Consider the following 1,050,948-nt stretch of genomic DNA (forward strand, 5'->3'; position numbering starts at 1 on the left):
ATCGCCATTGTCGACCTAGCGTCTTCTTTGACTCAAAGTCAGTGACGTCGTGTAATAACAATCCCTCCCCTCTTGCTATACGGAAGGAATGGGTGGTTTTTGTTCTTTTCAGCTGGCAAGCTTGGCCTGAACCATTGGCTGGGCTTTTTGAACAAGGGGAGAGGGGGGGTTGGTTTCTTGCGCCACAGCCGCTGTTCAAAGAGAAAGGAGGGACATGACGCCCAGCTTCTGGAAGGATTTTCTGGGATCCTGGTAGGTTGATGATTGTTGCCTTGTTGTCCGTGTCCCCTGGCTAAGATATGCGAGGGGTTGTGGCTTGATGTGAAAGGAATGTGATAGAGGGTTGCAGTCGAACGGTTTGACGTCCAAATACGAGGCTACTTTTTCAGCTGAAAGAACAAAATAGAACAAAGAATAATAAAGAGGCAGACATGAAAAAGGGGACTTTTTCCTTCAAGAGATTCGGCGAGGGCCGTGCCGAGGATACAATTTGTTGTTGTCTCTGTTGGTCCAACATGATGTGAATTCAACCTCACCCGCATCGAAAAAATATATGGGGACTCGGTAGATGTCGCAGACGAAGAAGAAAATGCCCTGCCGTAGATATCACATGCGACCGTTTCCAAGACCTCCTCGAATGCGGTGGGTGATATTGGCCGCGCAACTCGGGGCCTCTGGAGAGGCGGCCATCGCGGGCCCGCGGTAGTAGACAAACCAGATGGAGAGAATAAGCGCCCTCAACGAACGACATGACTCTTTACAGAGAGACAAGAGAGACGACCGGGTCGTTGGCGATGGCGATGGCAAGGCATTTCTGCTGGGCTGTGCTGTTAGAGAAAGAGAGCATCTTGATACACATTGCCATGCCATTCCACCGGGCTATGCTCACCAGCCTGACATGGCAGTTGGTGCCGTCCAATACCGCATCTCCAGCTGGACGGAAGGATCAGGCACAACCATGCTCCAACACGGAGCCGAAGCCGGGACTGGAACATTTCATCAGAAACAACAATAGAACCTACTCTGCCAGTAGGGCTGGGCTGTTCACGGCCTTCGGCTGATGGGCAAAAGAAAGAAACAGAGCCAACACCGCACGCCCCCCCTTTTCTCTCAGGGCGGCGGCATCGTCGATTTGTGAAACTCGCCCATCGATCTGCGCCCAGGATAAGCCCTACAGCCCCCCTTGTGACCCCTCCCCTTTGATGGGCACCACACGTTGCAGCAGGTTCCAGTTCGCTTCCCTTTCATTCAAGCAAGGCAAGCGGAAGAGAAAGATTCGGCGAGCCGTTGCACGGCACCTCCACAAGTGCCGGCGAGGGATTCGCCCGTGGCAGATCTCTCAAGGTCCGCTTGTGATGCGATGCCGTCGTCGAGTGAGAAGGGAGGAACACATAGCGTGGGATTTCCGGCAGTTTCTTTCAGAGTGAGAGGGGGGAATCCTCTAATCTCGGACTTGTCTGCTTTTGTACAGATACGAATATGGCCCAAGGAACCCTAGCGAACCTTGGCTGTCGATAGACTATTCATCTTGTCTACTATGTTGCTGCCCAGTGATGATGATAGAACAGCACGCGGGGAGGCGGGCGGCGATTTCAGGTTTGTCCTGTGCCCTCGGGGGAAGCTAATAACCAATCCTTGGATCGTCAGGTTGTCCCGTCTGTCTCTCTCAGTCTCGAGGTCTGATCATCAATAAAAAACTGGCCCACGATGGGCCCCAGCTCAGACACAGACAAGACCCGGGAAACTGGAAGTTTGCCACCTTTCATTAAAGACAAGCCCAGGCAGAAACACAAAACAAAACAAAACAAAACAAACAATGAGCAAGATTCGATTCCTTCTTGTCATGCTGCTGCGGAAATTCGGATCCGATCGTCATTGGCCTGGGCCTGGGCTGCGACAGTCCTGAGTCAAGAGATCTCCTCGGGAGAGCTTCTCCACCCCCCTGCACTTGCACTTGCACTTGGGCAATGTGTCGGTCCCCCCTCAAGGGCCTGATTCCTTCGTAGTCTTCTTGGAATCTCAGAGCCCGGCAAATGATGCCGTCACCATGAGCCCACATCCGAGACCGCCAAAGACGGGTTGACGACGGACTCGGACAGGGGAGTTGACATTCGACGCCATTGCATCAGCAGCCAGACCTGTCGATGGGTCAATATCCCATTTTCTCTCGTCAGATCTTTAACTCTTGCCCTGTAGCCAACTGCGTGCCTCGACACAGATTCAGTAAATCCACAAAGCAGGGCAAATTGCTGATTCGGTAGCCAAGCTGCGACGGTAGGATTCCCGAGTAAGACCTCGACAAACTCCACCGAGATGGGCAAATTTGATAGTAGGCTATCCATCGGGGCCCCCTACCCCCAGAGAAGTTCAAAAAAAGAACACCCCAGGCGGTGGTAGCCGTGCGAGACTAGGTAATTATTGGTGGCATGGCTTGAGAACCGACGGATACCATCTCGTCAAGCAACAGCCGCTCATTGGGCATAATAGTTTTGTTCTTATTGCTTCTTTGTGCTGGTGACGGACGCCAAAACTAAACGAAACAAAGAAAACAGAGAAAGACGGGACGACGGCTCGCTCGGTTCCTGCAAGACAAAGAAAGAGATGCAGACTCTGCAGTTGAGAAGTGATGCACACAGAGTCTGACCGTATCGCACTGGAAGCCCTGATGGGCCTAGTTTCTGTCCCTGGCGCTTCGAAAAATAAAAAACAGAGACAAGAAAAAAGACCGGCGGCTGCTGTATGTAACCCTCACTCGCGGCAATTCATGATCCCCGAGGGCTTGGGCTCAGGGACTAGTAATAGCTGACTGAGAGTCGCACTCGCTCCTCGCGCCTTGTCGCGACAAATAATCCAGAGTTATTCGCCCGGCGTGTCCGAAAAGATGCGACCTTGACAAGAGTACAGGTACAGAGTCATTGACCTTGTTAGTGGCTCGAGATCCCAAGTCATAATCGACAGGGAATAGCACAGCACAGCACAGCACGTCCGTCCGCAGTGACATGCTCTGCTCTAGTTACTCCGCGTGCACGAGAACTTGCTTGCTTGCGCCCTATGACGCCCGGTAGCTGAAGCTCAAGTCGTGTCGAATCCATTGTTGGAAACAATAGGGAGCCACAATGAGCTGTCGGCTTGGCAGAGTCACAGACTGATGCGGCTTGCTCCTATTCATTGCCCAAACAGGCAATCGCCGCTTGACTCGAGATTCAAATGTCGCCAGCTTGCCTTTCATTCATCGGTGCGGGGGGTCCGTGAGCGCTCTCACGGTGACCCGGCTGTGCTGTGCTGTGCTCTGCTCTGCTGTTTCTGTTGCTTATTGCTTGTTGCCCGTGATGAACAGGCAGATGGAGGCACAGACAGGCACGGGAATGCTACGTAGGGCGTGGGTTGGCAGCCGTTTGAACCAGGGCCATGCCTTTTGCCTCGATATGAATGGACCGACACCCCGCGAGATTGGCTTCTGACGAGGGAGTTCCTTGAAAGATGATCGACCGATAGATGATGGCAGAGCGAGAGGGGGGCCTCCGGAACCACGCCCCCCTCCAGGGCCCCCCTCCCCCTTGTGGCTACGCTACCTCAGCCCAGTAGACTTGTCTGCAAAAGAGCCAGAGTTGAACGGCAAAGGGAAGGAAGGAAAAAAACGTCTTCTGTCAGGGCCCTGGTGAATGAAATATGGAGTGCCTCCAGAGCAAGGGAGATCCCGGTATCATCCATGCCACGGCGGGGGCCACCTTGACAGAAACGGGGCCGCAGCGTTTCTTTGAAGCCTCAGCGCGGATCGGCAATTTCGCGACCTTAACGCCGCCGCCGCTGGGCTCGGCCACTTGCCGCGTCCGTCAATATCAGATCTGCCATGTTAAGTCAGCATCGCGAAAACCTTCACCAAACACCAAAAACCTCGGCTCCAAGACGCTGCACATGCTGCTGCTCCCTCTCGATTCATGCGTCAAGGGGGCGCGGGCATCTCGCTTCGATTCGATCGCCAGGTTCTGCTGCCGGCAACATACGAGCAAGTGACATCCGGAAAAACCAACAGCTGGATCCGACCCAGAGGTTTGGTACCGCCCAATTTGCATGAAGCACCCCGAATGACTCGGCGGTGTCTGTGAGTGGAAGGTAGGGGGGAGGCATGGCAGAGGGATGGGGCTCAGGGACATATACGAACCATTAGGTTGAAATCTGAGACGTCAAAGCCGCGCCTGGGCATGCACATGGGCCATGGTAGACGCGGTGAGCCTCTGGCCTTGGGCTTGGGAGGGATATTGTGGTTTGCCATTGCCAGCACGCCCGGCATGGCTCTCCTGGTGGAGGGGGAGATCATGAGGGATGGGACTGTCGCGACAAGGGCGCTTAGATATGAACCGACGAGTTAGATGCTCCTCAACAGGCCCGTGAAATTCAAAATCCCCCCGCAAAACTTTCCCATCTGGGTAAAAACTCTGCTCATACCCAATGTCCCGGCAGTTGGGAAAATTAGATGGATAACGGTGAAACAGGAAACAAAATCAAGCAGGATGACTGCCATGCCAACGCCGCCACGGCACAAGCAGGGTCGTCCTTGGTTGACGCGGTCCGACAGCAGAGCCGTTAGAGATGCAGATGGGCATATCTTTAGATGCCGGGGTCGGGATGTGGGAGAGGATGGGAACGAGCAAAGCCTCACAAGGCCAGGACCCGTGGAGCATCCCAAGGCGAAGCACTCCTTTCACTGCCTTGCCGCACCATCAGTGAGTGGTGAATACAAGATCGAACCGCATGACCGTCACGGGCAAGGCTGTGCATCTCCGAGGTGGGATCCGCGGGTAGAGCAAGGGATCTACAGGAACCCTCAGCCAAACCCCAGATCTGGCGGCAGCGGGAGCGGCGGCGGCGTTGTGTTGGCAGCATTAGCAGACGGGCTATAGCAGTAGATCAAGCAGATAAGCAAGCAATCAAAGCAAGCAATCAAGAACCAAGCAGGTAATCAGCGGTCCAGTCCAGGGGTGTCAGCGTCATCTGTCCGTGTGTCGTGCCCAACAAGCAAACCGGCACTTACGGCCATGCTGATCTGATCGGGGGACGAATGCTCCGAAATGGCGATGGATGGATGCTCGAGGAGATGTATTGCCAAGGCCGTCGACAAGACACGTACCGTATACGTGGGCATTGCAGCCGGAAAGAGAAGCATCCGAGGTATCGGTACGGCAAGCCGACTCTCAAGAATCAGTGATGGATTGGTCTGTGGTGATGGTGGTGATGCTAAAAAGGACCTTGAGCTAAAGAATTGGGGGGCGTGTGGGGATGATGCGACCTAGACGTTGTGGGCGTGTCCACAGAGGGGAAGGTGCAATGATGGATGTGGGTGTGCGCTGGCAGTCGCAGTCGCAGCGCATTCGCAGTCGCAGTCAGTGGCAGTGGACAGTGGGCGACAGTGGACGTTCGCTTACTGCCCAGCCGCTGCCCAATGGCGGCCCTCTTCACAGCGCCTAGACGCGCGCGTACCCATGCCTCTTCCGGAAAGGCGCAGCTACCGGAGTGCACGCCCATTGGTCGCCGCCAATCGTGGGGCGGGGAGAGGGAAAGAGACGACAAGCATCGGAGGGGTGGTCGCATCTCCGCCGACCGGCCATCACAAGAGGGGGCCCACGCTCAGCCAGGGAGCTCCCTTGCTCGGGCTATTCTGTTTGGGGAAGAAGAGTGGTTCCTGCCCTTGCTAGCGCGTCCCGGCAGTTTGGTACGCTAAGCTTTGTGGTGGGACCGCCAAGCTCCGGATCCGTGCCCTGAATGGCCGGGCCCGGGACCGCATTTCTTGACCCGGTACGTATCGCCCGTAGCGGCGCCGTAGCTTGTACCGGACTGGTCGAGCTCCGATACCCCTGTCACCTCCAGCACCGTCATGGGTTGGTTATTGCGCAGGTGGAGATGGAGCTGGTATTAGTCGTGCCTTTGTGAGCCATTCTCGCTGTCATTCTCTCTTGTGTCCCGTCCTGCTACCACACTGTACCGACAGGCATCGGGAACCTGAGCAGTCGACGAGCCCGGGTTCTTTCCCTTCTCAGCATGGCTCCTCCTGCCCTCCCTCAGCTGAGCCAGCCGGAGCACTACGCGGGTTGCGACCTGCCCTCTGCCGAGTCCCCTTGACAAGATGTCAGTGTCAGTTTGTGCGGCACACACAGTACCTACGCGGTTCCCTCCGGGCCTGCTTGCTGCCACTGCCACTACGTAACGCCAGGAATTGGGTCGCATTCGCGGACCAGGGGCCAGAGATGCCGAGGGTGTAAACTTTCTCGATCCGACCGCGGCGGCAGACGATTTCGGTCGTTGGCCCGCGTGTGCCTTGCCTTGTGTGTCTTGCTGGCCAACACCAGGCAACGTGCAAAATCCAACGGTTTTCTTCGATACACGCGGCGTCTGTTGCGTGTGTGTGTGTGTGTGCTTGCCCAACAGACAAGACTTTTCTTTGCTTGGCTGATCAGTTGGTGATGTTGTTGCCCTTCTCGGTGCTGTACGGCTTCAATCCGTAACTATACAAGAACTCGCGGATGCCCACCTCTGGGAAACTTTGACGGGATCATCAATGACCCCGAGTCTCCGCTCATCCTCCTCCTCACCTACCTACTACAACACCTCCTTCTCCTCCCACAAGATGACGAGGCAATCTGCCGGTCGTCGCCAAGCGAGGTTGTGGAGCCACCAGTTCTGTTCTGCGTATCTGCTTCTCGTCTGGCTTCCTTTTTGGCCTCTTTTGTCGACCGTTTCCGTTCCTGGGTTCAGCAGCAATACTGTACGGTGCCACCCTTTTCGCCTTGGTTGCCGTCGTCCGTCGTTTGTTTGCTTTGCCTCTCTTTCACCCTCGTCTGTTCGTTCAGCTGCGCCTGTGGTCGCGGCCTAGTCTCTCTAGCCGTGGCCCTGTGGTCGCCCTAAAAGGTTCCGGAACCCAAGTAAAGAGACCCCTGCTCTCCATTTAGATTATGGCGTCTTGATTTTCTGGTTGTCTTCTCGCGCCTCCTCCACTCACATCCCAGTACGGTACGGGACGTCACTGGCGCACCCTTTTTTTCTTCGCTGCCGATCTTGAGATCGATGGACGCCAAACGGCCCGCGCAGGATTATTGACCTCCCGCGCACTCGCTGTCAGCCCTTGTACTAGCTTCCTGTCAGCCATCATCATTCAGGTCATATTCGCAATCGTCTTACGCTTCTCGGCCATGTGCAATCTGCGCTCTCAGTCATGGCCTCAGGTACAGTAAGCGTCGAGGCCCTGTCGACCACAGACGGGCAGCATGAGCAGGATTTCGGCCGAAGTGCTTCCTGTCCTATCCAATCTGTTTCTGCCTCTGCCTCTGCTCCGCTGCAGACGACACCAAACGGACCCTGCCCACCTGGTACCCACCTTGCCGCGTTCCCTATCGTCCATTGTCTCTGACTGGCCATTGGCACTGGTGCATGTCGACCTTCCAGCTCTGGCTCTTCTGGATTCTTGTTGCCTGTCTGGCTGGGTCATGTTTAGCTCAGCCTGTCGGTTCTAGCAGCCTGCCTGGCAGCCCGTCTAGCACCGTCCCAGTTCAGCTTGCCCCTGGTTGAGGCTAGTTGCCTCGTTTTGCCTTGTCTGGTCATCCGTCTCCTCGCCCGTCTAATCGTCTCAGAACGGTAAAGCCATGTCTGTTGTCGAGTAGTAGCGCGGCATATGTCTCGTCCCTCCGCATTGTCGTTGTCGTGTCACTCGACTATCGAGACCAATACAAACCTGTCAAGTCCGGGTTGTTTCCATCATTGACAGCACTCTTGATCTTGCTCCCCTCAGTTGCTTCTCTCCATCTCTCTCTGTCGACCATGACGGCTCTGGTGGGATGAGCAAACCTGCTCTTCTCTCTTCCTTGCCACCGCCTCGGGTTCGGCTCAGTCTTGAGTGCCAGGCATTGGCAATTACACAATCTATCCAGAGTGTCGGTTTCGTAGAATGCTCGAGACCCCGTACCTGAGACGCTAGGCGTGTGTGCGCAGGGCTTTGGTGATTCGCCCTGAGAGGTTCGGAGTTCCCTTGAGGCGCGCTCAGCGACGTTCCCTCTGTGGTAGGTAGTAGAAAGCTACCGGGCTTGTTCGGTGCTGTTTCCCTTCTCGAGATCAGCGTCTCCATCCAACCCATCCATCCATCCATTTTCCCATCCATCTCATCATCTCACACACCCATGGCCCATGCCCCCATACTGTACTCCTCCCATGCTCCAATGCCCCATACAATGTGCTCCCCATGTCGTGCCCACTCCCACGCCACATCCACTCACACCCTCCAAAGCCGCGCCCCTCCCCTCCCCTCCCCCTCCATCCTGGTCCTTCTCCACTGGCATGCACGTCCTCTGTCCTTAGTGTTTTCCCTATTCCCAGCATAAGCCAGCCCATCTCAGTCCCTCTGCCTCAGACCCTCGGCGGCTATCTTTATGCACGACAGTTCAAGTACCTTGGCATGGCCGTGGCCACCTCTGCCAGTGAGTGCCAGTGTCAGTATCATTGCAGGGCCGTACCTTGGGGCTCAATCCCTCAGTCAACACCCCGGTCTCCCCCCGTTCGCCCCTCCCCCTGCCCTGCCTCTTGGGTTGACCAGGTCTGTCTCTCCTCGCTGGTCCAGAGATCCCTGGGCTTGTTAATATCGCTGCTCTCCAAGAATGTCCTGGTACCTTTGCTCTCCAGACCTCGACCTCCCTGCAAACCTACCTACACTCCAGCGAGCTCGGTCGATCTGCGCTCCACTGCCTCTTCACCTCCAAAGTCCATTTATACAAAGAGGCCGGGCCGTCTCCGTTGTGTGTCTGCGACTGCGTCCGCGTCTCCACAAGGCTCTGTCACTTGCAACCCGTTCTTCTTCTTCTTCTTGTTCCTCTTGCCCTTGCACTTGCGCTTGGCCTCCATCTCTGGACATACCGGGTCTTCAAAAAGCGGCCGCGGCCAGGAAAGGCTGAATCCCATCTCGCCTCTCCTCTTCCCTATCTGCCTCGCCAGGGTTTGATGCCATCCCGGAACACCTCAGTCTTTGTTCATAAATGCGCCAGTCTCAGACAGACTCTCCCACCCGCCGCCACGACACCAACGGCTGTACACCACTTCTCACAAAAGCATTCTATCCCCCAGCCCCGCTGATAACCCGACCACTTTGGACTACAGCTGTCCAAGATCCCAGCTTGATACCCACTTGATCATGGTTGAGCAGCAGTATATTGCCCCAGGTCTACCCCATTCGGATGGTCTCTCGGGAGCTTCCAACTTGCACGACGCTGTCCCAACGACTGCTGCCCTGCCGGCCTCCCCCTACCCTGATTTGACTCCATACGCATCTGTGAGTTCTTCCTCCGAAGGACGGATATGCAGTAGCCATATCTGGCACCCCTGCTCGTGGTAGTGGCGACGGGACTGACTTTTACCAAAAACAGGTCTCCTCCTCCTTCAACAGCATCCCTGGCCAGTGCGATTCGTCGCTCTTGACTCCCATCTCAGTTGCTGGCTCTCCTCCTCTGCACCAGGTGTCTAAAATTGCACACCAGCAGTATCCTCCTCCTCCAACGACTCCTAACCAGCAGCCAACCCCTCCGGGAAGTTCCAAGATGTACCACCAGCAGTGGCCGGGCCAATTCGACGTCAACGGCCAGTCTCCCCAAACCAGCTCGCCAATGACTTCTCAGCCCCCAGTGACTCAAGAGTTCCTTGACCCCAACTATGTCCACGAGGGCCGCCGAACTCCAGGACCGCCAGAGCCCTACATGGGTAACTTTGGTGTGTCGACTGGACCCGAACCGCAGACCATGAACCAACCCTACTACCTCAGCGTAGCAGCTCCAGTCGACCATCAGAACCAGATGATGATGCGAGAAAGCCAACACATGCCCATGGGAATGCACCACCGCGAGATGCCCCATGCGCCTCTGTTGCATGAACCTCACCCGTCCCAGTTCCGCCAGCAACGCCGACCCAGCATGGAAGACCAGGGGCTGCATGGTTTGCCAGCAGATGTCCCTCGCTCTGTTACCGGATCTCCCCGCCGGCGCGTTTTACAGGCTCCCAATCGCGTCAAGAAGCGCCAGTCCAAGAGGTCTGGCGCAGCTCGGAACATTGTGGCAGAGGATCCTCTTGACGAACACAAGAACTGCTTCGGACAAGAAGTTCCACCCAACCTGAAGAGCAGCTGTCCCGAGGAAGAGCGCTGCATCTTTGAATCGCGATGGCAGCACCGCCACCAAAAGGGCCAGGACATGTGGGAGAGCATCCAGAACGACTTCAAGGACCGATTCCACAAGTGCCCCGGCAAGGAAATGCTGCAGATGAAGTTCAAGCGTGGCCGATCCAAGTATATCGATTGGATCAACAAAGATGTTAGTCCCCTGCGCACCCCTCTGATATTCAATGGCTAACTGTTTCTCCAGGAGGAACTTCTCCGTGAAGCTTGGATGAGAGTCGAAAAGAACCGGTACCAGATGATCCTCGAGGCATTCATCGAGTTAGGCGGCTCCCGAAACATGCGGTTAAGCGCCAGCGATATCGAGGTCAAGGTCGTCAACGATCTGAAGCTTGAGGAGGGACTGTACATGGAGTCACACGGCGATGCCAATATCCGACGACGTCGCAAATCCCTGTCAACAAGAAAGCGCTCGGGCGCTCGCGGAGTCGACGACAGTGATGTCCCGACCAATGATGAAATGATGAGCGTTGGCTCACACAACACCCATGAGGACGAGGTTATCAACCAAGTCCATGGCCCCTTCAAGCTCGATGACGAGGCCTCCGCAAACCCAAACAACATGATGGAGATGCATCTATGGGACCAGCAGATCAAGATGGAGCCCGGAGTGATTCAACAAAGAAATGACCGTATGCAACCAATGATGAGAATGAGTCCAGGATCGCAGACCATGTACGGAGGACGGAGAGGATCTTAGAGGTTGGCGGCTTCAAGGCGCAAGGTTGGGATCGGGTGGTAAAGTGCTTTCCCCTGCTGGATACCGTTTTAGATTGCTTCATCTTCTCGACGAAGAGCCCACACTCCTTGTTTTCTACCCATGTTTCCTGTCATTCTGGATGTTTGCGAAATGCATGAGAAATCTTCCATATACCCCTTCCGAAATATGCTTTTAGATAGAGCTCCTAAAGACGACCCTGATGTGGGTTTCCAAGTCATTGCGCTGTGTTGAGGCTTGTTGAGCCTCTTGTCCTGATCGTTTCGAATCTTGGTTGTAAGGCCAGGGCAGTCTACCAGGTCTTCATTCTCAGCAGAGTCCTATTCTTTCGTCATACTCTCCGAAACTCATCGGCCCTCCACTGCAGTGCAGACGCCTTTTCCGCGCAGCACGTGCAAAGTCAAGTGATCTCGAGTGGCTTCGTACAAAGTCTGGGGTCAATATTTCCTTGACGCACGGGTTGAGGGGCCTCCAGATTGGCGATTGAGAGCTGAACTCAGTGGCGTGTTGTGCAAGAGCAGGGGGGCAGAGAAAGGGGGCGGGCACGGCACATGTCGAGCGAGAGTGAGACAACTCAACCTCGTATTGAGAGACTTATCCAAGCCTGCGGTCCCGACAGTCTGGAAAATTGCGCTTCAAGTAAATTTGATTGTCGCTGCAACTTGCATGCAGCTGGGTCAGGCTGACAAGGATTCCATTTGTCGCCAGCGCAGCAGGGAGGGTGTGGTGTCGAGACAAGCTCGATGGGGTCGCCTCGAGCCTAAACTAGTGGCCCCGTCGACGGACGCCCTAGCCGTCAGGGATCCAGGCTTAGCCCCCGATGCAGATCACGCCGTTTGACAGTTCGGCAATGCTAGGGTTGAGGCGTGTTGCGAAGCGTTGAGCGCCGTCCGCCCACCCGAGTTTGCGCGGAACTTGACCAGTTTTCCTTCTCTAGTTCTGTACAGTACCATGGCTTGCGGAACACGGAACGAACTAGATAGGTAGGACGTCGTGGGACCTGCTCATGGCCGTGAATAATGGCCCGGGGAATAGATGGTTCCGTAGACTGCAATGTTCGGATGTGGGTCGCCCAAAACGACCGTGGCCCCCCTGTGCCCTGTGGGGAAGTTGGGCTGGCCAGAAACGTCTCACAATAGGACAGTGGTGGATTGTGAGATTGTTCCCTCAAATGCGGAGGAGGCCAAGGCTCAGCAGACTAATTCTAGAGGCCGAAGCTGAGGATCACACCGTGTGCTGCGCCACCAAGCAGAGTGGTTTCAACGCAATGCCGAGTGTTGTCACTGTATCACACCAGACTCATGTAGGTGAGAAGCGACAGCCGTACAATCGGGACCGCACCGAAGCGCCCTGGACAGATCAGGTTCATCCTCCGTGACACACCTCGGGATACAACATAATGGTTCTCGGGCATCAGACTCGGCCGTTGGCAAAGCGACCCCGAGGCACGAGGAAGCTGGTAGTTGACATTGGGGCGGAAGAAAACGTTCTTGACTTCGGTGCATCTAACACCGGGACGAAGGTAGATGAAATTGAAGCAAGGGACACAGATACCCACTTGCTGTGAGAACAGGGCGTTGACGGATCCGACAACTTTAGGGCCCTATGTCTGACAGTCCAATGATATCACAGGTTGCAACACCTTGAGCACTTGTCATGTTCGAAAAGCTGATCAGCAAAGTTGAGTCAAGCAAGCAGTGAGAAACGGCAGTGTCGGCGGAGCCCAGAGCTGTATCCTTGGCTAGACGAAACAAGGTCCGAAATAGAAACCAGTTGAGAAGGCTGCAGCACCGCAAGATGCGGGAGTTGAACAGTTTGCGATGGGGATGGCCCTTGGCTGAGCTAGTCCAGGCTGCCAGAGCGGATACTGGTAGAGTGACAAGAGATGCACAAGATTCGGTCCCTGCCCACCAACGCAGGCACACCGCTATCGCACAGCATGGGCATTGGGGTTGCCCAGGGCTGGCTGTCGAACTGGAAGCATGTGTCGTTTAGGGAACAATGCATACGTAGTTCATCTTGCCCGCCGCCTCATGCGCTGCTGTCGCATGTGCCGATTTTCTCTTTGAAATGGGCGTATGTGGTACACGCTATCTTCGGAGGCTCCGGCAAGCAAATACGGCGCCGTTGCCCATGCGAGAGGAAGGTCAGCGACCCTAAAACAAGCCAGGAGGGAAGAGAGCAAACGTACTACGTACGTAGTATGACGCTAGGAGCTGCCATCACCGGCCAGTCTCCGCGTGGCTCGTCGTTGACCGTGGAGTGGAGGATCTTCAATGGAGCTCGAGTGGGGACTGATCCGATCCTGTTTCAATGCCCATGGCAGTGTAGAGACGGCATGTATCTGTACATGGCCTTTCCAGGCTGGTTCGCACCATCCAACTCATTGTGGGCGCGTCCCTGATGCCAACCACACCGTACGAGAGCCGCCCGCGCGTGTGATGAGAGTGATAGAACCTGATGGTTGCTGTGCTGTAACGCGCTTAACAGTCTTCCACCGAGTTCAACAAGCCGTGACCAACACTGAGTAGCACTCGGCTGCGATGGAAATGGCGTGCGTTGGCGCTTGCCGCTGAAGCGTCGTTAGACAAAGAGCAAACTAACTGAAGCTTGTCTGTGAGCCCTGTTTTGGCGCTTCTGCTTCCTGTCAGGGATGAGACGCACTATCTGCATCGCGACCCCCCATCGTGGTGGCGCGAGCCTCGGGGCTCGGGGCTTTTTGCTTTGAGCAGGACCGGGATCTTTGGGCAACCAAGTTGACGACGGGCAGTCGAAGGCTCAGCAGAGAGATGTGGAGATTTGACACTGGGCAAAAGAGATCCAGGGAAGCGAACCCGGGAAGCCGTGCCGGGAGCCTACTGAGTGATACCCGACGTTACCATCGGAAAATCTAATGCCGTGGATGTCAGGCATGAAGGAGCGATGGCCTGAAAAGACGATCGAGAAGGGAAGGCGGAAGGTGGGTTCCTCGTAGCCTTGCGGGATCTTGTCAGCTATGACAGAAGATAGTCAGCCACACCCACCCGCCACATCTTGAAGAGATGTGGCGCTGTCGAAAAGATGACAGCATCGCCATCACTTCACCAGCCTGCGGTTCCTTCTGAAACTCCAGAGACTGACGCCGGGCGCCTGTCGCGCGCGAAAAACGAGGCGATCACTGACGTCCTACATGCCACCCACTCGGCTTCGCTGCTTTACGGCTTCTCTCGATGAGCCGAGCAGCTCTCGAGCGCCATCACCCCCTGGCTAGAATCCCCGAGGCTTTGTCTTCATGATCAAGGAACAGGATGTTGCTGGCCACTGTCCTACTCTTCATATGCGCCGTGCTACCATGGACGGCACAGGCAATGCGGCAAGACCACCTTGCGCGGTTGCGCCGGGAAACAGTGGACATGTTCTACCATGGTTTCAGCAACTACATGGAGCATGGGTTCCCTGAAGACGAGGTATGTCATGCGGCATCAAACGTCAAGTCGATTGCATTTATTGACATTGTCTCTATAGCTTCGCCCTTTGACATGCGCTCCCCTGACTCGAGATCGCGAGAATCCCGCCCACATCGGACTCAACGACGCCCTAGGAAACTACTCCCTCACCCTCATCGACAGTTTATCGACCCTGGCCATCCTTGCCGGAGGACCTGACGATGGGACGTACACAGGATCGCGAGCGTTGGGCGACTTTCAAGATGGAGTGGCAAAGTTTGTCAAATACTATGGTGATGGACGACCAGGTGCGTCGGGCCAAGGCCTCCGGGCGTTTGGGTTTGACCTCGATAGCAAGGTCCAGGTCTTTGAGACGGTCATACGCGGACTCGGCGGTCTTCTCAGTGCGCATCTCTTTGCGATTGGCGAGTTACCTATTACTGGATACGATGTAAAGGCAGCCGACGTCAAGGATGATGATCCCTTGGAACTGGCGCCTATATCATGGCCCAATGGATTCGAATACGACGGGCAACTCCTCAGACTTGCACTCGACCTCGGTCAGAGACTTCTTCCTGCATTCTTCACAGACACAGGCATTCCATATCCTCGGGTCAACCTTCGATATGGCATTCCCTTCTACACCAACTCGCCTCTTCATCGTGATGCCGACGAAGAAAAGCTTTCTTCAGATGGTGCACCTGAAGAAATCACCGAGACATGTAGTGCTGGAGCAGGAAGTCTGACTCTCGAGTTCACCGTCCTAAGCCGCCTCTCAGGGGACCCTCGATTTGAGCAGGCTGCAAAGCGAGCCTTCTGGGCGGTTTGGGGCAGGAGGAGTGAGATCGGTCTTATTGGCAATGGTATTGATGCAGAACGAGGTCAATGGATAAGCCCGCATGCTGGAATTGGTGCCGGCATGGACAGCTTCTTTGAGTATGCTCTCAAGAGCCACATCCTACTCGCTGGGCACGATCTGCTGAATGCATCAACATCTCATCGACAGAGTAGCACCGGGTGGTTGGATCCCAACGCTCTTCATCCTCCTCTCCCCACAGAACTTCACTCCTCAGACGCTTTCCTCCAAGCATGGCATGAAGCTCACGCCTCCGTCAAGAGATACCTTTACACCGACAAGAGTCATTATCCGTACTACTCGAACAACCATCGAGCTACTGGTCAACCTTATACCATGTGGATTGATAGCTTGGGGGCATTTTACCCTGGCCTCTTGGCCATGGCTGGCGAGGTTGATGAGGCTATCGAAGCAAATCTCGTCTATACCGCTCTCTGGACACGATACGCAGCGATCCCTGAGCGCTGGTCTGTCCGAGACGGCAACGTTGACCAGGGTCTCGGTTGGTGGCCAGGTCGCCCCGAGTTCATAGAGTCGACATACTACATTTACCGTGCTACAAAAGACCCATGGTACTTGTATGTTGGGGAAATGGTTCTGAAGGACATCGAACGACGATGCTATGCTCCCTGCGGGTGGGCTGGTCTTCAAGACGTCCGTACAGGGGAAAAGTCTGATCGAATGGAGAGCTTCTTCCTTGGCGAGACGACAAAGTATATGTACCTGCTCTTCGATCCCGACCATGCGCTCAACAAACTCGATGCTGCGTACGTCTTTTCCACCGAAGGCCATCCCCTCATTCTCCCCAAACATCGTCGAGCAAAACCAACTGGACGTCGCCCTCTAATAAAACGCGATGTCACTGGATACAAGTATTACGGCGAGACCTACACGAATACCTGTCCTGTGCCTCCTGTCCCAGGATTGCTAGCCGAGTCAGCAACAGCAGCCCGACAAGACCTATTCAGCGTTTCTCGTTTTGTCGACTTGCACAATACACCAAACATCCACGGCCCCCTTGAGACCATCGAGATCACAGACAAAGACAAGAGACGAGTGACCCGGTACAGAGCCAAGACTAACTACACACTCTTCCCCTGGACGTTGCCCCCGACAATGCTTCCGCAAAACGGTACCTGCACCGCACCCGTTGAGCGCATCACGACATTGATAGAGTTCCCGGCCGGCGATGCAGCCAGCTCGCTGGTCTCACGTTTCGGAGCGTCTCTTGTATGGTATACCCACAACGGGCCAACGGTTCGCAACCTCGATGGCATGCGACTGCATTTGGAGCGCCAGCCGGATGGCGAGCTTCCAGATCGAACTTGGAGGATCACTCACGCGGCAAGCAGGGAGCTCGGTCGCCATGAGAACGTATACTTCCACGCAGAGCACGTACGGCACTACAAGGACGAAGCCTTCACCTGCCTCCGGCGGAAGGACATTGTCGAGATCGACCTTCTGCTTGACTTGCCGGACAAGCAGAACGCCAGCGAGCCAGCTCCCGCCAATGGAGCCAACGCATCTCGCGATTCTGTAGCCAGCCAGCCGCCCATTGCTTCAGAGTCTCTGTTCAAATCATTGCTCCGTGCTGTGAGCTCCGTCTTTGAACCCACATATACCGACATCCCGGAGTCGGAGCCGGAGCCCGGCCCCACCATACTCCGGTGGTCGGCCTACACGGCAACCGGCGCCGGTGCCTTCCCCATGCCGCCAATCATCGACACTCCGACGTCGGCCTCGCCAAGCTACAATGCTCGCAATCCTCTCGCCAACTTTCCCTGGAGAACAGTCTTCCTCGCCGGCCATGCATGCGATGCGCCGCTGCCTGAATCCGCACCACGCCAGCATCAGATCATCGTCATGCGTCGTGGCGGCTGTTCCTTTAGTGAGAAGCTGGAGCGTGTCCCGAGTTTCTCGCCAGGGCCGAACTCGTTACAACTTGTGATTGTCGTAGACGAGGGTCCAGAGGATGACGATTCCCAAGGCTCTGATGACATGGTGCGCCCGCTTCTGACAGTGGGGCAGTTGACGCCCAAGGGCATGGAACGGCTCAGCGGTATTCCCATGGTTCTCATGCGTGGTGCCAGGGGTGATTATGGGCGGTTTGGCGAGGCAAAGGGCGTGGGAATGCGCCGGAAGTATGTGGTTGAGAGTCAGGGGATGTTGATTGAAAACGCCATTGTGATATAAACCAGATTATGCATGTCTCGGCGTTTGTCTTGCGGTGGCTTTTATGTAGCGAGTGGTTAAACGAGCATTTTCCGGTAGCGTGGGTACGAATAGACATTGTGGAACTGAATTGTTGACTCAGACGTGAGACATTGTGTGCAATCTGGTGGAGAAGGGTTAAACCAACAAATGGAGTAAGTGACGGTTTTCAAAGCGAATATTCAGATGAATCGAACCGAATTCGATCCTCATGACAAGAAACATTGCAATCATTTCGTAATTAGATCGAGATCTTATGGTTATATCAACGTACCCTCCGAATCCCCTTTCTATATGCGCGAGCCCGAAAGACTTTTGTTGTTGAAAATAATACCCTCCACAAAAACGCCAACCAGTGTAAGATCTCAACAGGTAGGAAAATGCTGAAAAGTTTGGCCAGAGCCACGACAGACGATTCAAGTTCAGAAACAAAAAAGATGACAAAAGACTCGAAACTTCTAGCAGAATCCCCATGCCCGCGTCGCCGCGGGGCAAGCACATTATGAGTTCGTCGACGTCGATCTATGGCCCGGAATCGAATATTCGCTGGAAATGGGATCGAAGAAGAGGAAGCAGGGCGTCCACCACCTAAGCGTCTTCGAGGAGAATCTGAGTGGGGATGTTGCCGAGCTTATCTCGGCCGTTGAGGCCGGGAATCTGGAGAATAAACAAGTATCCTACAACCTCGCCCTTGAGTTGGTGAACGAGGTCGGCCGCAGCCTTCGCGGAACCACCTAGAGAGAGCACGTCAGTCTGAGTCCGGGAAACGCTATGCATGATGCGATAGTAAGCGGATTGACTCACCCGTGGCAATGATATCGTCAACGACGAGGACCTTCTGGCCCTCGCGAACGGCGTCTTCCTGCATCTGGAAGAAATCCGTGCCATACTCCTTGCCGTACTCGGCAGTGACACAGGGTCCAGGGAGCTTGCCCTTCTTGCGAACGGCGGCAAAGGGAACGCCGAGGCGGAGGGCGAGGCCGGGACCGAAGAGGAAGCCGCGGGCATCAAGGCCGACGATAACGTCAGGCTTGGCCTGGAAGACTCGGTGACCTGGAGCTCGAGGGCGTTGACGAGAGTGGCATGGGCGGTTGGGTCGGCGAAGAGGGGCATAATATCGACGAAGTTGATACCCGGAATAGGGAAGTCGGGGAAGCTGCGCAGCGTCTGGCGCAGGCTTATCTTTGCACCGGCGAGTTCGGCGGAACGGGAGGAGGAGGAGGAGGGCTGTCGTCCCGAGGCATCTTGGCTGGCGGCGGCGGTAGACGTGGTGATGTTTGTCGCGGAGGATGGAGTGGTGGAGGAGACTGGCTCTTGGGCGCTCATTGTGGAGAGAGGAAGAAGAGAAGAGGAAGGAAGAGGAGGGGGAGAGAAGAAGAAGTGAAGGTGGGAGGGGAGGATGGAAAAAGGAAGGAAGGAAGGGGAGAGAGAGAAAAGAGACGAGGGATACAGGTTGGGAAAGGGCGAGCGGAGGCCGGTTGCCAGGCACAAGGAGGAGGGAGTGTGGTTTGGTTTTTGGTCGGTGGTCGGAAGAAGGACTGAGCAGGCGGGAGGAAAGTACGAACGAGGTACGTGCTCCGTATCCGCAAGGTACTTGGTCGAGATTTCGTACCTGACGGGCAGCAGATGTAGCAGGCAGGTACAATTCGAAAGCAGCAGGCAGCCCGGACAAGTCAACGCCGGGGCAGGGAAGGGGAAGGTACGACGGACGGACAGGCAATGGCGACGGGATGAGGAAGGAGGGGTGCAGGACCGCAGGTGGTGCTTGGGCGTGCGAGGTTTGGTGGGGGAATGGCAGGAGCGATTGAGCGATTGGGAGCGAGGGGGAGGGGAAACCTGACAGGGAAGTGCAGCGAGGCTACCAGGGGTGTAATGGGAAGCTGCAAGGTGGAGGAGGGGGAAAATTTTTTGGGCTCGACAGCTTTTTTTTTTCCTTCCTTTTTCCACCTTCTTCCCTGGACTGGGGACGTCGGCAGCGATGAATTTACGGGACAGATTGGATGCGGCTGGTCGGGGGGCGGTGGGCAATGACCGACTTGTGGTCAATGCTAGCACGCTCCAGGCAGCCCCAGCAGTGCCTAAGACTCTGGTCTTGCTCGACTGCATCCCGATGGGGAAGTACTTTGCTAGGTACATGGGCAGGTACTTTACTAATAACTCATACTTTGCTATCTTATTACTGGAGCTTGGTTCACCAGCGCCAGCGGATAAGCATGGAGCGCATCGATCAAGGAAGAAGACTGATGAGAATTCCAGAGAGTCGGTGTGGACGTAGCGGTATGGGAGCGTTGTTGAGGTTGCGTGCTGGAGGATAGACGGAAGCTCCCAAGGTGTTCTTCTCCGTGTAAGATTACACTCGTTGTTTGCATCGGAGACTATCCGGGTCACCAACACAAGAGACTACGTGGAAAAGGTGTAACCTGGCCTTGTTCGTGTGTCGTACAACTGCGGATATATCGGTAACACAGGACAACCGTCTTGCATGGCTTTGTGAGCGCCTGCTGCTACCCCGTGCGTGAATGAATGCCTAGCATGAAGGGTGCCATGGAGTCCAAGCACTGGGGTCATATCACACACCTGGCGAGAGACAGTGGTTGCGTCCACAAACCGTGACAGTGGCAGCAAATGCAGCACGTTGTGCAATAGATCAGAAGCGAACCACATCATGGTCGACGGACACTCCAGCTAACTACCCTTGTAAACAAAGACGGCAGTCGACTTGACGACGGTTCTGATCTGTCAAACGCCATTTCTTACGCACAGTCACTGCATGCTGCTCCCTTTGGGGCGGCTTGCATCTAGCCTTCTCCCATCACTTGCCTGCCCGCCTTTGGGATATGCCAATATTAGATCCATTGCTATGTAAGCTCCAAGTTGACCCCCTAGGAAATTCTCCCATTGGGTCCGGCCCCGTCCTGGCCCCGACATCGATCGACCCACGGATGAAGTAATGGCGTTTTCACACAGGCCAATACTGGATGCCGTGACGAATTTCACATACGTGCCCGGCTCGTATCGTTGACGTGTGCTCGCTTGGTTTGGCTTGGGGTCAAGATGCCATCCATCCATTCCATGAATGCATGATGGCGAGAGGGAGCAGCGGGTTCGGCATCAGCCCGGAGGCAGCGAATGAATGGCGCACGGCGCGAGTCGGGTGCGTGAGCCGTGAGACGCCGTGAGACCCCGGGCTGGCCTCCGGCGCTACTCCGTGCGTCTGGCCTGCGTACCGTCAAGGTATACAGATCGCGGGACCAGCCCCAGCCCGGTGCAGCACTCAACCGCCACCAAATGGACCCCGTTGGGTTTTGGTTGGTCTTTGTTTTTTCCTTCTATCCTTCTATTTCGAAAAATTTTCCCACAGGTACATGTCGATAATTGACTAAGGGACTGTGTCATTCTCATCCCGTTACCCCTAATTACCCCAGTGCCGCCGCCGGCTATTGGGTTTCCGGTCCTGGGTCTGTCTATTAATATCTATAGGGACCTATCTATGCAACTGCAAGATCCAATGATGTTTCCAAAGGGTGGTATCTGGGAGGGTCTGCACCCGTGTTCAAGCAGGACACACGTGCGCTGGTCTCGAGTGTCAGATTGCTCTTTGGACATGATACACGTATCAAGACGCAACGCCCTCGTCCTGGTGCCGAGCAAAATTACTGCCCTCGCGCCGTGAGCAAGGTGGATGCTCAAAGGGGCGCTAGAATTCTTCGCTATGGATTTGCCGGAGCGGATACACGTTAGCCAGCGGCGGGCCATGGATGGACGGCGAGATGGAGATTGCCCATGACTCTGGCCCAATCCCATCCCCATCCCCAAACGTGCCCTACCCCTGGCCCGGGAAACAAACTGGGATCTTTGTGATGGGATTCAGGTGCTCCGGTCGATTTGGGCCTCGCTATTTTATTTCCTCAGCAGCCCCTCAAGGCCATGCGATCGCCATGCTCCCCTGGCATGTGTGCCTGGTTCCCTGATCCCCGGGTTCCCGGTTCAATCTACCAGGGCGGCACAGCCACACGGGCATGTACGGCGAGAGCTCGGGGAGAGCTCGAAATACCCAGACGAAAGAAGCCGGCTCACGGGAGAAGCCAGGCGTAAAGGGGGAGCGAGGCTGATGAGGCACGACTCGGGGTGAGATAGGTATCCATGCAAGGGCGTGCCGTAGTATGCCAGCTCCCAAGCCCGGCGGATCACCAGCCAGCCATGATATGAGGTACGATTCAAGAGCGTCGGTGCTCTGCTGCTGTTCAGAATGGATACTTGGCTAGTACTTGGCGCTTATAGTCCCATGTCTGGCATCCATGGCCGCAGCCAGCTCCCCACTTCACAGCTTGGTGGCCATGGCTGAGCTTGACATTTCACCATCATCCATTACGACTTCTCACTCGAAATGACGACGTCGTACATATCCAAGCAAGGCAGCGTCAATGACAAATTCCCTCGGCTTCCTTGGGGGAGTGTGAAATGGACAAAATCCTTGGTGCCGGAGAAGGAGTCGAAAAAGGCCAGGGATTAATATCAGAGCGAAACGGTGAACTGCCTCTTTGGGAAACGTCTTTGAAGAGCCGGAGGGAGACTCGACGATGGAACATACCAACCTCAGGACCTGGGCAATTTTCTTTCCTTTTTCTCAGGCAGCTGTGACGGGTTCCTCCTTTGGACTGCTACACTCATTACACTGGACTCTCACATTTTTCAACTGATCTGGTCCCTGTAAAATGTCAGTTTCGTCCCCATCCATCCCGCGGGGAGGCTCCTCAATTAACGGAAGGTGCGTCCGTCAGGCGCCTGCCGTCCTCGGTTCCTTCCTGCGCTGGGGCTTCATGGTCCGATAATACTGTACTTAGGTAGGAAGGCACGCATGTCGCATAACTAACTAATTGCTATTATCTCCAATGGATAGTCGACAACTCTCCTCGGCTTTTTGTTTCCCTTCATCCTCCAATGAATCTCCATCTTCACGCCATCATCATGCTTGTCGGCATAAGCGAAGAGTTTTAGAGTTCTCATAGTCGCTCGTTAGATCTGACAGTCATGTTGTTGGAGCGTCCAAGTCACCAATTTCTGTTGCCCATCGATCCAGCCAACTCCTCATGGATATCCACACCATCCACTCAGACTGCGCGCTCTCTGTCCACTCCTTCAATCGACTCTGGTTATCCACCTGCTCCGCTGACTCGGTGCCCACTGCGTTTCCGTTGTCCAGCCTTGGGCGCGATAAACCCATGCAGCATGCAGCCCGGCGACAAGCCATCGTTCCATGGTGCACCCAAGCCCTAGACTGGTCGGAGCCTTTCTTTATCGCCTCGGCCCTCTATTTGGTTCCGTTTCTTAGCTGAGAAACTTGCTCGCCAGCAAGAGCAACCCGTTTTCTAATCAGCGGATAATGCGCCTCGGCATGAGACAAGAAGACCAAGATGATTAACCTTGCTGGCCCTGGCTCGTGGGTCTTGTTTCAGAGCGGGAGGCGCCCAAGCACACGCACCCTGGCGATGCCGACAGAATACCTACAGTACAGTACATGTGCTTGTCGCGAATGGGAGGGTATGTATGACTCTTCACTCGGAAGCCCGTGTTTCCCAGCAGTGAGTGCCCTCCCACTCTGTGAGGGCTTCCCCAAACGATCCACGGCGCTCCACCAGTGAGTGCAGCTTGGTGCGACTTGGGTTGCAACTGTGCGGCATCAAATTCCCCTGCATCAGTCCATACCTACATGGAGGCGACAAAGTCGTCCGGCCGAGTTGCAACAGTGGAGAGGTTCGGTCTACACAAGCTGCCCTCCTCCGGAGGAGACGTACGAACGCAGTGGACCCTGGGCAGTCTTCTCCATTCCAGACGTGACGAAGAGCTCATCTCGATGAGTCCATTGCGGCCAAAACCGACGGCCAGGCTGCCAGGCTCGCTCGACTCATCAGGCTTCTCCGACCATCGCTCTGACAAGCTAGAAGCACCCCTGTTTTGTCGGCAAATCACTCGCAGTGTTCTGATGCTATCTACTGGGCAGGTTCCCTGTGACAATCAGCCCGCGATCCTCTGACTGACTCTGGCGCGACTCCACCAGCCTCTTGATATCTGAGACTCTGCAACCCGATATGGATCCCGACGATGAGGCACGCACATATGGACGGACCAGGTACCTTCGCGTTCACGCGCATGACATTGCATGCGCGTCGCATGGTTCTCTTTAGCCGTCTGTCCACCAGCCCGCCCAGATTAGAGCCCTCCAAGGCATTCGGCAGGAGGGTTCAAGATGACCTCGTCAGCTCGGCTGGGGTGGGTTCTTGAGGCTCGCAAAGGCGTTGCTGCGAATCATGGCCACTCATGTATGACCAGTCCGCAATGGTGTTGCAACCTTTGCTCCAGCCCTGGTCCCGGCTGCTAGCTCCTCACTCTCACCACCCTGCAGAACTCTGATGCGTCTGCGTCTGCGTCTGCGTCTGCGTTTGGATCTGCTGCTCCTGCTTGCTTGTGCGTCTGCACCCGCGCCGCAGCCCGCTTCTGCATCAGCTTCTCTGCTCTTGTCTGTCTCTGGCCATGCCGGAGCCCATTGCCTTGTTCGTCTCACCCACCCTTAGCCTTATCCATCTGTCGTGACTCCCTCTCCCTGCTGTGCCACCATGTTCCCCCAGCCCTTCGTCCAATGTCTTGCATATTCTCCCCTCCAGAAACCTCTGACCGGCTGCCTGTCCATCACAGCATCATCTGCCCTCTCTTGCACTGGTTGACCGGTCATCGATAGCAGCGGAGTTTTGACCGCTGTTTGTAGCACTCTTCCGTCGACAAGAAGACGGCCGCCGGGGCTTGCATTAGCCGCAGTCGCGTCGTTGTCATCATGCCTAGTGGCGTTTGTCCGGGCCGTACAGTCCCAAGCTTCGATACAAGCGTCCCCATCTTCTCCGATGGGCGATGATGCCATGGATCCCCCTACCAAGCATGGATATATGGGGCCGCTGTGCCAGCATGACATTCGTACAGACACCCAACAGCCATGACCCAGCAACAGATCAATTATCAACTCAGATCGCATGCGACTGGACCTTTTAGGAAATGGCCCTATTATTGTTCAAACGCTCGACGAGTTGAGCCAACTGACCAGCATGGTTCTGTTGCCATGTCGCCATTTCTCTCGCCAGTATCGAGTTTCTCCAGACATATCCACCACGAGACATGGAAACCTCTGTGTATCAGCTCAGCCCAGCAGACATGATCCGAGTTTCGTGAGAAATGTGACAGCTCGGGAGGCATGCTGTCAGGTCTGCAAATCCCAGCCCCAGTGCCCCTCAGTTGGCTATGCGCATAAGTTTTGTCAACCCATAGCGCACATCAATTGATGTTGAGAACCAAGAGTTGTGGCGGGGAAACTCTATATCAACGCCCTCCACTCGATATGGACCCAACGCATACCACACATGAGTTGAAACTCGTCTCTCTTAACTTGCGTGACAGCAATTAACTTCAGACTCTATTAACGGTCTTGGCCGGTGGGAAGATGTGGTATCTAACAATGCTAAAGATGAGGAAAAAGAAACGACAACTCTCTAGAAACGTTCTAGCGGGTATCTGTCTGCGTCCCAAGCGCAGCTCACATTCTAACGTCAAGTAAGCCAAACAAACCATGCATCATGCGCGAATCGCTGTCCTGCAACAAACATCGAAAGCCAACAACTGGCTGCAACCAATGAACCAATGAACCAACGTCTCCAACAAGAGCCCCAAGCCGCCCAAACTCTCTTGCCGGCTGTGCAGCCATCTCTTAGCAGCACAACGCGTGGCCTCTACAGTATCCGTCTAGAGAGCGGCACCTCGGCATGACTCGGCCCGTTCCGGCCCTCTGCCTCATGGTCCCTGGATCTAGCCCCTGAATGATGACCTTGGCTCCGCGAGGCCGATCTTGCTCCACTCAGCGGAACTGCAATCGAATGATGGAGAAGAGCATGTTCTGTAACACGTGCAGCATGACTGCGACGCACGTTGGCATCAGCTCCGGCCAGACAGCAAGGTCTAGCTTCCCCTCTAGGCCGACGTCGATGTGGAAAAAGACACGGATAAGACCCCGCACAACGATACTCGCCACCAGTTCGCACGCCCACGTCACCGTCGAGGCGTAAAAGGTGACGTTGAAGTTATAGGGCTCACCCTCGGTGTCAAAGGCAAAGTATGGGTAGACGTCCTTGTTAGCGCCAAAGTGCAGCACAAGGATGCTGCCTAGGAACGTGGCCATGGACACATTCTCGGCCAGGAAGCGGATGAAGACGTTGCGAGCTTGAAGCTTTTGGTAAGATCCGTAGCTTTGCCCGTTAAGGCCCAAGATACAGAGGATCTTGTGCATCCAAGAGGTCATCATGATGGGAGTGATAACCACCAGGCTTGTTGATGAGAGGACCTGGAGGATGACGAACTGGGTTGGCGAACGCAGGCGTGCATAGAGGGAGCGGACGTATGTCTGATAGGTCAACATGAAGTATCTGATTCGTCGTGTTAGCTGGGGCGTTGGAGGCGAAGGCTATCTCTCAAGCCTTGGCAGTTGTAGACTTACAATTTGAAGACCCAGCTGAGGGGATAGCTCCCTACACGCTCGCCCTCACGGATACCCAACACCCAACCCGTCAATGCGTCAAGGAGATGCACTGTCGCGACCCAGCCATAAACATAGACAACTGTCTCCAAGTTGTTATGTGGAAGAGTTCGCAGGTAGATCTCAGCATACGCCTCTCCAATCACGTAAGCCATCAAGCCAATGAACAAGGCCACACAGAACCACAGAAACCGTACAAAGCTTGCCGGCAGCCAGAGTCGACGCATCCTAACGCCTTGCGGCCGCAGCTCCGGCTCGACCCGGAGCATGTCCGTGTCGAACAGGTCGGCGGAGACATTACGGCGCCGGCGGTCTCTGCCCGACAACGACTCTGGTTCTCCGGTCCACCAGGACGTGGTAAAGATGCGCTGTGTCTCGGAGAGTGAATGGCGGAGGCCAATGTGCCGCTCGTTGGTGGTGAGGATGAGAAAGGCGATGGCGACGGGCATGGCCATGATGATAAAGGTCCACGAGATCCATGCCGTGTTGTGAACAGTGAGGAAGCGGGTCGCGCTGTTCATGTATATCGGTATGGGTAGAGCGATGGACAGAATGGCGATGAGAAAGACGGTGAGTGGGAAGCCGAGAGATTGCGGCCACCAGTTGAGACTGTAGAGGTTAAAAACCTTTGTGATCCAGATGAGGGCGGTGAGGTTGTAGAAGCCATAGTAGACGAAGAGGAAGAACCAAAAGTTGACCTGGACTCGCACTGCTCCGTGGCCGGGTGCCTTGGGCTCATGAGGGAGGTTATCGTCATCGTCGTCATAGTCGTGATCTCGTCGAAGGGAGTATTGGGGGAAGGGTATAGAACACCAAGCCACAGCCTTTTTTTCATGTCGGTCCAGTCAGTCGCAAGCCTCGCCCTTTAGAGAGGCCATTTCAACGTACCAACAAGGCCGGCATCAAGACCAGAAACCCATATCTGCTCCACCACTTGTCCACGACCCTCTTCACGGCCGACTGCCTCGGGTCAACCCAGATATCCAGCACCCACCGCTGCCAAGCGCGCTCCCACGCGGTCCTCTCATCCTCTAGCCCGTCGCTGCTGGTGGTGCTCCCGGCGTCATCGATGTGCGCAAGCTCTGCAGCGACAGCACTACTGGGGACGGCGCCGTAGCCGAGGATGTGGACGCTGCCGCGGCCGTCAAAGGCGGCGGTGCTCGATAAGAGGCCGAGCTGGCTGGGCCGCCGCGGTACAACGCCCGGGCGCGGGGGCACGGCGCGGAACCGGCCAAGAAGCGGAGTCGAGTCGTTCGGGCGGACGCGCGACTCGGAGCCCTGCGTGAACTGGAAGAAGCTGGGCATGGGATGTCGTCGAGGGAGGGCGGGTTGCGGCCGGACTACATCGATGTCGGAGGGTTGTTATATCATGAGTGGATGTTTGTCGTTTCGATTAAGATTTAGTATTATCGAGTCGTTATATAATCGTGCAATGCCCAAGAATTGAATCCAAGAGTCAAGGATGAGAGAATTAGTATCGCGGGCTTTCGAGTCGTTGGTGTTGTTTTTGCCAATTGTTGGGTAGATTGGTTGGCATCCAGGATGTCGGTCAGGCCCGTCTCTATCTCTCGGCTGATAATAAGCAAAAACAAGGGTCCAATCTCCTGCCATGACGCGCGCCCCCAGACGCTAGAGATCAGCGGGCTTCAGTGGAGTGAGTGCGTGAACGATAGGCCAGCGTTGCAGGGGCTGCACCCTTGCTCGAGACCTCCAGCTGAATCTTGATATCAAGTCTCTCGTCAAAACAAGTTTCTTGTGCAGGCCACGGGTTCAGATCCATCCTACAAGAGGCATTTTGATAAATCGCATGCCCAGTATCCATGGGTAACTATTACAAGAACTACAGTATTTTTATATGCATATATGTACATCTTGCGCATCTGGCAACACCATATCACTCAGTCTGAGGATGTACTCAGACTCTCAACTAAGGAGTCCTCATCCTTCTCATCCACGAGCACACCCCCGGCGATATCGTCCGAAAATGCCACCGTCTTTGCCGAGTTGTGCTTCGACGGCTCCAGCAAGTCACCACTCCAAGGCTTGCATTCTCTGACATGCTCACCGCATCGCAGGCATGTCCAGCCCTCTCCCTCCTCCCGCTCCAGGCGGGTTGCCAAGCACACAAAGCAGTACACACAACCGCAAGGAATCGTCTCGTATGGGTTGGTGATATCCGTTTGGGCAGAGCCGATAACACCGCTGGAGGCTGCTGCCGCCAGGATCTCTGTTTCTGAAGTCGCAGTGTCGTTCTGGTCCTGATAGCAGATGGCGCATGTCCTCTCAGGGAGGAATGCATATTCTCCATTGGCCTTGCTGCCCTCTTCTGGGCCTGTCCTAATGATATCCTTGGTTTTTCGCCATGTCCGAGTCAGCCATCGGCGCCATCGCTGGATACCAATCAAAGGCAGCACAAAGAGCAGAAACTCAGTAAAGGCGTGCCAGACAAGTTGTCGGTTGAGATACTCAAACGAGACCTCTCGGCTGACCTGGCTAGTGGGTGGCGCAAGCCTCATCCGTAAAACTCTATCGAGAAGTGTTCGATATCGGCCGTGCAGCAGAAAGATAAGAAAGGAGACGCATGCGGCAGCTGAATGGACAGTCGAGAGGGTGGATGTCAACCGCGAGAGCCGCTTCACTCGCGGGCTGGGCTCATCGTATCCATCATCGTGTTCCAGTAGCCAATCCTCCCATCTTGTCCAGGCGTAGTTCCCAAATACTGTCACCAACCCGTAAAGCGATTTTTGCGCCTTGGAGGGGGCCTTGAGGACGGTTCCCTCTCTCCTGGCATCCGTGTATTTGAGGTTCTGAAGAGCCGCGCCGTATGTCGCATCGTGGTCCCAGACAGTGAGCTTAAACAGTACTGCCCTGAGGGCTAGCATGATCTCGGCCGACCAGTCATCGTGGAGATGTCCTCCGCCAAAGTATTTCAGACCTTCGCAAACTTGGTCCTTGAGGATATCCAGCAGCTCCACGTCAAGCAATTCGGCGTCAACCTGTCCCACACGAAAAGCAGGTCGCGTACCCTCTCTCGTCGATATCGCATCCCAGGCAGATCCGATGCGGCCGAGGGGGAAGGGGAGGCGCTCGAGGCTGGATCGGGTTCGGGAAGATTGCCGTTGCGCAGCGATACGGGCTGTGGCTTCGGCCTCGCGGGCCTGGCGGCGCGCAGCTACGCGGCGCTGCGCTTGGACGAAGCTCGAATCGGTCATCGGGTCGGTAGCATGGGAGCGGTCGTTTAGAGCGCGTGTGTTGGAGGTTCGAGGTGTTGAACAGTCGAAGTTTTGGTGAAGGAGAATGTCACATGGAAGCGAAGGGGAAAACGCGCCAGACTCTCCTTGTCAGCTCTCTGGGGTTGGGCGGAGCCACATGACGACAGAGCTAAGCGGCTGTCTAACAGATCTCCACTGGGAAGCCGAGGTGTTGTCGGCTGGGGAAGGTGCGTTTTTCGCGTGCCTGCCAGGCCAGTGGGCTCCGGCGCTCGGTCCCTCCTGTCCTCCCCGCGAAATCGGCCGGGGCCACTTGCCGCAACGAGAAGGCCACGGAAAAGGCAGTTGCAACGCAGAAACTCCTTGGTAGGAACTGGTCTTTCCAGAATTCTAATCGTTCTAGAATAGAACTGTCTTTCATTCAACAACATCGACATCGACGCTTACGTCTTCGGATCCCCATCGAACCAGGAACCCGGCTTCGGGTATTACCAGTGTGAATACCCTTGGCGATGGCCGTTTTCGTCAATGAATGAGCAGAGAGGGGGGGCGCTTGGACAATCCCCAAGTCTTGTCTGTTTGCATGGAGCAGAGTCCCAGAAGCCTGGGTCTGGGGACGCTCACGATTGCCGCCGGCAATCGACATCAAGTACATTATCAATGCTCTCTCGGCAGCAGCAGCAGGCTGCTGCATGTTTGCACTGCTGGCTCAGCTTGGCACCCAGAATCCCACCTTGAGGAGACCGGTGACCAGGCGAGAACTCGTCGGTGGATACCTTTTCAACCTGAGCAAACAATCAGAGCGCCGCTGCGCAGTTATTTGAGACAAATCGGCCGCTTTGGGAAACTCCTTCTCAGCCCATTGTCTGGGCGGGAGATGTCCAAGGCCCGCGCCGAGTGACTGCGTTGAGTGATGTTGATCCAGGCTTCAAACAACATGTCTCAGAGCCCTCATCCTCACTGGCAGCCTTACACCATGCGTGAGAAAGAGGGGAAACATTATTCGACACCGCACAGTGTCTCGGCAAGGAATTCAACACGAAGCATACCGTACCAAGATGGTAATTACGGGACGCTTTGCGTGGTGGGCCATTGCCCTTCTCCCCTGAACCTCGAGATGGCCAACAACTGGCACGACCAACAAACCGGGCTCTCGATGAGCCGACTGTCTCAGCTATCAGAGATGGCGTATGCCTCCCCTCCACAGCCTGGCAACGTGGAACTGCGGCCTGCCGTTTTTGACAGATTCAGCCCCCAGCCTTTGACCGAGAACCCAAATCCAAGCCACACAACGACCAGACCAGCCAACTTGGTTCTTAGAATCAGCCCTGGGCCATTGTTCTGAGATTTGAATGCAACTCTGCTCCTTTGCTCCCAATCACATCTCACATCTTGGGAATTGCTTTTGCTTGATGGCGACGATCAGCTCCTCTTCGTGTAACCTCGATTGCCTAGGCCGGCAGCATTTAACAGTATCAGGGCCATAAGGCGATGCCCCCTTTATTTCCCTCCTTCCCTCATAGAATGCGCTTCTAACCCAGAGCGTTGGTGAGTAGGGACACGGACTTGCTCCGGCTCTCTGTTGGTTCGACAAACATTCCCCAGTTTGCCGCCTTGTGACACCCTTCCCGTATCTGGCCCGCTCGTTGGGACGACCCAACAAAGAGAGTCTTGCTCATCCTTGGACTTCTTTCTCGCCTCTCATCCGCGCAATTCGGCGTGTCGGTCAAACCATGGCAAGTCCATCTCGAAACGACGTTTCAGCTGCGTCTGGACCCCAGCCGGTTCAGTTGCGAGCCGGTGCGGTGCGTTCTCGGGCGAAACATCGTGCTTCTCTGGCCTGCGTTCAGTGCCGTCAAAAGCACACTCGGTGCGATGGAGTTCTTCCAGCTTGCTTCCGATGTAAGAACGACGCGAGGAAGTGCGTCTATGCCGAATCACGCCGAGGAATCCGAGATCCAAACAAGCGGAGGAAGATGAAGGAGAAGGCTATGAAGGCCGACCGAGATGAAGCATCCGACAGCACGCCGTCACCCAACTTTCCGGGCTTCGACATCCCCTCCCATGTCATCCAGAGACTCCCTGCTGGCTGGACACGCCGAGAGGCACAGAATCCTCGTGCCGTTAAGGATCTATTCGACCTTTACTACACCAATTTCCACCCCACCCACTCATGGTTACCCCCGAAGAAGACTCTCAGTCGCCTCATTGAGACAATTCCAGATGACTTCAAGTTCACCATGACCATGATTCTCTACGTGGGATCCAAGTATGCCGACAACGTGGACAGCACGTCACTACGCAATGACGCCTACGAGATGGCTTCAGGGGAGTTACCCGAGACAGTCTGGTCTGTCCAAGCGCTACTATCCATGTGCATTGCTGCCTTTGGAGAGCAACACGACGACTACTGCAGTCTGTGGTTTGACCGGACCCGTGACCTGGCTCTTAGGCTAGGGCTCCAACACAAGAGCTTCGCCGATGCGGAGGATGACCCTATTCTGGCCGAATCGTATCGAAGAACATACTGGGCGTTGTATACACAGGGGTCACTGAGGACGGTCCGGGAACATCTTGGTCATTGGCAACTCTACCATACGGAGGCAACAACAGAACTTCCATGCGAAGAGTGGGAATATGAATCAGGTGTCAGTAGTGCTATTCATTGTGTGCCTTGTAGACTAACATGCTGACAGGAAATTCCAATCCCAGTAACTCTGGAGGACTACGACAAGAGGGGACCCTCGAGACAATATTCTTCATGGGCATATTTTGTGGACCTGACTCGCATCTGTGGCTCATGTGTTGTGCCTCTCCTCAATGTTGGAGAGGTGGCATTTTCAGAGGCCATGGATAATGCAAACCTTCGACTCGAGTCGTGGATATTGCAGATGCCTCAGTGGAAGAAGGATCTTGTCGACACAGATGGTACGGTTGACATGATATTGTACCACGCGGTAAGTAGATATACTCTAAAACTATTGGACAGGAGCTGACGGTGGATGGCCTACAGCTAGGGGTTGCTTATGGGTATGTCAAATCACAGCATTCTAGGTTATCAGACTGGTGCTAACTATTGAAAAGTCTTCAGATTCGGATGCAACTCCACTACAAAGGCGTGAAGCCTCAGGACGGTGTTCGAGAGGTTGCCAATAAGGGTTTCTCTGTGCTCAGTAGTTCGCCTTCCCCTCCTGCAAGCGTGACGATGGGGTCCAGCGCTCGGCTACCTGGATCAGCAGCTGTCCAGGCATCGCTACACCTCGTGTCACTGTTCAACCTCCATCTTCCACCAGAGAAACTTTCTCCGTCTTGCATCTTGGGCCTTGAGCGGGCAGCTCTACCACTTTTCGATGCCTTGCTCTATGGACAGGGGCAGCCGGTCTACAAGGTCAAGATCTCGCTTTTGGTGAGTGTGCTAAGAAATGCGGGCAAATTCTGGCCCAGGTCGAAAGCGGTCTCAGAAGAGATTGAAGAAGCAATGAGGGGGGCAGCAGATATTATCGAGGCTGCTGAGCAGTTGCAGGAGATGCAGACGACACCCGATATGCTCGACTCGCCTAGTATGGACCAGGAAGATCCACCCAGCGAGTTTGCGCCTCCAGTATTTACGACGATGGACCAGATGGATGCTTGGGCACAGGAACAACCACAAGCTACGAATGTGGAAGCAACAACTGAGGAGCCAACACTGGAGATGCACGGTGCTCCACTCTCGGGCCCTGGGGAGATGACGCTTAGCATGGAAACTGCTCCGCTTCCAATGATGGAGAATATGACACTGGGCACGGAGGTTACATCATTCCCGGAAACTGATGAGGCAACACTGGGTACAGAGGCCACTCCATTCCCAAAGGCTGAGGAGGTTACGATGGGCATGGATGCTATTCCGGTGGCACCTTTCCCTCCGGCGGAAGCGGGGCCCTCGGATCTAGAAACTCATTCAGAGATGCCGATGTCATATGTGAAGCCTGAGGACCAGTGGTTTTAGGGGGTTGGAGCTAGGAGCGAAGGAAAGGGCCAGACATGGGATTTTCTCAGTGATAGTTTGGGGTCAATTCTTGATACTTCCAGTGGGGTGCATGGTATTTCTTTTTGTGTAATGGGTGGATATGTGGGTTATTAGATCCAAATTGCAAATATCCATTGTTCAGCTATGGCTTTGATTACTAGTGTGGTTTTTTCTGTTCAAACTCACATCCAGGCAGTCGTTTAAGTTGACAAGTGTTTCAGTTTCATCTCCGCCATGTTCTTTTGCTTGTATGGCATTGAATCAAGGTAGGGTACGTGAGTGTTGGTTGTCGTGACTGAGCCTGGTTTTTGGGTGGAGTTCTGTCTTTGGTATGGCACTGGAAATCCAGAGGATTCCGAGACTGAACCAGATGTTGAATGTCATTGGGGTTGCTGAATGGTATGTTAGTGGGCTATAGGCAGGACAGGGGACAAAGTCTGAACCGAAGTAGATGGAATGCAGAATTGGGCAGTTGATATAGCGTTAGTTGGGTATGGTATTTGGAGACACACCTAGGATGATAGCGGAACCTTTGTCTCGAGAGGAAAGTAGTGAACCACCCACATAGAAGAAAGCAAGTTTTTGGATGCCTCAGGTTCCGACTTGACAATGAATATATCTCTTTATGCTGTTGCTTGTCTGGTACATATAGTTACTGCTTCTCAATCATCTACTTTGAAGTCAAAGAAGCTCGCCTACCCTACACTCACGATAATGAAATGGAATGCTTGGGCACGGGACCCTGTCAGCCTCCACCCCCCACCTCGTTATTAAAGGATCGATTGGCGGGCGCTAGAGCTCATGGCCATGCAGGGATCCTTCCGTCCCCACTAATCCTAAGAGGAGGGGAGCCTTGGCCTTTGATAGCGTCCATGGCCGCCTGCTCTTACATCATTCATTCATCGCGACAACCTCAGGTCGATTATTTACCGCCCCATTCACCGCCAGGCACCGAGCACGCCTGCTTTGATATTCACGCTGTGAATGCACTCTACCGAAATTGCGCTTTTCCGGCCGATGACTCATCGTGCCTAGATTTACGGCATTTAAACTGACCTGCGATTCGTTACTTGCACCACCTTTTCGGCTATATCAACACCACTTCGCCGCCCACCTTTTTCACTGTTCGATGCGACTTGGAGCCTCGCGCAGCCTCTCACCAGTATCTGCTACCCTCCGCGACAGCATCGGTCACACCTGCTCGTGTCAGCAGCAACCATGACGCGACGGCGCGAGCTCCGGCCCGAGGACTCGTGGCGCGTCGTCGAGGGCGAAAACGACAGCTTCGACACGAGCATCCTCCCGTCGCTGGCCGACTCTTCGTCTCCGCCCATCTCCTCAGGCGGAATACCGTCGCAGCCGTTTTCGCAAGGAGATATCAGCTTCGGCTCGCAGGACAGCATCCGCGACTTTGGCGTCGACGAGCGCGACATTCTGAGAGAGCCGTTTCGCCCGAGTCTGTCCCGCGCCAGCGTGAGCGCAACCGGTGATCCCGTAATCAGATCGCCCGATCCCGAGTTTCATATGCCGCAGATAGATGTGGCAACCGACGCAGCAGGAAGCGTCAGGAGCGAGAGAACGGTCAGGGGATTGGGGATAGGATATGCGGGCGATCAAGGCGTGAGAAGACGGGGAAACCCCCTCACAGGAAGCCCATCCAAGCACAGGAATATCCGAGAAAGACACAGAGCTGCCGAAGAAGAGTATTACCGTTATCGCCGCCAACATCGGGGAGCGCCCCCAACCATCGGGAGCCAGGTCGCGGGATCCATACCTCCGGCGCTGTATAATGTACTCTGCTGGTTCACGGGAATCTTCGCCCTCGCCTTCCGATATGCCCAACGACCGCTCGCGCTTCTCCTTGCCATCTACCTCTGCTTCGGCGGCCTTATTATCGCACAGAACATGGCAACACGCTCCATCGCGGCGTCACTCTCTCCGCTGTGCCGGATCCCCGGTCTCTCCATGTTCGGCCTTCCGTTCTGTCCTTCCTTGGACACTATCGTGACGCCCGAGGCTGGAGCGTCGCACGTCGAGTTTGACCAGCTCATGGACGTGCAGTCCAAGTTTGAGCAGGTGCTAGAGAAGAGTGCCGACGGCGTCTCGCTCCCCTTTGAGATGAAGCGCTCCGAGATGGCCATAAGAGACCTGCGCACTCTTATTCGGCACAGCGATGTTTCGAGACGTGAAGAGCTTGTCCTTGAGTTTGACGGTTATATCGACACAGCTCGTCAGTCAGCCACGGACTTGCAAAAGTTCAACACGCACGTCGGCTCATCCGTCGATGCAATCATCAGCATCAACCGTTGGACGTCTCGCTATATCGACACTCTGGCTCCGTCCGAGGAGTCTTCGAGCTCCCTCTCCTCCACTTCCCCCTTTGTCAGCTGGGCCTCGTGGCTCTTCCACCCTTTCCAGCCCACCAGCGACCACATGTTCAACGAGCGCATGCTCCTTGACAAATACATCGAGCACACAGCTCAAGTCTCGAACCGAATCGCGGCGTTGATCCTCGAAGCCCAGGCCGTCCTCCGCCTCTTCACACAGGCAGAAGACTACCTAAATAGAATTTACGAGATCACAACCCTATCGTCGATCGACGCCGAAGAGCAGCGCGACTCCCTCCGGAGCCTCTGGAACCTCGTCGGCATCACCACGAACGGGGCCGCCCGCGTCTCTCGCCAGATCGCTCTCCTGCGCCAGGTCGACGACCAGCGCACAACTGCCGTCGCACAGGTGAGCGCTCTCATCCTCGAGCTCGAGAGCATCCAGCAGGGACTCGGCGATCTGAGGGACGCCGTCGCACAGCCCGAGCTGCTGCGTTACGGGGCCGGAGGTGTGGCGCCCCTGCCGCTCAGTGTGCATATTGCGACCATCGACCTCGGCGTCGAGCGCCTCGAGGATGCCAGAAAGAGGATCCGCGCTGCAGAGGACGACCGTGTTCGTGATGCCCTGGCCAGGGTTGGAGTGCCCGACGAACGGCTGCTTGGAGGGCAAGGAACATGAGAATGAGCGATGAGGAGGGGATATGAAGATGAAGCATCTATGGATAATGAAGGAATGAACGACAAGTACACTGAAGGAATGGAATCAAGACGGACAGGACATATGGTTGACTTTGTAACTATCACTGGGTTGAGCGGCGTTGGAGCGTTTGGGCGTTGGCGTTTTTGCACATGATGGATGATACCAGAACTTGGACCTGATTTGGGTACCAGAGAAACATATTAGTAGTAGCCCTGGATAACATAGAGGCGCACTTTGTCACATTCAGCTGGGGCACTCTGGTGACTTTTGCTGTCTTGCCATCCGAGACTAAAATCACTTGCAAGTACCATCATTCGTTGAGCAGACCATGTTCATTTGCTTCTTTGTACTCAATGCGCCCAAGGATATCGTCTCAACACTGACTGACACTTTGCCGCAGTTACTAATCCAACATCTTGGTACACATCACTGCTCCCTCACGAGCGAGGGCAGGAATGCTTACAAATAGCCCATCTCCATGGACAAGATATCTACATGACGCTCAGAACCCCATCGTCATTGCTTCAGCCGCTGGACCCCTTATATATAACCAAGACCATGGTTGTCGTATCAGCCCGCCTGACGCCGTGTTCAAATAAAGTTAACCCAATGCACCCAAACCCCTCGTGAATAGTAGTCGTAGAATAGTCCCCTTTCCGTGGTATGGCCCAATATCCAACAAAAAAGCCTGCCAATCCCATAAACGCCAATGCCATGCTTTGTCCCAAGTAAATGCAATGTGAGATGCCATCTAAGTCCCAGTGTCGTCCCCGAATGGTGTTAGAAATATCCAGGAAAAACTTTTGAAATTGCACGAAGCCCTACACCGTCTGTTAATTGATGTCCCAAGATGCTTTGAACATGTCGGTTACTCACATATTGCCCTTTGAGAATCGGGGTCGTCAAAGGGTGCATTTTTGGCTGCAATTTCGCGCATACGCTGTCGAGCGAATGAGGAGGGACTTGCACGTCCTACTGTTGGTGTGATCAACTCGGAATTTTCTGGTTGTGTCGGTAGTAGGTTCAAAGCCCGAGGTCTCGATCGTCTCGGCTTCGTGGCCTTGGCTGTAGCAGGAGGACGCGTGGTCGCTTCGGGCTCCTCAGGTTGGGAGGCGGTTGACGAAGGCGCTGGTGGCGTATCCGAGTGTTCTGACACCTCCGCTGTTGTGTCTTCCGCGGGACGTCGTCTGAACTTTCCTAGCTTCAAGGAGACTAAAGGCGAAGAGGCGGGTCGAGTGGGAGATGTTGAGGTTCGGAAAAGCCGTTTGCCCCAGTCTCTGATCTTGGTATTGTCTGTTGATCCTTCCGACAAATCCTCAAGGTCGACCCGTTCCCGTAACCGCCGCAAGGCACGTTCGCGACGAACCATGCCGTTCGTGATTTTGGGGCTGTAGCCTCTTGGCAGCATGCAATGCTTGCACATGGGACAAAGAGAACTGTTTTGCAACAGAAACTCATCGATACACTCGGGATGAAAGATATGTCCACAGGGGAGCTCTCGGATAATGGTTACTCGGTGGTCGAAATTGGCGAGACAGATATGACAGCTTGGCTGGAAGTTGGTAGCAGCATTGTCGCCAGTGACGCCGATACTGGATCGCTTGCTCCGAACGCTGGCACCGGAGCGGATGCTGCGCTGATCGAGTCCCCGGCTGCTTCGTAGACGGCGGGTAGACGAGGGGGTAGGAGGAGCGGCCATCGACTCGGGGTCTGCATTGTATGTGAACAGAGGGAATCCGCGTACATGAGTGGCCGGCACCGTTAGGCGCTTGATACCCATTGCCTCAAGGTCTACCTCGCCGGTTTCAACTCTTCGCTTGAGAGATATTCGACGTCGCCGTTGAACTAGGTGCATGGTAACCGAGACGAAGGCAATGATGGCCAGGAGAGCACCGATGACGATCAAGAAAAAGGCCCAGAGAGCTGGCATATCCGACTCATCGTGCAGCGAGAGCTCGGTCCATATTCGAACGTAATCTTTTGGATTTGGGCCGTAGAGCTTGTTGATCTCGCTTCCGTAGGGAACGTCATCGATGCGGCCTGAATAAAGACTCAGCTGTTGCATGATACCTTGACCTTCCCTTCCTGAGACGGCATATATGGGATATTTGTTGGCATTCCTCCAAGCCCCGCCGTCTTCCAAATTCCACACAGGCGAGTCTGCATCTTGGGGTTTATTTGACGAATTGTTGGGCTTGTAGAAGATGAAGGCGCGAATGGGGTCGAGACGCGCAGATGCGAGGTAGGATAGGGTGCAGTCGATGCTGAACCAAGGAGCGAGAGCGATGAGGTTGTAATTTGTGGGAGGTAGGTTTTCTCGTCGTGTCACATTTTCGGGTATGAATTCGTACTGTTGTTGGTCACATTCGGGATAGCCGTCGAGGTCTGGGACGTAGAGGAGGCCAGAAATGCTCTGGCGTGAATCGGCATTGGTTGAGGTCAGGGTGGTGATGTTGCTGGTGATGCGCTCCTCATATGCCATCTGCTTCTGCTCGTGGGATGTTAGTCGAGACCAGTCGAAGCGAGGGATTGCCTCGATGTGAGCGACTTGGGGGTCGAGTCAAGGGCGGTGAACGCACCGAGAGAGCCGTGAGGTTTCTGATAATTGTCGACGGGACCGTACTGGCGCCGCTCCATACTGGATTGCTAAACAGGAGGCTGATATAAAGTCAGCGACATGCGCACGAGGGTGACGAGAGATTTCTGTCCCGGTGTCGCGAGGTCGTGGCGGCAGAGACGACAACCGTGGGAGGAGTGGTCTGCGTGAGGGGAGTCGACGACATGGTGATGATAGGCGATACAGGAGATACAGCAACGACAAGCGAAGGGATTCGCGACAAAAGAAATCAACGGTAACCTAGAGGAACATACACGGCATTTCGTATCTCGGTGAGCGCTGGGCGACTGTCAGTTCAGTTCGTGGGATGCCAAGACTGGGGTAGGATGGGAGGCTTCTTGGCCCTCAACCCGCAGGAGCGGATGAGGAGCAGGAACGGAAGGGGACGGAGACCGTTCGGGTAGAGCGGGAAAGAGCGAGGAAGCGCGGGACAAGACGACAAGACCGACCAAGGAGACGAGGACTTACACATGCTTCTAAAACATATTCAATCATGGAATTGTAGGCATGATATGGCGGACACCGACCGCGCAGAATTGAAGCAGCGGCCAGGTTGACAGGTGATGGTTGGTGGTGAGAACAAGATGACGGGGTGATAAGGTACGGAGGAATTTGCGGGAGCGAGAATTGAGATTGAGCAAAGAGGCAGGAGCGGACGATTTGGGGCTTCTGGGGGAGGGAAGGAACGAAAGAGACAAGCGAGAGTGGGAGTGGAAATGGTCCGGGCACTGGAAATGGGCTTGCTTGCTGGTCGCTCTTGACTGACAGAGACGGGAGACTTGCGTCTTGCCGGGAAGGAGGGAGTGAGCGAGTGAGTGGATGGATGGGATGGCGCTGGTGGAGTTTAGAACCGTGGAGAGCAACCTGAGTGGGTGGAGAAGGAGACACACGCAACGCGAAAGGGAGGAGCAGCGCCCCAAGTGAGCGTTTTGGGGGATGGGGAGATGCTGCCGGCCGACGCCAAAGAGAGAGGAGAGGGGAGGGGGCAGCGATTCATGGAGACGAGACGCCCTGCCTGCCTGCAGTGACCTGGCCTGGTCTGGTCTGCTTCCTGCTGTTGCCCGGCTGGGAAAAGATGGCAGGTGGTACGTAAAGCCCGGGAATTGGAGGTGGAGTGTGAATGGGGTCTGTTGTTGGTGGCGCGTTCGGGGGTGAGGGCCGATAGGGGAGTGAGAATAAGATGACCCAAGGTCAGTTCGCAGGGCAGGGGTTGTGTCTGGATGAGGCCGACCAGTCCGAATCCAGTTATCGCCTTGAGAGCACAGTTCTGTAGGAACAGGAGAGGAATGGAATCTGAGAAGGGGCAAGGTGTTGCTGTTAACCAAGGAGATGATAGTCTGTGAGCAAGAAAACCAAAAGATTCTGTGAAAGACCAACGAGTCCAGGCACAGTCCAGGCACGCCGAGTGCAGAGCCAAGGGTCGAGACCTCGAAACGTGCACGATCATGACGGTGACGACTCTCTTAGATTCAAGTCAACCAACTCCCAGCACATCTTTCAGTTGCAGGAACAGGGCAAAAAAAAGAAAGCGATGGCGGCAGCAGCAATTGGCGCCAAGCCGGGATCATCTGGCGGAACCGAAAGCTTGGAACTCTTGGTGCTGAACGCTTTCCAGAGAATCACCAGCTTGGCCTGCTGTTAGGCATTGTGTGTTATGATTGTCACGACACGGGCAATGTCGTAAAAACGCCGATAGCGGGGAGCAAGCATGTGAGTCCAAACCGGACGAGTTCTGGCCATGGCGTTCAAGTGGCCGGGAATAATAGTGAGTGAGGTGATGCCGGAGACGGGAGCCAACGCCATCAGAGAACCGCTATCGCAGTCGCTTTCGCTTTCGCAGTCGACCCATAATACTCTTCACAGAAACATCCATTCGTAGATTGACGAGATATAAACAGAACAGAAACCACTTTAACGGACCCTTGAACATGACGGGAGGTTCGTTTTGGCTCCTGCCAAGCAACTTGATCAAGAACCTACATCGGCAGGTACAGAAGAGAGATCCATCTTGGAAGGTATGGGCGGCGGGAGTTCCGAGGCCCGAGCTTGTCAGCTCTCTGAATTTGCCCTGGAAGCTCCCGTCTCCCGTCACAGCATCAGACCAGCATCAACTTCAAACAAGGGGAGTCAACCATCAGAATCCACTAAATGCAAACTTCCCCACGAACCAAAAGCTTGTTGAGCGTCACTTGGTCAGATTAGGTCATACGGCCCGCAATGCGACTCCATCCAGTCTCTCTTTCTCTCTTTTTTATCTCTAGTTTCAGGGATCATCGTCTCTAGGATGTGCCTGATGCCTGTTGCCACCCAACAATTTGAACACTGACCTTTCCTTTGCACATTTGTGCGTTTTTAGCACCTGGATCACTCGAGAAAAGCCATTGCTTTGGCAGCTGATAACATGGGGGCTGTCGTGGAGCTTACGGCTCGTTGCAACCTGAGACGGAGCTCGTCGATTCAGCGAGTGGGGTATTTTGGCAACAAAGGATCGGTGGCGCCTCAGCTGGGCTCGAATTGGGATGAATGCTTCGGACACGGCCCAGTTCCGTTCGTTCTCAAGAGACAATGCCGTATCTTTCAGAGGAGGCAGGCAAAATAGGCCTCTGCAGTCTTCCACACGCCTAAGGAGTAACGAGTTGATGTTGAGGATAATGGAATTGAGACGACTTGGATAGGGATCCGAACCGAATCGGATCTGCACTTCTGCCAAGCTCTGTGCCCAAAAGCTTGTCTGTTCGAGACGTTCCAGCGGCGCCAGCCCACTAAGTCGTGATGACCAGGGGCGCGGCATAAACGCGTTTACGCGAACCCTTGAGCCACAACCTTGACGTTTCCATCACAGCCTGCCGGAAGCCGGACGCCCCAGGAGCCTCATCTCTCGTCTCAATAAGACTCATTGATCAACACAGCCCGCTGACTGACGAGGGCTGATCCAAGGGGTTGTGGAGTTGATGGCTGGTCCGTCGATGGCAATGTCGAGCCCTGCGGGGATTGGCAGTCCGGTGTTCAGCAGTCACACATCAGAAACGCTGACAATCTCTGCGGATGCAGAGACCCTTGATCCTCGGGGCCTTGCAACTTTGTACGCGGAACAAGGGTCGGTTCACAGTGTCATGTCGCTGGGCGATACTGACTGGCTTACTGCTGAATGGAAAGCGACCATACCACCCACCCCTCCCCTGTCGCTTGGTTTTCCCAGGTCCCGTTGTCTGGATTTCAGCCATTTTAGCCCGCACATGGCATCGGTGCATGCGGGCGGTACAAGCGCTGCAACCCACCGTCCGAGAGCCCAGTCTTGGCCGTCTAGAAGGCAAGCGTTTGACGGAAGCCATTCTCGAGGCTCACAGATCTCCAGTAGCTGCCGCCGACACGATGACATCGGATTGATGGGAAGTTAGTGCAGTTGTACCGCACGGCGAGGCATGGGTAGCTTGTGGCTGCGACAAAGCATGCGCCAACCCGGCAAGACGGCACAGCCTGAGATGTAGATCACTGGATCTTCAACGAAGTTCAAGCACCGGAGAGCCTAGATCAGCCCGTGAGCCCTACGAGCAGGCGGGAGCTGCATGGGAATGGAGAAGAGAGTGAGCACAATGCCGACACGGCAGCACGGAATCAACTTGCCGTGCTTGCTTGCTTGCCTCGTGGGCTCACATTATGAGCCCTTCAACAGGCTGGCTGGACTGAGGTTTATGTAACTCAGACCCAGACCAATGCACAAAGCCAGGCGCTGTGCTCAGATTGTTTCTGACAAGAGGCCGTGTCTCTCTTCCCTCTACCTCTCCACCCGGATGAGTAGGGGGGGCACTGACAATGACTGACCACAAAGATCTCGCATTCCAGCCAACGATGGAGAGCTTGCAGAGCTTTCGGTTCGAGCTCAGACTCCGAAGGCCTTGGTGCCGCGCCACTTGACGTAATCAAAGGAGCGAAACGTTGACCGTGGTGGACAAGCTGCGATTTCTTTCAGGTGTTGCGTTTGGTACAGTCTTGCGTCGCTTTCTCTGCGCACAGGAGCCCGAAAATTGGACGGCCTGGATCGGTACGGATACTTGGCCGCTGTATCCATTGATACAGCCAGCCTCCGGTTTACTGTATCAACAGAGGGCAAGACAAGACCCTCGCTCCTTGCAGCAAATGAAACCACCGGTCTGTGACGTCGGGCACAAGTTTGATCATCGTCCTCTTGTTGTCTTTGACCAGCAAATGACGTGGGCTGCACGTGGCACGTCGCCCGCCATCTTCGCGAGTCGTGTCAACGAATGTGTGCTCTGTTGCTGCTGAACGTTTTCTCATAGCCCGTTTTGGACCGAGACACAGGGATCTGGTTCAAGTTCTCCAAAAGCATGTGCGGAGTCGTTGAGCGGGCTTACCGCTCTGTGCTGTCTCAAGAGCCTATCAACGCTGCTCAGCGGATGCAGAGATAAGGCTTGACTTGACTTGACTTGACTTGATGGGCAGGATACGTAACCTCGGATAATGGTATCCATGGCCATGGCCGTTTGGGCTCCATCTTACCACCGTCTAGTACTGTCTCTCCAAGAGCATCATGGTTGGGAGTTGAAGGCTCTCCTGCTTGTGATATGAAAGTCGAGGTTTGCGTTTTCAAAGGCAGGAAAAAAAACAGCCATCACGCGGGATTTCTTTCTAGCTGCAAGCCTCTGCCGCCCATGGCAAGCGGCTCCTCGTGTTGCTTGCAGCATGAACCGCTCGGGCTCTCGGACGATATTTAGCTTCCGAGTGTCTTGCTCGGGGGGGCAGAGTCGATCCTGGCGAAGAGCATGAGGGCGTTGGATGACTTGGGAGTGAATTGAGCTGAGCCTTGGAGTCAAGAATAGGCACTAACAATTGTGCCTCTACATTTTTCTATCGAATTACCTTTATGCGCATGTCACGGCTAAAACTACCGCAGAGCTGGAATTCCAGGCCTTCGGATCGGGGCCTCATTGCCGCATTCCAGCCGGCAACGTCGTTTCCGTAGCCTCTTTTGGCTCGGCCTTGTACTTGATACCCGTCTCTCTCTACTTGAAGGGCACTGGGTAACACTGGTCATCCAAAGAAGTTGGAAGGGATACGGCGAGTGTGGGAGGCCTCCCACAACTCAACGGAGGATTGATGTACATGCTGCATATGTACGGTATCCCAGTTGCATTTGATCGTATTTATGAATTCTTCCAAGTTATCACAGTACGGATACTTCGGGATCGTCAAATAGATGCGGCTGGGAGTCCATCTAAACTACCAAGGAGGTAGACGCCACCAGATTTACGATATACTCCTTCAGGGCCGCTACTCCGTAGACATCTCCTGGCTCCACATTGCACACTACATCCAAGATACGTCACAGTTCATTAAACCGCATAGAAATCATCAATTCTTTTCACTAACAAAAGTGCACATTCTGAACATGTATCACAGCCCTCATCATGGCCGAGAGCATCCCTCTTGCTCCCATCGTGAGGTCCATTGTTCTCACGCGAGGCGAGCCGACTGGGTTGCTCAGCAACTTACCAGCGTCGGTCACCACCATAGCCGTTTCCGCCGTACTCATCATTATCACGTCGCTCATATCCGCCGCCGTAGCGTCCCTGGCCCTGGCTCTGGCGGACGTACTCGTCAGCGGCTCCTCCAGAGTAGCCGCCTTCCTCACGGCGGCCGGAGTTGTCCTGGCCATAACCACCACCGTAGCCGCCCTCCTCACGACGCTCGCCGCCTCCGTAGCCACCGCCGTAGCCTCCCTCTTCACGGCGCTCGTGACCGCCGCCATAACCACCACCGCCGTAGCCACCTCCGTAGCCACCCTCTTCTTGACGTTCATGACGGCCGTAGCTCTCCTCGCGGCGCTCGTAACCACCGCCGCCATAACCACCCTCCTCATGGCGTCGGCCACCGCCATAGCCGCCCTCATCATCATCACGACGGCGACCGTAACCGCCATCATCGTCGTCACGGCGGCGGCCATAGCCCTCCTCAGTTGAGCCATGGTACTCGTGGCGCTCGGTGCGCTGGTAGCTACCCGAGTAAGACTGGTGAGTCTCTGTTCGCTCCTCATAGCCGTAGCCTCCGGTGTGACGGCCACCCTCAGAGTCCCGTTGCTCGTACCGGCTGTACTCTTCGTGACGGCTGCCATCTGGGCGCTCTGTTTGAGAGTACTCGGCCTGGCCATAACGATCACCATGACGGCCATACTCGGTTTCGGTGCGAGTATACGATCCGTCGTCTTCACGGCGGGTGCTGGTCTCACGTCTGGTGTCATCACTGTTGAAAGCTCCTCCAAGGATGGAGCTGGCAGCGTTGAGGAATCCGCCAAAGCCGCCCTCCTCCTTCTCCTCCTTACGGCCGGAAGAGGGCATCTTGTAGCCGGTGTTCTGCTCAACCATACCAGAAAGAGCGCCAGTAGCACCCTTCAAGATGGCATCGGCGGCGGCACCAGCAATCTTGTCCTCGATAGTCTCGGGACCACCGTAGAGCTTGCGCATCTTGAGCTTACCAGCACAGCCGTGGCCGTGACCAGTGTCATAGACGCCCTCCTTGTGGTTCTCGCCGTTCTGGACGCCGTCACGGGTCAGCTTGCGGCGGTAGTCCTCACGCTGGTCATCGCCCATCTCACCCCACCACTCCTTGACGTTCTCGTAGCAGCGGTGTCGGCCCTCCTGGACCTTGCGGTTGCCCATATCACGCTGGGCAGGGTGATGCAGGATACCGCCGATGATGTCGTCGAGGAGCCTATCCACATCGACACTCTCATCATCAACGGCGTCCATGAGCTGAGGGACAACCCAGTGCACCATGCTGGCAGCGTTTCGGCCAGCAATTTCGTTGAGAATCTAAGACTCAGTTAGAAGCTGGATTCATAACACTTGCGTTGCCCACTTACGTTGGAGAAGTGGTCCTTGGACAGCATGGAATGAGTGGGATCGGTAGAGTCATCATTGTGGAAAACAATGTGCTGCTCGCGCTCACTGCTCTCAATGATCTCGTCGGAGCCAGTCTTGAGCTCGTTGCGGATCTGCTGGATCAGGGGGACGATGAAGGGGGCAATGATGGAGAAGATGAAGACAGAAAGCTGCTCCTCCAGCTGCTCAATGATCTTGGGCAGCACAGGAATCTTCTCAACGGCGCCCGAGATGCTCTTCATGATGTCGTCATGGAACTCAATGGCAGGCATGACCTGCTTGAAGACGTTCTGGACGTAGAGGGTGAACTCCTCAGGGTCACGAGGAGAGACGGAAACGTTCTCCATCTGAGCCGTGGCGGCGTTCTGCTGGAGCTCATCGACGCGATCACTCTGGTGCTTGTTACCAAAGATGCCGTCGGGGATCTTGTCCAGCAAGTCCCGGAGCATGCTGGTATCGGACGCGGCGCCCTGCTGAAGAGTGCCCTCGAGTTCATCAATCTCATTCTGGGTCAGCTTGTCGGACACTTGAGTCTTGTTAGTGTTGTTCTTAAATGCGAGGGTGTGCTTGGTGAGAACCAACCTTCACCAGTGACGGAATGCAAGAAATCAACACCACCAAAGGTACCAGTAACGATGGGGTAGACACGGTCACGAGCACCCTCAAGGTTGATCTCGGTGTTACGACCACAGTGAGGGAAGACATCACGTTCGCCCAGCTCAATAAGTGCGAGTTCGGTGTAGTTGCTGTGAGCAAAGAAATCTGTAGTTGTGATTAGCACATGGACAACGATAGACCGCGCGCGACGGTGAACTGAGCAATAGTATACTGACCCTCGAGGCAGTGCAGTCCAGTACCCATGAGACGGAGAGCCTCATACTTGTCCGCCTTTCGCTGAGAATCCTTGTATCGGCGGCCGAGCTCAATCATACCGCCAAAGAGGCGTCTGACGAGCTTGGCAGAGGTCATGATACCGGCGCGCTCGTTGGCAATGTAGTTCTTCATGCCCGTCTCTGGGTCGACCGAGAGCTCTCGTTCCTCATCAATGGGACCTCGAAGGCGACGGTCATACTGGCGAGCGTCGACATTCTCGGCGTAGTCCTTGGGGTTGTCGATGTGCTCCTCAGGGCGGTAGCAGCCCAGTCGCTCAGCGGTAACCTCGAACTCGCCGGAGCCGTAGCCAAAGGTCATGAAGCCGAGAACGCAAAGGAGGAGACGGATGGCTTCGGCAGAAACGGACTTGACAGTGCCGACATCGACAGCCTGGGAGTAATCTCGGAGCCAGTTTCCAAAGTACGTGCGCGAAACGTTGATCTTGTTGAACTTCTTGCCATTGAGGGCACGAGCTAGGGTGAGGGTGAGGAGAGCATCTTCGATATCGCCGTGTCGCCCTAGGAGAGATACAGTTAGCTGGGATGCGCCGAGGGATGCGGTATGCGGGGAGTCACTCACAGTTCTGGCCCTCAACCTTGGAGATTGAGGCAATGTTGCCAGCACCGAAGGCGAAGGCAGGAGAAGCCAGGCCAACGAGGATGATGAGCCCCACCAGGAGGCCGTGAGACCTGAAGCTGAACATGGCTGCTGTTCGCGTCTTCAGGCTGGGAGGGATCCCAGAGAGAAGCTTGGTGTTGTGTAGCAGGAGTGGTGAAGAAAGAACCCCTTCTGAGCTAGCAGGAGGGGAGATGAAGCAGTGCAGAAAGGAAGAATCCAGTCAGGAAGAGTTGTGAGGGAGGAGGAGGAAGAGGAAAACGAAAACAGGGAGAGGAAACCAGGAAATGGTGGAGGATGAGGAAGCGGAGGAGGGGCTGTCTGAGGGGCAAGTGACGCAGATTCAGCTGGCGCGGGCGCTGTGTGGTGCTGGGCTTCAAAGTGGTGCTACCGTTGGCCGAGCAGTGCAGCAGTTGACAAACAGGAATAAGCCAGCAGAATCGCTCGGGCACATGCTGATGGCATTTCCTAGGTGTGCCGACGGTACTGTATGCACTGATCTCAGCTCATGTAGACAGCCACCACGATCTAGGCGTCACGGGCGTGAGACGGGTTGCCTCCCGTCGGGTCCAAGCAGTATGCCAGGCTCTATCGAATCGAAGCTTCTAAAGCCACCATAGCTTAGACACAAGGTTGGCCGGGCCATCCGCCGTTCATGCCTTGCCAGAAAACATGGCCTGCTTCCTCAGACCTCCGTTTGTCCACTTGGTGGCCGAGCATGAAAACCATACGCGCCGGGAGATCGCGAGGATGGTCGATCATGGAGGGGTATCAGCCATAGCGAGCTGGGGGATGGAAGCTGTCCAAGCTGGGACAAGGGTCTGGTACACGGCAATTGGCTGCCGCTGTCATACAGATGCCAAGTACCTCGCCCCTCCATCTTGAGCATCTCTGACCTGGCTTGTTTTGGGTCCTTGGACGGTCTTGACAGCAGGGGTCTGTGACACCAGTGGGTGCCCGGCATCAACCATTCAACGCCGTCGAATGAAGCTTGCGTGGGCTGCTCTGGATCAGAGCCCCGCCATTGCGTGTGAAGGGATAAGAGAGAACTGCGAAGCTCCTTGAGCTTTGCTCGTGATCGAGCATGAACAGATCAAGAGGCACGTATGATTCCCTCGGCAGTGACTTCATTTAGAGGGATCAACAATATACCATGGCCGTGTAAACTTGGCACCGAACGGTGGGTAGAATAGAAGCGTCGTTGGCTCAAGGTCAATAACTTACTATTAAGCTTACTGGAGCCGCGCTGCCATCACGTGGTGTTCTGAGCCCCTCCAAGAGACGCGTCTCGGTAGTTGGCGATGATGAGCTCAGTCGCGCTCGGGCTCGAAACATGGAGGGTCAAAGACTCAAGAATGTTGGCTGAGTAGGAATCGAGTGACCGAAACGGAGGCATCTCACGTCTTTATACAAAAGCCAATCGAGGGGAGGCGGGTCAAAGGGTCGAGCTTCCCTTCAAGCTCTCACTCTCTGCCTGTGAACAGTTCAATGTCCATCAGGGTGTCCCTTTGCGGCCCTTCGGCACCTTGTGCGATGCCTGCGTTGTTTTGAACAAGAGAGACGTAGTTGATGACGAATTGTAGTCCTTGAACCGTCCACAGTACAAATTGGCGAGGTGCGAATCCTTAAAGTAGGTAGGTATCTGTTTGTTGCAACTGTTGGGATCGGGTTGGGGAAGAGGCGAGTTGGAACTTGTCTTGGAACAACGGTCATCAACGATGGTTTGAGTAGAATTGGTGTCGTGGACATGAATTCTCTGTGGCGGCCCGAACAGATGCAGTACGATGAGCACTCCGGCCATTTAGTTACGTCAAAGAAGCGCTCGAGGACGTGATTCCTTGAGGCTTCCGCTTCATACACTGGCAACTGAACATGACGTTGATAGATCTGCCTGAGCGCAGTCGAGGACGGCCATGTTGCAAAAAGTGTGGGAGTTCAGGGCTGCTCGTGCTGACTTGGCTCTAAAAGGTAGAGGACTGCTGAAAATAGCTTGATGGACGCTGAAGCGCGCCGGGGCAGAGAGTCATGGTGCCAGCGACAGCTCAATGATTTCTGGCAGAGGGTTGTCCTTAGAGGGAAACGTCAAGGCCTCTGGGACGCGCTGTGGAACAGCGAGAGGTTGGGGGACCGCTGGGTGCCTGAAAAGAGCCGCTCTCCTCTGTGGCCGTCATTCCATCACCCCCCTGGTTGATCGTTCTGAAATGTACAGGCCAAGGGTGAAGGCGCCGGAATGACCCCGCCTGGCTGTGCCCAGCTAGAGGCCAGCGAAAGCCCGCCCAGCTGCCTGGCGAGCTCGGGCGCACTCGGATTGGGCTTGACCCAGCGGTGAGTGGAGGGGGCGGCAGCATGGTCACCACACTCTGGGTGTGACAGTGACACATCGCTCCGGGTGCCCTGGAAAAGCGTCGCGAGGGGGCGCTAGAGACGTCGCTCCAGGTGTCTTCTGTAAGTATCGTTACAGCATCACGGCTTTTGCAAACAGGTTCGCGAAGGCTCTGGACGGGGTTATAGGCGGCTCCAGGCCACAAATTTGTGATGCACCAACAGCCAACAAGTAGATGAAATCAGCAAGCATATTCAATGCAGAGAAAAGTTAACAAGGAAAACCCACCGGCACAGCTTGATTGATCATAAATAATAGTCGAGTACTGAGGCGATACAGTTGACGCTTCGGCCCTCGCAGCAGTAGCACCTTGGGAGTGCGGAGGCTGCGCAACTGGGCGCGGAGTCGTTTCCATCCTTTGCTGCGAGTGGCTAACGGACCAGTCAGAGAAGGTCCCAGTGCGGTATCTCTTGCGCTGGTCATTCCGAGGGGTTTCTTTGAGGACAAATTTGTGTGTATTTTTTGCGTTGAGGTCTATGTGTGGGAGAGGTGATGAGCGTGGAGTGCGGGCTCTTACAGAGCAGGGCTGTGGAAGGAGGCCGGTTGCTCTTGCCCTGGGTTATCAAGCTGGCAATTGCTTACCTAGGTACCTAGGATCTTGCCGTGCGGTGTTGGGGAAGGTGCTGTGGCGAGACTACCTGCCTCTACAAAAGACGGGAGCTGGAGTGCGTGCCTGGAATGGATGGGCAGCAGCATTCAGGGCGCTCACTGAACTCTGAAAAAACACCAGCTGGAGGCCAGCTCGCGAGAATCACTGAATAGATGGCCTGGCCCTGGAGACGCGCCGAGAACCGTTTGGATTCTAGCGCCTCAATCGTCAGGCTCGACAATGGGGCTGCTGCTGTAATTTGGCGACCACCAGGTCCTTCCAGGCCCCCGCCTTGCCGGGCAGCGATGAAAATTTTCACCATGGAGGGCAGGGCAGTTGTGCGGGCACCTCCCATCATTATCATTGTGCTCCAGCTGGGCGGGCGGCTTCTTGGGCGACCGACCTGGTCGGGTGGGTGGGTTACAATGGCCAGCCAGTTGATCGGGGAGTGGAAGGTGACCACTAAGAAGCCAGCGGAACACGCATCCACTGCAGCTGCCGCCTTTTTTTGCCCTGAGAGGCACTCGCTTTTTTTTTTTCTACCCTCGGGCGCTGCGGTGCGATTTTTTTTTCTGGGCGCGCCCCCGCCCCAGCAAAGCCCAGAAGGTCACCCACTGCTGTCCAGTTACTGATTGCGCATGGCGCCTGACCCCTACATATTCAGCGCACCGCCCACCCCGCGCCCGAAATCCTATTTTCCCCCGTTCTTCAGCACTCATCTCCCCTCAGAATTCAGCACATTTCAGCGAGCCTTCCATCGGCTTCCCGTCCCCTCAACGCCCGAAACGCAACAGAGCTCGCCCGCTTTGACAATAAACGCAGTATACAGCAGCGCATTGCGTTCCACTGCCAGTCAAACGCGCCCCAAGCCTGTCAAAACACCAGCGCAATCTGCAAAGAGCCATCGCGCGCGCGTCTTGAGCAAGAGCATCTATATAGATCACCACTTCTACTCAACCTTTTCACCACCACAACACCATGGCTCGTCCTAAGAAGTCGGCTGCCGAGAAGCAGCAGCCCGCTCAAGTTCCTGTTCCTCAGCAGCAGCACATTCAGCATCATCAGCAGCCCCTCGTCCCGACTCCCATGATGCCTGTCCCAGTTGCCGCTGCCGTTGTTCCTCCTCCTCAGGCTGTCATGCCTCAGCGCGTGGTCGACAACGATAGCTTCCTGCGAGTACGCGATTCGGTGAGTTTCTCTTTGCTCTTTCTTCCATCTTCCACACTGTCTGCCTAGCGCTTCGCAATATTGTCTCGTTTTGAGGCTCTGGGCAAGAAGGCGTCCGTTTCTGCCTTGAGTTTCGCGTTTCCTTGCGTGTTTCAAACTCTGAGGAGGCTCAAGTTGCGAGGCGTCAAGGCATCCCCCAACGCAGAGACTCATCAAGCACCACACACTTGTCGCATTCTCAAATTCCCAAGTCCCTCGGTCAAGTGTACCACCACCTCAGACCCCATGTCTCTTGTGTGCCGTACAAAGCGAAGACGCGTTCTGCGAGCTGGCTGTTGACAAGTCGGTACCGCACCGCGCTTCTGTGGGCTTCGGGACTCGAGGACACTAAGGAGCTATGGCCACCGCACCTTGGCTCAGCTGCGACTTCGGACCCACAGAAGCTTTCTACCCCACCTGCACCTCACTTACACGCCGCCCTCTATCATTCAACGGTCAGAGATGGTCAAGCTAACATGATGATATAGGCTGTTGGTCGTCTCACCACCATTCTGGAGCTTCTCCGCTCCTTCACTGCCGACTATGTTCGACAGACCAACCTTCTCCTCGGTGAGCCCACTGCTGAGGGCTCCCAGGATAACCTCCTGGCCACCTTTGAGCATGCTGCTCAGCAGCTCATCATGCCCGTCCCTGAGCTTGCTCCCCCTGTTGAGGAGAAGAAGGAGCGCAAGAAGCGAACCATTGACCCCAACGCCCCCAAGCGTCCCCTCACTCCCTACTTCCTCTACATGCAGCACGCTCGCTCTATTATCGCGAACGATCTTGGCACTGAGGCTCCCAAGGGTGCTGTTCAGGAGGAGGGTCAGCGACGATGGGCCAACATGAGCCCCCATGAGAAGCAGGTAAGCTTTACTCACTCGCCATGGTTTCGACACGATCGCTGACATGTATCACAGGGCTGGAACAATGCCTACCAGTACAATCTTCGTCTGTACAACGCTCGTGTCCACTCATACAAGAACGGCAACCCTCACGCCAAGGGCATGTCTGATGAGGAGGCGCTCAAGTACGCTGAGGACTTCCATATCCCCATGCCCGAGCTCAAGGATGCTGCCCAAGCCGCGGCTCCCGCCGACGACCAGGATGCTATTGCTGAGCAGCTTCAGCATGTTGCTGCTGCCCCTGTCGCTGAGGAGCCCGAGGAGGAGGAGACCCCTGCCAAGACACCCAAGAAGGCTACCGGTGGCCGCAAGCGCAAGACGGCCACTCCCGCCGCCGCCGTCGAGGAGGTTAAGACCCCTGCGCCCGCCAGCCCTGACAAGAAGCGAAGGCGCACCTCGACAAAGCTCGCCGCCGCCGAGGTTCAGGAGGAGCCCAAGAAGTCGGGTCGCAAGAAGGCTAAGAGCTCCTGATTGCCCTTCATCTGTTGCTTCTCATTCTTGGCGGGCCTTGCTTGGTCCTCCACCGCTTTAAAGTCTCTCTGTTGAGCTCCTGTCGCTGGCAGGGAGCATGATACCAAAAGGGAGAGGTATATGGCACGGGGGTTCTATACTCTAGGAGTTTGGGAGGGGTTCGTCTTTATTGTACTTTGTCGTTTATTCTTTTTGGGGGCTATAGGGGCCCGAGGACACAAAAAGCCCGGGCGGGACTGACTGACTGACGGACGGACGAGACGGCTGGGCAGCGATTGGGACATGTTGCTCTGTGTATGGATTCACGCTTATGTTGTATTTACAGTTGAATTCGCTATGCCGTAATGACATCCATGATTGCGAACAACGTTGCCTTGCCTACTCATATGTCCTTGGAGTTTGTGGATGATGTTCTGCTTGACTGAAGTGAAGTTGTATTACTGGTTGAGTTATTGACCGTCGATCACACACTTGGAGCTATTTGAAGTGAGATGATTGTTTCCATTAACTACAGGAACTGCTGCTCCGCATATCCAAGTGTGATATTCAACTTTCCTCAGTCCACTCTCCTTGTCATTTGCCTTGACCTCAATAGACATAAAACTGTTGCGTCAGGGGCAGAGTCTCTGCTGGCGCCGCCACACACACCTCGCCATCGGCCTCGACAGTGTAACTCTCTGGGTCGACACGCATCTTGGGCATGCGGTCGTTGTGCCGCATGTCGCGCTTGCCAACAGTCCGGCACCCGCGAACAGCTTCGACACGGCTGCGTAGGTTGTACGAGGCTATAGCGCCCGAGGTGATGGAGGCGGAAGAGACGAAGAGAATGCTGGTGGAGGGACAGAGGGGAGCGAACATGGGACGGGCGATGATGGGTTGGACTGTAGGAATAGAGGCATTGGGGTCGCCCTGGATGATGTTAGCAAGATCAGAGACGGGAGAAGGCGTCACTTACCATCTGAGCATATGCGATATGTCCTCCCTTAATGACATTGCTTGGCTTGGTTCCAAACCAGGCCGGATCCCAGACGACCAAGTCGGCAAACTTGCCCACCTCGATGCTTCCCACCAGGTGACTGAAGCCTTGAGCAACGGCCGGGTTGATGGTATACTTGCTCACGTAGCGCTTAACACGAGCGTTGTCAGCCCCCGTGCCCTCATCCTCGGGCAGCCGACCCCTCTGGATCTTGTTCTTGTGCGCCGTGTTCCAGGTCCGGAGCACCACCTCGCCGCAGCGGCCCATGGCCTGCGAGTCGGAGCTCATCATGCTGATGGCGCCCAGGTCGTGGAGCACGTCCTCGGCGGCGATGGTCTCTGCGCGAATTCGGCTCTCGGCAAAAGCTACATCCTCGGGAATGTTCTTGGACAGATGGTGGCACACCATGAGCATGTCGAGGTGCTCGTCGAGCGTGTTACGCGTGAACGGCCGCGTTGGGTTCGTCGACGATGGCAACACGTTCTCGTGCTCAACGACTGAGATGATGTCTGGGGCGTGGCCGCCACCAGCACCCTCCGTGTGGTACGTATGAATCGTTCGGCCCTTGAAAGAGGCGATGGTAGACTCAACGAAGCCTGACTCGTTGAGTGTATCAGTGTGGATGAGACACTGAACATCCAGCTCATCACAGACAGTAAGGCATGCGTCGATAGCAGCGGGAGTACAACCCCAGTCCTCGTGAAGCTTGAGACCGCAAGCGCCTGCCGTGACCTGCTCGCGGAGGGCCTCAGGGGCACTGTCGTTGCCCTTGCCTGTGATTCCAATGTTGATGGGAAGGGAATCACAAGCCTGGAGCATCTGTCGCATGTAGTGGGCTCCAGGGGTACAAGTGGTTGCATTTGTTCCCGCGCTGAGATGTCAGTGAGCCCCTGAACGCGGATGTAAGGTGAAGGACAACGTACCTTGGACCAGTACCACCGCCCAGCATGGTGGTGACACCGGATGCGAGGGCCTCGGGTACCTGCTGTGGACAGATAAAGTGGATGTGAGTATCGATGGCTCCAGCTGTGACAATCTTGCCCTCTCCTGCGACGACATCTGTACAGCTTCCAACCACCATGCCAGGCGTCACGCCGTCCATCACGTCTGGGTTGCCCGCCTTGCCGATGCCCACGATCATGCCCTCCTTGACACCGATGTCTGCCTTGTAAATACCTGTCCAGTCCACGATGAGGGCGTTGGTCACAACGAGGTCCAGTGTCTCAGCATCTGGTCGGCCCGTTGCCTGGCCCATTCCCTCGCGCAGCGTCTTTCCACCACCAAACTTGCACTCGTCGCCATAGACCGTCTCATCACGCTCGATGCTAACCCATAGATCTGTGCTGCCGAGCCGCACGAGATCACCAGTCGTAGGACCAAACATGGTTGCATATGCGGCGCGGTCCATATCAAAGGCGTCGATATAGGCCATATCACCCGCTGGCTCAGGTGCGTGAGCGAAACCAGCTTCTTGCAACCGTGCCAGGATCTCATCAGCACGAGAAAGGTCAACAGCTCCTGATGCGAGGTTATTACCCCCGCGGATAACACGGTTGCCACCAATCTCGACAAGCGTAACAGTCTTTGTATCGCCAGGCTCGAAGCGGACAGAAGTGCCGGCGGGAATATCGAGTCGATAACCATAAGCACGAATACGGTCAAACTCGAGCTGCGGGTTGACCTCTATAAAGTGATAGTGAGATCCCACCTGGATAGGTCGGTCTCCCCTGCTCGTCACCTGAAGACGGATCCTATTGCGGCCCTCGTTGAGAGTGACCCGTGACTTGACAGTTACTACGGCACCGGGCTGCTTCTCGTGCGCGTACTCTTCAGAGGCCGCCATGGGGAAGGCATCGTTGTCCGGGACTGGGAGGAAACTTCCATACAGCGCCTTGCGGAGGTCACCATCATCGGAGCTGATGGGGTTGTGGACGGTCACGAGATATGTACCAGATGGAAAAGTACCTTCGACTTGAATCTCATGAAGGGTACTGCACACAGAGGGGAGGACATGACGTCGACCCAGCATGGTGGCTCCAAGAGCCATAAGGTCCGCGACGGTGTGATTTCCATCGCGGATGAGTTCATGTAGGTTGTTGGCAATGAGAGCCTAGTGCGAGGCGTGTTAGTTGACAGGATACTAAGCAGCAAGGGTACGACGCCTCCAACGGCCGACTACAGGGACCAAGACAGGGTCATAAAGAGGCGAAGGAATTATAGCATACTCACCGCAGCTTCCGAATGGTTCAGCTTGACTCCCCTTGCCAGTCGCCTCTGAGCAAGCACTCCCAGCTGAGAGATGACGAGCTTATCGATCTGTAGTTCCCGAGAACAACCCTGGTCAGTCGAGTCATGGGCGGCCCCCTCCCCAGCCAACGACGCAGCGTGGAGACGGGGCCTTGCGAGTCTTGGCGGGAACGCACCTCTTTGGGAACCAGATGCATGTTTGATAGGCCGCTAGTTTCGTCTGTCGTCTACAAAGCAAAAAAGGGAGAGGAGGAGTCAAAACCGGATCGCACGGGGGCGGGATGGAGAGAAGGGGGAAAGGGGAGAGAGAGGGAGGGGGAGAGAAAGAAGCTTTCCCCGGCACGGCACCGTTAGCCGTAATGAGAAAGGTAGCCTGACTTGTCTCGACTCGTCCATGACTTAAACGGGCATGGATATGGATACTGTCATTGATAATAATATCTGAGCTCAGAGCCTGTGTTGTCCTGGCCCCCCACTGTCGCGTGGTTTCCAGGTTGCGATAAGGCCGGGATGAGGGTTTGGGGTTGCTTTCTTGATAAGGCCGATTGGTCATTTGCGCCCGCCGGCCATCGATTCGGTTGTCGCCGTTTGCGGGCGAGTCTTGGCTTCTTAGATGGTTATTTCCGGATCCGATAGTACACATGTTGTAGATGTGTGTACCGTGACATGGAGTATGGAGTAGTCAACGGTCGCACATGTCAGCATTAGCTTACCTACAGTACGTCTGAATGGACTCATCTACGCAACCCTAGCTTTTGAAGTATAGAAAGCGACAATTGGTATTCTTTAATCCTGCCTCCTGACCATTTATCCATCCTTCAAACACCATCCTACACCCCAAACGCCATCCGCGAAACATTATATCTGCGTAAACAACTAGAAACTTCGAGGTTGAGCCATATAGGATTCCTATTCCTCCTCAACTTCCTCATCCCACTGCTCTTTTTCCTTCTCGAGCAGGTCCGCCATGTCTCCCGCCTTGAAGATGGAGCTACCTTCGTCTGCCACCCTTGGCACCTTGCGCAGGCTTTCGTCGTCAAACACCGACCCGATAGTGTCGATCCATCGTCGGCGTCGCTCCATCAGCGTTTTGGTCAAGTCACCAATGCCCGGCCGTGCCATACCAGCGGCGCTGCCCACAAAGTGACTGCCTCCACCCGCGCCTCCAGGGCGTTTTGTCTTCTTGCTCTTGCCAATTGTCCGTGTGCGCTTGAGATACGCAGCCTGGACCTGGGTGTCGAGATCTTCCAAGATAGTCTGGTATTCTTGGTAAGCCATACGCTCGCGCACCAATTCCGTCAACCGCGCTTTGCGTGCGCCGTTGATCAGCATCTGGTCCTTAAGTCGGCCTTGAAGGAGACGTAGCCTCGCCGCCACCTCGTCGTCATAGTGCCCGTCAAATTCGGCCTCGAATCCTTCAAGAGGCAGAAAGCCAATGTGCCTCAGTTCCTGTTTGATGCGCTCATCGACTTGCGAGTATTCCAACTTTGGGTGTGATGCCTTCTTCCAAGCTTCTGTTGATGACTCTGGCATAAATGCTGCCGGTTGTTGGGGATTGGATTTTTCATCAAAGCCTCCAGCATGGTCTTCGCCATTGGCATCGCCGTTCATACTGACATCTCCGTTAGTCGCACCATTAGTTGTTGGTTTGTCATCTGAAGGTTGTGCGCGAGCCTCTGGTCGAAGGGTTTGCATCAGCCGTGTCAGCAAAGGGCCAACAGATAGCTTGTCCGTCTCTCCCACGTCGTCATCCATGTTGTCGATGCTTCCCCGCGGCTGGTTGGGCGGGAGCTTATCACGGCCTTGTTGGGGCGTATCGATCGACATTGCGCCGTCCTCCTCGGCCCAGATCTCTGTGTAATGTCTCTTGCCGCGCTTGGGCATGACGAAGGGCGTGACCCGGTCTCCTCTCTCGCGCAAAAATGCCAAGTCCTCCTCGGAAAATGGTCGAAAGAAGGGATCGATGTATGACGAGAAAGTGGTAAAGTTGATCTGACTGCTAGGCTTCGCATTACTAAAGTCTTTGTCGGGTGGATCTCCTGCGATGAGGTCGGCAAGGTCGGACTTGGGGTATGTTGCGACTGAATAGATCTCTTTTCGCTCCTCGTCTGGCATGCCGGGGTAGGTAGGTCGAATCTCGTACACGGTTGGGTCAGGGAAGGTGGAGGGATCCTCGCCGAAAGTCATTGCTTGAGGTTGTTCGCGACGGGGCGGCGCACCCTCGTCCTCAGAACTCGACTCTTCGTCTTCCTTTGATTCCGCCTTGGCCTTGTTATCGACGTCCATAGCCGATGGTGAAGCGGCGGCAGCTGGGGATAGTGAGGAGCTTGCTTCGCGATCGTGTTTGCGTTTGGAATCTCTCATGGGAGACGAGCGTTCTGGCAAAAAACGTTGTTAGCATAGTTCTCAACAACCTAGCAGGTGGCCGCAGTTTCTGCCAGGTGTCGGCACTGGCAACCACCTGTCCCACAAAATTCGAAACAGCTTAGGAAGCCATACCAACATTGCCCTCCTGCGGCGCAAGCGTATCGGGCTTCTTTCTCTTGTGTTTAGGCCGCTTCCCCTCTTGTTCGCCATCGGCGCGTCCAGAGTAATCGTCCGGTCGCTTCTTGCGCTCGTCGGCCAAATGTCGCATCCCGCGGTCGTAAAAGGTTGAGCGCTTTTCCATAATATTGGATAAACTCTTTAGGCGCTCGATCATGCCATCGAGGCTCTTGGAATCGGGGATGGTGGCATTGGAGGCGGACTGATCGACCATATCATCGTAGGTGAGGTTGCGAAAGAGAATCACCCGAGTATTCAGATAGTCCGGATCGTACACATCCTGCGGCGGGAGGCTAGCCGTCGCAACTGGGGCGGGTGTCGTGTTGCGGCTCTGCTTCTGAATGGCGGCAGAGTTCTTCTTGCCAGTGCCCTTCTGACTCGACCCGGGCGGCATCGTGACGGGTGTCTATCTGGAGAGCCGGCGCGGCTTGAGCATATACGATTTCCGGAGTTACGTGGCCTCCAGGAAGATGAAGTTAGATGCTGTTGAAGAGCGACGGCAACAACAATAAAGGGAGTCGACAGGCGCGCGATCCATGCGACGTGCGTCAGAGCCGCTTCCAGCTCCAATCACTTGGCACCCCTGCCTGGTAGTGGCGTCGGCTGACGGGAGCGCGAGAGGGGCACTTCTTTCCCACGGTGGTTTCGGAAAAACTGTATCTCCGAAGCACAGCAACAGTGAATGTCCACCCAAGCTTCAGTTGCTGGTCTGCCCTTCACACAAATGTCTTCATTGAATTCGAGTTTCGTCTACATGGAATGAAATACTACAAAAATTCGCCTCCATATGCTTAGACGAGCAAAATTAATCACCTACCGTCATGATCCTCCAACAAGCTCCCATCCACATCGACCACTCTCTGTTATTCTCGGCCGCCTCGTAGTGAAAAGGCTCTCAGCTGTGGTCGGGTTCGGCCAGCGATAGATTTGGCGGAGAATAATGACGTCTGGCGAAAACGGTCCGGCGGTATGGCCCCGGTGTCGGTTCTCCATAGATCTGACACGGCCTCGGCTCTTCTCAACATGACCAACTCGCTCTAGATCGAGGACGACCATCAGATGCCGGGGCAGCTCACCATTGTCGGAGCTGTGGAGATTGGGGCCCATTCCCGGCATGAAGAACTCCGCTTGTGTCGCCGAGTGGATCTATATATTCCGTTCGACGCGACAGCACCCTGTGCCGATGCCGACGTGAAGCCCCGTTGTGCTGTTCTCGCCGATGAGAGCTGTCGAATGACTCGCCTTGGTGGCTACACTTGGGATGCCTAGAGCAAAGCTGCGAGTGACTTCCTACAGCTGTGACACGTGAAGCAGGTCAACTGAAAATGATGCCAGAAGTATCCTTACCGCTTTCCGACCATCACGGCCACCTCGCGGTGCCGCAATTAGCTCGGCATCAGGTTGATGTTGCATCATGGCATGTTAACTACGGAGAGAACCGGTCGACATGTACGGAGTACAAAGCCTCAGTCTTCGAAGAGCAATTCAACTAATCGCCTGGGGATTCCGATTCTACTCGGCGCAAGACTCAGTACCCTAACTACCCCAGAAATTGCACCCTCTAGCCTCTCGGGGGGTTGTTGTTGGCCACAATTCATCCTTACCTAGGTACCTCACCCAACGAGTATCGACTCTCCAGCTCCAATTGGAACCTCGAGATGGCCCTCGCACTTGAGAAAATGCCGCAGAACTCAATTGGCTTCACCCTGAGAAGAACACGGGGTTCTTCTCTACCGCTCTTCATTCCAATCTTCAATGGATGGCTTGCCCTTGTCCTTACACGGTTGTTGACTGCTACATGTGGTGGACAACTCTTCTCTGATTGGCTGCTGGGTTTCCTGTTTAGGATAACACAAGGGCGGCCTTCCAACCGACTAACATCAACCATCAGCCATGGATCATGGCAGCGAATAGCAAGAGGCCATGACACCTTGCCATGACACGAAAAGCCGTCTTGAATCAGGTTCTTTTTCAAGTAAAGACGCCGTCCAAGCGAATGGTGAGGCGCAATCACCACGTTTGGCAGCACTCAGCCCAGGCTCAGGTCTACAGAACTCGAAGCCAAGGTCAACCTTGATGCCACGAATTCACTTCTCGAAGGAACATTCGAGACTATGATCGTCGTCAATACAGTAAACAGCAGTGCCTATCTCCCATCCCCACTCACACTATCGAGAGTAGAGCAACCGCTCATAGCGAACGAAGCGTGGCACATGTGCGCCTCCGCCGCAGCCTTGCAAGGTCCCTGAAACTGCACCGTCCTGGAACATGTGCTCCAGCCATTGGCTCACGCCTCCATCGCCCACCTCGTCACTTGTGCTCAGCATGAACCCTGGCGGCGGGGTATCATGGCTATCTGGTGGGGTTGGGCAGATCAACAGGGGACTTTCTGGTGCGGGAGCAAGTAAATTGGCGTTGAGAACATCGTGTGCGAGGCGTCACAGCTGGCGTCCACTACGGACAACAGCCGTGCCGCCGAGTCTGGCGCGGTCATGGCAGCCGAATTGAAGTTGATGCTGGACTCTGTGGCTAGCCAACTCGCGTGCCTCGACGTATATATCCCTGGCTCGCCGTGTCCCTGGTCTCTTGATTCACGTCCATCTTTCAACCTGGTCGTGTGAACGGTTTTCAACACTGCTTCTACAGCTTGCCTGCTTTTTCAACACCAATCCTCTCGACATACAATGAGAGAGTACCATGGCTTCTCATGTGCGTCCTCATCCAGCAATGCTTGGTCGCACGCCTGCTAATCTAGTCTGCTAGGGTGGTAACATGTTGTCCTTGGCTAACGCTCAGTCCCTTCTGGCCGGTGTCGTGGCAGCTGCTTTCAGCACTCTCTGCCTCACTTCCATCTTCTCCAGCAAGGGTCAGGACGAAGCCCCGGGCTTACTCAAGTCTTTCTTCCTCTTCTTTTACTCCTCCTTCATCAAACCCCACCAGGGCGACTCAAAGGGCAACCAGCAGGATGCCCTCGAGAGCTTCTACAAGAAGCAGGCCGGGGCTTACGATGCTACCCGAAAGGTGCTCCTCCGCGGCCGCGAGGATATGCTGGCGCTTGTCGCCGCTCAGCTTGAGGCCAAGCTGAAGGATGCTGCTCCCAAGGGCGGCAACAAGAACAAACGAATCTGGGTCGATGTGAGTCCTTCCAGAACCCTTTTGTACTGGATCACCCATTGACACTTGTCTTTACAGATTGGCGGCGGAACTGGCTTCAACATTGAGGCCATGGCCGCTTTCGTCGACGTGTCCACCTTCTTCTCGAGCGTATACCTCGTTGACTTTTCCCCTCTCTTTGCGAGGTGGCTAGAAAGCGATTTGAACGACTTGGCTGGAAGAATGTCAAGGTCGTTTGTGAGGACGCTCGCAAGTTCCGTCTTGAGGACTACGAGTCGGGCATGACCTCCAAGTCTATCCCTCCTCGCTCTCCGGCGTTGAGCTACTTTGATAAGCCTCGCCCGGACTTTGGTGGAGCTGATCTGATCACCATGTCTTACAGCTTGTCTATGATTGTAGGTTATAGATGACATTCCAGCTTGAGCAACGCTAATATTGGGCCTTAGCCTGACTACTATTCGGTTATCGACTCTGTGACATCGCTGCTTGCGCCCCAGGGCATTCTCGGTGTGGTGGACTTTTATGTGCAGAACAAGGTTGACTTTGCCTTCCGAAACTACACAGGTGGTCTTGTGGATCGTCATGTCAACTTCTTGTCGCGAAGCTTCTGGCGCTCTTGGTTTGATCTTGACCGCGTTGGCCTCGAGCCCAGCCGCAGAGACTATCTCGAGTACAAGTTCGGCACCCTCCTCAACGTCAACACTCGCAACAACGGCCTGGGAGCTATCCCCTACTACATCTGGCTCGGATGCCACAAGAAGCCCTTCTCATCGTCCAGTCTTCCCCATGAGATTGTCGAGCGCATCGATGCTCTGGTCACCGAGTCCCCTTACCTGTATCCCGCCAACCAGGGAGATGCTCTGACCCGAGCCATTGAGCGATCCGCTCCTGAGATCCGTTCCAAGGCCTTCCTCACTGCTGTGCAGAACCTGTCTTCCAACCTCCCCCTCCCTTCTTTCTTCTACCAGAACCACCACTGGCGCATCTACTATGATGACCAGCTGGCCAAGCACACGCAGTTCAAGGATGAGTACATCTATGCCTTCACCTGGGAAGACACCCGTGTCGACGAACGTCTCTTGAAGCTTGGTGCCGATGACAAGGTTCTTGCTATCACCTCGGCCGGAGACAACATCCTGTCCTACCTGCTGCAGAGCCCTGCCAGAGTCCACGCTGTTGACCTGAACCCCACGCAAAACCACCTGCTCGAGCTCAAGGCCGCCTCTTACACTGCCCTGCCCTACGAGGATTTCTGGAAAATCTTTGGTGATGGCAAGCACCCTCACTTCCGCGAGCTGCTCATCACCAAGCTGTCCCCTCACCTTTCTGGCCGTGCTTTCCAGTACTGGCTGAAGAACGTTCATGTCTTCCAGAACAGCAGCGGTTACGGCCTGTATGACACCGGTGGCTCGCGCCACGCCATTCGCGTCTTCCGCTGGATTGCCCGCATCTTTGGACTGCAGAAGGCTGTCAAGCAGCTCCTCGAGGCCAAGACTCTCAATGAGCAGCGAGAGATCTGGCGCAGAAAGATCCGCCCTGCCCTTCTGTCCAAGCTCGTCTGCAACCTGGTCGTCTCTCAGGAGAGCTTCCTCTGGGCTGCTCTCGGTGTCCCCAAGAACCAATTGGCCATGATCGAAGCTGACCACGCTGAATCTGACCTGGTCAAGGGACCCAAGCCCCGTGCCAAGAACACTCGCTCCCACGCCATCTGGCACTACATGGTCAACACGCTTGACCCTGTCGCCGAGGAGACTCACATCGCCGCCGACAACCCTTACTACTATGTCTGCATGGATGGCAAGTTCTCGCCCAAGTGCCACCCCGACTACCTCAGCCCCAAGGCGCACGCCAAGCTCTCGCGTCCCAATGCTCTTGATGGTCTCCGCATCCACACCGATGAGCTTGAGGAGGTCATTGCACGCATCACGCCTGGCACACTGACTGTCGCCGTCGTCATGGACAGCATGGACTGGTTCGACACTGGCTCCCGTGCTGCCGCCCAACAGATCACCAAGCTCAACCGGGCGCTCCAGATGGGCGGCCGTGTGCTCCTGCGCTCCTCGGCCCTGACCCCCTGGTACATCAAGGAGTTTGAGGCCCATGGATTCACGCCCAAGCGACACGGCGCCCGAACCGATGGCGCATGCATTGACCGTGTGAACATGTATGCCAGCTGCTGGATCTGCACCAAGTCGGAGAACCTGCCTCCTCCTACCCCAGAGATGGATAGGGCTGGAGGCTCTGAGATTACTTCTCTGACTATCTGAGTGTGTGAGTGTTTAGAACCGGCGGCTCTGGGAAAATGGAAAGTGGATATGAGAGTTATCTCAATTATCGCATGAGTTAATGGAGGGACCAAGACAAAGAAAGGAATAATTACATACAAACAAGCAAGAGAATAAAACTGATTTATCGCAAGTTGCCAATGCTCTTTGCTCGCAATGTTTAGATGCGTTCATCATAGTATGCATGTCTCAGCCGTTGGCTCAGCGCCAAGTACAGGCGCGCTGTAGCTCTACAGTAGAGTGAAAGTTTGTGCTCCGTAGGCCAACTCTACAACTGCCAGACGGTTCGCATGGCATAGCTCCCATTGGGATGAGGCATGTAGCTTTACTTTTCGATTGGTCTTGGAGCAAGCTAAAGCTCTATGTCATCGGATTCCATGTGAGAGTCGAGATAATTCGCTCGTTATCGAACCTGGCCAAAGCTTCTTACTATCTCGGCCGAGGTCTACCGAGGAATTGAAGATGTCAAAGATCAGTAGCAATTGTATATCACTGACAAGAAACCTCGTTGTTTATACCAACAAGTGATCCTTGTGACACTCATAACTCTCATAAGGGCGCAATTGTGTCGTTGTGCAAGAATCGTCAATCTTTGCTTAACTCAAAGGAAATTTCTATACAGTTGCCTGCAGCCATTTTTTACCTGCTCGACAAGTAACACCACCATCAAACACATACACGCCCATCACATCACTTTGCTTCATCCTCCTCATGCCTTCCAAATTCGCTTGACAGCCTCGGTGATGCCGACGTCGTTGGTCTCAAACTCGTACAGTCCCACGCCGACAATCACCGTCGCAATGTTGAGCAGCCAGTCAAAGATCTTGCGGAGGCCGGCGTAGGTGCGCTTGGGGATGTAGTCGATGACGACCTGCTGGAAGCCCATGTGGGAGTGGAGGAGGAGGACGCTGCAGAGGATGGCGTCGAGGGTGGGGTTGAGGGAGCCAGAGGCGAAGGGGGCGATGGTCAGGGGAACGAGGCCGGCGGCGAGGAGGCGCTCGAAGGACCAGTGGTAGGAGCCGTGGGCGGCGCTGGGCTCAGGAACGGGGGCAGGGTCGTTGACTGCGAGAGAGTGTCAGTTTATCATGTGAAGCCGGTATGCGACTTGGATATCATACCGCCGCCCTGGATTCGCTCTGCAAAACATGTCAGTACGAGCTTGAAAACGCATTGGCTGTATACGGGAAAACTCACGAGGACCAGGAGGGAGAATGGCGCTCCGTCGGGTAGAGTTGTGGAAAGCAGCAACACCCATGGGCTTCATGAAGACGCCTCGGGTCGCGACGGAGGGGGCAGCGGCCCATCGAGAAGCCAGGGCGGTCTGCCTAAGCAGAGAGGGACGCACAATTGAGGCCATGGTGAATTGGATATGCGGTCGGCGGCGCTCAATTGGGTTGGCTGTATCGAGGGCGTGGAGGAGGGTGAGGTTGATGATGATGTATGGGATTCTCGAGTTGCTGTAAACCTGAGTCGGAGGAATTGCCGAGGATCTCGAATTGCAAGCCTCGTGATTGGTCGGCTGCATTCCGATCAAGGCCGTGAAGCCGGATGAGTCGGGACGCAACAATGCTTCTCCGATGGTGGTTCCGAGGCTGCCTGTGATTGGTTATACTTTCAATATCGCGTGGGATTTTTTTGGACGGCGGCTTTGGAGCCACCATAGGAAGAGTGGGAGAGTTGATGCTCAATTCTTGGTGTTTCTACCATCCGTTCCTTTCCAATTAGCCAGGACGAGGCAATTGGGTTCGAAACTTCAATTCACAGCCATGGCGTCCCGCCTCGCCATCTCCAGGCTCGCGCCTTCGAGACCCCTCATCCGTCCGACGTCTCTCGACCGGCAGAGACCCCTCCTCATAAGCTTCCAAGTTCGAGGTGTCTCAACATCACATCTTATACAGGTCGCCGCAGGCCAACAACGGTGGAAAGAGAGGGGTGACAAAATTCAGAATGGAGAGCTTCCACACGTCTGGGATCTCCTGCAGGAGCGAGGTTATATCAAGGACGTAGCAGGGTATGTCAGAATGCGCCCGGTATATATGGATGTGATCTAACTTGTTGGTCAGAGACCCCGAGAGGATCAAGGAGATTATGCGAGTTAAACGGATAGGCACCTACGTCGGAATCGACCCGACGGCAGACTCTCTGCACGTCGGCCACCTGCTGCCTCTGATGCCCTTGTTCTTGTTGTGGTTCCATGGCCACCCCGCCGTCACCTTGATCGGTGGCTCAACCGCTCGAATTGGCGACCCTACCGACCGACTCGAGAGCCGCAAGATATTGACCAACTCGGAAATCTCAAAGAATATCACAAAGATGCACGTGCAGCTGACAAGGTTATGGGCAAACGTCCAGCACCTGAGGGTAAAGTACGGCTATGAGAAGGACTGGGCTGCCAAGCATCACTTGTTGAACAACAACATGTGGCTAGGAAGCCTCACCCTGTACGATTTCGCCAAGAGGATAGCCAGACACACCAGGATCGGGCCCATGCTGAGCAAGGAGACGTGAGTTTCATCCGGATATCGTCCAGAAGCATACATCTAACCGTTCGCAGTGTGAAGCGCAAGATGACCGAGGGAGACGGCATGTCCCTGGGCGAGTTCATATACCCTCTCCTCCAGGGCTGGGACTTTTGGCACATGTACAACAAACTCGGCATCCAGATGCAGATTGGAGGCTCCGACCAGTACGGCAACATCGTCGCCGGAATTGACGCCCTCAAGACCATCCGCGACACTGAGGAGGCGCCTCACGCCAAGATGCCCACCACTTGGGAGCATGAGCCTATTGGCTTCACCGTTCCCCTGCTGACTGACTCTTCGGGCGCCAAGTTTGGCAAGAGTGCTGGCAACGCCATCTGGCTGGATGAGTTCAAGACGTCGGCTTTCGAGCTGTACGGGTACTTTGTTCGACGGTCGGACGAGGAGGTGGAGAGGCTGCTCAAGTTGTTCACCTTTATGCCCCTGGAGAGTATCGCCAATATCATGGAGCAGCACCGCGCCAACCCCCAGGAACGGGTCGCGCAGCACACTCTGGCCTTTGAGGTCGTCTCGCTCATTCATGGCTCGCAAAAGGCGCTCCAGGAGGCCAAGCAGCACGAGTTCCGGTTCGGCGGCTCGCTTCCCTCCGTCGTCAACGAGCCAACTGAGGAGACTGGCATCGTCACCTCCAACAACGCCCCCAGGAGCGACATCAAGCTCCCTCGCTCCATCATGAAGAGCTCCCCGCCAAGATCCTCTTCGCTTCGGGTCTTGCTACCAGCAGCAGCGACGGCCAGCGACTTCTCAACCAGCAGGGTGCCTACATCGCCGCTCAGCCGGGCCAGAAGAGGGGTCTTGTTCCCGGTAACCTATCTTGGACGCCGATGAAAGTTTGGTTCCCCGAGGAGACGTCCAAGTTCCTCATCGACGACTGCATGCTTATCCTGCGCAAGGGCAAGCACAACGTGCGCATCGTGGAGCTCATCCCCGACGAGGAGTGGGAGGCCAGCGGCCAGATCTACCCTGGCCAGCCCTTCACTGGTGTCATGCGCAGGATGAAGGACGCACTTAAGAAGGAGGCTGTGGCAGAGGGCAAGAATCTCAAGGATGATGAGCTGGCTGAGATTGCACTCGAAAGGTATTCCAGCGGAAACAGGCTCAGTGTGGCCAACAACCCAGACATCGAGCTGCCCAACAGGCAGGAACGGCGCAAGCGCGGCCGGATGAACAACAACTACAGGCGGTAAAAGAAAGAAAAGAATGGACTAACTGGCTTGGATGGGTATTCAAGCCGTGTAAGATGACGCTGTACATTACTGTAATCTGCATGATACCATAGATGAGATGTGATGTAAAATAAATAACTCATGAGTACAAAACGCTGGTTCTCGATTTATCGGTAGAAGACGACCAGATCTCCCTTTGGAACTGGCAGCTTCTTGAGCTTCTCCATAATCTCGCTATCCGTCAAATTCTGCTCCGTGATAATCTGGTCAAAGTGATGGCAGCCATCAGTGTACTTCTGCAGAGGATCTCCTCCAGGAATCGGTCGGCTCTGGCCAGAGGCCAAGGCAGCGAGGTACTGCTTGGAGACGACAAACTTGTGGACGCGGTAGAGGCAGCCCTTGATGACGCCGAACTGGACGAGTCTGCGGACATCGACGAATCGCAGGACCTCGAAGCCCGCATCTTGGTGGCCCTTGAGCCACTCCATGACGGTTCTTCCCGGCGCAAAGGTAGACATGAGCTTGATGAGGTGATAGTTGCTGACACGGCCGCGGCCATGGGAGACATATGCGGCACACTCATCGACCATACCGTCAACGTTACGGATAAAGTCGTGGATGCCTGGGCGCGGGGCATAGCAGGCGGAGAAGAAGAACATGTCAAGGAGGAGTATGGTGTCGTAGTAGAGAAGGTGGCGCAGAGCCGTCTTTGCGAGCTCGAGCGAGACCGAGGCAGCATGGGCGATGCGGCGGACATCAGACACGCCGTCAATGTGAGAGATTACCTTTTGAAGGGTGAGATCCCAGGTCGGGTCAACAATGTCTGCAAACTTGGTCTTGGGGACGGGGACGTGCCAGCCCCGGACGCGGGGAGGGTCGACGTGGTGAGGGAAGAGCTTCATGTTGATGGTATTGGCTTCATCTGTTGACTCGTGAGCATATATCTTTGTCTGTTTTGGGGTTGTTTGACATACCAACTGGAATCATGCACTCTCCATAGTTGTCGAGATCCTCCTTGACAATCTCAAGCAAACTATCAATAGGCCTCCTCCCGGGCCCCTTGGTCTCAGCATTCTGACTCAAATACTCATTCTGCTTCTCCATCTCTGAAAAGGTCGACGCCAACCCACGGACGACGCGTTCATAGGGGACATGGTCGACATCGGCGTCGAGGACGAGGCCAAAGTTGAAGATGAACTCGTTGCGCAGATACTTTGTGTGGGGGATGACGACGGGGTGGCCGAGGACGGTGTACTTGCCGTCCGGGGTGTTGATGGTGAGGTAGCGATTGCAAAAGGCCTGGCGGGGGATGATGTACTCGTGCAGGACGTCAAAGTCGATGAGGGGCGGCTTGGTTGAGTTGTCGACGGGGGTGATGCAGCCCGCGGGGGATTGGGCGACAATCTTGGGGCCTGTAGGATGTTAGAGATTGCTTCTGTTGGTGGCGAGCGCGTGAGATGAGTTACCCTCTTGGGGGAAGAACCTGGCGTAAAAGATGCCTTGGATCATGATGGCTGCGGGCTCATCGTCTGGTGTTGATCATGTCCTTGTTTTCGGATGAAGTCGAGTGAGATCTTTGCGCTTGCAGATGATCCAGACTTATTGCATTATTAAGGGTCGCCTCTTCCTTCTCTATTTTTCTTTAAGGAGAATATGATAGGTTTGTATGATTTGAATGGTTGGAGGTGTTGATGTGAGGTTATCGTCTCATTCAGTGATCGATGCGCATTGGTTCAGTGAACTGAGAGCGACAGTAGCGCCCCGCCATGGAGATCTACCAAAGTTGGCTACCCTGGACCATGCGATTGGATGGGTTGGATCTTCATTCTGTAGGCATTGAAGATGGAATGATACCATTGGCGGGGTTACTATTGCGTATAATTATCTCCTTTATCCTAGTATGGTTGTTTTGGTATGCGCATTTGCCCCTATCATGTTGCAACAAGGCCTGCTTCTAGGCTTTGTCACAAGCAATCTGGCGATAGAAGGTGGTGGATAGCGATGGAAGAGACTATCAACATCCTTAGAAGAGAGTCAAACTGTCCTTACCTAGGCCTGAGGAATATGTTTATGCCTTCACCCCCTCTCATGAGACTCAGCTGATCATCACCAACTCTCACGTATCACAAACGACTTGAGTCTAGTCGCGCGCATCTTCAGCGCCTCGGTTTCTATAGCATCTGCTCTCCTTCAAGGTTCTCCACCCTCGCGCGTCATTGGCAGCGCAGTCTGCCCCACGTCACCGCCAGCGGCTGTAGTGCCTCCCGTCAGTACATGCTCGCTTGTCTGTGTCGCCGCCTGGAAACCACCACCTTCGGCCGACTTGGCAACCGTAACCTCACCTCGCCTCACCACGAGAAACGCCTCTCCCGCAGCATCTCGCATACATATCGAGTAGCGCGATAGCAAACCGCTCCCGCAGCTGCCACTCTTCTACGGCCTCCGCGCACTCCCGACATCGCCTCACCTAATCACCTCCACTCCTTGCGCTGCGCCGTGTGTCAACATCTCGCCTCCCCTCACCATGGCCGACAACGCCGAGTCGAGCGGCGACGCTCAAATCACCTTCAAGGTCAAGACGTCGTCCGATAGCACCCACGTCATCACCATGCCCGAGACCGCGACCGTCCTCGACCTCAAGACCAAGCTCGCCGGCGAGGACTTGGAGAACATTGCCGTCGAGCGCCAGCGCCTGATCTACTCTGGTCGAGTCATGAAGAACGACGATGCCCTCAGCACCTACAAGATCAAGCACAACAACACCATCCACATGGTCAAGAGTGCCGCCAGCAATCAGCAGCCCAACCAGTCTGCCTCTACCCCCGCCGCCACATCCACATCCACTCCCGCCCCCGCCAACATGGCCTCGGGCACCGCCAACCAGCCCTTTGCCAACTTGACGGGGGCCAGATATGCCGGCTTTGGCAACGGCCTGCCTGGCCTCGACATGTTCGGACCCGACGGTGGCGTATGTTTAACGTTGCTCCTGTTTCCCCCTCAAGGTTCCTCTGCTAACCAGCAAGTAGATGGGCGCTCCTATGGATGAGGCAAACATCCAGCGTATCATGTCTGACCCCAATATCCAACAGTCGATGAACGAGGCCCTCAACAACCCCGATTTCGTCAACATGCTCATTGACTCGAACCCGATGCTAAGAAACATCCCCAACGCGAGAGAGATTATATCGTCACCCTTGATGCGACAGATGATGTCCAGTCCCGAGGCCATGGCCCAGGCTATGCGCATGCAGAGGAGCATGCGAGGTGAGGGAGCTTTCCCTGCGCCTGGAGCTACCGACACGACACCCGAAGGAGCTGCAACTGGAGGCAATACCCAGGGAACAAACAACCAGAGCCAGCAGAACCCATTCATGAACCCCTTTCTCATGCCTGGTATGATGGGCGGTCAGCAAGGAGGAGAAAACCAACCCAACTTGGGGGCACTGATGCAACAGCTCCAGGCCCTCAGCAACATGGGCTTCTCGCCCTTTGGTGCTCCTCCCAGCCAAGGCCAGGCTCAGACTGCGACAGGTCAGACGGCAACAGGGACCACGCCTAGCCAAGGCACCACAAACACCCAGCAGACTTCGGGCACCACCCCCAGCCAAGGCGATGCTCAGCAGGGCTCAACTACCAGCCCACCACCTCCCGCGAATCCTTTTGCGGCGCTGTTCCCTCCCGCTGGAGGCGCCCAAGCCAACAACCCCTTTGGCATGAACCCCGAGATGATGCAGCAGATGTTGTCGATGTTTGGTGGCCAAGGTTCTTCTCCAGCTGCGCCTCCTGACAACCGGCCCCCTGAGGAGCGCTACGCCGAGCAGCTGCGCCAGCTCAACGACATGGGATTCTTTGACTTCGACAGGAACGTGGCGGCCCTGCGACGGAGCGGCGGAAGCGTGCAGGGAGCGATCGAGCATCTCTTGTCGGGCTGAGGGAGGATTGATTGATGGTTGGATTTTGTGGTCTTGGCCCTTTGGTGGCTGGACATGTCGTTCAGCAAGGCGTCACGTTGTTGTCGTTGTCGTTGTTGTAGAAAGCAGTCCGGACAAGTTGAGCAATGCAGTCTGGCGTGGGGATGTGTGAGGCGACGATGGAGCATACCTCGAACGTAATAATACGACGTTTATGATATCAAGTCTGAGCGGAGAGTCCATGGTAGCATTGGTGTTGGTGTTTAAATATCCATGAAGCATTGGCTGTGACTGAAAGCATTCTCCTCTCAGGGGCTGGGCATGTATAGTAACTAAATACATTGTACCCCATTCGAATACTGCAAAACTATAATTGGCCTTGTGTCTGCTATGGTTTATGGGATGGGTTGTTTATTTCGATCTATTATAGTGGAAGCATGCGTGATGCTATAGCAATAGTGGACGATTCTTGGCAGTGTCAGGGGCGTCGTTGGGCTTTTGACTGGATAAAACCTCTACTACCCGAACGATCATCTTTAGAGGATTCCGGAGTTACGAGATAAGAACAAATATTAAGATCAGACTGCTGCAATATACGGCATTGCGTTTCAATGCCGTCATGTGTTCTTTGCTTAGGTGCTGTGTGACTGATACTCTCTTTGACTGAGAAGAGAAGTGTCACCACTATCTACAGCAATGGCTACCTAAGATACAAAAAGGTTCATGGCATTGGCAGATCAGTTATGATTCCTGGCCGGCGAGCCTAACCGTATAGATGTAAGCGTCTCGTTCCTGATCATTGTCCTCGCACTTCACTGGGATCTGGGAGATGATGGCCTCCTGGACTCTGCCTGTGACATTACTGTCCTTGAAGGCTCCGGTGACCTCGTGGTGGAGGGCCTCGATGGCGCTACTCCAAGCACTCCACTGGCGGTCACCAGGAAGAAGGCGAGGGAGCCGGCGGGACTTCTAGTCCCCTTGGGCTTGGTCCTACTCGAAGCATTAGTGGTGATCTTCTTGATGCGAGGAGATGGCTGTGTACCTGATCCCCTGAGAGGTGTTGCAAGATCTCGCGACGGCGTTGTGTAACAAGACGGGCGTACCGCTTCTTTCTCTTCTTCTGTTCCAAGTCAGTTGTGCTCTAAAATTGTCAAAGTTCTATCATCTTACACTTTGCCTTCTATCGACGCCATGTTCTTTCTCGTGGCATGAGACGATTGTCTCGAATGCTTTTCCAAGTCTGATGCTGGCCAAGACAAGATCCTGTCGAACAAGACGAGGCAGAAGGTAGGCGATATCGTCATCTTCGTCGTCGGGAACCGCGCCATCTGCGGCGCGGATCCCGACGGTGTCATTAATGAAGGCATTAAGCTTCACGACGTCGAATTTATTGCCGACTAATATTCCAAGTCCACTAAGTTTATGAGTAAGTAAGTCAAGGTAGTAATAGAAATATCGTGGGACTTACTCGTCGCAAGCGTGGTCGTTGTCGTGGCAGTGGCGACACGAGGTGCTGTTAATCTGGTCCCTCATGCAGGGGAAACTGATTCGCACCACAGGGAGATCCATGTCGGCGTCAAGCAGGCGAGAATTGTTGAGGCAAATCTCACGGTATAGGCATGGCCAGCACTGGTGTGATCGGGGTGCCTCATCCCGACCACGCTGGGTCAGGAGTCGTCTTCGTGTTTGAGCCCGAAACTTGGGGTCGTCATCGATGAGACGTCTTCTCTTTCGAGAGATGGGAGCGGACATGTTGCTTGAGAGGAGTGCTGTGGGGGAAGAAGACTGTAGGAAAGCAGAGTTGTAGGCGAGGTCAGGCGAGATATGAGTTGAGGGGACAAGGGGGTGGAAAGAAGAGTATGTCGATGTGGGAGAAGAAGGTCGATGAATGTAGACGAAGGCAGAAGCCGATGAGAAGAGAGCGATTCAAGAAGAAAACGTGTTGAGAAGAGGAAGAAGAAGAGAAGGAAGTTAGCGAAAGAATAGAGTCTTATAGTTTTTGAAAGTCCATTCACTCTATTGTAGTCGTTCATGCCTATTGCATTCACTACAAAACGTCCCAAAAGGGAAGATAAAGGTGAGGGCAAACAGTTAATGGTCTGCCTAATAGTGGGTCATGATTGCTGAAAATGAATAATTTTTGATTGCTCTCTCAGATTATCAGTCATGGTGCATTCTATTGTTTCTCTATTGTCATGGCATGGCCTTGACAGTGATGCCTTGTCACTACGGGAAACGTATGTGCGGAACCCGTGCAGCTGATGGCTCACTGTATACCACCAGCAACACAGTTTTGATCGACATTCACTGCATTAAACAACCCTCATTTATCATAAACAAGTAGCATCAATCATCATTAGTTGGTTAGTAAGGATCAAGGAGACATGATGGCCTCGGTTGCTACCCCGATCCTCATCCCCACTCCGATACCGTCAAATCCGGGGGTGGCGCCTAATGGGGAAGATGCCTCGGCTCATGTCCCTCCCCCGCGAACCCAAGATCCAAGCTTCCCCCGGATAAAGTACCGACGTCAGCGATCCAAGATAAAATTGTATCAACTCTCACTTTCAATCATCTCCTGAATATCCAAGGTCCAATTTTGCCTGTATATTACACTCTCTCTGTCTTTGAGTCCACACCTAATTGAAACCTCCTCTTCCGCCCATCATGCGTGGCATCCAGATCAAAGAGTACCTCAAGGTAAATAAACACCAACACATCCAACCTTGCACCTCAAAGAACCAACTGACAGCAAAAAAGAGCCCTGATCAGCTCGTAGTATCAGACCTCCCTGATCCCACCCCCAAAGACGACGCCTACCTCATCCAGGTCCACGCCGCCGCCGCCAACTTCTTTGACATTCTCCAGATCCAGGGCAAATACCAGAACCAGCCTCGTAAGTGGCCTGCATCTCACGTAAACACACCCCTCGATAAGGATCGCGAGCTGATTATCCAAAAGCATTTCCCTGGGTTGCTGGCGCCGAGTTTGCAGGCACCGTCATCTCTGCCCCGCGCAACAATCCCAACCCCAAGTTCCCGCCCGGCTCCCGCGTCTTTGGCGCTTCACAAGGTGCTTTTGCGACTAAGCTCTGCGCCCCTGAAGAGTCACTTCTTCCCGTTCCTGATGGGTGGTCGTTCCAAGAGGCGGCAGGCTTGTTTGTCACAGCACCGACGAGCTATGGCGCCCTGGTCGTGAGAGCAGGCGTCAAGAAGGGTGATTACGTGCTCGTCCATGCTGCTGCTGGAGGTGTTGGTCTTGCAGCAGTTCAAGGTAAGAAAGCCCCTATCCAGACACCATCACGATCAGAGCTAACTATCTACTAGTGGCCAAGGCCTTTGGAGCAACCGTCATTGCCACAGCCTCAACCCAGCACAAGCTCGACATTGCCAAGTCCTTCGGCGCCGACCACGTCGTCTCCTACAACGACCCCTCGTGGCCCGCCAAGGTCAAGGCCCTGACACCCAAGTCCCGCGGCGTCGACATTGTCTACGACCCCGTAGGCCTCGTCGACCTCTCGACAAAGTGCACCGCCTGGAACGGCCGCATTCTCATTATTGGCTTCGCCGCCGGCAAGATTGAAAAGGTGGCCATGAACAAGGTCCTGCTCAAGAACATCTCCCTTGTCGGCCTGCACTGGGGCGCCTACTCGATCCACGAGAGGGAAATGATACCCAAGGTCTGGCAGGGAATCATGGACCTCGTTAAGGAGGGTAAGCTGAGAGGCACCGAGTATACAGACCAAGAGTTTGTAGGTTTGGAGAACATTGGCCCTGCCTTGAAGGCTCTAGGAGGACGCGGCACCTGGGGCAAGGTCGTCGTCAAGATACCCGAAGAGGGACAGAGCAAGCTGTAGATATATGCTTGATAGAGGATATCTTTGTTTCCATGTATAGTCGTTGAAAGAGTACTCCGTAGGCTTCAAGAGGGTTAAAATATCAATATGGCTCACCTATCCGTCTCTAACTAACGTTGGTCATCTCATCATTCAATAAGTTGTTTCCCTCTCATGTCATCATCATTGCTGTACCGCCCTAGCCATCGCCTGAAACTTGTCCAGTACGTCCTTGTCCACATTGGCTGCCCACTGCTCCTGGAACGCTGCCTCTCCGCCCACCCGGTTCACCAGGTCCTGCAGTCGCATCTTTACAAACTCGAATGCGTGAACGGTATGCACTGGGTCTTTGGCAGTCGTATTCCGTTCCGCGATAATCTTGGGGGTATCATATTCGCTCGGCTCCAGCGCTCCCCAGATGAGCGTGTCGGTGCCGTTGGCCACGCCGTCCTGTAGCTCTGAAATCACATTGATCCACATGTCGAAGTAGTCCTGAAGCTTGCCCAGGACAAGTTCCTGCATCGGCGATGGCAGCTCCAGAAGTCGTGTGAGGCCTAGCAGATACAGCTTCTGTCGCTCAATATTGTCCATGCTCGAGAGGTGTGAGAACCACTCCGAGGTGAGCCAGCCCCAGACTTGGTCCAGAGAACCCATGTTGGTCAGCATCTGGGTAAAGAGCGTGGGCTCGGCCAGCGCGAGCCGCCCTAGGATGGCAAAGTAGTCGTTCTCGGTCACCGTGCTGAGCTTGCTGACCTTTCGATTCGGTCCCGTGGTTTGGTGTGCTTCCCACGCATTGTGTAGGTTCTCAAGGAGCTTCTTCATAAACCCAATCTCAACCATGTCCTGCAGGATATACGACACTCCAGTTGAGCCACCAAGTTCCACCGCAGCTCTGATGAGGTTCTCGACGCAGATGGTGCCAAGTCGGACTTGTTCTCGGCTTCTCGAATCCAAAACGCCCGAGAGCGCGGTCAATGTCGGACGGCGTAGTCGGTCCTCCAACATGGATGCAGGAGACAGGAGGATATACGACTCAACCACACTGAGGGCCAAAGAGGCCGTCTCGCTATCGTAGTCAAGAAGCGGGAGGGCCAGCTCGGCTAGATTAACCACCTCGGGAGCCAGAGGAGCGTTGCTCTGCATGAGGATGTTGTTCCACAGCTCAAGTGACTCATCAATCAAGTGAAGATGCAAATCCGATCCCCGGCGAGCTGCTTCAGACAACAGAGGCACCATGAAATGTTGATATCGCTGAGAGCTTGGTCCCATACTCATGACAAGAGCTGCGAAAATGGACGTCACGGCCTGCTTAATCATGTATTCTTCAGCCCCAGAGTTCTCCCACACCGTAGGAAGGGCAGACATGAGCTGGTCTCCAAATTGTGACACCTGCTCTTCCATGCGCGTCACCAATATTCGAATCGACTCAAGGATTGCCAGCTTGGTCTCATCCACATCGACACTCTGCACCAGGTTGATGAGCTGCGACAGGACATCAGATGTATAGGGCAGGAATGCCTCGACGCAAAAGTCAAGTTCATCAGCGATCCAGCGTAGTTGCCGGGCCGCCGTGATTCTGACGACGAGGTCGTTGATCTCATCGTCGGGGTTGAGGAAATGGCGGTAGATCTGGTAAACTATAGGCCGGCTGGCATCATCCAGCTTGACAGGAGCCCACTGGCTCACAAGAATTGCGATCCGCCGTCGCAACACCTTGCACAACGGCCCCTGCTGTTGAGCGTCATTGACGATAGTCGAGGCTAGTACAGCATCAAAGTCAAAGACGTGGTGCACGTGAGCAGCTGCCAGGCCCATTGCTGTGTACACAGCCTCCTTTGTAGCAATGTCTGCCTGGGGATTCTGAGCACTCTGGAAGTATGACAACAGAGGGGGCACTAGCAGCTCCTTGTAGTGTGTAAGGAGATCGAGGAACAGCTTCTCGGCGCACGGCCGTACCTCCCATTCATAGGCATTTCCTTCACTCTGCTCCTGTTGTTCCCATTCCTCGGGGTCTTCTTCCCAGCCTTCCAGATCAGACTTGCGGAAGATAAGCAGGTGTGTAATAATGGAGTTAACAATCTGAACCACAAGATCAGGCTTGAGCAGTTCCGTCTTGACAAGCAGACTGGCCTGCTCCTGCTCGGCCTTGGTTTCCTGGCTTCTCCACTTGAAGGTCTGGACATGCTGGAACGCGATTCTAACGCATGCTCGGAGCAGGAGAAGACCCTTGAGAGCCAGCCTCTCCAAGACAGGGCCCTCAACCTTGGACTTGGCCGTGCCCGCCTCTGCTGGTCCTTGCCGAATGCCCCCTGACTGGTCAAAGACCTCAGCAAATTTGGCAACGAGATCCCAGTACGCATGTACCAGGGAGAGCGAGTCCGGAAGGAACGCAAAGCTAGCGGCATGCTGTTCCGCCATGTCGATGTGTAGCTTGGTGAACTGGAGGAGGTGCTTGCCAACAACATCTTGGTAGCCGGCCGGGACCGTCGAGTCGTGGCTAACGAAATTGAGCAGCTGGCCGAACTGATTTTGTGACAAAGTCCAAAAGTCCGAAACCGTCTTGTCGCCGTGGGGTCGCTCATATCCCATAATCACGAGCCGACGGAGCACCTTGAGCGCAAACAAGCTGTTGAGCATGGCAAGGTCTGCTTCATCACTTGTTCCTGCTCCACCGTTGAGAAAGCCCACCCACGCTGTGGACTTTTCGGCGTAAATTTCTGTCAGGACATGGGTGATTTCAGGCGTGACAGACTGGAGAGCAGTCTGACTCTTTCGCATCCTAGCAGTTCCCAGCTCTTTGACTACACGAAGCAGGATCTGTAGCGTGCCGTGGAGGTGTTTCTGGTTGCCATTTCGAGACGAGCGGAGCAGCTCAGTGATACTTCCCATAGCATCTGGCCATTCGGTCGGATAGTCGATCCGAACCACTTTGGCGATCACGAGGGCATTGTGTAGGGCGAGGTTTGAGTGCTCCTCGTCGATGGTGCCCTGAAACAACCGCGAGCGTATCAGGTTCTTCTCGTCTGGCTTGATGCTGTTCTTGACTTGGTTGTATAGCCTCCAATATCGATCGATGCCATTTTTAAGCTGGATTACTGCGAGGAAGCGAACTTCGGCGGCGAGAGACTTGTCGAGGTAGACGGCCTGTCAGACGGTTAGTATCTGGAGAATGAGGTCTCTGGAACCGGAATGAACTCGCCTGCAACGAGGAGTAGTAGCCCGGTTGAAGCTCCCATGATGTAAGCTGCTGACCCGCCGTCTGGCGCTGCGCATAGTCGGTCGAAGTGGCGGACTGCAGCGTCTGGTAGAGCGACTGCAGGGTCAGCGGGTTCGCATCGCCGGGAACCTCGATAGCGAAGCTCATGGTTGGAGCCGGCGGCTGCGGCTGCGGCTGCTGTCCGTGGGAGCCACAGAGGGAGGTCTTCGTAGAGGCCAGCCACGCAGGTGTTGGTCAGGAATGTCCCAAGGCGGCTTATCCTTGTGAAGAGCGGAGAGTATGAAGATGGCTTGTGGATTTTGGCTAGTCGACGATGGATGGATGTCCCAGGCAGTTGTTTGCTTTGGCGGGGTTCAGCGGATACCAACGCCTGTTTGGAAGGTGGAGGGGTAAAATACGACGGGAGGAGCCCCAGGCCACAACGACGGGAGATGGCAGGAGAGGCTTTGACCGACCATTCAGATACAAATTTTGCATTTTTGATCCTTTCAGATTATTGAGGGCTGAATATCTTGTGCTCGCTATAATGTGTAACCCTGGTTTCTTCTCCGTGTATCTGTTGTGTTTGTGCAAGACTGTTCCTTCACGAAGTACCTACTTACTTGTTTGGCCAAGCACTTCAATACTTCAGCTCAGGCATGGATTTAATGGATGGTCTGATGAACCTTTCCTGCTCAGCCTGATAATACAGCAGAGGCGTTATTCTTTACTGTCTATTGAAGCTAAAGACCGCACGTTACAAAACTTACAAATTCATGCAAATGACCTTAAATGGTCTCAACTCGGAAGATAGGGCTGTTTAACCGCTACACGAACAGTGCATAGGTTAGGCCAATGCCGATGCCGCCAGGAATAGCGGACCAGGACCCCTGCTGACAGCCCTTGGGCGCTAGACTCCAATGAGCAACGAATTCAACGACTCTACCGTCCGATCTCGACTTTTTGTATGGTCGCATCTTGAACAGACATCTTGAGCCAAGGCTACGTCACGCGCCATTGCGTCTCGAATTGGCCATGATACGCTCAAGAACCGCTCGGGCGGCTCTCACAGCCTCCGTAAAACGACCATGGACATGTCCTGCCTGCCTCTCTCGCCGCCGCCTCTACTCGCAAAACCCCGAAAAGCGCGAACCGCCTGACCACCGCAAACTCGGTCTCCAGCAAGAACTGTTCATCAGCTCTATTTACAGCCCTGGGTCTCCCATATTCCTCCCGAACGGTGCGCGGATATTCAACCGACTCGTCGACTTTCTCCGGAAACAGTACGTTCGGTATGGCTTCGAAGAAGTCATCACCCCGACCATCTACAAAAAGTCGCTGTGGGCGAAATCGGGACACTTGGAGAATTATGCGGATGACATGTACGCTGTGAGGGGGAATACGGAGCAGCCGCCTGCGGAGCATGACGGGTGCTGTGGGAGTCATCCAGAGAATCTGAAGCCTGAAGAGGAGGAAGAGGGCGATTATGGCCTGAAGCCAATGAATTGTCCTGGCCACTGTCTCATCTTTGCCTCGAAACGACACAGCTATCGAGACCTCCCCATTCGTTATGCCGACTTTAGCCCTCTCCATCGCAACGAAATCTCTGGGGCCCTCAGTGGGCTGACTCGGGTGCGACGTTTCCACCAGGACGATGGGCACATCTTTTGCCGGCCATGCCAGGTTGAGGATGAGATCAAGAAGACGCTCGACTTTGTCAAGGTCGTCTATACTGTCCTGCGGTTTGGCGCAAGCTATCGACTGGCACTCTCTACACGACCAAAGGATCACTATATCGGCACCGAGGAGGAGTGGGCACAAGCTGAGAACGCATTGAAGCGAGCGTTGGATGCGTCAGGCATGGAGTGGGGAGTCAAGGAGGGAGACGGTGCTTTCTACGGTCCGAAGATCGACATTGTTCTCACTGATTCCGACGGAAAGGAGCATCAGACGGCCACTATCCAACTGGACTTCCAGCTTCCCAAGCGATTCGAACTTGAATACCAAGCCCCAGCTCCCGAGTACGAAGCTCGAGGTGAGACAACGGAAGACCCTGCTCTTCTCGCCGAGTACGGACCTGTTCGCCCCGTCATGATCCATCGGGCTGTTTTGGGCTCTGTCGAGCGTCTCATGGCGCTTTTGATCGAAAAGTACGATGGCAAGTGGCCCTTCTGGCTCAACCCTCGCCAGGCCATCATCCTCACAGTCAACACCTCCACACCTGTCCTTGACTGGGCTGAGCATGTGCGTGACGTATTGGTTGGGCACAACAAGCAAGTCTATGACCAGCTCGAGGCGGGCACACTGCCCGGTCAGGAGAATGTCTTTCGACCGACAGGACTGGCTGTGGACGTTGACACTACAGCCCGGCCCCTGGGCGCCAAGATCAAGGAGGCCCGAACCAATGGGTACGGCCAGATTTTGGTGGTTGGAGATGAAGATGTCAAGAACAAGCATGTTGCTTTGGGCAGGGAGAGGATATCACCAGAAGATCTGCGCGAGAGGTTAAAAACCATGGTAGACACGTTTGAATAGACAGACGGGTTGCTCTCTGAGGCACTCTATAGAAATAATACACCAATCCTCTCTCCCAATAATGATTACTCCATCCCCAGAAACGACTATGGCGCGGCGCGACCCAGGTTCGCGTCTGTCCGATGTTAGGATTTTGGGTTGTTCAGCAACAACTGGAACTCGCCCCGGCGCTTAACACCTGATGTCACCCAACCCGTGCTATCGTGAAAGCCTTTATTCTTGTAGACGCGTAGTGAATTTTATACATTAACTTTGTTTTCTCTCTGCTCGCTTTAGCTTTTCCCCTTAGTTTGCAAAATCATCCTCTCGTACGCCCTGGATTGTTTGCTTGTTGATATAACGCCCTGAGACATGGTCAGCCTCCTGATCAGTGGATCATGTGGTCACATGGCAGCCAGACCTCTTGTGCTTCTCGTCAACATCGCCTCCAGCCTGCTCGATGCGATCGATAATCGTCTGCCTCTCTGAAAGCTGCTCGCGCATGTAATCCACTGTCCGCTTGAGGACCAAGCCTTCTGATCTTCCTTGACCTTCGAGGCCGGGCACCAGCTCCGTCAGGCGATCAAAGCCTTCGCGGATGGCTTGCCGGCGCTTTTGCTCTGTGTGCGTGCGCATTAGATCCAGAGTGTTCAGGAAAGGTAGATGAATGTATAGGCGCATCAGGAAGCAGCGTAGGCCTTCATACCTGATGCGATGTGGTTCTGCTTCTTTTCTTCTTCAGTGAGGCGCGGTTTCTCATCGTTGGGCACCCCGCCCTCGCCATTCGCGGCTGATTTGTTGTTTGGAGAAGACATGGCTGTGTCTAATAAAAGAAGAGCTGTAGCACAACAAAAAAGCGGTTAAAGTTATCAAAGGCGCGCGTAAATATTGAGCTGGATTCGATGTCGCATGCAAGCCTTTTTCATGCGCGTGAGTGTTAATGGAGGTTGATGACGTGCAAGGGTCCAAGTGCTGTCCCCAGATTTTCCATGTGAAAATGACACTACAGGACCCTGGTCCTTGCACGGGCAGGTTCAATCGGGCTGTTTGCATGTGGGAAGCCGTCGTTTGCATGCTGTGGTTCCTGATCTAACCTCGATACGCATCCAACCTGTGTTGGAGTCAACCAACCTACATCCAATGGTTACTGTGCATAGATTAATATTAGTACATATTATTGGACCCTTGGATTTCACATTCCCCCTGCACTTGATTTGAAGTCTACCAACCTCGGAGTAGAATAGACATGTGGGCTCAACTTTGAAGGAATATATCGACATGTGCCGTTCTTACTCCACCAACTACCTAGGTTGTATTGCCATTGAGAACTTGCATTCCATTCATTGCTCGAAAGATACCGTTTTGCAGCTGCTAGTGTCTGCAGCTGAGCTGTAATACACCTGCGAGGCCTACCCCTCGGCTGGCTGCTTACCTAGGTAGGTAGGTTGATCTGCTCGTGATTCACTTCGCGTGACATGCGAGCATCTATAAGTGCTGGTTTATCTTGTGCCTTGAATCCCTTAATCTTCTTCCGACTCTTCCCCTTCGAAATCTTCCTCGACCTGCTTAAATATCACCTTTTCCGCCATGGCCATGCATCTTCTCACCGGCAACCCCACAACGTTGTCCACGCTTCCGTCAATCTTCTCCACTAGCAACATGCCGCCAATGCCCTGGATGGCGTAGCCTCCCGCCTTGTCTGCACCCTCCCGAGTTTTGACATACGACTCAATCACATCGTCTGGAAGACCATCGGACTCGCTCAGGAAGTATACCTTGGTCTCTTCCGTGTGGCTATCGATCTGGTACCCTGGATGTCTCGCGTCCTCTCTTGGAGCAAGAACAGTGATTGCTGTCAAGACCTTGTGCATCCGCGTGTCTCTAAGGTGCTTCAGCATGCGGATGTGCTCATCTTCGCTTCGAGGTTTCTCAAGGATCCGGCCGTCCCGGGAGACGATAATGGTATCAGCGGCGATGACGAGATCAGGGTCGGGTATCGATGCAAGATGGGTCTCGAGGGCTGTGGTGTAGACGTCCATGCACTTCTGGTGGGCAGTCGCAGCTACATATTCGAAGGGACCGAACGCCGTCTTGTCCAGGTTTTCGGGTTTCGTAGACGGGAGGATCTCGAGGTTCGTGAGGCCAAACTGCACAAGGTGAGAAGATGGACGCTACCCTCCACAAGAATTATCGCGCACCTGCTGAAGCAGCGCCTTCCTGCGAGGCGACGCTGACGCAAGGATCACTCGCTTGGAGTTTAGGTGCTTGAGGATAGGAAGGTCCAGAGGAAGAGGGCCTTTGCGTAGAGGACGGAGAGGGCCACCTTTCTCTGTGGTGGACTTTTCGTAGTCAGGAGGCGGGTCGCTGGGTGTAGAGTCCGCCATGTTCTCGTCGGGGCGCAATTGTCGCTTGCGATGGATGACGGTGAAGGTCGTACAGGTCAGCACCGAGCTTCCAGGTTTAAGAATGAGGTCAATGTGGGGTTGAAGGAGAGGTAGGGAGCTTGCGAGGCGCCCCACGACCACCATCCCGCCTGTGCTGGGTTCTTAGCTTGGCCCCTCATAGCAAGCCAGCTTTATCATGCGAGCCGCCGAGTCTATGGCGGAACTGTGTAAGATACCAAGGGAAAAAGGGAATCTGGAGGACTTGCTACTTGTATATAGAAATATCGATTTCAGTGAAGAGAGCTTGTGGTAGCTCGGTGGAATTGACAGATATTTCTCTATATGCACATCATCACTTTGGTGTTTTGGAGGGTTTCATGATGAGGTTCAATTACGAGTGTAGTTCTAGCAACTTGTCTGGCAAGACACGTATTTCTGTTCCCAGAACAAAGAGATATTATTCAAATTTATAAAAGAAAAGGCACAATATTCACATTATGCATCATTATACAACTCAATATTTCCCAGCCCATCCGGTTCAGCTCAACCGTCCCGCACAGCTGGCCAAATTGTTTGCCTTGTTGCCTGATTGCTGTTTTCAGGCATGGCACAGGCCAAGCGGGTACCTCCACCATGTACCTCCTCTCACACCTCGCCCTCCCGCAGTCAGTTGCAACAAGCCAGCCCACTCATTCCCGACCTCTCCAAAATCGACTCGAGCGCCAACTCCCGGCTTTCGCAAAGGGCAGCATAGGCTTGTAATAGCCCACACGAGCTCGAATACTTACGCAACATCCTTTACAGCCCTCAAACTGCACTAAAAACCCCATTATCGGCGCGCTACACCCGGCCACGAGCCTCCCAAACACTGTCCTATTTGACGCGACCATTGGACCAGCACGCGTCAAAATCCACACCAGCGCCGTCGCAGCGACCTTGACCCCGGGCCCTGCGAACTCCCATTGTGCGCCGACAAATTCTGCTGGCAAAAGATACTGCATAAGTTTGTGATGCGCCTGGTCCGGCGACCGTAGCGACTACAGCCAGGATGGACAGCAAGCGCAAGGCCAATGGGGCCGCATCGGGGGAAACCGACGACCGAGCTGCGAAGCGTCGCAAACTTGCTGTAAGCCCGTCTAGATGCCTCTTGCGAACCTGCTTTCGATGAATTGTGCAACGCAGCCATGTTTGAGGTGGTTGTTACTTCGCACTGCCATGACGCGCCTGCATCGATATTCACCTCTCTGCACTTGAATTGGTGACTGACATGGAGTCTGCCACAGGATGAATTTGACCTTTCGAAGGGCGAAACCCGAGAATCGACCACCGCATATGGCATGGCATTTTTGGAACAGCTGCGCAGGACTGCAGACAAAGGGTATACCGGCCTATTTCGTCACTGAGGCCTTGATATACTAACCTGTTCCTATAGGGGCCGTCTTGTCGCAACCTACTTTGAAAAGCTACCAGCGCGCAACGGCAACGCAGAGTACTACAAACGAACCCGCATGCCCATCTCATTGGAATTGATCGAGAAGAAACTGAACAACGGCGAATTCGAGACCCTCGCCGAACTTGAGAGCTACTTCAAGAGGATGATCTCCAATGCAAAGGAGTTCTATCCTCGGTCATCTACCACCTTCGACGACGCGGAACGAATCAGAAAGGCACTCAGCAACTACATGACCAAGACAAATCCTGCATACCACCAGCGTGGCTACCAAGCCATGCCCACTCCTCTTCCGCCAGAGGATGGAGAGGCCGACCAGGAAGAGGACGCTGAAGGAGAAGAGGGTAATGATGAAGCTATAGATGCGGAAGATGACGAGCAAGATGAAAAAGAGGAAGAAAAGGAGGAAGAAGAAGAAGAAGAGGAAGAGGAGCCAAGCTCAAGGAGGCGGACCATCACTCTCAAGCGTCGTGGGCCTGCGGCCCGTACGCCTAGGCGAGCATCTACCAGAGTCAAGGAGACGCCAAAGCCGGTTGCGCCTCCAGCCAAGCCTGATCATCAGTACGAGGACGTGCCCTACAAGGGCCTCAATTTCCAGCAAGCACAGGAGAAGATTGTCGAGGAGCTTCTCCGATACCAAGATCCTGAGTAAGTCCGCAACTAACTGCCCTGTACCCCTGTGTCTCTAACATTTCCAGGTACGAGGATGCCTATTTTGAGGCGTTTATCAACCTACCACCTCGTGCTCTGAAAGATTATTATAAGATAATCACAGATCCTCTCTCGATCAGAAAGCTGCAGAAGATGGTCAAGGGTGCGCAAAACCGCGGCGAGGCGACTGGCATTAGCGAGTTCAAGACATGGAACGCTTTTGAGGAGAAGTCGAAGCTTCTTTGGACCAACGCTTTCTATTACAACGAAGAGGGAAGTGAAATCTATGCCCTAGCCCAGGAACTCAAGGTTGGTTGGATCCGATTCTCACATATGACAAAACCTGACCATTTCGATAGGACTTCTTCCTAGATCAGCTCAAGCAGGCCCAAGCTGTTGTGGCAGAGCCTTCGCAAGCAAAGATCAAACTCAAAGTCGGCCAGTCTACAGATACCCCAACACCGTCGGGTAAGAAGATAACGATTCACGTTGGTGGCCAACGGGACTCTGCGGATACGCCTGCTTCAGCCCAGCCAACAGATGCTACAACTAACGGCCAGAGCGTCAATGGAACGGCTCGTACGTCGACTCCCGCAGTACCAAATGTGCAGCTGGATAAGGCCAGAAGCGTCTCGGCTTCTGTTCCCTCCCCAAGCCCATCTGTACAGCCAGCACTCAAGGCGGAGGAGGTCGCAAGTGCATCACCCGCTGGCATCCCAAGACAACCTAGCGTAGCCTCGGGGCAAGCAACACCGGCGCCAGGTGTAGCTCCTGTTCCCGCACCCGCGCCCGCGCCCGCGCCTGTTGCGCAGCCCCCGCCAGTTCAACATAACCCCCTTGTTAATGGCTACATGGAGCAGAAGCACTTCCGTCGTCCTGGTAAAGGTATGATTGGCCGAATCTTACTTGAGAGAGCTACAGTTACTGACAACTATCAGGTCTCGATGATGCTCTGATCGAAAGCGTGAGGATACAGGCTCATCCGGCCTTTCAATCACACAGCCCTACTGTGGCAACTGTCAAGCCAAGTCCCACTGAGATGCAGCAGTCAGCCACAGTTAACCTGCCTCCTCATCTGACCCGCATCCTTGTTGTCCCAGCGATACCGGATCACTTGCAGAACAGGCAATACAGCCTCTGGACGCTTGTAAACAAGCAACCCCTGAAGCCTACCCACCACCCGGTCCCAGGCCAACAACCCAACGAGCGCGCCTTTGAGGCCATGCTACACCCTGGGGTTAACGTGGTGGAGGCGCACCTCATCGCCGCCATCCCGCGAAACGAGCGGGTGCCCGGCGGCCCCGAGGTCGAACTGGAAGTGTTCACTATCTTCATCAACGTGCTGCGGAACTAGGCGGTCCCCAACATCAAGCTGGAGCTTTGTAAGACCGAGAAGGCGGTAGGGTCGGCTATAGGACCACCTCCCCTCCCCTCCCTTAATCTGGTGAGGAGCCATGTCACTAGGGGACATTGGTGATTCCTGCCAATGAATGGAATGGAATATGGTATCGGAAACAGGGACGGTGTTGAGGGGGTATAGGAAATTCTTTTTTTGTTTTTCGAAGCGGTCCTGGAATATAGGGTTTATAGGGTATATTCATATGCTGCTGCTTCGTTATGTGCAATCTTAAATTGTATGTGTCCAATGGCTGGTTGTGCAAGAAAAGTTGCGATATTCCTACTCTATCCATGGTATCTCAAATCAGACCCCGTTCCAAGCGCCACGCAAAGCCATGCCAGTAATCCACGCTGCTCATCCGCTCATTTGGCCCGGTATCCCATTCTGTTCCGCTAGCCGGGCGCCGGCCGCTGCTTCAACTGCACCAAGTGCTTGAGACCAGTCTGGATGCCCATAAACTTCCGCAACTTGGGGTCGTACCAGCCCAGGACGTAAACTGCCATGCATGCTGTCTTTCCCTTGAGCTCGACGACTCCATCAACTCTGATGCATCCCCTGTTCGGGGACGTCTTTGTGGGCTTCCAGTTTCGGGCAAAGGTGAGAGATGCAGCCTGGATGGCGGCTTGGATGCGAGGGTCAAACTGTGTCTCGCTGCCAAAAAGTGTACCAATGATATCGCCGTTGCCAGTAGGGAAAGATCCATGGGGAGGTCGCTCAGACTGTCCAACCACTCTGACAGTCTGATTCCTAGGGCCGGCTGGGGGGAACCCACCCTGTCCCTTGAATCGCTCGAGGGGCCCCGGATGGAATGTCGGCTCCGGAGGGACGGGGTCACTAAAACCAAGAGCTCTTGTGAAGTCTTGAAATCCTTGCTTTGCAAGAAAGCTAATAAACGTCCAACATGTCAATGCCACAGCCTTGGGGTAGAGAACCTTGGCGAGGTGGTTTGCGGCGGTTGAATCGATGGGCCGATCGCCCCAAAAGATGCCCTCCTCATCAATGATGATTCTATAGTGAAATGATAAGTAACGAGTCACATTTGAGTTTTCAAGTCATGCTTACCCGGAGATGTAGTGCTTCGGCGGAGGAGCAGGCGGATAGATGATATCCAACCAGAGCTTTCTGACTGTGATTGCCCCGCCACCAAGAAGTCTGACAAATGCAGGGTTCTTCTCAACCCCCCTCTTGATCTCGTCCGCAAGACCGACTGCGATGCGTTAGAATGTGCAAGTTTCTGTAGTGTAGTTCTGGGTACTAACACTTGATCTCCTTCTGAAGCTTCGTATCCTGATTGACCTTGACAAACATCTCCCACTCTGGGTCGGAGCCCCGGTAAGGGGGTTGCTTAACCTCTTCGGTCGTAAAAGGGAAGGGTAGGAATAATATGGGTTCGTCCTCCTCGGCCATGTTCTGCACCTCTTCCTTTTCCTTATCCGACATGGCTTCCCATTCTGCGTCGGCCCAGTCGAGGAGAGGGTCAAAAACGACAGCCATGAATATTTGCCAACAGGCATAGAAGACGACGGTCGTAAAAAGGGCGCGGCTGTAGTCCGTCAGTTTTCCATCCACATCAATTGTATGAGTATTGCATACCCGAGTCGTCTTCGGAAACTCGGACCGTAGGAAGGTTTCGGTTTGGCAAAGTAGACGGGGACGCCGGCTGGAGGCTTTTGTCGACGCCATGGTAGGAAGGATATTTGTCTTGTCAGAGGCCGAATCTGACGGGTGACGATTCGTTGTGTTGGAATAGTCGAGATGGCTGCTCGGCGCAGCACGGCTTGTAGAGCCAACATGCTGCCTCTGGCCTGGCCTAGGGTCAGGCACTAAATAAAATACAGGCTAAAGAGAAAAGAAAAATGCCGCGCTCGCCGTGTAGAAAAGAACCTCAAGGAGTGAAATGCATTGTGAGGGTGGCGATAGTAGCGATGGTGATGTCGAAATGCCGGCGTCGGCTTGATGCAAGCCGTTGAGGCGCAAGATGGACCGTGCAGATACTTATACACACTGTCAATTTTAGGCGCTTTCAACTGCCTAATGCCAAACATCGCACTGTATGACGGAACAACTCCACGCCGCGATCCCGACACGTGCATGCATCCCCAGACTCTCCGTGCCTGGAGCTTGCGACACCTCCAGCTATCTCAGCCTGGCTCCCATCAACAAAGCTTCATCAACACACGCCGAAAATGAAGCTCACCATTGGGCTCAGTGTAGCCCTCGCCAGCTTTGCCGCTGCAGCTCAGCAGGCCGCCGAGCAGGCCGCCCGCGTCTACATCCTACGCGGTTCGCATCCCGTGGAGCCAACTACGAGTCTCACCCCGAGCGAAGCCCGTCTTATCCTGCAGCAACGACTCGCTCCCGAGGGCGACGGTCCATCATTTCGCGACATCCCCGCCAGCGCCGATAAGGAGCGAATTGTCTCTTTGATCAACAAATACGGCAAGGCCTCCGCGCCATTGTTTACAAAGGAACAGAATGCGACGCCCCAGCAGCTTGTTGTTGTGGTTGAGGGAATGCCAACCTTCGAGTACGAATCGTTCTTTGGCTGGATCTTCCACACCGAGCCCGACTTTACCGTTTCCAAGAGCCAGGAGAAGATTGGGCAGAACAACTTTTACGATCTCGCCATCGCCAAGAAGCATGGTTGCCCCCTGAGCAAGGTCGTCAGCAAGGAGGGAAGCTGCTGGAATGAACAGTCGACTGTCGCTACCTACGACAGGTCTCAGGTACATATCCTGTGATCATATGCCATCTCGAAATGCTTATCTAACGTTGCGCACAGGATGCTGACCACCCAGTTACCTTCCTGGGTGAGCTCCCCAAACTCCAGAAGCTTGCCGAGTCCGGCGAGATGGAGACCACCTTGGTTTTCCTTCCCCAGGGCTCTGATGCGACGGAATCCGAAGAACAACAGGAGCTGCGACGTCGACAGGCCGAGACCGTTATGACCTCGGTGGAGGATGCTGTCGAGTCGGCCGCCGAAACCTCGTCGGTTGCCGAGAACCCCATCTTCTCCTCGATCCCCTCCATTGTGCCCTCCTGCTTCACGTCTGAGGATAGCTGCATCCAGGGCACTGCCAACTGCTCTGGCCATGGGTTCTGCCAGAACAGATACGCCAAGCGAGATGGTTCTTCTGATGGCAAGGATGCTTGCTTCAGCTGCCACTGCCTGGGCACAGTTAGCGAGAGCGGCAGCGTCACCCACTGGGCTGGCGGCGCATGCTCCAAGAAGGACATCAGTGTCCAGTTCTGGCTCTTTGCCGGTTTCACCATCTCCATGGTCGTCATTCTGTACCTGGCTATCGGCATGCTGTTCAGCGTTGGTGAGGAGAAGCTTCCCGGTGTGATTGGAGCTGGTGTGTCCAAGTCCAAGTAAGATGGCTTCGCTGGAGCGAGGCAGAACTGCTTCGTGGGGTAACTATTGTCGGATCGTTGGGAGTTGTATAAGCCGGCTAATGGAGTTTCACAACATAATAACTCCGGGGCGGCATGTACCATCATATGGTGTATTTGATATATGGGCGTCATAAAGGCTAGGAGCTTGTCTTAGGCCTCGATAATAGAGGCTTCTTTTGTTAGAATGCGTTTCAATTTTCTCCAGTATGGTTGCTAGAGTGCGTGTCAGCGGACCTTGGTGAGGATTAGTTGAGTCATGAAATTGTTACCCTCTTAAGCGTCAATCCATCGCGCCTGATGATATCCAATCACAGATGTTTGAGGCATGTTCTTGACGATGCCTGTCCAAGCAGCATAATATTGGCACATAAGGCTAGGACGCCCAACAATTTCTCGGCCCACGACTGGCTAATCTAGAAGGGCCTCAAGCTCATTCTTGAGCCTATACCCACCTCACGAGGCAAAGTCTCAACACCAGATGTGAGCAAGATGTCGTGGCCTCAAGCTGAGGCTTCAACATGGTAGAATTTTTCCACCTCTGATCCTGCAGCTCAGTTTGTCAGTCTATCACATTATCATCCTTTATACCAACAACCAGAACGTCGCCGCCCCTGGTCCAACCTCCGTCGATAACGGCCAAGTGCCGGTGACCCGAGCTGAACACGAAACGCCTAGGCACCAACTCTAACAGGCTCTAATGGATGACGTTCATTGTCCATCAATGAGGCCAAAGCTGGCGCGTCATTCGTAAGATACGGCCTTTATCCAAGTCTCCGGTTCTTCTCAGTCGAGCAACGTCTCAGGATAAGCCTCAGCTAAGGGTGGTTGGTGCGACCAATACCGGCGGCTCCTGAATCCCGGCCCCACACGGCGTTCGTTTAGTCAGCCGGAACGGACTTTATGCGCTCAAGATAAACTCCGCCTCACGTCCATGCCCAAGAACCATCTGACAACTCTTAAGAAGAGGCCAGGAGGTTTCCCTACTTCCCAAAAAGTCCGCCGGACTTGTTCCTCCCTTGAGAACCTGCGCCGCTTCTTTCGGATTGGCTTATGTACCGCTGAAGCGCTTCTACTCCCGGCCGAGATGATGTCGACAGCCGCCGCTGACAGGCCCAAGCCCGCGACGGCTAAATGGGGAGCCGCCTGCTCTCAGTGTGCAACCGCAAAGGCGAAATGCATCCGCTCAAACAGTGCTCCCGGGGCCAAGTGCGACAGGTGAGTCGGATACCCACTCTCTTTTCTCTTTCCGCTCCCGTCGGCCGGTCATCATCAAAAACTCGTGTCACCGATGCCGAACGAGCCGTGTTATCGGGGTGTAAGTGCCGGGTCCACCGGAGCTGCCCCCGGGCATCGCCCCATATCTTTATCAAGAGCCGCGGTAGAAATCTTGACTGACACATGCTTGTAGATGCGAGAGATTGGTCAAAGTTTGCACAGAGCAGGTTCATCGACCTCGAAAGAAGAGACAACCAAAGCCTTCGTAGGTTGCCCCTGACATTGAGCCGTCTGGGGATGATGAGAACCCTAGTCGACTACTGTTACACAAGCAAGGACTGATCTTTATCGTTTAGGCGAACGGCTCAGATTGAAGAGCGGCTGAATGGGCTGGTTAATCTGCTCAAAGCCTCAGGGGGTCTGACGAATGCGGATCTGGCGACAGATACAACATGCATCCCGACTGAAGCAGATCCTGCCGTCTCCAACCAACAGAAGCCATCATCAAAATCTTCAGACGCTTCTTTTGCACCTGGATCTAGTCCATGGGCTATTCCTGATACCTACAACTCCTACGCCCCACCCCAATGCATCTGTAGGCCTGCATCTGGGGATGCGCCTCCTCCACCTGCTTCGGATGAGGTACTCTTAAACATATACAGAAACGAGCTACTGGCGCTCCATCCCTTTGTCGTGATTCCACGAAATGTCACAGCAGCGAGACTCAAGGCCACCCGGCCATTTCTCATGTCAGCCATCAGGATGGTCACGTCCTTCCGAAGTCTAAGGTCGATGCGGGCTCAGATGTACTATCTCATGCGGCACATCGCAGACCACATGCTCATCCGTTCGGAGCGATCTCTCGACTTGCTTATGGGGATCATTGTCATAGCAGCTTGGTATCAATACCACTGCTTCATGCACGCTCAGTTGAACAACCTAATCGCTATGGCTGTAACGCTTGTCGGCGAGCTGGGCCTCCACCGTAACCCAACAGTACTCGAGCGGACGAACTTGATGGTTGTGAAACCTTTTCAACCCGAGCGACGAACAAATGAAGAAAGAAGGGCCCTCCTGGGTGTCTGGTTCTTGTCATCAGCGTAAGGCGTCCTTCCTTGCAAAGACTGGACTCGCTTCTAACCCGAGCTAGGATGTCACTCGGATTCTCTCGAATAGAGTCAATGCGATATACAAAGTATATTCAAGAATGTCTAGGGGTTCTGGAGCGAGAAAAAGAGTACCCTACAGATACACGCCTCGTCTATCTTGTCCGCATTCAACATCTGACGGAGCGAATTTCCCAGCTCAACTCTCCCGACGACCCCGCAGAAGAGGTTGCAGGCCTACCAACAGCACCGTTATCCGCCTATGTCTCTGCGTTTCAGGGGGAACTTGACCGTATACGAAACGGACTACCCCCGGAGCTGAAAGACGACCGTCAGTATACTTGCTCATCTCAGAAGAACCGTATAAGCTGACTCTTCTAGGAATCATATGTACTTTCATAAACACAGCTGCCCTGAGACTCTATGAGCCACCAGTATTAGACGCCCCTCGTATCATATCCATGTCCGAGTCGCTCACCTCTCCCACGTTGGGAGCCGCCTCAGCCCTCGATATTTTTTACCAGTCTAGAAATGCTCTAAAGCAATGGTTTGATAACTGGCTCGCGATCCCTATTTCTGAGTATTACTGCCAGACAACGCCAGTAGCTGCTCAAATTGTCTACGCCCTCACTGCACTCGGCAGATGGGCTAAATTCACAGTGCCCATCACACTAACCGGTCCGAAGACGCCAATGCCGCACGACACGAGTGCGGACAACCCGAACGTGGAACTGTTCAAAGCGGACTCCGAGTACTCAGCGAGTCTAAGTTCAAGGAAGGCTACACCTGCTGGTTCCACACCCGGTCATGAGAATGATCCAACAGAGTGCAACCAGATTGTTCTACGGGAGGGAACCGATCCAAGGCTACCCGCTGCTGTGGCATCTCTTCGGTCACAGATACAGACCCAACCTGGCCTGTCCTTGGATGTGTCAGGGATTCTTACAGGTGTCTGCTCCCGATTCGAGGAGGCAAACGCAACGTTTCAGGTTGCGTCAACCGAGCCCGGTGCTTCGGATCACAATCTGTGGAGTATGAGTGCTATCAAAATTCGCATCACCAGGGCAAAATTGGAGCGTTGGGCTGAGATCGTGGCTGCTGGCACTGAAGCGCTCAAGATACAGGATGAGGAGAGCCGAGACACAGACATGGAGGACAACAGCAACAACAACAGTGAGACCGGAAAGGCACCCATGGACGGAACAGATGCGTTCATTGGTGGGGATATGCAAGCAGATGTGCTTCAGATGCAAAATTGGAATGGCGGAACGCCATGGACAACTGAGATGTTGCAGGGTGTGGACCCGTCGGTGTGGTTTGACGGATATCTTGACTGGGGCGCGGTTATTATGAACTCGATGGGAAACTTGGAGCAATGACGATGAGGAATTGGTTAAATGGTCCGAGGGATAACATCATTCACCTTAATCTACTACTGTATCGACTCAATACATTGATTAGAGCCGATGGGTTCTGGCACCCTTGCCAGCCTCTTTTCATCTCTGAGCTCTCCCACAGTCAAGCAGTTAAGGTCTCTAATAATACGACTCTGGCTTGCATCAGGCTAACAAACAGGCTTTTTACAGGGGTTAAGAAACCCACTGGCTTAAATTATATATACTTTATTTTTAATAAATAAATTTTTATATTATCTTTGTTTTTATTAAATATTTTTACTTACCCAATTATAAAAGCCTAAAAATTAAGGTTTTTAATCTAAAATACTCGTTATTTACAGGGGGTGGCTGGGCTTGGGGGGAGTTTGACGTCATTGTGCTATTGAGGCTTAGGGTATAAGCTTCAGTTGTTCTACGACTGTCTCATTTCTGTTGTGTTCACAACACACTGCCTGGACCTTATTCGAGTTTTACTAATGCCCAGCCTCCCACCCACATGGTAATAGATCGAGTGGAACTAACACATGTTTCTTGTTCGGGTTTCTGTTTCTCAGTGATTGGTTACACCGCCTGCGCGCGGTGTGATATGTTTCATGATGCGGTACGCTCCATGACAGAATATCCGCTTGCACGAATTATTCCCGTTCCCAAGGTCTCCCGAAAAGAAGATTTTTAGGTTGGGCTGAGGGTATTAATGGAGGATACGCAACTATTATAAGAAGCTCGAAATCGCCAAGTTCCCTGTCCCTCTCCATCGCATCCTAGGCTATTCACCTACCTATCGAATGCGTAAGTTGGAGCCAGTCGCAGGGGTAGGGGTTTGTCTGAGTGACCTGCACGCCGTTAGACTTGACCGGCTGAGATTGGAGGTACGTACCTTAGGTAGTTACAACAAGAAAGCAAACAGGAAACCTAGTAAAAGGGGCATAGGGTACTCCCTTGACTTGTGTGCCAAACTCACCGACAGTGAGTCTGGCGGGTTCCGCATAGCCCATAAGAGAACGGGCAGGATCCTTCCGCAACATCGCTCTACTCTCTTCAAATTCCTAGACTCGGAGATTGGATCAATTAACCTTATGATTTTTTTGTATTTGCCATAAGTGAGCTTCATCTCCTACAATCGTATTGATTACGTCCTAGGTAGTTGCCTTACTGGCCCTATACTACCATCGGTGAGTCTGGACGTGTCGTGTCGGGCCTCACATTTGCTGACGGGCACATGACAGCCCTTTTCAGCCTCGTTTTCGCGTCCCTCTACCATGCAGCCTAAAGGGCCTTGGGCGCCTAACGGCTGCCTCCTTGCCAGTTGTCCACCTTCTTCATCCTTTCGGCCCCGAGCTCGTCTCCTTGCTAACACGAAAAGGCGACCCAGCTGCGCCTCCAACGACTCCCCCTCCTTTTCGGGAGCTCCCGCCTCGTCGAAAGGTAGTATGGGTCTGGATCTGTGTGAGTGGAATTACATGACATGCGTAACGCTGTGGGCATGATCCTTGTTGTGTATACATACTGACGGCTTCCCAGTGTTATTGTGGGCGTGGAGGGATGAAGGTTTCTGTCGATCCATGCCCCGACTGCGGCATACCCAGATGCCCCAACTGCAAGACTCAACGACTCAACGTACGCGGTGCCCAAGTTACTTCTCAGCAAGACATCCCGTCTGAGGACTGAATCGGCTGGTTCTTCAGCGGAAGTATTTTGAGCTCGAAAAGGTCCGTCATTAAGTGTGTTTGTGTGTGCGAGGGGGTGATAGACAAAAGTTGAGGGGTCAAGGAAAAATGATATTGGGGATGTAAATTTGGTGCTAACAATGGACCACTCTTGCTCTTGCGTGAGCCCGAACTGTTTGTTGTGCCGATAGTGATGGTTGACTTGGATGATTATTAACAGAGATAGTCTAGGTCGCAAAGCCGAAGAAGGGCGAGCTATGCAGCCAAACACTGAAGGGGAGCGGCGAAGAGAGAACAAAGAAGCACAGAAACCACGAAATCCCCTCAAGCACCCTGCCTTCCGTGGCTATGTCGAACGGTTCGAGCGGTGGACGACTGCCACTCTTGAGTGGGTTGACTGGTTTGAGCCAGACGAGTGGAGGAAACGGCTCGCCAGCACGGCCAAGATCTCTCCTACGATCGAAAATAAGCCATTCGTCGAAGCCCTAAGGGGAAACGGAATTGAAATCGATGACATCCCCTGCTTCATCCAACCTTCCAGGAGTTCGGCTCGCTGGGACCGTCGCGTGTCGCAAATCGAAAGATTCTGCGCTGGTGGCGAATTCGTCCTCCAGAACGCTATCGCGGGGGATCCAGAGAGATCTGAGGTGACCGGAACACAGGAGCCAGAAGCATGGGTTTCTGACCGAAACTGGGTTGACGAGGCTCTTGTTGGTCCCCGACCCGACTACCCACGAATCCTCGACAACAAAAAGCTCTACCTGGTTTTGCAGAAGAAGGTGCGTAAAACACAAAGCTTGCCTCGAAAATTTGTTTGCAACTGACCGTTTTATTGATATCAGCGCTTCCCTGAAGGTTCCCAAGACGACGTTGTTGGACCCCCACGACGGATGTAGGCTTCATGACCCCGGTCTTCCTAAAGTTGCATGGCAGGAGGATGCTGACCATTGTAGCTACATCAAGAACCCGAATGGAGCAAGTGTGGTTGCCATGATAAAAACAACACCGGCTTCACAGGTAGAGGGCTTTCGTAACCTCTTTGCCGACTACATCACCCCAACACCAGAACCCAAGTTCATATTAAGAGAGTCTGTGAGTAGACATATATAGCCTGCCCCGATCGCCTCATATACTGACACTTTTTATTTAATAGCCCTGGTGGGGTGGTTGTTTCGTTATCTCCTTCAATGTCCCTTACTACGGCATCAGCACTCGGGACCTCCAGGACTGCCGGACCATATCGAACGGCGGGAAGCGGCTCCGAAACCGTCACGACCTTGACTTCCTGCACCTTCAAGATCATGAGCCATCTGAAGATGAGAGATCTTCCTTTCACGATCATGCCATTTTGCATGAAGTTGTTTATTCTCTCACAGTAACGGGCAAAAGTGACAAGTATTGGACCGCGGCGTGCTTGGACGATCATGTCTTTTACGAGGAGTCCAATTTGGAATCGGACGAAGAAACCTTGGAATTGGATGGGAAATCAGATCCCATTCTCGTCCAGGCGGAAGGCGACCTCACCAAGTCGCCGAGAGCCTATGCGGTTGCGGCACTCAAGATTGCTCTCGACAAGATTGTTGAGCACCACGGGAACGTACAAGACTGGTTCAAAGCCAGCTTTTATCTCCATGTAAGTTTGTCTTTTCGAGTATCTACAGGTCAGGTACACAGAGGTGGCTGTCGGATAAGTCGTACACATTGCGGTTGTTGGTTGACTGACATTGCTGGCCATGATAGACTTCCGACGCAGAAGACGGCTCTCCAGGCAATATCTCAGCCAAGGAAATGGATACTTGGTTAGAAAAGTTCCCCAAAACTCTCAACCATGTGGCTCATTCGACCTCCAGCCTGGTCACAAAGCTGGATCACTTTTTGGAGAAGGATGTCATTCTCGGCCCGGATGCACTGCCTCAAGGCGTTCTATGGCAAAGCCTGCAGAACGATGCGAATGCCTTGCGGTCTCTACTTGGAATCAAGCAGTACAGAGACGACCTATGTGGCATTGAGGGTGAGCTCAAGCAGTTGGAGATTGCGTACGAGGGAGTGAGGCGGAAGGTGAGTCACTCAGTGCTCATTGAAGGATCTAAACTGACCCCCAATGTAGAGGAAAAACGATAACGAGGGCGAACAACAGATCATAACGAAGCAAGTTCACCGAATTGCCATTGCTGCATTTGTAAGTTGGATCGTCTTCGTCGGGTAATAGAAGCCACAGACTAAGCACTACAGGTCTTTGCGATACCGAACACGGTGGCCCAGCTCTACTCTGCCATGCCAGACATGGGTTATTCGGCATCCTGGCCCTCGTACGTGGCCATGGTTATGGTCTGCGTTCTGATGGGCGCTGCTGTGGCCATGTACCTGTCCAGGCAGTACTGGCAGCAAGTGCGGCGATGGTTTGAGCATGTGGTTGCATTTCTATCGGAGACCTTCCGAGCCCTGCGGCGCCATGAGTGACTCCTATGAGCAACTCAAACTCCTCATGTTTCTCACCCTCTTGAGAGTTGTATCTTGTTTTATTGCTGGAGTTTACGAGTATCTTGGCGAACTGAAATTATACCCTGGGTGAAAGGCATGGGATTCATGGCTGCGTTTACAGTAGATAAACTGAATAGTGCATTGTTAGTCTATGTGATACCCAAAATTGATTGTTAATGACAATGAATCCATATCAGATGGCCAGCTTCACCCGTGACCACCCGCAGGACAAGGCGACTGCATTGCCAAGGACCGTTGAGCCTCTATTGGGCCTGACAGGGCTTCGGGCATCAAAATGAGGGGAAGGGGTGTAAGGATTCCAAATCCTTGGGCCGTTGTCTTTTATCGTCAGGCAACTGCACCCGAAACTCCATAACGTGGGCTTGGAGATGGTCATGTTCGAGATATGACACGTTGTCAACCTCGAGGCGGGATGACACAAGGGCTGCATGAAGGGGAAGGAGCATGATAATGAGGGAGTATTTCTTCACCGGGAAAATCGTGAGCCAATCGCCGTGGTAGCCCTGCCAAAGCCTACTCTTTACCGGCACCAATCGTGCGGCTGGACAACGCACCACGCATGGCAACCAACGAAAGGTATGTATATAAGTCTGGCCCAGCAAATCAACGAGCCTACCACCAGCATGAGGTTGAAGAATGACCCGAGAATTGGTGCCCGATCCTGCGCCGGCCTTCCTCTGCTCCGATTCAAATGCCCTCGACTTCTGGCTCAACCGGCTTGACCGTAACGAGGCAATCAAACCTGCGCGCCGACTCACCCTCCCTTCTTCAGCCGTAAACCACCATCCAGAATCATCGTGGCTATGGCGACGACCACCTGCTCCGTCAGCGGCATAGAGGACCTACTTGGCAAGGCAGGGCTGCATACTCCCGTGCCCGAGTTCCCTGGCGCCGACATTGTGCACAACCCCCAGGACATCTTCCGAGTTTACCTCGCCGATACGCTGCAGAGGCTGGTCGACTGCGATAGATTGGTCGCCTATGAAGCCATCCAGCCGTCCAATGTTACCGGGCAAGGGGACCTCGTGATCGTGTCCCCGAGGCTTAGACTCAAGGACGTCAAGCCCAAGGACCTAGTTCTAGATCTCGCCCACAGAGTACGATCTTGACATTCACACCCCAAGATATCATCATGACTGACATTATTCCACGAATAGTTACCCAGGTCGCCGCCTTTCGCATGCCCCATCAAGGACGGCATCCATCTGCGCGTCTTCTCATCGCCCAACACATTGTCCCGCCTTCTCCTACCTTACATCCATGATAGGTGCGCCTCATATGGATATGACTCATCTCTCGGTCTTGCCGATGCAACTGCGCCTGATGGGCCGAAGAAGAAAGTCGTCGTTGAGTTCTCGTCACCCAACATGGAGAAGGAGTTCCTGGTGTCTCACCTGCGCAGCACATTGGTCGGCTCCTACGTGGCCAACATCCACGCTAGTATGGGATGGGAAGTTGTCAAGATGAACTACCTGGGAGATTGGGGCAAGCAGATTGGACTCCTAGCCGCGGGGTGGCAGAGGTTTGGCTCTGAGGAAGAGTTTGCGAAGCAACCACTCCGTCACTTACTCGAAGTCAACCACAAGATCAAAGAGCTCTTCGAGCCGGAGCATGAACAGGTCAAGGCGGCAAAGGCTGAGGGGAAGGATGCCAGCGAGATCGAATCTCAGGGTCTACATGCCGAGAGGGATGTCTTCTTCAAGAAGATGGAGGACAAGGATCCCGAAGCCATTGCACTCTGGCAACGGTTCCGTGACGCAACCGTGAAAGACTACACGGATTCCTATGCGCGGCTTGGGGTCACATTCGACGAGTACTCAGGGGAGTCCCAAGTCAGTGCCGAGTCAGTTTCCGAGGTTGAAGAGGCTTTGAAGGAGAAGGGAGTATACGAAGAGCACGACGGATCCTGGATGATCGACTTTACCAAGCATGACGCGAAGGGACTTTCAACAACCGTGGTGCGTTTTAGGAACGGGACGACCTCCTACCTGTTGCGTGACCTCGCCGCAGTTCTTGACAGGTACAAGGCACACAAGTTCGACAAGATGATCTACGTCGTCGCCATGGAGCAGGAGATGCACTTCCACAGGGTCGCAAAGTGTCTGGAACTGATGGGAAGACAAGATCTCGCCGAGCGCATCCAGCATGTGGGAGTTGCCAAGATCAATGGACCACCGGATCAGTTCAAGGACGCCAAGTTGCTGAGCGACTACCTGGATGGTTGCCATACTGTGATGCAGACCAGTATCGACGAGGAGACGGAGGAGCCCTTTTTTGTGGACAAGACCGACAAGTCGGTGGATCTTCTTGGACTCTCCAGCCTTTTCATCCAGGATTTCACTCACAAGCGGACGACGCCATACGCTGTGGACTCTAAGAAGATGGCATCGCTCGCTAGCGAATCCGGCGCAGCGATCCAGAACTGTTATGCCAGGCTGACCTCAAAGTTGAGTGAAGCGCCGGTCGAGGTCGACTACGCGACACTGGACTATGCTTCTCTGGAGGCGGAGGACTATGCTGAGCTGCTACGCATCATGGCACAGTATCCCGATACAGCACAGGCGTCTTTCAAGACTCTTGAGCCGTCTCTCATCATCATCTATCTACTCCGACTTGTCGATCAAGTCATGATGACGCTCGACGACGATGATGAGCAGGATTGGGCGGACAAGGATGAAACGAACAAGGCTAGGATGGCCTTATATGAGAATGCTAGGCAGGTATTTGAGAATGGCTTGAGAGTGCTGGGCGTCTCTCCATATAGTTCATGACGGTTTTCCCTCTCCTTCTAGTTTCGCTTGCCTGACATATTGCACTCTTGGCTGGGTCGCTCACTTTGTTATTGGTCTTCCTCAGTTACAGTAGCGGGATGTTCGGGGCGTTTTATTGCGACACTTTACATCCCATGTATTTAGATTGTGCTCCCCATTTCCCTGCTTCATGGAACTTCTTGTTTTAGTCATTTTGTGTATACAAGAAATATAGCTGTAGTCTCGAACATGGTCCCTGCCTTCTTCGGCACTTCGTAGAGCCCACGGATCTCCAGCATTGACTCCTAAGCAAGCTGAGGGGCTGAGCCATCCACATCCCATCCCAGCCACGGTCACATACCCAAGCTCCTAGGTCCCAGGCTCCCCTCAATAAAGGACCGCCAAGCTCACCAATAATAGATTCTTTGGGGTTGAATCGAGCACCTTCATAGAATCCCTCAAATGCGCGACATAGTACGTTGCCGGCGGGGCGAGCTTGGATTAAGCATCGTGGAGTAATGGTTCCACAGGCCCGACTCCATTTGCTCTATGTTCTCATTCGAGGCTGATATCCTGATAGTTTTGTAAACCATTTTCCCCACTCGCCCGGTGTAGAGTCGGTTATTCGGTAGGTTCTGTTGAGTCGATCCATTCGAGCCATCGTTGCTGCCCACTGGGTGGTAGCGTCGAACCAGTATTGTGTATCCCCCATCGTCCGTTATGTAACTCGTCTGTTTCCCTAACTAATGTGCACTGTCATAAACTGTATTAGCGATTTGATGTTCGGAATCGTCAGAATACGGAGACAACCTACCCACGTGTCGTCGGACGCTGAGTTGCTGTGCAGGACCGTCAGACCCCATTGGTTGTTCCGTTGTTCATGGTTATGCCGTTCAACCTCACGCTCCTCCTCAACGTCAAACCTCGTCATATATTCGGAAGACCGGGTGTTGAATCTCTGTGTCTCGCAATTCGGACAACGTTGAACACCGCACCTAGGACAAGGATCGACGCTCACTTTCATTCCTCCATGACCGCAGTAACACTAGTGGATAGTCAGCTCGTATGCGTTTATGGCTTGAAGGTGGAAAGTTAGGCCTAACTTACACAAATCCATACCCATACCACTTTTCGCCTTGGTGGTAACTCGATGATTGGTACCTGGAGGCGCCTGAGAGACGCAGCTGTGTGCGGCTTAGTCCTAGTCAACCATATGGGCAATGAATTGTCAGATGGGCCTGGAAGAAAAAGGCATACCTTGTGTTTCTTTAAGGCTATTTACAAACCTCAATCCAAGCTCGGCGAAAGGCCACCAATCCAGAACATTCTCCGGGCCCAGAAACACACGATTGTAAAGGCATTCTCTACAGTAAGGCGGTCAGGTTTTGCATATGGTCACGCCTAGCCTTGCACTCTCACCTGCGCGACGTATCGTCTGGAAGAGGGTTCTCCTGAACATTAGACATCTTTAGGCGTTAAGAATTGGAACAATGCGTCCATAGACTTTTCGAAGAATTTAGATCCAAGCCCTTCATATTTGTGCCGGCATCTGATCGAAAGGGCAAGCCAAGAGAGTGGGGCCATGTTCTGCAAGCCAGCTGCTCATAACAAACCGTGCGGAACCATCCATGTCACCGCATCTTCGGGAAGTACCTCCTTTGGCACACGAGAGCAATGCTCAGAGAGGAAACCATAAAAGCAGTATCAATAAATAGCTAGAGCTGTCTCTATTATAGCACTTTTTAATCTCATTAGGGTTATCTTTTGATGAAAAAATTATTAAATTAGAATAATAGGATTAAGCTCTGACGGCTAAGTGTGCCGTATTTTTTTACGATGCGGTGCCTGTCTCTCTGCAAAGCATAGAATCTGGTTATTTGAGACAGGTTCCATATGGCAGATCAGCAGGGGTCAGATGGTTATGTTCGTTGTTTGACCAGACTCTTGTTGGGTGAGAACGATGAAAGACTATGGTCTCACAACTGATGCCGTCCTCGATCAGCACCCACCCCTCAACGGGTGTTTACAGTTCACAGGGGTTTCAAATGTCGAAAGGTAATGATCTCCCCCGTCAGCTCGCAGCTATGCCTCTCATAGGCTCAAAGGGCAAAATACTTCACCATGATTTGCGAAGTTGTTAGCTGGGGACTTGACGATTAGTGGCGAAAAGTGGCAGATACCTTCTCAAAGCGTAAGCATATTATAAAGAAGAAAGCACCAGTACCTTTTGCTTAGTCAATAATTAATATTTAAAGCCCCTGTACCCTGTAGGACGAAGGTGATCGGTGTTGAAGCTGGCCAGTGTCTTGTGGTCGTGCTGAAAGCTTCGGATGCCGAAGATTTTTGGGAAAGGTTGGTGGAAACACGGAAGAAATGGAACCCGAGAGGCGTTATGTTGAGAAACGCCAACGGGCGAGTCAATCAAAGTGGTGAGCCCCTTGATCATATATGCATGCCTACCTAGTAGAGTGGAAATTAGATGTCAGTAGCCGGTGTCTTCCATAGATCGAGACAGCAACTATGACTCTTCATACTTCTCGTCCAGTAACCATCATAAAGTAATAAGTTAATTATGTACTTGAAACAAGGTCGGGTAAGGCTCACTGTGTTACAAAACCCTGCCCATGAGGGGAGGCAACTTGCCTCCGGCTCGGGAGTAATATCTGCTACTCACCGAAATGCAAGGATATACAACAAATTGGTAGACTGGTGTCGGTTCGTTCATCGTGCATTGCCAAGTCAAGAACATGCTACGTTCCGATGCATGGGAGCCCCTTCCGCATCTGGGCCGCGCCTCTAGTATCGCTGGTGAAGGGCAATAGGTTCACTCCTTCGCCTAGCTCGAGAGTTTATTCGTAGCGGTGAGACAAATAATCGGAAAGCCTTCACGCCACGCATCATGGATTAGTGTCCGGCGGTGAAACTCACCCAGCTGGTGCTCACAACTCCCAGAACCTCTCAAGGTCTTCGAGCTCAGAGTCTGCCTGTAGTAGGATCGAGCAACGGGCAGAGTGCCATCCATTGAACCGCTCAGTACATACAGCAGGTAAGGTGGGAAAGTCCCCTCATAAGTGACCCGTGAACAAATCTGTGGTTCCAAGTAACCCATTGAGTTCATGATATGTAAACCCTCCCCCATCCCCCCGGCAAGCAGGCAAGACTTGTTGAACCACACCGAAGTGTTGATCCCTTGCAATATGTCAGCCATCCATGGTGTTCCACCATTCACCGCCCATGGCAAAAGACGTGGGAGCCGTCGAAGTTATGAGGTACGTACTCATGGTCACAATCGCTGCCATAGCTTACTTGGGCAAGCCCTCGCCTCGCCTCGCGGAGGCGAGGCGAGGCGAGCTTAATATGCATTGAGGGCCATTGGATCCTTCGGAGATTGTGAGAAGCCAGCTTTTAAACCGATACCGTAGTTGTTCAAATCAAGCTCGAGTGGGTCAATCTTAGCCTCAACGACGTGCCGTCCCAACGAAGCTACGCATGCAACACAACAAGCAAGGAAAGGCTTGGTATTACCAAACCCAGTGTCGCCAAAGCTCTACAGAAGGAAACGATAGTTGCCAAGGGGCAATACGTTGTTCACTGAGACAGTTACTCTACCCATGTTCATCATTATGATCATGCTCTACACCCCAACGAGGAGTCACGTTCGGCTCCGCCCCTGGCTTCCAGATGTACCTTTCCATCCCCCGGCGAGCGCCATCAAACTTCGCTAATTGGGAAATCCCAGTCTAAAGAAACCAGTAGAACAGTCCAGTAAATACAAGTCAAGCCTCCTATCTTGAAGTAAGGGAGGGTCAGATCGGTGGGGTTCTGCCACAACGACGGACGATATCATCCAATAACACACGCATGCAAAGAGAACTTGCTGGTCCTCACCGTTTTGGTATCTCGATTGCGTATATTTGTATATAGGGCGATGGTGGCGAGCGCTCCGAGCCATAGAGCTTCAGGAGGTTGTTGGGAGGTAATGTAGGAGGCCAAGCTTGACGACTATTAGCCCCGGAGACCAGGGAATGGTGATCACCGCAACACGGCCAGGACCAGGACGGAGGTGGTGGACCAAAAGGTGAGGCTGCATGTAGCGCGCTGACCAACGGGCTGGTCATTGAGGGAGCCTTTAAATTGCCACTAACGAAAAAGCAATCATTACTTCGACATGGCAAGGCCTTTCGGTCACTTCTTCCCCGTGGCCTTTCCAGTCGCGTAAGGAAGACAAGGTACTAATCAGAAGATATCTTCCGTCATCCTCTCTGAAGCTATCGAAGTCCTAGGGAAGCGTGTGCTGGAAGAAGTACGTGTGGAAGTGAGAGCTAGCTTGGATTCAGGATATGGCGTAGGGCGAGGTCTCCAGTGAGCAGTTCAAAAACTTCTTCATCTCACAAACGTCATGAGTCGGTGAGTCTGCTGTGGTCTAGACAGTAAGCCATGTGCTCCCTTGAGCTTCACGTGGTCCGAAGCTTCCTGGCCATGGTAATACCTGTCAAACTGAAGAGGCGCTCGTGACAGAACCAGTGACAATACAACTGTCGCCGTATCGCAAAACAAAGTCACTGGAGCAGCTCTCGAGTGGCATTTTTCTCATTGAACCGTCGAGTTGACCATTCATCATCAATACTCGTCTGCCACCGTTTAACCAACAAGGATGGCTTCGATGCCTGTATACATCCCTGATCGATTCGTAACCCCTTTTTTATGCTCCTTGCCTTGCGGCTGGGGGCTGGAGAGTCGCGACTTGAGGCTTATCGATAAGAGATAGGCGACAATCCGACCCCTGTATGCCTAAAGTCTACACAGTTTAGGCCAATTAAAGCAAGGCATAGAGGCTATCTTTGGTATCTTCATAATAAGAGGAAAAAAGAAAAATAGAAATACTCCTATAGCATAAGAGTAATAGAGAGCTATCTTAAGATACTTTAAAATATATTTAACTAATATATAGCCTTTTATTTATTTATTTTTATTTTTTCCCTTTTATATCCCTTATAGTCTAGTCGTATTAAGATATTCTAATTAGTCGGAATAACCCCCCGGCTGAGTCACGAGTGGTGAATCATAGGGAGTGAATTATAAGTATCTCTTAAGTTGGCAGAAACCCTTGAATGCATCGCAGCCCTGATTTTTCCCTTGGAAGACAACTTCATGCAAAACGGCCTGGTCGTGGAAGGAAGGGTCTTTATTTTCAAATCCAGACAGACTATGGTTTCTGAAATGTAGGAAAGCTCAATGATGGTGACTTCGGAGTTTGTTTGGATTTCGCGTTGGTGATCAATCGGATGTCCTTGCCGTCTTGTGGGCTGATGCCGTAGCAGGCGAGGTTGAAGAGAGGATGAATCGTCCACACCACCAGTCCTAACGGTATTTTCTTAGCACATACCGTGGTCGATATTTGGTCTTATTATGCTCACGGATTCTCTCAACACCAGATCCGTTCTAGTGCGGACATGATGTCGCTCGCAAACGGTTCACGAATGCCCTCAACCTGAGACCCCGGCGCTGTTTTAATGAGCACCAACACGCTTAACACATTGGGAATTTTTTTCCCCACACAACTATCGAACTGTCACCATACAATCATCGCAATAGCAAAGGGGCGCACTACGGGCATTCGCCAAGGGGGGCTGCCTTGTCTCATCGCGAGTCGTCTCGAAAACGCTGCAAATCGGTCAACTTCTGCAGCGTCACTCGTTGGTAGATTGAGGATTCTTGAGGCGCGACTTGGTTACAAAGCTACCGCACAACAACGGCTCCTGAGGCGCCATACAACACTATTTACAGAGTAGACTAAACACAAATCAAGCTTGAAGTATCCTACTGGGCTCAATCGCGATTCACGAGGGGGCTTCAGCCCAACGGAACAGTCGCATTCACTTCCTTGACGCCAAACAGGGTGTAACCTCTAACAAACCATTGGCCAGTCCAAAGCACGTTAAAGATATCTTCGCATTCATGGTTTGTAATGAGTATGTTGCAATTCATGCTTCATACGATGCATCCGTGGAGAAGTGGCTGTTCGGCCAGCGACGGGCTTATTAGACACTCGCAGAATCGGGCCCAACTTCCGAAGCTCTCTACTCCATCATCAATTCCCCTCAACACATCGAGGCCTCGTCCAATGTCAAAACTCTTGTTCCGCCCCGGAATCATTGCTCGAGCACTAACATCGTGTCAGACTCCAACCCGCAATTCTTTTCGTGTAGCACCGAGACTCTTCAGAATGGCTTCGGATGCCCCGCAGGCCACCCCGCAGTGGTGGGAAGCTTTCCCCGAGGCAAAGGCTTCGTGCCCTCGGGTTGAAGCAGCCGAAGTTGCAGGCCTCATTGAGAAGAATGCCGCTGCTGGGAAAGGGGCTACGAGGGACTTTTTGCTAGTTGATGTGAGGAGGACCGATTGGGAGGGCGGCACTGTTGCTACATCCATCAACTTCCCCGCCCATACATTCTACCAGACACGGCCCGTCATCTATCAGCTTTGCAAGCAGGCAGGCATTCGAAGAATCATATTCTATTGTGGTGAGTATTCTATCTAGCTAGCCAAGCTGACCCACACTGACAACTCAAAGGGAGCTGTGGGAGCAGAGGCCCGCGATGTGCTGGCTGGATGCAGGACTACCTCGACGAAGTTGGCGAGACCGACATCAAAGCCGAGATCCTGACCGGAGGCATCAAGGGCTGGCAAAAGACGTACGGCGGCAAGCTCATGGACTGGTACGACGAGAAGGTCTGGACCAAATAGGATCCGGCCGCAGATGTCAAGTCCTCTCTCTTGATATCTAGCAAGATGTGACCTGACCTCCCCACACGAAATCGTCCAATATGGGGACTTTGATCTTCATTTTTCGACCTCAAACGCCAAAATAAGCATGACAATAATTTCCCATGGTGTCTCTCTCTCCACATGTCTCCGCCGTGCGTGAGTGACGATTATCTGCCTTGTCGCTCGTCGCCGCCGATTCGTTCCAGTGCCTCGAGCATCACCACCGAGTTGCCACGGATGACCTTTCAAGGTGATTAGTATCAATAACCTGTAGAGTGAAAGGAGGGGGACGAAACATACAACCATGCCGAGTCTGACCTTCTCTCCACCATCCTTCTCTTCCACCGCCTCGTCCATGACAATGTTCAGGAAGACCTATTCCAATTAGCTAAGAGCTTTCGCAAGTATCGCGTGTGCCTTACATCGTAGCCACGGAGGACACCGATGACCTTACGGCTGCCGTTCAACTGCACAAACAGTCGCTTGTCGAGGTACTGCGAAAGAAAAGTTAGCCATGATCAGGTCGCAAGGCAGCTGAAGCACCAGGCAAGCGCCAAAGAGCAGCTTGATGCTATCCAGCAGCGCAGAACGTGTACAACGAACCTTCTTCAGCTCGGGCTGTGCGGGCGCCATCTTGAGCAGTCAAGGTTGTTTTTAACTTGTTGATGCTGGTCTAGATGCGACGCGATCGCGGCTGGGAGAGCTCCTCCATTTCGCAGTTGGCGGGAAAAGCTAGGTCACGTGCCGACCGATAAGATTCTAAAATGCACGTCACTCTACTTCAGGCCCGCCTCAAAGCGCGTCGCAAACCTACAAAACTTCAAAAACCAACTTGCGCCAAACGGTCGCAATCATGAGTTCCTTTGCCGGAAAACGCAAGGCCAAGGTCATCAAGGTCGCCGACGAGGACGACACGGCTGAGAGCGTGTCGGCTCCGAGCGGCGACACTGGTTCCAGCGATGGTGAGTACCCCAAGCTTGCTTTCAATGCGCGACTCTTGCTGATGAGAACCAAGGCTGACCCTTGCGACTACAGAACCTTCCAAGCCTTTATTTGGCGCAAAAGCCGGCCGAAAACCATTCAGACAATCTGGGTTGAGGAAGAGCTTTAATCCAGCCGACGCCGAGAGCCTTCGAGACGACAACAATGACGAGGATGATGGCCCGGTGGTGGTCCGACCAGCCATTAGCCGCTCAGGTTCGCTGAAGCAGAAAAAGAAGCCAAAGAAAGCTTCACGACTATCATTCGGCGGAGACGATGGAGCTGCAGGCGACGAGGACGCCACCGAGGTGTTCACGCCTAAGAAGGGACCCTTGGGGCGCGCACTTGAGAATAGTGCCATCAAGAGGGGCCTAGGCACCAAGGGACTACCTATGCGAACACTAGGAGATGATGACGATCGGCCAAAGTACAGCAAGGAATATCTCGACGAACTACAGTCGTCCACGCCGAACACACCCCATAACGTATCGACACAACCGCCCGACGACACCGACATGATGGATCTTGATGCCTCCGAGCTTGAAGGTGCCGTAATCGTTGAGTCTTCAGACCTTAATCAACCCCAAGCGACCACGACGATCCTATCCGAGGCTGAGATCCGGGAGAAGAAGGAACGACGAGCACGTTTGGCAAAGGAAAAGGACTTTTTGTCTGTTGAAGATGATGAGGATCCGTTTGGCAACAAGAAGAAGGACGATACTCGCTTGATAGCAGAGGACGAAGACCTGGGTGAGGGCTTCGACAACTATGTGGAGGACGGTGGCCTCTCTCTAGGCAAGAGAGCTGAAAAGGAAAGGCGCAAACATGACCGACAGAAGATGGCCGAGCTCATCAACGCAGCCGAAGGACATACTTCAGACTCTTCGTCTGACAGCGATGCAGAACGTCGGATCGCATATGAAGCCGCTCAGACACGCGCAGGAATGGATGGTCTCAAGAAGCCCCGGAAGGACCCTGCCCAGGAGATCCTCCAAGTACCGCCCAAGATTGCGCCTCTTCCAAGCCTGACAGAGTGTCTTGCTCGTTTGCAGACTACGCTCAAGGGCATGGAAGAGGATATGAAGGGTAAACAGGCACGAGTGGAAAAACTCAAGAGAGAAAGAGAAGAGATTATGAAAAGAGAAGGAGAAGTCCAGGCGTTACTGGATGATACAGGTCGGAAATACCAGGAGGCTATGGGACAAGGAAAGGTGGCTGATGCTCCGGCGAATGCACCACCGGAGTTGGCGGGAGCGAGGGGCCTAGAAACTCTAGGGACACCATCGCGGAATCCGGAAGAGGAGGAGGTTTGATGGCCCTGAAGGATGAACCTTGCATTACTTCCTCGCCTCAAGAGCACGTCCCTTGTGGGCTGCTTGGTATAGCAGCAAAGTCTAGACGCTGAGCGTTCTATAAAAGGCGAATGGTGGAGAACCAGCTCAGGGATTCGGGGCCTTTACAGTTCCTGGCCGTTTCTCAGTTCCTTATTCGAAAAAGGGGGCCCTCTTGAGATGCGGAACCTGTTCACAGAGGCATCTTACCCGAGCTTAAACCAACCTGAGGAGTTCGGGTTGCTGTTCAGACCCAACCCAACAATCTGATAGTTCCAATACCAGGCAGAAACGCAGAAACGCCTAACTGGTGCTGCCGGTGGCTGGTTTACGGCACTGTCACTTGATTACCTTCCAGGAGGTTTACCCATCATAAACGCAATTGCCTCAAGGCAAATAATACCCATTACATTTCTCTTCCTGGCTCAGACCTTATTACAATTCAGTGTGACAATGCCAAAACAACTATACTAGGAAAGGCATCTTCATTACTTCGTTCCCTCAAGGTCTTGGTCATTTCGTCGAGAGATCCTGACCCAGAAGTCTGAAGCAAAGAGGAAGACTGAAGCCTGAATATTGATGGGCTTTTCAGGATTCATAATGGCAAACTCGTATCGTTTGATCAACTGTGGCAGGTCAACACGTTTCTCACCAAAAAGCAGGCGTATCTCATACCTCGAAGACAGCCTTATGGATCTCCATCAGAGCAATCGGCTTTCCAAGACACACATACTTGCCGTGGCCAAAATGCGTGTCCCAGGCCGCCGTCATCCTCTTCAACTCGCTCTCCTCGGCAAGCAGCCATCGTTCCGGGCGAAACATGTCGGCGTCCTCACCCCACACGAGCCGAGATCGCCCTACGGCATGAAAGCCCTGCCCAACCTGTGTGCCGCCTGGAACAAAGAAGCCGTTGATGGTGTCGCCTTCAGGAGGTACTTGTTTGAAGCCCAAACCAGCGAGTGGAGGCCACATTCGCAGACCCTCGCGCACGACGGCTTGGAGGTACGGTAGTGTCTGGATCTGGGACCAGGAGATGGGCGTGCTCACTGAGGAGGCGTGCTGGCGGATTTCGGTGAGGAGTGAGGCGTGGACTGGGGGGTTGGTGATAATTGAGAGAATGATCATGCGCAGAGCGTGAGCGGACGAGTTGGAACCAGCGATGCTATCTATGTGAGTTTCCCTTGAAGTTGACAATATGGTAACACACGTACATGGATATAAAGACTTGCTGGATGAGCTCCTCCTCATTCATGCCGTTGTTGATATGAGCCTGCATCATGTCCTTTGCTGGCGCAGCACCTTCAGCAAGCCGTCCCCGGACAAACTGTGTCGCAAATCTTGAAGACGGTAACCGTTAGAGTAAACCCAAGACTCAGTTGGGTCTATAACTTACCCCATCAAACGTCCAAAGCCCACCTGGTCTCCCTCTCGTGGCAGTAACAGCTTCAGGGGCCATCGATGAACAATCTTTGTCAGCCAGGGATAGACTGAGACCACGTCCATGGCTGACAAGGAGCTAACGTTGATCTCATTGTAATGGTAAAGATCCTCATCTTGGGTGAGGTATCCAAACGGCTCGCCGAAAGAGACATCACCGATAGCATCGAGGGCAAAGAACTGCGTCTTTTCGGCCAAGTCAACAGGGCGCGTCTCACCAGGCGCCGAGGTGTACTTGCGATCGATGAGGGCTATGAAGTTGAGCAGTTGGCGATCAAGGCCTGCCTCGAAACCAAAGCCTTCATTCTCCTTTCCAGAATACTAGAGATGATTAGAATTATTCACAATATAGTGTTGGTGACATACTCCTGGTGTCATCTTGGCCTTCATGGCTTTGTGCTTGGCTTCGTTCCTTTCGGAGACAACATTGTCAACATCTGGGACTATCCTGCCGCTCATGTAAAAGTCGCCTTTGGTATAGGTGCTGCGCACTGCTGACATGTCGCGCAACACATCGGGGTCTGTTGACAGTAGTTCATTTGGACCAATGCGGACAAGAGGGCCTGGGAATTGTCAGTATTCAGCATCATGAGTTATCGTGAGTATGACAGGGGATATATACCGAATTGGTCGGCAGCCTGCTTAAGGTGTTCATGATAGCGACCGCTGAGAGCTCCGCTGAGTTGCCACCATGTTGACCAACCTGCGCCTCTAGGGCCTGGGATATGACGCAGACGATGCCATCGTCGAAACTGACGAGTACCAAGACCAGCAATCACCACCGAGACAGCCACGAGGCAAAGTCTCGTTAATGAGAGGTCCGCCAACAGCCCCATGGTCAAACGCCCAGAGACATCGAAGCCAAAGCTTGTTCCGTTTTGGAGAAACAGAATTGAGATTTGTCTCGGGAGAGAAAACACATGCTTGTGATGAGTGGGGGTTCAATGTGACAACAGGCGGGTATCGACAACACCAACAGACCGGGGGGCTTGACCAGCCGTCCCCGGGCGGGTCATGAGCCTTGCTGAAGAGGAAAGAGATGAGTTTAATGGGTCGGGTGTCCGGTAGTGGGGGCCCGAGTTTATTCTCTTTGCATTCGGGGATTTCCCCGCGTGCCGACCTAGGCTAAAATGGAGTCCTGGGTGTCCAGTTGAGACGACGACGATGATAAGCTTTGGAGTCGTTGGACCAGATCATGATGCACACATTCCAGAAGACATGTCTTGCTGCAAGTCTTGAAGATGGAAGATTGGTTCTTGGACCAATTCCTTCACAAACTACCAAGTGGTGAATGGCGCAGTCTGGACTCTGGCTAATGCAGATCCTCCCACCCGTTCACAGACACGCAGGAGGCGGCTGACGGAACCTCCAGCTTGGTCATGGGGGAACTAGTGGCGCTTCACTTTGGCTGGAGCCTTGTTTTTTTGTCTTTGGAAATTGGCATTGACTTTGAGGAATTGATTGCTATGATGAATCTTTGTTGTCGTTCCCTCTATCATCTGGTCGTGTAGTCATGGTAGCACACCAGCAGTATAGTTGAGATGAAAGGCCAAGCACTCTATAATTCCAGTTTGTTCATAATTTATCCAGTCATAATCCATTCATTATCAAGCGTAGCATGCTATATGCTTCTCTATCGTCAGACATCGCTATGAGTCCTTCTTGCTCTGAGCGCCGCCATACAGCAGCCCCGTGGTGACGTTGCCAAACATCCATGCCAACCAGTCAATACCCAAGTTCACTCGCCCGTACCACGGCGCCTCACCCGTCACCTTGGGCATTCTGTCCGCCGCCTTGGTGAAGTAGTTGCTGGTCGCGCTGACGAGCAAATTCTTCGGCTTGCCCTCTCGGTCCTCCATCACCGGCATCACACTCGTCGAACCCGTCTTCTCCATCTGCTTTATGACGCGAGTCACGATCTTGGCCATCAGGTCTGCGCCGGGAGTCCAGGATGTTGTCACGTAGCCCATCACGAACGCCATGTTGGGGAGAGACTCGATCATGCAGCCGCGCCATGCGTACTGCGACCCGGGGTTGATGGGTTGACCGTCCACCAGGGGCTTCACGCCGCTAAAAAGCTGGAAGTACAGTCCCGTCGCAGTGATGATGATATCGGCTTCCAGCTTCTGACCAGACTTGAGCAGAATGCCGTCCTTAGTCACCGTCTCGATGACATCCGTCACGACCTGGCAGTTATCCCTGTGGAAAGCCTTGAAGAAGTCTCCCTCTGGACACATGCAGAGTCTTTGCTGGAACGGATTGTAGCTGGGATTGAAGTGGACATCGACGTCAACACTCTTGGGCAGAGCCTCCCTCATCGAGTCCATGACGACCTTCCGGGCCTTGTCTGGGAAGTTGAGCATCACCTGGGTGATGAAGAGTTCCCAAACCACATCTTTCCAGTAGATGAACCAATACGCCAGCACTGAAGGGAAGTAACGTCGCAAGAAGTCGTCTAAGCCCGAGGTGGTGTGCCGGGATACGACAAAGGACGGACTGCGCTGGAGCATGGTGACCATACTCGCCTTCTCAGCGAGCGAAGGGACGACGGTGATGGCGGTTGCCCCTGATCCAATCACCACGACACGCTTGTTGGAATAGTCGAGATCCTCAGGCCACCATTGGGGGTGTACGACCTCTCCACCAAAGTCCTCGATGCCAGGAATGGTAGCCTCCATTGCCTTGTCATACGCGTAGTATCCCACGCAGCTGATGACAAAGTTGGCAGCAAACACCTTGCGCTCGCCTTCAACATCAACCTCGACCCTCCACTGCTGCTCGTCTGTCCTCCACTCACACCCCACCATCTTGTGGCGGAAGCGGATCTTGTCCCTCAGGCCAGCAGCGTCGACAGCCTCCTCCAGATATTCAACAATCTCGCCAGCCTGAGCCATCTTGTGCCTATGCCTCCATTGATGCCACGAGAATCCGAACGAGGTCATGAACGAGTCGGATCGGAATCCGGGGTAGCGGAAGAAGCGCCATGTGCCGCCGACAGCCTCCTGGGCCTCGAGGATGGTGAAGGAGCGGTGGGGGAGCTGCTGGCGGAGGACGCGGCCGGTGTTGATGCCCGAGAGGCCGGCGCCCAGGACGAGGATGTCGTGGTGCTCAATTGGGTCGGCCATGGCGGGTGGTGAAGTCGGTTTGACGGTTGGTGAAAAGACGTTGAGGCTCCAATTTTGGTGTTGGGGATGGACCCTGGATTTTCAGCTGCTACTTTTTCTGGTTCCTGAGCGGACCCACATTTTCTTATCAGGCCGGCCATGCATGTTCCTCAGGCAGGCTTGCGATATATTCTTGTGCTTAATGACCTAGACGAAATCTAAGTTGCCTATCAGTAATCCGGTCTATCAATTGGCATGTTGAGTTCTGTTAATGTTGAAACTCGCTTCGATTCAATGGCATTCAGACAATCCAAGAGACTTTCACATGCTCCACTGCTTGGTTGGAGCTCTTCGAGAGACAGGGGTTAGCGAGGACAGAAATCTTGGCAAGGCGACTCATCAACAAACCTCGATAGTCTTCAAAACGCAGAAAACTGCCCATGGATGCAGCCCTAGGAGTACCTATTCAGCATTGACTCTACAACCTCAAACTCGAGCCAATTGAGATTGACTTTCACGGGCCGATCCGGCCCCTAAACCTGTCATTGGTGGGCCCAAGCTCATGGTGAGGGTGTCGTCGATCTTACTCCACTTGGAGATGGATTAAAGATCTGACAAGCCTAGTCAACAGGCAGGCTCAGCCAAGGGATATAACATGCTTACTTACTCTTGGATTGTCATGGGTTCAATCTTTTACCACTAGGTGAGACCTTGCACAGATTAAGAGCAGCCGGTAAAACAAAGAATCTCGATTGCTCATGGATGCAGGTACAGTACCCGGGCCCCTTGCAAACTCAAAAGTTTGTCTACAGCTCACAAAGCGACAAAGGTAATCAACGGTAAGTAATTGTAGTACGCAAACAAAGGTAGTATTCAAACTTGTATGAATTTGAATTGGAAAAAAACAGACCTGGAAACAAACACTTCCCTTGCTTCACGAAGCTCTAATAGAGCCGTCTTAAACCGAGACATGGCCGAGTTCGAGTCCATGGAAAAAAGTGATAAGATCCTGAGCCATGTTGATCTCCTTAATCAGCCCCGAGCATTCATCGAGAATGATAAAATCGATTCCCTTGAAGCTGACCTTGGAGCCTGGCTTCAGAGGCCTACGAGTGACAGCTGGTCAGCATGAGAACAACACAAGGCGGCAGTTTTCAAGGCTCTCACGTCTTGATCCTCATATCTTCACCAGTTGTCCCATTCATCTTCCATTGAATCGAAATCTTGTTTTCGTCGCTGATGAACTGGAGCAGCTCAAAGGTATACTCCTTCCAACCCTCCCTGCATCGCTTCACATAGGCCACCATTCCATCTTTGCCCTCTATTTTCAAGGGCTCGCTGCCTTTTCCTGTAGGCATACGATCGGACACAAGGACTACATTGGGATCGAATGTCTTGTCGGCGAGTGAGTAGTCACCGTGCCAGACGCCCAAGAAGTTCTCGATGATGTGCTTTGAGTGCTCCTGGCTGAGCATCTCAGTGCAACAAGGTGATTTAGGAGCAGCTGTTACTGGCATGATAGATCTCATAAGAGCAAAATATGTGAGGAATATTGAAAGTTTCATCTTGATCAAACGGATGTCTTACGGCTAGTATAGGTGGCGAAACGATGCCGTGTTGACCGAGGTAATGTCACTCCGAGTGCTTCATCTTAACCACCCATCTCCTATACAAAAGTTCTTCCTTCACAGCTCCTTCGCGAGATCTTCATCACATCACTCCCAAGTTGGAAAAAATCGAAGCCAACGTGGACGAGTTCCCGATCACCTCGCAATCACACGAAACCCCTTGATCGACCCAGTGGGCCGTTTGTACGACAGGGGGCCTTGCCTCCCTGCCTCCTCACCTGGGCCAGGCGGGTAACCACCTAAACTGGGTCCAGTATTTGGCAGGGTCAGGGGCCCATGCCAGACCGTGTTGGCGATCCTGCACCTGCTATACCCCTTTTGGTCGTTTAGACGCTCGAGGTCTTGATCCCTTTGAATTTGGTCGAACCCGAGTGCCGGCTTGGCTTGATAGGAAGATGATCATGGGCTGTTGGAGAGGGGAGGGTAGGCTGTTCTTCTAGAGTCTATGCAGATAGGGAAGGTAAGCATAGATTCAGAGTTTACCAACGTTGCCAACGTTCTCCTCGAGTCTATCTATTGTTAGGTTGCACAAGTGTCTCCCGAGCATGCAGCTAACGGCCAGGCTGAAAGTTAATATGCTATAAGGTTGTATGTCTTCAAGTCTAGCTCGTATATCAAACAACCCAGTACACGTCTCGAAAGTCCCGCAACGTTGAAACGTGATGCTATTCCCGATGCTATTCAGAGATGGTCTTATCACCTCAGCCTCAACTCAGGTTATCACATCGGCCAACTCCTTGAGGCAACTCATTTGCGAAATCATAAATCTCGGTGATGGTACCCTTTTGCAAAGCCGTTTGAAGCACCCAATCATCATAGGTCTCGCCGAGGACGACATGCAATCTCACTCACGTCAGCCGGCGAGGCTTAGAGGCTATATATGGGCTTCACGCCGTGGCCATGAATCCTTTGCCGTGAAACTCTTGCTCCAACATTCCAGACTCTTCCTATATAGTCTAAATCTCCGACGGAAAGTTGCCGAAAGAGAAATTGACTGCCGGTCGCTGTCACATGTCAGCACTCTAGAATGCCGCCTCGTGGGCTGACAGGGACTCCTTGATATCACGATGGGAATCCTGCTGATAGGGCAGAATTAGCCACGCGAGACAGGAATAGGATTTCACGGTTGTTGGTAGACAAAAGTCCTTTTTGTGCAGCGGACAAGGGGTGCCCGGAGCCTCGGGGGAACTGTCTCTTGGAGAGGCTGCATTTCGGGCTCAGAGCCGATGAACCGCACCGCCCAAGTCCGGAGGCGAGAGAGGCCAGGCGTCTACCTTGCCCCATGGGGGTTTGCGGTTTGACGCCGGCACCCCTGAGGGGCGGGATGTACAGATGAGCGGCACGTGCTGTCAAAGGTGAGTGGAGAGGGTGTCTTTGGTTTTTTCGAGTGTATTCTGTGAGACTCCATGTCTTTTCTGCACCACGGTCTTCCGCTAGATGCACAATAGGCTGACAGTAACATCTGGTAGTTAGCGTTCTTAGTTTCTGCTTGGTGCTGTCATTGGTACTCAGCAAGATTCAAGTAAACAATTCATACACACCTACGTCTTGTTATCCCAGCCATGCTGTTGAAACTTTAACCATATCTCAGCCCAGTACCCGGTCGCTAGAAATTCGGAAAGGCCCCATACTGCAGCTGACAGGGGTGGCATGTATGGGTTCAGCCATGATTCCGTCTCTGGTCGCTATATCCGTGTATATCCTGATGTCAGGTCAGGGTGTTGTACCCGATCACCAACTTTGGAGCAGATGTGCCAGGGCTGTGGATCAGTTGCGTCTGCGTCAAGGCCAGTCTATTGGCCAGGTCAAGACAAGCAGAATTGAATCAATGGCTATTTGTCGTTTGTTCGGTATGTTTCCAACACGCCCCCTTGCAACTGTGGGTTAGCGAATCATGGAGACACGGAACTGGGCGGATTCCTGAGTCGAGAGAGACAACATGAAGCGATGGCAATGCTTTTGACAATCGAGCTAGCGCCGGATGTTGCTCCCTTACAAGTAAACGGCCGTCCGCTCCACCAGATACGTGGGAAGAACTTTTGGTACGGCAAGGCTGGGATTGGGCAGAGTGTGAATTCCCATCTCGTCATAGCAGACGGCCAAGAATAGCGGAAAGGGTCCGTATGTAGGCGTGGTGGATAGAATGCGTACTTACTTTGCATTAGTTAGTGTAATGTACGGATTAGGCAGTGGATAGGGGTGTATAAGGCTGGCCAGGGTGCGTGGCCAGACAGCCCAGCCCTACCGGTAGTAACACAGAATCGCACTCGGATTCGTCGACCGCAACTGTAGCCGATATATCTCGGGGGAGTGTGACTGCTTATCCTGGGGCACTCCATGTTCTGATTCTTACCTGGGATCTACACAGTTACGGGTCGCTTAGTTTGGGTATACGTCCGATCGCGGCATCATTGAGTTCCCCACAAGGCAGGGGCATTGGATGGGCGATTTCCTGTAGCAATTTCCATCAGCACAGCACAGGACAACAGGGCAGGAGCACCTGGCAGGGAAGGCAGGGCTGAGTGGCGGAGCAAGCACAAGCAAGCAGCAAGACTCCGCCTTTTCATGCCCGCCTTTTCAATGATGCATCAGACTCAACAAGCGCCCTTCCTTGGATCTACCCATCGATCGCGTCTAATCGCCCCTTTCCAGCCCAGTCAGGTTCAGGGTTTCGGCCTCGGTCCAAATCTACGACCTTGCCTCCGAAACTTGCACTCTTCACTCCCCTCCCAGCCCCACGATTCAACGGGGCCATTTCTCACAGGCTAGGCTGACCAACAACCACAACACGCACATCACGGAGCCCCGGGCCTGCAGGACACGCCGAGTCACCGGCTCCTGGGCTGAAACGGCTCATCAGCCCGGTAGGGCCTGGTCTGGTCTTGTCTGGGGCAATCTTGTATCCATGTAAAATGCCCGTGGCTGTCCTGTCGCTGGCTGGTATAAGTGTTGGTGGTCGCAAAATCGCTACTGCATCTGTCGGCCGCGACATTTCACCAAGACGAGACAAGGCAACACAACACGAGACAATCAATAGTACATCTCCAACAAGCAAGCCCACCGCTACTATCCCGTCCTGCAAACACTAGCAAAGCAGCCACCATGGTCAACCTCGGCCCCTCCAAGGGCTGCCATACCTGCAAGCAGCGACGAGTCAAGTGCGACGAGGGCAAGCCTGCTTGCCAGCGATGCATCCGCATTGGCAGAGAATGCGGAGGTTATCAGACAAGGCCCGTCAAGCTCAAGTTCAAGGTCCAGACGACCGACACGCGTCAAAAGTCTCGCAAGAAGACGCCCACCTGCCGCGCCATCACCCCGAAGCCGGTGAGTTTGGTGTCGCAGGTGCTGGATCCCCCGGAGACAGACGTCGCCCTGGGCTTCTTCCTCACCAACTGGGCTGGCACGGGACGCAGCCTCAGCTCCGCCCGGGGTTTCTTTGAGGTCCTGGCCCCTGTGATCTCGTCGGAACGTCCCACCTCGGCCGCCTACATGGCTGTCACAGCCGTTGCGACGAGGCTCCATGGCATGTGGCGCAACAAGGACATCAATTTTGCCCAACCCCATCAGCCCTACGCCGATGCTTTGGCCCGTCTTCGCTTGGCCGTGAAAGACAAGGACGAGAGGAACTGCCAGGCGACAACTCTCGCCGCTCTCGTCCTGCAGTTCTACGAGAACCTCTTTGCCGTGCACACAGTCTCAACAACAAGGCGAGCCGCATTTCACCACGATGGTGCCGTGGGCCCTAATGATGAGCCAGGAGCCTCGAGCTGCTGGAATGGCTATCGGCAACCATCTGCTCTGCTACGTTCTGCATCTCGAGGTGTCGTATGCCCTGCGTACAAAGAAGCGGTTCCCGGCCCATATACAATCCTGGGTCCTGCAGCACCCCTCCACCGCGCTCAATTCGAGCTCCACGCTTGACTTTATCGGCATCTCGATCGCGAATCTGCAATACAGCTTCCGCCGCATGTTTTGCGGCAGCGACTCCGTTTCCAATTCACACGTGGACATTGGTGCCCTGTGGTTCGACATTAAAGCCGTCGAAGCGCGCTTGCTTGGCTGGCTGGAGCATCTGCCAAGGCATTTCCACGCCCTGAGGCTTGATCAAGTGCAGGATGTCACTCCTTACATACCGACGTACCTCGACGGCTGCGACGTCTACCCGTCGGTGCAAGTTGCAAGCATCTCCAACACCTGGAGGGGCTATAGACTCCTCCTGCTCAAGATGAAGCTGTCGATCCTCCAGCTGGTCCCGGACACGATACTCGACACGATGCTGCCCAGGGAGGAAGACTCGGACACACAGGTGGAGCTCATATGTAACGCTGAGGACGAAGTGCAGGACATGGTCGACTCGATATGCAATAGCATCCCGTTTTATCTCGGCAACCAGACGGTCCGGCCTACGGTGTTGGAGCTGACAAACTCGAAAATCATCCACCCGAGCTACCATAACCTCGAGCCCTGGGACGAGAGGTTCGTCAACTTTATGACGAGCGACAATTACATCACGGTCGAGGCGCACAGGGCTTCTGCGGTCGCATACGGGGCGTGGCACGCCATCAATACCCTGAGCAACGTCCTCGCACTCTGTGCTGAAGACCACGGCTCGTTTCTTGCTGAGGCCCTGAGGCCGGGGCAGAAAGACTGGGTCCACGCCCAGTTTGTAAGAGCCAGCAGCCTGTTGAGTCTCGAGTCGAGCAAGGCGTTCCAGGACATTGAAAAGATCCGGAAGCAGCTCCAAGAGGGCGACACGGATGTCTTGGTGGAGAGGGTTAGGGAGGGATTTAGAGTGAGCAGCGGGTGCTGATATGCATTTTACGAGGAGTCTTTGGTGATTTTCTGGGTACTTAGAAGGAGGGGAGTGGATATCTTGTCACGGGCGATTTTTGGTGTTTTGACAAAAAGCATAAGCAGGGGTGCATCTGTTACTGGTGATTCGAATTTGAAGTTATTATACATAAAGATGAGATTCTTCACAGAAGCTGGAATGACTGTGATTTTTGTATACATTCAAAAGCGTGCAAACGAGAGATTGATTACCTGCCTCCCAGAAACCCTGAAACTCGTAGAATATCAAATTAATGACCCAAATGGCAATTTCAAGCAAACCCAGCCTAAACAAACGTATATCTCACTCTAGCGCGATAAAAGCAGCTGCCCCCGGCTGTTTACCTGCCTGGAGGCGGTGTTCCCGGGCCCCAAGCCTGAGCTGGTGAAGCTATAGCTGGATACCTCGAAACCTCTCTCAGATGATCAGGAGTCCCCAAAGGCTTCATCTCGTGCGTTCCGTAGCGTCGGTACGCCACCTTGCGGTTGCAGTTTGTGCAGTAGTGGCTTATATGGCTGTTCCAGCCCATGGCGTATGGCGCAACGGCTCCGCCAATGGTTGTGATTCCTAGGGCGGTTGCCGTGATGCTAGCAAATCATATTAGTCCCTGGCATGTCTCAAGTGTGAAATAAGGGTCTCACTGTGTTCGCATCGAGGGGTTCTTCTTGACACGCGTTTCCACGCGGTGTCTGCAGAACGGGCAGTCTACAGTGTCTGACTGGTCTCCTAGGAGATGCAGCGGCGTCACTGTTGCTGTTGTTTCGTACAGCTGGGTCATGGGAGTTGGATCTGGGTTTACTGGGATTGGGGCGTCATAGTATCCCGTGTCCTTGGCGATGTGATCTTGTGTGACAACCTCGGGCAGACCGCCATCATCGAGGAAGGTATTCAAGACTCTGATACTCACATCAGCCCTGGCTGGAGTTTGTCTACTCCACCTGTGTAACGTACCGTTGTGGTTGACGCTGCGCTTGAGACGGCTTCTCATCATAGCCACCAGCTGCGGCGTTGTACGAAGGTGGCGCACCGTCCGGCGACGAAACCCGCGTCTCCTTATCAGACATGGCGTGAACTGCGGCAAAGCAAGAATAGAAAGGTCTGCAGTAGTCTGATGGCACGCTAGAGAAGGGGGCAGTGTTCGCTTTGTATATCATTCAAGGGAAAGAAAGCGAAGGGTTTAAGTGAGACCAAGGCAGAACCTAAAACCACATAAGCAGGAGCGCCTAAAAGCACCAATTGGAGTCGGCGCACAATGCTGTCTCGCTATTCGTCGACTGGAGCTGATCTACGAGTTGGGGCTTACGCAGGTGTCAGGGATGTTTGAATGTAACCCTGCACGAGCTCGCAAAAGAATTTCCCACTTGGGTAAAAACTCCATTTATCTTTCAAATACTACCGTGATTGTTGATCATAAAAGTTTCAACTTACATGCCATGATGGTTGGGCGCTATTCCGCGTGCCGTGGGTTCCGTTTGCGAGATGAATGAAGCAGCGGTCGCGCGTCGTTTTGTCACTTTTGGCGGTAGGGCTGAAAAAATGCGAGCTGCAGGGAGAAGAATGGGACTTTTGTTAAACTCCCTGGATTAGATCATGATTTGGGGAGTTTATGATGCGAATTGCGAATAGTGGCTGAAACAGGATTTGGACGAGTCAAAGGGGGGTGGGCAACACGATCAAGTCAGTGTGTATATAACGAGTTTCGAATCAGTGGTAAATCTGGAAGCAAATGGTCATTACCACCCAAGAGACAATAATCAAACCAAGTGTTCTTTTCTTTATTCTTATTATACTGGTCAAACACTTTCTTTACAAAATGGTCAACCCAAACGGCTTCAGCCCTCACCTGCAAGACTATCATCTCTCACCTTGATCACAGCATGGGCTTTGTTCTCCCCACCTTGCACTTTGACGGCCTCGTGGGTTTCCCTTGAGCGGATATATCATCAGCGTCTCCTACAACCAGCCGAGTGAGGCCATCCTTTTGCTGTTGGAGGCGACGGCCAGTCACTTCAAGGTTGATCGACTCAGTGGGCGGTGAAATTGCTGTCTGATCCATGACCAGTATGGTCGATTACTTTCATCTTTGCCATGACCATGGCCTATGTCAGGGTCATGAGGCTACCAATCGAGAAATTGGGAGTAAGAGCTTGAATTCATGTAAGCGATCTGGATTTGGGATAAATTAATATCTGACTGGTCTTCTCAGACCGCTCACATCGTTGCTCCGAGAACCTATCGTGTATGGCAGCGCCTTGGCCATTAACTCGCCGAAAACCGAAGTGACAACTTTTCGACTCGATTTCGCGATACGATTAGAGAAAGGGACAACGATACGGATCAGTTCCTGAAGTCATGTCCTAAAACAAAAACTATCTGACGAGGATGAAGTCCGGCGAGGTGGACATGGGCGAGACCAAGTCAACAAGTCCATCTTCTACCACTGAGGCAGCAGTTGCATGAGAATTGGTTTCACTTCGGCTTTTGTAGTGGCCATTTCACCCCTCTACTGTCTATGGAGATATATCTGTGCTATCTCTTTTCTGTTTCTGGGAGCCATGCTGGCTTGTCTGCTCAAGCTTTTGTCCGTCTCCAGTATACAATGAAGGACTGGGCAATGTCTAGAGTAAGAGACGGTTTAGGGCTACATGATACAATCGAATGCTACAACCCGTGTATCAAAACCTTCTTATATCGGCTTTCAAGATGATGATCCGAGACGAGCCGAGGTTAGGAGTTACACAAGTCAGATCTAGTAGATAAACCACAAGTACTAAACCACAAGTACAGAACCACAGAGCTAAGACAAGCCGAGGCATTCACTATAATGATTCCATGCACTCATTATGATTCCAAAGACGGTCAGTGGACCTTGATAGCTTGGGTATTATCGGCATGTAGTAATTGGTGGTTAATTGACAGAGACGATTTCGTTTAGCTTGATTGGTCGAAGCTGCCCCGGCAAAAGGGCGTTATGATGACACTGCCCCACCTGCCCCTCTATGTGTCTTAAGCTCATGACCTGAGCTCCCCGCCGTTCTACAACTTCTCTCTTTTTCTCATCGTCACCAACAATTGTTGTACACGGAAATCATGTCTTCTGATCAGACTATCTTGTTCGACCTTCCCAGCAAGTCTCCTCGTGCTGCCTGGTCTTTGAACCCATGGAAGAGTGAGATACCCAGCCCCTGGTCTCCAGCCAAGTACTGATCCGGTGTAGCTCGCTTCCTCTTCAACTTCAAGGGCATCGACTACAAGACTGAATGGGTGAGACTGAACCTCAATTACAAGTCAATTGGGTTACTAACCCTCAATAGCTTGAGTACCCAAACATCAAGCCCACCTTGGAGCCCCAGTGTGTTCCTATCTGCCATGTCTGCCCACCAATTGACTGACCCCCGCAATAGCGTCTCGGCCAACGAGTCGACAGGAACATGGACCATTCCCACCGTCAAGTTCCCTGATGGAACTTATCTCATGGACTCGCGAAAGATTGTTGAGCGTGTGGAAAAGGAGCACCCTGAGCCTTCAATCCACCTCGACTCACCTACCCTGGCCAAGCTGGAGGAGATCATGCCCCGTATCATGGGACCTCTTCGACCCATCTACTTCACTACTGTCCCCGAGCGGTTGTTGAACGAAGAGAGCGTGCCATACTGGCATGAGACCCGGTCTAAGCTGGCCGGTATGCCGCTTGACCAGCTCAACAAGGAGAAGGGTGGCCAGATTGCCTGGGACGCTGCCAAGCCCATCATCGCAGAGGTCGAGGCCCTTCTCAAGGAGAACTCGGAGGGGCCCTTCTTCCTGGGCAAGACTCCCAGCTACGCTGACTTTGTCTGGGCTGGCTTCCTCATCTTCATGCAGCGCAACCAGGTCATTGATGATCTCTACAACGTCAGCGGCGACAGCCAGCTTCACAAGGATCTTTTGGAGGCGACTGCTCCCTGGCACAAGAGGAATGATCATTAAACAGCGGCTTGATAGACGCAGAAGAACACACCGATACACGAAACATGAGACATGAGAACCCTGAATATAGCATATAAAATGAGACTTCTTTCCCTCCTCTTGCGGAGCAAGGTCAGAAGAGACTGGTGCCCCCTTCCTCATCGTCATCTGATCCCGAGTCTTCTGGGCTATCAGTCGTCGGCGAGTCATCTAAGTTGAGACCCCTCTCAAGCTGCTCTCCCAGCTCATCCACATCAGCCAAATCACGAGCTCCCACATCTGTCTGCGCATCAGTATGTCGCACCGACATGAGAGGATGCGTGCTAGAGTCATGCCTCTTCCCGGTCGACGCCTTGCTCTCCATTGTCTGGAAGGCATCGTCTCGCACTCTGTTCATCATCCAGTTAAATATCTCTTGACGCCGTGTTTTGCCCTCTGGTCCGTCATCTTCGTACAAGTCAGGAAACCTCCAGTTGACGTAGAGATTCCCGTGGCTGGATCGCGTCTTGATGCCGCCGTGCTGACCTGGTGTTTCGAAGTAGTAGTGGCACAACCTGCAGGCTCCTTTACTGCTGCCAATATACTTCCACCCATGGAAGAAACTAAGCTCCAGTCTAGAAGCGTTGGCTGTTACCCATTCAAGGACGAGTATCTCGGAGTGCACAAAGGGCTTGAAGCTGTCTCGTTGGCACTGCTTCTGGATGCGATCATCAAACTGCATCCGCTGCAGTTCCTGAGCAAAGCCGCGATACCTCTCTCTCCTGGAATTATCGTGCTCCATACGACCAATGATGGCATCGGCGATCTCGCTCTTCCTGCCGAGGGGGTTGGGATCCGCCTTGCTTGACGAAACGGGGATCACCTCGACTTCCTGGAAGAGCTCCGGCCACTCCTTTTCCGCGTCGATGAGGTCCTGCACCACGGATTGATAGTTTCGAAGCCGGGAGAGGTTGTGCCTCAGCTCAGACCAACACTCGAAGCTTCTCCCGTCTTGGATGCGTCCTCTTAGGGCACGATCATCAACAAAAGCCTTAGTCTGGGGGGTCAGAAAGACGTCGAGAGCTTGCAGGAAGCGGCTGTACGATGGGAGGTCTAGAAGCTTTAGGTTAGAATAGTTTGAACGGCGATTGTTGTACACTTACACTCGCTTTCGTCTAGTCCCTTAAATGCAATGTCTGCGATGGCGTCACCAAAAACCTCGAGGCCTACCCCAACCGCGGTAGCTGTTGCGGCCTGTTAGCTCTCCGCTATCCTAGAACGCCACTCAACTCACCAATTTCGTCTGTTTGGCGCTCGCAGTACTCTAGACACTCCCTCAACTGCCCCTTGAAGCTCTTGAGATAAATATCCAACCTTGGCATGTTGAACGTCAAGATCATCTCCAAGACAGCCCTCCTGACTGGACCCCGAGCGACTTCATCAAGCTGATGAAAGCCAGACAGGGTGGCCAAAAGCTCAGTCACAAACTTCTGTGTCTTTACCAGATCCAAGCTGCACACTTGGTTGCACCCAAAGACGTAGACGAACCTGTCCTCGTGCTCGAGGACGGCAAATGAGGTAACGGTCTTTCCGCCCCTGGTGCTGTCGCAGACGCCGGCGAGCTTGTGGACAAACTGGTGGAACCTCTGCTCCTCTGTCCGAGGTCTGGCTGGCGTCTCGGGAAGGCCGAGGGAGCCTTCCTCGTGGGTGATGTCTGCGAGTGCCTTGAAGAGGACGATGGGCTCGTAGAAGCGGCGCTTCTGCTTGGGCCTGAAGAGGACTAGGGTGTCTAGACGCTGTCAGTTATGATCCAACAGTGCATAGAACTCGATCCGTACTTGATGTCATTGTGGTGAACAATGAGTTTGTCAATGGATTGGGAAGAAGTGTTTGGTAACTCGTGTAAGTGACTTGATTGACTTGATTGTAGGGCTCAAACACCACGAACACAACACCCCCCTTTATACAAACCCAACAATGACGCAAAAGCATCAATTCCTGGTTCCGTCTTTCAACACCCTGGCCTTCCATCACCACCCGCCTCGCCCAAGCCTCACTAATGCTGGAGGCCGACCTGGGAGGCCCATCACACCATGCGGGGTGTGGCCGGCCCCCTACACCAGACCTCGTTGCCTTATTTCTCTATCGCAGGCTCTTTATCCTTTTCCAATTGGGCCTTTGTCATCTTCTTCTATCTCTTCCGCCTTTCTTCTACTCAGCCTCTTCCAAAACTGGACCAACCCTTGGCCTGCCTTTTGGGCCGCCCGGCCCCCCGTCAGGCAACGAGGCGAACTGCTGCATGAGAGAGAGTACCCGCTCTCGTGTACATTGGAATAGACCGGTCTTTGTTTTCTGTCTAGTTCGTGCATCGCATGTTGGTATCTCGACAGTTGCGACGACAACATGGCGATGCACTTTGAAACAGGAAATGGTGGTGGCTGGCCCCAGGTCGGCCTCCAAAGAGGCAACTTGTGTGGAATAGAAGGAAAGAGTATAAATTCGGTGGCTTATGATGAACTTGATGCGATTGAATCTTGTTCAATAGATACAATAGCATCTACTCACTCAACTGACTCCTTACTCAAAGATCCATTCATCCATACTCTCAATAACATCTCAGAAGCACAAAAGGTCTTCTACCATGTCTCCAAAAGGAAAAGGCCACCGCTCTGGCAAGCACAAGAAGTCCAGCAGCTCCAGCCAACCCCAGGATGATGAGATACCCATCGACCCCAACCTGACAGACCCCTCGTATATCGGATACACCCAAGACTACACCCAAGACTACACCCAAGACTACACCCAAGCTGGTCCAAGTAAGTCAGAAACACCCTCTGAAACCTATGAAACCTCCGACTTACCCTTGCCTACCCAGGCAATTACGCACAGTGGCAGCAACAGCCGGCAACGGTCAACCCCAACGACCTCTGGCTCAACCAGGGTTCCAGCTCCTCCTCCGCTGCCCAGCAGGACTATTATGCCGCGGGTCCCGCTTACCAAGATGCCGATTATGGTACGTCTTTCTCGCTTTAACTTTACCTCTGATTAGATTCGAAACGTAGACGAGCTGAACCGGGTATTAGACGAGCAGGCAGGCTCCTCATCGGCCGCTGCGGCACAACAAGACTACCAATGCGAAGAATGCAGGCGCATCTACCACGGTCGTCGAGAGTACAAGTAAGAGATTAATCACTCTACGCCAAGTTTCCTACTAACACGAGCTCCCAGCAAGCATATCAGGACTCATGAGAGGCCCATCAGGTGCGAGGCAGACGAGAACTGCAATGAGACAAAGGCAGAGCAGAGAGACATGGATCGCCATTACATCAGCGCCCACAAGGAGTTTGCAGCCAGCAAGGGCATTCTTACTGAGCCCGTCGCGTGCGACTGTGGTAAGACGTTTACGCGGCGAGACAATCTGCTAAAGCACTGGAACAAGTACCACAACGGCAAGTGATGGGGAGAGAAAGACCCCAGGATATCCATGGCACAAGCGTTATACCTTCTAGAGCTGTTTATTTCCTTTTAAGGCTTATTTTTCATTTCACTCCCATCTCCTGATTTCACAATTACACCTTGACAAGCCTCCCCTGCCTTGGGCGATAATCGGGCAAAGACGGAGGATTCCTTCATTCCCTGCCAGCGAGCTTTTCATTCATATTCCCTGTTAATACGCGGCATCTGACTTTTTTAACGAGATGAGAGAAAAGATTGTTTAGGTTCAAGGATGTTTGTTGATATTGGTCTGTTATCTTCCATCTCCCCTTGTTCTCTTCTGGTATTACACGTAAAAATCTCTGTTGATTCCCATTTTGTTTTCAACCACCTCCCTTCCAAATGCCATTTGCCTCTCTAGCTTTTATACCCGCTCATTTCATTTGATGCCAAGTCATTCAATCCCCTGAATCCGTGAAAAGAAGTATGTAAAGAATATATGTGAAATAGGACAAAAGAAATGCAGAATCGTCCAAGAGGGGAATCCGTCCAAAAATTGGTACAAAGTGAAAAAGAGAATGCGCCGGATCCGTAAACGCCCGTCAACTCCAGAACCCCGGTGCCCGACCAGAATCCCATTGCAATATTATTAGCAAGCATTAGCTGGCCTATGCCGCAGAGAAGGGGCACTGGCCGGAGCTGGCGCCGGAGCTGGGGCATTTCCGCTCCGTAGTGCTGTTGATGGATGGGGCCGAGCTGGGGGCGGCGCTGTAACCACCGGGGCAACCTCCGCTGGTGCTGGAGATGATGCTCAGGGTGTCGACCTTGAACTCCATGTCACCGGTGCTGAACAGCTCAAAGTGCATGCGAGACGAGTCGACCTGCTTGGACTTGAGGTACTCGGCCATCTCGAGCATGAACTGTTCAGGGCCGCAGATGTAGTACTCGGTGGCTCCGTGGCACAGGTAGAGGTCATCGCGGTCAACCTTGGCCAGATCGACGCGGAAGTCGTGGTCGTAAGTGACGCCGTAGACATCAGACTCGGCGAGGTGAGTCTTGAAGATGTTGGAGCGGAAGTTGGGTCGGTTGCGGGCGATACGGCGGACCTGGTCGTAGAAGGGCACCGAGCGGCGGGAGCCGTGGATCCAGGAGACGGGACGGTGAGGCTGACGCTCAGAGACGGTGTTGAGGATGGACATCATGGGGGTGACACCAACGCCAGCGGAGATGAGAACGATGGGGACGTTGGAAGTGTTGGCCATGTCAAGGTAGAACTCGCCGGCAGGGTGGGTGAGCTCGACAATGTCACCCTCATCCTTCATGTCGATGAGGAGGTTGGAGACGACACCGGGGTTGAGGGCACCACCGCCGAGATATCGGCCATTGCGAGTCATGTGGAGGCCCTCATCCCGCTTAACGGTGACGCGGTAGTAGTCAGGACGGGGAGCATCGCTCAGAGAGTACTGGCGACACTGGAGGTAGCCCTTCTCGGCGATGCTGACCTGGACAGAGACGTACTGGCCGGGCTGGAAGGGAGGAAGACGCTTGCCGTCAACGGGGACGAGGTAGAAGGAGTAGATATCGTCAGACTCCTCAACCTTCTTCTCGATGCGGAACTTGCGGTAGCCCTGCCACTTGCCAAAGTCGCGGTACAGCTGAGCCTCACGGCCGATGAGCATCTTGGCAAGCATCCAGTAGGCCTTGGTCCAGGCCTCCCTCACCTGGGGGGTCATGGCGGGGCCGAGGACCTCTGCGAAAGCGGCGATGAGATACTTTTCGACGATGGCGTAGTGCTCGGGCTTGATGCCGAGGGAGCAGTGCTTGTGGCACATGCGCTCCATCTTGGGGATGAGCTCGGTGATGTGGTTGATGTTGTTGGCGTAGCTGAGGATGACGGCCGTAAGGGCTCGGGGCTGGCGGCCGTTGGCCTGGTTGACTGTGTTGAAGTAGTCGTTAAGCTCGGGATGGTCACGAAGCATGTTGCGGTAGAAGATGGTGGTGATGCGCTCGCCGTGGTCGGTGAGGGCGGGGATGGTGCCCCGGATGAGCCTGGTCTGCTGGTAGGACAGAGCCATTGTGAAGGTTTATATGAAGGGAGGAGGATACTGTTAAACAGTAGGTCGTCTCGAGACAGTAAGTCGACTGTCTTGAGGAGGGCTGTAGATGGTTGATGTATTCGTTGATGAACTAGGTTCAAGAAGTAATGTTGACACTGCCCAATGATAGATGGATGGAATGTGATGAGCAAGCTTAAAAAGAAGGAAGAAGCTTTTTGGCTCGAGGCAGGCAGACGAGAAGATACTGAGGTTCAGAATCGGATTCCAAGAAGCGTCCTCCCCCAGATATTTTATCCTCGATGGGCTCGCTCCTCCATGCCTCTTTTCCCTGCTCCCACGCCCCTCCAGGCTGTGACATACGCCCATCCAAGCAGAGATTGTCGACAAAGAAAAGAAGAGGGAAAAGAAAGGTGAAAAACCGACTTCTCCACAAGCCGACGATTCCTCGTGGCTTGTGCTGGCGAACGCCCCGTCAAGGGGAGGGCGTGTTGGCAGAGAACATAGTCCAAGATCCTTAACCTCCAAGAAGTCGTACGATAGCATGCAGGGGATCCTTTGCTTTTTGGCGGCGGCGGAGTGCTCCTCGAGCTAGAGAGAAAAAAAAAGCTAGAAGGGCTTGTTCGTTAGCTAGGCCAAGGTTCAAACTGGGGAAGGGTATGGGGCCAAACTGGACCCGGGCTTTGCCTTGGGAGTCCAGCCCCCGGCTGTTGAGGTGTGGAACATGACTTGGAGGAGCTCTTCTATACGGAACGCTTGATTCCGTCATGATGGGCTTTTTTGGTGAGGCTCGAGAACCACCATATTCCCAGGTCGACGAAACTCTCTCTCGGTCTCTTTTCCGTGGAGCTGAAGAGGGGTGAGGGGGAACATTGGGGGGCGTGTGGCGAACGCCATGGGATTGGATCGAGGATCATGGGAGTTGCCTCGTGGGACCCAAACGTGCCAACCTCGTGCCTGTGGAGGTTAGGTGTGGCTCTCTGCTCTCATCAATCTCTCTGCTCCCACGAGGACGACGGTGGGCGCATGGCACGGCATGGCATGGCACAGCTTGCTTGAGCTGGGCTGGGGAGTTGAGATGTGACGGCCTCACGAACCGATCAAGGTCCAGACTCGAGATGCTGTCCGCCACGGGGGAGGGCCTGAGCAGATCGGGGTAAACCGTTCCTCTGTGAGATGGCTCACGAACGAGAAATCCCGAACCCGTGGTTGGGAATAGTATGATGCATCCATCGGCGGAGTCCATCTCGTTCATGGCATGGCAGTTTTGGTCGGTAATGTGATGGATACCGTACGTACCGTACCGTGTTCCCTCGAGATGAACCCGCTGGGAATAGGCCGGCTTTCTTGATCAAGAGCTCAGAGACACCCTTGCTCGTGCCATTTCCCTGTCTCCCACATTCCCATATCCGTCGGTAGCTCGCTTCGGTACCTAGGACCTAGGGCAGAAGCGCGCCTCGGCAAGCCAGGAACCAGGAACGACAGAGCCCAGGCGCCGCCTCCACTCAGGTCTGAGTTAGCCTTGCGAATGAGGTCCACGCCATTGCCAACTGAGAGAAGCCTCACGCGACGCTGGCCTCTGCCGTCTGGGGAGAGGAGAGGGTGGATTGTGTAGATGTAACGTTCAATGAAAGTCTATTAGACGAAGATTGGATCAATTAACGGTCGAGCTCGCCCTCCGAATTCCAGCACAGGAGGAAGGTTGGAACGACAGCCAAAGGTTATGGAAGGTACCGAGTGCTCCGTACCTGCCTGAAGATTCAGCAGGCAGGTACGTACTTCTTCACTCAGGCTGCCCGCCAAAAGAAAACATAAACGTCTCATCCAACCTAGACCCTGCTGAGACGCCTCCCCGTCGAAGAAAAAGGAATCAAATCTGCAAGAGACCGAGAACGAGAGAGACATGCACCGTCCCTCATGCTTCCAGAAAGACGAGAGCCAACCCAAACCAACCCAACCCAAACCCAAACTGTTCGGCTGCCGACCGACCCCGTCCCCGTGCCCGGCCGGAGGGACCCAGGCCACCCCAGGCTCTCCGTCGACCCCCGAACCATGCTCCCACGCATCCGGCCAACGCCGCCGTCGCCGCCTTGGAGAGTTCCGAGGCCTTCCAATTGATCGGTATGGACACGGCAACTGTATAGCGCACTCAAAGCGCTCACTAGACAAGGCTGATGAAGTATTGATTCGCCTCTTGCCGTCACACACGCAGCTGTCAATCGAGGACTTGGTCCTCCGCCTGGTCTGTCCGTTCCGTTCCCACGATTGGTGACACGGCAGATCTGCACCGGCCTCTCTCTACTCCAAGCGTCTGTCTCTTACTTTACAATTCTCCGGCGTGCATGTGCTCGTCTGCGCACTGGCCCTTCAAACCCAACTGGCGGTAAGAACGCATGGGTATGACAAGTCAAGGACCGCTGTCGCCGTCGGCCAAAGTCGGAGGGCCTCTGGGCTGTTTTGTCGACAATGCCCTGCCTTGCTCAGCCGCCTATTCCTCAACAAGACCATGCTTCCATTTTTTTGTGCTTTTTCCTCCGCTCCTCCTCGGCCCAGGGGCTTGTTGCATCTCCGTCTCCAGATGGTAAGAAGCCGCGGCAGCTTTGCTTTTTAGTCGCCTCATGGAAAGCTCCATTGCCCAACCAGACATCCTCCAGGGCCGTTGAAACAGGCCACAAGCCACCGCCGCGGCCCTGGCCGTCGTACTCATGCATGTGACGCATGCATCTGTCTGTCTGTTTGCTGCACTCGATACACTCCATATTTGAGGTTATCCAGACTGTCCCTGACTGGGCCTGCAGGATGGATACTCCCATGGTGGAAACCTGATCGTCTCCATCACCAGAAAAGCAGTCATCCATACTCAGCCTGCCCGATTTGTCCATGTCAAGACCTGCCCTTCCCTGTTCCTGTCATGAGCACCTTTTAGATCCTTTCAGATAGCCGGACACCAAGCGAAGCGTAACATCATCTGCCCCGTTGGCGGCAAAAATGGACGGGAACGAACATGTTGGTGTCGGCGGCTAACCATAGATCTCGCCAATTCCTCCAACTTGGACGCTTCTCGCGGGAAGAGTGCATATTAGTGCCGCGCGATATCCATGCCATGGCTTGTGAGGCACATGGCAACTGCATCAGATTCAAGCCTCGCCGTCTGCTCGAATACCACCTGGCATGACGTACCTGCATCCGAGTGCGTCTTGCATCTCTGCCTACTGCGTCTGCCGTCTCTACTGCAGACCTCCCCCCAAACCAACATAGATGCCGACTCGTCTCCGGTGATGCAGAGGCCGGCTCAATCCTTGAACGCTGAGATTTGAGATTTACATGTTGACGGCATCGCAATGTCGGCTATGAGATGAAATACGGATATCCTGTCGTCCGTGTGCGGAATACATTCCCAGATCGCTGCCCTCTCAGTTGGCTGTCAGACCCCATTGTCCTTGGACAAGGGGCAGTTGATCAAGCTAACGACCAACGTTGACATTCCCGCAGTGGACTAAAAACTCTTCAGGCTTTTAAAACAACCCAGGGACAAGTTCCAATAGCCGCGTATTTTTGCTTGGCGTGCTGGGAATCCGAGTCAAGAAAGTCAAGGGTTTCGTTCCGTTCTACCCCACGGCTCCAACACCGTTACGGAACCGTTGGGCGCTTCCTGATATTAAGCGGCTGGCATTTTGCACCTTTTACCATGTAACCCCCAGAGACACACAGGCGGTCTATCACTCGCCCGGCAGTCTGTTCGGGTAGTGGTAATGGTTGTGGGATTGCCCGCACCGGATGAGACGCAACACGCAGAGCTCGCGGGGGCAAAGAGGAACTTTGACCTCTCACTTTTCATCAATCACGATCCAAGGTATCGGTGCCTGAGATAGCTGTGCGTACAAACGGACATCATCTGGCATAGAGAGCCAGGGGCGAACGAGATGGCCCCCTGACTCGGTGTCCCACCTCCGTCTTTGGCTACATATCGGCGAGCAGAGGTTGCCAAGACTTAGATTGCGGCATATCCAGTCGCCTGTACTCCGAATTCCACTTTCAGACCTTGAAGAAGGACAGGACAGGACCTACCGGCAGGCGACGGAGAGCATGGGGTGGCGTCGACGGCGGCGTCCGGGGTTGGTAGCCCTGTTCCGAGAAAGAAGACCCCTGGCGTCTAGGCCAACAACTCTGCAGCCACCGGGGGTGAGAGGAGAGCCTCATGGACAGACGGGCCTCCAAGATGACGACAACGGCAAAGGCAAAGAGAAGAGAGATGAGAAAGTGAATTGGTGGCTTAATGTTATTACTCGCTGACTGCAACAGGAGGGGAAATCCTCTCGGACGCACCTCAGAGCCAATGTCAAATCACATACGAGCAGAGTCATGTCAATGGCAACACCACGCAGCTATTGTTTCCTTTTGCCGATAGTCGGTGCTGCAGTCATGATACCACGCTTTCTTTTTTGTTTGTGACGAGTCGAAATCGCCGTCTTTCCCCATGAATTGGGCTACTGGCCGTCTCTATCTGCATCAAATCTCACAATCACGGTTACATTCGCCTGCTCAAAACAGCACAAATCAATAGCCCCTGGTGATAATCAATGCACACTTTTGAGCCCCATGCCCCCCTCGGGTATCCTTGCCTTCGGGCCGGGTCTCTGACAACCTACCATTGACAGATGCATTGGCCATGGCGAAACTGAAGAAAGTCAAGTAAAAGAGAGTTAATGTGTCACAATGACTTTCTTTTGCTTCTTATTCGCAGCGAGTCTTTGACTTTTGAGGAGTCGTCGGCAGAGGATCTCGCCTCTTGCAGTCAGCTGGAGAGAAGATGCAAGGACCAGGCACAACCAACTTGTCCACTCAATGGATACGAATACAGCATTTGCTTGTCATGCACAAGTTATTCTCAGCCAATCCATTCATTGTCAAAGAGTCTTGCATCCAAATCAGTCGAGAGGTGCCTTGAAAGAAGAAAAGAAGCAGAGAGAAAAAAGGACTAGTCCACCGCCACCACGAGGCCGCGGGTCGGCTACCTAGTCGCCGGACCGACGACAGCATCCACCTCGTGGGCGAACAACATCATCGAGATGAAGAGAGAAAAAAAATGAGATGAAAAAGAAATCATTATGGGGTTTGAGGGTTGACGGGTGGCTTGTTTCGGAAAGTGGAGGAAGATTGTGGATGTTTTTTGAAAAGCAATCAAGACTTGATTGGGAAGTGAGGGTCTCTCTTTGACCCCTCTAGAGTCATTCATAGTGAAGCATCACCAACATCAATCACATCTCGGTTTCTACGGTGAAAATGATGAAACTAAAGGTAATCAGACTAAAACTTGTCGGTCGTTTCTGATACCCCTGACAAACTTTTATCCTCTGACTCGTTTAGCCTCCTTTTGACCATATTCAAGACAAATTTCTTGGAGTGTTGCCGAGCCGAAAAGTCTTGGCTTCTTTACCGTTTCTTTTTTTTTTGATGCTTTCTTTTCCGTTCCGCGCCTCTCATCATGCAAGACGGTTTTTTTTTCTCTCTCATGCAGGCGGCTAACGAATCTTCAACGTCGCACCATTTCCGAGCGCCGTTTTTGCTCATCCTTTCTTTTTACAGCGTATAATACACCCCCAGTTTTTCTTTTTGTCACCGTCGTGGGTCCATCTCAGTTCTCGTCATGCTTCTCGTCTCGCATCTGACGATATCTCTCTTTTCGTCACTTTTTCTCTCATACAATATACTTTGCTAGTGCGATTTTTGTTGTTTTTTTCTCTTACCCCCCCTCTTCTTTGATGCCCATCGTGATCAAACGTGTCTCCCACGTTTTTACTCCTCTTGCCGACCAAACCCCCTGCATCACCCTCGTGCCCTCCACGTGTCGTTCCCCCTCCCCAGGTTTGATTAACTTGTTGTTTCTTGTTTTTTTCTTCAGGAGTCATTTTGTTGTTGGCCAGCCCATAAGCACTTATGGCATTGGTCGTCGACTCGGTCGTTAACGGCGGTGGCCGGCGCGGCGCTCGGGAGAGGCTTCGGCCGGCCCGTCGTGTGCGCTCGGCGTCTTGCTCTGCCCTCGGAATTTCTTCTGGCACTCTCAGATCATAACCACGCGACAACTGGAGACACTAACCACTAGTAGAGGTTTAGACGCAGCCTACAGCACACGCTCGTCATTCCCGTAGGGCTTCTCATCTCACTTCCCGTCGAGCGGAGAACGCCTGTTCGTAAAAAGCCATGTGGCCGGCCGATGGAGATGGAATGGTTCGTTCCAGGCCCTCGACTCCAAACCCAACCACCCAATCTGTTCCCTCGAGAATGAACATGTCATTTCTCACCTGTCATCTCACCTCACCTCACATTGCAACACCAGCAAACTACGTATTCAAAGTTGGCTTAAACGAGTCTCATTTCTCATTCATTAGCAACCATTCCGAATGCCAACTCCGTATTATGTTATGCACACGCCAAGCTTATCCATCCATCCCATCCATCCATCCTGTCATGTCATGTCTGTTTGCAAGTTTCGACAAACTCCGTAATCACGCATGCTTCCTGGTCCGCTTCCCTCGTGGTCAAGACTCTGGGGAAGACTTGCTCTCTCCCGCGGAAAAAGCAAGCTTCCCCAGTGTCACCAATCATCATCGTCACCCCTGATCCCTTCCTTCATTTACCGTCCAACACGAATAACACCCGCTGCAATCAGCTTCTGAATCTTGGACCGCACGCCAGGGTTTCTCATGTGCTCCTGGAGTGCCGCAGGATCAGACTGAGCCTGTTGCAGAATCGACTGCATCACGGGGTCCTGCATGATGCCCATGATCTAGATACGTCAGTACTCAGTTCACTCATCTCTCGTCAGGGGTAAGTCTTACATCGGGATCCTTCATCAGACGCTCACGGGTCTGCTCCTCAGTCTCGTTGTCGCGGGCAGAGTACATGGCTGAGAACGCCTTCTGCTGCTGCTGCTCAATCTCTCGAGCATTGGCACCAGCGTGGTGCTCCTGGTCGACCTGCTGGGCCTCACCGCAGGCATCCACACACTCCGAGTACTTGCGCATGCCAAAGTAGGCCTGGGCCTTGCGGATGTAAGCCCGGATAAACTTGGGATCCTTCTTGATGGCAGCATCGCAGTCCTCGAGGGCGCTGGGGAACTCAAAGAGCTTGATGAAAGCCGCAGCTCGGTTGCTGTAGCCACGGGGGTCCTCGGGAGCTCGCTTCACCATCTCGGTGTAGGCAGCAACGGCACCGGGGAAGTCCATCTCCTTGAACTTCTTGTTACCCTCCTCACGAGCCTCCTCGGCCTTGGCGGGGTCGATGTAGGCCACGCGGTCAGCCTCGACCTTGGCACGCTCGGCAGCTCGGAGCTTGTTCAGGACATCGGGAGTTCGGTGCTCCGTCAGTGATCGGTTGTAGTTCTCCACGGCAAGCTCCAGATCACCCTTGCGGTCGTAGGCCGTACCGATACGAGCATAACTCTTGGCGATGAGCTTGAAGTCGGCGTAAATCTCACGGCCCTCCTCGATGGCCTTGGTGCAGGCCTCGATACACTTGTCGTAGTCTCCCTTCTCAAAGTAGGCAGCTCCAAGGTTGTTGAGGTAGGTGATGTCCTTGTAGAGCTCCCAAGCCTTGCTGTAGTGCGCAATGGCCTCGTCAAAGTTGCGCTTCTTATAGTTCTCAGTTCCGAGGGCCTTCTCCTTGTCGGCCTCCTCCTTAGCCTTCTTCTTCTCCAGAGCCTCCTCATCCAGCTCGGGTTCGGGCTCGGGCTCCGGGGCCTTCTTGGGCTCGGGCTGCTTAGGGGCGGGTGGCGCATCAGGCATAGGTGAGTCCTGCTGGTTGGGGTCGACCTCGCGCTCGCTCATCTGCAGATCAACACCCATCAACACGCCCATAACGGTCAACAATCGGGGGTCGCTGAAGATCTCGGATGCGTTCTCAGGGTTGTTCTTAATCGACTGCAGCTTCGCCATGAAGGCGGGGTCGGCAAGGAAGCCACTGGTCTTGGGGTTTGAGGCCAGCTTCTGGATCATGTTGGGGTCGTTAAACATCTGACCGAGTCCTCCGCTGGGGTCCTGGGGGCCGCCTGTAATCTGTCAGTTCTCGAATCTGGGGTTTCGAACAAGGATTACCACGTACCGACTTCGGCCTCCATAGCCTTCTTGACCGAGGCCAGACCATTCTTGAGCTGAGCATTGTTGGCATCATGCTTCAGACCCTCCTCGTAGGCATCGTTGGCAGCCAGCAGATCGCCCTGTCCGTGCAGAGCAGCACCCTTACGGCCCCAACCCTTGGCCCAGTCGGGCTTGATCTCGGTGGTCTTCTCGGCGTCCTTCAGCGCATTGTCCCAATCCTTCTTGGAAGCGTAGGCGGCAGATCGGTTGCTGTAGAGGATGTGGTTGTCGGGCTGAATGGCAATAGCCTCGGTGAACTTGGCGCTATCAAATCATGGTCAGCTCTTTTTTCCCATGGATGTCTCGGAGGGACCTTGTTGGTTGGTAACCTACACAGCCTCGTCAAAGTTCTTCTCGGCGATTGCCTTGTTGCCCAGAGCCTTGAGCTCGTCCGCGGAAGCCATTTCTTGGGTGTTTGTCTTCAGAATCTGAGGATCACGAGTTCAGATGAGGGAGCAGCCAAGTAGAGTCTGCAGTATTTGAGGGTCCAAGTTATGAGGAGATGTGGTCGTCGCCCCAGGCGATCTAAGTTGGGTCGGGTTGGTGGGGAAAGAAGAGGGCCAGAGCTGACTTCTAGCTCATTCGATGCTTGACCCCGCAGGGAGCTGCCCATTGGCTGGAGCTGGCTTGTGCCCCGCAGCTGTCTTTACGAGGCTGAAATCGCAACCTTGATCGGTTGTGCAGGGTAAGAATGGAAGCATCGTCTTATATCTTTAAGCTTCCTTTTGCTTCCATCATCTCACTCTCACGTTGTTAAACGTGTGACATTGAAAAAAGCAGGCTTCCTGTGCTTGAGTTGCATGTCACTTTTTTTAGGTGTAAGGAAGGGTATTGCGTATCAAGGTTGGAACAATGTCATTGTAAGGGATACGAGGAATGTGACGAACAATCAATTTGATCCTAGCGTTGCATGACTGTACCCAGTTTGCTTATGGTGGAAACCAGACTCTTTACTATGCTTACTACTCTTTATCCCAACAAGAAAGAAGTATCACAAAACACGTTCATGTTCAAGACACAGCAGTAGTCTAGATTCATTTATTTATTGTCATGACGCTCAACATACTCAAACAACACAGCTCTAAAGGTCAAACGACTGCTCCTTGACAGCCACTGTCGACTCCAACACAATATCACGCGCCGACTTTCCAATCGAAAACTTGTAATCTCCACCCTTGACAACCCACTTCTGCTTCGCCTCGTCAAAGAAGCCAAAGTCTCGTGTGCGGACGGGCACCTCAACCGAAGCTGTCTCGCCAGGCTTGACAGTCACCTTCTCAAAGGCAACAAGCTGCTTCACGGGGTTCTCCTCAGCGGTCTGGGCGGCACCGACGTAGACCTGGACGGCGATGGCTCCAACCACGTCACCAGTGTTGGACACCTTCAGGCTGGCAGTGTAACCATCGCCGGACTCCTTGACCTCCAGGCCAGAGAAGTCGAAAGTGGTATACGAGAGACCGAAGCCGAAGGGGAAGTTGACCTTGTCGGCAGGCAGACGGTCAAAGTGGCGGTAGCCGACAAAGACACCCTCTTTATATGTGACCTTGAGCTTGCCGTTGTCGTACTCTCCAGGGAAGTTGCCGTACGCGGGGCAGTCCTCGATCTTCTTGGGGAATGTGCAGGTGAGGTGGCCCTCAGGGGTTTGAGCACCAGTCAAGACATCCGCAATCGAGTTACCGCACTCCTGGCCAGGATACCAGGTCTGGAGGAAACCCTGAATCTCGTTCAGCCAAGGCATGGCAATCGCAACACCGGTCGAGTTGACAACGACAGTCTTGGGGTTGGCAGCCGCGACGGCAGAGATGAGGCGATCCTGGCTACCATCCTTAGGAAGGTTAAAGCTAACCTGGTCCTGACCCTCAGTCTCCCAGAAGGGCTCATGACCAGTGAAGATAACGGCATAATCAGCATTCTTGGCCACCTCGACGGCTTCCGAGACAAGGTCACGGTCGTGCTCCGTCGCGGACATGGATCCAACTCGGAGACCACAGAGTCCCTCGAGGATACCGAGATCCTCGCGGTCGTTGGCAGCTGGGGGCGAGGTACGCAGAAGCAGCTTGTATTGACGGCCGGCCTCGAGAGCAACCTTGAACTCAGGGGCAGCGACGCCGCCAAAGAGGAAGCCCATGGCATCGGTACAGTTCTCGGTCTGCTCGTACACGACCTTGTCATCGATAATAAGCTTGCTTGGTCCGAGACCAGAACAAGTAAAGTAGTACTGAGCTGTCTCCTGGGGAGTGAAGACGCCTTCAAGCGAGACATCCTTGTTGAGGAATCCGAAGCTACCGAGGGCTGAGACCTCTGAGTCGGCGTGGCCATGTCGGGTCTCGATAGCCTCAGAGCTACCGGGCTCGTAGTACTTGAAAGTGAAGCCGGGCTTGCCATCAAGGCCGACGACATTTTCGGCAATGGCAGGGAGAGTGCGGAATGTGTGAGCGCCTGTGAACATTAGTACTTCAAACTTCAAACCTCGAACTCTTAAGCAACTTACCCTTGGCGTATGAGAACTCAACGCTGTCACCGAGAGCCTCGTGCAGAGCATCCCAAGGTGTAACCTTGTAGTGAGCGCTAACAGAAGCGCTGCCACCTCCGTGGGCCAGACCAATCTTGGCGTGTCCAAGCAAGGCAATCTTCTTGCCCTTGACCTTCTCCTTGGACAGGGGTAGGATCTGGTCCTGGTTCTTGAGGAGGACGATACCCTTGGAGCCTGCCTCCCGGATCAGGGCCTGATGCTCGGGCTTGTTGATGGCCTTCTCGTCGGGGATGGAGGGGTCCTTGAAGCATCCGAGGCGCTCGAGGAATCTGAGAACGTTTGTGGCTCGCTCGTCAATAGTCTTCTCGGATGTCTTGCCCTCCTTGATGGCGGCGATGACGTCCTCGGGTTTCCTCCATCGGGTAGGACCAGGCATCTCAAGGTCCAGACCAGCCTCAAGAGAGTCGGGAGTCGAGTTGGTGCCACCCCAGTCGCTCATGACGAGACCGTTCCATCCCCAATCACCTCGGAGCACCTTCTTCAATGTGAAAGGGTGACAGTCGGCGTGGTGTCCGTTGACCTTGTTGTAAGCGGTCATAACAGCCCATGGGTTAGCCTCCTTGACCGCGATCTCGAAAGGCCTGAGGTAGAGCTCGCGCAGAGCTCGCTCGCTAACAGTCTCGTCCACGGTCAATCGGTCAGTCTCCTGCTCGTTGACGGCGAAATGCTTGATGGTGGCAGAGACACCCTTGTCCTGAAGTCCCTCGACAACTCGGGCAGCCATCTTGCCAGTAAGGAGAGGGTCCTCGGAGAAGGACTCGAAGTTGCGGCCACCAAGAGGGTGGCGGTGAAGACACATGGTAGGAGCAAGGAGACATCGAGCACCCTTGGACTGGGTCTCCTCGGCCAGGGCAGAGCCGATTCTCTTTGCCAACTTCACATCGAAGGTAGAGGCCATGAGACAGGCGGCAGGGAAGCAGGCAGCGGTGGTGCCTCCGGCAAAGGAAGCTCCTCGAGCGCCGTTGGGTCCATCTGAAACCTTGACATTGGGGACGCCCTTGGATGGAACGGGAACAGTCTCCCAGAGGTTCTTGCCAGCAAGAAGGGAGACCTACAGAAAACATTAGTTCCCAACTCAGGTCACAGAGTAAAGAAAGGGTAACAAACCTTCTCCTCAAGAGTGAGGGTAGAGAGGATCGCCGGAATGTCAACGGAGGCCATATTGAACTATACAATGAGATCCTGAAGCTTGAAGAACAAAGGAACAAGAGTCCGCATCTCGGGGGAAGGAGGGCTCTTTAAGTGCCCATCCTCTCAACACCAAGCGCAGCTTCCCTAGCCATAGCTCAGTCGACACGATCAACTCGTCCGCAATTCACCCGAAGTTGACCTCATGTGGCCACGCAGTACCCGCATTTCTGCGGATCGTGGGAGGAAGCATGATACATGGCTTTTGGTGTGTAGCACCGCAATGGATCATGTACCACTGGGGAAGCCTGCCGACCCGGGCTGGGGTGCCTACGATGCATGGGGCCGTGGTGTTGGGCAATTAGAGCGCGGATATTTTGTTCAGCCGACGTTCTTCCTTGGCTGAGGCAAGAGTAGCCCGAGCTAGTGACACCGGTCCGGAGCTTTTCCGGGGTTCACACGCGGCTTGCCCGTTGACAGGTGTTTAGCCGACAAGCAACCCCTCGCCAAGTCCGACCGCTCTTGTCATGATCCTCCACACGGAGTCACATTGGTTTCCGGGGCCGACGCGTCGGTTGGTTTAGCCGGCAAGTGTGCAAGACCCAGAGAGCTAAACTGGGACAATTGAGGGGATGCCTGTTCCTTGATTCAAGGTTCACGTGCTTGAAGCTGTATGGAACCATCTTGGTGGAGGCCTTCAGGGACCCCTGATGGATCGCCATGACAGCTGCAGTGCCTGAGCACTAGAGAAATAGCGTCATCACCTGCGCAAGCCCGTTGCCATGAGGAGCTCAGAATTGAACAAAACTTCATGATATTTAGATGGAAGGGCCACCCAACATCCAGCCTATTGAACCGTTATTGTTAGCCCGTCAAGGTTCTCTGGCGCAGCCCCTTGCAAACGTGCCCGTTCCGGCATCTGCCGAGGATTATGCGCCCCGTGGAGCTCTCAAACAAACTCCAAACATGCGCGTCCGAGCAGTGACGCAACAAAACTTGCACACCACAGACGGATACGTATCGGCTCCATGTAATCGTGTCCTCTCCGCCATGAGATCGCCCAAAACATTGAACACATAGAGGGAAACCCTGGCAGTCTAGGTTGAAAAATGAGCGCCCATTCGGAGGCGCCTCGAGGTATGGTTATGATTCCCCTAGAATTGGTTCTGGTTCCCCCTTTACTGACTGGCGTCCGCCTGTCTTAGGAGAGTCATGGGCTTCAATCCCCACGGACATGATCCTCGCCGAGCTCAGGCGACGCAAAGAGGATGGCGAGAAGCCCAAGTGCGGTTCGAGGACCAAGGGTTCCTATGATACGTCGGCGCATGTGTTTGCACTGATCCTTATTCTGGCCCTCAGTACGCTGGGTAGGTCGAGTTTATGATTGACGACCATGACAACTTGCTGACATTAGGAAGCATGCGGATTCCCTCTACTATCGCGACGAACGATGCGCGGCCGTCGACAAAAATCTGTCATCTTTTACTGTCAGCACATTGGAACTGGTGTTCTGCTGGCAACGGCCTTTGTCCACCTCCTCCCGACCGCGTTCGAATCCATGACCGATCCATGCCTCCCCTACTTCTTTAGTAAAGGGTATACACCACTACCGGGCCTTGTGGCCATGGTTTCCGCCATCATCGTCGTCGGAGTCGAGTCGTATCTTACTGCCCGAGGAGCTGGTCACTCCCATTCTCATAATCATAACTACTTTGACTCGGACGACGAACCCGAGAGCGAGCTGCCCATGGTCGATACGGCTGGATTATCCGAGAGGAGGACGGGTCCTAGACCTCCGGATATTCACCTGGAGGATATGGAGACTCAGGGGCTGGTCGCTGGCGTGTCGCCCCTACCAGACTCGACTCCCGTTGGTGAGGAGTCGAGAAAGCTCACAGACGACTTTAACGACAATGACTCGGATTTGGAGCTCGAAATGGATGAACTTGCAGGCTCATCAAGCAACACGAGGCAGCGGAATGGGCAATATGCATCGCTCAAGCCGAGTAATGCGGACGTCGAACCTCTAACACCCATGACCCCAATGACACCAATGTCGCCTGGACCACAGTCTCCCGAGGAACAGCAGCGAAAGATGTTGCAATGTCTTTTACTTGAGGCTGGAATTTTGTTTCACAGTGTCTTTATTGGCATGGCCATCTCCGTGGCTACTGGGCCGGCCTTTGTCGTCTTTTTGGTCGCTATCAGCTTCCACCAGACGTTTGAGGGTCTTGCCCTTGGCAGCCGTATCGCGGCGATTCAGTTCCCTCGAAAATCCATCCGGCCATGGCTGATGGTGCTGGCATACGGCACCACAACGCCTATTGGACAGGCTATCGGGCTCATCGTGCATCGCATGTATGACCCCAAGAGCGCGGGAGGTCTTCTCGTGGTCGGATTCATGAATGCGATCTCATCAGGACTTTTGCTGTATGCCGGTCTGGTCCAGCTGCTGGCAGAAGACTTTCTGTCAGAAAAGAGCTACAAGATTCTCAAGGGCAAGAAGCGACTTCACGCCTATCTCTCGGTGTGCGCTGGTGCCATATTGATGGCCCTAGTTGGTGCATTTGCCTGAGCTGTTGGTGAATCTGGAAAAATATCTGGCTGTATATAGAATGGATATCCCATGTACATTATCATCGGTGTTGGATGGCGTTGCTGTGGGGAAAAAAGCCTGAGACAGGATTGGGAAATACCTAGACAGGTGTAAGACTGGCGGGGAGGTGCTTAGAATCCGTACCATTTCTCTTTATTTCGTTGCAATACCTTAATCTTCAATGTTTATATTCTTGAAACTACTCTGCTGTTCTTCTTGATATATATCCGTACTCTCATGAACTACCCCGGCCGGCCCCACGTCCGAAGTCCGAGACTCGTCGGCCCCGGGCTTCAAGTTGGCCCGGCTCGGGATCCCTCCCTGCCCCAGAATGTCTCGGCCACGGCCAATCATCAGCTCCCCTTTAATCAGCTCTTCTCCTTGTCCCACACACCCACACCAGCTCCTGGAGCTTGCACCATAACTTATTAGCATAGCATGACGAGCTATCGAACCACTTGAAGAGTGAGACCAGATCAGCCACGGAACCAGACCAGAAGCTGATCCTTGTGACTTTGGACGAACCATTTCCTCGCCAATCTGTTTGCGTGCCCCTCGTGCTTTTCCCTCCCTTCTTTCTTTTTCCCCTTCTATATCTAGCCATGCCCGGTCAGCGTATCCTCCTCTTTCTCGCTGCACAAGTGCTCTTTGCAGGCATAGCCATATTCCTCAGTAATTCGCCATACACCAGGATGTCTACCGCGCCGACCAAGCAATGGGCTGATGGGCCCATGAAGCTCGTTGTGACGCCGCAGTACGAGACCAAGAAGGTCAGCAGCTGATACCCACTACCCATCCCCATTGCTCATGTAGCTGACTTTTTATGAACTGCAGACGGATCTCTTTACGACGGGCGCCACTCACATGGCTCTTCTCCACAATGCCATCATCCGTGGCTTCAACTCCATCTACCTCCAGGCCCCTCATGTCAAGGACGCCGACAAGGCCGACTTTATCGGATACTCTCAGACCTGGTTCCGTTTTGTCAAGTCCCATCATGACGACGAGGAGGAGAATTTGTTCCCCAAGGTGAAGGACCTGCTTGGGGACGAAGCTGTGTGGACTGAGACGCACGAGGAGCACGGTATAGCCATTTGATCCACCATTGACACTCTCCCACTAACACATGCCCTCCCAGAGTCGTTCCTCGCTCCCCTCGCCGAGTTCAACACCTACCTTACCGATCTCTCCTCCCACCCCGTCGACCTCGATGCAGCCGAGGTGATCCGTCTCATGGATGCCTTCAAGGTCAACTTTGAGCATCACTTCCACAGCGAAATCTCCACAATCGCCGCCCTATCCAACCATCCCAAGGCCCCCAACGATGACACCCCCGAGGGCCAGGCCGCCAGCCTGACCTTCAAGACGTGGGGCAAGAAAACCGTGACCAAGGCCGGCATGCTCGATGTGGTGCCCTTCTTCCTGCTCAACCTCGACCGCACCGCCGAGGAGGGCATGTGGGCGAACTGGCCCCCAATGCCTGCGCCTGTGACATGGGGTCTGACCAACATTGCCGGCTCGTGGTATGGTACCTGGTGGAAGTTTGCGAGCTGTGACTCGCAGGGCAAGCCTCAGGAACTTTATGCTTTGAGGGGGCTGCCTGCCGGGGCTGAGAAGGACAGTGCTTGAGTTTGAGTGTCATCTAGCATGTACTGCATTTTATTCATGGCGTTGATGGGGTAGTCGGTCAATGGGAATTATACCTGACAGCCTTCTATGGCTATCTATATCAAGACAAGCAACATCTACCTATGTTTCAATGACATTATTGTGCCAAAAAAAATCATGTTCTTTGCTCCTGTGCCTGACGCTATCTTTGGCTGACAAGGAAAGCGTGCTCATTACCAACAGTGACTGTACTTTAATACTCACAAGAGTGAACTTGTACAAAGAAATTGAGAGACGCCTGATCACTGCCAGATATTTCTGGTGATTACCAGAACAAATAATCCCTATTAACTAGTGCACGGCTTATTAGTCAAAGAGGTAAAAGACGTAGTCGTTTGTCTAGACGCTCACGAGGCAGGCCCAAAACGCAAAAGCGTTTGAAAGGAACAAAGGTAGGGTTCAATACCACCTATGCAATTCACACGGTTTGAAAACTACAGAACCCTAATGGAAGCCTTTGGAGTATCTCAGTGACTGACCAATTTCGGATATTAAAACTCGTTCGTGGCGGGCACTGGCAGCCGTCGTTTGATCTTCTCTTCTCTACGGCACACACCAACCAGACTTGCATATCGTCAAACCTCAAACCCCAGAAATCATCACGGCTACGCACTTGCAGGACATCTCGACCGGAAAGCAGCATCTATCCAGTCTTTTACCATGGGCTGCATGCTCTCTCATCCACTAGGGCGCCATGACAAGGATTCGGACGCTTGTTCGGCTTGCTCGAGCTGTTGCTGTTCGAGCGGTTCTTCGTCCTCTTGCTCGCCCTGTTGCTGCGATGATCATCCTGTCCTCCTTGGCACTAACCATCGACATGAAGAAAATCACCGTCGACAAAGTCATTCTTCTCCCTTGTCCATTGCTGATGGAAGACACCTTGGGAACAGATGGCGGCACCAACCAACGTAAGTTCTTGCGTCACCATCGTTGCTCACGCTCAACCAATTGACGAGACGTCTATTATGGTGTCTGAACAATAGTTTCATTTGTCTTAGCATTTACTAACATTCAAGTTCTAGCCGGACACCCGAGCAACAAGCCCTCAGAGCAGTGAGTTCCACGACCGACCTTGCTACACTCGATCCACGAATAAGAAGCTGACACTTTTCAAGGGACGTGATGCTCGATACGCTATCGTTGAAATCCCGTCGATGCAGATTCTCGCGCCCATCGCTGAGGTAGACCGAAGCAGCCGGAATGGCCAAGCCTTGTCACAGAGACATGGTTCACTGAACCGAGCCAACGGACCGAGAATGACACAACAACCAAGGCGAAGACCAGAGCCTCCGTGTATATGCCCCGGACGAGACGAAAGGGAGGCCCTCTCTCCTTCTGTACCTCCACCGTACGCCCCCTGAGGTGATTGGGACATGGAACTCGGTCAGGTGGCCAGAAAAAGGAACACGCGGTGGATGACTTGCGCAATTTTTACAGAATAACACCAGGAGAGGTTTCTGATTCAGATAATACGGAGGGATATTAACGTGGTGGATATTGGGGGAGGACCAAAACTGCAACCACAGAATAGGGGGTGGCTTACGTATGATAAAGAGACACAATGAATTCTGCGCACAATCACGTTTGAAAACCACTGCTTCCCAGATCGTGACAAGGCCCAAGGAAGAGTCATTTTTGAAAGTCTAGCTGCTGAGCTAACGTGTCGGCACCACCGTATGGAAGAGTGATTTGCTGTCCGGTCCATATCCTCTCCATTACAAAAGGCCCCCATTCTAACCTGTCTTATACCATTGCCAGACCACCACCAAACACCTGAAAACAGCCAACTCAACTATCCGACTAGGAGAGGGAGCGAGACAGACCACCAACATGGGCTGCTGCTTCAGCATGCCCGAGCCCATGCCCCAGCGCAAGAAGAAGAAGAAGAAGAAGAAGCGCTCCAGTCGCCGTCGCTCCAGTGGGCATCATGGAGAAAGTGGACAACAGCAAAGAGACTACAATGCCAGTAGGTGCCACTTGGGGCAGCGAAGGCGTCATTCCGGGGTCCCGCAATATATAGACACTTCGTATGGGGCTCCTAGGTGGTGGGCGGAGAGCCAATGGACGGTGCAATAGTGGCAGTGGGGCGAGTTTTCGTATTCGGAGAGTATTAAGGGCCTAAACTCCTGTCTTCTCATGTTTCGTTAGCAAGTAAACTTGTGATGGCTGCGGCCGTTCAAGGGTGATCTGAGACCAAGAGTGGAGATTTCCCCAGCCCTAGTCCGCGTCATGGATAGTTAAGAAGTCCGAGGTCCGAGGTTGACTCACTTATATATATCTTGATGATTCCCCGTCTCCATTTTCAAAGTTTGATATTGAACCAAGTAACCACGAACGCCACAATGTCTCCCAACCGCCACGTCCTTGTTCTCGGAGGTAATGGAAAGATTGGAAGACTTGTCACAGACATTCTTCTAAAGAAGTCTTGGACTGTGACGAGTCTCATCCGTGCTGAGGAGCAGGTCGAGGACTTGAAGAAGGCTTTCGAGGGTCTGCCGGGGAAGCACCATGTCGTCGTTCATGATCTGGAGCAGGTTGACGGCCAGGAGAAGGCTGCCAAGATCCTTGAGGAGGTGAAGCCGGACTCGGTGGTTTGGACTGCGGGTAGGTTTCTATACTTGTTGCGTAGAATCGTCTGCTAAATGGTCAATAGGAGCTGGCGACAAGGGTAGTCAGGATAGAGTAGGCTTAACTTGCCTTGATCTTTCAAGAGTCCTGGTTAGCTGACAAGTCCCCAGGTCCTCCGAATCGACCGTGACGCTGCAATTGCCTTCATCAAAGCCTCGGTTGCGGTCTCTACCATCAGCCACTTCATCGAGATCTCGTACCTTGGCGCCCGTCGCTCCCAAGCTCCTTGGTGGACCCCTGAGGACTGGGCAGGCTGGAACAAGATCAACGAGACGTTCTTGGCCCGCTACTACGAGGCCAAGGTCGCCTCCGACGAGGCTCTCGTGGTGGAAGCAAGGAAGAGACCCGAGATCACCGCCGTTTCGGTGCGCCCTGGAGGTCTGACGGACAAGGAGGAGGGTGGCGTGCTCATGGGACAGACCAAGAAGGCTCGGGGAATGACGACTCGTGCGACGACTGCGAGGGTAGTGGCCGTGATCTTGGAGGAGAAGGTCAAGGGTCGATGGCTGGATGTCTTGGACGGCGAGGAGGACGTAGAGACGGCCGTGCAGAGGTGTGCTCGCGACGGAACAGACTGTGCTGAAGGCGAGGACATCGTCAGTACTTAACAAGATCAAGACCAAGGAGGACATACCAACAAAGGTTTGAAATAGGAGACCGTGGGAGAGAAATGTTGTACTGTAGTTCGATACTGAACCATGCCCCAAGGGTCAGACAGCGCAGAGGAATTATGGCAGATCAAATAGCACCGAAATAAGCCTGGGTACCTACGGCTGCACTGAAAGAAGCCCGCTAGCTCTGGAGTTTGGCCCTCCACGCATATGACTCCCCTTTGCACCCCCAGTGTCACCAATGCACGGAATATCAAACTGTCACGAAATATAGACAGCTTGACAAGCAAGATATCATGCACATGAGTTTTATTTCAAACAGTTTACGACATCACAGTGTAAAATTAGAGCCATATGCACCCAGCACGGCCTGTAGACCAGAGGGGTGGTGCCGAATGCCACTGGCATATCGCCCAAGATATCACTGGCAACCGAGCAGGCAACCCTCATCCTCTTTTCCCTTCCAACATCTTCTTCCACTCGTGTGCATCACAACAAACCTCCTCAAGCATCGAACAAAAGTCAAGCATCGTTCAGCTCGAGTCTCCAAGTGCACAGTCTGTTTGTGGACTATTGCCGCTGTCACCTGCATCTGCATCCCTTTTTTTTTTTTATTTCCCCTACCTGGCTGGCTGCACTTTGATTTTTGCAATCAGTAAATCCTCTGTTTGCTCCCCAGAGAAGTACAAATAGCCATTCCTCTCAGGCGTCGCGGCCAGGAAAAAAACCCTACCCTTTTCACAACATCGCTTCCCCTCCCGTTCCCTAACGCAATCACATTCTTTCCCTCACCCTCGCACGCGAGCGACAACGTACCTACAATCATTTCAAACATTCCTTCAGCTACATTCTTTCTTTGAAACCGTCACCATGGGTTGTGGTCTGTCCAAGGAGCAGCGGCCCTCTGAGGCCAACTACGTTGGCACGGAGCTGATCAGAATGCCCCCCCCGACCCGGTATGTTTGATTTCCACGAGGCCTGGCCTTGCTTGACAATCATGTCGCTAACAAGAATCAATAGCCGACCTGGTTTCCGGCCTGATTATTCCCCTCCCCGCGGCCGGGTCATTCCTGTCCCTGTTGGGAACCCCCCTCTCTATGAGCATGTTAATGCTGGTCTTCCCGGAATGTCTCGCCCTGGAACCTCGTCTGGGATTCCCACTATCCCTCGAATTGACATCACGCACGATGTAATCGTTGAGCAGGATGAAGCGCTCCCTGCTCTCCCTGCCGGCGCTACCGACCAGGTTGGTGCTGATGAGGCTGTCAACAAGGCGACGACCACCACTACTGTTGAAGGTGGAGACAAGGTTGCCACTGGCACTGTCAAGGATTCCAACTAGATCCTCCAAGGTATGCTGCCTCCTGTGAAATATGACTACAAAGGGTTCTAACGAGTTTGGCAGCATCATCACGGGTCCACCAAGGGGACGATCATTGGAACAAGGATTTCGGGTACCTGCAGGTTGACAGCTGAACAAAGTGTCTTTCGGGATATGGATATTCATGTGGTTTAATCTGTCGGGGAGGTCGGAACGATTTTTCTTGGAAGCAACCAACACACTCGAGGTAGTCATCACAGTGGCCTAGGCCAGAATCAAACACACTGCCACGACACTTGATTGTTTCTCTGCATGAACGTGATCTGATTTCATTTAATAACCGTAGATACGTAGAATAAAGGCCCAAAAATGTTTCAAGGTAATTTTTGAAGCTTCTGGGACACTGTGCGACCGTTGCTATGGGAGTGTGCGGTCACGGGATTTTGGGGTCAAGTGAGGCTCTCGACGATAGCGCCGCTTCCACGACGACGCGTTTTTCAGGCACGCGAATAAACACGGGTGGAAGAATGACATCACGATTTTAACTGAGCTCTCTAGAAACTGTCATGAGACTAGATATTTGTCAAAGTATGCTCTTCTTGCACTACAGCATGAGGTGGCAGCGGGTGCTGGAATCACTTCTCCGCGGATCTGGGAAAACATACGACAGAGCATGCTCAGCTGGCACAACGCGTCCAGACTGTCTCTAGGGCTAGAACAGTGCGCATACACACAGCGCACTATTTTCTTTGGTGCACATTTTTGGAAGAATTTCTAGAGGCTGCCTACCAGCAAGCAAGGACGTCAGGATAAACGACGTGCCAAGTGGAGCAGATGTTTGACGGATGGCACCAGGCACCAAATAACGTTTCTTTCTCCTGCACTCTGTAGGTACCCATCCTTCGGTAGCACACGTGATGGGCCATGGCATCTACACTATGGAGTACGTAGCTAGCTACAGCACACAGAGTGCGGCCACTTTGACATGGGGTTCTCGACTGTAACATGATCACCACCACCCGCATATGTGCTGTGCAACTCGATGCTAGCGGCCGAGACACCATGACCATGTGCTCCCCCCACGCCCCGTCGCATGGAGGCATTGGGTTGGGTCTCGGCACGATCGATCGACAAACACCGGGCGACGGGTGCATGGGTAACTAACGGGCAGTAGCGGAGTTTGAGCAATATTGAGTCGGCCGAGAGCCGAGAGCACATGAGAGTAAAAGACGGACGTGTTACTTAACAGACGCCCCAGCCGTAGGTGGCTTGAGGGTGAAGCCAAGGGTTCAACGACAAGCCATTTTTACAAGGATCTTGTCGATATCAGACCAGCCCACGGTCTCCAGCCCGTAGAAACTTGCTCAAATCTACGCAAAGCTGGGTCCGTCTTTTGAAACTGGCACGACAATCCCACGCCCACATTCGCTGATTTTTTACTCTATTCCGCATTGTACGGTTCGTCGGCTGTGACAGGAGGACCCTGGGCGCAGAGAAAAGAAAAAAAAAGGTTATCAACGGGCTGCATACATAAAGCTACCTCTCCTCTCCGTCTTTTTACTCTTCCTGCACGGGATAATTCAAAGTTCCCAACAATCTTGGTGACGCGGTGATTACCTATTTATTATTGGCCTGCCCTCCTCTCTCGTCGACACTTGACAGCATCACCTCCCACTTTCAACTACCAGCACCAATACCAGCATCAACCAAGAATCAAACACCTTCATCATGTCGTCCTCAATGGATCACAACATGCACATGACTGGCATGTCCGCGACTGCGACTGCCACCATGTCCATGGACCACGCCACCATGTCTATGGACATGCCAGCTTCCACCTCGGCCGCCATGGATATGGACCACGGAATGGGCAACGGCTGCAAGATTTCTGTGCGTGGACATGCACCCTTCTCATACATGTCATCTGCTGACAATCACAGATGCTTTGGAACTGGAACACGGTCGACTCCTGCTTCATCGCCGAGACCTGGCACATCACCTCGAAGGGCATGTTCGCCGGCTCCTGCATCGGCGTCATCCTCCTCGTCATGACCCTCGAGCTCCTCCGCCGCTCCGTCAAGGAATGGGACCGCTTCCTCCTCCGCCAGCATGCCGCCAAGTTTGAAGGATCCGCTCCCGCCGCCGCTGCTGCCACTGGTTCCGACAGCCCCAAGGTCGCTTCTCCAGTCGCCTGTGCTACTCCTCTGCCTCCGTTCCGCCCCAATGTCTGGCAGCAGGCTATCCGTGCGCTGCTTCACATGATGCAGTTTGCCGTCGCTTACTTTGTTATGCTACTCGCCATGTACTACAACGGGTACTTCATCATCTGTATCTTTATCGGCGCGTACCTGGGTGCCTTTATCTTTCAGTGGGAGACTCTGAGCGGAGGTCAGAATACGAGTGCCTCCCGCGAGGCTACCGTCTGCTGTGGTTAAAGGGAGAAGGAATGAACCGGGTGCATCGAGTTATTTACTTGGTGCTCGACTCTACAACTCCATCATCTCGTCACAACAATTTCCGCCGCCTTTGCACAATCTGACTGTCGTGGTCTCGGCCGTCCGTTGTGTTCTAGATACAGTTAAGCTTAATCATGATACCCTTCTATTTTCGGCGATTTCAAATATGAATGGCTTGAGTGATGTTGTCTGTACATATCAGAATGAGAATGTGAGTGAAAGAGTAAGGATGCTTCCATTAAGTTTATCGCATGGCGAGTCAAGCGAGATCGTTGATTGGACGCCATCGGCTGGTGTCAGGGGCTAATAGAGTGCTGGTGTTACACAGGGTGAAAGAAAAAGAGCATCAGTGTATACAGCCGTCGCGACCAACAGAACGACCAACACCACAACTAATACGTTTATTTAATACATGGAATAGTACAAAACATTTAAAGCAAACAGAGTCATTCCCTTGGTGAGTCTGACAATATCTATACCACCATGCTTGGTCCGTTATCTATGCCGTAGCTGCTTACAATTACACTCCCAATTAGCCCTAGTGTGCGGCTTATTTCCTCACCCTCGTCCGGTCGAGCTGACAAATGAGTTGCCTCAGTCCTTGGCCGTCGATCCTCAAACATGGGGTTAATGAGGAACCACCCCTGCGACCACTCAATCATCCCGTCCAACTGCCAACAACGTCTCAATCATCTCACAAGCAAGAGGAATTAATCAGTCAACTGACGCCTCGAGCTCTTGCGGGCTGCAATCATGTTCCGCCATCTCATGTCCGCCAAGGTGCGCTCCAACGCCGGCTGCTGGACCTGTCGCCTGCGCCGCAAAAAGTGCGACGAGAAGAGGCCCGTCTGCGACGGCTGCGGCGCCCTCGAGATCACCTGCTACTATGAGGACGAGAAGCCCGACTGGATGGACGGCGGGCCCAAGCAAAAGGCCATGGCCGAGAAGATCAAGGCCCAGGTCAAGAAGCAGGCCAGCCAACGCCGCGACCGCAAGTACATGGAGATGCTCGAGGCCGGCACGCGCAACGTCACCCTCCAGAATGGCGAGCACGACGTCGCCATGTCTGCTGCTTCTGATACGGATCCTCCCTCTAGCCACGACGTGGGCTCGACTCCGGCTTCTAGCAACACCAGTGGCGCGTCGCCTCCAGATATGCCCTGGCACAGCCACTTCTCGGTTCGCACAGAGGACCACTCCAGCGCTACTGGAGCGAGCACCGAAGTTCACTTTATCATGATCTACCTCGACTATGTCTTTCCCCATCTCTTCCCCTTCTACCGTCCACCGATTCTTGCCGGTGGTCGAGGCTGGGTCCTCGACGTGCTGCAGAGCAACAAGTCTGTTTGGCACACAGCCATCTCGCTCACATCCTACTTCTTCAGCATCGTCATGGCCAATGGCGAGAAGCAACACGAGGAGTGTACCAACCGAATGGTTCACCAGTTGCAGTCCCAGCTCGAGATGGGCCTTCGGGAACTGCAGCGTGAGATGAGCGCTGTCAACCACACGTCATCTGCCGCCGGCGTCCGTGACAAGCTCCTGGTCCTCCAGGCCATCCTGCAGATGCTCATATTTGAAGTGTCCACCAGCAACAAGGACCATTGGAGGATGCACCTCGACGCCGCTCTCACAATGTTCCAGCAGATCCTGCCTCAGCCCGAGCAATGGGGTGAGACCATCGAGGCCCTCTACAGCTATCGTTGGCCACCGCCAGAGATGGGAATACGCAGACCCTTCAGTACCAACCAAGCTGCCCTTCGTTTCTTCACAGCCAACATCCTCTACATCGACGTCATGTCCAGCATCACACTTGAGCAGGCACCGCGTCTACAAAAGTACCAGGCCCAGGTCATTCCCGGCTGCAGATCTCACACTTCACCGGAAGAGATGCGCATCTCTGGTTCGCTCTTTATGGAGGAGTACATTGGCCTTCAGAACTGGGTCGTCCAGATGATCGGCGACATTGCCGCCCTCGATGCTTGGAAGAAGGAGCAGAGGAAAGCAAACTCACTGTCGATGACCGAGCTTGTCCAGCGCGGTAAAGTCATGGAGGATGCCATCAAGGCTGGTCTCAGTGCCCTCGAGGCTCAGTTTGCATCCTGCAGTCCCACTATCGATCCTATCCTAAGCAGGGTGGTCGAGCCTGCGCCTCTATCCCAGATGCCCGACTCCAAGGCCAAGGAAGCTCCTGGCCTCGCCATTAACAACATCATCTGGCTGCAAGCTGCACATACCTACCTCCACGTCGTCATCTCTGGCTGGCAACCCTCTTGCCCAGAGATCCGATGCTCCGTCTCCCGCATGACTTCGCTCCTGATGGATCTCCCCACAAACACCTGCCTGAGAACCCTAGTCTGGCCATTCTGCATTGCAGGTTGTCTCTCACCGCCCGAGGACGAGGACAAGTACCGTGCAATGATAGAGCGCATGGGGCCCCTGAATGTGTTTGGCACGGCCAGGGAGGCGCTCGAGGTCATGGAAAAGGTTTGGGCTCAACGAGATCAGATTGACGAGAGTTGGGATGTGGCCAAGTGCCTCCGGATTTTGGGACATGGAGTTTTGCTGATTTGATACCCTGAATATTTGCCTCGCCTGGCAACAGAGGCACGAGGTTTGGTTTATAATGATGGTCATTTCCTGGAACGTCGACGGGAGGGAACAAGTTGCAACGAAGGAATCTTAAGCCTTTAGCATAGTGAGTGTTTCTATTTATCAGGATTCAGGATGTGAGAAGGGCTCAAGTCCGAACAATTCATCCCATTTTTTATTCATTTTATAATGTTGAAACCGATCTAACCAGTAGACATTACCATTTGTTTCCCAAACCCAGTCAAAAAGAACAAGCATATCCAATCTATTATAACCCAGAGCTGACCCAATTCATCATCTAGACCCTTTTTCCACCAAATAGAGTCTGCCTCTTTTCTAGCAGACCCAGATCCCACCATCCTTCCACTCGTTCCATGAGGGTCTTGCGAGCAGACTTGACCCTCTCGAGAAGAGGACTCCGGGGTCCGTCGTCAACAAAGCTCGGCGACGACGGCACCTGCAGCATCGGAGGCAGAGGCGGTAGATCTTCCACCGGCTTAGGCGTCTCCTTCAGCTGCACCCTCTTCACGCGAACGGGCGCCGTGGGGGGCGGGGGGAACCACGGCTGGCGAGCGCTCTCGGCGTCGGACGAGTCGCTGTCGAAACGCTTCTCGGGCTGCGCCATGGCCATCGTCCCCAGGCTCCGGGCCCGGCTCACTGCCGCTCCTCCGAGCGGGCGAGCCGGGGCCTTGACCTCCCCCATCTCCCCACGGCCGCACCTTCAGCCCTCAATGTCCTTGGGAGCAGGGCGGGAAGCGCCCTTGGTTCGCTTCCACAAGCATCCAGAGGTGATAGCGGAAAAGGCAAAGAGCACGCACAGGGCGATGCTAAGGCCCCAGATGGACTTGATCTGGTAGCACGAGGCCTTGTCGGCGTCTACCCAGCGGAAGGTGTTGCTCTGGGAGTGGTAGACGTTGTGGAAGAGCGAGTTGACAAAGTTGGCCGTGTTGCCGTCTGAAGGGAACTTGGGGCACGAGAGGTAGCTGACGGGCTTACCGACTGTGCAGGCCACGACGATGCAGGCGATGAGGAGGCACAGGTCGGCGCCTGTGGCGAGGAGGAGGGGGAGCATGCCGTCCCAGTAGAGGATGTAAGAGATGGCGATGTAGAGGGTAGAGATGCAGGACTGAGGAGTCAGTTACTAGCCCTTATTCAAGGATATGTTCAACTTACCACAACCAGTGTGCCGATCAGGGCCGACGGGGCAGCATAGTCGGCAGCAACCATCTCAGAGATAAAGTTGGAGGTGAGACCGATGATGGTGATGAGCGAGATGAACTCCATGGCTCGCATGGCAGTCCATGTGTGCCCGAGGGCGCCGAGGGCGGGCATGGGCTGCATCCTGGACTTTCGTGTAGCGGGCGTGGAGAGGGAGAGACGAGGGCGCGACGATCCGGCGGTGCGCAGGGGGAGGTTCTTGGAGTAGAAGGGGATGGACGGAGAAGCTATTGTGTCTCTAAAAGGTCCCGCCTTAAGAAGAGGCGAGAGATCGGTTTTTTTAAGGGAAAGGGTGTGATAAAGACGAAGATCGTTGATCGTTTGAGAGAATGGTCGTTGCGTTAAGATTTCGTGATGGACTTTAGAGAGAGAGGAAAACCCAGAAACCCAAAAAGAGTACAAAGGAAATAAGGAAATAGACAAAAAGGAAAAAAGGAAGATTGTTGTCTTTGTTGTGTAAGTTGTTTGATGAAGAGAAAGAGAGAAAAGGAATCTTGTAAACGCCCGAAACCCCGTGTCTTTATACACCATCAACAAGTAAGAGACATCAACATTCAATGTTTTTCTTGGCTCTTGTTTCCAATTACAGCAGCCGCCCGGCCCATCAGCCCGTGAAACCAACCCATCGCGCTTCAACAGAACCACCCCGTCGCGAGATGACACAAAGAGAACCAAGATTCCTCTCCCCTTCAGCGGCTGCTGCTTCAAGGTCCACTAGCCAATGAGAGCCACTCGATCGGGTTGTCCTCCAGAGCTGGCGCTTAACCACCAGGGACAGGGGTGTAAGTCAATAGCCGCGCAGGCGTTTCGCACTTGGCAGGGTCACGATTGGACGAGAGCTGAAGTTGGCAGTTCGTGAGCCTCATGAATTTGTTTTGGATGAGGTCGCAGACGCGGCGAGATTGGAGGGTCTCGCAGTGGGTGTAACCACTGTTTGCCCATTGTTGTGCCATTTACCAAGAGGAGGCTATTCTAGGAACATGATCCTACTACACCCGGTAGCTTGGGCTTGGGGTCTCTTGTTTGGTCAACGACGCTAGGTTCGTTCTTGATCCTTGCTGATTCACGGTGAGGATGAACTGCCGAGAGACAAAGAGTTTAGTCTTCACCTGAATCTGCATCCATGCAATGCACGTCGATCCGATGCTGGTGATCCGATACGGCGCATTAGACAAAAGGGGCTGGGGACGGTGGTGTGAAAATAGAGCGACATGACATGTCAGTTCATTTTGTTGCGCCAGACGCCTATCTAGGATCCTATCATGAAAACAAACATGCTGCCTCTTTGCTTTGTTATCCGTACATACATTCTCAATGCTGCTTGCTCACTAGACGAGAGCCCAGGCAACCGCGTGGCCCATCCCCGTCCAGTTCCACCACACCCAGACGCGCTTATTCCGCTAGCTCAGCCCAGGAGATCATCCATGGCAGAGCCGCCAGTCTTGGGCGCCGCGTTGCCGCTAGAGGAGCCCGCGGAGGGGGCACCCCAGATTCCGGCACTGCTCTTCTCCTTGGCCAGCTGGCCCATGGTAGGCCCAGCGGTGGGCGTGCTAGACTTCTTGATGCCGGCACTTGCCTTGCCCCAGAGCGCACCAAAGGCATCTCCTCCAGCAGCAGGGGGCTTGACTCCGGGGCTGGTGACGGGCTTCATGTTGGCCATGGTGGTTGGTGTGTTGGAAGCACTAGACATGCCTGGCAGGCCAGACACCGAGGCGGGCTTCGCGGGCTGCGCTTGAACGGTGCCAAAGTAGTTGGGTCCGGACTGGAAGCCTCCCTGCTGGGCGGCAGGGGCGGCAGCAGGAGCAGCAGCAGGAATGCTAAAGGCAGAGTAGTTGACTCCGGGAGTGCCCCTGGCGCTATTCGCGGGTGAGATTGACGCCATGCTGACCATCTGGCTGATGTCGGCCTGCTGGGGGGCCGACTGGGGTTGGGGAGCAGCAAAGTGAGCAGTTGTAGAAGCTGCCGATGTCACGGCGGGCGCAGCGGTCTGAGCAAAGTTGCTGGAGGCTGCAGGCTGGGCCGCAGGAGTAGCAGACTGGAAGTCGTCAAACTCGTCTTCGTCGTCCGCTGGCGCTGAGGCGGCGGCGGTGTTAGTAGGAGCCATAGCAGCAAAGCTGGACGCAGCCGGCGCCGCAGAGGATGATGCCGGTGCAGTATCATCAAAAGAGAACAGGTCCACCTCGGGCTCCTTCTTCTTGGGAGGCTCAGCAGCCTTCTTGGCGGCCGGGGCTCGCTCTGGTCTCTTTGCAGCAGCTCGGGATGCAGGAGCTGGCCTCTCATCCTCGTCAAACTCGTCATACTCTTCGAATCGGTCAGCTCTGCTACCGCTGCCGCTGCCACCGCCCTCTCGCCAATCGTCGCTCTGGCCGCCGAAACCACCACCATCGCCATAGACACCTCCAGAGTAACCACCGAAGTTGGTACTGCCGCTGCTACCACCGCCATAGTCGGCACTCTCGCTGCCAAAGCCACCATAGCGGCCGGAGCTGCCACTCGAGAAGCCGCCGCCAAAGGTCGCACCACCTTCGACGCCAGTATACTTGTTCTTAGTCGCACGCGCCTTCTTGCGCTCGGATCGGATGCGGTCGACGTCGCTTAGGAGCTCGGCAAGCTCCTTGGCCCTGTTACGCACATTGATACCCTGGTCCTTTCCGTTCTGATCAATAAAATGGAATTGGCGAAGCATCTTGAGGAGGGAGATGTGTCCCCGAGCATCGTCAATCACGCGCTCGGAGCCGTGCTTGATGAGGAACTCGAGTAGTTGGAGAGCCTTGTAAATCTGACGCCACTCCTCGGCGGCCTTCTCGGTGAAGCGACGGTAGATCATGGGCATGATCTCGTTGAGGGTTTGGCTGATTATGGTCAGCAGCTGGAAAGACGCATCGACTTGATTGGCGTACTAGTTGAAGGTGCCGTTGGCAATCTCTTGCATCAGGGTGGAGGAGGCTCCCCAGGGTTCGTTGTTCGTCGCCTCGCGAACCTGCGCATCATCGTAAGCCCAACGTGTCACGGCGACAGCGACAACGACATCGGTCGCGCAGAGCTCAACCGACCTTTGCCTCCATCTCAGTAAAGTTCATAACAGCTGCGCATAGCGTCAGTAACCGTCAGGCGCAGCAGGCGAGGCCGCATAGGGAGTACCATTTTGGGCCTTTCGAAAGCCGGCCTTGAGGTCATACAAGGTCAGGTTCGAGACCGTGCTCTTCAAGTCGTTGAGATCCATGGCGAGAAATCCAAGAAGCACAAAACCGCTAGACGATGGAGAGATACCGCAAAGAACGGATAGTTCAGGCGAGATGTTGCTGCTGTTGCTGCCGCTCTGCGGATTGGGTGAGATATTCCAACAAGATATGGGTGTCAAAGGGGCCCCTTGCGCCAACGCATCCTGGACACTTGGACACTTCCCAACGCGGCAGCGCGGACTCAGCGTGGATCATAGCTTGTCACGTGACACTCCACCAAGCATGATTAGGTTCTATTGGGGAATGAATAGAGGTAATGAAGCCCAAAGTAAAGGTGACATTCAAGGCTGGAGATTGCTATCAATCGCTCAATGGCAATCATGCATGATGGGATACGAGGCTCAATTGAATCCCATCCGCCTCGGCTAACCAACAACCACTCTCAAGCCCAACAGTAAGCTCATTCTATGTAGCCCGGCAGAGACAACAGCTCCGGGACAGTGGAGGACCCCGCGAGCTACAGTAAAACCTTATACTTCAGGCCTGAAAGCCGTCGCTCACCGCGCTACGAATAATCGACGCTCAGCTTGCCCCAAAACTTTTCCCTCTCTCGAGACCAGTCCAGTCCAAAAGACCAACCTCGACACGTGTATCCGACAGATCTCTGTAATTTTACCTGTCTAATTGTCCTCATCTCCTGTACCATCACCTTTTTCCCAAGTGTATTAGTCCTCTTCAAGGTACGTGCAGTTTCAATTCTCTCTCAACCGCGTTTGCCCTTTGTCACACCAGCCAGCCCGCCAGCTGGAGCTTTCCGGGGAAGCTCAGTCAGCTCCAGGGAGAGCAAGACGCCTTCGAGCAGGACATCTCCGAGCATGTCAGTGTCAGAGCAGAGCCAATGCGTCCCGGACCAACAATGCCAATCACGATCCCAATTGGTGTTGATGGAAAAGTCGCTCAAACCCGGCTTCGATGCCGGTCCTCTCCTCGTCTACTGTACACCTCGTCATGTCTCCTTGCCCTTGTCCTCACCCATTTTCCCGGTCTCACGGAGGGAGCTTGCCATCCTGGTGTCCGATTCACTCACTCACTCACCCACCATCCACCGGCCACCTCACCCACGGGGCCGTGGACTGGATGAGACTCGAGGTGGAGGGGCCATGCAATGGCGAGAATCCACTGTGGTGGCCACGTCCCAGGATCCCTCCAATGGGCATGGATCCTTGGACAAAAGTCTGCTGCACCTCGGGGGCATCGGGCCACTCGCTCAACACGTTTGGGTGACGCTGGGCTGGGCTGCCTGAGGGGCTGGCTGGCTTGAGACTTGGAAGGGCCTGAGGCGTGGGCGGACGTGGGCGTGGTCCTGGCAACCACCATCAGCTCAACGGTAGCCCCATCGGAGCTGTGTTTGGGGGATCCCTTGTGCCTTGAGCCTTGACAGAATCCCTTGACCAGCAATGGCGGTCTGAGAAACACCAACCAGGGCTTCTCGGCTCTGCTCGTTTGACGCTGTTGATCAGCAGAAGCTGTTGCGAAGCTGCGGGGCCCACAATGGCATCCATGGCCACACGGTGACCTCATGGAGACGAGCATGGCGAAGCAAGCAAAACATGGAAGGAGGCAGAAGGCGTGGAAGGGAGCTCCCCGGCTCACTTCACGTGACTTGGCTTCCGATTTCACCCCACCACTACCCCTCTCCCGCCCTCTCCTATTGGCTCAGGCGGCCCGCGCTAACATTTTGCCCCTCCAGCTTGCTCAAAATGAGACCCTCCCTCCTCCAGCCCCTCCTACCCCGCCATACCTCTTCTTGCTTCTCTGCTGCGAGAACTTCTTTCTCTCTTCCTCAACTTGTGTCTTCTTCCAACACTTTCCGAACTTCTCGATTCTTCTCAGCAACCTCCGCAATCATGGGCAACAAGGTGTAGGTCTTGCTCGAGCTTCGTGCTGTCTCCATTGCGCGCTCGCTGACTCTGATCAAACAGCTACTTCGACATTGAGTGGGAGGGTCCCGTCTTCCAGAACGGCAAGCCCACCAGCACCGTTCAGGGTAAGCTTTGAATCCCCTCAAAATCATCAAATCCATCATCGTTCTTCGTCAGGAAGCTCGAAGGCTTCTGTGACAATCCCCTTGCCCTTGAACGGAACCTCCAGAGGAGCTCTGTCACCAATTCCCAGCATTCCCTTCGAGCGCCCCAACCATAACACCTCACTTGGGACAACATGAGCTGACGCTAGTCCCCTACAGAGCAGAAGGGTCGCATCAACTTCAACCTCTTCGACGACGTGGTCCCCAAGACCGCTGAGAACTTCCGTGCTCTCTGCACTGGCGAGAAGGGCTTCGGCTACAAGGGTTCTTCCTTCCACCGAATCATCCCCGACTTCATGCTTCAGGGCGGTGACTTCACCCGTGGCAACGTACGTTTTCCAGAAACATGCCAATCTGAAACAACAGCTCACAATCTCCTAGGGAACCGGTGGCAAGTCCATCTACGGCGAGAAGTTCGCTGATGAGAACTTCCAGCTGAAGCACGACAAGCCTGGTCTGCTGTCCATGGCCAACGCTGGCCCCAACACGTAAGCATCTCATGTCGAAGCAGCCCAGCCAGTTTACTAACCCAAGACAGCAACGGCTCCCAGTTCTTCGTCACCACCGTTGTCACCTCTTGGCTCAACGGCCGCCACGTCGTCTTCGGCGAGGTCGCTGACCAGGAGTCTCTTAACATTGTCAAGGCTCTTGAGGCTACTGGCTCTGGCAGCGGCAACATCAAGTACCAGAAGCGCCCTACCATTGTCGACTCTGGTGAGCTGTAAACAGTTCCTTTGATGCGTAAAAGGCATTATGGTTGGGAATTGGAAGCACATAACGAACCTTGGAGAAGATTAGCCATGAAGCTAGTGATTCAAAAGTCGGCCTAAAGGCCCAACTGCCAAACAATATCAACCATTCACAGCCCACAAATACTGTAGCTCCCTTGTCAGTGTGATTGCATGTTACGTGCCTGGACTCCTCGAAGAGTAGTTACAAAAGCATAAAGACGTGGATTGAAGTAAGTTTTGAAGTGTACCGCTGCGAAGGGCCATTTGGCCGTGTCGCTTTTCCTACTACGCCGCTGCTATGCCACCCTGAAACCCAAACAAACTACCCATTGGTACTTGGAACCAGACGCCAGACCCCATAAATAAAAAATACACTGGATAGTAGTGAGTGATAGCTCAGTAACCTCCCAGACCCTAGTAGACGTATCCAGTCTATTCAATGCCTAACCACCTCTGGAAATATTCGCAGTTGTTTGGACCTACCGGTCCACCCTCTTCGCAGATCTCAAAGACTGGGCAGCGGCCACAAGGAGCCTCAGTGAAGGCACTGACGAATGGCTCGGGGCCGCCCTCGAGTCCCGTGGGATCGTCACGGCCAGCCCACCTCTCTGCGGACTGCTTGGCGATGCGGGAGACGCGGTAGCCAATCTTGCCGCCAACCTTGACAGGCTCGACCAAGTTATCCCAGACCAGGACATCGACAAGCTTCTTGACATCGTGTTCGGAAAGGATGGTGTTGTGGGTGACGCCGCTCGTGGAGAGGAGACGGGCGATGTCGCGGACGGTCGGGTAGCCCGTGTAACCGGCAGGGAGAGGGAGAAGAGTGTCCTTCCTTGGAGGAGTTGCGGAGGAGGTCTTTGTGATTTTTGATGGAGGCTCATCCATGTGGCTAGCATCACGCTTCTTGCCCTTCTCCACGCCTCCCTTGACGACACCCTTCTTGGGCACCTGCGTCCGCGCCGGAGCACCACCTCCGTGGGTGCTGTGGTAGCTGCTCTGAAGCTTCAGATAATCAAAGACGAAGCGCTGCAGCTCCTCTATGAAGGCCTCGTCGAGGTTCTGGTCGGTGTACCAGGGGCCGCCGGTGGCGCGATCGCTGGGGCGGATGGAGGCCTTGATGAACATCTTCTTGTTAGGGTGCTCGACATTCTTGAAGGGGGCGATGAGGCCCTTTGTCTGGAGCTGCTTGAGGGCGTTCTTGAGGACCGAGTCGTGCATGTTGAGGCGCTTCTGGAGGGTCTGGGACCAGATGCCGTCGCCGCCCGAGTCGTCGATGAGCGAGTACACCATGACCTGTTCATCGGTCGAACACTGCTTGTACCTGGTGGACAATCGTCAGCCGCGCGCATTGGGAGGGGTATCAGCCGTCGCAGTAACATACTTGTGTGCCTCCTGAGCATCGCGCCACTTCCATAGAACCTGGCCCGAGGCCTCGCGCATGGTGATGAAGAGCTTGTCATCGCTGAGGGACTGGACGACGCGGGCCAGCAGCATGAGGTCGCGGTTGGGGATAACGTCGAGGCGGAGGAGGTCATCCTGGGAGAACATGTCGACGCCGGACTCGCGACAGCGATCGTAGAGGGCCTCCTTCCAGACGGCCAGCTTGGCCGTCTGGGCGTCGGGCGCGGGGGTCGGCATGATGGATGAGGAAGTGAGTCAAGCGCTGATTCTAAAGGGAATTCGGGCGATGGGGGCGCTGAGAAGTTCTTTCAGGAGAAGTAGTTTGATGCTACATTGACATTGGATATCGAGAGTAATCAAAGAATGTGGAAGAGGGATGCGTATAAGAAGAGAGGTTCAAGGTTTTGGTGGAACCTCGAGTCATGGGAGAAGGTTTGGAAATAATTATTTTTCTATCCTGCGCAAAAGCCCCCCCCGCAGCGCCCGCTTTGCCCATGGAGCTCTCGTCCCCTACCCTGCTAATCATTCATGGCAGAATCTCGGCAGCTCGGTGTGACGTGGGGTCTGTGCTCGGAATGTGGGGGATCTTATCAGCTTCTTTCGGTCCCCCACTTGGGGATGTCCTCACCCTGGAGGCGTATTACACATCCAGTGTTGTTGACTTTGGTGATCCAGATTGAGTTGTTGCGAGTGTTAATTAAGTTGCTATGGTTCATTTAGATATTTTCTTGGTTCTTCTAGAGGATTAATCTTACGTCGCCACGGCAATCCGCATCCTCGTGGCTGAGTGCCTTCTGTGTACTTTGCTTCACCTTGATGTGGATGGAGTCATTCCCTAGAGAATTACTCAGGCTGCAGTTCACAAACTCTCACCGCATCCACTTATGTTAAATTTCTGTACAGAGAAAATAAAAGAATAAATTAAAAAACTCCAAGAAAATGAGACCTTCAAGGAGTAAGTAAACTGTGGTTTTAATCATCATAATTGAGAACGAGGCATGAACGTGCGTTCAAAGCCCTGTTGAAATGCCTTCTCCTCAATCAATCTGATAGGCAGTCCAGGGAACGACGGCGCTTCAGGTGAGTCAGCTTTGGAAACCGACTATCTATGCAGTGACTGTCATGTGATCGAATTAGCCGCAAGAATGCGCCAGGGACGTGCATATTGGGGATGACACTGCCTCTGAATAGCCTCACTCCCAGGCTAACTGGACAATTTTAGGCAGCAGAGGATGAGAAACTTCACGACTCAACAACAACCCTGTGAGAAGTATACATGTCAGATGATCTCATTTACACAGCCAAAGACTAATAAATTAATTTAAAATAAATGGCTGTCCGCTTTCTTGTTTACTCTGGACATTCTCCTTTTACAATAAACAAACGATACTCAACTTTACCAACTTGAGCAATTGCTAGCAATCGTCATAGACGGCGAGCACAGCTATACAATTGATCTGTACGCATAATCTGCGACAGTTCAATTGTATAATCTGCTGATAGCTACAGACCAGTTCCCAAAAACAAACAACAGGTATGATCCTGAGCGCTTTCAAGTCGCGGGTCGGTCGTCCCAGGGGCAGCCGCAATACAAATGGCAGCAAACGGCCACTCATAAACCTCGCGAGAATGAGATCGTTTGGAGATATGATGGAGGGCATCATCTACCATGGATGCGTTGAGATACGAGCGCCTTCCAAGGCATTGGCCCGAGCCTTCTCCAAGATGAACATCGACCAAGCGGTAGCTGTGTGTCCCAGATGCCAGAGGGACTCTCAAAACACCCTTCCCGTGGAGATGGACATCGACACGGATTTCAATATGAGATCCTTGGGACTGATACTGTCCCAAATCCCCCTTGGTCCGGCAACAGCACCTAAGTGGTGCCAACCCCGACGTTCAGCGCGAGCCAACAAGAGACAGCTCTGGCAGGGGGCGCAGACAAAGACGAGCGGTGCAAACTGTCTTTGGAGATGAGTATAGCGCCTAAGGGGTTTGAGAGGTGGGCTGTAGATTGACTGATCTTTTGGGTTTCAAGATTTGGAGTTGTTGTGATTGGTAACGAATAACGAGCTATACGAATGATGAGCTATACTTGTTTGAATGGGCACGGTATGATATCCAGGTTTGGTCTTTTATTTGGGCGTTCGATGTCTGGGGATAGAGTATTCTTCGAATCTGGATGGACATGTGAGTTGGTTTATTGGTACGATCAGCAGGCACGACAAACAAATTGTTGCACTTGAGATGACCATGATTAACGACTGATGTACATGGTGAAACAATTGATTATATCCTTTCGCTATGATACCAACTAGAAACATGAATCCTCGTAATACGACATGGAATGAGAGATACCTCGGTGCAAGAGAAGCCGATATACCGCCCTCTAAAACTGGCATCTGCCCCTCCCTGCCACTCTATCCCTACGCCTGGAACGCCTTGCCCCAGGCCACATCTTCTCATCGCTATGATACAAGGTGCCCGTCGCGTGAACCACTGGTGTGATACCGGAACCGGGATAAGCACGCAAAGAACGACTGTGGCGTGAGCTGTTGCATGGAACGTGCAACATCAATCAAACCAATTGGGCCGTGAGCCTAACCCCATTGAAGCAGCATCTAGCTTGAGGGGCTCTTGCTCTTCTCCTTGGGTGCCTCCGGCTCCTTTGGCTTTTCTTTCTCGTTGTCCACGTCCATAGCGTCACCAGCTGGCTCGGCCTTGTCTTTTTGCTCCGTTGCCTCTGCGGGTTTCTCAGTGGCCTCCTCAGTGGGCTTCGGTTCTGATGTAGTCTCCTTGGTAGCTTCGGGCACTTCCTTAGTTGTGGACTCCTCTTGTGTAGGCTTCTCAGCGGGCGCTGCTGGTTCGGCAGTAGCTTCGGGCTCGACGTCTTCCTTTTTAATAGTCGTTGTCTCTTCTGCGGGTGCCGAGTCCGTCATTCCCACGTCGCCGTCGTTGTCCACGCTGGTCTTCTCGGTCTCCTTGGCCGTCTCCTCTGGTTTCTCAGCTTCCTTTTCAGGCTGATCCTTTTCTGGTTGCTCATGCGCTGACATGTCCTCGATGGTATCGTCGTTCACATCATGAGCATCATCACCAGCAGGCTCCTCAGCAGAAGCGCCATTCGGAGCCTTGGGCGTGGCATTGCCGCTGTCCACCTCCATTTCCCCCTTACGGTAATCGGTAAAGGTGCGCTTGTTGCCGTTTTGTCGGGTAGCACCGTGAGCGCGTGCCATTTCGTCGTCGTCTTCGCTGGGCTCGAACTCGCCCTCGTGCTCGACTCGCTTGTCCCAACGATGTTCAGTCATGCGAACATCCTTGTTCTCATCTTCGTCCATGTCCTCCAGCTCGGCTTCCTCCTCGTCAGTCATACCACCAAAAGGCTTTCGTGGGACATCCTGCATCTGCACACTTGGCGCAGGGCCAGTCTGTCGCAGGTTGTCAATGACGGCGGATGTGATCTTCTCGAGGTACTCTCGGCTATTGGAGTTCTCCATGTTGGAGGATCGCACGTTCAGCTCGAAATCAGGAGCATAGTACTGCCTCTGAGTTAGCAAACAACATTTCTCACAATAATCGCACTGCATACCTCGTAGTATTCGTTGTAAGGCAGGGTTCGCTCCATCTCCTGCCCCACGAGAACACCAGTCTCAAAGGCCCATGTACGCGCAACATTTCGCATCGTGTAGCCACCACCACCAAGCACAAGAGTGGGCAGGTTGAAACTCTTGACAAAGTTGACGCAGTTAGCGTGACCGTCCATGCTCAGGTTGAAGCAGCCCAATCGATCGCCAGAGAGACTGTCGCCACCACACTGCAAGACAACCGCCTCGGGCTGGAAGTATTTCATGACGTTCTCGATGACGGGCTGGAAGATTGATCGGTAAGACACATCTGTGATGCCGTCTCGGAGAGGGAAGTTGACGGCGTAGTTCTTCCCCTGGCCGATACCGGTGTCTCTGAGTTCGCCAGTTCCGGGGAAGTATTCGCCGTACTTGTGGAAAGATACGGTCATGACGCGGTCGGTCGTATAGAAGGCCTCTTCGACACCGTCGCCGTGGTGGACATCGATATCGACGTAGAGGACGCGCTTCTTGAATCGGAGGAGTTCGAGAATTCCGAGGACGATGTCTGGAACATGGTTAGATCGCATCAGCTAGGTGAGTATGGGGGATTGCGCACCATTGACGTAGCAAAAACCGCTTGCCTCGCACTTTTTGGCGTGATGGAGACCACCAGCCCAGTTGATGGCGATGTCACACTTTTGGCGGTTCAGGCGCGCTGCGCCCTCCATGCTGCCACCGGCGCTAATACCACAAAACTCGAAGAGACCGTCGAAAACGGGACAGTCGTCTCCGACATTGTACTTGCCCTGCTCTCGCATGAAGCTATCCATGTTATCGGGCGTCACCTTCTGCAGGAAGTCGATGTAATCGTCCGTGTGAAACTGGGTCATTTCGCCTCTGGTCGCTGGCTTCGCGCGCTTCGTGAAGGTCAGCAATGTCTTGCCATGAAAAGTGGCGTGGAGCGAGCATCAGAGACCCCGCGGGAGAACTCACGTAGATTTCCATCTTCTGGTAGAGGTTGTACTGCATGATCAAGCTATGCGCCAGACGAATGCGATGAGGCTTCATAGGGTGCCCAGTGACGTAGGCATAATTGCCGATATCAGAATCGTAGAAGTAGGCGACTTTCTTTGGTGATGCGCCGTTGAGCGCGACCGAGCCGAGCTCGACCCGAATGTCGTCGCCCATGACTGCGGCTGCTTAGAGAGCGTCGCGAAGCTGGAGCAGGAAGGGGTGCGAGAAAAGGCTGGCGTGAGAAGGAGGTGTTGAATCGTTGGTGACCGAGATCTTGTAACTTTTTTTTGCTCAAAGAGAGCTCGGCATGATCGATCGTAAGGTGGAGAGAGAATGTGGGAGTTCGAAAAGAAACCATGTAAGAGAGAGCACACGGCAGAGAGAGAGGCTGCCAATGCGAACCGAAGCCCAGACTCGGAGCCGGCGTTTACACCGGATTAATCTTACAAGCGGATCCCGATTGGCTCCAGCCACAGCGGATATCAGCCCCACGGTTGCTGCAGCTCATTTGTTTGAAGCGAGGCTGAGCTCTAGCCACAAAAGATCACAGCACGTGACATTACTAAGCTCCAGAGCTGTGGCTTCCAGGCTGCCGGGCTGTCGTCAACGTCAATACGCTTCCACCTTGAGCTCCGACCATAGCAACGCCCTCCAACATCTTCATCACACCTCACCACCTCCATTTCTGTGCCATTCTACACGCGCGCATCTCTACTAGACACTCTCATACACATCACAGATATCATGGAGCGCTTTAGGAGTCTACTGGGCGGTGGTGGCATGGGCCTTGGTGGAGCTGCTCCCGGCACGGTAAGCTAGAGCTGCCATTCAAGCTTCCTTTCAGAGGATGCTGGCGATCGAGTGATTGTGCTGACGCGGATAATGATAGGACAACACGAACCTTATCGACAACTCGGAAACAGTATACATTTCCTCCCTTGCCCTGCTCAAGATGCTTCGACACGGCCGAGCCGGTGTGCCTATGGAAGTCATGGGCCTGATGCTGGGCGAGTTTGTGGATGACTTTACTGTCAAGGTTATGGACGTGTTTGCCATGCCTCAGAGCGGTACCGGCGTTAGTGTCGAGGCCGTGGACCCCGTGTTCCAGACCAAGATGATGGATATGCTGCGACAAACAGGAAGGTTGGTTCATTCGACTGGATAAGCTCCCGTTGCACTCACTAAATCCTCTGAACAGACCCGAGTCGGTTGTCGGCTGGTACCACTCTCACCCTGGTTTTGGTTGCTGGCTTTCGTCAGTTGATATCAACACCCAACAGTCTTTCGAGCAACTGAACCCCCGCGCCGTCGCCGTCGTCATTGACCCTATCCAATCGGTCAAGGGCAAAGTCGTCATCGATGCCTTCAGACTCATCAACCCACAGCTCTTGATGATGGGCCAAGAGCCCCGCCAGAGCACCAGCAACTTGGGTCATCTCAACAAGCCCTCGATCCAGGCACTCATTCACGGCCTCAACCGACACTACTACTCGATCGGAATCAACTACCGGAAGACGGCACTCGAAGAAAACATGCTGATGAACCTACACAAGCACGTTTGGACGGAGGCGCTGGAGATGGACGACTTCCGACACGAGGGCTGCAAGAACAAGGACCGACTACAGCAGCTGGTCACGTTGGCAGATGGCTACGAGAAGCGTGTGAAGGAAGAGACAGAGTTGACCAAGGAGCAACTGAAGACGCGATACGTTGGCAAACTTGACCCCAAGAAGCATCTCGAGGATGTCGGACAGGAGCTCATCGAAGACAACATTGTGTCGGTGTCGAGGCAGATGATCGACAAAGAGGCGACAATGCCGAAAAAGGATGGGCCGGCGGGGAGCAAGGGACAAGCGAATGGGGAGGAAATGGAGGTGGAGGAGGAGTTATAAGCGAGTGGACATGACGATGGCGAGAGAGAGGGACACTAAGATGCAAACCATTGATTGACGAGGCCACGGGATGATGGACTTGTAGGATTATCGGGCACCATACGTAGGCAGGCGTTGGCGGTTGGAAGGGACGATTTAGAGGCCCAGCCATGTCGCGAACTACTAGACAGGTTAGCATCGTACTCATGGCACTAATTCTTGCATGCGATTGTGGTCCTGATTGGGTGTGAGCGTTTAGGTTGCGATGGGCGGTGGGCGGGACGAGGCAATCAACGGGAATGATTATGTGGGATGAGGTGTTCAACCCATCAAGATGCATTGCCGATAAAGATCCCCTGCAAACGTCCCCTGAACATGCAGCGACCGTCTTCTTTGTTGACACATGAGCAGAGGTTGGGCAGCCTAGGATTTTCGCCCTTAAAGTCATGGGTCCCGTCAGGTCAGTCAGAGGGTTGTTTCTTTTGGAGGGCCCATGCAACCATCCAGGCTTGGAATTCTTCTGTCATCCAGACCCTTCCAATCAATTTAAACAAAGAGACCACACGAATTAATCCCGTCAGGCAGAGAAAAAAAAACAAAAAACTAATTACCTGGTTCGCCCCTTTTTCATCTCGGTAGATGGGCAAGGGAGCCGGCGTCCACTTGAGGGACCACAGTCTCCCGTCATTAGTAAGTTCCAGTTCCTTCAGCTTTAACCCGCCCCCCGGCCCCCCTGACACGCGCCTGTTCCCGTCCCGAAGCTTGAGTACAGTCCAGTACATACTCAGTATTGAATTGCCAAAAGTATCTTTTCATGATAATGGCTTTTGGGTCATTTCTGCGATCACTTCTGAGCGGACTCTCCACCTCTGTCAAGCCTTCTCACGTCGCTGTGCAGAAGCTTCAGAAGGCGAGAGGGAGCCCAAGCCCACCGCCACGCACGAAACCACAGCGACAACGCACGCCGGAGCGGGATCTGCGGGACAAGAAGCGGGCGCGCGTCGACACCTGGAGCGCGTCGTCATCATCGCGAGCCCGCACACGGTCACCCAGAGAGACTCAGGTTCATCACCAGAGAGCCCGAGATCAATTACATGAGAGGAATCAGGAACAACAGCATCAGCATCAACAGCAGCAGCAACGGGCCCGCGATAGCTGGTCCGCCGCTACCGCCACCACGACGGCCACTGCCGCCATCAACAGGGAGGCCTCGGTTACGCGCAACAGCCACCACGGGCGTACTGACTCCCAGCACCGAAAAGTTCGCGAGAGCTGGCCAGCCTCGACAAGAGAGCCTTCTGCCACGCGCAGCCACGGACCTACTGACCGCGTTACTCGCCGTCACACTCACGCTCCATCGACGACGACGACACGGCGGGACCGCAGCCAGAGCCGCCATGGCACCAACCGGCTACTCTACTCGGCCAGCCCAGCCAGCAACATGGGAGTCGTCAGCGCCACCGACCGAGCCATGGCCCCGGACATTGTGCGCGAGGTCATCAACCTCATCGCCATCCGCTTCAGCCACATCCCCTACGCTGTGAGCGGCCACGCTGCCATGGCCTACTACGGCTACGACGTCAAGCCCTTCAAGGTAAGCATCATCTGTCCCGAGCACACCCGCAAGCCCCTGAAGGGCTGGGCCCGGACACATGACATGCTTCCCATCCCCGGAAAGACGGACATCTGGGGCATTCCGACGTCCGACGGGCTCTTCCGTCAGGTCCGCGTGAGGTTCCCCTACGACTTTGGCAGCGCGCACATCGTCAAGGAGGGACCCACGGCCGCCGCCGTGCTGTCGCTGCCAGGCCTGGCCGATGAGTTGGCCAGGACCTACGTGAACGAACTCAAGCACGCTGATCTGAGGAGGCAAGAGTCTCTGGGTAAGGAGCTGATGTGGGTGCTACGGAGGATCTCTACCCTCAAGCATGACGACCACTGGCTCAAGCCCGAGAGGGCGCCGCACCTGGTCCAAGATCGGTTCTGGCTTCCCTTTTCCCTATCATACCCTGCCTCCGTCCCCCTATTCGCGGCAGCGGGATGGAGCATCCCTAATGCGGAGAGCTGGTGTTCGCCTTAATGAGGAGAATTGATGTCGAGGGATGACATGATGGACGACGACGATGTGAGAGTAATGGGAGCATGTGAACACGGGACATTTAATATTGCATACAGGCGGGCGCATTGGGGCATGCATTGGAGTTATCGGCATTTACTGGCATTGGATTGGGCAAGCGACAAGAAATTCCTGGGATTGGGACTTGATTTTTCGTCAAATATGAACGACACGATGCTTATGACTACCCAACAACATAGACTAATCACGATAACTACTCCTCTCTGTACATAGATAGTACCCGCAAGGTCAGAAAGACAGGACAGACCAATAGAGATATAGCATACAGCATAGGATATGTATATGGCCAAAGTTTATTGCATCATGACATGAAGTTGGACGTTGGTGAAGCTTGTCTGACTCGGGTGAGGCTGTATGTCGTGATGCATGCAATACAACACAACTAGCCTTGTATTCGCCGCGATGAGGTAGCTCAGATCGGTCTTACAGAGCCGTAATCAATAAATGCCATTGGATGAGAGCGACATATTGGTCTTGGCCTAGGCAAGGATGCCATGCATAATCGCCGCGACTATTACCCCATGCCCCAGAAGCGATGTACCGGGGAAGCTCCAGAGGACACGCAGCACGAAGTCAATTCGTATTAGAGCAAAGTCATCTATCGACACTATCTGAAAAGCTCCGGAGGATCCGATCGACCTGGTTCCATGCTGTTCTCCAATGCACTCCAATGTGTGGACCTCTCTGTATAGATTCCTTTCTCCCAACTCAACTCATCCCCAAAACGTCCTTAGATGGGGATGATAGGCGGTGTATCTTCAACCTTGAGCTGACTGAAACATGGCAGAAGCGCGGCTGACGATGTAGTCACCCCAGATGGTAGCATAGCTCATGTGGACAGTGAGGTTCTGGCTACCAGCCTCACAGAATGGATCACCAGCGTCGCAGATAGAGATGGTCTTGTCAGCAATGGCCTTGCAGCCATCAGGGTTCTGACGGGCGAGAACCTAGGAACGAGGTGAGTTGATGTTCAACGAGTGGGTGGTGAGGTAGACTTACGCCGCTGCCGTCGCTGCTCCCGACGGTGAAGGACTGGCCTTCGACGAGACTGGGATCGCCCATGATAATGATAGCAGCGACTACCATCGTTAGAAGTGGTCAGAAGATGATACTGTTGATGTTGCTTACCCTTGTTGGCGATAGAGGCGAGCAGGGGAGTGGTCTCAGGGAAACCGACGGAGCTGGCACCACAGAAGGTGTCCATGGTGACATGAGCACCCTATAACAATGTCAGAGGCATTCGTAGCAAGATAAACGATAAGCATACCTGAGAATATCCGAGGATGATCACCTTGGTGTCGGGGCACTGGTGGGCAAAGTCACCAACAAGTTGGGTCATGGCCGCGACACCGGCCATCTGCGAGGGGTTGTAGGGTTCGAACAGAGCAGGGTAGATGAGGGACTCGATATCAGAGCCGGGGACAAGATTCTTGATACGCTCAGCAACGGGGCCCAAGACGCCAGGCCCCTGGGGCTCCTCGCTACCACGAGCCACGACGATGTGTGCGCCGGAGGGGCACTGGGCCGACGCCAAGGAGGCCAGGAAGGCCGCGATGATCAAGAACAGAAGCATGGCTCTGATTTTCTTGACGCGAAATTCTAGGGAAAGAGGTGAGAAGGGATCATTCTGATGGCATGGCACTCTTGGGGTCGACTTACTGTGTGTATGTATCGGCGATACTTGGTGTTTTCTGTGGGCGGAGGGAGGAAGAAGGCGATTTCTGATCGGGATGTGTTAGAGAGCTTTCGAGAGCGATCTCCAGGTGTGAGAAATGAAGGTGAAGAAGAATGCAACAGAAGCTCTGTGGGCCTGAGGGCGAATCTATGATATGCGCTCTGGCAGTGCCAAAGATTCCGGCACTGGGGCGCCACTGCCAACTTGACAACGCCATCGCCAGCGAATTATGGGCTCTCTGAGCTTTGTAGAAGGAGAAGTTGAGACGAGGGCCGTTGGGCTTTGGTATTGAGGTTGAGTTGACTGCCATGGGCCATGGACTGACCCCCTTTCATGTACAAGGCCAGTGTCACTTCACCTCCTATCCTCACCCGGCCATCAAAGATGTCATACCCATATATCCGACTGTCCCCTGCCTTTCCGAACTTCCACCCTTGGCCCAGTATGTGACGAGCAGCCGTGCCAATACCCTGCCCCTGAAGCCACACCGTGATCATCTGAACATACCGGTGGCATTCAGGCGCGGTGAAACATGGAAACAGCAAAATCAGCAGCGATATCTCCGTAAGCAACCACATAGTTCATGTGGACGGCCAGATCATGGCTTCCTGCTTCGCAGAAGGGGTCGCCGGCGTCGCAGAACGAGACGGTCTTGTGGGAGATGCATTGGCAGCCACCTGGTCGCTGGCGGGGGAAGATCTGTGAGCCTTTTGTAAGTCTTCAATCCTTATTTCGGATGATGCTGAGTTGTGTACTTACACCGTTGCCCTGGCTGCTTCCCATGTGGAAGGGTTGGCCTTCGGTGGTGCTTGGGTCGCCCATCAGGACCAATGCAGCGACTATTCTCTGTTAGTATCCAACGCAGTAACTACAGATGGTGATATAAGTTTACCCTTGTTAGAAACCTTGGGCGACTGTGGCTTTGTAGCTGGAAAGCCTTCGGAGCTGGTACCGCACATTACATCGGCTATGATGTGAGCACCCTATGTCGAGTCAGCGCCCCTCATGCCTTCATGGCAGTTATAAGGCTTGACCTATACTCACCTGAGAGAAGCCAAGGAGTATCATCTTGGTCTTGGGGCAAGCCTTGGCGTACTTGTTGACAACCTCAGTCAGGGTTCTAACTCCCTCTGTCTGAGATGGCTCATAAGGATCGTACTGGGCCGGATACACAAGAGAAACCATATCAGAGTCTGGAATTCGATTCAAGATCTTGTCGGCGACCTCTCCGATGATTCCTGGACCCTGAGCTTCGAGACTGCCTCTGGCGACGATTACATGGGCTCCAGAGACGCAACCCGGACGTTCGTAGTCTTTGGCAGCGACGAGAGATGTGAAGAGGACGGCGGTTTCGAGGATGGAAAGCATGACTTCGGTTGAGATTGGGTGACCTTGACAGAACGGAAAGTTAGAAACGAGACAGTCAGGGTGGACGGGAGCAACCAACTCAAAGGTTATAGAGCAGGGAACCAACTTTGAGAGGATAAATGTTCTAAACAGCGGTTTAGAGAAGCCTAAAGAGGATCAGAGTTGGTACAGCTGCAAGTTGACGATCAGGATGAACGATACAGTCCAGGTGAAAAGAACAAGTCAGGACAAAGACATGCAAAGACGGAACAACTCATATATTGTTTAAGAGTACCCAAAGCCCGCATGACATGTCCATCAGTTGCCATGGGTGAAACCATCCTTCAACGCTGAATCACACTATCTGTTTGGATGTGACGAAAACGCGAAAATAAGCCATCTCGCAAGCATCACCAGGAAAGAGGCATAGGGCAAGGATCTCTTTTCTTTTTCTTCTGTAAAACAAACGGCACGATGAGAAACGAAAGACAAGGGCTTTGATTAAAAATAGAGCAATTAATTTACAAGAGTGGCTTCCCACCTCCTTGCTTAGTCGCGGGGGGTCGGGGGAGGTTTGTATGCCGCAATAATTAAGTCATCTGGGGGGCGACGGCAAGACAAACAGGAAAAAAAGTTGCAACCAACAACGAAAACAATCAATTTGAAACAAGACACGAACAAGATGGCTGGCTCTACTATTGACGAGTTACTCAACGCCCCAGAGTCCCAGATCCGGTCTGTCCTGCGCGCCCTCTGCAGCGATAGAACGGTCCAGAGACACGCCCTCGAACACTTTGACGCGCTCAAAAAGGGCAGTGGTGGACAGAAGCGCAAGGCGGCTGGCGAGCTCTTGATATGCGTACAGTGCGACCAGCCTTTTACCGAGGAAGAAAACGATAAAAAGGCGTGTTGGTACCACTGGGGTGAGTGTTTGCCAGTTCCCGCTGTGTGTGAATGAACAATGTGCTGATGACCATGTGATAGGAGAGCTTGAGGTTGATTATGATGGTGACTTTTGGGCGGACCACGATGAGAGATGCCATGGAACTATTGATACGGATGAGATGCGTGAGGAGTTCCCTGATGGCTTCACATGGAATTGCTGTGATAATACCGGGAGTGAAAAAGGTTGCGTGACTGGCAGGCATGAGGCCCATCCCAATCGCTCCAAAAAGGCATCAGGTGTTGAGCCATCGGAAAGTGAGGATTTGGATGACGACGATGATGAGGATGAAGATGAGTATTAGCAAACAAAAAATGGCCCTGTCACGTCACTGCAGCACAAGCAACACCATCATATCAATCTTCAACACATTGTCATGGATTTCAAACGTAACGAGATTCCCAAACTCCCAGCCTATGGATGGATCATGTTGCCCAAAAGGATATTTGCCCTCCGTCACTCTCCTTTCCTCTCCTCTCGACACGCACGTCAAAACACAAGCCCACCCTGGGACTTATAATTACACGACATGAAGAGCCTGCGAATCGTCTCGAGTCCCCAAAGGCCAGCCAGCATCATGTCATTACCCGATACTCCGTGCGCCACAATGCAAGTCAGTCTCGTCTCAGTAATCTGATCCTCCCCTGTCCACATGAGCCCTTGGGCTCCGACCCGTCGGGCCTCCAATCGTCTTCCCGATAATCTGGACCAGGACAAGAATGTGCAACATCCACCCCAGGACCCTCCTCTAATGATGGCCCTCTAACATAAATCCAACTTCTGTAGAACACCTGTCAAGAGGCTGAGCCTTCACTGGCGACTCTGTTGCTGAAGCGCCCCTCGACTCTATATCAATGGGCCCCTATGCCCCCATGATGGGAACCTTCTTGTTTCTCTTGCCCAGCAACGTGGCGTTCTCCAGGTTCAGCTCGAAAGCGCCACGCTCGCGATTCCGGTCTCGTACTTGTTGCCGGGCTGCAGCAGCCACAGCCGCCGAGTGCTGACCGTATCCCCTTTCAGTGCGCTCACGCTCCCGTCCTCGAGTTTCGTGGTGGTGTTCTTGGTCTCGGATATTGGTTTTTCGCATGCTCTGCTCCAGAGCCTGGGTTGCTGCATTCGGCTTGGCTGCTGCGTTGGGATCTTGTCCGTCGATCTGCATGACATCCTCATCCTCCTCCTCCTCTTCGTTGAGGGCACCAATGAATCTTGCGGGGCCACCCTTGGCACCGATCTGAGCTCTTCGCTTGCCCTCCTCTTCTTGGCGGTGCACAGCGTAGCCAACATCAAACACCTCACGAAGGTTGACGGCGCCGGGAGATCGGAAGTCGTAGCGCTTACCAGAATCTTCGAACTTGGTCGCATCAAAGGCTCGGAGCACCTCGGGCTTCTTCTTCTCCTCACGGGGGGTGGGGCCGTTTCCACGGACCCAAGGATGCGCCAGGAATTCTGTAATCGTGTATCTCTTCTCAGGGTCCACCGTCAGGAGGTGGCTGATGAGATCCTGGGCAGACTTGGAGATGTCGTCCCACCAAGGCGACAGGAAGGTGTATTGGCCCTTAGCCACCTTCTCTGTGAGTACCTCGATGCTCTCATCGTAGAATGGCGGGAAACCGCAGAGTAGTGTGTACAGCACACAGCCTAGCGCCCACATGTCGACTGACTTGGAGTACCGCTCATCCTTGACGATTTCGGGGGCCGTGTAGCCAACTGTTCCACAAGGCGTCATGGTCTGGTTGTCCCAGACAATCTTGGAAAGGCCAAAGTCGGCAATCTTGATCTGGCCGATGCCGCCCGCGCCCTGGCCATAGATAAACTCGCCCTCGTCGACCTTGTCCTCATCGCCGGGCTGCTTGGGCTTGGGGTGCTTGGACGGCACAAAAGGAATGGGGTTGAACAGGATATTCTCGGGCTTGATGTCACTGGCAAGGAGTCAGCTATCTCATCCAGGGCCGTGCAGGGGCGAATGACGTCAGGAGGGGCATCACCATTTCTGGTGTGACTGGCCTTCTGACATCAACCACCAGGCAGCAAAAAATCATGACATACCGATGAACAACACCCTTCTCTTCGTGGAGATACTCGAGGGCCTTGGCGACCTGGACAATGACGTGTCGGGAGAGTTCTTCACTGAAGTATGTCAAGCGGACAATCTGGTGGAAGAGCTCGCCTCCGGGAGCAAGCTCAAGAACAATGTAGTAGTACTGCCGTGACTCGGAGAACTCGACAAGCTTGATAATGTTGGGGTGGTCAAGTTGGCGCATAATTTGCACCTCCTTGAGAATGTTGGATCGCTGCGTTCAAGTTAGTATTCTGTTTAGCTCATCTGCGAGTCTGCAGGCCAATTATCCTCGTCGGGAAGACAACGGAAATAAGTGAAAATCCGACGAGGATGGCGGCCCAGACGTTAATGAAATAATTAAGAGAAATCTTCTCGCACCTCTGCTGCCTTTGGAACTTTCTTGAAGTCTGGATGTAAATGCTTGTTTCCCTATGAAGGGGACAACCCCGTGGCGTTGGTAAATGGGGACAAAAGAGAGAGTACGCCAAAAGCAAGCAAGAAACACACGCATTAAAAAAAGGAGAAAGGGCGACGCAGATACAGACGACCCTGGGCAAGCTCACCTGCATGCTGTTCATCTCGTACTTCCGTACGACCTTGATGGCGACCTCGCCTCTCTCGCCAGTGGTGTCGCGGGCACGGTAGACGTTGCTGAAGGCGCCGTCGCCCATCTTGTCGACGAGCTCCCAGCGCTCGAGGCCAGGGTAGCGAGGGAACTTGCTCTTACTGGCGTTCTCCTCGGCGACGAGCTTGGCGAGCTTCTCATCATCGTAGCGCTTCTTCTTGCTCGAGTACTCCTCGTTTGCGTAGTCGTCGGCGGGATCTCGTGCGCTCGAATGTCCGTGGCCGGGGTCGCTCGCATTCTTGTGCTGGGCAGCCGCAGGTTGTTGAGAAGCCTCGTTCTTACGCGGCGACTCGTCAGGGTTTCCGGCGCGAGCCTGCTTGCCTGGAGCACGAGAGTCAGCGCCGGTGCTACACTGGACAATATGACGACTTACCGTGCCGGATAAAATTCTTTAGCTGTTGAATGGTGGACATGGCTGTCGAAATTGTCGCCTAGGCGCGACAAGCCGCCTTGGGAGAGAAATTTGGACCTTGGGTCTACTACCGTAGCAAGACGGAGGACAATGGAGTTTACCACAAAAGTCGGGGTTAGGAGCTCGTGGTCGCTAGCTTGAGCGTGGTTCTCTGGTCTAGTCTAGGGCACGGTTTGCCGTCTAAGTCGTGCGAGTCGTGATGGTAGTCGTCGGGCGTGTGTTGAGTGTCGCAGAGCTCAACAGTCTGGAGAGACAGGCCAGGACAGGACAGGACAGGACAGGAAACAGGGCTGGCTGAGCTGCGGATGATGCGGGGTTTAACAGGTCGCAGAAGGGAGCTCTACTCTAGTGGAGCGTCTTGTAGGGGATCTGACGTCGTACAGCGACAGTGGCGTGTGGCAGAGAATGGGACAGGAGCTGAAGTAGTGTCGAAGAGGAGAAGGTCAAGGTTGAAGAGCAAGGCGTAGTAGGTTTGGAGAGGAAGAGATGGATGGATGGAGGTGAGAAAGCAGAAAAGGATGGAATTAGGTGACTGCCTTGTGGTTGGTGGTTGCTAATAAGAGCCCAGTTCTTTTTTTGATGGGGGGCGGGAGGTCAAGAGATTTGAGAGGTGACGGAGCGGAGGGACCTAAAGAATGGGAAAGAGTGGGCAGCCCAGCCCAGTACCAGTGCAGCAAGGCAAGCCCACTTTCAGTGGCAGTTTTTAGCAGGATTCTAGGCCAGCGCCAGCCCAGGCGGATGGGGTGGAGATGGAGATGGGGCGTCCGCGTCCGCGTCTGGTCCCAGTGAGAAACCTGGAAATAGGTTGGATTGGATCCAAGGGGGGTTTAACGGAGAGTCTGGGGGTGAGGGAGGTGAGGTCACTGATGGGAAGTGAGAGATGAAAAAGCCACAGCTTCGAGGCCGTTGTTTGAACCGATAGAGTGGAAACAGGCAGCCTGGGACAGACAGTGTTGGGATGAAGCCCAGAAAACTGGTGGTAAGAACGGCGTGTCCGGCGGCTGAGATGAGACGAGGCCGTGCTGAAAAAAAACAAGGCGTGACGTTGACGAACCCTGTTGTAGAACGTTGAGATGGATTGAATTCAAGCCGGTAGTGGCAGTTGACAGAGGGTGGAAAATAATTACAAAGCAAGAGTTGAAAAGAGTCAGGACATTCTCGAGCATCAGATTCGAGTCAAGTCATGGGGTGGAACGTGATGCGATGAAGAACTGAGACCAAGACCAAAGACGAGATACGGCACCCGCGACGGGAAGCACCAAATGTCCGGGGGCATCACCCACGGAAGCGGCAGTACCTCGACGGTAACAGTACATTGCATCCATTACACCCCCAGGGAAGCGAACGCCTACGGGAATGACACAAGCTAAAAAAGGGTCCAGGCCGCCAAAGCCGCCGCGGAGGCTGCACACCTCGACACCCATTACTCTACGAGGACATGATGATGGCATCACCCTCCGCATTCCCCTTCCTGAGTGGGCTAATCGGTAGCCACCATGTATGTGCCTTTGCATGTGCTCTGTGGCATCATGACTTTTGCCTATTGCTCTCTACAGTACAGCACAATACAATGTCTTTTCGCCAGTAATGCACAGCTGACAAACCCTCATTCCTGGACGCTGGTGTTTCTCTCAAAGAGACTACAGGCTACAGCTGGGAATCGTGCTTTGGCGAGATCTCCGCCCCGCCCCGTTATGACGCTGCCGACGACGTCATTTCCCTGTCGCCAGTGGGCATTGTACAGCTCGACCCTCCAATCACGGCCCCTGGCTGAGCTGCACGCCTTCTTGGCTCCCCAGTGGCGCCTGTTCCAGCGGGAGGGTCGCTGAAATCACAGCCCGAGCACGCGCAGCTTCAATTCATCACAACCGAGAGCGACAGCAACATGGACACTACGCTAGGAAGCAGCCACTGACCGTTCCTGCTCCAAGGTTACAGTAGGTTCCCCGGCTACAGCGGTCCCATCGGGTCCCAGTTCCCAGTTCTCCATCCATCCATCGATGCAACTCGAGGCTTGTGATGATGGACTCTTTTGTTTACAGTATTATCTTGAGGCTAATCATTTTAGATCTCTCCACTGTCGAGACGTTTTTTTCTCTTGGCAGGCATCAGCTTGTTTCTTTTTCTTTCCCTCGTTATTTTACATCCATGGTGTCACCAAGCAGATCCGTTCCTTGACGGACGAGTCATGGAAGACTACCTGCATCACTGACTATTGCTTCATTTCTGCAACAAGAATGGAAAATGTTGACCTTGGATGCTGATCATGACGAAGCACCGCGATACACCTGCATACGGTGCAACACAGGGCCAGCACCCGACAGCAGCAGGCTGTCCCTTCACTGAGGCTGACCCGGATCAACTTCTTGCTGTCGCTTCTGGCAGACATACGCAACGTCAGCCCAAAACCGGCTTTTGGGTTTGGGGAGCGGGGGCTTGCCGCTTGGCTTTTGCGTCTCTGACAGGGTCATCCAATGCTTTGATGCCATCCATCCCATGCCCCATGCCCTCCATCGGCTGCCCGTCGACTCGGACGTGCCAATGTCCCGTGAAGGTTGCCCTTGGCCGGGTCTGGACCTCGTTTGGACCCTGGCTGCATACTGTACTGTACGAAGCCAAGGCTGACGATGTCTCGTCTTTCGCTGTACCGTACGGATAACTCCCTCAGCTCGATACGGTGTCGTGTTGCTTGCCGACTCTATTTCTGCTTGCCCGTCACTGATTTGACAGCACAGCTGTTGGTGAAAACTCTTTTTCACTCTTGAAACGGCACTAGGTGCATGTTGCACGTTGGCTGTCTTCGGGCCTTGGCCTGTACCTGGCCATCATCTCCATCCTCAGCCCAGCACATCCTGGCCATGGGCAGTCCATCTCCAGTCTAGACCAATGTTCGCCCAGGATCTCATGTCTTTGCCAGTCCGACATTTCCGCTCATCGAAATGCCGCCGTCTGAGACTTCAATGCGAGGGCAATTCGAAAGGAATTTCTCTTTAGGGACTCTGGCGCCCATAAGCGCTATGACGCGGCTCTCTCGCTTCGTGGGACGTCTCTGAACAAGACGAGACAGATGCGTCCTGATGTGATATCATGACGCGGCTGGCGCCTGATGGTCAACACTTGCTGATATCATTCACTGGAACTCACGAGCCGCTTGACGTTATCTCCCAGATCTAAGATGGATGTCGAGTGTTACCTTGCCCTTGACGTCTAGACGCATGCTATTAATGGCAGCCTGGAAGTGACCACGCCCTGACTAGCATGGATCTTTGAACAAGGCGCGTCAACGACATACGCCTTTGTCGTCAGCGTCTTAGACAATGCGTCTGTGCCTTGCTTGATATTCCTAGATAAGGAATGCAGGTCCCCTGGTCCTCTCGATACTGCTACTTGAACAACTTGTTTTGAACAACTTGTATTCGAAACTACTCTCATCAATAACACGACAACTCAACACAAAGATGTCACATATACACAGCGCCTGAACGACGCAGATCATTGCTATCAACACAATCATACATCATAACACATCACGCCGAGCAAACTCCTATGCCTATCTTGGTTCACTTTGTACGTAAATATATCGCAGAAAAACGCACCGCCCCCGCGCAGCTCCCGGTCCTACAACTTGAAGCATCGATATGGGACTTCGTGGCTCTCTGCGTACGACCTGAGCTGCCTGTTCTTCCAGCCGTAAAACACCCTCAGGCCTAGAGCCACGATGGCCACGAACATCAGCAGTGCCGCGTTGACCCAGTGACCGGTCGTAAAGCCGTCGTCGCGCTCTGATGTCTTGTAGATCCATACACCGGGGATCTGGCCGATACCACCACCTAGACTCACGTTGATGGCGATGGCGAGACCCGTCGACGCTGTTGTGAAGACGTTGGAACTGAGCCATCCCAGCATGGGTGGTATACACGAGAAAGAACCTGCCGTTGCTAAGATGAGACCACCGTACCGTGCCTTGTAGGCGTGGACGGGTAGAGCTGCTGATACGATAAAACCGATGGCGCCAACGGTCGAAGCCATGGCTGTGTGGACGCCTCGAGCGTTGAAGTGATCCGCCGACCACGCCACCAATACCTGACAGACTACACATACAATCAGCGCCATTCTCTGATCAACTACTCGAAAGACTTACCGTATGCAATGGCCCACGGAGGCACAGTCATCAGCTGGGCCTCGGGGTCAGCAAAATCCAATCCCACCGTGATGGACGGCGCAAACAAGCTCAGACTGGCAAATGCCGGACCTGAGGCAAAGTAGATGGCGTAGTGGGCGTACAGGCGCCAATCCGTCAGGGTCTCGCGAGCCTCGGCCCAGGTCATGGCGGGCTGCGACTCCTTACTACCCTCATAGTACAACCGGTGAATAGCCATGTCCTTTTCGGCCTCGGACAGCCACTTGGCGCGCTCCGGGTAGTCGGGCAGGAAGAAGAGCACCAGGAAGGCGGCCAGACAGGACGGGATGCCCTCGAGGATGAAGAGCCAGCGCCACCCCGAGAGGCCGCCTGTGCCGTTCATGTGGCCGATGCCGTAGGCGATTGCGCCGCCGAACTAGACAGTGTAAGTCGCTAGACAAGTTGTTCATTTAAGGTTAACTCACTGCGCCGGCAAGTGTCGCTGATGCCAGGATAAAGGCGACCCTGCATGCTGTAAGTATGTCGTGTCGTGTCGTGCCAAGCCGGACCAAAGGCTCATGAACCCCTCGGCCAAACTCACCTAACACTGCGCTCGTCGTGCTTGTACCAAAAGGTCAGGTAGTACACCAAGCCGGGGAACAGGCCTGCCTCGAAGGTGCCGAGCAGGAATCGCACAGCGGTGACGCTGGCAAAGTTGTTTGTCGCGGCCGTGAGGATTGTCATGGCGCCCCAGCAGAACATGAGGAAGGCGAGCCATCGACTGGGTCGCAGCTTCTTGAGGAGGATGTTGCTGGGGACCTCGAAGATGGCGTACGAGACGAGGAAGACCATGAGCGAGTTTACAAACTGCTGGTCCGTCATTTTGGTCTCGTGCTGCATGTCGTGGTTGGTGGACAGGTTGAGGACCATGGCGTTGCCGATGTTTGTTCGGTCGAGGAAGGAGAGGAAGTAGATGGCGGCCGAGAGCGGGATGATGCGCAGGTCCTGCTTCCAGAGCAGGTCGCGCTCGAGGGGGCTCATATGTACATCGTAGTGGACGGGGAGTTCCTAAGGGAACATCGTTAGAGGTGAGTCTGTGAGAGGTCGAAGTGGTTGAGGTATTACATCGTCTTTGAGAATGGTTGAATCGACGTCGTCGACGGCTGCGGGAGGAGGAAACGGGATGGGGATGGGAATCTTTTCGGGAGGAGTGGCGGCCATGGTCGACATTGCCGCGCGCCGTCAGCGGCGGCCGTTTAAAGAGGCACCGAAGATGATGTCGTCGAGTTTTGTCTTTGATGGTCGGCGATCGGCAGGGGACAGAGGCGAAAGGATGTGTGGTACGGGCGACCCCTTTCTGGTGGATGGGCGATTATTTAACGCGGCGCGACAAGCAAAAGAAGAAGCTATACTGGTTGCAAAGAGGGACAAGACCCAGAAAACAAGAAACGCCAAGGACGAAGGGGCCTATATATATCGTGATCTGGCCGGGGGTGGCGTGGTAGTAGAAGAGATGTGATTGAGATAAGAGAGCGAGAATGAAATGCTTTTTTTTTCTTGTCCGTCTTGGTTCTCCAGTTCTTTTTTTCAAACAGCACCACTTTCAGGCGCAGGCCCATGGACACCGCCGACTCAGACTCGCTCGGGATGAGAGGAAATGCGGGGAGAGAGAGTGTCGGCGGCCATGGATGAGCTCCAAGGCAAGGATCCACTGCCGATCAGATCACATCAACACTTGAGAGGTCCAATGACTCGCAGTGGCGCCATGGGTCTTTCCTTTTCGTCTCTTGTGTGTGTCTCTTTCTCTCTCTACAGAGGTTGAGACTTGAAACAAGGTTATCTGTAAGCCGAGACTGCAGAGAGCTTGTCTTTATTCCCGAACACCATCGCCGCCGGGCTGCAGAACCACGCGACTGTCTGAGTGCGGCGTGTCCTTTGCGCGGGGATGCCTGTTTTAAAATGAATAAGAGGCAAAAGAGCCCTGTCTCACAAGCGGAACCTTTATGACCCCCTCCCCTTGTCTTGTCCACTTGCTTTGATTGAGTGACGAGACGATGGACGGGGAGAGACAAGCGAACCGAGCCCGAGGCGGCTACCCCCACCCGAGATCTTCAAATCCCACCCTTCACGCGCAGCACGCGACTCGAAGAGAGTAAAAAAAGTCTTTAGAGGGCGAGCGACAGAAAAAAACTCATCACAGACAAGGCCCGCTCGGCAATCCAATTGTTAAGCCTGTTGGCGAGCGGGGGGCCTCCGAGGAAGGATGCTACAAGGGCAGGGGAAGTTATTATTCAAGGCTGCCCAATGCGTGGAAAGGCGGACGTTGCCGTCATGACCCGATGGCTGATTATTCCCGAAACGGCGTTTGAGAGAGAGAATCCCAACTGACTCACTTTCATTCTTTCTGCAGCTCGCTTTTTCCCGACCCAATTGCAGCCGCCGTGACACAAGGCTCCGCCCGTTATTTCCTAGACGGGTCGACGGCTTCGGCTCCGGGCCCGGAGTGGGGCATCCTCCGGTCCCGGAGTAAGACAAGGTCATGCGCTCTCACATTCAATTGTCCGGGGAAAATAATAAACGCGAAAAGATTAGCCATGGGGTGGGAGATTACGAATCACAAGAGTCCACTTGGCTACGAGTTACCCAGATCGAGTATCCCGAAAGATAGAGGTTGATGCATTAGAGACTATCAACGCTGTGCAACCATCCCCCTCTCGGTAGTCCTTTTCCCTCCTCTCTCTCTTTTTATTTGGAATCTTTGAAAGGGTTGCCCGACCTCGGGACGAGGTTCTGCAACCTTGGAGGTCAGTTGATCGTCAATGGTCGCGTTGCGCCGGCCGCGGGTTTAAGGATACCGAAAATGCCTGATGTCGCCATCATGCTTGTATTGTACTGTAACCGTCACATCAGTTGACTAACTGAACTGCCGTACAATGACGTCCGTCTATCTATGCGCAGAAGATCATCCACATTAATCCTCCGACGGCCAGACTAACCATGCCATGACCATGCACATCTTTAACCCAGCGCCAGCCCACAGCGCACCTGCGATCCCGACCGAGCTCTGAGCAAAGAGTCCTCCCACGACGACGCCTAGCAGCAGTAGCAGCGGCGCCAAAGCCCTCTGGTTCCTCGGCACGTTGTCAAACTTGAACAGGTTGCTGTCGGAAAACAGATCGCAATACGCGCTCGTCAGGACTACGCTGATGAGGGCGTCCCGCCGGAGCACCCGGCTCGTCACTGCTTGCCCACAGCTCTGGAACGCCATGAGCGAGATGGGCACGAGCACGTTCCACGCGAGGTCGTCGCCGCCCGGGGGATCCGCGCCGACGATGATGGCTGCCGCTGCCGTGAGGAGGGCCTGTATTGTGAAGGAGGCGGCGAGGACCCAGCGGCGTCGTGGAGAGAAGTGATGGTGGAAGCGGCCAAAGACAAAGGAGCCGAGGCAGAAGGCGGCGATGGATACGGCTGACTTGATGAGCCTTGGGCCTGGTGTTGTTGTTGCCAGACTTGCGAGGCCGAGACCGACATACACCGTGTTTCCTATCGTGGACCTGTCAGCCTTGTATGTTTCGGTGAGTTCAAGTAGGACTAACCTGTCTGCATAGACACAAACGTGCCCCAGACCTGTATCGAGGCGCTGTCGAGGAGTCCAGTCACGACATAGCAGGCGAGGAGAATTGCGTCTGTCCACGAAAAGTGAAGGTCGTCCACCAGATGACTTCTCAAGCCGGTCCTTTGCCGTTTCGAAGAAAACCCTCCCAGCAGCGGTGTCTCCTCATCCGTCCTTCCGACGCCGTTGGCCGTTGTGCGGTGCATGGCGAAAGACAAAACTGATTCCCTTCTGGTCTCGGCTCACTCAGTCGCGGAAACAAAGTAACAATATAAACTTGCTCTGCACCTCTAAACAAGCACGAGACCAGATTCCTTCAACGATTCAAAGTTGGGCAGTAAGCGAAGGACGTTTAAAAGGCCCCAAGGCAAACTTTTGTTCCGATGACGACAGTTCCTCGCCAAGCTTAGTGTATACCCACTTTCCTCGGTCAAAGGCCATGTTCCGTGGCAAAGATAGGAATGGTTACAACGGCACTAGAGCTAACCGATATGTAGCATTCCGTTCATGATAAGCTGGTCTGGGCCTTTTTTGTGAGTTGTAAGACTGCATGGGCATGACTCGAAAAATAACGACATGTGCTTTGCCTCGCTAGTTCTGTGATTGTGTATGGCCTCAAAACCAGACCCTCTGTGTATTTTCCACGTGAAGAGCAGATGGGAAATTCGTGCTAGACTGCCGGATTCACATGCTCAAGCCATGTCTCACGAACGGTACTTGGGGGAACCCTGGTGGTTCAGTCCCATAAAAACAGATGTTGGAACAAGGAGGCCGTATTACAAAATTGGACTGGAACTCTATCTCCGGTTGTGACCTTTGTGTCTGTGCCCAATGTGAATTTTTCCTGTCCCGATACCGCTAAGGAGTTGAAACTGTCACTTTCCACAGCGATAGACCACGCCCAGGTTGATACGCTGCTGTTGTCAAGATACCTTGATGTTGTTGGCCCAGCCGAGGCCAACTACACAGGACAAGATCCGACCAGGGGGAATATCTAGGACTGTAGTCGTTAACCATGACTAAGGTTAGAAGATGCATGAACCCTTTCTTGGGCTGGGTTCCTTTGAGGTTCCGATTCATCCCCGTGCTAATGACACCGCTACTCCTTTGTTTTCAACACGTCCATGTTATAGAATGGTCTAGAACAGTGAGACGATGCCCAACCAACGATACAATACCAGTCCTGTGGGGTTGTCCGTACAGAGTTGACAAGGTCTATCGGCTACGACCTCGCCTATGTCGCACCCTTGCATCTCGGTCATCTTACCGATGCCGGAACCTTCAGACCGATCGGTGTGTAAGAGAACCCCTGCTACTACATATGCCCTGCAACTCGATGGTGTCCAAGGATATCGTTACGATAGGACCTACGGGTCAGTTGTTGCACATCTCGTCTTCATGTCAACATGGTCTGTACATCGCAACTCGGCCGTGGACAACCAAAGCAAACTCACACATCACAAGCAAGCATTCGGAAACATTGGTTGAGATAACAAGAAGTCTCCGGACCCACGTAATCTCGTTCAGACATCAGACATGGAGCCGGCCAATAAATTTACTATACACAAGAAGCTATATAATCCAAGAAAGTTGAAAACCTCAAGCCTGTTCGTCTCCTTATTTTTTGCTCTCCAGCTGCCTTCTCAGCAGCTCAACTTTGTTGCTCATATTTAGAAGGAGGGAGCAGCGGTGGCAGTCACGTAGACGGTATGGGTGACAGTCTTGGTGCTGCACTGGCTGTTGACCTGGTTGCCGGATCCCCAGGGGTAGCCGGAGGGGCGGGGACGGCGGGTAGGACGGGTCTTGCGGGTGCGGGTGCCAGTGGGAACCTGGGTGGCAGAGGGAGCCTGGGCAGCCTCGGTGGTAGCTCCGACAGCCTCAGAGACGGGCTCCTCATCACAGTCCTCATCATCACCAGTCTCAGGGGCAGCAGACTCGGTAGCGACGGGGGACTCGGCGTCAGTGGCAGCAGGCTGAGAGGGCGTGATGGCCACAGAGGAGGGCTCCTCGTCGCAGTCCTCATCATCGCCAGTCTCAGGGGCAGCGGACTCAGTAGCAACGGGGGCCTCAGCGTCAGGGGCAGTGGTGGCAGCAGGCTGAGAGGGCTTGATGACCACAGAGGAGGGCTCCTCAACGGCGATATCAGAGGGCTTGATCACGACGGAAGAAGGCTCCTCGACGGCAACGGAGGTGGGCTCCTCAGCAGCGGCAGAGGAGGCAGCACCGTTGGTGGGCTCGGGCAGGACGTTGGTGACATCCTGGGAGACAGGGGCGAAAGAAGGGCGGGGAGCACCCTCGGGGACGGTGGCAGACTCCTGGGTGGACTCCTCAACGGCCTGGACAGAGGTGGGCTCTACAGCAGCAGGGGTGGACTTGACAGCGCTGGGCTTGGCAGAGCTAGCAGCGGCAGACTTGGTGGCAGCGGGCTGAGAGGCAGCAGCGCTGGAAGCAGGAGTAGAGCCAGAGCCAGAGCCAGAGCCGGCACCGTTGGACACGCAGGCGAAAGAGATCTTGGTGACGTCGGAGCCCTGGGTAGGACCATCGAGAGACCAGGCCATGTTGACGTAGGGCCAGCAGATGCGGCCGTCAGCCATGGTGACCATATCACCAGCAACGTAGGTGTCGTCAGAAGAGATGGGCTCGCCAACCTTCTTGCCCTTAGAGTCGACGAGCTGGAACTTGGTACCGGCGAACTTGCCCTTGCAGCCCATGGCCTCGAAGGGGCAGACAGGGTTGGAGATCTCCTCCCAGGTGACGAGGGCGTTGGAAGCATCGAAAGCAGCGGCGTGAGCGTTGGAGCAGTCGTTGGCACCATCAGTGACCCAGTTGACCTGGCTGTCACCGTCGGCGGCACCGACCTGAGAAGTAGCCTGCTCACCGACGAGGGTCTTCTTGTCCGAGAAGAGGGCGATGGCGACGTTGCGGTTGTTAGTACGGTTCTGGGCCTTGGTGTAGCCCTGGCCCATCCAGTCGTTGAGGGTCAGGTCAATAGCACCACGGGAAACCCAGGAGAAGATGTAAGAGTCGGAGCCAATGAAGCGAGCGAGGGAGCTGTAGGAGCCACCCATTCCACCCATGGGCTCGTTGCTGCCACCGTTGATGGTCATCTCGTTGGAGACCTTGACACCGTTGTTGCCCATGCCCTGGGTCTCAGTGTTGAGCCAGATGGCACCCTGGTCCTCAGCGCAGAGGGAGGCGAAGGGAGGAGCGTCGGCCTCCTCAAAGGCAATACCGGTGTTGTGGGAGCAGCCCCAAGAGGAGGAAGCACCAGCAATCTCCTCGATCTTACCGTCAGTGGTGATGTACCGGATGGCATCACCAAAGTGGCCCGAGGCGGAGCCAGAGTAGGAAGTGACGACGATGTAGGCGGCGTAGTAGCCGGCCTTCTCGGAGAAGACGAGGTCACCGTTGATATCGGGAGAGGCAAGAGAGTCTCCGCCAAGGCCGGAGCCACCGAGGAGGGTGCGGAAGGTCTGCTTGCCGTTGGTGTACTTGTAGAGGACGGGGAGGGGGTCCTTGGACTCTCCAGAGACAACCTCGTTGGTCAGGAGGGCAAAGCCGTCATTGTGGGCAACAAGACCGCCAGCCTCCTCACCAGCCTTGACGGTGACGGGAGTGCCAACAGCGGCAAAGGTCTTGGGGTCAACACCCTGGACGTGAACACCGGTACCGCTGGCATCGAGGTAGGCCAGGTAAGCGGTCTTGCCATCGGGAGAGACGGCGAAGGGAGTTCGGCGGTGGTGAGGGAAACCGGTCCAGTAAGCCTCCTGGACGGGGTTGAAAGAGCTACCCAGAGTCAGGGCGTCGACGTGGTTCTCGAGCGAGGTGGAGGAGAGCTGAGCAGCCGCCAGCGCCAGGCCGGCAGCGAGGGTGAGAAGACGAGACATGGTGATGAACGACTTGTATAAGTGAACGACAGGAGTGAGTTAAGACGAAAAGGGAGTGTATGTAGTCAGTTGGACTAGTAAAGATCGTCGAAAAGAAACAAAAGAAGGTAATCGGGACTAGACCCCAGGTCAATCATCCAAAGCCAGCACTGGTTGAAGCTATTCTCTTCTCTTTCATTCTCGACCCGGGCGATATCAACTCTTTTAAAGAGCTTGAAGCCAGAGCTGACATGTTGAGGCCCCGGCAGTTTCGGCCTACGCCAAGCATCTCCAGACCGGCCGGCGAGCGGTGGAAAAATTCACGGCGGCCCGTATCCGCGGAGATTTGGACCTCGAGGCCGGTCTCGAGCAGCCATTCATTTTACATCAGACAGTTAACGGGTAAGGGGTCACGATCCAGCATGGTTGTGCTGTTTCAAGCCCCGGTCATGCTTGTGTCAGCAATTCTTGGTCCTCAGCTCACCCAACCCGGCAGATACACTCGTCTTTGACTCTTGTGCATCTTGCAGGCCCTGGCCTGGCAATTCGAGGCTGGTGGGCTCACTGTGAGTGGATCGCCAGCGGTCGTCTGTCCCAACTGGGCCTAACGTGAGGCCTGAGTTTGTCTTTTGGGGATACTCAAGAGGGGCAGTTTCGAATGGCGCTCTTTCTTGGTAAACGAGATGGAAGCAGGAGCATTGGTTCACTAGATGGCCGCATTAAAGAGAGTTTTCCAGGGTGTGCTGGTCTGCTGTTGGTTGTCAGCAAGGTGTTGGTCGTGGTGTTGGTGTTGGTGGCACTAGATGTAATGGTCAGTTGAATCTCTATACACTCTGCATTGTAGCCTCTCGACTTTGCAGATCAGAACCAAACATTGATTGACAATAGCCTCGCTTCATCTGTTTCTGCTCAGCTGTTTTGCGGATAGAAACCGATACCGATGGGGCGTTTTGCCCCTTTCTCGGGTAGCCTTAAGGGGGGCCCAGCCTTGACCAGGGGTTTCAGGGCCCCTTGTTTCGAGAGGTTTCGGCTCGATCCTCTACGACATGGGAAGATTCTCGAACGGCGTTCGAGACGGGCCAATTATCAAGGTTTCCGACTCTGGAGCGAGTATTCGGGAGCGGGTATAAAGATGAAGGGTCCTTGAAAGGGAGACAAAAGTCTGGAGGGTTGCCAAGAATCTCAACTTCTGGGTGCGGACTCCGCAAACGTCCCGTCGGCTGGGCTAGCGCTTGTTCATCTGCCGAGTCGCAAACGAGAGTAGCAGATCATTTAGATGTAACCTGCCCTGTCCAGAAGTCGGATAGTCCGGGAGAAGGGGAATGATGCTGTCGTATTCAAGATGGATATGAAGAGAAATGGAATGTGATGAGGGTGAGTGATCCCGTGACAGCACCTTTTCCCATACGAGCCCGTGTCGGTACCTCTACGGCCCAGCTTGTGGGGGAAGCTACAGGCGGCCGACCGCTGAAATTGCAAGCGGCTGTGCTGCTCACGTGCTGTAAATAGTCCCCGAATAGCCCGGCGGCTGCCGCCTTCAGACAGCCAGCGAGCCCTGACTAGACCGGATTGGGTCGCCGCCTCAGTCATGGCTCAGTCATGGCACCCGCGTCCATTGTTGTCAACTCGTATCGAGTCGCCATCAGCCACAACAAAAACGCGCGCGACGTACGTCCACGGCTGAATAGGAGGCAAAGCCTGATTGTTCTTTGTCCCCTCGATTTCCATCCCTTTCATTCTCGTACATACATGCCTTGATCCTCTAAAGCATTCATCTCGGAGACAATCTCGTCTCCTTGTCCAGGATCCTTCATCTCCATCGTCGGCTTCCGTGTCAACATTCATTGGGCATCGGCTCACATCTCGCTCCCGATGAAGCTCAGCTCTCTTGCTAGGCCCACGAGGAAGGGCATCAGTGATGGCCTCCTCATTCTGGCCATGATTGGCGGTGTCATCTCTGTCATCTTGGCATTTATCGTCTTTATCGCTGGCACTACAATCATCCCTGGCAGTGGTGATAACCCCGATCATTTGTTCTGGAAGCCGTTGGCTCTGGTGACTGTGCGTGCCGTCTTTCTTTTCTGTTGGCTCACTCATTCATTCATTCTTTCATCCACCCACTCACTCACTACACCCACACACTATCATACTCACTTCCATACTCACTCTCTCATCTCCATCTCAACCTGCCGAAACTAACCACCGTCTAGTTTGATGGGCTCGTTCCAAACAATGACACATCCAAGTTCTTGGTGCAACTAAACTGGTACGCCAGCTCATTCGGCTGGGAGTATCCCAATGCCCCCAAGAACCTCCCCAAGGCGGGCATCACATCGTCAGGTCTACGATGGTCTTCCAACATCGTCAACGACCTCCACCAGATCGCCAGGGACCTCAATCTTCCACAGGACACATGGGACTGCCCCAAGTTCGGAGCATACGAGGACCCCTGCGGCAACATCTTCTTTGAGGCATGGCGCTCCTACATGGTCCACAACGGCATGCCCATCTCCAGCTGGCTCCTCTGGGTCATGGTCACGTCGGCCCTCGTCCTTGGATCTTGGACTATGGTGCAGGAGTGGATGATTCAGAAGAGGCCGCACTGGATGAGGTGCCGGTGCATCATCGGCAAGAGATGGTGCCCCTGCCCCAAGGGCACCAAGGAAGAGATTGAGAACCACGATGACTTTGTGTGGGACAAGGTGCGGTTGTCCTACTGGACTCTCTCGGCCGCCTACTTTGGCACCGCCGCGGCCCACGCCTGCGTCACGTCGGTGTTTTTTGTCAAGTTCCTAGGATACTTGGAGGAACGACTGCCCGAGGGCATCAGCATGCGTCCCAGGAGACGGATCGCCTCCGAGGTCCTGTTGTGGGTGGCTTTCGGCATAAGGTGTTTTAGTGCCCTGTGTATGGCCATCAGGTGGAAGCTCAGTCGGAGACCCAAGGGCTGGCTGGACGAGCAAAGCGTCGGTCTCGACGGTAACAGTGGAAGGTCTGGTGATGCGCGTTATACTGACTAGATCTAAAGAGCGAGGACATATACCATAATTGATAGAGCGAGCGAATCGTCAGCTGTAATTTCAAGTTATCGGGGCAGGGCATTTGGGATCACAACTTGGGTAGATATATGGCATGATGGAGATATTCAGCCTCAACTCCAAAACAAAGACTTGGCCAGAACTCTCGTGTATGTAACAACTTGATGAGGTCAACTCCAAGCCAAGTCCACCCCACGCTCCAATATGCCTATCTATCCGTTTAGTCACAACTCTTAACCTGACTCGCCAACTAACCCCCCTCGCTTGGCCAAATGGTCGCGCCCAGATTTGTCATGACTCTGCACCCCGCATTCGAACCAGATCCACCGACCTGCCGCAACGCGGTTGGAGGAGTAGTTCGCAGCTAACGGGCAACCCTAACTCTGTCTCTATCTCCAGAAGGGCGTGATCGGCTCGATATCTGACCTCCGGGCCGGCGCGGCCGGTCCGGTCATGGAGTTGATACAAAGGCTGAGCCAGGCCGCGCTCAAGGGAGATAGCTTCGTCTTTTGCTAGTGATTCAGTGACTCGACTCAGTATTGTTACTCTACACTCTAGTCCAAGGCTCAACTCGTAACCCCCAGTCGACACTCGCACATTCAAAATGCTCTCCTCGGCAACTCTCCGAACTGCGCCCTTGCGGCGGCTCATCACCAAGCATGCCACACGCTCGCTCACCACCACTCTCAAACCACGCCTCATCACCGCCCCTCAAAAGGCTCCCTCAAAGCTCACCATCCCGCGTTCAGCGTCTTTCGCCACCAGCGCCGAGGCCACGGCTCCCGCCCCCGAGGCCGAGGTGAATACGAACTTTGCCGCCGTCGCCACGGGAGGCATCCCCTACCCCGGCATCCCCAAGATCGAGGACCCGTACCAGAAGCGACAATGGCAGCTGGAGCACATGGCTGGTGCGTTCCGTGTGTTTTCTCGGATGGGCTTCACTGAGGGAGCTGCGGGACACATCAGTGTTCGCGACCCTGTTGATCCCACTACCTTCTGGATCAACCCGTAAGTTGACGAGCCATGACACATCGATTTCCCCTGAGGACTTCATGACACTAACATGAACCAGCATGGGCGTTCACTTTGGCATGCTCAAGGCCAGCGACATGGTACACATCAACGAAGACGGCCAAGTCATCGGCGGCAACCGCGTCGCTGTCAACGCCGCAGGCTTCATGATCCATTCAGCCATCCACAAGGCTCGCCCTGATGTCGACGCGGCCTGTCACGCGCACTCCAAGTTCGGCAAGGCGTGGTCGACGTTTGGTAAGCCCCTCGACATCATCAACCAGGACGCCTGCATCTTCTGGAACAACCAGAGCGTCTACTCCAACTTTGGCGGCGTCGTCTTTGAGGACCAGGAGGGTGCTCGCATCGCTGAGGCGCTAGGGCCCAAGAACCGTGCTGTCATCTTGCAGAACCATGGTCTTCTTACAGCTGGTGGCACTGTTGATGAGGCGGCATATCTCTTTTCGCTCATGGAGAGGACATGTGAGGTGCAGCTGCTCGTTGAGAGCAGTGGTCTTCCCAAGCAGATCATCGGCGACGAGGAGGCGCAGTACACATACAAGTACAACGCCGATCCAGTGAGTTTCTCTTACCATGACTCCCTACAGAATTGTGTGCTAATCTTGTTGTTTAGGAATCTCTATACACCGAGTTCCAGCCTGACTTTGAGTACGAGGTTTGGCAGTCCAAGGGAGAGCTCAAGTCGGGTTTCTAGAGGTTGACGAATGGTCTTTTAATGTCATGATGAAAACTAAAGCATGCATCTTGCTTCTAGAATAGGTTCTCTACGTAATTTTCCCTTTACTAAGGAATGGAAGCCCTTTAATTTCCATAACTCTGATTCGATGGCAATTACAGCGATCGGCCTTGTTCGTGATGACTATTCCAATGCCTTTCGGTGTCCGATGATTCCCGGCTCTAAACCAGAACTAGATATATGGTGTCGTCGACTCTCCACGTCCCCTTGATATAGGTTGGCAGTCAACCATCATCTCCTTCCTTTTGTTCCTTGACAGTTTCATCATCACCCGTGAACTCTGGTCAAAGTTGCTCCATGTCTAGCAGCGCTGATATAATGGCGACAAGCTCGTTCTACACCATTATCGCTGGAGTCGGCCCCGGCACAGGTACGAGTCCTCCAGAAAATATGTCCTCGCACTGACTTCTCAAGGTCGAGCCGCTGCTCTCCGGTTTTCGAAGACGTATCCCGTAGTCATGTTGGCTCGCCGACCAGAGAGCTATGAGGATGCCTTGCAGGACATTCAGCGGGCTGGCGGCCAGGCGATTGGCATAGTGGCCGATGTGACAGACGCTAAATCACTGAGCCGGGCCTTTGACACCGTGGGGGAAGCGCTGCCGAACTCAAAGCTCGCGGCGGCCGTCTACAACGTCAACAGCGGTTTCATGATGAAGCCTTTCCTGGAACTGCAACTAAACGAGTTCCAAAACAGCTTTGGTAAAACAGGGTAAGCAGTTCCTTTTCCTTTAGCCGGCGTAAATTGATTCTCATCTTCCAAAGGGACGCATTCTTCAACTTTGCACAAAAGACACTACCTCTGCTACGCAAAGCCGTCAAGGATTCGCCTCACCCACCAACCTTGATCACCACGGGCGCCACGGCATCCGTCAAAGCCTCGGTTGGTTTTTCCGCCTTTGCCGCTGGCTGGTTTGCCATGCGTGCGCTGAATCAGTCTCTGGCCCGCGAATTTGGTCCTCAGGGAGTTCATGTTGCACACGTCGTCGTTGACGGACTCATCGACACCCCGGCCTCCAAGGCGTGGGGCAAGACTGGTATACCGGACAGCAAGATACAACCAGATGCGGTGAGTTAACTTTCCCCTGATAATTATTTATTACGAAACTGAACCGCTAGATTGCCGAGACGTATTGGCACCTTCACACACAGCCGCGATCTGCATTCACGCAGGAGATGGATATCAGGCCATTCTCTGAGAATTTTTGAACCCAAGACTGGGGAGCCATTAACTTAGCTATATTTCTCAGAAAATTACTCCTGTATATCGAATCAAGAGGTGTCCAAGGAGCTGATATGTTGGTGTTGGCATGAATTAACCTCCATGCCCCCACGCCGATACTTAACCTATACTCATATGACACCGTCGGGAAACAATATGAAGAAACTTTTTTCAAGTTCGACGATTTTACATACGCAAGGATAGCTAGCAGCCTCGGTTAATATTTGAGTCGTATACTGTGCTGAACTTCTCTATTTAGACACTTTAGTAATCAAGTATAAGTCATGAAATTGAGGCGGATGGACTCGAAATAGCGAAACACTTGGAGAGATCTCCAAACTCAGTATATAAACTGTACAGCAACTTCTATTGAACTCACAAGACGTTATATCTAGCTAAAAATAGAGTCTCGAGGCATGGCAATGTCAAGGCCCTTAGAACTCCGCCTTATGGGCCTCAAGAAACTCCTTCCAGGTCGTGGGCTGAAGTCCAACACTGCTCAACAGGTCCAGGCTTTCCTTGAGGTCCTGGCCATTGTAGTAACCCGGCTCTTCAATAAAAAGATGGTTCTCAAGCATCTCGTCAGCCAGCGGCTCTGGGAGAAAGCTCTTGTAAGTTGCGGCATCAATGGGCACGAAGCGGGCCGGCTTCCCAACCACTTCCTCAAACTCGGAAACGATCTGAGTTGGCGTGTAGTAGCCGGCAGCAGCGAGGATATGCTTGCCAAGGACCTCGGGTTCCTTTCGGATTGCAGCAACGACGTATTTACCTAGGGAACACCCCGAGTTAGTGACATTGCTAGACCGTCGATGGCTGGGCGCTATGACTTACCGAGATCTGATGGAGTATCAATAAGCGGGAACTTGGCCTTGTCGCCAACCGGATACGCGAGAGAATAAACACCATCATCGCCCTTCTTGATCATTTGCAACGAGGTAAAGTTGCTCATGAAATAGCCCGGGAGAACGAAGGTGCTCGGGATGCCCTTGGAGCGGATGTACCGCTCCACCTCGGCCTTGTCGTCAAAGTGAACAACGTGCTTAAGGCGCCCTTCAGTGGTCTCGGTAACATGAAGAAGAGACGAGTAGATCAGGTGCTTGACACCAAGGTCAGAGGCAACGTCGGCAACGTTTTTACCATGGGGCAGCTCCTGGCTTCCACCGGCGGACATGAAGTCAGGGGTCGTAACCAGGAAAACAGTGTGTGAGCCCTTCAGGGCATCAGCAAGCGTCTCCTTGGAGCTCATGTCGGCCTGCAATGTGTGTGAGTCTCAGGATATGCCATGAGTGGAGGTTACATGGATGGGATGGGGGTAAGCTAGTGAGGGAACTTACCGCAACGACTTCGACACCCTTTTCGGCCAAGGCTTGTGCTGCAGGCTTGGAGACATCACGGGTGATACCTCGAATCTTGTACTCCTTCGAGAGGACATAGTCAGCCAGGACGGCCCGGATGACAGAGCCACCCTGAGCGCCAGTGGCACCGAAGACAGTCAAGAGCTTGGACATTGTGATGACGGGATGATTTATCCAAAATAAAAACAAAGACGGAATTTGTCGTGGGCGTGCAACGGTGTGTGGTCGGGATGATAGAAGACGGATGGATGGCCAAGACACTTGGAAATGTTCCGAGACGGATGGCTTTATACCAGCAGCGATCCATCTTGGAAACTCACTATGACACTTGCATTCGAGACCTATACGCCGCCAAGTATACGCGTAGGTCAAGATGAGTGCGAAATGATTCCGTAATCCTCACGAGTCAGACCAGCTCGGGGCATCGTGAAATACCGAGAATGTCCACCAGATAGACTTCATCTGCAAAGTTTGCCCGAAAATTTGTAAACCGTAAAGCTGGAATCACTATTCATCCTACAGGGTACTTTGTCAGTTTTATCAAAGAACTGAGGGCCAGAATGGTTTCAGTTTTCCGAAAACCCTCTGCAATTAGTGATAAAGAGGGTGATTTGTCCAAATACCAGGAGGCTTGGTTTCATGATCTTCCAGGTAACCTTTGTTTCTCACATCTTTTCACATTAATCCATGTCCCCACGTGTTGAGAGAGTCCGTAAATCAAGTTTGTCCATGTAGTATCTCTCCGTACTTGGACCGGACAGACTCTCGCACTATATCGGACACCGAAGACAAGTATCACACGGCTTATTTGTCAGCCCACCCAATCGGAACTTCAGAAGGCCGAGTTTGTCATCTGATCTGCAACACTGATTGGAATATCGTTCTCGAGTTGTAGACGCTTTAGTAAATGTTGATGAGTCTGGCGCAGTGGGACGTAGAAGGGGCACAGAGGGTCGGGGGTTGTCGATCGCATGAGGTGGCCTTGCACGTTCCTCTCAACTCTATAAAACCCCCCCAAGTACACGGTACGGTTTCCTACACAACTATATCAAACCAGAAGACCAAAAAGGACTTGGTATCTTTCATACTCCCCACAAACAACATGGCCCAAATCGCGAGAAACGTTGCTCTCCTAGGCGTATGGCACCCTCTGTTGACTATGCCCAGCATGTTCTGACCAACTTATAGGCGACAGGAACGCTGGGTTCTCACATTCTCACTGCCCTGAAAGGAGCTGGATTCTCTGTCACTGCTATCCAACGCAAGGATTCCACAAAGGCTGTCCCCCAAGGTATCAAGTCCGTCAAGGTGGACCTAGCCAACAAGGACGACCTTGTATCGGCTTTCAGGGGACAAGATGCAGTCGTAAGGTATGAAGACAGATACCCCAGCCGGTACCGAGCTGACTCCTTGTAGCGCTGTGCCGAACCCTGCTCTCTTGACAGAGAAGATCATGATCGACGCTGCCATTGAGGCCTCGGTGAAGCGCATCATCCCATCGGAGTACAGCACCAATCTCGAATCGCCCTTGTCGCGGAAGTTGCCCATTGTCACTGAAAAGGCAAAGATCCGCGAGTACTTGACCAGCGTTATTTCATCCACCGACTCACCCACGACGTGGACTTCAATCAACAATGGTCCCTTTTTCGAGATGTGCCTCAGATTTGGGGTCTTGGGCCCAAACCTTCGAGAGAAGAAGGCCACCTTTCATAACGGAGGTAACAACATGATTGGGACGTCAACTCTGCCAGATATCGCTACTGCCGTTGCCAAGGTCCTTGACTCTGCGCACTTTGCCGAAACCGCCAACCAGCCGGTGTACATTTATTCCGCTGCAGTCAGCGAACGTCTCCTTACTGAGTTGGCATCCAAGGTTACGGGCATTGACTTTGGCACTGTGGAAGATGGAAGGATCGCTGACCTCGACGTCGACGAGCTCGTCCGCGACTCTGATGAGAAGAGAAGCAAGGGAGATATGTCTGGGATGTTTAACTATTATTACCAGATGATGTATGGAAAGGGCTATGGTGGTACAGATTTCAAGGAACTATCGTGGAATGATCGGTTGGGGCTCAAGTCGATGACGGAAGAGGATATTGAGGGGGAACTCAGGACCGCTGCGGTCGAGTTTGGTCTTATTTGAGTTTGTGAATCTTTGAGTTGGAGCCGAGAACTGAGGAGGCAGTCAGAACGGTAAAACAGAGCATTGATGTTTGCAAAAAGTCAAGGCCGAGATGAGCTGCCCACACGGCATGTTGTCCACTCTTAAGTATAAAGCTCTAACCTTTGGGGCTCTATGTAGTAAGAATATTCATTCGAGAAACGCAAGGGCCTGGTTCGCGTCGGAGTTGCCTGGGGGTACTGTATCTCGGTAATCTTGGCATTGTCCGATAAAGTGGCGCCGCCAGGGAGCTTACAGTACAGCACTGTAAAATCCCCGAACGTGCTGTGCTTATGAGGATATGATGCATCATCAACCGCTCTTTATCGGACACCGAAGCATACAATGAGTGCGTCCGGCACGGCACATCCAATGACAGCATCTATTTCCAGGCTCTCATGCACGTCATGCAGACAGAAGAAACTCAAATGTGACCGCGTCCTACCTCAATGCGGCCGCTGCGCTAGGGCAGGGGAAGAAGAGTGCAGCTTTCCTACCAAAAGAAAGGTGAATAAGGGGAAACGGAAGCAAGTCCGCGATCTTGAAGAGAAGCTGGGTGAGTACAAGACCATGGTAGAAATTGGAGGCTAGAAATACTCATTCGGGTCGCATACATGTTTCAGTCCAGCTTGAAAGTCGCATACAAACTCTCAGCGCCGGGGAAGCAACACGCCCAGAGGAGCCAGACACATCTTCCAGTACCGGTGCCTTGGATGGTAGCAGTGGAGGTATCGTGGTTGCTGAGCCACAAGACGAGGGTCAGCCATCCTCCCAAGACGTGGCCGATGAGGAACACCATGATGAGCATTCTTCAACTGACGTTGCTTCAACCGAGCTACTGGAAGAGCTGTGAGCCACTTCCTCCGCATGAATGCTGCTGCTAACCCGTAGAGCAGAACGGCGCTCTACTTTGACAAGCTTCACCATGCGTCGCCAATGATACACCGCTCTCGCTACTTGTCTTCTCTACGCCTTTCTCCCAGCTCACAGCCTCCAGCATGTCTGCAGCAAATGGTAATGGCAACGGGTGCAAGTGTCATTCCGATACATGCTCCCTTGGCCAATTCTCTATACAAACGGGGGAGAGCACTCGCCGAGGAGGACGAGATGAGGGTCAGTCCATCATCATGTCCGTTACCTACCTAGCTACTAACCACCTCCCGCAGGACCAGCAAGACCATCCAGTTTGTGTCGCTCACGTTCAATGCTGGCTTCTTATTGCCAACTTTGAGGCTCGAAATGCAAACTTTTCAAGAGCCTGTGTCAGCCTGGGTCGAGCCATCCGGATGGCACAGCTGCTCAACCTGCATCAACTTGACCGGGACAGCAACAATAGCCCCCCTTCCATATTTCCTACTATAATGCAACCGCCTGAGGATTGGTGTGAGCTAGAAGAAAGGCGCCGAACGTGGTGGGTTGCTTACGTCTCGGACCGACTGCTCTTTGCAACTTCGGGTTTACCTGCACTTATCGATGACCAGGACGCAAGTTTTACCCCTGAGACACGGCTAGAAGGTGAACGATATTGACAGCTTTTTTCAAGGTCTTCACGTTACTTCCCGCGTCAGAGGAGGCCTTTCAGAATGGCTCTCCCGAGCCCACGAGCACACTGCGTGAAGCATTGCGGAAAATAGACACAACTCCTTCGACTTATGGAGCTCGAGTCATGGCGGCGTCGTTATTCTACCAAGCCTCCAAGACAGCACCCCAGCCGAACTCGGACAATCTAGACGATGGAGAGTACTGCAAGCAGCTGCAAGGCATCGACCACGGCTTATCGGCTCTGGCAGACATGCTCCCTGCCAACCTCCAGCTGCCACAGAATTCATCATGCCAGCACGCCGTCTTCGTCAACGTCCTAATCCATACCGCCACCATGTGCCTCCACAAGACAGCAGCTCAAAAGGCAAAATGCCTCCAAGGGCCTGAAGCAGAGCTCCTGACACACGAGAGCCACAACAGGATGTTTGCCGCTGCAGCCAAAGTCCTCGACGTGTTCCAGCACACGCGAGATCTCGTCATGGCGCTCCAGAACCCAATCCAAGACTACACGGCGTACATCGCTGCTCTGGTTTTCCTACAGGACTTTAGCGTGGGGAGAAGCGAGCAGAGCAAGTGTGATGCCCTGTTCTTGTTTGGCATTTTGCAGACTGCTGGCGAAATCCACGCCGTTGCCCGCATGCTGTCGGTTCAGCTGGGAGCGCAATTAGAGGATTGTGGCATTGATATACCCCAAGATGATGAAATAGATCTTGACAGTCTCGAAGCTTATAGAACAAGAAGAAATCGAGGCTAGATCGTGGAAGCCATCAAGGGGCATTTGAGATCACCAGTTTCCGGACTGTATCTAAGTTATGCTCATATGCTGAGCTGTGTGGCAGAGCACCAAATACCATTCGACACTATAACGTGTTCCGGCACTGAAACTGTTCGTGAGCGACAAGGCAAATAGATCGATCCCGATACAATCAACACTGTTTCTCTTTGTCTCTTCCTAGTTCCACGACTGATATGCTTGTCAATATAGGTACTTAGAGTAGCGTCTTTCGCCACCACTTCTCTTCTTCTTCCAACCACATCTTCACGTTCCCGGGCTGATAGAAACCATGTCCCTCATCCGGGGCAACAATCAGCTTGACATCTCCTCCTGCCTCCTTGATTGCGTCGGCCATTTGTTCTGCCTGGTCCAGAGGACAAACCATGTCCTTCTTTCCGTGCAACAGCAGGAGTGGTGCCTTGGTTTTGTGGGCGTCAAACAATGGGCTTCGCTCGCGGCAGATCCGATCCATTTCGCCCTTGTCTACTCCCGGTCCTAGAACCAGATGTTCCACGTAGTCCGACTCCAGCTTGTGGGTGGATTCGTCGAGACGTTTGACGTCGCTGATACCAGAGAGACAGACACCACCGGCGAAGGCTAAGGGGTGACGAGTCAAGGTTCGAAGGGTGTTGTATCCTCCTGCACTGACACCAGTGATGCCTGCTGCCCCAATCCTCGTCTTTCCTGTCTCGGCGAGGTAGATGGCAAACTCTGCAGCATCATCCGAGTCCACCAAGCCAAAGTTGCCAAAGAGAGCTTCTCGATACGCGCGGCCATGGGCGCTAGATCCATTATAGTTGAGGGCAAGATATGCGTAGCCCCTCGACGTAAAATACTGGATCCTGAGTTTGAGGCCCAGTCCTGTGAACGAGGTGGGACCTCCATGGCTCATCATGATGAGAGGCGGCAGATCCCCTTCTGGTGCTACGAAGTCGGGATTATGTGGCATCCAGAGGAATCCATGGATTTTTCGATGCGGCTGTCCTTTGGAGGAGATGGTGAGCGACTCCGGCTGGGAGTATATAGAATCCGGGAAAGTCTCCTCTGTCGAGTTACGCAACTTTGTAATTTGAACAGAGTCGGCAATGTTAACTCGGTAGAGCGCTTGGGCAGACGTCGTTCCAGCTCCCGTGATGATGAACGAAGTATCATCTAGACGAGCCACTGAGTCCAGAATAACTTCGGATAAGATCGATGGATCTCCAACTTCTTTCCATGAACCTGTCTCAAGATCAACAATAATCACCTTTGATACCCCAAGGGTGACGGGAGCGGTAACCAAGAAGCGGGACGATAATGGCGCGTATGTGTGACTGACAGGCTTTAGCAAGATACTACCAGTCAATGAATGTGACCCATATCTCACCTTCCTTGAAACCAACGCAGGTCTCCAAATTCCGCGTTGTCCAGGCCCTCGAGCTTGATCTCCGTTGGTACATCTGCACCAGGGGCGACTCGGAATAGCTTTCGGAATGCACCTTCTTCTTTTCCAAAGAAAAGACTACCGTCGGGACCCCATCGAGGTTCAGCAACGCCTTCACGGTTATCTCCGGCGATAATGTGAACGTCTGAAACTGAGCCGTCCGGATTCCAAGTCGCAGAGTACAGCTTCGCCGCGTCAAAAGGAAGATCTGGGTGGTTCCACTCCAGCCAGGCGGCCTTTGTCCCGTCAAAGCTGAAGGAAGGTGTGTAGTAGAAATCGGCATTGTCACGGATCCGCCTGACTTCAGCTGTTTCGGTGTTGATCGCCACAATATAGTTGCGGATTTGGTCTGGGGTGTCATGCTCGTGGTCTTCCTGGTTAGCCAGTACCCAAGGAGAAGTGGGATTGGCATCAAAATTTGAGTATCTCAAGTTGGGTGACGAGGTCAGATGAGTGACTTTCTTGGTGTCTGGGTTGAGTATATGAACCGTGTTGCCTTTGTTGGAGAATATGATGCGGTCATCAGACAGGATGGCGTAGGGTGAGCCTCCGTATTCGTAGACTGTGTTTTTGGCGCTGTACTCGGCTGGAAGGGCTTCATTCAATCCGTCCTTTGTGATCTCAACAATGGCTGTGCTTCCATCTTCTCTACTCTCGGTGTAAAAGGCCCTGCCGGACTCAGGCTATCGCCGACCCGATGTCAGCAGTCGTTCAGTTCACACAAGAGAAAACTCACACTAGCTCTGGGAGCGGAAAGGCTCCGGGTCTTTGAAGTAACAGATTCAACCGAGATGGGTGACTTCCATTCCCCGTAGGGAGCAGTGGTCTTTGACGCCATTGCAACGGATGTTGGTGAAGTCAAGTTTGGTCATCAAGTGCGGGGCGCATCTTCCTGAAGGAACACAATCAGTTAAGCTGCAGGAACTGAGCATGGTACTTTCCTTGGGCAGCATTGCAGTAAAAGCCCACTCAAGTTGCTTGAAATTTGTTACACCTACGCAATCTACTCCTCATAGGTACCTTCAGAAATACATGCAGCGAGCGTTGCTCTGTGGGGTGCATTGGTATGTCATCCCGTCAACATCATAGCATATACACTTGTGTGTGCACGCGTTTGGGTCTTCACTATTCTTGCAGACCAAGCAATTAAGGTTCCTAATAAGTACAATTCACGGTCTCAAATTTTATGCTAAGCTAGAATCCCGTGTGTGAACATGGTTGTCTTTTTCTCTTCCCTTTCCCATGAACCCCTACTTGCTTCCCTCCTCTCACTCATCAAGGTAGCCAGGGTTCTCTACGCGCCTCGAGCAAGGGGCTCACCCTGCTGGATCTTGGCCGCACCGTAATTCTCCAGTCAGATGGCCTGGATGGCAATGAAGCCAGAGGTATCCTCGGAGCTGAAACCCTCAAGGGTGTCTATGCTAGCCTGCTCCTCACTGTATAGGTTGAGCCATGCCGCACACAGCAGATCTCGGGCCTAAGGACCTCCACTGCTATTGCGAGCCTTGAAGACGGCCTGATAAAGCTTGTATTTAATTACATACTATTAAAAATTACACAATGATCGCCTGTATGGAAGCTATGGAATTTTTTTCACGACATGGATGTCATAAGCTACGGTTCACAATAAGATCTCTTACACTGCAGCAATAGCAACCCAGCTCAAGGACACAGCCCAAGCCGGAACAAAAACTTCCAACCCAGAGGGATCGTTCATCCCAAGCCCATTCATTTCAGAGCCACTCGTCCCAAAAGCAACCTCTGGCCCAGAGACTGTAATATTCAGGGCAATGCCAGCTGTCTTTGTCTCTTGCTTCACCTCTGCGATAATGTAATTCCTGATTACGCAGCTGATAAACCCAGGCGCGTACAGATGGTTCAAGCACTTTCTCATGCTATCATCCCACCATTTGAAGATACTTCTTGTAAGCTCCTAGCCGCAGCTCCCTAGTGATGTGCAATACTCGTTATACCACGGTAGGTTGCCGAGATCAATAGATGTTAAACGATCACCAGCTTCAACCACTTCGGGAGGGTTGAGTACTCAGGGACCACAGTGGTGACCCCAAGACTGTAGAGCCCGGCAGAGGAACCAAGACTTGCACAAGATACCCATCACGAAATCGTTCGCAAGCTAAATGAGAAAGAAACAAACACCCTACTACCTGAAAACATAACCAGGGCTCTCAAGAAGATGAAGACAAGAGCGGCATAGGAAGAATTCGGGGAAAATCTCGCCTCATTAAGGAGACATCTGGTGGTTGACACCGAGTGCTAAAGGGTATCCTTGTGTAGAACGCAATAATTTCCAGCCCTCATCCAACATACATGTCATGTCATCTACTCATCTACTCATCTACTCATATTACCTTTATCATGATACAAAAAGATCTACGATGTCGTTACAGCATACTTTGGCCGTGGCTTGTTGACAGCCGCCAACACCAGGAACACCATGCAAGGTACACTCCCACAAATGTCATCGCTGATGAACAATCAGCAAGAATTCGATTCAAAAGCAACATAATCGACGTCATTATCCACGTGGTGCTCGCCTTGATCAGGGCGCCCTGTTCTTTACAAGCAACAGATGTGGCCTCGTGATGCCCGGCTGTCGCATGTCAACACCACAACCAGGTGACCCACGTGTCGTGATACATCCCACCCAGGAACAAAGGTCACGTCAAAACTACAGGTACATCAGGCGAGAGTTAGTACTCACTCCTCGTTCTAAAAGCAGGGCACTTTCGCTTGAAAATGACCACAGGAGCCGCATTATCAAGGCTGAGTGGAAGAGAGTGACCTTGTCGCGATCAGCAGTAGAGGTGTTTAAGAAAGAGATTAAAAGTCATCAGGTACGGGTATTTACAGCTTGCGTCAGATATATACATGGCACCCTGCCTCCCCAAAGGCTAGTCCAGCCTTCGTCTACCCACAGGCCGTCTCTTTACGTGATCTAGCATGGGTTTCTGGATCTTGCTGAGCGCTTCCTCAGGACTCCGGCGGATGTCCTTCAGTGCAGAGCCTTCTCGGCGGTAGGGTGAGTACTTCGGTGAGGGTGAAGGCGAGCGACGGTGAGAGGGAATCCTCCACGGCGCAACGGACTTGTACTCAATGTAGCAGGACGCGATGGCCTCCTGTCGGGGGGTAGGAGTGTTGTCGGAATCTGGGGTATCGTTACAGAAATCGAAAGCGTCGCTAGCATCTTCAGGAAATTGAGCGGTAGGAAATTCGTCCTCCTCCAGATCCTCCTCGTCAAGGGTATCGTGAGATTGCTCTCCATCGTTTAGCATGTCCATCGGCGGCGGGCTCTCTGCGCAATCCGAGTCCGAGGTGACAGCTGTGTCACCATCGTCAGACTGCGAGGTCTCATCGTCGTCGTGAATGTGTGTCAGGGTCAGACCAGGGCCAAATGGCCCCGACTCTGACCCAAAAAACGACATGGAGCGTGAGGGGGGGTTGGAGGAGTATTCGTGCGACTCCGAGCAGCATGCCGGTGATGAGGCTGAAGACTCGGAGTGCTCTGCCTCAGAATGAGGAGGCGAAAGGGGGCCCTCAACAGTCATGGGCCGAATATTGGTGTGAATAGATAGAGGTTCCTTTGTCATGATGGACTCGCCATCAAAGAAACTGGGGAGAGCATCATCGACACTGCTGGCCGTGGTGCCCTCGGTTTTGATACTGTTGGTTTCGGAGAAAGAGGATGAGGATGCGATAGAAATAGTGTCATGATCTTGTTGATCGTGACGGTCGAGGTAATTGTCGGGGAGATAACTTGCAAAGTAGCGGACGATGGAGTCAAACGACTTGGTCCGGAAGAGCTGGAGTGCGTACTGCCAGTGCTCAGAGTCCATCAGCTTGGGGTTGGCGATGATCTCGACAGCAAGGGACTCGAGAGATTCATGTAGCTCACGAATCCGCTGGCGCTGCCGGTCGGCCATCAAGCGATGGAACTCGTCAGTGGTATCAGCATCGCGGGAGATTTCGTAGACGTCGTGGTGAAAAGCTTCGGGGTCTTGTAGGTTGAAGGTAAAGGTGTTGTACTGATCGTGGAGTTTGGTAAAGAGGTCATCCCTCTTCATGCCGAATTTCCAGGCCGGCCATGACCAGCCCGGATCGTCCATGTCGAGGTCACAGTCGATGGGATTTGGTAGAATATCGGGGGTGGAGGATCGGGGGGTTGAGTAGAGTGTCCAGAGAGAGGGCCCAGGGGGGTATCGCGTCAAAGCTCGTGTGAGCTTTTGGATCTATTTCATGGCCATGGCGAGTATCGTTCAGGGAGTGTCCAGCAGTCACAGAGGGCGCTGAAGCAAGCAGTGAGAGCGTTCGTTCGTGGGCTTTTGGGCGGAGTCTGGGAGTCGTGGACGGTTGGATCTTGGGAATATGGAGGCGGGCGTGGTGACGAAAACAGGATGCACCAGTCTTGGGGGTGCCGTCGATACCAACTTGTTTCCCCTTTGTGCGTGGCCCCCAACCATGCAGGCATGAATGCCTGAGGCCATAAACGTGGCTGCCAAATCTGGCTCTGATTGGACGCACGGGCCTATCATCGGGCACGCGAGCCTGCGCCTGCATAACTCCGCCACTCCGTGAGCCAATCATGGCCGAGGCGAAAAATAAGCTATCCAATCAGCCCTGATCGTAAGACCCGTATCAAAATGTGCAACCAATTGGAAACACGGTGGCGTACAATTTCGGGACCAGGGAAGCCGCGTGCTGACCTCCAGACCGTGCAGCCTACAGTGCCTAAAGGCGATCGGGACCCAACACGACTCCGTTGTCGGTGAGCTGTTCTCTCTGCCGACCCAAAGTCACGAGGCAAATTCCATTGCGTTCTGGAAGAGAATCTCACGGTGAGACCACGGCTGACCAAAAAGGGCAGTGTCTTTGTGTATGGAGGTCGTGACAACCTCACGTTCGTTGCTTTATTCCACACAATTCGCCGCTCTCTATCGTCCTTTGGCTATCTGGTCATGCTGAGATGGAGGCCCTCACCAGCAGCGTCAATTTCGTCATGGTCGAACCCGCCTGAGCACCGGTAAGCGGGACGTTTGTCAGGCCGCCGGTTATCTTTGTGCGGATGCCAGATCATTCCCGCCTTTCCCTTGACATGACGCAGTGAAAGGGCTCATCAGCCCCATTTGCATGCTATCGCTTGTGGCGCAGATATCCATGAGGTTCTTCAAGGTTCAAACCACCAAGTACATGGACCGCAGATTCAGACAGCCAGGATACCTCTCGCCAAACAACACAGCCACGAGAATGAGGCAAGGCCTTGCGATCAGCCCTACCAGCAGAGTTGACCAATACCAGCCGGAGCGCACCCTAAATCCCCATCCAGAACCCCAACTTGGACCGCTCCCAGGCACCCACTGGCCTCGCTTCGCGCCGTTCTCCCGCTGCCGTTTCGTCAACGCTGTCTTTGTCTTCGCTTCCTGCTCTTCTCTGCACCCGCATCTTATTATTAGACCCGATCCAACTCGGCTCGACAACCCCATGCGACAGGTGTCCCGATCTGTTGATGACTCTTCCTTCTTCTGGTCACTTTTCATCCTCTCCTCGTGAATACTGAGACGAGACCAGTCGCCATCAGCAGGCCTGTCCTGAAGCCGTCCTTTCAACCCCCCCAAGAGGAGACCCCAGCGTGTCGTGTCCTTCTGATGTGCCCAGTTGGTTCCCCATAACTCGCCCCGTAAAAGTCGAAGCCGTCCATCTCATCCCAGGTGTTTTCTGGTTCCTGCATTTAATCACCTTTTCCCTTTCCTTTGATGGGCTGCCGCATCGAGCTTTGGACGCTTCGCCCCGTTTTCCTTTCAGCTCCTGTCCTCTATTAAACCCCTTCATCTCCCCTCCAGCTACTTGGCTGGCCCACTGCCTCACCTCTCCTGAGCCTAGCCGTGCTACCTACTGCTCCGCCGCCTCGTGTGCCTTGCTAGCATCGCCTCGCTGAGGGACGACTTCGTATCGAATCCCCCATCTCAGCCCTTCTTACTCATCCCCAACTCACCACCACGGCCAACGACACTTTTCAGCCTGGATCACCACCGCATCAAATTACGCAGCGCCGCCGCGCGGCTAAACCGCTCGCTCACAGCAAGACATACATTCACACTCAATCGTAAACCTCCTTTTGGATCATCTTAGTTTGGTTGGCTGGTACCAAAGGTACTCACTCACTTTTCTCTCGTCCTGGGCGTCTCCCGTCGCCTCTCGTCATCCCACCGCCCTGCTTGCTTACCACCACCGCCGCATGGCGAACAGGCACCACCAACCTTATGGCCGAACCCAGGTTCGGGCTCTCTGAGGCCATCTCAGAGGAACGCACCGAGCCATTTTCACAGTCCGAGATTGACGCCCGGTTCAGGGGCATTCGCGTCGAGGCGCCGGTCCCCGCGACCGACGCTGTGGCCGTCCCGCTGGACGATCTCCAGGTTGAGGACCACCACCACAAGCAGGGCATCCGCATCCTCTTCCGCCCTCTGGCCAAGTTCCCCAATGCGCGGTCTGTGAGCCCTGGTAGTGACAGTTGCCAGTGGCTCGCTCTCCGCGCCGAGGTTGCCTCCTCGGAGCAGCCAGAGTATAAAGTCCTGGCAGTGACTCAGACATCCAAGGATATCAAGTTCTCCGTCCGTATCCCCGGCGAGACACAGGATGACTCTCCAAGACCCCCTCTGTGGTGCGAGCTGTATTACGATCCCGCCAGTGACAAGGTCATCTTCCTGAACAAGTCGGACGTGCCAATTTCTCTCTCCAGCGTGTCTCCGACGCCACTTTCGAGTCCTCCCCTCAGTGCCGCTCACATCATCAATCCGGGGTTGGCCAAGGCTCTGAAGCCTGGAACCTGGCGCATCACTGTCCGAGACATTGACGTTCTCGACTTTCGAGTGCTGGAGAAGCGCCCAGTGACGCTCTACCAACCTCAGCCGCCAAAGGCCCCCGAGGACGTGTCGTCGACGACCAGCTCTGCCCATATCAACTCGAGTGGCAAGCGAGCCTTGACTCCCGAGTATGACGAGAAGAGGGTGAAACGCCGCGTCTCTGATCCGGAGACACCCGGTGACGACGGCGCCATCATGTTCCTCAGACCTGCCGGGGATCATCTCGTCTTTCCCCTTCCCAACGGCCGTGAGAGCAAGGAGCTCTCGACTGTGAATGGCCACGCTTTGCTAGACGCCGAAAAGGGCGACACGATCGCAGTCCCGGGTGTTTGCGAACTGGACGAGTACCAGCTCACCAAGCGGGAGCCCATCGCATCGACGTCTCTGTCGGCTGTCTACACTGCGACTCACTCCCACGTGCCTGATAACATTGTCACAGTCAAGGTGCTCAAGACGCGTGTCGCAAACCCCAACGACAAGCCATTAGTTCACGAGCGGAACGTCATCCGCCAGGCCGACATGTGGCTCCGTGAGTGCAAGAGTCAGGAGGACTTGCAGCACGAGTCCATTGTACGTTACTACGGCGGAGATGCGCGTTTCTTGTCCCTCTACATGGAGCATGTGGACGCCAAGGATCTCACGGCGGCGCCACGGTGGAGGAACAAGGCCAACGACGAGTTCTTGGGTGACAGGAATGACGCCGTCAGGATCCTAGGGGATATCGCCAGCGCCCTCAGCTACATCCACGGTCGCAAGCTGGTGCACAACGACATCAAGCCTGCCAACATCCTCTATTCGCCAGAGCGAGGCGCTGTCCTCTGCGACTTTGGCCTGTCGACCCTGGCCGCTAATTCACCGACGACGGGCGGAACACCGTACTACGTCCCTCCGGAGTTCATCGGGCGCAAGCAACGCGGAACGGCCTCTGATGTCTGGGCCCTGGGTGTCACCATGCTCTACGTGTTGCGCAAGATCGCATTCCCCGACTCTCGCGCTCGTCGACAGCACCCGCGACCTCTGTACTGGCAGATCGCCGGCGTCAACAACCCTGCCGTGCCGCACAAGAACTACGGCAATGGCCAGCCCGCCATGTCCCAGATGCGGGATTGGCTTACCGAGATTTTCGAGGCCAGGGAGAACCTCAACTCCAAGGATCGCCTTGAGCGCCTAGTCATGGAGATGCTCTATCCAAACCCCAACCAGCGTATCACCATGGCAAAGGTGTTGCAAGAGCTGGCAACCGAACAGGTTGTCGCCCCTGTCAAGTGAAGTGAAGGGATGAGTCGGATAATTGTTTGAACGATGAATTGTATGCACTTTGCATGTTTTGGATGACCGCTTCTTTTCTTATTATTAAAGTCGGAGTACATTACTTTTCTCATGGGCCGGCCAGTCTGGTGGGCGGTATTAGCGAGGTCGGAAGGGTAAGTCGTCGTCCTCTCCATGACAGGGGACAACTGCTAATGAAAGACAGTCGGAAGAAGATACCCAGTCAATGATTACAGGAACTGCACATATAGGCAGTTTATCATATACGCACAGCGGAGCACTTGTTAAACATGTATTATATAGAACCATAGAAGGTTTCTTTCAACGCATGATGGTTTATTATGCCTTCATTATATCATCACATCATCTTTTGCACCCTCAGTCCCAATTATAGGCCAATTCCCATCACAAAAGCAGCAGCAAGACCCGCAACAGAGGTCAAGGCCACCATGTTGGCGCCCAGGATACCGGCGGCGTTGTCGTTGCCGCTCTCCTTGGAATCAGAGTTGGAAGAGTTTCCCTGGTTGCTTTGCTCCTCCTCGTCGCCAGTCTGCTCCTTGACAGCAAAGTACTCGCTCTCAGAGGTGCAGTTGCTGGGACCCTTGGCATCCTTCTTGAAGCGAATGTCGGCACAGTTGTACAGGGCGCTGCCTGAGTCGCCGACGGTGACGACCTGGATGCTGGCGAAGTCGCCGTCAGACACCTTGACATCCGAGGGCAGCTTAAGCTCCTCGATGCAGAGCTGGCCGGGACTGGTGACGTTGAGGAACTGGGGAGTCAGGGAGACGTTGAAGTTGGTCGAGTTCTCGCCGAGGCCGAGGTTGACAAAGACATAGCTCCAGGGGTGGTGTAGCTCGAGCTTCAGGGCGCCGCCCTCGAGTGGCCAATCGGTGACGTTCTTCTCATTGTAGTCGACACCGGCGCCTTGGGCGTGTCAGTAGCGATCCTTGTTGCTGGAGCAGGGCAGAGGCCAAGACTTACAAGGGTAGGTCCACTGGCTGTAACGCTCTTCGTTCTCTTCGGAGAGAGTATCAGCTCGCCAGGCGGGGAAGACGAGACCGAAGTGAGCAGAGACGGCCTGGACGGTAGCCAGGGCGAGGAGGGACTTGAAAGCCATCATCTTGGAGATGTTGATTCGCAATTGGTCTCGAACAAAGGTAAAAATGGCAAAGTCGACCAGAGGGTCCTGCAAGATGTGGAGAGAAGATGAGGATGCAGCAGTAGATCTTGTTCCAGAGCAGGTGCGTCAGTCGGCTTTATAGATGAGATAAACAGCCACCCATTGACCATTGCAGAACGCAACCGAGCTTTCGAGAGCTGAGCTCCTCCCTGGTCAATTGACTCGCCGATAGCTTCTGAGAACCAGGCTGTTAACGACCTAGCGTGAGTCAATTTAGCAAGGCCAAAGGAGCTCTGGCATCACTACTTTCTGCCGTGTCACTGCGGGCCAGATGGCATAGGCGGTCCGGTGCCTCGTCCGGAGGTTCGGGGGCGGGTGTGAATTTTGGCTAACGGGTGGCCGGCCTAGCTTGAGGTGCATATGTCGAGGCGGGGACAAGTTCAGCTTTCTGCATCTTAAAGCGCGTATCCCCACATTCTAGAAGCCTTTTATTGTCGCTTCATATCAATTCCTTCATCTTTCTTCTTGCTTTTATCTTGTATCGTTCTGCCGTCCAACGTTTTTGGAGTTCTCACCCACTCTACCAAACATCACAGACAGGTGCCAATGCGGGGGTGGGTCCGAGCCCGGTGCAAGCCCGAGCGAGTTTGAGATGATATAAACTTGCTCAAATGGCCGCACTGATCCCTGTTTGGAGACTTGACCGTTCCTTCTAGTATTTTGTGCCGAGATGGATCTTATCTATTTCTTGGCACTTAGCTTACTTGAGGTGGTAGTCCAAATGGCGACAGATGAGAATCTTGTTGCGAGTTTGGATAATCCAGGGTAGGGGTGGCATTGTGGCATCTCCTTCTTCACTCGTTCATTGACATCCGATACCTAGTTCTTCAGTTGAGATGAATTGAGTAACTCTTCTTCTCTATAAGCTGCGCTGGCTATTAACCTATGGTTTGGATCAACCGATTGCTTTGTGGTGAATGTTCATTCGTAAATATCCCGGGATCCAATGTCAAACCTGAACATGGATCGGACATGGATATTAACCAAACCCTCAACTCAAGGGCGCTTAAGATGAAAGAGTCTATCTATACTTTGACCAAAGTTGAGGGGGGAATGGTCAAAAGAGTACTATCATCCATTGAGAGAAAGACATGCTAAGAAAGAAATGCCCAATCATCCATGGAGATTGGTGCTGCTTCCATGATCATTTCAAGCCTCTTAATTGATTAGTAAACCCACAGATTGCCTCTTAGAACTTGCGAAAACAATGCATGTCCGGACTTATTGCTACATCTGGCTCGGCCTCGGTCTCCATCGAGACCCTTCTCATTCCTCTTTTCCAGGGTCCTCGTGCTGCAACGAACTCAAGCGATGTCGCCCTTGCTCAGCGCCGCCACCTCGGCACCCATTGATACCTCGCTTCCATTTTCACCGAACTAGGCTTGGAGGAACGTCAGAAACACACTTATTTTCAAGCTTAACTGCAAGCTGACTAAGAAATCGACTGCTGCTCAAAAAATGGCCCTTCGGGACTGGAGTCAAGTGATGGGGGAGCTTCAGTACCACTAATGGGATGCCAAACGTGATTGATTGTACAAATACTAATTCAGGTTGTAGCAACATTGGTATCATTCCCCATAGGAAATAAACACCGCCATACATGGATTTCCGACAGAGGTCTGGTCGGTGTAAGTGAGCTGAGTGGTCACGTGCATCGCTCCGAAGTCGCGGTTGCCTGATAAGGATTTTCTTGCAACGCCCCACTATTTTTTTCACCGATAAGCTCCTTCCTTCCAGGATCCATGTTGATGCCTTCATCCGCCTCTCCAACCTGACTTGTTCCTCTCATTATAGCATTTCAAACATCAACAACCATGGACCCGGGCCGCAGAGCAATGATCTCGGGACGAAAGTCCCCTACTCGACGAGATGTTACCTCGCCCAGACATGATCCGAGCAATCGCATCACCAAATCCACGAAACCAGTCACTTCCAAGATCAATCCCAGGTACTTGACCCAAGACGAGCAGTCGCGACAGTTCGTGGCCGACGAGGACAAGTTTGTGTTGAAGCAGTCAAAGAAGAAGGCCGATATTCGAGTTCGAGAGGGCCGTGCAAAGCCCATTGATTACCTGGCGTTCAACCTGAGATACATCGATTCCGACCGCGACGTGTTCGATGACGACGATGCCGATATCGATATTGATGTTCCTGCACCTGCAGATGTCATCACGTCACTTGATGCAGAGCAGATTGCCGAGCTGGACTCCGACATTGCATCTTACCACGTGCTCGAAACCAATGCAACGAACCGCGAATACTGGAAGTCGCTGCAGACGCTCTGTGCGGACCGCAAGGCCAAGCTGAACCCGCACGGCCATGATCAGAGAGTTGTCAGCAGTGTCTCGGACGACATTGACAAGATTCTCGCCCCGAAGACGCACGACCAGCTGGAGGCTCTCGAGAAGCAGATCAAGGCAAAGCTACAGTCCAATGAGGACATCGACACGGATTACTGGGAACAGTTGTTGCGAAGCCTCCGGGTTTGGAAAGCCCGTGCCAAATTGGACCAGGTATACGAGACAATCAAGAAGAACCGCCTTGACCAGTTGAAGGACCACGATCCAGCCAAGGCGAATGCAGTTGGCCAGTCGACGTCAGCCACCAATGTCTCGCAACGACCTGCACCCTCAATTTCTAAGGACGAGACGTCAAAGCCAACAGGTGTTTCATCCTCCAGCCACGCGGACAGATCCGTTCCGCCAGGCACCGAACGCTTCTCGCAGGCTGATAACGAGGACTTTTCTCAGGCCACCAAAGCCTTGTATGATCGCGAGGTTGCTCGAGGTGTGGATGAGAACGAGGAGATTTTTACCAGCGAGGAAGCTGTCACCACCACCAAGCCGCAGTGGGCGGACAAGTACAGGCCCCGAAAGCCTCGTTACTTCAACCGGGTGCAAATGGGATACGATTGGAATAAGTATAACCAAACACACTATGACCACGATAACCCACCACCCAAGGTAGTCCAGGGCTACAAGTTCAACATTTTTTACCCGGAGCTCATCGACAAGACAAAGGCACCGACGTTCAAGATTATTCGGGAACACGGTCGAAGACGAGGAGAGTCGTTTGCTGCTGCCGGGGAGGAGGACACGTGCCTCATCCGGTTCATTGCAGGCCCTCCATACGAGGACATCGCGTTTCGCATTGTCGACCGAGAGTGGGATTATAGCGCCAAAAGGGATCGAGGCTTCAAGAGCTCCTTTGATAAGGTATGTCCACTTGACTCCTGCACCACTCTTCACGTGGCAACCCAAAGCTTCTGCATCTCCGCACTTGGCTGTCTCCATACTGTGGCAGGGCCTGTTGGATTGCTTTATGCAACCTTGATCCAGCCCGCCACGTTGATGGCAACGTTCAGGCGCATGCGTCTGAGCTCATCCCCATTACGTGCCAGGAACCCACAGTAGCTAATTTTGTACGCATCACAGGGCATCTTGCAGCTGCACTTCCAGTTCAAGAAGGTATGATTCTGAAAACGCCGGTCTTGACCAAACAGATGGATGAAACTAACGTGTCATTTTTAGATCTACTACAGGAAGTAAACCTGTGGATCTGGCCTTCTGGGGCCGCTGCCGCCTGGCCACCAGCTCACTCGGCTTCTCGCTTAGTTGAAGTAACCTTGGATCATTGACGAGCGAAGGGTGGAGGATATTCGACCGTAACCATCCCATGAACTTGGGGCTCTTGCATTCCGGGAAAGACAGAAATAGTGGTTTTTGAAACGGGAGGGCGATCCCATCGGCTCCGCCACGGCAACATTGTGGTTGTTCATAGCTCTCCCCATATGTTTCCCTTTCGGCTAATCATGTCTGTTGATTCGCTCTTGTATCACCTTGCTGAGGTCCTCTACCTCAGTGGTATCGAAACAGGTATGAAATCACACCTGCCGGTCCTGCATTATGATGGCATCGTCGCCCGCGGAGAAGGTCCAAGCACACATCGGGAGTGGATGGGGCTCTTCGCAAGCACCTTGGACTGGCCCAGGGGAGTCAAACTTGGGCGGCCAAGCGTCCTGCAGGTGAAAGTTTCTGGGAGGACCTCGTTCGTATGCGATGACGGGCCGGACATGGGACGGGCAGTGCAGAACCGCGCGCCCGTCTTTGCGTTTATTTGTTAAGGGGGAGGATCCTACGCGAGGCATCAGCAATCAAAAAGAGGATTGACGCATCAGCAGCAACAACAGCAGCAGGCGCTCGAAGCAAGATGCCTCAAGCCTCAGTTCTCAGTCGGGCACCTGACAGTGAAGTTTCGACATATTGTTCCATGCCTTGGCCTTGAGCATTGGGCCGCCATGCAGTGGTGATTTTATGCTTCAACAAGCTTCTGGCAAATGCTCCGGAGGTTCCATATTGACTCACAGCAGGAGAAGCAGTAGCAGCGGGAAGACGGGAGGTCAAACAGGACGGCGACCAGCTGATGAGTTGATTGGCGTGCAGATTGGCATCCCGATTGGTATCGTGGGGATGCAAGGTGCCGTTCGAGACGTCTGGGTCCCGCGATAGCCCCGTTGGCGAGAGCACAAACCGGCTGAGCTACCGTCAAGTGACTTGAGGCCGGTTTGGCAACACGTACCATGGGCCGGTGTGATGTATCTCGGCCGCGATACCACACATCCATGCCAGATGAGCCCGAGACGCTCCGGCAGAGGGGAGAGGGAAGATTTGGCGACGGGTCAGGGGGGAATGCGACACAAGGCCTGGCGGACCGGTCCAACCAGTGTCGGCACATTTCTTCTTGGAGTCTTCTGCTGCAAGGTTGTGCTTCCACTCGTGAGCAACGAACGGATGAGCGAACGTACGTACGAACGAAAGAACGAACGGACCCAAGGTGCCATGCTTGGGGCCTCTTCCCCATCCTGAGGCGTAACCCCCATCAGTAGTAACCCTGGCCTTGTTACTCCACAAGTACTGGAAGTATCTGGCGGCAGTTTGAGACCGGGGTACGGGGGTGCCTGTACATGATGGCGTGCGAGGCCGGAACAGTGCCTATCGAGCCCATCACGATGCTCTTGAAGCGCGGCGAAGCCAACATAGATGTCTGAGAGCCCGTTTGCGCGCCCTGGGGGGCCATCAGACTTGTACCTGATGGCTGATGGCCGAAGGCCGCACCATAGCACACAAGCACAGGCGCACACACACAAAGCATGCTAGGATGCTTGCCGTTGTCGTTGGCACCCGGAGGGGTGCCTGTGGAGGACGACCCTGGCCGTTTTCCTGGATGCCACGGGCCATTGGCCTTAGCTTGATGGCTCCCTGAGGCTTGGCTTGGCCGTTTACTTGACTTGGCTCACACCCCCGGCGGCGCTCTACTTGGATCTTGGGGTCTTTCCATAGCTGCAGCTTCGATCATTGTCAAGGAGTGATCTAGAGCTAAGATTTCTGGATCTGTCAACGGGCAGCTGTCTATCAACGGATCGCCGTCCAGGCCCTTCTCCAACAGCCAGCCTTGTTGCTGCTGGTCTTGCTACCCCAAACCAACCGGGAAGAGGCACAAGCGTCCTTCTTTGCTTCCATCGCTATCAAATATCGCTGCTTCCTCTCATATCCTCTTCCTTCTCCTCCACCCGACCTTGTCCCATTGTGTCTATTGTAACGCTGCCATCTCCCGTCGCCTTCTTTCGTTGTTGATCTTATACTTCTCCCAACTCTCTTCCCTCGTTCTCATCTTCTTTGCTCCGCACAAGAGTCTTGATATCTCCTCGTCCCGAGAACACCATTGACAAATCACCACGAGAACCGCTTGTGTTTCCTCCCCTTGGCTTCTTTCCAGACCGCCATGGATCCACCGTTCCCTCACGGCGGGCAAGCCTCCAGCTACACGAATCCCCTTCTTGCCGGTCACGGGCAACAATCATCCTGCGTGTCAGAGCTTACCGATATGGGGTCATACTATGCCCTCTCGGGTCCTGAGGATCAGTCACCACATCTCTCAGAGGCTGGTTCTCTGCCCACATCATCGGCCTTGTCACAACAACCGCAGCAACAGCAACAACACCAGCAACGCTCTTATGCGACTCATACTCCGACTCCCTTCACCTCCACACAATCAGGTCTTCACTACCCGCCTCGAAGCCATCACCAAGCCTGGCCCTCGCCTCCCCCAGGCCCCGATGACTTGGATAACTACTCCTACCACAGTTCGCCAACCTGCGGGAGCGCCCCAACCACTTCCTACAACCCTTCACCAGTCTCACCGAGGACGTGGTCCTCCCCAGACTACCCTCTGCAACAAGCTTCGGAAACACTCCACCAGAACCAGCAAGAGTCTTTCAAGAACCTTCGGATCTGTACCCCAACTTCGACAGAAGGCTTTCCCGTTCAGGGCCCTCAGGTGCTGACGCCTTTCACGGCGAGCATGAGCCAGGGCCTTGAGGGTGAAGTGGACGGTCTTCCAAGAAGCCAGTCGCCCGCAACGATTCCGACATCGTCAGCCGGAGTGCTCTCAGGCATCAACTCCCCTCGCGAAGGGTTGTTGGACGCTCCTATCTACATGACGGCCAAGAAGGAAGAGTCGCCGGCGGGCGAACCAGAGAACCGTGCAAGCCCAGAGAAGCAGCCGGAGACTAGGGAATCGCAAGGCTCGTCGGCTGTTGGCGCTAAGCCCGAGGAACCCTACGCCCAGCTCATCTACCGGGCCCTGATGGGCGCACCGGGGCACGCCATGACTCTGCAAGAGATCTATCAATGGTTCCGCGACAACACGGACAAGGAGTCAAAGAACGAAAACACGGGCAAGAAGAGCGGTAAGAATGCTGAAGGGTGGCAGAACAGCATCCGCCACAACCTGAGCATGAACAAGGTACGTGAGAAGTGAGTTTAGTTGGCTTGGGGGAGCGATTGGCGTTCTCCAGATTTTCTTTCCTGTTTCAGAAAGGCTGTTTGGATTAAACACCACCCACCCACCCCCTGCTCTGCCCTGCCCAGCCCTGCTCAGCTGCAGCTACCGGGGTATATCGTGCTGCACACGGGCCAACGCAGCTGGGGATGATGGATGGATATGGATGAGATCGAGGAGGTAACGGGGGAGGCGTTTGAATGTGTCCAAGGCTGAGCTGAGCTGACAGTTGTATCTTGACAGGCTTTCACCAAAGATCCGCCTAAGAAGGAGCCGGGCTCCGGGCCTAGCATGACAGAATCGGCGGCAGGCGGAGACCCCAAGAGATCGACAGAGTGGAGGCTGGTAGACTGGGCCATCCGCGACGGGGTGCAGAGCACAACGAGATACCGCCCTGGCAACTCGGCACGCCGAGCAATGGGGTCCAAGGTGCAGCATCATCCCTACAACCACCATGGCCACAGTCACGGATTCCAACAGCACGGTAACCCAATTTCCACAAAAGCCATGTCTGGAAGGAGAGGAGGTTGCGCAACGAGCAAGTCGAAATTGCGTGGCCGCCATTACACGCACGAGACGGCCACCATGCCACCAACATCGCATGCCCACCGTATCATGCCGCATCCGCATCCTCATGTACATCCCCATGCGAATCCCCATGCCCATACCATGCGCCGCTCCACTTTCCCGGCCATGTACCACCAGCCAGCCTATGTCTACGACGACCTGATGGTGCCGCGAGTCCAGAGATCGCAGCAGCAGATGCCAATCAAGCAGGAGCAGAACTACAGCCCTATGACACCGACCCCCGAGGCGACTGCACCCAACCCATTCGGCCTGATGGTCCCGGAGCCGAGCCTGATGCCCTCGCAGGCTATCGCTCCCTCCAGCGTCAGCAACAACCACCATGGCACCGCTGGCTACTCTCTGTCCGGGGCCGGGGCCGGCCAAGGCAGCTTGTACGTCGGACCTTCGTCAACGGGCGGGTTCCCTCTAGGCATGGGCGACGTCACAGGTGTCTATCAGCCCACAGGCGGCCACCACCACGATGTTGGCGGCGGCGGCGGATTCAACGAGCGCCTCTTGGAGATGGGCCACAACCTAGTTTACCACTGGCACAACAACGGAATCTGAGATGTGCCGCCTTGCGGAGCTTGGGCCGGCAGCCACAAGGTCACATCGGACACGCCGCTGGCGGCCGATCCGGAGGAGACGACGGACTTGGAGGAGAGAACGTGCCACCTCTTTCTCTGTGTCTGTTGTCTCTGGTGGCTTTCTCTCAGAATTGACGATATCAAAAGCAAAAAAAGAAGGAAAAAATCACCAAACCGCAGAGCGGAAAAAAAAAAAAAGTGAGGAGGGCGCGAGAGGCGACTGCGGGAAGAGAGGACAAAGCCTTCTTTGGAAAAGCAAGTTGGCCTATTACTGTGGTACAAGACTGTCCCACAGAGTTGGGTGCAGTAGTGAAGGATCACGACCAGACGAAACGACGACGAACATTCATCACCACCAACAATCTCTTGGCCGCAGACCCTGGAGGTCATGACGGACCACAAGCGAGTCCAGAAGGGGACACCACCGTGTGCGGACAGCCTCAGCATCAGCCCAGCCCAGCTCAGGGTCATGGGTTGAACCCTGCCAGACCAGACGGTGCTAATTCACTACTACTACGCTTCTCGTCGCAGTAGGCTGGCTGAAGAAGCGAAGCATGGCATGCCTGGGCTCTCTCGGTGGGGCTGCAGCGAGAGGGCACGACTCAGAGTGGCCTGTGGCGTCGATTCTTGTTGGCTCTATCGACGACCAAATATCAGATTCCCAGATTCCCGGGTCGCGGAGCAATGTCACGGCGTCTTGCTCTTGAGCGACGATTTGCTGCCTCCTCTTGGGTCTGCGACGGCGCAGAAAAAGGGGGGCAATAGCATGGGGGAAGATCATCTGGATGTCTTGCCAGCCAGACATCGGCTGTCTGTCTGTCTGTCAACCACGACCTCTCTCCTTTTTTTAATCTTTTTTTTGTTGTTGGTTCAAGGCCATACAAGTGGCGTTCACCGGGAAAAGAGGTTAGCCAGAGACGGCTTGGGACAGGACATCATCTTTTTTCTTTCTTTCCGGATTTGGGAGGCCTGGATATCCATCTACAGTATCTGTCTAGACGATGCGCTCCATCTCTTTTTTCTTCGCTCCCCGGGGACGACAAGAGCCATCATTCTGTCTGTTTATCGGTTTGGGCGACATCCATCGACATTGGGGGACGTCTCCCTCAAAGCGTGTGTTTTGAGTCTGTTTTGTTCTTCGACTTCTTTTCTTTTCTCTTCTCTATTTTCTTCTATTCCCTTTTAACTTTGCCCTTTTGGTGTGTATGTGTGTTAGTTCTTTTTTATTTTATTGTCTGTCTTTTTATCCCCCTACACGTAGCAAGACCTCTATGAAAACACCTTGTCCACATCACTGCATATGGTATCGACAGAACCGATTTACCTCGCTTTTCCTGCCATATTCCATCTTCTTCTTCTACTTTGCAGCATCAAATACTGGGTACTTGTCTACATGTCGTCGTCGTCATTTCTATTATCCCTACTGTAGCGACTTGCGCTCAGTGCACGCGCAAAGAGCTTGGCAGAAAGGGTTGGTCTATAATGGAGGAGAGAGCAAAAAGAGAGAGACAGAAGCGAGAGAGCACTGGCACCTCGTACATAGCATCGGTAGGCCTTCTTACGAGAGAAGAATTAAAACAAAACCCACCTGACGCCTCCCAAAATTAGTGCTCGACGATCATCTTGACCGTGCAATTGTCGAGGCTACTATCTTTCTATTGTCGCTGACACTAGCCTCGAAGCTTTGACAACTGCCCATCGAGATGGATTCGTCCAGACTCTATTGCCAATCGAGCCTTGCTTTTTTCCCTTCTCTTGTGTGCTCTGACTTCGTAAATACGAGAGAGCTCAGGACAGGCCAAGACAGGGTTCATGAGGCCATTGTTCGGTTACTCTCTAGCATAATTGGGTTCCTTTCCCTCGGGTCAGAGCCTGGAACCAACAGGAAGTCATCCGGTGACCATCCCTCTCTCTTATCCTCTGCTTTGCCTCTTAACTTCCTGTGTAATCGCTCCTTCTGACGCCCGCCTCGTGCCTGGTACGCCTCATCGCGCTATCCTCGTTGAGGGAGGAGATAGATCAAGGAGGGGAAAAAGAGAAGCTGCTCGTGTCGCCCTACACGCACGCAGAGAGACCCAGGTCGAGATCGGCGCATGGAGCAAAAAATGTCCCGGAGGCTTATTTCCAAAAAGGGCAAAGCTGAGAGAGATAGACTCGGAGGGTTTCTCCTTAGATCCTGTTAGCCTCTCTCCACTCTCCACGGCGAAAGACTTCATAGTCGGGCAATTAGCTATTAGACTCGACAGGGAAGCTTATCAAGATGAGACGGGAGATGCCCATGGTTCCCGAGCATCTCAGCCTCGGCCTGGCGCCGGACGGGCCGTGGACAAGACTTTCCAAGCATGACTCCTCATCCCTTTGAGCGCGGCCCGTTGTTTGGGCTTCCCATGTCCAGGCACACACACCGAGAGATGAGATGACACTGTAGAAGAGGATGCAGGCAGATCTGCACACTGCAGACGGCGGCCGTCGTCGACCCTCAAACGCCCTACGTTGTGAATGTGTGTATTATTAGAACCCGTCGTTGGCCTCACGGCATTGCAGCCACACGTACGTCCATCCAAGAGATAGGTAGGTGTGCTCTCGCAACGTGGGCTGGCTGAAATGCCGCTGGGCGTTTGCTGAGACAAGAAAGGTTCCGTGGGCTTCCTCGTCAAGCTTCTGTCCCACATGGCTCCGGCTTCTTCAACTTTCTTTTTCTTCAGCCTCGTTGCATTCCGTCATGCCCAGAATTCTCGCCGTCTTCTCTCTCGTTCGGCTGTCGCAAACGGACGAGCAATACAGGTCACACACCCATCCCCAGACCATTCACCATTCCCTATGGCTATGGGTGGTGTGGAGCCTATTCATTGACTGCATCCTGGGTTGTGTTGGTCGCGGGCTCATCCCTCAGGCGCAAGTAGTGGACAGCCAACGGCCCCAGGCACTCGGTCACTGCCGGCCCAATGACAAAGGGTCGACGTAACTTGCGAGCATTGGATAGCATCAATCCACATGGGGGAGGAACAGGAAAGGAAGGCCTTGATGCGGAGAAAAGAGATGGCAGTGGCAGGGGTGCCAGAATGGCGAATCGGCGCGCAGCGTACACACCGGGTGTCGGTCATTGGATGGACGACGTCTCGCTGTGCTCACATAAAGCATAGCACAACACTGCATAGCATGGCACAGCAGGTCGGCCGACTCAGTTGTCGCCTTCATAACTGGTCGCCTTTGGGACTTTGACAGATAACTGCCCCCAGCGAGGGACGGCCCGGCCATGTTCGTCGCTCTTCGTGGCAGAGACTAGACGGCGACAACCTGCGCAGCCGACAGACGTTGTGGGCTTGCGGGCTTTCACACAGCAGCAGCTTGCAGCGCTCTGGCCTTGGCGCTTCTTACACAGCTCAGCCTCGAATGGCAGGAGGCTCAAAGAGGCAAGGAAAAGCAAAACGCCCCTGCATGTGGGGGATGTCCTGGTGGTGTGTGTGTGACTTTGACGATATGCTCAGATGCTGCACCGTTTACAAGGTGGGTGCTGCCACTAGACAATGTGAACAAGGCAAGGTGTTCTGCACCAACCGTGGCTGACGGCGAACCCTTGGCGCTACAACCGACGTCCATCGATCCGTCCTTCCTTGGGCGCTCCCTGCAGATCAAGGGGATGAGAAGCCGAGGAAACGTGCAGCACGAGATGATATTGCCCGTTGCCGTGAGGTGGAGGCTGAGGCCGAGAGCCAGTCGCCCCCAATCGCTACCCCAACATGCTGTCATCGGAACTGTGATGGACATCCAGACCGAGCATACTGTAGAAGCCTATTTGCTGCCAGTGGGTAATGTATCTGTGTGCGTGTGTGTGCTGGCCGTTTGACGTTTGACGTTTGACTTTTGACGTTCGACGTCTGGCCGTTTCCCTCCTTGTCGTCATCCACCACGGGCCTCCTGTGCTCATCCACCTGGCTCCATCAACGCCTGCAGAACGGCATTGATTGCATCATGCTCTCTCCGTCCCCGGAGCGGGAGCAAGGCTGTGTAGCCAAACGCCGCGTTGGCTCCTGCTGGGTCCTGGATCTTGCTTCCCCTTCTCCTCCCGGGCACCAGGTTCGAGGATCAAGCATCAGGCCATCGAGTTCGCATTGCTCGATCCACAGCACAGCACCGACTGAGTGTGTCTGCGCATATGCGATCGGGAAGCGGGTCGACAAAGAAAATGACCAGACAGACCTCACCCCTGTCCAGAGCAGAAAGGCAGAGGCAGCCCCAGCGTCGCAGATGTAACCTTGGGGGGCAGCCATGAGCCCCCGATCTCATGGATCTTGATTTCAACCTCGATCTTGATCCAAACGCGAGGGGGATATGCAGAGTCATCCAGACCCCGTCTGGCCCATGCCTCCACCAACGGGCCTGGAGTCTCGTGGCCAGGGACAGGGTGGTGATCGCCTTCGTCTGGGGTTCCCATTGGGCGCCAGCCTCAGCAGCCCTAGCATCACCAACAACGAACATGGCAGCCGCTCGAGCCCAGAGCAGCTCGACCTGCACGGCTTCCAACTTGGACGACTCGTGCCCCGCCTTCGGTGTGTTCTCACCTCCCTGATCGTTTAGAGCTGCGATGTGCGAACGACGTGCCGTGGATTGCACCGTCTCTCGACCACCTACGGCAGCAGTGAAAATGACGACTTGCGGCGGACGAACGAGACCCGCAGGAGTTCCCAAGGTCGCATCAAACGCTTGTAGCTTGCTGTCCTGGCGTAACCGGGGAACCTGGTCTAAAAGAGACAAGTAACGTGCAGCACGGCCCACACCGTCATCTCAACAGCTTAGCCAGCCCTCTGAGAATCCTCTATCCCTGCCCTATGCCCCAATCCGGAGACTATCGTCCAGTCTTGTTGAGGGAGGGCGAGCATGGGAGGCCGGCTTCCATCATCCGTAGCCCGGTACTTGGTGCGATCCAACAGGCATCGGCAGCCACCCAATCCACTATCGAGATATATCGCGATCTAAACAGATTTGACTAGATCGCGACGACAACCGGGTTTCTGGAAATGCTGATGGAGATCAGCCAACCTACACCATATCTCATTTGACCACATGTACCCTCTATTGGCTGAGGGGAGATGCGCCACCTTCTCAAACAGATGCTCAGGGTGGATGAGTGATCCGCAACCATGCCGCATCAAGTCGACTGTCACGATAGTGTCGTTTCCCCATCCAGCACCGTTGTCGATCCCCTTGAATCCGTTGTTGGCTCAAGGTAGCACGAATGCCAGGCCCCGGTATTTTAAGCGCCGCTGCACTTGGAGCAGGTCGAAATGAGACGACCAGGTCCGTATCACGACCGTCTACCGTGTTCCCAACAACCAGCAGATTGGCAGGCTGCCATGGTCCCGGTCCCGGTCCCTCAGATTCACCACCCAAAGCTGCAGTCGAGTTTGCATGGCGACGATCTGACTCCGACTGCAACCCTCGCCCTAGTGTAATTTCCATCTTGAGCGAAACCAGCATAAGATCATCTTCTCTTCCCGTTCTCCCCTTTCTCGGCAGCCACCTTCATCGCGAAAGCGTTTGATCCGTAGCCTGTTGGAAAGGTGTACACACTTTTTACCCTTGTAATAAAGAGACCCTTGCTGCAGGAGATTTCGCAATGGCACACACTGACATACCTGTGTACCCATGTTGGTTCCCGCCTTAGATACACCTCGACGCGTTCCTTGGCAGCCGCGCTAGTGATCCGGCGTTAGATGAGCCCGTCTTCGAGTACAACATGCCCCAGGGTACCTGCGGTGACCTCCCTCTCTCGCCCGTTGTACCGCTATGTATAGCGACCAGCTAGCAGGGGCCCTTGAAGTCAAGTGCCAGTTCATCCCCCAGAGGCAGAGCATGCAAGGTGGCACCCTTTGACTGCAACACGGCGTTCTCCCGAGAGCGAATCAGCGTCGGGGCATGACCGAGTCGGGCAGTCCTCCAGAACGCAGTGCGTCGGGGGAGTGAGAGGAGTGTCTTCGGCAACGCTGCCATCGAGACGCCATCAAAACGCCCCGTAGCCCTAATCGTACGATGTTGCCAACCTAGGCGTCGTAGATGGTATCCTGCGGCCAACCGCAGGCCTATCTCTCAATTTCATGCTTGCTCCGTTTGAAGAGGATGGATGCTTCGCTCTGTGATGTGTCCAACTGTAGCTTGCCTGCTCTCAAGAGCCTGCCTGTGGTGGACAAAAAAGCCCCATGGTAGGTACTCTGGATCATCTGGTGTATCCCGTCTTGCTCCGAACATCTTTAGCATGAGAAGGCGATGCAACGCTATTCAATGAAAAGGTTGTCTGACCGAGAGTGATGAGACACCTATGAAGACCGATAAGTGTTTGGGAAGAGAATACATGGATAATCAACTGATGAAGGTGCATGAGCGAACCCAATCATGGATGGTGAGGAGGAGCGCGGTGCACTTGTGCCTGCTCCAGCACATGGACCCAGTTGAAGATACGACTCATGATAACGTGTGCTTGATAGTGAAGACCATCTCGTAATCCAGTCGCGGTAATTGCGGGTGTGCCTGGTGAATCGAACCTCGGTACACACGCCCACGAGTCCGACCGAGGCCATTGCCAGCGAGAACGCGGGAGGAGATATACAGATGACACGCATGAAAGTGCCAGGCCGACATGGTGTCACAAATCTGGCCTTGTTCGGCGCGCACAGCATGAACACACGAAACTGCAGGTTATAACCTTGAGTGCAGAATGAGAGCCTCTCGTCGGATAGCTGCAGCGGAGTTTCATCTTTTGCGTGTCTGACCCGGAAAAGCTGCCGGACACAGAGATCTTCAGCGGACCAAGATCCGCTTCTTCAAAGCCAAGGCGACAGAAGACGGAGAGACAAGACAAGAACGATAGGTGTAGATTGAAGTTGATATCTCGGGTTGGGCGGAAACGAAGCTCGACCACAACGAAGACTGAGGTTGGCCTAGGCATGGATCCAGAGGCCTCACCTCCGATAATGTTGATGAGGTGAATAGATGACCTTATTCCAGTGGCCCGGAGAACTGTCGCACTGAAATTGACCAACGCTGAACCAAGCAGCCAGGAGGCTCAAGATGTGTCCAAGAGACGCTCAGCCGCTCCTATGCTTTGCTGCCTTATGATGCGACGATACTCCTGGTGTAGGGTTAGAGGGGACACAGGTACTGATGTGAAAATATCAAAGAGTGATGACACTAGAATTTCCGCTTCTTCTTGGCCGGACCAGCTGCCGCCTTCTTCGCCAGCTCCCTCTTGAGTTCCTCTCGTCTGCGGTCAGCCCTCTCTTGTGAAGTCTCTCTTGGTTTTGGTGTATCCTCTTTCGTTGATCGGGCCCGGCCTCTGCCCTCATCTGCAGCCGATGATGGCTCCTTCGCATCCCCCTTCTTCTTTCCAATCACACCCAACCTCTTAGGGGGATTCTGGGTGGTCGGCCTGGCAATTTCAGTCACTTCAGGTTCTGTGGGCGGCGATGTCTCTTTGACGGGCTGCTTAGACTTGGCTCCTCCGATGCGCCCAAGGCCACTCTTCTTTGCAACAGGTTTAGGTGGAGGCGAGGGAGAAGGTGCTGGGGGTGGATCATCGTCTGGAAGCGAGGCTGTTGCACCGTCGTCTTCTGCCTCCGATGCTGTCTCGGAGTCATCGACATTTGGGCTCGGTGCTTTCTTCGCTGGCGGAGGCATTTTGGGACTGGGGGATCGGGGCGGAGTTGATTGCTTCTTTCGGCCGAGTGCCCCTAGCCGTCGAGTCGGCCTGGCCTCCTTCCGTGTCTCGGGAGGAACGGGGACATCTTTGGCCGAAGCGGGAGACTCGGGATCACCCTCGGTGGATGCGTCGTCAAGAACAGGCTTGCCCCTGGATGCCACGGACTTCCTTGCGGCAGCAAGATGTGGTGGTGTTGACTGGACTTGAAAATCGTCGTCGCCATCATCACCAGCCTCTGGCTCCTTGGGCGGAGGTGTCTTCTCCTTTGCAGGGATTGCCTTTTCCTGTGATGGACGCGCAGCGGAGGAGGCACCACTGAACTGATGCCACCAGTCATCTAACAGAGGTGATTCGGCGACCTCCATTGCAGGCTCAAACTGCAACCCTCCTCCTCCAAGGACATCTTCTATCAAAGACTCTGCGTTGCTTGGGCCATCGTCTGTGTATGCAAGGTCAGACTTCCAGCGCCGACGGTCAAATGGGGCTAGGCCTGGGATTTTGTCTGCGGCGGCAGCTCTGGAGATTCGCTTCTTTCCGGAAAGCGCGTTGAATACATGTTCTAGGCCCGTGCCTACAGCCTCCAGCTTGTCCAGAAGTTTCGTAATGACCAGGTCTTTATGACCCAGCGTCCGAATTAACGATTCGACCTCGAGGTTTCTGGTGAGATGGACTTGGATCAGGGGAAGCACAAGATCTGTAGCGATGGCAGACGACGGTAACTTCTTCAGGTGCATAGGCCATTTGAGCGGCTGTAGCCCAGGAAGTTCACAGGTAATCTGCAATGTGAGGCCACCATCGCCAGCGTCAGATTTGGAAGCTGGTTCAAGACGGAGATGAGTCTGATCATGGTCTGGCTGTGTCGAGTCGAGCGCAGTATTGAGGCTGTCTAGGAACTTGGCCATGTTGTCCGGGGTGTCACTGGGGTCAATAGTGGTGTTCTCGCTCCAACCTCTGATGCAGATGGACTTCCTGTCGAGGCTCTCGGTCCAGACGTTGGCCATGTCGGTGATGTGAACTGTGTACGCCGATGTGGCGATATCCAGTGAAACCAGGAGGGGAGGTAAATCGGATGACGAGGGGAGCGGCAACGGCCGCCAAGACTTGGTTGGGGACATATCCGCGCCTCGGGGTGGGAAGAAGCCCCGGACACCAAAAGAGTAGTTCGTGGAGAGTCGACGACTCGGGCAGCAACGTTGCCTTCCGGGGAGATGATGAAACACGAGGAAAGGAAAGGTGAGTGAGATGAATCCGATTTGTGTCTGAGTAGTAGGTTGTATAGCGCCGAACTGTTTCTCGGGGAGGAAGGTGCAATGGGTGTGGGTTTTGTCGAGGTGAAGCCTGGGGAACAAGGCACAACAGAAGGTGGTTGATCACCTGAGGCTCGACGCTTGACTGGCCCAAACGGACTCGGAGAATATCCAAGTCAAGAACGAATACCGACTGGGGTAGCAGCTTCGTTTCAGGCAGCTCGATTTGCGAGAACAGTGACACAAATGAAGTTCTCTGGGGAATAACAAGTGGTGCAAGCCATGTGGAGCGTGGATGTGAGGTCGAGGAAGGTCCCGTTGGGGGTGTTGATAACAGCAGCTCAACCGAACTCCGGAGAGCAAATCTGCCAACGAATTATTGCCAAGGGCAAATCGATCACTGTGTGGAAGCGCCGGTAAATGAATTTGTGGAAGGCTTCACTGCATATATCGAGGCAAGGAATCGGATTATTCTCGAAGCGAGAGAGAACAACTTGAGGATGTGAGATGACGCCTGAGGTTGACGCGTGACGCGTGCCCGAGGTCCTTGTTAGGCGTAAGATGCCTGGAACGGTCTAGCCAATCACAGAGCTTGGAGCTTGTCAAGGTGAAGGAACCACAGGCATCCAATAGTTGCAATGAGCGACAGAAGCAAATAATACACCTTGAAGAAACGTCTGAAATGTGTCAATTTAATCTAGGTTGATAGTAGAGAGAATTTTCTATCAACTGGAACACGAACGGGAGGTCGGGTTTGTAATTACCAAATTTCTGAACACTCAGGTCTTAAGCCACTAAAAACGCCCCGGGACGGGCTGCGATCTCGACGCCCACTGGCCCCGGGGAGATCTCAGATCTCTAGCGCAAGCCTGATCGCCAGGAACTCATGGCGTACTTGACATCGGAGCTCCTATTAGAAGCCAGCGCAAGCCATGCCATCACCATGGCAGCCAAAAAGAAATAGGGATTCGTGCAGATGGATTTTGTTTCTATTTCCTGCATCAAACAAAGGACGATTTGATCTGGAGCAAACATTCACATGCTCTTTCTCAGGGCCTGTAGACGAGTGGTCCCATCCAGACTCTCACCATCTTCATTCCACTCGGCTTTTCTACCATCACCAAGAAGTCCTTTCATTTCCTTGACTTTCACAACAATGCCCCCGCAGCAATCCAAGCGCAAAGCTTCGGCGGCGCAAAACGGAACTTCTGCAAAAAAGGCAAAGACTGCCAACGCCAACGGCTCCAGCTCCGATGGCCTGCGCCAGCCCCATTACAAGGCCCAGGAGGTCGAAGAGAACAACATCGTGATTCGAAAGTTTTATCCCCCTGAGATGAGCAATGCGCGAGCCCGTGCCTACAACAACAATGAGATTCCGCGACCGATCGAGACACTTATTGGCGCCCTCGAGGACACGGCGAATGAGCGACACCGAGTCGATGTGAAGGATGCCGTCGTTCACTGGTTCAAGATGGACTTGCGCATTTCAGACAACAAGGCGCTGGCACTTGCTAGCGACAAGGCAAAGCAGGCTGGGGTTCCTCTGATTGCCATGTTTATCGTCAGTCCCCAGGATTACGAGGCGCATTTGAGGGCGCCTGTCCGAGTCGATTTCATGCTGCGAACCCTTGCCGTCCTCAAAGAAGATCTAGCCAAGCTCGACATTCCTCTCTACGTGGAGACAGTCGAAAGACGAAGAAGTATCCCGGACCGTATCCTTGAGCTTATGGATGAATGGGGCGCAAGTCATATGTACGCCAACATGGAGTATGAGGTCGATGAGCTCCGACGTGAAGCTGCCATGGTCCGGGATTTTGCAGAAAACGGCAAGGCTTTCGAAGTTGTCCACGACACTTGTGTCGTTCCTCCAGGGCAGTTACAAACTGGTGCCGGGAAGCAGTACGCCGTCTACACGCCGTGGTATCGCGCATGGGTTGCCCATATCCACGAGGACCCCGACCTCCTTGAGCTATACGATCCGCCAGAGAAGAACCCGGCCAGCGCTCGCAAAAATTTCAAGAAGCTCTTTGATACTCAGATCCCAGATGCTCCCAAGAACAAGCAGCTGGACAACCAGGAAAAGAAGCGATTGCGCTCGCTTTGGCCATGTGGAGAGCATGAGGCGAAGAAGCGTCTGGACAAGTTTTGCGAGGAGATGATTGGCAACTACCATAAGAAGCGAAACATTCCCTCGGATTTGGGAACATCATGTCTGTCGGTTCACTTGGCTTCTGGAACAATCAGTGCCAGGACATGTGTGCGGACTGCTCGCGACAGGAACAAGACTAAGAAGCTCAACGCCGGCAGTGAGGGTATTCAGACTTGGATCAGTGAGGTTGCCTGGCGAGACTTTTACAAACATGTTCTTGTAAATTGGCCATATGTTTGGTAAGTAATTCTGTCTCCCAGGTTGACTGCCCATCTAACCATGACTAGCATGAACAAGCCTTTCAAGCCCGAGTACTCCAACATTTCTTGGTCCTACGATGAAGAACACTTTGCTGCCTGGTGCGAAGGCCGAACAGGCTTCCCGATTGTCGACGCGGCCATGCGCCAGATGAAACACCTGGGCTATATGCACAACCGATGCCGCATGATTGTGGCCTGTTTCCTTGCCAAGGATCTCTTGATCGATTGGCGGAAAGGAGAACGTTTCTTTATGGAAAGCTTGATTGACGGCGACTTTGCCAGCAACAACGGTGGCTGGGTATGTGGACCTAAACTTGGCTCTAGGATAAGATGCTGACTGGCTTTCAAAACAGGGATTCTCGGCGAGCGTTGGAGTAGATCCTCAGCCATACTTTAGGATCTTCAACCCTCTGCTTCAGAGTGAAAAGTTTGACCCCGATGGTGACTACATCCGCAAATGGGTACCCGAGCTCAAGGATTGCAACAAAAAGGAGGTTCACGACCCCTATAACCGGGGTGCCGGTCCCAAGGCCAAGAAGAATGGATACCCAAAGGCCATTGTTGAGCACAAAGGCTGCCGGGAGCGGGCGTTGGAGGCATACAAGGATGGGATTCACGTTGGAGACATGTAATGTTTTGATTCTCAAGTGTAACCGAATAGGTATTCAACGTCAGCCTCGACGATTAACTCTGTTTAATGGACCAATCACCATCGAAATGGCTGCTTCTTTCTCTGTATGATATTTATAAGACGATTCCATTGTCCTCTAGTGGTCTCTGTCGTTTACGGCTTCAGATTCGGCTACCTGTCGATAGCTTGTCTTTGACATCTGGTGTGCTACTCTAGCAGGGGATGGCACTGGATGAACAACCACGCAATTATTAAAATCATGAAACTTTTTATTTCGTCCTAGGCAAAGCAAGGGATGACCATTTTATACTACTAAATCCACCCTGGCATTGGCATCTGGGCCGAAATCCTGTTACTCGGCTGTCCCTTGCGCCCCTTCTTGGGGATCAAGCTCAGAATCTTCACCAGATCCCATGTCAAGCCCTTCTTCCCATCGCGATAGGCCATTTCTACCAAATACATGCTCACTCCATCTTTGCCCAGTCCAAAAGTATGCACGCTTCTCCATTTCCCATTTCGCATTACATCGGGCCCATTGTTGGGCTCCAGCCCAACCCCCCTGTTTCCATTCCAAGCCCCCTTCTTCCCGAGAAGAATCACAACTCGTCGTCATGAGCATCCAGCAGCCTCTGGATGTCGCTGGAAAGCTGCTTCTGCTGCGCCAAAGATTGAGCTAACTGTAGTGCATCCTCGACAGGGCGAGGCTTGGCGTGCTTCAGGATCCCATCGCTGAAGACAACCATGCTGAGGTACTTTTCGGCGATGCCAACAAGATACTGCGCTATTTCCAACCGGGGCCTCCCTGGGAGGGTGTTGGCCGCTCTCAAACGGGTAGCAGGGGAGGACCTCCCACTCTCATGCTAGCTGTAGAGTGCATGAAGGGCCCTCATAACCGCTGTTTTCATCTCCTCTGTCATGGGCTCATGTCGCTGACTCTTGAGAGTCTTTGCAGTCTCTAGAAGAGCTTCAAGAGAATCAGCGATTTGCTTGTACATTCGTGAGATGTATTCCACCACCTCCCCTGGCGAAACCTCCTGTCCCCCATTCAGGAGACTCTTCAATGGAAGTAGAGATGCATGTCCATCCTCCCAGAAACTACCCCGATCCATGCGGTATCGCACTTCAGTAGCTATCAGAACGCACTTCCTCCTTGTCCAGTTCTGAAAGGCTTCGGGGTTGCCGCCTCTGGCAACCTTTGCGTCTGCAACTGCCATGAGCCCGGATTCCGTGAGACCGATAGTGCCGCTGGGCCCAACTTCAAAGTGCGTGGGGTTGAAAAGACCTGCCATTGCGGCAACACCGAGAACTTCATCGTGCGCATGGCCCATGAGCATGCACGTGTCGTTGGCATCGAGTCCCTCCAAGTTGAGGTGGGTTTCGGCGGCCATCTTCATCTTTTTGGGAGTTCCAGGATGATACAGCTCATTAGTCGCCCTCCGCTTCAATGTAGTGTGAAGGAGTTGGGAGCGTTGCCGAGACTCTGATGGACCAGGAATTTCAGCTGGTATACCTGGGACAATGCGAGCCTCAAAAGAATCAGGCTGGATATTTGCTGGACTCCAATAGACCACATCTGTCGGATCAACTTCAGTGAGGTTGATGGGGCTGCCGAATCGCACTTGTGGCTGGGTTGAGGTGAGAGACTGGGTTGGTGAAAGATTGTGAAGATGAGAGTCATTGGAATTCCTGGATATAGTATCCTGCAACTCTGACCCAGCCACTGTAGGCCCAAATTGGGTTTTAGTGAGGTCATGGCATCCATATCTCTTGCAGAAGAGGCCGTCTTTGCCAGGAAGATGCGTGGTCCAGCCAGGATGCATCTTTCCTGTTGGCGTTCCGAGTTTGATGCCAATGTGGTAAGCGAGTCTAAAATGGGGGCGGTCAATGTGAGAAGATATGCTGTGCCATTCCGGGGCGATGATCTTTTCGCTGATGAGAGTGGTGACGCTGGCCATGGTAACCAACCGCGTTCTGGGAAGTGTGTAGCCGTGTTTGACTGGCAGCTCAGTCTGCCAATGTTTGGGAAAGGCATACAGCCTGTAGCAGGACTTCTCCTCGATAGATGCAGGCATCAAAGGCAAGCCGACTGTCCAGACCGAGCCCAGACCCATGCGGTGATGAACTTCGCTGAGAGTGCACTCCAGAGGAAGAAATGGCCCGCCAAGTGCAGAGCCCTCTTGCATGGCAGGGGTAGGAGTACGAAGGGATCTCCAAAGTCCTTCAGAGCCCCAAATTTCGCTTCCCAGCTGGCTCCATGCACAAAGTACTGGTCTGAAGCCTTCAGGTCATTGGTGTAGATGTTCGAAATGAAGTCGAACGGGTGGACGTAGGCGCCGAGTCTGAAGAGCTCGTGGAATTTGAGCCAAGTCAGGAAGTAGGCGAGAAAGACACCCATTGCCAAATCGGGGACAAAATGGCCTTTGAGATAGGGGTTGTCTGGGCGAGCGGCTTCTCCTCGAAGGTTCTTGCTGCTCTTGACCCAGAAGTAGACCAGAGCTGCGTGAATGAGTTGGATCCTTGAGATATAGGTGGTTGGGTTGGCATTCTGAAACTCGCGTGCCGCTTGCTAGACAGAATCATCGAGAGACTTGCCAGTCAGCCCAAAAGCCGGGAAAGTGAAGAACGATTGCTGCAAAGAATCGGGACTATCACCAAAAAGAGCGTATGGAGGTGTCATCAGTTGTCCACTGCCTCAGGCGTGGGTCGATGCGAGCAACACAGGGGAGCCCCTCTAGTGTGAAGCCCACCAAAAGGCGATGGTGTCGTAATTCCTCCGAAGGTCTTGGGAGAGCTCTGGAACATCCACGTTGGAGGAACGGGGCGACAATCATTTCCTTGGTCTCTTGGTAGGACGGGCATTGTGCACCAATGCAAACGTCAGCGACGTTGTGCGCCGCTGGTTCCTCCATAGCTGGAGTGACAGAGGAGGAATTTGCTTTCGGATCTTGAAAACTAGGTGGCCAATATTACTTAGTTCAAAGGTGACAAATGATGAGGTGGACGAAATTGGAACAAAATGGAAGCTTACAAGTTGAGGCGAGGTGAGCCGAGCCGTCGCGGAGGAGAGAGTAAGGAGTGAGATGCGATGAGAAAGGAGGAGTGGGGGTGGTTCCCGGATGGACTTTGAGTATCAGACCGCTAAGATCAGTCAGTTCAAAGGCCAGCAAGGTTACTGACGGTAAATGGTAGCGTACCAGCTGAGTCGGAACTAAATGTTTGAGAGAGGAGCCTCAAACGCGGGATCAGGTTGGCGGCGACTTCTTGTAGACGCCGACGGCGGCGTTTTGGGTCTGCAGGCGCGGGCTCTGGAGACTCGCGTGTGTTGTGTAAAAGGACGAGTTGTAGACTCGAAGGTGGAGGGAGCAGGTCTTCTTATAGTGGTGAATGCTAAGAGTCGAAATCAAGAGGGTTGCTGGAGTGTGATTCACAGCCTCTCCAACAAACAGATCTGAGCCACAACTCGGCGCTCGGTTCCTCGATATTCCATCAAGGTAGCCAACGTGAGAGTAAACAAGTCGGTGCTGGCACCTCCGATATCAAAACCTCATTCCCAAGCACGCTGAACGAATGGCACGCCGTGTTAGCGGGAGATTTCGTACCTCAAAGAGTGGTGATGCCGTCACCGTAGCTTCCTCCTGATCCCAAAGAGAATGAACAGATCTATAAGCAGTGATAATTTCCGCTGCTCTCCCGCCACTGGCCGGCCCACTGCATTGAGCAGCGCATTGAGAAGGGCCAGCAATTATAATTACTGCTGGCGGGCACTGGCGGGCGCCAGCGGGTGTTTCGCTTCACACTCCTGCAACGCAGCTCCTGACCACCCGACCCGTTTGCTTAAGAGACGAGGATCTCTTCTCTTATTCTTCTCGCCGCGTTTGTCAAGTCTGTCCAAGACGTCTTGCTCAGGCTGATGCTCCGTAACTACCACTCCTGGTTCAACGCGAAGCATCAAAGCAGAATAAAGTCGACCTCTACCGGCAATCGAGCGTCAGTGAATCACAGCCAACCTTCCCCTCGCAAGTATATAAACCCCTCTTCCTCCCCGAGCTCATCTTCTTTCTTTCTTCCCTTCTCATCCTCACTTCCTCCCCGTCAGAGCTAACACGCCGCTGCTAGACATCGATTTCCCGCTGCTACCACTAGCCAACTCTGATACCACTCTCCTCGATGCCGACAATTCTGACACACTTGTCAACGATTCCGAAAGCTTTATTGCCCTGGATCCCAGCGAGGGTCTCGAACTTGCTGTGGATGCTTCCAGCAATGGGGGGTCAGGGGGCGGAGGATCCGGCAATGTCGTGTGTGCCGACATGTCCGACGACGATAATGGCGATGACAACGATAGCTCTACCAACTACTGGACTCGTGAGGATGTAATCAGAGGCCTTGCAGTCGAATTCTGGACGCACCACCCCAACCGCTAGCCTGGAGAAAGCCCCCATAACTGCGAAAATATCTCCATCGGGCCTGACCACCCCCAGTATGACTTATACGTGCGGGTTCTACGCCTCATCAACAAACACTACGACGAACTTGACAGCGAGGGAGAGTCCAACATGGTTGGTGAAATAAAGCATCGAGTCGAGTTCGCATGGAACGCTTGCGTTTACCTCGGATACAGAAATTCCTGGGCTGAATACCTCCCTGATCGAGCTGAATTGATGCTCACTCGCTTCGTTGTCCCCTACGACGCCATTGAAAGATCCATAGCAGCCATGCTTGGGGACATGGGTCGTATACGGATGCTCTACATTGACGGCTAGGAACCCAGAAACTACTCGGTCACAGTCAGAAACTACGGCAAGAGGATGCAAGAAGCATGGAGTTCCGGGAGATAACAGTGGAAATTGACTTGGGCGTTTGCTTTTACACATGGATGATGGTTATTGCAGGTTGCGAGGCAGATTAGGCTGAGAAGGACAGAGTGCTTGCTCAGACGAGAGGTTTTGGAATGGGGCTAAAAAACTATTGATGGAGCTCTCGACTAAAGATTTGCTTAAGACAGAAGTCAGGCTTTTGGTACATCCCTACTTTGTTCCGCGTGCTTTCGTTGTATAAAGAAATATGAGTAAGAATTTATGAAGTGAAGTGGCCGAGTGGTCGTACCTGCCGAAAGGAACTTTCGTACCTCAACAACATGTGACCTCAACAGAGAACCTGATCAATGTCAATCATCTTTCAATTTTCATCATCACCTTACACGGCCAGCATCCATCACGACTGGTTTCAATCGTCATGTTGATGGGCTGAATATCTGCTCACATCCCCCCTTTGGGCTCATTCCGACTCGTCAAGTACTTGCGCGTACGCCGATGGGGAAGCGGAACCCAGAAATTCCTCGAAGCCATTTAGGATGGATGGTTCCCTCCCGAGTGCCAATGGATTTGGCCGCTTCTACCTCTTTTCAGAGAGTCCCGCGGCAAAAGTGTTATTTTGCTTCTGTTGCAGTGTCCACTTCGAGAAAAGTACTTGGTGAACCACGCGAAGAGCCCGACCTTTACAAGGGAGTTTCCGACGGGGCTTGCAAAACGTAAGTTAAATGACTGAGTTCCGCCATCCTTCTGATGTAGACCACAGGTTTCAACTCTCAGGGCATAGCCGTACTCGGCCTTGGTATCAGAAAACAGTGCGGCCGAAACCACCGAAACACGCGATGCCCACCGATTACAGGCGGTCAGGAGAAATCTATTCTTGCTCTTGCCACTATGGTGGAACTGCTGATTTCAAGAATGTGTTCGGTATCAACGTTTGAAGCACCTTGACATTCGGCATGTCAGTGGGGGGCCAAACCGGGTGCGTCGACCTCATCCAAGATTGGCACGACTCCTTACTAGGGCATGTTACCGAGCTCCATGGCACCCAGCACGCCTGTCGAACCTGACTCCCCAGGTGATCCCATTTCTACGGGGAAATGTTGACCAACTCATCTACCGTGGTCGTCGACTGGGATTTGGCTTACAATCCGCATTCAGATTCCAACTATCTCGACCATCTTGTCAGTCATTGCCGATCGTAAAAACTGTCTTCTGTTCGATATGCATTTGCTGATACACTTGTCTTTGAAGATACATCTTCGGTACTCACTCCTTGAAGAAACTTGGCCTCAAAGAGACCAGTTCATACGGCTCTGTTTCAGATCAAGCCCTTGGGGGAATCGATACCGACTGCCGAGTTTGGTCTTGCCGGTGTCTTTTCCCAGCAAGCCTCGACCACCGCCGCCCTCCACTCCAGAAATACGCCTCTTAGCAAGTTCATTACAACCCGTGAGCTTGGCCCTTTGACAGATACTCCTTCCAGCCCAGTGGATATTGCCCCACACCTGAGCGAGGCGATGTCAAAGATCCCATCTGACCTTGCTTTGCCTATATTCTGTTCTCATCGCCTCCAGACGATCGGCGTCTTCGTGGATTCTCTGATCAATCTGGTCTCACTGAACATCCGAAACTGGTTCCAGCAGCAAATGGCAACTGCGGCTGAACTCTTCGATGCATGCTGGCCACAGCCGAAGATGAAGTACACTCCAGAGCAACAACAGAAGCGCAGAGCTGCACGCCAACAAATGGAAGCTCTCCTCACTGGCTGGAAAGGCGCAACGCTGAAGAACGTGCGCGGCTCAAGAGCATTTCCCCGGAGGGACGAGCGAGGCACAAGCTAAGCAGCGTGAACTGAAGCGGCAATGGCTCGACAGGATGTCTCCAGAAGAGCGACAGAGGTTCAAGGTCATGAAGTGAGACGGAAAGCTATAACGACTGGAAAAGATGACACCCGAAGAGCGAGAGAAGTACAACACGAAGCAGAGGGAATACATGCGACAGGAACGCCAAAACATGACTCCAGAGGAGCGAAAGCGGTACAATGCCAAGCAACAAGACCAAAAACAAAATCGGCTCAAGAATCTATCCCTGGAAGAGTATGAGAAGCCCACAGCAAGGTGGCGGTCACTCAGCGAACGGAGCGGAATGCCAAGGAAGGAGACCGGTTCCAGAACCAGTCACCAGAGGAGCGGGAGAAGCGCCTTGCAAAGGGACGTGAGATGGCCAAAGAGAAGAGGAAGAATCTGACGGAAGAGCAACGAAAAGAAAGAACGGAGTGCAAAAGAGAAAGAGCAGCTCCACAAACGATCAGCAGAGTGGCGTGAGAAGCACAATGCAAGGCAGCGAGTATTGTGTTTTTAATATAGTTGAAGCCCGGCCCTTGATGGGATAACTGCGCTGAAAGGTAGCAAAGCAGCGAGAGAGGACCCAAAACCTGACACCAGAGGAGAAGGCGAGGCGTATGGAGAGACAGAAAAAACAGACGTTGAAACGGGGAAAGAAAATGTGGCCGGAGGAGAAAGAGAGATGATGGTCAAGAGCACTAGAGAAGAAACGAGAACGGCATAACAAGAGAGGAGCGGAAGGAGTTCAATTCAAAGAGCCGTGGAAAGAAGGGAGGGGAATAAGTGAGAAATGAAATGCATCTCATGGTGGGATTTTCTGAGAGTTGGTAGTCGAGATGAGAGACAAAATGATGATAGATAGCCAAGAGTTCAACCAAAATCCCAAGGCCACAGAGAACAGGAAGATGATGGAAGAGCAGCGAAAGGAGCAGAGTGCCAAAGAGCGAGAGCGGCTTCACAAGCAGTCAGCAGAGGAACGGTAGAAGTGCAATGCAAAGAGACTAGAGCAGAAACCAAAACGATAAGCAAGGTATCTAGAGGAACGGAAGTAGCTGAATGCTGGGTGACGGAGAAAAGAAGGGAGGGAAGTTCACCTGTCTTTAGCGAATGCCACTCATAATCCGAAGTGCTACTCTCCTGATTCAACGTGAGGCATCAAGGACAAACCAAGATGATCTCTGATCTATCGTCAGTGAATCACAGCCAGTCCTCCCCTTATGGGTATATAATCCCCTCCCCCCTCCTGAACTCATCCTTCTTCCTTCTTCCCTTCTCATCCTTACTTCTTTTCTCTCTTCCTAGCCCGCATGCGCCCGCCGTCGCCCGCCGTTAACTTCAGAAACCCGCCATCATCCCGCCTTCAACTCGCTCCAGCCCGTCGTCTCTCACTCCTTGCTCTCTCTTTGGTGGCAGCTCATCTCAACTCACCTCAACTGGTATGCCCCCATTTTGGGCCCAGTCGTCTTTGTGGCATTTAAACTGACCGATGTTAGGCTCCTGATCACCGGATCCTACAATGGAGGAGCACCCTTCCATCACCGAGATTCTCACTTCAGTCCAATCCCTGTTTGGTGAGTCCATTGACCTCATTGAGGTTGATGGCTCGCAAGTTCGGGTCCACTGCAGGCCCTCTGGGTCCTCCTACACAGAGGAGTCGCTTTCGACCACATCCAAGCTCGAATCGGAGAACAAGGCTTTGAAGGAGAGCCTCGCACAGCTGCAAGCAGTCAAAGACGGTCAGGAAACCAACATTCAGCAACTTGAGATTCGCTACAACACCATCCTCGCCGAAAAGGACCAGCTTCGGGATCGCACCAACGCTCTGGAACAGCAGGTCCAGGACCTGTCCACGGCCAAGGACTCCCTCACAAAGCTGGAGGATGCTGTCGGGACCAACCTTGAGGCCCTCTATTACAAACAGCAGCTGGAATTAACCTACCAGCAGAACAAAGACCAGCAAGAGCTGGCGATCAAACTTGCAGCAGCTCAAGAGGAAAACGTCGGTCTCCAAAATGAGATTCATCGCCACGAATGCATGGAGGAGGACGATCCCAACATCGAGCCAATCAAGTTCACCCACGCCGCAATGAAGCGAAAGGCCCTGGAGGGTTTATATCACGATGGGACTCGGGCTGCAAAGAAGATGAAGGTAGCAAAGGATACACGCCTGGACTTGAAGGGTTTCAACGCTGATGAGGCATGTGAGCTCATTGGCAACGTCAACCACGAAGTTCTCCGCGCTGCCTCAATGGGCGGCCTTCTCAACCTTGAGCACTTCGGCGTTGGACCTAACGGCACCATTGGGCTCACCGAATTTGGGACCAAGAAACTTGCAATCTCGGAGCGGTTCCGAGAGTACCTGGGTGGTTTCAAAAGTTGGCGCAAGAACAGCGAGCTGGCCACCAAGGCGAGGAAGATCATTGAAAAGGAAGATTTCAAGCGTCATAGACATCAGTTCCTACTCCCATTGACGAATCTTTTCAATGGCCAACCAGAGGTTCCGCCAGAAGACCTCTTGCAGTGCATCAACGAGGTGCACAAGCAAACCGCGGGGCTATTCATGGAACTGTTGAATGCCGCAAAAATGCTCAACAATAACTGCATGGAGATACTGACCACGGAGATGAAGGAAACAGTCCGCAAGCCACTACTTGCGCTGTGTAGCACGCCCGACACCTTTGCGATACTGGACAACAATATGCTGCCAGGAAAGACTTGCCGGGACATGGTCGAGCACATCATCGACATTACCAAAAGCTACAACAAGTTGTTCGATCTCAGAAATGAGATTCTAGAGACCGCCCAGCTCCCGCCTGAGTATGCGTCTTCTTCCGCGGCGGAGAACACCTTGACTCGGTCATTGGCAGCGCAAAAGGAGCTGTCTAGCGATGTCGAGAGTCTCTTGGCAGCTGCAGATATCTAGTTCTAACCATTCAGAGATCGCATTCAAACCCTAAATCGCGATTTGGCATGGTTGAAGAAGGGGGATGCATGATGATTTGAACGGGAAGGACACGAGAGGTTTTGGGTTGAAGCCAAAATGGGCCCAAGAATGGGGAAGCAGGAAACGGGACTAAATGATTGTGCAGAGGTCAAGCTTGGGATCCAGTTAATGGAATATTTGCTAAAGCTTTGCTCAGAACAGAAATGAGGCTTTTGGTTCATCTCTTGTTAGGCTCCGCGTGTTTGTGGTATGTGACATGCTGTTGATCCCACCATGCCCAACAGGAGTCCAGGGGTACTTAACCCAGTCCTCTCCATACTGGTTGACGTCTCATTTATGTGAGCACTTACCATGGTAGAAGCCATTCAAGTCAACTTGGGGGAATCCGGCCAACTTCAGCATCCTCCACCTGAAACAGTTTGATGATCTATATTGCCACAGAATAGCGATGTTCTTGAATCTCCCCAAAGTACGATCTGTGCTTGATTCTTGCGCAGTCGCCCCAAGCATTGTTGGAGCTCATCCTCCCCAGTGACGCTCATCAAATCAACTCTTGGCCATGTTGTAGCATAGCCAGGAAATTATGGCACAGTGGTGCATGCTGAGGCCAGCAACGGGAGTGGCGATGTAATGCAGGAATAGGAGATAGCGTTTCCGAAGTCCTCCAGATGGTGCTCAGGGATCGAGTAATTGAATGAGCGCAGAACAGCACAAACGACGAGCGCGTAGTCCTCGACAACCCTTTCTTTGACCCAGGGTTGATGGTCCACACCGGGAGATCCATGTCCCACTCGCACGAAGATGCCAGCGCACATTGTGGACCTCCATGAGAGAGATGCTTCCGTCCCACACCTCGATGAGCTGTAATACTTGGCAAGAGTTGCTGGAAATTGCGACTATGGCTATGGTCTTAATACCAGAGACTGTCTGCGCAACATAGTTCCCCGATTGCTGCTAGACCGGAAACTGGACGCTCCTAGTCGTTGAGGCCTGGGCAGCGAGTATCTGTTGCATCTCTTCTACCCTCCTTTCGAAACTGCAGAGGCAGACATCCAATGTCAAGCGTGCCAAGATCTGAGTTGATTCAAATTAGCAAATGCAGCCTGGCTGAGAGTTGGGAAAGCTCAGTCTAATGGCCGAGCCAAATACCTCTGTGGAACAAGAAGAGCAAGTATCGGCGGCATTGAGATAATGGTCTCTTTTGGGGCAATGGAGGTGAAAAGACAGGCATTCTGGCCGCGCAAGGCCCTGAACTGTGACAGCAGTGGGCAATTAATTGCCGTTTGGAGATCACATCTCATAATCGGCAACGAAACGTTCAAGCCTCTCCTCGGAGTAAACGTCATGCTGGAGCACTCTGACGAATACAATCAATTTGTCAAGATCCTCCCCAAATACCGATACAAGTCGAATTGGGGATTAGACGGAGGGGTCCAGGGCCACAAGTCGTTGGTACTTTTGAAACTGCATGCCATTAGCAATGCAGCTCTTTATTCAATGACCAAGGGGTGTACAAACCTTTGGTTGAACGCTATTCAACTGTATCTGCAGCAGGCCGACTGACATCGCCCAAGTCGTAGGAAGACGCAGGCGCAGCTTGTGTTGCCGAGGAATAGGGACAGACATTCTGCCTTGAAGGAAAGAGACAATACTGATTCATCCGAAAACACGGTTTTGGAGCGTTGAAGTTCTTCTTCTCGACGATAGTATGGCTATATAAATCGCCATCATCGTCCTGGGATGTATCGTTCAGGCTGTAGTCGTCGAAATAATAATCGAAATCACTATCGTCGTCGAGCTCGTAGTCGAGATCACTACAGTCTCTGAGATCCGATATCAAATGGCAGGTGCAAAGACCTATCTCCAAGCAAGTGAGTGCCAATTAATGGAAACGCATCCAGCACGAGAGACTTACCCTTCATCGTATTACGCCTTCTCGCTCTTTGAGTACCTTCGCAAATGTGAGAGGCCAGCAAGTTAGTACCTACTGGGGGTCAAGGATGAGTGAAAGTAAGGCCAGGAAGTGAAAATCAATGGCTGAGGCGAGAATGGGAAAGGCGATGGAAGGTACGAATGAGTGCCGTACCTGCCTACCCAGGTAGGTACGTACACAGACTGAGAAAAGAAGAGGAGGATAAAGGCATGACCTAAGACTCCACGAAAGATGGCTAATGAATCATTAAAGAATGATCAATATAATAAATAAAGTAGATCATAAGTGTTGTATTTGTATGAAGGTGAAGCAAGGCGTGAGAGCACTTGGCGCCTCCAGTATCACAGCTGCCAGTGCTATGAGATGTGCTAATAGGGCAGGCAAACATTTATTGAAGAATCAAGTTGAAACGACAGTGTAGGTCGATTGCAAGAATAAAGATGATCAAAAGCTCCAGTCTACGCGGCGAAAACGACCAGCCTTGGAGGCCAGTGCAGAACATAGCATTAAACATTGGGTCGTGCAAGCGTGGCGACTCTGAAAGTTCATTCCCAGGAGGCTCAGGTCGACACCGATCACATCAATAGACAAAGGGCGAGGATTATCACAAGAAACTCAATAACGCATGTTAGACCCGTATCTGTACCATAGCAAACGACTTGAACGCCACGGCTTTTTCAGAGCCTGTTCAATCTGCGGCACGGAGGCTATCGAGGTAGCCCCAGAATCCCCGGAGTGAGGTGAACCGTGAGGTCTGTCCGAGGAGACTTTGCTAGCCGGGGGGGGTTGGGTGCACGATCACCACTTTGTCACATCGTCGAGCATAGAGTCGGGATATCGTAGTGTTGTCTCAAAATCGAGCCGAACGCCTCGAATTGGATTTGCTAGATGCAGCCAACCCTAGTTTCTTTCACCCATGCCTTCTTTGCCCGAACCATAACCCTGAGGCCAATTCATGTCAGAATCCCGTTCCGAGGGAGCCCAGGACCAGATTGCCAAGTACCTTTTCCGAGTTTTCTTGCTTTATCGCTGAGCGCTCCAGACGTTCTTGAGGAGGCCATCTCGCTGGGCCAATCGGTTGAGGGAGTCGTCGCTCTCGCCCATCGCTCGGACGAAACCGCAGAGGGCGTAGGAGTGGTTCTCGCCCTGGACGGCACGGCCGTTCTCATCGACCTTGGCAATAGAGATCTGGACGGAGCCGTGGTCCTTGGCCTTGATGATGCGGTTGGTGGCGCTGCACTTGCGGGGGACGTAACTGGTGATGCGACATCAGTATGGGATTGTTCGCCGATGCGGCCGTCCGCGGACGGCGTCTTGAGTTGGGATCTTACAGGTCCACGATCTCGCCACGGTCGTTCTCCATTTTTGCGGTTTGAGGAGGGGGTTGTTCGGGGTGGTTTGGGTGATTGTTTCGGCGTGGGATGAGGTCGTCGCAAACACTTAGTGAAAAAAGCTCCCGTCAATTTTTGGCGTGGTTGCCAAATTTCCCCCTCGCCTCGTGGGGCATGAGCCCTTGCTGTGGGTCATGTGATGCAGCACGTGACTACGCGACTGACTCGCGAGGCTCCCCTGCCCCTCCAGTCTGCCTTGATGGCGAACCACTTGTTGATACAAGGCAGACAAGGTGGCATTTTGAGGCGATGATTCCGCCTTTCCCGCCTTCTCGCCTGACCTGAACTTGGGCACCATTTTGCTGCGTACAAAGGGCCTGAGATGCGCTTTGCGCACTCAGATTGCTGCCCTGACCGTCATGGTATCCCCTGACGTCTTTCAATCATCGCCACTTCGAGAAACAAGACGCGAACGAGTCCAAATCGAATCCTCTTCCCCCGCCCTCCCGCCACTCCAAGATCTCCTCTCGCAGAAGCCAAGCCGTCCCCCGATCCGAAGTGGCAGCAAAGCCGTCCCCATCCCAGACCATGCTCCATCAAGTTTCATCTCGGCCCGTCATCTTTTGACTTCGACGGAAGCAACTCATGATGCAGTTTCTGCGTCTTCGACCACGGCGAATCGAGCGTCTGCAGAGCCCAGCGGGGCAGGTTTCATTGCAAACGATACCCTTGTTTCTGTGCCAGCACATGATGACGATATTGTAATTGTGCAAATCTCTGGAAAGTCGTCCAGGAAGCCGCGAAAGCCAAGAGCTCCCAAGACAACTACAAAAAAGAAAGAGGAGCCAGCACAAAATGCCGCGGATACTGAATCTCAAAATGGTGGGAAGGCCAAAAAGGCCTCAAAGGCCAACAAGAAAGACGATGAAGGCGTGACAACAAAGGCCAAAGCGACGAAGTCAAGAAAGAAACAGACGGGTACTATGAGTAACCACTTTCCACCAGTTGCTGAGCCCGATCTGCCTGCAAAATCAAAGAAGAATGACGTCCATGAGCCGCTTCATCTTGAACAAGCACCCGCCCGAAGGCTAGATTGGACACCGCCAGCTCAAAAGACTATCATAAACATCGATTCGGATTCGTCCGCATTCAAACAACTTGCCTCTTCGGAAACTGGCCAGCCAATGCCAGCTTTCAAAAATCTCGTTGAGGGCTACGCTTGTCTTGAAGCAGCACCCCAAGCACTAACATTTGCATCAGATGAAGACTCGAGTTTCCTGAAAAAGCGGAAACTCATCGAGCTTGTAAACACGGAGGCCAACCTATCGGCGGCTATTCCTGAAAAGTCACCCAAGAAAAAGGCACCGAAGAAGAAGGCTCGGACAATCACGGAGCTTGCTACGGCTGCATACAAAGTGCCTACTCAACCTGATCCTGAACCACCAACTGCCTCCATATTGGATCATTTTCAGGCAGCCGGCAATGCCAACACGTCGGCTACTGAGCAAACAAAGAAAGCTAAAGGCAAAGCAAACCCGCGCAAGAGAGTCTCGAAGGTTTCAAAGAAGAAAGCGGCGCCGCCAAAACCTGTTTTGCTGTCTCCAGGTGCAGCTCTCGCCCAAGTCGCAAACCAGGATTTCGTGTTCGGTACCTCCAGCCAGCTAGCCAGAGAAGAGTCTCCGACTGTCCTAAGGGACCTTCAGTCCGCTTTGATGCAGTCAAACCAGGTCGATGATGTAGATTTCGCTACGCCCATCAACAGCGACGCTATTGATGCACCTGAACAACGAACCAGCCTCTGGGACGCAGCCGCTCGAGACACCGAGGGTGACCTGTTTGATGTCGAGGTGATTAATCTCACAGAAGACTCACCACGCTTACTAGAAGAGAAGCATGATGCAAACCCATTTGGGTATTTCAGGGGTGGCAATCGGACCAGCGCTCCGGACAGTGTGGCTGAGAATCCTGTCTCTGATGATCATGTTTCCTTCGCCAACTTATCGGACCTTATGCCTTCACCCACCAGAAATCACAGACAAGAGGATATGGAAGGATCACCATTCTTCTCCGACAGTGATCTTTCTGCTAGCATTGAACTGCAACGACCCGCCTCTGCGCAGACACAACCCCGCCAAGAAACCCTTGCTCCAGCGGCAAATCCTCTTAACGGAGAAGCAGATGTCCGCGAGCAGCCGCCTCGTCCCAATTTTGAAGGTTACACAGATGTTCAGCTTGCTAAAGAAATCAGGACCTTTGGCTTCAAGCCCATCAAAAGAAGAAGTGCCATGATTGCCCTTCTTGACCAATGTTGGCAGAGCAAGACGCGTATGGGTCAGGCAGGTGTCCACACAAGCACCAAGCGAACCTCTTCGGCCCCAAAGACCACAAAGACTGGAAGCCCTGTTTCTGCCGGAATAGATGCTAAGAGGCCGCGAGGTCGACCACGGAAAAACAGTCCAAGTGCTTCGGAACCCCAGGAACCACCCCCTTCTGCTCAACCACCAGAAACTCCCAAGAGACTTCGTGGCCGACCAAGGAAGAACAGTCTCGCTTCATCAGTAGGCACGGCCTCTCCGACGAAAGCGAAAATTGCCCCAGCACCCAAGAAGCCGGCCGCAGCCCCCAAGTCCCCAAGGCGCAAGAAGGGAGCTTCCAAAGCTGTAATTGAGATTCCTGACTCCAATTCAGACTTTGGAAGTGATCTCGATTCATTGCCAGACTCTTCCATGGACGAAATGTTCTCGCCGCCTCCACTGGACTTGTCCCTTTCAACTGGTGACGATACCGAGCTCTCCCTCACAGCAACTCAAAATGACCAAGAAGTCGTCTTGTTCGAGTATATCGCCAAAGCTATCCGGTCGGCTCCTCGCACTACTGATCCGATGGAACCCTCATGGCATGAGAAAATCCTACTTTACGATCCAATCGTCCTGGAGGACCTCGCAGCATGGCTCAATACCGGCGAGCTCAGCCGCGTGGGTTACGACGGAGAGGTCAACCCCAACGACGTCAAGAAATGGTGCGAGTCTCAGAGCATATGCTGTTTATGGCGAGTAAATCTACGTGGCAAAGAACGGAAGAGGTTTTAATCATACATTGGCGAGCGCGGCGTTTGACGGAGTCGTTTCCATCACAGCATTCCTGGACTACATCGGCGTTATCACGAGCATTGGTCTACATTTCGGCTTCGACGTATTTGGAGCCTTCTATACTAGCATGACAATCGACATGCTCAATGATACATTTTCGTCCTGCACACAATTGCCTCCACCCATACTCGCAACGACCCATCATCGACGTGGTCAAACCCAATCACCTGTTCAGTTCTCTCTTGGGGCTTAGGTGAAACACTCATGATCAGGACTGAAGTTCATTCTTTACGTTGTTGACATTGATAGGAAATGCTCGAGTAACAACCTAGTTGACAAAAAGCATCATTCCATCCATATACGTTCTGGTTCCTAGGTGCGCCTGCGCGGGTATCACGTCCATTCTCTCATCACCCCAGCCTGTCCAATTTCAGGTCTTGTTGTTCGCGGGTGGGGCAGGTGCTTGTCCACCACCGTCGGCAATGATGATGCCGATTCCGTTGGGCTCTTTCAACCAGTCGTCGATGGCCGGAGGGCTTTTCACGTTAGAGTCTACAGCCACAGGAAACAGTGCTGGAACACCTACTTGGAGCCAGTGGTCGGGGGCATGATTTGAGTGTGAGTCTTCAGTTCTTAGTCTTTATATGAGAGTTTAATGTTTGCAGGGTCCTTGCCAGAGGAAATGGGCAGGATCATCGAGGTTGCGGTGTAGATTGAGATGCTTCTTGATCTTGGTCGAAGGCGTGGATGCTGGCTGCTTTATACTTCCACCATGCCTCATACCCTTCCGATCAAGCGAGATGTCCCTAGCGCACTGCGAAGCATTATCTCCCGGGATCTATCAACGACAACTCCATCGAAAGCCATTCTCCAATGATATGACACCACATTTTGCGATGCGGCTCTGCTCGACGAATCACTGGCCGTCGCGTGCCATAGCTGCTTGGAGCACACCACATTCGGAGCGTTGTTGCATTCCGTCTTGACTATCGCGATGCAATGGAACCCCTTCCCCAGCTCCTCTGGGACAGGGTAGATGACGCGCCAGTGACGGCCCCAGGGACTCTCGCGCCGTCAAGCGGCCAGTCTCAGACACACGTGTCGATGCCCTGTATTGCTGGACTATGGAACAGGGGTGGCGGGGAGGAGGGCGTGTGTTGGGTTCGATGGCTACCTTCCCGTGACCCTCACACTGGCCTGTGGTTGCCAGCCATCCTACATGGTCAGCTGAGACCTTTAATTCACGACTTCGAGCAGGTCTGACAGCTCATCAATGCTGCATCCGGAGATATTTGCTGTCTGGGGTCTGGGACGGAGCTGCTTGAGCCAGTGAGACCATGCTACGCGATACGGCTCCTATTTGCCAGAGATGGTCTCAAATGCATGGCCTAGAGGGATGTTTATCACCTTGGGAACATTCAGTCATGCTTGCTGCAATGCAGCCGGGGTCATGCCTTCATGTTCATCAAGACATGTGGGCAGCACTTGCCTCGTCACATCGACCACCCCGCCCAATGGTCCGATCCCCCCATCCCATATGCAAGCTGCAAAGGCGCTTGAGGAGTCCCCGGCTTTCATGCGTCTTCCAGCCAACTGACGACATCCCTCACCCAAGCCGAACAATGGCCGCCCAATCACCTGGTGCCATCTCAGAGACAAGGCCGCGCACATCGGTCTCCCGGTGAGCGATTGTCTTGCCACTACTTGGAGATGAGGCTCTGCTTTATAAGAGCGATTCTCCCCCAAGGCTGGTCAAAGGCCTCATGGGCCGAATACCGTATCCCAACCGCCGCTCGCGATACGCGCACCATACAGCTCATACTTGTCGACCCCTCACTGGCCGGGTTAAGTCGGGGTAGCTTGCGAGCTCCTCCCTGTCGCATTGAGCTATCTTGCTGAGTGCTTGATTTAAAAGCAAGATTACAGAAGCCAAGCCTGAGGGGTATCGAAGCTCGGAGCCGTGCCTTGAGCCGGCCACGATTCCCTAGCCGCGTTAGCCTCGAGGGCTAAAGCGGCCTGACGGCAACCATGGGGCGGGCCAATATGGCGGCGCCAGCAGAAGAGTTCAAAGTATAACGGTAGCCACGTTCTCCGTAAAGTTGAACGGTTTGAACAGGTTCTTTGTCATTGGTGATGGCTCGGCTGTGATAAGAGCCTTGTGTGGGATGCCCTTTAGCCCGGAGCGGAAGTGGGGCCGCGCCGGCGGGATATCGGCAGCAGATGCCGCAAATCCCGGCGGGCTCCGACATGGCTCTTGAAGATGCACATTGAACCAGGCCTCAATTCGAGGTATAGAATGGATGGCGGGGTGTGTTTTGAGGATGACCATAGACTCGTCCAAACCAACTACATCCGATGTGCGCCGACGTTCATCAAAAGATGCGTACAAGCACAAACTGGGCGATCGTGCCTGGTGTTCTCGAGGAATGGACCTGAGGGCTCTGGGGAACCGTTTCACTCGGCTACGCAGGATTCAGGCGCATATTCTCGGCCTTTCCCTGCTGCCAATTACAGTTCTGAATTGACGTTGCAACCCGCTGTGCTAGTATCTGACAGCGTAAAGTGAAAGCGTCAAGTGATTCCGGCTACTTGGTCGCCGCGACTCTCGGTTCCGAAGCCATGACGTTGAGGCTGCAGGCCTGGGTTATCGGAAGACGACGTCCGGGGCTGGCAGCTGCACATGGGGGAGTTGGAGGTGTTGACCTTGTGATGCATCGGAAACGGCCTCATGCACCTTGGAGATGGCGTTCGAGAAGGATTCTAGGGAACCACGCGAGACGACGCTCGACCAACTAAGGTCTAACTCCTCTCTCAAGCCATCATAGGTAACTTGAAATGAACTATCCTAAAATGATAAAAGAGATATCATAATAGCGGATTACTTTAGATCTATCTTACTTCATTATTGTCATACTTTATTAACTCCCCGTAGGGGAGGGTAAGCTAAGGCTGATGGATGTTATCTTGTTGTCTCTCATCGTTGCCTCCCGTTGTTTTCTCTTTGACCCGCGTGGGAACCGATGTGCAATGTGCAACGAGCTGAGCTGAGTTGAGGCGCGTGACACCGTTATCGGTCGAGACGAGGCATCGAGACGAGCCGTTAGTTCGTGGGGAGAAGGCTTGGCTAAAGCATGAAGGGTTCTGGTTTGCCAAAGTGCAAACTATCAGCGTCACAGCCGGCTGAAGGCGAGTTCTTGACATGTGAAGGTTGGCCGCGTTGAAGAACAAAGGAATCTCCAGGCTGAGTTTAGCGACGCCTCGGACATGAGGTCGGATTCCGTTTCTATAGCATTTTATTTTATTATTCTTTGTTTTATCCTGTCCGAATGACTCAATTGCGCCCCTGAGTCATCCAGTTCTGAATTCCAAATCCCGGCCCAGAACGAAAGCTCCGACCCTCCGTAGTCCGGACGGCCGGCGTGAAAGTGCGCCGACGAAGGATGACAAATTACCGGTCGGCCTTCGCAGGGCTCGGAAGTCCGACAGAGCAGACTGGCAGACAGGTTCAATAGAGCCTGGGCGTGGTATTGATTGATCTGGTGACATGAACTAACTGGCGGCATGGCTGTTTATGGTTATGTGTAACCTTTGTCAGTCTCTGGAAAGGTGGGATTGGATGGATCTATCCAGGGATGTCAATCGAGAGGCAAAAGAGGAGAGAGAGCGGTGGTCAAATCATGCCGCTCTCCGACGTTAGGGCCAAACGTGATTGAGTGATGACGACAGAGACAAAAAGGTCGACAGCTCGTTGGATCGTGTCGATGGTGAATATGGGGTTAGCGCTGACTCGAAACATAAGCGAAAGAAAGAAATGCTCTTGAAGCAGCTCAAACGTTGAAAGAATCCAATCTTGATGCCCAGCTTTTGTTTAGCTCCAGGGTGGCTAATTCCCCGTCCTCGGCAGCTGGCTAGCCCTACTACACGTACTTATCCCCGGAGTGTTAGGGCGTCTTGGGCGGCCCCGGCGCTGTAAAACATCGCCTGTCTCCGTTCGCCGAGTGGTGCCAAGAGGAGCAGGCTCCAACAGATCGCCAGCAAACCCCCACTCACAAGAATCATCGCAACCTCTCTTTTCATTCCATGTTCCACCTCGACAGCAGCCTCTTCAGCCTCTTGGCTCTCGCTGGCTTCACGACAGCTCTTCGCATGCAAGACCTTGGGCATCAACTTGCAGAACCGCCTCACCGCATCGCAGCTCGTTGATGGCCTCAACCAGACCCTAGCGTCCATTCCAAGCCCGCAGACAGTCCGTCTCTGCCCGACACGACACGACACGATCGACCCCACGTCCATCTACCATTCAACTAGCAGATATCGCCGTCCCTTGACCGACGTGACACCAGACCAACATGTCCTACCTGGACGGCTTAACCCTCGGATACAGCTTCAACAACAATGTATCCGAGGGACTTCCCGACGCCGCACAGCAGTCCACGGCATCCCCGCCGTCCAACAATCCCCATCAGACCTCGCATCGCAGCAGCCAGCATCGACCGTCATCGCAAGGCAGCGTCACCGTCTATCAGACCACGGGCCCCGACGCCCACACCAGCCCGATCCAGGCACCCGGGAGCAGCACTCCGGCCCTGAACCCGCGATCATGCGTCACCTGCCGCCGTCGCAAAGTCCGTTGCGACAAGCAGATGCCCTGCTCCAATTGCCGCCGAGCCCAGATCCCATGCGTCTTCCCCGCCCCCGGTCGGGCACCGCGGCAGCCGCGCCCAAGAGACCCCAATGCGCCCCCAAAGAACTCGAGCCAGCGCGAGATTGAGCTGATGAAGCGCCTGAGGAAGCTCGAGGGCATCGTCGAGGAGCTGAGCGGCCAGATCGAGGTCGAGTCCGGGGGCAAGGGTCCCTCGTCGGCCAATTCGCCTGAAGCTGCGCATGGAGCGCAGGCCTCAAACATTGACCGATCAGCAGCCTTTCCCCAGAGGCACTCATCCAGCGCATCTTCTCACCCTGGCGTCCTGGGTCCGTCGAGTGGGAGCCCGAGAGGTAGCGATGCCGCGAGCGATCAGAGCGAGGCGACCCGGAAGCAACTACACCAGAAGTTTGGGCGACTGGTGTTGAACGACCAAAGTGGGAGCCGAAGATATGTCAGCAACGGTTTCTGGGCGAAGCTTAACGACGAGGTTGGTCTTTCATATTGTACTATGGCCTGTTGAAGATGGCTAACTGTTCCTAGCTCGACTCTATTCGAGAAGAGACGCAAAAACTTACCGACGAGGATTTCGACGACTCAGATTATGAGGAGACTCCAGATAGTTCCCCCTCATTGGTGGTCCCGGCAGATCACCACTCCTTCATCTTTGGATACCGCTCTGCAGATGTCAACCTCGAGAAATGCCGCCCTCTACCATCTCACATTCCGTTCTTGTGGTCTGTCTACCAGGAGAACGTAGAACCACTCATCAAGGTGCTACATATCCCGTCAATGGAGCCGATATTCCGTGACGCGAGGAAGAACCACGAGCAGCTCTCACCTGGAAATGAAGCTCTGGTGTGGGCGATCTATTACGCTGCTATCACTTCACTGGAACCCGAGGAGGCAAGTTCAGTCCTATGTGAAAGTATTGAAACAAAACTGACCAGGCAATGTAGGTTCGAGCCAACCTTGGCGTCAACAAGGAAGACGTCCTTACGCAATATCGTTTCGCTGTCGAACAAGCCCTCGCAAAGGCAAATTTCCTCAACTCATCCGACACTTCGATAATCCAAGCCTTTGTCATATTCCTCGTCGTGGTCAGGCGTCAAGATGAAAGTCGCTTTTGTTGGTCCCTGACGGGGTTGGTGGTTCACCTCGCCCAGGGCATGGGCCTTCATCGAGACGGATCACACTTTGGGCTGAGCCCCTTTGAGACTGAAATGCGGAGGCGTCTCTGGTGGGCATTGCTCGTACTAGATCTACGGTCCGCAGATGAACTCGGCACTGATCTTATCATTGGGGATCTATTCTACGACACTCAGATGCCCAGTAACATCAACGACGCTGATATCAACCCGGAGACGACAGAATTCCCCGAGCCGAGGGAGGGCCGTTCTGACTGTGCGGTGGCTCTGGTTCGCTATGAAATTTGCAGTCTCTCAAGACGCCTTCTCCGAGCGGCATCGGCATCAGCTTCGTTTTGCCCCAAGGGGGCACCGCTCGCTGATCTCGGGCTCGCAGAACGAGAGCAGATGCTAATCGAAGTATATCAAAGAGTCGAGGGCAGGTTCTTTAAGCATGTGATGGATGATGCGGACCCCTTGTACTGGATGGCAGGTATGATTGCCCGCATCATCATGGCCAAGATGTGTCTCGTTATTTATCAGCCCATGCTATTCCCCGGCTCTGATGGTGAGCTTTCAGCGGAAGCCAGACAGCGTGTCTACGTCGCAGCCATCGAGATCATCGAGTACAACCACATTCTCAACACGGATTCGAGATGCAAGCAGTACAGATGGCTGTTCAAGACATACACAAACTGGCACGCCATGGCGTATTTCCTCATCGAGAGCTGTCGCCGTCCATGGACTCCTCTCGTGGAGCGTGGGTGGCAGGCGCTCAACGGCTATGAGGGACACCCAGCCGAATACGTCCGCTCCGCCGATTATACGTCTGTCATCCTACCCATACGGAAACTATACTTTAGAGCTGGCAAGCACCGAGCCACAGAGATTGCCCGTCTTCGCAGCAACCCCGAGGAGGCACGTCGTGTGGAGTTTGAGGAGCGGATGAACCCCGCTCAAACGTCATTTGAAATGATACCGGCCGGTGAGGACAAGATGGATCAAATAAGGGTGAGGTGGAGGACCCTGGTGCGATCAGATGGAAGCAACGTGCCCATATCTACACCAGCCGAGCTGAGCCCTATGGCACCTCCAGCGATGCTTCAGCCAGGACCGCCAACATCACAATCACGACCTCGAACACCCGCAGCAAACGAGGTTCCATCAAACATCAACCTCTCGGAAACCGCTATGGGACTCATGAACGAACTAATGTCACAAACTACGAATTTCCCCATGACGACATTTTATCCATTGAACGAGATCGGATCGGCCGAGGTGAGAGCCGCCGCATCAACAGGTTCAATGAGTACACCAGGCATGACGGCTGCTCAACTACCCCAGCAGCAACAGACGCAGCTTGGGGGGCTAGGTCAGCCGTTTTCTCAGCAGCCACTACAGCTGCCTAAGGACGACAACCCACCCCCATACCTCTGGCCTGATCCATATCCAGCCATGGACGACAACTTTGACAACACAGGAGGCGATGATGTTGACATGTTGGGTGACGACTTTAACTGGCAAGATTGGAGTCAAAGTATTCGTGGCTTGGAAATGGAGAGCACGCAGGGGCAGAAGGGATGGTGATTCAAAATGGCATTGTAACATTGGATGGCAAAAATGGTTGTGTTGGATTTGACTGCGCCTGTATGATACCCGGTGGAGTTTAGATGGTGCAATCTACATGGATTTAGACAAACGTCCACTCTGAATACAGCCAAATTGGTGGTTCGAATAAGGAGCATATATAGCTTCTAGCATCTATAACTTCTCGCTACTCGCTTGGCTCTTCTTCTCCTCTTCCAAGACATCCTCTCCTCCGGACCTCAACGCTGGTCGGCCCGCCTTTGCCAAAGTTGACGAGAACCACTCGCTCCCAGTCTCCTCCCCTCTCCGAGCCCTTAAGCTCCGGTCCAGGCTTGTCTAGTCCTAAAACGACTCTCTTATCCGCTTTTCTGATAAAGAGGTTGTGAGGGCTCATGACTTTGTCGCCCCACGGGATGGATGCCGTCTTGTGCTCCTTGCCCTTTTCTGTCTCTGCTGTCGGTGTCCTCTTGAGAAAGGAGAGAAGCTTCTTCCGCTGGGCGGCAAGTTGCAGGGGTCCTTCTTCCAGGGATCCAGATCGGCTTGTAAATATGTCAGAGACGAGGGTGAGGAGATAGGCCTGAGGAGGGAACAGGATAATGGAGTTGTCGGCTGCGCGGGAGAGGAAGGTCTTGGCTGGGGCAAAGAGCGCAGCGGTATGCTCAATGCCATCGTCGGGAGTTGGAATGAGCATCTCAGACGGCATGTTGCCGCGTGTTAGAGGGAGCATATAGAGATACATCTGCGTTGTGAAACGCTTTGCGTTTATGGTGGGTGTGATCCAGCGTGTAAAGGGGATAAGGCCATCTATCACAACCATCAGCTCTCTCGTTTTCAGTCAACGCAACTCCACACACGAACCCAGGTCTGGCTCAGCGCCTACGGATTTCAACCACTCGAGAAACTTGACCTGGTTGCCGTGTATCTGCTTCCTCGCCGCGTCCCGCTCCTCGATGCTCAGGTTTATCAACCCGCCGTCCTTTTTAGCCAGCAAGATGCCCGTCTCTTCAAACGTCTCTCTAATAGCGCCGATCCTGTACGCCAGCCCATCTTGATGCCTCTCTGGTGATTCCACGGCGGGAATCACACCGTCGTGGTAAGGGTCCAGGTTTCCGCCGGGAAAGACATGCGCCGAGGCAAAGGATGTTGAAGTGTGAACGCGGTGCAGCAGCAACACGTCGTTAACGGGCGAGACGAGGAGGACTGAAGAGCTAGGTCGTGGCTCAGACAGCGGACGCTTGCCCGCGGAAGAAGAAGACGGTCGTTTCTGAGTTTTCGAGGCCATGATGAGTATTGAAGGAGCAAGACGCTGCGCAGGCCGGGGAACAACAAAGCTACATCTAGAGCCGTTGCGGAGAAGCAGCTGGGAGAGCGGGCGCCCAATGGCATTGAGCGGAGGAGGCATGGGTGATTGTTGGGTTGTGAGGGTTGAGGGGAGAGCATGTGAGGACTTGAAGCGCGGGCTGGGGGGTGACGTCGTGCCGAGGTCCGTTTCAGATGGCGGTTCATCGGCTCCGAAAGATCGGTGGAGGCGGGGGCTGCGGCCGAGAATAAGCGGCGGGGACGGGGCCGGTTCGGCCGGTGGTGAGTGAGCTGTGTTTATATCAAAATTGTGCGTTTAAAGAGAAATGGGTAGGTAGATATTCTGCTGGTTGATGAATGAGCTTTTTTAGTCAGAGAATGCGGCTTTATATATAATGAAGTTATTGATGTTTGGAACAAGAAATCACCCTCACGTACTCTTCCCAATAGCCTTCTTCGGCATATTAATGTTTGGCACTCAAAGCCTTCTCTGAAGTTCGAAGTATACACAGCATGCTTCAAGATATTTTCAAGAGAGAGGGGTCAAACCATCCCCTCGTATAGATGCCAATAGAATATTGTCAACAAGCATCCGTCTCTTGTATAAACCGGAAATTCTACAACGTTGGTGTGTGTTAGGGTAGGGAGTTGGCTGGCCTCCGTTCAGCTTCTTACAGGGTTGTTTCTTGAGAGCTACACACAAGATTGGGGTATCAATGAGATCACATTACTCGTATTGGTTTATACGTTTATATGTACTTGTCAATGTCGCAATGATATGTCCCTCTGGCAAAAAGTCATCACTCCGCCACACACAAATGTCCAAGTACCACCACCAAAATTGGCAAAAACGGCAAAAAAAGAAAGCACTTCTCAATCATGATTATAGTGTTATAGGAACAGCCCGATGCGGGGGTCGAACCCGCAACCTTGAGATGGTGAACTCGTAAGAGTCTCACGCTCTACCGATTGAGCTAACCGGGCGTGCTTCGCCCGGGCATCTGGCCCGTTTGACGTTGAGGTCGGCGTCTCGAAAATCGATTTATCAACGGGAGGATTTGTGGAATCAGGGCTTGGAGAGATGGGTTCTGGTTGGGTGCGTGGGTGTGTGGTGGATTGGTGGTTCGACGGGGGCTGCGGTTTGAGTGGAGTCGAGGTGTGAGTAGCGCCGTGTTGATGTGCTTGAATGTTTGGCTGTGGTGCAAGATTGTGCAAAGAGCTTGGTAGAAAAGAGTGAAAAAGGGAGAATTAGACGCAAAACGAGAAAAACAATTCAAATACATCAACCCCTCTTCAACAAACAAAATTCGTCATCGTCATGGCTGATAGTGTTGAGCAACTCTCTTCACCAAGGGAGATGCCGTGGTTCTTCAAGGTGGATCCTCATTGGCCACCTGGAGCCTTCTCTCAAGACCACCTCCCAGTCACGTGCACAAGACCCATTCGCTTCCCATAGGGTTTCTCACCCCACACATCTATCTCATTGTTTGGAAAAATTTCGCCTGAAAAGCTCTTGTTCACGACGGCATCTCGAGACCCGGTACGACTCTTTACGAAGTAACGCCACACTAACCCCCTCAGACACAATGGCCAAGCTCTCGTAAGTGTTCTTCTTTGCGGGCTCATCGTCGACATTTTCTCTGCCAATTTTCTGCCACCGGAACTTGAGAGGAGCGCGCGAGAGGGAAGCTGGATAAATTTCATGGCGGGGTGGGAGGGAATCGACGTGATCGGTGCGCCGCGCACACGAAAACGACGAAATATTCGAGCTCAGCACGGCATCGTCGACTCGACCACTTGACGGCGACGGTACCGTTCACGAGCACACCTGCTGTCTGAAAAATTACAGCTCGACCATTCGACGACAATGACGATCTCCAACTCGAGGGCGCCGTGGCAGAAATTTGGCAGAGAAAACCGAAGCGAGACGCAACAATGAACTCCAAGACACCAGACTGACGATGCTCTCTACAGGCGTGGTGCCCCTGGTGGCAAGCTCAAGATGACCCTGGGTCTCCCTGTGTACGTCCGCCCACGAAGCAAGCTGTCGACGAACGAAGCGCTAACCAGCCCAACAGCGGTGCCGTCATGAACTGCGCCGACAACTCCGGTGCCCGAAACCTCTACATCATCGCCGTCAAGGGTATCGGCGCCCGCCTGAACCGATTGCCCGCCGGTGGTGTTGGTGACATGGTCATGGCCACCGTCAAGAAGGGAAAGCCCGAGCTCCGAAAGAAGGTCCACCCCGCCGTCATCGTCCGACAGTCCAAGCCCTGGAAGCGATTCGACGGTGTCTTCCTGTACTTTGAGGACAACGCTGGTGTGGTATGTTTTGGTTTGATGTGCTACAAATATTTGGATTTGGTTGGTTAACGAAAACGTGCAGATCGTCAACCCCAAGGGTGAGATGAAGGGCTCTGCCATCACCGGCCCCGTCGGTAAGGAGGCTGCTGAGCTGTGGCCCGTAAGTTATCTCTCTGCTCTCTCACAGTTCCATCTGCTAACCCAATCCCAGCGTATTGCCAGCAACTCTGGTGTTGTCATGTAAGGTGCTTGCTTGGGGGTCAAGGAAAGACAAAAGGCGTGGTTCTGTCCTGAAATGCGATCAAGCTAGAGCGCGAATTAGAAAGTTCGCCCCCCTCCTATTTCTCCCCGTGAATAATACATCGCCGGGGGAAAAGGCTGGGGGAGAGACATGGGGAAGAAGGTCAAGGTCGCTGGATTGGCAGGCTCTTGCATTTCGGTTGCGGCGTGTAAGGAATGATTCACATTACCAGGCATCACATCAGGGACAAAACAAAAGTCACTTCAAAAACTGGTTTTCCTGGCGGCGTGTTTTTTCGCTTTTGGGTTTTGCATTTCCTTTGAACGAGACCCGATGCTGTGACTGTGTGTGCTGCGAATATGTCTGCTCGCTGTAGACATGATGATGGAGAATCAGGCATCATGACAGTTGCTACTGTTCTTTGCAAGGTATTGAATTTGGTATGAGCCCATTGGACGATTTTGCATGTGAAGTTACAGGGAAGCGTAGAAGAGGAGTCTGTTGCGCGCAACATTAGGAGAATAGATCCAATGTTAGGCACACCTGGGGCCACTCTCTATCCATTAGTAAGTCCTCATTAGTGTCTAAGTATATACTTATCCAGTCCTTGGTAAGAATTGATGAGGGCCTACATTATTTATTTAATTCTTATGATGAGATATGAGGATAAATGGGTGTTACAGAGGTTGGTAGGTAGCCAAGTTGGTGTGTCCAACATTTTCTTCCCAATATCCATCCACGCTACCCTATGGCATCCATCATGGTAAAATCAAGGGCATCATCCCTGTACAGTGCCATAGCGAGAAAAAGACATGGAATCAGTTACCAAATCATCTACGGGACCACTAAATGTTATCGCTGTTTGGTGCAACGCCGTCGCTGGGCCCTGGAGAGGTATCAAATTTTCCAGGTTGTTTGATCTCATTCACACCACAAAGGTTCACAGTTTCAACAACCCCACCTTAGGTAATTCTTTCACACATCACAGGATGAGGATTGGATAAATACATGGTAATTCAGATCCCTTTATTATAGGTATCCTTTGACTTGGATTACCTTGCTCTGCTCTAATATTGCCATGATGTAAACACATATGGATAGATACCCAACGAGAATAGCTTCAAGATCATGTCAATCAGTTGGTTCGCTAGATCACACACTTCTTTGGTTCCATGTCACGGACTGCATCAACGGTCAATTCACGAAGCAAAAGACTAGAATTTGTCGAGAAGTCGACATTGAAATTTTTCGTATCGCGCTTGCTATCACATTTATAACATCCACCCTCCATTTCTCATGTTCGGCCCTCCTCTCCCCCTTCGCGTGTTGTTGCCGAATCATTATGCAAAGCCAATACCATGCAGCTTGAGAACAGATAGACTGGAAAAAGAAAAGAGCAAAGGAATACGGCAAAGGAAAACGAAAAGAGACAACTATGAGTCTAGTGTACAGGAACTAGAAGTAATGAGGAAAAAAATGCGAAACGAGAGCATCCAAAAAACCCCCCTTCCGAGTGAGTCCTTTCATAGTATACAGAGTGGTTGGCTGTATGTACCTTGGGAAGGGACCTTGATGCAAAGTCCCGTGATGCTTTGTGAACATGTTACATCGAGCGATTGGATGAATGATCCTCGGGTGCTCGAGGGATGAATTTTTTTGTGACTTTTGTTTTTGTTTTGTTTGCTTTTGATGCATGATGCTGCGTCTGAGGTTTCATATCGAGGACATGCCCAGATATTGGAGTGCATTATAAACTTGTGTCTCCTCACATCTGCTGGTAAGGGTATCCCATGCCGGGCATGCTGTGGCCATGGCTGTGACTGTGGCTGTGGGCGTGACCGTGCATATAGGGCGGGTTTCCAGCCTGATGGGGTGGAGGGGGAGGGGGAGGAGGGGCATGCTGAGGGTGCGGCTGGTGAAGCTGAGGCTGCTGCTGGAGATGGAGCGGGTGCTGGGGATGTCCATGAGGATGCTGGTGCTGATGAGGATGCATTTGTGGCTGAGGCTGCGGCTGCATCATCTGCTGCTGTGCCTGTTGCTGCTGCTCCTGCATCTGATGTTGCATTTGCAACTTCATAGCAGCCTCTCGCTTGGCCGCGGCCTTACCCTTGGGCTTGGGGGCGACGACTCCCAGTCTCTGCTCGGCGGCAGCTTGAGCGGCCTTCTTGGCGGCGAGAGTAGCCTTGCGCTTCTCGACAGCGCCAGCCATGTTGCCATTGGCCCAACGGTCTGTGATGTGTTAGTTTGAGGTGAGCATACATAATCCACCCAAGCAACTCACTCTTCATAGATGCCGACATCTTCTCCGACTTGGTCATCGACTTGTAGTCCTTCTGAGGTTCCTCACCCTCCTCGGCAGGGGTAGGAGTAGGGGCAGGTGCTCCATTCTTGGTCTCCAGGCCAGACCGAACAACCTTGATCTTCTGAACCTTGCGGCTGTTGGGGGTCTGTGCCGACTCGGCGGGAGGCAGAGGCGTAGGGGCGGCAGAAGGAACTTCGCTGGTGATAGCGGCGGCGCTGGCTCGCTTGCCTCGCTTCTTGGGAGGTGCCTGAGAAGACTCCTCAGTCTCATCGGGGTCGTCGCGGAAACGCTTCTGTCGCTTAGGCCGGAACGAGTAGGACGATTCGGCAGTGTGCGAGGACTCCTCCGATGAGGCTGTGGTCGGACGGGACTCGCCATTGTCGGTGATGGCTGAAGCGGGCTCGCTGAAGTGCTTGCTGCCTCCCTTGGGAATCTTGAGGGTGAGGAGATGTCGGCGGATGGGTGGCTTCTCCTCCTGAGGCTCCTCGTCAACAAACTCGTTGGGGTCTGCTTCCTCGTACTTGACAGCAGGCTTGCCACGGCCGCGACGAGTAGGCTTGGCAGGTGATTGCTGCGGTGTAGTCTCCTCAGCATCAGGCGTAGGCGCAAGGTCTTCGACAATGTTTGGCACGGCACCCTTGCCACGAGGGCCACGCTTGCGCCTCGTCTTGGGAGCGGCCTCAGCGTCCGAGGGCACTTCGTTAGTGAAGCTGACAGAAAGGTTGGTCTGCGTCTCCTCATCGCCATTGGCGTTCTTGCGACGGCGACCACCGCGGGTTGGTACAGGCGTGGAGCTTCGGCTGGTGTCCTGTGTGGCAGGGTCAAAGAGCTGAACTGGCTTGCGCTGTCGCTTGCCAGTGACTTCTTCAGTCTCGGTGGCCTTGGCAGTCTGTCGAGGTTGGTTTCGAAGAGATCGGCCGCGGGTCATTATTCCGACTTGCTGAGTCTCGGGGTTCTGCTTGCCAATCTTGGAAGGATGAGGGTCGTACTCGAAGCCGTAGGAAGCAGCCATAATACGATCCTGGCCCTGGAGATAGCGAGTTTCGTTCATGCTCTCCTTCTCGCGGGCCTTGTAGCCCTTGACGGCAAAGTCAGGCTCCTCATAGTTGACACCGTGTTGGTGAAGGTTGCGAGTGCGAGCTTCGTACTTGGCATCAGCCGCTCGTCGGCGAAGAGAGTTTTCGTAGTCGTCGACCACCTTGCCCAGGCTTGTCCATTCCTGCTGCCATTGAACCATGGAGACGTTGATGGCAGTGAGAACTTCGAACAGTTCCTCGGTCGTCATGTTTTCGTGATCCTCAATCGCACTGAGATACTCGGCAGGATCTCTGAGCTTGCGATACTTGTAGTAGCGGCGTTCGTTTGGTTCTTGAGAATCGCCAACGTCCACATCATCACCGTCGTCTCCACCGGGAGCAGGCGAGTTGAAGGCTGTGGGATCTGTCGAATCAGGCACAGGCGAACCGCGGGTGGGAGTGTTGAGCGCAGGTGTAGGTGCTTCAGGAGCCGCGGCATCTGCATTGTCGTCGTTGTCTTCCACCATGGGCTCCATATCAATACCTTCTCGATCGGTGTCCTTGCCTTCAGGCGTTGGCTCATCGGTAGCGCCATCCTCTTCGGAACGACCCTTCCTCTCAGGGTACAAGACGTACTCGCCATCGATGTAAGGCGTGAGGTGGGCCCATCGCCCGACTGGCGCTGGCTGTGGCTTAAACACCATCGCGGGTCGAGTCGCTACAGGCTTCTGAGGGCTGGATTTTGTTTCTGAAGGCGCCAAAGAAGCTGGCGTCTCAACGCTTTCGGCTGGGGGAGGGGGAGTTGGGGCCTTGATTTCGGCGGGACTTGGAGCAGTAACGGGCTCATCCTTGGCGGGAGGAATCTGAGGTGAATCCAAGATTGGAGTGTCGTTGGTGGCAGTGGTAGCAGTGGCAGTGACAGCCAGATCTGCTGGCTCATCCTTTTGAGGTTCTTCAATTTGAGGTTCCTCGACTTGAGGCTCTTCCTTTGGAGGCTCCTCCACAAGCTCTTCCGGAAGTCCCTCCGGAAGTCCCTCTGGAAGCTCCTTTGGGAGTTCCGTTGGAAGTTCCTCTTTTGGTGGCTCAGCCTTGGGTTCGGCATCAGTCGAATCGCCATTCACCTGGACGGGTGCGGGGGCAGCGATGTCAGTGTCAGTCTTGACAGGCTCGGCAACAGTCTCAGGCGCTTCTTCGATAGGCGCTGGTGATGCTGCGAGTGCGGGCTCTTGAACAAGAGGAGCAGATTCGGCCATCTCGACGTCTTGAGGGGGAGGGGAAGAGGGCTTCTCGACCGGGTCGATATCCATCTTGTCCTCTTGAGGCATTGGTGATGGCGGTTTCTGGTCTGGTGATTGGGGAACTTGATGGAGTGGTTGATGATTTGTTTCTTCCTTGATAATGTTGGAAGAGGAGGTTGGGTCGGTGTCTGTGTTGTCGGAAGAGAGGGATGTGGGAATATCTTGAGGAGCAATAGGATCAGGAACAATCTTATTGACAGGTGCCTCAAGTACACCGTTTGCTGCCTCTTCGGGCGCCGGTGAATGAGCAGGTGAAATTTGCCGATCTTGGTTAGCTGGCACTGTCAATGGTAAAGACAATGCAGCATCAATAGGTGGGTTATCGACAGGTGCAGCGTCGACAGTGTCAACGGCTGCAGTGTCAACAGGGTCAACCAGCGCGGGCGTTTGTGGTGCATCTGAAGCCTCCGGTTCAGGTTCCACTTTGGGAAGTTGATCTGGTTGAGGCTCTGCCGATTGAGGTAATATTTCATCCATAGGTTTCACCGCAGGAGGCACTCCTGAGGGCTTCTGCTCTACAGGAGGAGCGGGTATTGCGTGTTCCGTTTTGGGGTTACTTGAAGGGGCATCACCGGCTGGCAGTGCCGGCAGGCCAGTTTTTGGCGACATCTTGTTGGCTTGAGGCGATGAGTGATTTGAACCACTGGGCTCGCGGAACTCTGATTCATCGGCGTCTGAGTAGTAGGCGCCGACCTCTATCGTGTCTTGCACGTCATTGTCATCGTCTTCGAGGGCGGCCTCATGATAGGCCTTCATCTCACTCGACTTGCGTGACGGGTTCCTCCGGCGAGTCGACGGAGTATCGGCACCCATCGAGGCGCCTCGCCTCTTGGAGTCGGCGCCGTAGAAGTCATCCGTCTCATAAGTCACCTCGGACCTGCGTTTCCTACCGCGGGCAGACGAGGTTGAGTTGGGGACGATGACATCGTCGTCGATGTGCTCAAACGTGTAATCCACGCGGGCACGCTTACGAAGACTGTGACCGCCCTTCCTAGGGCCGTGGTCGTCCTCGTCGGCCATGGGATAGTTGTCCATGGTGGTAGAACGCTTCCTCGGGTTGAGGCCGCGGCTACTGCTTGGGGGAGAAGGTGAATGCGTGCTGCAGCGGCTTGCTTGAGCGGCGAGCGCCAGCACTGGCACTCTGAGGGGTGGTATTAGTGTGGGCAACAACGGGGCTCGTGGATGAATTGAAGTCAAAGGAAGCCTCCGAAGCTGAAGTGGGAGAGGCTGAAGCTCCCAGGGGACGACGGCGATGAGTTGTCCGTCGCGAGCGGTCCATGGTCAGCCAGGACAGGCTGGACGGGGATGAGGCTGGGATGTTACAGCAAGGACGTGTAGCGGCCAGCCAGGCCCGCGAGAGGCGTCATGCGAGAACACGGAGCGTAGCGGGCGCGCCGTGTAAATAAAGACGACCTACTCCCAAGATGGACAGACACGCAGCGGATTAGAGAAGGGGACCCAGACGGGACGATGCGAGGCTGAGTGAGGGTGGGCGGGATATGAAATAGGTAGAATGAGACCCGGGATGAGCGTGTTGGAGTAAGAAGAGCGAGCCAGGGCAGAGAAAGAATTTTGAAGTACAGGGAACTGGCGGCGACTTGACTTGCAAAAAAGAGTAGAGCGTAGCGAAGCAACAAGGACAAGACAAAGGCAACAAGGGGCATACAGAAGCCAGCAAGAACAAGCCGTACCAGGCGGCGTCGGCGAGTGATTGCAATATACGTCAAGAGACGCGGGTGATGAAGACGGTCTCGTCTCCTTTTGGCCAGGCTTTGATTCCGTAGGTTGATTTTCTCGAGGTGTCGTGGTCCGTCCGAATAAGCCAACAACCTTGGCTGGACCAAGGACCCGCCCGCTGTTAGTGCCAACCCGGCCAGTGAAGCCTCGCCCTCTAACACCGGACAAGGCTCAGAGCCAGAGACCCCCCGGCCATGAAGGTACCTCCCCGGGGTTCCTCCGCTCGGGACGCATCAGGCGAATCAGGGGCCGCATCTTCAAGGCCAGCCGCGCTAGTACCGCCCGGGACTGGCGTAGACGAGAGCGTGACTGTGTCGCCTGCTGCAAATCGCTGCGTGTTAGTGGCTGGCCTGCTGCTGTAAGTCGCCCCAGTACGCGGGGAGTACCTGGGCCAAGTTCCTGATTCCCGCTTAGATGCCACTGCGGCTAGATCTGTTTTTTGTAGCCATCAGGTATACACTTGACACAATTACACCTCGACTCTTGAGGTTGACAACTTGTAGAATTGCTCCGAAATTAAAATCATGTATTAATTCGAAACTGAAACGACACTCGGAGCCAAGGCTCCTACTATCTATCCATAAACCATTCAACGTTGTAGCATCCCCTGTTGCGCTCTCTTCTATCGTCTCCTCTCAGTCCCAGGCCTATTGGACCCTTGCTGCCTCGTACCTTCCCAAGCTCCAACCATCCCTTGCCGTTTCCGTTTCGGCGCCAAACAACCTTCTTACGAGTACACATACACATACATACCAAACCCCCCGCCTCCATCTTCCAACCATCGCAACTTCAACCTCCATCTAACCAGCAAGCGCCCTCTACGGCACCGAATTCCTTTCTAGCGTCGTCCCAACTAGCCATCACCCTTCACCATGGCGCCCAAGAAGACAAAGGCCGCCGACGACGACAACCTCGACGACCTCTTCTCAGGCATTGACACCAAGCCCACAAAGACCACAAAGGCCAAGCCTACATCTGCCGCCTCCAAGGCCATTGCCGACCAGGACATTCTTGCTGACCTCGAGTCCGAACTGGCCGCTGAACAGCCGTCGCGACCTCATACACCCCGGCTCAAGGATGCCGCCCGCCGATCTACTGCGACACCTCCCGCTGGTGACCCTCGCAAGTCCACCGATAGCGCACGCAGCTTGAGGGCCAGCTTCACCCCGAGTGCCACCAGCTCTGAGCTCCATGAAGCCGAGAAGAAGGCCGCACCTGAGCCTGCGCAGCCTGCTCCTCAGCAATCTGGCGGAGGATGGTGGGGTGGCATTCTGTCCACCGCCAGCGCTGCCATGAAGCAGGCAGAGGCTGCCGTCACGCAAATCCAGCAGAACGAGGAGGCCAAGAAGTGGGCGGACCAGGTTAAGGGCATCAGGGGACTTGATGTTACCACCCTCCGAACCTATGGTATGTGCAATCCTAGACATCCGCCCTTATGACGAAGCTGATTGAGGACCCAGGTGATGAACTGCGACATCGAGCTCTTCCCACCTTTACCAACATCCTCCACACCCTCGCGCCCCCTATCAGCTCCCACGAGCGACTCCTCATCCACATCACCCACGATCTTGTCGGCTACCCCTCTCTTGACCCTCTCATCCACAATGTCTTTGGTCATGTCATGTCGCAGGTCGAAGGCGGCGATCTTCTCGTCGTCCAGCGCGGCCAGGAGAGCCACTCGCGACGCAGCACCGACAACGCTGCTGGATGGCACGATGGTCCTTGGTGGAGGCAGGCTGATTCTCCCCGGGAGCTTGGCTTGATCAAGGGTCTGGCCGAAGGAACCAAGCTGTGCCGCGCCAACGCCGAATCGTATGCGAACGAATACTTTGCTGCCAACGGCGGAGTGGAGGAAGCCAAGCACAAGGCCACTGAAGATGTGAGCGAGAGCAACCCTGTCCGAACTTCGGACTTGTTCTTGGCTGTTCAGGCCATCACTGTGGATGACGACAAGACTTTGTTTGCTCGCACTGCCTCTGCTGAGAAGGAGAAGGACTCCTCCGCAGTCGAGAACCAGGAGGAGAACGAGGAGCTCATTTGCTTCGCCGTCTTTATCCTGGACCCTGTCCATGACATTGAGTTTTACACGGTCAGCCAGACTGTCCCCGCTCGATGGGTTCAGTGGCTTGATTCTGCTGGTCCCCTCACCCCTCGCTCCAGTGAGGAGGGTGATGTATCGGAAATCAACATTCCCGAGGAGATTAGAGATATCATTGAGAGCGGTGGTGTCGACCCTCGAGAGTGGGTTGCTGAGTGGCTTGAGGAGCTTCTGAACCTCTCGGTTGGCATTGTTGCCCAGAGATATGTTGCTCGCCGCATGGGCGTCGGTGAGGGTGGCCTGGGCAAGGGCAAGAGGAGGATGGAGGACCTGGTTCAGGACAATGCCGGTGAGGCAGCTCGGGCTGGTGTGATCTGATTGCCCCTGCCAGTGTCATAGACGCTAGAAGCGCTGTATCGCAAGGTAGGTCGGGCGTTGGGGTTGGCGACTCTCAAGTGTAACTATTCCCAGAGCTTCCTGATTAGCCTGGGAGACTGATTGAATATTGGTGTTTCCTGTTTGGCAGTGTTGGAGTCAAGTTTTGCTGGGATGGCATTAATAGTATCTCGAGTCTCTAAATAAACCGGTTGACTATTCTATCTCACTTCTAGATGCGTCCCTCATCTACATCCCGCTGCACTCCTTATAAATGACCGGTGCGATGAACTGTTCCCGCCCGCTTCAGCTCTCCTCGTGCCTCTCTGGTTGCAGTCTCCATCTCAACAAACTTCAACGGCCGGTACGCTGGATTCCACATCTGCTCCCTGATCCACTCCTCCAGCTCCTCATCCTCCTCAGGGATGCCCTCCTGTGTCGCCTCGTCATCGTTGAGAGCCACCTGGATCACATGTCGAGCGATGCGAACGCTGACATCTCGCACAGAGTTGACATCTGGCAGCAGAGGGGCAGTTGGATCTTTGAGTGCAGGGCTCAGTGAGGCCGCGGCCTCTACTGCGGCGACGAGCATGCGGTCCGTCAGGTGCTCCGCGCGAGAGAGCACGCAGGCCAGGCCGATACCCGGGAAGACGACCGAATTGTTACACTCTGCGATGTCGATGGTAACTTCGGAGCCGGACTCTCCCCAGGGACCCTTGACCGGCGGGAAAGGAGAGCCAGTGGCCACGAGGGCCTTGCCGTTGGTCCAGTTGAGGATATCCTCGGGCTTAGCCTCGTGGAGTCTTGTTGGGTTGGAGAGAGGGAGGACTATGGGGCGCTCGTGATGCTCGGCCATGGCCTTGATGACGTCTTCGGTGAAAGCTCCGGGGACGGTGGATGTGCCGACGAGGACGTTGGGACGGACGGCTTTAATTACGGAGAGAAGATCAGTGTCCTTATCTTTCCACTCGGACGCGGCCTTAACAAAGCTCTTTTGGGCGTCTGAAACCTCTATCTTGCTCGTGAGCAGACCAGGCTTGTCAATCAACCTTCAGAGTGTGAGCTAAGACTTGTCAACGTTAATAGTAAACATACCAGATCTGCTTCGATGCCTCCTCATGGCTGATGTCCCCCTCGGTTGCGATGGCATCTCGCACCTGATCCGCGATACCGAGACCGGCGCTTCCGGCTCCAAAGACAACCATGCGGAGGTCCTTGAACTTTTGCTTGCTGACGTGGAGGCCTGCCATGATGGCGGCAAGGGTCACGCAGCCGGTGCCCTGGACATCGTCGTTGAAGCAGGCAAAGTCTGGGCGATAGCGGTCCAGAAGACGTCTCGCTGCATGTACGTTAGGATGGATCGAATTTGCCATGGTAAAGAAACTGACCGTTGCTGAGACCAAAGTCCTCAAAGTGGATGTATGCCTTTGGATACAGCTTTCTTGCCGACTGGACAAAGGTGTCGACAAACTTGCCGTACTCTTCGCCGCGGACACGTTTCTCTCTGAGGCCCAGGTACAGCTCATCGTTGAGGAGCTCCTCATTGTCCGTCCCGCAGTCAAGGACGACAGGGAGAGTGCGGTTTGGGTGGACGCCTCCGCAGAGAGTGGTGAGGACTAGTTTGGCGACCGAGATGAGGATGCCTCCAACGCCTTGGTCACCGATGCCGAGGATCTCCTCGCCGTCTGTGATGCTTGTGAGTGAATATTTCTTTATGGTTGAGTGGTAACTGACCAGTCACTACGATGTAGTCGATATCCTCTGCGTTTCCCCACTGGGCCAGGTTGTCGTGGACTTGATCCTGCTCATGAATGTTAAGATAACAGCCTTCTGGGCGTCGAAACAGTCGAGAGTAGTTCTGGATAGCGTCGCCTTCGGTTGGAGTGTAAACAACGCTCATCATCTCATCCAAATGGAGCTGGATCAGCTTGTAACGGTCAGTACGGCCCTTCTCCACCGCTGAAGCTGTGTTTCCCACCTTGTAGTAGAGCACCTCATTCTGGTCCTTGAGTGAGGTGAGAAAGGTGTTCTTGGCTAGATCGTTTGGCCGGGTCGAGTACTGATCGTACGCACGCTTGCATTGCTGCTCAAGCGTCTGAACGCCCTGGGGGAGCAGGCCGGTGAGGTTGAATTTGCGGCGCTCCTCCACAGGAAACGCAGAGCCCTTGTTGAGATAGGGAGTGTTGAGGAGGGATGCGCCGGTGAGAGCACAGTTGATAGGGCCCTTGGTGCTGAGGGGGAGTTGGCCGAACTTGGACTCTTCAGCCATGTTGGAGGGTGTGATTTTGGGCGAGTTGCTCTATAGATGGTGGTTGTGCTGCAAAATCGAATGTGACAACGGTGGGCATATCAAGAGGCGGTCTCAAGCATGGGAGGTGGTTGCTGTGCATGAATTGGATTGATTGAACAAATGATCTGAGGATAAGCCTGCAGTGAAGCTCAATGACGTAGTTGAGCATAGAAATACATAGTTTCCACTTGACAGAACCCTGATTGAAGAACCTCTTCCTCCAATGACAAACACCAAATCATAAAGCACGTGTCAAAGCGTGACACGGTCAAAACCAACGAGACACGGAAATGTCGGAGCGCTTGGAGCCTCGCCTGTGTAGAATAAAGTCAATCCCACCGAAATGGGCGACCCAACAGACGCGGACTATGATGGCCCTTTTTCTTCTGGCAGCTACAGCAGCAAAGAAAACGTCCCCCGAAGGAGAGTTTCCCTTTTCGCTGTTAAATCACCCTTCAGCCTACTTCAGGCGGATAACACAAAACGTGCCGTCCGTAGAAGACCTTCGCGAGGAAGACTCGTGAGGAGGGGGGAGTGGCTGTGAGGGAGAACGCTGCGGAGATGGGAGATAAAAAGAAAAGATATACCTACGCTTTTGGAAGCAAACAAGAATGATTATGCCGCGACCAGGTCGTGGAGACTCGTGGGAGCATGCTTGTTGCTGTTGTGGTTCGCATCCATGGTGATGTTTGTTCAAGGAAAATTCTCTGCGACAGATTTTTGGTGGTGATAAGGATAAGGCTAAGGTGGGCCCACTAGCCGACCGTTGGCGGGCCAGCAACGGTTTGGCAATCAGGGAGCTCTTCCCCAGATGATTTTTGTAAGTATTTATGGTTGTCTTTAAATAGGTCATCTTAAAGAGATCTAACGGTTCTATAAAAGTCGAAAGGTCCTCAAGATAGCACTCTTAGGATGACAAAACGGTCAAGTCTCTTCTAAACATTGTTTTGCCCCCACAAGCGTGTTAGTCATGAATGGACTTCACGTCCCGACTTGGGATATCAAGAGTCTCCTTCCTGAGTATGTTGTATTTATTTGTGCACAAATTGGGGACATTTGGAGTTGTATATGTTGCGGTTCTTCATAAAGTTCATATCGACTCATTCGGCTAGTTGGCACCGTCTTGGATAAACCAAATCTCGTATTCCTTTAGGCTCCACGAGTAACACTCGTTCAGAAACCAGTCCAAGATATACTGCTACACAATCATTTTATCTAGGCATTCTCATGGTGAGAAGTAGGTCTGGCATCAGCCTCCTCGCCTTCCATAAGCATCTTCTCCGCCTTGAGAGCGTCAATCTCAAACTCAGGTCCCAGGCCGACATCGCGACGCGCCTCGTCCAGCATCTTGGCGTCCTCCTCGCCAGTTCGGCTTCCGAAGATACGGTCCATGTCCTCAAGAGTGGCTCCCTTAGTCTCGGGAAGGCAGAAATAAAGCCAGACGATGCTGCATGCGAGGAAGCCGGCGAAGAAAATGTATGTGCCCCATTCGAGCGTTTCGAACATGGGGGGAACATAGAAGGCAACCGCGAAGTTGTTAAGCTTAATTTTAGGTTAGTAATCGTTGTTTCCCAATCTGGAAGGTGTGAAAACATACCCAGTTGCTCGACGCACCGATCGAAGAACCCTTCGACCGGATAGATAGAGGAAAGATTTCAGCAACCAAAGTCCACGAAACTGGCCCCCATGTGGCTCCGAATGCTCCAACATAGACCCAGATGAAGGCAACTGCTACCCAGCCAGCTGCCGCGTGAGATTCCCAGTCGTGTTGGAACTTGGCGACGATGATTCCGGCGATCACCATGGAAAACCACATCACGACCGATCCGGCGTACAACATGGGCTTGCGGCCCACCTTATCGATAATAGCCATGGCAGGAAGGGTCGACACAAAGAAAACGACACCAGTAACACCGGTGGCAAGCAGAGCCTGAGTTCCGCCGGTCAGACCGAGTCGCTCGAAGACCTGACTGGCGTAGTAGATAATGGCGTCGATACCGCTATTTTCCGTTAGCAATCTGGCTCCTTCCTTTATTGGCAGTCTCAACCTACCTCCACTGTTGCCAGAACATAACCAGCCAAGCCGTGGCGACTCGCTTGAAATTGTCCCAGGTTCGCACGATATTGTAGTATTGGGCAAACTCTCGCACCCACATGTTGCCCTGCTCCTTGGCCGCCAGGTTGGGGAACTGCTTAGCAAAAGCACGCTGCTCAAACAACGACTCAGCCTTGATCTCCTTGTATTCGACCTGAATAAGTTCGTGCTCGACAGGAAGGTTGCGGAGGTATGAGAGGGTCTTGATGGCCTCCTCATCACGGCCCTTCTTGACAAGCCATCGGGGAGAAAAAGGGAGCCACCAGATTCCAAGGGCAAGGAGGACGGCGGGGATTCCCTGAATGATAGAGGGAAGCATCCAAGCGAGGTTGCTCTGGCCATCGCCGTGACCTCCGATGTAGTTGCTGCCATATCCGATCCAGAACGAAAGCATAATACCGAGAATAGTGCAGAACTGATAGAAGGAGACGAGGAAACCTCGGAGTTCGGGGGACGACAGTTCAGCGTTGTACAGGGGGCTGTTGATGGCTGTTAGTCAAACACTCACGCATAACATAGCTAATACTCACCCAACACCGGAGAAAGTTCCGACACCGATACCAGTGAAGAATCGGCCGGCGTAGAGCATGGAAGGGTTGTGGTATGTGGCGCCGACGTAAAGGTAGCTGCCCAGAATGACCCAACAGCAGGCCGAGAACATGGTGTACTTTCTTGAGATGACCTCACCGAGGACACCAGCGGACAGTGAGCCCAGGATACCACCAAGCTGCAGAATGGAGGTGAGCCAACCAGTAGCGCTGGACGACTCGACGACGGAGGGGAAGTTGTCCTTGAAACGAGTCATGACCAGGGACTGGCCGAGAACACCCTGCTGGTAGCCATACTCGAAACCACCGAATCTGTGGAAGGTTAGTCTTTGAAAGAAATATTGTCTTGGGAGACGGACGAGGCAAAGAGGGCGATGACGATGAGCTTGGGGTTGTTGTAGAGAGTCCTCCACCGATTCTTGTAGGCGAGCTTGGTTCGCGCCTCGACTGTCGACTCCATGGTGGAAGGATTTACTGACGCTGAAGCAGTACAAAAGGCAGCGCAGAAAAAAAGAATAGATCAAAAGGATGGAGGTATATAGGCCCAGTCACTAGCCCCGTCTCGATGACCTAGACCAAGAGTTAACCTCAGAGGGGGATGAGGCTCTCTCTTATATGGGACTATCAACCTGACTCCACGGCTTGCCATCCGATCATCCACCTCCGCGGTGACAGCTTACTGCTGCTCTCAGTTCGCATGACTCCCCGCAGGACCGCATCTGATGCCCCCCCAGCCTGGAGACATTTGGGCCTTACTCTCACAGCGGGAAGGGAGGCTATTTGCCAATCCGGGGACCCCAGACCCGGAGAGAGGCGAGGATCCCCAGGGGTTGGGAGGAATTCTTGTCCACCCCGGGGCGGCGGCCGGGCCACCTCGGTGAGACTCCGGCGGCTCGGTGGGTGGAATGCCCCGATTCGGAGATCAGCGCTAGAATAGGCAATGCCTACCACTAGGCCCGGTCGTATGGATGCTACTCGGTCCCTGTATACTTGGACATGAAGATGCTTGGGACTGCCTTTCTGAGTATCTGACGGCCATGTTGACGTCTGTCTTACCTTGCCAGAGCCACTGAGATGTGCAGTGAAAGGGCGGCCCGTCAACTGATCTCACGTTTGGACGGGCGTATCCGAGTGTCATGGATGTAACGTCAATGTAACGAGCCGGTGAGGGAGGGATCCTCAATGGCTCAGTTTGTAGTCATGAATTATATGGATACGCGTTTAACTGACTAATAGTTCATCTCGTTACCCGAATTCCATGTTCTCGAAAAAGTCCATGTTTGATAATCCTCGACTTACACGCTTGAAATCTCTTACAAAAAACGCACTAACAAAACTCTACAAAAGCACTGACACCATCACGCGCCGCCTCTATTTTTTCTCACCCATTCTCAGCTCCATCAGACTAGCACGGTAGTTGGTCAAAACGGGCCTTGCTACGACGCACTGAAACCTGTTCTTCTCCACCAAAGGGGAGGGTATGGGGATCATCGTTACATGGTTAACCACCCCCAGCATCAGGAGACCCCAAAAAAACACCCCCAAACCCAACCCGCAGTTTTGCGGGACGGGGGTTAATAAGAGAGTGGGGATTAAAAGATCAAGAGATTTGTGGGAATGGAGTCAAATGTTCTCACAAGAGGAGGCCAAGGCTCATGTTTTCCACACTGCAACTCCACCTGGGCCGATTCTCTCCATCTAGTCTTTGACTGACATCCGATCACACCCGACTCTCGTGGAGCCTTTTCCGTAAAGATTGATAAAAGGAAAAGAGATGTTTGATTTGCGGCCGCGGCTTTTGTCCGTGAGGCTCTCAACTTGGCATCTTATTCCATAACCTTGGACAAGGATTTGCCAGGATACGCTGTCGAACGGCCAGGCAGAAGCATTTCTGAGCCGAGTATTGGAGGACCAAACAAGGATCCGGCTTTGTTCCCGAGGGATTTGACAAAGCCCATCGTCAGGCGTCCATGGGTTTGTGTTGTTGGTTCACTGTGCCTTCACCTTGTCAATCACCCGTCAGCCGCAGACCCGGGCCAGAGACGTGACGGTAGTCACTAGCCAAGAAACTGGGCTGTTTCTTGCGTCCCAGAAGATCGGATCCGCTTGGGAGTTTAGAAATGCCTAGTTCGGCGATGCCTTCAAAGTCGTCGACGATCACTTCCAAGTCGTCCATTTTAAACAGCTGTACCCCAATGTTGATAGATAAGCTTGTCATCCCCGGATATTCCTCCCCCAACTTCAAAAAAGAGGGAGAGAGATCTTGCGGGGAAAAAAGCGAGATGGATGGGTTGAGTTGCTATCCGGACCGAAAAGGCTGCGGCGCTTCAGAGTGCCTATTCGGGTCTGAGATCGCCGGAAATAAGTCGAGATCGTGAGCACCACGTGGTGCGCGGCATCAGGTTCTAGAAGCCGAAATGAAGAGGACGCCACAGCCGTTCCCATGCCTAGCCCGTTCGCATAAGGCTGGTGTATCTCGTCAAAATAACCCAGCTGAACGCGACTGTGGCGTCTGCATGGCACAAAGCAGGGGCTTCAACTTAGGATATGCTTGCCACTCAACAGGCGGCTACAGAAGCACAAGAGTTATGTCATCCATTGTCTTGGATTGAGCGTGTATGGTACTGCAGCTATTCAATGATGTGTACAGATCCTCCTGACAATGTTATATACTGATCCACGATCCAACATAGAGCTGACATCCACCTCGACAACTTCCACTAGGAAATCCGCGTCTGTATATCCGATACTCGGTATAGACAGATCCAACAAAAGAGTGTCCTCCTTATTCATCCTGGCGTCCTGCTTACTCATCTGTCTCTTCTCTTCCTCCGTCTCTCATCCCCCTTCCCCCCGCATATCGCTTATGAGTTGGCCCTCATCCCTCACGTGTTGTGCGGGAATTTACTGAAGCGAATTGCCGTTGTTGCCGATGAGGTTGGGGGAGCTGCGGAGGCTGCCCGTGATCTTGCCAGAGGTGGCCGTCGTCTTGAGCCAGTTGGTGACGCCACTGACTCCAGACACACCTTGAACCGAGATGCCATACAGAGCAAGGCCGACGATGTGGGGAGTAGCCATCGAGGTTCCGCTGATGGTGTTGGTGGCCGAGTCGCTCGTGTACCACGCAGAGAGGACGCTGCTGCCGGGGCCAAAGATGTCGAGGACGGTGCCGTAGTTGGAATAGCTGGCGATGGCCCAGTTGCTGTCGATGGCACCGACGGTCACAGCGCTAGGAGCCGAGGCAGGGGAGGTGTTAGCGGCATTCTGCGCCTCGTTTCCGGCAGCGATGACGGAGAGGACACCAGAGCTGGAGGCAGACTCGATAGCGTTGTTGAAAGTAGCTGAGTACCCGCCACCCAGGGACAGGTTGATGGCTGACTTGGTGGTGCGCCCCTTGCTGATGATATCATTGACAGCCCAGTTAAAACCAGACAGGATAATCGCAGTGGTCGACGAGTCCCCCTGGAAGACCTTGGCAGCAATAATGTTGGCCTTCTTGGCAACGCCGTATGTCTTTCCGGCGATTGTGCCGGCAACATGGGTGCCGTGTCCAATGGTGTCAGCGTTGTCGCCGCTGAAGGCAGTCCAAGCCGCAGTAGCACGACCCTCAAACTCATTGTGGGTAGCCCGAATGCCCGTGTCAACAATATAGGCATAAGTGCCCTGACCAGCATTGGTGTCGTAGATGTAGCTGGTAGAGCCTCGAGAGCGGTGCGAGACAGTTCCAAGGCCCCAGGTGGCGCTCGACTGGGTGGTCAAGGCCCTCTTCTGCACATGAGCCTCTTCCTGCTCTTCCTTGATCCAGTCGAGGGTCCAGACACGATCTTGTTCAACAAGTTCAACCTGTCAGTTGTATTAGTGTCATTTGGTCAAAGCAGTAAAGATGGGGCCTTCTCACAAGGGGGTTGTCCTTGATTTCCTGGATGGTCTCCTTATCGAAGGTGCCAGCATAGCCCTTGAAGCCATACTTGCCATCGTAGGTCCTCTCGACGCCGTTGTCGGTATCACGCTTGGCGAGGCTGCGCTTGTGAACATCATCGACCCACTTGAGGTGGCTAGTGAGGTCTGAAGCCTTAGCATCAGGCTTGAGAGTGACGATGTAGCTGCCTGGAACGACCTTGCCGCTCTCACCCTGTGCCACGGGAGCACCCAGGGTGAGCCCGAAGAGGGTAGTCGCAGCGATAGCGAGGTTCTTGAAGTTGACCATTGCAAAGATGTTTGAGAGAAAGGGGCAGAGAAGGGGTTGCTGATGCTGAAGTGTGTGAGGATGAGAAGACACGTCTGTTGGATAGGAGGCATGCCATCTTATATAGTCGTTGAAATGATGCTCCCATGTCCGTCTATGGCATCATGGTTCTTCTACCCACGCTGTCAAAGAGTAGACCCATGGTCATCCTGCAATCATTCTCAGACATGGAGCTTCCTCAGTTGCATGATAGAGGGGAAGATTTTCGTCAACTTCCTCTTCCGGAGAAGAGGAGATGTCTGTGACGCTGTCATCGCACTGTAGTCGACAGTACCAATCGCAAAGAGGAAGGAGAGATGTGACGAAGTGAAGCACCAGAGGCCCTTCGCGATGGCAGGAGCTCAAAAGTTCTTGAAATGCAAACATCAGGCCTGCGGCCAAACGTCAGAGGCTCAAGAGGATGTATTGGCCTCTACCATGACGGTACCCTGATAATGTGGCTAGGATCTCAAAACTGGGGCTGGATATAACACCCTGGAGGGGTATGAATCGGCCGATTGATGGAATGAATTGGGAGACATCGGCAAGCCGTAAAGTGAGGGTGACAGGATGAAGCACTGTTGGCGGACCCGGCGAAGGTGATATGCCCTAGTAGCCTAGCCATATCGAAAACCCCCCTGACCTGTTCAAGATCGACATAAGTGAACAAGTAGAGGCTAGAATAGCCACATGACCGGTGTTGTTCCAGTTGTGAAGTTCCCGTCACGGCAGTGACTTGGTGTAGAGAACTAGTTGCTAGACATGGCTCGGAAGGGAAGGCGGATGTCTTAGAGCCGTTGATTGGGAGGCGTGAACAGGAACATGGCCACTCGGAGTCAAGGATCGGTCCGTAAATGATGCATAAAACGAAGGTTGTCGTCGCGGTTGTCACTAGGAGGTTTAGAGCCAAGCGTTCAAAGGTCTGCCGAACCGGGTAGTTTCTCTCTGCAAGTTGAGCACCTTCAAGACCGGTACGGGAAACCCCTGGATTGATTAGCCCTACCAGGGCCAAGAGCCGGCCGAGAAGGACTACGCACCTTAGCCCCGGGCCACATAACCAAGGTCGATGGCCAAGTCAACTTCCTGTTTGGGGTATTTGAGCCGTGTTGGTGCGCATCAATACCACGGCAAGCCTCCTCGGGTGTTGCCAAGGACGGAGATATTTGGATATCCGTCTTGGCTTGTGGATGAGGCTAAGCTGATGGGAGTTGATCTTGGCCAAGAAGCCTTGCCAGGTGTCGAGGGCGGCGTGATATCAAGAGGAGACGTTGGCCGAGGATAGCCTTTAGCCAATCGCAGCTAATTTCGGTGCTACCATAGGTTCCTGATCCTACAGCACGTACATCCTACACACACCTGGCGTCTAGGACTTGACATCCTGGCTCCTTGAGCCTGTTGCGATCGTGGTCGTGGTGTTGAGATGAAGATGTTGGCGGAAGGGAAAAGTGGAGATGAGAGTTGGAGATGGGACGGAAAGAAGTGGAGGAGATCGCCCGCCAAGGTGCCAAGATGAGGCAGGATCGATCCTCACTGACGCCCAGACCTCAGGTCCTGTCTTCAATGGAAGCCACGATTCAGCGGGCCGTTCAAGACAAGACTCAGCGGTCTTAGGGCCAACGCCTCCCGAGAATCAAGCAAATTATAGTGGATGTCCACTAAAATCAAGGGCAGACTCCCCTAAGCTTTCAGTGGACCGTGGTTTCCTTCCGCTTTCCGTCTCCCGTCCCCTCCTTCTCACTCTTCACCGATCCGTGGCGGCCAACTTTGCTCCTTCATCCCTGTTTCTTTCAACACGCCACGTCTTGCAAGGATGGTTCATGCAATTGCTATCAACAACCTCCGTCTAGATGTTACAAAAGTTCACAGGGGATTGCTTGTCGTTTGACGTTTTCCTTTGCACCGTCGCCTTGGCTTATCGGGCCCAGGCCTTGCATCGACATCAAACAAGGCTCCACCCCCGCCTTTGAAGCCATCCTCGGAAGAATAGGCAGCCCCCACGACAACACACAACCATCCATCAGAGACCTTTTGCGTTGTCTTGGTCAGGAGATCTCAACGGTTGGACCGTCCTCCTGTCTTGGCCATCCGCGATATTTTGCTCAAGTCCGTCATTGGCTGTCATCCTCCACCCCTTGCTTCCGCTCTCTCCATCCTTCGCCCTTCGCTTGGCCCGGCAGTCTCCCGAAACTACGCCGCAAAGTTGCCTCGGCCCGCTCGAATCCTAAGGATCTCCGTAGCGGGATCGCTGCCTATCTCATCCGAGAGAGCCTTGACAGTGTCATGGGCTGGAGTTGACTGTTCATCTGGCTGATCTTGGATGACTCGGACAATGAAGTCATCCCCAGCTCTGTGGATAGATGGCTGATGCAATCTGCTGCAAGGATTGATTGTCGGTTGGACGATCTGCAATGAACGGCAGGCAGTCTGTCAACTCGATGAGCTTTGACTGTGGGGAGATGAACTCACCCTAGATGCAGCCAGGGAGGTGACAGCCTGGTTCATGACCAGGGAATCAAGACATATCTTGAAACGGGCATGATCAACAATGAGACGGCCTAGCTCGCGATGCGTCGAAGACCCTTGCCTTCTTTCTCGTCAACGACCATCCTCAGACCAGCCACTAGCTTCAATCGCCGTTGCAAGAGAGTCAAGCCTAGAATCCCGGGCTGCAAAAGTCCTTGCAACATTGGAAATTCCTAGCTCCTTCCTATACTGGCACCGCATTCGAGCATGATAGCGATGTCGCGATAAGGTCGCCCTCTTTGTCAATGCCGAAAAACCGCCATTGCAACCTACGCCATCCTCGAAATTGACGCGAAAGAGACAAAGGTTCCATGGCTTCAGGAACAGTAAGGGTATTGGAATGCATACCTCGGCTCACAAATAATCGGAGGGGTACGGCCCCTGCTGATGTGCTACCAGCATCAACAAGTGCGCAGGCTTGTTGCGCAAGAAGATGATGTTTCGAAGCCTTCTAGACTACGCACAATCAGTTGATGGGTGTCTTCTCCAGCCATCTTTGGGCATGGTCTCCGTACACTAAGGGAATGCAGCTCATCCTCCTGCCTATCTCCTCTCCACTCCTCGCTTCCCTACAGCAACCATCAACAGTCGTTGATTCTGTTCGGAAATGACAAAATACTGTCTGTCATCTTTCATTCTCCTTTGATGAGCATCAAGGGAACTTGCTGCAGCGATCAGCGGATTGACAGCACAAATCCGGGTCGGAAGCCCGGACGAGGCATGCCCACAAAAGACACGACACCACTTCCCTCGATTACACAATGAATCAGGCTCAAACAACATCACGCCTCTGAATACCGCATGGATAGACAGATCATGGCTCGTTTCCTTGCAGTATAGGCTCTGGACCCAGCTTTGAGACTGTACATGACATGGAAGCTACTCGAGTTGCCACGTATCTCAGCTAGGGGTAACTATACTATCGAGAAATGGCACCCAAACATCTCCATAGCAAGATCCCTATCATCAACTCGGCCACGAATCTCCCCTTGCTTCTCAATTAGAGATTCGAGCAGCAGCGCCGCCCTCTTCGCATTCTTTGTCGCCCCGCGGCTCATCCGGAATGCCGGAAGCGTATCGAGCTCCCCATTTTCTACCTCCAACACTGGCCTGGGCTTTGCCAAGCCTCTGAGCTGCGCAATAGCCCATTGTCTTCTTGATTCGTCTGGACATTCAGCGCCAAATACAAAGACGGGCCACATGAGGGCAGGGTGAACAGTCTTGTACTGGCCACAATCATCTCGCTCACCGTATGACCGCTGCATGAACTCCCACGTCTCGTTCAATGCTCCCTCCACTGTTGAGGTATGAGCCAAATGCCACCAGCTTACGCGATGAAGATAGACAAAGAGAATCCAAAAACTGGCGAGGTACACGCTGAAGATCTCTTCAAGGCGAGTTGCCATGTCTGGCGCCACAGTCTTTGCGAGATCATCAGCAGTAAGCGATATGGCGGATGGCCGTTGGGCCCAGAGATCCCATAGTTCGGCCTGGAACTGCTTGCCCACCAACGCAACCTCAAGCTCGTCGTCTGGTGTAAACCTTGAACGATGATGCTTATCAAGAGATCCTATGTGCCGGAAGTAGGCCTGTGTCTGTAGGTACCACTCTGCGGCCGGCTGGAGAATGGCACGGAGCACAATCTCCTTGACATCAACCGTTGTCAAAGCGGGGACCACTGTTGCGCTATCTCCGTGCTCCGAGATGTCTGTCACAGACCCAGCTGACATGGTTTGGAAATCCTCTTGGCCTCCAAGGAAGTTTTGCCTTTCTTTGGACTCCTCATAGTTGCAGCTGACGATCTGGATAGGGTAGCGGGAGACGATGTTGAGAGCCTTGGGTGAAAGGAGCGGGGACCCTCCAAGATGCGTGGCCTTGCTATCAAGCGAATTGAACCAAGAGAGCAACTGTCGAGAGTACCAGTTCCAGTTGCAGCCGCTACTGATGATGACGTCGGCTTGGTCACAAGGAAACGTGGAGTCGCTTCGCTCGGTGCCCCGGTCACGTATGACCTGAATCCAAGCCAACAGGAAGACCGCTGCGAGGAGTTCGTTCATTTCTTGTTCCCCAAGATGATGCTTCCCTGAAGCTTGATCGATAACCTGTCTCTTGGCTGCCTCATAACGCTCAGCGATTCGGTTGGCGCTGTCGTCTGAATCCGAAGCTTGGTCGCAGGCGTCGGAGTCATCACGAGCCAAAACCTCTTCAAGGCACAGGAGAGCATTCATGACAGCATTATTCTTTGAGCCCAGGCCAAGAAGATATCTCTGGAGGTATCGCCATCGCCTGATGCCGCCCATCAACATAGCAGCCGGGGGTTGCATGATGTTCTCAAACATGGCCAGGTCATCCGAGCTTTGGCTTGAAGGATAGCCCTGGGAGACATTATTTGTACTCTGCCGAGAGTTGCCATGGTATTTTTGATCGGTTCTCGTAAGGACCTCTTTCGACAGCACAGGAGGATCCGTCGTTGGTTCGGCATCAGAATGGGAGTGAGGCAAGGTTCTGATAGTTGACGGGATTGGCGTCGGGAGGTTTCCAGGACCGCGTTCCAACTCGATACAAGGCAACGAACTCAACCTTCCCTGAGTTTCGCCGTCGAGAGACACTGAAGTTGTAGGTTCCAAGAAACCTCCAAATTCTCCAGTCCAGGTCGTGCCAAGATCAGGAACTTCACGAACTCCGTGTCCCAACACGGCCATCGAGTCATCCAGCCAAGGCAAAGACATGAATTGTGCCATGTGGTCTTCGGTGAGGGTGAACGGGCCTTGCTCCTCGTTATTGATATTCGAAGAGGTCATCGGAGAGGGGCTATCCATCGGTATGGGGGGAGGAACTGAGGAGCTTGGTAACGGCAGAAGCTTCCTTTGTGGTTTTGGATGTAAGTCCGCAGTCGGTGTCCTTCCTACATTGTGGTTCCCTCGTGGTCGCCGCAGATAGCGGCATTCGAGTTGAAGTCGAGAGCAGTGACTGCATACAGGATACGCCTCATCGCATCGAACATGGCGTCCTTTACAGGTGACACAACCCAGTCGTGATCTAGCTGCCCCTCGCCCTCGCCGAGGAGGAGGAGTTGCCTTTGGAGTACTGCGATCGGGCATGATGGGGTGCTTCAAGGAGGCATGAATGTCAAGACACGGAAAGTGAAGAATTGCGGATGCAGGGTGCTGTTGAGCAAGGACGCTGGTCATGGAACCCCATCACAAGGGTTACCAGAGAAGCCATGAGCTTAAGCGAAGAGGGACGGGAAGCTCCATGTACGTGTCCACCCCAGCTTACATGGACAGCGGGGAGATTGGAGAGGCAGGGGTCCAGAACAACGGACGCCACGATGCGTGGGATCTACGGTGAGGTGAGGTCAAGAATCTGGGGTTCAGGGGAGGGATCTGAATGGTCAATATGGCCTCGGTGAAGATAACAAACTGCCGAGCAACTGCCAGCAGCGAGGCTTTTCCATTCTCATCCAGGTTGCGGCGAGGGATGAACCATGATTCGCCTTGGTTATCGCCATGTTCTGGGGCTAATGAACTCTAATCACCCCGCAATACGCAACATCACGCCATTCCAAGGGTGATCGAGGCTTCGTCAAGGCGATCATGGTCTAGCTCTGGGTGCTGATAACTGATTCATCACAGCTCTCGAGTCCGTTGAATGCTACTGCAACGGAAGACGCCCCTCAAAGGTTCCGGGCTCCCGGATCAGCCTTGTGAAGTGCTGGTCAGCTTGGTGTAACTCTGTCACTACGCAGAGCGGTAGTTGAGGTTGAAACCTATTATCAGCCTCCTGTGGTTGATTGAGGATGTTCTCGATAGACGAGCATTGAAGGATCCCCCTATCTTATCATTGCGACAATTACACCGAGAGACGATCCAAGTGATTCCCAAAAGCAACCCCTTTTGGATAATTTAAATATCCCAATATGGGTAATTTCTGCCTATCTGCGTGGGAGATCTACTAACGTTGGCTGTGAGCTATCACTCCGGATATCAATTATCCCAATACCCCTCGCCACGCTATTGGTCAGTTTTCCGGCACGCGAGGTTTCCGATAGTCGGGTTACCTCCCTAAATGATACTACTGTCTTTTCTATGTTAACGTTAGTAGGTTGAAGCACACGCTGGCATTTGTAAGTGAGCTAAGATGATCGGTGTTGCTGATTTCGGGGTTTTGTTTCATACCGAGAGTCTCAGGCACAGGTGGACAGTCTTACACAACAACACGGCAGCTATTTACAGAGGTATGAGACGCCAGACTTAGCTTAATTCGTAAAGTCGGATAAACCACAATAATGATTTTGTTCAATGCACTGGGAGAGATTCTTTAAGTCACTTTATGTATGCGATGGTTTGTTCAAATGTAGTTGTTCTCATTTATTCATCTACAGCTCCACAACGCCCCTGACTTGCAACTCACCAACTCCACATACATCACAGCATCACAGCTTTTCCTTGTGTTCCTCCCCCTCCTTTCCTTCAACCTTGACCCCACTGGACTTCTCAGTCCCTGTTAACCCCGGCACGTCCTTAAAGACAGCAAAGCTTGAGGGCGTCTCCTCGAGGACGGGGAAGTGGAACCCGCATTCGGGGCACTGCTCATGTAGAACAGCCTGCTCCTCCGCAAGGTTGTATTTCTTATCTTGCGTATGATTGCAGACAGGACAGACTCGCAAGAGCCGAGTTCCGACGAGCTCAAAGTTTGTAATGATATCCTCCATGATGGCGCCGTTGGCTGCCCACGTCTTGCAGTACTTGTGGTACGTGTTCTTGTGCCAGTCGTACAAGGCTCCGCGGCTCGTCCAGAAGCTGCACTCGTTGTACCAGCTCCTGTCGTCTGGGTGCTCCCACCAGGTGAGGTGCAGGAAGCCAGGGAGTGTCATGAGGTGGCGGCGTGTGTCGGCGAAGAGGACTTTGAACTTTTCGTAGGCGTCTGGGCTTGAGAAGCGGACGCGTTGCATGCTGAGGTAGATGGGCATTTTGAAAGTGTTGAAGTTGTTCGAGTTGAGTATAGATGAGTGTTGATTTAGAGGTGAGAGGAGTGTTGAAGAGAGATTAGCTACAACATCTGTCTCTCTTATATATACGTCTACTACATCCCTTATCAAGACTCTACCGCGTACTCCTGTTACAGCTCCTCTTGTGAATAAACACCAACCAGGAAATTATTGCCGTCGTGATAGGCAAGTAATCAACAAACCTGGTCCTATCATTGGTCTACTCCAAAAATCCGGGGAAGCGGGGTCGAACTCAACAGCCATTCTTTCCGACGTGAGGCTCGTCGGGAATCTGACCAATAGGTGGTTCTTACTTATTAAGACGGCTTTGGGATATCATCGCCATGAGGCTTCATTTTGCGACGAACGTCGTCGTCGGGAAAGGGAGAGGTCTGAGCGGGTGGTGACAAGCTCACGACGGTGTTGAGGATGAAGTATATAATATCAAGAAACCTCTTGATGGATTGCAAATGGATCATCATCAAACATCACTCAATAACACTTGAACTCTAATTCCTCATTAAATAAAACTCAAGAGACTTCAACTCTTTACCAAATACCACAACCTCGACATCATGGCCCAACCCACCACTCACATCGTCCACGGTGGCAAGCAAGTCCCCCCGCCAGCAAATGGACCCCCTTTGAGTGGGAAGAACCCAAGCTGGGCAAGCAAGTCCACGGCGAAGTGACAATTGCCCGCGCCTTTGGCACCTCTGGAAACTTGTCGTCTGGCTTCTGGAGAACCGGTCCTACCTCTCCAGGGGCGAGCTCTGACGGTTCCCACAAGCTCATCTACTCGTCACCCCTGGGAGACGAGTTGGCCTGTGTCATTGATGGATCTGCTACCCTCACTGTCGTCTCCACGGGTGAGAAGCACCACATCGGACCCGGCACCATTGTCAGCTCTCCCAAGGGGCTTGAGGTTCAGTGGGAGATTGACGCGCCCTTCTTCAAGAAGTACTGGTGTATCTGGAACGGCACCAAGGATACCCCTAGCCCGCCAACTTCCCTCCAGATCAACCACGTTAGCGATAACCCCGCCGAGTGGACAGACTACCACTTCAAGGAGCCCAAGGAGGGAGACCTCGTGGCCGGAGAGTTGTACTTTATCAAGAGCGGTGGTTCCACTGGCACCATGCTGAGTGGTGTCTGGCGCTCGGGCAAGGGCATCGCGGGATCCGACGTCGGCGAGGACGGCACGCTCAGGACCCCATACACTGGTGTTCTAGGCGATGAGACCATCTTGCTCCTCGAGGGAGAGGTGGATGTTGTCGAGACAGCGACCGGTGCCAAGCACAGTTTCAAGGCGGGAGATGCTATTGGGTTGACTTCTGGGATGCACATCACTTGGACTTCAAAGGGGCCGTTTTCCAAGAAGCTCTGGGTTATTACCCGTGATGAACTTCCAGAGGCGTAAAGGGATTTGTAGCGTTGTAGTGTTTGTGAACAGCGGGACATGTTGGTGTCATGAGTGTTTGGACGACTTGATAGTGAGACTACCACCGAATAGCACCAATTTCAAGGTCGTATCTCACCCACTATCTCATGGTTATGTGAATGGATTCATAAACATGAGGCCTCTTGATTGGTTCTTTGTCACTCGAGGTGTCCCAAGATTGCATCGTGTACCCCTATCTCGAGACTCGGCAACTTTGATACCTTTCCGTCCCGAGCCAGACACTAACCATTGTGTATCCATTTCTGTTGCTCTCAAGAAGTTATAGTCTTACTTGGTTATTCTGAAAGCGGCGTGCTCTTTCTTGAATAAAGAAGTAGTATTATAGACCAGCTCTCCTGAATCTAGTCTTCAACCAAGTGCAACACCACTACGCAGGAGAGCACAGTTTTAATCAGGCATATTCTTCGACACGGCATGTTTAACTCAATCGCAATCAATTTCGTGGGTCACGATCCCATAGGATAGGTAGCCACCGCATTAGACCAAGCATTAGTGGTGCAGCCCCAAATACTGCGTCGTGATGACAGTCGCCTCCACTGCCCCCTTTACACCGATGCGCACAATCTCGCCCGGAACAAGATCCACCAAGTTGTCGGCAAACCGGACTCCATCATCCTCACACTCCAATGCAAGTCCCTTGACTGGCACCTCGGCACTAACTTCTACGGCGCTGGCTCCATCGACGAGCTCAACTCTGAGGTTCTTGGGCTTCTGAAGAGGCGAATACTTGTGTGGCTCTGGCCAATTCACATAGCGTGCGATTTGCTTGCCATCCTGGTAGAGGTACGAAGCGACAACAGTGCGGGCTTCGAGGCCAGCGTTCGGTGTTTCAACTGGCACCTCCAGAGTTGCAATCTCGGTTGAGCGGTTGCTTGGGAGGATAAAGGATGGAGATACCGTCTTGGAGTAAGTCTCCTTTCCAGTCTCGATATCCCAGGCCTTGACGACGCAGTCTGCCGTCACATCTTCAAGCTCAAGGTTGCTGCCCCAGATCTCAACTTGGATCTTGGTATCAATATCTACCCGTGTGTGCTTGCTCCTGGGGTGCTGATGCTCAGTACGCGTCATGCCGATCGTCACTGGCGCCATCTCGCGCTTGATGGTGTAGTACGCGTGCTTAGGTCGCAGGTAATAGTCGCAAATACTCCAGGATGTAACAGGCCAGCAGTCATTGATTTGCCAGACCAGGGCGCCACTGCAATACTCCTTGTTGGGACCCTGCCACTGGCGCTTCCAGAGTCGATATGCCGATGCGAGACACTCTGCTTGCATCAGCTGAGTGCAGTAGACGTAGTATTCAAGCGGCTCCTGGGTGTAGCGGAAGTTCTCAGCCAGGTAAATGACTAGACGGCGGATTTGGCCATCGGCTTTGTTGTGAAAGTCAATAGTCGATGAGCTGTAGAATCTCTCAGGGTCTTCTTTGCCCTTGGGCAGGTAGGAATCGATAGTCTTGATGTTTGGGAAAGCTTCCATGCCAAACTCGGACACAAATCGACCAACGAGCTTGTCGAAATCCTGATATCGTCTCTGAGCGCCGTGCCAGATATTCCATTGGTGGATGTCTCCAACGGTAGGATCAGTAGTGTCATGTCCACCATAAGGGCTACCAAAGTGATAGATGGAACCAGGGTTAACCTCGCTGCAGGCCTCTGGAAGGATCTTTTCGTAGATATAACGAGCTGGGAAGTCAGTCTTCAGCCAGCTCCCGGGATCCTTGTCTTCAGGGTTGTATGTGAGCTTTTCTGACTCTGCGATTTGATAATCCTCGTTGTTGCCAGCCCAGATGACAATGGAAGGGTGATGGCGCAGCCGCTTGATGTTCTCTCGGGCCTCACGGTCAATCGACTTGCGCAGCTCGGACCAGCAAGGATAGTTTCCGCATCCAAACAGAAAGTCCTGCCAGACGAGAATGCCGGCTTCGTCGCAGGCATCATAAAAGAAGTCTGACTCAAAGATGCCTCCGCCCCAGACGCGGATCATGAACTGGTTGCTCTCTGCCACAAGGTTGACCCAGTCATAGTATCTCTTCTTGGAAATACGAGGAAGGAAGTTGTCAGCGGGGATCCAGTTGCTTCCACCGCAAAAGACAGGAATGTTGTTGACTCGGAAGAAGAAGCTGGTGCCAGACTGCCCTTCGAGTTCGTGTTGGACGAGCTCAACTTTGCGAAGACCGATTTTCTTGGCGGTAGTGTCAACCTTGGTCTCATTTTCAAGGAGCGTAGCCTGGATAGTGTATAGGGGCTGCTTTCCATATCTGATGGGGTACCAGAGGGCGGGATCTTGAATGTGGAAGGTCGTCGACACCTTCGCGTCCTTTACATCGGTGGTTGTTGATGCAACCTCCTTTCCATCGAGTGTTACAACAAATTGAGCCTGCGATGCCTTCCCCTCGACGTCTGCATGGACAACAACTGTGGCAGTCTTGAGCGACTCCTCAACTTCGACCTGAGCGTGCAGGTCATAGATGCGAGATTCGTAAACTTCCAGATTAATGGGCTTCCATGGACCACAGGTGAGCAAGGCAGGGCCCCAATCCCAGCCCTGGTATCTTTTGTTAGCGAATACGAAATATTGTGAGCTTTTGCAACTTACCCAGTGGTATTGCGCTTTTCTGACAGGCAGTCTCGAAAAGTCGCCATTCCAGCACCGGTACTTGTGCTCCGGATGTTCATCCACCAAGTCCCATCCTTTTAGGTAGGCGCTGTCAAACGTGATAACAAGCTCGTTCTCGCCATCTCTCTTGAGGGTCTCAGTGACATCTACACGATCCGAAGTAAACATATTGTCCGTCTCCAGGATCTTGGTGCCGTTCAGCTTCACGGTAGCAAAAGTGTCGAGACCGTCAAAGGCCAGGACCGCCCTTGCGCCATCGGCGACTTTGGGGCTGGCAAAGGTGGTCCTGTAGACCCAGTCGGTCTCGCCAATCCACTGAACCTCATTCTCATTCTTGCCGATAAAAGGATCAGGGATCTTGCCGTGGTGCAGGAGGTCTAGATGAACGTTTGTCGGGAACTGGGCGACGGATAAATAAGAGGCATCGTCGTCTTTCGCCTGCTTGAACTGCCAGTTCTGGTCAATTGGGGTAACTGTGCGGGGACCCATGATGGAGGAGCGATTGTATCACGAAGGATGATGGGATACGTAGGAGGTGAGAAGGAGAAGAAATAAAGGTGAACGGATGAAGAGTCGAGGTGAGCTATTAAAGGTCCAAGCTAGAATGCGATGATCCAACTTGTGATCCGATGATTGATGCCTCTTGCGTTTTAGCCGGCAGGTGCTACGAAGGAAGGAAGGATGAGGGGTTGTTGCTGGAGACGAGCCGTGACGGACAATCCTCGTAAGACATCAACTAAAAAGACATCCAATGAATCCCCTCAGTGGCTGGTACAACCTGTCAATGGGCCTCTTGGCTGGCCGACATTCCTCCATCTCAATTGCTTGTTACAGCTGGAATCCTTGCCCTCGATGATGCATATATGGAGCTCTCCCGCATCGCCGCGCCGTGTATCCGACGTCCCGTCAAGCCCAGGAAGCTCCATAAACTCTGCCCACTGCGGTTAGTGATTCCACTTGGCCTTGGCCATGTGCCTGGGCGTATGCAATCGAGCGGCTAAATAGAGTTGAAATATGCATTATGTACTCCAATTCAGACTGCAACTGGTATTCATTCACATCACGAGCCGTTTCACTTGCGCCGCCTGCACTCTGAAGAAGCGAAATGGATAGGTACCCGCCAAACAACCAAAACCACCTTCTCAGATCAATGATGATTTAGTAGAAACAAGCCCAGTTTGAATTTGAAAAGCCCTTCAAATTTTATTAGTTGTGTTTAGTTGTACATATTGCTGCTTGGTACCATACCAACCAAGCAGCTTCAATCTTCCAGGGTGGGCATCTAGAGATCTTTGTAAACTGTATGCCTCCTTAGGGCAGTCCATTCATAGCTTTGTCAACCTGATCAGACACATCTAGCATCCCAAGGCTGCTTTACCTCGACATGGACATCGTGTATACCGCACTCCACAATCACAGCGCGACACACCATGACAACCGCATATGCATGCGCCCAAGACGTCGAATCCTTCCTGACCGTGATCATGAGCGTAACAGGCTGCTCAAATTCCTCTCTAGTCCAGTAGGCTCTGTCGTATCCGATACGGAGCAATTCGAGGGCCGTCCAGTCGATGCCTCTGAGAATTGCGTTAATGTTCTGCCGGAGAGTGCTGGTATAGTCGATCCATAGATCAATCATTGGGTGATATCTTCCGACGAGCCCGATTGACTTGCCAAGAGTGGATTCTCTATCGAATTTGCATACCCAGGGATTTGTACTGGATCGGGCGACGAGCCTTGGCCGAGAAAGCAGGCCCTAGTAGTATCCCCTCTGTTCCTCTGGGCTTGGGGGAACTGGTGGAGTCATTGTTGTTGTAGTAACTGTTATGATAGTCACTTCTGTTGTGTTCATTGTTGGGGATTGTAAGAGCTGAAAGAATTAACTCGAGAAAGTGTTTGTTCGGGAATTTGTTGAAGTTTTGATGTGTTGTTTGGTGAGAGAGAAACGGGGCATCTCGGCCGCCAGATATTGACCGTTATATGCTCGTCAGTGTTTAGGTTTTTTCAACAGAGGCTGTGCCATAAACTCGGCCAGGCACAAGAGCAGAAGTGAGTCAACGGTATGCCTTCAAAGAAGCACAACAAGGTTCGACAGAGAAGTTTGACCTCGCCGTGCCTGGAACCCACACAAGCACAAGACTTCCCTTGCAATATCAGGATACCTCTTAAACCAGTCGCAGACCCAGAAACCCCATGATCTCAACATGATTATCATAGCTACCTATGTACCGAATTAGACCCTCCGAGTACCTCATCGACAACCAGGTCGATGAAGCCTCGGATCAACCTTGAACTTAAACACCCTCTGCAGAAAAGCTGCTTGCTCGGTCTATGCCCGACGCCAAACGAACGAATGCTTTGACACACGAGAAGAAACAATATTCCCAAACACTGCCGGCCTGATCATGCAACCCCGTTTCAAAAGTGACGTATCCATGAACCCATAAGCTCCGAGCAGGAAAAGAAGAAGAAGAAACCCATTCATCAACAGCAGCCGCCGCCTCTACGCCGGTTGCTCAGCGTAAACACCTCCTCCCACTCCCTCAGGCCCCAGTTCTGCGTCCGGCCCTTACCCTTGCGTCTCCTCCTGAGCCCACTAAGGCCATCGTCCACTGTAGCTCCCGTCATAGAGCTCTTAATGCTGCCTCCGTCGCTGGCAGTATTCCAGCCGCCGCTGTCGCCGTATTGGATCCCGCTGGCTGGGTCGTCGGGGTCGATCTCCCCAAGTTCGATCTTTGTGAGGATCATCCTCGCCAATCTGCCAAAGATCTCGTCGACGCCCTCGCCGTTGAAGGCGCTCGCTTCCGTCACTACTGATATCCCTGCCGTGCTGGCCCATCGGCTAGCCTCAGCCCGTGTAACCTCCCTGCCCTCGGGGGCGACAGTAGCTCTTTGCTGAGTGCCGGCGCTGATGGATGCACCACGATCTCTACCCGTAGCTGTGCTCGTGTAGGAGCTCCCACCAGCGCCGGGGGTTATAGTCGAGTTCGAGGTGAAGCTTGTCGGTGTAGGTGGCGGGAGACTAGTATCGATAAGCGGATCGGTGAGATCGAGCTTGTTTCCCACAAGCAGGACGCTGAGGTTCGGGGACGCGAGGGCTCGGGCATCATTGATAAAGGGTTGTAGGCCGCGGAACGAAGCATGCGAGGTCAAGTCGTAGACGAGGATAGCGCCCGCGGCGCCTCGATAGTATGAGCGAGAAACGGATCGGAATCGTTCGGTGCCGGCGGTATCCCAAAGCTAATATCCAGTCAGTCTTTTGTGTCGAGCTGTGTAATCGTGGTTGCGGTGAGCGCACCTGGAGCTTGATTCGTTTTCGCCGCGATCCGGTACCGACTTTGATGATCTTGGTCGCAAACTCGACACCGATAGTTTGCGACGATAGGACCCTCCACTCATTCTTGACGAAGCGATGTAATAAACATGATCTGTAAATCCGTGCAACTGATCAGCCAAAGTTTTCGCGCGCACAGCATGCCGTCGGTCACCATATCTGCGATGGCTGCCTCGTTCACCGGTTATCTTTGAGGATGACGTACTTTCCCGTTCCACTGGGCCCAAGCAATATGATCTTGGCCAAATAATCATACATGCTCCCCAGCTCCTTTAATCACGGTCAGCCGTGCCGCATACTCTGTGTACTCTCTGGCTCGCCTACCTGCTCCCGGGCGGTCCCCGAGCTTTCCTCGCTCGCGCCGGAGTGCCGGCGAGGCCTGGTCATTGCGGCGGCGCTGCGCTGGGCGGATGACGAGATGGCGGATTTCAATGGCGGATAGGTTTCAGGCGGTCGAACGATGTCGCATGTAATCTCGGCCCGGTCGCGGGGGGAGGAACGAGTTGGTCGCGGTAGAGCAGAGTCGATTAAGGATTAATAGGTGGTCGGTTTAGCGGTTAGATGTAGGAGGCAAAGATCGGGACAGGCGGCCTCGTCTTTTTTTGGTGTGTGGTTGTCGAATCCAAAGACCCGACGACAATGCGAACCCTGGAAAATCCATGGATGTTTACCATCGTTGGCGGCCTGCCCGGTGAACAGGGGGTGGGTCGCCTACAGCGAGCCCCTGTAGATAGCGTCATTGCTCGCTTCAGCGCAGGTGACGCTGGAGTGGGGAGATTCGAGATAACACCATAATACGCGTATCGTCATTACCGAGTTCCGAATATCTTGAGCTTCACCGAGAAGGTGAACCAACTGCTATCATCACTTACACGAAACTCAAAATGCATTTCCGAGGCGCAGTTGGGGAAACTTTGGGAGTTGTCATGCAGGAACCGGATTGACAATTTGGCTTTGGTTGAAGCTTTTTGATGGAAAGCTCGACTCTACTTGGCCCGAATTCATGGAGAGCCTTGCCGTTCCTATAAAGTTCATCCCGTCTCTCTGCACATCATTTCCTCAGCAGATGAGACTTGTCGCTACTGCATCCTCCATGATGAATGCCCGTAAGAAGCAAGAGAGGGTGTTCAGAGCCTGGATTGGTAAGGATGTTATTGGTCCCTACTTACTTTTTCGCGTCAATGATGAAAGATCAGACGGCCTGCCAACAGCATCAAGTGCCTCTCGAGGCCTGATTACGACTGACAGCCGTCAACAGATCTGAGGCGTTTTTTGCTAATATCATCTCAAGCGCAACAAGCAACAAGTAACGACCCAGCGTCGTTGAGCTTCTCGTGTGTTATAAGAATGCGAGAGGACGGGGGCGTTGGCGAATACTTAAATACAGAAGAAAAAATGAGAATACCAAATTAATATGAAAATATTGAGAAATTTTATGATCTGATCTCAGGCAACGAGTTTGCTTTATACTGCAACAGAAGCCTGGGTTCTAAGTTCAAGACGCGGCCTAACCAAGGCAGATGTTGTCATCAACAGATACAAGCGAGAGGTGCACGTTGAGAAGACAGCTTGGAGACCCAGAGCCAAGGAATTCATTTTCATTCTATTAGACCACCAACTCGCCATCCTGCTGGTAGAGCCCTCTTCCCGCACACTTGCATGATTATGATTCTTGACCGGTTACAGTGGTGGGTAAGTTGTGAACTCCTTGGTGAGTCTGGTGCAGACCTGCTTACCGCAAGTTGCGACATACCATTATGGCTAATTCCAAAGTTCGGCTCAAATACCTACGAGAACACCGAAGCATAGGGGCGTGCTTGGATTTCGGTTGTCCGTCAACCTTGCTCAGGAGTGACGTTGTGCTCTCCATCCGCTTCGCCCAACAGCACAATAAGCTGGCAGTGCAAAACCACATGATACCGCAGATAAAGAGAAAATTGACAAATCATATTCCTTCAGTAAGAAAATAGCTCTAGTTTCATATGCTACTGGATCTGACTTGTAGCTCATAGACGGCCCCCTCAATTCTCACCTTTCCTTCTTCAAGGAAGCACTCAAGGGTAGGGAGGTATCTATTTACGAGGAAGAGGCCATTCCCATTCTCGTCTTGCAGAGGTCATTAGTTGCCTAAGATAAGGTGTGGGTCACATATTCTTCTTACTTAAATATAACCTAGGGCGGTCATTGCCTATGATTATAAAACATTAATGTGGTTGCGAATCCCCTTGAGGGATGTCACTAGTGACTTACACCGGAACATGAACTTGCTCATGGCGGATGGCCGTGACGTCACCATCGAGATATGGAATTTTGCACTTCTTCTACATCCTAGAAGAAATATAAATTAAACATAAGAGCCTCTAATATCATATAAATGTTATTTGGTATTTATCTTATCATTCTTAGTGTGATCAAATGTCGTTGCTTCTGAAAAGCCGCTTGCAGGGATGGCTCCAGATGCCGAGGCACGCTCGGCCAGCCACCCCCGGATTCCCCACGTTGCGCCTGGACTTGTCAAACCAACATTACATCCCTCGATCATCATCAACAAACAACCGTTCTTACTTTCACTCTCTTATAGCTGCAAATACTGAAATCACTTACCATGAAGATCCAAGGCCGCACATTCATCGTCTCTGGAGGGTAAGTACTCACATCAATCCCTTCACATGTCGCTGACCCGCTTGTAGAGCATCCGGCCTCGGCCAGGCTTGTGTGGAGGAAATCTGCAAGAATGGCGGCAATGCGGCCATTTTCGACATGAACGAGGAGAGCGGAGAGGAATTGGAGAAGAAGCTCTCCTCATCGGCAAAGTTCTTTGTGTGTAACGTGCTCGAAACAGAGAGCATCGCAAGCGCCGTGCAAGGCGCCGTCAAGTGGGCCAAGGAGATGGGGAAGCCTCTGGGGGGCGTGATTCCTGCAGCTGGTGTTTCAACTCCTGCCACGGTAAAGATCTTCTTTTCTCAGGAACTGCGAACGTGGCTGATTAGACTGATCGTCGGTTAGATTCTCGACCGCAAGGGCAATGCGTTTAGCCTCGACGACTTCGACTTTGTGCTCGACGTGAACCTTCGAGGAACAATCGACCTGGTGCGCCAGACTCTGGAGCATATCGCAAAGGTGGAGCCTGAAGGATCCGACGAAGAGCGTGGCGTCGTCATCATGGTCGCATCCTCGGCGGCGTTTGACGGCCAGAAGGGCCAAGTTTCTTACTCTGCGAGCAAGGGCGCCGTAACGGCCATGACGCTGCCAATGGCTCGAGACCTGGCCCGCTACGGAGTCCGGGTCGTCACCATCGCGCCGAGTCTTTTCGAGAGCCGCATGACCAGCGTGATGCCCGAGAAGGTGAGGAAGAGTTTGGAGGGTGCAATGGAGTTTCCTAGGAGGGCGGGTCAACCGGCCGAGTTTGCGCAGCTGGCCCGGCAGGCCATTGAGAACGTCATGTTGAATGGCGTCGTGATACGGTTGGATGGTGCCATGAGGATGCCGAGCAAGATGTGAAAGTGTGTGTCTCTGTCTCTTGGATAAAAAGACGAAACCATTGAGTCTCTTACAATTGTTGGTTAGAAGTTTATGAGTGAGGGGAATATTGTATCAAACAGTTCCAACTTGAGTCTACTGTGTGGTGAGTCTATCATGCCGAAATACTATCCGGCCTCAAGTCGGCTATCCACCTCGGCTAGTGACTCGACGAATTGTCCCCTCATGAGATTGGTAATCAACCTGAAGACCTCGATACAAAAGAATGAGATGTTTGTTGAATTTTGTGCAAACCGAAGCCTCCATCTTTGTTCCCAAGATAGTATCCCGTCGTTGAGTGACTCTCTACACAGTGCTTGCCGACTAACCACTGTGCCTGGATAACTCTTTATCCCAGACACCTCCTGCATCGGAGCAACCCCATCATCATCACCAACAAGATATTTCACTCACTCACAATGGCTCCGATTAAAGTGGCCATCCTGGACGACTACCAAGGTCTTGCAGACCCCTACTTTGAAAAGTTGGACTCGGCAAAGTACGACGTCGTCTCCATCAAGGACACGCTGCTGCCCTACAACCACCCGGACAATCCGCAGTCGGGCAAGGATGCGCTGGTTGAGAGGCTCCAGCCATTCGACGTGATCTGTATGCGGCCGTCCTCATCTTCCGTGCGCGCGTCCAAGAACAGGTGGCTGAACAAGATACTGTAGGCTGCATGCGAGAGCGCACGCCCTTCCCCGCCGAGCTGATCGCCCGCCTGCCAGCACTCAAGCTCCTGCTCTCAACGGGCCTGCGCAACCGATCCCTGGACCTGGCGGCGTTCAAAGAACGTGGGATCCCAGTTGCTGGCACGGTGGATAAACTCCGAGCAGACACCAAGACGGTTGGGACCGACAGCACCACGCAGCACTGCGTCACCCTGATCCTTGCCCTCGCTCGAGGTATCGCCCGGGATGACGCTGCCGTCAAGGACGGAGCCTGGCAGACGGGTTTCGCAACTGGGCTCTCGGGAAAGACGTTGGGCGTCGTCGGACTCGGCCGATTGGGGGCCAACGTCGCGAGGATCATGACCGTCGCGTTCGGCATGAAGGTTATTGCGTGGAGCACCAACCTCACCCAGGACGCGGCAGATGAGAAGGCCAGGGAGGCCGGACTTGCCGTGGAAGACCGGGACGGCGTCAAGACCTTCAAGGCAGTCAGTCGGGACGAGCTGTTTAGCAGGGCAGACGTTATCTCACTTCATGTCGTGCTCTCTGACAGGTCACGGGGCATGATAACCTCGCAGGACTTGGCCAAGATGAAGAGATCGTCATTTTTCGTCAACACATCGCGGGGCCCCCTCGTCGTGGAACGAGATCTCCTCGACCACCTCAAGGCAGGGAGAATCCGAGGCGCCGCGCTCGACGTCTTCGACCCCGAGCCTCTCCCGGCCGATAGCGAGTGGCGGAGCAAGACCTGGGGCCGTGACGGATCGAGCCAGGTGCTTCTGACACCTCACATGGGATACGTAGAGGAGGGGACGTTGGGGTCTTGGTATGAGCAGCAAGTTGAGAACATTGAGCGGTGGGCCGCCAAAGAGTCCTTGCAGAACGAGTTGGCATAAGTTGTCGGACAGCAGAAGGGAAAGGCTAGGATCCGGGGTTCTTCTTCTCGAAGAAAAAGAAAGCGTATGCACAGAAGGGCCAGGTTTCATCCGAACGATTTAAGGTAGGGAGGCAGAAGAAACCTGAACCAACAGCAAAGAAACTGGGCAGAGCCGCGTCTAATCCATGACCTAGAAGCCTGTCGTGATAGGCTCCATAGTCGAAACAAGAATCCCTCGATGCCACGCTCCCGCATTGTAGATCTCCACACCCGAGATGCAGGCTGAGGACGGGCCTACCCGCTCTGTGCCCTTTGACCTCAGACCGGCCCAAGCTTTGTTCCTTTGCCCGGTTTTTGTGAGAGCTTTGTGGCCCGATATCCTCAGAGTGAATCCTTGGCCCCGATGCCGGCAGATGGCCCATCACGCTGTATATATCCCCATGACTGTCGATCATATCCCCCAAAGGAATTTCCTCAACTTCTATCAACTCGACACATCCTCGACAGAAGGGGGGGACCCCCCTCACTCATCAGGCTGGAATGCGTATCTTCTCCTTTCGACTACTCGCAGAACGCTGTGCCCTCTCAACATGTTGATGCTGCATGCCGTCCACGCAAGCAAAGCCGCGTTTCAGGCGCCGACCTAGATTCCTCGTTGGCCACAACCACGCCAGCCCCCGTATGCGAGATTTGCTTGGGACGATACGCCCAGGCTGAGTGGAAGAAAATGGCTTTCTATCTCAAAGCCTTGTTTTTCGTTGTCGAATAGAAAAAAATGGTCTCTGCTGACATGGTCACCTGTGAGGCCAGCGAATTGGATGGACCCAGAAGCGCCATGTTCCAGGACAGCTGCGGTCCAACCCTCAATCTATGCCCGTTTCTGCGCCATCTTGATTACAACTATCACTTGATTCCCCGCAGTAAGATACAAAACGGTCTCGCCTCAATAATCGGGCGTGCCGGTGACTGACTGCATATGCCAGCATAGAGACTATTGTTGATGAGGAGAGAACTATTGAGGCCAGGTCATCATCACCCTTCACTTCAGCCCGCCTCGGGGTCCGGAGTAGAATCCCATCTGAGTTGACAGCACTGAGACATACCGAATTCGACATTTCGGGTATGTGACACCAGACAAAGCCACAAAATTTACTTTTTTATTCTTTTATGCCATGTCGTTGATATCCACGAGGAGACGAAAGGCAATCTGTACCGCGGCACAACTTTACTGTGCCGTGTGCACGCGTGTAAGTCGGGCACGTCAATTGACAAGACAAGCCCCAGCAATGACGAAGACATAAAAAAAATCCCTTCAATAGAGACAGCGCAACAAAAACCAGGCTCGCTTACGCAAATATCACGGATATGTTGGTGATGCTATCCTTGTAGTCGCAGATGTTCACCGGGGACCAGGTCGCTTCTCCTCCCTTTTTTTACTGCACGACACCGAATCTTTTCTCCCCGCTCCCGCGCTCGCGAAGATGGAGGATCCCTGCTTCACTCACGCGAGAGTCCTCGGGATAGCTCAAGAGAAATCGTGACTTACAGGGGAAAGGGTTAGACGCTCTGCTACGTATGTGCCGGATCTGCGTTTTGGAGGGCGCTTGTTCGCAACAACAGCCCGTATCCCCGCCCTCGTCCCTTTTTTCCCCATCACCAAAGACAGACACACCACACCATCACACCCCCTCCCCTCCCCTTCCCTCCACTCCCAATGGTAGTCCCCTCATCAACGATCTTGCACAAAGACAAGGGTCAAGGGGTGGTATCACGGCGTTTGGCGCAACTCAAACCTACCAGACACGCGCGCGCACACATCCCAACCCCGACGCAAAGACGTTGTCTTTTTGATGGACAGATTGTGAAAAGAAACTTGGATCTTTGTGTCGAGTCCACATTGTTACCGGACATGGATCCCATTTTCGGAAGCGGGCTTTTCTAGGGTTTCCTTCGGGTTCCCTCTTTGTGTTCTCTTCCCTCCGGGTATTCCGTTTTGTAAGTGCAGTAACCATGGGAGCTGAGATAACACGAGCTCGTCGACAATGACGCAGTATCTGCCCGAATCCGCGAGTCAAACAGCTTAAAAGCCCTTGTCGTCATCAGCTGACTTGGTGGGAAAGGTCCCGCAACTCTCCATGACACCTATCTGCGTAAACACTCAATGATGAGCAAACCAGCTAACAGAAGCAAACTGCCACAGGAGACGAGATGATGGTGGGCAGTAGGGTAGCTCTGGGAGTGGTGCATCCGGGTCCCCCGTTGACACTCTTGGACTGAGACAAGACTAGCTTCCGGCAATAGCACGAATGGGCGGCAGGTAAGCCATTCATCTCATGCAAGCCCGGTTCGCCCATTTGATATGTGCCATCACTTTTCTCATGCACATGCGGGGACCGTCGATCGTTCGAACCGAGTAAAAAAAACCTTCCGTTGTGCTAACGCGCACACCCCCCGGCTCCGAGACATTCCAACCGTCGGGGTCCGCAGGGGGTTGAACGAGAGCAACTTGCATGCATTCTTTTCCCAGAGACCATGGCGTGGTCTCGATTCATCAAGCTCATATGCAGAGACTGGGGGCGACAACAGGTCCCTCTCTCTCTCCACACATTGCCTGTCTCTCTCTTTCAAAAAGCAATCCATCCATGTCACAGGCTGGCGCTTTGCCACATGGGGGACCACAGTCTTGGATGAATATGCTTCGTCACGGGCTGAAGAGCCAAGAGGGCATAGTGTCCCTCTCCCGAGGGCGTGTCGGAGAACGCCTCTTTTAGCAGCAAGAAGAAAAAAGTCAATCAGGGTCCCGTATTCCCAAACAGTGTCGAGAGGCATCCCCGAGCTGAGTATGGGCCTCGCTTAACCGGCCTTGGATAAAGCATCGCGGGGTCTTCTCGGAGCACCTTCAGCTCAGTCGGGCACGCAGACTCCGGCAGAGCACAGCAATGGAGTCTCTTGAGAACACCCAGGAACCTCCTTGTCAGATGCGGTCCTGCAAGAAAGACAGAGAGAGGGAAGGATTGGACTTGCAGCTCAGTCGTGACACCACTGTGGGAGGGAGTCAGGCTCGGGACCCATCGTGGCCGTGGCCGTGTCACTGCCCACCCCTTGACGGTGTATCAGGGACTAAGGGCCTCTTGGCTGACAGGTAGGTCCAAGGTTGTCCTGATGGAGGAATGATGGGCCACATGAGCTGAGATTGTGTGGCTACCCTTTTCTTTTCCTCGAGATATATAATAACCTCCGAGGGCGCCATCATGACCACCTCCCTCGACATGCTCATCAAGCAGCACTTCCTCACCCATCAATTTACCCCCAATAGCCTCTGCACAGCTCAACAACCCCCCCTTCATCAGCCGCAATGGCCCGACTTGCATCTTTCCAGTCCAACTACTCCACGGAGCATGATGGCCCAGTTCAACCAGGCGAGCAGGGCCACCTTATCCCTTCCACCACCAGAAACTCGGTCGTCATCGTCCTAGGAGAGTTTTGCGGAACATTCATGTTTCTTCTCCTCTCCTTCATTGGAGCACAGACTGCCCTCGTCACCAACAACCCTTCAGACCTCAAGGCACCTCTGGAGCCCTTCAGTCTCATGTACATTGCCGCATCCTTTGGAACGGCACTCGCCATCAACGTCTGGATCTTTTACCGTGTCAGCGGTGGAATGTTTAACCCTGCTGTAAGTCAGGCCAGACAAGAAGCAATTGTGCGGATCCGAGGACTTACATGCTAAACTTTGACTTTTTAAGGTGACTGTCGGTTTGCTGCTCGTCGGTGCTGTTAAGCCACTCAATGGCCTCCTGATCATCCCCACACAGCTCGTCGCCGCTATTGCAGCTGCGGCCGTTACGAATGGCCTGACCCCAGGCCCGCTTCTCGTTGCCAACGCACTCTCAAATGGCACCAGCAAGGCCCAGGGTGTCTTTATGGAGATGTTCCTCACTGCTCAGCTGGTGCTGACTGTGTACTTCCTCGCTGTTGAGAAGCACCGTAGCACCTACCTGGCCCCAATTGGTATTGGTATCTCCGTCTTCATCTCACATATCTGCGCCACCAACTGGACCGGCACCTCGATCAACCCTGCCCGTTCGTTTGGTCCTGCCGTCGTCACCGAGTTTGTCGGCTACCACTGGATCTACTGGGTCGGACCCTTCATGGGTTCTCTCCTGGCCTTTGGATGCTACAAGACCTTCAAGTGGCTCGAGTACCAGACTGCCAACCCAGGCCAGGACGACGATGACATCGAGAAGGGTCGTCACCACCGTCTCGGCTTCCACGGCCACGCCCATGAGAAGGCCGCCATGCCCCAGTCCCAGGTCGACACCATCCAGCCCAAGGAAGCGAGCCCTCCCCAAAGGAACGACAGCATGATTGACGGCCAGATGAGCCCCGTCGCTCCCTAGGTGACTGATAGCTGCTTGGATCACATGCTCAGCATCTCATGCAACCGTGCAAGAGATGGCGAGGATGCACAACAGAGAGATTATGGAACCCGCGTAACGGTTAAACTGGTACAACTCAAAGGCTGGATCAATTTGTTGAACCAATGACCGCCAAACTGCATTTGCACTTGCATTCGTCAGTGTCTGTGACACGACAACAACAACATCTCGGGGAATCGGGGAAGACCAGAGTGGAGGAAAATATTGGATAGCATCGGAGGTTCCGGAGCACACGAGGAAGGGTATGGGTCTACGATTGAAATGAAATCAATTAATTATTCGGTCAAAAGGAGAGAAGGAGGATACAGGAATTATTTCTTTTCTTTGCGAAAAAAAAAATTTAAAGCATTTGCTTTTGCGACGAAAATGCCAATGATACCTTAGTTTCCGTGATTGTCCTTGTCGTCCGGGGAGCTCATCAAAGCCGCCGAAGCCTCTTTCTCGCGTACCTGGATGCTACGCCGCACCATGGCAGCGAAGCCGGTCCACCAGACCCAGATTACCAAGCTCGCGTAGGACAAAAGGAAATAAACAAGACAGATACGGGCGAGTGCTGCGTCTGTCAAGGGAGGGTGTTGACGCAGGAAGCTGATGATGTCTCGGATGGGGCCTCCCTGGACAACTACGTCCAGGTAGACTGCACGAGAGACGACGATGGTGACAGTCAGCCAGATCAGGTGGAGGATCTCTAGTGCCAGGGTCGATTCGTCGAAGAGGGTGTCGAACCATTGCATGTGTGAAGATAGATAGGGCGTGTAAGAAGCCATCTTGAGAATGAGAACGGCTTCTAAAGTGAGGCCGGGCAAAATGATGATCAAGCAAGCCAACGGTACTGCCTTGGGGTCCTTGCTAGCTGGATTAGAAAAGGCCCAATAAGCGATCGAGCCAAGCAAAACCCCAAACTGAACCGCCCACAAGCCAAAGGTGCAAGCCCGAAAGAGGCGCACTCTCGTCGTCAACGTTGTCGTCGCCATGTTGTGCGATGTAAGTTTAGTTGTCAGATGTCGTCCAAAGCGGGGAGCACTCTATCCTATTTAAAAAAGAAAGTCCGCTCCTCTTGGAAAAACCGGTTTACTGGGTAATATGATGTAAACTCGACGTTGAAAAGGTGAAACACGCGACGATCAAAGCCCAATGTTGGATCTGCCTCTCCACATGGAATATCCCTGCCCAACTTTGAGATTTCTGCCAAGAATAGCAGGGTCTCGTAGTTTCAGATCCTCCAACGGTCGAGATGCAAAAGTGCTATTGAAAATGCCATATATTTTATTTCTGTCTCATAGAAATGCATAGTAATGAAAATTTGAGTAAATGTACGCTCCGAGATGATCATGAGCTCGACCAATGTTCAACGATAGAGACAAAACCCACTCGAAAAATAATAGTAAAAAATAATAAGAAGAGTTATATACTGAAATGGGCCGATCAGACGGGAGCACCCGAATAGTCTCGCCTTATTCTCGTCCAACGGTCGCCTTTGTTTCGAGTTTGTCTTTGAAACATGATACCTCGATCGAGGCAGCATGGATCTATAAGCCAAGATCGCGAGGGCCAGAAATAGCAATTGTCGCCCGAGGGCAAGAGGAGAACAATCCACAAGCACTGCAGCTTTCACATTGGCTTTCTAATCAAACAGTACCAGGTCAATTGTTGCAGTAGACCTTGCACCGATCAATCACGTTCAAGAAACAGCTAGAAACGAAGGCCATCTTGACAGCTGGAGCAACGTCCCGCGACAGGACAAGTCAGATGTCAAGATCAAAACCGAAAAGTCGGTCAAGGGGGTGTTACCAATCGCCCGGTAAATCAAAGGTGCCAGATCAATTCAGTGGCAGCGTCCTCTCAGCTGCTGGTCATGACACAGCAGGTATCAGTCATGAGACAGGGCTGGTCGTCCCAGGGCTCTACAGGTGGAACAGGACACCTGAGCTTCGACGTACCATGATTGCATTCACCACCAGTCAAAAGAGCGCGATTCGTCAGGGAATGGGGTTTTTCCTTGTAGAAGAGCGGTGTCTGAGAGACTTTGTATCGTTTCATGAGCGTCAAGTGACCGTTTCCCCCATATGTTGCCTGACGAACGTGGTATGATGGTGTAGAGAAACGGTATGACTCCGGCATATGCACGCCATAGTACCAAGCTGAAAAGTTCGCGGGGTCAGTGAGCAGGTGGAAAAAAGCAAAGACCAGTTGCTGCAAGAGTTGGACGACCAAGGCAAGGTACAGACAGCATCATGACCAGGTCAGCGCAACAGGTCTCATCTCAGGTCGAGGTCATGATCAAGATCCCAAGTGTGCTGTCCCCCCGTCATGAGGAACTCTTGGCAGGCACTGACCTGCATCGATAATTTGTACGAAAATGAATTCTTAGTAGTCGCATGCAGTTACGGCATCCACCGCGCCGGGTGATGGGGACGAGATCCTCTCTGAGCCGTGGAAAGTGGGTATGATCCGTTCGCCCGAAGATCAACTTGTTCGCACTGAAGGGAGAGGAAGATGAGATTGATCGAGCACGATTCATGAGACTAGCTTCAAGTCTTCAAAAGCCTGTGATCGTGGTAAAAACATCAAGATGGCTGCCCTCAGAAACAGAGACGAGCCACTTATCAGATGCTGTCGTTGCGCCAAGTTGCGGCTTCTGTCCAGTCCCTCGGTACGGGAATAAACTGGCAGCCAGAGGTCCGGCTTCGCTCTCGCAGACGCAGCTTGGCACATGTAAAAATGGCTGCTGTTAATATTCCTAGATCCTTGCAGTGGCGTTTGATTCGAGATCCAAGCTGCGCTTTCGGCGGACCAAGTACCGTTAGGGCAACGAAATCATGTCATGATGGTGAACAAGATGCCGTTTTGACCTCGCTTATTTCCGCGAGGAGCCGGGAAGAGAAAGAGTCTAGACCCAACGTCGTCATCAGGCCTTAATAGAGGGAAAATTGCTAGCATCATCACCGCGATCTTTGAGGATAAGTAGAGGCGCTTGAGAACCGGCAGGGAATGCCTGGCGCCGGACGGGATGCATCCTGGAACTCGGGCTGTCGCGCCTTCCACGCTGGGACACCAAGCACCAAGCCAAGAGGCACCCGGGCTGATGCACGTGACCATTAACGGCATTGAGAGTCCAGTCCCAATAACTGTTCCTGCGCCAGCTGATGACGGCAGATGATCCTTGAACCTCTTTTGATCAGTCTTGCCGGTTCCCACCTCGAGATAATCGATAATTGCGATAATCGACGCTCGCTCCCGGTCCAAGGTCAAGCAAGCCCTCTCATCTTACACCGAAGCCTGGAAAAAACACCCCACTTCGCCGAGCCCGGTCCTCGTCTTGAGCCGGCCCAACGCACTGCAGTGTCGCCTCCCAAGGTTCTTGGCTGGTCACAGGACGGGCAATTCTCGTTCAGTCGCCTTCTGCCCCATTCATCCTCGATTCTCGCTCCTACAACAGCGGGCGCTTTGCTTCTCGGGTCCGCATATGCAATAAGCTGCGACTCGATCTTACCCAAAACCTGACGGAGCCGAGCGACGCCTGGCCTGGCCGCTTTCCTCCGAGTGGGGCCCTCGATGTTTAACGCGGGGACGGGAATTACCTAAGGCTTCTCTCTCACGACTCTTGTTGCGGAATTCACTACTTCTTAGCACACTTTCGATTCCTCTCGCCAGACGCCGTGGCCCATCATGTCGTCGGTAAAGGCAACCAAGAAGAGCGCCTTCTCTTGCGAGCCCTGCCGTAGACGCAAGGTCGATATGCCCTATGCTACTTCGAACTGCCCCTGCTGACCCTCTCTCAGGTCAAGTGCGGTGGCGAGCAGCCCATCTGCAATCGCTGTGCTGCTAGGAACGATGACTGTATCTACAAACTGTGGGACTGCCCTTGGTCGCGTGCTCTCTTACCCTTCACTCACACCTTAATAGAAACCCGACTCTGTCTTACACTCAGCGTCTCGAGGAGCGTATCAAGGAGCTCGAGGATCAGTTGGCTGCCGTCAAGTCTCCTCCTTCTGTTGCTGCATCTAATCACTCTAGCCCGGGCATGTTCAATGGCCACGACTCTGGCCGCTATGGTGACGAACATATGACCAGGAGCTTCATGGGCCTCAAGATCGACGACAAGGGCGGCATTACTTATCATGGCGCTACCAGTCTTTTCAACCTTCCCAGTGATCCGCACAAGCACAAGGCCGACTCTCTCTCTTCAATTGATTCGGATGCCCATAGGAGGGAGCGCCTTGTTAATAATGCATGGCACCAACGCGCAATGGAAAACCTCTCCGACATTCCCGTATGCCTTCCCGGGTCATCTATTCGTTTCGTCGCTTACTTTTCTAGGAACCCTTTCAATATCTCTTGAATGTGCACTGGTGTTGGATCCAACCCCTATTCAACTTCATCTACAGGCCAGCCTTTACTCGTATGCTTTGACCATTCATGACCCCATGTCGTGATCTAACCCTAGACAGGTGACATGCAATCGATGGGGCCTTACTATTCGCACACACTTCTAAATGCCATATTGTCGCATTCGATTCGATGGGGGAAGAGTGATCCCTCGACCAAACGGCTGCTGGATCAGTCTTACGATGGGGGTGCTGTTTTCGCAAAGCATGCTCGAAGCATGCTGTTCGACGAGTTGAGCAGAGGCGTCTGCACAATTCCGACAGTTCAAACGCTGCTTCTCCTTAGTGCGCAAGAGTGCGGTCATGGCAACACCACTCAGGCCTGGATCTACAGCGGCATTGCTTTCCGACTCATCGACCACCTAGGCATTTGTGTTGATGGACAGAGATATCCAGGCTCGGTTCACTTGTCTGACGAGGAGGTTGAGATTCGGCACCGACTTTTCTGGAGTTGCTATTTCTGGGATAAGATCATTAGCCTCTACCTTGGTCGTTCGCCATCCATGCAACATTCACTTGTATCTCCGCCTCAAATCATCAGTGAGTTGGCTCAACTCCTGCAGACATTTCATTATACTGACAATCTCTAGTGGATGATTCCGCCGAGAACGAGCTCTGGGTTCCTTTCGACTCGCCTCACGGGGGAGACTGGAAGTACCCGCCTGCCACGGCTCATTCAACATCCTGCTTCATGAGTGCTTGTCGACTATCCGTCATATTCAACGAGATTCTCATTCACATGTATGATCCCCTCTGCCAAAACACGGAGCAGGAGATGCAAGAATGCCTGCAAAGCCAAGATCCTGCCATGAAGATGTGGTGGGATCAACTGCCACCTCATCTCAAGATTGACCCCTTGGCCTTGCCGGCTCTCGCGCCCCCGTCACACATTGTCACCATGAAGTGAGTATATCCTTTCTAAACTATCTATTAAGTACTAACTAGGCATTCTCAAGTGCCCTCTACCATACGTTCAGAATCCTCCTTTTCAGACCTATGCTCTCTTGGCAGGTGCACCCAGGGGATGACGGCCCGCATCCGATGCAGAACCATCTTATAGAATGCGTCACGTCGGCAACGGCAATCATTGCCATCTTCGACCTTTTCTGTCGAACCTTTACCATCAACCACTGCGTGCTGTCGCTGTCATACAGTGTCTACATCGCAGCGACGATCTTCCTCCTGCAGGTGCAGGCAACCCCTGAAGATCAACAAGCAGTTCGCAAACTCAACTTTTGCATCCACGCCCTGCACCAGATTAAGTTTGTGAATCCAGGTAAGTGAAACAGAGTACGCGCCGTGTTCAACTCTAATCATCTACAGTCATCTCAAGTGCCCTTGCTCTCATTACAAGAGAGGTAGCTACTCTCGGCCTGGGCCTGGGATTGAATCCACAACAACCACCACAACCGCAGCCTCAGCCTCAGCAGGCAGCAGAGATGCCGCCAATGACACCAGATGTCCCGATTTCCGAATCCATGTATCAACCCCCGTTCGAAATGCCCCCTCAACAGTCCCCCTACGAGCCGGAGCAACTCTTCCAAACTCCATGGGCCGACAACCTGAGCCCGAACTCTATGGCCGTGGACCGTGGCGTCTTTGAGGCGCTATCGACCTTTGAGCCCTTGAGCGTACGGGTGGGTGCTATTCACGAGTCGGATAATAATCCACAGACGTTTGAGTGAAGGGGTTTGCCTTGGGCCGGTTCGACCAAAGCCGTAATTGATCAGATAAGGCTTGTCAACCGCGCCCGGGAGAGAACAAGCCTCCGCTACGGGTGGTTCTTGAAATTCTACAACAAAAAATCGAGCCTTTCAGAGGGTTCAGTCCAGGAGTCAACGATACAGCTAGTTCCGGCTATCACCTCAACTCATGGCTGATCGGCCAAGGTGTGCGGACTTTAGCGTCTGGAGATTTGCTACGCCTTGAGAGCTCCGTCCACTCCCACTTGGCGATCACCTGGATGATCCGACGGCTTCAAATGGCCAAGGTAAAGCGCCGCGCCTTTCTCCCGAGGTCCCATGTGACTGTTTGCACTCGGCCGTAGGTGCGTTTCAGGCTATCACTGGAGTTGGCTATGGGTCATGAGGCCGTAGCCTCACAGGTTGAACTCATGTTGGCACATGAGGGGCCCCTAAAAGATCATGATGGCTTGTTACCATCATGATTCAAGAGAGGGATGTCCTGCAAAATCGCAGGAGACGGCAAGGTCGAGACGTATCTGACCTTTACAAGTCGAGAATGGAGATGCACATGATGATCTCTGAACGATTGGAAATACTGACATGATCTACGCAAAATAGTAAAATGAAAAAATCAAATTGACAGAGGAACAATGTGCACCGTTGTACTCGCGCATGAAGCCCCAAGATGACAATGAATTAATACCGGTTGTCATTCCTATCCTATTGTACCGCGCCGACCCTTGACTCTACCGACAAGACACCATAACGTGTACTCCGCCCAGACCAAACGCTATGCAAAGAAAGCACTTTTCCGACATAAACATGGTCATGATGATTTTGGTACATCCCACAAGTCCTCTGCATTTCCGGTAAATAGCCTCTGGATGAGATACTCGTCGTCACCGCACCAGTCGAGGACTGTCTCCATCCACGGCTTGATATCCAGCCCCTCGTACCTTGTATGAGGCCAATCGGTTGCAAAGACTACATGACTGGTACCTCCTAGGCGAATGACCTCCTTTGCGATAGGCTCAATGTCGCTGTGGTCTGGTCGCAAGCTCATGCGATAAGGAGCTGATAGCTTGACGTATGTGTGGCCATTCTTGAGAAGACGGGCTAGAGATGCGAATCCAGGCAAGTCGTATGGGTCGGCGCTATTATGACCTCTCAAAGATGGGTAACCAATATGGTCTATACAAAAACGGATGTTGAGGGAGGGGATAATGGGCTCCAGAAGAGTAATCATGTGCATGGGAACATAGACCTGAACAGCCCATCCAAACGGTCGCACAACATCGGCGTACTCGTGCAGCTGATCGGCCAGCTCCTGCGCGTCAACGGTGAGCTCGTTGGACTGCACGTTCAACCTCACAGCCCTGACGCCTAGGTCATGCCACTGGCGCAGGGTGTCGGGGGTCATGGCGGGCGGGTCGAAGGCGACGACGCCCCTCCCCCGCTCGGGGCCCAGGTCGCGCAGGGTGTCAATGAGGCAGGTGTTGTCGAGGCCGTAGATGGAGGGCTGAACGAGGACAATGTTGCGTATGCCGACTTGAGCTTCAAAGGAGAGGGCATCTTGGAGGGAGTGCGAGTTGGGACGGTACATGGCGGCGGGGGAGAGGGCGTAGTTTTCGACATCGAGGACGTGCATGTGCGAGTCCCATGCGCCGGGGGGATGCGCTCGGCAAGGGGGCGTGGGGGAGGAGACGTCATGGCGATGGCGGCGGCAGCAGTCGCATGGCCAAAGATGAGGCCCTGGACGCGGTTCGCGATGGAGTTGTTGGTGTTTAGGTCGTCGGGGCACGGCGGCGAAGTCGGAGGCGGCGGGTTCTGGCGGGGAAAGAGGGTCAAGCTCCGAGCGCGGGACGGCGAGTCCCAGGAGAGGAAGGAGGGAGGCCGATCGGAGCCTAGAAGACGTCGTCTTTTCAAGGAGCCATGATCTGTTGGTGTTGATTTGCAGGTAAAGATATTTGTGCGAGTGAAATGCCTGGGCTGTGCTGGGTTAAAGGCTGCAGCAGAGGATGCAGTAGCCCTTGCTGAGGCGGCGCATCCGAGGCTTCGACACGGCATTCTCTAGGTGCATGTGTGTAAGCCGGGATAAGCCTGCAATTGCGAAATCCAAGTCGGAGAGGAAGTCGAAAGAGTTGAAAGAAGACAGAGAGTCCACTGCTGATTTCAATTGACATTTCCTCGCCACTAATTACTCATGACAAGCGACGTATCGTGAAGCTTTGGTTTAGTGAGGTGAGAGACGGGTTCGGAAGTTGGCCGATATGCCGAGGCGTGAACTACAACTGATTAGATGGAGGGCATACTCGACACATGGTATTAGACAGAAAATATATACAGAGAATATTCAAGGTGTATATGTAACAGTGGCACTCCGGATGGTCCGTCAACTCTAGACCCTTACTCAATCACAATCTCAACCGCCTTGAACGAGACGCTATCAAGGTAGGCGTTCGTGTTGAAGCACTCAAACCCAATAGCGACACCAAAATCATCAATCTCCTCCAGTTTCTCCTCCGTGACATCGCAAATCGTCGAGATCTTTGCCCACCGACTCTCGGCAAACGTCGCCGGCAGCACACCAACATTGAGTATAGCCTCTGTGAGGCCGATGGGGCCGACGAGACACGCGGCGACTGCCCTGGTGCAGCCTTCTCCCTCATCACCGGGGGAGTCGACCTTGACGAAACCCTCGAGGGCGTAGGAACCTGCCTTGAGGAGGGACTTGTCGATACGGTGGTAGAGGTAGTTTGTGAAGGGGCTGCCGGACTTGGACTCGAAGTAGAGGCGGGCGGCCTTTTCGGTCTTGTACGAGTCGTCGGTGAGGAAGAGGTCCTGGTCAGGGTAGGGGATTGCCTGCCAGGGTTGGAGGCCGTCGTTAAACTCGGGGTTGGTGACCAGGTTGGTGGGAACGACTTCGGCTGTTGTGGAGGTTGTCTGGGCTGAGGTGGTTCCAGAGCTAGTCTCGACGGTAGTTGAAGTGGTCGCAATAGTGGTCAAGGTCGTCAAGGTCGAAGAGGACTCAGCGGCTGTAGAAGTTGTCTCGACTGAAGAAGCCGAAGTAGTTCCAGATAAAGTCTCAGCGGTAGTCGAGCTTGTCTCGGCCGAGGAAACGGTTCCAGAGGTAGTTGTAGAGTCAGTCTCGATAGTCACAGAGGTTGAAGTTGCAGCCGTCGTGCTGCTAGCCTCCGTGGCTGAAGCCGACGATATGGTGGTGGTGCCGTGTGGTATACAGACACCAGCATCAACAACCGCCAAAGAGGCCAGTGCCGCAAAGGCAACGGCCATCAACTTGTTTGAAACCATGACGAACTGAATAAACGAGAGTATTAACGAGCGTACTGCGACAAAAACTACAAGAAAACAACTCATCTCAGAACCTCCCCCTTCCTTCTATATACCCAACAGCTACACGACCATCTCAGCAAAAAACGAGTCTTGGCGAGCGGAATTGTTCCTGGATCTTTAGGTGTATCGTATTCATCCTTGCAGTAGCGCGACCAGCTGTGAAATGAATCCCAAAGCCATTGGCGGGATGGTCGATTGTCAAATCGACTCTGCAGGGGTTGCGAATGAATAGTCGCTGGCGCTATCGATTGAGGCGTCTCGGTTGGCAACGACCAACGGTGAATTTTCTCCCAAGTTGGTAACACGTCTGATATGCTTATCGAGAAAAGCCGGGGTTAAAAGGCATCACATCATGTTGCATCGTATCTTGTCAAATAAGGTCTCACACGATGAATGTAGTGTAGGAGCAAATAGATGTAATATATTTGACAAACACCCGATCACCTAACCCATGTATTAGGAGTGGAAACTTCAAATTCAGATAAGCAGTCATTGTAAAAGATGGCTGAAAAACAGTCCCAAGTTGATTGGCCTGGGAACTATACCTAACTGCACAATCCTACTGCTTCTGATTGCTCTTGGTTGACATGTACTAGACAAGAGGAAACGGAGTAGAAATCCAGAATTCACCATTATCTGGCACAGTGGACAGCCAGTGCATCGCTCAAGATTTAACTCGAGTTATTGAAGGTCTGCAGTCTTATACATCTCTTAACCAGCAAGGTCGAACATTACAAGCCCCTCTCCATTGATGGGCCTCGACTCCTGGACATTTCAACTTTGAGTCTTATGGACTTCTCTTCCTGTCTGAAAGAGCATCGTTTCTAGCATTCGGGCCGATGTGACTGAACTCACAGGGACTCTTGTTCTCAGATTCATTAGCAGATCGAGGCATCAACTTGAGCACATGCTCTTAGTGGCTCGTGTACGACGATGGAAAAGGCACTGTCGCCATGAGATTCTGCCTTTCACTTGGATCAAGCCACTATCCCTTTCTTAATCGTCCCTACTACTCAAAATCAATAAGAAGGATCCTCATTGTGGACAAACTGCAAGGTTTATGGGCGATCATCATACAAACCAAAAAGGAGAAAGTGGACTACACCTTGAAAAGCTCCCCCAGCTCACGCCAGAATGATCAACAAAGCACATGAAAACGACCCCGTAATAATATTCACTACCACCTTGGAAAACATGTAGTCACGAGACTATATACCAGGATAGTCGATTCATGGCCCCAGAGAAGGATCCCCGAGATCCTGGAGAAGGATTCTCGAAAAGCTTGGCGCAGGGGACTACCGAGTAACAACATGAACATGCCATGTTTCAAACACGGCCCTTACACTGACGATCTGACACCATGTCACCATACAAGATCGGATCTTGACCAATCACGAATTCTCCTCGACGGCTCCCCTCGGGTCCTGCCGACCTTGGTTAAGAGTTGAAACTCCAGGCAGCCGGATTAAACCTTGTTGTTTCTGTCCTGTGGGGGATATGCTGTTGTAGGGAGGAAGCTGAGAGCATGGGGTGCTCTGTGCCTTGGTTGAGATGAACAGTTGGGTGAGAATCTTGTGATGGCCTTCCGTATTGAGTAACCTTTTGAGTGTGATGGATCAGAAGGATTCTATGAGGGATGATGAGCTGAGCGAGAGTTTGAATCGATCAACATTGCTTAAATATTGTTTGGTTATCTTTAAAATGTGCTCAGCAATGCATATAAAGCCTTGCTTGATGTCCTGCCACAAGACTGTTCATCATTCAGCTTCACCACACTCATTCTTACACTTCAAACTCTATCCACAATGTCTTTCAACAAACTCGCCCATCTAGCCCTCCTCGCCCCCGCCGCAATGGGCCTCGTCGTACCCAAAGGCATCACCCCAGAGCAGCTTGACAAGATGATGCCCCGTGGTGTCGACCAGCCCGGAAACCCTCGTCTTGACTTTGGAAAGGACAGCTGCTTCTCTACTGGAGCTATTGGTGAAAACGAGGTATGCTGAGTTTTGACTTCTCATCCCAGCGCTTCAGTACTGACATTCTTGTTAGGAATGGACTGGTTGTGAGCCTCCCAACAAGCTCGACGATGAGGGCCACTGCTCCATCAGCCCTCACAGCGACGACCCCGTAAGTACCACTACACTTAACCTTGAAAACAGCGTTGACACCATCTAGTGCGAAACCTTTTGTGAAAAGAGCCTCAAATGGAGCTATGGAAAGGAGGTCAAGTTTGCCAACGCCGAGTGCCGCCGTGGCAAGTGCACCCTCGAAGATCGTATGGCCGTAACCTTTGGCGAGACCATCAGCTGGGGTCTTCAGATCGGTCACGGAGCATTCACCGCGGGTGTCAGTTTCACCTACAGCCAGGAGAAGCAGACGCTCAGCGGTGTCGTCCGCGACAAACCTGATGATCTGATTGATGAGTGCGGATACTGGACTTTTGTACCGTACATGGTCACGTAAGATTACCCCTGAACCACCATACGCATCCCTTACTGAAGCTTTCCAGTTCCTGCGGTATCACAGCCAAGGGCGAACACACCCAAAACGCCTTTACAGGCGAAAAGTGCAAGAACCGAGTCGAAAAGGAAGAATGCCTCACCGACTACCTCCGCCACTCGGACGGCATGCCGGCCGGAGTGCCCGTCTTTGTCACGTACGACTGCGCAACTAGAGAGCGGCTCGCCTTTTGCAAGCAGGACGAGCTGTACTTGAAGCTGGGAGTTTCTGAGGACGAAAAGGTGCATCAGGACTATGCTCTTTCTTGGTGGGATGGGGACGCGTCGAGGGGACCTACGGGTACTGCGCAGGTTATGTGCGAGAAGGGTATTTGGCCTCCTTCTTGAGTGCATGCTGCATTGATCCTGTGACTGGGTATTCAGCTGGGTTGAGCAGTGTGAACTCTTGTACAACTATTTTTTCCTTCCTTATTCTATTTTCTCTTGAATCAATCGTCTTTATTATACATGCATACATCTGCTGTGACTGCTCATTTTTGCGGCCTGTCATTTCCGATCCGATCTATACGGAGCGGCCGGGGCTTGAATCTGCCGAACCCCGGGCCGCGCCGCACCGATCAACGGGAGCCGGGCCCGGGGGACGGATGCGGCAAGCCACTCCGTGAAGACCGGGATTCAATCCTAATCCTCGGAGCATTTTTCGTCTCGCACGGACAGCAATACATGTATCCAAACCCCTGCGTATTCCTTTTGTTTGCATTTCAAGCCAAGCCACAGGCCTACAAGACATGGATTACAGGTAAGCAACGCAAAATGCCTTGCACAGCCATTAATTCCATAACATGTAATCTGAGGCATATAAATCTCACCTTCCCAATTCCAAATACGCTCACACAGCACTGAAACCAAATATCCGGCGTATTCAAAACACAGCCGCATCTGATTCCAAAGAGGCGCAGACAATTCAACACGCGGGGGGGCGCAAGGGGGACCCCTGGACTAGGAACCCCGCGGAGGCGCTTTCCCAAATAGGAAATAGAGCTCTAGCAATCCAATCGTCATCGGCGCCTTCGGTGACGCAGCCTTTTTTTTTCTCCTCTGAACGGCGGGGGGCGGGGTTCTAAGGACAAGGACCCCTTCGGTAGTATTTGTCAACCCCCGTCATGCATCACCGACCGGCCGGCCGGTGCTCGGCGAGTGCATAAATTTCTATATAGCTTCATCCTCCCTCCATCAGTCATTGCATTCTACCACAGACGTTGACATCCGCCTCTCTCTATCCATCTGTAACCGTAAACCATCGCCGACCACCCGCAATGCCCTTCACACACCTCCCCCCTTCCTGGCGCGCCTCGCCCGCCCCTTCACCCAATCCGCCCTCCTCTCAGTCGCCCCAGAGTCATCCGCCGGCCCCATCCCCGACGGCGCCCAGCTCTGCACCGTCGCCGCCGGCTGCTTCTGGGGAACAGAGCACCTGTACCGCAGGCACTTTGCCGGCAAGGGTCTCATCGACGCCAAGGTCGGATACATTGGCGGAGACCTCGAGAACCCGACCTACCGCGCTGTCTGCGGCGGCAAGACTGGCCGTACGTCTCTCTCTCCTTCTTTCGCAAGGTTGATCTCTAACTGTCTGCAGACGCTGAGGCTGCTCAAATCATCTTTGACCCCTCCAAGGTCTCGTACGCACAGCTCCTCGAGTTCTTCTACTCCATGCACGACCCCACGACCCTCAACGCCCAAGGCCCCGACACTGGCCCCCAGTACCGCTCCGCCATCTACTTCCACGACGCCGAGCAGGAGAAGATTGCGCGCGACATCACGGCAAAAGCCAATGCCCAGTGGTGGAAGGGAGGCATCGTCACCGAGGTCGCGCCCGCCGGCAAGTGGTGGTCCGCTGAGGAGTATCACCAGCTGTACCTCAAGAACAACCCCAGTGGTTATGAGTGCCCCAGTCACTTCCTGAGGCCGTTCCCCCCTCTGAAGTGAGCTTTGTAGAGCACCAGTGGAAAATGTTTCTCTCGGGTTAGCATGTAGACGGTAGCATCAATTTTTCAAATAATCAATCAAGTCACAATTCAAGCACACAGAACAGCGATTGTTCTAATTTCTTGATTCAATAATCCTGTTCCTAAGCTACAAATGGGAATTTCCATCAACTGGCCATTCTGGCCAAATCAAGAGAGGAGTTCATTAGCCTCTTGCCAAGCAGTCCATCCTTTTGCCAAAAAATAATACACGGTCATCACCATCCAGGCAAAGCCCAAGCCATTACCACCTCTTACTTTCGTCGGTTCTGCTGCATCATCAGGATCTGGACCATGCGGATAAAGATGTTGAGGAAGTCGAGCTCGAGGGAGATGCTCTCGTTGACGGGATCCCGGCGCATCACACCAGCCTGGGCGAGGCGGGCGTGGTACAGAACCTTCTGGACGTCGTAGAGGGTGAAGCCACCGAAAACGGCGAGACCACCGTACAGCCACAGGCTCTCAGTGAAGGCGAGGGTTCGGACGGCGGTGGCGGGGATGATGAGAGGGGCGAGACCAGAGGCAGCGACGATGGCGGCACCAGCCAGAAGAGGGCCACCAATGTAGAGGTACTTCTCCTGCTTAGCAGTGGCACCGACGATCGAGATACCACCCATCATGGCGACAGTGTAGAGACCAGCACGGGCGATGAGGGCACCCGGAACGAAGGCGAGGAGAGGGGCGACAAAGGCGGCCTGGGTGGCGTTGAAGGCGGTCCAGAGAGCGTACTTGGGGATATAGCTGCAAACTTGTTAGATTCGTTTCATCACCAAAATTGCATCTCAAGACTTACTTGTCAGGGCTGATGGATCGGGTGCCAATCATGGTCGCAAAGCTGAGCGCAAGACCACCAAGACCAACAACCCAAGGGTTTGTCACCATGATTCGGTACACAAAGCCGGTCTGAACCATCTGTCGGGCCGTCAAGCCGATGATACCAATTCCGAGTCCAGTGTGCAGGAAGGTGTTGTTCAGGTACTCGCGCTCGTAGACGGGCATGCCGCCATCCTCACGAGTCTCCCGGTTGAAGACGGCATTCACAGCGACGAGTGTACCACCAAAGATGGCACCGCCGACGAGAAGCCTTCGGGTCGTTGTCTGGGGAGCAGCGGCAGTTCGCGCAGACTCTTGGTAGTATGATCGACCTCCGGCGCGACCGCCACGCTGAAAGGCATTGCGCGTGGTCACTGATGTGATGCGGGAGGTGAAGAAGTTGGGGGTCGGCTTGGCCGGGACGTGGAAGCTTCGAATCGAGCCGGCGGCAGACTTGGAGAGCGCAGGAAGCCGCTGCGCAATGCGCGCAGGGCCCTGTCGGATTGTGAGCGTAAACGACATCGTCTTTCTGGCGATGCAGGTGTTGGTTGTCGAGGGATTGGGTCGTTGACAAAGGAAAGGGAAGAATTCAAGCGGGGGTCCGAGGGAAGACCGGGGTTATAATATGCATCGAGGTTCCGGTAAATGGACGGAAAGAAAGCATGACGTTGATATCCGACGTCACGTGTTGGAAGTCGGTGGAATTTTCCGGCGCCTCTTGGTGACGCAGTTGGTCAGCAGCCCCGGCCCCTGCTAAACTCCAAACTCCATGCCCCGTGCATCGCGTCGCATCTCGGACTCGGACTTACGATGGCCGAATATCCTCAATTACATCATGTTGAAATTTGCTTCAGAATTATTATGGGAGCCAAGACGTCAAGTGCCTTCCCTTTCAGCTCCGTCAGGGTATCTTGCATGTATCCCTTCCGCCCCCTTGATGCAGTACTGGCTTATCCAACACATGTCCACCCATATCCATGTCCATCCATGCCATCCCTTGCTACCTGTCCAAACCCCATCAACTACCCAGGCTCATAAACGCAAATGCTCCTTGACTTTTGACGCCGATGCTGTATGGTCATATCCCTCATGCAACCGCAACCCAACACGGCCCCGTGCCTCCCAAAGTGCAGTAGTTTCTCCAAGACTCCGTTGCATCATCGCAAGCCACCCGTTCCTTTCTCGATGACGAACCGAACAGGTCGCCGAGCCCTCTTTGCCCTGTACCCGAACGCCGACCGCGGCATAAAGTTCTGCGACGTGAGCATCGCGACGCTCATGGCCTTTGGTGCAGGCAATTCCTCCTCGCCCTCACCGCTCTCGCTCGAGACGCTTGCTCTTGGTCGCTGACCAGCTCGATCATCATAGCCCCAGTTTGCAACGCTGCCAGCCCTCAGCCAAGACTCCAAGTTTCGACATTGGCTGATGTCCATCAAGTTGAGTCGTCCGCAGCCATTAAGGACATTCTCAACTCCCCGTCCTGTAACACGCACACAACCACGTACACTCAAAGCTTCAAGGTCGTTCAGATGAAGTGCCACGCTCTCCAAGCTTCCATCGCTGACTGCGCTTCCACAAAATGCTAGCCGTAGTTCCCGCAACTTAGGCAGGCGAAGAGCCACCACCTCAGTTGCTGTATCAGAGAGGGCGCAACAAAACGACAGATCCAGATGAGTGAGGTTCTTAGCCGAGTTGACAAGGGCAACAATCGCATTATCCGACAGATATGTGCAATCTGCCAAGCAGAGCCGAGACAGCTTTTCGAACCGGAAAGGTGCCCAAGATTGGAACCCTGCGTCAGTGATCGATGTGCACCGGGTGAGAGACAAGGACTCAATCCGGTTCGATGCGTGGGCAGCGAGATGAGCCATTGACCGATCCGTGATATGTTTGCAGTACGAGAGGTTGAGCCGTTTCAATTTCGGGCAACCAACCACAGTGCCCGGTGGAAGTATCGTAGGCGCGGCTTGCTTCTGTTGCTGTTGCTGTGCCTTGCTCCTCGAACGAGCTGTTGAGCTTGAGATGACAACTTGCTTCGATGGAGGCGGCTTCGCAGAAGGTGGCGGATCAGGTACCACCCAGCCTACAACACGGCCTAAGAGGTTGTCACCAACCTTGCGGCAGTTGCTCCAATCCACCTCTTCCAATCCCTTTGCATTCTCACTCATCTCCAAAATCTGGTTCGCCGAAACATCCCAAACCGACTTCATCTTCCATCGTTTGATGTTCTTGCCACAATTTCGCCACAGAGCTCCAAAGCCCTCGTCAGTGATATGGAAGCAATTATTGAGGTCAATGGACACAGCCCTTGTGCCGATGAAGGGAGCAAGCACTTTCGTAATGAGTTCATCGGTAACCTTGCGGTTGTAAATCGAGAGATCGACATTCTGACAAACTTTGGGCGAAGTTGTCAGCAGCTTGCGCCAATGGGTGCTGACGAGTCGTAGCCGGAATAGTTCTCCAATATCGACATGCTTGAAAATGTAGATCAAGATCTCATCTGAAAGCACAGGCTTGCTCATCGTAAGGGGTCGCCGGGGCAAGGTCGTCCTGACTCTCTTCGCTGGAACGTCGTCGCTATCCATCGCCTCGGTAAACGCAAACTTGATGGGTGTCACCTCTGAAAGACGAGAACCAGCTCTCACTCCATTAGTAGTGGTCCCAGAACTGTCAGTTGGTGGAATTGGAGGCGCCAACGAGTGACGGCGGCGATTCCTAATATTCTCCATGTTGACACTCAAGAACGGATCAGGGTCCTTGGGTTCTATAGTGCCAGAATCGTCCTTCGCCGGGGAAGTCGGCTTGGACGGCGTAGTGAAGGTCAAACCCGGCAACGTAGCTCGCGTAGGCGTGGTAGGAGTCGGAGGATCAGACTTGTTGGCCTTTTCCCTGACGTCGGCGTCAACCATATCAACATCGTCGCTTTGCTTCTGATATCGAAGGCGCGCTGTCTCTTCAACCTGCGTCTTGATATCTGGAGGACATCGTCTCCAGAATTCATCAAGCACATCACCGGTGATCATGATGCACTCAACGGTCGTGATGGCTCGGACGGTGGCTGTCCTGCCGCGAGAGAGGCCCAAACTCGCAACTTCTCCAAAGTATTGCCCTGCTTTCAACCGCGGTCTCTTCTGGGGAAATCGAGTATTGCCTTGGAATCCCTCGTTGACAATTGGTTCGTCGTGGATTACTTCAGCTTCACCACGAACGATGAAGAAGATCTCGTTTCCTGGAAGCCCCTGGCGGACAATATCTGTGAAAGGCGCATACGTTTTTGGTTGAGCACTGAGCCCAAGAAAGTGTAGAATGTCGGCTGGAAGAGTTGAGAAGAGCGGCAGCTCCTTAAGCGTCGTCCGAATGTTGATTTGGCCACTGCCAATTGCGCTTCCAGCAGCAGGGTCCTCGATAATCCCTGGGCTTGGTGACTTTCTCTTCTTGGAATTGACCACGGCACCGTCCCTGATAGCACCCCTCTCCCCTGTAGATACTTCGCCAGGGGCAGCTTCTCTGGCACTGAAATCCCCTTTGGGAGACTTGAGCAACTTGCCACCCTCTTGTCTTCTCTTTTTGAGAAGATTCAGTCGTTCTTGTGCCTCCTCCCGGATAGCCTTCTCCATCTCGGGAAATTTTGGCATAACAGTATACAAGTCTTCCTTCTTCAGCACCAGCAGGAGACATTTCGTTCGGGCAATAATGGTTGCTGTGCGCGGCATCTGCATAAGGACGCCAATCTCACCAAAAAAGGCTCCCGCCTTGAGCTCCGCGTACACAGCCTCGCCATCCCGTGACGTCACGGCAACTACGCCGCGAACTAGCCAGTACATTGCCTTCGCATCGTCGCCCTCAGTCACGATGTGATCATTGGGGCTTTGAATCTGAGGCTTTAGATGGTTTCCGATGGCAACGAGGAATTCCTCTGGAGCGGACATGAAAAGGGGGAACGATCTAATCCGGTCAACCAAATCCAGTGGCATGTCTCGAATGAGAGATGTTGTAAGCGGCGAAGGTCGGACGGGCCGGGTCGGGTTTGTCTCGACATTGAAGGATCTGATCAACGAGACAGAGTCGGACGAAGCTCCAGAATTTGAGGCCTGCTGGTGATGGGCCAGCGCCCTATAGGGCGAGGGCGAGTTTGGAGAGCGACCTCGCCTCATGGTGATAGTTTTGACAACGGACGACGTGGCTCAGCGGTGATGAAATCGCGGAAACGAGGGCGGTGCGGCCTCCCCTCCAGCCAGCTCTCAGGCCGCTGCAGCAGCAGCTGGGGGTGACGCTTCCGTTTGATCGCTTGGCCTTGTCAATGGGAACTAGGAGGCGATAACGCTGACAGAGGCAGTCAAGATGAGATAGGATACGGTCATGCTCCGGTCCAACAAATCGAGGATTGCGCACGTGAATAGGGCAAGGTCGTCTTGAGTCTGATACTCGAGTGGTATCGACCGTTGATGCAGCAAAGGCCCGGGCGATGGCCGGGTAGCGGTCCGTAGGCCCCGCGATGAGGTGAAAGATGCAAAGCCTGTCGTCACAGGCCAGATATCGAGCTCGCGAGTTGTACAGGGTCCAAGGTGGCGGTTTGGAACCTCGTCGTGACACAGAGGCAGGGGACGAGTTGTCGGGAGAGCTGCTGTGTCGATGCAGGCGTGGGAGTTGGTCGTCCAAGGGCGATCGCGTGGAGGTGCCACAGTAGACTTTGAAAGAAGTGAGCGATGACGGCAACGGAGACAAAGGATGGGACCGGTGTAGGCGGCTTACCAAAGCTTGGGTGGAAGCCAAGGAGGACGATCTCTGATACTCGGCCGAGAGGACGCACCAGTGACAATCCGAGCGGGGAGCAGTCGCGGAGCGGCGAGGAAGCTATTGCGAGAACAGCTATCTGGCACACAGCTACTCAGAGGTAGTTGAGGGAAAGTCAAGATCCGTGAAGGTAAACTGGATCCGCATGGAAAAGATTCCAGTCGCGGCGGAGCGCAGGCCGGCCGCCACACACACGACGCCCACCCACAACTCAGAGGCCCCTCAGCATCTCTCACACGCCCACCGCCCACTCACACTCACAAGGTCCAGCTTGGTGTGGGGTAACACTTCTAGCTGGGCGGGCAGTGCCGTCACACACAGTGAAGAGCGTGTCGAGCGCGGGCAGGGGAGCAAGGGGGCCCGGGTTTGGGGCACACGCCGCAAGCGACGAGTGGAGCAGAGACAAAGCAAACCAAGGCAAGCAAGCGTCGGCAATGCAAGCAATGCAGCGGGAGAAGACCAGTTCAGTAGAATGCAAATTGGCGATACAGGACAAGTCCATCCCGACCTGGGCAGGACGCCCGCCCCGTCCATGGAACCCCCCGCAGCTGGTACCACCCAGGGAGACGGCAGCTCTCGTGGTGTGCTTCTGTACCTTAGCCCGCGCGTGGTGCTAATAGTGGCGTCGCTGGTTGCCACGCAGGGCAGCAATGGCAGAAGTTGAGCTCCTGGGTCAGTGCGTGCTTGCGTGGGCGCTTTGGCGCTTCGGTGGATGCTTCGATGAAGCTTCAGTGGATGGATGAGCTGCCCGCCGTGGAGCCATCCTCACCATGCTAGCATGCCCACCTCTCGACCCTCTCCCAAGGACCCTGGCCGTCGCGCCCCTTGCCCCTAGCGGACGGCACCAAGCGCAGATGACCGAGCGCGCACAGGGCGCTTACGGGGTCCTGACGTTGAGCTTCATGGGAACAATGGCCTGGCCTGTCCCAGCAGACGGATGTGGTGTTGAGCGGGAGAGCCGAGTGGAAAGATGGCCTCGCTTGCTGGACGGAAGCGACCCGATAGCTTCAGCGGTTCTCCTGGCGAGCCACCAACGATTCCGTTACCATGGATGCTGTCCATCGCACCTGGGAACAGGGTTGTGGACCGGGTTGGTTCTGCTCTTGGCTTGACGGTGAGTGGTGGCCGTTTTGGCAGTGGCCGCCTTCTGCCGTCATCATTTTCCCCATCCACCGCGTCGATCCTGATCTTCGGATCCGCGCCAGCCTGCTGGGAAAGGGGGCTGTTGGTCAGAAGACCTCGTGTCTCCTCCTTCCGACTGCATATGTACTGTAGCTTACCGAGGCATGCAAAAGGACAGCTGCGACAATGGCTTGACCGTTTGAGTAAAGGGAGCTGCAGGATCGCTATTTGGGAGTTTCTGGGCAGGCAACGTCGTCTCGTCTCAACAGCAACTGGCTTGTGTCCAAGAATAGTATTCAGTCCCGGTGCGCACGCATGGAACAAGTCGCTGCATTGTCAATGGATGTCAATGCTGATGCCAAGGGAGGAGGATCCTGGCCAAACAGGAGAAGGCTCCGCAGAGTCCTTTTGTGAAACGTTTCGTCCTTGTCTGTTTCATCAGCGGGTGCGGGCTGCACTTTCCTCCTCAGATCGATGACCGAGTGCTTGCCTGAGATAGGCTAACCACCTGGGCAGGTACGGATAGGTTGACGGCGGCTTCACATGGAAGGAAGGAACGCCTTGCGCCAGCGTCCAGGATCACAGCATCTACTGCAGCATCGTAGGAATCTCTGCATCTGCAATCATCCATCTCGCATTCATTACTTCACTTCATTTGCTTTCCCAGTGCTCAGACCATCACTCTTTTAGCCGCGACGCATGCAACATTTCTAGAAAGACACGCCGCAGCAAGGGCCACAACGCCATGACCATCTAGCCCCGGCAGTAGAAGCTCGCTAGAACACGCACGTTAAATTGCTTCTGTCGGATCGAGACTGTTTTTCTTCTGACGGACCGTTCCCAGCTCAGCATCGACCAACAAACATTTAGGGCTGCTTAACAGGGAAATTATAGAACATGGGTTCATGTTGCAGCGTTCCGTTGTCCCACTTGCGCCTCCAAACCACTTCTCGGCCTGCAGAACCTCTTGAGCTTTCTGAGCGTCCTGAGCCCTCTGAACCTTCTGGGCCTTATGAGCCTTCCGAGCCCTCACAACCACCCCGTCCAACTTTTACGCTGTCGCCTTTGACGGATCCAGGCCCGCCCCATACCAGGATACAGTGTTTCTTTCGCCCGCGCTGTGGCATTTGCGGCCTAGGAATACAAGCTGCCGACCGTTTCATAACAGGTACTTCCAATCCCTCTGTGCCTGTCTAACTCCTTGCTCACTGTCTGTTCCAGTGATTGGGAACGATGACTCCAGCGCTCTGCACCATCGCATGCCAGTATCAACATTCCCTAAGGAAGGGTGCGTTCTCAATAAGCGATGCAACTGCCTTCAGCAACCATGCGACATAGCTCACCCCTTGCCCGAGGGCGTGGTGATCCATGCGGATTGCCTTCAATTATTCATGCGTAAATATAAGGGCGACAAAACTTGGGACTGCTTATAGATTCCAGCAGCCTGGCAAAATCTGTGGAAATGCGACCCTCTGTATCTCGAGCCAAGGCATATCATAAAACCCAGTCTCGAGGATATGCAGGCCCTGGGCATTCCCGGGCTGGGTCTGCTGCCAACCGAGATCGTCCTGATCATCCAGTCATACTCATTCGACAGTATCCTGTGGCGTTTATATACCACTTTGAGCGTTGCCAAACAAGCATCGAATGGGAATGGCAGCCCTCAAGAACTCAAAATATTTCGCATTGGCGAAGTATCAGCATGGGAGCGTGGGAAAGAGCCCATATTGGCCAATAACTCACCACAGGATCCCATCATCCGTCTTACACTGGATGCTTATGGGATAAAGGAGGTCGAGAGGCTACCAAGCTACTCGGACACCACGAGTGGTCAGGTGGATTGCGGCTCAACAGCTTTTGCATTCGTTGACGAGCGGTTCATCGACCAACAAATCGAATTAAATGATCAGCTCCAGATGTCTGACCGCACAGAAGCAGCCAAGATAAGTAATGCGGTTTTCCACTTTCAAGTAACACCCCCTTGATTCGTACCATGGCACCAAGCTCACAAGCTCCAGTTCGGCCGTGCTCGATTGTACTTCCAACCTCTTTTGCATGGGCCTTGGGTATGGAATACTCCCTCTCCGGCGATACGGAACGTTTCTATATCCTCGCAAGACGGGAATTACACTACTATGGTCTACCGTACAACTGACACAATGCCCTTGAGTCCGTCGACGACTCATCCATTGCTACAACTTTTTGGAAACTCGTACGAGAGAGCCTATGAGACAGGTTCAACACCGCATTGTTCCAACGGCCACAGGCTGCACATGTTCCCCTATATGCGAGACCGGACCTCTTGGCGCTATTACAACACCTCACTCGACCAGACGACGGGCCTTACGTTCTTTTTCAAGTCGGGCAGATTCTATGGGGTCCATAGCCACACTGCCAAAATGCCTTCCGCTGCGCAATTCCTTGAGCGGTTTCCATACCCAATCCGGCCAAGACTATCGTGGGTATATGTTCCTCTGCCCCCTAATGACGATATTGTAGCGATGGGAGTTCGTGGCGGTCGCCGTAGGGTCATCATGGTAAGTAATTCCTTCTCGGTGCCCGAACTTGCTCTCACTTCTCATGTTGTAGATTCGAAAAAGATTGAGCGGCGATATCTTTGTGGGGAATACTCTTGGTCCACAACCACCTCATTATGCACTTCTTGAGTCGCCACCCCTCGCCTTTGTCTTCAACCAGATTCCTGTTAGACGTGTGAATGGTTTCGGCGTTGTGGTTCGAAACGATTCGAGTTCCGACAACTTCATTCAAGTGCCAATCCCTCGGCTACAGACCTCACCGCCATCCCGGGTAGCTGAAGAACCCCTACACTCTGTCGCTCCTCTCGAAGGCTTGGTCCGCGTCAGCATTTTCCAGGCCCGAATCCCGGGTTTGTGTGCTGGTCTTCTCATGGAGTACCGGGACGGTGCTCAGCGGGCACTAGGGTCATGTCGTCTTGGCGTCGACCTTGTCACCACATGTTCAGAGCCCACACACATTTGTGTCCTTTCCGCGACCCTCACAGGCCGGGGTATCAATTATCCAACAGCCAGGGTAGAGGTCACAAACCAAGAAGAACCCCATAATCATCACCCTGAGGGCTGGATATGCCGCCCCCTGTCTCGAAGAGGGAGTGTGGAGGTGTGGTTCAGCTACAGGGTGTTCCAGATTTCGTTTCTTGATCCGCCGGCATAGACATGTCTCAATTAGGCCTTTCATTGTTCAAGCAGGTATTGTAGAATAGCGTTGTTTTCAGTCACATTTCGATAGTAAGCTCAATTCAACAAACATTACATTGTTGGCAAGGATCTGTATGCTATATTCAACGTATATTCCTAGCACTATCCAGCTTTGTACAGCATTAGTTCTTTGAAAAGATTCCAGAGTGTCGTTGTTTCGCAGCACATGAAAGGACGTGGAAGGTTGCACCGTCCAGGATGTTGCCGAACGCCCTTCCAGTCATCACACAGCAAGCTCCACAACAACTTTTCAATCCTTCCCGTTGCACGAAATATCAGCATGGGAGCGCGGAAGTGAACCGCTGCTTGGTACTGATACTCCTCAGCTACCTATCATTCGGCTCTTGGTCGACTCGCGTGGCATCGTGAAGTTGGAGAGGTTACCAAATTGGCCTAGACATACGGTCTCGCGGTCCGATACTCGCGTATACGCTTTTCTTGATGAATCTCGGGCGAAGGGCTTTTCCATGCATTTAAGGTAGCTCGGTCACCCCGTTGATAACCTCGCCAGTACTCATATACTTGCTTCAGTTTGGGCACGCCCGCATCGTACCGAATGAACGAGGCCAGGAGCTACGAATCTGGGACACGCCAACTCCTCCACTAAACAACCTGTTGACACTCTCTTCATCGCATGTTCCAGATGTCGCCCTCTTCCGTACAATAGAGCTATCCCAAGTTACCGGCCTCACCTTTTTCTACCTTCTGGGGTCGGTCTTGGGTATCCATGCCCATACGGCAAAAGCCCCTCTGGCAACACAGACCTTTGAGCGCTTCTCAGGGAGAACTCAACAAAGTGTCATTTGGGTATATGTGCCTCTTCCTCGCAACGACCGCGTCCTCAGGCTTGGGATCCGAGGGAGTGAGCCTGTCATATATAAACCTAGTTTTCTAGTAAGCCCCAAGGCCCGTGGTCGACTTTGAAGTAACAAATTACTCTAACCTAACCAGATCCGCACAAAACTCGCTGGCGATATTGTAGTAGGTCCATGTCAAAGACAAGATAGCCACGACTTCATGTTTGGCAATTCACCGCCTACAACGCTTGTTTTCAGCTCACAGGGACGGCAAGGGTTACACTTTTTTGGAGTGAAATCGAATCCTGGCTCCAGCTCAGAACCACCAACCCCTTTCCCGTTCCCTGGCCCGCCCGGGAACCCCCCTTCTGACTTGCGCCCAGTCCATTCATCAGCTTCTCTAGAACATGTTTACCAAATCCATATCTTTAATTGCGCCGACACAGGGTTCTGCAAAGGTCTTCTCATGAAATATAGAAACGGCGGAAAGAGGGCAGTTGGAGAATGTCGGATCGGGGTCGACCCTGTCACAACCTGCGTAGAGCCATCTCGGATATGCTTCCGTCGCATGCTGTATTCACCACGCGGTGTAGGTGTGCAGCTTGAGGCAAACGAGGTGCAATGCACTCGTGGGGACGACCACCATCACAAGGAGGAGGGCTGGGTGTGTTTGGGCATGGAAGGACATGTCGCGTTCTGGTTCGACAACCAGGCATCACGACTTGACATATTCAGATTTGAATAGAGTTAGCTGCGTTTTATCCATGTCTATGCGAAATTCACCCAACGCATGTTGAAATAACCCCCTCTGCCACCATGAGATCAGTCAGTAAGAAACTCAAGGTAAAGAGAGTCGTCATCGAAGGGACCGGCAGCTGAACACCACGCCAACCCTCAGGGTTTCGTATATGGAAGTCATTGGACGAGCTGGCCTAGCAGGCAACCGCGATACCCGGAGACGAAGCTCAGTAATGCAACAGTTTATAGATATTACATTGGCTATGATCACGTTTTAATGACCCCTGATACGAAAACCCACGTCTTGCAAAACAAAGGTTACGAAACGCTCCAAGATGCCGAGGCATATTAGATATAGCTTCTGATTCTTCAACACACTTCATCTTTTCAGTTTGTTCCCGCAAGCCTCGTCCATATTAGAACCAACACAGCCGGCCTGGGTCCAAGAGTAAGTCTTCACGGCGCTTAGAGCAGGCGCTGAAGACGGGCGGTTATAGAAAAACGCCCTCTTGATCTACATATCGTCGAGTAAATTCACTACCTATACGAATGCTCTTCCATGGCTTCATCTAGGTCGGCACCCACCGAAACATACCTCCCCTCGACGTGAGGGAAAGTTAGAACGGGACCAGGAAGATCTTGCGGCGGATAGTGACGGTTACCAACGCCGCCTTCGGCACAAGCACAACCACGATAATTCCCTCTCGTGAATACGGAACTTGGAACTGTATCTACTTCGTCTTTACTTTTCCAGTTTCCTACCTAGGCATGCAAACCAATCTAGTCTATCTACAATCCAACACATGACGCTAAAGTCGACGGCCAAAGCAATTACTTCTCCTTTTTTGAAAATTAAAATCATGGTCTCTTTTGATACCCAACGCCCCCAAGCAAAACCCCGAATGCTCATGCTGTCCCTCCCGTCCTCTTAGGTTCTCAGGAATGTCTTGAAGACGGCCGAGTCGGTGCAGTCCTCGTAAGGATATCCGATCTTGCGCAAAAAGTTCTCCAGCTCGGGAACCTCGTCGTCAGGGCACACGATGCCTGTGACGATCTTGCCCACGTCTCCGCCGTAGTTACGGTACTGGAACAGGCTGATATTGAACTTGGGCCGCAATGTCACCAAGAACTTCTCCAGAGCACCTGGGCGCTCGGGGAAGCTGAACATGTATAGCCGCTCGTGAGGAACACCGGATCGACCACCGACAAGATATCGGATATGGCTCTTGGCGAGCTCATCCTGCGACAGGTCCGACACGTTCATATTGCCGGACTTGATGCGCTCGATAAGCATGCGAAGCTCCTCGGATCGTTGCGCAGCAGGTGCTGTAAGTGAGAGACCGATGAGGATGTTGGCCACCTCATCGCTCGCGTATCGGTATGAAAACTCGGTAACAGCATGGGGCATGATGGTGTTGATGAGCTCAGCAAAGGAACCAGGGCGCTCAGGGATCTGAACAGCGAGCAGAGCCTCCTTGCCCTCGCCCATGCTGGCACGCTCGGCAACAAATCTCAGACGATCAAAGTTCATGTTGGCGCCCGACGTCACGGCGATGAGCGTGCGCTTCGAGTCTCTCGAGGGGTTCTGGGAAACGTATTTCTTCAGACCGGCGATGGACAGGGCACCAGCTGGCTCCAGGCCTGAGCGCGTGTCGTCGTACATGTCCTTGATGGCGGCGCAGATCTCGTCGGTTGAGACCTCGATAACATCGTCGACAACCTCCTTGGCGATACGGAACGTCTCCTCTCCAGGGATCTTGACGGCGGCACCATCGGCGAACAAACCGACTTCCTTGAGCAGGACTCGCTCTCCCTTTTTCAAGGACTCTGCCATGGCATTGGCATCGCCGGCCTCGACACCAATGATCTTGACATGGGGAGCCATGCGCTTGACATAGATACCGATTCCGGCAATGAGACCACCGCCTCCAACACCGCAGAAGATGGCCTCTACCTTGGCCATGTTGACCTGACCAAAGAGCTCGTTTCCAATGGTTCCCTGACCAGCAATGACGTACGGATCGTCAAACGGCGGGATGTTGATGAGCCCATCCTGCTTTGACCGCCTGGCGCACTCTTCCTTGGCAGCATCAAAGTCCGCGCCGTGCAACACGACATGACCACCGAGCCGGGCGACGTTCAAGTGCTTGATACTAGGGGTCGCCTCGGGCATGACAATGGTCGCGGGGATCTTGAGCTTGCGAGCCGAATAGGCAACACCCTGGGCGTGGTTACCGGCAGAACAGCAGACGACGCCCTTCCAGCTCTTGGCCGGGTCGAGGTGGGCCATCTTGTTGTAGGCGCCGCGCAGCTTGAAGCTGAAGACGGGCTGCTCATCCTCGCGCTTGAGGAGGACCTTGCACTCGAGTCGGTTGCTCAGGTTGACGGCGTGGGTGAGGGGGGTGACCTTGCAGGCCTCGTAGACTCGGGACGTGGCGCTGGCGATAAGGCGAAGGTACTGTACTGGTGAGCTTTCACGATTCGCATGTTGGTCAAGAGGTCGCAACTCACGTCGGGATAGCCTGTGGGAAGAAGATACTCCTCTGGTACTATCTTCTTGATCTGAGCGCGCTTCTCCTCGGACGGCGTCGAAGGGTTGGCGCTGTACTCAGTCAAAGCCATGCCGGTGGTGGGAGTATGCGGCCGAGTGTCGCCGTTGGTTCCATTGACGACGCCATTGGCGACGACGGGGACCACAGGGGGCTCATGTACTGAAGGCATCGTGGGCGGGAATGTGTAGGTATGATGATGGAAGGAAGAGAAAGAGTCAGGTCAGGAAGTGCTGCGTTGTAAAGCAGAGCAACAAAGCACTCTAGTCAGTCACCGCCGAAAGATCGGACCTGAATTTTTGTTAGCTCTGGAGATGAGCACCACGGGTGAGTCAATTCGCACGTAGCGGGCACCTGGCAGATGGAGGACCGTGCTGCAAATTCCAAAGTCTCCCCCCGGGTGCGGATGTGCTCGACGCGGCCTGTCCGAACCCCGTCAGAGGCCGATTCCAGGCCGGTTATCGTCTCATGAATATGCATTGATGCTCGTCTCAACCAGCCCCGAGATTTCCCTTGCAGAGAGGGCCCCATTCATGAGGTGATATTCGTGAGCTTCAATCCACAGATGCTTCAGGGATTACGGATAGAGATTAGGGAGGTACCTCTCAAGAGGCTCTTAGCTGCCACGTGAGAAGAGTCCGTCTCTTCTCGCGGTGGCGGGGTTGCTACGGCCGAGCTGGCGGGGTTCGATATCGGAGGCCAAAGAGGCACGGATCCAACCAGAGCCAATGCATTTCACAGAGGGTGTGATTGGTCGTGTTTGAATGAAACACCAAGAGCTGGGCAGGTTGTAGATCATTTTCATTAATACTCATCATTTATAGTCAAACTCCAAAACTCCCATGTCTAATAAAACAGCTCGCTTCTCCATGCCTTCACTTCTTTTCAACCTCCTGGTACGCGGGTGGTGCGTCCCGCTCAGTGTGCCGCTGGTTCACGGCATCCAGCTCAAAGACGTTGTCGTGACGTGTATCCCTCACTCCAGAAGACATATCCCTCATCTCAAAGGATCCCCCAGCCTCTCTCGTCTCGTGTACATCGACATTTCCAGAAGGCCCTTTGGTGATGCCAATCTTTTGCATCCCCGACTTGACAAGCATGACTCCGGCCTCCCGTCTCTCGGCCCGCTGCAGATCTCGCTCCGCTCTCTGTTCGACGCGGAGCATGTCCCGCTCAACACGTTGCATCTTTCTCTGGTAGCGACGTTCCATCTTGCGCTGGTGACACGAAGAGCGTCCTGTAGTCATGTATGCGTAGTCCATGTTTGGTGCCATGGGCTGTTTCTGGGGCTGGACGAGGTAGGCTGGTTGAATGCGATGGTTGCAGCAGCCGCTGCTAGAGTTGGTGTTGTAACGACGAGAGTTCTCCGAGGGAGGGAGGACATGGCTAGCAATAAGGCCGACGATACCCATGTTGATGTTTTAAAGTGGTATCAAGTAAGAAACGAAGATTGTGTTGGTATAAGTGATGGTCCTTGGTGGACTTGGTTGAACTGTAGGGTATTTGCTGTAGAACTGAAAGACTGTTCTTGAGTTGTGTGAGTATGTAGAGACAATTCTTCTCCCATCGCGATCTATCCTACCTCTTATACACGAATCCTTTCATTCTCAACCTCGTTATCATTCCAAAACAAGCCCTCCATTCGAAATGATCATCATGCGAATGCGCAGCCACGCTGACGCAACTCCCCATCTCGAATCGCATCCCCGAAAAGGCTTGGCGCCGACGTGGAGAAGCCGATTCGAACTCCACTCTTCCGGCACCGGGCCAATCAGCCCCGCCAACTCGGCCTTCGCACTCGCTTCCGTGTGCGCGGGAGGCCGCAATGCGTCGCAAGTCGAGAGGCGCAACACGGGTATGAGTGCCGAGAAGGAGTTTTCTGTCGTAGGGCTGAATCCTTCTGAGGTAGTATTCAGGTAAACGCGGAAAAGTCAATTGCTCCGGTGCGAATGCGAAACACCTTGTTTAACGTGGAAAGAAAAATGTTAATCCTCACTGTGAACGGAAATCGTATTCAATGTCTATCTAGATAAGTGACAAGTCTAATAAATGCATCATAATAATATCCATCGCAAACATAACTCCATGTAATCATCAATATGACTGGGACAGTTCCCAAAATGCTCTAAGTAGTGTGAGCCCTCCAACCTGTGTCTCTACCGTTCGTCCCCTCCCTCGATCGTTGGGGTCTTGTCGCTTTGGGTTGACTTCCCCAGATGAATCTCTTTTATTCATCGGTGTCTGGGCTTCAACAACATTTCCCAGGACCGGCTCATCCGACTCTGGTTCAGATGTAGTCCAACGTCCTGTGCCAGGAAGCCACCTGTGCCGCCCTCCCCACGTCTCATCGTCTGGTGTTCCTTGGTTGCGATAATCGGTTGTGTTCTCGGCGTTGTGATCGATGCCGTCGTTATCCAAAGTGACGATGGCATCAAATAGACCTGCACCCCACCACATTCCGAATAGACCTGCTTCATCGCGAGTCTCGAGAGCTGCCAGAGCATTGTGCCTGACCCAACCCAAGTATGATCTGCAGGCTGTCGCATGCGCTGCCTTCACTCGTCGATAGCCTCGCATATCCGCTGTCATCCCTTTATCAACTCGAAGAGGGTCAAGAGGGACGCAGAAAGTGATAAAGTGATGGAAAAATATGCTCTTGAAGGTCTGTCCGTCCTGTGAACAAGTACCGCTCGCATCGCATTGCTCTTCCATGATACCTCCTCGGCCGAGACCTCTCCAGGGAGGCAACTGACCGGGACGCACTTGTTTCGGGTCATCCACAGGTTTGTTGTTCTTCAGGCTCCACCCAGTGGCTTCAATGACTGACTGAATCAAGATATGGCCATCCTCCAAGTATGATGCACCTCCAGTCACCGCCCAGAGTCCTCGCTGGCCCGTCAACAAGACGCCTTGGTTATACGTGTACACCATCTCATCTCGTATATCGCACTTTGTGTTGCCAGGCTTACTCCGGTCGATATGGTACCCATCAACAAATAGGCCACGCGAATTGGTCATGTTGACATTCATGAGCCAGTTGTACCCCTCCATAGCAGCCTCGAGATGCGCAGGGTCGTTATCCGGGAACGCGGCGTTTGCCAACCAGGGAGCGGTGAAGTTGTCGCCGGGAAAGTGCTCATACATGGAAATCGAGGCCGATACCCAGAGCTCGTTGGTGATGGCGTTCTTGTACGGGTTGAGACGAGGATTCCAGACCATGCCTCCGTTGCAGAATCTGGTTTCCCATCCATGAGAGCCAAGGTTCCAGAAGATGCGGGAGCGATGGGCAAAGGACGAGAACCAGTTGTAACCCTGCCAAGGCATAGATTCAATGATTTTCCTGAGACCACTGCCTCTGATCTCCTCAGAATTGGTTGTTGAATAATGCAAGTCTCCGTGAGTTCTCACGAACTTGATGGCCTCGATCCAGCCAAGTGCTACCCAGAGGATGTCGTCGTACGCCTGGTCACAACATTAGTCCATGGGCCAACCATGTAGGATGCATTGATATACTTACCTGGCCGCGGATGGACAGGACATCCTGACCAAAGTAAGAGCCGACCAACTGTGCATAGAATGTCGATATCACATTCTCCTTGACCCTCCAGTCGTTGATGCCGTCCAGGTCCACAGAGTCGATGGATTTGGATAAAGTGGTCAACATTCCAGCAACGGCAGTCCCTGCAAAGGCAGCTGTCCAGTCTATGGCAGAGGGCCATGTCGCATAATCGGGTTCGAAGAAGTGGTCTTGCAAGACGGAGAGTGCACTGACAGCATCGTCAAGTATATGTGACTCGGCAGGAGCAGACCTTGGAATCTTGGATGAGAAAGTGAGAAAAGTCTCCGGAATTGGGCGACAATTTGTTGGTGGTTCAGTATAGATGACAGGACAGTAATGTTGGCGAGTATCTTCACGACTCGGGGCGGCTGACGTCAGTTGAAACGCAATCAGGCTGGCGAGGCCAGCAGTGACTATTCGCCGAGCCATGGGAGAAAGCAGAGAGTCCTGATTCAAGGCCAAGAAGAATTCTATCGTAGGTGAAGTATAAGGCTTGCTGGTCCTGACGCGCGGTTTTTACGAGATAAGGCGATCCATATCGAAATGTGGCGATGCGGTTTCGGAGGTTGATAGGATGGAGTGAGATGAGCCAGCATCCGAAAGAAGGAGACGGATGAAGCCGCTAGTGAAACTCGAGGAAGAAAAGCCACACCAAAGTGTATACGAAAATGCAGTAAAAAGAGAAACAAGGCAAGAAAGATGACGGAGAAATGTCGAGATTATCTATCGGTCAGGGTCCTGAAGTCGAGACAAGGTGCGACGATCTGCCCCACCACCAAAACGAGCAGGTCACAAGAACTACTGCGAAGACATGACTAGATGGAGATTCTAGAACGGATTTTTAGGGTTGAAAGAGACGGTGAGTGAGTAAGGGGTTAAAGGAGGCGATGAGGAGTGATGGTCATGCGTGAGAGATCAAGTCTGCTAACTAGTTAGCCGTCTTAACATGTTTCGAGCATGGTTCTTGGATTGTTGGTTCATGATGCAAGATGATGGAATTAGACGCGATGCCGCCATTTCAAGTCAGCGATAAGGCAATTACTAAGAAGTAGGCAGACTGAAAGGAATTAACACGGATATGCATTATAGCATAGGGTAACTCCTAGGTATGAACCTATCACGAACATAAATGACGTGTCTGAACGCACTGTACCTACATTAACGCGATGTTACTTTTCAGACCATGCACACTCAACGCGAGAAAAGGCGGCCAACGCATTCGGCGGTGGGTGTTTTGCAGCGTGGATCAGACCCGACCCGACACAACAGCCCCGCGCCGCGCTTCTAAAGACGTGGAGTGAAGGGCTGACCCTGCCCAATCGCTTCAAGCTTCAGTGGCTCTTTAGCGCTTCAGGCCATCAGCCAGCGCGTTTTTAGTGGCTGCCGAAGTGGGGCCGACGGCAATGCTTTGTTTACTTTCGTCCCAAAACAGACTCAACCCTGGCTCGACCCAAACACAACTAAATCACTTGGGTCTCTCTTTCTCTCAGCCAAAAACACCGTCACTTTCTTACTCCATCAAGTTGTGCCTCGCTTCTTTTCTCATGTCTCTTGCGACGCGTTCTACTTTCTAGATGCATCGCACACCCCAATCCGTTTAGAATTGATCCCTTTCAACATCCCGAATCACGACATACCCTTCCCAAACACGCGCCACGGGTGCTTTCGCATCCTCACCTCACCTTCCATCATTGTTCAACTTCCAAGCTCCCGCATTATTCGCACGCGCCCACACGCGTGAGAAAGAGCCATGGAGGTGGACGCCGCTAGCAGATACCGCTCTCGCATCCTTAGAGAAATGAAGGCCAACCGCGACAACCCATTCAACTCACCGCCCGAATCCACTGGCTCCCACGACACCGTTACACTGTCCTCTGTCTTTTCCGACCCGGACGGCGAGTCTACGCGCAGGCTCAACGAGGACATTGCTCGTGTCACTGCCCCCAAGAACCTGCCCGTCAACTGGGAGGCTGCTCACCGCAAGTGGCCCGAGTTTTTCGGCATGCCCAAGACGCGCGAGGTGCCCGTCTTCGAGGACAACACCGACACACGGCCGCTGAGCGCCGAGTCCAAGGAGAACAAGCCTCCTGCCTCCGCCACAAAGTTCCAAGACAAGTTTGACGACGACACGACAAATCCCACCTGGCTGGGCTCCAACAGAACCCGCGCTGAGATGCAGCCTCGCGTCGACAGCGAGTCCGACCTGTCTTCACTGATGGCCAAGTCACCTGCCCGAGCCCTTTCCAACCCCTCTTGGGGCAAGAATACACACAACCCTAGCCCGCTGTCTAAGGTCCACACGCGGGTAGCATCAGAGTCCTTGGCCGAGGAGAAGCAACAACGTCGAGAGTCACTCACCAATGCCCTCAACCGCCTTCGCAGCGCGTCACAAAGCCCCAGAGTTAACCAACGAGACCAGGAGCAACGCGATCGCTCATCACCACAGATGTCTTCAGCAAAGTCTAGCCTAACAGCCGTACCTTCTTCGCCCCACTCCATGGGTAGCCCTGCCCATAACGAGAGCAACGCGCGCTCCTTTTTCCTGCCAGAAGTCTCCCACCTGGGTGACTTTGTTGATGGCACGCTTCAATTTAGCGGTGCGATGAGAAATGGAGTCCCCATCTTTGTCAAGCATGGCAGAGTCCACGACCGGTTCGAGAAGCCTTCTCTCGCTACCCACGCCGAGGTTGATGAGCTTGAGGTACCTGAAGATGAGGAGAAGATCTTTGTGTCTATGGATATGATCCGCGAAGAGATCATTTCTCTCCAGGAGCACTACGACAAGGTGCAAGAATACGCCGAGAACCTCCAGCAACAAGTTGAGCAGCTAGAGGCCCAGCTCAAGTCGCGGAAATCTTTTGACCAGGAGCTGGCTTCGGCCCATGTCAATGAGCAGCTGCTGGCCCAGAAGAACCGTGAGATTCTCCCCCTGAGTACTAAGCATCCTACTAACTTGTGAATAGGATTGGAAGTGGAAGTATCAACCCTTCAGTCACGTCTGGAGCAAACCTCGCGAAAGATCAGCCTTGCCGAGATTGAGAATGATGCGATGGCCCAGGAGAGAGATCGCGCCGTGAGAAAATTGCAGGAGGCATGCGAGGACATCAACAAGCTCACGCGCAAGTTGAGCACTAAGCAGAAGGAGCTGGAGACCACCCACAAGCAGCTCGAAACGACCGAACAGATCCGCAGCGAGAACGACACTCTGCGACGAGATCTGGTGTCTTTGAAGCATGGCCGGGACTCGATGGACCTTGAGAACAAGTCTCTTATGTCTGCTAACGAGACGCTGCGAAAGGAGAACGCTAGCCTGAAGGAGGAGGCTGAGTTGCTGCGTTCGGACAGCAGCGGCGTTCGCCGGGAACACGAGTCCTTGATCAGCGAGAACCGCTCGCTGCGGACAAATAGCAAGGCCTTGATGGACGAGAATGAAGATCTTCGGGAGAATCTCGATGGCCTCCAGCATGAGCTTGACGCCGCCAAGGAAGAAGTTGAGGCGATTCAGCAAGAACTTCAGGCCATGTTGCAGGAAAAGTCGACTCTCCGTGAGGACAACGAGAGCCTCGTGCGACACAACGAGAAGTACTTTGGCGAGAACAAGATGCTTCGACGCGAGAACTCGGGCTTTGAGCGAAGCATCCATGACCTTCATGATGAGAACCTCAAGCTCAAGGATGAGGTTGAGTTCTTGAAGCAGCAGCTCGATCACTGTCGCCCTGCCCCTAAGGAGGACTTCTCTGCTCGTCTCGACGATGAGACGGAGGAGAATATGACCTCGGCCTTCTTCATTCCTGACATCACGATCAACACCAACACTAATGAGGTCGATGCTGACGGCAACGCCGAGAACACCGAGACGAAGGAGCTTCCTGAGCCCACTGAGGACAGTGCTAAGCTCCCCACGATTCCCGATGTGACGGAGGAAGAGACACGCAACACTACCAAGCGTGATGTTACTACACAGAGCGAGTCGAAGAAATCGCGAAGCAAGAGCAAGACTTCCAAGACCAACCAGCCTCAAAAGGTTGCCTTCTCAATCCCGGCCAAGCCCTCGCAGAAGGCCACTTCTAACGTGGCCAACCACGGTAGCAAGCGCCGAACGGTGTCTGAGGCTAACCAGCGAAACGCTATGAAGGGCATTGCAACCTACGACATGGACACCTTGGAGGACAATGATGAGACGACCGGTCTTCAGTCTGTCGACAACACCACCCAGGACTTCTCTACTCAACTGAGTGTCATCCCGAAGACCCGTAAGGAGGTTAAGTCTCGAGACCAGAAGCAATCGACTACCCAGAACACGACTCAGAACACGACTGTCCACAGCGAGCGATCGCAACACACGCGCTCTCAGTCACGAACCTCTCTGAGGCACGTCGTTGTGACCGACGTCACGGCTGATAGCATCAAGAGCGTGGACAAGGACACGTGCCCTGTTCTCTCGAGCGACGCCAAGCGCGTTCTTGATAACCTTTGCGAGCACAACTGCCGCAACTGCACCGTCTGCAGCCGAATCACTTCTCACCGTGGCCTCCTCTCGTCGGCTGATGTTGCCGCTGGCAAGAAGCGCGTCACCGTTCCCCGACCGGTCCCTGTTAGTGACCGCGATCTGTCGGTTGAGGATCCGACAGTGCGTCCCCTTCAGTCGCCCGGTCATGCGTTGGCCATGGTCATCAAGGGTCTGGAGGATGAGTCTCATCATCTCCAGCTCGAGTTGACTCGCATCCAAGCCAAGTACAATGCTCGTGACAAGGCTCTTGGTCGCCGTGAGCGTGTGAGTCTCGCTGAGAGCATTCGTACTCTCCTGAAGCAACTAGAGGCCAAGAACGATCAGATCTACAGCCTCTATGACGTGCTTGAGGGCCAAAAGGCGGCTGGCCAGGCGATGAGCGAGGAGGAGATCGAGATGACGGTTCTCAACATCACGGGCATGACAGTCCGCGATGTCACCAACTGTAGCGACCAGCTGACATGGGAGGGTATTCCTGAGTTGTAAAAGGAGCACTGACGCGGATGCGGAGTATTTCGGACACGGCGAATTTGGAATCAATCAAATCATGGAAAGGCGTTTTTGGGTTCATGGTCCGTTGGATCAGCCAGGCTTGATGAAGGCTGTCGCAGGGAGATGGCATTTCTTGAGGAGTTGGTGGTTAATCAGGGTTATTAAGGACTTGACTTGTTTAATGTCTTGCGCGTTTTGTACAAATATCCATCATGACTCGCGAGGTTTTTGGCGAGAATGACTATGAAGAAATTGTTGAATTACATGTTTACCGTCATCTGTCTGTCTGGTGTGATGTGAGATGAGAGTCAAGGTGTAAACAAAAAGAGATAGGTATCCTTGATTCAGGTCTATCGGACAGAAACCCATGTCCATGTCTAACATAACATAACAAGCCCAAACAAACACTAACATTTTTGGTTTACTCTTCATCCTCATCTTCGCTCCCTTCGACCTCGTCCTCAACCTCCATCTCGTCATCATCCTCATCCTCTTCCTCTTCTTCACTATCATCCTCCTCCATCTCGGCCTTCTCCTCCTCCCGCCTCTTGCGGTCCTCCTCCCTTCGGGCCTCCTCGAGCAGCTTGGCACGCTCAGCGCGGGCCTTGCGTTGACCAACGACGTAGGCGCCCAGGGGCGTCTTGGCCAGGTCAAAGTCTCGCAGGAAGGCCTCGACCTGTGTGCGGTCCTTGGGGGCAAATTCGACCTTGGCGCGGCGCTCCTCGATAAACTTGGCGTTGGCCTCGAGCTTCTGGACGAGGAGGACGAGCTGGCCAAAGAGTTTGGCGTTCTTGTTTCCCTGGGAGCGGCTGCGGGTCTGCTTGAGCCAGCGCTTGAGCTGGATGGTTACGGGCAGGGCAAGCTCGGGGAAGGCGATGGAAGTGGCCCAGAGGAGGAAGTACTCGCCCAGGAGCTCGACGACCTGCTCGCCGACACCGTCCTGGTAGACACGAGTGCGGAGGTACGACTTGGGAGCCTTGTAGGCGGTGGCAAAGTCAAAGGGCTTGATCGATGAGGGCTTGGGGGCCTTCTTCATCTCGGCAGAGGTGAGGACCTCGAGCAGAGGAGAGGCCAGGGGGATGAAGGTGCTGGTGGCGCGGGTGATACGGAGGAGGGAGCGGATGAGGTGGAAGCGGAGAGGGAAGTAGATGGCGGTAGGGATGAGTCGCATGGCGCCGAGGGTGACCTGGACGAGGGGGTAGATGAGCAGACGGAGCTGGCTCTCCTTGCCGGCCTCGGCCTCCTTCATGGGGCTGCAGTGCTCGGCGAGGACACATGACCAAAAGTCGAGCGAGTGGGTGTACTGCCAGTTGTAGACGATGCGGAAGGCGTCGTTCTTGTTGTGGACGATGCTGTTGCGCAGGTGAATGGCCAGCTGTCGGATGAAGGTGAAGGCGGTGGTGTATCCCACAGCTGGGTCGATACCCCAGAGCTCAGCAGCCGAGTTCTTCATCAGGTTGATGCCCTGGAGGGTGTTGGCATTTGTGACGCGGCAGCCCTGGATAAGACCCTGGTAGACGGCCTTGAGAACTGTCTCGCGGATGCCCTTGTCACCAATGACGACGAGCCTGCGAAGCACAAGGAAGGCGGTGATACGTGTCGTCTCAGAGCTGGCGGGTTGGGCCCAGAAGTTGACGACCGACTTTGCGAGGGCCTTGACGAGCTTCTTGAAGGATAGGAGATAAGGGAGGATAGGGGTGATGGAAGAGAGGGTGAGCTTAAGGGTGCCGTCGTCGGACAGGGTGCTGAGGAGGTGCATGATGGACGACGTGTACGTCTTGAGGAGCAGAGACAAGGTGCGGAACTTGCGAGACTCGGTCTGCACGTGTACCCTGCCCGAGGCGGTCTCCTTGACGGGGAGGTGGTGGTTCATAACCGTGGGGATCTCCTTGAGGGCGAGCACCAGGATGTCGTTGAACACGTCGGGGCTGTTAATGGTGTATCTCTGCTGCGAATCCTCATCCTCGTCCTCGTTGAGGTGCGCCGCGCATCGGAAGGCGAGCACAACCCGTCGCGCCGCCCGCAGCGACATCTTCTCCGTCATGGCCTTTCTCCAAGAGGCCACCATCTCGCGCGTCAGCTCGTTGCCCACTGCAGCCTCTTCTTCGGGTTCCTCCTCGGCGTCCTGCTTCTTCTTCTTGTCCTTCTTGCGCTTCTTCTTGGGCTGCTCCTCCTCTTCCTCCTCTTCCTCGCCGCTGAGCTCGTCTACCTCTGCCAGGTCGGCCTTGTCGTCAAAGTCGAGCGCCTCGGGGTCGTTCTCCTTGAGGAACTTGTAGAATTCGGGGTCCTTCTCAGCGAGCTCGTCCATGGTCTGCTTGCTCATGCCAATACCATCATCGCCCTCCTCCTCGTCATCGTCGCTGTCGCTGACAACAGGCTCGGCGCCAATTGAATCCTCAGAGTCGCTAGCATCGTCGCCGTTGGCCTCGGGGGCGTCCCTCTTGCGCTTCCCAAGCTTTCCAGCCTTCTTGTCCTTCTTGCCAATGATGTCGTCGAAGCCGCCCTGGAAGAAGTCGTCGACGCTCATGTCATTGATCTTCTTGCCCTTGACGCTCGGCTTCTTGACCTCCCCATCATCCTTGGGTCCATCGAGGTACTCGGCATCCTTTGCCCTGCGCGCCTTCTTCTTGTCCTGGATCTGCTGGCGCTGCTTGATCTTGGCGCCGGCTTTCCGCTTGTCGAGGACGCCCGTCAGGTGCTTCTTCTCGAACTTCTTGGTCGCTTTGAGGTTCTTCTTGCCGGGCCCCATGGTGAAAGATTGCGGAGCGCCTCGGCGGTGAAGAATTGGTGATTGAAGTTTTTAGGTGGTTGTTTCGGTTTGCTAGAGTTTGGCGGATTCGACCTCTCTTGCACTGAACCAAAAATTTTGCTGCAAGCTTATCGATAACAAGCAGCCACCAGAAACAGCAGGCGGTGTAGCCATTCTGCCGCGTCCCTACGTAACCATCCCACCTCGAGCTTCCAGGTTGCGACAGCGTTGGGATTGAAGAAGTCAATGCCTCGTTCATCATGATCCCGCGACAGGGCTATGCGCCTACTCCGCATAGCTATGTTCCGAACACGAGCCTTTCTGCGACCATTAACCTCGACGAGGTATGATACGCCAAAGTCGCCATCGACCGCCGCTAACCGCGTGTAGGAAGTCAAGCTCACTAATACCCGCGCCGAGCGTGATCTCCAAGAGTCTCTCGCCGAGCTCTTTAGTATTATCGTCACATTAGACGAGCTCGAAAAGGCGTTCCTTAAAGATGCTATCCCCGAGGCCGAGTACACCGAGATCTGCGAGCGGTCGCTGAGGCAGTATAAGGCGCTGCTGGCCGATGAGACCATCGCCAACGAGTTCCAAGGCCTGGAGGAGTTCAAGGCCAAGTGGGATGTACGGCGCTCTCTTATCCGCAACAACAACTCGATCTGACACCTATATAGCTCGAAGCCCCCCGTGCCACCGAGCGCATTCGCGTCGGCATGCCCTCCACAACCATCGACGCATCCTCCTCCGCCCCCGCCCCAGCCCCCGCCGCGGCAAACAACACGAGCGGCGTTCTCATCCTCGAGGCAACGCAAGAGTTCATCACGTTCCTCGACGCCGTCAAGCTCGGCCTCCTCTCCAAGGACCAGCTGCACCCTCTCCTGTCGGACGTGATCCAGTCTGTCAACCGCGTCACTGACAAGGACTTCGAGAACCGAGGCAAGATCGTCCAGTGGCTCATCACCCTCAACCAGATGAAGGCCACCGACGAACTGAGCGAGCAGCAGGCCCGCGAGCTTGAGTTGGATATTCAGCAGGCGTACCAGGGGTTTAGACGGACTTTGACGTGATTTGACTACGTATGATTTGACGCTGGGGAGAGCCCAACATGATGCCTACGCCCGTGTAGAACCTATCGTACATGCCTCTTTTAGAGAAACGGCTCCTTTTTGTTTTTTCAATATACCCATCACCATCGTTTCGTAGCCCATGATTCATTATACCAGGAATGTCCAGAAGCTGGGATACACAAACTCCGACTCAAAGATGCGTCTCACCTGCTCCAGCACAAACCTCTCGACCTTGCCCACATTCTTCAGGCTCTGCTTACCCCCATCCTGCTCACCAATCTCGCTCTCCACGCGGATTTCCTGTAGCAGACCTCCAAACCTCGGCTTGTGATGCTCATTCTTAGCGCCTCCCTTATTCTGGCCAGACTCGTCTCCATCCTCATTGTCAGGGCCGACGGCCGCGAGGGCATCGTCTGGGCCGAGGAAGCAAAAGTGAACACGCTTGCGAATCTTGGCCAAGACACCAACGCCGTCAAAAGTCAAGCCTGTGATGTTGAGCTTGAGAGGGATGCCGACGAAGCTGGGCATGGGATAATCGAGCAGGATTTCGGCTGTGAGGTGCAGTCGTATGTCGCCGTTGTAGCGTATTCTGAAAACGGCCTGGACGTCTTCCACTCGAGGCTCCCTCCGCGGGCTACCCTCCTCTTCCTCTGGCTCATCGTCATCGTCCACGATGGCAGAACCACCGAGATGCGTATCCCTCGTGGGTGGTCTGGATGCGCCTGCTGAAGTGGGCGCAAGCGTCGACACACTCCCCTTCTCCCGCAGATTCTGTAGAGGCGGCGCAAGGCTTGAGTGAAAGTTGTCCAAAGAGATGATACTGCTCGTCGACGGATTCCGAGTGTGACTCGGCGTCCTCATCTCATAAGGCGTACCCGGCGCACTCATCCAATTCGTGTGATGAGCACTCGCAACAGCAGCCAAAGGCGTGTGCGTCCCCGTGCCAAGATGGCCCTGAAAGTAGCTCAACCCAGGTCCCCCAAGAATCCCCGGCGTGGACGTGCCCAAGAACGGACTCCCATGATCATGGCTCATCATCTCGTTCCTCAAAACCTCGCTCCTGAGCCCGCCGCCAGGCCTCCTCCGATACCCTCCCAGCGGCGTAGGTCCCGGTCTCAACCTCTCAGGTTCCGGAGGTGGTGGCGGCGGCGAGGGTTCCTCCTCGCTCTCATCGTCGTCGTCATCGTCAAACTCTTCCTCGTAAAAGTCCGGCAGAGGATCCGTAATGTCCTTGAGCTCCAGCGTTGGGGGAATAGTGCCAAAGTCGAAGCCGTGGACCGTCACTGAGCGGATGAAGCGCGGCAGAGGCACCGTCTGAAACTTGTCATGGATGAAGGATCGGATGCGCTCGGCGAGGGCATCGCCGTCGGGGCCGCTGGTAAGCGTCTCCCAATTGAGATCTATTGACATTTGGCTTCCGTTTTATACTGAATGGAAACCAAGATTGAGAATGAGTCGGAAGAGGTTGATGTGATGATGTCGGGGACGAGTACAAGCCACTTGGTGTGGCAACGCTACGTTATAGCGGCCTTTAGTGCTGTGGGTGCCTGAGACGATGTCCCAGCAGCTTCCCGTCTGAAAACCCGAGCACCACGACTTCAACACAAGATTGACCGTAACTATCATGAGATATTCCATGTATGATTCATTTTTAGCATCAGGGTATCTAAACACTAGTATATATCATGTGAAACCACCTTGTAGAATCGCGAGTCCAGCCTGTCTTAACGAATGCTCCTCCATGCAGATGCGAGTTGAACATACAACACAATGCTCTCCATGAAACACGCGCCTCATGCCTAGGTATTTATCTTCCTCCTCCATATATATATACTTCTGCTGACTCCCTCACCGAAGCATCTCAGGCTCCTCGAACCTAGCCCGCCCATAGTAGTGTGGGTACTGAGGATTATTAAAGAGGTGCCAGCAGTTGGGCGCTTGTAAGATGTATCTGCCAGCATGTTAATGATATGAAAGCATAGTAGAGCAGATAAACATACCTAGCCATCGCCTCTCGGAATCGGGACTTGTACTCCTTTGGACTCGTCACAGTAGGTCGATTGCGGCCTCCACCAGCAAATCCACGATCCTTGATCCAACTCTCAAGCTTCTTGTCCCATGTGTACGTGCGGATACAGTCAATGATGCCAACCACGAGCTCCTTGCGGGCCTCGTCGACAGCAATCATGAGAGAGTAGTCCATCACGTTCTGCCTTGCCAGGAACAGCGTATCGTTCCACACAGAAGCCCGTAGCAGCTTCTTCGAATGCTCTCGTGCAAAGAGCGGCGACTCATAGATGTACTCAACCATGTTCTCGTCAAGCAGCACCTCATTCTGCTCTCCTGTCGACTGGATCTTGCGGTTGCGCATAGAACCCTTGAGATCAAAGATTCTGGTTGCTGATCGGTCGTAGAAGAGGTTCTCGGTAATCAACAGGTCCAACTTGATGTCTGTTCCAGTGACGGGGTTCTTGATAAAGACCTGGAAGAATCCCAACATCTTGGCAATCACAGAAGGGAGGTCGTGGAACAGGGCTTCAGCCATGATGTTGAAGTAGCCTGGGGCGAAGCGCAAGAACGCCGACGTCTCAATAGGCGAGAGGGACTGAAAGTCAGTTAGCATACGCCCGGGAGAAACAGTACAAGTAGCTTACCTTCAACACCAGTCTGTCATCAAGCGTCTTCAAAAACACAGACTTGGTCTTGCCACCCTTGGAATCCCACTTAAGGCATCGGGATAACGACTCGACGATGCGTTCTGCAACGCCGCACTTCCTCCTCAGTGCATCGAACTGTTCAGCGTAAAAGATCTTGCACGTCATCGTGGCAGACCCCTCGCGGAACTGGTACTTGAGATGTGTGCCCGTGACACGGAGCAGACTCTTCTCCAGCTCCGTCTCAGACACCCAGTCAGTGCCGTCTGAGGGGACAGATTTGGGCTCCGTGTCACCGCCACTTTCAACTTCCCGCTGCATGACCTCCTGAGCTTCTCGTCGGATGTTAGCCAGCTTGCCCTGGTAATCTTCACTGTTGAGAGCGAGAGCAATCACAGAGCTAGGCTCGTCCTCTCTAACAATGATATCAGAGTCGACAAAAATGTGGTCAGTCGCGTTGACAGGATATTCCAGTGGCTGCCAACCGCTTGCCGAGCGTTCGGCCCAGAAGTTAGTGAGATACTTCATCAAGCTGGTCTTTTGGTGCTTGGGCAGCTCTAGAGGAATCTCACTCGCGTCCACAGAGTCGGCAATCTCCTTGATGTCGTGTAGATACTCGTCCGGAACAGAGTGCTCAAGGTCACCACCTCTCTCCTCGTCATCTGAGAGGCATTGGCTGGTGGTTGCGGCAGTCGCGTCGTCGTTCTCTTCTTTTTCTTCCTTCTCTTCCTTGCCCTCCTTCTCCGTGGTCTCTTCCTTCTCCTTTGGTTGATGTTCGTCCATCTTGAAGGATGGCTCGGCAGGAGTTGGAGGTTCGCTAGGGGGCTCCATCTTGGCCGGTGCATCAGAATGACGCGAAGCGATGCTCACAGATCGCTGCTCAGCCTCGCGCTCCGCAATACTCTCACCAGGAGGGCTTGGCTCCTCAAAAGCCTCGTTCACGTCGTCGTAGACCTCCACAATGGCCTTGGTGGTGGTCCTAGGGAGCATGGCTCGCGGTTGACGCATGCTCGCGGCACGCTTCTTGCGGTCTCGGATGCGTTCCTTTTCAAATTCCCGACTGAGCTGCTCAAAATGCCTCGCCAGAGTTGATACCTTTGATTCCCTCTTCTTGTGAACAAATCGTGGTATACTCGACGCAGTGGCTTTGCCCCGGTTCTTCAGGTTGCTCAGGCCTAGACGATCTGAGAGCTTCTTATCCACTCTCATCGAACCTTCGGCCGCGGACGACTCGGGGGTAGTGCTTTCAGGAGGATTCGTCTTGGATTCCTTAATTCCGAGACCCTTACCAATCCCTGACTGTGTTCTAGGCAGTGTGCGGGCGGGGTGGGAGATCGCCCTGACCATGGGAGGTGAAATGCTCTGTCCTGATTTGCGAGACGGGAGAGCAGCAAGTGGCGTGGCGGCCCCATGGCTAGGTTGGTTTGGCTGAATGCCTTGCTCCCGTCGCAGTTGTTCAACTCTCTCCGACAATGACTGTCCGGGAGGAGGCAAGGACGAAGCGGGAAGAGTGGGCGGCTCGGCTGATGTCTTGGAGCTCTCACCAGGCACAGATGGCGATAGTGGAGCTGGCATATCCTGAGGCTCCGGAGATTTGGAAACCTCGGGCTCTGAAGGTTTAGGCACCTCAGGTTCTTCCACTGGTTCAGGTTCTGGCTGAGAGAGATCAGGAGGTTCGTGGGTAGTTGTCGATGGGGTGCGAGCCAGGTCCAATGGCTCTACTCTCTCAATAGCCCCCTCAGCAGGAATGTCAACCTTGCCGTCCTCAAGCAATGGTTCCTTGTCTTCGGTAGGCTTTGTCGAAGCAACACTGGCCTCCATGCTAGTGTTGTCAGTGTAGTCCGTCGGTTGAGTGCTCTTCCCTTCTTCCTCAGTGAATGTCTGCGAAGGCCGCTCCTCACTATCAACCGTCGATGGTGTGCCTTCATTCGATGCGAGCGACTCCTTCGACTCGTTGTCTGTAAACATCTTCTTGAGCTGCATGATGGTCAACTGACGCATATCCTTGTCACCTAAGAAGTCTGCTTCGAATGTGGCAAACGCCTGGTCCCACTCGCCCGCCTTCTCCAGCATCTCACGGACGATGCTGTTGAAAGGCACCACCTCGTAGTACTTGGAGTTGACGTAGATGTCTTGCAGCCTCTTCACCATAGCCGGCTGGTCTTCCCTGGCCTTGGCCGTAAGGCGATCAACCTCTGCCTTGCAAAGCTCTGCCTTCTCGGGCAGGACACTGTCGATTCGGATGCACATGAGCCTAGACTTGACCGAGGTCATGAACTTGGCCCATCTCTCCTCCATCCTGGTAAAGATCTCGTTCTTGAGCTTCAGATCATTCGTGACTTTCCAGGTGATTCTTGCTCGAGGCACGACGATCTCCAACAGATCGATGGGGTCCCAGTGAATACGAATTCTCGCATCTTGAAGGGCGAAGTACCTGACGTGGTCTCGATGGTGATCATGAGGACAGTCGTGCAGGTCCTTCATCCTGAGACCGCGGCCCCAGAAAAGGAGCTCCAGGTATTTACCAAAAGAGTACTTGAAGGTAGCCTCAGACATGAGCGTTTCTTCAGTGTCCTTCTTGCAGATTTTGCAATACGTCCACATTGTGATTCCGTCCGCAAACTCGGGCCGTGTCGAGGTGTTGGGCACATTTTCAACGAAGACCGTGATTCGGGACTGGTCATGTACATAGGTTCTGTTGTGCTGGAGCATCTTGCGTTCGCAGCCGTTTGATGTGCAGACCTGGTCCATGGTATATGCGAGATCCTCAATGTACTGTCCCAAGGTACAGTCGGGGTCCATGCCGGTGTCAATGTGCTGCTCATCGTAGAAGTTGATGGCGACCAGAGATGGCTCAGTGCATGGGATCTTTGTCTCGGTGCAGATGACTGAGTACAGAACAACAATGTTCTGATGCGAGTAGGGATCAAACAGATCGAGGTTACCTTGGATGTACGTCTCCCACTGACGGGTATGGGTTTCGTAGTTGTACAAGGCCTTGTCGTACTCAGCATCGTGGACAGCGCGAAGAATTTCCATGATCTGTTGTGGTGCCTTCTGACCAATCTCCTCGACCATCTCGGGCTTGATAAGCTGAAAGCGCTGCGGCTCTGCTTTTTCCGGGTCACCCTTCTCTTCGTAGTAGTCGTGGTCACGGAGTCTTCGCAGGTAGAGCAGTCGTCTCTCCTGTTCGCGAGCCTTCATCAGTAGATATGGCTGTGTGAACTTGACATACGGCGAGGCAGACAGAATCTTGGTCTCATACTTGGCCACCATGTCGCTATAGTATGTGGGCATAGGGACATCATCTGGGACTTGGCTGGTTTGATCCTGAACAACGGGATCATGCTCCTGGAGAGAAACGAGTCTTGCGCGTTCTTGGGCGAGTTGCCCAGATTGGTTCAAAGACCCAGTTTCATCCGTTCCAGCAATGCTAGCGCTGTCCACAGTTGTTTGCGAAGGCGGCTCGCTCTCTCCTGGAGGCTGATTGACCACGACAGCTGGACCGTCCTTAGAATGATCGACGCTGTTGACGCTCAACGACCTGATACTATCACCCAGAAGGTGCAAAGAGCTTGTCATGGAGTCGCCGCCTTCCGGAGGCTCGATCGACTCATCTCGAAGGAGGCTCGACTCAAGCTTGAGGTTGTAGACAACATAGACCATGAACTCCATGATATGTTTGACCTTGGACAGCACCATGCTGTTGGCGCCGCGTAGGGCAATGGTGCAGCCAAGCTCCGGCGTGCAACCAGACAAGAAGATGTACGACTTCTTGCGGCCCGGATAGTCATTGTTCACAAACGTTCTGACCTCAAAGCTAGAGCATCGTCCAATTTGCACGGGCAAGGCTAGCATGTCCAGGGAAGAGATGATGTCCGTCTCAGCACACCGAGCGACCGCCTCAATGACTGTGTGCTTAACATTGTAAGCCACTGAGATGTTCGCCTCGGAGAGATACTGCAACGCAACACCCGAGATGCTCTTCTCGGCAAGGAGAACTTGAGGGCGAAGATTCGTAATCCTCTGAACCACAACTCGCAGAAACTCCTTTTCCTGCTCAATGACGGGCTGCAAGCTCATAAAATGCTGTTGGTGTCGTTGGTACTCAATAGGGAATGTGACAAGCAGAACTCGTGGATTGGTGATCCTGCGCGGCATGCTCTTGAGGGCCAGATTCTTGGTGAAGACGACCCCGGAAATGTAGGCCGTGTCGCCAGGCTTGCCTCCAGGGATTCTTTTTAGCTTGACATAGTGCCGAATGTCCATGTCTTCTCCCTTGGCCACGTCTGGATCCACGTCGTCTGTTGCCCGCAGAAGGATCGGGACCAGTGCCTTCTGCCATGCTGGTGGGTTTGATATTTCGGCATCGTCCAGTAGCTGATGCAAGAGCTTGTCGACGTGTCTCAGGCTGGACGAGTTGAGTTCGGCTTTGGGCGCTTTCTTGTGCTGCAGCGAATCACTCCTAGTGATCTGATTTCCACTTTGATGGGGAGTGTCCAGAGAAAAGAGCATCTCGGACGATTGTGACGGTCCCTTGTACACGGCAGATTTTGGGCGTGGCGACGGGAGGTGATGCATACTGCCGCTGACGTTGCTGGTGTTACGCCGCCTCGGTGCCCGTCGATGCCCAACGAGGCTGCTGGGAAGTTCATCGAATCCCCCTCTGCTTACGAAACTCATCCCGCTGATACTCTTCTCGCCTGCTCTGTGACGATACTTCCTACCAGCGTTCACATAAGGTGCGAGTTCCGACTTGTCGTCGCCCAGACTTCCAGGCTGCAAGTCACCAGTCATTGTTGCAAAAATGCCCATCTGCTCGTCCTCACTTGACTCGTCAGACATGTAATCAGCCAGCTCCGGATCAATGATATTATCGGCATGAAAGGCAGGAAACTTTGGCTTCTTAGCATTCTCATCGTCAATTCCTCGCCGGAAGGGCGCCCTCTCCTCAGGGGCAGGCTTGAAGCGGCCGAGGAAGCCACTGTGCTTGGAATGGTGTCGTTTGTGGCCTGCAGAAGAGTGAGGGCGCCCAGTCAGCGATTTGAGTGATCGTGACGAGCCTGGTCTGCTGAGCTGAGGTGCGTCGATTTCAAGGACGGCAGCGGTACGAGATTCCCCGATGCGGCGTGTTGCAGGAATAGTCATCATGGGGGTAGATACAGGCCGGGAGTCTTCTGAGCCTTCTGATGCAACTCCGGATTCAGGCTCCCTCTCTCTTATCTTTGATTGACTGGCATTGCTGGGGGTCTTAGCGTGGTTGGTGCCAAAGAATCTCGGCATAAAGGACTGCTCATCTCCCGAGTCGTCAGAACCGCTCCCATCGAAACGCTTGGTGATGACATCGAGACACCGCTTGCAAACACGCAGTGAGCCCTGCACACCGAATTTCTCTCCCGATATGACCGTAGTACATTTTGAGTCGAAGATACAGCCACAGGTTCGACAGTGATGTTTTCTTCTGAATGCGGTGAAAGGAGTTTGGCAAAGGAAGCACTCCTTGACGGTATCATCCTTCATCCAGAACTCCTTGCTCAAAACTTGCTTGCGCATTCGTGTGAGCTGTGCGTTGACCTGCTCAGAGGCCTCATCATTGCTGATGGCTGTGCCAGGTATCCTGAGATCGCCCGACGCCATTTTCTGTGGCTTTGGGCCCTGTGAGAAGGACTCATGGCACACGGTATCGTGGGCAACGGTGCTGATGCGGCTGGGCTCTGCAGTTCCTCGGTCCAAAGAAGATTCTCTTGAGTCTTGGCCACCAGGGGACCTCGACCGGCTGATCCGATCTATGACTGCAGGCTTCCTTCTGATGCTGTCGGGAGATAACAAGGACGAGGTAATGGACGGGCTACGAACACTTCGAGTCTGTATTGAGGGAGCACGAGGATGCCTTGGACTTGTTGGGCTTTTGAGACTTTCGTCGATACTCGAGGTGTCTTCCCGCTTCGATCTGGGTGGTAGTTTTCCATCTTTCAGGTCGTACAAATTGGCCGACGATTCAACTGTCGAGAGGTGGGCCTGGAGATCGGCCCTGCTGCTGATACTCTTTCGACTTGAACCCATGCCACCACTTTCCTCAGTGCGTAGAGTACTATGGCTAGCATCCCTGTGCACCGTAACAGGAGCAATCGTAGGATCAACAGCAATAGAACTGGGTGCCTTTCCGGAAAAGCTCTGACGACTGGTGGTGTTGGACTTTTGCCCTGACATGAGACTGATACTCGATGGTTTCGAGGACTGAGATTGCTGTGAACGTGTCTCAGCAGCTACACCGGCGTTAAGCGAGCCTCCATCAGCCGTGAGAGGGATTTGAGATGAAGTGGTGGACAAGGTTGCGCCTGTGTCAGCCCGACTAAGCGAGCTGATTGAAGCTTTCGAGGCATGGTTTCCAACGATCGACGTCCGCTTCGAAGAGGGTTCCGATTTTTCTGACACTGCTTGCTCTTGCGGTGCTTTTGAAGAGCTTCCAGCACCCACGGCTTCCCTGAGTCGGCTGTAGAGACCGCTAAATCCTTGCTGCACCAGATCGCCTGCAGTCCCTTTGTTTTCCGAGGTTGGAGCCGCTGTAGGGGGCGGTGCAAAGTCGTTGAAGGTGGTGAGAGAGTCACACTGGCTCGCAGAGGTGTGTATCTTGTCAAGTGTGTGGGCAAGTTGGCCCTTGTCGGTGGTAGAAGCAGCGGATATAGAGTTGATGGAATCGCGGCGGGTTCGGACCGGTGAGCTTGCCGAAGGGGGAGACGCCGAAGCAGCCCCCGACATGATGCTTGTTTATGGTTTATGGATCGAGGGAGAAGACGTTGGAGAGTTCGAGGTCGGCTCGGGAGTTGTCGAGTCAAAGGTTGATAAACAACAGCAAAACAATCGTCAGTTGCAAGGCCCTGGAAGCCCAGGACTCATTCCATGTGACGTTTGCCCGTTATCGTCATAAGCAAGCTCGAGATGTCGGCAGCATGGTGGCCTCGAAGATGTTTCAAAGAGTAAGTCAACACCTCGTCACTGGAAAGTAGCCACCGCAAGACACAGCCGATCTTCAGGGTTCGCTGATCGGTGAGGACGTCGTGGGGAAGCAAGGACACCGGCAAGGGCTTGGGCTTGGGAGACGGGACGGCGCCAGGCTAACGTCGTGTGTCGCATAGACGGGTTGGAGTTTGAGACAGGCAAGTCAAGCTCGGCAAGATGACGAAAGAGCAGCAGCAGCGTCCATCGGGCGCCTAAGGAATGCTGTCCCGCGCAGCTAATCACGGCTGTGCGTCGTCAAGTTCAAAGGTCAAGAGCAAGCTTGGGGCGTCCAAGTTGGATGCGTGATGGCGTCAGACCCTGGTAGGCAGCGACAGGCGCTAACGGCTTGGGAGTACCCGATACAATACGACCCTATCTTCACCGCCACCCTGGGAGCCCACTCAAGTACCGAGTACTTAGCCCCGATCAAGCACGAGCCAGCCTGCCACGCAAGGGCTCCCTCCCCAACCAGACCCCGCAGATTCCGACGACGCGGCCCAAAATTACCCGTCGCGTCGCGCTACATATCCGTCCGTACCCTTCTATTTGTTTCGCACCGAGAGTTCTCTTGAGCGTCATCGAGGCAAATCCCTTGTCGCGACGAGCCAAGGCCTGTCGCGATCTTCGCTCTCACCTCTCCCGCGCATCACTGCAACCGAATACCGTCCGCCCCTATCCGTCGATTGTCCCGATTGTCTTGCATCTCCTCGCTTCCCTTTCATCGAGTATCACGGTAAAGCAGATGTAACGCCCTTCGCCAGCGGCGTCGGGCAATCTGTCGGGCGAATGTCTTTTACCTCGTCCCCTCCGGAGGACGTCACCGACCTCTTCAGACGACGCAATTTGACGAACATCCCGCGGGATCAGAAGGAGCTACTGGAGGACTCGGATTCCTGGGCGGTCGACCTGAAAAATACGCCTCATGGGCTTGCGCATGTCCCGGGGCATGTCTTGCAGACGGTGAAGGAGGCCTACACGGCCCAGAAAGCAGCTATCGACAATTCTACGCCAAAGTCGCGAAAACGAAATGGAAGTGTCGTGGCATCTACGAGTAGCAAGCGCATGCGCAATGGCATCACAAATACACCAAGGGAGGACTCGGAGGAGTCAGCACAATCGTCGCCCGAACGAGAAATCTCCTGGGGGCCATCTCCCACTCGACCTGGCCCCTCCAAGTCGATTCATGTGGCCATCAATACAACGACGGTCCAGTCTTCGATGATTCAAGAAACGCCCAAGGCAGCTCGGGACCCTCCCCCAAAACGGCCCTGTCCTTCTGAACCGTCTGAGGACGAATCCGATAACGAATTAGAAACCGAGATCCCCCAGGGCATGCCGCAACCCGGCGCCCCCGTTAATCGGACAGCAGCTCGCCTCGAACCAACTGCTCCGTTTCCTATGCCGATTTCCAGCAAGCCAATGGCCACACCGCCATGTGCGCAACCGTCTAATCCCACCCAGCCTATTATTCCAAACACTGTCGTTGCCCCAAGGGAGACATGTCAAGAACTTGCTGCCACCAAAAAACGGCAATCCCGGCGAATATTTAAAGGCATCAATGTCGGGGATACGGAGAAAAAGGTCCATCATATGCCGAACCGCCTCCCTGCAACAAAGACATTTGCGACTGTCGAGAGCTCCATCCCAACATCGTCCGACTCGATAATCCCTGCCACTGCCACTCTGAAAGCGACTGCGACACAGGACTCTGTCATACAATCCATTGAGGAGAACGAGTCCGATCACGACGGCAATGAATCAATGCGATCGGATGATGAGCCACCGGTGGCGGGCCCTTCGAATCAGGAAGGTGAATCTATCATGCAATCCATTGAAGCACCCAAAGTTCACCAGAGCGCAAAAACCCCCATGAAACGAAGTAGCCAGAAACCAGTCGCTGCGCAACAATCAGACGCTCAACCCCAGGTGGAAACCTCGCCCGTGCAGGTGAATGGTCGTCAGGGGTCACAGAGCAAGGTCTGTCCGCCACTGTGCATTGGTCCTTCAGCAAGTAAGGAACCGTACGAAGTCTTCCTCCACCACTATCCATTGTTCGCAGAGGACGACTGGGGCCGGAAGGAAGCAGGTACCAAAATGAGCTTCGTTATCGCCTGTGTCTATCTCAACTGGCTCCGTCGACGGAAGAAACTCAGGGACTATCTGTATGACGACTTCATCCGTGCATTCACAGAAGATTACAAGGAGTACGTCGAAAGTGCGAAGGACAAGCAAAAGACCCTAGTCGCGATCGAGTGGTTCAACAAGCTGTCTGAGAAGCCCACTTACAGCCAGTACGTGGTGAACCGGGGCAACCTCAGCTTCATCCTCAAGTCTTACCCCGAGGAGGTGGCCAAGGCGAGCATGACCATGATGAAGGCCGATGACATTAGCATATACACGAGCTCGGATCACGAGTCAGAATCTGACAACGATGATGATGTCGTGTCGAATCCCAGTGCCCCGTCTGACAAAGTGTCTCAGCGCTGGCGTAACAAAGGAGGTGCGGGTTCAAAGCAGTCTGCCCCTTTGAGCATCGACGGAGCCATGGATATTGATGCGCCGGCAACTCCCGCAGTGTCGAAACCGGCTCCGCGACAGCCGTCATCCAAGGTCTCGGACAGGTCAGGGCTGAAGCAAAGGGCGATGGCAGCGCCGGCACTACCGTCTGCTTCCAGGCCTCGAAGGCCCATCGTGAAAGCGCCACCACCATTTTCATCGCGTCCCCGGGAAACCCCAACCCAGTCGCCACCACTGGTCTCATCGCGTCCCCGAGAGATTCTGACTCAGGCTCCTGCCCCGCCCTCACCTCAGATCCCCAGAACGTCCATGGCGCCGCCGTCTACCATCGCGACGCCATCTACAAGATCGCGGGCGCCTCGGACGTCGCAGTACTTTGAGAGACTCTCTTCGAGCAGACTCAGCACGACGCCGGGTGGGCGCAGTGCCGAGGAGCGCGCAAGGCTCAGGGAGCATTTCAAAAGGAGGTCGTTGAACGGGGCGGATGCGCGTAGTACGCGGAGCAGTAGTCGGTTTGAGTAGGTTTGTTGCACATGTTTGAGGCGTCATGGAGCTGCTATGAGTGTTTTTGACATGCAAGGTGTTTAGTGCCGGCGTTCCGAGGTCAGGTCTTGTGTTGGTGTTGAACTGATACCCAGGGGAATCGTTTATCTTGAACTGTCATGGTTTATTAGCACGCCGTGGAGTGTAAGTGGCGGAGAAAATAGGCGAGATGTATATCCAGTCGCAGAAAAGCGAGGCCAAGAAGTGTATCCTATAGGTAGTTGAGTGAAAAGAAAACCAGATTTCGAGGCGACTCTTTGGCGGAAAGAACTGTCTATTGTGCGTGGGCAACATGTCTATGGTAAGCTAGCTTGGCTCGACTGTGGCCTGGCTTAATTAAGTTGACTGGCTGGCAACTTTGTTCCAGGATTCGAGAGCTCCCGGGGAGCTTTTGGCGGTTTGCTTCAAAAGAAAAACCTGGGGGTTGTCTCGATCTTGGGGTGATTAAAGAAGAAAAAAAGGAGAATTCGCCTGTTCCAAATCGCCGTTCCTCCTAAGCGTGTCTCATGCACGGGGTATCCTGCAATCTTTTGTTTTTCTCTTGATCCATCCTAAAACTCCGTGGCACGAACGACTTCGCTGCCCATCTCGACTGTGATCTTTCGCCCTCGATGTTTTCCCCCTGTGTGGTTGGTTGGTTTCATCGGTTGGTTGGTTGGTTTGGTGCATTTCAACATTCTGGTGTTGTTTTTTGAGTTCCGGTCCAGTTCAGCTTCAGTCGTAATCCATAATCCTTAATCATTAGAAGAGTCATCATTGTCGAATCATTACTTTGTCGACGTTCAGGTCTCAGCTTCCTCCTCGGCGGCGGCCGCCCTGGCTTCGGCCTCCTTCTTGGCCTTGTGGCGCTCCTCCTCCTCGGGGGTCATGGTGCGGAGCTGCAGGGCGTGGATTCCGCCCTCAAGGGCCATCTCGTCACGCAGCAGGGCGTAGACCATTCGGTGGCGGGCGGGCTGCATCTTGGAGGTGAAAGCGTCGGATGTGATGACAAGTCTGTCACGTGTCAGCAGCATGCATCTTTTTTAGCTTGAACCAGGGGTTGATGTTGATGCAGGGTTGGGTTGGCGGTGGTGTGAGAGAGGGTCCGGGGATAGGCGGCATGGAAACATCCATGGAAGGACAAGGTACATGTAAAACGAGGCCATGGGACGGCGGCAAGAATGAGACGATGCCACCAGGAAAACAGAGTGAAGATGAATCACTCCGGGAGAAGGCGGAGACTCAGACAACAAGACAAGAAACTCTTACCGGAAGTGGGTCTCGCTGGAGGTGCTGCCTTGCATGGGCTTGTGATGAGCATGCAGATGAGAGTCATTGTAGATCTCTAGTGTCTGAGGATCAAAGGCGGCGGTGATCTTTGGAATGAGGTCAGCAACTGAGCACATTACGCTTACAACAACAAAAGACAAGACTTGCCTTGGCCCGGATGGTGTCCTCGACAGGAGTTCCCGAGTTCATGGTAGAGAGCTGTCGTCCGACGCTCGAAAAGCCGAGCGCGTATCGTCGAAACATGAGGTGAGATGCAAGCGAGCAGCGGTCTGAGAGTAACCGGGAAGAAAAACCACGTCACGTCCTGGGCTTCGGTTCTTGCGGCTCTGCCAAGGTTTTCCGTAGGCTGGCCGAATTGAGTTGTCGACGATGAGATCAAACGTTGGCGCAGATGAAGGAATTGAGTTGAGAGAGTTGCAGAAACACCACGAGAGAAAGAGTAGCGGAGTCGGAGCCGACCAATGTGGATGAATGGATGGGCCTGGGTGGGCAATACAGAGAGAGGTTGGGTGGAAGAGAGAGGTCGGAATGGATGAACGGATGAGAGCAAGACTTTTTTTTCTCTCTTTAATTTATAAGTTTGCCCCAACAAAGCCACGCACACTTCTTAAACGTGACGTGACAATGGAATGGCAAAACAAAAAAGAAAAACGACGCGGGATGATGCAGCAAGCAAAGAGAATTAAGTAGGGAAGAGGAAGAGAGAAAAGAGGCGGGCAGGGAAGGGGGCAAAATAAGGCGGTTTCTTAATAAACCTTGGCTTGGGCTGGACGGCACGCCGCTACTTGCTTGGTGAGAGTGGCGGCGGGCTGCGATGGGCTGGGCTGGGCTGTGACTGTGACTGTGACAACGGCAACCCAAGTCAGACCCGACGACGGGACTGACTCCTCTCAGCGGGTGAGGATTATTCAAAGCTGGTAGAGATTGGCCGTTTTCGGTGTGAAGTCGGTGAGAGCTACACTTCACTTCTGGGATGGATATGCACAAGCAAGCACAAAAGCAACAAGCGCGCGTACACTTGCGCACGCAGGCAGAGACAAGACAGGCACAAGGCACAGGCACACAGGTACCAAAGTAACCCCTTGCTTTCCATCCTGCATGAGGAGGTCAAACTGCATCTTGCAAAGGCGGAAAGAGATGGCTTCTGCAAACGTTCGTTTTCGGCTTCTAAAGCGCGGGGATGCAACCCGCCAGCTTTTCTCCCATTTACCGTCTTTTCGACTTGTTCCCTTCCTGTGGCGGATGACTTTTGATTCGCCCGCGGGCCTCTGAACCCAAGAAACCAACCCCTGCCCCCCGTCCAATCCAGCAAATGATCAGCCGCCAATCTACTTACTCGGGGATGCACATCCAGCCAGCTGGGTCGCCCGACGCCCTGACCGCCCCCGTTGAGCGGTGAAGCCACGGCCTGCATGAGGCGGCCCAGGTAGGTACCGAGTACGGGGGTCCGGTCCAGGACGATGCCGGGAAGCATGGCTCTCTCGTGTATCTTTTTTCTTTGTCCTCTCTCTCCGCTCCGTGACAGCTGTACAAGCTAAACTGTCGGGACGACCCTGGAATGGATGGATGCAAATGACTGACTGCCACGACAGGAGGCCCAAACCTGCCACTAGCATTTCCCCCGGTCCACGGCCTTTTCAACTTGACAACGCCAGCACGAGGCGGGCCCGTCTAGTCCGGGAGACCACGGGCGGAACCAGTCAGCGGGAACCCAATCGCTTTGACATCTGACCGCTCCTGTTCGGGTGAAGCTTTTAGCTCTGCTAGTTCCGTCATCCTGGTAAACAGGCACACGCAGCATGGTGCAGGGTGTTTCAACATGCACAGTTGAGAGAGGCAATCACCCACACCTCCTCCATGATCCAATCATCTCCTGACACTGTTTCTAGCCCGTCTTAACCTTGGACTGCGACGAACTTCTTCAACGGCAACTGCGAATGATGTGGCGGGATGAGAGTCATCTTTTTTGCCGTATATGCAAGATGAAGCAACTGCTTCGTCGATGATGCAGAGCCGAGTTGACTCAATAACTTGGATACCTGGTATCAGAGTAAAAGCGGTGTTATTAAAAATAACCAATTGCTATCCCTGGAAGTGCGTCCGGTCAAGATGTGCCGTCAAGATACTAGGTTCCCTTTCAAGACTCAAACTTGACAACATTACAGTTTTGCCAGCCAGAACCTCCGGAGTGATGTAGGGAAATCCTCTTGCCGGTCAAGAGCCTTCTGCGTCTGGGTTACATTCTCCATCAATACAACTCACTATCGATGGATGCAAAGGGCACGGCTTAGCCCTGAGATACCAACCGTTCACTAGACACAATCAGTTAGCATTCATACCCAATCTCGGGCCGGGCATTCTGGGGTTGATCAAAAAAAGGACGTACACTTGGGATCGTCAGGGTACCATCTCTCCAAGCCAATGGCCTTTCTTTCCACACAGGTCATCTTTAGAGGTCGGTCTGGTTAGCGGCCTAGTCGACATTTTGCGGCTGGATGATACGTACAACGTGACTTCCGCAGCACTCGCACATGGATGGACTCTCACCCACTCTGCAGTAGTCGGTAGCTGACGCGCAAAACAATGGCGTGGGACCGACGGAGACGGTTAAACCGATGGAGAAGAATGCGGTAACGCCCAAGAAGATGGCCCAGAGCTTCATGATTGGTTTTGCGGTTGTGATCTCTGACCACGATAGGAGCGGGGAAGATGGTTGGTTCGTGTTAACCATACTTGTTATTTATTTATATTGCCCGAAACCCGGCTTCAAGGCTTATTGAGTTTGCTCATGACAGTTTTCCTTCTGATGTGTACACCTTGTTAAGTTGACTACCGTGTTCTACAACTTTGGGTACCAAGGTAATATGGAGGTATTGAGAGGGGACTCACACATCCTACCCGGGACGGCGTCAAATCTACAATACACCTAAACTCGACCAGCATGAAGCCTTCGGATCTTCGGATCCCACTATCATATCATGTCTCCTAGTTTCCCCTCGATGGAATCCTTACTGGACTTGAGACGCAGACAAGGTAGCAAGACAAGCAGCTCCAAACTTTGTTTTCTGCAACTAGCCGTACCGCCGACAGGCATCAACAGAACAGGGGAGGTCCGTGTTAAATACAGTGGCAATTTAGACACCTTGTTTGTATATTCATGCTCAACAACTTTTTTTTACCTCTTACTATCCATGCATGCGGATGCACATTGGATTGTGTCGCATTGCAGATGAGCGTTCAACTCAGCCTAACGACCGCCGCGGACGCAACACCTCAAGTGCCGGCGCGGGTTGGATTTAGAAACTCGGCGACGGGAGCTGATTGGTCTCGTACCCGAGGATTCAAAGTACAGATGAAAGAGAGAAAAAAAGACACAGGACGGCATCTTGTGTCCTGTCACAGGGTACGTACCTCCGGGGAGGACGGCACACTCGGCCGGGCCGCTACCCGACGTCACCAACAATTGGATCCCACATGGGATGGATGGGGGGAGGGAGCTTCAAAACCTCCATCACCAAAAACAATTTGGACATCAGGCTCGCAGATCGACAATCAACCCCCCATCCTAACCCCCCTGGGCAAATGCGCCGCCGGTTCGGCCTCGGTGTCGTACCCTAGCTTCCTGAGCTCTCTCTGCCTGCCGGCTCTCTTCCTCGGCATCCGAATTGACCGTCGCATCCCACCTCTTGACATTGGAACCGAACCCTTGTCGCAATCCCGGCGATTCGGGACCTCACCGTCACCATGTCGCTCCTCCGCACACTCGCCGTTCGGCGCCCGGCATCATACTCCCCCTTCCTCACCCTCCGTCCTGCCTGCAGAATGGTGTCAACGCTACCCCGCCTACCGCTCTTCGAAGCCGTCGCAAACCATGATCCCGACTCCAAGGCCGTCGTCCACTCCCTCTCCGGCCGCACCTTCAAGTATGGTGAGCTGCTCGGCGACGTGCGCCGCGCCCGCGACCACCTGTCCGTAGCTGCGGGCAAGGAGGACCTCAATGGCGAGCGAATCGCATTCTTGGTCGAGAATAGCTACGACTACGTAGGTGAGCAAGTCTGCGCGCTGCGACACTCCAGCTCCGATAACGGCTGAGTTGACAATGCCTCTCAAAGTAACGCTCCTGGCCGCCATGGCTGCGCGCTCTATCGCCGTGCCTCTATCTCCAGCCTTTCCTGCGCCGGAGCTTCAGTACATCCTCAACCAGAGCGAAGCGTCTCTTCTCGTTTCTTCAGCCAAGTTCGCAGCCAAGGCCAAGGAGGTGCTTGCGACGGATCTGACAACTAAGCCGGCGCATCTTGAGCTTCAGAAGCATGTTGGTGGGGGAAGTCATGAAAAGGTCGAGCTGGGCGACTCCAACCCTGGAGAGGCCGGCATGATGCTGTACACATCAGGCACGACAAACAGGCCGGTGAGACAGACAGCGCTGTACTTGCAACACTCGAATACTAACCCCTGGCATAGAAAGGTGTTCTGCTACCTCAATCGGTCTTGACAGCACAGTCTCGGTCTCTCCTCGAGGCCTGGGAATACTCCCCGGCCGATCACCTCCTCCACGTCCTCCCTCTCCACCACATCCACGGTATCGTTAACGCCATCCTGACACCCCTCCTGGCCGGCTCAACCATCGAATTCATGTTCCCCTTTAATGCCGACGCTGTCTGGAAGCGCCTATCCGCACCTTTCCTCGCCTCTGCCGCCAACGATGCCTCGGCTCCCAAGGACAAGATCACCTTCTTCACCGTCGTGCCCACAGTCTACAGCCGTCTTCTCTCCAGTCACAAGAGCCTCGCCCCTGATGCTCAAGAAGCCTCCCGGAAAGCCATCTCACCAGAAAACATGCGCCTCGCCATATCTGGCTCCGCCGCTTTGCCTACCCCTATCAAGGCAGCTTGGAGGGATCTAAGCCATGGCAACGTCCTCCTCGAGCGATATGGCATGACCGAGGTTGGTATGGCACTAAGCTGCGGCCTCGACTTTTCCGATCGTGTCGATGCCAGTGTCGGCTGGCCCCTGCCATCTGTCCAAGCTCGTTTGGTCGATGTCGACACAGGAGAGATCATCAAGGAGGGCGAGGAAGTCAATCAGGAGACAGGCCGAGAACGCTCCGGCGAGATCCAGCTCCGTGGACCGACCATCTTCCGCGAGTACTGGCGCAACCCGAAAGCGACAGCTAGTGAATTCGTCGACGACGCCGACGGCAAGGGCCGCTGGTTCAAGACCGGCGACGTCGCCGTTCGCCGCCCCGTCCCCTCTGCCGCCGCCGCTCAACCCTGGGCTCACGGTCCCTTATACTTTATCCAGGGCCGCAAGTCGGCCGACATCATCAAGACTGGCGGCGAAAAGGTCAGCGCCCTCGAAGTCGAGCGCGAGTTGCTGTCTCTGCCTCAGGTCGCCGAGGCGGCTGTTGTCGCGGTGCCGAGCGGTCAATGGGGACACAAGGTTGGCGCTGTCCTTGTCCTTGATAATGAAGTCGTCAAGAAATGGTCAGCGCTCGACATGAGGCGAGCTCTCAAGGATCGCCTAGCCAACTATAAGATTCCTCAAGTGATGCGAATCGTCGATCACATCCCAAGGAACGCCATGGGCAAGATCAACAAGAAGCAATTGGTCAAGTCCATTTTCCCTGATGATATCAGCGGCGATGAAAGCTAAGAGCATACTGGGAGATCTCTGTATATACTGTACCACTTGTTGTAGATTTGTACGATAAAGCTGCATAGTTAAGGGGAGCATTGCTGGAGCTCGTTGAAAGCATCATATCTAGCACGAAAAATCACATAGTCATCAAAGCACAACGAATCCTAGGTGACCAAAATGTACATTATCTATTTTCATATCCCCAGTGGCCGGCTTTTCAACCTCCATGGTTGCCACCTGAGAAAAGAGCTCCGAGCAACGCCAGTATAAAACTTGAACCAAGGAAATCAGGGATGAGCCAGGGCTGGCCACGACCGGTTGTCTTGGTCCAGCATCGCATCTCAGCCCCCAGCCACTTCGTTTCTTGCGTCGAGTTTCCTCCTCCAACCACCTGCCGTCCTTTCGTCCACCGCTGCGTAGGGCCCATGATGGTCAGAAGCATGAAATGGTCATTATCGGATATCGTGCTAAATCAATGTCGTCCCTTTTCGTCATCGCGCATAACCCTAGACAACGTGCTTGGCCTTGGCCCTTGTGCTTCCGGAGTGAGCACTGTCGGTGTGACCTGAGAACTCGACCTGCTCGGTGGCAGGCAGCTCCAGAACCTCCTTGAATCGACGGCCGATAGCCATCAGAATCTCCTTACCCTTCTCATTGCTACGGCCCTTGCCGCCGGCCACGTCACCATCGCCTCGGCCTGGAATGCTCTTTCCTATGGTGCGAGTCCAGACACCGATTCGGAAAAACGCCTTTCGGACGTTGACAACAACGCCCATGACCTCACCGTCGTCCTCGTCCTCGAGAGTCTCGCCAATAGCGGCCATCATGACCTGGAGCCAGAGACGGTCGACGTCGATGTTTCGCTTGTCCTTGTACTGATAGGACCACTTGCCACCGTGCTTGTTCTGGGGGTCCTCCCACTCGGGGCGGACACCGGCCTTGAACAGATGGTAGTCGGACTTGAGGGAGAGCTCAGAAACGGCGGCAACGTTGTTCTAAAAAGGTTAGCATGATTCGGGAGAGGTTATCGTGTCGATTCGGACTTACGTAGACACCCCAGAACTCCTCGACGGAATCAAAGGTGATGACCTCCTTCAGAAGATCGTTCCAGTTGTCACCCTATCGCGTGCAGTATTAGTATCGGGTCGATGGTGGTCGATAACGGGTTCCGCCATACCTTGCCGCTGGGGGGCTTGGTGAACCAAAGAGTCCACTTGTTCTGAAGAGGGTGCTTGACGTTAAAGTTGTCCTTGTCGTGGAAAACAGTGACGGGCTTGTCGTCCTTGATATCGGAGGCGGACTCCTTGCCGTTGGGGTCAACGGGGATGGTGGTGAGGTCGACCTGCTCGTCCATCTTGGGTGTCTCTGTCGCAGCGGCGGCCATTGTGATGAAGGTTTCTCGTTGGAGCGCGTACGAGAGATATCGGTTCAGGTGAGGGAGGTGACTTGCGAATGTGGGATCGCGGGGCAAGTTTGAATGATCAAAGCAAAGAAGTGGGAGGCGGTGCGAGGGTGGGGCGAGAGCAAGAAATTGGTAGGTCGACTACTTCTTTCCGACAACAGGTAGAGGAAGCGTTTGCGACTTTGCGCCAGGCAAGAGTCGACTCGATCGAGAAGGGAGAGAGGAGTCGCGAAGGAGGTGACGCTTGTAGGTTCGTCAGTAGGAGAGAGGCGGCTTGTTTGATTTGAAGATTGGGAGGCGCAAAGGTCGCAAAAAATCTTGGGTGCTGACCTAAGGAAACTAGAGGTTGTGCCTTACCCCAAGCGACCCAATCGGGAAAGAAGTGGACCATCAAGTTTATGCCTTAATGCCTTACACCTGGCCCAAGTCCACCTCTCGAGTTGTTTCCCATTCTGGAGGCTTGTGAACGGTGGGGAAACTCCTTGTCAGAGCCTCTCCCGTCGATCAGACAGGTGCCTGCATTGAACTGACGGGAGCTACCGACCAGGTCGTGGGTAGCGGCAGGTGCTGTGCTAGCTGGAGGTGGATGAAGATGAAGCAAAGGCAGAGCTTCTCCTCCTTCATCCCAGGGTTGTCAAACTCGTTTCATCCGACTTTGTTCAATTAGCCGAGGCCTCGCAGGAACAATCCTATCTTTGATACTCGGCTACGTTTCTTTCACGCCGGGCATTCTCAATTGATACACCACCAAGACCGGACTCTTTTCCCCTTTGATCCAGGGACACGGACATTGACAGGCCGTCACGAGGACCAATCTTACCTTTTCCCTTTATGTCGCGATAATGCGACCCGAGAGATTCCTCCATGCCAACACCAAGGTTGGCTCACTGCCTACTGCTAGGCTAGTCTTGGGGCCTCAGACGCTTGATGTAACTCGACTACAAGATGCAGCAGGATTCCCTGTCACGAGGATTCGCAGCAGCATCAAGGCATGTGCCGCTCGTAAGAGTGAGCCCATGTCACGGAGAAGCGCTCATGGTTACCAGTTGCTGCGCCCATTTCGTGTTTCACGCGCTTCTTGTGCCTCATGCGCTGTCATGGCTTTCAAGTCATCCAACGTGGTGACCCCCATCCTCGCCTCCACCTCAAAACGGCTCAACCCACGCTCTTTTGTTCCGGTCGTTCGTGCCTCGCACCATTTCGCATGTATACCGGAATCTAGACATTTCTTACCCCCCATAGCCGGAGATGCCGGCGGCACAACAGACAGTATCACGCCCGTCCATGTCGGCGTGGGGACAAGAGGACAAAAGGACAAAAGGAAAAAGGTAGGCTGAGATACAAACGGCAAAGGCGGTTTCACACAATTGTCTGCAGCCAGTCAGCTGCCCTCTTCTGACCAACTTGTGCCAACTTGTGTCGACAACCAACATTCGCTGCGTCACTCTCCCTTGAATGAGGCGTCAAGGGTGTCGATCCCAAGCTCAACGCCAGCAATTAAGCCTCGAATTCACCCACTCAAGCAGCACCTGCACCATTCACAGCCGGCGCGGGTCAAGACAGGGCGGAATTCCCATGTTGGCCTATTGGTCTTCCTTGTCCCACATTGTCCCGCGAATCGAGTGACAACTGGTGCGCACCCGCCGCATTACGTATTTTGCACCAGCGAGTGCTCCCAATGATCATCCACGTCCACGCTCTCATGCATGGCTCAGGCACTGGCTATGCCTTTCTGGAATGTCGACGCGTCTCAAACTCCATTCCATCCCACCCTCACAGCCCTTTGTGTCTTTGATTGAGCCCCTCAGGGACCATCTTCCGAGACCTGCACGATCAGCGTGCTGACCAGGATTGGCATGCCGGGTCTTCACTTCATCTGGAGTTGGACTCCATACTACGTACTGTAGCAAGCGCATGGCGCACTTATAATAGACTCCCATCGCCCATGGACAAAGAAGAGAAGCCCAGCACTCACCACACCACCTCGAGCTTCTTTGATCCCCTTGCCTAGAATTACTGCCACAGCTGCTTCTTTATTCTACTTGTCCAACCTCGCCGCTGCCATGGAGCCTGATACTCGAACCAACACTTCCTTTGAGAAGGATGTCTCCAAGACAAAGGAGACGACCCCCAAGAGCAAGAACCGAAGCAGCTCGCTCTTGATGATAAGCTCTGGCTTCACCTTTCTCGCCGCTCTCCCTCAGAGATCAACAACATCTTCATCTTTCAGATCTTCCTCGTTCCGATAAACGATTGACGCCAATGCGATCATCTACTGTCACTCATTTTGCCTAAGCCCCTTTGTCCAATCGTCACTTACACCCGCCGTCCACTTCAACAATTGTCATCACACACGTTGCATCTGAGCAATCACATTCGATATAGGATATCCATTGGACTGTCGTTATTGTACGCCCCGAGATGAAGGAGTTAAGGTCGTTTTCTCCTAGCCGTCTTGCCCTCGATTTCAGTCTTATTGGTGAAGACTTGCCAGACGAGTTTTACGAGAGCCACTTCAACACACTCTTCAAGAATGTTTATTCCCTCGCCCAAGGGACATCTTGTCCTAGCAACAAAACCGAGGCACCCAAAGTGTCTCCTTGGCTAAGAAAGTACTCAAACATGTTCCTCAAATACGTCCAACTAGTGGCTCACCCCGATGCTCGGGCTGGGAAGTGGGGGAGGTTACTCAGTGATAAGGCGGAGCGGACATGCCTTCTCACAGCCATCATTTTCAAGGTTCTCGATGCCAAAGTTTTCGAGTCTTTGCTTTTTGGCGCCGGTCCGGAGCATGAGAAGTTGCTGCGCTCGTTCGATACTGCGCTCCGCGATAAAGAAGGTGTGTTGCGTGATAGTGGCATCACATTCAGAAAACACCAAGCTGACATCAGCCATAGGATTCAAACGTACCAAGCTCCGAGCTCACATGAACAGGGTGTATCTTATGGCACAGATTCCTCCTTTCTTTTGGAATAGGGTTGACGAACTGTGCACCCAAACCTTGGCTCTCCTGCTACCGGCTTATACCTACGCCGCAGAGTTCCAAGGTCATCAACCGATTCCCGTTCGCAAGCTGCACCAGGCCCTCCACGACGTGATTGCTTACGCGGGGTGGATCAATGTACACATAAGGATGGCGCCAGCGATCTTCTCGTTCAACTGGGTCCAGCCAGGAGAGCCATTCAGTTTGAGCCAAATAAATCTCTGCCAGGAGGCTTACATATCTTCCAAGGCGGCGGCGCAGCGGCATCAAGAGCGACTTCGGAGGCGGAGACCAGACAGCCAGCGGGTGATGTCGAGGGCTCGTGTCAAAATCTCGGTCACGCCAGAGATTACTCGGGACAAGGACGTCTCAAAATCCATCGGGACACCAGGCATGACGTCCTGCAAGATATTGCAAGCCCACGTGGTATACTACGAGGGACTGCAGCTAGACTCAGACGAGAAAAGGGTATTCGTGAGTCTTTCCGAGTATATCCGCCGTCTGAGGGAACAAGTCTGCATGCCTCGGGGTGCAGCTATTGTCATCATGTTGCTCGTATTGCTCTGTCTGTGGGTTTTCCTGACCCCTTCGGGACATCGAGTATGGGAGGGCACCCGGTCCTGGGTCTACCCGCGGCCGAGCATAGTAGAACCAGACCCGACCAAAACTTGATGGAACGTGGGGTCCTGGTACTGAGCGTGGGGGGTTGCATGTTTATTTTCTTATGGATAGATGGGAATCGGTGGATTTCATGGAGTTTGGGTATCATGAATAGAATGGTTTTAAGCGGATACCGCATCAAAATGATGGGCCGATGTTTCCCAACCTGCATCAACATGGAGATTTTTTCGTGGTTGGAACGAGGTCATGCGAGCTAGGCAGTTGAGGCCACCCACGAAGATCTAAAGAAATGCGCACCGGGTGAGCATGGGGGTTGACGCCCATGCTCATGACACCTGGAATGTCAAGAAAACCTTGGGTCCAGTTCTTCCATGTTCGGAAGTCGCACCTATATAACTTCATTCCCGGGAGCGGAAAAACAACGGCGAAACACCAGGTTCGCCACAGCTGATCGGCTTCCGTAGCTCAGTTGGTTAGAGCGTCGTACTAATACTTCAGTTTACACTGTAATATCGGTGATGCGAAGGTCTCAGGTTCAAGCCCTGGCGGGAGCAACCTCCCAGTGCCCATCAGCTTTCTTTTTGCCCTTTCTACATTTTTGTGAATTTTTTTGCACCTGTTTGAACACTGTGGTGATATCTGGAGTGTGAAGGGGGTACTTCATGTGGCGTGGCTTTGAGGTGGCTGTCAACCGGCATATGGCAGGAGCTCACGTCCATTGACATAATCGTAACTGCCGTTGGGTGTGATTCCTGCATAGGTGGAGAAGATCAGTAGGATCTGATAAGATATTACTAACACCGGCGTCAAGACGACGACATGTATGAGCTGTTGGTTGCTTTGACTTCCCCTCATTTCTGCAGGTTGTCGAGTGGTGGCTACCTGACTTATGCAGATTGACACCAGCTGCTCTCACTCACCTCAATGCCCAGCAGACAATTGACTCTATGTGTACTTGGCAAACAACACTTGCGAGGCATCTACCCACAGTAGTGGCTCGGCATACTTCACAGCTCCAATTCTTGCAACTTTTGACGAGATCCGAGTCAGGAAGAGGAGACAAGGGACAATTCCACGGCCCCTCACTCATCCCGTGTTTCGTGGAGAGGATGCGGATCGTCCTCGACGGCTGCATGCCTGCTGATGCTACTCTCGCATCGTGGGGGTTCAGTCAGATGTGGAGGGGGGAAGTTCTCAGTTACGGTGGATTTGATGTCGCAGATTCATCACATCGAGGCGCGTGTCTCGGATCCCCCGCTCAGCTCATTCTTGCCCTCGTTCCGTCAAGTTTGGTGTCAGTTTCCGCAGTCCTGGCGGAGATTGTTCCGTCATTAGTGACGGCAATGGACCCTGATCGACGAGTGAGTACACGGATATAGACGCTTTGTTTCTTTGAAGATTACTCAACTCGATCGGGAGTGGAGGTTCTGCAGCAGTTGTTTTACAAGATTTGTCATGGGTGTTGCTGGAGGGCCTTGTCCGTTCTATTATGGATATTGGTGTTTACACAAGCCACAGAGTTGCGGTTACCAATAGGTTTGCAACATCTCATGCATTAACTGCTGGAAGCGTTGAGGAATTGCCTGTCCTATATACTCAGCTATATGTTTAAATCTGAATTACGGTTGGCTGACTGCCTGTCTATCCTCATGTGGAGAAGAACAGCCCTGTCGACACAAGGGCATCATAAGACCAACGATCTTCCCGCTGCGGATCCTATAACCACCTGCTTCGGAGTGCGGAATGGTAGTACCGAGGACTTCGGCCCTTTGGCTAAGGTCAAAGACACGGGAAACGCAAAAAGAGACATATCCACTGATTCGGACAACCTACGTTGTTGGATCGATATACGAGCTTTAATACCTCCAACTTTGTTATAAAAGGCGATGTCTACGTCGTATCGTTTAGACTTGATCAAATCACTCAGCTCGACACCATCAAGTTTGATTCATCCAACAAAACGCACATCACAAAGCTCGCTCTTCTCGTTGCAGCCCTGGGGGTATCCGCCATCTCTGCTGTGCCGTCTCCAGAGAAAACATCCGACGACTTTGACGAGGTCGCAGTGCTGTCATATGATCTCAGGACTGCCATCGATAGGATGGTGATCCTCGGACACGACGCGTCTAGCGTACATCTGCGTTAAAAATGCATCTCGTGAACAAAAGAGAGGCACTGCTAATAGGCAATAGGACCTGTATTCTGATTTCTGAACCCTGGCTGACGGCCTCACCGAGATTAACAAGGCGAACGTCGACGGCAATGTCGAAGCGTTTGACGAGCAGGAGCAGAAAGAAACTTGCAGGTCCATTAACGCAGTACTTATCGTTCAAGTCCCCTCCCCATGGCCAATCTAACGCGTTCCAGACGAGATACTCGCAGGCGGTCATCATCAGAATGCTTGGTGACAAGGCCGATCGCATCAAGCAGTTCCCGCTCAGCCCATCGATTGGTAGGCTAATCGATCCCTACCAGAAGGAGATTACCAAGCTCCTGGATGAGGTGAACAGCAGGCTTGACAAGTGCGATGACAAGTACAGGAAGCGCCTGGAGGATGTCATCAAGACCGCGAGGGCCCAGTATGCTGCTACCGAGCCTAAGGTTTGAGTGGGCACAGGGCGTCGTCTTGACAGAAAGTTTATCGGCAACCGCGCAATACGAGCTGTGCCCTGTGGCAGGAGTCAAAACGGTCCATCAATCAAACAAGCCGTTGACGGCCACGGGTGACGGCATGCAGTGATGGCTGAGTGGCTTTTTCAATAGAGGTGGTTGGGCATGATGTCAGCCCGACCCTTTGTAATTTGTGCAACGGAGTAATTAAATGACGGGCAAGATTCGGCAATTGAAGAATTGCCTTGTTCTGTCCTCGCCTGGCCTCTTGACACGTTGTCATTGCTGCAATGTTAAGTGAATGTGTGTGTGAATGGATGGATGTCAGTCAAGACAGAGTTCGGCCGGGCCATCCCGTCCGCGCGCGCCAACGGCCTGGATGCATTAGGGGACTTGATCGGGAATATCAGCTGCCAGACATTGGCTCAGCTGTAACTGTCGTACACGAGGGCATGCAGCATGAGGTCGCATCTCCATTGTTTCCAGATTTGCCCTGCTACACCGTATCCGTACAATCATGAATGAATTGCCCTCAAGTCCATTCGCCGTGACATTGTTGCAGTCGCTATCCGTTCCTTGCAGCCTCCCGCCTCCCGTCGTGCCCATGTCTTGCCTGAACTGGACCCGGGCCCGTTCCGTGGCTCCGTGTGCCAGCCACCCGCATTTTTGGGTCCCGGAGCGTAGCTAGAAGATGGTGACGCCGCCCCGCCCCCAGCCTGCTTGATTCTCAGCACAGCCTGGTCAGCCCAGCGATCCCCAGCCTGAAATCCAAGGAAAAGAAAAATTGCTTCTAGCCAGGCGAGTTTGAGACCCATGCTAGTGCCCATGATTCCTTGGCTATCTCTTTGATGCTACGTACTCGGCGTAAAGTGTATACATTTGTAGGAGGAAACGCCGAGGGTTTGCAACAGCCGAGCAATCCATGGCCTCGAGGCTGGGAAAAAAGCCCATGATGAACCAGGGCCTCTTGCAGGGTGTGAACAGGTCCCCGTAGCAGCTCCTCGGCGGCAGAATGACCCCTGTAGCTTGGGCTTGGGCGGTTCCCAGGCAGTTCCTGGTTGGTTTGAACCAGCTGTCGGCCCATGGAACGGCCTAGCTTCGATACATGGACCTCTTCCCTTCCCTCGTCAACCTCGTCCTTTTCCCTCCCCAACTCCTCATCCTGAGACGCCAGGAAAAATTCTTTCCTTCCCTCGGGCAGTCGGGTCCATCGCCTCCGCCAACGTCGCCAGAACCTGCAAAGCATTGGCTAGTTAGACCGGCAGCTCGCATGAGCCCTAGACGCCGCGCCCCGCTGTCCAGTCAAACTCCATCCGCGACGGAGTCCATCTCTAGACTGCCTCCAGTATCCGTCCGTCCAAGCTAGCGCCTAAACCACCAAGCTTCGCTCCCACAAGCAGACGGGACCAGAACCAGGCCTCAAGCCTAGTTACCCGCCTCCGACTGTGCGCACGCGCGAGCCGACGCCGCCATCTTCTCTCCATCCAATCTTTTTTTCTGCCTCTTGTCTTTCACGCGCCGTCCAATCAAGCTGCTAGCCCTGTCCTCGATACCCAGTAGTCAGCCTCAATGTCGACGCCATACTGGGGCCAACTGCCCGGCCCAAAGGTCGCCCAGGCCGGCCACGCACGCCGCAGGTCTGAGTCGGACGACTATACCTATAATGCTGACCGCAGATCTTCTTTCGACGTTCCCCCAGTTCGCAGATCAAATCGTGCTTCTATACAGACCCAGAACACCGAGGCTCCCTCCGAATCTACCTTTAGTCCACACGACTCGCCCTCTGCTGCAAGCTTTGCGCCTCAAGGACTAGCACCCAGACCGCCTTCCTACCGACAAGGACCTGGAGAGCCTTCCGACAGCAGAAGACCTCGCCGCCCAAGCCGTCAGCAAGACGAGGAAGACGAAGACGGCGACTTGTCGCCCATCCTCCCAGCTGCCCCAGAGGTTCCTCGCGGTCCTCCCGTGAGCTATCGGCACCCCTACGGCAACGGAGGTCTTCCTTATACCTACACCGCAGCAGGCGCACCCGCACCGCCACAACCGTACGGCGGCGCGTCCCTGCAGCCTGACGACATGGACAACGACGACTACCAACAGTCCTCTCAGAGGGCCCGAGAATACCAGCAATCTGATCGAGCGCAAGCAGACCTCGCAAGGCGGGACTCCAGCGCCAGCGCATACGACCAGATATCCAGGAGGGCAACCACCGGCGGTAGCTCAGGACGTCACAAAAAGTACCTCGCAGACGACCGATCGCCCCTCCAAAGGCTTGAGCTGACGCTCGACAGCATCACCAAGGAGGAAAAACGTGCCCGAGTCGAAGCCGCCGAACGACGAGCCAGAGAAAGACAGGCATTGAGGGCCGGAAAGCAGCCCGCCGGCCAGCAACCACGGACCCATGAACGAAAACCATCTGTAGCCTACGGTGAGAGGCGTCCCTCAGCGGCTGCGGCTCCAATTGCCGTGGCGCAACGCCCGGCGCACAGAGAGGTATCCAGAGAAGTGCCCAGAGAAATTCACGGAGAGGCACCTAGAGAAGCACCTAGAGACATCCCCCGCGACGCCCCAAGAGACTATTCCAGGGAAATTCCACAAGAAGTCCCAAGGGAAGCACCCAGAGAGACGTACCGCGAGCCGCCTCCCGAAGTTCCCGTTCAGAAGGAGAGCTCGAGTCATCATCGAGGCCCTCTTACACAACACCCACCAGAGGAGGTGCAACATTATAGTTCCGGCGCACTACTGGAACCCGAGGAAGTTCACCCAGCACCTAGGCACACGAAATTGGATTCTGGTATTCCTAAGCGCAACCTCAGCTTCCGAGAACGAGCTGCACGAGACCATGTTGCTCTCCCAGAGGCGGCGCAGCCCCCTGCCTCAAGTGGGGGATTCTCTTTGACACGAAGCGGCAGCAACAAACTAAAGAAGCAACCTCCAGCAGATCACAGCTACCATCGCAGGGTGGCATCCGAAGCGCATGCTGCTCCCGTAGTAGCCCCCGTCTCGAAGCACCAACCCCCAGCCCATGATGACGAAGATGACTACTATGAACCAGAAGACATTGTGCCAGTGACCCGACAGCCCACTAGCCGGTATAGACGGGATAAGGACCTCCCTCCTAACCCACCCGAGGCACGGAGGCCCTCCATGGACGTCAGACCAGACCGCCATCATATTCCCATGCCCGGCGACGACCAGCGCATCAGGAGACGTGTTACTGAACCCATCCCAAGGGCCGAGTACGCTTCCGATGAGGAGTACGCTCCGCCACCTACTCGTAGCAAGACTGTTAGCAAGAAGGAGGTGGATGATAGTGCTCACGCCGAGAACCAGGCGGCTGCCCGCAGAAAGCACGAGAGGGCTGATAGCGACTACTCAGACGACGATTCGCATTCTCACAAGGTCTCAAACATGATCTTCAAGCCTCGCGAGGAGATGGCCCCTGGTGATGGTCTGTATCTGCCACCTCAATGGCTCGATGAGTGGAAGAAGGGCACCGTCGGCAGCCTTGCTGGGCCGCTCCTGGAAATCAAGGATGTTGCCCATGTTTCCGAGCCAGATGTGAACAAGGCCTGGTGGGAGCAGGATAACCGGACTAAGAGTCACGGTTATGCTGCTCGGCCACGAAAGGCTGAGGCCTTTGATGGTGAATATGACGAGAATGGTGAGTTCACTTACTTCCTGCTTACTGAATAGTACTGACTCGGTCTCAGCTCCTACTCGGTTCAAGCCCCCGTTGTTCCTCAAGTGTGGACCGCTGTTGAGATACTGCGGCATTCGACGGGAAAAGACCCCCAACAGGTCCCAGAGGGGCGGCCCTCTCTTAGAACGAGAGATGTGGCGAGGCAGTGTCATGATTGTCACAGAAGATGCCGACTCTTCCTACGAGATTGCGCCTACTCTTCGACTCTTTGTCCAGGACATTGAGCTGCTGCCCCCTCCTCCTCATCGTGTCAAGGGTGATCTGTCTCCTGAATATGTTGATCCCATTGCTGGCCACCCCAAGGTGGGCCGTAGAGGAGAAACCCTCTACGTGCGCCCCGTGGAGCATCTCGAGGAAGCAAAGGATCTGTCTCGTGACGAGACTGATGAGGGTCTCTTCGAGCAGAGCCGTAGCCCCCCTGACGTGCTCCCCTGATGGCGCAAAGGATCTTCCGGGATCTTTTGCCAGCCGGAGAAAGCGCGTGGGTATCGATGGCGAGAAGGTTCAGAAGTACAAGGACGTCAGAGGATTCCGACTTCATGCCGAACGGGGATACACCTTCTGGCGGTTCAACATTGAGGTTGAGCTGCGCGAGAAGCAGCAGCGGATCGCTTACCGCATCAACCGTGGACCTGCCACGGGCTTCTGGGTACCTGCAGCGGGCGAGACCATGAACATGATGTTCTACAGCTGCAACGGCTTCAGCCTCAGCGTGAAGCCTGATGAGCTGAGCGGCCCTGACCCTATGTGGCGCGACGTGTTGAACAACCACCAGACGCGGCCCTTCCATCTCATGATTGGCGGTGGTGACCAGATCTACAACGATTGTGTCGCCGACGAATGTGAACTCTTCAAGGAGTGGCTCAGCATCAAGAACCCAGTTCACAAGCACACCACCGCCTTCACTCCTGAGATGCAAGATGAGATGGAAAAGTTCTACCTTGAGCGTTACTGCATGTGGTTCTCACAGGGACTGTTTGGCCTTGCCAACTCGCAGATCCCAATGGTCAACATGTACGACGACCATGACATCTTTGATGGATATGGCTCCTACCCTCATCATGACATGAAGTCGCCTGTCTTTAGTGGTCTGGGAGCTGTTGCTTTCAAATACTACATGCTGTTCCAGCACCAGTCTATCATGGATGAGACAGAGAGTTCTGAGCCAAGCTGGATCCTTGGTTCTGAGCCCGGTCCGTTTATTGGCGAGCTCGGCCGTAGTCTGTTCATGTCTGTGGGCTCGAGAGTGGCTCTGTTGGCCGTGGACTGCCGCATGGAGAGGACGGAGCACGATGTTATCTCGGACCAGACATGGGAGAAGATCATGAATCGTCTCTATGCCGAAGTGCGACGTGGACAGGTTGAGCATCTGCTGGTACTTCTGGGCATTCCCATTGCGTACCCCAGATTGGTTTGGCTCGAGAACATGTAAGTGGCCCATGGTTGCGGTGAAGACCTAATACTAACGAGATGATAGTTTGACCTCGAGGCTTATGGACCCTGTCAAGGCCCTTGGACGGACTGGCATGTTTGGAAAGGCTCTGAACAACATTGACGGAGGAGTCGAGGTTTTGGACGACCTGAACGACCACTGGACCGCCAAGAACCACAAGCAGGAGCGAAGCGTTGTTATCGAAGACTTGCAAGATCTCGCCATCGACAAGTCGCTCCGAGTCACCATTCTGAGCGGCGACGTCCATCTTGCAGCTGTTGGACAGTTCTACTCCAACCCCAAGCTGGGACTTGCCAAGCACAAGGACCCTCGATACATGCCCAACATCATCTCCTCGGCCATTGCCAACACACCGCCGCCTGACATGCTGGCCGATGTGCTGAACAAGAGGAACAAGGTGCACCACTTCGACAAGCAGACCGATGAGGATATGATTCCCATCTTCCAACAAGGAGTGGATGGAAAGCCGAGAAACAACAAGCATCTCCTCCCCCACCGAAACTGGTGTTCAATTCGCGAATGGGCACCAGGAAGCACACCACCCCCGACACCGCCTCTGTCGCCTGAGAGAACCCCGAGCCCTCCACCAGCCAAGCCCCAGGGAGGTGGTCTGTTCCGGAGACTGTCCTTGTCCAGGAGCAAGTCGACGGATACACCACCGGAGGTGTCAAGAGATTCGGTCCGCGGATCCCGGCCTCCAGTTACGCGAGGAGGTGGCGGTGGCCTGTTCCGCAGTCTATCACGCCGCAACTCAACCAACTCAGAGCGACCTCCCAAGGCCAAGCTCACAAGGTCTATGTCTGTTGGCGGTGGTCCAGCCGAACCCAAGAAGGCAGGCTTCTTTAGCTTTGGTCGACGGCCTAGTCAGCGTCGCGCTGCTGATGATGGCGGCATCAACGGTACTTGGGGAGACGATGATAGATACGACGACGACGAGCAGTACTGGGATGAGTCTCCTCAACGAGCGCGTCCTTCAGGTATCCGAGGTGGAGCGGCCTACGACGAGTATTCGGACGGCGACGACTCCTACTTCATGGCTCAGCCTCGCCGCACGCAGACCATTGGATCGAGGGCCATGTCACACTCCCGCAACGATGTGAGCACCTTGCCTCCAACCCGTCCTTTCTACAGGACGCCAACAGGCCTATCCACAAAGCAGATGAAGGAGGCAGATAAGTATGCCGTTGACCTGGAGGGCGGCTTGGACATTTGCCTGAATGTCGAGATCAACCCCAAGGATCCGGCGGGTATCACCAAGACGTACCGACTGCTGGTGCCGAAGCTATTTTACGACTATAACGCCGATGATGATGATGAAGGAGGACAAGCCGCAGAGCCGGAGCCGGAGCCAGAAGCGGAGCCGGCGCCGGCGCCAGCACAGCCAAGCGGTTTCAAGAGGCTGTTGAGTTTCCGGAAGAAGGAGAAGAAGGAGCCTCCTCCTCCGCCGGAAGAAGATGACTATAGTGATGAGGGTGATGACTATGATGACGACTATCGTCGAAGGTAGTCTGACCAGGATTGTTTTGATTTTTGATTCCTTTATGTGCATTCGCATATACATTGGCTTCCATGCCTCATATTTGGATGGCATTTGGACGGAGTTTAGGACTTGAGGCATCATATGCATGAGCATTTTGTAGCATCATAGCAGATGATTGGCATTGGGAAAAAAGGGCTATAAAGTTTTGGCTTGGATTTAATTGCATTCTCGTATGGGTATGAATACGAACATGAGCGGTCTCTCTTGTTTCTTGAGATCATCGGCCGAGTTCCTGTCCCATCGCCTGTGCCCCTGAAGACGTGCAGTTTTGGGCACTAGGCACCCCTGGATAGCGGGGTCGCAGCGCTAATCAAGCCCCCCGAGAGGCGCGCCATGCCCCGGAAATTCGCAGCCGCGGCCGGAGACAAAGTTTGACCAATCAGGGCTCGTCACGCGGCGCAGTAGAGCTCAAGGAAGGAACAAGCAATCCACTTTTGACCGTCGTGGCCCGCCAGCTTTGAGTGGCTGCTGCGACTGAGGAGCTTCCTTCCTTGCTTCCAACTTGACAACAGGCGACAAAAACTGTCTTTGAAAACAAACTTTTCCTTTTGACATTCTTTTACAAAACACGATTTTGAATCACAATACGCGCCAGATTTGCGACGACTACGACGATTTTCGAATTGTGTGCGAAAACCGTGAGACGAGATACTCTTTGACGAGAACACTGCGCTGTTGCTTCAAGGGGCTCTTGTTCCCCGGATCGTCGATCAATCCACTGGGCCGAGACGACAGCCCGCGACATTCTACGAACCACGACGTTTGAACGCACGAGATACGTACGGACTTGAATACGAAAACAGGCACGAGCTTGAGGAGGAGCCGCTCTGCCAGCGCAAGGGCATGGCGCCATCATGTCGGGTCGCCACTACCAGTATCGCCCCAGCCCCAAGATCAACTTCAACGACCTGTCGGTAGCCGAGGTACTCTGGCTCAACGCAAAGCAGATAGGCCACCAGGTAGGCCGGTGGGCTGTCGGTCCGTGGCGGAGGATGGCTATCGCGGCGGGCAGGAGGGTAGCGCACCAAGTGCGTCGCAACCTCACGTCTCGCCGGCTTCTGAGCTTTCCGCATGTGCTGGTCGTGTTTTGGGTCTTTGTGCTGCTCTATGGGGAGAGGTGGGTGTTTGATGGAAAGGTCGCCAACTGCGATTGGGATCATTGGGAGAAATGGGTATGTTTACACCAGAGGAGGTCATCCATGACGAGAAATATGCGATTCGAGCTCAAGGAAAGGTCGACTAACAGCACTACAGCCGAAAGATGCGAAACCTCACCACCTTGTCTTCGTTGCCGATCCCCAGCTCATCGATCCGCATTCATATCCTGGCCGACCATGGCCTCTAAACCCCCTGACGGTGCTCATAACCGACAACTATCTCAAGCGCGGCTATGGTGCTATGCAGCATCGGCTGCACCCGGACAGCGTCTTCTTCCTTGGTGATCTATTCGACGGCGGTCGCGAGTGGAAGACGAGCAAGGGCAACTTTGTCGACCCGAAATGGGGACGGGGACGTTCTAAGGACGAGAAGAAATGGGTCCAGACATGGCACAACAAATACGGAGACGACTTTTGGCTGCAAGAGTATGAGCGGTTCGGGGATATTTTCCTCGACAGCTGGAACAAGGGCGGCGAGGTGCCTGGATCCTGGCAGCGCGGGCGAAAGCTTGTGGCCAGTCTTCCAGGTAATCATGACTTGGGTTTTGGTGCCCAGGTTCAGGTTCCCGTGCGGGATCGCTTCAGCGCATTCTTTGGCGATGTAAATCGCGTGGATGTTATCGGAAACCACACCATCGTGTCGGTCGATTCGGTTTCTCTGAGCGCAGACACCTCCGAGTACAAGAACCAGCACGATCTGAGGCCGATTTACGGGCCCGTAAACGAATTTCTGGAGGGCGTCAAGGTCACGAAGCGGAAGGCTGTGGAAGAGGAGTTGCGCCATTGGCATGATCTTACGGGGGGGCTGCATTACCCGCATGATGTTGAGGAGCTGGAGAAGTCGAATCCTACCTGGGGTCGTGCTGCTGATGCTGAAGCGGCTTCTCAGGGACCCGACTTCCCTACAATTCTTCTTACTCATGTCCCATTGTATCGTGCGCCTGGCACCCCTTGCGGGCCGAAGCGCGAGCATTGGCCGCCAGCGAAGCCTCCCAAGGGGCAAAAGGGGCCGGTTATCCCTGACGAACCGAATGCTATCAGCGTCGTGGGAGGATACCAGTACCAGAATGTGCTCAACGAGGCTGATTCGGTCAAGTTGGTGAAGAGCATCGGCAATGTCAAGCACGTCTTTTCTGGAGATGACCACGACTACTGCGAGGTGGTGCACTCAGATGCGAAGGAGAACGTTCGCGAAATCACGGTCAAGAGTATGAGCATGGCCATGGGTGTGCCCACGCCTGGTTTCCTCATGGTCAGCTTGTATAACCCTGTTGATGCCAAGGGCAAGCCTCTTCCAGGAGCGCCAGAGCAGACGATTCAAACGCACTTGTGTCTTTTGCCCAACCAGTTCCATACCTATATGGAGTATATCGTCTTTCTCGTCGTCACCCTCGTCCTTCTTACCGTTCGGGCATTCCTCGTTCCTGCCCTCTCACTCACACCTTTCGCCCTTGAGCCTGAGAAGCAATCCGCCTCAACCGTCCTACCTCTGTATAAGGACAAAATGGATCCTCCTGAGGCCTTTCCTTCGCGCACAACATCGTCGTCAGGCACGTCGGCACACCATCTCCCCTCGCGGCTCTCTGCCGCAGCACCACGCAACGCCCGGAGCAAGTCCCCCGCGCCTTCAGCCTCGCCCCGGTGGCAAGCGCGGCGCGGAGCGGGCGGAGGCCGGAATGCCAAGCGTTGGGGATGGGGAGCCGACGGCGGGCCGCGGATCCATCTTGACACCAGTCTCTTTGACACGGGGACCCAGGAGAGGCGTGTTGGCGGTAGAAAGGCTCTCAGCGTGGTTGGACGCGAGCTGTGGACGACGACATGGCGTGTGGCATGGATGGCGGTGTTGTTCTGGGTTTATCTCAACTAAGCGGTCATGCATGCATTCGCACGTGTATTATGTTTTTTTGCTGGGTTGCATTGGGAAAAGGGCGTGTTCTTTGTCCTCGTCTTTGTATGTAAGTAATCACAGACATTTCTCGTACTAGGGAGAAAGAAAAAAAAGAGGTGGAAGGGAAGAGGTAGGTTGGTTGGGTAGAGCTGTTGTTTTTGACGGCCGACATGTCGCTCACGCCGAGCTGTTCTTTTTATATGTACATTTAATCAATAGAGAATAATTAAAAAGTCATGACCTTGGTTCATCAGATGGTGTTGCTACTCCTGAAATGTGTTAACAAGAGTGAATGAAAGTAGTGCATCAAAAGAACAATTTGAGTCCATACCTTTCGCCATCTTCAAGGCAACAATTCATCTTTCCAGAGAAATCATCTCCTCCTCCCAACACCAATCCTCTCATCCCTTGCCCTCCTAATCTCGCCCTCCCTCTCTCTCTCCTGCAGAACCCGATCCATACCCTCCATATCCGCCTCCTGCTGCTGTGCTTGTGCCTGAGCTTGAGCGGCAGCCACCGCGGCAGCCCTTCGAGCCTGCTGCGCCGCGACGAGAGCCTCTCTTGCGCGCCTGTCTTCGTAGGCGGCTACGTCTTCGGATGTGATGGTGAGTGTTGTGGCTGGACGGCGGAGCATCTTTGTCTGTCTGGAAGTAGAAACAAAGGGATATTCTTTGGGGATAGAGTTTGTGATGAAAGGTGTGTCTTAGATGGGTAATCGTGTTGAATCTTCTTTTATGATTTGGTGTTCAAAAAGAATAGTGGTTGTTTTTGTTTGTTTCAAGTTGTCGATACTGATGAGATGGATGTGAGTGAGTTAGTGAGTGTAAGATAGGATGGGATGGATGCAAGGTTGTTGTGAATGTGAAGCTGAGATCGATAAACAAGAAGTGGGGCCTCGCCTTCCCCACAGTCTTAGGTACGTACCTCAACGCCCAACATCCATCACTGTCAAGTTCATCATGACACGTTCAAACAGTTCATGTTCATCATCAAACGCCGTCTTCTCTTCATTCGTATATCTACAGTACAAATTCTTATCCATAATCATAACATCTCATTTACAAATGGCGGCATTACCTCTTTACACACTCCTACCCTTTGTCCCAGTGCCAGCCTGGTACTCCTAAGACTCCCAGAATCTGAGATTCCCAAATCCATCCCAACTTAATGATCCGAACGACTGCAAAACTGATACATGTGTACCCACCCATAGCTTGGATGCCAATCAGTGCCTATAAATATAACCAGACGTAAAGGAAGCCGAGGCTGAGGAACATGGTCGAGGGGGCCATGACGTGTTCCTTCTCATTGACGGGGCGGCCAGCCGTGACATAGAAGATGACGTCCAGCAGGGCCGACGGGAGGCCGACAAAGACGAGCCAGTTGAAGAAGATGAAGCCGGCGACGAGATTGACGGAGCGCTCATTAAATCCCGGCACGCCGAGCGTGGTGAAGGCCAGGGGCTTGGACCCCGTGAGCGTGCCGGCCGCCTCCTCCAGCGGCGCCGCGCCCATCAGCTGCGTGATGAAGATGAGCTCGTATACCGTGTGTATTAGGAACGACCGCACCGCCAGGGACAACTTGGGGTAGGTCTCTCTGCTCTTGAAGAACTCGCCTATCTTCCTCAGCTTCTTTTGCACCCAGTTTTTCTTCCCCACATCCTTGTAGTCCACGTCCGGTGTGACCCGAAAGAAGCGCTTGCGGACGTCGACATCTTCAAAGTAAAGCTGCACCTCAAAAGAGGATGTGGAGAGCCTTGTTTAAGGTGAGGGCCTAGACTTTAGTTAGTATAGAGTGAAGAAGCCACATGGGGCTGAAACTGACATTGGAGAACCAGGTCTCATCTCTTTTGTAACCTCTTTTGTCAGCGCTGTTTCATTTATTTTTCTAGAATGCTACTCACCCAGGACCAGAGGGATGATATCCGCCGATCCCCCCAACGCCCCAGAGGACGAAAACGTAGATGAACACAACTGTACTGAAGAAAAAGAGGTGCCATGGCATGCGGCGGTGATGGAATGGCCTGGAACCGCCGCCATGCTTGCCGTAGAACTCTTCGGCCCAGCGTGGACGGCACTTCTTGTGGCGGAAGTACTCGCTCGCGTCCTCCCTGCTGTAGAGCCCCTCCCGCGCCCACCGTAGCCCCAGGGCGATGGAGATGATGGTGAGCAGGAAGGTGAGGAACACGGATAGGATGAAAAGGACGCGAGGGCTGTACACCACCTGGCACATGCGCTGTGTCTTGACGGGCTCGGCGAGGCAGTACTGCAGATGGCATTGCGGCACGCGGTAGAACACTCAAGGTTACAAACCCGGGTGCTGTTCCCGTTAATCGGGCTCTATACCTTAACGCTACTAAGCTTCAATAGAGAGAAGAAGGAGGAAGAGAAAAAGGAAGTGAGGAGGATATTCTTACTGGATTTATTACTTTGATTTCTGAGGGATGTCCTTCCTATACCTTAATATTGTGGTGAATCTCTTGATCTTCTTTTTGCTGCTGTTACTGAGATACCGCGGATGGCTTCTTTTCATTACTTGGATTGGCCCTAATATTAACGCCAGGGATTGGATTGGATAAATCTCCGCCAGACTTGCCGCCCTGCACCTGAAGCATCTTGAGCCTCATCAATAAACATCGTCTTCTTTTCATTCGTCTATCTGCATTATATATCGTATCAACATGTCTGGCCATAAGGTCTCATGTCCCTTCCTCCTCTTGCTTCCTTGCTGCAAATGCTTTCAAGCGCCTCCTATGCGTTAGGTATCCGTAGATTCATCTCATGCAGACGTCAACCCTCCTCCAACAAACAGAAAGGCAAAGGTATCAATAATAAGTAACCAAAACCAAAAGAATGTACGCAAGTCAAACCCTCAAGGTGACGTGCTGAACCCAGAAGCACACACATATTCCGCCTCCCACCTCAAAAAGTCGCCCAGGTCGTGTCCCAGATTATATCCCATCGGTACCGTCTCCGTGGTAGTAGTATCGTCTTCGCCATCGGCCATATGAACCACGAGCGGCATCATCGGGCTCGGTGGTAAGCTTTCCACCGAGCTGTGCGACGAAGGGCGCTTGGGGCGACCTTCGCCCACCCATCGCTTTAGCCCTGTGCTGTTAAAGAACTTAGCCTTCTTGTCCATGTCCAGGGCGTCGCTGGGGGCCGGGGCGTTCCAGAACCCGGAAGGAAACTCAGCACCCACCGGGATCGGCAGGTCAATGTCCGTGTCGATGGTTGACGGCGTTGACGATACCGTGCTGCGGGACGAGGACCGCATCGACGGCACGTCCTCGGGCACCAGCGTTCCGTACGTCTCGAACCCGAACGATTCGAACCACGACGTGATCTCTTCGACCTGCTTCATGTCTTCTTCGTTGGACATGTCCTGCAGTAAGTCTCCAGCTCCTCCTAGAATCGCCATCTGGAACGCTGTCCAGTCTAGCGTGTCATCCATTGTCTTGATCCCCTTGACCATCTCGGACTTTGCAAATGTGATGGGTCCATGACGGAATGAAGGTTTTGTGAGTGTGAATGGCGTGCTCTTGAGGTAAAAGAACTCGTCATTCTCTTCTGCCTTGAGGCCTGTCTTTTCAAGGCTTTGTCGGCTCGTCGACGGCTCGAGCTGTGTGTTATCTGGTGTCGTTACCATGACTTCAGGTATTGATGGGAGCTTTCGTAGAGGCTCTACTCCGAATCGTGCAGGGTTCTTTGGTGGTAGTTGAGGTGTGACTGGGGCTTCCACAGCTTCTGTTTTATCCTTGACGCTCTTAATAGACTCATCATCTCCCATCGACCCCTCTTGTTTCGAAAAGATTTGGTTTCCTCGATCCAAATCAGGGGTCAGCGAGGGGGATGCTGTCCGAGCAGAGGCCGCAGAGTTCCCCACAGCGCTCGCTCCAATCCGAGATGCCAGTTCGTCGAGATGGAATGGTTCGACGTCTGTCTCGGAGTTATCTGATGCCATACTGCGGGCCGAGTCGCTCGAGTATCGATGTTTCAGGCGTTCTTCGTCCAATTGTTGCGCTTCTTCCCTCTTCCTTCTTAGCGCCTCGATGCGATCGGGTGTTAACATCTCATCGGCCTCAATCCGCCTGAAACGCTGACCCGTTAGAATGTCTGTCACATTCTCCGACAGGGTCCATCGTGGCGCTCGGATTGGTGATTTTGAGAAACGATGTCCACCTTGTAGGTGATGATTCTTCTTTCTTTGAGGTTTCTTCACCGAGGCCCGTCTGTCTGGTGATGGCCGTGGGGACGGAGACGACGATGATTCCTCCCTCCATCGAGGATGCCTTGGGAAATCCGTCGTTAGAGGCATCGACTTTGAGTGTTTATGAAGCGCAGGAAGTCCGGGTGGTGATGGTGGTGATGGCGGTGATGGGGGCGTGTGCAACAGCGCAGAACCTTGTGAGGCATGTCGTGCATCTTGAAGTGCGGAACCAACAGCTATGAAGGCTTCATCCGTCTCGCGGATCAGGCGGTCGACAGTGTCCGATGACTCGCCCGAGCTTTGACTGTCATATCTGCTGCGCGAAGTCAGGCTGTCGGTTGGCCCAACCTCGTTGCGATCAGCGCTATGGTCAGACAAAGAAACAGTCGTTGGGGCCCGCGGCGAATCTCTGTAGAGGTGTGCATCGCTACTGGCAGGACTGGGGCGCCCATTCCTAGAGCGAGGAGGTTGCGCGTACGGTCCATGCCGTGAGGAATGTGAGTGGGCTCGGCCGTGCTGTGCCTCTGCCAGACAAAGACCGGATGCAGCCCTTCTATTTGCGGGAACATTGCCCGTGAGAGCGTCAAGGGCAGCAGCTCGCTGCCCCTCACAGCTGCGAAGGGAGACTGTCGAGACGGACTGACTGCGGTGAGCCGGGGGAGGAGGCACTGGATGCGAGATGCGATGGACGCTGTGTATCCTTTGTATGGTGATTGGCGCCGCCGCGGGAGGCTTCTTCTTGGGGATGGGCAGCCGTGACTTTGTGGCCCTCGTCTTTCTTTGCGTCGACTTCTTGGCGCAGCAGGAACTCAGTTCCTCACACGAGTCGGTAAAATCGTTGTCGTCATTTCCATTGCCATTGTCGTTGCCCTCGCGCTCCCTCTCCCTGGGCTGCTGCGACCGTTGGGGGGTTATAAGCCGTCGTATCAAGAAGCCCGGACGGTTCAACATGATGGATCGTCTGGCGCACAGCGCAGACGGCTGAAGAAGATGAAACGAACAAGAGGCCGAGAAAAGGTTTCACATGGCCCTAAGTAAGGCAAGTGAGAGTAAAAAGGGAGAGGGAGTTGAAGTGAGTTTGTAGCACGACAAGGCCCGTCTTCCATGCAGTTCAGTTCCGAGTCGCCGGATTCGAAGGCTTGATCAGACGGCGACAGAGTTCAGCGGACCCGGATACGGAAGCCAAACCGAACCAAAGTGAGTTGCGTCTGCAAGCAATTTGAATCACCATGATGATCTGGCGTAGGACAGGCCAAATCAAATACCTCGTGACGCATACGGTGCGACCATGCAGTCTCTCTGTATCTCGACCCTCTGTTGCCCCGTTGCCGTGATGCCCACTGTATGCCGCTTGCGACCCATCATGGCATGTTGTTGGTCCAGATTCCAGATGCACGCCGGGATCAGTCCTGCTGTGCTGTGTTGGGTGGAGCGTGCAAGGCAATGCCCACCGCAAGCTGCAAGCAGGCAAACTGATGCTCACATATGCCGGGTTCTTGGTAGTGCGCCCATTGGCTCAGAGTCCATGTGGCTGATGCTATTCAGGCCCATCTACTCAGGCCTTCGTATTCTTTGTGCGACGTTTCGAGCTCCACACCCAGCCCAGCCGTTCAGCACGTCGTTGGTTCAAGTTCGAGGCCCAAAGATAGATGATCCAGCATGCGTAGGGTCAATACCCGGAGGCAATCTTGGACGCCGGGTACGGGTACGACTCGAGGCTATGGCGGTCTATAGCGTGACAGTAGCGTCGTCTGGCCGGCTTCAGCAAGAGGAGCAAAGCAATGAGACACGGCAAGCTGCATCTCAAGGTCGTAAGAGGAAGATCCAACTGCCAGCCGCGTGGTGCGCCCTGCCAGGCTGTATCACCACCATCACCACCGGAACACTGCAGCCGCGAGAGCCCTGAGGCTGACGTTTAGGTCCCAGCCGTTCTGGGTGACTCAATTCCCAACCTTACCCTTTGCGTTGCCAAAGGGACCAATTCGATATATGACCCCGTCGCTTTGAGCGGGTTGGTCCAGGCGACGGTTATCTACCGACGGCCCTGTCGCTGGTCTTGGTTGGGTGGAGTGCGGGAACGATGCTCTCCCGCGTGCACTGATGGCCAGAGCGAGGACTCGGCAGTCGATCCATGCTACTCGGTCGATCCATGTTGCTCGGACTCGGTCTCCTGCAGCAAACACCATGACCTGAGACGAGAAGACTCTGCAAAGGCCCGCAAGACCAAATTCATACTGTCCTCGTCAGCCATGCCCAAAAGGGCGCATTGGTGCAAGAAGGATTGATCCTTGTGCCGCACGAAGGAAGAAGTGAATAATGCCGAGTTTGTGCATGGAAGGAATCATAGTTGAGGTGTTTAAGCTGTATAAGATGTAATCCTGATCCTCATGTCAAGGTTGAATTGTCAGAAGGATGGGGCGTCAGCTGTTGAACGTGGCAGTGCGTGGTACTGTGTTAAATGACCTTAACACTGTGCACCTCATGGGCAACAACCGTGCGGATGTCACGACCAGACACTCAATTCTCAAGAAAGTAATTCAGATATAAGACGTCTAGTATGTTTATGTTTAAATTTTGGCCTATCAGTAGACACCATATAGAGATGGGCATGGTCTTGGATCATTGCTAGTTCACCAATACTCGAGCCAGCACTTACACATCTGCATGCCACCAACGCTGGACGAATCAACAGAGAAACGTGCAATTGCCATTAAAGTGCAAGCTAGAATCATCCTAGCTTTGATCCTTACGTTACTTACATCATTTGCATAAAAGTTCATTGCGAGCCACACCGTCTTCCCGGGCCCAAGAACATCACAGCCACTCCTCTATGCACGCAACACTTGAACATATGTCGGCAGACGAATATATTGCCCCCCTCTTCTTCAGGCTGTACGCACTTTATCAAAGGTACCAATCCTCACCTGAACACCCATACCCGTTTCGACCGAAACACGCGAGAGCTGCGTAGGAATCTGCGGCCGCGTCCGTCCCGCGCGGGGTCGGCGGGGACTCGTTCAAGGATGTCTCTTCGACAGTCGATACGAAGACATTCTAATTTTGGGTGTCTCGTTCAAAGTCAGGCTTGGCCGTTGTGCAGTTTAGAACACGTTGGATTTCACGTGGCGGATGCGTGGTCTATTGAGGTGGTTGTTGAGGGTCGAGTTCCTTGATATCATCGGTAGATATTGCCAGGGACACTACAGTCATGTGTTCATTTCTCGGGTGTCATGATGATGAGCCATTGATAGGTGGGAATGACCATTTGGTATCGGGTATATTCGGTATAGAGTAAATTCATTGTTTCAGAATGAATCGACAGGTCAACCGTAGGCTCCAGGTGTTGCTACTTTGCTCCAAACATGGCCAGTTGCAGCAGTTCGGGCATATTCCGGTTCCAAGGTGTTCGTACGAACTTGTTCGTATATACCATGCTGTAAGTAAACATTGACTAAAGCAGCATTGTAATATCCAAACCCCGTTGTTGGGTATGAGGCATCACCCAGTTGTGTCGGTAGTTCGCATGCTCAGGCGAGGAACGGCTGTTGAAGGGATGCATGACCAGACTTCGTTGTTACGAGCCCATATTTGCAACAAACATACAGCAAGTAACAGTAAACCATGTGCCTTATTAAGTATCTGCTCTCATATGCCTCGTTCCGAGCCCTCATCTCCAGAATCCATCTCAATACTCCCAACCTGTAACAAGGTCGTCCCAAATATTTCCAAATCGCATGGTGTATGTTCCGTATATTGAGTCCAAACAAAGTCTTCTTCCCTCCCTTGTGTCGTAATCATTCAGTGTCGTTGTTGTGTTGCGTAAAGTATTTGCCGTCCCGTCTTGAAAGACCAGTCCTCATCCATCATCCTGCCTCGAGGCACCGCCCTTGTATGTGTGTTCCCTAATATTCACAGCCCCCGTCCCATACGGCTTTAAAGGGCCGAGTAGAGCTTTCTAGGCGGCCGTGGTGCCGTCATCCGAAGCAGTGACGATGCCGCCCGCTTCACCGCAAAGCCCCTTCTCTCCTCCAGCAACGGCTCGAAGCCCTCGTCGGGCTGTCTCGGGACGTCCTTGTTACCAAACAGGCTCGTCGTCCATGACTTGACGGGGAGCATGAGGCAGCCGGGCCACGTCATTCTTCTGTGGTTGCTTCTGCTGGACGGACGTGTGTTGTGGGTTGAGGCGATGACAATCTTGATCTCCCGGGACTGGGTCATATCGAACAATGGATAAAGAGATTGATGTTTAGTTGCTCTGCCAAGTGGCTTTGAGTCTCGGAATTGAAGTGATTGCGTTCTTGAGCGGCAAGAGTGCACAGTCCATCGTCGAGGGAGTCGACCCCTTTTTCAATACCCCAGATTGAATCAGTTCCTGTCCTGTCCTTTCCTTGGCATAGAGCACAATGCGAGAGTGAATTGCTCCTTCATTCCAATCGACGACGCCCCGGCCGATGAGTGGACGTCAGTGTTCGCAAGTCTCAAATTCCTGCCGTTCAAATTCCAGCGGCTGATCAAGGGAGTCCATCGCAAAGCCATGGCGTCAGAAGAGACCTTCGAGGCCAGCAAACTCTCGTCGACGGAGCACTAACGGGTGAGCTACTGCCCTGACAAGGCTATTCCAGACCCCTGGGGCGCAAAGTCTATCTTGCTAGGCAAGGGACTATTGCATTGTAGTGTTGTTAGCCAAGGCTTTAAACACATCATGTGTGAATCACCTGATGGGCCATCACAGTTTGGGCTCGGGTATCAGGCTCCCAGTGTTGGTAAATCATCTTGGTGAAACATGAGATTACCCGAGAATCATTGTCTTCCAAATCTACGTGAGATGTACCATGAAACATGCTTGTCCTCCCGTCTATTCCGCCTCGCCAGTGCTCTCTTCGTCATCGTCCTCATCATGCTGGATGAACGGGATGAACCGAAAGTCCAAGTAACTCTGCTTGCCACCCTCCATCTCGACCATGAATTGCAAGCTTAGTACTCCTTGTCCATCGCCTCTGAGGCTGACCTTGGTTGCGATCCGCATCGCCTCTGATGAATTCTTGATAAAGTCAAACTTGTAACACTGCGACCATCGTTCTCGAATGCCCAGCGATTCAATGAGATCCCTCCCACGCGCAAAGTCCACGCCGGAGCTGCCGAGGTCACCTATACCGGCCAGCGAGAGGAAAGGCGTGGTCTTTGTGGCAGTGATTGTCAGCTTCGTAGGAGCTGTGGGGGAAATCTCGGCGAGGGAATCCAGAAGTGTTCGAGACTGCATGATCATCTTGAAGGCGAGGTCGTTACGATCAAAAGGAATTTCGTCAGGAATTTCCGGCAGGTAGGTTGTCAATGATGCCGTAGTCTTGACTCCAGATTCTTCGATCGTGATCTTGAACGGATCTCCTTCTTCATTGTACAAAAGGGTGCAGGTTCCTGAAATCCCGAGGGTCTGGTTGCTGAACGCATCGGGGCGATAGTTTCGCAGATTACTCCGGTAAGGGTCCTGCTCAGCTTTCTGAGCGCGGGTGGCCACGTCGACGGCGCCAAAGATCTGGAGAACCTCGAGGATAGAGTTTAAAGAAAGTTGGAAGCTTGGTAGATCTGGGGGATCCGGACCTTCCTGTGAAGGAACGTTGGCGGTAAACGATGAGAAAAGGCCTTTGTCGAGGAATGCAACCCCTACATCTTGTCAGTTCCGTTCCACGGGCGCAATCTCCGATCGATTCACCTTGCATCACTCGCGCATGATCGGTCGAAAAACGGACACCTTCGTCTGTGATCTGAACGTGAACTCGAGGTGCAAAGTTGATGCACTTTAGGAGCTGATACAACGGCCTCGTCGATGTCGCAACAGCGCGAAAGATGGGTTGGGCTTCGGTTGCCATTTTGGAGATCTTGGAAGCCGCTGTTGGGACTGAAGGAAAGGTGTAGGAATTAGAAAATCAAAAACTGGCAGAAATGCAACGGGCGCGCGCAGCGGCGTCTCTCTTGTATGCTCCAACTATTGTACACGAAACCGACCGAACGGGGACTTTTGGGGTATCTCAGACGTAGACTCCGACAGCACAGAACATGTAGACAACTCCGAATCTACAAAAGTCAGCAAGACGATATGGCAATGGAGGGTCAGCAGGGGCGTACGCGATGGCGAGAGAAGCTGGAATGCCCAGAACAGGGACGTTGAGGAGTGATCGGTCTATCAAGCAGTCAGTGATATGGAACAGAGCAGAATTAATCGAGAAATGCCTACTCAGAGCGAAAACACCAGTGAGGACGAATCCGAGCAGAAGCAGCAGAAAGCCGACCCAGAACTGGCTTCCCTTGTTCACGGCAGGAAAGAAGGGACTGGTAGCAGCAGCTTGCCAGACCTCATGCAGCGAGGAATCCATAGGCTAGGATGTGGCGAAGAGGACAAAGTCGGTATGTGCGTTCGCTGAGCGGACGTTGAGCAATTGTTGGCGCGGCGTTGAATGGATTGGTATGGCCAGTAGGTGAAGTTGAGCTGCAGTTGCAGTGTGTTAGGAGAGGCTCTGGGGAAGCTTCACGAGCTTACGATGGCGCATCGTGGCCGATAGACCAAAGCGGCTTAGCGCGCCAGTTCCCCTGACAGCTGGGCCACCTGGAAGCCTCGAGAATGACATAAGCAGTGCACGGGCCATCTTAAAACGCGCCCATCCTCCGCCATCATGATGCCTATCCAACTCCATCATACTCGCCTCTAACACCACACTTTGATTGCAAGTATTGCGATTGAACCGCCACAGCCATGCCTGATGAGAGTAAGTCGCATTGAGAGTGCGATCGCGATAAGCTAAAGATGTCTGACATGCTACTATTTAGACGGAAAGCGCAAGGCCGAGGAGGACCCGACCTCCCCTACCCCCTCCAAGCGCATAAAGCAAGATGACTCTGCCGAACCTCCAGACAAGAAGACAGCCATCAAACCGATCCCATTCCCAGAAAAGGTAGGTCCACTATATGTAGTCAATACGCGCAAAGCACTCATCACACCTCTGTCTCGTAGCCGGCCGTCATCGAAGAGCGTAATGGCGAGATCGAATTCCGAGTAGTCAACAACGACAACGAGCGCGAATCCCTCATAATTCTCACCGGTCTCAAGTGCATCTTCCAGAAGCAACTCCCAAAGATGCCCAAGGACTACATCGCCCGACTCGTCTACGACCGCACTCATCTGTCCATCGCCATTGTCAAGAAGCCTCTGGAAGTTGTTGGCGGCATCACGTACCGCCCATTCAAGGGTCGCCGCTTCGCCGAGATTGTCTTTTGCGCCATTAGTTCTGATCAGCAAGTTAAGGGCTACGGCGCGCACCTAATGTCTCATCTCAAGGATTACGTCAAAGCTACCAGCGACGTGATGCACTTCCTCACATACGCCGACAACTATGCTATTGGATACTTCAAGAAGCAGGGCTTTACCAAGGAGATCACTCTCGACAAGAAGGTCTGGATGGGTTATATCAAGGATTACGAGGGCGGAACCATCATGCAGTGCTCGATGCTGCCACGGATTCGATACCTCGAGATGGGTCGCATGCTCCTTAAGCAGAAAGAATGCGTCCAAGCCAAGATCCGCGCCTACTCCAAATCACACAATGTTCACGCACCCCCCAAGGAATGGAAAAATGGAATTACCGAAATCAACCCCCTCGACATTCCCGCGATCCGAGCATCAGGCTGGTCACCAGATATGGACGAGTTAGCCCGTCAGCCCCGCCACGGACCCAACTACAACCAGCTCCTCCATCTTCTCAACGACCTGCAGAACCACAATTCTGCCTGGCCTTTCTTGGTTCCCGTCAACCGAGACGACGTTGCCGATTACTACGACGTGATCAAGGAGCCCATGGATCTGAGCACCATGGAGAGCAAGCTCGAAGCTGACCAGTACCTCACACCCGAGGACTTCATCAAGGACGCAAAACTCGTCTTTGACAACTGCCGCAAATACAACAATGAGAGCACGCCGTACGCAAAGTCGGCCAACAAGCTCGAGAAATTCATGTGGCAGCAGATCAAGGCCATTCCCGAGTGGTCCCATCTAGAGCCGGAGAGGTAGGACTTGCAATCGGCTGCTCAGCCAAGGAGGATAACAGTTCGCTTGATAAACACGCGGGCTTCCTCCAGAGGCCACGGGGAATAGGTACTAGATCTGCATTTGTTTGAGTCCCGTGTTTTATTGTCCGATTTGAGGGTGGGTTTATGAGCGAGGCGTTTCAAATGGTTGAGGTTTTCATGGGAGGTTGTACTATAGTCATCATCATATGCACCTTGTATACGGTGGCGTTGCAAGGAATTGATAGTTTCATGATCACGCGTTCTGTATATGCCCAAGTGCCACGCAGCGTAGGGTCTTGATATCATCTTGTCCGTGTGTAGTAGCGAAACGTGGTCCTTTTAGCTATACCCAGGTGTTGTCGGTGGTGTTATGATGCGTTGTCTTATGGCCAAGTCAACAGCGACAGTAACCCAACGATGATACCGCATAGTAAAACGTGAAAGTAGCAAGATAGGCATGATATCAACACATTTACACATACGTAGCACTACCACAAGGTTCATGCCAGGCATCCAATGTGAATCGAAATCCAACTTCGATTGGCGGCCATCTATCAAAAAGCCGAGTCTATGAGTCAAAGTGACCAGCACTTGAGAACCCACAGACAACTTGAAAAAGACGCAGCCTTGCAAAAAAAGAGAATATTGTCGCTATGTTTTTGCCAAATCCATCTACCTCAACAATCTAGCTTTGAGTTCCCCCGAGGCAAGTGTAATAAAACGCCCCGAGGAATATCATCACCACAGCATAAACAAAGCCCATCAACATTGAACCCGGCAATTCCCGTAATCCCCATTCCCAGATCGAGACCCATATCGCCCAAACACCGCTTGGCCGTATTTGCAAATGCAAACGGCAAAAATGACAAAAGAAAAAACGTGCAAAGATGAAGCTGCTTGTCTCAGATGCTGGTCGTAGTAGCTGTTGGCCCCAGTAAACCGCAGGGGTGACACGGGGTCGATGCTTGCATTGAGACTGTAGCCTCCTCCAGGCGGGTTCCGTGCTCCGATGTCGTAAGAAAAGGAATGAGGCTGTGTGGTAAGGTAGACGAGAGTTTTGGTCAAAAAAAATACGGCCCCTTGAAAGAAAAGAGGTGCCGTAGAAGGGTATAATTTTGCGAAGGTCAACGCTTTTTTTCTGTCTTTGATATTCTTGACTCATTACAAAGTCGAATAGAGGCATCACGCCTCTGCACGCTGGCCTGTTCCGGCATCTCCTACCGGTAGACGGAGATCCGAGTGCGTGCGGCGGGTCCAGGGGATGCGGATCAGGTGGGGATTATCCATGAAGTGGCGCCGCAGGGAACTTGCAGGCGTTGGGGAACGGGTACTCGACGCCTCGCGGGCCGGGGGAGAGCCGTAGCCCGGTTGGGGTTCTCGGATTCGAGAGTGCGGCGGAGCATGGGGTGAAGGGATTCAGGAATCTCGTCCCAGTGACCGGCTCGAGCAGTGCTGAGCAGGCCAGGAGGGAAAAGTGCGGCGGGAACAATCGTAGACGAGTCAGCCCCACGGAAGATTTGTTCTGTCAGCAGACTGAGCTCGCCCGTCTCAATGGCGTTCTTGAGCCACTGCTCCCACTCCTCGTCGAGAATAGTAGAAGTATCGCCGGCTTCACGTCTCGCAACCCGATCTCGGAGGCGCTCATTCAACTCGACTCCCACGCTCTCTAGTTCATCCTCGCTCTCGACGTCCATCTCATTATCCAGGTCATCAAGGCCGACATATCCCACCTCAGCGGATTGGCTGCGAGAGTTCCGGGGCAAGTGCTCGATATCGGTCCAGTCGGGAAAGCCATCGGCGGTGGTGTCGCGAATGGTGTACCCCTGCTCCTTCTCATACTTCTCCTTGGCCCACTTTGTGCCCTCCCACTTGGTCAAACCAGCGATCTCGGCATTGGTGAGGCGAAGGCCGTCAAAGGCGCGGAACAGTCGACGGTGCCAAGGCCAGCGAGAGAGGCGGATGCGGTGCGTGGAGTGTGTGTAATCGAGGCCAGGATACTTGGCTTCCTGAGTCTCGAGGTGTCCGTAGAATGCATGGGTCTCCTGTCGAACTTCAGGAATCAGGCTGCGCTGAAGAAGGGTGTGAAAGTTTTGAGGGTCGTTGCTCTTGGGACGAGGAAACATGTACTCGTACACGAGCTGGTCGACGGGACGGCCCTTCATTGTGGTGGTGATTTCGTAGAGATTAGGAAGATGAGACGGAATCGCTGGGATAGGTTGTCGTGGAAAGGCGCAAGTTTTCAGGATCGCTTTGTTTTTGTCGCTGGGAATTACCGTTGCTCAAAGAAGCAGCCAGAAGAAGCCGAGTTGGTCACGTAATCGGAGAGTCGAAACGCACACGGGCCGGAGTGAGTTTGGAGCAGAACCCGAGGGTCCACCGTCGTCGGAGCAGGCAGGTCGCAAAAGCCGAGACAGACGACGCAGAGGAGGATCAGGCAGAAAGGCCACGAGACAAGACGAACTCCAGGGTTAGGAATGCTAGGAAACGGCCAGAGCTGCTTGTTTGAAGGTGGTCGGGCGTTCTCGGCGGGGTGAGCGACACTCGGGACGGCGGAGCCGAAAGGGCTGTGGTGGCAGTTCCTCCGGGATGAGAGAACACGCACACGCACGCTCGGGCAACGACAAGGAGGCGACGGGTTCGAGAGTTGTTTCCCAAGGGAGGAGATATTTGGACGAGAGGTTCTTACAGAAGTGGGAGGGAGGAAAAAAAGAAGAGGTGAGAGTCGAGAACGAGGCAAGGGAGGGTAGTACCTACCTAAGTAGATAAGGTGGGAGAGCGGCCTCGGGGAGGGAAGGAGGGGCGGCGGAGGAAAGAAAAAAAATAAGAACCTACCTACGTCCCATGCCTGGATTGCAGAGTGCGCCAAACAAGGGACCAGGTGCCAAGCTGGCGGGTGCGAAATACCTGCCGTCCGTGGATCGGCAGCCTACCTCGAGCGTTGTTCCAGGGCTTTGCCTAGGGATCTATCCCAGGCGCTTCATAGGCTCCCGGGCGCCGCTTGGGAGGCCGGGACCTAATGCGCCTGGACACACCTGGCGAGCTGGGGCCTGCTTTGAATGAATCAATGAATGAATGGGGGGCGGCGGGAGTGGGATGGGTGAGGCCCCCGTGGGTGCAGGTGGTGGTGGCCGGCAGGGGGGTGTGGCGGCGGTCAGGCGCTAAACACCAAACCTGGTTCACTGATTTGCCCTGCCATCCGCTCGCTCTCCATTCCATCATTGCCTGGGATTATAGCCTTCACAGGGCCACCGCCCGGGGCGCTCAGCGCACCTACACAGTCCCTCGGGTTGCAGAGAGACTCGTCTTTCCCTGCTCTTCCCCCGCCGTCAATGCGCTGGAAACAGGCAGGAGAACCCCAGGCTGCAGGACCCGTAATTCCGTCATCGTGTTTGCTGCGCTGGTCTTCGTTTGCAAGGGGGCGTGTAACCGGGCTTGTTTGGCAGGACCCTTGATAGTTGGGCGACGGTTGAAGCACCTTCACGGAGCATCGCAAGCTCTCGTGCGAATCTACTGTGTAATGATTTAACAAAGACATCGACTTCTCACACCGTGCACCTCTGTTATCTGGCCAGATGTTCATTTAAAGATGGATGGCTTCCCGAAAGCTAACATCCAGGCACCAAAGGTTATCAGCACTGCGCCGTGTACCTGATGATCCCGCACCAATCGCTTACTCCCCTCCTAGCGTTTTCGTGGCCACGACGTGAACAATGAAACCGTGAGATGTGGTAATTGCACGACAAAGTCGTTTATGAAGGCCCCTTTCCATCGTCGAATTGCCAATGGGCTTGGGGTTCCTGCATTTCTTGCTGTGGCACGTCGTTCCGTACAAAGGTGCACAGTCGTGTCACGCGTCTCTCAAGGAATCATCATTCACCACATGTGCTACTACAAAAAAGTGCAAAACGGACTACTATCTCACCGAGATTTGACTGCTAAACGACGTGAATTTCCTCACTACGTTTGGCACCCTCTTATAAAGCGCACATCCGCCCCCTCGTGGCGTCTCCCATCTCTCCCCTGCTCAAGGTCAGATGCCATCACCCATTTTATTCAAGCCAACCAATCCATTCCCTCGCTTCCCGGTCTCCGCCCCCAGTCCCCCATCACCAGTTTTCCCTCTCCAGCTTTCATCGCTGTTAGAGAATCCCTAGCATTTCATTCGCCCGTGACCGGCCTGCCCGCACCCGGGTCGATGCCGGTCCCGGAGACTGGGCCGGTGAAGGCAGGTGCATGCCCCGAAGCGGCAATGTCGGGTTCGAGCTCATGATGGATGGGGTACGTGGTTTCAAACAACAGCAGCTTCACACAAACACAAAGACAGGCATTGCGTCAAAACAGCAGACGGCCTTTTTTTTGCTTTCTTCTTTTTTGTTTACGCAAAACTTCAAGACTCAATCGAGGTAGGTTCTGGCTGATGTTTACAGAACTCTCACCTCGGGGGCCGGCTGGGGAGACTTCTCAAAGCTCTTCATGGGCTCCAGACCCCAGCGGCCAAACATGGCGGCGTCCTCATCCCATCCGTTGCACTCGGTCGTGAGCATCTTCTCGCCGGTGAAGATGGCGTTGGCGCCGGCCATGAAGCACATAGCCTGCTTCTCCTCCGACATGGTCTTGCGTCCGGCGGCGATGCGGATGATGGTCGAGGGCATGATGATGCGGGCCGTGGCGATGGTGCGCAGCATGCTCGTGAACTCGACCATGGGGCGGTCGCCCAGCGGCGTGCCCTTGATGGGCACCAGGGCGTTGACGGGGAAGCTCTCGGGGTGGCTCGGCATGGTGGACACGGTGTGCAGCAGGCCGACGCGGTCCTCGCTCGACTCGCCGAGACCCAGGATGCCGCCCGAGCAGACCTTGATGCCGGCGTCACGCACGTGGCTCAGCGTCTGCAGGCGCTCATCGTAGCTGCGTGTCGAGATGACGGAAGGGTAAAACTCGCGGCTCGTGTCGACGTTGTGGTTGTACGCCGTGAGGCCAGCCGACTTGAGCTCCTTGGCCTGCTCGGCGTCGATCATGCCCAGTGTCACGCAGACTTCCATGCCCATGCCCTTGACGCCCTCGACCATGGCCTTGATGTTCTTGAGGCTGTTCTTGCGCCCGCGCATGTCCCTCCAGGCGGCACCCATGCAGAATCGGGTACTGCCATTCTCCTTGGCCGTCCGCGCCGCCGCCAACACGCTCTCGACGCTCTCAACCCTCTTGGCCGGCACCTTGGTGCCCTTCTGGTAACGGGTCGACTGGGCGCAGTAGGAGCAGTCCTCGGTGCAGCCACCCGTCTTAATGTTCATGAGGGTGCAAAGTTGCACCTCGGCGGGGTTGTGCCATCGACGGTGGACGGTGCTCTATCGGGATTCTACTGTCAGTGATGGGGGTCCTGATTGGCAATATCGAGCATCTGTGAGGTTGTACACGCAACTACCCCGCCATTCGAGTCGAGCCGGCAGATCCAAGCCCCGCAAATCGAACCATTGAGACACCGTGATGGCAACCATGATGGTTCAAGGCTTGGCGATGATAACAGAGCTAAAAAAAGACAAACAGAAACAGAAAGAAAGCACTCACAGCCTGGTACGCCAGCTCCAGAACGGGCTGGTAGTAAATGGCCGCAATCTCCTCCTTGGTCCAGTCGTGTCGGACCGTGTTCGCCGTGACGGCCTCCCGCATAATCTGCTTCCTCCTCTCAGCCCGCTGCTTCTCAACCGCGTCGTGCGCTCCCGCCGGGGGAGGCGGCGGCTGCGATGGCCGAACGTAGTCGACGACGGTCGACATGGCTCGGGCTCGTGGGTGTTGCCATCTCGCCGAAGCGGGGAGCGGGAGGCGACCGCTCGTCACCGGGCGGAGGGCCCTCAGGCGGAGAGAGGCACCGGGCTTCATTGTGAGAGAGTGAGAGATTGTGTGAGAGGGTCAGAGAAAAAGAGGAAAGAAGGAATGATGAGAGAATGGATGGTTGAGAGAAGAGAAGAAGAAAGGAGGAGGAGGGAGAAGCTAGTAGTGTATGAGCTGGACGGCAGTGACCTAGCAGCAGCGGAGGCACTAGAGCAAGGTGTCCAGGGACTGGGCTGAGAAAGAGGAGACGAACAACACCAGAAAACGTCCCCAAATGGAATGGATGCCCCCGTCCGTTGCGTTGTTGGTGAGCTCTAGAAGCATGGGCTGTGCTGCCTTGACGGCTCTACCTCCCCCCACGCTGACAAGGGGCCGCCTGGGGCAGATCGACCCAAAGGTGAGAAACCCAGCCGATCTTCGGCCAGTCTCCGGACGTCCATGTCGCCTATCAATCTTGCTCTCTTGTGCATTGAGCCCCATATCTCAACTCAAAACATGGTGGCTGCACAGATCCGGGACATTGCCATGCCCATTGCAGCAACGCGGCAACCTCGGCTCCTCGGGGAGACGTGTGCCTTAAGACGGCGTTATTTAACCGTCCTAAACCGCCGCCAACCTCTATTCGGAGCTTCTGTGTTGAGAAACCGAGCATCTTTCCCCTTGGGGTCGAGGATGCTTCTCAGGACGGGTAGGGGCGGGAACGGGGTAAACCCGAGCGATGGCGCGATGCCAGCGTCTAACGAGCCCGCCCTGCTGGTGAGGAGCACGCACTGCACTGCAGACAAGATGCTTGACATCTTTTCCATCCCATTCCATCCAACTTGCTTCCCCGTAACACAACAGCTTGAAGGCGCGCCAATGGCTGCTGAAGGTGTCTCACCCAATTGAGCTCTCTTGAGAGTGGGGGACTTGTCAAAACTCGGTCCGCTGCCCGTGGTGTTCCTAGCCTTGGCGGGCGTGCTTTTTTTGTTGACGACAGTCCAGCCCTGCAAAGATACCCTTGATGGCAATCCGCCATTTCTCGTTGGCTAGGGAATTTTTTTTTGGTTGAGATTTGAAAGGCAGGGTCTAGTCCTGGCTTTTAGTTAAACCCCGGAACATGCCCGTCCAACGAGGGATTCGGAATGGCTGCCGTGCCCGGGAAAAACTGGGGGGTGGCCACCCTCTGTCGTAATCGCGGGGTTGGTGATGGGTTTTTGTTTTGTTGTGGCACCATGGGTCGATTTGTTGCGGCCGTGGCCGGCTCCGTTGGAGAGGGTGTTCCGGTTCAGAAGGGAAGTGTTTGCGTTTTTGATAAGAAGTTCTATTCTTCCAATCAAGTAACTGTCGCCGGTTGAGAGAATCTTGAGAGCTCAAAGGACAAAGACCTGTCGACTCTGTCAATAATGATCGCTAACATTCATCCAATCTATATAAGAATGGTAAACAAGAAGAGAAAGGCTCAACAAGAGAAATTGAAGCTCAATATCAAGCTATATTTCATGGTCGCATTATCCCTTGGTCCAGGACGCCGTATTAACCGCCAATTCCAGAATCCCAGATTGTTTGTGTTTCTCATCATTGCCCAAAGAAAACCGCCCATGCAAAATCCTTCCAGTCCTTGGTCAAATAGCCTGCGTCGTCAACTGCGTCATGGTCTCTCAGATGTTCCTTGAACCTCGCAACACGAAACTCCCAAAAATCCGGCATCATATCCAAATCTCAGCTTCAGGGGTAAGCGGCCTCAGGATACCGTCTGCCCATTCCTCCAGGACTTCCACCTCGTTCCTCTGGCGGCACTCGCTTGTCCCATCTCTTTCTTTCATTACGTGAGTCCCATGCGGGATAGTCTCGTCGCCGATCTGCATCGGCATGGCTGCTAGTTCGCCGCTCCACGTCCGGTCGTCGAAGATATCTCTCACGGCGTTCGCCCTCCCTTTCCCGTTCTCGCTCTAGCTCTCGCTGCCGACCCCTGTCCCGCTCTCGAATGCGATCTCGGTCTCGATCCCGTTCCCTCTCATCTCGCATCCTCCTCGGCCGATGGTACTCTTCATCACTCGACTCGCCCTCGGACGAAGCTCCAGAGAGGTCGGAGTAGCTCCGGCTGAGGCGAGTTGGAGGAATCCGGTCTCGGCTTCTTCGGGCGCGTTGTGAGTCGGTGTGGTACGCACCGGCCCTCGGTGAGTTGCGGGTTCGGTCCGACCCCGTCAATCCGTTAGGTAGCATGTTGGACACCTTTTCTGATAGCTTCTCTCGAATGCTGCTGGTATTGGCTGTAGATCGTCGCCGAATGGGCTCATCAGGTCTTATATCCGGCCGATGAGGGCGGAACGACGTAGGCGGGTTACTGGCAGCGGGCGGCGGCGGACCGGATGGGGGAGAGTACCGACGAGATCCTGGCGAAGGCGGGCTCGGGTTGTTTCTTCGCTTCATGCGAGGCGGAGCCGGCTCATCCTCATCGGTCGATTCGGATGAGTAGTGTCTCGGCTGACTGTGTCGGCGAGGCGGTACGGGCCGCTTCGCATTTGGATCAAGATAAGCTCCTCCTCCATGTGAATAAGGAGGCTCTGCATGTGGCGGCGGGTTGTTGTAATCGGAGAAGCTTCGTCTCCGGGCATGCTCATCAAAATTGCTGTCATATCTCCCAGGTGATGGTCGTCCTGCTCGCCCACTTCCATGTCTGCCCGGAACGTGGTTGTACAGTGGTCGGTCATACGCTGGCTCAGGTGGTCTTCTCGGTTGGCCTGCAAATGCGTTCCCTGGGACATGAGTATAGGCGAATTTGGGCTCAGGTGTCTCATCTGGCTCAGGGCAAGAGCCAGGGGCCTTTCGAGGGACTTCGCGCGCAGATCCCCGAGAAGCTTCCTTTTCCCGGACTTGAGCCTCCTTTCTTAGCTTCTCAGCACACGACTTGTGCCAGTGATCCACTTCGGCGTCAGCCTGTGCAGGGAAAACCTCCTTGGGAAGATCGGGAGGGAACTCCTGGCCAGTCTCGGGGTGTTTTAGGTGCCAGTTCTTGACAGCGAACTGCAAGAAAGGAACGTGCTCCTCTGGGCCGAGAAGGATTTCGAGGGACTCCCATCGCGAGAAACCTCTAGATGTGAGTGCAGGGATCGAAGGTGGCTCGAAATCGTCATCGGTAGGCTGTAGAGTATGTTGGCAGCCGGTGACCTGCCAGATGTAGGAGATGGATTCATGTGGCATTTCGACGAACAGCGCTGTAAGTCATATTAGCATAAACAGCCTTGCATCGGTCAAGAAGGTAAGCCTACAGTCGTAATCGCCACCCACAGCCTTGTAGAAGGCAGCGAGCTTGCTTGGTGTGAGATGGCATTCTGTCTTGTCGCCAATGTTTAGGATCTAGTATGACGTAGTTAGTAATGCGGTCTCGAGCATGAGAGCTCCTGGATGAGCACTCAGACTAAGGAAATAGTGCGCGCATACAATATGTCGAACGATGGCTCTCAGAAGCGCATCTAGTAGTTTGGAAGGACTCTTGTCCTTCTCATACATGTAGACATATTCAATGGGTGGCGGCGGGGGAGTTGATGAGGCCCCCGGCGGGGCATCAGGCTTAGGAGGGGTCGCCATGACGATGATGAAAGGAAGAGGTGAATGCGACCGGCGATGATGAAGAGGACAGCGAGGTTGAGGAGCGCGTGTAGTGGATTAGGTGAGGCCGTCGCGCGCTCTCATCCAGGGCGAACGTGGATGGCGGGGAAGCGCAAAGTGAGGCAATCGGCGGTCAGAAGGCGGCGATCGGGAAGGCAACGGCGCCGTAGGCGGGAGCGACTAGGCCGGCGACGAAGATGGCGCATTCAGATCGAGCCGGGGGGATGTTGAAACCTGACTTTGGAAGAGAAGAAGAAGGAGAGCAGAAGGTTTTCAAGACAGGGCGCTGACTGCAGACAAATAAATTGGGAATGGATGGATCGCAAGAGAAAGAAGCAGCGTAAGGTAAGGCAGTGAAAGCAAGGTACAAGGGCCGGGCCGTTGGGAGCTGATGACAAGACAAGGCTTGTACAAGTCCAAAGTGTACTCGAAATTCCCAGGCAGCGAGGGAATCTTGGCGGGGGGCATGGAACTAGCTGGGCACCCGAGGGCATGCTGCACTGGGCAGAGCCTTGCTTGGTCTTGACCTTGACGTTGCGTGGGTCAAAACATGGATTATGGGGGTGATGTGAGATGGATGGATGGATGGCAGCTCTCTGCTGTGCCTGAAAGAAAGGGTCGGCATCCGAGGCTGTTGAATGGCTGGCTCGGGGCTGACAAAGAGGATAATCGTCTTGATAATCCAGGGCAGCTGACCTCTCTTTGTCTCCCGCTACCTTACCGAAATGCTGTGCTGTCCCTCTACTCGTTTCGTGACACTCCCCGGTGCCCAAAGGAAACACAACGAGCAAGGGACAAGGCACCAAGGCTGTGCTTTGCTGCTATTACGGAATCCTCGCCCTCTGCCTCACTCAAAAACTGCCGGGCCTCCGTCGTCTGACACGTGCATCATCGCTGTAGGTCCCCCTGCTGCGCTGCTTGTTCATTGTCCGGGATGGCCCCCGCGGAATGCGTACGACGCGAACGAGAACAAGATAGTTTCCATCATGAGTTGAGTCTAGTGTCATGGGCTGTGTAAGGCATCGGTACGCACCACAAGCCCGAGCACGGCGCTTAGAAGGAGAGCACGAGATAATTCCAGAACCTTAGCACGGGTTACCTCTTCAACTTGTCAACTCAGCCAACTCAGCCTCATTATGTTGCTGAGCAATTCTGCCCCCCACTGCCAGGTTTAGATGCGCATCTGGCAGATTTGACATGTCCTGCCTTGTTTCGTGCATGATGGCTGATCAACTTGGAATTTTCTCAAAACTTCCACAAAGGGCAGGGGATGGAATACCCGGCGAGGATCACACAAAACTCGGTAATCTCGGGTTGTTTAGGCCTGAGTATCAACTGATGATGAGAAATGGGCATCTCTCAACCTGGATCTTTGGCTCTGATGTCATGGCTCCAGCTCCGAGACAGGGATCACCATGCACGAGGCGGCCTGGGCACTTTCACTACCCCGGGGCTTTTGTCTTGGACGTTTTTTCCCGACCGTTGAAAATCCAAGTCTAGGGTAGGCAGGTCGGCTTTTCCTCCGGCAGATCAGCCCATTGCTAGTCCCAAAGAGGAAACCAATTCTCGAACTCTCTTCGGCATTGTTGGCCTCTTTGAAAGATTTCATGAGACAAGCATCACTGCAGTTTGCAAGTCGCGACGTCTTTTGTTGCTCCCCTTCTTTGACTCTCCTTCAGCCGGCTTTCTTTGTTTAATACTTCTCTGGCCTTTTGCTGGCTCTTCTACTTCGACCTCGATTTCTTTCTCCCCGAAGCCACACGTGAACCAACCATCATGGACGCCCTCAAATCAGCCATCCAGCCCATCACGCACAACCTCCCCGAGCCTATCCGCGACCTAGGCATCTCCATCCTTGGCGACACCTGCTACAAGTCCCTCCTCCTCGACGTCAACATTGAGGACGCCGACTGCCTCAAGCTCGCCATTTCCAAGGCCCTCGGTATCGGTATCATCGCCGCCTCGTCCATCGTCAAGGTGCCCCAGATCCTCAAGCTCGTTAACTCGAAGTCTGCTGAGGGCGTTTCGTTCCTGTCCTACCTCCTCGAGACGACATCGTACCTCATCTCTCTCGCCTACAATGTCCGGAACGGCTTCCCCTTCAGCACCTTTGGCGAGACGGCCCTGATCGTCGGCCAGAACGTTATCATCTCGGTTCTGGTCCTCAACTACAGCGGCCGCGCCAGTCTCGCTGCTGTCTTTGTCGCTGCGCTCGCTGGCACGGTCGCCGCGCTGTTTGCCGAGAACATTGTCGACAGCCAGGTCCTGAGCTATCTCCAGGCTGGTGCTGGTGTCCTGGGTGTCGCGAGCAAGCTGCCCCAGATCCTCACCATTTTCCAGCAGGGTGGCACCGGCCAGCTCAGCGCCTTTGCTGTAAGTTGAACTCCTACTTTTCCGCCCTAGAATTAAAAGCTAACATGACATGCACAGGTCTTCAACTACCTCGCCGGCTCCCTCTCACGCATCTTCACCACCCTCCAGGAGGTCGACGACAAGCTCATCCTCTACGGCTTCGTGTCCGGCTTCATCCTCAATGCCATCCTCGCTCTCCAGATGATCTTCTACTGGAACGCTCCCTCCGAGAAGGCCAAGGGCAAGCGCAAGGCTACTCCCGTCAAGGCCAAGCCTGCGGCTGCTTTGTCGGCCTCCTCGACGGCCACCCCCAAGAAGAGCCCTACCACCCGCCGGCGCGGTTAGAGGGATCTTTACGTGTGTGGACTTGCGATTGCTTTTTCAGACATATTGCTTGTAATGACTCATATTTTTAATACAGTCAACTCTGTATGTAATGCGTCTTGTACGTAGAATAATCACATGGGGTGTTCAGTTGTGCGAGGAACTTGACTTAGATCTTGTCATTCTTGATGACGACGTGTTCTTGAAATACGAACCGTAATCTAACTATCTACGCTATCTCCCATGGCAACGTTGCCCTGAATGCATTCGTCCCAAATGGTATCCCAATCCCTGCAATGACGAAACGCCTCCAACTGTAAACGCCCAAATTATGCTATGCCCGCTTGAGTATGCCCGCTTGAGTACGCCCGCATTGTGATGTCCTCCCTTTATTCAATCTCAAAATATGGAACCAGTCCCGTTCCACCTGTTGGTGCTGGGTGAACCTTTGCGGCCAGCACATTGTAAACATCGACGTTGCTCGCCTAGGTTGCTGACAGAGCAACCGAAGCAAACATGCTTGCCACATGCACCACAGGTGTGGCCCTCGGTTTCGAATCCATCAACATCCATCTCATCTCCACTGCTGCCGCCGAGGCAGGCGCCGCAATCTTCGCAGTCGGATGGTGTAGACTCGGGTCGGATTGTGTGAGATGTTGTGGAAGGGGCGGAAGAGATGTTCCAGAATCGATGCAGCGATTGTTGAGTTGATTCAGGGCGGCTGGTCTCATCCTGAGGCTGAAGTTGATCCGGTGCAGGCATTGCATGTTTTTGGCTCTGGGCCGAGAACAGCATGTTGAGGGTACGTTCTGTCGAGCGGGTTAGCCAATGTCCTGAGGCGAGCAGAATGAATGATGAGCTTACGGTGAACTTCATTCTCGGAAGGTCTGCTATTGCGGAACCGCTTCATTGTGCGGCTGTGAAGGTGAATCGGAGTTGCTGCCATCACGGCAAAGGGGTTGGTGAGGCCGTTGGTTGCCCGGGGCGGCGAGTCGAACGAGGACACAGACGAGGGCGAGGAGCAGAGCTCAGAGACGGAACGCTTGCGCTTGTGGGCCATGATTGTCGATGAATGTACTGTCGAAAAATTTGGAGTAAAAATGGCGTCGAGGCAGAAAGATGCAGGGCTCTATGCTGGAAATAAGAGAAGGGTGAAATGCTGAGCCTGGAGCTGAGGTGAAATGATGGGTGGATTTTGAGGAACCGAGACGAGACGCGGGAGCGCAGGGAGCTCAGGCCAGCGCGCGCTCAGTGACGTGTTTAAGTGGCTGGACGCGTTGATGTGTGCCGGGAGTCACGTGATTTGGTGACAGTAGTTGCGTTTGGGCGAAGACCCACTTGGCTTCACAGTCACGTGATTCCGTGGCAATATCGCGTTCCCCTGTCCCCTCCAAGATCGATGAAGCCCTCAAGGCAAGAAGAGGATGCAACCCCCTCGTTCTCAACGTCCAATCCTTTCCTTTTCTACAGACGCTGAGAGAGCCTAACCATGGCTTAGACGCTGCAAGCCAAATCACATCCTAGTGTTTTTGGACAAGACCGTGAGTGTTAGAGATGGGTATAAATAACGTCTTGTCCAAACCCCGGTGTGCTTATTCCTAGGTACATGCCATCTTGTCCATACCCTCACAGAGGTATCTTGACTCGTCCCAGCAAAACATGACAGCCCTCTCTACAGGAGCCATCGTCGCCATTGTCGCCCTACCCATCGGACTGAGCCTTTCTACGCTGGCCATTTACATTGCCTACCTCCAACTCGGTGACAGTCGACGGAATCACGATCAAGGCGACGTCGAGTCTGTACCTCTCGCGAATTACCCCGAAGCTATGGCTGCGGGGTCTACTCGGCCAGGGTTGGTGATGCCAGGCAAAGCATTCATGGATGCTCCCCTCTCCTTCCTGAGCCAAAGTCTGATCGATCTTCTAGACTAGCTTTAGAAGGTCAACATCAAGTTCAATACGAGATGTTCCGCTGGGAACGCAGTCTTAGTGGCCGTGTTAGGTTCTCTACCAACCCGATCCCAGACTGTCCAGTGACCGAGGACGACACTCGGTCCTTGCGTGGAAGGCTTCCCCTACCGAGCCCGCATGAGCCCATTTGGGAGATCCCGCCCCTATAAGGAAGAATTCAGTAAACTTGATCAGTCGAAAGATTTGGAGTGCAGGTTTTTAGCACGTACTACCTACCTATGGATCCATTCTTGAACCTGGTGTATCACCCCACATTTCCCCAGAATCTGGTTACTAGACTGACGGTGCATCTTGGTATTCATACTGTCCACGACTTACATCACTCCCCTCAAGCATCATAAATAAATGATACAAAATAAATAACTAAAATATATCGTCATAAATCTAGTAATTTTAGAGTTATTTTATCCATTCTTTCTATACTCGATTAACTATCCTTCAGGGGGAAGCTGACATGTTTGTGCTGGTGTCTCGTTTTTTCTATCACCCGAATGAGGAGTAACGGGAATGGGCGATTTCGACCCCAACATCCCGTTTGCGCAGATCCACCTCTTTCTCACTTACACAGATCCATACCCATACTCATACCCATACCGTATTTCTATACGTCCCCCTTCCCTACCCAACATGTGACTCCAAACAGCCGTATTCCCTCCACGTGTAGCTACCGACACTTTCGCTCTGGTGAGATGTCGACTATCTTCGAGTGGCCCGCCGGCTTGGTCTAGATCGGCGGGGACGGAGAACTTGCATCTTCCCTACGCGCAAGTTGAACATGATCCCAGCTCGTGGCCTGGAAGTAATTTGATGAGCATAGTTCCCAGCGGGCCTATCAAAGATCCAGGGAGAAAAAAGAGGTTGTCGTACTGAGCGAGAGATGTCACAGATGACTCGGGGTCGCACATAGCTTCGGTTGTCGCATGTGTTGAGCCAGAGCGAAACATGAGATACGTAAACCAAGCGCTAACGGAAGATGCGAGTAAACCAGGGATGGAAAAGACAATCGCAATAATGACTTCGGTTGATAGTTGCGCCATTCGAAAGGTATGAAGCTGATCCAGAATGTATGAAGCAGCGATGTTTGAATGTGAGATGCTAGCAATGTGAAGATGAATGTAGACTTGTAGAGGATCAATGAAATTCGAAGTATCTGCGGAGTAACTCATAGGCGCTATGAGGCAGATGTGGGGGAGCTCCAGGTGGTTTTAATTGAGGTGAGTGAGGCAGTGCAAATGGTAACCGTCACGTAGGCGGCCCAAGCTGCCTTGCCCCGCATCCCAGGGGATAATATCGAAGTAGAGTGTGGAACACAATAGACGACTATGCCAACGGCAAAAGGGAAAGATACCCTTCAATAGGTTCCGAGGCAATGGGGCCTTATATGCTACTTCACACAAACACCGCTAGAAATCCATATCAGTGGCATCACTTTAATCACCCTCCTCCCCCGAAATCTTAATCACCAACTTCCCAAGCCCTCCCTTCCCAGCAGCAACCTTTTCGCAAGCCTTCCTCACCTCTTCAATATCCCCAAGCTCAACAGCAGTATACACTCCCCTAACCTTGCCCTTGGCCACCAGATCCGCAACAATGTCCATGTCCTCTCTGATGTTCGGGCTCCCAGATACAAACTCGTGCTTGATGCCTGTCCCTCTGAGCTTCCACCAATACGGCAGCTGCGCGAGGTCGAGCAACCAGCAAAGCAAAGAGGGCATGTTTTCCGGTCCGAGCATGGGACGCATGGTTTTGCTCGGGGAATGCTGGCGATGCTCATGAAGATTCCCGTCTTGGGCTTGAGAAGCGCCGCGCTCTCGTTCCACGTTGCAAACTGAGTGTTGAATGCAAAGTCAACCGTGCCCCGGCCGACGAGCGAGACCACGTCTTGCGTCTTGTAGTCGTAGAGCTGGTTGACCATGCCGGGGAGGTATTGCTCCACCAGCGGCATCTTGGACGTCGACACTGTTGAGATGATCTTGTCGGCTCCGAACATATTGCGTGCTACCTGTATCGCCGTAGAGCCAGATGAGCCGAGAGCGGCGGGGATGTATACCGTCTGCCCGGCCAGACTGTCCTTGCCCTGAAGTTCTAGTCCGCGTCTGATGACTTGGAGTGCGGTGACGACGGGGCCTGGGAAAGTTACAGCTTCCTCAAACGACACATGCTCGGGCTTTATATGCAGGAACCGCTCCTCGGATATGGCATATTCAGAGGCAAATCCGGGGTGCGGTCTACTAAACATGGGCTTCTCCATGTCGAAGCCGTAGACTTCGTCGCCGACCTTGAGGTTCTTGACTGCAGAACCGACGGCAACGACCACTCCGGCGCCCTCTTGGGAAAGAGTATAAGGATATCTGGGATATGTTAGTCAACGTGAGTTTTACTGCTCACTTCTGGGGATGTCCTTACTCCACCGAGTACAGGATACGTAGCATCCCAGACGCAAACTGGGTGTCGCCGGTACTGATGGCAGCAGCGCGCATACGCAAGAGAACCTGCTCAGGCTTCGTAATCTTGGGCGTATGTCTCTCCATGATCTCAAACCCAGAGGGAGAACACCTCTTCGGCGCAACGAGGGATCGCATAGTTGGTGGTATCTTAGCCATGTTGATGATCTTTTGTATCCGAAAGAGCGATGCGGTCTGCTTCATGCCGGTGACTTGTAAGTCTGAGTTGAATTTTCAAGAAACAGCGAGCACAACAGTCCCTTTATCTGTACAGAGAACCTCATACCGGCGGCGGAGTTGGTGATTTCGGCGGTTTCGGTGGGGCAGTTCGGAGGACCCACCGAAACCGCCGAACGCCTCGCCGGCAGCACTCCGGCGGCTGGAATAGGGGTGCGGACACATTTGCGGAGTTCATGTGAGCTTGGGGTAGCTTGTGGGGATACCGGGCGTACAAGTGCGGACTTGGTTTGTCATACCTGCGGAAATCAACGCTGAGTGTCAACCGGTAAAGGGGGGATTAGGGGTACGTCTTGTTGAGTTGTGGTCAACGTTTCACACACCAAAAGGGTTCATCTAGTCAGGTTCTAGAAGCTGTGGCTTATCAGGCTTCTGGAATTGTGGCGTCTCCCTCAAGTCTTCATACCGATCAAACGACAGGGAGATCGACTGAGGAATGTGAGAGGCTTCACAGCCAGGGCAAGTAAAGATCTCATCGCAAATTGGCCCAGTGGGCTGCTTTTGTATTACCCCAGCCAGTCATTCTTCTGGCTTGGTTCCTATCGTACATTATTCCCATCTCAAATCCCAGACAGCTTGTAACACATCCCCACACAACCGCTGTATAATGCATATTGCCCATGATGCAGCACCGACCAAAAAAATCAGCCATCTGCTCTGAGGGTAAGTGATACGAGTCTGCATCCGAAAAGTTAGCAAAGAATCGGTGGGTTTCAATAGGCTATAGCTCGCACCTTCGGATTCGTGTTTCAACAATCCGCAATAGCTGAAAACCTCTTGCACAGATGACATGCCATGTTGCGTGTTTCAAGCAAACGTCCACGTTGCTGGCACAGAGCTCTATCAAAAGTAGGCCGGAGTGTTCGCATGAACTCCTTGTGCTGCTTGATCAAAATAGTCGTGAATCATAATGAAGGGAGAGTCCCATAATGGACATCAGTCCTCTCTTCCAATCGGGAGAAGCTGGCCTCACGGCGACCGATGTAGCTCACCACGCTCAGTAGAAAAAGCCTCGGCGCCGCTGATGGTAGGTATGCCAGAGAGAGTAACTCGACTCATCTACATCGCCCAAGTTAGTCAAGATAGACAGCAATTTTCAAGTGACCAGCACAAACCTCTGACACGGCTGATACCGAGCTGATCAGCCACATTGATGTATCCCTCTTCAATGTCGCCCTTGTCCTTGCGCACATTCGCCACGGAACCCTCATCATCCTTCCAGGTGCTGCGGCACATCGGGCAAGTGACATTCCCGCTGGCTCCCTTGGTGCGTGCCCACATCTGGAAGCACTCTTGGTGGATGTTCTGACCACATGCCGCCTTGCACCAGACGATAGATCCGGGGTTATCGGCCTCCAGCTCACAGTAACAGATGGGACAGTCACCTTCGATGGGCTTGCGCTTGTCGGACTTGCCGCCCGAAGGTGCCGAGATGGGAGGCGCAGCAGCGAAGATGGTCTGGAGCTCAGTGCTGAGGAGCCCGAGCTGGTAGACAAGGTCAAATGGAGCATTAAGAACCTTCTTCATGACCTGTAATGAGATGGTCAGCGAGATTTCCATGCAATGGCAGACGCCGACTCACATAGAGGATATGCTTGCATTGGTTGCCCTTCTCGTAGTGGGGACAAGTGCAGCTGGGTCGCTTCCCAATGTGAACATTGTAAATGTTGCCAGTAGACCCCGTCATCTCAATATCCTCTTCAGGACAATCATGAGTGCCGCGTCTAGTTCGGTTCAAGACGTAGAAGCGCTGAGACAGAGCGCGTTCATAGACATCGTGAAACGACTGTGGTGGCTTAGGCCTGAATCTGCGCACTCGCTTTTCCTCCTCCTCCTTTTTCTTCTTCTTTGGCTGGACATGTTGCATCATCAAGAAGTATTCCCGGTCAAAATCGTCTGAATTGTCCGCCTTGCGCTTCTTCGAGGGGGTGTATTCAGGCTCATCAGTCAAATCAACTGGATTGTCTGGGGTCTGGCCCGCCCACGCGTTCTTGGCTGGGGTGCGTGCGACTGGTTTCTGAGGCGTTACAAAACCTCCGCCAGCATTGAAATTCTGGCCTCTGGCCGATTGTGTCGTCGATGATCCCATCCTGAAAGAACTCGAAAGCTCCAGGCAATTGATGATTGAAGTGAGGGTTGACACAGGGAAAACGGAGCTTCAATTGATTCATACAGGGTAAGACCGCCACATTTGATAAATGGCGTCAATGATAAACGGTAGGCGCAAAGTCACGTGCACTTTGATAATGCCGTTTCAGATGACCGTTCTGACCGGGCACTCGAATAATTAACATGTTACTAGTTGGGAGGCAGTGCAATCGTCGACATTCATGGATCAGCCCTCACATCCAGGATAATCTCATATTAGCTATAAAGCGCCAAGATATGGATCCACACGTGGAGTGACCGCGCTGGCACAGATTGGAGAGAATGAGAGCACCAACCCGCGGACTTTGGAACTGATGGCAGACTACGCATTCAAGCGCGTCGGTCAAGACAAGGGCATGGAATCCACCTCTCTATTACCAACCACGGCATAAACTGTCTGGAATTAAATAGTCTTCGCACTTATTCATTTAGTTTTCCTCAGTTCTGTGATTTGACATTCTCTTGGTGTGGTTAAGCATTGGTCTGGACATACATTAACTTGCGCTCCCTTAGGTAAAGGCAATTAAGAGCATACAATAAGGATAGCTAAATAATAAAGCGAATACATATAAATTATTACTTCTTTTTTAGAATATTTTAATAAATATTGTATACAGATTTTATGTAAATCTATAATAATGCTTCAGAAGAACGAATGCCTTCACTGTTGTGAGTCCTGGCTGGCTCTGGTTCGTCGCGACGCCTCTGTTGTCGACAATTTGAGACTTGTTGCTGAGATCTTATCCGGGCGAGGCCAGTCACTGGTCCTTGTTGTCCTTGGTTTTGGCCATTTCGAGTGCCAATGTGGTTGCATCAACTTTGGGTTCGTTGCATTCTTTGATGGCTTTGCGTATCTCGCCGGCGACGTCTGTTTCGTTGTCCAGCTGATAGTCACGGCACGCGAAGGGCTTATCCATCAGTGCCTTTAGCTGCACTGCTTCGTTTGGGCTTTTCTTCTTCAGCTGGAAGGCCATGCCTTCAATCTCCCGAAGGGCCTGCCTGATCATGTCGGGTTCCTCAACAAACCCTTCATCGATTGTCGTTCGGCTCCTAATGCTGTCTGCAAAAGGAGCATCCAATAACTGGAGCGTCTTAGACTTTGGGCTTTCGCGAGTGAGCCAGCTGAAGATGTCGTCTCGTCGGCGTTCTCTAATAAGAGGAACTGTCTCCTTTGTGACTTCATTTCAATGATAGCCGTATAGGCTGTCGTTCCAGCGTATCTTCGTTTAGGTATCTCGTCCAGCCAGTGGGCATGTTTAGGCTCCCACTCGTCTGCCGTTATGGTGACCGGGTGCTGCTGTTTTGGGTACGGCTCAGCAAAAGGGACAGCTGGTACCGATACCGTGGTGGTTCCAGCACCAATTCTCTTGGTTTGCGGCCGCGACGTGTGGCTCGTGGTCTGCTGCTCTCGTGGTCGCTCGGCTCCATCGGTGTCTGTCGCCCCAAATGACAAGTTTGCTTGTCAGACTAGTGAAGGGGCAAGCCTCAGCGACCTCGATCGCCCGATGAAGGTAGTCCCAGACATGTTGTTCGTGCAACGCCTTAAAGCTATTGGCATTGGGTTTCTGGAACTGTGGACGGAGTTCAAGGTGGCTAGAGAGACATCCGGGGCCAAAGTCAAGGCGTAGCCTGGGTAGTTGTCTTGCATCTGCTTCATTTTGCGCATGTCTCTTTGGATGCGTTTTTGCCCGCTCCAATTAGACCAACTGGCGGCCTTGAAGACATTCGTTCCGCCCAGGTAGTCATAGTCAGTCCGTGGATTAGTGCTCTCTAATGGGCTCAGTGAAGACGGCAGAAATGAGGAACTTGACCTAATAATAAGTAAACTAGAGGATTAAATTATGGAATAATAAGATACTTATTTTATAATTATATGAGGTTATTTCTATAATTTCCCTAGAGCCTTTAGGTAAATATCATCTCTTTTGCGCTGGTGACTACATGTAGCTAGGTTGAGCAGGTTGACTTGGTGTGCATGTTACGACCGACTGCCACGCAATGAGCAGCAGCAACAGACCGGGTTGGACCACATCAAAGATCAGCGGATTCCAAGGCCCCAGGGTTCTGGATCTACAGGTGGAGTTAACGGGTTGGCACAGATTGTTCTTGGGACAGAAATATTTAGATCAACTGAATGAAAATGCGCCATGGCATTGATTTGTTCCTATCTTCTTCAACTACTCATCCTTCTCTTTTGCCTGGCCTCATATCGCTCATGATAGCCGAAAGGTAAACCTATCCAAACGCCCCAGAGCGTGGGATACATCCCATCCCCGCTCACCGTAGGGTACAGATTCATATATATGCCACCCCGCCTTGATACGCCCCTTGTAAATAGATGATAAAAAAAGGTAACAAAGGAAATGGAAGTCCATGTTGTAGTAAGTACAGGCTGCGCCATCTAGTGGCGGGCCAGATTGGTAGAATGGTTCAACGCCGAGTCTATGCTATGGCTTGACAAAGATGTATTAGACATGAAGGGAATTAGGTTGTGGCCGTAACGAGTCGTCGAAGTGAGAGTATCATGGAGGTCGTGTGGTTTTAGAGCCGTGGTACTATCATCGAGGTCGTCGGATAGATGTCGTGGCTAGCCACGAGGTGGGTATCACAGCTCCATCGAGGGGCGGTGTAGCTGACTTGACTGCGTCGTGATCCTGATCTTGATCGAAGTGGTGGGTGGGTGGGTGGGTAGGGAGGGTATATATAACAGCCTTGAACACAAAGCCGAGCAGGTCGCACAACAAAAGAAGCGCGCATCCTGCTCAAGGCAAAGGTCTTCGGTGGCTGGGATCTCGGGGTTGCTGATAGCGTTGGCTGTGAGATTGCTGTTGAGCAGCCACCCACTCCGCGGACCCTGACTGAATGCCAGGTTGCTCTGCAGGCAACTTGGTATCATTTCCTGACGCACCGCCTGGAGATCCAGGAACCAGATCAGTCACAGCTTGGGCAATTGAAGCCACAACATAGCCCCGTAATTGGCGGTCCTCTCGGCTATCCTCCTTCTCTAGACGGAATCGCTCGTCCTTGCTCATGTTGGCTCGTCGGATGTTCTTGATCTCCTGCATAATGTAGAGCAGGACCTCCTCGGGCATCGGTTGCGCTCGGTGGCGTGCTCGTTCTTGCGCACATATCGTCGGGTAACATCAGTAGCACCATCAATAGAGAATGCAATGCAGTAGGACATCTTCTTGCCCCATCCCTCTGCATAGAGGCGAGGGTTGTCCCAGGCTTCTTCGCAGGCATCCACATGAACCCATCGCTTCTGGTGATCCGAATAAACTTCGGTCCAGACATGGTCCTCGGCGTTCCAGACCCAGCGTACACGGCCGCCAACAGCTCGGCAGAGCATACTGAAGCAGTTGGCCCATTCACCAACGCGGCCGCGTCGGGTCTGGAGTAACCGCCAGACGTCGCCATATCGGGGGAAGCGCTCATAAGCTCCACAGTTGTGTGCAGAGCATCGGTACAATTCCACTCGAAGAGCACCGCAGGCACTCTCTTCAGGTGTTGGGGCAGTCATGCCCTGGGCAATGGTAGGGGATAAGCAGACGGGGCATGGTGGGTTGTTGACCCATGTGAAGAATGATCGCTTAAACCACCTGTCGGTTGTGTTAGTTAACATTGCCCAACGTCGAATTACGGAACCATGACATACCTCAATAGTGCCCTGATAACACAGTCTTGGTAACCCCATTCGGGTTGCCGTCCGTCTCCCATACTCTCTGCTTGAGCTTGGAGAACTTGTGTCTCCTCCTCAGCCTCGCCATAGATACGATCCAATGGAATGGTCTGGAGAGCCTCGTCCAACAAACCGGGGTTTTCGTACTTTGTTGGTGTTAATGATAGGCTGATGAGGAGGTTTCTGAATTTCTGGGAGTCACGGTCGCCGGCAGCGGGAGGAGTTGGGATCTTGGGGAGATGTCGGAGGGCGGAGTAAGAGGGAGGAGTAGGGCCGTTGGATGTCGAGGGTCGGCTGCTGCCAGAAGGAGTAGGGCTTCGCAAATTGGCGCTCGAGGCTCGTTCGCCGAGGCTTGGAGATCCGTGTCGGGATGAAGAACGGAGGTCATTCATACGCTTGTCGCGAAGGAGACCCTCGAACTTGACCCGAAGGTCCCGCGCCCATTCCTCGCCGTAGCCATCGCCGCCAGGCGTGCCTTGGCGGTCCATGATGGACAGTAGTGTTGGTAAATTGGTTTGAGGATAATTCGATGTGGTTGTCGGAGAATAATGGTCAATAAGTGTCGATGGTGGATTGCCCAGATGCGTGGCTGGGTGGAGGTCAGGTGGCTCTGTCGCTGATATTTACGGACCCAGGCGTCTGGATCAGCAGCGAAAAGGTCGTCGTGGTCGTGGCCGTGTTCGTGGGTTGTCGTCGTCAGCAGTATATGCGTGTTCGTAGACCCGATCGCCACGGGACACGCGGAGGCCTAGACAGTTGGCTATCCTTCAGAGTCAACTGCTAGCGTCGTCGATTGTCGCCTAGGCAGGTGTCGCTCGCTGAACGGGTGATGACTAAGGGTCCTCCTGGTCGATGTTCCTGTCGTGATGATGGTCGTCGACTTGTTCGTGGTTTGCGTGAGCTTGTATCGCTTTGTCGTCGCCGTGTACGGTAAAAAGGAGAGGAGTTGGCGAGCTCGCGGATGGCGAATGCGGATGACCAGACAAGAGAGACGGGCACAGAGGCAGAGAGGGCAGAAGAGGCAGGAGGAGGCGGCGATGAGAATCGAGGGTGGACCAGGGGAATAAAGGGACGGGGTGTCTCGGGAGGGTGTGCGTCTGGTTCGCTGTTGCCCACTCCGGGTCAGGCCTACGATGGCAGTTTACGCGTCAGCAGTGAGCGCCACGGCCAATCAGGCCCGTAATTGGTGGTCGAGGTGGGGGCCGCTGGGCGCAGGTGCAAGTACCGGTACAGCCGCTTCGTACTCTTTTTTCTGGGCTTGCACCAGACTCAGCTGTCGCGTTGTGAGGAATTGCTCTACTCAGTGGAGGTCAAGGGGCATAGATGGATGGCATTTGCAGGCTCCGATCGTTATTTAATATCACGAGACTACGAATGCTGATGCCGCGTCCTTCGCATTCGTTACGTCGCTGAGAAGACGTAGACCTCAGTGAAGGAAATGGCCCTTCTGGGGAATAGTCCTTCCAGCGACATGGGTCAAGTTCAAGTCCGCGCAAGACCATTCATCATCAAGAGGCGAACTGGAGAGGGCCAATCTCAGCAGCCCGCTTCTGGGGATGGTAGTCCAGGCACTGGAGGCATCAGAGGTACGTAGACTGTGCGTACGCAGCCTGGGCTTGATGATTTGAGGAGAGCGAGACCGAGTGGCGTCGTGCTTCAGTCCTCGTCATCAGCGAATTTTACAGAGTCTCATCAGGCGTCAGCTCTTGTCTTTGATGGCGAAATGAGCAGCAGATGTGCAATTGGAAAAAGATGGGAATCTCTGTACAAAACGGAAAAGAACGACAATCGCCATCTGTGGCAATGAGAGGTCGAATCCGCAGCCCATCCCCATCCCCCCAGCTTGACTCAACTCAGCAGTTGATGAGCGCGAGGAGAAACAGACTGCGCGTCCACTGCAATCGATAGATCTCATGTCGGGTCGCTCGCTGTCACTTGAGCGGAAAACTGGAGTAAGGTGATTTCGATGTCTCCCGCTGGTCCTGTCTGGCTGGAGACCGCTAGAGACTGCCAGAAAACCCGCTGGAGTCGGCCGCTATGCTTCTGCAAGTCACTCGACCCTGGTACAGCGACAGGTACCGGTACCTGGCCGGGTACGTGCCCCTCGTCGTGGTGGGCGATGACGAGGCAGTGGAAGAAGCCAGCGACAGGACGGAGCGGACCAAAAGCCCATCGTGGCACAGCTGAGGCCAAGCCACTCTGCCCTGCAATCCTTTTCGTAGAAACGACCGACGGTCTCTCCGCACCGCGCACTGCCGCCTCAACAAGCCCCCTGAGCCAATTCCGTGGATACATTACAGCTGGATATGAAAGCTGAGATTGAAGACATGTGCGCATCTGGTTGCGTCTCGCGCGCCCGCGCTTATTGTTTCACTGACGCAGGTCCCTTCTTCCAGATTTCGGGAAGATACGTTCCCTTCTCCAGATGCTCCAGCCACGACGACGGTGTTCCTGTGGCGGTGCGTTATTTCCAGTTCCACTTGACCCTGGCCCACTTTGGTTTGACTCGAGGCCTCAGCGTCCCGTCGATAACGTGGAGAGCGACGCGGCCTCTTGATCCTCGCAATTCTACTCTACGTATTCCGATGGCGACGTTTTGGATCCTGTTTAACTCTCCGTTTCTCCCGTAAACGCGCATTCAGAGATTCGACGTCGTCCGGCTGACACGGAGCTCCGACTGAGGCCTTCACCTGCCATCCTGCTTGACCATCCTGCTTGACCAGGCTGTCACTTCACCTCCAGGGCTGTCTGGTTGTGGCTATTTACAGCGCGCCAATGAACCCACGTCACATCTGCTGGGTAGCAAACAACTCCACAGCGATCTGCAACCTCCATCTTGTCTCAATCTAATTGCTGTCTACCTGAGGAAGCCCCCGCGGCACCGCGGCCGGTCACCCAGGGCCGTCGATTTGACAGCCGCGCACCCTCAAGCGACGTCCTTTCAAGACCATCTTCTCACCACAAGAGGCTGGGCAGATACGGCAAAGAAGCTTAACCAGCTTGGCGCGTGCATCGCGTGGCCCTGCCTTTGCCCCTGGGAAGCGCGGCCACGTCCAATCCCGAGATACGATTACGCAGACCTCAGCTTTTTTCTCTGGCTCGGTATCGCTTTTCTGCCCCCCTCGCCCTATTGCTTACCCGACCTGGCAACGTTATGGCAATCCCTTGCGACTAACACTCACCCTGCATCCCTAGGCCATCTTGGCAGCGGGAACGTTCAAAAGTGCAAGCGTCCTTTCTCCATAACGGAGTTCTAGGGGTCGAATCGGACCCGAATTCATCACTCCGTTTTCCCAACGACCACCGCCGATCTGCTGTCCGTTTCCGTTTCCGCTCTTCGATGAGGTCCCCACCAAGGCTCAGGCAACGCGTCCAATCGCTCCTTGACCTCAGAGACTAGTCCTGCATCGCCCTCCAATCAGCCCCAGCTGTGGCTCGTCCCTCTCTCTGCATCGACGACCGGGGTGTCTCGTGAGACACTGCCAGAGGCCGCGTCATCTGCTTGCTTCATGGCAATTGGCTTGCGTACACGCGAATATCAAAGAGTGAGAAAGGACTTTGCGTGCACTCAATCTCTTCCAATTGCCACCCCATGGTTCAGTTCAAAACAGCTTGCAAGGGAATGATTTTCAAGTCGATCGAGTCCTTAATACTCTGTCTTTGCACCGTGTTTTATTGATACGGACCTTGCCAAGGATTCCAAAGTCCAAACGTCGGTTGAAGAAGCCGACAACTGCCTTAGATCAGACTACCAGTGCAGCCCCTTGTTACTAGCCCGTACAGCCTTACGTATGCTGCGGGCCGCTATTTCAGATGAATATTCACTTTGCAGCGTGGTCCTTGTGGACTAATTAGGTTTCCGTGACCCAACTGTCTTTGGCCATGCCCGCCTCAAAGTCCAAGTTTTTGATGGAGACTCGTGTATTCAAGCCAAGAGAATGGATATCTGCCTTTGAGAAAGACTGACGGGCAATTCTGCCACCTCTAGGCTTATTCCGAGGCGGATCTTTCCTGTCTGTGGATGACTGACGTCGAGTGGCTATCGATCCTCGAGATCCCCTCTTGTCACTTACAGCGCCACAACAATGCCTCTTACCCCATCCCCTCGTGATGAAAACTGCGTACACTCTCTCTTGAAGGCAAAACTACGTTTTTCAAGCTGCCGTGGTTCCAACTTGACCTCTCTTAGATCAAGTAGGACGTCGTTGGTCTCATTACAACATTGTGGCACACCAACCCCCAATCCCCGTCACCCCATCAGACCGCTCACTTACACACATATGGGAAGTTGCCCGTCGATGATGTTGGTCTACATGAAGCCATCTCTGCAGTAAGACCAATCTGGGCAGGGCCTAGAAGGCTCCTTTGATGGCCTGGGGACGCGCGTTCTCGGCGGCCCCTGCACCTGTCAATATATCTCGGCGGGTTCTGCGAGCTACACACGGCTGCTTGCGGCAATTGAGAGAGGGACCGGGTATTTTAGTTTGGTCGGTATTGCTCTGGTGACGCATGGTTAGGCGCGGTTCGGGATGTGGTGTCCTGTCACGATGTGAAGGTTTAGGCCTTCCTTCATCTTGGGCTTCGTACATGATCCTACCATGTGAATGGCAAGACGGGCCGGGAATGGATCCTAGAGAAAGACCTCATTACGGATAGACCAATGGGAACTAACTGTGACGGGAGACTTGCCCGAGAAACAAGGCTGGCGTGGAGGTGAGGGCATTCAAGTGGTCACGGTACCCCCATCAAGGGCATACGTATGCTTGCGTTCAGAAGCATCATCCATCCTGTACCAAGAAACCTGATTCAAATAAGCCGTACGTAGATTGGCTTGTGTAGCCGTACAGAAAAACCATCCAAGAAATCTACAAATCAGAAACTCTCCTTGACCCCTGATATCCATTCATCCTATGTATCCGCTCCATCTCTCGGGCCCCCTACGTGACTCGAAAAATCTGGACAGGCCCCCTTTCACACAAAATGTACACACACCACATGCCACCATCCAAAAAAGAGAGTATTGAATTACCTCCGCCACTGCTCAACGCTAAAGTAGCTCTCGGGCATTTCCACGTCCCACGTCGGCCTCTCCACCAGGGCGACCTCGAGGGGTTGGTCCGCCCGGCTTAGGGGCACAACACCAAAGATGGGCCGGTACTTGTATGTCATCCACCAGCTCTTGCGCTCACCGCCAGTCTCTGCGACCTCGAGGCCGTTGTTGCTCTCCTCGTGACGGTTCCGCAGTTGGGCGAGCTCGCCGTCGGCCTGGTCCATCTCATCGTCGCTGTCGACGTCCTCGGCTCGCGGGGCGTCGTCCATGTCGATGTCCTCCCACTGTCCGGCCGTGTGCTTGCGGACCTGCGAGGGCACGAGAGCTCCCTGCTCCATCTTGCCTCCGGCACCGGTAGTAGGACCGGTTCTCTTCCGCTTGAGACCTTGCTTGCCTGGGGTGGCCGTGGGGTCGCTGACCTCACTCTCCACTGTAGGCTTGGGGAGATCCTGCGCCAGGTCAAGCATCAGCAGGAAGGACACACCGTAGATCCAAGCGCGAGAGCCCTGCCAGAGAACACCCTTGGCCAGGTCGAGAAGATCCTGCACAGGTGCGGGGAGGTCCTTTCGGGCATGACGACGGGACCAAGGAGTGAGAGAACCCTGGAGAGGGTGGAAGGTGAGCAGGCTCCACGACGAAGTGATAGCAAGGAGGGTGTAGTCATCGACATGGTCAGATGCGGCAACTGCGCCGTTGGCGGAGCCCTTCGCTTGAGGCACGTCCTCAGAGAAAGAGAGGACTGTAGCAGCCGAGGGCAGCTTGGGCAGTAGCTTGGCACTAGGGTTACGAATCCACTGCCTGACGCTCGACGATGCATCTTCCTCATCCTCTGAGGAGTCACCGTCGTCCGAGGAGGACGCGTCACCCTCAGACTTGGCGTTGGTCTCCCCATCGGCAGGTAAGATCCAAGTATCCAGATATCCGGCTAGATCGGACGTCGCGAGCACCTTGGAGTCTGCTGAGAAGGCGATATGTGTGATGGTCCTGTCGTAAGCCCCCAATCCGCCATTCTGGATGTAACGTGGAATCTGGCGTCGTAAGCGTGCAAGTCGTTGTACTTGCGGTTCAAAGGTGAAGGCGTTTTTGGGCTCATTAGGGTCAATCTTGGCCATCACAACCCGAGACCCCTCTTGGATTGCGCAGAGCCACTGAGAGTCGGGAGAGAGCTGGACCTTTGTGGCGCCAATGGTTGTAAGCTTTTGGGGAAGCTCGAGAGAGGACATCTTGACATCCGAGGGCTTGACGGGGTCTTGATGGCTTAGCGTGAAGGCCTTGACATCGTTGGCGGTAGAGACAACGAGGAGTGTGCCTTCGGCGTTGATGGAGGCTGAGGTGATATTCGAATCTCCCTTGACAACAATGGTCTTGAGGAGCTTGCGGTTCTGGTTGATGTCGACATTGTCGCCCTTGGCGTTGAACATGTCTGTGGCTGATTGTCGAAGAATCCAAACGTGAACCTCTCGCTCCCACCAACTGACCACGAAGCGAGCCTTGGGCGCACTGAGAAGAGGCGCTTGCTGCGGTAAGCTTGACATGATGCGGTGGTTCTCGCGTCCCATTTCCTTCAGGGGAACCACCACGGGATTGGCGTCGGGGCCTAAAATCCAGTTAGCGATGCTTCAGTGATATAGAAAGGGTCAACCAACCTCCAGAAACAACAACACTGATCCTGCCACTCTCGAACGATGCCATGGACTTGACATCGTGATCATGATATCTTCTGCCCCAGACCTTGCTCCATCGCTGACCGGCGCCAGCATTCTGCTTGTAGAGAATTGTGCGCCGGTCCATGCCTCCACTGAGAATCGAGGTGCCATCGGCGCTCGTGGCAAGACTAAGGACATCTTGCTTGTGGCTTTGAATTCGCTGAGTTTGCGTGTATGTCTTGCCGTCCCAAATGCAGACCTGACCAGTCGAATCTCCTGAAACAATGTTGCCTCCAGGCAGACACTTGACAGACCAGACAATAATGTCCTTAGATCCACCAACGAGGTCAGAACCCAGCGTCATCCTGCGCAACATGTGGCCCTTCGTGATGTCGTACGCCCGGATCGTGCTATCGGAGCATCCAATGATGGCGACCTTGCGGGATTGGAAGGTGATGCTGACCATCTGGGCCTTCTTGGTCGGGGATCGCAAGAGGACTCGCTGGAATCGGAGGTCATCATCCTCGATCGAGTACATGACGAGCTCGCCATCAATTGTGCCGGCGACAAGCTTGGTGGAATCCTGAGAATCGACTCCTAGGGTTGTCTTGTCGGAGCCAGCAGGCTGGGCGGCCATGCACCAGATGTCGCCGTGCTGACCGCTGGCATGCCTCTTGGGCTTTCCCTTCTCAAGATCCCACTCGGTCACTGTAGAGGTGTAGCCTATGCTGAAAAGGCGCGACTTTCCAGCGACAACGCGTCCATCGCCGAGATCCTGGTCGGGCTCGTTGACCCAAACAAGTCCATCGACGCTTCGATCCTTGCCTCCAGGGATGATGAGCTCCTGATTCCAGGAGCCATTTGAAGGGTTCCAGATCTCGATGTCGCCATTCGCTCGTCCGATCGCAAGTCTAGCGTTCGAAGCTTGAAGGGCCGACCGCGTCTTTGGGTGCGAGAAGGCGATGGCGTTGATCGCGGATGGCTTGTAGGGGACGAATCGACACCGATGGACGTCCATGGTGACGGCGGTTATCGGCTTTGATTGCGCTTCTCCGTCGCGTTCCGTCGCGTGATTGTGTTCTTCCTTTGTTCAGGTACCAAATATCAATTCCGAGTGGTTGCGCAGATCGAGAGTTTGTCGTAACCTGCCGCCGCGTTCCCAGGCGTTGAGGTCCAAGAAGAAAGATGCTAGCCTCGCAAACTTTCCAAATTTTTTTCTTTCTGGAAGAAATAAGGTGTGGTCATAGCGCCCAAAATGCCCCTCCATCCCCACCCTCTGTGGCAGGAGCAACCAACCCTCTCTGCCCCTCTCCTGCTGCGTCTAGAGCGGCGGCGCGGCGGGCTCTGGAGCGGCTCCTCTCTTCGCCGATTGAGCGTTTCAGCCCATTCTGAATGCGTCACATTTTGTCCTTTTCGGCCGACTTTGCTTGGATTGTGACTCAAACAACCTGCGCTCCGCCAAAGGAGATTTAATCTTGCCGACGTCATCGCCCCAAGCCTTGCGACACCTTCTCGTCCAACGTCCCTTCTCCATCCCCTCAGCGCGACGTCTACCAATAATCTCCGTTTCCCTCCATCTCCGCAACCCCTCGTGAGCTCAGGCGCGCCGTCTCTCCGAGCTACCCACGACTAGCCTGCCTGCCTTGTCAGCTCCGCATCTCCGGCCTCCTCTCCCCAAGTCTCCGAGAGTCCAGCGCTGCGTGCTTCCTTTCGTCTACGCCGTCCCCGAAATCTCTCAATCACGTCGCAAAAGGCCGCAATCATGGACTTCAACAGCTCTTCGCCCTTCCCCGAGGGCGTCATCTCCTTCCTCGACACCGATCTGTACAAGTTGACGATGCAATGCGCCGTTTTCAAGTTCTTCAAAGACGTCCCGGTCACGTACGCCTACACCAACCGAACTCCCGACAAGAAGCTGTCGCGAGCTGCTTTCAAGTGGCTTGAGGAGCAGATCCGAAGTGAGCTCACTACGAATCTCCTAGTGGGGTATCCTCAGGACTAACCTTGATGACCAGAGCTCGGAAACATCTCACTTTCCACCGACGAGTACCTTTTCCTCAAGAAGCACTGCGACTATCTCACTGCCGATTATCTCAACTTCCTCAAGGAGTTCCGCCTAAGTCCCCGAGAGCAGGTCATCGCTACCTTTACGCCCGTTGGTGAGGATAATGGAGATGACTCGGTTGTTGGCGACGTCGACATCCAGATCAAGGGAGCCTGGGTTGACACGATTCTCTACGAAATCCCCATGCTGGCGTTGACATCCGAAGCATACTTCCGTTTCATGGATACGGACTGGAACTACGAAGGACAGGAGGAAAAGGCATTTGAAAAGGGCATGACGCTGTTGGAAGCTGGATGTGTCACTTCCGAGTTCGGCACACGAAGACGCCGCGACTACCACACACAGGCCCTTGTGTTTCGAGGTCTGGTGAAGGCTTCGAAGGAGGCTGAAAAGAAGGGCTTCCCTGGCAAGCTCTCCGGAACCAGCAATGTCCACCTGGCCATGCGCTTCAATATTCCCCCTGTTGGTACAGTCGCCCACGAGTGGTTCATGGGCGTGGCATCGATCATTGGCGACTATAAGAAGGCCACCGAGGAGGCACTCCGACACTGGGTGGGCTGCTTCGGCACCAAGCTTGGTATTGCCCTGACCGATACATTCGGCACCCAAGAGTTCCTACGCTCTTTCAGTCTGCCTGTGCGGCCTGTGGAGGGTGGATTCCCAGCCGAGACCTTCCAGAAGGCCGATGGAAGCATGAAGACGTATGCTGAGACGTTTGCTGGAATTCGACAGGACTCCGGTGATCCTGCCGAGTACACCAAGGTGATGCGAGACTTTTACGACAAGCAGGGCATCACAGACAAGAAGCTCCTTGTCTTTTCGGATTCCCTCAACATTGAGAAGTGCCTCGAGTACAAGACCATCTCGGACAAGCTGGGTTTCCAGCCAACATTCGGTGTGGGAACGTTCCTGACCAACGACTTTACGCACCTCAAGGCCGGCACCAAGTCGGTTCCCCTGAACATTGTCATCAAGCTCAGCTCTGCAGGAGGCCGCCCAGCCATCAAGATCAGGTAAGTTCCTGCCCCGAGAAAATTGTTAAGACGAATCTAACACGTAACAGCGATAACATCGGCAAGAATACCGGCGACAAGGAGACCGTAGAGAAGGTCAAGAGGGAGCTCGGTTATGTTGAGCGTGAGTGGGAGGAGGGAGACGAGACGGCACGATGGGGAAAAGAGTAAGATACCAAGGCCGCAATCGCCTACGCCATGCACATTTCACCACAAGGTAGATTTGGAAAGCAGAGAAAGCGAAGAGAGGGAAGCAATAGCTTGGATACGGTGATAACAACGGAAGCTGAGGACATGATCATTTGAGTAACGATTCCCCGAATAGACGACAAGCATCTACTAGACGCTGCTTTGAAATCAACATGCATGAAATACATGCTGGACGAGGACACTCGAGACTTCTGGCTGAGTAGAGTGCCCCTTTTGCTTGATGCTGTGCCACTTCCAAGTCAGGGGTAAAGGTTTCCCAAATGACCCTACAATTGGCAGTGCCTGCCCTGTCTGCTCCTTAGATAGCAACTCACAGAACCTGAGGGGTTCCTGCCCAACAAGGAGATTTCGCTTCCTGCCACCTTCCTTATCATCGAGGCGCTGGCCAACAATCACAACAGTGCTGGGAACTTGGAAGTTTGACGTTAGATGAGAGAGTGACTAGGTACGTGAAGGGGATTGTAACGAGCACTTCAGCTGGCATAGAGGCAAGTTGTTCATTATAAGAGAGTTGCTTTTAGCGCGCAACTAAAGCTATTGATGGTGAAGCATTCAACCTGATTGATTCGACTTTGGTATGGAGGATTGGTAGGTACGCTGTTGAGATTGGCGTGATTCTTGTTGAGATACTGGCAAGCACGCCCGGCTTCGTCTATTCATCGGGGCTCTCCTTCCTTCTTACCTGTAGCATCTATATAAGCTCTGTCTTCGACGCCCACGACCGACTAATCATTCTTCCACCTCCATCCATCATCCAGAATCTATCATTCACCATCAACCATCAACCATCCATCCATCCCCAGTGCTTCTTCACTTGCCCTCTCTAAACACCAACTTCCATCGTTGTTATTCCCTCTCGATCACCCGTCACCATGCTCATCATCAACACCATCCTCCTCGCCTTGCATGTCACCATCGGAGCGTCGGCACCGGTCCTCGACGGCGACAGAATGCAGGTTGAGCATCACAGCGACAAGTCAACCTATTGGTACCTCCCTGAGCACAACCCCACGATAACAAAACACCTCGGCCTCCGGGTCATCGTCCAGGCTGTAAAGGGGCCCGAGAGGCTCGACAAGGCCATGAAGGGCAAGGCTGCGAGAGAGGCTGCGGCTACCAAGACTACGGCTACGGCAAAGGATACAGCTCGACCGCATGTTCGCCGCAACAACAACGCACAAGGATCTGGCAAGATCGGTCTCCTCGAGTCTATTGCACTGGCTATTGGCATCGACCCCAAGTCCATCTCCGAGTATCTGAACAACCTACGGAACGATTTTCCCGTCCAAGTACATGGCGCGCTGCCAACTTGTCTCAACCAGGCCACTCGGCAAGGCCTTACGGCTATCGAAGCTTCACTATCCAGTATCCCCAAGTGCATGAGTGCCACCGGCGACGAGATCGAGATTAGCACAGATGGCGTCGAGGTCGACGCAGATGGGCTGCCTGTATGTCTTGATAAGGCGGGCCAGGATGCTCTGGAATCTATCCAAAATGCACTCACCAACTTGGGCGACTGTGCGACTGCGACCCCCTTGTCCAGGACTTAGGGTTAGAGTTGGTGAACGGTAGAAGATGTCGAATGGGTGTGTAAGATGGTTGTTGGACAGTCGAGAGTAGTGTTCTACCTGTATGAATTGAGATTATTGATACACCAGACCTTGGCTCATTGGACTGATGATGTGACGTGACTATGAGATCTTGCGCCGGTGTGTCCACTGAAACTGGTTCTGACTGCATCTATCTGTCTCTTTTTTTGTGTCTACCCATGCATGTATGTATGCATATACCTAACATGGTGATGAGTTTATCGTTGGCTCCAAGCCTGAGCACTCGGTCACAACATTCCGGGAACAGTGTAGATGTTGAATCATTATCCTTGGTATTGGACTAGCTAACATAGACGCACCTCACTCCAGGTGAGTAAAAATGTACAGACAAAAGCGCGAATCGAGCATAATGTAACAATCATGTCAAGGCTCGCTTCACCACATCTAGGACGAGGCGGCAATCTCAGCACCGGCAGTCCGTCCATAAACAACACACTCCAGCAGGGAGGATCCCCCCAGACGGTTGTCGCCGTGAATACCGCCAGTAATCTCTCCAGCAGCAAAGAGACCGGGAATGGGCACGAGCTTGTCGTCGCGCTTCCGCAGGACATGGGCCTTTTCGTCGATGGCGACACCTCCCATGGTGAAGTGGACGATAGGGGTGACTCGGCCAATGTAGATGTCTTGGTCACGGTTCTCCTCGCCGGGCTTGAGAGTCCATCGGCCGTGCGTCTTGCGGCCAAACTCATCCTCTGCTCCCTCGGCGACGGCCTTGGCGTACTTGTCGACTGCTGCGATGGCGGCGGGCTCGAGGTCGCGGACCTTGACCTTCTTGAGAAGACCCTTCCACTCGTAGAAGCTGATGTGGTTGGCAGAGGCCTCAGACGCACCAGGGTCGAGGAGGATGGTCACATCCCACTGCTTGATGGTACCGTCGCCGTCTGTTGCGGCGGGAAGCTCCATAACGGCTTTGCTGACATGCTCGCGCGTCTCCATCTCGTTGACGAAGCGGGAGCCAGCAGAAGAGAGAAGGATACCACCCTCGCCACGGAGCATCTCGGCAGCGAGGAATTTGAGCATGGTGTTGGGGCTCGCGGGGTCGACGAAGCCCGTGGGGTGGATCTGCACGCTGTCCATGTCGAGGAGCTCGGCACCCACGGCGGTGAGAATGTCATGAGATCCGGGTCGCTCCTCGTTGGTTGAGGGGATGCCCTTGAGGTCAGGACGGTAACGGGCCAGGAGACCAGTGGCATCGCCTGCGAAGCCGCCGCTGGCAAACATGACGGAGCCCTCGAGACTGTGCTTTTCACCCTCGAATTCGTACTCGACGCCCTTGACGGCCTCGTCCTCGCTTAGAAGCGCTTTGACTTCGGCGAGGTTGGTGATGGAGAACTTTTCATTCTCCTTGAGCTTGTTGAGAAGAGCAATCACGATGGCAGCTCCGGGTGGTGTCTTTCCGGCGCCGCGGTGGGTGCGGGCGAGACTATGGCCGCCGAGAGGAGCGACAACACTCAGGTCAACGCCGATCTCATCAACGAGCCAGTTGACGGCTGCTGCGGATTCGCCGGTGAGCTTGGTGATGAGAGTTTCACGGTCGACGGGTGGCTGAGCAAGGCCGAAGCGAGAGCCCGCTGAGCGAACGGTGTCGCTATAGAAGAGAGTATCGCTCTCGACGCCAGCGGCCTTCTGATACTTTGTGCCAGCGCCATTGATACCAGAGGAAGCCTTGATGCTGTTGCCGCCGGGCTTAGGAGCGCGGTCGAGCAGGTGGACTGAGGGCGCACCGCGCTGAAGAGCCTCGTATGAGGCTGAGAGGCCTGCGAGGCCGGAGCCCACGACGATGACGGGGCGACGAGCGGCGGATGTGGACATGGTCTTTGAGAACACTGATGTAAAGGTTGAGAGGTGGTTTCCGTAGAGCATAGCAGTGAATGCTACCGCGATGCCGATGCAGGAGAGGAACAGGATCTGCGGCCTGCTCATTGTCCAGCGGAGGATGCGAGGCATTGAATGGGGTGGGATGCGGGGAGGCGGTATCGGCCGTGGGTTGCTTGCTTTTATGGCTGACTATGCTCAAACTGGACACGTTGAGGGCATGACGACGACGATGTAGCTTAGCTCAGCAAGAAAAGTGTCGGTGACTTGCGAATGACCTTCTTTGGAAGGGAACTGGGGTATCTGATCAGCGGATGGATGAGAAAGCACGGCATGAGATGATGGTGGACTGTTGGCTTGGTGGTTCGGACGTCATCAGGTGATTTTCCCCCATCGTACGATGTTTGATCAGGTTCTGGATTGAGCTTCTCCGGGGGCAGTGTTGTAAAATAGGGGTCCAGGTGTCGCCATTTATAAGATGATCTTTTTGTAAACTCCGAAGGATCTCGGTAGACAGAGAGATCGCTTTTTGCGAGATCCAAGATTTTGGGAGAGGATAGTAGGATTTGCCATGTGGTGCCTTTCCGCCGTACATGGGGCCGTGTTGAGACCCGCTTTTGTCGGTGACATGGCCCCACTCTGCCGTGCCGATCGCCGAGATTTCAAGACGGATCGGGGGAGGGCATGAATGTCGTCAGGCACCAAACTTGATTTCACCTGCGAAACTTGAACGATATCACTTGACATGAGCGAAAGTGGCATTTCCCCATTATCTGCTACACTCTTTGAAAACACGGTAGATAAAAGAGTAGATGCCATTTCCACCGTTTGTCCCGTCAAGTGGCTAAGCGTCGATAAAGTGACCCCCACACAGCTGATATGATAAGCCGTATCCGTACCCGTGATCAGTTTCCGGATGCTGTCTACAGTGGGGAGCCTCTGCATGGCGTCGGCACGGGTCATGCGAGATGAACCGGCGGGGATCGAGACTGAAACGGCCGTCGGATCCGGGCCAGGACAGGCCCGAGGAACCGTCGGTGGGGGCTCCGTTCCCTGCCTTCGGGCTCGTTCTCAAGCTCTTACTCAAAATGGCCACATCTCTAGAATAGCTCACTCAGGGGAAGTTCATATACATCATCACATCATTCATCTCGAGCAGTTTCTATGTCCAGTTTGATGTTTATGTACAAAACTATGTACAGTTCCCAGTCAATTAAAAAGACCGCTATGCCATATATGCAAAATATTTCTTCCTCCGTTTCGGTAGCGGCTATATAATATGAGCCGGTGGACGCTGGCTGGGGCAGCAGAACGCGCTCTCAAATACTCCTCCAGCGGAGCCTGGTTCAGTCCGGCTGACAATCTCTTCCTACTTTTATGATAAATTCCAAGTCATGACGCATAAGACGCGAGAATTGCTCTCCATTGTTGAATTAAGCCAGCTCTCGCTCAGTCTTCTGCTTGCGGAGCTCGCGGGCCTGGTCGGACCAGGGGAAGTGGATCACAGGGACCTGGAAGAAGGAGTTGCTGAATACAAAGTTAGCAAATGGTTTTCATGTGATAGTCAAGTTTAAGACATACCTGCTGTCCTGGAGACCAGCCAAGGCGTTGTACCACGCAAGGAACGCGGCAAGGAATCCAAAGAGACCTGCAGCCTTCTGGAGAGCGATCTGAGCAGCGTGGTTGCCGAGGTCGTGGGCATAGTTCTCGCAAGCGAGCAAGAGGAAGCAGATATCGAGGAAGAAGAAGAGAAGGAAGAAGGCCAGGGTGGACTTGAGGGTGCAGATGAGGAGGAGGGTAGTGAAGATGAACCATCCAGTCAAGAAAAACCCCATGACGGATCCAGTGTCGCCCTCATAGGGTCCATCAGCACCGAGGACATTCCAGGTAGGAGTCTGAAGCAGACCATAGGCGATCCAGAAGCCACCATATGACGACAGAGCAGTAGCACCGAATGTGTTACCAACAGCCATCTCCCTGTTGAGTACCTGTTAGTCAAAGTTCCAGAGTTGTATTGAGAGTAAGAAGGAGACATACCACATGCCAGCCAGCAGCTGAACAAGACCACCGTAGCCAAATGCCAAGGGGATGGCAATGGCAGAAGAGGTCTCACCACGGACATGCATGTTGATGCAAGAGAGAACAAAGGTGGTGAGGGCGAAAGCGCATAGTCCTAGGGGAGCCGGGTTGGCAAACTTGCGATGCTCCATTGGCTTCCAAAGACCGGGCTGGAGGGCACCTCCGAATGCTGCTTGCATGGAAGTGTAGTCGACATGGTGATGATGGTGGTGAACCTCCTGGCCGGCGATGCTCTGACGGTCAAGGGTGACGCTCTTGTCCGAGTCGTGGTGGGAGTCGTGAATACGGTCGGCCATTGTGGATATGATGTGAGGTTCGAGGAGGGTATTCGAAGGATAATGTCTAGAGGAGCAAGATATCGGCGTCCCAGGGGCAATGGGAGTGTCGTGATAGGGTTCTGGAGGAGGGATTGGTGTAAGTGAAGAGGGATAGTTTAGGTCCAGTGGCGTAAACTATGAGAGGCCCTCTCGAGGTTAGGAGGAAGGAAGAGATGAAAGACGTTGACTGACGTGGAGGAGCAGTCTGGGGAAACGGTGGGGAGAGAGATTGGGTTTTTAAAGTGAGTGACGCTGGGGCAAGATATGATGAGATTTATCTAAACGGGGTCTGGGGAGGGGAGAACAGGGACAAGAAGGGGATGGGATATGAGCAAGCGGAGCAGGGGACTCAAAGACCGTCTCCTCGTGCCCTCGTGGTAGAGCGAGACCAGACTGGGCAGTGGAGGCGACGGCGAGGGGATACCTGGTGGAGGCCAATGGCCAGTGGAGAAGACGAAGTGGAGGGAGGGCGGAGTAAGCGGAGGAGGGTGTGGAGAGAAGAGAACCTGACAGGGGGTCTAGTCCATGTCCGGGGTCTTTTTGGGTCTGGATGGATGGATGGGTGTATCAAAGACAGGGGGGTTTATGGATATGTTGAGAAGGAGACTTTCAGAGAGCGACTGTGCGAAGCACATAGACTGCTATTGTGATGAGAAAAACGTGATGTCAAGGTCCAGGCTTTGAATGTTGAGGACTATCGTATGCTTCAAAGGCCACCATGTGGTGAAGCGGTATGAACGGACGAGGGGATAGTGACACGGGCAGCCATGTCTCTGAGCAACCTGGTTACATCAACGAGGGATAATAGAAGGCATGAGGGGAAATGCAGAGAAGATGCATCATTCTCAAAACGTACGCCCTCGGACGACCGACCGAGCGGTGCAGAAACGGGAGGAGACGGACATCAAGTTGACAAGCCAAGACAAGTTCTTTCGGCAACGACCATGAGGAGGCCCCAACATTGAGCCCGCGGGGAAGAGATCAGAACTATGGGGAAATGAAAGAACTCGGTGGTAAGACATCTGGATATCCGCCAACAGCATGGTCTGGTCAGCAACCGAGGAGTGAGGACCCGGGTGAACCAACCAGGCTTGGTGCCCGGCCTTCAACTTCCAAGCGCTTCAAACAGGCGGAATACGCCCCAAGCGCATGCGGGGGAGTGCTAAGGAGCTTCTGTGCGTGCATCAACCTGGTTCGATCGTCGCCGATTCCATGGTCCCCGGCGTCTTAGATCCGCGGGATGGCGTCGGCGTCACGGGACGTCCCTCTCAGTCACTCGCTCCTTTCCTGCCAACCTGTATAGAAGGACAATTAAGAGGAGCAGTAATGTATCTGACTAAAGAGAGTAGGTAAGCGTAGCAGCTTTGACATCGGGAAATAAAGTCGGTAAAGGTTGTTTGGGGGTGGATCAGTAGGAGGCATGGAGTTAGACCGCGGAGACATGAATGACCCCGAACTTGTTCAAGGAGGAATAGCAGGACCTGATGGAGAAACAACTTGTTAATCCGCGGTGACGGATAGGCTGGAATGAAAAGTTGGGGTAAAACGCATTCCCCATCATCGTGAAGCCTGGATATCCCGGCACAGAGGTAGACAACTCGTCTCATTGGGAGAGCGTCAAAGCACGGCGAGGCGGAAATGGAACGATCCAGGGACCGACAGACTCTAAAGAGCGCATACAACAAGCACCAGAGTGAATAAGAAGAGACCTGCAGGACACATCATCCGCGGAATTGACGGGGTATGCGTCGTGACGGAGACTGGCGATGGATGTTGTGTGAGGAGCAATGGAGTAGACCAACCGAGATGGGCAATTTTTTCTGTCCCTGGTACGTACCGTGTGCCTGGTTTCAGCCCTCAACCTCACTGCAGTGATGAGACGGAAGGTACGGACGGCGCAGGACGTAATAAATCCGGATATCCTCCTCTCAAGATTGGGGAGATCGCGTAATCCGCCTCACTTGAGAGCCGAGGGAGGGCAATGTACACTACGTGATTAGTATCCGGTGCCTCCTGAGTGGAGGCATGTCCCCGCGCCCGCGGATCGCCTTACGAGATGAATAAACTAGCAATCCAAATTGACGTCTGTCAAGGTAAAATCATAGGGGAGAGGCCGTGAGGGAGAGCACGTGGACTGGGCAAACCAGACTCAATGTGTCCAGGGTCGTCAAGGTGGGTGGAGAGGTTGGGAGGAACCTGGGTTAGGTACATGTAGATCCACACCCACACCCAGGCACACACAACAAAATTTGACAGGATTTTCCTCCGACGGCTACGGCCGAGATGCAAGACGAGGAAGGGAAAAATGCCAGAAGGGGAGCGGGCGCGGGCGTGATTGGATCAAGGGGTCTGGGCGTGTTGGAGAAGCTCTAAGCAGGGGTGTGGTAAAAAAATACGACGCCTTGACGGACAGTATTATGTTAGTGCTGGTGATGTCGACCTTCAAACCTCACTGAGACATAAAAAAATAAACAATCTGGAGATTTTGGGCCCTAGATCATAGAAATCTGGGGAGACTCTGGGGTCTGGAGAAGGACCTGCTGCTTGTTTCCCCGTAAATCTGTTCCAGCAAATGACGATGACGGCGAACATGATGATGAATACAAGATCCGAGGCAAATCTCCCCATGGACGTTGACCGAGGGTTGGCCCAAACTGGCACAACAGTGGGGAAACAAGAGAGGCAAGAAAGCAGCAGGAATCTCGTCACAAATCAATCTCCTTGGGCGGCAACAAAGGGGGCCCAGTTTATCTTGCGCCGACATATCCGTGAGAGGGCATCGACGAGGGCCGTGTGGTGGCCTGTTGCTGCTACGATATCTGGCATGAATCTTTTGTGACAAGAGGTTTAAGCGAACTCGACGTTTTAGCAGTCCAAGTTGTTCGCGTCTATGCCAACAAGTTTACAGAGAAGAATGGCTTCGATACGCAAGAAAAGCTTGCAAATGACGACAGCCCAGGATTTCTCCAAATACCAAGAAACACGCTTGGAGGGTTCTCCTCACCGACGAGTTGGAGAAGTCCCTGGTCACCAGCCGCGGGGTCCAGACACCCAAACCCAAATCGACCAGTGTAAGCGGGAGGGAACCGTCAAAGTATGCGCCATGCCATGCCGTGCCATGTCTCTCTCATCCGACACAAGCATCGACCACCTCCTACTCCAACTCTTCAACTCCAACCGTGAAATTGCGCCGGCATACGTTGACCTTTTTCGAGGCGCAACATCCGGCAGCCAAATTGCATGGGTGGCGTTCAACACCATCACTCATTAGACCAGGCCTGTTCGTCCGAAGACCTCTTGTCGCATCATGGCACGGCCAGCCAAGCCCAAGCAATGCCGGTATTGGCGTCTGCCTCCGATCGTAGTCTCTGCTGCTGCCAAGAGTGAAAATGAGAGGAGGCGTTCAAAGAGCCTCATTCACCTGCCCTCTCAAACACCCCCAATCGTCGGCGGACAGCCCGGCTAATGAGTAAAACCAAATCACAGCATCTCGAGACTTATCCTCGGTTATCCGTCGGCATTCAAGAGATGGATCTAGCAAGACATAACCGACGCCGGAGCCGTCGTAGGGCCGCATCGAAGAGCAGACCTGGGTCGTCACTCGACACTAGACAAGGGGGGGCGGTGGAATTGTCCGGCATCCGTGGCTTGGCAGGAAGAGGCTCTTTTGCATCATCCTTGTTCTTGAACAGGGCATGCCACCTACCAACCGCCTCAGTGGTGGCGATTGGGTCAACCGAGAGAAGAGGGACAGCGACAGCGGGACCTTGACCACCATGATTGGCTTCTTCCCCCTCGTCAAGACCGAAGGGCCGAGTTGAGAGGGGGCGTGTTCGGTCCAAGTCCGTCAAGTTCTCCAAAAACAAACGTCTTGTTACCCTCGTTGGGTTTGAGTTCCCGGGAATGGGATCGGGGATTGATGAGAAAATGTTAAAACGGGACGAACTAGCGACTCAGTTAGCGTCAATCTCTGCAGCTGCCCTTACTAAGGAAGGGACGGGCACTTGCTTGTGGCGCGCATACAAACCTGCAACAGCCCACTCTCGAGGTGCCTGGCCTCTGAGGTGGGCTGCAGCAGCGCGCATCAGCTGCCTTCAGGCTGTTTTCCAGAAACATTGCCTGCAAGGGTTTTCCTAGATGGCAGGAACACCCGGCGCCCAGCAAATTTAGTACACCCTGGGCAGGAGCGATTCACTCACACTGCAGCCGGGTGCAGGAACACGGTGACGCCACGCCCCATTGCCCATTGCGCCTGCCGTAGAGGAGAGACCCCCAACAGTCCCTTCGCCTCGCTTAAGGAGGGAAGGAGGCACAGTCAGTGCCTGGCCTGTCTACTCCTCACCAAGCCTCCCCTCATGGGATCCCAGCTTGTCCCCTCACCAAATTGCTCCTCGCCGCTGTCTTTTCTTCAAACCACCAAATTGGTTCCATCTTTCAAGTTATGGACCTTTAAGCAAGCGAAAACAACTGAGAGCCTCTTCATTCCATCGGCCTTGCCGTCAGCGCTAGAACGTCCCCTTTTTAGCTAATAATGGGACCGCGATCGTGACCGGCGTCGGCGGAGAAAGAGACCACAATAAAAAAAACTTGACCCCCCATCGCCATCACCAAAAATGTCGCTACGTACGTATGTCCTTGCTCGCCAGCGTGGGACGTGGAACTCCGACACTGACGGTCCCACACACAATCCATGATCGTATGAGCGAGGCTCCGCCTGTCGTTATCTCTCTGTCTCACCAGATTCCGCCTGCGGAACCGTCACCTCTCGCTTTCTCCGAGAGACCTCCGTTACCATGACCGCTTGGGGTTCGCTGCTGCTACTGCTACCAATATTAGCCCGCATGGCGCTGGGTGGATGCAAAATGACGGTTGCAGGTCTCCCCAAACCCCCAACACGGTGAGGCAAACACAAGAGAGTCTCGATGGCAAGGGACGTCGAGCTCAGCAGCAAGAGAACGCTCATCAATCAATCAATCAAACAATCGTCCTCTCACGCTATCAGCAGCGATCCCCCTGACCATGATGAAATTGGATCTCGGATCACGGCTTTCTCCAAATGCTCAAAACCCTGCTCCAAAACAAGCACAGGCCGAAAAGCACAAGCCACCTTGTCTCGCAACTTACGCCAGCCAAGAGAAAAGAGCCGCGAGGCCAAGAGGCTAGAGGCCAACCTCAGGGATCCGATCGCCCAATACCACGCGCATGCCGTCCTCTAGCGCTTCCAGCTTTGACAAGCCACCGCCGCCGGGTCTCGACGATGCGACATCGCTATCGACACGTCCTAGAGTGTGAACACCTTACGGACTTTAATGCCCGGAACCACTTTGAACCTTGAGCGTTACATGCGTCTAGGTGATCAAGTGAACTCGTCGGGAGTTGAGCCTGTTTGTTGATGCTTCAGGCTGGCAAAGATTGAGAGAGAAACAGTACCAAAGATGGTGGTCGTAGCATCAAAGATGCACAGCAAACGATCTGGCAGGATCATGCTGGCAGTTCCAATGCTTGCCGCGGCTGTGGCCAGGTCACAACTTCTTCGTCAATGCTCGTTTGCAAGCCAGTGGGCATTCGTTATCTCGGTGTTCCACCGCTGCCCCCTGGCCGTTGGTTCAAGACGTGGACCAGGCAGCTAGCAAAGTCCTTTCTTACGGCGCATTTCGCTCTCCGAGCCCTCTCCGGCCGAGATGTCCGTCACGATGCCAGAGAGACGGTCAGGTTGACCTCGGTTCGCCAGAGCCCAGCGCCCCTTCTTGATTTCCATGATGGGGCAGGGAATCTTTGGTCAAAACTTAGATTTACTTCCGTCTCCGATTTAGGCAACTTCCTTTCCTCCGAGTGCTAGTCTAGAGTGTTGTTGAACCATTTCGTTGATATCGAGATGTGATGTGACAGGAGGCGAGTTCCTGAGTCGTGGCATCAATATTTGGTGGACTCACGTCGATCATTTGTCACATCACCAGCAACTTGACCTCGGTTATGGTTCTACACGTCTTACTGTGTCTGACCGTTATACGCGCCATCTCCCATGAGTAGTCATAGCCCCTGGGAGTCAGAATCTACTCAGGGGGCCTCACTTTCACGACTGGAAGCCTCACGACAGTTACAAACATGGCGACCGCTGGCAGTGACCATGTCTACAGGTCTTCTCACTCTTGAGAAGCACCCTTGAACGACATGAGTCCACGCCTGCTCGCAGGGAATGCCTCGTCAGAAGGCATAGCCCTGCTTCCAGATCGTTAAAAGTCGAGACCGTGCCCCCTTACTTGCCAAAACAGTTCACCGTCGAAACCACCAAAGCAGCATCGTCAACCATTCTTTTTGACTGTAGAGGATGTACAGCTGCGGCTCCGCATCATACATCATACATCGTCCGATGTGTGCGTCTAAACGCCCAAAAGTCGGAACTCGTTGCCGTTGAGACTCAGAAAGACCCCTTTTGGGACCCCCAACCGCTTGGGTATGAACAGAAATCCCTTTCACGACAAGCCTCTCCATGTTAGAACATCAACAAACGAACCGAAAGCATACATCCAGCTCTAGAAGACACAACTGCCGATGACGAGGTGGTGTTCACATCCTTCGAAAGCGAACACAGGTGTTGCGAGGACAGACGAAAGAATCTCACGTGTCCTGAGACCGTGTCTGATCGTAAATACCGCAGACACTTTTTCTGCATTGATTTCTGTGTCCCGAGTAAATAGCCCCTGACTGGTAAAGCACGGCGCTTCAACCCAAGCCCTCAACCAGACAACTCCTCGACACACTCGCCCACAGTTCTCAAACCTCTTCCGTAAAATAACGATGTCTCTGAAGAGAGTTTTTGAAGTTTGACAAACATTAAAACGAGGTTTGAGTCGTATCCAGTAGTCTCCCACCGTGCCCCCTCAAATCCCCCTTAAACTCGCTTCATGCCAGTGAACACTCCCACAGAACTCCTCCCAAAAGCTGTTTCTGGCTACGACCACTCATGAACCTCGTGATTATCTGTATCTTTCAAATGATGGCATGGATCTCGAGTCCCACAGGTCGCATCACCCGAGTTCCCGGCTTCCCCATACCGCGAGCACAGGGCGTCTCCATGAAACTATCCCCACGGGGAACGTCCCCCTCTCTTCCCCAGGCTGACGCTCGAGCAAGATTCCTTTGGATCTCGAAAGGTCTGGGGCAATGCCGTGATAGCCGGGACCCACTGGTTGAGTGACTGATTCATGAGGGAGTTGGGCCTTTGCCACGCTTTGCCAGCAACTCCCTGGTTGCACTCTTGGACGATCCTTTCTGGGTATTTTCTAACTATCCAGAGATTAGTATGACTGATTTTGTTTATAATCTCGTCGCATTTTATCATATCTTTAATAACTACTATTGTGTGGTAGTGCTTGGTGTTTGGTGATGGCTTCCCCTGACTGCAAGCCCACCCACGGTTTGGGTTGACCCGACGGTTACAACATTTCAAATTAAATTGAATAGGCTTTATGCTTCTTGCTTGGGTTTTGATACGCATGGAAATGCCTCGTGTTTAATTCTTTTTGTCTTTTTTTTTTCACTCTGACTCTCGTACTATGCCACAAGTTGATTGAAGAAGTGAGACCCCTGAATCCAGGGTTTCAAGCGCTCAACCTTCAACACGTCAACCAAGTAGTAAATTCTTCAAATAGGAATCAATAAACAGTGGCTCTTTTTATCTACGATTATTCATAGGCGCTGATCGGAAACAAATAGCCATCTCCTTGTCGAACAACTGACCCCTGGGCAGGGAATCTTACCCTACACTCTCGACTTTCCCTTGTGCATTCACGACTGGGCATAGCTTGAATAGTTCGAGAGGCTTCTCCTATTAAACATTAAAGAGGTGTTTCTGATGAGTCTAGAGGCTCCTTTGTATCAAAATCTGTATAAATTCATGATTGTCTAGATGTGAAAGGAGATTAAGCATGTAACTGTGTCCATCGCCCAAGAACATCACACTCGTTCAACAGACCAAGACCTAAACATCTCCCTATTTATTAAAACTAGCATTCTCCAATCCACGATACTGGCGCTTCGGGGGCTCCTTGAGCAGAGAGTCACTGTCAACAAGCCAAGTTGGTTCGTTCGACTTGTTCCGCTCCATGTCAAGCTTTTTGTATTCAGCATGCTCGATGTGATGGTAGGTGAGGAGAGCCTTGATCTTGAGGAGGGTGTAGAAGTAGTGGCATGGAATGAGGAAGATAAGGAGAGGAAGGATTCCCAAGAAGTCGCAGTATCTAAAGTCCATGTGAATCATGGTCATGATCGCCTCCACCATCTTCATGCCAAACAGAGCTAGGAGAAACCAGCACAAGCTGAGATGATTCTGTGCGTAAAAATACGTAGACATAAACAAGGTGACGATGATGGCGTCCCAGATTAGTGTGAACGAAGCAAGCTCAGAGAGCCATGTTGCGCAGAGGCCCCATGGGTAGCGAAAGCACTGCTGGGAGGTGAGCATGTTGGCGCTGATGCGCCACGTACTTCTGATATGACGCTCGCAATCGGCGATGAAGTCAGAGAAGGAGTAGATACAGACCTCGGTGGTCGTTCCGGGGGTAAATGGAACGTTGAAGCGGTCGTCATGCTGGAGAAAGTACAGGTTATAGAAGCTGTGCTCATCTGCCGTGAGTGCGCCGATTCTTCTAAAGAAGCAGTGCTCCATCTCATACTCATCCAAAGCCTGCTCAAGCGCATAAGTGCGATACAGTACAGTCGACCCCAAAGGAATTGCGGAGAAATCGTAAGCAGTTGCGACTCGATTCTGAACATGCAAGTAAGCATACTGGAAGTTGGCCAACCGTTTCCAGCAACTGGTCCAGAAGGAGTCACAGAGAGGTACTCGCACACACTTGGGCACCGTAATGCAGTTCAACACGGGATGCTCAAAAGGACCCAAGGCCCCTCCCAGAAACCCGGGTGGCCAAATCACATTGTCGTCCACAACTACGCTGATGCGGGTAGTGACGCTCTTGACGGCGTGTGCGATCTGACGACGTTTGCTGCGTCTTGTGACAGCGCCAACGGTGATATGTTGCAGGGGAAACTCTTTCCGTAGATGCCTCAGGCGTCTTTCGAGGCGATCCCGATTTTCTATGCCGACAGCGACGATATAAAGATACAAGGGATAGTTTTTCAAGATGGTACGGAGACAACACTCGATGTTTATGCTGTCTGGGTTCGTGATCGGTACGATGACAGAACAGTCCCGCGGGGTATGAGCTACTCGGTGTACGGGCGGCACGCGGCCCCGGATGGAGGATCTTGCGATGTCTCCGATTAGAGTCCCGATGAGTCGCAAGAGGCGCGGAGCGAGGAGGAAGCAGGTTGCGACGAGACTAGCCACCTGGCCAGAGGTGGGACCTTCACCGCCCATAGTTGACGGGATGAATGAATGATGTCCTGTGTTGTGTGTTGAGCGGAAGTGGGAGGACGAAGAATCTGTGGGCAAGTCGCGCATGACGGGAGCGAAAGATGGAACTGAATTTATATGAGCCTTATAACAATGCGAATGTTTTCACTTGGCAGAACAAAGCTGGTATCCCTTCTTTGGAGTGTTCACCAGAACCTACTGTCGTATTTCCATGTTATTCTGCTGTTCGACCTCTGACAGGGCAAGAAACAAAGAAACTGTACAAACCATGGGAATAACATCACCGATACCGAAAGAATTGTAGGTTCGGACTCCTTGATCAATGAAGTTGCCTTTGGTAGTCGACATATTGGTCGTAGGGTCAAACCGATGAACCGACGGAATGTCGGGGAGGGTTCCTTTCGTGGTGATGACCCTGAAGAACCATGAAGAACCATTTTCGCGGGTAGCCAGTTGGGGGCCTGAACATTGAGTCCTTTGTAAGTTGACGGTTAGGCAATTGGTTGAAGGCCTCAAATTGAAGGAGGAAAGGCTTGGCCATTGCAGACACAGATGGGAGTACGAAGAAGAGGGGAGTACGTACCTCCAGCTGAACCATCACGTGGAGGGTTCACTGGAGGCGGGAAGGAGCGCCCCCCCGTTAACCAATCGGCCGAGATGCATGCGTCGGCTGCAACCCCCCGCTTTATCCCCGCGGACGCGGAAGCTTACCAAACATATCCGATCCGTGAACTGGTTTGGTCTCATCTCACCCACCAGTTTAATTAATAAGCTTGCGCCAGGGCAAGCCAGTCCACGTTGCAGGCGTTCAAGACAGAGCCTGTCCTGTCGTGTTCCATTCCACGTGGAAACGAGACTTGACTCGGTTTCTTTCGGTTCGCGTTCCACAGACGAAACGGCAGCTCAACAACCTCAACTCTCCAAGATCCAACAGATTGATGGATGACGGCCTCCTCGTCCCCCCGCATTCTTCACCTCGGCAACACGATGCTAAAGGATAAAGCCAAGAGTTGGCGGCGTTGCGCCCTCCTGCGATGCGACGCCAACCGAGCCAAAAATCGATGATCCAAGATGCCTCCGTTCTATCCCCGGACGCCATTTCCGGTTGTCGGGATCACAGATGCGCGAATGCTGCCCTACGACTGGATCGTGACGGCAAAAGTGGCCCTCGCCGTTCCCCGATGACCAAGAAGCTGGGGTCTCGGGGGTCCATCTCTGACTCCGGATATCAGAAATGGATGGGTCCCGTCCCCCATCCTTGGGTGTCCCCCCGGCCCGCCTTTGGATGGGTCATAAGTCCAACCCTTCCATCTGGCAAATTTTGTCCTGACTCCTCCATCCTCCTTCATCCTCGAGTCCTCTCGTCGCCCCTCTCGGTGACCCTTTCGCCCTCAATTTACCTACTCGGCCTTGGAGTTGTTCAATTGGTTTTGAGAAACTTCAAGTCATGGACGAAAAGAGGAACTCGCAGGTCCCGGATCCGGAGAGGGGTTCTGACCGACAGAGCCAAGACACTTCCACTACAGCAGATGTCGATGCCATTACTTCAATTCATCAAACTGAAGATCGTCGTTCGGTCCAGGATAAGGAGAATGGCGACATGTTCCCCCCTCGGAATGACGGCCCTCCCCCTCCGCCCAATGGAGGATACGGTTGGGTCTGTACGGCCTGTGTTGCGACAATCAATGCCCATACATGGGGTCTCAATTCCAGTTACGGAGTGTTCCTCGCCCATTATCTCGCCAACGACACATTCCCCGGTTCTTCGTCTTTAGATTACGCCTTTGTTGGTTCTCTGAGCATCAGTTGCGCCTTACTCATCTCTCCTGTCGCAACCGTCCTCGTCCGCGAAATCGGCACGAAGCCTACCCTGTTATTGGGAGTTGTTCTGGAAACTATCAGCTTGATATGTGCCAGCTTTGCATATAAAATCTGGCACCTTTTCCTCACACAAGGCGTCCTCTTTGGCCTAGGAATGGGCTTTCTCTTTGTCCCAAGTGTCGGCATCGTCCCCCAATGGTTCACTACCCGTCGATCCCTAGCCAATGGCTTCAGTGCAGCCGGATCTGGACTTGGTGGCCTTCTTTACTCACTGGCATCGGGTGCCATCATTGAGAATATGGGTCTCAAATGGGCATATAGGATCCTGGGAATCCTGGTTTTTGTGGTCAACATCATCTGCACCCTGCTCGTCAAGGATCGTAACAAGATCATTGGCTCCCGCCAGGCTCCATTCGACATTCAACTATTCAAGCGTCCCGAGTATATCCTGCTTCTTGGTTACGGATGGTTTAGTATGCTCGGATACGTCGTTCTCATCTTCAGTCTTGCCAACTACGCCAACTTCATTGGTCTCGGTCCTTCTGAAGCTGCCATGGTCAGCGCCATCTTCAACTTGGGACAGGCTGTTGGTCGCCCCTTTATCGGATACTTTAGTGACCGGACGGGACGCATCAACATGGCCTGTGTCACTACATTCATGGCCGCCATTCTAGTCTTTGTCCTCTGGATCAATTCCAAGTCGTATGGCGTCTTGCTCTTCTTCACCATCGTGGGCGGAGCGGTGGGAGGAACTTTCTGGGCGACAGTAGCCCCTGTCACCGCTGAGGTTGTTGGTCTGGCTGACGTACCTACGGCGCTTAACCTCATGTGGCTTGTCATCGTCCTGCCTTGCACTTTCAGTGAGCCGATGGCGCTCGAGATTGTCACGGGGACAGGCAAGTACATCGGCGCTCAAGTTTTCGTGGGCTTCATGTACGTTGCGGCCGGCCTCTGCCTGTTTGTCCTGCGCGGGTGGAAGATTGCAGAGATCGCAGAGATTGCCCGCGTAACAAATCAAGATCCCGAGGACATCGACCGTGTCAGGACCCAGAATAGCGAGGCAGTCAGCATCAAGAGCAAGAGGGCTGGCCGGAAGAGGATGCTCGCAGAGTGCTATAAGTCTGGCTGGATCTGAAACGTCAGGTTGCCCCCTGAAGGCCATCGTTCTACCCCCCGCTGCATACTCGTTAACAGTACTACGTCACGTTCATACACACATGACCTCCGAGTGGTGTCCAAGTCGACTAATTGCTTTTGGGGGCGTTCACGGTTGCAATGAACGCGAATGATGGAGGGGTCACGAATGAAGGGAGCACCTGGCGAAGGATCTCAACTTTAATGATACCATATACAGCAGGATATGCAACTACAATATACAAAAAGTTTGTTTCTAAAAGTCGGTGTAGGCCTCACTTTGGGTTTCAAGGGTCTTATCATCAACTATTCCTTGACATGGGAATAGAGTCGTGCTCGGCCAACCCCGCACAACTTGGGGGGCCTCAATCCAATCCTCACCAATCCCTGTCACGAGCATTTGCACTTTGGGAAGGGAGGTTGAAATGAAGGGAATGGGCACGCTTGAGTGGTCGAAAAGCTGCCGCCGTTGCAACATGGCGTCTAATACGGAGGAATAAAAGCTGTGCACCTGACGCTGTTTCCCGTTGACTCATTTAAACCTATCTTTGACGTACCTGTTGCATACACTGCCCAACCACACCTGAATTATCTGCCCGTTAAATTCTTCACGACTAGTTACACAACAACGGCTTCTCAACATGCCTGGCATGACGTGGATGTGGAAATGCGTGAGTCTACACGCTTCAACCTTGACGATGACGTGCTGACATTAATCGGTGCAGCACTGGTGTTTTCAGGACTGGAACATTTCCATCTCGGTTCACTGCACATCGTGCAATCACGCTAAATGCTCGGATTGCGAAGTTACGCCCACGCCTACCACTTGACCGACATGAGTTGAAGGGGGGTCATTCATGCCTTTTGGTGGACACTTGAAGCCAACTGGCTCACACTGGAGAGAGGAACAGTGTGGTAGCGGCGGCTTGCTGTAACACGCATCCCCAGTATCTACTCGACCCCCATCAGCCTTACAGATTGGGATCTTGTACCCTAGTTCTGGGGTTCACCGCTGTGTTCAGAGAATATATGTAACCACGATTACGTCTGGATAGATCCCGCATGATATAAGTGGCCTGATTGTTTCTTGAGTGAGGGGATTTGTTACTGCTGACACAATCTACCACGGGTTGCTTCCCGGCCCACACGAAACACGGCCTCTGTGATGAGGCTCTGCTAGCTCGGTACTCAGCGGCAAAGAGTCGACTCATCGGTGAAGGATTGGGGGCGAATAAATCACTCTGCAACTGATAATGCCTAGAGTGAACACCGACCCCCCCTTCAACTGGTCAGTTCCATGCACGCTCGCCTCGATAACCTTGCAGGGCATGACATCTCCAATCTTGGTTGGCTTCGACTTTTCACGTTAGTCAATCATGGTACCTAAAAAGTAAAGTTTCGCCGTGCCTTGGTGGTGGTCGGGAATGCGGAGGGTCCCCAGCGACACCAACTCGGGTCTGAGGCTGTGGGAGTGCCGAGCCTGGTCACTCGAGCAGAGCCTCATCTTTCGGCACTATGTTAAATAGCCGATATCTTTCTAGGGGCAATGGAGGGTAACAAGATCGTATCATGCGCAAATACAACGGAGAGAACGTCTACCAAGTACAAAAACTTGTAAGTGAGTGTCCAAGACTGTAGTGCTAGTACTGATGGTCTAGTACAAATAACCAATATGGCCGAGCCCAAAAAAGCCTACAGCTGGAGATGTGTCAGTTTACCATGGGGATGTCGGGAGCTGATAACTAATACATCATTTCCAGTGCCAGTGTAAAGCGCAATGGAACTGGACTTTGGATGCCAAATGCTTAGACTTCAATTGCAATCACATTCGATGCGGGGACTGTCCAGTCTGGGAGGTCAAGGCAGATTCTAAGTGAGTCGTTGTTGTCTTTGAAGGAATAGATGGCGCTCTGCTGTAGGATACCTTGTACACAATCGGATACGGAATAGTCGAGCTTCCCCCGAGGCTCTTTGGACAGGAGCATTACGCAATGGCTCCTGTGGTCTGGTGAATAACTGGGATGAATCAATGCATAGAATGTACCCAAGAAACCTGTAATCCCTGGAGGGTTGAGCCATGTGACCGTTTACCACGATGGTACCCTGTTGATAGAAGGATCATCGCTATTGCTGACCTTGCTTGTGGTGTTGGTTGTGGCCAGTACCCCACGGCGTAGGGCTCCCGGATGACATCACGCTGCACTTTGTCATCATCAATGATCCAATATCATGCGATCTGTTATCAAGTTTGCGGGATGGCCGAGCCTCGTCGGGTGAATATGGAGCGAACATGCGGCTCAAGTCTTTATCAGATGGCGGCAGCGGAGAGGAGCGGAGGCAACAGACTCGGGTCTGGAGCTCTACAGAGTGTGAATCATCACAGAAAAGGTATAGTCTCAATCAACGGATGCAGAAATTCGCGCACACGGAGAATACACCCAAAAGAAAAGAAGACAAAAGGATTGTCTCTGCCCCTTGTTGCATCACCAAATTGTGGCGGTTGCCTGCTGGGCCGAGGACAGCTCGTTGGAGCCACGTGACCTGGCGTCGCGGAACCTCAATCATTGACGCGTCTCACCAGGTCCCCGCTAGGATTCGCGACCTCTAACCTCACGTCATACCCCTATGTGACTTCGGACGACCTCGCGTCGCACTTGACGCCCGGAGATGTGGATTCTGGAGAATCCCGAGGCCTTTAAAGGTGAGAATAGCGCTCCCGAGACGTTGATATTGGCTTCGCTGACTTGTCCGTAGGCCGAAGGCTGTGGTTGCGACCGGGAAAGACCTACTTGTTTGGCCGAACGGCGGCAGAGCGTGAGAGTCCTCACACTGAGACTCTAATATAGTCGAACTAACGATGGCAATCCAGCTGGCCAATTAGCCATATCCCACAATACCATCTCGCGAAAGCATCTGACCCTCACCGTCAGCCCAGTTGAAGATGGCCAGGCGCACAATCCCACCAGCCGATCGACGCTCACCATCGAGGACCTGGCGACCAAGATAGGAACAGTCGTCGATGGAGAAAAGATCAAGGGCAAGAAAAAGGTGGTGCAGGGGGCGACGGCCGAGTTCACCATGGGCAAATGTCCTCACAAGTTTCGGTAATTACACCTTCGCTCGTCGCAATGGCTTTGGCTGACTAGGTGTAGCCTCTTGTGGGAGCCAGTTATTTTCGCCTTTTCTTTTACTAGCAAGGAACTGCAGACGGATCCTTTAACGACACTTCGCGACAGGTTCGAGCAGCTCGACATCAAGCTCGTGACGGAATATGCCCAATCCACTACGCATGTCGTTTCGAAAAAGCGAAATACTGCCAAAGGACTTCAGGCGCTAATCAATGGCAAATACATCGTGACCGAGTCATTCCTGGATGCCGTTTTCGAGGCTGGGAGTCCGGCAGAGGGCGCAGAGATTACCGATCTCAGCCCTCTGGAACAGGACTTCAACCAGAATTGGCCTGATGCACTGCAACATCTACCTCCAAGAGGTGGAGAGCCTGTGCAGCACCCCGACTCGACCTATGCTCCCGACCCCGAGAGAAAGGACATTTTCGAAGGATACACTTTCATCTTTTATGACAAGTCGCAATACAACAACCTACTTGCGCCAATCACAAACGGAGGCGGCAAGGCATTACTGGGCAATGTCGTGCCAGAGGAGACTGAAGTGGACGAATTCGTCCAATATGTCAAGGGTGTCGCTGGAGAGAAAGGCCTCTGTGCTTTTAATGACGGCAGTGAGGGCAAAGGAGTGGTAGTCGTCCGGTTTGTGCCTTCAAAGGGATCCTTGGTCAATTGGTACGCCGACTTCTTCACGTCTGTATCTCTCAGACTGGATCATCGTCCCATTGAGCAAAGCGAATTCTTGGAGGCTATTCTCATCAAAGACGCGAGCATCCTCCGCCGGCCACTCGAAGTTGAGTCTGCGCAAAATACTCAAGAGCCTCAACACACTCATAATGCACCCCAACCCGAGCCATCAGGTAGCTCACAGCCTGCAAATACACAGGCTCCAACGTCACAATCCGTCGAGGAGTCACAACCCGCCCCCAGAAGAGGAAGGACGAGAAGGACTGTCAAGAGGCGCTTCGCAGGCTTTGACGATGACGCGGATATTGACATGGATGACACCCCTTCGACGACTTCGGCGCCGACAACAAATCAGCCTTCGGTGCAACAACCAATGCAGCCATCGACGGAGGAGGAGGGTGGATTGTTTGTTTCTCAAGAGCCGGATGACCTTCCTCCTCCTCCAGCAGAGGTGCCAAGCAATACCCGAAGATCGCAGAGGAAGAGACGCGGTTCTCCTCTGCCAGAAGACCATCTCATGGATGGCATGACTACCGCGGCAGAGAAGTTCAAGCGCCAGCGGATAGAGCGAGGCGAAGACTTGAGTGTTCGGGCCAAAGAGCCGGAGCCTGAACCTGAAGCGCCTGCCCCGACACCCAAGAAGAAGATCAAGAAGGAGTTTGATATCCTGGCAATGGCGGCGCAGAACAAAGAAAAGGAGGAGGCTCGTGCTCGAGCTGAGAAGGAAGACCTGGCTAATCTTCCTGATGATGTTGACCTTGCTGAGATCCGTCGACTGAATATCGTCGAAGAGATCGAGGTGCGCAAGCCCAGCCAGGCCAGAACTCGGGAGCAAGACATTCGCGACGGCCGATGGGATCCGAAATGGAACGGTATGAAGAACTTTAAAAAGTTCAGACAACGCGGAGAAGCGACGGGTCGCCAAGCAGCGAGGGTCATTGTGCCCCTTGTGGAGGTCAAGACCAAGGAGTTTGGCGTAGGCGATGATTACTGGTTGGAGGACGAGGAGAACGATAGGAGGAAGCGGCATGTCAGCCAGCCTTCAGGGGCAGACTCCCAGCCTTCAGAACCAGCACCGGCGCGGCCTGTGCAGAGACGGCATGTTGGTGTCGTTTCGGACAGCAGCGATGAGGAGGACCAGGTCTCTCAGAAATCATCGATACCCGCTACACGGACTCGTGGCACCCGAGGTACGGCATCGCAGTCTCAGAGCAACACGAGGAGTCAGTCGTCCCGAGTCACAAGCCAGGGAAGCAAACGGGCCGCGGCAGAGCCGCCAGCAGGGGGACAGCAGCCTCCCAAGCGAGTGCGGCCAACTCGCAGTAGGGTTGTCGAGATTGCCGATAGTGACGACAGCGACGATGAGCTCAAATTCAGGTTCGGAAAGAGGCGGTAAAATATCATGTCGTTCTCTATGCAGCAGGGGTATCTCTCTAGCTAGTGTACATCTATGTGTTCTAAGGGGTGGCAGCTATGGCGCAACAAGGATGGTTTACGGCATTTCAAGATGAACTACCACCGTGATCCATGTGTACCCTCGAGTCTATGTTCGTTAAGTCGCTTGTGTAAACGCATGCTGTAAGTAAATCTAATCCATGCCATCCATCTGGCTTTCGGCGCCTTCGGATTCCTCGACGAGCAATCCCACAAGACAAGCAGACAGCATTGTCTCGTAGTTGACCCAGGGGTGAATCTCACCAAACAACTTGGTACCATCACGGCCAGCACCGCGCAACAGCTCCGGGACACCACCAGGATGGAAGTCGGCGTAGGGCGTAATATTGTACACCTTGCCATTGAGGGCCATCCAAGCGTCCTTGCCTTTACGGCCGGTCTGGACCTTCAACATGGAGGGCGTGACACGAAGGTAGGGAGTTGACGGGTCAACGCCGCGGAGGTCAGAGTTGGGGCCAGAGATGCGAGCCCAGTCCAGAGGAGAGTGACCCGGGGTGAGGAGGACCTTTCGGCTGGGCTTGGAAGGCTTGGAGGAGTGAGTTGGTGGCGGGGCGAGGCCGGAGCTGGCAGGACCGCGATTAGGAGCCGGTCCCCGAGCACGTTGGGCCGAGTTCGCGGCAGGAAACTGGGCGAGAGACGGAAGGCGGCCGGAGGACGATGAAGTTGAGGAAGAGACGCGGTTGATGGGCGTTGCAGAGGATGGCATGGGAGGAAGTCGTCCTGGGCGCGGAGGAGGTGGCATCATGGACGGGCCCAAGGACGGAGCGGCGATGGAGGGGGCGGGGCCGCGAACGGTGGGGTTCCGGGGCGGAGCGGGGTGGGAGCTAGGCGCCGGGGGAGCATTGTCGAGTGAAAAGGTGGGTACGGGAAGGGATGGAGGATCGGAGACGGCAGTAGCCTTGGGAGTGGTTTGCTCATCAGGCTCAGCGATGGTTGGAGGAGGAGGTTGCGAGACGATCTTTGGCAGTGGGGGTGGAGGCATAGAAGCGGTATCGTGCTTGGCGGGCTGAGGCTGCTGTGAGGAACTGGCGACGAGGCCCTGACCGAGAGGCTGGTGGAGGCGGTCAGGGTCGGACGAAGAAGCTCGAGTGGTACGGTCGACAGGCTTGTCGGCCGGATCAGTCCGGGTGCGGAGGGCCGGTTCCACCTCGTGATCCAACGACACCAGGACACGGGGCCCAGGGCTTGCGCTAGGCCCCATATCAGAGCCAGAGTCAGCATCGGTCGTCGAGGGATCGGTCTTGCTGTCCGTGATAGTGGCAGGAGGGCTGCCTCTCCATCGCAAGAGGATCTGCAAGGGCGAAGGGATCCATGACGGCGGTCGCACGAGGACCCAGACGACCGATGCGACAATCAGCGATATCCCTATGACGCCCATGACGACACGACGACACCGCGAATCTGAATGAGCAGCGAAACAGAGATTTCCTTCCCGAGAGCTTAGGGACCTCGGGTCGCTGGGAAAAAAGGAAAATCGATAGGCGAAAGGCTATGGGAGAGCCCTGGCGAACGGGAGGGAGAGGGAGGGGAGTGGGTTGTGGACAGGTTATTGCAGAATCATCGAGCCACCAAAGAAGAAAAGTGCCAGGTTTTTTCTGTCAGCGGGACAAGGAAAAAGCAGAGAGAGCGAGGAAGACAAATAGACGGAAGAGCTGAAGCGAAGCCTTGCCTTGCCAAACAAGGGACCGTGATTGGTCAGCATGGATATTTTTCGGGCTCTGCATTTTGTGCGCGTGCCTAAGGCAAGTGAGCGAGCTGCGAGCACATCATGAGCGGTGCTTTGCATGTGTTCGTGCTGCCCAATTGGGAAGGGTTGGAGTATTTTTGGTTTTGGCAAGGTTGCTGGGCTCGGCTTCCATTGTTTAATTGAAGGGATTCTTGCCTTTCTTTTTACTCATTTTGTAATACTACGTAGTACTGTCTCTCCGGCCATTCGGGACCGCTACTCTCGACCCCGCCGGCTGTTGCTCCTGTTGCTCTGTTTGTGGCGTTGCCCGTGTCATGCCACACGCGCGGCGATCGACTAGGGGGGACCCAAGCAGTTGCTGTCCTGCCCGTGTTTTTTGCCCTTCGGGACTGGACTGGGGTGTGTCCGTCCTTTTTTGCATGGGTTCCAGGGAGACCGGACGGCGAGGCGGAGAAGACGAGACCGCATGGGGCACTGACTGGACTGTGGGTTGGGGGCTGGCATGAAGATGTAATCAAGCCAGGATGACGATGGGCGGGCTCGGCGCTGATGGTGAGCATTGAAGGTGTACGAAAGGGAATTGGCTATTAATGATGGATGCAATGGGTTTCCTAGCTAGAGGAGAGGCCGCGTCGGAGACGTGAGTGTCAAAATAAACAAACATGCTCTGTAACATTTCCATCTCTTCATCGTGGATGGGATGAAAATGGGGGAGGATCTGTCTGATCTGATCCACAGGAGCTGGTGGTGTTTGGCATGCTCCAAGACAAACCAGCACCACTCACTCTTACGGGTCAATTCCAAAACACAACAGTCAGATGCCTGTGCTTTTTTGGACTCTGCAGCTGGGGAGAAACACCCATGATCAGGAAACAAGGCCTTGACCTTGGTACAGAGGAGGCCAAAAAGAAAAGCGGTAGAGAGACGGCTTGCTTGCTGGCCTGGGCGAGGCCGTCCGCTCCGTGTCGAGGAGAGCAAGGGTAAGCCCATGCCATGATCCATCCATTCACTCTCTTGCCCGCTTCTTCCTCTCCCATACCTGTATTCCCTCCCGTCCGCTTTTCGTGATTGACCGATTCTTCTCCTTCCTCACTCTCCTCCTTTCTCGCCTCCCTCTGACACAAAGAACGAACTCGTGACGCTTATTGTTTTGTTTTTTGGTTGATTGTTACGACGCACGTTCTTGGCTTCATTTCCTCTTTGCTGCTCTGTATGCGACTCATCAAAAGGCACTGCTGATAGTGCAGAATTTCTCCTCTCTTTCCCCTCTCGCCTGCAGCAAGAAGAATCCATCGATACCCAAGCCACCAGCCCGACTCATATCGATTACCGTGCCCCCCGCTTTCACACAGCTTTTTCTCGTCGAGAGAACGGGTGTGTGCCAGTTTTTGTTTACTCGGAGGTGTCCACTGGGTGTTCAGCGAAGTCCACTGTGCTTCAGCGCTCCAAGCTCCCTGTGGCTTTGACCCTCCAGCGGTGGCCCCCCTTAACCTAAAATTTGGTGCCGCCCGAGCCATGCCGGCCAGCCAGTAACAATTTAGCGCCTGGTCCCGTCCACGTCCATCACTGCCCGACTGCCCGTCACCCACCCGTCCGTCTCTGTCTGGTCTGCTGCAGTCGAGACTCCCCCGACTCCAGCCAGACACCGTCTCTGTCAGAATGCGCACCCTCAACAACATCAACTCCTCCTTCGACTCCTCCTCGCGAACCTCCACCACCGGCCTCGCCGCTCGCCGCTCAGCCAAACCCGTCCCTATAGCTACCTCGGCATCCGCGAGTAAGCTCGTCGCCTCGTCCAAGCCGCTGCCTAGGACTCCTACGACGAACAAGCTGCCGGCTCAGGCTCGCCCTCGATTTCAGTCCTCCGCCTCTTCCACCTCGGTCGCCCGCTCTTCCACAGCAACCACCATTAGCTACCACGGCCCGAAGCAACATGTCCTCGCCCTAACCGCCACAAAAACCTCGACTCGCTCTACCCCGTCGAGTTCCGTTACGCCCAAGATGCCCCCTGGTGGTGACTCGAGGCCCCGGCCCCCGCAGCTGAGTGCAGCTGCTGCAAAGAATGTCGGCCGCACGCCCCTGACACCCAAGATTGCTTCCAGTGCAAAAGGTCCCTCGATTGCTGCACCTCTGGCCCGGAGATCGACCCAGGGCTTGCCTTCCGGGCTCCCTTATCGAGAAGACACCGCCTCGCCCTCGGTCTACCTAACAAGCAGCGTAACACCCCGGTCCGGCAGTCGTTCAACCCGTGCCGCCGAGAGCAACCATACCACTCCGAACGGCACCCCGAACCCGGATCGAGATGGATGGGATCCTCGAGCTTCTTTGACATCGTCGTCAGGAAGACCATCACTCACTCGATCTGATTCTCCCGCTGACCCCGACTCGAAATTTTTCCGTGCCAGTGAGGTCCAAGGAACTTCACAGTCGTCTAGTCGACCCTCGACTGGCACACACAGGCACTCGTCCACCTTCTTATACGCCAGTGGCAGCAACGCCGAGTCCAAGAGGACCATGAGCCCTCCCGCCACATCGCCATTTACACCAATTCTTAGCAGCACACCCGAACCGACACCCTCGAAGTTCTTTTATGCCAATGGTGCACCTGACCTCAAGCCTAGTGGTCAGAACTCAGGACCGTCGTCGACCAACTCATCTACTTCTAGACTCCAATCTGGACGACCGAGCACAGGCAACTCGGCATCTGGACACTCGAACCACACATACTCACTGCCTCCGAGGCCGCATTCGCCTATCAAGATTGCCCAGCCCAGCCCCTCCATCCTTAAAAACACTGGCACACCTGGTCTCAACAGCAGGCCCCAATTAGCTTCGGCAACCAACATAACATCACCAACATCGCTAGCTCCCGCTGCAACGGTTAATCCCAAGAGAAGAGTCAGCATTGAATCAGCACCCAGGAAACTCCGCGGCCATGCAAGGACAGGGAGCGTCCCCAACTTTGACCCCTCTCACTCGCCTAGGATGCCCATGTCTCCGCCTCGGCTGCACTCAGAGCCTGCGTCGCCTCCGAGGAGCCCTGGCTCAAGTCAGCCAGCCCTGACCATGGCATCAATTCTCCAGGTGGCCGAGGAACTCGCCGATGAAGAGGAGGCGCAAGATGATGAAGAATCGCAGCCTGAAGTTCAAAGCCCAACTAAATCGACCAATTCTTCTGATCCCGTGAACGAGCTAGTGGCCAACGCACGGAGAGAACGCAAGGTTCAGGACTTGGAGATCACCAATGCCTCACTTGAAGCCATCAACCGAACCCTGGAGAGGCAGCTCCGAAAGCAAACCGCCGAGATTCGCAGGTACAAGCGATTGTCGAGAGCTGGTCATCTTTCTGCCGCTCCTTCAGCGACCTCTAGTCGAGTCCCTTCTGAAGTTTTGGTGGAACCCCCTGTCAGCCTCGCCCTTGCTGATCTCAGCGAAGAGGACTCAGCACCCCCTTCGGAAGACGAGGAGCACGATTCACTGGACGACTCTGATATTTCAATGACTGATTCAGTATCAGCCTCGGACGCTCTGGACCTTAATGATGAGAAGACTCTGGAAAAGGCGGCTGCCCGTCGACGACGGGATGAGCGTCGTCTGCAGCTTGATCTGTCGAAGCATCGCGAACTACTCGTCGACAGCCAAAAGATCAACCAAAGTATCAAGCGATGTCTTAACTGGACTGAGATTCTCATCAAGGAGGGCCAGAAGGCGCTGGATTACAAGGTCCGCATCTGTGATGTTGACTTTGGTGGACATGTGCTTCCTCCCCCCATCGAGGACGGGGACGAGGACGAGGATGACGACATCCTGACCCAGGATGATAATCTAGACCTGGACACTGAAGATACTGGGCTTGAGCCACCGCTGCCCTGGGAGAAGAGCTCCCAGGATCGTGATAGTGGCATCGAGTTGCAAGCGGAAGGCAACTAATCTCGCCCAGGACGACAACACACTCTGAGTGCGGCCTTACTCGGTCACTCCCCCAATATATTAATACCACGATACGCGGCCGGGATGCTGCACACAACTCACCACTCCCGAATTCTCCTTTTCCATACAACTTTCAACATTTTTCTACACCAGCCGAGCCTCAGGGCATGATACACCGAAACAAACGTCGTACATACGAACATTATGGGGAATAAACATGCATGGCATACACGGCGTTGGGCAAGCAAGCGATGCTTTTTTCAACTTAAATCTCTTTCGTTTCTTTGCGTCGCATTCTTTTGCTTCCCAGCGGCATGCATCGCTATGCACAAAAACTCCATCGAGATCCGTCTTCTTGCTCATACTTTTCCCCACTATCTCAAAACACGGCGCGAATGGGAGAATACGGGGACGGCCTGGACACCACCTTTCATCGAGCCCTTCATTCCGCAGGGCTTTTCTTCTTTTCATTTGTCGCGGAAATTTTTTTGGTCCCCCTTTTTTTTTATTCGGTTCAGGATACATATGTATAACAGATACCCCGAGAGTGAGAGAGTTTTGGCGAGGTTTATAAAATCATTGGCGGGAAAGACAGCGAAGGGGTACAAGAGAGAGAGAGACTCAGCGAGACACAAGAGAGCGAGAAAGAGAGAGAGAATTGCTATTTGGGATTCGGTATCTTGGGATCATGGTTTTTGTTATCCTCCTCGGTTGAGTGACGGAACAGGAGATCAAGTCAGGTAGCTAGGTACAAATGGGCAACAGATATCACCAGATGATATCAAACATTCGACTTGACTCTGATTGCTTCGTGCGTTGCTCACTGTGTTTTCCTTTGGTCACATTGTTTCGGTAATAGATCAACTAGCAACTCTTGAGAGGATATATGGTCGTCAGATTTCATGAAAAAGGGGGAATAGGGTCATGGGAATTATGTCTAAATCGTTTGCCGGCCGTCCTCGTCATTGCCACTCTATGCTATACCACCACGGCATCATCCCAACCAAAAACGTTGGTCTTCATTGGCGTGCACCTTTTCCAAGCATGCCCACCCAGGATTTCACACCTACCACTGACTGCCCCTTGACTCTTTGGGCATCTTTTTCTTTGGTTCGACTGCTCTCTTCAAACTCAGGGGAGGAAGGCTCCTTCTCCTTGCCGTGCTTGCGTTCCTTCTTCTTCTTGTGATCCTCCTCCTTCTTCATGGCTGCTTCGGCGACAAGCTGCTCAAAGACGAGATAGTCGCCCTCTTCTTCAGGAGAACGCTCAGCCTATATAGCGCGTTAGTGATGAAATAGGTAAGAAAACAGGACAAAAATATACCTTCATAAAGATGTCACCAATGAGGACCAGAGCCTGGGCTCGCTCCAGCCGCTTGTTGAGAGGAACCTTCTTGTCGTTGAGGATGCTGTCACACACCTCACGCAGGACGCTCTGAATCTCAAACTTGCTTCCCCTCCAGGCTGCAGTGAGAATCTTTCCGGTGACGCGGCGCTCATACTCAGCACGCTTCTCTTCGGTCCAGTCCTCACCACCCTTCTCCTCCATCTTGGCCATGTCCTCCATGGTCTGCTGGGCATCGATGGCGCTGCTGATGGTGTTCCATGTCTCCTTGACGAGAGTTCCCTTGTCGCGGAGCCTGCTGAAGAAGCCGCCGATGCCGAGGAACTTCTGACTGCGCAGCAGAGTTGAAGCCTTGGAAACATACGTCTGACCAATAGCGTGCAGGATGTCAATACCGAACGACTCCATCTTGAGGTTCTCCACCTCGAGGCGCATCTTTTCCTGGAAGGCCCTGGTGACGTCGTTGCCCTTGTCTGTCTCGGTCCACACGCTGAGGCGATCCTGGAGCTTACGTGCGAGGGTGTCGACACGCTCCTGTCGGATTCGGGCCCTCTCCTTCTCGTAAGCTGCCAGCTGCTCCCTCTGCTCCTTGCTCAGACCCTTCTTCTTCTCCTTGCGCTTAAGCTCCTCCTCTGTCAGTTCACCCTTGGCAGCCTCATCAAGGAGGATATCCTCGTGGGACTTGTCGGCCAGGGCAGGTCGGAGGGGAATCTGGGTTCGGCTTCGGGAGGCCGAGGAGGGTGCGGGTGAGTTGGCATCGGATCGAGGAAGAGGGGACTCGGTGCCCGAGGGGCCTGCGGCGGCAGCCGGGGGAGGGGTATAGGTAGGCTTTGTCTCTTTGTCGTCGGCAACGGCCTCGGAGTATGGAGGGGGTGGCGGGCCAGCTTCTTCCTCAGCAGCGGCGGCCTTCTTCTCCTCTGCTCTCTTCTCCTGGTCCTTCATGCTCTCCTTCTTGGCCTCCTCAGTACCGGGGAAGTCTCCGTCAGCGGCCTGCGCGGCAGCCTCGGCGGCTGCGGCCTCTTCCTCCTCTTGCATCGTGATATCCATGGTCGCGGTGAGGTCCTTCATAAGGCTGATCTCGCCGATCCAGTCGACAAAGGCATCACCACCAAAGATGGAGCTGAAGAACTCGGCGGGGTCGGCGAAACCTTCCTGAGGTCTTGCGCTGTCCTTTCCGAACTTATCGTAGGCTTTCCGCAAGTCGGTGTCGGAGAGGACCTGGTAGGCCTCGCCGATGGCCTGGAATTTTTCATGTGCGGTGGGATCGTTGGGGTTCTTGTCTGCAGAGCAGCAGAGTTAGCTAGGTCAAATGCAACGGTCTGGAAGGTCGTATCATGGACAAACCTGGGTGGTGGACGATGGCCATCTTGCGATAGGCCTTCTTGATTTCCAGCTCGGTGGCTGTGGGCTGGACGCCCAAGGTGTCGTAGTAGGCGGTATCGACGACCATGATGGGCAGCTCTTCCGGGCTTCAGGTCGGTCAGGAGGGAGGTGGAAATAGGCTGAGGTGAATATGGAGCAGGGAAAGGAAGAAAAAATTCACTGGCACCAGGTAAGAAATGTTGATGATGGCGTCGGGTTGCCCAAAATGACCGCCTGCCCGCGCGGAAATTATCCGGCATGACCGCCAGCCATCCATCCTTCCCTCTCCCTCCTTCCTCCCTCAAGAACGATGGATCCAAGGATTGGCAGGTACCTCCCTCGGGCATTCATTGGCCTAAGCTCCAAGGCTGGGGGGCTTGGAAAGGTTCTTCAGGGCCTTCCGGGGCTACGTAATGGCGGGGCAGTGCCCAGCCGTTGGGCAGGTTCACCACCTTGGATCATAATCTGAGGCCTCAATCGCAAACTTGAAGGACAGTTTATCACATGAGAAACATGACGAATCGTTCTTGATGAGCTAGCCAATAAGACGAAAGGACTCCCGAAAAGAAGGTTTCCTTCAAGTTTCCAACGCTTCGTCCCACCCCCGTCAGGCCTTGTTGCCACTTTGCCCCTCAACACCACTGCCTGAACTCCGCCGTGATGTTTACGTGTTGCCCAACTTACACGGCATCGTTTTGTCTGGCTTGGCTCTGACTTGGCATCTCGCGTAAGGAAAATGACGATTTTCTTGCTTGATTTTTTCTTTTTATAGACTGCAAAATTTTGGAAGAGGCTGTGTCGACACGATTGTTATCCAACTTGGAGCTTGTTGAGGATTGTTCAACTGAAACATTGTTTCATTCATCACATGTTCTGTGCTGATTCACAGATTCTCATGCTCCCGTACTTTCGTACAACTCGATAACATCCATGATACCAGAAATCTTGCAAACTTGATCATTACTTAGTTTAACTGAGTTAAGCTCATGACTACTGACACGATTGGCTTGCTCGTCGAGCCAATTCCCCAACATCAGCGAACGGCAAGCAAACTCTAAGGTGAAGGGTCTGGCTGTGCAGGATCGGGCCAGGGCGACAATATTGCAAACACTATTACAGACACCATAAGTTGCGCATTTTGCCGTGATCATAGAAGCGGGTAAAGATCATGAAGAGGTGCTGTAGCCCTAGAACTTGTTCAGATGTAGATGTCTTTGCACCAGTCGCCTTGAGAGCACTTGCACGTCACCGCCCAACCTTCTATATAGTTAACAGTCAGCTGTGTAGGCACCATGATGCTACCCTTTAAAGACTTCAATACTCAGCCCGATAGGTATGTAGGTACTGCATAGTTTACCTCAGATGGTGAGTCAAGATGATTCGAGATGCACGCTCTTTAAGGCACGGGCTTCTCCTATGATTGGATCATATATAGGTCTCTACTAGTGGTGTTATCAGAGATATCGCCATGTATAAGCAATTTTGGGTGTGCCTGATCAGCAGGGGGAGGGTTCCGGTGTAATGGAAAGACAACGAGTTCCTGCAGCAGATAGGTTCTGAGTGAAGCTAAACACACAGCAACAGCTATGACTGAAACAAAGCCCTAGGTTTCCATACCCACCGGGATTCAAGGCCTTTTATATCCAGTTGTTCATCACTTAATCATAGTGCCAATGATCCGATTCGAAGGGTCGAGATCAAACAATATCATTCTTCTTGAGACTTGTGGCACATAAGGTGGTGGAAACGCGTCTGTCGTGACAGGGTTCAACATGCAGAAGCTCTCCATGCTGCTTAAGTGATGCTGTCTGACATGCATCATGGAAAACCTCGCCGGCTGTCATATCTTCAGAGACGAAAGCCGCCGGACACCGAAGAATCCGTGCTTTAAGCATCATCATCACATTCTCGATTGGCTCGCTTCACGATGCCACGCTCAACAGACGCGCAATTTCCCGGAACCTGGAGCAGAGACGACTGTGGGGTTGGATAAATCCGGTTGAGCGGTGAAGGGGTCCGGATCGTCTAGATGCATATTTCGCAAAAGTATTTTCTTGGTGGTTGGTGGTTGTCAATCAGGCCAGCCTCTTTCGCTCAGGTTGCTCAGCTTATTTGTCGCTTTCTATTGCAATGTGTCTTGATTCCTATTTACTGCCCGATGTGCCGGCCAACGACAAGCTACCATGGCCGAGACCGTCCTACTAACACTTCTTCAACACCATCGAGAGGGCTTGCGGGCCGGTGCTCCGGCTAGTGATGGCGTGTGGTACAGCTTCCTGGGGAAAGGGTGCCTTGCAGCTTGCTGTAGGCAGACGTAGCTGAATCATCTCCAGCGACAGCAAGTGCTGGCTCCCACCCGTGTTGTGCTCCCCGTCAACGGATGCACCAGAGGCATTGCATCCATATCTTCACAGCCATGCCGCTAAGCGGGGTGTCACAAAACACAACACGAATACGAGTGACAGCTGCACACGTGCTTCATGCAGAAAGCGCGAAATATTATTCTAGTATCCGCTACATCACTCTACAAGGATCGGCCACCTCCACCTCCACCGTAAGAAATGAGCTCTTGCTAATGTGGATTTACCCGGAAGAGTGGGTGTCCAGATCAATTCTGTCCTCTCTCATCTCTCCTTCTTCCTCGCGCAGTTGATGGCGAGCAACGCAAAACGACGTCTTTGGGGTCAACGGTTGCAATTGGCATAAAAACTTTGCTTCCTCCCACTTCCTGAGTCGACTCGGCGCACTGTCCATCATCTGCTTCTCCCTTGAGTTGCTTGTCTCGCCTACCCGCTCCCCCCTCACGCCGCAAAAATGGGTGCCCTCTACTACCTCTTCCACCCGAACCAGCTTCGGTCCATTATCCAATGGTGAGACCTCTTCCTGCCTTCTTCTATCGGCAGCTTCTAATGTCCTCTCCAGGAAGGTCTGGCACGATCCTGTCCACAAGCGTGATCCCAGCACCGAATCCCCGAGCTGCAAGAATGCTTCCGCTACCTGAACATGACGAGCCGCAGCTTTGCGGCCGTCATCCAGGAGCTTAACCATGAGCTTCTTGTCCCCATTACCCTCTTCTACCTTGTTCTCCGTGGTCTGGATACTATTGAGGACGACATGACTCTCCCCCTGGACAAGAAGATCCCTCTTCTGCGCGAGTTCCACAACACCATGGAGCAGGATGGCTGGCAGTTCCATGAGAGTCAAGAGAAGGACAAGGAGCTTCTTGAGCACTTTGACGTCGTCATCACTGAGCTCAAGAAGATCAAGGCTCCTTACTATGAGATTATCAAGGACATGACCATCAAGATGGGCAATGGCATGGCCGATTATGCCCAAAACACAGAGATGATCGAGAATGGCGTGCAAACAGTCGACGAGTATGAGCTTTACTGCCATTACGTTGCTGGCCTCGTCGGCGAGGGCCTAACACGCCTGTTTGTCGCCTCGGAGCTCGCCAACCCCAAACTGGCTGAGCGTCCCTCACTGACCGAGTCAATGGGTCAGTTCCTCCAAAAGACCAACATTATTCGAGATATCCATGAAGACTGGGAGGACGGTCGAAGATGGTATCCTAAGGAGATCTGGAGCAAGCACGTCGACAAGTGGGAGGATCTTTTCGATCCTAAGCAGCGCACAAAGGCCGTCGAGTGTGTCTCCGAGATGGTTCTTGATGCTCTCAAGCACAGCGAGGAGTGCCTGTTCTACATGGCCGGCATCAAGGACCAGAGTGTCTTCAACTTTGTTGCCATCCCCCAGGGCATGGCCATTGCCACACTGGAGCTCGTCTTCAGAAACCCCAACGTTCTCGAGCGGAACGTCAAGATCACCAAGGGTGATGCCTGCCAGATCATGTTTGAGAGCACTCAAAACCTCGTCACAGTATGCGATGTCTTTCGGAGATACGCACGGCGGATCCAGGCAAAGAACGACCCGAGAGATCCCAGCTATCTTGCCATCAGTGCGCAGTGCGCCAAGGTATGTCTTGCTCTGCATCATGTCTAAGAATACCCTCACTAACCCACTTCAGATTGAGCAATTTATCGAAACCCTCTTCCCCCGACAAGATCCCAAGAAGCTCGCCCTGGAGAACAACCAGAGGCAGAACAAGGAGCCCACCATGGACCCTGGTGAGGCCGTTGTCCTCTTTGGTGTCGTCATTGCCAGCTTGCTCTGCATTTCTGGTCTTATGGTATGTTACTATGTATTCCTATTATCAACTTGGTCGACTAATACATCATTTACAGATCGGCACTGCTTGGTTCTTCGGCGCCAGGTTCGACAACATCTTCAAAGAGGCCAGTGTCTTCCTACCAGGTGGCGAGAAGGCCACACCCCTAGTTACGGGCCGTGACGAATTGTAACACCATAATCCGCTGGTCGAGTTGTTTGGTCTTTCATGTTTTATGCCAGAACCTTTTCACGATATCCTAACGTACCCATACTTGACACAGATCCCCCATGAGAAGGGGATCGGGCCTAGGTCGCATTGCCGGGCGTTTACTCTTTCTAATACAACAAGCAGCGGCGTTGTACAGCGCATGCTGCATTCCAAGTTTCGCCCAGTCCCCCGTTTACGTGATGTGTGCGTTCACAGCCTGATACCGGAGCAGTACGCTCCAGCACGGATGTCAAATTGCAATCCAGTCCTTTCATGACTGTGGTTGTGCCGAAGAAGTGCTAAAATCGAATCCCATTGCTCTCAGCCTCAGTCTTTTGGCGAGGCGCGCCGCAAGTCCATCTCGACGTCTCCGGACGACGGACATGCGGCGGCGAGCAAACATACTGATATCCCATTCTGCAATCTATCCGTGACGCTTATGCTTAAAAGAGACCTGCATTTTAGGCTTGGATCTACATGTGCACGAGACGGGCCATGAGACAAGCGTCTGGGCTCTGGTTTTGTCTTTTCATGCAGTTCCCTGCCACTTGAGGGACTTAGCTGATCCGATAAGTAATGGGTCTGCTCATCGTGCCCCAGGGGTGTCGGCCCTGCGTTGAAAGGTTACATCGTGGCTGTGGCCTCGCTGCAGGAGTAATCTTCCGATCCTGCATGTCCAGCTGTGTCATCGTGTTGACAAGAGAGGCCTCAGTGTCGGACATGCCGTGTCGTTCCGTCTTGGCTTCTCCGGGCCGATGTTAACAGCTGCTCGCCTTGTCCTTGCCTGGAAGATCATAGTTGTAGTCGTTATTGATACACCGTCTATATCCAGTTGCCTTTTCCGGTCCAACTCCTGGCACATAACGAGCAAGTGCGAGAGATCACAAGTGTGTCTACTGTTCTATATTACATATTTACACGCATGAATAGGCATGAAATATCTCAGGTTTGTACGGAGGTGGGCTACCAATTATCCCTGAAATTTGTTCTTCTTTTTCCCCTGGTAATCAAAAAACGTCCCGCTTTCCCATTGTCCCTGATTCCCCATGGTGGTTGTGCTGCCGTGACTGCTTCTATTGGTTGCCGTTGTTGGCGATGAGGTCGGTGGTGTCAGGAGCGTTGTTTCGGACCTTGGCACCGCTCTGCTGGGCGAGGCTCTTGATGAGCTCAACAACGCGGCTGGGCTCCTGGACGTTCTGGAAGCTCATGAGGTAGGCAGCAAGACCGGCAACGTGGGGAGAGGCTGCAGCAGGTTAGCATTAAGGTGGCGAGCACGACGGGGAAGCAGTTGAAACATACCCATGCTGGTGCCGCTCAGGGAGGCGGTAGCGGTGTTGGAGTCAATACCAACGCTGAGGACTTGGACACCGGGAGCATAGATGTCGACGTCCTTTCCAAAGTTAGAGAAGGGGGCTCGCACGTCGGTTGTGCCATCGATAGCACCGACGGTGATGGCGTTGGGAGCAGAGCCGGGGGGAAGTCAGGGCGGTATCTCGCTATTCCTTGTTAGTCGTTGTCTTTCGATAACGGCTCAATGTTCACTCACGTTCTCGTTACCAGCAGCCACAACGGGGACAACGCCAGCCTTGAAGAGAGCCTCGATGGCGCGGTTGATGGCCGCGGAAAAGTCACCACCCAGAGACATGTTCATAACAGCCTTGCCCTTCTTTCCTCGCTTCTCGACGTCGTCAATGACGAACTGCATGCCCTGGAGAACACCAGAGTTGCTGCCGCCGCCAGAGGCATCCAGGACCTTGACAGCAACAAGCTCGGCCTTCTTGGCAACGCCAAAGGTAGCACCAGCGATGGTACCAGCGACGTGGCTGCCGTGTCCGTTCTCATCATCGTCCTTGTCTTCAGTCAGCCAAAGATATCATTTCACAATGCGCAAATCATCAATATACTTACGACGTTGTTAATGAAGTTGCCTCCGAAAGTGGCACGGCCCTCAAACTCAGTGTGAGTTGTCTTGATACCGGTATCAACCACATAGGCAACAATGCCCTCGCCAGCGCTGTCGTCAAAGACATAGGTATCCTCGTTGGGCTGAGCGTGAGAAAGACGGTCGAGACCTGGGGGAGCGTTGACCTGGGCGATGGCGCCGTTGAGCTGGACATGGGTATCGGCCTCAATGTAGGCAACTTCGTCAGCATCGTAAAGGTCCTTGATCATCAAATCGTCGGCGTCGAGGGACATGGCTCGCCACTTGTTCATCTTGAAGGAGTTGATGGTGGTGGAAAGGTTCAGGCCGTTGAGGCCTCGCTTGTTCAGGTTTCGCTTCTTGATAGCCATGGCAAACGAGGCCTCCTTGGCGCTGATGGCATCATCGTCGAAGTCGTCGTTGTTGAAGACAACAATGTACTTGTTGGGAATGATGTTCTGGGCATCGGGGTTCGAGACCATTGTTCGAAGGAAGGAGCTGATTCCAACCTTGCCAGTGACCTCCTCGGGGAGATCAGGGAGGGATTCGGCCATGTCCTTGAAGCCAGCCGACAGGTCCAGAGGGGCGGCGGCGGCGAAGGGGGCCGAAAGCAGCAGGGTAGCGAAGAGACTCTTGAAGATCGCCATGGTGATGGTGTTTTTAACTGAAGATTCGTGGGTATATGGGAAGAAATATGCTGAAGCGCGAAAGTGAACTGGTTCCAGCCGTTTCACTCAAGTAGATAGATAGTTGCTCGGTCGTCTAAGTCGAAATCGAGTCAAGGAAGAGAGCGGTGCCTTGGATGGCAAAGCAGTAAAGGAATGAGTACTGAAACTGGTAGAGGAGGCAGGCGATCAACGCTCCTCTCGAAACGGTAAATAATGAACGGTCGAAAGTAGGTGCGCGATGCACTGTTCGGGAACAGTCAAAGGAGGGTGATTAAGGAACTGTCTAGCAGCACAAATCCGAAAAGGGAAATATCAGAGAGTGAGATAGAAACAAGGGAAGGGAAAATGATGAACAAGAAAGTAATTGAAAGACAAAAAGAGACGTCTTCCACAATAGGAACCCGAACAAGAACAATAGAATGAGAATGGCCGTCCAGCAGCTGTGATGCGCGGGCAGGCGTGGATTTAATAGGAGAAATCGAACAATGGCATTTGGGCGCGAAGCTGGCCTCTGACTGGTGGCATCTGAACCAGGTCCAGGGCCAGGAGAGCCGCAAGATGCATTGGATGCATGTCGCCCGCGGGGGACCACGGCCAACGTCTGGCAGTGGCGCCGCTAATGCTAGGGGTCGTGGATCCAGGGCTTCGGTGTCAGGGACAGGGGCTCGACCATGTTTAGCGCAGCAGAGCGTGCGACCATGGTCGGAGAGTCTCTGCCAAGTCAAACTGCCCAAGAGCCCCTTTGCTTTGCTCTTGTACTGTACTTGAATCCTAACCTCCGGCACAAGAGGTTGCAGTCGAAACTTGCACGCTTCCCTTGGTGAATCGCGTCGAAACCATTCCTGCTTTATGACGGTGTTGGCAGTGTCTGTTATTGTATGAGCGCCTAGCCGCAGCATCGACTGATTGGCCCGCCGCGTCTGATTGCTGTTTCTCAGATCCCTTGGGGAACATGACGGCAGTACCAGCTGATGGGTTCGTGTCCCCGTACTTGGCCGTCGTCAGCTGGCAAAGCGTTGGGTGAGAGAAGCTGTTTTTGTTACCCACAACCGCGGTACCAGGCCCATTGCCGCCAATAAGACGGGGCCAGTCCGGCGTCGTCAGTGTCTCAACCAGATGCCCGCGCGTCAAAACTCTGTTGCCGACGACTTTCCTTTCGAAAGAGCGGCAAACTCAAGGCTCAAGATCTGTGATTTGATTCTTCCTCGGCATTCCGTAGTTATTTTCCACTTCATGCGGTAGCTGAATCGAAACCCAGCGTCCATCAGCCTCCCAGACCGAATTTGGGTACAAAACCGTGTCGATCAGGTCGAGCCCTGGGATGCAATCAAAGATATGCAGCCTGCGTCATTGGCAACGGCAGCAGAACTGTCAAGCCCCTTGTTTGAGAGGCCTTGGCATCTCTTGGGCCTCTGGTAGAGGCGCAAACTCGTTGGCGGCCGCCACATCCCAATGTCACCTCGACGCGGAGGTTCCACTCATTGGAAACCAGCCCAAGAATCGGCGCTTGGTGCCCCTGTAACTGCCCGGCCGAGTTTTGAAACCAGTGATACTGGGCTTTTGCTCTGGCGTCTGGAGCTGCCAGGCACAGATGGATTTGGTTGGCTGCCGTGAGCCCTCGCCGCGTGGCGCCTGATCTCCCAAACATGCCTTATTCATGCCGATCCGAATTGCAGTCTTTTTATCGGGCTAACAATTTGGCTCATCTGGCGTCTAAATCATGGTGATACATTTGGAAGGTTTCTGTTTCGTTTGGTGCGTGTCGGGAAAAATTCTGCATCTCCCGTCGCCTGCCAGGATCTCACTCAGCTTGAAGCCCCTTGAACGACAGGCCCTGGGTCGCTCACCGTTGGAAACAACCGGGGGTTGTTTTGTCCGTCCAGAATTGGCTTCCAAAGCCGGCCACAACAGACGAGGAAGCATTGCGGGGGGCTCCGATAGCCCCGGCTGGTCGGGGTGTTCTGCAGGTCACGGGCCATGCTTGTCTCGAACAAGGCCGGGGATCGAAGGCGTTGTATCGAATTCTGGTGTGGCTCTTGACCAAGACCGCCTGGAAGCATGGGGGTTGGCGGAAATGGCCCTGGATCAAGAAAGCGACCTTCTTTAACGAGACGGTTGGCAGGGGGTTTATTGTGCCCTGACCCTTGGACGGATATTTTCGTCATGCGGTGATGTGAGGCAGAGGACGGGGTCTGCACGGGCGAAACAAGAAGCGAAGACTTCGGCTTGTGGGAGGAACGCTGAACCATGCGCAGGCTTGCGAATAGCCTCTTTTTGCTAAGGAGGTCAAGTTGTCAAGGAGAGGTTGGTATTTGACTGATCAGGGCCCAGCTGTTTGACTCCCATCACGGCATGTGACTAAGCTGTGTGAAGATGATTAACGGAAGGACCACTCCAGGGTGTTTTAAGCATACCTTCCTCCCTTAACGTTAAGTCAAAATCCGATGCCGTCTTATCCAGCCCGATGGAGGTAAAACCTTTTCCCCGATCAAAAATCGCATCTGTTTCAATGTCACTCGATGAAACCCGGAGGTAATAGCATCTATAAACAAGAGACTCCACGTCGGTCCAGATCTCGTCGCATAATTCTGCTGTCTCATCTCGACTCACTTGGCACCAGGGCCCCCTGTGCCAGAATCCATCACTCACGGAACGCATAGCACAATGTGCTGCAGGGCCCAAGATATGGCCACGCGAATCTTCCCCCGTGCCGAGCCGGCTACCTGGCTCATGAGATCAACGGTTTGGCGGGATGGTGAGACCAGGGGGGTACACGTGACCCGCTGCGTGACCTGGTGTCGGGCTTCTCTGACGCCGCGCACTTGAATTACGAGGCATCCAATCCAAACATCTGCCATCTGTCAACCATTCCAAATCATACCCGAAACCGCTTCTTTTCTAGCTTTTGTTTTACCAACCGCCCGCTAAAACCATGTCAGGAGGATGGCGTTCAGGACAGAGCATGGCTCCTTGACGTGCAAAAGTGCGGGAGAAACAATCCCCTTACAGCTTGTGGTCATAGCTTGACACTTCCACAGCGGAAACCCGGCCATGACAAAACTACCCCTTGGTGCAAATACGCTCGTAAAGGCAGGGTTTGATTTGCCTCGGCCATGACCTGTGGCTTGTGTGGGCAGATGGTGCGGACGACAGATGAAACCGATAATGCCTTGAACTCAGTGTCAACCCTTTGGTCCAGCCTAATACAACATTACGGCGAGCAGTTCATCACTTTTACCTCCGAGGAGCTTGTTTAAGCAAGGGCCGGCTTCCAGGACGAGCTTCGGCGGCAAGTCATCTCGTCCCCGTGGATGCTCCCGTCTTTGTTCAGCCCACCACCCACCAGAGCAACTGTGGCAGGCACTAAAGTCTTTGTCGTAATTGAATACTCTCGGGGGTCTTTCGATCGACGCCTTTCATCAGATGCCGGACAAATTCGAAGAACCGATAGATAAACCGTTCGATGAAACCATTCTAGTATTGTAAGAATCACTGAGATGCCACTAACAAGAATGACCAGCGATATCAAAAAGAACTCCCTTGGCTGATCACCCAAGACCACTTTGGCTATCAGATGTCTTGTGCTGCTGTATATCTGAGGAGGCACGTGGCTGATACTGCCATCTAGACACCCAGAGTGAAGTGTCAAACAAGTTTGGTTTTTACGCTGTCATGTAGCCACCATCGACCGGTAACGCAACACCTGTGATCCATGCCGCCTGGTCGCTAGCCAGAAAGCAAGCCGCCTTGGCCACATCGTCAGCAGCTCCCAATGATCCCCAAGGATGGAGAGCAACGGTAGCAGCGCCCAGGGCCTCATCTTCCAGCATGACGCGATCCATTTCTGTCTTGACGACTGCAGAAAATATGAAAAATTAGTCAAAAATAGATATCCAGAGATACGGTGACTTACAGCCAGGACAGATGGCGTTGACGTGAATCTTGGAGTGGCCGTACTCGCGGGCGATGCACTTTGTCATATGAACTACGGCCGCTTTGGAGGTAGAGTAAGAGACTATTGGACAGAAGAGTCAGTGACTGGATGAACACATAATCGTATGGACCAACTATATTCAATCTCGGGTTTCAGGCCGTAGACGGACGCAATATTGATAATCCATCCTCGATCGCCCGTGGGCCATGGCTCCTGGCTAAGGAATTGCCGGATGGCGTATTTGCAGCCCAAGAATACCGATCTGGTATTTACGGCCCAGGTAGTATCAAAGGTAGAATCATCCGTGTCGGCAATTGGCTTGGGTCCCAACTTTCCGCGAGACTCGAGAGAAATGCCGGCATTGTTAACAAGGACATCCACCCTGCCAAAGGTGTTCACGGCGGTGTCAATGAGAGACTGGACATCGTCGGAAGAGGAGACGTCGGTCCGGAAAAAGATGGCTTTGCCACGTGCTTCTTGGTTGATCAAGTCCACGGTGGTGGTTGTCGTGCTCGGGGTATCAGGGCGAAGATCAGCGCAGACGATTTTCCATCCCATCCGGCCATAGTTGAGGGCGATGGCACGGCCGAGGCCAGAAGATGCTCCAGTGACAATGGCAACTTTGGAACTCATATTTGGGATTTGAAGTTGAGAAAATGTACATGGGCTAGGCATCTAAATTGAACTATCAAAAGTCTCAAGACTATGTTGAAGTAGGTGGTTGATAAGTACGCCAAACCATGACAACCATGGGATCACTCCTCCGAAGCTCGCATTTTGGCCAAATTAGGAACAGCCCGGGTGTCATGATGAGACTGTGAGGGGTAATTAAGAATCTTCCATTTGGCACTCAAGTGAAGACTCGGACTTGTTCCAAATAGAGTTAGCAAAGCCATGAACAGATTTACGCGTAGAGATATAAGACAGCGAGAAAGAATGTAGCCAATTGTGGGAGCCATTTCTGTGCTGCTCTGTTATTGTATGTTGACGTCTATCGAGGATTATTCTACACAGCTTTATTACACGACGCCTCATTTGCCGCGCCCCACCTGTCAACACCGACTCCTTTCGCTATTCTTTATCCCAAGGTCACATCATCATGGCTGGCGAGTTCAGTGGGAAAGTTGCTCTCGTCACGGGTGCATCAGGCGGTATAGGGTACGCCTGTGCTCATCTACTTGCATCTCGAGGCGCGAGTGTCGCTCTCCTGGATCTGACGGACACCACAACCCGAGCTCAGCAACTTGGAGAGATTTTTGGTGTACGGACACTGCCTGTTTGGGTCGACGTGACCAAGAGCGAGGTGGTGAGAGACGCGGTGGCAAAGGTTGTGTCGTGGGCCGGCGGTCTCGATTTTGCAGTCAATGCAGCAGGCATTCTGCCCAAGGGCGTTACCATTGATGCGACCGATCCTGCCAGTTGGGCTGCGGTGATCAATGCCAACCTGACTGGCACCTTTCACTGTATGCAGCAAGAGATCCGAGCCTTTCTCGAGCTTGGGGGGCCAGGATCAATCGTCAACCTCTCCTCGGATGCGGGTACCATTGGAACGGTCGGATGCGCAGGTTACGTTGCCTCCAAGCATGCAGTCAATGGCCTCACCAAGACGGCAGCGCTCGAATATGCAAAGAGGGGCATCCGTGTCAATGCCGTGGCGCCTGGAAATATCGACACGCCCATGCTGAGCCACCTCGGTTTGTCTGCTGATGAACTGGCTCACGCGACTCAGCCCTCAGGTAAACCGGGCAAGCCTGAAGAGGTGGCCGAGTTGATCTGCTTTTTGCTTTCGGAGCGTGCGCAATTCATGACTGGGTCAATTGTGGCGATTGATGGAGGTACCACGATTGCTGGCTACTCGAATGGTGATGCGTCGGGTGCATATATTGGGTAGGATGATGGAGATGTGCTCTATGAACCAACGGTTAGAAAAGAGAAGCATGCAAATGCCCCTGTCAATTAATCTTATGGCTACATCTCCTGGAGTTATTCCATGGTATAGGTTAGGCTTGAGCATAACTGCCCCAGGATACATGCACCTTTACCACTGGATCGGATTGGCTGATGATTGACCCACAAGAGAGATCCCTGTATATTGATTTCTGTAGAAGAATACTTCTCCTTTGAACCTCGACACAATGCTTGCAACTGTGAACCGTGCCCTATTTAGCAGATGTAAAACATCTCAATGATAGATGAAGGGGTGCCGATTGAGCATCAACAGTAAACTTTTCAGGTACTTGACTAATTCAAGATGGAAATTCAACAAATCCTTGAGATGCAAGCGCCTCGTCCCCAAGCTCAATCATACTGCTCCGGCTCTGGAGTCTGGTACTCTTTGCGACCAAAGGCGACCCAATACACCAAAGCATAGAGAAAGACACCAACGATGACACAAGACACGTAGTTCATCAGGTCTGCTTGAACCGGGATGAAAGAAGGGAAACAGTAGAAAACGAGTGCGATCAACGTCCAAACCAAAACGACAATGTTGGCAACCAAGCCAAGCTTGGGGAACCAAAAAGGACCTGGCGTGATTCTTGACCGGCCGTGCCACAAGAGGCACGAGATGCAGGTAGAGTAGGTGATGTACTGAAGAAGGATACCGCCGGACACTAGGGAGTTGAAGGCAAGCTGCGAACCCATGTAGATGCATCCAAGCACGGCAGTCCAGCAGCAGGACCAGATATGGGCGTAGATGGGGGTACCGTATGGTTCGGGGGCAATCTGGGAAAGGAATCGATGGAATGGAAATCCCTTGTCCTTGCTGAAAGCCCAGGCGATGCGGGATTGCCAAGTGTGAATACCAATGATGGCACCAGCTGCGGAAACCAAGACGATGCTCTGCAGACCCAAGGCTGCGGCCGTGCTCTGACTGAATGCATCATAGAAGATTTGTAACGAAGGCGTCGCAGAGTTGACAATGGTTTCGACCGAAGGGGCCGAGAGGAACATCGCAAGAATGATGGGGAAGCCGGTCGCGGTGCCCAGAGCTACTGTAACAAGCAGGGCTTGAGGGATGTTTCGTCGAGGGTTGGGGATCTCGTCGGCGAGATGCACCGTGGCGTCAAGGCAGGAGAAGGCCCAGTTGGGGGCATTGAGGCCGATCAGGAGAGCCACTCCGTCGGACCATCCCGAGATGTTGTACAAGTTGACAAAGAGACCTTCGCCTGTCTGCTTGTGGGGGCTCGCGGCCAAGATGCTAACAAAGACGACGGTGACGGTGCAGACGGTGAAGACGAGGAGGCAGCGGCTGACCCAAGGGAGAACGTGCTCGAAACAGTTGAATGAAAAAGCCAAGAGGTTCAGGACTTGGAACCCCACAAATCCCATCCATGGCTTGTATTCAAAGTCGGGGTGTGTCAAAGACACCATGGCGAAGATGGTGGTCGGAACCGCGAGACAGACTGAGGCACAGGTGCAGACAGCCCCAGCCCACCCAACAATGCCCGTGACATAGGAGAGGAAGCGTCGACAGCTCGGGGGAGCCAAGACGGCAACCCAGTAGTATTGACCTCCAGAGTGAGGCAGAGCCGAGGCAAGCTCCCCCAGGCTTATGGCGACGGCGACGGCAATGATTGCCATGATGATGAAGCCGTAGATGAAGAGCGGTGGACCACCGAGGGCAGCACCACTGGCGAGACCCACGATGAGGGTGATGGCCGTGTTGGTGATGGAATGGCCGATGCCCATGGCTGTCCAGATGGTGAAGGGCTTCTCGTGGATATTACGATGTTGTCCGTCCATGATGGACATGCTGGGTGACCGCTGAAGCTGGTCGAGCTGTTGGCCCTTGTGTTCTTTGGTGGGAGTTTCTACATCCATGATGTTCTGCCTCTTGAGGATACACAGCCAAGAAGAAATGAATAAAGAGATGGAGAGGAATGGGAGTTGTGAGGAGGACGTTTGCAACTGAAGGGATGAAGGATGACTGGCAGCCGCCTTCTTATTCAAACGGCAAACTTTGATTTATCAACTAGAACTATCAAGCAAATCACAAGATTCTAGCCCCCTTGCTGTTATCAAGACTGGATCTGTGATAGCAAGCATTCGAAGACTGGGGAAAACCTGGAGTAGAGTCCATCCATACCATCCGGGGTCCGACTGGCCAGGTCAGTAGACAGCACCACGCAATAGTTACCATGACAATGTTACATGGCTAATCGTATTGGTCCCCGTTGTTAGTTGGAAACGACCGAATTGTGATAAGCCTGGGTCCCAAGGGTCTGGCACCTCGCACATTGGCCAAATTGGGTTAAGACCGGGCCCATCCCCATGGGTCGGCATCACGAGAGGGTCGACGGCGGATGTCATGAGAGAGATTAGACGCCCTCGCAATTTTTCCATAATAGTCAAGAAAATAGGCCATTTCATGATGGACATCAAAGTATATAGTCTGGGTATAAGAACCTTGAGTTGAATGGTCATGGTTGTTGCCCATGCTTTGACACAACTTGGTCACTTACAAGCATCTTTTTGCCCGCCACCTCAACTCACACCCGGTGAATTAAAAAAAAAAAAAGAAGTCAATCATGTCTTTTATTGCCTCTCCGGAACAGGTCCGCGCCTTTGAGGAGTTCTCCTCCAAACCCTCCTTCTCCCAGGAGGCCATCGTCATCGACTTCACCACCACCCCCGAATATGTCCGCAGTGTTCTCCCCCGGGCCTAGAGCCAGGCGACACTCCCACAGGCCATATCCTCATGTCTACCATGGAGAGCAAGCTGTGCGGCGAGTTCGACTGCGCTATCGTGAGCTTGGACGTCAAGTTCCGCGGCAAGGCCGGTACATTCATGCTCGAGATCATCATCAGCAATGATCTCCCTGTCACCTGGGGCCGTGAGGTCTGGGGTGAGGCGAAAAAGACTGGTACATGCCGTCTCTGGCGATCTGGAGACTGGCGCTATGCCTACGCTGAGCGCAATGGTGTCCGTCTCATCGAGGTTCAGGCAAAGTTTGGCGAGGACCTCCCTCCCCGCGTCCGGGACGCGATCAACTTCGAGATTAAGGCGTATCCCCATTCCCAGGGCAAGGGCCTTCAGTGGGAACCTCTCATCAGCACCCTTGAAGTTCGAGAGCACGACGTCCACCACTCGGTTGGCGAGGGCCGCCTGACCATCCGGGGCACCACTGCCGACCCTCTCCACAGTATCCCCATCCTGGCCGTCAGCGATTTCAAGTACACCACCGGCCGAGCCGACTATACCGTGGTCTCGGTGGATGAGCTCGGCGTGGGCGAGGCATACTTGCCCCATCTGATCGGCCGGCACTACGAGGATATCCGAATCCACAAGGTCGGGGCTGAATGGACAGAGCTCAAGGACAAGGAGGAGGAGCAGGAGTCGTTCCCCGTGCGGAGGTTCAACACTCCGGGATTCAAAAACTAAATGTACCTGGAATACGCAGGAATCGAGGTTCAGCTTAGCTTTAGGATAGTGGTGCAAGACAACCTGGTCTTTCAGCTGTCTTGAAACAAGGAATGAAGTGCGGCCTGTCCTGAGAGTTTGATGTCCGAAGAGTGAAGGAATGTGTGAATGAACGAGTGTATCTCTCACGGCAGGGTTCAATGATACGCGCTGGTGCAGAGACCCAGGTCCATGTCAAGCTGCGTGTCAGAGTAGAAGGATGTTGGTGACATTTCTGCCTCTTATCGCTGTCTGCACACCGGTTTTCAAAAAGACCAACGAAAGCCGAGGATAGAAAGCCAATAAAAAGGCCTCCATGACATCGTCTTCTTTATGAACCTAAGTTACAGTACCTAGTACTTGATCGGAGGTCACGGCGCTAGCTGACCGGCTTCCTTCCACCCCACCCCGATACTCCGGCCGAACCAACTCCTCTCCTCATCCACACCATCACTTCAACTCACCTCTTCGGATCCATATCATGCAGGCCATGCGCCCATCAAAACAGAATCGGACTAAGTCTCGTAGCGGATGCGAGCAGTGTAAACGCCGCAAGGTCAAGTGCGATGAGAAGCGGCCCATCTGTACACGCTGCCAGCTCCGTCACGAGACATGCACCGGCAACTTTAGCCACGATGTCTGGCAGATTGAGAGGCCTTGGATATCTCAGGAGCGTGCCCCCTCGGCTCCTAGCGCTCTTGAAAACGACACCCTTAGGCATTGGTACGACAGCGCCTGTCTCAGTATGGCCATCTTCTATCCGCCCGCGAATCCTCTCTCGCATACTCTTTCTGGCTGGCTGCGACACTCCAAAGCTCTAAGACATACACTGGAGAGCGTCTCAGAGGCCCATCAACAGCATTTCTTACCAGACAAGTTGTCGTCTGCTCTACAAACCAGGGGTTTGGCCATCTCCTCCCTGCGGAAGGAGATCGATCGGTTGCAATCGTCACAAACAAAACACCAGACTCTCCTTCGCACCACGATCCTATCTTCCCTGATACTTTTTGTTTCTTCAGCTTGGCTGGATCCGTCTGGAAAAGACTCTGGCATCATCTTCCTCAGCGGCATCAGCAATACTGTCGAGTCTCTGGCCAATGCGTCGCCGACAGACCCTTTCACATTTTATCTCTTCGGCTTGTACCTATACTGCGAAGCTTTCTCATCCTTCCTGGTGCCCACCGGGAGTCCATGTCCGTCTACCGCTTCAGTTCTCAGGGCAGTTCAAAGTCAGCCATTCGATTCTCTCATCCACCCAGTTACTGGTGTCTCGAGCACTCTCTGTCCCCTCATTTCAGAGGCAGGCCAGTATTTCCGCCGGGTTCTTGACTCAGGATCCACGTTCATGTCGACCTACCGAGACCTGGAAAAACGTCTGCGCGACTGGGAACCCCCCGAGGCCGCGCCTAAGCAGGAACGGCTCCTACAGCTGGCTGAAGGATATCGCAGTATTGGCCTCATCATGCTTTACCAGGCCAACGCCACACAAGGCCAAGGGACCTCTGAAGGTTCATCTTTGATAGAGATGGTGCTTGAAGTTATGAAAACGCTGAGATATGTTCCCGACGAGGATCCTTTGCTCAACTGGGTGGGACCGTTGCTTGTCATCACCGGTCCTGAGCTGCCTGCGACGTTTGTAGAGGAGAGAGCCCTGGTGGAAACGTTGTTCCAGAGGCTGGCGAAATGGACTCGTATTCAGACGTACAATCGTGGGTTGGAGCTTGTGAGAGAAGTCTGGAAATTAAGAGATTTGGGGATTGAAGTGTCCTGGCTGGAGGTTATGCTGGATCAAGGAATATCCTTGGCAATTCTGTGAAGCTCCATAGTCACTTCGCTAGATGTTTTACTAACATGCAGGTCATTGGGTATCTTCTCTATTCTCTCACGCCGCAGTGTTGACATTTGTTGATGATATTAACACTGGCCTTCTCAGTCGACTAGAGTGTGTTGGTGGACTGGGTATTGGTACCATATTCGTCACAAAAGCCACGATCGAGACGTTGCGGAAACAGCAGGATCCGTGTGACGGTGCCTCCAAGAGAGACTCGACATCTGCCCGGTTGCCAAGCCAGAGTTTCTTGGTTTGCCTGATGTTTCATGGAACTATGCTCTTCAGCCGTTCAACGCGAGTCGACCCGCCCAGAATATGCATCCTTGCGTGCTAAGACCAGCAGTGCATGCAATGCTACAACAGTCCTACACGGATCTCCAGGATCATGACAAGACGCGGGGAATCTCCTTCCTTCTCCCGGGAGGTTCCACTTTGAGTCATGTCCCATGCATCGGCATCGGCATCGGCATCGGCGCCTCCAACATGCAACTTGCACCAACTCGCGGGGTTTAATAGCTTGAGCATAAAGGGCACCGTTTGGAACGTCAACTGTGTTTATTGTCTACAAGTTCCAATCAGTTCTCATCAACCTACCTACAGCTACGACGCCAGAATGTCTGACTATTCCGTAATCGAAACAACCTTGGACTCCATAGTCGCCTCTCCCCGCACTTTGGACCTTCTCCGAGACCTTCACAAGCAAGCACTTGATGAGCCGCCATATGTAAGCACAGATGGTCCCGCCTCGACGGCTCTTGACAAGTTTGTCGCCCTGGACCCTGACAAGTGCGCATTCGTCTACCTTCTCCTGCGGTCTATGCAGGCTCGCTTCGTCGTCGAGGCGGGAACGTCGTTTGGTGTGAGCACTATATACCTAGCCCTCGCAGTGTCTCAGAATTCTGGCTCGCAGCCTGGAAAGGTGATTGCTACTGAGAACGAGGCGACAAAGGCGGCTCGGGCTCGAGAGCACTGGGGCGCTGCTGGTGATGACATCGAGAAGTTCATCGAACTGAGAGAGGGTGATTTGCGAGAGACGCTTAAGACAGATCTACCGGAACAGATCGACTTTCTATTGCTTGACAGTAAGTTCTTCTACTAAAATATCACCTTGAGTAGCATGTTAAACGTCCTGTAGTCTGGACTCCTCTGGCCCTACCCACCCTCAAGCTGGTTCACCCGCGTATGAGACCAGGTGCTACAGTTGTTGCCGATAATAACGTGGCTGCCAAGACGGGATACACGGAGCTGGTGGCTTACCTTGAGGACCCCGCCAATGGATTCAAGATGTCGACGGTTCCTTATTCGGGAGGCCTTTTGATCGCTGTCTATGTCGGAAACTAGGATGGAGCTCCTAGGGATGAGGGGTAACGTAGTTTACCGTGAAGAACTTGACAAGCCATGGTGTTTTCTTGGCAACTTGAACCATGTCCATCGTGTGTTCTGTTCCTTAAAGGATATGGTCCCTGGAGAGGATGGTCTGTAACCGTTGTTAGCATTCCTGTAATAAATCGCTCGCAGAAAGCCGTTACAAATGGATGAAAACGCTGTAGCATGAGCTGATGTACCCTGGCTGGAAGGCAGAAGGGGGCTATAGTGTTTCGATGTGGGCTGAGAATCTTTGGCGCAGGATAGGGGCCTGGCGCCTCCTGGCAAACCCTTTATGGGTTGCTGTCGTATGATGGGACTGGCTAACTCGGCTTTTGGGGCATTCGTACGGGGATAAAGAAGGGTCAAGCTTGGTATTTCTAATGAACTGTAGTGGCTAGCTCTGCATTCGAGTGGGAGTCGTCTTCGCTTGTTGATTACCTACTATCTTGCTCGGAACAACCCAGCAAGGCCTGCTTCGCCAGGATGCCATCGGTAACTGGCTGGTCATCTCTTGAGGTTGGGGGCTCGAAATGTAGGTAATTCGGCATTCTCCATGGCGTTGGTATCTGCCAAGTCTGATTACCGGAGACTAACAGGCCTCTCGTTGGCGTCTCACTCGTGGAGTTTGGGGTAGCCCATCCGTCCCGCTCATGGCAATTGTGGCCTTATTGGCATTGTTCGTTGCATAAGCGAAGCCCTTTGATCTTCAACTCGTCCTCTGTGCCGGATGTCTAATCTTTGAACTAGCCGGTGCACTCGCAGACTTCGGAAAGATGGTGTGGCACTTCCGGTTTCGACATGATCTGTCGGCGTGTATCCGTACTTGCTTCCATTGCGAAGAGTTCATGACTAGGGCGCTAAGGGAAGCTCTATCAAATTCATGGTATCGTGACGATTCTTGTTTCTGGGAAGACTGGGATCGGTAGTCTTGTCCTTGCTCTTGCGATCACGGCGGGTCTTAAGGAGATGGGATTTCGCAACACTTTTCGACTTGTGGGCACACTTGAGACCCTCTTGATCTGCGTCTAGTGTAACAGTCAGCCTGAAGTCCTCCATGCAGTGTGGGAAGTTCGATGCAACCTTGGCATGCCGGCACGCCAGTCAAGAAATAAATGAGACACCAGAGCTCTTCAAAGGATCATCAAAGTCCTCTTAACTATGGTAAATAGATTTCTATAAAATATAATAAAGATATATTAAAACAAAAGTTATATTTTAGAGTCCTTTTATCTATCCTTAGTATGCTCTATTAATCATCTTAGAGGGTAATAAGCTAAGAAACTTGTACTGGTGTCTTGTTTTTTTCCTTGGCCCGGGTGGCCGGCAACTCCTTCACCTCGTATGGAAAATGGAGGAGTTGATCGATCAGCGCTTGCCTGGCCCCTGAAGGAAACTTCCTCGTATTTTTGGGTCCCATACATGATGAAGTGCGTGAAAGTCATAGTTGACAACGGATGCCTGTGGTCTGCAAATATTGCAGTGGGCTAGACTCGCAACAATGTGAACACAGCGGAGGATGAAAATGTGAGATGTGAGCGATGTGTGATCCATGTGAAAACCATCAAGATCTGGCTTTGACATTGGGATTGCCGTAACTAGTGCTCTGGCAATGACCAAAATGGGAAAATGCACTGCATTGTGATATTTGCTGTACATCCAATCAACAATAGGGCTGGTATGAGTTGATTCAGATATTCTTGACTCAGCGGCTCCTGGGTAGTCCTGGTGATGGGATGGGGGACCTTGTTGACCAAGCAGTAAGTGGTGACTCGGCCGGGCACGAATGCGGACTGTTTCAGCATTCAAAATGTATGTCTCTGATGGCCGTTATTGTGTCTCTCTTCCGAGAAAACGGCCATCAGCCTCATTTCGTTGCTCTCTGCGACAGACGGCATTGGAATGACCACCGGTAACCTATGCGATAGCCTGTCAATAGCAGCATCATGGACGAGGAGAACAGACCATCAGATCGAGCATGGCGCCGGCGCTAAGGAGGATCAGGGTCTTGCAGGGGTCATGAGAGGGGGTCCTTTTTCATGGTTCACCTGATACAGGCCTGGGTGTTTATCTGAAGGCCGCAAAGAGTCCAGCGGCTGGAGGTTTCGGCTTGAGAGAAAAAGACAGAGTCCATAAAAAGGGCCACGGATGATGTGACATGGAAGTTGCTGATTCAGTAGTGCATCTGTAGCGGCATTTAGGGCTGACCAAAGTGAGGCGTCCACGTTGTTGTTGATCGGCCTGCGTTGGCGTTTTCTGTAGGTAGATTAGACACAGGGCTGGTGGGAGGTGGAAGGGGCGGAAGCGACCGAGGGATTGTGTCATCAGTCAAGCAGCTCATCTCATCATCCGCCCCAAGAAGGAGAAGAGAGTTTTCAGAGCAATTTCGCCTCGGCTTGTTGCATCGTGTCGGTCTCCAAGAAGGTGTTGTTAGTGTTGCCACGGTCCCGCAGGCGTTGCCGGTAACATCCACAATTCCAGCCCAGTCTGCGGCAGCCTCTCCCACATGCCTTCCTTCCCCCGTGGACTTCCTCCGTGGGTAGGTAATCGCCCCGCCAAGCACGCGACCCTCTCTATTTTGATAACAAACCAGTCCAAACCAACTCGACTCCAAGGCCAGGCCAGGCTCCGCTCCGCTATCAACAACGCTGCCTTACCCCCATGTCCATGTCCTTGTCCATGCTGCTCGTCCAATACCAGCTTCAGCATCACCGGGTCCTTGACGCTTCTTCTCTCTCGTCGTGGCAAGGCGCGTAAAGTGGCTTCGCTCGCATCTTCCAGGTCGTCAACTGCATAATACTCGACCAGATTCGGCGCAGCCAGGGACAAGCAGGAACAGCATTCGCATCCGTGATCCATCTGCCGCGCTCCGAGTACTCTTATTACACTTTGTCGACCCTCTATGGGTCTCTGCCGGCTTCCCCGTCAAGGTCAAGGTCCTGGTCCCAGTCAAGGACGCACAGCGCAGCGAAGCACGCACAGCACAGCGCAGCACTCACGCCTGCAGCAGCAGCAGCAGCCCAGCCATCAGCAAGGCTCACTCGCTCTGCCACGCATATCACATCCCGAGTGCATCATACTACCGGGCAGTGCAAGCAAGCCGCCGACTGTGACCCGGTGGGAAACCCCTCCCCCATCCTCCCCTTCCCTTCCGGCTTGTCTGGGCGTGGGCGTCTAGGAGAAACCCGTCGGCTGTTGACCAAGAACTGGATGAATCAAAGAGGGGGCATCTGCTGCTAATTAACGCCTCCCACTAAGGTACGCAGTACATACACACTACTCGACCTCAGTCAGTGTCTTTCCGTCCTTGCCTCCGCGCTCCTTTCTCTCACTCATTCTGACTCTCATTCCCTCCCTCTTGTTTTTTTTTTTCTCTACTCCCGCTTACCATTAGTGTCCAAGAATCGACCTCTCGTTCGGCCTTCATTTGCGACTTCGTTTCCCAAATCTCGCCCCTGGGCTCGGGTCCTGTTTTTTTTTATTGCGATTTCCCCTCCCTGGCAATTCCCCAAAGTCACCTGTTCTCCTCCCTCCCCTCAGTGTCTCTCGTCTGTGTCCTGTGAACCGACTTCATTTTCAACCCTTGAGCCTTGGGCATCGGCTTTCTCTCTCCTCATTTACTTTGACTCGTCAACTCCTCTTTTCTTGCTGCACTCGCCATATCCTGCCGCTGCGGTTCACGTCGATCCTCTCTGCGATGCTCCAGCCGGTCTTGTAGCCATCTTATCGAGAACCTTGATCCGCGACCCGATAGCGATATGGGAGACTCCATCGGCGACCCCATGGATACCGCCGATGACGGCCATAGCGACCCTCATTCGCCCTGTCCAGCCTGCATTACTCCCTCCGCCCTCCTACCGATCCGAGATGGCTATTCAACAAGGCGGAATGACCCCATCGACGATCCCCATGACGAACCAGACTCGGACGCCGAGTTTGCCTCGATCATGGCCTCGTCCATGATGACGGGCCTTCTCAACACTGCCTCCAACCCTGTTTCGCCTGGCTCCTCCAGCCCGGCTCATGACCAAGCCAAGGGTTCCGACTTTGTCCCTCCGACGAGACCGAGTAGCACTCCATTTCCTCATCCCGACCGTCGACACTCCAAGCCTTGCTGCTTCATTGGTTCGAGATATGGCGACGACGACCAGCCTGCCACTGGCTCTCCTGCCGCCCTCGACGACGAGCCCATATTCCTCCCTCGCCCCATTACCGACTTCAACCAACTACCCATCGAGGTCCATGAGGCGATTCTGGATCACCTGTTCGGCTATCGGGTCTCGGCAACCTCACGGAGTTCGATGGCCGTATCTAGCATTACAAAGAGCTGGGGAACTGCGCTGAGGCATTCGCGGAGAAGGGAGCTGACTGAGCTGGCACTCGTTAGCGACATCTGGCGGATCCTCGTTCAGCAGCGACTCTATCGTCACGTCAAGCTAAAGGCGACGGTTGATTGCCTCGAGGATGCCATGCTCCACCTTGCCTTGAACGACCACCTTCAAGCATATGTCAAGCACATCGAGATTTGGTTCCCCGTCTTTCAGCCCACCTACGGCCCGGTTGCGTTGTCCAACACTCTGACGCTGCCCACCGTGACGATGGAAGGCCTGACGAACGCAACTTACACACTGCCTGGTAACAATTGCACCCTGGAACAGGTATTCCAGTTTGTTGCTCAGACATTGCCTCAGGCCAGAGTCTTGACGCTAGAGGGAGGCGAGCGTCGCAAGGCTCCTAGAGTCCTCCACTTCCCAGAGCAGAGGATTGACCCGGCTATCCACAAGGATCTTACTGTTCTTGAATCAGTGCAGACTCTGGTGACCAGGGGCCAATGGAACCTCATGCGTGATGACCGAGATTTTGCGACTGTGCTAAATGCGCTGCCAAGTCTGGTCGAGTGGCAGGGCTCGTATAGTAAACCAAAGTCCAAGAGCTACATCACCATGTCCGAGTTCCTCCCTTACCTACCTCGCCACATCACCAACCTCAACCTCTGCCTCGAGAGTGACTACCGTCGCGAGGGAGTCATGCCAGTCTTTTACTCCAAGGTGGTGCAAAAGACGCATATCTGCCTTAGAATGGCTGAGGCGCTGCCCTCGTTGGAGCACTTTGCATACACCGGCCGTGTGTGCCACCACTTCTTCGAGATGGCGATGCGATCGACGGATCCTCGGACGTCGAGACTGAAGTCGATCGACCTAACGGTCAAGAACTGCTGCCGACACATGACTAGCTTTCATGAGTCGGGGTCTGGAATTCAGGACATGGGTTTCATTGATGCCTTCGATAAGTTGGTGGTGTCAGCGATTCGATCTCTTGAAAAGTTTAAGCAAGTTGTGTTCTTGAGGATTCGATTTGTTGATTTGGGTAAGTTGTCTCTGTTGCTGTGGGATGAGTTTGGCTAACCTGGATATAGACTCTGTCCTACCTCCTCTCAACCCCTTCTTTCTGATGCGCAACGGAGTCTGTTCCGGCGTCTGGAGCGATAGGATCTTGGCTGAAATGGGACGCGTTCGTCCGGAGGTCGTCTTCGCTGAGCTGAGCGAATCATTCGGCAACATCGTCTACAACAAGGATGGCAGAATGGTGATAACACCCGAGCCACCAAAGACCAAGATCACGTCGTTGAAGCTGTCCAACTACCGATCCCTCGCAACGGGAATCACCATCCAATAACCTCCCAGGCCATGGGCCTCGCTACAAGCACGCATGTGCAACTATAGGAGCGATTACGAAGACCGAACACGATTTACTCGAATTTTTGTCCAGCATTTTCGACATGCTTTTTTATTTCTTTTTCGTTTTGCAGAAGGCGTTTCTTGGAATCAGGTGGAATGAAGCTCGTAATGTGAACTACATACCCAGGGGTAGGACGGAACTGGACTGGACCGGACTGGACTGCAGGGAGTTTGGGGGCGCAAGGATAATCATCTGGAATTCGATTTGTCGGTTTGGAATCTGAGAACAACTTGCCTGGGTGGAATTTGCTGAAGAACTGGACTATGAAGACGGGCAGAGAGTGACGCAAGGCAACCGGCCCATGGGCACTCGCCTGTATACCCTCTACGATTTTGCGATTTGGCACTATAATCGATGAATGAGATTGTTTAAAAATGTACCTTGTATGGATTTTGAATCTGCCAAGTCTTGCATGAGAGTGCTTTCAACGTGCATGTAACATGCTCCTATTCAAGATGAGCCTTGACAGAAGAAGCAGCTGACTGGGGTACATCGGCCCCGTCGCTGATGATGATACCCAAGATCCAGCAGTTGACAAGGAAGAACCCAAGAGAGGACAACCACAGGCCCGGGAAGAAGGTGCTGACACCCAGGAATTCGAGCTGATAGCCGTTCTGCAGCCATGCAGCCTGAGACACGACCCAGAGGAGGAGAGCCGAGATGCCGAGCTTGGGGTTTCGTAGGAAGGAAGAGTTGGGGAGGTAGAGTGGTAGGAAGACCATGTACCAGAGGAAGTACTATATACATCAATTGTTAGTATACGGCGTGGGCTGAGGGGTTGAGTGCTGGAATTGCCTACCTGAGATGTGCAGACCTTGTTAAAGGTGACAAAAGCAAACGTCTGGGCCATCATTGACGTTGCCAGATCACGCTTAGCAAGGGCAAGAGGGATGAGGACACAAGAGAGGAGAAGCTGAGGGAGGAAGGCGAGAGACTCGATGCGGATAGAGGGCGTGGCATCGGCGGGTGTTGCTGAAGTGAGGTATAGGAGAACGTTGTAGGGGGAAAAGTTGTGACGGTGATCAATCCGGGAGACATGGTGGAAGTATGTATGAACAAGGAATGGTGTGCCGTAACTAGAAAGAATGAGTTGGCTTGAAGGAGGACATTGTAAGTTGGGGACTTACATGGAATACATGAGGAGGTTAAAGCCCATGAAGGTGGCAAAACTGATGAGGGCAAGCTTGACACGTTCTGGCGAGCAGAACTTGGTGAGCGTATCAACCAGAGATGATGGTTGAGGGGTAGCCTTTGTGGGCTTTCCCAGGCGTTTGTCGTCCATCCACCAGATGATAGCGGGTGCGTAGATGAAGGGATAAATCTTGAAGTGGACGGCGAGCCCAAGAATGACAGCAGCAAGGCTGACCCTCCTCCGCTCAACAGCCCATAGAAGACCCATGGTTAGAACTCCCAGCAAGCCTTCCGAGCTCCCTCTCGTACTAATAGTGGCCACCATGGGGTTCCAGAGCCACAACGCGGCAAACCCTCCGGCCGTGGCCTCATCCATGCCCCTCCGCCTAAGAACGCGCAGCATGAGCCATCCTGCCAGTAGATCCGCCGCAGCAAAGACCAGCTTGCCAAAAGCAGAGAAGCGGACAGTCGGGAGGAGAAGCCAGGCTAGTAGGGGCGTGTAGCGGTAGGTGTCGCGGTCATAGGGACTTGAGCCTGAGGCAAGAAAGCGTGAGGCGTCTGTGAAGACTAGGTAGTCGATGTCTGTGTACTTGAGGGCCGAGTGGGCGTCCTGGTAGAGGCCATAGAAGAGGAGGATGAGGCGGAGGAGGAGGGATATGAAGAAGAGGGGGGTTGTGCGGAGGAGGGGCGTTATGGAGGGCATTTTTGAAGGTGTGAGATGAGGCCAGTTGGCGATGAGGTGTTGGAGCGATTGGAAGGTCAGGACGTGTAATTGCGCTATGCTAGGATCATTTCGAGGAAGCAGAGACTCTTATTGTACAGATTTGAAGGGATTTGAAGCTGGAGACGTATGTCCGGGTCGGGGATTGTGGTCCTATTGTTGATGGTGGCTTTGGACGTGGTGAATGAGGATCCAAATCGAGACGCGGAAGCGGGAGCTAACAATTTCATCAGCGGTAGGTAAGCTATCCCTGCCAAACCCCAAACCCACACCAGCAAATCAGAGGCCCGCACTGAAGTCAAACCAACCTCCAGCATCATCATCGCCATCACCACCATCACGAGAAAAAAGATGTCGAGCGGCGTTAAGAGAGATCGCGACGGCAACGCTCGTGCCAAGGGTCCCGGGGGATACAAGCAGCAGCAGCCGAGAGGAAGGTTTCATGACATGTTTGAGGGCTTTCGCGATGAGCTTGATCAACACCATGATCGACGGGAGAGGATTGTGAAGGCTTCGCGAGATGTGACAGCCCAGAGCAAGAAGATGTGGGTTTTCTTTCCCATTTACTTGAAATAATTAAAATCAAATACTAACGAACCTAGTATCTTTGCCCTGCAGAGGTCAGACAGCCTCCAACCAATCTCAAGCATGACAGCTCACATCTCAATAGAGTCAAGCAGCTCAACAAGGATTTCCCCCAACATCCAGCAAGACATGGACACCCGCCTCGCCGAGATCGCCAAGCTCCTGGAAGGCATCGCCCCTGATCTTCAGAACGTCAACCGCTACCGCTACACGTCGCCACTGCGCTGCCTGGAAGAGTTTGTCGAGGCCCTCTCGTTCGCGCACTACCTCCGCCACCAGAAGCTCATCACGCCCGAGGAGACGCAAAAGGCCATGCCAGCTGACATTTCGCTGACGCCAAATGACTACATGTATGGTGTTTTTGATCTCTTTGGCGAGTTGATGCGTTTTGCCACTGTGACCACGGCGCAGACTGGTGAGCTGGCTGGCGTGGATGACCGCAACATTATGGGTGACATCCAAGAGCTCGGCTGCGCTTTCGAGATTCTACCAGACGTTCCGACCAAGGACTGGCGAGGAAAGATGGGCGCCATGCGACAGAGCGTCAAGAAGGTTGAGAAGCTGGGGTATGGGCTCGTGGTGCGAGGCAGTGAGAGACCCAAGGGGTGGGTGCCAGACATGAAGGACGACGCCCCAGAGCCTGCGTCGCCTTGAGACGATGGTTTTTATGCACGAGTGATGAGTTTGGAGTCTACGATCGAGTTCCAGGTTGCTGTATGGGCAGGATTGTTCCGTGGATGGTCGGAGAGGACATGTATGCCCTGTCAGGGGCAAGCCCCAAATGAGTTGACCAAGTATCATTGTAGGAAGCCACAAAGGCACTGGAGTATGCCTCGTGAGGCATTTTAAAGGCAACAAAGCCAAGATATAATGCTGTTATTGTACAGGCAATGAATGCAAGCTGTGCGCCCATGAATCTTGGTATAGACAGAGGAACATATTGGTCCCATACTTGGCACAACGAATACAGAGACGAACTAGACGCGTGTTCAGGTTTGAGGCTCCGACGTTCATTATTTCTCGTGTGAAAATTCGAATCCCTGGAGGATAAATAGGCTTGCTTGTCGATATGGAAGCAAGATTCAAATCAACCAAGCTTCTTCACTGGCAGCACACAACATTTTACACCACTCAGAACCGTTCGATATAATAATATCGATCAGAAGAAACTCACATAAACTTCTTGTGAGTCCCCCGCGCAAATCCGCTACCCGAGAGAATCAACGAGTTATCGCTCTGCCACGCCACCAAGGCACAATCTCCCCCATGTGCTCCATTTCCTGCTTGCTTGGCGGCCTACTGAAAATGGCCATCGGCCTTCTCGCAGAAATTGTTTTTGATCGTCTTCTGACCAAAGCTGTTGATGCAGCGTTTGAGAAGCTGTATGAGATGTGGAGGCGACGAAAGGCCGCCCGAGGAGAACCATCACCGGGTGACACCTCAACAGGATTCTAACCCAGCCTCAGCGGCATCCAACGGTGAGAATGCCTCTATGAGTGACGTGGAGTAGGAAGACGCATTGAGAGATGTCGTGGGGTCGTCATCGGGCTAATGCTGGTGAACATGGAGATGGGGAAAGGGGGTGGTGGATATCACGGCACATCAAAATAAAACTATTTTTTCTAGTTTCCCTTTGCCTCCATGAATGTAATTTTGCGTAGCAGAATGAATAAAATACTTTGGATGGGCGGGTGCGTTCTCTTCTTCCGAGGTGATCTATCGGCTGGCTAGGAGGCATCACCATGCATGCTTTTTGTTAGCCACCCTGACAGATCATATCAACAAGGTCATGGGATGACGGATAGCGTCCAACGCCCAAAATAATGCGCTTGACAGTTCTTTCAGCGCGTATGCAACATCTGGTGAAACACGCTTCTGTCATCCGCCTGCTTGGTCGCCAACTCCCATGCCACCGTATCTTTTCAAGCAAAGCACAGAAGCTCGCTGAGTGAGCATCCATTCATCTGATGTGTCTATTATCTTCGTGGTGTTCATCTAGAATCATCCGCAGCTGGGACCAGCATCACGCCCCCCATCATCCTCAGGCAAACACGCCCCCCTTCTTCGCCCCGACAACAAACACTGCCCTGCCGGGTGGTCGACACTCGACGCTCGACGAACTGCGACAGGCCACAAACAGCCGAGGATTAGGGTTTTAAGAATATAGGGCTTCGCACTATTCCCTTTGTTTTTGTTTTTCCTCTCTACTCTTTTCCTTTTACCTTCTCATCTCTCTTCGCATCGCGACGCGGCAACGCACTTCGTCTCTCTGCGTGATCGACGCGTTGAGGCATACACTTCTTCGACTGCAAAGCTCCTCTCTCAATCACAGGAGAGTCACTCTCTTCCTCATATCACGATTATCTACAGCTGTTCGGTAAGTCGCGTGAACTCTCCTAATATTCCTACTGCTGCCTGCCTCTCCCCTCTTCTCGACACCCCTCACCTCCACACCCCGCTTCTTCTCCAGATCATCATACTTACGCGTCTCAAACAGCAGAAAAATATCCTGGCAGACTTATCCGAGGCCTTGGCTTCAGATCTAGGCACTTGAGTGCCTTTGAAAAACGCGCCAAGCATCATGTCTGATCTAGTCTTCCGACACAGACCTGCAGATCTCCTCGGAGATCCCTTCATGGGCTCCGATCTAGACCCAGTCATGCCCGCCTCTGGCGATACCGCCAAGGTCGAGGATGCCGCCGAGGGCGAGGATCCCCCCGTTCTCTATCCAGAGACTAGCGATGACCAACCTGTCGTCACCAATCCTCTGGCTAGGGAGCCTATTCGACCTGAGGCCTCGTGTGTTCGCACAACCTTCCATGTCAATGTTGACTGGCGGTTGGGCGGGTCCTTGGCGACGGCTTCCAACATAGTCGGTCAGATGTATGTCGAGCGCCTCACCCCACCAGAGACTATTCACCCTTTCCCCATTGTCCTCATCCACGGAGACTACCACACCGGCCAGGTCTAGACAACCAAGCCAGATGGCCAACCTGGATGGGCCTCGTTCTTTCTCCGGCAAGGCTTCACGGTCTACATTGTGGACATGCCTCCTAGTGGAAGATCCAACTTCCTCACGAGCTCGCACTGCGATTCGCTCCAGCATCACTCTATGTCGGTTCAGACTATCGAAAGTGAGCTCACAGCCCCCGAAAAGGTGACTGCGACAAATCCCAGAATCAAGTATCCGTCGGCAAAGTTCCACAATAAGTGGCCAGGGGTAAGTAGATATTATCCTAAAGGAGAGGATGATATTAACTATTCACAGTCTGGTCTTCGCCATGATGACCCCTATTTTGCCAACTACTGTGCTGGACTGACTACGCTCTGCCTGAGAAAGGTTGAGCGCCAGTGTTTGGGCCAAAATGCTCTCCAGGAACTCCTCAAGCACACCGGAAAGGCATTTCTCATGGGCGAGGGCACCGGAGGCATGATGGCCTGGCTGGCCACCGACGTTGAGCCCGATCTCGTAGCCGGAGTCATCGCCATTGAGCCCGTGGGCCCTCCTTTCGGCACAACGACCCGCACGGCAGCAAGCGGCCACCGCATCTTCACTCAGAACGTACGACGGGTTGAGGGAGTTCGGATCTACGGCCTGACTGACATTCCCCTCACCTTTGATCCCCCAGCCAGCTTCCATGGGGGCGTCTCGTGTCCTGATCAAGAGCTACCCCTTGACATTGAAGAGCGACTGAGACCAGACTTAAAAGGCATTTGCTACCTGCAGCGCAATCTTCACGAAGACGAAGTCATCTTTAATCATGAGAGCGGTAAACACGAAATGTCAAACCGTACTCGATATCGCGAGCTCTCCAACCTCAAAAAGGTTCCTCAAGCCGTCGTCACGGCTCACGCGAGCTCCCACGTCATGTATGACTGGATGACCGTGTCATTCATGGTCCAGGCCGGAGTTCCCGTCCAGTGGATCAAGTTGGACGAGCACCAGATCTTTGGCAACGGGCACCTCATGTTCCTCGAGACCAACAGCGATGATATTGCCCGTCTGCTCACCGAGTGGATCTACAACATGACGCCCGAAACCTTCCGCGGTAGTCTTCCGCGCCCCGTCGCGCCTCCTAGTTCTCGACAAGTCTATGGTCCTCCCGAGGAGCCCGCCGAGCAGGCTACCGCTCACCTCCAGAGTGTTGACTTGATGGACGGCGTGGAGCCCGCTCACCACAACGATCAGTCCCTGGGCGCTCAACTAGAGCATGTCGAGCCAGCTCAGCCTGAGCATGTTGAGTCTTCCCAACACGGTGTTCAGTTGCCCGGTGTTGAAGCGGGTCATGTCGAATCCGTTCAGCTTGAACATGCGGAGACTCGTGTCGATTCAGCTGAGTCCGAGGATGCGAAGGCCCCTCACCACAACGATCAGTCAGTCGGTCTTCAAGCGAATCATGCCGATTTGGTTCAGTTTGAACATGCGGAGTTACCTCACAACGATCAGTCGCCAGGTTCTGAAGATGATGTCGACCTAGTTCCGGTTGAGTATCCGGAGACCCCTCATAATTCTGCTCAGAACTCCTCTGACCAGTCGTACGAGCCCTCTTCAAGTTCTGGCCCCAGCGGAGACTCTTCGGGTTCTCGTCACAGTAACCAGTCCTCGGATTCTCATCACGACAACCAGCCTACAGGCTCTCGTCAGGACAACCATTCTCCTGGCTCTCACCAAGACAACCGGTCCCCGGGCTCCCAAGGCAATTGTGGCAATCCAGGACAGTCTGAGCCTACTTCTGACATCTCCTACGTCAACTCTTCCCCTCTCAGAGTGATGACGAGATTGTGATTTCTCAGCCAGCCGTTACTCCCCATAATCCGACCCGGAGCTCTCCTGGCTACTCGCAGGGTCCCTCTTCCTCTTCGGCCCATGAACAGTCTACAAACAAGCGACCCGCTCCGTCGTCTTCTGGTCGACGCTCTCTTGCATCTGACCCGGGCAGTTCTCCCCCCGCTACCTCATGGGGACCTGCTCAGAAGCGTCCTCGAATGTCCACGCCTCCCCTTGGGTCAAACTATACCCCTTCTGCTACCAATGCGACACCCGGAGGCTCTTGGTATACTGATGATAGTCCTCAGTGGGATCGAGACCAGAGCGTCGAGTCGCCCAACACGAGCCTCGCCATGTTGCGACCCGCTCACCCAGCCGGGCCAGTTCAGCTGAGACCTCGAGTCGTCACCACCCTCAGTTCTCCCGTCATCGTAAGCCCTCCTCCTGTGGGTTACACTCCTCACAAAGAGTTTGTGCGAGCTTATGGTTTGGTTGATCTCTCGCCTGCCCAGGAGCAGCTTCACAGTGCTGCTAGAGACGCCCGTGGTTGCTCTCCTCGCGACCAGTCTACTACCGGTCGTTCCGACCAAGCTGACTCTCCTCAGGGGTACACTACTCAGGGCCACTCTGCCCAAGGTTACCGTACTCAGGACCAGTCTACTCAAGGTCACCATCCTCAGAGTTATTCTACCGAGGGCCATGCTACTCATGGTCATTCTTCTCAGGGCTATTCTACTCAGGCCAACTCTACCCAGGGTCGTTCTGCTCACGATCACACTGCTCAAGGTCCCTCTACTCATGGCTACACTACTCAAATCTACCCTCACTCGGCAGCTCGCTTTGAGTGCCAGCCGGGCACAGCTGAGGAGTCGATCGCCGCAATGGCGAGAGTCAACAAAGCCCGACTGGCCTCCAACGCCAGCCGCTCAGCCGCAGCAGCCGAAGATGTGCATTTCTCTCCCTTTAAGCAGCCTCGAATTCTTCCGGGCAGCCAGATAAGCCAGCTCAATGGAACAAACAACACCGAAGAGGCTCCACAGGCCACGACTCCCGCGCCAGCTGCACAGCCCATCCCAGAGCGTCCCAGCACTCCTGAGGCTCCAGACTCGGAGGCGGAGGATAACTGGTTTAGCATGTTTGGTTGTCCCCCTCGTGCAACACCTCCCAGCCCCTCGCCGGCGCCCAGAGGCTCGTCCAACCCGGGGTCTAGCAACGTGAGCCGAGGCTCCCCCGTCCGTGCTGGGTCTCGCAAGCGACACACTTCCAAGTGAAGCGCAGCATGAGTTTTTTCTTTTCTTTTTCTTTGGTCCTCTACGTGGAGTGAGGTGGTAATATCAAAGTGGAATCGTAATGGTCAAGGTTGAAGTTGAGGCATGAGGCATGAGGCATGAGAGAGGCACGGGGGATGAGACATAATGGACAATGCATGGCATGGTGGACAAGGCATGGAGTGAGGTTGAAACTTTTTGGAGCTTCAAGGCGATCAGTACTAAGGGTATAGATGCCTTAGCTATCGGCTGCATATCGACAGTGGCAGCTGTAAGTTAGGATTGTACGGAACAACAGTTACTCTCTTTTTGATCGACCCGAGACTCCTTAAAGCCATGGATTCTCAAGATCCATACTGAGTGACCGAGGTGTACCGACAATCGAGTGTCCAAGGTCAGGGGAGTCCTGCCAGTTCTCACTCGGCATGCCTTGCATCTGCTCTCCAAAGCCAGGCAATGTACCTGTCTCTTCCCAGTAGCTTTGCACATCCCCCGTGCTCATCGCTTCTCCCATGTCCGACTCCGATTCTTCCTCATCTTGATCCACATGGAAGTGGTGCGGGCAGCCTCTAACACTCCCATCATCAGAGCTTGTTTGCTCTTCGTCTTCTTCTGTGTCGCATTCTGAACCTGATTCGAACTCCTCGTAGTCCACATACAGGTAGTATTTCGAACACTGATGGCATGTGCACTCGCGGTCTTGAGATTCGTCATCGCTGTCTTCCTCCCCAGGTCCCAAGGGTGGCCAGGGTTTATCGTTCCAGTACGGACATTCCACACCTCTCCCCTCCCAAAGCCTCTCAAAGTTGTGGCGACCGTATTGATAGCGCGATCCTCGATTGTGAGCTGACGTAGTGTACCTCGCTCTGCGTCGATATCCCAAGCGAAATTGGGCGATGTCGTAGCCGCAGCTGTGCAATACCGCGTCCCAGAGATCACCAGGATAGCTGGTGGTTATACCCCATTTTCCACCTGTAGTGTAGGCAATGTCAGAGACAGATCTTCCGTGCTTATCAACAGCGCGTGGATCTGCGCCTTCCCGCACAAGATACTGAATGGCCTCAAACTCCCTCAAGGTTGTGTTTCGACTCGGCATACGCAAATCTTGGATGCATAGGTGGAGGCAAGTCCTCCCGACCTCATCTCGATCCTCAATATTGGCACCAAATTTGAGGAGTTGACGGAAACACTGCCAGTTGTAGCCATACATATCATTTGAGCATGCCCTGAGGATCGGGGATTTGCCCCATTCAGTGCGATACGTCTTGATGTCTGCAAACGGTGTGAGGAATTCCGGGTTCCAGGCCAATTCAATGGTCTCCTGTGCTAATATTAGCTTGAATGATCTATCGGGGCCGACTTCTTACCGGGATATTCTCTCCAATCGCCTCTTCAAGAAAGTCTGTGGGTTCGTCATCGTCACCCACGTTCAAGGTTGGGTCAGCACCTGCACGCAGCAGAAGCCGGCGACACTCGATGATCGGTTGCAATTCTCCAAACTTTGATAAATCACAATCATCATGGTACTTTACCTGGAGCGCTTGCCTAGCATCAAATCGTTGATTACAACGCGTCACCTTGATTTTTGGAAACTTGTTCAACTCACATCTGGAATTTCAGAAGCCCGGGGCTCCTTGCGACATGATCAACATCGAGTCCACTGTCGATTAAAAACTTGCACACCTGCGGATGCTGTACCGAATACTGAAATGTCCTTTATTAGCTTTCACTGGTGAGAGATTATACATCCTACTTACAAAGAGTAATGAGGCACCATGCTCGTCATGATCTTGAAGAGATGCCCTGCCGTCCTGCAGCATCTCCTTAAGCCCTCTGAGGTTGCCCTGTTCCACCAATTGGAATACTAGCGACCCTTCGGGCAAAACTCGATTGATCTGCAGTCCAGAGATGCATGTCATGCTGTTTGTGGAAAGTCTCTGCCGTGTTAATGAGACCAATAGCATGTGGTTATTCTGTCCCCTGTCAGGAACAAAAGCAAGCTTCATCATCCAATCGGTATCGCATCGCTTTTTTGCTCTCGTGTCGTCGTCGTCCTGATCTGCTGTGTCTATTGCGCGCTTCCGTTTCTGGACCATGAGGTGAATTTTCCCAGCTCCAATGTCGACTTCACTAAAGCTTTGTGACTGCTCTACCACCCGGGTGAGAGGCCTTCCATAACTCTCGACTATAGGTAGTCAGAAACGAGCACTGGTAAGCTTTTGTTGCAGTTCTAGAAACATACCTCTCGAGTTGATGGACAAAGCCCCTGACCCAAACCATTTACCAAATCGAGCCAAGTCGCTACCAAATGACTTTGGATCTGAAACGGGGAGTTTCTGCCCTCGAAGGTTCTGTACAAGCTCCTCCAAGTTCTCGATCGCAGATTTGGCCTGGTCGTCGTCTTCCTCGTAGGCATCGACAGCGTCCCTTTTCTCGTTGATCAAGCTGCAAAGGCTATCAATACTGTCTAGCAGCTTGTGATCCGATCCTGGAGCGGCTTCATCCATAGCATGCTCATCGTCACCGCTCGAATTGGTCATCTCCGGATTATGTTTGGGCTCGGGAGCGATACGATCCTTGATCTCCTTGAGTAGCTGGGACATGGACCGGATATCATCGGACGAGATAGAGTGAGTAGCATCGATGGTCTCCTGAATGGATGACAAGCCTGCCTCTAGAGTCCTTCTTCCATCGTTGTGGCTACTCATGATGCTCTGAGCAGCGCCTTGGATGGTTGCCGTCTGCGTCACGAACTGGGTCTGCATTGAGGCGCCGAATGAATGGATTTGTTGTTGGATCTTCTCGTTCCCGTCTCTCGTTGCATAAATTGCATTGCTTAGAACGCCCACGTCAGTCAATGTGGCATGCTGTTAGCAAAAGGTGATTACCTGGACAGCACATTCAGCCTGAGGCTGAGCATACTGGTTTGCTGTGCTACCCAGAGACCAAGCTTCTCCAGGTCGCTTTCGCTAATAGCGGCTTTCAAACGCTTCCAGAACCTCCCAGTGGCTCTCTCCCGGGAGAGACCTGGAGTTGCTCGATAGTCGTTGCCAACTTGCCAAGAGTCTCACAACACTGGCGAGCCTGACCATGCAGAGCCGTGTCGGTTGCAGCAGCGCGGCACTGGAGCAACTGCTCAAGGATCCAATGCAGCTGGAGGAAACCGGCTGCCAGGTTTCGTACACGGGCTGGGCCATCACTGATCGCAGAGAGTGTGTCGTGGGTCAGCTTTGCCGACTTGATGCCCAATACGACGAAGGCCAGGACATTGGCGCCACCGCCTATGGCCTCCATGGCGGCGGTGTGAGCACAGTGTTGAGGTTCCGCGGCAAAACAAAGGGTCGTTTCAAGGTGACGGAGGAGTAGTGGTCGATGGTGCCCGGATGGAGTTGTGTGAAACTCGAAGAGGGATTATGGGTTGAAGCAAGAAGAGGGCTGAGTATGCAGAAAACAAGCAGACAGTGTAATGCAAATGTGCCTCGATCCAACAATGGTGAGTTTCAGCCCTGGAGTGTGCCTGAACAGAAGCACCGGTACCAAGTCGCGGATGATTGAACCGCGATGAAGGCATTCATGGATGCTTATTGGCTCACGAAATGAGGCTTGGAGGGCATGCATATCCGTAGAATGTGCACCATTCAGGAGCGTTGACTGAGAGCCTGATTGCACTTGGCATGAACACAGCCAACCTGTCATGGCTGAGTAAGGCACGCACACATGCGAGCAAGGCAGAGTAGAGTATTTGCCTTAGCACGCAGTCATAAAAAATATGAGACACTGAGTCAATAATCTTTGGTTTTTAATAAAAATAAAAGGCCTTTGAATATAATAAATAAAACATTCAAAGATTTATGATATTATTTCTTATTATTATCTCTTACTTAGCTCATAATTAGGCTATAAAGTAAATACTCTTTATTGATTTAACTGAGCGCAGCCGTCCTAGTGTCTCAAGTTTTTGTATGTCCGCGTGCTTAGGTAGACTACCACTGGCCATATTATTGCTTCCGCGTTACATGGGGACACTCCATTGACTGCGATCGGGTTGACCGCAGGCGAGTCAAGAATAAACGTGACAATGCCCCTTGAGCTCCTCAGAATGCTGTGACATGTAAGATAGGTAACACATCAAAAGCGCCGAAATTATCATAACAGACAATCTTCTAAAATTCTCCAATGCAACTTTTGCTATAGTATCCCTGCGCTTGGAGCCCTCGGAACACCTTAGAAGGTGGTTTTGTCTTTGTCCCAGTCTACATAAGCACACTATCTTGACCTTGGCACTAGGCAAGGTAGCAATAGGTAAAATAGCCAAGATTACTGGATAGTCTTCCTAGAATGCAACGCATTACTAATTCAGCCGGTTGCGTAAGTCGTCCTTGTTACTTGACTCGTCAATCAACACTTCAAAACGATCAGTGCATGCCCCTCGGACAGACGGCAACTACTGATTCAACCACCCACCCTGCTCATCAGATAAGTCAGATACGGTAGATTCTGTACAAGGACAGGGATTGTGCGCGATCTAAGGCGATACCGGCAGTCCCCAGTGGGGAGAGCCGTTTCCCGGCATCAGCTGATCAAGGCGAGTCCGTGGAGGCGAAACAAGACGCGGCCCCAACGCAAATAGACTCGCCTGGGCCCCTCAAAACCTGGGGAAACGGATCAATGGCAGTTTGGCATACACATACGATGAGCCATCCGGCGTGGATCTTGCGGACGCGGGTCCGAGCTGCGGACCCGGTGTTGCGGACCCGGGCTTCGACATTGTGTTGCAACATGGAATGCCGCTCGAGTGGATAGACTCGTGAGGCTCTCACTGGTGCTGACATATATTATCATCTACCTTGGTAGGTAGTATGCGATTAGGAGCCGGGGTGTTACGTGTATCTGCCGGTCAAGTTCCGTTGGTGCGGCGAGATTGAGGGTTGCGAGAACGCTCACTCAACTATAAATGAGACCCATTCGTTCTTTCTTGGCGGGTCTTTGAGAATATTTATATCAACCAACCTGAACTTGAGTCAAATCTATTCAATTATACCCCGACTCTTCTCCAATTCATCACAATGGCTCCCCTGACTGTTAAGCTCGAAACCCCGGTCACCGGGCCATACGACCAGCCCATTGGCCTGTCAGTCTATCCCCAGTCTATGGATATTTCCTTAGGAAACCCTCCTCGAAGAGTGATGACTCACCCACACTAGGTTCATCGATGGCGAATGGGTCGAGAGTGTCGACAAGAAGAAGTTCGAAGTCATCAACCCCTCGAACGAACAAGTCATCACTTCCGTCTACGAAGGAACCGAGAAGGACGTCGACCTCGCCGTAGCGGCTGCTCGAAAGGCATTCGAAACCACATGGAAGGACACAACGCCTGGTGAGAGGGCTCACCTTTTGTACAAGCTGGCCGACCTGGCCGAGAAGAACAAGGAGCTTCTCGCCGCTGTTGAATCGCTTGATAATGGCAAGTCGATCAACAACGCCCGCGGTGACGTCGACGCCGTTGTCGGTTGTCTGCGATACTACGGCGGTTGGGCTGATAAGGTCGAGGGTAAAACCATTGACATTGCCCCTGATATGTTTCACTATACACGATCCGAGCCTGTAAGTCACAACCTTGGCGCATGGTCGTCCCATAACTAACAAGCTGGCAGATTGGCGTTTGTGGACAGATTATCCCTTGGAACTTCCCCCTTCTTATGCTATCCTGGAAGATTGGCCCTGCCCTGGCAACTGGCAACACCATTGTGATGAAGACTGCCGAGCAAACCCCCTTGTCTGGACTAGTCTTTACGGAATTCATCAAGGAGGCCGGCTTCCCCCAGGTGTTTTCAACCTGGTGACCGGTCTCGGTAGAGTTGCCGGCGCAGCCATTTCGTCTCACATGGATATCGACAAGGTCGCCTTTACCGGCTCAACCCTAGTCGGTCGCCAGATCATGAAGGCGGCCGCCGACTCCAACCTGAAGAAGGTGACTCTTGAGCTGGGAGGCAAGTCGCCCAACATCATCTTCAACGATGCCAACATCGAAGACGCCGTCGACTGGGTCAACTTTGGAATCTATTACAACCACGGCCAAATCTGCTGTGCCGGCAGCCGAATTCTGGTGCAAGAAGGTATTTACGACAAGTTTATCGAGGCGTTCAAGAAGCGGGCAGAAGAGAACAAGGTCGGAGACCCATTCCATGAGGAAACTTTCCAAGGTCCTCTCGTCAGTGGCCTACAATATGAGCGTGTCATGAGCTATATCGACCTCGGCAAGGCAGAGGGCGCCACGGTTCTCACAGGCGGTGGCCGTCACGGAGACAAGGGCTATTTTATTGAGCCTACTATCTTCACCAACGTGCGACCCGACATGAAGATCATGAGAGAAGAAATCTTTGGACCCGTTTGCGCTATTGCAAAGTTCAAGGACGAGGAGGAGGCTCTGGCTCTTGCCCACGATACCCCATACGGCCTCGCCGCCGCCGTTCACACCCAGAGCCTGAGCACCGCCATCCGATTCTCCAACTCTCTTCACGCCGGCACCATCTGGGTCAACTGTTACAATCTCCTTCATCATGCAGTCCCTTTCGGTGGTTACAAAGAATCTGGAATTGGTCGGGAACTTGGAGAAGCTGCTCTCGCCAACTACACACAGAGCAAGTCTGTTGCTATTCGGCTGGCATGAGGGATCTAGATAGACAAATAAAGAATAGAATGAATGAATGAACGAAATTTTCAGCAAGGCAAGGAAGTAATGCCTGTTCGTGAGACCTGTCTTTTCGCAGAGTGTTGTTCTATACCAAGTTGTCTGGTAATATCGCCTGGTAAGGTCTCATGATCTCCATGATGACCTCCTTTTCAATATTACAGCGTTGTTTTCCATACTCCATGAGCTACGTATGACCATCCATGAGAGTAATCTCAGTAACAAAGGAGCTTGGGTAATATGTGATCAAGTAAAGGGCGATGATGGGGCGTGCAATGTTTCGTGAATGAATTACCTGGGACAGGGATGGATGCCCTCTTGAAGGAACACCCAGGCCCTGCAACATCGTGGTTTCCAAGATAAAACAGCCTAGAAGGATACAAATAATTTATCTATGATAGGTCGTTGGGTGAGTTTCTAAGCTGGATCTCCTGTTGAAGGTTTTCACCAACTCAACAAGCACAATGATGATGCTTAAGAGGTTGTGGTCCTAGATCACAACAAATCCTTCGGCATTCCCCTATCCAACTATCTATAATATCCAAATGCAAGAGGCTGATCCTAATATGTTACACCTTCATCGTATATAAATATTCAATCTTATACAGTTGCACGCGATTCAACATTCACAAAGAGGCGATGAAACTTAGGGTAGGCTTCGCGTCATTGGTCATATTGGCAGCAACGGCCCACTTTTCCTTCCCGTCATCACCTTGGAGATGCCTCCCTCCCAACTCGACCTCATCTTTTGCAACCAACATCTTAACTCAAAATGATATTCTCATTAATCGAAGCTATTCACATGGCCGAAGTACAGAATCTCTTATCTATTGTTTCTCTCTTTGAGGACGACGAATCTCGCTGGCAGGCCGTCGTCTCCCGCAACGCCAACGCCGACGGCTTCTTCGTATACGCTGTACGCACGACAAAGATATTCTGCCGTCCCATATGCAAAGCTCGCCTCGCCCGCCGCGCCAACGTATCATTCTTTGCGACTGGGATTGACGCCCAGGAGGCTGGCTTCCGGGCTTGCAAACGGTGTAAGCCAGAGGTGGCGGGGCTCATGCCTGAGGAGGCGGCAGTACGAAAGATCCGCGACTTTGTACAACAGCGTGCAGAAAAGAAGGGCGATACGGAGGCTAGGCTAAGCTTGAGTCAGATGGCCAAGCAGACCGGCCTCTCCAAGTGGCACTTTCACCGAGTCTTCAAGAAATGTGTCGGAGTGACGCCGACAGAGTACCTGCGAGTACAACGCCAGGGACAGCAGGCCCGAGAGTCATTGCCAGATGGAGAAACAAGTTGGTTTGATAGCCTGGACATGAGAAGTCTTGAATGCGACTTTGATTTCTCATCTTGGGACGGATCTGTTGCCGGCTCTGGGCTGTCGAGTACAGAAACGCCGCCAGCACCCGCCAGCAGGGGCAGTCCTTTCTCGATCGACGACTTATTGGTCTGGCCTGAAGAAAGAAACGAACCGCCTGAGTGAACAAGCTTTCATGTCACAACTTCAAGAATCTCGCCTTCCGCCTTGGCTCGTTAAGCGGGCCGACATCCACCAGCTTGTTGACTGATGGCGCACCTTGGCAAGGGCTTGGCTCTGAGCGTTCATAACCCCGAATCACATATTTTCTCAATATGAGAGTCGGCTATTGAAAATAGCAGCGCTTGGGCTTACGGCAAGCCGCCCGTATCACCGCTGGCGACCCAAACTAGGGTGGTTTCGACCACGTCTCAGCGCTCCGTGCCCCTTGTTTGATCTACGACTTCAGGCTAAGCGACCATTAATCGAAACTCCCAAAAAACCGGAAGCCTTCTGTTCCGACAACAACAACAGGCTAGGGCTCAACTGTCGCTCTAAGCTCTCAACGTTCATCCAGTCTCGTTCTTTTTGCCATGACCATCTGTTGGGCTGACTTCATTGGGTTCGCCCACTTCTGTGCTGGAAGCTAGATCGCGATTGAATGGAAGCACCCAGTCTATGACATCGAGCGAGAATAAAAGTCACTCTCTGAAAAATGAACGAGTATAAGCTCTTGCTCCGACTCTACTGGTCTCTTCGGGTACTATGGGGTATCCGAGTTCTGACGAGGAGACGGGATCTACACATCCGAGACCTCCGATGCTTCGGACATCCGTGGTGAACTGGATGCAACACGGGGCCCGAGTTCTTGTCAAGGCTAAGCCAATTGGGGACTTCGGACAGTCTCATCAAGCCCCAAACCGTCAACTAACACCAACATGACCAACATCTTGAAGCATTGCGTGCAACCCCAGGTTGTTTACGCGCTAGGAGGAGCCTCAGAGCTTACCAACTTTACCTCCTCTAGAAACTACGCCGTAGCAGAGGTTGTATGATCGCCACCGTGAAGCTCAAGCTCAAAGCTTAGCTTGTGTCATCTCGAGTTTATCCTAATTTAGCTACACACTCATGATGAAGTTTGATGGTATATAACCAGTCTCGTCCCGTCTCCATGAACCTTCTCTCTCATCATCTTCTACACAAGCCTCTTCCTCTTACCCCTCCTTCTTATTTCCTTTCTCTTTCTGCAGTTCTGTGAACGCATTCGTTTCAACCACTCCTTTCTTCTTCAAGTCTATTCTTCTGTACCACTGGCTGGTTTTTTGGTTACTTCCCCTTGTTAATAACAAACCACACCAACCAACGTTCAGTCTTTTGAAACCATTCACAATGGCTCTTTCCAAGGCACTCAGTCTTTCCATCCTGTTGGCTTACGCCGAGGCCCGTTTTGGCCAGGAGCAGGTGCCTGTTGCTGCAGTCCAGGCACTCGGCGATGCTGGCTTCGGTGATCCTGGTGTTGCTGCCACCATTGCTGGTAGCATTCCAGGCTCTCTCCTTGCCGCTGCTAGCCCTTGCCAGAAGGTAATGAGAAGTTGGCACCTGTCTAGAAACAACTAGCTAACCTGTTCCAGCTTACTATTGCCGACCAAATTATCAGCGAGCTGGGAACTGACCAGCAAGTCATTGACGCTGCGATTGGCCTTGTCTCTGCCGAGACCAACTTCAACCCTTTCGCCGTCAACGTGCCATTCGTGTGCGCCGACCCCAGCCTTCCTGCGACTGCTGAGCTTCGAGGCATCGTCCCCCTTGTTGACCCGGCTGTTGGTGGCTCAGATGTTGAGAATGCCAACTCTGCAACCTCGAAGCAGACGCCTTTTGATGCCACGGGCCTGTCTCAGGCTGAAGTCATGATTGCTCAGGGCTTTGGCAACTTCACCGCTGTTGGTGCCGATGGACAGCAGGTCGCACTTGATGGACAGGATGGTGCCGGAGCCGGAGCCGGAGCTGGCGGTGCTGGTGACGGTGCTGCCGACGACGGCGCTGCCAATGATGGTGCCAATGATGGCGCTAATGATGGTGCTGCTGGTGATGATGCCGCTGCCGGTGATGATGCCGCTGCCGGTGGCGATGCCGCTGCCGGCGACGGTGCTGCTGAAGGCGGTGCCGGTGGCGATGCTGGAGGCGCTGCTGGAGACAATGAGGACTGCGACGACACTCCAGCTGGTGTTCTCCCCCCTAATAACAACAGCACTGCCGGAGTCGGAGCTGGAGCTGGAGCTGGAGCTGGAGCCGGAAATGCCACTCCCAGCAACGGCACCCTCCCAGACGGAGCTGGAAACAACGGCCAAGGCGATGACAATGGTCAGGATGATGCTGGTCAGGACGACGGTGCCGACGATGCCAACAATGATGATACCGAGGACGACAACGATAACAATGGTCGTCACCGAGGCTCTGGTCGTGGAGGAAGGCTACGACAGACACTTGGTCGTCTTCGGGGAGCCAACCGGGGAGCCAACCGGGCCCAAAGAGGGGGAATGACAACCAACAAAACGACGGCAAGGATAACGGCAACGACAACGCTGCTGGCGATGACGCTGCCGCTGGTGATGATGCTGCCGCCGGAGATGATGCTGCCGCTGGCGATGACGCTGCCGCTGGCGATGACGCTGCCGCTGGCGATGATGCCGCAGCGGGTGACGACGCTGCTGCCGGAGATGATGCTGCCGCCGGAGATGATGCTGCCGCTGGCGATGACGCTGCCGCTGGAGATGATGCCGCAGCTGGAGATGACGCTGCCGCTGGAGACGATGCTGCTGCCGGTGATGCTGCCAAGGGAGGAAACAACCAAAATGGAGGCGCCAACAATGGAAATGCCAACAATGGAAACGCCAACAACGGAACCGAGGCGGACGGAGCCGCGTGCAACAACCAGGGCAACAACGGCCAGGGCAACAACGGCCAGGGCAACAACGGCCAGGGCAACAACGGCCAGGGCAACAACGGCCAGGGCAACAACGGCCAGGGCAACAACGGCCAGGGCAACAACGGCCAGGGCAACAACGGCCAGGGCAACGGAGCTGATAATGCTGCTGGTGACGGCGCCGCTGGTGACGGCGCCGCTGGAGGTGACGGCAATGCCAACAACGGAGGCAACAACCAGGGCAATGACCAGGGCAACGCCGGAGATGATGCTGCCAATGGTGATGATCAGGGCAACCAAGATGGCGCTGCCGGTGATGACCAGAACGGCCAGGACGGAAACCAGGGCAATGGTCAAGGAAACGCCGGCAATGCTGGTGATAACCAGAACCAGGGCGGCAACAACCAAGGCAACGCTGGGAACGCCGGCGATGACCAGAACCAGGACGACAACGCTGGAGGCGCCAACCAGGGCCAGGACGGCGCTGACGGTGGTGCCGCTGGAGGAGCCAACGGTGATCTCGACTTTGGTGTCTGCCAGCCCACAATGGCACGAATCGGTGGTCTCAACGGCCGACCAGCCGACGAGTTCACCTTCATCCCCCAGGATCCTTTGGTGGCTGAGGGCCAGCAGGAGGCGCTGAACCCCAACATCATTACCAACCGCATCTGCGATCAGCTCACCAACGTCTGCAACGCCAACGACGCTGCAAAGGCGGCTTGCGAGTCGGCCAAGGCCGAGATTGAGGCTCTGGGCACTCGTGATCAGAGCACAGCCGACACATGGAACGCCCTTCTAGGCTTTGCCGGTGTCGACTCGACCCAGCAGGTTGTTTAATAAGAAGAAAAAGAAGAAAGGAGGAGTAGCATGCTGGTCATGATTGGGGTTGATAGTATTGACATGTACTTAGTCAAGGTGGTTGAATACATAGTTTGGCTTTAGCGCCAAGGTTAAACATAAGCTTATCCCTTTTGTTATCATCGAGATTCAATGTGAATATTCAGCTGAAAACTCCCTCGCATTTTCCTCCCGACTTGACGAGAATAAAAAACGCCTCGTGATGAGCATTCTACCCCTGTCCCTGTCCATCGTTATCCCTCTCGGGCATAGAACTCCCTTACTTGACGTTTCAACTTGTACGTTCCCCTGGCAGCTGAACTGCGCCCGCGGTTGCGCATCAAATCAAATGACTTCCGTGACGCCTCATGCACGTTTTCCCCTGCATGGACGGAAAAGGATCGACGTTTCTCTCCCTCTGCCGTGTAAGTGTTTATAGCGCCACGAAGCATGCAGAGATCCTGGATGAATTAGAATATGTAGTCGGTGAAAAGATGAGGGCTATTTGATCGAGGATATCCCAGAGTTGCCAACACTCATTCCCGTCTGTTTTTCAACACCACACTCTTTTAGTACTTTGAAACGATATACGCCATGTTCGATAAGCCTAGAAAGAAGAGAACTTGGAGAGAGTTGTTCGCCCACCAGCTGGGCTGGGGAGAGTCCAAGGGCCTTAGCATCTGGTTCATGATCTCCATCCTCCGTATGTTGTCCGCCCGTTCTGAGTGTCCATCTCCTGACAATAACTAGTCGGCCTGGTTGCAAACTTTGTCATCCTCATCGGATGCATGTCCCCTGCCACGCAATCCATCTACCTGTTCCGCGTCAGTGGTCAGGACCTCATCGACGCTGCTACAAACACGACTCGCGTGTCGGCCAAGGATCTCCGTATCGACGGGCTGCCGAACCACTGGTACTGGGGTCTCTCTGGTTTGTAGCCCTTATATAAGTGACGATGCACCCTCTGACTTGACTGAAATAGGTGTCTGTGTAATCTATCCCGACGAAAAGACTCCCACTTGCCAACGCTCCTTTCCACCCACAATGACCATCGAAGACATGATCGCCTTTGCCGTCAAGACTAAGACGTCCGACGACGCTTCCGAATCATCCATCACTAAGCGCGTCAAGCCCTGGACAAATGCCCTATCCCAAGTCCAAGATGATATCCCCTCGTCCTCCCGCCCCGAGTCACTCCTCAAGGGCGCAGTTGCCCTAGCCCTCATCTCGACACTCCTCTCATTCCTCGTCCTCCCGCTGGCCGTACTCTCGCTGAGCACTCTCCGCGGCAGGCTTCAGCGCTGGGTCTACTACTGCATCGCCATGGTGGACACGATGGCCTTTCTCGGTGCAGGAATCCTCGTCATCTATGCTATGAATGACGGTCCTCGCTCGTTGATCCAGTTGTCTGGCATTGACCAGGGGAATGAGCGAACATTTATAGGCCCTGGCTTCTATGTTCTGTTTGCTGGTGTCTTGTTCAAGCTCATCTCCATCGGCATCTTCTTCTCCATTGCCTTCATCATTGTCATAATGATCGTCTTTGCCATCATTGCTTGCATATCAGAGGCAATCGATGGTGATTCAAGCAGCGGAAGCAAGGAAATTGTGGTTATTGAAGTTCCAAGATATGACGAAGAGAAGTGATGGAAACTTGGGCTTGTATCATGGGAGGTGTTCAACTTGTAAGATAGGCAAGCAAGAAGCGCTGGTCATTAACTAACAACAAATACCTATTGCTGCGAGTAAACGTTACGCTTTATCACTTCTGTCTCTTCCGCATCACCGTCTTAGACCCAGGACACGGGGTCGATGATAACTTGAGGTAGCCTTCCCTCGTCCCTTTCCTCATCACTGAAATCGGCAATGAAGCCTTCCATTTCTTCGTCGCTCTCATCATCGCTTTCATCAATGACTGCATAAACGAGTTCAAAACCATTAAACCAATGAGTTTCATAACCATCCTCTTCTTCTTCTTCTTCTTCTTCTTCTTCGCCCGGTAGTGGACGAAAAATAGACGGCGCATATGGAATAATCCGCTTACCACGAAGCGGTAGCATGGTGGTACGCTCAGCAGCTCCACGATAGTAGTCCATCTCCTAAGGAATACAAAAGTCAATCCAACTTCCGAGATAGTCCAGTCGGTTGCCCTGGTGTTCCTGGCTCTTGTATATGGCCTCGAATTCATCGAAGCTCAGCTTGCCCCAGCCGCCCCTCTTAATCGCCTGGGCCTCTGCCAGGCTGAGCCACTTCCAGTGTCGTAGTGTCATTGGCGTAGGGGCACTTTCTGTACCCGTTCCGGCTCTTTCACCATGTTCCTCCTCTGAGGTCTCGGCTGAGACGGGCTGCGTAATGGGGTACCATGTACGTCTTGGTACATCATCAGCTTCCCCCACAGTGTTGGGCCTGAACTGCGGAAGTGTTGGGTCTCGGTAGTCAGGGGATGTAAAGATTGCATCAGTGTCGGCTTTAGGCGTGGGTTCTGTGGGCTCATCCTCTCGGATGATTTCCACCGTAGTCTCGATTTCCACTGCATTCCGGCCCTCAGGCATGGCAATCGTGTATCCGCTCTCAGACAACAGCTCCTCAAGGGTCTTATCCGTGGCTGGTCTGATAATGGTATCTCCATCGCCTGTGGATGGCTTTGCGCCGTCCTCGTCATTGAGCTCCATCGTGTTGAGCACCTCCTTGTATCTTTCTCTCTGCTCTTTGGTCTCGGCAGCATGCACAGCAACATCCTCTGCTGGCTTGAAGATGGTATCGAGTAGTTCGTTGAAGGCGTGCTGGGTAACTTGGTAAAGGATCTCCTTGCCAGCATCGTGTTCAGCCTCGGGCATCCTCCAGCGCGGAATGTGCTCCGAGGGGCTGCTTGGAGAGGTAGACTTGCTCGATTCGCCCGCGTTGCCATTGGCAAATCGAACTTTGGAGCTTGTCGGTGTTGTAGGTGAGCTGGTTTCGCCGTCGGTACTAGCTGTCTCATCCATCCGGCGGAGGTCCATGAGAATATCCTCGCTCTCGGGCCAGTCGTCAGGAGCAGACCCTCCCTCTTCCTCATCGAGGTAGAACTGGCGTCTCATCCATCGATCATGCAGCGCCTTCCGCGCCATGTCTCTCTTCTTCCTTTCAAGCTTGGGTAACTTGCTTCGATATTCAGCAGCCATTTCGGCCCTGGCCTCGCTCTCTGTCTGTGACGGGCCTGCATTATCATCGCCTCCGTTTTCATTTGCGCCAGTACGTCTGTTCCTGACGTTGCCGTCGTCATCTTCATCATCATCGCTTGGCTCCTCAATCTCCAGATTCGTATTGTCCAGGACGAGTCCTGGCAACTCATCCAGTGTTGTTGGAGGCTCCATTAGTGTAACCCAGTACGTGCGATCTGCCTCGCTCGCAGTCCGCATCGTTCGCCAGTTACTGTCAGTATCGCTTCGTGTAATGTATCGTCTTCGAGAGGGAGGGTCGGTGTCGCAGGCAAACAGGGTGGTCAACATGTCACCCCGTGTGGCTGTGTCCTCCCCGTTCTCGGCAACAACACCCTCATGCCCGTCCGCAATTTCCACACTCCCGTCACGATGGTACGTCTTGCCTTCATACCGGATTCCTCCCTCTCCCGCTGGAACCCGTCCTTCGCGGCCAAACAGACTGCTAAGAGGTTGGCGACCGGTAACGAGTTGCAGAGCATCGGTACTAGCGAGTAGCTGGCCCTGAAGACCATCCAGAATATCCTTATGCATCTGTTTGTAAAGAACGTAGTATGCGCGGAACATGCGCAAAAAGTCCTTTCGGTCAACATAACCATCGCCATCCAAGTCATAGCCAGCAAAAATCTTGCGTAGTTTGTCCTTTCGTTTCCTGTATGACAAGCCGTGGAGAAACTCAGCGAAGCCGATCAAATCATCATTGTTGGAGTCGTAGAAAGAGAACATGCGGTCATGGATGAGATTCGGCGCTGCATGGCGAGAACCCCCCAGAGGCACAAGGCAGCGCTCAAAGGTCTTGCGGTCCATGGCTAGACCAAGGTCGTCAGGGTCTTCTCTCCATTCCGTGTTGGCCATGAAGGTCCATTGCTCCCAGAATGCCTCGAGCTCTGGCCGTTCAAAACCCGTCTCTCGTGACAACTTGGGTATCAGTCCGCGCGGTAGGTTGCGCCTGCAAGTGTCAGGGTCCCCAGTGTACCAGACCGGCTGCATCTGCCTAGGGGCAAAGGGCGGCGCCGGTGCGCGGATCTTGTAAAAGATGTGGGTTTTGATATGGACGCCCTGGGCTTCGCAAGTTTCGCACAGATCAAAGTCGGCACAGTTTGCGCAACGATAACGCACTCCCCGGATGGGGACCATGCCGCAAGCGTTGCACTGACAGCCACGGTGCACGCAGCCGTTCCTCCGTGCGTTATCTTCCGAAACACGGAACAGAAGGTTCACAATGTTATGACCAGCTCGCTGGTTTGAAGGGAAGCCGCCTGGTTCGTTCCACCATTCGTCCGTCCCGCCTTCCACCGTGGTCTCGGCGTCAACAGGCCGTACAGTATCGAGTTCGACATTCTCATCACCCGGGGGCTCCGAAGATGCGCTAGACTCGGAGGGGGCCCTAGCATGGCGATGACGGCGGCGTACGGCGTTGCTCCTGTGCAAACTGCCAGGGATGGCTTCGAATGTTGGTGATGCGCGGCTCTGATATGTGTAGTATCCTATTGAGGCAGCGGCGACAGCAGTCACAACCGCCACGGCCAGCCGCGGCCGGGTTATGCTCTCGACCGAAGGCGTGGGCAACCACATGGTGGGCTATATCATGTGTGTAGCATGGTGGTGAAGCTAGGCGCGTCAGAGAAGCAAGGTCGCGGGGATGGTCGAGTGGGTGTCGCGTGCGTATGTATAGTCAGTTGATAGTTGAAGACTCGATGACCGGAGCTGCCGTGATGAAGCTTGGGGAATCCTGTGCTGTTAAGACTGAATCAAGTAGATGTTGTGGTGTTTGAGTGATGACAAAGATACATTTCCACAAGCTTGGGGAGATCCAAGCTGAAGTTTGGTGGGGCAGGCTCTCTATGTGGCCCGTGCACACCTGCGACGGTCCGGACCACCGTGGAAGGAACAAGCCGGAGGTACGTACCTCGCATCCGAAAGTGGAGCCCGTCCGTGGTCGGCGACAGAGTGATGATGCTTGTAATGGATGGATCGATCATGGGTCCCTCCACTGACGGAGCTGAATTTCCTCAGCCCACTCTTCTACGGTACATTCTTAACCTCGCATACATAGCTTGCTCCAGCGCAAGCTACACCAGCATCTCCCGCCAGCAATTGCCCTCTTCCACGACACAATGGCTGACGGTCCACCCTCTATCCCGGGGCCTCTGCCCTCGTCCTTTGACAGCGACCAGTATGCTCTACGTGCCCCGGCGTGTTGCGCCGTCTACTCCCCGCTCACGCGATAGACAGGGATTTCTACAACGAGCGTCCGATGCAGAAGGTCTTTCGCAAGATCAAGGAGGAACCTCTGATCCCGCTGGGTAATTAACTTCCCGGGCACCCAAATGCCGCGTTCTTTTCCTCCGCCGAGATCAAGCACTCTAACAACTTCGTTCCTCCTACTAGGAATCGGCCTGACCAGTCTGGCCTTCGTCAACGCCTACCGAGCCCTCCGCCGGGGCGATTCGAAGCAGGCGAACCGCATGTTCCGAGCCCGAGTGGCAGCCCAGGGATTCACCGTGATCGCAATGCTGGCGGGCAGCATGTACTACCAGAAGGACCGCGAGAAGAGCAAGGAGCTGCGCCAACTCCAGGAGCAGCGGGACGCCGAGGAGAAGCGCCTCAAGTGGATCAGGGAGCTCGAAGCCCGAGACGACGAGGAGAAGGCCATGAAAGCTCGCCTGGAGCAGAGGAGGCAGCTGGTGCAGGCTCAGAGGGCCGAGGAGGCGGAGGCTGCGGCGGCGGCGGCGGCGACCACCACAGAGGAGAAGCCCGAGGCGACGTCCGGCGGAGCCGGGGGCATCCTCGGCCGGATCGGCCTGTGGCCTCAGGGCGAGAAGGAGGAAGAGAAGAAGGCTGCCGAGGAACTTGTGGAGGAAACTGCAAGCGACAAGCCGGGAAAAAAGAAGAATCCAAAGAGCTCTCTTGGTGATCTCGGTGAGATCATCTCGTCCCAGAAGAAGGACTAACTCAACAACAACGGCACCCACAAAAAAAAGTTGGAGCCGGAGCGGAGCCTTGTACAATCACTTTGAAGCATACTATGTACGATAGCGGATGGGCGGTGCCTTTGAGCGCAGCATGGCTCTACTCTTAGAACGGTGTTAATGATGGATAACGTCATGAGGCTGATGATGCCGGAGGCGCCGGTCTTCCAACTCAGCCCTCCTGTTTATTTGCTTGCCCCGTTGAGAACGTTTACTGCGAAAATACCCGTCAATATGAGCAAGATATCGACAGATGTCTTTCTACCTATCCCATGGAGCCCCCGCTCCGAGCACCTCCGATTAGCCCTGCCATCTCCAACAAAGCCCGATCCGCATCTATATCCCCGGTTCCCAGGTTGATCTTGCGGCGGGCCTCGGCTTCCCGTTCCTCCCAAGCCCATCTCTCGGCCTGCGCTCGAGCTTCTGCATCACCACCACATCCCCAAACCTCGAGGCTCTCGATCTGAAAGCGTTCTTGAAAGTCGAATTTCCTCACCGAACTCGAGCGGAACGCGCCCCCTCGTGAGGTGAAGTCATGGTTGAAGACTGCAAACTCGAATGAATCGTCGAGCGTCAACGAGACGGGACCCAGGTGCAACATGTCGGCTTTTCGGTGAGCCTGTGACGGATGAGGGTGCGGACACCCAAATGACAACATGGGATGGTGCGCAGGTGCCTTGGTAAAGGTAACGTAGTCTTTGTTGATGGTGGATGCTGGAAAGACGTCGTGAATTGGTTCCAGTTGGAAGAGAACTGTATCCGAGTCGCCAAAGCATTCCCTGTGAGTGTGTTTCCAGGGTTCCCTCACATAGACGCCAAACGTGAGTTGATCTGACTTGCTTCCGTGAGGGAATCTCTTTGTAGGGAGAGATGCCGCAAAAGCTGCTTCTTGGCCACCTTCCGGGATATCGCTGAGTCGTGTTCCACTGACCAAGAGTAACGTGGGAGCCTGCCAGTTGAACACCTTTGTCTGGAAACTTCCCATTGAGAAACCTGCATCATTGCCAGAGTAGAGAAGTCTCACTCTGCGGAAAAGGTCTGAGCCGGGGAGGAAGAGTGAGATCTGGCACAGGGTGTTGTGGTTCAGGATCTCGCCAGAGTCGGTCAAGAGAGGTTGGGCCACCTTGGTTATGGGGGTATCATTTTGATGTTTGGAAAAGTCTAGATTTTTGGAAAAGAGGAAATGTTCAAAAAGGCCGTTGAACCCACGGAAAAGGTTGGGGCAAATCACAGGGATGATGCTCTTGAAGTGGCTGTACTTGATTCCAGGAGACGTTTCGGCGTTGACAAACGAGGCCAGGATGCATTCAGCAGTCGCGCGGAGGCCTTCTAGTTGCTCACCGACAACGTGAGGCGAGTACAACGACAAGCTTTCCTGAGGATCGAGGGGAGCGGCCAACAGAAGCAGCATCAGAAGTTTGCGAAAGTTGTCAGTCGGGATCGTCGCGGAATGGAACTTGGGAGCATGGCCCTGATCCACGGCTTCTTTAACGTCAAGCAACTCAAAGGCTGTCAGAACGAGGTCGTCATCTTCATCGTCGTCGTCATCGACTTCATCGCCAGCCTGATCCACTGCGAAGCCAGCAACATGCGAGTTCCCCTGGGCCTTTTCGTCCTTGCCATTAGGCTCATCAAGTTGAGCAGCCTCTGGAAGAGCATCCGATTCAGATGGCTTTCGATCAAAGACAGCCAAGCTCCTAAATAGCAGCTTGGTCCTGTCCGAGGAACCCCGCGCCAGCACGGTTCGGTACCGCTCAGTCATGATGACGATGACCATGATCATCCGGGGTAGCTCCAATACTACCGGGGCATCCTGAAGGAAGGGAAAGGCGCCCAGATACGACACAATTTGAAAAATGACAGGTGACGCGCCAAGGATGTCGGGGATCTCAAGGTAGCGAGCGATGGTATCCTCCTTCATGTACCTGATCGAATCTTGCTGATCTGCAAGGCTTTTGAAGACATCCTTGAGCGAGTAAAACTCGAGAGAAGTAAAACACTTGCTCCTGAATCTCTCTGCCTACATAGACGTGTCAGTTGGTCGTGAATAGCTTCTAACGCGGACTTGCGGTAGACGGGACAGCTCACCAGCTCATGAGTTAGCTCCTCATGCGACCGCCGCTGCGGTTGCTCATCCGAAAGATTCTGGCCCATCTTGAGAGACCCGCTCTACATTCATCACTTCGAGGTAGTAGGATTGGTTCTGGTTCTCATGTATCTGGCGATTGATTGATGATGATATGATTAGGAGAAGCTGAAGCCTGGCCTGGCCTGGACGACTTCATGACATTCCGGGGCTGGTTGCTGACATGGATGATTGCCAGGTACGTACCCCCTACGTAATGCCAACCCCTGCTGTTCCTGCAAGGTGCAAGCCCAAAGATGGACGACTAGCAGCACGTGAGCCGGGTAAATATTCGGCCCGATCTACAATACAAACCTTTGATGTCATGTTGAAGCTATTCCCAACTGACTCTGCTACGACTCAGGCTTTCTCTGCACTCGCAATTATAGAGATGACGCAAATTAACTATTACACTTGAAACCTATCAGAATTCAAAGCTATCCCCCAGAATCAAACCCGGATGCCTGTGTTCAGCGCTCGTGAGCTGCCCCATCGTTGGCAATCGAGAAATCTTCATGGTTTGGCGCCCACTTCTTGTCCTTCAGATAAAGCTTCCAAAAACAATCAAACTCCTCCTTCGCGATCTTGAATTCGCCATTACTCGCCTTCCTTGGGGCGGTGAACGTCCGCACGATCATGCCCTGGAGCCCCTCGCACCATCCCTCGTCCTTGATCTCCTTCAGCTTCTCGGCGACCTTGTAGTCATAGGCCGCCTTCGCGTCAGACTCTTCTGTGTCGCGGTGCTTTTGTCCGGGCTTACTCTGTTCAAGATCCTCATCGTTAGTGGAACTCGGGATGACCTTGGAATGCGGCTGACCTTCAAGCGGGCCGTTGACCAGCTCATTGCCGACTGATCGGCGCTCCTTCGGCTTATCCATAAAGATGGCCTTTGGGATGACGTCGAACTTCTCCAGGGCTTTCCTCATCGACTCGACCTTGGCCTTCTGGTTCAACTCCTTCTCAAGCATGCGGATGACCCAAGGCTGGTAGGGAGGGCCATTGTGCACAAACAGCTTGTGGAGCGCCGGGTTAAACTTCAGAAACTTGGAAGCCATTTCGCGAGTCTTCTTGTCGATCGTCCCGATCTTGAGGATCTGCTCGTCGGTGAGTCTGGGCTCCTGCATTGCGGATTGCCGCTTCTCGAGATCCCGCGCCTGTAGTTCCTTGGGCAGACGGCTGGTGTCGAAGAGGTCGCCCTCTGATCGCTTCTTCGGCCGCGGCTCCTTGTCGTCCTTTACCGTCATTGGGATGGCATCGTATCGCTCCAGGACTCCCCTGAGCCTGGGCATCTTGGCCTTGACCTCCAACTCCTTCTCGAGCAGGTAGACGGCCCGAGGCGAGAAGGGAGGATCACCCTCACCGAACAGCTGCTGCACCTCCTTGCTGAAACCCAGGAAAGTGGCCGCCCTCCTGCGGGTGCCCTTATCCAGGGTTTGAACCTTCTGGAGCTGCTGGCTGCTCAGTCCGAGCCGCTGACCCGGCCTGAGCTTTGGGGCCGGCTTGACGTCGCGGGTGTGCAATTCCCGCGTCTTGCCGCTCTTGGAACCCGTGAGCTCGCCAACATGGGACTCGGGGATGATCAGCTCTTCCGACACAATCTTCTTGGGACCGACTTCCTCAAGGACCGTGACGCTTCTGCGGCCGTTGCGGCTGCAACCACAGCCACGGTGGCCACCTGGGAGCGCAACGGCGACGCTGAGGGTGGCCTCGAGGGCGAGGAGGAAAAGGGCAACGACACGCATTGCGGTGATAGTTGGTGATGGTACTTGAGAGATAAGATCCGTAACAAAGGCTGAGGTGCGCAAGGAGGCAAGGCAAACCAACTCGGAAAGAGATGGGTATTTTATACTTGATTCGGCCCAAGTCTGCCCATATCATTCACTCTGAAGTTGTCACTTATCCATGACAAATGTTAGGTTTTCGAATAGCTCATCACTGCTTAACCCCTCAAACTCTGAATGCATTCCATGGGCAGAGCTCGGTGATTGGGGCGACGTTGGACATGTCAAGGTTTCTTGAAATCATCAGGGGTAGAAACGATTGCAGGGACACATAGATGAGATACAAATACCTACCTAGAAACCCATACAATATTCAGTTCACTAACTGTATGCTAACGTATTCTATACTCATGTTGCCGCCGAGAACGAATGATCATGTCACTCTATGACCCCATAGACGACTTCAACAGTTCAGCGGCTCAAGCCTTACAGGAGGGGCTAAAGCTTGTTCTGCCAGTTAAGGACAGATGTCTTACGGAGGCCTCAACTCAATCAGCGGATGAGGGGGGCAAGGGCCGAATGAACGCTACAACGACCAACTTGAGGAGGACAAGTCCCTGTCACTGAAGCCTTCCCCAAACTATATCGTCGATGTCGGTGTCTGACAGAGCACGTGGGGGTAGCTTCACTCTTACTGGTCTCGGTATGTGCATTATGGTCATCAAGACTCGACACAGTACATGCCAAAAACAGCCGACTGCGTTGGTTGAAAGCGTCAGGACGAAGGCTGCATCGAGGCGGCCAATCAAGCTGACCACACCAATTCGTCCAATCACGATTGCTCCCGCGTCTGTGCAATTGAAGCAAATACTCTATTGCTCTTGTAGAACTCCTAGGGGGGCGAAGATATCCTGCTCTTAACCCAGTCATTTCATTAGCAAGGATAAACGTGCTCAAGACAATTATCACGCTGAATGTGGCATTTAATCTTTGCCAAACTCCCTATCCGTGTCTGTTGTTGAAATCATATATTCGTGGTATCTGCAGCTATGGCGCTCTCTTATCATCTGTACTCCTACGTCTACTACAACCAACCATTGCTACAAGTCCTTGAATCCTCACAGCCTCGATCTAGCAGCCATCAACGTTCCGTTTTTATTCATTTTACTTCATGCCTTACTTCTTTTCCAGGTACGCCTTCCAACCAATCTCCTGCAGCTTAGCCGCCTTGCCCTCAACCTCCTCGCCCATGCTCACCATGTAGTCGGCCATGGCCTTCCTGTACTTGGCATCACCGGTGCCAAGAATGCGGACACTGAGCATACCGGCGTTGGTAGAGTTGTTGATGCCGACCGTGGCAACGGGGCAGCCTCGGGGCATCTGAACGATGCTCAGCAGCGAGTCTTGGCCGTCGAGGTGAGTCGCCTTGACGGGCACACCGATAACGGGGATGGGCGTCTCGGAGGCCAGCATGCCAGGGAGCGCAGCCGCACCACCAGCAGCAGCGATGATCACTCGGATGCCGCGATCAGCAGCAGACTTGGCCAAAGCGCTCATAGTGTGTGGTGTACGGTGAGCAGAAGTGATGGTGAAGTCGTAGGGAACACGGAAGCGCTCCAGGACCTCGAACGCACCCTTGAGCACGTGCAGATCCGAGTCGGAACCCATCGTCACAACGACCAAGGGGTTCTTGGTATCGCGCGAAGATGTTGGCGCGGGAGGCTGTGAAGTGGTGGCGGGAGCGGTGGGACGTAGCTGAGCTGAAGCAGCATCAAGACGGCCCTGGCGGATGCTGTCAACCTCCTTAATAAGAGGGGCAGCCAGTTCCTCAAGGTTGACCTCGGGGGAGTAGGAGGTGACAGTGATGTGTCCAATCTTTCGGCCAGGCTTAGACGACTTGCCATACAGATGCAGGAAAACGTCCATGTCATCGTGGTAGTGGGTGTGGGTTAGGTCAACCAACGCATCGTGGGAAGACTCCTGAGCGCCACCGAGAATGTTTAGCATGATGGCACTGGACACGCGAGGCTGAAGCTTGAGGGAAGGGGGCACAATGTCGAGGATGGAGTAGAGCTGAGCCTTGTACTGGCTGAAGTAAGGGACAGCCTCGATGGTGTAGTGTCCAGAGTTGTGGCTAGGGAGGGTCAGCATGTTCAGCGACAATTACGATTACGAGTTAGCCAAGGGCTAGAAATAAACTTACGGTCTGGGAGCAACCTCGTTAATCACCAGCTCGTCTATAGAATGTAAGCCTCTGTCATTTGACGGTAATTGCATGAAACCTACCGTTGGCCAGGAGAAACATCTCGACCGCAAAGACACCCCTGCCCTTGACGGTCCTGATGACATCACAGGCAACCTTTCTCGCCTTCTCGCCGACCTCCTTCGAGACCTTTCCGTAAAACACCTTTGTGCAGATGCTCTCCTCGTGGACAGTCTCGACTGCCGGATAGGCGTAGACGTCCTTCAGGTTGCCAGCGTCGTCCTCGGTCCTCACAACCATGACGGCCAGCTCCTTGGTAAAGGGCTGGAACTTTTCGGCGTACAGGGACAGTGTGCCCATATCCTTGATGGCCTCGGCAAAGTCCTCGGGGCCGTTGACCTTGAAGTTTCCGCGGCCATCGTAGGAGCCCTTGCGGGCCTTGAGCATGAAGGGGAAGCCAAAGGTCTCAGCAGCCTTTTGGAGCGACTCCTGCATCGAGATGCCCGACTCGACCGAAATCTGAGGCGCAATGGGAATTCCAGCCTTTCCAAAGTGCTCCTTCTGGAGGTACTTGTCCTGGATCAGACGGAGGGTCTCCCACGAAGGGTGCACGGGCACCTTCTTGACCTGGCCGTCAACCTCAACACCCTTGGTGGCGATCTCCTCGAGGACCTCGGTGTTGATGTGCTCAATCTCAACGGTGAGAATGTCGCACCGCCTGGCGAGCTCCCGAATCTTCTCAGGGTCCTTGAAAGAGCCCTCGACGTGCTTCTCGTTCAGGTTGATCTGCTTGGTGGGGCAGTTGTTCTCATCCAGGACGACAAGCTCGATGCCCAGCAGCATGGCCTGCTCCTGGAGCATTCGGCCGAGCTGGCCACCGCCCAATAGTCCAATGACTGGCTTCGCCATTATAACAAGAGAGCTGTGGGGTTATGGGGGATATCTTGTCGTGACTGAGAGAATTCGCACTCTGACTTTTCGAGCGTTCTCGGAGGGGTGCTGGGAACAAAATTGTTCCGGGATCGACGGCGGGAGAAGATGGGGCATTTTATCCAACTACAACCAACGCCAAATGTGCAAAGATGAGTCAAAGATAATTATTAATCCAGAACTGCAACTGGAAGCCTCAATTAGGATCATTTGTAATGATCAAGCCAGGAGGCATCAATGCACACGGGAATATGGTCCTCTTCGGCCTTCAACCCCATCGCTCACAGCAATGTCACAATATGGCACACGAAGCACCCCTCCTCTGATCTCCTATTAGCAAGAAACATAACCTCCTAGTTTGGGGAATAGAAAAGACTTGACAAATCTTTCATGCAAGCGGTATTCGCGTAACCAACAAAATCCTTGATGACACAGTTTCTCATTCGGATACCACAAACTTGCGGATCGAGACGGGCCTACAAACCCTCATCAAAACACACAGCGCCAGTCCATAACCTTGATAACCACTCCACGCTCCGTACTTCGCCATGGCTCCCCATCCCGAACACCCCAATCAAATTTTACACACAAATCTCAAGTAACATCAGGGACAACAGACAAGTGTGGTCATAGACAACGTCATTGACCATCCGTGTCCTTTGCAGACACCGAGTTGATGAGTCGCTGGTATTTGGCTTGAGCCTCCTGCTCCGCATCTCGCAGAGGCTTTGAGGGCCCCTCACCGGGTGGGGTTTCCGACTTTCCCTTGGATGTCCAAAGAACACCAGGTCTCGACACGGCCTTTGGCTCACGGGCCGGGTCAGGCTTAGGTGTAGACCCATTTGTCCTTGGTTCGTCCGAGATGGTGCCGTCCTTCTCGCCATCCCTGTCGGCTCTTGGAAGCCTCATCGCGAGCAACACGTATTCTGCGCGTGTCATGTTGTCCATCACATCGTCCATGTAACGCCGTACCTCGTCCTGTGGGGCAACCACTCGGGCCAGATTCTCCAGATGGCGTCCAGACTGTGTAAAGATACGTATCGTAACAGGCTGGTAATAGTCCAGCTTTGGGTCTCCGCCATATTCAGATGTACTTCCCTTGCGAACTATTAGGAATGACGCCACGACTTGCTGGCCTGATGGCGTCGGCGGATACTCCAGGATGCTAAATTTGGGGAAAAGATATCGATCTCCGCTTCCAAAGTCAAAGACAACAGCGGTAACGTCCGGCTTAGGGGCCGGCGGGGGGCCTTTGGACCGCAAGGCTTGGGGATTTGGTTGTGCCACAGTCTGCGGGGTTGGCGCCCTAGGTTGTCCATTCGGTACTCCATTGGGGGTGTGTTGTCGCACTTGCGATGGAGCAGGAGAGGGCCGCGGCGCCGCTCTCATCTCTCGATGTAGCCGATCAAGAATATCCTTCAGGTCCGTAGCATCTGTAAAACCAGGCCGTCCATCGGCGATCCGGCGGATCATGTCCCGGGTTCTGTGTTCCTCCAAAGCTGCCTTGACCAGCAAAACAACCAGCGGATCACTTCCTTGTGGTGGCCGCAGCTCTGATGACTTCTGGTTGGGATTTGAGGCCAGAACAATGTCCAGAATAGTTCGAACCTCAACCGCAAAATACTTGACCGTTCTTCCATCCACCAGAAGTCGGTCTGCAGATGGCCCCTGTTGTCCACCTCGACTGCGATACTCAGCATTCAGCTGATCAATAATCTTCTGGAAATGCGCTAGCTCGCCCTCTTTTGCCTGTCCAACAGCGACCCTCTTCATAAGATCACGAAGTTCAGCATCTCCTGATGCTTTTTGTGCAAGCAAAGCAATGACAGGGTCATTGGCGGATGGCTTTGCTGCGGGTGCCGCAGGAGGAGGAGCTGGCGTCACTGGTTTCGCGAGACCGGCTGTAGGCGTTGTATGTATGCTCGTGGCTGGTCGAGGCGCTGGTGACATGGAGGGGGCAGCCATTGGGCCAACAGGCGGCCTCGTCGCTGGGGTCGGAGCCGAAGCTGCCGGTAGCGCAGCACCAGGAGGGATGGCAGCTGGTGGCGGAGGATTTGAGGGTGCACGGGCGATTGGAGGTGGTGTTGGGGATGGTGCCACAGGCACTCCTGCTGGTTGAGGCCTTGACTGGAGATTTGGGCTCGGTGAGGGGGTCATATTGTTCCCTGCAGGAGCTGTTCCTGGCTGGACAGCCTTCGGAGTAGGCTGCTCGTGGGGAACTCGAGGAAGCGGCTGTGGTGGTTGCGCTGGACTCTGAGATGGACCCGGGGCCGGGCTGTGGTGCGGAGGCTTTGCTATCGTCGCGGTACTTTGAGTCGGAGTGCCAGCTCCTGAGGCTGGGGCTTGAGGCGGGGGCATTATGCCGTTCGGAGGGCCATACTGGATGATAGGACGGTTTTGCTGAATCGGCTGGGGCTTTGGCTTGGGATCCTTGACGACATACATGGTAGCTTCGATAATGTGCGGTTCAATCGTGATCGTGACGGTGCCGACCTTTGACATGGTCTCCTTGGGCGGATTCTTGGGGTCTTCGTTGATGACGCCCTTGCGCTTGTGCGGTTTTGTCCAATATTTGGCGAAAAGACCATCGCTGATCCATTTTTGGCGAGATCGTGAAAGGGACTCGGCGAGGACGCCGCTTCACAGACGCGTCTGTCAGGACCAAGATTCCACGGTTTGGATTCGATTCAACTTACCTTTCGCCGACCGACTGGTAGTCCTTAGATGACAAGTCTTCGGGCTGCGCGACTTCAACTGTGGGGAGCGGCTTGCCTGCCTGGATCGACTTGGGCAAAGGAGGCGGGGGAGGCTCTTCGGGCTCTGGAGCTGGAGGAGGCGCGGGGGGAGCAGCAGGCGTCACGGAGCGTTCTCTTGGTGTGGCATTGCGCTTTTTGGCAGCGTGATCGCCTCGAGCAGCGGCCCGGGCAGGCAGCTTGCGCTTCCGCTCCATGAAGTAGCTCTTGTAGTAGAAAAGACTACAGAGGACGCAACTGAAATCACACTGCGAGAGGGAAGCAAATCATTATAAGAAGGCCATACAAGGCGCGTCGGCAGTTGAAAGCAGAAAAGAAGCTCGCTATTGACGAGGTCGACGAGCACAAAAAGAGCCCGGAGCTAGGTCCGAAGCTGAGGCTGGGTATGGAGGGAATATCGAGCCAACATGGGAGGTGGAAGACGGAGGATGGAAGATGGAGATGGGGATTGGAAAGAGGAAAGCGGTAGCAGGGACACCAGCACCAGCGCCCGAGGCCCAGTGCTCTCCTACAGCATGGAGAGACAAACAGGGGTTCTGATTGGCTGGAGCGCTGGAAAAAAAGGCGGAGGGGCCGCTAGCGTGCTGTGCTTGCTGAGCCTCTGATACCTCAGCGGGATTAGACCTAAGCTCCCGTGCCGCGTCTTCAGGGCCTGGGCAGTTTTCCCGAACCAAGCGCTGCAAATGTGATCAATCCATCCGGGATGGATGGGAATCATTCAGTGCCAAATCAGCTTCATGCATCAGGGCGCATCCAGCCCAGCTTTCCCCAGCAACAACCTGGTCAGCGTGCAGAAGGCCCCCGCTAAACCTAAAGAGGCATTCTGCTCATGCCGTGACCAACTGGGCTATCAACAGCCTTCATATCAAGCTGCGAGGCCAACGATTCGTCCGGTGAAATTGGCTTCGTGTCCAGACTCGGGCGCAAGAGTTTCAGCGATGCCCAAGTCTCGGTGACGTTTCTCCGCACATGTAGGCGGCCGGCCAGTGGAGGTGGCCTTTGGTCAGATTCGAGGCTCAATTGGCTTGCTGTCGATTGGCGGCTCTGGTGGCCCCACTTCACACTTCACTTCAGGCGTGTTACAGCCGCATCGCTGACTGTGCAGCGGGTAAGACGCGCCTGCGCCTGCAGTACATCGGCCGCGGTGGCTCTCCCTAGGAATTGCAGGTACCTTTGATCACCGCGCTGTCGCCTTAGCGCGGATGCAGCAACGTCTGCTTCAACCTCAGGCCTCGGATTCAGACCCCGAGCATGACTTTGCACCTCCATACAGTCATGACATTTTCATTTCTGGCGTTTTGACGTATTCCTCTTTCCTGATAGACCTTTTAGAACTTTTCTCGAATTGTCTAGACCAACCATGTCAATCCCCCTCCATCCCGCGCTGCGGACTGCCATCTGGGCGGTCGCGGCACCTCTGGGCCTGTACTGCATCTTCCTCGGCCTGGGCATGACTCCTTTCTTTCAGAGACAGTACGGCCAGCTTTCTAATCACATGTGCACCGTAATCAATCTCTAACGCGGAAAACAGCTTCTTGTACGCTCACAAAATCAACACCCTCCTGTGGACAGACGTCAACAAGCCACAGCAATGGGGTTTTGCTCGTGCGTCTCCCCTGCAATCTTCCGTGACACTCACATTGCCTCACACGCCACGCATCAGGGAATCAGGTGACCCCATTTTCGCTCAAGACGCCTGATGGGGAATCCATTTATGCTTGGCACATCCTTCCGTTGCCTCTGTACCTACAGAATGAGGGTTCGATAGAGTCGCAGAACCCGGGCTTCTCGGAAGACTTTACCAAGACCGAGTCGTTTCGCCTCCTCAAAGAAGATCCTGAGTCACGATTGGTGTTGTACTGTGAGTAGATCTGCGCTGAGTCACTTGCACACACTGGGTCAGACTAACATTTACAACAGTCCACGGTGTGAGTGATACAGGTGACAAAGCAGGCATCAACTAACAAAGACAGAATGCTGGCCACATTGCGCAAGCCATCCGGCCTGATAGCTACCACTCTCTAACTGATACCTCGTCCTACCATGTCATTGCTATTGACTATCGAGGCTTTGGCCACTCCACCGGCGTTCCTTCCGAGGCAGGTGTCATTCAAGATGCTTCAACACTTGTCGAATGGGCCATTAACGTCGCGGGCATTCCCTCCAGTCGCATCCAGCTCCTGGGTCAAAGCTTAGGTACAGCAGTGGTCAGCGGTGTCGCTGAGAAGTATGCTCTTCAGGGTGTCGAGTTTGCCGGCATTACACTTGTTGCCGGGTTCAGCGATCTGGCAAATCTACTCGTGGGTTACCGCATTGCCGGCATCTTTCCTGTCCTCGCGCCCTTCCGTGTCTGGCCCTGGCTAGTGCGCTACCTTCACCGCTTCATTGTCGACAAGTGGCATTCCGCTGATCGGCTGGCCAATATTGTTCGACACACCAAGACAAGGCTAAGGATCAACTTGATCCATGCCAAGGATGACCGAGATATTCCCTGGACTGAGGACAACAAACTATTCCGAGCAGCAGCACAGGAGACAGTAGGAATTCTCGACGAAGCCGAATTCGATGCTTGGAAAGAACAGCGGACCATCAGAAAGGGAGATGACGCATTCGTAACGACCTGGATGGCAGAGCCCAACATCATCATTCGACAAGAACTCTTCCCACATGGAGGTAGGCTAGATTGGTCTTGCTTGACTGTCAAGTATTACTGACTAACTTGACTGTGTAGGTCACAACGACATTATGGGATATGCACCTGTCGCCCTCGGTATTATGAGGGCGTTTGATCTCCACGGAACGACTTATACTGAGGACTAGAGTTTGAAGACACACATGTCCCTATTCATATTTATGGAGACGATATTTCGAAGGCTTGCGTTATTGTTGAATACGAGAAGCACTGTTCGGCCGTGCTGTTGGATCTGCGTCTGAATGAAGAGCTCGGTAGAGATGTCATGAAAAAGTGTTGTTTAGGAGCCCAGATCTAGTAGAGATCACCAACATCCATTTTGGTCTATAAGCGCCATTCCAGTACGCAAATTCTGGCCATGGTTGTCTGAAGAAGAGACTTGCTCTTGGTTCCACTTACACCAATGCTCGCAGGCAGCCCAGTTAAAGGTTGAAGCATAATTGCCTTTTTTAGCAAGTGTCAACACCAACAAAACTTTACATCGTCTAGAAAAATTCAAGATCTCCGGAATCACGGGCAATTTTTCAATTATTTTCGACCAAAATCCTTCCATCCTCTCCTTTTCTCGCAGAGCCTCGATTAAAACTCAACCCCGCATCCGGCAAGAAGACACTTGGGCATGACCCAGACCCAGACCCAGCACATGCCACTTAACTTGGCTGAAAATTACCCCACCAAGAGCTTCCTCCCCACCAACGTCAATTGTTGGCTTCGACATCACCACACACCTCGACACCGCAACCCACTTCACCATGTCTGAGGAGTCCAAGCCGGTCGAGCCGGTGGTCGACGAGACCAGCGCCGAGCTCAAGGGCAAGGCCATCGCCGAAGCCGAAGCTGAAGCCGAATCTGGCTCCGAGTCGGAGCACGACGAACATGACGAGCATGCCGATCCCAACGCCGCCGAGGGCTCCAGCGACAAGAAAAAGAAGAAGAAGAAGAAGTCGAAGCGCACCAAGGTCAAGGAGGCCCTAACCGGCCAAAAATCTGGCCCTACCGATTCCGACTTCCACAAGGCCCTCGACGGCCTCACTCCCCAGCAGATCAAGGAGTTCCTCGCCCTCAACCCGGCCCTGGCCAAGGAAGTGTCCAAGGCCTCGAGCAGCGAGAACCCCTCTGCTGACGAGGCCGCCGCCATGCTGCGCAAGATGAACCTCCAGGACATCATGACTGGACTTGCCGCCGGCGGAAAGAATGCCAAGGACATGGGCTCTTACAAGTTTTGGCAGACGCAGCCTGTGCCCAAGTTTGGTGAGGACTCGACTCTGAAGGAGGGTCCCCTGCGCATCCAAAAGGTCGAGGAGGTGGACAAGGAGCCTGCGCCTCTGGTCGCCGGTTTCGAGTGGGTGACGATGGACCTGACTGATGACGAGGAGATCAAGGAGGTGTATGAGCTCCTCAACAAGCACTATGTTGAGGACGACGAGGCCATGTTCCGCTTCAACTACTCTCCCTCTATCCTTCGATGGTAAGTCCCTCTTCTCAGATATGTATATCCCATTGGTTGCTAACACTTTCAGGGCCATGATGCCTCCTGGCTGGAAGAAGGAGTATCACGTTGGCGTTCGCGCCACCCAGTCGCGCAAACTCGTCGCCTTCATCTCAGCCATCCCCGTCAGGCTGCGCGTTCGCGAAAACTTCATCACCTGCTCCGAGGTCAACTTCCTCGCCATTCACAAGAAGCTCCGAGGCAAGCGCCTCACTCCCGTCCTCATCAAGGAAATTACCCGCCGCAGCAACCTTAACGAGATCTGGCAGGGTCTCTACACTGCTGGTGTCGTCCTCCCCAAGCCCGTCAGCACATGCCGGTACTTCCACCGCGCCCTTAACTGGCAGAAGCTGTACGAGTGCGGCTTCAGCCCTCTTCCCCCTAACAGCAAGCCTCAGTACCAGGTTCGCAAGTATCACCTACCCGAGAGCACAAGCACCAAGGGTCTGCGCCCGATGGAGGAGAAGGATCTCGAAGCCGTCATGGATCTGTACAAGCGATACACATCTCGTTTCGATATGACACCCGAGTTCACTCGTGAGGAGGCCTATCACTGGTTTGTCCCTAAGATTGAGCCCAGCGGAGAGCAGGTTGTGTGGACATACGTTGTTGTGGTGAGTGATCTTGATCTTGTTGAATAACGCACGCTGACCATTCTCTCAGGATAACGACAACAAGATTACCGACTTCTTTTCCTTCTTCTGCATTGAATCCTCTGCTATTGGTAACACCAAGCACAGCGTTATCAAGGTTGCCTACATGTTCTACTATGGAACCGAGGTGGCCCTGCAAGAGACTTTTGACAAGGCCGCGCTTAAGAAGCGCCTCAACGAGCTCGCGCACGACGCTCTCATCCTCGCCAAGCAGTACAAGTTTGACGTCTTCAATGCCCTCACCCTCATGGACAACGCCCTCTTCCTGGAGCAGCAAAAGTTTGGTGCAGGTGATGGCCAGCTTCACTACTACCTGTTCAATTATCGCCTCAACCCCATCAGCGGTGGCGTCGATCGCAAGAACCACCTTGATGAGGAGAACCTCAGTGGCATCGGTTTGGTGATGCCTTGAGTAGACTGTACATGATGGGTGGCCAGCTGGGTTTTGGTAGAGTTGAGCGGTTGCGAGCCTTCAAGTTACATCTAGGAAAGAAGCCCAAAAAGAAATTAAGAAATGAATTCCCATGAAGCCATATGTTAAGAAGCAACGGCTGCAATCATACAATTTAACAGCCCATGGCCTTTATGTGACTTGATCCTCGACAAGTCAACCTAGTGTTGGCAACCACAAACCCATCGTTAAAGGCCTCATGTCACGTCTAGGCCTGCAATGTACAGAGCAAGGCCTCTCTGGCCTACGCAATGTCCCGGCTCTCACCTCGGCTGGAATACGAGGCCCCTGCTGTCTTTGGGTCTAGCTCAGGCACGTGGCATGTCTGGGGTTTCTACGGGTTTCTGGGGGGGCGGAAACATCAGATCGCCGAAAAGCGCTATCTCACTCCACATCTTGACGACAAACAACGACCCAGGCGGCATCGTGTGTATTTTTGTATCATTTTTAGGCATATTGAGCATTCATAAACCTCGTTTGCATATCGTGTTGTTGCAGCGCTTCAGAACCAGTTCAGGTGAGGATGCTGCTGACTGGTTGCTTGTGATGGCCTGCTGATAACCTCAGAGACGGTCAAGAATCCACATGCTTGGCATCGGGTGCCTGTAGACGAGTACAGAAGTTATCCCTGGAAGTTCGGGACGGGTATAAGCAGAGACCGTGGATGCACTAAGCCAAGGACACTGTGAAGCAAACAATCAAGACCCATGGCGTCGGCCGGGTAAGTCAATAACCAACTTCTCTCTTGTCTTTTTCTTCTTCTTCTTTTGGTGCTCCTAGCTTCCCTCTCTTACTCTCGCTGACATGCGCCGTCGCAGATATCCCGCGTTCCCCTCAACAGAGGAGACGCTCAAACACCCAGCGTACCCAGGTACCATATGGGCGCTGGAACCTCACCAGAAGGGGAAGCTCCCTGTGGCAAAGGACCGCGGTGGCCCTGTGAATATCGCGTGGGAAGTTCATGGCGACGGACCGATCAAGCTTGTGGTACGTTGCCCCCGTTGTAATTTTCCTTGGCCAGACTACTTCTCTCCTCTGCGACTCCCCCGAATATGCGGCAATTCGGTCTCAAACTGACTGTGATCAGCTCATCATGGGCCTGGTTGGCGCCCTGACCTCGTGGCAGCGCCAGACAAAGTACTTTGGCCATGACCGCGGCGACAAGTACTCGGTCCTGCTCATCGACAACCGCGGCATTGGTGGCAGCGACAAGCCCCTCAGCCGCTACTCGACGAGCGAGATGGCCCTGGACGTCATCGAGGTCCTCGAACACATCGGCTGGACGTCCGACCGTCAGCTCAACGTAGCCGGCATCTCCATGGGCGGCATGATCGCCCAGGAGATGGCCATGCGCATCCCCAAGCGCCTCCAGTCCCTCTCCCTGCTGTGCACGTCTGCGGGGCTGACCCAGGGCGCAAAGGGTGTGTTTGAAACCCTGTCTGAGCGCGTGGGCTTCATCATCCCCAAGTCGATGGAGCGCAACATCTCCGACACGGGCCTGCAGCTCTTCACGCCCGAGTGGCTCGCCGCCCCGGACTCCGAGATCCTCCCGGAGCCGGGCGTCACTCCCCGGTGCGGGCCTCCTCCCCCGGAGGTCGGCCCGGCGTATCGCCTCTTCGACTCCAACTTTCAGCGCTTCCAGGCGCAGGAGCTCACGAAGCGGCTGGACCCGGACACCTTCACCACGGGGGGTCTCATGTGCCAGCTCACGGCGGCCGGCCTGCACCGCAAGTCGGACGAGCAACTGCGCCAGATTGCCGACACTGTCGGGCGGGAGCGCATCCTCGTCATGCACGGCACGCGCGACAACATGATCAAGTTGCATAACGGTGAGAGGCTCATCCAGGTGATGAGGCCCGGTGTTGGGCTCATCGAGGACGGCATGGGTCATGCCCCCCCGATGGAGCGGGCGCAGTGGTTCAACAGCGTGTTGGAGGAGCGGCTGGGCATGTGGACCAAGATTGTAGATGAGTGACGATGTATATGAGATCTAGATTTGCTGGTTTTGGAAAGAAATGTTTGAGAAGGCAAGGAAGTAGGCATGTTCGCATGATAGAGGCATGAGGGCGAGGAGGTGAGATGAATTGAAGACAACCAGGGTTCCACGAACCGAGGCGGCGGATGTGCATGTCTCAGGGTGGGAAGGGCGTGGTTGCAGGTAAAGTCTCATTTCGTGTGTATGTTGAACAGGATAATCTCGAGGCAGGTATATAGTTGCATGGTATCATGCAGGCTCATCAACCGTCAACCCCAACTCGGTGATCTGAACAAGTGAGCACGATGAGGCACTTGAGGTGAAGACGCACTTTATCTAGGCACTTTCATATATGCTTCAATACCAGAGAGTTTCGAATCTCAAGTCCATTTGTCTATCATACATCCCATCAAAGTGCCCAGGTCTACGGTTCGACTCATCCTCGGCACGAGTGGCCCGCCAATCCCTCTATCCACGCTCATAGAATTCGCTAGATTTTTGATGTTACAGAGTTCCAGCGTGCGCCGTCCATCATATACATGTCCAGACCCTTTCTTGCGATAAAATGTTTTTTTGAATACGACCTATCCCCTGGCTTTCTCAAAGCTCAGGCTGACCAGCGTGTCGCTGTGTCTTGGAGAACCAGCCAGTCTATCGAGTAAAGTAAAGACCCCTGTCCGATGAAGCCGTTCACCTCTCACCGGCAAGTCGTCGGCTCTGAACCTCGCTCAGGGCCTTGGTACCGCTCAGGAAGGACACGGCGCCGAGAAGGGCGACAACGGGCAGGGTCTGGAACAGGTTCCAGGCGCTGTAGTAAAGGAAAAAGGTGCCCTCAATGGCAAAGATGGATCCAAAGAAGACGGCGTGCGAGACCGGCGCAGCACCGAGGGCCTTGGTGATATGGTTGACGTTGGCACCCAGAGCGAGCCACTACAACACGTTAGCAATCGTTCCAACCACGACATGTTCAGACTCGGTGTACATACAGCCAGGAAAAGGGTGGGAACGGCAGCCGCAATGGCCAGCACAAAGGCGAGAGAGATGACGACGGGAGGGCTCTTGGGGTCGGCGCGGAAGATGTGGTTGATCTGAGCTCGGGGGCCGTATCGCACGGGAGCGTCGTACTGGGGTGCGGGAGCGTTGGGATCAAGGCGAATCTCGATCTCGCCCACGGGGGAGATGAGAGGGTCGGAAGAACCGAAGGAGCCCAGGACCAGGTTGGCCTTGAGAGGGGTGTCGGAAAGGAGCAGCTGAATAGGGAGGTCCTTGTGTGTCTGGAGGTCATGTTAGCGGCAGCGCAGCGTCGACGGAGAGGCAATCGCATACAATCTCGACGGATCCCTTTCCAGACGCCTTGATAGTGAGGGGGTAAGGAGCCTCGAGGCCGGTCGCTTCGGTGAGGACGAGGAAGGCCTGGTGAGGTCGCTTGGCCTTGGAAGCTTCGGTCGTGGTCAACGAGACCTTGATGCTGTCGGTGTGGCCGAAAACGAGGGCGTTCTTGGTAGGCTTCTGTTCGGCAAACCTATCGCAGAATTATTCGTAAGTGCATGTTCATTATCAAGATGCCCATCGACCGTAATCGCATCATCATGGGATGTAGGAGAGCTTACTTCTGGGTGACGCCGTCGGCCTTCTTGGAAGAGACGGTCACGGAGCCATCGGTAAATCCCCAGGACGAGGCAGCGCTCGCGACGCCCGAGAGCAGAAGCAGCGACGATGCGATTGAGAAGCGCATGATTTCGAGGGGTGGTCGCAGGGTCGATTCGTTGGTTGGAGGGAAGTGGACAGCTTGAGATGGATCTCGAAATGGGTAGCTCCAGACGACGTTGCTCGAGAGCGTTACGTGGTGAGTAGTGGAAGTGTTTGATTGGTCAAAGCTATACGGTGTGGGGCACTCCTTGGCTTCAGGGTAAAGGAGCATGCTCCAAGACGGAGATAGCAGTCAAATCCAGGCCAGTTCTTCTGATTCAATGGGTATTTGGGTAATAATTAGGGATTTCATTTATTTGTCGTTGTGAATTCTTGATCAATCATTTTTCTTTCTATTTTTCTTAATTTGTTTTCCTACTCTTTTACCAGCTTCGTCATTGAAGGCCCCTTATAACATTACGCAGTTAACACTTCATACCTCAATTTATTACTCTTAACCGAAAGCTTGAATTATTTAACCACACGGTCTATTTCTCTTTGTCTTCCTCTCCCGTCTTGTATTCTAGATGAGATAATCTGGTTTTAATGCACATAAAGATTGCATGTGCGTGTCATATCTCTCATTCCCATGATCGTGGCTTGTTCAAGGCGTTACTATAACCACTTACATCAAGCATTGGATCATCTCGACATCGACTGCAAGAACAAAACTGGATATCTAAGAAAGGTCATAAATGCATTCATGGTATATCCACCCTATTCGCCTTTAATCTCAGACTGGTGCCCCTTGATGGCCTCCTTCTCCTCCTCCGCCAGCTCAATTCCAAAGTACTCCTTCAATGCCTCCACCCTCTCCGCCTCACTCTTACACTCCTTCACCACCACCGTCTTGCCGCCGAGGTTCTCCTTGATCACCTCGTTGATCAACATCCTCTTGCCATAAACCTCCTCGCCCGTGGGCGCCCCTACCTTGGCCCTCCGCAGAAACTTGACCACCAGCACCGTCGATGTCTGGAAGCTCCGCGTGCTGGTGCCTGTGTAGCAGTTGGAGACTTCAAAGTCGGCGGGCAGCCACTCGACCGAGTGGCTGAAGGCGTACAGGCTCGCCCACGGCTGGTCGGCGGCGTTGCGACACTGGTAGATCCACAGGCGACGGCCCGCCGTAAGTTCCGTCTGGCCCGGGATGAAGTCCTTGATGAGCCGGGCGTCCTGCGTGCCCATGTTGCGCCACTCGGCGCCCTCGACCAGCGGCATCGGCTGCGTGGGGCCGTCGCCGCCGAAAGAGGCGTCGAGGACCCAACGGGTGTTGTCCGGGAGCGTCACGATGTTGACGATGTGAACCCTGTAAGTGAGTCGGTCGAAATGTTTTATCTGCATTACTTCAAGTAAACTCACCAGCCGGGATATCCGCCGTGAGGAACACCATCCTTACGGAGTCTCACTCTTACTCCAACAGGATACACTTGAAAGCCGAGAGCGCGGAGCATGTAACAAAAGAACAAGTTGCTCTCCATGCAATATCCTCCCCTGCCACGACCGCCGCCGACAATCTTGTCAAACAGGGCTTGAGGGTCGAGGGTCACGTCTCGGTGCGACGAGTAGTGCAGCGTCAGGTTGTCGTAGGGCACCGTGGAGAGCATGTGCTGGTGCAGCACGGTGAGAAAGGCATGGTCCAGGATAGGCTCGCTGCCGCTGCCGACGTAGAACTCGTGAGGGATTTCAAGGTGCTTGAGGAACTGGGCGACCTGCGCCTCGGAGTATACGGCTGAAGACATGGTGGTGAAGTGTAGAGTCTGAAGTAAGAGCGCCTGACACCAGAACCAAGCGGACAAGTAAGTATTTCAGATAAAGGCCCAGCCCCAGAGACAAAGTGCAAACACCGACGTCAGATCGAAAGATAAACGACATCCCCCTCGTCTATTTGTCCCGCAAACCTAAGCAGCAAAGGGACCGCAAGGGGACCCCATGCCCGTTGGTCCGCATCACGAAACGACAGACTTGCCAATCATCCAGGTCACTTCGGGCTCTGGCTCACAAAGAACCATGAACGGCTGCGCCCTCTGTATCCACCCGGTCTCAAACGGTGGGCACATTTCGAGAGCGGAATGGTGGGAGTAGCCAATCAGGGGAATTCCGGCGTTTACTTCGGGAGCTGTGTATTTGTTAGTCTGGCGTTGGCGCAGAATCCGTAATAAATGCCTCTCGGTCCGTCTTGCACGGTCCATCCCCATGAGAGTTGAGCGTCTTGTTCAGCTTTGTTGGTTGCTGCTGTTGGCTGCTGCTGTTGGCATTCTGCAGAGTAATCACAGTCAGACATGCAAATGATCCGTCAAATTTCAATCGTTATAGTATAAAGAGTATCAAGGACAGACACCAGACCGCAAAACTCCCATCCTTACATGCAACCCCCCTCCCAGGATGACATGACTCTTTTTACCTCTATCTGTACAATGACATCGCGCCGTTAACGCCAAGCCCGAAACTGCCACTCTGCCCACCGACATTTCGTCCCCCGTTCCTTTCCTACAGCTCCGTCCTCCGGCTCGTCGTCGTCGTGGCCGCCGCGCCGCTCCTCTTGGCCTTGGTCCCCGTCACGCCGGGCATGAAGTCCTGGATGCCCATCCACTCGACCACAAATGCCGTCGTGATCCTCGCCCAGTCGCGCACCGTCGGCAGGTCCAGGTTCTCGCCGTCGTCGCCCATCTTGTGCCACATGATCGGGAACGGTGTCGGGATGATGTGCAGGATCTCGACGCCGCGCTGCATAAATGGGCGGTGATCGTCGTCGATGTAGCTGCGGCTGAAGCGGGTGGCATCCTTGTTCACCTCAGGGAGGAATGCCCTCTTAGGCTTCGTCTCGAGGAGGTTAAGCTCTCGCATGCGCTTCTCAAGCGCAGCCATTGCGCGGTATGCCCAATGCGTTGTCAGGAAGTACGAGGGGACTCTAGGGTTCTTTTCGCCGAGAAGGTCGAGGAGAACAAAGAGACTGATTGAGTCGAGGGGAGTTCGGTAAGTGGACGTAGAGCCGTGGAACTGGAACTCCCACTGTTCTGCGAGCGATCTTATCATGCGCGTTAGCAAAACCCGGTGTCATGATGGGGTTGCTTCATACCTCGACCCGTAGAGGGAATCATCATTTGTCCACTCATGAAAGGCTTCCTCACCGTCCAGAAACAGGATCTGAATTCCCTGAGCATCCTCGAGTCCATCGTCGCCGTTCTTCTGCATGGTCTCCCACTTTGCCTTGAGTCCAGCCTCAATGCTCCTCGCCAGGTGCATCAGCATTGCACATGGCGCAGCGCTGTCTGTCGCACCAATGAAACCCTCGGGCTCATACTTGCTGTCGTAGTGCGCAGCCAGGGTGAGGCGGCTCACATCCCCCTTTTGCGCCCATGGCGGATCCCGGCGGAAGATGAGGTTCGCAAAGGGCACGTCCTTGTTACCGGTGGCGGGTGTCTTGGACGTCGAATTCTGCCACTCGAGCGTCCATTCGGGGAGGTTCTCGGTGAAGAAGTCGACAAAGTGCTTCTGGGTGCGCAACTGGCCCTCGGTTCCCGGGACGCGGGGGATCAGGATCGGGGCCAACAGCTTGCCCTTGTGGATATCGAAATCTTCGCCGGGCGATGGGATGTTGATGAGGGCATCGTCGGAAAGCGTCATGGACCCGGCAGCAGCAGCTGGCGAGAAGAGGGTTGTCGAGACGAGGGCGAAGATGCAGAGGGCGAGGGTGGTGAATGGCGATGGCATTCGGGGCATTGTCGAGGATGCGGCCATGCTAATGGCAGGTTTTCCCATTTGTCGTGGGAGGGGCGCGCGCGCAGGAACTAGCTCCTTCCGCCTGGAGCATCAGAGGCCGATCTGGCAGCGACGGGAGTTCCAGCGCGGGTAGGATAGGCTGAGAAGCTGCGAATGCTATAGGAGCGAGGGAATTATTACCTATCCAAAATGCTTCGTGTCCAAAAGTTGAAGCCTCGTATGGATGTAACTTGTTCAAGGGATAAAGTAGTGGGGGACACGAAACCTACGCCTGCCAGTGTCCAGAAGGTAACATTGACCTTGGGGATGGACACGGTACCCGATAATGATTCTAGGTACAGGAGGTTTCAAATTCGCGATAGTGTTCCCCAGACATTCTAGCCTGAATAATTAGAGTAGACAGTCCGGTCATTCAGTAGCTCACGCTGTCATCAAACCAACGATTCACCAATGTCAGGTACCTCACTACTTCTTGTCAACATGACCAGATCGGCCCGGTGGAGGGCCACGCCGCAGCCCCCTTTCGGCTTGTGGCGGGGGAGACCCTTGCATAGAACAAACTTTCAGGGGCATCATCTGAAAGTCCAGGGGGCTTGAGCGATAGAGCCCGATTGGCTGATAGCAACAACCTTGATGAAGGTGATGGATGGCAGGTTGGTGATACAGACGGGAGAGACCAGAAAGGCAGCCCTGTCGAATACTTTAACTCTATTCTAAGTAAATAGGAAGAAAAGTGCACTGACATGATAACGAAACTACCATAAAAATATGTAATTTTCCTATAGCCTTACAAATTTGATCATGATATGCTTCCATGGTTCCTTCGGAGCGCTTTGCCTTTAACCTCCACTACATGGCTGTCCATGAACCAACTGAACTTCGGTCTCTGCACCGTGCACGCAGTGGTGAGTAACGTATTGGGGCCCCAATCATGTTGCAGCATGTCCAAGAACAATATAAAGCATCCCGCATTGCTGTTGATATTGTTCTCGTTGCATAGGCTACTTGACTGTGAGCTGCCTGTGTGAAACCTGATATTGCCATCTGGGGCGGAGAGCCATGACGCCTATATCTATCCAGTGAGACTCCCACTTGAGGCCTGCAGTCTCACTATCACATTGGAGAGCTATCTGGAACTCATTCAACTATCCACAAGTTTTCACATACAAGCTCAACTTGCTTCTAATACACCATGGCTCTCAACTGGCATCAAGTATATCGACGAGCCTATTTCTGCCCCGTCCTCCCCGTTATCCGCCTCGAAAAATGTCCCGAAGTTTCCATCCCGCTTCCTCCAGAGTAAACACTCTGAGCCACCTGCTCAACGAGGGCATGTTTAGCAAACACAAACTCGAGGGGAAAAAAGACCCTGGTATCTCCCATGTCTGTCAACCAATACCCTTCCCGGTTAACACCGACATGCTTAACACCACTACGTACTGGGGCCTATGGACACGGGACAAAGCCCGCTGGAGCCCCTCATCATACCTGATTTGATATAATTTATGCAGGCCGGGTTTCTTTGATTCACTTTACGACGCCTATTGCGTTAGCGCCTGTCGTGGGGTTCAACTCATTGGTGTAAGTGCGAGGGGAGACTGGATGAGATGGATCCATATTGAGATTGCAGCTCGACTCAATTCAAATTGTTGCTCGCAGCTATACTCGCTTTCAATTTATTCATTCCTGTATCAATAACGTCAGAAATCATGTCCTCATCCTCCCCCGTCTGGCTCATCACCGGCGCCGGCACCGGCTTTGGTAAAGCCATCGCCCTATCCGCCCTCAAACGCGGCCACCGTGTAGTGGCAGCAGCTCGTCGTCTGTCCGTCCTCTCTGATCTTGTCGGCGCTGGACCCCACACCATGGTCCTCGACGTCACGATCCCTGAAGACGACATCGCCGCCAAGGTCAAGGAAGCACACGACGTCTATGGGACGACTCGATTACCTCGCCAACTCGGCAGCCTACGTCCTCGAAAGCACCTGCGAAGAAGCATCATAAGTGACACTCCAAGGAACAAAGCCGCTAACAATAGCAGAGAGAAGGTGTTTGACGAGCAACACCAATGTCTTCGGCACCATCAAGCTCTGTCGCGCCGTGATCCCCTATTTCCGAGCCCAGTCCCACGGTGGAATCGCAAACTTTGGTTCCCTCGGCAGCTGGGTTGGTAGTCCAGCCACGAGCTTTTACAACGCGACCAAGTGGGCTGTCTTCGGCTTCACAGAGGCGCTGGCCGCCGAGCTCAAGCCGTTTGGCATCGTCGTGACGTCCGTCGAGCCAGGCCAGTTCCGTACTGCGTTCTTCAACGCCGACAAATGCAAAAAATCGGCGCGGAGAATGGAGGATGTTTATGCAAACACCAGTGCTGAGGAGTATGGTGCTCTGCTTGATGCTGCAGATAACAACCAACCGGGAGATGTGGATCGCGGGGCTGAGATTGTCGTCGATGTTTTGACCATGACAGGCTTGGCGGAGGGTAAGGAGGTTTCTGTTCGTTTGGTGCTTGGAAAAGATTGCCTGAATGTTGTGAGGAGCAAGTGTGAGAGCACACTCAAACTGATGAATGAGTGGGAATGAGTGGGAGGGAGTTGCTGTTTCGACAGATCGCACTGACTTAAAGTTGTGAGTGTTGAACCCTCCAACGCAAATGTAATTGTTGACTTAATTGTAGTCATGTTATTTACTTGGACTGCGTCTAATGCGCAGATGCCTGCATATCCAAACAGGCCTTGTTCCCCTCAACACCACATGGGTTTCGTTGAAATCTATTACAATGGATATATCGTGATAGCCGTGGCGCTGTGCAGGGTCTCATGTATCCTGGCGCCAGAATGAATGCGAGAAACAAGTAAAAAACACCAGACGCCCGTCATGCTTTTCCTCCTCTGTACCGTGATGCCGATGCCTTCATCATTGCTCATCTCCCGGGGTAAGATATGTTGAATCTATAAGTTGATGCTGGATATGTCTTGATATATGCGCTACTCCGTCTCAATGCGTCGTTCCCGTCTAATGCAGCTTGGTGGCATCGCGGGCAAGCTTGTTGGCAATCTGCTTCTCCTTGGGGATGGTGAGGGCGTTGATGCCCAGGTAGTTGCAGATGCTCGTCACCACGAGCCAGGCCCAGCGGAAATAGACGACCATGGAAAAGGCAAGGTAAGCCCACAGGTAGTAGAGTTCCAGCTCGGCGCTAATTTGGGGAAGTCCAATTCGGGGAAGGTTTCCGACGATCGCACCGCCGACGAGAGGGTACAACATAACGGTCCAGTAGGGGAAGGGCTGGCGCGTCAGGTGGGCGAGGATCATCTTGGTGGTGAGGCGGCCAAAGACGAACGCCATGGTGAAGCAGAAGAGGACGAGGTGGTTGTTCTTCATGAGGGTGCTGTACGGAGAAAAGACCCAGAGCGCAATCGAGATGGTGTAGACGGCCATGGGAATCCACTCGAGGAAGACGGACAAGACGGGGAGGCCGTTGGCTCGGCGGGCCTTGACAACGTTGAGGACGCAGAAAGGAATCTGAGTGAAGACAAGCGAGCTGACAATGAGACCAATCCAGATGTCTCGGAAGGTAGTCTCGCCCAAAAGGTCAGCAAGGCCGGGGAGGCTGCCGTTCAGACCGAGTCGCAGAGGCTGAGTCCAGATCTGAGGGCCCCAGATACCAGACATGATCATGATGGCGCAAGCGATGAGGATACCTTCGGTGGGACCGTTGATGACGCCGAGGTAGAGGGTGTGCGTGTGATACGTCTCCCAGGTCGAGAAGAACATGGGGAGGCAGGGGCACAGCGCGGTGAAGATGCCAGCTGGCGAAGTACCCAGGCCCATGGCAGCCGTCTCGAGCAGACTGGCGAGGGTGCAGTTGAGGGAATCGATTCCGTGGTCGAAGAGCTCACCGAGGCCGCTCGAGGTTCCTGTTCGTCGAGCCTGCTTGCCGTCAAGGTTATCCATAGTCTGGTACATGAAGAGACCAAAGGCGAAGCTGAAGTAAATCCATGAGGGACCCTGGACCATGTCGTCAATCAGCAAATTACTCCCCAAACTTTGCGCGCAGCGTCAACGTACCGGTCCAACCAAGTCTGGCATGAAAATCTGGGCCAGGGCGACATTTCCCAGAATGAAGCAGAAACCCAAAAGGGTGACCATGTTGGGAGCAATCCATAGTGGGAGGAGGTTCACGGAGGCGTTCCACTGTATGACGACAAAAGACAAGGGTTAGCTGTCATGAGCTCCATCATGTCGGCGGACGAGAGCTTCATCGCTCCTCAGCGGATGAAATGTCGAGGACAATAGTCGAAGACAAGCTGTAGAGGGCCGCGGAGAGGAGAAACAAAGCTTTTCTGGGCATCGAGGAGACGTACAAAGGGGCCGAGGATGTATTTCGACACGGGCGACAGATCGACACTGGAGTACTTGTACGTCTTGAGGTGGACAAGAGCATCATCAGAGATGCACTCAGCGACGTTTTTCTCTACACAAAAATGTCAACGGTCAGCTTGAGACAACCAGAGATGCTCCCCGTCGAGGAGCATTCCATCAATCTGTTCATGACTTACTCGTGTTGGGAGCCATGTTGGTGCCGGTCGGGTCGCTGGCCGTGGGATTGAAAAGCGGTAGTGTCTCGCTCCCGGACATGGTGGGAAGGGAGGGGCCGGAGGAGGGGCACGGAAAAACGGGGGACCCCTTTAAAAGGGTACGGGAGAGCAACAGCCAGCGCTGGAAAAAAATATGCCGGCAAAGCCAAGAGATTGGAAGCTACTGTACGCAATAGCTCCCTCGGTAGGACCTTTGTGATGCAGAAAGCCCAGCGGCGCGAAACAGAGACAGGCGGCGCTGCACGTGGGCGGAAATCTCAGGTCTCTGAGTGGAAGAATTGAGAGGCGTGACGGCTTGTGCTTGGGCTTGGGTTTGGGGGTGGGCTTTGTTGAGGAACGGATGGGAATGGATTGGATGGCAGATCAAGTTTCAGGCCAAGAGATTCGATTCGCGACAGACCGGGGGATGGCTTGATCGGGGTCTAACGGTCGAGCAAAAGACGGTGAAGAGATAACAAACCGTGAAGGGATATCTTTGTTTTTATCCAAGAAGAAGGAGTGTGAAGAAGAGATGGAAGTGTAAAGGGGCAGGTTTCGTCTCTGGAGCTGGAGGACAGTAGGTACTTGAAATTGAAAAAGCTTCCCACTTGGAGCATTCGTGGTCTCGTATGTCGCGCCGCGCGCCATTCGAGCCCCTGGACCACAGGCAGATGCCCCTGCCAGCGCCAGCGATCCGGCCCACTGGAGGTCTCCGCTTACAGGGGCTCGATGCCTCTAAAATTGGACATTTCATTAAAGCATCTCAGAGACAATCTCGAGTAGACGAGTTTGACAGCCAACGATAGACGCGACCTGCGTTGACCGTCACCCGATCCAATGCCCCTTTCTGATCCTGCCTGACGGATCCCTAGCCGATCCGACACTTTGACCTCTTTTCTCTCTCAAAAGGCGGCCAGCCCTACACCCTCACATGGATATCCGCAGCGTCCGAACTCATCACGAGACTCTCTCGACTTGATTTGTTGGGGACCGAGGATCTATGGGTCTCGCACAGATCCAGAGTCATTCACATGTGCTAATCGTCCTGTGAGCGCGTGAGCACCTGCAAAAAGAATACGAGCAGTCGCCAGGCAATCAATCAATCAGCAAATCTTCCTTCATCTCGCAAACACAGTTAATCCGTCCGGACGCCATAACGGTCCGAGGGTCCGGAATGTGGAGGCGTCCAACGTACAACTGAAAGAAAACGTCTTCAACTAAACAAGTAATCAATCACGAGCTCAAGTGTCACGCACATGCAAGCTTTGGGGTTTCAACTGCAACATCGCAGTTGGCCATCTTTGATTCTTCCTCTTTTCTGCCACCATCATTATCCCTATTAGTTAAAGGGGACATGCGCTTCCCATGTCCCAAGTCGAAAAACATGAAATCAATCAATAATGCCCTGCCACCAGAAGCTAACCCAACACCTAGACGTCCGAGGCTCTCAAGGAATGTATGAGCAAACAAACACAAGCGAATCGAATCGAACCGAATCAAAAACACCCAAATGCATCAGTGGTTCTGTTCCCCACCCTGTTGAAGGCGAATGCGATCCTCTTACAGCATCGCGAATCCCACAAACATGGTGCTCAGCACGACTGCCAGGCCCCATGTTCGGCCGGCCTCGAGAGCCGAGGAGCCGTTCTTGCTGGTAGAGCTGTCGGAGCCGGAGTTAGAGTCATCGCCGCCGGGGTTGCCTGTGAAGATAGTGTCCGCATCGTCGGTTGTGCTGGCTGTGGCCTTGACGGCCTCAGTGCCAGTAGTGGCAGTCGCGGTTGTGTTGTACCTCTTGGGGTCGCTGGCACCGCAAGGGTGGTCCTCTCGACAAGAAGAGGCACAAGAGTTGCTTCCCTTGCAGTCCTCAACGCACTGGTTGCCCCATTCCTGGCAGACGTAGTAGGGAATAGTCAGGGAGTACTCCGACACGTTGGGTTGCTTGTTGTCGCTGCAAATGCAGCCGTAGGTGAGGGTTTCCTAGAAGGCTGAGTCAGACCATATCGTGCTAGAGCAAGCATGAAAAGAATAACACTTACAGGATCACAGCTGTTCACCTTGGGCTCACCCTTGCTGGTCTGCTCACAGATGAGCGGGCATGCCTCCTTGGTATTCTGGCACCAAACTCGTCGCTGGGAGATGGGCACACTGTCAGGCTCGATGTAGTAGTCAGCGTTGACAACGGCAACGCAAGAGGCGGCAACAGCCAAGACGGTCGTTCGGAGAGACGGCATGGTGAATGAGTATTTGTGCTGAGTAGTAGAATTCGTCGTGAAGATGATGGAGTATGTGTCTGAAGCCCAAACAACAAAAAGCTCGTAAACGGACAAGATTGACGAGAAGGTCGGGGGATTACTGCAACTTGGGGTCAGCGGTTTTAACTTGATTTGCAACCAAGACTCGCCCTTTCCCAAGCTGAGGGAACCTCGGGGCGCCGTTGGGAAGTCGAGGTATGCAAGAGGCTATCCCCACGACAACAGAGGAAAGAGGCTTTGTCTTGGCCTTGGCTGGGTCAGATTTTCACATACAATTATGGTAGGTAGGTCAAACGAGGAAGCGAGAGATTGCGAAACGGGGGAAGAGCGAGAGTTGGAGAAGAAGGAGCAAAATTAAGAAGTCGCTTGAGAAACAAGCAAATAACGATTGTCGGGAACTGAAAGGCAAGAGTAAGACTCTTTTTGTGCAGCAGCGAGTGTATATGTTGAAAGACGGGTAAGGCGGGAGAGGGAGGAAGAGGAGAAGAGGATCAAGACAAAGCAATGGAACCCTACGGAGCCCCGGACGGCCGGCTACGGTACAGGCAGGCAGGCTATGGATGCTACATAGTACAAGCTACCTCCGGTACAGCCCAAGAGAAATGAGCCAGATTGGAGGCGAGACCCGAGGCTGGTTGATTATCACGACCACAGACCACCGCGTGGGTGTTTGTGACCTGCAAAGTAGCACCAGTTTTCCTCCGGAGCAAGAGGCGAGCAGGGGACCTCAGTACCAGAGCAGCAGTATTGGGCTTAGCTCCCACCTATCCCAGGAGCCATGCCCGCCACTCGGCGCAGCCTGGTGGTCAGGAATGTCCGGGACCCTCACGGCCCAGGCCATTATCGGGCTAGCCCCGGCAGGGTTTCCCGTGCTTGAAGCTTCTGCTTGGGCGGATTGTGGTCTGGGGAGGCTTGGGAGGCTTGCAGTGGTGCAGCTGTTAGTTCTGTCCATTTGCATGTAATCTCCAGAACCCTTATTTCTTGCTCATGATGGAATAGGGGCTCTCGCCTTGATATTAAGCTGCCAGCCCGGTGCGTTTTATTGATGACAATCCCAATCGACATGTTCCTCATTCGAGGCCACTGTCCCTTCCTACACCTGACGTTTCAATCTCAGTTGTCTCGCTTGTCAGCCAGTGTCAGTGCCAGTGCCAGCGAGGCCCCTGGGCTTCCTCTCCTCTCACCCTCAACCACATGTCTCACGCCTGGTTGGTGGCGCCGACGGCCGACGAGAAGCAAGCTCCACATGGGGGATTTGAAGCGATATGAGCCCACTTGCTGCACTTTGTTTTGACCCGTTCTCTCATTGTGCATCACCACTGACTTGTGTCTCCCGCGTACGGCGCCTCCAGTTGGTTGTGCTGTGCACGCCATGAATGTTTACGAGCCCACCACCTCGAGACTCCTCGGGGAGTAGCGGCGGGCCACTCGAATGCGAGAATGGTGGCCAATTCCTCCCAAAACAGGCAACTCTGACTATGCGCCTAGCTTCTGGATTAGAGCCGAAGTGCCGCTCGTATTTCTTGCATACGTGATAGGCGATGATGGCCAGTGTCTCCGTACTTTCGGACCATTTCTTGTGGATATTTACGAGACTGCTCGACCCCGCGCGCGTGATGCACAACGACGAGAACATGATGATGAAGCGGCGCCGGTGACCTGTAACTTCCTGTCTAAACTCATTGCAGACGGCACAGCATCGGACGGGTCAACTACGCTGACGCGGCCACTGAGGAATGGCTGGAACTTGCATACAGGCAGATGTCGGCTGGCTGAGCGGGATATGCAAGCCCACGAGATGCAGCATGTCGCACAAATCTCTGTGATACCACACAATATTCCTTCAAACCCGTGAGTCGAGCCAAGAAGAGAAGGCGTTGCCCGAGACAGGAGCCAGTCGGGGGCTGGCTTCAGGTTGGTGGAGGTGACAGGCTCGCACGTCCACAGTCGTCGAGGTCTAGAAGCACCACTACAGGGATTGCTTTGTCTGGGGATATAACGTAGTGTTAACGGCCCCAGGAGGCGGAGCTGAGAGACCCAACATGCTCAAGCCCAACTCGTCTTTATTGCTGACGGGCTCAAATCCGTCTTCCTGTCAGTTTTCGCAGTGACGGCATGCTGACGGGACACGACAGATGAGAGGGGGAAAAAACAGTCGGTGGCTTTAGGACATTGACGGCGTAAACCATCCATGGGCAGATCCACAAGCCGATATGTACTTCTGTCAGACCACGACTTTCGGCTGGCTTCTCACATGAATCCTGGAGATGATTACGGCCAGGATGAGCGGGTTGACCGCCTCTGGCACCGTGCATCATCCGCCTTGAGCCACATGCCACTTGGGGCTTGGAATAAGCTTACCTAGCTCGTTGCCTCCAAGAGAGCTTGAAGCTCTGAAGCTCCGGGAGCCAGAGTCTATTCGGTCGAGGACGGAACGGAGCTGACTCGGAGGGCCGTGAGACACGGCCCGGGGACGAAATGCAAGGTGGGTGTGGAGGACGGGATTTTGGTGATTCAAAGAAAGACGACGAGTCGTCATGGCTCTTGAATATCGGCTTCGAGAAAGATATAGGGGGAGCTCCAGCATGAGGACTCAAATCAGCACTAATCACCACATCTTTGTCCTCGAGGCTGTTGACACCAGGGAAAGCAAACAGCTGAAGAAACGGGCTTCGGCATAAGCCCTGCCGGATACTGACTAGAGCACCGGCAGTTGCCCGCCGTTGTTGGCGGTTACCAACCCGATGTACCTCCCATGCTCCCGGGTCGGCGGCCCCTCTTTCGGCCGGAAACAGACAAGCTTCCGCGCCCGACAACGTTTGAGGCTCCGAGTCCTTGCAACATCACGTCAAAATCAGACATCCGCCACAATAAGCAGTTTTCCGGGGCATCATCTTGTCCTGGCTGCCTTTGTTTTGTTTGCTAGTGATATTGATCCCCTTCTGTTGTTGTTTGCGCTCTACTAGATTGTCACGAGCTACCCCGGTGAAGCCCAATCCCACCTCGCAACGAATTACTAAAGCAGGGCTGCAATCGACTGTTGCCCTGACTCGCCAACGAAGCCCTCTATCAGGTCATTATCCGAGTGAACCTAAGCGACTGGCGATTACCCCATCTTGCGCGAAACACAACATCCCGATCGACCGAGAGATACATGACCCCGAGATCGTCATTGCCAACGCATCGACTGCTCATACTTTGAAACGCCCTCGGCCGTCGAATGGTTGAATGAATGGCGACGGCGGTAGATCAGGCGCCTGCTGATGGCGGCTTCGGCGCTGGCGCAGAGCACTCCGAGACACACGGCGCGTCCATCGAGGTGTTTGAGACACCGCGGACCTCATTCGACCACGACCGACCCCTCGATGACAATGATGCCGCAGCCTCGACCGTCTCGCCGAGCTCCATTACCTCGCCGCCGTACTGGCTCAATGTGCATGGGCACCAGCGTTCCGCCTCCAACATGTCGGCCGAGTCAGTCCTCCCCGCGGGTGCCATCAGCCTCCGCGACAACGAGGCGAACGAGCACGACGACCGCAACAATGCCTGCTGGGCCAAGAGCGTCGAGATTGTCAGCTACACCGTCGTCAACGGGAGCACTACAAACATTGGCGCCTTTGTTGTGTGGAACATCCGTGTCGAGACGTTGAACGTGGGTTCTTGACCTTCAGAGTTTTTATACTAGTCCGGGCTGACTCAATGAGTAGGGGAGCTACATGAACATTCGAAAGCGATATTCCGAGTTTGACGACTTTCGGTACCGACTGGTACAGACCTTTCCCGGTTTCGAGGCGGCAGTTCCGGCTCTTCCGCCCAAGAGCGTCATCTCCAAATTCCGGCCCCGATTTCTTGAGAAGAGGCGGGCGGGTCTTCAATACTTTCTCAAGTGCGTTCTCTGTATCACGCACTAACTTTCCAGTTCATGCTAACCTGGTTTTGCAGCTGTATATTGTTGAACCCAGAGTTCTCTGGCTCGCCAGTGCTCAAGGAGTTTCTCTTTGCATAGCGTCTTGACATCGATACTTTTTCTTCTTTACTGGACATGTATTACCCTCTGGCTGGTCTCGAGGATATTGGAGGCCTCTTTGTACAAACGGCGCAATTTCTGTCACACGTGAATATGCAGCAGAGAGCAATATTAATGATAATGCCATCAATGACATATACTTTGTGGCCTCATGACTCGTACCTTGGTGCCATGCCCCCTCTCTGGTGAACACGAGCCCATATTGAGTCGTGCTCTGCTAAGGCCGTACTAACAACTAGAACTACTATCGTTGATTAATGAGGGCAAGAACGAGACAGAATTATAGCATACTATCGTCAGGTACACGTGCATAATGGCCTCCGTACTTCCATCATCCTAAGGCTACCCCAAGCTACCCCCTAAGACTAGGCCAAGATCGATTCCCCTTGTCTAAGGATCTGGTGTTGATGATTCGAGTTCTTCTCGAGTATCGAGTCAACTTGAAGATCAAGCCTGTGGCCGCGAAGAGGATGAGAAAGCCCATGTCTCCGTTTGTCGAGAGCAAGATACAGCCAGGCCAAGCTGCTATCTGATATACAAACTATCTTGCAATATCTTCTCTTATGTGATACCACTTGCGCAATGCGTTGAATCATCTGCTTGAATAACGCCGACCAGCATAACATCAGTCTGCTCAACATGAGATAAAGTAAGGCAAGATACATTATTACCCCAACTCACTGAAAAACAAATACATCTATAGGAAGGAGATTTCTCCTAAGTGCTTTAATCCCGAACGCCTAACTCGTACTCAAATACTTCCTCACCACTCATCGACAAGCCAAGGTTACTGGGCAGCCTTCTTCCGGCGGCGTTCCCTCTCTCGGTCAAGCTTTCGAAAGAATGGGTTCCGTTTTGACTTCACCTTGGCAGACTTTTTCTGACCAGATTTGCCCTTCCCCTTCCCGAAAAGATAGTCCGTCTCACCCTCCTCGCTGATGACCTTTTCATTGTCTATGAGTGTGTGCTTCAGTAGCTCCTGTCGCTCGGAAGCGTTCGCAAAGGCAAGATCCGGCATATTGTGTACACCAGCGAGTTGCGTAATCACCTTGAAGGCGTAGCCCTGATCCACGAGAAAGGCTTGCCGCTTCGACGAGTAGAACATCTCTTGCGTATCCTTGGAGACAAGTGTGTAGAAGAAGGCATTGAAGCCCTCATCGTTACGGCGCTTTGCCCGCAAGATGCGGCCGAGTCTTTGAGCCTCCTGACGCCGGGATCCAAAGTGGGGTGAGATTTGTATGAGGCAGGTCGCTTCCGGGAGATCCAGAGACGTGTCGCCTATTTTAGAGAGAAACAACGTGTTTATAAGAGGATTTCGTTGAAAATTCTCTAGGATGGTCATCCGCTCCTCATGCGATGTCTCGCCATGGATGAAGGCCTTGCCGAGTTTAATAGCATAGAGCTTAAGCGAGTAGAGGTCATCAGAGAAGACAATGATCTTATCGCCGCGTGACTCGTGATAATTGATGAGATACTGGCAGGCCTGGAAGTTGAATGGATTCACGGCCCCCAAAGTTCGCTTCATGCGGATAGACACCTTGAGGTATGTCTCATAGAACTCAACTGGCATCGAACACCAAACCTCAGCGCACTGGACCTTGGCGATGTGACCTTGCTGAGACAGCTCCATCCAGTTTGCTTCATACAATTTGGGGCCAATCAGAAAGTTGAGGTGCGAGATTTTATCGTCTTCGCGAAGCAAAGTCGCTGTCAGGCCAAGCTTGGAGTGCGACTTGATGCTCGAGATGACCTGTCTGAAGATATTAGCAGGCACAACGTGGACCTCATCAAGGAGCATGAGGCCCCATTCCCGGCCTGCCAAGAAGTTCATGACCTCTTTCGACTCTCTGGAACGCTCGTGACTGTTGGTGACCATGGAATACGTCGTAACGATGATACCAGCTCTGCCCTTAAAGATAGTCTTGCTCTCTGCGGTAAAGGTGGTGATGCTAGCTGGATTGATGTTTGACCACTTTAGAAACTCGTTACGCCACTGGACCGCAGAGACTGAGCTCGTACAGAGCACAATAACACTCTTCTTGATGGTACACGCAGCTGTGATGCCTACCAAGGTTTTCCCTGCACCGCATGGCAGGACAATGATCCCGCTCTTGGCTCGGCCCTTGCCAAACATCTTGCTGAGGCTCTTTTCCTGATATGGCCGGATCTGTGTATTGGGTCGCAGATCGAAGCTGAGGTTTGGGTTGACACAATCGAAGCGAAAGTCGTACTCTTCAAGGATGGGATAAAATAGGTCCAGGCAGCGCTTTTGGACCACCTCGACAGCTGCATCCGGGATCTCAAAGTTATAGGTAGTTTCTTTCTCATCGCTTTCGTCCTCGTTCAGCGCAGCGTAAACATGTGCACTCAAGTTCGTCTCTGCAGGTTGCTTCGCTGTCTTGTGGGAGAGGTTGGCCTCCTGGACGCCAGCTGCGTCCTTGGTGCCGGGGATGACTATCCCACCTATCATAGGTGCAGCTGCTGTGTTAATGTTCCCTGAGCTGCGGAGTCGAAACTTCTTGATGACCTTGTCTTTGAGCAGCATCTGAAGAATTTCGCGATCCATACTCTCGACAAAATAGCGGTTATCTTTCAACACCAACTTGACCTTTCCGTAGCTCGTGGTGCATGACAGAACGAACTGTTTGATGCTGGAGGGCAACTGGGTGTTGAGGAAGCGATCCAGAGTGCCGATGATCACTTCAGGACTCAGACCAACAGACACAGCCGCATACAGACTATGAGGCGTCATGATGTATTCGTGAAGAAACGCCGGTCTAGATCTGGGCTCGGCGATGGTGATGAGGAAGTCAGTTGCTGGGCCTGCCATGGAACTGAACTTTTCCATAATGATGACGCCCTTTTCGGGATCTATCCACATGGGACGGATTTTGTGATCCGGCTTGAGGGTGAGATAGGAAAAGTCTCGCTCCCCAAACAGGCGTGATATAGTACCATTTTGGTCGCCCCTTTTCTGCTGAGAGCTGTTGTTGGGCACAGCCCATGTGTTCACAAACTTTTCTCCTTCTCTCTCGAGTTCTTCCACCTTTTTCTTTTGAGATTCTCTCACGCCGTCGTCGTCGGAATCGTTGCTAACTTCCGAAAGCCCCGAGTAGTCGCTTTGACGGGTCGAAGAGCCGGGAGCTGAGGTTAGAGAGTGTTTACCAACCTTGGCAGGAGGATTTTTCCAGTTGATGGGCTTTCTTTTGGGAGGCATCTTGGCATTTGTTTTCACCTTTCTCACTCTCTCTTGTTCCATCAGGTCTGGAGTTGATTAAGTATAAATGAAGCAGACAAAGGGCGTGGGAGATGTTGGTGTGATAGGCATAGGCACACTTGAGCGAAATACAGAACAAAGAACCTAACACTACCTGACTGACATTAAACCGTATACCAGCTGTTATGGCCGTGCCAGATCAAAGAAGCGGGCATCTGCTGCCCGGTTGACTTGGCTCTTTGACGCACCTTAGTTCTTATGTTGTGGTATAAAGAGGTGGGTAGGTAATTAACAGGCCAAAAAAGGTAAAAATAAATTCTCATGTATTTCTTTTTCAATATTTATTTCATCCATATACTAGGGTATACACTACGAATATGTATCTTTACTCGCCGGCAGCGTTAGCCAATTCAAATCTCTATCAGATAGTGCGCAAAGGGCTTCAGGTACCTCGATATTGTTGTTTCAACTTATGGGGATCTAGAGACACAGTGTTCTCTTGCATGTGCTCTCCTGGCAGCTTGCCTTTGTGAACAGGGGCATGGTCTTCTCTACCCAACATCTTCAAATGCTGGACATGCCAGACGAAAAGATGGCAATTGTCCGATGGATCAATGACAGGTCGACCTTTCAGTCATAATAGGGGTCACGGTGCCTGGGTCTCGGATATGCGTAAAATTCTTTGTCCTCGGATGGATTCCTTGGCCTTGCTGGCGTGATTCTGTCTCTCGATGAAGGGCCTGGCATTGACACTGCAGCATGGGAGGGGCGATAAAACCAGCGATGCGTGGATTGGCCACATGTACGGCAGGTCCTGATGTGGCAGGTCCGACTTGTCTTGGTCAGTAAAGGTAGAGCTCGGTTGTGAATAGACTCACATTTCGACGGTTATACGTGAATAACCAAGATCGAGACTGCCGCAGAAGTTGCAAGAACCGAGGGCAGCCTCATCCAGAGGAATGTCTCCTGGAGCTCTTTTATATGCCCCAAGGACCTCGATGTTAGCTGCGGAGAGCTCAGGCATCGGCGAGTACCGTGTATCCTGGGCCTGATTGTTCCGGACCTCTTGCACTTGCGAATCAGGAAGAGCAGCTCCCGCTCTAACATAGCCCCGCGAAGATGCAGAGCCGACTGGCCCCGAGTCTAAGAACTCCCATGACGGAAGATTCTTGTTGAACCCCCTGTTCGGTTTTGGTCTTCTTGACCTCTGGTTGGCGGTGCTCGTCGCCCTTCCCACTATCCGTGAATTGCTCCCCCCCGTTGGGGCACGCCAAGCGGTATTTCTGGCATTCCAAGCGTGATCGATGGCTTCGCGTATCCAGGGGATAGAGAAGGTACCAATGGCTTTCAGGCGTAGTATGAATGGCCAGATAATCAAATCATGGTCACAAAAGTCACATGATTGAGTGCCACTCGCCTTCCGTGAGCAAAACACGCAGTAGGTCGCGTCTGGTGTTAGAGGAGAGCAGTGGCCGCAGCTCATCAACTCTCGCCAGAAGATGAGCCCAGACTCATGTTTTATAACTGGTTTTTGAGGATTCAAATGCCCTTCTGGGCACCTCCAGCCTGGCAATCTGGCAAGATTCCAGTAATCTCGCCAGCGAGAACGAACATCCCAATTAGTTATGAGGCGTCGTAGCAGATTCTCATCAATAATAAGGCTTTCGCAGCAAAAAATAGCTTTCAGGTCTGGCCAAATGAATACCACACAAATGTGTTGAAGAAGGCAGGAATCACACACGAAGTGACCACAGGAGAGAGCTTCGCGGGGGATAGACTCGATCAAGTCGGGGTGTGGCTCCAGCTTGCACAGCCTGCAGATATTCCTCCTTGGACGTTAGTACGTGCGTGACCATTATCACCAGGGTATACTTACAATCTAGTCACAGCACGTCTTGGCTTTGACTTATGATTTGCCGGTTTGGATGCGGAGGAGCTGGGATAGATGCTAGAAACCGAGTTCTCTTCATCCGTACATTCATACGATTCCGGGTATTCATCTTCGTCCATGTAATGGCTCGACTGCCAGGCTGGTCTCTCAAAAGAGGGATAAGACTCCAAGGCGGAGCGTGCTGGTGCGTTGTTTACTGGCCCCTCAAATTGGGTGTCTGAACCATCCATGATCTCGGGCTTTGCTGTAGAGTCGGGCTCAGGGGGATGGGCGTTCGAGGAGTGCCCTCTCCCCTGCGAGGGACTCGTGGCTGGGACTATTGAGGTAGGCTGTAATGCAGGATACCGAGCTGAGGATAAAGTTTTAAGTGCTGTCTTCGCTTTGCGAGATGGAAAGAGCCTGGGTTCTTCATCGCTACTCCAAGCCTTGGAGGGCACGGATAGGTCTGTCTTCCTAACCATCTCCGTGTTGTCAGCCTCAGGCCGATGGCTACCCGTCATTAGCATGCATCCATCACAATTTTGAGTCAGCGCTTACAAGTTTTCTCCATTTTTAGGAGTAAGAGGTTCAATCACCCACGGATGGTTCCTGGCTGATGCTGCGGAGCCTCGAGACCCGGGACACGATTCCATGAGCATGAAAACAAAGTCTTGGCCCCTTTGAGAGACGTTGCACAGCTCCAACGGACCGACCGGAAACTCGAGCTCGTCGTGAACATACTTGAACAGGTCTCCTATAGAATCGAATGCCATCTGACTTGTGAGAATGCGATACACCATGGCGCCCAACGACCACATGTCGGCTGAGTATGTGTAGGACTGGTCTGAGGTCGATCCAATAACCTCAGGCGCTGCGAAACCAAGTGTCCCGCGTTGCATTGTGAGAAGCGAGGTATCGTGATGCCGTCGTTTGCTGATGCCAAAGTCCGCAATCTTGACGAACCACTCCGGGCTCTTGTCGACGACCATAATGTTCTATCTTGGTCAGCTATGTCGCCAAGACGTGAGGCTGGAGAGTCCTACGGCAGGCTTGAGGTCGCGGTGAATGAACCCATTCTCGTGCATAAACGCCAGCCCTTCGAGGATCTGATCTGTGATTTCTCTCCCTTCGGATTCTCTTAGAGGGGTGTCGATGTACTGCTGAAGGTCTCCGAGCTCAAAGTATTCCATGGTGATACATATGGCGTCTTCAAGCTCATACCAACCTTGGGAACTCACAAAGCAATGGTTGTACTATTGAGATTAGCAATGAATCGCTACCTAGGAAAAGGGCGTCAACCTTGTCATTGGAGAACTTCATGATGGCCTCGAGCTCCCGGGTATAGTCCAGCTCCTGTCCTACAATGACAAACTTCTTAACCTCCTTGACGGCTCTGAGTTTGTTTCCGCCACCAACTCTGCACGTCTGGAGGTGCACCGTGCCAAAGGTGCCCTGGCCCAGCTGTCTGCCTTTAATCCATCGCTCTGTCTTCGAAACTCGTCGGCGTCGCGCGGACCGGCCCGTCTCGTATAGTACATGTTCGACGACATGGGAGTCTAGAGACCTTGTTTCGATTTTCGAGTCGCGCACAAGATCAACCAGCGTTATCTCGTTGTCGGCCATCCTCGCTCCAAGTTCAGGCTGATTTCAAGGTACCCAGGCGGGGTCCCTCGATGAGGCATTCCGCGCTGCGGGGGTTGGGTCTTGGCCCTTGGATCTGATATAGATGGCTCGATTGTTGGTGGCTTTCGACGAAGTTTACGCTCGCGTACACGTTTCTCAGGATTCAGTAGTCGGGTCATCTGGTCGAAGACCGAATCAGCCTCCCTTGGTAGGAAGAGAGACAAGAGGAGGGCGGCGAGGCAGTTCAGTGGGTGCAGTGAAGCTGAGGCTGAGGCTTATGCATATACCCCTGCCGATTCCGAGTCCCGAGCCTTGTTTGCCCTCCATCTCTTAACTCTTGGGTTTTAGCTCTTCCATCTCTTTTTAAGTACTGGTATTTCGGTGTATCATCACACCGACGTTGTGTCGTCACAATGAGTGGCGTGGAGCTGGGATTGGCTTCATTTGCTGCGGCAGACTTGGTTCTTAAGTAAGTAGTCCCCAGAACCGGTAATCCAGCGTTAACAGCCACTAGGTACGGCAAGAGGTTGATAAAGTTGTACAAGGCTTACGACAGCGCCGATGAATATGTAAAGGAGAGTATCCTACTAGTCGAGGCCATCCTCAGCCGTGCAGATACGCAAGTCGAGTTTCTCAAACAAGTCGAAAGCAAACTCAGCGACGACCAGCGCAGGATCCAGTTTGAACTCTATGAGATGCTTAAGGACAGGCTACACATCGCCGTCGGCAAGCTTGAGTCGGTCATCTCTGAAAAGGGCATCAGGAAGGTTAAGCTGGTCATTGTCAAGAGCAGTATCAAGGAGGTTGTCGAACAGCTTGAGCGTTGGCAGAGGATCTTTGATCCAACTTGGCTACTCGTCTTCCGCACTCATAACATCATCATAGATGCAAAGCTGCAAACCGAACTAGAAGCTTCATCCCGTACCACGCCGGTTGGGGAATCCATCGCTGCCCAAGCTTCTCGAGAGACTCTAGGAGAGGCACACGCTTTCCGCAGAATCGTAAACGGAGAACTCGATCAGGTCCATGTCACATTGCCTCAAGAAAAACTGAACTGGGGCCAAGCAGAGTCTGTATCCTTTTCATCGACCCAAATCATCGCGCGAATCGGCTCTCAAAAGCGATACCTCGTCAACTCGATCCCATGTCACTCCAACATGGATATCGCCAGCGCCAGAGCAGACTCCGAAGACTTGGCCAAGAAGCTGCACCAGATCAACTCAGATGACTGTGGTCTTCTAGCTTGCTATGGACTCGTTAAGAGAAGAGGCCCGGGTCAGCGAAAGATCAATTCTCTCGATTTGGTCTTCCAGGTGCCCCAAAAAGATGCTACACCGGTTACCTTAAGAGAGCGTCTCATGAAACCGCAGGCCTTCAGCCTCACTGAAGTACTCGATCTATCGAGGCATCTCGCGAGGGCAGTCAGTTACGTTCACGCCTACCACTTTGTTCACAAGAACATCCGACCCGAAAACATTCTACTGTTTCCCAAAAGCGAATCCAACACATCTCTGGGATCCGCCTATCTTCTCGGCTTTGACTCCTTCCGCAGCGTCAACTTCCAGACTCTCTTCGAGGGCGACATCACCTGGGAAGGGAATCTATATCGACACCCTGGACGTCAAGGCCTTCGTGCCCACGACAAATATGTCATGCAGCATGATGTGTATAGCCTTGGGGTCTGTTTGCTGGAGATTGGCCTCTGGGCGAGTTTTGTACAGCACGACGGCGAGACAACTCCAGGTGAGGCTCTAGGCTTGACCGTGGAGGATTTTGGCAAGATACAAGAAACTGGCAAGCCGTCTCCCTTCATTAAGGATCATCTTGTGAAACTTGCACAGTCTAAGCTACCAATGAAGATGGGCGATAGGTACACGGCAGTTGTCGTCACATGTCTGTGCTGTTTGGACGATGACAATGAGGACTTTGGGGAGGAGAGCGATATGCGGGATGACGATGGGATTTTGATAGGAGTCAAGTTTGTTGGAAAGGTTCTGATGCGACTAAACGAGATTTCTATCTAGGTAGACAGAGAATATGGTTGATCTGGGGAGTAGACATTGCAGATGAGCTTAGATTTGGCGTACATGTTAGACAGCACAATATGCATGGGGACCCTAAGCAAACCCTCATGAGTCTCTGCGCTTTGTTATAAGAATGATGCGATGTGAGATGAATTTTGTACTAATTGTTTACTTAAAAATGCAAAAACTTGGACCTCTCTCTCTTGCACTAAGGGGGTAGCTCTGAGGTAGATAGCCCTTCGACAACAGGGTTTCGGAGAGCTTGAAATCTCATGTCTATCAGCAGGACTGTGTATGATCATGACAAGTCGTTAAACTCGTCCAAACCAGCCAACACGTAATAGATGAATATTCGTATCACTCACAGCAATTCATAAAACAGTCCACTTATTATTCCCATGCCAAGACATTGCCTGGTTGCTAAGGCTCGCTTCAACATCAGTTTCAAGGAAGAGATCAATTCCTTGGGTTACCTCCTCTACTACCCCGCCATCCATCCCCAAACTACCTGCTCGACCTACCTACGTCATCGCGACCAATGAATAAGACAGACTACATGGACTCTCTACGGCCTCCTTCGCCGGAATCCTTCGAGCGCATCGCATCCGTTCAAAAGGAGCGCGAGGAGGACATCAAGCGCAGACATCACCAACGCAAGCGCCAATCGCTCGAGTCGCGCATAGCAACCATGTCGACCAACGGCAGCCAGGACGAGAGGGCTCAGGCCGCGCGCATGATCCAAAAGACGTTTCGAGGATATCGCACAAGGAGGGAGATGGAAGGATTTGGTCTAGACGCCAGCACACGTTGGGTCACCGCGATACGCGAGGCACAGTTTCGACAAGCGACGCAGCCACGGGCGAGGACAGAAGCAGACGGCGCAGATCCCGACGGTTTGGGATCCGATGGCTTGGAGAAACGGCGATCAGCATCGGCGAGACAAAAGTGGAAGAAAGCAAGCACAGTCGCGCGACGGGCTGGCTTCGACAATTTGCTGTCAGATTCCTCGTCAACGCAGTCATCGTCAGACGAGGATGCATCCCCCGAAGAACGAGCAGCCGCCCGAGCGCAGCGCGAAAAGGATAATGAAGCACGCAAGAACGAGGCGCGCATGATGGGTCTGCGATACTTTCTCGAGATGGTCGATCTCAAGCATCGCTACGGAAGTAGTCTTTGCATGTACCACGAAGAATGGAAGCGATCCAACACGAAGGAGAACTTCTTTTACTGGCTCGACTATGGCGAGGGCCGCGAGGTCGAGCTGGAAGGCTGTCCGCGAGACCGACTCGAACGAGAGCAGGTCCGCTATCTCTCCAAGGAGGAGCGTCAATACTACCTCGTCGAGGTAGACGAGCAAGGCAGGCTATGCTGGGCAAAGAACGGCCAGCGCATAGATACGTCTGAGCAGTACAAGGACAGCATCCACGGTATAGTGCCCTCGGACGATCCCACGCCGCCCTTCAACCCAGAAGCCCAGCCTGAGGACGAGAATTCGCTGGACGACTACAGCAGCAGCTCTTGTTCCTCACTTGAGGCGCGGCGAGAGGCGGACCGGGCCGCCAAGTACGCGACGCCTGGTTTCGACGAGAGCCAGGGACTTCAAAAGGTGACGCACATATCAGCCTCGACCATCTTCAACAAGCTCCTTCGCAAGTCGGTCAAGAAGAACACTTGGATCTTTGTCGCAGACACATCCTTCCGCCTCTACGTGAGCATCAAGAACTCGGGCGCCTTTCAGCACTCGTCCTTTCTTCAGGGCAGCCGCATCTCAGCCGCCGGCCTCATCAAGATCAAGAATGGTCGATTGTCGTCCCTGTCCCCCTCAGCGGGCACTATCGCCCACCAGCATCCAACTTTCGCGCCTTTGTGCACAGTCTACGGCAGTCGGGCGTGGACATGACGCACGTCTCCATCTCCAAGTCGTACGTGGTGCTCATCGGGCTGGAGGCGTACATCAAGACACGGCGCAAGGGAAAGGACCTCGCGCAGCGGGTAGGACACCGGCGGGACAAGATCTTGGACCCTGAGGAGGCGGCGCGACGAGAGGACGAGGCCAGGGACAAGAGTGAGAGCGCGGCCCGAGAGCGTGAGGTGCTGGAAAGGGAGGAGGCGGAGAAGCAGGAGGGCAGGCCGGTGAAGAAGGTGCTCAAGAAGCTAGGTATCAAGCCAACAAAGGAGGAGAAGCAAGCTGCGAAGCGGGAGCAAAAGGAGGAGGCCGAGAGGTTACCAGCGTGATGTGATGACGAGAAGGGAGCTTTGGTGGGCTGTGGCTGTCTTGTTTCTTTTATAATACCCCTGGCAGTTGGATCATCCCAGTCATGACTTACGGCCTCCAAGACATTTATTTAATACACTGCAAGCTTTGTACCTATTTTTCCGTCGTGTCTCGGAATTTATGTCTAACCTACCAGTTTATGCCATGTCGAATTACTTCAACACCCGTTGATCTCCTACAACATTACACAAAGTTGAGTCAGTAGAAATCAATACTGTGAAGAAAAGAAGTGAACATTCAATATTTGAGACCCAGTTTCAGTTAATATTCTCTTTCACAATGTCCGTGCTGCAACATTCAAGAGGCCAAATGCCTACCCTGTAGGAACACCGGACTTGGATCGGTCTTTCAGATTTGATTGGCATGCATAATTGCTTTAATTCTGCTCTTAGCGAGGCCGGTTCTTCCAAGAGTGTACTTCATAGTTCTTGAGTTGAGGAAGAAGAATCCATTCGCAGCATAGGGCCGTTGGTTCAAGTTGTGCTCGAATGTTCCCAGTTGCTGTTCGTTAACCCTGGGCAAGAATTGCGCCTAGCTACAAGAATGCCTTAGGTACAGTCGTGGCTTTTGAGTTTCCCACGGAAAGGATAGCACACTGAAAAGACCCACGACGCCAATTTGGATATGAAAAGAAACCCTTTCATTGTCCCAATTGTCGTCTTGTTGGCTGCATATCGAACGTCAGCATCGTGCTTACCAATATGCTTCTTACACGGACCAGGTGACGGTTCAGAAACGCGATGGGAGTGGAAGGAGCGTCCCGTCTTCAGCGGCAGCCTAGAGGCAACGGGCAGAGGAAGGAACCCGGGCGGGGTGCAGCGGCCTCAGCGAGCACCTGCCCTACGAAACCCGCTAGCACCACTGCCCTTCAGCAGCCTCAGCAGGTAACTGCCCCTGGAGCCGCACGAGGGCGCGCCAGACAAACACCAGCAAAAAACCCACAGTGCAGGCGCGGGTACCCCGACTTGACTGCAAGCAAACTGACCTGAGCGCACTGCAGCCCAGGTAGGTCGGCCGTGTTCAGTCAGTCGCACGAAGCCGCGCGCAGCCCCAAGCCGAACCCATCGAAAAAAACATCAACATCTAGCGGCTCCCATCGCGAGACAGAGTCGTCGGAGCCAGAGAAGCCAGCAGAGAAACCATGCCAGGCCTCTTGACGTCTCCCAATGGCCTCTGTCACCCGTTCCTCGCGGCGCGCTGAGGGTCCTCACCCGCATCAGCATCTCGCGCACCATCACCTGACGCCTTCCACAGGCGTATTTGCCCACGCACAGGGCGGCGCTGGCGGAGGTGGAGGGCGAAGCAAGAGGGTGCTAGACGCCCACGATCGCGACCGTGATGCCCTCAAGCCCAAGAGAACCCGAATAACCGTCGAGATTTTGGCTAAGGGCTCTCACGGATTGTCCGATATCATCCCCGACAACATAGTCCCGCCGCCCGCGCGCAACCCGCGACAAACTGCGACGCCCACGGTGGCGAGTGCGACGACAACGCCCGCGACCAACCTTCCTCCCCCGACCGAAGTCGCGAAACCCGCTCCAGAGCAGGAGCCGACCCTTACAAAACACCAGAGCAAAGTCATCAACGGCATCAAACATGAGCTTGACCGCCTACAGCCCCAGGCAAAGGATACAAACCCCCAAGAACAGGGCCGCAAGCTCCGTTCCCAAGAAGCCACGAGGTTCAAAAGTGAACTCTCTGCATACTTTCCCGAGTACGATGAAGTGATTGGGAATGAACCCAAAGAACAACGTACGTGCGAAAAAAAATCCCATCGCTCTCCTGAGCGCCATCTTGGACCTCGAATGATTTCTAACCCGCATCAGACCTTTTCAACGTTGATACCCCCATCGTTGTCGTCGATTCTGACCCACGACGCGCTGTTTCTGGTGCCCAACGCGCAGCACCGCAGCAACCCCACCCCGCTGACGAATATCCCGTGCGAGGATATGGCGATGCCCTCTTCCACGACGTGTTCGATGCGCAGCGCGTAGAACTCAACTTTCTGGTCCAACCCAAGGACAAAACGGTTGAGGATCCTTTACCTGATAAGCTTTTCCAGCCGGTGCATCGCCGAGCTGAGAGATTGGAGCGATCAATTCGCAATACCGAGAAGGGCCGAGCCCAGCATGAAAAGGACCAAATCATCAGGCTGCTGGAAGGCCTCCAAGGTCATGACTGGCTGAGGGTTATGGGTGTTAGTGGTGTCACGGAAACCAAGAAGAAGACTTTTGAGCCAGCCCGAGACCACTTCATCAAGGGCTGCCAAGCCATCCTTGCCAAATTCCGAAACTGGGTTTTGGAAGAAAAGCGGCGCAAACAGGAAAAAGACAAGGCTCGAGCCGAGAAGGAAGACGAAGAAGACTCTGGAAGTGCTGAGGAGGAGGATGAAGCGGATGACCATGATGGTGCAAACGGCGACATGAGCGATTTGGCGTCACCAGCGAAGCAGCTCCGCGATGAAGCCATGGCGAGATCGAAAGCCAAAGGCTCAAAGAAGCGCAAGTCAACTCCACAGCCGGCGTCGACCAAAGCACCGCGACCACCGAAGCCACCTCCGGCTCCAAAAACCCCAGAACCTCCCAAGGAGTTCAAGTCGTTCTTTAGCAAGAAGTACGAGCGCGAGAGCGCTCTGCACCGGCATCGGCGTACAGGCAGGAAGGTGCTGGCATGGGGTCACCCGATCCCCGAGATACCCCAGGTTGACTTTGATTTGCCGGAAGAATACCGTGATGAAGATACCCTCAAGGCCCGGGCGAGAAAGAAGCGCCGGGACCGGCGACGCAGCAAGCAGTGATGCGTTTGGCTGCTTGTAATAACAGCAGAGAAGACACTGCGAGACTCGGTTATACTATATGGTTTGGCGTTTGGGGAAGGTTTACTCACAGCTCGCCTCGGCGAAGGCAAATGTTATCTGTTTGAGGCGGTGTGTACGAATGTTGATAGTTCTTATGTGCTTCAGAATCCTAAGATCTTTGTTGCATGCAATGGGCGGCTTTGTTGGCCATTCCTCGGTGATGTGATGTTGACTGTCGACGCAGCTTAACTGACTCGGCCACTGGCCGTGCCTCATAATGGTATCGAGGGAGCTCATCAATGTCGAAGGAAAATATCGTTGCGTACCAGATTTGCCTACCTAGAAATGCCTGTCTTGGCGGTGCGCGTTTGCCGTGTGGACGGATTTGGGTATTTCATGTAAACGACCGGTTGGATTTGGAGCCGCGGAAGAGACGCACTTAAGGCTGTGGGTACGTACCTCGGAGCCTCACCAGCACCTCACCTCACCCTCACAGCCTGGGGATTCTGGCAGGCGGAAAGTGTGGCCCGTGCACTCTAGCTCCGTGAAACGCGCCGCGAGCTCCTCCTTCCTCCAACAAGGCCCGGCGTACGGCGATAGGCACTGAAGAATCTTCGAGGTTTGCGCGTGCTTGCGCTTCGTTGCTCTTTGAAATCCATCGTATGGAACCTTCCTCTCCTTCTAATTAATTTCTCATCTCTTCTCTTAATATCCATCTCCTCGTCCCCCTCACTCGCTTACCCGTTTCTTGCGCGAATCCGTCTCCGCCATCCCCGTTCAAATTGCGCCCAAGCCTCGACCGAAGCCTATGACTACGCGACGAGCACGATAACGATTACAACCACGCCCAGCGACGCCAAGGACTTTCGTTGTCTCTCCGATTAGGCCCATCCTCTCCATCGATGCAGCGTTCATAAGCACCAGCTCGCAGGGGCCCTCAGGCCTTTCCTTCCTCGACCCTGCTTTCGACCGTTCAAAGTGGCCACCGTCGCGATGTCGCAAGAACTTGCGCCCGAGAAGCACTCTCTCTTGGACGCCGAAGATGGCCTCGCGCCCGTGGAAGACCTTCCGGTTCTGGAGTACTTTGTCATCAAGCAAGAGGTTAATCTCGAGGTGAATTTTCGCGATAAGCGTATCGACGGGACAACCAACATTTTCATTGTCACCTTCAATGATAAGATCGAAGAGGTGGCACTGGATGCCGCCGACTGCGAGATCGATACCGAAAATATCTACGTTTCTGACGTTAAGGAGGCCAACGGAGATCCTTATGAGGTGCATCGACGCAAAACGACGGCTGTCTACCAAGATCCGTACAAAAAGCTCTCCCACTCGACGAATTGGAACCTACGAGCCGATCACCACGACATTCGGCGTAGACGCGCTCGGTCAGTGTTTCATAGCCGAAAGAACGACGTCCCCGCCGAGAATAGAGAGTTCGAGGGTTGCACGCCGGTCTACGGGTCGCTCAGGGTGAGCCTGCGCGGTAGGGTCGAGCCTGATCGTCCGAGATTGATTATTAGGAAGTCTACGACAGGGCTCGATCCCGCCGAAAAGATCAACAGGCAATTCAAGATTACAATACCCTTTACAAATTCCAACCCTCGAGATGGGATGCAGTTCGTCGGTGTCGATCCTCTGGATAACCGCTTCACGCACATGTACACTCGGAGCTCCATCCACCCAGGGACAGCTTCTTGCATATTTCCATGCGTCGATGACCATGGTTCTCGTTGCGACTGGAAGATCTCCATCAAGTATCCCCGCACTCTAGGTGATGCCTTGCAGCAAGCGTTGGCTACACAGCAGAATGGCGCAAGCTCAGACAAGATGCAGATCGATGGACAAGAGCGGATTCACAATCTTGCGGAAGAGGACAAGCTGAGGGAAATGTCGGTTGTGTGCTCGGGATTCCTTATGGAGGAGACCGTGGATCCAGACGACGACCACAAAAAGATCATGACGTTTGAACCTGAGAAGAAGGTATCGGTTCAGAAGCTCGGTTTTGCTGTTGGCCCATTCGAGCATATCGACCTCTCGTCCGAATCTAGAACAGAGGAAGATGAGGTCAAGCTCGGTATGAATGCGCTCAAGGTCCATGCCTACTGTCTACCACACCGCGCCGACTGGGTTCGAAACACCTCTGCCGCCCTGACAATGGCGGCTGACTTTTTCACCTACACCTTTGCTCGGTATCCCTTCGGCAACTTCAAGATCTGTTTCCTCGACGATATGGTGCAGGATACGGTGCCGCTCTACTCCATGGCCTTCGTTAGCAATCGCCTGCTATTCCCAGAGGACATCATTGACCCCGAGATCGAAGTTACCAGGAAGATTGTCCACACTCTGGCCAGTCAGTGGATCGGCATCAACATGATCCCAAACACTCGAAACGACCTCTGGCTCATCATCGGTGTCGCTCACTACATGACGGATCTCTTCATGAAGCGCCTCTGTGGCAACAATGAGTATAGATTCCGCATGAAAACCCTCTCGGACAAGCTCGTACAAGTTGATATTGACCGACCTTGTCTTTATGACCTCGGCTCCAGTCTCCACCTGGGAGAGTTCGAAATGGAATTCATGACCCTCAAAGCTCCAGTCGTCTTTTTTATCTTGGACAAGCGGCTCATCAAGGCTTCGGGAGGACACGGCCTGACACGCATTCTCCAGAAATTGTTGACCAAGGTTCAGATTGAAGCGTCCGACAAGTCAACGATCCTCGAAACAGAAAAGTTCCGTGCAGTTTGCGAGAAGGGTGCGCGATACCGACTCGAGAGCTTTTGGAATCAATGGGTCTACGGCTCCGGATGCCCGCGATTTGACGTCAAAGCCAAGTTCAATAAGAAGAGGTTATGCGTTGAGTTGACCTTGAATCAGATCCAGTTCCAGACGGTTAAGAAGCCTGCCTTGGAGAGGGATGACTTTCTACGTGTGATCAAGGAGCGTCGTGCCGGTGTCAAGACGGGTGAGGTGCAGCCGCTATTCACTGGACCGATGACAGTTCGAATCCATGAAGCAGACGGAACACCTTATGAACACATCCTGGAGATCCGAGAAGATGCGACACGTTCAACCAAGTTTGAGATTCCCTACAATACCAAGTACAAGCGTCTCAAGCGGACTCGTCGCATGAAGGAGAAGCAGAACGTGGGTGCCAGTATGGACGCTGAAAACCTCGACGATACGCTGCTCTATTGCCTGGGCGATGTCCTTCAAACCCCAGACGAGCAGGCCCAGTGGGAGTTGATTGATTGGGACCCCGACACCGAAAGGAAGATGGACCAAGAGTCATACGAGTGGATTCGCGTGGACGCCGACTTCGAATGGGCCTGCGATATGAAGAGGACCCTCGAGCCGTACATGTACGTGTCTCAGCTGCAACAAGACAGGGACGTCGTGGCTCAACAAGATGCCATGCTATACCTCACTCATGGTCCCCTGCACCCCATCGCTTCTGGCTTCCTCACCAGGACGTTGGTAGACCGTCGCTATTTCCATGGCATTCGGACCATGGCCGCAGAGGCACTACCGCGGCAGGCCAATATCAAGGACATTTCGATGCTTGGTCTCCGACAACTAATGAAAGCCTTCAGTGAGATGTTTTGCCACAAGGGAACAAATCAGCCGAAACCGAATGACTTTTCCGACAAGAAGCAATACAACGTCCAGTGCGCCATTATCAAGGCCATCGCTCAGGTCAGAGATGCTAACACCTACAAATGTCCGCTCGAGGCCCGACAATTCATCCTGGACCAACTCCTCTTCAACAACAATGAGGACAACCCCTATTCCGACCACTTTTACATCGCCACACTCGTTGAAGCTCTTGCCACGTCCCTTATCCCCTCGAAGAAGGATGATTGGTTTGCCATGCAAAACAAGATACCGAATGAGGAGGAGACGCAGTTCCTTGATAGGGCAATGGAACAAATCGAACGTGTCCTACGCCGCGATGAATGGACCAATTCGTACCAGAATGTCTGGACGATTGCGGGCCTGAATGCGAAGCAACGGCTGATGAAGGCTGAGGTGATACCAAAGGCGTACATCGACTTTGGGCAATATCTACTGGATGGAACGAGAGATCTTATCCGAATCAAGGCCTTCGAGGCGCTGATTGATCTTGGGGCCATGATGGACCCTACCATGTTTTCGTTGCTGATATACTCCCTGACTACCGACCGATCACCGTACGTGCGCAACAAGCTCATTGACGCCGCGGCTTCCGGGCTTGCCGCTATCGCTTTTGGAGAGCATGCAAAGGTTGTTAAGAACGAACCTCCTCCCGAAGACGAAGAAGGCGACCTCCTCCTTGTGCAAGACAGTGCACAGGAGATCGAAGCCAGGAAGGAAATGTTTGCAAGGAAAGAGAACTTGGACGCTGCCCTCAAGGCTCTGCGACGAGAGATGGAGGAGACTTACGCAGGCGACGAGCGACACTACAGCACAGCGATGCGTAAGGCGCTAGATCACCCAGGTCTTGGCCGATGCGAAATGGAGAGCATGTTGGATCTGGCGGCGATGATGTTTGAGGAGGCATCCCAGTGGATCATCACGCTCCCTCTGCCCAAGGCTTGGAAGGCCGAGCGATCGGCTGAGCAGCAGCTCTCTAACAAAGTAAGAAATCACCCAAACCAAACAATATCACTGGCTTGTGCTGACTTGCGACAGTTGCTGGTGTTGTTCAAATCCTATTACAGGACAAAACCAAAGGAGCCCATCGTACAACCGCCTCCTCCGCCACCTCAAGAGCCCGTGCGACCTATCCCTCTGCCGAGAACTTCGTCTATCAAGATCAACACTCACAGATCCACCACCCCCCAGCGTCCAGTGGCGCCGCCTTTGCCTCAACCCCAAACTCAAACACAAAGTCCAGTTCCTGCCCAATCACTCGGAGAGAAGGACACTATCGTGGCTTCACCAGTTGTCTCTCGCCAGCCAAGCGCTTCTTCCTCGTCAACCTCAAAGCCTGCTAGGCCCGTTGAGCCTTCATCGGTAGGCTCGATCAAGCGTCCGCGTCCAGAGAAAGACGAGCATCACACTCCGGCACCTAAGCGCCCCAAGACAGAGAAGCCATCGGGACCTGATCTGGGTAGCGTGCGGAGGAAGAGTCGCATTGTCACTCTCAGAACCAAAACTCCTGGGCTTCTTGGAGTAATGCTTCGGGATGCGAGGAAGCAGAGCACCAATGGTAGGACATCTCTGCCCTCGGCTGCTCCCAAGGATGGTCTTCCAGTCAGTGTGAGGGACACTATCACTGCCAAACCTGCAAGAAAGCCACTCCCAACTGGGGACCAGCCAATCAGGAAGCCTCTGCCTGGAGGCCCGGCATCCTCGCCACATGCTTCGGCATCGAGTCCAAAGGTTTCGCTCAACTCGCACTCGAATTTCACCCCGAAGCCAAAATCTGCCAGTCCTGCTTCGAACACACCAACTGGGGCGCCGCCTCCACGACCCAAGATCAAGATCATTCGAAAGCCACATCCACCACCATCAGCCTCTTAGAGCTTGGAGCTCAACCCATTCAGCAGTTCTGAGAGGGTGGCTGAAGTCCAAGGAGCTTAGGGTTGCCTCGTTTGGCGCCTACGACGGAGGGGTAGGGGAGGTAGCTACAAATTCCAGGGAGGCCATGGCCATACGGAGCGATGCGCAGTGGTGGAGGAAAGGATTGCAGGTTTTCTAACCCGAAGTTGGCCGTTGTGCTACAGAAAAGAAATGATGATTCTTCGACGAAGCTGGTATACAGCGTCTTGAGTAGACTACGTGGCTGCGAGGGTTGCATTTACTGGCGTTGGGAGTGCGCTTGATTGGTACTCAAGTTGCGATGTGGTTATGGAGGCAACGGATGAGCGCGGCAGCGACGGGAATAGGTCTAAATTACTATACAGAACGCTTTATTCAAGATATCCCTTTTTTTCGCATTTCGTTTCTTATACTTGGCCATCCTCATGCCTGGCCTCGGATGATTGATTGTCCTATGGGACCGGTTGGATTTGAAACGGGCTGAGCCACGTCTCCACCCAGTTGTCAGCCTCGCCAACTGTGGATGAACGGAATCATCAGCACACATGACGAGAGGTCAGACAAGATATGTAGAGATCACAAAATCAATTCCATGCATACTCGAATAATGTATATGAGGAAATATCGAAGGAAACGCGAATTACGACGTATGCTATTACTGTATCTCTGTTGTCATGGCGAGGCTGACAATGTCTTTTGCCCGACCATAGCCGACCTCGGCGCTCCAACTGATAAGATAAAGCCGCGAATTATCGCCCTCCAATTGCCCCAAACACCCCGAGATAAGCCCGCGCTAACGCAAAAGAATCCGTCACGTGATGCGGATTCTTCCGCGCCTTGCTCAGATCTCGTCACCCGAGCCGGAGGGAGCTCTTCGCAAGTTTGCAAGAAAGGCTGGATTTCCAAGTGCACAACCCAACCGAGCCGACCTTCATCACCCCCCCACCTGTGGTTTCTGCCTCTGCTTCATCTTCGCCATCAGTCTCGCACATGCCCGCCTCCATGTAGAGTGCCCCTGGCGCTGGCCTTTTATCCATTTGGTGTAAGTCTTTGTATTGTTTCCATCATGTCGCGATCGCCTCTTCCTCTCCTGAGCTGTGGGTGTGTCGCTTGTCGCCCACGTCTGCAGGATTAGTCTCGACCTTCACCTCCAGGTATCTCTGTCGTGATTCAGCAACGCTGAATGATTTGGGAATGGCTGCCCATCACGGCGCACCGGAGCTCAAATGAACTGTTTTGCTGATGCGTCCCCTCCAACAGAAGAGCATGAACAGCCAGAAGCTACACGGTAGTGGCCCTCCAGCATACGATCGAGAGCGCGAAATGGACGACCGACACCGAGCACTGCAACAACGCGAGGAGATGGCCCGTCGAGACCAAGAACGAGAACGAGAGCGCGACCGGGAGCGCGACCGAGAGCGGGAGTCCGGCGATCGGTACCAGGCGACAACTCACCACAGCAGCGCTGGCTCCATTCCCATCCACCAGCCGGTAGCATCGCGGATCCCCGGTGCAATCCACAGTCCCGGCGGATTGCTTGCGAACCATAACGGGAATCCCCAGATTCCTCTTGGCGCCCCCTCTGGTGGTCCCCTGGCCACCTTCGGCGGGCCGCTGCAGAACGAGCACGGCCGGCCAGTCCAGCACGGAGGACAAGCCAACGCAAACCCTCAGCACCCCATGTTCGCGCCGATGCCACATACCACCGCGCCCCCGACCTCGTCGCAGGCCGCGGCGAGCGGTGTCGCCGCCGTGTTTGGTGGCCCCCTACAGCAAGAAGGTCAGCGCGGGGCTCAGCAGGGCGCGCCATTCCCAGGCGCCGCTGGCTCGGCGGCTCACCAGATTCCTGGAGGCATCACTCAGGGACAGCAGCCAATTTTGAATGTGAGTCTATGTGATGTCATTGTTGGCCTTGTTATTATTTGGCGGGTGGCATGTATGGGGAACAATTACTGTTTGTTGTTTGCGCGTCGTTGTTAGCCAGTCGCCTTTGAGCTGGCGATGCGACAAGCCGCCAAACGGGTAGCTATGGCTCTGCAATGCTCCTTGCATCCCGGCTAGTGTCTACCCTGAGATGATCTGGGCGCCTTTTGTGTCTTGCTATGCAACGCAAGCACGCAGCCTTCTGTCCCGCTTGCATCCTGGCAGCTTTTGTTTAACATCACCACCAAACATCGCCCATAAAGCCCCCTCGGACAGTCTTAGCAGATGCCGGCAGCCCCGTTGACATCTTCTACAAGCACTACTCATGCTTGTGTTTCCTTTCTTTGCACGGTCGTGGCCATGTTGAATTGCTTGCTAATGCTTCTCCTAGGATGCCCTCACCTACCTGGACCAGGTGAAGGTGCAGTTTCATGACCAGCCTGACGTATACAACCGCTTCCTTGACATTATGAAGGACTTCAAGAGCCAGGCGTATGTCAATCACTACAAGTGCTGAGAGGGACAATTACTGACGGAATGCGTAGCATCGATACTCCGGGTGTCATCAATAGAGTTTCGGAGCTGTTCGCGGGACATCCCAACCTGATCCAGGGCTTCAACACTTTCTTACCTCCTGGTTACCGCATCGAGTGTGGTGCTGGCAATGATCCTAACACTATCAGAGTTACGACTCCCATGGGCACCACAGTGCAGTCTATCACAGGCCGCGGGAACCAGGGCGACGGCCATGGACCTGCTGCGGCGAGCCAGCCCATCTTTCCTGAGCGGGGTGGCCAGTGGCAGCAGAGGCCACAGCACAGCATTGAGAGCCCCGAGGCCCAGTTCAGCACACCCGTGCAGAATGGCGCAAGCCTCTTTGTTCAAGCTGCAGCTCAGAATGCGGCCAGTTTCGACAACTCTGGCTCGGGCCAGCGACGCGGTCTGCCACAAGGCAGTTCTGGACCCGGCGAGGGGGGGCCAAACGCTCGTCATGCATTGACACCCACCCCTTCGGGTCCGGCTGCAGTAAATGGCAATGCTGCGAACCAGGCAAACATGGAGCGCCGTGGCCCCGTCGAATTCAACCATGCTATCAGCTACGTGAATAAGATTAAGGTAAGCCAGCCCCCCTGATTGCTGCTCCCGCCGAGGCACGGCGTATACTAATCATGGCCAAGAACCGCTTCCAGGACAAGCCTGAGATTTACAAGCAATTCCTTGAAATCTTGCAGACATACCAGCGGGAGCAGAAGCCCATCCAGGACGTGTATGCGCAGGTGACGACCCTGTTCAACTCGGCCCCGGACCTGCTGGAGGACTTTAAGCAGTTCTTGCCAGAGTCTGCTGGCCAGGCGAAGCAGACACCGGGCCGAATGGAGGATGGGACCCCGACCGGTCCAAGCCATACACCGCAACCTGCCATGAGGGATGGCCAGAAGATGCCCCCCTTGGGTAGCTTTGCGCCACCCGCAAGCGCGAGCAAGGACAACAAAAAGCGGCTCCGGGCGGACAAGCAGGCAGCTCAGCCCGCAACTGTCCTCGCTGAGGTGACGGCGGCAGCTCGACTGGTCCCTGCTGCTGTGAATGGCAACAAACGACCCAAGCTCAACCACGCCAGAGCGTCTGGCGAGGGCTCCGCAGTAGAACCAACGCTCACCCCTGTCATGCCAGAGCCCTATCCGCCACGATCCTCGTCAACGTCCAACCAGGATGAGATTGCCTTCTTTGAGCGCGTCAAGAAGTTCCTTAGCAACCGATCTTCGATGAACGAGTTCCTGAAGCTCTGCAACCTCTTCAGCCAGAACATCATTGACCGAAATACATTATTTCACAAGGGAGCCCTCTTCATTGGCGCGAATCCTGATCTGATGAACTTTTGGAAGAGCTTCGTGGGAGTAGAGACTCAGGATGTCATCATTGACAACCGGCCGGCACCGCCAACGGACAAGGTGTCCCTCAGCAACTGCCGTGGCTACGGTCCAAGCTATCGATTGCTTCCGAAGCGAGAGCGCCTCAAGCCCTGCAGTGGGCGAGATGAGCTGTGCAACTCGGTGCTCAATGACGAGTGGGCGTCGCATCCCACTTGGGCGTCTGAGGATAGTGGATTTGTGGCTCACAGAAAGAATCAGTTCGAGGAGGGTCTTCACCGTATCGAGGAGGAGCGCCACGACTATGACTTCAACATCGAGGCTAACCTCAAGTGCATCCAGCTCCTCGAGCCCATTGCGCAGCAGATGCTCGCCATGTCTCCCGCCGAGAGGGAGACATTCCAGATGCCTGCTGCGCTTGCTGGCCAGAGCACATCCATCTTCAAGCGTATCTGCAAGAAGATCTACGGCGATCGCGGCATCGATGTCGTCAACGACATGTACACCCATCCCTTTGACGTGGTCCCAGTCTTGTTGGCGCGCATGAAGCAGAAGGATGAGGAATGGCGATTCTCTCAACGCGAGTGGGAGAAGGTCTGGCACGCCCAGACCCAGAGCATGCACCTCAAGAGTCTTGATCACATGGGCATTCTTGTGAGGCAGAACGACAAGAGGAATCTGACGGCTAAGCACCTTGTCGATGTGATCAAGACAAAACACGAGGAGCAGCGCCGTGAACGATCATTGAACGGCAAGGCGCCTCGCCACCAGTTCGTCTGGGACTTTGCCGACAAGAACACGGTCATTGACCTCCTTCGACTGATGATGCTGTACAGCTTGCACAACGGACAGCACAGCAGCCAGGAGAAGGAGCGCATTCTCGAGTTTTTTGAGATGTTCATCCCCGCCTTCTTTGACATCCCCGAGGAAGCCATCCAGGATAAGCTCCCTAAGATTCCTCCAGATTCTGGCGAAGAGGAAGTGGAGGACCACACGCCTGCTGAGTTGACCAACGGCCGCAGCCGCCGTAACGGCAGGAAGGGAGATCTTCTTAGAGGGGTTCTCGATCCCGGCCGTAACGGTAGCAAGTCGCGGGGACACAAAGACAAGGACAAGGATAAGGATAAGGACGACAGCACCTCTGGCAGCAAAGAGACTACCCCCGATGTCACTTCGGCCAACGAAGAGGAGATGCCCGATGCCTCTGAAGACACGGCCCACCCAGATGTTTCTAATGAGCGATGGATGCCCAGCATCCCCAAGCCGTTCATGGTTGGGCAGAGCGATGCTCTCTTGAGCACGGACGGCGAGCTGAAAGCCGATGGGTTCTTTGCACGGCCGTGGTACAACTTCTTCTGCAACCAGACGCTGTTTGTCTTCTTCAGCATCTTCCAGACTCTATATAAGCGACTCCAGGACCTCAAGGACAGCAAGGCAGCCGTGGCCAAGGAGGTTGACCGTCTCAGTAAACCGAAGCCTGCTAGAGACATTGGCTTCACTGAGAACCATATGAAGTTCTTCGACAGGAACGACGACCCCGATACCTACTGGCCCAAGACACTGGAGCTCATCGAGGAGTACATCACAGGCGACGTCGACGAGACGCGGTATCAGGACGTGATGCGACACTACTACCTCAAGGCAGGGTGGAAGGTGTACACGATCCAGGACCTTCTCAAGACTCTGTGCCGGCTTGCCCTCACATGCAGCAGCACCGACGCGAAAGAAAAGACTCCTGATCTGATTCAGCAGTACATTGCTAGCCGCGAGAAGGAAGAGACTAGTTACCAAACCGAGATCAGCGCTAGGAAATTTGCCGAGAAGTGCGTTAAGGACGGAGACATTTTTGTCATTTGCTGGGTAAGTGAACTATCTTGAACGGTCAAGGTTGATCCTTTCTAACACCATGATTAGTTCCCCGCCAAGGCTGAGGCTTCTGTGCGATGGCTCCAACGGGAGGAGACAACATTCTACATGGACGAGATGCAACTCCGCGAGCGTTGGCAGTACTACATCTCATCATTTATCCGTGTCGAGCCCACCGAAGGAGTACCTAGGTCCAAGCTTCAGAAGGTGGTCCTCACGCGGAACCTCCCCTCTGGCGACGCCGACGCAGACGAGGACGCCATTCCCAAGCCTGTTTCCTACAGCGAGAACTTGACCATCAGCATTTGCCTCAAGAGCTCCAAGATGGCGTGGGCCCCGGGCACGTCCGAGTACGTTGTCTATGATCAGGCTCCCAAGACGCGGGAACAGCGCGACCGCCGGGACAAGTTCCTCCGTGCGCTGACGGGGTACCGCGAGAGCAAGCTGCTCGAGAAATGGGTGCACAACCCGTCGTGGACAAAGGACCTCAGCCCTGAGGAGGTGCAGGAGCAGAACAAGAACTTCCGCCGGTGGATGGACGAGGGCGTTGTGCCTCCCAGTGCTGCTGAGGACGTGGACATGGAGTAGCGCTCTGCCTCGGAACAGTCAGTGGCTGAGACGTCTGAGGGACACGTCGGTGGGTGGGTTGATGACGACCTAGATCGAGATACCATCATCGACCGTGAGTGAGAGAGAGGGCGGGTAAGAAAGGATTGATTCAGTTACGGGAAAAAAAATAAGCATGGCCAGACAAAAATGCCCTCCCGGCTCGGTCGGTCGTACATATACGGGATATGGCTGGTGGTTTGCAGGGAGGTCATAGAGAGGGAGAGGGTGAGGCCTGGCATGCATGATTCAAGGAAGAAAGGAAGGTTCGGGTATTTCACCAGCGTTCATTTCATGTTATTTTTTTTGGTTGATTCCATGCAATGTTTTTTTCTGTTTTGCAGTTCCCTGTCTCTTTAATCAAGACATGGACCTGACCGACTGTAGGAGAATAGTTGCGTAACATTCCGCCTTGTTTGTGCTTCTCCTGACGGGAGAGGCCAAACTATGAGGACAAGAAGCCCTCTCTGGCCTGTACTCTAGAACTAAATAGCCACTGCATATTCATGATTCATATACGTCTTTTACTCTATTTTACAGGCTGTGTCTCATTTGATAGCTTGTCTGATTGGTCCATTTTTGCTGTCGTCACTGCGCACCAGCTCGCTGTGAAGTCCAGAGCTTGAGTTCACTCAGAACCCCAGGTGTAAGTGGTGATTATTACGCCAGATGAAAGGCCACACGCGAAAAGGGCAAGCGAAATATCTCAACGTATTTGATATCTTTTCTCATTTTTTTTTCTTGTTGTTCATCTCATATGCTTTTCCAAGGGCTCATTATTCTTGAAGCTATCTGTAATAATCCCTGACCGTCCACTCTCTGTGTCACTTTCACTTTTTCCAGTTCTCTTCCACTTAGGATTGGAGTTCGAGGTGGTAGGATCGAATGATGGAATCGGCATCGTCGACGGCAAGAGGACGGATGTCGGCCAAGGCCTTGATCTTTTGTGTCCTAGAATCCAAGTTAACAAGGGGTTCATAAGTCCACTAGGCACGAGGGGATCTTACACTTCCTTGATTTGATCGTCAGTCATGGTCAGGCCAAGCTGCTCGACACGGCTCTTGATGGCGTTCCAGCCAGTGAGTCTTGAGGCAAAGTGGACGTATCGGCTCATGCCGAAATCGGCCGGGTCGATGATCTCATATGTTGAAGGCGCTGGCTGATGTTAGCAGTGATTGAGGTGTAATTGCTGCCACGATTGCCCCTCTTCTCCCTCCAGAGACGAAATTTTCGGAGGAGATTAAGACGGGGGATCGCGTCCAGCTAAGAAAGACAAAGTAGATGAAAATGGCGACGTACAGTTGAGAATAGCCTTTGAGTGTATGCCGGCCTTGTGAGAAAACGCACAAAATCCTGTTTAACAAGTCAATTCGTGCTCAAGAGGCGTTGATGTGTCGTTAAAGCGCAGTCGCAAGATAGTGGTAGGACGCGGGAAGGCCTCAGGGTGGTCACGTGACACAATCACTTCCACTTTGACCCACTTATTGGCTCATTCACTTGGGATTTGCGCCAAAAAGCCAGGGAAAAAAGGCAAAGACTTGGGGAAAAACTCACCAGTCACGGGGTTGTTGAAAGGGATGTTCTGTCCTCATTGTTAGCCCGCATTGTCGCCGCGACGGTCATAGTTTGCTCATCTTACAATTTGGACATGGTCCGCAACGAGGTCTTCCAGCGCCAGGAGCTTGTGCAGCTTATATCTGGAGGTGACGTAGTCGTGGCTGCCAACGATCATGCGGGCGAGGAGACCACCCAGGGGCTATCACGGTGTTAGAAAGGTCAGGGGCGTGTCGGTGGCGTGGTACACATACAGTAATGCCGTTTCTCTCACCGATACCGAGAACACTGGTGTCGATGTCTGTTGTGGACCTGTCAGAGCTCATCCCTCGAATCTTGAATTCGCGACTTACGTGTGGCACCCGCCTCAAGAGCGGCGTGGGCGTTTGCGACGGCACACATGGTGTCGTTATGGCTATTGATTGAAACGTTAGTCCTGAAAATCACAAGTCCTTCAAGGTCGCCGCGACCAAGAATAGTCCGACTACATACAAATGAGTCTCGATATCACAGCCGACGACACCTGTTATCGAGTTAGTTAACAGCAGAATACCTCGAGCTCAGAGGATGGACTGACCTCGGAGAGTGCGCACGAGATCATAGACTTGACGGGGCGTGGCACATCCCACAGTGTCTGCAACACCCACGCGGTTGACGCCAGCCCGATCGACAGCACGGTAAAGATCAAGGAGGTCCACCAGGTCGCCTAGAGGAATTTGTTAGTCGTGTTGTAGAATGACGACGGGATGAATGCAGTGCGAGAGAATCCTGCTGGCTGCCATCTGATGCAATTGAAATCCTCCCCAACTGGCCTCGGGGAGCTGTCATGGTTTTGGGCCCGGCTCTCATCTTTCAGTCATGATAAGGGACGGTCAACCCTCTTCCTCCGGCGTCTGAGCGCGATATGCATGTGCCGGCTGCTGGGCTTGAAAGACGTGATGCGAACCAGAAGATATTGGCGGGGTAGGCATAAACAAATCGTTGGTGCATATCGAGTTCAATAACCGAAGGGCGAGGATGAAGCGGGAGTCCCATATCATGACCGAAGTGTTGGAGTCGGCCCAAACTGTGACAGCTGCGAATGCCGGGGGCGAGTATATCGTGCCAATCAGGGCTACCAGATACACACAACCCAATTGCTTCGATGGAGGCCAGAGAAAGAGCCAAGGAGGCGGAAGAAGAATGAACCGAAGAAGGAATACTGACTTCTGAAACTGTCTTCACTTGAGAAGCGAACCTCGACGCCGCGGCTGCGAGCTTGGTCAGCTTTCATGTCTCGGAGAACTCTGACGCCCCCTCGACGGTCTGTGCAAAACAGTGTCTTTCCCCCAATGGGCTGATGACATACCTCTTGATGTAAGCGATAACCTCGAGGGCGGTCTTCTTGATGTAGTCCATGTCCTTGCCATGGGAGTGCTCCCGAAGCTGCTTGGAGGTGCCAATGACGACGTCGACACCATCGACTCCTGTGTCGCAAGCAAGCTTGGCATCCTAGATGGTCTGTTAAAAAAATCATGTTCCCGGGACAAAACTTGCTGATTCAACTCACTTCCATGTTACACCGCACATCTGCAAGTCGTTAGCCTATTAGTTAATCGGAAGCGGGGACGTCGCCGATGTGGGCGCGGGACTCACGGGTCAGGATCTTGGACTGTAAAGGTTGTCAGCATTCTGCAAAAGTCACAGGTCAAGAAGTTAATGGAGAACTGACCTTGAGGCCAAGCTTGCAGATGGCCTCGCAGTCCTCACGCGATTGGGGAGAGGCAGCAGGAGAGGTGAGCTCGATGTACTCGACACCAAAGTCGGAGAGAGCAGTGGCGCTGCAGGAGAGCCGTTAGTCAAGTCGGGATGGAATCGGAGTTGGTCCTTGGCTAACATCTTGATCTTGGCCTCCCTGTCGAAGAAGGCATTGGCGAATTGCTCGCCTTCTCGGAGTGTACTCTCGATGATCTGGAACCGGTTCGTGTTGGAGAGGAAGTCACCGACGGACTGGTAAGGCGATCCCGCGTGGTGACCACCGCGGTTGGGGTTGCCATTGGCAGGGGCGGATTCGGGCTCGGGACACATGATGAGAGATTTGGTCTGGCGGAATTCGAGTCAATTGGAGTAGGAGATCGATTGTTTGTTTGATGAAGATAGAAGTGAAGAGGAAGAGAGGAAGGGGACTAACACATATACCTACGTTAGTGGGAATTGTGCGTCGGATGGAGGGGGAGGGGGGACAGGAAAAAAAAACTTTGGACGGGATAGGCTAAGGGTTGTTTCTCACTACACACTGTGTGACGTTTTGCATGCTCGTCTCTGGTAGTACATCTTCTATCGTAGAGATACTTTCAACTACCTATATGTACAGTGTGGATCTTGCTCACCGCATCGACTGTGCGGTCCATCTGCAGGAGGGATCCATGACTCACGTCCAATGACTGCGTTACCCCAGGTCCGTACTTCGGCCCATGATCCATTTTTATCACAGTCACAGATTCACCTGGGCGGGTTGACCGAAGAATAGCAGTAGGCGGATTACTCACCCCACAGATTGGTAACTTGACTAGTCCTGTGGTGCATTGCGCAAAGTGAAGGTTGAGTTTTTGCTTCCAAAGTTGCCAGTCTGGAGTCTGTTTGACTGAGAGCAGTGTTTTCCTAGTGACAAAGAATATACTTTATGATTGGGTTAGAACTCTGTGAATGTGAATGGCAGAAAAGGGATGGTCGAGCACCTGTCCGTGAAACATAAAGTCAACCCGTCTCTGCCTCGAGTTTCCACCTACCTACCTAGGCAGTTGCCATGCAGTGGGAGATTAGATTCTTACCTAAAGAAGATCAGATAGTTTCTAGGAATAACTTAGTGGAATTATAGAATAGGTATCTTATTATTTTATAATTTCATCTCATAGTTTCGTTATTGTTAGGTTATGTTTATCCTTTTTATTCCTTTCGCTGGCCAAGTCTAAGTGTCTTCATTTCTCACGACCGTTTGTCAGAGTGTGTTTTCAGTTAGCAGGTGACTGATTGGCAAACAAGACCGACATTCGGACTAGCAAATATTCCTGAGATTTCAGCTTGTGTAACCGTAATTACTGTCACCTTCACGCGCAGCTAAATCCACGTTCAGCAGCTCAAGAAATACCACAAAACCTCCCCTCCTTCCTGATCTATTGGCACTTTGGACCAAGCCATTAAGGTTTCCTGCCTCTCTGTCCCTCGTCCCGAGTGGACACTTTCGGTTGTTGGTTTCTTGTTGAAGATACTAGAGCTCGCTATGAAGCTCCTCTGAGGATGAGAAACATCGCGGGGGGATACAACTGTTCCTAAATTACTACGACTCAAGCTGTGCTAGCTGCAAGGTCAACAGCATCTTCGGCGAAAGGATGCCGTGCAGTCATCCATATCACGGTTGTATCCACCTAACGAGCAAAGCAAGGGCAGAGTAATCTATGGCTCAAAGAAGGCGAGTCTTGCTCCTCCTCTCAGAGCAAAAGCTCTTCGGGGACATCGGAGAATGCATTTAGCAGGAATTGGACAGGTGCTGAAGCAGTCGTTCTTGACATCATCGGACGTCGAGAGATTCCACAGCCTGGCGAAGGAGCGTGAAAACAAGCATGAGTCCATGAAGTTATGAACGCCAGACAATTACTACACCCAAAAAGAATTGTCGTTGCCGCCCACACCAGCCTTGACGAACCGCCTGTGGAAGAGATGCAGGTCACCGAATTTGACGGATGATAATCAGTTGCTCAAGAGATGTTCATCATTTCAAGAGGCTTGCTACGCTTACCGTGCTGTCATACTCTATGCCAAAAGCAGGTATCCCGCGACGGGGCCGTCGACTGTCTCTATATATTTAGCCAGCATTATGAGGATCATGGCCAGAAACTCTGACACTTGTATCGCCATGACCTGGCGACCCGCCAAGCAAGCAAGCTGGCTGAGCATTACGGGCAGGGTTCTACACTAATTGATATTGCTTCCTGGCAGCTAATCATGCGCAGTTGAGCTCGCCTATGAGCTGGTGAAGTTCATAGTTGAAAGTGATCTCACCCACGTTCGCGACCAGTCGCATGACTTTTTGTCCACGACACAGAAGTTCATCACAGATGGACCGTACGCACACGAGTCTCATTCAAGCATGGTCTCAGGCGACCAAGGACGAAAGCAGCCTTTAGCCTTCTTGGGCCAATCTGAGGGGGTCCTAAAGCCGATTTTGGCCAGAGGAATCCAAGGGTTTGTTGCCAGCCCCAAGTTTATCACCCGCCGAATGCTACTGACTCTGCTCTCTCCCAGACGAGTAGATGGGAAACGCTGTCTAAGTCGCAAGCGAGGCTGGCATCACCGAGTGCGAAAGGTGACGACGCACCTTGATATGCATCGATGTACTAGGCAAGGACGATAAATTCAGTGTACGGAAGCAAAGTCTTCCGCCCCAAGTTGCTATGGATGCCAAGGAGCCGGGGACGGCTTTGGAGACGGTATCGGTTGCAATTTCTTAGGTGCAACATTTGGATCCTCAATGAATTAGGTAGCACGGACATCTTGTCTGTTTGACAATTAAAAACTTACCATGCCGCCCCGACCTCTTTGGATTTGTGATAGCACAGAAGGTGTTGGGATCGTTAAATCACAACACAACTCAGATCTCACCAAACATTGACTTACTCACACTACGGATGAGTATCTGGTTGTAAGACACCCCAAGAAGGGCCTGAACTGAAACTAGGTTGTTGCCAGGGGTAAGGGCATCCAATGCCGAGGTATATTAGATATATGCTAACTTTTTTCTACTCGGTCCGCATAATTTGCGGTTCGTCATGTCATTCCAAATCATCACATTTCCCAATTCACCCCCTTTTATTGAAGGTTCTCAATAACGAGAGCAGAGGCACCGCCACCACCGTTGCAGATACCGACGCAACCAATCTTGGCCTTCTTCTCCTTCAGGACGGAGGTGAGGGTGGTGACGATACGGGCACCAGAGCAGCCAAGAGGGTGGCCGATGGCGACGGAGCCACCATAGACGTTGACCTTGTCGGGGTTGAGTCCGAGGATCTTGATGTTGGCGAGAGCAACAACGGAGAAGGCCTCGTTGATCTCGTAGAACTCGATCTGCTCGGGTGTCAGGCCAGCGTGCTTGATGGCCTTGGGGATGGCCAGCGAGGGAGCAACGGTGAAGCGCTCGGGCTCGCGCTCGGCATCACCCCAACCAAGGATCTTGGCAATGGGCTTGAGGCCGAGCTCCTTGAGCTTGGCCTCGGAGACAAGGACAACGGCAGCGGCACCATCGTTGATGGGCGCGGCGTTGGGGGCGGTGACGGTGCCGTCGGGCTTGAAGGCAGGGCGCATGACCTTGAGCTTGTCGACGTTCAGGTTCTTGACCTCATCGTCACGCTCGATCTTGACGGGGGGCTTGCCACGGCCACCGCTGACCTCGACGGGAACAATCTCGGTGAAGAGGCCAGCCTCGGTGGCAGCCTGAGCCTTCTTGTACGAGTTGATGGCGTACTCGTCCTGAGCCTCACGGGTGAGCTCGTAGTCCTGGGCGCAGAGCTCGCCAGCGAGACCCATGTGCTCCTTCTTGTACGAGTCGGTCAGACCGTCCTTGAGGACGCCATCGACGAGGGTCTGGTCGCCGTACTTGGCGCCGGTTCGGAGGTTGGGGAGGTAGTGAGGGGTGTTGGACATGGACTCGGTTCCGCCGGCGACGACGATATCGGAGGTGCCCAGCATAATGTTCTGAGCACCGAGGATGATGGCCTTGAGAGAGGAGGCGCAGACCTTGTTCACGGTCGTGGCAATGACGCTCTGGGGGAGGCCAGCGCCAATGGCACACTGGCGAGCAGGACCCTGACCGAGACTGTCAAAGTTAGCTCGAGTTACATAGGGTACGAGCAGAAGTTTCAAGCCATTGCTCAAGCTGAAGTTGGGTTGAAGGGGAGGAACGGAGCTTACCCAGCAGAGAGGACATTGCCAAAGAAGACCTCGTCGACAGCCTCAGGCTTGATACCAGCTCGCTCGACGGCGCCTATAGAGAGTTAGCTCCAGTTTCTGGCCATTGAGAGGTTCAACATACCCTTGATGGCGGTAGAACCCAGCTGAACGGCGGTCAAGCTCGACAAGGAGCTACAATTGTCAGCATCATGAACTCTCCGACCCAAATACCGCTCTTGCGAATATTTCTCTCGTTGTACTTACCCGAGGAACGAGCCAATGGGCGTACGAGCCGCAGAGACAATGTAGACGGGGGGAAGGTTAGACATTTTGGCGAAGGGTTTCTGGAGCGAGTTTTGGAGTTGCCGAGAGACTGAAGGTTCAGGACGGAGGTTTATAGATTGATAAAGGAGAGGAGGACGGGAGCGGAGCGGAAATCGGCGGGAAATTTGTTGAGGAAGGAAGCGAAATAGGTTGCTACTGCTTAATGAAATAGGCTAAGGTAGGCGCGGCGCGGTGCGGTGCAGGCCGGGCAGTTACTAACCTACCAAGAGAGTTACAGTACGTACAGGTATTATCGTGCCCCTCCTTCCAGGTGGGATGAAAACCTCCCAGCCTGCGGTTGCCATCAAAAATGGCAAGCGCAACACGGAAAATGGAGGGGCACCGGCTTTTGCGAATACGCCGCACTCGGCATCTGAAGGTGGTCCCCTGTCGTTTTCGCACGCGACCCCCACCGGTACCTGCCTCCGATCTCCGGCCAATGAGGGCCTAGTGGCATAGTGGGTCGCAGCCTTGCAGTAGCTCACGTGATTCAGCCTCGTCCGGTCCCATCGAAAAAGTTGGCGACGCGCGCAAGGCAGGGACGAAGCTGAAGCTCTGGGAGACAGTGACAGGATTGACGATTGGAGAAGCTGCATTTCCGCGTCGCCAACCCCTCCACTCTCTGCACATTGTTTTAGCATCTTGCGCCTCACTTAGCTGGAACGGGCAAGATGGATGATCTCTATGATGAGTACGTATCTTGTTTCCTTCCTGTCGCGATCTCCAGTTGCGGCGCGCTGACTTGTCGCGAATAGGTTCGGTAACTTCATTGGCGAGGAGGCCGGGTCCGAGGAGGCGTCCGAGGCGGGTGTCGAGGCTAGCGACTATGTTTACGACGATGAACCAGAGGAGGCGCCTGGTGTGACAGGCCAGGAGCTAATGGAAATTGATGGTATGAGCTCCCATGATCCTGCTCGATGGCCTTTGATGCTAACCTTGCGACTCGCAGATGGACCGTCCAACGCCATTATCCTCCACGAAGACAAGCAATACTACCCGACAGCCGAGCAGGTGTACGGAGCTGACGTCGAGACCCGCGTCGAGGAGGAGGATGCGCAACCCCTGACGCAGCCTATCATCGCGCCCGTCGAGCAGAAGAAGTTTAACATCGAGGAGGCCGACCTACCGCCCGTCTTTTTCGACCGCGAGTTCATGACAGACCTGATGAACTTCCCCGAGCAGACGCGCAACGTTGCGCTGGCTGGACACCTGCACCACGGAAAGACAGCCTTCATGGACATGCTCGTCCTGGAGACACATGACATCACAGATCGCCTCGAGCGGAGGGTTGGCAAGAACCGCGACGAGCAATTAAGATATACCGACGTCCATGTGCTGGAGAGGGAGAGGGGACTTTCTATCAAGGCGGCGCCGATGAGCTTGGTGTTGCCTAGCACCAAGGGCAAGTCGCATCTCGTCAACCTTATCGATACCCCCGGCCACGTCAACTTTGTCGATGAGGTCGCGGCATCATTCCGGCTGGTCGACGGCGTCTGTCTAGTAGTGGATGTCGTGGAAGGTGTCCAGATCAACACGGAGCAGATCATCAAGCACGCCGTTCTAGAAGACATACCCCTGACGCTCATCATCAACAAGATGGACCGTCTCATCCTCGAGCTGAAGCTCCCCCCAAGGACGCCTACTTCAAGCTCAAGCACGTTGTCGAGGAGGTCAACACAGTCATCACAAACACAGCACCCACAAAGGCGGCATCGAAACGGATAAGTCCCGAAAAGGGCAACGTCCTCTTTTCTTGCACAGATATGGGCTGGTGCTTCACCCTGCCGAGCTTCGCAAAGATGTACACCGACACGTTTGGTGATATCAACACAGAGGAATTTGCGAAGCGGTTATGGGGTGATGTCTACTATAATCCCAAGAAGCGAACCTTCTCTCGGAAACCCATTGATGAGCGGTCGGCGCGGTCATTCGTTCATTTCGTCCTTGAGCCCATCTACAAGCTCTTTACCCACTCCATCAGCGACAGCCCCGAGCAATTACGGCCGGTTCTGGCTTCGCTGGGCATCGAACTCAAGCCTTCCCAGTACAAGGCTGATGCAAAGGTGCTCCTGAAGCTTGTGTGTGAGCAGTTCTTTGGTCCCTCAACCGGCTTCGTGGACATGATCACCCAACACATCCCCTCCCCAATTGAGACCGCTGAGCGACTGCTCGAAAGATACTACACTGGACCTACGGATACCAAGGTTGCTGCTTCGATGAAGACCTGCGACCAGGACGGCCCCTTAGTTGTCCACGTCACCAAACTCTTCAACACAGCAGATGCAAAGAGCTTCCACTCTTTCGGCCGAGTGCTAAGCGGCACAGTTCGGCCGGGTATGCAGGTCCGTGTCCTGGGCGAGGGCTACTCCCTCGACGATGAAGAGGACATGGCCATGGCCTCCATCGGCGAAGTGTTTATCGGCGAGACAAGATACAACATTCCCACTGATGGTGTGCCCGCTGGTAACTTGGTGCTGCTAAGTGGCGTTGACAACTCCATTGTCAAGTCGGCCACTATCCTCCCGCCTAAGCTCGAGGATGACGAGGACGCTTACATCTTCCGACCGATCACACACTTTACCGAGTCTGTTCTCAAGGTGGCTGCCGAGCCCATCAACCCCTCAGAGCTACCCAAGATGCTTGACGGTCTGCGGAGGATCCAGAAGTCATACCCCCTCATCAACACCAAGGTCGAGGAGTCTGGCGAGCATGTCATCCTCGGCACTGGCGAGCTGTACATGGACTGCGTGCTGCACGACCTTCGACGTCTGTATGCCGACATGGACATCAAGGTCTCGGATCCCGTCACTCGATTCTGCGAGACGGTTGTCGAGACATCGGCGACCAAGTGTTACGCCATCACACCCAACAAGAAGAACAAGATCACCATGGTTGCTGAGCAGCTCGAAAAGGGCATCTCAAACGATATCGAGAGCGGTGCGGTCCGAATTCGCGATCCCATCCGCAAGGTGGCCAAGTTCTTCGAAGAGAAGCACGGCTGGGATAAGCTGGCTGCTCGTAGTATATGGGCATTCGGCCCCGACGAGACGGGCCCGAATATCCTCCAGGATGATACTCTCCCCACCGAGGTAAGCATATGCCTATTTCGTCTGCTGTCTAGTGACTGATACTGACAACAAAATCCCAGGTGGACAAGAAGCTCCTCACCACAGTCAAGGAGTCTATTCGACAAGGATTCAGCTGGGCAACCCGCGAGGGACCCTTGTGTGAAGAACGTAAGTTTGTTTCGTCTTACTTCTTCGTATTCCCTTCCCCATCACGTTCAAGCCAAGAGAAGGCTGTCAAGGTAGAGCACGTCAACTTCAAGTGAAGCCCTGCTGCCAGCCTCTCCTGGCGTGCCATACCCCTTCATTGGGCAGTGGATCTCTCAACAGGGGTCGTCCTCCCAGTCTCCCTGTGGGGGTTTGGACGAACCGTCTCTCCACTCGTTGATTGCACCATCCGTTACCCGCTCTCATGCAGCCCGCAATCCTGCTTGTCGCGCCGCCGCCGGCAAGAGATTTGGCTTGGGTGTGGGTAAACGTTTGGTCATGTCAATGATACCGTACCACCCGCGACGGAAAGGGTTCCACCGCTGGGTTGGGGGTTGCGACCTGTTCGTGGCACTACGGCCAGAGCCGCTACACCGCTCGGGTACAGCAAACGACAGTCTCAACTGCCCGGAGATCCTTTCCCCCATGGCGGTAGATAGCCCTGGGCAGGACTTGGCCCTGGCAGGATGGATGTAACCCGTGGCAGAGAGACAGAGACATGTCATCCAGGGAGAAATGCAGTGACCGACCAAAAGAAAAGAAACTGACGTGATGGACGCAGCAATCCGAAACACCAAATTCAAGGTGACCGACGTGCTTCTGGCCAACGAGGCCATCTTCCGAGGAGGCGGCCAAATCATCCCCACCTCCCGACGAGCCTGCTACTCCTCCTTCCTCATGGCATCGCCCCGCCTCATGGAGCCTGTCTACTCGGTCTCTGTGACTGGGCCTGAGGACTCGTACATGGAGGTGTACAACGTGCTATCACGGCGTCGCGGCCACGTGCTGTCGGACGGTCCCGTCGCCGGCACGCCGCTGTACCGCGTCAACGGCCTGCTACCCGTCATTGACAGCTTCGGCTTCGAGACTGACCTGCGCATCAAGACCCAGGGCAGCTCCATGGTGAGTCTCGTCTTTGACAGCTGGAGCATCGTCCCCGGCGACCCCCTCGATCGCGAACAGATCATCCGCCCACTTCAGCCCGCCACTGCACAGGCCACAGCCCGTGACTTTGTCCTCAAGACACGCCGCCGCAAGGGCCTCAGTGAGGACGTCAGCGTCAAGACCTTCCTCGAGCCGGAGTTTTACCAGAATCTCATGGAGAGTGGGATGCTGGGGGAGATGTGAGCAAGCCAGCAGGTGGCTTGAGACGAGTAAACTGGGGTATGACGAGACATGGGTTCCAGTTCGAAGAGGGGAGGGGAGGTACGCGCGGGATAATTGGAGTATTCTGTTCAAGTTGACACAAGTTCTTGAACCTCTACATGGTCGATGGACGGTGGACAGGGCAAGGGCCACATGTACATGGATGAATGTAGCAAATAGCAAGGACCAGATCGAAGTAAAGAGGGCCGCTCTAGAGACGAGGATTGGATTGCAAGGAATATTAGGGGCCAAGAGAACGATAGAAGGTTTCGGCGAGGCCAGGCCGCAGCACAAGCACAGGGGGGGTTGCCTACCCAGGTGCTGTCAAAGAAGAAGCAGGCCCAGTATCTTCAGACGGTCCCCGACTTCCGTGCGCTCTTCTCATCTGCCATGACGAATATCCGTCGTCTCTCTTGTTCCGCCTTCTGACGCGGTCGCGGGTGGTGCCGCCTTCCCTGTAAGACGTGACCTAGAGCCCTGCTCATGACAGGGCTCCTTGGGGCAACGGCGACGTAGCATGGGGCTATCGCGAGGTGAGAGCCCTATTTCCGCGCGGTCTCTACACATACGGTCGGATACAAAGTTATGAGCATGAAAAAGAGGAACGAAAGCAAAGCAATCCAAATGTGCAATATGTGACCCTCTCGGGCATCCTCCGAGAGCTTTCAACGTCTTGGTCTCTTCGCCAATTGCAACAGTGAACCGATTAGGAAGGCAGCAAAGGAAAGGAAAGTGTAATAGAGGAGGGCCTAGCAGAGAGAGGCATGGCCCTAATGCCCTCCATCGTCGAAACCTTGACTGAACCATGGCTGGTGATCTTGATGGCCGTCGGTGAGGAGACGATTAGCCCCGAGCCTGATCCTCGTGGCTTGTGGGTGAATGACGAAGAAGTTTATAAGCATATGGGCTAGTCAACAGGGGCAGTTGACGGGAAGTAAGGTTTGCCAGGGTATCGGAAGGCCTGGCTATGCCATGGGCTCATGAGGGCGGTACGTAGTACAGACCAGACTATTCGGTGAGCGAGCAGAACGGCGACCTGAGGACGTAACATTCGTCTCTCTGCTGACGAGAGCAGGGGGAATTAGACATCCCCTGTTGCCATGTGACGAGTCATCAAGATCACCATAGCAAAGACAAGACAGACTTGAGCTATAGGACCAGAGCAATAAGACCTGGAAAGCTCATCCTCCCTCGCCAAGATTGCGCGGACAATGACAACCGAGCCCGTTCCTTGGAATGACTGATCGACACGCACGCATGGCTTCAAGTCTCTGCAACTCGCGCCCTGCAGAGCCTGCTGGGTGCGCACCAATCCAGAGTTGCCTACCGTCGGGGGCGCATCGCGGGAGTTGCAAAGATCGGGGGATCGTCACGCAGAAGCAAGGTTGCGTCTTCCCCAAGCATTCGACACGGTCGAGCGGCATCTGCGAGAATGATCCCCGGGTGTCCAGAACAACCAACAGCCCATACCATCCCATCACATCGGGGGAGCGGGGTCAGGGGACAATAGCCTCAATAACAAACAGCCCTGGTGCCAGGGGCGAGGTGAGAGAACGGTTGGTGTGCGTCGACATCGAAAGACGGCTTCTTGGTCTGCAGGCGCCTACGTAGGACAAACCTGACAGGGTCGAGTCACGCAGTGCCATGATATGATAATCTGTGGCGGCAAGTTTAAATCCCCAGTGGCCTCTGGCCTACCAGGCGGGCGCTACTCGTCTTGGCGGGACATGCCAAACAGTCCTCGTCTGCTGTTGACCCAGATGGGCGGGAAGCGCACAAGCACACGGCTCCAGTGCCCTACGCTCCCCAGGGTCCCATGCCAAGGCGACCCTGGGATCCTGATGGAGCTCCTGAAAAGGGCCGACGCGATGGGCATGACGTCTCCTGACGGCAACTTCCGTGCCTGTCGACAAAGGCTGGGTGAACCATGGGGCCAGATTCGAGGCCGGGCTGTTTGGAATTGCGGCGACGGAAGTGGGGGACGTTGGAGCGGGTGATATAGGGCGTGTTATGATACAACAGGGGACCCCAAACCGGAAATGAAATCGCGGAATCTGGTCGGAGACGTCTCGTGCATGGTTGGTGGAGTACAACGGTCTGAAGGGCATGGCAGGTAGCCAGCCACGAATCTCGAAGGCGGGTGAATATGACTGAGTGCTGGAATTAACGACAAAAGCCGAAGTATCGATGGCTGAGCTTTCATGAGCTGATAGTTCCATAGGTCACCGTCGTCGACCAGTGATGGTGAGGTGACCAGTGTCGCACCCGAGCAACCACCAACCAACGTATGCTCGTGAGGCTATCGAGATGCAATCCTCGACGTTGGCTTCAGAAGAGCAGGGCATACTCCAGAGGGTGGACTTCGGATCAAGACTCGTACCGAGGAGCGTGGCTTGTCCATGGCTGAACCTTAATTAGATGAAAGCCATCCTTGGGGACCCCTTGCGGATCTGCCCATCCTCCAATCAAGTACTTTGATCCCCCGCAGTCCAATCGACCTTCTCATCACTCCCAATGCAACGGTTCGGTCTCGCATCGCAATAGACTACTCCGTGTTCGCTACCGACATTCGAGACAAGGTAGTATTCCGGCTTCTTACCAGCCGCATCCGACTCGATATAGCATTCCGCGCGCTTGTTTAGCCAACTTTGAAATGCCAGTTCAGTTCAGTCAATGACAACATAGGCTGAGTGGCAGCAACGACAGGCAGCGGAATATGACTGACTCTACACCCATTCCAGTCTGCGATGGCAACAGAGAGAGATCCTTGGCTTAGGCGCAGGTTTCCAACATCTTATCCAGAACACCCTTCAACGTATCGTTCTCCAAAGCTGCGGCAACTCGCTCCTTGTCGCCCAACTGCTTGTTCACTTGATCATCCTGATTATGACTGTTCTCCTTGCAGGTTACGTCAACTCGGTAGTTGGGCGGCAGTGCCTGCTCAAGTCGTACCCGCACTCCAAGACCAATGACCGTGGCCAGCGAACAGTGTGTGATTGTGGGCGTGATTTCAACCACCACTTGGACGATGGTATTGGCATCAGGAACACCCAAGGAAGGGGAAGGAGTGATGTGAATGTCAGACAGGTTGATGACCGACAGCTGACCCAGGGAAACGGGGTGCTCTGGATCCGAGATTGTTGAAATCAAGTCTGTGGAGTATTAGCTTTGATTCGCCATATGCAGACTCCATATTCAAGGCAATGAAACAACCAGGAGAGGGTCATCTGAACTGCCATGTCTCAAACAGCCCAACGAGTTGCCCCCTGTCGGAGTGGGGTAGAGACACCGCCTGATTGAGGGTCGATTGTTGATACACAAACAAGCAAAGGGCTAGGGTTCAAGACTTGCCATAAATCTCTTGCTCATCGATAGCCTCAGGCGTAAACTCATCCTGCCAGTCATTCCCACGAGGCCATGTCGCCAACCCTTGTCCACAGAAAGGGCTTGATAGATATGATGGCTTGGCAAAGATGAGCTCGTCGTACTTGGATTCCGGGCCCCGACGTGGCTCAGCTTTCTTCTGACGGGTAGGGAGCTGGGAGGCGCTCAGAATGGTTGGGTTCGCATTGTCCAAGGTCGCCATCGCGATGGTTAGGGCAGGGGCCACAAACTGACTCGGTAAGGATACGTGATGGTCCCGAGGGAGGATGCGTTGGCTGAGTCTAGAAGAGATGAGGTAGTGGAGATGATGACAGCAGCGTGGGATGCTAGCTGAAGCCTTGATGATCTGGTTGATGACGGACAAGGGTCGTTGATGTGGATGGGTAAGGGGATTGGAGAGCGAAGTTCAGAGAGGGGGAGATTTGATCTGGTGACGCCACATTTGATCAGCCAGCGGCCTGAGGCGCAGCACGGACCAAGGGTCAGGTCTTCTCCAACAATTCAATGCTAGCAACCAATCAAGTTGCGAGAACCGTGAGCGTCCCATGAGCATCATGTCGTTGGGACCCAAGAATGGATGCCATGCCATGCATTCAGGGGCAATGCCTCGTGTTCCAAGGATTGTAGCCCAGGATGTCATCGAGAGATAGTAACTTTTTACGTTCCATCAGCGATATCCAACGGTCGAAGCATGCATGAACCGTGAGCCGGATGGTGAGCGCCACTGGAATGTAGACTATGTGACGACCGCTAAATTCGAACTATGCGCGGGTTCGGGCAGATCAATGTTCCCGACTTCTAAATGATCGCTTGGGGATTGGTGAGCTAGATTGACCGGAGGAACTAATAGCTAGTAGTAGTCCTGTAGGCTTCGTCCAGCCGCGTTCTCTCGGGGCAAAACCAGACGGCGGGGTGGTTCGCGCAATATTTGGATCATCCCTTGTTGGGTGTCCCGGCCGAGAAGGCTTCTGGAATCTCCGTCGAAGGGCTGAAGAGAGTGCCGACACCCTTGCATGGAACGCGCCCCGAAGCCGCGTGGAAGCCCATCTTTGTTGCGATAGGGCGGCGCACCACGCGTGGCGGTTGACCATGGCGTGCGATCCATCGCAAGCGACCTCGGGGACACTTCTCAAACGGGACAAATCTTGGACTGTTGGATTTACGCCGGATGCATCCCGAAGCATGTTTTGCCGCAGTGCGTCCCAAGTGCCGACACGACGATCATGGACTCTGCCGGATGCTCCACGGCCCGATTCGAGTGGGCACGAGAAAACGTGCCAGATTGACTTTGATGCCCGCTGGCGACGCCCTCAAAGGATCGATTCTTTCCTCACATTACGTATTGAGAACTGACAAACGCAATGGGGCAAAATGTTGGTTCGTATGGATGGCGAGATTTGGAAGGGCAGCTCTGAGTGGTCCCCGAGGCTCAATTGTGAGTTCTTTCTCATGCGCACTGTCTAGCAGCGACAGGGTGAAGCCAGCGATGGGTTGTCGCTCGCCAATGACAAGCTGAAGCGATATGGTTGCCGAGCATTCCCCATTTGCCCACATAGGCGACGGTGATCGAGTGAGACGCGGTCGGGGTAATGCTTCACCGACACAAGCAGCCGCCGCGGAGGCGAGGCTTCATCGCTCTGTATGCAGTCGAGAAGGGGCAGGTGGAGTGTCGCTTCATCCTCACGTCTGTCTCTGTCTCTCTGTCTCTCTGTCTATCAGGCCCAGGCCCAGGCGCACCCGCGCGCCAGGCCACTGAAACCACCATTGTGTGAACGACATCTTGGTTACTGCAACTGATTCGAGCGGCGAATCGTTGTCGGCCCGGCCACACACACGTCGGGGAACTTGAGCCTCGGCACATTTCCACATCCATGTCGCGCCAACTCTGACAGGTGGGCGGCATGTGACATCGACCTAGGTGGTTTTAGCCGCGCAAGTATCTGCACTCACTCCCCTGGCCCATTTCGCTTCAATCAAGTTGCGGGCGGCACACGAGATTGATTTGGTTGCTTGCTTGCCTGCCCTTCCGTTCCGTTCCAGGACTAGAGATTGGTTAAAGTGCGCCGGCTCCTGACCGTCGCCACATCCAAAGCTTTCTTGCTTAACCGACCATCAGAAAGGCCGCTAACCAGAGAAAGGTCTGAGCGGGAGGGATGGTTCAGGGATCGATCGTCGCTCTGTCTGGGTACCTGAACCACTCAGGCAAGGGCTCTGCCCAGTCGTATTTCGATACAGATGCCGGAAGCCACCGATGTTGAGGCTGGCTGCTGGTCCTGGACTCCGTTGTGAGTCCTGGAGCCAGGCACAATCTGATTGGCGTGGAGAGGAAGATGAAAGGAGGTAAGCCCACAATCAAGACTCTGGAGTTCGCCATGATTTCTCCTGGGAAGGCGGAGAGGGCCGCAAACTCCCGTTCTCGGGTCAGTCGCAAAGCTTGGCTGGAACTTGATTGGGCATTAGTGTGAGCCGTTAATTGTGGGCATTGCCGTGTAAGTGATTTGAGTCTGGGGTATGCTCACCGACTGGAAGCTGCTTGGTGATTTGGCGACTGGGTTGGAATGTAGCAGTTGTGATCAATGAAACTGATCAAGTTTTTGGAGCTACAGGGTGTGGATTGCTCCTTGACAACTGCAAACAACCGTGTTCTCAACTTGACCTGGGCAACTCGCATCGAGGGAGGAGAACAATGGTGGTTGGTGCGTGAGACCGTTGCGGCGGAAATCAAGACCTGCACGCTAGATCTCCACGCGGCCATTCTGCAAGACGACAAGAAAGTGAGATTGACATCTCATTTTGTCAAGTCTCAACCATGATCATGCAGCCCACCTGGCCTGGAGAAGTGGCGGGAATGGAACGGCTTGGCGAGAATCATTCGACAATCCATCCATGAGATGTGCACCAGATGCAGGCCACGGAAGGCCCCTTACGCCAAGACCTGGTGTCGTTGGGGATCTCGTGGATATGGATTGATCCAGCAAGAGACATGATTGTTGACGCTGCGTTTGGATCGAGCTACTGCAGGTCTGGATAAGAACCGTTAGCATCGTCTTGGGTCATGGGGAGGCAACCAGGGTGGCCACTGGACCTCACAAGAAGATCAGCAAGGAGAAGAAGACGTCTGGATGGAGTGGAGCTAGTTTGGCCGTGGTGTCGGTAACTGGGGCAGGGTTCTGCCGGCTAAGATGGCGGGACATCTCGACATGAAAGTGCGAAGATGGAGAGAAGGCGAACAGAAATCCCTGGGCACTCCCAAAGAGGCAGATGATTGACTGACCAGGGGCTGGTAGGACCCTTGTTGGCATGCTCCCATGTCGATGAGGGGAGGGAGGGGGGGTTCGGTGAAGCTGGTGACGTCGCAGGTGCGAATCTAGAGAGCTTTCTGGGCACGGAGTTTAGACGCTGGCTGATGGTGATGCTGAGTGCTGGTGCAGAGTTTGAAGGCATGGATGTCCAAGGTGAAGCTGGAGTTGGTCAACAATCGCCACAGGCCGGCCAAATTGAGGTGCCGGGATACCTCCTTCCGTGAGCACAACAACAACCCAGACGCAGCATTCAGCATTATTCAGCGAAAAAGAGCCGAGGCACAACGTCCTAATGCCAGGGATGTAGTTTCTAATAATGGCTGTTTCTATAATGGAGCATTTATTATTTCCCTGGAGTACAATAGACGGAACAATCATGGAAGTTCATATCCGCCTGTTATGACGATCATGCGTCTATTCGTATATGCCAAATGGGTCCCAAGAGATACGGACGGCATTCGTCATTTAACAGGGCTTCCATTTCAAGCCCTGGTGGAGCGGTCCTAGATGTATTCTCCGACACAGCACGAAACCCTTTGCCTACCAAACTCGACAGACCCATCACCCTGATTCAAAGCTCCATGCCAAGGGCCCCCTCCTCCCTTCTCTTCCCTTCTGGCAGGCGGAAGAGCCCGAGCTCAGGCCGGATACGCCCCGGGCTGCCCTGCATGCACCACTGCCCTCCCCGGTGACCATGCACGCTGCGCTGCTGCACCAGCTGTGCTGTAGATTGCGAGGCCTGCTGTGGGCCTCACCAATTGTCCATCCGGTGACGATGGTTTCAAGACTATTTCCCAGGTTTGAAGCTGGGAGAACCTGACCGGCCAGTCAGGATCAAGAACTGCTTTAAATGGAATAGCAGGGAGTGTTGTAGAGATGGACGAATGCAGTTTAGCAACAATCTGTATGTAGAATACAGTATCAGGGCACAGACGCCAGCCTTACCGCGTATTCATTCACTCACCTTGAATTGACCACGTCGTCGAGATGGGGGCGCCAATAGATACCTGATACGGCCGGGGCGCACACAACGGCGAACCCGGAACTCGATGGTGGAGTCGGTCCGCATCTTGACTCGGCGGGAGGTTAGGGTTTCTGCCGGCCGCCGCAACTCGCTCGCGTTGACAGCCTGGGCCAGGCCAAACAACATTCATCCATATGAACGGGTAGGACCCAGACGCGGAACTACCTACATACATGCAGTGCACACAAGGCCAAGCCCAAGGGGAAGACGGGAGCACCCCCGGACAGTGTCAGTAAAATGCCGCCGCCCCTCAGCCCTAATTGCGACTTCTCCAAGTGGTGAGGTGCATGCTGCAACCAGCCATGCGGCATCCGCATGCCTTTTGCCTTTGGTCCGCCTATCGTGAAAGGTGACTGGAAAGGACGGGAAGGTGCGAAGCGACGCGGTAGATGCTTGGACGGCCACAAGGAAGCTGGTCTGGGCAGGCGCGGAGAGAGGCAGGGCCTTGGAAGGCATGCCGCCGAATTAGGAAGGAAACAATTCTCTGGTGTATCCAGAGAGCGTACCACAAGACACAATCTCCATACAACCACCATCATTCATCATCATTGACATGGCGACAGTGCGAGAGAGGGGCAACATGCACCGTCGCGCCAAAACGGCCTTGGATAGCTAGCTCTAGCTCTCAAAGGAAGTACCTGTCTGCCAATGCCTGTCACGCACCCACATCCACACCAGACGGGATGATCCCCCTCCCCCTCCTGCAACCTCCCAAACTTCCGAGCCTGATGGGTCTTGCGCTCAACACGATCAGTCCGTAACATCCAACCCCGGCTTGGATCGAGTCTCGATAGACGGTCCTTCACACCCCTAGGTCAGAGTCTCGGACACCCGTTTCATCCAGAGTTGGAAGGGAGCTCCCCTCCCGAGCCCAAATGCCGTCGTAACGGAATACACACACGACTCTTCCGTCCGGGCAATACTTTTGCTTTTGTGCGCTGACTGGACTGGACTGACGGTGCGAACTACTCGGTCGGGCTCGCCATAATTACGGCGGACAGTGCTACTTGTGTCATCATCGCTTGGGAACCCACGCTGTCGCCGTCGTGCGCCCGTAGAGCTCGATTCGTCATCTCGTGCCTTTTGCTGGGCCAATGCGAATGTCATCGTCTGCTTAAACTACATGGACCCAGCCTAGGCTCCGTGGATTCCGCGAAAGTCTCCCCGGCTCTTGGTCGTGTCTCTCTGCTCGACAATTAAACCACCACCACGCCGCCGCCCTCCACAATCCACAGCCCAGGACCCGGAAGCGCCAGAGGAACCCACCGCCCACATTTCACGTCTTGTCTTGTCTTGCCTGGTCTTGTCTTGCCCTGGGTCAGGTTGCCTGCGACACCTAGGCTACCTACGCACGCCGCTCACTCGGACCGGTGCCCACAACCGGCCCTGGGGGCTTTGGCTCTGGGACATTCGCCGCCCCATCACCATCCACGTTGGTTCTGGGCCTTCATCCCACACCCGCACGCCGCTTTCCTTTACCTGCATCTCCCTCCCCTGTCTCGCCCCTGTCCAAGCCCTGCTGGTCGCCCTGTCGTGATCCCAAGCAACCCCAGCCCGGAGACCATCCACCACCATCTGTTCTCCTCCCAGCCTAGAGGACTGACGGTCAGGTAAGTGTTCGACCTGCTAGCTACCTAGCCAGGTCAAGGCTCTCTCAGTCTCAAAAGGCCAAGCTCCAAGCTCCAGGGTCACGACCCCCAGCGACCTCCCATCCATGCGCACTCTGCCGCCCTGCTCCGGACAAAGTCAAAAGTAAAAGCCACACACGGCGTCCCAAAACACCCGACTCTGCGGTTCAGTTAAAGACACCCAGCTCGCTGCCCCGACACGCCCCGGCCGCCCGATAATACGTCTCCCTCTCTTCCACCTTTGGCACATTTGTACAGCATCCTCGCCCAGCGCATCTCGCATCGTTGCGCTCAACATCTCCAGTGTGTCCTTTGCAAGGACTGACTGCAGTTTCATCGTCGAGCCGACCCCGACATTTTACGCTTACCGTTGCTTTTGTCGCCCACCCACTGTCACGACTGGTCCGTCCCACGAGCCTCTCCACCCCGCCGTGATCATACTCTACTCTACTCTACCATTCATTGCGCGCGACCTTGGAGGAGTACCTACCACTTGATCGATTCTCGTTTTACGACGCCGTCGCTTTTCTCTTCCTTCGCATTGCGCGCCGATTTCATGTTGGCCGCTATTGCCATTACGATTTGACGTTCTTCGAGGCCGTGACCTCAGAACCGCGCCGTCTGCCATGTCCGACAACGACCCCTCCGTCCGCCGCATTCTACCACAAAACTCCCAGATGAATTCCTTTTCGTTTGCGCCTCAGCAGTATACGCAGCGCGAGACTCAAAAGAGTGCGTTGCGATTCTCGACTTGAAAGACGCTATTGCATGGGATATCCTAACATTTGCGTACAGACTATGTCTTTGTAGACGAGCACAACCGCCACAAGCGGTTGAAAGGTAAACAGCATCCCACGCACCCTCAGGCATTCCCATGTCTTTCTGTGCATGCTAAAACATTGGTTGTAGTTATGAGAGCTTGCGAAGGTTGCCGGAGACGAAAGATCAAATGCGATGCCGCGACGACGAATACTTGGCCATGCTCTGCCTGCATTAGGCTGAAGCTTCATTGTGTGCGCCCGAACGGTTTCGACGGTGCTACCGACTCGACGACTTACGACACGACGCCCATGAACCCATCTGATCAATATCAGCAAATGTCTATGCAGCAGCAGGTGTTAAACCCAGGCCCCAAGCCCATGTACGCAACTCAATCGGCCTACCCTGATGCCAGCGCCGCTCCCTACCAGGCCGTTCCGTATGAACAGCAACCGGGAAGCCTACATTATGCAGCCGTTCCGCCCCCTGCCCCTATGATGGAACAACCATATGCGAGCCAGAACGTGTTTCCTACGCCACCGATGCAACCGCAGCAGGCTCAACAGCAACCATCACCGGAGGCGTATTCCCCAGGAGAGTATCAGCATCATGATCTCGCAGATCTGCTTGGGACACTCAAGGTCAATGAGACGGGAACAGGTGAGAATTGCTTTGCTTACCTTGAGAGGATGACATATTGGGATGTCCCTAACAGCATTATGCAGCACCATATCTCAGGAACAAGGCATCGTTCCGGCGAGAAGAGCAACCTGCCATTGAAGATTCTGAAGATTATACCAGTGCCCTACCACCATTGATGCCTGCGCCAGGCCTCAAGATTCGCATCCCGCCTGAGTTAATGCCGGATGAGGAGACAGCACTGCACTACTTCGACCTCTACTTCAGCCATGTACACCCATACGTGCCTGTGTTGTGCAAAACCATATTTTATCAGCAGTGGAACACGGATCGAGAAGCGATATCACCGTTGATACTCGAAGCCATCTTTGCGATTGGTGGACGATTGGCGGAGGAGCCGACTGAAGGCCAGCAATGGCTGGCATTGGCCTCTCGTAAGCGATTCCGTTCCCTGCTTATTCTGAACGATGGATACGAGCTTACACCTCTTAGGCCATGCGGATTCTTTCATGGATGTGCCTAGATTGAGCACGCTCCAAGCTCTGCTGATGATTCTCAAAGCTCGCGAAGCCGCCCCCAAACGAGGATACTACTATCGCTCTTGGATGACGGTTGTGCAGTGTGTGCAGATGGGCAAGGACCTGGGTCTTGACGAACACTATGAAGATCATCAGGCGGGCCACTCTTGCGATTTCGGCCCAGCAGAGTGTCAGCTTCGAACTCGCATTTGGCAGGTTGTCTTTGTTTGCGAGGTGATGGTTGGAGCTCCTCAGGGTGAGTATCGGTGAATTCGAAGAGCCCAGGAAGACGGCTAACAAGCTCTCAAGGCCGACACGATCACGCCGTCAGCGTTGACTCGGTGGACTTGTCTCCTACTAGGCCAATCCCTGGCTGTGATGACTCGGAGTATCATGTGTCGCGCAATTTCACCTACTTTGCCCAAGTGGTACGGACCATAGCCACAATGAGCAAGGTCTACCAGAGACTTCGGAGGCGCAAAGAATGGGGCATCGACCCCGAATTCCAGCAGCTGGGTCAAAGCTTCAACACGTGGCTGACGGAATTGCCTGCAGAGCTGGCTGTGTCGTTTCCCCAGGATGGATCGCCGCCTTGGATCCCGTCGCACTTCCTTGGAAACATGCATGCCTACTACTACCTCGCACTGATTCTTTTCCATCGACCCATCCTGTCGTTCCTCGACCCCAACTCGCCAGATGGACAATGGAAACGTCACATGATGATTTGCTACAGCTCAGCAAAGGCTCTCTGCCGGCTGCAAGAGGCTACCCTCAATACCTTTGGACTCACTGGTCTTCAGTGCATGCAAAGAGGCTTCAGCTTTTCTCTCTACAGTGGTCTATCGTGCATCGTCATTCATTTGGTATGGAACCCCTAGACTGGCACCAGGCTGTATACTGACTCATCTTGGCAGGTTGCGATTGTGTCACCCGACCCCGATTTCAACACGGATGCGCGTGAATTCTTCACAAGACACATGAGAGTCTTGGAGAAGGTAATGGAGGCATGGTCCATGCCGGAGCTGGAGAAGCAGATCAATGCCCTGCGAGAGGCGTTCTCTGCAGATGTCCGGAAGCCGTTTGTGCTGAAGCCAACGTTTCCGTACGGGAGCCCTCACCCGTCCAGCCACTCTAGTCCACCGCGAGCCTCGGAACCCTACCGGCCAGTCATCCATCGATCAGGATCCATAGATCAGCACCTGGATACGCACGGTGCCCAACAAGTCAGTTATACCAGCCATCCCATCACACCTCCCATTTCCGCGGGCCCTGTGGACAGCAAAAGTGACTCTCCAGCTGTACAGTCGCTCGTCATGATGTCGCAAGGAACCCAGGCTCCTGGCATGCCCCAAAGCATGCCGCTTACGGATCAGCCCGGATGGAACCCGTCAAGAATTTTTGAGTAGGTTATCGACGCCCTGGCAGAAGATCTGCCGGTGTATGGATTGTGCTAACAAGTCTCAGACAATGGAACACGACTTTTGGTACGCCTACTCATTCACAGACCACTACCACCCCACCTCAGACCAGCCCTCTTAACGCTTCGTCCTCAGGTGCTACGGAAGTCCCTACCATTCAGGATATCCATGCGGTCCAGGCTTCTCTACCAAGTGGATCGCAGCAATTGTCACCGTCACAATATTCAACTGCCCCTGTGCCGAATTTCGTCACACCGGCCATGTGGCAGGAGTCTGTTGCTTCGGTTTACGAGGGAGGGATAAACAAGCGTCCCTGGGACTACGACGGTCCGGTATTGAAGCGACATTGAAGGAGGAAAGATAAGGGCTACTGATTAAGCCACACACACACACACACACACACACGGAGGCGATATCCCCATGAGGCTGGACCTGACTGGGCGAATAATCCCTCTTTCAACCTGATGTTGGAGCATTGCGCGGACCAGGGCTTGCTGGCACGGCCGCCAGTTTTCTTTTGTTGGCGTTGGAGTGGGGGAGGGTTTCAAACCTCCCCGGCACATTCCTTTTGGGAGACGTCCCCTGAACACGTGTCTTTTTGTATGATGATGATGGATGGTACCGAGTCAGAAGTGGAAGATGGCGTCTGTATCTGGGATTACGAAAGACTTGTGAATAGTTGTGCTGGTTTGGATTTGATGGGGGGCATTAACGAGCTATGATGGGGGCGTTTGATTTTCGAACCCACCATGATGACCTGATGGGCGAGAACAAAAAGGGAGCTCTTTTTTCCGGCCGGATACGCAACATCAATGTATTAATACCTGTCTTTTGGTGAAGGGGGGATCTCGAGGGGAACCTGGACGGCAGGGAAAAGGTCTCGGGAGCAATGGACTTGACATTATCGGTTGTAACACGAATACCAAAGTTGCGTGTAATCAGTGGCCAGTGCGCAGACTGTGAGCTTGGTGAATGTACTGTAACAAAACATGAAGACAGTGTTGATTCAGAGTGTGTAGTGTAAATGAAAAGTTGGTTGAATGTATTTGCAAACTGTGGGTGATGGTAAAGTTGTTAGGAGAGATGAAGATATTTGAGGCCACACAGCTACAGTGACTGAAACACGAGAGCTGAGCAACACCAAGTGAGGTGTGATTGTCAGGCTCTTGTTCTCATGACATGGCGTCTGGATAGCGTTGAATTAAACTCATTCAAGGGCTGCCAAGGAGCCGCTAAACCCCGCGCGGGAGATGTGAGGTGGTATGGAAGGAAGACGTCAGAATAGCTGCGGAACAGTGCTCGTTATCATGTGTTCCCGCCATGAGCTTCCTTATCCTTTGATCTTGAGAAATAAGAGGGTGGCACAACAGGGTGCCTAGACTTTGTTAGATTCTCTCGTATTGTGATTTTGACATGCTTGGCCCTCCCCTCGCTTCCAATGGAGGAGTCGAAATAAGAGTCATAGTTATGATACTAGCGGCCTATTCCCACCAAGCGTCAAGCCAGTCTTGGCGAGCACGCAATAGCCCCCGTCCATCCCGTCCCCTATATCCTCGCCTGCCCCAAGTCTGGCAGCCTTTGCGCAATTTCTCAACCTTTGATGCGCTGAAGGCGGTAGCTGCATCTTTTGTCAACAAACTACAACACCATGACGAATCACGATCGTGGGTGCGTGCCTGTGGAGAGGCTCGGGAGCACGGTGCGGCAGAACTGGCACATGGGGTTCACCTCGTTTGGGGGTCCGCCTGTGCACTTTAAGATTGTGGGTCAATCCTTTGGGTTGAGAGCGAGGGAGTTGCTGATTTGGTTGGGTAGTTCTATGACAAGTTCACGGTGAAGCTGCAGTGGCTCGATGAACAGGTGGTGAGTTGATTTGCCATGTCTTGTATAGAGTCGTGGATGTTGACAGACCTGGACAGTATCAGGAGCTTTTCAGCGTGTGCCAGGCCCTTTCCGGGCCGGCGAGCACAAAGATGCATTATTGTATCAATTTGATTCATGATGGGTTCTGGTCTGCGATACTAGGTTTCTTTATCTGGAGGTATGCTTGCTCTGCACTTGCACCCCTTGTTGCTCGAAATGAGACAATATGCTCACTCTTTGCTACAGTCTTCCTGGAGCCATCGGCATGTACGCCCTCTCCATCGGCGTCTCCAACATTGGCGAATCCCTGCCCCGTCAAGTCTATGCTCTTCTCTCCGGTCTCAACGCCGCAACCGTCGGCATCATCGTGCTTGCGGCGGTGCAGCTGTCACAAAAGGCCATCACAGACCGTATGACGCGTGTTGTTGTCTTCTTGAGTGCCTCGGCGGGCATGCTTTACAATGCGCTCTGGTACTTTCCCGTGCTGATGGTGCTTTGCGGGGTTGCAACTGTTGTTCATGATTATCGATGGTTGCATGGCCCTGTGAAGAAGATTGTTTCCATGGTTAAGAGACAGAGGAGGAGAGAAGAGGAGGCGGCTATCGAGATGCCAAATAGCGAGTCTGTTCGTGTCGATCAAGCAACATCGACGGAGGCGGGAGGGCCAGCTGCTTCACGAAGAAGCAACACTTCTGCCAGAGACCAGGACCGTACACCCCAAGAGGCGTCTATGCTGTCTACCGCCGAAGAGCCACGGGTCATTCCTCAAGGCCGAATCCTCAACATGTCGTGGAAGCTCGGCCTATTCATCATCGGCCTCTTCTTCACCAGCTTCATCGTCGTCATGGTCCTGCGCGGCACCATCCCCGACATGCCGCTTCTCTACAGCCTCTTTGCCAACATGTACCTCGCAGGCACCATCATCTTTGGCGGTGGCCCTGTTGTCATCCCGCTGCTGCGTGAGTATGTCGTTGCTGAGGGCTGGGTGAGCCCCAGGGATTTCCTCATCGGCCTTGCGCTGATCCAGGCGTTTCCGGGTCCCAACTTCAACTTTGCCGTCTACCTCGGAAGTCTGACGGCCATTAACGGCGGGTATAGCTCTGTGGCTGGTGCTCTCATTGGGTTCGTGGGCATCTTTTTCCCAGGGCTGGTGCTCGTCCACGGGACTATGGGTCTCTGGAGCACGATCCGACATTGGCGATGGGTCAAGGCAGCGGTTCGAGGTGTGAACGCGGCTGCGGTCGGTCTCATTTACACGGCTGTGTATAGGCTGTGGCAGATTGGGTACATTGATGAGGGCTATCGCAGCGGGACTAGTCTGGCGGTTGAGCCTTGGTGGGTTGTGACGACGGCGACAAGCTTCTTTGGGAGCATGTGGCTGGGAGTGAGCCCACCGGTTGCTATCGTGACTGGCGGTGCAATGGGGATGGTTTGGTACGGTGTTGTGACGTCTTAGATACACGACGTGATATGTCGAGGTGGTGATGCATGAGGCAGGGCTGTACAGGACATGTGAAGAAGTACAAAGGGGTATCTTGTCTAGGCCTTGTTCGCTCTCTTGTCAATCCGCTCCTTGATAGCATCCCAAATCCACCCATCGACCTTGTCCGTCTTCTTCTCATACCTCACCTTCCTCTGCCGCTTGTCCTGGACGTAGAACTTGCCGACAGCTCGGAACATGTACCAGCGACGCTTGGCGTTCTCCTCAGTCGTGTCGCGGACGTAGTTAACGAGGCCGAAGCGGCGGCGCACGGGAGATAGATCGCCGGCCTGGATGCTGCTATAGCGGGGCTTGGAGATGGCGCTCATTGTGGTGAGGGTGAGAGGTGTCGAGGGTGGGAGGGCGCGGACGAAGCGCTCAAGGATGGTGCGCGAGGCGCGGGCGTATGGGGGGAGATGGATGTGGATATGAGTGACAAAGGGGGATGTTGTGTAGGCGACAAAGAATATGGGGACGATGCCGCAGAGGACAACTGGTTTGTGTTAGTGTCTCGTGATACATGTGGTATCTCATAGCAGGTGATATGAGACGAGGAGTGAGTGACATACCGCTTGCAGTCTCCCACTCGGGTTTGTCTGCTTTGATGTAGCTCGGTGCAACTATGAAACAAAAGAATGCTCCGAGAAATAGGGTCGTGATCTTGACCATGGCCAGAAATGTTGTGCGACCTGTGCCGGCATGATAGATGATGAGCTTCTCAGGGAGCTCTAACTTTGGCGTCAGTACACTTCTCGACACTGCTCGTTCGGTTTTACGCACCAAACTCCTTGTTACTCTTCGAGGCAGCTCTGGCCTGTCGTTTAAGCTCATCCTCTATCCGACTGGTCTTTTGAGCTGGAGTGACAGGCTTGGCGTAGCATCGCCGTTGAGATTGCTGTAGAGATTTCTGCAGTGATCGGCGGAGGGAACGGGTGAGAGAGATGGGCTGGAACTGGAAGGGTGCTGTTTGGCGAGACAGAGATGCCAATTGGCTTGGCCGTAGCCTTGGTACTGCTGTTCTTAGCTGTAGCATGGTGATTGACTGTGTGATTGGTGTTTTTGCCGGATGAGAGGCTCATGCGGATGAAGTCGAAAAAGATCCCGGTTGGGAAAGACACGGTTCGGGACGTGATGGGGTTACGACATATTGGCACATGGGGATTGCATATTGACACCACACACATGGTGATTCGTGAGACATTCAAAATGCATTCATTGTTCATGATCAGTGAATTCATTAATATCGTCAGAGCTTGCTCTTTTCCTCTGGTAGTCAAACGACATTCTTCTCCAGCCACTCAACCCACTGCTCCTTGGTCCATCCCGAGCTGACGTCCTGCACCACGCCGTCATACACGGCGGTCGGTGTGACGTGCACGCCAATCAGACGGTTCATCTTGGTGATGACCTTGAGGTCGTTTGTGACCTGGTTCCCCGCATTCAGCGCTCCGTCCTCGCCCGGCTGTGAGGGGATCTCGAGCAGTTTATACACCTCCTCCTCATCCAGGCCCACCTTGGCGGCCACCTTGGCGAGTCGGCGGTAGGTGGCATTGCGTGTCTCGTTGACTACATTGACGTCGAAGAAGGAGGTCTGCTCGTCGAACAGGGCGGCGCTGAAGTCCCAGAAGCGCTCGGGGGCTAGGCGCTGCACGGCGAGGCCGGCCTCGTGCATGAGCGTCGAGGACGGGTGCCAAGGCTGGATCTGCTGGCGGAAGATAAAGACCAGGCTCGACGCCCAGGCCGGGTTGGCCTCGATGGCCGGGATGACGGCGGACCGAAGGGTGCGGAAGATCTTGGCGGAGAATGGGCAGCAGTAGTCGAGGTAGAACTCGAGCGTGTGAGTCGTGTGAGCTACGGCAGAGGGGGCCGAAGGAGGGGCCGCGAATTGGAGCTTGTGCCCGGCGAACTTGGGAGGGAGAGCCATCTTTGTCAGACTTGAGAGAGTTTACTTGAGTGAGATGTTGATTCCGGAGGTGCCGTTGAGGTTATATTCAGGTCAATGGGAGGACATGATGTCAGAGCTCGGTGAGATCACGAAACTGATAAGATGCCTTAGTCAGCGCCAGTCAGTCTTTACTCATTTGATATGGGCATTGTCTCAGCACTGCCTATCTCATTGGCACTCTATTTAAGCATGGAACACAAGATTTCTGCTAAATATGAATCCAAAATCAAGGTGTGTGAGATGCGGCAGTTGACAGTGTCCGCGCGGTGCCTGGATGACATGCTCGCCGATCACGGCAGTCATCAATGAGTGTGTGACTAGGGTACAGTTATCAACTGGACCTTCAAGTCTATCAACGAGATAACAATTGTGGAATTATCGTCACCGACAGAACTGCGTTCCGAAGTTCGCCTTCCTGCATATGTGGCATGCACAGCGCCGAATGCATCAATGCTGTAGCGCAGCGCAGATGTGATCGATTGACCCTTGGCTGTGGCCTCACCTCGGCTCACCGAATACGCTGAGCCAAGACAATCAAGGTCGACCGGCGTATTCTCCCCGCACGAGATACGGAATGTGGCCCCTCCGTCTCAGTTCGCTCTATGGAATCTTGTCAACGTGACCTTTTTCCCCCGGCTGGGGAGAATGCATCTAGAGTCCTCGTTTCATACGTAAGACGTCAGATCCACCATCGAAATTTTTTGTCTTTTCATCAAGTGATCAAATACTAGGGGCGTAAAAAAACATGGTTTATTTATGGAGTTAGCCACGGAGGTCCTCCGAGACCAACGCCGCCCGGGCCCTTGACTGTGCCTCGACCCGGACGACCACCGGCCGCCGGGAGCCGACGGGGTGTTTACGGGGGGAGCAGGTTACGGAGGAGGGGGTCAACTGTGGCGGTACAAAGGCAGCTCGTACCATCTCCCGTATATACCCGCGGGCAGAGAGTGCGCCGGCGGCGAACCAACCAAGTCCACCTTAGGTAAGTTAAGAACAGGTACTTCGTGTCGTGTACCCCTGAGCCATGTGGTGGGCTCCATCATCACGCGGGCAAAACCGGGGTCGCAGCTTCCGATTGCCTCTAGTTTCATAGCCCCCAGTTGCCCAGCTTCCAAGGCGCAAGGGCAGGTACGGCCGGCGGTGGTGACGCCCTGCCCCCGGGTTTCGCTAGCCCGTAACTGTAAGGTTCATGATTGCTCGCCCACTCATAAGCCGGCGTTTTTAACTTTTCCTCCGCAACCCTTTTGTCTTTTAAGCTTGATCCAACGGCTTAGATCTGTTTGTCTTTTATCTACAACCTTTTCCCCCTCCTCAATTTATTTTCATCATAGGCATTGAACTACCTTGACCTGCTCAATTTCTGATTCTGAACGTGGACCGCTTGTCAAGTAGCACAGGCCGGCGAGTTCTTCTCTCCCTGACTGGACGACATCTCCACTACGGCAGCATCGTAACTTAAGAAGCATTCACCATGATCTGCCTCTCCAAAGCGGACGAGTCGTTCTACCGACACCTCACCTGGAACCAGAGCCCTTCGCCTCTGGCCGCATCCCACACCACGCGCCAGGACCTCAATGGCATCTCCAACCTGCGCGAGCATGTCGATGCTGACCAGGATGATGGGAGCGGTGGCAGTAATGGGTCACTCTTGGGTGCATGTGATGACAGTAATCAATCTGGGAATAAAGCTTCCGAGCCCGAGAAGGGCTCTCCCAACGATGCGGGACGACTGTCCCGTATCTCGGGTACGTAGATCTTTTCCTTGTCCCTCCCTTCAACACCATCAACCCTCGATCCACCTACCTCTTGTCATGTATGCTGACAAGCCTAGGACTGTCCTCGCGTCTAAAGACGGTCGCTGGTGGTGATGACCACAGCCGTCTTCCTCGAGGCGCTCTCTCGTCATGTGCCTCGCACATTTGGAGCTGGACCATCTGGGTCCTCTCTGTCCTTGTTGTCTCTACGATTCTCTCGTCCTGGAACTCGCCCTCGCCCTCGCCCGTCGCCAAAGCCCCGTCGCCCAAGCCTCAGGAGTCACTGGTTGTCGATCACTTCTCGACCCTCCGCAAGCGAAACACTTGCGCCAAGGGCGGCGTTGACAAGGAAGACTACAACCTTCCCCTTCACGTCGGAGCTCTCTTCATCATTCTGTTTGTCTCGACGTTGGGCTGCGCGTTTCCTGTTCTGGCCACCAAGTTCCCAGGCCTAAGAATCCCAAGCCGCTTCTTCTTTGCCGTGCGCCACTTTGGTACCGGCGTTCTCATCGCTACAGCTTTTGTTCATCTGCTTCCCACGGCCTTCATCTCTCTCGGGGACCCTTGCCTCAGCAGCTTCTGGAACCAGGACTACCCTGCTATACCAGGCGCCATTGCTCTTGCGGCCATCTTCCTCGTCACTGTGATTGAAATGGTCTTTCACCCTTCACGGCATGTTCCTCCTGTTGAAATTACTTCTGCCAACAGCAACGGTCAGCAGGCACACACCGGTCGTGGATGCATGGGAAGCGTAGGCATGCTTCCTATCCGTGATATGGGGCCCCTCCGCGGACGATCCTCAAGCATCGGACAAGGCCTGTCTGTTCTCAACAGCAGAGATGAGAGAGTGCAGATGCAAAACCTTGAAGAAGAGGCTTGTGAAGACGACGACAATGCTCAGTCAGGAAGAAAACATCTCGAGGAGACGAGCCTCGAGTCCCTACAGGTGCCTGCTCTGTCCCCGGAGCAGCAGCAACGCAAGGAACTTCTCCAGTGCGTGCTGCTCGAACTTGGTATCCTCTTCCACAGCGTCTTTATCGGCATGGCCCTCAGCGTGTCGATTGGAAACGAGTTTATCATTCTGCTTATCGCCATTGTGTTTCACCAAACTTTTGAGGGTCTGGCTCTCGGATCTCGAATTGCAGCCATCAAGTGGCCTGAGGGCAAACTGCAGCCTTGGTTTATGGCGCTTGCATACGGATGCACTACTCCTCTCGGACAGGCCATTGGTCTTGCTACCCACATGCTCTACAGCCCTGGCTCCGAGGTTGGTCTCATTGTTGTCGGTGTCATGAATGCCATCTCGGCTGGACTTCTCACCTTTGCGTCCCTTGTCGAGCTGCTTTCCGAGGATTTCCTCAGCGATGAGAGCTGGCGCTTCCTGCGTGGCCGCAAGCGTGTCTATGCCTGCCTGCTCGTGTTCTTCGGGGCTTTCTTTATGAGTCTCGTCGGCGCTTGGGCTTAAGGGGTGTCCTACTCAACACCTTCGCATGCCAGCAGCCCACCCCTTCCCAGCCAATTTCGCAAGGTTAGTGGGCTCAATGCGTTGGGATGTTGATTGGTTGTTTGTGATGGGAAAGATGGTTACTTTCTTTCGAGCCTGAGTTATTTCCCTCCAATTTGTCGGGATATAGCTCTAGTCGACCCATGTTTTGTGCGTCCATTTTAAGGCCTTTTATCAACAGATGAGGCACTGCTCAGACTGATGCATGCCCGGAGAACCCTGGAATTTTATATGCCACTGTTTACTTCTAACGCAGTCACTATACTGCCCCTTTATACGATTTAACTTGGCATTTATAGATAGATATCTATATAGCTAGAAACACGATCTTTACATTCATCCCGTGCAACGAGGATACTCTGAACAGTAGCGTCCCTCCAGTGAGTGACTAGCGTACAGACAATGCAAACTACATCCAAGACCAATCAGTTTTGCTTGTTTTCTGTTTTCTTGCCTCTCAACTGTATCGCTATGACACGGTATTCTTGCTGACAATACCTCTAGCAAACTCTCCAAACGTGAGGTGCTGCTCAATGTCCACCTCCTCACCCAAGTTGGGCTGGGTAAAGACGGCCAGGGTGTTTCGCGCCACCTTTCCGTCGCTCACACTGGGCCTCACGCCTCTAACAAAGTGCGGCACGGCCTTGAAACGGCCAGCGGTGATGCGCTCGAGAGCCTCACCCGTCTGGAATGCGATGCAGTCTCGTGGGATCTTGACCTGGACAGTCTCGCCAGTGCGTGACTTGATATACAGCCCAGCGGAGGAGTCAGGGGATGAAGGGAGTTCCTCGAGGGGAGGCAGGGAGGCGCCGTTTAGGCTCGTCCCCTCGGGGACAGCAGGGCTGGTCTTTTGCTCGTCGATGAACATTGCAGATGTAAGACCAGTCAAGCAGCCGTGGTCGAGGTGAGTGGCACACCAATCATCCTCGTCGCCTTCATTGGCGGCGGGGTCTGCCTCTTGGGGGTAATAATGCAGCAGACGTGCCTTAGTGGTGCTCGACGTGCTCACAACATGCTCAAGATAGCCCTTGGGGTATCCGGGGATGTCCTGCTGGGCGAAGCGATCACAAGCACGAGCGACAAGAACAGCAACATCAATGATGAGACGGCACAGGGTCGTCACGGAGGGCTTGAATCCCGGAAGGATCTCCTCCCGAGGCCAGACATTGGGGGCAAGATATTCGGGAAAGGTGTCGATGGAGAACTCGGAGGTTGGGATGGCGCACTCGAGGGTAGGGTCGACGTAGAAGGCACAGTTGGCATAGTAGGAGCCCTTGAAGGTGTCGACCTGGCCGTTCTTGAGGGTCTCCTTTCCGAGGGACCAACCGGTCAGATACTTTGAGCGGGAGTTCTCAAGCTTTTCTATGAAGAATTAGAATGGGTTGAAGAGTTGTGGTTCTTATCTTACCGAGCTCATCCTTGGGGAGGTTGCCGAGATATGAGGCGTAAGAGAGGGCCTGGTGTCTAAGTTCAGGGAATTCTTGGGGGACATCCTTGACGACGAGGATCCCAAGAGAGTCTGGGCCAAAAGCTTGTTGCAGGGTCTCAAAGGGAATGTTGCCTTTTACTCGTGTCAGTTCTATCATGAGGGCGGATAAGAGCCATCATGAGTTGGAGGGGTGCATACCATCCTTGAGATCCTGGAGTGAGACAGTGACAGCTTTTGCTTGAGAGGCCATGATGGACAAGACGATATTCAACTTCCAACTCAAAATCGATATGAGATATAATTAAGAATCAATTTACATGTAGACACCCCAGTTTCTATATATACTTGTTCCAAGCAATCACCGGCAGATGCAAAGTTGCGGGGAGGTGGGCTTACGTAAAAATTCACCTTCCCAAAGCGACAATCCTCCATGTGGAGCTCGCCGCCTCCCGAGCGCGCGTCTAGCATCGTATCGCAGTCGCAGAGCCTCACCACCCAAATCAACCTCCGACGCCAACCGCCGAGTACGACATTGTTATCTCATCATGGTCAAGCCATTGACCTTCAAGGGCGACAAGAAGACGAAGAAGCGCAAGCGCACAGATGCCGAAAAGGCCGCTCGCAACGACATCGAGGCCGGACCGTCGGATGTACAAAAGAAGACTGAGGACGAGGTAGAGGGTGATGATAGCTGGGTGTCGGCCGAGGCCACGGGGGACGTCGTGGGGCCTGTCATGATTGTGCTCCCGACGGATACACCTTCTGCGCTGGCTTGCGATCCTTCAGGAACGGTGTTTACGCTACCGATCGAGAATATTGTTGATGGGAACCCGGCGACGGCTGAGCCTCATGATGTGCGACAGGTTTGGGTCGCGAATCGTGTTTCTGGGACCGAGAGCTTTCGGTTCAAGGGACATCATGGGAAGTGAGTTATTGCTACCAGTTTACAAAGAAGGCACTTTACTTACACGGCGTGATAGGTATCTCTCTTGCGACAAAATCGGATTGCTGTCAGCGACATCAGAAGCAGTATCACCCCTCGAGTCCTTCAACGTCATCCCAACGGCAGACACACCAGGAACATTTCAGCTCCAGACGCTTCGAGATACCCTCCTGACCATAAAGCCCAGCACCAAGCCATCCAAGTCTGGCAAAGCTGCAGCCGCTGAGGTCCGCGGAGACGCCGACGTCATCTCGTTCAACACGACTTTCCGGATAAGAATGCAGGCGCGCTTCAAGCCCAAGCTGCGCGCGTCAAAGGAGGAGAAGGCGCTTGCCAAGATCAGCCGGCGGGAGCTGGAGGAGGCAGCTGGGAGGAGGTTGGACGAGGATGAGGTGCGGAAGCTGAAGAGGGCGAGGAGGGAGGGTGATTATCATGAACGGTTGTTGGAGTTGAAGGTGAAGAGCAAGCATGACAAGTTTGGCTGAGAAGCTGTAAGGAGACAGCAGAGGAGTCTAAAGCAGGTCATCAGCCTTTCAAGAACTGCGCTGCTAGGGATTAGGTGAGTCTGCCGCCTGGCACTGCTCTGGAAAAAAAGCTGACGGTCCCCTGGCACTGCCCGCTAGCCACCTCCCGACCAAAGCCTTATACCCCCCAATACCAAACGCATCTAATGTAAACTGCCAAGAGGTTTTACGGTATGGCGGTAGCTGCAGCTACAGACCGCCGGTTTTCCCAATGACTGGTGGGGGGTATGTTCGAGTCCATCCGGTCCCATGGGCCCAATGGGGGGCGGCACTGGCCAACGTACCTTTTTGCCATTTTTCCCAAATGGCTACGCTACTGTAGACCTTGTGCGATATGTTTTTGTATTTTTTGAGGCTTGATGGTGGTGTTGGGGGAGGTTTTTGGGCTGGTGGTTGGTGGTGGGATGTGAAGCTGGTGATGCATGCGCGATAGGGAATTTTTGGTGTTGAGGTACATAAAACGCAATACTCGCGACAATACCAAACCAGCCTTTTTATTTTTACTTTACCAGCATTTCATCATCCGCATCCTATTAATTTCCTGGTCTCCACGCCTTGACATTGCCATCCTCACCGGCCGTGTACACCACATGCTCCTCGTCAAAGAAGCAGAACGATCGCACAATCTCGTCGCCGTGAGCGCCAGGAAGACCGACGCTGTTTTCCCGATCCAAAGCCCAGCCCTCGCCACTTGGGTTCTTGGCGAGGAAGACAAGCTCGAATGCTTGCTTACTGAACCACGTTAGCACTCATCGTTTAAAGGGGGTAGTGGATGACTTACTCCTGAGCTCCAGCACCAAGGATGGCACCGCTTCCATCCATCTTGGGCGTAATATCAGCGACATACTGACACCCAAGAACAGTCCTCATATCGCCAAAATCCTGCACAGCATCACCATTCGTGCGCTCCTCGCTCACATCATACAGCGCACAACGCTCATCATGCGACAGAGCCGCAACCTCTGTAGCCGAAAGCCACGCAGCACGGTGCACCGAAGCGTCAGCGTTGCACGTCTGCAGCGTGAGGTCCTCTTCTTCCGCGATGCGTGTGTCGTAGACGTTGACGAGGCCGTCTGTGGAGCCAGAGAGGAGGATTGCCGGGTTTGAGGGGTTGAAGGATAGGTCTGTCACGTCGTCGCTGTGGACTTCTTGGTAGTGGGCTTTTTGTGATGGGGTTGAGCGGACGTCCCTGAGCTGTGTTAGCTTTGTGATGGGCTTGAGGGTGAGGGGATGGTACCAGAGATGGATTGAAGCGGTATGGTTTTGTAGTTCGGTTCCTACGGCGATTGTCTTTGTGTCTTGACTGCATGCCATGGATAGAATAGGAGTTTGGCTGGCTGGGGAAAAGGTTAGTATGTATACACTGTATCAAGACATCCAAAGACTCACCTTGAAACTGGGCCACTCTCGCACCCTGCCTCAGATCCCACACGCCAACAGTTCCATTCTCACCAGCCGTGCAAACAAGGGAAGCGTTGGCATCAAACACCCGCAGGCAGTTCAAGTTGCCGTGCTCAGTTGGCAGACGACGCAGAGGACCAGCAGAGAGGCGGGTTGGATCCAGCAGGGAGAGGTGCTGGTCCGAGGCGATGGAGGCGAGGCCAGCAGAGGTGCGATGGATGTCTAGGACGTAGACGTCGGAGCCGAAGGAGAGGCCGTCGGCGCAGGTGAGGGAGTACATGGTGTCTGTGAGGAGTGTAAGTAAAGGTGAGGATGAGTTGAGGTCGGGTGAGTGAGCCAGTGAATGGGGTAATAGAAGGGACGTCAGATACGCCCTTCTTATTGCCTTTGGTATAAACTGTAGGAATTTGTGACTTGCCTTCAATATCTCGTCAATCGATATCCGTTAAACTCCCAGTTCTATCGCTTCAAAATGCTCGAGGTGAAAGTCTTCAAGTCCCACTTTTCCGCCCAAGAACTATCGCGGCCTCGTTAACTAAATATCACGCACAAATTGGCGACGGTTGAATTGTTGAACAATCATTTTGATCGCTAGAATGATCACTTACAATTCATCCATCTATAAATCTACTACATATATTCACGTATGCCAAGAAGAAAGAGCTCTACCTAATACCTTCTCTACCAAATAAATTGCCGACGTCATATCTGTCAGCGCACAAGTTGATACACACGATGTTGCGCTATAGGGTTGGATCACTCTGGTCCATGGGATTATACGTAACACATGTCTCTTATACTCTTACAATTACTCTACTTTAACTCTCCGAGGTATTTAATAGCCATGATACTCCATCGTCTAAATTCATTGTCGCTCATAAAAAGTCAAAAAAGCGCATTCAGGAGAAGAGTGTCCATTCCCCCCTCCCCCTTTTAATTGCCTGCCCCCTCCAAACGCCAAAAACAATAATCTATACAAATCTCCTTTTTCTTCTTTACGAACGGCCTGCTTCCTTCTGGAGTTGTGCTCGTTCGTTGACGCCCCGGAATGCTCGCTTGCCCACCTCGTAGCTGCTGATCATGATGGCGCATGCGGGGGCTACCTTGAGCGTTCGCGGGATCCATCCCTTCCAGAGACCAGAGGCGCCTTCGGTCTTGAAGATGTGCCATAGGAAGCGCACCATATTGCGCTCCTCTGGGGCTTGGGCCACGGTGCTGCTGGTGACGGTCTCGGCGGCGTTGCGGGAGCTGTCCTGGTAGATCTGTGTCCGTGTCTTGCCAACGTCGAAAGGCGTCGTGACGAACGAGGCGAAAGCCCCCGACATGGCGCCAGCTGTAAAGGCATCCACAAACGTCTCGGTGTGGTTCTCGTGGCTCTGCGACCTTCTCCGCGCCTCAGACAGATCATCCTCGAGCGACAGCGCATGGCCATGACGTTGTTCCCGAAGGTCAGTCAGCCTCGACCGAATAGACTCGTATCCAAACCAGTATAATCCTGAAAAGGGAACGTCTCGCCAGAGGGTCAAGGTAAGACCCCTCCACAGCGAAGTATACCCATGCGTGCCCACCATCTCCTTGACACCTTGGAACGTCTCCACCAGGTGATTTGTCGTGCTAGTTCCAGAAGCAGCCTGCATCCGCGTACGTATCAGCTCGATGGGGCCGACAGCTGTCGCCGCAAGCACACGGGCTGCTGATCCAGCTGTCAAGGGAGCGGTCGCATCCGAGAATCGCGAAAATGGACTACTGTGATTGTACCGCAACCAATCGTAGCCAGTAAAGTATATGATATTCGAGGGAATGGCCATAACGAGTGTGGGCGACAAGCCCCTCCACAGAGTGGTGATGCCCTCATTACGGGCGATCTTGCGCAAGCCGTCAAAAGTTGTGCTGAAAGTTCGGCGCTGGACCTCCTCGACCGCGCACTCGGCGGCTGGGGGAGCGGCTGCGATGCCCTCGATGCGCGGGGCGGCAAGGCAAAACTCGGCGTTGCCGCCTGAGAAGAAGACCTCGCGGCAGCAGGATGTGATTCCGAGCTCGGCGGTCTGGGCGGGCGTGAGGGACGAGGTTGTGATGGCGAGCTTGGAGAAGTCGACGGTCGAGACGGGGGCTTTTTGGGATTGGAGGCGCACGCGGACGACGTCGAGGGGGGTGACTAGAAATTGTTAGATCGCAGTTGATTGTATCTGTAGGCAGCGAGGCGTACCGAGTAGCGAAGTTAGAAGGCTTCCCGACATGGCCGACACCATCTTTTGCCCAGCCGTAATGTCGACGACGTCGTTATTGCCGGGACCTCGAGCGCCAGCGCCAACAGCAGACGGCGAGCCCCCATTGTCGGGGCCGTTGGGCTCCGTATCAATCATGTGTGCGAGGGAAAAGTCGTCGTCGGCCTGGAGCGGGCTCTGGTGGTGGTGGTGCTGGTTATCGTGGTGGTGGTGGTCGAAGCCGCCGGAACGATTTGCTCCGACAGGGGCCATTGTGGGAAGCCGGGGGTGTCTCTTGTTAAGGCTTAGAAGGTCTGGTTCATGGTTTGCCGGAATATGATGAAAAAAGACAAAGAGATTCAAGAAATCAGATGGATAGTTGAAGGAGCAAGTTTAGAGTAAAGACCTGAGGCGTCGATGACGATGACTCGGTTGAGTAGTGCTTTTTTGGTGGAGAGGTCTTGTCTTAGTAGCAAGTGGCGATCGATTCAAGGGCTTCGAAGGCATCGGTCGGTGGAACAAGACCGAAGCTCCCAGCCGTTAATTACTGCAGCCGTAATAAAAGCAGCCTCTTCCGTCACCTTTTTGTATCTGCCTGGAACGCCAGAGCTCAAGGGGGTAAAGGTGAGGAGAAAAAGGACTCCAATATCCGGAGGAAAACCCCGAGGCCGGTCGGAGGAGAATCGGTCGGGCTGTCGGCTAGTATCGTCTCTTGGGAGAATGCTCCAACTAAGTCGAATAGCTTCAAGGTGGAGATAATCTACGCATTGGCTTCTCTGCTGTTTCCGTCAAAAATTGTCGCGATTTTCTACCGTTTCTTTTTTTTTTTTCTTCTTCTTTGTTTATTAATGACGACGAGGGAAAAAAAACTGCGACATCGCCCCCCGGCTTTTTGCACGCGCCGGGGTTCGGAGCCTCGGCGACGAATCGATGGACATTTTTCACCTCAAAACGCACGCAGGTACGTACAGTGTGAGCGTCTACCAGCGGAGTTAGTGGACGCGCCCTCTTGCGATTGCCCGCCAGAGCTCCATTGGATCCAATCGATGCCAGCTGTTGCTTGAGCTGCCGCTTGGACAAAGAGCCGCGGGTTTCCGGCATGATGTCACTTTGCAATCTGATTGGCTTGGTGAAGCCCACATTGGGTCAAGAGGTCAAAAGGGTCGCCGAGCTCTTTGATGGATAAGATAATCAGTCCAGATGGCTCAGCTCATCTCCTCTTCCCCAGTTATCCAATCACTGTTCCCCTCTGTGTCTTATCGAAACCTCCGCTGGGCATTACCACAGTGCATAGGTAGCTCCTTGCTTTTCACACTTGTTGAAGTAGTACTCTGCCCAAATGACCGAAGGGTTGCTATGGCTTTGGAGTTGAAAGCAGAGTGAAACCACAAGGGGAAATAGTTCCTTTGCATGCGCCTTCATGGGTCGTCGTACCAGGGTGGACACTCGTCCCAGATGACTGGAGCCGTACGCTCAGATTGTCGTCGCGAGGGTGAGGCCATCATGCCACCAATATCATGGCTAACCCTGTGTGGGGACTGTTCAATGGAGATGGTCGGCCCCGCCGCTGTCTGGGACTATGGCATGATGCCCAAGAGCTTTGAGCAGATGGCTTCGTAAGGTCGCAAGCCCAGGCGACAAAGCTAGACTACCTCATTCTCGACGAGTGTTATGTCCGCGGGAAAGCGGCAAAGCCCTTCTCATGCCCGTACAGTCGAGCGATGCCAGTCTTGTTCCTTGCAGAGACATTTTGGAATGCAAATCCATGGCGATAATTAACAAGGCAGACCAAATGGCAAATTTATAGACTGTTGCGGGATCTATCATGGCCTCATTTGTCAACTGTCTAGATGGGACACTTATTATTCGACTTCAGTCAGGTCAGCCTATATTTACTATCCGTGGAGGCTGCCACATCGACAGTAGGGGAAGGTCTTATATAGAGAGGGTTTCCCTCGATGGTTCGCCATGGTTCGCCCGCGGCTTTCACTGCAACTTTAATCCCCTCGAGACGATTGTTGTACCTTTCAGCACTATTTTCGCTGCCTAGGTACTCGCCATCCCTTGATCTCGATGCGGCTCTGCGTAACAAGGCAATCATTTGTACTTTTCAGCACCACTTTCATTGCGTAGGTACATTGACCGAGTGGTTCGATCGTGGTTCGCCTGCACGCAACTTGAGCCCCCCTCGGAACGATTCTGGAAGGCATTGCGGCTCTGTGATTACACTGCAAATTTAACCCCCCTCGAGGTGGTTGTTGTACCGTTCAACACGTTTCCAACGGACCCTCTTTTTCCGATCCGTTCGAACTCGACCTAGTCCCAATCCGTCCACCGTCAATTGATGACTCTTGCGGCGAACTGCATCCGGCCAAGATCCCTGTTCATCCTCCTGACCAATCCTCTAGATCCGATACTCTTTGCATCATCCATCAAGTCTAGACGTTATCACACCTAAGCAATTACTCTCTTCTTACCCCCTGCATCAATTGATTTCCTCCCCTTCTGAGTCAAGCGGCAACTCATATCGAAATCAAATTAAACGCTTCACCGCTTGAAGCTCTTCATCTATAAGTTGTATACGTAATCATGAATCCTTTGTAGACACCGCTTTGCAAATCACCTTTCGGACATATCGGACAAAACACATCTCCTCATCATGACTTCCTCCAACGATCAAGAGCTCAACTCGGAGCTAGAGTCGTTCCGCCAGCAGTGGATCTCTGATCTCAGGACTAGAAACGAGGACCACGACGACGAGCAGCAGTCTACAGCTGGACCCTCGCGGCGGCCTCACCACGGACCTCCTGTGTCGCACAGGCATGCTCCTCCTCCTGCGGGGGCTGACGATAACGACGATGATTACCTCCAGGGTCAATCTTTTGATGAGCCTGCGCCTGAGTCGCCGACTTTGAGCAGCCGTCCTGTGGGTGAGGTGCATCATGGACGCTCAGGGAAGAAGCTCGTTTCGGCTCTTGATCATTATGAGGAGGCTATGCACAAGGAGGCTCAGGGAAACATGGGCGATAGTCTAAAGCTGTACCGAAAGGCTTATCGGGTTTGTCTTCTGTCTTTTGGAGATGAATTAGTGCTAACTTTTGCAGCTTGACAATGGTGTTGATCGGAGATATCGAGAGAAGCACTTCCCACAAAAGGCGGCGCCAAGGCCAACCTCACCAACAGCTACCAGGGCAGCTACCGCCACTACATCACAACCCAAGGCTGATGAAGCCGAAGAAGTAAAGCCATTGCCCATCGGTGAGCTTATCGCCAGCTTCTCCGGCCTCAAGATCGAGCCTCAACCGCCTCCTGTGGAGGGCATGCCCCAGCCGCCATGCCCCCTGGCTGATCTCCCTGATGAGATTCTCGTCCACATCCTCCGTGATGTGGCCATCGACGACGTTGGCGACTTTGCCCGCCTATCCAGGGTCTGCAAGCGGCTAGCTTATCTCGTAGCAACTGAGCAGCGCATCTGGCGCCGAGTTGCTATGGGTTCAGAGGTTGGCTTCAGCGCCATGCTGTACCGCTTCGAAAGGGGCATTGAGTGGGATGACCTCCCAGAAGAGGAGCAAGACGACATTGAGATTGTCGATGGTGTCGTCATAAGTCCTGCCGAGATAGCTCAACGACGACATGCCGACAACCTCGCCTTTACAGAGTCCCTCACACCCTCTGTCTACCCAACTTGGAAGAACCTCTTCCGCTCACGACCGCGCATCCGCTTCAACGGCTGCTACATCAGCACCGTCAACTACGTCCGCACCGGTCAAATTTCTACCAACCAGACATACTGGGGCAGTCCCATCCACATCGTCACTTACTACCGCTACCTCCGCTTCTTCCGTGACGGCACCCTCATCAGTTTGCTCACCACCGCCGAGCCCTCTGACGTCGTCCACCACCTCACCCGTGAGGACCTGCACCTGCACCGCGACGTTGCGCATCCCCACCTCCCCTCGGCCGTCATGGCCCTCGCCTTGCGCGGCCGGTGGCGTTTGTCCTCCGCCGCGGACCGGGACGACCCCTCGGTCATGGATCGCCCCACCATCGCCGCCGGCCCGCATGACCGGGACCGCGACCCGGAGGGTGACGTCTTTGTCGAGACCGAGGGTGTTGGCTCCAAGTACATGTACCGCATGGACCTGTCGATGCGGAGCGCCGGTAAAGGCGCCCGCAACAACAAGCTCATCTGGCGCGGTTTCTACAGTTATAACAAGTTGACGGATGACTGGGGCGAGTTTGGCTTGAAGAACGATAAGCCCTTCTTCTTTAGCCGGGTTAAGAGCTATGGATTCAGCGAGTGATGGTATCCATGCCTTGCCATGTATATCATGTCCCTTGGTCTATATTCAATGCGTGCATTTCATGTACATATTTCCATCCTCAATCGCACCCACAAGACGACAGAAATGAAGCAAGCCGGGTGCATCTTTAGACATCGGATATCACTCTTTCCAGCCATGGCCATGCTGTCATGGTCGCACTCATTACATACTTTCGCAGGCAGTCCCTGCATTCAATGTCATAATTTCCCCATGTTGGGGCTTCACTACATAGCTGCCTACTGTCCAGCATCACCCCAAGTGTCCAATCCAAAGAGTATTCAGCTAATCCAGTCCATACAAACAAGATTGCCATAGTAGATTAACAACGTCGGCTACCGCAGAACCCAAGCCAGAAACGCCTCCAGTGCCAGCTGACCAAGATGATATGCTAGGTAGATGGGGAAGGAAGAACAATGACTGTTCCCAGAACTCGTGGCATCCATAAGTGAATGCCTAAGAAGGCCAAGTATCCTATGCCGTCAGGCATGTTGAGATGTGATTTGTAAATGTGATGGAGGGTAGATCCAAGATGATGATAATGAGATGATGGCTGATGTTGCAAAATCAGGCGATGGCTGTCGCCGGGTATCAATTCGCAAAAACGACTTTGCGTGAAACGGGCGGCATGTTAGGCCCAATAGGTAGGTAGGTAAGTATAGGTATGTTTCCAAGAGACACTCGCTCCCAGCGAGTTATCGAATTCTCCTTCCGTCCAAGAACTTGGGGCTGTGCCCATCGTAGTAGTTGTCGCGGTACTGCATGGCTCTGCGTGCCTCATACTCTGCCTTTTCGTCCTCGTCCATGCTAAACGCCTTCTTGAGCCACCCAAAGGCACTCTTCTTCTTCTTAACCCGCTTGCCTCCAGCTTGGGTTGTAGCCCGCGATGTCACGGTAGCAGCATCGTCATAAGTAGCCGTTGTCACACTGCTTAGCGTGCTCATGGCACCCATTCGAGATGGCTGGTTGCGTTGGTGGCCAGGGAAATATCCCGATTGATGGTACTGATCGGCCGGACCTGCAGTATGCGGCCTCTGCTGCAGGGGAGAGTGGGGTGATGCACGGACAGGAATCGTGTTGTGATAAAATTGGTGGTGTTCGGAATGAGGCGAGGGCATGAGAGGACGCACAGGAGCCCCAAAGTCTGCGTGTGAGGTGGCTCGAGGAAGACGGTGAGGCTGGTAAGCTTCAAGATCTGAAGCATGTGAGTAGTCGGGAGCTTGCGATTTCGAGGTTCGTGGCGTTATGCCTCCAGGAGATGGCCGCAGCGATGATTGTATCTCGATAGTGTTCCTTGGAGGAATTTGGATAGAGACGGGCGGTGTTGTTTTCTGAGACACACGCTGCCGTAAAGATGTCCTCTTCTCCAATCCTACTGATTCCCGGACAGACTGTGTAAGAGTGTGCCTTTGGATTTGTTCTTCGATTTTGGGTGATTCAGGGCTCTTAGCCACGGGTGAGGCAGGCGGTTGCGGCGTGTAGGTTCGTGGCTGAAGGATGAACAACGGTCCATCGTCAAGTCCGCCAAGACCATCACCAGTTTCGGGTTCCTCCTGCTTTTCCTCTGTGACAGACGCCTTGGGGGTGGTAGCACCAGACGATGCGGGTGACGAAGCGCTGAGATTAGGCCCAGAAGATGAGGATGAGGTACTGAGGTTCGGTGACGGACGAGGGGTGAACCGAGTTGGTGGCAGCAAAGGAGCTGCCCCTGGCAGAGGGAAGTCACTAAGAGTGCTGACGTCGTTAAGAGTATTGACTTCGGGGTCTTTAGGTTTGAGGCTGGCAGCCGGGAGGGTTGTAGTCGACTTGGAGCTGCGAATGCTAGCCACAGGTGTGGACTTGGGATCCGACTTGATCGACGGTGAGGAGGAGCTTGCTGTTGATTCGCGAGGTGCATTCACGGGCAAGGAAAAGGGTGGAATGGTTGCCTGTAGATTGTTAGCCTTGGTGCTGGCGAATGTCAACGATCAACATACCCAAGTTTTACGGCTGATCTCGCCGGCCGTCTTTTCCATCTCTGCCACAATGGTCATGAGTTTAATGATCAAGCCGTTTAGATCCTGCGCTTGATTGTTCAATTCGTCAAAGGCGTTGAGCCAGCCGTCGGCATTGCCCTTCATGGCTAGAAAAATGCTGTTCAGATCTGGTTCAGAGTCTGGCCACTTGGTGTCCTTCTGCTCATTGAGCCATTCCATGAAAGCCTCGCTCGATCGGAGGCCAGCATCGATATCGTCGTCCCACTGCTTCATGGCGGCGTTGGTCCGGGCAAGAATGTGGTCAATCTTCTCGTTCCCTGACAGAATCTGGGCTCGAAAGTTGCGATCCTCGAGCATACCCTCAAAAGCCTGCCTGTTGGCCATGGGGAGTTGGAGATGAGCAATACGCTCTGTGAGGTCCTTGTGGGCCTGGGCAAAGTCCTCAAGCATCACCTCAAGAAACTCGTCCACCTCATCGATATGCCCCTGAAGAATCGTCACGACCTGTCCATTGTCGGCAGCCAGGCTGTTGAGAAGGAGGTAGACGCCAAACGTGATTTGCGAAATGAGCTTGTACATTTCGTGCTGCTGCTGACCCGGCCGATAACGCCATGTCGTATCGTAAGGCTCATCCTCGGCGTCTTGCTCAAGTAGCCTCGCTCGACGCCCCGTTGCGTCGAGGTCTCTTAGTTTGGGTTTACCGGGCCCATCGCCACCACTGGTGACTTCGTCCAAAGACTCGGCAAAGGCTTCTTGCATGGCCGGGACGGGGTGTGTCGGGATGTCTTGGTTTGGTGCCTTGTAGGACCTGTAGCTATCGGTCGAAAATCGGTGGTTAACCACCGAGGGTGGGTGTTCTGAAACGGTGTCACCATCGTCAGAGGTTGGTACGAGGACGATTCGAAGGTCGCCAGGGTCATTGAATGTCAACGGCGGCAGCGTAGTGGGAGCCATGGTGGCGGTGCCGACGGCCGAGATAGACACTTCTGAAGCGGGCCTGACGGCCGAGGACATCATGGGGTCGGCGCGGGGAGTGGTTGCGTCGAGGGTATGTGAAATCGAGAAACTGCAGGAAGCCGTCTAGCCGTTAAATGCGGCAACACAAAGGCGTTGTCGAAGCGGCAACGGAAACGGTTGTGCAGAGCGTCGGGCGAATCTTTGTGCTGAGGCGGCGTCGTACAGCGTATCGAGCGAACGAGTGGAAGCAGTTGGAGACAAAGGAGGGGGAGTCTATCGCATCGTGAAAGCGCCGCCGGGAGCCAAGATTCAAGCAACGGAGAGAGCCATGGTACAACGGGAGTAGAGCACGGCAAGAGACGGGTCGGTTTCAGCAACGGGTGCGCGGCGCGAGGTTATCCAAAAAGTCGAGGTTCGTTGAGGCGCAAAAGCTTGGGAGAGATCGGCGGGGACGTGGGAAGCTGGGAAGAGGTCGCAGCTCTATCTGTAGCGTTGGTCTGCAAAGGGGATGGATCATCAGCTGATCAGGGACCCAGGAGGCCACAAATAGGTGTGTAGGTCGGCAGGCCGCCCAAGCCAAGCAACCAAGCAAGCAACTGTTTGGCTGTCGAGGGGTTCGGGTCGACAATCCGGGGTAGCCGCAGCCCACAAAAAGGCAAGAAAATGAAGGATCCGCCTGCTAATTCGCAGCGTGAAAATACGAACCCTTAAAAAGAAGTAGGGTTTGTAAGGAAAAGACGCGCAGGCCGAGGGGCAAGGATGAAGGTTCCAAGCTGCTGGTGAAGAGGAAGAAAAAAAAAGGAGAAGCCCGAGAGTCGGGATGGGATGGAAGTGATGAATTGATACTGGCAAGCAAGGTTGGTTGGTTGCTCTTTCCCTTGAATCCTTGACGCGTACACGCCCATGCCCGGGGGCTTCGCCTCCTTCCTACTTTTGCTTGCCTGTTGTTCTTGCCCGTCAGTCACTCAGTCACGCACCTTAATCACGGGCTGGACTGGACTGGGCTGGGATGGATGGGATGGGCTGGGCTGGGCTCCAGGTGCTAGAGTGTGCGTGCTTCTCTCTCGTTCTCGCACTCTTCTCGTTCATCCCCTGAGCCTGAACCACGCCAGCAAGTGGCCATCCACCAACGGCGGTCTTGGCGGGCGGCGCAACCACTAACAGCCGCTAAACGCAGGTACCATCTGGACGCCCCTTGAGGCCCCAGTGCCCCTGAGGGCCCCTTGGCTTGGACGCGCGCCCCCACCGCCAGGGCAGTCCACTCATTCACTGCAGTTCCCCGATGGTGGAGCTGAGTCTTCGATTTCTTCGCCATCCAACGGGTTACGATGCGTGATGGGATTGCATCTTGCTAATGCAGTTCCATCTATCTCGTGCCCAATGGATGAGGCCCCCGAGGTTCAACAACAAGAATGAAAGGAAATTGCAGCTTGTGTCGGTTAAATGGGTGGTTGACGAGGCTTGGCGGGCCCAACCGCAGCCTAGCAAATGTTTAATGCCACCACACGGCAAAGCACTCCAGATGATTGCAATATGGATGGATGCCCAGATATGTGGGTGGAATGAGGACGACTGCCTTTGATAACCGAGAGCAGGTATCAGTCCTTGATTGGGCACGAGTCAACAAAGCCTGGCCTTTAGCAGTCCCGAGTAAGCGGCGATCAATGGTTCTAGATCTGCCGAGGCTCTGGGTTCTCGATGCAATTCACGGCTGGGTTCAAATCAAGTCCCTCAATGGTGGAGAGGCCCTTTCAACTGGTGGCGGTTCAACACCAATTGCAAGCCAATCATGGACAGACCCTCTCGATGCCCAAGAGTCTGCTAGTCCACGTCAAACACCAATCCCACCCTCGAGGTGGACAGCTTGCCATCAGCCGAATATCCCATGGCTTGCCGCGCTTCGCACCGTCGGCATGTCGCCATCCCGCATCGTCTCCATGCCGATTCAAGCTAATTTCTTGTCTATTGACGAACAAGCGCCCGACGAAATTATTCTCACGACATCTGGCGCGGCCTAGCTCAGGGGGACGCATCTGGTGGTGCACAAACAATCAAGAGGCCCCATGTCCCATGGCACGCTGGACTGCAGGCGCCGCTCCAGCCAATGCCCAGCGCTCGAGTCTTCCGAACAAAGCAATAACCCAGGATGGATTCGAAAGGGTCCTGCTTGAGTCGTGCCAAAAGGGGGCTTGCGATCAGATCGGGACTTGGGAGCTGTCATTTCAGCCTGCGTCCGGGTCTTGCGAATCGTTGATAACTACAGCTATCGACGGGTGCGGCAGACGCCTCTCGACAACCAAGAGCCGCGAAGAATTGCCCTCGCCCAGCAAAGTGTCATGGGTCCCAGCTGACAGCAGGGAGCTGACGCACTGTTCATTCCGTCGACCGACCAGCAGTCGGGAGGACCCAGACAGCTCCAGGGGTCCTCCGTGGTCCGTGGTGTCGGGTTGATCCTGCTTATTTTGTTCTGCCGCAGTCTGTATCCAAAACTCATGCTTGGGATTGATGAAGGTGTCGCGTGTTGCTGGGGCCCTGACCGACACTCTGTATCGCCTCTCTTGCGACGGCAGCCTGCCTTGTTGACGAGCTGCGTAGCTCGGCCACTCAGGGGCTTGCCGGTTTATTGACTGCAATTTACAGGTCATCTTTCAGGACCGCCAGTAAGGTTCAGTAGCGACGTTTCGGTGGCGCCAAGTTTGTCAAGGCCGTTGATCCTGCGGGAGCTTCCGAAAACTCTCTGTTGGGCTGAACCTCCTGGTGAGTTGTTCTCGTTGCCAGAGGGAAATAACCAGGCTTGAGGTTGATGACAGTCGCACAAAGGATGGCTCTGCAACCAGTGTTGATAGTCATTTCGATAGTGTTGGGCCAGTCTTGAGAGGGCACGGCCTAGATTCTACGCCACGGCTTTTCTGTGCCGTGCAGCATTGGCGCTGAGTACGAGCACGTGTTGTTCTTGGCTTGTCGAAGCTGATTTATTGCTTCTCCCGCTATTTCCTCGGCCTTGCTTGAGGTGGTTCTTGGCGTCTATCCAAGGGTATCGAGAGATTTGCGGCGGCCGAGTGGATCAAGCCCAATACCAGACAGCTTGCAAAAGGAAATATTCTAGATGAATAGTGTCCTTCTATCCGGATACTGATAAAGCTAGAACTGTTCCGCCTTGTTGTTCTTCGGCGATTATCAACAAGCCGCAGACGCTCGCTCTCTTGGCTGTTGGCTCAGCCACGCGTCAGCCCTGCGGCATCATCTTCATGATCCATAGAGTTGCCTTTTTGAGAACTGCCGCATCCAAGGTCAGACGCTTGCACCCAACCTTGATTTCAATGCCCGCAAAAACCCTGAAAACAACCTTGCCTTGTGCATCTATAATAGCCACGTCGATGTCCTTCATTGGAGGTTTTGACCAAGATCTGGCGGGGGGAAACCGTCATCATCATCTGAGCTCAGCCCTCCGTTGAAAAACGCCAAACCCCAAAAATAAAAACGCCCACGATCCAGTAGTTTGGGGTTGGCGCTTCTGTTTAAGGGACCGCCTCCGCTCTGGGGTTGGGAAATTAAACCCCCAGCTTTTTTCTGCCTTTCTGTCAACTTCAACACCACAACTAATCACGAAAAGCACCAGCGAAATGGCGCCCAAGAACCCTTTCAGGTTCGGCGACGGCCTCTGGGATCCCTCAAACCGCTTCGAGACGTCTTGGCTGCTGAACCCGTGGCTTCTCTTCGCCTTTCGCGCCCTCATCTCCATCTACGCCTTTGTCACGCGCTTCTTTATCATCGGATGGACATGCACCCATAGCTCGGTCGGCGGCTGCGAAGAGGTTCGACACTCGTTTAGCTACTTCACCATCCTCACGTACTGGGGCATCGCCTTCTACTTTGCTGTCGCCGCCATACACACATTCACCTACGCGCTGCGCGGCCGGCCGCTACTCGACACTCTTCCCCGTCCTCTTCAAGCGCTACACGCGCTCTTCTACTCGACCATCGTCACATACCCGTTCCTCGTCACCATCGTGTACTGGGTTGTTCTGTACAAGGGTGACTGGTTCACGGTTACCTTTAGCGCTTGGTCAAACGTCAGCCAGCATGGCCTCAACAGCTTGTTTGCGCTCTTCGAGATCTTTATCCCCCGAACGAACCCCCCGGAGTGGGTGCACATTCCCTGGCTGATCCTCATCCTCGCCCTGTACCTTGCGCTGGCGTACATTACCAAGGCCACCGAGGGCTTCTACGTCTACAGCTTCCTCGACCACAATGACGTTGGCGGAAGGGGCATTGTCGCCGCGTACATCATTGGCATCGCTGTCGGCATCGTAGTCATCTTTTGCATCGTCTGGTGCATCATCTGGCTCCGACGCTGGGTGACCGAGACCAAGCTGGGCAAGGATGGCAAGTTCGCCAAGCAGCCCGACAACCACGACGACATCGAGATGACGTCTGCCGCCAACAAGTATGCCATTGGCAGCGCTCCCGAGGCGCCGGATAGGATGTACTGATTTATTACCCTTGCCACGGGTGTTTCATTTATGGTGTTGATTGATATGCGACGGCGTTGTGCCTTGGGTTGGTTGGCTTTGGTGTGAGCCTCGACGAATGTATACAGGGCTCTCCTGGTTGGGCTATGTGATGGTCAAGGATACCCCTTTGTTTGACATTAGACAGCAACGAGGCTGACAAGTATTGGATAATCTCTAATAATGAAAATCTCACTCGACAATTGAATAGTTACACCTGTGCATGCTGTGTCCCGGAATAGAGGCATATTCCTCCGTGTCGTTCATTGTCGTCCCATGTTTAACCCACCAGAGCTCCGTCGGTATTACAGTTACAGTACAGGTACAATATCCCTTCTAACGAAATCACGGTACCCTATATATCTACGCCTCGTCTAGCATTTCAACAAGACTCCTCGTCTCTTCTCAGACTCTCGAATCTCAAACATGATTTGGATGCCCACGAAAAGACACGAGCATGCGGTAAGGAGGAACAAAAGACCTGTTCGAGTTAGTAATGCTTGTCAACCAGTCGAAAATCGACTTCACGTACCTGACCAGTCATGCAATATGCTCTGGATAATGCTCTGCAAGCCTTCCACGCCAACAGCGAAGCCCACCAGGTTCGCCGAGATCATCATAAGTACGTTGCCCACGCTTCCCACACAGCACAGCATGCGATACTCTGTCGGTCTGTTCTCCCATTTGCGCGGCGGGAAGAAGTAGGCAGCGATCCATTCGGGGAGCATGAACAGCACAATCAACCATCCCCAGATCAGCAGTCGCAGCTGAATATCGTGCCACAGTGCCACAAAGGTGAAAGAGAGGAGGTACGTCATAATAGAACGAGCCGTGCTCTGCCAGGTGCGGAACGATGAGCCACCCAAAGGCACGTAGATGTATCGAATCAGCCATCGGTTGTACGAGCGGTGCCATGCTCGCCAGAAACGCTGCGTGCTATAGTTGTTGCTCACGCAGCGGACCATGTTCTCGGGAGGATCGATCCCATCAATGAGCGCCCAAAGTCGGAACATTCGCCAAGGAATGAGAAGCTTCAGCCAGATGATGTGCAGGTTGAAGAATGACAGCAGACTCAGCTGAGCAGCCGTGTATGAGCCCCATTCTGGCCTGCCCTTGCTGATAGCACCAACGTAGTCGTAATGCAAAATCACCTCCATCGAGAGCAGCACGAGCAGGAAGCGGACACCGTATCGAATCGTCCGGTTCGTCTCGATGCTGGCAGCGCGGTACTTGGACTGACAAATAAAGTCGTTAAAAGTCACAATAGGTCCCGTCAGATAGAGCGGCGCATAAATCGCGTAGCCCACGTAGTTTCGGAAACTAAAGTCTCTGGGATCGGCCGAGATGGAGACACGGTCTCTCTCTGAAAGGTTTGCTGGGTCCAATTGCTTCTTCTTTAAGCATCAGAACGAAATCAGATTCCAACTCCAACTGAAAATCATGGTGGTCACTCACCTCGAGAGCATTGGAGTTGCTGCGGTCAACACTCCAGTAGTAGTCCAGGTTGAAGCTAATGAGGCGCAGGATTGTTAGGTTGAAGAGAACCTCCCATCTCGCCAAAAGGCCCCTAAACGTATTGTCGATGCTGGCTCCGAGGCTCATCAAATCCGAGTCGATCGGTCTCACCCTGTTCCCCACAACGCCCATGGTAGGAGGTGAAATGAAGCTGGCCAGAATTCTAAGTCGGTAGCCCTGGGTCAACTCGTTTGCAAAGAGGATTCCGACATTAAAGATCCATGTCGCGGCAGGAACATATTTTCGAGGAAGCTTGGTGGCCAGCTGATAGTTGGTCCAGAGGATGAAGAAGATCTTGAACGCTGAAAGTCCATGAAGAACGAAAAGGAAGAAGATTGCGAATGTGAAATCGAACGACGCTCGCTGGTCCAATCTACTGCGCCCGCCCTGGCTTCGCTCAGGCAGAGGGTTTATCTTGTTCCAGAGCTTCCTCAACAACGGGTGAAACAGTAGGAGAGCGCCCATGTACGGGAGGTTCGTTCGGAAGACGTGGTATTGCGCATCGGAGACGTCGATTTGTCGCCCTGGGATCCAGCCAGGGGATAGGAACCTGCTAAACTTGGAATATCGAGGGTCGGTCGCTAGGGGAGTGTCAGTACGGCTGGAGTAGTCGCAGGGAAAGTCGCGTACGCTTCGAAACATCGTATGCGATCCAGAACATGTATGGAAGGGCCACGATAATGACGAGATAGTATAGGAAGAACTCGGGAGTCTTCCATTTCGAGGGCTGCGCGCGGCTTCGCTCCTTTAAGGCGAGGTCTTTTTTCAAGGTAGGGTCGCTTCGCGCATCGATAACGGTCTGGTAGGGAGTGGACGACGGTGTGAGAAAGCGAGTGTCTAGGGTGTCGTGGTCGTAGACGCTGCGGATGAACGATAGGAGAGCCATGGTGGCGGTTCTCTTGAATGCGATCCGAGGGTTCAGCTCATGGCGGTTTCGAAGAGCAAGAAGAGAAGGAAGCGAATGCGGGAAGCTGCAGGAGAAAGAGTATATGCAAAAGGAGAGGCGGCGAGGCAATGGAGGGCAAAAAGGAGCTGCTTATTCGAAGGGAAAAGACGATGTCGTGGCCTTCGCGCGGGGGATGGTGTTGAGGCTGCACGGGCAGAAAAAGGGATCCGAGGCATGGATGGGGTAGTGGGCGGGCTGCAGGGGGTTTAGCGGGCGGGAACCCCTGAAAGCAAAGCTGAGTTAGGGGGCCTGTCACTCGTTCACGAGTTGCCGCGCGTGCGCTAGTTTGGACAGTGTGGAGAGCTGTGATGTTCATTTTTAGACTGTCTTGGCTACCCTGGAGCAGAAAGTCGAGGAGGCCGCGGTGTCGATAGTGAGATGGATCTTGAAGTTATTCTTTGTATTTTGATACTCAAAATAATCTAGACTTGCTACTCATGGAGAGAATATTAGAAGAGCTAAGAGAGCGCCGCCTCATTTATCTGCGGTCGTGTGAATAAGACCTTATCTTTATCTAAGTACCATCCATAATGCCCAGGTAGCTTGACTGCTCAACAGATCTTGAGCAGGCTGTGAATCACAGCCAATACAAATGCCCTGTAATTCACTTCACGTTACACAAACACAACCAGGATCAGATGATAGGTCAAGCACTGTAAATTTGTGAGAGCTCACACTATCAACAGATTATGCAGCGCCTGCCGACACTGATTCACTTACATCTTATCCTGGCAAAGGGTGAATCTCTTCCGGTGTTCTTATGAAATACGCAAAAAGTGAGTGATTGATAGGATTTTAATACACAGAAAACTACAAAGGAGCTGAACAAATCTAGCTCGACAAACTTGGAACGGACAGACCAAACCTCTACGTCCAAACTCCCCCCGCCTTCGACGAGCCTCAAGAATCCTCAGCTTCATCACCCAGAAGAACCTTCCCAACACCCAGCAAACCAAACTACAGCAAGATGTGCAAGTGGGACATCTTCCTCTTCAACTGCGGCTGCTTCATAGTGCAGCTAAAGGACCCATGCCACGACCGCCGACACAGGTACCACCTAAACTGCGTCCAGATCCAGCAGGTCCGCAAGGAATGGGTCTACTGCCAGGGTCGCCTCTGCGACAGATGCAAAGATCTGCAGGATGAAGGATACGGGGTCTCGGACGAGCTGCCTGCGTGGAAGGATCTGCAGAGGGCGGCGTACCAGGTTGCCAAGGATCGGGCGAATATGGGGTACTTTGAGTGACACGCGAGACTTGGGAGGGCTTCTCGTGACCCAGGCTCTGAGGATGTTTATGGGGGTATGCGTCGAGGCATAAATGCGGGAAAAAAACGATGTGATGAGACAAAATCCGGCTGATATGTGAGTTGAGGCCATTAAACTGGTTACGACTGTTGACTGACAAGGTTTTAGGGGCACGCTGTCCAATACATCAACCACTTTCCTCCATTTTCCGTGAGAATACCACTAGCTATCATCTATATGAGTAGTAACGTGATATTGGATGAATTTGATCAGTGCTTGCTCTCGCTGCCTCTTGGGTTCATGGGCACCTTGACTGGGGGTTCCCAACAGTTGTTTTGTGCTTGGAACGTTTGAAATTCATGATTCCGTCCATTCTAGGCCATCCAGCCCGGCCTTTTGGCAGAAGCTTTTAGGTCTGAATAGATGAAAGGAAGTCAACTTGATTGTTTCCATCTTCACCTCTCAGGATGCATGCAAATGTGTTTTCACTCACTGTCAAGCAGCTCTGGGAACGAGCTGAACCAAACACCAGCCTGATAGAAATCGTAGAGAGGTATTAAATATTACTGTGTCCTTGGCGTGGGTATTTATTTGCTCAAGGCTACTTCCCTATCTTTTTTCGTATCTCTTCATTAATCGTCTGCATTGCCCGGACCAAAGGCACGATATCCTTCTGTCCTCTGGCCAACAAGGCCGACTGATTTCCTAACCGCTCTAGTGACTCAGCATCCTTCATGTAACTCTGGGGATCGTCGGCTTGTAGGATACTGTTTGCGAGATAGGCGTAGGCGACGAAGCATCGGTACGCCCCGAAGAGGGTTGTCATTGTTTCCACGTAGGGATATATGACTAGTAGTTGGCTCAGGAGATTGATAATATGTCGGCAGGCATCCTCAACAATGGGTGATTCGGGGATATCTAAGTCTGTTGTTGGTGGCCTTGGGGATGTTGAGTCGAGGAGGGACATCTTGCGGAACATGTAGATGATGGAGGTGTAGCCCGTGAAGAGGACATCTACTACCACCCATATGTCCTGCTCCTTTTCAGGAGCATCTGCCATCCATTCATTCTACCACAATATTAGTTACTGGTAGCTATGAGAACTGGCTGTGAACTCACTAATTGCCACTCGTCGAAAATCTGCTGCATTTCAAGACAGAGCTCCTCAGTCTTAGCCATTATCTCAGACTTGGTGGTATTCTTTGGGTCATCCAGCATGGCAAAGAATCGAGCAATAACCAGACTGACCCGAGAGCTAGCGAGGAATGCTGTGGACTGTATCCCTTGGAGAGGAGGCCCCGAATCAGCATCCAGCCATGGCAAGTTGACCTTCCACGGATTGTTTGTAATGGCAGGCGGTGTGTTGAGGACTAGTCGGAAGAATAGGTCAATCTGTATCACCTCCCAGAAACCTCTTCTTTCATCGTCACATTTGTCCCCGAGAAATGTGGCGTCGGCATCGTCGCCGTCGAGGTTGTGCAAGTTGAGAGCCTGGCAAGACTCGCAAGCGTGCTTGAACATTCTCCAAGCTAGATCGTAATCGAAGAATTCGGCGGCCACACGGGTCTACATGGTTAGAACACTAGGAGTGATGGTGAAAATAGGTAGCTTACCACACAGAGGGCCGCGAGTAGGTCGGTTATTGACCCTGACGCTTCTCGCTCCCAAAGGGGGATGGCGCGAAGACATCCTAGGTAGCTGGCGTTCATGTAGTCAATGCCGACGACTGAGGAGATGTTACTGGCTTTTAGACTGCAGCCATGGTACATGACGGTGTAGTAGATGACAAGGATGACGGGGTCGACATGGATATGGGGGAGGTCGATAATGTCGGGTATCATCTGAATCACCCGTCGCTCGAATAAGCCGAGGAACATGCATGCCGGCATATGTTCAAAGTAATCTGCAAGTGTTAGCGATAAGCAGTGAGTTGGTGCAAGGTCACCTACTCTCAACCCAGGTCTTGGCCAGGTCTGTTGGGATGGCGATGGAATCTGTGATTACAGCCGACCCAAAGGCCCGTCTTCGCCTTTCCTGGACCTGATCGACAGCATCCTTCAAGACGGTCATGGCATCCATCTCCTGGCGAGGGTTATGAGGCGTTGTGACGCATGAGTCGCGACCATTGATGGTGGTGGACGCACATGGCGACGAGCTTGACGAGGCATTCCCAGGAATTGATGCTGGTGTACAGGGATTGATGGCTGAAGTTGAGGAGGCATTCTGGGCTTCAAGGCGCTGCAGACGGTCGAGGATGGCGGTGAGTGCAGGACCGGAACTGGGTGATCTTGGGGATACAGAAACATCAACAACGAGTAATTGGGTGTGCAAGATGAGATACTTACAAGGCAGGGTCAATTAGACAACGCGTGGTCCTCCTTTTGGCCCGGACAGGGTAGACGCATTCCAAGTCCTGTAAACTGCACCGACCACACTGGGGCATAACACGATTACAGCGGACCTTGCGTTCTTTGCATCTCATACACTCGGAGGCTAGGTCAGCGAATAGTCCGAATGGGAATGCGGGGAGGGGAGAGTCATCAGGGGATGATCCTTGGGGGAGCAGCTCACCGAAAGACGGTTGAGCTCGTCCGGGCCCGCCATGGCTGAGTTTGACATTTGAGATCTACCGATCTGATAAGAGACGGGGAGAACAATGGACCTTGGCGGGTGACGGACGAGACGAGGGCGAACCGGAGATTCGGCGTCGGGAAATTCCCGCAGGCGGCCGGTACTGTAGGTATGTACGGCAGGGCAGGTTTAATACGAGGATTTCACTGGCTTACAGGCGGCAAACAAATCTCCAAGGCGGCGCCGAGAGATGAGCACAGTCACGAATGGAGATGGAGGTTGGCCGTGGGCGGTTCTGGGGGTTGATGAAGGAGTTTGGGGATCCAAGGTATGACTCTATGGATACGGGAGAGAAGCCATCGACGCCACTAGTAGCAAGCCTGCTGGGGTTACTACTCGATCGGGTAATTCGTCGAGAGGCCAGAGTCTTGGCAAAGTCCGAAAGTCCGTGCAGAGGGTGGCATGTTGGCCCGGACATTCGGTCTTTGAATGTCCGAATGCCCTCACTTGTATCCACCATATCCACAAGAATGTCCCGTGGTAAATCTTGACATGGGGTATTGTGGATTTTGTCTTGAGAATTTTCATATTTCGCTAGAGTAATCAATTGAGTTTATTCGAAGGGGCTACTGTTGACAAATCCACTTAGTTGTGTAGTTTACGCAATTGATATTGCTTCATTCCACTATATATAAGAGACTTCCTCAATTGCATCGAATCTTATCTTCAATCTAATCATCACTCCTAGTCTTGGTCAATTGACAACTCCAAACACCAACCGCTATGGGATCCGGTGCCCAATTGGAACACGGGGTCGGTCCCATGAACTCCCCTATCCGCGCCTCTCACGATGACTCGACGTCGGCATGCACCGAAGTTTGCAACGAAAAGACAACCTCTGACACCGAAAACGAGGATCTGGAAGAAAACATCAACGAAGAAATGCTGGAGCTAGCACGCCGCCTCACCACCCAGTCTCAAGCAGCTCCTGGAACTCTCTTCCCTCAATTGGACGGACCGCTGAACCCCAAGAGCCCAGACTTTAACGCAAAGAAATGGGCCAAGGCGTTCTACGAGCTGCGGACCGACACTTCAGAGGGAAACCCACCAAGAACGACTGGTGTAGCGTTTAGAAACCTGAATGTGTTCGGGTTTGGCACGGATACGGATTTTCAAAAGAGTGTGGGCAACATCTTTCTCGAAGCTGGCACGATAGCCAAGAAGCTTCTACACGACAAACAGAGGCGGGTGGATATCTTGCAGGATCTGGAGGGGTTGCTGCATAGTGGCGAGATGCTTGCTGTGCTGGGACCCCCTGGTTCTGGCTGTTCGACCTTTCTCAAGACGATTGCTGGCGACACACACGGTTTCCATATCGACAATGGCTCTGAGATTAATTATTCTGGTATCCGGCCGGAAGAGATGAGGTCGGCATTCCGAGGTGAAGCCATCTACACGGCTGAGGTCGACCATCACTTTGCGCATCTGACTGTTGGCGACACCCTCTACTTTGCTGCCCGAGCCCGATGCCCCAAGAACATCCCCGAAGGCATCAGACGCAACGAATACGCCGAGCACCTACGAGACGTCACTATGGCCATGTTTGGCATTTCGCACACTAAGAACACGCGGGTGGGCGACGACTTTGTCAGGGGCGTCAGCGGCGGCGAGAGGAAGCGCGTGACCATTGCCGAGGCGGCGCTGAGCTACTCACCACTTCAATGCTGGGATAACAGCACGAGAGGACTTGATAGTGCTAATGCGCTCGAGTTTTGTCGGACTTTGAGAACGCAGGCTGATGTGATTGGGTGCACTTCTGCTGTTGCTATCTACCAGGCTTCTCAGGATGCTTATGATGTGAGTTAACAGATCTGCTGGTTTTGTTTCTTTGCTAATATGTGTGCTAGGTCTTTGATAAAGTTCTCGTCTTGTATCAGGGACGGCAAATTTTCTTTGGCAAGACGACTGAAGCAAAGGCCTACTTCGAAGGCTTGGGCTTTGTCTGCCCTGAACAGCAAACCACAGCTGATTTCTTGACCTCGATGACAAGCCATCAAGAACGAGTCATCCGACCGGGCTGGGAAGGAAAAGCCCCACGATCACCCGAAGAATTTGCCCAAGCTTGGAAGAACAGCACCCACAGACGGCGTCTTCTGGCCGAGATTGACGACTATCTCGAGCAGCACCCCTTTGGAGGCGAGCACTACGAAAAGTTTGTCATGTCCCGCAAGATGGACCAGTCCAAGGCCCAGCGGCTCAAGTCGCCCTTTACGCTGTCATACATGGAGCAGATGCGCCTCACGCTTGGTCGTAGCTGGGTGATGCTCAAGGCAGATCCCAGCGTGACGATAACGCTCTTGTGTTGCAACCTGGTTGAGTCTCTTGTCATTTCCAGCATCTTTTACAACCTTCCTGAGAACACAGGGGCTTTCTTCAAGCGTGGACTGCTCATCTTCTTCATCCTCTTGATGAACGCGTACAACAACATCCTCGAGATCATGACCCTCTACGCAAAGAGAAATATTGTCGAAAAACACGCCCGCTACGCCCTGTACCACCCAAGCGCCGAGGCTTTGTCGTCTATGGTGGTGGATTTACCGTACAAGATCTTCAACACTATCATGATGAACACGACCATGTACTTCATGGGCAACCTTCGTCGAGATCCCGGACATTTCTTCTTCTTTCTCTTGTTCTCCTTCACCATCACGATGAGCTTCTCGATGCTATTTCGACTGATTGCGTCTCTCACAAAGACCATCGCAGCGGCACTTGCTCGAGCTTCTATCCTACTCCTGGTTATTGCTCTGTACACTGGATTTGCTATCCCACCGCAGTACATGCCGGTTTGGATCGGATGGATTCGCTGGGTGAACCCGACCTTTTACGGCCTCGAGAGCCTCTTCATCAACGAGTACGGTGGAAGAGAGTATCCTTGTTCAAACTTTGTGCCAGATGGGCCTGAGTATGGGGATGTTTCACCACTGTCTCGAGCCTGTAATGTCCAAGGATCGGTGCCAGGAGAGAGCTTTGTCCGTGGATCTGATTACATCTCCTCAACGTATGGCTACAATGACTCTCACAAGTGGCGCAACTTTGCCGTCGTCATTGCATTTACCGTCTTGTTCATGGGTCTTCACCTGCTCGCTACCGAGACGATTGCCTCGGAGAGGTCTAAGGGTGAGGTCTTGGTGTTTACTCGAAAGGGGATCAAGAAGCACTCTCCCAAGATTTGCGAAGACGAAGAAGCAGGCAGCCATGGGAAGCCGCAGCAGAACCACAACGACGACTCTGGGGAGGTTACAGATGTCGAGAAGCAGACGTCCGTCTTTCACTGGAGGGATGTGTGTTACGATATCAAGATCAAGGGCGAGCCGCGGAGAATTCTGGATCACGTTGATGGCTGGGTCAAGCCCGGGACTCTGACTGCTTTAATGGTAAGTGATGAGCTGAATGTAAGGTTCCTTTAACTGACACGGCGTGACAGGGAGCCTCAGGAGCCGGCAAAACCACTCTGCTCGATGTTCTCGCCAGCCGAGTCACAATGGGTGTCGTCACCGGAGACATGCTCGTTGACGGAAAGCTACGTGACGAGTCGTTTCAACGCAAGACGGGCTACGTCCAGCAACAAGATCTTCACGTCCACACCCAGACCGTCAGAGAAGCCCTCAACTTCAGCGCCCTTCTTCGTCAACCAGCGAGGTACACCCGAAAGGAGAAGCTAGACTATGTGGACACCGTCATCAACCTCCTCGACATGCAAGAGTACTCAGATGCCATCATCGGCGTGCCGGGCGAAGGTCTCAACGTTGAACAACGCAAGCGGCTTACTATTGGCGTTGAACTAGCTGCACGACCACAGTTGCTCTTGTTCCTGGACGAACCGACTTCTGGTCTTGATAGTCAGACGTCGTGGTCTATTTGCAATCTGATGGAAAAGTTGACCAAGAACGGCCAGGCCATCTTGTGTACGATCCATCAACCGTCGGCTATGCTTTTCCAACGGTTTGACCGCTTGCTGCTTCTGTCTCGTGGAAAGACCATCTACTTTGGAGACGTTGGAAGAAATTCCAAAGTCCTTGTCGACTACTTTGTCCGCAACGGAGGACCGAAGTGTCCAGCTGGAGCGAACCCGGCCGAGTATATGCTTGAGGTTATTGGTGCTGCGCCAGGAGCTCACACGGACATTGACTGGCCTGAGGTTTGGAGGAACTCGCCAGAGCATACACAGGTTCAGCAAGAGCTGAGTCGACTTGTTGCTGAAGGAAGCTCGCGCGTTCTTGGAAGCGCGGCTCAGGATGTGACAGGGTTCAACGAGTTTGCTGCGCCTTCCAAGGTACAGTATCTTGAGGTCACCAAGAGGCTCTTCCAGCAATACTGGCGTAGCCCTGGTTACATCTACTCCAAGGTCATCTTGTCAGCTGGTGCAGTAAGTATTCCCGACTCACGAGTTTACCTCCTGCAACAGACTAACCCTTTCTAGTCTCTGTTCATTGGACTGTCGTTCCTGAACGGCAAGAACACAGAGCGTGGTCTTCAGAACCAGATGTTTGGCGTCATGATTTTCCTCACCATCTTTACCCAGATTGTCCAGCAGATGCTTCCTGATTTTGTGGCTCAGCGTACAATGTACGAAGCCCGAGAGCGTCCCTCAAAGACGTATTCTTGGAAAGCTTTCTTGGTGTCGACCATCCTGGTAGAAGCTGCTTGGAACTCGGTAGGCCAGAGCCCCTTTCATATGAGTGATCAAGTACTGACCGAGAGTAGTTGATGGCTGTGCTTTCATTCGTTTGTTGGTACTTCCCAACTGGGATGTATCGCAACGGTTACGCGACTGATGCAGTTGATTCTCGAAACGTGACCATGTTTCTGCATGTATGGATGTTCTTCATGTTTACGAGCACCTTTGCGCACATGATCATTGCAGGTTTCGAGACTGCAGAGGTTGCAGGCGGACTCGTGACTCTGATCATGATCATGATTTTCTCTTTCTGCGGGTATGTGTCCTTGGTGTTCATGAACCGGATAGTTACTAACTCTCAATAGTATTTTGGCATCACCAGATGACCTCCCCGGTTTCTGGATCTTCATGTACCGACTCTCACCTTTCACCTACGTAGTGGAAGGCCTCATGGGAACGTCAATGGCCAACGCAGAAGCAAGCTGCGAGCCAAACGAGCTGATCAAGTTTGACGCCCCCAACGGTACCACGTGCGGCGACTACTTGAAGTCATATCTCTCGGACGTGGGCGGCTACGTTACCAATCCTCAGGCAGGAAACGGTGCTGCTTGCGAGTACTGTACCATTTCTGACACAAACACGTTCTTGGAGGGTATGAGCATGAGCTTTGATCATCGGTGGAGGAACTTTGGCATCATGTGGGGTTATTGCATTTTCAACATTGCGGCGGCGTTGGGCATTTATTGGCTTGCTAGGGTTCCAAAGAACAAAAAGGCTAAGAGGGAATAGAATAGACTGCTGGATAATGTCGACGGGATAGATGGGGAAAAGTAGACTGGGAATAGACTGTTGTCTCGCGTGGCAACTTGTTACCTTGCGGTGACACATAGGAGGCGTGCATAATAATAGAGAAAATACAATTCTGAGAACGGTATCACGTTCCGCATCATATCTAACGAGAGTATATAATCCCCAAGTGTGGTCTACTGTGAACAGCATCTGGAAGTCAAGGGATACCGAAGCAAAGTACAAGTGCAGTACCTATGCCTAACTCTAAACCCGTGATCTTGTCTCGGCAATCTAAGATCTGAGAGAGTAGAGACGCTAGCGGAGCACTTGTAGATCTTGTGCTCTACTGCTTGCTTTTCCTCTCACTCTCAACCAACTCCTGTAGGTTGGTATTGATGAGATAGCTACCTCGATCTTCCAGGGAGACTTGGCCAAGCTTGAAAGCGTACTGAATCGCCCGAGGATTTGATGGCATAGAAGCTAATGAGTGTATTCAAAACTTAACCAACGTGATGTGCTGATACAACAGTGTGATGTTCCAATATGCTACTGGTGCTTCAGAGCCTCCTCCAAAATGTGTCCCACAGCAATCTCAAGAGCCTTCTTGGTCTCATAGTTCCCTGCGCCTTCTGCCGTCACTTCATTCATATCAAAGGGTACCTCGAAGCTCTGGTATAGCTCCAGATACTTCTGAGCATCGGCATCATTGTTGGTACGTTCAACCAAGTCCTTGTTGAGTTCGTAAAGCTGATGAGATCGAGACTTGTTAGCGATTTTTCGTGCTCATTAACAAGTAAGACGTGGGAAGAACAAGAATACTAACCTCATTTGTCCAGTTTGCGTCACTTTCGGCATGTTGCTCGGCGAGGCTGTGGCTCGCCTGCAGACGTTCCTTGATCTGTGCAATCGACCATTAGTATTTATCTTTGGAGATCCATGAAACGGTGGGAAATCTTACCTCGGCCTCGGTCAACTCGAAGCCCTCGGTCTTCATCGCCGAGATGAACTCATCTTGGTTCCCGGGCTGCTCCAAATAGGACGTGACCTGCTCGACCAGGTACAAGTCGTCGATGATGGGGCGCATATCCCCGAACAAGACCATGCCTGTCTCCCTCTCCTCCTTGAACTTCTTGGCGTGGCCCTTTTCGAGTGTGAGCTGGCTTTCAATACCCATCAATGGAAGACTTACCACATATAAAAACTTGAAGAGGGTGGACCATCCCAAGCCGATGGCATCCTTGATGCCAGCGTTTCCGGCACCTCCAATGTCGCCCCATCGCCACCTCTTCTCCTTGGCCCACTTACCGAACTGCCTCTTTGTAGCATCGTAGGCAGTGTATGCGTACCAAAAGCAGTGGTGACCCCAGTCCGAATACGCGCCACCCACAAGAGTAGTAGCGGCCAAGATCTCGGCAATCTCCAGTACAGTTGGTCTCTTGGCGACATCCTCCCCGGACTCGCCGCCAAAGATTAGCGAGGTCAGGGGAAGAGGCAAGTCCTCATCGTGCTTGCTACCGGTCACCTTGGTCTCAATTGGGCCAAAGGTGACCCAGTCAAGGTTGGTCTTGTTGCCCCGTTCAGCGTAGACTCTTGCGCGGTCTTTGCTGCCGGTCTCTTCCACGACGAACTGGACATACTCGTGCTTCCACACCGAGTTCAGATCTTTGACGCGTGTAAGGGACACGACACGGCAGTTGGCATACTTGTCTTTGCTGGCCCGCAGCAACTCTGCCCATTCCCGGGTGGGTTTGACAGACCTCCTGTCAGTGAAAAGATAATCGATAGAAGCCTTGACCATGTTGACTATTGGGTGATTGAGCTCAGAGATGATTGCGTGTTCTTTGAGTTGGAGTGATGTCGACAGAGAATGCTCTCATAATTATAGGCTTGATATTGAACTCCGCTTCAACTGTCGCAATCCTTGAATGCCCTCTTCTTGGAAACCCTGCACAAACAGTCCTCGCTACTATGCAAAGCAATCGGTCTATTGAGCTTGGCGGGTCTATTTGCTTCTAGACTCTTCACGAGCGAATGTATTGTGTGACTGGTCAACAAATGCGCAGGCCACTGCCCCCCCATCCTTACAAGCCACCATTATCCCTTACTTGGAGGGACCAATCGGGGGCATCTCGTTGTTGCCGCCTGGCCGCCCACCATCTTCAGGTCATCAGCCGCCCATGTTGACTTTGCAGGGGTGATATGGTCAAGAGTAGAACGAGACCAAATATCCAGCTAGCCACAACAGAATGTCCATGCCCATCTCGGTGCGAAAACAAATATCACGCTACTAGCTGAAACAACTCTAGCCGCGATCCCTCGCTTCCATCGGTTGGTCAACTCCCGAGGATGCACTTTGGCCAGAGCCCATACACAGCCAGCCACAGCGCGACGCTATAAGCTTGGCAGCGTTCTCGTATCTGTAGGAAGTTGCACAATGGCTGAGACATCAGCGCCTCTTATTGTTTTGACTCGTTTCTGAGGACCAATTCAAGAAACATGGCTAGCTGCGGACCCACCGTTTGTTCTTCAAAGAGTAGCGACTGCGGTCTAGGTGGGAACTCCTCAGCTATGGGCCTTTTGAGGCTTGGGTGTCACAGTGTGATAGGGGCTGTGGCTAGTTCCGGAGCCAATCACGCACACAGCTCTGTCATCTACCGCAGGAAGTGCACCGGAATGGCTGCTGCTCAGCTTCTTGGCTTCAGCAACTATTGATTCTGATAATTCTCTCAACACGGGGTTGTCCGATGTGACCGCCATAGTATTGAGGTCTGAGGTGATGAGAAATGCCACTCTCCAAGTCTGGATGAGAGTCCCGAATTCCGTGGCACTGGATCTTGGTGTTGAGTTCAGCGAGAATCATGGTTGAACTTCAACTTCGTGTGCGATGGGAAAACCATTTAACTCGGTATCAATACCTGCATTTCCCGCCTTGATAGCTATTCTTCAAGCAACAAGCCATTCAACCTTCTTTCTCAGATTTCAAATCATCAACTTCATTCTGCTTGCCAACTCAAAACTGATGCGGCACCCCTTTTAACACCTTTCGCACCAAGATGGGCTCCTAGGGACCTTCCAAGAAGGGGACTCTCCTTGATGTCATTGCTTAGACACTTGGAGAGCAAGCCATTGAAACACAATCGAGCCGGTTGAAGTGAAGGAAGTGGAGGATCAGGAGGGGGATATCGATGTGCCGCAAAATGGGCCTATTCGAATGTCTCAGAAGACCTTGTCCAGGAACTTGAAGAATGGTCTTACCGATATTGCAGTTGGCTTCGAATCTGAGTGCCCACGCTGGGTTCCTGGCTGCGTCATCAAATGGGCGGCATGGCGCCAGGGATTCTAGAGCCAGGAAGACGCCGACTATGATGCCATGCAGCTCGCCATCGTGGCCGAGGTGTGGAAAAAAGCTGATGTCAGGGTTACCTTTGAGTGGGTGCACTTGCCCAAGGATGCTGCCTTTGTGCTCTCTCACGCTGGCAAAGGCGGCTGTACCTTGGTCATGGCCTTCTTCCCCAACCCGGCCGACCTCAACTCCGTGCTTGTCTTCTCAGGCGTCTTCGCTCCGGTCTAGGAGCTTCACATGTGGAAGGTCTTCACGCACGAGCTCAGTCACGTCCTGAGCCTCAGGTACGAGTTTTCCATCGATGGTATCAAGGCAGAGAAACAGGGTGCTGCGAGGTTGGGCGAACGGGACCCCAAGCGGGTCATGACCTCCTCTCCTGAGCTGCCGGAGATGCAGCAGTATGACATTGAATCTGCCAAGACGTTCTACGCCTTGAGGCCCGACGCGAACGGAAATCCGCCCAAGGTGGGATTCACCAAGGTCGTCGACTACGTCTTACAGTAAGGAGTGATGCATAGTAGCGCGGCAAGTGGAGGAGATCATCGGGACATTTTGTATGGGATTGCATCCGCGGTAGTCCTAGATTTAAACCCACTCGTGCAACGAGTCCACTCTCTTGCCCAAGAGTTAGCCGATAGATGAAACAAACGGCGTTGAAACTGTCCCCATGTAGTCCAACAAATCGCCCCCTGTGGATGCTTGCCTTTCAAGATTACTTCTTTTGAGGTTTGCGAGTCTTTTCTGTAAGATATTTTACTTTGAACTGGTTTTACATACCCCTGAGAGACTAGAGGGCAGATGCTAGTGAGATGGATGAAGTAGGTAAGGGGGAGTCACTCTATGGCAGGTCTGCCTTTGGGTCTCTTGACTGGTCAGTTTTCACGAAGGGTTATCACAAGGATTTGCCAAGCATCATTGAAGCAAGCCCTTGACTCCCACTAGAAAGAGAAATGGAATTTAGTATGCTTGAGTGTCGTCTCCGAGTAAAGTAGTACCTAGCCATCTTGACAAAGTCTGGACTGTGGCTATGTTCAAGAACGCTATGTCTTTTTCGCCAAAGTGTAGACAGCCTAAAAAAGCTGACTGCGAATGAAGAATGACCGTGTCGATACAAGTGGCTGTGTTGTTGAAATACGAAGTAGCCAGTGGGAACACTCCTTGCGGCTTCGGGACTGCAATCTCGTCTGCATTGTTTGCCACCACGGTGTTCTCAGCAATCAATATTGCCGGGGCCTCATCGTATGACGTTGTCGTAAGTCACAACTCGTATCTATCTCAATGACACTGTTAACTGTTCTTTTAGCTGCCGCCTCTTGGTGCTGACCCTTGTACTTGGGGAGTAAGTAGATTTGACCCGGAGTGAGTAGACCGTTTACTAATCTTGGGCATAGCCCTCATTTTGGTGCGAAAACGAAGAGAACATGAAGAGATGCGGCATCACCAAGGAGGATTGTGAGAGATATGCCGAGGACTTCCTATAGCTGAGGACAACCTGAGATCGATGGGGGATATGAATATGAGGGGTTGATGGCTGATGCTCTCTGAATGTTGCAGCCTCCTCGATGAGCCCGATCATGGCTATACGGTAGCTGCATAATTTAAGGCCCCAAGAAGTCAAGCCACATCAAAGCTCTCACACAGGGCTGCTTATAAGAACAACTTGGAAGACTCATTCCCACGCTACTTTTTCTATGTTTAAGATAACGGTTAGATAATAGAAAATACTCACAGAAATTTACAGAGAAGTGTCTTTGATATCTCCGATATCCGCTCTCTAAATCGACCTTGGAGGGGTTTGAACTAGTCGCCAGTTGGGACTCTCAACACCGTGGAGATTGGTGACCAAATGCTCCAGCACGATGACACTCTACACGGCCTCTTTACCAATCAATGGCTGTTGATGACTTGGTGCTCAAAGACCCTGGCGAGGTGGATCAGTCCATGCTCGCCGGTGAGACCCAGTTGCGTGCACCGGAATGCGGTTCAGCTTCCCCGTTTCAGTAATCGGAAAACTATGATAGATCACACCTAGCTTACTAGGGTGGCCTCTGACGTCTGGTCCGAGATCTAAGCGAGTCTTGTACAAAATGGAGCAAATCCTTTGTTTCACTGCACTCGGTCGACTTTGATAGCTGCAGTCCCCGTGCCAAAACATCACCACATAACAAGAACCTGAGGGATAGCAAGAGCGGGCTCCAGGGGTAGCGCAAGTCAACGACAGAGACATGATATACAACTATCTCATGCCTCAAACGGTTTGCTGGTTAGACACTCAGGCTGAAGCGAGCCTGATGTTGTCGACACCTAATTAGCCCAGGTAGATAGGGACAGGGGCGCAGCCCTGGTAGCAACTAGCATATCTACGGGGCTTACCAGGGCTTAAATCCACAGGTCCCCACGATATCAATCACGACATTCACCCCATGACACAAGATAGAAGATTTTCAAACTAGGCCACGCCCGGATAAATGACAGCGTAGTATTATAACATAGGCGATAAGGCCTAGTTCCTCCTAATATCTTAGACAAGGGTCAGATTTGTGCTTTCTGCGAGCGATGGCGTCTTCGCCTTCGAACTAGGTCACTGATCCTTCTGCACTGCGACGATGAACCGGGGGACGAGAGCGTGAGCACGTTATTGATATAGTGGTGGAGTTATAACTTTGATTTCCCCGATACACTATTCTAAAGTAAAATACCGGAATAGTCTTTACCCCCTACGCTTCTGGCCCAGAAACCAGTCGTTTATCCTATCCATCATGGCACAAACCAGGGACAACGAGGTGACCGCCGTGTCCGTAGAGGAGCCGCCATCGCAATTCAACTTCAAAACTGCCAAGCGAGGTGGCAAGCACCATGAGATTCTCGACGCTGCCCCTATGGTCGACTACAAGGCCGACCGTGAGACGGCCCTCACTGCGCTCACTGCCGAGGAGGAAAAGCGTCTCATCCGCAGGGTCGACTGGCGTCTGGTCCCTCTTCTCTGCTTGCTCTATCTTATGAAGAAGATTGACGAGAACAATGTAGGCTTACTTGATCTCTGCAACATGCACCCTTGGAGTTAATGACTGACGCGTTACCTTGACAAACTACGTAGGCCTCAAACGCCCGGATCATGAACAAGGGCACTGATGCGAACATCTTGACCGAGCTAGGTATTACTAGTGACCAGTACAGCCTGATAACTATCCTGTATACTGTGAGTAGTCTGTCAGTGTCTCCGTACCGCATCATCTGCTCAACAACGTGCCACAGGTCCCTTATATCCTGGCTGAAGTTCCGTCAAACTTGGTCCTGAAGTGGATCAGACCTTCCCGTTGGCAATCCAGAATCATGATCAGCTGGTAAGTTTCCTCCGTGAACAAAGATGGCACGGATATTCTGGTCGCCTGTCTGTTGAGCCAGCTAGAGTAGAAATATCACTGACGTGACGGTCTCATTATCTAGGGGCATTGTGACGGCCTGCACAGCCGCAGTCTCGAATCTTGGCGGCTTGTACGCCGTTCGTTTCATGCTGGGCTTGACCGAGGCTGGAATGTTCCCGGGCGTCATCCTCCATCTAACGTACTGGTACCGCCCTGATGAGATTGCTGTCAGGCTCGTCTGGATTTGTGGGTGCCCAGATCCGCACGATTTACCCAGCTGCTAACATAATACTCTTAGTTACCATAGGAAACATTAGCGGCATCATTAGCGGTCTTCTTGCCTACGGTTTCCATGAAATGTCGGGTGCTGCGGGTGTATCCGGTTGGCGATGGTAATGCTGCTTCCCTAGACGTTCGGGGGTGGCCTCTCTGAAACGCAGTCGCTGACATGAAGTCCTTGGGCAGGCTTTTCATCATTGAGGGCATTGTCACTGTCCTCCTTGCATTCGTCATCTGGTTCCGCCTGCCTGATTGTAAGTTGGGATGAACTGCCCCGGCACAAGTTGGAGCCATCCAGAGCTGACCATGAATGAAGTTCCCGGCACATCAGAGTGGCTCACTCCCAAAGAGCGCGCCTTTCTCCAGGCCCGCCTGCCCGTGGCTTCACCCAGATCTTCCGAGAAGGACTTTGACATGAGGGAGGTTATCAAGACGCTCCGCGACAAGAGACTCTGGCTCTTCACCCTCAGCTGGGCTCTCCAGACTTGTGGTGCCAGCGGCGTCAAGTTCTACCAGCCGTCCATCATCGCCAACATGGGCTTCAGCAGCATCGCAACCGCCCAGATCCTCAATATCCCCATGTCCGTCTTGACCATTATCATCATCCTCACCGCTGGCTACGTCTCAGACAGAGCCAAATTCCCGCTGCCACTCTTCCCCATCACTAGTACCGTCATCGTCATCGCTTCTTACGGCATCCTAGTCGCATATCCTAACGACATTGCCGTCTATATCGGTATGTAGTCCTAGATATACATCGTTAGCTTCCCGCCTTATACCTTGGATACTAACGAACCGCAGGAATGTTGATCGGAAATAGCTTCAGCATTGCCTGGTTCCCGGTAAGTCTATCTCGAGCACCTATGGTTAGTACTAGATATCACTGCTAACCCTATTTCTTAAGATGATGTGGTCATGGCGTTCCCAGACCGTTAGTGGTGCTACAGGCTCAGCGTTTGCCATTGGATTTGTCAATAGCTATGGGCAGATTGGCGACGCCGTTGGACCTCAGATGTTCCAAGACAAGTACGAGCCAAGATACCGGCTACCTTTTGCGCTAGCCATGTCTCTCATCGCGGCTTGTGGCCTTACCAACAGCTACACATGGTGGGTTACCCGGCAGACTGAGCGAGATACCCGCAGGCACAAACGTGCAAGACTAGAGGCCAAACGCAACAACGAGGCTATTCTAGACGATGTCACCGATCATGATCTCGACGGTGGTCGCAGGGACTAGTGCGCCGTCGCTGTTAAAGCTGGGGGAACTCGCCGACTTTGAGACAGCTCTGGGAGGCTTGATGGTATCAACAGTAATATTGCCAAGAATCTAGCGTGACTATCTCTAGCCCGCTCTACCTGTATCTAACTCTATGCTCAAGCTTCAGAAGTCTTCTTATTCCTTCGGAAACCTACAATCTGGATCATCTCGGTCCAGAAGCCAACCGGTGGCTCAGTGAAAGTGTTCTCGTAAGCCTCAATCTGGGGTCGCTCCCAGACCAGGTCAACCTCGCTAGGCTTGATATAACGCGTGCGCTTGAAGAGCTTCCATCCCGCATAAAGAATAACAGCAAGGATCTGCATGGAGTAGTTCTGGAAAAAGACCTCGACGTCAAACTTGGGTCGGAAGGCGTAGTATCCGTATGTGAGGAGGATGACAAACTGGATGACCAGGGCGATGTAGGCTCCGTAAGGCTGGAAGTATCCGTAGTACGGTCGCTCCGTCTTTCGGTCGACGCCCTGGGCCACACAGGCCTTGTGGTAGTTGATGTAGGTGATGGACATGATGATGAAGGTGATCAGACCACCACCAGTGATGATGCTCACGAACCAGCCCAGAACCTTGGCAGAGTCGCTTCCGACCTGGAGGAACGAGAGGAAGGGGAAGCACATGACGATGAAAAAGCAGTAGACAGGGACACCGGCCTTGTTGCAGTATCGGAGGAATCGAGGCGCACGGCCTTCAAGAGCCAACGAGTAGAGGGCTCGAGTGGCACAGTAGGTGTAGGTGTTTCCGGCGGAGAAGATGGAGGTGAGGATCAGGAAGTTGACTAGGTGAGGCAGGCCCTTGACGCCAAGGTTGGTCATGGCAATGACATAAGGAGACGCAGACGCGTTGCCAGAGCCACCGCTTCCAAAGTAGATCTCAACGAGAGCAGGGTCATTGTACGCGCACACGACTCCGATGGCCAGGGCACCGACAATGAAGAAGATGCAGAATCGGTAGTACACGGTCTTGAAGGCCGACTTGATGTAGTAGGTAGGGCGCTGGGCCTCGGCAGAGACCATGGAGATGTACTCGGGACCGACGACGGTGAAGGAAGCGCTCCAGAGGGCGGCGAGGAAGCCTTCGAACCGGCCTTTGTCGCCTCCACTTAGATATGTCGCAAATGACCCGGGATTTGAGAAATGCCGGAAGCCATCTACGTGGTGGTCAGCAATGGTCAATGGAACAGAAACAAGTGTGCACTTACAAGCATCATGCTGGGGATTGCCTCCGCACATGGTGACAAAGGTAAAGGCAAAGAGGATAAAGATGAGGATGAGTTTGCCTCCCGAGAGCCAGAATTCAGCCTCGCCGTAGAAGCGAACCGCGAGGATGTTGAGAAGTCTGTCGACAAATGTCAGTAACGAGATGTAGCTAGTAAGAGCACAAACTTACCCGTAGCACACAATGACAGCGGCGCAAATACCAGCCGTAGGTCCAGGGTTTGTGACATTTGTGCTCCAGAAGGAAATGACAAAGGTCAATGCAGTAATCTCAAATGGAATAAGCAGAGCCTCGTAGAGGAAGAAGTTCCAGCCAGCGACGAAGCCCAGGGCATCATCGACCCAGTATCCCGCCAGGCGGACAAAGCCACCCGCGACGGGCATGTATGTGTTCATCTCGGCGACCGAGTTGTTGACGAGGGCGAGGACGAGAGAGTAGAGGGTGTAGGCGATCAAAAGGCTGCCGGGGCCGCCCTTGGCGAGGCCGCCTCCGATGGAGATGAAGAGGGCCGTGCCGATGGAGCCACCGGCGGCAATGAGCTGGATCTGACGGTTATTGAGGCGCCGGTGGAGATGGCCCATATTATCCGTGTCGCCATGTTGAAGGCTGCCGACGTCGGCAAAGTCGGCCTTGGGGTGCTTCTCCTCTTCTGCGTTCATGGCTGCGAGTAGATGGAGGGAAAAAAGACAATTGGAGAGGGGGAGTTTGTGAGGGACAGAGAGGCGGGAAAAAAAGTAAAGGATAGACAGGAACACAAGGCCATTAAATAGACCAGGTTCTCAGAGATAGCAAACTCCAAAAATCCTGGGCGACGTCGCACTCAATTGGCGTTGAGCTGAACCCTTGCCTTGCTTATCTCGAACCCATGATTACACCCTCCCAAGAGATAGCGACCATCCCCCCGCGCTACTAGCGATGGATGGGGAATCGCCTGCCGGACACTTTTTGCCAAGGGTGGTTCCAGGCCTTGAACACGATCCGGTGCATTAGCATCTCCATGACCTTCAAGTCTGACAGACGTACGCCTTTCTTTCCCCAGACTCTTTGCTTTGTTCGGTTCCACCGACGGGACTAGGGTTATTCTCTGGGGAAGCGACAGTCTGGGGAAGCCGATGTCCCCAGTCAAAGATGGAGGGTCTCATACGGGTACCACCTTTGCCCGACTCCAAAACCTCGAGCCATTCCCATCGCCACATGGTCAGGCAATCATGCCTCCTTCAGGCCTAGCCTCCAGCCATCAGCCCTCGTTAGCCCGACGCTATGGGAATCCGGGGAAGTTGGGGGAGGTCAAGCTGAAGGGCTTCTCCGAAAGCAGGCCTTGGCGGGTTACATGTGATGGCACCCATGCAAGGGAAGAAGAGTCCTGCGGGAATACCTTGCATGCCCAACGGCGCCGTTGGGACACACACACAGCTCGCCACAGAAAACATCGACGGAGACGCCACTGGCTTCTCAGGATTCTACGCGTTTTGGAGACTCTCCGAGCAAGTCCCGAGCCATATCTGATATCAAGGTCCTTATCTACGTACGATCCACCTCCTCTGATACCTCTGATTCAAGACCGTGCTGATCCCACTAAACAACACCAGGCCCTCGGAATCAGATACCGATCCCTGCCCTCTCTAGTGAGACGTACTGTAACCTGTTGGGTTGGCCCTTGCCTCCGCACCATCCCTCCTCCTCCTCACGGAATCTCCGCAGCCTAGCCGCAATCCCTCCACCTTTCTCCAATCAGCCCCCCATGGTTCTAGTTCAGCTGCATGGGCCTCCCTGCTGGGCCGTTCTGCGGATTGACGCCACAAATGAGAGCCTCTAGCCCGTTGACTGGCTCCTCGGGTTCCGAACCCGAAGCATAAATAAGCTTCCCCGTAGACGAGGCTCTCCCGTACAACCGGGCAAGTCAGTAAGCAGGACCACTTACCGCGTTACCCGGGCTCGAAAAAACATCCCCGCGGAGCCTTTTACTGGCTGCGGCAATGTATTCTCGTAGCCTAGCCCCGAAGCTAATCTGCCAAGGCTGCCAACAATCATGTATGCTTTGCAGTAGCCTACGAGAAGCACCATATTTGTCAACCTCTACTAACACTCCAGACCATCATCTTCCAGCCCACCCATATACCTAGGTACGGGGAGTTCAAGTTACCTATCCTTTGCAACCGAAGCTATCAAAAGGGGGGCAGAGCAGGGGCCAAGGTGATCATGCGGTGACGATAACGAGACCCTTGGAAGGGTAAGCAACAATAGCCGAGATACACAATATCCTGGTTTCTATTGGCAGCATCCCCGGTGGTTCGTGGGGTTCTGGCCACCCTTGCTATTGCCGCAGTCGGCTGATCAGAATCACCGACGGTCTGGGTCGAGAGTCGGAAGACGCCAAGAATCTGGATCCAGCCAAGATTCAAAGATACGAAAATCGCTACGCGAGATTCGAGCTGTCTCTGGTGATGTCTTTTGATCACTTTTGGGATATTGAGCGGCCGAATAGTGCGGAACAACACCAAAGCTCCGTTTGATGCGAGGCCGCATCATTCCAAGGTGCATAGATGCAAACAAATCTTGGATGGGCTTGAAAGGCTCCTCCAAACTATTTTAGAGACCGTGAGGAATACGGAGGCTCGCGAATCTGACCTCATTTAGATGTCAGCCTCTTAGTCTCGCCTAGAATTTGCCCTTGACTCTCACCCTGATTTCAAAGTGTATACTTTGAGAGCCCAAGTTCTAGCTTGCGGCACTCGAACTATGCAGTTTTCCGGTGAAAGCATGAGTTCCATCGTTTTCTGGAAACTACTCTGCATCTCAGGCTTCCATTTCTCCGTCACCCAGGCCGCCTTCACTACCTCTCCGGCGTCATCATATTGTCCGGACTCGAATCGCTTTCGCAGTGCCGGGTATCCAGTTCTCTCTGCTATAAAGGAAGCCTAGATCGATCAGGAATACTCGATCACCTACTACTGACATATGAAGCTCGGACCCCGGGAGGGGGTCGATCGTCACCAACGAGGTGGCCTGAACCAGCGTTGCCCCTGGCTAATTCCTATTCAGCCATGGTTAGCTTAAGCGCTCACAACGATAAAGGGAAGTCTCTTCAATTCCGAGACAACTCAACATACCATATCGCGATTTCGCACAGCTTTGAAAGGCGGTCATGCCATGCTTCGCAGGCCATTGATGGGATGCCCAAAGATCATGATGGCGAGCGTCGCTCTGGGTCATTCCCCCAAACAACCCAACGACTGACAATAAACAACTCACCCAATGCCATCAAGGTGAAAGCGATTTGGCATGATAGTATAAACGATACATGTTGATGTTCTCTTGGCTGATAAGAATCCAGACCACGTGATCGGCATTGAAACCGATTCTCCGTAGACATCCCCTGTCACGGCGTAAGCGTCATTACCCAAATCAGAAGGTGTCGAAACATCCCCTGCTTAGACCGCATCCCTTGAACGATGAATAGCATCCTGATATCAGCAAGAGATGACATGTACAGAGCTGACTTCGCCTCAAGTCCAGCAAGGCGACAATCATGTGCGCGGTCGACCACACACAAGGAGGGCGCGGCTGAAGCTTATGCAGCTAACTTGAAGCAGTAAAACTGGTGACCACACAACAGGCTTCTAGAATCACTTTGCTAGCGTTGACTGGCATGACACTCCGCGGTTATACACCATCATCGGCTTTGGTCACCGCTCGAGCGTCATTGGCTCTGTCTCCAACAATGACCGCGCTGCCCCTTTCGTTTCTGAGTCGGGGTTACGCTAGGCAGCAGCATTGGTGTGATGGGGTTGGCCACCACCTCGGTCATCAAGCCTGGTCTCCCAAGACATGCTAAGCCAGACACCGCTATGGGTTAATCAATACAACAAGGGCAACTTCCGTGACTACCTATTTGAAGACGGCGATGGACTCCGGGTTCCGATTCACACTCGATGCCCTCGTCTACGCTCTCGGACGCTCGGAAAAGACTCGGTGTTGGCCCAGGACGGTTTCCTAGTCCGCTTCACCGAACTCTTGTCCCTTGCGTCAACACTCGCTTCTGTATCCGCGCGAATATTTTCTACCTCTATGGCACATTAAGACGTGGGATTAGCCAAGAAGACGGGCAACCATCGCAGGAGGCGATGGCCTTGGCGATGGCTGCGCCCCTTTCTACCTTGGCTAATTTGGTGTCGACAACGTCAAGCTCGCTTCTTTTTGGTGCATCCATGTACAAGATGAAGCCACCCATTCCTTTTGCTGCACTCAGTCCTCGTCACGAAACCTATTCCGCATCTCTCCTTGTCATAGGATGGCTGCTCAACCTCCTGTCTCTCCCACCCCCAGGCCATCTTATTGGCATACATCAAACCAGCTAGACAAAGAGCACTTCAAGACTTCGCTGGGGTTTCCATCCCTTCTTTTCCTTGCACATATTGTCTAAACTTCTCAACCAGCCCTTCATCTCTCAGTTCCCACTGCCGCGAGCTAGTGTCCCTGGATATTTTGGTCTTCTGGCCGAGCTCCCCTCCCCTCCAGTCTCCCATCCCAATCAGAAGCTCAGGATTGGCGACGGCCTTTTCACGGAGGATGTCTAGCGTACGAGCCCAGCTTCCGTCCCACAGGTTGATCATGCCTAGGAAAAGGTCACCCAATGACGGGCTCAGATTGAGGCAGAAACGTTCCAGCTCCTCTTGAGTGAAGGCCATGCCTTTGATGTAGAGGTACTTGATACACGGCCAGTTGATCGATGCAAAGGCACCGGTTAGGTGGCAGGGCTCTGTCCATCCGCTATCCCGGTCTACCAGACCGAAGCCGCTTAGGTTTACCTCGGCATTTTCGAGGCACTGGCCGGAGAGAACGGCGCTGAGGTAGGCCTCGATAAAGACTCTGCCTTCAGATGGTATACAAACCGTCCGGGCTTTCTTGTGATACTCCAACGCCGCGCCCACGAGCTGAAACTGCTTCAACTGCTGGTACGCCGCCTGTAAGTCACGCCACGCAGCAGCGTCTGGCGAGATGTCAAGGCCAGGACAGATGTCTGAAAAGTTGCTCCGAAATGGGAGGCAGGAGAGTTGAAAGTACTTGAGTAATACACCTGCTTTGTGCAGGGCGATGGGGAGCTCGGAGATGATCTTGGCCTGCGGGAGGCTGACCTCGCCGTCCATATGATCCAGCAAGACCCAGGGGTGCGGATCTATCAGAAAATTGCAAAGCCCATCTGTGTCCTCGAAGACCTCCCAGTAATTGCCAATGTAGTCGTCCCCTTCGTCGTACTTGGTACCTTGGATACTTAGGGACAGCGGCTGCTGGCCTTTGGGCAGTAAGGATGCGAGGGTGTTGACAAATGTCCCCTTCTCAATCAGTTGAAGCTGCTCCTCGTGTAGTCTGGCGTATTCTTTGTGGCTTTCGAGTAAAATCCTCTGATAATCCAGGACTTGTTCATCCGGCTCATCGCCGTCTTTACCTTGGATGACATTATCCCAAGCTCGCCTCATGGCCGTTCGGTTGTGCATCTGCTCGGCAGAGACTCTTTCGAATTTAGGTGAGCCGTATCCAAAACACATAGCTAGTCCATCTAGGCGATCTGGACTCTCAAGAATGCCAACCAAGGCGTCATCCTTGATCTTGACGAACTTGGCCAAGTCGGCGGCGAGCTCTGCGGGGCGGTACTCGAGAGTGACGCCGAGGCCGATGACTCCGCTAGCGATGTGTCGATTGCTCAACAGTTCCTCAATACGGCGTAGCGATTTTCCTTCAAGATCAACTTCCACGACCGGGAAAAGAAGTGGTGAAGCCAGATCGTGTAAGCGACGACACGTCAAGCGCAAATCGCAGATAGTTTGGTCGGGACTTTGACCCCACCAGTTCTCCCACTGGACACGATCTTCATGTACAAACTCATCAATTCGGAAGTGATCCAGAATTTGGACGAGAATGTCTGTGGGGAGATGGGCCAGGTTGGCGGGTTGTAGGTTGGGAAGAGGCGACACTTGTTGCTCCATCACGCTTGCTGTAGTCTGAGATAGTGGTAACTAGAAAGAGAAGAAGTGGGGAGCTAAGAAAAGAGCTGCAATGCGTTCTTGTACATCATCTATTAACCGTTAAACTCAAACTTGAGCCAGTCGGGGTGACTCATTGACCTTTTGAGGCGTTTATCCGGTGGACCGTGAGATGCCGTGTTCCGAGCTGAAGAAATGGTTCGATAGACTGAACAGAGGATGAAACAACAAAAATTACAGAGGGAAATGCTCATCTAGGAGGATAGAGGATATCATGGTATTGTATCAATACCTCTGAAGTGCTCTTTCGAATATCTACCTGTCCTTCTCCCAAATTGGCCAGCCTTTTGTCGCAACACCTTGTGCGCCCAAGTACCGTCTTCAGCTCTTCTTTTCTATGCGCTCTAAGTATCCATCTCTCAAATCACAGTTTTGCCCGTGGTTCCTCTTTCTCAACCACCTGCTTAAATGCCTTTTCAACGTCATGCTCGCTGATCCACGAAGGATCCATCCTCTGAGACACCCGTTGTCGAAGCTGCTCATCCGTCTCAGTCTTGGCCCTCTCAATGTTGGCCTTTTGCCCAGCCAGATTCTTGTGGACGACGCCCAAAAGCCTATTGACGTGCGGCTGACGGGTGGCCTCGTATATCCTGAAGATCTCGGCAATCTCTGCTTTGGTGGGCTTTTCTGCGTGAGTAGAAGATGCTGGCCAGACGTGGGTGAGAGCGCTGGAAAGGGCGTAGGCGTCGTCAATGGCTAGGGAGCCTCCTGCGGCAAAGGCACCTCCATGGGTATGCGCAGCATCACCGACAAGCGTTACTCGGTTGGCAAACGACCACGTATCAAGAGCAGCGCCTGCATAGTTTGGGAACAGTCTGACATATGGAGCTGCATCAATGAAGGCGCGGATAGTTGGGTTCCAGTCCTGAAGCACGATCAGTGAGGGTACAGTCATAAGATGGCACTTTGCCCACCTTGTATATGTCCTTGAACTGCTCAAGGCTTCCGAGCTCATCCCACTTTGCGTCCTTTCCTGGAGCATTGGGATCGGAGGGATCAGCGTGGAATCCTCCGACGGTGGTGAAAAGGCCCTTGCCTAGAGGTATGAACATGAGCCAAGGTACGACAGGTATGGAGTGTTATCTTACCCAAGTGCGAGTGGAAGAAGGTGTTGCCGTGGCCAATCTGATTCAGCAGTCAGTTAACTGATCAAACAGTTGGGCAAAATGATGAGTTTGAGACTCAGAGCTGGCTGAGAAACGCCAAGCACTTACCCAATGCGTTGCATCCTGAGGGAAATCGAGGTCTCCCAAACGAGAGGCTTCAAAGCTTGCGCGGAGTGCAACCCAACCACTCCAGTGCAGCTCATGGTTTGGGACAAACGACTTGCGTACGGCCTGTATCTTGATCAGTAATGGGGCAGTTATTATTGAGGCTACACGCACCGAACGAATTCCATCCGCTCCAATGACAATATCCGCCTTGGCAGTTGAGCCATCCTCAAAGTAGAGCGTGGCGCCAGTATCGGGATCAGCCTTGACGTCGACTGTCGTCTTGTTCAAGTGAATGATCTCTTGTGGGAGATTCTCGAGCAGAGCTTGGTGAAGATGGGCTCGGTGGAAACGCGCGGTAAAATGCTTCTTGGTGGTGACCGTCTTGTGCACATCGCGGTCGATGACTTCCTCAGTCTTCCAGTGTCGGTAGATCATGGGGTAGTCGGACTTTTGCCGCTGAGACACACCCTCGACGAGGGCATTCTCGACCCCGAGTTTCTCCAGAGTTCTCAGACCATTGGGGCCCAGGGCAATGCTGGCGCCAATCTCCTTAAACTCCGGGGCGCGCTCGTAGATTTGAACGCTGACTTGAGGGTGTTTGAGAAGGGCAATTGCGGTAATAAGCCCGGCGATTCCTCCTCCGGCAATGGCGATCTCGAGCTTGGGAGATGTAGACGCGGCTTGCTCGCCGGTGTTGGTTGTGGTGGCCATGATGAGTGTGCTTGTAGTCAACTCTGTTCCTCTTTGCCGGTCAGCATATCAAGATTCAAGAAGTAGGGGAGTATGGCGAATTTGAATACCTATATGATAACGGTCGGTGTATTACAAACCCGGAGCCGAAGACGCAGGTTGCACTGCGATGCTATCTCGAGCACGTCATCCGTAATCCCCGCCTATTCCCCACGCGCGCCTAGTTCTCGGGATAGATAGCCAATACAGACGAGAGGTTTCGGTGCTATAGGCAATGATGCCATCATCGCATTCGATGGTGAAGACCGAAATCGCAGGACATGCTGCTATTGTCAATCCACGAATCACGACTGGTGCTCGTATCATGAGCTGTCGCGCTTGACACTGAGTTAACAGGTATAAGCTTTTCGGTCTTTGAGACGTACTTTATGGCTTGCCGAGAGCGTTGTTCGTGTTGAGGTTGACCTAAAAACTCTCATGGCCGGCAAATGGTGGTATCTCGAGGTTGGTCCTAAAGTCTTAGCCAGTCACCGTTAGGAAACGATGATCCAAGATCGCTGTAGTTTTTGGCTCAGGTGGGCAGTCAGAGAAGAAACTAAATGGCGTTCTCATCCTCGAGCTTTGCTTCTAGGAGGATAGACGTCCTCTTACGCCAATGAACAAGTCTAAAATGCTTCTTGGTTATCCGCTTCTTCTTCAGGGGCAGGGGCTTCGGGGCAGCTTAACAAAGACAAGACAGCTGCCATAGAACTGAAGCTTGTGCCTGTGTTTCAGTGGCACAATAACAAGTCAATATAGTTTGTAACCGCAATAAATGACGTTGTGATAGCCTTGAGGGATACTAAAGAGAGAGGAAAGAATAAAGTCGTGATACCCTCAGCACTATTTCGGAGGCTTGAACTCCACCGACCTGGACTAGCCCTGAAATGAATGGTGCCCAAGCGTCTCATCAGTACCTCACCCTCAGGGCGGAAACGACGCCCTGGGGAGTAAACGGACATGGAGGTCAGTGAAAGCCTAACTCGCGAGTCCGGGCAGCGTTCGTGTCTGTAGCGAATACCTGAATAACAGCTCGTAAGGTTGAGGCATACTCACGTGATAGCGTGAGAATTGGCACGTCTCAGTCAAACCCGTGTGACGCAATTGGTTAGCGTGTCAGACTTTTAATCTGAAAGTTCGTGGTTCGAGTCCGCGCACGGGTGTTTTTTTTTTGCATCTTTTTGCTATTGTTGGTTTCTAATCTCTTCTACCCTGTGATGTTTGACGGCGATACTCCTGATGGTGATTGATGTCTTGGCGAAGGAAAAGCTGTTAGATGCCGCTTGCTTGGTCTATGTGGTAGACGTTGCTATTGTACTATAGTCACTATTAATATGCTGCGATGGAGGACAGGTGGGAATCACACCACAGGGTGTTCTTGTTGTGACCACGAACCTACTCATGGACCTTGGCAAACTCCCAAAGGGTCCCCCCATCTCTCTCCGCAACAACACCACGCCCATTACTCCGCGCCGACACCTGCCACAGCGTCCACCAGTTAAGGCACTGAATCCAGTAGTATCCACCCTCTTGCCTACTAAGCGTGAAGCTTTCCCATCCTTTATGGTGAGGAACCTTGGCGTAGAAGTCCCACCAGATGTCACGACCCAGAAAGCCTCGTCCGGCGACGTTCTTGAACCCTTTGAAGCCATCCATTTCGGTGCAGAGCCACTGTGAACATTTTGAGATGGGCTTGTCGTTGTTTAGGTGCTCAAGATGGAGATGCCCATCGTGGCAGGTTAGGATGCGGTTTTCGGACTTGTCGATGATGAGGAACGTGTCGTTGGGTCGAGGATCGGATAGACGGGTTACTCTGAGTGAGCCAAGGTGCTCGGCCATGTTGTTTTGGAATTCATTATTCGAGGACGAGCTTGGAGTTATGCTTGACGAACGGAGCCATTCCTGTATTGACGGATCCCTTGTATAAGTCGTGGGTGTCATGACGCCATCGGCCGACAACGAGCTCGTTGCAGCTGATTCAGCATCGTGTGCGTCGGTGATGATAGCCATGTTCCGGCTGGTTTAATCGGATATCTGTAAGGTTTTGTGCTTGACAGTAGGAAAGACAACCATCGTCGTTATTGAACCCCGCACCGAGCTGCCAAATGCCAGCCGGCTGTGCGCTTATCATGTGGTCTTATTTGCACAGCCAGCTGTGCACGCAACGGTCGCCGGGGCCGGGGTGCTGCGCAAGTGGCTTGCCTATGTGAGATGGATCGTATCCAACGAAAGACTAACTAAGCAAAATGTTTATAAGGGCGAGCCACTATCTACGGGTGCGGAGTTATAGCGCTCTGAGTGCCTCGGGGGACGATGGTAAAAGTCCTCGAGGTTTGGTAGAAGACTGAACTGGTCGCTTGTCAAGGCCTCCGACCGCAATCCAAGAACCCAGCCACAGACACGATCTGATTGGAAAAGAGTGTGCCTGGGGGTATTAAGGCTTTATCGTGCAGTGGAATTAGGCTTAATTATACCGGCGTATCGTTGGGAGAGCTTCGCCTTAGTAACAGGCGTAATTATAAGTAGAAGTAGAATGTATAGTCCTTTCGATCTTCTGGCTCAGTTAACCCATCAAGGGCCGATCTTCAACTTTAACAAAGAACACATTATCAACACATCATAGCATCATATCCCAATGCTAACACAGTGGCCGTATAGAGTCCTTTCAATTTTTAAGAGTTCTATGTACAGTCGCCACTTTTGTGTTGAATTCCTAGTGCCTGTATGCCCAGAAGTTACAATAGACATCGCAGTGCAGTCCACACTGAGATTGCAACTTGGGTATAGGTGGGACTTTGTTGAGGATGGCGATAAGCTTGCTGTCGGAGGACTAGTGTCTCTTCTGTGTATTGCTAGCCAAATTGAAAGATTACAATTGGTTCCGGGAATGGTCTATGCCGATCAGCGATAAAGAGCTTCGCTGTGCTTCTGCAAAACGCTAACAGTCCCAAGGGAAGCCTAATGCTCCAGTTGCAATGCCGTTTACTCTCTAGTAGTACAAGGTCTACCTATCACCTCCAGAACTGCTCCATACATCGGCCATACCATTGGTTTGTTTACTGCATATCTATGTACTGACGTTGGATATTGTCCCCTGATGATACCAGGGCCATATGGCAGCTAGCCATGAGCTGCTTGATAGAAGAAGTTCCTTAACCTCACAATTCTAGATAACCGAGGCCTCTGAAGCAAAAGTCCGTGCTCTTGTTTCGGTTGTATGGATCTCACCGAGATGATGCGCAGATGTTGCGGTGAAACGGACAACTCAACCCTGCGTGCTAGCTGGCATCGGACCATGGGTGGGGTGATCACATGACTTGAGATGGACAAATAAAACCACCAAGGGAGATGCAAACCCCTCCTCTCAAGTATCCATTCTCAACAACAATTCAACAAGATCCACCGAGTAATATTGCCCCATCAACAACTTGTGAGACACCTTGCAGCAGATATTGACACAAGAAGCTCACACGATCCACTGCAGAACTCATATCTCAGCAATTCATCCATCATGGTCTACACAATCGTCGTTCACCTCTACGCCAAGGATGACCAGGAGTGCATCGATAAGCTTTCGGCCAAGCTCATCGAGGCTAGCCGGGTCTACTCCAAGGACCAGGAAACCATTTCCTGGTTTGTGATGCAGGACATCAAGGATCCCCGTGCCTTCACAATTGTTGAGCGATATGAGCAAGAGAGCGTGCGTATCTTACTGTGGCAAGCTTCTAGTGTGATTACTGACTTCGAGCAATTCAGAGCCAGAAATATCACCTTGAGAACCCTTACTGGAAGACCTTTGATCCTTACGTCATTCCCCTGTTGGAGAAGCCCATGGACCTCAGGAGACTGGAGGAGCTTGACACCAGCAAGGATGTTGTCGTCCCGGAGTAAAAGTTTGGCTGAGTAGAGCTGTCATATATAAATAACCTCTCATAAGGGCTTCTTTTTAATCTTTTCTATTGCATACATTAAAAAACTTATACCTAACTACATCATCAAAGGTTATAATTATTATCTACATTAATAATATCCTGTCATCATTGCAAATAATAATAATGACCTCTCATGATGCAGCTAAGTATAAGTCTCTAATGAGTGCAATAGAAATTGTGTTTTTTTAATACAGTTAAAGCCCAGCCCTTAATGCAATAACTGAGCGAAGAGATAGTCATATTACAACAACTAGATGATCTAACAAGAAATTCGAATTGCACAAAAACGCCGTTCCTGAACGAACCCCCAGGGTTCCTCCTTTAAGCTGTCCTGTAATAAGTGGAGTGTCCATACTATACCCAATCGCCATCTGAAAGCACATGATGTAACCTGACTTATGAGTCCTGCTCCTAATGGCTGTATTTGAGCTCTGGATAGTCTGGCAATGGCCAGCCGCCCTTCTCTTCGCTCGAAAACCTCGAGAATAATGCAGGAATACGAAGAAGACAAACCAACCAGGCCACCCAGTGAATAATAGCAACGCCCCAGTGCGAGTCGGGAATCGTCATCCGGATAGCAGTTGCGTTCACATTCTGGATCTCATTGACGAATGGGCGCAGTGTTTTGTCGTAGTTTGTCAAGGCCAAAGATAGGTCGTCGGGGTTTCGGCTCAGTTCACCCGCCAGCACGTATGCTCCGACAAAGCTGCCAGTTGTTCCCATGCCGCTGAAGGGCGATGGACAATGTGCTGCATCTCCCAATAGTACCACCCGGCCTTTGTGCCATGTGTCGACACAGACTTGAACCACCTCTTGGCTGTAAAAGGTGTCTGTCGTCTTCATACCCTCGAGAAACCGCTCCGACTGCCAGCCGCAACCTCGAAACTTTTGTGCCCAGAACTCTTTTTGTTGCTCAACCGATGCCCTGTGTATACTGGCTGTTTCAGGAGTGTCGTCTTTGAGAACGAAGTAGACCTGGGTTTCCGTGGGGTTATGACTTCTGCGCATAATCATTCGGCCACCAGCAGCAAGATATGTCCTGCGGATGTTGTTGTCTGCCTCCTCACGCGGGATGAAGTAGTAAGCCATGTGAAGGCCCAGGTGACGGTAAGGATCTGAGACTTCCGGGTGAATTGCTTTCCGGATTCTTGACCCTTGGCCATCAGCTCCAACCAAGAGATCGAAAGTGTCGGATGTGCCATCGGAGAAGTGGGCAAGAACTTGCTTCTCATCCTGCTCGAAACTCTCAACAGTCTTGTTGAACATGTAGTTGACGTTGTCCTTCGTTTCATCGTACAATAACCGAACAAGATCCCCTCGCATAATCTCGTACTCGGATGTCAGAGACTGAGCGCCCTTCCCGACTTGTTGGCCATGATTGTCCCGATGACTTTGCCATTCGAGTCAACGAATGACACACCAGCTTCATCCACTAGCTTTGACCGGACGGCATCAAGGAGACCCATGCGTTTGACGACCTCGATGCCTTGTTCGCGAAGGTCGATTTGTGCGCCTGTTGCTCTGAGTGCGGGAAATCTCTCCACGACGGTGACATGATGGCCGTCACGAGCGAGCCAAAAGGCTAGAGCTGGTCCGGCGCAGCCACCGCCACATATGAGGACTCTGAGGGGAGCCATGCCGTGTGGTGTGTTTCAGGGATGGGGGGTATATGTGTATGTATTGCTGTCTAGAATCAAGGTAAAATTGAAGATCAACGTAGAAAGAGAACCCGAATTGCGATTAGAACTATGCGTCTGGTCGAGTGAAGTGGGCAAAGACGCCAATAATAGTGAAGCCGGTGAGGTGACATTGTCGGATAATCGGCTTCGTCACGGTGTAAGACGGCGCCCAGCTAGACGTAAAGGGGAAATTCCCACCAAGCCACGCGGCAGAGAGAGCCAATGACATTATGGACAGCTCATGAATTACAGCTTCATTGCTACTTGCGTTTACAACATTCCTCCGAAGCTTACAGGGAATGTCATGGGTTCAGAGAGGTGACTCAACAACCCTTGTTGTCAGCCCTTCCGCTGCGCGTTTTGTGGCTGAGATAACTTCGGATTATACGCGGCGCATTAGGATATGGCGGATATATCACCCATCCATCGCCTGTTCATGAGTGATTAGCTCATCTTGAACTCTTGGAAACGTACCAGATCGCTCAGTGGCTTTAGGTCCACCTTCCGGGTCAATAGCTCAAGGCTATTCTTTAACCAATTAGTACCCAAATCATTTGGAGTAGAATACATTAAACCAAAGACTCTGAAAGAAAATAAGAGCAAAAGACAAAAAAGAAAAACATACAACAGCGGGGATTCGCTGATCGTCACCGACTCAACTACTAATCCGCCCCTCACTGGCTTGACTATGGGAGAGCGGACGGGATCCCGTATTTTCCAGTGGGTATGGTCGTATGTGCTTGGGAGACTGTCTGGATGGCTTCATGGATGCTCCCGTGTTTATGCCTGAGTGTCCCTGATCCCTGGCACAAGGGTCGTAATGAGCATGTGCATAAGGGGTAGGCATGGACCACTGATTTCGACACACCTAGCCGTGGCTCTTCTCAGCTTCTGAGTTTGCCATTTGCTACCTTTTATTAGCCAAGCGGTTGAAAATGCCCTTCGCTTTGTCTAGAACTCTAGATATCGCAACATTGACCCCCACCCTCGATTGGTCCAACAACCCCATCTTCGCTGCGAACGCTTGTTAATGATAATGGGGATGGGGAAGGTTTGTCAAATAATGGGTCTTTATCGAATTCTGGTCTGAAAGTATTGGTCCGCTCAAGTCGAAAAGGTCTTCCCGTGTATCTAATTTTTTTGTACGCAGCCGACAAGCCTGTCCAGTTAGATGGTCCCTTTGAGCCGGAGCGGATCTGCTTGAGGATATGCCTCTAACTCCAACATAATGGAAACGCACTAATGAAGCTTGAAGTCCATGAATCAGGTAACTTCACCTCCATCTGGAACCCGGGGGACTGGTAGAAAGATATAGGAGTTTCATCTCAAATCCCGACTCCAACCGTTGTCCCCCACTCTTGGCTAGATCCCCCATCTTTGTCGGCCAAGCAAGCCGATGTAGGAGACAAATGACCGAAGTAAGATAAGAGGAACCAACTGAGCGGGGTTAACTCGGTTTCGATACGCCGATTGAAAGCAAAACCTTCGGGCTGGCATGTACTTGTGCCGATTCAATCTTTAACATCTTCACAGATTCTCCGCTAGCACCCAAGTCTGCGACAAATAACTGTTGCCTTCTAGAATTCATTAACTTGTTTATTACCATGTCGACACGCGATTGGAAAACGATTGTCGCTGAGAAGCGACTGCAGCAATCCGAGGCCATTTCGGCAGCGGAAACGCAAGCGCCTTTGAAGGGATCCAATCCTGAGCACGCCGTGAATGGGCAGAATGGATTTCACTCGATCACGGATATCAGCGATGCAGCGACCCTGACTGGCAAGATTGCCCGTGGTGAGGTTACGAGTGAGGCTGTCACAAGCGCCTACATTGCACGGTATGCTTCCCAGGTGTGAGGATAAGGCATTGGCGCTGACTGATGTTAGGGCAATTGAAGCACACAAGATGGTAGGATGGCTTGCGATAGAAAGGATGTCTGGCTAACAAGATAGTAGACAAATTGGCAAGCAATGTTGTAGTAACCACCTGGAAGAGTACTAACATTATCCAGCCTCACCGAAGTTTTGTTCCAAGAAGCCTTGGAACAGGCAAAGAAGCTCGATGAATTTTATGCCAAAGAAGGCAAGACAGTGGGACCTTTACACGGCGTCCCGGTTACTCTTAAAGACCAATTTAACGTCAAAGGTCATGACACGACACTGGGCTATACCAGCCGAGCCCTTAAACCTGCTTCTGAAGATGCCATACTAGTCAGCATGTTGAAGCAACTCGGTGCCATCATACTCGCCAAGACCAATCTTCCACAAAGTATCATGGTAAGTTGAAGGGAATGCTGGCTTCAGCAACACTGCTGACCCCCTGTAGTGGTGTGAGACTGAGAACCCGCTCTGGGGCTTGACGACTAACCCCATGATGCCTGGATACACGCCTGGAGGCTCTACAGGCGGCGAGTCCGCTCTGCTTTACATGCATGGAAGCATGATAGGGCTCGGAACCGATATCGGCGGTAGCATTCGTATTCCTGCTCATATGATGGGGCTTTATGGGTTCAAGCCAAGTGTAAGTGAGTTCTCGTTGATGAAGCTTGACTAAAAAGGTATAGAGTTCTCGCCTCCCTTACACCGGAGTACCGGTTTCTACTGAAGGCCAGGAGCATGTACCCTCGTCCATCGGCCCTCTTGCTCGCTCACTCTCATCTATCCATCATATGATGAAAGAAACAATCAATCAGGAGCCTTGGACTAAAGATAGCCGATGCACGCCAATTCCATGGCGACAGGATGTCTACGAAAACGCATCGCAGCGAAAGTTAACCATTGGCGTCTTGTACGATGATGGTGTCGTAAAGCCTCATCCGCCTATTTCACGAGTCCTTGAAGAAACTGTAGCTGCCTTGACTGCAGAGGGTCACGAGGTGATAGAATGGAACGACAAGCTTCACGCAGAGTGTATCGAAGTTATGGATCTCTTTTACACTGTCGATGGAGGAGAGGACATCCGCCGAGAGGTGGAAGCAGGTGGAGAGCCCTTCATCCCCCATGTCAACAAGCTGATCAACCGCGGCAAACCTATCTCGGTCTTTGAATACTGGCAGCTCAACAAGCGGAAGCGAGCCCTGCAGCAGGCATACCTCGAAAAGTGGAATAGCATCCTCTCTCCTCGAACCGGAAAACCTATCGACGTGCTCCTCATGCCCCCAATGCCACACCCGGCAGTTCCTCACCGAGCGACGAGGTGGGTGGGATACACTAAAGTGTGGAACTTTGTCGACTACACTGCTTTGGTGATTCCCGCTGGCAAGGTCAAAGCGGAAGACTGCAAGGCGACTTGGGATCACGCGCCGAGGAACGAGATGGATGAATGGAATGCCAAGATATGGGAGGAGAATAAGAAAGATATGGCTGAGAAGGAACTCCCTATCGGTGTTCAACTGGTTGGACGCAACTTGGATGAGGAGAAGGTTCTGGCTATTGGGAAAGTATTGGACGATATGTTGCAGTCGAGGATGCATCCGGCCAAGTGAGAAGCTGTATTCCAATTAGAATATGATACGGTCGTTGAAGTACCGTCCGCGCTTTGAAAACTCGTTGATAACACTGCAGAAGCCTGTATGATATATGATGGGTCTAGCAGTTACCCAGTTACCAACGCCTTCAAGTTGCACAAGAAACAGCGCTCATTCGTATGGTTAGATTGAGGCAAGAGCATTGCATAGCGAGACGTTGCTCATTATTATTCATTAGGCCTTGTGATTATGATAGTCGAACCTCTAAATTGACATGTAAATATCCGTGCTCCAAGTCTGCTCATTATCCACACAAGAAGAAATCTTCAACATATAGCCTTCCCGTCTTAACATCATCGTCGACATCTCCCGCATAGTGCATAATGCTATGCACGTATGCATCGCCCAAATATCGCCATGTCCGAGACGAAATGGGATCTAAAACCTGGTTGCCGCCTGTATCGTCGTTGCAGGTTGTGCACTCGGAAAGTACAAAAGGGACTGGTGATCCAAAGACGACGCAAACCCTATCTCCTGGAGCCACCACACTTGGTCCAACGCCAAGTTGACCGTTCTGCGTGATAAAGAGCCGCCGTTGTTCACAAGTTGCCCGCTGGACTGATTCATAGTTAATGGTGCCAGACTCTGAATCAACCAGACCGGCCGTTATAGCAAGCCAGAACTCTTGACTGATTTCTTCTCGGTCATCTGGTGACCAAGTTTTAGTAAACTCCCACCACGACCTTCTACACTCCTCCCAGTCTGCATGAGTTCCACCTTGAGGCTCATACGTAGATGGTGCCACCGCAGCGATGGTGTCATGAGAAAACCCTTGCAGCCGCAGCAAGCGTCCATTCTTGGGATGAACGCAGTTAGGAGCGCGGCGGCCTCCATCAGCAGAGAATTTTCCTTCCCAGAAATTATGAGAGTGTGGACTGAAAGTAGAGCCGCAGAAGAACTGAGGGTAGTCTCCGAAGGGTTCAGACCATCTTGGATACCATGTAGAGTGTTGTCCTCTCTGTTGTCGCTGGGTCAGGTTAAGGATCAACAGACTCCCGTAATGATTGATCCAAGCCCGAACAAATTCCATATACACTTGATCAACATTCTTTGAATAGTCGACGTTGATAATTTGCTCCTCCTGAGGTAGTAGCCCCAGCAAAGCATAGAGCTTATCTCGATTGTCGTCCACCCAGCTGTTGCGAAATTCCCACGCCAGGCTCAAAAGCCCGTATTCGTAAGTGATTTCTGACTGGTACTTGGTACGTGCAAGAGCCATGGCCCTCGCGCGGGAAGTTTCAGTCGAGTGATTGGAATCGATGTACGACAGCTCGATCGTTTGGGCAAAGTTGGCCCAAGGGATGCGATGTCGGCCGCACTGAACGATAACTTTTGGTGGCAAGGCGAGTTCTTGAACCGACCATAGACGGCTCCACCAAGGGCGCAAGAGTAGCTCTGAAAAGATGTGTGCCGTAGATCCCGAGTCGTCTTCGAGAGCGACGCTGGGTGACTCGTCGAACAGGGGGATAAGGCGTTTTAGTTTCCTCGGCGCGGCGCCGAGCCAAATAACGACTTGGAAGGCCTCTCTGAGGATAGACTCCCTATCTTGTTCATTGCCTTTTCTTGTCCTATTAGGTCCATCAGTGGACAAGTCTTCGATCCATAGGTTGCGTGTGTCGTTGGTTCGAAGGTGTCGCAAGGCCATGTAGAGATGATCTGTGACCATGACATGATGGCCGTCAACCTTAATAGCGCGACACAACTCCTTGTCACCGGAGTCATACGAAAGGACTTCGTACTGGATCTCTCGTCTCGGTACTGAGACTACCCCGCAGTGTATACCCGAGTCTGGCCAATGTTGGCGAGGGAATAGCTTCAATAATCTTGTCTCGCCCGGGAATAGAGGCGCGAAGACCGCCGCGTTTTGCTTTCGAAGTATCTCATTTCTAATTTGTTTCTGAGGGCCAAATCGGATCCAGGTTATGTTGGCGAAGTGAATGAGGTCTCCCCAGGCCGAATAGAAGAGGTAAGTTAAAGTCGCCTCTACAAGATCCTTGGATCTCATGACAATCCAACAAACGACATAAATGGGACCGATGATGGGGCTTGCGAGCACCATGCACGCGATTTCGCTTTTGGACCAAGCCATGCTGGGATGCGAAGAGACGTTGGTCTCGCGTTGAATTTAATAGAACTTCCTTTCACTCGCTTGGACGTGGACGTGGCAATAGGGCGTGCTGTGCTCCGAGGTCCAACACCTGCAGGTAATACTTATACCCACTGATAACAGGGACTAAGAGGAACCTGGGTATCCTACAAATAGCTACATCTCTATAGATTGGACTTGAAGTCAGCCGAATATTCTGTTGCCTTGTTAGCCCAAAGCTTGGTGATTGCAGGGGTGGATACGAGATAATTGACCCCAGTGAAGAAACATGTTGCGCTTACGCTGACGTCAACTGACGACTAAAATAGTAATCGCATGCAGCCACAGACCAAAGTTCAATATGACTCTTTACCAGTCCAAGCCAGCGCTTGATGGGCGTGAGGGACTAGAGTTGCCTCACTGTCTGTCATAACGACGAGGCCTCTTTTCCAGACCACCGTGATAGTTCGTAACAGGGAGAAGAATGCAAATAACATTGGATTCTTTATACAATAATTCGAGTCTATTTGCTTTTATGAATCAACTTTTAAACTTTTACTTTCAACACGAAGCCCGTCTTTGAAATCCTCGCCGCCAGGGCCATAAAAGCGCCGAGAAGAATGGAAGAGGCAGCAAACATCTCAGCCTCTAGATACCTCCCATTCGACTTGTTGATGATTGCACCACAGATAGCGGGACCAGTGAGATTCGCAAAACTAACAATCCCTAGAATCATTCCCACTCGCGTTCCTGTTCTGCTCGGATCCGGCGTCATGGTTGTGGCCACAGCTGGGAAGAGGGCTTGTAGAGCGGCGGCGACGAAGCCGTATATGACTGCAAATACGTACAGTCCGTCGATGGATTTTACTGCGGCCCAGCAGTACACCAGTAAACTTGAGCAGAAGCTTAACGGAATGAGTGCGTTGAGCATTCCAGTCCACTTGTCGGCAATAAGACTGGGCGCAATACGCCCAAAGATGCCAACGCCGTTAAGAATCATCAGCAGATAGATAGGCTCCGAGATGCCAACCTGATCGCGGGCATATGTTCCAAGGTAGAAGAATGCAAAGTAAAGTCCCCAAAAGTTGAAAAACATGCTCATGGAGAAGAAGATAAAGGGCAACTCAGTAAAAGCCGACTTGTCAATCCATGGTCCACTTCTGCGAGGTGGCAGGCGAGGTTCGAACCAGATAAGACAGGGTATATATGTTGCGAGCATTACAAAACCCATGGTTCGTAGAGTCCAGGGAAACCCGACATTGTCGTAAAATATGAGCCAGTTGATCAGGACGGGGTAGACAAGGCCGCCGACTGCAGCGCCAGCGGCAGCGAGACCGACAGCAAAGGCTCGGTACTTTTTGAAATATTGAGATAGAATAGCCAGAGCCGGACAAAATGTGCAACCGTTTCCCAGGCCAAGACATACAGACTGCGCCAGGAAGATCTGCCAGTACGTGGTACAAAGCGAGGTCATGAACAGGGCCAGCACCTGCAGAAACACGCCAAAGGCAAAGATGGGACGAAAGTAGCCAGCATCGGTTAAACGGCCCGTAATGACTCCGACTGAGAATAGCAGGAAGATCTGTAGACCGCCAATCCACGAGATGGATGACGCAGATTCATTAAGTGTCTGGGAGTAGTATTGCTGAAAGATGCCGTAGCCGTTTGCGACACCCCATGTGTTGAAGAAGACGATATGTAAAAGCCCTGCGTGTAGCCATGCTTTAAAGCCTCCGTCGGGAGGAGGATTGGGATCGGGAGTTGGGGTTGTTTCTCGGGGTGACTGCTCGAGGTCTGTGGAGAGGTCATCGCCAGATGATGGTTCCTTTTCTTGACGTCTCATGGTGAATGATATTGTATCAATTAACCAACAAATAGGCAAAGATCGGATTGGCTTCCCCTCTTCTTATAAGTCACCCACGCCCTTCGTCATTCTTGGCCTCGGGGCGTCTATCCCGTTTCTGCCGATGACGCCTCTATTCCCGTGATACCCGTTATTCCCGACATACCCGTCCTTGGTCAGCAACCCAGCCCCCCAAGCAAACGTCACTTCAACTTTTCTCCAACTACCGAACGAAAAAGACAATGCCTCCACTGCAGGGTCGGAAACGCTCAAAGCTCGCGTGCGAAACGTGTAGGGATCTCAAACGCAAGTGCGATGGTGCTCAGCCGTGTGCCGCCTGTGTACGTTTCGAGTATGAGTGCGTATACAAAGGGCCTAGGAAGAGGAGGACAGAGCAGAGTCACGATCCAGTACAGTCTTCGCCGGCTCAAGAGGTTCAGCCTTTGCGTAGTCCGCACACAACCTCGTCACCTAATCATCTCCGGTCGCTAGAGGCAAACTCGGGGGCCGCGTTCTTGCGGAGGTTGGCTCTGAGGTTGGATCCCAAGAATGCACCTCGGATGCACACGTTCGCTTGGAATGCCTTTCTCGGGGCCCGGAAGACGGGGGTTCCTCCCGTTTGTCGGCCAATCACCGACATGCTATCCCAGGCGGACATGCAGAGCTTGGCGGCCGTCTACTATGAAAAGGTGGACACAATCTATGGCTTCATCGACCGTCAGGATATACAGCAACATATTGAGAGCAGATGGACCGTCGGCGAAGGTCAGTCCTATGATGCCGTGCTTTGCGGCATGGCTGCTCTCGGCTGTCTACACTCCCAAGTAGAGCCCATGCCCGTGGAGCTCGACCTGGTAGAGTCAGCACGCTTCCTACTCGAGCAGACAATGTCCGACATCCCCTCCGCGATCGACGTCACAGCGTGGATCCTCCGCGTCGTGTACCTCCGCGCAGTGGGAACCCCCCACACAGCTTGGATGGCTAGCTGCACCCTCATGCACCTCGCCGAAGCAGCTGGTCTACACTGGGACCCCTCAGACGAATCCGTCCTCCCATCACCAGCGCCCGAAGTCGACGCAGAACTTCGAAGGAGGTTACTCGCCGTCGCGCAGCACCTCAACATCTGGATCTCATACGACATGGGACGATCAAGAGTGGCGCTCTGCAACGCGACCATGGAGATGCCGTCTGTGAGGCCAGGCGACTTTACGGTTGAGCTGATGGAGCTGCTCCCTCTGTCGGCAGACCTTGATCCTCAAAAGGCGCCGGCGGCGTCTGATCTGGAATCATCTCTAACAGCTGTATTGAGCCGGGTTCACTCAGTCCCTCCGTCGATCCTCGCCCAATGCAACCTCACGCTATGTCTCTGTCGCCGATTACAATCCATGAACACCTCCTTCACAGGCACCATGCTCGATCAGATCCTCTCCATCACCGCCAAAGGCATAGAAGCCGCTCAAACCATTCTCGACGCCCGCTCGCCATGGCACCACATGGCTAACGTTCCATTCCAGGTCGTCTGCGTCCTCTTAGCCATCGACACCGTCTCCTCAATATCCCAGCTCAAAGACGCAATGCAGTGTCTCAGCAATGTGGCGACAGTCTACAACACGGATGCGACGAGGGAAGCGCTCAACACGGCGTCGCTCCTCATACTTATGCATCAGAAGCGCAAGGAAAAGTGCGCCTCGGACCTCAACGATATACTCAAGCTCTTCCCTGTCGCTCCGCTTCAAGAGGCGCAGGCCGAGTTGCCGCCGCAGCAGATGGACGACATGAGGTGGCTGAATAGTTTAGCAGGGGACTTGTCAAGTCTGGATTACTCTGATTTTGACCGGTTTCTTTTCCCGGCCATGTTCTGATCACGTTGATTGTTTTGATCGATAACAGAACGGTTACTTGTTTAAGACCGTCCAAGGCTGAGATACTTGAAGGCCAATGGTCTCTATTCTGTGTTGTTCAAGATACCTATCAACTCCTTTGAAGCCTGCCCAAAGTGTGCCATATCCATCCCGTGAATAGCCCTCGATGCCAAAACCCAACACAGCCTCGCCTTGAACAAGGAAAAACAATCACCCAAGTTACTCACTGGACCTTGCCGTGATGTGCGTTAAAAAGTCCTGACCCAACGAGAGCATCCACGATACATAGATCTCCGTCACAAGCGGGGAGCCATAGTCCATTGGATCAAGTTTGTCCTCAGCGACCAGCAACTCTCGTCTAGCCAGATAAAAGAGCACATTGATGTTGTGTTGCCGGACTGTTTCGTGCTCGGCCTTGTCGTAGGCCGCCGCCGCAGCTTTGCGCACCGTTGCCAGGGTATGCCCATCACCAAATTCGACAGTTGATTGCGGTTGGTATGTGCCCTGATCGTTCATCCACGCCCAGTAGATCCTGTGTCGCTGGGGGTCAAAGGACTGGATCCCGAGTAGAGCCTCTTTGCCGCGCACATCCTTGTCCGGATGACGGGAAGAAAAGACACCAATGACAGCGGCCTTCTCTACTGGGTTGTGGTAGGCAAGAGTAGGAGGGTGGCCCAGGGTTTTTCCGTCCCAGCCTCGGTGAACCAGGTCCATGAAGCTGGATAAGATCGATTTGGATTGACGCGCTGGCAGTTTCTCCTAGTTTGGATGCAACTCGAGGTATTGGCGTGCAAAACTGTCGATTCGCGCATGTGCTTGGGAGGCGATAGCGGCGAGAGCGGCAAGACCATCGCGATCGTAGACAGACATCTGAATTGTTGTTAGTAGACGTCAAAAATGTGACGAGGGTATTGTACTGTGATAGTGATGCGAGAAAGATGATGGTGTGGAGAGTTGATGTTGCCGAGAGTCGATGCTGGATGATGTGTATCTGGTTAATCGCTGAAGATTGATGTCCCAGGAAGAAAAGAGGAGCAAAGGATATGATTGAAAGTTGACGGTTCGCACCTGCCATCGTTCCCTTGACAGATATCGCGCACCGGGTGACTGCTTCCAAGTTGGTTTGACCTGCGCCCATAACACGGCAGTTGCCAAGGCGCGTCCACATGATTGCGTTCTAATTGTCTTGGTGATAAGAGGTAGAGAGATTACGCTATGTCCCATTAATAGTCTTAAGAGTCCAAATCACCAGCATCATAGAGAGAATGATACACTTCCATGTCGTCTGGGAACATCTCCTCCAAGGCTTGCCAGATCCTCCTCCGATTCTTGAGTCCAGCAGGAACGACAAGCCCGACCTGACGATAATCCCAGGCAGTGTGGGTATCCTTTCCTTCCTCCATAAACGCAACTTGCACGGGGGCCAGCTTTCTATAGAAGCAAATACAGAACTGTGCCCTCTCAAGAGTTGGGAGTCGTGCTGGATAGCCGTCGCGATCTACAACGTTCTGGTCAGTTGCCTTCTTGTGATGAGGTAGAGAGGAGATGGTCAGAGACGTCCATGAGAAGCTAGGTAATCAAAGAACTATTCATTGACCTATTGCAAGGATTGTATTCAAAGTTGAATAGTCTAGTTCGTATTATACTAGGTTCTTCTTAAATGAAACAGTGTCTTGGATTTCAAAATGTTAGATAAGCCACAGTAAAAAAGAACAGCGGGTATGACCACGAATAAGGAGTCTGGTACTTGGCCTGTCTACGTTTGCATCCCCGTTCTCCGTCATGTAGATCTTGTAGCTTCTTTACACCCAAACAAAGAGGGTTCCAGCTAAGAATATGCAGCCCGGCATGGCCACGCAATAACCCACGAGGGGCCATGCGAGAGAGGTGAAGGCGGCCGACTCACGTGTCGCTTGGCTTTCGTCAGGTACCTAGTTAGTTAGGTAGGCATTTAAACCCCTCACGCAGAAAAGTAAAAGGCCCTTCCCGCTCGGTCCGACTCCGCATTATTAGCTACTGAGCCGACCACAACAAGAATCTATATATGTAACAGGATGGCTAGTTCCGATGGCGAGTCAGTTGGACAAGTATACGGCGGCGTCCTCCAGCTTGAGAGCGACCCGTCCGACGATAACGATGGCGACGATGCTACCACACTCCTCACCTCGCACCCACAAGATGCTGTCACCGAAAACCAACTCTGCGACAAATGCTTGGGCTTGATGTCCACAGTCGAAAGGCTTCTGAACAGCGAACACAGCTCAGGTGATCATTGCCTCCACCGGGATGCCGAATCGCACGCACGCTCGATCAGTTCTGGATGCCCGCTATGCATCCAAACACTACACATCCTCCAGTGCCGAGGACGGAAGCTGCCTGGGAAAACATCGAGCGACACATCACCATGGGCCATCCACGTCAGGTGCTCGAGCGGCAGCATTACTAGCAATGACTCTACCAGGAGGCTTTTCTACAAGCTGGAGTTTGCTCTTGGCAACCTATCGGGCGATGCCCAAGGAACACTCGACAAGGCTCGAATAACGCTGTCTCGGGTCCACAGTCGCGAAATCCCGGAGAAATGCTTCCAAGCTGGACCTCCCATTAGTAGCAGAAACTCGACGCACACCTCCAGTGCCCAGGTTGCCGACCTGCTAGCCTGGTGGCACGGAGAATGCCTCAGCAGCCACAACTGCAGTCATGCTGTCAAAGAGCCGCCCTTTTATCCTCCGAGATTGATTCAAATAACAGATGGCGAAAGATGCCGCCTAATCGAAACGGCCAAGACAGAGCCGACTGGACCATACACCGCCCTCAGCTACCGATGGGGCCCAGATCCCCATCACCTTATCCTAACCGCACAAAACTTGCCGTGGCTCTCGGAAGGCATCAGATGCGCCGAACTGCCGCGGACATTTCAAGACGCCATCTCAATAACCAGGAAGCTCGGCATGGGCTACCTATGGGTGGACTCGCTCTGCATCCTGCAGGATGGAGAGGGCGCGACGGACGACTGGCTCAGGCACGTCCAGGTCATGGGCTCCATATACGAGGGCTGCTCTCTCAACATTGCCGCAGCAGATGCGGCAGATGCCCACGGCGGCTGTTACTTCTCTCGAGATGCCCTAACTCTTGCCTGTCCTCTTGTTGACATGCGAGTCGGGGATAGGAAAAGGACCTTGGAACTTGCGAGCCCCGAGATACAAGGCCGACTAGCCCTGTTTCCGTTGAACAGCCGTGCCTGGGTCTTCCAAGAGCGGCTGCTCGCACCGCGCACCGTCCATTTCGCCCGCCATCAGATCTTCTGGGAGTGCGGCAAGGTTCCAGCTGCCAGCGAGAGGTTTCCGAGGGGGATGCCCAGGTACTATCACGAGTGGAACTGGGGAACTGAGAGGCAGCTCCCCACATCCTCGATTTACGACCCTCCCCCTGCGGCACCACGATATCTCCATGACGTTTGGACGTTGAAATACGGCTGGGAAATGGCAGTGGAGGACTTCAACGCCACCGCCATGACGCGACCGGAGGACAAGCTCCCTGCCATCGCGGGTGTTGCGGCGCGGATCTCCAGACTGACCAACGACGGCTACGTGGCTGGATTCTTCAAGTCTCAGTTGCCTCATGGACTCTTGTGGAGCGGCCGAAGGTGGGGGGAGAGTTCCGCCGCTTCAGACATCAGTATCGTGCACCGTCGTGGAGTTGGGCATCCACCGATGGCCCTGTGGATTTCCTAGAGCCGTGCTCAAGCTTCATGGGGTGTCACAAGGACGTTGAGTGTGCTCAAGTGCTCGAAACCCGTGTCGATCTCGTCAACGAGTCGGACCCTTTCGGACAGATCCGATTCGCTTCCATCAAGCTCAGCGGTCCCAGCTTCGTGAGAGAGATCGTACGTGCGAAGGGAGTCAAGGAGCCTAGACTACAGAGTATGGCGCCTCTCCAAGACCTTCGCGAGGATTGGGACTTTCCAAAGAAATCCCTGCGTCATCTCATCAGCAGCAAAGTCCATCTCTTCGTCGTCAGAACTACACCAGAAGAAGACGCGGCGAATGGCTACTACGTTCAGGGGTTGATTCTTTGCCCTATGCAGAGTGTCGGAGACCGCATTCCTTCCCAGCTATTCGAGAGAATTGGCACATTCCGAGTAACCATCCGAGACGATGAGACTGTTCGTACGGAGCTGGCAAATGCAACTAGGGAGATTATTATTGTATGAAAGTTAATGATATATCCAGAAGAGAACTAGCTTTATATATTTACTTAATATATAGCGTTTTAATTTATATCACGCGGCTGATGCTCCCACTTCCCTCCCATACACACCTGGTCCATGACCGTTTGGCATAGCAACAGAGAAGACCACTTTGAGAAAATTCGCGGAAAGGAAAACTTACCGGTTTGGCTCGTTGCCCGCTGTGAACTTGTTGACACCTCCAAGAGTAGCTATCAGCCTCAATGACAAACATCACAGTTATCGTCCTCTGCCGGCATTCAAACTCAATGCGGAAAAACCCTCAACCCAGGGCTCGTTGCCCATGGTCACTTTTATATCCTCTGCAAACAAGATTGCCGGTTCAACTAGCTGCGCTCCTGGATCAAGACGATCGACGCATTCCGGTGCTCTGGTCCTGTTGTCATGTGGACCTTTCCATTGGCTGTACGTAACGGCTCATATACAGAAGCCCTTGGCATTGTCACTGTCATCGACCGACAGATCTGCGGGTTTCTTGGGCTGGATGTGGGATCCAACTTATGCCACGAGCAACGGCTACGAGTACAGCTACAGTAAGCTGATGACGTCTGCATTGATGCTCTTAATTCCAGGGCCCTACCCAAATATTCGGCTCTATCGTGAAATCTTACAGGTACCACCTCGTCTTCTCAACACTACAGAGCAGCTTCTGACGGGTTTCAGTCTGGACAACAGTTGCCAACAACCGACGTGCCCACTGGAGTCTCTGAATGGGGATGGGCCAAGGGCCCATTCCCTGATCTTTCCAACTTCGCCTCTGCTGTAAGGCTGTTTTTCTCTTTTAGAATGAATAACTGCTGAGGTTTTCTGGATAGCCGCCGTTTTGGATTGAATGTCTGTCGAATTTGGTCTACCTTAAGTGCCATGAATCTGGAGGACACCTTCCCGCCATCAGCCACCCAGATCTATGGACCCAGGATGTACACGAGTTTTTTCTGGGCTTCGAGCTGGTCTAGATGACAGTCAGAGCCATCATGTAGGAAAGATAGAAAGGCCAATTGCTAGCCACCTTTTCCGGGCAAGGAAGTTGGAAGAGTAGTGCGCAGCCTTGCCGACGGCGCCTTCATGATGATCCACATCTCTTAGGGTATAACGTTTGAACCATGAACTTCCCCTTTTTAGACAAAGGCAAGGAAGCGAGGATGGATAGATGGGAGTAGACAGCAGTGTCGAAAACAAGAAATAGGCAAGTTGTCACTATCAAGTAATCGATGAATGTCTTTTCGCTCAGACCTCAAGGAACATTTACATTCATAACTAATCTTGTTCTTTAGAGTTTCTTTCAGGTCGGTGAATTTATGCACCATCTATCCCTGCTATCCCATTCTTCGCACGAATGCCTCCTCGCTCACCTCTTCCGGTACCAGATGCGCGATTGCCTCGTGTTCCGAATCTTCCTCTGCAGCTGAAACACGCCATACATCAACGCCTCAGCAGTCGGCGGGCACCCCGGAACATAGATGTCGACTGGAAGGATCCTGTCGACGCCTCTGAGGACGCTGTAGCTGTAGTGATAGTATCCTCCGCCGTTGGCGCACGACCCCATGCTGATGACCCAACGGGGCTCGGGCATCTGATCATAGCAGAGTCGGACGGCCGTCGCCATCTTGTTGGTGACTGTGCCAGCGACGATCATGACGTCGGATTGTCGAGGGGAGGCTCGGAAGATGATGCCCAGGCGATCTTGGTCGTACCGTGGCATCGAGACGTGCATCATTTCGATGCCGCAGCAGGCGAGGCCAAAGGTCAATGGCCAGAAGGAGCCATTGCGAGCCCAGGCTGCGATCTTGTCGAGTGTTGTCCTGCGGAGGAGAGCTTGTTAGACAGGTATGGGATAAAGCAGCGGCATTGGATACGAACAAGGCATATTCCATGACATCTCTCGGCTTGACATCCGCGGTCAAGGCCGCCGGATGGGGGTGGGAGCTGTCCTTGTTGGAGGTCCTTCGCTTCTGGTCAATTGGGAGGCTAATCGAAGCTGTCTGCAGTTGTAGAGGTCGCCGGGAGCTGATCAAGGATGTCGTCGAGGCCAATGGCCGAAGGGCAGCTGTAGTTCATCGTGTAAGTCAGTGTAGAACACAGTCAGGTCTGGTCACTCACATCTTGCCACCTGTAATCGAACCATGATGGGCCAATTGCACTCCCAGAAGCTTCACAAGGCTAAAATAGAAGGAGAGAAGAACGCTCGAGCTCGGGGCCACAACATTCCACTTCCGGTTATATATCTTCGGGTTCCGTATCGGGTCCGCGGTCGCCGACCGGGAAATAACCACACGGACCCACTTTTGAGGTGAAGGCCTCGGAGAATTCACACATGCCACTTTTGCAACCTCTCTCCTTAATCTCCTTCCGCAAATCAGATGCCGTCCAATTGTCAAGTCTGTCAGCGGCCTGTGGCCGATTCCCACTCGGCCCGTCAGCACGCCTGTCCCTTCTGTGAGCGGACCTTTGGCAGAGTCGACGTCGCCCGCCGTCATGCCCGGACCTGTCCAGCCCGGGGGGACCGACCTCTGCCGCCCAGGGCCCGGCGCGGGAGGAAGCTTCGGGCCTGTGATAGCTGCTCCCGGCTAAAGGTGTCGTGCGACTCTGAACTGCCGTGCGCGCGGTGCTCCTCTCGCAGCATCGCTTGCAGATACAGCTCCCTCTGCCACGACCCATCGCATCGGCCCCAGACACAACCCAATAACGAGGTCGAACCCGTCCGAGATGACCGCTTTAGTCTCTCCTTTCTCCTTCGTTCTACCGACCCCACCAGGGACTCCATGTTCGACACCGTCGCTGCTGATCTTGAAAGGGACCTGGCATCATCCACGACATGGAAACGAGATCTACCCGCCACCAACACTCTCTCTGGGACGATTGACCCAACACTCCTCCTATTGGACTTTTCCAGCATACTTCTTTATGATACTCCAGGATCGAAAAGCACGTATGATGACGCTATGAAAACACCCCTCGACCTCAGCCCCAGTATTTCAGCCGATGTCTTTGCCGTCAGAGTGAGCTCCATCGCAACCAAACTGCATGCCCTGGCAGAATCGAAGCCACATCTGAAAGACGAGTTTGATCACTGTTGCATGACAGGCTTCTTCAGCCCTGACCATTTCCAAAACACACTGGATGCCTACATCCATCGGCGGCATTACTATGCCACCTTTATCCACTGGCCGACCTTTAGACCTGACAAGGTCATGCCTCACCTCTTCCTAGCTGTGGCGCTCGTCGGGACCTCATACTTGCAGTATCGTGTCGGTTCGACATTCACCCTCTCTGCGGCACTACTCGAGTTATCCGAGATGTACATCTTTGACGAGTTGCAAAAGATGGTGGATTCCAGTACCGACTTGACCACCTCGGGCGAAGGAGTCGAGATCTGTCAAGCCGCTGTTCTCATTGTATCTTTGCAGAGCACCCACCAAGGCGGAGCCCGGGAGAGGACCGCCACTTTGCGAAGTCCCGTAGTTGCGGCCATGATAAGAAGGGGTGGGCTAGTCGGCTTCAGCCATGACGTGCCGCCATCCAAAACCACTTGGTCTCAGTTCATTGAGCATGAAACCCGTATCAGGCTCGTGACGTGGGCTTTTATCAACGACTCCCTTCTCACATTGTTCTGCAGCCATCCTCCATCCATAACGGTTAAGGAGATGTGCGGGAGTCTCCCCTGTCGGAACGAACTCTGGGAGGCAGCATCTCAAAATGCGTTCGAAGAGCTACAGCGCGGCATGCAAACCAACCCCACCTCCCCTTCCTCCTTCAGCCATGCTGTCTCGGCCCTTCTCAGTGAAGAGTGGACAGATTCCATCGCCGCCTCCTTTCAACAGCTGGGTCCTCCCAACCTCCACCACATCATGCTAGGTAAGTACCCCAACTGACCTAGGCAGGATCGACACTGATACTATGGAGGACAGCCTTCCAGTCTTTAATTTTCAACCACCGCACATCCATGCTACCAGCTAGCTCATCCGACATCCTTCTCAGGGCGTTGAATCGGTGGACCCCAATCTGGGATGCAGCCATGCAACAAATCCCCGTTGATGATAGGAAGTGGCTGGGTGTTTCGAGATACTCTCCCGAAGTAGCTACCATATCTAAGAGGATCATAGAGGTGGGTGGGACTGAAGAGGGGAAAAGCTCACCCTATCTTCAGTGTGTTGGGACATATGACATGGTCGCTTTTCACCAGTTTATCCGTAAATACGGGTTGGAGGGCCCGACGGGCGCTGAGAAGCGGGATGTATGAGCATTGCCCAAACCAGGCACTTGAGGTGTCGACAAGGACTGTATTTCTCAGGGGACTATCCTGCAATATGACAATAGAGACGCAGCGTTATTGGAACTCTAACCAGCCCAAGCTGTCCATATCCTGGCTTAGCCACAGTCCAAGTGCAGAGTCAATCCCCATTGCGTCAAACTGTGACAGATCGAATGAATTCATTTGCTGGTTTTCTCCTCCGGCCGGCGCTTCTATTTGCGAAGAATTGGAGAAGCCTGTGTTCAGAGTCAGAGACTGGGTATCTGTTACTTGGTAAGATGACCAGCGTACCTTGACTGCGTGACAAGTCCATGCGACTTCTCAGCTCTTGAAGCGTCGATATGCCACGTCTTGCTGCTTGAATGTGTTCCTTGTAATACTCTAAGATTCCAAGACAGTGGCTCCAGGCGAGCTCGAACGAAGCCAGAGTTTCAGCGTCCACGGCAGGGCAGGTTCGAGCAGCAAGAAGAGTGATGGCCGAAGCAAACGTAACTAGAAAAGCTTTAGCAACGAACCAGGGCTTCAACGCAGTAAGGAGACTCACAATATACCGAGTGCCATGCGGAACTTCTATAGCTGGTGTCGAGGTTGTGATGAATGTTTTCAATCAGTTGAAAAGCCGTCGTGACGGAGAGGCTGCAAAGTCTCCTGACTAGACTCATATCCACGGTTTCTGTGGATCGAGTTGGGGACAGAAATTTTGATGGGAATTTTGTTGTCAAGAGTAGTAGAGGCCTCAGCAAGAGGACGCGGGTGTATAGATATCTACCCAATGGATTAGAAACCCGCGTCTTTATCCGGGAAGAAATAATCTTACCGGCAATTCAGGATCTGTTTTTGAATTGTAACGCTCACCTCCTGCTGCTCGGGTACTAACTCGGACCCAGTCTCAAGACGAAGATATTCAGGGATCGAATCAAAGAATTCTTCGATACGCCTGTTAAGCACCATGACGTCTGAGATGATTTGCTGAACGTTCAAGTCGCCCTCAGACATGGTGTCGACACTCTTTTGTGGATGTGGAGCGTAGAAGCTGAGAAGGATTTCATCCAAGATGAGAAATAATTTTGACGACCAGATAAGCAATCCCAGTCTTGAAGGCCTGTCCTGAGGCTGCTCTCCTTGACCATCAGCGGATAAGTATTCGTCATCAATTAGCGATGGAAGCGGGACGTGCCAGCTCGTCGATATCATGGCAGGTCTCCCAAAAGTCATGCTCAGAAGTCTAGCAGTGTTAGGCCACTGTTCTCTGGTTGTAGAAGGGCTAGTAAATCCAGTCTTACTTATCCAATACCAAACAGGTATGCCAGACCCTCCGCCTCATCTCTCGGCTCAACTGGCTCCGAGGCTGATTCGGTGACTCGACGTGTAATCCCAAGGATTGCGCTGCTCTGATTGCGAGACCGACGGCATTCCAGCAGCGGGTTGCTTGCTGAGTGGACTGTAGATAAACTCCTGTCAAGAGCAGCATCTGAACAGCTGAAAGGGACATGGAATCGAGGATCTCGAAACGATATATAGACCTAGATCGTTGATAAAACGTTTGGGCGAGCGATGCTCTGCTTGCAGCCGGTACAGACTCGCTGAACCGGCACCCGATGGCAAAAACGATGTTAAGCGTGGATGAGAAGATTACTTCGTCCATTTCTGACATTGCGTCGCTGCTTGTCTCGTTCTCCTCCGCCGACCAGAGGAGGTTGTATCTGCTCATAAAGCTCGTCTTGTGAAGTACCGGAAAGACAGGGTGCACAAATTCCCAAAAGCACCTAACAAAGTCGTCGGCAGTCTTTCGAGGCGGATACACGGCAGCAAAAGGGTCCTTCTCCCGAATAGCCTCTGGAACAGCTGCTGACGGTTGTTCATCAACCTGTTGTTCTGCCTCTGGAAGTGATCCTTGGCGATTTGCCTCGTTACAAAACTGTACGAATGCAATTGTAGATGACGGACCGTACATGCATTCGCTTTCGGTGGTCGTCGATACCGTGGCTAATCCATCGACATTGCTGGCGTAGCGAGATGTGTTTGGTGAGTACGGGACTTGTGTTCCTGGAGAAGCCTGCATTTCTCGAGATGCGACACTGGGGTCGCGAATAGAGTCATTTCGAGTGACTCGACGCTCAACTAAGAAGAATTAAATACTAGGAGCTCATTCGTAGCCGGAATACGGACCTGGCTGTGATGGTTGAGACTCCACATCCTGTCGCTGTTCAAGCCTCTGTAGCCGCTGCTCCAGGGCAGAGAGATAGCTGGGAACATGTTAGCGGGGTAGGAAAGGCAGTAAATCAGAAATACCTTGCAGAAGCAGGCGAATTCTCGTAGATACACTCGACCGCAACTCCTCGTCTGTGACAAGCCGAACAAGCCGGCCGACTCCCGTCACATCTCGTCTTGCGATCCTGACAGCTCTTGCAAGCCGTTTGTATCCTCCGACGTCTTCTTTGAACTCTTTTTGAGCCTCTTTGGCTTCTTGGAGGAGTGGTCGGCAATACCAGCGTTGGGGTTTCTGCTTCCATATTGAAGGGGGGATAGTTGGCGTTTTTTTGAAGAGCAGCGGGCGCGAACTTTTTAACACCGTCGGCAATCCGACTTTATGACTACCCCGGATCCGATGGATGACGCCCCCGCATTTTGGCTGCATTAGCTTGGTCCTCGGGTGAACGCCGAAGTCTGGGGCCGTGGAGCATCGGGGTAACCACTCCCGATTTCAGAAGTTATTAATCAAGACACTCTGATTTGGGCGTTTGCTTTCATGTTGAAAGGGAAACAGTTGACATGTTATGAAGAACAGCAGAGGCGAACTTGAGGCTGTTAGCAACCCAACTTTATGGCTACCCCTGATCCGAAGGATGGTGGCTGCCCCCACCTTCAACAAGAGGTCATGAAATCTTGAGATTTATATACCTAGATAACAATCGTGCATGGTGTGGCGGACAAGTCTGTTAGATTCAAGAAATGGCCTTGCAGGGTAATACGCAAGGTCTACATAAGAAATTAGGGAAACCATATCATCCTCCATGAGTAGTGCCCCTCCTTCTCGCCGCTTCTAGACTACATCCCATTCCCTTCTCCCTAGACGTCCCCTAATACCAGGAAATAGCGGCTGCTGGTCACTGTCAGTCGCTGGTTCGCTGCTCGGTCCGAGACTTTTCTTCACAGTGTCCTTGCCCTCAGCTTTGTCAATGCTCTCCCCTGCGGGAGGTTCTGACTCGGTCTTGGTATGCTTCTCATCTTTCGTCATGAACTCTCTGAGACGTAAAGGGATTGTCTCCCAGTGCTGAGCAACCAATGCCGTAATGATAGAAAACGTAAAGGATACGACAACTTCAGCGTGAATGGTTAATAATAGGTACCTCAGGCGGAGATGCAGCACAGGGTTCGTGGAAACTCACAAATTACAGCGAAGGCCCAGCCAGGAGCCTGCTGAAAAGAAGCAACGTCCAAGGCGAATAGAGAGGACAGAAAGGATAGCGGGAGCTGGACAACCTTGTTAGTATGCAATATTCTTTGATATGGGGTGCAACTCACAAAGAGAATGGTGACAACAGTGAAGACCATGAGAGTTTTTCCCTGTCTCTTTGCTTCCTCCCCCTGCTCTACAGCTTTCTGTCTCTGCACCGTCGCGAGGTCTGCCAGGTAATTGGAAAGCCTACTTTGCAGAAGCGAAAGGGTCGTGTTGAGCTATTCTCACAAAGATCAGGACGTGCTGCCGGGGAGCGGGGGAGAGACTTGCAGCAGACTGTATCCTTTCGGCGCTGTCATCCATCTCTTTGAGATCCTTCACAACGTATGCCGCTGCGAGATCTACGTCTAGAGACCCCCCGGTCAATCCTTCTTCAACCGTCTTTTGGTGCTGGGCGGCTGATTTGAGAATGTTGAGCTCATCACGGATGTCTTTTATGTCGCAATACATCTTTTCTGCTTCTATGATGGTGTCTCTGATATACGCATAGATTGAGGCCGGGAGTTTTTCATCGGATGAGATTTTGGGTGAACCTTTGGGTGAGCCTCTCAGCAAGGTTTTATCCGCTGAGGAGGAGGCCTTTTTCGTCGTTTTCTTCACTCCACTTGGAATCTGCTCCCGCAATCTTTCCATTTTCCCCCCGAACTCCTCGAACAGCCTTTTTTCTTCCCTTCCCTGTCGCTCGTTAGTTGCCAACTACTACACTCGCGGGGGGGCGGGGCATGACGAACAATCTTGTTGATGGCGTTGGAAAATATCTGCCGGATAGACCCTCGGGCTTGGGGCTCTGACTCCTCTGGTTTCGACTCCCGAGGCTTCTGCAACTCAAACTTTGAAAGTCTCTCATAAGAGCCGGTGCAGTAGTCAACGACAAATCTGCTCATAGCAGCTACCGGCTCTGGCTGGGATGCGCTCCCTCCAGCCTCTATCTCTTTGCCCAGCTGCTCAAGAATTCCTTCCACCAGCGGACCGTTGCTATCGTCGAACGAGCAAGGGGTAGCGGTTATGAGCCATTTTAGAGTTTCATTAATTTTAGCAGGTAGGGCAAGGAGAAACCAAAAAGGGATAGAACGTACTGTCTGCAATTGTCCAGGCCCATAGCTGGTTGACTCGGATCAATGTCCATTCGCCGGGTTCCTTCTTTCCATCTTTCTTGGCGCCTTTCTTTCCCTCTTTCGTGCGCTCGACAACAGCCTTGGTGCTCTCTCTACCTTTCATGGCCCTGGTGACAACCTGCGATTCGTTGCGACGATCTCTGTCATCCTTAGAGCTTTTATCAGTTGCAAACTGATAGTACCATTCGTCCAGGGTTGGTGATTCGTGAATGACGGAGCTCTTAGAGTCATCCAAGCGCTCATATTCCTTCTTCATTTCGGCAGACTTGTGCTGCTTTTGGCCCGGGCTGGGTCCGTGTTTGTAGTAGGTTGAGAAGCAAAAGTAGGGCATCTGTCATGATGGATTAGAATCGAAAAAAAAGACTGGTTCCTTAGGACTCACGTAAGTGGCAGATGCAACTCCAAAATCAGGTTGGTACTTCTTTCGTTGACTCTCCTCGGACTTTGTCTCATCTTTCGCCTTGCTAGACTCTTGTCCTCTATCCTCCCTCTTCTTGTCCTCCTCCTTCTTGTTCTCTTCTACCCTTACCTCTTTTTTGCCCTTGTCGCTTCTCTCCCCTTCTTCTTTCTTGGTGGTGTCATGTTTCCCGCCGGCCTCGTTCTCTTGACGCATTACGACAGTACGCGGCCTCATGCTCCTCGATGGAGATGTTCTATCCGGCACCTGAACCCAACTGTCTCGAAAAAATGATTTGAGTTTGTGATACTGGCGGGGCTCAAGTTTCTCATCATTCATGATCCTCAGCAAGATGTCCTGCAGCATTGGTCAGCAAATATTGTACCCTTTCATTTTCATCGTAGTGTGTCAATGACACCGCCATTGACGCAAGGCTTCTCACATTCATCCAAACCATCTATTCCAAAAATCAGCATCAGCTTACCAAAGCGCACACCAGTCGGCGGCCACTCACGTTTGTTGCCGGTAGATGAACCCACGTAAACCTGGGCCCTGTGTGGAGATATAGTATGGGGTCTGCAAGCTCCCCGAGGATCTTCCTCAGGGCCGAGCTGGTTTCTTCCATGATAATTCCTGGTCCACGGTCATAAATGACTTCTTTCAACGATCGATATCTTCGGAATGTCTCAGACTCCCCGTCACCCTTGTAGAACTGCACGATGGTAGCTTCCTGCCCCCCCCAGTATCCCCAACAGTGTAGCATTGGGCTGTGGCGGCCCGTCGATTCCGCCGTCTTTGTGTGTTTGTAATAGGGGAGGGGCTCGTAGGATATCCACAATGGCATGGCGGTAGTTGGTTTGATGATCTTTTGCTGCCCGTGTAGTCTGCATGGACATCTCGCGCTTATGCTCGGGCTTCTCTTGATCCTTGTTCTTGCCCTTGCGCGAAGATGCTTCAGCCTCATCATTGGAAATTTTGGGCGGTATCAATGCCGCCTCGGAGTCCTGAGGCTGGTCGTCTGTCTTCTCCAGCAACTCCGAGGCTGACTTCCAGGAAGATTCTAGCGCTTCCTTAATATCAGGCGTCGGAGGAGAGTTTGCAATGAGCAACCAGAGCACCTGAGAAAGGTTCTCATCTGTCATCCCCTCTTTCGGTGTCTTTACCAGCTCCAAGGTCGACTTCAATGCTTTCTCAATCTCAGTGGTCCCAGAAAAGGTGGCGATGAGCAGCGTGAGTACCTGGAAAAGCTGCCTATGCCCCGCTCCCTGTTTTACCTCGTTCACCAGAGCCAAACCCAACGTCAAGTCCAGCGCTTCTTTCAGCACTGCCTCAATATGAGACTTCAGAGGAGAGTTAGCGATGATCAGCAGCGAGAGTACCTCAGGGAACTTGCTCTGCTCTGCGTCCTCACCGGGCTTATGGACAGACTGCAAGGTCAACTCCAGCGCGGATTCCAATGCGGCCTGAAGCTCCGAGCTCCCACGAGATTGGGCAATGAGTGGTGAGAATACCTCGGGGAGCTGGCTGTATGCCGCCCACCCTATCACACTCCAGTTGTCAGATTCTTCAGGCTTGGCCATCTCTTTTCTCCTCAGCCTTTCCTCCATGAGCCATTTTGCGATTTCATGAGTTTCCGGATAGTTTGCAGCCCACTTGATTTCGTCATCCTCTCCGTCGCTTCTGCCAAACTCTGCAGTCCTCAGCTTGTCCGATTCGAGAAGTCTTTCCACCGCCGGTTTCGGGCTGTCTCCAGTGCAAGCCAAGTAGAGGGCGGTCTTTCCCTGGTCGTTTTTGATCGATATGTGGCCCGGCTCCATCTTGTCGAGAATATGTTGCAGTCTAGTCGGATCGCCACGGGCTGCAGCAAGATGCAACGCCGTCTCATTCTGGTTGGTTTTGGCGTCTGGCTTCGCCCCGCGCTCCAAAAGGAGCTTGACCACGGCAGCATGCTGACCAGTGCAAAATTGCGCCATCCATCGCTCATCAGAACTGAGGTCATCAGGTCCTCGTTCACCTTCATGCTTGCTGTAATCCTCAGGTCCGGCACCACTAGCGAGATGCAACGCTGTCTTGCCGTCCTTGTCTTTTACATCCACTTTAGCTTCGGCCTTCAGAAGCTGCTTGACAATGTCCTCGTTTCCCTTCTTACTTGCCAAATGCAAGGGTGTCCGTTCGTCATCTTTGCCCATGCCGACATTGGCCTGACGCTGTAGAAGAACCTCAACGACCTTGCTGTGGCCCTTGTTGCTAGCCTCGTGCAAAGCAGTCCACTTATCCTTATCCTGAGCGTTGACGTCTGTCTGGTTGTCCCTAAGGAGAGCTTCGACTACTCCGCTATGGCCCCAATAACTAGCAAGTATTAGTGGCGTGGATTTGGTCCTTCTTGACCGAACGTTGCAGTCTGCGCCCTCATTGATCAGCAGACTCGCACCAGCCGAGAACCCATTGATGCTGGCCGCCATGAGAGGCGTGTGTCCTGATTCGCTAGGTGTCTCCAGTTGAAAATATCCTCCCAGACCGAGCAGCCTTTTCGCAATTTCTTGACGTTTCTCTTTTATTGCTGTCATCAATGGCGTCCAGCCGTCGTTGTCCTTGGTGCCAAGCTTGGCGCCTTGTTCCAGCAGTGCAAAAACAGCATCACGGTGGCCGTAGTAGATAGCCACATGCAGTGCGGTCCAGCCTTCCAGCGACTCAGTGGCGTCGATGTTTGTCCTGTCTTTTGCAAGAAGTGCTCGAATCACTTCTGTGTGGCCGTGCTGACTTGCCGCGTGCAGAGGAGACCAACCTTCTTCATTGGTGATTTTGGTATTGGCGCCCCTGTCGATGAGTAGTTTAACAACGTCGAGATACCCTGGCCAACAAGCTTCATGAAGAGGAGTGGCATCCTTGTGCTTGCTGGCATTGATATCTGCTTTGTTGTCTAGAAGCAGTTTTGCCAAATCAGTGTGCCCCTCTGAACAGGCTTTGTGTAGGGGCTGTCGCTTCTCGTTGTCCTGTTCTGAGATGTTCGCCCCAGCATTGATGAGTTTGGTAGCTGCCTCAACAAGCCCCTTCGCAGCTGCAAGATGTAAAGCCGTTCCACCATCGGCGTCTTTACCATTGACTTAAGCCCTGCCATTCAACAAGCGGCTGAGCTTGTCAAGATCATCCGTTTTCTTGGGCTCTATATCATCCTTGGCCATTCTCAAAAGCAGTTCGTGCAAGGGTGTCCCGAGGGTTGGCTTGTCCTGAGCTTCTTTGGCATGAGTTGTTTCTTCTGCCATGGTGTTCAGGTCGGACCAAATGTCAAGGGGGGGTTTTGATAGACAGTGATAGGCGACGGCAAAGAGATTTGGTTGTCCTGACTAGGTATGTCAAGTCTACAGACGAAGAAACAACTTTCGCGAGACTGCGACCCAGAACCGCCTTATTAGATAGCTACCCGACCCCAGTCATCAATGAAAGCGGGTAAGATATGCAATTTTTCGACCCAAGAGCTGGCTCGGTTGAGAAACGCGTGCTTGTACAAACAATTGGACATAACCTCGATGCCGGCTTCGGTTATCAAGACTTGCTGTTCCGACTTGACCCTCTTCGTTCAGCTCCTTGGCGATATAGCTGTAAGCTCAAATGACCATCCTTGGCTTGATAACGCCATAATACGCAGCTTGGGTAGAGGTGATAGAGACAATGATACTCTGCGGCCGGTCTTGGCCCATGCGCTGAAATATGGTACCTATTGGCAGAGTGCTCCTTGGGAACATCCCACGCGCTCTCAAAAGGATCACGGAAAGTTAATCCGAGTTTTATGATCCCAATGTTACGAGTTATCTGCTCGTGTGCGATCGTATATAGCTTCCCTGCTCCTCAGGAGGAGGATGTGTCGAGTGAAAGGTTGCAGTTCGCTGACTCTAACACCACGGGTTTATCCTTAGACCGGTATTAAGGATCCACATAAAGCAGTAAGCTCCGCCTTATTCGATGATTAACTTGTGCAGAACTAACCAGAGCTCGTTCTTGGGAAGGCCAGGATGGATTGGCCCCGTCAGTCTTCAGACAGCGACTTCAGTGGCACGCAATAACGCTATGATGCACTTGATCGTTCTAATGATTTGGTCGTCCGGGTCAGGTATTTATGGCCAATATAAATACAATTTGCACGGGCGTTAACATGCATGAGGCATACTGCAAGGGAGTCGTATTGTGTTGGCATCTGAACTCCAGGGCCAACCTCCAAGGAATCAATCGGCTGGTTAGAACCAGCCAGAAAGAAAGGTGCCTTCATGTAGCACATGCTAAAACTGAAGCTTAAGGCTTCCAGCGGAATGCAGGATGCTTCCAGTCCAAGTCTTCAATCTCCTCCTGAGTCAAGCCGCTGAGCTCCTCCTCAATATTCCAGCTCTCCCTCTTCTTATTATCCCTCATCATCCACCAAAGAGTCGCCGTGCTAAGAACAAGAATAGTACCAGACGTAGCCAGGTTCAGGCCGTTTCCGATGTGGAAATCAGGTGCATCCCATGGGAGGAATGACCAGCTGGAAACCAAACCACCCACATTACCCAACATGACGTTCATACCAATGGCTGCGCTGCGGGCTGTATCGCTGACCACGTTTGCCGAAACTTGAGCGTTGCTAAGGGCTCCATGCGAGAAGACGGATGAAGCGATGAGGAAGGTTGCGCCGTAGCGGACCATCTGGTCCTTTGATCCCAGAAACATGGCATAGCCGACCATGCACATCGGAGCAGTAATGATGAAGAAGATTTGTCGCTTATCCATCCTCCAGCTCAAGTAGGGGAAGAAAAGCGTGAAGAATGCACCGACAGCATACGGAGGAACGGTATAAAGTTGCTGTTGAATCGTCGTCTTGTCCTCGTAGATTGTCTTGATAATCGTTGGCAAAAAGAAAGAAAGGCCCTGAACCGTAATATTGGTGAACAGAAAGATGATGGAAGTGCTGAGCGTGACGGGAGACCAAAGTCCACGATGAAGCTTGGTCTTGTCTATCTTGTCGAGAACTGCTGTGCTTCCAACGCGTTCAGACTTGACTCTGGCAATCGCAAGGTCCTTTTCTTCCTGTGTCAGCCAACGAGCCGTGGCTGGGCGATCAGTAAGGGTTAGGAAACCGATCACAGCGAGACCGATCGTGATGATTCCTTCAATGGCGAAAATCATTCTCCATCGATGAAGACCGGCAAAATGGTCGAGACTGAGGATCGCCGAAGCCAAAAGACCGCCAAAAGCTCCAGCAAGCGGTGCCATGACGATATACAGCGAAAGACGGAAAACAAGCTCAGCACGACGATACCATCGAGAAAGATAGTAAGCGATACCGGGCATCATTCCTGCTTCGAAAATACCCAACAGGAAGCGCACAACAGCGGCCTGGGACATGTTGTTGACAAATGCCGTGCCCAGAGATGCGATGCCGAAGAGCAGCGTGATGATGGGGAGGAACCAACCGGGGCCGAGCCACTTGCAGAGAATGTTGGAGGGAATCTCGAAGACGATGTACGAGATGTAAAAGGTGGTGATGAGGATGTTGTAGTCGTATCCTGTCATTCCAAGGTCCTTCTCGAAGCCGGCAATCTTTGCATTGCCTAGAAGATGTCAGGCCGACGTCTTTTTCATGGCTTGATTTTACTCACCAATATTGGCTCGATCGATGAAGCAAAAGAGATAAAGAATCGCAACCGTAGGGACGATGTGGAGGTCGATCTTGAGGCGTAGACGACGCTCAGCGGCGGGGTCATATTCGACTAGAGGCTGGCCATATCTGCGACGCGTCAGAGATGAAGACGTGAGAATGAGAAGAATGCGTACTTGTCGGTAGCAACCTGGCCCTTCTCAGCAGCATGTTGCAAAGCCGAGTCATTGTGTGCCTCAATGGTATCGCGATGCTCCGTAGACGGCTTCATGGTGAGTGAAGTTCAAGAGCGGTGGGTGAGTATGAATCGAGCAAGAGCCCTGATGATCACGACTCGTTGCAAGGAAGACCACGACAGATATAAACCCTTTCTCCTCCAAGACCTTGCTCCTCGGAACATCCATGTCGGCATCCACCCACGGCATCCCTTTATGCTTCAAACCCCGGATTTCCCGGGGGTCCGAGTAAGGATCTGGGGAAGCGGGGAAAGGCAAGGACTGGCTTTGGCTAGACTCCCCCGTGGGGTTGCACCCAGACCGCAAAGAACCAAGGTTTGGTGCGGAGCTATTGGTTCACAAGCAGCCGAGCTGGCCAACAATCTCTCCCCGAGATCCTTCGCGCCGTATGAGCCCTGGACCCAAAAGATAAGCTTATCCAATTGCATGGCCTGCATTGCAAAGTAGTCCCCTTTTGGTGTGGCCCTTGTCTGAGACCTGGTTGCCGAAGGGGGTCGGGTACGGGGTGAGGAGTCTGGTCGTTGAGCCAACGTTTGGATCGCGTCAAAGGCGTTCAAGCTACCAGTGGACTCCAATTTCCGTGGTAGAGGCTTAACAGACTATGCCTCAATCGCCCTCAATAATGCACAAGTATGGTAAGACATGATCAAGCATAATTGCGTGAATAAGGCGTTGCCACTGGAAGCCGTGTGGAGTCATGAATGAGGGGTTTCAACAGCGCAGATTCCAGCCCAGCCTGCTTTTCCTTGTACCACCAATAGCTTCCAATACCCTCCCATCTTGATGCAACCATGGAGCCACAGCGATCTACAGAGGCCAAGCTTGATGATGGGGTGCATCGATTTTTGGACGAGTACTTCAAGTTGTCCGATATCCGGGAACGTACCACGGAATACGTCAACATGTTCACCGAGGATGCGGCCTTTATCCTAGATTCGCAGCCGTGCAAGGGTACAGCAGGTGAGCATGTTCTTGAAGCAAGATCAACGAGCAAATAGCTAACCAGGGAAGAAATCACTGCTGCAATGGAAGCCCTGTGGGCGACTATTTCGTGGCGTAAGCACACGATACGCGACGCATCCCCATACGGTAACAGCCCCGACCAGGTCGAGATCCACGGGTCCGTAGATCTAGGCCTACTGGGCGGACAAACCAAGACTCTTGCCTTTTCTTCGAGAGGACATTTGACTCCGGTCGAGTCTGAGTGGGGATACAAGTGGGATTCTTATCAAGTCTTTATTGTGAGTTTGACAAATGATGGACATATCGAGTTGACTAACGTTTGTAGGACCTGGCTGCTCTGGCTTAGCGAACTGGTAACTGCTGAGAGAGACAGTCGATCTCTCATCACACATAAGAGAAAGCCAAGACATATTGTGCAATGCTCGCCACCTAGTTCCACCGTCAATGACGACGCTCCTCCAAGATTCGAGACATACCCTCCAACTTCCCCTCAACTCTCGGACCCCGAGACGAGTCCGGCTTGTGTCTCGGTTATCTCCAACTTTTTAAGCATGATGTGACTGCATGTTGGGGGTTTGCTGTGAAACCGCATTGGCTGGCAGACTTGCCGAAAACATGCCCGCGCCAGGGGTCAGCTCCGAGGAACAAGACTCCGAGGAAGCAAGTAATAGTGCCAAGACTAGCATGGGCCAGAACACCACGTATCAAGACGATGCGAGTTCTCTGCCATGTGAATTCAGCTGGTATTGAGTCCAGGCCTTGGTAGAATGTTTGTTATTGAGACGCCATTGCTCAAGCCTCACGCCTGGACGCAGACGCAGAGCCATCCCATGTAGACATGTATCGGTTGAGGACACAAATTAGTCTCCTCAGAGTTCATCCGTTCGTAGAATTGTCCGCCGGTAGTATGGCATGCACCCTGCTGAACTGTCATAGACTGTAAGCAATTGACAGATTGCTAGGCATTTCCCCTGTGGTTGTGTCAAGTTATCTCCGTACACTAGACCGGAGGGATCGGGGTGGCTCTTATAGTCGCGGACAACAGTTCGCGGTAAGCCAGTCGTACGATCAATTAATCTGGAGCTCGCCGATCCGCTCATAATCTATCCAGGCGCTTTACTCGAATGCATCGGGACTCGGCATGCCATGATGCGGCAGTGAGACCCGGGGTTGGTAGCGTCGGGGAGATGAACGGACTTAACACTAACCTCCTTCGGGAATTCCGATAACTCGCCCTGCGACAACAACACCTCTTCCCCGTAACTCTCGGTTATGACGGCATTCCCGGGGACTAACAGGATGGAGGATCTCCATTTCATAGGGCCAAGAACAATTCCGGATGAACATCACCTTAACCGATGGCATTCCCCGCGCTCCACAGGGCCACCCAGTTGGGTTTATAATTAGACATCAGTCCTTGGCTTGAGCTAAGTCCATGCAAGACAACCTCCAACAAAACTCACATCCGCAATGGCTCCAACAAAAGACTTCAACATCGCAGTGGTCGGCGGCGGCATCGCCGGCCTAACCCTTGCCATTGCTCTGCACCATCGCGGCATTCCAGTGAAACTATACGAAAGGGCATCACGGTTCGAAGAGATTGGTGCCGGTGTATCATTCACACCAAATGCAGTCCGGGCTATGGAGTTCTGCCACCCGGGCGTACACGAGGCTTTCGAGAAGGTGTGCACCCGCAACAGCTGGCCATCGAAGCAGAAAGTCTGGTTCGACTTTGTCGACGGTACCAAGGACGAGGGCGCTGGATTTACCATCAACAGCAGCTTGGGGCAGAACGGCGTTCACAGAGCTCATTACCTCGACGAGTTGGCCAAGCTATTCCCAGAAGACCAAGCTGTGTTTGGCAAATGCCTAGACAGCATCACTGAGAGCGATGGAAAGGTCACAATGTCTTTTGCCGACGGAACTACCGCCTCTGCTGATGCCGTCATTGGCTGTGATGGGATCAAGTCTCGTGTACGACAATTAGTCGTTGGCCTCGATCACCCTTCAGCACACCCAACATACTCTTACAAGTACGCTTACCGAGGCATGGTCCCTATGGAAAAGGCGGTTGAAGCCGTCGGAGAGGAAAAGGCACGCAATGCCACAATGCACGTAAGTTTTGCAAGCCCTCTCATCCGCCAGTTCAAAGACTAACCTCTTCAGTTGGGCAAAGGTGGCCATGTTCTCACATTTCCTGTCGACAATGGCCGAAAGCTCAACATCGTAGCCTTTCACACATCTCCAACAGACTGGGAAGACTACAGCAGAACGACCAGTATTGCAAGCCGCCAAGATGCTCTGAAGGACTTCGCTGGATACGGGTCAGCTGTGACTGGGCTGCTGAGCCTGACCGAGGAACAGCTTAAAGTTGTAAGTGCTTTTATAACACTTGTCTTGTGCATAGACTTACCAGTTAACAGTGGGCCATCTTTGACCTCGGAGACCATCCGGCCCCGACCTTCCACAAAGGTCGAGTGTGCATCGCTGGAGACGCCGCCCACGCAACATCACCCCATCACGGCGCCGGAGCAGGATTCTGCATCGAAGACAGCGCATTCCTGGCCGAACTACTCTCCAGCGTCGACAGCTCCCGAGATCTTCCCTCCGTGTTCGAAACATTCGACGAGTGTCGCAGGGAACGGTCCCAGTGGCTTGTGCAGAGCAGCAGATGGATCGGAGACTGCTATGAGTGGCTGGCAGATGGCATTGGTAGCGACATGGCCAAGATCGAGAGTGAGATTAACGAGAGAAATGGTATTATTGCGAATTTTGACCTTGAAGGGGAGGTTGCACAAGCCAAAGTGGATCTTCAAAAGAGGTTGGATCATTGTTACAAGCTATGAGTGCTGTGCATCAGAGCAAGGGGTCCTATAAAGTTTACATAGTGAGGCAAATTGTATATTTACACAACTGAGTTCAAACTATTCATTTTGTTCCAATAGGGCATTGTCGATGCTCCGAGCCTTCACTACTGAAAATACTACTGACAATTAACGGTCAGGTGCAATTTGATTGTCAAGTCTAACAGTGACACAACTAAACGAGCAACTATTCTCACTCGGCGAGAACAAAGATGATCCAATCGAAGATCCAGTCGAAGAATTCATCCGGGAGCCCCCAAGCATCGATAATTCTCTATTTTGCACCCCAATGGAGACTTCTGATAGGTGACTATGCTCAGCCGCGGCTGACGAGAGGCAGTCATCATGCGGGTTCGGCCTATCAACGGCAACCTCATACCCACGTACACGTAGCCATGCATCTCTGCATGCATGTTACGACCAATGAAACTACATATGCCATCTTCATAAGCGATAGGGCAGTTGGTCACTCACACCTAGTTTGAGTTGCGTGCTTTTCCTCTTGAATTTCTGTCCTTTCCCCAAACAATCCTGATTACCATCACCCTTGCACCGGCACTCAGCTCTCACACTCTCCATCAAACATCTTACTCCCATGCCTTTCTTCATTCACCATGGAGACAGCAGCTCCCCTTCTCTACAGACGTCTCGACCCGAGCACCTCCGAGATTCGGCTCTTGGAGGTTCCCTCAGATGGCTCCGAGGACTGGGGACTCATAACAGTCTCGCTTGACGACAACCCGAAATACTTTGCGCTCTCGTACGTCTGGGGCGAGAAGAAAGATCTCGAGAAGATTATCCTCCAGGGTCAAGACGTAGAGGTCACTCCAAACCTGGCCTCTGCCTTGTCTCGCATCCGGAGTGGGAACCTTGGAAGAACTTCCACTCCCATTAAATATCTATGGGTAGATGCCATCTGCATCAACCAGGAAGACAACGAGGAGCGTTCGAAACAAGTCCAGTTCATGCACCACATATTCATATGCGCTGAAGCTGTCTACGCATGGGTTGGCCAGAAAGATTACTCGCTGGCGTTTCAAACCATCAAGACACTCGCTGACGAGGCGGCTCGGCATTATCCGAGTGGCACCATCCCTGACGACCGTGATGAACTGGACATATTCGGTATCTTCGACATGCCCCCATTCAAGCTCGAGTGGCTTCAACAATACCCCAGTCTTTGTGATGAGACATCGGACGCCGAGTTTCCCTTCAAAAATGATGCATGGAACTCCGTCATGGATCTTTTTCTGGACCAATACTGGAAGCGAGTATGGATCTACCAAGAAGTCGTGCTTGCTCGTCAACTCCGTCTGTTCAGCTTAGGTGGCATGACTCTAAGTCGGCAAGACCTTTTTATGTTTGCACAAAGTTATACAGAACTTGAGCTCGAGTCCAAAGTTGATAAGGGTGAGGTACAAAGGCCGGAATTTCTTTGCCAAACCGTCTGGGATGGTCTTATTCGGTTTCCGCCCCATCATGGGATCGACGCAATCCGTAATGCCAGGTGCATCACAACAAACAATGATGCCGTGAAAGCAACCAGAGGATCTTGGGCAAAATGCCTTATTCAACCCAGTTGGAAGGAATCAATCGCTGCGACACGGCTTGTCGCCACAGATCCAAGGGACTACATTTATGGGCTTCTGGCAATCTCTAAAATCCCTATGAAGCCAGACTACACCAAAAGCGTCACTGAAGTGTATACCGAGTTCGTCGAGTGCTGGATAGAGGCTTCCTTGGAAGCTAGGGGTAAGCCAACCATGCTACTCGAACAGTCGCCGATCCTACCCCTTGGCTTCTTGTCGCTCGCGGGTGTTGGGTATTTTGGATCCTCTGACGACTTTCCAAGCTGGGCTCCGAATTTCCCCCAGAATGCTCTACAGAACTCAACAAGGATCTTGCACCTTCCGGCTTTCCGGAGTCTATTTCAAGAGGATCCAAGCAGGTATCCGCATCTAGACAGAAACACTGGAAGCCTTGTCGTTTGGGGAACTGAGATCGAGCCAGTTCTCCATGTATCCAATTTCTCCAGACTTGCTTATTTCGACGATGAAACACCTCAAAGACTAGTCTTTGACATTGGACACTCTTTTCGCCGCTACACATCCCGGCATCCGCGCTCCATCTCCGGCACCACATCCTGGCAAGATATTGCTCGCCTACTCTTCAAGAAGGTTTCAAAAACTGTGACAAGAGCTATGGTGTGTTCACTTCTTGTTCTAGCTGGCGCATCAAGTATGTACGTGAGAATGAATCACCCCGACGGTTTGGGCGGCTGGGACTCCCCAGACTCTTCCCTTTTTCCTACCGATTGGGAGACTCAGCTTTACCAGCGGGCCTTCCCAGACGAAGATCTAAAGAAGCTAGGGTTCAGTGATAATCCATTCGCAGATAAAGAATCCCAGAAGGACGAACTTTTTCAACATGTAATACCCCTGTGTGAGAGGATGGTGGATCGTTCAATTTTTGAGACCAAGAGGGGATACCTTGGACGAGGACCCCTAGATGTACGGGAAGGCGACCGACTCTGCGTGCTCAAGGACTATGACCAACCTGTGTTACTCCGCAAACTGGGGGATCACTATATCTTTGTGGGAACCGTGTTTGTTGTTGATCTGAATCCGGGCGAATGGATACAGGATAACCCATCCGGTCTGGAGTGGCTTAAGTTGCGATAGGGGCAATCTGTGTCTACAAATAGGGGGCTGAGCGGGGAGTGTAGGTAGTCATAATAGTCAGTCGAATGGACCATTTTAGTTATGTGCTTGTCCTTTTTCTCGCCCCATCTGCCAGCCCAGCATCATCCTCCACCGAAAAGAGATTGCCTTGCCTACTCTTCGAAACCGCTATCACGTAGACATTCGAGCTTGTGCGGGACCCAGATAGTCAGGTGGCTCAGGATAATGCATATGAGAGCTACCTTTAGCTCCTTAGTGCTCGAAAGGCTGTGACAGCTGGCACCTAGGACCAGTAGTATACTAATTTCCTAGTTCTTACCTATTCTAATCCAGCTCAGTCCAGTCTCCTTGTCCACTGGCTTCAATATTAGACAGTCTGCTCCTTGGTGTTGGCCTGCTTTGCTTGAGAAGTATTCTCAATCTCGAGGCCCGATGGCTGAGCCGTGCTTTCAACAGCAGCCTTTTCCTCCAGCATATCACCACCCTTGGCAGCATGAGAAGCACCACCAAACAGGGTATCAATCTCCTCCAGAGGGACCTGCTTCGTCTCGGGGATGAAGAAGTAGACGTAAGCCGCGAGGCAGAAGTTGATGGCCATGAAGAAGAAGAGACACTTGAGACCCTCGCGACGGAAAAAGGTAGGGAAAAACTGCTGGAAGATGGTGTTGGCCACGTTCTGCATCTGAGAACACATGCCCACAGCCTGGGCTCGAATGTTCATGGAAAACACTTCGGCAGTCCACATCCACACCGTAGCTCCCCATGAGGGCTTGTAGAAGAAGGCGAAAAGGAAGAAAAGGAAGACGATAGCGATGCCCACAGACTCTGACTTGACGTTGCCCTCGAATGTCGGTGTCTCTAGACCCACGACCGCAACGATGAGCATGCAGACTCCCATGCCCACGGCACCGACCATGAGCAGCCAGCGGCGGCCGTAGCGGTCAGAGGTCCACATGGCGTTGAGGGTGAAGATGATTCCAAAGGTGGCGTTGAGGGCGTTGATGAGGTTGATCTTCTTCTTGTCTGACCACACGTTCTTGTAAATGGTCGTAGAGTACGAGTTGAGAGTGCCTTGTCCAGACAGTTGCTGACCAATGTTGAGGAGAAAGGCGAGGATGATTCGCTTTCGGACTGAGGGATCCCGGAACAGAGCGGAATACGAGACTCCACTGATGGCCTCCTTCTCGTACTCGATAGCACCACGGATAGCGAGCAGCTCCTCCTCAACCTCTTGCTCAGTCTCTCGAATTCTAGCCAGCGCAGCTCTGGCAGCCTCCACGTTGCCATTCTTCTGGATATGCCATCGGGGAGTCTCAGGGATCCAGAGGACAGAAAGGCAGACAATGGCAGGGACGAGAATCTGGAAGATGACAACCATCTTCCAATCCCACTGGCCCATACTGTCACGGTTGTTGGAGCAAGCATAGTTGATCCAATAAGCGATGAAGGACCCAACTGAGTAGTTCATCTGCCAGATCGTCATGACCTTTCCTCGAATGTTGGCCGGGGCGACTTCTCCAATGTAGACAGGCGCCGCCGTGAGAGCAAGACCCTGGCCGATACCGATGAGAACACGGCCGGCAATAAAGACTCCAATCTGGTGGTGGGGAGTAAAGGTCTGCATAAAGGTCGCTATGATGGTGATGAAGCAGCCGATGAACATGCCCCAGCGACGTCCCATGTAGTCTGCGAGCGGACCGCCCATGAAGAAGCCAGAGATGATAGCTCCGATTGTGTAGCTCGTGTTGACTTGAAAGTAGAGTGTTAGCTATCAAATCTCCACAGACGCCGCCAGCGGCTTTGGGGCGTGAACTTACTCAACCCAAGCATGTAGGTATCCTCCACCGGGTCCATGTCAACCCACTCGAACCAGTTATCTGAACCCTGGAGGGAGTTGAAAACTGAAGCATCGTACCCTATGTGCCATACTCAGTATGAATCTTGACGAGACGCAAAAAGATAAATGCTCTTACCGTAAAGCACCATGCAAAGTGCCGCCACCATGGCACAATACCTAATTTCCCGAGTCAGTCATCGTCATTTAGAAGCCGTCAAGCTATGACCCACCAGTTGTACAGCTTTTTCGAAGCCATCTTTGATTAGAAGCTCACTTGTCCGTCCTCTGCAGCAAAGGGAGATCTCCTGATCAGTGCAGATGAGAAAAAAAAAGAATGGGGAGAACCCTGAGAAGTCGAGATTGATAAGACCACTTTGAAAAGTGGACAACGCCCATTAAGCATGGACCCTTTTATCCACAGATCTGCGACTTCGCTAGCAGAGTCTGGGCTCGGGTAGACGGCTCTCGCAAGGGGGGGTACACGAGCCAAGGTCAGCCACCAATGGTGTTGAGACAGAGGAGCTCCGATGTCGTTCAACATGACGCCCAATACGACATTTGAGGACTCGGACCCCAGTCATAGCTCCTCTTGGCGCGCGGAATGCCTTTGCCGGCGGGTCTTGGTTTTACTGGCACGGGAATTACCCGGGCTGCAGGCTGCCCAGATCGGCTCATTCTCTCCATCTCGAGATCCTCCATCAATCAGTCAATAAGCATAATTGATTCCCCCGCACAAAGATCACATGCAACATTAAGGTTAAGATGGTGATAATCAGTCAATTTTAGCCTGAATCCTTCCATATTACCTTGCTGTTGTCCAGCTAGGCCTGCTTATGCCACGAATCATGGACATCCTCCGAGTCACAAACCGGCAATGATGCTCACCAAGGCCTCGGATGTAAGCGAGTTTCGCAGACTATTGGTGGAACAACTCTACCGAGCTTTGCTCAGCCGCGCGTTGGGGGATCGACAGTGGACGCGGGGAAGCTTGAAGCTCCTCATTAAGCACCTGGGGAATATGGGGATGGCATGGAGATGGGCCGACTTTGTGGAGGAGAGTGGGACTGCCGAGAGATTGGGTTTCTGATAATGTTATCGGCTGAAGTCAGACCCCGTTCGACGGGGAAAACTATCCCGAAGGTCACCAACGAGTGTGCTATTATAAGAGCTTGGGACGTTTACCTACACAGGGCTCGGTGAAGAACTGCACCGAAAGCCAAGATCATCTGACCCGTCAAAAGAAATTATACCTAGTATGCTGCTGAGGCCTACAATCGTGCTCGCCTTTCTGGCGTTGGCCGAGCTCATCGATGCTGGCCATGCCCCAAAGCGTCCCCACTACGAACCAACTCCCCTCCAACCATACAAGGCGTTCCCAACCTCATCCCCTCGCAGAAAGACGTGCTTTGTCAAGCCTGGTAAGAAGGGCGGTGACGATGCATCCAAGATCTTACGTGCCTTCAAGAAGTGCAACAACGGTGGTACTGTGGTCCTTGATCAGGAGTACACCATCTGCACTCAGCTGGACTTGAGATTCCTCAAGCATGTCGATATTGCTTTGACTGGAACTGTCAAGTTCTGTGACGACGTTGAGCGTTGGCTTCCTAGGACTTTTCAGTTTCCATTCCAAGATGGCTCTTCTTGGTGGCTGTTTGGTGGTGAGGACATCAACCTCTATGGAGCTGGCACAGGAACCATCGATGGCAATGGCCAAGCTTGGTACGATGCCCACGCTGCAGATAGTAAGGTGAAACGCCCGCTCCTTTTCGTCACGGATGGCTGGAAGGGAGGCTCCATCACTGGACTCAAGCTTCGGCAGTCTCCCAACGTAAGTTATCTTTTTACCTTGACATGTAGATGTACTAATGTTTGGCCAGTGGCACAACCTCATCGCCAATAGCTCAGACATTCTCATCTCGGACATTGATATTTTCTCACGTTCAACATCAAAGAATTTTGCCAAGAACCTCGATGGTTGGGATACCTACAGATCAGACAACATCGTCATCCAGAATTCCTACATTGACCACGATGATGATTGCGTATCATTCAAGCCCAACAGCACCAACATCATCGTCCAAGGACTTGTTTGCAACTCATCTCACGGTATCTCTGTAGGCTCTCTTGGACAGTACCCAGGAGTTTTTGACAATATTGAGAACCTGTACATCTACAACACTTCTATGAGCAATGCAACAGACGGCGCTCGTCTCAAAGTCTGGCCCGGTGCTGATGTCCAGAAGCCCGAGGGATGGATCGGCGGCGGCGGTGAAGGCCGTGTGCGAAACGTCACTTACGAGCGTTTCTTCAACGACAACAATGATGGTGCTATCAAGATTGACCAGTGCTACGGTGCCGTCAGCGCCGCCGAGTGCGAGGCCAATCCTTCAAAGGTGATTCTCACAGACATTCTGTTCAAGGACTTTTGGGGCACAGTATCAAAGAAGAATGACCCTGTAGTTGGATCTCTGATCTGCAGTTCTGAAGATGTAAGTTTCTGTCCTCGCACACACCTGTACATGCACTAATGAAGCTAGTCCTGCGACAATATCCGGGCTGAGAACGTCACCGTCACACCTCCTAGTGGCAAGGATGCCAAGTGGGCATGTCGGAACATGGATGAGGAGTCGCTAGACTTGAATGGAGTTGGTTGTGTAAATGCTTAGAAAGGGGTGATTTTTTTTAACCTTTATTGAGGAAGGTTTAAGGGCAAATCCAGCCATACATCTCTCTCTGCATTTTCAACGGTCTGGCCTCATTTTACGGCCGATAGAACCAGTCCCCTTCACGGGCGATAACACAGACACTCGCACCCGGTCCAACTTCTAAGCAACAGTCTTCTCGTGACACTCAATTCTACAAGCTGCGTTAGCACGGACTCAAAGAGACATGGTAAAAAAACTAACCCATAATCCTCACGAAGCGCTCGCATCAGTGGCTCATTGATGCTCTCGTTCAACGGCGCAAGAATTCCTCTGTCAGAAATAGTGCCATCAAGAACCAGTTTGACGGCTATTGGCCAATAATATTAGCATCCCATACTGTCACTCATGGGCACAGTAAACCTACCAACTGCACAAGGCGTGCCGACCAGACGTGTCATGGCAAAATATTTCTTTGGGTCGCCATTCTCGCACAGCGTCGATGTGCGCGTCTCGCGCCGGCCATCCTGGTGCTCGATGATGAACTTATGCTGAAGCATAACCAAGTCACGCTCCCCCTGCTCGTACTGCATCTTCTGCTCTAGTGTCGCGCAAAGTGTATCCAGAGGGTTGCCCCTGGGCGTGATGGGCTCCTCTGAGAATAGGCCAAGCCATTGTAGTCCGCTGAGGATACGCTGCTCCTCATCAGGCGAATCGAAATTGGCCTTGGAGAGGATTGCGGCCTTGAGATCCGCAGTGCCCGCCGATGCTGTGCCGATAATGGCCTTGGTTGCCTCTTTCCACGGAATAGGCTTGGTGAGTGCCTCGACCGGCGTGTCCTCAAGAAAGCCTAGATCTACTAGCACGCGTATGAATTGTGGGAAGCCCTGATACCGTAGGGTGCCGCGCACGATCGTCTGGGCCTCGGGGATGTTGTAGCGCTCCTTATAAGGCGTCGAGTCTCGGTTGGGGTATGCCACGAAAGCGTAGCCCGGGTAGATAAAGTAGGGCTTCGCGGTTCCCATCAGGTCCTTACCCGTCACCTCCACCACCTTGCCATCTTGCCACCACTTGCCCGCGTTGCGTAGCGCTAGCAACACGCCGCGCGACGACCATGAGAACTTGTAACCGAGCGGGTTATCCGAGTTTTCAGCCGCTGGCAAACCGCCACAGTAACTTTCGAATGAAATAATTTTGCCGCCCTCTCTGTGCACCTCGTTGATGGTCTTGACGGCGTATAGGTGGTCGATGCCCTTTAGTATCATGGTTAGTTCCGTATGTATGGCACTGGCTGATGTGGCAGCGGAGGGGGAGCAATGAGTGCTCATGTGTAGCGTCGTATGTGCCATGTCTGATTTGTACACTGAAGGGTTCTGTGCGTGGAGCAACTCACTGGATCCAGCCCAATCTCGTTCATGACGGTGATACCCGCCGCCTTGGCCTCTGCATCGAGCTCCATCATAGCAGGCGAGATGTAGCTAGTCGTCACGACATGCTTCTTATTGCGGATAGCTGACTTGATCACCGCCGCGTGGAATGTATAGGGAATTAGGCTAATGATCAAGTCGTGCTGGGCGACGGCGGCGTCGAGGGCCTGGTCGTCGGTGACATCAAGCGAGATGGGGGTAGCGAGCTTGACGCCTTCGGAAAGCTTCTTGGCAGTATCGGTGGTTCTGCAGGCTAGTTGAGATGGGGTTAGCAGAAGAGGACCTGACCAAGCAATGCAAATGATCAAAGGAGAGCTGATAAAACAATAAATCGCCAAAGGGAACTGTTCACATACCGACTGTCACGGGGATCCCGGCATCGGTAAGGATATCCAACGTCGGCCGTGCGACAAAGCCCGCTCCGAGCAGGAGTACCTTACTATACACGCGTGAAGGATTCACATCAGCAATGCCCACTTCTAGCTAGCAAGAGTCTTTCTGGATACTTACTGTTCGGAAGCCATTTTGATGGACTCTGCTTCGATGCGACCTCAGTATGATCCAGGGACTCTACAAAGGAAGCGAGTTCGTTTCGAAAGCCGTGGTGGGATGTCAAGGCGGAGAGGGAGCGAAATCGGAACCCCTCCATTGACACACAGACCATGTGGTGGACTAGGGTTAGGGCTTCTTTCCTGGGGAGGGAGGCGGCGTGGATCACCACGTTACATAAGCTCCTGATCCGCGTGGCTGGCACGTGACCGCGCATGGGCCAAGAGAAGTGCTATGAGAACAGCAATAATGGGTTGTTGAAATACGCAACAAGATCAAGCTGTCAATACTCCCGTGCTTTTGCCCTCTTCTTCCAATGTTTTCTTCTCTCCTTTGACCTGCTCTATACCTGGCTAATCATATTCGCTAAGCCGTAGTCGAAATGCCTTGGAAACGCCCAGCAAAGCATGGCACTACGAGTCGCAGAAGAAAACGCGAGATGACTCCAGGAGGGTCGAGAAGAGCGAGAAGAACCGTCTTCTCACGCAAACATGTTGCAGCCTCGAGCGTCATGTGAACCTGAAAAAGACTCTACGAAGGACGCCCACAGCGGTCAATCGAGTAATCCCTCCACAGCCCTCGTCGGCAACTTGGACCTTGAGGATGAGCATTCTGCGTTGCAGAATTCCAGCAACCAGTATCCACTACCACCCACCACCACTATCAATGGAGGTGCGGGATGTTCCCGTCAAGATTCTATACCTTTTGGTGCCATCCAGACCCAGAAAGTGTTGCAGCAGAACACGGAGATTGCCAATCACCTTGAGAATTCCTGTCCCGAGTATCTTCGAGACCCATCCGACCACGCCGGGCCCCTACAACAGGACCCAGGCCAAGGGCAAATTGCGTCGAGCCAACCTCCCCCTTCTCTTGCATCATCACAATCTCAACCAGTCGCCTTGGCCTCATCTCAAGAAGTTGCGTCACCTAACTTACCACCGTCTCTGCCACCCGCGCCACTCGAACTACTCCTAGAGAGCGACGGCGACTTCCAGATGACGCACTGCTCTCTTAGCCTCGTCCATAGCAACAAGTATTCAGATACTGGTTCGACGACTGATGAAGCCAAGATCATTCCCAATATTGCGCCTCCACAGATGTTTCCTTCCGTTACAGTTATGGGAAAGACTGCGATTTCCATGAAGCCTGACGGAAGCTGTCTTTTTTATGCATTGACTGATCAGATCTTCCGTGACCCCAATCAAGCCGACAATATCCGGGAGGCTATCGTCAACTTCATGGCCAGGAACAGAGATGTCTTCAAAGCCATGTTACCACTCAATGATATTCATCCCAGTCAAGGCCAAGAAGACTCTTTGGATTGTGACGAAAATTCTCGACTAGAGAGATATCTCCTTTTGCTAACCAAGAAAGGAGTCTGGGGAGGAGAGCCTGAGATTCTTGCCGCAGCACAGCACTTCGGAGTAGCTATCACGGTTCACCAAGAGAATGGGAATTCCCCAAGTACAACGAGTGCAGTGGTGGTGATACAGCCCATATTAGGTATTCGAGGCAATATAACCACTATTATTCTGTCAAAGGCAATGACCAAGTCCTTCTCGACAATTCGAATGCCACTACGAACGCGGCCGGCTCTGAATATCATTGGGGCGACAACAATGACACGACATACTCACGCCCCCTCAAGTTTCAGCCATCAATAGAACACCTCCCTCACTCGGAGATCTCTGGAATGACCGAGGATAGTTATCATCTATGGCCGGCAGCTCAATCTAAGCGCTTGGTCCAGATGAAATCAAGCGGCTACAGTTGGAAAGAGATCCATGCAGCCATCCCACACAGAACTCTTGGTGCTTGTCGAAGCATTGGTGTGAGGTAAAATGGATGACCGAAGAAGCTCGACAAGCCTGGTGGGAGGTAAGTCAATACAAGAACATTCCTTACAACTCCATTACTAATAAGCTCCAGAACAAAGAAGATGCACAACCAAGACAGGCTCCAAGAAAATGGACAACCACTGAGGATGAGCTCTTGCTGCAGCTAAGAGATGCTGGCAGTACCTGGGCCACCGTTCTTGAACCTCTGCCGGGCAGGACACCATCAGCTGTACAAAAACGCTGGGATGCAAAACGGGTCAGAAAACCAATGCCAGAGTATGAAGGGTCTTATTCATCGCAGAAGAATTGCCAAGTGCAAGCCGTGGATTCAACATCAGCAGCCAGAAGAGCCCCAAAGAGACGCTGTGTGACTCTCATCGAAGAGTCTCCTCCAGCACCACTACCAGAAGTACAATCGACCCGAGCTGCCCAAGAAATATTCAAGGCAGAAGTGGGTGCTGAATTGAAGCCGAGTGCAACAACATTCCCACAAGCGGGGAGATGCATCATGAACATTAAGACAACAACACTATCACCCCTGGAGTCGGCATTTGCCCCTGCGGGAAAGAGGGTTCATGAACAACATGTAACCAGGAAGGTTCCCAACACCCGATGGTCGCAGTCTGACGAACAGCTCCTTTCAAAGATGAAAGCCGCCGGTCATAGCTGGATAGATATCAGCAAAGTCTTGCCTAACAATAGAAGCGAGAGGGCTGTCAGTAGTCATTGGAACGAGATGCGAAAAGTCAGTGGAATGTCAACTATGCTACACTCATAATCTTACGTGTGCTAGGGCAACGGAGGACCCAAATGCGGGTGATCAACGGATCACGACCAGCGTTTAACACAGATGAGAGAGTCCGGCACCTCTTAGCAGGAGATCGCAGACGCTTTTCCGAATAGAACGCCGGGGGCCCTCACAAGCCGCTGGAAACGTTTGAAAGTAAGTAGGCGATACTGTTCATTACGAGCCTTGGGTCTGACGAATCTTAGACCAGGAAAGTAGCCGAAATGTTTCAAGAGGTATGCATGGAGGTCACTGTGTTCATCTTTTTATGCTGATTGCATTTGCAGACGACGGATGGTAGCATTGGTGTAACACTGGCTTCTCAGAATCCTAACCCACACGTTCGTCTGGTTCACGCGAGAAAGAAGATCATCACGCAACGACGCATCAAGACAAGGTGGCGCCACGCCATGAGACACCCAGACCTTGCAGCGTACCGGGAAAAAGTCGATGGTATGGATGAATCCAACATCAAACTTCGCCTTCAAGATCGCCTGAAAAACATGGACGAAATTGACAAGAAAGGGTCCATCGAGCAGAAAAGTAGCTTCTTAGAATCTTTTCTAGTCCATGGACAGAAAGGAATTCTTCCGCCGTTCTACTCGGTAGCCCGCAAGGACGGTATTAGGTACCCCGGTGATGGGGGACCTGATCCTCAGGTGGAGACTGATCACGAATCTGTTGAAGGCGAGACAGATGACCTGCCGACGGAAGCACAGATATCGAGGCCCAAGAGGGGTCGTCACGTGGAACGCCGACGCCAGAATGTGAAAGACAGTAGAGCACGAAGACTCATCCGCCAGGCGCTTAGCGAGGATCGCAAGATGCCGAGAACGGACTCCAGGGCCTTCATCGATCTAGAGAAGCTTGGAGTAGCACTCGGGCGAAAATGGCCCATCTATCCAGGCTTTCAAAGTGTGGTTGATCAGCTACAGAAGGTTCGAGATGGAAGGGATGCCGAGGTCTCCTTGCTAACACTTGACACTGAGTTTATATCTACCTCTCGACGCATTCTGGAAGTTGCTGTGGGAGAGCTGCATTCCGGCAGAGTCCTACTTAGCGCAAAAGTTGATCACCAATGTACCACAGAGGAGCTTCTGAAGAAGCCAGACGGTCGACCGATGAATATGAAGGCACAAATGATAAGCTTTGAGTCTTTGCGAAAGGTTTACGGGCCTAGCGGCCAAGAGAGATGTTCTGGGAAAAGACAGCACGCGAGATTGCCGAGACGCTCCAAAAGGCCGGAGTCACCCCAACGTCCATCATTCTTGTTTGGCATACTAGCACGTTTGATCTCACCATCCTCAGAGAACTACTGGAGTCTGCGGGGTATCGCAATATTCTGCCTTCAGAAGAGAATTGCATCCCCGTGATCAAGCACTATCGAGCGGGTTTACCAACAAGAGACAGATTTGGCAGACCCTTCTCTGCTAGACTTGATCACCTCTTTCCAATACTATTCGCAGAGCATCAGTTGGTTGGGACTAATCACAATGCAGTGCCCGACATTCAAATACTTCGGCTGATGGTACTTCTCCTCGTACAACTCCAAAAACCACCATCCGGAAGGGATTTGACGGAATTCCCTACAACAACACAAGAGTTTGTCGGGTCTGGCAATCCTCCCTACACTTTCCTGGAGAGATGGCTTGGTCTATCGCAACCGAATCTGTGCGACAAGGGCGGCGAGGAGGACGGTGGGGACAGCAAGGAAGAGGATGACAGCGACGGCGACGAACAAGAGCATGACGATGATGGTTGTATGGAAGAGGGTGACAAGGGCAACGAAGAGGAGTATGATGGCGATGGGTACGAGGATGAGGATGAGAGTAATGGTGACGATGATAGCTATCGGGAAGAGGACGAGAACGACAGCAATGAGGTTTAGGAGGACGACGAGAGACAAGGAGGCTGAAGGATCTATTCCGGGCCCCTTCAGACCAGTGACACGACGGCTTCAGCGAACATGTTGTAGAATAGGAAAGGTTCTCTAATCACGCATGAGATGCCATGTTTATGCATTGTCTAGTAACAAGAATGTAAAAAGCAATAAGATCTACTTGAACTGGGGCAATACCATGAATTGACGCAAGGCAGCCAAAGCAAGCTTATCGATCGGCTGTATCTCGAAAATTATATCCTTTCAATCAAGGTTATTTGCCCCATGACAGGAGAAGGATTCATCTGCACCAAGGCTGAAAGGTTTTGGCAGATCAGTGACGCTATCCCGAATTCAAACGTTAATTGTTAGTGAAGATCGTTTCGTCAGCCCACATACCCTTCATCGTCGGATCGACGCGGGTCGATGCCAAGCTCCTGGGCGGGGACATGGGCTGCATGATTGTGGCCAAGCCCAGACATTTTGACATCCATGATAGGAACTGGCCGAACTGCTAGTCCATGCTTCTAGAAGGTGGTCTTTCAGCACAGCCTCCAGATGCTCTGCTGCCATCACCTCGGAATTGGCGAGATGCCTATTGAGGAGTTAGTGTGTGGTGTTTGTGGCTATGGGAGGTCTTTTTTTGCCCGACAAGAGGGGCAAGGCAGTCACTTGACCATCTCGCTTCTGCAAGACGGCATTCTTTTTGACAGCAGCATAGAGGCAGCCCACGCAACAGGCCGGAACCTTGGGGGAGGTCATCCATTGGAGTTAACCTGCTACACTGGCTTGCATCCTGCAAGGTGACCTTACACGTGTTGGTGATTATGCGGAACAGACACTGCAGCGCAGAGTAAGAACTTAGTCTTTCCTGTGCTTCCTCTTGCTGCGGCCAACTCTGTTGCAATTGTCATCATGTCCATCTCCAAAAGCCAAGATGAGGTAGCCGGTCAGCCAGCCCTACGATCACAAGGCAGCCAGATCCAGGGCAACAAGCACCTTTCCCAATCCCAAAAAGATTAACTCTTCAGCCACCAAGCCCAACATGGCGGTGTTTGGCGTCTGTTACCGCAGGGATTTACAAGTCAGCCTAGAAAAAGCCTTGTCGCACGACCCATAGCAACAACCAATCACAAGCCCAGGATGATGCACTCATGCTGCATTTTCCCTGCAAGCTTAATACCAACAAGCTTGTGCCACAAAAACGGAACCCATGCAATTTCATCACAAGGCAACCGGGGTCTTTTCGAAAGGCAGCCAGGGCCTGGAAGAAATCGAAAGCACAGAAACAAACTAAGCCAATGGCATGTTTGTTATGACAGCCAACAGAAGCCAGGTCCATTTCCACGGGTCAATACGCCGAATGCGAGCGACATGTTCTGCAAAAAATGAGAGTCTCTACGCCACAGGCGGCCGCTTCGTTAGTGTGCTTTTTTCTCACGGTTGCACTACCAGAAACGACGCCGTGACTTTAGCTCACTCCCTGTGGTCCGAGAGTGTAAAAAAGAGGTCATTTGGAGATTAGCTTTGTTTTTTGTGAGAAATTGGATGCCTTTCAGCTCATTCAGCCACCAGATGCCTAGACCTCTCTCCCTTTTAAAAAGAAGCCGTCGTGCACATTTTCTTGAAACAAAGAACTTGACCCTGCTCTTCCATCATTACACAGCAATAGCAATCAATTCCTGTTCCATCAGAGCATCAAAACGCACCGCTTCGTGACCTCATAGCCACAGCTCGACCCTGCTGCTAGTGGTCGATCACAACCTTTACCGACTCCACGACATCATCACTGTTTTATCGCCTCTCGCTCTGAGATCATCTCACGGTCCGATCATCCAAAGGCACACCCACACCGTCCAAGGGCACCCCAGCACCTTGCTTTGTGCCTTAGTGCAACAAAGGATCCCGGCCCGTCAGCAACGCACCTAGCGTCACATCAAACGACCCTTCCCATATTAAAAGGGCCTGCAACCTCCCCCGAAACTCCAGGACCTGCTATCGGCAAATCTAGAATCAACATCAGCTACTGTTTCGCGTTTCTTTGTTACACGCGCTTCTTGCATTGATTCTTGCGATACAACGCGCACCTTACCCTACCTACCCATCCTTCGTCCTACAAAGACCTATTCGCAATGAGATTCGACTTGGCTTTCCTGTACCTCACCCTGGTCACATCGGCGGCCGCATCCGTCATTGACCCGCCCCGTCGCATCAAGCGCATCGAGTCCGAACCCAGCGCCAACGAGCACGAGCTGTTCAAGCGTCGTGGCGGAGGCGGCGGCGGAGGACGCGGCGGTGGTGGCGGTGGCGGTAGCAGCAGCTCTGGTGGAAGCCGAGGTGGAAGCAGCAGCTCCGGCGGTAGCTCAAGCTCCGGCGGCAGTCGATCCGGATCAAGCTCAGGAGGTAGTAGCAGCAGTGGCAGCGGCAGCAGTCGCTCTGGAGGTTCGAGCTCTGGAAGCGGAAGCAGCCGTTCAGGAAGTTCTAGAAGCTCATATCGTTCAGGTTCAAGCAGCAGCTTTAAGAACAACGGCGGATCGTGAGTACCCCCAAACATTCTTTGTCCACTCTTTACTAACCCTTCACCTGCAGCTCCCGAACTTCGAATGTAGGCGGTGGCTCCCGAGGCGGCTCTGGCCCCCAGCCCAACTTCGCTGGCGGTCGATATTACCCAGGCGGTGCCGTCGCTCCCTACCGATCCGGAAACCGAAGCCCCGGCGCCGGCATCCTCCCCTTCGTCCTGGTAGGCAGCGCCCTCGCCTTCTGGCCCGGCGTCTGGCTGTACGGCGCGTATATGTACCCCTACACCCACCAGTACCACTTCCACAACGACACGAGCGACGAGGACGAGGTCCGCGACGTCGTCTGCGGTTGCGGCCGATACGAGGTCTGCGGTTGCGACGACAACAACGATACCGCTTACTACGACCAGCTCATTGGCAACGGCAGCTGGGAAGCCCTCAACAAGTCCATCGTCACCGTCGCTGAGTACAAGGGAAACATCACCATCCTCATCAACGGAACCCTCCCCAACGGCACCACCGTCCCCGAGCAGGACAGTCCCGCAGGCCTTGGCATGAGGGGCATGATCGAGGCCCTCGGCTACTGGCCCGCCGTGGCCGCAGTCGCTGCGACCGTCTTCCTCGTCTAGTTTTTCCGTCTACTCCTTCTTTCTACGTACATATTCTGTCTTTTCTGATTTAATGACCTGTTCACGACTTCTTGGGATGGCTGGAAACAAAGCCAGCCAGGATTGATGGATTGTTATGTTCTACGGCGTTGGGATGATGGCGTTGATGATGGGTTTAGAGGCTATCCTCACATCTTCTGCTGGCGTTTTTACCTAGAACGGCGGCTCAGTGCTACAAAATTATCAAGGCCTTGTCGAATTTGCATTGAATACAACTACCTATTTCTGATCAAGTGTGGTTACAAACTCAAGTGTGACATTTCCAACATCACCGACATACAGACTCATGCACAATCGCAGGCTGTGTATCACAACACTGCGCAGACACAATGGCTGTCATTTACATCAGCTCGGCCAATTCCCGACTCATTTACACCCGAGCCGACTTCAATTTCCTCGCGGCGTATTCCCCTTCGGGCGCAAGGTTGTAAATCTCCCAAGGCATAATACTAACCGCCCACCATCTCCAGGTCACAACTTAATCAATGCAAATCACCGGTCTAGAACCAAGGCACACTGGCTTCAGCACTCGTATGGTGCCACGGACTCCCCAACCGGGATACGCAACGGGGCAGACAGCAATACGCCAGGGATCAACAGATGCTGAGGTCACATTTTCCGATACGCTCTCTTGCATGGTTTGAGACCCAAACAGGAACTGGCCGAAGGACTGCGCCCACTGCGTCATATGAGGTCTTGCTCGGTTACAGACGCCCAAACTATTGAAGAAATGGATGTACGGGCCGCTTCAAGATGAGAATTGACAATATTGGTTGCATCTCCGTAAGTTGTCGGTGAGGCCTCATGCTTTGAGGGAGAGACTTTGGTCGGTGGAGGAATCGTCCGCTTACAACGGAGCTAAGCCATGTCAGCGCGGAAGACAACACACCGTGGTGTCTAGTCCAGATCTGACTTCATTATGCAATATGCCTGGCTGGCGGACCATGGAACCATTTACGGTTGTCCAAGTGTAAGTCGTTTGGTTGAACAACGTCCATCATACCTGTGCCTCGACCCCAGAACATTTGTCTATATCAGATAAGGATGAATAGAACTGTAGTGAAAAACCTAGGATACGGCCAGATATTTCGTTTACTCCGGAATGTCAGGGCATTTGTGCGTCCAGCTACGGTTTTCCGGACGAGTTCGGTGAACCCATCGTTTGGACGAAAGTTTTTATGCACCGAAGCCATCCTGAAGTGTGATCAAGCTTGTCACTGTCTCATTATGAGAGTTGACCTTGTCTGTCAACGGAAAAGTAGTAACTTCCAATACTCCCTCACTGTTGGCATGGCCGCTACCCGGTACCCAGCATGAGAGAGTGAGGTCATATGAGCATAAGGGCGGAGGGTTATCTTGTAAGCATGGATTGAAGTCGGATGAAATAGATCATTGGGAGCATCCAAAGTGCGATTGATTCTCTAGGAGAATCGCTATTGTGAGGCGTCATTGTTTAACTCATTGCAAGGAGGAATTAGGCTTGCGAATGGGGCGATGGGTGTGTCAAACTGAGGGCATTTGAGGGACCAAGGCAACAAGAGAATCAACTCAAGAATGGCCCAATGGTTCGAGAGCATGGAAATTACCTCCTATGATTTCATCCTTGACCCCCCCTGAGTGTTGAGTGTTTACCTACGGTAGCCTAACCTCGCTCAACATGGCTCACAGAGTCAGAACATGACTGTGAATCATGCTCTTACTGAGTATAATAACCCCCATTGCCCCCTCTCGCCGACCACCGATCACCAAGCAGGCTGGTTTGTCTTTGTCCATGCCTACGTCCTTGGATCGATCCCTACAAACCTCAACCAGGGTTGATGCCATCATCATCTGGTTTCTTCAAAGGGGTTTCGCAGAGTCTTTCACCGATTCTCTACAGGTCACGTCAATCGTCAGTGGCCTAGAAAGGGAAATTTCAACCAAGCACGCCAATAGCGCGCAGTCAAAAATAACCCTTTTTGCACCAAGTTTTACAGAGAACAATGCCGGTGTGAGTTGATTGACGCTCCTAATGTCCCTGTTTTGGTGTTGAAGACGAGAAACGCCACTTCTAATTGCCGCCCCACCGTGCACGGGCCACTCTCTCCCCTTCCATCTTGTCGCGAATTCTATTGGCTGACTCAGCATTCAGGCCCTCGTTCATCTCGCCCCAGCTCCAACCGTGATCGTGAACAACGTGAACCAACAAACCCAAATCAACGACTTTTTCGCTAGAAAACGATATTCCTTCGCGCCGCCCACCGTCGATCGATCGGCGCGCTAGCATACATTTCGCGTGAGAAGCATGGTATAAGCGCCGCCATCTTGCTGCGGCTTCCAAGCTGTCGAGAGGGGAGATTGCGACGCCGCGACCATGGCTGCCGATACCGAGTTCTCGTCATTTGACGAGAGTGCCTGGAAGGCCCAGAATGCTGCTGACGACCGAGAGATTGCGAAGCTGCTCGAGCAGAGCCAGGAGGGCGGTAATGGCGGCCTGAAGCTCGACGATACACCCTTCGATCAAACCGGCAAGGCCGACGACGCCGAGGACTTTGAGGACATCAGCGACGATGATCTACCAGAGGAGGAGGAGCCAAGCGCTGGCGTTTCCATGGAAATGCCCGGTCTTACAGATGATGGCGGAACTAGCAATGATGCCGACGACCTGTTTGGCGAAGGACCATCCTCACCCGATCCGATTCTCGGCCCTTCCTCCCCCGCGCCTCACGTTCGCGATGCAGACACTGGTGACGATACTCAGCCTATGGATGCTGGCCTCAGCTTCCCAGGCATCAACTTCGACCCCGAACCCCATCTCAACGGCGCGAACCAAGACCCCGATATCCCTGCCCCGGCCGAAACCGTCGAAGATCTCCTCAAGGCTACCTGGCCTGCGTTCAAGAAGGGACATATTCTGACTTGGAGTGAACTCCTTCCAGCCAAGAAGGCTACATGGAAGGAGAAGAAGCCTGTCAAGAAACCGAAGCCACTTGTCACCAGCAAACTGACATTGGATCTCGCCCCCGACCAGGAAAAGCTCTTCCGCATCCCCGGCACTGCGACCATTACTCGTAAGGCGAAGCAGAATGAAGAAAGAGGCCTCGTGGTGTGTGGCCAAGACGACGGGAACCAAGCCCACGATGCTGTACAATTCGACCTCGACCAAGAATCCGACTCGGAAACCGTTGCCGGCTTTACCCTCCGCGACATCGAACTTGCCTGCGAGGACTGGAGTGTCCACATTAACACTGTGGAGGCGAATTTCAAGGCGAAGCAAGTCGCCGAGCAGGAACAGCAGCAAGCACGGAAACGAGCATTTGAGGAGCAGGATGATGAGTGGGATGCCGAGTTTTTGATGGATCTTGGAGATGATGCGCCACAACGTCCCAAGAAGCGCAAGACCGTCCAGCTTGGCCTGCCTGAGATTCCCCGATACTCGGCTCCATCGTTTGACAACTTTGAAGACACGACGCGCCGAGGCGCTAAGCGCGTTCATCTCGACATGGGCGACCCTTATCTCCTTCTCGACACCCAAGACCTCCAGAGAAGCGCGAAGCGACCCCGCCAAGACAACAAACTCAAGCGCATGGCCAATGGCAATCTCGGCCGCGATGTTTCTCAGCGATTCAACATTTCCAACGACGAGGCATACGAGGCGCTCAAGGAGAACCACCAAAGCAAGGTCCGCGCCACTCTCGGCAACATCTCTGTCGAACACAGTATGCCTGCTATCAAGCTGTCGTGGCCTTACTACAAGGTTAAGCTCAGTGGTACGACTGATGAGTATCATCGCCCTCGCTTCAGGTACAAGAAGTTTGCTGGTCACACTATCAAGTTTGACAAGCCCAACCACCACAAGCGAAAGCAAATGAAGGGCAAGGCACACGAAGTCTTCTTGAAATCCAAGGACCTGAGCATCAACGACAACTCCGTCGCCGTTCTTTACGAATACTGCGAACAACGCCCCCGAGTCCTTAGCAACTTTGGCATGGGTAACCGCCTCATCAACTATTATCGACGAAAGGACAACAATGATGACGAACAGCTGCCCAAGCAAGAACTCGGCGAGTATCGCATGCTTCTTCCTGAAGATCGATCACCATTCTCCCTCTTCGGCACTGTCGACGCCGGCGAGACAGTTCCCACCTTGCACAACGAGATGTACCGTGCTCCCGTTTTCAAGCACAACCCCCGAGGCAGCGATTTTCTCGTTGTTCGCAGCACCACCGGAGAGCACGGGTCCAAATGGTTCCTGCACAAGATTGACCATCTCTACGTCGTTGGCCAACAATTCCCTTCGGTGGAGGTTCCGGGACCTCACAGTCGCAAGGTTACGAATGCTTCAAAGAACCGGATGAAGATGCTGGCTTTCCGTATGATTAGGCATAGCGATACGGACAATTGCCAGCTGTCTGACATCACCAAACACATTGCCGAGTCAACTGATACTCAGAACCGTCAAAAGCTCAAGGAATTCCTTCAGTATGACCGAGAGAGTGGTGAAAAGGGCATGTGGCGTCTGAAGCCTGGAGAGATTCTACCAGATGAGAGCGCGATCCGGTCCATGATCAAGCCTGAGGAGGTTTGTTTGCTTGATGCAATGCAACTCGGCATCAAGGAGCTGGAAGATGCCGGATATGACCCTCGAAACGCTACTATCGAGGACGATGTTCAGATGCAAGACGCAGACGGAGACGATGAAGATGCTGATGAGGATGGTAGCAGAGTGGCCAAGGGCACGAAGAAACAGCCAGAGAAGCAAGAAGAGACTCTCGCCGACAAGATGGCGCCGTGGAAGACGACAAAGGCCTTCATCGATGCATGTGCTCAAAAGGCCATGTTGCAACTTCACGGCGAAGGCGATCCGACAGGCCATGGTCTCGGTTTCAGTTTCATCCGTACGTCTATGAAGGGTGGTTATATCGAAGCCGTCCAAGGACCCCTTGCCACGTCGGCAGATGCCATGGAACGAGAGAAGCGAGCAAACGGTGGGCACGCTTACAACGTCAAGAAGCAGCAGGCCATGTATGAGGAGGGCATCCGTGAGATCTGGGAGAAGCAGAAGGCGACACTCTCAGATGCTCAGGAACATGACGACAAAGATGTTGCAGTGACAGAAGATGAGGATGACAGATTTAACGTGCAGTCTGCGATGACCCCAGCGCAGTTCGACGACGGTACCAGCCAAATTAGTGGTTTGACTTCATCCAGCCGACACCCACGACGCGCGATCCGAATCACACGAGACGTCCGAATGCCCGACGGCACCATCCAACAGCGAATCGAAGTTGTTCACGATCCGGTTGTGATTTCGCAATATATGAAGCGACGAACTGAGGCGGACCTTGAAATGAGAGAGTACGTGCCCACACCCATTTTCAGCAACGCAATCCAGAGAAGGCCATGCAGGGGACACTTGTCGACCAAGCCAAAACGATCATACGGAGTCGGCATCCCTGGCTCGCAGAGGGATATTGTTGGACTTTCGTTTCGTGCAGCGGCTTACGTATATCTTTCAACAGCATCTACAGTTCAAGGCCTACGGGCAATGCCGACCATGACCGCCTTGCAGGCATTAGGTATGTTGTTCTGGCAGTGAAGAGGGAGCGGTCTCACTAACCATGATTAGAATCAAGAAGGAACTTGAGCGACTCGAGAAGAACAAGGCCCGACGACAAGCTCGTGAGCAGCAGAAGGAGCTACACCAGAAAGCCAGCGCTGGGGATGCCGCATCACCGAGCGTTAATGGGGATAAGATCCCCACTGGAACAACTCGCAAGTGTGCCAATTGTGGCCAGGTCGGTCACATCAAGACCAATAAGAAGTATGACTCCCCCAATCACACCCCCAGTTTCATCCCCTTCCCCATCGCCGTTTGATGGGTGGGGATCTTCCCACCGAGCCAACTCCAAGCGAGCAAGAGCCAGCAAGCCTCGCCTTCAAATCTTGATGGAAAAGTGCGATCGGGAGGCAAGCAGAACTGCGGAGTTGAAGGCCCGACGAGACAGGCTTGCTGCACGCCAACAAGAGAAGATAGACAAAGCGGCGAAGAAGCAGGAAGAGCTGGAGCGTCGAAAAGCCGAAGCCAAGCGGCTACAAGAGGAGAGAGCAGCGCAAAAAAAGCTCAAAGAAGAGCTTCAACAACAGGCCCGAGAGCAGAAGGCTAGGGCACAGCAACTAGATCGCGACCGACGGGAGCTAAAACGCATCCGACGGGAACAGGCGATGCCCAGATGGCGATCTGGGACTGGCTGGCGCTGACTCGGCTCGACTCTGGCGACAACCCGCGACATCTTGACTGCATTTCTCATTTCTTTTGTACTTGAGACATCTTTGCAAAACCTCTTACTAACTTGTGGCTCAAGGTTATGTCCTCTGCTCAACGGTACGATGAAGGCGGACAACGGTGCTGCCGAGCATGGAGGCTTTGGTAACTACAACGCCCCAGCGGGCACTGCCGGGTCACCAAGTTAGCACCGCTTTGCTTTGCCGGCCACAATTGGCCCAATTCTCGAGCGAACAGAGATAAAGATGACGCACGAACGTCCTGGTTGGTCTTTGTAGGCAACGCGACTGCGACAACGAGCGAAATGACTGGACCGACAAGAGTCAGATGTTGAGAGTGAGAAACGAGTCACTCGGTGGAGGTGCTCAGGGAGAGACATGCAGTCCTCCAAATTTTTGGGTTACTCGGACGGAGGGGATGGAAGGGTACGGATTTTTCATTTCTTTTTGCGAAAAGTACATCAAGGCATCGAGATTGCCCACTGAGATGGTTTACTGCATTTACTGGAGTTGGGGATACGATACTTGCTGCTCGAGAGGAAAAGGGCGATGAGGGAAGGCCAGGCAGGACAGGCCTTACAAGCGGACTATGAGACTGTGATTGCGGTCGTCAATTAAAACTTTTAATATCTTGCAATGCTGTTCTCTGGGGCTTAAACTTGTGACTCCGAGTTGAGCCGGAAGCTGGTCATTGACTGGGGGAGGGGACTGACAGCACCTCGGAGCGTTGATAGCACTGTCTACAAGCTCTTCGGCTACGAGGTTGGAGAAGGAGGCTGTGCCCTCAAAGTGAAGTGATGTGATGTGAGAATCTCGATGCGGTGAAGACACAAACAGCCAACAAGTTGGTAGTGCAAAGGCATCTGCATCGATCCTCGGACCTCTCAGCATCGAGAAGTCTCTCCCGTCAAGCGTAGCCCACCAAATTAGCCCCGTTGCGTCTCCACAGAAAAGCCGGTGAAAACGGGCTAATTGGTCTGGAAAGTTGGTCGGGTCTTGCATGACCTGGAACCCGCGTGAGGCTGCCATGCATAATTGTATTTTTAGAAGCGCACCGGACCCGGTTTGGATGGAGCATGAGATCCCCATTGCGTGCGGCACTGCACTCACTCGGCCGGGGAGGCGGGAGTTGATGAGAGAACGTGGACGTGAGAGGTCGGGATTGGGCTTGGGGGCTTGGGGGCTTGGGAAGGAGGCTGAGCAGCTTCTGCGGCGGGGTGTCTATCTGATAGCTGATGATCATGAAGTCCTAAGTCATTGGCTTTTTTTTCTGAGATATGTTCCGGGGAGAGGATTAAGTGATGGAGTCAGAAACGCAGGAACACAATAAAAGCTGCGAACCTTGAGAGAGAGTGCGTGCATCAGAAACCGAAACGAGCAAACACACGGCACGGCACGGAAACGGCATCCCCGGATAAACAGGAAGGGAGCTACAGAAGAGCGCGCATGGTGAATACGAAAGTTGATGCAGCAAGAAAAGGGTGGGAGGGGAGGCTCAGCTGTCGTGGGGCAGTTTAGTTGTCTGTTTTGAAACATAGATAGCGTAGACAGCAAAGAGATCAGCAGGAACGGGCAGGTTTTAAGGTATGCAGGGTGAATCGTCACGGGGCGCGCCGTCAAAGTTGTGTGTGCTGTGCTGTCAATCCCGTTGTTGGTGATGATGGACGACGCCCTAGCTCGGAGAGGTGATAGCGTCGGTTAGAGGGGAAGTGCCAGAAATTGGCCCTCGCTCTCGGAACGTTTTTTGCGCTTGGAAGCTTGAATTTCCCCAAGTGCGCGTTTCAGATTTTGAACCCAGTTGCAATGCCAATATCAGATGCATGACAAGAGGTTCACGCATCATGTTGTCGACGGAATACGAGCATACAAAGATGCATGCTCTGCTGAAACCCCATCTACCCCCCAAGTTAGCTGCAGAAAGACAGCACCAGAGTGACGCAACCCAGGCACCAAGAACCGTCGGTTCCAGGGACGCTCCCTGTCACGGTTTGCGTTGTCACAGCGCGCGCCAAGAGAAACATCCCGGGTGGCTAGGCGGAGCAAGCTCGATTCTGCACAGAATGAAACGTGGTACGGCTCATCAAGATGAAGAGAGGAGCTCCAAGATGTGTGATGAGGTTGGTGGCTGGGACAGCCGACGGCCCTGAAGGTTGACGCCCGTTTCTAGGGGATCACATCACCCCTGCCAGACAAGAAGAGTCCTAGGGCACACCCGGACCCCTTCTACAGTGCCGTGAAATCTCCACCCGGATCCCAAACCGCGTCCACATCCACTCCGTCGGTGAGGTCCGTCCACTCACGTCCGCCTTAGCTAAGCAGGCATCATTTTTTTTTCCGCCTTCCATGCTGCCTTCTTTTTTCTCCCATCATCCCGCGGCCCCGAGTGAACACGATCCGTCTATTATTAGAAGCCATCCCAACCACATCCACAAACGCCAGATTCAGCCCCATCGAAACGTCTATCGATCCTCGACCGCTGTCGACAAGGCCTTTACCGCAGCGGGTGCGTCGCTTCTCTGTCGCATTGTCCCTGGCCGAATCGTCGCATTCTGGCGCATCGCATCGCCTCCAAGGGAAGCGAGAGCGCACTCTGTTCACTTCTGAAGCTGTCCCCTCTCTCTGACTCTCTTCGCGTCGCGCTGCGCACTTGCGACAACCATCCTCTGTCGCTCTCCATCGCACATACTGTCCCTGTGAACTTGCTCCCACATACAAAGAGATTATCGCGAATCGCATGCCGTCGTCATCAATCAACGCTCTCCCACGGACCCTTCTCCATCCCCTCAGAGCTAAAAAAGGTACCCAGCCGAGCTTGGCTCTGTCGACACAGATACCGCCCACGCGCTACTGCACAGGTACCCCATCACCAGTTCGCGCCCACTAAGCTACAAAGGTCGCAACGGCCTCGGGGTCCTCATTTATCGGCTATTCCCATCCCCTTCGTTCACATTTCCCTTCCCAAATCCTCCCGCTCCACACTTTCTTCTCTTATCCGTCCTTCAACTCTCGACGGCCATTTCACAGCCGCCTCCGTCATCTCACCAGCGTCTTTTCTCTCTCTACATCTCTCTTCGGTCCACTTTCTGTCACCTTTTCTCTCCATCTTCTTCGTGGTATTTCGTTCGTTCCGAAGCATTCCTCGATACCCTTCCTGCTCGACGCCATAACGACCCTTTGTTCTCGCTTACCACCACCCACTTGACCTTGGCCCGACTCGATTCGACTCTGGTGGCACGACTTTTGAGCTTCAACTCCCCGACTTTTCTTATTCACGGCCATCGACGCGCCGTCGTCACGTATTGCGATCGACTCGACGGCTCTGGCGCTACTGACGACCATCACGCCGCGTCCCTCCGCCACCAACGTTCGATCGCCCCGCGTGGAAACGCGATCCATTTCCCTCCAGCTCAGACACACAACTGATCAAGATGGGACGAAGAAAGATTGAGATCAAAGCGATCAAGGATGACAGGAATCGCTCTGTGTAAGTTTTCCCAGATTCTTGCACCACCGGCGCGGGAATCCGATCCGATGTGCCCCTCGAATCTTGCGACTGACTGTCGCGAATAGTACCTTTCTGAAGCGAAAGGGCGGCCTTTTCAAGAAGGCGCACGAGCTCTCCGTCCTGTGCTCCGTCGATGTCGCCGTATTCATCTTTGGCAATAACAAGAAGCTTTACGAATATTCATCTTCGGATATGCGACAGCTCATCACACGATACCAATATGTGAGTGTCTCCCCGCCCGCAGGCGCATATAATGCAGCATCAGCATCTGCGGTCGCAACCTCGGCGCGTCATGGCATGCTAACCGGACTACAGCATGGCGGTCCCAACGAACATAAAGGCCCATCCGATTTTAACGGCGGTAATGACGAGGAGGAGGAAGAGGAGGGCGATGGCACTCCTCCCCACGCGCCCGAAGGTGTCGAGAACCAGATGATGCCTCCCCATTTTCACGGCCAGGCCCAGCCCCCGTTCCCCCAGATCCGACATCACACGCCTTCAGCATCGCCGCCCATTGGCAACGGCCCTTTCCAAGGACACCCGGGCCATCCTATTCAGCGCACGCATACCCCACAGCCTCCGATCGGCTCACGGCCGGGATCTCGAAATGACATCCGCCGGATGGGCCCCGCCATGGTATCTCAACCTCCGCCTCCTACCGGACCTCCACATGCCGGGATTAGCTATATGCCTACGCCTCCCATCTACAACCCACCTCATCCCTCTAGTTTGATGCCTCAGCAGGGGCCTACCCCTCAGTATGCCACCTACCACCCACAGCCGAGTCCAATGCCGCAGCACAGTCCCTACATGGACGACCGAAGATCCCCCATGCCATCACCTATGCCTCCTGCCTACTCGTCGCAACCGCCTTCGCAAGGGCTCCAGGCCCCGGCGCGTCCAACCCCGTCTCCTCAGCCGAACCACCAGCAACTGCCACCGAACCCTATACCGCAAATCTCGCCGCCTCCACCTCAGCCGCAGCAGGTCGAGCGTCGTCTGCAGGACCCTCCACCACCTCCTCCCGTGGAACCCAAGACGGAGTCCCAAGAACGCCCTCAGCCGCCCCTGCTCAACACGGATACAGCCATCAAGAAATTGCCTCAACGGAAATCTCACAGCATCTTTACACCCATTGAGGAAAACCGTTCTATTCTGTCCCAGCATCTTGCCTCTTTCGCAAATGAGCCCATGAAATCGGAATCAGCGGCTGCAGCAGCGGCAGCTAATGCGGCCAGTGCCGCCAATCGGTCGCAGTCGGTAGATGTGGGTGCGCTCAACCGAGTGGGTGACACCTCAAAATCGCCTCACTTGCCACAGCGCGCCAGCACACAAGCTGATGACAAGTCCCGAACTGTCTCATTGTCATCAATACCAGAGACCACATTGACGCCGCCCTCACGGTCCAACAGCGTCAAGGTTGGCGGAGGTCCCGGCGGAGCGCGGCCTAGAGGGCCCCGTTTGACGGTGCAGATTCCCGATGGTGGTTCAGAGGCTGGGGGCAGCGCGCGCACAGCTGATTCTAATTCACCGCGGAATCCTACTGAGAGCACAACGCAGGCACCTCAACGCCACAACTCTCAGTCATCGCTCGTCTTACCGCCTCCATCACCTTCTGCCCAAACATTGTTGTCAGCCGGCGCCACCGGGCCACCAAATCCCTTTGCTCGGCCGCCTCCTCAGCAGAACGTGAACGGAGACACTCCAGTATCAGCACTACCGTCTCGATTCCTGACAAATGAGTTGCTGCCAAGCCCAAGTAGTTTCTATCCAGATTGGAACTTCAGGGGAGGTGACAGCAATACGCTTCCCAGTCCGCTCAATTTCGCTACTCCTGTAGTCGGATCAGGGCCCAGCTTCCTAAGAGATGAGAACTTGAATTCCAGTATCAATAGCAACTCGAATAACGCTACATCCACCTCCAACGGCACCTACAATTCGAGTTTGCATGTCAATACAAGCAATTCAACGGCAACGAAGCGTAAAACGCCCGAGTTGGGTGCCACAGCCCAGAGCGAGGCAGAGGAGTCGACGGACCCCAAAAGGCTCAGGGTTGAGTGATTTCGACTACTTGACTCTTGATTCTTGCCCGATTCTTCATCATTCAAAAGTTCTTATTGATGTATTCCACGATCAACGACATAATGGGCTGGACTCTGCGTGTCATTCATGATAGCGTGGACCATGCATTTTAATCTCGTTATGAGTATCATGCCAACATTTCCGGCCTTTTCTCACTTCTCGCATCATTCATCAGATGCATTGCCGTTCTTTTCTTACTTACGGCACTTTTTTCTTGACACATCGGGAGGCGTTCTTCACAGACGGGTAACTTCTCAAGTTCACTTCTTGACACTTCAATTCTTTTTATACCTATGGGCTTGTAGCCCTGACTTTGTCTCTGGGGTTTTCTGCTGGACGGTAGGCTTGGGGCGGACAATGGTTACAAACTTTATGTTATGAGAGACGTGGGAATTACCACTCTAAGGGTTCGACAATGGTGTTTTTGTTATTTTGTTCCTTTTTCTGTCTGGGTTTCTTTTAATCTGGAGTTCATAGATGATACCGGCGACGTGAACACGTTTATCAAGTCAATTCTATATACTGGATGAACAACAAAGACTGAGATAGTGAGTGAAAGCAGTATAGTGTCTATCAAATCATGTGCGCAGAACGTCAGTGTCATTATTCGTGTATCCTGTTGCCTTCGTGTGCGAAAAGTTAGGCGTAGTTCAATACTCCCTTGAGAATCCACTGCTCCTCGTCAGTATGTGTTCATCACCAGCATCGACATGTGCAACTTACCAATTCTCCATTACCGACCTGGCCGACCACATGCTCGACCTCGATCTCATCCGGCATAACCACCCTCTTGCCATCCTTCTCAACCCACCAAACCTCCTTACCCCCAACAGTCTTGACCTTGTCATTCTCCCCCCACGGGCTCTCCGGCACAAGATGCGCCTCCACAAACTTCCTCATATTCGTCCGCGCGCGATCCTGCCCCTTGTCACCCTCATACGCATCCGCCCCCAACGCAGCGTAATCCCCCGGCTGCTCCCATGGCTTCCGCGGGAGCGCGTCCACAGCCGAGTTGAGCGGCGCAAGAACAGTAGTATTCGTCCCAAGATCGGAAAGCCGCTCGTCAGTCGAAGGATCCATCCGCGCAAACGAGGAGAACGACGTCAGCGAACGCTGAGTGCCCAGGATGTCGGCGAGGGCGACCGAGGGTTGGTTGAGCGGCGCTGCGGGCATGACGGGGAGGTGTAGACGGTGGAGGTCTGGTTTGACGTCGCCGAGGGGGACTTGAGAGGATGTGGAGAGGGTGAGGAGGGTTGATAGTGCGAGGAGAGGTTTCATGGTGATGGTTGGACTTTGGTGATGATTGCTGCGGATGGTACGTCATGATGCGGGTTGGGAAGGAGCGGGATTTGAGGAGGGGGTAACGTGACTAATCACGGGACGTGGAACTTACACCTGACCATCACTTCAACCCAAGGAACTCTTCTGTTCTCGATGGGGTGAAATATGGTCAGCTTTCATAATTACGATACTGATTAGCCATGCCTATAGTAGTCGAGTAGACCCAGCCCGGTGGCTTCATTGATGTGAGCTCTCTTCTTGGTTTGAGTCGCCCACCCTGTAGGCAGTCATGGAGAAGGTCTGGCTCTTTTTTATTTGAAATACCAAGGCATAATAGGGACCGTCAACGCATATTTATCTTCTTCGCTTTCAAAGTAAGCCAATGGGGGTTTTGTGGAACGAGAAGATGGAGTGCAACTTTGCCGAATATCACTATCAGAGGAAGAAAGACTTGTTTTGTGTGCAGAGACTGGGGAAGACAGGAAAGGCAACTGTTCCGGCAGAAAATAATCTAAAGGCTCACATCTCTGCCAGTATATACTTCTAGCAGTTTCACAAGGCTGTATCGCTTGAATGTGTTTGAGTTGCTCTGAGTAAACAGACAGCTTAGATAACTTCCGTCGATAATCCAGTTCTATGCTCTAGTCACAAATTTTAAGCCATGTCAGATTATGGGATCCTTCATCACTTGGCAAGGTTTGGCTAGTGTAATCAGCGATTGTGACCATGTTGCTGCTGTAGCCCGAGCAAGAAGGCACAAAGGCGCTTGGCAAGAGGGAGGCCCGAATGGATCCAGCGGTGATGGCGGAATGACCAATAGAATAACACGATTTGTTTAAACTCCTATAGTTGCATTTGGGTAGGAAGGGGCTAAGCTTCTGTCCGCTGTCGGGTAGGTGTTTACTGAGGTTGGTGTGATCTGAGCACTCTGCATCAACTTGAGCAGAGGATCTTGGTCATGTTTCAACATCATCACGATACGTCAGAGTGGACTGCGAAGGCCGATTCTTCTTGGCCAAGTCTCTCCAATGAAGAAAGTCTCATCATATCCCCATGTTCCGTACTTGGGAACGCCGTTGGTTGTTTAGGTAGGACAACAGTATTGCAACGCCCCGTTCTTTATATCGTTCTCGAGTTTTCTGGCTCCTTTTTGGCTACCCTTAAGAGCGACTAGGTTCAGTGAGTGGCACTCTCGTACTCCGTTGTCGGGTGTTCAGCATGAAGTTCAAAGCGTAAGTCATCTTAACCAGGAACCGGCCCAATAAGGAAAGACTGCCTAATTAAGAAAGCAAACCAGTAATGAAGCGTCCCAAACAAGGAATCGTTCTGCTTCAAAGCAGGATCCTTCTTCCCTCTGTTCTTTGGGCTTCAGGGCAGTGGTTCTGGGGAACAAGTTATCGTTGAGGTTCAAACTGGGATGTTTAGGGTAGCCAACTACGAGCTGGATGCTGCAAATGTCCTCATGATGGTGAAGGCAAGGATCAAGCAATGGCCTCAGTGCAACATCATCCCCCCTGGCTGGTTCATTCGTTTCACTCATTCGATTCTGCTTGAACAAACCGGCTTGCTCCCCTGACTCGGCACACCAAGCGAAGTCTCGTCTCAGGCACGTGAAAGTGACAGCTGAGTCAGCATCCCCAGACTTGGCACTCTGCGGAGAAGAGGCAATCAGCTCACGGCAACGGAGGTAAGCGATGGCAATCTGGACAAATGGACGACCTCAGTGGCGGAGGCTTAGTCTCATTTCCGGGGTCAGATGATGCACGTGCAGAATCTGGGGAAAGTCAACTGTCTCGCTTGGTGCCCCAGACGTCGAAAGAGCACTTTCACGTGCTTTTTTGAACCTTCAACGTGCAAAGTTTCAAGGGCCAGATGATCAACTTGTCGCAAGCCTCACCATGCTACCTTACTCGTGGGCGTGGGGATGGCGGCGGCTCCAAGGGCCTTCCTCCCAGGCGCGACGAATGAGAAGACGGTCCAACAACGTCAGGAACAAACGGGACGAGGACCCTAATGCATCGAAGGGCTCAAAGGGTCATGGGCGTCATGGATAAGCGTTGATCGCGGCTTGGGGACGAGTTCCAACGACTCATGTGCCTCTTGTTGGAGAGCCATTGGCATGTGAAAGTCGAGTGAAAGCGAGGAGAATGGTCAGCAACTTTGAGTCCTTCGGGTTTGCGGCTGGACTGTAGTCATGTGACCAGTTGGAGCAAGTCCTTCCAGAGCGGACCGTGGCGGTCCGGTCACATGGCCGAGACCTCGGTGACAAGTCCGGGGCTTGTGGGGTTTGGGGGAGGGAACCATCATTGGTCAAAGTTTTTTGATGTCAGTCAAGAGAAGATGGAGAGCTGCATGAGGAGATGAACGTGGAGAGGCTCTCTTCACATGCTTTGATGTGGAAATTGGAGAATAGAAGAGATGAACTTGCCATGGCCAACAACAACACACCACGTGCAACTCTCACAATCAACCTCGTCTCACTTCAAACAGCTCCCCCAAGCTCGGGAATGAGAACAGCGAGCTGGGCCTCCAAACCAGGGATATCCTTAGCTCCCCCCACAATTTCCAATCCCCCATCTCCTTCTCCTCGTCGCCAAAAGCGGGGACCTCGGCACACCGCACGCGAGAGAGAGCGGACCGTGTGGCCAGTCAGGGGAGTTGAAGGTCGCAGCGAACAGCGGAGGAAGAGGTCATCGGTGGGTTGCCCGGCGCAGAACGGTGGCCGGAGAGAGGGAGTACGGCCTTTCGGCGTAGCTTGCGGCGAGAGGATCGGAGGGAAAGAGAGAAGGTTGATGATCCAGTCGGAGAGCTTGTATTTGTATTCTCCGTAGTCTTGACCCTTTAATGGTTCAACCTCCTCCAACCAACCTGTTCTTGCGTGCATCCCATCCCATCCCATCCAGTTCAAGGTGAGTTTTGAGATCCTCCAACTTGGCTGTTCCCCCAAAATTGGGTAGTGGCGGGGTCGGATACTGGCGGACCTGAGACGCTAGAGCTCAGCGGGCAGAACATCCGCTTCCGGGGACCAAGCCTGGGCTGCTGAGAAAACGCCGGCAGCTGATTTGCGACTCCCCGCAAACGAGCGTTACGGAGACGGCCCATCCTGGGGATGTCTTTCTTTGCGCCGTGACATCAGGCTTTGCTGCAGAAGTTCATGAGGAGGACATTGGCTAACGTGTTTGTCCTTTGTCAAGAATAGGGTATAGATACTTGTGCCGTCTTCAAAGCACACGCTTCTCCAGGGTCTCCGACGTAACTGTACCTCTGGTATAACCTTCGAACCTTGACCAGCCCAGCCCAGGCCCACTCCTGGTCGTTGACGCAGTTTCCCCATAAACCCAAGGGTGGTCCGCGCCTTCCAGGTGTTTACCGCTGTCGCAGTTGCCAGAGTCTGTCGCGCGCACACGCTCACGCTCACACTCGTACCTTCCCCCATCCCTCGACCTCGGCTCGCTCACTTCGCCTCCTCGGCCTTGTTGGCGTCGCACCCCATTCCGGCAGAGACTTAAGACTCGACCTTGATCCTCTCGTCCAAACTTTGACTTCCTTTTTACTTCTCTATCCTCACCCTTCCTTTTCCTCTTGCTTGACGTGCGACTGCTTTGTTGCTTTCATCCCTATTCCTCATCACGTCATCACCGCCATCCTCATTCCCCATCACCACCACATACACACACAACAATGGCTCCTAGAGTAATTGTCGTGGGCGGCGGCCGTAAGTTCTTGCGCATTGCCCTGAGTCGCCATTCGCGACTCTGACAGTTCCCTGGCTAACTTGATTCTCTCAGTTTCTGGTCTGTCTGCTGCGCACACCATTTACCTGGCTGGCGGCAACGTCGTTGTCCTCGACAAGCAGAGTAAGTCGATTTCACATGATCTCACACTGCAGGCTCTTGGCGCATTCTGCGCGCCTTGACCTGGACTATTCCCTCCACCACTTGGCACTTGCGCTCGCTCACGTGTGACCTCTGCTGACATGTGCTTCCCCGCGCAGGCTTCTTCGGCGGCAACTCTACCAAGGCCACTTCCGGTATCAACGGTGCCCTCACCCGGACACAGGTCGAGGCCGGTATTCCCGACAGCGTCAAGCAGTTCTACGATGATACCCTCAAGTCAGCCCGTGACAAGGCCCGTCCCGAGCTGATCAAGGTCCTCACCTACAAGTCCGCCGCTGCCGTCGAGTGGCTTCAGGATGAGTTCAACCTCGATCTCACCCTCGTCTCTCGTCTGGGGTAAGTTCAATTCCCATGCGCTGCCATTTGAGAGTTGGATCTGACAATTGTTACAGTGGTCACTCCCAGCCCCGAACCCACCGAGGACACGATGCCAAGTTCCCCGGTATGGCCATCACATACGCCCTCATGCAGCGCCTCGAGGAGCTTGCCGAGAACGAGCCCGAGCGTGTCCAGATTATCAAGAAGGCCCGTGTCACCGAGCTGAACAAGGAGGGCAACCACGTCACTGGTGTCAAGTACGAGCATGATGGCGAGATCATCTCCGTTGACGGCCCCGTCGTTCTTGCTACCGGTGGTTACGCTGCCGATTTCTCCGATTCCTCTCTGCTCAAGAAGCACCGCCCCGACACCTATGGCCTTGCCACCACCAACGGCACACACGCTACTGGTGACGGTCAGAAGATGGTTATGGCCATTGGCGGTAACGGTATCGACATGGACAAGGTCCAGGTCCACCCCACTGGTCTCGTTGACCCCAAGGACCCTGGCTCCAAGTGGAAGTTCCTTGCCGCTGAGGCTCTGCGTGGTGAGGGTGGTCTGCTCCTGAACGCCGATGGTGACCGATTCTGCGATGAGCTCGGCCACCGTGACTACGTCTCTGGCAAGATGTGGGAGGAGAAGGACAAGAACAAGTTCCCCATCCGGCTTGTTCTCAACTCCAAGGCTTCCAAGGTCCTTGACTTCCACACCCGCCACTACTCTGGCCGTGGCCTCATGAAGAAGATGACCGGCAAGGAGCTTGCCAAGGAGATTGGCTGCACCCCTGACCACCTCCAGAAGACCTTCAAGACCTACAACTCCATCGCCGATGGCAAGCAGAAGGACCCCTGGGGCAAGAAGTTCTTCCACAACCTGCCCCTCGACATCGATGATGACTTCCACGTTGCCGTCATGGAGCCCGTTCTGCACTTCACCATGGGTGGTATCGAGATCAACGACAAGGCTGAGGTCCTGAACCAGGACAAGCAGCCCTTCGAGGGTCTCTATGCCTGTGGTGAGCTGGCTGGTGGTGTCCACGGCGCCAACCGTCTGGGTGGCTCGTCTCTTCTCGGCTGTGTCGTGTACGGCCGTGTCGCTGGTGACACTGCCAGCAACTACCTCTTCCGAAAAGCTCTTCAGGGCAGTGCCGGCGCCGCTGCTCAGCGTGTCGGCCAGATCTCGCTGCACCTTGACCCTTCGGTCCCCAACCAGGTCACAGTCTCGTGGGGCGCTGGCGGTGCTGCTCCTTCCGGCTCCGGTGCACCCTCGGCAATCGCCGAGCAGGCTACGGCTGCCGCCGGCCCTGCTCCCGTCAAGGAGGATGGTGCCAAGGCATCTAAGCCCAACGACCCCAAGTCGTTCAAGGTCCCTGAGAAGGAGTTCACTATGGAGGAGATTGCCAAGCACAACACCAAGGAGAGCGTGTGGGTTGTTGTCAAGGGTGTCGTGATGGACCTCAGCGACTGGCTCGAGGAGCACCCCGGCGGCGTCCAGGCTATCCTGAACTTTATGGGTCGCGATGCCACCGAGGAGTTTGAGATGCTGCACGACGACGAGGTGATCCCCAAGTACGCACCTCAGCAGGTGATTGGCCGCGTCAAGGGCCAGGAAGTGACTCTGGAGCCTTGAGAGGGAGGTGATTACCCTGTGCAACGATGGTGACGCGGCAAGCAGCCGCAATGACTTGAGTTCTGTGCGAGAGTCTGTAGCTCATGCTGAAAAGGGGCTATGGCATTAGGCGTCAAGGATTTTGTATTGATATGGCGGGATTCATGCAGATTTGTTGCAATCTACTTTGATACTATTTATGAAGAGACCATTTAGATTTGAACATTTGGTCTCGTGCGCATGGTGATGGTGACTTGGCAATGTGAATGAAGGAGTCGTTCGTGGCTGGGCGCATACCTTTGCGATCCTTTGGCTTGGTGTCACGAGTGGAACAATCGGGGAGATGTATAATTACATGCCGGGCTATGGGAGAGTGGCTTTGACGTGGACAAGGCGGAGCTGTATGTGGTACAAGTTACAGGCGGTAGGACATTACGGACGGTAGGACAGGAGGAAGTTATGGGGCTTCCAGAAGTAAAGAGATGATGGAGTATGATGGTCTGAAGGGGAGTGGCTTGACTTGAGCTTTGTCCTCGGCAAGCAATGAGTTGTCTATTGATCGCATCATCTCATCTCGGCACGGTGCACTATGATGAGGGTTGTGGATGCGCCTGTGTCACTTCAGCCGGCGTCTCCTGGACCCTGAGCTGCAAGCGTGTCAATTGTGTTCTGGCGATCGAGATGGCGTCGAGTCTTTATCAAACGTGTTTCAACTTGTTGCAAAGCATGGGTGGCAGGGTCGATCCGTTGATGGTTTCTTCTGGGCTTGTCATTTGTCTGGCTGTACAAGAGACGGTGATGGCCTTGCCTGCCGTGAGAGTTACTGAGAGCACGGCAGAAGGAAACCGACGACGGGAAAAAAGACGGAGGGAGATATCTGGAGCACAGTGACCTTCATGGCTGGGAACCATTGAAATCTAGTGCGGACTATGGCAAAACGCGGCTGGAGTTGAGGGAGCAAAAGAAAGCGCACGACGACGAGCCGGACTCGATCGATCCAAGCTCGCGAGATTGCGGGCATCGCCATTGACGACAGCTTGACGGGCTCGGTCCTCGATGTGATAGCTGACAATGCCGCAATATGCGTGCCTCGGTTAGTTATTACAGAAAAAGAGTCTAATTTGTGGTTGTAATCCTATGGCCACTACTGTAATTCATTCCATGCCCTTGGGATGACGAGTCGATGTGTGTTCTTGGACGAGGCGGGAATAGCCCTGCAAATACGGTTGGGCTGAGAGTCTCGAACTGGGGAGAAGCTGTGAGACATGTGTGTCTTGGTCCTAAACCGCCCGGTGGAGGAGGAATGCGCGGGTGAAGGAGGTTCGGTATAGTGCCGTGGCTATCATGGTCTGATGTGTTAGTCTGGAGTTTTGGGCTTCAAGGCTGTTGTTGACACGGGCAGGCCATGAATGGTTACGTCAAGACGCATGAAAGCTAAAAAAGACAAGAAGGCAAAGAAGAAAGGAAACGAGCAAAAAAGCAACATGAGACAGAACCAACAGTCACAAGAGAGGCAGGGTCTCAGTTGGCGTGTTGTTGTGTGTTGTGTGGGCTGCTCTCGATGCCCACCTCGCCGGGTCGGGATCTTGAAGTCCCGTTTCCTCCGTTCGTTAGCTGTCAATTTTTCTCGAAACCAACAGCACACTCAAAGTAACTGTACACTCAGTAAAACAACCCTGGCTTGATGCACCCCGCAAATGCGGTTTTTGGAATAGGTGGCTGCTCGCACTGTGAGGCCTTCCAGTTTTGGGAACTCACTCTACCCCAGCCAAGGAAAAACGCAGCGCGCCCTTTGTTTTGTCGCATGACAGAACAACTGATTCCTTCGAACGGGACAAAGTTCCTGTTCGTTTTTGGTGGTGAATGATTTATGAGTTATGCCAAGCCCTTTTTAATGACATGGATCCTCGTGATATTTTTTGACAGCCAACACCTTTGCGGAGTCTCCAACGTGCCCTTGGAAACGGGGTTTTCCCAAGGAGCGTACCATGACATCCATTTTTTTCGGGTCCCGAGCGCGCAAACAGTAGGCCAGAGCGTATTGCGTAAAGTGATGCGCTGCTCACTAAGCGGACTCACTCTCAGCTCATGTTTCTTTTGATGAAATGGCCTGAGTGGCTTTTGGTGATGGCTTTTGCAAAGGCAAAGTGGCCTTTGAAGCTAGTCTAGGTCTTGTTCATCTTGCAGCAGTAACAAAGAAAACGGACGCTGCTAATGCGTGTCAAGAAGCGAAGAGGCTTGCAGCAAAGCTGGTGATGGTTTCCCTTGAGCCGTAATGTAAGGTAGCTCACTAGCAGGAATGACGGCCAGATCAGTTGCCTCGCCCTCGTTGGGCCATGTCACTTGTCATATTCCATAGTTTCAGACTCTTCTCTTTTTCCCTCTTGTCAGATCACCAAAATCAAATCATGGGCTTGCAAGTACCGGTACCGAAGGATGCCTGCTCCCCCTCCACTCCCTGGCAGGTCATTTGTCTGGGGGAGGCCCTGGGGACTGTGCGGGAAATGCAAAGCCCGCACCCCTTGGAGGAGGTATTCCTCCCGCCTCTGCCGCAGCCGAGAACGACCTTCAAATGGGCCGTGTGCCGGCATGATGCACTGTAGCAGGGCGGGTACCCCGGCATACCCGCTGCAAGGACGGAGGCACCGTTGCGGGCTTGGTCTGGGCTGAGTGCGGCATACAGTGTTCGGACTGTTCGCTTGGCGGTGGTGGCTAGCAGCCGTTTTTTTCTGATGAGAAGCAATGCAATGCAATTGTTTAAACGAAAACCGTTCAATGTCACCAAAAACAGTTGCGTGATACCTTGGATCTTGCCTACCTTTGAAAGACATCGGAAACGTCGCCCCTGTATATCCGATTTCCCGGGTTCCTGGGTAATGCAGTCTCATATCTCTCGACCCGCGACATCTGCCGACTTTTGATCCTCTCCCTTGGGTCCGTCGAGTTTCGGCCTTGTGAAGATCACCTTCTCTTTGGGGGAGTTCAGTTCCTTGACAGATACCAACAACCCAGGGAGCAGCTTTCAAAATGTGGGCTCTCTTTTTTTTGCAGACCGGTCTGAGCGGTGGTTTTGTCTGAGAGGTTTTCCGTGTCTTTCTCTTACTCTGTCTGTCGGATGGGGGCCGTGTCGAGGTGACTCAGTTTCAGATTCGGGGCGCTCAGACGCTCGAGGCTCCGTCGAATAATCCTCGACGGAGGCTGTCTGCCGTGGCATGTGAGCGATGTGGAAATCCGTGGGGAGATTGCTTTTGTGCAATGACGGCGGTGCATCTTTGAGAGGAAATGAGTTGATGGCATCGCATTGATCGAGTTGTCCATCTTGAGACCTAGTAAAAGCACGCACTGTGCCTCGCTTAGCTCAGCCAGTCCCCCTCAACTTCTAGCGGGGCTCTATCACAGACGGAAACCCGCTAAAGGCTCCCTGGACTTGTCCAGGTTTTAGTGGCTGCATCCGTCCAATGGGGGCGAGTCATCAAAAGTGGGCTAGCGACCACCCCCGGCGACGATCCCTGCCGCTTTTGCCTCGTCACTCTCACCATTTGCTCGCCCCTCTCTCGCGCTTCTCTCTCTTTAACTCGAGCCGTCTCTTGGCTTTGAGATGAGTTGCGTATTTGGCTTGTTCATTTGGATACGTGTTGAATGTATAATACCTCATAGAGACCGCTTGTGTACTCATCAAACACTCTGCTCTGGACCTGTGCGACGTGCTCCGCTTTCTCCTGTTGAGGACTAGCGAAGCACTGACTTCCACCAGCCTGTGCCCTCCCATCCACTGTGCCGTTCCTGGTCAGGTACAGTTACCTTAGTGGGACAGTGCGAATAAGACAAACGCACCCAGGCGCCTGGGGCCAAGCCAGCGGCCAGCCAGCGCCCGTCCGTCCCTCCCCCAATCCATCCATATTATCCACACGGAATCGCCCAATGCCCCCCCGTTGATCTCAACCCCTTCAACCTCCACCAAAATCTCGCCGACCCGGAGCCTTTTGCTCTCGACTCCCTCTGGCCCTGGATTGACGTCTTCAACACCGACACCATGGCCATTGCCATGGGCTGGCAGAAACCCGACAATGTCGCGGGCTCGTCGGCGCCGGCCATCATGGTCGGCCTGTTTGTGGCCTCGGGCGGGTTGCTGTTCGGCTACGATACTGGGTAAGACCACCATTTTCTCGCGGGATGGCCTTTGGACATGGATGCATCACGGGACCACGACCACGACCACACGACGCGACACGGCATCGACGACGACGACAGCGACTGAGGAGGAATGAGGAAGATGCGCTTGGATGAAGGGACGATTGCTACGATTCTATTTTTCCGACGATGCGAGAGTGCGGCGGAGCCTGGTGTGACGACGATGACGACGCCTCCATCACCACATCTACCGCTGAAGGGATCACCAAGGGGAAAAAATGTTGAAAGAGTTGAGGATTGTCGAAACGACAGGGAGACATGTTGGATACAAGCGCCGACCGCATACGAACCGTTGTCGATCGATTTATTCTCCGAATTCGCCCTCGCCTCATCCATGCCAAAACCATCCCATCGCGTCACCTCACCCGTTTGAAGTCCAAGAGACTGACCACTCTTGTCCTACAGGGCCATAAACGGCATCCTTGCCATGACAGAGTTCAAACAGCAGTTCGGAAAACACACAAATTGTACAGACGATGACGGAAACATTGATATATGCACCAAAGACTCTTCCATCATCGTCGCCATCCTCAGCGCCGGAACCGCCCTGGGCGCTCTGATTGCTGCGCCCACTGGCGACTCCCTCGGACGCCGAAAGACTCTGATGGTTGCCGTTGGCATCTTCTGCCTCGGCTCCATCTTTCAGGTTTGCGCTCAGGATATTGATATGCTGCTGGCTGGAAGGTATGCGGTCGTTCCTCGGCTGCGAGAATTATATTGCTGACATATCAGATTTCTTGCCGGCGTTGGCGTAGGAGCCATCTCTGTCCTTGTTCCTTTGTATCAGTCCGAAATGGCTCCCAAATGGATACGAGGTACACTCGTTTGCGCATATCAACTCTCCATCACTTGCGGCCTTCTTGCTGCCTCCATTGTCAACATTCTCACCTCACGTCTCAAAGACGCATCAGCTTACCGTATTCCCCTCGGCCTCCAAATCGTACCCGCTGTCATCCTCACCGTCGGCCTATTACTATTACCAGAGACCCCACGCTTCCTAGTAAAGAAAGGTCTCATCGATGCCGCTGGTCTCTCACTCAGTCGACTTCGACGACTTGACATTACCCATCCAGCGCTGGTTGACGAACTCCAGGAAATCGTTGCCAACCACCAATACGAGCTGACATTAGGCCCTGACACCTACAAGGATATCTTTGTTGGATCGCCACATCTTGGACGACGCACGCTTACCGGCTGTGGCCTGCAGATGCTACAGCAGCTCACTGGTATCAACTTTATCATGTATTACAGCACCACCTTCTTTGGCGGTGCTGGTGTCGAAAGCCCGTACACCAAGTCACTAATCATCAACATTATCAACGTCGTATCAACTATTCCAGGCCTATTAGTCATTGAGCACTGGGGTCGGCGGAAACTCTTGATGATTGGGGCCATCGGTATGGCTGCTTGCCAACTCCTTATGGCCTCTTTCAATACCGCCACAGGGCCCAACTTTGAAAAGGCATCACAGACCATCCTGGTTACTTTTTGCGCCATCAACATCGCCTTCTTCGCTGCGTCCTGGGGCCCAGTCGTCTGGGTCGTCACCTCCGAGATATACCCCCTCAAAGTACGAGCCAAGGCCATGTCTGTATCGACAGCTTCGAACTGGATTCTCAACTTCGGCATTGCGTACAGCGCTCCTTCATGGTTGGCACTGGCCCAGGCAACGCCGCCTTTGGCCCCAAGATCTTTTTCATTTGGGGCGCCTTTTGCATCATCGCAGTCTTCTTTGTGTGGTGTATGGTATACGAGACAAGCAAAATCAGCCTGGAACAGATCGACGAAATGTACGAGCGGGTTAATCACGCGTGGAACAGCAAGTCGTTCCAGCCAAGCTGGAGTTTCCAGCAGATGCTCAACGACGGCTGGTCTCCAAGCGCCCAACCGCCCGCTGATCACGAACTACAAGTGACGACGACCGCCTCGAGCGCGGACACGACGCTCGGCGACGGTGACACATCTTCAATAACGGTGAACAACAACACCAACACATCACGCAACAACGACGACGGGCAGAACAAGGGACCGCCAGCCATGGCCATGGCCAACGTCGACTTTAGCTACTAGGCTAGGCTTACTCAGTGTGTGTCGGTCGGAGTTGTTTGTCTGGGTATATTACGTGTCTTTCGTCCTCAACGTCACATAGGGAATCAGCGATGGAGTTCGACGAGGTGGAGTTATGCGGGGTTCACGTGTCTTTTATGTGTCTGCCTACTTGTTTCTTTTTGTCAATTGTGTCTTTTTTCAACTTGTGGATTTATATCACCCCCAGCTGGGGTTCAGGATCAGTTCGGGAACATGGGAACTTGGGCAAAGGGGGTTGGATACCAAACTCGCCTATTCGGCTTTCGGGTTACTATCGTTTTTAGGGGTTATGCCGTCGATGAATGGGATGGGAGCCCGGATACCTGTGGGCAGCGACTAATTGTCGAGAGAAGCGCGGGGAGGTGACGGCGCATGGCCACGGACTCTTGGGTTACAGACAAGACAGTGGATTATTCGGTCTGATTACCTGTCAAAATACAAGCGATTGCGTAGTAAATGTGATGTGTCAAGTGAAGGTGGGAGGTGCTGTGATGTTTCTTTGTTGTTGGTCACTGGGCATGAGGCCTGACTCTTGTCTGTGAAGCATTAGACTCATGTATGGCCGCACGCTGCAGGACATGAGGGTCACTCAAAAGGGTTTTTTGACCTGTTGAGTCACTAAAGGAGGTCATCTCATGAGGTTTTTGATCTATCATCACTGCCATCGCCACCACTCTGTGAAGAAGAGCCCTTTGCACTTCAACTATAAAGATGGGTTCTTTTCTTCTTTGTGATGCTGGGGAGACTTTAACTTTATACAGCATCCAGATCTTTCTGCAAAAGAGGCCGGCATAGCCCCTTTCACAACGGTTTTGTTATCAGGGTTACCGGCCCACGTAGACACCAGAGTCTCTTGTTTACTTATCCCCCCGTTTATCCCCTTGTGTTTACTTTTGGATCTTACTGAATCAACATCACGGCGACAGCTAGATATCGAGAATAGTCGCCCGTCATGAACCACCGCGATGACGACGCCTTTGATCGTGTCCACCCGGACCTTGTCGATCTTATGTTCAGGGTTGGTATCGACCCGCCTATTAATCCGCCCTCTGAGGATGCCATGGCTCGGAGTATATATCTGGCTATTCAAATGGCGAATGAGTTTGAGCAGGCTGAGTTGGTATCGAGGATTATCCCCGAGGAGGAGTTAGCAGCTGAGCGACTTGCAGAGGGAGACTTTCGCAATCTCGACCACCGGATTACGCTCGATGAGGCAGAGAGGCTGGCAGCTCTTCGAGCGACACCTGAACCTGACAGACAGGCTGAGCGACGGGGCGGTAACTTTGGAGAGTGTATCATCTGTGGTGAGGGGGGACATGTCAGAGTCCCCTGCAACTGCGTATACTGCTATCCTTGTCTCCGCGAGTTGATTCGACGAGGTCTCACCGGTCTTACTGAGTTTCCTCCAAGATGCTGTGTGCATTTTAGAGAGGAAACAATCCGACTTGCCCAGCGTCCAGCCCTTGTACATCTGTTCCGGCAACTGCAGGAGGAGAGCGAAGTCCTCATGCCGGACCGATTATACTGCCACGACCCTCACTGCGCAGCATTTATTCCCCTGGACTGTGACGGGGAGTGTCTTATATGCGAGCAGTTGACTTGCCAGCGGTGCGGAGGGCGAGATCATGGTAGACGGAGATGTGATGAGGGGGAGATTCTGGAGGATGTGTGGGAGATGATGGATCGGAGACGTATCGTCAACTGTCCTGGTTGTGGGATTATGGTTCAGCTGGCAGAAGCCTGCAACCATATAACGCAAGTATTTCCCTTGAGGACGTATTTGTGTTGTTTTTCTAACTGAGAGCAGGTGCGTTACTTGCCGAGCAGAGTTTTGTCTCATTTGTGGTGAGCGTTGGAAGACGTGCGACTGCGAACTATACGGAGGACATAATCACATGGTGCCGATGCGACGTCGGCCTGGTCGAAAGCCGGACCGGTACCGTCGAGCTCCGCGAAATGTGGAAGCCGTCGAGCCTGGCCTGAGAATTCCGCAACTGCGGCCTCGGTTTGGAGAAGAGGATCGTGGCCCGAGAGTCACGGAGGTGAGGAGACGGACGAGACGTCTGCAGAGACTTCCCATGCGAGGATATGAACGTCGAGAGAGAGATGACGGGGAGGCGGGCCCTGCCTATGGACATCACCGGCGACATCATGGGCGTCGGGAAGAAGAGGAGGCTGGCCCTGCTTTTAGACCGCACCATGGACACCGAGAAAGAGAGCAGGAAGCGGGTCCTGCTCATAGAGAACATCGTCGACACCGAGCTCGAGAGGACGAAGAGGCTGGTTCTGCTCATAGACCTCATCATCGCCGACATCGAGAGAGAGACGACGAGGAAGCGGGTCCTCCCTATGGACGGCACCACCAACATCGAGAAAGAGAGGAAGATCAGGCAGGTCCTTTTTATAGGCAGAACCGTTGGCAGGACCGTTGGGCTCAGGTGTATGAAAGACCTCAGCCAGAGCTGGCTGAGCCTGAGCCGATGCCTGACCTGGACCTACCGCCCCCGGCTCTGGATGCACCAGAGCAGCACCCACAAGAAGAGCGGATAGTGAGACTCCGCGACGTGGTAAATTTTGACGAATTGCCTCCGCCTAACCACGACCATGTATTTGCGAGGATGGAGGACGTTGCTGACCTCTTACACGAGGCATATATACCGGAAGGGCAGCATCTTCATGTGCCGAGGGAGCGCCAACGGTGGGATATCTTTAGGAACAGGGAAGATGTAGGTCCTCTTGTGGATTTTGCACAGCATCAAGCGTATCCCTTCTGGGACTGGAGATTTGCGCAGGCTGAGGCGTTGGGTCGCGCGGAGAGGATACAACAGTTGGCGCGGACCTTGCCTGGGCAGGGAACGCCCTACTACCGCGGCCCTCGAGTCACAGTCGGCAATCTCTACCTAGAAAGACTGTGGGGTAATAGGTAAGCTGATGATTTGTATATAGCCACGACCGCACTGGGAGGCCTTCGTCCTGCGCAACAACCGCCTCTTGGAGATTGCGATTCATGGGGTGAGAGATGCAAGGAGGTTGCCCCAGCCGAACGATGAGGCTGTGAGAGCTGCGCAGGAGGCTTTGGAGTGGAGGCAGAATAGATGGCTTTTGGTTGGTGAGAGGCTTTGGAATATTAGACGGAGGATTGCGCAATGAGTTGATGTCCTGTGTGTTGTTGGGGCAGGGGGTTTGGAGATGGATGGGCTTGTTGGTGCGTGATGACAGTCACGAGAGAAGGGGGAAGCGAAGACTCTACGAAGTTATAACAAAAGCAAATGATATTAAGGATGACCGAAGTCTATGTATTTTGTGCTATGCTGATTGACCTCGAAACAGTAGCCACTCCAAGACTCAACCTCAAGAGTATGAACTTGCTCCTGACAAGTCGACTTAGGACACTAATCCAGAACATGAATAGTGCAGACCCCCTTTACGCCGGCATAAGGGTTAATCTCGAGCCCAGTACATCCCTCGCTGGCAGAAAGAAAGATGCCCTTCCTCTGGTCGAACCTGGTGACGTGCTCCTTGAGGCCGCGCGTGAAGGTGCGCTTGCTCCGGGCGCCCTCGCAGTAGATGATGTGGGCGGTTGTGAAGAGGGGGCAGTCGGCGTGGCGACAGCTGTAGATGGTGACTTGACACATTGTGATTGTTTGTTAGCATGTAGTTGTAGGTGGTTCATTTGAGTTGTGATGAGATGAAGATATGTGTTGCTATATAATTACATGGTTTGAACAAGAGTCTTTGATCTTTGGTATGTTTTGTTCAGAGTATGGATGAAGACAAAGGTGGGCAATGTATGAACACCACACCCGACACAATGGCGTCTTGTATATGAGGAGGTGGGGATGCTGTAAATGGACAAAGAAGCATTGTTTAGAACATCATTTCAAAGATTAATCTACTCTTCCGGTGATTCTGGAGTAGCTGTCTCGGTGGTGCGCTGCCTATGAAGTCAGCTTCACCAACGCTCACGACATTGAAGCAGTCGCGGACCGTTGGCCACGACCGTGTATGGGTTGATCAATGGAACTTTCAGTATAGATATGTTACCCATAATTTATGTCTCTAAAGGGCTCCTTGTTTGAGCACCTCGAATACATCCAAAAGCAAGCGATAGTCTATTTTCACACAGGTACTCATCCACTACTTGGACGCCTTGCCCAGGCTCTTCTTAATCTCTGCCACCACAGCCTCCGTAACCTCCTTAGTCGTCGACTTTCCACCAAGATCCTGCGTGACGACTCCCGAGGCGCACACCGTCTCGACAACCTCCATCAGCTTTGTCGATGCCTCTTCCTCGCCAAGCCATGCCAGCATTTCAGCGGCCGTCCAGAAGGTTGCTACGGGGTTGGCGACGCCCTTGCCGGTAATGTCAAAGGCGGAGCCGTGGATGGGCTCGAACATGGATGGGTTTTGGCGCGTGGGGTCGAGGTTGCTGGTTGGGGCGATGCCGATTGAGCCGGCGAGGGCGGCGGCCAAGTCTGAGAGGATATCGGCGTGCTGGACAGTTGTTAGCGCTATGTGAGAGAACGAATCTTAGAGATATGCTCACCAAGTTGGATGCTACAATCGTGTCCAAGCTCTCGGGCTTCAACACCATCCTCGTCGTCATAGCATCCACCAACATCTTGTCCACTGTGACATCAGGAAACTCCTTGCCGACATCAGCAGCAACCTCATCCCACAGAACCATGCCATTCCTCTGAGCATTGCTCTTAGTAACAACAGTCAAAAGCTTGCGAGGTCTCTTCTGAGCCGTCTCAAAGGCGAAGCGCATCAATCTCGACACGCCGTGTCGGGTAAAGATGGCGACTTCAGTGGCAGTCTCCCAGGGCTGACCGCGGTGAGAGCGGCCGCCTTGGCCGGCGTACTCGCCTTCGCTGTTTTCGCGGATGATGACCCAGTCGAGATCGCCCGTCTTGCAGTTGCGCAGAGGGGACTGGGTGCCCTTGAGGACGCGTGTTGGTCGCACGTTGGCGTACTGCTGGAAGGGCTGGCAGATGGCGAGGCGAAGACCCCAGAGAGAGATGTGATCAGGAACATCTGAGACATGTAAGCTTAGTTAATGCGATGAAGAGATGTAAACTTACCAGGCGCTCCTACGGCACCAAAGAGAATGGCGTCGTGCTTCTTGAGCTGCTCAAGACCACCATCTGGGATATACTTTCCAGTCTTCTTGTAAGTGTCGGAGCTCCAATCATAGTGAGTGAAATTGAGCTCGAATGTCTGAAGAGCATCGGCAAGGGCGTTCAATGCCTCAATGCCAGCCTCGATGACCTCGGGGCCGATGCCATCAGCGGGGATGGAGGCAATGCTGTAAGCGTTTTTGGCGGCGACGGCGCTGGGAGACATGATGTTGTTTTACTGTGACTGGATTGATCTGAGATGATGATAAAGCAAGACACTTTGAAGCTTCAAGATGATCTCTTTTGTAGCTGCATCTCTTCTCCGAGCGCGGACTTGTATCGGTCGATTCATGCTGCGCATCAGTTGGTTGTGGAGGAGGTGCAGCATCAAGTGGAGCGGAGGATCAAGGACCCGCGGACAAAGAAATGTCCGCATGAATCTTCCCCCCACGACTCATGAGCAATGAACCTTGCTTACCGGTAATTTATCCCATGATGCGGGGAAGGATCTGAGATGTGAGCCAAAAAGTTGGAGGAGTGAGGCACTTGTTCACAACCTCGGTAGTAGACGAGATAACGCAGTGACTCAACTCTGTTTTGACATCAGTGCTTCACATTACAAGTGCTCAATCTTCTGAGTAGCTGACTTCCAAAGACTGCAACTTACAACTCTTAACCCTACCCTCGCAAACATGATTGACGCCAAAGCAATCGAGACCGTCCTGGCCATCTTCCTCCCCCTGATCCACGCCCACCGGCAAAAGACCTCAAAGCCGTTCGTCCTGGGCCTGTCTGGCCTACAGGGGAGTGGCAAGTCGACATGGGCTGGGGCTCTCTCCCAGGTCCTGACCACTCAGCACAACCTCAAGACCAGGATCCTGTCACTAGATGATCTGTACCTCGACCATGCTGAGCTTGTGGCTATCCGAGAGGCGAATCCGGATAATGGGCTTCTTCAGAGTCGAGGACAACCTGGGACTCACGATGAGGTCTTGGCCAAGGAATTCTTTGCAAAGCTTGGAGACTTTAACACTAAGAATGGAGGCTCTGTTGCTTGGCCTGCATATGACAAGAGTCTTCATAGCGGCCAGGGAGGGAGGGTTCCTGTGGAGAAGTGGGAGCAAGTACCCCTGGACCAAGGCCTTGACGTCCTCATCTTCGAAGGCTGGTGTCTCGGCTTCAAGCCCCTAACCAAAGAAGCAACAACCCAAAAATGGGAGCAAGCAAAGAAATCACCCGACTCTTCACTCACCAACACGCTCGCGGATCACGGCCTCTCCCACCTCCTCCTCATCAACGAAAACCTCTCAAGATACTGCGACTCCTTCACCGGACCGCAGCACTTTGACGGTTTTTTACATCTGAGCACGGACAGGCTTGTTCATGTTTACGAGTGGAGGTTGGATCAGGAGAAGGCGTTGAGGAGGCACAAGACTGGCATGACGGATGAGCAGGTGACGCGGTTTGTGCGGGGTTACATGCCGGCTTATGAGCTGTTCCTTGAACGTTTGCAGGGTGAGAGCTTCTTTGGGGATGGGGAGAAGAAGCATGTGCAGGTTGTTTTGAATAGAGATAGGGATGTGGTTGAGGTGAAGGAGGTGAAGTAGATTTGGCCTTGCCACTATTCCCAACGATGGGCAATACATAGATACTGTAGTGCACACAAGATGCTAGACTCCTCTCGAATAATAAGTCAGTAGACTCGAATAAACTCTTCCATTCTCAATGAAATTCTCATCGCCTGCTCCCCCAGCCCCCCAGACCGAGACCTTTCTAACCCCGCAAACTAACGACACCAAAAAGATCGACGCCCTTCCCATTACAACCCTCCTCTCCGCGGCCATCCCCGCAGCGTTTTCCGCTCCAAATAAGCGGCCAATTCAATGTCCGCCGCTAGCAAAGGAAAAAAAAAGGTTCAGACCACGAGGGCCTAGGCTTCGGTCTAAGGGCGGTGATCTGGGGGAAGGAAAACCTGGGGCCCCAAGGGGATGGTTTTAGAGCAGGGGGGGTTGGATCTCCTTGATATAAGACGCCGGTCTTGGTCACGATGGAAAAGTTGATCAGACAGCAGGCTTCTTCACTTCCCAAAGCCCCCTTCTTCAACTTTAACTTATCTCTTTTCATCATGACGGCTGATTCAAAGCGTGAGAGCATCGAGCGCAAGCCTGAAGACAACTTTGTCGAGATGTCTCCTGTCGAGAAAGGCGGTGTTCTTGGGGATGCAGAGGCTGATTACTCTGGTGCTGTCAAGAAGACTGATCCTGCAGAGATTCGTCTTGTGAGGAAGCTTGACTATCGTATCATGCCTACTCTGTGGGCCATGTACTTTCTCAACTATGTGAGTTTGATGCTCGAGATGGTTGTTTACTCTGCTGACTGAAGGGTGAAGTTGGATCGTAATGCCATTGCTCAAGCAAGGTTGAACGGGCTGGAGGATGATCTTGGTCTCAGGGGAACCCAGTACAACACGTGTATCTCCATCCTATTCGTCGGGTAAGTCAGCACAACCAAATTCCTCTCCTCCTCTACTAATATCCAATAGCTACCTGCTCATGCAAATCCCCTCCAACATGTTGATCTCGTCGAAACGCGTCCGACCCTCCATCTACATGTCCATCTGCATGATGGGCTGGGCCGTCGTATCCGCCTGCACCGCCCTCGCAAAGAACTACACCGGCCTCGTGCTCCTCCGATTCTTCCTCGGTGTTGCGGAAGCCCCTTTCTATCCTGGTGCCCTGTATCTTCTCTCCATCTTTTACACCCGAAAGGAGATTGCGACTAGACTATCGATCTTATACTCGGGAAATATCTTTGCTACTTCATTCTCTGGTCTTATTGCCGCTGCTACTTTTGGCACTATCGATGGGCACCATGGACTCAAGGGATGGCAGTGGCTTTTCATCATTGAAGGTGTCTTGACCTTTGCGGTTGGAATCATCGGAATCTTTACCCTCGCTGATAGTCCTCTGACTACACGATGGTTGAAGCCCGAGGAGCGACAGCTTGCTCACGACAGAATGGTTCGCGACACTGTTGGATTCGAAGAGAGCAAGGGAGCTCGAGCCGGTTTCTCCCAGGCTATCCGAGACCCCCGTCTGTGGCTGTTCTGCTTCATTCAGAACATGCATCTCTCTGCTTGTTCGTTCAACAACTTCTTCCCCACCGTCGTTGGATCTCTCGGTTTCAACAGCACCATCACTCTGGTTCTTACTTGCCCTCCCTACCTTGTTTCAGGTTTCTTCGGTTACCTAGCCGGTCTCTCTTCTGGAAGATACAATGAGCGAACCTGGCACATTACAGTTTGCATGGGTATCGCTCTTGTTGGTTACATCATCTCCTGCGCAACTCTCAACACTCCAGCCCGCTACATAGCCTGCTTCTTGTTCGCCAGCGGCGCGTACGCAGTCAATTCCATGATTCTAGGATGGGTGTCGGCAACTCTCGGTTCAACTCCAGAGAAGAAATCTGTGAGCTTGTCCATCGTCAACGTCATCGCGAACGCTTCCTACATCTATACGGCGTACCTGTACCCCAAGAGCGACGGACCTCGCTACCTTACTGGTATGGCGAGCAACGCTGCGTTTGCTGTCATGTGCATCGCTTCGACTTGGGTCATGAGGACTTGGCTTGTTCGCACCAACAAGAAGCTTGATCGGGATGGTAACGTGGACGCAACCAGGTATGCCTACTAAGGACGAAGGGAAGAGCTGGAGTTAGGAAATTTGATAGCTCGGATGGTTTACTTCGGTTTGTAAGAGTTATGAATAGTTAGTCGAAAGTTTTGGGTGAAGAAAGCTGGTGGATTTGTGAATATCACGCTCCTTTAGCGGCAAAGTAATCAGTCAGAAGTATAAAATGCAAAACCCTCTTCTGACTTGAAACTGTGCTAGGATAAGTCGCTTGTTCTCCTGCTTGAACTGTCCACTGCCTGGGCTACAGCCTACATAGCCAAGAAGTTAGCTGCGGTTCTCATCTTGCCAAGTATCTTGGCGAGAACCACAAGTTTTGTCACTCCCAGGTGTTGAATGGATTAAAACCATGTCCGTCTGTACGACTTGTCGATAGCTATTATTGGCGGGATGAGAAACTTGAAGCTGCTTTTTTTACCTGCTCGATTTCAAAGGCATAGCCATGCGAGCCAATCCTGTCAGGGGAAACTAATTTACACATTACGGTAGTTACTAGAGTACACGCTTGAACTTCCAAGACTACCGTAGGTAGTTCCAAGTTGGATCAATCGACGCATCAAACTCGGCAGCCACAAGAAACGGGTTGTCAATGGCGCTGAAGGAACTCGCAAACAGCTGGTCATACCACATGATGGACTCCTGGCCTTCGACTGGCGCCGTATCCAGATTGGAGTCGGCTTGACCTAGAGAGGCCGTGAAAGATGGTCCATCGTGGCCATTATTCATACGTGAAACACCTGGTACACCCAGTTGCGAGTCGGATCCATTTTGGGCGTTTGCATGCGCCAAGTGATGTGGCTGTGGGTGTCTCTGTTGCCAAGGCATGTGTCCCTGCAAAGGAGCTCCAGACGAACCTGCGGGATAATGCTGCGATGTTGTATCAAAGTTTGCCTCATGTTCCGGCAGTGTAGACAAGTCTCTTGATACGTTGCCACTGGGGTCGTTGGACCTACCAGTCGCTGGTTGTTCCCATCCCGTGACTGTTTCTCTTCGCCTCGTACGCGCAGAAGTGTTTTCGTCCTGTTGCCGAGCTGCTAGTGTTCGGGAATGCGAGGTGACAGAATCATCGGTAGGAGACTCTAGAGGTGGAACTCGAGCTTGGGAAAGTTCTTGTACAGCAGAGATAAGTTCATCGATGGCTCCGAGACAATACTCTGGCCATGATGTGTCTCTTGCGGCTAGATGACTGAGAATGCCTTTTCCAGCCATGACATGTCTGCAGATGCAAGTCAACATAGTAATAACAAGAAAATGGGCAGAATACACTACCTCATTGCGCTGTCTAACAGAACCTGATTCTCAAATGCTGCATGTATGAGAACAAAGGCACTGATCCACACAGCCCAGGTAAACGAGGGCCAGAGAAGCGGAGTTTGTAGTCGTCTGCCAGTCGAGTCTGTTGCTAGGCGATTACGGTTTCCGTGCTTCTTCAAGAGTATGAAGATGGACTTGGCGGCAGAGATGCAGGCTTGAAACGCAGAAGAGTAAGACGAGGATGGGAATTCTGATGCCAGACCTGGCCGGTTCAGACAGATTGCCGCCTCATGCTTCAGGATGAGGAGCATCAGCTTGTGGTTTGGAGAGATGGTTGGCGAGGCCTCTCCCACATCTGAGGCATGGTCGGTTACTTCATCCTCTTCCACAGCATCTTGTATCTCGTTGGACCACTTTGCAAGCTCAGTTTGCACAAACGCCGTTCGATCTGCCGTTTCTTGCCGCTGCATGATGGATTTATTGCGAAGTTCCAGAATGAGGCCCCGTATTCGCGCGTGTTTCGCAACAAATGTGAGTAATTGTAGCTTTCCTGCATCTTCACTGGAACCTGTCGTAGGATGTCGTTCCTCACCCGGGTAGCAGACGTCCAGGTCATCGTCCTGGATATCAAGAGGTAATCCGAGGGACTGACAAAGAAGCCTCTCAAGACTGTATATACACCAGAAAACCCGGCGCCGAACGGAAGCTTCCTCGGCGGTGAAGAAGGGAAACCTTATCGGACAGCGATGAAGGCCCATGTGAAAGGCCATACGAACGATCAGTCCCCCTAGGCGAGATGCGGCATTGAGACACAACATGGAGGTGAGAAATAGCTGAATGGCCAAAGCTGCCTGGGTCGAGCGGATTGACGCTGGCTGACTCAGGGCAAACTGTGAACTTGCTACTGCATCATCGACGCTTTCAAAGACGAGCTGCTTCGGGATCGGCTTATGGACCGGGGCGCCTTGGCGGCTATCGGCGAGGGATATGGACAGTATTGACTTGAGAATGACCTGATCCATGGAGTTTATTGATGAGATTCCATTCTTTGACGCCTCTTCGAATAGTCGAAGAATCTCGGGGCCGTGGAGAAATGGAAGAACCGGGTGCCATGATTCGAAATAGCTCTTTGACCATTCAACAAAGTCCTCGAAACAAGGTGAAATGTTCTCAGGGTTCGCCGATACTTCGTTGCTTTTCCACAAAACTTGCTCTCGATTCCTTCTCGCCGAAGATGCTTGTCGAAGCTGGTCGTCTTCACCAGGAATAAGCGTGGTGATGGCCGACGAGTCGTTTGTCCTGGAAGCAGATCTCCTGGCAAGTCTCAGATGCACCGCGCGGATGTAGTGTATGCCGCTCCCGCTACCAACGAATCGAGCAGCGTCGTGCTCTCCTGTATCTCGCATCAATCCATGTTCGCGGGCTAGCTGTGATCCCGAGGCAGATCGCTTTCGTTTCCGTGGCTCGATGGGGTATCCTGGGGTTGAGCAAGAGGCTGTCTCGGAGGTGTTGTGAGGTGACTGCTGGGAAGCCATTGCCCCAGGTCAAGACGGATCCATTCCGAATCCTTGAAGTAATCGCTTCCAACTTCCGAGTATGAAAAGAGATGTAACAAGTGAGGTTGAACAAGGTTCAAGGTTGTGAGAGGCCAAAGTGTTAGCGCTCCGTCGGACAAAGAAACCTCCGAGGCGGGGTCAAGAAGGTGCTTTGCTGTGGGGTCACCTCTGCCAACTAAACCACCGCTCACCATAGAATCCCGATAAAGAGCATCACTTATTGCGCGACTGCATATGACCGATAGTGACGCTACGGGTGGAGAGGCTGAGAGGCTGCTGAATCCCATTGCCTGTGGGCACTGTCGGCAGAGGAAGCGCAAGGTGAGATCCAACATTGCCCATTGACTTCAACTCTGCTAACGATGATTACCCCAGTGTGACCGACAACTGTAAGTATTGTTACTCTAGCATTGAGTACTGTTGCTAACACTGTGAATCATCCTAGACCACACTGCCTGCAATGTAGTCACGATCCCTCCAACTGTCATTACCCTGAACAAAACAAGAGGTACAACCCAAGCACAATTGAGAGTTGGCAAGGCTAATTACACTCAATAGAGGCATTCCTATTGGATTCATCACCCGGTTAGAAGCTCGTCTTGCCGAGACGGAAGAGGCCCTCTTTCAAGTTCTCCAGTCACTTGAAAACAACCCAGAAAATGCCCAGCTTTCTCTCAAGCCCCCCTCACAGCGGAAGGCTGACCGGATAAGAGAGTGGGATACTCTACCGCTCAAGTCCTTGGATGATATCAAAATCTGGTTCCAGAACAAGTCTGAGCCCAGTAACTCCATGGCAGCACCGTTGAGAGTTGCCCAGACAGAACTCAACTTGCCCATACAGAGAACGGTAGCTACCCCTGAACTCTCGGCATCCGTTACAGATCCCCAAAGCTCTGAGAGGACAACGTCACCTTTACAGGACATGGGCAGCGAGAGTCTGTTGGATACAACCTGGGAAGGTTCATCAGATACGACCATGAGCAAGGCGAAGAGCCTCGAGCAGAGACGCCCCAACATGTACTTTTAGTTTTCAAATCCACGGTGTCTTACTTGAGAATTTGAAAACAACCAGTACACTTTCCGAATACTTTTTTTCTGTTTCTTGCAAGGGCCATTCTCATTAATACAGAACCCCCGATTCGCATGAGTCCCTCAACTCTCGTGGAATTCTACCCCTAGCGTTGAGCTTGTTTAGGCCACTGAGGTGGTTCGGGCTCCCGCTTTAGAGCTTGGCGTCTTACAACTTTCTGATGCTCTGTGAGTCTATGTGATAAACGGCTAGAAATTAATAAACTCATGTCCATACAAGTAACTCAGTTATAGACCTCTGTTATATTGAAAGCTCTTGTGCTAATAACTATCTAATCAAGGCTTGGGTCCAGTATACTTGAGAGAAAACAGTCCACGTTCAATGCTGTTCAGGACGATATAGCCCGACTTGAAGTAGGGGTAGACGCTCCACGCACCGCGGAACGTCACTGACCCGGAGGTGTTATCGTCGAAAGGATCGCAGTCAAAGAAACCGACCTGCTCGAACTTGGAACCAGTGGGATCTTCGGCGACGGAACTAACATCGAGGATGCGCAGGCCCGAGGCGTAGTTGGACTGGTAGGACAGGCCGTCCAGCACATACTGATTGTGGTCGATGGTGGTGACGGGAGCAGAGTATACTCCGGTCATCTTGGGGGCTCTGAGGTCCTTGACGTCCCAGATATATGTCTTTGTTTTTGAGTCTGGCGTCGTGCCGTCCATCTCATCGAGCTCGTCGTCGAGAAGAAGGTAACGCATGTCGCTCGTGGCGAGCCAGCCCTGGTGGGTATAGGCGCTCCAAGAGTAGCCCACGCGAGACAGTTGGACAGGCTTAGCCTTGTCTGTCACGTCGACGATGGTGAGCGAGTCCTCGTTGTAGTTGAAGCAGATCTCGTGGCCGTTAAAGGCTGTGTCAACACCATCGTACACGACACACTGTGCGTCATGGACGTACCCGTCACGGGACTCGCACCCAACATTGACTGGCTTGGCCGGGTTGGACACGTCGATCATGTAGAGGCCACCTCGGCAGTTGGCAGCCGAGCCCGTGCCCACGGCGTAGATCATGTTGGTGTCCGGGTTGGCCACGATGTTGTGCGAGTTGCCTACTCCGTTGAAGAAGGCAGTCAAGTCAGAGGCGATGCTGAAGGTCCGGGGGCTGCTGGGGTTGATGCTGAGGAGCTTCTTGAGATCAAAGACCTGGATGCCGTGGCGGCTGGCCTCGGCGCCGATGTAGACGTGGTCGCCGATGACCTTCATGTCTCTCCAGTCCGAGTTGACAGTCTGGGTTGGCAGACGGCCGAGGTAGACGATGCTGCCGTCCGACTTGATCTCGGCAAATGCTGTGCCATCGCTCTGGCCGACGATGGCAAACTCCCTACCAGTCGCGGATGTCCATCCTATTAGAGTTTTTGTCAGCACAATGATTCGTTTCTCGCATCGTCGAAACACATACCCCAGATGTCATTGCCCATGCGGGTTCGGCTGCCCATGTCCTGGTGGCTCAAGAAGGCCATCATGTCGACGTTGCTGCAAGAATACTCTCCAGCCTTTCCGTTGACGCACTTGGTCACAGCCATGGCCCGGTACTGATCTTCGTCAAAGGCACCTTCGTCACGCATCTGCGCCCATTGATCTTGCTTGACGCTCCTGAGGGTTTCCATCTTGGCCGACATGGCGCTGGCGCCAGTGGCAGCAACAGTCGCCAGTGCGAGGCCAGAAACAGCAGAGAACCTCATGGTCGCGGGTCTGAGGAGAAGAAGCAAGAGAAGGGTCTATGTCTATGAAGCGGTGGATGAAGACAGCCCTCCAGAAGGATGGGTTATCTTCTAATATAAGCACCAAATCTTTTATCCCAGCTCAGCCTTTCGAGTGTTATCCAGCTCTCGAGCATTTCAATGAGGCAGGTGAACAACTCTTATCAACGACTTTCCAATTCAGGAGCCTCGGAGGACCTGAGCTAACATGGTTCAGCCAATTATGCCAGCCGGGTGTCTACTTAAACTCTTGGCCTATATCACTAGTCAATCGTGTTACACTCGGTAAAATCACCTCCCTGATCTAGATAGAGACCGATCTTCAAAGGTCCCTCCCCGCTCGGCCCCGCCCCGAGTGCCGTCGTATTCATCTTCGGGTCGTCGCTAAGTCCGGAAGTTTGGCCGTGGCCTTGTCAAAAAGCATCCAAAACGGCACGGATCAACTGGTGAATCAGGAAGGCCATATCGAAGATCTGCATTGTGACCTAGATCTGGGATATCATGTCGGTGAATATCACTACTCCAGCGGCAATGCAAGCGATAGATAAGCTTATCAAGACAATCTGCAAGGGTTAATTTAAATCACGAGCCCGAATCCTCTGATGGTTCTGATTGGATGTGTGTATATTCTTGGTTTCGTCAGGTCCCCAGGACAAGTTCCTGTGTGTCCTTATGCGAGAGGAGCTAGAAGGATGTTTCTACAACTAGCACACGCCCAATTATCAAAAACATACACCATGACAAGGACCTGCCTGGAATTCGGTCCCGACGAATTCACATACACACCTCAAGCCAACAGCCGTGGTAGCATTCTCCCAGAACTTTGTAACGTCCTTCAGGTTGGGGTCGCAGGAGCATGGGACTTTGACACCCTAGAATGACAGCAACAACATCCCCTGGATAATTAGTACAGTATCCAACACCGCATAAGTGATTACCTACCTGCTCGAGAGGTACGGGGGCACAAGCCTATGACTCCGTTTGTGGAAAACGAAACTGACCTCCCTACAACTTTGTCCAGAGCATCGCGTTCTGACACCGAGAGGTTGTCGACATCTGTGACTCCTTCGACCGCGTGCCCACCGAACAGGGCGTTGCTCAGATCCGCCAATCTAGTTTCATTGGGGTATCTTGAATGGAGATTGCCCGCAACTAGAGATATTGCGTAGGCCTGTCAGAGGGATTCTCCAGTCCCGTATTTGGCCGTGTCGAGGTCAGGAACGGCTACCTTCCTGATGATTTCGATCATGTCTTCATCAGAGCCATCCCAGATATCCTTGTCCACCGGAGGCATTCGGGGACCGTGGTCCAGTGTTGCAATCTTGATCCCAGTAACCCTGAGCTCGTCTGGAGGTTGAAAGCGGACATGGCAAGCCGAGTTCAACGTGCAGAACTGGTGGCTGAGCGGTTTCCGCACGTACTTGGGCTCGCGAAAGTCCAGAACCCATGACGGGCAATCTGTCTTTCGATTCTTCTCCGGGTTCCAGACCCCAAGCAGGTCGAGACGCTTGGTGTGCTCGATGAGTACACCTTGACAACCGGTGCGTTGTAATCAGGCGTAATCTTTTGACGGAACTCTAGCGAAAGAAGCCCAAGAAGTCCATAACCCTTGTCCCTTGGATCTGTGGTCTGGTGTTCTATACCTACGAAAGGTATCCGCTATTGACCAGGGCTTTGGATCCAGAGTCATCCAGACTGGTGCTTGTAAGACGTCCTGAAAGCTTTTGGGGAACTGGCCACCTTTGGATTCGAGACTGCAAACTGCATTGCTAAAAATGATCCATGGAATCTGGCTGTGACCGCAATGAATGATACTCTGCGAGCTTGCCAGGATGCTCTCTTGCAGAACCCACATGCGCCGGAACCAGTCCTGCCGTAACAACTTTTCAATCGCGGAGATTATCTCCCTGGAGAATGGTAGCTTGTAGTCAGGTCGATACCAGTCAGGCTCAACTGTACCGGGAGATGGGACCCAGTCATCCTCTACTGACACTACCTGTTCGCCAAGATGTCGGAGCTTATCAAATGCTTCACTGCTGTCTTCAGAAACAGGACCAAGCCAAATTACGACTCGAGAAGCCCGTGAGAAGATGCCGGCTAGTCTAAAGACATGAAGATGCCGCAGAGCGTTTGCCAGATTCTGGCCAATGTCGAGGTATGCAAAACCTCGAGGCTGTGAGGGATATTCAATAAGTGCTTGCAAAGGATCCTGGGTTGATCCCCGGGCATACGATATAGCCTCAAAGCTTAGAGAATCTTGGTCGTTGTCGTCAAACGAAGTGTCCTCTACCAAGTACTGATAGGTCGAGTCGGGATGTGTCCACGCTGATTTGAGACCGTTGGTCCCAGCGAAGCTAAAGATATATCGCCCCGTTGAAGTATGAAACATTTTCCAGCCCAGTGGAAGCGTATTCTTCAGCTCATGGTGCATGATTGGTCTCTTCCTTTCACTTTTCGGCCCAGGAAGAGCAGCGTGAAAGATTCGCCGCTTGATAGCATCTTCGAAAGATCCTGGGAGTAGCTCAAACAATCTGATGCCTTTCTGTTTTTTTTTTTAACTTGGTATGAATGAATTTTGAGTAAGTGGACGGGTGGTTCTGAGGCATTGGTTTGCTTGAGCTGACATCTTCTGGAGGAATTGACATGATGTGTTGCTTAGAGGTTTAGCGTTGCGAAAACGTCAAGTTTTATTGTTTGAATGTACATGTCAGCTCAGCTGAGCTCGCAAAGGCGACCTCGTATGCATTCGGTCGGCTTCTTGTTGCTGTGCTTATGCCGTATTTGACCCCATCTTCATGCCTCGTTTGGCTCCATTCTGCGCTCTGGCGTTTCGGCATCCATCGAGCGCGAATGTAGGGATAGTCTTTGCAAACTACACAGCCGCTACAGTGGATAAGCCGTCCTAAGATCAGGCCGACATGAGTCAATGCTCGCCAGGAATAAGCCTTGGAGCGAGCGCTAAGGTAGAAATGGACACATCCATGTTGGACCTCCCTGGGCAAGGATAGTTTTGGAGATCACACGGAGGTGAAAAGAAAAAAAGGTCTTACGACTGCCGATAGATACTTGAGAGAATCACCAAAATTCTGAGCGAGATGGAGGCATCCGAAATGCCCTTTGCGACGAAATGAGATGCAGCATCTCTCTTGATGGTTGTTGAAAGACCCTTGATCCACGGCCAGAACGCGTAAACCCACACATGCTGACCCCTGCACTTCAACGTTATCTTATCTTTATCCGGAGCGGAAAAGAGTGGCGCCGACACCCCACCTTGCAGACCAGATTTTTTGGTCTGCAAAATTTCGCGATAGTTAGTAAACCATCACCAAGTCGCCAAGATGAGGTACGTCTTTTGAAGCGCTCCCATGGGAGTGAATGTGATGCTGACTACTCGATCCTAGAGTCGACCCGTGCTTTTTCTGTGGTCGCCCATCATACCCTTCCAAGGGTATCACCTTTGTCAGAAACGATGGTACGTGCCTCTCCAGCTCTCTCAACTCTGTCGACTCGCTCACACCGCCGCAACAGGAAAATCCTTTCGATTCTGCCGATCAAAATGCCACCGCAACTTCAAGATGAAGCGTAACCCCCGCTCGCTCCGGTGGACAAAGGCCTCGCGTGTCAAGGCCGGCAAGGAGATGGTCTGCGACAGCACCCTCCTCTTCGGCGCCCGCCGCAACGTCCCCGAGCGCTACAACCGCGACCTGGTGGAGAAGACCATCGTCGCCATGAAGCGCATCAGCGAAATCCGCGCCCGCAGGGAGCGCGTCTTTTACAAGAAGCGCATGGCCGGCAAGCGCGCCCGCGAGCTCGCCCAGGCACGCAAGCTCGTCTCCGAGAACGAGCACCTGCTCCCTCGCCTCCGCGGCAGCGAGATCAAGAGGCTCAAGGAGGCCAACGCCGAGGCCGGTATGGAGGTGGAGGAGGAGGAGCTGGTCGCCAAGAAGCACGAGGTCAAGGTCTTTGGTGGCGAGGCGCGCAGGGTCAAGATCCAGGTCCCCGACGAATCCTCCGACGACGGCGAAGACGACGACGGACAGGACGAGATCCAAGACGAGGAAATGGAGGTGTATTAATGCCTTGGCGCATCTGGTCGGGGGCTGGGGTTCTTTCTTTGAGCAGCATGTTGTCTTTTCTTGCAGGAATGGTCTGGGTGTTCAAAAAATCCACGTACATGTTTTCTGGTCCTTTGCGTATCTGGGAAGATTTTAGAGGCGCCTGGAATAAAAGAGTCAAACGCAACAGCTTGGGTGTAATTCCCTTGCTACGACACATACTCCTGATGATGGAAATATTGTCTTGATTGGTGATTGACAATGTCGAGATGGCGGTGTATGATCGCATCCACATCGCGGCCTTGGACCCAGACTGTGTCCACTCTAGGAAGCTGATATTTATTTGAGAAGACAAGATCGATAAACCTTCACGTTTCCCCTTTCGCTGCTTCTACTGCTCGTCTGATCTTTTTTTTATGAGTGCTTCTACCTGCATTTCCTGGTCCCGAACTAAGCTTATCTCCACTACCGGGTAGCGTAGGCTATCAACCTATCCGGATTGTCATCTAGAACACTTCAAGATTCGAGAGGAAAGCTGCCATGGCCAAGATCGTGCCCTGTCGCATCATGGATGCCCTGGGAGACAGGGATATCTGCTTGCATTGCCCCTTGGCCTTGATGACTACTTGGACTGCTTTCCACAGGCAGTGTCTTTTTTCCACCATCGTTTGCCTAGGTATCCTCAAGGGCAATGTTTCCTTCAACCCAACGCAACCTGTTTGCAGGTTGGAATGGTGCATACTAGCGTCAGAAATCTTCTGGCGGGTTACCGCCTACCTGTTATTTCTCTTCAATTTCGTAGATGCTCGTTAAAACAAGTATGTAAGTACCTTAACCAGGTGTTTGAAGTCGTTTTCCAATCCGAGTTACTAACCATGTGACTAACCGGCCTGAGAACTCTAGAAATGTAAATGATATGAACAATTTGGCACAAAAATTAGAAAAGATATCAAGGGCCAGGATAAAGGAAACGTGGTTGGCTTGAGGACTGCTGGCTTAAAAATAACAAAGACATCGAACCCCCTTTGAGCGTAACCGTGAACAGATGGCATTCTCTTATTCACAATGTCGTGTTGAAGCAGAGCCTGAATGGAGTCTGGCCTAGAAAGCCTAGATGGTTCATTATGATTCAGGTCTCGTCCTCAGCTGTAAACGGACAGAGCAACAAAGAAACTTGAAATGGTGCATTGATGGCAAGCAAGGGGGTAGCACTAACTGACGTATGATTTTCAGTCACAAACTCAAGGCTTAATAATGACTCCAAGACTCTTTTCAAGTAATTCCCCTGTGCGTTTACGTGATTGACAACTCGTTGCCCCCCCCTTCAACGGCATTCATGGGTCGTGACTGGACTCATGTGATACGGAGTCATGGAAACAGGATCCAAAGAACCCCTTTGGCTAGATCTGTTCATATGACCAGGGCTAATATCTAGTCTGGATCTTTTCTACCGCGTCGGCCCATCCGATGTGGCGGGTCTTGTAAGTTCGGTTCTCGCAAGGTTGCACGGCTATCGGTCCACCCAACTTGCAAGCTTCACGGGAAGCTCCTCCGATGGAACAGGGGAATCTAGGAACAATGGCCATGGTTTCTTAGAAACAGGGAATGTGGCCTCGTATAAACCCTGTCCTGTTATTCATATCGAATATCAACATTATTTGGTCAAGTTTGGCGAGGCCAAAGATGCTACGGGTCAGTGACATAAAGAGCCGACCCCAGCATCACGTAAAAGACCCGATCTTGCATGCCTAAGATCGGAGACTACATCGGAGACTAGAACAGCCCTCTTGGCAAAATCCTTTCGTGCGCCCTCCCCAGCCGAATAGCCGTCACTACAGGGAAATAAAGACCATGTTTGTTGCTATTGGGTCAGGCAATGAGTGACAAATGCTAATCTCCAGAGCAAGCTTCTCGTGATCTTGACCCGGTGGTCCGTCAGATCTCTTATAGATGGCCTGGCCTGGCGTCAGTATCTGGCATCGCATCACGGTAGCGTATCAATAGAGGTCTCGACCGTATAGCAGCATTCCTATTCCTTCGAAATCCACCCTCTCGAAGTTATGGGGAACCAAACAGAGGCTTCGCCCTCTCCAGAGGCAGAGTCCCAACGAAACGCATCACCATCTGTCGAAGCCCCTGATGGAGGCTATGGATGGGTCGTTACGACCTCTGTGGCTATCGTCAACGGTCACTCTTGGGGCATCAGCGCAGCCTACTCGGTGTTCTTGGCTCATTACCTGAAAGAAGACACTTTCCCCGGCGCGACGGCACTCATGTATGCAACTGTCGGTTCCCTGAGCGTCGGCGTCATGATGCTCATCTCGCCGCTTGTCACCGTTATCGTTCGGGAGATGGGGACAAGACCGACCATGGTCATTGGTGCCGTTCTCCAAGCTCTCAGTCTCGTCTGCGCAAGTCTTTCGACGAAAATTTGGCATCTCTTCCTATCACAGGGCGTTTTATTCGGCATTGGCATGGGACTACTCTTCCTTCCTTCTTACGGCATCATCTCGCAATGGTTCACGAAACGACGCGCCTTGGCCAACGGTATCGCAATCGCAGGCGCAGGACTCGGAGGTCTTACGTATTCGCTCGCGGTGGGAGCGATGATCCGCACCATGAGTTTAGAATGGGCGTACCGAATCCTCGCCATTGTCTCCGCCGTGGTAAACATCGTCTGCTCGCTCCTCATCAAGACTCGATACGGTGCTACGGGGGCGCGGCAGCTTGCCTTTGATACCTCGCTCCTCAAGAGAAAGGAGTATCTCTGTATTCTGGGCTTCGGTGCATTTAGCATGCTCGGGTACTTCGTCCTCATTTTTACGCTCGCAAACTACGCCAACGTGATAGGACTCAACTCTTCCAAGGCTTCCATGATTCCCGCCTTCTTCATGCTTGGCCAGGCTATCGGTCGACCTTGCTTGGGATGGCTCAGCGATCGATACGGTCGTCTCAATATCACGACCCTGATGACTTTTATGACGGGTGTCTTCTCATTAGCAATCTGGGTAAACGCCAAAACTTTCGGTGTACTCATCACGTTTGCTCTCGTCGGAGGACTCTCGGCTGGTATTTTCTGGGTCAACGCAGCGCCCGTCATCGTCGAGGTAATGGGCATCGAGAACCTCGCATCTGGACTGAGCATCTTCTGGGTAGCAATGGTTATCCCTTCAACATTCAGCGAGCCGATTGCTGTGGAGATTTATCTAGGCACGGGAAGTTACCTTGGAGCGCAGCTGTTTACGGGCTTCATGTTTGTAGCTGCGTCTCTGTGCATGTTGGTCTTGCGCGGATGGCAGATCAATAGAGGGAGGAGAAATGACGACGGGACATTTACATGCTTTGAGGAACATCATGGCGAAAGGAAAGAAGCTGGGCAGAAGACGGTGTCGTTGCTCAAGTGCTTCAAGTGGGAAAAGGTGTAAATGGCCAGCGACGCTTTACTTCAACATGTAATTAAGAAAAGGGGTTTGGGTTCGGACGTAAATGAATACCTGTATTATAGAGGTCAAGGCATCACATACTGAATAAAAAGACCACAAAGTCTGGTACAGATATGCAGCATGGTATTGATTGACGAGGTCCGTGAAGAAGTTACAGGCTACAACCCTGCAGAGATGACGCCTACAGCTACCACAGCTGTGGATGAAATGAAGAAAAAGACCATCAGGCAGTTGGACATACAATTGAAAAGTATAATGTAATTGAAGAGGACTTCGTCCTTTCAGGCCCGAAGCATTTTCGTGAATCTCGCAGCGCAGCTGTGCGTTATTCCTGCAGCTCTCACACCTGTGTTGAGACAAAAGGCCGCTGATGAAAGTGGCTAAGCTCAATTTCTCAAACAAGTGCAATTAACCAGGCGGCAATTTTTACTCGTCCAGGATAATGTTATCCCGGTCAGGTCTCGCGACCAACTCGTGGCCTGACTCGCTGGACCTCAGCTCGCATCGACAACTCACTAACTGAGGCCAGCAAGTCCTTGAGGCTGCATCCGCAAGGCCATGAAAAGGTATGGGATCTCTATGCAGCAAGCACGATAGGGACGACAACGAGCCGGCGCCGCGGCCGGCGCGGGCCGTGAGTGCGGCAGATGTGGCCGCTCAGACTACGGAGATGTTGGAGAGGAGGGCTACGCAAAGGGTTACCGAGACCGTCGCCGTCGCGGTGTCTGTCTCCACGGATCCGAAGGTCGTTCGCATTGATCCTCCACCCATCGTGGTTCCAGTTGATGCGTCGCCCAATGCGGCTCCTGTTGTGGCTCCCGAGCTGCCATCGCAACCACAACCTGCAGCTCGGGGAACCATCAGGATGTCACGTCTTCAAGCCGACGTCATTTCAGATGGGCTCATGGCAGGGTCAGTTGACTTCACCAACGTGTCTAACACTGTTGGCACCCGCCAGGTCATAGTCGACGAGCCTACCAACGATGTTGGGACTACCCGCCGCGCCACAACTCGGAGGAGTCATGCAGAGGTTTCACGATCGCCAACCTCGTCGCGGACCAGTCATCCCATGTTTGGACCGAGGCCGGAGCCTTGGAAGTCGACAGAAGCTAAGCAAGAGGGAATCGGTGGCAGTCCTGCGCCTGCACCCGCGCCTGCACCCGCGCCTGCACCTACACCTACGACTTCAGCATCAACACCGAAGACAGAGAGCCAAGCAAGATCAGATTCCTTTCACGGCCCTACCAAGAGTTACCATCGTCGCCGGTTGAGTCATCTTCTGGAGAGAAAAAGCGATACGTTTCTTCATCGCTAGGATGGGATGAAGCAGTAGGGAATTTCCACTCAGGAAATGCTCCATCGAGAGATGCATCGTCGAGAAATATTCCGTCAAGAAATACTCCATCAAGAAATGCTTCATCGGTCAATACTCCGCGTGTCAAGGCAAACAGCACTCGATCCCGTAAACCCCTACTCAGGAGCAATGTGTTTTCGGGCCATGAGGATACCGTCTTCTCGGTGGCCTTCTCTGCCGATGGGAATCAGCTCGTGTCAGGGTCTGAGGATAAGAGTATTCACATCTGGGACTTGTCAAGCAAAAGCCTCCAGAATACCATCAAACTACACTTTGGTGCTGTTCGAAGTGTTGCAGTATCTGCAAAGGATAGCACGTTGGCCTCGGGCTCGTTGGATCAAACGATCCGGTTGTGGGAGCTGGCTTCACCTAGTTCTCCATCCAAGACCTTCCTCGCTCATGCGAATATCATGTCGGTCGCCATCTCAATAGATGGCCGTTACCTAGCATCGGGTGCGCATGACAATCTTGTCCGGGTCTGGGATCTCGAGAGTGGTGACCTGAGTCTAGAGCTATCAGGTCATGACTCTTCAATCGCCTCGGTTGCCCTGTCACCTGATGGTCGATACCTGGCCTCGGGGTCTCTTGACATGACAATACGCCTCTGGGATCTGAAAGGAAACCTTGTCGAAACTCTCGACGACCATATCGGCTGTGTTCATGCCGTGGCTTTCTCGCCGAACAACTCACGCCTGGCATCCGGCTCATCTGACAAGAGAGTCATCCTCTGGGACACGAGACCTGGCAAACAGATCAAGCAACTTCTCTGCCTGCGCGGCCACACCGACTTTGTGTGGTCCGTTGCGTTTACTCACGACGGTGAGCGTTTAGCATCTGGTTCGGCCGACAAGACCATCATGATATGGCACGTAGGGACTGGCGAGAAGATACATGTTCTCCGGGGCCACGAAGATGCCGTCTTTTCTGTGGCTTTCTCACCCTCTGCGTATCGGCTTGCGTCAGCTTCTAAAGATAAGAATGTACGTGTATGGGAGGCGGAGGAAGACTGATCCCTAACATCGAGGGCGCAAGTGTGAGGCTGAGGGATGGGTACTGTGAGAGAGGATGCAACCCCTGGTGCAGATGACTCGGCGGCGGGAAGTGGGATGCTAATTTGGCAGATGACGGTGCGAAGAGGCTTCTTCGGTTATATCGATATACTTTTTACTTGAGCAGGCAGCAGTGTAGCTGGGTAGATAATCCAATTGCCTCCTGCCTACCACACAGCATAGATAGTCCATGCCTGTGACGGTGATGCTTTCAATCGAGTTTAATGGATTGGTTCTCAATGGTGCGCGGCCGCCTGGGCATGGGTGCTAGCGGAGGGCGAACCACGTCAGTCTCTCCCAGGAGGCGTTCAACTCAATCGCGTTGGATCTTCGGTCAAGGTCCTGTAAGCAATTGGAATAAAGGAAAGCGGCAGTTGGCGCATAATCGAGCCAACGATGCATGGGAATTTCGCCCCGTCATACGTCGTCTTTCGTTGAAGCGAGAGCAATCCAAGGGGCATTCTCTACACAGCTGTGAGGGCGAGTGTGGGGGGTGCATGAGATCGGTCCAATCACCGGCCTTAGAGCGGACATGGGCAGGAAAGCCACAGCACGACTGTGTTCCAAGGCTGAGACTCTGTGGTCCTTTGCCAAGGCGACCAGGCGGTAAGGTCAAACTTCATCTCAATGTTGGTAGGGAGTTTTCGAGTAGCTATATAATACCTGGATCTTTCTTCCTTCACATTTGCGATGTTTTCATTCTCCATCCCCCCTCTTATGGTTGATCTACTCAATTCATTTCACTTTCTTGTGCCTTAAAAGCACTGATATCCACAATGGCTATTCCTCACTCTCCAACTTCACGGCACTCTACACCCCCAACCAGACATACCACAAAGAGCCTCCCATACAGACATGTTTCGGCCGGATCATATAGCTCGTCCACAGCGGCGGGTTTGACTGGTACCAAACGGAGCAGGCCGGGGACCCCTGTCCATCGTCAATTGCCTCGCTCCAGTCAAGAGAGCTCCGGCGCGCACAGCTACATCAGTCCAGCTTCATCAGAAGATGAACTCGAAGACTCTGACAGTGATGCATCTGATGTTGGATCGTGCTGCGGAGACCAGTCTGATGCCAACATTGTGGTCTTGCCTAAAGACCACAGGTTCCAACAGGCAGTGCAGCCACTCTTGAACCACTCTCTCAAGAGAGTTCGGGAGTTTATAGACATTGCGCAATACACTGCGCCGCCAGACAAACAAGAGCCGCCTCGGAAACGCTCACGGCCATCAGACTGGCGGTCAGAGCCCACAACCCCAAGCCATCAAGAAGGCAGCGACGATGAATTCGTGGTTGTTTCGCCACCAAGGGGAACCTTTCACTTCTCCTGCCCCTTTTACGCATCAGATCCCCAAAAACATCAACAGTGCCTTAAAAAGCACCATCTGGTGACTCCTGAAAACGTCATCAGACACGTACAGCGACATCACATGAGGCCTCCCTACTGCCCTATATGCTCCCGGGTGTTCGGCTCTGCAAGTCAATGTGACAGCCACATCCTCAAGAGAGGCTGCGAGCTACGGGAATTGGTGTTGCCTGAAGGCATCAATTACTACCGGAAAGCCAGGTTGGCAAAGGATGACAAGCCGCATCTCAGCAACAAACGGCGTTGGGAGCAGATCAATGCCACGGTTTTCCCCGACGAAGAGTCGGCTTCTTCACCGTACCTGAGCAAAGGATTGGGACTGGAAGTTTCCATGGCCCGGGATTACTGGAAGCAGTACGGTCAAACAGTCGTTTCCGACTTCTTGAAGAAACAAGGGATGCTAGAGGAGGCTGGGCAGGATGATGAGATGGCCCAAGCAGCGTTGTGCAAGTTGACATTGGAGAATCTCATAGGCAAGATGGCGGAGGAACACAATAGCGTGTGAGAGAGGCTCATATTGTGGTTGTGTTGGGCAAAGGATGTAGCGACCGAGTAATAGGTAGTTCTGGCCAATACCTTTTCTATACCCTGGGTCGGGATGACTTCATGAGCATGTTGTGGGCGAAAGATAGAACAACAAGATGTAAATAGCATGACTAATAGACAAGTTCAAACGTCCAAATATACTCTAGGAAACATCCGAAATATTGTTCCTCCAAGTCGCAGCCTCGGGTAAAAATGCCCCGTCAATGCGACGGCGTCATTCCATGTACCCCGACCCTGGGTCTGGATAGCCGAAGCCAGAGCCGTTACCCAAGGCTGAGTTCAGCTCATCGTCATCCTCATCCTCATCAACGCCCGAGTCAGGACCCATCCCGGGATTAGCGAAAATGTTTTCATTGCCCAAGTCCCAAATCGGATTGCCCAACATGTCCTGCATCGAGCCGGGCCACGCCTGTAGAAGCGGGTCGAGGTTGTTCAACTCGCCCAAGGAATTCTGCTGAGTAATAGGGTTCTGCTGAGCGACAGGGTTCTGCTGAGCGACAGGGTTCTGCTGAGCGACAGGGTTCTGCTGGCCGATAGGGTTCTGCTGGCCGATAGGGTGCTGCTGGTCGATAGAACTCTGGGCAACGGGACTCTCTGGGTAGAGTAGAACCTGATCTGGCAGGGCAGGAATCGACCGGCCAGTCGCCCCGTGTGGGCCGTGCCCGGCAGAGGGACTCATGCGAGCCTGAGCCGGCGGGTGGGGCCTGGCTGGAGCGTTCGGCGCCCAGCCACTGGGCGGCTGGCCATGTCCGACTCGGGGGTTCGTCTGAACCTGGGCCGGCAGCGCCCCTCCTCCAGCAGTCGGGTTGGAGCTATATGGCAGGTTGGACATGTTCATCCGAGCTTGGGGCTGCATGCGCTGCATGGTCGGGTTATTGATTCCCTGGCCAGCACCCGAGTTGGCGCGCATGCCAGGCGGAACTTGAGGTCGCCTGGTAGTTGGCGCCGAGGGCGGGGCCGGAGCCGGAGCCTGAGCGGCGATCTGGCCCGGGGACAAGGCGGGAGCCAGTGGGGTCATGGTTGGGGTCGCCATGGCCGCCGGGGTGGAAGTCGGGGCGGAATTTGGCGGGGCCAGATCTCGCGAGGCAAGCCGCGAAGCCACGGTGGGGAGATCAAAGATGGCATTGTTAAATATGCTCCTGAGCGGCTCCGGTACCTCAGCAAGGGCACGGCGCGCATTGCGGCGGAGGATATCGACGATGCTCTCAAAGAGAGGGGATGCAGGACGTGGCACCCCAGGGAACAACTTGTCCCATGCCTTGAACCACTTCTCCTCGTCAGAACCGCGTGGAAGCCCCTTGAGATTCTCATAGTCGGTCTCGAAACAGAGATTCGCGGGGTCAATTTGGAGAAAAATGTACCCGGCTTCCATCATGCCGACAAACTGGCATCCGCTTCTGATGTGCTGATTCTTCTCGCTTTCCGCCGTGGTCCCCTTGAACTGGGTGCGACAGTTGGGGCAGTAGTGCTTTTGAAGAACGTGGGCTCGAAGGATATGTTGGAGGACGCGATCCCAAGTGGTCAGCTTGATAGGTTCACAGGCTGCGTGGAGCACAGGATCCAACTTATGAAAAGGACATGCGAATCTCTTTTCGGTGGATACATTGGAATTCTGGGTGTCGTTATTTTGGTTGGAACCTCCACCATTATCGCCGTGACCGCCGTGGCCACTGCCGCTGCTGGCTCCATCATCGCCGGGAGGGGCATTGTTGTAGTTGCCATCGCCCTGGTTGTTCGACCGATGCTTCTTGGGCTCGGATCCTCCACCTCCGCTACTAGTGTTCTGTCGCTTGTAACCGCCGTAGACATGTGGGTCGTACCCAGCACAAGATGAGACTTGTCTGTTGAAGTCGACATCGGTGCCACCGTTTTGGCAAGGGGAATCGGCCGAGGGCTTGGGGTGTTCGAATGCCTCGGAATAGGCTGCCGACATGCATTCGAACAGCTGGACGGCGATAAAACTGAAAGCAATGACATTGTAGTAAAGCTGGTAGCCTAGGTATCCCGGTAGCTGTTAGCATGGTTCAGTTGCCACAATGCCCCTGCGCGACGGCAGCCACTCACCATTCTCGTCAAGAACAATGGTCCCAGTGTAGCTTGGGACGAAAGCCTTGTTGGTTGGTTTGGTCACTGCATTTCCAAAAGTGATGCTGGACGGGGCAATGTCCTTCCTTTCCACCTCGTCTCGCCACTCGATCTGTTCGAGGCCGACAGGCGAGATCAGCTGGTGATCATTGCTCTTGTCGATAACACTGGAGAGGTTCATTCGGATAAGACTGGGTCTGGGGAGGGTAGCCACATGTGGCTTGCTCTGAACGGCGCAGATACCCATCGTGGAGAAATGCGACGGTACGTAATTTGGGGAATCGTTGTAATAGTTGTTTGGAGAATCGCAGCCTCTTGATGGTTGCAGCAACAGCCAAATGAATGAGGAAGAGACTGAACGCTGCGACTTGAAAGGAGGCAAGAAGAATGAAGAAACAGAGATCAAGGAGAAAGGGGGCATCGGCAGCTCATATCAATATCGTAGCCCATCACAGGTGCGTAGACAAAAGGATGGGGACCCGCTAAAAGGCAGAAAAAGGCGACAGACAACTCTGGCCGCCAGTTCTGGTCCTCTCTGGCGTGCGGTTGATGTACTGGGACTGCGAACTTGGCCCAGCTGTCAGATGGCGCAGCGAACGTCAGGTCGTTGGCGTGCGCCAGGTGAAGAAATAAGGTACCTCTAACTCTTTTCAACTGCTGCTGTTTTGGCGGAGAAGAATTTTTCTACAATTAATAAAAAATTAGAGCTGATTCAATAATAGTAGGTAATGCTTCAAACGTCTTCTATATATTATTATCTTGGTCTTAAATTGCGTTTCTCCCCATCCTTATGACAAGACAAACAAGTCTCCTGTACCTCTACCGTTTTTATTCTTCTCGATGCCGTGGGGCAACGTTGAAAGCCTGGTGTTAGATGGGCTGGGTTGGGCAGCCAGTGGGAGCAGCGCGCAGGGAGGGCTCTCGCGTTAAAGTTGGCCCTGGCCCCCCGGGGCTTAGTGCTGAGGACGCCCCCCTGGATGGAGGATGGATCCAGCCATTCAAGAGCTTCCCCATCCTCAACTAGGCTCTGGAGCCATCGAAGATGACGTTGCCAAACACAGACGTGAAGACAGCCAAAGCCGAAATCCAAGTCTTGGGAGCGAGGCCGCCAAGGGTCGAGGACGAGTCCAGACGGGGATCACGGCAACGAGAAGGTATTTTTCAACATCTCTTTTTATGATCTTTGAAGTTGCGATTAAACTGCTCTGAGTAGAAGCTTCCATGTTGGCCATCTTCAAAAAGGGTCTCAGTGGCGGGCTCTTAGCTTGGCGACTTGGCAGCTTGGCGATCCGCCAGGGATGGGCGGACAGGATGGGCCCTGGTTGCGTCCCACATGATCGCCACAAGGCCCCGTGAGCTCTCACGCACAGCGGATGAAGCTGGGGACCGCAGACAGGTTGACTGCCCGTCCGGACTCCGATGTTTCGGAGGTTGATAGGTTCCAGTTGTCTTTAACGTGGGCCTCCATAAACGCCTTGACATGGTCAACCGCACACAGGTTCTACTACCCAGGAAACGTCGACTCCGAAAACGCCCAGGCCTGTCGCACTGTGGCGGGCCGTGACGTCGTGTCCCCATTCAGTGCTGTATCAATACGGGCTAGCAGATTTCACCTGTGGGAGACAAAGAGTGCCAGAAGCAAAGACGGGTACTGTACTGTGACACGAGTCTCCATTGTCCTACAACTCCTAACATCCAATCATTGCGTCCATCAGGGGTTGCAAAGATCTTGAAACACGCCGCCAACGGGGTGGCGTTTTCGTCAAGATTTCCCGTGTGGATGACTCCTGTTCTGTCACTGCCCCGGACCCAATCATCAACGGTCCGCTGCTGGTGGAACATCTCGACAATGCCCAGGCCGGAGGTGCCTCGCGATATGCCTCCCATGACGGAGCGCACCTGCTCAGCCTCGTGCGCGAAACGACCGAAATGCGCACTGAAAACCCGGTCATGGTCTGATGAAGATGTTTTCCCGTTTCTCTTCTTTGTGTGGGGAGGCCTCCCCTCAACGCGCCAAGAATCGACGCGACATGCTGGTGACTCTGACACGCTTATCAACCTGCACTTCCCTTCTGGCCCTGATTGCATTTTCAACCCTCGAATGCATCCATTGCACATTTCGCGTCGACTAAAAATAATCATTAGTTCTCTCGCTGCGGTTACTGTACTCCCTCGTACTTACAAAGCAGGTAAACATACGGCCTCGAAGCATCCATCACTGCGATCACTCCCCCTCCATTCCGCAGCCCGTCAGCAGCGACGTGGTCGAGTCCCTTGGGCAGAAACAGAAAATCAGGCTCGGCTCCAAAGTCTTTATTCTTTCGATTCCATCCGCTTCTGTTTCTCTCCATGGTATTGTTGACGTACCGAAAAAATTTCACCATTCTAGCATTAGCTGTTTTTTCGACACCTCTCGTCGCGTTCCCGAGTGATCCCATAGCGGTATGAGCAAAGGACGTTACAGCGACAAATTCAGCCCAGCTCGACTCAAGACCGAACGCTGTCACTGCGCATTCGTTTCCGCAGAACCCACGAATCGACACCCAAAAAATGATTGAGCCCATGGGACACCAACCTGAGGCTGCTGAGTCAAGCTGAGTCTCAACGGACCCCAAGAACCTCGCGTCGCCAGCATCGGCCCCCCAAAGGTCAACAAGGCTGTCGCTGCTTCGGACTCGACCGACACCCACAAAGTCTCGAAACCTAAAGCTGAATTAAGCGGCCCTGCAAGCAACCCGCATGCCAAGTACGACGCGGACCGTAGGCACAGCCTAGAAGCTCTTGGACCTGGGCGTCCCAATCGAGGGGCAGGCTGTCTTCTCTCAAGCGACACAACCATTGGAGATGGAATCTGGCGCAACTCAGGCATCTTCATTTTCCTTTGCTCTTCAACAAGCATGCTGTGCGGCATTGGGTTTCTTGACATATCGCAGATAATTCAATCCCTCATCGGAAATGACAGGCGTAGGAGGGGGTTGAGATGAAACCTCGCAGTCGCAATCCATTCACGACCGAACCCGGCGGCCATCAATTCCTACAGCACAGACGACCGAGCGGACTTCGAACAATATAAGAACTTCAAAGCTCCAAGGAGGAGAGTAATGCCGGGATCGTGGCGATGCGACAACCAGTGATGAATGGGGACGCCAATTACGAGGGAAACGCGGCGACGACTCAAGGCCTTTCTATGCCTCTACCTCAGCCCACGACATTGACTGTGCACGCTGCGAGTTTCATTATACTAAATCCATAAGTATTTATCGCCAACTGCAGTGGCCGGCGCAACTTTTGCGCCCGGGATGCCAACAAGGAGCTCCCTGATCTCGTCTGTTCAATCATCAGGTGGTTTACCCATACAACACTCACAGTGTCTCGCCGAGTGCTCAAGGGCGACTAAATGACCGAATCGATTGTGAATTGATAGAGGAGGATCAGCGATGAAGACTAACAGATGCCATCGACGAAGCTGGCTGGGATGAGAGGCCACACCTCAACTGGGCCCAGCGAGATGGTCGAGGAGAGCAATCAGAAGATTTCTGGTCCTCTCTAAAGAACACTGCCGGCTCTTTGGGCTATCTTCTTCCCTTTTTCGACGGTAGGTGATGGGGATACTCGATGACGAGTCGGAAACCCACGATGAGAGGCGAAACCCAAGGTAGACTCTCTCACAATTGACTGCAGTACGTGCATGGCGTAACTTGATCTACCTAGATAGCTGAGGTGTAAAACCTTCTGCAAGGTAATGAAAATAATAAATACCTGATTGTGCACCGCTCTTTTCTTGTTTCTCAGCCTCTCTGACCGGGCGCTCGTCCTTTGACTCCGCCCTAAGTCCTACCACCACCCATCTAAGAACACTTCACTCTTCTATTCTATCCCTCGGCTCCATCGAAGACTTATCCCTTTGAGGCATTTTGATCATCGGCATCCTATCCTCCAAGAGGCCAGCGAGGCCAGTCAAGGAGCCCAATGACTGGACCAGTGCCCGGTCCCACGAGCAACTCCAACGCGAGCCGGCTTCCAAGGACCTTTTCAACAACAGGATCACGAGACTACAAGGTCTGCGCAATGCGCTCAAGGGCCCGACTTTCCTCGCGATAGATACAGAGCATGTCGCCATCACGAGCGAAAAGGACCACATGCTCCATTAAGTCGGTCTCGCATATTTCCCAGCACCGGCACCAGATTCACCGACGTCACCTAATACCGACCGCCCAAATCTTCAAGACTTTTACACAACGAAGCAACTTAAAGGCTTAACTCTCAACATCAAGATAGACCAAGACACACAAGACAATCTTGTTCGCGCTGGGGGGCATAAGGGTATGCCAGTTCGCCGCTCCCACCGTTTTGGCCAGGAGCGGCATGTTGATCTTGAAGGCCTCGAGGCTGCCATTCTGGATTTCATTCAGAGCTGCGACAAGAAGGAAAATCTCGTGATAATTGGGTTTGGGATGGCAGCTGAGTGGGAATACTTGTCCACATATTTCCCTCAAGCGATGCGCTTCTTTTCTGCCTGGGCGGATCTTCGTGACATCGCTAAAGATATAGCGCCAGTTGGGAATGTCGCCGGGCTTACGTCTCTGCTCAAGATTTTTTAGGTATCACCGGCAAGATCTTAAGCCCGGCAGGGGAGATCTCGGTGGTGGCGTTGCTGACAATGCCGGAGATGACGCCGTGGCCACTTGCGTTCTGGCTGGTGCACTTCTCCTTCTAGAAAACCAGCAGAATCTCAGGCTTCGACAAGAATGCGGCCGCATTGCTGGAATTTTCACCGAGAAGAAGGGTTTCCAGGTTCCTAACAGCAAGGAGCATCCTTTCACTGCAACAATCCGTACCCAAGGACCACTTCCACGCTCTCTCGATTCAGCGATGAAACTGGCCCGTAGGTTCATTAACTACTCACCCCAGTCTACCGGATTGATGTCAGAGCATATTGGTTTCATCACGTTCAGAGACAAAGACCAACTGGACCATTTCATCACTGCTACGCATAGAACTGCGCTGCCGATGGGACGAACACTGAGGATCAGGGATTATTCTCGAGAGAATGGGAGAATCAATCCTGAGAATCGGGACCGGATAGAGAAACAAGAGCTCAGGGAAAGAGAGAGGTCTGAAAGAACTATAGATGAAGTTCAGAACTTGGAATGGTTGTTTTCCTCAGTCCTGGTGTGGTCAATTGGTTTGGCCTGTCTAGGTCTCACTCGCAAAGTTCCATATATCATCACCCTCACTCTAATCATGAAAACTCGCCGCACGAGATATAGACCCAAGTTCAATATCGTCACCTGGTGAGACCTCTGCCCCCCATGAGATCAAAGACCTTGTCGACTCAGTATACCAACCACGCACTTGTTGTGAGTAGGTGCGACCCCGACGCGAGGCCCTTCGGCTTCGAGAACGGGTCAACAGGAATGACTTTCGGTTGTAGTACACAACAGCTCCTACTGCGAGACTCGTGGGTATGAGCCAGCAAAGGAGAAACGATTTTCCAGTATAGAAGCTGGCGGGTAGAATGCCAGGTTGCATGCTGAACAAAGCAGCCGTGGCTGTAAATGGTAGGAATAACTTAGAAGGGTAAGCACTGTAAATGATGAGAACATTCACGTGTGACTTACTGCACCGATTGCTGTCAAGGTCTTCAACCATTCCCCCGTTGCCTGTTGCTGGACAGTGATCTCGTTGTCTTCCATGGCGAGCTCCATTTCCAGCTGACGTTGTAAGTCTCTTAGATGGACAATCGCACACTCCTCGTCGCCCCCTAGAGATTGAACATACCTCACGGGCAAGGCCCGTGCAAAGCTCTTGCTGCTGCTCTGCGAGACGCTGGAGGTCTCTCAGCCCATCGATGTGCTCCCCTATCCTGGCAACCACTCTATAAGGGGAGATCTCCTCCGACTTGCCATGCCTGGGTCGGAGGATGTCTGACAGGTGCGCTACATCCCGGCTGCAAAATCTGTCCCAGACCTCGACGGCCTTGCAGATTGAATGAATGGTCTGCCGCAGCACCCTACTGGCTTCATTTAACGTTTGCTGAATCTTCTTCTTCTGGGCTGGCGAGAAACAGACGTGGTCAGTCGGACAAGGGACAAGGGTCAATGAATCCTGATTCTATGTTTTGGGCCACAATGTGAGTGCTGTGGATATAGCTTCAATAAGGACCGAGAACTTACATATGGCTCCAATTTCAGTTTGAGCATCGAGACGAGGTTCTGAAGAGCGTGCTTGACTTGCTGCAATCGACACTCATACACAACGAGGAAGTACTCTCTTGGCGTCCATATGGGCATGTCCGAATCTCTTATTCCAGCTGTAAGAGGATCCGTCCTGAGGTCCTCCTGGGAATGATAAAACTCCACGCTCTCGGAGGAAGATTCTTCCTGATAGTATGTATCAAGGAACAGATATGCAACCCATGAATGATTGTCCAAGCCTGCCACTAGGCATGAAACCTGCGCTTCGTAAATGCAGACCTGAGGCGCCCCCTCAGACCTTTCATCCTCTAAATGGTGAAGCCGAAATGACCTCCGCAGGGGTTTGTCTGTTCTCTTCTTTCTTGGGTCTGGCCGCAAGGTATCTTCTTCACGCCAAACATAGAATTGCAGATGAAACTCCAATGCGAACGAACGAACTCCATGTGACTAGTAAGCATACCCATGAGTGACTATTCAGCAAGCATTCTAAGAAGATGGACGAACCGGGCGATGTATGTTGAGAGAGGTTTTAAAGCCGAGGTACTTGTAGAAAAACTCGATGAGGTATCGTGCTTGCTCAGGAGAGGCAGTCAACAGCAACACCATTATTACCCAGCAGTCTGGATTCGTCACGTATCTGGAAAGTGAGTCAGCGAGGATATGGTATCATCTCTCTTGTATCATCCTCTCACAAGAGCCTTCTTTCAGCATCGGGCTGGCCAACAAACTTGTATCGCTAAGTAACGAGGTAATTAGTAACAGACGACATCAACTCGCTGTGTCCCAATATACCTTCTTCCGGAGCTCAGTTAACAGTTGGGTCGCATTCAACAGCCCAGGATTTGCACGCCTGTACCCTGCTTTAGTCGATTGGTTGTTAGCGAAGCGAGACCTGTCATCCAGCAGCGCAACGGGCCTTTTGACGTTATCTCCCCGACCATTTTCCACTGTTTTTGTGTTGCATCCGGCGCACAAAGCTCGGAGGTCCAAAGCTTGGTAAGTACTGGGCCCGTGTGGCACGTCGCGATCGTCCAGCACGGTTAAAAAGCAATCGATGAGTTTATCAGCTGTTGTAGGCACATGGGTCGACGTCACGTCGCATCTCCCAACAACATATGGGACGTTTTGTGAATCATAGGTTTTGGGCCGACCGCTGATGAAATCCTCATCCCATTCATATGCGGGCGAATCGAAAATGAGCGAACTGGAAGCTTGAGCCGACATTGGCATATTGAACAAGCCTTGCATGCCCGAGCAGCATAAAGCATAGGACCAGGAAGGGAGATGTTTCGAGCTGAGGGAAGTCTAGAAGGATGCGTGTTTGCAGTTTGAGCAGCGTGGGGCTTGGCAGACAGGACAGTCGCGATCCAATGTCACACTAAACCATCCGCTTGCACAGATGCACTTCCAAACATTGGTCAGCGGCAAGCAAAGAGGAGGAGGCTGCTCAAAACTCACACACTGCCAAACAGTCGCACCTAGTGTTGCAGGTGGTGGAGGGGCCGGCGACTTGACTCCCGTCAGTATGAAGTGCCTGGAAGGGCGCTGGCCACACCGGAATGAGGGAAATCAGGCGACTAACCATAGCAGGAACCACGTCGTCTCGGGAGACAACAGAGGTTTGGGGCAGCAGAGCAGAGCCGGGGCTTGGGCCACAGGAAGGCGGGCACTTTTCAACTCTTCTCATATCCATAGTGGGATCGGCAACGTCGTCAGCACACAGGAAACTGAGGCGGATGGTGGTGGCAGTGTTTAATGGATGATTCGATGTGAGCGATCGAAATGTGCACATTTGGGCCTGAGCTGACGATGACTTATCTCTTTGACGCTGCCTGCCGAGAGAAGCCGGTCACAGGCGATTGGCCCGGATCAAGTCGGCGGCCGAAGGGGTCATTTTCAACCTCAGGCTGGCCAGTCTGATGCCGTGGAACTCCAGGCTTGCATGATGGCGTTGACTTGGCAGGTGATAACTGGCAATTACAATTACACTGCGAACTTCCGTAGGGCACACTGCACTTTTAGCGTTTTGATTATATGTTGAAAGGTTGGTTAAATACAATTGGCCAAACATTTGACTAGTTGAGAAGGATATATACTGAGAAGATAAATGAGAGGTAAGAGAAAGGAAGAGGTTATCAAGATAAAGAAGTAAATTTGAGAAGCTGTAACGTATATGATAAGCGAGCATAATAGACAAGCGAGCGTGATAAAAATCCCTTAACTTATATCATCTCTATTTAATTAATTAATCCTTTATAATCTAATATATCTCAATTAAATATTAAAGCTAGATTGCTTCTTACACTTCAAGCCCTTTAAAATAACCTAAAATTAAGCCTCTAATACGCTATAGATCTATAATATTAATTATATAATACTATAGCGCCGGTAAAAGGGTATTCTTTCTATATAAGATATTATTATAAAATTATATAAGCTATTTAATCTAGAGGAATAAATCCTTATTTACTTTATTCTTAACTTAGATTTGCGAGGATTCCCCCCTTAGCTATATAATATAAAAGATATAGTTAATTAATTACTTATTATATTATAAGTCTCTTAGGGGAGTAAGAGACCTAAGTATTGCTAAAAGCGGTTAAATAAGGGCTAATTCTAGTAGCTAGAAGGTTATAATAAATATAAGTTATAAGTATAAAGAAGGTATATTAAAGATAATCTAAAACTAAGTTAATTCTATCTAAAAGCTACTAAATCTAATTATTATAAAGCTAGATTTATTATATAGGGGACCTATATAACTAAGGTATATAATAATTACTAGGGTCCTAAAGGCTTTATTATCTTAGTAAGTCTAAATTTATATTTTTTTTATATTTTTTTTCTTAGATCTAATAATAACTAATCTTAAAATAATATTCTAAGTATTTCCTTAAACTTTATAATTTTATTTATTTATTATTTAAAAACTTTTTATTATTTAACCCTTTTATTTTTCTTCTTAATTCCTTTTAAATATTACTTTTTTTATCTTATTTTATATTAAATAAGTTTTAATTTTAATTAAATCTATTATTTTTATATTTATTATAAATATTACTTAATTTAATAGTTTTATTAATATATTTCTTAGTAGGTTTAATAAGTAATTAGCTAAAAAAAAAGGCCTTTATAATACCTTTATAAGTGCCTATAGTATTATAAGTAGCTAGGTTTAATATAGCTAAGATAACTTACTTATTAGTTAAATCTTTTATAACTAAGGTTAGCTTTAGCTTATAGATAGGGGTAATTAATTACTTAATAATAAATTACTTTTTAATTTTAGTAGCTATTATTTTTATAATTATAATATTAAGTCTCTTTAATATCTTATTAAATTTATTAATTAACTTTTTTATTTCTTTATAAAGGCTAATTTAAATAGCTTAATTATTAAGTTTCTTATTATAATATCTAATTTTTTTATTAAGTATATTAATCTTATTTATTAACTTCTTTTATATATTATTTATTTAATATATCTTTATAATTATTTAATTATAAAGTTTAATTATATTTACTTTAATATTATTAACTTTATTTATAATAGTAATTAAGGTAATAATAATATAAATAATAATTATAAATATATTATTATTAATTTTAACTTATTTATTACTAGTTTTAGTATTAAGATATCTTTTAATTTTTATTATTTAAGAATATTATATAATTTAGAGATACCCTATAATAATTATATTAATAATATTATAGGGATTAATATAATATAAAAGTATAAGTTTAATATAATTAAGAAGAAATTTAATATATTACTTCTTATTGCCTTAGCTATATTTATATCTATTATAAAGATAAGCCTTTATAATATCTTAGATATAATTCTTAGTCTTATAGATTATATTAGATTTACCCTTAGTCTTATTATATTTAGTTTTAATAGGCTTTTTTCTCTTTTTAATAAGATAAGTTATAAAAATATTAATATTAATTATTCCTTTATTAGGATTATTATCTTTATTATTAATATAATACTTATAAATTATATATTTAAAATAAAGGTATATCTTATAGTTTATATAATTAGCTTTAGCTAGGAAGTAATTAAAATTAGATTCCTTTTTAGCCTTATATTCTAAGTAGGTTAGCTAGAATTTAATATTAAGAAATTAAATTATATTTTATTAAACTTAAGTCTTTTTTATAATAAATCTTTTAATTAGCTTATTATATTTATAATTAATATAAAATTTATTTTAAATAAATTTATCTTTTTTATTATTTATTATTAAAATTACTATTAAAATTACTATTATTCGCATATTCATACGAGCCAAGATATATGCATTATGCATTTGACCGGATGGGTTTGATTAATTGAACCTATAGACTTCTATCTGCCGCCGAGTTTTAGTCCGGCGCCGAGCCCCGGCGCTAATACTTTTTAGGTTTGAACTCCGACGCCGACTCCAGGAACCGATCCCTCTGAAACCTATGACGCCGATAACCTCTATTTCCCAATATAGTTACGCCTATAGCTACGTGGCCAGATCCTGGCTGGCTATAAGACTTCTTCGATCTTTTTATTTGGCGTTGCGGAAGGTATTGACGCTAATGACGAGAGTTATGAGCCACGCCTCGTATGGGTGTGTGTTATTGTTGTCTCTTAAGCCATTAAGGAAACCGATTTCCTTCTAGGCGAGATGCCTACGTTTCTTTAGCTTCCTTTTAAGGGCCTTTAATAAAGAAAGCTCTTCTCTAATAAAGTTAAATTAACTATTTATATTATAACTAGGTGAAAAGAGGCTAGGTAGAAGAAGAAGAAGGTTATAGCTAAAGATCGCGAGTTTAACCTAAACCTTTCGTTTGGTAGGCCGCGTGCCCACCGCAATGCTCTGAATGGCTCTATATGATATTATCTCTTGTAGCCTATTATGGGTGTTTTTTGCGCCCCTGCGAAGCTTATGGACCTCTTCGGTAAGGTTATCCTGGTCATATAGGAAGGCATGCCGATAGGCATTGGCCGCGCTGCTTTGATCCGCTAGTTAAAGGTCTTTGCGGAAAGCTATTGTGATCTCGTTGGTATATTATTAATTAGTTGGCCGGTCGCAGATTAGTTGACTGGTTGGTTATGGTTATTGTTAGTTATGGTTAAACCTCCTCTTATGAGGATAATAGAAGCGTGATCCTTTAAGATTTTAACCTCTTTAAGTAGTTAAGAATTATAAGGATAATTAGAAGGTTAATATCGGAGGGGAGCTACTACGCGAAGGGGTTAGATTTTAATTACTTTAGCTGGTTAAGATATAAGCTATTTATTATAAATAGAGCTAGTTTTAGCGCGTTATTAAAGCTATTAATAATTATATAGATAAACCTTATTAATTTAAGCCTATTAAGACCTTAGGCTTTAGGTATAGAGCCTTTATTATTGAAATTACTAAGATATTAATTAAGATACTTTGATCCTATTTTAGGTAGCATAAAGTAATAAAATAATCTTTTTTATTATTATTAATAAAGGCATAGCTATTTATTAATTTATTAATTTTATTTTAGTATTAATAATAAGATATACCTCTAATATTATATAAGAGCGCGCTAAGGAGTATATATTTATTACTTTTTTTAATAAGGCAAGGAGGCTTAATCTCTTTAAGGTCTAATTTATAATTATAATTAGATTTATTTATAGTAATATTAAGCTCCTCTTAGTTAATATTAATATTATTTTTATTAAAAAGGTTATTAAAATTAAGCTTATTTTTAATTATAATAGTAATATTACTTAGGTTAATATTATCTTATATAGTATTATCTTATATAATATTAGCTTTAGTTATAATAGTTATAAGGGTTTTAGTTTTATTTATCTTATAGGTAACCTTAGAGTTAGGAATTAAAGTTATTATTATATTTTATATTAAGTTTAATAGTAATTAATTAGTTTTATAAGATATAATTATTAATATAATTAAGTTTAGCGGCAAGTATTTAGGTTTATTAATAGCTTATTAGTTTTAACTTTACTTAGGTAAATTCTTTAATACTCTAAGAAGTTAAGCTTAAAAGCCTATAATTTAATTTTATAAATAACCTTATAAGGTTTAGCTTTTATAAGTAATTACTTTTTTTTTAATTAGCTAAGGAAATAATATCTCTTATATAGTTATAAGTAAATTATATTATTTTCCTTAATATTAATTTCTTTATATTATATTAGATCTTAGTTAGGGATATTAAGGTATTAATAAGGAATTTTATTTTCTTATAGTAAATCTTATATAATACTTTTAGTGCTTAAATATTAACTTCCTTATCTTTAATCTTAGAATTAGCTATAAGATTAATAAGTCCTTAGGGATAAAAATTATAAATTAAATTATTAAGTGCCCTTTTAATTATACTTAATATAATATTATTAAGGTTATATTATAATAATAGTAGTAAAATTAGCTATAAGGTATTTAGATTTATTACTATATAATATCTAATTATAATTTTTATTATTTAGTTTTTTTTTTTAGAGATTTTATTAATTTATAAATAATAAGTAATTAATATAAAAAAATTAACTCTTAAGAAGTTAAATATAGCTCTTTAGATTTAAGATATAAATTTTAGGTCTTTATTATTAATAATCTATATTAAAATACCTTAATTAAGTATAAATAATATCTAAATAAGTATTATTACTTAATTTTTTATTATATATAATATATACCTTATTAATAATATTATCTTTTTTAAGAATATATAATTAATAATTATTAAGTAATTAAGTTTATTTTATTTAGTAATAAATTATATTATTCCCGCGGTAAATACCTTTAATAAGTCTATAATAAAGTTAAGAGCTATTATATAAAATAATCGCGGTATTACTATAATTAATTATAGCTTCCCTTAAGTTAGCTTTTAGCTTATTAAATTCTTATAATATATTAGGTAAAAAATAATATAATTATAGATTATTTTTAATATTTAATAAAAGTAAATAATATTTAGTTCCTTTTATATATAATTAATTTTAAAGTAATATTTATTATTATAAATAATCTTAAGGATTAATTTAATAAGTAATTATAAGATATAAAGCCTTTTTTTCTTTTTATATTTAATATAATATAAGAGGTCTTTAGCTAGTTTTTAAGATTAGAAAGAGATTATTTTTAATTATTAGTTTTAGTATTCTTAGCCTTAGATATCTATAATATAATCTTATATATAACTTAGCTTAAAGTCTTTATTATAGCCTTTTATAATTTATTAATAAAATTTAAAGGTAATTTTAATTTATATTAATTTTATTTTTATTAAGGCTATTATAAAATTAAGTTTATTAAAGCTACTTTTAATAGCTCTTCTTACTAAGTAGTCTTTAATTAATAGTCTTAAGAATATATCTAAAATTATATTAAGTATACCTAATATATAAAAGATTTATAATTTAAATTAAGATAAGTAATTAATAGCCTTAATAAGCTTTAAGTTAATTTTATTAAAATCTATAGTTTTTAATAAGATATATATAATAATACCCTTAGTCGCTATATAGTTTATAATAATATTTACTAAGTAATAATTAGATTATATTAGCTTTCTTATTTTTTAGATTACTTATACTAAGGTAATAACTTTAGTTTTTATTAATTTATATTTAGTTTTTATAATAAAGGTTAAGTAAGAGAAAAGACTAATAGGCTTTAGCTTTTTATTTAAGATATTTTTCCTAGGAATTATTTTTTTATTTTATTTTTTTTTAATTTAAAAGATAAATAAGCTAAATCTATTTTTATAGGTATTAATCCTAAAGAAAAATAATTTTATAAGGTTATAATACTAAAGTATAAATTACTTTATAAGGAATTATTATATTTTATTAAATATAATTTTTTTTTTTTTATAAGGGTAAAAGTAATTATAAAAGTCTTTAATTTCTTAACTAGTTTTAATACCTTAGTTAATAATTTTAATATAGTCTTAGCTTTATATAGTAATTATATTTTTTATTTAAAAAAGGGTTATATTTATATATTATATTATAATATCTCTTTTTATAAGTATTTAGCTATTTTAATATAAGTTTTAAGGGCAATAAAGTTAATTAAGTATATTATCTTAATAAAGGTATTAAATTAGTCTTATATTTTATAGAGATTATTACTATTAATTATATATCTTAGTAGCTTTATAGTATTATAACTTATAAAGGACTCATTAATAGTAATTTTTAATTAATTTTTATTAAATAGCTTTAATATTACTTCTAGGTATTTAAGATATTTCTTAAATATATTAAAAAAAACTATTATATTATTAATATAAACCCTTATAAAAATATAATACTCTAAGAATATATTATTTATAAAATATTATTTAAAGGTAAAAGAGTTTTTAAATCTTATTAAGGCTATATTAAAAACTTCTAGGCTATAATTAGATATAATTACTATTTAGTTGCGGTATATATTATAAATTAGTAGTTAATAAAAGAATCTAGTTTTATTAAATATTAAGAAGTATTTCTTACCCCTTATATTTATTATAATATCTTTTTAATTTAATAAGAGATATATATCTAAGATTATAATATTATTTAGAGGGCATAGGTTAATAATAACTTTACTTTTTTTCTTATTATTTATAACTCTCTAGATAATAAAAACTAGGTATATAATAAGGGTTAACTTATCTAAATAATATATCTTTTTAATAATATATAACTTCCTATAAACTTTATCTAGGAATTATTTATTTTTAATCCCTATAAGGTAAGCTCTAATAATTTTTTTTTAGTTTTATTAATTATTTACTAAGTTAATTTTTATTTTTTTTTCTTTAAGTATAAAAATAATACCTTTATTTCTATAAATATTATATTTATTAATTAGCTTAAGAAGCTTTATTATTTATTTCTTATTAAGGTTAATTATTTTAATATTAAATTTATTTTTTATTAAAGAAATATCTTTAGGCTAATTAATACTATAATTAAAAAATCTAATATTAATATACTTTAAGTTATCTCTAGTTATTTTTTCTAAGGTCTTAAGTAATTACTTTAATAATATCTTAGTTATTAATAAGTTCTTAACTTTTACTTTTAATTAAAGGTCTTTATTAATTATATTATAAAAGTTTATTAATCTAAAGAGGCTAATAATAAAGTTTATAATTTTATTACTTTTATAGTTTTTAATATAACTAATATATTACCTTTAATAAATCTAGATATCTTTTATATTAAGGTTATAAAAAATAACTATTTTTAAGATATTTTTATTAATTATATTATTAAAAAAATATATATTTTTCTCTTAGAAATAAAAAGCCTTATTTTTTCTTTTTAATTTATATATTTCTAATAGGTTCTTATAGGTAATTAAAATAAAGGTGGTTTTATTTTTCTTAATAGTTACTATATATATACTTTTAATAGCTCTAATAAAAAGTAAAACCCTTTTTTTAAAGATTTCTCTTTAAATAATTATATTATATATTAATCTAAATAAAATACTTAGGTTAATAAAATTAATTTTTATCTTATACTTATATAAGAACTTAATTCTTAATAATAAATAAGGAGTAAATTAATTAATAATATTTATTATAATTATAAAATAGGCCTTAACTTTTATCTCTTATATAATTTTAAAAAAGTAAAAGTTAAAAGTAATAGATTTTATAATACTTATAACTTTATTAATTTTATTAAGTATTTTTAATTCTTAGTTTTTTTAAATTACTTTTTTATTATATTCCGCGAGTTATTTTTTATTAATTATAATAGCTAATATTTTAGAATTATAATAAATTTATTAGATTTTAATATTTTTTATTTCTTTAAAAATAAAAAGAATCTCGAGGTAACTTAATATTTTTTTTTTAAGTTAATTATTAAAATTAGGTCTATTTATAGCTTTAATAATTTAATTATTATTAAAAATAAAATTAACTTAGCTTTTTTTATTTTATTTTATAGCTAAGTAAGTATCTTTATTATTACTTATAATCTTAGTATAATAAGCTATGCTTTTATTACTTTTATTTAGCCTTTTTTTACTTTAAGAGTTATCTTTTATATAATATATTCTTTTAGGTTTATCTTAATTCTAGGTTTTATAACTCTAATATTATTTATCTTAGTTAATACTTTAGGATTATTAATAACTTAAATTAGGGTTTTTTTAGCTAAGTCTTCTTTACTCTTAATCTCTTTTTTCTTAAGGTAAAGTTTTCTTTTATTATTTTAATTTTATCTCTAGAGACTTATCTTAATATTCTTTTAAGGGTTCTTAGTTATTTCTCTAAGCCTAATTACTTTACTAGTTTTATATTTTTTATTACTAATTTAAGTTATTTAAATGCTATAATTAGAGCTAATTATTATATATATTATCTCTAATCTCTTATAGTTTTTAGCTATATAATAAGTAATTTTAGTCTTTATAGCTTTAATTCTATAATTAATTATTACCCTATAATATTAAGTCTTTTTAATTAGACTCTTTTTTATTTTTTTTTTAATAATATAAATATATTTTCTATTAAATTAAGGCTTTTTTTCTTTAGTTTTACTTTTCTTAAAATATAATATTTTTAGTTTTTTATATAAGGTTTTTCTCTTATTATTTATTATATTAATATATTTTAATCTTTTATTAATTTTATTTAGCGGCCTATAGAGTTAATATAGTTTAAGGTAAAGTTTAATATAAAAGTAAGTAAATAATTTAAAATTAATAGCTCTTTTAATAACTTTAAATATATTAAATACCTTTATAGAGAAATCCCTTAGTAATTAATCGCTTTTAATATCTTTAAGGTTAAAATAGGCTTAATTTAGCTATTTTAATATTTCTTAGAGTTTTATATTAAATTTAATTCTTATTATATTAAAGAAGGCATTAATAAAAGTAATATAACTTTGCCTTTCCTTATTATTAAGTAATCTTTATTATTATATTAATATATTACTTTTTATAAGCCTTTATATATTTTCCTTAATAAATATAGCTTATTATAAGTTATTTCTTTTTATATAAGATTAAATTAAGTTTACTTATAAGTAAGTATTAATAAAAATAGTAGTAATCTTATTATAAAATATTTTAGCTAAGAAGTATTTAAATTTACCTTTTAATAATATATTTAATTAATAAAAACTAATATCTATAAGCTTAAAGCTAGTATTATTATTTCTTTTATTTTCTTATTATTCCTAGCTTATATATATTATTTTTATAAGAATTAGTCTTAATATAAATAAAGCTAATTATTTTCGTAGTAGTTTTATTACTTAGGGCTATTTATTTTAGGCTAGCTATTATAATTAATATCTTTTTTATAATAGTTTTTAATAGGGTAGTATTAAGGCTATTACTATATATAAGATATATTATAATTTAGGTAATTATATAGTTTAAAATATTAGGTATAATACTTATAGGTAAGGCTTATTTTAATTTTATTATTATTTTTAATTATTAGATTATAGTAATATTAATAATAATAGAGCTAAATATTATACTTTCTAGGGAGATCTTAATATTTATAATCATAGCGGTAAATCTTATATTAGCTATAGAAAAGCTAAGTAATATTATATTATAGCTAGGTTTACTTATAAATTAATTAGTTTTATGCTTTTAAGCTTAAGTTTATAGCTTTACTTAATTAATTTAAGTATATAATAGGCTATTAAAAAGTACTAATAAGTATTTATTTCTTTTTTTATTTTATTTAAAATTAGGGTTTATTTAATTATACTATAAGATCCTTATAATCTTATCTTTATTTAATTTATTACCCTTAACTAAGATTAAGCTATATAGCCCTCTTAGTCTAGATATAGCTAATTTATAATAAATATTATATCTAAAAGAATTAAATTTAGATTTAGTTATAGCCCTTATTAATTATATAATTAATAAATATTAATTTAATTTTACCTTCTTAGTATTAAGTTTAATAAGAAATAAAGAATTAATATATTCTTTATAATAAGGAATTTAATATTAGGAGTATTAGGGCTATAACTTTATACTAGGTCTAATAATAATAATTAATTTAAGGTCTTTTATTTCTCTAGGGTTAAAGGTATTATTAATTCCTTAGATTTTTTTTTTTAAAAAGATATTAGATTTAATAGTTTTATTATTATTTTTAATAACTTAAGGGTTATATCTATTAATAAAGCATAGACTAAGAGTTTATTATCTAATAATAAAGCTCTTTTATTTTTAGCTTTTTTAATAATTTATATAGCCTTTTCTTAAATTATATTAATAAGATATAAATCTATAGTATTTTAATAATATAAGAGTAATTTAGTAATTAATATTATATCTCTATAAAAGGTATTAGATTTATTTATTTTTTAATAAGAAAGCTCTATAAGGTCTTTAAATATTACTAGCTTAATAAGGGTTTATCTTTAGTATTTAAAAGTTAGGTTTTATAAAAAAAAAAAATACTTATATTTAATATAAGTAACTAAAATTAGTCTTTATAAGCTTTACTTTTATTAAGGCTCTAATAATAATTTAATATAATATTTATTTAAAAAGGTCTTATCTTAATAAGCTTAGAGTTATTATAAAGGTTATTAAATTTATTTAGCCTAGCGCAGGGGATAAAAGTATAATATATATTAGTTTTAAAAAAAAAAAAAGTATTAAGGCTTTTTTTTAATATTTTACTTATTTTTAATATTAGCTTTATTAAATAAAGTATAAGTTAAATTAAAAGAAGTATTAATTACTATTAATTATTATAAGTCTCTTAAGGGAATAAAAGACCTAAGTATTATTAAAAGCGGTTAAATAAAGGCTAGTTTTAGTAGCTAAAAGGTTATAATAAATATAAGTTATAAGTATAAAAAAAGTATATTAAAAATAATCTAAAACTAAGTTAATTTTATTTAAAAGCTATTAAATCTAATTATTATAGAGCTAGATTTATTATATAAGGGACTTATATAACTAGGGTATATAATATATTAATTGCGATATATTATTAGTTAGTATATACTAAGCTTTAAATTTTATTAAGTAATACCTAGACCTTAAGATATAGTTTTTTTTAAAAATATAATTACTAGAGAGCTAAATATAAAGATTTAATTATTATTTATAATTAGTTTTAGCTTATAGTAAATATAATTGCAAAGTATAGTATTTAATTAAATAATATTTATAACTTTAATAAAATTAGCTTTCTTATAGGTATAATTATAAGTAAAATAATTATTATAAATATAAAAAGGTATTTAAAGTTAAAATTAATATAGCTTAGAAACTAAGAATAAATTATAATTATTTAGGCAATTAATATAAAAGGCTAGGTAATTTAGTTATTTATTATTAATATAAGCTAATATTACTTTGCTAATTAATATTAGGATAATAACCTCTTAGGGATTAAGCTATTATAATAACTTAAAATAGCTAGATTAATAATAAGATTAGTCTTAAGTAGCTTAAGCACTTTAATTAATATATAACTAATTAATTAATTAGTTCTTATTATCTCTTAATCCTTAATAGCTATAAAAGTTATTAATTTATTAACTTTAAGAGATATTATAAGGAAAAAAGATTATCTAGCTTTATATACTACCTTCTTTATTATAACCTAATAAAATACTTATTATATAATTAAAGAAAACCCTATTATTATTTACTAATTAAGGTATAATTATTATTAAAACCTTAGTAATTATAGTAATTACTTTATAATTACTTATAATTACTTATATAATTACTTTAATTAATATCTTAATAATAATAATTAAGAAAGACCCCTTAAGTATATAAAATATATTTACTATACTTTCTTATATAATAATTACCTTAGCGATTAATATAACTTAGTTATACTTAATACCTTTAAGTATATTACTAAATATAACTTATACCTTATTTAAGATAATATACCTAATTACTTATTAATATAAACCTAATATAATTAATTTATCTCTTAGGAATTATATAATTATTATATATTAATTACTTTTATTTAAAGGATTACTTATATTACCTTAAATAATATTAAATATAATAGCTACTTAGGTAACCCCCGCGAATAATTATTAATAAGTCCTACCTATTAATTACCTACTTATTATATTAGCCTAAGCTATTTTAATTAATAAAAATATAAAAAATAAAAATAATAATAATAAAGATATTAAGTAACTCTATATATAGATTATTACTATAAGTACTAAGATAAATAGTATATATAAACTTATTAAGAGGATAAATAAAAACTAATATATCTAAAATATAAAATATCTAGATAATATCTAAAATATTATTAATATAATAGCTATTATTATAAATAAAAGGGATATAAGAGAAATCTTAAAGCTAAACCCCTTAGAACCCTTTAATAAAACTACCTATAAGCTATCTATATTCTTTACTTAGCTAAGGGTATTTATAATATATTACTTAATATAATTTATTTTACCTATTAATAAGGTTTAATACGCTATAAAAAAACTTAAGAATTATACCGCTATATAGTTTAAACTTATTATAAGGGAATATCTTATAACCCTAGCTAGCTAATATTTACCTTATATTTATTACTTTTACTTAGATTATAAAGCCTTTAAGGTAATATTTTAATAAGTCTTTAAGATTATTAATAAAAAGCTATAAGCTAAAAGAGAAATTAAGATACTTTAATAAACCTAATCTACCTTAAAGTATAAAATAAAATACCTCTAATTTATTTTAAAGCTTAATTAAAATTAAAAACCCTTAATATCTTTATTTTTTAATAAACTTAAAAAAAAATATAAATAAAACTCTATAAAAAAAATAACTTAATAACCTTATTAAATATATTAATAAGGTAATTAAAATTAATAACTAATAATTCTCTTAGAAAAAACTATAAAACCCTAAGTTTAATAATAATAAGATTAATAACCTATAATTTAATACTAACTAAGATAAAAAAAGAAATAATAATACCTTTTATAGTATTAAAGCTAGCCTTATAATACTTAGAGCTATATAAAAAAGTAAATAAAACTATTATAGCCTTAAATACTATTATTATTATAAGATAAACTATATTAAGAAGGTTTATTATAAGAAATAGCGAGATATTAAGAAAAGATATTATTAACCTAACTAATAGTAATCCCTCTTAGAAAGTAAGAAATATATTAATATAGCTTATTAAGCTTAATAAGAGAATAAAAAACCCTAAACCGCGATTTAATTAATTAAAATTATTATAATATTATAAAGTAAATATAATATACCTAAATAAGGTTAAGATAAATATAAATAAGAACTAAATAAGAGAGTAATCTATATATAACGATTATATATATTCCTAAGGGATAAACTAGTTATACTAGGTTTATATTAATAATAAAGAATATTATATTATCTTAAATAGGGTATAAATTATATCTAGTAATATACTTAAAGGTATTAAGTATAACTAAGTTATATTAATAGCTAAGGTAGCTAATATATAAGAAAGTATAATAAAGGTATTTTATATACTTATATAATTTAGGTAGCTTATATTCTAGATTATAAGGCTTATAATTTAAAGAGTAAGGCTTATATTTTAAATAGTAAGTAATATTATAATAAGTTAGGGGAAAAAAGGGAAACTATAGGGCTTTTATTCCTATGTAATATAAGACCTATTAGGTTATAATATAATCTCCCCTCTCCTAGTAGTTTTTATCCTTAAGACCTTTTACTAGGCTAGGGTTTTTTTAATTAGTTAGTCTTAATTTCCTCTTATAATTATTTTCGCGCTACTAATATAATATTAGGAAGGATTAAGAAATTATATAAAACTAGTATTTTTAATTAATAGTCTTTATTGCGATATTTTACTTAAAATTTTATTATTACTAATATACCTTATACTTATTATTTTAAGAAAAAGATTACTTATAAGATAAATAATTTTAATTATTTAGGGAAATATAAGTAGTATATAAGGCGGGGTTATTCTTATAATAAGGTTTATATCGCATTATTATATATATAGGTCCCTTTTATTTCTTATATATATATAGTTAATTTTAGTAATAAATAAGTTAATTAACTAATAAGAAAAATTAAATTAAGAGGAAAATAAGGCGGGTAACTAAGTATTCTTCTTTTATAACTAGTTAATAAAGCTTTAATTATTACTTACTAAAATAATAGCTTATTTATAAAGGATTTAAAAGATAAAAAAGAAAGTTAAGGAGTAAAATACAGATTTATTTAAATAAGGTATATTAGAGCTTAAAGTAGAGGATAATCTTATCTTAGCCCTTAATGCTTATAAGTAATATATAGTATAAGACCTTTAGTCCTTAGGTATTCTTAATAAGGTAAATTAGTTTTCCCTAGGCCTAGGGGAGGGTTTTAATAATATTTCTTTACCTATTATTAGTAAAAATTCTTTAAAAGGCATTATATATTAATAAGGTACTCTAGGGGTTCTTATATGTTTTTAGAATTAGGGTAGTCTTTTTATTTAATAAAATATATTATTTTATTATTAATTTTATTTATATCTAAGATAGCTTTTATAATATATTTCTTTAGTTTATTAACTTTTATTTCTAGTTTATTATTAGTTTTAACTTAGATAGTATTTTTTATTAATTTAAGTAATAAAATATAAAAGATTAAATAAAGCTTAACCTTAGGTAATAAGTCTAGTTTATAGTTATATTTTAAGATTTTTTACTTAATTTTATAAGGTCTAATATACTTATAGTTAAGTTTTTTATTTTATTATTTTATTTTAATATTTTTTATTATAAGGTAAATTATATTTCTCTCTAAGAAGATTAATCCCTTAATTCTTTTATTATTAATATAATTTATTATTTTATTTTTAATAAATTTAAGTTTTATTTTTATTTCTTTATATAGATTTTATAATTAATTACTAATAAAGATTACCTTAGGGTTAATAATTATATCTTTTATTTATTAGTAAATATCTAAGGTAAACCTAAAGTTAGCATAAACTAATATAATTTTTATGCTTTTATTTATAGCTATATTATAGGCTAGCTATATAGCTAATAGCTTCTTAACTTAGTTAATTTATTTATAATTAATATAGCATTAAAGGTATTACTTTAATATTTAGTTTATATATTTAGTTTATTTATTAATCTTTTTATAATATATTATAGAGAGCTTATAGTTAATTTCTAAGTATCTTATAAGGCTTTATTAGAATTTTAAGGCAAAGAGTAATCCTTAATTTATAATAATCTCTAGTAATATATTATATATCTTAGTAATATAAAAGTAAAATATATAAGTAAATTCTTTTATTATTATTAATTCTTTATAAGGTATAAAATAAGAAAATTTTATAATTTTATTTATAATAATAAAAATATTATTATAAAAGTTTCTAATAGCTAATTCTTTTAATAAGAGTAATTTAATAATAAAATCTATACTAATAGAGTCTTATAGTTATTATATAACTAAGAGTAGTTATAATTTTCTATAAGGTTTATAGTGCTATGCCTTAGTTTTTATATAAAAGTTATATTAATTAATAATTATTAAAATAGTTTTTTTTATATTAAGAAAAATATATATTATTTTAATTTATTTTAAGGTTTTATTAATTCCTTAATATTTATATAATAAGTAGCTATATATCTTATATATAAGTTTATAATATAGTTTATTTAAGACTTATTATTTATTAGTTTTTTTATTATCTAGAAGTTATTTATTATATTATTAGATTTATTTTAAGAGTAAATTACTTTATTTTATTATATAAATTACTTTATTAATTTAATATAATATTTTAGTAATTTTAAATTATTTATAAAGTCTTAGTTTTTTTTATTATTTTTAAATTTATTAATAGTATTTTTTATAATAATATATTTTTTTTATATCTTATCTTTAAGGTTATAATTATTATAATATTATTATATAGCTTAAATTATTTCTTTTAAATTATTATATTATATAACTTAGTAATAATAATAATTAAAAATAATTTAAAATACTTTATTAAGAATAAAAATCTTTTCTTTATAAGTCTAAACTTTATTACTTTATTACTAATATTTTTATATATAATTAATAAAATTTATAACTAGTTTTTTATATTTTTTAATAAGTATTAAATACCTTAATAAAGGTATTAGTTTTTATATTTATTTAATAAACTTTTATCTTAAGTATCTTTTTAATATAAAATATAATAATTATTTTTTAATTTTAATCCTTTTAATATCTAAGTTAAGTTATTAATTAATAATATTAACTTAGTTATTTTTTATTCTTTTAATATAAATAATAATATAATTAAATTCTAAGAGATATTTAATATATTATAATTATTATTTATTAAGTTTTTATATTTTCGCGAAATAAGTAATATTTTTATAGTTTATATATACCTTAATTTAGTATTTACTTCTAAAGAAATAATATTAAAATTCTTTAAAGATATTAATAATTATAAGGAATTCTTTATTATAAATAAGGTAATTAAGCTCTATTTTATATAGCTTATAAAAATAAAATATAATTAAATATAAGAGTTTTTTATTATTTTATTAATTAATCTAAGCTCTTAGTATAAAGTCTAAGGCATTTATTTTAAGTTTTATTAATTAAAATAAATTAAATATCTTAAGTATTAATTTACTTAGAATAAACTCCTTAATTATATAAAAAGCTTTTTATACCTTATTCTTAAATATAAATATCTTATTTTTTTTATAAGTTTAATTAATAATATTATAATTTTTTTAAATTATTTAAAGAATTTATAATAATAATTAATAAAACTAAAAAAGGCTTATATTTCCTTAATATTAATTAATTCCTTTTAGTTCTTAATTACTAAGACTTTCTTAAGGTTTATATATATCTTATTATAAGAGATAATATATCTAAGAAATTCTACCTTTAAGGCATAAAACTTATTTTTCTTAGGTTTTATTAATAAATTAGTATTTTATAATATTTATAATACTTTATAGATATATTTTATATATTTTTTTTTTATTTTAAAGAAAATAAAAATATTATCTAAGTAATATATAATAAATATATCTAGATATTTTTATAATATATTATTAATTATTTATTAAAATATAATAAGTATATTAATAAGTCTAAAAGATATAATAAGATACTTAAATAATTTATATTTAATATAAAAAGTAGTTTTTTATTTATATTTTTTTTAATTTAAATAAGGTTATAGGCTCTTTTAAGGTTAAGTATTATAAAATATTTTATTTTAAAGAGTTAATCTTTTAATTTATTAATAAGAGGTAATAATATATAATCTTTAATTATAATAATATTAAGTATTTTAAAATTAATATAAAAATAGAATTTTTTATTTTTCTTTAAGATAAATATAATAAGATATTTAATAAATAACTTATTTTCCTTAATATATCTTTTTTATAATATTTTTTTAATATATTTCTTTAATATTAATAATTATATTATATTAAATAAATAAAATTTATTAAAGCTAAGTTATTTCTTATTAATAAATTTAATTTCTAAATTATAATATATATATAATAATAAACTTATTTTAAGTTTTTTTATAAAAAGTTTCTTATAAATATAATATTTTAATAATATATTCTTAAGTTATTTTTTTTTTTAATATTTTCTTAATTTACTTAAGGTCTTTTTTTAATTATTAAAATTATTATATAATATATATAATTATTTATTAATTTTATTATTTTTATTTATTATAATATTTATATTATATTTCTTTAAGTAAAAAGATATCTTATATTTACCTTTACTTAATTTCTTTAATATCTTTAATAAAAGTTTAAGATCTTATATTAACTTTTAAGTTATTATTTATTATAAAATATATCTTATTATTAAAAGAAAATACTTAATTAATTCTTTAATTAAAATATAAATTAAATTAATATAACTATAAATACCTAAGTACTAAGTTATAGCCTTTTATAGGTATAATATTAAATAAAATTCCTTAGTTTTTTTTTTAATAAAAACTTTAAAGTAATTAATCTCGCTATTAATAACTTTATTATTATAATTAAATTACTTTTCTTTAAGGTTAATTATTATATAAGGTTTTACCTTATATCTCTATAATAGCTTAAGTCTATTTATTATCCTTAAGTTAAATAGATTTTACTTAGCTTTATTATTTATTAAAGCATATAGTTATTCTCTCTTAACTTATATTAATATTTTAAAATATTTTTATATTAATTTTCTTTTAATAATATATAAGGCCCTTTATAGTATTATAACTTATTCTTTTATTTATAGCCTTTTTATAAGTAAGTTTCTTAGTTTTTTAATAATATATACTTAATATAATTATATTTATATTTATTATTATTATATATTTTATAATTATATATATTATCTTAGTTATATAATTAGTTTTAATATTATTATTTTTATTTTTATTTTAAGTCTTTTTTATCTTTTAATTAAGCTATTAATTTTTATTTTTTTAATACTTTTTTTAGCTAATTTACTTTTATTAGTCTTTTACTTAATAAATAATTTATTTATATTTTTAAATAATTTAATATAAGACTTTATAATATTATATATATATAATATTATTAATATTATATTAATAAAATACTTAATAGCCTTTTATTTTATATTATATATAAGGTTTATTATTTAATTAAGTTAATAAAGTAATAAAAAAATAATTTTATTTTTATTTTTCTTTTTTATATTTTTTATATTCATAATATTAATAAGATATCTAAGAGATATTAAGGTATTTCTTATATATTAAGTATATTTTTATTTTATCTTATAAATTAAATAATACTTCTTAATATTATAGGTTTTTAATTAATTCCTTATAATAGGCTTAGATATAAATTTCTTATATATTTACTATATATATATATTCTTATATAATCTAGATATATCTCTCTTATAAGTTATTTTAATATTAATTATTATTTTTATTATATAAATAAAGGTACTTTTTTTTTTATAATTTTTTATTATTTTTTCTTACTTTTTATTATTAAGTATATAACTTATATAGCTCTCTCTATAGTTTCTTTATCTTATATTTAAACCTAATTTAATAAATATTAGTGCTATTTACTTAGGTAAGCTAATTTATTTATTAGGGTTTTTTATTATTATAGGCTTATTCTTATTATTTATAGGTTTTATTATATTCTTATAATACTTTAATTTAATATTATAAGTATAAATTTATTAAAAAGTAACTACTAGGCCAAAAAGCATAGCGCGCCACTTTAGTTAGTGGTGCTTCCCTTATTACCTACTATGCTGCCAATTTAACACGCCCCTTTAGTGCTGGCCATCCAGGGGCTGCGCTAGTACTCTCTTCTTCCCTATCTCGCACCCGGGGATCGAACCCTCAGCTCTCTCAGGGGTGGCAAGCTAGCTCTTTTCGGCAGTTACAGGTGCGCAATGCGCCCCTCTGAGACTCTTAATTGTCGGAAAGTAACCACTAGGCCAAAAAGCATAGCGCGCCACTCTAGTTAGTGGTACTTCCCTTATTGCCTACTATACTGCTAATTTAATAAAATTATAATTATATTTTATAGGGTTATCTTATTAATAATCTCTATAATATATAATAAATAATAATAAAAAATATTTATTATATCTTATAACTTATTTATTATAATAAAAGCCTTTTATAATAGCTTTTTTATAATTTATTTACTTAGCTAATATTAGGGGCATTTATTATTTTTATCTTATTAATATTACTTTTTCCTTTTATTTAAGTTTCTTAATAATTATAATAATAATTCTTTTATTATTTATTATATTTAGCATAAGGTTTCCTTATTTTATTAATTCTAAGAGTAATTATTATCATATATTTTAGTTTTCCTTTAATTACTTTTTAAGGTATCTTACTTAGCTATAAGATATTTCTTTATTTAGTTTTTATTTATATTTATTTTAATCTTATCTTATTAATATATTATATTTATTTTATAATATTATAATAAGTTTAATTAATTAAGTTATAGTTTATAGTTTTTTATTTTTTTATTAAGCTTAATAAGTTATATTAATATATTTCTTATTTTCTAAGAGGGATTATTATTAATTAGGTTAATAATATTTTTCCTTAATATCTTATTATTTCTTATAATAAATCTTCTTAATATAATTTATTTTATAATAATAATAATATTTAAGGCTATAATAATCTTATTTACTTTTCTATATAGCTCTTAGTATTATAAGATTAGCTTTAATATTATAAGAGGTATTATTATTTTTCTTTTTACCTTAATTAATATTAAATTATAAGTTATTAGTCTTATTATTATTAAACTTAGGGTTTTATAATTTCTTTTATAAGAATTATTAATTATTAATTTTAATTATTTTATTAATATAATTAACTAAGTTATTAGGTTAATTTTCTTTATATAATTTTACTTAGATTTCTTTTTTAAGATTATTAAAAAAAAAAATATTAAGGGTTTTTAATCTTAGTTAAGCTTTAAGGTAAATTAGAAATATTTTATTTTATATTTAGAGACTAAGTAGGTTTATTAAAATACCTTAATCTTTCTTTTAGCTTATACTTTTTTATTAATTATTTTAAATACTTATTAAAGTATAGCTTTAAAGGTCTTAAAGCTTAAATAGAGGTTAATAGTCTTAGGTAAGAGTTTAATAAAAGGGGTAATAAGATATTCTTTTATAATAAGTTTAAATTAGGCTATAATATACTTAATAAGTTACCCTGCGGCATATTAAACCTTACTAAATACTAGGCTAAATTATATTAGGTAATAAGGTATAAAAGCATATAGCTATATAAGAAATATAAGTAGCTTATAAGTAATTTTATTAAATTTCTCTAAGAGGTCTAACTTTAAGATTTCTCTTATATCTTTACCTCTTATAGTAATAATTATTATATTATTAACTTCCTAAATATTATTTATATACTAGGTATTTTATACCCTTTATATTTTACTTATTCTTTTAATAAGTTTATATATAATATTTATTTTAATACTTATAGTAGTAATTTATATATAGAGTTATTTAATATCTTCCTTATTATTATTTTTATTTTTTATATTTTTATTAATTAAAATAGCCTATATAGGTATAATAAGTAAGTAATTAATAAATAAAACCTATTAGTAGTTATTAGTAAGAGTTACCTAAGTAGCTATTATATTTAATATTATTTAAGGTAATATAAGTAATTTATTAAATAAGAGCTATTAATATATAATAATTATATATATTCCTAAGGGATAAACTAATTATACTAGGTTTATATTAGTAATAAAGAATATTATATTATCTTAAATAAGGTATAAGTTATATCTAGTAATATACTTAAAGATATTAAGTATAATTAAGTTATATTAATAGCTAAGGTAGCTAGTATATAAGAAAATACAATAAAGGTATTTTATATACTTATATAGTTTAGGTAGCTTATATTTTAAATTATAAGGCTTATAATTTAAAGAGTAAGGCTTATATTTTAAATAATAAGTAATATTATAATAGGTTAAGGGAAAAAAAGGAAACTATAAGGCCTTTATTCCTATATAATATAAGACCTATTAAGTTATAATACTATAGCTAAGTAAAATATATTAAGAAGTAATTAAAAGAAATTTAAAATATATAATAATAATTACTTTTAGAATTAATAAAATAAAGAAACCTTATATTAGATATAATAAATAATAAAAGAGTTATTATTATAGTTATTAAGAAGCTTAAATAAAAAGAAAAAGTAATATTAATAAAATAAAAGTAATAAATACCCTTAATATTAATTAAGTAAGTAAACTATAAGAAAGCTATTATAAAAGGCTTTTATTATAAAAAATAAGTTATAAGGTATAATAAATAATCTTTATTATTATTTATTATATATTATAAGAATTATTAATAAGATAATTTTATATAATATAATTATAATTTATATTTATAATATTAAATTAAAGTATTAAAAAAATATAATAAAACTTATAAATAATAAAAATAAGTATATAATAATAAAAAACCTTAATAAATAAATTAGCTTATTAAAGTAAATAGCGCTAATATTAATTAAACTAAGTTTAAGTATAAAATAAAGAAATTATAGAGAAAGCTATATAAAGTATATACTTAATAATAAAAAATAAGAAAAAGTAATAAAAAGCTATAAAAAAAAAAAACTACCTTTAATTATATAATAAAAATAATAATAAGTATTAAAATAACCTATAAGAAAGATATATTTAGACTATATGGGAATATATAGATATAATATATATATAAGAAATTTATATTTAAGCCTACTATAAGGAATTAATTAAAAACTTATAATATTAAAAAGTATTATTTAACTTATAAGATAATATATAAATATACCTAATATATAAAAAATACCTTAATATCTCTTAGATATCTTATTAATATTATTAATATAAAAAATATAAAAAAAAAGTAAAAATAAGATTATTTTTTTATTACCTTATTAGCCTAATTAAATAATAAACCCTATATATAATATAAAATATAAAGTTATTAAGTATTTTATTAATATAATATTATTAATATTATATATATATAATATTATAAAGAGTTATATTAAGCTATTTAAAAATATAAATAAATTATTTATAAAATAAAAAATTAATAAAAATAAATTAATTAAAATAAAATATTAAAAAAATAAAGACTAATAGCTTAATTAAAAAATAAAAAAGACTTAAAATAAAAATAAAAATAATAATATTAAGACTAATTATATAGCTAAGATAATATATATAATTATAAAATATATAATAATAATAAATATAAGTATAATTATATTAGTTATATATTATTAAAAAATTAATAAACTTATTTATAAAAAGGCTATAAGTAAATAAATAACTTATAATACTATAAAGGGCCTTATATATTATTAAAAGAGAATTAATATAAAAATATTTTAAAATATTAATATAAATTAAGAGAAAATAGCTATATACTTTAATAAATAATAAAGCTAAATAAAATTTATTTAACTTAAGAATAATAAATAAGCTTAAGCTATTATAAAGATATAAGGTAAAACCTTATATAATAATTAACCTTAAAGAGAAGTAATTTAATTATAATAATAAAATTATTAATAATAAGATTAATTACCTTAAAGTTTTTATTAAAAAAAAAAAACTAAGAAATTTTATTTAATATTATACCTATAAAAGGCTATAACTTAATACTTAGGTATTTATAATTATATTAATTTAATTTATATTTTAATTAAAAGATTAATTAAATATTTTTTTTTAATAATAAGGTATTTTTTATAATAAATAATAACTTAAAAGATAATATAAAATCTTAAATTTTTATTAAAGATATTAAAGAAATTAAATAAAAATAAATATAAAATACCTCTTTACTTAAAGGGATATAATATAAATATTATAATAAATAAAAATAATAAAATTAATAAATAATTATATATATTATATAATAATTTTAATAATTAAAAAAAAAACCTTAAGTAAATTAAGAAAATACTAAAAGAAAAATAACTTAAGAATATATTATTAAAATATTATATCTATAAGAAACTCTTTATAAAAAAACTTAAAATAAGTTTATTATTATATATATATTATAATTTAAAAATTAAATTTATTAATAAAAAATAACTTAGCTTTAATAAACTTTACTTACTTAATATAATATAATTACTAATATTAAAGAAATATATTAAAAAAATACTATAAAAAAATATATTAAAAAAAGTAAATTATTTATTAAATATTTTATTATATTTATCCTTAAGAAAAATAAAAAACTTTATTTTTATATTAATTTTAAAATACTTAATATTATTATAATTAAGGATTATATATTATTATTTTTTATTAATAAATTAAAAAATTAATTTTTTAAAATATAATATTTTATAATATTTAATCTTAAAAAAGCTTATAATCTTATTTAAATTAAAGAAAGATATAAATAAAAAATTATTTTTTATATTAAATATAAATTATTTAAATACCTTATTATATCTTTTAGACTTATTAATATATTTATTATATTTTAATAAATAATTAATAATATATTATAAAAATATCTAAATATATTTATTATATATTACCTAAATAATATCTTTATTTTCTTTAAAATAAAAAAAATATATATAAAATATATCTATAAGGTATTATAAATATTATAAAATACTAATTTATTAATAAAACCTAAGAAAAATAAGTTTTATATCTTTAAGGTAAAATTCCTTAGATATATTATCTCTTATAATAAGATATATATAAACCTTAAGAAAGTCTTAGTAATTAAAGATTAAAAGGAATTAATTAATATTAAAAAAATATAAGTCTTTTTTAGTTTTATTAATTATTATTATAAATTCCTTAAATAATTTAAAAAAATTATAATATTATTAATTAAACTTATAAAAAAATATAATATTTATATTTAAGAATAAGGTACAAAAAGCCTTTTATATAATTAAAGAGCTTATTTTAAGTAAATTAATACTTAAGATATTTAACTTATCTTAATTAATAAAACTTAAAATAAATACCTTAGACTTTATGCTAAGAGCTTAAATTAATTAATAAGATAATAAAAAACTCTTATACCTAATTATATTTTATTTTTATAAGCTATATAAAATAAAACTTAATTACTTTATTTATAATAAAGAATTCCTTATAATTATTAATACCTTTAAAGAATTTTAATATTATCTCTTTAGAAATACCTATTAAATTAAGGTTTATATAAATTATAAAAATATTACTTATTTTATAAAAACCTAAGAACTTAATAGATAATAATTATAATATATTAAATATCTCTTAGAATTTAATTATATTATTATTTATATTAAAAAAATAAAAAATAGCTAAGCTAATATTATTAGCTAATAACTTAATCTAAATATAAAAAAGATTAAAATAAAAAAATAATTATTATATTTTATTTTAAAAAGATACTTAAGGTAAAATTTTATTAAGTAAATATAAAAATTAATATTTTTATTAAAATACCTTATACTTATTAAAAAATATAAAAAACTAATTATAGACTTTATTAATTATATATAAAAATACTAATAATAAAGTAATAAAATATAAACCTATAAAGAGAAAATCTTTATTTTTAATAAAGTATTTTAAATTATTTTTAATTATTATTATTACTAAGTTATATAATATAATAACCTAAAAGAAATAACTTAAGCTATATAATAATATTATAATAATTATAACCTTAAAAATAAAATATAAAAAAAGATATATTATTATAAGAAATACTATAAATAAATTAATTAATAAATGTAAAAATAATAAAAAAAACTAAGGCTCTATAAATAATCTAAGGTTATAAGAATATTATATTAAATTAATAAAGTAACTTATATAATAAAATAAAATAATTTATTTTTAAAATAAATCTAGTAATATAATTAATAACTTTTAGATAATAAAAAAATTAATAAATAATAAGTCTTAGATAAACTATATTATAAATTTATATATAAAATATATAATTACTTATTATATAGATATTAAGAGATTAATAAAACCTTAAAATAAATTAAAATAATATTTACTTTTTCTAATATAAAAAAAACTATTTTAATAATTATTAATTAATATAACCTTTATATAAAAACTAAGGCATAATACTATAAATCTTATAAAAAATTATAATTACTCTTAAGTATATAATAACTATAAGATTTTATTATAATAAACTTTATTATTAAATTACCCTTATTAAAAAAATTAATTATTAAAAACTTTTATAATAATATTTTTATTATTATAAATAAACTTATAAAATTCTCTTATTTTATACCCTATAGAGAATTAATAATAATAAAAGAATTTGTTTACTTTTTTTATTTTTATATTACTAAGATATATAATATATTATTAAAGATTATTATAAATTAAAAATTATTATTTACCTTAAAATTCTAATAAAGCCTTATATGATACTTAAGAATTAATGATAAACTCTTTATTATATACTATAAAGAAATAAATAAATAAACTAAATATATAAATTAAATACTAAAATAATACCTATAATATTATATTAATTATAAATAAATTAACTAAGTTAAAAAGCTATTAGCTATATAATTAGCCTATAATATAACTATAAATAAAAGTATAAAAATTATATTAACTTATATTAATTTTAGATTTATATTAAATATATATTATTAGATATAAAATACTATTATTAATCTTAAAGTAATTCTTATTAATAATTAACTAGAAAACCTATATAAAGAAATAAAAATAAAACTTAAGTTTATTAAAATAAAATAATAAATTATATTAATAAGAAAAGAATTAAGAAATTAATTTTCTTAAAAAAAGATATAATTTATTTTATAATAAAAAATATTAAAATAAAATAATAAAATAAAAAACTTAATTATAAATATATTAAATTATATAAAATTAAATAAAAAATCTTAGAAAATAATTATAAATTAAACTTATTACTAAAAGTTAAGCTTTATTTAATTATTTATATTTTATTACTTAAATTAATAAAAAATATTATCTAAGTTAAAATTAATAATAAACTAAAAATAAAAGTTAATAAATTAAAAAAATATATTATAAAAAATATCTTTAATATAAATAAAATTAATAATAAAATAATATATTTTATTAAATAAAAAGACTATTTAGATATAAAGAATATATAAAAACCTCTAGAATACCTTATTAATATATAATACCTTTTAAAGGACTTTTATTAATAATATTAAAAGAAAAAGTAAAAATAGTATTCTAATTAATAATATTTATAATACCTGCGAGCTATATAGCTACTATAGCCTTTAACTTTACCCTCTCGGCCTTATCTAACTTCTCTAATAAGTTTAAACCTTAATATATTATCTCTATACCCTGCTTATAGATTTATTTCTTTTAGTAATATAGGTATATTAGGTAAGAAAGCTACTTATTTACCTATTATTATAAGGTAATTAACTCCTTCTTAGCCCTCTCTTCCTTAAGCTTAAAATAATACTTCTTAGCTACTAAGTAAGATATTTTAAAATAAGTTAATAAGAAAAAGAAATATTAAGTTAAATTATATTTATTAGCGAAAACTAATACTCTTAAACTATTATAAGTATAACCCTAATAAATATACTCTAAATAATAAAATACCCCGTTAAGTATCTTATATTATAGCTACTTCTAGATATAATATAAATAAGGCATAACTTTAAAACTTATTTCCTTAATTAATTTAAATAATTAATAATAATAGGTAATAAATTAAGATTTTACTTTTAGTATATTATTAATATTATTAGAATATTTAATAAAAAAGGTTTTAATAAATTAGGAAAAATTAGGCGACTAGCTTTAAAGGCCTTAAAGATAAGACTTAATAGAGGAGAAATATTATATTATAACCTAATAAAATACTTATTATATAATTAAGGAAAACCTTATTATTATTTACTAACTAAGATATAATTATTATTAAAACCTTAGTAATTATAATAATTACTTTATAATTACTTATAATTATTTATATAATTACTTTAATTAATATCTTAATAATAATAATTAAAAAAGACCTCTTAAATATATAAAATATATTTATTATACTTTCTTATATAATAGCTACCTTAGTAATTAATATAACTTAATTATACTTAATACCTTTAAGTATATTACTAAATATAACTTATACTATATTTAAGATAATATACTTAATTACTTATTAATATAAACCTAGTATAACTAATTTATCTCTTAAGAATTATATAATTATATAATTATTCCTCTTATTTATTTTAGCCCCTTAATATTAAGTACTTTAATATATTAAAGCGAGCTTATAATTAAGAAATAAAGTAATTAATTAAATATTTTATAACTTATATTTTAAAAACTAAGTTTTTTTTAGTCTTTTATATAATATATAAGGCTATTATAATAAAAAGAAATATTAAAAAGGCTTTTAAAAGAGCTAGCCTTATTTCTCTTAACCTAGAAATAATAATATTAAAGCTTAATATATAGCTATAGACTTTAATACCTAATAAGAAAGGGGCTAAACCTTTTACCCCTTAGGTCTTAAGGACTTTAAAGATTATCCTTAAGGCTAGATCTTAGTTTAAATACCTTAAAAGATAGATTAAAAGGCATAAAAATAGCTCCCTAGAGTTAATCCTTAAAGCTTTATAGTCTCTTATAAAAAGAATAAAGGCTATTATATATAAGGTTACCTTATTAATAGCTAAGGTTAAAGACCTTTAAGAGGTAAATAAGATATTAATTTAGCGCTAGAGGGTAAAAAGGATTAGATTATAAAAAAGAGGGGTTTTAATAATAAAAAAAAAAGGTAAGTAATTAATTAAATAAATATAGATATATAAGTAATAGCTAAATTATTAAGGAGTAATAGTTAAGGAAGGTTAATTAGACCTAGTATTTGGCGCTATAGTATATATAATAAGCCTAGCTATAATATAAGGACCTATTAGGTAATAATTAAGATATCTAAGGAAGAGTATAATAAGTAGTTTAAATTAATTAAATAGTTTATAGTATTTTTATTATGGTTTTAGTCTTAGAGGTTAAGATTTCTATTATGCTTACTTATTTATTATGCTTGCTTATTATATATGTTATTTAATTTCTTCCTAAAGTGAAACACATACTTGAACCTATATGCGAGTAAGGTAGTATAAGGTAGTGTTGCCAAATATTAAGATATTAAACCAAGTGCATCCCCACATTATTCCAGAGTTTCCTAAGCAATTAGCATGTCTGTAGTTACCATGAATGATACTTGCGGCGCCGAGGTCTTCGGGCACTTTTCGGGGTCTTGATCCAGGGGACCTGGTCACCGACGTCCCCACGACCCATGTGGAGATCCCCGATGTGAGTAATAGACAGGGAAATGCAAGAGGAGGTGAAGCGAGCTCGGGATAATGACTTAATTGATCCGTGTCTTGTACTAAACAACATGTCGAAAGAGTATAAGACCTGACGATTCGTGCTAAAGATGTCTCGGGTCAGGATACACATTTCACGCTATTCAACGTCAGTCATTTCTCACAATGCGCCCCATCATTCTTTACTCGCACCAATATGGGCCCAACCCTTGGAAGGTCGCCCTCGTCATAGAGGAACTCGAAATCCCCTATGAGACCAGATTCGTCAACTTCACCGACGTCAAGAAGGAGCCATACCTGTCCCTCTGTCCCAACGGACGCCTGCCCACGATTGAGGACCCAAACACTGGTCTGACTCTTTGGGAGTCTGGAGCTATCGTCAACTATATTATTGAGCAATACGACAAGGATCATAAGCTTGGCTACACCGACTTTCAGCAGAAGCATGAAATCCAGCAGTGGCTCTTCTTTCAGGTCTCAGGCCAGGCCCCTTACTACGGGCAAGCCTCCTGGTTCACCAAATTCCACCCCGAGAAGGTGCAGAGCGCCATCGACCGCTACGTCAAGGAGATTCACAGAGTCAATAGCGTTCTAGAGAGAGCATTGGGCGACAAGGAGTGGCTCGTCGGTGACAAGTGCACTCTCGCCGATCTTTCGTTTGTGGTCTGGCAACGCTGGGCTCCCAGATTTGGAGGAGAGGATCTTTATGAAAAGTTCCCCAAGGTTGGAGCTTGGATGAAGCTCATGGAGGCTCGGCCCACGGTTCAGAAGGTTTACGAAGACCAGAACAAGGCTGCGGCGGCTGTGGAGGCGGCAAAGGTCAACCCGGGTCCTGAGCCTCGCAAGGATGAATAGATGGTGATCGGCAGCGAACAAGAGAGGCGCAGATATGGACATAGTTCATTACACATATAGAATAGTTGAACTACCCCTTTTTTTTACCAAGACGTCTTTCCTGTTGCATAAAAAGCTAGGCCCTCTCCCCCAGAACGACAGTTAGATGATGAACAAGGAATAAAGGTGGCAGTTTAGCCCGCATTATTCGCGTATATGAAATCTGGTTATTTGGTCAGTGACGAACTCCAAAAGGGTACCAAGGAGAAGGAAGGGCTGGATAGTTAAATGTTTTAGCAGCTACAAAACATCACCTTCTGAGATGGAGCTGGGTTTCAAAGGCTCGATCAATTTGTTGGTATGCTTTTTCCCCCTATTTTCCATAATTTTCTAGCGGCTGTCTAGCAAAAAGATCCTTCTTGACTGCACAATGAACATCATAGTTTGATGTACGAATCAGAAACGGCGTTTTGTTCTCCCACCAGACCAAATCTACTTGCAGCAACTCTGCTTTCCATTCTCCATTGTCTCCAGTCGACAGAAGCAAGACGACTTGATTTCGATGTCTGCTCCAGCAGCAGCTATGGCGAGCTGCGTCTGTATGATGCGTGCCTCGGCTGTGCGCCCGAGACGGACCAGACACTCGTGGTATCCGTGGAGTGCCCAGATGTTGTTCTGGTGTCGCAGAGCTCGAAACAGCTTGTCATCCAGGCCCAAGTCTTCGGCGTAAATCTGCGTTGCTTCCTCGACGTGTCCTTGTTCGAGGAGGAGGGCTGCGTAAGGGTGACGGGCCGGGAGCATCCAGGGCCAAGGCTCCGCATACACTAGCGAGTCGTCTCTCTCAATCGCTAGACGCAGGCTCTCGAAAGCTCGCTTGTAGTCGCCGCGTCGGTACTCGATCTCTCCGTCAAGCATCGCCACGGCGACCTGGAACACATCGAGAACCTTGTTAGGGAAGACGAGCCGTGTCTCAGGAACGCGCTTGAGGGCTTCATGAAAGAGCTCCCGCTCCTTGTCGGCCTCCTCAACGTTTCCGGTGGCAGCCCACGCGATGCCCTTTCCATAATGGGCCGAAGCCTCCATGACACAGTAGAGATCCTTGTTCTCTGGGAGAGGAAGCTTCTTGAGCTCCTCCCACATTCCAAAGCGGATGAGAACGTGCACCCTAACAGACTTGAAGTACTCGAGCCAATCCGCCAGCGGGGGAGACTCGACCAAGAGCATGTCCTCGGTGATAGTGGCCTCCATGCGTGCAGTAGCCTCCAGGGCCTCACGGGCTTGGCCTGCCATCATGGCCCCGTTAATCAGTGAGTGATAGTTGTGCATGCGGTAAAACGAATAAAAGTTCTTGCCGCCTTCTCGGGCGTAGTACTTGTCGTCGGCAATTGTGGCAGCGAGGTTAGTGTACAGGGCCCGGCGATAGTCTCCGACGAGCACGTCAATGTGACTTGGCATGTGAGCCATGTGGCCACCATCAGGGACAAGGTTGCGTAGGTAATCAGCTGCCCGAATACCTCTCTCTGGGGTGTTGGACATCTCAACCAGATGGATGTACATGTGAAGGATTCCGGGGTGCTTTTTTGCACCGGGAAGCGCCAGGCCATGCTCGAGCACACCGTGTACCTCCAGGACGGGTGTTTCAAGGTTGGGCTTTCCGGTCATGGCCTCGTAGAGCTTCCAGGGCGCCGTATTCATCAAAGCATCAGCCGTGAGTGTGATGACGTCTAAATCACCATCGCCAAGGCGTCGGTAAACCTGTCTCATGGCATTGGCGTACGCAAGAACAGCAGGCGTGAAATCTTTGGGCAGCTCAATGCTCGGAAAGCGGTGCTGAAGGGCCTCGATAAGACCCTGTTCCGCGGGAGTAGCAGCCGAGGAAAGCTCCTTGGCTTTTCGAGAATACTCGTAGCACTTTTTGAGAGAAGCCTTTAGATCTCTTTCGTCAAAGGCCATCCAGACCTTGTTGTAGTTGGGTCCCGAGGCAAAAGCGGCGCCCCAATAACCCATGGCACATTCTGGATCATGTTTGATGACCTGCTCGAAGCAGGCAGCCGCTTCCCTGTGGTTGAAGGAATAAACCCAGATGAGTCCTCGGTTGAACCACTGTTGAGCGTCTGAGTTTTTGGTGGTGATGTGCCTCGTGTGATGACCGAGGTCATAGTAGGGGGCGTTGGCGGGAATCTTTCCGGCCGTTTCCAAGGTGAGGGCCATGGTGTATTATAAGACGCAATCAAAGTACAACAAATTGCAAGGAATTTTGATTCTGGCTTTGATTTTAGCGTCCCTCAAAAGCTCTGGTAGGGCTGTTGAAGTCTATTTATATCCGGGTCCAGGAACATCGGCAGAGCATGTCCCGTATCTCTAGGGGCAAAACTCGGGCGTCTTTGTCTTCGCAGCCGACTCGCCGACTCAAGAATCATGACAAATCTAGGCCTGTTTCAGCATGTGGAGAGGTGCTTCATGCATTGACGCACCCAGGTGGCGTCTCGGGGGAATTACAAAATAGCCCGGTTCCGATCGGGACAGGTTCTGTCGACTGGTGGAGTTTATCTTGTTCTTTTTTTATAGACTGACTGACTGTGAGCAATATTAGGTATGGGATAAAAAGAATATTGAAAAGTTGGCAAAGGCTATTCTTCTTGGGTCCCCGCTCATTTTTGATGATTCAACTTCTCCTCTGATAGAGTCAGCGTGAGTCTGAATGCCCTCGGATTGCGGCAGAGAATGGTTTACAAAGATACCCAGCATGATCTCAACCGGAAGACGATCCGTAGAGCTCAAAAGTGATCCTTCCGTCTTAGCATTTGCATTCGTTTGAGTGCCAGATATGCTCACTTCTGGTGCAAATGACAAACAAATGAAGAGATTTTTGTGCATAGTTCTATCACGCCTCATGAAGGTATCTATTCTCAGTCCGTGTCCGAGTCTGACGAGTCAGCCATCAAGGGTGGGAAGTGACGTGGTCTGCTAAAATAATCCGGCGGACGTCTACAGAGTTAGCAGACTCATTCACGAACGACATCTTGATTGCTTACCTTCGGCAAAACCAACAGGAACGGGTAGTGCCATGCCACAGGTTCCTCATTGAATCTTCAGCCCTCCCCTGCTCGACCAAGTTGCGTCCCAACGCCCATTGAACCTCGGCCGTTTCGGCTCTCCTTTCTCCCCCATCATTCCACGCTTGGACTACTGCTGCTTTGTGCGCCATCACGCTCAGGGGACCACAGAGACCGCCTTCCATCTTGCGCTGCTCCGTTACGTCCGCAAAAGGACCATTTTCTGAAAATAACCTCTCCCGTCTCGTCCCATCTTCTTCCGGGCTTCGGGTGATAGATTCATGCGGGCCGTAGCCTGTATCATAGAGCTCAGAACATTCATAGTTGCGTTCAAGAATGACGGCGTCAATCCACCCTAGAAGTTCGTCTTGATCCTTCACGCGCCATTCTTCATCGTCATGGTGCCCAGAACATTCTAGGCCCTCCGCGCAGGGCCACCATCCTGAGTTGCCCTCCGGGTGAAGAACGTGGAACATGCGCAGAGGGAGATTCCAAACATAAATGGTGTGTTCTGGGCAAGTTTCCTTTATGCTCTTGTCTCGTCGTCTTACTTTTCTCCCCTTGCACTCCTGGCAAGGCTCAGGGGCTTTTGGAAATGGGGCGTAGGCCGAGGCAATGTCGAGGCCTTTGAGATAGTTGGTTTGTCTAGGCGGCGGCGGCTCTCTCATATATGACCAAATCATTTCTCGGATTTCGGTAGGTATCTCTGCCCTAAAGAGGACCCCCGCTAGGAGATGGCGTCCCTGTTTGGTTATCAGGGGCTTTGAGATTTGCCGCGCATCAAGGATGAACTGCCGTGATCGCCGAAGAACAGGAACCGAGTGAAGAGATTCTTCGCCAGCGTCTTTGTTGAGTGTGCGGTAGACTCGGCCTGAGCAAATAGGACCGTCGGTTCCTATGCATTTCCAAAGAAGATTCTCAGTGTCTTCGTCATCAATATCCGGAAGCCTTGTGGAAAAGACTTTCCAGTCCGGTTCATCTTTAGGCTCTGAGCGAAACCATTGCCGTCCTTCCCCCCTGCTTCTTTGAGTTCCTCCGGTGACAATACTTGTGCAAGGTCTGGATATCTGGCAGGATCGATAGCCGACTCTTCTGAGCGCTGAACTGGACACTCGGAAAAGACCCAGTGGAACTGCTCCTGGTTATCCTTGATCCATATCCTCTTCAAGGGCTCGAGCAACCCGTCGTCCAGCTCGATGCAAAACTCATGTAAGAATGCCGAGGCGGCTGCGGCCTTGCTCTCGCTAAACCTCAAATTGAGAGATTTATCGTGAATCAATGCACTGGAAAGGTACATAAATATGCGTGCAGTTAGGAAGTCGCCCATGGGAAGTCCAGCAAGTGCCTCTATGGGTTCGAAGAAGCTGTGATAGGCCTCAATGATGGTCTTGTTCGGGGCCGGCGGGTGTCCTCGGCGTCCTGCGAGCCGGACGATTGAATAATACAACCTCAGCAGCAGGGCCTTGACGGCGATATGATCGTCATTTTGTTGGCTCCTTGAACGAGCTAGTTGTTGGATCTCATTGGTCAGCTCAGAATTGGAGATGGCCAAGATCTTGAAGAGCTTCTTGTCTGCTTCCATTGCCATGAGATTTTTTGTGGTTCTGGCGCATCGCTTAAATCATCGCCGTGGGTTCTTGGGCCCAGTGCGGTTGGGCGTGACTCATAAGAGCAGTGCTGAATCCTCGTCAAAGTGACGAAAGAGAAGATAAAGCAGGCAGTAATCAGGCTGCTCAACCAACTGCTCACACGGATCATCTTTCGTCCGATGTAAGGTGCCAAGGTATTCATCCCTATTCTCACGTGGGTAGAGTTATATATAAAAGAGTTTATTATCGAAGGTATAGATTGTCGAAAAACATGGACATGATTGAAGAGACTACAGCTTGTTAAATAACGACCTCGTTTAGAACATAGCACATCTCCCACTACTTTTCCACGGAGGTGTCATCTAGGCCTAAGACGTGAAATAACGGTAATAGTCCGTAGAGCATGACAAACTACAATACACTGGATCGAGTTGAAAAAAGCGCCTTTCTCATCCAGTGGACGGCTATCTAGGTGGTTGAGACACTTTTGCCACTATATAAGTAGAGGGAGCCATCTTCCCCACTGTCACCAGGCCCAGGACCGGACCTAGGCCACCTAGTCCTCATGAATCACATTCCAAGAGGGAAGAATAGACAGCCTAGACAAAGAAAACTTACCAGAAAACCCAGCAATCGGAGGACACTGGTATACGAGATGAGGGGGAGTGAAGATGCGACTCCAAGCGTAATAAACCGAAGCCGACTGGCTTAAGCCTATCAACCTCGTAAGCAGTCACACTCGGGTAAATACGAGGCGGGGAGGTTATCAGCGTCCCAGTAGCTAGGCAGGCGGTGGAGGGGAAAATCGGGACTGCAAAGAGGTGTCGACAAAAATACTCAGACTCTTCCAGGGCTTGCGTCGCGGGAAGGTGACCTACTATTTTTGCCACCTAGCCACTTTTGTCCCTTGAGTCCCGTTTCTGTCGTCCACCACCTGCTAGGCCAGCCGTGACTAGAGATGAACGGTAAGCATGGCTGCAGCTTGCAGCGCGGGGCGAGAATGCACCTCACCCAATGAACACGTCACGACATGCCAAGTACCAGAAAAGAATGGTCTGACCGAGTCATCAGGTAGCCACCGGTCGCCAAAAGGTAGGGATTTGTTGTTGTCCGAGGCCCCGTCCAAAGGCGTGTCGTCAAGTCACTCCTGCGAGCCCCGGGAAGATTCGTCAAGGCATGACCATATCCTCTTCGCCATATTGCCCCACCGGCGCCAGATGAATACGTACTTGAGAAAAATAAACCGAGTAGGACCAATGCATAAGACGTATCGACATCTTGACAAGGGGCTTGAAAATGAAGAGGCTTCTCACCCCGCACGTAAAGGATGCTCAGCTCACAAATGTCAGATAATTTAGGCGCCACACCGTGGATCTTCTATAGCCTTCCACATCTGTGAGAACAGAACGATGTTTCATATCCCCTAGGACAGTACAAATAGTCATTCAATATGTACCTATCTATCATAATTAAGGAGAGGACAAGGGACGGGATAGAAAAGATTGGCAAGACCACATAATATGAGTTCACCCCGTCGGTGTTAGGACCCTTTGAGTTGCATCGGTATGGCCTCTCGGAAAGCTCAAGTCCTAGAAAGATAAAGTTGGCCTCTAGGTATTCAGCCAGCCAAAGGTCGTATAAATCCAATGAGTCTAACTATTAACGACCGTTCTCAGGGGCTGCCAGACAAGAAATCATGCGGTAAGCATCTAACTAGGCAGTGGTGAGCGTCTTGCATATGCCGTCGACCAGGTTGCATATGCCGTCATCAGGATCAAGCCTTTTAACCCTTGCCGATCACTCTTCAATCCCTATTTCAAAACGCACAGACTACATGGAACCTCTCGAGACTATTGGAAACGTACAGTATCATGGCTGGCTGACTAGGGCCAAAGCTCGACAAGATAGTAGAATTGAAAACAATCGGATTACGACAATGTCCGGCAATTCCGGAGAGAATAGGGAGGGCAGTGCTCTAGAAACTCATTCCTCATGAATATATAAGATGTCTACAGCCAACATGAATCTTCTTAGCTATCAAGCTAGCTCTTTAAACACAAGCCTTGAGCAACATCCCATCCCAGCCTTGACACCTCCCCCCGACCACAGAAGTCGATATCAGCCAACATGTCGTCCAACTATACCAAGTCCCACCTATCAGCCATCACATTCTTGCACCCCCCAAGCCCTGTGAATATCAAGCAGTGCCCATGCGATGCCAAACCTGAGCCAAAGCCAGCCTCTGAGCAGAACACCTTCATCCGCGTCTACCACACTGAGCCATCCATCTATGGCTACAACGCAGGCTGCTCCCTAGTGAGGGAGTCCAGGTATACCACTTCGCAGCAGTGGCATGGGCCCTCGGACGACCTTGTCGCAGATGACGCCGCTCCGGGGAGCCCTGTTGCTTCCGTTGGATGGTGGGCGGACCTGGCGAACGAGGTGTGGGAGGTATGAATAATCCTTAGCCATGTCGAGTTCTCAGATGAAGTTGGGCTAACTGTCAACAGACCAGAGTCTACTATGTGGCCAACAGCGGGAACCTTCAGGAGGTGAAGCGATAGTGCCCTGAATTATGGCAAACACTGACGATATCATAGCGCATCAACCACAGTTCCTTCTCGCCCACGGTCAAAGACGACTTTGACGCTCCACTTCCAAAGCCTGAAGAGCTGATTCCGCCCACGCCAGGATGGAAGTTGACGCCGATTCTCGCCACTGAGAACGGAACCGAGACAAGTGACAAGACCGGGTTCCCTAACATTCAGCCCCTCCCTGAGACGAAGCTAGCCGTTGTTCGCTCAGAAGACGGAAAGATTCACGTCTTCTACCAAGCTGTCGACAACTCTATTCTTGAGGCTATCTTCAACCCTGGGAAGGGTTGGATCGCCGAGAAAAGTGTTGTAGTCGCCTCCGGAGCCAAAGTTGGCACTCCATTGACGGCCATCTCGGGAGGCTGGGCTGAAGTGAGACTGTTCTTCGTCGATACAAACGACGTGCTGTCGTATGTCTACGCAGATGATCACACCGGCTGGGTCCAACGTCAGTACAACCATCCTTCATATGCTACTGTCCTTATCGTGACTTCATGAACGAACTTAAGCTAACATTGGCATCTTCGCAGAGGAGCTTCCAGCTTACAAGCTGCCTCCCACGGCCATGCTCGCAGCGGTTGCTTGGAACTATGCGTCGCCCTTCTTCGGGATTCGCGTCTACACCACGGACGATCGTGACGAGCTTCACGAGTTCTCCTACAACCGCAACTCTGGAGGCTGGGTCGCAGACTCTCAGTCTGTGAATAAACACAACCCCGGAGGCTTGCACGTTGGATTTCAGGGATCTGCGGCCCTGTCGGCTGTTGCCGCTGTACTAGTTGAGGGTGAATGGAAGACCAAGGTCTACTTTCATCCACGTCGCACGATCCTCGAATGGGACGTCTGCGCTAAGGCACCTCCGAGTGTTGGTATTCACAAGCCAAGCCAAGAGGGTGAGCTCAAACGTGCGATCGAAGAAGAGACGCGGTTGAAGATCGCCGAGGAGGAAGAGCGCAAGAGGGCTGAAGAGGAAGCAAAGAGAAGAGCTGAGGAGGAAGCGAGAAAGAAGGCGGAGGAGGAGGAAGCCAAGAAGAAGGCAGAAGAAGAGGAGGAGCGTAAAAAGGTTGAGGCCGAAGAGGCACGAAAGCAAGCTGAGAAAGAGGAAGTGCAGAAGAAAGTTCAGGAGGAGCTACAGCAGTACAGAAGCATTCCGGTGGGTGGCAAGGTCAGTTTGAGGGACAACCCGGAGATGGACAAGATCTTCAAAGAGGCGACTAGGTGCAACGCCGGGTACGACTGGCTCAGGACCAACGACGGCTGGCGATGCTCGGGCGGCGGCCACTTCCTCACTAATGAGCAGTTTGAGACGCTGAGCCGGGGAGGCTAGAAGGCTGTTGGAGATTCTTCTTGGGTTATGTTTTGGTCGACGAGGCTGTTTAGAATGCCACTCTGACTTCTACTGTTGAAAACCGTGATTATAGTGATCTGGAAGACAGAGAGAACTGACCGCAATGACAGACAGTGAATGTAGCGTAAACAGCCTTGCCTTCATTGGAGCGTTTGAGATCGATCGCATCACGGCACCAGGCATGAGCAACATTGGCTTTTACGCCCACTGAACTTCTGTGCCCTAATGAATTTATCCTCGGCTGCCCACTATATCAAATCGCCTATATCTTCATCAGAACACTCTTGGCCATAGTGCTGCAGGATGCCCTCTGGCGCCTTTGGGACTCGGTTAGGCGATAGATGCAACTCATCTATCATCTGCCTTCTATCGAAGACCACCTGGGTCAGGCCAACGAAACGGGGCTCAGGGCCCTGGGCCACCGACCTGGAATTACTTGACACCTTCTGCACAGTGACCAACGCATCGCCCTCGGCATCAACATCAGAGAGTTCACCAAAATCAATGTTTTGCATGTCTTGGGCTTTCGACAGCTCCCAATCCTGGATAACCTTACACTTGGGGATGAACTTGATCCGGCTTTTGTCATCTTCACCGGGGTGTCCAATATTGGCCAAGCACATGGCGACAAACCTCGGGGGCCGTACTTGACGTTTCTTGAAGACAACCACTGCGCCGTGGAGGTCATCGTGGCTCTCCCCGTTGCCCTGCATTCGGCGTGGTAGCACCAGTGGTAGGAGAGGCGGCTTTTCTGCTGACCATGCGGCGTCTAAAATCTTGTCGCTAGGAAAGATGCCATAGAGACGATAGGTAGAAGTCCCCCGAGGAAAGCATAAAAGAAACGGACTTCGAGCCTCGCGAGGGTCCCACGACGGAACAGATATCATAGTCGCATACGGCTTTTTGACAAGAATGCTTCTTTGCAAACCCGTTGAGAGGGGATCGACATACCTCGAAATCGGTATCGCAGCAAATTCTGTATATGATCCCTCCCTTGCCCAGAAGAGAGAATGCTCTGACGGATGAATATGCGATCCTCCTGTGGTGTTTTCGTTCGAGTGCATCGCTCCCATTATACTCTCCTTCCGGACCAGCTTCACCGGGAAGAAAGTCTGAGGCCAAAGCAACCGCGAATACTGCTGCAATCGCTCAGGACCCTTCTGAAGCAACGGTATCCATACCCGAGAGACAGAGCGGGTAGATTGGGTGCTAGCTTTCTCAAGGTCCCAGCAATCGAGAACACCGAACACAAAGTGCGGCACCAAGGTCGTCACAATGGGCAGAGTGATCTGCAAGCCCGTGTTTGTCAGATGAAACGGATACGAGTGATCCCCAGGGATGTAATGCTTCTGTAGCTGCGGTGAGCTGCTGACGACCACAGACTGCGAGTCGCAGAACTCCATAGGTGACCGGGGGAGAAAGTCAACGTATCGTAGTTGCGAGGCGAAGAAGCTATGGTCGGCGTATTTGTGGATGATTTCACCAAGAAGTCTGGTGAAAGCTTCATGACCCTCTCCATAGACGAGCGGCATTGTGATGTCAAAGAGCCCAAGTAGTGAGTAGGCCTGGTCCTCGATGCGTGTCGTGGAGCGGCGAGATGCCCATGCCAGCCGCTGGGCCACGCTGTATCTCCTTAGTGGGTGGGATTTGGAGAGTCTGCCCTTGAGGAGGCATGACCACGCAATTCCTGTGATCTCGGAGATGCAAAGCGCCAGTCCTGGCTTTGTAGCTATCGGCGTCCAATCATTGGAGAAGAAGTTGATGTTTGGAGATGCGACTAACTCCTGAAGGGTCAAGCCTCTGGTAAACCATCTTGCGCTTCTAAAGGCACTGTCCTTTTCAATACACTGATCCAGGGTCATGGCTGGCACGTCCTCCAAGTACACGTAGCAGATAGTGGACCTCCGGTACCACTTGAACATGGAGTTGATGGCTTCTGAGAGCTCTGCCGAGCTACTCTTGTCGATGCAGTTGGTATCCACCCAGACGTAGTCGAGCTGGTCCTTGGCAGCCTGGGTGCAAGCCCACATGATCTTCTGGAAACCGGGCTTAAAACGGCGGTTTTTGCGGTCGGCCCAGTCCTGCAGCGATACTTCGCCGTCGCCCCAAGTATGTGACAGGATGGCATATTCAGGTATGGAGATGTCAAAGAACTCTTCGATCTCTAGAGTTGTGGTATTGATGAGCCGCATGTTGCCTTGAAGGTAGACAAAAGGTTGTGATGTTTTCGATAGTCACCCCCAGAGACAGCATCGTCTTTTTCGAGCAAATCAATTCTACAGTGGAGACAAGTTGATCCGGCACGCGGTGTAAGAAAGAAGTAAGAAACTAGGACAAAGGCATCACCTTATATCTGCCTTCGATAAGCCCAATTAATATAACAAAAATTGTAAAATAATCTATAAAGTATTTATAAAGTATTATTTATTATAATTATATTCTTATTAAATTCTTTTTATATTCTAGGTAGACTTTTCCCTTATAAACGAGGAGTCTTTCCTAAGAGTTAGAAGAACTTTGCCCTTTTGTTGGCTCATCTTTTTCTTAGACCGTGTGTCTGGGTCGACAAGGGAGCGGTCAGTGCATGTGACGCAATGCGTCCTGCAGGCCGAGTTCTCAACGTCCGCAGCGGTTGAAAATCGCACCTCATTGGTAGCGATGGTACTGCAAGGCAAACAGAGGATGGGCAAGGCAGAATTGTGCTTGTAACGTTGATGCCCAAAACCTGAAGCTCAGAGGGCTAAAAATTCTTGTCTCATTTCCATCTCAACAACTTCAAATCAACCAAGTTTCGGAGTCGGCCATGGCTGAAGTCATTGTCGGCTTCGTCTCTGCCGGCGTGGGCATCGCCGCCTTCGCCCTTCAGATTTCGAAAAGTATTGACGCTCTGCGTCAAATGCGATTGAGACCTGGCGAGGCGCGCAAAGATCTGACGACCCTGCTCGAGATACTCGAGATTCTCCACCAGGCCGTATCTTTGTTGAAGGCTTGGGAAGGATATCAACCTGTCGACGGCATAATCCAACATGTACAAAAGCGATACGACAAGATTGAACCGGCCCTCCAAGATCTCTTGGAGAAATATCAAGAGAAGGGAGAGGGCCATGGTCGTCAATGGAAGAGGGTCCTGGCGAGGCACCCAAAACAACAGATCAGGGACCTTCGAGAAGATATCAATGAAATCATCAACATTCTGAATCTGTATGTGTTTTCCTTATGATTTATTACTGACCGCAGCTGTCTGACTACTCTCAGGGCGTTTATGGCCGCACAATGCCAGCCTCCAAGCATTGAAGAACTCACAGCAGCCGGCAACACAAATGCCGACCCATCCCAAGCACAAGAGGGAGACGTTCATCTTCTGGAGCATGAAGGCGACGCTGGTGAGACAGAAATGCGCACCAACACGGTGACCAATCCGAGCTCGAAGTCGCATCAAGAACATCGTGTCGTATTATCTATGGCAAGGACAAGTTCAAATGTGTGCGGGGCACGAAGATATGACTGCTCATGCCATCTCACCAGCGTCTCCGGCCGGTTTTGGTTCCTTCAGTACACGCCACTCTCCAGCTTCATTGGGAAACCCAACGACAAGGCTTCAGGATGCAGGTGTATGAGCCTACGCCTACGAATGGCCCTGTCGAGGTTTGGCGTGCCATACGCTATCGTTGCCTCAATCGGGTTCCAGGTTGATGGGCCAGGGGTTGAACTTCGACCTGCTCTCCGAACGGAAAGAATCGTCAACTACACGTCCCCAGGGTTCGAGACTATATGGCGTCTCGAGAATGGCTTTATTTCGCTTTCGGATGCCCGTGCAAGATTTATCCAACTTTATCAATCCGAGGGTCCTCTCCGGGATCACAAGGACCCCGCAGGAAATAGCTACATTCAGGTGAGTTGCGATTTCCCACTACTCTATAACTACACTTACTAACTGCTGGAGACACTTTTCCGGTATCCTTGGAAGTTCGCACAAGACGACCAATTCGCACTGCTCGACACACTTGTCACAGAGTGCGAGATGACGCTGACAGGTGAGACTCAAAGGTAAGTAAGCCCTTCACAGGACTTCTATAGTCAGCTTACATCAAGTTTGAATACAGTTTCCTTGTCCAGTGCGCACATTGGATTGGAGAGGGTCGTCACCTTGCCCTGCTTGATGCTATCCTAGAACATGGATTCGACGTCACCGCTATTCATACATCCCATCTCGAACAATGGCCTGCTCCATGTTCACCAGATTGGTATGGTGCTGGAAGGACACCAGACCCTTTTTTCATTGACTACGTCGGGACGATGTTGAGATATTGCCCTAGTAAGTAAGTCCCTGATTAGGTTCAAGTCAACAGAAGCTCACAACGTCAGGCTATTCGGGGTCTACGAATTTACACAACGTACTCCTCAACGGGCCATTTAATTCCGCAGCATATTGGCTGGAACGATCGCAGCCTCTAGAGACCAACGTCAACTTTTTGGGGCAAACTCCCTTACACATCGCAGCTACCAGCCCGGAATTATGTCGTATCGTATTAGACGCGGGACACGACGTCAACGTCACTGACAGTTTCGGAGCGACGCCCCTGATGTACGCCGCAGCCATGGGCCAAGCTGAGGTCACAAAATTGCTGATATCAAGAGGCGCTAAAATCGCCCTAAGAGACTCGAGACTACAGTGGACCTTTCTGGATTACGCGTTCTTCTGCGGTCACTGGGACCTGGCCCTAGACGCCCTCTTGAACATCCAAACCATGGTAGATTCGAGCATTTTCCAATGCGTTGTCCAGTATGCCCTGATCCGCGCTCTCGGTCACCACAGGGCTTTGGCTGAGGACACCACGTTTCTCACAGAGGTCGTTCAGCTCTCCGACGACGTCAATTTCACGTTCGGCGACGGCGATGTCAAGGACAACAACTTGATGCACTATGCTCACTCACTCGAAATGGCATCGACTCTTGTTCGATGCGGGTTTAATGGCTTCAACCAGAAGAACAGTGAAGGAAAGCTTGCAATCAACTCCCTAGCGAACTGCTACAATGCCCCTCTTATCCAATTCTGCCTTGAAAATGGTACGAATGTAAGAAACGTGAGCAAAGACGGGCGAACTATCCTTTTTGAACTTCTTTCAGAATTGAGCTCGTTGAACTGGATGACCTGGGACATCATTGACTCCATCAAGCTTTGTTTAAGTGCTGGGGCCGACCCCTTCATCACGGACGATTGCATATGCCCATGCTCTCCTGATGGCTGTCATGTATCCTCCATGTTCGGGCTCGAATTTGGTTTCTGCTGGCATATTTATCACTCGCCTGGCCCAGTGTGGACCTTTGAGTTACTGACTCTCCTTGAAGAATATCATGGCATCGAGGCAGCAGAGAAGTTGCTCTTATCTCTTCATCGGAGAGTTCAATGCGACAAACCTCACATATCCATAGCCCACGTTTGTTGTCATAGGGGTCGTGGTGTCGGACAGCGAGATTGGGTAGCCTCGCCGCGTCTTCAGGATGAGGAAATTGAGGAGATCCTGGATGAGGAGAGCGAGTTCATCACGGCGCTAGACATGGACATGGATCAAATTGCTTCATTTGGCTTTTCAAATCTTCGGACCGAGTTCATGATTCATTTGAAAGGAAAGTACGACGTCTACAAAGAGGATACGAAGCGGGAAGCAGAGGAATACACAGCAGCCTCAAAACTTGACAATCAGGTAAGGGGCAGCCTCGGTACTCCGCAGGTATTATTGCATTTCTTTTTCTGCTCACTAATAAAATTATTAGAGGTACGAAGTCGACTATAGAGCTGACACGTACAAACTATGTTCCCCCATGTACTGGTGGCCGGCGTACACCATCGCCCAGTCAATGGCAGAGTATGCCTTTTGGCTGCAGCATGAGACTTCGAGAGCAAACAAACCACTCGTTCGTGATTTTCACAAAGCCGGCTGGTTTGAGAGACGGATTTCTTGGTTTCTTGAACTCATGGACGTCATGGAAGTGACGATGGAGATGTTGGAGACGGACATGGAAAGCCTACGCGTCAAAGAGACACGGACCGAGAAGATTGACCCTACGGAAACGGCCAGGTCTTTCTTAGAAGCACTAGAGGAGGTGAGGGACAAAGATTGCGAACGGGAAACTGGATGAATGCTTGTCCAAGCCAAGACACCTGCAACCCGTGAGGCTTAATCCTAGGATCTGTAGGATGCTATTGCTCTCGCCTTGTTTCTTCGTCATTCTTTTGTATTTCATTACATCTAGGGAGGAAACTCTGTCGACTCCCTTTGATTACGATGGCTGTAACTAATAGACCACTGGACCAAATACCCAAAAGTAGGGGGCCCCCGTACTTGCGATACAGGAACCAATGGTTCTAATAGCTTCGTCATAATGGCGTATGATTATCTAGAGAGGTCTTGACTGGGTCGACTTCCACGCCCCCAAATTACCCATCCGATTCCTACCGCGGCTAGCAGAGCAAGGAAGATTGAAGCCGCTTACACGGGAGGAAGGCCCCTGCCCGCGGTAGATGGACCTTTTGTGAGACAGAGGTCAACGGCCATCTTGAACCCTGTCTTAGTGTGCTGTGATTGGCTAGCAAACTCCCAAGGTCCGCGTTCCACAGTCTCATTTGGCGCTTAAGTGGCGCACGTGATTGTTCGTCACAACGAAGCTGCTTCCTGATTAGCGGATCATTGATCTACCGCAGGGTCTTCAAAACCAGGTCGTCCTACACTTCCCGTTATAGAAGACCAAGGCCGTCTGAGCCTCAATTTGACTACCTGAAACTTTGAGACACGCTCGGATACTCGACACCCATGATATGCGTCAATTTCTTTGCCGCCCTCGTTGGGTGCACTGGTGGCCTCATACTCGGGATGGCCTGTTCCCAGGTTCCAGCTCTTGTCGTTAAATACCTTGTTCCCTTCTGCAGCATATGGTTTGTCTAGGTAGTTTGCAAGATTCCTTTCAACCTTCGCATTCCCTCTCAGCTTTGTCTTCAACTCTTTAGCTATGCCGCACCCCACACACCTTATCCTTCTTTCATCGTTGCCCTTTCTGGGAAATGCCAGAGACCTGGATCAGACTATCCTCGGCTGCGAGGCGGTCTTCTGTCCCATGAACAACTTTGTCCCTCACTGCACCGTCACCAACATAACATTTGAGAACATCGGCCTAACCCGTATCTCCGATGTCCCCACGTCTCTTGACTACTTCTCTATCGTCAAGGGTGTCAACATTTCTGGCCATGGTGCCGACGATTTCACCTCAGTCTACTATCTCGGCACACCGGAGGACGTGTCGCTGGATGAGGTGCAAGGCTGTGCGGTCATCTTCCATGACCCTCCACAGGACACATTTGACGAGTTCGGCTCGCACGACTGCGCCGAAGTCATGGGCCAGAGGTGCGTCAATGCCGTCCAAGATCGCGCATTCAAGGTTGCCGAAGGGAAGTCGAAGGATCTTTGCAAGGCCCTCCAGGAGGACCTGCAAAAAGCCGACATCGATGCCTGCGACAACCTCACTGGAGGAGGCAAGGGCATCGGTAAAATCTCTGTAAGGAACCTCTCCAAGCTCGAAAACATTGAGGGCTCTCGCAACTCATCCAGCGATTGCTGGCCCATCCTACCAAAGTCGGCCAATCTGGCCGAACTGTTTACCGAATTCGTTGAATTCGAGGTAAGTGGCCATGCTTCTCCCCTGGAATGCACCAAGAAACCAGCTGACTCTTTGTAAAAACAGGGAGGTCTCAACGCCTCTACTGCCTATCCTGAGCTGAACAGGATCACCCCACTGCTGACCCTGTTTGTCAAGGGCAACGGCAAAGACAGCTTGGTGAACGAGACTGTCTCACGCCTGAGCTGCATCAAGATCAACAGCACTCAAAACATAGGCCCAGAGGATGGCGAAAACGCTGCATCCTTGTCCAGGGTCAGCGCGTTGGCTGCTGGTGGTGCACTTGCTTTGTTCATGTTGATGCTGTAGACTGGTGAAAGAGATAGCACTGGGCGGCGAACTGGTGATGTCATTTTCATAAGATATCATTGTACCATTATTATTCTGTAGCATTTTTTTTTCTTTGTCATAGAGCGATTTACAATGCCATATGTGTCATACGATAAAGACGAGCCTGCAGGGTGCCGAGATCATAACTTGTTAAAAATCCCAGAATAAGGGAGTCTACGAGATTGCGAACAACTCGATGTTCGCTTAGTTAATTATTATGGAAATATCTACGAGATTGCGGTCTGCCGGTGTAATCCATGAAACCAGGCGTCATGCTGGCAATACTGTTTGACCGTGACGTGTGTAAACCAAGCATATTTCACAGACCCTTTGAAAGGTCGGCTTCCGTTTAATCAAAGACATAACTAAGCGCCTACCATAAAGCCTTATCCTTCTCAAAGAAAAGCCAACCGACAAGATGACGAAATGATATAGTCCGATGGAAGCCCAAGATGTATGACACGGGGGCCGACAGCTATGGCAAGGGGGGCGACGACTCAAAGGGTTAATGGAGAATATTTAAGCGGTTGAATGAGCACATTGAGGTGATCATTCAACTCTTGCATCTCCCACCTCTCTCTTCCTTCTACACAGAAACACACAGAGGAAGTTCGACATGGGCAAGGACTACCACAAAAGAGTCTCGGACCTTGAGTCCCGACTCACCTCCATCAGAGAGGACTCCGACACTTGTTCATCCAGCACCCTGAACGATCAGTTTCGCGCTCAAAGAAACCTTGCTCGCGCCACTGGGCGTGCCATGTCGACCCTGAAGGCCCTCATTCAACACCTGGGCAGCTCTCAACCTTCGTCAATGGCCAACTTGGTCCTTGAAGACATGAAGTCAGCCTGGTTCAACGTGTATTCCTGCGGCGAGGCTTGCTGCAGCTGTGCTAGAGAGCATCGAGAATCGGTAAGTCAAAGAGGCTCAATAGCCAAGACTTCTTGATCATTCTTGTTGGCATGGGGTTATCAGCCAGCTGACGCTCATTCCGCCCCTCAGTTACTCTCCCATGGAGACGACTTGAGAAAGTGGTCAAAGGAAGCGAAACTCGTCGAAGAAGAGTTGCACCTGAGTCTTCGCACAGTCCAGAATGACGTCGCATCCGAGACGACATCTCTTCAGCGGTATCTCGAAGAAATGGAAGTCGCCAAGAATGCTGTAGACGAGACTAGCAGAGACAACATGGAGGTGAAGCGCAAGTGCTTTGAGGTCCACGAAGTAAGTCACTTCTATAGCTACGGTCGCTCCCCTGCTGACGTTTCGCATCAAAGTGGACAGCAACTTTCCCAACTGCGTGGGATTTCGAACAGAAGCTGCAGATTGCCCTGCAAGCCCGTGCAAGAAGCCTCAAACAAGCCGAAGCGAACCTTGAGAAGAGTAGGATGCGAGTGAACAAGGCCGAGACCAAACTAGACGGCCACAAGACACGCGTCGAAATACTCAGCACCCTGACTCAGAAGGTGGCCGGGATCCAGGCCAAGGGATATGCCCTTTCGCGCCGCTACAGAGCAATTGCCCAAGACGTCGCGGATACTTCGAGCACGATGAACTCCCTCAAGGCGGCATACAGAGAGGCCGTTGATCTCGCCAACATGATGAGCAATGGAGTGTTCAAGTTGGAGAGTGCCAAGTACCTCCTGGGAATTATCGATGCGGCACTAGACGACAGCACCCTTGTGGACGAACTCGCCGATATGATCCACTTCATGGAGTATCGCTACGATTCTTCCGGCAGAATCCACGGCATCGTAACCCCAGCGCATCCGTACGGCCTTCTCAACGGAGTGCAAAAGAAGCTGCGAGGCCAGCAGCTCCGGATCGTTCCGCCCCGCGGCTTCAACATGTACCCGATTAGAGACATGAACACCAAGTCCCTGGCCGCTCTGCATATCGATATGATGCGCTCCATCCTGGTCACTCTTGACAGAGACGAGCATCGGCTTGTACGTGTCAGTCCCTGCAGGGTTGGCCGGGGTGAACTGACCGACATGCTCCGGTACCATATTCGCATGACGTGGGGGGACACACTCGAAGGAGACTACTAGACTGGACTGGTCATGAGTAGCAGGTCAGTGGTATGCCGAAACAGGGTCCTTTCATTTGGATGTTGATCGAGTTGGAGATTGTGGCTCAGGTAAACTAGATGGATGAATGAACCATAGCACTAGGGATCAAGGATTCCCATTGATAATGATAGTTTGGGATTATTGCTGTTTTTTATTTACGCAGGTTCTACCTCTCTTCTCGTAATCATAAAGAAGATAGCCACACAAGACACGGAAGAATGAGATGAATTGATCTGGTCATATTCTCGGTATCTTATCTCGCGCAAGAAAATGCCAGCCGCCAACAACAGGGCGTTGTTGTCTTGGCCCAGGCTTTAGACTTTCAATTAAATCCTTGTCTATAACATTTTGCCCAAGATGTACTACAACTCGGGCTGGTAAAGAAAACTATCCACATCCAGTTGCTCCGCTAGATCCAGCAACTCTCCAGGTGTCAATCCAGCCATGGCATTAGCCGCAAAAAGATCCCATCCCATTTCGTCAGGGGCGTGCGGCTGAACATGTTCAGGAACGTTGTGCTCTAGTTGGGTTTCGTGAACCTCGACAGGAGGCTGAGGACTAGCGACGTCGCTCGGTGGTGTTAGAGCAGACAGCTTCTGCTCTAGTTGTTCCAACTCAACCTTCCGGAGAGGTGCAGCCAGGCTTCCTTTGGCAATTAAAGTGTCAAGAACATATCGAACATCATCTCGCCATGAATAGTCTGGGAGGAGTGATGGGCATATAATAGGGATGAGATGGAGAAGGAAGGCGGAGGACGAGGCGTATTCGATTTGAAAAGGCAAGAATGCCTCTGAAATATCATGTTAGAAGAAGTTGTTGGATAGTGTCTGGAAATCTCACCAATTAGGTCCTCATCGGCCAGGGCACGGAGTGTCTTTAGGATAGCTATGGCAGAGTCGACGCAGGATTGTATTAACGACGAGACGGGGCGAGACAGTGTCAGTTCGCGAGTAACTTGCGTCTTCGACTGCTCCATGTGCATGTGCAACGCGCACATTATTTGCGGTCTGGTCGTCAGCACCACACACTAGATGATACGTCAGCAACAGGTACGTCAAGGGAGTATCTGGGCGGCTCACATGGTGATATTGCAAAAGAAGTCTTGTCGCTGTTCTGGAAGCTTTACTGATGGAATCCCGGAAGTGGTTGTTGATAATGGCGTTTAAGTCTCGATTCAGCTCGGCCAGATTTCTCAGGATGGACTGCGTATCACTAATGAGAGTGCCGTCATAGTCCTTGCCTACACCATAAACGGCTTGAACGAGTCAGTATCTGGAACAGACATGGGACGTGATGACATACTTCCAAGGATTCGCGCTATTAAACGGGCCAGTTGAACGTGAAGCGTAAGACTAAGCGCATTTAGGGAGTTGTCCGCCTGGGAAGGCAACTTGTTGGTAATGTCTTCGTCACGGATAGAGCTTGTAGCACCAATGAGGGCGGCGAACTCTTGGTCCAACATGTAGACGACCCAGAAGATCTTGTGGCAGCGCTTGGAGTGTTGGGCACCAACAGCTTCCTCCGGCATGTGTCTGTGGAAGCCAGACAGCACGCAGATACGGAGTGCATGTCCTATCTACCAGTCTGTTAGCCGTAGTCCCCAAGGCCCGAAATCAGAGTGGCCCGTACATGTTGAAAGGCAGCTACTCTCATATCAATGGATTGAAAGTAGATGGCCGCCAGGGTAAGTGCCTGGGCGGACAGCACTGGATCCAGAGCAATACCCGCCAGCTCAGGCATCAATTGCATGGCTCTGGCGGCATATTGATATCCAGGTGGGCTTCCGTCGGGGCTCCTCCCACTCAGGAAGGCTTTGCCAAATGCCAGCATCAGCAAGTACTGAGCATACCACAGCTTACATGATGACGCTTTGGCTGAGGCATCCTCGTAGAGCTCCCTGATGTGACGGATAAATTCGGTCTCATCGATGAGAGACGCCAACGGACCTAGGTAGAACCTTGCCGTTTGTATGAGAAAGAGGGCGTAGTCAGAAGGGGGGAGGTTGGACACGTCTGGCGGCTCATCAGGCATCAGAGGCTTCCACTGTAGACGGAATGCCACTCCGTCAAGATGCCAAGGAAAAGACTCATTGTTGGTTTCTGGAAGATTCTTGCCAAGAAGGGCCAAGACTCGTCTACAAAATGCCCAGGATGATGCCGGGCCCATGTACCCTGGGATATCTCGTCAGCGTCCAGCCCACTTGGAGGAGAGGGGATCGGCATTACAGTATCGTCCAAGTGCTCGTCCAAACACATAATCATTATCGACGAGTGGGTTTTGTCGGAAAGCCGGCTCGAGCACCTCATTACCCGATACAGAGCCCGGCTCTTGCTCATCTTCGTCATGCTCGGCTTCGGGTGTCCCCAGAGTGAGACCCTCCTCCGGTTCCACCTGACCGGACACGACGGATCCGTCAGGTGGAACCACGGTCAAGGACCCATAATCGGAGACGGATGAGTGTCTAGGGCGGGGCCGGAAGGGACCGGCGTTGTCACGGAGGGAGCTGGGGGTCGGGAGCGCCTCTTGGCGGCTCTCCAAGGCACGGAGATAACTGCGGTGGAATGAGACAACAAGGCCAGGCAGTCACGCGTCATGCAAGCAACTTACCTCTCAGGAACCGAAACCTTCTTCTCTTCGGCTTCGTATATGCATGTTTCATTCTTGCGACCACACCTAGCGCAAGGTTGAGCGCCGGAGCACTTGACCTTCATGGACCGGCATCGCTTGCATCTTGAAAGCAGGTGAGTTTGTCAGCTCGGTTGGACGCGGAAAACGTCATGTGGAGAAGGAAGGAAACAACATACGCTTTCGGACACTTCTTGACTATTCTGAACTGATGCTGAGGATTATTCGGCATTGCAACGAAACGAACGGGGGCGTGATGATTCGACGGGGCTTGGTGTGGACTCTGGATGGGAAAGTCGGGGGAGGCTTCCGACTTATGTCCTTTGCACCTGCCTCGACCCCGACTTGCCTTATCTGGCAAGGTTAGGCCAGGCTTATCAACGGTCTTGGCAGGGCGCGTTATCGGACCCGGATTTGTCAATGTCGGCGCATCGTTCCGACACTCAACGCCGCTGATAGCCTTCATTGGGGTTTTGGTACCCGCCATATAGCCGTTTTGGGGCATGTCGGTATATCAGTGCCGATCTCGCCCACAATCTTCGCCTCGCTCACAAAAGCTATCACCAGCCCGCGAAGAGTTACCAGTTCAGGGGTCGTCTGACTATTGGCTGAATTCTGGTCTCACATATCAAACTTGTTCTGGGGGCTTGCAGTAGAATCTGCACAAGTTGCCATCGACAGTCCCGATCCAGTCAATCATCTGACCACACCCACCATGCTTTCCAGGGCCTGCACATCCCGCTTCATCCTTGCACGGTGAGACATGCCCTTCCAAATTTGATCATGTGGTTTGCAGCAGTGTTGACCCCCATCCAGTTCACTGCACGTGCGGCCGTTCAGGCTGTCATCTCCGGCAGTCAGGATGAACTCTTCTGCGGCTGCCGCTGCAGCCAAGCCTGCCTTCTCGGCCGTGCAGCAGGTCACCAACTTTGAAGAGACGATAGCCAATCGTCCCGACTTTGACCATTCGGGCGAGCCTATCGAGATTACCAAATCTCCCGACCCCTCCTGGACATTTGGCGAGGGTGTCCGCACCGGCCCTCCCCCGTCTCCTGAGGAGAAGATCCACCAAGAGATCAACCCCTACTCCCCGGATCGATCTGTCTCGCAAAACTACCGTCTCCTAATTTCCGGCATTGCCCCTCGCCCCATTGGTTTCATCAGCACCCTCTCGGCAGATGGCAAGACTAAGAACCTAGCCCCGTTCAGCTACTTTCAGCTAGTCGATCATGATCCCCCCATGTTCATCGTCAGCTTCTCCTCTCGCTTTGGTCCTGTCAAGGACACTTACCGAAACCTCAAAGAGACCGGAGAGTGTGTCATAAACACTGTCTCCGAGAACATGATTGAGGCTGTCAGTGCTTCGTCCATCGATGCCCCCTATGGCCTTTCTGAATGGGATGTCACTGGCTTGACAGAGGCCCAAACAACCACAGTCAAGCCCTCACGTGTCAAGGAGTCCGTGCTGTCTATTGAGGGCAAGCTGGTTGACATTAAGGAGTTTGACGGGCACAAGCCGGGTATGAGCAGCGCTGCCATCTGTCTGATCAAGGCCACGCGTTTCTGGGTGCAGGAGGATGCAGCCAATGAAGACTTTAGTCATATCGAGCTGGACAAGCTACGTCCCATTGCGCAGCTTGGCGGAATGTCATATGGACGAATCTCATCGACATTTGAGCTGCCCCGATCAAGGTGGGCAGACGAGCAGCCGAAGAGTGAGCTCTTGACCACGCTCGAAGAGACTCAAAAGAGTCAAGATGAGAAGAAGAACAAGCTGTAGAGTACTAGTATAATAAACTGTTAGAATCCGCAAATACCCTTTTAAAACGCTTTCCAATATGCTATTCATTTCTCAAAGCTGGTGAACCTGCATGACGGTCATCTCATCGTCAAATTGTAAGATCAGATTTGTTACACAATGACGCTGAAGGGTAAACTTCTTTTGTGCCAGACAGTATGTTTTCATGAAAGCGGAAGCCGATTTATCAATATATCGTCCGTCTTGGTGACTTACAAATGGACGTTCTGTACCAAGAACGCCCCTGAAATGAGCAGACAGCTATCACCGAGTTACCAAAGCCCAAGATTCGAAATTTTAATAGCAAATTTATTCTTTATTCTACCATATCTTAACCAAATACCCTACGGCGAAGCTCCTTTCTCATCGCTTCAGCCATATGCTGGGTCCTCTCCACAGCACCCCGATTCTCAACCGCCCGTCGGTACAGGTATCCGATGCATTCCTGCACCGACCCCCAGGGTAGGCACTTGAAGATTCGCGGCGTCTCCGCCGTCACTTTGCCTTGGCTCGCCGCCTGCTCATAGTCTTGGAGGAGCTTGCAACTCAGCTCGTCCGCCATCCCCATAATCTGGGCGCACTTCATCGGAACAGTGGGTTGGCCGGCTGCGACGCGTTGGCGGTGTGTTTGGAGGGCCTTTTGGGCGCTTTCGGCGTTGTGGGTTGCTAGCACCAAAGCGGCGTCGGGGAATTTGAGGTTGGCGGCGTTCTTAGGAACTCTTCGGGAGATGAACATGTCGGCAATGTCATCGTACGAGCGATCCGTGTCCTCTTTTGTGTCGTGGATCAAGGATCGGACCTCGTTCTCGATGTAAGCGCCGCGGACCAACTTGATGCCAACTGTCCAGCCTTCTTGAGCAGCCAGGGCGATGTGCTTCTCAGCGTTTGCCCTGGCGCCCTTGAGATATGCTTGGATTGTGTTGTAGACAAGTGCGTTGCCGTCTCGGTTGTGCTCTCGCATCAAGACGATGGTCCAGTCGTCGAGTGTGTTCTGCAGAACTTGCTGTTCCGCGTCGATCCAGAGCTGGCATCCCCTCTTCCTCGTCTCGTTGCAGATCTCGTTGAGTGCATCGTGCAGGTATTTGGGCATGGGCTTTCCAGCTTGCATGGCATCCACAGCAATGGGGCCAGCACCAGTTACCCTTGAATAAAATTAGCTGAGGTTCATGATGAAGAGATCGCTGTACCTACTTAATGGCGAGAAGGTCGCCCGCTTCAATCATGTTTAGAGTCTCAATATTTCCCTTCTTCCATTCATCAATAACCCTGTAGTACTCAGCGGGGTACTCGTTCACCCCAGTCTGGGAAGCCTCGGCGTTGGTATCCAAGACGATTTCCTTCGAGTATCCGAGAATGATGCCATGATAGCCCAGGTTCTTGATGCATTTGACGGTACTGGAAACTTCAGGAATGCTGTTTCCAGCACAAAAGTGGTCGTAAATGGTCCATTGGAGTACCTTGTTGAGGAGGGGGTTCTTATCGGGGTTCAGAATGGCGGAGTTTGTCTGTGTGATCAAGGCGAGAAAGGCGAGGGATGGTTTCAGCAGCCAACTCGTTGCCATGACAGTAGTCAAAGCAACGGAGCGAAGGAGGACTCCTGTAGGGAGTTTGGAGAGAGCTGAAGACTCCTCCGCGGGAGCCGGAGCTGACTTGATAGATGGCTTGATGGCCGCATCAGTGAGGAGGCGTCTTGGCTGATAAAGGAAGCGAGATGATAGTGGCAGCAATTGCCTGCGGCTGTACACGGCACTTCTGGAAAACATGATGGGCTTATCGAGATAGATTCAATGAGCTTGACTCGAGTGACACACTTCCTGCTTTAAGACTTTGTTCACACCAATATATCCATGACACTATTGCCATTCCACCCGCACCAATGCGGCCCTCTCCGTCCAACCTCCTCACGAAAATCTCCTCCCTCCATCAAACATCCCGCGAATAGACGAAGCCGGGATGATTTCCCGACGTTCCTATCTCGGAGCGAACTTGGCCTAGAACCACCTTAGTCCCCCAATGTGGCTGGATGCGGGGGTGGTCAACAACAGGAGGGTGGTCACGGGGTCTATGTGATCATGCATCCACGGTGATCTATCGAAGGAGATAAGCGACAAAACCTCTGCAGGCCAATCGGTTCAGGAAAAAGAAACGAGTAGGCTTCTTCATCTAATAGGCTAGCGTCGGCGTCATTACTTTGGTCGGTTGAGTTGTCGGCGATGACCGTCGGGGTGGTGTATATCGTCGGGATGGCCTTCCGACACTCTCGCTAAACTCTATGATAAGAAGTGACGAGTAATCTTGCCAGATCTGTTGGAAGAAGCACCATAGATCTCTATACCAGCATTTTTCTATCTTCGTGTGGAATCTCGAGAAATCATCCAATATGCAGAGATCTTTGTTGGCTCAACGCCAGCCCCTGGCTGGCCTGCGTGCTGCTCGTCGATGCACTGCTGCCACACTCTCGATTAAGAGGTCTCTGAGCCTTTGGAGCCCTCCCAAGTTTGAGAATGAGAAGATGGTATGAACTTCTCTTGTGTGATTTTATTGGACTCTCAACTAATATCAATCTCAGTTCGACTATGCCAAGGGCTCCCCTGAGAGAGCGGAGCTCACTGAGAGCATCAAGAAGCTCAAGAGCAAGCTCCCCGTCAACATCCCCATTCAAATCAGCGGTGCAACTGTAAGTTATCCCGTTAACTCTGATTAAGTCAACTGTCTAATTCATTTCAGGTTGCCAGCAACAAGACTCTCAAGCAAAAGAACCCCTCCAACCACCAGGAGATTGTTGCAGAGTATGGAGCCGCCACCCCTGACCAGGTCAACACCGCTATCGATGCTGCCCTGAAGGCTAAGCCCGCCTGGGAGGCTCTTCCCTTTGAGGACCGAGCGGCTATTTTCCTTCGCGCTTCTGAGCTGGTGACCGGCAAGTACCGCTCTGAAATCGTCGCCGCTACTATGCTCGGCATGGGCAAGAACATCTGGCAGGCTGAGATCGATGCCCCAGCTGAGACAGCAGACTTTTTCCGTCACTACATCAGCGAGGCGTGGAAGCTGTACGCCCAACAGCCCACGGTTCAGACTCCCGGTGTGTGGAACAAGATGGAGTACCGGCCCCTGGAAGGCTTCGTTTATGCCATTTCTCCTTTCAACTTCACGGCTCTTGGCGCCACTCTGGTCGGACCGGCTGCTCTGCTGGGCAACGTGGTTGTGTGGAAGCCCTCTGATTCTGCTCTCCACGCTAGCTGGCTTCTGCATCAGATCCTTCTGGAAGCTGGTCTTCCCAAGGATGTTATCCAGTTCCTTCCTGGTAACCCCGAGGAAGTCACCGACGCCGTGTTGAAGCGGCCCGAGTTTGGTGCTCTTACCTTTATTGGCTCGACAAAGGTTTTCAAAGGCCTGCAGAAGAAGATTGGCAACGGAATTGGCGATGAGATCTACAACTCTTATCCCCGTGTTATCGGAGAAACCGGTGGAAAGAACTGGGGTGTCGTCCACCCATCTGCCGACATTAAGAGCGCTGCTTTCAACACTGTTCGAGCTGCTTTCGAGTACCAAGGTCAAAAGTGCTCGGCCAACTCACGAGTCTACGTAGCCGAATCAGTCTGGCCCGAGTTCAAGAAGCACCTCCAAGAACAGGTCTCCGCCCTCAAGATCGGAGACGTCGAGCAATTCGAAAACTTTATCAACCCCGTCATCCACGAGGCTTCCTTTGACAAGCTTAACAAGGTCATCGAGGACGCTAAGAACGACCCCGAGCTCGAGCTTATCGTGGGCGGCAAGGCTTCCAAGGAGAAGGGTTACTATGTCCACCCTACCATCTACCAAACCAAGAACCCTCGCCACAACATCATGAGCCAGGAGTTTTTCGGCCCCATCCTGGGAGTCTACGTCTTCCCTGACAACGCCTGGGAGGAGACCCTCAAGACTGTCGACACCACATCCCGATATGCCCTCACCGGCAGCATCTTTGCCTTGGACCCTTATGCCCTGCGCAAGGCCCAGGATGTACTGAAGCACGCTGCCGGTATGCTGTACCTCAACACCAAGTGCACCGGTGCCGTTGTGGCGCAGCAGCCCTTCGGTGGTTCTCGTGACTCGGGCACCAACGACAAGACTGGTACGATGGCTCACTTGCAGCGCTTTGTTAGCGCGAGGACCATCAAGGAGGAGTTTGTGCCGCTAGAGAAGGTCACATATCCTTCCAACGAGTAAAAAATGAATTTCAGTATAGCCAAAATAAATACTTTTACTTCACAGTTCTCCCATGAGGCGTTCGCATATGAGAAACGCCGACAATTCAACTCGAGCTAAACAGGCCAGCTCAGACCACTAACATGATATTTCAAGTAAAGAGGCTGCAAGTGAATTCACTGAGCCAATAGGTATTTTCTTTTCATCCATCTGACATCAAACCCCTGTCGTTTGTGAGCGTAAGAACGCCCGAGGCAATGAGGCCTTCCACGAGGCAACCATGGCGAACCAGGTGGGCGGACAATGACAGGTCGCTCAGTCACTCCGCGCGGGATGAAAGCGCGCAGGTCTCACCATGCCTCTCCTACTTTCCTCTTTCCTCTTTCTTCCGTCAGTCAACACGGGGTTACACGCTGTCTAAAGATGGAACCTCTTAGCGCCTTGAGCGTCGCGGCTGGGGTCGCCCAATTCCTTGACTTTGGATACAAAATCGCATCCGGGACTATTGAGCGATACACGTCTGCCACTGGAGCCCTCGCGGAACACGACGAACTTGAGAGCCTAACCGCAAGGCTTGAAGCTCTGACAGAAACACTCAACGACTCTTCAACTTTCTGGAATAACTCCACTAGACCAGACGAGCCAGGATACACAAAGTCACTGCGGGATGTGGTTGACAACAGCCGACATGTAATTGCGAAATAGAAGCATGCGATGGATTAATATGTTCTCTGTAAATCATACACTCATTCTTGAATAACAGCCATACTTGATTATTTTTTCTGGTCTCTCAATTATCTTGTCTTGAGCCAGCGGGGTCCATCTTGTCACGACCCGCGTCCATAATGGGCAAAATGAGCATCAGCGGGAGGCTCCCAGCCTGTTCAATCCAATGCTGCTCGTTTTATATAATAACCTAATTTTTCTAGGTCACGCTGCGCAGAAAGTGTGAGCATGAGGTTAAACGATTATGGGGAAACTAGATGCCGTGCGCTATTTCAGTCGCGGGTCTACGGGGATGGCTTTGCTAACGCTGCAAAGTGCCTTCGGGTCGCGAGAATTAGCCAGAAAATGCGACTGATTGGCGCGGTGAAAGAAGCCTGCCAAAATAGCTTGAGGGCGGCTTTCGAGCGCAACTACTGCACCCCTACACTCTATCGAGCAAGTTGATAATATCAACCCGCGTTACAGTGCACCAGACCGAGTTCTTTCATCCCCATGAAGTGCTGCCGACGGTTACGCAACTCGTATCACGCACAGCCACGGCATAAGTACACGCTAGTGAGACTTTAAAACCAACAAGGGTGATTATCAAGGCTCTTCAGCATGCATATTCACTGTCCTTGAAGATACAACCCTTGTGAACCTTCTAGTCAGCTTTCTGGTGCTCTTTCCCCCAATTACATCGATTACATCTCTTGCGAGACCGCAGTGGCAGGTGTCTCTGCAGACTATCGGTGAGAATCATAAGGCTCGAGAGAGAGTCGAATCAGATGACATGCAATTAGGAGGGAATGAGGCGCCTTGGATGAGTGAATAAACCTGAGATGGAAATACACAGGCTGTGACGGCATTCTGGTGCTTTCAAGGAGTCTATTAAGAATAATTATCAATCATATCTCCGAAGTATTAGTAAATACAGCAAATCAAGTCCGGGTGCCCATGTATCAGCCACCTACCTGCGTCCTACTAGTCACTCATGGCTCGTTCTGAATGCGAAGCACGGGAAAGGCTAGCAGGATCACAGACAATGCGACACTTTCTTGGGTTATTCAATGACAAACCAAATTGCTTATACACGTAATAAAACGTATGCCTACTTGTAAGCCTTGAGATACAATTTCACAGATCATTCTCTTATCCAGCCATTGCTTGGCCGCCAGCACATGCGAGCAACCTCGAAGTGTTTCCATCCACATACTCTTGTGCTCTGAGGCTATATTGGGTCCCAAACAGGTGGCCGATCCAGTCTCTGTTGCGGTTGATAAAGAGCAACGAATTTTGGTTTTCGTCCAGATAGCCGAGATCCCGTAGGTCCCCCTCCTCAGTGCTTTTCAGCACTCCAAGCCGTGCCACGAAATCCCTCTCATTTGCGAAATGCTCGGTGTGTTGGACATATTCGCAGAGACGGATCCTCCCTCCCTCATGCGTACCCATCCAGTCGATGCTCGGATTCCCGAACGTGAAGACCATTAGTCGCTCCCTCATTGCATTTTGATGCGCATTGTTCCTTACAAAATCTTGCAAAACAAGCCTTAACAAGAGACACCCCTGGGAGTAGGCGATCATCACGATATAGCCATTGGAGCTCTCATTTTGAAGCGCGGCTGACAACTCACGGCTCAGAACCCTCTGGGCGGCCATGCTGCTTGGTGTCCTTTGAATGAGAGTGTTTTCCCGTCCATTTGTGTCTCTCTCTCCCGCACACTCAATCACGTCCCAAAGGATACCGTCGCTCCTGTTGAAGACACCCCGGATATCCCTATTGAATGTGTCTCGTAACTTTTCGCAGTACAATTGGAGCCAGAAGTATTCTCCACAAATGCCATTAACAAAAAGCCATTGCTCGCCGTGCTGGTCGGGGTTGTCAGGAGCTGTGATCGTGAGTGCTGGTGGAAGTATAACGATTCCATTGCCGTCAAAGTCGCTCCTCAGAGTTGTGTTCATTAGGAGCTGGTCGAGAGACATGCCTTGCTGGCCCATCAAGAAGACATGGGAGAGTGATTTAGCTAGTCGTTGTAGCTGACAGATCACAGTATGCCTATTCATCGCCACCTCCAGGTTCAACTCGTTGTAGGGGTTATATCGCCCGTGTGAATTTTGGCCGTTCGGGATGCCATCCCTCGAAAGTGCCGTAGCATAGAGCTTTGTTGGCTCTATTAGGTCGATCAGAAATGAGGCCAAATCGGATTTGTGTTCTAGTATGAACGCTAGGGTCTGTTCATTTGCGTCATTGGTGAATATTCCTCTCCATATACGGAGCGCCTCCGCAAAGTCCGTCTGGCCAATCGCCACGAGGGTGCACCTCGTGACTTGGAAGACCACATCCTTCACAACATCCCCCGCGCCTCTGCAGAAGACGGTCCTTGCCGCGTTCAAGATGGTGTTCGCCTCTGTCTGGCTAACTTCTTGCTCAGTGCGCTGCGTCACTCGAGACAGCAAGCTTCTAAAACTGTCACCGCCCACCCTGCGGAGGATTTCTTCGGCGGTTGCCAGGTTCTTGTCCGGATCAGACAACTTTGCAAAGGCGGTGCCAACGATCGCGGTAGCAGCTCTGGACGCCTGACGAAATGCATATCCAGCAGCACCAATCGCTCCCCGAACCACAGGCAGTTCGGTAAGTCTTTTAAGTCTCTCGTTCATACCGTCTCTCAGGACAGTGTCAAAATAAAAAAGTATCGATTGATGCCCGAGATTAGTGGCGAGGTTGACGATACTGAACGTTCGTTGTGTCTCATCCAAAAGAAGCAGCACACAGTTGCGAGTTGGTTGGCCCAACAACTTCTTATATGGCAGCTTGCACGGGGCAGCCCTCCGACGAAGACCAGCAGCCTTCATTCGACACACCAACCTTAAGACTTACATAGCCGTCTGCAACTACAGTTCGCTAGCGCAGATGATGCAGATGACTGATGGAGGAGTCTCCTGGCGCAGCTGCAATTCGGAAAACATATTAATGTGGCGCCGCGCCAAGACGAGAGAGGGATTAAGGTTATACGATGTTACAGTGCATCTCTTGGTCAGAGGGTAGGATACAAGGTTCCTGTTCTACACTGGAAGCCAATTACAGCCACTTTGCCGAGGTCTCTTAGCCGTGCTCGGAGTAGTAGATAAGGGAGACGCCATTTGGACTAATTAACAAGTGGAGCTTGAGGAGCCTATTTTATGCACTTTACGAACAATGTGTGTTACGGCTTGGTCCACCGTATGGCTCGATAAATTGATAAGCGGCTGGTGCACCTAGCTGATGGCTACGATTGCGGCCAATGCCTTATCTTTTGTCCCGTTGGCGTAACGGTGTACGTGTCCGTAACAATATGCAGGGTGGTTCGTAAGTGTATATCGTTTCCCGCAGCTCTCAATAAAAGCTTAATTCAACTGCCACAGCTGAGCATACCAAATCGCTCGGATCAAAACGACCTGTCGAAGCTGCTTCTTTACCAAGATCATGCTATCAGTCATGATGAGCTAAGCGCCGCGTCACGCATGGGATACGAGTCATCAAGGCAGCCACTGCAGTTGCCTAAACGAATAGAGTGACGAATAGCAATCAAGTTGGATTCGAACCTTGAGAACATTGAACAATATTGCGCGGTTCCTGTTTCCTTCTCTTTGGTTTGACTTGCATTCCTTTGCTCATTTGGCGTTTGTCGATATCGGAATTATCCGTTACGACTACCTAGTCTGTGACTAAAGGGTGACGATAGAGAGACCTGTGAGGTTAGAGTTATATTGGATTAAGTTTGAGTTACGCATGGACAGCTGCACAGCTGATGTTTGCTAAGATTAGTGCTTCCGGAGCTGATATGGAGCCTTAAGCATATATGCAGTTTGCCGACAATTGTCGTTAAGGGGGTGCAGTCATTAAACACGATCGCTGTGATACACAAACCGCCACTGTCGTACTGAGCGTGCTAAAAGGATCAAGGGTCAGGTAAACGATAATGAGCAGCAACAGTGTGTTAATTGATTGTTGTCTGAGGTTGTCTCTAGTGCGGGGTACTCCATCCCGCAGTTACTTAAAGCATACGGCTAGATTACTAACGCAGTTGTTTCATGAGGCCGTGAAGATCATGCCCACTCTGCGACAGCCACTTATGATCATCATTGGCTGCTGGGAACCGGCGCCGCTGCCGCATTTCGTGCAATCAGACGACTCTACCCTCTCGGCTTCAATCAAGAGGTCAAAATCACCAAAAGGGACTTCCATCGCGTGGTCCATCGGGCTAAAAGACTCTACTGGCGGAACCTCATCGACAGCTTCTCCGACAGCAGCGCTATTTTCAAAGCCGTCCGGTGATTGAGATCCCCAGGGGCCTTCCAGCCGCCACCCTTGCAGGTCGGCGAAGTTGTTCATAAAACCCAGATGGAAAAGGCAAACGCACTTCGACGAGCCACGCTAGAATGACAGACCGCAGAGGATAATATCTAGGGCACTTAGGCTCAAGTCTCTCGTCCTAGAATAATACTATTCCTACTTAAAATATCCCTAGATAAGGCGCGGTATATGACCTTTCATATCGGGAATACTTCCTTAGGATGAGATAATATCACGGTCAAAATTCTCGAAGCCATGTGGCATATCATAGGGACACATATTCGCCGCCTATTTAAAAGATGCCTTACAATAGGCCACCACCTCGAGCCGTTTAGGCAAGCGGAGGTGGTTATGATCGCGAAACTGGGACGAAGGGACCTGACAACGCCACGGGCCTAGCGACCCGTCTCTCTGCTCTCTTGCCTCGGTAAGGGACTAGAACGGCGGGTAGCACACTCAGCGGTGATAACTCATGATAACTCAGGGCAGCTCGAGATAACTCTCCTCACCCAAAAAGATAAAGAGGGACCCTGAGAAGGTCAAAAAGAAGAGCCCATGGGGTGAACCGGGATCGAACCGGTGACCTTCAGATCACAACCAAGTTGCTAGAATGAAGTTATAGCTTCAGTCTGACGCGCTCCCAACTACGCCACCGCCCCTGACTTGATTACTTAATCACGAAGCCATCCGCCTCATATTCCAGCGCAACCACACAGAAGCTGAAAACAAGAGTCACAACTGACAAAAAGAGGAAGTTGACTGGGTCAACTAGCTAGTACGCTGGGGTGGACCGGGATCGAACCGGTGACCTTCAGATTAACGGGTGATTGAAGTTTTGACTTCAGTCTGACGCGCTCCCAACTACGCCACCGCCCCGAGGGATTTGATGGAGGCGACGGCTTCCTATTCCGTCTCAGTTGAGGGGAATGGGGTGGAGATGGTTAATCGAACAAAAAGGACTCATCCTCGGCAAAAAGGAAACGTCCTTGGACTGTTGTGGGGTGAACCGGGATCGAACCGGTGACCTTCAGATATTAATGATTGAAGTTGTAGCTTCAGTCTGACGCGCTCCCAACTACGCCACCGCCCCATTGGATGGAGAACCGCCGTCTCTATCATGCCCCAACTCGGGGGAGGACAGGGTCACGAGTAGTGGAATGGGTAGTTGTGGAGTTGAGGGTAGGTGGGTTGAGTTGTCGCAGTTCACTGTGTTGCCAGAGCTCGAGAGTGCCTCCCAGTTGCCACTGAAGCATGTTGACGGGATTGCTTCAACCAAGACTGCATGTCTCAGACTACATGTGAGACATGAAGACACAAAACTCGTGGAGTTGAAGATGTGTGATCTTTTCATGCATCTTCATCACTCTGTAAATGATCAACCAATACCTGCAGGAAAGGAGATTGTCCCGACAACTCAGCTGCTCTCTCGCGATGCCCGACACGTAAGTTAGAAGATACCCAGACTATCACAAGACACTCTTCAAACTCTCTCTTGCTAACCTATAGGGCTACATATTCTGCAACTACTAAGTCTCCTTCACAACATTGGTCCAGTCGGAAAAGGTAGAGCGGCCATATACTATATCACTGAGCCAGCCTTTAATAAGTGCAGCGTAATGCCCAAAGTTACCCTTCTCACGAGGAATGGCAATATCCTCATCGCGATGGCTAATGTGTCTGACTGGGGCGATAAAGTACTAGCCAGGGCGTTAGGAACTTTCTTGGTTGCCACGAAGAGTTAATGTACTTACTGCGGTGCCTGAAGCGAAGGCTTCTACCAACCGGCCTTCAGCAACAGCCTCACGGATCTCGTTGATCGAAAAGTCTCTCTCGACTACTGTAAGTGGCTCCAAAGTTGTACCATCGACTGACCAACCCTGAGGCTCATCTCGTCGGGCATGTACCAGCTCGATGATACTTCTCCGGGTGATGCCTTCCAAGATGGTCTTGTTTTCCAAGCCTGCTGTCACGAGTTCAAGGCCGCCTTGCCTTGTTCTCCATATGACAAAGAAATTGCTCGCACCGGCCTCTGTGGCATACTGCTCGTCACCGAATAGCCACAGAACCTGGTCGAAACCTTGAGCGATTGCGTCCGCATGGGCAGACAAGGTAGGTCCATAGTTGGCGCTTAACTTGGCGTTTCCGAACCCTCCTGGCCACGCTCGGATGGTTCCAGCAGGAGATGTAACCAGAGTCATGCCACCTTTGGTGGAGAAGCCAGGAGCGAGGGTGGCGATGAGATAGAGCAAGGACTGACGAGGTTTCTGAAGGCCAAGCCCAGGCGTAGTCCCAATGTGAGTTGGCCGTAGGTATAGCGTCTGCCCTACCCGATCCTTGGGTAACCAGCGCTCAGCTTCCAGGGCGACAAAGCTGTGGATGAGTTGTTCCAGGGCCTCAGGCTCGAATTGCGGGAGACCCACGCGAACTGAAGACTTGAGCATCCGTTCACAGTTGAGTCTGAGACGGAAGAGTCGCAACTGGCCATCATAGCCGCGGTAGGCTTTGACACCCTCGAAGCACCCAGTGGCGTACTGGAGAATGTTGGCGCTCGGTAAGAGGGATAAAGGACCAAATGGCTGAATCACAGGGTTCTCCCACCCAGTGGCCTCATCCCAGTTGCAGATGAGCATGTGATCGGTGCAGCCGGAATTGGGCACATTTGTTGGGCCCTGGGGCGAAGTGAGATTGTAAACTAGTTTGGAGGCATCGAGTTCGGCTTTGGGAGCTGGCGTAGCAGGGCTAGAGCCAGCATCCCTTGCGTCGGAGGCGGCCATGTTGGGATTGCTTTATAGGGTCTTTGTAGTTGATGTTTTCAGGTGCCTTGAGCCGAAAATCCTCCATCAATAAGGTCTTGGTCAATTCCTTTATATGAGCAGTGACACGAGATTCCACTCTCTGACACATGGAAGCCGGTTTCGGCACCTTGCATGCCGTCTTGTCAATAACTCCCTTGTAACATTTGCAACAGCGAATCGGAGCAACCGGCCGTAAGGAGTAGATAACAAGATGGGGGCCCATTAGCACTCCCCTCGTGGTTTACGTACCCTTACAGTCCGATCTTAGCCGCTCTTTGGACGGCGGACCCTAACTAATAGCTGACTGGTGAGGGTACTGAGCGGAGTGTCACCGTCACCATCAACGTGATTCAGTCAAGACAAGGTTGGTCAAGGTTGTTCATCTGACTTATTTGTACAATACGGTGGCGGTTACAACTAGCATGGCCGTTCCTACTGGGGGATTATCATCACAGCTTCTTGCTCCTCTTAGAGACGTCATTGTACCATCGGCAAGCGTAATAGCCCCTTCTCAACAAAGCTTCATTGCTGGAATCTCTAATCTACCAATTAAGCCTTATTAACGACCTTGAATTCTGGGCGCGTTTCGAGTTCCTCCACCAAGTCCTGGAAAATCTCGTCTCCTCCGGATGCTAACTCCCGAAACTCAGCTTCGTTCCCAGCGACCCATTCCTCAAACTTGCCGGGCTGAAGGAAGGTCATATCAGCATATATCACTGCTTTCGACTTCAACTAGACTTTGAAACAACTTACCATTGGCAAGAAGAAGCCTCTCTCAAAGGCCGAGTCGTACGAGCCCATGATGAAGACATCCTTCAGTTCCTTGTCCTTCGGACCGGCCTGAACTTCCTTGATGGAATCGTTCCAGAATGAGACCAACTTGGTAGTAATACCAGCATACTGTTCAGCCGTTCGTCCTGTTCCACTGCGCAACGTGATCATGAGCCTGTTGGTCTTGAGCTGTCTACCACCAACCCAAAAGTCCTCGGGGTTGGAGGCACGGATGTCGATAAAGCGGCAGTTCACGATGAAGCGAGGGGCCTTGAAGGTTGTCGCGTGCTATTCGGTAATGAGGCGTGCCAGATGTGACTTTTGGACACCATTGAGGGGGAGGATGTGATGGAACTCGTAGGTAGGCATGACTAGTCGTTTGCGTAGAGGAGTACTCTATGAGTGAGAACGAAGCTTTGATCTTGGAGAAGCAGGATACGACTATCAAGGGAATCTCAAATCTTGACTACAGAACGCATGCACGATGGGGATATTGAGTTCTTATCGCCATTCGTTCGGCCCAGTGCTCTTAAGGGCTCAGTGTGTAGTGACTGGGTAAGGGGAGGATCAGAGCCCATCATGACACCGAGGTCACCAAATTGGTAATCATGCCCCTTGCTGCATAGGCTTGACTCGCAGCACCGCGCCCTTCAATGAAATGCCGCATGTCGAAAACAGAAAGTCAATTTGTCATCGGTCACGATCATCATGCCTGCGTCACCGCTAATGCCGGGCTACTCCGGCTTCGGATCGGGAAACTACAGAGCAGAACGGTCCATATATTCCCCCTTACTCTCACGGGTATCTATTCAGCACATTGATCACTTTACTATCTGCACATCTACTTGCCAACACATCCAATCAGTCTCCCACCAACATGAGCTCACAGGGTACCTTTCGTCGCGATGCTGTCGTGTTCACGGCAAAGGCCCCGGCACCTCTGCCAGCCTTCTCGCAAGCCATCAAGGCCAACAACATGGTATTTGTCTCCGGCAACGTGGGCATTGACCCGGTCACCGGAAAGCTCCAGGAAGGAATTGCCGCCCAGACCGTGAGTGATCAGCCATCCATAAATGTATAGTAAATGAAAGGGATGATCTGACTGCTCTTGTCCCCTGCATTCAGACGCAGATCTTGAGCAACCTGAAGGCTGTACTTGAAGAGGCCGGATCCGGTCTTGATAAAGTCATCAAGGTCAATGTCTTTATCACGGACATGGGCAAGTTTGCAGAGTTGAACAAGGCTTATTTGGGAGTTTTTGAGGAGCCCCAGCCGGTAAGTCATATCGCAATTCAGGACAGAATCGGGGCTAACATCAGCATCTGCAGGTCCGTACTTGTGTCCAGGTTTCTGCGCTCCCATTTGAAGCCGAGGTGGAAATGGAGTGCCAGGCTCTGCTGTGAAACGAGGATGGGTGATATAGATACAACGTTAAAGTCTGTTAATAACATCAAATCGGCATTTGTCAAGTTTTGGCGGACGTTTTTGGTCGTGACATACAGGACCTCTGCTTCCACTTGTGAATGCCGTAATCCGTCTAATACCTGTTTGTCCAAGACTAATTTCCCGTCCAAGGGGTAATTCCAGGCTTGATAATCACCTCTACCCGAAAGCAAGGAAATAGTGTTCCCTCTCGCTTGACCATGTGGGCGGCAGCCTTCGCAGGCAACACATCTGCTGTTGCTCATGTACTACGGGAAGGATCCCAATATGCTGCATGAAAGAGACAAAAGGGAGACCGTCAAAGCATGACAAATCGGCACTTCGCCTTATCTCCACCAATTCATCGGACAACGTCTACAAATTTGTCAGCAGAAACTCTATGCAAGGGCGCACATAGCAAATAAGGGCGCGGCCAACAAGGGGCAGCGGGCAAGGGCGTAGTTGACAAGATCGCGCGTAGGTGTGCTAGTTAGCCCCTCTGGGTGGACAAATCAACAGAAAGCCAGCATACAGAAGCAACCCAAGTCTCATGAGCTTCTCCATCAACCTCCAAGCAACAATATTTCCCGCGGCTGGGCAGACATGGAAACACTTAGTGAGATTGTGGTCTTGAAAGATGGCAATACAGACTTTGGCCAGGCGGACTCTGAAGCCAACCCTGCAGGCCCCAGACGAAATGACTCGTTCCTGCTTATAAATCTAGACATTCACTAGCCGCTGTTAATCCCATATTTCGTCTCGAAACTCAGAAAACTTCCTCCCCTTTGACATTGGTCTGCAAAAGCTGATATGGAGACACCCCTTGAGCATGAGAACCCCGTCGGCAGCGACAGAACCTCAAAACGCCGCCGGCTTCGACCATCATCTCAACACACCCAAACTTCAACTTCGAAAGCGCAACAACCAAGACAGGCGGAATTCTTGCAGCCACCGAAACAACCGCAATCACCGTCTACGTCTCTGACTAGTCAAGAGACACTATCGGAAATCCTCGCACGACACAAGACTTGGAGAGGTGTGTTGAATAGATATTACTCGGGTCTGCTCAGTCACTAAAGAGACCTATTTCAAGCGTCTGGGAGTCCACATGAATCACTGTGCTCAGAATGCGGCACATCGGGAGACTTAAAGCCCTGTGACACTTGTCGAAAGTCATTTCACCTGGAATGTCAGCAAAATAGTGTTGCCATCGTCCGAGAGAACAAGTCAGTATGGTATTGTTTCATATGCGTCGATCGGGGCTGGCACATCGAGCCACCGATGGTGACACCCCCAAGGGGCGATACTCTTAACCCGTCTCAACAAACGACGGAAGCGAGAACTGAGACGAGGGTACCCTCGGCTAGAAAGTCTCGCTTCAATACATTGCCGACAGAAGTCGATTCAGCGCTCTGGACGGTGTATCGGGAGCTTGAAAACGCCACAATTCTCCAATCAAAGGTCACAAATTTAGAGCGAGACGTCACTCGTCTCAACCAGGTGGTGCAAATGCACATGAACGAGACACTTTCAGCAGGGGGTGTGATCAGGAAATTAAGGGCAGAATTGGAGACAGTCCGTCGTGAAGCCGCAGACAGGCACGCAGATTTCGATGAGAAGCAGAGACTTGAGGCCAGGAACAAGGAACTAGAGCTCGAGGTTGCGGATACGAGGCGGCAACTGGAAGCGGCTAACAAGAAGTTGCTGGAATGGAAACAACAACTGACGGCCCTGATAGGGGACAAAGCCCCGTGAGCTCCATCTCAGGAGGTCATGCAAATGACGACATGTTTGTTGAAACTAGGAGTCTTTCTTACCCGAATTTGTAGTATCTTTGCCTCGGTAGATGAAGCCGGTGAACTGAAGAACCAGGTCTATTGCCGAGGAGACCCAGAGCGAGGCCAGTTCGGAATACGGTCAGCACATAGTACGAGACCTAGAATAAGGGGAGGCTCCGTCGCCAGATGCATGGTCACGCGAGAACACTTTTTCCTTGGCCCGAGGTGATGCCATGATCGCTTGTCTCTCGCGCCCTAGATAGCTGCGAAGGCCCAGGACCACATGTTGATTACAAATTATGACCCCCATGTGCGGCTTGAAGTCGTCTCCATTTGCCAACGCCACGCTGAGATAGCGGTCAACGCATGTCAATTTCACCCTGTGCCATTAGTCGACTCAACCCATTATCTCCTCTAATTTTTTATCTTGGCTATTTTCGGCATCGTCCGCATCCTATTGCCGATATCGCTGCGAGGCTCTTGCTATCAAGCTCTGCTTGGGGCAAATTTGTCATCAAGGAGGGCCTCCATAACTACGCCCTTTGGTTGACGAGACTACCAATTGTGCTCCCCCTTTCTGCTTCACCTGCTTTGCGCCTTATCGAGGTCTAGCTTCCTAACCTCCGTCCTCCATGTAGCTTCAAAGCTCGCTACCAACCCCCCTCATGCGGAGAAATTTGTCATCAAGGAGAGCGTGCAGATGCCCTTCAATTGACGAATATTACGGTCGAGGTATGAGCCAGTGTGGCTCTTAGATAGCATTTCCATTTGATCTGTGATACAATGCTCCTTGGTCATCACCAATTGAACCACCTCTCTGGTTTCCCTAATTTACGCCTTACTGTGGCTCTAACTCCCGACCTGCATCCTTCGAGTGGTTTTACAGCTTGCTACCAATCTCTCTATCCTGTCGATATCTCCCTTTTAACTCATCATGGACAGCTTGACTATGACCCCTTTTGGCAAAGAGATGCGAGACAAACACTTTCTGTTCGGAAAAGAGCAAGTGAATCTCAATCAAGGTGAAAACAAATCGACTAGGGCTTGTGTTTTACACGACTGACTCCTTTCTCAAGGTGCCTATGGATCTTATCCCCGCCATGTGAGAGACGCATTGCGCCACTGGCAAGACGTTGCCGAGTCTGAGCCCGACAAGTTTATTCGCTACACCTTCCCCAAGAAGCTCGACGAGATTCGCCATCAGGTCGCCTCCTTTCTCAACGCCGATGTTGAGGGCACTGTCCTCGTACCAAACGCGACCACGGGCCTAAATACAGTCCTCCGTAACCTGAGATTCGAGTCTGGAGATAAGATTGTCTACTTCAGAGGGGTATATGGTGCTATTGGCAAGACAGTGGATTATCTAATTGAGACGACCCTGGTTACGAGCCTCGAAGTCGACTTCGACCCTGCCCAAGACACTGAGGAGTCGATCCTAGAACGCTTCACAAGCAGCATCAGGGGGCATGGAGACAAGGTCAAGGTGGCCATATTCGACACCGCCATGAGCATGCCCGGTGTGAGGATGCCCTTCGAGCAACTAACCAAGATCTGTCGGCAACATGGTATCTTTAGTGTTATTGACGGCGCACATGGCATTGGCTTCATTGACCTGGACCTTAAAGAACTAGATCCTGATTTCCTGGTCACAAACTGCCACAAGTGAGTCTACGACAACTCACCAGCTCCCCCAAAGCTGACACTCATCTCAGGTGGCTGTTCATACCCCGGGCATGCGCAGTCTTTTATGTTGCGCCTCGAAACCAGCACCTGATGCGTTCATCCTTACCAACCTCTCACGGCTTCGTGCCCCTAGGGGTGAGCAAGCATTTCAACCCCAACCAATCCAATGCCCAAAACGCGTTTGTCGCCCAGTTCGAGTACACCGGCACGATCGATACAGCCCCGATTCTCTGTATACCAGCAGCTCTCGAGTTTCGAAGCAGGGTGTGCGGGGGTGAAGCAGCCATCAGAGAGTATTGTGTCGACCTCGCCCGTACAGGCGGACGCGCCGTTGCCGAGATACTGGGTACGGAGACCTTGCCGGTTCCCACTGGGAAACATGTCGGATTTGCCAACGTTCGTCTGCCCCTTACAGTTCAAGGCCATACCACTGCGACTGAAGGGATACCGGCAAAGGATGTTAATGCTGTCATCAATTTCATGTTCCGAAAGTTTACGGAGGATTACCACACTTTTATCAACGTCCTGTACTTCTCGGGTGCGCTATGGGCAAGGTTGTGTGCTACCGTCTATCTGGACGTGGATGATTTCAAGTATGGTGGTATGGTTCTGAAAAAGCTCTGCCAAAGGATAGAAAGTGGCGAGTACCTGACTCAGGAAGCACGAGATATTTAATCTGTTTGAAGCAACAGGACATGGATTGTTGCTCGTGCTCCTTAACCCAATTCTATGAAAATGTCTGCCAAATGCAACCGTCTTCAATCTGCTATCAACATGCTCTTCACCCACTTCTTCATGGCTTCAATACACTCCCCGTTGCGCTTCTCCTCGGCCTCCAGGAGTATAAAGTCATGCGCCATCTTCTCTTGAAGATCAAATTGAAGCTCTATGCTTGGGTTGGCTCCCCGCACCTTGTCCACAAACTCCACACACTGATCTCGAAACACCTCATGGTATCCTACCGAGAGATACATCTTGTTTGTCAGTGTGGTTAGTTTATCCACCCAAGGGTGTTGCGTGTCAAATGGGAAGGCATGGCTGAAGCGGTCACTCGCCTCTTCCTCCCAGTCAGTACCCAGAAGCTCGGCCGTGATAATACGGACATAAGGAGCCGAAGCCATGTCAATCGACCCGTTTTCCACAAAAGATCTATCGGTTGTACGTGTGCTGAGCCATGGAGAGATGAGAAATACTCCGGCAAGAGGCTCGTCCAGCTTGATGGGCACAGCTTCGGGGTGAGGCCACGCCATATGGCAGAGCAACTGCGCTGTCAAATTGCCGCCTGCAGAATCTCCGCCGATAATAATGTTCCCTGGAGTAATCCCAGATGACAACAGGTGCGCAAGTGCGCTGCTAGCCTGGCATAGCTGAGTGGGATACTGTGCACCAGGAGAGAGCGAGTACTCAAGGATTGCCACTGCAACTTCGGTGTCTGCCTCAATGCCGGCTGTGATGTATGCTCTGCAAAGAAATTCCATGTATGCATTTAGCAAAGGGGTATTGTATCCTCCGCCATGGAAGAACAGCACTACTTTCTTTGCCCTGCTGCGGTCTCCGACCCAGAGAATTGAGGAATGGCCGTCACCCAGCGGTTGAATGTCACATCGCAACCGTCCAACCATGTCCGAGTGCTCTTTTTTATTAGACTGCAAGAGCTTATGAATCCATGATTCATATACTTGTCTTGTCGGTGGACACAAATACTGAGTGTCACGGGCATCAAAAACGTCTGGGAGGGCCTTGGCGACTGCACAAATAGCATATATCCTGAGAGGGAGCCGTCGAATGGATGCAATGGCAAGGCCACGTATAACGTACGCGGAAATCTGAAAGGGTGCTGCGAGCAGTGGTTAGCATCGAGACAGAGATCACAAGTTATGTGACCGCAACATACCTCGGCAGAACCGCAGCGCCAAGCGTAGCTTGTCTGTCTTGGAGAAGGATACCGCCATTGATAACAAATGTTTTTATTGATCACGATGTAACACACACAAGAAAAGTCCATTTATAAATTGTCCAACTGTTAGTACTACCGGCGTTGATAGAGACCCATCCGGGCTCCGCGGAAAGCGTTAGGGGGGGCTTAACTATCACCAGCGCGGCCGCACCAGTTTGTGCAACATTAGAGGCGGAGTTTCAAACTCAAAATGCCTTCTGTACTGTGCCGGATATGCCTAGAGATGCGTAACAGTCCCTGGCAAGCCCACCAAGCAAGGGGCGCTGCGCTATGCACGGAGCTTCGAGTCGCAATTTGCGGAGAAGAACCCCTGACTGCTACAACGATTTCGGGTCGCTAAAATCCGCGGGAGCCGAAGGCCAGAGGTTATTGAACCGGTGAGTACGGCTTTGCCTTGCACTTGGATTACTGCTCTATCTAATATTGTCCCTAACAGGCCTTCATCGTTCATTGCCCCAGGTCTGATGCAGCCTCTTCAAGTTATCTCATCCCTCTATCCCTTTGAGTATGTTTACAAACTCTTTGTATCCCGTCTCAATTCTTCATTGGGTATAAAGCAGGTCTTCTTTGAGCCATTTGGAATATAGGGACGAGGCCCATTGTCTAACATGCCATCCCCTTGCAACGCGTCAGCAACTCAGTCGATATTTCGAGCTTGGATCATGAGGCTAGGGTGAATTAATCGTCCAGGTGATAAACACGTCGGGGTGGACGACGGAACAAACAATGGTGATCCTGGTAGCTGGGGCGATGAATGAGATACCCACTAAGAGGGTGTATAGTGCTCCCGAGACTTCTTTTCATCGATTACCAATCCCAACCTATTCCAAGGGAGGTTACTCTACGGAAGCGTTCCCGAGTCCTGCACGGTGAGAGGCGAGGTTCTTATCCTCGCAGTCTTTGCCGGGGGCACTCCGAGGGCGAAATGGATAAGTTTCCTCACTCGACATGTCGAAAGAAGGGCGTTGAGCGCATCATGACTTGGGGAACTTGTCAAATACTTCCACGAGCAGTATCAACCTCGGAGTCCTCCGGAAAATTCTTTTCCCCTACAAGTGTAGTGCCCGAGTTATTTCCATAAAACCTCCTTACTCGTCAACTTATTGGTCAACTACCAACTTGGGTTATCAAAAAATCGAACATTTCTGAAGCCGAACCGCTTCTTTCTCGCTGCCTCCTGAAATATTGACCGCATTACACAACGTAATGTCACAAATGTGCGCTTAAAAACGGCTCTCGAGCCCCTGAAGGTTGAAATATAAGTGTCGGATTACTGAGGTATTTCTTCTCTCTCTATTCCATTCCATGGCGCCCTTCGGGTCAGTGACCCGAACATGGGGCTTATAATTTGCGCTGTTGCTCTGCGGGTAAGTATCCCCTCAGTCTCGGTCATCATCCACAGTGAACTCCTTGAAAGAAACAGCCACAGATTCACCCTGCTCACTCAAAGCATGAGCAAAGATACCAAAGATGGGACCAGTCATCTCCCGAGCAACAAACTTCCAAGCCTCCAGAGTTCCAACCTGAGTCCACTCTTTCTCACCGCCCCGAGCAAAGAAAGTCCACTTCTTGGGATCTGCAACGATCCGAAACTGCACCTGGGAAACCTCGGCGTTGAGAGAGGTCTCACCAAGCAACACGTTATCGATATCCATGCTCACAGCCCGACAAGTGATCTTTCGAGAGTCGGAGTTGTAAACGATAGAGACGTGTCGAGGGTGGTCCTTGTACACAGCCAGTCCTGCTTCAATCCCCTTTTCCAGCTTGGAAACATCAAGAGTTGCAGTTGAAACAGAGTTCAAAGACATCTGCCTTCGACCAACAAACGTCGAGGTGCCCGACGGAGTCGAGAGATTGGCGCGGCTGGGGTGCAGAACCCAGAGGCTAGCATCATCCTCGGGAATTCGATACTTGGAGAGGTCGGGCGTCCGGATATAAAGGTTGCTCACGTTGCGAGGAGCAACAATTTCTGGAAGTCCCTCCGGAACCTTGACAGGCTTTGCCAGGAACTTCATGGTGGGCTGGGTGATCTTTGGCCAGCCGCCTTCAGGCCACTCGACAGGAGCCAAGAAGCTCTCTCTTCCGAGAGGAGCCACGAAGTTGTCCTTCCCAAGAGGTTCGCCTTCGTTCTCGTTCCGAACGCCCAGTCCGCTCACCCACCACCGACCCTCACCGTCCTGGAATAGTTCGCCATGGCCAAGATTTTGAATGTACTCATCTTTGCCATCTGCGGTCATGATAGGGTTCTTTGCGTAATCCTCATACGGCCCCCAGATGCTCTCTGACCTGCCAATAGAAAGCATGTGATGTTCAAAGGTTCCACCCTCTGCTACCAGCAAGTAGTACCACTTGCCAATCTTGTAGATATGGGGTCCTTCGGTGTCGTATTTCGCATGGCCTCCCCAAATCTCCCGCTCTTCTGAGAGTTGCTTTCCAGTTTCAACGTCAATCTCGAACTGTTTGATAGTACAGGTCGGCTGCTTCATTCGGTTACCAACGGAATAACATCCTTGGAAGTAAACGCGGCCATCATCTTCGAAGAAAAGACTTGGGTCAATGCCATAGAAAGGGATGTAGACTGGGTCACTCCAGTTGCCAGCCCAGATATCTGTGCATGTAATGATGAAATTCTGTGCTTTTGTAGACGTTCCAAATGCCGGGAAGTTGGTGCAGATAACGTAGAATTTTCCTTGATGGTAGCGAATTGTTGGGGCAAATAGGCCCCCTGACGCATACATGAAATGTCCGGTATCAAGGGGCATCTTGGCCGTGCTAGCTCCATCAAGGCTGAGCTGTTCTGTCCGATTGATAGCATTGCCTAGGGAGTTTTTAGAATTTTGAGATGGTTGTGTCCTCTCCCAGTCCTTACCAATGTGTATCCATGTCTTCAAGTCTCGCGATGCGTAGATAGGAATGCCCGGGAAGACGTGGAAGGACGAATTGGCAAGATAAAAGACGCCGTCAACAAAGACAACAGACGGGTCTGGCGAGAACCCTGGCACAATAGGGTTGCGATACTCGACTAGCTTCATTGTGACGGTGTGCCGAAGACTGGATTTCGAATGAGATGTGAGCAGGGAAGAGCGAGAGCACTGAGATGTCGGGTTTATAGCATGCAGCTAAGAACCGTGACCAAGAACATGGGCTTCAATGGTCCACTTCTTATTCTCCTGTCGAATCACCCTTGGTTCATCAGAGGTGGATCGTGGAGTGATGGTGTGAGGGGGTGGAATTCTCCGCGGACAAATAGGACTTGGCTTGATGTCAGTTACGCCAAGCCTGGATACGCGCTCAGCTCATCCGATACTCGAGAGTCCAGCCGCGCGATTGTATCGATTATTGGCGACAACAGTGACTGGGCTCGCCCAGAAATAGCCGTGTTCTCGTTCTGGTGTGCAATTTCCAATAGGCTGACCCCAATCTGACGGAGTTTCTCAACCTGTCAATGTCAGCGATACTGTGGTCACAAGAGTTGCAATGACAATTACCAATGGTTCTCCGTTCACTTGCAGCGCATCGAATGGAATTCCTTCCACAACTGAGACGAGGTCACTGGCGATCTCAATCTTGCGAAGAGCAAGCATGTCCAGGTCATCCGTCAACCCAAGGAGTGCACAGAAGCCTTTCTGCGCAGCACGTTGGAGAATAACAAGCCGGAGACAATGAAAAGTCACCACAAGGTCCGCCCTTTGGTACCAAAATGTTCGTTGCTGAAAAGCCGTGGCTATTTCATTGCCAGCAATATGCCTCTCAGGATCGCGGAGCCAGGCCGGGAGTGAATCAAGAAGGCCGCAGAAAGACATATATGACTGCATGATCCGCTGCTGACTAGGGTCCTGGGAGCAAAGTTGAAACCCGGAAGAGGTGAGTGTCTGTGTGAGAAGTTTCATGTCGAGCAGGATATTTGTCGCTGACTTCCAGAGGTCGTGGCAGAGATAAAAGCCTTGATGAAACCGCTGCTCGTATGGAGGCTCAAACAGACCGCTCTCGGGAGACAACAATCTGAAATCACCGTAAAGCTCAACCGGTGTGTAGGTTTCATCGAGGCAGATCTCATGAAACGCCAAGGGCCTGTTATTTAGAATCGAAGCCGACATGTCACCCACACAGAGCAAGCCGTAGACATTCCGTCGCAACTTGTCCTCCAGAGGATCGAGGTCTTGATATGACACCTCATCATATAGACGCATATCTAGGGCCAGGCGAATAGCTTGACCCATCATGAGCCATGATGCGCGTGTTTTGCCCAAGTGATGTTGTGCCGCTGACTGGTACATGCGGATCACGAGAGATGTCGAATTGGCATGGCTAACGTCCCAATCCTCGCAGCATGCCATCATTCCACGAGTTGCTTCAAGGAACGCGGTGATTAAGGCTTCGCGGCCATCCAGGTTCGAGTTTTTGGGCATCCGGCAACAGACGCAAGAGAAAACCGTTGTTAAGTGAGCAAAGGTTCGCATCAGACTGCCCTGTGATGAGGATATTTGGTTGGGGTTGGTGATGGCATCAAAGAGGTGTCGCGAAGCTGGTAACAAAAGGTGACTTTCTCGTCTGATCGTATCTGGTTGGATAACCGGAATGGTAGGGAAACGCAACAACATGTTCATGTCGATACACTCCTCGATTATGTGCTCTGGAGATTGTGCGAGAGCCTCCAGGGTGCTCGTGAGAGTTTGATGGACCTTTCCGGCTGGACTCTCCTTTCGAGGTGCCAATGCAATGCATGGCGAGCCGGCAGCACTTTGGGGGGAGTATGCAATGATGGTATTCGGCGTCACGGCTGATGATAGTGGTGAAGAGCCAATGACGGGCACGGGAGCCTGCGGCATAGATGGAGATAAGATAATTGTCGAAGGTTGTGTCTGTTCGCCATCGTCTCTATTCTCGATAGTCGATAAAGCCCTTGGCTTTGGCCCACGCTTCTTCCTCTGCGCGCTGTATTCGCATGGTAGCTTCAATGCGCGACAGTTCCCACACTCTGGCCTATCGGCATCGCATTTGACCTTGCGGCGCCTGCATAGCTCGCATGCTTGACTGACCAGCCCTTGTCTGGCCTGTCGACCGGCCTGTCGGAGTCGCATTCTGTGGGGGAAGTGGATGGATGTGATGGTGAAGGAGGTGAAATTCTCCGCGGGCTTTTCGGAGTTTCCATTGTTGGTCGGAGTAATTACGTCTCCACACCACGGTCACCCGACCACTTAGTGCTATAGCCTCCACTGGATGGAAGGAATTACTCCGAGCAGAGTCAGGTGAAGCCAAGAGAACCCTAGACAGAGAAGAGAGAAGTGCACTAGGGGTAGACAATTGACACTTTGTGAGACTCTTGAGTTATTTGAAGGAATGTATTAGTTAGTTTTTTTAACATATTTACAGTTAAAACGCTACCCAAAGCCTTATGAATGGTGAAAACCACATGAATCCCGAATAGAATAACTCCCAAATGAATGCAAAAGTATGTACAAAGTACCCTCATAATATCTATGCAATCCCAAGTCTATCCCTCTAAAACCGATGATGCCGAGCCTCTATATCGTTCAAGTTTGAGAAGCCACCTTACTGGGGGCAGATGGGGGCCTTTCCGGCGCAAGCGTCCTTCTTGCAGCAGCCCCGGAAGCCGTTGGAGCAAGACTGGAAGAATCCGGTGCCGGGAGCGCAGACGGTGGGATCGGACTGGCGGGCCTTGACATTCACAGACTGAGGGCAGACAGGAGTCTTGCCGGCGCAGGCATCAGTCTTGCAGCAGCCGCGGAAGCCGTTAGAGCACGACTGGAAGAAGCCGGTACCAGGGGCGCACACAGTAGGGTCGGACTGGCGGGCCTTAATCTTGGGCTGGGGGCACACGGGAGCCTTTCCAGCACAGGCGTCCTGCTTGCAGCAGCCACGGAAACCGTTGGAACAAGACTGGAAGAAACCAGTACCAGGAGCGCAAACGGTAGGATCGGCCTGACGGGCCTTGACCTTCGCGGGAGGGCAGACGGGAGCCTTGCCGGCACATGCGTCAGTCTTGCAGCAACCCCGGAAACCGTTGGAGCACGATTGGAAGAAGCCAGTGCCGGGAGCGCAGACGGTGGGATCAGACTGTCGGGCCTTGACCTTCATGGTCTTGACGGGCTCGTAAGTGCCGGGCTTGTAGTCGGGGCACCAGGCGACGCCGCACGCCTCGGCCTTGCAGCAGCCGCGGAAGCCGTTGTTGGCGCAGACCTGGAGACGGCCCAGGCCGGGGGGGCAGACGTCACCGGGAGGGAAAGCGCCGGGGTTCTTGACCGTGGCGGTGGGGGCCGGGACCTCGGCGATGACAGTGGTGGTGGGGCTCTCACCGGCCGGCTTCTCGGCGGTGGCAGGCTCACAGGTCTTGAGCTTGAAGTCGGGACACCAGGGAATGGCGCAGGGGTCGACACTGCAGTAACCGCGGAAGTTGTTGTTGCCGCAGACGTAGTAGGCTCCGGTGCCAGGGCACTCAGCTCGCTTCTCAACGGCTGGTCCAGCGCTGGCAAGGCCGGCAATGGCAAAAAGGGCGACGAAGACGGACTGCATTTTGATGTTGGATGTTTTTGTCTTTGGTATGAGGAACGAAAGAAGAATTGTTATTATCAAACAACGGGAGATGTGGTTGATAAGTGAGAGTCGAAAGGAAATAGAGAAGACCCTACAAAGGAAATAAGGAAAAAAGAGAAGAAAAAAAAGGAAAAAGAGAAATTGGTTTTTTGTGGCTTTGGATTGATGCTGTTGTGATGATGAGAAGGAAAGGTCCGAATATCTTGGAGGAATGGCATCTTCTTATACATCTCGATCACTCAGACATCTCAAGCAGACAACCTCTATCCTCAAGCCCAGAGCCACGATGCCTCCGCCCGCCTGCTAGCGGAGGAGGCTATGGCTCCCCGCTGGTGGTGCAAAAAAGCCTAGGATGCCGCTTACACCATGTCAGCCATCAACGCCAATCCACTAAGAATAGCGTCCGCACCGCCTCCACAGCACAAGAGCTCGCCCTAGCTCCAGCTTTAAGCTTAAGGCTTCAAGGCTAAGCCAACAGCAACAAGCTGCGCCCTCTTAGCCCCCAGCCCTACGGCGTCGAACTAGTCCTCGGGGAAGCATCGTGCCGGACCTTTTGGGAATCTGGGCCTTTCCAGTGGCTTTTTCACTGTCCAATTCTACACAAGATGGATGAAGCTGGGAAGCTTCGAGTGTGCTCGGCAGTTGATGGCCGGGATATCCCAGAGTTGCGTCAATGCTCTTCGCAAAGCCGGAGCGCAACATGGGATTGTACGTGCATTCTCACTAAGCTCGTAATCTGACCGTCTCCATATAATCACAAAGCCCACAGTAGATTCCCACGGGTTCCGAATTGTCAATTGCCATTCAGGTTCAGGCAGGAATTCCAAGGTCGATTGCTACAAGGAAGAGCCGAGTCAGAAGCCTCATCGATGTAACAAGGACATTATCATTACTAAACTTGCGCGAATGATATTTCTTGAAAACTTCGGCATTCCCATCCTCTGCATCTATCCATCTCACTAGCCTCAGAGCTACAGCCCAAGGTGGCGGAGCTGAAAAACTCGATTGGACTGCGCACACATCATCGGGGCACAGCATGACGCCCCGGTCCCTCGCCGGCAGATCGGGCTGTCGGCCCATAACCACCATTCTAGGAAAGCATCTCCTCTTTCCCCGCTCGCCGAATGCTTTGCGAGAGGAAGATTGCGGTCAGCGGGGACCACAGGATCAACGCCATGGCTGTTCTCATGACAGGGTAGTCTCAACTCAGCTTAGCTACTGAGACCGTCTCAGTAAGCGGACGCTACGCTTACCATTCGCATATTCTCCCATTAGTGCTATGTGCCAATGGCTCCCATCCCAGGCCCGATGTGATGCCGTACGCAGCGTTGTAATTCTCTTTTTCTCCAGTTCATCTCTTGATTCACCTAGCCTCGTATTCCACCTGAGCAACTGAATTTGCCAGCATGTCAGATCCTTCAAGATAGATGATTGATTATAGATCTTTGTAATTGAACTAAATTTGATTACAATTTATTTTAGGTGACGTAAATATTTGTTGTCTCTGAAGGATGAGGCTGAATAACTCGACACGCATCAGTATGTAAGACGACAAACACATGCCATAGGCTTCAACGTTGATCGTCGGGATTTGGTCCCTCAGAATAGCCGTTCGTGGTCCTTTCCACCTTTCCAATAGACAAAAGTTCTCTTCCCTAAAATAGCTGCCTGTATTAAATCCTAATGCCGGATCATATTTCGTCTTTGCCTTATATCAGCATCTCGCACGGCCTAATGACTGCATTTCACTTCATTAAAACATTCGAAGCCCCCATCATTGCGTTGACAGTGACCAGTTCGAGACTTCACGATGATAAACACTTTAGTCAAATACCGGTTCCTCCCACATGATGGAAGAGATGAAGCTTTGGTTGGTGCACCGACGAGAAGCATCAACTTTCACAAGGTCTTCGGGAAATCATTTTGGAAAGGCTTCGATAGCTAATTCAGAACCTAAGGCTACTTGATTTGTGATGAAAGCCCAATGTACTAATTTCTGCTAATATTTCTTTTGCTCTTTGGACAAGCGAATGGCTGAGCTCATTGAAATGCGGTTGAACAAGGTGAGCTTTGATATTGATGTTGAACCTGGCATAGAGAGTTATTACGCTATACTTCTTATTTATATGTATGAACTGATTAAGACTTTGAAGTTAAGATAAAACGGGTATTCAATTATAAAGGAGAGGCCGCAGAGGGAAGCATCTCTAAGTTCCGATACCCACAGACTTGAATCAGGATTATGCGAACGACTTCCGAAAAGCTTCTTAATTTGGCCTTTTACCAAGCCTCACGCGGTCTTCCGCTCGACCACTGGCTTCATATCTTTGCTCGGAACCTTATCGGTAATGGCGCTGCGTCCTACCAAGCTTTCACCAGCTTCTTCAGCACGATTACCTCCCGAGCCTGTAATATAAAAAGCAAATAATACCTTCGCGCAGTCTAAGAGATTCTTAACTGCAAGGTAAGATAAGAGATAAAGCGCGAGACGAAAGGAAACCCCTTTCAGCTGGCTGATTACAAACTCATGACCAATATGCACGACAGTCTTGTGCATGAGATCGATTGGCTCTCCATGTTATCTCCTTTCTCTTCTCTAGAGACAACTTCTGAATGGATCCCTGCAGTACCCCGCACGCTCTCGACGTGCCTTTCTACCGAGGATCATAGCGCGGCTCTGTTATGGTTCTTCTTCCTTGTCATCTTGTCTTGTCTAAACCCTGCAATAGTGACGGCCCACGGTGAAACAACGCCATGTCTGATCACAATCTCTTGAATTGGCCTCAACATGAATTCCCGAACAATAGCTACGAGATGCAGCAAAACGTAGGCAACAAGTACGGCTTCGAGTCAACCTACCAACTTATCAGTCCTTACCCCTCGAATCAACACTGGAAGCCTAGCTTCTTCAAGAGTATTCCGTGGTCCGGCCTTGCTGGGATTGTCGTTGCCATTGTCTCTGCTGCAGGCATTATCGCCGCTTTGTCTTCGGCCAGTGGAAAGGAAGTCGATTCATGGCCGACTCAAGATAGACCAATCCAACTGGCGGTAGCACTCGCCGTCCTTATCGCCATCGCCAACATCGGGCTTGGTGTCGCTTTCCATGAAGGCAGAGCACTCACCTGGTGGATCAAAATGTCTCAAGGCGCGACGCTCGCAGAAAGTCATCGCTATTGGGAACACGGTTCGAGTGCCTTTCAGTCAGTCCTGGGACTATTGCGCCTAAATGTCAGCAAGATCACACTCGTGTCAATTCTGATGGCAGTCACCATTGCCAATGGACCTCTGATTCAACGAGCAGCCCGCATCATGCCTGACACTCGCACGCAGCCGGCAACCTTCCATGCTGCTCTTTCGACAGGCCAGTTCAGTCAGCCAACAGGACTCTACATGACCCGGGCAAAAGCCCTTAGTACTCTGACAACCAACTTCTCACGTATCTTACGCGCCTACACCAACCGGGATCCTATCAAGCTCGACCTTGAGGGCTGCGAAGGCACTTGCTCGGGCGTTCTCATCGGTGCAGGCTTCGATATCAACTGCACTCGCAGCAGTCAGAGCTATTTCATCGATAAAGAGCCTGGCGAGTCGTGGGTGGTTGGCGGCATTCAGATTACTGACAACGGCCTTAACGTCCCAACGATGTTGCATCTCGACACTACTTACAAGGGAGCGATCGGCGACGAAGGAGACCTCACCGTGACAACCTGTATCCTACACAGCGCAATAGTCCGGTATCCTTTCAGCTACGCCAATGGCACTGTTACACTCCGAGGGTCCAGTCCAACCGTGGACGGGATAGTCAATCGGACCGAGAAGCTGATGTATCCCAATATGGAGACTTCAGGTTTGGGAACATGGCCGTCGTTGCTCGGAGGCTTTTCATTCGCCCTTTCCTCCATGTTCAGTAGCAACGTGACTTTTTACTTTACGGGTATCCTAGCCCTGCAAGGTAAAGGACCCATGGGCTATACTTACATGAACTCGAGCGACGCTGAAATGGGAACAACAAACATGACTTGGTCTGATCCGACGCCACCCATCCTCGAAACCTTCCGTGAGCTGGCCTTCCGTACAGCGATAGCGTTCTCCAACTCGACCTTTAAGCAGGCGGTTCAAGGGTCACAGATGCGAACTACGACCAAGTACGCCATCAATAAGGAATATCTTGCTGCATCGCTAGCTACTACCTTTGCTGGCGCCGTGGCCGTCATGTTTCTATATCACGGCTTCTGGCGCCTCGGTCGGCCTGTAACTATGAGTCCTCTAGAGACAGCTAATGCATTCCATGCACCGGCGATTCATAAGGTGGATGGGCTCAAGACTGCGGATGATCTTGCGAGGCACTTCAAGAATACAGTGGTTAAATATGACATTGGACAGGGGAAGATAATAGCCAGGGGGCAATGAACATAGGTCGATAAGAGAAGGTCAGAATACGAAGAAACGAGCACTATTAGTAACATAGCTAGATCTCCAAGATACTAACCCCCTCGAAGGGGTCTTTTGGCTCAGTTATCCCATCGAGGGCTGGGCTTCAACTAGATTAAAAAACATAATATCAACACATCATAGAGCACCATATCCCAACGCTAACACAGTGGCAATTTGGAAGTACTTTGGGTGAAAATCTGGATTCCGGAGCTATTTCATTTGCTATAAATTCAATGAGATAATTCCCACCAACATCTCTTTCCCTGTGAGGGCGAGCAAATGGCTGAGGCCGCAGAGCCAAACATGTCCAAGTTACGATAGGTAGTCTCTATCAACTATAACTACGAGTATCGCGAACGACTTCTAAAATGATTCTTATTTCGACCTTTACCATGCACCACGCGGTCTTTAACTTCCCCCCTGGCTTCACGTCTCTGCCCGAAGCCTTGTCAGTGCCAGGGCCGCATACTCCTAGGCTGTCATCGTCTTCTTTAACAGTATTGTCTCCCGAGCTGGTAACAAGGGTTGAACCGTGATCAGTTCTCGAATTCTCATCAGCCCCTGTGCTGACGTCGGTGGTCGGGTCGGTTACGTCGGTTGAGCCTCCTGGGTTCCTGAAACCCTTGTCCACTCCCTTGCCACGGTCGGTAGGCGAGAGACCGTCTGAGCCGTCAGCTCCGACCTTGAATTGTTCCCCCTCTTCCTCTACATCCACACCCTCTTCACTCTCGATGCCGTACGTCTTGCGCCTAGCCTTTCGTTCAGCAGCTGCCCGGCGCTCAAGTTCCACTTGAACATCAACCGATTGATCACGCCGTTGAAGTCGGTTCGAATCCTTTGACCGAGATGAATTCCTCAAAGCAGAAGACTGTCGCGATTCTTCCCTATGGCGCGTCATTCGCTCGTCTGCCGGTTCAGCGCCAGCCCAGGCGACCAAGCCGACAGGGGGGTCTGTGTAAAGTGCCAGCCAGGTCGCCATGATGGGACACACAGATCCACGGTTGAAGAAGTGAGATGAACCGTCTGACAGTCTTGGTAGGAGTGTTTCCTACTGTCGCAGAATCACCAGAATACAAGGTCTGGAAAATGGTGACTGAGTAATGTGGTCGAAAGTTGAGCAAGTCCAAGTCTTGGGTATTTAATTAAAGGACCAGAGTTAGCCTACCTAATGCGCCCTCCTTGGCGGCCGCCTCATTTTTCTGCCTCGGACGGTCGTTGTGAGTGATAATTGGTGAGTGTGAGACTGATGAATGCGGCAGTGCCTGCATGAGGCTGGAAAATGGCACGTTTTCAACCCCAGGCGCAATCAGGCTGAGCTGAAGAGTACCCAAGTCAGCCGGGCCTTTGCCAGCCTGCTTTCCGCGATGTCTCATTTCTCCCTCCCACTGTAGCACAGGTCGACAAGGAAAAAACAAAATACGAAGAAACAAGCACCATCAATACCATCCCCGGATCTCCAAGCATAGCACGACCCATGGCAGAAACACATCCGCCGTTTTCCGGCTACGCGACCTTCTCGAGCTTCGTTGCCTCGGATCCAGAGCTTTCCATCTTCAGAGGCTTCCAACAATTGGGCTCTCGAAATCTTCTGTACTTGCAATCGGAGTTGCTAGAGCTCGAGAACCAGTTAAGGGAGTTCGACCAAGATGACGCCCAAAAGGCAGACCTGGATGTCATGCTCTCGTCAAAGTGTTGGGAAGTATGTTCTGCAAGAGCACAGGAACAGCCAAGGGAAGCCGAAAGAATGGAAGTAATATGCCGCATACGGAAGTTGACCAAGGAGTACTGTTGGTGTCTACCTATCTTGCCTGATACTTCGGACAATTCGACTAATCTGTGTCTTTGTCAGACGAGGCGCTGTTACTCCGAAGAGAGATCATGAAACTTTCTAAGCCGGAAGATCGTGTTTATGAAGTCTTCCAAGGGTGGTTTCAGTCCGAGACTCCATTTGTTGGCTACGGTAGTGATCTCCTTCGAGATCGAGACGACTTTATCGCCCTTAGTCCAGCCGTTGGCAACGATGCCTTGAGTAGATCACTCAGAAACCTAGTAGGGACCTACTTTTCTGTAAGCAGCGTTGCTTATTTCTGTATCCTCATCAGAGGACATTCTTTCTGGAGATGCTAACGCCCTCGAAGAAGGGGTCAAGGGACGACGCAACCGGAAGAGTAAAGTACTACTCAGAAAAACGGGTTTCACGTCTCGTTACCGTCATCACAGTCATTGCGGCTTCCCTGGTAATCCAAGCGGCCATTGTGGCACTATACCTCATCAAAAATGAGGCTCTTCGACTGGCAATGATCGCCGTCTTCACCAGTGTATTCTCAGCGAGTCTAGCTCTCATGACGGATGGGAGACGAACGGATATCATTCTCGCAACTGCTGCATGTGCGGCTGTCCTGGTAGCTTTTGTCGCCGCCGGAAATGACAAGTAGCGGCCACTCGAGGCCGTTTCTGAGAAAGTATCTATTGGCTCAGCTATCCCATCAAGGCCCGGGCTTCAACTATATCCAAAACACATGATCAACACACCATAGCATCATATCCCAATGCTAACACAGTTGCCAAAATCTGATTGGCAACACAACAACTTTGGACACAATGGTTTCTGAGGGGATAACGTATAATAAATGGATTTTGGTCCCTTTGGGGTTTCTCCGAGATGAGTGGTATATATATTCTAGCAACATTATCACAGTATTAATTTCATCCTATGCACATTCTCTTCCTCTAAAATTTGTGAATTTGGTCTTTCCTGAAACCCAGTTGGCTCAAGATTCCAGGCGAGTTCCACTTCCCAACCAGAGAATCCTCCATAGCTGGAGGACCACACACAAAGACCTTGGTCTCCTGTTGTGAGGGCGAAGGCACAACCTCCTTGAGAAGCTCCTTGGTCACGTAGCCTTTTTGGAATGGTGATCCATCCTTGGGGTGGCTGACAGTGTAGATGGCCTTGAACCGACCCGGGTACTCCTTCGAGAACTGCTCAAACTCTTGCTTGAGCAGTACATCCTCGTCGCTGTTGACACCAAAGACCAGCGTCATGGAAGTTTTGTCGTTGGGGTTCTTCAGAATCCCTTGCGCGAGTTGGTAGATCGGTGTGATTCCAGCACCACCGGCGATGAGAGTGATGTGGGAGTAGCTGTTGGGCTTCCAGCTGTAGCCCTTGAGGGCGGCGGCAAAGAGTAGCTTGTCTCCTGGGTTGAGTGAGTGAAGATGGCTGCTGGCCCTTCCATTTGGGTACTTTTTGACAAGAAGTTCTAGATACCCTGGTTCATCTGGTGGGGGGTCAGTATAGGGAACCATTCAAGGGATGAAGGAAGAGGTCATTTACCTGAAGAAGAGACCGGGGTATAAGGTCGGGGGACGGGTACCCATTGTCCCTTGGGCCAGGACAGCGTCAACAAGGCAGCTACAAAATGTTAGCAAACACCCATTGAGTATCCCAACCACCATGCTTACATGTTAGAGGAAGCCCGCTGACAGCACTGTCCTGTGGAAGCTTGAAGCGCAATCGCTTCGTGTTGTGGTTGACCAGCTCAGCACTCTCAAGGGGCAGCGAAACAAAAGCAGGACCGCCCTTGAAAACCTTTGTCGGAGCATCAGATTCCGCAGAAGCACTCCCAAACAAGAGTTTGGCGAGGATTCCAGCTCCAATGCCACCCGCGGCCAGGGTGGCTATGACGGGCGCAGGACGGGCAGATCGTAGAGCAACAGGAAATGACATGTTTAATATTCTGATAAGTGAATTACTCTCTAGTGATGCTACAGTCGGGGATTTTTCTCTGTATTTATTTACTTGGTTGCTTCGGCTGACATCGTCAGATCCCCGGTATTCCGGACAAGTGCCAAATGTCCGGGACCGAAAATGTGGCCACGAACCCGGGACACGGCCTCAGCCGCCGTGAAATACCGGAAACGCGTGGAGAATCAGTCCACGACGACCGGAAATGGATTCGTGTTTCAAGGCTTTTTTCGTTTAAAGTGCTCAAATTTCGCTGATTACCATCGGTGGTCGGAGGTTGGCCACGCCGACTGCTGACGTCGTCTTGTCGCGATGGATCTCACTTACATAGGCGAGACGCCACTTGCCATGCAGTTGATTACGATTATGCGCTTCAATGGCTTCGGTATTAACGGCTGTAGAGGAACTCTCGGGAAGGGCATTAATGTGGCTTTGTCGAAGACGCGCATTGGGGGCGATTGGCTTCATCAACGCCAACCACGTGAACCGGTGATCTTGCCATTGACGGTTGAGGCAAAGGCATCCAGCACAAACAAAATTCAAGGCAACGTGGAGACCAACGTCGGTGGGATTGGTTGATCCGCTCGACAAGGTATAAAACCGAGGATTGGATAAGACAAAGGCCGCTGTGTTAATACAATACCAGATCATGTCCGGATCTACTCTTAACTACCCCCGACGCCATACACCCCTTGACAATCATGACAACAATCCTAATCGCTCATCCACATCCTTGGCAACCTTGATAGATCGCGCCAACACACGTCTCTCATGCTCCGACAGCTCAGTCGCCTTTCCCCCGGCCATACAACTCATATCCTTCTTCGCAGCACCCTTGTACCACGTCTGATCAATCATCCAGTGCGTCGGCACCTCGAAATCGGTCTGATTGACGATCTTGTTCTTGAGCAGGCCGCCGTTGTACCATAGGAGCTTGTCGGTTTGGTCGACGTGGGCGATGACGAAGCTGCAGACGCGGACCTCTTCTTCTCGCTTCGACTTTTCTCCTGAATCAGTATCGTCCTCGTCCTGCTCAGTCGGTTCCAACCACCCAACAATGCCGCCATAATGCGGCGAGAAGGAATACTTGGACCCCGTAGCCTCGAAGCCAATCCACCAACTCTCCTTGTCTCCGTACGTGATCTTGTACGTCACCTCATTTCGCACCGTCTCCGAGTTTTGCCAGCCGACGTGCAAAAGACCGATCAAGACGTCGAGCCGTGTCTTGTCAACCACCACGATGCCCGAGTCTCCTTCCTCCGAGTAGTGTTCGGTCCACACGAGCGACTTTTCCGTCTCTGGGCTGGGATGTTTGAGTTGTTCGTGCCACCAGTTGTGGCGATCGGCAAACATTCCCTTCCAAAGCAGCCGGTCATGAAAAGGAGGACGCCAGTCTCCTGAAATCGGTCTTGGCGAAGTAGTTGCTCGGGATCTTGAAGAAACACAGCGTCCGCGTCGAGTAGGATGACCTTTTCGAAATGGCTCGCGAGTGCAGCAAAGGGTTTAATCGCCCATCCTCCTTCAGCGAGTTTCAACATCTTGTCGTCGAAAACGGTGAGAATGTCCAGCATGTCAACGTCAAGGCCGCCAGCCGCCTCTTGTATCTTCTTCCTTCCAGCTGGAGATAGGTCGTCATCTCCGGCATACACAATCTGAATCGGTAGGGCGGTTTTGTGAACTCTGCTCAGGGATGCGACAAGATGGCATGCGAACCGAAGCGTATTCTCGCCGGTGGGGATGACGATGCCAGCAGGTTTCCTCGCAGCTGTCAGATTGCCCGCCTCACTCTGCGAAATGCCGAGTCGCTGTTGAATCTCTGCAAGGGGAGGAGAAACACCCTCCTTCTGCTTGAGATATGGGAATAGTGATTTGGTCAGTCGTTCAACAAGTTCCACCACCTCCCCACGTTCCTCAGAACTCTCATCTACACCCTCCAACTGCTCAATCCATAACCGAAGGAACTGTGCGCGCTGCCCCAGCTCTCCAAAGATGTCCTTGTACGGTTCGCTCAGCGGATAGTCGAGAAAGTACTGCGCGCCCAGCTTAATTGGTCCATACGTCTGCGAACCCGGTGCGCTGGGTCGGTTAGGTCTGCTGCTGGGTCGGCTCGAAGTGACATCAGGGGATGGTGTCGAAAACGATAGATCTCGATAGCAGTAGACGAGGACGACAAAGAGCCAGACAAATGCAACTGCAGCTGTGATCTGTAATGCGTGGGTATTCAGGCGCAACACGCCCGCCTTGCTGAACATGGCGATGAAGGTTGAAGAGGGAACATGTTGGCACGCGACAGCAAAGGCGACAGACCTGGGGCTAGGGAATACTTAACCCCATGCAAACGGGGCAGAGGTCTTTGTTTTCCATCTCTCCTGGGATCCATGGTAGTAAGCATGCAAACGCAACGGGTGGCGTAATGGTGCATACAATCAAGACCCCTTTGAATGACGAAGCAAACAAGAGTTTGGCGGCCCCTGCAATCAACGGGTACCAGGATCATGCAGCTTACGCTAGGGCAGAGCGTCTCCCGTAAAGGAATCAATAGTGTTCTGCAGCCAGACAACCCTCCTTTTCAGCTCTCCGTTGAAGCAGATGTCTAAGGCTGAATCGTCACGGCCAGGGCAGGGGTCGGGGTCTCCCACATTCCGACAAGTTGGAACCACCACAATCCGGGAGCTTGCGAGGTTGGTCTTGAGATTCCACGCGATCAGACGCGCGTCACGCATCCACAGATATGCAGTATGGACCAGGTCAAAGGAATTGTCGTCCCGTTGCTAGGAACCCATTTCTGATTGCCAGAGCGGCCATGCGCACTCTTAAACGAGCCAGATATCCCGCCATTGTCGTGCACGAAGCATCCATTTACAAACTTCAGTCAACCGAGGTGCCACAAGCTACCTCATGCACGCGAGGCAGTGAAGCATACTACCTTTGTATCAAAGACGAACCCTATGTTTGTTTACCGGTTTCATAGTGTATATCGTGGTCACTGTGTTGCCATCCAGTACGCACCCATAGTTTGAGGTCTACTTGACCCCTGCCCAACTCAATCCCCACGCCAAGACATTTACGAGAACTCTCTGCTATATCCCCAGCCCTATCAGATGGCATAAATGAAATGCATTTTATCTTTTACCTTGACAACGTGATTATTCCCACGTGCATCTTCTAGATCCGTAAATCAGGATCTCGTGTCCAACTGATCAAGCCAAGGACTCGGCGCCCAGAAGCCCCGCCCCCGCTGTATCTCAACGCCTCAGTCGTTATGACCGCATTCCATCGCCTCACTTCAACCCAACATCCAACTGAGCTCGTCTATCAAACACAGCACGTCGCGTCCGCCATCTAATAGTGTATGACCGCACTTATACTTACGCACTCGATAATATCAGTCGCGTATTTATCATGCCCAACGATGTCGACAAATCCCTCCTCGATCGTCTTCAGGCCTTGAGGGGTGGTAGCGCAACGCCCGAGAAACCCGCAGCAACACAGTAAGTCACTTCAACTTCGAATAGGAACATGTACTAACACTCCACCCAGTATAAATGTTGATTTAATCGAGAGGAGAAAAACTCCCACTCGCGAAGATGCCCTTGCTGCACGCCTAAAGTCTTTGCGGAGCCAAGACGAAGCCTCACCTTCAGCTCCCAAGACCTCACCCCAGGTATCGCGTCCAGCAGCTGAGCCATCACCAAGCCCCAGCCCTCTTGTTAAAAAGGCTCCAAAAGAAGAGCTTCGCGAACTGGAAGACGAGGATGTCGATGCCATGTTCCAGACAGATGATCAGACCTTAGAGGAACTTCTTGGCGATGTAAAGCCTGGTGAAGGCTTTCAGGTCGAGCCAGATGATGAGCAAGTCAAGGCTCTGCTGGAAGAACTTGCAAGCTCCATACCACAGGACACAGTGGACGACGTCAAAAACACTTCTAAAGACAAGGATGATTCTGATGACTCTGATGGTGAGACCATGAACAAGGAGGTCGACGATGTCATCGCCCGCTTCCGCGATGAGGTGGAACTCGAAGCTGCCCTCAACAAGGACAAGACCCCAGAGCCAGAGTCTGATTCCGAAGACGAGGGACAAGAAAAAGACACAACGTCTAAGGATGCTGACCTCGCCCTCCCCGACCTCCCTTCAAACCTCGACACCCTCCCATCCGCCCCTGCGGCATCAGCCCGTGCCGGCAGCGCAGACATCGACGACATCACCGCCCGCCTCGCCGCCCTTCGCGCTCCCTCCCCATCAGCTTCAGACTCCCTCTCCCTCCCCTCAGTCCCCACATCCAAGCCTTCAGGCAAACCCATCAACCGCCTCACAACGCGCACAAACTACACCGACGACGACATGGACAGCTGGTGCACCGTATGCCTCGAAGATGCCACGCTACGCTGCCCAGGCTGCGACGACGACGTCTACTGCACCCGGTGCTGGCGGGAGATGCACATCGGACCCAATGCTGGGTTTGACGAGCGTAGTCACAAGGCTGTACAGTTCACAAAGGACAGGAAGAAGAAGGAGAAGAGAAAGGTTGCGCTCGGGGCATAGTGTTTCATTTCAAAGCATTCTGCGAAGCCCCTGTTACTCAAACAAAATCAATCCCGACCCTGCAATCATGTGCGATGTAAAGACAGATACCCAAACTTTCCATGGACCTTGTTGAACTCCAGTTCATACCTGATGTTACTGCGCCTTTGCCCGACCCTAAAATACCTTAAGTCATCTCACACTGGAAACCCACTGTGCCAGACATCACTACGCTGCCGCGGAATTTGATCCATCGCCAGCGCCGTTTGTCGAGTTGTTCCCTGAGTTGCCAGTCTTACCTCTGACATCTTGCCATGTCGCGCCAAATCGTCTGCCAGTAGTCGCAAGCAGGCTCTCTTCCTCGTCAGCCTCAGCCTCCTCGTCAATCTGGGAGAGATTGACCCTGGGAGTACGGAAGATGGCTGTGACAAACACGACAAGGAAGACACCCAGAAAAGCAAACTGCGCCCAGAAGTCGACGAGACCGAAGAAGGGCCAAGTGATGGTAATGCGGTTCAAGAACGTCGACATGATTGAGGGCGTGCAGACGTCCTTAGCATGCCTCAACTTGAGGGCCTCAGAGCAGGGTCGGATCATGTCCGTGTGGTTCCTGCAGTCAGGCTGGGCTCCGGGATAAGCGGGCTCGTTGGTGCAGATCGTCTGAGTGCCATAGATGGAGTACTGTGGAGCAACCATCATCGCGATCCCGTAGTTGGAGGCGAGAATAATGAGGGCCAGCATCACCGTGGCAATCAGAAGAGCCTGGGGGGCAGTTCGGCCCTTGCGAATCTGGAAGATGCGCACCCAAAGGAAGCGAATACCAACGCTTGCGACACCCGAGATGGAGCTGCTGAAGAAGAACAGAACCAGAAGAGCCATGAGGATGTAGTCGACGGGAAATGCCTTGGCAGCCTTGACAAAGATGAAGTTGATGGGCTGGAAGACGTGGATCTGGCCCAAGATATAACCGCACTTTTGCTTGCAGATCGAATTCTTCGCCTTGTCGATGCCCGTGATGAGCATGGATACCCAGATGAAGACGGAGAGAAGAAGCAGTAAAATTCCGCCGATCAGCTTGATGGGTCGAAAGACGGCGCAGACCTTGAGCCAAGCCCGGTAGATTCGGCTGTGACCCTCTCCCTGAGCCTCAGCTGCCAGTCTCTCGCGTCGAACAAGCGTCTGTTCCTCCCGAACCAAGACATCCAGCTCGCGGCGATCCTGTCGGGACATGCCCTCCTGTCGACCAGCGTTGCGCATTTCGATCTGTCGCTGTCGTTCGCGGTTTTGCTCGAGCTGCGAGGCAGTGGTTTCGGAGAGTTGAGGTGCCGAGATTGAAGGGGCAGCCTTGATGAAGGAGATCGGGAGCAAGGCAAGGCCGGCGCCAGTGTATACGACGTAGAGCAAGGTGCCGAGGGTAAGCAAAAGCCCCAGGGCAAAGGTGAGTGCCTTCTCGCCATGGTTCTGGGCAATCAGCTTCTTGAAATAGTCGAGATCCCAATGGTCCTTAGAGGTGTCGCCAGCAGCAGGGACAAAGAATCCGAGCAGGAAGAGAACGACGACGAAAGCGACGAAGAAGAGGGTGTACTTGAGCGACGCCCAGAAGCGGCTGGTCAGGGTGCGACCCTCCTCCTCGACCTCGATCTCATCGTATTCTTCGTGCCAGAAATAGGCAAAGGGAATGACAATGAGGCATAGCAAAGCATCGAAGCTGTACAAACTGTAGTAGACGATCTTGAGGGTGAGGAGGATGCTGTCGATGCGTTCGGGGTAGCCCAGTCTTTCTTGGCGCCGAGGGTCGCGGAGCTAGTCGCGGAGATGAGGGCGATGTCGACGGGTAGGAGCAAGACGGTAGCGAGCAGAGATGTCAAGCTAACGATGGCGACGATGCTAACGACGGCGGATCGTTCTCGAGGAGTCTGCCACGTGAAGGTGGTGATGAGAGCGGCGATGAGACAGAGGGCGACAGCGACGGCGTAGGCGACCCAGATGAGACTGGCCTGCACGAGGCCAGCGTGGGCCATGATGAGGGTATCGTCGGAGTATGTCAAGCTGCTAGAGCAAATGAGGATCAACGAACAAAGTTGGCAGAAGAAATGAAGCCGCTAAAAAGAGCTTCGCAGCGTGGCTTGTTTTGCTGGCGCTGCTTTGTTTGGCAGATCCGAGGATCCGAAGACAGAAATCAAATCAAAGCGCCAGTGGTGACGTCTTCAAGAATCAAGCGAGCTCGAAATGATAAATTTTGTAGCGAGGGTCGCGCTTTGATAAAAGCAAGGGAAAGCTTCACTCAAAAAGCAAGATTTCCATGGATCCCTCTGAAGCTCGAGGCGCGGTTGTTTTTGTGACGCAATTGATACGCTAGCGTTACCGAAGGGGACAGCCCGTGATGCCCTGGAGCCACCCCGGATTTTGATAATTGCATTCCAACAAACGAACGCTGATTCGTTGTATGCGCGATGTCTTGAGGCGTGTGTCTTAAATGCACCTCTGGCCAACCGATGAAGCGACGGATTACAGGCCTTGAAGCATTACGCATGAATTCGATAGCAATCCAATAGCATAGAAAGCTATTCAATAGAAGTCGCTTTACCCTGACAAGTTTTATTATGCTCCCATGTAGGCCAGAAGTGGGCTTTTCCATGTTGTCGCACCCCTTCCTGTTGGAGGGGTGGCTCCTACCGCATCGAAACCGGACCACGGCATAACGGTTTTCCGAGCTTGAGCTTGAGCTCTATCTCTTTTGGGCAAACATTCAACAAAGGTCCAACATCGTCGCGACAACCGCCAGAGCTTCAAAACGGTCTCACTTGACCACGAAAGAATGATCTTGCGGAGATGCAGGCCTATACAGAGCTTGCGGCTCCTTCAGCCGTCACACACTCCTTGACCATCGCCCTCACGTCTGCCACGGCCTCGAACCTCGTTGTCGCAAAGGGCTCCCTGCTCCAGATCTTTACAACCAAGGCCATCTCGGCCGAATTCGACGCCCAGAACCAGCCTGCGCAGCCTCCCAAGGCCGAGCCCGAGTTTGATCACCGCGCACATGACGACGATGGCCTCGAATCTTCGTTCCTCGGCGGCGGCGAGTCAATGCTAGTCCGCACCGATCGCACAAACAACACCAAGCTAGTGCTCGTCGCAGAGCTACCGCTCGCTGGAACCGTCATTGGTCTTGCCAAGATCAAGACCAAACATACAAAATCCGGGGGCGAGGCTCTACTGCTAGCATACAAGGCGGCCAAGATGTGCCTATGCGAGTGGGATCCCAAAAAGAACACCCTCGAGACCCTCTCAATCCACTACTATGAGAAGGACGAGCTTCAGGGCGCTCCCTGGGAGGTCGCCTTTGACGAATACGTGAATTTCCTCGAGGCCGACCCGGGCAGCAGATGCGCCGCCTTCCAGTTCGGCTCGCGCAACATCGCTATCCTCCCATTCCGACAAGCGGAAGAGGACTTGGAGATGGATGATTGGGATGAGGATCTCGACGGACCGCGGCCCGTCAAGGAGCCCACCGCAGTCGCCAATGGAGATAGCGACACTCTAGAAGCAGCCTATACACCGTCTTTTGTCCTCCGTCTCCCACTGCTTGATCCCAGTCTGCTTCATCCCGTGCACTTGGCCTTCCTGCATGAGTATAGAGAGCCAACTTTTGGCATCCTGTCGTCCAGCCAAGAACGGGCGCACTCTCTTGGCCAGAAAGATCACCTCACCTACAAGGTCTTTACACTCGACCTGCAGCAGCGCGCTTCAACCACCATTCTCTCAGTTACCGACCTCCCGCGAGATCTATACAAGATGATTGCTCTGTCAGCACCTGTTGGTGGCGCGCTGCTGATCGGAGAGAACGAGCTCATCCATATTGATCAGTCGGGCAAGGCCAATGGCGTGGCTGTCAACTCGATGGCTCGACAGATTACCTCCTTCAGTTTGTCCGACCAGGCGGATTTGAACCTTCGGTTAGAGGGTTGCATTATTGAACAGCTGTACATTGAGAATGGAGAGCTACTCCTGATTCTCAATGATGGACGACTCGGCATAGTGTCATTCCGAATCGACGGCCGTACAGTATCCGGTATCAGCGTTAAGATGATTCCGGAGGAAAACGGAGGCAGTTTAATCAAGAGCCGCGCATCAGCGGCTTCAAAACTTGGTAAAAACACCTTCTTTATTGGTAGCGAGACTGGCGACTCTGTTGTGTTGGGTTGGTCGAGGAAGATGAGCCAAGAAAAGCGGCGCAAGACACGCCTCGTCGACGCCGACCTTGGGCTTGATGTTGACGAACTCGATCTTGAGGATGAAGACGACGAAGACGATGATCTGTACGGCACTGAGTCCACAGCTGCAAAGCCAGCCCAGGCTCTCAACGGAGCGGGCAAATCGGGTGAACTGAGCTTCCGCATTCACGATACCCTACTCAGCATTGCTCCTATCAGGGACTTGACATCTGGTAAGGCAGCTTTCCTGCCAGATAGCGAAGAGGCGACCCTATCAAAGGGTGTCGTGTCTGATTTGCAGCTTGCCTGCGTTGTTGGTCGCGGCAACTCTGGATCTCTCGCCATCCTCAACCGACATATTCAGCCCAAGATTATCGGAAGATTCGAGTTTCCAGAAGCACGTGGGTTCTGGACCATGTGTGTCAAGAAGCCTGTGCCCAAGTCTCTGGGAGGAAACGTCACTGTTGGGAACGACTATGAGACGTTCGGACAGCATGATAAGTACATGATTGTGGCCAAGGTCGACCTCGACGGGTATGAGACATCAGATGTGTACGCTCTCACTGCTGCTGGATTCGAGACTCTAAAAGAGACCGAGTTTGACCCTGCGGCTGGTTTTACTGTTGAGGCTGGAACCATGGGCAAGCAAATGAGGGTCATTCAGGTTCTGAAATCTGAAGTTCGATCCTACGACGGAGGTAAGTAACTGTGATGAAACTACTCGTGTAGATGCTAACAAGTACAGACCTTGGTCTCACTCAGATCCTGCCAATGCTTGATGAGGAAACTGGCGCTGAACCCAGAGTTGTCAGCGCCAGTATCGCAGACCCCTATCTGCTGCTCATCCGTGACGACAGCAGTGTCTTGATCGCGCAGATCGACAGCAACAACGAGCTCGAAGAGGTTGAGAAGGCGGACAGCACGCTCCAAAGCACAAAATGGCACGCCGGTTGCTTGTACACGGATACAAAGGGCGTCTTCCAGCCAAGTGTCGGTGACAAGGGTGCGGACACTTCCAAGATTATGATGTTCCTTCTTAGCTCGACAGGAGCGCTACACGTAAGTCACAAACTCACCTTGTAGGCTTATTTGGCTAAGATCAATAGGTCTACGCGCTTCCCGATCTCTCAAAGCCGGTCTACGTCGCTGAGGGCTTGTGTTATGTTCCTCCTTACCTCTCGGCAGACTATACTCTCCGCCGAGGCCTGGCTCGAGAGAATCTCCGCGAGCTGTTGGTGGCAGACCTCGGAGACACTGTATCCCAATCACCATATCTCATCGTAAGTCAACTCGATATACTTCTGCCAGAAGAATACTGACCTCCTCAGCTCCGAAACCAAACCGACGATCTTACCATTTACGAGCCCCTTCGCTACCAGGCAGAGGGTGCTGAATCCACGCTATCCGCTACCCTTACTTTCAAGAAGGCTTCCAATGCGGCACTCGCCACGAGTCCCGTCGAGACATCACAGGACGATGCCGTCCAGCAACCGCGCTTTGTGCCTCTACGGCCATGTGCCAACGTCAACGGCTACAGCACCGTCTTCCTTCCGGGTCCATCACCAAGCTTCGTCCTCAAGTCCAGCAAGAGTGTCCCTCGCGTCATCGGTCTCCAAGGTCTTGGTGTCCGTGGCATGAGCACGTTCCACACCGAAGGCTGCGATCGAGGTTTCATATACGCCGACAACGAGGGCATTGCACGTGTCACGCAGCTTCCCTCTGAGACCAACTTCACCGACCTTGGCATATCTGTCAAGAAGGTGCCTTTGGACAGTGATGTTTGCGGTATCGCGTACCATCAACCGACTGGCACATATATCGCCGGATGCACAACGAATGAGCCGTTTGAGTTACCGAGAGATGACGATTACCACAAAGAATGGGCCAAGGAAACACTCACTTTTGCACCAACCATGCCCCGTGGTGTTCTCAAGTTGATCAGTCCCGTCAGCTTGACCGTCATCCACGATCAGGAGCTCGAGTCATGTGAATCCATCGAGTGTATGAAGACACTGCAACTCGAAGTCTCGGAGGAGACAAAGGAGCGTCGTTTCCTCCTCACGGTGGGAACCGCCCTCTCTAAGGGCGAGGACCTTCCCATCCGCGGCCGCGTCCACGTCTTTGACATTGTCACCGTCATCCCCGAGCCTGGCAAGCCCGAAACCAACAAACGTCTCAAGGCCATTGCCCGCGAGGACATTCCCCGAGGTGGTGTTACTGCCATCTCGGAGATTGGCACGCAGGGTCTTATGCTCGTCGCTCAAGGCCAAAAGTGTATGGTACGAGGCCTCAAGGAGGATGGATCCCTGTTGCCCGTAGCTTTCCTTGATATGAGCTGTCATGTTTCGAGCGCTCGCGAGCTCCCCAGAACGGGTCTGTGTGTCATGGCTGATGCCTTCAAGGGTGTCTGGTTTGCAGGATACACTGAAGAGCCTTACACATTCAAGATCCTGGGCAAGAGTCACGGCCGGTTGCCGCTCCTAGTAGCAGATTTCCTCCCTGATGGCGAGGATCTTGCCATAGTTGCGGCGGACGCTGATGGTGATTTGCACATCCTCGAGTTTAACCCCGAGCGTGAGTTCCAACATCTAAAACCACTCAACCAAGCTAACAATTTCCAGATCCCAAATCCCTTCAAGGACACCTGCTCCTCCACCGAACAACCTTCTCCGTCTCCCCCAACCCCCCTACCTCAATGCTCCTCCTCCCAAGAACAACCCCCCCAGCCCATCCATCCCCCTCAGACCCCTCCCACATCCTCCTCCTCGCCTCTCCATCAGGTCACCTCTCAACCCTGGTACCCCTCCCAGAGACGACATACCGCCGTCTCCTCTCCGTAACGAACCAGCTTCTCCCCGCGCTGACACCCTACGGAGGTCTCAACGCAAAGGCATACAGACTTCCCAGCGGTACACGACCTGTGGGCGTCGAAGCTGCTGCGGGACGAACTGTCGTCGACGGTGCTATCCTAGCGAGGTGGGCTGAGCTGGGCGCTGCAAAGAGGGCAGAGATTGCCGGCAAGGGCGGGTATGATGGTGTTGCGGAGCTGAGGGATGAGCTTGAGGGTGTGCTGGGATGGAGTGGTCTGGCGTATTTCTAAGGTTCTAGCCTGGCAGGAGGTGTATTGTTATGGGAAGAGGCCGTGTAACGGATATATAGTTTGCGCAGCTACATGGCTGCCATTGTTTAGTTGCCTCATAAACAGTTGGGCACAGGTAGAACAATACATTCTAAAAGGATTCTCTAGTCATCCATCATCCAAGCTGTCTCAATCCCTCAAACATGATGCACAAGACACAAACTCGACTGTATCGGATATAATTCATAGCTCTACTCGCTCGTAGCACACAGTAACCATACTTGGCGCTTTTCTTTTTTCTCAAGATATCTCTGCCACTGCCAAGGACAGGCGCTGCCCAGTAAAACACAAAATCCTAATCGCGCCCGTGTCGTCATCGGTAGCATCTCGCCATTGTATACACGTCATAGTCCCAACAAAGAGTTTCTCCTTATCAATCGCCAGCATGATAACGCCCAAATTCACAAACAGAAGAGATAAAGAAACACAGCGTCTAGCCTTTAGGAAACTTATCGGACCTCATCGACCTTCTTGCGCCTCATGCTACCAAAGCGTCGTCGAAGACCATCGCTCAGGCGATGTCGGCCTGTAGAGTTGTTGCGGCGAAGCCCGTTTCCATCTGAAGCGCCGTCTTGAGAAGGTGCCGATCGAGGATTCTCACTGAAGCTTCGGTGGTGGCTGAAGGGAGGACGCTTGCTGCTCTTCATGCCTGATGACAATTCGTACTCGACTGGTTCCCCACGGCGTAGACGCTTCTTTTCCTTCAGGTCCTTTTCATAGGTATAGGAAGGTTCGCCCTTTCCCTTGAGATCATCAGGATGGTATTTCTATCTCTGTTAGTAGGTAGCTCAGAGCAAGAGGGTATATCAACAGGGATACATACAATACCGTCCCAGCGCTTGTATGCGCCGCCGACCGCATCGGGTTCTCTCATGAGATCGGCACCTTCTTCATATTCAATTGTGTCACCACGGAAATCCTGCTCGCCGCTGGGAATTGTAGCAGTCCCTTGAAGTGGAATATGCCGTCTAAGAGAGTCCTCAATGTACTCTCTGGGTGTAGCACGGATAGCCTCATTGTTGGAATCCTGAACGGCGGCAACGGGCGAGTAGAGCTTGTTTCGGTTGCGGCTGGCAAGAGTGGCGTCATAAGGGCCACCGTGATGGTATGTCCCGCCGATGGTGTCAAGAGCATCAATGGTGTCGGTAACAGGCAGTTGCTTTCGTCGCAAATGAGGAGCGCGATCAGCTGCGCGGGCCTCTTTTCTGAGAATTTCGAGTGGTCTGTGAGACATGTCGCCTGGGAATCGCTGGTTTAGCGAGGGCTTGCGTGAGATGTCACAATTGCCGGTGCTGAAGCTACGGTGGTGAACAGGCGGAGGTCGAAGGCTTGATTGCTGGGGAACCCGGGCGCTGGATGAACGGGTGACTGCAGAATTGGGTGGATAACGGCGAGAGTCGGCTGGGGGTGAATTTGGAGGAGACAGCGACTTGGAAGAGGGAGCTCGTCGTGCAGCCGCAGAGTCCGAGAAGGGATTCGAGGGATGAAAGTCAGAACGAGTTGGGCTGGCTGAAGTAGGAGGAGTAGGATAGCTGCGGTGTCGATGGCTATGAGATGATGATCTATGCTTGTGCTTGCGATCTTCGCTGCGGTCTTGGCTCGGGCTTGGGCTTGAATTCTCAAGAGATATGTTGCGTAGTTGCGCTGAAAGGTTGTGAGATGCTCCAATACCGGTTTCTTGGTTTGGTTCAGGAGCAGTCAAAGGATCGAGAATGTAAGCTTTCGCCTATGAACAATTGTTAGAATAGAGTATAAATACAACAAGAAACATGCGACACGACGCGGCTGATGCAGGGCGAGCATGGTTCATGAGAAACGTCATCCAGCTTGCGTGGATGGGGCTGATTCATCATGTACCGCTCTTGGTTGTTGCGCTGGCGTCCACCAAGAGGCAGCACCAAGACGACGGATCCCGGAACGACGGGGATCGGCATTGACGCAACAAGCAACAATCAGAAAAGGGTCCTGCTGGGTCCCTGACTTTTGCTCTCGATTGGGCCTGGTGAGATGACGTTGGGCAGAGAAGCGCACGGAACATTTTGACGAAAGACCAAGAAACAGAAACGGGGAAAAAAGACTGGGTCGTGCTGCGCAAAGGACTCTGTCAAACTCACCCACTGCTTATCTCTGGATTCTTCCATAGTGGCGATAGAAGAATCTGAGCTTTGAACAAGAGAGATTCGCTTCGGTGTGTATCTGATTGAGGGACGTGCGTGTCGTGTGCTCGGTAGGTCGCTGACAGGTCGGAGTCGTGATCGGTTGAAAGAGGTGATTTAAGTAGACACCTGAGAGTAGCTGATGGCAGTGACGGGCCAAGGGGCCTTTTAAGTTTACGACAGCGGTAAAGGCAACGTCGTCGAGTCTTGGGATCTCGTATCGGTCGGCGAATGAGACCATGTAAAGGTCGGCAGTCTAGGGTATTGGCACTTCCCGGGATGTCAAGAGAGACAGGATGAAGAGAAAACGAAACAAAACGGGATGGAGGAGATGCAGGTCCCCTTTTTAAAATCGGCAAAGCACAAATGGAGACAAGAAAAAAAGAAGCTCAAAGGTGCGGCAGGTACGAGGCGAGGTGAGGCAAAGCACCCTACCTACAGATCTCGGCGTGGTCTCGTCCCTTGTCCCCCTCCTTTGGTCGTCCATCATGCGTCCACTACCATCTCAGGGACCCCCCATAGTGTCCATCAGCGGGGTCAAGCTGAAGCTCCTCGTGACTCAATTCGAGCTTCCTTCGCAACCTTTGTCCGTGCCGTTCACACCTGGCAAGCTTCTTCCGGCTATGGCTCGACGCCATCGACGCCGCCCAGGCACCGTCTAATCATTCCGTCCCGTCCGGTGTGCCACTCATCCATTGTCTTCAAGACATTCCGCGGGGTGAGGGGAGGGGCAGCTCCCGTCACTACTGGAGTGACGAGTGCCCCTTGCACATTCACCACCGACCCCCATGTCGCCCATCCATCTTTCTTCACCTGCACTGCTCCGGATGTCCTGGAACGAACGATCGCTCGCCCTCATTTTTTCTTTCGGATCGCGGCACTGCCCGGACCAAACGGTTGAGAACGACGTCAGCTACACGAACTAACCAGACCCTCAACGCGCGTCCCTAGAAAATGTCATCCAAAGTTTATAAACCGGGATAACTTTGAATCGACTCACAGGTCACAGGTCAACGTTGCAAGGGAAGGAAACCCATCGGTTAAGCTGTCACCTGATATCGCAAAAAAATAGCATAGCACTTGGGATCTCAACCCTGGTCACCAAAGGGACTCGCCTGCTGCCCGCTACTGCTGGAAGGGACCTCTTAGGCCGGCCGCTGGACGGGCCCAGGCCTTGCTACTCCAATGGCGGTGGTGCCCCGGCGTCCCGGGCGTCCAAGGCTTAGCTCGGGGGGCCGGGGGACCCGGACACTTGACACTCAGGCCATGACCCGACCCAGACCAAGACACGGACACGAGTATCACACACCGCCGATGCAAGCACTTTGCAGTAGTATCACATTTGCTGCCCTGCTAGCCTGTCCAGAGTCTGTATCGAGAAAATGCAGGGACTCAGGGACAGGTCATCCATCGCGGCATTAAGCAGTGAAAAGCTGCTTAATTCTGCATCCAAGCTCTGGGCAATATTCTTGTTGGGAAATAAACCCATGCTTAGCGACGTCTTGACAACGCAATTGATCAGCAATATGCGTAAATGCTACCCTACGACGAATGTTGGATCGCCGATGCATGTCGATAAGATCTATGCTACCACTGTAGTAGCAATGCTCTACGTGTTCAAAAATCTTCTTTTCTGAACGGGAGCGATAGAGACAGTCTTGTCCAGCTTTCTACAGCTTCTAGTCTCCAAGAATCACAGACTTGGGCTGACAATGGTCCCCATGTCTTGATGTTCTGGAAGATATGGATGCTTCAAACAAGCCCGTTGCTAACTTGCCCACCTTCCTCACCGCCCCACACTTCTCTTTGCCTAGGTAGGCTCAGCCAGCAGCTTCCAGACTCTTCAGACCACGCAAACACAAGAATCTTCCTGTAAAGCCTCGGCATCGGTAGTTCCGCAGTCTAGGCACGCTCTGGAATCAATACGAGGGGTACGCGTTCATCTCTTGATACCGACAGCCAGCGCGACGGTACCAATCACAAGCCATAGCCATGGCTCTTGTTGACTATTCTTCCTCCGACTCCGCGGACGAAGACTCCGGCCCCGACTCTCGCCGCATCAAGCGCCGGAAGGGTGCTGATGGCACGGCGGCCCACTCCTCCCGAATGTCGGACACCATTAGGACTCCGAGTAATCCAACTGCCGATGCCGGCGCTCGGCCTCAAGTCAAGGATGCCGAAGCTTCATCCATGCCCCCGTTGCCCGACACCTTCCACGATCTATATGCTTCTACCGTTCGCCAGAGTGTTGTGGATGATCCGAGCCTCCATCAGGGACGGAAGCGCCAAGTTCCCCATGTGGTTGGAAACTGGCCAAGTCATCTCTACGTCGAGTGTAAGTTTCAAGGCTTTTAGGCCATCCTGTGCATAATTGATATCGTCTAGGGCATCCTTCCACGACACAGCATGCCCTCTTGACGGAACTGTTGGCCGACATTGAGAAGCAAGCATCGGGTGAGATTGAGCTCTTCAACTTTTTGACCAGCGACCTGGGATCTCCTCTGCCACTGCACATCAGCCTGTCGCGTCCATTGTCTCTCAGTACGGGCAACAAGGACGAGTTTCTAGACAGGATCACGCAAACGTTCACCAGCAGCGGCATTGCTCCATTCATCGTTAGGCCTCGAGGACTTGCCTGGTATAGGTCACCCGACTCGGATCGCACATTTCTCATTCTTCGCGTTGCTAGTGGTGTGAGTAAGGCAGGATCCGACAACGAAGAGGCAGTACGGACCCCGAACCCAGAGCTCACGGCTCTCCTGGCAAAGAGCAACACCATCGCGACCCAGTTTAGCCAACCGACTCTGTACCAGCGCAATACAAATGACGTGGATACAAGAGATGCTGTGGGCACTGCCTTTCACATATCCATTGGATGGACATTTCATCTTCCTGGGGACGAATTATCCCTCGAAACGTTGAGGTTATTCAAGCAGAGCAAGTTTGCTGACATCCGGGGTTGGGAGATTAACGTCACAGGCATCAAGGCCAAGATTGGAAACGTTGTCAACCATATTGCGTTGAAGGAGGCCGGGCGAGGTACTGCTCCACCGTTGGGCTCTGTGCCATTCCTATAGTCACGACGATGACGAATATCAACTCATTTCATTCGATAATGAGTGATTCAGGGCAGCTCTCATCATGCACAGTCTCTGGAAGTCCCCGAGCTCATACATGCCGTCACCTCGGCTCGGATTGACATGCGTTTACCCCAATGAAGCCTGCTAGGACCAGGCAACCTCACAACCTCCAGGGTCTAACAAGGAACCAGTTCAATGTTGGAGCCGGGACTCTACGCAGGGTCCATGATTTCATTACAGCCGGCCGAGTGGTGCGTGAGCCTACCAGACCCGTGGATGACCGACGAGAATCGGGGGACTCGGTGGGTTTGTTTCGGGATGGGAAGCTTCGGTTATCGTTCGAGAAGAAGATGGGGGGCCTGGTTTCCCGAGTTGCCACAGGCTACCGAGGGACTGCAGGGGAGCAGGGCGGAGTTGACCGAGTTCATTCGGAACAAAAAAGCAGAGATGCATCAGTTGACAGAAATGCAATTCGGGTTTCTGTGGGTTATCATGAGGGGCCGGGCAGCGCCGCGAGAAGCCAGGCAGATCCAGGCACGATCAGGCTCAGCTTTGGGGGGGGCTGAAAAAGAAAAAAGCAGGGCCAGACAAAAAAGAAAGGGCAAATCGAACGAGGAGGATCCTTGCCCGAGGGCTTGCAGGCTGAAATGAAAGGCAGTGACATCATTTCTGGTTCATGACGTGATGTGTGCTTCTGTGCGGGATGAAGCCGGAAAGATGGGAGTGTGAAATGCGAAAGTCCTGGTTGATGGTATTACCCATGTTGTCCTCCACGGTAGTGAAGCTATCACTGATGGGATGCCAGCAGGGGAGGGATTTGAGATATGACGGTGTGGGCGCCACGTGCTGGGGTTTCAGTGACCTGTGCCATCACGGTAATGTCCAGATTGAGGAGAGCAAAAAGCAATGGCGGAAGAATGGATGCAAGATGAGGCCCCGCGTCTACCTTGCCTCGCTAATAGTTGTAATCAGACGTGAACTTGGTATAGCTTCAAGACTTTCAAGACATCAACCCCCCAATACCAATACGCCCCACGAGCACGGACCTACGAAGATGTTGTTATCACCGGTCGAAAAGAGACCAGAAAAGTTCCAACGGCCGTCTAGTCCCCGGATCCCTGTCGACAGAAAGAAGCATGCCCAGCGCCGTTGTGACCAGGGACGATTCTGCACTTGCTCGCCCAACCAACCGACGCAGAAACTGTCGATCATTGTCGCGCCTAGAAAGGGTGACAGATGGAGAATCGACATGGGATGTTTTTTGTCCAACTTCCACAACCTTCCATGAGTAACGGCTGAAGAGAGATAAGTCGAAGTAAGACACTGTGGAGGCTAATGTTTGGGCATCCAATATGGGCTGTGGCTTTCGTCATTAACCAAACCGAGCAAAAACAAGGTGACAAGGCATGGGTATTGTGGCCACTACGGACTACCCCAAAAGGCACTCTGTTTACAATTTTGTAACAGGCAGAGAGAGAAAAAAAAACTGTTGAATGAATGGCTGGGAAAGTGGGAACTTGTATGTAGGTGTGTGTGAGCGATGGATGGAAATTACTATGGCACCCATTTGTTTACTTTTCTTCTCCATCTTTCCACACACGACGCACACGCACACGCACACGCACAAGCACCGTCCACACACACTGACTGGCCACCCCCGCTCACGGAAGGTACACACCTAGGTACCGTACCGCGCCGTTGCTGCCATTTTCCATCGCTGGCTCGAAAAACCCGCCGCAACACCATCAACACCAAAATCCTTATTTTTCTCCCTCCTCAACTCTTCTCCTTCCCCCTTGCTCTCTTCCTCCTCCACACTGTTCTTCTCTTTTACATCCACCATCGCATCCTCCTCGTTTGTCACCACTCGACTATTACTGCTGCTTTTTTCACGGCTTTTACGCTTTTCGATCGGCTCTCGTTATATTCGTTCTCGTTGTGCCCCCAGCGCGCGTGCACAAGCTCTCCACCGACGAGCTCCCTGCTCACGCCTGTTTCCGCGACCGAGAGCGATCCGGCCGAAGAAACAACCCTCATCCCCGTCCAAGTCCTTACCCCGGGAAGGTCCTTTGACCGCCTTGAGAAAAATAAACCCAGCCTCGTGCTGCGAGAGACCCCAACTGCCGATCTCGCGTGACTTTTTATAAAAGCTTCTCAAAAAGCCCCAGCCTTCTTCTCCGCCTCGTCCCACGAAACCGGAGCGAAATACAAAAACAACGCGGGATAACCCCCCTCCAAGACGTACACGGAGCATTGGGAGTCGTTCCGTCCAAACGAGCCTTGGTTTTGACCCGCCTTCACCGATCGATCAACCGAGCTCCAGAAGCCCCCCTCCCCGCATTCTCGAAACCTCGAGCTATATCCTCCTCCCCCGCCTTCACCACCAACAACAAACAACAAACCCGCCAAAATGCCCATGGACATTGACACCTCCCGCCGGAATAAGTCGCCCCGGCCTCTTTCAGACTCTGAGCGCGCACGATTAGAAGAGTACATCGACTCCATCCACTACTCGGCCCGATACTCGGACAGTGAATTCGAATACCGCCATGTCCAGCTTCCCAAAGCCATGCTCAAGGCCATCCCCAAGGATTACCACGACACCGCCAAGGGCACTCTGAAGCTCTTGTGGGAGGAGGAATGGCGAGCTCTTGGCATCACTCAGGTATGGCACCCGCGCCCTTGCCATCCCCGCGCTTCGACTGGGGAATGATGCGGGCATGATGGAGGACTGCGAGACTAACGAGCACCTACAGAGTCTAGGATGGGAGCATTACGAAGTTCATGAGCCAGAGCCACACATCCTCTTGTTCAAGTAAGTTGCTGATTCTGCTCTATCGAGCTTTGAGGCCCCCCGCGTGCGTGCCCTTGGTGACTAACATGTGCTCACTAGGCGAGAACTCAACTTCCAACCACCTCAGTAATCAGCCCATCTCCACACGACTCAGATTTCCCCTTCAATTACCTATCATACATATCTACTTTACAGCGCCTTCGGTCGGCGCCAAACGCAGAGCTCGGACGGAGATTCCGACGTCGTCTCACGATTTCACGGTCTACACGTTAAGATATAAGAAGAGAAGAGAAGCAAAAAGAGACTTTGTTGGTTCAAAACGCGCGCAACGTCCCATATCTCAGTGTTCGATGGTCACCCTGGCCTTGATGATCAATGCCGTCCTAACACCGCAACGTTCATCCTCGAGATTCAACGAGCGGCTCCCCAACCAGTCTGTCGGGCGTGCCTGTGTGTATGACGCATGGACCACGAGTTGGTTGTCTGGTTGGCATGGAAGAGCGGGGAGGATGGATCACTGCTGATGGAGTCGCGAGTTGGATCCGCTCCGCCGCAACGGCAACAAGACATGGGTGCAGTCTAATACGGAATTGGATCTGGAACGGTCCGGAAACGCGATTGGCGTTTGTATGGGTTTCAAGAGAGTGTTTACTGGTTTTCTAATCATCCTTTCTATCGTCTCTGATTTGGGGCCAGGCAGTCATGGTTATATCTTGAATGGGCCAGGTTACAGAAAGCAGGCAGGCATGCGGCTTATAGCCGACTCCCCTTGGGGGGTGGAGTTGGGAAGTATCCATTGGTGACATGGTGTACAGGCGCGAGGAGAGAAGGATTGGTCTTGAGTGGGCGGAAGGGTTCCGGAGTTACATAGGTAACATGGAAGCGAGACCGGGATATTGGAGGGATGGGATGGGATGGCTGGATGTAGGATCGCATACTGCATAGCTGGGATGAGGCAGAGACGTGTGCGAGCATCTATAATGAGTCTTGTATTGATAGCACAAGAAGCTTGACAGATTGCGACTGTGTAGGTCTACAACTTGGGCCTCGATAAGCTCGTAGATTAGGCACAAGAAAGACCCCTACCATTAATGAGCCGTGCCTGCGTCCCGATCCACTTGAATACTTGAACATCACACCATGCTCAAGTCGAGAACCAGGAACAAAAAGGTGTGGCTTTGAGCCACGGGGGAAGCTATCCAAGTTGTGGCTGGTTCCAGGTCCATGGGTAGAAAGTGCCACATCTTTCGACTTCTGAGACTGCTGACTCAGATCCATGACGAGGGAAGAGGAAACACTGGAGAGACATGTCATTTGGGAGTGGTGGTTGGATGGAGCATTCCGGAGGATGGAGGGGGGATATGAGGAAAGGTTCTTGAGCATTCTTTCTGAAAATAGCAATTCACATGCGCGAGGGCAGTGGTTTTGTATAAAAAGTTTAAACACGAAGGATGAATTATTTGTAGCGTACGGAATAATTCATTCACCTTGATGATAGATGCCACATAAGGTTTCTCGGTTGTATGCCGTGAACCCCTGCCGTGACAAGACAGACGCGGTTTACTGCTGGGCTGATTGCCTGCGGTGCCTGGATGATCGCCTGATTTTACGTCAAAACTCCGAGTGCAGCGGAGGTAAATGGTTGCTTGTAAATCAATAGTTGCTTTGTAATTGCCACTCTGTGTTGTGGACAGATTGCAGCTGAAGAGTACATGCACATCCGGATTTGCAAGAGACAAAGAAGAAGGATCTCAGGTTTATATGTTTCTTTGTGGTTTTGCCAAAGCTGAGGGGTTTATTGATTCCCTTTCTAGGATGTAATAACACCCTTGAATATCTTCCTTGAATGCTTGCATCGTGTCAATTGGAGGACGAGGCTGACGGAGTGTCGGGGTCCACGACGCACGAATTGCGGCGGCTTCGCCTCAAATTCGTCCGGGAACGGATCTCGGAGGAAGCATATTGATCAACAGCCAGCGTGGCATCTTTTTTAGGATATTCCGTACGTGGCTTGTTGCCTCTGATGCTTCGCCCTATAACTTGTACTTGCTCCTTTAACATACCAGAACTTTTACTTGACCAGCATCTTATTCTTCTCTTGTTTGTTCGAGACTCGTGCTAGAATTAAAGGTACATTTGACCGTTCAAGAGTCAACGGCGCTTGTACAGAATAGGAAAGGTGTCCATCGCTGCCCGCCGACGCCGCTGAGGGTCCTGTCAACCCACTTGCCTTACTTCATACGTCGCTTCTTCTTCCTCTCTCTCTTACAACAAAGCACTTTATAGACAAAACGACTGTGTCTTTCTTTTTTTTTACGTCGCCTTTCACTCGCTAGCGACTCGAAATCTCTCCTCGAGAGAAACATATACCGTCTTTTCTTTGACGTTTGCGGTCAACTGCCTGCTGCACGTCGGCCCGTCGCTTCCCTCCCGCGCTGTCGCTTCCGCAGCCTGCATCGACTCGAAACTCTGAATTCGCCCGCCGCTGAGCAGTCATGAAGTCTGCAAGCAGGCTATTCTATCTTTCTGTGTTTGCCCTTTGGGGCGCTCCAGGTTCTTGCGAGAGTTCCTCAGACGACTGCCATGTAAGTCATTGCTTGCCACCCAGCCTCAACTATCACCCGCGCAAAGTCTACCCTTTTGTCCTAGGCTTGCTAACTTTGTTTCCTAACAGATCTCGCCCAAATCCATCGTTAGCGATGCCTGCGCCTCGTTTGCGACCCTCGACAAGCTCAATGCCGGAGTCAAACCCGCCATCGACGACCTCACTCACAACACCGACTTCTTCTCCCACTACCGAGTAAACCTCTTCCACAAGAAGTGCCCCTTTTGGAACGACGAAAATGGAATGTGCGGAAACATTGGATGCGCCGTCGAGACCCTGGACAACGAGGAGGACATCCCCGAGGTCTGGCGCGCCCACGCGCTGGGCAAGCTCGAGGGTCCTCGCGCCAAGCACCCCGGCAAGAAGGCCCATCACCAGCACCCTGAGCGACCTCTTCAGGGAAAACTTGGCGAGGACGTTGGTGAAAGCTGCGTTTTCGAATACGATGACGAATGCGACGAGCGAGACTTTTGCGTCCCCGAGGATGAGAGCGCAAGCTCCAAGGGCGACTACGTGAGCCTGGTCCGAAACCCCGAACGATTCACTGGATATGCTGGCGCCGGCGCCGCGCAGGTTTGGAACGCCGTCTACCGTGAGAACTGCTTCCAGAAGAGCTCGTTCCCCAAGTCTGCCAATCTCGGCACCTCCCAGTGGAAGCCGGGCCCGGCCGCCCAGGACTTCAAGCAGATTCTCGATGCTGCTGGACGTCAGGCCCAGCTCGAGGAGAGGCGCCAGCAGAATCCCAACACTCCCTTTGTCGCCAACACCGGTTTTGAGGTTGACGACGAGTGTCTTGAGAAGCGTGTCTTTTACCGCGTCATGTCGGGAATGCACGCCAGCATCAGCGCCCACCTGTGCTACAACTTCCTGAACCAGACCACAGGCGACTGGCACCCCAACGTTGCCTGCTACGAACACCGTCTTCACAAGTTCCCCGATCGCATTGGCAACATCTACTTTAACTATGCGCTTATGACCCGCGCTATTGCCAAGATTGGTCCCTACCTTCAGACCGACGACTACACCTTCTGCACTGGCGACCCCTCTGGAGATGCGGCCACCCGTGCCAAGGTTCTTGAGGTTACCCAGCGAGCCGCCAGTGTGCCCCAGATCTTTGACGAGACCCTCATGTTTGTCAACGGTGAGGGACCTTCCCTGAAGGAGGACTTCCGCAACCGCTTCCGCAACGTTAGCCGTCTGATGGACTGTGTCGGCTGTGACAAGTGTCGCCTCTGGGGCAAGCTCCAGGCTGCCGGCTATGGCACTGCCCTCAAGGTTTTGTTCGAGTTTGACAACAACAGCGAAGATATTCCTGTCCTCAAGCGCACCGAGCTTGTGGCCCTGTTCAACACGTATGCCCGTATCAGCAGCTCTGTAAACGCCGTTAACGAGTTCCGCCACCTTTTGGAGGCGAGGAATTCAGGCGAGGATGAGCTTGACAGGATGATCGAGCAGGACTCGGTCAAAGCCAAGGTTGAGGCCGAGGCTGAGACGAACGCGCAGATGGATGATGCTATGCGGGAGTTTATTGAGCTTCGACAAAGAGGACCTACGGACGACTCGCTTGGCAGTCATATTTCTTATGAGCTTGCTCACGTCCGTGCTGCTATGAAAGTGGTCATTTCGGGCTGGATGCGTACCCCCAGGGCACTGTAAGTTTTGATCTTTAAGATTATCATGAGACAGATACTGACATTTCGCAGCTGGAACGTCATTACCTATGAATTCCACCGCCTTTACCGCGTCTGGGTCGGTCTTCCTGTTGGACCTCGATGGTGGAAGTTTCAGCTCCCCAACATTAACCGAGACGAGCTGTAGATGGTCGACTGGCTGGGTCAGGTATATAAAACAGAGTGTGATCATTGCATCACTGGGCGTTTCTCAAGCTTTAATAACAAGGGATATATCTTATTTTGCTCTTAACAGAAGTATAGATACTAGGACATTTTGCTAGGCGTTTATATTAAGCGGTTTAGTTTTTATTTTATTTAAAATGAAAATATAAATATTTTAATCAAAGTTTTAATATTTTTAATACTTATTAACTTATATAAGCTAAGGCCTAAGTAAGCTAACTTAGTAATTTAAATAAATTATAAAATTATTATTGTAATGAAGTGGAGGCTCACTTCAATGCAATAGACCTAATTGACCGTTAAGCCAAAAAGATCTATGAGTAACCGCAATTGCCCGTTGCGGTTGCTCTGCCTCACACCACCTATAAGGCTAGCTCGTACGAAGGGCTATGCCTTGTAACGGGCCACGTTACAATTATATATTAATCTTGTATTACTTAAAATAAGAATTAAAATATTATTATTAAGGTTTAATAATTTTAATAATAAAAGCTTTATACTTAAAGCTAAAAAACTTAATATATTTAAAAAAAAAATTAAATTAAATTATTATTTTTATAAACTTTTCTAAGTGTAAAAGAGCTATACCTCCTATAGATGAGATGGGATAAAAACTACTTTGCTTTTGCCACGAGGAGGCACCTATACGGATCAACTAATAGTCCGGAGGCTCAAATCAACAATGGACGGTTAGATCTTCCGTGTAACGTGACGCCGGGCCCCACGTGATCGGTCCCGTGACCACCATGCGTCACAAGGGAATTACTTCCTTTTCGCTACCTTGACTCTAGCCACACTAAGCCTCAAGCTTCAGTCTTATCACGCAATAGATCACTACCTCGTCTCTGCCAAGCTGCTGTGTCACGTATCCACTTTGTTACATTCCGTTAACCGTACGTACCTGTCTTTAGTGCCTTTATGCGTACTTTGCTTTCTTTGCTTTCGCTTTATCGGTCGGACTATTGTCGCCCTACTTTCGATACAGATGCGCCCAGGCGCTCTCCCGCTAACCTATCGACCTGCAATTATCTGTCAAAGTATGAGCCGGAAGCAAGGAGATGCTGGTGATGACGATGAAGGCGGCCCCGAAGCACCCCGAGAACCACTGGCATCTTTAAAGCAACATGCAACAAACTTGGATCAAGACGTGGACCTAGACTCAGATTCCGACAGAGAGTCTGACTACCCAGACGACGGGAGTGAGTCTTCTCACTTCGATTCCGACGACGAAGATGACGCTCCGAACCTATTTGAATGCGCGAACACAACTTTACAGGGAGACGTCATGGTACTGCAAGACATTTGCTCGACTGATGAATGCAAAAGGACTTTCAGTAGCCGATCTGAATGCATGAATCACATTCGGTGCTGTCCTGCTACAATGTCACAGTCAACTCGCGTCAGAGCGGACCCTGTTCTGCCAGTGGCTGAAGAAGATCTGGAGAATTGCCCATATTGCCCCCAGCGGTTTTTACGAGCAACTTCCTTACAACTTCACATTGAGGCTTGCCATGCTGAGCAAAACCAGACTTGCTTGCACGAAGATTGCCAAGCCATCTCTGACGTCTTCACTCCTTGGGCCTTGAATCTGCATCACTTTGAGGCCCATGATGCAATGGCATGCCACTGCCCATTCCCGAAATGTACATTCAGGTCCATGACAAAAGGCGGCCAAGCACCACGACGAGTGTCCCTGATCAGGCACTTGAATCGCCGGCACGCTCTCGTCACGGATTCCTTTGCAACCCTCCAAAACCTAGATTTGAAAGAAGTCATAGGGAGGACAAATATGACCGATCAGAATATCACCTACATTGACATTTGCGCCGATGCGGCAATCCCATCATCGACCCTACCAATGCCCGCAGCTCTCACTGAGGATTGTCAATCCGTTGGGGCCCGCCGCAACCCGTCATGCGGACCGGCCGGAATCTATGAACAGGTAAGTGTTGCTTATGGTGGCATTGATATGGGAGTATAAACTGACATACTCAGTTGCGTAGCCAAGCCGTCTTCAGGCGTGAAGAAGGGATTTATGACTACAACCTGTCAAGACTCGGTAAGTTCAACTCAGTTATAAAGTCATATCTCTAACAACTCCTAACAGCCTCCCTTGGGTACGATGGTATGCTTCATTATCGCCAAGGTGTCAGATGCGTTGGCGCATGGGACACTCTCAGTTGTGTTTCCAGCAAAACTATCAATCTGAGAAACACCATCGTGACCTCAACCGCCAGAAGAAGCCCCAACGGCGTATTGCAGAAAACGATGACCCTGAGAGCAGTCTATGAGACTTGCGAAGGAATTCGTCAGCTGATAAGCGCCATGTTCTCCTCGTGTAGATGGCGTGCGCCGACAGCTTAGCAAGACGTCTGCGACACACCTGATTGCGGAAACCCATTGGCCATGGGAACCCATCTGTGCTGGAGCCATGCTCTCAATGCAGTGGACATAGCTGTTCTTCGATCACCAATCAGGACTGCCGTCGAACAAAACATGAACCGGCGAGCGAATTGCGACATCAGGACCCCCGATGAGGCAGCACGATGGTTCGCAGATGAAAAGACCACTTTTCTGGGCATTTCGAATGAAGAGATCCAGTTTCATGATCAGCTTCGTGATCGTCGAGGTGTCTTTGCCACGGACGTCGAAACCGTGGGCCCTCTTCTCATCCAAGCAGCAATGGTCGATGCGGACCGCAATGTTGTCTTCGGGGGGTATATACACCACAGTTGTGCAACGGTCAAGGAAGTATGGGATCTTGCTATCAAGACTTGCGGTAGACCTTTGGTTGCAAGGGAAAGTTCTGCACTGCGCAAAGCTTTCGGTTCGCCGTCCATGCATAAACCCCGTGGCTATAGCATGCACTGGCTTGTTAACGAATTGAAGGCGCTCAAGATGAAGTATCCGGATATATGTATGGCTGAATGGGCCACCCATCCCTTCGATCAAGTCGTTTATCTCAACAACATCAACCGCGCTGGATACAACCCTGCAGATGTTCTCCCGGCCCCTGAGAACTGGGTGTCCCCAATGCAATGGTTCCAAAAGACTGGGCCAACTCTGCCGGGCTATCAACTAGCATATGTCGCTTCCTTGTACCACCCTTCGGACCTTGTCTTCAAATGGCATGATGCTATCGTGGATGCGATGATGCTGATGGACATTTTGTCCACACGGCAGCAGAAGTATCACCACAGAAAGGTTGAAGTACCACCCTACAGCCCGTCGATTCTCTCGCTCTTCGATCAAGGGCGAACAAACGCCATCAGCCATGGAGACTATCTGATTCAGCGTCCTTGGTCTGCTCGCGAGGAAAGACTCTGCTGGTTGTTCCTACAGGACAAAGTGAGGGAGTACGAATTTGCTTCGCATGTCGCTTTGTATCGCGCTGCAAGTTATCACCTCTTGCAGCACAACTTCTTCCGAACCTCTTTTTCGGTTGACCAACATCTGAAGGTCATGGCGCGACGTGCGCAGTTGGAGGATGAATACGTGACCTACGCAAGCAGGCAAGCACAAGCCTTGTTGATGAGCACATATGACGCATTGTCGGCTCCCAGGTCGATATTGAAGCAAATAGCCTTGCCTCAGCCAAATATCAACCCAGCTGCAACGCTCCTTGTTCAACAGATATGCGGAGAAATTCCTGTTGAAACCCGATGTGGACACGCTTTTTGGCCGCGATGCCGGAATGGGGCTCATGCTCTCAACAAATCCACCGGCAGCGCCTGCAGCGAACAAGAAATCGACTTGGCGCTGCTTGTAATGATGAATGGGAGGACAAACAGGTTATGCAAAGGATGCGGAGCCGCAATCCCCTCAGGTAAGTGCAGACGTTGTGATATACGTGAGTGCATCGAATGCGGAGGCGTCGCTCAAACCGGCAACCGATGCGACAGATGCTGGTACCAGCGCTACAAGGACAGTGAGAAGAAGCGTTGCGTAGTATGTCGACAAGTCTGCTTCACAAAAATTTGCCGCTCTTGCGAACGTCATGTCGACGGTCTGGATCTACTCGCTTGTGTCGAAGAGGGGTGCAACGCAGACCGAGTTGAGGGATTCAAAAGGTGCATGAAGTGTGTTCGCAAGCGTCATTACGAGCGGGTGAAGTACAGGCAAGGTTGGATAATCTCGAATGAATGGCCTTGTCAAGATTGTGGCGAGAGGCTGCCCAAGGGTACTGCGACCGGCGTGTGTCCCCCGTGTCGACAGCGTGCCTCGAGGCTGGAGGCACCGGGAAAGAACGGCGACAACATCGAAGAGGTGGGTGGAGGAGCAGACCAAATTCAGTCCAAGGACATCGCCAAAGTTGCTAATGGGAATTTTCAGCTCGGAGTGGTCAACAACAGAAAGAGAGACCAAGACGACGAGGACGAGGACGACAACAATCCCAACCCCTGCAAGAAACAGAAGCGCCCTGATGAAAGCGAGCAGTCACCCGAATACTGCAACGAGGGCTGCGGAAACCTAAAGCAGGGGAAGTCGCTGAGGTGCGCCGACTGTGCCCGGGAATTGAGAAATAAGAAAGCCAGGGTTTACACCAAAAAAAGACGCGACGAGGCGCGCGCGGCCAAGACATGTGAAGAAGAGAATTGCACCCGACCTCCAGAGGGCCTGTCTTCAAGATGCGCTGAATGTCGTCAAAAAAGGAAGGATGAGGGGAGACTGAAGCGCACCAAGAAGACAACAGCAAATGCCCAGAAGAGTCGCGAAACAGGTGTACCTCTCGGGGAGTGCAGAAAATGCAAGGAACCTCACTTCAGTGAGAAAGGGCTGTGCCCCCCTTGCTTAAGAGCTCATAAGGCACAGAGAAGGAGAGAGAAGAGACGAGAAGACGGCCTCGAAACGAACTGCGTCGAGGATGGTTGTGAGAGAGAGATTGTGCCAGGGCGAGCAAGGTGCGCGGAGTGTCTAGAGAGGGTGAAACCGATCTGCGAAAGATGCAACGGGGAGGGAAGACCTGGCCTCGCGAGATGCCAGCCTTGTCAGAGAGTCGTTGACAAGGAGAGCCAGAAGAGACGTGACGAACGCAGAAGACTTCTGAAGCGGCAGGCTGCTGTTCAGTCTGCTGATGTTGAAGAGGATAGCCTTCGCTAGGCTACGCAGACTGCTAGCGCCTTTCAACGCTCGGGGCGTCTGTATTCAGTCTATCTCGGCTCATTCGTGTGATCGGGATTTACGTAGCAACGCTATCAACACTAATACCAGCCCTCCTGCAGACACGAGTGACACATCTGACAGGTTTTCTCCGTGGACCAGAAGCCAGGTCAATCAACGTGGGATCGAGATATTATTTGGTTAGGATAGCAGCCCTGTCAGTACTACCTATTCCCGGTCATTGTCTTCTTCGCATGTCTCGAGGTTGGCGTCGCCGAGCATGGCTCGTCCACCGGACAAGAAGTCCTCGTATATAGGGATAAGAGCCTCCGAGCGCATACCGCATCCATAGTAAAAGAGGACTCTGCCATTGTCATGGAAACTACCGTCAGACTTGTCAAAGAACCAGGTCAAGTTCTCATCCCTCTCATTAACAATCCAAGCCAGAACAGGGTAATCCTTCTTGATAGCAGTAAAGATATTATCTATAATACCACTAAGCCAGCCAGATTTAGCAGTAGATAGACTAGTGAGTATAGCCATGGCTTGATTCTCACCCTCAGGTACAACAATAGCTATGCATTGCATAGCATCATCATAGTAAGCAGAGAACTTCTTCTCCTTCAGTGTATCGATAAATCGATCAACCTCAGCCCCAGTATCAAGACCCTTAGAGCTACCAATTAAGGTAGCCTTCAGCTTCTTGATATCATCGAATTCATGGATTGAGGTAGCCTTTCGGATGCGATCGCCCAGGCGGATGAGTGTACCGGCACCAGAGTCAGTGAAAAGTTCCTTCTCGAGATCACTTGGGTGAATAATAGCCACGCTGGAGCTGCGGGGGAGATCACTGAGAAGCTCCTGAATCTCCTGGATCTTAAGACGAGTGCCATAACGGCACCAGGGCTGGGCCATAATGTAGTCAAACTCTTCATCAAGATTGATCTGTGAGATCTTCTTGTCCTCGCCATTGAAAAGGCCCCCCTTTTCTGAAAGGTAGACAACTTTTAGTGGCTTGAGAGCACGGGCAAGTTCAGCAGCCGCGACGTCCGCATTGACGTTTAAGAGGTGGCCATCATCCCCTTCAGCCATTGAAGTAAGGATAGGCACATATCCAGCTGATAGACTGGCCTCGATGGCTTGCGTCCTGACCTCGGTGATCTTGCCGACATACTGCCACTTCTCTTTGTCGAGGTAGGTTGCTCTGAAAGCCCCCTGTATAGCGCGTGTCGCAACGCCAAGGGAGTCCAGGCGTTCGATGAATCGTGAATTTTCTTCCAGAAAGAGTCTCCGCGCAATACCGAGGGTTTTTGCGTCGGTTACTCTTATTCCATCTTGGAATTGAGGAACCACCCCTTCGGCCTCCAACAGGGAATTCAGCTGCGGACCGCCTCCGTGAACAACAACTGGGTACAATCCGAGCTCCGAGAGTAGTAAAATACTTCCACAGAGCTCGTCTAGGTTTTCCCGAAGAATAGCACCCCCAACCTTGATGACAGCGAACTTTTGGGAGGTGACCGTGAAAACCCGGAGGTAAGCCGCTGTCTCGCGCTTGCTGCCAATGTTGCTAATAGTCTGAGCCACAATCTCGCGGATCCTATTACTGGTAGGTGAGGAAGCGGCGGCGAGGGCGTGAGTGGTCGGGAGGGCGCTGCTGAGGCATCGGATCGAGGTCAGGGCGGGTGCGGACACGCGCGAGAGAGTCCGGGAAGCACTCTGGCGGGCGGCGGCGAGGGCGTGAGTGGTTGGAAGGGCGGTGTTGAGGCATCGGATCGAGGTCAGGGCAGGTGCGGACACGCGCGAGAGAGTCCGGGAAACACTCTGGCGGGCGTCGCCGGCCCTAAAGATACCAGCGACAGCTGGCAGCATTGCGAAATCGTCTCGGCAGCAGATGGGGGGTTGTGGGAGGGAGGCAGATGTGGTTGAGGTAGAGGTTAGGTTATGGACTGGGGAAGGGATTAATGCAGATCCACAATGTGGGGGTAGCCGAAGACTTGAAGCAAAAGTGTGCGAGATAATGATAGCCCTTGTCGGATTGGACCCTGTACAATGTACAATCGCTCTGAGGGTGGCCATGTGACCTCAAGGGCTGGCCGCCTGATCCCCGGCTACTTGAATAGACTAGGCCTAATTGGGAAGGCTACCCCCACGCTTCCTAACATCTCGTCAACTCGTGTGTGTGCCTTCCAATGCATGTTCCATGCTTATGCTCTATGCCTTGCCCGATAGGTCTCGGGCTGTTAGTGCTATGCAAAAGAAACATGCATAACAAAATATGCTTACGAGTACTACTCATGCATAGAGTCAAACCCCGGTCGTGCACAAACGTAACCTGACTCAAGACTTCCCACGGACCCGACAACGAGGGACGGGTGGCTTGAGGTAGAGCATGAACAGGGGGTCTATGAGACTTTTTTGAGGCCTGCCACTTTTGACAGGGGGTCCTCGAGAGGGGGAGGGGTTGGGAGAGTTTGGATGTATGGAAAAGGAGTGCTGAGAGGTCAATTGAGGGAGATTACAGGGCTTTTGTTGCATTTGTAGGTCAATTGTTGGACTATTGTTGGTTTTTACGGTGGTGTTTCGCCCTGTCACAGGTTGTCAGACTTTTTGCAGGATACTTGTTGGAATGTTAGTCCATTACTGGAGCTCAATTAGAAGTGATCTTCATTCTTACTGCTTCTGTCCAAATAGACGTAATGCCAATACATGTCTGCCTTGCAACTCTAACGCCCTGCTTGCACAGCCTTAACCGAGACTCACCCAACTGCCGGTAACCATTATCCTCACGAGGAAAATTGCAGCGCGAAGCCGAGACACACACCCAGACAGATAACGAAGAAAAAGCAAGGAAACCTCGGCTGCAAAACAGCTGATTCCAACAGGGTTCTTTTGTCCTGCACAACAAAAACGAAGCGGTGACGGGAGAGAGACGATCGCCAGCCTCTTTTACCGCCGACGTGGGTAAGATGAGATGTGCCTTACCAGGCCATCGGGTATTGCAGCACACACACCACCCCTTTTACCGGCAGGACGGTTGGCCGAGTGTGTCCCCGCCCACTGGCCTGGGTCTGACGAGTGTGTGTCTGGGTCTTTCAAGGGAGATTTGACATGGCTCATGGGATTTGAGTTTCTCGAGGGTGGGAATAACTGAATTCTGCTTTCTCAGCTAGGACTTTCTTCTTCTTCTCCTTGCAGTTTGCCTGTCATCAATTCAAAAACCCTCTTTGTCTTTGATCCACGCCAGCATGGCTTTTTTTTCTTGTGTCTCGCTTCCTGCAGATCACCCGTCGTAGGCACGACCCGGCGGACTGGGTTGGCGAACCACCAGGCGAAGCCATCCGCTTGACGGCTTCCCCCACAGCAGACAGGCCCGGGGATGCATCCGACACGACAGACACGGGGGGTCGCCCGGTATACTGGGTCCTGGGTGCATTGGTTTGGTTGCCTTGTCGAGGAAAGAGATGACGGGACAGGGGCAGGACGGGAAGATGGTTCGCAGCGCGACCCAGATGCTCGGGCCTGTCGTGGGCTTGTCGCGGCCGGGAGGATTCTCTTAGAGAGGGCCCCGGTTCCTTTCTGTCGGTAACCTGGCGTCGTCTATGTCCAGGGACATGGCTTGTATGATGAGAGGGCCCTATAACTAGCCCCCGTGTCCTGTCACTTTCTTCTTTTCGAGAACAAGCAATATTCTCCCCCAGCTTTTGCCACCAAGCATGGACCCTCTTTGTGGTATTGATGGCTCTCGTCCGTCGCCTCCTCGGTCTAGGAAGATGGCTAGACGGGATAGCAGCATCAGCCTTGAAGAAGGCCCTGTCCCTGTAGAGAGGTACCGTTCCCTAACACAGTGTCGTCAAGTTGAATGCTAACCCTTGATGTTGCCAGACACTCTCCTCAGACTCATCACTCTAAGGACAAGGGCGTCTTCGATTCTGCCAAACCACCTCTTCTCCTCATTCGTCCTCACGAACTCCAAACTCCCACCACGATCCGTGAGGCGAGCCCGGAGGATGGCTGTCCGCTTCTCCCTTCAGAGCCAAGTCTTCCATCCTCGCCTACGGTGACGGCTCCGATGGATGTGTTTCTTGGTTATGAGGATAGCCATGAGAAGATGAGAGTTGGTGTCGCTCCGGTCAAGGCGGCTGCTCAGGTTAAGCAGCTGACTTCGGAGCCTGCTGCCTCGTCTCTTGGGACTTCCAGTTGGCAACATCCCAGTGATGATGATGTTGACCCATCCTTGAGTGATGAGGCCAGACTCAGTGGTCATGACAAGATGCCTCGTACTCCGGTACTACAGCCCGTGGCTGGCCGAGCAATGACTGATTCGTCCTATGTCATGGTGGACCTGATCCCATGCGAGCCCATTGAACCAGATGATCCATCAATGCTTGATGCAAACATCCCGGCCATGTCCCCAATCAAGGCTCTTGAGCACCTGGAAGCATCCAACGGCATAGATGGCAGTGGCACTCGACGCCGGTTTAGGTATGATGACTCTCTGCTAACCCATGACGACAACACCCAGGCTGACAGCCACGCAGGAGTGGCAGGCGACATGATCCGGTACCGGCGCGGGTCCGTGGAAGGACCAGACAGAGGAAGTTGAAGAAGGACTTGAAGGAGAAGCGGGAGAGGAAGCCCTGATGTGAGGGTTAGTCTGGATGCAAGTTGTTACATGTCTTCGTGTTTGGGTTTCGTTAATATAGGCTGTCGTCTCTACTTACTGTACGCAATGGAAACTCGAGTTACCTGAGCATCAGACCATATTGAACCAACCTCACAGGTATAAGTGAGTCCAAAGAGATTGTAGTTCGTATTTCGTTCCTTGTTTGACAGAGTACTCGGGCTCACGTTGGCTTGGGAAGGGGAGAAACCGCCTTGACCACATCAATAGCCAGAAGAAACCCAAAAAAGACAAACAGCAGCTACCACATGTCAGTCTCTCCCTTTCAACAATCACAAGCTCAACCCACAAGAACAGAACATATACCGAGGCAGTGAATCTCAAAGCCACCTGACAAGGCCTTGCCGCTCAACATGGTATGCTGATGCCTCCAGCTCCGAACGGCCCCAAGTAGGATAGTGCCCATCGAGAAGGCGTAGCAGGTTATGGCCAGGGGTTTCCCGGCAGCAAAGTAGCCAAAACCGGAGCCGTGGTTGGTCTCGTGGTTGAATGTGAAGAGCTGGGCTACCAGGGTCCCCACCATGGACATCATCATGGATGTGCGCAGGTATCCGAGAAAGGTACGCTCGTTGGCTAAATGGGGGAATATCATGTTAGCAGATGGCGTTCTATATAAGGGTTCTATATAGCCCAGGTTGTATAGCCGAGCAAGGTCTTGTGACGGGGGGTTTTCTAGAATGGGGATGCTTCCACATGAAACGAAGAGCATCAGTCGCACGGTTGACGTGCTTGTTACAAGGAAGGACATATATTATTCCTCCAGTTACACAGAAGAGTAAACATACCGAGGTGGTCACGCGCGGCTGAAAAGTCAACCTCGCAGCTCACCTGCGAAGACCAGAACTTGGCGAGCGGCGTCTTGGCCGATTCGGCCGGCGGGACGGCGGACCCTTCCCCACGCGGCTCCGGTTCTTGGTCCGGCTGCGACTGCGGGGATGATGATGTTGATAAAGATTGTGTGATGCGCGGGGAGAGGTCGTGGAGAGAGTATACCGAGGGTGAGCGGCTTCTGGCCGACGGAGGCATTGTGGTGTTGAAGTGGCGAGTGACAACTAACAAGAGTAAGTTCGATTAGGAAACGCAGGTATCACCAAAACCGTTAGCTAAGAGGCACCGGCTTGTGTCAAACATCTGCACGATGATGCAAAAGAGAAAGAAAAGGTGCTTTCCCGCCCGTTTCTCGATGGACTTTTGGGCCCGGGTCGATCCAAGGCTTCGGGAACTAAATGCGGATCTCGGCGAGGTGACGAAAGCGGGAAGGGGAGCAACGCCGCCGACCCGCCGATCGAGATGTTGACAGGGGGAACTCTAGTTCTTTTGGTGTTGATGTTTTAACACGGCGTTTTATTAATATCCGAGACCCGGGGTGTTTTTCTATTTTTGATGAGTCGTTTTTTAGTGTATATCCGATGTTTGTGAAACGCTTTTAGCCGCATTCCTTACGGCGTTCTAGCGTAGTCGTAGTTGGCTGTACAACGGGACTCAAGGTCGGCGATTAATTGAGCTTTCATGGTTCAATGCCATTTTCCTTTCTGCGTTAGTGCCATCAGTGGTATCTCAGAGATAAGCAATAGCCGAAGAAATCTTGTGTTTATCGCGATGCGGTGCACTCAACCTCCTGTCCAATATGCTCTCCTGTCCACCCGACTATCTCCATCAACTTTAATAATGCAAGAAAAACAAAAGTTCCTCATAAAAGAGCAAAGCGAGAGGACTCTCACATATCATCTCTCATTTTAATTCTCCACTTCAGTGGTTCTGCAAAAAATGCAAAAAAGTACGCGCTGGACAAGCACCTACAGCAACCTCCCGATCGCAGCCCCAACACAACAACGCACCATCCGTCGTGCGGTTCTCTTCCCCGTGTTGGCCCCCGTCAGGAACAAAGGCTTTGACCGTTCGGCCACTCTCAGTGCCCGTCTTTACTTCAGGCTGCGTTTTCTTGGATGATAAGGTATAGGCTATGCCGGTGGTTTGGCAGTGTTGAGATGCAACTCGGCTGATGGTTGACAGTGATGAGTGGACCACGATACCTGAGTGGGTAATAACTTGTGATATGGGCCCGTGAATGCTTGAGCTGTAACTGCTTAGCTGGAAAGCTTCAGTTGCAGCCTCGGCATGCGAGTGTATCACCCCCTGAAGGTGCCTCGGCGAAGGTTCCACGTCAACTCGGTACATGGACAAGGCAAGAGACGTCGTATCCATGCCGAGGGTCATTTCTTTTGTGCAGGTCGATCAATCTGGCGCTTCCGACATACATATATCCGCACGTATAGGATGTTACATGCTCGGGAGAGCTGCCGACGTTGTCTCTTTTCGCTCTGTTGAGACAAAGGCCGGCAAGGTGTAGGACCACTCTTGCTGCTACCTGCGCTCGGATGTGCTACGACTCTGGCAACTGCCGAGTCTATGAAGTTATGGTTATCTGGGAGATTTCTAATGGTTATAAGGTATTGTCTCTTACTTGGGTTGCTGTTGTTTGAATATCACCACCTGGTCATGTTAGTGGTGGCGCTGAAGCCATACACAGAACCACAACTCAACCCATCTTCACAGAACAAAAACAACTTATCAACAATGAAAAAAAGCGTCTGATGCCATGTCGACATTCCCGTCCGGCCATGCCGACATTTCTCAACTCAACCCCCGGGCCACCCCACACGCACCCCCAGCAAAAAAGAAAACCCCCGGAGCCCCATCCCCGGCTCTCGCTTGCCCCGGCTCCGTCGGGCACCTCAAAGGTGGGATTCCCGGGCCGAAGGGCCGCACACCTTCTTTTAGACTGGGATCCCGACAACCGCTGGGTGCCTGGTTACGCGGGTTTCGTATCTTGATAGGGTAATTGTCGTAACACACACCAAGACGCACGCTTCACCCAGTCTCTCGGTGTCGAGCTACTTCGCTTGAATCCTTTATTATCCAAGCGAAAACAAAACAAAACATCATCTTATTTTCCAGCATCGATGCCAAGCATCCTTTTCCCAATTCGTTGGCACAAAGATGCCTCCCTCTTAGCTGACCGCCGATAAGGCGCGCCTTGTGCAACGTGGCATGCGCTCACTCACCCCAAAACATGGGAGTTTTACTTGTCAAATGGGGCTTTTTTAGCATTTCGCAACTTTTGACGATTATGAGCCCACAGAGTCTTTGCCTCTGCTATGCATAACAAGAGACAAGAACCCCTTCTCCTTTCCAATCTCGGCTTATACCTCTCTCCTTGGACAAGTGCTCACCACCACCCTACCACTACCCCCGAGCCTCCCGTAATCGTCCCGACGCTCGGCCGCTCTCACGGTCCGTCTATACCGGAACGTTTGCTATCCCAATCGATCTGCAACTAGCATCGCCTCTCAGCTGCGGTTGCATTTTTCCCCACTCCCCCAGCCTCAATCATCTCGACAGACCTCAAACAACCCATATCCCTGTCTCTCTTGTGGTTGGAGGTGTTTCCCAATTCTGCCTATCTTGTACCTTCCTACTGAGGGATTCTCGGCCAATTGCCTCGCCTCATGTCGGTGCAACAAACGGATGACCTTGTGAATCCCTCATGACGCCTCACTCGTCTGCCGGCTGTATAAGTTGGTTGCCCACCTCTTATTTCTCCGGCTGCATTCTTATTTCTGTAGAAATACACATGACTGGTTGCTGTTTTATCCAGACTCAACTCGCATCCTTCAAGTTCCAGTTGGGTGTTTGAACAAGGGGAATACATCAAACTCCCTGCCATTTTAAGCCCCATTACATTCTCAACATGAACGAGTCAAATACCCCTTCCACTCCTGACACGGAGTACTCTCCGCCCTGCAGTCCCCCGCAGAAGAGCCAGCACCTCCGGGACACTCGGTCCGCCGCAAAGGAGAAGCTGGCGACACTAAGCTTGAAGGAAAAGGCATGATTGGAGGGACGTTGACTATATCAGATTATGCATTCTGACTTTATAGGTCTCTCTTCTTACCGCTGCCGACTTTTGGCGGACAAGAGCCATACCCGAGAAGGGCATCCCGGCTATCAAGACGACTGATGGACCAAATGGAGCGAGAGGAGGAATCTTTGTTGGCGGCACAAAGGTCAGTTACCAAGTATACTCGATGGTCAATGACTGAATAGGTCAGGCTGCTCTGTTCCCATGTGGCATCTCACTCGCAGCCACCTGGAACAAGGATCTCCTCTACCAAGTCGGCCAACACCTCGCCCTCGAAGCAAAAGCGAGGTCCGCAGAGATGCTCCTCGCTCCCACAGTCTGCATGCACCGTCACCCCCTCGGCGGCCGCAACTTTGAGTCCTTCTCCGAAGACCCCCTCCTCACGGGAAAGCTCGCGGCCCAGTACATCAAGGGTCTACAAGACAGGGGCGTAGCGGCAACCATTAAGCGTAAAGAGTACACTGGCAATTAACATTTTCAGCATGCTAAGGGTGAATAGATTTCGTTGGGAATGAGCAGGAGACGAATAGGCTGACGATAGACTCGCTCATCACTGAGAGGCCTCTCCGAGAGCTCTACCTCCGACCGTTTGAGATTGCGATTCGGGAAGCGAATCCTTGGGCCGTCATGTCTTCGTATAATCTCATCAACGGCGTCCACGCGGACTTGAATAAGCATACGCTCAAGGATATTTTGCGAGGAGAATGGGGTTATGATGGGTTACTAACAACTGCCCCTATCTTCATTCATCGGTTATACTAACTATTCTCAGGACTGTAGTTTCGGATTGGGGTGGCATCAACTCGTCTGTTGAATCTGTACAGGCTGGATGTGATATCGAGTTCCCCTATTCAGCAAAGTGGCGGTTAGACAAGCTCATCGCCGCAGCTAACGAAGGCCTTATTAGCATGGAGGATATTGATCAAGCTGCAGAGAACATGCTCACTTTGGTAGAGCGACTCAAGGGAAGCGACATGTCACCAGAGGAACCCGAGCGAGAAGACGATCGAAAAGAGACGCGAGAACTCATTCGAGCTGCTGGACATGAAGGACTCACCCTTCTAAAAAATGACGATGGTATTCTCCCGCTGTGTCCCAAGTCTACCAAGGTTGCTGTCATTGGGCCAAACGCCAACAGGGCCATCGCCGGCGGTGGTGGAAGTGCCAGTCTGAACCCGTACTACAACACGATCCCTCTCGACAGCATCCGCAAGGTATCTCAGAAGAAGGTTACTTTTGCCCAGGGGTGTTATATCCACAAGTGGCTTCCCGTTGCGTCCGACTACTGCACCGACAAGTCTGGTAAGCCTGGCGTCAACATTGACTGGTTCGCGGGCGACAAGTTTGAGGGAAGTCCTGTGGTGATACAGCGAAGGACAAACACGGATCTCTTCCTCTGGGACTCAGCGCCCCTTCAGCAGGTTGGTCCTGAGTGGTCTGCCATTGCTACTACATACCTCACGCCAAAGACTACCGGCAAACACACCATCAGCTTCATGAGTGTAGGTCCCGGGAAGCTATACGTCAACGGGCAGTTGGTCCTCGATCTATGGGAGTGGACTGAAGAGGGAGAGGCAATGTTTGACGGCTCGGTAGACTACCTCGTCGACGTCGACATGGAAGCAGACAAGGCAGTCGAACTCCGCGTGGAAATGACCAACGAACTCCGTCCCATCTCGAAGCAGAAGCAATTTGGTATCACGCACAAGTACGGCGGCTGCCGCATCGGATTCAAGGAACAAGACCGTGTCGATTACATCCAGGAAGCGGTCGAGACGGCTCGAGCGGCAGATGTGGCGGTGGTGATTGTTGGAGTGGATGCCGAGTGGGAATCAGAGGGTTATGATCGCCAGACGATGGACTTGCCTGTTGATGGGAGTCAGGATAGGCTTATCGAGGCCGTGGTGAAAGCGAACCCACGAACCATTGTCGTCAACCAATCTGGCAGTCCGGTTCATATGCCCTGGGCAGACCATGTTCCCGTCATCATCCAGGGGTGGTATCAGGGACAAGAAGCAGGAAACGCCCTCGCTGATGTCTTGTTTGGCATTCAAAACCCCAGCGGCAAACTCCCAGTAAGTCCACTCCCTTGAACTCAACACCATGCTAACAACACCACAGGCAACCTTCCCCAAGCGCATCGAGCACACTCCAGCCTGGCACACCTGGCCCGGCGAGAACCACAAAGTCCTCTACGGCGAAGGTCTCTACATCGGCTACAGACACTACGACCACGCCAAGATAACCCCCCTCTTCCCCTTTGGCCACGGCCTCTCCTACACGACCTTCGAGTACGGTCGTCCCGAGATCTCGACCCGCACGCTGACACCCGACGGCGTCATAAACATCACACTTGCCATCTCAAACATTGGCAGTCGCGCCGGTGCAGAGACGGTGCAACTATATGTTCAGGATGAGAAGAGTCGGCTGCCAAGGCCAGAGAAGGAGCTCGTGGCGTTTGAAAAGGTGTTCCTCGAAGCGGATGAGACGAGACATATTACCATCAGCCTGGACAAGTACGCTGTCGGGTACTATGACGAGACTGTTCCTGGATGGATCGCCGAGGAGGGTGCCTTCAAGGTGCTCATCGGGGCGTCGAGCGCTGATATCAGGTGAGTTGGTTCAGTCAATATCGAAGACAGGGGCTAATCTGAGCAGGCAATCGACGAAATTTTCCGTCAAGGAGTCGTTTACCTGGGTATTCTGAGGAGCCCAGGTACTCTTCACAAACGTCCATTATATGGCGCACTCCAAGGCATACCTCTAAACTGCCTTGTTTCTTTCTCATTCTTCGCATTTGCAACAAGCATTGGTTGCTCCCTAGTTTTCTTCAGAGATTGGATAGGTCGGGACATGATTCCACAATGTGCACAATGAAGACGACCTGTCACCCAGGCTTCAGCGATACAAACTGACGGCTGATGTGCTTCTCGCAATAGCATTTCGGATAGTATGAATACCTATTCCAAAGAACCTCATCAGTGTAACCATGACCAGATTATCCAGTCAAGCCAACAAGGCGTACTGTAGTTATGCGAACCAGCCAGCACAAGGTGCATCTCTTGACGCATCTCTTGCTCATACAATCCAAGCACTTTTTTCGTCCGTCATTCTGAATGTAATAGCCATGCGAACGTAGTCCAATCCCTTCTTGATCTAAACCACGTTAGACGAAGCCCTCGAAACGAAAGACACAAGAACATACCTCATATATAGACATTACACGTGCCGACGTGCTCTGGACCCTTCACGGGTCATACACATCGGCGACGCTCCAGCCGTGTTTGTTTAATCGACAGTTCATGCGCCCTTGCATGTTACCGCGCATTCTTTGTCTCTCCGGCTCTCGAAGCATCATTTCAGTCGCGTTCCTCGCGCTCCTTGCCCTCGGGACTTCGACTCCTGCTCCGGCCTGTCCTCCTGCCGCCCGCGCCCCGTCCGCGTCCGGGCTTACCAGGCGGGGGTCGGACGAATGCAAAGTCCACCTGGATAGTCTGCTCGAGGAGCTTTGTCTCGTGTGCGCCGTCAATGGCCGCGCGGGCCTCCTCAAGGGTCGTGTACTCGATCAGCGCGTATCCCTAGACGCATCTCAACATCAGTATTCCGTTTCATCGCAACGTGTCCTGGCGCAGGCTCACCTTGACGTAACCGCTTCGTCGGTCCAGGTTCAAGTGCATGTTCTTGATCTCGCCGTACTCTCCAAAAATATCCTGCAGAGACTCCTCGTCGGCCTCCTCGTGGACGTTGGTGACGACAATGATCCAACCCTCGATGGAGCGGACGGCTGTGGCTTTGGCATGGGTCTGCATGTCGGACTCGTTGCGCGCGGGGGGCGGGGGGGACGCCGCGTCGACGTCGACATCCATTTCCACGTCGGCCATTTTGAGGGTGTGATTTTGGGTTGTCGGTCTGTAGGAGGAATTGAGCACGCGTTGAGGTGTGTTATTGCTGTTGTGATGGAGGAGCTCGGGTAGAGTTCAGGCGGGAGGATGAAATTGATATCACGTGACTCTGGACATGGCGCCGTAATGGTTCAATTCATCACGAACTGCACAGTAATCGAAAATGCATCATTAGTCGATCATCCAGACACGCATTGTCGCATTCACAAAGGCAACTGGGGGCTATTCATCAAGAGCGTCCTCAGGCATTCATTCTGACATGGATGTCATCGGCGTGAGTCACTCGCCGAAATGGCAGCGGGGTTCACAGGGTCTACGAGGTTCGCAGTTATCATCCATTTCCACCTGTCGAGGTTCCTCATCATAGAGCGCCGTAGCATTCACAGTCCATAGCAGAGAATTCGTCTGGGCGCGAACAAATGTTTGTTGTATTGACAACCGACACCGGACGCCAAGTAGAGTCGTAATGCTTCTTCGCCATTCCTTTTTGATTTTGTGCAAGGGGCTCAGCCTATATCGTGCGACCCGACCTAATCCATCTTCCCATTGCTGAGTGAAGCAACCATCGGTGAACGGTTTCTGCAAGCCAACCTCCCAATACCGCAAATCCTGTGCTAGGTAACCAGTCGTTTAAGAGCCGGGGTTGGGGTTCATCTGTCGGCATCGTCAGCGCCCGTGGTTTTGTGGTCCTGTCGAGTCTGCTCACCTTCCGCTTGCCACCAGTCATGGTAACGTTGACGAATCGTCGGGTGTACTTGAGGCGCTTAAGAGCACGGCCCTTGGGGACCTTGGTCTTCTCCTGCTTCTCAACCTGTAGGACCGGATGGTTAGTGATCGGAGTCGTCGGGATCGATGGAAATTATTCGCGGCGCCGTCGTACCTTAGGAGTCTGAGACTTGACCTTGCCTGCGTTATTGTCAGCGACGTTCTAATCATCAAAGCATCATCGCGAAGAGATGCGGCGGGCGCAACGTACCGGCACGGGCAAGAGATCCGTGAACTTTACCCATGGTGAATGATTTGCTTGGTGGTGATGTGGATGGTGTGTCGTCGACTGGAGGCGCGGTAAGATCGATTTTTGGGGAATTTGGCAAATGATTGTGGGCGGGAGGAGACCCTCACGTGAGCGGGGAAAAGATGCCCTCTCGGATAAACTTGAGCCGAGTTTGGCTGGAGGTGTTTCTCACACATCCCTCGCTTTCGCTTTCGCTTTCGCTTTCGCGCGCTCTCTTCTCTCGCTCGCTCACTCTCTCTCAATCGTCTCCAGATGGCTTCACTTACGTCCGGGGATCTCTCTGGTCCTTGCACTCTAGCCTCAACTCCAGAGACCAACCCTTCTACCGTGGCGCCTGATGATCCCGCTATCACAATCCAGTTCACCTCTATACCAAAGCTATTCAAAGAGATCGATGCGGCCACCGGAGATATCCTCGTGGTTCAAAGTATGTTTCTCTTTAATTTTCAGATAACTATGCAGGTAACTAACCAAACATTATCGTCGCAGATATTTCGCAGCAAGATTACAATGATATCATGCATGAGCGAGACCGTCGGAGGCGCAAATTTCGCCTCAAACGATACTACTCTGAGAGCCAGATGCTCATTGTGACCATCCCAACAATGGCCCACGAAATTCTACACGCACCCCTGTTCGGATACATTCAGGCCGCCGTTATACAGATGGGACTAGATGACGTGTGGTATCCCATGGCCACCACGACGTACCGAACACAGGGCCATCCAAATAGAGATGGAGGCGAGGGAGACTCATCCGGCGGTCCAATAGAGCGCCAAGGGCCTCTTTGGCCAACGCTCGTCATTGAGGCTGGGTATTCGCAGACTCTGGTGGGCCTAAGAAGGGATATGAGGTGGTGGTTTAGCGCCTCGAATCATCAAGTCAAGATTGTCCTCCTTGCCAAGTTAGACTCGAATCATGGGCAAATCATCATCGAGAAGTGGCAAGAAGGTCCATCAGGCCCGCGCCAGGGCGCGACAACAACGCGAGCAGCCGCAAGACTCGAGCCTCGCCGTTCTCAACTCATCACCATTAGCCGAGGATCCAATACGGCTCATCGTGTGTCTAGAGGACCACTACGACTAGAGTTTGCGCTCCTCTTTCTCAGAGCGCCAGGGCAAGGAGAGGGTGATATAGTGGTGTCTGATACTCAACTTCAGCGGGTGGCTAGCGGGGTCTGGAGGATTCGTTGATGCATGGCGCTGTTGGGCAGTGTCGCCAAGATGGATGTGCAACTCTAGCCTCTTGCCCTGCCATCCCGGGAACCAGACCCTGAAAAGCAGCAGATCAAGTCATTTGGCACATGCAGGAACATAGTTCTGAGCAATCTTGGGGTCTTTTTCTGCAGGAACAGTCGGTTGTATGTTCCTGAGTTTAGTGAGTTCGTATTGTAGAGATTGAATCACGTCGTGTTTGACGTTCCTGGACTTGAAACTGGAGCATGGGTTATACGGATTGCGGGTGAAGCTTGGAGCAAGGGGTCTTGGGAATACGATGTCGGGTGTTTTATCGACGTCGGGACTCTTCTGTTGATGAGCCCGTTATCCACGTACAACATTGTTTTCGTATTTGGAGACAAGCTCATTTTTGTGACCGGTCGGCCGACTACCTACTAACGGCACTCTATCTCTATGTCAATCGAAGCAAAAGCAAAAGCCTCCTGACATAGATGGCAAGTTGAGCCGGTTTCACTTCATGGAAACAACAAAGATCAATGGTTGTGAATTTTCCGCGTCATTGTGTAGGGTAGACCAACAGTCCAATCCTTCACCCCACAGAATCCTCTCCCCCCTCACGCAATTAAAAAAAAAACGCCGAGCAATCGCATTCACTGACAAGGCCCATCCAGGCCAGAAGAAGTCAGTCATCTGCATTGCCTCACAGAATCGCGACCCCAAGCGGGGTTGTTATTTTTTACTATATTTACGCGCAGCAGGGTCCTTGCTGCTGCAACAATACGAGGGTAAAGGGCCACTGAGGCCAAAGAACGAGGGCGCACTTTGCAGCAAGGAATTTTACGTGATCCACCACGGGCTGGATGTCGATCGTATCCAGATCAAGAGGGGGAGGATGCTGTAAGTTGGTCAATTTGTTGCTTCGCGATGGATACCTTTTAATATATTGATGGTGCCTAACTCATGGTTCTAGGGAAGAGAGCAGGAACGAAAAGACTCAAGTTTCTTGTTTGTAGCAACACCACGGTTCATTTTCATGGTATCATGACATCCAGCGTACCGAGGTAAACAAGATCATACGCCGCTCTTATGAGGGTTTTCAATATTGGCCCTCTTTCTCGTGTCCGGTGATATTTCCTGCTTTCACCCATGAGTACACCGCCGCCGGGAGAAAAAACGTGATGCACGGACTGCCCCGGATAGATTAGCACGAGGTCTGGGCGGTACCACAACACGAACAGCACAACACCACCCATGCGTCAGGCATCACATCACCGCGCAGCTGTCCTGCAGGCTCTTGCAGGCGCTAGGCGCCCTTCTTCGTGGTTAGCCGAGCAACGCTCCAGCCGCCTGCTTCTCTTGTGTATGTTTAGGTTTGAGGGCATGGCACGGCATGGCATGACTCTTGTTGTTATCGGTTCTTATTCCGCTGTGATCGACATGAAAAAAGGTTGGAGGGACGGACGGGAAGAAGTTTGGATGGCAGGAGATGAGCCTGCCACGTTGTGCTGCACTTCATCCTTTGTACTCCATAATAAACTCAGCCTCCTCATCCAACCTCCATCCTACATTAGATAGAGTCGCTCAATGCACCTATTCGAAGGCCATTGGAAGCCAGCCACCTCAATTGTGTAAGCCATAAACATTGTAAGCTTAACCTGGGACGGCGTCCCCTCACATCGCTGCCGCTGGCTTCACCTCGACCACCGTAAACGACGGGACATAAACGAGCTGTCGCCATCATGAGGCTAAACCCCTGAGCCCCAAGCTCCAAGCAGCCACCACTCGTGTCTTTTCCAGAGGCAGACGCCTCTTGATCGATCTTTTTGGGGTAGTGGTCCCGTTCTATTCGTGTACGCTCGCATTTGCATTTTGGTGTGCAGACGTCAGTCAGATCAGGCCCTTGGGAATGCGGGCTATTTTTGGATCCATGTGCATCCTCAGCAGTGCCGGGCTTCGGCCCCTCCCACTGAAGAGCGCTGTAGGACCACTGCAAGGCCATAGCTGTGGATCGGCCGATTATGGCGTTGGGAGCTTGTCGCTGGCCAATGGGGTGACGCGGTCCGCCGATGACAGCCACACTGTTTCTGTGGTGCCCACCTCGCCAGTTCGTATTCTCGGCCGACCCAAACCCACAATGGATAGACGACGACCTTGATTTTAGGTCTTTACGAGAAACTGCATGCTGCGGGTGTTAGATGGTGCTTCTGCTGCTGAAAGTTCGATCTAACGAATGTGATTGCAGAGAGAGACATGAGGGGACGACGATCCAATTATTCAAGGGAGATGAGGAGAGAATCAGCTTATCAGGGCACCTTGAAGAGCTATCAAACATTACCGAAACAGCTCTCATACCTGAGCTCAGATCTGGGTGGCTCCAGTTTAGCCCAGTAATAGGCCGTCATCCACGTCAATAACCAGGGCAGCTTACAGTCAGTGGCTTTTCTGGGTCGACTACAGTACACTACACTAACTAGGGCTGGGCCATGCCGCCATCCCGCAATCACGCACCCATGATGCGGAGGACCCATCCTATCGCATCGCATCCGGGAAGACCGCTGCTCAGCTGGTGTCGTTGGGTCGACGGGCGTCATGGGCAATTTGGATTGGCCCAGCCCTAGACGTACAGTACCGCAGACATGGAAGACAAGCTGCTGCGCTGCAGAACAAGAGACCATCCGGGATATCGGGATCTTGCTTGCTTGCTTGCTTGCTCACTCGCTTGCCTTGCTTGGGCTTGGCCCTGCAATTTGGCTTCTGGACAAAGAAAGTCTCACCAGGGCGAGCGTCAGGAATTTTCGGGACTTTTCTATTTTCTGCTCTTCCTCATGTTTCCCCATCCCCATGTCCACTGTCTCATCCCATCATCGTCCTTCATCTTAAGACGACCCCCCCTGCTTCTCCCTCCTCTATCTCTTACAAACCCTCAATATCCCAGTCCTACGTTGCATCGGGAATTCCTATTTTCATCTTGAATCCGTTCCCGCTCCTCCCTCTTCCTATTGCCTTTTTGCCCCCCTCCTCCCCTCTGGTCTGGTCGAATCCAACCTCTCAAGACCAACCTCTTTGCATACAAACCTCCAAATCACGAGACAGCAACGCCTTGTCCCACCGCTTCTACTTACCCGCCCACATCTTGAGACACGACCGCTTCCGTCGCTTCTCAACAATAGATTCTTTTTTTGCTTGTCGCCGCTTTCGTCGTTTTCCCCAGAAACTCAATTCTTGAACAGTTTCTCTCGTTTTCTAGAGCAGGAAAAGAAGGCGGGGCATGAGTCTAGAAAGCTCATAGCAACAGCAACAACAACAAACACCAGCGTCCACGCCCACATCCACCATCGCCAGGATTGATTCTCTCGCCGAACCCGGCACCCGAGCGATTCTCTTTCGGCGCTTTCAGCTAGCTCTTTGGCTGCAAACACCCGCAGCAGTTCAATCCCGCCAGCTACTACTCATTCAATTGTTGCGCTTATCTGCAGCAAACCCCCACCTTACGCCATCTTGTCCGACAAGAGCTGCTCCCTACCCATTTCTTTGCGCTCACATTTTCTCCCGATCTTTCCTCACAGATCTCGCATGTTCTGAGGCGTTTTTGCGTGTCGCCAGCTTCGGGTCGACTCGCCTAGACTTACAACACCTTCATCATGCAAGAGATTATCCAGCCCCAGGCGCGAGGGCGCTCCAACAGCTTACAGCGCATGCTGGACCTGGAGAAGAAGCTCAATGTAGGTCCCAGAACCACCGAAGAAGCATCATGGAAGACTGATCGCAATTGCAGTTCCAACGAACCCACCAAGGCTCCGTGCCACCATCTCCCACCGTTACAGATAGCTCTGTTCCTCCAAGCCCCGGCTTCGCTCCTCGCCGCTTTGAATTGGTGCCAAAGGACAAGAAAGTCCCTCCTCCAGTCCGAAACTACAATGCCGTGCCTCCGCCACTCTTCTCTTCTCACACAGCTCCCGCGCGAGCTGAATCACCAAACGTGATACAACGAAAACCGGTCGGACAGGGCGCTTCTCGCTCCGTGTCGAGGGAAGCCTCGACAACCGACCTCACAGCAGACAAGCACACACAAAAGACGGTGGCTTTCATGTTCCCCCCAGACGTTCAGGAGCAGCGCTCCGTCTGTCAGTCCCCCACATGGGAGGCCTATGACCGACGGAAGAAGGAGAAGAAGGAAGAGAAAAAGAAGGGGAGCGAGAAGAAGAAGGAAGACGATAAGAAAAAGGAGCAGGCCATGAACGAGGCCCTTGAGGAGGCCTGGAAGAATGCCCCCAAACCTCGTGGTAGAAAGCTGACCAAGCACCATCCTCCGCCCTCTCCCGCCGTCTTTGCGGTTCAAGGTCGAAGCATGACCGAACCGGCGCGGCCCGCGACGCAGAAGCGGCGATCTCGATCCTCCAGCTTGTTGGGCTTCTCCATCGGGAGGAACAATGACGAGCCTGAAGAGCCCCGGAGCCATCGCCGCTCCAACTCGCTCACATCCCTCTTCCGCAGCTCATTCGAGATTCGACGAGCTTCATTCGACGAGACCAGCTCCACCGGCTTCCTCGGAGGCGTCAAGCTGGAGAAGAAGAAGGAGGACTTTCATCAAAAGGTCCTCGAGGACCAGGCAAAGGGCAACAGCAAGGTGCATCCCGCTCTGCGAAAATCGTTCCTTGGCCACGGCTCATTCACACCTCTCAAGACCAACCCCCAGCAGACCAAAGAGGCAGACGCCCAGCGCAGGGCGTACCCGCCCATCTCGATCAACACGGCCGCCGCGAGAGGTCACACGATGAAGCCCGCCAAGTCGCCTCAGCGAAGAGGCTCCGTCAACATTTACCTATGGAGTGCGCGTGCTAAGCGAAACTCTGCCGCATCCGAGTGTGCTGTGGCTGATGATACAGAAGATGAAGAGGAGCAGAACCAGGTGCACACGCCAGATAGCGAGGTCCTATATAACAAGGCCCAGGGCCTTACAAGGAGGGGATGCGTTCACATCAAGAACGGCTCACACACCGTGTCTGACCAGAAGTCAGTAAAGAGCCATGAGGATCTCAAGGCTCGTACTCAAAGCGAAAGCAGTCAGGCTAGGCCGGTGAGCGCCGAGAGCAGCCAGAGCCAGAAGATGAAGGAGATTCCGCCCCTGAGGATCAAGACCCCCAAGGTCACCGAGAAACCGGCTACGGAGGAGAAGACGACCGCCTCAAAGCCGCCGATTGTGCCCCTGGCAATTCCCCATCCTCGACGGGCATCCGCCGCTTCCACGTCAACTGCACCTGAGCCTCCGCGAAAGAGCTCCAAGAGGAATTCTCTGATCTTCCTGACACGACTCCAATCGCACTCGCCACAAGATGACCCCTCGAGCTCCAAGAGCAGCTTTAGCTCGCCCAAGGATAAGAAGTCTATGGAGTCGAGCAGGTCGTCCAAGTCATCCAAGCACAACCCGCCTAGCATCCGGTATGAGCACACTTCAGCCGGCGAGCGCCCCAAGCCCATCACTGCGGAGTCTTCGCCGGCTGTGAGCACGAAATGGACCCTTAGAGAGGCCGCCAAGAGTGCTTTCAGCCGTGGCCACTCGTCGCATGGATCCGTCTCCCGTCCTTCGACGGCGAACGTCTCGCCTGAACCTCCAACCGACTCCCCCAAGACTGACTCCTCAACACCCATCATGTCGAACAGCCAGCCGTATAGGGGGCTGAACATCAGTGGCGGCGTTCCCCTGGATGCTACTCACAGTTCCCGACATGCGAACAAGCATCTTTCTCCGGCAATGTCTTCTCCAACTTGTCGACCCACGACGAGCTCTTCAGATTCGTCCTACTCGGACGCCATTCAATCTGTATCGCCCCTCAGCACACCACACACCACTCCTCCTCAGTCTGAGATGGGCCATTCCCCCAGTTTGGCGACTATCAAGCCCGTGCTACCACCACCAGCAAACCACGGGTACGAACAGGTCAGCCCATACTGGTCATACACCAACTCGCCACAGCTCCTCCCCACCGACCGCTTCGAGCCTTCTGATCTCAGCAGTTCAGAGGCAGAAGCCGATCCTATTCAGGAGGCCGCAAACAGGGTGATGGAAGCATTCTCGAATGCCAACCTTCGAAGCCAAACCTTCCAGCGCAAGAGGTCGGACCTCAACTCTTCAGCTGAGACCAGCTTTGCTTCATCCCCGACGCAGCTGCACCCCCCTCTGAAGCACAAGGATAGGAGCAAGGCTCGAATCCGATCCCCCGTCAACCCTCAATCCCCGCGTTTCGATCGCGTAGGCAGTCCGCTGCGAGGTCATAGGCCGACCCTCTCGGACCCCGAGGCATCGATCAAGACGCTCCGTCACAGGACCAACCTGGAGCACCAGCAGCCAGGCGAGCCCGTGGCCAAGATGTTTGTCGAGTGCTGCGAGTGCAAGTACTACCACGACATGCCGAGCAAGCTCTACGAGGCCATGTCCAACCCGGACGCTGTGCTCTCGTCGACGGACGAGCTCGGCTTCGCGGGCAGCGTTTCCATGACGGTGCGGTGCCCGTGGTGCAAGCACGAGATGAGCACCAAGTGCTGCGCAGGATTCGCGGCCATGGTGTATATCAAGGAGAGATTCCACTGATATCGTCGATTCGACGACTTCAATCCTTTTTGAATGTTTATTTCTGCTTTTTTTTTTACAACTAGACGACAGCACGACGCAATCATTTCCTTGAAACCCTCTATTGGCGCTGAGGAAGAAAAGGAGGAGAGAATGTCTGGGAGAAACGACAATCCCTTGACTATCTGGTTTTTCATTTTTTGTATCAGTGGGATATAATTGCACACTGCTTGGCTAAACGCAGCCTATCTGACAATACCTAGGTATACTTTTTTGTTTGGCGGAAGAGATTGAAGGGATTCATGTATCTAGCCTGATGACCTAATATGATGACCTAACGACATGATGAATTGAATCAAAAAAGGATCAAGAACTCCGTTTTCACCGTATTTATCTTGTGAAGTAACTGTTACGTGTATTTTCAAGGACCCATCGACTTGCTGGACCCTGCTTCAAGGGTCCCATGATGAAGATGGGGTTTGGTCTCCATGGGCTCGGGGAGTTTGAGAGACGGAGGTTGACGTCACCCTCCGACTTTCCTCTTTAGGTTTAACCCCCTAACCCCTCACGGTCGTATCGAAGAATTTAGCATTTACCCTAGAACTCGATAGTCATCTTGGCATTTCTCATCGTCATGGGCACCGTCGATGGGTCAGGGAGCCAACAGTTTCAAGGACCTTCCGTTATCGGTGTAGCTAGATCTAGAGATATGGGGAATCTACGAATCTAAAATGGTTGTGTTGGTGAATGAGGATGGGATATTGAAAACGTGGTGGTGTGTGAACAAGATCAACTTGTGGGCCGGGGTTCGTTGAGATCAAGGATAGGAATGTCCCCCGATGAGGGGAGAATTGGCGGACGAAAAGAATATTTTGGATAATCAAGTCATGATTGACCTTGACCAAGAATTCTGTTGCCTTGCAATTGGGGGGTTTCCTTGTGACAATATGTCTTGGTTGACGTTGCGCAGCGCTGACGTCAGGCAAAAACAGGGATTGGAGACAGGTCAATTGCCAGGTTTTTGGGAGCAAGCAACGTCTGGAAGACAATGATATCAAGACATACGTCAGGCTTTTGGAGGAGATAAGATTTCTTGCCGTCATTTCCCCTGCTTTACGATTTTGAAGTTGTTTAGAGCATCTTGCAATAGCATCACCACAACACTGACTTCACGTAACTTGTCTTTCAACTTACCCATCAAATCACAAAACAAACCTCACAATGGGTGAACCGAAAAAGGGAACAATCCTCGCCCGCAACAAGGAGGGCACCCTCGAAGCCTCAGCCCTCCTCTGGCGCGCCCTGACCTCCGACAAGCCAGAGACGATGCGCAAGTACATCACAAAGGACGCGGTGCTCGCAGAGCCCGACAGGAAGGTCTACTCGCCAAAGACGGAGCCCACGCTCGACGAGTACATCGAGGAAGACTACGAGCCCTGGACCGCGTACAAGATCCACGGGGAGCCAGAGTTTGTCGAGATCGACATGATGGCCTCGGCGCTCACCTATCGCGTCACCGCTTGGAAGCTCAAGGGAGGCGAGATGGTCGCTACTGAGGGGTGGTGCTCGAGTGTGTTTAGGCAAGGTCCTGGGGGAGATTGGAGGTGCTGCTGTCACCATATGGCCAAGATTTGAGCGAGTCGTTTGTTGTTGGATGAGATGATCATGTTGGGGTGGTGGTGAAAGATTCAACGAGTGTGGAAAGTGTAATCTTGCAAAGGGAGAGGATGTGAAAGACGGTCACTCTTGGCCGCAAGGGCCTCGAGGCACCAATCGACATGGGGTCTTGTTGATTGTGGGTTGCAGTGGGTTGGGGGTTCTGAGAAGGCGAATATTGGGCATTTTTCTTGTATGTACTGTACTGTAATGAATTCATGTGCGATGATGTTATCTCACCTATTAAATGAAACAACCAGCTTCCGTATTCAACCTCGCACATATTGTCGTTGTGTAGGATCTTCCCACCTGAGCATGTCAGCAGACGCCCGTCTATGGGTTGCAATGCTGGAGTCTCGATCTCCTGGGCGAGGATTGCCAAGATGTCGACCTTATTTTTTGTGGATATCTACGCAGTTTCAATTGTTAATATCAACACCTTCAGCTGTCCTCGTGACTTTGCTTCTTCAACGTAACCACCCTTGTCACAATGTGTATCATCCTTACCCCAGAACAACACGGGCTTACATGTCCGCTGTTATGTAAGAACCCCCCTTGTTCCGCGTAAACTCCATGCCCCCGGTGATGCGAACTCCCTCGGTTGGAGAGAGAGAGGAGAAAAGGAAAAGAAAAAACGAATTGATGCGATTGAATGCAGTTCATCTCGTTTCCCCGCTCGTCAATGCCAAGACTACACTGCTCGGTCGTCGTCCAAAACGAGGGGGAGGGGCCCTTTCTTCGCGTGGAAGCCAGCGCAGGGGTTGTGAAAAGGTGGCAAAAAAGAAGAGGCTGTTTCTTGATATGGTCTCGTGCGTGTTATCTGCGCAGTATAGTTATCGAAGCATGACTATTGGCGAGAAGAAACTGTTGAGGCTAATATTAGCTTAATACCAAGCCCGTCGGCTATACAATCTGTCTCATCCAGTGGGAAGAGGCATTATTAACGAACAGCGCCAAAAGAAACAAGCAGCTTTTGACGGACCTGGACCGAAACTCAATTGACCACTCACCAGCCTTCGTCCTGCAACTTGACCATTCTGGATGGGCAAGGATTCCTGCGCGGGGGGGGCCATTTCGACAAAAGGCTGGGCATCTGCCTCCCATCTCCCCTCCTTCTTGTTTCTTCTTGGCACAAGCTGGGCGTTTTTGCCATTCGCCTGCACAACATCGTCAAGCCTTTTTGAGGGGGAACGAGCGTTTTCTGGGCGTGCCTCGAGTGTTCTTGTCCTTCTCTTGGCTTTGCTGCTACTGCTGCTGCCTTCGATGCTTGGCTTCCCCCCTGCGTTTTTTTTTCGCCTCCGTCCCTTCTATCCGGCCCAGCCAACTTTCTGGGCATTCTCACGATCCGAGGTTATCATGATTCAGACTCGGATGGACATTGGCTAACTAAGCGTCGACACGTCTACCCAGCGTCAAAGACGGTGGTGCTGCAGCCTCGACTATCGAGAAATGCTGCGCTGCTGCAGAGAACGTCGGCCTCAATGTCAAACTTGCCAATTGGCCTGGCCAACAAAAAAGGCGTCCTTGGCAACGTCCCTTTTCGTCTGCACTCGGTGATAGAATCGGTGCTGATGGCCCGTCCCCGGCGAGCGCCGACTGACCGGTTCTCTGTCTGTCCCCAGCATGCCGGTCATTGTGCCACCACCGCTGTCAATGTCTCTGTTCCTCCATCAAGCTCAAGCCAAGGCCTTGTCAAATGCTTCTTCACCCCCGACAAGACAAGCCCATGTGCTCTTGGCGTGAACGAGGCAAATAATGTGAACTGCCGGTCTGCGGGTGCACCTGCGTGGTGACATCGCCTTTCCCGGGATTGCTTCTCTTTGTCGTCCTCGACTGTCTCTTCCTCTTCCCTGACCACAGCCAACAAGTTTCTCTCTCCCAGACCCCTCCCCAACAGATCCTGGTCTCTTCTCCTCTGCCTCTGACATCTCCGCTCCGAGGGTGTCAGCGGAGGGCACGTGCCCCGCCTCGTTCTCGGTCTTGTTGCAAAGTGTTGCGAGTGGCTCCGCCGCCCCTCCGCTGCTGGGGTCCTATCCTTCATCCCTGCAGCGCTGTCTTCGCGAGCCCACCCACGCCGCTTGGCGGAGAGAACGTGGGGCCGCTGGGCGTTCCGCTCTCGACGCAGCCTCCGACGGGGGTGGACATTTCCGCCGCGTCGAGTTGTGGGCGTCTTGCGTTGATCGAGTCCCCCTCGACAGAGATTGTCACCCAAGGGCCATGGGTGGTGATGGTGGTTGAATCCGACATATCATGACACGTGTTGAAAAGCTTGTCGAAGACCCCCAAGGCCTTGCAAGTGCTTGGCTTCTCAAAATGGTCTCGGTGGACGATCGTGGGGGAGGTTGGACCCTCGCGAGGCCTGGTTGGGCCTTGATCCAAGGTATCTCGACCAGAGGATTGCCTTGCAGCAGCAGTCTATCGAGGATTCTGCCTTACGTTCCAGATACACTCATACGCGCAAAAAGCATGCACGCCGTCTGCCTGCCGTGGCACTGTCGAGGGAAATGAGATGCTGCACACGACTTGATCGAGACCAACCGAGAAGACCCGACACAATGGCAGAGACGCCGAGTTTCCGTGCAGTCGCTGTTGCCCAACGGCATCTGCAACCCCACAATGATTTCATTCATCCATCGAGGCAGATACATCTGTGCGGCTGAAGACTGAGGTTCTCCAGCTGTCGAGGCCTAGACCACGTAGCCTGAGGGCTTGGCTGCATTGAAAGATGAGGGCCTGATGCTGGACGAGATGGTTCACCCCAGGATTCTGCTCAATGCAGAAGGGGCGAAAGCTTGGGGAAACCTGGGCTGTGGCGTCCGTCCTCGAAGAGTCTCAAGGAAGCCAAGCAGCAAAGCTGGCGAGGCTGGTGCGAATAAACTCGAAGCGAGAGAGACGCCGGCATTCGGTCAACTTCCATCTTGGTCGTTACCTTTCAATGCCACCCGAACATGGTCGGCGGCATATTTTGAGGCCCGAACCTGAGCTGCGGTTGGATGTGAGTCAATCTCATGACCCTGTCCCAAGATATGCCCCCCGGATTGCTCTGAATGGCTCGCATCTAGCCAGCTGCCTAGCTGTGTTGACAAATATGCAACAATTGACAACTAGAGCCGCAACTGTCACAACGGTGGCTGGCCTAAGATTGCCCAAGAGGTCTGGTCTGGGTCCAGGAATAGATTGGTGGGCAGATGCTCCTTGTCGTCTCATCTCCGAGCCCCGAGTAGTATCAGAACGGCGGCGCTCTCACCTCCCCGATCCGATTCCAACTCCCGCGCCGGTGCCAGCCCGTGTTCAGTCCAGGGGTTTGCGCGATTCAAGCTCAAGGACCTCCGTCTGCCCCCTCCGCCCCGGGTTTCCCCAGCTTCCCCCAGTTTCCTCACGTTGGCCGCCGTTCCCGCGCGGAAACCATTCGAAACCTCGTGGTCGGTGCCGAACTGCCGTCCGTGGCTGCCCGAGAGGATCCTTTCAAACGCCTCGGTGCTGGATGGGAACGGCCTTTGATACCATCACCCGGCAACGACGGCAATCGCAAGCCACCAAATAGATTGGACTGGGATGCTGAGCAAGTTGAAACCTCACCTTGGGACCTGCAGCGCAGATTTTCTTCTTTGTCCCCCCTCCGAATGGAGTCAGGGTGTGCCGATGCCCCATCGTGGTGAGTGCCATTGCTGCCACACACCCCACCCGCTGCATTCCGCCGTGTCCGTACACAACGGCAGCTGTGAGTAGGTAAGTGATTGTGTTATCGTGACGCCGACATACCCGGGCTATCCCCGCAGGAAGAGTCCTATCTCCGCCACGGAGAGCCTCGACTGGACTCTGCGTCCTCTGTGCCGTGGGACCTCCGTGGGGAGGAGCCCGCTGTGTCCGCCCCGAAGGCCGCATCCCGGAGAGCGGAGCGGGCGAGCTGTCCAATGGCGGACGACGAGCGACCCAACGCTGACCTGTGAGAGCCTCGTTATGTATCAAGCATGTATTGCGCAGTAGGGGACCATCCAACAGCCTGTGAGAGGACGGTATAGGCGTACTAATCATGTACAAGCAAGCACCAGTAAGCGACTCGTGTGTGAGCGAGAGGTGAAAGTGCCGTCGTGAGTGGAGACCAAATCCTCCGTCCTGCGTGCGGCAGCGCAGCGGCATAGACATACGGCGCGTCTCATTTTTTCGACCGTTTAGGCGTCAGCGTCAGCGTCTGGCGTCTCTTCTCTCAATGGGCGGCAGGGATCGTCACCTCGTCTCCAGTTGCACGTTTGCAGTTTCTGCTTCTGGATCCAACAGGCGAGACAACGTCGCGTCTCGGTGGGAAGCTAGCGGATGCGCACGAGTCGCAGATCGCGGACAAGACAGACCAGACGCATCCCATTGCAATGCAACCGTAATGAGGAAACCTTGCCTTTGCGTGATCGCCGCCTGAGACGCCCCGACGGACCTTGGAGACCTGAACAGCAAGCCTCGGACGCGGCCAAGGGCGACGGCGTTGATAGCTCTGCGCGAGATGGGTACCATTGCGACCAAGGGTGGGCCGCCCACGACAAGATGTCGGCGATTTTAAGCTTATTGTCACGTTGGATGAGATCCAGGGGAATCTTGGTGGAGGTCTGCTTACGTATCAAGTATCTCGCATGAGGGGCCGTCTTCTAGAAAGAGTCCCGGAAGGTCACGTGAGAGATAAGGCCCTGACAGAACACCACGAGGCTTGGCGAGACTGTGTGGGAGAATGCTGCAAACTTCTGGATCTCGGCGGCTTGGCAGTTAGTGCGGTAGCATATCGATGTTCTTTCACCGGAAACACACCCCTGCACACTTGCAGCCGCTAACGACGAGGTACTTTGCCTAGCTAAGGCGTCCTAGGACTCTGGGCAAAGATAAGACTTGCTTGCTAACAACCTCAGGTCTCGTCCAGTGTGGCAGTGCCTGCACCTCATACTTGGCAAGGATTGCACAGGATCGCAGCAAGGCAAGGTACTCGATGGCATGGGAAGCCGCTGTCGTGCGTTGCAGCGCGAACGAGGCACAGGAAACGAGCGAACCGATGTGCCATCCAACCACCCTCGAGATCTCATCGGGATCCCGAGATCTCCACGGCAGAGGTCACGAGACGAGACCTGACACCCGACCGACTCGGGCGCCCCTGTGATGACCAGTGACAGCCGACGACGGTCTCAGCGACAAAGTGGATGCTCCGTGCCGTCCTGCGACTCGGTGCTCCGTCCTATCCGGCCGGTCGACATCGGGAGGGGTGAGGGAGAGCCTCCTTGACGAGAAGCGGCTCTGTTCCCGGTCCCGTTGCAACATCACAATGAGAAATTGGCCCTAACGACTTGGTCGCAGATATTGGGTCCAGAACCTCTTGGAGATTGGCTCATCATGGGTTGCTTCAGAAATTACTTGATTGACGCCTAAAAGGCGAGAGAGCAGGCAAGTCCTTCCTGCAGGACAAAGTGGTGCGACGGCGGCGACCGTGACAAGAAGGACGAAGCAACAAGAGAGTCGGTCATGACGACCAAGTGTCCAATGATTCGACACCTTTCTGTCGGAGCACCGTATGCCCAGAAATGCCAATACCAATCCCTCGCCCCAGAGGTCAGGACACTAGAATGCACAAGAAAAAATCTGTGGTGTGTGTGGTGCTGAGAGGAGAGAGGAAGGGAGGGGGGTGTCGTTGCAGCACTATCTCACATCACCAACACCAAGAGATTCTCCCCTCCCGTCTAACGTCGGTTCACGATGGGGTGCCAATGCAGTAGCAAGGGGGCCCACCACCGGTGACGATATGGGAAGTGCTGAGTAGCCTCTCAGAAGCCTTGTGAGGGCGTCAAGCAAGGCGTCAAGCAGGGCGCCGGGGAGGGCTGATGATACGCTCATGGGCGCGCATGGGCGTCTCTCAAGGCTCGGCCTCGGACTCGGTGGCCCAAAAGCAAACGCAGGCTCTCGTGAGGCCTTCACCCCGGTCGCCCAAGAAATACCAAGACCCGGCCAAGGCCTCCGCCGTCCACTCACAGAGGTCAATTGATGCCGAGCCCGCCACGCCGCGTCACAGGTGCTTTCCACCGGTGGGATGACGTGCGGACGGCGAGGTGCCCGACCGTCGAGGACGGTCCAGAAACCCCAACACCGTCCAGAACGGCACGGCCCAACGCCAATCAGCGTCACAGGCTCCAGGGTGCAGGACTGGGGCCCGGGGCAATCCACCGGCGCCGCCCATCGGACAAGCCCGGAGGTGGAAGGGCCGGGTGTTTAACAACAACAACCAAGGTTCCGTCTTATCGCCAAGGCGCTCGCTCCAGCGCAAACCCCGCCTTTTCGAAGAGAAGCAGCAGTAGAGAAGGAAAAATTGGATCAATCTTGGCATTGTGGGGGCTCGCTGGAGAAGGATGATGGAACCCACCTTTCCTTGGACGAGTGGCTGTCCAAGACGATAGCGACCTGGGGACTAGAGTCAGAGAGATGGCAAGACGGGGTGGGAGATGGATGTCCGTCCTCGTCGGCGATGCCCCAGTCTCCTCGATGCTCTGTCTATAAGACTGCCTCATCCCCACCCCATGATGCTGTTCTGTTCCTCGGATATCTCCCTCCCCAGGTTCTTTTGCTTGCTCGACCCCTTCGACGCCAGACGAAAGGCTTCCTGAATCCTCCTCCCAGGAATCCCCAGACATAGGCTTGAGGGTCACCCAGCACAAACACCCCTTCGAGTCTCTTCAACAAGAGATATAATAACAACCTCCTCCCTCGACCGAACCAAACCTACCTCCGAGAAACCACCACGCTGGAGCCTCTTACCAGCCCCGACTTACACCATGGCTAAAAAGGACCAGGCGTCCGAGATTGAGCATGTCTCTGGCCAGAGCAACCAGCCCATGACCCGGCCTGCTCATGCCCTCTCCTTCGACCAGGTTGTCCAGGAGCTGAAGACAGACACACTCAGCGGCTTGACTGAAGCCGAGGCCAAGCAACGATTCGAGACCTTTGGTAACAATGATCTCGGAGATGCTGAGGGTGTGCAACCCCTCAAGATCATCATTGCCCAGGTTGCCAACGCCATGACAATGGTGAGTCTCTTTCAGCCATTATTGGATAACCCCCACACTTCTCCAAAGTCCTGTTAAGCATATCTCGATGCTTGTTGCCACCTGACCTTCAGCTTGCGAACTGCCTAGTTTGGTATTCGGTCTCGTGTCGATAGTTACCCCAACCTCCTCACCCCTGTTTACCCGAAGGATGCCGTGAAATCTTGACTGACGTTTGCCAAGGTGCTGATCCTGGCTATGGCCGTTTCTTTCGGTATCAAGTCTTGGATTGAGGGCGGCGTCGTCGCCTTCATCATTGGTCTCAACGTCACAGTTGGTTTTTTCCAGGAGTATTCTGCCGAGAAGACCATGGACTCGCTCCGATCCATGTCGTCTCCTACCGCCAGTGTCGTCCGAGATGGCGACTCCAAGGTTATCCCCTCTGTGCAGGTCGTTCCCGGTGATCTTGTGGAAATCAAGGTCGGTGACACGATCCCTGCTGACGTCCGGTAAGTTGTGCATACCTGCAGATGCTTCTTGGCATGGCGCTGACTGAATCCCCACAGACTGATCGAGGCCATCAACTTTGAGACCGATGAGGCCATGTTGACTGGCGAGTCCCTCCCTGTGCGAAAGAACGAAGATGAGGTTTTCGAAGACAACACTGGTCCCGGTGACCGTATCAACGTCGCCTACAGCTCCTCGACCGTCACCAAGGGCCGCGCCAAGGGTATCGTTTTCGCTACTGGTACCTGCACTGAGATTGGTGCCATTGCTGCTGCTCTCCGAAAGAAGGACAGCCGAGTCCGTCCCGTCAAGCGCAAGGCTGATGGCTCTGCCAAGCCCCACCGATACCTTGAGGCCTACACTCTTACTCTTACTGATGCCATTGGTCGTTTCCTCGGTGTTAACGTCGGCACTCCTCTCCAGAAGAAGCTGTCTCGACTGGCACTTCTCCTGTTCGGCACTGCCATCATCTGCGCCATCATTGTCCTTGCTGCCAACGATTTCGATGCTTCTCAACAGGTCATTATCTATGCCGTCGCCACTGGTCTGTCCATGATTCCCGCCAGTCTGGTCGTCGTCTTGACTATCACTATGGCTGCCGGTACTAAGCGCATGGTTGAGCGAAATGTCATTGTCCGAAACCTCAAGTCCCTCGAGGCTCTTGGTGCCGTTACCGACATTTGCTCCGACAAGACTGGTACTCTTACCCAGGGTAAGATGGTTGCTCGTGGAGCCTGGACTCCTGGTAAGGGAACCTACCTCGTTGAGAACACCACCGAGCCTTTCAACCCCACCACTGGCGATATCCGATGGTCTCGATCCCAGCCCCATGAGCTTCCCCTCAAGCAGGGTGGTGAGGCCTGCGGTGTTGTTGCTTCCATAAATGAGCTCCTTGGCCAGAGCAAGTCTGCTCTTACTGCCTTCCTCGAGGTCGCTTCCCTTGCCAACCTTGCCACCGTCAACGAGAAGAACGGTGAGTGGCATGCTCGTGGTGACCCTACCGAGATTGCCATTCAGGTGTTTGCCTCCCGCTTCGACTGGAACCGTCTCCGACTCACCAGCCACGATGCCGCCAACCAGTTCAGCGAGATTGCCGAGCTGCCTTTCGATTCCGATGTCAAGCGCATGTCTGTGATCATGAAGGACAACCGCACCGAGCAGCTCTATGCCTTCACCAAGGGTGCCGTCGAGCGTGTCATTGGTGCCTGCACTACCTACTGCCCTGAGGACAACGAGGAGCAGGTCCCCATCACTGAGGAGTTCAGTGAGCAGATCCTCCGCAACATGGAGGCTTTCGCCGGTATGGGTCTCCGTGTCCTGGCCCTCGCTTCCAAGCCCTACAACGTCCCGATGAAGAAGGGTGACGAAATTGATCGTCCTTCCGTTGAGTGCGACCTTGTCTTCCGTGGTCTTGTTGGTCTCTACGACCCTCCCCGTCCCGAGTCTGCTCCCGCTGTGCGAGAATGCCACGAGGCCGGTATCTCGGTCCACATGCTTACTGGTGACCACCCCGAGACTGCCAAGGCCATCGCCATCGAGGTCGGCATTCTGCCCACCCGCATGGATCTCGTTGCTGTTGAGACTGCTGCCACTATGGTTATGACTGCTACCCAGTTCGATGGTCTTACCGATGATGAGGTTGACCAGCTACCTTTCCTCCCTCTTGTTATTGCCCGATGTGCTCCTCAGACCAAGGTCCGAATGATTGAGGCCCTGCACCGCCGCGACAAGTTCTGCGCTATGGTATGTACCAGTTCCTTGTATACCTGATGACACGATGTACTGACTGCAACAGACTGGTGATGGTGTCAACGATTCTCCCTCGCTCCGCCGTGCCGATGTCGGTATTGCCATGGGTCAAGCCGGTTCTGATGTTGCTAAGGATGCCTCGGATATCGTTCTCAGTGATGACAACTTTGCCTCTATCGTCGCCGCCATCGAGGAGGGTCGACGTATCTTTGACAACATCCAGAAGTTCATCCTCCACGTGCTCGCCACCAACGTCGCGCAGGCTCTCGTCCTTCTCGTCGGTCTCGTCTTCAAGGACCGCACCGGTCTCTCCGTCTTCCCCATCGCCCCCGTCCAGATCATGTGGATCATCATGGCTACCTCTGGTCTTCCCGACATGGGTCTCGGTTTCGAGCGTGCCGTCGCTGGTATCCTCCGCCGACCTCCTCAGCCCCTCAAGACTGGTGTCTTTACTCTCGAGTTCATCATTGACATGATCGTCTATGGTGTCTGGATCGCCGGCCTGTGCCTCAGCGCTTTCGTGCTCCGCCTGTACGCCTTTGGTGACGGTGAGCTCGGTATTGACTGCAACGACAAGTACAGCGAGAGCTGCAAGACCGTCTTCAAGGCCCGTGCCACCACCTTTGCCTGCCTGACCTGGTTCTCTCTGTTCCTCGCCTGGGAGATGATTGACAAGCGACGATCCTTCTTCCGCATGCAGCCTGGCTCCAAGAAGTACTTCACCCAGTGGATGCACGATGTGTGGCGCAACCAGTTCCTCTTCTGGGCCATCATGCTCGGCTTCGTCACCCTCTTCCCTCTCCAGTACATCCCTGTCATCAGCGACACTGTCTTTAAGCACAAGGGTATTACTTGGGAGTGGGGCATCGTCTTCATCGCCGCCGGTCTCTTCTTTGGCGGTATCGAGCTCTGGAAGTTTGCTAAGCGCGTCTACTACCGCCACGTTGCCCGCAGCCGGGACGGCGTCGACTGGAAGGACATGGACCTCGAGCAGCGAACCTTTGGCGAGTACCTCACTCCTGACTCGAGCGAGGCCAGCGTTCGCCACGGCCTCGAGAAGGTGCAGGTTCCCCCTCCCATGGCCAAGAAGCGCGACGAGGAGAAGAAGGCGTGAACGAACAACCGAGATGAGAAAGTCTCGAATGGAATTCTGGGGGTCAATATGAATGCATGACCCCCTTGGGCTGGAAACAAAAAGGAAAGCACAAGAACCACAAGGAAAGCAGCTCAGAAAGAATGAGGTGCCAAATTGGACAAAACGGAGAGACAGTGGAAGGGTTCCAAAAGGTGGAGGAGGAGAGCGAAACACATGCTCTCTACCAGAAAGACCCAAAAAATGCCACAAAAGGTCCCTTCGAGGACATGGGCTGGCCGAGAGAGTGTGGAAGGGGAGGAAAGGATCGAGGAGGACTTGTAATGAGGACCATGGAAGTTCCAGTTCCTGCCGAGTACCTACCCAAGTAGCCCAAAATATTCCCTTGAATAAAGTAAAATCATATACATTTGTTGATTCCATCGTGTTGTGACTTGAACTGTCGAGGTTAAAGTTGGTTGTATGATATTTGTTTGTGTGCGGCTCCAAACGGTGTTGTGATGGAGCCCTACCACAGCAACGCAGGCGAATCACACATGGGAGGTGACAACTCGAAGGGCTTCGAGATTGACAAATACGATTACTTTATCTTTGGGCTGCTACGTACTATGTGTTTCTGTTGAGAGTGAGACATTGCTATTTCAAGACCAATTGCGATCGTCGGGCCTTTCGTCTTGGCTGTGAATTACGCAATGCGCCAAAGGATAGTGTATAAAGTCGACTGGGCTATTACAGGTCGATGTTAACGCATGCCTAATCCTCGTAATTGCTACTATTCTTCATGTGTTACTCGCTTTCCTCTTCCATCTGCCGCAATAGCAGTGAAACAGGACCGACCCGTCTGGAATCCTCGTGCCGCCTCTGTACAACGCCAGCACCAGCAATGCTTCATCGGCCTCTCCGCGGTGAAACAGGGGGCGAATGATTACACTGAACCTCGCATCCCTCAGTTTGCTCTCTCTGTATCCTTCTGGTCGGCTGTCGGCACGTTCTTATCTATGAGATTCTGTCTCACGGGCAAAAAGCTTGTTGGGGGAGGGGGGTCTTTTCTTACAAGGATGTAGATCAAGGGAGAGGGAGAAATGATCCCGTCATTGGGTGACGAATACCATGCTACTAATCTCCCTCCTGGCCGGTTTCTAGAATTGGGCCTAGATCCTGAAGGTCTTCGCCTCAGCTTCTCTTGGCTTGGCACTAGTCCTTGGAGTTTCTCAAAGGTCTTCGTCGACATGCCGACTCTCGATGTTAGTGAGCTCAACATTGTGCTTGCGGCGCTGGGTGAGTCTCTACTCTAGATTATCGTGGCCCAGAAGCTGACGCTTACTCCGAGGCGCCTTTGTCATTCTCTATGGCATCATATCGGTTAAGATCAGACAGTCATGGTATCTGGGCATTGCCCGTGAGTCTATCTATCCTAACTAGAAGTAGAGAGCATAGCATTGATATTAGATCGATGGCAGTCCCGGCGGTGGTAGTCGGAATCATACTCGGGCCCGTGGCTGCCAAATTCATCGAAGCCGACAAATGGGGTGCCGGCCATGAGGGCCAAACGCGGAGAATTACACTGGTAAGCTTGCTACTTTGGCATTTGGCGGTATCCAAAGAACTGACAATCATAGGGCGTTACTAGAGTCATGATCGGTCTACAACTTGTCATGGCAGGCTATCAACTCCCCGCTCGATACTGCCTCACCCGCTGGCGGGAGATGGCACTCTGTCTGCTACCGATAATGACCATAATGTGGATCTGCACGACACTCTGCGTTATAGCAACTGTGCCTAAAGTTACGGTCCTATCAGCATTGGTTATTGCATCCTGCGTTGCGTGTACCGATCCGGTTCTCTCGCAGGCCATTGCCAAGGGTCCATTTGCGGACAAGTTCGTGGCGCGTCCCCTGAGAGAAATCATCTCGGCCGAGGCTGGAGCGAACGATGGGTTCGGGTTCCCGTTCTTGATGCTAGCAGTGTACATCATGCGTTGCACTGGAGGGGGAAGAGTAGAAGAACGGTCCAACGACACGGAGGTGTTGCTCTCTCGGACAAAGGAATCGGATATGGGTATCGGACTGGCCCTCAAAGATTGGTTTCTGGAAACATGGCTATACATGATGATTCTATCTGTGGTATATGGAGCCGTGGTCGGATACCTTGCACGGAAGAGTATTAACTTCTGTTTGAAGCGGCAAGTCATCTGTGGACATTTATTCAGAGCCCTACTAACAAAGTCTAGGAAATGGATCGACAATGAATCTTTTCTACTCCTCCCTACCGCCATAGGGCTATTCATCGCCGGAACATGCGGAGCAATCGGCACCGACGACTCGTTGGCCTGTTTCGTGGCAGGGTGCGCTCTCAATTGGGATGGACACTATCTCACCGAATCTCAACGGCGTTACGACGAAGTCAACACAAGTATACAGATGCTTCTCAACTTTGGAGGCTTCTTCTATATCGGCACGGTATTGCCCTGGTCTGCCTTCCAAGACCCTGGGGGCACGGGACTCACATATGGCCGGCTCTTTTGTCTTGGCTTTATGGTGCTCTTTCTACGTCGGATCCCGGCCATGCTCGTGGCGTACAAGTTGATGCCAAAAGTTTCCAAGAACTACAAGGAAGCGCTATTCATGGGCTACTTTGGACCGATCGGAGCTGGCGCCGTCTTCTATATCGAATACGCTCGAGAAGTCCTGCCTGAATTTGGTGAGGGGAACACAGAAGAAACCGACCTGGTGTTGGCGATTGGTCCTGTCGTCTACTGGCTCGTCTTGTTCTCCATCGTTGTTCACGGACTATCTATCCCGGCCCTCGACGCCATCTACACCTTCTGTGGAGTCAAGCCCATTCACGATGACGCAGTCGAGATTAGGAGGTGCTCCCGTCTATCCGCAACGCCGGTGAATGGGACACCGCTCGGACGAGACTCTTTTCTTTTGTTCAATCGGTTTAGTAGACCGGTCGTGGAAGAGGAGGGGTTACCGGTGATCGAGGCTGCTTCTACCAGGGGGTCTTCGACTGAGATCGCTACGGACAGTGATGAGGAGCGCAAGAGTGCGGATTCAAGGAATAGTGTTGCGGCAGAGCGCACAGTTCTTTAATGGCGATTCCATTAGGGTGTGGAATCTTGAGGATGGGCTGGTTTCGCTCCTTTAGGCACGCAACCGAGATTGAAGTGTGAAGGGCAAATGTTGAGAGAGGGCGTTTTGACTAGATGTTATTGATACAGGCAGACTATAATAGATAATGCTCCGAATTTATATCCTGATGCGTTTCCGAGAGGGACTTGACCGAGATGTTGAGTTGCAAAAGCCCATGTTGAGAGGGCAATCTAAGATCTCATCGAGGATGCTGCATCCCGGATTAGTTTTCACCCATGGGGAATGTCGTATCTTCTGAGGCAATAGGTGAGTGATATCCCCTCTTTCCGACAGAGCCGCAAATGTTAAGCTATGAGTGATGTCAAGAGGCTGAGCTGCCTTGGTAGAGGTGATGGCGTCAATGCCAAGAGAGGCTATCCCGGGATCAGCTGTACCTCGACGAAAATCGCTATCACTTCGGTTTGGTATCTTTTCTTCACCAGCCCCGAGCAAAGCCCCGAGAACATCCACGGCTGCTCTTGATAGGAAGCCACGTAATGCAACGGACTGACCCCAAGACCCTGTTGGAGCCTCTGAGACCCATAGTCGCGTCGAGATCCGGGTATTTGAACATATCGGCCCACCGACGACGTTGACTTTAGCCGGATTCATTTACCGTCCAGGCTAGCCAATGTCACGGTAGATCTCCGATTCGACCTGGCATTATATCATTGTGGTTCCTGACGGTCAACAAGGGCCCTTGCGCACAAAAAACAGGAACAGATGAATGGTTCGCCCGGAGGACTGGTAACAGCAAATTAGGTTTGGAATTATGCTTATCGAGCTTGCCGCCCCCTGCGCCGCCGACGCCAAGCCATCATGACGCCTCTTGATCGACGTCATTGTCGGAAGCTTCTGGCTTGGAGAGAATGACGGCATCTGGGGGCTCTGGTCGTCGAATGAGGATGCTTGGGTGACGAGCTATTCCTGGTTTTTGAGGGGATTGACGTGGCTGAGCGAGATCGATTAGGGAAGGATGATGGAAGTGGCCGTGGATTGAATTCGGGGGAGCTTATAAAAGGGATGCAATGGAGCTGAGGAATGAGCTCTCCAGACCTTTCAAGACATCTAAACGACTCTGCTTATCAATTAGCATCAATCATCACAAATCAACAACTCACAATGGCTTCTGATCTCATGGACAAGCTCAAGGAGACGCTCCAGCCCACGGGCGAGGAGTCTCACGGAGTACACTTTGGAACCAGCCAGCAGACCGAACAACGAGAGTCTGTTCCAAGCAACACCCGTACTGAGAATCTCGAGTCGAGGGGGGTTGAACAAACGCACCAAACTGAAGGCGTTCGGACGGGAGACCAGATCCAGTCGCTTGTTGAGAACGTGCCTGGTGTCCCTTCCACCCAAGCAAAGCCAGAGTAAGAAAGATGAGTGCTTTTCGTAAAAGACAGAACTAACATGCCACAGAAGAACTGAAACTCGCCGAGAAGAAATCTACCAGGCCCCTCGAGACCCATGTGACGCGGCCCAGGCCCCCCCTCGGCCCTGAGGCAGCACGTCGGCGACCCGAGCATCGAGCACGACTACCCCGAGGACAGCACAACGCGACGGCACTCTTCCATGAGCCACCAGGAGGCGCACTACAACCTGGGGTGATTTAATGGAGATCTGCACTAGTGTTTATGTTATGCATGGGCCCCAGAATGGGGAGGATCCGGGGATGCGGAGGACGGGGGGGGGGGGGTAAAGCCGGCGTTTTATTGTTACTTTACGAGAATGTAACCCGAGAGCAACGAATCGAGATATTCCACGTTTGGTGGTACGCATGATGTTTGAGCTGCCTAGGTACGATTCAAAACATGTGCTCAGTGCCGACGTGATCCCGGCAGATACTCAGGCCATATGCGAGATTTTGATTCCCGTTGATCCGAACTCGAGGAACCGTGAGATTGAAGAGGCGTGCGGCAGATGTTGTCCACCTTGTCCCTGTTTTACTGACGAGCGGAAGCTGCATCTTGGAGGTGTTGGTGGATGTAGCATCTCTTCCAAGCTTCTTACCTCAGACCATTCCAGTTGAGGCTCATGTAGGATGAAGCAAGAGGCGTGTGCGTGTGCGTATCTCACCCAGCGGAGCGTTTATGTGCCCAGTAAGGTCTGCTTGGAGTCTGTAGAGAGCGGAAACGGGCATGGCCATCAGGGTGAATGGAGTTGCATCATACGACGGAGAAATATATAAACTATCCATCCCCCTCGGACATGACTCTTGAGCTCGCAGCTTTACACAAACAGAGTCGAATCTCTAGAGAGAGAGATCCACTTCCCCCAGAATCATCCGATTCCCAACAGCTGTAGGTGAAGCGGATCCGCTAATGCCAATGCTTCCCCCCTCCTCTCCGAAGGCCGCGTCCCATCCCCGCACGCCCCCGAGCGCTATACCCATTGTCGCAGCTCCGCGCCGGCGCCCGCCCCGAGGCCGTTGGAGATCCGCTCGCTCCGAAGGGAAGAGGGAAGCATTGATCGCAGAGTGTTCAAGAGGGAAGAGGATCACAGCATGCGGCTCAACGGAGATGTAAATGTCACGGCATTGCTATCTCGCGCATACGTAAGAATGGCGAGGCGAGACACAGGCACAGGGGAAACAGGTGAAGGATGCGTGGGATGAAGCAGAGTGCAGTGCAGCGCAGTGCGCATCATGATCTGAGAGATAACCGCTCGGCATCAGCAGCCACAGAAGTCTCTCTCGCATGTGAGGGCAAATCAGTTGGTTCCACAGGCCACGTTTGACCTGTGACAACGAGCGATTGAGTAAGTGAGAGCATTATGTATTGCCATCCATAACAATTCGACTTATACCACTAACATGAGCTCTCAGTTATCGTACAGTACCTATCTTTGGTGCCTGCCTAAGGTGGCCGCCCCGCTGAAGCTTCCTTCCCTCACCGACGGATTGACAGCCGGCGTGTCACGGGATCCACCAGACCATCTGCCTTCTGTACTTCGATTGGGGCGGGTAAAGTCTTTCTGGCTAAATTGATTCCAATCCGATCATGAGCTCCAAGCAAAATTTACCCAAGTCTCGCAAAGAAGAAACGAAGCTTTGAAGCGCTCCCGTCATGACAAGAGAAACACCCCGAGAGGGGCTCTCGCCGACCTCCGTTGTGCGGCACTTGTGGAAGCCACCTCTTTTTACCCACCACCACGCACCCGGCACCCCTGTGCCAGCAGACACAGCTCGGTCGAGGGTTGCAGCGAGCATGACGGGTACTTGATTGGCGAGGAAGAGCTTGGGCTTGCTCTTGATCGCGGGGTCTTTGTTATACCTACACGGTGGTGACGTGGGGGGTGATTGCAGCATCCATCATGGGCAAAGGACGGGAATCATGGCATGGACTGATTTTCCCCCATCAGTCTATTTGACCTGCACATGTCGCCCTCATCAGCAGATTACTGCTTCCCCCGTTTTCCCGGCCGGATGGAAAAAAAAGAAGACGTGTCTTTTGAAACAATTCTTCCTTCAGCAGCATTGACACGAGAATAGCTGGTAGCTCGCTCCACACTCAACAACCCACCGTCCATATCGATCCGGTATAAGAAGACCGACATCCCACACCGAACCTCGTCCCTCCTCTTCCCTCTCAACCCCTCATCCATCACAGACTCAGACCACAGCAACAATGGCCAGCGTACGTCTTCGACTGGTCCCCTCCTCAGACTCTAGCTGACACCCTCTAGAACCTGTCTTTCGTCCTTAACAAGCCCGGCGACGTCACCTTCGAGGAGCGCCCCAAGCCTACCCTCGAGGATCCCCACGATGTCATCGTCGCCATCAACTACACTGGTATCTGTGGCTCCGACGTCCACTACTGGGTCCATGGCTCCATTGGCAAGTTTGTCGTCACAGACCCCATGGTCCTGGGCCACGAGTCGGCCGGTACCATCGTCGAGGTCGGCGAGAAGGTGAAGACCCTCAAGGTCGGCGACCGCGTCGCCCTCGAGCCCGGATACCCTTGCCGTCGCTGCGCCAACTGCCTCGCTGGCAAGTACAACCTCTGCCCCGACATGGTCTTTGCCGCCACCCCTCCCTACCACGGTACCCTCACCGGCTACTGGCGCGCCCCAGCCGACTTCTGCTTCAAGCTGCCCGAGAACGTCTCCCAGCAGGAGGGTGCCCTGATTGAGCCCCTCGCCGTCGGTGTCCACATCGTGAAGCAGGCCAATGTCAAGCCTGGTGACTCTGTCGTCGTCATGGGTGCCGGTCCCGTCGGTCTCCTCTGTGCTGCCGTCGCCCGCGCCTACGGTGCCTCCAAGATTGTCAGCGTCGACATTGTCCAGTCCAAGCTCGACTTTGCCAAGGACTTTGCTGCTACCCACACCTACGCTTCGCAGCGCATCTCCCCCGAGGAGAACGCCAAGAACATCCTCGAGCTCGCCGACCTCCCTGAGGGTGCCGATGTTGTCATTGACGCCAGCGGTGCCGAGCCCTCGATCCAGGCCAGCATCCATGTCCTCAAGGTCGGCGGCAGCTACGTGCAGGGCGGCATGGGCAAGTCTGACATTACCTTCCCCATCATGGCCATGTGCATCAAGGAGGCCACCGTCAGCGGATCGTTCCGATACGGCCCCGGTGACTACCCTCTGGCCATTGAGCTGGTTGCCACTGGCAAGGTCGACGTCAAGAAGCTCGTGACGGGCATCGTCGACTTCCAGCAGGCTGAGGAGGCCTTCAAGAAGGTCAAGGAGGGTGAGGCGATCAAGGTGCTGATCAAGGGTCCCAACGAGGAGTAAAGTCAACCTCCAAGCGACTGAGATGAATGAGACGTGGAATAGCAAAAAAGACGGATCGGACAGAGCAGTCAGCGGAAGAAAGGACAAAAAACACAGTAAAACGAAAAAACACTCAAAAGACAGAGCGTTTCCCTTGGTTAGAAAGGGCTCACATCATGGAAGCTCAGGGGAATGAGCCAAAGAACGAGGCGGCGGCGGCGGCAGGGCGGGAGAGAGAGTCGAGGCGTCAAGGTTTCCGAACGTGACAGTCATGACTTGACGTCTCAACGGTCGCGCCCTAGTTTTTGGTTTCTAGTTGAGGTCTAGTCTTGGTCTAGCACAAGGCACGGATGTCGCCTTGGTCGTTTCCGGCGAGACAGGCGCCTATATAGATGGTTCTGTTTCAGAAGTTGGTGTTGATGACCTTGTGATGTGAGCTGACATGGTGAAAGTGAAGAGAAGAGTAGACGCAGGGCTGGGAGGTGAGCAGGCAAGGAATGGTGCAAACCCCGACTTGAACTGGGAGATAAACAAGCAGCGAGTAGGAATATCGGTGATATCAGCTCCTAGTCTCCGGATTCTATTCATAGATAGGCTATCCATCAAAAAGGCGGCAATCGGACTTAGCAACGCCGTGTCTGACACTCTCTCGTTAATTAATCTCGACTTCATTCCGCGCTCTGCCCTGCATATTCCGCCCCAGGCACACCTCAACTCAACGGCCGGCCCTGCAAGGACCCGCCCACGAGGCTTTCTTTTTTAAATGGGCTTGGCCTAACCCCTGCTTCCCGATTCAGCCCCCTTCTGTCACGTTCCAGTCATCTTGGCGATGAGGCTAGTTAAGACGAGGCGTTGAGATTTCTTAAAACGTACGAGAGGTTTGTCCTTGTTTGGGAATAGCATCGGAGTTGTGGTCGAGGTGAGGCAGTGAAATTGTAAGCAGGGCTTTGACAGACAGACAGACAGACAGGCATGGGCCACATCCCCAGCCGGATCGTCCCCCTCTCCGGGGTTAGATCCTTCGTGTGCGAGGTCCACCTGTATATTGGCTTCATCTGGCAAATCAGATGCGTCGAATTCGCGAGACATTGGATGCCAGGCATTCCTTCTTGGAGTGACCTGGCGTCGATCAATGGGGGACAATGACACCTCACAAGCACACACTGATATGGATATACGATGTCTTCTATTACTGATAGCCGGTGTAAAAACTCTGTTGAGTGTAAGGTCATCGTCTGGTATAAAGAAACATGGCTCTCACCACGTCGCTCGAAGCGGTAACTATCAATTTGCCCTGCCCTGCTCCGCTCAACGGTACTTGTCTCTGACCCCATGCCGACTTGCCGGAGTGTTTCAAGGCACGGAAGAACAAGGGGTGTGGAGTTGTCGTAGCCTAGCAAGGGGTCATCCCGGTCATGTCTTGTCTCGACTATCAAAGTTGGACATCAGAGCGTCAACCACTTTGTACCACGTCCTTGTCTCTCGTAAAAGAGTCACACCGATCACATACGACACGAAAAGAGGGAGAAGAGAAAGAAGAGATACTTGTACAAGAGGCTTAAAAAGATTCTCGTCCCAAAAGGAACAAGACGCCCTTCCTTTGACGCCTCATGGAAATAACGCTCCACTCCGTGAAAAGCGCCCGACGGAGCCCATTCATGGGACGGCGTGCGTGCGGCTGAGGGACGCTAACGCAGCTATCCGACAGGGCCCTCTCGAATCTGCCTTGGGCTGCGCGGTAGATGCACAGCAGATTAGAGATTTGTGTGTTGCTGTAGGGGAGACGCGCGGGACGTATAAGGCGGTTTGCGCCGTCCTTGAGGTGATGGATGCGCCTCCATCTCTTGGCTCAAGGTCTTGTTCTTCTAGTATCTTGAGAGCTGTTGCGACTTATACGACTTCACTTACACGACCTTACTACACCCGAGCACTCACTTACAACCACAATGGAGCAACCTGTAGAAAAGCCCCGGGGCGATCACGTCCTTCACACTCCCCTCTGGATCATGATCATTCGCGGTTTCCAATTCCTCATCTCCCTCATCATCGTCGGCCTCTGTGGTCGCATGATTCACGACGCCTACCTCGACGAAGAAGGCTTCTCCCTCGCTGTCGTACGTCAACAATAACCCTTCTTCATTAAGCCTCTAACTAACACACCTAGTCTATCCTTACTTGGCTTGCAGTCGCCTACGTCGTCTTCACCGAAAAGATCCCCAGCCTTCGCGGCGCATACCACATCCTTGCTGTTCTCATCGTCGATGGGCTTCTTATTATTCTTTGGCTTGCTGCTTGGGCTGCTACTGCTTCGCGTCGGTCCAAGTATGTCGTGCCCGTCACTGTGGGCGACTGCTATGATGATGGAAGTGTTGTCAACAGCAAGAGCTGCGATGTCATCTTTAAGCGTGCTGTTCACACGAAGCGCGATGTCATCCTTACAAAGATTGGTCTTGCTATGTTGTCTTCCATCGCTGGTCTGGGCGCTCTTGTCTGGTAAGTCTTTGTTAGCGCATATTGTGAAGACGTTGACTAACTTTGGTAGGGTCCTCTTCATCGCAACCTTTGTCTGGACTCTTCTCATGTTTCTCCGTGGCCGCAAGGAAGGCCGCTTCGCCGTGGGTAACTCCGGCACCGGAACCCCTACCGACAACTACCAGATGGAGACCAAGATCTCCGAAGCCCAGCCCATGAACGCTCCTCCCCAGCAGTTCCAGGGTCAGCCTCAGCCTCAACAGTTTCAGCAGCCTGCTCCCAACGGCCAGTTTGCTCCCCAGCAGCAGCCGCAGTTCTCTCCCCAGCCTACCCCCGCTCCGGCCTACCAACAGCCTCCCTTCCAACCGCCCCAGAGCCCCTACCAGCAGCAGGGCGCTTATCCTCCTCCTCAAGCTCCTTACTCTCCCCAGGACCAGCAACAGCAGCAACAGTTCCAGGGTCAGCCTACATATGGACAGTTCCCTCAGCAGCAGCCCCAGCAGCAGGCTCCCTACCAACAGCCTGCACCACCTCAGACCTATGGAAGTGAGCTCGACGGCCAGAACCAGTACAATGCTCCTCCTCCCGCCGTGTCGCCACCTCCTCAGCAGTATCAGCAGCAGCCTTATGCTCCGCAGTGATATCCTCAACGGTAGATGACAACTTGGAAGAAAGAAACCGGAAATTGAAGGCGGCGCGTGGAGTTTGTTTGCTTGCTTGATATCCCGTGATGAAATGGCTGGAACGCATGGCTTTGGACATGGTGTATTCGTTGTGTTTTGCTATTCATAATACACACACATCTCATACTTGCATGGAAGACTGCGAAGAGTGAAGGAACTGGATGTATTGTACACGATTACAGCCTCTGGCGGCCTATTATTCTACGATGTCACGAATCGAGTTATGGATAGAACACCGCGCCTCTTCTGAAGCGGTTCGGATGCCACTCGTTCAGTCCTAACAAAATGCCTCCCGATTCCAAACCTAACTCACGTTTTCCCAAACGCATTGGCCTTGGCTAGGATGACGGCCGTAGAGTAATAGGCATCAATCCCAGGCGAATTACCATACTACAGAGTCATGTTAGGTCAAATCCCCTTTCGTGCAGATTGACAACTCACTGTGATGAACGCAACAGCGAATTCGCTGGCAGTCCGACTATTCGGCCTGTGGTTCAACCACGTAACACCTCGACGAGGAAAAGCCGGCCCTCGACCGAAATCTGCGATGGTGCCCGGATCCGGCGTTTCCTGTTCATCGTAGTCTTCGCAGGTGAGCACTGGCTTCAGAGAATCGCTGACGCAGTCATAGTCGCCCTCGTCGTCGCCTGAGTAGTCCATCATCCATTCTTTTCTGTTCTGGTTGTATTCCGTGCCGTCTAGCACGGCTGTGACGCAGGCTGAGCCTAGGAGACGCTTGAGAGCTTGGTAGACGACCATGTCGATGCCTTTGAGCATGTGGTGGAGATCGTCCATGGAGGAACGGGAGGTGTGAGGGTAGGCGTGGGCGCAAGTGAAGCCCACGAGACCTCCTGTGAGGGTGTCAGCGGTAGGTCACGAAAGACCACAGGGAAAAGTCACCCACCATCACTCAGAAAATGTTCACAATCGAACAACTTCTGGAGAGCGGAATAGAAGTGAAGAGACTCTTGATCCAGCGCTTTGAGGTTGTCAGCCATAGAAGCAGGACCATAGCTTGTCCAGAAGAGATTGTAGGTCAGAGTCATGCGATGCCCTTCTGTAACCTGGAGGACTTCATGCTCGCAGTCAGAGAAGAAAGCACCCCATTGAATGGTGTCGGCGCTCTTGGATCCCCAGTCAAACTTGACTTGATTGCCTCTGTGTCGAACGACCAGCTCGCCGCCTGTGCATTGTTAGTAGTCGCAAAGATGCACCTCATGAGTGAAACATACCTTTATGGGCAACTGGGAGACAGACAACGAGTGAGCCCATCTGGCGATCTGATCGTGGAGTATCGACGTGCGCCTTGAACTTGCCAGAGGGACCAGAGTATACCTAAATACGTCAGAATTCGCATGATGCAGTGCAGCAACAACATTACATTCAGCTTGTACATCTCGGCCCTAACACCAAGACCCTCTCGATGCGCACCCTGCGCCAGGACCTGATTGATGGTATCCATGATGCCATGCTCGTAAGGGTTAAAGCTGGTACTGAAAGCAGTATCATCCAACTTTCCAGCCTTTCGATACTCCTCATCAAGAACCTCTTTGCTACCAACCCCAAACGTCGCTGGTTGGCAATCCTCGAGGATCATGTCAAACGACTCTTTCGAAGCGGGATCATCCCCTACGGGAAGGAGCAGCTTGCGACATTGTCCCTGTTCGTCGCGGTCCCAGCGGATCACCAGTGAAGACGTCGTTTCTGGAGAAGGATCTGGCTTTTGTACGTCGCCTCCGATAGCAAAGACGGCGAGGCCTGGGCGGTTTAGGGTTGTCCACACTGCGTCGATTAGGTTCTCGACGACGCGATCGTTTTCGTCAGAGGAGCTCATCTTGGTTGTGTGGAGGTCGTGGAGGGGGCGGAGAAGAGTGTCCTGTGCAGTGAGGTGGGCGTGTAAGCTTGGTTTGGCTACGGATGTGTAATATTTGACTGTCTTTTAAGAAGAGTTGGTGTGTGCATGGATAGATAACCAGGAGACGTCAAACGGATGCGGATGTTGGCAAGTTGGCGGCTCCAACCTGTATCAGGGGTTCGCCCACTTGTTGATATGGATCTAGCCGTGCCACACGCAAGAGGACTTGGTCTGAGTGTGAATGATAATTTAGGTCAATAATTCTTTCCACATGAGCGAGTGAGACCCATACAAATGTTAATTATGGACAAGTTTGAGATAAAACCTGGTGTCGCACAGAGGGTCCAAGTCAACGAGTGAATCTTTTGGCGTTGCCAAGCGCAAATAAATTCACATCCCGACAAACGGCATTCACACTCCCCCTCAGGCTCTCAGGCAGCACCGAGCTCTGATTGGAAGTACCTCAGGCTAAAACGAGACTGCTACAACCTTGATTTCCGACTAACAACTCGCTATCGCACAGTACCCGAAGCACTGACTCCATCCATGCAAGTATCATCGTGAATGCAAACAAACGTTCAACATGAGGGCAATCAAACGGAAGCTGCGTGACCTCCACGACCTCCTCTGCCCAACCTGCCGGCCTCCCTCTGAAGTTCCGACATGAGCTGGTCCAGCCCCCAAGGCTCAGTCGCGTTGAACTGTATATTGGATACTTCTTGGGGCTTGACCGTCGCCTTGCTGCCTCCCTTGACAACCCGTCCCTTTCCCTTTGCCAGGAATCCTTCGACAAACCTTGCTGCGGCGTCGATCAGGATGTCCACCGACTCGGTCTTTGTTTCGATGTCTTGACATTCTGCGGCGGTGGAGAAGACGTAGCCTGCTACGTACGGCAGGAGTTCTTCTCTTGGGACGTACTTGAGGAATTCGGGGCCCATGATCTTGGTAAACTCGGCCTTGAGCTTGGTCAGGAGGTCCCCGGCTGTGTTGTGGAGGGTAAAGAGGTCAAAGGTGATCTTTGGTACATCGTCGCGCACGTCCAGGGCGAGCTTCTCGATGAGGCCTGCCGGTGAGAGGTTGATGAAATCGATCTGAGATGCGGTGTTAGTCATGACCTTGCTTCACTGCGTTTTCAGGCTTACCTTGTCCTCCCCGGTCTTTTCTTTGAGCTCTGGTCGGACATGTCCCTTGCCGTCCATAATCTCATGTCGGCGACCGTCAAGTAGGATCCCTTCAATCATGTCGGCCGACAGAGGGGGGCGCTCTCCAGTAGGGACAAGCCGGTTCTTCATCGTCAGAGACACCCATCCGTTGAACTTGAGGTTGCGGCGGTTTGCCGTGTTGGCATTGGCCTTGCCCTGTCTCTTGGTAGGCGCCTAGTTGCTGGATGACAGGCCGATGCTGAGACAGTAGTTCCTAAAGTAGCCCTCACGGTCCGTGGGGGGATCGCCGAGTTCCCCTGCCTCTTCAAAAATTCGTCGAGGTCTTCCCACACAACCTCTTCCGGAAGCAGCTTCTCATTATGGAGAGCGTGATACAGCTGAGTCGTCACCATTAACCCTCCACTGTGCGCCGCATATTGCACGCCCGAGATGTGGAAATTGGTCGGTATCTCGTGGAGGAGGAGACCGCAGTGGATCGGGTTTCAACGCAGGAACTGGAACTGAGGGGGGCTGGGCCTGGGCATGGCGCCTAGCCTGATCATCTTGTGGCGGCAATGCCAAATCGAGTCCTTGTCCCATTTGGTGACGGAGTTGAGGACGCTGTCGCGATCTTTCGACGTGTGAGGGACGTGGAGCATGCTCTTTTTGATCCTGCGGCATTCCTGCTGCAACTGTTCATAGGCATCGCCGCAGTTCTTCTCGAAAGACTGCAGCACCTCGATGTACGTTTGCATGGCGAACGGCAGCCAGAGACTCATATCAGTCTGGCCACCTTGTTCGGTGCTGTTCATCAGCGCTCCCACACCACGGATCAATTCGTCTTCGATCCTCGCCCCCTGTCCCATGTTAGAGGAGAGGAACTGTAGCTCTGTGATGACGCCGTTGAACGCCGTAAAGTCCTGATCCCACTTTCCACGGTTCGTCGAGGCAGAGCCCGCTAGAGCCTCGTCGTACCATCCAAACTTGCCGTTGTACTTGCTGATGATGTGGTCATCAGCGTTGCCGACCGCATAGCTTCTGAGCATGCTCATGCCGTTTGCGAAGCAGGCCTTGGCCAAATTGTACGCCACCAAGTTGCAAGGCTCCCCTTGACCCCTCATCTCCGCGTCAACACCACACGCTTCGCAGATTTTCGTAAAGCACACCGTTATGAGCTGATCCACGCCGTCGTGCTTGTCAAGTAGTGGCTTCACTTCATCCTCCATGCTGCGAGCGAGCTCAAACGCTATGTTTGTCGCGACAGCGGCAGCAGCGAGATCAAGAGATCCCTCTAATTGACGCTTCCACAGCGGCACGACCTCCTCGCGCAGACGGGTAAAGTCGTCCAGGAGAGATATAAGAGCAAAGAGTGCATCTCCCAAGGTGTCGTCCTCCTCGACGGCGTACTCGACGTCGGGCGTAGCCTTGGGAACAGCAGCCGCTGGAGCGTTCAAGAACTCTTCGGAAAGTGTGTACACCTCGAGAACTTCAAAAATGTTCCTGAGAGGATCCTCAGCCGTGGCAGTAGTCTTTGGTTCAGGAGCCTTGAAAGCTGGCGCTTTCACTAGCGGCTGCAGACACCTGCCAAATTTTTCGAGCACGTCGGCAAAGTACGAATGAGTTGCATCTGAATCACCCCTTGTAGGGATCCCATTAGCGACAAGCAAGTCGAAAAGGGTCTTGCGAACTGTGTGCATCAAGGTCAGTCTTCGTGCGGTGAGATGTGAAGTTGAAGCATGTACCCCAAATGGCTCGCTCAAGAGCGATGGAGAAATCTTCAGGAATGCTGATGGACTCTAGCTTGGCGATGAATCTCGCCATGGGCTCAAAGTCTCTGATCCTCAGGACATATCTAGGCTTGGGTGCCGAATTGGCGTTGGCCTTCTTCTTCTTCTTCTTCTTCTTCTTCTTCTTCTTCTTCTTCTTCTTCTTGCCCTCCGACCCAGCAGCAACTAGTGCATTGCCGGTGTCGTCGACGTATCCATTAGCCTTTGCAGTCGTTGCTAGCCATGTGGCCACAGAGTCCGTGTCGGCCTTGTACTGGCGATAGATACTCTTGAGGGATGAGGGAAGCATTGTAGGTAGCGATGTCGGCGGATTGCCGTGGGGGGGTCCGGTTTACGTTCCAGCGCTCGGCTTTTAAAACACCAAAACTGGATCGATATTCTGCCGTCCATAACAAGGGTGAGGCTGGCACTAACCAGGTTGCATTGCAATCAATTGGTGGCTGTTGATTTAACTCTCGCCTTAACATGTTACAGTACTCCACGAGATGGTATCGTCTTGCTATTCAGTGGTGAATACTTATTTCAATCAAATTCTATGTGCCGCTCAATCGCATTGCCCAAGTGGAGACATCCTGCTCGCTATATCCCTCTCTATTTTCCATCTATCTTGTCGTCTCCATGAAAGAAATCACCGCCATACCCGTGTTCTATGATCCAGTTTTGCTTTGTCAGAAAAGCAACATACTTAGTATCGTCCATCACTGTGGTGATAATGGTTCATCATCTCGCGTCTCGCGTTTGGCGAATAATACGCGTAGTCAGCCTGAACTGGCTTAGGAATATCAAGTCGCTCCTGTCCTTCGTCGCCTGGGTGTCGTCCAGTCATCGGAGCAGTGTCCATGTTGATGCTCTCGGATGACTGCACTTCGAGGTGCTTGCCCTGGTAATGGCGGCCACGGTGGGTTCCGTATGTGCGGAAGTGCCGGAAGTCGAGCCAAGTGACAATAGTCATGTAAAAGGCGAGAGAGCTAGATTAAACCAATGGTTAGTCAAGTTTCTTTACTGTTTGTTCATGTTTGGAGTATACCTCATGACAATGCCGAGAACAACAACAATCCAGCTGAGCGTGCAACTCATGCCCTCACAAAACTTGAGGTTTGCTTGAATCATCATGAACACCACTGCGCCCCAAAAGACAATCTCCAGTGCGTTGAGAATAACATAGGCCTTGAGGCTTGACCATTTCTTAAAGGCTCGCACATGATCGGACAGGACTTGATAAAGGATAATGATAAGCGACTTGGCAGCCTAAGACACAGTTAGCAACCAACCCCAGTTTCTTTCAGAGATTGTACATACCATTCCAAGTGCCATGGTGTTTGAACGGCCTCTCGGGGCGTTTTTCGGCTGGTTCAGCATTCGTACGACTGAGACGACTAGGACCCCGACGACGAGGACGAGTTGAAGAAGATGGATGGGGAGTTTAACTCGGTTAGAGAAGAAACCAGACATGTTTGAAAAGAAAGATAAGGAACGCTGAACTTGAGATTGTATAAGAAATAAAGATGCAAAGAAAGATGAATGTGTGCAAAGGCTAGGAAACTGTAGAAACTAGGAGATTGTGAGGCTGGATGGTGTTGATGGATCAAGACAGACACATCCCAAGGCATTGCCAATCTTTATATACAATTCCTCAAACTCTCTTCCATCACTGTTGTTGACAATTTACCTTAAGAATAAGCCTAAATCAAAGCAACCCCATGTTGTATCAGTCCTATTTTGGTCTCGGTCTCGCATTTCAACCTCATTGGCCTGTCATGGCCATCTAAGCCCTGAGGCTCAAGCCGAGACCGAGATTCCGGATCCAAATAGGGCCTAGACCAGCCTTAAAGGGCGGCTGGAACGTGGGATTTATAAGGGGGCGTCGTCATGGCCGACGTAAGATGGGAGATCCCTGGGCAGATCCGTCAGTCGAGACAGTTCCACCATTCACTCGTGTGGCAGGGTTTCAGCATTAGGGGTTGTAAATACACGTATTTGCGGCTCAATCACGGTCTTTCTTGTCATTAATGATGTGTCCAAAAAGGCCATCACCCACGATAACGAAAGACACAGCTATCAATACATGACAGCATCAACACCCAACACCCTAAAACCGAAACCGAGGATTTTTTTTTTTGAAGCCATGTCTATTCGATTTCAAGTAATGTCATTTTAATCCAACTGAAAAATCAGCAGTAACCCCGTTTCCATAGCGAGCCGAGTCCGAAAGCCAACCAATCCCATAACATTCTAACAGTTTCTAACCATCCCAACCCTAGTTATCCCAATGTCATTTTATTTCTCATTGGTGCAGAAAACAGCTTCATAGTATCAGACCCAAGGTCGCGGGGTTCTAAACCGTGAAAACCCCTGGTTCTCCTGCCCCAGAGCATGTGCCGGCACAAGCCCAACACTCATCCATCCACCCACAGTAACAGCAATGGCTACACAAAGCTGCGTCCCAAACATCAATAAAAGCCTCGAAGCAAAAGATCCCGAAAACGGATCTATGACGGCATACGGAGTAAACGCCATGGTGAGGTTGTAGCCAATCCGAATCAGCTGAAAGGGGAGTGCTGCACATGCTGCCAGCAGCAAGTACTTTCCAGGTTCAAAGTTGGGATGGGACTTGAGAGACATGACACGCTTCTTAGTCTGCCAGAGCCACCAACCCAGGCCGAATATCATGGTGAACATCATCAAGCAGTTGCCAGTCTGGTTCAAGTTCTCGGCCACAACTCCCCCTTTGGCTCCAGCTTTAGGGGCACCTCCGTATGTAGCTAGTGCAATCCCTGCCGTGATGGCCAGGTGAGTGACGGCTAGCATTATTCTTTCGGTCCAGCGTTTCGGAGGTAGCGGAAGGATCACGTTCCTATAAAAGCCATGGGTTAGCAACACTTCTTCTGTCATTGGACCACTATAGAACCTACACTTCATAGATCAATCCGATTATGGTCAAGGATAAACAAGCAATGCTCCCGGCATTAGTCATAATGGCAACCGCATTGGGAATTTCAGGCTCGTCGCGATTGGCGATCTGATAGGCATCCGAGACGAATCGAAGAGGGAAGTAAGAGAGGAAGATGGGCCAACAGACCATGCCGGACTTGCCATGCCTCCAAGTGATCCGGATAACCGGAAACAGTAGAAGTATGTAAAGAACAAGGTCAGCTATGGCAATGTTGATTTTGTCGCTTGATGGAGGAGGGGGAAGGTCCGCAGTCGATGTGACAGACATCTTGGAAGACTTCAAGTGGCGGTATCGGATCTCAGATTCCCTCTTTCGATCTCAGCTGAGTAAAAGAAAAACATCCAAGAGATGCAGGAGACCTGGAAGACCACGGAGGGAGCGGGTTGGGCTTAGATACCATGGCAGCACGCTAAGAGACCGGGACCGAAAGCGAGACCGAAGCGGGCGCATTGATTACACAGACACTGTTTCAAACGCTAATACGAAGATAATCTCTGACGCGTATCACATCTTTTTCAGACGCGTAATACAGGTTTCTTATTAATAATTCTACCTTGAGTATCCCTGGGTGGTATCGATAAGATGCTATCGAGCCTTTGATCTGAGACTTGACAAGCAAGGTTGAGTTGATGAAGCTGGAGTTGAGAGCAAAGACCTAACGTTAGTTCCAAGAGTCCACTTTTATTGACCTAGCCGATAATTTGAGTGTAGCACGGTTCAACAAATGTGTTATTCTCCGCCATACTCGGCACCCACTTGTCCCCTCATGTTGTCAACATCCAGGCCTACAGGGTGGTTAGCTTCGAGTCAGGGAAACGCAAGCGGATAGTTATAATACCCGTGGGCAGCCTGGCATGAGCTTCAAGGTAAAAGCTCGTCATCAAACCACCCACGAGGTCGATTAAACTAGTTAACTCGACGAGCAAATAAATATATCCATATTGACCTATTCAGGCACTACTTACATCATTCCACATGCATCAAAGGCTCGAATTCTTCTACACCTCCCCATTGAATGCTATACACTGTAATACTTTAAGCTCGGCTCGCTCGAATCCCTTCCTTTCATTCTTTCATCAGCATAAGAGAGCGCCATATCTTTGAACTTATCAACTTCGAATTCCCATGCCCAGCCCTGTTTCTGAAGAGCCCGAATGGCATTCAACGCCCAAGTCACACAGCTCTGCTGGGGATGCCTGTTCTTAACAGGTAGTTCAACTTTCTCAAAAAGGCTCCGAAGATCAGCGCTCGACACTTCGTCTGGCACCTTTCCAATAACAATACGCCCGATGAGCTTTTCACTGAGAGTAGGATCGATATTTTCCTGGACCCGAAACCACCAGTCCATACTAGGATTATTCATTCGGAAAGTGACGGGGTTGATCTCGGATGAGTCGGTGGCATCATAGGCAGAGCAGTCCTGCCCTTGACTAGGCTCGGGCATGATCATGATGGCCCAGTGGTAAGCCTCGCAGCCAAAGACTTGCCGAGATCTTCCATGAGAAAGGTTATCCCGATGGTTCAAAGCCAGAGCCACTAGTCGTGCCATGTCCGTTGCTTGAGAAGGCCTCAGTTAGCAACAAGGTGGTGGTGGGTAACAGATGCTTACCACGACAACAGGAGGTATCTATATTGTAGAAAGACCTCAACCCATAGACAGATAAAAAGTGAAAAGAACTCCTATAGTTGCCAGTGCAGAGATATTATGTGCTTTATAGTTGTGGAAGATGAGCCAACACTGTGCCTAACGTTGTATTAGGCACATGAATCCCACACCGACGACAAGATGTTGATATGATAAGAAGCCGTCGCAGTAACCGCGTTGTGATTTCGCTTAAGAATGATTGGCTCAGTATATGGACCTCATAGTGGTCCCATTCGTGAAACCTGTCGAGCGGTCAGAATGTAAGCGCCCGGGATGAAGGAGGGGGTTCACGGCGCTTAAGACTCTCCATCATCATGGCATTGGACAATGATAGACCCACTTCAATGTGACTAGAATGTATTTAAGGATTCGGACAAGGTTGGCCAAAAGGTTGAAGATGAGTTTGAATGTGGATATCCAAGTGGCACGATTTCCCTATCAATCAATGGCAGTATAGGAGAGCCAACAGAGGATATCGTGAAAAAATCAGTAACCGAGTATGACTCTACACGTACAGATCATCACAATTGTTGGACTAGAGGGATGTAATGAAACTCGCAGCAGCCAGTATTTAACCATGCCCGGGGGTCTGATCTGGACACCGCTATCTTGATTGTGGGAAGCTGGAACTAAATAGGCTATTCCTTGTTTGCGCTCGCACTGGCTCCATGAGAATGCCATCCTCTCGTTCCCCGAGTTCAATATCTTGACATAAAATTAGCCGAACTCGAGAAAACGGACTCTTCAAGCGTTTACTCACCTCTTGAATGTGTATCTCCATGTTCTGAAGCCCTCCTCTGCCCCCGATGGCTACTAGGGCTACTATCGTCTGCGAGAAAATGGTCGTAGCTGGTTGCATATTCGTAATGGCCATCCTCGGCGCTCACACAGGACCCCGAGCGTCCCTGTAAGCAACCATTCCCATTTCCATATGCTGCTGGCCTTGAGCTCTTTCGACGGAACTCGATACCAGAAAAGCCAGGTGTTGGGAGGTTCGGATTCGTAGGTTGTGAATTGTCATCATCTCGATAGCTGAAAGTGGCAATCTTCCTCATGGCGGACTCCGAGATACGATCCAGAACGCTCTTGAAGTCGTCTAGGAATATGACATCAGATGCACACTTGAAAACAAGTGCGAGCTGATGGGTTGCTTAGAAACAATCATCGAGAGAGGTGTATGGAGTACTTACCCGCCAAAATGGGTTTAAACCTCCTCTTTTCGAAACCAGAATCATAAAGACAACATCCACAACAACAAACACGATGGAAACAAAAAGACAAAGAAGCATGACGCCGAACCGCGGGCTGATCCGAACGAGCTTTGGTATCGTAAATTCGTAGTTGTCGTTGATGGCCAGGACGAGCTTGATAGTGGTGAATACCCACCAGGGGTCTCTTGCTAGTGGCTCGAATAGCCTTGACGTGTCCAACATTCTGCTTCCGAGGTTGTTGTGGTACTGAAAGTTGGCCCATGTTTCGAGGACCCAGAACGGTTGTACGGCGAGGAGGGAGATTATAAAGACTCGGGAGCCCCATTTTGGGAGGAATGGTTTGATCTTGAGCCAGGCGATGACATTGTGTACAAAATAGGAAATGTACAGCAGAGCTGCCGTGCTGCTGAGGACCCTTTAAATGGTCAGCTAGTTGCGTCAAATTGTGAGCTCGGGCAGGTTTCTTACCAGCCAAACTCGGGCTCTTGAAAGAATGCAAAGAAACCATGTCCAAGAGCAAGTAGCAGCTAAAGTCAACAGTTAGCAAGACAAAGAAGTTGACGGGGTAATCCACCAGAGACCAACTTCGCTGAGAATCAGTTTATGCAGCAGAGCCTTGTGGCGATAATTGCACAAAACCAGCAGAATGAGGATCACAATGGCACCGACATTGAGACCTTGAGCCCACGCCTCAACGATGATCTGCTCGCGCGTGCTACTTTCCGGGCTGGGCTGCGTCGGCGCCATGGTTAGACATTTTGTACAGCAAAAGAGCGGGATTGACAAAGATGACAAGCAAGACAGATTTACAAAGGGAGGCGACAGGTTATATGGATCGAGGTACAACCCGTCAAGGCTGACAGACCATGGAACGTCATCCTTGGCAGCTTGGCCCTCGATGTCGAATCAGAGGGTGGAGAATTCGACTGCCTGAGAAAAGATGGTGGGCATGGACGAGGATCATTGGGGGCAGGGGTGTCGGCGCGGGGAGAGTCGCCCGACGGTTGGGGAGAGAAAGTCAATTCCCCCAGAATCTGGGGAAACTAGGCTAGTGGCTCGGCTCATCGGAGGTTACAAATGGGCTAGTTGAGTTGTCGCGAGTCAGGAGTATGAGCCTGGACAAAGGATGATGGAAGCCTGGGAAATGTGGTGTCCAAGGGGGCCCTAGTTGACTACCTGGAACAGGAGACCACTCCAAGTCTAAGAGTTAACGAGTTCAAGCAATTCATCAAAGTCGACACGAGTTACATTCCACAGACAAGAAACCATCCACCCTCGACTCCAACCAACCACTTCAATTACCTCGTCTCAGTCGGGACGGCAACCTACTCCCCGCTCAACCTGGGGCCACGATACAGTGGCATCTCATCAGTTCTCGCGGGGCTTGACATTTCCTGCAGCATGAAGCCATTAGACTGCATCACTGGTGAACCCTTTGCAGGTGGCGTCCCCCGCATAGCCTTCTCCGCCAACGCGATGGCGTCAAACGGCTTTGCCAGCAGCCCGATGTACGTGGCCGGGGAGAACAGCCTGTTGCGCGACCTGATGCACCACCCGCTCATGATGACATGCCCACGGATCTCGAGCTGCAGGTCCAGCTCGGCAATGGCGTGGATGTACTCGCCCGCCTCGTTCTCCGACTTGACCAGCTTGTGAAGTATCGGCTTATTCTCGCGACCGATCTGAGACACGATCCACATGGCGATCACCCGTCCCGCCACTCCGGCCGGCAGCAAGAGGCAGAGCACCATTAGCGCGATGGAGATGGACATGAGGCTCGCCGACGCAAATAGTGCAGTTCCAAAGGCGTACACTGCCACGCTCGACGCCTTGGAGATGATCTGGGCGATTGCATGCATGCGCGATATACCCTGGACTGAGACGACAACGTAGAAGCACGTCCGCGAATAGCCCGAGCCCTTGTCGGTGGCGATCCGGATCCGCTGGTTCGTGTTTGGCCCAGCCTTGATGGCCTCGAGGGCGTTGTCGTACTTGCGTCGGTCCGTGATCTTGGAGACGGTGTCGTCCAGCAGGATCCCCGTTGGCTTCCTAGACACGCGGATGGTCCAGCTGGTTGTGAATGGGGCGGCGACGAGGTTATCAAAGATGGATACTCCCGTGACAAGAAAGTACCAGAAGTACATCCAACCCCAGACCTGTTGAATAATGTGAGCCAAGAGTTGACAAGGAAACTCAAAGAAAGGACATACACGACACCACCATGAGACCACTGCACCCCTTTGTGCATACCACATGGGTATAAGCGTCGCGATGATGAGGATGAACTGCAGAGCCATAGCTAAGAAGATTCCAAACTTGATCCCACCTCCGCTGTCATCCTCGGCTCTTTGGAGGACCTCCTGAGCAAAGGCCTGCGCTTCGGTTTGCTCGTTCTCGGCCTCAAAGGTATTTGCCGCACCGCGGTTGCCAGGGGCAGAGCTCGCGGGGGTCGTCGGCCTCCTCTTGGCCGCCCTGACACGAGTCGTGGGCATGAAGCCGCCGTAGGAGAAGGGCTCAGCAGGATCATACTCTCCGACGTTGGACGGCGTGATGGAACCCCCGAGACTCAGAAACATGCTCAGCAAACCCGCCAAGGGGACAAGCTTGTACACGATCCACATCTCTCGAGTCGGGGCGCCGAGCAGGGCACCAGCAGTAGGCAAAAGGCTCAGAGCTCCGGCGGCGCCGTTGTACTCGCCGGCGCTGAGCGAGCCGACGAGGTCGAGGGCGGCGGTGAGGTTGGCGAGACACTCGTAGACGTTGGAGCCCTTGCGAATCACCATGCCGCGGTGGACCCAGTTGTTAAAGTCGAGACTGCCGCCCGCCTGGTCGACAGATTCTGACTGCTCTGGGCTGAGGGTATGGGCTGGTGTAAAGGGAACTGTATAGGCGGCGTGAGCGGGACGGGGCAGTAGGCCGGCCAGGAACAGCGGAGCGGGAGGGAAGAAGGATGTTAAGTACGTGAAGCGCCTGATGGCATCTTGGACGATGTGTTTGTGATAGTCCATACTGGCTTCGGCAGTTGAGTGCGAGTCGACTGATAGATGCAGGAAACGCAGGAACAGTAAGATGGATATCGCGAGACCAACAAGGGGGTTTTATCTCTGAACAAGCAGAAACACGACAGCACCCCAAGTACAACACCAGCATTACAAATCGATACATTTCCTCACATCTCGCTGACCTGTCTGATAACCACACAGCCATCCAAAGGCGAAGCAGGCTGCGTAAAAAACCAAAATGAAAAAGGGTGCAGGCACCCATATTCATCAAACCAGGAATAGCGACTACGCGCCGTGGTGATGGATGGTTACACGAGAGCCTGCCGAAGAAAAAAAAAAGAACCCTGTAAATTCATCAAACCAGGGCGTAATGTTTGGGTTGCACAAAAGGCGCCTCTTTCTGCTCGAGGTTTTTTTTCTTGTCCTTTTTTCTTTTCAGCTCTTGATTCACTTCCTCAGAGTTTGACGGTGGTTAAAAAGTCTCGGAATTAGACACGCATACAGCCTCGTTGGTTACCTCTACAAGCGCCGAGGAGTTGCTACTCCAATTACCACCAGGAATCATGGACCGTCTTGTGTTTGACCCGCTGCTGACCAAGCCTGATGCTTTGGTTCTCGAGAACCTTGCCGCTGACATTCGCGCTGAAACGACTGAGGAGAAGCATCAAGGCCTGACGAAACGAGTTGCAAATGGGCACTCCAACCGAGAATCCCCAGCAAATGGCTCCGGTATGTATTTACCTTTCTTTATCAATGCCTTATCAGTGTCCTTACTGATCTTCTTAGCAGCCGGGCACAGTGACGATGGCACCATCGCCAAGCTCTCTGCCCTCAACGACCCCAAAGATCCAAACTTTGAACCCACAGTGTTCAACGGGACAGAACTCAGCCAACTCAAACTGCCCCATCTCCTCGATCAATGGGTTCTGCAACCCTACATCCGCGTTGCGCGCTCTATCGTTCGGGTTGAGACGGACGTCGTGATGGTCACGCACCTGCTGCTGTACTTTACCACGTCTGTCCCGAGCGCTGCCCTCCTCTTTTACCGGTTCTGGTGGATTCACGCTCTTGTCCACTGCCTTGTGCAAATCAGTTATGTGGGCACGTATACCCTCATGATGCACCAGCACATCCACGTGCGAGGCATCCTCAGCAAGAAGTTCGTCATCTTCGACACGTTGTTCCCCTATGTCCTCGATCCTCTCATGGGACACAGCTGGAATTCCTACTTTTACCACCACGTCAAGCATCATCACGTCGAGGGAAACGGACCTAATGACCTCTCATCCACGATCCGATATCAACGTGACAACATATGGCACTTCCTACACTACGTTGGACGCTTCTACTTCTTCATTTGGTTCGACTTGCCCTCGTACTTTATCAGGACGGGAAAGCTAGGTCTTGCCTTGAAGGCTGCTTTTTGGGAGCTGAGCTACTACGCAACACTCGTCCTTTTGTACCGATTCAACCCGAGCGCTACTTTTGTTGTCTTCCTGATGCCCTTGCTGCTACTCCGGGCTGGCCTTATGGTGGGAAATTGGGGTCAGCACGCGTTCGTGGATCACGAAGAGCCGGACTCTGACTATCGGTCAAGCATAACTCTGATCGACGTCGCGGTAAGTCCCAGCCACTCTGACCACTGATTCTTTTTTACACGAGCTGACCCATCTATCAAGAGCAACCGCCACTGTTTCAACGATGGCTACCACACCTCCCATCATCTCAACCCCCTGAGACACTGGCGCGAGCATCCCGTGTCGTTCCTCAGGGGCAAGGAGAAGTACGCCTCTCAGCATGCCCTAGTTTTCCACAACATTGACTACATCATGATTACGGTGCGGTTGATGATGAAGGACTACCGGACCCTCGCTGAGTGCATGGTGCCGATTGGTGATCAAATATCCATGACTCTAGAGGATCGGATGGCTCTGCTTGAATCTCATGTGCAACAGTTTACAGAGGAGGAGATATGGGAAAAGTTTGGAAAGGAAACCTCGACAACTAGCCTGTAGATGTTGTCTGGGCTGCCCAGACACTCCCCCTTGCCGTCGTTCTCGCCCTCAGTTAGACTCTTTCCGCTCCTGTTTATACTCTGTCGCTTGTATCTATTCTTTGATTTTTGTTGCTCTGATAGATAACCAATATTGTTACCATTGCTCTCAATTGTGTTCCTCCAAAGTAAAATCAATCTCTTGTAACTCGTTCATAACTCTGACTTGCGAATCAACCCAACCAGCCTTGCCAACCATCCCGACGCAACACTTTGCGTGACAACGGGACATACCCGGCAACCAGGTCAGCAATCCCATTTACCCTATCCACTCATATCATGTCGGCAATTCGCCGTGACCAATCCAAGCCTGTAAGCCAAGACGGCTCAACGCCCAGCTGAAGAATCCTGAGTAGATAAACACCAATAAACACTCAGACATCAACCAACTCTGTATACTTGGGGTTGCACGACTGCAGCGCAGCCAACGGAAAGGGGGTTATTGATAATTGCAAGTTGACGGTCTTCGGCTGCATCCAACAACCCCTGCCCTGACATTTCGGGTGGGACACCGGTGAAGACGAGGCTTCTACCTAAAGGGCCAGACAAATAAACCCCAGCATCGTCTGACCACTATGCACTGCTGCTGTATCCAACCTTTAAAGTCTACTGCTTTCAGGCTCACAGCCTGCTTCTAATGCATCACAGTCCCGGAGCCTTGGCTGCTTTTTCCCGAGCCACCCTTTTCGCCCGCTTATCTCCCTCCTGATCCCGTTTTGATCTTTGAAGCCTTATTTCTTTCTTATGCAATAACGGATCAAACAATTGCAGATTTGCCGGAGTGGCCGAAACTCGTTCAAGGAGGCCCCCGCATGTGCAGAGCTGACAGGGAATAAAGTGGGTTATTGCTGTAGAAACTCAAGCCTCTCAATCACTCTCGTCCCTGCATCAAATCACTGGATTTTCCACGCGGAATGAAGCCGCTGGAGCTGGCTGTGAAACGAATCCTTGTCCAGCCATGGTATGTCAAGATTTCGCCCACTGTTAGTAAGGTGCCTCAATCAAAGTGTCAGGTATGTGAGTAACTAGCCCACGCCCAGACACAACTCGTGTGGGTTAAGCGAGAAACGCTGGTGTAAGAGGCAGAACCTGCCAAACGACCTAGATGCTGCGCCAATCAACACATTCCCTACGGTATTTCAATGGACTCGCCAGAAAATATTTCAGGCGCATTTTCCAGCCAGGAGAGAGTCACTTGATGACAATTTCTCTGTCGCAATTGTTGTTTCTATCAAACGGCTCTGGTACGGGGTAGGCGTCAAAAGCCCAGCTCCCCACTGACAAAACAAGAAGGCGGTCAACTGATTCTGCCACCCATGGGCTCACACTTGCTGCGGCCCGCAAGCTCCTCGTCCGATATAGCTTCAGCGACCAGACCCGACGACGACGACACCCACGACGTTACGCACCGATTCTTACGTACGGGAACCGAATCTCCCGGTTCAGCACTCTACGATCCGCCCAGGTCCGAGCTCCGCGAGCTCGATTCATGGCCGCAATGGCCGCCCAGAACCCGTCGGTGCCGGAGGAGAGGCTGGGGGTGCCTTCGAGGAATCCGCTACCGCTTTCGGCATCGCAGGAGGCTCAGGTCAGGGATATCTTTTACCAGAGGGTCCGGAAGGAGTGTGCAGAGGAGATTAAGGGTGAGCCTCTCTGGTCAGATGATCAGGCCATGTTCAACAACTGACTTTTGATCTCCCAGCTTTTGCCGCCTGCGCCCTCGGCCGTACATTTACCGTCTCGTTCGCATGCCGCCCCGAGCACCGCGTCATGAACAGCTGCATGAAGCTTCACGCGACGCAGGCCGAGCACGACGCCGCGCGAGAGGAGTGGTTCGCGCTGCGGATCGAGAGACAGAGGGAGCGAGAGCGCAAGGCCAAGATGGCGGCTGCGCAGGAGGAGTTTATGCGCGAGTGGTGGGGATTGCCCGAGCACGTCCGGCTGTCGAGGCAGAAGGAGATGGAGCAGAGGGGGAGAGGATACACGGGCTCACGGCCAAGGACAGGCCGGAGAAGTAAAAGAGTCGGGACGTGTGAGGACAAAGTAAAGAGTTTGGCTGGGAGAGCTAGTGTTGCATCTGTGGCGTTTGGGAGGATATTGACATCTACGCCGCTCTGACACGAGGGGTTTACTGTACAGTTGAGGACGATGGGTTTATGGTGGTGAATGTAAGAATACAAGACAAGAACCAAGCACAAGAATACAAAAGGATCAAGACAAGGATGGTATTTGTAGGTCACAATGGTTGTCAACGGACAGTGAAAATTGGCTGCGAACTGATAGATCAGGATATCCATCCGTACTTGATTCCGCCAACCTGGTTCAGTCAACCCGGGAATCTGGAATCTGGGTGATATAAATAGGACAATACCCGATAGAAAGGATAAACAACATGGAAAATAGCCTGACTTGTCTTGAACCAACTTCAAAATACCCAGTCCGGCAGTCTCCGGAGCCTTGCCCATGTAGCGCCCGGGGCAGGCTCTGATCTCCGGGTCCGAGGGTTCGGGATCGCCATCCAGTAGCGCCCGTTCTCTTTACTCAAGCACATGACTTGACAGCTGCAAATGTACTTATGCCATGCTTCTGGCGGTGAACTGCTCTAGGGGCCGCATCACAGGTCTAAATTCACGGCCCTCTATTTGTCCTCTAGACTGCACTCTCTGAACCATGACGGAATATGGTCTGTTCCCGGCAGATGAATCCCCCAGTAACCTCACCAATTGGGCCCCAACCTCCCCGTTCTTCTCCGTCCATCCTACAGCCCGTCACATCAATCACCCGCCGCCCTCCCAGTAAAAACCCATCGCAAGCGCACCCTCATCTTGCCCCTCCGACCAATGGCGCCCCGCGTCCCCCTCACCTCTGCGCGCTTAGAGACTCGCTGCAGTGTGATGCGCGACGTGATTGGTCTTCTATTTTTGGCGGGGGAGCGAGAAAAGGTTGGAGTTGCTGCAATGCTCGAGTATGCGAGCGCTTAAAAACGCGACCCTGCGGGTGAAACTTGGGTGCAGTGCAGGAAGGAGATATAACAAATGGATGGTCGTTTCTTGTTGTCTTGTTATTGTTCCTCTTGTTTGGGAACAGCTGCTGCTGCCTCGTGTCTTTTGCATCTGCTGGGTCTGAATCCATTTTGCAGAGAGAACCATTGAACCATGAGCCGGTAGAGAAAGAGACTTACATCTTTGTCGATATTGTTTATTCTTTACGTCTTGCTAGCCTCGACTCTGTATTGATACCCCCCTCCCTCGATAACCTTCAAATAATACCTCTCTTCTTCTGAGAAGAAGCCTCTTCTGTCCGAGACAGAATGTCGTCGACCCCGACCCCAGGAGGGTTCTCTCTATTCCCGAGTCCCAACTCTTCCAAGCCGCCGTCGACCTCGAAGACTCGACACCGCCGTTCCGAGTCCCGCCGCTCCCGGTCATCTCGTCGCTCAGAGTCCCGCGAGCGTAGAGCACCCACGCCTCATGACAGGAGAGCCTCTACACCACAGGCCATGTCTCCAGAGATAACTCAGCAGCCGGCTTCGCCTCCTCGAAACGGACGCCAGTCACCTCAGAACTACTCACAGACGCCAATTGAGTTTGAGGCCATCTACCAACAACAGCATGAGGAAGCACAGTATCATGTTCAGAGACCTCAACCGGCGGCTGAGATCCCAAGACACACCGATCCAGATGCCATTGCTGGGCCTAGCAGTGACCGTTTCAGAAGCTCAATAGCCAAGCCGCCGTTGGGCGAGCTATCCCCGAACAGCCGCTGCGCTCCATCTTTCCGACTTACAACCACGATGTGCCCCTCGACCAGCAGGTCTATGCCCCCACAGAAAACAGGCCCGCTCCGATGCCGCGGGCCGTCCTCAGCAGACAGACATACTACGAGACGCCATCTGATTTCAACTCGCCAAACGGCCCAGTTCGGAGTCCCATTGTCAGCCCTTCCAGTATCCAGTCTATAAAGTCGGCATGGCCACGACCCCAGAGACTTCAGCAGGAACCTCCCCTGGTGCCCACAATCAGCTCAACTGAGCAGCTCAAGAATCTGTGGAAGGTTGCCAACGGATGGCAAGCCTCGGCTTCAGAGGGAAGAGTGTACTGCTTGAAGTTGAGCCAGGAAAAGGACGCTCCTGTCTATAACCTCTCATCCGCCTCACAACCCTTTTACAACCTCCGCCTCGACCCGACATCAGCCTCTGCCTATGTCACCCTTACACGACACGACCCCAACAAGCCCTACAAGGGCCCCAAGCCCGACACCAGCTCATCGGCTAGCAGCATCATTCGTCCTAGCAGTAGCAGCACAAGCAGCCCCAAGATTACCGATGGCAAGCACTGGCAGGAAGCCTTGAACACCACCCTCGAGGAAGAGTCCCGAAAGCATCCTCCCAATGATGGCCTCGTCGCTCTTCTCATGCCTACCCCGGCAACAAAGGTGGCCATTGAGCGGTCTGCTGATCCTACCACTGTCATGATGGCTGAGCGAGAGTGTGCTCGTCTTGTGTGGGATGATGATAGCTGCAACCACTTCCTCGTCCATCCTGCCCTTGCTGCTCCTTTCTGCGTCACCATTGAGCGGTCACCAGCCTGGTCTCGAGTCGAGTACACTCTTGAGCACCACGAGTCACCACAGCATCTCGCCAAGTTGACCCGTGATGGCACCGGCGGCGGTTGGCTCGAGGTCGACACTGGCATCGCCTCCAAGATTGAGTCGTATTACATCATCGACGTTGCCGTCGCAGCGCTGATGCTTGTAGCCGCAGCCGATGAAAAGAACACACCCGCCGTCGAGGCATTTGAGCCTCCGCCTCCGCTGATCCTCACACCCAAGCAAGAGCGCCGTCTTAGCAAGATGAGCAAGCGTGAGGAAAGGAAGCAGCGAGAGGAGAAGAAGCGGCGCAAAATGGAGTCCTTCGAGATTGACGTCGAAAGCCAAGACGAGAGCCTAGGCAAGGGCAAGTCCAAGGAATTCGAGGACAAGTTGCCCTTCCCTATCCGGGTCGTCGTCAAGATCATAAAGGGCCTGTTTGCCTGCTTCATCTGGGTACTGACGCTTGGGTTCAAATGTTTTGGTGGTGTTTTCAAGGGCATGTATAAATGCGTTGGGTCAAAGTATTAATGACAATACCAAGGGAACAGGCGGGGACATAATCGAGAGAGACTCTCGGAGGGAAAGAATTTGGGGGAAATCCATCTTTGTATCATGTAGATATCCATTCATAACACGGGCGTTAAAGGGTATCGATTAGCTTTTTTTTTAGGGGAGCTATGCACAGCAGAGCGAGCCAGTAACGAACAAACACGAAGAATGATGATGCCAAAAAAAGAAGAATTGCCTTAAGAAGATGTGCCCAGTTTATCGCTTTCGTGTCCGAACCATAATCTTCTTGCCCTTGCGTGTGGTTCCTCCCGACGTCGCCGTCTTTGCCATCTTTGCGCGCTGAATCTCGAGTTCCTCCTCGGCGGTTTTCAGGGTCTGGAGCTTCTTGCGGGCGTTTTCGAGTTGTAGCCGTAGACGGCGGAGAGACTTGGCGCGCTCAGATTCTGCATCCTCCTTGTCTTCGTCTTCAAACCCTTCAAAGGTCTTGTCTGCGATGTCTTGGTCGTCCTCGTCCATCTTTTGTTGTATTATCTCCCGTTGCTCTTCGTCGTCCATAAACACAATCTTGCGGGGCGCTTTCGGTTTCGAGGGGGCTGTGGCAAAGTCGAACTCGCTGTCGCTGTCTTCTTGTTCCTCCTCCGCATCCTCGTCGAGCTTGTCGAAGCCTCGTGTGAGAACAACCTGCTCCTCCAACTTGGCAACCTCCTTCGAGACAACCTGTCGCATCGTCCGAATGTAGCCAATATCCTGAGTCTTGAGTAGGCGCACGGTATCGACGTCCAGCACCTTGTTTCCTCGATCGCCCTGGACAGTTCCAGACCACTTCTTGCCATCCTTGACGCGGTTTCCAGGTCCCTTGCGGGACAGCATGCCAAAGTAGAATTCATCCTCGTTTCGTTCGGCCGCCTTGTCTCGAAGCGCCTTGAGCTGCGCCTTCTTCTTGTTGAAGTCCTTGGCTCGAAGAGAGTAATCCTGCGATGGTCAGTTTGCTGAATGCTGCGCGGGGCGAGGCTAGACAAACCTTGTGCTTCTCAAGAAGACCGAGACGTTGACGCTCTAGCGGTTGTGCGCGCTCGCGATGAGGTCGCCGCGCGACGGCATTTCGCATAGACGACATTTTGAGTGTGTGGGAGGTGCGACGTCAAAAAAGGCTGGTAGAGTGAAGAATCAATGGCTCTCGTCTGGCTTGGTCGTTGGAGCTGGAAAAGCGGCAGAATTTTTGAATTTTTGGCGGTGAGGCACAGCACAGTATGTGTGGCTTGACCCCTTGGCCGACGCCACACTTGATGTGTGTTTAAAGTGGTTGATCGAGATTTCCCTCCCGTACGGAGCTGCCCAAAGGAGGAATGGTTCAGCTTTTACCATTTCTTGGCGTCGTCTTGAACACTTTTAAGTTTCACCAGAGATTCACACTCTCAAGACATTTTATGGAGCTTGACACTGAAACCATGCGCCGAGTTGCCGAGTGGCTGGCTTAGAATTCCTGATCGGCAAGCATCCCGGGTGCAAAAGTCAGCCATGCTCATCCCTTGAGACACAGACACAGTGCAAGTCTCAGTCACTGAAACCCCTGGCGATCCGCCGCCTTGTTTGTGCCTGGCCAAGCACCGTGCATCTTCCCCTCTTATCTTCCTTGGCTCGTAAGGATGATGGCGGATCTCGCGGTTATTATTAGAATGTTCTCCCTGACGACCGAGACGCGTGTCGAGCTGCCAAGCTTGTGGGGGAACGAGAATCAGGAGAATTCATCTCGTCTCCTTACGGGAACGGCATCCTTATCCCGGGCCCCTGACGGGCCAAGGCAAGGTTGTTTTGGCCTCCGTATAAGATCTGCTGCTCCCGACTCCCGATCGCTCGTTGCCGTCATGATTACTTTCTCCGGCGTTGAGACCCTCCGCTTTGACATTGACACCCGTCAGCGTTTCATTGTGTAGAATCCCAATGGTTACCTGAGCTGAACTAGGCTTTCGTTCCTTATTTTTTCCTTTTACCTTTTCCTTCTTTCCTTTTAATGTTCTGGCCATCCTCGTGAGATCATGGGCGTGGGATTACCTTTTACCCCGTCTAGGGCCATTCTTTCGCTCCTTATCACCTTTTTGGTCTTTTATTGCCTTTGGAGCAGCCCATCATACGGTCGCCGTAACATCCCATATGTTCCCAGCAGCTATGACTGGAGCCAGCACGTCCACAAGCAACCCGTGAGCCCCTCTGGGCGGGTGGGCCTACCCCGTGGCATCCCCCTCGAACTACCCCGGATTCAGCATGATTTCTCGGCCGGCGACCTCAGGAAACGAGACCTCGACACGGCCAAGCAACGGCAAGACGAGATCAAGCGAGCCTTTCGAAAGACTTGGACTGCGTATGAAAAGTACGCATGGGGTCGGGATGAATTGGCGCCGCTTACTTTGGACGGGCGCGATACCTTTAGTGGATGGGCTGCCACCATCGTCGACAACCTCGATACCTTGTGGATCATGGGTATGAAGCGAGAGTTTTACAAGGCTGTCGGTTATGTTGCACAGATGGACTGGGATCAACCTACCAGCGACGGATTCAACGTCTTTGAGACCACGATTAGGCATCTCGGTGGTTTGCTGTCAGCATACGAGCTCAGCGGGGAGAGCGTCTTGCTGAGAAAGGCGGTTGAGCTGGGCGATCTGTTGTACGCAACATTCGACAATTCCGAGCATATGCCACCACACACCATCAAATTTCGCCATCTCAAGAAAGGCGAAGGCCACCCGGAGCCCAGGCAAAGCACTGCGAGTCTGGGCAGCATGAGTTTGGAGTTTACTCGTCTTGCGCAGCGGACTGGCGATGCCCGGTACTATGATGCCATCGATCGGATTACCCAGGCTTTTAAGCGGACACAGAACGAGACGTCTCTCCCTGGCCTTTGGCCTCTTCGGATTGATGCGTGGAATGGATTCAAGGTGAACGACGACACGTTTGGGTTTGGCGCCAATGGAGATTCTCTGTATGAGTATCTCATCAAAGAATACGTCTTGCTGCAGGGCCTGGAGCCCAAGTATAAAGACATGTACCTTGATGCAGCCGATGCAGGCATGAAGCATTTGATCTTCCGACCGATGTTGCCAGACAAGGATGACATTCTCATGCTGGGAGAGGCCAGCTTGTTCAGGGAGAAGGTGAGGTTGAAGACGGACGTTGAGCATCTGACTTGTTTCGCTGGAGGTATGTACGCTCTCGGAGGCAAGGTCCTTGGACGTGATGACCACGTCGTCGTCGGCGAAAAGCTGGCTCGCGGGTGCGCACGCGCATATGCTGCATATCCCTCCGGCCTCATGCCCGAAATCGTCAACCTCCAAGCCTGTCCAAGCTGGGAACCCTGCGAATTCGCACCCCGATCGAAAAAGGAGCCCCTAGGTTTCCAAGCCCGCGACAGGGCATACCTCCTCCGCCCGGAAGCCATCGAGAGCATCTTCGTCCTCTACCGTGTCACAGGTAACCAAGAGTTCCGCGATATTGCGTGGACCATGTGGACGGCGATCCGGAACGCGGCCGAGACCAGCGAGGCGTTTGCGGCGGTCGAGGACGTGACGAGGGAGGATGTGAAGCTCAAGGATTACATGGAGAGCTTCTGGCTGGCCGAGACGCTCAAGTACTTTTATCTCATCTTTTCCGACGAGGATGTTATTAGCCTTGATGAGTGGGTGTTTAACACGGAGGCTCACCCACTGATGAGAACGGCTGTTGGAAATTCTAGAAGGTCAAGATAAGACCATGATATGATATAGCTTGGATACCGTGGTGTTGGGGAATATACTCGCCCCAGGCCAGAGTCCACACACACAAGTCTGACTGAATCACACCGCCATAGCTCCCAGGAGCTCCGAGGTTGTGCAGCTATGCAGCTCTGGCAGCATTAATTAAAAACCCTTGCCCAGAACGCATCTCGTCCTTCTAATTCGTCAAGGAATCTGTTACGCACTGCCGTGCGCTGCAGTAGCGCGAGGCATCTCGACGCGCCTCGTTCGCCTCAATGTAGTTCGCCAGCTCCCGAGGATGTAGTCGTAAAAAAACATGAGAGGCACTGGGTCAATGATCTCTAGTTTCTAACGCAAAAAAAGGCCCTTGAATATAATAAATAATTTATTCAAAGATTTATGATACTATTTCTTATTATTATCCCTTATTTAGCTCATAATTAGGCTATAAAGTGAATACTCTTTATTGACTTAACTAAGCATACATACGCGTGCCGAGCTCCCATTTTCAGGCCACACCCGCAAGAATTTGTAGCCCTTGGGGCGGACGCCTTGTCTCCTCGCCCGGGAGTGTGCATTCTGCAGGCCCTTGTACGAGGAAAGAATGTGTGCTACGGTCATGAATCGAGCAACGCCCTAGAATGATGAGACGTGGTCGGCGGTGGGAGATGCAAACCGAGCTGCACGTAGCCGTCGCTGCTTATTAAAAGCGTCCTTCCCTCCCTTGATGAAGCAGACTTTTTTACAATGCCTTTTCATCACTGCTCTTGCGATATTTTTCTCTTATACTTAATCTATTGACGCTCACTACACCCACGCCTCGACGCAAGGATGATCTCGCATCCTCGCTCTGGAACATTGCATCTCTGACCGAGTCGAGTGCCACACACAAAGTAACGGGCCCCAATGCAGGCTCGACCGAATCCGGAAGGCCCGACGTCGAGAAGGCTGTCACATATTGACGGGTTGCTCGCTGGCTTCAACGTTCTTGCGTCAGATTGCCCTATTGACAGGCAAAAGCAACAATGGGATCGTCTGGAAGCGCTTCGTGGTGAGATGCAGCGCCAATGGGAAGGCCTCAGAGATGTGCCCCTGGCTGTGGATGATCTAGAAGGCTTCTGTGACACTGCGCTTTTTGCGTATCGGAACGCCTTGGCTGGTCTTGTGCCGACTGATCTTCCCAAGGTTGCTGGGCTTTGCAGCCTGTCATACGCCGTGTCACGCATTCTTGAGCGCGAAGGAACGCCGTCATCGGAGAATTTCCTAGACGATGTTCAGGTCTGCCTGCAGCCTCTGGAAAGGCAAGAGGACCGTCAGATGATTGAGGGTGTCATGGCAAAGCTCTGGCCTCCGACCGTGCAAGTTGGCCAGGCCTCTCATATGGGAAGCGACTCGGTGGTTACTCATCAGGACCAAGGCTGGACCTACTATCCAAGCAGTCAAGCACCGGTTTACCCTAGCGCCACATCTTCTGAGCCACGGCAGATCCAGGGCACCTCTTGCCTGCCATACAGTTCAACGACCTCTGGGTTTGGTGGCCTAGCAGGTGGTCTGCCTGTGTCCGCCAACTGGGCTCAAACCACTCAGCGTCCTTTCGAGCAGTTCGATGCGGCAGTTGACACTGCTGATTATCTGGCCCTCAGCTTACTTCCAATGCCTACTACACCATGGTCGGGCCCGGGCCAGGTCGGGCTCCAGGTTGGGTCCTACGGTCAATTAGAAGCTGCAAGCGAACCAACAGCAGTGTCTTCCTCGCCCAGCGGTCCACAGCACGTCCAAGATACAGGACTATTCGGGGCCATTGGGGCGTTTCTGGATGGCTCTTCCAATTTCTTGTCCCAACTTTCTGGGAATGGGATAACCGCCAAGAACCTGGCCGCATGTCTCTCCTCCAGCCAGGAACGGCTGAAGGACAAGGAACAGCTGCAATACTCGTACGTGGAGCCCTTGATTAAAAGGCAAGAGCTCTTGCAGGCCCCATACTCGACTATCCTCTCAATTTCCAAGAAGTTTGTCGCCTACGGCTGTTTACAAAGTGTTGAAGAGGTGCAGTCCTACATGAAGGCGGTCGCAGAGGTGAGCAGATTTGGCCCCCAATACCCAGCAACGTCCTAAAGCGTCAACTGCAGGAGCTTTTCTACGATGATGCAGCGCAGGAATTGTTCCTCCAAAGCATTAAAACTCTCCCGACAGAAACTGACCTGTCTGTACAAGAGTGTCGATGCCTGGCGTCTGCTAAACCGTGAGTTCCTACAGGTGTGCTGCAAGTGACAATTTTGCTGACGACTATACACAGAGGCGCTGTCAGATGTCCAAACTGCAAAAAGAGCTTCAGCAAAAAGTCCAACATGGTAAGACACCAGAAAAAATACCATCGCCCCGGCAGCCAGGGCGATGGCCTGACATCTGCGTGACGAGTGGGAGGTGTGCGTCGCGCAGCAGGGGCTGCGTCTCGGATGGGCGAGAGATGCAGGGCAAGGGTGCACGAGCAAATGTGCATGTACAGGGAAAAGGTTGCAATTGTTATATTATCTCCTGCATTGCGCTTAGAAGAGGACAATAGGTCAAGCTTCGATCCAACAGCGTTACGTGACGCTCGGCTTCGCCTTGTTAGGGTGGTTTTGGGAGAACTCTCTTCATTTTATCACAAATGACGTTCGATATCCGTAAATTACAAGCCCTCACAGCTCGGCCTTAGGCTGTCCCTCTAACACGCCCGTTTTCTTGCTTTTTATTTCCCCGCTGTTCACCGTGGTGCGGTCTGTCGGTCTGGAGATGGCTCGCTCCGAAGACCACACATCAGTCGCAAAGACGGCATGTTTTGGCTCCGTCAGCCAGAACCGAAGCATGGTTGATGTTACTGAGTCCCAATTGTTAGTAATCACACCGCAATTTTCGGTTGGATTGACCAACTCTGATTGCTGCTCATCTTCTCTCTCAGAGTGATCATGTCGGCGTGTGACCATGGGTCCTCGTCGACGAGCTGAAGGGAGCTTCAAGTGGCTGCAGTGGCATTTTGAGCAAGATTCGCCCTAAGTTATGAGCTCGAGAGCCTTTATAGATACCCGAATTCTACTCTAACCTCGTGTTTTACTCAAAGTTGTGAGCAGAGAATACTCGAGTAAAGGGGGAGTAGGCAATTTACTCCCGAGTTTCCACATTTACTCACGAGCAGCCACCAGCTTACTCGAATTACTCAGGAAACGCTTGTGATTTACTCGCGAGGTGCTCAAATTAGGCATGGCCGAGTTTCAATTTACTCGCTGGTCAAGGGGGTTTTACTCACCAGTCATCTGAATTTACTCGCTGGGTCAAGGATTTACTCCCCAAAGGCTCTCAGACTACTCGTGGCGTAGGGGAGCACAGGGATCATCCTTACCAGCACTTTGCCAGGGGCAGGATTATCATCTTGGCAACGATATCAGCCAACCGGATGCTGCTGACCGTCGCGCCCGCGACAGAGCCTTGGAGAAAGCAGAGCCTCCTCGTTGAAAATAAATACGGAGCCGGGATGCGGCGAAAGAGGCAGATTTGCGAACCATTCTCCTAGTGCGACTTGGTTGCGAAGGGGATCCATATCTGGCGCCACGATGCAGCACACGAAGACGCCTTTCTTGGACACCTACACACTCTACCACTCCTTCGACCGAGGTGCCACCCGTGCAAATGTCGGGGGTGCTCAAGCCTTGGAGCATCTTTCTCGGGCTCTTGGAGAGATTGATGGCCTCTTTGCTGGCATGAAGTATCTTGATGCGACGGAGCCTCTCGATGCGACACCCCCGCCTAGTATCGAGTCTGACGACCTTGCCCTTGAGCTTGACGCTCTCTGCAAGGCTGCCGCATCACGCCAGCCACCCCGGCCGCCCCAAGAAATAGCCTGGTCGTCTGTTCGAGATGTTCGGGAGGGCATGCAATGCCTTTGGCGGCATTTCGTCAAGGTGTCGCAGGGCCTAAACATGCCAATCATCAACAGCCTTCGCGAGACATACGAGGACTCCAGAGGCCTTCGCCAGGCTGGCGTTTTTGCATTTCGCAACACCTTGACAGGCCCTACCCCCAACGATCTCGAGAAAATCTTTGCATTCTGCAGCCTCTCATATGTCGTCTCGAGCCTCCTGCACGCGAGAGGCAGGATCAAGAAGGCCGAGATCCTAGAGGGCATCATTATCTGGCTAAATGCCCTCGAGACTCCACAAGAACGGGAGGCGTTTCGGAGGCTTGCGTACTGGCTTTGGCCTGAAGCCCACGACAAGATGAACTTCATCGACATTCTTGACTACATGGAGCTTGAAGGTCCACACCAACCCCAACCATTCCACAAATCTCAATTTGCGTCTCCTGGATTTATCCCTACAAACATATCCACTGAAGAGAAAGCCCAGGACCATGTTCAGATGGTCGCGAATGCCACAGAGGGGGAGTGGTCTTCATTGGCTCACGCTTTCAACATCCCTGACCCAGGACAATCGCTTTACTTCGGCCAATGTTTTGACCCAGGCCAATCACTCGACCCAGGCCAATCGCTCGACCAATCTGTCAACACCAGTGATGGCCAAAATCTCGACTACAACCAATCCCCCGACCCGAACTATAACATATTCGATGGCCCAAGGCTAGGTGGCACAGCTGTCATCCCATCCAACGTCACTCAGCAGCCCGCCACCAGCAGCGCCCCTAATAATACCTCGTCTTGCGGTGACAAACCCAGGGGGCTACGTGACACATCGGTCTTTACCGTCGTACTAAAGTACTGTCAAGAAAATGGAAGCTTCTGGTTTGGCTTGTCTGGCTGGGGAGCGATATCCAAGGACATACAATTGTTTGTGAAGTGGACCAAGGAACGGGCCATAGAGGGGGGACGCATCTACGAGCAATACTTGACACAACTAGTGTCCGAAAAAGACACCAAAGACGTCCCATCTCGAGGTATAGTGTCCGTTGTCGAGGCGTTTGTCGAGATTGGGTATTTGCAGAGCACCAGTGAAGTCAAGGACTACATGACCAGGATCGCCAAGGTAAGCAAACGACTTTGTAACCAAGGCCCTCTCCCTACCCTGAACTAACATTCTCGGCGCCCAGTCATTGTTCTGCGATGCCGTCGCGTATAACGAGTTTGTGGCATGGATCCTTCCCCAGTGAGTCAACACTCTTCTTTCCCTTTCTGCGATGGCGCTTCTTGACTTGCTGATCACTTCCACTACAGAGAGGGTTACCGATGCCCTAATTGTTCTCGTCAATTCTCTCGCAAGTGGAACATGCAGCGACACGCGAGGGTATGCACAACTAGAGAGTAAGGACGGAGGGGGGTCAATAGAGGAGAGGGAGAACTCGAAATTCCCGAGGCACAGCGGCATTGGAGGAGTAATGGGGTTTTGGACGGACTGGAAAATGGGCGTGGTTGATAGCATGGGGGAAAAAGGCAGGATCATTTATGTTGACACAAGAAGGGGTTTGGTTTGGCTTTGCGATTAACGTCCATGCGTCCTGTGGAGCCTTGTTCAATACAGTGGGTGACGTTTGACGTACGACTTGGCTGCCACACAACCACAGAGACATGAGCCAAGAAGTAAACAACCTACCAAGCTAGCTTGATCAGATCTTGGAGAATTGTTAAACCGACAAGGCTAGAGTCTCAGAGGCTAGGCCAAGATCGTGTCTTAATCTCTCTTATTCCCGCTAATTGTTATCGTATTCTTTACGGGGTACGAAGTAGGCAATTTCCATTAGTCCCTTTACGTGTATTCTTCATAACATCACCGCAACTGCAACAATGAATGCCACGATAATTTCGAAACAACTCAACTCTTGGCGCTGCGAAAGAATTTCTCTCAGGCTGTTTAGGAGGCCTCTCCCTCTGCACGGGGCAACGCGTCCCGTCCCAAGGCAGGGAATCACCAGCCCAATCAATAAATGGCGTCGCCACGTCTCCCTGCGCCCCAGTGTGGCTGCCAGCCACGCGTTGCAACCAAAATAGCAACGACCTAAAACTCTAACTCAACAGTTTAACCGAACCGTTGATACATTACCGTGGCTGGCTGTGCAGCAGTCTCCAGATCGGGAATGTCCATTGCCCTTTCGTGGCATGTCCCTTGCCACTCTCGCCGCGCACTCACCGAGACAAATCAGGTAAATCTGTGGATCTTTGTCTGACAGGGGAAAAATAAGACGGCCGTTGACAGTCGGACACTTGCAGGCGGTGATGACATGGCCCGGCATGGCGCAGTCTAGGCGGAGCCACACCCGATCGACGGCAGGGACGAACAAAGCTGGAGATCCCCTGCAAAAGGGAGAAGCCGTGATTGGTTGTGTCTAATGGCTGTGACAACGGTAGCTGAAAATTAGTGGAGGCATTGACGCAACTTGTGTCCCCGCCACATTGCGAAATGAGATGACCAGGGAAAGCAAACAAAATTGAAACACGCCGCCGCGCAGGTATATATGAAGGGAGATTATGCCCCTTCTAATCTTGATTTCATCTCAGTTCATTGCAACACAACAGTCAAATACCCCAGGTTTTCTACTTTAACCTTATTCAACAACAACCAACACTCTCCTCCATTTTCAACACCAACACCACCAACCACACAACACCATCAACATGCTCTTCACCAAGATCGCTGTTCTCGCCGCTGCCGGCCTCGTCGCCGCCAACAACGCCGCCCCCGCCATCACCCAGGCCCCCGAGGTCCGCCGCGACATTGGCGACGACATTGAGACCTGGGCCAAGGACAAGGCCAACGACGCCCAGACCTGGGCCGAGGGTCACGCCTCTGAAGCCGAGTCCTGGGCTAAGGACAAGGCTTCCGATGTCAAGAGCTGGGGTCAGGAGCACGCTTCCGAGGCCGAGTCTTGGGCCAAGGATAAGGCTTCCCACATCAGCACTGCCATCGACGCCGCTGAGACCTGGGTTTCCACCAAGGCTGGCAGCGTTGCTTCCCGTGTCAGCAGCGCTGTGAACGAGGCTGCTACTAGCACCGATAACGACGACGACGATAACGCTGCCGTGAGCCTGCGCGGCCAGGCTGGTGCCGTCGCTGCCCTGGTTGCCCTCGGCGCCACTGCTTTTGGCTTCATCATGGCCTAAGCGCAACACATCAACGTCACGACCTTCGAGATACCCCCTCGCGCGAAAAGGCATACACATTTTTTTTCATGATTATCGGAGTTTGGGGATCCAAGGGCAATAGAGTACGAGCAACACGATAGAACGTCGTTGCCGGAACTGGCTGGGCATAGGGCATAATGCAACGGTTTAACGACGCGCGAAGCACAGAACTGTTTTCTAGACAAGCATCAATTCATTAAACATATTTACTTCATCTTCTGATCATCTACTATTGAGTGATATGTTCTATAACACCGCCTCTATGGTACACTTGTCTACATGTATGATACAATATATAGTTCGCCTTAGCCCAAACATGAAACATTTCTAGTGAGTCGCGATGTTACACCCTCAGCTACTGCGGGCCAAGGAGTTATCCAAATCCTCCCGTCTTGGAAGGTTCTTCATGAATTCTTCTGACCCCGGAGATACAACCCATAAGGTTCAAGCTGCTCTTTTGTCAACTTGCTCGGTGACTTGACGAGCGGATCCTCTCCCTTCATCGTCTTGGGGAACGCCATGGCATCCCGCACCGTCGACGTATCCGTCATGAGCGCGACGAGTCGGTCAAAGCCAAGGGCGAAACCGGCATGAGGAGGACATCCTGACTGTAGGGCCTCAAATAAGTGAGCAAAGTCGGCGATTCGCTTCTTGGGCACCTTTAGGATGTCCTGCATGATGAACTTTTGAACTTCGGCAACGTGAATACGCTCGCTGCCGCCGCCGACCTCGACACCGTTGAGAACGAGATCGTAGGCTGCGCTCTTGGCATCGAGGGGGTTTGTGAAAAGGAGTTCGAGGTCGGCCTGGGAAAGGGGGGCCGTGAAGGGGTGGTGGGATGCTGCGATGCCGGCGCTGCCCTCTTGACCCGGCTCACCCTCCTCAACGGGCTTGAACATGGGGAACTCAGTCACCCACACGAATTGTAGTGAGCCAGGGGTACCAAGTTTCGGCGTCGACATGTACTCTGCTTCGACAAGGGCCTTCCAGAGGGCACTGCGCATCTCGCCAATCTTGGTGGAGCCCTTGCAGTACTGACCCTGGGGCTTCTCCCTGGCCTGGAAAACAATGAGATCGCCATCGTTAAGTTCCTTGCCCTCGGAGACAAGGTCCAAGATGGCCTCGAATTCGAAGCCGACGGAGCTCAAGCCCATGAGTGGTTTGCTCGAGTCGTAAACCAGCACTGAAGGCTGTCCGTCGGGGTTGTTGGCCAGTCCCGTAGGCAGATCATCCATAAACTTGATAACAAACTCACGCGCCTCCTGGGGTGAGCAGTTTTCTAGTGGGAATGTGAAGGCTTCGACTAGCGGATCTTCTAGATCAGTGATCATGCTGACGAACTGGCGGTAAGGCTCAAGGTCTGGAAGAGCATGGACCTGAAACTGTTAGTGGCATGTATTGACATAAGACATACGAGAACTGTACCTTGTTAGGGATGCGCAGATCAGGCTTGTCAGTTCCATAAGAAGCGATGCTGTCCTGGAACTTGATCGTCGTGAACTCGTGGGCGAGAGGCTCATCCAACGGCTGTGGGCCATCAGGAATCTCCGTCAATACGGGGACTCGCTGCTTCCGAATCTCTTTATAGCTATGCGCTGGCCGTAGAGCCTCCAGAGCGTTTAGAACAATGTCGTTGACGTCTTGCCTCACTTTTGCCGCGCCAGCAAAGGACCACTCCATATCCAGCTGTGTAAACTCTGGCTGGCGATCTGCTCGTGAGTCCTCGTCACGGTAGCAGCGAGCCCACTGCATATACTGCCCGATGCCGCTCGCCATGAGGATCTGCTTGTACTGCTGGGGGCTCTGGTTCAGGGCGTACGCCATGCCGCGCCGGCGAGTCGGCACGAGAAATTCCCTGGCGCCCTCGGGTGTTGACTTGAACAGTGTCGGTGTCTCAACGTCGATGAATCCCTTGTTCAGCAGCCCCTTGGTAAGCTCTGCTTTGAGCCATGACCGGAACTTGAGGCGGGCCTGAAGCTCTGGGTGGAATTTGATCTGGTAGTGTCGCTTGTGTGGCGGGAAATTGACTTCTTTCGTAACGATGAGGTCCTTGGGGACGCTGTTGAGGGTTCGGAGGTTCGTGAGGGAGACAGTGGGCTTGGAGGAAGCGGACGAAGGCTCCCCGGCACTTTCATTCTTCGGGGTCTCGTTTATCACATCGACGAGGACGGGGCTAAAGGCGGGGACGTCGCGCAAGAGGGCGTGGGCTTCAGGGTCGTTGGCAGCGTCGGCGCAGAGCTGGATCACTTCCCCCGATGAGGTCGTGAGGTCGGCAAAGATGAGGCTCTTGGATACGGCCCTCTTCTTGCCTAGCAACCCGGAGTACTTGCCAGGCCTGGTGTTTTTGAGGGGCAGATCCGCATTGCTGTCTGACGCGTGTTAGCAATTGCGCATGGAGAGTATGCGGGAGCCATACACTTCTCCCAGAGGCCCAGAATATCCTTCTTGTAGGTCTCGTTGATCGTCCCATCAGCTGTAGCTTTAGTCTCTGGGTCGGAGCTCTGGGAGTAGCAGCGCCGCGGGAGGCATTGCCGCGCCCGCAGCAGCGTCAGGGAGCTTGCGCATGCCCCGCGGCGCAGAGCAAAGCTTCCGCGACCAAGAGGGAGCACCATGATCGCAAGAGAAAGGGCGGAGAAGCTATACTCGTGCGAATTGAGTCATTGTTCGAGGGGTCGTCCGTGGTGGGCCGATGGTTATCGCCAAAATTCAGAGGGAGAAGAGAAAATCCGCCCGGCGGTTTCGGTGAGCGGCCCCACTTCCCGCTCCGATCGGCGATTGGTGGTGCTTCAATGGCTTCCGCCGTGACGGTTTCACCACATTTACTATAACAACTCTTGGTAAGAAGACTGGCAAAATCAGTTTTCTCTCTTCTACTCCTTGAGGATGGAGAGTTAATCGGACACGTCAATGGAGCCCTCTTGTACGCCCATGGATGTTGAGGCCGACTCTCGACCACACCAGTATGCCCAGGGTGCAGGTGGGCTGACGGCGCTCGTGTTGCCTCTTGCCTCTTCTACCATGGATACTTGCCCAAAGAGTCTCCCACCGACGTTATTTACCCATTTAATATCTCGTTCCGACTCCCGACTACCTACCTAATCTTTAATCATCCACGCTGGTATCTATCACTTTGGATTCATGGCTTACAACAGCTACCGCCAGTAATGCAGTATGCCTACCGGTAGCTGGACTGCTGTTGCTGTTGTAAACATGCAAGAATGCCCAGGAAAATGCCCAGGGCACCTGTGCTTGAGGGCGTGGAACACCCTCTCGGAAAGCCTCGAGATCATTGTCATTGGCCGTCGAGAGACATCCCTGCACCTGCACGCTCAGCCATTTCACAGCCATCCAGCTGAGAGCCTCGTCTTCAAATATCTCTCTTTTTCTCTCGCATTCCTTCCCATCTTTCAACTTCAATCAGAAGAATCTGAACAGTGGCAGCTTATCCCTCTACCGAAACTCCTTCAATGTCTGGCCTCGAGCCTCTGGCAGCCCTCGGGCTTGCCTGCAGCGTCATGCAGACGATAACGTTTGCTGGACAGACTCTCTCGCTGTGCAGGAAGATCTACAACGATGGACAGCCGGACCCTGCTCTCAACGACTACGGTCTAGAACTGGCAAAAATCTCCGAGACGCTTAAAAACAACCTGAACACAGGCAGTGGGGTTCTTTCGAGTGATGATCTGGCTCTTCGGGACACAGCAGAAAAGTGCCTCGCGGCCACAGACAAATTGGCCCAAGAGATGCACAATCTTTCACCTCAAAGCGCGCAGAAAGGAGTTCGAACCAACACTCGACTCGGATTCAAAACACTCTTTCAGAAACCGCGCCTGGAACAGTTGGAGACCAGCCTCAGAAATATCCAATCGGCCATGAACACCCAACTTCTTGTGAGGACGCTAAATCGAATTGATGCCGCTACAATCGAGCAGCAAGGCGCTCTCACAGACTCACGCCGCCTCCTGAAAGACACAATCCAGCAGTGCTCTTCAAAAAGCGAAAACAAGCTCGATCTAATCGCCCAGGGAAACACGGAAACGCGAGATCAACTGCTTCAGGCTATGAACAATGCGCAATCTCGTATGGAAGCGTACATCAAGTCTGAATCGTCCAAGAACACCCGACTACTACAAACACACATTGCTGCTGTCGACAGCAGCACACAACGACAAGTGGACCAATTCCAGGAATGGAAAGACAAGCAAAATGAGGAACTCGATTATCAGCGCCTGCTACAAAGCCTCAAATTCGAAAGGATGGAGGAACGAAAGAATCAGATCACTGAGAACTATCCTCAAACATTCCGCTGGATACTCGAGGAACCCGATGAGAAAGCCTCCTTTTTCGAGTGGGCAACAGATGATGAGGCCAATTCTACGGGTGGCTTCTCGTCGAGCCCCGGTTCCAATGGGCAAGGAGGACACTGGCACAGTTTCGTGGACTGGCTGGAATCCAAATGCTCCATTTACTGGGTCTCTGGCAAGCCAGGCTCGGGGAAGAGCACTCTGATGAAATTCGTCTCATCCAATCCCAAGACGAAAAGGCTTTTGGGCAACTGGCAGTCCGAAGTCCAGGTTTTCTCGCACTACTTCTGGAAAGCAGGATCAGAGATACAACAAAGTTTGAAGGGCCTACTATGCTCTTTTGATGTACCAGATCTTTTGTGAGAACCGACAGATGGCTTTGAAGTACCTTCACAAGACACGCGGCATCTGCCAGAAACCGTCATCAAGTGCGGATTGGGATATAGAGAAACTTGAGGCTCTTCTTCAAAACTGCGTTGTCGAATCCGAAAGTGGCATTTGTCTGTTCATTGACGGCTTGGACGAATTCTCCCCTCAAGGGGACTATCATGATCTTCTCTCCCTCTTGGATAGGCTCTCGGGACCACGAGTCAAACTATGTCTTTCGAGCCGCCCGGAACAGGTCTTGCGAAACCATCTCCAGGTTCACGCAAATCTTAGAATGCAGGACTTGACGGGAAATGACATGAGAAAATATGCTGCAGGATGCTTGCGCCGGGCCATCTCACCAACAGACCAGAAACTACACATCAAAGCTTTCGTGCATTCCATTATCCGCAAGGCCGATGGGGTGTTTCTCTGGGTTGTTCTAGTTTCCAAGAGCCTCGCAAGGGGAATCGAGAACGGTGACTCTGATACTGAACTCAGGCAGAGACTTGAGTCGATGCCCGGGGATCTATCAGCACTGTATAAGGACATGTGGTCGAGGCTAAACAATGACCGTGGGATTTACCAGAAGAGTTCTTCTTGGTTCTTTAACATCATATTTGCGGCGGAATATACGGTAGAGGAGAGCAGGCGCTCCAGAACCCTTAAGTGCCTGAAGCGAGGGTCGGTGTCTGTCTTTGAGCTGATGGCTGCCGCTGACGCGTCTGTGTTGGATCGATTCTTGGACCGTGGTGAGGAGTTTTCCACCGCAGAGATTGATAAGAGATGCTCTCACGTTGTGAGAGCAGTCGAGATCCGATCAGCTGGACTTCTTGAAGTGTCCAACGAGCTTCCTAGGGGGAACAGTCTGGAGCACTATGCAGATATGCAGGTCCTGTTCATTCACCGGACAGCTCGCGACTATCTCCTTGAAAATGAGGACGGGCGGCGCCTCTGGCAGACCAGCGAGATATCCGTAAATGACGCCCGTACGAGACTGATAAGAGCTTGCCTACTGCGTTGCTACGTTTGGCCATTTCCTAAGGACATCGGACCCCCTCTCGGATATAGCGAGCTTCGCTCATTTCTACTCTCAGTCAGCCGTACCGTGGACAAGGATGGTGTTCCTCCAGAAGATCTCACATCGGCCATTGAGAGGGCCTACGAGACCAGAAGACTGTGGTCAAGTTCCATAAGCATGGGTCTAAAGCCACGGAACTTACATAGGCGAGATCGGAAATTGACCGAGGCCAAGTTTATCCTCTGGGCAGGCTTGTCAGGGCTCGTGCGCTACACTGCCGGTCGAATACCTCAGGTGCAACCGAGGATTGGCCCTGGTGTTGTCCTGGGTGCGCTTCTGTACAGCTTTTGCGATAGAGTTGAGGAGCATAGGGATGAAGAAACTGTGTATGAGGACCGAGGCCCATTGATTCAGTGCCTGTTACAGCAGGGTGCTGCCCCCAATGGCAACAATGATGCCTTGACAAGCCCCTGGGTTCTCTATCTCAGCACAACCTTCAACAGACTTACGTGCTACAGGGCAGCTATGCGCTCAAGCTTTAGCCGTAAAGCCTCTGGAGAGGTCCCGAAGACTTTGAGGGCGTTTCTTGAAGCAGGCGCTTCCCTCTTAGGAAATATCCCAGTGCTAGTTTCGCTCACTCGCACTCAGCTTGGCTACAAATGCGTCAAGGCTTGTCCAGAAGGGCCCCGCTCTGCTAGCTATGATTCGTCGATGGTCATCCTCAGTGTCAACCACGTATGGTTGATCAATAGAATTCTCGAGCAACTCGATCCAGAGGCCAACGTGGCGAACATAGGGCACGAACAAGTGCAACCGTGTGCCAGGGTAGTAGTGGCCGCGCACAAAGCGAACATACAAGATGATCGGCCTCGATGCTGGTCAATAATGACTGATGAGGATGCTTCAAAGATCACCGCCGAGATTGTTTCTAGTATAAGAGGTTCTGCTAGGGCCTCTACCATGGCTCGAGAGGAGGCGATGAGGCAACTGCGTGGCATGATATCAGAGGTCAAAGGAAGAAGCAAGCCGGTCGACGATGACGAAATACCGGGGTTCTTGAGGACGGGGAAAAACTTCCGCCCTGGGTGGTGATCTTTCAAGGGCGAGTTGGCTGGGCGGATTGGTGAACGTTTTTTGAAATATTTACTCATTTCACAACGCCAAAAAAGGCACACGCAACATAATATACGAGCAGTTACTTGATGACGTTCTATGATCGATCTTCTAGCTTAGTTAACCCATCAAGGGCCGGGCTTTAACTAGAATAAAGAACCTATTATCAATACATCATAGCATTATATCCCAATGCTAACACAGTGGCTATGGTTATTTCAAGTATTTATTCTGCTAGTAACTGTCTTGATGATCAATGATCATTGATCATTATCAGTGACGCTTCTCCATGGACAAAACCTATACTAAACGATCCTGATTCATCCGCCAGCCAGTCTATCAGTTCTCGTATATGCACACGACAGAAACAAGGTTCAAAGAGTTGCATTGGTGGTAAGCTAGGTTGGATCGACAGAGTGTATACCCCCTGTCACCTTAGGGGAGACTTGTATCATCATGGGAGGGTGATACTCGTCTTCTCCACTAATGTAAATCTTATTTAGACTGCATCTGCTACCATTGAAAGGCGAGTTCCTCCCACCGATACGAAATACAGATTACTCCCGGGAGTCATCAGACTGGTCGGCAATCTGTACTTTGGGAGTGTCATGCTTGGGCTCGGCAGCCAACTTAAAGGCTTCATTTGCTTTCTCCAACAGGAAGCTATGTGTGACGAGGCCTTCCAGATTTGTCAGGCCTCCATTAAGTAACGCAATGCCAGCCGGCTAGGTATCGTAGTCGTTGCGAGAGTACTTGATAGAAAGCTGCAATGTATGTTAGATAAATTCAATGGCTGTCCTGGAAGAGATGACACTGAACATTTTGCCTATCATAAGCTCAGTGGGGAAATCGGTAAATGTACCTTCACCGGCTCCAAGAATGATAAGCTTACCACTCATTCTTGCAGCATAGAATCCAACAAGGGCGCTGCTGTCCGCGCCAGTACATTCAAGAACTGTCTCAAGGGCAGAGAATTCTCTCGGCCCGTATAGCTGCCTGATCGCCTTGGCATTCTCCTAAGGCGTGAGGCGTGTCAGCGCCTTGTATGTGAAACACGAAGGCACGAGCTTCTGGGCAAACTCCAACCTGGTCGGCTCAATATCTGTGATAACCAATGGATGTGCTCCACTTGGATAATGATACGCAAGTTGCTGTATATGTTGCGTCTTTTGCTCTGGTCTTCGCACGGCATAGGAACGTCAGTTGCCACGCGGTCGCCTGTTGCACTATATGTCAGCGGTGTGGCACGAGTTCTAGACACTTTGATAGGGTAGGAGAAGCTTGCCACACACCAACTTCGAGGGAGTGGACATCCGGGGCACACTGAACAACAACACCCGCACCTTCATGCCCGAGAATGTAGCCTTTCTCGATCCTCAGCGGACCTATTCCACCTGCTTTCCAGAAGTAAATGTCCGATCTGTTTTGGCGTGAATAAACGTCCAGGCAGAATATCGAGTTGTGGTATCTCCTTACCCACAAATTCCAACGGCCTTCACCTTGATCAAAACTTTTCCATCCTTGGGCAATGGCACCGGAGCATCTACTAACATTAGTTTATGATCTGGACTAACCTACAAGGAGAGGTTGGGTAGCTTTAATTCAATAAATGACGGGGACATGGTTGTTCGTTTATAGTTTAGAAAATTGCGTTGCAGTGGAAATTTAATTCAAGGAGGCAGCCGGTATATCACCAACGAGTTACGTAGCATATTAATATTATCCCAATAGCGCCAAGTCTCAGATATTGTGTCTGCCTTCATCGGACGACTTTCTGGGCGAACCGTGGGATCCGCGGGACCCGCACAGCCATGAGCATCCTCTTTGAGCCAAGGCATTGCTCTTGCCAAGCAAGTGGAATGATGTGTTCCAGCGGAGATGATTATTAGATTCAGCGATTTTAATTATCTACCAGGGAAACTCAGAGCCCCTTAAAAGGTTCATTATCATCGTAATACTGGTCCTTGATCGCCCTATCAAGCCGTTGCGAGATGGAGTGGTCACTCCCCAATAGATTGTCTGAGACTTTCCGGGCGAACTCAAACCGAAACAATGCCTCTTTTTGCTTCAGGAGCTGCTGAAAGCCCAAACCAATGGCTGTGAAGTGTAATATTAGTTTCATGCTTCTACTTTGGCCGTAAATCCCCCGAAACGGCTGCAAGATCCCGTCCTGAATCAAGTCCGCTATCCATCTCCCAATCGCGTTGCGCCCAGAAGTGTCCTTCACAAAGCGGTGCTGGTACTGCAGTTCTCTTGCAAGTGGGATGAGCTCTGTCAAATGCAGGGGATCCGCGCAGAGAATGAGAGAAGTCAGTGTGTGCCGAGTGGTGAGGCATTCCGACCTAGCAGTCTTGAGGGTCTTTTCATCGACCAAGGAGTAGATGTAGATGCACCTGGCCTCGACTTCTCGACCTCTCAAGTCCAAAGGAAGCAACTTAAAGTCCGAAATTAGCTTCTGCACCACTAGCTGCATTCCGGGAAGTTTGGCCAAAGACCAGATAGCTGCAAGCCTCAGCTGCTGATCCATTTGGTTCACGTCCAAGTGCTCACTGAAGATGCCCTGGAATTCAGGGCTCTCAGTGACACTGGAGAAGTCGTGGTTAGTTACCACAGCTGGGCGGACCGAGATGATGTCGGTGGGCGGAAGGTTGTCCCGGATCACAGTGAAGAGAAGGAACCCTAACGATCTAGTGACATTGTTCCGCCCAGAGGTCTTAAGATTGATGACGACGCGCTGGTAATGGTCCAGCGTTCGAGGGTGCCAGAGACCCAGCTCTCGGCTGTAGTCAGTGGAGATGCGGTCAACGACCTCATCTGCGTGCTGGAAGTCTTGATTCAGGGCGTAAGCATCAACCAGATGCCAAAGTGCTGCTACTATGGTGGGATGGCTTGATTTGTAGATGTCTTTCCGCCTGGCTATTGCAGTGCGAAGCATCAAGATTGCGCGGTCGAGTTGCCCATATGAAATCTGCCGGAGTGCTTCGGTTTGCACCATGAGTAGCTCGTCCATAGAGAGTGCTTTCACATCAGCACAGAGCACTTGTACATCAAAGGAAACTTTGACCTCAGGCCCGATAAAGACCACACGGGGGACGTTCTCTTCTGCGGCTTTCTCTGTTGGGGCTTTCTCTGCTGTAGTTTCCGTGGTCATGGGCGAGCCTGTATCATTGGCGTCGGAAGCCGCACGATAGTGTTGGTTTTCGTTGGAATGGACTCTCCGTGCTTTGTTAGATAGCGTTGCACTCGCGTCCCAGAGAAGCTGTTGCCGGGAGCCAAGGCCTCACTGTAGTTGCTGTCCAGCTCCTTCAGCTGCCGAGCGACCTCTTTGTTGACGCCGACCTTTCTTAACTTCTTGAACATTCTCCAAGACTTGAAACGCTCCTTGTACATTGTCTTTCTGGCAAGTCTCAGCATTCAGGATTGAATATTCAAAGAGGACTACTTACGACGCTTGAAAGTCATGGTGCTTATCCATGAAGGCCATGGTTTTCTCCAATGTCAATCTTTGCGCGATATAAAGGTTGTAGAGGGTGTCCTTGTGTTCCTCCCATTTCGCGCTGGGGACTTTCCCCCGCTTGCTGCGGTTGAGCTTGTCAGGCGGCACCTCAGGGGCGGCACTGTCTATGAGGGGTTGAGTGTTGGTTTCTGGAGGCCTAGGGTGCATAGACACCTTCGAGGACGTTCCGATAGGTGCCTCCGGCGTGGGTAATGGTGGGTGATCGGACATCTTCGTGATGAGGTTTGCCCGCGATGGTAATGACAAAAAGGTATGGAATTCTGATGACTGGATAGCTGTACATGTCCTCGTCACTTTCAAGTTTCAATAAGAAGCCTACGAGGGATTATATATCCGTTCACAACAACCGCAACGGGCCTCTCTGGTCACAATCAAGTCCGCAAGAGACTTTCTCTACAGAACGAGTGCCACAATTCTCAATAAAAAGAACAAACAAGACCTCAGATGGCATCAAGATACAGAGGGGAAAAGGCCCACCAAGATTCCAAGACGCAAACCAACTCACCAATGAAACATGGCGACAAAAAGTCCCCGAAAGTACAGCCACCAAGAGACGTGCCACAGTGCAATCAGGTGGAACAAAAATCAACGTCAAGGAGTTACGACGTGATCATTGCCTGCGGATCACAGAAGGCTGAGCATCCCGGGGCCGATTTGGACAGTCGAATCAAATCTATGGCTTTGCGAGGCATCCGACCATGGCACGGGCTCATTAGCATCGCCTCGAACTAGAGTCGAGGGCTCGGAAAAGCCCTGGCTTTCAGAGGCTGTGTCATGTGCGATGTTCGGCTGAAGATACACAGAAGTTCACATGTACTCTTCAGGGGCCATGAGCCTTGTTACATCTCGGGTAAACGTTTTCCAAGGGCCAAAATTCGGCCGACTCACATCCAGTAAAGTTCGTTGGTGTTGGCGGTCAGAAGAGTGATAGAGTTACCACTCCTCCTTTCCTCACCTTGACGCAGCATGTCTACTTTGGAAGAGTAGAAGGGATTCAGCCATGTCTAAGGATTGAAACATTAACTGAAACGAGGTCTCACATGACAACAAAAATCGTAACCTGTGTTCGATTTCGATGTGTCCTCTGGATGTAAAAGTAGGTAGAAAACGTCCCTGGCAATGGGTTAAAAGATTCAACTCTGGAAGGTCTGTTGGGCTATGTTCTTGGCGTCTTTGTCATGGATCTCAATGGTAGAACACCCTCATATCCTCTTTCCCATAGCGGTGACAGAGTTCAGCCAAGTTTTGGTGTTCCACTCTAGGGTGGCTGCGGATCATTTTCCGGCCCGCCTTGGCCAATCGCCCCCGAACGGAGGCCGTTGAGATCGCGAGTCAGTTCTAGCCTCTCCAACAGGTTCTCATCCATTGAGCATCACGGGGCCGGAAGGATGATTCGAGTATTGAAACAAGCCTCTGAGTAAGAAGCGGAGCCGAAGCTCACTGAAGTCACTGATAATACCGAGAACATTAGGCAGGTATGTGGTTGCTAATGGGATATCGCACATTGGAGGCTGAAGGTTGCCATAATGACTCTAATCTTTAATCGCGCGCCCCAACCAACTTGGCCCGAGACAACCCCGCCTTCGGTCCATGACCTCGGGCTATCTATTTCTGATCCTGGTTCCCATCGTGTTCGCCGTGCGCGATAGGCCCTTGCCCTGCGGCAGGGACCCAATTGGGGTGCTTGCATCGGCGTACCTACGCAAATTCCCCAATTGCCGGTTTCGCATTCTCGGGCCATTGTCTTTGTTCAACAATCAACTAGATATTGATAGGCCACGGGCGGACAACCATTGGACTCTTAATTTTAATACTTTTGGTGTCGAAAGAGTTTTGGTGAAGGCAATCATGACTACCCGCCGAACCAGTGGAAAGGTTCGGGCCTGAGGCATCCCATCCGCCCCACCCTCCTCCGGTGTCCGGTGCTTGCAGCTTTTTTCAGTGCCCACTAAAATCTCAATCTCGCCTCAAGAACAAAAGGTCACTGCGTTGAGCAACATCAACAAGGGCATCATTGTTTGCGCAACGACTTGGGTGATACCCTCTTTCGAGTTACAATCGATACACCTGCGAGACAATGTGTGGTATCAGTGCCATTCTTGTTAGTCCCCACCCTCATCCTCGTGCTGATGAGACCCTTGGCTCACCTCAACCCAGCTCGGCGATCCCAAAGCCACCACGGCTGGTATCGAGCTCCACGAGAGCATCTACTATCTTCAACATGTGAGTACCCACAATTTTCCATCACTCTCATCATGGTGCTGATGTTGGTACTAGCGTGGACAAGATGCTGCTGGTATCACGGTCTGTCAGGGAGGAAGACTGTATCAGATGAAGGGCAACGGCCTCGCCTCCAAGGTCTTCCAGGAACCAGCCCGTATCCCTGAGACCCTGCCCGGATATGCCGGCATCTCTCACGTCCGGTACCCTACTGCTGGAACTTCCTCTGCGTAAGCGTCTCCTGTTGCTGTTCAAGGAGTATCTGCTGACGGCTCCTGCTGTAGTTCTGAGGCCCAGCCATTCTATGGTGAGTGACCACAACCTATCGCTGAAAAATTGAAACTAACATGTTCTAGTCAGTAAGTTGTACCCCAAGAACAACCCAAGATGTTTTTAAGTGTACTGACGGCACTCCCTTCCAACAGACAGCCCCTTCGGTTTGAGTTTGGCTGTCAATGGCAACCTGGTCAACAGCACGGAACTCCGTAGCTTCTTGGATCTCGAGGCCCACCGTCATGTCAACACCGACTCTGACTCAGAACTTCTGTAAGCTCATTTTGTTCTAGTGGCCTCGCGTTGGGCATCTGATAACCTTGATTTGATAGCCTCAACGTCTACGCACACGCTCTGCACGAGCTCGGTAAGGCTCGAGCCAATGTGGACGACATTTTCGCCGGTCTCCGTGAAGTGTACTCGAGGTGCAAGGGTGGCTTTGCTTGTGTTGCCATGATCACCGGCTTTGGTGTCCTCGGTTTCAGGTAATTTGATCTCCGTGCCTGTTTTGGAGTTGCCACTAATGTCCTTTCAGAGATGAGAACGGAATCCGCCCCCTGTGCCTTGGATCCCGACCTTCTGCCACTCTTGATGGAACCATGGATTACTTCATGGCCTCCGAGTCTGTTGCTCTGACCCAGCTCGGCTTTACTAACATTGTCGACATTCTGCCCGGACAAGCCGTTTTCATCCAGAAGGGTGGTCATCCCCAGTTCCGACAAATTGTCGAGATGAAGTCATACACCCCCGACATTTTCGAAATGGTCTATTTCTCTAGGCCTGACTCCTCTCAAGATGGAATCTCCATCTACCGCAGTCGGCAGAACATGGGAGAGAGGCTCGCAGAGAGGGTTAAGGATGTGCTGGGCGAGAAGGGTGTCCAAGAGATTGATGTTGGTTAGTAACTCCTTTTTTGCCGAGTCTACTCTCGACAGATTGACTGACCGACCTTGAACAGTTATTCCAATTCCCGAGGTAAGCGCTCGCGTTGGGTTTCCATATGCAAGCTGGTAAACTGACGAATCTCTGTCAAAAGACAAGCAACACATCCGCCGCTGCCCTGGCGAGCCGTCTGCAGAAACCGCTCTCCAATGCTTTTGTCAGGAACAGGTATGAAACTCCCAAGCTTGACTATGCAATCAATAACTGACCAATTGCCCAGATACACTTTCCGAACATTCATCATGGTTTGTTGATCCCTTACCGCCCTCCTCGGGGTTACGTCGGCAGCACTAACAATGTTGCAGCCGGGCCAAAAGGCACGACAGCAGGGCATTCGACGAAAGCTGTCGCCCATTGCGTCGGAATTCAAGGACAAGGTTGTCCTGTTGGTTGACGATTCCATCGTCCGTGGTAACACGTCACGAGAAATTGTATGTACCCTTGTTCTGCTGGCCACGAAGTGCCAAGATATGCTCTTCTGGGACTGGCGGGAGCATCTTATCCGATAAGATAAGTGGCTAACTTTACCTCTAGGTTTTGATGAGCAGAGAAGCTGGTGCCAAGAAGGTCATCCTGGCTTCGTGTTCTCCCGAAATCACACACCCCCACGTGGTAAGTCGGACTGCACTCGCTCAGTTTCTTGCCAATACAGCGAGTAGCAACTCTTGAAGAACTCTGGCTAACGCAACCTCTTGCAGTATGGCATTGATCTTGCCGACCCCGCACGTAAGTATACCGCATAGATGTGCTTCTGGAAGGGTATTAACTGAACAACGCAGAGCTCGTTGCTCACAATAGGACTGTGAAGGAGATCGCCAAGGAGATCGGCGCCGATGAGGTAACTCACCTCTCGCTTACAAACGTGCATCGCTGACGAGTCTTTAGTTGATCTACCAGTCACTGGATGACCTCAAGGCCGCCTGTCTCGATGCCATCGATGGCGAAACCCAGATCAAGGACTTTGAAGTTGGAGTCTTCTGTGGAAAGTACCAAACGGATGTGCCAGAGAGCTACTTCGAGCACCTCAGCGAGATCCGCGCCAAGGGCAAAAAGAGAAAGAACGTCGAGGAGGAGGGCTCGGACGCAAAGAAGCTCACACTGGTTTCCAACAGTGGCCCAGTGAATGTGCGCAAGGTCCAAGAAGAAGAAGAAGACAACAAGCCTGTCATCGATCAAGACGACATTAGGTATGTGTCCCGATGGAGTCTCAGGGATACTCTGATTAACATCCTACAGCCTTCACAACTCTGCCACTGAGCGGTAGACGGCGCAAATGCGAGTTTGCAGAAGCTTCCAGGCTGGATATGTCACCATTCCAGGTGTCAAACTTATGAAAATGACTGGGGACGTCATACGCGAGGGTCGGCATGGAAGATAGGCCGCTGGTCAGGTTCTTGTACGAGTCGGCACTAGCCCTCTGCAACAACCAAAGCCATGAGTGTAGCCCATACGGGCACTTTGTGAAACTTGCTTTATGAAGCAAATGATAGTTTCACCGTAAAAGTTATGTCAGCCTCGAGAATAGAAGATAGACTGTTTCTGCATCGCCTGTTCCGTGCTTGGTCCGGCCACTTTTTCTGGCCTTCTGGGGTGCTTGATTGTGTTACGAAGATGAACGATCTAACAATGGGGTCTGGTTAATGGCTGACACGGCCTGCAACGGCTCCAGGCCGTGACATCTTCTAGCGTGTCGAGTAGTGAAGGGGGATCGTTGAACTTACAATGGACTCGTCGAGTAGCTGGCCAATACCGGCGTTGGAGGACGGGTTTAGAGGATGGGTTCAGAGGACGGGGTTGAGGGATCCGTTTCGTTGAATCTCACACCTCTATTTCACGCCGACTCTGAGTGAACGACTTGTATTCATTCGAGTAGAATGGGGCCACAATTTTATATCCAGAGTAGGCTTACTGTTATAGCTGAAGGAGTTGTTCCATCGCCTTTGACCTGAACAACATTCTGCCCTGAACACTGCAATTTGAAAGACTGACCAAATCGGTTCTTTGATATTTCTGTATGTTCTCCTGAACCCGTAACATTTCTTTCAACAATTTGCCTTTCTAAGCCTTTATCTCTTTGATACTTCATTTAATACTTCCACTGGTGACCGTTGGCGCCATTCGTTCGTCCCTCATACTGATACTTCTCCTCCTGCTCATAATACTTATTGAACCCGACCCCCTCGCACACTTCCCCGTAAGACAGCACAACCGGGGGCTTTCCGACAAGCAGCGACCCCTTGACACCCTCAAGCGTCTCGCGGATGCTCTTTAGTTTAGCAGCCACCAGAGTCCAAGGGTAGGCGACACCACAGTATCCAAGCTCAGCAAGGTCCTTGGCCGACAAGTTCTCTGTCTTTCCTCCCTCTATAATGTTGGCGAAGACGGGAAAGTTGAGATCCTTTCGAAGTTGGGCCATGGACTCTCGGTCGGGAAGGGCCTCGACGAAGACGGCGTCGACACCAATCTCGATGGCCTTTCGGGCTCTGGTTACGGCCTCTTCATAGCCGTGGATGAGGCTGTCGGTTCTGGCTAGGATCCAGATGTCTTGGCCTTCGTTTCGGGCGTCGACGGCGGCTTGCCATCTAGCGTAGGCTTCGCTTCTGGAGACGACACTCTTGCCGGCGGTGTGACCGCAGCCTAGCACGGTGGGTTAGATTACTGTCCGGAATTTGGGGTAATGGAATGTCTCACGCTTTGGCCAAGTCTGGTCCTCAATCATGATACCTGCCGCTCCAGCCAGCGCGAACCTACCACCAACCGTTAACATGACTGATATTGGACGCGGGTTCGCAGTCTAGACTTACCCCTGAACAGTTCGACGGACGTTCATAGGGCCGCCATAGCCTGTGTCACCGTCTGCGATAATAGGAATTGTCGTTGCTCTGGCAACCTCCTGGATCTTATTCACAACCTCCCCATAAGCAATGTACCCAGTATCCGGCAGCGCAAATGCAGAAGCCATGGCATATCCAGCGAGGAAGAGAATCGGGAACCCTGCCTCCTCGCAAAGTCGCGAGCTGAGGGCGTCGTAGCTGCAGACGTGCGCGACAATCTTGGAGGGGTCGTCGTGGGCCTCACGCATCATGGCCCTGAGACGCGAAGCCTGGATGGATGGGGTGGCGCCGCGACAGTTGGAGAAGTCGACCTTGACGCCCTTGCCGCTGGGTTGAACGGCTGGGTACTGGCTTGCCTCGAAGTGGAAGGGGTAGGGGTTGGTGTTGACGATGGACTTGGACATATTGGCGATGTTGTTTCGGAGTAAAGTTTGCAAGAGATGTGATGTTTCCTTGGATGTTATCCGATTGATGCTTTGCTACGAGGTTCACATGTCGTCAACTTTATACCAGAGATGCTGTCGTCATGCTCGAGACACCCTCCGATGATCGGCCCCATCTGGTTCTCTCTCCGCATCTGCCGTGCTTACTGGTTAGACGTCATGATTGTACAGGAATGTCTCAAAGACGCGATTGACTGGTCGTGGCGTCTCCTTCTCTCCTAAGATTCCCATGTCGACCGGACCCCACCGGATGGGGCCGGACCGACGCGGATACTCGCGGCCCCGGATACGACCCCTCAACTTCTTCCCCTGCGATCTTGACCCCGACAACGAATTGGCAAGGTCCGATCTTTCTGGCAGAATTTCTTGTTCCCACACAATGGAGAGTCCCGGTCCCTCTAACAGTCAACGCTCCTTCAAGCGGAGCTATGTCGCATGCGTCTCGTGCCGAACTCGCAAGTCGAGGTGCATCATCAAGGACAAGCCCCCGTGCAACAAGTGTGAGAGGGAACATCGAGAGTGTCGCTTTGATCATCGTCAAAGAGGACCAAAGCACCGTGAACCTCCCAAATGGACACAGCAGGAGACGGCGACGACGTCTCGTCAACATCCCCTTCCTGAAGTCCAGCTGCCCGGCGCGTCGCCCAAGCAGCTGGACGTGTCGCTAGGCGGTTACCAGGGAGATGCTTTAGGGTTCTCGCAATCGCCTAACAACACAGGACATTCTCTCTACGACCGAGTGAGATCTAGCATTGTGACGGGCACCAACGATGCCCTGGATATCCTGTCGGATGCAGTTGATCGACAACGCAGTGTCGCCGCGTCAACGCCATCCCAGCCGACCAATGGCCCAAAAATCACACCTGGAGGCTTCAATGGGGTGGGCTTCACGATCACCGCCTTGTCAGAACCCGAAGATTCCACCTTGGACCTGTGGGACAAATGTCGCTTTGTGCGTCAGGGCTTGTTCACAGCTCAAGAGGCTGTCACGTACATGGATCTGTAAGTCCCAGCTTCCCTTCCTCCTGGCTTCAATTGACAGTGACAGCTTCTTTGAGAAACTACAGCCTCTTTCGCCCGTCATCGTCGACCAGTTTCGAAGCCACTCAGCTCATACACACCTGATTCACGAAGAGGCCATGCTATGCTGTACCATCCTCACCATAGCCTCACGATTCTTCATGCTCCCCGGAGCCGGCGGTACTTCACGAAGTCATAACATCCACCAACGCCTTTGGAGTCACTGCGAGATGCTCATCAAACGGATTCTGCTCGGTCAGGAAAAGACCTCGACAGCCAAGACGAGAGCGATCGGGACCGTCGAGAGCCTGATGCTGATCTCGGACTGGCACCCCCGAGCCCTGCATTTCCCTCCGGAAACCGATGGTTGGGATGCATTACTCATATCACCTGGTTATGATCCTGTGAATCGTAGGAGGATGAACGACGAGGCTCCTCTTATTAGGTGGAAGGACGATGTCTTTGAGCCCGCCAAGCGGGCAAATAGAATGTCTTGGATGCTCTTGGGCATGGCCAATAACCTTGCGTACGAGCTCGGGGTTATTTCAAGTCAAAGACCCGAAGCTTCGAGGTCAACAGAACTGCAAGTAATCCGCAGTCTCAGGGCACAAAAGCTTCTATATGTCTACTTGACACAGACGGCCACGAGGTTGGGCTATCCATCAGTGTTTCCAGAGAGCATAGCCGTTACTGCTTCGCGGCTGCTATTGCAGAACTCGGATGAGCCCGCTCATCGGTCCTGGACAGCCTACATGGATTTGAGCGTAGAGCTGACTCAACTGTCGCGTACGGCTTCGTCCATGTTCTTTCAGTCCGCAGCACATCTCCAGAGCCAGGTTCTTGGCGACCATTACGCAGACCTACTGGAGCACTTTGCGGCATCCTTGTCAAAATGGCAACAGAAATATGATTCTCTGTGCAAAGGTAGGAGTGGTTCGTGTCGACACTGCTCCATTAGCTAATCAAGCGGGTAGATATCAAGGAACCCCTTAGGGACTCCCTTCTGATCGAGTACCATCACCTCAAGGCTTGCACAGGCGCCATTTCGATTCAAGCAGTAGTCGCACGAGCTTCATCCGCCGGCTTCGCAACCGCCAACACAGACCCAGACGAGGTTCTATCCGCGTTTATAACTCCCAAGGATGCCAGGTTCCTGCAGGAAGTCATCTCGGACAGCAAAAAGGTCCTCCGTATCGCAACCATGAGTGATTTCAAGACCCAGCTTCCCTACGCGCCTGCCCGCGTAAAGATCAGCGTCATTAGCTCGTCTGTGTTTCTCCTCAAGGCGTTAAGTGTCGGCTCTACACACACTGATGTGAACGATGCTTTGTATGTCTTGGATCAGTGCACTTCTACGCTGAATTCATCCCCTCCTGATGACATGGATTTTGCGTTGAGGTATGCAGCCCTGATAGAGAAGCATACCGCCCAGTTCCGGGCTCATCTTACCGCGAGCCGAGGACAGGGCGCTGGTGAGCAACATGTTCGAGCTCTGCCTTCCAACGGTGCTGGCGAGAACGAAACGGAGGGGGCAGAAGGGTACATGGCAACGATGGGAGATGACCTCGGCTTTGTGGGCTTTGACGCGGGGGACACTTGGGTCTCGCTTCCGTTTGATTCTAGCATCGCACCATTTGGAGGAGGGTGTGATCAGTTGTCCCTGGGGTTGGACATTGATTCTCTCAACTTTCTCTGGAGCCTCCCTGGTCTGGGCCCGGAATAGTTTGACTTGGGGCGGCAGGGAGAGAGCTTCTCTTAGCCGTCTTGGGATAATTCATCCAATCCACCACTACGTATCCAATGCCAATAATGTGTTCTTTTTTATAGTTCAAGCCTGGCCCTCGATGGGATAACTGAGCTAGCAGATAGTATCCAATGCCAAGTTCGGGGAAATGGCTTGGTAAACACACCTCTCTCAGCCGGTATGTTCTCCGGGCCATTGATATCCACCCCGGTCCGGATGAGCCCGCCCTTAGCCGGAACAGCTCCAACGGCAACCACGGCTCATACGATGGCGCTTAATTGGGATCTTGTTGGAAGGGGGTAATGGTGCAGGGGCTACAGTCTAGTCTAGATTCATGGGTGAGAAGATGGGACTGATCTGCGCACGTTGTCCATGTCTTGAAACCCCTTTCGTATGCTGCTTGGGCAACAAACTCCCTCGGCATGTTCGCACAAGATATTCAATACGTCCCTTGGAGCCTTCAAGGCCATTCTATTTGGTTTATTGAGCAGATAGCCTGGTGCTTTGGCTCAGAGAAATCCTCCCAACGCCCCAAACCGGGCCAAGCTCTGGGCAACCTACATGGAGCGTGACTAGCAAGCCAAAGTGCGTGAACCTTGTTTCCAGGCGGGGAACATCTCGACCAGGCCGGCATCACTAGCGCAACGCGGGGTAGTCCGGGGTAATCTGGACTCTGGATATGGCCACTGGCTGCTCCTCGAGGCCTATATCAAGACGACTCGCCTCTCCGTCATGGAGACTTTCTCATTAAGTCCACCACTTCTTCTACACTCTCTATTGCATCATAAACACACGACAACATGTCTGAGGCTCCACGCGCTGACCAGCTGGCTCAAGACGAGGAGAAGGGCCAGTGTCATCACCTGGAGAAACATGAAAGCCATGCTTCTGCAGCGAGAGATGACACAGGCGCTCGCAGCAAGACCAATCCCGCCGAAATTAGACTTGTTCGCAAGCTGGATTGGGTCATCCTCCCCATGCTCTGGATCATGTATTGGTTCAACTATCTTGATCGGAATGCCATCACCGTCGCTCGGTTGGATAACCTTGAGGAAGAGCTCAACCTCTCTTCCACAGAGTATCAGACGTGTGTTTCTATCCTCTTTGTGGGATATATTCTGGGGCAGATCCCATCTAGTTCGTCTCCCTCTCCTCCCAAAGTCGTACACTCACTAACTTGTTTCAGACATGCTCATGACCCGTCTTCGACCTTCCCTCTTCATGTCCGGAGCGATGGCCCTCTGGGCTGTTGTCAGCACCCTCACCGCCATTGCAAAGGACTTCAAGGGCCTCCTCCTTACGCGTTTCTTCCTCGGCATCACCGAAGCTCCCTTTTACCCCGGCGCCCTCTACATGCTCTCGATTTTCTATACACGCAAGGAAATTGCCACTCGAATCTCGATCCTCTTCACAGCCAATATCTGCGGAACGGCGTTTGCTGGTCTCATCGCCATCGGGGTGTTTGAGATGAGCGGCGTTGCAGGCCTTTCCGGGTGGCGATGGCTCTTCATTCTCCAAGGCATAATCACCTTTGTCATCTCGGTCATGTCAGCCTGGATCCTCCCAGACGAACCCATCAACACCCGCTGGCTCTCAGAGGAGGAAAGGGAACTAGCCCACTCGCGAGTCGCGGCCGATACAGTGCAGATCAAGACAAACACGACAACTTGGGCCGGCCTCATCGACGCCTGCCGGGATCCTCGGCTCTGGGTCCTCATCTTCATGCAACATTTTCATATGGCTGCCAGCAATTTCAAGAACTTTTTTCCAACTATCGTGGGCACGTTGGGCTTTGGTAGGAATGCAACTCTTGCTTTGACTTGCCCGCCGTACATCATCTCTGGCATTGTATGCATTGCGTGGGCTGCCAACTCTGGTAGGTTTCGAAAACCCAGCACAGGAAGCCATTATATTGACCGTGGAATAGGTCGAATGAATGAGAGAACTTGGCACATCACTGTGGCCAAAGTCATTGCCGTCTTTGGCTTCGTTCTTGCCTGCACCACCATGAACGTAGGCGCTCGCTACTTTGCAATGTGCGCCTTTGCAAGCGGCGTCTACGCCTGCAACAGTGTCATCCTCGGCTGGGTCTCCAGCACATGCGGCCAAACCAAAGAGAAGAAGGCCATCTCCCTCGCTATAGTGAACACCGTCGCCTCGCTGAGCCCCATCTACACACCGGTAAGTTTCATATCTTCATCTCGATGGTCAATATTAACTCTTGCAGTACCTGTGGCCCAAGTCGGATGAACCTAGGTATACCATTGCCATGTCGAGCAGTGCTGCGTTTTCTGCTGCTTCGGCGTTGTTGGCTTGGCTTATGAGGTGGATGTTGATTCGTGAGAATCGCAAGATCAGACGGGAGAACAATGAGGAGAGGCTCTTTTACGCCTACTGAAGTTAGTCAACAGGAAGAGTATGACTTCTGTTGCCACTCGGGAGACATCTCGCGACAAAGGCCAAACGTGACTAAATAGGTACATGTTGAGTGCAACTTCATTGTGGACATAACTCAGCAATCGTTTGAATTCCTCATGATCTTTTGTAGAAGAATTTAGGCTCTAGCTTCTGATTATATAGTTCTAATATTGCAGGACATATGAAATGGTTACTTCTTGTAACCTCTCCCTCACCTTCTCCCCATCTGTTGCATCTGCTTGTTATACCAAGCCTAAACCAGAGTCAGCACTACTCCCAACTTGAAGGATTTATCAACTTACGCTTTCAACGCCCGCACCAACTGATCTAGGCGCAAATTTCTTCAGAAGCTTAGGGGCATCTACTCTGCGCGCGTACACCTTGGCGTCCTCGTCGCTAACCTCGGCGTTCAAGATGGTGTTGACTGGAAGGGAAGGGTTCAGCACGGATGGTCTTCCAATGCCGATGAGGTCGCAGACCCCTTCTTTCAGAGCTGCTTCCATGCCCAAGCGAGTGCGGAAGCCTCCTGTCACCATGAGTGGCATGTCTGGAAGCTTAGCTCTCATCTCGCGGGCAAACTCTAGGAAGAAGGACTCCCGTGCCGCTGTCTTTTCTGACTTGGCAACTTCCTCGGTTCCCATAATCATCTGCGATATGTGTCAGCTTCAAACCCGTTTGTTCTAGACCCGGAAGAATGAATCTTACTGTTGGGTTCTCGTAACTTCCTCCGCTGACCTCCAAAAAGTCCAGACCAGCTTCGGCAATGAAAGCGGTCTGCTCAAGACATTCTTGCAACTCAGTAGGAGATTGATGGTCGGCAGAGTTAAACTTGAGGCCGACGCAAAAGTTTGCAGGGACGACGGCCCGAACAGCCTTGATGATGTCGACGGCAATCTTTGCTCTGGCTATCGCTGATCCGCCATAAGCATCGGTTCGGATGTTAGTCTTAGCTGATAGGAACTGTGCAAGCAGGTATCCATGGGCAGCATGGATTTCCACTCCGTCGAAGCCAGCGGCAGCGGCAATCCTTGCAGCGTTGGCGAAGCGTTGGATGACAGTCTCAATGTCTTCGAGAGTCATCTCCTTGGGGGTGCCAAAGACGACGCAGCTCGCCAACCTCGACACCAAATCTGAACCCAGGTCCAGAGGCACAGCGCTCGGCGCAAGATTCTTGGTCCAAAATGACTTTGTTCCAGCTCCTAGCGGCGACTGTCGACCAGGGTGATTAATCTGCAAGATGGCCGGTGTCCCTGCCCGACGGCAAGTATCAGCCAACCCCTTATACGCCGCAATTACTTTTTCCTCTGCAATGCTTCCGTTCATAGCCGTGCCATTGGGGTCTCCGAGGAACTTTTCGTCGACGTGGACGTTGCCCGTCATGATCATGCCCCAACCGCCTTCTGCCCATGCGTTGTACGTTCGAGAGAATTGAGCCGTTGTGGGAAGCGTTTGAGAGTCGGCCATTTGCTCGGCGAGGGCTGCCTTGATTAGTCGATTTGGCAAGGTCAAGCCGCAGGGCAGCGTTAGGGACTGGGAGAGTGGTGATTGCGCCATGACGATTGTGCGTTGGTGTAGAAGTTAGATCACAAATGACGAGGCCTTGTTCGAAACCGAAAACCTGAGACAATATTTATTGATATTTAAGATGGAATTACGGATCAAAAGACACGTTCCGACCATTAAAATCGTGCCGAGGCCCGTCCCCGAAGCTACTATTTACCCAAAGCAGCGACCATGAGTCGGCGGGTTATTGCTCCGCTGCCTCGTCCGTCGCCTCGTCCGCCGGAGATGAGTTCCTCCGCACCGGTTTTTGGCATCGATAGTCGGAATTCAAGATAAACATGTCTCAGCAAAATCCGAGTTTTTAGATTACTATTCACCTGTCCGAGCAGGGGTTTTGATGGGTGTTAAAAAAGACTGAAGGGGGAAGGCCCTCGAAACATGGTGTAATCAAGACCGAGGCTCGGATGGCGCGATCGACGACCATCTTGACATTTTTGTTCCACTTATCGGAGAAAACACACCAGAACTATACTTAGGTTGACAATGAATGGCAACGAGAACAAGACAATCTTGCTCCCCGTCTTTGACCCGAACTGCGCCACTCGAACCCCGACCAGAACACCAGGTATCATGCAAAGCAAGTAAACAGCGACATAAAACAAGACAGAAATAAGCCCAAAACACAAGAACAGCACTAATCTCTGCTTCGTGTTAACGCCTGCACTGGACGCAACCACTGCCCCAAACGCAGCCATGAACGCTCCGTAGACGCCCATCGACGCCGCTCCATCAAGTGAGGACTTGTACTTGGTCCTGACGAGGCAGGCCGGTAGCCAAAAGATGAGGGCGAGGAACCACCACTTTTCTCTGCCTATCCATTGCGCAACATGAGGCAAGAAAGCAAGTATGTCCTGGCCCGTGTCGTTCCGTAGGCTATAGATCCCTTTGGGTAAAATATCCGAAGACGAGATCGATCCACCATGAAGGACGGATTGAATCTTCTCGTCAAGTTGGTCATCGTCGAGACTCCGGTAGTCGATACCAGCTTCTTTGAGTTCGGCTTCTATGGCGCTCGCATATTCGAGAAGCGACTTCCATCCTGCTGAACGTGTAGAGCACCCGTTCAACTTTAGCGTCATGTGGGCTTTTGTCCACATGATGGCGATGCCAAACGTCCAGAGCAAGAGAAGTATTGACAGGGCAAGGACTTGAAGGAACGAGAAACCCCATTGGAATCGCTAGGAAACAGCCCGATTAGCTTTTGTCACACCAAATGGGCGAGAACACTTACGTCTGGAACTGGTGAACAGTTTCCTGCCTTCTCGAGTTCCGTGAGATTAAACGGTTTCCCCGAGACATCGTACACAAGCCTTTTCTTGTCCCATGCCTGGCTAATTGACGCCTTCGAGTCTCTCCACTCAGTAAGGTTGTAAGGGTCAGACCAGTTGTAGTAAAACATGAGGGAGGGTGGTATGTAATAGGGCGATATGTTGAGTGGTCCGCCTCGAAGTTTTAACGTGTTGTTGAAGGTGGCGTTGATTTGGTCATCTTTATTGCTCTTTGCCGACCATCCATACTCTTGAACATCTATTCGCTTGGGTTAGAGTTGGGAGGAATCATCTTGCCGACGAGTCTTACGGTTTGCAACGTCGTATTGCAGTGAACATCCCCGCCCTGCCTTTTCTTTTGTTTCCCAGTTTCGACAATAGGATTCCGGAAGATATGAATCATCATCTATCATCGGATCCCCAGAAGAATCTATTCAGGGTCAGCTTATATCTTCCTTGGGCTTTTCACAGGGGTCGCATACAGTCCCCCAGACGCACTAGGTACTCGTCCTGTAGGCCAATCCTTGAACCGTCGTGGATGACATATGCCGCTGGGTAAGTCGCCGAAAACTCAATGAGGCCCGTCTCTGGCACCTCGATGTAAGCTTTATTGACGGTAGTGTATCCAGTCATTGAACTGGCAACGGTAGGGAAAGCGAGAATTAGCAGAGCCGCTGCGACCATGAAGGACATGGCAGTTCTCGAAGCCAAGCCCCGTCGGAAGACAAATTGATGTAGGAGGCTCATGATGGAGACAAAGGACGGGTCTGTCTGAAATCTTAGAAGCCACACAGTCGTGTAGGTAGCAGGCTTGGTTATGATGGAAACGGCAAGGTAGTCCGAGAATGCCCGCCATGATATCAAAGCGAGTATCGTCTGCCCTCCTCGACCAACCACCTAAGAACATCAGCTGTCGGCCGTTTTCAGGGCCCAATTTTCAGTCAAAGACTCACAAGATCCCATATCACGTCGATAATCTTTGCCGTCGCAAAATCAAAATTCCCGACCTTCAACGTGATCTGAAATGTCCCCTTGAGCGCCCACCAATTGAAGCTGTTTCGAAAAGGACTAAACTCGCCATCTGGATGGCATGAGCTGTCCTCGAAGCCAAACTTACCAGCAGAGAGCAGAGCAAAGCAAACGATGAGAACAATCAACGCGCAACTCCACAAGGCGGAGAGAAATGCTAGCCACCGCAGAGCGTACCACTTTTTCGGTTTCGCATCTCGAAGGTCGCGCCATACTTGCTGAAATGCTTGTTTGAAGAGGCGTGCGATATTTCGAGAAGAGTCGCGAATTCGCCTTGATGTCGTGGGATCCTTGGTTTCTGTTGCATCTGGGAGGAATGGAGTTGAAACCTCCGGGGCTCTTTCAGATTCGACAATGTCGACTGACACTTTTAGAGGTGTCATTGATGAATTTTGAGGAGGTTGGTTATTCATCAGCTGGGTTTTTGGATTAGTTGAGCCATGAGACGACGCAGGTCTCAGACGCTGAGATAAATTGGTAGATGGTGGTAGACCTCACCACACGGGAGCTGAGAGATTCTTGCACAGTCGTGTACAATTTGCAGGAGCTAAATAGAACATTTGAAGACCAGAAGTTTTGCGAGTCGGTTCTGAAGGTTGTACGACAATGTCTGACAGGCAGTGCTGTTGAAGGATTCACGCAGCTGAAAGATCCCTGCTATTCCTGGTCCCGGCCAACCTGCAGCCGCCTGGTTTCACGCTACAGCAGATCAATCACCTTGATTCGCCCCAAGCGGCGTTTCACGATGCAGTCCCTTGAGGTGTAAGCGCCCAAGTTTAGCGGTCTCGGGAGATTCGTGAGCCGACGCTGTGAGCCCACTTGGCTCTATGATAGATCAGCGTACAATGACAATCGATGGACCAGTTATTTGTTTAGGCAGTTTCGACAAAAGGCTGTTATTTAATTCATATCACTTACCTCTACACGAATCGCAGCTCTTGTACGTTGTTCCACCACTTGCTCCGCCATGTACCCTCTTGCACAGCCTCATCCTTCCCAACACAGCCTTCAAGGGTGGTCCCACAAGCCCAAGTAACAAAGAACTTTGAAAGATAAACTATTCTAACCCTGCTGGACATTTCAGGTGTGTATGCTCTTCTCATTTTGGTGCTATATAAAATTCCAGGTGCAGAAGCGTGATCAACAGATGGAATTACGACCAATCTTTACGAAGCCAGCTTTGATTTTACGGCAATTGATCAACTGAAATAAGGAGCGGTAGAAGTTGTAATGACTTGTCTCATTCACTATCATAATTAGTTATCCCAGAGTACATGCAATAACTCCGTGGGTCAATGAACCAGCCTCGAGATAGCGTCAGTCCAAAGTTCAATCCTCCTGGCCGGGGCATTTTAACCCACCGGCCCTCATTGATACAAATACATGTCAGAACTGATGTGAGAACACATTTCTGGTTGCCAACCTTTGAGCCCCGGGCGGCATCTACTTGCGCCCAGCCAGGACTTGATCGTCCTCAGAGTTTGTCCTGGTGGTGTAGTTCTCCGCGTGGCGTGTAGATGGCTTCTCATTGGGATAATACCCATCATTGGCTGCGAACTCGTACAGAGGAGGGAAGGGAGGGACATCTTGACGGAGGAGGTACTTTTTCAAATACCAGGGCAGCTTCCTGGTATAGTACCCAGCATGTTCTCGGTTGGTGACGTTGAACACGTTGTCGAGTTCTTCCAGAGTCAGGTTCTTTGTCTCTGGGAGGAAGAAGTAGCAGAAGACCCAGCCAAAGACGTTCCATGCTCCGTACCAACAGAAACCTCCAGTGTCTGTTATTTTCTCTGTCAGGGGTGGCCATGTGAGGCTGATGATGAAGTTGAATCCCCAAGTTATGGCGGTGCTAGAGGCCATGCCAATGTCTCGCACGTGAAGAGGGAATGCTTCAGCGCTGTACGTGAAAGGTACTGGACCTAGACCGGGCGAATAGACGGCCATGAATAGATACAGTCCCGTGGTGATGCAACCAATTCGAGCTTGACTGTAGTCGTTGCCCTCATCGATCTTGAATGTCCCGGCGGTGAAGAAGAGGCAGGCTGCCATGAGAGGAAAGGTGACCAACAGCAGATTGCGGCGTCCAAAGGTATCAATCGTGTAGATGGCTGGGATGGCAAACAGGAAGTTGATGATACCACCGCCCATGGACACGAGGAGAGCCTCGGACAGAGTGTAGCTGGCATTTTGGAAGATTCTAGTTGAGTAGTATGCAATGACGTTCACACCACAGAACTGCTGCATAAACTGAAGTGAGGAATGTTAGAAAATGTTTAACAAAGGAAGTTTGGTCAGTAAACTTACCATTGTGAACCATGCACTCTGAGCAGCGCGTCTGTTACGACGAACAGTAAAGAACTCCTTGAGTAAGTTCCGTCCCTCTCGCTCACCACGCTCAATCTCAAGCAGCTTGTAGGCATAGTACATGTCTCGTGCAGCCTGCACACCAGAGAAGCGTAGTCGCCTCACTGACCGGTAGGCCTTATCAAAGCGGCCCTTTTCCATGTACCAGCGGGGACTCTCGGGGCAGAAAAAGACTTGAAGCATGACAATAAGGGGAGGAACCGAGGTCGATGCCATCATCCAGCGCCAGGGCGATGTTTCACCACCGATGATTGTGACGTTTTGGAAGGCTACGCAGACGATGAAGCCGAGCGCGATACCGAAGGCAGTCCACATCTGTAGGCACGGGTTAGTGAGGGTAGTTGATACTGGGCGGGATTAACTTGCCTGCCACATCATTGTGAGTGCGCCGCGGATGTTCTTGGGCGTAGACTCTGCAGAGTACACAGGCGTAGTGCTAGACTTGGCACCAACGGCAAAACCGAGCATGAAACGAGCAGCGAGAAAGTTCCCAAGCCTATTAAAGTGTTAGAGAAGGCCTAGGCCAAAAGGGAGAAGACAACTTACGATGTAGACGCAGCCATCCAGAAGCCAGTAACAGTAGACATGAGGCAAGAGATGAAGATTGTTCCTCGACGTCCAGTCCACTTGTTGAGGATGGGACTGGTCCAGCATCCGATGAGGGCAGAGCAGAGGTAGGGAGCTCCATTGGTGAATCCCTTCATCCAAACATTATTGATGTCGAACTCTATAAAGTAGAATTCCTTTGTTTTGTTAGACCCTTACAATCAATGGATGGGTGAGAGGAACATACCTGGGCTCCATTTACTGTCGTCTGATCCATACCCTGCACGATGGCTGATCCCGCACAGAGAGTACAGAGAAAATAAAGTGCAAAAGGCTGGTGCCAACGATGAGTCTCTTCCTTTCGAAGGATTGCCTTTTCTTCTTCGGTGAGCATATCAATTTGCTCAAAGGCGCCGGCCTGGTTATTCACTTGCGCGACGAGAGCTCCCTTGCGGAAATCATCGCGGTGCTCCTGCAGGCCCTTCTCCTCGACAAAGGCATCAACATCAGCTAGAACCTGATCTCGGCTCAACCCCACCAAAGGGTTGCGCAGGAGGGCAGCTGTAGACGCCCGACGCTCGCCGGTCGCCACCTTTTCGTCGTGGGTGCCATTGCTGCTGGAGTTTCGGTGACTGTTGTCCCCGTACTCCTGGAAGGGAGCTTCATCATCTACCCGTGGAGGTGGCATTGTGCCGGTTGCACAGACTTGAAAGTGATGATAATGAAGACTTGAAGTAAAGACTTGGTAAGGGGCTTAACCATTATACCAATGGCATGAGAAGTCCGGGGTAAATCTGGGGCCCCAGGCGTAACAAGATGATGAGCAACCAACTCCAGAATCTCTGTCTTGTCAAAAAAGATGGACACGACCCAGTTATTATACACAATCCCATCATCCATCAACAAAAAGAACCTCCTCCCCTTCACATAAATCAGGCGTTTGGAAGGGATGTTGGCTCGTGTGGAGAAAGAAGGGTTGGTGGATTCCCGCCAAGATTGATCGTCGAGTACGAGCATCGTTCTCTTTGGCTGTCGACGGCCGAAACTTCGGTGAATCCCAGTCTGGGCAATCCGAGGTATGACGTTGTTCCAAGATGTGATGAGCTGCAGGAGTTGTTGGTTTAATTCTGCTGCCTTGGATTTGTGGGTTCGTTGTGTGAGGTGAGTTGCCCGACTGTGACAATTACGCGGCAGGCTCATGGACGTGAAACATTGAACATCTTGGCTGTCTAGTTACTGTCAAGTCACCTAGATTATCCTATGTTCGAATACAACCATCTTCTTACGTGATTCCCGCAATGATAGACATGAATTGAATATTTCCGACCCTAAAAACTCAATTCAGACTCCCAGCTGAGAAAAGAGCCTCACCCTCGCCCGTAGATCCAACGACGTCAGATCGCCCACCAGCAAATGATCGACAAGAAGATCTACCACGTCGGTTAGCCGGGAGTGGCGCCCGCAACCTATCCGCCAAGCCAGTTAAGCTTAAATGGTTAGCACTCACGCGAGGACTGCCCTCTTGGCGTTGCCTGGGCATGCGTCACCATCTCACAACCGCCTTCATGAGCCTGACGTCAAACGGTGGTTTCTGGTGTGAACGGGTTTGGGAGGGAATAAGGATGATCGCGGAGATGCCGAATCCTTTCTTCTTTTTTTGTTTAGTTAATTGCCGGGTCAGCATCAGATTGATGCGTGTGAACACCACCTACGCTTGAGTTGGGCAACCAGAGCAAAGCGGATGGCCTCATTGCAAATACCATTCAGCAGAGTCTAGATACACCACCATAATTGCCCAGCACAGAGAAGCACGCCTGACCTGCAAAACTTTTATGCCCAGAACCAACAGTGGATCAACTCCAGTTTACCCCGACTTGGCTCATGCGAGCGTGTCTTGGTCTACAGATTTAATTCTGCTGCCTGTTTGTTTAGCCACTTTGCCAAGTAGCCAAGGCGCGAGTTGTTGATCGGTGTGTTCTTTGACCCTTTCGAAAAAATATTCTCCATAGTAAGTCGTACTGTGACGTCTTGGAACTGCCACTGTCATACCACGCGTTGAGGACCAACGGCACCTTGAGCGGCGGTGGATGCGCCCGTTTCTGGAAGGATGTGCCGCTATTGTCTCGGGGCACTTGCACGTGAATGAAACGTGCCGAAAGATGAACATCGGTCTTGGTTTGCTTGGTATTTGGTTTAATTACTTTCGTGAGTAAGCCTCCTGAGACTCTCATCTTCCCGCTCTTCCATTATAGCAAAAGCTTTCAAAGTCATTCTTCACACTCTTGCCCGTGTAATAACTAGGCTTATAATTCGAACTCTTCCAGGGCTTACAGCTGCTGAACAAACAGACGCCGTCTCAAGGATGAGGTTTGGGTGGTCGTATCTAACCTGGACTTCTGGATTGAAGAGTCGACGTCCCTTAAGCTATCCCCATCACAGTGCCCAGACATACCATAGTTTCAATAGAAGATCCAATATCCAGGAGGCTGCAGTGTATTTTCCTAAGCTTAGCTCTCACAGACATTGACTTTGTCCAAGCGAGATGAACCGCCCCTTAAACTACTAGCATTCATCTCAGCTCCCATACGCGCGGAGGTGTCGATCTTCTCACCATGAAACAAAGGCCTCTGCCATTTCCGTTCCTTTTACAATGTGGTGGTCCTGTCGTGTTCAGAGCTTTACAGCGCAGAACAGCCTCTTGACGAGAGTATCAGCCACACTGACAAAGAACATAGTTCAACATATAATTATCTTAATGCCCAATGCCGTAAAACGCGGTAACCTGGACCAGAACAGCATTTTCAGGCTTAAATGGCATCCCTTTGGCCTGTGGTCAGCAGAGGTGGACCAGTGTTCTCTGAAGCCTGGTTCCCCGCCCGTGCAGATGCAGTCAGCAAGTCAGACGACGAATCTGACCTCACATCCTCACTTTGCCAACCTACAACGACACTATACGAGTTTAAAACACAATGCCAAGAAGCGAGAATGAGATTGGCATCAGTCATTGTACGGAGTTCTGTAAGGCTCTTCGAGGCATCGGTTCCTCTAACGGCAAGATACCGTCTCACGACGAGTTGAAAAGTACGCTTTGTATCGATGGCGACGGCTACTTGCTAGGGACGTTTGACGAGATCCAACAGAGAAAAAGCTGCCCTTTCTGTCGGGCAATTCTGGAAGCATTGAGCGAGGCAGTTGTTGCCTCTCGCGCTAAAGAATTAGGACCTGAGACCTCCCAAGCCGAGCGAGTCCGGATCACCATTTGCCCAGGGGAACACTGCCTTCGGCTTTCACATCCCTTGCTATGCGGAACAAGAGTTTTGTTCGTTGAGAATGGCACCGAGAAGATCAACTCAGAACAGGGTCCTTATGTCGCGAGAGTGGTCAAAGAAGAACAGGTTTCAACATCGCTTGTTCGTTCATGGCTGCGACAATGTGAGGAGAAGCACGGAGACTCTTGCTTCCACCTTCCTCTGTCCCTGGTAAGCACTCCAATTTTCAAAATGTTTTTATATTATTTAGACTCATAGAAATCTCTTTCAGAGAGACATCGAGTTCACGCCGATCCCAAGCAATATGATGCCCACCGAAGTAGTAAGCAACAAGATACACCCCGATTCGACACACCTCGTCTAACGCGCAGATCAGAAGGGCATAGAGCACAAGACGCTATCAATAAATGAGGAGAAAACATCCAACTTTCGACTGCTGGACCTTAAGACCAAGTGTGTCCGGTACATGCCGCTCGGTACCAGATATGTAACGATGAGTTATGTTCGGGGCCAAACGCCCATCTTCAAGCTCCTCCAAAGTAATTTGGACTGTCTTGAGACCCCTGGTGCCTTGGATAAGATTGCCCCAGAGCTTACGCGGACCATTACCGACGCCATGGAGCTTTTGCGATCGCTGGGCGAAAGGTACCTGTGGGTGGACGCACTCTGCCTCATTCAGGACCACCAACGCGACATGAAGGGTGGTATCGAAATGATGAACTCAATTCTTCGAGGATCACATTTTGCGATTGTGGTTGCATCAGGAACAGATGTGCAATCGGGTATACCTGGAGTCAGGACTGGCTCAAGGCAACCCTCCCAGCACATTGCTCAGCTCAATTCGAAGATGAAGATCGCCGTCACCCACAGCATGTACTGGTACCTACAAAACAGCACGTACAACCAGCAAGGATGGACTCTTCAGGAGCTTGTTCTCCCGCGACGAAGTCTGATCTTCATCAACAACCAGGTGTACTTCCGATGTACGCAAGCCAACTGGTGCGAGGAGACAGCCGCCGATCTTCAAGATAAATGGGCAGACCCTGACGATGGCTGTATCTTGCGAGTCGCCAGCCCTGGAGCTGGTAATCTGGCTGCGTGGGACGTCTATGAAAAGTTGTGTGAGGATTACTCGGACCGTAGAGTTGAGCACGACGGCGATGCTCTTCGGGCACTCTCTGGCATTCTACGCCAGCTCGGGGGTGAATTGACGTCGTGGTATACCGACGGGCTTCCTGCAAACTACCTCAACTCAGCACTTCTCTTTCTATCCACGGACGGTAAATTGCGACGACGACCTGGGTTTGCGAGTTACTCCTGGGCAGGCTGGTCGGGCCCGATAACCTGGGCACCCGAGACTCGTCAAGGACCGGACCACGACGCGCAGGCAGCCGAAAGGGTCTTCGACTGGATTCAAAAGAAAACATTCATCCAGTGGCATGTTTGGACAAGAAAGGGATCTGTAAACGAGGTCGATAACATCGATGAATATAACGAGCCGAGCCGAATGGAACGATTCGCCGACCGATACGCGCACACACTCACCGACGAGACCGTTGAATTCCTCAAACAGTCGCGATATCTCCAGGACTCGTTTCTTTTGGCCAGGCATTCAGCCTGGTCTCTATCATTTCCCCTCCCGTGCTTCACCCAAGGCAAGCGATACGGTCAAGAGATTGGAGGCGGAGGCATCTACTCGGACGACGTGATCAACAGCCAAGCTGAGGTCGACCAGTGGGCCTACCACATCAAGCACGATATGGTTTGGCTGATCTTGATCTCTTGGGTCACCTATCGCGCATCCAGTAAGTGCTGTTCCTGAATGGTTGTCCCCTTCTGACCGCGGCGGCAGAAGCACGGAACTGCAAAGCACGAGAGCTCTCTGGACCTACGACTGTGAGGCGTGAGGGAGACGAGCTGGATTACGAGTTTCGAGATATGTCTGCTTCTGAGGTACGGGAGATTGTTGCCGATGATGATGACGAACCTTTTGATGCTCGAGTTCGCGATGCGAAGAGGGCGATGGAGTCGCTCGGAGAAGAGCATAAAGGGCCAGCCCCTAAATTTCCGTAAGCATCTCTCTCTTTACTTGGGTCACTCATAGTAGATGCTGACCGGAAGCAGAAAATTTCCCATATATCCTGTCATCCTGTTCAAGGCCTTATCCATCCGCCTCATCACCGGTCCACCCGCTCTGGAGCCGAGGCAGGATCCCTCATCAAAGGCGCTGCCTCGTCATAAACGTCCGCTACAGTGGGTGAAAGGGTCGCCTCTATTTACGTTAGACGGCGAGCTCGTAGGATCCTTACATGTAGATAACATCGCTTCGCACACGGCCGGCATCGAGGTGGAGTGCCTCATCATCGCATACTCCAAAGAACCCATAGCGGGCTCCGCTCTCCCTGAGTCACAAGTGCCAGTAGGCGATGACGACGATTGGAATCTCTTCTGGATCATGCATGTAGTGGAGAAGGATGGCATCTACGAGCGACGAGGGGTTGGTCAAGTGCTGGATTCGGTGCTCACCAAATCGTGCGTCCGATCGGAGGGCAAGGTGATACTTCTTGGTTAGGTACCTAGGTAGAGAAGAATAGACATGGACTTCTATTGTCGTTAGAAATTCTCTCAATATGGCTTAGCGGGCCCTACAAACAAGAGTGATGCTTACATTCTGAGGTTGTTCTCAACTGCAGGCGGCATCTGCCCAGGTTGCGACGACACTCCCCGATTAGGTGATTTTTCGGTTGACAGAGCACGCCTGAATAGGTGAATTTACCATACCTATTCATCAAGCCTATTGTCCTCCCTATTGTCCTCCCTATTGTCTTCCTGATTAGGGTATTTCCGTCATCGGCGCTGGGGGTGCCAGTGTTTGGCAGCTGCTCCTCTGCATCCACTCCTTGCCCCTAAGCCTTAGGATCCCCTCCAGCTATATATTCACTTCTTTCCTCCCCCTCTTCTCCCTCTTCCCTTCCTTCTTCCTTCATCACCGCAAGATCTTTTTTCATCCTGATCTTCACACCAACCACCCATCCCTCCTCATCCCTCTACCCTCTTGTCCTCCCTTCTCCAACAGATCACGTCAGACATCTCCCATCGTCGTCGTCAAGATGTGTCAAGAGTTCATCACCGTCGCTCTCTGTGCCCCCTCCAAGGCACCCTCGCTCTCCTTCACGTGTGGGCAACTACACATGGTCGCGGAGCGTCGTCATGTTTGCGACCGCGCTCGAGGCGCTTGCGTGTGCTTTTTTGGCACTTGTGGCACCATCGAGAAGAACATCAGTACCAGCGGTGTTGACCTTTCTGCCGTCGAAAAGATCCGCTGCGCGGAGTGTACTACTCGCGAAGACAACGTTGGCGACCGACGAAACGCCAAACAAATCATCGAGTCACCCCTTCTTCAGCGCATTCCCATCGATCCCATGGATGATTTTGTCAGCAAGAAACACTCAGCTATGCTGCAAGACCTTTGGGGCGGTGCGAGCACCTGTCCCTTCCACCTTCAACCAGAAATGCCTCGCCAACCCTCCATCTCCGCCATCAACGTCCAGGCCAAGCGCTCCGACGAGCGACCCGTCACGCCCAAGACCAACGATGAGTCTGTCAGCAAGTCTCACTCCATGAGCCACGACACTGTCGACAATGGATGGACCTCCCAGGTTGCGACCAACAGCCCCAAGGACAAGGCCTCACGCAAGTCCAGTGCGTCCCCTACTGGTAAGGACACCCAACACGCCATACTAACAGTGTTCCGGTTAACTAACATTCCTCGCCCAGGAATCGCCAGTGTGGACTCAGTTGTCGGACTGAAGTCGAGCCGGTGGGCTCCAAAGACCCCCGAGGAGTCGGCCGAACGTTCCGTCAAGAAGCAACCTTCCCCCCACAGAAGCGAATTGTCCCAGCTCCGGCTCCTGTCTTCGTCGCCGACCCTGGCAATGCTTCCAAGGTTCAACATGCCACCAAGAAGATGGCAAATGTCAAGGCATTCCTGAGTGGTACCCGCATGCTTTGATCTTCAGCAGCATGGTTGGAGACTGGTTTCGACAGAGGTGTGATAGTATTTTGGAAGTGATGTGATGGATAGTGGAGGAGTTAGGTAGTGAATCAAGACACCTGATTTCGACAACTTGCGTAGTCTTGTCATAGAACATGAGGATGAGAGGTGACACTCATGACAGTGCTTGAGCTGAACAACTGCAGAACAGACCACCAATCATCCTTGGCAGTTAACCGTCGCTAACCAGGTGAGCAGGGATTGCGGGCACTACGGCAGCTGAACGGGATCTACCCCAGACTGTTTCATCCTCCCGCAGACCAAGTGTTCGACTACCGAGCTCCTCCTGCTGAAGAAACATACTGGTTGTTCAGCTTGCTGATCACAGGTGAGTCCATGGCATCTGACGCTCGTCATTGGAAGAAATGGGCCCTTCTGGCGACAACAAAACGCGTCTTGTCGCAGAAGAAAAGTGTCGACAATCGCCATGGAACTGGGATCATCGCGGGAATCTGACACCTTGGCGATGGGCGGAGCCAATCATCGACTCTGCTGGGCCCAAAGCTGAAGGCCCCTGCATGAGATTAGGCGCGTCCGATGTGTTGTTTTTCGCCTCGTACGAGTCACGACACGGGGAGGGAATGTGCCTCGAGGCCAGTTCGGCAAATTGTCGCAGCTTATTCCTTTGGAGGGCCTGATAAACCCGCAGGTCATAAGGTGATTGTTCCCTGGAAACCCTTCATCCTTTGCTATCTTGCTCTGCAGCCAGATCTCGATTTTCCCCCACGTACGCGCTTCACACATATTACAGGGTTCGTTTCTCAAGGGTTCTCCACCATGTCCACCTCCGAGGGCGCCTCGGACGGGCCGGGCACCATGGCTCGGGAGCTGGTGAGGGAGATTGCCAAAGATCGCGGCTATCTAGGCGAAGACCAGCTCGCCGCCATCGGCGCCATCAACCCCGACCTCAGGCGTGAGGTTGAAGAGGCTCTCCTTCGGAAGGATGAGATGATCGGTTCGGCTGTTTTGACGTACGTATGACAGGCCGCGGCATCGGGCCGCTTTTCGGAGGTGAATGCTCACATACCAGCCAGATTAGCGAGGAACCTCTACACAAGCAATGCAAGATTCGTCTTTGAGCTGTTGCAGAATGCCGATGACAACAATTACAGTACCGCTATATCGCAAGGCGAGGATCCTTATGTTTCGTTCAAGATCTGGCCCGACAAGGTGTCGATTGAGTGCAATGAGAATGGCTTCACGCATGAAAACCTGAGAGCCATCTGCGCCATCGGCAAGAGTTCCAAAGTCGGCGCAGCGGGCTATATCGGTGAGAAGGGCATCGGTTTCAAGTCTGTGTTTATGGCCGCCTGGAAGGTTCACATTCAGTCAAACGACTTTTCCTTCTCCTTCACTCATCGAAAGGGAGACTCTGGACTCGGTATGGTTACGCCAGTGTGGGAGGGGACTGATGAAGTTCTCGGGGAGACTCTAACACGGATTACTTTGTTCCTTCACACGAGCGACGATCCTGAAGAGGATGCCCGGCAACTGGAGACGATCAAACTTCAGTTTCAAGACCTTCAGCACACCATTCTTCTCTTTCTCCGGAAGCTGCGCAGAGTACAGGTCTCATTTTTCGATGAAGATGACAGCTTGACCTCGGCGACGACCTACTCGCTCCACGGCAGCAACCCAGCAACAGTTCGAAAGACGACCTCCGAGGGCGTGGAGGAACGACGGTATCACGTTACAAAGCACATGGCCGAGAACATCCCCAAGAGCGAGAACAGGACCTACTCGGAAGAAAGAGATCGCGCCGATTCATCAGCAGAGGTTGTTCTAGCGTTCCCGCTGACGGAGTCTGCAACGCCCATTGTTGAAAGCCAGGACGTCTTTGCCTTTTTGCCGATGCGCCCAATGGGTTTCAAGGTGAGCAGGAAGGCACTTGGGGGCCACCCGTAAGCTGACATGGCCACAGTTCCTCATTCACACCGACTTCGTCACCGAAGCAAGTCGTCAAGGACTAGTCGTCACATCTCTCAGGAACCGCGCGCTTTTGACTGGAATCGCAGACTGTTTCATCAAAGCCATCCAAGAGTTCTGCGACCACCCCACCCTTCAGTATCAGTGGATGCGATGGCTTCCCCAACGCGATTCCTACCCGTGGGACAGCTTTTGGTCGGGCCTGCTGGACAGGATCGAGGAGCGGATTCAAGAGGTCAAGATACTTCGAACGCTGGGCACGGGGAAGCTCGACTACATTCACAAGCTGTGCCGGCTGCAGCCATGGTTGCGTGACAAGCAGGGAGATCCGCTATTTATGGATATGGACGAGGAGATTTATCTCTCCAAGGAGTACAAGACGGAAGACTTGGCTCTGTTGAAGCCTTACGGATTGGAGAATGTCTCTGCTTGGGATATGATCGTCCGTGTGGAAAAGGATCTGCAGAAGCAACCGGAAGCCTCACGAATGAAGAACCCGGAGACGGATAATGAGTGGCACTCACTCGCAGCAAGGGCGCTCGTCCTGCTCAAAGACACGGCGACTCTCAAGACCTCACAAGATCGGATCAAAGATCTGAAATTCATCCCCTTGGAGAACGGCGAGTGGGTTTCTGCCGGCAGTGGCCCGCTGTACTATTCACACTGCCCTGGGCAGTTGGCCATCCCCGACGACCTCAACTTGAGTCTAGTCGACCCAAATGCCGCTGGCAATCCCGACCGACGAGCGCTATTCGACAAGTTCGGCGTCATCGAGGCGCTGGTGAAGGATGTTCGGGGTCTGATCCTAAAGAAGCCAGCCGTTGCCGTGGCAGATGAGGCGGCACTCTCAGCTTCCATCAGCCACTTGAAGTTCCTGTACCTTTCAGAAGGCTTGCTGGATGGAGATGAATCTCAAATGAGGCTGGACGGCTACTACGTATATGATCAGGACATGAAAGCCTGCTCGCCTTCCAGACAGGACGTATACCTCGCGACCGACGACGAGTACGGCCCAAGCAAACTCCTCAAGCCAAACGAAGAGTCGACAGGCTTTGCAGCGCCCTTCTTGCACGAAAAGTATTCTGAAGAAGAGCCAGCGACACCTCCAGGTTCCAAATGGTCGTGGGTGGTGTGGATGGAGAACCGACTCTTCCTACGTCGCCACCTTAGGCTCACCCAGATGGGAGCTGGGCGGAAGCTGGAGCTCTCTTCTGTCTTTCGGTTCATCGAGCAGCATCGGCCTGAGTGTCTTTTGGGGGCGTTGCAGCAAGTCTGGGAATTTGAACAAGCGACCGTCACAGCATCGCCAGAAATCATGAGGCAGTTGCAAGACATGGAGGTCGTTTGCAAGGGCGGAGACGAGTTTGCGCTGTCTGAACCACTATCGACGACTTACCTACCCCTGCCTGAGCTTGAGGGAAAGCATGCTCGATACGCCGAAGATGAGGACTTTATCTTTCTTGATCTCAACGAGCCCATCACCATGGGCACATACCGGTCGAAATGGGGATTCCTGGTCGACTATCTCGGTGTTGGTGACACTGACGATCTACAATTTTACTTGAGCATTCTCAAGACCATCCGCTTCAGCAATACGGCTGCTGGAGTTCGTCGCAATTCCAGGATCTTGGATCTTTACGAGGTTATCTACGGACGCTGTCGTGAGGCTGATAGTTTCCTGAACGCACAAGCAGAGGCAAGGTCAGTGTTCTTAAACACCCCCTAGAGTACCATGGACTAATGTTCCCAGGCAAGAGATTACCGATGGAAACCTGATCTTTGTTCCGGGACACAACTCCAACCCCGCGACATGGGCATCACCCGAAAAATGCCTCTGGAGTGCTCGAGAAGACATGCAGACGGCGTACCCGCTTGAGCACCTCTACCAGGCACAGTTCGGGCGGTCCGAGGATGAGCTCGATGTTTTGAGGCAGTTCTTCAAAACAACACTTGGTGTTCCCGATGCTTCTTGGAATCACTACTTGGCTGAGATACAGAAGTTGAAGAGCATTGGAAGTGAAGACTTCGACTGGATCAACGACCTATATGTCTCTTTGGACGACATTAGACGAACTCTACCCGAGATTGATGTGTTAAAGCTCAAGTATGGAACTCAGGTAATCGTCGGGGCGACAAGCTAACACAGCCCTAGGAAAGCGTTTGCCGAAGAGCCCTTGGTCTACGTCAACATTGGGAACACAAGTCGCTGGTACACAGCTGGCGAATGTCTTTGGTCCAGCGCCACCCAGATTAGAGGACGAGTGGCACTGAACGATCTTTATCCCGACTTGGAGGATTTCTTTGTGAGCTTTCTTGGTGTGCAAGAGCTGACACTAGACATGGCCTACGACGAGCTCAAGGAAATGGGCGCCAGAATACCCTCTCCGTCAATCACCGCAGTCAAGGAAACGATATGGGCGCTCAACTCTCTGTTAGTCTCAGCAGACGACTTCCCCGACGAGGAACCCATCTTTATCGGCAAGGTGTTTCCCGTAAAGTATCCAAACGGATCGGTCAAGTTGCAAACAGGCAGGACGCAGTTCGCCATCACCGATCGGAAAGCCCTGGGTGATATTTTCGGACCGCAAGCAAAGATTCTCGACTTTTCGCTTGATGAGGTTCGTCGCTTGAGGCCGTTCCTCTCCTGGCTTGGACTGGAGACGAGGTATCTCTCCACCATGGTCAGGGAGATCTCGACCGTGGCTGGTGGGAGGATGGATAGAATGCAGTACCCTGATCGCGACATCCGACAAAAGGCAGATGGTCTCTACAGGTAATTCTCTCGATTTGGGTGGTATGTCACTGCTGACAGTTATAGAATCGCCGTGCACTTCAACAGCCCCCGCACAATGGCCGACAACCAAGAACTCTACTGGGTCCTTTGTCGCACAGAAGTCTACGAGACAGACGGCATCTCATCAGAACTGCACCTTTCCCAAGATGGCCACGACCTAGTCCACGTCCAAGAGAGAAGCGAGCTCCACCTGCGCGAAGACGATGAGACCCTTAAGGTCTATGTCCCCCGAGACCCCAAGACACAAGGCTTCTGCTACTTTTCGGCTCTTCCGAGACGGATAATGGAGTGGATGATGATGGACCCTGCGACTTTTCAGACGAAGCCTGCTGGATCACGGGCTATTCAGGTCGTCACTTCTGTTTTGAATGCGCCGATTATCAACATGACGCAGATCTTGGAGGCGGAAGGTATTGTGGAGGTTGAGATTCCAGAGGAGGTTGAAGAGGAGGAAGAAGTGGAAGAGGAAGAGGAGGGTGAGGATACTCTTGAGGTTGAGGGCGAGATCATCACTGAAGAACCTTCGGGTGAGGAAGAAGAGCCAGCCGTGGAAGTTGTAGAGGAAGATGACCCCAACGACACCATCAACCCTGAAGCTGAGGAGGATCTTATCGCTAGATACCTTGCACAACCCGAGATCCACGAGCACGACATCTCCAGCGACGACGAAGACTCCGTATTCCGTCAATTCGCCGACATGAGATCTCCTCCTCGGTGGGGAGATCTCCCCGTACGCCAAAGAAGCCCCGCGACATCAAATTCATCCATCACCGGCCGAAGACTCTTTACTCCAGCATCTTCCACAACCGAACCTCCCCGCCAAAATCGCCGAACATCAAACAATGCTCCCCAAACACCGAACGTTAGCGCGACTAGCAGGTTAACGAGCGGACAACCACAGCCAAGACCAGCCACGCAACCTGCCTTTGTCTTTGGCTCTTCGCCGGCGGCGCAGTCCACCACTTCGGCGTTCCAGTTTCAAGGCTTGGGTGGACGACCTGAGGAGCCGACTATTGACGACGATGCAGAGTATTTGAGGCTAGTCAATAATGTTATTTCGGCAGCTAGTACTGCGAGGTTCCCCAGCAAGGGCGCATACGACATGTCTGGTCTGTTCGGCGCCCTTCCAGATGTTGAGGAAGACGAGGTTGAGCTCTCTCGACGATTCCGGTCGCGCAATCCTCTTGAGCGCGACATGAAGATTGGCGCTCTAGGGGAGCTTTTCGTAAGTACTTTGCAATTTTGTGTTATCGCCTGCTGACACTTAACAGGTGTTTGAGCTCCTCTCCAAGATGGACCCTTCACTGCCAAGATTCAGTAGAGAAAACTGGCAAAGCCAGATGCGCAAATTCGTCACGGTCCACCCGAACTACGCCGACATGCTCCCGTGGACAGGGAGGGAAACAGCCGACATTGTCTATTTTGATCGAAAGCGCGCGTTGACGACGCATCTCGTGGATAAAGGCTATCTTGACCGGACGGCGTGGTTGACCAAGAAGCCGCTGTACATGATTGAGGTCAAGGCCACCACGGGACACTCGCGCACGCCGTTTTACATGAGCAAGAGACAATACCAACGGGTACGTTTTACCTCGTGATGGGGGAGGGAGTATCATTCACTGACTCTATGACAGATGCAAGAGAACACCAACACTACGCTCTCGCCGATGGTGTCGCCCATCATCTACCTCGTCGCCCGCGTCTCCAACGTCGACAAGCCAAATGTAGAAGTCAAGCTATACGTGGATCCAGAGAAGCTACGGCAGGAAGGTTCGTTGGTGTTTACCGGAGAAACATGGTCTGTTGTGCCAGGGCCGGGTGCGGGTTGATGTGCATTCTGTAGCTGGGCTACGATGCCTTTTTCTTGTTTTCATCTCTAAAAGCTTACAGTGAATACTTTTCGTCCTTTTTTCCCTGATAGTTCTTTTCCTCTAACCCAGCGCTCCATCAGTGAATGACCTCAAGTCAGTCGCCTGAGTGACTGATTACGACCGCGAATCACCAACAGCGCACAAACACTCAGACCAAACAACTTCATTGTTCACTCAGGCGCTTTCAATCATCTGAGCGTCAAAGAACGAACCATCGCGAACAAAGCCATTCTCACAAAGCCATCTGACTCTTGCCGTACTTGTTCAGTGCCCTTTGCAAGAGCACTTGTTGCGCACTTGGTGAACAACACGTGGACGGGCAAACCATGAACATCTCCAGGTTTCACTATATAACCTCCTCGTTCCCTTATTTTCACCTCCCTCGTTTTTCTCTCGCACCAAGGCAAATAGCCAAACAATACCGACGACTACATCAAACGCGACAAGGCAGAAACAGCAAACGGATTCTCACCATGTCTGACAAGAAACAGTCTATTACCCTCCGGGAGACCAACACCACGTATCCCGGCCCCGGTGCCAACTTTCAGACTAATTCTTGGACCCAAGGTAAGAGCAATCCCCCCAAAGCATCACCCTCCGTCCCACTCGGGTCGATCCCCCTCCCAACTGGGCTATTCCCCCTCGCACCCAAAACATCCCCCTCATCTGCATCAACGGCATCCCCCTTTCTGATCTCCCCGCTGATACTCCCGCTGGCAAAGTCTGGATACCAGAGGAAGATGAAGAGGGCGTCGAATTTACTCGACCCGTGGTCCACGGAACCATCAAGTTCCGCCCCGACCCGCCTCCCTTCCCTGGTTCCAGCCCTGCCAGTGAACTTTCCACAGGTACCACACAAGGTAAACCAAAGGTCCAAGGGACTATCACCTTTCGTCGAGACAAGGAAGCCCCCCCATTTGAGCCAAAGACTAACGTGTGCGATGATTCTGACAGATACCCCAACGTCGACTGGGACGCTGTGGCCGAGGGTAAGTCCAGAATCCCCCTTGATCGTACATCTAGAACTATTACTTACCGTGGACAGGTTCCTCCCGGCTTCACTGAGGCCCATCGTGGCCAGGCCAATCTCTATGATCGTCCTCTTCATCTGATCCCGAGTGAATACTCACATTACGGTGCGCAGAACTATCATCAACTTGATGCCGGTCGAATCGCAGGCCCTGTAATCGCAGGCCCCGTCACTCCTCGCAGTGACAGAACTCCAACAGATGTCTATTCCTCGGCGTCTTCCTACCTGTCGAGGAACAACATGCTCTCTCCCATCAGGACCACAGGACTCAATCCAGTCGCCAACAACTTCACCCCAGGAGCTTCTCCCATGGTGAGCACCACTGACAAAGAAACCCCTCGGGCCCCAGCAGCTTTCTCACGCTTAGGACAGTCAGGACCTCTAAGCCCCGAACTAGCCAGGGACAAGATCTACCTCGACAACCAGGCCCAGATTCAATGGAGGAACATGTTCCGACCTGCCTGGGTAGGTCAGCCCCGTGCGCAGGTGAGAGAGAACCAGGAGACAAAGGACCTTGCGGGCCAGGATTCTCACGAGGGCCGTCAGGTTATCGAGGATGAACGTGAGCGCATTGATGCAGTTAATGACTGGTTCTGGGCTCAGGCTACGCAAGCGCCGCCAGCCCCCAAGCCAGAGCCCAAGAAATAGGAGACACTTGAGCTTGGCCAGGGATCTTCTAACAAGTCTGCCGACTCTTAGGTCACTGCTAGCAACTGGACCCTTGGTAAAGAGGCTCGCTAGGGAAATCTTTTGACATTTATGCCTGGAGTTTAAGTATAGGCGAAAAGTGCCATAATATTCTTGCCGCAGCAAGTGCTGAGGCGTCGATCATTAAGTCTGATGATGAGAGAAAAGTCGACCAGTAATTGCCGCCATCATGGGCAGGCTATTAGACAGCTATTTCCTTGAATTAATCGATTCTACAAAAACTATCGTCCCTTGAGAACCCCCCAATCTCTTCGACCGTGAACATGTGACACTCTTAATTCATCGCGTTGAAAATAACATGTGACTTTCCAACCAATCTGGGAGCTGATATCCCAATTTTGCCTTCGGGAATATCCAAGCTCTGCTGATTGTCCGCGGGGACAATCGGAGTTGACGTCAGTTCAATGTCCGGATAAGTCGGTTAAGGCGGGTAGACACTACCAAGCACACAGAATAGAGAGCTGGCAACAGACTCAATGCCGTAACATCCGGTTCTATCGTCAAACGCCATGAACTGATATGAAGTAATTGACTTATTATAGCCTTATAAGTAGGAAATAGCTGACCTACAATGTCTCATCCTGGTGATAGCATGTCACAACTCCCATCACCAAAGAGTAGAGACAACAAGCCACGGAAACGGTCATCAAAATACCGCCGGCTTTGAAATACATATTCAGCATGATTCGGAGTGTCAGGGCTGCGCAGCGCCTCGATTCCCGCGGGAATCCGACCGTCCAGGTGGAGGTGACGACTGCTCAGGGTCTGACAAACTACGTCCCGTTCTCTCAAACGTTGTAAACTAACGCGCCAAAGGCACATTCCGCGCCCTGGTCCCATCCGGAGCCTCAACCGGGACACATGAAGCTGTCGAGCTACGAGACAAGGATGGTTCTAAATATGGAGGCAAGGGCGTCACCCAAGCTGTCCACAATGTGGAACAAGTCATTAGCCCAGCTCTCGTTTCAAAGGGGTTCGATCCCAAGACTCAACTAAAGGACATTGATGCCTTCATGAGGCAGCTCGATGGCACGCCCAACAAGTCCCGGCTAGGCGCCAATGCCATACTTGGTGTCAGCATGGCATGTGCCAGGGCCGGTGCAGCTTCCGCAGTAGGTCGTTAATTAAATGATGCCTTGCTTGCAAGTACTAATGCGGCGCAAAGGGCGTTCCTCTCTATGACTTCTTGCGAACTGAAGCGGGCGTGAAGAAGCCATACGTGATGCCTGTTCCATTCCTCAACGTCTTGAACGGAGGCGTTCACTCCGGAAATACCATGGCCTTCCAGGAGATCATGATCGCGCCCACGGGCGCACAATCGTTTGAAGAGGCCATTCGGATGGCTTCCGAAGTGTATCACACTCTCAAGAGCGTCATTACAGACAAATTCGGAGCTCCGGGTGAGCGATGACATCAATGAGTCTGAGCAAATATTAACGAGAGACGTTTAGCAACTGGTGTCGGAGATGAAGGTGGCTTTGCGCCTCCCATTTCGACCCTCGAGGAGGCTCTCGATCTTCTCACCGTAGCCATAGACAAAGCGGGCTTCACTAGTCGTGTCAAGCTGGCCTGTGATCCCGCGTCTTCAGAGTTCTTTAACTCCGGCACGGGAAATTACGATTTGGCCTTTAAGAACAAGTCAGTTAAAGATATCAGGAGCTCCAAGGAAATGCAGAAGCTCTACAAGGGTATCCTTGAAAAGTACCCAATGGTGCTGCTTGAAGACCCCTTTGCTGAAGACGACTGGCAGAGTTGGGCAGAGTTCAACAAAGACTGTCCGGTTGAGCTTGTTGGCGATGACCTTCTCTGCACAAACATTGAGAGGGTCAAGATGGCAGCCGAGAAGAAGGCGTGTAATGCGATGTTGCTCAAGGTGAACCAGATTGGAACCGTCAGCGAAGCCATTGAGGCGTGAGTACCTCCCGTCTACCCAAATTTACTTGATACTGATATCATGATCAGAGCAAACTATGCGACCAGTCTGGGATGGGGCGTGTTCGTGTCTCATCGCTCGGGAGAGACAACCGACGACTTCATCGCTGATTTGACGGTCGCACTTCGGACGGGCCACTTGAAGTCGGGTGCCCCGGCGCGTGGTGAAAGAGTTGCCAAGTACAATCGGCTTATGGACATTGAAGCGGAGTTAAAAGCAAAGGGAGAGGATGTGACTTATGCTGGAGAAAAGTTTCGATTTGGTGGAAAAGTCACTGGATGAAATTATGCCACGATAACCTCAAGATACAGAAGAGAATAACTTGAACAGGTAGGAGAAATTGGGAACATGGAATAATGCTACAGAATGAACCGAGTTGTAAGAATAAAACGCAAGTTATTACCATGCGTCTTAATTCTCCGAGGGATTGTCCAAGAAATCCATGGCCGGAGTGTAGGGTAGATTTCACACCGCTCCGCCGAGTCCCGGCCGAGTAAGTGGGTCTCCGGTGCCGAGAACTTCAGAGGTCATTGGGTCGTCATACTGACGCTCCAAGATGCGATCGTGTGTAGCGAAATCTCGTCGGTGTTGATCAATCTTGGAAGGGCACACACAATGTTTCCCCTTTGTGCAAGATAGATCTATCCATGACGTAGCTTAATTCTGGGTAGTACTTGGCTTTATTAATAGCCATTGAGATGTTCTGTTCTTGCTTCGTGATGATCACAAACCTTACCTCAACGACATCGAACTCACTTAAGGAAATTCGTTATGGCTTCGTCTCAGAGAGAAGAAATTCCTATCACCAATGAGGGCATGGGTCAGCCGCTCTCGGCTACAAACCAGGTTCTGACCGCTGGCGCTGCGGTGACCCAGGTTAGACCCCAGGTGAACTCTCAGTTTGTACAATGAACTCATTTATCCAGGACTTTCGACCAGTCAAGAGTATCTGTGCTCACCTCAATGCATTTCATGCATACGCAGATGATCCCAAGCGATTTGTGGAAGCCAATCATTACTGCGCTCACCTGAGTACTCTCCCATGTCGCCTAAGACCAAGCTCCTGCTTACAAAGGACCAGATGAGGATGTTCGACAGTGTCTCCTATACGACTCTGATGAGCCCACCGCACGTCTCATTGGAATAGAATACATGATCACCCCGAAACTATATGATACACTCTCTAAGGAGGAGCGCAAACTCTGGCACTCTCATGCTTATGAGGTAAAGTCAGGCATGCTCATCATGCCGAATCGCGCCGTGCCAGAAGCCGCATGGGAGGCCGCTGAAAATATGGAGATGGACCAGGTAGTCCATCTGTACGGCAAGGTGTATCATCTGTGGCAAACAGACAGGGGCGATATGCTCCCTCTGGGACCGCCAAAGCTGATGACGAGTTTTACGGCTGATGGCCAGTTTGACTTTAAGCATGTGAGGGACAGGGATAGGAGGTTTGGGGTGGATTATCAGCAAAAGCGAGAGGCCAGGAAGGACATTCCAGTCCCAGCTATCCACGAGGGTAAGCTCAGCCTATTGCGTGTTGAACTGAAGTGGCTAACCGTGTGATAGATGCAGATCAAGCCTGGAAGAAATAATGAGGTACTTGTCTGACAGGTCTCTTGCTCTGCCATTTGCGTATGGGACGTCGGGGACTATTATGGGGAATAGGCAAGCCGTATATTGACTATTAAAGGGTATCATCTAATGTTTAAAAGAGACCGCTCGCTTTGGAGAGGTCTGAACAACCATATCCTGGCTGCCATGCGCAGCAAGTGACGAGCTGCGAGTATGGACGAGGTAGCCAACCTCGTATCCAAATATAGCCCTGCTTTAGGTCCTGACAAGCACCAACCGCGAACTTCAATTCCTGCCGATGACCACCTTCTGAGGCAAGGCCTGAATACCCTGTGCCTGTTGAGCTATCCTGGTATCGTAAACCTTGCGGTCAATAGATCTAAAGTCAAAGACACCTTCCAGCTCTGCCCGGATAGCCAAGAGTTGATCCTGCGCTTTTCGAAGGTCGTCGGGCTTGTTGTCTGACATGACATGCGTCTTGACATGGAGGAACCAGCGCTTCTCCATGTCGATCGGCACAAGCGAGTCCAAAGGCGGCAGAGAATCCAAGGGGGGAATTGTTCCGTCTTTGACTCGACAGAGACATATCTGTTTTGTGGGTGAAGGAAATAAGAGCGGAAGAGACAGAACTCGACGTCGTCACGGTAGAAGCGGTGGACCTCCTCTATGATCTCTGTCTTGAACCTGCTTCCGTTAGTTCCCAGTCACATGAAATAGAGAGGGCGCAACATACTGGTAATTATTGTCGCGCATTACTATAGGCAGGTTCCTTTGGTCCCAAATCTCAATCTTCTTGCGCTGGGTAAGCATAGGTCGCCCATGAGGCGGCTCAGGGAAGTCGGTCCACCGCAGCATTCCAGGTGTCGCAATGAGATCCATGGGAGCTGTTTGGCGCTCTTTGGCAATATCGTAACGCGCCTGAATGACGTACGACTGTCGAAGCAAGTTCTGGCTAATCTCTTTCCACAGGAAGGTGGCATCCTTGCGCATGGGCTTGTCGACATTCGCTTGGTGTGTCATGCCTCCGGCTCTGGGAGGTCCGTGAAAGTAGAGCACCCGCTGGAAGCTCTCCCATGGGCGCATGCCGCAGAGGCCGCTCAGGACGGCGCATGCTGGGCCAAAGCTGCTGTCGTCCACGATTGCTGTGAGGAAGACCTCGTACATGGTGACGACAAAGGGTGCGATTGAACCCGGGCTAGGACCCCTGTCTGACCGAAATGAAGACGCTAACAATACTGGAGCTTTACCGAAGGGGTGGGAAGTCTTAAACGCAATGCGCAGGCGCTATTAACGTGTTGCGATGGAAGTCATGGAGATATTGAAGAGCAATGGTTGAAGTGCCCCACTAGAGCTCGAAAGAGCTGGTCGGCGCAGCACGTGACTTCGCGTCAAGGAGGTGTTGCGCGTGAACCCGAGCCTCAAGTCTTGGCGATGGATCTAAACATGCTCCTTTAACCACAAAGAAATCTGTCTCACCAACGGACCCATCATCTACGGAACAGCCTCGTTGATCCCACAGATAAATTACATGCGGCCGATAACTCTATTCCTGCGACCAAGATGGCTTCAGGAAGCTCCTCTCAGAAGCGCAAAGCCGCCAACGCTCCAGTTTCCCCGCCGGTGGTCAAGCGAAAGATCCAGAGTGGAACAACCAGTGAGATGCCCCCTGGCAGGAATTATGCGGTTGGAAACTGACTCGAGGTAGAGACTGCTGTAGCTAATTTCTTCACACCGACGTCAAAGAAGCCCAAAGACCCGACGATTTGGTCCGAACGGAGTCCGAACGATGATACCCCTGCCACACTCCTCGTCGGTCGGTACGAACCGGAGACGCCAGAAGACAGGAACATCAAGAGGAGGAAGGTTGCTGCATTTGATCTGGACTCTACCCTGATAGCTACTGCTTCAGGAAAGAAGCATGCTAGCAGCGGCACAGACTGGAAGTGGTGGGATGCTAGTGTGCCTAGCCGACTTCGAGAGCTGTACCAAGATGGTTACCGAGTGGTCATCCTGTCAAACCAAGCTGGTCTGACGCTGCACTTTGATCCCAAGTTCAAGGGACCAAAAGCCTCTGCGCAAAAGCGCGTCACAGAGTTCAAGCAGAAGTGCAGCGCCGTCCTCAGCAACCTGAACCTTCCCACATCAGTCTACGCCGCAACTGCGCACGACATATACCGAAAACCGAGAACAGGGATGTGGACGGAACTGTGCGACGACTTTGACATTCCGGAGGAAGAGGTAGACATCGAGAACAGCATTTTCGTCGGCGATGCAGGAGGGCGCACAGCCTCCCTAGGCAAGGGGCCAAACGGCGCAGCGACGGCCAAGGATTTCAGCTGCTCGGACAGGAACTTTGCGCATAACGTGGGAATCAAATACCAGACGCCGGAGGAGTTCTTCCTCGGAGAAAAGCCTCGGAGTTTCGCTCGAGATTTCGACTTGTCCGACCATCCTTTCGAGATATCCGAACCGGGGAATCCCGACAACGTCGTCTTTGAGAAGACTAACGACAAGGACATGGTCTTATTCTGTGGACCTCCCGGCGCGGGGAAGAGTAGCTTCTACTGGAAATACCTCAAACCTCTGGGGTACGAGAGGGTAAACCAAGACCTCCTCAAAAGTCGCGACAAGTGCGTGCAGGCGGCGAGGGAACATCTCCAAGAAGGACGGTCTGTTGCGATAGGTGCGCATTTCCCCAATTTCTCGACTGCCGTTACCCCATGCCCCATGCCACCCCTCATAACGCTAACAGGGATTACCTAGACAATACTAACGCCGATCCCGACACCAGGACCATTTGGGTAGAGCTTGCCAAGAAATTCGGCATCTCTATCCGTTGTGTGTGGTTCAAGACTCCCATCGCGCTGTGCGAGCACAATGATGCTGTGCGCGCCATGAACAAGTCGCTCAACCCGGAGTCACGACAGGTGCTGCCCAAGCTGGCGTTTTCTGGCTTCTCTGCTCGACACAAGCCTCCGCAGAAGAAGGAAGGATTCCAGGATATCACAGAGGTCAGCTTCAGGTTCCGTGGCACAGAAGAGGAGTATCGCATATGGGGTCGATACTGGACTTGAGGGGACATCCCCAACTCTGTGGCCTCATAATCGTGCCACCCCGCACCTTGAAAAGTTCTCTCAACCACAAGTCTCCAATACCATGCCGCTTGTGACCTCTCCGCAGAACAAATTGGGCAGGGGGAAGCGAGTACAGGGAATCTTGGTCAACTCAAACAACGGGCCTTGCTGGGGTTTCTCATCAGAGTGGATTCACTTTAGTGAACCGGCGGCCATTTAGGCGGCCTGCTGACGAGCGAGATGCCTCTGGATTGTCATCCTTACTCGTACTTATCCACACTACTATTCCCAGCCAGGCCTGAATGCAGAAAGCGTCTCCGGGTTGTGGGGATCCCTCGGTGGGCAGAACAACAGCCGGACCGATTCCTTGCTTGAGAGATGGCCGGGGCCATACAGGAGTCTATTTGCGTTAAGCTAGCTTACCACACCTTAATTCTCAGATGACGGAGATGTCGGCTGCGGGGAATGCGGAGGACTCGTGGCCAGAACACCAGGGGAACCCTTCCAATGTCAATGCGGTCAGAAGTTGCGGAGAGGGATCTGGATCTGGCCATTAGCCAGGGTCGGTAGCACAATAGATTTGCTGATTCTGCGACCACCCGACGGCAGTTGTCGTCGGCTCGTCCCTCTTTCTGTGGCGTCTTCGATTCTTCTTCTGACGTTGGAATTAATCACGGCTGGCTATTCCCGCCTCCAATTGGATACACCGCCGAGACATGCGGCTCACCTTTGGTCGCTTGGCCTCCTTGGCAACAACGTGGTGCCGCCGCCGCCGGCGGCTGGGCACGCCTTACGGTCGGATAATCAAACCAGCGGGGTCGGACGACAATATCCCGACCATGAACATGGATATGATGATGGAGGAGGGTTGACACGACTCATGTCCAACCAACTTCGGGACCCAGAAGAAGAAGGGGAAGCCGTTGTCATAGCGTCGAGTCCCCCGTGGAGAAGTTCCCCCAACCCTTCCGTTTTCTTCCCCACGACGGGCGCAACGTCCCAGTTGCGTTTAGTACGGAGGCAACGAGATGGGCAATGGAGTCTCCGCTATTGGATGGCTCGGCCCAGGTCCCGTGGGGTCGTGAACTTTGTTCCAGAGATCAGCGGATATAGCTCGTTTTCCGTTCCCCGTCGGTGTAAGTAAGAGAAACTACTGTAAGCGGAGAGAGACACTAGGCGGACGTCGAATCCCGAACCTGGAGAAGTCGCATGGAGAAAACCGTGGAGAAAGAAACGTCCGAGCATGGGTGAAGAATGTATAAAGGACCTGAGCAGTTCCAACTTTCTCTTGCTCTGATCCATTCGAGAAACACCTCTTCCTCCCTCCCCCTCTTCTCCCTCGTCTCATCCTACATCATTTCACAATGGCAGGAGGCGTAAAGAAGCCCGTCAACATCTTCAAGCTCAAGGACCTGGGCGAGCCCGCGGGCGTCTTCAACTGGCGACTATGGTTCTCGGTCATCTCCTTTGCGCTCCTCGGTGCCGCCCGAGGTATCGATGAGGGTCTCATCTCTGGAGCCTTCAACTCTGCCGATTTCAAGGACACGATCAACTATGATTCGTACTCGACTGTTGAGCAGGCCAACATCAAGGCTAATGTCTCTGCCATGGTTCAGATTGGTTCTGTTGGTGGTGCTCTCATGTAAGGATCATGAATTTCTCCCCTGCTCGTGGTATGTTTTTGCTTACAAGGACCTAGTGCTTTCCTCATTTGTGATCGTGTTGGACGTATCTGGGCTACTCGAATCCTCTGCACCATCTGGGCTCTCGGTGTTGTCATCTTCATGGTCGGCGGTGTCAACGGAAACCTTGGAGCCATCTATGCTGGTCGCTTCATCTGTGGTCTCGGTGTTGGTCAGACACCTGTCGTTGGGTAAGCAACACAACACTACTTCACTGTCACTTCATCAACTAACTTGCCATAGACCCGTCTACATTGCCGAAATCGCCCCTGCCGCCGTCCGTGGTCTCTGCAGTTGCATGTTCACCGGCGCTGTCTACCTCGGTATCGTCCTCGCCTACTTCACCAACTATGGCTGCGCCATCCACCTCGACGAGCACACCCATAACCGCTGGCTGGTTCCCACCTCCCTGCACATCATGATGTCCGGCATCATCTTCATCCTCAGCTTCTTCCAGTACGAGTCGCCTCGTTTCCTGGTCAAGGAGGGTAAGCCCGACGAGGCCGCCCACGTCCTGGGTCGTCTCCGCCGACAGCCTCCTGATGGCGAGTATGTTGTCTCTCAGATCAGCACGATCCAGGCGGCTCTCGACCATGAGCTTGAGGCTAGCCAGGGTGTTGGCTGGCTTGGAAAGATCAAGGAGATGTTCCTTGTTCCTAGCAACCTCTACCGTCTCTACCTCACCACCATGGTTCAGTTCCTGTCTCAGTGGTCCGGTGCTGGTTCCATCACCCTCTACGCTCCTGATCTGTTCAAGATTCTCGGAATCACTGGAAGTGAGGAGTCTCTCCTCGTCACGGCCGTCTTTGGTATCGTCAAGCTCATTGCCGCCATCATCTGCGCTCTCTTCCTCGTCGATGTCATCGGCCGAAAGCGCGCCCTCCTTACTGGTATCACCCTCCAGACCATCGCCATGATCTACGTCGCCTCCTTCCTCACCCGCATTCCCCAGCTCGGTGTTGTCGAGGACTTTGTCCTCCCCAACGCCGACAAGGGTGCCAGCCGCGGCGCCATCGCCATGATCTACGTCTCCGGCTTCGGTTGGGCTCTCGGCTGGAACTCCATGCAGTACCTCCTCACTGCCGAGCTGTTCCCTCTGCGCATCCGAGCCCTTGCCACCTCGTGGGCCATGACTCTTCACTTTGCCAACCAATACGGCAACTCCCGCGCCGTCCCCAACATGCTCCTCCCCACCTCTGACGGCGGCATCTCCCCCAAGGGAACCTTCTGGTGCTTCGCGGCCGTCACCTTTGTCGGCGGCGTGTGGGTGTGGTTCTCTGTTCCCGAGACCGGCGGACGCAGCCTCGAGAGCATGGATCACCTTTTCGAGCTTCCCTGGTACAAGATTGGTCTGTACGGAAACCGGGATGCCGATGAGAAGGATGTTGCTCGGGATGAGAAGCAGCGCATTGCTGATGAGAGCAACGCTGTTGGTGTTGAGCTTGAGGATAGGCGCAAGCAGGATGCTTAAGCTGTCTCTAAAGGAACGGGTACTTGGTCAATCGTATAGGATCTATGTCTACTATCATGAGTATGATTAAACGTTGAATAAAAGACAATGTCTTTCTGTAACCTTTGCTTCTTCCCGACCAGATGTGTGTTCTCCAAGCAGCGGAAATAGTACTCATCGCTGAAAGTTACATTCTACTATGGATCTCTGCTGGGTAGGTACCTGGACAGGTGGATGGAAAAGACCAGCACAAAAGCGTTGGCATCTTGGGGCGCCCGTGGTTCGCAAAAACGGCAAAGACTGTCTGGTGCGGCACAGCAACAATGCCTCGTGAGAACCCAAGTACATATGTACCCTTCCTACGTGCCTAAACAGTGGATGAAGAACTATCGCGGTACTTTTGAGATGGTTATAGGTCTTGGGCTCAAGATGCGACTGGTGTTGCGACATTATGTGATCTCTTATTACAGACGTCTGATCCCTAACCAATGCCTTTGTCGAAACACTATCCGCAATGCTTCTTCTTCGCATGTACAGTGAGTAGACCGGGTTTGCAATGACCAGGATGGCTATAGCCCATATTCTCTCTTCTCACGCCATTACCATCAGTATTTCGTTTTGTAGTGTCTTTCAGCTGCAGGAAATGGGCTCGGCGGTTAAATTGTACGAGGAATGTGACTTCAGCCACGAACACTGGGCTATCGTCCAACGGAAATTGTAGCCGCTCGATGTCTGTGGTATATTTCTGTGGCTGCAGGCGATAATCGTATGTTACCAGTTGACCGCCTGTATCGTCTCAAGCATATACTCCATAATTCCCGTCTCAAAAGGGTGTCTCGCCATCTCAGACTTCACATGGCCGGATGTTAGTTCATTCTTGGGCTCATCGAGAATAAACGCCATTGCATATCCTTGCATCGTTGTCAAAGCCTAGATCGAAGAACTATTGATGTATAAAGGCAAGACATGCAGATAACTATCTACATTCACATTCGTGGCAAAAAATGTGGCTAGCTGAGAAGCGAAAAACAAGCTTAAGCTATTCGTTCTATATGTGACATCTCTGGATCATGCCCAACCTGCCCCCTTCACCATCTGCTATACAACCTTCCCAACGAGTTAGACTATCATTTGATAGGCGAGCTCCTTACTACTGGCTATACAAGCAATGATTAATGGCCTTCTGGCACAGAGCAGTAATGTTGGCAGGGTGGAGTTGGGGGTTTAGAGTCTTAGAGCAGCCTCACGCCACACCACGCAATCAGACCGTGAGCTTCTATACAGTACTCACGACGCACGACTCACCATCGTGAGTTAACACAAGTATATAGAACACATTCATTAGCACTTTCATAGATTCCGGCAAAAGCCAATGATCGATCAACAAGGTTGATCTGAATATCTTTCCTTTATGAAATGATCAAATTCTGCGGAAAATGCCCATCCGAAACTTCGTTACGGTGGCTAGCGGGGGACAAAATACACGAGACTGAATTAGCTGTGCCCTCACCTCCCTGAGTCTCGTGTTTTATGTCCCCTGCTGGGCTGGCAATGGAGGGCGTACGTTTCGGAACGTCACTTGGCGTTATTGTCGACTGCCGTCTAGACTCAAACTAGGGTAGTCCTTGAGGGCCTGGTTTCACGGGACCGAAGGTGATGTGTCTCATAATCCCTGCTAAATCACCACATTCGTCAGGTTGTAGTTCTTCCAATGTTCCAGCCACCAAAATCCTGCGTGGGAATATCATCTAACCAAGTACAGTTGCGCCTCTTTATGCAGCACACGGGCACAGCTCGCCACGGCCCGCCACGGCCCGCCACGCCCCCTAAAGTAGGAAGCCACTAGCGGAAATAGAGCGATCGTGAACAACGCGGTCTCAGAAGGTCTGTAAGCATGAGCTATGTCTAGGCGTCAGTGGCGATAGTGAGGCTGCCTGATACTCCAGGAATAGTTAAAGACATGAGCCATTACCCCATGATCTCGCCACCGCATGCCATTCACCGCAAAAACTCAACAGATCTTAAGAACTTCGATTGGTCACTTGTCATGTCACAATGGGTCACGAAGGGGTTGACACAAGCTTAAACTGCATGTAAGTCAAGTGGGAAATGCGAGACGGCGGATGACCAACCGTTGAAATGTCAAAGCGCAGGAACACAAAGCCAATCACGATATCATCTAGACTGAAACAGTTTCAGATTTTGCGAGTAATTGGCCAAATCTGGGTTAATTCATATCAGCTTGACTCTTCTAAGCCATGAGAGATGCGGCTATCCTGAAGGCCGTTGATGTCGGTGGGAATTACTCGTCAAAGCCCACTGTCAACCGTTCGCCATTCCTGAGTGAACACTAATCTGCCGGTCAGATCTCAGCTGAGAAGAATCAGGGCGCCAAGGACATGGCAGAAGACGAGACGAAATGGAGATTTGACCTCAGTTGGACCCAGTACAACGCAAGGGTCTAGGGCAAACAGAAAGGCTCACATGAAATGGAACGAAAGGCTAAATCCAGCAAGTTATGAGAGTTCATACGTATGACACGCGATCTCTTCAGAAGACGTTGCAAAACGGAATAGTGGACGGTTACTCTCTGATCACACAGATGAGCTCCAGACTCAAACTCCAGACCAATTTTCTTCAGAGCCACGCTACTTTGCATATGACTGGCCGATACTGATCGTGGCTGGCTGTACTGCCCGCGGGAATACCTTTCCGGTGCAGGTCTATGCAGTGGCTTGGGTCTGGATTAGCCAAGGAGGGCCATGAACTGCTCGGTCAAGGGCTTGAAGAAGCGGTGAGGGGTGAACTTCTGAGCGACCCAACGGAAATAACACAGCTGTAACACAACTCAGGGAAGGCTATGAACATGACCTAATGCTATCGGATACTAATGTCTTGCTTAAGGCAATATCGAAAAACCGGCGTTGCTTCTGTCTTAGGCCCGAGAGAACTCCTGAGAGAAGTGGAAAGAATGTGATAAAGATGCGGTAACTTGTTTATTTGCCCGCCGGCAAAGAATATCCCAGGAAGGTAAATTTGGGCTTAACTCTACTTTCCAAGGTGATTAGAAGATGCCGTACACAATACCATTAGGGGAACGAGACAGTGACGACCACGCATAGGCACAACATAAAGAAACGATTAAGTGACAGAGAATAGGATGATTTTCAATTCACTGTTGTCAAGCGACTGTGCTAGGGGCGAGTCGGAGTGGGAAATCTGGGCAATCGGCTTGCGGTACGTATACAAGAGTGTCTGTGGCAGACCAACTCCGGTACCTAAACCAACACCACAATTTCTGAGGACCTATATCATAATGGCTTGATCTGTGGCTGCCTGAACATGCGATTCTGGCCGTGTGAACGAGACATGCTCATGCTTTAGCCAGCCAAACCTTCATTCTACAAGGCCTAGATCGTCAGAGGCAACGTTATGTCTCGTTTCCGTTCTGAGACATGCTTGGCCAATATGTTGATTGGCTATGACCTTCTTGTGAACAGCGATATGTTCCGATGAGCAGCATATCCGCTGCGAAGAGCTAAGAGGGGCATCTGCTCGGTACGAACGAGATGTATGAGTGATTCCGGATACCTTGGAGATACGCGGTTATGATGAGGAATGCTAACATAAGCCTTGAAACCACTCTGTCTGATGGAATAAGTATAAAGCTGGAGGTTTCCCTCGTCTTGAAATCTGAATCTCTCACAACTACAACAACCATCACTGACACTTCTCTCTTCTTTGAGATCAAAAACTCACAGCCCTCTCAACACGCTACTCCAACTCCCAATCTTCCTTCAGATCAACCTCTGATCCCAGCAACCATGCCGGTTCTTCAAGTATGAATACTATCTCTCCAAACTCACCGAATTCAAGGCTGACACTACTTCCCAGCTTCCCAAGGATGTCGTTGCCGTTCAGAGCGGAGACAAGGCCTACCTGTTCTACTTGAACTCCGAGAGGAAGCTCACCTATCTCGTTTCTCCCAACGCTGATGGAGACGGAGACTACATCCAGAGGAGAATCGACGATGAAAATGGCGACGACATTGTGGTCAATGACAAGTCCACGCAGATCGCTGCCATTGGATGGGATGAGCCCAACGGCGTCTTCCAGGTAGGCCTGAAATCCCGTAATGAATTATAGATTACACTATGGCTAACAAGTCGTGCAGATCCGCGTCTACTACGTGGCCCCCAAGGGCAACCTCAGCGAGGTCTGCTGGACCAGCACTGACCCAAGGAGGTGGTATCAGGGCTCTCTCGGCCTGAAGAACAAAGCCCCGCACTACATTGCCGATGGCTCGCCCATCTCAGCCACGGCTTACAAGCGCAACATCAACGGACAGAGCAGGTGGAGCCTCCGCGTCTTTGCATCTGGCAAAGACCACTTCAACGACCGAGACAACCCCGTCATCAGCGTCTACATGTTTGATTACAACGAGACCGGCCAGAACAAGGGTTCTTGGGGCTCTGAGCAGATCAGCAACGCAGTTAACAAGTGGTAAGGGGAAGTAAGGGAAGAAGAGGTGCGAGACCTAGTTGGGGTTGGAAACATACTTGTTTCGTCCAGTCGCTACCGAAGTTATTAAATTCAACTATACGCTCCTTATTTTTGACTCGCCATGTCTTGATTCTATACACCGTGATTAGGCGGTAAACAAAGCCATCAGGTCAATAGAAATTACTTTTTTTTTTTTTTTTCTTTTTGAATTTCGCGGCTATGAAGCTAGTTATTTTATCTATTACTGGGGAAGATGCCAACGGCAGCCCGTTGTCAAAGGCCAGTGAATCTGATTTTAATGCCCGACGTTCACATCTAGCTTGCAACGGCCTGCAACAGCAGTTTGCAAGGGCTTGCAACAGCAGCTTGCGGCAGCAACAGTAGTTTGCAACAGCCTACAATAGTAGCTTGTGAGGGCTTGTAAAGGCAGCTTGCGGCGGCTTTTGATGGCGGGGTTTGATTGGCCGCGGCCAAAAGAGGAAGGCGGTGAGGTGGCAAAAAAGAGCCACTTAAGGCACGACCTAGGTAGGTAAGGTGTGTGCGTTTTTAGTACCCAAGTTGAGTTCCTCATCTGTTAAGGCTCGCTTATAGATGGTTGGTTGGTCGGTATCGCGACATGCAGGCAGGGGAAAGAGCTGAACAGTATGTCTGCCTGCCAAGACAAATCAGGCTGTGGAAGAAGGCGATGCCAGCCCGTCCACGTGAGGGATTTGGTCAACTCGCTGGTTGCCGCCAGCCTCGTTTTTGCAACCCAAATACAACAGCATTGGCACCCAGCCATCCATCGCTGATGCTTCACCTGAATAGACCTGCCATTGTTGAAGAGTCTCAAACCGCTCCGTGTTGATCATGGCCGCCCCACCAGCGAGTCGAAACGATTTCGAGATTGCCATCATCTGCGCTTTGCCGCTCGAGTACGATGCTGTGTGCCACCTTGTCGACGAGTTCTGGGACGGGAATTACGGGAGGGCAGCCGGCGACCCCAACGAGTACACGACCGGACGGATTGGGCCATTCAATATTGTTATCGTCTTGTTGTCCGGCATGGGCAAAGTCAAGGCTGCGAGCGCAACCGCCAGCCTTCGGTCTAGCTATCCGAAACTGGAGCTCGTCCTGGTGACGGGGATCTGCGGCGGCGTCCCAAAGACAGGATCGGGTAAGGAGCTCGTCCTTGGGGATGTTGTTATCAGCAACACTGTCGTCCAATACGACCTGGGGAGACGATACCCAAACGAGTTCGAACCCAAAGACACTCTCAGTGATAGCCTTGGAAGGCCGGTGATACATGTCCAGAACCTCGTTGCAAGGCTGGCGACAAGTCAAGGCCTTCGATGGCTCGAACAACAAGCACGATCTCACTTGGAGAAGCTCTGGAGTCAACAACGAACCGAGGATGAAGCAGCAGACTACTCGTATCCTGGAGCCGAAAATGATCATCTCTATCCAAGCTCCTACCTCCACAAACATCACTCCACAGAGCTCTGTAGGGTGTGCGACGATAGCCCACATGCTGTCTGTAGTGCTAGCCGCAAACTCTCGTGCCGTGAGCTCGGATGTGATGTGCGACAGCGTGTCCCCAGACAACGACTCCAAGACAGCGAGAGGCTTCGAGTGCCTCGAGTCTTCGTTGGTCGCTTTGGATCAGGAGACACGGTGCTAAAATCCGGAAAAGATCGCGATAGAATCGCGAAAGCGCACGATCTGATTGCTTTCGAGATGGAGGGGGCAGGCGCCTGGGATGAGATCCCTTGCATCATTGTCAAAGGCATCTGTGACTACGCCGATAGCCATAAGAATAAAAACTGGCAGAACTTTGCAGCTGTCACGGCCGCGTCAGTCGCAAAGGCGCTCGTGGAGAAGTACCCGCGAACCGACAAGCCTTCCAATTCGAGGCAACCAAATGGCCTGGGTAATGATCTATACAACAATGAGCCAGCTTCCTGCAGTCGCACTTCAGTTAGAAACACAAAATCAGTCTCAAATGCCAACCTGGTGGCCTCTTCTTCGGATGCATGTCGCATTCTCGCTTACGATCGCAACGAGAACTTTATTCCCCGTCCCGATATCAACTCCAAGCTCGACCGACTATTACCATTCAACTCAGACGAGTCCCACAGTGCAGCACTCTGGGGTCTCGGCGGATCAGGGTAAGGGGAGATATCACCAAGTATTCAACTGGAGGTATCACTAAAGCTATGCATAGAAAAACCCAGATCGCCCTGCAATACGCTTATAACCGCTGTCGCGACCCCGATTGCTCAGTCTTCTGGGTACACGCCGATACCGAGGCGACGTTCACGCAAGACTACAAAACAATTGCTGGTGTTTTGGGTCTAGGGAGCCGCCTAGAAGGAAGTGAACTCCTGGGGGCAGTGCGACGCGGTATAGAATCACAGAAACGATGGGTCCTTATCGTGGACAACGCCGATGATCTTGGCCTTTTTGGCGTAGGCCAGACATCTGGCAAACAACAGGGGGCTCTGTTGGACTCGATTCCGAAAGGGCTCAACGGCACCGTGCTGTGGACAAGTCGCGATCAGCGAGTTGATGGGAGTCTTGTCGGTCCGCAGCGAGGGATTCAAGTCACCAAGATGACGGTCAAGGAGTCAAGGAAGCTGCTTGAGAAATGGAGGCGTCAAGTGACACCAAGTGAAGAGGTTCGCGGAGTAGAACTCTTACTCGAAGAGCTTCAATGGCTGCCATTGGCCATTTCGCAAGCGGGGGCGTATTTGTACAGAACCGATACATCTGTATCCGAGTACTTGTCCCAATTGAAGCGAGAAACTGGACGATGGCGGGTTCTTGGAGAGGACGAGTTTGACAGACACAGAAGGGGCGATGCCCAAAACAGCGTGCTGAGGACATGGGCCATATCGATTCGCCGCCTCAAACAAGAGAGCCAGACTGCGTATAGGATTCTTCACGTCCTCGCGTTTGTCGACAACCAGAACATTCCGATGAAGCTGCTGGCAGCGGCCGCCAAATATAGGCAGAAAGCCCAAACAGCGAAACCGAGGCAAAGAGAGCGGACGCGGAAGAAGGTAGTACGCCGGCTCAAGGACTTTTCATTCAGATCCACTTCGCCTAACCCAGAGGAACAAGTGAAGAAGGAGGATCCGGATGATCCTGATGGGTTGGGACGGGCGGTGCGCCGACTCAAAGACTTCTCGTTCATGACAGAGCACCGGGGTGAAGGCAACAGGCGGACGTTTGAGATGCACAAGCTTGTACAGGACGCAGCCCGATACGGCCTCAAGGCGCAACAGTCCCCGGGTCAAGATGAAGGATACTTTGCCAGAGTTGCGCTGCGCGTTGTGGATAGTGTCTATCCTCAAGACACATTGCACAATAACAAGACGCAGGGTGATTGCGAAAGATACCTGGCACATGCACTGCGAGTATGTGACTGGGCTGAGATTCATGGAATGGAAAAGGGGCCGTATTATCTTCAGGTTCGAATTTGCAACTTTCTCTACTCGCGGGGGCGATATGAGGAGTATTTCCTTGCAAGCGAGACCCGGCTACGTCTAGTGCAAAAAGCCTTTGGTGAGAGGCATTGGAAATCGATTTGGGCGCTGCAAGGACTTGGGTGGGCATTTAATTACCTGCGCCAATTCCAAGAGGCTGAAGGGTGCGCCAACAAGGCAGTGGCGTTGGCGCAAGAGATATTTGGCGACAAGGATGAACTCACGCTCCAATGTAAACGTCTCCTCGCGGCAGTTGACTCATATCGGGGCCGGTTCGAGCAGGCGAAGCAGTTGTTCATCGAAGCATTGGACCACGCACGACAATTCTTAGACGAGGATCATCACATAATCCTCGGCTGCACGTACGACTTGGCCCGCACTCACATAGACCTGAAGGAGTATGACGAGGCTGGTAAGCTCCTTCCTCGGCTACTGAAGCTGCGTCAGGACCAATACGGCCAGAGTCACCCTGACACGTTGCTTGTCCTGCATCTTCTCGGCAATCTACATTACAAGCAAAGGCGGTATGACGACGCAGTCAAATCGTTCTCTTTCCTGCTGGACCTTGAGCGTCAGTCACTTGGCAATGAGCATCCAAATACCCTAACCGCGATTCATAACCTGGCCGAATCACAGAGACTCCGGGGGCAGAAGGAGGAGGCTGTCGAGCTGATGCAAGAATGCTCACGCTTGCATCATAAAGTTTTGGGAGCAGACCATCCACACACGACATATGTCGATATAATACTTGAGGAATGGGAACATGAGGATATGGGGCTAAACTCGTAAAAGAGTATAATAATGTGGGAAGGAGACTTCACTAGGGACCGTGAACGATGGGTATCCGAGTATAGACAGCGAATTCGATTTCATTCATCATTTACTACTTGTAATATCTCTAGATACAAATCTCTCGTGTATAGAACAAATGCCTCCCAACCACCTATATTGATTTCTGATCTTCTAGATGAGGGCTAAACATGCTGTAGATGCATCCATGTCTTCTTGAAGTTGTGTCGACTGAGCTGCCAAAATAGAGTCCCGCGCTTGATCGTTTTCCTGTATGATCAACGGCTCTGGAGTTGAAATGAGCTCCAAACTCGATTGACTTGGAACGTCTAGAGGCTCTGGCTGCTGCTGAATCGTAACCTCTACTGCAATGTCGCCCTGGCTATCGGGTATGGTGCCGATGGGCTCGTTCACAGCGTTCGGCTGCCCGCTTCCGGTCACGAACGAAGCGTTGTCAACAAAGGTGGTTGTGCTGTCTGAGTTGTACGTTTCAATCAGGGGGGCATCACTCGTTATGATCTCGGGCTGGTTGTTGTGCGGCAACTGATTCTGCTCCGGAGGTATATATGTCGGTGAGTAGACAGGCGACTGGTATGTCACGGTAGCTTGAGCTTGTGTCGTAGGGGTTGGGTCGTAGAAGAATGGTTGCTGGAAAGTATACATAGGTGCTTGGGTCGTAGGGACTTGGTTGGCGACTGCCGGTTGCTGGCTTGGTTGAGGAGGCATGTATGATTCTTGGGGGGCGGGTGGAGGAAGATCGCTATTTTGGTCCGGGGGCATGACGAGATCGAATGAGGTAGGTTGATGGGTAGGGACTGGCTGGTGGATTTGCTGTTGAGGCACTTGCTGTATAGGGTGTTGCTGGGCCTCCTGGGTGTAGTATTGAGGCTGCTCCTGAGGGAGAATTGGTTGTTGAGGTACTGGCTGTTGAGTGGGCCGCTGTTGAACCTCTTGAGGATAATATTGCGGTTGCTCTTGAGGCATAACCGGTTGCTGCTGACCAGGCTGCTGTTGGGCCTCCTGGGTATAGTACTGCGGCTGTTCCTGAGGGACAACCGGCTGCTGAGGCATTGGCTGTTGTTCCTGCACGGGCTGCTGATCATACGCCGGGTTCTGACCATACTGATACTGAGGCTCCTGCTGCTGCTGCTCATAGCCCTGCTGAGGCTCATTTCCAGGATATGAGAACTGCTCGCTGTTGTCGTACAGCGCGGGTTGCTCAAACACGGGCTCCTGTTGCGCAGAGTACTGGTAAGTCGCCTGCTGCTCATAGGCAGGCTGCTGATACCCAGCCTGTGCCTGATTCACATCCGTAAACGACTGCTGCTCCGAAAACGCAGCCTGCTGAAAGCCAGAGTTCTCCTGATACTGTCCCTGATCCTCATACCCTCCATCGTCGGAGCTGTTTCCACCGCCGCCTTCGCCGTCAGAGTCCATGGATAAACCGCTGGCTTGTGTCATGATTCGCCCCATCTTCTTCCAGTTCTTCTTCTTGCCGAGTTTGCCCATCTGTCGACTCGCCACTTCGACGCCGTGGCCTGTGAGTCTGGCCGCGTTGATGGTAGCAGACAGGATGGCGTCTCCGGCGTTTTGGTTGCTGTTGGGCTGTCCAGATCTTGATCTTGTGACGACCTTATTGCTCTGCCCTGGTCGTTTTCTCGGTTGTTGTCCTGGACGATCCCAAGTCGAGAGTCCGAGGCTCTCATTGATGTAGAACGGTACCTGGTCTGGAGTCCTCAACTCCTTCCACCCATCAGGCAGAGAGTTCGCCGGCTTCGTCCACGAGCTGCTCCCCATCTTGCGATTAAAGTAAAAGGTCCTCCCATCAGGCGTTCTTCTCTCCTCCCAACCCGCCGGCAGCCCCGAATATCCTGACAACGCAGCCGCCGTAGGCTTGATGTGCGTCTTCAAACCCGTCGAATTATGCGTATACCAGAGTCGCCCTGAAACATTCTTGCGGATGGTCCACAGGTGGGAGGTGGGGTCTGGGACGGAGAGTTGTACGCGGGGATCGGAGTCGGTTACGTAGTAAGTCTTGTCGTGGCCGTGGGACATGTTAACAGCGTTTGCAGTGAAGCACCAGACGCAAAAGACTGTAGTGATGTGCGCGGTGCTGCAGATAAGACAGGTGTAGATGGAGACGTTTGGCGGGATAGCTTGGAGTAGTTAGCATCTGTTCCTCGCGCTGTCCTAAACTTGGCTCACCTTTGCGACAATGGTTACATATCGAAGAGTTCGACGAATTTTGTCCCGTTGAAACCCGTCCACTCGGCGCTGGCTGCGTCACGGGAGGAACAGCAGCATGTTCCCACAGTGGACTTGTCAGTGTGCTCGGCGTTGTGATGGTCGTCCCAGGCGTCGCAATACCACCACCGCTGCTGCTGCTGATACTCGAGGGTCTTCCATGTTCGGCCGTAAACGAGTGTATGCTATTATGATCGCTTATCGATTGGGGACGTTGCAGAGCTGGGCTCGCTGGTGGTGGTTGTGGGGGGTGCTCGGGTGTCGGTTGGGGCGGGGGATTCTGAGGTGCTGAAGGGCTGGAGATTGAGGGTTGATGGTGGTGGTGAGGTTGTTGCTGTTGTTGCTGTTGCTGCTGCGACAGCTGTTGGTGGTAGTCATGTTGCTGTTGGGGCTGAGGGACTTGTTGATGTGGTTGTTGCTGCTGGTAATTCTGCTGTTGAGGCTGCTGCTGCGCTTGCTGGTGTGGTGGGATTTGGTGATGGGGTTGCTGCTGTTGCTGATGCTCCTGTTGCTTCGGGTATGCTTGCTGCTGCTGTGGTTGTTGTTGCGACTGTGGGTGCTGCTGGTTCGGGTATGTCTGCTGTTGATGCGGACTTTGGTGTTGAGGCTGCTGATAAGGCGGCTGTTGTTGCTGCGCCTGTGGTGGATGTTGCTGGCTTGGCAGCTGCTGTTGTTGATTTGGTTGGTGATGCTGCTGGCTTGGCTGCTGATACTGGCTTGGCTGTTGGTATTGCTGGCTTGGCGATTGATGCTGCTGTTGAGGCTGCTGGTACTGATGCGGTTGCTGTTGCGGAGGATAATGAACACCACCCGCCGGGGCTGGCTGAGCTACGGGCTGGCCCTGCTGAGGATACTGTTGCGGATGCCCATATTGACCTGGCTGAGCTTGAGGATATTGATTCGGTTGCTGATGAGGGTACTGCTGTTGACCTTGCGGCTGCGGATGAATTGGCGGGGCACTCCAAGTAGAAGCAGGCCTTAAAGCCAAAGAAACAGGACGCGGAGAAGCAGAATGGGTCGAAGATGCTCCGACTGCCTTTCGAGCAACACGCTGAGATGGTGCCGTGCTGGCGGCACGGGTAGGCTGTGGAGAAGCCATTTACTTACACGCGCGCGGGGAGAAAAGAGACGAGCAAAAAGGGTCGCAAATCCAAGGACCCGGACATCTTGGCATCCCATTCCTAGCTATTTATTACCCAGCCTGCTCCGGCACTAAAGAGAAGGGGGTAAAGAATGCCCACGGGGAGCAAGACAGCTCGTCTTCAACCCCTCAGTCCAGATAGGAACAGGGGTCCCTCAGCCGCAGACCGGTCGCGACCAACGAGAAGACCGCATCGCCATTTCGTGGCGCGCGCTATCGATGCCGGGCTCCTCTTTCAGGAAGCCGAGGCAGATTTCGATGCTAGCTTCCGTTGGGGCCGGAAGGCTTGTTGTGCGATCTATGCTTGAGGTATGGATGGAGGGCGTTTTGTTGGAGGAGGTATGGATAGCAGTTTGAGAGTGTACATAAGCTAGGAGATAGTTCAAGTGTCAGAATGGTGAGATCTCTATTGGCTAGTCTAGCAAAGTACGGAATACTATGGCGCCCATGCTTAACCTAGTGGCTTGTCGATCCGCTGTATCACCTCTCTTCAATATCTTGCTCCAGCCTGCATGAGAATCACACTACAATCCCATTCTCGTTACACAAATCCGCATAAACAATTGTCCAATTAATCACAGCCTCGTTTTATCACGCGTATCATATCTGATTTCTCAGAGCCTGCCTGATGTGCTTCGCCTCAGACCGCGCACCACCCTGGTTGGACAGATCAGGCTGGGCGCCTATTGAAACATGGTCCTCCTCCTTTTTCGCAACTTGAACCTCTAAATATTCATTTTTCTTCGTGATGCCCCAAAAATGCCTACAGAATCGTCAAGCTGTGTGCCATTGAAGGCTCGGGTTTGGGACAAGAGTAAGTTGATGATGGATATCGCTGGGTTGATGGGAGAATGCTGATCTTGCCTCAGGCAAAAACGACTGGCGGGAAGAGACAATCACGACACCTCAACTTCATGGAGCAGCCGAACTTCCTATCCTCCAATCCGACTCACACGTGGTAGTAATGTCAGTAATTCATTTTCGGATCTCATCCGACTACCGCTAATGCCTTCTCAGCTTCGCCGACGCAGACAAGGTCCGCGAGTGCAAATCATGTCGCCGATGTTTCACCACCCAATTCCAGATGCCACAGCTGTGGTGGTCAAACTACGCCAAAAAGTCCAACGGTCACTTTGGATGCGAGACGTTTAGAGATGAATACGGCATTGTTACATCACTCAGTGAGCAACCCAAACAGCCTTTACAATCCACGCTGACACCAGCAGATGCATGGTCACGGTACCTCGTCAAGCAGCTGCATCCTGGAAACAAGCATTCCTGGTACAAGTTTAACACACTTACCAGATGGCTCGCTTCGTCTCACCAGACCATTCTGCTCGTTTTTGAATCTGAAAAGCAGTCCAAGCTCAGCGAGCTCATCCCCAAAGGGATGCTCGACGGCTCCCACACCGAACCTCACCACGACCCTTTCTGGGTCCACGTTCGACTTCTCGAGCAACTCTCAGATCTACAGGACAATGCTGTCTGGACGGTCAGGACCGAGATTCGTAACGTCGAAAAGAAGGAGCAGCGCAGCAAGCCGGACCCCAACTACCGGAGCTTACACGACCTCGCAAGACACGCCATTCACGTCTCCGAAACCCTGGATGTCTGCCTCAAGACAGTCAAATCCATTGTCGAACAACACAAGACTTTGGAGGAAGAACGATGGTTTGGCGAGCGGCCAAAGAAGGGGAGCTTCCGACAAGTTCGCGAGCGCCTGTTCTGGTACGAGCACACCCTCGAAAGCCTCAAATCCCGAGCCCTCTCCAACAAGGAACGTCTCATCAACGAGATCCAACTCTCCTTCAACCTAGTCGCGCAATACGACTCAGCCATCTCTGTCCAGATCGGCCAAGCTACCCAGTCTGACAGCGCAGCCATGAAGACTATCGCATTCGCCACTCTAACTTTCCTCCCTGCGACGTTCATCTCTGCCGTGTTCAGCATGTCCTTTTTCAACATCGACGACAATACAGGAGAATGGACCGTTTCGAACAAATTCTGGATATACTGGGTCATTGCGATACCCGTGACCATACTCACCGCCGTGGGGTGGTATTCTCGACGGATCATCGCTCCGCCACTGCGGATCGGAGAAGAGGAGCGGCGGGCAAATAGGCTGAAAGAGTTGAAAAAGCGACTGGAGAAGTCTCGTAAGGATGATGATGCTTTGGAGATGGTGTAGAGGAGTGCGATGGAGGATGTCGCAGGGCTCGCCCGAGTTTGAGTAAAATGGAAAGCTGTTGGATGACCACGCAGATAATGACTTGTATACATTGAAGACTGTCATATTGTTTGTTGAAATAGATGTACCAAGACATATAAATCTCTTGATCGCTCTAGATACGTGACAGTAAGGACATGATGACTGGCAGCTGACCAAGCCATGCCAGCATCCCGTGGTCAATGAACATGCTGTGAGGCTTTTGCATTGAGTCATCGAAGCTTTGCAAACGAAACTTCTACGGCCCTCATTTATCCAAATGGTTAGACAGGGAACGGGGTTGCGTTTGGTACACAAGGCGCAGGCGACGGTACAACAACGGGCACGAGGGCGATGGCATCAGACTTGCTCAGTGACTATTTAGCTACCAAATGCCCATTAATCATTCCTACTTAGAGCCTCATAGCAATCTGTAGCCTCTCATCCACTCTAGAATAGCAGTCATCCACAAGCCCTACTAGACAGGATGAGCCAGTCGTCCGCTTGCACCGCCAAACCCTTGGGGTGAGCCTCTAACTCGTTGTCCCACTCCTACCCAGGTTAGTAACTACTTGGCCTGGTTTCTCGGTGCAATAGTGTATACTTACAAGAAACGTAATGCTCAATGTCAAATGAATTCGCATCAGTGTCCGTTGATGGGCTGTTTACCGCGCTTGCGCTTCTCGTTCGCCTTTGTGCCCTGATCCGCCGGCGTCTTGACCATTTCCTGTTGAGCTTTTTGCCCGTTTCGTGCCGGGCTTTCACTCTGGTCTCCTCCTCCGAAACCTTGCGATGCTCGTCCATCATTAGGCCTCATCTCTGGCTAGTTCGATCGTCAGCTTCACCGTCCTCTATAGATGATTGAACACAACACTCACCAACTGCTTCATGACCAGCATTCCCCCCATCGCCTGGCCTCTCTCCAGTTCAGTAGGTTTCATGGCCAGTCTCCTTCTAAGCGTCTGAGCCCACTCCAACTCCTTTCTCTCCATCTCGGCCGCAAACTTGGCATCTCTCTCCGCCCTCTTGGCTTCTAGCTCGGCGGTGATCTCTTCGGCGCGCTCGTCAGCGGCAAGTTTCAGGTCGTTCCAGCTGTCGAAGCCGGCGTCGGAGGGGACTCTGTCCCAGTCAGAAGACATGGTGGTGGTTGTGAGGTTTGGTGATGATCAAGGTGGAAGGGGTTGCGGAGAATGGAGAAGAAGGAGAGAAGAAGGCAGAAGGGTGAATGCAGAACTCATAATATAGCTGTGAGTGGGAGATTCACGGTCAACAACAAACGAGCAGAATGGGTATTGTTCTTAACGAACGCCTCCCCTTCGTCAGTGTTTGGTGATCTCACGCTCGTGCCTCCCGATTACTCAAGGGGTGCCTTCCTCAGAAAACAATTGAAGGATCAGGTGGGAAGGCACCTCAGCTCGCACAACACCTTCCTACCTGCCCGTTTATCGGTATCAACGCAAGTCTTCCTCTCCCAATAGCTCCTCTTCTCTGTAAATCCTCCACGCGGTTTCGCCATCAGTTCAGCAAACATCTACCACCCAGCCAACAAAACGCGCCATCGCCTTTGACTTCAACCCTTATGCCTCCCTTTGCCCATATCGCAACACCCATTTTCACCATCTCGACTTCACAGGCGCGAATCCGTCATCCGATTGTCATATACAATGACACTATCCAGTCTCGTCTATCAGCGACGTCGGGCGAAATCGACCCTGAACAGCTGCAGGTCACGTTGCCCTTGGAACAATGTAACTCCTTTGCTTCGTTTCGACTCATTCACATATTCGTACTTCATGAGTAGAGGGGACTGGTAGAGCGCTTGGTTACACACTGATTTCACTCCATGACTGTAGGAGGCCATTAGATGAGGACACTCGCCATGTTGCTTGCATCCACAATATGTACAAAAGCCCATCCAGAGTCCTTAACAACAACTCTTCTACCCGTAAAATGCATATGATACTCAGTTTCAAATAACTGTCTATTGACATGAAGCCGCGTGGCTTGCCTCTCCGCGAGGCTTGCCTCTCCGCGAGGCTATTCTGGCCTGGGTATTTCCTCTCAAATCAAAGCCGCTAGTACATGATAATTACGTCGTCGGTTCTACATGCTCAGTCTCTAGAGCTCTTGAGTATCCTGCACAGAGTCCTCCATCGTCCGTATGGGTATGTTTCCGTCGATCCCCGGCATGAATGCGCGATATGACGCTGCGAGGGACCAATTATTCAGGTCTCGCAGTGTTGCCTGCTCTTGGTCAGTCTTGGTTCTCGTCAAATACGAAAGGGAACATACCTCGGCTTCTGCATTCAGCTTCCTCTTCCCCGTCGCCTCATCAACACACAGGGCGTCATCGACTGTCCCTGCCCAGGACGCTTTGACTCCTGCTGTGCAGGCGGCGAGCCACTGTAGCCCACCATGTTGCATCTCAGGGCGTTGGATCACGTAGTCTCGGAAGTAGGGCCAGATGATGCAGTCGATCATGTCGATGTGTGGAACAAAAACCTGGAGCTCAGTTGGCCGGATCCAGTCGGGCATTGCCTGTGAGTTGTTAGCCAGCCGCCTCCGTTATTTGAACAGCCATCCAACAGCCACGAGAGAAGTCTGCAGTTGAGCAACGGAGCAAGTAATCACACTCACCGAGTATGTTTCTGGTGTCGGATTGATCATCCACCTCATGATGACCCATACAATCCACACGGAAGCCATAGAAGTAAACGAATAGTCTTCATGCTGAGAACTATATATGAACTGCACCGCCCACTTGCTGATCATAGGCGCAGTGTCGTACTCCCTCTTGTCAAACAATGCCGCCACCGTCGGGAAAGGCCCAGTGAGCTCGTCGGGCTTAACCCCCGAGGCGATGAGCTGCCGAGCCTTGTTCATGGTGTCGGCCCACGCCTTGGTCACCGACGCCATGCCGTGCCCGTCGTTGGCCGTCATCATGGCCCAGTTGTGCTTGGCATAGTAGTTCTGGAGTTGGCTCCTTTGAGCCTCGGGAGGGTAGTGGTTTGCCTTGATGCCACTGGAGAAGGGGAGGTTTCCGAAATTAGATGAAAAGTAGCACTGAGTACGGGCTTTGAGGTCGATGGGCACGGCCTCTGTTGGGATGGTGACGCCTTGAACCCATTCCGTCCTGTCAAAGAGCGTCTCGATGAACTTGTTCTGTGCTTCGCCGCTTGAACCGAGGAGCCTATCACAGATTAGGGGGTCTTCCAAGGGCTGAGTTGCTGAACAAGGAACAGAGAAATCGACATGAAAGCATAGGCAGTTACACTGCGAGGAAGCCAGATGACATCAAAGCAATCATGAAGGATGAGTCCATCAACGTAGTCTATTTCGTCTGTACCAAAAATCACCCATGCTCACAAAACAAAACGCAACTGACCTTTCAGAGATGACGACCGACTTGGACCTCGACTCAAGATAGGAAACGATCGACTCAACAGGCTCCCCTATCCTGATCCAGGCCATGACCTCGGCCGCCTCCGCATCAGTCCCGGTTCTCATGGCCGCCAGGATGGTCTCGAGCTGCTGAAGCCTATCCTTCTGCTGGTTAAACGCATGCGTGAGCTTGTTCAGCCTGTCGCCCGACAGCGTGCGCGTGTCGTAGGCGCACGTGTGCCCGTTGAACTGACACCTAGCGCAGGGATGTCTCCCGTCGCACTTTGTCTTTGTCCTCCGACACTGCACGCACGCGTGATTAGTCGTCGACGTCTTGCGGGACGAGGCGACGGCGAGGCGCGAGGCCCTCCGGGCGGCGGCCAGGTCGGGACCCGGTGCGCCTCCCGGCTTCGGGGCGAGGCTGGGCAACTTGGTGGTCTCCATGGCCCCCATGCTGCGGCCTATGACGTTATTCTCGTGGGCCCTGGACTTCTCATGCGTTTTCTTGTTGCCGTTATTCGTCGGCGGGTAGGTTGTTTTCTGCACTGCTGGTTTTGCGGGATGGGTTTGGATGCGGGGTTCATCAGGTGATCACGCGTTATTACTAAGGGAACCGCATTTGGCAAGTCGTTTGATATCATTGAATTGCGTTTACAATTTTGATAAACAAGGTATTAATGGTCTCTGAGGACAGTATAATGCCAAGTGGTTTTGTCAGCTCTAGTACACAAACTATGAACGAGGTCTGGCTTAAATGGCTTAAATAGAGCATTCCCTAAGCACCATCTTGGTTAGTGGATCTTAGGCCATCAGGGTGCAACTTGGGTTAGGGGTCATCCAATTGTCAGATTCAATTCTCATAGATGTTCTCATTGAGAATAGATTCAATATCCATATATAGAAGGTATCTTCATCCGGCCCTTCCCCGGCGTCCTGGTGGCTTCTCTGTGCTACAGGACCTGCATCTACCCCGGTTTCAGCTTGAAATTCAAGCTTCTTCAGTGGCTGCCACAAGACGAGAAGTTTTGCATATTCAAAGCCAGCCAGCCAATCTGAGATAATAGCCCCCCACGGCAAGTCTGTCGAAAGCGAGGAGAGTGTGGTGGCATGCTTGGCTCGAGGCGCCACCGACTGAATTCCGAGCCTAGTTTCTTTGGGCTCGACTATACAAGATCAGGCTCTCTCCCAGTTTCATTTTCTCTTTATTCTCCCTTTGCACACGGTGGGACATTCCTCTCCTCAGTCCCAGAGTCCTTGATGTGACTCCACGATGGCCTTGTCAGTGACAAAGTCATGTGCCCTTCTCGTTCTTCTTTTTCTTTTCCACGGAACGTCGTCTCAGACTACTCGGCCACAGATGTCATTGGTTACGTTGTTGAAAAGGGGCATCCAAGTAAGCCAGGCTACTTCTCTTCTTCCACAGATGTAATCATGTTAAGAGCTCTCAACAGTCATGACTGTCCGCTGCGGAGACAAAGGAGACACCGTGGAAACATACACATCATCACCTGGCGAATCTAAGACTACGGAATTTCTCTCTTGCTATCGGAAAATCCAAGACCCTTACCCTTACCCGATTCCCTGCGGCAGCATGAAGGTTATAGAGTCATGGCCGGATCGCGGATCAACGAGGGGGTGATCGATTGTATGCCCAGGAACATCCCCACCTCGGTGAGCAGACTGTATCGAAACGAGCCAGAGAATCTACCAAAAGGATGTGAGGAAAGTCAGTTCCCTGGATGCTTCCAGTCGCTCAACACAGTCCAGTCACCGAGCCCATTATTACGCCCACCCCGACCGCGAAGACGAGAGATAGTGAGGAAGGGGGCGAGGATGATGGAGGGCCGAACGTCAATCTCATAGTCGGAGCTGTTGTAGGCTCTGTAGGTGGCTGTGGGCTCATCATCGCCGCCCTCTGCCTGGGGATTCGCATCGGTAGGAGAAGGACGGGCCCATCCAGAAATATCAGGGAGAGACTCCGAGCGTTGCCGAGGCCTTTTGTGTCTATTGGATTGAAGCGTCCACTGAGAACAGTATCTAGTCAAGGGGTCACGACTATACAGCCCGAGATCAACAGGGGTCCTGCTAAGCTAGATACCAATTCCAATCAGATCCCGACCGAGAGGGTCGTTGTATCTGGGGCAGAAGGGAAACGCCAACACAAGCTTAGGGTTGAAGCAAGCGGACGTGTTAGAGACCATGAATATGAATACAACAAGTCTTATAGGTCCATATGCGAGTATAACTCGACCTGTCATGCAAGAAGCCTACTGCGACAACGACATTACCCCATTCGAAGCGACCGAGTGATCACCCCCGACGCGCTTATTCAGCTTAGTAGATACACGAACCGTCCTACCGCAAATGACTTGCAGCAAGGAGTTCCTCCCGTTTCAAAACAAGTTTAGAGCCGAAATCCTGGAATCACGTCGTGTGAACAGTTCCGCTATCAATGGCGTCAACATTAGATCTTCGAAACGTTGGGCGTCGGTCCGGGTCATGGGGCCCTTTACAGCCCGACGAAATGTACACGCCCCTTGGCCACGCTGCACAGTAAAAAGATGGACCATCTTGTTTTGCCCCTTTCCCAGGATCTCGGTATCAAGATTTTGTCGTGTTCGGAAGCGGGAGATGGACGAAAAGCAGCTGTCAAAGTGAAAAATGGTGACATCATCGCCAAGGGCTCCGATCTCTTCAGCCGTTGCCGGCTCCGAAAACCGGTATTTTCTTATCGCGAAACACCCCGCCATTTTCTTTCACTCAATTGCCCACAAGGCCAAGGTGGAACCTCGGTCTCTTCGGAACACAGATTTCTTGTCGATGCTGGGGGAATTATGTCCAAGTGACGTCGTTGGGGCAAAAAAATCCCTGGTATTTTGAGCAAGGCGAGGTTTTTTTCTCACATGCATCGATCAGCGTTGTATTGTTCCAGGCTCTTGATCCCAGCATTTCGTCTCTGAGGAGAAGAAACGTGCGTCGTCGGCTCGGCTAACTCTTCTGCATGACGGGTCGAAGGGGAGCCTTTTCTTGTTCCCCAGAAAATGTTTATACTGTGCGAGAGGGGGGATGGATCTCATGCCGAGACTTGCCCGGGCGGGACGCCGGATACGGAAGCCCATATGGCCGGGCCGAGGCCGGAGCGGGGTGAACGGCCTTGGCACCGGGGAGGGGGTTTTCGACGATAGAGTCATCGAAATTGACTGATATCGCGAGCTAGCTATCACGATTGCGAGCTAGGAGAAAGACGGTTCGAGTCAAAAGACACATAGAAATTCCCTGGCCGGAGAAGTCGGTGAGAGAGCGAGGCGCCACCGGCGGTGTCAAGTTTGTTCTGGTCGGCAATCTTGACGGCTTCTGGCTTGACTCTTGGAAGGGGTGAGGTTTGCACACTGTACGATGGATGTGAGCCCCATGACTCGGAGCTTGCTCAGTGGCGGTGGACTCGAGAAAAATCTTTTGACACAATGCGCGCGAATGGAGGGAACGAGTCAATGCTGGACAAGGGAATGAAAAACTTTGACAAGCAAGCTGGGAGAAGCCGGGTCTCTTTCCCCTGGGCTTGCGCCTTGTCTCAGCGCCAAAAAGGCTCTTTCAATAGGTTTCTCAGCCGTATTCAATAGAATGATGGGCTTGGGTTTCAATAGACTCTACGGTTTTCCGATAGACTCTCAACGGCCACCGGTCGAGGCTGTTCGACAGGAGGGGCAGCTGAATCACACACACATGGACCTAGGGCCCGGGACCCCGGGACACCTGCTGCTGAAGAATGGCGGCTCCGGGATTCGTAGGAGACAAGGATCTTTATTCATGAGCCCTGCCTGCAAGGCGGAGGTAGGCAGTTTCAGGGTATCACACGGAGGCACGACCCCGGATTTCTGTGCATCCTCGGCACACGCACGCAGATAGCAAGAGATCTAGACCGTGACGCGCGGAGAGATGCCATTCAGAGCATCATTGTTGTAAACCAAGCTTGCAGTGACTCAAACGCAAAAGTAGAGACAGTGATTCAACACTTGCCTCATCCTTTTTCCCCATTACCGCCCTATCCCCCCGAGATCAATTGCCCATTCGCCATGGCCTTGTCCTCGTGGCGCATAACTTCCAACCATATCCCCCCACTCCCCGCTTCTTACCCCCAAATTCACACACAAGGACTCAAAACATGTGACGGGGGACAAACCCCAGGTTCTTGTTCGCCGACCTTCTTTTCCAAGGTTGCGGCACATGGTCTCCTCTTTCAAATCATGGGGTAGATTGATACTAGGCTTGTCTCAGTGCCTTTCCCAGATTGCCTTTTCGCACGGATGCAGATGATCTGACAGGGAGGGGGACAACTCAGCCTCAGTCTGCTGTCCTTTGATAAGAAGAGCACAGTTATACCGGTTCCAGCTCGCGTGCCTCACAGCTTTCGTGTCAGAGGGTCTAGAGCTCTGCGAGGCAGCGGCGCACGGGGTGCCCATCTCCCATTCCAGAGGGCACCGTCAGCTGTGCGTTCTAGGTCGGTCTGCCAGCCCTGTAAGGTTGACGGCGACCATCGTCAGCAGTTCGGGAGCAAGTCAGCAGCTTCCCATTATTGTCGTCGTCGTCACCTTTTGTGCTTCCCCTCTTTCTCGGTTGAAAAAAAGAAGACAACATCATATGCATGGTTATTTGCCCTGCTGGAGACTATGAATATCCACACTCCCCTCTCGTGGGCCCCCTGTAAAAAAGCAAATGCCTGCTTCCCCCGCAATCAGGCCCCATGGCGAGATGCCGCGTCGCGTAGGGGTTGGCTGGGTGCCAAAGTGGCGGCGGATCCCGAGATTTGCTGGGCCTCGTCCTGCAAGAGCCCATGTCTGCTGTCTGGATGGAGATCACGAAGGAGAGAGCCATGCGAGCTGCCTGGTTAGGCTGAGGCCAGCTTTTTTTTTCTTATACACTTTTTATTCCCACACTTCTCTGATCTGACAGGCCGAGAGAGGAGATGGTCTTGTCTGACAGGGCTGGCTGAGCCCAGGCAGCTGCTGCATAGCCATTCAATAGCCCCGGGCAGTGTATCACAACCCTAGCGACGGATGCCACGATGCTTCTTCAGACACAGTGTGCCTTTTTTAAATGTCCTCATCCGTGTCCGCGATAGCATCAACGAGATAGGACTATCAGATGGTTCTTCAGCTAGACAGATAGACAAAAGGTCTCACATCGTACCATCGACTCATTTCTCTTCGGCCGGGGTTCGCTCCGGTCGAGGCCCGAGCTTTCTCCCCTTTTTTTCGTCCACGATAGCTAGCGAACTGACAGAGGAGCCCCAGCCTCACTTTTTTTGGTCGTATCGCGATGGATCGGATCAGTTCACCGAGGCGTCTGGACTTTGTTTGCTGGCTCCACATGGCCGCACCCCCGCCGACCCAGACCTGCCAGAACACATCATCAGAGCTTGATTGAATGTGCGAATTGAAAAAAGAAAAATTCCCCATGAAAAAAATGTGCAAATGCTCGACGTGGACGAACGCCAAGTTGGGATCGACCAGGTGTCGGTTGTCTTACCATGAGCGTTCTATCGAATGCGGGTGAGATACGACGCCAAAGTGTAGCGCTCGTATCACCAGCGACCATCCAACATTCTTTTTCAAGCATCAAAATAAAGAATGAAAAAAATCTGGCCGAATACGTGAGATGTAGTTACTCTACGAGGCAGAGATCCGCCAAAAGCAAAGAAGGAAAAAAACTCGGCATCCCCCCCAAAGTTAACGTGTTCGTCCAGTCAAAACTCAGGCCGTCCATCCATCTCGACTCGGACGACTCCAACAGGGCGGGTTCAACACCCCAACGGCGAACCCTCATTTTTCCGCTTGGTGTGTGTGCGAGGATGAGACTCAACAACAACAGATGGAGAGGAAAATTCCCTCAAAGATGCCATCTTTCGTGACATCCCGATGCTAGGTCGGACCCGGGATCTGACTCTCACGACATGTCAGCCATCGGTCGCCCCGAAAGACAAAGATAAGATGGCATTTGACAAGGAGCAAGCCCTTCTGACGTATCCCCGCAAAAAAAGGCTGGATTGATCCGAGAAGGCTTTTTTCTGTGCCTTGTTCGTGTCAAACAAAGCAAAGCAAGCCTTGCCATCTTTTTTTGGCCCTCCTCCAGTTTCATACCACATGGGACGAGACAGCCACTCTCCCGCTATGGCCACGCCGAGTTGATTCTCACACTGTGCTGTCTGCCCGCTGGGCCGCCCCGGGACGGGCTGCCTTGTTGGGCAGCGGGAGCGGAGGTCGCCACAGTGGATGAGGCCCTGCTCTCCCAGCGACGACGCACAGTGCGGCTCAGCACCCCACGCCCCTTTTGTGAGAGTCACTCCCCCCTCCCCTAGAGGCGCCCCCTGTAAAACCCGCCACCCTCCACTTCCAGCGACCGACCTGAGGCTCCAGTCCCATCCATTTTGAGTGGAGCAGACCTAGAGCGTGGGCCACCTCCAGGGCTTCATATTTCCATGGCCCATCCCCCCCGAAATCCCCTTCCCCAGCTTTTCTATCTTCCTCTCCTCATCATCTACAAATCTACAGACCCCCAAATCTTGGTCACATCTATTCAGCGTTTCTTGCTTGCTTTTCTTATTCACGAGCTGGAGCTCCTTTTGATCAGTGCTTGACGCATCCACCAACTACTTACTCGCCACACACCAAACCGAGAAGGTACCTCTCCCTTTGTTTATACCGTCGTGTCCATTCCAAACGACCCAAACAAAGACATCAACCACAACAACAAACACCACGCGCAAACAAACAACTTCTTATATAACTCTATACACATACCAGCCCAGCGCAGGTCGCAATCCACAATTACAAACTCTTGCGATCAACTTTTCACACACACAACAACCGTCACCATGGCTTCTTCAACCGAGACAACTTGCTACTACCTCGTCCCCAATCTCCAGGCCCTCGACCCCTCAGCCCGCGAAGTAGACGCCTCGGCCTACACCTGGGTCCAGCCCACCATCATCGAGGACGAGGACCTGACCTTTGGCGGAAAGGCCCTGAGCACCTGGTACGAGGAGGAACGTCGCCGTCTCAGCAGCGGCAGCGATGAGGAGGAGCGCCGCGGACGCGAGCGCGTGAGGAGGAATTACTCGCGATCCTCCAAGTCGCACAAGAAGTAATCAACTCGAGTCAAGGTCAGGAGGAAGAGGGAGCTTGATGGCGGACATCTCGACATTATGATACCCCTTTAGACGCGTCAAACGACACTCGACATCTACCGCCACAAGCAATCCTATACTTCCTCCACGGATCAGCCTGTCAAACAGACAAGGCATCTCAATCTACCATCTACCTCTTGCACCCTACCTCACCTCAGACCTCGCCATCACTCCAACGAAACGACTATAGACACTCAGATTCAGATATCCACCCAACCCAATACACCTCCAACCTCTCCACCTGGGAACACACATGTACAACTTCCCTCAAACCCGACCTACCTCTTCTCTTTTGCTCGGTCTACATCAGCATCAGCATCAGCATTCGGAACTCTCTCACGGAAAGCGCATTTAGACTTGGGGAGAAACACGCATTTCTCCGTCGAACCCCCATTCCATCATCTGTGCAAGGCGGGAAAGCACAGCAGGGGTCTCGCAACATCTTTCAGGCGTTGTTTATTGTTTTATTTTGCATTTGGGATACCCCACACGGTTGGAAATCATTTATTACCACGACACACGCAGGCGTAACCAGCCGTTCTGCTTCTGTGATCTCGGTGCGAGGGGGCGGGGGCAAAGGGAGGGAGGGACCTGGATATGAGATGGGCGGCGACTAATCCCGCAAGAGGTAGCTCTTACTGAATGGCAGAAATACCATAAGTTAACCACACAATGACGTTTCGCCTCTTCTGCTGCGCCTTGTACGTGATGTATTTGATTTACCAGATCTGAGATGTTGACGTCGACCGCGTCTCTTTCCGCCACAGTCGATTCCGATGAGATAAGCCACGGAGCGAAAGCGAGGCGATCGACGCGTTCATCGTAGCCTAAACAAAACATAGCTACCCGTATCGAGAGCTTGCCCATAGTAAGCTTCCGCGTCTCACTCTTTTTACAACGTTACAGCTTTCTCGTGAGAGCTGTTGCGCATCACGCCGACCGTGGCAGATGATCCACCCATGAGGTCATCCAAACGCACCCCCTCCCCTTGTCAGAGCAAGCAATCATGCCACTACCACGTGTAGAGCGAGGACCAGCTCCCATGGACGGGGCGAACTCAGGGACAGTGCTTGCAGGTCAGGGCCGTTCCAGGGATTGAAACGCGATCCTCTTTTTCACTGCCATGATGGATGACGTCGTGATTCTTATGCTGCGGTTCAAGTAAGGCTGGACAGCGCTTGCTGTTGACAAACCGAGCTTAGCGGTCGATCATTCGGGGAAAGAGGTTGCATAAGCATACAAGGCTTATTAAGTTGAAAGAGGGTGGGAAGGAATACGCACAATACGATTGTACAGATAATCGACTTTGGAAGTGTTCGCCACTGTAAAAGAAAAAGAGCGTGATTTCCCATGTTGCTCTCCCGCCCCTATGTCTCGGCCCACCTCTCCATGACACAAAGCTTCAGGGCCCTCGAGCCGTCATCGCGCTCGGAGCCGCGCTCCGTAAGATCTGGTTCGACGGGCGGGGGTCATCAGGCCAAGGCATGGGAGCGTGGGGGGCGGATTGTCAACCACCCACACGGATCAAGTCACGGCATTGCGAGGAGGTGGTGTTGCGGTTTTATGGGTTGAGGTTTTAATGATGCCATTCTGAGGTCGGGTATCATGATTTGCATTGTTTTTCGGTTATTCTTGTAGATTCCGGGACGTCGGGCGTAAACTGGGCAACTCGAGAGTTGGGTTTACTTACAAGTGAGTGAGGCTGCTCGACGGCAACTCGAGGCGGGAGATGTTGAAGAGAGTGTCGCGCAGTTATTCCCGAGTTGCCGGTAGAGCTACCTTTGATTGAGACATTGCCGAGACTGCAACTTTAGGCTGAACATTGACTTGAACTATGTTTATCAGCCTATTGAAGTACAGGGAAGTGTCTGTGGTTTCAGTTGTGGCTCCGGAACACGAGCGAGCAAGGGACCTTGTAACCGGCAGTTGAAGAAGACTAGCCTGTTGTTAAACTAAGACTCCCGCTATCTATAATATTAAGAGCCTTACTAGTTGTGATGGGAGCCATGTCTCATTCTATGAGACTGACAGAAGTGTCTCAAGATGTCAGACCTCCGTCAACGCGAGACCCGACGACTAACTCAACACTGAGGTACCCGACGGGCCGGCACCACTCAATCTGTGTTTTCCCAGATCATGGACCAAGCCAAGATATAAAGTAGAGCCACAGGGAGATATAATGCGGGTTTGCAGGGGTTCCATTAACCCCAGATCTTTTCACCATGATCTGTCCTCCACCTCCCCCCGCCTCCGACACTGACCTTGGGACTTCGCTATGGGAACTAGACCCTTAATTATGTCACTGTTTCTCATAAATTCCAAGAACTTGAACGTATATCTTGTCAACTTCTTTAGCTGCCCGTGGTCCAAGTTAAGCTTCTTGCCCTGCCTGCTTTGGTCTACACCCTCCCCCCGTTCCCCAAGCTCACACTCGCTGCCCATCACTACCCCGACAGCCAGATAGAGAGCACGGGAGGGTTGAAGCTTTTGGCCCAGATACAACTCCAAGTTGTTTGATCGTATCTTACACGCCTAAGAGTCATATTCCCGAGCTGTTTCTATCAAGCCAATCCCCTTCGGTGGTAAATACAACTCCCCTGAGCTCCATCCAGCAACGGACGAGAGAAGCTGCCCAGCCAGTATAACCCACACGTCTCAGCCAATATTGACTTATATCCACCGAGGTCGTCAATGGTTAAACTTACTTCTACGGTGATCCTGCATAGGCTTCCCAGTGGCGACCGTCTGTGTCGCACTCGAACGAGTCGGTAGAGCGATCAGCTTGACACCACAGCAATCAAGAGAGCGCGAACAGTGGCTCGAGTTAACTCCCACATCTACAGGCGTACTTTAACCTAACAGGCCGATCTTCTACAGAGTGTCTTGTATCCTATACCTGACCTGAGACGCGGCCCAGTGGCCAGTATCCGACCTTGCTTTGTGGCCCAAGCAACTCCAACTTGACAACCTCAACCAAGACATGGATGTTCATCTGTTACCAGCGCGGCCGGGTATTAATTGCCTCTCGGGAGATGCTAATACTTACTCGGTGGCTCCCAGATACCCTGTCTTGTATTCTCGTGATGGCTACATGGCCAAAATTTATGATGCTGGCAATCAGGCGCCGAGAGGAGTGAGATGAGTGTTGAACCTCTGAGTGTTACAATTTGGGCATCGCAGTTTCACTGCAATTTTAACCCGCACACACGGCGGCGCGAGTTGTCTCAAAAGGGATGCTTGTGTCACTCGACAGCCTTCGCTGTGGTTGCAACACCAATGGTTCGCCTTCGGTTCTCCATGTTTCCGAGTGGCATTTTTTGCACCGTTGGAATTTTTGCCATTTTCTTCACTGCAATTTTAACACGCACACAGCGGCGCGAATTGTCCTGCAAGCCCAGCAAATCTTAGAGGCTATTCCTGTCGGAAGTAACCACTAGGCCAAAAAGCATGGCGCGCCACTCTAGTTAGTAGTGCTTCCCTTATTGCCTACTATGCTGCCAATTCAACAATTCCACCCTTCACTGCAAATTTAACCCGCACACGGACTTGCCTGTAGTTCGTAATGCTTGCTAGCTGATCAATCCTCTGGCAGGGATCCATTGCAATGTGAATGGACATATCGCTCTCTCAGTGTCTACACCTGGGCCAGTGTCAACGTGGTTCGCCTTCGGTTCTGCAGCGCAAGGCAATCACAAGGTGAGTGCAGGTTTTTCACTGCAATTTTAACACGCACACGGGGTCTATTTTGATACTCGCATTGAAGGTGGTCATCATCCCTGGGCTTGTCATTCTCATGTAGGATTGAGAGCGTCGGATCACTCGTTGCGAGCTTGTATATGTGATATCAAAGCTAACTACAAGCAGAATCCTAGGAATGGTCAGTACAATATGTTCCATAAGGAAATGGCAATACAGAGTCCGAACCTTACTAGGAAGCAAATAGGCAATAACGACTTTACCATGAGGAACAGCATTGTCGCGAGACAATGCCATCTCATAAGACCTTCCCTGGCCTGCCCAACCTACCACGCGGGTCAAGAAATAAACGAGATGCCAGAACACATAAGCTATCTAAATTCTCTAAATATTCCATAAAAACCATTACATTGAGAAGAGGATGATCCAATTCCTTAAGACTGGGGCCTTTTTCTTTCTTTCTTGGCTTAGTTGCCTACTCCCTCGACGGCTTGTATGCAGCATGGTGATCGTTTAGTTTGGATCACAGAACCTCTTCAGCCATTCCAAGGAAATCAACGTGCATGTCATTCCCATACGGCTTATCAGCCGGAACAGGGTCGAGCTCTCTAGATACAAGGTATGTTCTCCGGGTAATCAACAGTCCCCGATCTAATGCTAAACTGCGTCAACTGATGTCCAAACTAGCCACCAAAGTCGGGCAAGCGCGGCTGAGGCAGTGTATTCCTTGGCCTTGGATGACAGCTAATCAAGGCCCACTGGTTGGGGTCGCGCAACCGCGATACCCTTCACTGCAATTTTTACCCCTCCGGAGGAACGGCGAGCTCGTGGGTTGGGGCATTTGGCCAAGCGTTTACAGGCCCTTGTGGTCCTTTCCAAAAGTTTGCATGAACCTGAAGAGAAGTTAGCAAGCGGGCAGAGCCCATGTATCAGGGGAGACCGGTGAAGGGGATTTGGAAGACATTCACATGAGAGATTCTATAAGTAGCCCTGTTCGTAAAATTTTGCTTCGAAGCACCTAGCTGTCAGTTCTCTGGCCCTCATGAACGAGGTGATGAGGCAGACTTGCTATCGTCGAATGGTTGGCATAACAAGAGGTCGTTGTGCTTGCCAACGCAAAAGCAAAGAGCGTCAAAAACAAGGCTGTCAATTATAATTCCGCCGTGTAGAAGTTTCAGCGTCGAGCTCTCCAGATAAAACGTATGTTCTCTATGTGACCAGCAGTCCCAGGTTCTATTCTGAATCTGCCAACCAATATCCAAACCCACCACCAAAATCGGGCAAACATGGCTGAGGCAATGCATCTCTTAACCTTAGATGAGAGCCAATCGGTGAGGCCTGTTTAGATCCGGTCACTTTTTTCACTGCATTTTTAACCCCCCTCAAGGAACGACAAGCCCACAAATGAGGGCCGTTGACCAGCAACCCACGAGTTTCCAGAGTCACTATCAAGTCACAGCCCTCTAGGCTAAAGATGGGAGCCAGCAAGACGACAGAGGCCATAGGTTTAAGGGAGCTTGGTAGACTAGACTCGGAAGGCACTCGTAGGAGATTTTGGCAAGGAGTTTTTCTTCTTTGGGCTTCTGCTTCAAGACATGGGAATAACAGTGTCAGTTTCGTTACTTTGGGGAACGAGCTGATGGGCTATGCTTCTTGACGTTGAATGATTGGTATAACAACATTGGGCTTGTCAACGCAGGAGCCCAAAGAGCCTCAAAAACGAGGCGACCAATGATAATTCCGCCGTGAAGAGGTTTCACGATAAATGCCTCTCAATGCCTTATACGTAATTTCGCCAGCCTTCCACCGAGGGCCCGTTCGAGAATATAAGCTTTTGCATCCTGCCGAGACTCGCCCAACCTCCCGGGTGAGACCCGAGGTCAATCCCTGCAGGGGTAATATATTAATAAATGCTTATTTTTCCAACCGTGTTATTTATTTTTGCATGAGAATGCCGAAACTTGGTTCAAATGATGCCGAGGTGAAGGCCTCTCGGGTCGGGCATCAAATGGATCCCGTACAGGGTTAAAAACCAGATTTCACGACCCAAGGAGAATTGAGTGGTAAAAAAAATTTGACAGGTGACAGGGGCAATCAAAAGTAAACAAATCTCGGCAAGTCGAAGGACGTGAGGGTTTTCTTGTGCCTCACCCGCGGAGGCCGTCGTACCCGGCGCTTAGACTCCGGCATTTGCTCAAGAGGCACGGTCCGGCAAGACCGGAATACGCCTCAAGGCTGGCTGGAGAGAGACGGTGTAGCTGACCGCATTGGATTACGACAAAACGCCAGCTTTTCTTTCTGTGCTTATGGCCTGATTATTGTCCACATCAGCAATAAAAATAACACACGCGATTGCCAACTGGCTAAGAAACATCGATAGGGCTGACGGGGCGCAAGTTCGAGAACCCGAGGACATGGGTGGGAGGGCGCCAGAGGGAGAAACGCCGCAAAAGGATGTGACGCCACAAGATGGTTAGCCACATTCCCCGGAATCAAAGGAAAAGCCCGTGTCCGCTTTGGTTGTTTTCTCGTTTCTCGGCAAGCTTGGAATTTACATGTACAGCCCCTCTCTAGCTGAGGTGGTACAAGACGAGGGCATACGACTTTTGTCCTCGTACAGAGACAATCAAGCATCTGATGCGCCTTGCAGGTAGCCACATGCAAGACTTGCACATCCCCCGCATGATTGACCGCTTTGCCCTTCCCTTGCCTACAATCAATAAGTGTCTCATTTCATTATCTATCAGTGTCTTTCTTCAGAGTCATCTTGTCCCGTCATGTGGATCCAGGGTCTCCGGTCCGCTAACGGGAGCCCACATCGGCGAAGCGGGTCCTCACTGTCTTTCAGCCCTTTGAGCGACAAGTGTGTGACTCAAAAAAGTCCATGATGTCTGCAAGAGAAAATCTTCTTGAGCGACCGGGTATATCGGAAGCCCCGGGCGTCCAGGGCTTATGTACGGTATCATGATAATTCTACAATTACTGGTCCTTTACTGTATCCCCTTTGAGTCAGGCCGGTTCGGTTCAGCGTCATGATACAATCATTGCCGGGTCCCCGTTATCTTCGTCTCTGGCGCCAAAGCTTATCGTTGCCAATTCGTGGTCTTGTGACCCTTTCTTGTAGAGCTGGGCTGAGATCCGCCAAGCTGGATTCACGCACGGGCATTCGCAGGCCAAGCTTTGTGCTTTGTCTTGTTTCTGGTGTCTGGTCGTCTTGGCTACAGTAGTTGCACTGAGCTGCTGATCAAGACGGGCAACCACACGTCTTTTCTCCAGACGATGATGAAACCCCCAGCATTTGGACCCCATGACAGCTTGCCCAAGATACAAGCCCATCACACAAGTTACAAACCCATTCACTTCTCACAGCCCCTTTCTGCGCCCTGCTGCATGTGACGACAACGCCCGCCCTCCTCCAGAGTAAAACCAGCCCGCCACACGCGCCGTCAAGGTTCCCTGATCTGGTCCCTCGCCCTGCACATCCGAGCAATCCCTCAAAAAAGACAGGCCGTCCAAGCCGTGGCGTCTGCCACCCTTTCAGCCCGCTTATCCATCAAGGGGGCCCCCTCACACCCATCTCGGTACTCGCCGTTGGGCACCCAAGATATAAAGGGACCTGACGTCTTCTTGAACGCAGTCTATTTTTCTTTTCAGTAGCTCCTCTTTTACTCCTTATTGTGGTTGCATAATTAACAGGGTCTTGCCTGTCATATTGGGCGAGCCAGTGTCATGACGATCCGACCCACCACAACAGAGACAACGCATCAAACGCCTTGACCTTTGAAGGAAAAGCAAGAAAAGCGACCAGTTTCAAGTGCCGATTGCGCGGCTATATTTACTGGCAATTAAATGATTTTGGTTGCAATATAATCTCGACAGCCCTTCTGTTGTCTTACAAATCTTTCACACGACTTTTACCTCTTCTACTCTCACCATCTTCCTCACCTCAATACTCTCGACTTACACCAACACCACCAACAAAATGTATCGTGAGAATCGCCCTGGTCGTCTCTCCCTCCCCGCCATGTGGAGCCCTCCCGAAGACGCCATGCCCAAGCACCACCACCACCACCGTGAAGACCGTCCCACGACGATGGATCGGTCTCGTCAGGCGAGCACATGCTCTGAGCGCAGCTGCGAGGGCATGACGGCCGACGAGACGCGCGACCTTTGGAGGTGCATGCTTGAGCTGCAGCTGCGATATGGCTGCTACAACTCTACGAGGATAGACATGGCTCTTGATGCTGGTGATGAAGGGCTTGATCTTATGCGTGAGTTTTTCTCATCAATTGAGTGTTGTGATTCAATGCTGACTGTCATAGCCAACCGCTTCATCATCGATATCCTCAATGAATCTGTCATCGACCTCCCCGACGAAGGCCGCGAGATGCTCAACCGCTACCTATCCCCATCATCCTGCGCGACAAAGCAAAAGTGGAAGTTTTGGAAGAAGGAATAAATCAGATTGTCAAGGGAGTTTTCATAGGATCGGAAAATTGGCATTGGGTTTGTTTTAACGGCGCATTGAGCATGGGCGGCACAGGCACATTTAGAGGCATCATCTCGCAAGTTGAAACAAAGCCGGAGTTGGGAATTGGAGGATCTTTTTTTAATTTTATTTGTTCGATACCCTAACAGAATGGATCATCATAGCCTTCATATATTCATTACAGCTTGGTTTGCATGAACTCACTTTCCCCATATCCCATGTGTCTCGCCTGAATCTTCATGCTCTCCAGCACTCTACCCTTGACGCCCTCATCCTCGATATCCATGCCCGCAAACCCTCCATACGTAGCTCGGAACTCATACTTTTTCAAGATCCCCCACATGCGAGACATCTCGTCTAGGTTGAGGGGTATGAAATTGGGGATGCTGTACAGAAACGAAAACGAATTCAGTCCCGGCGGCTTGGATCGTGAAGTCCCCGTGGCGTCCACCTTCCAGCCCCCGACGCCCGCGGCTGTAGTCATGAGCGTATCGGCGATGAGCAACCGCCCGTCAAACAGAAGAACCATGGACCCAGGGAAGTGTCCCCCGAGCTTGATGGCTTTCACCCCGCTCACCACCTCCGTCTCGGTCGAGGCCAGCGGGATCTGGTGCGCCGACGCCATCGTGGCCCACCGGGCGTCTTCGGCAGACAGGTACACGGGGCACTTGAATGCCCTCGCCCACTGGACGTGCGTGCTGTAAAAGTGCGGGTGGCTTATCACCATCGCCCGCAAGCCCCCGAGGGCCTGGATCTTGGCGATGGTCTCCTCGTCGAGCAGGGAGATGCAGTCCCACAGTATGTTGCCTTCCGGCGTCTGAATGAGGATGGCGCGCTGTCCGATGGCGAGCTTTGGCGTCGACGAGATGAATGTGAGTCTAGCATCTGCGGGGCAAGGCGTGAATTCGTTCCTGTGAGTCTTTCCCAGCTCTTCCAGCGTAGAGAATGACTGTCCAGACGGCGGGACAAATTGCCGAGGATCGTCGCAGATGTGACACGTCTTGACCTTGGAGCGATCCGCCGTGGGGAACTGCGTGCCGCACGTCACGCAGACGAGCCAAGTCGCCGCGGTGACGGGGTCGTAGGGCTCTGGGGTGAAGCTCATTCTTAGTGATCTACAGAGTTGCAAGGCCGGGATGCCGTGTTGAGTGTGTGCCGAATTCAAGGCTGCGGTGGTTGTGTTATATCAATTGCCTTGTTTCTCGTATCCCACTTTCTCCCCCACTCTCGAGGCTAATACGGAATACGGAACGTATGTAGGGGCAATTCCAAAGGGCGTAATTGAAGCCTGGAATGTCTTAAGCCGAGGTCGGATCTACCACATGCTGTTACTCGACGGAATAATTATCACGATGCTCAACACCAAAAAGAATTGTGTTTGTAAGCTTGCGAATTACTCAGCTGCCCCGGAGATGGTCGATTCTTTACTGACGTCACGCGAAACATCTTCACACCCACTCTCGGCACATGTGTAGATCTCGGGATAATCCTTGCCTTTGTCAGGATGGACCAATTGAGTCATAAACAAATTACTAAACACCAAGAATTCATCATCACCAGAGTCCAGGACGCACCCAGTTCATTGAGTCATATACCAAAACACAAGGAATCCATCGCTAACAGCTCATCGCTACCAGAGCCAACCAATCTACATGCTAAACCGCCTCAGCAACATCCATCGAAAAAAACAGACTTGACAAGACTCACCACGCCTCCCACATCTGCTGCCCTATAGAAATCAGCCGGTTAAACAGCTGATCCCGCATAACAACCGCCGTGAGATGCAGCTCCCTCCCGTCCTTAGTCTTGATCATCAAACCATCCACAATCTCACTCCCCATAGCCCACCCAACAATAATCTTGCTCTTCCATCCAAGTCCTCCCATCTTTTTCAGCTCCGCAATCTCCCCAATCGTAACCGTCCACGCAGGCTTCACATCTCCAATGTCTGAGGTCCAGCTCACAGCAGGCGTCGTAGCCGTAGCAGTAATGTAAGCATATCCCTTTTTACCCTTATACCGCGCCGGAAACCGGATCGGCCCCGTAGCCGGGTTCGGCTGCTCTTGACCCTTGACGACGCCCAGCCGGTTCTTGGCGTGTCGGGCTCCGGCCTTGGCTTTTGCCTTGTCGGCCGCGAGAGCCGTCTGCACGCCGCCCTTTGTCGTGCCGCGGATAAAGTTCATGATTCTGTGCGACTTCTTGTGCTTGGTCTTTTCTTCCTCTTGTTCGTGCTCGTCTTCGTGGATTACTTCGGGATCGGGTTGGACCGCCTCGGCGATTTCACCCTGCGAGACTCCTTCTGATGGTGTTAGTCTTGGCTCAGTCATGACAAGTTGCAGATACACACCTAAATGATCCAGACCCTCACCGGCAGTCTCATGGGGTTCACAGGGGGAGGAGCGTCAGAAGTCGGAGGTGGAGGGAGAGGAGCCTTGTTCCTCTCTCCAATACGCAAAAGAGTAATAGCGAGCTGAGCATTCGTCGGCACACCCCTAAGGATAGTGTTTCGCAACTCAACATACTTCTCCCATCGAGGATACGTCCTGTTGACAAAGTTCAAAGCCGGAATGATGACGGGATCGCCAAAGAATCCGAAGCCGGCGGCGAATCCTGCGCCCTTCATGAGCATGTACGGAGACGTGAACCATGATCCAAGGAGAAGAGGGAAAAGAGCGCCCACGAGGATTATCTTGGGTCTGTGACGGTGGAAAGGGGCAGCTGGACTGAGGGCGTTTCCGAATCTCTCCCAGGTATCGACAAAGTCGGCGATCAGGTGCATCGTCGGACGAGCCTTGGCCCACACGGCGTCGGACACTGGCTTCTTGGCTCTGTTGTGCTCGATACCCGTCCGGTTTCCTCCCGTCTTTTGCTTCGCATCGGTGACATCCTCTGTAAGCTGAGTCGGATCCGGGGCAGCACTGTCTTCATCAGGGTCCGTCTGAGGATGTTTCCCAGCAGCGGTGCTCACAACGATCTAAGAATCTCAGTCAGTTGCCTCCTTGTAGAGCACAGTGTCACTCTTACACCCGAACATACCGTAGACAAGCTCGTGACAAAACTATGAGCCTCCTGCTCAACCGCCTCGCCTTTGTGCTTCTCCGGTGCTCCAGTAACTGAATCATCTGACGCAAGGACACCAGCAGCCGGCGTCTGAACGCCTCCAGTCTTGGGGTCGATGAGGGAAGGAGGAGCTCCGGGGAAGCAGATCTCTCTCGCTCGTGTAGACACGATGAGGGTCATGAGAAAGACGATGATAGTCGGACCAAGAAGATCGAGAAGCCACGCCAGAGAGTACACTGCCAAGAAAGCAGATGTCCTCTGATACTCCTTCCAAGACCGGAGTCTGACAATATGCTTCCAGAAAGAAAACAGCTGCACAAAAACAGACATGTACAACCTCTCAATCTGCGCCCTCAACTTCTCCGGCGAAAACTCCTCGTCATCCGCAATATTCATATCAAGCTCCCCAAGCGGGGGCTCCTCAATACTCCTCACATAGAAAACCTGCTTATCAAACCTCCTAATCAAAGTCCAGAGGTCGTCGTTCTTGAGCCCCCCGACGAGGGGCTGCGGCACACGGTGAACTTCATCATTCCATCCTAGGTTCTTTACTTCGATGTCGCCGTGCTCGATCTGGCTTGCACCCTTTTCTTCAAAGTTCTTGCTTTCTTCTGCGAGGGCGTGGCTTGCCGTTGGTGCTTCTTCTTGGTGAGTTTCGATTATTTCTGGTTCGCTTCCTGCGCCGGCTGTCAAGGGCCGACGGGGAGGTTCGTCGTTTACTGGCGCGTCCATGTTTCGTTACTGAACGAAAAGAAGTTGACGATGAAGAGAATCACTTTGAGAGATTCATCATAGATATCAACCTGGAATTCCCCATTCCAAGTTGCCCCGCCGCCTACGTCAATCGCCCTCGTGTACGATCCGACACCAAGTCGTGACGTCATGAGAATATCAGCTGAAAAGCGATCGATCCAACAAGGAATCAAAAAGACATCATATCCCAAGCCTGAAAATGACAAGACACAGGCTGTGTTCCCCTCAAATCATCCACTAAACCAGGGATTTTCACAAGCAAAGCCGCGCGGGTGGTCGTCACCACCCGCCTCTCATGCAACGGCGTTGCGTCTAGTGCAGAAGTCCAACGCTCAGCCAGCCGCGTAGACGGAAGAACCCGTAGAGTCGTTATTTCCTGTTTTTGACAGACTTTTTGCCCAGTTTCGTTTGAGGCTCTCTCTCGTCCAGTACCCTGTCGTAGATCCTCCGGATGCTGCCTCCGGGAGGGTGGGGCCGTTCGCCGATGGATCGGACCACAGGATCCGGAGGAGTGACATTTGGGCATTGAGACATGGTCGCGGTGGCTGTTCAGATGATATAACTTGCTTTCTTCACCGCTTGGGCAGTCTTCACGGTCAGTCTTATCGTATGCTGTCTTATCCCTCCCGCAGGTTTCACTCAGACCAGACCGGTCGCTCAAGATATCCAAGGTGACGAGGAGAGTAACATCGACAGTAAACCCCATGTCTCAAGTCAAGACATTCCAGTTTAAGACTGATGCTCAGACATGTATACGTAGTTACACCAGACCTGCCAGGTTAGACAAGTCAGTGTCTTAGCACGAACCTGGAAGCCACGGTCTGTCAAATCCCACTTGATCCAGAAGAAACACCCATGACGATACAAGTCAAATGAGACAAGGAGTCAGATGTCGCTCCCTAGTTTATAAGTTCATATCCCGGCTGCTTATCTAACTATCATCATATGAGAGACCAGTTGTTACGGCCAACCCAGGGCAGACACTCTCGCAAAAGACTCGGGTCTGGGCATGTGCTTGTGCCCAAGCCGTTGATATGCATTAGAGCGCAGACCTCTTTGATATGTAGCTTTCTCTGGCTAATTGGTC

At 52.0% G+C, this 1,050,948-nt stretch overlaps 351 protein-coding genes across 351 annotated transcripts; 179 read left to right on the top strand and 172 right to left on the bottom strand.

The window, feature by feature from the left end:
- Nucleotides 1–9,169: 9,169 nt before the first annotated feature.
- Nucleotides 9,170–10,901, top strand: MRS44_001577 (uncharacterized protein; the record flags this gene model as incomplete). Its single annotated transcript, XM_046267302.2, has 3 exons — nt 9,170–9,307; nt 9,402–10,337; nt 10,389–10,901. 3 exons carry the CDS (start codon nt 9,170–9,172, stop codon nt 10,899–10,901), a joined length of 1,587 nt encoding a protein of 528 aa, XP_046138155.2.
- Nucleotides 10,902–14,206: 3,305 nt separating this feature from the next.
- MRS44_001578 (uncharacterized protein) lies at nt 14,207–17,393 on the top strand (the record flags this gene model as incomplete). The annotated part of the gene is made up of 2 exons (XM_046272001.2): nt 14,207–14,365; nt 14,424–17,393. 2 exons carry the CDS (start codon nt 14,207–14,209, stop codon nt 17,391–17,393), a joined length of 3,129 nt encoding a protein of 1,042 aa, XP_046138154.2.
- Nucleotides 17,394–17,999: 606 nt separating this feature from the next.
- MRS44_001579 (uncharacterized protein) lies at nt 18,000–18,737 on the bottom strand (the record flags this gene model as incomplete). The annotated part of the gene is made up of 3 exons (XM_065623750.1): nt 18,000–18,145; nt 18,216–18,464; nt 18,545–18,737. The coding sequence occupies 3 exons, from the start codon at nt 18,735–18,737 to the stop codon at nt 18,000–18,002; spliced, it is 588 nt and encodes a 195-aa protein (XP_065480174.1).
- Nucleotides 18,738–25,308: 6,571 nt separating this feature from the next.
- Nucleotides 25,309–27,288, bottom strand: MRS44_001580 (uncharacterized protein; the record flags this gene model as incomplete). Its single annotated transcript, XM_046274871.2, has 3 exons — nt 25,309–25,873; nt 25,945–26,807; nt 26,872–27,288. 3 exons carry the CDS (start codon nt 27,286–27,288, stop codon nt 25,309–25,311), a joined length of 1,845 nt encoding a protein of 614 aa, XP_046138152.2.
- A 593-nt stretch (nt 27,289–27,881) lies between these two features.
- On the bottom strand, nt 27,882–29,195 carry MRS44_001581 (uncharacterized protein; the record flags this gene model as incomplete). Its single annotated transcript, XM_046274870.2, has 1 exon — nt 27,882–29,195. One exon carries the CDS (start codon nt 29,193–29,195, stop codon nt 27,882–27,884), a length of 1,314 nt encoding a protein of 437 aa, XP_046138151.1.
- Nucleotides 29,196–29,221: 26 nt separating this feature from the next.
- Nucleotides 29,222–29,886, bottom strand: MRS44_001582 (uncharacterized protein; the record flags this gene model as incomplete). Its single annotated transcript, XM_065623752.1, has 2 exons — nt 29,222–29,565; nt 29,640–29,886. The coding sequence occupies 2 exons, from the start codon at nt 29,884–29,886 to the stop codon at nt 29,222–29,224; spliced, it is 591 nt and encodes a 196-aa protein (XP_065480175.1).
- Nucleotides 29,887–30,925: 1,039 nt separating this feature from the next.
- MRS44_001583 (uncharacterized protein) lies at nt 30,926–33,180 on the top strand (the record flags this gene model as incomplete). Its single annotated transcript, XM_065623753.1, has 5 exons — nt 30,926–30,997; nt 31,043–31,840; nt 31,889–32,149; nt 32,206–32,222; nt 32,277–33,180. The coding sequence occupies 5 exons, from the start codon at nt 30,926–30,928 to the stop codon at nt 33,178–33,180; spliced, it is 2,052 nt and encodes a 683-aa protein (XP_065480176.1).
- Nucleotides 33,181–34,419: 1,239 nt separating this feature from the next.
- On the top strand, nt 34,420–36,207 carry MRS44_001584 (uncharacterized protein; the record flags this gene model as incomplete). Its single annotated transcript, XM_046274869.2, has 1 exon — nt 34,420–36,207. The coding sequence occupies one exon, from the start codon at nt 34,420–34,422 to the stop codon at nt 36,205–36,207; it is 1,788 nt and encodes a 595-aa protein (XP_046138149.2).
- Nucleotides 36,208–37,096: 889 nt separating this feature from the next.
- On the bottom strand, nt 37,097–39,106 carry MRS44_001585 (uncharacterized protein; the record flags this gene model as incomplete). Its single annotated transcript, XM_065623754.1, has 2 exons — nt 37,097–38,775; nt 39,100–39,106. 2 exons carry the CDS (start codon nt 39,104–39,106, stop codon nt 37,097–37,099), a joined length of 1,686 nt encoding a protein of 561 aa, XP_065480177.1.
- Nucleotides 39,107–44,352: 5,246 nt separating this feature from the next.
- MRS44_001586 (uncharacterized protein) lies at nt 44,353–47,317 on the bottom strand (the record flags this gene model as incomplete). The annotated part of the gene is made up of 5 exons (XM_046267300.2): nt 44,353–45,672; nt 45,723–46,267; nt 46,324–46,503; nt 46,575–47,132; nt 47,194–47,317. 5 exons carry the CDS (start codon nt 47,315–47,317, stop codon nt 44,353–44,355), a joined length of 2,727 nt encoding a protein of 908 aa, XP_046138147.2.
- A 3,862-nt stretch (nt 47,318–51,179) lies between these two features.
- On the top strand, nt 51,180–52,780 carry MRS44_001587 (uncharacterized protein; the record flags this gene model as incomplete). Its single annotated transcript, XM_046274868.2, has 3 exons — nt 51,180–51,389; nt 51,896–52,270; nt 52,325–52,780. 3 exons carry the CDS (start codon nt 51,180–51,182, stop codon nt 52,778–52,780), a joined length of 1,041 nt encoding a protein of 346 aa, XP_046138146.1.
- Nucleotides 52,781–53,368: 588 nt separating this feature from the next.
- MRS44_001588 (uncharacterized protein) lies at nt 53,369–56,200 on the bottom strand (the record flags this gene model as incomplete). The annotated part of the gene is made up of 5 exons (XM_046274867.2): nt 53,369–53,689; nt 53,736–54,627; nt 54,680–55,866; nt 55,986–56,072; nt 56,180–56,200. 5 exons carry the CDS (start codon nt 56,198–56,200, stop codon nt 53,369–53,371), a joined length of 2,508 nt encoding a protein of 835 aa, XP_046138145.1.
- Nucleotides 56,201–56,912: 712 nt separating this feature from the next.
- MRS44_001589 (uncharacterized protein) lies at nt 56,913–58,941 on the bottom strand (the record flags this gene model as incomplete). Its single annotated transcript, XM_046274866.2, has 2 exons — nt 56,913–58,381; nt 58,503–58,941. The coding sequence occupies 2 exons, from the start codon at nt 58,939–58,941 to the stop codon at nt 56,913–56,915; spliced, it is 1,908 nt and encodes a 635-aa protein (XP_046138144.2).
- A 2,303-nt stretch (nt 58,942–61,244) lies between these two features.
- Nucleotides 61,245–63,928, top strand: MRS44_001590 (uncharacterized protein; the record flags this gene model as incomplete). Its single annotated transcript, XM_065623755.1, has 5 exons — nt 61,245–61,256; nt 61,311–61,682; nt 61,740–61,784; nt 61,892–62,056; nt 62,108–63,928. 5 exons carry the CDS (start codon nt 61,245–61,247, stop codon nt 63,926–63,928), a joined length of 2,415 nt encoding a protein of 804 aa, XP_065480178.1.
- Nucleotides 63,929–64,655: 727 nt separating this feature from the next.
- Nucleotides 64,656–65,471, bottom strand: MRS44_001591 (uncharacterized protein; the record flags this gene model as incomplete). Its single annotated transcript, XM_046274865.2, has 3 exons — nt 64,656–65,008; nt 65,065–65,082; nt 65,141–65,471. The coding sequence occupies 3 exons, from the start codon at nt 65,469–65,471 to the stop codon at nt 64,656–64,658; spliced, it is 702 nt and encodes a 233-aa protein (XP_046138142.2).
- A 241-nt stretch (nt 65,472–65,712) lies between these two features.
- Nucleotides 65,713–67,673, top strand: MRS44_001592 (uncharacterized protein; the record flags this gene model as incomplete). The annotated part of the gene is made up of 4 exons (XM_065623756.1): nt 65,713–65,957; nt 66,010–66,450; nt 66,501–67,107; nt 67,167–67,673. The coding sequence occupies 4 exons, from the start codon at nt 65,713–65,715 to the stop codon at nt 67,671–67,673; spliced, it is 1,800 nt and encodes a 599-aa protein (XP_065480179.1).
- A 146-nt stretch (nt 67,674–67,819) lies between these two features.
- MRS44_001593 (uncharacterized protein) lies at nt 67,820–69,161 on the bottom strand (the record flags this gene model as incomplete). Its single annotated transcript, XM_046283818.2, has 3 exons — nt 67,820–68,574; nt 68,627–69,064; nt 69,119–69,161. 3 exons carry the CDS (start codon nt 69,159–69,161, stop codon nt 67,820–67,822), a joined length of 1,236 nt encoding a protein of 411 aa, XP_046138140.1.
- Nucleotides 69,162–70,176: 1,015 nt separating this feature from the next.
- MRS44_001594 (uncharacterized protein) lies at nt 70,177–71,584 on the top strand (the record flags this gene model as incomplete). Its single annotated transcript, XM_046267298.2, has 2 exons — nt 70,177–70,620; nt 70,679–71,584. The coding sequence occupies 2 exons, from the start codon at nt 70,177–70,179 to the stop codon at nt 71,582–71,584; spliced, it is 1,350 nt and encodes a 449-aa protein (XP_046138139.2).
- Nucleotides 71,585–72,304: 720 nt separating this feature from the next.
- MRS44_001595 (uncharacterized protein) lies at nt 72,305–73,315 on the bottom strand (the record flags this gene model as incomplete). Its single annotated transcript, XM_065623757.1, has 4 exons — nt 72,305–72,532; nt 72,606–72,683; nt 72,734–72,977; nt 73,032–73,315. The coding sequence occupies 4 exons, from the start codon at nt 73,313–73,315 to the stop codon at nt 72,305–72,307; spliced, it is 834 nt and encodes a 277-aa protein (XP_065480180.1).
- Nucleotides 73,316–74,230: 915 nt separating this feature from the next.
- On the top strand, nt 74,231–75,419 carry MRS44_001596 (uncharacterized protein; the record flags this gene model as incomplete). The annotated part of the gene is made up of 4 exons (XM_046274863.2): nt 74,231–74,263; nt 74,324–74,459; nt 74,525–74,836; nt 74,890–75,419. The coding sequence occupies 4 exons, from the start codon at nt 74,231–74,233 to the stop codon at nt 75,417–75,419; spliced, it is 1,011 nt and encodes a 336-aa protein (XP_046138137.1).
- Nucleotides 75,420–75,581: 162 nt separating this feature from the next.
- On the bottom strand, nt 75,582–79,571 carry MRS44_001597 (uncharacterized protein; the record flags this gene model as incomplete). The annotated part of the gene is made up of 3 exons (XM_065623758.1): nt 75,582–78,542; nt 78,584–78,869; nt 79,432–79,571. 3 exons carry the CDS (start codon nt 79,569–79,571, stop codon nt 75,582–75,584), a joined length of 3,387 nt encoding a protein of 1,128 aa, XP_065480181.1.
- Nucleotides 79,572–79,629: 58 nt separating this feature from the next.
- Nucleotides 79,630–81,129, top strand: MRS44_001598 (uncharacterized protein; the record flags this gene model as incomplete). The annotated part of the gene is made up of 1 exon (XM_065623759.1): nt 79,630–81,129. One exon carries the CDS (start codon nt 79,630–79,632, stop codon nt 81,127–81,129), a length of 1,500 nt encoding a protein of 499 aa, XP_065480182.1.
- Nucleotides 81,130–81,504: 375 nt separating this feature from the next.
- MRS44_001599 (uncharacterized protein) lies at nt 81,505–81,923 on the bottom strand (the record flags this gene model as incomplete). The annotated part of the gene is made up of 2 exons (XM_046274862.2): nt 81,505–81,728; nt 81,815–81,923. The coding sequence occupies 2 exons, from the start codon at nt 81,921–81,923 to the stop codon at nt 81,505–81,507; spliced, it is 333 nt and encodes a 110-aa protein (XP_046138134.1).
- A 705-nt stretch (nt 81,924–82,628) lies between these two features.
- On the bottom strand, nt 82,629–83,492 carry MRS44_001600 (uncharacterized protein; the record flags this gene model as incomplete). The annotated part of the gene is made up of 2 exons (XM_046274861.2): nt 82,629–83,255; nt 83,307–83,492. The coding sequence occupies 2 exons, from the start codon at nt 83,490–83,492 to the stop codon at nt 82,629–82,631; spliced, it is 813 nt and encodes a 270-aa protein (XP_046138133.2).
- Nucleotides 83,493–84,540: 1,048 nt separating this feature from the next.
- MRS44_001601 (uncharacterized protein) lies at nt 84,541–86,947 on the top strand (the record flags this gene model as incomplete). The annotated part of the gene is made up of 6 exons (XM_046274860.2): nt 84,541–84,618; nt 84,776–84,870; nt 84,925–85,590; nt 85,641–85,902; nt 85,953–86,478; nt 86,532–86,947. 6 exons carry the CDS (start codon nt 84,541–84,543, stop codon nt 86,945–86,947), a joined length of 2,043 nt encoding a protein of 680 aa, XP_046138132.2.
- Nucleotides 86,948–87,384: 437 nt separating this feature from the next.
- Nucleotides 87,385–88,785, bottom strand: MRS44_001602 (uncharacterized protein; the record flags this gene model as incomplete). The annotated part of the gene is made up of 4 exons (XM_046274859.2): nt 87,385–88,000; nt 88,055–88,199; nt 88,252–88,535; nt 88,586–88,785. 4 exons carry the CDS (start codon nt 88,783–88,785, stop codon nt 87,385–87,387), a joined length of 1,245 nt encoding a protein of 414 aa, XP_046138131.2.
- A 393-nt stretch (nt 88,786–89,178) lies between these two features.
- MRS44_001603 (uncharacterized protein) lies at nt 89,179–90,368 on the top strand (the record flags this gene model as incomplete). The annotated part of the gene is made up of 2 exons (XM_065623760.1): nt 89,179–89,718; nt 89,775–90,368. 2 exons carry the CDS (start codon nt 89,179–89,181, stop codon nt 90,366–90,368), a joined length of 1,134 nt encoding a protein of 377 aa, XP_065480183.1.
- A 951-nt stretch (nt 90,369–91,319) lies between these two features.
- On the top strand, nt 91,320–94,088 carry MRS44_001604 (uncharacterized protein; the record flags this gene model as incomplete). Its single annotated transcript, XM_065623761.1, has 5 exons — nt 91,320–91,603; nt 91,797–91,868; nt 91,960–92,703; nt 92,754–93,040; nt 93,091–94,088. The coding sequence occupies 5 exons, from the start codon at nt 91,320–91,322 to the stop codon at nt 94,086–94,088; spliced, it is 2,385 nt and encodes a 794-aa protein (XP_065480184.1).
- Nucleotides 94,089–96,030: 1,942 nt separating this feature from the next.
- On the top strand, nt 96,031–98,233 carry MRS44_001605 (uncharacterized protein; the record flags this gene model as incomplete). The annotated part of the gene is made up of 7 exons (XM_065623762.1): nt 96,031–96,552; nt 96,616–96,665; nt 96,727–96,865; nt 96,927–97,406; nt 97,514–97,831; nt 97,881–97,952; nt 98,006–98,233. 7 exons carry the CDS (start codon nt 96,031–96,033, stop codon nt 98,231–98,233), a joined length of 1,809 nt encoding a protein of 602 aa, XP_065480185.1.
- An 845-nt stretch (nt 98,234–99,078) lies between these two features.
- On the top strand, nt 99,079–101,046 carry MRS44_001606 (uncharacterized protein; the record flags this gene model as incomplete). The annotated part of the gene is made up of 2 exons (XM_046280628.2): nt 99,079–99,372; nt 99,433–101,046. The coding sequence occupies 2 exons, from the start codon at nt 99,079–99,081 to the stop codon at nt 101,044–101,046; spliced, it is 1,908 nt and encodes a 635-aa protein (XP_046138128.2).
- A 6,205-nt stretch (nt 101,047–107,251) lies between these two features.
- Nucleotides 107,252–107,769, top strand: MRS44_001607 (uncharacterized protein; the record flags this gene model as incomplete). The annotated part of the gene is made up of 2 exons (XM_046273421.2): nt 107,252–107,546; nt 107,597–107,769. 2 exons carry the CDS (start codon nt 107,252–107,254, stop codon nt 107,767–107,769), a joined length of 468 nt encoding a protein of 155 aa, XP_046138127.2.
- Nucleotides 107,770–107,957: 188 nt separating this feature from the next.
- MRS44_001608 (uncharacterized protein) lies at nt 107,958–108,423 on the bottom strand (the record flags this gene model as incomplete). Its single annotated transcript, XM_046280627.1, has 4 exons — nt 107,958–108,032; nt 108,091–108,165; nt 108,213–108,284; nt 108,394–108,423. 4 exons carry the CDS (start codon nt 108,421–108,423, stop codon nt 107,958–107,960), a joined length of 252 nt encoding a protein of 83 aa, XP_046138126.1.
- Nucleotides 108,424–108,643: 220 nt separating this feature from the next.
- MRS44_001609 (uncharacterized protein) lies at nt 108,644–110,084 on the top strand (the record flags this gene model as incomplete). Its single annotated transcript, XM_046270501.1, has 2 exons — nt 108,644–108,752; nt 108,826–110,084. The coding sequence occupies 2 exons, from the start codon at nt 108,644–108,646 to the stop codon at nt 110,082–110,084; spliced, it is 1,368 nt and encodes a 455-aa protein (XP_046138125.1).
- Nucleotides 110,085–110,590: 506 nt separating this feature from the next.
- Nucleotides 110,591–112,375, bottom strand: MRS44_001610 (uncharacterized protein; the record flags this gene model as incomplete). Its single annotated transcript, XM_046270474.2, has 6 exons — nt 110,591–110,728; nt 110,778–111,264; nt 111,314–111,439; nt 111,496–111,860; nt 111,906–112,102; nt 112,162–112,375. The coding sequence occupies 6 exons, from the start codon at nt 112,373–112,375 to the stop codon at nt 110,591–110,593; spliced, it is 1,527 nt and encodes a 508-aa protein (XP_046138124.2).
- Nucleotides 112,376–113,188: 813 nt separating this feature from the next.
- MRS44_001611 (uncharacterized protein) lies at nt 113,189–114,664 on the bottom strand (the record flags this gene model as incomplete). Its single annotated transcript, XM_046274858.2, has 1 exon — nt 113,189–114,664. The coding sequence occupies one exon, from the start codon at nt 114,662–114,664 to the stop codon at nt 113,189–113,191; it is 1,476 nt and encodes a 491-aa protein (XP_046138123.1).
- A 937-nt stretch (nt 114,665–115,601) lies between these two features.
- Nucleotides 115,602–116,160, bottom strand: MRS44_001612 (uncharacterized protein; the record flags this gene model as incomplete). Its single annotated transcript, XM_065623763.1, has 2 exons — nt 115,602–115,749; nt 115,811–116,160. The coding sequence occupies 2 exons, from the start codon at nt 116,158–116,160 to the stop codon at nt 115,602–115,604; spliced, it is 498 nt and encodes a 165-aa protein (XP_065480186.1).
- Nucleotides 116,161–119,373: 3,213 nt separating this feature from the next.
- Nucleotides 119,374–120,192, top strand: MRS44_001613 (uncharacterized protein; the record flags this gene model as incomplete). The annotated part of the gene is made up of 1 exon (XM_046267295.2): nt 119,374–120,192. One exon carries the CDS (start codon nt 119,374–119,376, stop codon nt 120,190–120,192), a length of 819 nt encoding a protein of 272 aa, XP_046138120.2.
- A 76-nt stretch (nt 120,193–120,268) lies between these two features.
- On the bottom strand, nt 120,269–122,537 carry MRS44_001614 (uncharacterized protein; the record flags this gene model as incomplete). The annotated part of the gene is made up of 8 exons (XM_065623764.1): nt 120,269–120,364; nt 120,413–121,077; nt 121,122–121,265; nt 121,315–121,388; nt 121,447–121,689; nt 121,744–121,998; nt 122,054–122,174; nt 122,531–122,537. The coding sequence occupies 8 exons, from the start codon at nt 122,535–122,537 to the stop codon at nt 120,269–120,271; spliced, it is 1,605 nt and encodes a 534-aa protein (XP_065480187.1).
- A 1,655-nt stretch (nt 122,538–124,192) lies between these two features.
- On the top strand, nt 124,193–125,068 carry MRS44_001615 (uncharacterized protein; the record flags this gene model as incomplete). The annotated part of the gene is made up of 4 exons (XM_046274854.2): nt 124,193–124,271; nt 124,320–124,366; nt 124,417–124,454; nt 124,507–125,068. 4 exons carry the CDS (start codon nt 124,193–124,195, stop codon nt 125,066–125,068), a joined length of 726 nt encoding a protein of 241 aa, XP_046138118.2.
- A 112-nt stretch (nt 125,069–125,180) lies between these two features.
- MRS44_001616 (uncharacterized protein) lies at nt 125,181–126,874 on the bottom strand (the record flags this gene model as incomplete). The annotated part of the gene is made up of 4 exons (XM_046279878.2): nt 125,181–126,139; nt 126,190–126,270; nt 126,321–126,815; nt 126,865–126,874. 4 exons carry the CDS (start codon nt 126,872–126,874, stop codon nt 125,181–125,183), a joined length of 1,545 nt encoding a protein of 514 aa, XP_046138117.2.
- Nucleotides 126,875–127,667: 793 nt separating this feature from the next.
- On the top strand, nt 127,668–128,483 carry MRS44_001617 (uncharacterized protein; the record flags this gene model as incomplete). The annotated part of the gene is made up of 4 exons (XM_065623765.1): nt 127,668–127,842; nt 127,902–128,039; nt 128,089–128,203; nt 128,255–128,483. 4 exons carry the CDS (start codon nt 127,668–127,670, stop codon nt 128,481–128,483), a joined length of 657 nt encoding a protein of 218 aa, XP_065480188.1.
- A 646-nt stretch (nt 128,484–129,129) lies between these two features.
- MRS44_001618 (uncharacterized protein) lies at nt 129,130–130,536 on the bottom strand (the record flags this gene model as incomplete). The annotated part of the gene is made up of 1 exon (XM_046270520.2): nt 129,130–130,536. The coding sequence occupies one exon, from the start codon at nt 130,534–130,536 to the stop codon at nt 129,130–129,132; it is 1,407 nt and encodes a 468-aa protein (XP_046138115.1).
- Nucleotides 130,537–137,149: 6,613 nt separating this feature from the next.
- On the bottom strand, nt 137,150–139,054 carry MRS44_001619 (uncharacterized protein; the record flags this gene model as incomplete). Its single annotated transcript, XM_046267292.2, has 4 exons — nt 137,150–137,302; nt 137,355–138,562; nt 138,616–138,914; nt 138,984–139,054. The coding sequence occupies 4 exons, from the start codon at nt 139,052–139,054 to the stop codon at nt 137,150–137,152; spliced, it is 1,731 nt and encodes a 576-aa protein (XP_046138113.1).
- Nucleotides 139,055–139,731: 677 nt separating this feature from the next.
- Nucleotides 139,732–142,344, bottom strand: MRS44_001620 (uncharacterized protein; the record flags this gene model as incomplete). The annotated part of the gene is made up of 3 exons (XM_046267291.2): nt 139,732–141,089; nt 141,142–142,234; nt 142,291–142,344. 3 exons carry the CDS (start codon nt 142,342–142,344, stop codon nt 139,732–139,734), a joined length of 2,505 nt encoding a protein of 834 aa, XP_046138112.1.
- A 1,201-nt stretch (nt 142,345–143,545) lies between these two features.
- MRS44_001621 (uncharacterized protein) lies at nt 143,546–144,886 on the top strand (the record flags this gene model as incomplete). Its single annotated transcript, XM_065623767.1, has 2 exons — nt 143,546–143,669; nt 143,730–144,886. The coding sequence occupies 2 exons, from the start codon at nt 143,546–143,548 to the stop codon at nt 144,884–144,886; spliced, it is 1,281 nt and encodes a 426-aa protein (XP_065480189.1).
- Nucleotides 144,887–145,509: 623 nt separating this feature from the next.
- On the top strand, nt 145,510–146,536 carry MRS44_001622 (uncharacterized protein; the record flags this gene model as incomplete). The annotated part of the gene is made up of 3 exons (XM_046274851.2): nt 145,510–145,677; nt 145,742–145,991; nt 146,046–146,536. The coding sequence occupies 3 exons, from the start codon at nt 145,510–145,512 to the stop codon at nt 146,534–146,536; spliced, it is 909 nt and encodes a 302-aa protein (XP_046138110.2).
- Nucleotides 146,537–148,917: 2,381 nt separating this feature from the next.
- On the top strand, nt 148,918–149,811 carry MRS44_001623 (uncharacterized protein; the record flags this gene model as incomplete). The annotated part of the gene is made up of 3 exons (XM_046279877.2): nt 148,918–149,179; nt 149,229–149,257; nt 149,314–149,811. 3 exons carry the CDS (start codon nt 148,918–148,920, stop codon nt 149,809–149,811), a joined length of 789 nt encoding a protein of 262 aa, XP_046138109.2.
- An 873-nt stretch (nt 149,812–150,684) lies between these two features.
- On the top strand, nt 150,685–151,156 carry MRS44_001624 (uncharacterized protein; the record flags this gene model as incomplete). Its single annotated transcript, XM_046279313.2, has 2 exons — nt 150,685–150,770; nt 150,835–151,156. 2 exons carry the CDS (start codon nt 150,685–150,687, stop codon nt 151,154–151,156), a joined length of 408 nt encoding a protein of 135 aa, XP_046138108.1.
- A 1,707-nt stretch (nt 151,157–152,863) lies between these two features.
- On the top strand, nt 152,864–153,570 carry MRS44_001625 (uncharacterized protein; the record flags this gene model as incomplete). Its single annotated transcript, XM_065623768.1, has 2 exons — nt 152,864–153,025; nt 153,076–153,570. The coding sequence occupies 2 exons, from the start codon at nt 152,864–152,866 to the stop codon at nt 153,568–153,570; spliced, it is 657 nt and encodes a 218-aa protein (XP_065480190.1).
- Nucleotides 153,571–154,344: 774 nt separating this feature from the next.
- On the top strand, nt 154,345–156,165 carry MRS44_001626 (uncharacterized protein; the record flags this gene model as incomplete). The annotated part of the gene is made up of 1 exon (XM_046267289.2): nt 154,345–156,165. The coding sequence occupies one exon, from the start codon at nt 154,345–154,347 to the stop codon at nt 156,163–156,165; it is 1,821 nt and encodes a 606-aa protein (XP_046138106.1).
- Nucleotides 156,166–156,481: 316 nt separating this feature from the next.
- On the bottom strand, nt 156,482–156,886 carry MRS44_001627 (uncharacterized protein; the record flags this gene model as incomplete). Its single annotated transcript, XM_046280626.2, has 1 exon — nt 156,482–156,886. One exon carries the CDS (start codon nt 156,884–156,886, stop codon nt 156,482–156,484), a length of 405 nt encoding a protein of 134 aa, XP_046138105.2.
- An 18-nt stretch (nt 156,887–156,904) lies between these two features.
- MRS44_001628 (uncharacterized protein) lies at nt 156,905–157,524 on the bottom strand (the record flags this gene model as incomplete). Its single annotated transcript, XM_046280625.1, has 2 exons — nt 156,905–157,309; nt 157,357–157,524. The coding sequence occupies 2 exons, from the start codon at nt 157,522–157,524 to the stop codon at nt 156,905–156,907; spliced, it is 573 nt and encodes a 190-aa protein (XP_046138104.1).
- Nucleotides 157,525–158,806: 1,282 nt separating this feature from the next.
- On the bottom strand, nt 158,807–162,176 carry MRS44_001629 (uncharacterized protein; the record flags this gene model as incomplete). The annotated part of the gene is made up of 4 exons (XM_065623769.1): nt 158,807–160,253; nt 160,302–160,454; nt 160,581–160,720; nt 161,679–162,176. 4 exons carry the CDS (start codon nt 162,174–162,176, stop codon nt 158,807–158,809), a joined length of 2,238 nt encoding a protein of 745 aa, XP_065480191.1.
- A 167-nt stretch (nt 162,177–162,343) lies between these two features.
- MRS44_001630 (uncharacterized protein) lies at nt 162,344–163,394 on the top strand (the record flags this gene model as incomplete). Its single annotated transcript, XM_046273420.1, has 5 exons — nt 162,344–162,504; nt 162,566–162,630; nt 162,829–162,998; nt 163,051–163,157; nt 163,208–163,394. 5 exons carry the CDS (start codon nt 162,344–162,346, stop codon nt 163,392–163,394), a joined length of 690 nt encoding a protein of 229 aa, XP_046138102.1.
- Nucleotides 163,395–163,796: 402 nt separating this feature from the next.
- On the bottom strand, nt 163,797–165,038 carry MRS44_001631 (uncharacterized protein; the record flags this gene model as incomplete). The annotated part of the gene is made up of 3 exons (XM_065623771.1): nt 163,797–163,814; nt 163,884–164,721; nt 164,782–165,038. 3 exons carry the CDS (start codon nt 165,036–165,038, stop codon nt 163,797–163,799), a joined length of 1,113 nt encoding a protein of 370 aa, XP_065480192.1.
- A 2,384-nt stretch (nt 165,039–167,422) lies between these two features.
- Nucleotides 167,423–169,552, bottom strand: MRS44_001632 (uncharacterized protein; the record flags this gene model as incomplete). Its single annotated transcript, XM_065623772.1, has 4 exons — nt 167,423–168,337; nt 168,388–168,929; nt 168,981–169,302; nt 169,358–169,552. 4 exons carry the CDS (start codon nt 169,550–169,552, stop codon nt 167,423–167,425), a joined length of 1,974 nt encoding a protein of 657 aa, XP_065480193.1.
- A 570-nt stretch (nt 169,553–170,122) lies between these two features.
- Nucleotides 170,123–171,270, top strand: MRS44_001633 (uncharacterized protein; the record flags this gene model as incomplete). Its single annotated transcript, XM_046273419.1, has 3 exons — nt 170,123–170,188; nt 170,268–170,521; nt 170,577–171,270. 3 exons carry the CDS (start codon nt 170,123–170,125, stop codon nt 171,268–171,270), a joined length of 1,014 nt encoding a protein of 337 aa, XP_046138099.1.
- A 799-nt stretch (nt 171,271–172,069) lies between these two features.
- Nucleotides 172,070–173,329, top strand: MRS44_001634 (uncharacterized protein; the record flags this gene model as incomplete). Its single annotated transcript, XM_046280624.1, has 1 exon — nt 172,070–173,329. One exon carries the CDS (start codon nt 172,070–172,072, stop codon nt 173,327–173,329), a length of 1,260 nt encoding a protein of 419 aa, XP_046138098.1.
- Nucleotides 173,330–174,144: 815 nt separating this feature from the next.
- On the bottom strand, nt 174,145–176,429 carry MRS44_001635 (uncharacterized protein; the record flags this gene model as incomplete). The annotated part of the gene is made up of 9 exons (XM_046279312.2): nt 174,145–174,333; nt 174,386–174,465; nt 174,515–174,605; nt 174,654–174,971; nt 175,046–175,196; nt 175,594–175,760; nt 175,821–175,900; nt 175,954–176,044; nt 176,106–176,429. The coding sequence occupies 9 exons, from the start codon at nt 176,427–176,429 to the stop codon at nt 174,145–174,147; spliced, it is 1,491 nt and encodes a 496-aa protein (XP_046138097.2).
- A 661-nt stretch (nt 176,430–177,090) lies between these two features.
- Nucleotides 177,091–177,655, top strand: MRS44_001636 (uncharacterized protein; the record flags this gene model as incomplete). The annotated part of the gene is made up of 2 exons (XM_046274849.2): nt 177,091–177,331; nt 177,393–177,655. 2 exons carry the CDS (start codon nt 177,091–177,093, stop codon nt 177,653–177,655), a joined length of 504 nt encoding a protein of 167 aa, XP_046138095.1.
- Nucleotides 177,656–178,213: 558 nt separating this feature from the next.
- Nucleotides 178,214–180,448, bottom strand: MRS44_001637 (uncharacterized protein; the record flags this gene model as incomplete). Its single annotated transcript, XM_065623773.1, has 4 exons — nt 178,214–179,270; nt 179,398–179,642; nt 179,974–180,356; nt 180,409–180,448. 4 exons carry the CDS (start codon nt 180,446–180,448, stop codon nt 178,214–178,216), a joined length of 1,725 nt encoding a protein of 574 aa, XP_065480194.1.
- A 3,617-nt stretch (nt 180,449–184,065) lies between these two features.
- Nucleotides 184,066–185,788, bottom strand: MRS44_001638 (uncharacterized protein; the record flags this gene model as incomplete). Its single annotated transcript, XM_046267283.2, has 5 exons — nt 184,066–184,538; nt 184,589–185,003; nt 185,053–185,092; nt 185,169–185,635; nt 185,693–185,788. The coding sequence occupies 5 exons, from the start codon at nt 185,786–185,788 to the stop codon at nt 184,066–184,068; spliced, it is 1,491 nt and encodes a 496-aa protein (XP_046138091.2).
- A 1,750-nt stretch (nt 185,789–187,538) lies between these two features.
- On the bottom strand, nt 187,539–188,386 carry MRS44_001639 (uncharacterized protein; the record flags this gene model as incomplete). Its single annotated transcript, XM_046267282.2, has 2 exons — nt 187,539–188,110; nt 188,164–188,386. 2 exons carry the CDS (start codon nt 188,384–188,386, stop codon nt 187,539–187,541), a joined length of 795 nt encoding a protein of 264 aa, XP_046138090.1.
- Nucleotides 188,387–189,850: 1,464 nt separating this feature from the next.
- MRS44_001640 (uncharacterized protein) lies at nt 189,851–192,067 on the bottom strand (the record flags this gene model as incomplete). The annotated part of the gene is made up of 1 exon (XM_065623774.1): nt 189,851–192,067. One exon carries the CDS (start codon nt 192,065–192,067, stop codon nt 189,851–189,853), a length of 2,217 nt encoding a protein of 738 aa, XP_065480195.1.
- Nucleotides 192,068–193,918: 1,851 nt separating this feature from the next.
- On the top strand, nt 193,919–195,066 carry MRS44_001641 (uncharacterized protein; the record flags this gene model as incomplete). The annotated part of the gene is made up of 2 exons (XM_046283817.2): nt 193,919–194,107; nt 194,257–195,066. The coding sequence occupies 2 exons, from the start codon at nt 193,919–193,921 to the stop codon at nt 195,064–195,066; spliced, it is 999 nt and encodes a 332-aa protein (XP_046138087.2).
- A 622-nt stretch (nt 195,067–195,688) lies between these two features.
- On the top strand, nt 195,689–196,810 carry MRS44_001642 (uncharacterized protein; the record flags this gene model as incomplete). The annotated part of the gene is made up of 3 exons (XM_046274847.2): nt 195,689–196,092; nt 196,157–196,673; nt 196,730–196,810. The coding sequence occupies 3 exons, from the start codon at nt 195,689–195,691 to the stop codon at nt 196,808–196,810; spliced, it is 1,002 nt and encodes a 333-aa protein (XP_046138086.2).
- A 360-nt stretch (nt 196,811–197,170) lies between these two features.
- On the top strand, nt 197,171–198,058 carry MRS44_001643 (uncharacterized protein; the record flags this gene model as incomplete). Its single annotated transcript, XM_046274846.2, has 4 exons — nt 197,171–197,222; nt 197,267–197,561; nt 197,615–197,918; nt 197,969–198,058. 4 exons carry the CDS (start codon nt 197,171–197,173, stop codon nt 198,056–198,058), a joined length of 741 nt encoding a protein of 246 aa, XP_046138085.2.
- Nucleotides 198,059–198,505: 447 nt separating this feature from the next.
- Nucleotides 198,506–199,579, bottom strand: MRS44_001644 (uncharacterized protein; the record flags this gene model as incomplete). Its single annotated transcript, XM_046280623.1, has 3 exons — nt 198,506–198,840; nt 198,903–199,323; nt 199,406–199,579. The coding sequence occupies 3 exons, from the start codon at nt 199,577–199,579 to the stop codon at nt 198,506–198,508; spliced, it is 930 nt and encodes a 309-aa protein (XP_046138084.1).
- A 949-nt stretch (nt 199,580–200,528) lies between these two features.
- On the top strand, nt 200,529–201,569 carry MRS44_001645 (uncharacterized protein; the record flags this gene model as incomplete). Its single annotated transcript, XM_046274845.2, has 3 exons — nt 200,529–200,564; nt 200,615–200,796; nt 200,843–201,569. 3 exons carry the CDS (start codon nt 200,529–200,531, stop codon nt 201,567–201,569), a joined length of 945 nt encoding a protein of 314 aa, XP_046138083.2.
- Nucleotides 201,570–201,959: 390 nt separating this feature from the next.
- MRS44_001646 (uncharacterized protein) lies at nt 201,960–203,883 on the top strand (the record flags this gene model as incomplete). The annotated part of the gene is made up of 5 exons (XM_065623775.1): nt 201,960–202,143; nt 202,211–202,436; nt 202,484–202,700; nt 202,754–203,102; nt 203,156–203,883. The coding sequence occupies 5 exons, from the start codon at nt 201,960–201,962 to the stop codon at nt 203,881–203,883; spliced, it is 1,704 nt and encodes a 567-aa protein (XP_065480196.1).
- A 235-nt stretch (nt 203,884–204,118) lies between these two features.
- Nucleotides 204,119–206,165, bottom strand: MRS44_001647 (uncharacterized protein; the record flags this gene model as incomplete). The annotated part of the gene is made up of 3 exons (XM_046279876.2): nt 204,119–205,217; nt 205,271–206,010; nt 206,064–206,165. 3 exons carry the CDS (start codon nt 206,163–206,165, stop codon nt 204,119–204,121), a joined length of 1,941 nt encoding a protein of 646 aa, XP_046138081.1.
- A 2,074-nt stretch (nt 206,166–208,239) lies between these two features.
- On the bottom strand, nt 208,240–209,451 carry MRS44_001648 (uncharacterized protein; the record flags this gene model as incomplete). Its single annotated transcript, XM_046274843.2, has 1 exon — nt 208,240–209,451. One exon carries the CDS (start codon nt 209,449–209,451, stop codon nt 208,240–208,242), a length of 1,212 nt encoding a protein of 403 aa, XP_046138080.1.
- Nucleotides 209,452–211,602: 2,151 nt separating this feature from the next.
- On the top strand, nt 211,603–213,474 carry MRS44_001649 (uncharacterized protein; the record flags this gene model as incomplete). Its single annotated transcript, XM_046267281.2, has 1 exon — nt 211,603–213,474. One exon carries the CDS (start codon nt 211,603–211,605, stop codon nt 213,472–213,474), a length of 1,872 nt encoding a protein of 623 aa, XP_046138079.1.
- A 388-nt stretch (nt 213,475–213,862) lies between these two features.
- MRS44_001650 (uncharacterized protein) lies at nt 213,863–214,594 on the bottom strand (the record flags this gene model as incomplete). The annotated part of the gene is made up of 2 exons (XM_046274842.2): nt 213,863–214,398; nt 214,456–214,594. 2 exons carry the CDS (start codon nt 214,592–214,594, stop codon nt 213,863–213,865), a joined length of 675 nt encoding a protein of 224 aa, XP_046138078.1.
- Nucleotides 214,595–216,468: 1,874 nt separating this feature from the next.
- MRS44_001651 (uncharacterized protein) lies at nt 216,469–218,202 on the top strand (the record flags this gene model as incomplete). The annotated part of the gene is made up of 3 exons (XM_046280622.1): nt 216,469–217,869; nt 218,089–218,121; nt 218,185–218,202. The coding sequence occupies 3 exons, from the start codon at nt 216,469–216,471 to the stop codon at nt 218,200–218,202; spliced, it is 1,452 nt and encodes a 483-aa protein (XP_046138077.1).
- Nucleotides 218,203–218,868: 666 nt separating this feature from the next.
- On the bottom strand, nt 218,869–220,009 carry MRS44_001652 (uncharacterized protein; the record flags this gene model as incomplete). The annotated part of the gene is made up of 3 exons (XM_065623776.1): nt 218,869–219,187; nt 219,233–219,611; nt 219,970–220,009. The coding sequence occupies 3 exons, from the start codon at nt 220,007–220,009 to the stop codon at nt 218,869–218,871; spliced, it is 738 nt and encodes a 245-aa protein (XP_065480197.1).
- Nucleotides 220,010–220,435: 426 nt separating this feature from the next.
- On the top strand, nt 220,436–222,628 carry MRS44_001653 (uncharacterized protein; the record flags this gene model as incomplete). The annotated part of the gene is made up of 2 exons (XM_046267279.2): nt 220,436–221,458; nt 221,738–222,628. 2 exons carry the CDS (start codon nt 220,436–220,438, stop codon nt 222,626–222,628), a joined length of 1,914 nt encoding a protein of 637 aa, XP_046138075.1.
- A 4,106-nt stretch (nt 222,629–226,734) lies between these two features.
- MRS44_001654 (uncharacterized protein) lies at nt 226,735–228,108 on the bottom strand (the record flags this gene model as incomplete). Its single annotated transcript, XM_065623777.1, has 3 exons — nt 226,735–227,390; nt 227,693–227,852; nt 227,968–228,108. The coding sequence occupies 3 exons, from the start codon at nt 228,106–228,108 to the stop codon at nt 226,735–226,737; spliced, it is 957 nt and encodes a 318-aa protein (XP_065480198.1).
- Nucleotides 228,109–229,833: 1,725 nt separating this feature from the next.
- On the bottom strand, nt 229,834–231,456 carry MRS44_001655 (uncharacterized protein; the record flags this gene model as incomplete). Its single annotated transcript, XM_046280621.2, has 1 exon — nt 229,834–231,456. The coding sequence occupies one exon, from the start codon at nt 231,454–231,456 to the stop codon at nt 229,834–229,836; it is 1,623 nt and encodes a 540-aa protein (XP_046138073.2).
- Nucleotides 231,457–232,744: 1,288 nt separating this feature from the next.
- MRS44_001656 (uncharacterized protein) lies at nt 232,745–234,629 on the top strand (the record flags this gene model as incomplete). Its single annotated transcript, XM_046274841.2, has 3 exons — nt 232,745–233,976; nt 234,025–234,295; nt 234,351–234,629. The coding sequence occupies 3 exons, from the start codon at nt 232,745–232,747 to the stop codon at nt 234,627–234,629; spliced, it is 1,782 nt and encodes a 593-aa protein (XP_046138072.2).
- A 595-nt stretch (nt 234,630–235,224) lies between these two features.
- Nucleotides 235,225–237,537, bottom strand: MRS44_001657 (uncharacterized protein; the record flags this gene model as incomplete). Its single annotated transcript, XM_065623778.1, has 4 exons — nt 235,225–235,404; nt 235,522–236,836; nt 236,896–237,194; nt 237,376–237,537. The coding sequence occupies 4 exons, from the start codon at nt 237,535–237,537 to the stop codon at nt 235,225–235,227; spliced, it is 1,956 nt and encodes a 651-aa protein (XP_065480199.1).
- Nucleotides 237,538–237,644: 107 nt separating this feature from the next.
- MRS44_001658 (uncharacterized protein) lies at nt 237,645–239,391 on the top strand (the record flags this gene model as incomplete). The annotated part of the gene is made up of 3 exons (XM_065623779.1): nt 237,645–237,669; nt 238,745–239,001; nt 239,053–239,391. The coding sequence occupies 3 exons, from the start codon at nt 237,645–237,647 to the stop codon at nt 239,389–239,391; spliced, it is 621 nt and encodes a 206-aa protein (XP_065480200.1).
- Nucleotides 239,392–240,006: 615 nt separating this feature from the next.
- Nucleotides 240,007–242,269, top strand: MRS44_001659 (uncharacterized protein; the record flags this gene model as incomplete). Its single annotated transcript, XM_065623780.1, has 5 exons — nt 240,007–240,158; nt 240,722–241,232; nt 241,387–241,478; nt 241,556–241,656; nt 242,145–242,269. The coding sequence occupies 5 exons, from the start codon at nt 240,007–240,009 to the stop codon at nt 242,267–242,269; spliced, it is 981 nt and encodes a 326-aa protein (XP_065480201.1).
- Nucleotides 242,270–242,802: 533 nt separating this feature from the next.
- Nucleotides 242,803–244,209, top strand: MRS44_001660 (uncharacterized protein; the record flags this gene model as incomplete). The annotated part of the gene is made up of 1 exon (XM_065623782.1): nt 242,803–244,209. One exon carries the CDS (start codon nt 242,803–242,805, stop codon nt 244,207–244,209), a length of 1,407 nt encoding a protein of 468 aa, XP_065480202.1.
- A 2,977-nt stretch (nt 244,210–247,186) lies between these two features.
- MRS44_001661 (40S ribosomal protein eS21) lies at nt 247,187–247,526 on the bottom strand (the record flags this gene model as incomplete). The annotated part of the gene is made up of 2 exons (XM_046267278.2): nt 247,187–247,418; nt 247,495–247,526. 2 exons carry the CDS (start codon nt 247,524–247,526, stop codon nt 247,187–247,189), a joined length of 264 nt encoding a protein of 87 aa, XP_046138068.1.
- A 387-nt stretch (nt 247,527–247,913) lies between these two features.
- MRS44_001662 (uncharacterized protein) lies at nt 247,914–250,583 on the top strand (the record flags this gene model as incomplete). The annotated part of the gene is made up of 1 exon (XM_046278185.1): nt 247,914–250,583. One exon carries the CDS (start codon nt 247,914–247,916, stop codon nt 250,581–250,583), a length of 2,670 nt encoding a protein of 889 aa, XP_046138067.1.
- Nucleotides 250,584–254,932: 4,349 nt separating this feature from the next.
- Nucleotides 254,933–257,939, top strand: MRS44_001663 (uncharacterized protein; the record flags this gene model as incomplete). The annotated part of the gene is made up of 3 exons (XM_065623783.1): nt 254,933–255,715; nt 255,769–256,140; nt 256,185–257,939. The coding sequence occupies 3 exons, from the start codon at nt 254,933–254,935 to the stop codon at nt 257,937–257,939; spliced, it is 2,910 nt and encodes a 969-aa protein (XP_065480203.1).
- A 187-nt stretch (nt 257,940–258,126) lies between these two features.
- On the bottom strand, nt 258,127–259,701 carry MRS44_001664 (uncharacterized protein; the record flags this gene model as incomplete). Its single annotated transcript, XM_046270543.2, has 3 exons — nt 258,127–258,743; nt 258,798–259,529; nt 259,677–259,701. 3 exons carry the CDS (start codon nt 259,699–259,701, stop codon nt 258,127–258,129), a joined length of 1,374 nt encoding a protein of 457 aa, XP_046138064.2.
- A 1,123-nt stretch (nt 259,702–260,824) lies between these two features.
- MRS44_001665 (uncharacterized protein) lies at nt 260,825–261,786 on the top strand (the record flags this gene model as incomplete). Its single annotated transcript, XM_065623784.1, has 5 exons — nt 260,825–260,838; nt 261,186–261,260; nt 261,317–261,563; nt 261,625–261,702; nt 261,754–261,786. 5 exons carry the CDS (start codon nt 260,825–260,827, stop codon nt 261,784–261,786), a joined length of 447 nt encoding a protein of 148 aa, XP_065480204.1.
- A 1,762-nt stretch (nt 261,787–263,548) lies between these two features.
- Nucleotides 263,549–267,434, bottom strand: MRS44_001666 (uncharacterized protein; the record flags this gene model as incomplete). Its single annotated transcript, XM_046270467.1, has 2 exons — nt 263,549–264,012; nt 264,065–267,434. 2 exons carry the CDS (start codon nt 267,432–267,434, stop codon nt 263,549–263,551), a joined length of 3,834 nt encoding a protein of 1,277 aa, XP_046138062.1.
- Nucleotides 267,435–269,008: 1,574 nt separating this feature from the next.
- Nucleotides 269,009–270,552, top strand: MRS44_001667 (uncharacterized protein; the record flags this gene model as incomplete). The annotated part of the gene is made up of 2 exons (XM_046283816.2): nt 269,009–269,543; nt 269,597–270,552. 2 exons carry the CDS (start codon nt 269,009–269,011, stop codon nt 270,550–270,552), a joined length of 1,491 nt encoding a protein of 496 aa, XP_046138061.1.
- A 265-nt stretch (nt 270,553–270,817) lies between these two features.
- Nucleotides 270,818–272,818, bottom strand: MRS44_001668 (uncharacterized protein; the record flags this gene model as incomplete). The annotated part of the gene is made up of 4 exons (XM_065623785.1): nt 270,818–271,598; nt 271,645–271,888; nt 271,938–272,234; nt 272,284–272,818. 4 exons carry the CDS (start codon nt 272,816–272,818, stop codon nt 270,818–270,820), a joined length of 1,857 nt encoding a protein of 618 aa, XP_065480205.1.
- Nucleotides 272,819–274,054: 1,236 nt separating this feature from the next.
- On the bottom strand, nt 274,055–275,942 carry MRS44_001669 (uncharacterized protein; the record flags this gene model as incomplete). The annotated part of the gene is made up of 5 exons (XM_046284929.2): nt 274,055–274,381; nt 274,437–274,839; nt 274,892–275,413; nt 275,465–275,794; nt 275,842–275,942. 5 exons carry the CDS (start codon nt 275,940–275,942, stop codon nt 274,055–274,057), a joined length of 1,683 nt encoding a protein of 560 aa, XP_046138059.1.
- A 2,444-nt stretch (nt 275,943–278,386) lies between these two features.
- Nucleotides 278,387–279,689, bottom strand: MRS44_001670 (uncharacterized protein; the record flags this gene model as incomplete). The annotated part of the gene is made up of 2 exons (XM_046284927.2): nt 278,387–279,325; nt 279,381–279,689. 2 exons carry the CDS (start codon nt 279,687–279,689, stop codon nt 278,387–278,389), a joined length of 1,248 nt encoding a protein of 415 aa, XP_046138058.1.
- A 3,455-nt stretch (nt 279,690–283,144) lies between these two features.
- MRS44_001671 (uncharacterized protein) lies at nt 283,145–285,234 on the bottom strand (the record flags this gene model as incomplete). Its single annotated transcript, XM_065623786.1, has 2 exons — nt 283,145–285,095; nt 285,140–285,234. 2 exons carry the CDS (start codon nt 285,232–285,234, stop codon nt 283,145–283,147), a joined length of 2,046 nt encoding a protein of 681 aa, XP_065480206.1.
- A 1,431-nt stretch (nt 285,235–286,665) lies between these two features.
- MRS44_001672 (uncharacterized protein) lies at nt 286,666–287,202 on the bottom strand (the record flags this gene model as incomplete). The annotated part of the gene is made up of 1 exon (XM_046279311.2): nt 286,666–287,202. The coding sequence occupies one exon, from the start codon at nt 287,200–287,202 to the stop codon at nt 286,666–286,668; it is 537 nt and encodes a 178-aa protein (XP_046138055.1).
- Nucleotides 287,203–287,564: 362 nt separating this feature from the next.
- Nucleotides 287,565–288,640, top strand: MRS44_001673 (uncharacterized protein; the record flags this gene model as incomplete). Its single annotated transcript, XM_046282554.2, has 2 exons — nt 287,565–287,610; nt 287,835–288,640. 2 exons carry the CDS (start codon nt 287,565–287,567, stop codon nt 288,638–288,640), a joined length of 852 nt encoding a protein of 283 aa, XP_046138054.2.
- Nucleotides 288,641–289,171: 531 nt separating this feature from the next.
- On the bottom strand, nt 289,172–291,784 carry MRS44_001674 (uncharacterized protein; the record flags this gene model as incomplete). Its single annotated transcript, XM_046272517.2, has 2 exons — nt 289,172–291,223; nt 291,275–291,784. The coding sequence occupies 2 exons, from the start codon at nt 291,782–291,784 to the stop codon at nt 289,172–289,174; spliced, it is 2,562 nt and encodes an 853-aa protein (XP_046138053.1).
- An 856-nt stretch (nt 291,785–292,640) lies between these two features.
- MRS44_001675 (uncharacterized protein) lies at nt 292,641–292,934 on the bottom strand (the record flags this gene model as incomplete). The annotated part of the gene is made up of 1 exon (XM_065623787.1): nt 292,641–292,934. One exon carries the CDS (start codon nt 292,932–292,934, stop codon nt 292,641–292,643), a length of 294 nt encoding a protein of 97 aa, XP_065480207.1.
- Nucleotides 292,935–293,779: 845 nt separating this feature from the next.
- Nucleotides 293,780–295,016, bottom strand: MRS44_001676 (uncharacterized protein; the record flags this gene model as incomplete). Its single annotated transcript, XM_046284926.2, has 4 exons — nt 293,780–294,535; nt 294,594–294,723; nt 294,835–294,899; nt 294,954–295,016. The coding sequence occupies 4 exons, from the start codon at nt 295,014–295,016 to the stop codon at nt 293,780–293,782; spliced, it is 1,014 nt and encodes a 337-aa protein (XP_046138052.1).
- Nucleotides 295,017–297,234: 2,218 nt separating this feature from the next.
- MRS44_001677 (uncharacterized protein) lies at nt 297,235–298,130 on the top strand (the record flags this gene model as incomplete). The annotated part of the gene is made up of 3 exons (XM_046278183.2): nt 297,235–297,272; nt 297,320–297,575; nt 297,636–298,130. The coding sequence occupies 3 exons, from the start codon at nt 297,235–297,237 to the stop codon at nt 298,128–298,130; spliced, it is 789 nt and encodes a 262-aa protein (XP_046138051.2).
- Nucleotides 298,131–298,567: 437 nt separating this feature from the next.
- Nucleotides 298,568–299,715, top strand: MRS44_001678 (uncharacterized protein; the record flags this gene model as incomplete). Its single annotated transcript, XM_065623788.1, has 2 exons — nt 298,568–298,757; nt 298,823–299,715. 2 exons carry the CDS (start codon nt 298,568–298,570, stop codon nt 299,713–299,715), a joined length of 1,083 nt encoding a protein of 360 aa, XP_065480208.1.
- A 3,336-nt stretch (nt 299,716–303,051) lies between these two features.
- Nucleotides 303,052–304,096, top strand: MRS44_001679 (uncharacterized protein; the record flags this gene model as incomplete). The annotated part of the gene is made up of 2 exons (XM_046284924.2): nt 303,052–303,372; nt 303,443–304,096. 2 exons carry the CDS (start codon nt 303,052–303,054, stop codon nt 304,094–304,096), a joined length of 975 nt encoding a protein of 324 aa, XP_046138050.1.
- Nucleotides 304,097–304,515: 419 nt separating this feature from the next.
- Nucleotides 304,516–305,109, bottom strand: MRS44_001680 (uncharacterized protein; the record flags this gene model as incomplete). The annotated part of the gene is made up of 1 exon (XM_046284925.2): nt 304,516–305,109. The coding sequence occupies one exon, from the start codon at nt 305,107–305,109 to the stop codon at nt 304,516–304,518; it is 594 nt and encodes a 197-aa protein (XP_046138049.1).
- A 2,695-nt stretch (nt 305,110–307,804) lies between these two features.
- Nucleotides 307,805–310,208, top strand: MRS44_001681 (uncharacterized protein; the record flags this gene model as incomplete). Its single annotated transcript, XM_046270516.1, has 8 exons — nt 307,805–307,867; nt 307,918–307,988; nt 308,042–308,408; nt 308,456–308,537; nt 308,587–309,063; nt 309,114–309,426; nt 309,480–309,799; nt 309,847–310,208. The coding sequence occupies 8 exons, from the start codon at nt 307,805–307,807 to the stop codon at nt 310,206–310,208; spliced, it is 2,055 nt and encodes a 684-aa protein (XP_046138048.1).
- Nucleotides 310,209–311,034: 826 nt separating this feature from the next.
- MRS44_001682 (uncharacterized protein) lies at nt 311,035–313,520 on the bottom strand (the record flags this gene model as incomplete). Its single annotated transcript, XM_046274836.2, has 2 exons — nt 311,035–312,112; nt 312,619–313,520. 2 exons carry the CDS (start codon nt 313,518–313,520, stop codon nt 311,035–311,037), a joined length of 1,980 nt encoding a protein of 659 aa, XP_046138046.2.
- A 1,847-nt stretch (nt 313,521–315,367) lies between these two features.
- MRS44_001683 (uncharacterized protein) lies at nt 315,368–318,007 on the top strand (the record flags this gene model as incomplete). The annotated part of the gene is made up of 6 exons (XM_046280619.2): nt 315,368–315,556; nt 315,612–315,689; nt 315,738–316,021; nt 316,072–316,388; nt 317,239–317,607; nt 317,658–318,007. 6 exons carry the CDS (start codon nt 315,368–315,370, stop codon nt 318,005–318,007), a joined length of 1,587 nt encoding a protein of 528 aa, XP_046138045.2.
- Nucleotides 318,008–318,299: 292 nt separating this feature from the next.
- Nucleotides 318,300–319,380, bottom strand: MRS44_001684 (uncharacterized protein; the record flags this gene model as incomplete). Its single annotated transcript, XM_046270540.2, has 2 exons — nt 318,300–318,786; nt 318,839–319,380. 2 exons carry the CDS (start codon nt 319,378–319,380, stop codon nt 318,300–318,302), a joined length of 1,029 nt encoding a protein of 342 aa, XP_046138043.2.
- Nucleotides 319,381–320,015: 635 nt separating this feature from the next.
- On the bottom strand, nt 320,016–323,012 carry MRS44_001685 (uncharacterized protein; the record flags this gene model as incomplete). The annotated part of the gene is made up of 1 exon (XM_065623789.1): nt 320,016–323,012. The coding sequence occupies one exon, from the start codon at nt 323,010–323,012 to the stop codon at nt 320,016–320,018; it is 2,997 nt and encodes a 998-aa protein (XP_065480209.1).
- Nucleotides 323,013–323,797: 785 nt separating this feature from the next.
- MRS44_001686 (uncharacterized protein) lies at nt 323,798–324,316 on the top strand (the record flags this gene model as incomplete). The annotated part of the gene is made up of 1 exon (XM_065623790.1): nt 323,798–324,316. One exon carries the CDS (start codon nt 323,798–323,800, stop codon nt 324,314–324,316), a length of 519 nt encoding a protein of 172 aa, XP_065480210.1.
- Nucleotides 324,317–325,671: 1,355 nt separating this feature from the next.
- Nucleotides 325,672–327,966, top strand: MRS44_001687 (uncharacterized protein; the record flags this gene model as incomplete). The annotated part of the gene is made up of 5 exons (XM_046284923.2): nt 325,672–325,942; nt 325,996–326,135; nt 326,208–326,744; nt 326,793–327,311; nt 327,364–327,966. The coding sequence occupies 5 exons, from the start codon at nt 325,672–325,674 to the stop codon at nt 327,964–327,966; spliced, it is 2,070 nt and encodes a 689-aa protein (XP_046138042.2).
- A 2,507-nt stretch (nt 327,967–330,473) lies between these two features.
- Nucleotides 330,474–332,266, bottom strand: MRS44_001688 (uncharacterized protein; the record flags this gene model as incomplete). The annotated part of the gene is made up of 2 exons (XM_046284922.2): nt 330,474–332,003; nt 332,057–332,266. The coding sequence occupies 2 exons, from the start codon at nt 332,264–332,266 to the stop codon at nt 330,474–330,476; spliced, it is 1,740 nt and encodes a 579-aa protein (XP_046138041.1).
- Nucleotides 332,267–332,969: 703 nt separating this feature from the next.
- On the bottom strand, nt 332,970–333,506 carry MRS44_001689 (uncharacterized protein; the record flags this gene model as incomplete). Its single annotated transcript, XM_046274835.2, has 1 exon — nt 332,970–333,506. One exon carries the CDS (start codon nt 333,504–333,506, stop codon nt 332,970–332,972), a length of 537 nt encoding a protein of 178 aa, XP_046138040.1.
- A 682-nt stretch (nt 333,507–334,188) lies between these two features.
- MRS44_001690 (uncharacterized protein) lies at nt 334,189–336,634 on the bottom strand (the record flags this gene model as incomplete). The annotated part of the gene is made up of 3 exons (XM_046273417.2): nt 334,189–335,556; nt 335,612–336,123; nt 336,583–336,634. The coding sequence occupies 3 exons, from the start codon at nt 336,632–336,634 to the stop codon at nt 334,189–334,191; spliced, it is 1,932 nt and encodes a 643-aa protein (XP_046138039.2).
- Nucleotides 336,635–337,403: 769 nt separating this feature from the next.
- On the top strand, nt 337,404–340,649 carry MRS44_001691 (uncharacterized protein; the record flags this gene model as incomplete). The annotated part of the gene is made up of 2 exons (XM_046272516.2): nt 337,404–338,568; nt 338,617–340,649. The coding sequence occupies 2 exons, from the start codon at nt 337,404–337,406 to the stop codon at nt 340,647–340,649; spliced, it is 3,198 nt and encodes a 1,065-aa protein (XP_046138038.1).
- A 427-nt stretch (nt 340,650–341,076) lies between these two features.
- Nucleotides 341,077–343,404, bottom strand: MRS44_001692 (uncharacterized protein; the record flags this gene model as incomplete). The annotated part of the gene is made up of 1 exon (XM_046274834.2): nt 341,077–343,404. The coding sequence occupies one exon, from the start codon at nt 343,402–343,404 to the stop codon at nt 341,077–341,079; it is 2,328 nt and encodes a 775-aa protein (XP_046138037.1).
- A 260-nt stretch (nt 343,405–343,664) lies between these two features.
- Nucleotides 343,665–344,474, top strand: MRS44_001693 (uncharacterized protein; the record flags this gene model as incomplete). The annotated part of the gene is made up of 3 exons (XM_046284921.2): nt 343,665–343,748; nt 343,795–344,031; nt 344,082–344,474. The coding sequence occupies 3 exons, from the start codon at nt 343,665–343,667 to the stop codon at nt 344,472–344,474; spliced, it is 714 nt and encodes a 237-aa protein (XP_046138036.1).
- Nucleotides 344,475–344,621: 147 nt separating this feature from the next.
- On the bottom strand, nt 344,622–345,884 carry MRS44_001694 (uncharacterized protein; the record flags this gene model as incomplete). Its single annotated transcript, XM_065623791.1, has 1 exon — nt 344,622–345,884. One exon carries the CDS (start codon nt 345,882–345,884, stop codon nt 344,622–344,624), a length of 1,263 nt encoding a protein of 420 aa, XP_065480211.1.
- A 438-nt stretch (nt 345,885–346,322) lies between these two features.
- MRS44_001695 (uncharacterized protein) lies at nt 346,323–353,887 on the bottom strand (the record flags this gene model as incomplete). Its single annotated transcript, XM_065623792.1, has 3 exons — nt 346,323–346,425; nt 346,475–347,079; nt 347,129–353,887. 3 exons carry the CDS (start codon nt 353,885–353,887, stop codon nt 346,323–346,325), a joined length of 7,467 nt encoding a protein of 2,488 aa, XP_065480212.1.
- Nucleotides 353,888–354,078: 191 nt separating this feature from the next.
- Nucleotides 354,079–357,024, top strand: MRS44_001696 (uncharacterized protein; the record flags this gene model as incomplete). Its single annotated transcript, XM_065623793.1, has 3 exons — nt 354,079–354,105; nt 354,548–356,643; nt 356,703–357,024. 3 exons carry the CDS (start codon nt 354,079–354,081, stop codon nt 357,022–357,024), a joined length of 2,445 nt encoding a protein of 814 aa, XP_065480213.1.
- Nucleotides 357,025–357,969: 945 nt separating this feature from the next.
- Nucleotides 357,970–358,572, bottom strand: MRS44_001697 (uncharacterized protein; the record flags this gene model as incomplete). The annotated part of the gene is made up of 2 exons (XM_046273416.1): nt 357,970–358,180; nt 358,436–358,572. 2 exons carry the CDS (start codon nt 358,570–358,572, stop codon nt 357,970–357,972), a joined length of 348 nt encoding a protein of 115 aa, XP_046138033.1.
- Nucleotides 358,573–362,200: 3,628 nt separating this feature from the next.
- MRS44_001698 (uncharacterized protein) lies at nt 362,201–364,108 on the top strand (the record flags this gene model as incomplete). The annotated part of the gene is made up of 3 exons (XM_065623794.1): nt 362,201–362,501; nt 362,569–362,864; nt 362,918–364,108. The coding sequence occupies 3 exons, from the start codon at nt 362,201–362,203 to the stop codon at nt 364,106–364,108; spliced, it is 1,788 nt and encodes a 595-aa protein (XP_065480214.1).
- Nucleotides 364,109–364,599: 491 nt separating this feature from the next.
- MRS44_001699 (uncharacterized protein) lies at nt 364,600–365,477 on the bottom strand (the record flags this gene model as incomplete). Its single annotated transcript, XM_046270539.2, has 3 exons — nt 364,600–365,088; nt 365,141–365,212; nt 365,271–365,477. The coding sequence occupies 3 exons, from the start codon at nt 365,475–365,477 to the stop codon at nt 364,600–364,602; spliced, it is 768 nt and encodes a 255-aa protein (XP_046138030.2).
- An 860-nt stretch (nt 365,478–366,337) lies between these two features.
- On the top strand, nt 366,338–367,744 carry MRS44_001700 (uncharacterized protein; the record flags this gene model as incomplete). Its single annotated transcript, XM_065623796.1, has 2 exons — nt 366,338–366,823; nt 367,403–367,744. 2 exons carry the CDS (start codon nt 366,338–366,340, stop codon nt 367,742–367,744), a joined length of 828 nt encoding a protein of 275 aa, XP_065480215.1.
- Nucleotides 367,745–367,916: 172 nt separating this feature from the next.
- On the top strand, nt 367,917–369,150 carry MRS44_001701 (uncharacterized protein; the record flags this gene model as incomplete). The annotated part of the gene is made up of 2 exons (XM_046273414.1): nt 367,917–368,334; nt 368,393–369,150. 2 exons carry the CDS (start codon nt 367,917–367,919, stop codon nt 369,148–369,150), a joined length of 1,176 nt encoding a protein of 391 aa, XP_046138029.1.
- A 1,598-nt stretch (nt 369,151–370,748) lies between these two features.
- On the top strand, nt 370,749–371,706 carry MRS44_001702 (uncharacterized protein; the record flags this gene model as incomplete). Its single annotated transcript, XM_046273413.2, has 3 exons — nt 370,749–370,932; nt 370,983–371,230; nt 371,434–371,706. 3 exons carry the CDS (start codon nt 370,749–370,751, stop codon nt 371,704–371,706), a joined length of 705 nt encoding a protein of 234 aa, XP_046138028.2.
- A 1,572-nt stretch (nt 371,707–373,278) lies between these two features.
- MRS44_001703 (uncharacterized protein) lies at nt 373,279–378,372 on the top strand (the record flags this gene model as incomplete). The annotated part of the gene is made up of 4 exons (XM_065623797.1): nt 373,279–375,373; nt 375,423–375,835; nt 375,891–376,840; nt 376,890–378,372. The coding sequence occupies 4 exons, from the start codon at nt 373,279–373,281 to the stop codon at nt 378,370–378,372; spliced, it is 4,941 nt and encodes a 1,646-aa protein (XP_065480216.1).
- An 887-nt stretch (nt 378,373–379,259) lies between these two features.
- Nucleotides 379,260–381,429, top strand: MRS44_001704 (uncharacterized protein; the record flags this gene model as incomplete). The annotated part of the gene is made up of 2 exons (XM_046274833.2): nt 379,260–379,577; nt 379,660–381,429. 2 exons carry the CDS (start codon nt 379,260–379,262, stop codon nt 381,427–381,429), a joined length of 2,088 nt encoding a protein of 695 aa, XP_046138026.1.
- A 394-nt stretch (nt 381,430–381,823) lies between these two features.
- On the bottom strand, nt 381,824–382,084 carry MRS44_001705 (uncharacterized protein; the record flags this gene model as incomplete). The annotated part of the gene is made up of 1 exon (XM_046274832.2): nt 381,824–382,084. One exon carries the CDS (start codon nt 382,082–382,084, stop codon nt 381,824–381,826), a length of 261 nt encoding a protein of 86 aa, XP_046138025.1.
- Nucleotides 382,085–382,682: 598 nt separating this feature from the next.
- MRS44_001706 (uncharacterized protein) lies at nt 382,683–386,610 on the bottom strand (the record flags this gene model as incomplete). Its single annotated transcript, XM_046280618.1, has 3 exons — nt 382,683–383,205; nt 383,354–383,715; nt 384,355–386,610. The coding sequence occupies 3 exons, from the start codon at nt 386,608–386,610 to the stop codon at nt 382,683–382,685; spliced, it is 3,141 nt and encodes a 1,046-aa protein (XP_046138024.1).
- Nucleotides 386,611–390,514: 3,904 nt separating this feature from the next.
- Nucleotides 390,515–391,526, bottom strand: MRS44_001707 (uncharacterized protein; the record flags this gene model as incomplete). The annotated part of the gene is made up of 2 exons (XM_046284918.2): nt 390,515–391,320; nt 391,370–391,526. 2 exons carry the CDS (start codon nt 391,524–391,526, stop codon nt 390,515–390,517), a joined length of 963 nt encoding a protein of 320 aa, XP_046138022.1.
- A 357-nt stretch (nt 391,527–391,883) lies between these two features.
- Nucleotides 391,884–393,718, top strand: MRS44_001708 (uncharacterized protein; the record flags this gene model as incomplete). Its single annotated transcript, XM_046274831.2, has 4 exons — nt 391,884–392,061; nt 392,406–392,420; nt 392,482–392,606; nt 392,666–393,718. 4 exons carry the CDS (start codon nt 391,884–391,886, stop codon nt 393,716–393,718), a joined length of 1,371 nt encoding a protein of 456 aa, XP_046138020.2.
- A 1,267-nt stretch (nt 393,719–394,985) lies between these two features.
- Nucleotides 394,986–395,879, bottom strand: MRS44_001709 (uncharacterized protein; the record flags this gene model as incomplete). The annotated part of the gene is made up of 1 exon (XM_046280617.2): nt 394,986–395,879. The coding sequence occupies one exon, from the start codon at nt 395,877–395,879 to the stop codon at nt 394,986–394,988; it is 894 nt and encodes a 297-aa protein (XP_046138019.2).
- A 2,259-nt stretch (nt 395,880–398,138) lies between these two features.
- On the bottom strand, nt 398,139–399,591 carry MRS44_001710 (uncharacterized protein; the record flags this gene model as incomplete). The annotated part of the gene is made up of 2 exons (XM_046270548.2): nt 398,139–399,059; nt 399,280–399,591. The coding sequence occupies 2 exons, from the start codon at nt 399,589–399,591 to the stop codon at nt 398,139–398,141; spliced, it is 1,233 nt and encodes a 410-aa protein (XP_046138018.2).
- Nucleotides 399,592–401,250: 1,659 nt separating this feature from the next.
- On the bottom strand, nt 401,251–403,113 carry MRS44_001711 (uncharacterized protein; the record flags this gene model as incomplete). The annotated part of the gene is made up of 3 exons (XM_046284916.2): nt 401,251–402,740; nt 402,795–402,882; nt 402,967–403,113. 3 exons carry the CDS (start codon nt 403,111–403,113, stop codon nt 401,251–401,253), a joined length of 1,725 nt encoding a protein of 574 aa, XP_046138017.1.
- A 1,797-nt stretch (nt 403,114–404,910) lies between these two features.
- On the top strand, nt 404,911–405,831 carry MRS44_001712 (uncharacterized protein; the record flags this gene model as incomplete). The annotated part of the gene is made up of 2 exons (XM_046274830.2): nt 404,911–405,507; nt 405,565–405,831. 2 exons carry the CDS (start codon nt 404,911–404,913, stop codon nt 405,829–405,831), a joined length of 864 nt encoding a protein of 287 aa, XP_046138016.1.
- A 378-nt stretch (nt 405,832–406,209) lies between these two features.
- On the bottom strand, nt 406,210–406,870 carry MRS44_001713 (uncharacterized protein; the record flags this gene model as incomplete). The annotated part of the gene is made up of 2 exons (XM_046279309.2): nt 406,210–406,619; nt 406,675–406,870. 2 exons carry the CDS (start codon nt 406,868–406,870, stop codon nt 406,210–406,212), a joined length of 606 nt encoding a protein of 201 aa, XP_046138015.2.
- Nucleotides 406,871–407,469: 599 nt separating this feature from the next.
- On the top strand, nt 407,470–407,742 carry MRS44_001714 (uncharacterized protein; the record flags this gene model as incomplete). The annotated part of the gene is made up of 1 exon (XM_065623798.1): nt 407,470–407,742. The coding sequence occupies one exon, from the start codon at nt 407,470–407,472 to the stop codon at nt 407,740–407,742; it is 273 nt and encodes a 90-aa protein (XP_065480217.1).
- A 797-nt stretch (nt 407,743–408,539) lies between these two features.
- Nucleotides 408,540–412,551, bottom strand: MRS44_001715 (uncharacterized protein; the record flags this gene model as incomplete). Its single annotated transcript, XM_065623799.1, has 7 exons — nt 408,540–408,931; nt 409,220–409,457; nt 409,520–410,132; nt 410,188–410,446; nt 410,512–410,604; nt 411,578–411,992; nt 412,045–412,551. 7 exons carry the CDS (start codon nt 412,549–412,551, stop codon nt 408,540–408,542), a joined length of 2,517 nt encoding a protein of 838 aa, XP_065480218.1.
- An 817-nt stretch (nt 412,552–413,368) lies between these two features.
- On the bottom strand, nt 413,369–414,267 carry MRS44_001716 (uncharacterized protein; the record flags this gene model as incomplete). Its single annotated transcript, XM_065623800.1, has 3 exons — nt 413,369–413,732; nt 413,789–414,044; nt 414,183–414,267. The coding sequence occupies 3 exons, from the start codon at nt 414,265–414,267 to the stop codon at nt 413,369–413,371; spliced, it is 705 nt and encodes a 234-aa protein (XP_065480219.1).
- A 1,105-nt stretch (nt 414,268–415,372) lies between these two features.
- On the bottom strand, nt 415,373–416,777 carry MRS44_001717 (uncharacterized protein; the record flags this gene model as incomplete). Its single annotated transcript, XM_065623801.1, has 3 exons — nt 415,373–415,669; nt 415,738–416,209; nt 416,266–416,777. 3 exons carry the CDS (start codon nt 416,775–416,777, stop codon nt 415,373–415,375), a joined length of 1,281 nt encoding a protein of 426 aa, XP_065480220.1.
- Nucleotides 416,778–421,314: 4,537 nt separating this feature from the next.
- MRS44_001718 (uncharacterized protein) lies at nt 421,315–424,003 on the bottom strand (the record flags this gene model as incomplete). The annotated part of the gene is made up of 2 exons (XM_046284913.2): nt 421,315–422,936; nt 422,986–424,003. The coding sequence occupies 2 exons, from the start codon at nt 424,001–424,003 to the stop codon at nt 421,315–421,317; spliced, it is 2,640 nt and encodes an 879-aa protein (XP_046138009.1).
- Nucleotides 424,004–424,747: 744 nt separating this feature from the next.
- MRS44_001719 (uncharacterized protein) lies at nt 424,748–426,234 on the top strand (the record flags this gene model as incomplete). The annotated part of the gene is made up of 3 exons (XM_046274826.2): nt 424,748–424,943; nt 425,001–426,063; nt 426,114–426,234. 3 exons carry the CDS (start codon nt 424,748–424,750, stop codon nt 426,232–426,234), a joined length of 1,380 nt encoding a protein of 459 aa, XP_046138008.1.
- Nucleotides 426,235–427,145: 911 nt separating this feature from the next.
- MRS44_001720 (uncharacterized protein) lies at nt 427,146–427,823 on the top strand (the record flags this gene model as incomplete). Its single annotated transcript, XM_046284911.2, has 1 exon — nt 427,146–427,823. The coding sequence occupies one exon, from the start codon at nt 427,146–427,148 to the stop codon at nt 427,821–427,823; it is 678 nt and encodes a 225-aa protein (XP_046138007.2).
- A 444-nt stretch (nt 427,824–428,267) lies between these two features.
- MRS44_001721 (uncharacterized protein) lies at nt 428,268–429,806 on the bottom strand (the record flags this gene model as incomplete). The annotated part of the gene is made up of 1 exon (XM_046278182.2): nt 428,268–429,806. One exon carries the CDS (start codon nt 429,804–429,806, stop codon nt 428,268–428,270), a length of 1,539 nt encoding a protein of 512 aa, XP_046138006.1.
- Nucleotides 429,807–431,131: 1,325 nt separating this feature from the next.
- Nucleotides 431,132–432,073, bottom strand: MRS44_001722 (uncharacterized protein; the record flags this gene model as incomplete). The annotated part of the gene is made up of 3 exons (XM_046279874.2): nt 431,132–431,225; nt 431,280–431,675; nt 431,736–432,073. 3 exons carry the CDS (start codon nt 432,071–432,073, stop codon nt 431,132–431,134), a joined length of 828 nt encoding a protein of 275 aa, XP_046138004.1.
- A 5,180-nt stretch (nt 432,074–437,253) lies between these two features.
- On the bottom strand, nt 437,254–437,852 carry MRS44_001723 (uncharacterized protein; the record flags this gene model as incomplete). The annotated part of the gene is made up of 2 exons (XM_065623802.1): nt 437,254–437,375; nt 437,741–437,852. 2 exons carry the CDS (start codon nt 437,850–437,852, stop codon nt 437,254–437,256), a joined length of 234 nt encoding a protein of 77 aa, XP_065480221.1.
- Nucleotides 437,853–440,087: 2,235 nt separating this feature from the next.
- On the bottom strand, nt 440,088–441,557 carry MRS44_001724 (uncharacterized protein; the record flags this gene model as incomplete). The annotated part of the gene is made up of 1 exon (XM_046274825.2): nt 440,088–441,557. One exon carries the CDS (start codon nt 441,555–441,557, stop codon nt 440,088–440,090), a length of 1,470 nt encoding a protein of 489 aa, XP_046138002.2.
- A 1,360-nt stretch (nt 441,558–442,917) lies between these two features.
- Nucleotides 442,918–444,426, top strand: MRS44_001725 (uncharacterized protein; the record flags this gene model as incomplete). Its single annotated transcript, XM_046274823.2, has 1 exon — nt 442,918–444,426. The coding sequence occupies one exon, from the start codon at nt 442,918–442,920 to the stop codon at nt 444,424–444,426; it is 1,509 nt and encodes a 502-aa protein (XP_046138001.2).
- A 2,666-nt stretch (nt 444,427–447,092) lies between these two features.
- Nucleotides 447,093–449,633, top strand: MRS44_001726 (uncharacterized protein; the record flags this gene model as incomplete). The annotated part of the gene is made up of 4 exons (XM_046284910.2): nt 447,093–447,126; nt 447,180–447,239; nt 447,295–447,529; nt 447,578–449,633. The coding sequence occupies 4 exons, from the start codon at nt 447,093–447,095 to the stop codon at nt 449,631–449,633; spliced, it is 2,385 nt and encodes a 794-aa protein (XP_046138000.2).
- Nucleotides 449,634–449,825: 192 nt separating this feature from the next.
- Nucleotides 449,826–451,070, bottom strand: MRS44_001727 (uncharacterized protein; the record flags this gene model as incomplete). Its single annotated transcript, XM_046284906.2, has 1 exon — nt 449,826–451,070. One exon carries the CDS (start codon nt 451,068–451,070, stop codon nt 449,826–449,828), a length of 1,245 nt encoding a protein of 414 aa, XP_046137999.2.
- A 1,968-nt stretch (nt 451,071–453,038) lies between these two features.
- MRS44_001728 (uncharacterized protein) lies at nt 453,039–455,309 on the top strand (the record flags this gene model as incomplete). Its single annotated transcript, XM_046284907.2, has 1 exon — nt 453,039–455,309. The coding sequence occupies one exon, from the start codon at nt 453,039–453,041 to the stop codon at nt 455,307–455,309; it is 2,271 nt and encodes a 756-aa protein (XP_046137998.2).
- Nucleotides 455,310–456,328: 1,019 nt separating this feature from the next.
- On the bottom strand, nt 456,329–458,103 carry MRS44_001729 (uncharacterized protein; the record flags this gene model as incomplete). Its single annotated transcript, XM_046284909.2, has 3 exons — nt 456,329–456,580; nt 456,633–457,933; nt 457,998–458,103. 3 exons carry the CDS (start codon nt 458,101–458,103, stop codon nt 456,329–456,331), a joined length of 1,659 nt encoding a protein of 552 aa, XP_046137996.2.
- A 2,726-nt stretch (nt 458,104–460,829) lies between these two features.
- MRS44_001730 (uncharacterized protein) lies at nt 460,830–462,376 on the top strand (the record flags this gene model as incomplete). Its single annotated transcript, XM_065623804.1, has 4 exons — nt 460,830–460,885; nt 461,033–461,990; nt 462,043–462,204; nt 462,260–462,376. 4 exons carry the CDS (start codon nt 460,830–460,832, stop codon nt 462,374–462,376), a joined length of 1,293 nt encoding a protein of 430 aa, XP_065480222.1.
- A 1,090-nt stretch (nt 462,377–463,466) lies between these two features.
- MRS44_001731 (uncharacterized protein) lies at nt 463,467–464,961 on the bottom strand (the record flags this gene model as incomplete). Its single annotated transcript, XM_065623805.1, has 4 exons — nt 463,467–463,636; nt 463,693–463,783; nt 463,940–464,242; nt 464,302–464,961. 4 exons carry the CDS (start codon nt 464,959–464,961, stop codon nt 463,467–463,469), a joined length of 1,224 nt encoding a protein of 407 aa, XP_065480223.1.
- Nucleotides 464,962–468,644: 3,683 nt separating this feature from the next.
- Nucleotides 468,645–469,549, bottom strand: MRS44_001732 (uncharacterized protein; the record flags this gene model as incomplete). The annotated part of the gene is made up of 3 exons (XM_046271995.2): nt 468,645–468,838; nt 468,896–468,997; nt 469,051–469,549. The coding sequence occupies 3 exons, from the start codon at nt 469,547–469,549 to the stop codon at nt 468,645–468,647; spliced, it is 795 nt and encodes a 264-aa protein (XP_046137993.2).
- A 466-nt stretch (nt 469,550–470,015) lies between these two features.
- Nucleotides 470,016–470,807, top strand: MRS44_001733 (uncharacterized protein; the record flags this gene model as incomplete). Its single annotated transcript, XM_046272515.2, has 1 exon — nt 470,016–470,807. The coding sequence occupies one exon, from the start codon at nt 470,016–470,018 to the stop codon at nt 470,805–470,807; it is 792 nt and encodes a 263-aa protein (XP_046137992.2).
- A 407-nt stretch (nt 470,808–471,214) lies between these two features.
- On the bottom strand, nt 471,215–472,738 carry MRS44_001734 (uncharacterized protein; the record flags this gene model as incomplete). The annotated part of the gene is made up of 1 exon (XM_046279873.2): nt 471,215–472,738. One exon carries the CDS (start codon nt 472,736–472,738, stop codon nt 471,215–471,217), a length of 1,524 nt encoding a protein of 507 aa, XP_046137991.2.
- A 707-nt stretch (nt 472,739–473,445) lies between these two features.
- MRS44_001735 (uncharacterized protein) lies at nt 473,446–474,299 on the top strand (the record flags this gene model as incomplete). The annotated part of the gene is made up of 2 exons (XM_065623806.1): nt 473,446–473,563; nt 473,605–474,299. The coding sequence occupies 2 exons, from the start codon at nt 473,446–473,448 to the stop codon at nt 474,297–474,299; spliced, it is 813 nt and encodes a 270-aa protein (XP_065480224.1).
- A 499-nt stretch (nt 474,300–474,798) lies between these two features.
- MRS44_001736 (uncharacterized protein) lies at nt 474,799–476,133 on the top strand (the record flags this gene model as incomplete). Its single annotated transcript, XM_046282553.2, has 1 exon — nt 474,799–476,133. One exon carries the CDS (start codon nt 474,799–474,801, stop codon nt 476,131–476,133), a length of 1,335 nt encoding a protein of 444 aa, XP_046137989.2.
- A 628-nt stretch (nt 476,134–476,761) lies between these two features.
- On the top strand, nt 476,762–477,489 carry MRS44_001737 (uncharacterized protein; the record flags this gene model as incomplete). Its single annotated transcript, XM_046284904.2, has 2 exons — nt 476,762–477,230; nt 477,284–477,489. The coding sequence occupies 2 exons, from the start codon at nt 476,762–476,764 to the stop codon at nt 477,487–477,489; spliced, it is 675 nt and encodes a 224-aa protein (XP_046137988.2).
- Nucleotides 477,490–480,415: 2,926 nt separating this feature from the next.
- MRS44_001738 (uncharacterized protein) lies at nt 480,416–483,189 on the top strand (the record flags this gene model as incomplete). The annotated part of the gene is made up of 3 exons (XM_046278179.2): nt 480,416–480,630; nt 481,220–482,880; nt 482,930–483,189. The coding sequence occupies 3 exons, from the start codon at nt 480,416–480,418 to the stop codon at nt 483,187–483,189; spliced, it is 2,136 nt and encodes a 711-aa protein (XP_046137985.2).
- Nucleotides 483,190–483,698: 509 nt separating this feature from the next.
- On the bottom strand, nt 483,699–485,086 carry MRS44_001739 (uncharacterized protein; the record flags this gene model as incomplete). The annotated part of the gene is made up of 3 exons (XM_046274822.2): nt 483,699–483,989; nt 484,052–484,328; nt 484,380–485,086. The coding sequence occupies 3 exons, from the start codon at nt 485,084–485,086 to the stop codon at nt 483,699–483,701; spliced, it is 1,275 nt and encodes a 424-aa protein (XP_046137984.2).
- A 369-nt stretch (nt 485,087–485,455) lies between these two features.
- MRS44_001740 (uncharacterized protein) lies at nt 485,456–486,343 on the top strand (the record flags this gene model as incomplete). Its single annotated transcript, XM_065623807.1, has 2 exons — nt 485,456–485,649; nt 485,707–486,343. 2 exons carry the CDS (start codon nt 485,456–485,458, stop codon nt 486,341–486,343), a joined length of 831 nt encoding a protein of 276 aa, XP_065480225.1.
- A 1,927-nt stretch (nt 486,344–488,270) lies between these two features.
- MRS44_001741 (uncharacterized protein) lies at nt 488,271–491,728 on the top strand (the record flags this gene model as incomplete). Its single annotated transcript, XM_065623808.1, has 5 exons — nt 488,271–488,654; nt 488,747–488,823; nt 488,867–488,909; nt 488,958–490,457; nt 490,535–491,728. 5 exons carry the CDS (start codon nt 488,271–488,273, stop codon nt 491,726–491,728), a joined length of 3,198 nt encoding a protein of 1,065 aa, XP_065480226.1.
- A 325-nt stretch (nt 491,729–492,053) lies between these two features.
- Nucleotides 492,054–495,019, bottom strand: MRS44_001742 (uncharacterized protein; the record flags this gene model as incomplete). Its single annotated transcript, XM_065623809.1, has 7 exons — nt 492,054–493,046; nt 493,093–493,270; nt 493,332–493,429; nt 493,483–493,910; nt 493,968–494,592; nt 494,664–494,752; nt 494,797–495,019. The coding sequence occupies 7 exons, from the start codon at nt 495,017–495,019 to the stop codon at nt 492,054–492,056; spliced, it is 2,634 nt and encodes an 877-aa protein (XP_065480227.1).
- A 1,772-nt stretch (nt 495,020–496,791) lies between these two features.
- On the top strand, nt 496,792–498,395 carry MRS44_001743 (uncharacterized protein; the record flags this gene model as incomplete). The annotated part of the gene is made up of 3 exons (XM_065623810.1): nt 496,792–496,856; nt 496,930–497,333; nt 497,380–498,395. 3 exons carry the CDS (start codon nt 496,792–496,794, stop codon nt 498,393–498,395), a joined length of 1,485 nt encoding a protein of 494 aa, XP_065480228.1.
- A 793-nt stretch (nt 498,396–499,188) lies between these two features.
- MRS44_001744 (uncharacterized protein) lies at nt 499,189–499,902 on the top strand (the record flags this gene model as incomplete). Its single annotated transcript, XM_046270473.2, has 1 exon — nt 499,189–499,902. One exon carries the CDS (start codon nt 499,189–499,191, stop codon nt 499,900–499,902), a length of 714 nt encoding a protein of 237 aa, XP_046137979.2.
- A 1,203-nt stretch (nt 499,903–501,105) lies between these two features.
- On the top strand, nt 501,106–503,476 carry MRS44_001745 (uncharacterized protein; the record flags this gene model as incomplete). The annotated part of the gene is made up of 3 exons (XM_046274819.2): nt 501,106–501,297; nt 501,348–502,158; nt 502,197–503,476. The coding sequence occupies 3 exons, from the start codon at nt 501,106–501,108 to the stop codon at nt 503,474–503,476; spliced, it is 2,283 nt and encodes a 760-aa protein (XP_046137978.2).
- Nucleotides 503,477–504,070: 594 nt separating this feature from the next.
- MRS44_001746 (uncharacterized protein) lies at nt 504,071–505,123 on the top strand (the record flags this gene model as incomplete). The annotated part of the gene is made up of 3 exons (XM_046280616.1): nt 504,071–504,179; nt 504,227–504,406; nt 504,459–505,123. 3 exons carry the CDS (start codon nt 504,071–504,073, stop codon nt 505,121–505,123), a joined length of 954 nt encoding a protein of 317 aa, XP_046137976.1.
- A 143-nt stretch (nt 505,124–505,266) lies between these two features.
- On the bottom strand, nt 505,267–508,248 carry MRS44_001747 (uncharacterized protein; the record flags this gene model as incomplete). Its single annotated transcript, XM_065623811.1, has 2 exons — nt 505,267–505,553; nt 505,602–508,248. 2 exons carry the CDS (start codon nt 508,246–508,248, stop codon nt 505,267–505,269), a joined length of 2,934 nt encoding a protein of 977 aa, XP_065480229.1.
- Nucleotides 508,249–508,790: 542 nt separating this feature from the next.
- Nucleotides 508,791–509,627, top strand: MRS44_001748 (uncharacterized protein; the record flags this gene model as incomplete). Its single annotated transcript, XM_046284900.2, has 3 exons — nt 508,791–508,849; nt 508,909–508,979; nt 509,065–509,627. The coding sequence occupies 3 exons, from the start codon at nt 508,791–508,793 to the stop codon at nt 509,625–509,627; spliced, it is 693 nt and encodes a 230-aa protein (XP_046137974.1).
- Nucleotides 509,628–509,910: 283 nt separating this feature from the next.
- MRS44_001749 (uncharacterized protein) lies at nt 509,911–511,799 on the bottom strand (the record flags this gene model as incomplete). The annotated part of the gene is made up of 2 exons (XM_046284899.2): nt 509,911–511,665; nt 511,734–511,799. The coding sequence occupies 2 exons, from the start codon at nt 511,797–511,799 to the stop codon at nt 509,911–509,913; spliced, it is 1,821 nt and encodes a 606-aa protein (XP_046137973.1).
- A 441-nt stretch (nt 511,800–512,240) lies between these two features.
- MRS44_001750 (uncharacterized protein) lies at nt 512,241–513,512 on the bottom strand (the record flags this gene model as incomplete). The annotated part of the gene is made up of 1 exon (XM_046274817.2): nt 512,241–513,512. One exon carries the CDS (start codon nt 513,510–513,512, stop codon nt 512,241–512,243), a length of 1,272 nt encoding a protein of 423 aa, XP_046137972.1.
- Nucleotides 513,513–514,667: 1,155 nt separating this feature from the next.
- Nucleotides 514,668–516,603, bottom strand: MRS44_001751 (uncharacterized protein; the record flags this gene model as incomplete). The annotated part of the gene is made up of 3 exons (XM_046270528.2): nt 514,668–515,625; nt 515,695–515,728; nt 515,778–516,603. 3 exons carry the CDS (start codon nt 516,601–516,603, stop codon nt 514,668–514,670), a joined length of 1,818 nt encoding a protein of 605 aa, XP_046137971.2.
- Nucleotides 516,604–517,263: 660 nt separating this feature from the next.
- On the bottom strand, nt 517,264–519,574 carry MRS44_001752 (uncharacterized protein; the record flags this gene model as incomplete). The annotated part of the gene is made up of 2 exons (XM_046284898.2): nt 517,264–519,262; nt 519,321–519,574. The coding sequence occupies 2 exons, from the start codon at nt 519,572–519,574 to the stop codon at nt 517,264–517,266; spliced, it is 2,253 nt and encodes a 750-aa protein (XP_046137970.2).
- A 1,163-nt stretch (nt 519,575–520,737) lies between these two features.
- On the top strand, nt 520,738–522,197 carry MRS44_001753 (uncharacterized protein; the record flags this gene model as incomplete). Its single annotated transcript, XM_046283815.2, has 6 exons — nt 520,738–520,850; nt 520,909–520,982; nt 521,041–521,238; nt 521,298–521,305; nt 521,351–522,050; nt 522,109–522,197. The coding sequence occupies 6 exons, from the start codon at nt 520,738–520,740 to the stop codon at nt 522,195–522,197; spliced, it is 1,182 nt and encodes a 393-aa protein (XP_046137969.1).
- Nucleotides 522,198–522,821: 624 nt separating this feature from the next.
- Nucleotides 522,822–524,623, top strand: MRS44_001754 (uncharacterized protein; the record flags this gene model as incomplete). Its single annotated transcript, XM_046284896.2, has 3 exons — nt 522,822–523,537; nt 523,590–524,172; nt 524,222–524,623. The coding sequence occupies 3 exons, from the start codon at nt 522,822–522,824 to the stop codon at nt 524,621–524,623; spliced, it is 1,701 nt and encodes a 566-aa protein (XP_046137968.1).
- An 843-nt stretch (nt 524,624–525,466) lies between these two features.
- MRS44_001755 (uncharacterized protein) lies at nt 525,467–526,637 on the top strand (the record flags this gene model as incomplete). The annotated part of the gene is made up of 2 exons (XM_046284897.2): nt 525,467–525,649; nt 525,750–526,637. The coding sequence occupies 2 exons, from the start codon at nt 525,467–525,469 to the stop codon at nt 526,635–526,637; spliced, it is 1,071 nt and encodes a 356-aa protein (XP_046137967.2).
- A 690-nt stretch (nt 526,638–527,327) lies between these two features.
- Nucleotides 527,328–528,372, bottom strand: MRS44_001756 (uncharacterized protein; the record flags this gene model as incomplete). Its single annotated transcript, XM_046274816.2, has 4 exons — nt 527,328–527,567; nt 527,624–527,911; nt 527,964–528,159; nt 528,248–528,372. 4 exons carry the CDS (start codon nt 528,370–528,372, stop codon nt 527,328–527,330), a joined length of 849 nt encoding a protein of 282 aa, XP_046137966.1.
- Nucleotides 528,373–529,043: 671 nt separating this feature from the next.
- Nucleotides 529,044–530,062, bottom strand: MRS44_001757 (uncharacterized protein; the record flags this gene model as incomplete). The annotated part of the gene is made up of 2 exons (XM_046274815.2): nt 529,044–529,629; nt 529,683–530,062. The coding sequence occupies 2 exons, from the start codon at nt 530,060–530,062 to the stop codon at nt 529,044–529,046; spliced, it is 966 nt and encodes a 321-aa protein (XP_046137965.1).
- A 748-nt stretch (nt 530,063–530,810) lies between these two features.
- MRS44_001758 (uncharacterized protein) lies at nt 530,811–532,061 on the bottom strand (the record flags this gene model as incomplete). The annotated part of the gene is made up of 2 exons (XM_046274814.2): nt 530,811–531,348; nt 531,400–532,061. 2 exons carry the CDS (start codon nt 532,059–532,061, stop codon nt 530,811–530,813), a joined length of 1,200 nt encoding a protein of 399 aa, XP_046137964.2.
- Nucleotides 532,062–533,752: 1,691 nt separating this feature from the next.
- MRS44_001759 (uncharacterized protein) lies at nt 533,753–534,623 on the top strand (the record flags this gene model as incomplete). The annotated part of the gene is made up of 2 exons (XM_065623813.1): nt 533,753–534,047; nt 534,085–534,623. 2 exons carry the CDS (start codon nt 533,753–533,755, stop codon nt 534,621–534,623), a joined length of 834 nt encoding a protein of 277 aa, XP_065480230.1.
- Nucleotides 534,624–535,055: 432 nt separating this feature from the next.
- On the bottom strand, nt 535,056–536,678 carry MRS44_001760 (uncharacterized protein; the record flags this gene model as incomplete). The annotated part of the gene is made up of 4 exons (XM_046284894.2): nt 535,056–536,048; nt 536,109–536,234; nt 536,405–536,514; nt 536,600–536,678. The coding sequence occupies 4 exons, from the start codon at nt 536,676–536,678 to the stop codon at nt 535,056–535,058; spliced, it is 1,308 nt and encodes a 435-aa protein (XP_046137962.1).
- A 1,499-nt stretch (nt 536,679–538,177) lies between these two features.
- MRS44_001761 (uncharacterized protein) lies at nt 538,178–538,848 on the bottom strand (the record flags this gene model as incomplete). The annotated part of the gene is made up of 2 exons (XM_046280615.2): nt 538,178–538,594; nt 538,654–538,848. The coding sequence occupies 2 exons, from the start codon at nt 538,846–538,848 to the stop codon at nt 538,178–538,180; spliced, it is 612 nt and encodes a 203-aa protein (XP_046137961.2).
- A 3,253-nt stretch (nt 538,849–542,101) lies between these two features.
- Nucleotides 542,102–542,875, top strand: MRS44_001762 (uncharacterized protein; the record flags this gene model as incomplete). Its single annotated transcript, XM_046284895.2, has 3 exons — nt 542,102–542,521; nt 542,577–542,755; nt 542,812–542,875. 3 exons carry the CDS (start codon nt 542,102–542,104, stop codon nt 542,873–542,875), a joined length of 663 nt encoding a protein of 220 aa, XP_046137960.1.
- An 808-nt stretch (nt 542,876–543,683) lies between these two features.
- Nucleotides 543,684–546,113, bottom strand: MRS44_001763 (uncharacterized protein; the record flags this gene model as incomplete). The annotated part of the gene is made up of 1 exon (XM_065623814.1): nt 543,684–546,113. One exon carries the CDS (start codon nt 546,111–546,113, stop codon nt 543,684–543,686), a length of 2,430 nt encoding a protein of 809 aa, XP_065480231.1.
- Nucleotides 546,114–546,987: 874 nt separating this feature from the next.
- On the bottom strand, nt 546,988–549,606 carry MRS44_001764 (uncharacterized protein; the record flags this gene model as incomplete). The annotated part of the gene is made up of 5 exons (XM_046270492.2): nt 546,988–547,294; nt 547,990–548,493; nt 548,542–548,978; nt 549,027–549,208; nt 549,264–549,606. The coding sequence occupies 5 exons, from the start codon at nt 549,604–549,606 to the stop codon at nt 546,988–546,990; spliced, it is 1,773 nt and encodes a 590-aa protein (XP_046137957.2).
- A 413-nt stretch (nt 549,607–550,019) lies between these two features.
- MRS44_001765 (uncharacterized protein) lies at nt 550,020–551,630 on the top strand (the record flags this gene model as incomplete). Its single annotated transcript, XM_065623815.1, has 2 exons — nt 550,020–550,075; nt 550,121–551,630. The coding sequence occupies 2 exons, from the start codon at nt 550,020–550,022 to the stop codon at nt 551,628–551,630; spliced, it is 1,566 nt and encodes a 521-aa protein (XP_065480232.1).
- Nucleotides 551,631–552,186: 556 nt separating this feature from the next.
- Nucleotides 552,187–553,865, top strand: MRS44_001766 (uncharacterized protein; the record flags this gene model as incomplete). Its single annotated transcript, XM_065623816.1, has 2 exons — nt 552,187–553,429; nt 553,477–553,865. 2 exons carry the CDS (start codon nt 552,187–552,189, stop codon nt 553,863–553,865), a joined length of 1,632 nt encoding a protein of 543 aa, XP_065480233.1.
- Nucleotides 553,866–555,071: 1,206 nt separating this feature from the next.
- Nucleotides 555,072–556,702, top strand: MRS44_001767 (uncharacterized protein; the record flags this gene model as incomplete). The annotated part of the gene is made up of 2 exons (XM_046284892.2): nt 555,072–555,657; nt 555,732–556,702. 2 exons carry the CDS (start codon nt 555,072–555,074, stop codon nt 556,700–556,702), a joined length of 1,557 nt encoding a protein of 518 aa, XP_046137955.1.
- A 993-nt stretch (nt 556,703–557,695) lies between these two features.
- On the top strand, nt 557,696–562,210 carry MRS44_001768 (uncharacterized protein; the record flags this gene model as incomplete). The annotated part of the gene is made up of 2 exons (XM_046279871.2): nt 557,696–561,322; nt 561,377–562,210. The coding sequence occupies 2 exons, from the start codon at nt 557,696–557,698 to the stop codon at nt 562,208–562,210; spliced, it is 4,461 nt and encodes a 1,486-aa protein (XP_046137954.2).
- An 836-nt stretch (nt 562,211–563,046) lies between these two features.
- Nucleotides 563,047–568,473, top strand: MRS44_001769 (uncharacterized protein; the record flags this gene model as incomplete). The annotated part of the gene is made up of 6 exons (XM_046273411.2): nt 563,047–563,270; nt 563,503–564,112; nt 564,543–564,643; nt 564,697–565,267; nt 565,330–567,879; nt 567,934–568,473. The coding sequence occupies 6 exons, from the start codon at nt 563,047–563,049 to the stop codon at nt 568,471–568,473; spliced, it is 4,596 nt and encodes a 1,531-aa protein (XP_046137953.2).
- Nucleotides 568,474–569,345: 872 nt separating this feature from the next.
- Nucleotides 569,346–572,112, bottom strand: MRS44_001770 (uncharacterized protein; the record flags this gene model as incomplete). The annotated part of the gene is made up of 15 exons (XM_046274813.2): nt 569,346–569,442; nt 569,499–569,646; nt 569,791–569,844; nt 570,046–570,073; nt 570,131–570,247; nt 570,300–570,346; nt 570,399–570,460; nt 570,538–570,568; nt 570,623–570,751; nt 571,252–571,295; nt 571,394–571,536; nt 571,595–571,614; nt 571,681–571,696; nt 571,757–571,865; nt 571,922–572,112. The coding sequence occupies 15 exons, from the start codon at nt 572,110–572,112 to the stop codon at nt 569,346–569,348; spliced, it is 1,236 nt and encodes a 411-aa protein (XP_046137952.1).
- A 2,778-nt stretch (nt 572,113–574,890) lies between these two features.
- Nucleotides 574,891–576,296, bottom strand: MRS44_001771 (uncharacterized protein; the record flags this gene model as incomplete). Its single annotated transcript, XM_046274812.2, has 4 exons — nt 574,891–575,893; nt 575,989–576,061; nt 576,110–576,159; nt 576,232–576,296. The coding sequence occupies 4 exons, from the start codon at nt 576,294–576,296 to the stop codon at nt 574,891–574,893; spliced, it is 1,191 nt and encodes a 396-aa protein (XP_046137951.2).
- Nucleotides 576,297–576,962: 666 nt separating this feature from the next.
- MRS44_001772 (uncharacterized protein) lies at nt 576,963–580,691 on the top strand (the record flags this gene model as incomplete). Its single annotated transcript, XM_065623818.1, has 5 exons — nt 576,963–576,982; nt 577,047–577,810; nt 577,888–579,380; nt 579,440–579,527; nt 580,126–580,691. 5 exons carry the CDS (start codon nt 576,963–576,965, stop codon nt 580,689–580,691), a joined length of 2,931 nt encoding a protein of 976 aa, XP_065480234.1.
- Nucleotides 580,692–583,481: 2,790 nt separating this feature from the next.
- MRS44_001773 (uncharacterized protein) lies at nt 583,482–584,295 on the bottom strand (the record flags this gene model as incomplete). The annotated part of the gene is made up of 2 exons (XM_065623819.1): nt 583,482–583,861; nt 584,121–584,295. 2 exons carry the CDS (start codon nt 584,293–584,295, stop codon nt 583,482–583,484), a joined length of 555 nt encoding a protein of 184 aa, XP_065480235.1.
- A 6,378-nt stretch (nt 584,296–590,673) lies between these two features.
- On the top strand, nt 590,674–593,731 carry MRS44_001774 (uncharacterized protein; the record flags this gene model as incomplete). The annotated part of the gene is made up of 8 exons (XM_065623820.1): nt 590,674–590,779; nt 590,843–590,887; nt 590,957–591,466; nt 591,532–591,879; nt 591,938–592,219; nt 592,273–592,826; nt 592,878–593,365; nt 593,428–593,731. The coding sequence occupies 8 exons, from the start codon at nt 590,674–590,676 to the stop codon at nt 593,729–593,731; spliced, it is 2,637 nt and encodes an 878-aa protein (XP_065480236.1).
- Nucleotides 593,732–595,470: 1,739 nt separating this feature from the next.
- Nucleotides 595,471–596,700, top strand: MRS44_001775 (uncharacterized protein; the record flags this gene model as incomplete). Its single annotated transcript, XM_046284885.2, has 1 exon — nt 595,471–596,700. One exon carries the CDS (start codon nt 595,471–595,473, stop codon nt 596,698–596,700), a length of 1,230 nt encoding a protein of 409 aa, XP_046137945.2.
- Nucleotides 596,701–596,783: 83 nt separating this feature from the next.
- MRS44_001776 (uncharacterized protein) lies at nt 596,784–597,757 on the bottom strand (the record flags this gene model as incomplete). Its single annotated transcript, XM_046284886.2, has 3 exons — nt 596,784–597,217; nt 597,294–597,452; nt 597,505–597,757. 3 exons carry the CDS (start codon nt 597,755–597,757, stop codon nt 596,784–596,786), a joined length of 846 nt encoding a protein of 281 aa, XP_046137944.2.
- Nucleotides 597,758–597,997: 240 nt separating this feature from the next.
- Nucleotides 597,998–598,648, bottom strand: MRS44_001777 (uncharacterized protein; the record flags this gene model as incomplete). Its single annotated transcript, XM_046284884.2, has 1 exon — nt 597,998–598,648. The coding sequence occupies one exon, from the start codon at nt 598,646–598,648 to the stop codon at nt 597,998–598,000; it is 651 nt and encodes a 216-aa protein (XP_046137943.1).
- Nucleotides 598,649–600,140: 1,492 nt separating this feature from the next.
- On the top strand, nt 600,141–601,888 carry MRS44_001778 (uncharacterized protein; the record flags this gene model as incomplete). Its single annotated transcript, XM_046274811.2, has 2 exons — nt 600,141–600,414; nt 600,501–601,888. 2 exons carry the CDS (start codon nt 600,141–600,143, stop codon nt 601,886–601,888), a joined length of 1,662 nt encoding a protein of 553 aa, XP_046137942.2.
- Nucleotides 601,889–602,396: 508 nt separating this feature from the next.
- On the bottom strand, nt 602,397–603,606 carry MRS44_001779 (uncharacterized protein; the record flags this gene model as incomplete). Its single annotated transcript, XM_046274810.2, has 3 exons — nt 602,397–603,289; nt 603,336–603,488; nt 603,555–603,606. The coding sequence occupies 3 exons, from the start codon at nt 603,604–603,606 to the stop codon at nt 602,397–602,399; spliced, it is 1,098 nt and encodes a 365-aa protein (XP_046137941.2).
- Nucleotides 603,607–603,901: 295 nt separating this feature from the next.
- Nucleotides 603,902–604,784, top strand: MRS44_001780 (uncharacterized protein; the record flags this gene model as incomplete). The annotated part of the gene is made up of 2 exons (XM_046280614.2): nt 603,902–604,281; nt 604,337–604,784. 2 exons carry the CDS (start codon nt 603,902–603,904, stop codon nt 604,782–604,784), a joined length of 828 nt encoding a protein of 275 aa, XP_046137940.1.
- A 572-nt stretch (nt 604,785–605,356) lies between these two features.
- MRS44_001781 (uncharacterized protein) lies at nt 605,357–606,504 on the bottom strand (the record flags this gene model as incomplete). Its single annotated transcript, XM_065623821.1, has 3 exons — nt 605,357–605,555; nt 605,605–606,160; nt 606,213–606,504. The coding sequence occupies 3 exons, from the start codon at nt 606,502–606,504 to the stop codon at nt 605,357–605,359; spliced, it is 1,047 nt and encodes a 348-aa protein (XP_065480237.1).
- A 715-nt stretch (nt 606,505–607,219) lies between these two features.
- Nucleotides 607,220–608,701, bottom strand: MRS44_001782 (uncharacterized protein; the record flags this gene model as incomplete). Its single annotated transcript, XM_046278177.1, has 2 exons — nt 607,220–608,379; nt 608,431–608,701. 2 exons carry the CDS (start codon nt 608,699–608,701, stop codon nt 607,220–607,222), a joined length of 1,431 nt encoding a protein of 476 aa, XP_046137938.1.
- Nucleotides 608,702–611,087: 2,386 nt separating this feature from the next.
- On the top strand, nt 611,088–612,732 carry MRS44_001783 (uncharacterized protein; the record flags this gene model as incomplete). Its single annotated transcript, XM_046284882.2, has 2 exons — nt 611,088–611,486; nt 611,533–612,732. The coding sequence occupies 2 exons, from the start codon at nt 611,088–611,090 to the stop codon at nt 612,730–612,732; spliced, it is 1,599 nt and encodes a 532-aa protein (XP_046137937.1).
- Nucleotides 612,733–613,445: 713 nt separating this feature from the next.
- Nucleotides 613,446–615,680, bottom strand: MRS44_001784 (uncharacterized protein; the record flags this gene model as incomplete). The annotated part of the gene is made up of 2 exons (XM_046278176.1): nt 613,446–614,678; nt 614,727–615,680. The coding sequence occupies 2 exons, from the start codon at nt 615,678–615,680 to the stop codon at nt 613,446–613,448; spliced, it is 2,187 nt and encodes a 728-aa protein (XP_046137936.1).
- A 1,667-nt stretch (nt 615,681–617,347) lies between these two features.
- Nucleotides 617,348–617,701, top strand: MRS44_001785 (uncharacterized protein; the record flags this gene model as incomplete). Its single annotated transcript, XM_046273410.2, has 1 exon — nt 617,348–617,701. The coding sequence occupies one exon, from the start codon at nt 617,348–617,350 to the stop codon at nt 617,699–617,701; it is 354 nt and encodes a 117-aa protein (XP_046137935.2).
- A 1,605-nt stretch (nt 617,702–619,306) lies between these two features.
- MRS44_001786 (uncharacterized protein) lies at nt 619,307–620,176 on the top strand (the record flags this gene model as incomplete). The annotated part of the gene is made up of 1 exon (XM_046273409.1): nt 619,307–620,176. The coding sequence occupies one exon, from the start codon at nt 619,307–619,309 to the stop codon at nt 620,174–620,176; it is 870 nt and encodes a 289-aa protein (XP_046137934.1).
- Nucleotides 620,177–620,568: 392 nt separating this feature from the next.
- MRS44_001787 (uncharacterized protein) lies at nt 620,569–622,595 on the bottom strand (the record flags this gene model as incomplete). Its single annotated transcript, XM_046274809.2, has 4 exons — nt 620,569–620,675; nt 620,727–621,588; nt 621,650–622,290; nt 622,340–622,595. 4 exons carry the CDS (start codon nt 622,593–622,595, stop codon nt 620,569–620,571), a joined length of 1,866 nt encoding a protein of 621 aa, XP_046137933.1.
- A 590-nt stretch (nt 622,596–623,185) lies between these two features.
- On the top strand, nt 623,186–623,901 carry MRS44_001788 (uncharacterized protein; the record flags this gene model as incomplete). The annotated part of the gene is made up of 2 exons (XM_065623822.1): nt 623,186–623,193; nt 623,514–623,901. The coding sequence occupies 2 exons, from the start codon at nt 623,186–623,188 to the stop codon at nt 623,899–623,901; spliced, it is 396 nt and encodes a 131-aa protein (XP_065480238.1).
- Nucleotides 623,902–624,502: 601 nt separating this feature from the next.
- On the bottom strand, nt 624,503–626,992 carry MRS44_001789 (uncharacterized protein; the record flags this gene model as incomplete). The annotated part of the gene is made up of 7 exons (XM_065623823.1): nt 624,503–624,970; nt 625,021–625,467; nt 625,515–625,804; nt 625,851–626,188; nt 626,247–626,335; nt 626,473–626,635; nt 626,688–626,992. 7 exons carry the CDS (start codon nt 626,990–626,992, stop codon nt 624,503–624,505), a joined length of 2,100 nt encoding a protein of 699 aa, XP_065480239.1.
- Nucleotides 626,993–627,294: 302 nt separating this feature from the next.
- MRS44_001790 (uncharacterized protein) lies at nt 627,295–631,942 on the top strand (the record flags this gene model as incomplete). The annotated part of the gene is made up of 6 exons (XM_046274807.2): nt 627,295–628,329; nt 628,380–629,909; nt 629,960–630,901; nt 630,956–631,189; nt 631,240–631,469; nt 631,519–631,942. 6 exons carry the CDS (start codon nt 627,295–627,297, stop codon nt 631,940–631,942), a joined length of 4,395 nt encoding a protein of 1,464 aa, XP_046137931.2.
- Nucleotides 631,943–632,488: 546 nt separating this feature from the next.
- MRS44_001791 (uncharacterized protein) lies at nt 632,489–633,740 on the bottom strand (the record flags this gene model as incomplete). Its single annotated transcript, XM_065623824.1, has 4 exons — nt 632,489–632,704; nt 632,766–632,840; nt 632,901–633,083; nt 633,132–633,740. The coding sequence occupies 4 exons, from the start codon at nt 633,738–633,740 to the stop codon at nt 632,489–632,491; spliced, it is 1,083 nt and encodes a 360-aa protein (XP_065480240.1).
- Nucleotides 633,741–635,312: 1,572 nt separating this feature from the next.
- On the top strand, nt 635,313–636,766 carry MRS44_001792 (uncharacterized protein; the record flags this gene model as incomplete). Its single annotated transcript, XM_065623825.1, has 5 exons — nt 635,313–635,477; nt 635,532–635,785; nt 636,432–636,537; nt 636,589–636,624; nt 636,677–636,766. The coding sequence occupies 5 exons, from the start codon at nt 635,313–635,315 to the stop codon at nt 636,764–636,766; spliced, it is 651 nt and encodes a 216-aa protein (XP_065480241.1).
- A 1,278-nt stretch (nt 636,767–638,044) lies between these two features.
- On the top strand, nt 638,045–640,166 carry MRS44_001793 (uncharacterized protein; the record flags this gene model as incomplete). The annotated part of the gene is made up of 9 exons (XM_046278175.2): nt 638,045–638,308; nt 638,383–638,484; nt 638,541–638,629; nt 638,733–638,896; nt 638,949–639,042; nt 639,116–639,183; nt 639,246–639,665; nt 639,731–639,771; nt 639,834–640,166. The coding sequence occupies 9 exons, from the start codon at nt 638,045–638,047 to the stop codon at nt 640,164–640,166; spliced, it is 1,575 nt and encodes a 524-aa protein (XP_046137928.2).
- Nucleotides 640,167–640,303: 137 nt separating this feature from the next.
- Nucleotides 640,304–642,076, bottom strand: MRS44_001794 (uncharacterized protein; the record flags this gene model as incomplete). The annotated part of the gene is made up of 3 exons (XM_046270461.2): nt 640,304–641,349; nt 641,401–641,537; nt 641,589–642,076. 3 exons carry the CDS (start codon nt 642,074–642,076, stop codon nt 640,304–640,306), a joined length of 1,671 nt encoding a protein of 556 aa, XP_046137927.2.
- Nucleotides 642,077–645,787: 3,711 nt separating this feature from the next.
- Nucleotides 645,788–647,401, bottom strand: MRS44_001795 (uncharacterized protein; the record flags this gene model as incomplete). The annotated part of the gene is made up of 1 exon (XM_046279870.2): nt 645,788–647,401. The coding sequence occupies one exon, from the start codon at nt 647,399–647,401 to the stop codon at nt 645,788–645,790; it is 1,614 nt and encodes a 537-aa protein (XP_046137926.1).
- Nucleotides 647,402–647,822: 421 nt separating this feature from the next.
- MRS44_001796 (uncharacterized protein) lies at nt 647,823–649,383 on the bottom strand (the record flags this gene model as incomplete). Its single annotated transcript, XM_046272513.2, has 5 exons — nt 647,823–648,323; nt 648,373–648,494; nt 648,547–648,583; nt 648,673–648,795; nt 648,844–649,383. 5 exons carry the CDS (start codon nt 649,381–649,383, stop codon nt 647,823–647,825), a joined length of 1,323 nt encoding a protein of 440 aa, XP_046137925.1.
- Nucleotides 649,384–650,796: 1,413 nt separating this feature from the next.
- MRS44_001797 (uncharacterized protein) lies at nt 650,797–651,411 on the bottom strand (the record flags this gene model as incomplete). The annotated part of the gene is made up of 1 exon (XM_046274806.2): nt 650,797–651,411. One exon carries the CDS (start codon nt 651,409–651,411, stop codon nt 650,797–650,799), a length of 615 nt encoding a protein of 204 aa, XP_046137924.1.
- A 1,501-nt stretch (nt 651,412–652,912) lies between these two features.
- On the top strand, nt 652,913–653,292 carry MRS44_001798 (uncharacterized protein; the record flags this gene model as incomplete). The annotated part of the gene is made up of 2 exons (XM_046274805.2): nt 652,913–653,101; nt 653,158–653,292. The coding sequence occupies 2 exons, from the start codon at nt 652,913–652,915 to the stop codon at nt 653,290–653,292; spliced, it is 324 nt and encodes a 107-aa protein (XP_046137923.1).
- Nucleotides 653,293–653,744: 452 nt separating this feature from the next.
- Nucleotides 653,745–654,970, bottom strand: MRS44_001799 (uncharacterized protein; the record flags this gene model as incomplete). Its single annotated transcript, XM_065623826.1, has 2 exons — nt 653,745–654,723; nt 654,777–654,970. The coding sequence occupies 2 exons, from the start codon at nt 654,968–654,970 to the stop codon at nt 653,745–653,747; spliced, it is 1,173 nt and encodes a 390-aa protein (XP_065480242.1).
- Nucleotides 654,971–656,616: 1,646 nt separating this feature from the next.
- Nucleotides 656,617–658,496, top strand: MRS44_001800 (uncharacterized protein; the record flags this gene model as incomplete). Its single annotated transcript, XM_065623827.1, has 4 exons — nt 656,617–656,849; nt 657,024–657,288; nt 657,338–657,532; nt 657,576–658,496. The coding sequence occupies 4 exons, from the start codon at nt 656,617–656,619 to the stop codon at nt 658,494–658,496; spliced, it is 1,614 nt and encodes a 537-aa protein (XP_065480243.1).
- Nucleotides 658,497–658,782: 286 nt separating this feature from the next.
- Nucleotides 658,783–660,627, bottom strand: MRS44_001801 (uncharacterized protein; the record flags this gene model as incomplete). The annotated part of the gene is made up of 1 exon (XM_046278174.1): nt 658,783–660,627. The coding sequence occupies one exon, from the start codon at nt 660,625–660,627 to the stop codon at nt 658,783–658,785; it is 1,845 nt and encodes a 614-aa protein (XP_046137920.1).
- A 544-nt stretch (nt 660,628–661,171) lies between these two features.
- Nucleotides 661,172–662,467, bottom strand: MRS44_001802 (uncharacterized protein; the record flags this gene model as incomplete). Its single annotated transcript, XM_046282549.2, has 1 exon — nt 661,172–662,467. The coding sequence occupies one exon, from the start codon at nt 662,465–662,467 to the stop codon at nt 661,172–661,174; it is 1,296 nt and encodes a 431-aa protein (XP_046137919.1).
- A 638-nt stretch (nt 662,468–663,105) lies between these two features.
- MRS44_001803 (uncharacterized protein) lies at nt 663,106–664,329 on the top strand (the record flags this gene model as incomplete). The annotated part of the gene is made up of 1 exon (XM_046274803.2): nt 663,106–664,329. The coding sequence occupies one exon, from the start codon at nt 663,106–663,108 to the stop codon at nt 664,327–664,329; it is 1,224 nt and encodes a 407-aa protein (XP_046137918.2).
- A 219-nt stretch (nt 664,330–664,548) lies between these two features.
- On the bottom strand, nt 664,549–665,497 carry MRS44_001804 (uncharacterized protein; the record flags this gene model as incomplete). The annotated part of the gene is made up of 4 exons (XM_046280612.2): nt 664,549–665,047; nt 665,105–665,199; nt 665,247–665,305; nt 665,398–665,497. 4 exons carry the CDS (start codon nt 665,495–665,497, stop codon nt 664,549–664,551), a joined length of 753 nt encoding a protein of 250 aa, XP_046137917.2.
- Nucleotides 665,498–666,383: 886 nt separating this feature from the next.
- On the top strand, nt 666,384–669,531 carry MRS44_001805 (uncharacterized protein; the record flags this gene model as incomplete). The annotated part of the gene is made up of 6 exons (XM_065623828.1): nt 666,384–667,972; nt 668,074–668,533; nt 668,847–668,980; nt 669,038–669,108; nt 669,189–669,337; nt 669,391–669,531. 6 exons carry the CDS (start codon nt 666,384–666,386, stop codon nt 669,529–669,531), a joined length of 2,544 nt encoding a protein of 847 aa, XP_065480244.1.
- A 392-nt stretch (nt 669,532–669,923) lies between these two features.
- Nucleotides 669,924–670,700, bottom strand: MRS44_001806 (uncharacterized protein; the record flags this gene model as incomplete). The annotated part of the gene is made up of 3 exons (XM_046274801.2): nt 669,924–670,377; nt 670,436–670,622; nt 670,676–670,700. 3 exons carry the CDS (start codon nt 670,698–670,700, stop codon nt 669,924–669,926), a joined length of 666 nt encoding a protein of 221 aa, XP_046137914.1.
- Nucleotides 670,701–671,337: 637 nt separating this feature from the next.
- Nucleotides 671,338–672,815, top strand: MRS44_001807 (uncharacterized protein; the record flags this gene model as incomplete). The annotated part of the gene is made up of 2 exons (XM_046278173.2): nt 671,338–672,430; nt 672,484–672,815. 2 exons carry the CDS (start codon nt 671,338–671,340, stop codon nt 672,813–672,815), a joined length of 1,425 nt encoding a protein of 474 aa, XP_046137913.2.
- An 87-nt stretch (nt 672,816–672,902) lies between these two features.
- On the bottom strand, nt 672,903–678,015 carry MRS44_001808 (uncharacterized protein; the record flags this gene model as incomplete). Its single annotated transcript, XM_065623829.1, has 12 exons — nt 672,903–673,063; nt 673,119–673,319; nt 673,372–673,397; nt 673,645–674,052; nt 674,111–674,948; nt 675,915–676,148; nt 676,217–676,301; nt 676,353–676,436; nt 676,516–676,962; nt 677,019–677,242; nt 677,364–677,733; nt 677,785–678,015. The coding sequence occupies 12 exons, from the start codon at nt 678,013–678,015 to the stop codon at nt 672,903–672,905; spliced, it is 3,309 nt and encodes a 1,102-aa protein (XP_065480245.1).
- A 482-nt stretch (nt 678,016–678,497) lies between these two features.
- On the bottom strand, nt 678,498–681,062 carry MRS44_001809 (uncharacterized protein; the record flags this gene model as incomplete). The annotated part of the gene is made up of 2 exons (XM_065623830.1): nt 678,498–680,616; nt 680,923–681,062. The coding sequence occupies 2 exons, from the start codon at nt 681,060–681,062 to the stop codon at nt 678,498–678,500; spliced, it is 2,259 nt and encodes a 752-aa protein (XP_065480246.1).
- Nucleotides 681,063–682,086: 1,024 nt separating this feature from the next.
- On the bottom strand, nt 682,087–683,696 carry MRS44_001810 (uncharacterized protein; the record flags this gene model as incomplete). The annotated part of the gene is made up of 3 exons (XM_046272512.2): nt 682,087–683,378; nt 683,427–683,554; nt 683,602–683,696. The coding sequence occupies 3 exons, from the start codon at nt 683,694–683,696 to the stop codon at nt 682,087–682,089; spliced, it is 1,515 nt and encodes a 504-aa protein (XP_046137910.1).
- Nucleotides 683,697–684,452: 756 nt separating this feature from the next.
- On the top strand, nt 684,453–684,970 carry MRS44_001811 (uncharacterized protein; the record flags this gene model as incomplete). The annotated part of the gene is made up of 3 exons (XM_065623831.1): nt 684,453–684,621; nt 684,694–684,902; nt 684,950–684,970. The coding sequence occupies 3 exons, from the start codon at nt 684,453–684,455 to the stop codon at nt 684,968–684,970; spliced, it is 399 nt and encodes a 132-aa protein (XP_065480247.1).
- A 1,124-nt stretch (nt 684,971–686,094) lies between these two features.
- MRS44_001812 (uncharacterized protein) lies at nt 686,095–687,470 on the top strand (the record flags this gene model as incomplete). Its single annotated transcript, XM_046279869.2, has 3 exons — nt 686,095–686,739; nt 686,791–686,997; nt 687,048–687,470. 3 exons carry the CDS (start codon nt 686,095–686,097, stop codon nt 687,468–687,470), a joined length of 1,275 nt encoding a protein of 424 aa, XP_046137908.1.
- Nucleotides 687,471–688,102: 632 nt separating this feature from the next.
- On the top strand, nt 688,103–690,169 carry MRS44_001813 (uncharacterized protein; the record flags this gene model as incomplete). The annotated part of the gene is made up of 1 exon (XM_046284879.2): nt 688,103–690,169. The coding sequence occupies one exon, from the start codon at nt 688,103–688,105 to the stop codon at nt 690,167–690,169; it is 2,067 nt and encodes a 688-aa protein (XP_046137907.1).
- A 367-nt stretch (nt 690,170–690,536) lies between these two features.
- Nucleotides 690,537–692,262, bottom strand: MRS44_001814 (uncharacterized protein; the record flags this gene model as incomplete). The annotated part of the gene is made up of 4 exons (XM_046284878.2): nt 690,537–691,918; nt 691,987–692,085; nt 692,143–692,183; nt 692,237–692,262. 4 exons carry the CDS (start codon nt 692,260–692,262, stop codon nt 690,537–690,539), a joined length of 1,548 nt encoding a protein of 515 aa, XP_046137906.1.
- A 999-nt stretch (nt 692,263–693,261) lies between these two features.
- MRS44_001815 (uncharacterized protein) lies at nt 693,262–694,672 on the top strand (the record flags this gene model as incomplete). Its single annotated transcript, XM_046284877.2, has 3 exons — nt 693,262–693,834; nt 693,884–694,495; nt 694,544–694,672. The coding sequence occupies 3 exons, from the start codon at nt 693,262–693,264 to the stop codon at nt 694,670–694,672; spliced, it is 1,314 nt and encodes a 437-aa protein (XP_046137905.1).
- Nucleotides 694,673–694,831: 159 nt separating this feature from the next.
- On the bottom strand, nt 694,832–696,599 carry MRS44_001816 (uncharacterized protein; the record flags this gene model as incomplete). Its single annotated transcript, XM_065623832.1, has 6 exons — nt 694,832–694,862; nt 694,913–695,018; nt 695,076–695,901; nt 696,042–696,358; nt 696,432–696,514; nt 696,586–696,599. The coding sequence occupies 6 exons, from the start codon at nt 696,597–696,599 to the stop codon at nt 694,832–694,834; spliced, it is 1,377 nt and encodes a 458-aa protein (XP_065480248.1).
- A 516-nt stretch (nt 696,600–697,115) lies between these two features.
- On the top strand, nt 697,116–701,137 carry MRS44_001817 (uncharacterized protein; the record flags this gene model as incomplete). Its single annotated transcript, XM_065623833.1, has 8 exons — nt 697,116–698,088; nt 698,166–698,455; nt 698,554–699,207; nt 699,256–699,278; nt 699,366–699,405; nt 699,456–699,485; nt 699,537–700,298; nt 700,430–701,137. 8 exons carry the CDS (start codon nt 697,116–697,118, stop codon nt 701,135–701,137), a joined length of 3,480 nt encoding a protein of 1,159 aa, XP_065480249.1.
- Nucleotides 701,138–703,260: 2,123 nt separating this feature from the next.
- Nucleotides 703,261–704,276, top strand: MRS44_001818 (uncharacterized protein; the record flags this gene model as incomplete). Its single annotated transcript, XM_046284874.2, has 2 exons — nt 703,261–703,664; nt 703,718–704,276. 2 exons carry the CDS (start codon nt 703,261–703,263, stop codon nt 704,274–704,276), a joined length of 963 nt encoding a protein of 320 aa, XP_046137901.1.
- A 2,392-nt stretch (nt 704,277–706,668) lies between these two features.
- Nucleotides 706,669–710,555, top strand: MRS44_001819 (uncharacterized protein; the record flags this gene model as incomplete). The annotated part of the gene is made up of 4 exons (XM_065623834.1): nt 706,669–709,652; nt 709,817–709,873; nt 709,924–710,075; nt 710,146–710,555. The coding sequence occupies 4 exons, from the start codon at nt 706,669–706,671 to the stop codon at nt 710,553–710,555; spliced, it is 3,603 nt and encodes a 1,200-aa protein (XP_065480250.1).
- A 3,452-nt stretch (nt 710,556–714,007) lies between these two features.
- Nucleotides 714,008–716,145, top strand: MRS44_001820 (uncharacterized protein; the record flags this gene model as incomplete). Its single annotated transcript, XM_046284873.2, has 3 exons — nt 714,008–714,063; nt 714,150–714,306; nt 714,400–716,145. 3 exons carry the CDS (start codon nt 714,008–714,010, stop codon nt 716,143–716,145), a joined length of 1,959 nt encoding a protein of 652 aa, XP_046137899.1.
- A 660-nt stretch (nt 716,146–716,805) lies between these two features.
- MRS44_001821 (uncharacterized protein) lies at nt 716,806–717,444 on the bottom strand (the record flags this gene model as incomplete). The annotated part of the gene is made up of 2 exons (XM_065623835.1): nt 716,806–716,838; nt 716,890–717,444. 2 exons carry the CDS (start codon nt 717,442–717,444, stop codon nt 716,806–716,808), a joined length of 588 nt encoding a protein of 195 aa, XP_065480251.1.
- Nucleotides 717,445–719,929: 2,485 nt separating this feature from the next.
- On the bottom strand, nt 719,930–720,346 carry MRS44_001822 (uncharacterized protein; the record flags this gene model as incomplete). Its single annotated transcript, XM_065623836.1, has 1 exon — nt 719,930–720,346. One exon carries the CDS (start codon nt 720,344–720,346, stop codon nt 719,930–719,932), a length of 417 nt encoding a protein of 138 aa, XP_065480252.1.
- A 782-nt stretch (nt 720,347–721,128) lies between these two features.
- MRS44_001823 (uncharacterized protein) lies at nt 721,129–723,290 on the top strand (the record flags this gene model as incomplete). Its single annotated transcript, XM_046270518.1, has 4 exons — nt 721,129–721,162; nt 721,236–721,304; nt 721,442–721,679; nt 721,736–723,290. The coding sequence occupies 4 exons, from the start codon at nt 721,129–721,131 to the stop codon at nt 723,288–723,290; spliced, it is 1,896 nt and encodes a 631-aa protein (XP_046137897.1).
- A 4,012-nt stretch (nt 723,291–727,302) lies between these two features.
- MRS44_001824 (uncharacterized protein) lies at nt 727,303–729,530 on the top strand (the record flags this gene model as incomplete). The annotated part of the gene is made up of 4 exons (XM_065623837.1): nt 727,303–727,418; nt 727,866–728,144; nt 728,193–729,030; nt 729,099–729,530. 4 exons carry the CDS (start codon nt 727,303–727,305, stop codon nt 729,528–729,530), a joined length of 1,665 nt encoding a protein of 554 aa, XP_065480253.1.
- Nucleotides 729,531–730,500: 970 nt separating this feature from the next.
- MRS44_001825 (uncharacterized protein) lies at nt 730,501–732,475 on the top strand (the record flags this gene model as incomplete). The annotated part of the gene is made up of 2 exons (XM_065623838.1): nt 730,501–731,156; nt 731,356–732,475. The coding sequence occupies 2 exons, from the start codon at nt 730,501–730,503 to the stop codon at nt 732,473–732,475; spliced, it is 1,776 nt and encodes a 591-aa protein (XP_065480254.1).
- Nucleotides 732,476–732,940: 465 nt separating this feature from the next.
- Nucleotides 732,941–733,183, bottom strand: MRS44_001826 (uncharacterized protein; the record flags this gene model as incomplete). Its single annotated transcript, XM_065623839.1, has 1 exon — nt 732,941–733,183. The coding sequence occupies one exon, from the start codon at nt 733,181–733,183 to the stop codon at nt 732,941–732,943; it is 243 nt and encodes an 80-aa protein (XP_065480255.1).
- Nucleotides 733,184–733,685: 502 nt separating this feature from the next.
- Nucleotides 733,686–734,894, bottom strand: MRS44_001827 (uncharacterized protein; the record flags this gene model as incomplete). The annotated part of the gene is made up of 3 exons (XM_046271994.2): nt 733,686–734,042; nt 734,095–734,585; nt 734,633–734,894. The coding sequence occupies 3 exons, from the start codon at nt 734,892–734,894 to the stop codon at nt 733,686–733,688; spliced, it is 1,110 nt and encodes a 369-aa protein (XP_046137894.1).
- A 466-nt stretch (nt 734,895–735,360) lies between these two features.
- MRS44_001828 (uncharacterized protein) lies at nt 735,361–736,275 on the top strand (the record flags this gene model as incomplete). Its single annotated transcript, XM_046271993.2, has 1 exon — nt 735,361–736,275. The coding sequence occupies one exon, from the start codon at nt 735,361–735,363 to the stop codon at nt 736,273–736,275; it is 915 nt and encodes a 304-aa protein (XP_046137893.1).
- Nucleotides 736,276–736,793: 518 nt separating this feature from the next.
- Nucleotides 736,794–738,360, top strand: MRS44_001829 (uncharacterized protein; the record flags this gene model as incomplete). The annotated part of the gene is made up of 3 exons (XM_046270530.2): nt 736,794–737,006; nt 737,058–737,161; nt 737,211–738,360. 3 exons carry the CDS (start codon nt 736,794–736,796, stop codon nt 738,358–738,360), a joined length of 1,467 nt encoding a protein of 488 aa, XP_046137892.2.
- A 516-nt stretch (nt 738,361–738,876) lies between these two features.
- Nucleotides 738,877–741,146, bottom strand: MRS44_001830 (uncharacterized protein; the record flags this gene model as incomplete). The annotated part of the gene is made up of 2 exons (XM_046279308.2): nt 738,877–739,573; nt 739,627–741,146. The coding sequence occupies 2 exons, from the start codon at nt 741,144–741,146 to the stop codon at nt 738,877–738,879; spliced, it is 2,217 nt and encodes a 738-aa protein (XP_046137891.1).
- A 255-nt stretch (nt 741,147–741,401) lies between these two features.
- MRS44_001831 (uncharacterized protein) lies at nt 741,402–742,194 on the top strand (the record flags this gene model as incomplete). The annotated part of the gene is made up of 4 exons (XM_046274797.2): nt 741,402–741,488; nt 741,543–741,556; nt 741,613–741,675; nt 741,726–742,194. The coding sequence occupies 4 exons, from the start codon at nt 741,402–741,404 to the stop codon at nt 742,192–742,194; spliced, it is 633 nt and encodes a 210-aa protein (XP_046137890.1).
- A 338-nt stretch (nt 742,195–742,532) lies between these two features.
- On the bottom strand, nt 742,533–743,935 carry MRS44_001832 (uncharacterized protein; the record flags this gene model as incomplete). Its single annotated transcript, XM_046278172.2, has 2 exons — nt 742,533–743,596; nt 743,653–743,935. 2 exons carry the CDS (start codon nt 743,933–743,935, stop codon nt 742,533–742,535), a joined length of 1,347 nt encoding a protein of 448 aa, XP_046137889.2.
- A 1,192-nt stretch (nt 743,936–745,127) lies between these two features.
- Nucleotides 745,128–746,342, bottom strand: MRS44_001833 (uncharacterized protein; the record flags this gene model as incomplete). The annotated part of the gene is made up of 2 exons (XM_046279307.2): nt 745,128–745,483; nt 745,601–746,342. 2 exons carry the CDS (start codon nt 746,340–746,342, stop codon nt 745,128–745,130), a joined length of 1,098 nt encoding a protein of 365 aa, XP_046137888.2.
- A 949-nt stretch (nt 746,343–747,291) lies between these two features.
- On the top strand, nt 747,292–748,029 carry MRS44_001834 (uncharacterized protein; the record flags this gene model as incomplete). Its single annotated transcript, XM_046274796.2, has 3 exons — nt 747,292–747,296; nt 747,355–747,425; nt 747,482–748,029. The coding sequence occupies 3 exons, from the start codon at nt 747,292–747,294 to the stop codon at nt 748,027–748,029; spliced, it is 624 nt and encodes a 207-aa protein (XP_046137887.1).
- A 2,039-nt stretch (nt 748,030–750,068) lies between these two features.
- Nucleotides 750,069–751,433, top strand: MRS44_001835 (uncharacterized protein; the record flags this gene model as incomplete). The annotated part of the gene is made up of 1 exon (XM_046284871.2): nt 750,069–751,433. The coding sequence occupies one exon, from the start codon at nt 750,069–750,071 to the stop codon at nt 751,431–751,433; it is 1,365 nt and encodes a 454-aa protein (XP_046137886.1).
- Nucleotides 751,434–752,019: 586 nt separating this feature from the next.
- On the top strand, nt 752,020–753,815 carry MRS44_001836 (uncharacterized protein; the record flags this gene model as incomplete). The annotated part of the gene is made up of 2 exons (XM_046270503.2): nt 752,020–752,750; nt 752,930–753,815. 2 exons carry the CDS (start codon nt 752,020–752,022, stop codon nt 753,813–753,815), a joined length of 1,617 nt encoding a protein of 538 aa, XP_046137885.2.
- Nucleotides 753,816–754,630: 815 nt separating this feature from the next.
- On the top strand, nt 754,631–755,725 carry MRS44_001837 (uncharacterized protein; the record flags this gene model as incomplete). The annotated part of the gene is made up of 1 exon (XM_046274795.2): nt 754,631–755,725. The coding sequence occupies one exon, from the start codon at nt 754,631–754,633 to the stop codon at nt 755,723–755,725; it is 1,095 nt and encodes a 364-aa protein (XP_046137884.1).
- A 255-nt stretch (nt 755,726–755,980) lies between these two features.
- On the bottom strand, nt 755,981–758,098 carry MRS44_001838 (uncharacterized protein; the record flags this gene model as incomplete). Its single annotated transcript, XM_046280611.2, has 2 exons — nt 755,981–757,761; nt 757,831–758,098. 2 exons carry the CDS (start codon nt 758,096–758,098, stop codon nt 755,981–755,983), a joined length of 2,049 nt encoding a protein of 682 aa, XP_046137883.2.
- A 1,352-nt stretch (nt 758,099–759,450) lies between these two features.
- MRS44_001839 (uncharacterized protein) lies at nt 759,451–760,750 on the bottom strand (the record flags this gene model as incomplete). The annotated part of the gene is made up of 3 exons (XM_065623840.1): nt 759,451–759,806; nt 760,034–760,554; nt 760,611–760,750. 3 exons carry the CDS (start codon nt 760,748–760,750, stop codon nt 759,451–759,453), a joined length of 1,017 nt encoding a protein of 338 aa, XP_065480256.1.
- A 2,339-nt stretch (nt 760,751–763,089) lies between these two features.
- MRS44_001840 (uncharacterized protein) lies at nt 763,090–765,278 on the bottom strand (the record flags this gene model as incomplete). Its single annotated transcript, XM_065623841.1, has 7 exons — nt 763,090–763,422; nt 763,473–763,565; nt 763,633–763,965; nt 764,028–764,234; nt 764,553–764,685; nt 764,741–764,784; nt 764,841–765,278. The coding sequence occupies 7 exons, from the start codon at nt 765,276–765,278 to the stop codon at nt 763,090–763,092; spliced, it is 1,581 nt and encodes a 526-aa protein (XP_065480257.1).
- Nucleotides 765,279–795,146: 29,868 nt separating this feature from the next.
- Nucleotides 795,147–795,836, top strand: MRS44_001841 (uncharacterized protein; the record flags this gene model as incomplete). Its single annotated transcript, XM_065623842.1, has 1 exon — nt 795,147–795,836. One exon carries the CDS (start codon nt 795,147–795,149, stop codon nt 795,834–795,836), a length of 690 nt encoding a protein of 229 aa, XP_065480258.1.
- A 471-nt stretch (nt 795,837–796,307) lies between these two features.
- On the bottom strand, nt 796,308–798,026 carry MRS44_001842 (uncharacterized protein; the record flags this gene model as incomplete). Its single annotated transcript, XM_065623843.1, has 1 exon — nt 796,308–798,026. The coding sequence occupies one exon, from the start codon at nt 798,024–798,026 to the stop codon at nt 796,308–796,310; it is 1,719 nt and encodes a 572-aa protein (XP_065480259.1).
- A 698-nt stretch (nt 798,027–798,724) lies between these two features.
- On the bottom strand, nt 798,725–800,453 carry MRS44_001843 (uncharacterized protein; the record flags this gene model as incomplete). Its single annotated transcript, XM_065623844.1, has 3 exons — nt 798,725–798,803; nt 798,851–799,819; nt 799,915–800,453. The coding sequence occupies 3 exons, from the start codon at nt 800,451–800,453 to the stop codon at nt 798,725–798,727; spliced, it is 1,587 nt and encodes a 528-aa protein (XP_065480260.1).
- A 2,134-nt stretch (nt 800,454–802,587) lies between these two features.
- MRS44_001844 (uncharacterized protein) lies at nt 802,588–804,381 on the top strand (the record flags this gene model as incomplete). The annotated part of the gene is made up of 4 exons (XM_065623845.1): nt 802,588–802,911; nt 802,971–803,012; nt 803,061–803,502; nt 803,564–804,381. The coding sequence occupies 4 exons, from the start codon at nt 802,588–802,590 to the stop codon at nt 804,379–804,381; spliced, it is 1,626 nt and encodes a 541-aa protein (XP_065480261.1).
- Nucleotides 804,382–804,650: 269 nt separating this feature from the next.
- Nucleotides 804,651–806,594, bottom strand: MRS44_001845 (uncharacterized protein; the record flags this gene model as incomplete). The annotated part of the gene is made up of 1 exon (XM_065623846.1): nt 804,651–806,594. One exon carries the CDS (start codon nt 806,592–806,594, stop codon nt 804,651–804,653), a length of 1,944 nt encoding a protein of 647 aa, XP_065480262.1.
- A 611-nt stretch (nt 806,595–807,205) lies between these two features.
- On the top strand, nt 807,206–810,543 carry MRS44_001846 (uncharacterized protein; the record flags this gene model as incomplete). The annotated part of the gene is made up of 7 exons (XM_065623847.1): nt 807,206–807,603; nt 807,658–808,294; nt 808,346–808,449; nt 808,506–808,717; nt 808,768–809,469; nt 809,530–810,107; nt 810,178–810,543. The coding sequence occupies 7 exons, from the start codon at nt 807,206–807,208 to the stop codon at nt 810,541–810,543; spliced, it is 2,997 nt and encodes a 998-aa protein (XP_065480263.1).
- An 867-nt stretch (nt 810,544–811,410) lies between these two features.
- On the top strand, nt 811,411–812,382 carry MRS44_001847 (uncharacterized protein; the record flags this gene model as incomplete). The annotated part of the gene is made up of 2 exons (XM_046280381.2): nt 811,411–812,076; nt 812,140–812,382. The coding sequence occupies 2 exons, from the start codon at nt 811,411–811,413 to the stop codon at nt 812,380–812,382; spliced, it is 909 nt and encodes a 302-aa protein (XP_046124708.1).
- Nucleotides 812,383–813,019: 637 nt separating this feature from the next.
- On the top strand, nt 813,020–814,452 carry MRS44_001848 (uncharacterized protein; the record flags this gene model as incomplete). The annotated part of the gene is made up of 3 exons (XM_065623848.1): nt 813,020–813,316; nt 813,380–813,625; nt 813,679–814,452. The coding sequence occupies 3 exons, from the start codon at nt 813,020–813,022 to the stop codon at nt 814,450–814,452; spliced, it is 1,317 nt and encodes a 438-aa protein (XP_065480264.1).
- A 383-nt stretch (nt 814,453–814,835) lies between these two features.
- On the bottom strand, nt 814,836–817,603 carry MRS44_001849 (uncharacterized protein; the record flags this gene model as incomplete). The annotated part of the gene is made up of 8 exons (XM_065623849.1): nt 814,836–815,263; nt 815,314–815,500; nt 815,553–815,728; nt 815,776–816,049; nt 816,103–816,607; nt 816,674–817,024; nt 817,081–817,203; nt 817,278–817,603. 8 exons carry the CDS (start codon nt 817,601–817,603, stop codon nt 814,836–814,838), a joined length of 2,370 nt encoding a protein of 789 aa, XP_065480265.1.
- A 357-nt stretch (nt 817,604–817,960) lies between these two features.
- On the top strand, nt 817,961–818,878 carry MRS44_001850 (uncharacterized protein; the record flags this gene model as incomplete). Its single annotated transcript, XM_046284393.2, has 1 exon — nt 817,961–818,878. The coding sequence occupies one exon, from the start codon at nt 817,961–817,963 to the stop codon at nt 818,876–818,878; it is 918 nt and encodes a 305-aa protein (XP_046124711.2).
- Nucleotides 818,879–819,227: 349 nt separating this feature from the next.
- Nucleotides 819,228–820,659, bottom strand: MRS44_001851 (uncharacterized protein; the record flags this gene model as incomplete). The annotated part of the gene is made up of 2 exons (XM_046271755.2): nt 819,228–820,038; nt 820,088–820,659. The coding sequence occupies 2 exons, from the start codon at nt 820,657–820,659 to the stop codon at nt 819,228–819,230; spliced, it is 1,383 nt and encodes a 460-aa protein (XP_046124712.2).
- Nucleotides 820,660–821,276: 617 nt separating this feature from the next.
- MRS44_001852 (uncharacterized protein) lies at nt 821,277–823,105 on the top strand (the record flags this gene model as incomplete). Its single annotated transcript, XM_046267975.2, has 3 exons — nt 821,277–821,411; nt 821,466–821,573; nt 821,624–823,105. The coding sequence occupies 3 exons, from the start codon at nt 821,277–821,279 to the stop codon at nt 823,103–823,105; spliced, it is 1,725 nt and encodes a 574-aa protein (XP_046124713.1).
- A 1,836-nt stretch (nt 823,106–824,941) lies between these two features.
- Nucleotides 824,942–826,447, bottom strand: MRS44_001853 (uncharacterized protein; the record flags this gene model as incomplete). Its single annotated transcript, XM_065623850.1, has 1 exon — nt 824,942–826,447. One exon carries the CDS (start codon nt 826,445–826,447, stop codon nt 824,942–824,944), a length of 1,506 nt encoding a protein of 501 aa, XP_065480266.1.
- Nucleotides 826,448–829,648: 3,201 nt separating this feature from the next.
- Nucleotides 829,649–830,896, bottom strand: MRS44_001854 (uncharacterized protein; the record flags this gene model as incomplete). Its single annotated transcript, XM_046282864.1, has 2 exons — nt 829,649–829,819; nt 829,874–830,896. 2 exons carry the CDS (start codon nt 830,894–830,896, stop codon nt 829,649–829,651), a joined length of 1,194 nt encoding a protein of 397 aa, XP_046124716.1.
- Nucleotides 830,897–831,466: 570 nt separating this feature from the next.
- Nucleotides 831,467–832,057, bottom strand: MRS44_001855 (uncharacterized protein; the record flags this gene model as incomplete). The annotated part of the gene is made up of 3 exons (XM_065623851.1): nt 831,467–831,604; nt 831,671–831,958; nt 832,016–832,057. The coding sequence occupies 3 exons, from the start codon at nt 832,055–832,057 to the stop codon at nt 831,467–831,469; spliced, it is 468 nt and encodes a 155-aa protein (XP_065480267.1).
- A 508-nt stretch (nt 832,058–832,565) lies between these two features.
- MRS44_001856 (uncharacterized protein) lies at nt 832,566–833,091 on the top strand (the record flags this gene model as incomplete). The annotated part of the gene is made up of 3 exons (XM_046282865.2): nt 832,566–832,739; nt 832,814–832,963; nt 833,017–833,091. The coding sequence occupies 3 exons, from the start codon at nt 832,566–832,568 to the stop codon at nt 833,089–833,091; spliced, it is 399 nt and encodes a 132-aa protein (XP_046124718.1).
- Nucleotides 833,092–833,920: 829 nt separating this feature from the next.
- On the top strand, nt 833,921–837,246 carry MRS44_001857 (uncharacterized protein; the record flags this gene model as incomplete). Its single annotated transcript, XM_046282866.2, has 5 exons — nt 833,921–834,146; nt 834,237–834,861; nt 834,940–835,037; nt 835,965–836,550; nt 836,601–837,246. 5 exons carry the CDS (start codon nt 833,921–833,923, stop codon nt 837,244–837,246), a joined length of 2,181 nt encoding a protein of 726 aa, XP_046124719.2.
- Nucleotides 837,247–837,329: 83 nt separating this feature from the next.
- On the bottom strand, nt 837,330–838,523 carry MRS44_001858 (uncharacterized protein; the record flags this gene model as incomplete). The annotated part of the gene is made up of 3 exons (XM_065623852.1): nt 837,330–838,032; nt 838,390–838,408; nt 838,466–838,523. 3 exons carry the CDS (start codon nt 838,521–838,523, stop codon nt 837,330–837,332), a joined length of 780 nt encoding a protein of 259 aa, XP_065480268.1.
- A 1,384-nt stretch (nt 838,524–839,907) lies between these two features.
- MRS44_001859 (uncharacterized protein) lies at nt 839,908–843,609 on the bottom strand (the record flags this gene model as incomplete). The annotated part of the gene is made up of 4 exons (XM_046279108.2): nt 839,908–841,346; nt 841,398–841,579; nt 841,801–841,967; nt 842,017–843,609. 4 exons carry the CDS (start codon nt 843,607–843,609, stop codon nt 839,908–839,910), a joined length of 3,381 nt encoding a protein of 1,126 aa, XP_046124723.2.
- A 472-nt stretch (nt 843,610–844,081) lies between these two features.
- MRS44_001860 (uncharacterized protein) lies at nt 844,082–845,062 on the bottom strand (the record flags this gene model as incomplete). Its single annotated transcript, XM_065623853.1, has 1 exon — nt 844,082–845,062. The coding sequence occupies one exon, from the start codon at nt 845,060–845,062 to the stop codon at nt 844,082–844,084; it is 981 nt and encodes a 326-aa protein (XP_065480269.1).
- Nucleotides 845,063–847,837: 2,775 nt separating this feature from the next.
- Nucleotides 847,838–849,493, top strand: MRS44_001861 (uncharacterized protein; the record flags this gene model as incomplete). Its single annotated transcript, XM_046277840.2, has 1 exon — nt 847,838–849,493. The coding sequence occupies one exon, from the start codon at nt 847,838–847,840 to the stop codon at nt 849,491–849,493; it is 1,656 nt and encodes a 551-aa protein (XP_046124724.1).
- Nucleotides 849,494–849,848: 355 nt separating this feature from the next.
- MRS44_001862 (uncharacterized protein) lies at nt 849,849–850,496 on the bottom strand (the record flags this gene model as incomplete). The annotated part of the gene is made up of 1 exon (XM_046267976.2): nt 849,849–850,496. One exon carries the CDS (start codon nt 850,494–850,496, stop codon nt 849,849–849,851), a length of 648 nt encoding a protein of 215 aa, XP_046124725.1.
- Nucleotides 850,497–851,395: 899 nt separating this feature from the next.
- MRS44_001863 (uncharacterized protein) lies at nt 851,396–851,952 on the top strand (the record flags this gene model as incomplete). Its single annotated transcript, XM_065623854.1, has 2 exons — nt 851,396–851,584; nt 851,638–851,952. The coding sequence occupies 2 exons, from the start codon at nt 851,396–851,398 to the stop codon at nt 851,950–851,952; spliced, it is 504 nt and encodes a 167-aa protein (XP_065480270.1).
- Nucleotides 851,953–852,247: 295 nt separating this feature from the next.
- MRS44_001864 (uncharacterized protein) lies at nt 852,248–853,244 on the bottom strand (the record flags this gene model as incomplete). Its single annotated transcript, XM_046273186.2, has 3 exons — nt 852,248–852,795; nt 852,852–852,929; nt 852,980–853,244. The coding sequence occupies 3 exons, from the start codon at nt 853,242–853,244 to the stop codon at nt 852,248–852,250; spliced, it is 891 nt and encodes a 296-aa protein (XP_046124727.1).
- Nucleotides 853,245–853,961: 717 nt separating this feature from the next.
- Nucleotides 853,962–855,514, bottom strand: MRS44_001865 (uncharacterized protein; the record flags this gene model as incomplete). The annotated part of the gene is made up of 2 exons (XM_065623855.1): nt 853,962–854,515; nt 854,593–855,514. The coding sequence occupies 2 exons, from the start codon at nt 855,512–855,514 to the stop codon at nt 853,962–853,964; spliced, it is 1,476 nt and encodes a 491-aa protein (XP_065480271.1).
- A 1,150-nt stretch (nt 855,515–856,664) lies between these two features.
- MRS44_001866 (uncharacterized protein) lies at nt 856,665–857,808 on the top strand (the record flags this gene model as incomplete). The annotated part of the gene is made up of 2 exons (XM_046267977.2): nt 856,665–856,753; nt 856,803–857,808. The coding sequence occupies 2 exons, from the start codon at nt 856,665–856,667 to the stop codon at nt 857,806–857,808; spliced, it is 1,095 nt and encodes a 364-aa protein (XP_046124729.1).
- Nucleotides 857,809–858,015: 207 nt separating this feature from the next.
- Nucleotides 858,016–859,808, bottom strand: MRS44_001867 (uncharacterized protein; the record flags this gene model as incomplete). Its single annotated transcript, XM_065623856.1, has 2 exons — nt 858,016–859,590; nt 859,662–859,808. The coding sequence occupies 2 exons, from the start codon at nt 859,806–859,808 to the stop codon at nt 858,016–858,018; spliced, it is 1,722 nt and encodes a 573-aa protein (XP_065480272.1).
- Nucleotides 859,809–860,619: 811 nt separating this feature from the next.
- MRS44_001868 (uncharacterized protein) lies at nt 860,620–865,101 on the top strand (the record flags this gene model as incomplete). Its single annotated transcript, XM_046267979.2, has 5 exons — nt 860,620–862,699; nt 862,747–863,060; nt 863,108–863,281; nt 863,330–864,575; nt 864,623–865,101. The coding sequence occupies 5 exons, from the start codon at nt 860,620–860,622 to the stop codon at nt 865,099–865,101; spliced, it is 4,293 nt and encodes a 1,430-aa protein (XP_046124731.2).
- Nucleotides 865,102–865,589: 488 nt separating this feature from the next.
- Nucleotides 865,590–867,281, bottom strand: MRS44_001869 (uncharacterized protein; the record flags this gene model as incomplete). The annotated part of the gene is made up of 3 exons (XM_065623857.1): nt 865,590–865,907; nt 865,964–866,866; nt 867,255–867,281. 3 exons carry the CDS (start codon nt 867,279–867,281, stop codon nt 865,590–865,592), a joined length of 1,248 nt encoding a protein of 415 aa, XP_065480273.1.
- Nucleotides 867,282–869,288: 2,007 nt separating this feature from the next.
- On the top strand, nt 869,289–870,373 carry MRS44_001870 (uncharacterized protein; the record flags this gene model as incomplete). The annotated part of the gene is made up of 2 exons (XM_046267980.2): nt 869,289–869,631; nt 869,682–870,373. The coding sequence occupies 2 exons, from the start codon at nt 869,289–869,291 to the stop codon at nt 870,371–870,373; spliced, it is 1,035 nt and encodes a 344-aa protein (XP_046124733.1).
- A 2,413-nt stretch (nt 870,374–872,786) lies between these two features.
- MRS44_001871 (uncharacterized protein) lies at nt 872,787–873,300 on the top strand (the record flags this gene model as incomplete). The annotated part of the gene is made up of 3 exons (XM_046281713.1): nt 872,787–873,041; nt 873,133–873,191; nt 873,270–873,300. 3 exons carry the CDS (start codon nt 872,787–872,789, stop codon nt 873,298–873,300), a joined length of 345 nt encoding a protein of 114 aa, XP_046124735.1.
- Nucleotides 873,301–875,665: 2,365 nt separating this feature from the next.
- Nucleotides 875,666–877,593, top strand: MRS44_001872 (uncharacterized protein; the record flags this gene model as incomplete). The annotated part of the gene is made up of 3 exons (XM_046277841.2): nt 875,666–875,755; nt 875,845–877,427; nt 877,479–877,593. The coding sequence occupies 3 exons, from the start codon at nt 875,666–875,668 to the stop codon at nt 877,591–877,593; spliced, it is 1,788 nt and encodes a 595-aa protein (XP_046124736.1).
- Nucleotides 877,594–878,670: 1,077 nt separating this feature from the next.
- MRS44_001873 (uncharacterized protein) lies at nt 878,671–882,731 on the top strand (the record flags this gene model as incomplete). The annotated part of the gene is made up of 5 exons (XM_065623858.1): nt 878,671–878,919; nt 879,022–879,573; nt 879,627–879,690; nt 879,739–879,884; nt 879,996–882,731. 5 exons carry the CDS (start codon nt 878,671–878,673, stop codon nt 882,729–882,731), a joined length of 3,747 nt encoding a protein of 1,248 aa, XP_065480274.1.
- A 228-nt stretch (nt 882,732–882,959) lies between these two features.
- Nucleotides 882,960–884,600, bottom strand: MRS44_001874 (uncharacterized protein; the record flags this gene model as incomplete). Its single annotated transcript, XM_046280383.2, has 1 exon — nt 882,960–884,600. The coding sequence occupies one exon, from the start codon at nt 884,598–884,600 to the stop codon at nt 882,960–882,962; it is 1,641 nt and encodes a 546-aa protein (XP_046124738.2).
- Nucleotides 884,601–886,444: 1,844 nt separating this feature from the next.
- On the top strand, nt 886,445–887,372 carry MRS44_001875 (uncharacterized protein; the record flags this gene model as incomplete). The annotated part of the gene is made up of 3 exons (XM_065623859.1): nt 886,445–886,557; nt 886,614–887,213; nt 887,270–887,372. The coding sequence occupies 3 exons, from the start codon at nt 886,445–886,447 to the stop codon at nt 887,370–887,372; spliced, it is 816 nt and encodes a 271-aa protein (XP_065480275.1).
- A 320-nt stretch (nt 887,373–887,692) lies between these two features.
- MRS44_001876 (uncharacterized protein) lies at nt 887,693–888,438 on the bottom strand (the record flags this gene model as incomplete). Its single annotated transcript, XM_046267983.2, has 2 exons — nt 887,693–887,985; nt 888,198–888,438. 2 exons carry the CDS (start codon nt 888,436–888,438, stop codon nt 887,693–887,695), a joined length of 534 nt encoding a protein of 177 aa, XP_046124740.2.
- Nucleotides 888,439–891,163: 2,725 nt separating this feature from the next.
- On the top strand, nt 891,164–894,041 carry MRS44_001877 (uncharacterized protein; the record flags this gene model as incomplete). Its single annotated transcript, XM_065623860.1, has 7 exons — nt 891,164–891,255; nt 891,392–891,479; nt 891,525–891,783; nt 891,834–892,053; nt 892,107–893,409; nt 893,456–893,946; nt 893,993–894,041. 7 exons carry the CDS (start codon nt 891,164–891,166, stop codon nt 894,039–894,041), a joined length of 2,502 nt encoding a protein of 833 aa, XP_065480276.1.
- Nucleotides 894,042–894,693: 652 nt separating this feature from the next.
- MRS44_001878 (uncharacterized protein) lies at nt 894,694–895,215 on the bottom strand (the record flags this gene model as incomplete). The annotated part of the gene is made up of 2 exons (XM_046274299.1): nt 894,694–894,912; nt 894,973–895,215. The coding sequence occupies 2 exons, from the start codon at nt 895,213–895,215 to the stop codon at nt 894,694–894,696; spliced, it is 462 nt and encodes a 153-aa protein (XP_046124742.1).
- A 1,288-nt stretch (nt 895,216–896,503) lies between these two features.
- On the top strand, nt 896,504–897,444 carry MRS44_001879 (uncharacterized protein; the record flags this gene model as incomplete). Its single annotated transcript, XM_046267985.2, has 2 exons — nt 896,504–896,678; nt 896,741–897,444. 2 exons carry the CDS (start codon nt 896,504–896,506, stop codon nt 897,442–897,444), a joined length of 879 nt encoding a protein of 292 aa, XP_046124744.1.
- A 3,626-nt stretch (nt 897,445–901,070) lies between these two features.
- On the top strand, nt 901,071–904,018 carry MRS44_001880 (uncharacterized protein; the record flags this gene model as incomplete). The annotated part of the gene is made up of 2 exons (XM_046271759.2): nt 901,071–901,151; nt 901,205–904,018. 2 exons carry the CDS (start codon nt 901,071–901,073, stop codon nt 904,016–904,018), a joined length of 2,895 nt encoding a protein of 964 aa, XP_046124745.2.
- A 1,200-nt stretch (nt 904,019–905,218) lies between these two features.
- MRS44_001881 (uncharacterized protein) lies at nt 905,219–905,632 on the top strand (the record flags this gene model as incomplete). Its single annotated transcript, XM_046277842.2, has 1 exon — nt 905,219–905,632. One exon carries the CDS (start codon nt 905,219–905,221, stop codon nt 905,630–905,632), a length of 414 nt encoding a protein of 137 aa, XP_046124746.1.
- A 6,818-nt stretch (nt 905,633–912,450) lies between these two features.
- MRS44_001882 (uncharacterized protein) lies at nt 912,451–916,030 on the top strand (the record flags this gene model as incomplete). The annotated part of the gene is made up of 4 exons (XM_046281714.1): nt 912,451–912,702; nt 912,904–913,169; nt 913,227–914,910; nt 914,963–916,030. The coding sequence occupies 4 exons, from the start codon at nt 912,451–912,453 to the stop codon at nt 916,028–916,030; spliced, it is 3,270 nt and encodes a 1,089-aa protein (XP_046124748.1).
- A 1,061-nt stretch (nt 916,031–917,091) lies between these two features.
- Nucleotides 917,092–919,104, top strand: MRS44_001883 (uncharacterized protein; the record flags this gene model as incomplete). Its single annotated transcript, XM_065623862.1, has 3 exons — nt 917,092–917,287; nt 917,470–917,576; nt 917,629–919,104. 3 exons carry the CDS (start codon nt 917,092–917,094, stop codon nt 919,102–919,104), a joined length of 1,779 nt encoding a protein of 592 aa, XP_065480277.1.
- A 1,161-nt stretch (nt 919,105–920,265) lies between these two features.
- Nucleotides 920,266–920,647, top strand: MRS44_001884 (uncharacterized protein; the record flags this gene model as incomplete). Its single annotated transcript, XM_046279109.2, has 2 exons — nt 920,266–920,516; nt 920,566–920,647. The coding sequence occupies 2 exons, from the start codon at nt 920,266–920,268 to the stop codon at nt 920,645–920,647; spliced, it is 333 nt and encodes a 110-aa protein (XP_046124750.2).
- A 2,125-nt stretch (nt 920,648–922,772) lies between these two features.
- On the top strand, nt 922,773–923,883 carry MRS44_001885 (uncharacterized protein; the record flags this gene model as incomplete). The annotated part of the gene is made up of 2 exons (XM_046267988.2): nt 922,773–922,781; nt 922,831–923,883. 2 exons carry the CDS (start codon nt 922,773–922,775, stop codon nt 923,881–923,883), a joined length of 1,062 nt encoding a protein of 353 aa, XP_046124751.1.
- Nucleotides 923,884–925,808: 1,925 nt separating this feature from the next.
- MRS44_001886 (uncharacterized protein) lies at nt 925,809–926,975 on the top strand (the record flags this gene model as incomplete). Its single annotated transcript, XM_046282869.2, has 3 exons — nt 925,809–925,976; nt 926,027–926,355; nt 926,405–926,975. The coding sequence occupies 3 exons, from the start codon at nt 925,809–925,811 to the stop codon at nt 926,973–926,975; spliced, it is 1,068 nt and encodes a 355-aa protein (XP_046124752.1).
- A 351-nt stretch (nt 926,976–927,326) lies between these two features.
- MRS44_001887 (uncharacterized protein) lies at nt 927,327–928,851 on the bottom strand (the record flags this gene model as incomplete). Its single annotated transcript, XM_046282870.2, has 5 exons — nt 927,327–927,407; nt 927,459–927,868; nt 927,922–928,200; nt 928,250–928,352; nt 928,399–928,851. 5 exons carry the CDS (start codon nt 928,849–928,851, stop codon nt 927,327–927,329), a joined length of 1,326 nt encoding a protein of 441 aa, XP_046124753.1.
- Nucleotides 928,852–929,465: 614 nt separating this feature from the next.
- On the bottom strand, nt 929,466–932,090 carry MRS44_001888 (uncharacterized protein; the record flags this gene model as incomplete). Its single annotated transcript, XM_065623863.1, has 5 exons — nt 929,466–929,963; nt 930,015–930,248; nt 930,305–930,437; nt 930,531–931,701; nt 931,757–932,090. The coding sequence occupies 5 exons, from the start codon at nt 932,088–932,090 to the stop codon at nt 929,466–929,468; spliced, it is 2,370 nt and encodes a 789-aa protein (XP_065480278.1).
- Nucleotides 932,091–932,486: 396 nt separating this feature from the next.
- On the bottom strand, nt 932,487–933,253 carry MRS44_001889 (uncharacterized protein; the record flags this gene model as incomplete). The annotated part of the gene is made up of 3 exons (XM_046271762.1): nt 932,487–932,769; nt 932,829–933,049; nt 933,101–933,253. The coding sequence occupies 3 exons, from the start codon at nt 933,251–933,253 to the stop codon at nt 932,487–932,489; spliced, it is 657 nt and encodes a 218-aa protein (XP_046124755.1).
- An 861-nt stretch (nt 933,254–934,114) lies between these two features.
- MRS44_001890 (uncharacterized protein) lies at nt 934,115–935,021 on the bottom strand (the record flags this gene model as incomplete). Its single annotated transcript, XM_046281715.1, has 2 exons — nt 934,115–934,655; nt 934,714–935,021. 2 exons carry the CDS (start codon nt 935,019–935,021, stop codon nt 934,115–934,117), a joined length of 849 nt encoding a protein of 282 aa, XP_046124756.1.
- Nucleotides 935,022–935,772: 751 nt separating this feature from the next.
- MRS44_001891 (uncharacterized protein) lies at nt 935,773–936,303 on the bottom strand (the record flags this gene model as incomplete). The annotated part of the gene is made up of 1 exon (XM_046273187.2): nt 935,773–936,303. One exon carries the CDS (start codon nt 936,301–936,303, stop codon nt 935,773–935,775), a length of 531 nt encoding a protein of 176 aa, XP_046124757.1.
- Nucleotides 936,304–937,151: 848 nt separating this feature from the next.
- MRS44_001892 (uncharacterized protein) lies at nt 937,152–938,357 on the bottom strand (the record flags this gene model as incomplete). Its single annotated transcript, XM_046277843.2, has 4 exons — nt 937,152–937,538; nt 937,590–938,025; nt 938,079–938,137; nt 938,196–938,357. The coding sequence occupies 4 exons, from the start codon at nt 938,355–938,357 to the stop codon at nt 937,152–937,154; spliced, it is 1,044 nt and encodes a 347-aa protein (XP_046124758.2).
- A 578-nt stretch (nt 938,358–938,935) lies between these two features.
- MRS44_001893 (uncharacterized protein) lies at nt 938,936–940,618 on the bottom strand (the record flags this gene model as incomplete). The annotated part of the gene is made up of 1 exon (XM_065623864.1): nt 938,936–940,618. The coding sequence occupies one exon, from the start codon at nt 940,616–940,618 to the stop codon at nt 938,936–938,938; it is 1,683 nt and encodes a 560-aa protein (XP_065480279.1).
- Nucleotides 940,619–941,175: 557 nt separating this feature from the next.
- On the top strand, nt 941,176–942,627 carry MRS44_001894 (uncharacterized protein; the record flags this gene model as incomplete). Its single annotated transcript, XM_046273188.1, has 3 exons — nt 941,176–941,341; nt 941,402–942,231; nt 942,292–942,627. 3 exons carry the CDS (start codon nt 941,176–941,178, stop codon nt 942,625–942,627), a joined length of 1,332 nt encoding a protein of 443 aa, XP_046124760.1.
- A 1,354-nt stretch (nt 942,628–943,981) lies between these two features.
- On the top strand, nt 943,982–944,783 carry MRS44_001895 (uncharacterized protein; the record flags this gene model as incomplete). Its single annotated transcript, XM_065623865.1, has 3 exons — nt 943,982–944,084; nt 944,131–944,253; nt 944,368–944,783. 3 exons carry the CDS (start codon nt 943,982–943,984, stop codon nt 944,781–944,783), a joined length of 642 nt encoding a protein of 213 aa, XP_065480280.1.
- A 1,192-nt stretch (nt 944,784–945,975) lies between these two features.
- MRS44_001896 (uncharacterized protein) lies at nt 945,976–947,783 on the top strand (the record flags this gene model as incomplete). The annotated part of the gene is made up of 2 exons (XM_065623866.1): nt 945,976–946,460; nt 946,502–947,783. 2 exons carry the CDS (start codon nt 945,976–945,978, stop codon nt 947,781–947,783), a joined length of 1,767 nt encoding a protein of 588 aa, XP_065480281.1.
- Nucleotides 947,784–948,020: 237 nt separating this feature from the next.
- MRS44_001897 (uncharacterized protein) lies at nt 948,021–948,882 on the bottom strand (the record flags this gene model as incomplete). The annotated part of the gene is made up of 2 exons (XM_046279767.2): nt 948,021–948,737; nt 948,787–948,882. 2 exons carry the CDS (start codon nt 948,880–948,882, stop codon nt 948,021–948,023), a joined length of 813 nt encoding a protein of 270 aa, XP_046124763.1.
- A 919-nt stretch (nt 948,883–949,801) lies between these two features.
- On the top strand, nt 949,802–951,505 carry MRS44_001898 (uncharacterized protein; the record flags this gene model as incomplete). Its single annotated transcript, XM_046277845.2, has 1 exon — nt 949,802–951,505. One exon carries the CDS (start codon nt 949,802–949,804, stop codon nt 951,503–951,505), a length of 1,704 nt encoding a protein of 567 aa, XP_046124764.1.
- Nucleotides 951,506–952,399: 894 nt separating this feature from the next.
- MRS44_001899 (uncharacterized protein) lies at nt 952,400–953,608 on the top strand (the record flags this gene model as incomplete). Its single annotated transcript, XM_046267990.2, has 1 exon — nt 952,400–953,608. One exon carries the CDS (start codon nt 952,400–952,402, stop codon nt 953,606–953,608), a length of 1,209 nt encoding a protein of 402 aa, XP_046124765.2.
- Nucleotides 953,609–955,083: 1,475 nt separating this feature from the next.
- On the top strand, nt 955,084–956,556 carry MRS44_001900 (uncharacterized protein; the record flags this gene model as incomplete). The annotated part of the gene is made up of 1 exon (XM_046277846.2): nt 955,084–956,556. The coding sequence occupies one exon, from the start codon at nt 955,084–955,086 to the stop codon at nt 956,554–956,556; it is 1,473 nt and encodes a 490-aa protein (XP_046124766.2).
- A 1,535-nt stretch (nt 956,557–958,091) lies between these two features.
- Nucleotides 958,092–958,577, top strand: MRS44_001901 (uncharacterized protein; the record flags this gene model as incomplete). Its single annotated transcript, XM_046274300.1, has 1 exon — nt 958,092–958,577. The coding sequence occupies one exon, from the start codon at nt 958,092–958,094 to the stop codon at nt 958,575–958,577; it is 486 nt and encodes a 161-aa protein (XP_046124767.1).
- A 425-nt stretch (nt 958,578–959,002) lies between these two features.
- Nucleotides 959,003–961,210, bottom strand: MRS44_001902 (uncharacterized protein; the record flags this gene model as incomplete). The annotated part of the gene is made up of 3 exons (XM_046267989.2): nt 959,003–959,974; nt 960,024–960,967; nt 961,015–961,210. 3 exons carry the CDS (start codon nt 961,208–961,210, stop codon nt 959,003–959,005), a joined length of 2,112 nt encoding a protein of 703 aa, XP_046124768.1.
- Nucleotides 961,211–961,526: 316 nt separating this feature from the next.
- On the top strand, nt 961,527–965,381 carry MRS44_001903 (uncharacterized protein; the record flags this gene model as incomplete). The annotated part of the gene is made up of 3 exons (XM_065623868.1): nt 961,527–961,575; nt 962,040–963,247; nt 963,300–965,381. The coding sequence occupies 3 exons, from the start codon at nt 961,527–961,529 to the stop codon at nt 965,379–965,381; spliced, it is 3,339 nt and encodes a 1,112-aa protein (XP_065480282.1).
- Nucleotides 965,382–965,959: 578 nt separating this feature from the next.
- MRS44_001904 (uncharacterized protein) lies at nt 965,960–969,129 on the bottom strand (the record flags this gene model as incomplete). The annotated part of the gene is made up of 7 exons (XM_046274301.2): nt 965,960–966,127; nt 966,215–966,418; nt 966,651–966,822; nt 966,879–966,945; nt 967,533–968,624; nt 968,687–968,799; nt 968,849–969,129. The coding sequence occupies 7 exons, from the start codon at nt 969,127–969,129 to the stop codon at nt 965,960–965,962; spliced, it is 2,097 nt and encodes a 698-aa protein (XP_046124770.2).
- Nucleotides 969,130–970,996: 1,867 nt separating this feature from the next.
- MRS44_001905 (uncharacterized protein) lies at nt 970,997–973,618 on the top strand (the record flags this gene model as incomplete). Its single annotated transcript, XM_065623869.1, has 16 exons — nt 970,997–971,020; nt 971,077–971,142; nt 971,197–971,369; nt 971,424–971,446; nt 971,565–971,685; nt 971,745–971,897; nt 971,948–972,309; nt 972,371–972,387; nt 972,449–972,522; nt 972,575–972,599; nt 972,660–972,785; nt 972,889–972,966; nt 973,053–973,080; nt 973,134–973,192; nt 973,240–973,541; nt 973,591–973,618. The coding sequence occupies 16 exons, from the start codon at nt 970,997–970,999 to the stop codon at nt 973,616–973,618; spliced, it is 1,659 nt and encodes a 552-aa protein (XP_065480283.1).
- Nucleotides 973,619–974,440: 822 nt separating this feature from the next.
- Nucleotides 974,441–975,592, bottom strand: MRS44_001906 (uncharacterized protein; the record flags this gene model as incomplete). The annotated part of the gene is made up of 3 exons (XM_046279768.2): nt 974,441–974,991; nt 975,046–975,101; nt 975,159–975,592. The coding sequence occupies 3 exons, from the start codon at nt 975,590–975,592 to the stop codon at nt 974,441–974,443; spliced, it is 1,041 nt and encodes a 346-aa protein (XP_046124772.1).
- Nucleotides 975,593–976,010: 418 nt separating this feature from the next.
- MRS44_001907 (uncharacterized protein) lies at nt 976,011–978,673 on the top strand (the record flags this gene model as incomplete). Its single annotated transcript, XM_046277847.2, has 4 exons — nt 976,011–976,633; nt 976,680–977,575; nt 977,626–978,295; nt 978,571–978,673. 4 exons carry the CDS (start codon nt 976,011–976,013, stop codon nt 978,671–978,673), a joined length of 2,292 nt encoding a protein of 763 aa, XP_046124773.2.
- Nucleotides 978,674–979,195: 522 nt separating this feature from the next.
- MRS44_001908 (uncharacterized protein) lies at nt 979,196–980,793 on the top strand (the record flags this gene model as incomplete). The annotated part of the gene is made up of 4 exons (XM_046282872.1): nt 979,196–979,532; nt 979,582–980,271; nt 980,323–980,576; nt 980,623–980,793. The coding sequence occupies 4 exons, from the start codon at nt 979,196–979,198 to the stop codon at nt 980,791–980,793; spliced, it is 1,452 nt and encodes a 483-aa protein (XP_046124774.1).
- Nucleotides 980,794–981,024: 231 nt separating this feature from the next.
- On the bottom strand, nt 981,025–985,056 carry MRS44_001909 (uncharacterized protein; the record flags this gene model as incomplete). Its single annotated transcript, XM_046282873.2, has 8 exons — nt 981,025–981,066; nt 981,116–981,460; nt 981,519–982,343; nt 982,838–983,554; nt 983,608–983,903; nt 983,955–984,074; nt 984,127–984,541; nt 984,598–985,056. The coding sequence occupies 8 exons, from the start codon at nt 985,054–985,056 to the stop codon at nt 981,025–981,027; spliced, it is 3,219 nt and encodes a 1,072-aa protein (XP_046124775.2).
- A 1,060-nt stretch (nt 985,057–986,116) lies between these two features.
- Nucleotides 986,117–987,352, bottom strand: MRS44_001910 (uncharacterized protein; the record flags this gene model as incomplete). The annotated part of the gene is made up of 2 exons (XM_065623870.1): nt 986,117–986,920; nt 986,978–987,352. 2 exons carry the CDS (start codon nt 987,350–987,352, stop codon nt 986,117–986,119), a joined length of 1,179 nt encoding a protein of 392 aa, XP_065480284.1.
- Nucleotides 987,353–987,394: 42 nt separating this feature from the next.
- Nucleotides 987,395–988,271, bottom strand: MRS44_001911 (uncharacterized protein; the record flags this gene model as incomplete). The annotated part of the gene is made up of 3 exons (XM_046282875.2): nt 987,395–987,533; nt 987,584–987,780; nt 987,831–988,271. The coding sequence occupies 3 exons, from the start codon at nt 988,269–988,271 to the stop codon at nt 987,395–987,397; spliced, it is 777 nt and encodes a 258-aa protein (XP_046124777.2).
- A 2,281-nt stretch (nt 988,272–990,552) lies between these two features.
- Nucleotides 990,553–994,864, top strand: MRS44_001912 (uncharacterized protein; the record flags this gene model as incomplete). Its single annotated transcript, XM_065623871.1, has 7 exons — nt 990,553–991,062; nt 991,111–991,174; nt 991,224–992,657; nt 992,705–992,921; nt 992,977–993,349; nt 993,690–994,606; nt 994,651–994,864. 7 exons carry the CDS (start codon nt 990,553–990,555, stop codon nt 994,862–994,864), a joined length of 3,729 nt encoding a protein of 1,242 aa, XP_065480285.1.
- An 819-nt stretch (nt 994,865–995,683) lies between these two features.
- MRS44_001913 (uncharacterized protein) lies at nt 995,684–1,003,175 on the top strand (the record flags this gene model as incomplete). The annotated part of the gene is made up of 9 exons (XM_046277848.2): nt 995,684–995,877; nt 995,941–996,778; nt 996,828–998,533; nt 998,583–998,936; nt 998,985–999,605; nt 999,651–1,000,851; nt 1,000,898–1,001,206; nt 1,001,261–1,001,424; nt 1,002,086–1,003,175. The coding sequence occupies 9 exons, from the start codon at nt 995,684–995,686 to the stop codon at nt 1,003,173–1,003,175; spliced, it is 6,477 nt and encodes a 2,158-aa protein (XP_046124780.2).
- Nucleotides 1,003,176–1,003,916: 741 nt separating this feature from the next.
- Nucleotides 1,003,917–1,005,450, top strand: MRS44_001914 (uncharacterized protein; the record flags this gene model as incomplete). The annotated part of the gene is made up of 5 exons (XM_046279769.2): nt 1,003,917–1,003,998; nt 1,004,052–1,004,347; nt 1,004,401–1,004,635; nt 1,004,687–1,005,146; nt 1,005,198–1,005,450. The coding sequence occupies 5 exons, from the start codon at nt 1,003,917–1,003,919 to the stop codon at nt 1,005,448–1,005,450; spliced, it is 1,326 nt and encodes a 441-aa protein (XP_046124782.1).
- A 489-nt stretch (nt 1,005,451–1,005,939) lies between these two features.
- MRS44_001915 (uncharacterized protein) lies at nt 1,005,940–1,006,763 on the top strand (the record flags this gene model as incomplete). Its single annotated transcript, XM_046273189.1, has 4 exons — nt 1,005,940–1,006,044; nt 1,006,095–1,006,200; nt 1,006,250–1,006,687; nt 1,006,738–1,006,763. 4 exons carry the CDS (start codon nt 1,005,940–1,005,942, stop codon nt 1,006,761–1,006,763), a joined length of 675 nt encoding a protein of 224 aa, XP_046124783.1.
- A 265-nt stretch (nt 1,006,764–1,007,028) lies between these two features.
- On the bottom strand, nt 1,007,029–1,007,907 carry MRS44_001916 (uncharacterized protein; the record flags this gene model as incomplete). The annotated part of the gene is made up of 3 exons (XM_065623872.1): nt 1,007,029–1,007,309; nt 1,007,369–1,007,427; nt 1,007,477–1,007,907. The coding sequence occupies 3 exons, from the start codon at nt 1,007,905–1,007,907 to the stop codon at nt 1,007,029–1,007,031; spliced, it is 771 nt and encodes a 256-aa protein (XP_065480286.1).
- A 396-nt stretch (nt 1,007,908–1,008,303) lies between these two features.
- Nucleotides 1,008,304–1,009,817, top strand: MRS44_001917 (uncharacterized protein; the record flags this gene model as incomplete). The annotated part of the gene is made up of 3 exons (XM_065623873.1): nt 1,008,304–1,008,397; nt 1,008,461–1,009,426; nt 1,009,507–1,009,817. The coding sequence occupies 3 exons, from the start codon at nt 1,008,304–1,008,306 to the stop codon at nt 1,009,815–1,009,817; spliced, it is 1,371 nt and encodes a 456-aa protein (XP_065480287.1).
- Nucleotides 1,009,818–1,011,181: 1,364 nt separating this feature from the next.
- On the top strand, nt 1,011,182–1,012,970 carry MRS44_001918 (uncharacterized protein; the record flags this gene model as incomplete). Its single annotated transcript, XM_046282878.2, has 3 exons — nt 1,011,182–1,011,459; nt 1,011,517–1,011,690; nt 1,011,743–1,012,970. 3 exons carry the CDS (start codon nt 1,011,182–1,011,184, stop codon nt 1,012,968–1,012,970), a joined length of 1,680 nt encoding a protein of 559 aa, XP_046124786.1.
- A 3,803-nt stretch (nt 1,012,971–1,016,773) lies between these two features.
- Nucleotides 1,016,774–1,017,456, top strand: MRS44_001919 (uncharacterized protein; the record flags this gene model as incomplete). Its single annotated transcript, XM_046274302.1, has 3 exons — nt 1,016,774–1,016,788; nt 1,016,844–1,017,065; nt 1,017,124–1,017,456. 3 exons carry the CDS (start codon nt 1,016,774–1,016,776, stop codon nt 1,017,454–1,017,456), a joined length of 570 nt encoding a protein of 189 aa, XP_046124787.1.
- Nucleotides 1,017,457–1,018,301: 845 nt separating this feature from the next.
- Nucleotides 1,018,302–1,021,708, top strand: MRS44_001920 (uncharacterized protein; the record flags this gene model as incomplete). Its single annotated transcript, XM_046277849.2, has 2 exons — nt 1,018,302–1,019,599; nt 1,019,656–1,021,708. 2 exons carry the CDS (start codon nt 1,018,302–1,018,304, stop codon nt 1,021,706–1,021,708), a joined length of 3,351 nt encoding a protein of 1,116 aa, XP_046124788.1.
- Nucleotides 1,021,709–1,021,882: 174 nt separating this feature from the next.
- Nucleotides 1,021,883–1,023,763, bottom strand: MRS44_001921 (uncharacterized protein; the record flags this gene model as incomplete). The annotated part of the gene is made up of 1 exon (XM_046272403.2): nt 1,021,883–1,023,763. One exon carries the CDS (start codon nt 1,023,761–1,023,763, stop codon nt 1,021,883–1,021,885), a length of 1,881 nt encoding a protein of 626 aa, XP_046124789.2.
- Nucleotides 1,023,764–1,024,050: 287 nt separating this feature from the next.
- Nucleotides 1,024,051–1,024,921, top strand: MRS44_001922 (uncharacterized protein; the record flags this gene model as incomplete). The annotated part of the gene is made up of 2 exons (XM_065623874.1): nt 1,024,051–1,024,105; nt 1,024,173–1,024,921. The coding sequence occupies 2 exons, from the start codon at nt 1,024,051–1,024,053 to the stop codon at nt 1,024,919–1,024,921; spliced, it is 804 nt and encodes a 267-aa protein (XP_065480288.1).
- Nucleotides 1,024,922–1,025,852: 931 nt separating this feature from the next.
- Nucleotides 1,025,853–1,027,281, top strand: MRS44_001923 (uncharacterized protein; the record flags this gene model as incomplete). Its single annotated transcript, XM_065623875.1, has 3 exons — nt 1,025,853–1,025,907; nt 1,025,963–1,026,059; nt 1,026,111–1,027,281. 3 exons carry the CDS (start codon nt 1,025,853–1,025,855, stop codon nt 1,027,279–1,027,281), a joined length of 1,323 nt encoding a protein of 440 aa, XP_065480289.1.
- Nucleotides 1,027,282–1,027,942: 661 nt separating this feature from the next.
- On the bottom strand, nt 1,027,943–1,028,438 carry MRS44_001924 (uncharacterized protein; the record flags this gene model as incomplete). Its single annotated transcript, XM_046271765.1, has 2 exons — nt 1,027,943–1,028,122; nt 1,028,178–1,028,438. 2 exons carry the CDS (start codon nt 1,028,436–1,028,438, stop codon nt 1,027,943–1,027,945), a joined length of 441 nt encoding a protein of 146 aa, XP_046124791.1.
- Nucleotides 1,028,439–1,029,417: 979 nt separating this feature from the next.
- Nucleotides 1,029,418–1,031,124, bottom strand: MRS44_001925 (uncharacterized protein; the record flags this gene model as incomplete). The annotated part of the gene is made up of 5 exons (XM_065623876.1): nt 1,029,418–1,029,543; nt 1,029,592–1,029,837; nt 1,029,937–1,030,489; nt 1,030,685–1,030,879; nt 1,030,994–1,031,124. The coding sequence occupies 5 exons, from the start codon at nt 1,031,122–1,031,124 to the stop codon at nt 1,029,418–1,029,420; spliced, it is 1,251 nt and encodes a 416-aa protein (XP_065480290.1).
- Nucleotides 1,031,125–1,037,551: 6,427 nt separating this feature from the next.
- MRS44_001926 (uncharacterized protein) lies at nt 1,037,552–1,037,824 on the top strand (the record flags this gene model as incomplete). The annotated part of the gene is made up of 1 exon (XM_046281717.2): nt 1,037,552–1,037,824. The coding sequence occupies one exon, from the start codon at nt 1,037,552–1,037,554 to the stop codon at nt 1,037,822–1,037,824; it is 273 nt and encodes a 90-aa protein (XP_046124794.2).
- Nucleotides 1,037,825–1,045,541: 7,717 nt separating this feature from the next.
- On the top strand, nt 1,045,542–1,046,018 carry MRS44_001927 (uncharacterized protein; the record flags this gene model as incomplete). The annotated part of the gene is made up of 2 exons (XM_046267992.2): nt 1,045,542–1,045,830; nt 1,045,882–1,046,018. The coding sequence occupies 2 exons, from the start codon at nt 1,045,542–1,045,544 to the stop codon at nt 1,046,016–1,046,018; spliced, it is 426 nt and encodes a 141-aa protein (XP_046124795.2).
- Between the last annotated feature and the right edge of the window lie 4,930 nt (nt 1,046,019–1,050,948).

Source organism: Fusarium solani (genome assembly GCF_023522795.1).
Source record: "Fusarium solani strain SB1 chromosome Unknown bctg00000000, whole genome shotgun sequence".
NCBI lineage: Eukaryota > Fungi > Ascomycota > Sordariomycetes > Hypocreales > Nectriaceae > Fusarium > Fusarium solani.